This window comes from Eptesicus fuscus, chromosome 4 (genome assembly GCF_027574615.1).
Source record: "Eptesicus fuscus isolate TK198812 chromosome 4, DD_ASM_mEF_20220401, whole genome shotgun sequence".
Classification (NCBI taxonomy): Eukaryota; Metazoa; Chordata; class Mammalia; order Chiroptera; family Vespertilionidae; genus Eptesicus; species Eptesicus fuscus.
The window spans coordinates 82,710,989-83,764,210 of record NC_072476.1 but is presented as its reverse complement, the minus strand read 5'-3'; the positions used below and the strand labels follow the sequence as shown (position 1 = coordinate 83,764,210).

Genomic DNA, 1,053,222 nt, shown 5'->3' with positions numbered 1-1,053,222 from the left:
ACATGATGACGGACGCTTCCGTTTTCCAAGAAGACACAGCAATCCTAAATGTGTGCTCACCTAACAACACGGATGCTTCAAAATACATAAAAAGATAATTCACCAACACTGCTCTCTCAGTAATTAAGACAATGAGTAAACAATACCAAAAGGAGATGGAACATCCAAACAACAGACATGAAAGAACTGGAACTTACAGAACACTCCGTCCAACAACAGCAGAGTATGCATCCTAGCATTCGTCAAGATAGATTACATTCTGGGAATTAAAACAAATTTCAAAGAATAGAAATGATATAAAGTATATTTGCTGACAATTATGGAATTAAACTAGGAAATATATCAAAAATTCCAAAATGTTTGGAAAGCAACCTATGTCTAAATAACCATAGGTCAAAGAGAAAGTCTCAAAGAAATTTAAAAGTCTTTTGGACTAAATGAAAATACAACATATCACACTTTGTAGGTTACAAGCTGAGCAGTACTTTGATGGAAACTGATAGCATTAACCATTTATATTAGGAAAAAATGTCTCAAATCAGTAATCTAAGCTTCCACTATAAGTAACTAGAATAAAAGAAATCCAAATCAAGCAAAAAGATGGGAATAATAAAGAGGGAAAAAAATCAGTGACATTTAAATAGAAACATGGAGAAAAATCAATGAAAACAAAAGTTGGTTCCTTGTAAAGATCTACAAAATTGATAAACCTCTAGCCAGACTGATCAAGGAACAGAGACACACAAATTACTAATATCAGGAATGAAAGAAGGGACATCACTATAGACCCCACATACACTAGAAGGAAAAGAAGAGAATACTTAGTTGTGCCTCACCCCACCCCAAATCCATATGTTGAATCCCTAATCCTCTATTTGACTATATTGGAGACAGTACTTTTCAAGAGGTCATTAAGGTTAAATGGGGTCATGAGGTGGAGCTCTGTTACCCGGGTAAGAAGAAAAAGAACTCTCTCTTTACCATGTGAAGGTGGCCATCTACAAGCCAAGAAGAGGCTCTCACTGGAAACCAAATCAGACGGCACCCTGATGTTGGACTCCCAGCCTCCAGAACCATGAGAAATAAATTACTATTGTGTAAGCTGCCCAGTCTACAGTGTTTTGTTATGGAGCCCGAGTTGACCAAGACACATACTATACCCACAAATCCAACAATTTAGATTAAATAGACGAATTCCTTGAAAAACACAAACTACCAAAACTCACTCAAGAAAAGAATAGATAGCATGTTTAGTCCTATGTCTATTCCGAAAACAATGGTTTCACTGGTAAATTCTACCAATTTAAGGAATAAATAATACTAATTCTCTGCAACCTCTGGCAGAAAATGAAAAATAAAGTAAAAAATTGCCAACTCATTTATAAGTTCAGTATCCCTCTGATGCCAAAAAGCAAAGACATTTCGAGAAGAGAAAACTACAGACCAATATCCCTCATGAAGAGCCCATCCTTGAAGAAAATGACACTGGGCACAATGATAACCAAATAATCCGCTATAAATAGAATAATCTTTAAAACAGTCATTGCGCAGGGAAACAAAGGTGAGAGTGACAGCAGATGCCTTGTCAGAAACATGCGTGCGGGAAGACAGTGGGGCACTGGCCTGAAAGCATGGAGAGAAAAAAACACTCAAACCTAGAATTCAACACCCTGAGAAAATACCTTTCAGAAATGAAGGTGAAATAAAGATTGTTTCAGACATATGAAAGCTGAAAGAACCCAGCTGACCCAACTAGAAGAAATGTGAAAGGGTGTCTTCAGGCCAAAGGAAACCGATACCAGATGGTAACATGGAACACAGAATGGAACACAACGCACGGATTTGTTCCTGCTATTAAATATCTTTAGAAGATCATCGACTGTTTAAAAACAATGATAACACTGTATCATGGGTTTGTAGTATAACACATGTAAATGTCAAGGGTGTGGCAAGGATAGCACAAAGGCCGGGAGGGGAAGTGGTAGGGGGTAAGGGTCCTACAGCGCCCCTGACCGGCTAGAAGGTAGCCTCCAGGCTCCACACTCACCCTCCCTGCCTGGTCTGCACCGATGGGCTGCACCCCTCAGGCATTTCTTCTTTGAAGTTAGCACAACGTGCAAAAGTGAGGGGCTTCAGGTTCTAGTGCTTCTGATCTTTCTGCTTGTTTCTGCTCACCACGGCCAGAGGCTGGGACCCAGTGAACTTCACCAGCCAGGGGGCTGAACATGTGCCCACTTTTGTAAAAGATGTGAAAAGATCCGTAATAACTTTTCAAAGCACTAAAAAGAGAGAAAATGTGCCATATGAATAGGCATACTGCAGTCGATTGAGTTTCAACAAGGGTGTGAAGGCCATTCGACGGGGAAAGGACAGTCTCTTTCACAATGGTGCTGGGACAACTGGAAATCACAGGCTGGAGAATGAAGATGGACCCCTACCTGACAGCATATAAAAAAATTAAGCAAAATTAGTTAAAAGACCGAAGTGTAAGAGTTAAACTATAAAACTCTCGAAGAAAACCTAGGGCTACATCTTCATGACCTTAAATTTGGCAATGGATTCTTAGAAATGTTATCAAAAGCACAAGTAAGAAAAGAAAAAAATAGACAAATTGGACTTCATCAAAATGAAGACTTGTGCTTTAAAGAACACTATCAAAAAAGTGAAACCACAGCCCACAGAATGGGGAAAAAAACATTTGCCAATCATATAACTGATAAGGGTCTAGTATTCACACTATACAAAGAACTCCTACAACTCAACAACAAGAAGACAAACAATCCAATTTAAAAGTGGGCAAACCATTTTAATAAATGTTTTTTCCAAAGAAAATATAGAAATAGTAAACAAATACATGAAAAGATGCTAAGCACCATCAGTCACTGGGGAAATGTCAATCAAACCCGGTCATACCACTGGGATGGCTATAATCAAACCAGTCTTGCTGAGGCTGTAGAGCAATTGGGACCTTCGTGCACTGCCAATGGGAATGTAAAATGGTGTGGCTGCTGCGCAACACAGTGTGGCATTTCCTTAAATAGCTAAACGCAGAGTCACCATATGACCCAGCAACCCCACTCCTAGGTGGGTGTCCAAGAGAACTGAAAACCTGGCGCACAATTGCTCACGGCCACATATTCACAGGAGCCGGGAAGGGGAAGCAACCCCAATGTCCGTCATCTGGGGGATGGATAAACAAGGTGTGCTCCCTATAGAGTGGAATAGGACTCGGCCCGAAAAGGAATGAAGTTCTGTTGCTATAACGTGGGTGAACCTTGAAAACGTGACGCTGTGTGAAAGAAGGCAGACTTGAAAGGGCACACATTGACTCCGTTGATATGAAATGTCCAGGACAGGCAAATCCATAGAGACAGGAAATAGATTCATGGTTGCCAGGAGCTGGAGGGAGGACTGGGGAGTGAGTGCTAATGGGTACAGAGTTTCCATTTGGGGTGAAGAAAATATTTCGGAATTAGACAGAGGTGGTAATTGCACAACTTTGGCAATATACTAAATAAATGCCACTGAATTGTATACATTTTTAAGTGGTTAATTTTATGTTATGTAAATTTCACCTCCAAAAATGTACAACACAAATTTATATTCAAATATAAATAAAATTTCTGGAATGGTAAGATAGAAAGGGTATGGCAGGGGAGAAATCGCTGCCAGAGACAGAAACGCCTGCAGGGAGCTCCTCAGAAGGGAGCGGAGAGCGGTGGAGCCGCAGGGGCTTGGAGGTCAAAAGCAAGTTTTAAGCGGATGGAGACAGTGCTGTGGAGGGAACAGGGAGCCCTGAGCCACAGGCTGTGGTGGGTGAGCGGGGATAGGGTCCAGGTGGCCACAGGCTGGAGCAGAAACAGGTGGATGGATGGTTCAGAAGACCCGGCCTTCTCAGCCTCACCGGGCCAGGCTCTTGGTGGCTGGATGCCTGTATGCAAGACCCTCCCATTTGAACCGCAGGCCTTTCAACTCAAACAGGAGAATCCTGAGCCAGCCTGGGGGAGAGCAGGCCAGGGAGGTTCCCCTGAACCCCGAGAGGGACCGGGTACTCGGTAACCAACTCAGCCACCCCTCAAGGTCCAAGGTGAAGGGGACAGCTGACCTGCACTAGCCCCAGCAGCATCATTCCCCAAATGAGCCTGAGCCTCAGAACAGGGATATGGGGTAGGGGGACACCCGGGAAGATGGAGAGGGGACCAGGGAACACCGGGGGAAGGGCAGCACAGACCCCCTCGCTCTCCATCCAAAACGCTCCTCCCCACAGCAGAGCTAAGACAGGCTCCAGGCTCCTCTGTGTGACTCCTCCCCAGTCTTGCACACTACCTCGCCCCCCACCCCCACCCAAGCCACATTCTCCCTCGGTATCTCCAGCTCAGTGCTCAAAGGACCCTAAAAACGCAGGTTATGGCAAAAAAGCACCAAGAACAGATATATATATATCTCCAGGTACCTCTCTACTGGGGCTATCGGAGCTGACAGTTGCCCTCCACCATCTCCCCAGCCCAGTCCCAGTTGAGTAACACAGCTTGGAGTCTGATCTGTGGCGAATTCCCAGCCTAGGAATCATAAATACAGGAGGCGGATACTATGCAGTAGTTCCTTCATTTTACTAAATATTCGTGCACTCTCCTCAAAAAGATGAAGCCTACTAGGATTGAACCAACCTTCCCACAGAAATGCCCCTTGGAGGAGGGATGCAGGCCCCAGCCCAGGATCAGCTTCCTTCTCTGTCTCTGGGGTCAGGATCCTTGTAGCCTGAGGCTGCCCAGGGCCAGGGTCCTTCAGCAGGGGTGGAGGCATGCAGGGGGCTGGGTGCCACATATGGGGAGCAACAGGTGCACCGAGCCCGACTAGCCAGCTGTGGGCCTTCGTCCCCCACCAAACTCAGAGCTGACTGTGTCTCAGAAAAAGCTGAACTTTTACACAAACTTTTCTTATAAGAGGCAAAAGGACTAACTGTCCTTTTAAGAAAAATAAAGGTAAGCAAAAAAACAAACAAAATTCCTCACCACCCAGCAGGGCCCCCACCTTCTTTTCCACAGGGCATCATTGCTCTGGGACCAAGCCTGGATAGAAACCACACAAATCTGGGTCCAAACTCCACCAGTGAGTGCCTGGAACTCATGCTCCGTAAAAAAGGGTGACTTCCGGCCACCTCAGGAGACGGCAGAACCCTCTTGATCAGGGAGGGCCGCACCTGCCCGCCAGTGGGACGGTCTGCACATCACCGCAGAGTCTCCCCATCCTGTCTAACAGGCTTCCACCCAGGAGCCTGCAGAAGCCAGGCCTGGCGTGGGGCAGAGGCCAGCCAGGTTTAGGAGCCGCCTCTGCCAGAGCCCCCGGCAGAGTGCCCCCAGGGGAGAAGTCCAGCTCACAGCTGTCAAGTCCCCAGAGCCTGGGGACAGATGTCCAGGGCACACGCTTAGGACAGAGCCCGTGGCTGGTCCCACAGAAGCCATCTCCCCTGCCCCCACGATGACACTAACAGCTGGAGGCCTGCTGGATGCTTCCAGGGGACAAGTACCTCCAGCCCTAGCCCTTGGAACCAACCAGGAAACAGGAGGGCACAAGGGCTGATGGCCCAAGGCCTCTGACCTATGACCCTGAATAGCACCAGCCCCTCCCAACGGGGTCACTGGGGCAATACCAGGGTGGGCAGGTCCCTGAGGGTCTGTGTCACTCACAAAGTATCCACAACCTGGGACTTTCAGCCACTCAAACTAAGACTTTGGGGAGGGGAGGGGGGACTTTCTTGGTGCCACTAACTGAAAGGGAGCGAATTCCTGGAACTTGGGCCCTTCCGCCCTTCCCAAGTGTGAGAACCAAGCCCGGTGCTCCATGCCAGGAAGCAGGGGCCGAGCTGTGCCAGGGGCCAAGCTGGGCCACCCCGGCTCTGGGGGCCCCCAGCCCAGCCTTCTACCCCCTGCTGCCCTGGTGAGGGCTCAGGGCATGGGTTCAAAGCCCAACATCTGCCCAAAACATTTCTGAAAGAAACTGGGCTAAGATGGAAGGGCAATTAAGCCAACTGCCCTGGGGCGAGTGGGTCACAAGCAGGAGCTTCAGTTCACTGCATGGGGGAGGGGGAGTGGGGACTGGGGCTATTGGGGGGGAGAATTGAGGACCATGATCAGTGGCAGTGGACAGGCTTTCCTCAAAAGTCCCGATTTTATTTTTAAGTGAGAAGCTGCCCGTCGGACCCCAGAGCCTGGAGATTGGGGATGGGGTAGGAGGAGGGTGATCCAAGGAAGGATGGGGTAGGAGGACCCGTGGCAGGAAGGCTCCCCAAGAGCGCCTCCATCGCGCAGCAGGGCCACAGAGCCCGCTCAGGGCACTTACCAGGGCCGCTCTGCACCGAGGCTCAGGCGCGCCCGCGGGGGAAGCCCGGGCCGGGAGCTGTGGCCGCGCGGCTGCAGGCTCTCGCATCTCGGGGACCAGGCGCCGCTGCAGCCGCGGAGGGGCGGCCCCACCCCGGCACGCGAGTCTGCCCCGCCCAGGAGCCGACCGATCCGGAGGCGGCAGGGGGCGCGCGCGCGCAGCCCCTCGCACGCCCGGGTCCTCCCGGTCTGTGTGCGCCTCCGCGGGGTCGCGCCCGGCGCCCCTCTGTCCCGGTGGCCTCCCCAGGAACAGTCCGCTCCGGGGTGGGTGGTGCGCTGCGCCTCTCTCGAGGCCCCCCATGCTCCCCTCTCATCCTATATTCCTTGTCCTCATCATGCTTCCCTTCCACCTGCTCCCGCGTCGCTGGAGCGCACACGTGCGCGGTGCCCAGGTGCAAGGCTCAGGCTACCCTAGCCGCGGGGACGCGGAGGTCCCGATCCCAATAGGTAACAGGAGGACAACGTGTCCGGCCGCGCCAACTCCAAGGGTATTTTTCAGTCTCACCGGTGCAGTGGGAATCAGTAATACATGTAATACTTTTGACCCTGAACTTCCCAGGAACGCCGGCGTCGTTCGTGCGATGTCCCAACCCGGGATATTTCGGGTCCCACCCGGTGGTTGCGCGCAGCGTGGACGCCCTGCTCTGCCAACCCGTGCGCGTTGGGCACCGGGACCCCGCGCGGCCAAGCGGCCAAGCGCACGATCCTCTCCTTGCCTTTCCTCCCTGGACATCCAGGGGGAGTACCTGACCACCCCTCGGGCACCCTCCCTCGTCCTCCACTCTTCCACACTGTGGTCCTCAGGCCCCTGCCCTCCTCCGTCCTGGTGGAGATCTCTGGACTTTTACCCACACCCCCACCTCGAGGCTCAGACCCGTGTCCTTTCCTGGAGCTTTCGGCACCTCCCCTCCCCCCCCGACCCCGCAGCCTGGCCTCACACCCTGAGGTCTCTGCCCAATGTCCGAGAGGCCCCAGACACCGCAGCCCACTCTGAGGCCACCGTCCTGTCCTCACTGGGTCTTTGGGGTGGCCCAGGCCTCTGCGCTCTCATGTCCAGTCCCTCAGTGGTTCCTGGGGGATACCTCAGGACCTGCCTCGCATCCCCGCAGACAGCCCTGCCCCACAGTCACAGCCAAAGATGTCACTCCAGGTGCCCGCCCCAGCCCCGCTCTGACAAAATGCGTCTCCCCAGAATCCCCCACGCTTTCCCTGGCCTCACTGATGTGCTGAATGCGCCATGTGCCGCCCCCTCTGGAAAATGCTCTTCTCCAGGTACTCACTGGCCAGTCTCCTGTTCTTGTCGCCTCAGAGGGAACAGCCACCCCAAATGAAAGGCCACCACTATCCATCTCCTCTCCCGGATGTTTGTCATAGCGTATACACTCCTGAAATGACAGAAGTGTGCTTTTATTTCTGCGTCTAGCAGGTAAACTCACCAGGTGCACCTGTTTCTGCACACCTCTATCCAAGAAAGAGCAAGGCGCCTGCTGCAGAGCGGGGACTGAAATGCTGGCTGAATAAACGGTTTCATGTTATTTTTGACATGAAACAACATGCCGCTGTGTCGCTGCGTGTTTTAAGGAGTTAAAATCAGTAGTCGTGTCCTGATGCAGTTTTTGTAAAAGTGCATTATGTTACCGGTGAGATGACGAGACCTGGGTTCTTGTCTTCTTGAAGGAAAGATGGCCCTGTTTTCCCAGTTTCAGTCAAGAAACTAAGTGCAGCCCTGACCAGTTTGCTCAATGGTTGGAGCATCGGCCTGCTGCTGACGGAAGGATCTTGGGGGTTCGGTTCCTGGTCAAGGGCATGTACCTCGGTTGCAGGCTTGTTCCCCGCCCAGGTCCGGGCATGTGCGGGAGGCAATGTCTCTCTGACATTGATGTTTCTCTCTCTTTCCCCCTCCCTCCCTTCCACTCTCTCTAAAAAAATCAATGGAAAAAAATACCCTTGGGTGAGGATTAACAAAACAAAATAACAAACAAAAAAAGAAAGTGCAGCAAAGCAAGCAAGAATTTATTGGCCGCAGCAAAAACACACTCAAATGAGACATTTATTAAAGCTGGGTGCGGTGAAACAAGGAAGGGCTGAGCGGAGAGGCAGCAGGAGAGCCTGGGCTGGGCTGGGCAGCTGGGGCTCACTGGGGGGTCACAGAAGAGGGGGCCTTGGAGACAGGTTCAGGGGGTGAGCCCAGGATGCGTGCTGGGTCCTTTGAGTTGAGGGTATTTCTCTCCCTCTTGCAGATGGAAATCTTAAGGAGGTCTCGGGAGAAGGTCTCACTAGACGATGCATCAGCTTTCCAGGTGTGTCCGTTTAGGGTCGTGGTCTCCACTGATTGGTCAGCGCCAGGGCAGGAGGTCATTAGCCAATGCAGCTGGTCCTGAGGCAGCCATACTGGTTGCTTGTCTGGTTTTGCTGCTTTTCTGGGCTTGGAGCTGAAATACAACTGAGGCCTAGATGCCATCTTTAAGGAGGAAAGGGGGGGGGGGGCGGTGTCTAAACTGCATGACTAGCGATATGGAAGGTCAGGGGTCCAAACCCGTGACCAGTGATATGCAGAAAGAAACAGGTTACTCTGGGGGGTGGTCCTTGTTTGCCCAGTTTTGCCCCTTGCCAGGCATCCATCTGGGGCTTCCAGGCCCATCATCCTTGCTCTGCCCATGTCTGTCTAACTGCCTATTACAATTACACTCAGAAAAGTTGGTTGGATAACTCTCAGGTTACAGGAGAACTTTAATCTTTTTTTTTTTTTTTACTTTTTAAAAATCTTTTGCAAGAAGCATGTGGTACTTTTTTGGTAGTTTTTTCTCTTTGTTAAAGAAAATAAGTAAGCACTCGTTTGAGTAGCCATGGTGACGTGGGTCAGCGTGGGAAGTCCAGGCCTGTCGGGGGACCCTTGGATCTAGGAATGAGGGCAGACACCTGGGTAGGCACCCTGAGGAATTTGAGCTTTGTAGAAAGAGCCGACACATGCCCTGCATGGGAAGACAGCACCCCCACATCTCAGGGGACCCCCTGCTGGCCTTGTTGTCCAAACACCAGTCATACCCACCCACCCCAGCCCCTCAGGGAACTGGCTGCAGCCAGACTGACGAAGCCGCACAGCCCAAGGTGCTGAAGACAGCCAGTGTCCCCCTCCCCCACCCCCTCCTTCCCCTGGATGGGCACAGGCCACCCACCTCGGCCACCCCGGTGCAGAGCCTCAGGCAGGCAATGGAAACAGGATGAGCCTCCCCAGATAGGCCGCCTCCCCTGCAGTCCCAGGGCTCCCAGGGGAGTGCCCTTGCTAGGAGCCCCTGGGCATCCCCCCAGAACAAAGTGGCTCCCGCCCCCCTCCATCCAAGGCAGTGCTCCCAGGAGCTCAGTGGGCACATTTTCCCTCTGGCCACTTCATGTTCACACAGGTCCTGGGTGCACACAACAGTTGGCGGGGTACATCCAGGCGTCCCCTATGCCTTCCCCATCGGGACCACCCTGCCCCTACTCCCACCACGCCGGTCCGGGTGCAGCTGGACATGCCCGTCACAGTGCAGGGCCCTGATCCAGGCCTTCTCAGAACCTCCCGGTGGATGCCCATCCTCTTTCCCTCCACCGTCAGGACCCCCCACTGCAGAGATGCTTAGTCCTGCTCGCACCAGGTGAGGCTGAGTGCCTCTTTCCTGGTCCGGTTGTCCAGAGTGGCCGGAATGAGTGCTGGGGAAAGAGAAACCCCAGGTGCCACCCTCTTGCCCAAACGTCTGCGTCCAGCTGTGGCCATCCCAAGGGAGAGCTCAGTGATGTGGCAGCTAGCTTCATGAGCTGTGACCACTCCAAGCATGGCCCTGCAGCCACTGGGCTCCAGGTGCCTCCCCAGACTCTGCACCCGCAGGAGCCCCAGGGCAGAGGTGGAGAAAGGGGCAGGACCGTCCAGTAGATATCCATCTCAGGAAGCCAGGAGCCCCCACAGGCGCAGGGATATTGAGTCAATTAATTGCAATTCAGGGGTTGTTCCTGAACACCGAAGACGTGGTTGTGGCCGACTGGCAAATGGGTACAGAGGGCGAGGAGGTCAAATGGGTACGAGAGGGTGAGTGGTCTGACTCTGCCACTCACCTCCACCTCCCAGTGCCCCCGCCCTGGTGTCAACAGCCCAGCCTCTGGTGTCCCAAAGCCCCACAGAGCCCCACCTCTGCCGGCTGATGCATCTTAAAGGTGTGTCTCGGGAGCCCCCACCAGGTGACCATATTTTGCAGGTTCCCCACCCGAAGCAGACCTCAGGGTCTCACCCAACATGGGTGTCTAGCCGGGAAGCCACTCCTGGGGTGCACTCTCCTTCCAAGAAAGTGGGGAGTGGGAAACCCACACTTGTGAAGCGGGCAGAACAAAGACCCCTCAGGGTCTGCAGGTGCTGTTCCCTCTCCTTCAAGGAGAGGCCACTTTTATGCCCTTCACCAACTGATATTTGGGCTTACAGTGGGGGGCAGTGCAGGAACCTTCATTCACCTTGTACCCTGCTACAGCTCCACAGTCCATGGGGAGGGGGAGGGATAGGGGAGGAGAAGGAGGGGAGGGGCAAGGGGAGAGGAAAGGGAGGAGAGAATGGAGGAAGGGGGAGGAAAAGAGATGGGGAAGAAGGGGAGGAAGGGAGGGCCAGCTTACTGTACTTTATTTCCTGACGTATTTACTATATTTTATTTCCTTTCTTGCACACCCCGAGCCCGACTGAACAAAGACCCATTTGCTTGGTTTTCTTTGAACCTGCTGTTGTCCTCCACATCCTCTGGCAGCTCTGCAAATTCTGTCCCTTCCCCGGGGTTCCATGAGTCAGACCATCTCAATCCCACACACACAGGGACGGCTCCCTCCGGGCTGCTGCCCACTTCCTGGCTACCCTGGGCCTGTCCCATGTTGGTTCCAGTTCCTGAAGCCCAGGCCTTCCCCTTGGTCGACTCACGTTTGCCGGAGCACACCCTCCAGGAGCTAAACGTGGGAGGAAACCTCTTGAAGACTCAGCCCATCGCACAGCTGGTGGACGGCTAGACAAGGACGGGATTGAAGGTGGAGACAGCTTTCCCTCCACATGCCTGACGTTCGCTGCTCCTGGTGCAGCCATCCGTCCCCGAGCCTCACGTGGGCCTGCGCCAGGCTCCTAGGGAGGGTTAGGGTCTCCTTGTCCCCTGTGGTCCTCAAGGCAGCCTTGTCCATCCACAGCGCCGGACACCAGTGCACCCTTCCTTCCAAACCAGCCTCACCTGTTCTGGAAAATGCCCCCCCCTCCCCCGCCTTTGGTTAGAAATTTTTTTCTCTATAATTTTGTTCTTTCATTTTTCCCTACCAGATATTCTATTTTTAATTTCAACAAGTGAATTCTCATCCTGGATTCTTTCTTTCTTCAAGGATCTGTTGGGTTTCTAATGGATGCAGTGTCTTCAGTCATCTCTGGGATGCTGGCTGTAGAGTGTAGGATTCTAAACACTTCAATTGCCTTTTACAAACGTCAGGCAAACTCTGTGGGGCTTCATTCAGGAGGGAGCACTGCCCTGAACGGGCACTCTGAGGGGTGGGCGTGTTGGGTGGTGGGCATTGCAGGCATGGTCTCAGTATGGTTGTTCCTCTGACCTCCTGCCTGGGGGTGAGGGGCTTGTCCTGCAGGAACCCCCAGGACTCCCTCATCCCCTTGTGGGCAGCCCTCTGTCCCCTTTGCTGCCACTACCTTCCTGCGCCTTCCCAGGCTCTGCAGGGACTGGCACCTTCTCCCTTCTCCCCTGAATTGTCTGACCCCAACAACATTGCATTGTTGAAGGCAATGTCAAGAGGAACTTTCCATCTGAAAGCCTTCCTGAACTATTGGCAGCTAGTGTGACCTATTTAAAACACCCCTGCTGGCCTATGTGTCATCTGGTGGGAAAAGCTGACAGGTTAGACCTGCCCTCTGCACTCCCCATCTCCCAGTGTGACATGGCAGGGTCAAAACTCCAACCTAACCACTGCCGATCATGTGACCTCTGCCAAATTATGGACCCTCACTGGGTTTCCATTTTCCTATCTATAAAACAGGTCAATCTAGACAATGGGTCAGAATAGAGATCCAGAAATAACCCCTTACTTGTGTGGTCAATGATGTTTGACAAGGGTGCCAAGGCGATTCGATGGGAAAGTACAGTCTTTCCAACAAATGGTGGTGGGTCCATAGGGTCTCCACAGGCAAACAAATAAAGTCAGACCCTTACCTCACACCATATGCAAAAATTAACTCAAAATGAACCAAAGACCTAAACTTAAAAGATAAAACTGTTAGAAAAAAATGTAGGGGAAAAGCTTCATGATATTGGATTTGGCATTGATACCCCACATAATGACACCAAAAGCACAGGCAACAAAAGGAAAGAACGCATTAAAATTTACAACTTTTGTGCACAGAGGACACTAACAAGAGTGAAAAGGCAACCTATCATAGAATGGGAGAAAATAACTGCAAATCATATATCTGCTAAGGGATTAACATCCAGAATATATAAAGAGCTCCTACAATTCAAAAATAAAAAGTCAAACCACCATTTAAAAAATGGATAAAGGGCTTGAATAGACTTTAAAGAATATATACACATAGCCAAAAAGCACATGGAAAGATGAACATTAGGGAATGCAGATCAAACCACAATGAGATATCACCTCACACCCATTAGAATGGCCATTCTTTTTTTAAAAGTGATGTGAAGTTGGAACCCTCTGCACTGTTGGTAGAAATGTAAGATGATGCAGCCACTGTGGAAAGTAGTATGGAGATTCCTCAAAAATTTAAACATAGGCCCTAGCTGGTTTGGCTCAGTGGATAGAGCATTGGCCTGCGGACTGAAGGGTCCCGGGTTTGATTCTGGTCAAGGGCACATGCCTGAGTTGTGGGCTCGATCCCCAGTGTGGGGTGTGCAAGAGGCAGCCAATCGATGATTCTCTCTCATCATTGATGTTTCTATTTCTCCCTCCCTCTCCCTTTCTCTCTGAAATCAATAAAAATATATTTAAAAAATTAAAAAATAATAAATTTAAACATAGAATTACCACATAATCCACCACTCCTGGGTATAAAACCAAAAGAACTGAAAGCAGGGACTTGAAAATATATTTATTTGTGTACCCACATTCACAGCAGCATTACTCACAATGGCCGACAAATGAATGGATGAGCAATATGTGTTACAGGTATAAAATGGAATATTATTCAGTTTTAAAAAGGAAAATCTGACAAATGCTGCAATATGGATTAACCTTGAAGATACTATGCTGAGTGAAATAAGCCAGTCACAAAAAGACAAATACTGTGATGTCCTTTATATGCGGTCCCTAGAGTCAATGAATTCAGAGACAGAAAGTAGATGGTAGGTACTGGGCTGGGCACAGGGATGGGGAGTTAGTGTTTCATGGGGACAGAATTTCATTTTGGGAAGATGGAAAAGTTCTGGAGATGAAGTAGGTGACGGCTGCACAATGTGAATGTGCTTAATACCAACAAACACTTCAAAATAGTTAAAATATAAATTTTATATTTTGTATATTTTACCACCACCCCCCACCCCCCCCCCACACACACACACACAAACAGGTAAGATTCGCCACCTTTACCTATTTATCCACCAGGTATGTATGTTCCCACTCTTAAAGGCAGACATGTGCCAGCTTCCTGGAGCCTCTAGTCTATGAGGTCAGACACTGATCAAATAATCACATGCACACACTCGCGCACACACTCATACACACATGCACCACACTCACATGTGCATGCATAAGTCCACACTGCACTTAAGTGCTAGAGAAGCAGCGAACTCCAAGCTGGCTCCAGGCCCATCATGTGGTGTGAGGGGCTGGGTATGAGGAGGGCACACACCACCCAGCTCCTCAGGAACCTGCCATCCAGGTCAGCACGGCTGCCCCTCCTAGTGGGCACCTTGGTCAGAGGGGACGGGGGAGACCCAGCAGGGACTCCATGGGGACAGACTCAGCCACACAGCAGGCAGAACGGATCTGACCTCTGCTCCACCTGCGACCCTCTCCCTCTCCAGGTGAGGAGTAACAGTCTCCATCTCTGCCAGCTTGGGCCCTGGTGGTGACACCCCCTCCTCTGTCCCCAGACCCCCACCTGCTCCCCTCGTTGGCCAGATTCATCTAGACTGGGACAGGTGACTCTCCCAGCTGGCAAAGGTGACTTCAGTGGTGACCTGGGTGGTGGCCAAGGTCGGGTGTCCTGACTGCTCTTCATGAAGAACTGGGCAAGAACTACAGTCTTAGGCAGATTGTTCATTTCTCTGAAAGTCAAATTAGGAGCTGGGTCAACACATGTTCAAATGGCAAGAGAGGAAGCCATGAGAGCACGTGACTGGGGGCAGTGACCAGGGGACATGGATGGGGGATGGAGATAGGGGACTTGGGACTGAGGATGGGCGACGGGGGTGGGGTGAAGGATGAGGGAGGAGTTATGGGGAAAAAGGGGAACAGGGGACAGGGGACAGGGACTGGGTACAGTGGTGGCCTCCGTGACTGCCAGGCCAGGCCATCTGCCGGCAGTGCTTCCTCTGCTCATCCCAACACCGGACTCCAAGTGGACCAGGTGCAGTTTGAGCAAAGCAACGTGATGAATGTAACGCTGCAAGTCAGTGTTTCCACTAGGGCGCCGTTGCCTCCGCACCACTGTCCCTGGTTTCTCAGTAGCTGCTGTAAATTCCATGATGGCAGGTCAGAACGAGGTGGCTGGAGTCCCTGAGGTGTGACTGCACTGCCCCCATGTGGCAGACTAACTGCTTGTGGGCTGCGTTTGGTGTCCTTTACCTTCTGGCCCCTCTGCCAGGGCTTGCTCACCACCCTTCAGGTAGCCCTGCCCTCCAGCAGGACCCCTCCCCGCCTCCCCAAAGCTCACCTGCCTCTCTGGCCTTCCAGAGAGCAGGCTCGTGTCCCACCCCAGCCCTCAGTGGCTGCCCAACACCTCCCCATTAACCATCCCCCACGCCCCCTGTGTCCCCCACTCCTCACTGTGCCTCCACTGGCCAAAACCTTTCACTCCCACTGAGAGGTCTGTGCCACACACCTGAGCATCAGTGCCAAATACCAGAGCACATCTGTAGCCTACCTGATAGTATCTTCACCACACACCTGTACTTTACCTGAGTATCTGCATCATACACCTGAGCACATCTGTACTTTAATATCTGCACCACACCTGAGCCCATCTGTACCTTACATGAATCTGCACCATATGCCTGTGAGTTGCTGAGAAGACCACACTATTTTCATACAGGAACTGCTCTTTCTGCCAATGAGGGAAGATGAGACCTTAACCCACCTACAATCCGATCTTCTCTTTGTAAGTGTCCATCTTCCCATCCCTAATCCCGTTCGACATCATACAATCTCCTCAGTGGCTGGTACAGTGTGAGAGAACCGGTCTCTCAGCATCCAGCCTGTATGGCATGGAGTGATCCTTGAAGATTAAACCCATGTACCTGGGGGAAGGTGTCTTACCAACGCCCTGAACTGCCATTGCTCCAAGATCAGCTCAAGGAGTCCCGTTTCCTGGGAGTCAGGCTGAATCCAGGGCCCCAGGTGCTGCAGATGCAGGGTAGGTGGGAGAAGTGGGTGGACTGGGAAAGCCAGCATCTGGATGAGGCACAGAGCAGTGAGGCTAGGCTAGTGGTGATGCCTGCTGCCCTCACCCTAAGTTGGGGTCTTTACAGGCCTGGGATCAAGGGAGAAATGGTGTGTTGTCATCCACAGGCTCCTTCAGTAGCCTAGTTTGTGGCACGGGAATGGGGACAGGGAAGCTGCAGAAGTTACTGGTGCAGGGGGTGTGGGTATGGGATTAGATTGAGATGTTGAATCCAACGTGTTCATGAGAACCCAAGAAGTCACCTGAGCACCTGGATGTGTGGGACTCACCAAGTGGGTTCTAGGGCATGAAGGCCACTTGTAGTTGCAAATTTGGGGCTCGGGGTCAGGGGATTGACTTCGCTAAAGTAGAACTTAGGGTCATGTGCTGGTGCTGTGTCATGAGTGTCGACATTCAGAGAGGCACCCAACGTGAAAAGGAGTGGAAATCCTCAGAGACCCCTGTGGACCCTGCTGCACTAAGCTCACAAGGCCAGTCTCTGAGCCCCACAGATTCTCATCAGTGACATCCTCATCCCTCCATCAGACACCACAGATAAGAAACCCACACCCTCCCCAGGTCCCCATATCCCCAACCAGCAAGGTGCCCAATCACGGACACGCAGGGCCACCCAATTTCTGACAACCATCCAGAACCCAAATATCCACACAATGCCCCCCAAATTAAGGTCTGGGAAACACACTTAAAAGGGGGGAGTGCCCTGGCCAGTGTGGCTCAGTTGGTTGAGCACTGTTCTATGAACTGAGAGGTCACCAGTTCAATTCCTGGTCAGGGCATATGCCCAGATTACGGGCTCAATCCCCAGTAGGAGGCAGTCGATTGATGTTTCTCACAACCATGTTTCACTCTCTCTCTCTTCTTCTCTAAAAAAATTAATAAAAATGTATTTTAAAAGGGGGAGGGAGGGGCAGAAATAGCCTAAAGCAATTCCGTGAGTGGCAGGGCCAAGGGTCATGGGCACTCACCTCATTTTCATGTTTGAAAACAAACCATAACAGGGCAGAGTGAATCATTAGTAAATGACAAAAACACGCCTCTAAACTATATTTGGATTTTTATATTCAAAGAAGTTCTATGAAATTTAAACACACTCCTGTAAGAGGATGAGTTATATCTAAGCATTTCCACAAGAGAGTCGTGCAGACACCCGAAAATACCTCAAGGTGTCCCGAGCCCCTTGAAGCTCCCGTCGTGAGCACATCAGAGATGGCCTGCGACAAGAAGTACATTGCTTTATTGCTTACCTTGCATATTCAAATGAATACAATAAACCCCTTTTAAAAAGTAAGGCACATGAAAAGCCTTCTGTGCAAGTTCTGTATTATTTTAAAATTCCTACTGGCTAATAAAAGTATTTCCACTATAGAATTGGAGCTACATAGAAAAGCACATGATAAATGTTTGACATGCAGAATACCTGAAACATTATCATATCTTACCTCATGGCACAATTAAACAGTCCCAAATCAAATGCTTGTATCTGAATAACAGTATGACTATTGTTACAACCGCAAAAATGTTAATCAGATTATCCACATATGTACAGTTGGGTCCCCAAATATTAACTATATAAAGACAACTGCATTTGTGCTCCGTTTCACTAACGGTAAGAGATTTGGCATTTTCAGTCTTTTTTTTCCAGAAGTCATGTTGCTATTTGTAAAAGGCCAGTGTTATACGATGCTGAAGACCATGGAGAGATACTGTTCATATGACACCTGAATCCAGCCGTCCTGATCTGTATCGTAGCGTCTGAATATATCTGTCAATCTCTGAGGAAGAAAACCACAGGCATTTAGATTTTGATATTAAAGAAACAAAATAAATTTGGCAAAAAGACATTTAGGAACCCAATTTCAGCAGCACTCATGTTTCCACATTCCCTAACTGATGAAACCAGCACAGGGAGGCACGTGTTGGGGATCCTTGCCTGATCCCAGGGCCCCTCCCTAAGAACCTGCCCCAGCAGTTGAGGGCCAGCACACATTGTGCAAGGGCAGGTCTCCCTTCGCCAGCTCAGGGTCCATCCTGCCCCCACCCCAATCCTCCTGTCTGCCGATCCCCCACCCCAGGGCTCCACCTTAATTTATTCATAAGCCTGACCATCCAGGTCAGGTCAGGAGCAGGAGACCACCAGTACTCAAAGGCAGGACAGTCAGGTAAGGGCTGCCCCAGAGGACAGGGCTGCAACCACAACAGATTCTGAAGAATTATAATGACAAGAGAAGAAAACAATGCCCAGATTCATTATGGCCTGGGTGCCCAGCCAGCTGCCCAGGGCGGGGCCCTAAGAAAGGCTGGAGCCTGGCCATGTGGGCCGAGCCTGCTGCAGTCTCCTCAGGGCTCCCCTCGGTGTCAGCAGGAGCATCCCAGCATGTGTGCAAGACAGCGGCAGAGACCACCTAACTCTGGCTTGAAGAACAATGGGCAGTCTTTCTTTCTCCTTTTGATTTTTTAAAATTTATTGATTTTAGATAGAGAGGAAAGGAGGGAGGGAGGGAGAGGTAAAAAGGAAAGAGGAAGAGAGAGAAAGAAACATGAATTTGTTGTTTCACTTATTTATGCATTCACTGGCTGATTCTTATATGTGCCCTGACAAAGAATCGAACACACAAGCCTGGCATATCAGGACGACACTCTAGCCAACTGAGCTACCCGGCCAGGTCTGGGCAATCTTTCTTTATGTTTTAATTGTATTTCTCCAAGATTTCTACAAATTTTCATGTAATTTTATCAGAAACAATTTTCGAAAAGCCTTTTTCTTTTAGAAAAGAGGCAGGACGAGGAATATATTTTCAAGGCTTTTTACTGGTGGCCTGCAGTTTTCTTTTCGATGCCTCACCTCTTTCCAGCATTTAGGGTCATTCTGGAAGGGTGGGTGGGACTAGAAACTGGCAATGAGGCCCCAGGCATAGCTGGAAGCCTACCTGGAGGCAGTGGCTAGCCTGTCCTCAGCCCCCGGGGAGCTACTCAGGGATTCATCGCATCACCTCAGCTGCTGAGCCTATATGCAGTAACCTTTGCTTAGGCAGAAATACAAAGATCAGATGTTTACTACAGGCCATAACCTCAAATGAAAGTCCTGATTCTAAAGCAAATCAGATACAGACCCTAATGAGATTTTACACTGCACCTTGCTAACACGTCACCCAGCCTCACAGACCCCGAGGTAGAATGAGGTCAGGCTCTCCAGGTCCCAGAGATCTGAAGCATAAGAGTTAACAAACCTGGATCTGGAGAGACCAACCCACCAGATTCACTGGTAAAGAAATCAAAAAAATGTCACTTTTGACTGACCTATCATTTGAATGGGAAAATTTAAAAATGTGAGAATGTTTTCAAAAATTCCAAACTGCATTAACCCTTTGCACTCACTTGCTTTTTTCTCGATTCCTTTATTCTAATGCTGTGTCGAGTCACACTCGACATCCAAGTGCAAAAGGTTAAAAAACCTCATGCTGTTCACACCTTCAGTGGATCCTAAAGCTGACAAGATGAAACCTCAACTTGGATTCAAGTTGCAATGACTTATCTTCTAGAGATGGGCTCTACTGAAATATTAATGGAAAAACACTCTTTTCCATAAGTGGAATTTGCTTCAGAATAATGCTGGGTGGGGGTTATAGTTATTATAATTCAATGGCATGGGTGATAATGTTGAATCTGAGACTGGGTTCATTTTACTGGTGTCTCTGCTACTGTTATTTTTTGGGGAAATTTGTCATAATAAAAATTTTGAAAGATATAAGTTTATTAGTTCTACAGCTTAAAATATATGGAACTCGGATCCCTACCTAGAAACAGGAGCAGGAACCTAGAAACAGGGTGGCAACAGCCGGCACAAGATAGATTACTCTTCTGTCTTAAGAGGGTGTCTCTGGGTGGGTTCGTTAAGCTCTGCACCTAGTTCTCTTGGAGGGAAAGTGTGAGGCCGTAGGATGGACATCTCAGATACGTGTGGGAAAATGGGACGGGCAGCGGTCAGCAACTCAAAGAGGACACAAGGGCTTAGGAGCCAGGTTGGGGATTTAGAGCTCACCTCACACAGGAAGGCAGGACAGAGGGAAGGCCACATGGAAAGTTTACCATTTTTATTTCCTCAGAATAAAAATACAACAAAAATAGCAGAGTAAACATGTAAATAACCCACTGGATATGGGACAACCACCTCTTCTGAACGGACTGCTGTATAATATTTGCAGGGGGAGAAAGAGCACTACTGTTTACCCCTCTGTGTAGCAGAAAAAAATACTGTAGATACTTCTCCAAAGACAAGACTAACTTTTAGAAGATCCAGGAACTAATTTTGTGTGTCTGACTCCATTAAATCCCAAATTCCAGAATGGCACTTCCCTTTCTCTCCAAGGAGCCCAATTACCTGCAAGACGATGCAGCCCTGGATGAAGTCGTCAAAGGCGATCTGTCCCCGTCCTTGTCTGTCAAACTTTCGAATGAGGATGTCATGAAACTGGTCAGAGAGCCGGTAGCCTTGAAAGGGAATCAGAGTAAATAGCGTGCCAGGAGAGGGCCTTCCTTCAGTACCCCGCTCGCCTCAGACACATGCCTCTTATCACAGCTCAGGATGAACGGTCTGGGCTGGGGAGGGAACACACAGCACACATTTATTCCAATGCACTAAGCTACGCCAGTCACTCAGCGGTGACCACTGCTGGCAGGCCAGAGCATCTCCCTGGAGGGGGAGGAGTAACTGGAGGCGGGACCACACTGCGAGTTGAAGGATCCCGTGAACTCAATAGTTCGCATCACACTGAACTCCTCTAGGTGGCTATCCTACAGACCACCCCACAGGGCAGCCAGGACCAGTTTCTTGAACGCAGTGCAGGGATCATTTTAAAAAGCCCTATAGTTTTGGCCAGGTGGCTCAGCTAGTTGGAGTGTGATCCCGGACACCAAAAGGTTGTGGGTTTGATCCCCCGTCAAGGCACTCATGGGAGGCAACTGATCAATATTTCCCTGTCACTTTGATGTTTTCTCTCTCCTTCCCTCTTTCTCTCTCTAAAATCAATAAAAACATTATCTTCTTGTGAGGATTTTTTAAAAGCCCTTTACCGATAGATTCTATTACATTTACTAACCTAGACATGAAAGTTCTGAATAATTCAGCTGCCCTGGGTTAACTCATTACTAGAGAATCTTGTTTTGAAAGATAAAATATCACTGACATCTTCCAATTAAACAAAATGTAAACCTAAGGAAACAGACTCATTGACAGATATTTCCCCATAGAAATGAACTGATTAGGAAACTGAACATTACAAGGAGTAAGGTAGCCTCTCAAAGTTCAAAACTACTACAGGTTCATCCAATGTTACACAGAGGGTCACTGATTCTGTTTGCAATTAACTAGATGTGTCTTGAAAAGATCTCCAGCAGGAAGGTGGCTCTGGAGACGAGGGACACCCCTGGGGGCCAACTAAACCAGGACACCTACTGCCTTCCCCTTCCTCCCCTCGTCATACCACTACCTGTATGACCATGGTATCCTTACTTAGTCAGGAGACAAGATCCAGGTGCCAAAATATTATTACTGATTTTCAGTCTTGCTTCAGTCTTTGCAAGGAATGTACACCCACTGTCTGAGTGAATTTCACAGTTAATTACCTGTATGAACACTTAACACTTTACTGAAAAAGATTCAAACATGCAAGCATGTGATGGTACCTTTCTGAGTGGCCAGTGTGCTTTGCACGTCTGTGACTTACATCCAGGGCCCCCCCTCCCTGCAAGCTGAGTAGAAGCCAGGATGCCCGACTTAGTCAGAAAGCGACAGCTGCCACTCCTCCTGCCCCTATGATTCTCATCTCCTCACACCAGCACCTGTGCCTGTGGTCAGGTAAGACAGGCCAAGGCTGGTGAGGGCTGACCTTAGGACACAGTGACAAGGCCGTGCCCATTCAGGGTGCAATGGTCTCCTGCCCGACTGGGAAAGGACAGATAAGATTGTAACAATGACACAGTAACTCCATAATCTACGACAAGGGAAGCAACTTGTATCACCCCTGGCATTAACTTCCAGTGTCCCTGGTCTTCAATAATACTGCAGGGAAACGAAAGTGAAGGAAGTCAGACTAGAAAAATAAATGGTGTACAAGCCATGGAAAGAATATTTATCCGAGAGGCCAAAATCTGGGAGCAGTCAGTTCTCTACGAGGTCCTTCCAGTGAAAATCCAAGTAACAATAATTAAAAGGAGGTGCCCTCTGCTCATGGCCCTGCCCCCACAGCCTGGGGCCCTGGTCGGGACTGGCTGCCCTTCAAACCTGGAGTGCTGGCACAGTGCCTCACCCTGACCTGTGGCTGAGCACCTTTCTGCTTTAGCATAAAATGGGGACAAAAAAATGCAGCAAAAAGATGGAAATGAGTGATAAGTTTAAGGTTCATTACACTTTCACAAAGTTTTCAGAATAAACACTGCACTGGCTCAGTGGCCGCCAGGGCCGGGAGGAGGAAAGGGGAGTTGGGCACAGTGGAACTGCCCGAGGCCTTTAGTGCTAAGTAAACTCCACAACGCGCTGGCGAGAGTGAGGGCTAGGCCACATGCATGTTCTCCATTCCACGTCTCTGTTCATGGCATATAGCACCTACTAATAAAAATTTTTAAATGAATGGACTATCAAATCCAGAATGTGTGCTAGTCAATCACACAGCATTGCCAGGGTTGGCCTGAGACACCCCATGGAGCTGACAAAGGTCAGAGGGCACCATAGTGCTCAAGCCCCTGACTCCCTCAAGCCTCTGCTGAGCTAAAATCATCCCCCTCTGACCCAAGGCAAGATACTTATTCTTAGGGGTCAAGACTGAAGGGAACTTTTTGCTTCTGTGGCACATTTCCTAAGTTACAACAGAAAATCTTCCAAAATAATCAATGCGGGAAAATGATGGCAATGTTTCTTCCACAGAAAACAAGGCTTCGGAGAAGTCTTGGGGGAAAAAAAATCAAGAACCAATCACAGGAAGAAACTTTTTGGAATAACTGAAGAAATGCTGCAAAAGAATATTTCCTTTCTCCAGAAAAACACTCAGAAGTCAGGAAGATCTCAGCACCGACAGCGGGAGGGCCTGCCAGCCCTGATGAGGGTCTCTGCCGGGCCTGCGCGGCTCCGCCGCAGCCGCAGACACCCTGGTTCTGACCCGGACTGGGAGGCTGAGAGTCTTTCCACATGAGCTCCAGGGACCCGGTGGTCACAGCACTAAGTAAAAGGAGGGCTCTGGGCCTCGCCAGGTTAGAAAATGCAGTTCTGTGTTCCGTGATACACCTGAGGTCACAGGACTAGAAATCACTCCTAGGATCTGGGCTCCTCCCACATTCTCCCCAGCCAGGCAGGCCCTGGCTCCTTCCCCAGGCCCCCATCAGTCTCCCACCTAAGGGCAGAGCAAGATTAGTTGCATTCTGAGTTCCAACTCTAAGAACCTGAGGTCCACGTCTTGCCCAAACTCTGACCACACCTGGTGAGCTCCAAACAGACTTCCTGTGCCATCATACAGCCTCCACCTGGTACTATGTCTGAGTTCATAAGGCAAGAAAAGAAAGTGATAGAAAGAGAAGACAGTCATAAAGTACATGACCAGAGAAAAATGGAGAGGGCAGGACCATGTTAACCGTATTATTAAAACTCGAAATACCTAGAAAATAGTACATTATAGTCTAAGTTTTATTTTCTTCTGGAAGGCATTTATAAGAAACCTTTTAAGAAAAACATAGAAGGGGTTTTGTAATATGGGCCCACTGAACACTCGGCCAAGTAAAATTGTCTCAAATTAGAATCTCAGTGCAACTTCAAACCTTGAACAAGACCCCAACATTTCAGTTTTTCCTCTACAAAAAAAATCCCAACTCCCCCTCAGACCCATGCATGGGTATTAGAGGCCTGCTGACCCACTCTGGAAAGGTACCATGGGCACACTCCTCACGGCACGGCATGGCATGGCACGGCACACACACACTCTGACACGCACTTGAGAATGGGAGCTCGCGCTGCCTCTAATGTTCTACCTGAGGCCCTAGGTATGCGCTAGAGCCTTAGGGAATCGTCACTTATGGGTATTTTATCATCTTTCTGTGTATTTTGATGTTTCATGGAATATACGCTACCCTACACTATCTATTTCACTTACTTTAAATTGTTTCAAAGCTACATTCTCAATGTGCTTGTGACGTCATTCCAATTCACAAAAGATAAACGATTGCATAGCCCCTATCTCATTTTGGATGAAAATCTGCATTTAAAAGATGCATAAAAGTCTCCTCCAATAATATCAAAATATAAGTCTGTGTAATGTAAACAAAAATTTCACATAGACTGGGTTAAAAAAATCAGTAAGTTAAACAAAGTAAAAGAACTTCAATGGTACCTAGGTTCCAAAATGAAACATGCTACACAATCAAGGTAAGTGAATTACCAAAACCTGAAAGTGCTTGCTTGAGCTCGTTCTTGTCAATCATCCCCGAGTTGTCCCTGTCGTAGGTGCGGAAGACATTCTGCCAGTCCGTGATGTACTTCCAGACGCCTGTGAACTCGCTGAAGTTCACACCAGCCTTGTTCTCACGGTCAAACATCGCTGAGAAAAAAAGGAGCATTAAGTGGTGCCCAATAAATGGAATCTCGATGTTAATCAGCAAGAATCACAGTCACAGCAGTTACCTCCCCAGCATGGCACTCAGCCAGCGAATCCCTAAGTGTTGCTAATCATGCTCATTGGCTGAGTCAGGGGCAAGATCACCTCTGTTGGGGTGGCAAAGGGGGACTGTCACCCAGCCACAGCCCCCCATGAAAAAGAAAATTGAAGCAACACACACTATGAGGATACACACACAATAAAAAGGATACTTTACACTGAAGTAGGTTCTACATAAGCATGGCCACTGGTGGGTGCTCTGAAGATGCCAGAGCTAAGTGCCCCTTACTCCAAGCTCCTCGTTCTGGGCCTAGAACATGGGGCCCCCTCCATTTCCCAGGACCGACATCCTCCAGCGGAGGCCACTCAATGAGAAAGAGATTCTACTGGCTTCAATGTTTTCTTAGACCTGCCTTTCATTTAAAAAAAAAAAAACATCCCAATTCCAGGTCCAAATACAAAAGAACTACGACTATACGTACATAAAATTGCAAAAAGACTGCCCTGGCTGGTGTAGTTCAGTGGCTAGAGAATCAGCCTGCACATCAGAGGGTCTCAGGTTCGATTCCCGGTCAAGTGCACATACCTGGATTGCAGATCCGATCCCTGCTCCCAATTGGGGCCCACGTGGGAGGCAACCAATCAATGTGTCTCTGTCACATCGATGTTTCTCTCTCTCTCTCTCTCTCTCTCTCTCCCCCACCCCCCGGTCCCACCTCCCTTCCACTCTCTCTAAAATCAATGGGAAAAAATATATCCTTACTCCTCAGGTGAGGATTTTTAAAAATCTATTAAAGAATTTGTGCCCTGACTGGTTTGGCTCAGTGGATAGTGTCAGCCTGCGGACTGAAGGGTCCCAGGTTTGATTCAAATCAAGGGCATGTACCTTGGTTGCGGGCACATCCCCAGGGGGGGGGTGTGCAGGAGGCGGCTGATCGATGTTTCTCTCTCATCAATGTTTCTAACTCTCTATCCCTCTCCCTTCCTCTCCGTAAAAAAATCAATAAAATATATATTTTTTAAAAAGAATTTGCAAAATGGCTAAAATATCTGACATTAAAAACTCCGTATGAATTATTGCCATAAAGAAAATGATAAATCATATAGTGTCTCTTTAGGCAAGGAGATGATGGAAACCTATAGGCTGAATGCTCTCAGTTTGGTCAGAAGTACACTACATTCAGTGAACTTTCATGTAATAAAAAATCTGGGGAATGCTCCAGTCAGTGGTTACACAGGATAAGGGCTGCGTGTGGGGCGTGTAGTCCGGTGTGTTCATGAAATCTTCAGGGTTGGAAGGAATGATCGGACGTAAATTGACAGTAAAGAGTCAGTGAGGGGACAGAAGGGCGGGATAAAGGCCCACACCTGCCTGGAGTTCAGGGAGAATAAGGCAGGAAGCACACGCTGTACCAGCAGCCCACCCCTGCCTGCCTGCACAGGCAGGACGCCGGCGCCCTTACTTACATATGATTGACCTGACAGTCACAGGATTAAATGGAGTCCAGGTGCCTGAAAACAAACAGGAACTGAAATAAGAGAGAGCGATCTGTACCTTTATTGATTTTTACACTCAGCAAAAACAAAGTCAAAAAATGTTTTTAATGTGAGGGAAAGCAGTATCTCTGCCCATCCCCCACTTATATAAAAAGACACACACCCCCCTTTTAAACACACACACACACACACACACACACACACATTTTAGTTCTGGGTGGCACACAGAGATTCACTCCCGACCTTTGAGCTGCCGAGGGCTGGAGAGTCTGCAGGTGCCACGTCTCACACTCAGGGACACTGGGCCCTGCAGCACCTCCCAAGTGCCACTCCCACCCAACTCAGGGCTGTGCAGGCTTCTCTCACCCTCACACGTGCCCCTCCAAATACATGCACACCCTCCACCCAACTCCTACCTCCCCTTTAAGCCTTAGGTGAAATGCTTCCTCAGGAAGCTTTCGCTGAATGCCCCACACTCCAGGTCGCTAAGGTAACTCCATATGCTCTGCCCGCACCTTCTGACTGCCCCTTCAGACACCTGCAACGGCCATTATTCCAAGAAGGCCAGTCCTCCCAAGAGAATAGGGGCTCACCGGCCCCTGGGCATGACACACGAGTGCTGGACAGCACCTGTGTGCAGGTGTCACAGACCTTTGGGAAAGGTAGGCAGGAGATGTATAGAAAGGTATGAGGAAGTCAGTATTATTGGAAACCAGTATAAAAAGAAAACTATGTTAGGAAAATTCCACATACAGGGGACTCTCACTGCTTCACCCATGCCTGCTGTCCCCTCTCTCCCTTAGTGGCTCCATGCAATGAACTGGTTTTCACAGAAGATAACCCTCCACTGACCAGAAGCCAGAAACCACAGGCACCCACTGGAATCCCTTCCTTCCGTCCTGTTCCCTCCACCTGAAGCAGACTAAGTGGCCATAGGGGAAGAGATGCGAGTTTGGGCTAACTGAGCTGACTAGGCAGAGCTGGAGGGGTTCCAGAGATGAGGCTGCACCCACAGTCCATCCCAACCCCGGCCGTCAGCAAACGGCTTGGTGGAACAAGGGTTCAACAAGAGCAGTGCAAGTAAACTATTCAATAAGGCTGCAAAACAGGCACTCTCGCGGTGAGTGCACAGATGGCGCACCTCAGAGAGGCAGGCCCGGGGGACTCAACTGTGCTGGGGAGCCTGAGGATTGGAGGGTCTGGGGCTGAATCAATGATGGAGAGACGTGGAAGGTGGAACCATGGCTATAGACATCCTTTCGTCCTTGTTAACCAAATGGGACCTAACTCTCTACAGAAACCAGGGGCAATAACAACAGCCAACAGGTAACTGACTCCTTGTTGCGTGCCAGCCCTGTGGCCTGGTTCCCAGGCTACATCAAAGCTTACCAACCCACAATGAAGCCTAAACGCAATGTGCAGACATTTCACATTTTGGTTATATTAAGCATTAAATGCACCTGAGTGTCAGCCTGAAAACCTAAACAGGTTTCTGCAGGAAATCACACTGCAATGCCAATAAAGCAATTTCAACAGCACTTGCTGAAGGCAGAGGACACATCCTATAGGTGGGTTTTGTCCACAAGCCTTCTCCTCCAGCGAGCCTCTATCCCAGGTTTCCTGGGCCAGCTGCAAATTCAAACATTCCCGTCTGTTCTTCCCAGTAACCACCGTGTCCAGGAATATTTGAAGCAACAGATTTCCTGTCAGACTTCTCCACAGAAATATATGTTCACTATATGTATGAGTCTTGTCTCCACTTCATCTCAACCAAAGAAAATAGAAACATACTATTATTTCTCCTATAAGGTGAATACTCAACGTTTCACCGATAATTTGGGAACAGTACTAAAACCTTAAGCAATGATGCACGAATGGTGTGCTTACGGAACACGCCGCCATCTGCAGGGTGGTCGGTCAGTCATCACTGGGGGCTTCAGCGTTTTCCCAATTAAACTCCAAGTACATAAATGAATTTAGGAATTTATACCTGCTCCCTTCTCGACAGGAGAAATCCCACTCTGCTCTGTGATAATATATTCTGTGTTTTTACTCTCCAAAGAGTTTTCTTTCTTGAAATTATGTCCTATTAACCACAAATTTTGGTTGATGTAGACTTTAGAGATGGTGAAGGGTTAAGTCCTTACAACATCTTGCATAGGAACAACTGAAACACCTAAATACTTGGAATCTTTTTTGGGGGAAAAACAGACTTCCCTTCATCACTGGCGATCTCTGCGCTTCCCTACAGCAGACCCAGAGTCCAGCTGTCCTGGGCTGTTCTGCAGAGGAACTTGTGAGGAGGGGGTGGAAGCACCACAGGGTCCGGATGCGGTTCAACTCATGGTGTGTGAGGACTTTGGTGCCTCTTCAGGTTCAGCAAAATCCTACATTTCACCAGTCGTCTTCCATTACGGCTTCAAATAGCTATGACTGGAAATATGGCCTTTCTGAAAACTGACCAACAGTACAATGCCTACACTCTTTGATCTGATAAATGCCCCTTTTAGAAACCTGTTCTATGAAACTCTGGGTCCAATCACTGCAGTAGTTACATTAATGAAAATGAAAACAATCTAAGTGTCTAAGGTGAACACTGTAAACTCCATTCCGGTAGATCCGACAGTGTCTTGCAGTTCTGGACCAGGCAGGGTGGGAGCTGGTGGAGATGGGCTTGGCTGGAGGGGAAAAGGGATCTCAACTTCCAGTCATCCTGTTTTTACATACACCCAAAGACAGAGACCAGAAATGCTGACCTGCCCAAGTCCAACCTTCCTTGTTTCTATCTGAAACTCTGGTGGGTTTCTAGGAAGAGCAGATGTGACAGGCTGTACTGAGGGTCTCCAGACCCCTCTCAGGTTCAACAACTAGCTAGGACGACAACATTCATGGTCAGTTTGTTAGAGCAAAAGGACAGAGAGTAAGACCATGAAAGGCATGAGGACAAGTCTGGGGGAGACCAGGCACTGCTTCCAGAGCCCCCCATGAACTCACACAGGACAACGGCTGACCACACACATAAAGTGTTGTCCACCAGCGAAGCTCTCCTGAGCCTGGGAATCCAGGGTTTCTCTTGGGGATCAGTCACGGAAGCTCCAGATGCCAAGAGAAGGCAGGTGCTTGCCATCCCCAAACTCTCAGTGTGAATTATCCAAGCAAATGGATGCAATGATGAGTCAGAACATTCCAGAGGCAGCCATCATCCAACAGACCCTTCCTGGGAATGTGTAGGCTCTGAGTAACCCAGTCGGCTGAGTCAGCCCTCTCCCCCATACAGGCAGATGGGGCTGGAGGCGAATCTCACTCCCTCTGCTGCATCTGGGCAACAAGCACCATCACCCACGACACTGGGCTGAGGCAGGATAGGGATGCAACTGTATGGGGCTATCTGCTTGGATGGTCTCATTTCTTCAAATATGGGCTCCTCAAGATAGCTGGAACTCTATTTTGATAAAAATACCTTAAAATATTAATTACTATTTTTTAAAGCATAGCTAAAAATGCCTCCTCAAAAAAACATCAATATCTTATGTTAAAGCAAACCTTAAAGCACAAAAAAGGGGCTAGAGCAAATTTTTTAAAAAACACCTAAAAGTCAAGATAGTTTGTGAAAGGTTATTTTAAAACCAAGGCACAAGAACAGTCCTCTCTTCAAACCCACTGACCACACACGTCCTGAAAGCAGTCATTTTTGGAGGCTTTCGTACAAAGGACTCAGTGTGTGGGACCTACAAAAGCTCTTTTCCAAGGTGGTTTCAGCTCGACTTTAACAGGGAGCATGCCAAACCACAGGTCTAACTAAAGTGAGAGGCTATGCTGTTCTGTAACTTCAGTTTCCCACCAGCAATACACTAATTAAAATGATTTTCTGAAATAGCCCAAAGTCTAGTTCTAACATGAAAACAAAAGCTCATTCCTGGGAGAAAAATCAGAACTGAAAATAATTTCTATTATATCAGCTCCAGGAACTCAAGGAGGAGTGAAAAGAACCGACGTTGTCTACCTACTAACCTGCTGGCCCTCATTTAGGAGGAGACAGCTACAAAAATGTTTATAGGAGAAGGAGAGAAAGGAACACACCAAAGAAAAAGAAATGCTGTTCAGAGGGGGCAGGGCACACTGATGTGGGAGGAAAGGGGTTGGAAGACTGGCTGGATGGGTGGAGCCCACCTTACAGCGAGGAGAGGCACGCATTCTAAGAAGAAGGAGCAGAGACTCCAGACTGAGATGGACACCGCAGGGCACTAGGAGCATTAGGTGGTCACCTACATGAAGAGACAGGTGAGGAAGCACCAGGGTCAGTGAGGGCCTTTCTGAGCAGTAAACCTGAGACGGAATGAGAGCGGCAGCCCTGCTGTGCACCAGCACTGTGCCCACATGTAGTGGATGCTCAGTAGGTGATAACCATCTCATCACTGTCATTAGGAAAAGAAAAGCCATCAAAGACTCGAGCTGGCTCTTTGGCCAGTAACAGTGGCAGTTACACCACTATTCCTCATCCCAGCAACAATACTGAGCCCTTGCTTGGTGCCAGGCTCACAGCAGTGTTCTGCATGCATTTTCTCAATTTACCGACCCAGTAACTGTGGGACACAGATCCAGAAAGGTCAAGTCCTTGCTCAGGGCCACATTCCTAGAACTGGTAAAGCCAGAATTTGAATCCAGGCAGGCTGACCCCAGTAACCCCACCGAGCCCACCCCTTCCAGCAATTGAGAGTATTTGACCATCACTCTCAACTAAACAGATTTCACACAAACCTGGACCACCCTCTCAAACCTTATAGCAAATGAACAAAAGGGGATGTCCTAATGGGTCATGAATCAGTCCTCACTCACTGCAAAAAAGCTCAAAAGAAAAGCCTTAGCCAGTAGGGCACTCTCACTGTGGCGGACAACATCTTTAACATCTGATCACAATTAACATACGATGTGAAGAAATCATCCATTTAGGTCAACACTTAGGAAGTTTTAACCCAGGATTTGCCAGACTGTAGCCTGCTGGTTTTCAGTGCTCTGGATAGCTCTCTAGTTAACCCTGTCTTCTACTTGGCTAGTGTAACTCTAATAGTACTTCCCCAATTAATCAAGTTGAAATGGGCAGGAACTCAACTCGATGGACAGCCGGCAACACACCACCCACAAGAGCTGTAACCCTCATCCCTATCCGAGTGCCTATAATTCTGCCACTGACAAGACCACCTCCCCACAGTCCGGTGGCCTCTGGGACCTTTGTAATCCCCTCCAGAAGGGTCGCAAGGAATACCTAAAAAATTCAATGATCTTCAAACACCTGAAAGATATCTGCTGTACAAAGCTAAACTTCCTATCCCTCCCAAAAACCTACCCTCCAACCCGCGTTTCTCTACCAGTGTTGCCCTATGCTCATCCACACAGTTGTTCTGAAAGGCATTTGGGGTGGCACTGACAAAAACCAAGAAACCATTTGGCAAAATAAATCAGAAGCACCTCCACCACGTGCCAATAATAACAGTTAGGTGTGTCAGGCTTGCAGTGTAGAAGTCCTGATGGCCCGGTCCCACTCACCATTGGAGAGTGCTTGCTGAAGCTCATTGTCGGATATCACCCCGCTTCTGTCTTTATCAACCCTACAAAATCAAGACCAATTCAGCTGGTGATTAACAGTGTATGAAAAGCAAATCATGGCAAGCACAAACGTTTAACCCCACTGACCATCCTACATTAGTTCTGGCATGTTCCTTCCTTTCACTTTGTTCTGCCTCTGGAGCTCCTTCACCCAGCCGAAGCACTCCACCTGCTAAAGTCCACGTTGGTTCTCCCCAAAGTGGCCTAGTCATTTTTTCACTCTCGTTTTCCTCTCCCAGGTCTTTCTCTTTGATTATCCCTTGACCTGAGTTATGCCTGCACCAGTTTCTCTCTTTTTCCTTTCTCTCAATCAAGTCATTCCCTGACCATGAGTCACTCAATTTTCCCCCTTCATTCACCGGAAGGACGGCCATGGTCAGAAGGAGCCCAGGTAAAAGAGCACCTGTCCCGGCGGCCATCACGTTCCAGCTTCTTTCCTGACTGCTGCCATTTTAATAGTGCTGGAGCAGAGTCTTGTTTCTGTTTCTCTAAAACTAGCATCGCCAGGAGACTCTCCCGGAGGAGCAAGAACCCGCCCCTCAACTGCGGGCACTCGGCTGTTAGGGGGTAGGGGGTGAAGGCAGAGCTCCAGGGAGTCTACGGAAGGCGCCACACCTCAGGAGGGGCCGGTGCGAAGGAGGGGCCCGCGGCGAGGGAGAAGCCCTGAGACAAAATGGGACACAGGGCGTGGGACAGGGGGGGGAGTGAGCAGAGCGGAGGCCTCGGGAAAAGTTAGGGGGGTAGGGAAAGAAGGATGCGGCAGGAGGCCAGGGCAAGGCTAGGGGAGGCGGAGCAGACACCGGGGAGAGACGGGGAAGAGGAAAAGGTGGAAAATGGAGAAGATTATGGAGAGGCCGGGGGTGGTCCGAGTGCAATCTGGGGAGAGGCCGGGGGCAGGGGGCGCGGGGGGTTGGGGCTGGAGGCCGGGAAGAGGAGCGGAAGCCGGCGGACTCCCGTAAGCGCCCGCGCGCCCGATCTCACCTCTGGAAGACGTTCCACAGGAAGCTCTGGTCCGGCAGCGCCGCGCCCACGGGTGGGCCGGGACTTGGGCCGGTCCCGGGGCCCGGGCGGTAGGGGTAGGCGGCCATGGGCCCAGGTATGCAGCTAGACTGGGGAGTCAGAGGCTACACGGAACGCCTCGGGGTAGCTCCACTTCCGCCTCTGCTGGGGGCGTGGCCTGCAGTTACGTCACTTCTGGGGGCAACAGGAAGTGCGAGTCTCCGGGAAGGTCACTGGGCCTGATGCTGCCAATCCCCTCGCGGCCCAGTTGCCAGGCAACGCCGGAGTCAAGCGGCTCCTGGGTGCCAGCGGCCTCTGGGTACCGCTTGCGTCAGCCTTGCAGAGCGCACGCGAGGGGCGGAAGGGGCTCCACTTGGGCACGTTTAATTCCTGCACCAAAAAAAGGCGTGAAAGCGTATGCTATCGAGGGGAGAACGTGCGTGGGATACCCTTGTGCTTCTCAGGGTTTTCCAGTCCCTGTCCCCGCCCGCTTCCTCAAGTCGGGTCACCGTGCGCTTTTCCCGGGCCTCTCCAGCGGCTCTCCAGTGCCTGGGTACCCCGGAACCCTCACGCTCCCGCAGGCTTGTCGCCTTCTCCCGGTAATTGACACCGACCTCAACTGGACGGTGGTGCGATTCGGAGCGTTTTTAGCGAGGTCCCCGCTTAAGGGCACTCGCGTCCCCGTTCTGTCCGCCAGCCTTGCCCCTCCCACCCAGGTCCGGACTCTGAATTTGTTCCAGTGCGTCCACAGACTTGCAGCTTCGCAGGTTTTTAAATTCTTGACTCAGTGATCGCTGACTTGTTTCATCCTCAGAGCTGGGAAGGACCAGGAGCCAAGGACATGACCTTTTATCGGAGGCACCTGAGACTTGGCTCCCTGTGGACAGGAATCCATTATTCAGCACTCTGGGCACAGCTGCAGAACATTCTCCTAACTGTTACCCTCTGTCCCACTTAACACGAGGCTACACGCTGGAGAGTTCCTTCAAATCCTACAAAGAAATTAAGGTATTCTGTGACTTTGGCATTCACCTAAGGTATTAATCCTCAAACCTCTGAAACAATGTGGATTTTTTTCTGATTCAGTGAATTAAGTGGTTTCTAGTTTTCTCGTATTCACATCACTTGTTGAATAGTCCTGCCTTTGATTTTCCGCGTCCAATTTGTAAGTGCTCCGGTACAGTGTACACGGGGAAACTTCAGCAAGAAACGTCTGGGCGGGTGCAGAGGGCCCCTGCCTCCCTCTCTCCAGCGGCACTGGTTCCACCAACCCTTGGCCGAGTCTCCAGGCTGGATTGGCACAGCCAACACCATCTGAGGGGCTTAGAAGGGCCCCATTCTATCTTCTGTTTAGTTCTACGGGTGGGAAACGATTCATTCGTGGTAAGAACCACTTACTGGATGCTTACAATGAGCTAGAATCTACCCTAGTGTTTGTTACTTTATGTAATCCTCATACCAGCACCTGGTAGTACCAAGGTCCACATTTTATTGAGGAAACTATGATGGCTGGCCTAAGGTCAAACAGGCAATTGATTCTGCCTTCTCTTCCTGCATTACCTCAGTGGTGGCAAGACTGACTCTTCAAAGGGACAGTACTAGGAAATAAAGGTTTCTATAAAAATCACCCCTGCCCCATATATATTAACCAGACTAGCCTGGTGCACTTGCAAACCAGGCAGCCTCAGTCCCTCCCATCACCACAGCCCTGATCTCTAAGGAACCTCTGGCTCTGAGAGGGTAAGTCTGAGCACTACATGTGGGTTGCACACCTGTGCTGCACTGCTCGGCACAACCAAGCCTTAAAGTCCTCACCATGGACCTTTGCCATTGCTGAGAGGTGTTGCCTGGTGTCCTGTCACCACATTACAGCACCAACAGAGACCACCTTCTGCCAATAGAAAGAGGCAGATCATCTGCCCCTGGTCCTGCTGACTCAGTCACTTAAAGTATTGATGTGCTTGCCACTATCTCCTTGCCTATCTCAGGATTCAGTTCCCTCCTAACCAGGTCTGGTCTAAGCTTTCCATTTAGATGGTGTGCCTGGATGGAGGAGGAAACAAACTGAAAGACAACACTGCTTTCTTCCCTACACTAACGTTGTCACACAATGTATCAAATCTCAGGCCAGTCTTTCCTTTTGGTCTAATTTCTCTGAGTTAATTGGGAAATGCCTCTTTTATTATCCTTAGAATTTTTCTGAACATTGGTCTTACCGGGATGTTGGAATTCTTAACTTTCCACAGTCCAACCTTCTTGTTCATTCTGTCTTTGGCATACAGTAAGTTCTCTATAAATATGTTAAATCAATGGATGACCAAATTTTATATGTATCTTACCTTCACAGATTATCTGTGTCTTTTCTCATCAGCTACACTGTGACATCTGCACAATGGATAACTTTTCTTTTTCAGTCTCTTTCCCCTTTACAGCCGCTGGTGTAAAATTCTAGGGGACAGAGTCCACCACACCCAGCCTTCCCCTTGCTTTGTCAGAATTCAGGAGGAAAGGAATACCCTACCACTTTTTGTCAGGCTTCTTACTGAAATAGTCAATTTATCAAATATATGCTATTTTCTTAGATACGAGCAAATGTATACATTAGCAGTGGCCGATAGAACTTTCTGCAATGATGGAATTGTTTTGTAAATGCTGTCCAATATAGCAGCTACTAGACACGTATGGCTACTGAGCACTTGAAATGGGTCAAGGTAGCTTGGGAACTTAATTTTAAATATTATTTAATTTTAATGAACTTAAATGTAAATAGGCATGTGGCTATGGCTATTGCTATGGAAAGTGCAAGTCTGAATATTTTACTATGTCTTACCTTTTTGTTTCTTTTAATCCAGATTATAAATTATCCACATCATCTCTTTGGGCAATATTCTATTTTCATTATATCTTGATATATATGTGTATATATATATATATATACACACACACACACACACACACACACATATATATACACACATATATATATATACACACACATATATATATATATACATACATACACACACACACATACACAGACACACACACACACACTTCTCTGGTTTGTCATCCCCCCTAGCACAGATGAGTTCATTTAGAAACTGTAAACACATTTTACAAACAATTCTAGTGTGAAATATTATCCCTTGGCTCCTTAATTAGTGGAGTCTCATAGAAAATTACATACCCACTTGCTGATGATTTTCTTGGTCTCAGAATACTCATGAAAGTAGTTTGAAGGTTTCTGGTTTAGAAGTAGCAGGCAGACATAAGAAAATCACCCGTTATTTCTTTGAAATCTAATTGGCCCTTTTGTTGTTATCCTTTCCTGTTTCCATGGTTACCTGTGCTAGCTTTTAATTCATTGTCCTAACATTTAAATGTTGCTACAAAGCCTGTACTAAAGCTTCCTCTTAGTTTACAAAATGCTCTGGCATATACTTTCTCATTACATCTGCTGGCTTGAATGAATCTTCCTGAGGTAGTCAGTTGTCTTTCTACCCATTTTCAATTACCTTCTCTTAAAAAAATATATTATTGAAAGTGTTACATATGTCCCTTCCCCCAACCCCCCACCATTGACCCTCTCTAGCCCGCCCCTGCCCTCTGTCCCACGCCTTCACCACCCTATAGTCCAGTGGTGGCGAACCTATGACACGCGTGTCAGCACTGACACACGTAGCCATTTCTGATGACACGCGGCCGCTAAGGCGGCCGCATGCCGAGGATGAAACATTTGCAGCTCTTGAGGATGAAACATTTGCGAAATAATGTTTTTTCCTCTACCCGAGTTATGCTCAGTTTTTTGGTGAAGTTTGACACACCAAGCTCAAAAGGTTGCCCATCACTGCATAGTCTGTGCCCATGGGTTATGTATATATGCATACAAGGTTATTGATTGATTACTTCCCACCCACCCACCCTCCCCTGCCTTCGCTCTGAGATTCCACACTCTGTTCCATGCTTCCATGTCTTTGGATCCACTCCATTCATCAGTTTATTTTGTTACTTAGATCCCACATATGAGTGAGATCATGTGATACTTGTCTTTCTCTGACTTATTTCACTCAGCATGATACTCTCCAGGTCCCTCCATGATGTCTCAAAGGGTAAGAGATTCTTCTTTTTTACTGCTGCACAGTATTCCATAGTATCCACTCATCTGCTTATGGGCACTTGGGCTGTTTCCAGATCTTAGCTATTGTAAATTGTGCTGCCATGAACATAGGGGTGCATGTATCCTTTCTGATTGGGTTTCCGGTTTCTTAGGATATACTCCTGGAAGTGGGATCACTGGGTCAAATGGCAGTTCCATATTTAATTTTTTGAGGAAACTCCATAGTGTTTTCCATAATGGCTGCATCAGTCTGCATTGTCTCCAGCAGTGTACTAGGTTCCCTTTTCTCCATATCCTCGCCAGCACTTGTAATTTGTTGATGATAGCCATTCTGACAGTTGTGAGGTGATACCTCGTCGTTTTAATTTGCATCTCTCTGATGATCAGTGACTTGGAGCATTTTTTCATACATCTCTTGGACATTTCTGTCTATTTAGATCCTTTGCTCATTTTTTTTAACTGGATTGTCTTCCTTTAGTTAAGTTGTATGAGTTTCTTACATGTTTTGGATATTAACCCTTTATCAGATGTATCATTGCCAATTATGTTCTCCCATACGGTGGGTTCACTTTACTTTTTGTTGGTTTATTTTGCTGTGCAGAAGCTTTTTATTTTTATATTTTTAAATGTATTTTTATTGATTTCAGAGAGGAAGGGAGAGTGGAGAGATAGAAGCATCAGTGATGAGAGGGGATCATCGATTGGCTTCCTCCTGCATGCCCCTCACTGGGGATCGAGCCCGCAACCCAGGCATGTGCTCTTGACTGGAATCGAACCTGGGACTGTTCAGTCCTCAGGCTGATGCTCTATCCACAGAGCCAAACCAGCTAGGGCAAGAAGCTTTTTATTTTGATGTAGTCCTATTTGTTTATTTTCTCCTTAGTTTCCTTTGCTCTAGGAGATGTATCCGTAAACATATTGCTAGGAGAGATGTCTGAGATTTTGCTGCCTATGGTTTCTTCTAGGACAGTGATGGGCAACCTTTTGAGCTTGGTGTGTCAAACTTCGCCAAAAAAACTGAGCATAACTCGGGTAGTGTGTCACTTGGAGGAAAAAACTAACTCCAAGACTCTAGTCGCAAATGTTTCATCCTCGGCATGCGGCCGCGTGTCATCAGAAATGGCTACACGTGTCAGTGCTGACACACGTGTCATAGGTTCGCCATCAGTGTTCTAGGATTTTTATGGTTTCCTGACTCACATTTAAGTCTTTTATCCATTTTGAGTTTATTCTTGTGTATGGTGTAAGTTGGTGGTCTAGTTACATTTTTTTTTTTTGCATGTATCTGTTCAATTTTCCCAACACCATTTATTGAAGAGACTGTCTTGGCCCCATTGTATTGCTCTTGCCTCCTTTGTCAAATATTAATTGAATGTAATCGCTTGGGTCAATTTCTGGTGTCTCCATTCTGTTCCATTGATCTATATGCCTGTTCTTGTGCCAGTAACAGGATGTTTTGATTATGGTGGCTTTGTAATATTACTTGCTATCTGCTATTGTAATTCCTCCAACTTTGTTTTTCTTTCTCAAGATTGCTGCAGCTATTTGGGGTCTTTATGGTTCCATATAAAATTTTGGAGTATGTGTTCTAGATTGGTGAACTGTGCTGTTGGTATTTTAATAGGTATTGCATTGAATCTGTAGATTGCCTTGGGTAGCATGGACATTTTAATGATACTAATTCTACCAATCCATGAACACAGTACATTCTTCCACTTGTTTATATCTTCCTTTATCTCTTTTTTCAACACCCTGTAGATTTCCTAGTACAAGCCTTTTACTTCCTTAGTTAAGTTTATTCCTAAGTATCAATCTTTTTGTTGCAATGGGATTGTTTAGTTTCTCTTTCTGAGAATTCATTGTTAGTATATAAAAAAAGCCACCGATCTTTGGGTGATTTTGTATCCTGCTACACTGCCAAATTCATTTATTAAACCTAGTAGTTTTTTGGTGGAATCTTTAGGATTTTGTATGTACAATATCATGCCATCTGCAATGAGTTTTACTTCCTTTTTTCCAATTTGGATGCCTTTATTTCTTCTTCTTGTTTGATCACTATGCCTAGAACTTCCAGTACTATGTCATTCAGGAGTGGTGAAAGTGGGCATCCCTGCCTCTTCTGGCATACCAACTATACGAATATTGTTATGTTTCTTGTTGTTTCACAGCTCTCTTAAGCTGTCCTACTATTTTTTGTTTTTTTTTTTTCTTTTTGGTTCTCTGATTGATTTTTTTCTTCCCTGTCCTCTAATTCACTGATCTGATCCTCGGCTTCCCCTAATATGCTGTGTATTCCTTCCAATGTGTTTTTTATGCTATCTTTTTAAAAAATATATATTTTATTGATTTTTTACAGAGAGGAAGGGAGAGGGATAGAAAGTCAGAAACATCGATGAGAGAGAAACATTGATCAGCTGCCTCCTGCACACCCCCTACTGGGGATGTGCCCGCAACCAAGGTACATGCCCTTGACCGGAATCGAACCTGGGACCTTTCAGTCCGCAGGCCGATGCTCTACCCACTGAGCCAAACCGGTTTCGGCTTTTATGCTATCTTATTTGTTATTTCCATTTTCAGATTTACTGTATCTTTTCTCATGCTGTTGAGCATCTTTACCAACATTATTCTGAACTCTATGTCAGATAAATTTCTTAACTCCATTTCATTTATCTCTTCTTCTGGATAATTCTCTTGTTCTTTCATTTGGATTTTTTTTCTCTCCTCCTTTTGGCTGTTTGGGTTTGTGACTGTGTATTAGGTAGATCTGCTACACCTCTCAATCTCTAGTGCACGAGTGTCAAATGCTGTTTCTGACTAATTAGATCAGGCAAAGACTCAAGACCTCCAGTGGCTGTCTCTGTCTGCAGACTGATTGGATTTTATTTTGAGTAGTCCTCAGGCAGTAGACCCCAGGTGTGGTGAGCTTTGTCAATAAGGTGAAGCAATTGCTTCTGCCTGGAGGCTAATTGTTACTCTCAGTCTCTTAATGGGCCTCAGAAACTCCACATTGTGGGGCAAGGTGTTTTCCAATAGGGTGGGTCAACAGTCTTCCCCCCCAAGCAAAAGCGATTGGATAGCAAATGTCTGCGTGAGAAAGATGACTTCCACAGCATGAGGGAATGACTCAGCAAAGGAAACTGAGGTGTCTGCCTTCTGAGCTTCAACACCCAAGCCCCCAACCCTGGCTTCTGCTCGCACAGCTCCAGCCCACTCTATCCTCCCTCTGCCAGAGCACAAGGTGAGTGGCTGAACATGGAATTTTGTGTTGGCCCTTTCACAGGGTGCCTGCATTTCCAGCCTACTTTCTCTGGCAGACAGCAACCCTGCTGCTTTTCACAGCCAGATGTTATTTGGGCACCTTTCTCAGTTCTGGTGCTCTCTGCTTGGGGTGCAGCTTGGAGGAGTAGGCCCTAGAGTTCTCAGAGGCAGCCCCCCACAGCTGAGATCTCTCTCTGGAACTTCAGCTGCTGTCTATGGGATCCCAGCCAGCCCTTTCATGCCTCTGCCCTTCCTACCAGTCTATGTGTATCCACTTTCTCTCCTTGGTTATCAGGGTTCTCTCCAGCTAGTCTTCAGTTTATTCAGGATGTTTTTTTTAATATTTTAGTTGTAATTGCAGTTTGGTCCTGGGAGCGTGTCTGTGTAGTATCCAGTTACTCTGCCACCATTTTTAATCTCCTCTCAGTTATCTTCTTCATGTTTGTTGGACGTCATTCCGTGAAGGTGGTTTTCAAAAGGTGATCCTTGGACATGTTAGAAATGCAGGATCTACTGAAGTTCTGGGGTGGGGGCTAATGACCCCTCAATGTGATTCTGATGTACATTAAAGATCCAGAACCACTGTATTAGGGATTGCAAAGTGGCAATGTTCAAATCCTATCATTCCTTTTATTTACAGGAAATCCTCTGTAAAGAACTTTCCCTAATCAACTAGGTCAGTGATGGGCAACCTTTTGAGCTTGGTATGTCAAACTTCGCCAAAAAACTGAGCATAACTCGGGTAGTGTGTCACTTTGAGGAAAAAACATTATTTCGTGATATTTATAGTTTAAATAACATAAATGTTTCATCCTCGGCATGCGGCCACCTCAGTGGTGCCAAAAATGGCACTGACAAGCGTGTCAGAGGTTCACCATCACTGAACTAGGTTATTCTTGATTGCCGTTTGTACAGAAAAGGTAGGATAATTGTTTATTTTCCTTTAACTGTCCATTTTCAGTGTTAGGAGTTAGTGCCCTAGTTACTTCCAAGAGTGACCAATTATGTTTCTGTTTGGTTGGTTTTGGCTGTTTTTCTTTGTTTTTAAACTACATTGTTTTTAATATATTCAATGTTTCAATCAGATGTGATCATTATTGTTGGCTAGTTCCCAGGCACCCTCTGACATGGTTCCAGCAGTCTTTGATGGTATCCTGGCTCTCTGAATCAAAAAACCATTTTAGGCTCATGTTGCAACAGCCTCCCTCTCCCCCCTTCCAGGAATCAGCAATTCTTCAAGGAGCCCTGGTTTCTTTCAGTGGGATATGATATGCAGGTCACAATCCAGGTGCTTGGTGTGTCCACTGTTACTAGGGCAGAGCTAGGAAATGTGTATTTTTTAAAAGAACAAAGAAAAGGATGAGTTGACACTTATTTCTGTACCAAATTTAATATTACAGAGTTTTCACCTGTTTTTGAACATTTTCTTTCTTAAAAAAATTGTTTTAACATTAAAATTAGTTATGAGCTTTAACCCACACTATACAATTTCAAAAGATAAATACCAACATTACTACCAATAATGAGATTATTGATTGAAATTTAGGATTTCTTAGTGGCTCTATTTGTAGTTATATTAATTTACTAAAATTGTAGACTCAATGAACCTTGAAATAATGTTCTCCTCTGTGTGACTGTCACAACTGGATTTGCAGTTGGGTTGCAGACACTTGATGTTGTCCCTCAGCACTCACCAGAACTGTGCAGCCCCTAGCTTCTTGCTGAAGAACCTGCAACTCTGCTGAGGGCTTTCTCTGATGGTAGAAGTGTGGCATGGAGCATGGCCAGGAGTTCTGGCACCCTGGATGCAGCCCTCAACCCAGGAAACACACCAGTCCCCTTTCTCGTTAACTGTGCCAAGCCAGCTCAGACAGGTTCGGTGAGCCTGAGTGGGGGCAGGGGCCGTGAGGGATTGAGAAAAGACAGACAAGAGAATAAAGCTGGGTCTGGGTGGAACGCTGTCCTCTCTGATGGAGAGCTAGCAACAGTGCCACAGCCTGAAAGCCGAGTCTTTATTTTATAGCCAGATTCCAACGAGGGAAAGTAAGGGCGTGGTTACAATGTTCTCGCAGGTTTTGAATCTACTCAATTACTTGCACCTGATCAAGCTTTGTTTACTTGCTGCACCTCCGGCAGCCTTTATCACTTAGCCACGTGGGACCACAGGTTCGGATCATAAGGTCAAGCTTACAACTATACCCTTTGGCTATAATTGTGCTGGGATGGCTTTGCTCTCCAAGCTGGGACTATGCCCTCTCATTAGTCTGGAGCTTAAACCTGTCCAAACACTGGCCACTCTCCACAGTTAACTACTGGTTCAGCAGCATGGATAAATCTCAAATACCATGCTAAGGAAAGCCAGATAAAATAATACATGTTGTACGTTTCCACTTATATAAAACATAGGGAATGCAAACTAATCTGTAAGAATGGAAAATAGATCAGAGGTTCCTTGTGAACTGGTGGGGAAAAAAGAGGAGGTAGGTTATTTGGGAGTGAAAACATGGTCTTCTGTCAATTATACTTAAAAAAATGTTAACAATGCCAACAGAAAAAAAAAAAAAAAAGACAAGCTATACTAAGGTAAAATTTCTCATTTGTGAGTGGTAAACATCCAGAAGCTTGCCATCATCACACCTTCTTTGCAAAACAGGACTCTCATACATTTCTGGTGGGAATGCAAAATGCCACAGCCCTAAGAAAGGGAATTTTACAAAAGGTGACTCAGCAATTCTACACCCAGGACTCCACCTCAAAGAAACTGTCAAAGAGAAACGACTTCACACACAGTTATTCATTGTGGCTTTGATTACTGGCAAGCCACTGATCTTTATTGAGATGGCACTCCTTATTCACTAGAGTACAGAATTTTATTTGAGCACGTCTGTGAGCTATTTATTATACATAATTACAAAAGCGAGTCAACTTCGGTCTCATCAGTAGGAGCGAATGGCTGGGGGGACTGTGGCACAGTCAGACTCATTTAAAGTTTTGTCGATTACCGGTCTGTATTTCAGAGAAACCTTAAACAGAAGAGTCGGTAGTAAGTTGAGGCACAAAAATGTACTAACAGCACTATCATATGCTCTTGAAAAATTAACCATAAAAGTAGATTTGCAGACAAATAGACAGGCACTTAGATAAAACCCTGGATATGCTGTCATACTTAAAAGTATCTTTATACTGTGTATTTACTTCCATTGTATTCTACTTGCAAGTGAATATTTACATATACACACATAAGGAAAAGATTGTACATTCACAAAATGAAGGAAATATTTCAAAATTACAATATTTCTAATTGGTGAGCTTATAAATGTCAATTTTCTTTATTCTTCTTGTACTTTCTAACATGAGCATGTATTTCTTTTATGATCATCAAACCAAACAGCCCTGACCAGTGTGGCTCAGTTGCACAGAAGGTCACTGGTTCTATTCCCCGGTCAAGGCACATGCCCAGGTTGCCAGTTCCATCCCCAGGCAAGGTGCGTGCAGGAGGCAAGCAATCAATGTTTCTCTCTCTCTCTCCCTCCCTCCCTCTCAAAAATCAATAAAACATATTTTTTAAAAATAGGGTTGTACTGGGAGAGGGAAGTCTGACTTCTTTTTATTGATTGATTGATTGAGTGAGTGAGGTGTCACATATTTGTCCTCATCCCCCCATTCCCATCCCCCACCCCTCCCCCCTGTTGTCCTTAACCATTGGTTAGGCTTGTATGCATGCACACAGTCCTTTGGTTGATCTCTCCCTCTGACTTCTTATATAGTCAGAAAATAGCCTTCATGAAAAATTATGAAAATGAAAATGACTGACTTCCCAGATTAAACAGTCATAGTGGGTTCTATATATATGCATATATTTAATTATCACCCAAGGACATGTTTATTGATTTTAGAGAGAGGAAGGGGGAGAGGAAGAGAGAGAAACGAGAAAAAGGGAGAGGGAGGAACACTGATCAATTGCCTCCCACATTTGCCCGACTGGGAATCAAACCCGAAACCTTTTGGAGTACAGAACAATGCTCCAAGCAATTGAACCACGTGGGTATAGGCACTCTATATGAAGTGATGACCACAAAGCACAACCTAATTTCTGTAGACCCAGATAAAGGATCAAGACTATGCTTACAAGTTATTAAAAGCTTAGGGGTAGCCCTAGCTGGTTTGGTTCAGTGGATAGAGCTTCAGCCTGTGGACTGAAGGGTCCCAGGTTCGATTCTAGTCAAGGGCACATGCCTGGGTTTTGGGCTCAATCTCCAGTAGGGGGCATGCAGGAGGCAGCCAGTCAATGATTCTCTCATCACTGATGTTTTTATCTCTCTCTCTCCCTCTCTGAAATCAATAAAAACACATTAAAAAACAAAAAAAGCTTTGGGATAAATACTTTGTATCTTCATTTCTATCTTAATGGTGACAAAAATGCCCAATGGGTGAGACCAGAAGCTTCTATTGCAATCTCAGCTGGTTCACCCCCCCCTCTGCTTGCTCCCTGAATCCCCTGGGCTTCCCTGAAGCTGCTTCCAGGTGGTCTAGCCAATGGAGGAGAAGTGGAGAGAGGTGTTTTCCTTTACCAGCCCCCACTCTCCATGGGCTCAGGTTTCACCATTTCAGACCCTGCCACCAAGTCATGGGGGCTTACTCCCTGACCATCAGCAATGCTGTGGAAGACCAGTCCTGCTGAATGATGCTGAGTTCTGTTTCCAGGCAGAAGCCTGACTGACAGTGTCTTTTTCAGTGGTGTCTCAAATCTATCAGCAGTCAATTTAAATCCACGGTGCTTCTCCCAGTTCATTAAATGCATGTGTCAGTGCACATATAAGCAAACCGCATTCCCCACCTACCTTCCCAGTCCCAACATCCACATAGGAAAGGGTGTGCTTCCTCCAATGCTGCTCAAATGGCTTCTTCTGCTGCCCCTGGATGGGCTTGGTATAGTCATACTCATCTACCCGGTCCTGAGGCCAAGAAAGGAAATACATTTTAGGAAGCATCGACAATTAGATTCCAAATTTCTTATTACTCTAACAGAGCAATATAACCACAAAAGATGGCAAACTCATTAAACTGATACATGAGAGACGGGTCTAATAGGAACCCCACATCCCACTCAACAAGGAGGTCCTACTGTCCCAAGCAGACCTTGTTCAGACAGCCAGAACCTTCCTAGTCCATGTTCCATCCCAGGTCTGCCCCTCTACAATGAAAACCACTTGTGTGCATCTCATCTAAAAGAACATGTAACACAGTGCAACTAAGTTACATGGGAATGGAGAAACGAGATGTGCCAGCCATTTACCAGCCATCAGCCGTAGTTATTGGTAAGCCCCTCATTCTGTACCAGCTCATCCCAGAACCCCACTTTACTTATTCCATTTCTACCATAGCCCAAGTCCTGACAAAGTCAAGATCCCTGAGGTCAGGCCACACAGCCAGGCAGTGGGTTTCTGCAGCAGGGAGGGTCCAGAGTTCAGTTTATGTGCTTTTATGCACTTAAACATTTACCAAAAACTTTATCTTTTTGCTCTGTACTCTGGGAGATTTCACCTTTCAGCCTTTTTAATTTAATTGTTTCAATCTTAGCAAATTATATTAAAATTTTCAAAATCTCGTAAAGAGAAGCTATTAACTTGCACATGGTAATGGACAGGCCATACAAGAGCCTCTTCATATAAAACCCCAAAGATCCAAACACTTGTTATTTCTTCAGGATGGGGCAAGTGTGGGGGTGGGCAGAGGCAAGACCTTTTACCTAGGGGCACGCAAGCCATAGCACAATGTCTTACTTCTAAACACATAAGGACAAGACTTGCTCTCCTGGGGTGAGTGGGTTCTACATGCTGACTAAATGAAATGAAGACTTCATCACAACAAGAACTGCCAATCCACAGCCTGGAGAAGCTTCCAGTTCTTCCGTACACATGATGAATGTGCTTACCAATCTCTTACTTCACACCAAGTAAACAGCAAATCTAATCCAGCCCCAATCAGTAGAGAATCAATCAGATTCTCAGTAAATCAAGATCCTCTTGCTGGGCCGATGTGGCTCAGTGATTGAATGTCGACCTATGAACCAGGTCACAATTTGATTCCTGGTCAGGGCACATGCATGGGTTGTGGGCTCAATCCCCAGTGCGGGGCATGCAGGAGGCAGCCGATCAATGATTCTCTGATATCATTGATGTTTCTATCTCTTTCTCCCTCTCTCTTCCTCTCTGAAATCAATAAAGATATATTAAAAAAAAAAAAAAAGAAAGAAAGAGATCCTCTTTACTTAGCCAATCTTCCACTAATCCTTTGGGTAGACTGGTAAGGCTGTCAGCAACCCAAACACTGTCCTAGATAAGAGTCTGTGTGCCTGTCTGCGGGAAACTGGCCCACAGCTTGCTGATATTATTCATCCTTAAATGGCACTTGCCCCAAGCTCCTCTGCCTGCGATTTTTTGCTCATAAGCTGATTGCTCTTTTCTGGCAGAATCTGACAAGTGTGCTCTGCAGAAAAACCAGCTTCTTTAAAAATGCTGTGGCCCCAACACAAGGACCCATAATCACAGGCCCAAAATGATGATTTACTCATCATTTTAAGTCACGAAGGTAGCATTTTCTGGCCACAGTACTCGAGCTGCAGCCTAACCTTCGCCCTAATGAGGAAAACTGCACTCTGCTTAGAGATGCCACAGTTAGTAGCGAGAGATACTGACTCAAAGCCAGAAAAAGTCCTGTGGTACCAATACCTTGAGAACACAGCTATGGAAGTTACCAGGAGGAAAGAAAAGCATGTTTCTCAATTTACTTCTCTCACTTTACTCAAATGGAGTAAATGTGGAGAGATTGCAGGGTCAGTTAGGGATGCCCATGGGAAGGACATGTGGTGCACATGAGTGTGTCACGAAGGCCCACCTTGTAATCTTCCCGAGCATGAGCGCCACGTGACTCCTTCCGGGCCTCTGCTCCATAAATGGTCTGAAGCGCACAGAGCATCAGGTTCTGAAGCTCCAAGGTCTCCATCAAGTCTGTGTTCCAGACCATTCCTGGGGACACAAAAGCCACCCATGAGAGACCGCCAGGATGGGGCTAAATCATGGCTGAATGGGAATCCTGCACCCCAACTATGTGCAGGGGTCTGGAACTGCTCACCTCTGTCAAACGTCTTCAGGTGTTTCAGTTCCCCGTAGAGCTGGCTGATTTTCTCACAGCCCTCCTGTAACACACTGCCCACACGGAACACTGCGGCATGATTCTGCATCGACTGTAACACAAAAGATCATTGGGATATCAAACAAAGAAGCCATATCAAAAACTGCTAAACCTTCAGATTTTCCTTTTGTGCATTTCACTTTCTGTAAAATATTTATGTAAATTAAGTAGAAAAACTAGGAAATTCAGACTGGTTATTACTCTGAATTTTAAAATGAAACTTTGTGAGATACTCTTAGCAACTTTCAAATGCACAATACAGTATTATTAACTGGTCACCATGCTGTACATTACATCCCGAGGACTTAAGATTCCACATGAGAGTATATGGTAATTGTCTTTCTCTGACTTACTTCACTTAGCATAATACCCTCCAGGTCCATCCATGTTGTTGCACATGGCAAAAGTTCCTTCTTTTTTATGGCTGAATATTCCACTGTACATATGTGCCACATCTTTAAACACTTATCTGTCAATGTTTCCATGATCTGGCAATTGTAAATGGTGTTGCAGTGAACACAGAGAACATGTATCTTTTTGAGTTAGTGTTTTTCTTTGGATAAATAGCTAGGAGTGGAATTGCTGAATCAATAGTTCCATTTTAACTTTCTGAGGAACCTCCATACTTTCATAGTGGCTGCACCAATTACTTACATTCCTACCAACAGTGCACGAGGATTCCCTTTTCTCCACATTCTCGCCAACGTACTTCTTTTTGATAACAGCCCTTCTGACAGGTGAGGCAATATCATATTGTGGTTTTGATTTGCATTTCCTTGATAATTAATGATGTTGAACATACGTGCCACATCTTTAAACATTTATCTGTCAATGTTTCCATGATTTCATGTACCTGTTGGCCATTTGTATGTCTTCTTTGGAAAAATGTCTATTAAGATCCTCTGCCCAATTTTAAATCAGATTTTTATTATTTTTTGCTATTAAGGTGTATGAGTTCTTTATATATTTCATATATTAGTCCATTAGACATATGATTTACAAATATTTTCTTCCATTCCATAGGTTGTCTTTTCAAAATTTTGTTGGTTTTTCCCTTTCCAGTGCAGAAGCTTTTTAGTTTGATGTAGTCCGACTTGTTATACTTTAGCTGCCAGGCCCAAAAATCATCAACCAGATCGATGTCAAGGAGCTCACTCCTGTTTTCTTCTAGAAGCTTTATGGTGAAGTCTTACATTCAAGTCTTTAATTCATTTTGAGTTAATTTTTGTGAACGGTGTAAGATAGTGGTCCAGTTTCATTCTTTTGCTTGTGGCTGTCCAATTTTCCCAATATAGTTTATTGAAGAGACTGTCCTTTCCCCATTGTATATTCTTGACTCCTTTGCAATAAATTTATTGGCCACACATGCATGGATTTCTGCTCTCTCTATTTCATTCCACTCATCTACGTATCTGTTTTTATGCCAATACCATACATACTGCTTTGATTATTGTAGCTTTGTAATATAGTTTGAAATCAGAGAGTGTTATGCATCCAGCTCTGTTTTTTATTTTCATTATGACTGTGGCTATTTGGGATCGTTTGTGGTTCCATACAAATTGTTTGTAAGATTAGTTTTAAATGAAAAATGCCATTGGAATTTTGATAGGGATTGCACTGAATCTGAAAATTGCTTTGGGTAGTATGGACAACTTAACATTAATTCTTACTATTATTCATAAGCACAGAATCTCTTTCCATTTATTTGTCTTCTTCAGTTTTTTTAAAAAATATTTTTATTGATTTCAGAGAGGAAGAAAGAGGGAGAGAGAGACATAAATGATGAGAGAATCATTGATCAGGTACCTCTGCACGCCCCCTACTGGGGATGGAGCCCACAATGCTGGCATGTGCCTTGACTGGAGCCAAACTGTGACCTCCTGGTTCATGGTTCAATGCTCAACCACTGAGCCACACCAGCTGGGCCTTCTTTATTTTCTTTCATCAGTGTGTTATAGTTTTTAGTATACAAGTTTTTCACTTCCTTGGTTACATTTATTCCTATGTATTTTGTTCTTTTTGCTGCAAATGTAAATTGGATTATTTTCTTCATTTCTCTCTAATACCTCATTATCATTATATAGAAACACAACAGATTTTTGTATGTTGATTCTGTATCCTGCAACTTGAGTGAATTTATTTATTGGTTCTAGTAGGTTTTCTTTGGTAGACTCTTTAGGATTTTCTATAAACAGTATCATGTCATCTGCAAATAGTGAGTTTTACTTCTTCTCTAATCTACACTAATAAAAGAGAAAATGCTAATTGACCGTACCTTCGCTATGCCCACAGCCAATCAGAACGAGTATGCAAATTAACCCAACAAAGATGGCGGTTAATTTGCATACACTGAGGGAGGGAGGAGTGAAGACTGAAGACAGCATAGAAGGAAGAGGGAGGAAAAGCAGAAAGCAAGGCGGCTGCCAGAGGGAAAGTGCGGGCGGGGCGGGCGACGCCCACTTGCAGGAATCTTCCTGCAATGGGCCCCTAGTTTAGACATATTTTAGTTCTTTTTTTTGACTTACTGCTCTGGCTAGGACTTCCAATACTATATTGAATAAAACTGGCTAGAGTAGGTGTCCTTGTCTTGTTCATGATCTTAGAGGAAAAGTTTTCAGCCTTTCACCATTAAGTATAATGTAAGCTATGGGCTTGTCATTTATGGCCTTTACTATGTTGAGATGTATTCTTTCTATACCCACTCTGTTGAGAGTTTTGATCATAAATGGCTGTTAAAATAAAGTTTTGATTAAAGCTTTTAATACATAGTGGCAGAAAGGACATAAGCTCTCTATCCCTGAATACCAGAGGAGACAGCAGCTACATGAGGGCTATAGAATACCTTCTCACCCCACTCACAAGGCTTGGTGTTAAATGTTACAAGAGCCAGCAGGTGCCCCTTTGGTGATGCAAACTAAGAATTGCTGAGATAATTAGGTGGTTAGCAGTAAGTGCTGAGGTGGTAGGTCAGAGAGGCCTGTGAACCCTCACTGCTTGCTCTGTTGGTTATTCTGTAGAAGCTCCTCATATATTAAATACCTTTAGAGTTTTACCATTTATGCTCATAAGAAATGTGATTTGAAAATTATTTTAGGTATGATGAGAAGTAGAATCTACCTGTTTCCTATCATTTACAGAATAACCTTTCATCACTCTTGAAAAACCCCTTTATCATATGCTAAATCCCACCATGTACTGAGGCCTATTTCTGGACTTGATTTTGTTCTACTGACTAGCTGTCTCTTCCTCTACCACTATCAAAGTAATGTAGCTTTATAATTTAATTCCATTTAATAGGCATCTCACCTACTTCCTTAGAATGATGGATCACTATAAGATTATAATGTACCCCATCAATGTCACGGTTTTTCATGAAGAGCAAATGGAAAAAAACTGTCTTAGAATCTAGTAAATATTAGTTAATACATTCTTTATGTTCTCAGTACTCCTTATTTTTTCACACCCCTTTTACATAGGGTAAAAAGGTTAGGTTTAGCCCTATCTGGTTTGGCTCAGTGGATAGAGCATCAGCCTGCAGAGTGAAGGGACCCAGGTTTGATTCCCAGTCAGGGCACATGCCTGGGCTGTGGGCGATCCCCAGTAGGGGTGTGCAGGAGGCAGCCAATCAATGATTCTCTCTCATCATTGATGTTTCTATCTCTCTCCCTCTCTCTTTCCTCTTTGAAATCAATAAAAATACATATTTAAAAAAATTAAAAATAAAGGTTAGGTTTATTCAAGGTATTTTAAAATCTTTTGGCTGTACTGTGAATAAGATACTAACTTTTGAATGGGTTATTGCGGGCATCTTGGAAAACTACTGATTTTTGCAAACAAATCTTGTATCCAAACACATTATTTAATTCTTGCATTGTTTTTATTAGTTTTTCAATTTATTCTCTTGGAATTCTTAGGTAATCATATCTCTTCAATACTTACCTAATTTCCTTTTTGTTTCTTATTGTACAAGTTGGAAAGAGCAAAAAAATTATCCCCTCCCGCTAACCCCCCCTCAAATGTAAATTCTACCAGGGCAGGAATTTTTGTGTTTTGTTCAATGCCGACTCTGGCATCTAGAACACTGCCTGGCTCACAGTAGATACCAGTACATGCCTTCTTTGGTGGAAGAGTGCTTCCTATTTCAAAGTCTCTCATGGATTTGCCATTTCCATTTCCCATATAACACAATGGCACATCTGTCCTAGCTGGCTCCCTATCCCTGATATGAGCACCCTACAAAAGTCCTGCAGAGGATCACTTGACTGGTTTTCCAAAAACATACTTCTGTTCCCTGACTCATGCTATTTTCCTTACCAGTCCATGAAACCTTCTTGAAGCCCAGTTTCACTGGAAGACGAAAGTTGCATGGCTGTATGCAAGTCTTTTTCTTTTGGTGGTATCTGTGTGTATGTGCCACTGGACCCTTTCCAGAATATGACTAAAGTAAAGGCTTCTTTTCAGAAAATATCTCCAACAGAAATTCTTGCAAATAATTTCAAGTGGACAGAGAGTTCATTCATAGACCAAGAATCCCTGTACTAGAAGAATTAGATCAACAAAAATGTTATTTTTTATTGATCTAAATCTGTGTTATCCAATACAGTAACCACTAACCACATGTACCTACTTACATTAAATTAAAATTAGATAAATTTAAAATTTAGTTCCTCAGTCAGACTGGCTATATTTCATATGCTTTATAGTCACATGTGGTTAAAGATACAGAAGGTTTCCACCCTCACAGAATGTTCCACCAGACATGCTGATCTAGAAGGTAAAATACTCTGACAGTAATCAATGCACAGATTACAGTTTCCACCCTCAATCTGTGCACACCTCTTCCTATTTTATTTACAGCCATCAGTGGTCCAGTATAAAGACAGTTGCCAAAACTGCTGAAAGCTAGGTGTGATGATAAGATTAATTTATCAGCAATGAGATATGCTGGGCTTTCAGGAAGCCTGCTAAAAGGAAGCTTCCCCTGTGAACTGAGCTTGGACCTTCCACTGTCCCTCCTCCTTCAGGCTGTGACGTATACAGGATGGCCAGGATGATGTGAGGAAGGAAGCCCACACACAAGCATCCTGAGCATACGAGAGAAGGCCGAGTCCCCGATGCTGCAGTTGCTATCACTGCCCTTGGCATTCTATGTAGAAAGACATACACTTCTCTTATTGGAGCTCTTTTGTACTTCTACTTGATACAGCAAAAAATATGTCCTTCTGCTACTGACCCCAAACCCCACTGCAGGGCTATCAATGTGGCGGTCTGCTTACTCAGAGTGTGTGCAGGTTCTTACCTTCTGCATATTGAGTCGTAGTTCCGATGTTCTTATGCTTCCATCAGCAAATCTCAACTTGTCAAGATTCATGACAGATTCTTCCCCAGCATTTGCTTTAATAGGGGGAACTTTATCTCCTAAAGAATAAAAAGGCTAGAATTTAACTTCTGAAAAACACTGAGAAAAAACAGACGAGTTTAATGACACCAAATGTGTATTTTTTTTAACCTTTTAGGGAGTTTGGAAAATGCACCTGAAACTCTACCTGGACCACCCTATACCCGAGGAACCATCTGTTGACTTGGGGTTAAAAAGTAAACAATAAAATGCCTGGCAAAAAGTAGGTGTCCAATAAGTAATTTTTGAAAGAATAAAAGATAAACCATCATTTAAGTTTAAAAGTTAGATTTATGCAAACAAACTTTGCACCATTATTCTCTGTTATGGGGAAAATGGCATCCTTCGGAATGGCGGTTCTCCGCAAATCTGCCAACCCCTCCTTCCAACAGGCCTGGCCAGCTGTTTACATCTCCTGCTGATCCTGGCCCTTGTACCCACGTACCTAACCTAGACCTCAAGGTTTGCCCTTCTCGACTTTCTGGGAAGATGTTTTGAGGAATTTTAAGGCTTTTTTGGGATGACGCTTCCTTCAGCATGTAATACACACAAGAGGTGTGAAATGCAGGAGACAAAGGTCTGCAAGTAAAGCAGGGCACTGGCCTCTCCGATCTGCCTGAGCTCTTCTAGGCAGGCCGCTGTTCTGGTTTGCTTTTATGTTTTAAAAATTATCATTTAGTAAAACTGACATTTTTTCTGTGCATAGTTTACACATTTTAATAAACATACAGATTCCTGAAACTACCATAATCAGGATACAGAATAGGGTTTAAACACTTTAATTTTTAAAATATTTTGAGGGAAGTAGTGGTGCAAACAATTTCTCTTTTCCTTTTTGCACTTTAAAAAAGTGAAATATAACTAAAGTATAATACCAGTTTTTGTGTAGAGTTTTTTAAGTTTGGACAAAGAGTTACATAGGCTTCTCCACAAGCAGGATATAGTCCCTGGCAACCACTTTTCAGAAAGTTATATTTATAGAATCATACAACTGGGTTAATTCCTCCCTTTGACACAATGGCTCGAGGCAAGGCCCCACTTCTGCATTTCAGCCTGGAGTTGTGGTGGTCAGAGCATGGAAGTGTCTCTGTGAAGACAGACCCTTGGGAAGGTCAGAGCAAGAGTAAACTGTCCTGTTCTCAGGGGTACATAGTATTTTTTCCTCTGCAAGTATTTAAAATTACCACACAAAGAAATTCATTGCTTAAAACACATTCTATCACTTAAGTGCAGCCACGACCCCATCCTTTGTTTTGTTTGCATTCAGTCAGCCCTTTCTCGTTTAGCAGATTATACTTTGTTTTTAGAATGGCCTAAATTAAGTTTCTATAAGTACCAAAAAATTATATATTCATTTATGTCTATGATTTAAAATATTTCATTGCATCCAAGTAATTTATACCAGGCAAGTAATATGTGATAAATTTCCCTCAAATTAACAATTTCCTAATAGAGATTTTCCTAAGCAGAACATAGTAACTGCAAAAAAAATTTTTGACCAAACATGTTACTCTCATAACTGTTAAGCTCCCCACCCAGCCTATGTCCAATCTTAAGTCTGCCACCATGTAAACCTCTGAATTTGTTTCCTCACTTCCAGGGAGAAAACCAGACCACCGCTATATGACCACTAAGCAAATCTTCAATTACAGAACGTGACTTTGTAACCTCTTGCTCCTGAAAAAAACTGGATAGCTACTTGAAGAAAACATACCGGGTCTGCAGGACTCTGCAATACTTAAGGCACATGCCCGGCCAAAGACGACCAGGTCCAAGAGTGAGTTTGCCCCAAGACGGTTGGCACCATGCACTGAGGCGCAGGCGGCCTCCCCACAAGCGTACAGGCCAGGCACAACCTGGTCCTGGCCGTTCACCTGCCTCAGAACCTTCGGAAAAGAGGAATAGATGTAAGAGCACAGTCTGCACAGGCCCTTCCTCACAAACAGCAGCTGCGCTGTAAGTCAGAGCAAGGACAGGATCTTCTCTCGTCTGCAGGGAACCTCCTGTACAGACCCAGTCTCCTCCCTCTGCCTCCGGATACTAGGTTACCCTGTGCTGAGGTCAAAGGACCCCAAACAGCAGCACCTGTAATTTCAATCCCACATTAATTCTCATCAGAAACCTCACCCACCACCTGATTTGACCCCCTGTATTCCCACACTGTGATTTGGGTTCAGATAAAGGGAGCATGGCAGCGTATGGGAACATTAAACTATGAGGTAGAAGACTGAGTTGTAATTCAGTCTTCCAACTTATAACTCATCTATGAAGTGAGAATATAATTCCTACCCACCTCACATGAGGAGGGACTAAAAGCAACTGATTGAAAAGCTCTTTGTGAACTGCAAACCACCCAAACATATACATTATAAAGAACACACTATTTACAAGGTCACTGTAAAAATAACGAGATCATATAGGAAAAAACTGCAAATGATGTGTACGACTATTTACTAAGAAGGGATTAATAAATTATTAAGATGGTTATTAAGGAGTGAATGCAGTATTGCTCTCCAGTAACAACTATCTAAAGGAAGTGCAGCCTATGAAACAACAGGTGCTTTTTTGAGAAAGACATCTACCTTTCTCTCTAAGATCTATAGGAACAACTGCGAGGTGGGCCCACTGTCCCCATCCTCCTTCCAGCGTATAGTCACCTGTCCCTTGAAGTTGGTGGGAATGCCACCCATGTTATAGTGCACAGTGGGAAGGACAGGGATCGGCTCCTTGGTGACGTCCACACCCGCAAAGATCATGGCCGTCTCTGAAATGCCAGGCAGGCGCATGGCGAGCTGCTCCGGGGGCAGGTGGTGCAACTGCAGGTAAACGTGATCTTTCTCAGGGCCACAGCCTCTGGTAAAAAAGAACAGTATAACATAAGGCAAACAATGATTATAGAAAACGTGAGATTACAAAATAATCGAAGCACATGAGGCTTCTCATTTTTTGATACTGAATAAAACCCATTCATTTATCCTTTTCTAAGCACCCACTATGGGCCAGGGTGGACTCCATACACTGGACACAGCCATGCACAACACACAGACACATATCCTGGCCTCACAGGGCTCACAGTTTGCTACGATTTTCTTGGTAAGTGCATCAGAAAGCCCTTTTATGCCAAATACTCCCAAGTAACATTTGACTTCTCATTTTTTAGTGAAAAAATGTAAAACCTCCAAAGGTCATACCAGCAGATATTTGATGTGTCACCACAGTAAGGCAAAGTGTCAGGCACTGAAGGGCCTAAAGCTGCCTTGTTAAAGAAATAGCCCACACACCTTGAAGGTCCCCAAACAAGGGTTAAAACACAGTACAACACCAAAGGCTCCCACACTGTTTTCAGGTTGGGGGTGTCATGTCTCACTTCTCCAACACTGACTGTCTCTATCACATACACTTTCACACACAAATTATGTTCCAAAGATTTAAAAAAAAATCATCCTTGGGTGAGAATTTAAAAAAACTGGCTAAACTTCTCAAAATGTTAACTCTCTAGAGATACATAAGCTAACAGACAACATCAGAAGTAGCAGAGGCAAAAGCCTGCCTGCCTAAGCAGAGGTAGGGGTGGATGCTGCAATTCACACAGAAGCCATACCAGTCCATGTTAAAATGTAGGCATGAACAACAGCCCCCAAAGAGAAAGGAGGCTCTGTGTGCCTGCATATGCACTCAGGCACATTTGGAGATAATCACACAGACCTTCCTTCACGGATTTCCATAGTCATGGACCGGGACACGACATCTCTGGAGGCCAGGTCCTTTGCCACCGGGGCATATCGCTCCATGAACCTCTCGCCTTGACTGTTGATGAGAATGCCTCCCTCTCCACGGCACCCTTCTGTGATGAGACAACCAGCACCATATATGCCTGCAAAGAACCCAATTAATTGAATATTTATAACCTGTCGATGCTAGACCTATGCAAGTATTTTCTAAAAGATATCTGGAGGGAGAGGGAAGCAAAGGGTATGTAAAGGACATTAAAGTCAACAGAGTAAGACAGAAGAAAAGTTAAGGAATAGTAAGTGCAAAGTTTTTCAATAACAAAAGGCACTGATAAAACTGCAGTGAGGGGGAAAGACAGCTGCAGTGGACAATGATATAGCCCTGCTGAGTACTCTAATTTTAACCTTTCAACATAGCTAAGTATATGTTAAATATCTCAGCTTTTAATTTTTGAACATCCTTTTGCACACTGAAATTGTGGTGACTAGTTGAGGTAAAAAAAAAAAAATAGCTTGGAACATTTGTATCTAAAGTAACCAAATACCAACAATAGTAATTATTACATAGTTAATACTTATACTGTACTTGCTACGTACAATTCTAAGTTTCCCAATGACTCAGGTAATATCATCCCCATTTTCAGAAAAGTACAATTAAAGCTCAGTAAGTTGCCCAACATCCAACTGGGAAGGACAGAGGCCAAAGTCATGCCTGGCAACACACAAGGTCTGTGCCCTTCACCTCAACTCGGTCCCTCAATGTAATGAAAATGAGAAATGCCACACCATGCTTGTTTTAACAAAGGAGATAGATACATAACGTAATTTTACAGCTAACACTTTCATTCGTACACCAAGAGTTATCTTGCTTTTAAAAGAATGTAAATTCCTGCGTGTTCCTAGTTTCAATGGCATTTTTTCCAGTGGTTTATATCTCACACATTTAAAAGGAAGCATGAGAAATAGAGCTTTCAATAAATCACAGGGAATTCAGAACTCTCTGATTTAATTAAAATTAGTAATTATAAAGCCACCTAATACATTTTTTATTTTTAATCCCTTTCAGGGATCAGAAAAAACATACTGACAGAGCAAGGAGAAAACACAGGTCTAGCTCTCTGTTGACATGTCAGAAAAAACAACTCACAAAGAAAAGGTCAGGATGAGTTCATCTCTCAAGAGATTCTCAGATTCATTTATGGATAGCATTTCCCCAACTCTCTCAAACCTGCAACCCCAGCCGAGACCACCCCACTTCTGAACCCCACACCTGTACTGTCTGATGACCCAAGATGAGTTCATCTCCACGATGGGCACCCTCACTCATTAGCACCTCATGGAGCCCTACGTGTCAGAGCTGCATCCTGATGGCACTGTTACTATGGCAGCCTGATGTTCTCCCTACAACATGAAATCTGCCCATGCCACTTTTCTAGTCACATGTTCTTCCCCTCACTTTCAGGCTATTCACTCAGTAAATACTGACTGAGGTCCTACCAGGTGCCAGGCACTGAGAAACAGCAGTAAATGAAACATCTGTCCCTACCTCCTGGAGCTGACAACCCAGTGGGTAAGGGTCACTGAACAATTACTGCTTTACAAGTGGGATAAGTACTCCTGGGCCAGGTGCAGTTAAGACAGGACCTCCACTACCTTGGGGGAGCAGGGAAAGTCTCCTGAGGAAATGACAAGTTAGGACCCGAGAGATGAGAAAGCGGGCAAGTTTGTATAGGAACTACAGGAAGCATTCCATGAGTACTGAGTGCTTAAAGGACACAAAAGCCTCAGTTCCACGAAAGTAGCCCCATCCTACCTGTGGGGTGGAACTGAACAAACTCCAAGTCCTGGCAGGGAAGGCCTGCCCTGGTGACCATTGCAGTGCCATCTCCGGTGCTGGTGTGGGCAGACGTGCAGCTAAAGTAGGTGCGCCCATAGCCTCTGGAAAAGATAAGCCAGCAGAGAGAGTGGTGACTGCACACAGCGCCCCATCGGAATCTGCTTTCTCTAATAGCCCTCAGTGGACAGCAGCCCACCCACCACCACAGGTGCCCTCTGCACACACTACCTGGGCACCTGGGAGGGAAGCCTGGGACAGAGACGGTACTCTCATTTGTACTTCAGTACTTTTGTGCTGTTTGAGCAATTCCTCTTAGGATAAGCATATATCTCTTTTATAATGAAATTTTTAAATGTTTAGGGATTCACCTTTTTAAAGTTAAAATAAGAGACAGATGATATAAAATGGAATCTACTTATTTTCATCAAATAAACATACAGCATTTATCTACCTGAGAAATCAGTATAAAACAGTATCCATTGGCCTGGCCAGCATGCCTCGGTGGTTGAGCGTTGACCTATAAACAACGAGGTCATGGTTCCGTTCCCGATCAGGGCACATGCCCGGGTTGCAGGAGGCAGCCGATCAATGATTCTCTCTCATCATTGATGTTTTTCTATCTCTCTCTCCCTCTCCCTTCCTCTGTGAAATATGTAAAAATATATTTTAAAAAACACTTCAGTATCCATTAAAGCAAAAGAGATGTTATTCCAGAAAGTGTCATGTGACTCTCTAGGCCTCAGTTTCCTCAAGGGTCCTCCCCACTGCGAACTGATAAGACACTTTCTTGTCTACCTCAGAAGCGGATGATATTGTTGCCCTCTTGAGACAGGAGGAACTGAGGCTGGCAAAGGTGATTACCCTCACAGGCTAAGTGATGTTCTGTGTCTGAACCACATGTCCAAAATGCCTCTACTTTTATTAGGATAAAGGACCCCTGAAACTCAACTTCCCTACAGAGAAATTAAATACAATAAAAATTAGATTCCTACCCAGTAGCTATAACAGTGTTCTTTGCTCTGATGCGGTGGATGTACCCGTCTTCTATGCACAGTGCAATAACACCACGACATTCCCCATTTTCCATCAGGAGATCCAAGGCAAAGTACTCTACAAAATAGCTGGTATCATATCGCAAAGACTAAAATAAAAACAAAAAAAGAGCCCACATTTAGGGTGTTAAACCAACGTATAAGGCAATGCTGTTTATGTGAACTGGTTAAAAACCTTGATGTGGAGTATGTAACAAAAAGATCAGGTAAACCCTGGGAGAGTACCAGGCTGGAAACAAGTCACAGATGCCAACTGACATCAACACAGTGCTGATACTATTGTGAAACACAAAAGGGGTTCTACTCCTGGCTGTATAAACAAAACATAAAAAGGTGCACACACATCAGTGCATGCAAGGAGACTGACTCCAGAAGCGACTGGTAATGTGCTCACATATCCCTTATTTGTACACATCCTAATAGGCATTATAGGCTCTCTGGCACCACACGCAGCTTGACACTAGAGCTGGGCCCCACAGGCCACAGGGTCTCCACTTAGACTGAGCTGAATTATACGGGATCTGCTGGCCCTATGCAGCCATTTAGTCTAAATAAATCAAAACTTTCAGCCCCTCAGCACATCAGCCACATTTGTGATGGTCACATGTGGTGGGAAGCTGCTGGATTGGACAGCCCAGATAAGCATATTTCTATGGCAGCAGAAGGGTCTACTGAACAACGGTGGCCCAGGCCCTGGATCTGACAGTCCTCTTGGCTAATGGAAGGGTCTCTCATGAAACTGTTAGCTCCCCACGTGACACACAATCCCATGGGATGAGCAGGTCCTGTTACATATTTGTCAACACACTTGGCCAGAAAAGCCACTGGTGTTCTAACACTTGCAAATCAATGGCCTGTCCCATTTATAAACAAGAGTTCAGAATACTGATTATTCTGAATCAACATTATTCAGAAGATTGATTACTGGGCCATGCCGAGGTTGATCCTGATTATCCAGTGACTACTAGTCCTCAAGTCTTAGTCCAGTTTTAACAGTTAAGTATTAAATCAATCAGTTCATGAACTCAAGAGTTGGTCAAAGGGCCTTAAAATACATGCTCTGCTCTTATACTTGCAGTGTGACAGATTACAAGTTCAAACCTGGTATGTAATGATTATCAATTTAGTTTTCTAAAATAGATACTTTCCAATTAACAATTACTACAAATGGCCTACCGTTATTCTGTTGCTTTTTATGACACTCCTTAGGCTGACATTTTGATACTCTGACATATCCCCAGGTGGCCTGTCTTCGGCTCATCACCACATGGTTGGCCAGACTGGACCATGTCCCATCACCCCGAGCACCCAGGGCGGCCTCACCCTTCCATACAACGTGTGCAGCAGTGAGTGGCCAGTGCGGTCAGCGACACAGCAGCACCGATGGGCTTGTCCGCCTTTCCCAAACTTGAGGCTCTGTCCCCCAAAGGCCCGCTGGTAGATCTTCCCATCCTTGGTTCTGCTAAATGGCATGCCATAATTCTCTAGCTGTAAAACAAAAACAAATACCTATTACTTTAGAGGAATCAAGGCACTCATGGCTAATTTATTCCGAGCAACTTCAACCTAAATCTGCAAACCCAACACTAATATATTCTATGAAAAGGTCAACACTTCAGGAAAGATAAAAATTTCCTTATTAAATTAATTGAATGGTTAATAGCAGAAAATATTTCCCTTGTTATATTGGCTCGACACCATCTTTTTCTGCTGACCACACCTGCCTCAATCCCATTAGAAACAGACTGTGAGGACCTTACCTCAATCACAGAGGCAGGGGCCTGCTCTGTCATGTAGTGGATGGCATCCTGGTCTCCCAGCCAGTCAGAGCCCTTCACGGTGTCATAGAAGTGCCACCTCCAGTTGTCCTCCTCCATGTTCCCCAGAGCAGCATTGATTCCTCCCTGGAAACACAAAGCAACTTTATGAGCTACAATTGGGAGCCCCATGGCATCTTCCAGGCTCATCTCTCCCTGGCCCCTCCCCGGGAACTGGATTTGGAGGAAGCTGAGTACTTATGAGGTAACGATCCGTGAACGACCTGACTACAGACCAATTCCAGGACCTTCCTTAGCAGAGGGAGACAGCACTGCATGAGATTCCAAATCACGCCTCCTCCCCTTAACAAGCTAATGACACGGGCCAAGTTACTGCATCCCTCAGCCTCAGTCTCCTGAACGGGACATGAAGCTAAACTCCTCGAAGGGTTATCTGGAGAACTAAGCGAGAGGTTACATGTGCAACCCTTCTTACCAAACCTGGCACATAAAAGGTACTCAACAAATCTGTATAATTTTATGACAAAATGTTTCTAATAGTAATTTGTGGACATGTGTTAAAGATGAGAAGCACTTACTGCCAAGTAATACACTCCAAATTTAAGAGTCACACTCCCCACATCCTCTCCCATTTGCTGTGCATGATCACCCCATCCCTGCCTCCACCCCTCAGAGGCACAGAAAACGTAGCACAGGGATAAATGTTAAGGCTCGCCCTTACCCCCACAACTTAAAATTGGATTCCTCCTCTTTAGATAATCTTTTTTTCACAAATAAAGGCACACTTCCTAACTTACCTCTCTTTTTTCCAACTGTCATTCAATCACAACTTTTGAATCAAGCACACCCACATTGGAATTCCTTCCCCCTGCTGTGCCTCAGTTTCCCAAATTATGTGTTAGGACAAAATGATTCACTGGCAGACAGTGAGGAACCTTGTTACTTCCTCCCTCTCTTCTCCAACCCCTCCAACTGTAAACTCAAACGCAATCCTGATAAAATATGTTAAGTATTAGAGTAGTGCCAGATACAGAAAGCTGGTTTAAAATAACACAAAAATACTTGGCCCAGTGCATGCATAAGAGCTATTTATTTTATTGCTACTCTTAGTAAGAATCAGGGCCATAGATGCCTGGTCTTCTGGGCATTCCTAGTACTCTTCAGACTTTCTCAGGCCGTGGCCTGTCTTGTCCTTCAATTAAACCCCTCTTTTCTCAAGAATCAACATTCAAGTTAAGCTATCCTTTCCTTATTCTTTTTATTAAAACTGCACTACCTGAACATACCTTGCAATATTATTTAGAATTATCTATTTGTATTTTTCCTTTTAGACAACAAATTCTCCAAAGGTATATATTATTTATTCTCTAGTTTACAAAGCATAGCTTAGAACAAAGTATCTGGACAACTAAGTTCCGGAAGAACGCTGCTGGACACTGATACAGGCTGCTCCAGATTAGGGTGGCTTTAATGGTCTGTCTAAAGAGATACACTCTGTTGTCTCTATAAAAAAACAAACAGTAAAATATGATTTGGGAATACTACCTGTATGCAAGCTGGGCACACTTACAGTGTGCCTAGAATGAAAGAACATATTATGAAATCACCATTAATTTTTCACCTTATTTATGTCTTCTTCCCTAAATTCAGAGCCAGTTTTTCTGTCCTGAACATTCATGCCCTCATGAAAGCTCATCGCCACCACACTTAATAAGGATGCAGCAGTAACCACAAGATTCAGAGCAGACAGAAAACAAGCCTACAGCCCTAGCTGGCTTGGCTCAGTGGCTAGAGCGTCGGCCTGTGGACTGAAGGATCCCAGGTTCGATTCCAGTCAAGGGCACATGCCCAGGTTGTGGGCTCCATCCCCAGTAGGGGGTGTGCAGGAGGCAGCCAATCAAGGATTCTCTCTCATCACTGATGCTTCTATCTCTCCCTCCCTCTTCCTCTCTGAAATCAACAAGGCTCCAGGCAATGAGCAGGGGTAGTGTGGGCAGCGATCCCTAAGGGAGTGAGCTGAGTGAATGCAAGGGGCAAGGTGGGAAGGCGGCCTGTGGCAGAAAGTTGTTCAGGCAGAGTCTGGAGAGTACAGTACCTTGCAGAGGCCAAAAGCCCTGAGAGAGTCCCTTTCTCTTACCTGGGCTGCCACAGTGTGAGACCTGGTGGGAAACAGCTTTGTAACACAGGCGGTGCTAAACCCTGCCTCAGAAAGGCCAAACGCAGCTCGCAAGCCTGCCCCTCCAGCGCCAACCACCACAGCGTCAAATTCATGATCCACTACTGGGTATTGTGTAGAAATCTGGAAAAGAAAAATTCACCTGTTAGTCACCCATTCAACTATGTCAAACACTGAGGCTGTAGCTGCAAAGAGCTTAAAGGGAATGAAAAGAAGAAACACAGAAGAGTAAGTGCCCAAAGAGCCTCCACCCTGTGAGGCCGAATACCTACAACTCGTAGTCCTGAGATGTGGTGGGCACACCCTCAGTGACAGGGGCCAGCTCTACCCATACCAGGCAGAGCCATCTATCCTGTGCAGCTAGGGAAACCATCACTAATTGGAATGTTGAATGCAAAGGTTCACCTCCAAGCAGGGAGATGTACAGATGCAAAGGAAAGCACCAACACAGACCAAAATACCAATTCTGCAGCTGGCTTTTCTTTTTAATTATCATTTTTACTTACCTTTTTTATTTATACCTATATACATAGGCTTATATGAATCTGAGCTTATAATATAGTGTAGATCATGATTTCCCATCTGTGATCTGTAAGCTTCTCATGAAAATGTTAAAATTAAATATTGTTTTCATGTAGTAAGCTTATCCCAGCTCACCTGGGTGACCTCAGAAGAACCAAGGACCACGACTCTATTTCAGGCCCATGTTTGCGTTTTTGACTGAGAAGGTGCCAACTAGCACTCAGTAACTATTGTGAGGTTATGAGAAAAGAACCTAAAGCAAATTTCCATTTCTTCAACAGAGAGCAGATAAACCCACTGAACCAAAAGAGCCTCCACGGTCCTGTGTGGAGTAAGGTGTCATCTTCCACCCGCGTAAACACTGTTCATTTGTCATTTGTATTTTTTTATTTTGCTGCTTTACTTGATTTAAATTTTAGTCTGGTTTACATAACAGCTAAATGAAAAAAATGTTAGTATCTATGTTTATATTTATAATACGTTAAGTATTACTACACTAAAAATAATCTGGGCATGCACTGGAACAAGAAATTTTTTTCTTTAAATAAGACCTGTATATTAATCAAATGTATTAAAAACTGGTATAGATCACTATCCCTCTAAGCCAAGATAATCCTATGTAATAAAAGCCTAATATGCTAAGTGTGCAGTCGTCTGGTCGGCCATTCAACCAATTGAAATGTAATATGCTAATGATATGCTAAGGCTGCTCAACTGCTTCCTACGACGTGCACTGACCACCAGGGGGCAGAGAGTCGACCAGTTGCTATGAGGTGCACTGACCATCAGGGGGCAGACCTTCTGACCTATAGATTAGTTTACTGCTGGGGTCCGGCTGATCAGGACTGAATGAGATGGGCCAGACACACCCTAGAGCCCTCCTGCGGTCCCTCCCCGGCTGGCCAACCTCCCGCGTCCCTCCCTGGCCCCAATCATGCACCAGTGGGGCCCCTCAGCCTGGCCTGAGCCCTCTCACAATCTGGGCTGAAGAACATCGCGCCTCAACCCCTCCCCCGCGTGCACAAATTTCATGCACCAGGCCTCTAGTAATTTATAATGGAACAAAAAGTCATGAACTTACTGAATCTGAAACTTTAGCAGACGACCTCTTACTCCCATCAACAGTGAAGTCAAAACCACGGGATCCCGATGATAACGGCCGCTGGTGAGAGAGATGGATGGAGAGCACTAAGTATCTTGAAGAAACAGGAGACTGATAATTAAATTTCCTCTCATGAGTTGTTAACCTTTTTATGTACTTGGGTGCTCCCCCTCACTTAGAAACCTCACCTGGGAGCCTGTACTGAACCCTGAAGGGTAGAGCAGGGGCAAAGGACCTAGACAAACTCAAAGGGGACTTGACACTTTAGGAAAACTACTTCTAGATGAAGCTGGTTCCAAACAGGATACTTACTGACTCAGTTAGGAAATGAAAAAGGCATACTTTCACATTAATTTCTGAATTTGTTATGTTAAATGGACAATGGGGAAAACAATGTGATAGTTTTGCAAACAAGGAAGCACTTTTTTTGAATCCATAACCCTCTTCCCACTGAAGCTACACCCGTCTGTGAGGTTTTGCGGTTCACTGGGAAGACACGGGACCTTGCAGCAGATCAATGCTCTAGAACAGGCTCTACTGCTTGCTGTGACACTAAGGCACCAGGGCCGTTATCCCTTCACTGTACACTTGAGGATTCCAGGAACCGAGATGCTTCGCCACTCTCCACATTGGCACTAGGCCTCAGCCACATCTCTTCTCATCTATCTACATCACAACACCTGGACACTTGTTCCTGGCCGTTCCCTAGGGAACCTCTACAATTCTTCAAGTCTCGGCTTAAAGGTCCCATCCTATAAACATCTACCCAAGAAAACTGGCATTAATGAAATCAAAGCACAGCATGAGAGGCAACATTCCTCATATACTAAAATGGTCAGCAACTGGCTGGCATGCTCAGTGGTTAGGGCGTTGGTCAGCACACGGGAAGGGTCATAGGTTCAATTCTGGGACAAAGCATGTACTGGGTTGCGAGTCTGATCCCCGCCCTGGGGCACGTGTGGGAGGTATCCAATCCACATGTCTCTCTTACATGGATGTTCCTCTCTCTCCTCTCTCCCTCCCTCCTTCCCACTCTCTCTAAAAAAATCAATGGAAAAAAAAACCCCTCAGGTGAGGATTAACAAAAGAACAGTTTTAGAAAATAAGTACATTCAATAATGACAAAAGGGGATATGAGAGATGCCTTCAAGTATTCTGCAATTTAGGAGAGAAGTTATTTACTATGTGGGTTAAAAAAATTATTCTGTAGGGCAAACAAGTGGGGATTACAGGGAAGAGAATTTGACAAAATACAAAATGAACTCTCCCAACGCTGTTGTAAACTAAGTGGACTTTGCTCTAAGATGAAAGGACTCAGGCCAGACTGGATGACTTGACCACCGGTGAGGAAGTCAGAGGTGGCTCCAACCTTTAAAGCTCCCTCTAACTCTGAGACTGAATGATGATGGCACACATATTGGAGTTTATTTTCATTGCTCCAATTACAAAGTAGCTTCTTGTATTTTTAAATAGAGTTGAACTTATAAGAGCGATATTCTTTTTTTTTAAAATAAATCTTTATTGTTCAGATTATTACACTAGCCGGTTTGGCTCAGTGGATAGAGCGTCAGCCTGCAGACTGAGGGGTCCTAGGTTCGATTCTGGCCAAGGGCACATGCCCAGGTTGTGGGCTCGATCCCCAATGGGGGGCGTGCAGGAGGCAGCCGATCAATTATTCTCTCTCATCATTGATGTTTCTATCCTTCTCTCCCTCTCTGAAATCAATACAGATTATTACAGGTGTTCCCCCCCCCCCCCACCCGCCATAGCTCCCCTCCACCTGATTCCCCACCCCACCCCATGCCCTTACCCCCCGCCATTGTCTTCATCCATAGGTGTAAGATTTTTGTCCAATCTCTTCCTGCACCCCTCAGGCCCCCTTCCCCCTGATAATTGTCCGTCCCCTCCCTTTCTATGTCCCTGATTCTATTATATTCACCAGTCCATTCTGTTCTTCAGATTTTTTATTCACTTGATTTTTAGACTCACTTGTTGGTATGTATTTGATGTCTTTTTGTTGTTCATAATTTTTACCTTTACCTTTTTTTTTCTTCTTCCTCTTCTGAAAGAATACCCTTCAGCATTTCATGTAATCCTGGTTTGGTGGTGATGAACTCCTTTAGCTTTTTCTTGTCTGTGAAGCTCTTAGTCTGACCTTCAATTCTGAATGATAGCTTTGCTGGGTAGAGTAATCTTGGTTGTAGGTTCTTGCTGTTCATCACTTTGAATATTTCTTGCCACTCCCGTCTGGCCTGCATAGTTTCTGTTGAGAAATCAGCTGACAGTTGTATGGGTACTCCCTTGTAGGTAACTAACTGTTTTTCTCTTGCTGCTTTCAAGATTCTCTCTTTGTCTTTTGCATTTCAATTATGATGTGTCTTGGTGTGGTCCTCTTTGGATTCCTCTTGTTCGGGGTTCTGTGCGCTTCCTGAACTTCTAAGTCTATTTCTTTCACCAGGTGGGGGAAGTTTTCTGCCATTATTTCTTCAAATAGGTTTTCAGTATCTTGCTCTCTCTCTTCTTCTGTCACCCCCAAAATTTGGATGTTGGTACGCTTAAAGCTGTCCCAGAGGCTCCTTATGCTATCCTCACACTTTTGGATTCTTCTTTCTTTCCACCTCTCTGGTTGGGTGTTTTTTGCTTCCTCATATTTCAGATCTTTGATTTGACTCTTCGGGTACAGTGATCTACAGTTGAGTTTCTGTATATTCTTTATTTCAGACAGTGTATGCATAATTTCTGACTGGTCCTTTTCCATTTTTTTTGGTATTCTCATTAAGGTCCTTGAAGGTCTCTTCAAGTTTCTCAGCGGTTTTTAGAAGATTCTTAAGTAACCTTATAAATGTGGTTCTGAACACTGTGTCGTCCATTAGTTTACTTTCCTCTATCTCTTCTATTCGTGACATACTTCGGTGTCTCTGCATTTTGGCTGCCTCCCTGTGTTGATGGAGTGGCTCTGTGTGGTCAGTGACCTATAGGGGCCAGTAGCTCAGCTTCCCCAATCACTCTAGGTCGTTGCTCTTGGTACACCCCTTTGTGGGCTGAATGGAAAGTCTTGGTGTAGTTAAAAGCCTTGATTGCTGTTAGTACACTGGGAGGAATTGACCTCCAGGCCAATTGGCTGTGAGGACCTGCTGTGTCTATACTGGAAGCACTGCTGCGCTGGAGACACGCTTGTGGCACAGGGCTTGAGTGGGGCTTTGGTGCTCACTGAGTCCGCCTCCCGAATGTGTCACTTATGGATGTGAGGAGTTGAAATCTGGTGCCTCACACTGACCATTAGGTGTATTGGTTTCTGAATCTCCAATGGGGTGCAGTTCAGCTGCTGTCTGAGGCTACCCTGCAGGAGCTACAGCGAGAACTGCCATCCTCTCCTCCCTGCTTGGAGCTTGGAGTCCTTGGAGCTGTCTGTACTGGGTTGCAAGTTTACTAGTTTAAACTACAATAGAGAAGGCCATTCATATGCAAAAGCCGCTGCTAGGAGCTTGGGTGTGTTTGTAGATTGTGCGGGGCGGAGTCTCAGGGCTTCACTAGGCTAGGGCATGGCAAACAACGACTGGCAGTGAGCCGCCTCCAACCGCTTCCCCGCGCCTCCGACTGCGTCCTCGCCTTCTTGCGCCCTGGCGCAGCCAACAATTCTACCTCCACACAGCTCTGCTAGTAAGCCACCCTCACTCCGACCCAATGGCAGATAGCCCAGTCTCTTCTCAGAAACTGGATTTCAGAGAAATTGGGGGCTTGTCTCTCTTCGGATTGAAGAAAGCAATGCCCACCTCCAGCTGGGCTCCGCCGCCAGCTCGTATCACCCATGCGCTCCCCTGTACCTCAGTTTTTCAGCATTTGTGCCCTGATTGCACCTGTCTCTTTCGGTCTAGCTGTAGAGGTTCCGCTCAGCCAGCTTTCCCGTGGTTCTGGGTGATAGACGTTCTGTCTTTAGCTGTAGTTTTGGAAATTGTTGTGGACGGCAGCAGCCCAGATGTTTATCTACACCGCCATCATGGAAGTCTAGAGCGATATTCTTAACTTCTCCAATTTATTTTTAAGCACATTTGTTTTTATTGACATAGCGCAATTTAGTTTTTTCCTTCAGAAAATGAATTAAAAAGAACAAAATTCCTCTGCTTCAATTTAATTTTTTAAATGGAAAAATCGTATTTTAACAAAGAATTGTCACTGAAATAATTTTAGATATAGGTAATTAGATATCTATAATATAGATATAGGTAATTAGATATCTATAATATAGATACAATACCAATATGAACAGTACATTTTGTAATACAAAGTTAAAACAGAACAGTGAGATTCCCTAAGTACTTCTTATTTGGATGTTCATGTTAAATAAAGAAACACACTTAAAAAGGGGCAGCTATTATAATGAAATCTTTAACCAATGATCACATTGTCTCCCTGTGGAAAATAGTAACACTAACTTTTGTATTTAAATCTGATTGTAGAATTTGGAGAGTCCAATTGTAACCCAATTTCTGTCTTTAGATAAAACTAGTTTTGTGCCACTTACTAATTAATGTTTTTTTTAAGAGAACCATCAAACATTTTCTAACAGGGCAACATGAAGAATGGGGAAATCTACCTAAGGTAAAACTAAAAGAACACTCAGACCTTTAATAGTATAGGTGACTGAATTAGGAGGTAAAAGGGAGAGCACAGTAAGAAGAGTAGAGACAGTGATATCATCAATCTAGCAAAGTGGGGGAAGTCCTCAACTAATAGAACCTATGAATGATGAACAAGAAACTCATTTGCAAGTACAATCTATACAATTACAAAAGAGGCCAATAGAGGATCTGAAAAGTGGTTGCATAACTATATTGGGAGAGCTGAGACTGTGGTTTAAATAAATTAAATCCTTACCAGCAAAAGTCCATGTCTAAAATGGATAAAAATGCACCTGCATGTTAGCTAGAGAAAAGGAAGTAAATACCAACAGTCAATACCAGAAACAATTCAGAATTGATTCCACTGGGGACCACATCTGTGGGAAAGGGGGGGAGGGGTATCTTAGTCCTTTTTATTTATAAGGCCTTCTGCACTCATTGACTTTTCTTTGACAACTATGTGTAATTATTTTCACTAAAAATTTAAAAAATTTTAAAACAGGGATGCTTAAAATACAGCTGACAAGGTTATAATATAGTTCACAAGGTTACTGAGCACAGGCTGCAAGCTGTGGGTCCTGGCTCAGATGAACACACAAAGATTTCACATATTACATCAGAGTCCTCATTACCCCACAGAGAAACTGAATCTATCCAGGGTACCTGAGCTTTGGACTTGGGTCTGCCCAGCTAGCTCCAGATCCTGTACTTTCCCCACTATCTAAGGATCCTTGGGGGGGAAAAATGGAACTGCAAAGTAAGATGAATATCCACATTATATATAAAAGCCAAACTATAATTATTCAAGTGAATCAGGAAAAACATCACACACGATACAAAACTCTATGGGATTGGCACTCTTATTACAGCAAGGAAAAATAAAGAAATTCTAGACACTCCATTAAAACATATAAATGCAAAGAAAATAAGTTAACTTAGATAGGACAAGGGTCTCAAAGTCTGGGCAGTTCTAATTGTGTCAGTCCATTAGGACAACTGGAAAGGAAACAAAGGCAAAACAGATTTGATAATTTTTTAACTTGAAAGCATCTGTAAATATTAAATGACTTGGAAATACCACAGAACTGTACAAAATGATAAAGAAAACTTCTCTGTGGACTTGATTCAAATTATCCTCATCATCTACTTTCCATGGACATGTCTCAGTTGGCATCATAAATTTCTCTTTCTTTTGTTCTGTCAAATTGACGCTTTTGTTCTTGCCAACATTAATCTCCAATAAATATATTGCTTGAGGGAAGAATTAATTTCCATAGGAAAACCTATCTTCATCAAGACCGTCTTTTGTAGGCCTACCTTGTTCAATTGTACTATCTCTATGTTGCCATCATGTTTACAACTACCTAAACACAGGACAGTGGTAAAGATTCAAGGAGAAAATGAAGGTAAATAAAGTACTGGCAGCTAACAGCTGACTTCAACGGACATCACTTCCAATCAAGTCAATACCAAAGGTTTACACACTCTGACCTCTTGTGCTTAGAGCCTCACCCACTTCCAGCTATAAGCTGGAGCCAGAATTCTAGTCCAGCCTGGATAAAGAACAACTTCTGTTTTCATAAACTGACAAGGGATAGGTGATGGGTGAAGGAAATTCCACAGGCTGGACGGTCTTAGTCTGCACAAGGAATGCAAGGGTTAAGGACAGACACATTAGCCCTTTTCCAATCACCACCAGTTACCAATCTGCCATTTCACCTAACAAGAAGAACTTACAAGGCTGCTCATGTTTGGCTGACTAAAAATACTCCACAGACTATGAACTTCACTTGGATTCCCTACCTGTGTCTTAGAGCCCAAAATGGAGGGTGGGGGCCTCTGGTCAGTAAGCATGTTGCAAAGTATTTAAAAGTATTTTTGGCCCTGGCCTGTTGCTCAGTGGTTAGAGCGTAGGCCCTGGGACCAAAGGGTGGCAGGGTTCAATTCTCAGTAAAGGGCACTTACCTGGACCAGCCCGTCTGGGGGGGAGGGGAGGGGACGGGGGTGAGAATGTTTCTCTCTCCCCCTCCTCCCTTCCCTTCACTCTCTCTAAAATAAAAAATGCTTTCTGGTATTGGCAGGATCGGATGGATGGTTGACTAAACCCTCTCATATTTAACGTAATTTTTGGTATATACCTTTCAAGAAGACAAATGCAGGTATAATTACAGGCATAAGTCATGTCACTATTGTTGAATGCCTTGGTTCCTACTGGAACTTTTACGCTGTAATTACATTACTAAGTAGGTGGGTGAACAAATTAATTTAAAAGAACCAAGCAACTAAATCCTCTACATTTAGTGTGCTTACAGAATGCATGAAAGATCGACTCTTGAAGATGTACTTGCAAAGAGCACGTCTGACACACCCTGCACGGAGAGCAGAGAATTCCTCTGCAGGTCACCCTTACTGACCTGACCCGAGCAGGCTGAGCCACGTCCTCCCCGACCGGGCCTCCGCAGATATCGCAGGAAAACGGACGCCCCGCCGTCCTCTCCCAATGTGGTTGTGCAGTCAGTGTGTCGGGCAGTCAAACGTGTGCACAAAGGCCACGATACAAAACCCAAAACGAAGGGCCTAAACTTACTTGCCAGGCCTCGGTGCGGACACACAATCTGCGCTTCCTCGAAAGGGGCCCCGACTTTGTAAACAGTTGCAAGGCAAGCTGAGGTGCGGCTGTTAGACACGCGTTCCACCTCACCCCGCCTTGGGCCGCAAAGACAGAGCCGGCGGGGAGCACGGCTCGAACCCCACTCTGCCACCCGCCACCGGGGGCCGTGGCGGCAACATCGCCCCACCAAGGGGCTGCGGGGATCAGACCAGATTGCAGGCAGAGTGCCCCGCCCTGCCGGCGCCTTCGGCCAAATGCAAGGTTCCGCCTCCACCCCAGTTCTACGGGCCTTTGGGGATTCCGAGGCCTGGGGCACCAACAGGCCGCTACCTGCCGGCGTGACCTTGGGCAGACCCGCCTCCTCTTTTCCTTCAAGTGCGGGGTGCGGAGGCCAGGAGACCTTGGCCCAAGAGGCACCCACACCCCGGACAGAAGGGGATCCCGAGAAGGCTCGCGGGATCATTTGACCTTCACGGGGACGCGGCCCGGCCGGCTACAGAAAAAGCCCGGGTGCCCCCGCTAAGGGCGCCCGACCCTCTCGAGCGGCCCCGCGGATCCTACCCGCTCCGGTCCTCAGGCCGTCCCCAGCCCGTCCACATCAGAGACGGGGGCGCGGGGTTCCCGCGTCTGCTCCACCTCAGCCTGCAGAGACCATCTGCCCAGACCTCGGCCCCGTCCGCCCCATCCCAGACGGACCGGACTCAGCCCGCGGTATTGACTCACCGTCCCGGTTAGCGCCAGGCGTTTGGTGCGCAGCAGCCTCGACGCAACCCGGAGCCCCGACATGTCCAACTTCCGCTGCACAGTCTCCCCAGTCCTTGCGGCCAGCCGCGCCTGCGCAAGTCGCTGCGCCCTGGGTCGAGGCGGGAGGACACTGCGCCTGCGCACCACGCTGCCCCCGGGGTCCGGGCTGGAAGAGAAACTGCGCCTGCGCACCTCGCGGGGACCGGGGGAGGGGGCTTGTGTAGGGGCACCGCGCCTGCGCAGAGAGGACTCGAGGACCCTGCTGTACTGAAGTTCTTTCGGCGCTCCCGGCAAGGGGGTAGGTTGGGGGTTCCGCGCACTCGGGAAGCTGGAGTCTGGGCTGTGTTCGGGGGCGGGCCGAGTCTCTCCTGTGGAGGCCCCCATGGTTGAGCGGGTTGAAGACCCGGCCGGGGTCCGGTTCGGCTCCGGGCTTAGGTGCCTTTACGCACTCGCCTGATGGATGTCACCAGCGGTCCAGATGGTGTTTCTGTTTTTCGTTCTGTTATGTCTGAGATCTTTGTGGAAGGAAGTGGCGGGGGAATAATAATAGCATACTCAGAAGTAGTATGATCATCATCCCGCTTTTCACATAATTTTCGATTACTATTAAGATCTTTTTGGGGCGCAGCTGTGTGCAACATAATTTTGAATTATTTTGAGTAAGTTTACAAGGGACCGTTCCAATTTTATTGATATTTAGGTTGTTCCCACATTTTTGCTACTAGTAAATAAGGCCATAAAGAATATATTTGTGCCTAACCTGTGTCTGTATGTAGGACTACGTTGCTTTTATTAGAATTACATGTCTCCTCAGGCCACAGGCCCGGAGGGAATGAACACTGCATTTCCCACATGTCCTTTGAAAGTCATGCAGTTCAGTACTTTCAGATAACTAACTTTTTTATTGCATGGTTACCATAAACTTAACTTGAAGTCCTGAGCCATGTTTTTTGGCACTTCTTTATTGCCAGTTAGAATTTAGGTTTTTAGGTGTTAAACGAGTGTTTATTGAAAAACCCACTAAGATTTTTCAAAATCGAGTTGAATTTCTTTTTTCTTAACTATCCTTTGACTATTGCTTTTGTCATCAGTCTATGATTTGTCACGTCAGTCAACACAGAAACAGGCCGAAAGCCCTCATGACCAATTTTGTGAAAATGCCCAACCTAGTGTAGGCACTCAGTGAAGTGCCAAATGCATATTAACATGAGGCCCCGCCTGGTGATGCAGATAAACCAGCTTCAGGCAGAGGGTACCTGTAAGCTGGAGTTCATGACCAATGAGGCCTCCCCTCGCTGGGCTTCAGCCCTCAGTGCCTGTCACCTTTCCTAAAGCAGCCAGTGTTTTTGACACCTTCCTAGTTATGTGTCTTAATGTACCATCATAATTTTAAACATAACTAAGGAACTTTCCTCCTTCTACTCATTTCAGTTATTGAGACATTCTCTGTCCCCACAATACTGTGAGCTGCTTTTATCCGAGGTCTTGTTGCTTTCTTCTTTTGATCCTATAAGATTCAAGTGATGTGCAACACATACATAGTCCGAATAAAATTTTCTGGAAGAAAAAAAAAGGATTCCTATGAGCCAAGTAGATGACAAAATTATGACAGATGTGTTTTATTCCTTTTGTATGGTTAATGGTTTTATTATTTACTTCAGGTATATCTTCATGAATAACTTAAATGACCCCCCAAATTGGAATATCCGGCCCAATTACAGAGATGATGGGGGTGATGGAAGCAAATGGAATTATGCCCTGTTGGTTCCCATGTTGGGACTGGCTGCTTTTCGTAAGTCACAATTTTCCTGAGTTGGATTTTCTGGGCTCATGGTGTGGAGTCCAAATACCTCGGGCTTTGAGGCCTGACAAATGCAAATGTGTACCCAAGTTTTATCCCAAATGGTGTGTCTTGGGAAAATTACTCTCTGAGCCTCAGTTTCCCTGTCTCCATGGGAGGTAGCAAATCCAAATTACTTGATGTGTTGTGAGGGTTAAATACGACAAGATATTTAAGAGCATTTTGTGTGGAGTGGGTATTAATAACTGTTGTCTTCGTTTCAAAGGCTTTATTGCTCTGAAGCGGGTTCCCTTGCTTCAGGTGTCCTCATAAAGACTGGAGGGTTGCCGAAACCGGTTTGGCTCAGTGGATAGAGCGTCGGCCTGCGGACTCAAAGGTCCCGGGTTCGATTCCGGTCAAGGGCATGTACCTTGGTTGCGGGCACATCCCCAGTGGGGGGTGTGCAAGAGGCAGCTGATCGATGTTTCTAACTCTCTATCCCTCTCTCTTCCTCTCTGTAAAAAAATCAATAAAATATATTTAAAAAAAAAAGACTGGAGGGTAGGGAAAAATAAAATGGGCCAAAAAAACAAAAGACCACAAACCAGTTGTGGATGTCTGCTTAATGTTTAGAAGTCAGTCTTTGGCAGACTTCATCTGTGGAACCTGCTCAACCTGGCCAGAAGTTCTCTGGTTTGAAGTAACTTTGCAACACTTTGGGGAAATTACCTGTCACCAGTCAATTGTAATTATCACTACATGATACACTGATATTTAGGAGGTGGTTTTATATTTTGTCATATCCCATGGTTCTGCATTGGCATTAAGAATAGGAGAAAATGAATATCCAATTAAAGAAAAGCAAAAGCTTCTCTCTCTATTGTGATACTTTTTATGGAGAGGCTTTATTACAAGCCTGGATTTCTCAGGTTCACCAGCTGGCATAGAGGAAGTGGAGGTTGACAAGAGTAGAATTTATCACCTTCATGTATCTGCCTTTACTTTTAGACAATTCTAGGGGTCTAGTTAACACTCTTATATTGCAATATAATTTCTCAACCACGTAATTACACTTTGGAGAATCCTTATAAGAATGCAGTTAAAAGAATTCTCTGATCACATTACCTAAGCAAGACAACCAAGAAGAAAAAATAAAGTATTCCTCAACCCTTCTCAAGGACAGAAAGCATCATTTCAAAAGTCCCAGAGCAAGAACTTCAAAAGTAAAGGTTTTTCTGAAAAGCTATAAAAGCTAGAGGTGAGTCTGAAAAACAAACGGAAAATGAAAGTCCCTTCAGGGCCTCTTCCAGTTTCAAAACTAATTATTACATTAGTAATTGTAACTTTAAACATTTCAATTCACTCACCAAGTTCATCACCCTAGCCACAGGCAACAGGTAGTCTTTCCAAGTGTTAAGTAGTGTTTTGCAAGATGGCAGGCTGGTGAACTTCTAAATGGCAACGCCTTAGGGCTGGATTTAGTCTCATGGAGAAGCAGGCACCGTGCAGATCACTGAGTCATAAAAACCACCTACTTTTGTCAGCTTCCGTGAAAGTCAGTCAATGTTTAGTTTTTTAAGAAAGTCCCAAAATATCTTCCAGAGTGGCTGTACCATTGTACGTTCTCACCAGCAGTGTGCGAGTGATCCAGTTCCTTGGCATCCTCGCCAGCATTTGGTGTGGCCACTTGTTTTTGCTTCACCCATTCTTGTAGGTGTGTAGTGATAGTCCACTGGGATTTTAATTTGCATTTCACTAACGGCTAGTGATGTGGAGCATCTTTTCAGTGCTGACCTGCCATCAGTGTATCCTCTTCCATGAAAGGTCTGTTCCTGTCTTTCAGCCATTTCCTAATTGGATACTTTTTTAATACTGACTTTTGAGTTTTTATTATATTCTAGATTCTAAGACTTTGTTGGATATCTGGTTTGCAGACATCTTCTTCCAGTATGTAGCTTGTCTTCTCAGTCTCTTGATGGCGTATTTCATAGAGCAAAAGTTTTAATTTTGATGAAGTCCAGTTTATCAACTTTTCCTTTTATGGGTCATGCTTTTCATGCCAAGTCTGAGAACTCTTTGCTTGGCCCTAGGTCCTAAAGATTCTCTCTCCTATATATTTCCTAAAGTTTTAGTTTTACATTTTACAAAAAAATAGATTAACTCAAATCAATCGGTTGCCTCCTGCCCTTGCCCTGGGGGATCTAGCCTGCAACCAACGTATTGTGCCCTTGACGGGAATCAAACCCAGGACCCTTCAATCTGTGGCCAACACTCTATCCACTGAGCCAAATGGGTTGGGGCTACTGATTATCTTTTTCTAAGTCAATTTGAGATCTTCCTGATTCTTGGTATGAAGAGTGATTTTCTATTGAAACCTGAGCATCTTGGGTATTATGTTATGAGAGTGGCTTTTATTCACACCTTTTTGCCTGGCTTCTTGGGCAGTGCTCTGGTAGAAGAAGGGGGGTGCTGCCTCCTTATTTTCAGGTTGGCATGGAAGTCAGGCTCACCACCCGGACTCTAGCCTATTGACACCATGTCTTGACATTGAACTTCTCACTCCACCTTACTTTTATGTACCCCTGTCATAACAATCAAACATCTGGGGCTTCAGCTACTTACTAGTGATGACCAGGCAAAGCTGAACACATTTTGAAATTTACTTTAACCTGGCCAACAATATTTGAAGTATACCCATATTTATTTTTTTCAACAAATAACCTATTTAAACCTTGCCAATAGTACGTGGGGGCGCTGTGGCTAGAGTAGAAAGCAGTGGGTTTTTCTTAGTCGTGGAAAATTAGGAGACTGAAAGGGGGACTCCCTACTTTCAGCCTGTCATACTCATCTTTTGGGAGCCCTTATCTGATTTAAGAACTTTGCTTATTATATAGTTTCATACAAAGTGGTATATTTTTTGTAACTCTCAGGACGTAAGCGTTGATTGAAATCGTGTCTTAGCTGCTTTATGTTTTCTTTAAAGGTTACAGACCTTCAGCTCTGAATTTTCATTATGTGTGTTTGTCTCCCTCAATTTATTCATGTCAGGTTGGATTTGGTCTAGGGAGTCCCAAAAAGAAATAGAAAAAGAGCGAGAAGCATACCGTCAGAGGACGGCTGCTTTCCAGCGGGATCTTGAAGCCAAGTACCATGCCATGATCTCAGAGAACCGACGCGCCGTTGCTCAGTTGTCTTTGGAACTTGAAAAGGAACAAAACAGAACGACTAGTTATCGAGAAGCCCTTATCGTTCAGGGACGCAAACTGGTGGAAGAAAAGAAGATTTTGGAACAGGAACGGGCTCAGGTCATGAAAGAAAAGCGACAGTTGCAGCCCTTGAGAAGTGCGTATCTGAGCTGCCTGGAAAAGGAAGAAGACTGGCAGAGGAGGGCCCAGGTGCTGCTGAAAGAGTTTGAAGTTGCTCTTTCAGAAAGACAGAATATCTACTGCAGCCTGGTTCTCCCTCGCCGCAAGCGGCTGGAAATAGAGAAGAACTTACTGGTCCGAGCATCCACTGACCCAGTTGCTGCTGACCTAGAAATGGCAGCTGGCTTGACCGACATATTTAAGCATGATACCTATTGTGGTGATGTCTGGAACACCAACAAACGCCAAAATGGGAGACTCATGTGGCTGTATCTCAAATACTGGGAACTAATTGTCGAACTGAAAAAGTTTAAGAAATTAGAGAAAGCCATACTAGAAGAGTAAGACAAGAATGAAGTAAAACCTTTTAATTACTCAGGTCAGACTGTCATTGTGACATTCTGGGTTATCCGATGTTTTCTTTTTCCCCTTCAGCACTACCTGTGTGTGGCCACATGCACTGAGTGGCCTTCTAACCTGCACCTCTGAGCGGTACAACAGCCCTCAGCGGACACAGGGTTTCCTCCCCATCCCCACAGTTATTAAGGAAGCAGTTTCTCAGAAGCATTTTTTCATCTATCAGCATTTTATTCGCAGAGAGTATAACCTCATATCTTAGCTTTAGGGTAAAATTGTTTTTAGGAAAGCGAACTACAATAGTGATCCCCACTGTAAGAAATTTCCTGTCTGCTTTTATCACTCCCTAAATAAATACTGTTTTTCCCTCGAATTATTTTTCTTCTAAAATTACATTTAGAAGTTGTCAGGTAGTGGATTAGAACTGCCTAACAGATGATAATAGGAAAATACTAATATTGTCAAGGTTTTATATTGTTTTAAAGATCTCCCACCAAAGGGAAAAGGTGGTTTCTTGTATCCACTTGATACCCTAGTGTATGTTTGGAATTTGGCTTGTGTCTGTATTCAATAGATATTGTTGATTAGTGGTGACATATAATAAAAGATACCTGCAATTTAAAAAATACCTACCACTTCTTGTGTAATTTTTTTACTCTTTACAAATGTTTTTACATAAATCATCTCAATTTTTGCCACAAACGAATAGGTAGGCAGGCATTCATGGCCCTGTTTTTCACAAAGCATCCTTTACTTTATGAGTCATCCATTACTATGCTTTACACATTACTCAAGTAATCCTATCCCCAATCCTGTGCAGTAATGTTACCCCTGAGATCACCCGTAGGTTTGATGACTCAGCACAGAGCTATGCTCATAGCTAAGACTGAGTACATAGAAAGGACACAAAGGGAAAGGCACACAGGCGAAGTGAGGCGATCAGGTGTAACCCCCATGTGAGTTGTTTTGAACCAGGGACGCTCCTTAGAGACGGCTCCCAGGGATTCTGTTGAGGGTTCGTCACATAGGCACTCTGCCTGGCATGGCATATACCCAACAAATTCCATACTCCCAGAAGGAAGTGTTCAGTCCAAAGCACTCTTACTAGTTAGTGGTGGGAACTCTTCCAAAACACAGGACCCCAGATGCCAGCCACGAGCCAACCTTGTAAGCAGACCTTTCAGAGGACCACAGCCTCGGGCCTGCTGTGTGAACTCTTCTGCCCGTCCTCATTTTACAGGGGAGGGAAGTGGCATGGAGGTCAGGAGAAGTTAGCCTGCCCAAGGTCATCCTGGCAGTATGTTGGAGCCAGTATGAATCCAGGCAGCTTGGCTCCAGAGCTGCTGGAAACTTCTGTGCAATTATGAAAGTGGCACTGGGTTGAGGTCCATCTGGTTTCAAATCCTGTCTCCACCCTGCCTGCCTGCTTGTCTGTCTATGTGGCAATAAGATGTACATTAAAAACATGAAGCTTATAGGGAACTTCTGTTAAATTGTAGGGTGTAATCATTAGAGCTACTCTTCGTTGGGTACATACTGCCCACTGAACCTTCTGTATTTTATGCTGATATGTTGTTTAAATTTTCAGAACCATTTTAGAGATGAGGAAGCTGCCTCAGTAAGTTCCCTAAAATGAGTGCTGGTGGGGGGGAAATGAGAGATATCTGTAATACTATCAACAATAAAAAATATATTTGAAGACATGGGTGCTGGTCCTCTGCCCCTGGCTCTACCGGGAGCTCCTGAGTTCTGGTCACTGTGGTCTGACACTTCTTTAAAGGCTCAGAATGTCTTTCTGCTGTATGGCCACCACTGATCTGAGCAAGTGATGTCTTCGGTGAAATCTGGTGCATATTCTAGTTCCTGTTACCCATTGATTTGTCACATGTCCTTGGATAAGCTACTTAATGCTTTTTTCTTGGTTTTGACTTTAAGGAAAATACACCCAGGCATTTAGTAGGCGAGTGATTTTCAAGGAGAATTGTTAATCCTCATTGTGTTTTCTAAGTTCCAACATGCTCTCAGCCTCACCCCCTTCAACAGCTAGATAAGTATGTTCAGATAATTCAAATCAATTTAGATTGTAAGATTAGGAAGACGAGTTTTCTACAGAAAATTAAATTCGGCCACACTGTATTTGCATGGCACCTCTGCCTTCCATCAGCAAACTTAATTGAGTGTAAATTTGAAGCCATCTATCTTTTTAAAATTGATATTAGGTTTGAAATGTTCACACAATGTGGTGGCATTTGATGGCTTCACAGATGTACCAAATGGTGTCTGGATAAAGTGCGATTATGGTGGAACACTATTGAACTGAAATGGCTTAAAATGGAGAAAAAGAATAGCCCAAGAGCCGTCTGAATATGTAAATAGAAAGGACGGTCTGGAACAAGAGTGGTTAGGATGGACCAGGTGGAAGCCCCTGAATCTGTGCCCTCTTTGCCAGGATGGGAAACAGGAAGTAGTGCTGAACTCCACGAGGAAAAACAATGCTTAACCCACTACAAAGGACGAAGGGGCAGCATGGGCAGTGTCCCCGTGACCCAGATGCTGGTACCCACAAGTCCAGGAAGATTGACCCCCAGTGTCCATCACAGTGGCCCCCCAGCGTCCATCACGGTGGCCCTTCAGTGTCCATCACAGTGGTTCCCATGGTATCCATCACAGTGGTCCCCAAAGTATACAGGATGACAGTCTCACCATGTCCATCACAGTGGTCCCGTGGTATCCATCATGGTGGTCCTTCAGTGTCCATCACAGTGGTCCCCCTGGTATCCATCACAGTGGTCCCCACAGTGCAGGTTGATAGCCTCTCCATGTCCATCACAGTGGTTCCCATGGTGTCCAACATGGTGTTCCCCATGGTGTCCATCACGGTGGTCCTTCAGTGTCCATCAGAGTGGTTCCCATGGTATCCATCACAGTGGTCCCCACAGTGTACAGGATGATAGTCTCTCCATGTCCATCACAGTGGTTCCCATGGTATCCATCACAGTGGTCCCCATGGTGTCCATCACAGTGGTCCCCATGGTATCCATCACAGTGGTCCCCATAGTGTCCAACATGGTGTTCCCATCAAGTCTCCATTCGATTCACCTGTCTGGCCCCTGGTACAGCACAGTGATTAGACATTTCTGGGTGCCTTTTCTTATGCCCAGTTTGCTTTTGTGTGGGGGCCACATCCTCTGCTCCTGGACCCTGGCAAAAACCCACCACAGCTGCTGCCACAGTTGTCAGAGCCACAAGTTGCAGGCTGAGCAGGTGCAATGAAAATCCTTCGTGGCTGGAAGTGGCACATTCAGGGTTGGGGCTGAGCAGGTCCACAGGAACATGTTCATTGCTGCACTGGGACCGGGCAGAGGCACGGTCCCGCTCAGGCTGCTCCTTTGGCTTCATGGTGGCTCTCCTGAGCCTCTAGCCTCTTGGGCTTCATAAGAATGGGTTGTTCCCTAGGGCCCCAGGGCACATTTGCCACTAGCACACACCTGTGTGCCTGCCCTGCCCCAAATCCCAGGTCCCAGGTCACCTCAGCAACCCCGGGCCCTTCTGTACCACAGCTGCCGGGCTCAGCCACACATGTGCTAGGGTCCCACCTGGCTGGCACTCAGAGGCTAAGTCTGTCATCAAGAGAATTCCACAGACCCAAACAGTGGATCCTACTCTGCTCTTCGCAGAATCAAATCATTTTCCCCGAGAGCTTCTTACAATAGCAAACTCCATGTGCCTGGAATAGGATTCCAGAGACTACCAGCATGACGGAGCTGAGGCATGCAGCAGGTAAGCAGAGACCAGCTCTGATGGGAGGTCACCCCTTCCCTCCCCCTTCTGCCCACTCAGTGGAAGGAAGGTTCCTGCCTCCCTCAGCAGGCAGACCCCTGAGATGGCTCTCCCTCTTGAGATCCAACCCCAGAGGCCCCACTCCATCGTGGGAGAAAGGCATGGGAGACACCTGGAGAAAGAGGCAGGGGTACCCAGGTAGGGACACACCTGGGGGGTGGGGACACACCTGGGGAGGGGTGGGAGCACCTGGGGAGGGGCACACTAGAGGAGGGGGCAGCAACTGGGATGGTTGTGGCATGAGGAGGATTTGGCCAGATCAGGTACTAGCTTCTATCTTGAGAAAAAAATGTTTTATTTCATAGGTTCCTTTAAAAATTCTGAACTTCAAATCACATTGAAATTAAAATTAAGTCAAATCGCATTGAAATTAAAATCATATCTGAATAAGACACACTTCTGTTTTATTTGTATTTAATCATCCTAATAATCACCTTTGCACAAATCAGAGCTTGTGGAAACCAAGTCCACCTGCGTCCTCCTCTCGAGCGCCAGGACAGCTCCCTTAGACCAGAGCAGAGCGTCCTCCTCAGGGCCTGAGAGGCTAAGGGCAGCAGGGTGAGGGCACTGCAGGCTCTGTGGTTTCCCTGCAGCGCAGACACCCTCCTGCAGGCCCTCTGCTTCCCCTTGTGCTCTCAGGCTCAGCCAGCAGCCTGGGCACTGCTCACCCCCTCAAACTAGACAAAAGCCATTGATAACCAAAGCCCACAGTCCACGCTAGATTGGCTGCTGTAAATATTCAAACAGACCTCGTAAGCGTCAGCACTGTGGACAAGCGAGGGGGTGGGGCAGCATGGGGCTCCCATGCTCTTCACTTTCACTCTTTTCCCAGTTGGTTGTGACATATACTCTCATTTCTTCCCTCTCAGGCCAGCTGATGTCCTCTCTCCCATCTCCTCGCCACCACTACCAGCCTGCACCTCGCACGCAGCCCGGGGTGCGCCATGACCAGGACAGCCACTCTCAGTCCCTGGTGCTTCTTTGTGCCGACCCAGGGGCATTTCCCCCTCCTGCATGCCCGCTGTGCTTTGAGCCTAAAGTGACCTCGTGTCACATCTACGGGAAGGCAGGGCTTCGCCTCCTATAGCGCCTAACAGGTGCCAGGACTAAGAAATGCTTTGGGCGATGGCAGTGAGGGCGCAAACACTGGGCCCAAGCTGCCGACCCCGGGGTCACGGATCCATCAGCTGGAAGGTGAGACCCGCCGTGCCCGTTGCAGGGCCCACCTACTCCATTTGTTTCAGAGCCTTGGAAAAGTTTTCTAGGGCCGTTTTGAAAGCTTGCAGCAAGAAAACACCAAGTTCGTTGCTTGTTTCTTGAATATCTGGGTCGAAACTCCCGAAGACTGGCGTGGAGACCTGGATGTCGTCCCGGCCGGCCCGCAGCAGCACGCCACGCAGGTCCTCGGCAATCAGGTCGTATTTCTGCTGGTCGAATTTGGACATGGCCAGCTCGTCCTGGGGGTAGGCGGCCCCCTCAGGGTAGCAGTCCTTGGGCACCGGGAACTCCACCCACCGCAGCTTGGGGAGCTCGCAGAGAGCCAGGAAGAGGCGCCTGAGGGCGGAGGCCGACAGCGGGTTCCCCAGGAAGCGGAGCTCCTGGAGCTGCTGGCAGGGGCTCAGGGCCAGGATCAGGGTGCTCAGGTGGCGGTCCTCGATGCTGCACTCCTCCAGGGTGAGGACCCTCAGCGTCTGCGCGGCCCGGCCCAGCAGCCTGAAGAAGGTCGAAGGGAAAAGGTGGACCAGGCTGTGCCCGCTGAGATCCAGCACCTCCAGGTGGGCGGCATGGGTGCAGTCCGCCAAGAAGGCCATGTCCGCGTGGTTCAGGGAGCAGTTGGCCAGGTCCAGAGCTCTCAGCGGGGTCCTTAGGGGGCTGCAGGCGGGTGGAAAACAGCAGAGGTGAGAGGCTCCCCGGGGAGGAGCTCTGGGGGCGACGAGGTGACTCTGTCTCAGGGGTCAGCAGCCAGGACTGCGGGGCCAAATCCACCAGCTGCCTGCTTTCGTTCAGCCTGAGAGCGAAAATGGCTCCGAGAGTTGAACAAACCAAAAGAATAGTTTGTGACATGAGAAAATGACAGGAAATTTCAGCGGCCACGAACAAACTGTTATTGGGACACCGCCTCGCTCATTCATCTACTGTCTGCGGCTGTTTTGGGGCCGGGAAGGCAGGCTGCATCCTTGAGACGGTGGTGTGGCTGTGTGTAGTGAAGAGTTCACTTCACCAAAGACAGGTCTGGCCTTGACCACAGCTCCTACAAGGATGAATCTGTTGTGTCACCACTCTTGGTGGGGACATGACCACAGAGGTCTCTGCAGAGAATGTTTGCTCACAAACTGGTTGGGACAGGGAGATGCGTGTGAACTAGCAGGAAATGAGATGCCCAGGTTTCATTCAAGAGCGGAAGCCACACAGTTTTAGGGCCTTGGAGCCATCTAGTCCAGGCTCTCCCTTCCTGATGTAGGTGGCCCCACATCAATAAACACAGAGCCGGGGTGTGACCCTGCTCTGGGCTGCGGTCCTCAAAGTCAGGAAGAGCATGCACAACGGGGTCCTGTGAGAGACACGTGTTCTCGGTCCAGCCATCCCCGGGACTCAGGACCTGTGCCTGGTGTCACCAGGTGAGCGCTGAGCACAGGAGGCTGCACGGGGTCCAGTTTGCTGTCCTGCCCATCCCCTTGCTGGAGCTGCCGCCCCTCCCACCTCCCACCTCCCACCTCCTGCACCTGTACTATGTGTGCGCTCGGTGCTTGGCGTCTGCCCATCGGCCTGCACAGCTGAGCACCTGCTGTCTACTTCACAGCGTGCTCTCTGCATCCTTGCTGGGCTCCATGGGTGAATGTTTCTCTTTCCATTTCTCTCATGCCACACCCACCCACGAGGAAATCCTGTCAATCCTCCCTCACATCAAGTCCAGGCCTGAGCTCCGCTCACCACCGGCCCTGCTCACAGATGGTCCTAGCCTAGTCCTCTCCTCTCGGGATTGGCAGGGCCTGCTGTGTACAAAAGGGCCATCAGTACGGGCCTGTCCACCGTGGCAGGCCTGCACCTGGGGATGGGACTGGGGGCTGGGTGGTCCCTGGCCCTGGATTGTTTGCACCAAGAAGCTGGTTCCTACCAAGCCCCTGCTTCCTTCTGGGACCCGGAGTCTGGGTGTGCGCCCGGCTGAAGAGCCCGCCTACCAGCTCCCACAACAGTGGCATCTAACTAGCTCCCTGGTAGAGGGCACCTACACGGTGCCGAGGGATAAATTGAGTCCGGGGACTCCACTGGGTGAGGACCTGGGAGCTCCTGCCAGGCCTCCCAGCCCTGTCCCACGTGCCTTTCCCTCTGCAATTGTGCTGTGTTTTTTCTTAATCAATCACAGCTGTGAGGACTACGCTGTACTAAATCCTCCTAGGAATCACAAAACCTAGCGGTCGAGGAGGCCTGACGCCTCCTATGCGGGTCTCCTTAACCCTCCACCCATGTGCACTGTGTGCGCCAAAGAGGTCAGAGTGACCCTTGTGGATACACACAGATCATCCACCTTCCTGCTCAGAACTTCCGGGGCTTTGCTCACTCAGGAAAAGCTGGAGCCCTTCCCTCTTTTCCTCCTTTCCCCTGCCACCTCCCTCACACTGCCCTCTCCCTGCTGACCCCTCTCCCTGCTGGCCCCTGGCCCTGCCACATCCCCACCTGGGGTCCCCTCTCCACTACTGGGCAGGAGACTGTTCCTCAGACTCAAAGGGACCTCAGAAGTGTGCCTGGACCTTCCAGGGAGGGACCTTAGGCGCTCAGCAACCAGCCCGACTGCAGTACGCTCTGGAGCACGGGCTCCACCCAGTGGAGGGCCAGGGTGTGCCGGGCGATGAGAAGGCAAATCAGGGGCTGAGCTAACATGACAGCCCTGCCAGGCTTGTGTCGGGTCCCTCTGGCTGTGGGACACACTCCCCCAGTACAAAGGCACATCTGGGCTGAGGACCCAAGCCAGCCAAATGTAGGACTGTCCTGAAGGTCCCAGAGAGCTGGTCACCCGTCAGTTTTACTTGTGGTGGGCTTGGCGGCCACCTTTTCTGTGCAGGAGACTGATGTCCTGTGGCAGGCAGGAGGAAGGGAGCACTCATTCCCCTACCTGGCGGATTTGGGGGGGAGGAACGGAGATGGGTGACCTGGGGGAGCCGGGGTACCTGCAGGAGAGGAGAGGGAGTGTGGCCTCCAGCCACCTGGGCTGGCAGTTCTGGGTTAACGTGCATAAAAGAGAAACACCTGTAAGCAAAGGGCTCCTCATACTCCCTGGCTCAAGAAATGAGAAGTTCAATTTTCTATACATTTTTGTAAGTAGGTTCATGGCAGGTGGCCTGACAGCCGCCTGGTGCTCCCCCTCTTGTGGCTCCTAACCCACACAATATGCAAAAGTGAGGACACACTCGAGAGGAGGTCACAAGGACACCCTCCCCCCGGGGCGCTCTGGCTCTGGGGGGGGAGGGGGGGGAGCAGCCAGAGGCTTGTGGAGAGCCTGCGTGAAGAGGCGCCTAGGACACCTGCCCGGGGCCCGGTGAGTGAACCTGGAAGCAGATCGCCCACTTTTCCGCCCGCCAAGCCTTCAGGGAGACCACAGTCCACCACCAACAGCCAGAAGCAACCCAGAGGCAAGCTTGTTCAGCCCAGTGTTGGGGTAACTGGTTACAATAACAAGTAATTAATACACTAATGTAGTTACTTCTGTGCTATTGGTTTGCTTATCAGTCATTTTCTCTTTACCTTACTAACTGAAAACAGTCCCCTGTGAGTTCCCAGGGCTACATTCCCTGCCCCTTTCCCCAGGCCCGTGGTCGGCAAACTGCGGCTTGCGAGCCACATGCGGCTCTTTGGCCCCTTGAGTGTGGCTCTTCCACAAAATACCACGGCCTGGGCGAGTCTATTTTGAAGAAGTGGCGTTAGAAGAAGTTTAAATTTAAAAAATTTGGCTCTCAAAAGAAATTTCAATCGTTGTACTGTTGATATTTGGCTCTGCTGACAATGAGTTTGCTGACCACTGGCCTAGTCTGGCCCCTGCTGCTTTGGGCCTCTTGTAAGTAACAAGGTCCCATTATCTATCGGGTTCCTTGGTGCATCTTCTGCTTTAGAGGGTCCCGAGTCACCCTGACCCAGGTAAGAGGCTGTGAGCAGAGACGGCACCCGCCCTGCCACCTCCCTCTGGTCACCCCAGACTCACCCGAGCAGTTTCTGGATGTTCCCGGTCAGTGTGGAGAAAGCCACACTCAGCTCGGTGAGCTGGGTCATCTGGCTGAGCTCCCAGGCGATGGAGGGGAGGAGGGGGTCCTCACCCTCGGTAGTTGGGGCGCAGGCAGGGGGCGGGTCAAAGGCCTTGGCAGGCAGGGTGAGTGAGACCAGCTGGGGGAAGTGCAGCTGGGCCAGCAGCTGCTGCACGTGGCCCGCGTGCAGCCGCACGTTGTGCACCACCTGCAGCCTGCGCAGCTCGCCAGGCCCCGCCAGGCACAGCACCTGCAGGAGCTGGCCGGGGTCCAGGCTGTCCGCCCGGAAGGAGAGGCAGCGCAGGCGCAGTGGGGCGGGAGTTGCCGGCCCCAGGGCCTGCACCACCAACTGGAAGTTTCCATCGGTGACGAAGATATCAGCCAGGACCTTGACAGAACGCTGGGCGGCACGGGGGTCCGCCTGCAGCTCGCAGCAGGTCCTGGCCAGCAGCTCTGTGCGGCCCCACCGGCCCAGCGCCCGCCCGCAGGGGCACTGCTGCACCTGCACATCTCGGACTCCCGTGAGGTCAGCCAACTGCAGCCGCCGCTGGCCCCTGCCCTGGAGCACGTGGTCCGCCAGGCCCCTCAGGCAGGCCTCCAGGCAGGCCCGGCAGGCCCGGTCTCGTAGGTCGCCTGCGTGGTCTGTGCTGGGCCCCAGCAGCGCGCCCAGCCGGAACTCCTCCAGTGGCCACCGCTGCAGCAGAGCTCGGATCACCTCCGCCCGCTCCAGCAAGTAGCTGGCTTTGAAGAGGAGTGGGTAGAGGTTGTGGGCCACGCTGTCCAGGCTCTGCAGGGCCACCTGGGGGTGGGACGCCAGGGCCTCCGCAGAAGCAAAGCGCAGTGACTTCATCCTGCCCACCTGCGGTGGCAATGGCAGGACCGTGCTCTCCCCTTGTGATTCTCCCGAAGACACGTGTATGCCCTCCCCTATTTTTAGCTGCAGCTGCTGGGAGCAGCTTGCCGTTGGGAGGGAGGTGGCCGGCCAGCCCTGTGTCATCTGATGGTTATTTTGGTCCTGGGTGCCTGTTTGGTTCTGGGCGAGGTGTCTGGCGGCAGCCGGCATATCTTCGTGGAGCTCAGCTGGTGAAAGCAGAGCTGAGTGCTTAGGTCAGGGGAGGTCTGGGCCCCAGAAAACTGCCGCCTGTGCCCACTGCAGGGGTGGGTGGCCTGTGCTTGGGAGCGTAGTAAAGCTGGTCCTGGGGCAGTCTCCTTGGAGCACATCTGCCCCAGCTCTAACCCCGTCCCCAGTTACAAGAGCACAGAACAAGGTCAGCCTTGGGCTAACATTTCACAGAACCTCTGGGGCTGGAGTCCCCCCTGGCCTTACTTCTGGGAATAGGGACTAGTACCAAGGATGGGGGTAGGCACCTCTGACAACTGTTGTGCCAGCCCCATAAGGCATCAACACTTGGCTTTGTCCCTTTTCTTCCTTTTTCTCTCCAAAGACCCGGTGCAGCCTGTGGCCTCCCCACTTCCCTGGGAGGGAGCCATGGTCTGAGTGAGCTGGGAGGACATGCAGACAGTCCCTTGTGGGCCTGCCTGACAGCAGCTGGGAGATGCAGGCTCAGCACCCTCCCGCCCCCCTGCAGTGTCCTCATCTCTGACCCTAGACCCAGGAGGCAGGCGCTGCTGCAGGTTGGATGGGAGGCCCTGGGAGCCATGCTGCCTTGCCTCCCTGATGCGGTGTTCCACTCTTCACTCTGAAGGGTGGCAGAGCACGATGTGCCAATATGCCACGTTGGCATCAGGATTATTTTGAGCTAAAGGCACTTGAACAACAGCAGGTGCTAACCTCCCCCTTTCTTCCGAAAAGCAGGAGCTAAGGCTTCATGTGAGCCCGGCTGGTGTGGCTCAGTTGGTTGAACATCGTCCTGAGCACCGGGAGGTCGCTGGTTCAATTCCCATGCCTGGGTTGTGGGCTCGATCCCCAATAGGGGATGTGCAGGAGACAGCCGAACAGTATTTCTCTCATTGATGTTTCTCTCTTTCCCTCTCCTTCCCTCTCTCTGAAATCAATAAAAACATATTTTAAAAAATGAAATAAAGCTGCATGTAAGTCACCCTTCCTGCACCAGGAGGGATGGGGGTCAGGCCAGAGAATTTGAGCAAACAGACCTCATTAAGTAACTTGTCTTCCTTTACTTTTCCACAGTTGCCTCTTTACTCAACTTAGCAGAGAAACGCTTGGGCTTATGCCCTTGTGTCTTCGTTTCCTGTGAGGGCTCCATGTCACCTAAAATTTATGTTAAATAAACCTGTTTGCTTTTCTCTTGTTAATCTGTCTCTTGTTACTAAAATGGGTGGGGAAATATTTCCTCCCTACAAAACCTGGGCATTGATGGCTGTTAAATGATTATTAAATGACTAACTCGCTTCTATCCCCCAACACACACACACACCACCATCATTTGGGGCAGCGCTGGAGCGGTTAGCTCACAGGCCACCCGGACAAGCTCTGGGCTGGGAGGGTCACAGCTGGAACAGAGATACAGAGACAGAGAGACACACACAGAGAAAGATGACAGGAAGAGAGAAAGAGCAAGAGAAGGAGGGGGAGAGGCAGAGAAAGGCAGTGGGAGGAAAGGACCCGCTGAGGTGCGTGGCATGTGAGTGAGTGTGTGGGGGGTGTGGACGCTCCCTCAGGGTGCTGTAGGCAGCTGCCCGCTCTGAGCCTCCCTCAGAGGGGTGGGGGATGGGAAGGCCTCAGCTCCCAGGGTGGAACCCACTACAGTCAGGCAGGTGAGGGGCGTGTGAGCAGTGGGACTTCGCCTGACTTTACCAGAAGGTGTTTGACGTGGATGTGGACCCCAGAGCGAGGCCCCGCTGTCCCGGCCACGTCCCCTCAGGTTGCAGGAGCTGGGCTTCCTGGTGACGTAGGTGACATGTGCAGGAGATGTCCTTGGCCACAACAGACCTTGTAGAGACACGCAGCCACATGGTAAAAACACATCCTATTTATTTCTGTTCCTAATTTTAGGACAAGTCAGCATTAAAAATGTAACAAAACAGTCTCCACGGCTGGCAAATCACAGAGGCGTGGCCCCTGCCACCACCACTCCCTGGTCCTGGAGGTCCATGTGGTGGTGGTGGTGGTGGTGGTGGTGGTGGTGGTGTGGGGGTGGGGGTGGGGGATGTCTGCGGCAGGAAGCTCATTACAGGTCTGGCGTCTCCCAGGCTCTCCCTGCTTCTGATTCAACTCCTCTGGTGAGGGTGGTCTTCTCGTGCAATGTCCACACCAACGGGCCTCCAGCACTGGCTCCTCAGAGCTGCAGGCCCACCTGCTGTGCCCCTGCCCCACCCTGGCACCTACCTGGGAAGCAGGGTGCAGCCTCCACCCAGGCGTACAGGGGGTCACCTGTGGCCCCTGAGCCTAACTCTAGTATTGCTCTGCTGACTACATACAACTTGTTACACAGGAAACAGAACGGAGGTTCCCATTATACTCACCCCGCATCTGGGACACATCTCTGTGGGGCCCCACCTGGGGACCATCACTCACGGCCTGAATTGCCTGGAAGGTAGGGAGGTACAGTCCCAGAGGGCTCACCCTGCTCTGAGGCCCACGCGTGTCTGGGCCTCCGCATGGGATAGGGGGTCTGTGTGCTCCCACCGAGTGGGAGAGGCTGGGCTGCATGGGGTGTCAGTGCTGGACGGAGGTGGAAGAACCATACAGGAAGGACGAAGCGGAGGCCTGGCCGGCCATGCACAGGCTGCGCGGGGGGCGGGCATGATGGGAATGACTTCAGGTCCCAAGGGGCGTGTGACCGAGAATCCCGTGGCTGGGGGCCGGTGTGGCAGGAGTGCCCAGCTTGTGTTTCATCCTCAGACCTCATGTGCAGGTCTAGGCTGACGTTCCTCTGCCTGGAGTAGCCACATCCCATCCAGGTCTCAGAGCTGTCAAAAGAATGACCCTGTTACCTCCCCTGGCCTCCTCCTACCGGCCCTTAGCCCCCAGGTAAGCCAGAGCACGGAGCCCTTGTCTGTGAGGCTCTACAGGGGTCCTCACACCACAAAAGGCACTCTGAGCTCACGGACACATCCTTTCTAAGAAGCACTGGGGCCAGGCAAGGTCAAGGACAGGGCCCCATGAACAAGAGCCCCTGTGAGCTGACTTCCCCGTGGCAGGTGCAGCGCTGGTCTGTGAGCTGACAGGTCTGGACCTGGATGGGAGTGGTCGCCCTCCGCTAGCATCACAGGGCGTCCGTGGGTGAAAGGGTTTTGGCCTTGAAACGTGTCTGGTCTGCGTTTGCCGTTCTGATCCTGGAATGGGTGTGTGAGTGTGTGTGTCTCACCAGCAGCTGCTCCTGTGAACTGAAATCGCTTAGATGATTTTACATGGGGTTTGTGGAAAACGGTCTATTTTACAGGCACAGGGGTTTCACATGTGCTTGTAGACTTGTCATTTGCTCTGGGACCTACACACACACAGAAGGTGGTCAGTGCAGGGAAACTGTGGGAGGTGGTGGGGATGGTGGGAGGGGGTGGGCAGCGGTTCTTCTCTGGAGTCTGAGAATGGAATTCAGGCTGAGATGTCTCCTGCCTCCTTTGTGCCTTCCCCACTGTCCGCTCAGGACACCAAGGCCTGAGATCTTGGTGGGGGAAGTGGCTTCACACCCAAGGAACCTGCCGCCTGACGAATGGACTGTGGCTCCCACCCGTGGTGCCTGCTGCGACGTGGATTCGATGTGTGCATGGAATTCCCGCACGCAGTATTGGGCAGAATGAGAGCCAGCCTTGTCTGAGAACAACTGCTGGCGAGCCTCAGGGCACGGGCAGGTGGGAGTGGGTGTCAGGGAGGCCCCATTCTCAGGAGAGGGTGCCAGGTCCCCTTGAGCCACTGCTGATAGGGGGTGCTCTGGAGGACACCCTGGAGGCAGGGGCGGGGTGGGTGGTCTCCACTGCCTTGGCTGGGCCTCTGGGGAGAGACTCTCTCTCTCCCAGGCCTGGCCCTCCTGTTGGAGAAAGGCCTGGCTCTCAGAGTGGCCAATGCTGGCCTCTTGAGTATGCCGGTCACCAGGGGGTTTAGGCAGCGAGACTGCAGGGAGGTTAGACAGGAAGATGGGGGAGCAGGGGAGCAGCCCTGCCTGGCTGGTGCGCCCCTCTCGTGGTGCTGTCAATGCCCGGCTATGCGATCACAATATGGAAGCATCTGCAACAGGCAGAGACTCGGTCAGGCAGCCTGGGGGTGGCGGGGTGCCCGGCGCCTTAGGGAATACGGTGGGCGAGAGAAACCCCTGGTCCACTGGGGAAGCTGGGAAAACCGCTACTTACAGAGTGTTTTGCCTGCCACTCAAACCGCTGTCCAGAAGCCGAAGACATGAGGGGTGTTGTTCTGACAGAAAGGGAGGGAAGTCACTACAGAACCAGCATCATCGGGCCTCACAAATGATCTGGGGTAAGGGAGCTAAAGACTCATTCCCTTGGCTCTCGGCTCAGTGCACCCTTAAAATCGGACCTTCCCTTCTGATGCTTCCCGGAGGTGGTCTAGGGCGTCTTTCTAGCACTGGAGAAGTGCCTGCCGACTCACGGGTATGACGTGGGGTGGGCGAAGGCACTGACCCCACAGGCCCAGCCACGTCCTGCGAGAAGGTCTCTTTGAAAAGGTAACTTGTGTGTTCACTGGCCCTTCTCCTGGCCACGTCAGTCCCTCCCCTTCAGGAAGACGTCTGAGTGCACATCCTGGGCAATGTTTGGGGCCTCCTCCTACAACAGGCTGGGCCCCGGACACCCTCCTGAGATAAAAACACGAATTTGCATCAATTTGGGGAAACACTGATTTGCCAGGTATGTGATCCCTTCAGAAGGGCAGGACTGGGGGTCCTGTGAGTGTCCCAGGAGGGGCTGGACTCCAGGCAGAGCCCCTGCTGACCCTCCGCCCTGCATCTTCCGATTTCAGCTTGCTCCTCGGCAGGCTGTTTGGAAACGGCTTCTGCTGGCCATCAGCCCTCTTACACCCAGGACTGCGGGGGCCTTGAGTGGAGGCACCACTGAATGGAACTCGTGAATGCCAAATGGTAGAGGTCAGGCCTCCAGGTGGCCAGCAAAATCTCAGCAGTGAGGAGGCCCTAAAATCACCCTGGCTAAGTGACTCGAAGTGTCCAGTGACTGAGCCAGGCCTTCGGTTTCTAGCCAGCCTGCCCAGCGTGCAGTGCTGGGTGCGGGTGGGGAGCAGATTCACGTGCATAATGACCCCTCGGGGTGGGGTCTGTGTGGTCCTGGGCGGCCCAGCATCACTTGGGCAGGTGCTGACTGCGCCCTAAGCACCTGGGTCTCTCGTGTGGGGTCTCAGAAGAGGGGACACTCACGGTCGTGGTGAACTGGGCTCCGTCAAGCTGTGGCTGCCGGTCCCTTGGTGGAAGGGGGGGAGATGTGCTCTGGGGGCCCTTATCGGAGAACAGGGGCTGTGACAGCCGGGGTTGGCCAGGGCTGCAGTCCCCTGACATGCACTGGGAAGACTCCGAGCTCTTGGCACCTGTGGAGAGGAGCAGAATTAGGGCGGGTCCATCAGGGTGAGCGCTGTCCGGCCTCTTCTATGCTCAGGGGCCTCAGAGCCTGTCAATCAAAAGCTAGGTGTCTTCTGCTCCATGTGCGAGCTTCTAGCAGCACGTGAGGCTGGGTCAGAGCAGGATGGCACGGCAGGAAGGTAGATACCACATATGCTCATGGACAATGTTTCCTGACCCGCTTCTGTGAGCCAGTGTAGCTGATAGACCAGGGTGGGCAGTGCCCAGACAACCTCTCCACCAGTAAGTGGTCTCCAGTTCATGCTGGGGGCTCTGTGACCACTGGTTATGCAAGTCAAAGGGGAAGCAGAAACTGAGACCAAAGAAGGGCCCCAACCCTTAAACAAGGAGCTACACAGAACAAACAAGACCTGACATCCTTCCCTTCCCTCCTTCCACCTCCTGCCACCTGCCCCCTGACCCCCGCGCCCCCGCCCTATCTCCGCTACAGGATTGTAGGGCTGGCCTAGCCGAAGCCACTGGGTCCAGGCCTGGGATCACTCCCCACATCTGAGACTGATGTTCTAGGCCACTGCCTGGGCACAGTCTCAATCTCCTGCATGGGTGGCCGGTGGCTTTCCCCTGTAATTCTCTGCAGGATCACGAATGCTGTTTGGGCACCGAGCTGGGGATGGCCAAGATGAGCCCTTAACACAGGCCCTTCCACCTTGTCCTCACATCCGGGTTCCCCGGCCTCAGACTCGGCCTTGACTGGAAGCTGCGCCAGCCCAGATGCGAGCTACCTGTGGTCCTGGAGCCAGAAGTATGTGTTCAGGAAGTGCAGTCGCTCTGGGCTGGCAATGCCACATGTCCCCTTTGTACTCCGGTGGCCCAGCCTGCAGTGGCTGCTGCTGATCAGGTGTGCAGCACCTGGCCACCTGGGCTCCCCGGCAGGGTTCATGCGCAACGCCTTCCATCAGGCACAGAGATGGCATGGAGTCAGTTGCAAAGCCCTCAGATGTTGTCCTGCTGGCAATGACACATTTTGGGCTTGGGAAGGTACTTGTCCCAGGCAGTGTGGCCCGAGGATGGGCTGCATCTGGGCAGGAGGCCACACGCCAATAACCAACCATGGTGAATTCCAGACACATCCCTTCCTCCACGTGGAAGTTGTGCAAAATACTGCTTCATTGGGATGTAAGCGACACAAGAAAGTGCACACCTCTAAAGCACAAATGGACATCTTCGGACATGTGTATACACCGTGAGGTTACACATGTGTACACACCAGTCAGAGAGAACATGTGTGTCGCTCACCAGAAGCGGCTGGTGCCCATTATGTTCGGTGTGGTCACTGACACGCTGAGCACGGGTCCGCCTCTGACCAGTCAGCCCTCTGTTCTTTGTACCCTCTTCTTCTTTTTCTACATTCTTTGGACTTTTTTCTTACAGTTTCATTTTGTCTCCTTTATTGGTGTTTCAGCTGTCTCTTTGTTTTACTTTAGTGGTTGTTTTGGGTTTTATAGTCTAACAGATCACAAGTTGCCTTCAAGTGATATTACTCAGTTCACAAACAGCATAGAACCCCACGTCCGTGGACGCTGTTGTCCAACAGCTCACGGATGTGCCCCTCCTCCTTCTTTCTTTCTCTCTTGTGTTTCATTTTGGACACTTTCCACTGATGTGTCTTCAAATTCACTAACATTTTCTTCTGTTACCCCAACCGGTCTCATTTTCATCTCAGATATTGCAGCTTCTGCCCCTCTATGTCCTTTCTTGCTGTTTTCATATCTTCCATGTCATTACTTAACTTCTTAGACATCAGGAATGGTTATAACAATGGTTTGAAGGCCTCAACGGATAATTCTAACATCCACGCCAGCTTCAGCTGGTTTTGCCGGATTCGTTATTCTCATTACGGTTTATGTTTTCTGCTTCTTTGCTTGCCTGTTGCTCTGACTGGATGTCACAGAATGTGAACTGACCTTGTTGGGTGCTGGATACTTTGGTGATTCTATAAATCTCCATGAGCTTGGTCCTGCGATGGAGTGAGGTTACCTGAAAACGAGTCCTCTTGGGTCTTGCTTCATGATCTGGTGGGTGGGTTGGGGGCAGGGATCAGTCGAATGCTCCCTCCTCCTGAGATAGGCCCTTCTAACGGCTCGCCCAGCACCCCGAGAACCACAAGTGTACCGTCCAACTGGTGGGATAGGCACCAGTGTGAATGTGGAAAGTGTTCTCTCGGCCTTTCAGAGGTTCCCCAGCTCTGGGGATTCTTCACGTGCTGTGCTGATCATGTGATTTGGATTTTGGAGGGGAACCATCTCTCAGGCTCCCAAGGCCTCTCGCTGCACAGGCCTCGCCTACTCCGTCCTGCAAACCCCGCCACCTTGGTCTCCTCCACACGGGGAGTCTGTGCACCATGTCTAGGGACACTCCGGGCAGTAACCAGGGCAGTTGCAGGGCTCACCTCATCTTTCTGCCTCTCAGGGTCACTGCTCTTTGTTGTCAGATGTTCTGTGTTTTGAAATCTCTCATTGCATATATTTCTCCTGGATTGGTTTTGTCTGTTTGTGTGGTTTTTTAAAATTTGTTTTAAATCTGTCCCCTGTTACTTAATTTTGGGTGGAAGTGAAAGGTTGGTTTTTTATTTTTTTTTTTTAAAGAAAAGAAACATTCTAATTTGTTTGGAAATGTTGGAAATGTATAAAATCAAGCGAAACAAATGAACACATACACTGGCCCCCGAACCACATCAGCCGTGAGAGGCTGGAGCGCAGGCGGCCACAGCGCACAAGTGCACTCACGTAGCGCAGGCTGGCTCCCCGTCTCCTGCTCCGGCTCGTCCTCCTCGATGCAGGCGTGGACGTCGTGCGGCCAGGGCCAGTGGGCTTGGCTGGTGGACCCGTGCAGGGCGGCAGAGGACTGGCTGCTGGAGGAGGAGGTGCTGCTGTCTGAGATGGTGGAGTGCGGTCTCTTGAAGGGTGTGGGGTGGTTACGGGCAGGCACAGCTGTGGATGCGTGGGCTCTTGACTCTGGAAGGAGACAGGAAGCAAGCTGTCGGCCCCTGCTTCAGAAGCGCAGCCTCGATGCCAGAGCCAGACAGGGCCCTCAGGAAGACTGGCCAGGGTCTCTGCCTGCAGCAGCCGCCCGGCGCTCTGGGGCCTGGGTTCCAGCTGGCAGGGCAGAGTGGGGGAGGTCTGGGGCCACCTTACCTGTTCCATTCATGTTGTACTCGGCGGCTTGGTCACTTAGGGCTGCGTCGCTGGGCTTGATGTCCAGGAACGGTGTGCTGTCCAGCCCCACAGACACTATTTCTTGCATTCTGAGTTCTGAAATAGAAGAATGTAGGACACTCTTCCAAGCAACTCCTTGGGTTTAATACCACTCTTGATGGTGTTCTGCACCCAACACCCTCAGTTCAGACCTGGCTCCCCAGAGTGATGCTGGGGCCCAAGCGGCCTCACAGTGGCCTCTCTCAGAGAATATGGGGTGACAGAGGCCTCCAGGAGGCACATGGCCACGAGAAGGACTCACTGACAGATATCTGTGTGTCTCTGAATACTGAGAGGAGACCTAAGCATAGGGTAAGAGTCTAATAATGAATTACTTCTTGGTAAAACTAAAAAAGAAAGAAAAGAAAGATAACAGTTATAGTTGGTGGGAGGATGTAGAGGGAATGGCAGGAGCAGAGGAGACTGGGGAGGAGATGGGGGACCCAGCCATGGGCCTCCTGCTCTTTATAAAGGCTGGATCCACTCCAAGGGGATCGAGGCGCCACTAGGCACCCTGAGCAGAGCTGCCTTGTGCAGCGTGAGCACATGTAAATGTGCATGTGTGCGCGCACACATGTGGGTAGGTGCATGCATGTGTGCACGTGTGTGCACATGTGCGTACACATGTATGCAGGGGTGATCTATGCTTCGAAGGAGATGGCAGTGGGGGGCCTTGGAGCATCTCTGTGATAGGATGAGGCTCTGGGCATGGTACAGCTACTGAGGGGACAGGTGGTTGTGTTAGCCATTTGGACGTTAGAGCCTGTAGGGTTCCTCAGGCCTGTAGGGTCTGAGCTGCCACAGGAAGGCCAGGTTAAGGGGTCGCTATGAAGATGGCATTTATAGTGGCCAGACTGGATGAACGGCTACTTGTGAGTGTAGACAGAGGTGCCCCAGTGACTAAATAAGCGCAGAAGAGGGAACAAAGGGGTGATATTGAGAAGGAAGAAACCTGGTGGGGATCCCAGCAGAAGGGAAAAGGTGCCTATTGAGGAGGGGCCCTCATGGGCGGGGAGACCACAGGTTGACCATCAGCCCAGCACCCAGTCAGTCAGGAGGCCTTGACAAGCCGGGCAGGGCAGACAGCTGACCTCCAAGGGCCTGAGGGGTCGGGGAGCCTGACTATGAGGAACTACAATGCAGGGTATTGTTTACATTTGTTTTAAGGAGAAATAAGTGTTGTGTGCTGATGGGATGGGTCCAGGCCCTTCCTGGTAAATGGTGCTGCCTGCAGGCCTCCGGCCCCCCCACCCTCCCACCCCGTCTCAAGCCCCCTCGCCCACCTCTGTTCCTCAGAACCTGCCGCCACAGGATCTTCCCTATCACATCGGTCCACATGGTCTTGACCTCTGGAGAGCTCGCCTGGAGAATGTAGGAGTCCTGGGATTTCCGCCGCCTGCGGAACCAGATCTCAAATTTCACACCACTGTCCCCAACGGTCTCCGTCAAGCCGATTTCAGCCATCTGCAGTCACAGCGTGGGAGGGAACCTCAGAGACGCCCTCGGAACAACTGACCCCTTTCGGGCTGACACTTGACCCCAAGGCCCCTTCAGTGCTGTAGGCCCCTTCACCAGGATACCAAATGGTGTGGACGAGGCCGGGTGGGGGCCAGCTCTGGACAGGACGGATCAAGTTTTCACCCCATCCGCACTGGCTCCCTCTTGAGGCCTCAGTTTCCCCACTGGAGAAACGGGGACAATAACGGGGAAGGTCTCGGTGCCCTCTGGCGGTCACGCACTGGGTGGAAGTCTCACAACCATCCCACCCCTGACATGTTCCTCAGTGCTGGCCGGTAAGGGGTTATGGGTTGGGGCTCCTCCCAGGAGTCCCCAAAGCTCTTTACTTTCAGGGCCTCCTTTAGGGGCAGGAGGGCCATCCTGAGACCCACCAAGGGGAGGGCTTCTCTGGTGTTTGCTTCTATCAAAATCCAGAATGAAGTGACTGAGGAGACACTGTTCTCCAGCCACCGAACCAGCACCCAGAAAGCCCGGAAGCTTTGGGAGTCACAGGTTTTCAAAATTCAGTCAAGAACCATCGGAAAGAACGTGTGCTGTGAAGACAAGCAGGGACCAGCCCAACGCCAGCGGCATGAGGCACAAGGCGGGCACACTACCTTGAAGGACTGCTTGTATGTGTAGATGTCGTAGCTTCCGTCCACCTTCCTGGTCTTGCTGAACAAGATGAGATCTTCGAAAAGGAAGACATGCCTCAGGTACTTCTTTCTTCCACAGTAAACGATGAACTCATCCCGGCATCTCAGTTGCCCCTGCTCCTTCAGATTCACCTGCGGACCGAGCAAGCAGAGCTCCCTCAGGGACCACTGGGTTTGATCTGAGGCCACCCTGACCTCTGGAGGCAGGTGGGGGCTGAAGGCCTAAGATCCAATCAGTCACACCGATGTAATGAGGCCACCCTGACCTCTGGAGGCAGGTGGGGGCTGAAGGCCTAAGATCCAATCAGTCACACCGATGTAATGAGGCCGCCACAAAACCCCGTGAGGACAGGGTGCAGAGCTTCCTGTTGGTGAGCACACGAAGGTGAGGGGATGCTCCACACCCTTCCCCCACGCCTTGCCCTGTGCATCTCTTCCGTCTCGCTGTTCCTGAAATGTACCCTTTATAATAAACCGGTGACCCAGGAAGGGAGCTATTTCCCTGAGTTCTGTGAGCTATTCTAGCAAATTAATGGGACCCGGGAGGGGTCATGGGAACCTCCCGTCTACAGCTGGTTGGTCAGAAGAACAGGTGACAGCCTGGACTTGCGATTGGCATCTGAAGTGGGAAGGAGTCTCTTGGTCTGAGCCTGTGGGGTCTACGTCATCGAAGGGTAGGTGGTTTCAGAAGTGCGTTGAATTACAGGATACCCAGCTGGTTCCAAGAATTGCTTGGATGTGTGGGAGAAACCCCACATTGGAACTGGGTGCAGAACCCTCCCGGTGGGGTCCCCTTGTGCCCACATTCATGTTCATATGCATGGATGTTACAGTACAAGCCCCTGCCTTCAATTTTACTAAACTTTCCACTTCAAAGCTCTTTTCTTCATTAAAAAAAGAAATGTTTTCACTGATGTTAGAGAGAGAGGGAGAGAGAGGGAGAGAAACACTGATGTGAGAGAGAAACATCAATTGGCTGACTCCTGCATGCCTGCTACTGGTTATGGAGCCCTCAACCCGGGCATGTGCCCTAACCGGGAATTGAACTGCCAACCTCTTGATGCATGCATCGGCTCAACCAACTGAGCCACACTGTCCAGGGCAGCCCTTTTGTTCATTTTAACAGAAACCCCCTTGTTGAAGTGCCGGAGTCTCATTCATTGTGTATAAATGCCCAACATGGTAGCCCCAGGAGTTACCACACCTGAGCCGTCCCACACCATGGAAATCCCTCTGAGCTGATACTTGGGGGTGTACCTGCTGTGCCCCAGCCAGGCTAGCACTCTTTGTGGATGGATCCCAATGACAGACAACATAGCAATGTCTCTCCTATGACTTTTTCTCCGTGTATGGCCCTGTCCTGGGTGATGCCTGAGGATGCTACGTAGATCCCAGTCATCCCAATTGCTCAGCCGCGCGCACTGGGAGAGTTTGAGGGGCTGTGGGTTCTTGGTGATGATCCTGTGGTTTGTTGCCCTGTTGTCCTCTTGAAAGTCTTTTGTAAAAAAAATTATCTTTCTTGCCCTAGTCTGTTTTGCCCAGTGGATAGAGCGTCGGCCTACAGACTGAAGGGTCCTGGGTTCGATTCTGGTCAAGGGCATATGCCCGGGGTTGCGGGCTCAATCCCTAGTGTAAGGCATGCAGGAGGCAGCTGATCAATGATTCTCTCTCATCATTGATGTATCTATCTCTCTCTTCCTCTCTGAAATCAATAAAAAAAAATTATCTTTCTTGTTAAAAGAATTACAGATGTCCCCCTTTCCCCCCATTGACCCCTACTTCCCAATCCCACCCTCTGCCCAGGCCTTCACCGCACTATTGTCTGTGTCCACAGGTTAGAATGCTGCTCTTAGCCAGGTGCCCACATTTTCACTGTCATCTGGAAATTCTACAGCCGTCCATCTCACCCCCAGAGACAAGGAATCCTGCCTCATTGGGAGTCTCCTCTTCCTGCCCATGTGGTCCTGCCTCGCCAAGGGGTGGGGATGTGGACGCCAGGCCTCGGCCCCCTAGTAGACACCAGCCGGTACATGGTCAGGTCAGGCCTCAAGCCCAATGGCCCAACTCAACTTTCATGCATCCAGTTGTTTTCAAACAGCCCCGGTGCCTACAATGTGCAGCCCTGGGAGCCCACCTGATCTCACACCCTACAGCTGCTGCTTCAAAACTGGACCCTGAGCTCCTGTCTGCTCCCCTCTCCCCCTTGGTGGGGCGGGGTGGGGGGGACCTCTAGGAGGTCTAAGCTTCAGGGACATCCCTAAAGAAAAGTTCTGTGCTCCTGACCCCAGGCATGTCCTTCCCCTTGATCGACCCAGAGCCCTGAACCACGAGAGCCTGTTGGGGCCTCGGGGCACTTACGTGGCAGCGGCGAACAGCATCCAGGGCCAGCAGGTCGTTGCCGTGGCGCAGCTGGAAGCGGACCATGTCCTCCGCGGCCTTCAGCTCCGCCAGCTCCTGCTCGTGGGCGGGGCAGCGCCCGGCTTCCTTGACCAGGTCCTGCAGCAGCAGGGCGTACTTGCCCATGCGCTGCACAGGCTTCAGCAGGTAGGAGGCCAGGTCCATCTTGTCGCCCAGCGCCTGCTGCTTGTCCTGCAAGGGCCGGGGGACAGGGTCAGTTGGGGCCAGGCCAGGGGTGGTGCAGCAGGCTGGCGGGCTGGGGGATGACCTTGAAGAAGGTGAGACCGTGGCTGCAGAGCAGGGCATCCGACTGGGGCTTGTTCTTGCTGTAGAGCGCGTACATGCCAAACTGTTCTTCCTGCAAAGGGGAGGGCACGATGCACCTGAGCGGGGGCTCCGGCCCCAGCCTGCAGCACAGTTCTCAACACGGTCATGAGAAAAGGACACGGTGTCACATTAGGGCCGCCTCGGCTTCCCCTGCCTGGTGGGTGCTCTTGGGGGCAATGCCAGAGTCCTGGGTGGGTCTTAATACAGAGTTCGGGGGAAGAGGCGTGAGGAGCACCCACAGGGCGGGCGGGGGAGGAGCATGGGAGTGCTGAAATTCTTGTTAATGGTCAAGAACCAAAGTTGTCCAAACATTTAAAATTCTTACAAATATGAAACATTACACAAGTTGCACCTTATGGCTAAACGTGCCCTTTCAAAAATAGCTGAAAAGACATAATGTGGACTTTCTGTCACCCATGGTGTTTCTGGCGGTCACTTATACTTAACACCACCGAGGCGAACGTGTCATCTGCCCACAGCACGGCCCAGGGACTACAACTGTGCCTCGCAGCTACTTGTTGAAAGAATCTTCTTTTCAGGGCGAATTAAGAATTTTATCAGGGACCCCAACAGGGAGCTCCTCCATATTCACGGTTGAGAAGAGACTTAGCAAAGAAAGGGCAGCCCTCCGCAGGTGGTCTGTGCACCCCGACCAGGTGCTCTCAGGACTCGGCAGGCTGGTCCTGGGGCCCGTCTGGAGGGGGAGCTGGGTGGGCCCTAGGCAGGAGGGTGTGCAGGGACCGTGGGCTTCTCCGTGCAGGAAGCAAACTGGTTTTGGGAGTTCCTTTCGGCTGATTCGGTGAGGAAGTGGGGCCGTCGATAGAATTAAGTGGGCCGATGCGGATGAAGCCCCCAGCACCATGTGGCTTTCAACAAGGGTGCTGGCAGGGGACCTGGGGGTACCATGTCTGTGCTGTTGGACCGACAGGCTTATTGTCTGCTCTGGGCGCCTGTGTGTTGATGGGTCTTAATGTGCTGCTGGGGACACATGTTCTAAGCCTGGACTGCAGGCTCCCGACGGCCTGGAACGAGGGCGAGCACTGGCTGCCCACCACAAGGAGGGACTTACGTGTCTCAGAAACCCGCGGCCCGCGGCCAAGGGGCAGTGCCGGCAGCGCTCCAGCTCCGTGAGGAAGTGCCGTTGGTGGAAGCTGTAGAGCTTCTCCAAGTTCCCAAAAATGATGCTGCGCTTCCCTCGCAGGTCCTGCGGCAGGTCCACTCTTTCCATCTCTGGAAAATAGTTGTCGACGACATATCCTAAGGACCTAACATACTCCCTCTCCGTGGAGATCATCTCGGCCATTATGTGCTGCAGGCGGCTGCTGGAAGACACAGAGAGCGGGCGGGACGCTGAGGGATGCACGTGGGTGCACGAACGGGAGACGCACGGCTCAGCATCTTTCCAGGAAAGTTCTCTGTCTTCGGCTGGGAGTAAGGTCAAGTAGGCCCCACACCCGAGTCATGCTTGGTTCCCGGGAGCTGCTCCCCGGACGTAGAGTGAGAAAAGGTAAGAGGTACAGGGGAGCGGTGTGTGTTCCCTTGCTATTGGTCACGGCCTTTCCAAATGAAAATCCTTTAGGAAATGGAAAAGGGGAGACTCGCAGGCTCCCTGAGTGAGTCCTGCGGGTTCTCGTTCCCAGGCCGCCTGGTTAGTGACTGCTTGGGCGGCGGGGGGTGGGGGGTGGTTCCAGCAATAAGAAGACTTGACCCTCAGCAGCGAGCCCGGTGCAGGAAGGCTGAGCTGGAGATTTGTGAGAAAATGAGTTTCTGATGCACCCCGACGGCTAACCTATCAGAAGAGATTTCTGAAAAACAAAACAGCTTTAAACTGTAGTGACGTCCCACCCAGGGGCTGAGGAGAAGCAGCTGGAGCAGAGGACACCACAGCAGGGCCTGGGGCCCAGGACAGTGAGGAGACAAAGGGCGGGGTGGGGGGGCTGGGGGGACGAGATATCTCCTCCCACCCAGCCCAGGGCTCCTGGGGCTCCTTCTGTGTGGCGTCATCAACTGCACCAAAGGCCCTTCATCAGGGAAACCAGAAGAGGCCTGGCCCCACCCCCTAACAGCAAGGCACATTGCCTTTCTCCCTACTTGAGAGCATCCTATTGTCAACTTTCTTAAATTACTTAATTCTAATGACACTAATGGCGAATGGCAAGTTTTGTGGGGTTTTTTTTGCCTGCTTTACTTTTTTTTTTTTTTAATTTGGAAAAAAGTTAAAAGCAAATAATGATGCCAATACACCCGCGGTCAGAAATGTTCCTGACTGCATCCCGTTTATGAGACCTGGAGAACTTGAGCCTTCCCCGTCCCCACCACCACATACCAGATTTTATAAACACTTATTGTGTCTAAGAAGGCAGCACATTGGCCAGCCGGGGGCACCTGCTGCCAGCAGCCTGGATGTGCCCCTGGAGGTGCCCCTGGTGCACAGCACAGGCCGCGGAGCATCACCTCCTGTCAACACTCACAGAAAACAAGAGTTCTCCTTAAATACTCACGCACAGAATTAAAATGAGAGTAGTCTGGATATTCAGACCAAATTAAATGGGAACGGACTCATGAGGCCATAATAGCTAGAAATTTCTGGGGAAATGATGTTGATCAGGTGACGGGAGCTCCCTCTGGACACCTAGCAGGTCTGGGTTTTCAGGAAAGATGAGTTTGGTTTAATCATCTCCCCCACCCCCAACCCCTGGGCCCTGGCATTTGAGAAGGACTTGCCCCCTCTCTGGTGTAGAGTGGACTCCTCGCTACTCGACCCTGGGTGGTGGGTTTGCGGCCTACGAATGGTGGGAGAGGAGGCCTGTCCCCACGGGCAAAGGCAGGATGGCTTTCCAAACCTGCTGCCTTCCCCACCCAGGATGTCCGTTCTGGGTGACCAGGGGCAGCTCTTGTGAGTGGACGGCTCCACCCCTTCGTTCTGCTGCCCTGGAACTTTCTACATGAGCATAGTAGGAAGGCCATCCACAAACCCACGTTACCCACTGCCACCTTCCCGTGGAGTCCAGCCACAGGGAAACACACCCCGCTGCTCCTGCCATGTAAGAATGAACCCTTTACCATTAACAAGGCACAGTGTAACCGCCCTAGGTTTACTGAAACTTAACGGTGCGTTTCAGGAGAGTATTTTGTAACCGTCTCAGTTCAGATTAAAGCTGCTCTGCATGAGGAGGGAACACAGGACGAACCAGCAAATAAATTAGGATGCCCCCCCTCCAGGCTGCAACGCTCACACAGGGGAAGTGCAAACTGCACAGCGGTGCTGTGACACCAGGCCGGTGTCACTGTCTGGCATGGGGAGTGGGTGGAATTCCTGCCACTTTATCTAAACAGTTAACAAAAAGTATCATTTTACAAACATCTCAAAGATTAACAAGTTAAAATGAACGTCTATCTTTATTTGGGCAATACATACACAGGTACATACTTCTGACCGGGGCACTGAGAGGCTTTTTAAAAAGCACTTTTTAAGGCAATTTCGTTGTATTGTGGGCTTGATTTGCTTATTGTAATTTTCTATAAATGGGCTCCGAGTAACTAGACTTGGTTGTTTAACCCTCAAAGTGGGTGTGCCAGGTCACCACATGCTGTGAAGAAGGCATTTTCAACGATTCTGTTCTGAACATTGGAGGTAACATTGGAGGTAATCAACATCTTGCTTAAGGTCAAACACAAGTCTGTCTGGCCTGGACAGGTCAGGGTAGCCTGGAGGGATATCTATCTTGCAGAGCAAATGTAATGGCTTTGCATTTCTAGATCCCCACTGGCCACTAGGCCCTAAGTCTGCAGGGGCGTCCACCTCACCTTCCTGCGGGCCTCCTCCTGTCCTCCTCGGAGGCGTGGATCCTGGAGGGAGAGGACAGGCTCCGGTGCCGAGTGACCAGGGGGCTTTTGGCGTGTGGCCTCAGTGGGGACTTCTTCTCTGAGGCCACCTCCAGGCCTTTGGCGAAGACCCCAGTGTGGGCTGGCCAGTGGGAATCCCTGGGGCTACTGTCAAGCTGTGGAACCTCCGAGGTGAGTGTTTTCTTCATCATTTTCTTCAGGGGATGTTTCCTGTGGTGGACGATGGGGATCTGGATGGGCTCAGAGGAGCCGGTGGAACTGTCGTCTGGGGTATGTACACCCGAGTCCAGGTGCTCGCCATCCTGCCCGCAGAAAGTGACTTGTCCAGGGAGGCTGGACAGCAGTTGTGCCCGCTCCCCAGCGCAGCCCTGAGGGGCAGTGAGGGGGGTCCAGGATGGCTCGCGGAGCCTCACCTCTGCCCCTTGAATGAGCTCAGGCTTCAAGGGCCCCTGGTCTGGAGGTGGGGCACCGGGGCCTGAGGCGGCCTCAAAAAGGGCTTCTTGGGAGCACAGGTGCATCTCCTGGCACTGTAGCCACAAGGCATGCCACTGCTTCAGCGCCTGCTGGCCGCCCAGGCCCAGCACCGCCATGCTCGCAGACACCCCCATGGCATCATGGGGACAGCTCTTCAGATACTCGGCCACCAGCTCTGGGCCCAGGGGCTGCAGGCACTCACTGCTGTGCAGCATCCTCCTGTTCACCTGTGCAAAGGAGGGTGCAGGTCAGTACAGTGACGGACTCACACAGCCCGATGGCTCTGCAGGCCCCACCCTATATTCTGCTATCCAGGCACCCAAATCGAGGATCAGGGTGAGCCAGACAGCCAGAGTGAGAGGAACAGCCCTCTGCCCATGGGGGCAGCTGCCATCTGGACTCACCCAAAGGGCACACAGGTCCTCCACAGCCCCCAGGCACCATGACGGTGCCCCAGGACCAGGGGATGTCTGCGAAATCAGTTATTCCACATCTCCGCCTGGTGCGGGGGCCCGAACGCCTGCCTCTGCCCTGCCCTGTGCTGGCCTCCCCTGACCCCTCGGATTCTGTCAAGAGGAGCTGTGCTCCCGAGGGCTGTAGCCCCAGGGTCCCCAATGGCTGGGCAATTCTAGGGTGCTGTGAGGTCACAGGTGTGTGCTGTACTGTGGCAATTATTTTGGGGTCCTTGGCAGTAAGTGGACTTTATAACTCAGCTGGTAAACAAGCAGAAAAGTCCACATGTCCATTTGGCCCATGTGGACCAATATGTGAACTCCTCAGGTCTCCTGAGAACCAGGGGCGTGGTCTGACAGGAGTGCTGGCCAGCTGTCCCAGCGCCCTGCCCACCCAGACCAGCAGGGGACAGCACTCACTAAATGTCCTAGGAGTAAGGGACGTGGGCAGCACGCGTGGATCCCCGAGTGGAACTCCGCTGGGTCTCTTACTGCTAGGCAGACCTGGGAGTGGCGGGCTCACTGGGCCAGCTCTCCCTCCGTCCGCTCCTGGCCGGCTGTGGCGCTCAGATAACCCGCACCACCCGCGTCCTGCACTGTGTCCTCTGTGCCCCTCGAGTTGTTTTCCTTCAGCTGTTGTCCTTCCTGACAGCACTGCTGGAGCCCAAGGAATCACCCATAAGCACAAGCTGGGCACTTACTCTGGGGTCTCGGAGCGAGGGCTGGGCTGCACCCACCGTCGGCCTGGGGTGCCCGGCCTGCAACTCCGGCTGCAGCAGCTTCACGTTCTCAACAGGGAGCAGCTCCAAAGGGCTCGGCCACTTCTCGCGTTCTCTTTCAAACCATGCTTGGATCTGCACGGGAAAGGAAGATTTTACTTTCACACGAGTGAAGGAGTCGGGCTCTGAGGCTGTGGAGGAGGAAGGAGGCGTCCGATGCCGCCCCGGGCTGGCTGGCGCGTTCCGACACTCCTTCTCCCGATGCAAACACAGCATCTCACTCCAACATGTGAGTAGCTGCATCCCAGGGAGGGCCACCACGAAGGCTCAAGTCTACAACTATTTTCACCGTTTGGAACTGGAAACTGAGATCATTGAAAAACAGATCCAGAGCTTTCGGTGTTGAAACTTCTTACTACGTTAAACATACCCCAGAAATAGGCTTCAGGCTGGTGGTGCTTGGACAGCGGGGGCTGCCTGGGAGTGACAGAGGGGCCGATGGCAGCCCTGCCTGCACCTGACAGTGTGATGGAGGAGGTCCAGGTTTCCATCTTAGAGACAAATCCTGTGGCAATATCTCGTGGTTCAGACGGAACATGTCAGAGGAAACGCTTCTTATCTCATGGTTCAGATGGAACATGTCAGAGGGAAACGCTTCTTTCTCATTCACAGTTCTCACTGGAGAGGAATGCCAGGGACCCCTGGCTGTCAGGTGCCCAAGAAGAGAGGTCCGTTATTAAAAACAGTGGGATCAGGCTGCACCATGACCAGGATTGGATTTAGTGCTCCCAGCTGTACAGGCAGAAGAGCGAGATCAGAGTGTCCCTTCTTGGCGGGGAGAGTCATGGAGAAAAGTATCAAGACAAGAATTTTATTTTATTATTTTTTAATTTTTAAAATATTTATTGTTGAAAGTATTATATATGTCCTCTTCCCTGCCCCCCCGCCCCGGATCCCCTCCAGCCCGCCCCACCCCTCACCCCAGGCCCTCACCTCCCCACGTCTGCATCCATGGGTTATGCATGTATTCATACAAGGTTTTTGGTTGATTACCTCCCACCCACCTACCCTCCAAGATTCTTCACTCTGTTCCATGCTTCCATGTCTCTGGATCCACTCCGTCCATCAGTTTATTTTGTTACTTAGATGCCACATATGAGTGAGATCATGCGATACTTGTATTTCTCTGACTGACTTATTTCACTTAGCATGATACTCTCCAGGTCCCTCCGTGCTGTCTCAAAGGGTAAGAGATTCTTCTTTTTTTACTGCTGCACAGTATTCCATGGTATAAATGTACCACAACTTTTTTCCCCCACTCATCTACGGATGGGCACTTGGGCTGTTTCCAGATCTTAGGCTACTGTAAATTGAGCTGCTATGAAAATAGGGGTGCATACATTCTTTCTGATTGGTGTTTCAGGTTTCCTAGGATATATTCCTAGAAGTGGGATCACAGGGTCAAATGGCAGTTCCCTATTTAGTTTTTTGAGGAAACTCTGTACTGTTTTCCATAATGGCTGCATCAGTCTGCATTCCCACCACAGTGTACTTTTCTCCACATCCTTGCCAGCACTTGTCCTTTGTTGATTTTTTGATGGTAGCCATCTGACAGGTGTGAGGTGATACCTCATAAAACAAGAATTTTATAAGGAAGCACCGCTGATGTCAGAGCTGCCGGGTGGAGGAGCGGGAAATGGACAGCACAGCAGAGGCCTCTCGGAGGTGGAGTGCGCCCTCCAATCATGTGAAAAAATTTAATTCTAGTTGGTTTGAAGATTTAAATGAGAAAGTTAAAACCATAAAGGTCTTACAATGGAATACCTTATTCTGTAACCTTAAAGTAGAAAAGGCCATTTCAGTCATAAGCAAAGTTAAAAGACAAATGATAAACTGGGGAAATTATTTGCAACATAATGAAAGGATCAGAAGTGACACAATGAAACTATTAGAAACAGTAGAGAAACTGGCCAAGTGCAAGAAAATGCAACTTATTAAAGTATAAGTACAAATACCAATAAATGCATGAAGACAAAGCTCCACCGCAGCATAAAATCCCAAATGCAAACACTGGTGAGATCCTGAACTGTACTCGTCAGATGAACGAGACGATAACCCACGCTGGGCAGGCTGACGGGGGCCACCTGCCAACTGTGTAAAACCGTGCTCTGGCCTAGCCATCCTGAGCCGAGGAATTTGTCCACAGTGAACAACCCAAAGAGTGAGAGAGGCAGGCGTAGTGATGTTTATAACAGCAAAAAGCAGGGCTGCTCGGGGTACCGGGTATACAGCCCACAAGACAAAGCAGGTCAAAAGCAGCTGGTGCAGCATGATCACACTTAGAAAAAACAATCCTCACCCAAGGAAATAGCGGTTGATAAAATAATAAGGATTTTACTTAAAAGTATGTAGCCATGTGCAGCATAATGATGTTTCAGTCACCAATAGACTGCATATTTGATGGTGGGCCCCTAAGATATAATGGAGCAGAAAATCTCCTCTTGCCCAGTGACATCACAGCCACAGTAACTCATAGCACAAGGCTTATGTGTGTGTGCTGAGGCGGGCTGACCTGGTCCTCTCCCTCCCAGATGCTGGCTGACCTGGTGCCCTCCCTCCCAGATGCTGGCTGACCTGGTCCCCGCCCTCCCAGATGCTGGCTGACCTGGTGCCCTCCCTCCCAGATGCTGGCTGACCTGGTCCCCTCCCTCCCAGATGCTGGCTGACCTGATCCCCTCCCTCCCAGATGCTGGCTGACCTGGTCCCCTCCCTCTTGGAGCACAGACCTGGTCCCCTCCCTCCCAGATGCTGGCTGACCTTGTCACCTCTCTCCTAGAGCACAGACCTGGTCCCCTCCCTCCCAGATGCTGGCTGACCTTGTCACCTCTCTCCTAGAGCACTGACCTGGTCCCCTCCCTCCCAGATGCTGGCTGACCTGGTGCCCTCCCTCCCAGATGCTGGCTGACCTGGTCCCCTCCCTCCCAGATGCTGGCTGACCTGGTCCCCTCCCTCCCAGATGCTGGCTGACCTGGTCCCCTCCCTCCCAGACGCTGGCTGACCTGGTCCCCTCCCTCCCAGATGCTGGCTGACCTGATCACGTTCCTCCTGGAGTTCCCTCAGTTCCCGCAGACTCTCCAGCTCCTGGAGACACCTGTTGGAGGTGAGGACCAGCCTGTGCACCTCTTCGTCCACTTGGTTGTACAGTCGGGAGGCAGCCTCCATGCTGTCTCTGGAAGAGAAGGCAGCTGTCTGGTGTCGCGTCCTGATCACTGGTTTGTTCACAGGCCGTCCTCTTAGGAACATGCTGTTGGTGATAACCTACTTAAAACACACAACTGCACTCTTCTTGTGTCCTTCACGTCTGACACATGGAAGCCCCGATGTGGCCCAGGGCCTGAGCAGGAACTTAAATGTACCTATAAGCGGTGACACCTGCTGGCCACATCCATGCAGGCACCTCCAAGGTGGGACTGAAATGTGGGTGGGTGGACACAGCACCCCAGGATGGAGGAAGCACTCGGTCAGAACCTCTGGCTGCTGAATCCCACTATAATGAGTTTTGTCTTCTACCTGAGCATTCCAGGGACTCAGCTAGTTTTCCCTGGAGTCCCCGAATGAGACACGCTCTGGGCCAGACAAGCCTGTCTGTCAGAGGAATGGAGGTCTGGGCCCCTTGGATGCTGCCTATGACAGAGAGGGCTTTCCCTGTGGGGCAGAATGCTGTGCTTCACCCCAACGTGCCCCAGCGTTGACACTCACCGGCTGTCTTCACTGGCTCCTTGCTCTTTCCTCCTTAGCCGAGCCAGCACAGTACCACCTTCCAGGCGGAGGGTGACCAGCAGTGCGTCTTCCAGGACTTGTTTCATTATGGCCTTGTGCTCACTGATTAACTCTGTGACCTCCTGCGGGGGTGGGAGAAATGTGTGTAAAAACCCCCTCCTCCAGGCAGTCCTCCCAGGTCTGATGTTGGGTAGGAATTACATGTGAGCAATCAAGCTGAAAGCACAGTGGGGTGGCCACACCCAGCACTCAGTCCTAGCAGGAGGATGGATAGCAGATTCCAGAATCCTCACCCAGGGGAGGAAAGTCTGAGACCAAGACTCGTGGGCAGGGCCAGAGGGAAACCGAAACTCAGCATAGGAGAACCTGGTGTCTGGAGGCGCGCACACCCTGGGCAGCCACGAGGTGTCTCCAGGTTGTCGCGGTCCCTCCGGCCAGCCCTTCTCTATATTGTGTTTGAACTGCTTGCTCCCAGCAGCACTCACTCATGCCTTGCTGGCATGGCATCACATGTGGTGGTGGTGTTTCTCCTTTTGGCAGGGTGGGGTTGTTTTGGTCATAAGGGGGAGGAAGTGGTCCTTTGGATGTTGCTTGCTAACCAAAAGGGATCTACAAATCCAAAGGGTTTGAGAATCTCTGCTGTGGATGGTGGTGGAACCAAATATTAACTTTCAAGTTTTGGCTAAACTGCTATGTTTCTACCCGTCACATAAAATACAATACCAAGGACCTACCTGAGCCGTGCTTAGAGTCCTGTGGGTGTTCAGGGAGCTGACTACATTTTGTAAGAAAGCAATGGCGTCCTGGCAGTTGGTGACAAAGGGCTCCAGTTTCTATTGTGGTGTGAGAGGATGAGACAAAAGAGACACATTCTGTCAGACACTGAAGCAAGCAGCTGTGAGTCCCTACATTTAAACTGACCTCAGGTAGTAAGCCCGTCATGGTGTCACCCAGTGACCTCTGGCTGTCTCGGAAGCTCGGGAGCAGCACCCTCCCGTCCAGGGCTGGATTTTAGTGGCATTCTTAAGCCCGTGCAGCATGGTCGTTAGGAACAGACTACAAATGGCAACTGTGAAAGGTGAGGCCAGGGGTGGCGATGGCCTTTCAGATTTGAGTAGAAACATCCACTAGGAGAAGTCCCCGGGTGACTGTGGCACACGCAGCTGCTGTGAGCTGCTCCTTACCCGGCGGAAGCAGATCCAGTCGCTGTGGCTGTAGGGAAAGGAGCCCTCGAGGTCTGCAGTCAGCTGGGAGCTGTCGACAAACTTGTGCAGGGCCTTCAGGGAGCCCACCACCTCACACTGCCAGGAGAGGGAAACACCGCTGGATGGCTCCCTCCTGGGAGAACTGCTGTTGATGGCTTCCGCTATGCTGCCTGGCTGGTGGCATTATTAATGGACTGTGTGTGGTTGGATACAGGAATGAAGGGAAGAAGAGAAAGGAGAGGGTAGCAAAGAGAAATGGAGGAGAAGTCCTCTTTAAGGAAAGACAAAAAAAAGGGGCGGGGGGAGGACTGGGAAGGAAGCAAGGGCAAGATGATAAGGGGAGAAGGGAAAAGGCAGGAGGAGGAAAGGAGACGTGAGGAAGAAAGTGAGGATGTGCTGTTTCTGGCATGGCAGAGTTGACCTTTTGCAGACAAAACCACACACTCTGGACAAAGTGCAACGACAACTGTCTGAAAGGTCTGAAGGGGGAACAAAGCCAGGCTTATTGTGAGCAACGGAAAGTGGACGAAGGAACCAGCATGGAGGGAGCATCCATTTTTATGGCTTTGGCGGGAAAGCAGGCTGCTAAAGGTGAGACGGGAGTGGCTGAAGCTCTGATAGAAAATTGGCATCTTTCTGGCCCAAAGAACCAGAGGATAGATGGGGTGGGATGTGAAGATCAATCCTCATAAGGGAGAAAGCTGGGGCAAGGGAGCTCCAGAAGTCTGTAAACTCTGACCCTGAACCATGTGTACACGGGGAGGACTCTGAGCAACTGAAGGCAAAATCTGAACTGAACCTATGTAAGGGATGGTTTTCAATTTGAGTCTAACCAAGTCAAATTCACACTAAAATAGCACTGTGTGGAGGTTTATAATAGCATCTAGAGTCTTTACAAAAGAATGTTCACAATGTCTAGAATACCATTCAAAATTACATGACACATGAAGAATCAGGAACATGCGACTCATTCTCAAAGGAAAAGATAATCAACAGAGGCCAACACTGAGGAGACCCAGATGTTGAAATTACTAGACAAGCACTTTCAAGCAACTATTATAACTATGCTCAAAGATGTAAAGGAAAAACACTTGTAATTGATGAGAGGATAGGAAATCTCAGCAGAGATTATATTTTAAAAACCCACTGGACATTTTATAGCTGGAAAACACAATATTTGAATTTAAAAATTCACCAGAGGGGATTAATAGCTGACTGAAGATGAGAATATGGAGTCAGTGATCTTTAAGATAGATCAGTGGCAACAATCTGATCTGAAGAAGAGAGAGAAAAAACGTTTTAAAAAAGACATTCTCAGAGACCTATGAGATGACATCAGTGTGTGTAATTGAAATCCTAGGAAGAGAGGATTGCCCTGATTAAGCAGAAAAAAACATTTCAAGAAATAATGACTGAAAACTTTCTAAATTTGGTGATAGACATAAAATTTCAGCCATAGCTAATGGGATAAATATAATGAAAACCATACTTAGTCACATTATAGTCAATTTGCTGAAGAAAAAAGAGGGAAAATCTTAAAAGTAGCCAGAGGGAAATGACATTTCCAATAGATGAACAATTACCTGAAATACCACGTACTTTTCATCAGCAAATAGGAAGGCCAGAAAAAAACAGAATAACATCTTTAAAGTGCTAGAAAAACAAACAAACAAACAAACAGAAAAACTACTGTGAAGCCAAAAGTCCATATCTAGTAAAAATATCCTTCAAGAAAGAAAGCAAAGTAAAGAAGTTTTCAAATAAAAGAAAAAGAAGCAAGAAAGACAAGGAAAGAAAGCAAATGAGGTAGAGAAGAAAGATCCAGTTTTCAAAGTGTTCTGATGCTATGCTCTTCATGGCTCCAGCAAGAAGTGAAGGGCCAGAGACAGGTCTCCAGGCTCCTTTGTGGCTGGGACCAGAACTTACATAAATTCTTTCAAATGTTTATCTCATCTGGGTGCCTTAATATTTAATTTTATGCATCATTCAAAGTCAGATCTAATGCTGAGGGTCTAAAACCATTACCTGAATTGCTGCATCCTTGTCAGGCCTGAATGCTGAATCTTTATCCACCAACAGCAAAATACTATGAATTATGGGTGGAGATATGTTCTGAAATAAGTAAAAAATATTAATTAGCTTTTTAATTTTTAACTTCACTGAGTTGATAGAATTGTCCAATTTTGATTGGTGTGCTTCCACTTTGATATTTTGCCAAAATATTTAGAATGCCTTTGCTCTAAGTGTAAATTAGTTGCCCTTATGAATTATTTAATGTGTTCAGGTTTATTGGTTGTAATTTATGTATAATAAAGTTCACCCTTTTTAGTGGACAGTTCTCTAAGTTTTGGTATAACTTAGTCATGTAACCACCACCAATATGAAGATAAGGTACAGTTTAGCATCCCCCAAATTTCTTCACGCTCCTTTGTAGTCAAGCTCCTTGGCCCCTGGATACCACTGCTCGGTTTTCTGTCTCAATAAATTTACCTTTCCAAGTTATCAGATAAATGGGATCACACAAGTACTGGCTTCCTTCCTTTAGCACAGTGCACTTGAAATTCATCCATGTCGTGAATATCAGCAGTTCATCACTTTTCATTGTTGAGTAGTATTCCACTGCATGAAGGTACAACAGTTTGTTGTTCCATTTACCAGTTGAAGGACATTGGGTTGTTTCTAGCTTTTGGCAATCGTAAGTAAAGGCACTATACACACTGTGTGAACGTACGTTTTCATTTCTCTTGGATAAACAGGTAGCAGATTGCTGGTCTTATGACAAGTTATGTTGGACTTCTGAAGAAATGGCCCATTGTTTTCCAGAGGGGCTGGACCATTCTGCATTTCCACCAGGAATACCCAGCCCTTGTTCTTGTCCAGTTTTGTTGTTGTGGTATGTGTATTACTCATTTTGGTTTTCAGTTGCGGTTCTCCAATGACTAGTGATGTTAAATATATTTTCATATGCTTATTTGCTATTCATACATCCTCTTTGGTGAAGTGTGTTCAAATCTTTTGCCCATGTTTTATTGGGTTGTTTGTTTTATTGAGTCTTGAGGCTTTGTATATTCTGGGTACAAGTCCTTTATCAGATATGTGTTTTGCAAACGTTTTTTCACAGTCCATAGTTTGTATTTTCATTTTAGTAACAGTGTCTTTTGAGAAGCTTTTAACTTTTGATGAAGTCCGATTTATCATTTTTTCCTTTTATGGATTATGTTACTGGGGTCAGAGATAAGAAGTTTTTGCGTAAACCAAGGTCATGAAAATAATCATGACCTTGTGTGAACTTCTGGTGGTTTTAGATTTTATAGATCTATGACCCATTTGTAGGTCTATGACCCATTTGTAGTTAATTTTTACATATAGTATAAAATAGATGTTGAGTATTTTTTTCCTTTTCTTTTGCATACGAATGTCCAATTGTTTTAATCCTATTGGTTGAAAAACCTTATTTTTTCGACATGTTTATGACTTTAATCAAACCTCCTTGGTTTCTGTTTGCTATTATCTTGAGGCCAGATTATTTAGCAATAAAACACTTTTTATTAGTGCTTCTTCATTCATATTCTCTAAAGCTCTACTTTTTCAAAGTTTCTTGTAGTGTGATAAACAGGTTTTAGGTAATTTCTTATGCTGAAATGAACTTACTGGATGGGCCTCAGAACTAACTGATATTTGTATTAATTTCATCTGATATACTTCTACTTTTGTTAAGTGGCTTCTTGTGGATGACATTTTATAAATATTTGTTGAGTAAATAAACCATAGAAAGCCCAAAGAAAAAAAATCATTCTTGCTTTCCCATTATAGAGCCTTATTCTATTTCTGTCACTTAGTTTAGCTAAACTTTTGATTTATCATGCATTCAAAATACAGTTTTGCAGAGTGTTTTATATTTCTCATATACTCCTATTTGTTCTATTGCAAAAAAATTAATATTAATTATCAAACAAATGAGAACAGAATCAATTCTTGATAACCATTACCGCAATTAGTGTCTAGTAGTTATGTGTTGTGTGTGTGAGGGATGAGCAAATTCTTAGGATTTTCTTCCACCAAGGGAAAAAAAAACCATTACTTCCTTTTAAAATGGAACATTTTTTATGGTAGTTGAACTTCAATAATCTAATAATTTGAAGTATAGTTACTTGAGGGGCTACCTGTAGACAAGGGTGAGTGCAGGGGGCTGGTCCCCATGAGGGGGAGAAAGGCCAGGACCCTCCAGAGGGGCTTCCGTGGGTGGGGCCGTGAGCAGCTGTATGCTGTGGCCTTGGGGGTTCATCAGGGCTTCCATGGGGCACTAGCATCGGAGTGTCTGAAACCCAGGTAGGTCACGGGTATACCTGGTGCTGCCGGACACCCAGCCAGGACTTCCTGTGTGGCACGTGGGTCTGGTAGCTCTCACAGGTCTTTCATGATTATATAGCTTTCTCCAACAAGCTACATGCAGCAAATGAAAGGATTTCTAGGAATTTGCTCAAAACTTCTGGTTACATTTTTCAAAATATTTAATCAATGGTGACATTTTAGTTTGGTTTTGGAGGCAAAACAAAATTGCTTTTCTCTCAAGTTGCTATTTATATGGATGTTGACCTGATGTTATTACCTGAGGCATTCAACCACTAACTTTAGGGAAATGCATTTCTGAGTTATTAACACATGTCTTATTGTCCAGTTGGATTATAACCAACCAGGAAGTTCAGATTAATAATCTTTTAGCAAAATCAAAGGACTCAGAGGACATCTTAGGGTCATCAACATTTTCATTACATCTTTAAACAGAACTTCCTTCAAAATTTTTCTGGAAAGCAATCATCTACCTATTTTCTTAAAAAAACTTTACTTGGCAATTTCTCAGTCTTTACTGTTATATAAAATTGCATGTAATTATGGAAGGCCAGAATCTCTAAGGAATTTTCCCAGTCTTGGGCAGAATAAGAACACAAAACTGGATGACATCCTGGATTCTGACTTTTGAGCCCGACAGCTGGTTGACAGCAGGGGATAAGAGCAAACAGAAGATGTGCTTCTGAAATGTCTTACGGAAACTGAATTTTGGCACGTCAAACCTGTTGCTTGGAAGAGATAACTCAGGCTTTACAGGAATGCAATGTGAACCTTTTCTGCAGGAAGCTAAGACTGAGCACGTACGTCGCTCTGAAATGCAGACGTCACCCATCAGGTTTGCTCTGAGACCCTTTCACAAGAGCCGGGTGGCCAGCAGCCTTGTTTCACCTCCCAGAATCTGCTCGCTGGCTTTTCTTCCTGGGTCAGGCCAGGAGCAGCACCACCGCCTAGATGCCCAAACCAGGGATGTCCCTGCTCCTGCTAACCTGCCCGTCCCGCTGCCTGGCCTCAGTTCCGGGCCTCGTGTCTCCAGCCTGGAGGTTTCCATCGTCTCCCCAGGTCTCTCCAGCCTGGCCTCACTGGCCCCAACACTTACACTCAGACATGTCCCGACCTCTGTCCCTGAGTCTTTCCTGAGAAGAACTTCCATGTGGCATCGCTAAACTTAAGAAACTGGGTGAGAACAGCGGCCGGTTCTGTCTGCACCTTGAGCAGAGACAGAACACAGGACACTGATTTTGGCTCAGGGAGTAGCTACGGCAGCTGGAGAAGATTCCAGGAGCCTCTGACACCCCAGTCCCCAGCACAGTGCTTGGCACACAAGGGGCCCTGTGTACACACGTCTCAGGGAGCTGATGCTCTTTGGTTCCTGTCTAGCCCTGGGTACCTGGAACATCCCAGCAGTGCCTTTATCCCCGTTTCAGAGACTCCCCAATCCTCTCTGGATCTCATTCATAAGCCAGAATCCAGGGTGGGGGTCTTCCTGGGGGGGACCGTGAACCTGCAGGACAACCTTCTTGAACCAGTCCCAGAGGCACCCAAGGTCCAGGACATTCATCCTCACAGCAAGTGGCAGCCACCCCTCCATGCCTCCATCCTGTCTGGTCTGTACCCTGATGTAGCAGACGTTGGATACAGTGCTATGAAAGGAAGGGGTCGTTGCCATTCCTGCTGAGACAGAACCTGACACCCCAAGGCCTGCACAGGCCGACCCTGCTGGTTCTGCTGTTAAGGTTTGCAGCGAGGACCAGGGGACGGGCCTGACACTCCTTCCAAGAGGGCTCTGTGCCCACGGCCCACTTAGCCCTGAGACACTCGGGCACTGAGGATGGGAGTGACCCCAACTCACCTGCAGAGCTGCCAGGGCCTGGGAGAGGGCAGGGACGGCCGGACTCCTGCGTGTGTCCACCAGGATGACCAGCCCCAGGTCCCGCACCTCCTTCCTGGAGAGAGAAAGACAGATGGTGTTAACCACTGCAGGTTAAGTCTCTTCCCGGATGTGTTTCTCCATCTCTCGGTGAGACGTCCTCACCCAGATCCCCCCGTCTTTAGAACTCAGAAGTCTTGACTTGACACACATCACCCTCTGCCTCCTGAGGAATCAAGCTGCTCATCAGGTGGAAGCAGGCAACAGGCCTCATGTCCATCTGCATCTCCAGGCAAGAGGAGCTGCTGAAGTCTCAGAACTGCCTTCCCACCATTGCTCCGGCTTCTCCTTCCACTGCACGTTGAGGTCAGCATGCTCTTCTGGCCCAGGGGGACCTGGTCCCTTTGCACTGTCTCTGGTCCCACTCTCCTGCCTCGCTCAGGGCCGCCAGAAGGTGACCAACTGCCCTGGGGCTGTGTGTGCTCTTCCTTCTACCTGGAAAGTCGTCCTCTTCCTTGTCTGCACTCACCCTCCTCCAGGACACAGCACGTGGGGACGTCTTCTCCCTTGCTGGAATGCAGCTCCTTCCCAGCACTGTGGACTTGTCTTATGCCGGGAGCTGTGGTTAATTGGGCTCCCGTGTGTGTCTCCTTGAAGGCAGGAACCATATTCTATTCTCTTTCGTATTTCCAGGTAAGTGTGGAGGGATGGATGGATTCCTTCATTGCACAGGTCTAATTTTAAGATTTTTGTGTATCTAAGAGTCTGATGGTGGTGCATTTATAAGGCACACCCACTGAACAAATGCTCCTTGGAACACACCTGCAGTAACAAGACACTGCTGGGTGCTTTTCCTAACCATGTTGACATCTCAGGTACCTCATTCAGACAGCTGAAGGCAGGTGTCACGTACCACGATGGTGAGTGGATTTCGGCTTCTCCAGGTGTAATACTCTACTGAGATGCTAACAAAATTACAACATTGTAGGGAAATAACCAGCCAAACCAGGGGCCCCAGAACGAGTTTGTCCTGGTGCTTTAGGAATGATCCGTAACCGAGGCTCTCTCTCAGAGCACCGTGGGCTGGTGAGGACGCCTTCTCTGATGAGGAGACATGGGCTGCCTGAATTTGCGGAGGCAAGGCAGGCAAAGCAGAGGGCTCAGTTTCCAGGTTCAAGTTCTGGCCCTGCTGACCCCATAAGTACCCTCAGCCTCAACTCACAGATGCTTCATTACAAATGGAGAACACAGCACCGCTCGCCAGCTTTGCGAGGCTAAGGATGCCGCGGGGCGGGCACTCCCAAAGCACACAGCTCTCCACTGCGGCTCCCGTTAAAGAAGCTTCTGTTAACAGAAAGCATCGTTATCTGAAGGCTTTGACGGTGTTTACCTGAAGCTTACAAGGTATAAACTAAGGCGAGAGGGAAACTATTCTCTTTTTCAGTGTAGTTTCAATATACATTGAAATCTGTGCTGAAGGACAAATTTGAAATCCCAGTCTCCCGCACAGGCAGTGAAACTAGTGCCCTGCAGATAACGGGGGAACCTGCTCTGTGCAAGGAGTATTAGGGAGAATATTTTAATTCTTTCTTCCACCTTAATGTTCCCACACTGATCCTACCTATGCTGCTTCAGAAGAAATTAAAATAGAAAGCGATACACTGAAAAGAACATGAGATCACATGTGATGATACACCATGGGATGTGCTCACATGAGTTCACATCATGTGATGTGATAGTGCATCATGGAACATGTTCTCACATCACATGGCCGTGTGCCACATAACATGTGCCCACACAAGTTCACATGTGTATCACATGACACGCTCTCATATGTGATCACATCGCATGATGTGTGCTATGTGACTGCCGTGATGTGATGTGGTGGAAGACGATACTCTGGATTCAGTCCAGGTACTTCAGAGAGATTATCTCTAAGCCTCTAACAGGCCTCTGGGGCAGCTGTCACCATCCTGTTTTATGCTCGGCCAGGATTTGGAGACGGGCCGTGTGCCTTTATGACTGAGCCCATCCTCCTCTGGGGGTGCTTCCACCCGGCACCTGGGGGGACTCTTGGTCTGGCAGCCGTGAGGACTATCCAAAGTGTGTCGGCATCTGATGAAATCGGGGGAGGGGGGCCTAAATAACACACTTGAGCCACCCTGGACTCTAGCTCTCCCGTCTCTGTCCTTGGTCCACGGACAGACCCGAAATCACCGCCCCGGAGAAGGCCTCAAACATGCTGCTTTCCAGGTCACCTGCTCCACACCGTGACCTCCCGAAGGACCCGGGAGGCCTGGTCCTCTGAGAGTTCTGTCAGGAGGGTGCGTCTCTCTGGAGGAGCTGGCACACTTCTTTCTGGCCTTTGGCATTGCCCGCTGAACGTAAGGCTCCATTAGACGAGTCGGTCTTTCCTCCTTCCTAGTACCAGGCTCTACCCATATGAATGATTGCTTCACCCGTTTATTCTAAATATTATCTTCATATCAGTTGATATCTTTACCCAAGGCCACTTCAAGTATGTTTTAGAAAGAGGTGGAGTATAAAACATGTAAGTAAGGAATGCTGAACAATGCAGAGTGACACAGAATTCAGGGCTTGAGTGTGTGACAGAGCCTCAGTTCAGAGGGCAGAGGTCAGAGTGAGCAGAGGGGACGATGTGTGGGGGAGGGGTGGGGGGAGATGGAAGATGGGGTGGGGCAGAGAGGAGCCAGACAGCAGGAGACTGAGGGGCAGGTGGGAGTGTGCTATCCAGGTCACAAGGGTCCCGGAGGCGACAGACCCAAACCCTTGCATGAGGATGCACACTTGCATGGGTTTATCCCCAAAGGGGTCTGAAAGGTGGAAACCCGGCTCAGTCCCACCTGGGGATGCCATGGAGGTACTTCAGCAGGCGGGTCAGCTCGGCACTGGACATGTGTTGGCTGGACCAGAGTGGGCCTCTTGTGCAGACCTGCACTACCGCTCTCCCCTGGCGGTCTCGGGTCCCTGCAGGAATAGAGAGCACTGTGAAAGGGGGCAGCCCCTGTGGGGGCACACAGGGCTTCAGGCTTGAGAAATAGTGAGCTCGGCCAGGAGAGGAGAGCCTGGCCCCCACCTGGGCAGGTGAAGGCCATGTGCACCTGAGAGAGTGATGGCCACTGTTATCATCTGGATGTTCGTGTTCCCCCGAATTCATGTGCTCCAATCCTAAAGCCTGATTTGATGGTGTTAGGAAGTGGGCCTTTAGGAGGTGCTTCCATGATGAGGGTGGGGCCCTCGTGAGTGGGATTAGTGGTCTGATAAGAGACCCCACAAGGCTCCCTGGCCCTCCCACCACATGAGGATAGAGTGAAAAGGCCCCGACCATGAACCAGAACCTGATGTTGGCACCTTGATCTTTGACTTTCAGCCTCCAGAACTGTATGAAATAAATTTCTGTTTTTATAAGCTACCTGGTCTGTGGCATTTGTCATTGCAGCCCAAACAGAGTAAGGCAGCCGTGCTCACCTGGGAGGGTGACGGCCCCAGACTGCAGCAGCTCCGGGCTGATCTCCAGCACCTGCCTGGGCACCTGGCTGGGCAGGTCTCCCGTGCTGGGGGGCTGTCCCTCACCCTCGGAACGCAGCAGCTCAGCAAGCAGGTCAGGAGACCTGCGGGGGTCGTGTCCTCGGAGGCTGCAGTCACCTGTGTGGACACCGGCTGGACAACAGAAAGAGACCTGGTCACAGATGAAGAATTGCTCTGGCTTGAAGGCAGATGCTCAGCTTGCTACAAACGTGAGGATAAAAACGTGAGTGGAAACAGTGGGTTTCCATGAGAACTTGCCCCATTTCTGGCGGAAACGCAGGCGTGCCACACCGTCTGGGACAGGTGTGCTCCCGAGAAGCGGGGCATAAGTAAACATGTACAGTTAAGTATTTCAGTTCCACCGGGAGTGCTCACTGCCTGAAGACCTCAGGGAGAAACATTTTATGCTGGATGTTGTCCTCCTCATTTATTTTGTAACACAGGCTTTGCTTTCCTGTCCCTAAGCCTCGTCCATAACCTCCTTCAGTGCTAACAGCGTGTAACTGTGCACAGCTTTCTCACTAGCGGGGCCTGAGAAGTCCACAGCATTCCTTCGTACATACAGTATTTTCAAAAAGCTTTGTTAAGATATAATTTACATATCATAAAGTTCATCCACTTCACGTGTGTACAATTCAGAGACACTTTACCAAGTGTGCAACCATCATCATAAATCAGTTTTAGAATATTTTCATCCCTTGAAAAATGCCCATTTACGATAAACCTCCTCTCTCCCTGCAGCTCCAGGCCACCAGCTGTCTACCTTCTGTCTGTCAATCTACCTGTTCTGGACCCTCCATATAAATGGGACCAAACACGATGTGGTCTCCTCCCTGGCTGCTCTCAGTTAGCAGAATTGTTTGTGAGCTTCGCCCATGATGTTGCCTGTGCCAGAGCCTCATTCTTTCCCGTGTGGGTCTCACTCCACTGCCTGATGGACAAATTTTGTCTATCCCTCCACTAGCTGAAGGACTCCAATCGCAGTGTCCTTGAGAGTGAATTTTTCATGTATGCTTACATGTTCTAGGACACATCACTGGCCAAGGGTAAGACCAATTCTGCAGCGAACCCCAAGCTTTCTCACATGGACAAGGGGAGAAGACATTACATTCATGTGAGCCTTTTCTCATTAGACATCATCCTAGTTGAGATGGTCATTTGTGTAAGCTTTTCCTGAATTCAGCCTGCACCGCGAGACAGTGGGAGGAGAGGTCTGAGGTAGGGGCTATAATATTAAAATGGCCAGGAATGAAACAGTACCCACATGTGGCTAATGAGAAACAGTTGCTCAGTTACCACCAGTTGAATAAACAATGAATGATCTGAGTATGATATTCTTAAAATAAATTCTGAAATGCTGCATTTATAGTTTTGAAATTACATTAATTTTATGTTTAAAGAGGAGACAAAGTAAAGTCTCGGGAGCTGAAGCAAGCCAGAGCAGAGGAGGAGCAAGCTGGAGCAGGGGAGGAGCAAGCCAGAGCAGAGGAGGAGCAAGCTGGAGCAGGGGAGGAGCAGGCTGGAACAGAGGAGGAGCAGGCTGGAACAGGGGAGGAGCAAGCCAGAGCAGAGAAGGAGTAAGCTGGAACAGGAGATAAACAGGCTGGAACAGAGGAGGAGCAAGCCAGAGGAGGGGAGAAGCAAGCTGGAACAGGGGAGGAGCAGGCTGGAACAGAGGAGGAGCAAGCCAGAGCAGAGAAGGAGTAAGCTGGAACAGGGGAGGAGCAGGCTGTGACTGTGGCTACAGAAGAGTGAATGTGCTAAATGTCACTTGTTTACCTTAGGTGTCAGCAAGGGGTTCCAGCTGAGGCATTTTCCCATTTTCCCATATGAATGAACACATGGTGTCTGGGACACACCGCAGACTTACTCCAAGGTCAGCAGGGTGTGAAGGGGAAAGCAGGTACCAATGGTCCACTGGTCACTGGCTGGGTAATGAATGGTCCTGGCCCTCTGACCAGAGCTTTGGTACCACTGCCCACCTCCTCGTGGGTAGAAGCAGCCTCCACTTACACAGAGTGTCTTCCTTCCTTCCTGGATGTTCGACACCACACAGGTGGGTCCTGCCTCATCCATGAGGAGGGAGAGGAAGTGGAGTAAGAAGGGAAGGGGCACTGTCTCCAGGCAGTAAACTCCTCCGACGTCAGGTCTCCCCGACAGCCCTCAGGGTTACCTCACAGGCAGCCTCTGGATAGTGAGTAGCTGACGCCCACTAGGCCCGAGAGAAATGATTATACCTGAGAATACCACATGTCTGATCATGAGGCCCTGAATCTTCCTAGATGTGCTACTCTACACCCCGGGAGTCAACTGGCCCCGTTTCTGCCCGGCTGTGCTGGGTTGTTTAAACTAAACCTGCCGCCTTCGGGACTGTGTGATAGCATCTGTTTGTCGTCAAGTGTCTGTGGCCCTCGCTACAACACTGCCAGTGACGCTGCGCCCGGGTGTCCGCAGAAGCATCTGCCCAGCCAGCATTTCTCCGAGGGGAGAAATTTACTTGATTACGTTTTACATGGACACTTGGGGTGAAAACATAAGCTCTGTCTCCTATTGCGGCTCTCTGAGGCCAAGTGAGGAGACGAGTGAGGGGCCCTTACACCCACTACTGTATTTATTGTATGGGGCTGCTAGCGCTAAACCTGCTGAGGCCTACGGCATGTTTATATTTTTTGCTTCTTTCCAAAGTCATTGTTTTTGTTCTTCACAGAACGTTATACAAAAATAAACAAATAAAAGAAAGACAGAAAATAGATGAAATATTTGACTGAGTTGCCATTCTTTCCTTATCTTTCTTTATGCACCTCACTCACTCCTCTATATAATTACTTTCCCTCCAGAGCCTAAGGAAAAGTACTCCAGGAATGGATGCTCAGAAACTTACTGAGGGCCTTCAAGTGAGTGTAATTAAGGAGCATAAAGTCATCGACCTGGTGCCATTAGAAAATGAACATTACGCCTGATTTACCTACACGGACAAGTATTAATGCAATGTTGGGGTGTATGGTGACCTCAAAAGCATGTGTCCATTCCCAGACCTGGGAATGTGACCTTCTTTGGAAGAGGGTCTTTGCAGATGTGAATCCATAAAGTTCAGGGTGGGTCCTAAATCCAATGACAAGTGTCTTCATACGAGAAAGGAGAGGGTCGTTTGAGGCATGGACAGACAGACAGGGAGAGGAGCCAGGCGTGTGCCCACAAGCCCAGGAGTGCCTGGACCCCCAGCAGCGGAAAAAGCAGAAAGGACCCTCATTTAGAGCCTGTAGCTCTGTGAAGCCAGACTTCTGGCCTCCAGACTGTGGAGGGATGAATTTCTGTGTCCTAAGCCACCATGTTTACGGTACTTGGTGTAGCAGCCCCAGGAAAGGAACACCTGTGAGCATTATTTTCAACAGTCAATACGGATATGGAGACAGGCTTCTACTAAACCAAGTGACCAAACTAAGTGGGATAGGGCACGAGAGGGGAGGGGAGAAAAGGAGGGAGAAAGGGGACAGTGGGGGAGGGGAGAAGGGAGTTTACCTTCCTCTTTGGTGCAGCCAGAGGGGTGGCTGGAGCCCAAGTCTCTGGTCCCCACAGCTTGTCCTCCTAGGTGACCTCCGGGTCCGGTGCTGGCCGAATGGGGGGCATCACCTCGGAAGCTCTTGAGGGATCGGTCCCAGGACTGAGACCTCCTGGGAAGGGTCTTCCCAGCGGCTCTCGGACAGCTCTGTCGTCTCCGGATCCCCTGGCGTTCTCCCTGGGGGCTGGGGGTTTCTTTCTGGGGCTGGCTGGACGCTGGCCCGGCCCTCTTGCTCCGGGTGCCACAGGCATCATCCACGAGGGACTCCTCGGAGCTGGAGCCCAGGGGCATGGGGTTCTGAAGGGCCTCCATGTAGGAATTCCTGAACCAGCGTCTGGCCTCCACGGCGGCAGGGGCCCCAGGCGGCCTCCTGCTGGAGCTCAGGCTGCCTGCATCCTCGGGGGAGGTGAGAGCCTGGGGGCCATCCTGCTTGTCCACGGGGTCCAGTCTCCCTCCTGGTCCTTCAGGGCTTGCACGGGGCTCCCACGGGCCGACATCAGAGCTCCCGGGCAGGGTCCTGGGGCTTTCGCAGTCAGCTCTTCTCAGGGAAGGAAGGTGGCTGGGCTGGTCACTGTCCGCGTGCCCCCCGCCGTGAGGCAGGGGCGGAGTGTTGCTGGCCATGGCTGGCGCTGGGGCCGGGGCCTCGGCGGCACTGCTGGGTGGCCGCTCAGGCCCGGGACGGCTGGGGCAGTGGGGCAGGACTCTTCCGCTGATGGGTACAAACACAGGGACTGTGACGTTGCTCCATGGGGTGCGGTAGACAGCAGAGCCTGAGGTCAGCAAGCAGTTTTTCAAGAGGACGCTGTTGCGTTCCCTGTTCACCCGGTCCAGGAACTCTCCTGTGAAGACACAGCCATACATGGCCTCAGGCACAGCAACTTCCTCTGAGCCTCGTCCCAGCCGGGAGAGGCATTTTAAGACCAGTCTGGCTGACTGCTTCCCCACGGGTGTGACCTGCAGGTAGAAGTCCCCAGGCCTGAGCCTGACTCCGCGCAGGGATGCCAGCTGCACCACCACCTTCCCGTGGATGCACAGTGGCCAGCCTTCGTGGAAGAAGATGAGGCCTGTGTACCTGGCCTGGGACAAGAAAGGGAGGGAGATTAGCGGCTGGTATGGAACCTGTCAGGACCCCTGGTCTCCATTCAGCAGGGAGAGTGTCCAACGCCCCCTTGCACCTCAGAACACCAAACAAATCATTAGGGCTGAAAACAGGGGGGTTCTTTTCGATTCAGTGAAGTCAGTCAAAACCTCGCTTTTTACAGCGCCTTCTGGGAGGCTGGGGGAGGGAGGCAACGGGACAGGAGGAAGGAAGCCACCCCAAGCATAGTCTCATGCAGCCAAGCCCCGGGGACCCTGCAGGAAGTGACTCCTAGGGGTGGTCCCCACTTGGACTTCCACACCCTCGCTCCCCAACCCCCACCCTCTGTCTAAACTCCAGAGGCTTGGCCTCTAGAATCACAGGGTGTGAGACACAGTGAGAAAATGTGGGACCTGGGCAGGACACCAATATCGGCCACAAACTCCCACATAATGGAATGGCCGGTTCCTACTCATTAAGGAGTCAATGACGTCTACAGCAAGCTGTCGGTTACCAGGAGTTCTTAAGCACTCTTGAAAAGAACTTGATCTAGAAAAGGTTTCAACTTCCGGATGGACGAGACCCAGTCAAACATGGGCTGTGTCTGCATGGGCATGCGAGTGTCCAGCAGTTAGGGAACAGGGGGTGGGAGCCTGACTTGTCAGAAGCTGCAGGTACACGTTCTAACATGAAACCACATTCCACAGTATGAGTTTAGTTCCAAAATATTGTGCTTTGCAACTTACTTTTCCCCATCCCAGCACTGCCTTACCGCATACACGTTATTACAATAATAGAGAAAAGAAAAAGAAAAATCTCAACCCAACAGATCCCAAGAGATTTTAAAGGTTTCTTTGTCCTTATCCATATAGGAAATAACTTTCCTAAACTGTAACAATACCGTAGGTGTAATTTGACATTCTTATCTGCAGTCACCTTAGCAAACATTTCTCTGTGTCACCCGCAGTTACCATCTTGAAGGCTACTTAACTGTTCCTCTGTTTTCGTAAATCTACAATGCTTCTTTTTCTATTTAAACAATAAATGCAAAGAACAATTTCATGATACAGTGTCTTTTTCCTTTAAAGATTGTTTTAGGATACATTTCTGGGATTAGGATTACAGGGTCAAAGGTTATGAACATCTGGTATGATTCTTCCCACTTTGGCCAATTTGCCCTCAAAGGAGACACACTGTCAGCAGCGGCACTGTAACAGGTTTGCCATCCTCCAGCAGCACGAGGCTCTGCAATAAGAGATCATTCTCTAGCCTGGCAGGTGTGGCTCAGTGGTTGAGCGTTGATCTATGAACCAGAAGGTCACCTTTCGATTCCCGGTCAGGGCACATGCCCAGGTTGCAGGCTCGAACCCAGGTGACAGGCATGCAGGAGGCAACCAATCAATGATTCTCTCTCATCATTGATGTTTCTATCTGTCTCTCTCCCCCTTCTTGTTTGAAATCAACAAAAAAAATTAAAAAAAGAAAGAAATCATTCTCTAAATTGGTGTGTATACTGTGGAATACTATTGTTTTAATTCACAATATATGTGACAGTGAAGTCAACCCTTTTTTGATGTTTGTTTCCTGTCACTATCCTATATGTATTTTTGCTCCAATTGTCTTGTTTTTGCCTGATGAGGTACCGTGGGTTTTTAAAAATTTTTTAACAATTTTCTGCACTCACCATTAGCACATGTTTCTGTAATCTATCTACTGCTACACATATTCCTCCCAGTTCATTTGCTTCATAGTGTAGTTAAGTTCTTTTCCTCTCTATAGAAGTTTAAATTCTATGCAAGTTTCATTTCTTGAGTTTTGTGGTGATATCTTCTATTGCCTTAAAATTTAGAACCGAGTATCTTACCAAAATTTGCCTTTCACATTTATTTTCTTTAGTTTTTCTAAGGGTTCAGGTTTAAAAGATATTTAATATTTCATATATCTGGAGTTTACTTTGAAAATTGTATCTCAAACATACCAGTGTGTTCTTAAGCGTGAAGGTCTCATGAGATATGTGCCTGCTGTCTTATGGGCTCTCTGTGCGTGTGAACGTTACACAGAAAGGAGGAGCGGGCGGTTTGGACGAGGAGCGGAGGGGACGGCCTGCGAGGAGGGCAGCTCAGGGCGTCTCTGGTGCCGGTGATGCTGGTATTTACCAGGCACCTGCCAAGCGCCCTCACACCTCTGGCCACAGTTAATTAACAATTAAGATTTTCAGATTGAAAAAAGAATACTGTGCATTGCAAACTGGATAATCCAGGAGAAAAAAAAAAAGGAATAAAATAATCCCAAGACCAACCCCCAGGTCAGCATTGTGGGCATTTATGTGTTTCACTTCATTCCTTTTTCTGTGCATTTTTAATGGTTGAGATGACATCACAAGTACAGCTGTGCACCTTGATTTCACATGTAACATGATTTCATCAGCATTTCCTGAGCTGCTAGAAATTCTTCACACGGATCACTGCACTGCTGGATCCCAGCTCCCCCTGAACTTTGCTCTGACAGATAAAAATACCAAACATCTCTGGGCTTGGAGCCCAGCCCAGATTTCAGATGCTCCCGTGGAATCTGAGGCCTCAGAGCAGTATGGTTACCCCCAGGCCCCTGAGGCGAGCCAGTGACCACTGGTGTGGGTGGCCGCAGATGTGGGCCCGCGCCTTGCTGAGTGACCAGTGACCTCCCACGCTGGACATGCAGACTCAGGACACTGCCCGGCCCCTCAGTCAGCAATGGGGAGATTTCCAGCCTGGCAGTGAAGGGAACCCAGTGGCCATCAGAGAGAGAAATTCAGCCTGAGGTGTGGCCTAAAGGTGTGCAGCTGGGGTCAGTGTTTTGAGCCCCAGGAATGATCTTCATGACAGAAAGTTCCAGAATCAGAGGGTCCAAGACCAACCGAGGTGACTCCTTTCTGGAGGGGCCATAGACAGGAAGCTCCCAGGCGGAGGCGGAGAAAACTGGCCCCACAGGAGCAGGAGCTGGGCTACCCAGCCAGGGGGAGGAGCCAGTCACGCAAGGTCTCCTATCAGTCTCCAGTCCAGTGAGAACCTCCCACACCACACAGGGCTCCCAAGCCCCTGTCGGAAAGGAGGGTGCCGCACAGACCCCTCCTGTGTGAGCTACGTCTCCTAGGCCTTGTGGGAGAGGCAGGCATTCCCCCATCTTTGTGAGAAAGTTATTTGTTTTCAGCAATAAGACATTGTTTAAAAGTTTTAAAATTAAATATGAAGAGACAAAAAAAGCATGCTTACATTATAGAAGATATAAAATATCACGAGACAGCAGTTTAAGGAAAAGAATGTCACCATCGTCTTTGACGTCTCCTGCGTGCCCGTGACCGCTCAGAGGCAGGCACTTTCCCAAATTTCATGATTAGTCCCCTCCTTTTCTTTGTATTTACCACATGTTGACTCCCTAGACAATAAACACTTGTTATGCATGTATCTGAACCTTACAGAAATGGAGTCACACAGTCTGTATTCCGCTGACTTATTTCTTAATCATCAATACTGTTACACACAGCTGCAGTTTACTCATTTTCTTTGCTATGTAACAATTTGACCTATTACTATCACTAGTATAACCAACTATCCCCAAATTTAGTGGCTTAAAAACACTATTTTGCTCACAATTCGTGAGTCAGGGATCAGGGAAGGGCTTGGCTGAGGGGTTCCTTTTGGACTCAGGGTGTGAGATGTACGATGCTCAGGGCCCTCACCAGCGATTTTAGCGCCGACTGTGTGTTCTAAATTCCCTCAGCTCTGAGTGATCAGGACTGCTAGTTGGTTTGTTAAAGCAGATTATCACTAAAAAGAATGGTCATACATACTCTAAACGTTTTATTTTTGCTTTAAACATATAAATGCACATTCACACACGCATCCTGGTGGGAGCTAGGGAGGGGACCCCCTTTGAGGTTTCTTTCTCCCTGGCGCTCTCCCTCAGCCTCAGCGGCTCTTCATAGCTCTTGCTGCCCATTTAGAGTTAATCCCATGTCACTAGATAATAACATTAATAACCCCTGATTAAATGTCTGTGTGGTTCCTGCCTCTTGACGGGACTAATATGTACAGGAGGCCCAACTTTTCTCTGCTGATGTGGAGGGCTCCACTGTCTTCCTTGGGCTGAGCCCACCCACACTGCTTTGATACCTTTGAAGTAGAGTAAGAACTTAAAGGAATTAGGGAAGACATAGGAATGTAGAATTCTGGATTCCTCCTCCCCCAAATATCCCTGTCTTCTCAGCTGTCTTGCTCAAACCTAATGTGACAGCACTTTTTAAAAAAATATATATTTTTATTGATTTCAGAGAAAAAGGGAGAGGGAGATAGAAACATCAATGACGAGAGAGAATCATTGATTGGCTGTCTCCTGCACGCCCCACACTGGGCATCGAGCCTGCAACCTGGGCATGTGCCCTTGACCGGAATCGAACCTGGGACACCCTTCAGTCCGCAGGCCAATGCCCTATCCACTGAGCCAAACCAGCTAGGGCTGTGACAGCACTTTCTAAAGTGATATTTCATAAATCTTTGCAGAACATTCAACTTCATTTTCTTAGAAAAAGGTTTCTTTATGACTGCACTCATATTTAATCAGTTTTAGGTTTCCATTACATTGGATTTATTTAGCTCTTCTTCTCCTAGCTTCTTAAGGTAGAAATTTCGATAATTAATATTAGAACCTCCCTAAAACATATACATTGTACTTTAAACATTGCTTAAATTATATAAAAATTTTCTACATGTTGTGCTTCATTACGATTCAGTTACAATAGTTTTCCTTGGGATTTCTTTAACCCATGTGTTATTTAGAAATATGCTACTTAATTTCCAAATATGTTAGGAGTTTCTAGTTGCCTTTTTTTGTTATTTAATTCAGATTTAACACAGTTGTGGTTAGAAAAAATATTCTGTATAATTTCTGACCTTTGAAATTAATTGAAACTTTGATTTTTAATGACCTACAGTATGTGCTCTATCTTGAAAAGTGTCACATGCATATGAAACCAATGTGCATTCTGCATTTGTTGGATGTAATGCTCTATAAATGTCAAATAGGTCACTTTGTTTATAGTGCTGGTCAGCTCTTTTGTATTCCTATTTATTAAACTAATTGTTCTATCAATTGCTAAGAGAGGAGTGTGAAAATCTCCATTTAGTGTGGTCATTTGTTTGACTTTATGTGTTTTTGATGTTCTATTGTTAGGTACCTTGTTGATAAACTGGGCCTTTAATCATTATAAAATGTCCTGTCCCTCTTTGTCTCTGGTGGTACTCATGATCTGAAATCTAACTTGTGGTATATCAAATTCCATTCTTTTACTTTCATCCTTTGAAAGTATTTATATTTAAAGAGTATCCTATATAATAATCCTATATAATAAAAGCCTAATATGCTAAGTGTCCGGTCGTCCGTTCAACCAATCAAAGCACAATATTCTAATGATATGCTAAGGCTGCTCAACTGCTCGCTATGACATGCACTGACCACCAGGGGTCAGAAAGTTGACTGGCCAACCAGTTGCTATGACGTGCACTAACCAGCAGGGGGCAGACTCTCCTACTGGTAGGTTAGCTTGCTGCTGGGGTCTGGCCAATCAGGACTGAGCGAGATGGGCTGGACATGCCCTGGAGCCCTCCTGCGGTCTCTCCCTGAACCCAATTGTGTACGGGTGGGATCCCTCAGGGGATGTCAGAGAGCTGGTTTCAGCACAATCCCGCAGGCCAGGCCAAGGGACCCCACTGGTGCACGAATTCGTGCACTGGGCCTCTAGTTTTTTGTTTTTTTTTTTATAACCAGCATTTAGTTGGTCTTGCCTCTTTTCCAATCTGGCAATCTCTGTCTTTTACTTGGAATGTTTAGTTCACTTAACTACATTTAAGATAATTATTGATATGGTTGTATTGAATCTACCATCTTGGCATGTAATTTCTATTGTCCTGTTTTTTATCCCTTTGTTCTTCCTTTTATCCCCTCTTCTATTTGAGGGATTCTATTTATCTCCCCTGTTGAATTTTTAGTTATATTCTGTGCTATTTTTAGTGGTTGCTCTGAAGATTACAATATGCATCTGTAATTTATCACAGTCTATCGTCAATATTTTATTATTTAAAAATAACATAAAAACCTTACATTAGTACAATTCAATTTACTCCCTCCCAAACTTTGTGCTTTTGTTGTCATCTATTTTATTTCTACATTATAGATCTCACAATGCATTGCTCTAAGCAGTCAATAATTTTAACTTACTCATACATTAGTCTTGCTTGTGCTCATTTCTTACTCTAGATCTGAGCTTCTACCTGGTATCAATTCCCTTCAGCCTGAAGACCCCTTCAACATTTCTTGCATTGCACCTCTGCTAGTACGCTTTCATTTATCTGAAAGTGCCATTATTTTATTTTCATGTTTGAAAGATATTTTCACTGGATATAAAAACTTAGGTTTACTTTTTCTTGTTTCAACATTTGAAGATGTTTTCCCATTGTCTATTAAGATCCAATGCTTCTGATAAAAAGTCACTCTTCATTCTTGTTGCTGCTGGCTATATGTGATTTGCTCCTTTTCTCTGTCAGGTTTTAAGATTTTCTCCTTATGATTGGTTTTAAGCAGTTTAATTTACAATGAATCCATTTTTTTTTTTTTGCATTTATCTTGTTCTTCATTTGATGAGCTTCCTGAATCTATAGGTTGCCTTGGGAAGGATGTTTATTCTAAAATTATTGGGTTCAGGCCTGGCCGGTGTGGCTCAGTGGTTGAGCATCAACCCAGGCACCAAGAGGTTACCCATTCAATTCCTGGTCAGGGCACCTGCCCAGTTGTCGGCTCAATCCCCAGTAGAGGGCATGCAGGAGGCAACCGACTGATGTTTCTCTCTCATTGATGTTTCTATCTCTCTCCCTCTGCTTTCCTCTCTCTCTAAAAAAGAAAATCAATAAAAACATATTTTTAAAAAAATTATTGGATTCAGCACTCTATGCGTACCTATTAGTGGAAGAGAGATATGTGTTCAAGTGTATAACTTATATATGGTTTTCTTATCCTGTTTGCTCTAGAGAGAGGTGAACTATCCCATTATGATATTTCATTATGAATTATGAAATTGTAATTCGCTCAATTTATGCTTCAAACATTTTCCTTCTATGTTGTTAAGTGTTTACAGATTTTTATGTATTCCTGGTTGTGACTAGTACTAATACTGAATGAATCTCTTTAGCCCGAACAATGCATTTTGCCTTTTACTATATGTAGTTATGAATATTGCTATACGAGTTATTGTTTGTTTAGAATTTGCTGGTCTACCATTTTTAATAACTTTACTTTCAACCTGTTATGTAAGTTGTGCCTTTTATTTCCCATGTCTGTTTTTCTTACTCCCTCCTTTTTGATTTCTACCTATACTACTTCATTTTCTTTATTCCTCCCCCTCCTACTGCTTTCCCCTCTTAGTGAAACATCCTACATTTATATCTTTCCAATTTCTTTTCTTTAAATTTCTCCAGACGTTCTCTGATCCAAACTGATGAAACAAAATTATAAGTAAGCCAATGAGAGATTTTAAGCATTTCTTCTATCTAGAGAAGAACGGTGGTCATTGAAATATTAGTTTAAAACAACTTATCTTAAAGTTAATATGATTAAAAATCATTCCCAAGCCACATACTCTGACAATAGTGAGTAAATGAATAAAAACTGCATTGAATTTATATTAACTAAAATATATTTATAGTAGTTAGGATACATTCACTTTCTCCTATGTCATAAAGATCAAATTTTATGTTCTTTATTAAAAAGTAAAAAGCTCCTGGCCAGGTAGCTCAGTAGTGGAGCATCAACCTATAAACCAGGAGGTCACAGTTTGATTCCCGGTCAGGGCACATGCCTGGGTTGTGGGCTTGATCCCCAGTGTGGGGCATTCAAGAGGCAGCTATTCAATGATTCTCTCTCCCCTCCTCTCTGAAATCAATAAAAAAAATTTTTTTAAGTAAAAAGCAATAGCAATAGAAATATGCAAATAGTAAGGTTGTCTCTAAATTTCATTTTGTGCTTATTAAACACATAAATATGCATCCATATTAAAGGGTAATATTCACATGGCTTTTTTTTTTTCATAAAATAGGCAATTTTGTAAGTGAGAAGGGATGGCATGGTTAAAATGAAAGAAAAAACAAACTTAGAAGAATAAAGGCAAAACATGAGGTCAGAATAACTTTTCAAGTCAAGACACTCCTTAAAAAGGGAACAGGTATTTTCAGATCTGACTTAAAGCAGATTGGTTCTCGGTGCTGCTGTTCACCTCTCCTGAGAGGCACCTTTCTCTACTGCTGTCCTATGTCAATGTGCAAAATGTATATAATCACAAAGGAAAATGTCCTCTGGGTAGACTACCTCAAACAAAGAATCAAATCTAGGGCATCCTTGGATATTTCTCTACCATACTCATTCTAGCTAAAAGGTATTCAGAGAGTTTAATAAATCAAAGTAGCCCAATGGTAGTTTTTTTATAAAGCTGTAATTCAATATCAATGGAGTAATAAAAGGTGCTGATAAATAAAGATATTTCTTTTTAAGATTCAGTCATAATCTTTCCAGCAGCTCACTGCAATATACCCACAACTTGGCTGTCATTAACTTTAGCACTGCCTCGAAAATAACCTACGATAAAAATATCCCAAGAAATAAACTAAACATATAAGACATTAATTAAACAGAGTTTATTTGTATGTATTGGAACTGCTCCAATAGTTGGCTCTGAGATGATTACTCCAGAGTGTGACTTACTTCCTGTGTTCAAGCGAAAGTTCATTGTGGGGAGCCAGAGTGGATGTCTGCAGACAAAGTGGGCTCTACGCCCCCTGGCAGGCCTGAGGAGCCTGGATCCTGGGACACAGTCTTATTTCACCCATCATTCGGGACGAGGAAAAGGAGGAGCCAGAGATGAAAGAAGGAGATGAGCAGTGCCTGATGGACCCATCAAATAGGGGGAATGGGAAGATCTCTCCATTTATGTGTTTAAACTCTAAGAACATGGCTGAGGTTACAATACAGTGTTGTTTTTTCATTATCTCACAGCTTTCTTTTGGAAAGAAAACAACAAATGATCATTTGAATTATGTTTGTTTTAATTTCTGGCTTAATTTCAAATGCTCTCCCTCGCCTCCATCAATGGCATGTTTCCCTGGTTCTGAAATTCCACTTCCTCAGCTTAAATATTTTCCAGGTACCAGGTATCTTTGCCTGAATCTTCTCCAAGTAAAGAAGAGTTAAGGTGTTCCCTGAAGGAGAGGTCTTCACACAGGATCCCTTCTGCAGGGAAGTCCTCTCATGGGCTTTGTCACCTGAAGGCAGGTCCTCACACAGGCTCTGTCCCCTGAGGGGAGGGTCTCACACAGGCTCTGTCCCCTGAGGGCGGTACTCACACAGGCTTCCTGCTGCAGGTGCTGCAGGGCCCTCGTGGCAGGGATGAGGAAGTCAGTGAGGCAGCGCAGCCCATCGCCTCCGTGGAGCCTCTCAGCCACGCTGAACACCTGCCAGAGCACCGTGGCCGCCGTGGCCTCAAACGGTGGGTAGAGGTCAGAGAGTGTGTTCTGGATGTAGGTGTCGAGGGATTCCAGATCCTGAAACGAAAGAGAGGATCCGGAGATGTAAGATACCAAGACAGACGTACGTGGACACTTTCACAGGCTGGCGCTAAGGGTCCCTGTGTTATATTTGGGAAACAGGGAAGGTGGAGGTGAGTCCTCAGCACAGAGGGGGTTCCTGCTGGGGACCACCTGCTTGTCCTTTGCGCTGTCGCTCAGCAGTAGCACCGAGGAAGTGCCCACAGCTGCATTAGGTAGACCGGAGACCTCTGCCTCTGAGGGTGGCCCTAAATAACACTCAATCAAGTTTAGATTTGGGATAAGTTCCATCCCATCAAATTCCGAAATATGCACATTAAATGCTACATCTTAGGATCTTCCGAGGAGCATGTGAAATTTCTCAGGGGGGTCTTCCCCTCCCGTGGCTCCCCCTTCCCTGGCACACCTGGGATTGCACATGGATTGGAGGGGCCTGTGGGGAGAGCAGAGTTGGTCCACATACCATTGTATGCTTAGAAATAAGTGCATCCACAGCAAATACATTTAAATTGGATTGATGATGTTTTTAAGTTTTGAATAGAAACCATTAGGGCATCCTTCGTCAAAAATCACAGAAGTGTGCCCTTTCAGTCATTCTGAAAACAGTATCACTGGTACCGGATTCCCCTTTACATTTTTGGTACCACATGCTTTTATGTAAAGATGGAATGCTTTTAGTTTTTTTTTTTTTTTTAAGTTTAATGCTATTTTTAGATGTAACATTTCCTGAGGAAATGCCACAAGGTTCATTTGTTTAGGAAATAAATGCAAGGCTACAAATAACAGTTAAAAGCCAAAGAGGTTAAGATTGCCAAGTGGATTTTTAAAGGGACAATGGTTACATCTGAGACTCCTCTGACCAGCTAATCATATCGATAATTTCCTAAGGAAATGGAAAAGAAAACCTCGAACCCTCGGGGCCTGAAGTGGGTGGGCTCAGAGGGAAGCTGCCTGTCCTATCCGAGGAACCAGGCCGAACAGAGACTGGCCGGTCAGTGCTGCAGTCTGTTCAGCCTCTACCTCGTAGAAACCACGTGACGCGAGGCACACCTCAGCGAGCTCAGCTCCCACCTCTGTGTTACGGGGTGATGCCCTCCGGAGCTCCCACACCCCTCACAAGCCTTGCCATGCCTGTCTGCTCCGTTTCCTCCACATGCCTGGCTTTCCTCCATGAATAGGAATTATCTAAATGCTGATTTTGTCCAGAAAAGGCCAGTGTGGTCTGATTTCCAAAAACTCAAATCACACCCGATTCAGAAGCAAGCATCCAGTCCATGAGAATAAGTGGCAGGAGCCACCCTCCAGGAGCTGTGCAGCTCCTTACAGATATTCGAAGCAAATGCTAACTGTAACACAAGAGACTGCTGGGAAGGAAGTGGAATGAAATCCTAGGGGACATGTCTCTAGTGACCTATGTTGGAGGAACTCATGCAAACTTTGGACTCTCCCAGGGAGAGAGCTGTCCTTCCGCTGCTCAGATGCCCGAATCCAGGCCCATTCCTCTTCCAGACCCACTGGGCAGGTCCTGACCTCTCATGTGCAGCAGCCTCCCGATGGTGGGTCTCCTGGCCTCCACCTCAACTAGTTTATCTTCTCAAAACTGTCCAACATTGAAGGAGAGGAATCGATGTTTGCTGAGATCCTAGAGACAGCCCTGGGCACTCACAGGGCAGCCCAGCCTCCCTGGTTACTTCTCTGTCCTTCGATTCCCATCGGGACTGGGTTGGGCCCCCACACGTGGCCCAGATGGGGGGCAGAAGGGGGAGGAAGGGGTGCCCCTCTCCTGGTTCCAACTCCCTGTGCAGCTGTCCTCACTCAGAGCCTGGTTCTGGCAAGAGCTGCCCAAGGGAAGTTGTCTGCTGGCCAAGAGGCCATTTCCCAGGTCAAGTAAGTTGAGGAAGCCTTGGGTAGGCCAAAGTGAAACAACTTCAGCTTCTTTTTTTAAAAGTAAGAAATTTCAATTACAGCTGACGTGTAATATTAGTTTTAGGTGTATAGTAGTGGTTAGACATTTATATTAGTTATAAAATGATCACCCAATAAGTCCAGTAACCATCTCACAGCATACATAATTATTACAATATTATTTACTATACTAGAGGCCTGGTGCACAAATTTCATGCACTGGAGGGGTGTCCCTCAGCCCAGCCTGCACCCTCTCCAATCTGGGACCCCTCGGGGGTTGTCCGACTGCCAGTTTAGGCCCGATCCTTGATTGGGCCTAAAGAGGTAGTCAGACATCCCTCTCACAATCTGGGACTGCTGGCTCCTAACCACTTGCCTGCCTGATTGCCCCTAACGGTTTCTGCCTGCCAGCCTGATCGCCCCCAACCACTCCCCTGCCAACCTGATTGACGCCTAACTGCTCCCAACTGCCCTCCCCTGCTGGCCTGTTCGCCCCCAACTGCCCTCCCCTGCCGGCCATCTTGTGGTGGCCATCTTGTGACAATGTGGGGGCAGCCATCTTGTGATGACGTGAGGGCATCACACGAGGGCGCGAGGGCCACCTTAGCTTTTATTAGTATAGATTCCCTATGCTGTACTTTACATTCCAGTGACTTTTATAACTGGTAATTTGTGTTTCTTAATCCTCTCACTTTTTTCACTTATCCTTCTAACCCCCCTCCTATCTAACAATCATCAAAATGTTCTCTACATCTATGAGTTTGTTTGTTTGTTGTTTATTTTGTTTTTTAGATTCCACATATAAGTGAGGTCATATAGTATTTGACTTATTTCACTTAGCATAATACCCTCTAGGTCCATCTATGATGTCACAAATGGCAAGATTTCATTCTTTTTATTTTTTAACAGCCAAGTAATATTCCATTGCGTATTGTACCACATCTTCTTTATCCCATTGTCCACTAAATTAGCTTGCTTCCATATCTTAATTATTGTAAATATGTTGCAGTGAATATAGGGGTACATATATCATTCCAAATTAGTGTTTTGAGTTTCTTCAGATAAATACCCAGAAGTGGAATTGCTAGGTCATATTCTAGTTTTAATTTTTTGAGGAATCTACATACTGTTTTCCGTAGTGGCTGCACCAACTTACAATCCCATCAACACTTGCTATTTGTTGATTTCTTGACAGCCATTCTGACAGGTGTGAGGTAAAACCTCACTGTGGTCTTCTCCAGCCTCACATGCTAATGTGCCCTAACTGACAGAAGAGGGCCTGGCCCCAACTTCCTTGAATATATTTAAGGCAGCTTAAGAAAACAGGAAAATATACAGTATATTTTAGAAAGGTTTCCATAATAAATGCTTAAAAATGAGAACAATGTCTTGGCATCTTACGGCGTCAAATTCAGTCATCTGGAACATTTACTCTGTTTGGCATTTTCTTCCCTCATGTTTGTGTGAGAACCTGTTTGTGTGTGTGTGTGTGTGTGTGTGTGTGTGTGTGTGTGTGTCAGTGTGTATGTTTGAGGCCAGGTGTGTGTGTGAGGGCCTAGTTGTATGGGAGACCACATGTGTGTTCAAGGGCTGAGTGTGTTGAGGGCCAGGGTTTGTGAACAAGGACTTCTGAAGGTGTGTGTGCGTGAGTACAGAAGTGGTGAGTCGATAGAAATACGTGTTGGCAAATTCTTAAAATAGTTCTAGGCCTCTGGGTGCAGAGGAAGAGAAAGAGGTGGACGCAGGGTCAGGGCGAATGTTGTGTGAGCACGGCTAACCATTTCAGCCTGGCCTCACATTCTCCAAAACCTCAAATACCATCAAAACATCCAAAAATAAGAAGAGAGGAGACAGACAAATGTTGATGACTACGTTGACAGTAAAGCACTAATTTCTTTTCCTTATATAACTCAGGATTCCCATTTCAACCAAACCCACACACGCGGAGATAGGCTGACTCCAAAACGCAGAACCTTTGCCTGTTTACTTGATGACCAATCTTACCGTGACTTAGAATGGGATTATGTGCTACACATGTTGGCGGAATGGCAGGTACAGTACTTGCATAAAAGCATTTAATCACCATTTTGCTGATCTGTGAATTCAGTGTTATTTGGCCAACTGCAGGACTGCCTTTGCATTTTAACAACAGAAAATTTATGTCTGTAAAGACTTTTTAAAGCGTCACTCTTCAACAACGGGTTTATTTTCCCTATTAACTTTAGGTGAAATTTTATTGAAATGGGGATGTTTTTTAAAATCAAGATCTTTTTTAAAAAAAATATATTTTTATTGATTTCAGAGAGGAAGGGAAAGGGAGAGAGAGAGAAACATCAAGGATAAGAGGGAATCATTGATTGGCTGCCTCCTGCATGCCCCACACTGGGGATTGAGCCCACAACCCTTGGCCGGGAATCGAACCGTGACCTCCTGGTTCATAGGTTGACACTCAACCACTGAGCCATGCTGGCCGTGCTAAAGTCAAGATCTTTGTTTCTCATCATATCTCTGCTCTCCAGGGACTAAGCACCTTCTTCCTGGCATCGGGCTCTCAGGAGATGATGTTCTCCATGCGACCCTCCAGGCCTCACGTGTGCCAAATGAGAAGGCAGAGACTGGGGTTAGAAGGTCCGTTGGTGCCCACCCATTGGAGGCCAGTCTCTGGAACTTGGGAAAGTCACAGCCTTCCTCATAGGAAAGGTGTGGTTGGGGCAGGGGGGCAGGTAACTCACTCACCGTCAAAGCAAAGGGAATTTCTTTTTGAAGGCTTTACTGACCTAAAGGAGGCCAGCTGAAGTGGGCAGGGAAAAGCAGGGGTGCCCTGTCCAGGGCCTAGCAGGCTGGAGGGATGTGGCTGAGGCTATCCCAGCAAGGAATGCCCATCAATGCTCACGTTTTAATTCAAGCACAATATCCTTAAGGGTGAGTGAAGGTGCAAGCCCAGGACAGAGCCAGGGCTTCAGGAAAGGCTGTCAGCAGGCTGACCTAGACATCAGCACCCCTTTAACTGCTGAGAAGGTCTGCAGCGGCTTACTGAGCCCCCCTCCCACCCTCTTATCCCCGCCGCCCCCCCGAGAAGGGCACTTCAACATGACAGAATGCTGAAGAGTGAGGCACCACACAGACAGGGCTGGAGACCCTCTCCCCACCCTCCCTGCAGACACAAGCTGGTGGCTGACCCACCAGCTTGGGGATGTCCTCCTTGTGGCCACCCCCATTCTTGTGGGTGATTCCTTGATGTTTGGGTCCCCATGCCCCAGGGACAGTGGGGTGTGTGTAGGACAGGATCACAGGACACTTAGGACAAGGTCTCGGGTAGGGCGAGGGGAAGACCAAGCAGCGGTGGTGGCAAAAGGTGGCACAGTCCTCCCCACCCCCCATCAGCTAGGCTAGGGGGCTCCTCTGGGACCCAGTCAGATTGTCTCATTCTGAAAATCCACAGTGGGCTGACGTCAGGATGTAAAGAGCAGACAGAAGGTGGGGCTGAGGGCCCGACGGGATCACAGAATGTGGGCTGGGGGCATCATCCAGGAGGCAAGGCTTGGGCGGGTGGACGAGGGTGGGGGTGGCGGTCACAAAGGCCCCTGATCTGGTCTGGGAGCTTGGCTCCTCCTGCAGCCCCCTCACCAGCCCCCAGTGATAACATGCTGCAGCCCAGGGGGAAGCCATCCTGAGGGAGGGGTGTGGTGGTGCCTGTCACCCAGGCACTTCCACCCCAGAAGGTAGAGCCGCCTGTTAGTTCACTGCTGTGGCCTTTGCCTCTAGCCAGAATTTATAAACAAAACCCAGGATGTGCACTGGAGCATCCTGCAACGCCTCCAAGCAGGACCCAGGTCCAAAGGGGCCTTGCGCTGCCCCACTTTCCATCAATAGCTGCTTTCTCAACTTTGTAGGTGAAGGAGCTGTGTGTGAAACCCACACTCCCAGGAGGCTTGCTCTGCGCAGCCAACCTGGTTAGAGCTGCTTAGCTGCTATTAACAGGGGCCTCCTTCCTGAAAGGGCCCAGTGACGGCACCCGGCGGCCTGCCCAGGGGATCGATGACCATCGCTGGTTTCCTGTGTGCATAGGCCCAGAAACCACCTTTGAATCCAAGACACCTGTCTAAAAAGCCTGGTCCCCTCATCGACTGGTGTGCCGGCCTGTCTCTACCCAGTCTGTCTACATCTAGCCTGTCTACTTCAGGCCTGTGTCCATCTAGTCAGCGACACCCAGTCTGCCTGTACCTGCCCTGCCTCCACTCACAGCTGCTGTGTCCATGGGATTCCTGACCCTCATAGCTGGGAGGCTGAGGTGTTTCTAAGGGGTGAAAAGTCCTTTGGCCCAACGCTGGTGCCCAGAGAGAAGGAGAAGGAAGGAAAAGTGGCGGTGCCTCTTTAGGTCTACACTCCTCACACTTGGAAGAGCTCGGTGATTAATAAAAGCAACACACACTACTAATTCTGCCGAATTTAGAGATTCTCGGGCCCTGGTGAGAAGCCTCACCTAATTTTTCCAACCCGTAATTGGCACAGGAAGCCTAGCAGAGACGTGAGACGCCAGCAGCTGGGGGGCGGCTCTGGGGACTCCTCTATCAATGAGACTCTTTCTTTCCTGATTCCACAGCCTCCTTTTAAACCTCTCCGTTATAACTGAGCCTGGGATGGTGACTGCTGCAGAAAGAGCCCCACTTTACCCCTCTCACCCCAATGTCTGTACTCCCTAGAGCCCAGAAACAGGCACACCTGGTGCATATAGGTCTGATGTCCAAGCCCCACCTGGACCACTCAGCCGAGACCTGGGGGGTGGCCCAGGTGAGCTTCTAGGCCTTGTGGTGATGTCTCATGCTGGTGTCACCACCACCATGATCTGGCCAAAGCCTTCCTTCCCACACCAGAGAACACCTGTCAGCTTAAAGCCCCAGGAAACCCCATGGCTGGTCCAGTTCACTTCTTCTGAGCCCCTGCCCAGGGTGACCCAGCCCTCCACTAACTCAGTGTAAAGGGCAGAGGACCCAAAAGGACTGACCACAGACCAGGGAGTAAAGCCAGACCAGGGCAGGGTGGGAGCACAGGCTGAGCAGACAGGCCAAGCTGGATCCAGGCCAGCTTTGCATAGACACAGGGCACAGACGTGAGCAAGGTCTCACTGGGTGGGAAGATCGGGGAAGGAGCCTTCTAGTGATTTTTCTTTCTTGCAGGGTGCCCACCCATCCCCTTTGACAGTAAGGGGCTGCCTGGACTCTCTGGAGGAGCCCAAACAGAGGACAGAATGAGGCCAAGGCTGGGTATCCGAATGAGGGACAAGCAATCCAGAGCAGAGCCCAGCAGGCCAGGAAGTGAAGATCTCTCAAGAGTCAACAGTGAGAGGGTGCTGTCCAGTGGATCCTGGAGGCTGACCCCATGGGCACATATGGACTCCTCACCAGGGCTGGTGCCCTCCTCCAGCAGTGAGAGATAGGCGGGGGCTAAAGCTGGCTTTAGAGTCACTAAGCACTGATAATGAGCCCATTATCTTTAACTCCTACAGCCCGAGAGAGATGGGTCTGTGACAGCAGGTCTCAGTGGACAGGCCTCAGAGAGCCGCACATTCTAGCCTGCTGAGATGGTGCCTTGCACCTTGGTCTCCCTGCACGCTCACATGTGCACACACACATACACAAACAGATGCACACATGCAGACATGCATGCACAAACATACACAGAGACAGTCTCCCGCATGTGTGTACACCCATACGCACAGGCACACACTCAGAAAGTGCGTGGAAATTCACCCCACTTCTGCCTATGCACCCCCTGGACTCAACCTCTCATGTTTTTGGCCTCACTTCTCACCCAGATCTGTTCTCAGCCCCCATCCAACAGCAGGAGCATCAGAGTGAATCTCAGCACAGCTTGAAGCCTGCATAGCAGTCGTGAGAAAAAACTCTCTAATTTGAAACTCGTTTGTAAAGTCCAGTGCTAAATCTTCATTACCCTGGATACTAAATACTGCTGGCAGATTTTTCTTTCAAACTAAAAATAAATACATTAAAATAAATAAGTATGCAAAGTATTTAAAAACAACACTGTGTACTGAGGTCTAAGTTGTTTTGTAAAATCCCAAGAGTAAAATGTCTAAGGACTGGGACTTTCCCCCGAAGAAAACAGGGAGCTGGCTGTGGAGCTGCCTGTTTCCTTCAAGTGCCTGAACATAATGAAGAAAGAACTGCAACAGGCTATTCCCAGTGCTTTCATATTCAAACAAGGGTTCTGGACATCGTACAGCAGCTGAAAGGCAAAGGCAGTGGAAGCCACTCCTTAAGCTGTGGCTGCCCTTTCCGTCTCTTTTCTCCCTTTTCCCAATACTTCCAGATTAGGGTCCTGTAATGAGTGCCTCCCACCCTAGACTTGCCCCTGGAACTGGACCTTCAAGCTCTTTATCAGTGAGTGACAATGGTATTGCTAAGGTTACCGGCAGGCCTAGCAGACACAAAGGTCTCTAAACACCTTATGGGTGTCAAGATGGCCTAAGGGCAGAACGATTCTGCCAAAGGCAGTTGCTCCCAGGAAAATTCTGGACTCAGTGAAATGCAAAAACAGCAGGAGCCTCAGAGGCAGACACACTGCACCGGGAGCAGCATCCCCTGCCACCAGGTTGCTGGGACCCAAGTTATACACGGGAGCTGGCTCTCCGGTATCCCATGTGAGTCATCATGGACTGCAGCTCCATCTGGGTCTATCTCTCTGACTATGTCCCCACCCACTCCATCGGTGACCCCAGGCACCACTTGAAACCCTTCCTGGTGGAGACAGCAGCATCTGCCCCCTGTGGACTGGGTCTTCTCTCCCTGACCAGGGCTTCCCAAGCCTGCCACCTGGGGCATTGTAGCTCACCTCACACCTTCCACAAGCACTCTTGGCCTTCCTAACCAAGGTAAGCGCTTCTTTCTCAAGTCCAAAATTGCTCACTTGGCACGTGGCTTCGTCTTCTTGTATGTCTCCAAAACCAGACTCTGCTTTCAGGCCCTGCATGTATATGGAGACAAGTTACACCAAGAAGTGTTTAGAGCAGTGGTCGGCAAACCGCGGCTCGCGAGCCACATGCGGCTCTTTGGCCCCTTGAGTGTTCTAACGCCGCTTCTTCAAAATAGACTCGCCCAGGCCAAAAACTGACTTCTGTGCATGGGCCACGAAGTTTCAATCGCACTGTACGTGTGCGCCCGCACGTGGTATTTTGTGGAAGAGCCACACTCAAGGGGCCAAAGAGCCGCGTGTGGCTCGCGAGCCGCGGTTTGCCGACCACTGGTTTAGAGGATCTTTAGAAGAGAGAGACAGGGAATGTTTGCCCAAGTGTTTACCACAAAGAAGGCCGGGCTCCAAAAAGAGCACCGTTATGCGAACATGACTCTGAGGGACAGGAAATGCCTGGATTCCACTAAGGCACCGATCTGGCGTAAGACAGAGCAAACACGGTGGTGGGCTGTGTTGTTCACAGAATCCCTGCCCACTGGCATCAGGCATGGCCATGCGACAAAGAAACGTGGTGGCCGTGGCAGACGCCAGTTCTGGAAGAAGCTTTTCGAGCCAGCACATGTGTCACCATTTGTTAGTCAACACCCCAGAGAGAGGCCTGAATCACTTGATGTGATGAGTGTGATGGGTGCGTAGCCTGAGTGGGTCATCACTGCGCTGGTCACTGAGACTCGGGGTCATTGGTTACGGCAGCATCACCTGCCCATCCTGACTGATGCTCTCCAGGGCCTGGAACACGGATACAGGGGACACCTGACCTCGGGCCTTCGCCCAGTAGGGCAGCCACAGCACACACCTTGCCATCGGTTACACCTCTGTCGAGGGGCCCTGCTGGACTGAGCTGCCCGCAGACATGTCAGTGCATCCTGAGCAGGGGCTGGTTCTCAGCGGCTTCCTGGATAGACTAAGCCCCATGAGGTAGCTTGAGGAGTAGGACCTTGGGGCTCTGTCCCCCAACAGCTGGCATGGTGGCTCCAGGGTGAAAGGTCCATTTGGCATTTCTCCATCTTGTCTGTATTTCCAGAAGGCTGAGACTGTTCTGAAAACAACTCAGTTCTGAGTTTTATCACCCACAGATTGTGCTTTTCCATGGTATGAACGCTTTACAGTTGTCGGGGCCAAATTAGGAGAATGCCAAAAGAAAGGAACCATTTTGGGTCATTCTTCAGGGCTGTACCTTGTGTAACAGGCCCAAGAGGAGAATCCAGAAAATAATGTCTCCAAATCTAAACCCTGAAAACATCTTCTCTGAATTTATACACAACTTACTAAATGTGACACACACAATCACCTGACTTCAGCAATTTAACGCTGGTGTGCGGATTACAGTGGATTATGGGATGCCAGGGATCACTGACAACGAAAATCCGTTAACAGTGCTGAACACTCAGCCCAGCCACAGTCCGCCGGCCAGCGTGTTAGAACAGCTCCCCTTTGCAATCTTACGCCCAGAACGGTGCTGGGATGGTTGCCAGAGGGGCTTCTCTCAAGTTTATGGGCAGACTGAGGCTGTACTGCAACTTTCTTTTTTCTCCCTCCTCAGATGCTCAGATCCACCTGGAGCAAGGACTTTCCAGGTGGCTTTTGCCCCAATCCACTTTTAAACTGATCTCAAGTCCTTCCTTCTATCCCAGCTGCCCAGACTAAACTTCCTGTTGTGGAACTGGCAGGTGCAGCTGGGGTTAGACTGTTTTTGTTTGTTTGTTTTAAATATAATTTTAATTAACTTCAGATAGGAAGGGAGAGGGAGAGAGAAATAGAAACATCAATGATGAGAGAGAATTATTGATCAGCTGCCTCCTGCATACCCCCTAACTGGGGATCAAGCCTGCAATCCAGGCATGTGCCCTTGACCGGAATCGAACCCGGGACTCTTCAATCCACAGGCTGACGCTCTATCCACTGAGCCAAACCAGCTAGGGCTAGACTGTTCTTTTTTTTTTTTTTTTTTTTTACTGTGGTTGTTTGTTTTTAATTTAATAAAGTTTAATTTTTCAAAATGTACAGCTGGTGGGACCTGTTGTTCACACATCTTCACCAGTAGCTGGGGCATCCCCACCCTTGGTGTTTCTGGTGTAAATTTCTTGAGCTCTGTGCTTTGAAACTAGTTTAATGAGTCCTTGACTGAGGAGCTCCTGTAGGGCTGCCCTGTCCAAGGAACCACGGACCTTCACCTCCCATGGTGAGGAGCCTGGCTTCGGTCTCTCAGAGACAACAGCTGGGTTTATGAGCTTATAGGTGGGAACTTCCTCACAGAGCGTGTCATATGTTGCTTTGTCAAACAAGTCGAGGTTATTGAGCTTGTCCGGAGCTTTGCCTTTGGACCACTTCTTCTTTTTGGCCTTGCCCCAGATTTGTTCACTGGGTCTCTGTCTTTCTTGGCCAACTTTCCAGCATCTTTCTTCTCCTCCTTGCGCAGCAGAGAGAAACTCAAAGAGCAGCTGCTACCACTGCAGCCTCCATAAGATGAATGGGTTAGGCCCGTGGTCGGCAAACTGTGGCTCGCGAGCCACATGCGGCTCTTTGGCCCCTTGAGTGTGGCTCTTCCACAAAATACCACGGCCTGGGCGAGTCTGATTTTGAAGAAGTGGCGTTAGAAGAAGTTTAAGTTTAAAAAATTTGGCTCTCAAAAGAAATTTCAATCGTTGTACTGTTGATATTTGGCTCTGTTGACTAATGAGTTTGCTGACCACTGGGCTAGGCTCTTCTGAAGGAAGAACTAGGACCCTCCCAGGCTGCCGGCAGGGTGTCCACATACCTGCCCACCATGTGGCCTCTGAACCTCCAAACTGTAATGCCACAACCACCATAGTGGTAACTGAGGGCACTTCACAGTTTACAACCACATTCACACAATTAACTCCTATGACTGGCAAAGCAACCCAGCCCCACAACTCTATATTAAATCTGCAATTACGTCATCAGACATTCTATCAAACCTACCTCCACACAGAATGGGCCTTGACCTAATGGGGTTTTATCTCCTGGTGAATCTGCCTGTACCTGGCACACTCAGAATCTTCTTCTCAGTGTTCTTTGGAAAAGCTGCCTCAGGATCTCACCTGGATCTGTGAGGGCACCCAGTGTCACCCCAGCTCTGTCCTTGCTGCTCAGCAGTCCACAATCTATGACCCAGTGGTTGAAATATAAACAAAGAAGAACACTAGCCTGTGGCACGAAAATTATGTGAAATTCAAATTTCAGTGTCCATAAATAAAGTTTTATTGGCACACAACCACCCTCAGCCTATGGCTGCTTTTGTGCTATAAAAGGCAAGTTGAGTAGTTATAATCAAGATCATGTGACCCTTCAAAGCCTAAAATACTGTCTAGCCTTTCACAGAAAATCTGCTAACCCCACTCTCAGGGAGGGAATTCCTGCCAGGCAGCCGAGGGGCAGCCCCACCCACCTTCCCATCTGCTGCCCCCATGGTGTGGAGCCTGGCTCAGCATGGCTGCAGTTCTGGGTGAAGGCGTGGAGGAGGGAGGGCTCTGCTCACACCATTCTCTAACTCAACATCCAAGTTTCAACTAATGGTCAGTGACATGTGACCCTTCGTGATTCAGGCCAGGACAGCTCTGCTCCGTGTGCTCTGAGGCTGGGCAAGTTGATGGTCCCAGCCTGCGATGGAGGATGGCCACCAGGCACCTCTGTCTGTTGGGGCTTGCTCATTTCTACTCATGGTCAAGTGAATGGAAAGTGCCTAAAGCAGTCATTTAAAGTTCTGTTATCTTTTTTTTTGTATTTGACAGCCTAATAAGCTACAGGGGAACTCCTAAATGGGAGGTGGGCTATGAAAGTCTTGGGGTGTCCCTATTGTGTGGCATGTTAGGGAATGATGGCTGCACGTGGGAAGTCGAGCACAACCCTCGCCACCTGTTGTATGATCACTTGGTCTGTGCACAGGACAAAAGCAGCTGCAAGCACAAGGTCCCAGACCGAGTCCTGCCGTGGGCACAGGAGCCCGTCATGGCAGCAGTGACCAGGAAGTGACCCCACCTTACAGTTCACTTGCTGATCCTGCAGTGGTTGGTCAACAGACCCAGGCCTGCCCTCAGCAGACAGAAGACAGAGCTGGCAAGATGAGAAACAGGCTGCAGGGCCCAAGGGGGTCCGAATGGAGGTGCCAATGAAGAGGAGGCTGGCTAGGCAGTGGGCAGTGTCCCCAGGGCCAAGGCAAAGGTGATGGTGGCGGGGTGGGGGGATGATGACAACACATGTAAATGTCACCTGGAGTTCTATATTGGTTTCATAGTACAAAGTCCCCGAGATTTCTGTACATCTGGTTTCTTCATATGTAAAACAGGAAAATTACTAAGATTGAATTCATCAATTATTCTACAATGGTAACAATTTATTTTATTTTACAAAGGACTTTAAAGCTTTTTATTTTTTTAATACAAAAGGCAAATTGACAATCAGATGTTGGTTTTCAAAGCATTTTGGCTGAATTTAATTCTTTTAGTTCTTTGAAGGTATTCGATAAAAGTGTACAAGACTGCTATTAACCACAATCAGCCCAGGCTGGGTTTCTCCTGCCAAATGTAATTTCAGCTGGAAGTAAGAGTTTTGTCTGTTCTAAACCACGGCTGGAGCATAAAGATTACATCAACTTAAAACATCTCCTGTACTCCTAATTACACCAAACTTAACTTTCTACATTGGGCCCTCCATCGAGACCTGGTCCATTTTTTGCTGCTTAATTTCTCTGAAAAACTCTTGGTCAGGATAGAAAAGTGCTCTTGAAATGTGTCAGCTCAATGAGATGTATAGTTTCTCAAGCATAAAGAGCAAAACTTATTCTCATCCTCCAAGTGTTTTGTTGTCCTTTTTGGTTCACATCACAATTAAAATGAGCCACAACAAACCACTTCAAAAACAGACTAAGTTCCCTTTTGTCTGGGTCCAGCTGCTTTGCCAGCGTCTGCCTAGCATCCGGTCTTCAGCCAGCACACCTGGCGTCCCCACACCTTTCCCATGCAATTTCCAACAGAGAAACAACTAATTCCCGTTGATATTCTTGCGGGAGGGTTGAAACTAATTTTTCTAAATTGTAGATCTGACAGAAGATTCCACCAAAATCACCAATTACAGGTGTGTTTCCCCGCCCCCCCCCACTCTTTCAGATTACATGCCAACATATATAACAAAGGAGCAGGTACAAAAACACTGAGTGGGAGTGTGACATGGTATATCTGCACTGCTAGTTTAAAAATGTCACCTAACGTCTTTCCTAAGCATTCTGTGGGCAGGGGTCCCGGCCACAGCTGGGATGTTACAGCTGTGATTAAAGTCAGGAATCGATCTGATCTGGGGTTCTTCAAAATGGGGGTATAGGAATCCTAGAAAAGTTCCTCTCAGACTGGCAGTGTTTCTCTGCTTGATGGTGCCTTTAAGGTACCTGGTACCAAGGTCCTAATTTGATTTTAACAACTACGGTAAGGAGGACCCAATGTATGGTATTAATGGAAAGGCACAGATGGGCATGCGCTTTAACTTACCCATGATTCCTGTGCTTTTCCTAAAGGACCTCATGCTTTAGACTTAATCTTGCGTTTCGGTGGGACAGGTGATGATGCTGACTCTGGGCTGAGGTTGTCTGGGAACTGGTGCTGATACTGGGCTGAGGCTTTTTCAGGAATTGGTGCTGGACCTGGACAGAAGCACCTTTGTTTTTTCCAGAAGGAGGTTGGAGTGAAGGCTTCAAGATTGCATGTGTGGCTGGGAACGCTCTGCGGGACCACCTCAGGAGGCAGGGTGGGAGTGCAGGAAGTGGCAGATGGTAAAGCACAATTTAAGGTATTTTATGGAAAATGCAAACTCTATGCACGTGATAAAAACAGTAACAAAAAGTTATTCAAATGAGAAACCTAAGTAGTCCTTTGCATGGCCTCCCTGCCCAGGAAAGCCACCAGGAAAGGCAGGCCTGGCAGGTATGGCTGTACATAATGTGAACAGGCTCCTGGCATTTCCAATGTGGGGCACAAAGAGGGACCAAGAAAGACATGCGCAAGAAAACTGTTGGGGATCCTGAGTCTAAAGATGAAGCCGGAGCCTGGAGCCCAAACCCACACGCAGAATGGGCATGGCAGGAGGCTTACCAACTGTTGGTGTTCCAGAGCAGGGGAACTCTGATGCAAGTAAGCAAAACATAGCATGGAGGAAAGGTGTTGGTGCAAACTGGAAAACAAGGGGTGTGATGCCCAGTGGTGGCCAGGCTCAGTGTACAAGCAGCCTGGACCCAGCAGAGACCTAAGAGTGGGCTGGCTTGTGAGGACAGAGGGTGTGTCCACATCTGCTGGGGGCTGGCTGCATGCTGTGTAGTCGGCATGTCTGCACAGCATGGCTCTGAAGCGCTCCCACCAGAATTATAGCGCCTAGCTTTGGGAGGGAGTCCGGAGACACCCAGTTTATGAGCACCCCCATCTACAGTTGGGACCAACCCTTATGGTTTACAATGCAGTCACCAGGAGGAAAAGATACCCAAGTCACAGGGTTCCCCAGACAAATTGGGTTTTCACCTGTGGTTCTGGCATTACCTCTCTTTTCCCCCTTCAAAGTGTTCCAATTTGGACAATAAATAATATGGCCACTCTGCTTATAAGATGTGGGCTTCCTTGTGCCCATAAGGTGGTAGTTTCAGCTCAAGTGACCACAGGTTAATTACCCTGTATTTTCACAATTTGTTCCTCTCCCAACTGGTCTAACCTTTGAGTGAAGGGTGGGAAGCAAATGACAATAGAGATGATTGAGAGGTAGAAGTGAGTAGAAGTGAAGGTGAGTGAAGAGTTAAGGTGAACAAGGTAGAGGTGAGTGAGGGTGGAGGTGAGTGGGGAGGAGGTGGGTGAGTGAGGGTAGAAGTGGGTAAGGGTGGAAGTGAGGGAGGGTGGAGGTGAGTGAGTGGTACAGATGAGGGAGGGTGTCCTTGAGAAAAGATAGAGGTAACAAGGAGGTAAGGAAGGGTGGACATGAGTAAGAGGTACAGGTGAGGGAGGGGGGAAGATGAGGGAGCATGAAATGGGGAGGTGAAGGAGTGTGGCAGTGAGTGAAAAGTGGAGGTGAGTGAAAAGTGGAGGTGAAGTGGGTGGGGGTGAGTGAGGAATTTTTGTTGTTAATCCTCACCCCGAAGGTATTTTTCCATTGATATTCAGGGAGAGTGGAAGGGAGGGACGCTCCAACCACTGAAACCATACTGGCCAGGGCTGAGTGAGGAATTTTTATTAGTCACTAGTAAATTATTTGACCTCTGAGCCCTTTCAGGACAGTGTTTCAACTGCAGAAGGCATGATCAGGCTTGCTGAACTCTCACAAGGATCTGGCAGGAATTCCGTAAATAATGGAAGCAGATCCAGAGTGGTGGTGGAACATAGTGCAGAGATGTGTGGACATGGGCAAGTCATGAGGATGTAGAGATCATGTCCCTGCATCCAGGGACATTTGGGGAACCAGAGGTGTGCGGTTAGAACATGCATCTGGGTTCTCTGGTCAGTTCTGTCCAAAGCCCCTCTCCTCCCAGGGCGGGGGCACTGTTCTCCCATCTCACATGCTGTGTTTCACTGACAGTATTTAAATTTAAAACCAATGAGCACTGAGAAATGTGTCGTCTATGAACAAAGTCTGGGAAGGAAAACTGAGAATGAAGCACTCAAATTAGAAATGAAGAAGTAAAACTGTCTCTTTTTGCAGATGATCTTATATATAGAAAATCCCAAAGAATCTACCAAAAGCCTACTAGGGCTAATAAATGGATTCAGCAAAGTTGCAGGGTACAAGATCAACATGCAAAAATCAGTTGTGTTTCTAGCAATGAACAATTCAAAAAGGAAATTAAGAAAACAAGTCCATCATACAATAGCATCCAAAAGGAATAAACCACCTAAGATATACATTTAATCAGTGAAATGAAAGACTTGTACACTGAAAACTATAAAACAATGCTGGGAAAATTAAAGAAACCTAAGTAAATAGAAAACATCCTGCATTCATAGATTCAAAGACTTAATACTGTTCAGAAGTCAATGGTATTCAAAGCAATCTGAACAAAGGCTTAGCTGGTTAACTGAGAGACTGAATCTCTTTAGCTCCAAAAGAGAAAGGACACTTGCTTCCTCAATAGGAATGACAAGTGGGGGGTGATGATTGGTTCAGATCCCTGAATCCAGAGTGGTGGAGATGGGCACCGGGGCTGTCCAGTGTGGTAATGCAGCCAATCCTGGAGAAGACAGCGGAAGCCCTAGGGAGAAGAAGGAAGGGGTTCACCCCGAGAGAGGGGCCTGTACCTTGAAGAGCATTGCGGTTCTGGTGGCGTCCGGTATGCTATTGTTAGGTGAAGCAGTCCTATAGGAATATCCGCCTCATTTGGCTCCTCCAGAGATGTGCACATAAAGGCTGGGTTTCCCAAGAAGTTAGTTCAGACTCTACAGACCTCAAAATTTACATGGGAAACTGACTCCAAGGCCAACAAACCCCACAACAGTCAGCCTCCCATTAATTCTATGGTGGCCAAAAGGAGGATCCTTTGATACTTCTAAATTAATTTTTGTGTGAACAATTAGAAAAAGCCAGCTTTCCAATTAGGCAGAATGAATGGAAAGAAAATGATTATAGACCATCTCAGGACTTCTCCCCTAAGCTAAAAAGGCCTTCTCCCATAAGCTAAAATAAAATTATGTACAAATATTGACAAGAAAAAGAGAGAGAAAGAGAGGGGGGGGAGGGAAGGAGAGAAAGAAAGCATTTAGATAAACGAGTCAACCTATGATGTCATTTAGGTGGCAACCCAATTCTTTGAGGTATTAAAAATGGCTGTCTTTATTTTAAAAAGGGAAAGGTCATTTGGAACTTGACTTGTCAAGCAAGGACAGATATAAATTGTAAATGCCACCAAAACAAAAATTGGAATCAACTCTTCTCTGAGTCTGTTTGTATGCGCATTAATGTATGTTGTACCAGTAAATGTGATACAATGTTCTACCTCTGGATGTTATTGTTAAAATTAACTTAAAGGCAAGCACTTGTAAGGATTAGGTATTCTAAAATTCTCAGAAATATAGAAACTAACTCATGCTTTTCAAGTCCATGTCTCTAAGATTAATCTTAAGTAAATAAAAGCTAGCTTAAGTTTGTTGGTTTAAGTAAAACAGACATGTCTTTATTTTACCTGGGTTTTACAAAAATAAGTCCATGTTAATAATTGACTTTGATGTCTGTGAAATATGTTTATGGAAGTTAAGTGTTGGTTTTTTTTAAAAAAAAGGATAGTCAGGGCTATGGGAAGCCCAAGACAGCCGCTTAATTCTTTTCCTGGCTCCCTGGCTCCCCACTTTTTGGTTTTTGCATTCCTCCATACATCATAGTGCATTTAGCTGAATTAAATGAAGGAACTTACGAGTTGACATCTTATCCTATTGCCAATGTTTGAAAGAGTTACTTCAAGAAAATGCCAAGTTAGTAAACGATTCACAATGAGCTCCCAGAAGACAAAGATCATTGACTATCACCTGAAGATTTTGTTTATTGGAAAGGACATCAAATAAAAGACACTCTCCCACTTTGCTGGATCAGACCTTACCAGGAGCCTAACCAGGAATGGACATCTACCCATCTTTGATATTGCCTCAAGGGACACCAGAAACTCCACTAACATCAGAGGTAGACAAGATGTCAACAAGGCCTGTATACCAATGGACTGATATTGAACTCAGAAACCATCCTATTTGTCTTTATCTGTTAATGATATTAGTCATACTAATAGTTATACTTGTTCTTTGGGTTTTTCTATATAGTCCTACTGAACATGTATAAGATAACAACTACTAATACTCTTTAGTACACTTTTTTATGACTATGTAAATGTTATACTAGATGCCAAATACAGAAAAATATGGCGGAAGGCAAAATTCAGATCATCATAATTCACAGGATAGAAACAATCCAGTGTTTTTTCACAATAAAAGCCATAAGACCTGACTGCCTTCCAATTATCTACCTTTCCCATTTCAAGAAAACCTGGCCTCCACTCACATCCCATGGTTACAGTACTGCCCCATCCTCAGTGGTCAATAAGATGTCATCAATACTGAGTCTTCTTAGGAACAAGCCTTCATAGCACTGTGAGATCACATTAGCCGGTCAAAAGGTTGGCCATCAATGCATCCTTTGGATAGGTTTATGACTAAAAGGGGGGTTATAGAAGAAAACTAGGTTCTATGGTAAGTAACCTCACAGGGTGATCTAATCATAAATTCCTAACTGGGCAGATCATGGTGGGTAGTCACATCCTTACCATGGTATATAACTTCTTTACTAAAAGGCTTATTTTTGCTTTAAGCAAGCCCTGTCCATTGTTTCTGTGCATCTAGGTTAACATACCTTTGAAATGCCCCCTTTCACCCCTCCTTCTTTAACCTGATCCCTGCCTTGCTTTCTCCCACCTTCACGTAATCTTCCTTATGTTCCCTCCTTAAGTCCAAATGCATACAAGAAACTGCAAACTGTTATTCTCCCAAGAACCTGGATCTTGCTCCCTGGTATATGTTGTCAGTTGGCTCAAATAAACTCATAAAAATTCTCTACAGAATTGAGGTCCAGAAATAAACTCATACAACTAGAGCCCATCCAGGGTTCAAAGACTATTCAATAATCAAAAACTACTTTTGTGAACAAAAAAAGGGTCTACATACTAAACCTGACAAGCTCAGGGCGGGTCTGCATGGTGGGCCTTACAAACTCAAAGACTGAAAGTAACCACATAGGGTGGTCTGAACATACAAATTCCTAACTAAATGTGGGTCATGGAAGGTAGTCATGTCCTCGACCTGTAGTGTCCTTGACAAAGATCAAGTTTTACTTTAAGTAAACCTGTCTATTATCTTTTTGTATCTAAGGTAACATACCTTTGAAATATCAGAATAATCTTTTGCAGGAGACCACAGAACCCTTCGTTGTTATCTTGTTCCTTGAATACCATCTCTCTGTGCTGTAAATGTTGACTATCTGGTACCCACCAATGTAAAACAAGTATGTGTCTCTCCATTTGGTTTTATATCCAACCTCAGAGATTTCCCCGCTTTGCTTTCTCCTGCCCCCTTAATCTACCACCAATGGAATCCATGTAACCCCCGTTGCGTCTGCTCCTTTGATTCTAATGTATAAAATGCTCCAGAGAAGGTGCAAAACTGCCTTCTCTGTAGCATGTTCTCAATCCACTGAGATTTTGCTTCCTGGCAATTGTATCAGTTTGGCCCAAATAAAGACATCAAAATTCTCTACAGGTTTGGACATTTCTTATGCTAACAATTTCAACAAATGATGCTGGAAAAAGTAGATATCCACACACAAAAGAATGAAGTTGGACCTTTATCTCACACCATACACAAAAATTAACTAAAAATGGATCAACTATAAAACTCTTAAAAAATCTTCATGACCTTGTATGTGGCAATGATTTCTTAGATATAACACCAAAAACAAGAGCATATATATATATATTGGACTTCATCAAAATTAAAAATTTTTGTACATTGAAGATTGAACCCTATCAAGGAAGTAAACAGATAATCAATAGATGGGAGAAAATATTTACAAATAATATATCTGATAAGAGTCCAGTTTACAGAATATATAAAGAACTGTTGAAACTCAACAACAAAAAGACAAATAATCCAATTTAAAAATGGGCAAAGGACTTGAATAGACAGCCCTCCAAGGAAGAGATACAGATTGTCAACAAGCACATAAAAAAAGGCTTAACATCAGTACTCACTAGGAAAATGCAAACCAAAAGTATGGTGAAATACTCCTTCATACTCATTAGGATGATTATAATAATAGTTTTTAAAAACCAGAAAATAAATATAGGTGAGGCTGTGGAGAAACTGGAATCTTCATAGTATCTCTAACAGTTGCACTGGAGGCAGCATCTTCCCTCTCCTGGACCAGATTGGGCCACCCCAGCCCGCACACGCCCATATGAGGGGCTCCCACTCAGCTCCCCCAGGAAACATACCCACAATTGGGCGAAGGCCCTGGGAGAGGAAAGTGGTGTTTTGTACCTTAATTTGAGATTTGGGGGTAGGGAGGCAAAACAATCAGGAGAAGCAAACACTTTGCTAGGTTTTGTTTGACAGCAGGTTCAGGTAGAGGGGGTTCCTAGGCAGGGCTGATACCCTGTGTTCTACTTGGCCGCGTGAAGAGACCCACGCTGGTGCCGGTGGTCACGGGGAACCAGCCAGATGAGATCAGCCAGAATGCACTGATTTCGAGGCTTTGTGTTCATATCACCCTTGGCCCTTTCTCAATCGACTTCCCAATGTCCTTGCCCTGGAGCTTGAGGTCGATGGCTCTCTCAAATTTGCCCAGAAGCTGATTATTAGAAATGGCCTGCCCACTCTTATGGCCTGCAGTGACCTGTGGCTTTTCATTGATTTTCGCCCCCAGATCCTTCTGCATCAGTCCCTGGCCCTGCGGATCACCCTGCCCACCTCCAGGGCCACCCAGTGGTGGTGCAGCTCCTCAGTCTCCCGGTCCGGCTTGGCATGTGCTTGGTGATCAAATGCTGTTTGTTCTGGCCAGCAGCCCATTTTGTGGAAGTTTCCACATCTCCTCTCCTCTGAGCCACTAAGATGGCCTGGACTTGGCATGTGCAGCTATGGGGCCCTCTTGTGCAGCATCCTCACCGTGTCCCCAGTGCTCTCGGCCATAGTAGGGCGGGCAGGTCCAGTGGCTCTGTGGCAGCTGCATGTTATATGTATTTTAACACAATTCAAAAAGTCGCATATTGTATGATTCCATTTACATGAAATATTCAGAGTAGATAAATCCACAGACAGAGAGCACATCAGTGCTGGGAACGGGTGGAATCGGGGGAAACTGCTTACTAGGTGTGGGGGTTTACTTTGAGGTGACATAAATGTTCTGGAACTAGATAGAGATGGTTTCACAGCATTATAAATGTTACCAAATGCCACTAAATTGTTTGCTCTAAAATGGTTAATTTTATGTTATGTGAATTTCACCTCATAAATTATTTTTTTAAATATTATTTATAGTACCTTCCGGAAATTGTGCTAAGATCTTTTTCCTCATTTGTTGCTGTTGCTCTCTATACCCAACGCTTGCACATGCTTTTCCTATGTAACACTGTGCTTTGGGGACAGGTTACATTAGTCTCAGAGGCTAGTCAGCACATGTCACTGGCCATCATGAGTCTCTGTGCTACAGTGAAAAATGGTAGAGTCTCTGGACACACAAATGTCAGCTTGAGAACGAAATGCTCACACCTTTGCCCATTGTAGTGCTCCACACTGACTAAATGCTTGCTCCAATTAGGTTTTCTTTCTTTATTTTTTAAAATACATTTTGATTGATTTCAGAGAGAAAGGGAGAGAGAGAGATAGAAACATCAATGAGAGAGAATCATCAATCTGCTGCCTCTTGCACGCCCCCTACTGGGAATCGAGCCCACAACTCGGGCATGTGTCCTGACCGGGAATCCAACCGTGACCTCCTGGTTCAAAAGTCAGCGCTCAACCACTGAGTCACACCGGGATTAGTCTCTGAATAACCCAGAAGAAAAGCTCTGAGACCTAGGAACCAAGTAGAGTTCATGGCCTATTGATTTGGGCACTTTCACAAAACATTTCTTTTTAACAAATCGATGATTATGTTGTTTGAAACAGCACATAATTGCAGTTATAATCCCTCTTCTCAGTTGATATCTTTGAATACAAAAAATGCCTTGAAGATAACTTCATTGAATATTTTTCCTTAAGTGATTTGACAACAAATTAAAACGTAATCCTTTTTACCTCTTATTTGTAGTAAAACCTCTCTCTCTACAGAATCACAGAATAACAGCTGACATTTTTCCAGTACTGCAGATGCTGTTCTAAGCATACTGTAATGCTGTTACCATCCCCATTCTAAAGATGGTGCGTTGAGGGGCTGGCCTGCTCACCCACTCACGGGGAAACCAGAATTGAACCCAGGCCCCTCCCGCTGCACAGCCTACATCCCAACCTCCGAGCCACTGCCTCTGTGCCACACTGCCCTTTGTCTCATTCTAGCAGGGACAGAGTCAAGAGCTCTCAGAAACTCATTCCAACCCCTTCACTCTCCAGGCTAAGTCACCTGATGGCCGCAGCTCATTACAGGTCAAAGAGTTTCTACTAAGCCAAACCACATCTCCTCCACTTGACAATGAAGGGAGGGGTCATCCTCCTAGCTGCCCTTTCCATTCATTTGAAATTAATTCAGGCATTTCTTTTCTGCTCTGTTCACCATCATCCCCACCCCCAAAACACACACACAAAGCACACTCATTACGTCACATCAGGGTTTATTGAGCCTTTCTCGGTAATTGTCTTGGGTCTGCTTTGACTATATCCCGGAGACAAACAAGGTTTCCCTGGCTGCTCCCTCAGGTCCCACAGGGCAGGCTCTGCATCTGTGTGGCCCAGAAAAATTTGGGGGGACAGAAGAGTGAAAGTGGGCTTTAGAAGAGGGGGGGAGAGTCACCATCATGTGACACCTACTGTGTGCCATGCACTATTCCAGGCATCAGAGAAACAAGGAGAATGAAACAAAGCCTGGGGAGACAAGCATTAAGAAAAGCCAGACACCGGTGATGTTAGACCCTCATATGGAGGAGACCCACATAGGGAGAAACCAAGCAGGAAAGGGGCTGGGCAGGGGAGGTGTGAGGGCTGGGGGTCCCTGGGTCAGGGGGCTGTGCGCAGGTGAGGTACATCTACTTATTACCTAGCTGACTTGACCAATTCTAGTGCAGAACTTGAAATTAGTTAATTCCTAACTGTTGTTGCATTAGATTTAACCCCATTCCTCGGTCTCAGAAACATAAGTAGTTTTAAAGTGACGTAAAAGAAATTCACCACAAAGTATCTTTGGCACAATCTGATTTTCTGAGTTGGGGAAAATTCTGTTAGGTCAGACACTTGTCTGAAAGTATCTGAAAGCTCTGTTTTTGAGAATTTGGGCCCAGATGTGAACAGAGACACCTGGAAAGCTGTCCCAGCTATCAGGACAGAGGCAGCTTTCAACTTGAGGACATTTAGCTAAATGATGAACTGAGTTTCCTTTCCAGAAGCATCTACAGATCCATTTTTAAATTAGACCCTATGGTGCTCCAAGAGGTACTGGGGCCATGTGTTATTCCTATACACAATGCACAGACTGAAGCTCAGAGAGGCTGAACTACTGGGCCAAAGACAGACAGCCAACCCAGGGTGGATGCGGGCGCACATCCAATCTCCAAGACCCCAGGCCTGTTCTCTGGGCACCAGGTCGGGGTCTGGTGCCTCTTCCCCACTCCACAGGCACCTGTTCTCCTGGCCCTTTGAAGGGTACATAGCGAAGGTAGGATGCCTTCTCCTCACAGAACTCCAGATTCCCCACGCACCCCAGGATCAATACATGTAGGACAAGACTTTGCACCTCTCAGCCCATCCTCTGCACCCCCACCTCCCTCACCCCAGCCTCCTCTCATCTCCCCACCCCTAGAAGTGTGCGGGTTTCATTCTCCTCAGCCCCAGTCCAGGGATGCAGTGAGGAAGCCTCAATCCCCACCCCCCAGAGATTCTGGACTGGACACAGAAGCCCTGAGCTCAATATTGAACTGTCACCCCACTGCTTCTTGGCTGGGAGACACAAGGCAACAAAAAGCCTCGCTTTCCACCATCTGAAGAATGGGTATCCCACCTGGGTGGGCTGCTATTAAGGCCTAGCAGGTGCTACGTCAGGGGCGGGGAACCTTTTTTCTGCCAGGGGCCATTTGGATATTTATAACCTCATTCGCAAGCCCTACATAATTATCAACTTAACATATTGTGGACGGATCACGAGAATTCTCGTATTTTTCTGTTCTAAGGGCTTGTGGCCAATCACGAGAATTCTTTAAAAAAATATTAGCTTGTAAGAACATGTAATAAATAACTTCAAAATGCAATGGGTATTTAATTTTAAAGCGTGCCTTTAACATTTATGTAAAACATTTTTTTGTACTCGTTCAATAGAAACTTATCTGGGTAAAGCTAGCAATAAAACTACTGGTCTGCAATGTGTTAAAAAATTAGCCGGCTATATTTGATCAAACATTTAATTAACTCACCCTTAATGCCTTGGCAGGGCCAGACCAAATGATTTCACGGGCTGTACCTGGCCCTCGGGCTGGACGTCCCCCACCCCTGCTCTACATGACTCGTATTTTTGTTCAAGCATAAAGAGAGGACTCATTAGTTTTGTGTGGAAGGAGGGAGGCAGTGGCATGTGAGCTGAGCTTGAATGATTCTCTAGAAAGAAACACTGAGATCCGGGGACCAGGGGGCTCCTAGGTTGGGTTGGATGATTCAACCAGAGAACACACATCTTAGCTCAAATTCAAGGCCGACTTCATTTCCTTATCTTTTACAAGTATTCACGTGAGACCACCACCGTGAACTAACAGATGCCACAGACACAAAGGTCTTCATTTCACCAAGGCCATTTGGACCAGACCCACACCAGACCCCTGCAATTGGAATCAAACATGAGGGCTGGCCTGCTAGCCACGGGTTATCCAGCATCCAGGCCCACCACCCACCGGGACGGTCAGGACTCTGTTCCCTGGGGCCCATCGGAACAGTTCACTCTGCTCCCAAGCCAGGCCTCCTTGCACATTTGCACACTAGACCCAGCACAGAAAGACCAAAACGCGGCACCGCCTCAGATGCAAAAGTGGGTTTGTTGTCCCGGTCACAGATGCCCAGCTCTGCGGACAGAATCCCATCCCGTGAATGGAAACGTGTAGCGGTTGAACATCTCCGCCTCCGAATACGTTTCAGAGAGCACACGTTTCCCCGTAAAGTGACTGGAAAGTTCCTCCTGACCCAGAGACCCTGCCTCGCTTCTGTCCACTTTGAACTCTGTCCACACGAAGCTGAGCGGCTCACCCTCCTCCCAGCGCCTGATGCCTGTTCAGCACAGCCATTTCGGAAGGCATTCATTATGCACAGTTTCAACTCCATTTAATTTAATTTTGAATTATATGCTTTAATTGTTAATTAGACGCCCGAAAGTACCAACTAAACTTTTCAAGTAAAAGTGCTGTTGGGCAACAGGAGTCGAGTGTAATTACTTCACCGAAACGCTTGAATCCCGTTTCACAGGAAAAAGGGAAGCGCAAACCGGACACACTTTTCTGCATTTCACGCGGGGCCACGCCAACAGCTCCCATCGCACTTTTCCGAACCGAATCGGAAGCGACTGTCCTGTTTTACTCGTCAGTGATCATTACTTAAACCAACTGCCCTTCCGACCTAAAAGCCAGCCCCGGCATTGCTTTCAGTAGAAGTTCCGTGCCTCGGTGCACCCTAGTTCATCGGCTGGTCCCACCAGCCTGGGCTGATGAGTAACTTGGGGGCATGCCCATCCTCGGCCACAATCCCACAAGCGTCTTTTTGTCTCACACCCCCTCCCTCCGCACTCCCTCCGGACCCCAGGAACGCAAAGCCGTCTTGGAAAGCCTATTTCCCTCATACATATGCATGAGGTTAAGGGGAAAGTTTGCTAAACTGTGTTCCAAAGACCGGAGAGTCCAAGGTTCCCTCCCCTGCGGTGGCGGCGCCCGGGACCCTCTCCCCGCCCCGCGGCCGGTCCCCTACCTGGGCGCCCGAGCCCTTGTCGCTGGAGCCGTCTGCGCTCAGAGCCATGGCGGTGCCGCCTTTGTCCGGCCTCGGGGCCCGGTGTCCCCACGGAGGCCGCCGCCGCCGGGAGCCGAGGCAGGAGTGGGGCCCGCAGTCCGCCGGGCGGACCCTCCCGGCCGCGCCCCCACCCCTTGCGGCCGCGGCGGCGGAAGCGGTGGGCGGACCCCGCAGGCGGAACCTCACCTCGAGGGGTCTCCCCGGCGGGGGCGGGGTCTGACACCTCCGCACCCCGCGGCTCCCAGGAGGGGGCGGGGCCACATCGCGGGGCTCCCAGCAGGGAGCCGGGCGGGGCCTGACCTCCCACCCACCCAGGGGCTTAGGCGGGGTGCAGGGAGGACCCTAAGTGCCAGTGCCCGGACCTGGCGCTCTCACCTGGGCGGGGCCCGCGGGCTCCGGTTCTTGGAGCTGAGGGGGCGGGACGGAGGCTTTTGCTTCTACTTTGTTCTCCCAAAGACTCCGGGACTTGCCATCTTATTATCAGACTAGAGACCGTGGCTCTGCACCCGGTTTCTGCCGGTGTAGACCCAACAGACTCTTGACTTCTAACAGTGAAGACTATTGAACCCTGGTTTCCCCCAGTGTAGACAAATGTGGTGTAGACAGATGGGCTAGGGAACACAGTTGGACCCCCGATTTCCACCGGCATAGATAAAGTGGACTTAGATTGCTGCCAGTGTAGACGGACCGGCCTTCCCTTCCCGGCCCAGTGAGCACATTGCTTATGGGCTTCTCTATGGAGCCCTCTGGGCCTTGTCCCAGAATAAGAGCAGGTGGCTTTGTCCCTCAGCAGCTCCTCCAGGATCCGGAAGCTGACTTCAGGGGAGGTCAACAGTGACCCTGACGCCTGGTCAAGGTGCAGTCCTGGACTCTCACTCTTTTTTTTTCTTTTTAATTTTTAAAATATATTTTGATTGACTTCAGAGAGGAAGGGAGACGGAGAGAGAGATATATATAGAAACATCAATGGTGAGAATCACTGATGGGATGCCTCCTACAGGTCCCCTACTGGGGATTGAGCCCGCACCCGGGCACGTGCCCTGACCAGGAATCCAACCTTGATCTCCTGGTTCATAGGTCAACACTCAATCACTGAGCGACCTGGCAGGGCTGGCCTCTCATTCTTCCTGGAGACTGGGGCCTGCGGGTGGAGCCAGTCCTGCCACACCTCTGTTGTGCAGAGGAAAGCTGGACCTGCACAGGGCAGGCCCAGGAGTCCTCCATGTGCAGTCTCCAGTCACGATATCTAGAGATCTGTTTCCTTCCTTGCTATATCCATAAAGTCAGGGATGTTTTTCAAGAAGTGTTCCCCAAAACTTGGGCAACTGAGATGGTTTCATTTATTCAAAAGGTACTGACTGGTCACCTACTTTTGGCCAGTCGCTGCACAGCCCCGGTCAGGTCCAATGGAGGGAGACAAACAATAAACGAATGAACAGAGAACATAAATCTGGATAAAGAGGATGGTCAAGGCAGAGAACACTGTACAGGGACCGGAAGAAAGCGAGGGAGCTGCTTGTGCAAAGCCCTGGGCTGGGAACGGATCTGGTGTGCTTGGGGCAAGCTGGTGTACATAGGAGCGCGGTGAATGAGGGCTACTCGAAGTAGACAAGGTTGGAAAGGCTGCAGGGATAAGTAGGTCGTGGTTATGGGTTCTGCTTTATTCTGAGTGTCGTGGGAAACCACTGTGGGGAGAGTTTGGAAAGGAAGTGACACTATCTGATTTACATTCCAAATATCTCACCCCTGTCTGCAGTGTGGAGACCACAGATGGTTGAGGCAGGGAGTCCAGTCAGGAAGCAACCGCCACAATCTTGGTAAGAGTGATAGGGCTTGATCAAAGTGGTGATGACAGAGGTTGTGAGAAATGGTCAAAGCAGGATATGCTTAGAGGCAGAGAGCACTGAGAGGACAGGCTGACAGCCGGCTGTGGAGAGGGAGGGACAGAGAAGCCCAGAAGGACACTGGGAGGCATTTCGAATTAGCTGATCATAACCCATGCCCACTACCTCTAGTGTGCCCTCCTGCCTGCAGAAGTTGGAGACTGCAAAGCTACATGCCCTGGGTCACTTGCGTTTGAGGTCACAGATATGCCTGTTTTTGCTAAGACATGCACCACATAAGATGTGGAAGGAGCCACAGGAAGTAGTGGCTGTCACAGCAGATGGTGGTAGACGTGTTTGGTTTGTCTGGGGCAGTTCAGGTCCTGTCCCCAGCAGCAATGGTGCTGAGCAGAAGAGAGCAGGGCAGTGGGAATTTTCCTAACACAGTCCTACAGCATGGTCAGGTGTTTCTCCAGGTTGTTGATGTTTCTGGCTGTTCCTTGTTACCTGACCCTCCCTCGGATGCTATAATCTACCTAATATCTTCTACTACATCCCTTACTCCATAAATTAGCTCCAGTGGATTCTCCTGTCTGCAGGTGAGAATTAGCACCAAGATAGCAATTCAAGGATTCAGGGACTGATTGGCAGCTGGAAGTCAGTGTCACTTACTCATATAGGAGAGACTAGGGGAGAAGACATATTAACATTGAGATGCCTGTTAGACCTGTAGAGTGAACTAGTCACTGAATGAGCTTGGTGCTGAGAGGAGAGGTCAGGTTGGAAATACAGATCTGGAAGCATCTACACATAGGTGTATAAAGAGATGAGGAAACTGAATGTGCGAACAGAAGGAAAAAAGGACCAGGACTGAGCTGGGGAACATGCCAAAAATTGAAGAGGCGGAAACACTTCCTAATTCATTCTATGAGGCCAGCATTACTCTGATACCAAACCCAGATAAAGACACAAGAAAACTACAGAACTATATCCCTGATGAATATAGATGCAACAAAAATTTAACAAGTAGATTCCAACAGCATATTAGGATTATTTACCATGAACAAATGAGATTTATCCCAGAAATACAAAGGTAATTCAATATAGGAAAATTAATCAATCTTATACTTCTCAGTAAAAGAACGATGGGGGGGGGTGGGAGGAATGATCATCTGAATGGATGCAGAAAAGGCATTTCAAAAATCCAACACCCTTTCATAATAAAAGCTCTCAGAAAACTAGGATTAGAGAGAAATTCTTGAATGTGATAAACAGTATTTATGGAAAAGACAGTTAACATCATAAACCATGATGAAAGACTGAAAGCTTTCTCCTTAAGATCAGGAACAAGACAAGGGTGCCTGCTTTCACCGCTGCTATTCAACATTGTCCTGGAAGTTCTAGCCAGAGCTGTTAGAGGAACAGAAAGAAATAAAAGGCATTCAAGTTGGAAAGAAAGGGGTAAAACTATCTCTATTCACAGTGACATTATCCTATACATAGAAAATGCCGAAGAACCCACCAAAAAGTTACTAGAACTAATGGATGAATTTAGCAAAGTTGCAGTGCACAAGATCAACACACACAAATCAGTTGTGTTTCTATATACCAGCAATGAATAATTCAAAAAACTTAAGAAAATAAATCCACTTATAATAGCATCTAAAAGCATTAATAGCTTAGGAATAAATCTAACCAAGGAGGAGAAAGATTTTTATGCTGAAAACTACAAAACATTGTTGAAGTTTAAAAAGACGTAAATAAATGGAAAGACATGGTGTTTATGGACAGGAAAACAACGTTTTCAACATGTCAATACTACCTACAGTGATCTACAGATTCAGCACAATTCCTATGAAAATTTCAACAGCCTTTTTCACGAAAACTGAAAAGCTGATTCTCAAATTCACATGGATTGCAGGAGGCCCCTAATAGCAGAAACAATCTTGACAAAAAGAACACGGTTGGAGGACTCACACAACCTGAATTCAAAACCTACCGTCAAACTATAGCAATTAAAAGTGTGGTTCTGGCACAAGGACAGAGATATGAATCAATGAAAGAGACTAGCCCAGAAATAAACACTCACATATATGGTTAAATGATTCTCAACAAGGGTTCTAAGAACATTCAATGGGGAAAGGACAGTAATTTCAACAAATGGTTGTGGGAAAACTGGATATCCACATGCAAAAGAATGAAGTTGGACCCTTACTTTATACCATATATACAATTTAACTAAAAATGGGTCATACCTAACTGTATGTTCAGCATCATTAGTCACTGGGAAATGTAAATCAAAACCACAATGAGACACCACTTCACACCCACTAGGATGGCTGTAATAAAAAGAGGAAAATAGTAAGTGTAAGTGAGGATATGGAGAAATTGGAATCCTCCTACATTGCTCTTGGGAATGTAAGTGTCACAATTCGCTTTTCCATTCTGTGTTAATGGTTGGTGAGATCGGCTGCTTAATGGCTGCTGGTGAGATCGGCTGCAGGTAAGTTGCGCGCAATGCTCTTCTAGGTGCAGGAAGTTTGCGCCAGTTCCGCTGTGGGAACTGCCAAAGGCTGGGCTCAGGGCTCCAACTGCTTTTCAGCTTCTCATTTTTATTCTGTTCTGCATTTGCTCCAGCTTCTAGTTTTAGTTTTAATGAGTTTAAGTTTTAAATGGAGATTATGATGGGAAATATACTGCCACAGACAGCAATTACGTGTGCAATTGGTTGTTCTGGGGAGGACACGATAGACCGAGGCCTGACAAACGAGGGTGGTCTTGGAGCAGCGTACACTCGCGGGTGCGGAAAGTCCTGCATGGAATCCGTGGAATCCGTGCGGGGCTTGGTGCACTTTGTGGAGCTGCTGCCTGCCCCCAGCCCGTGCCAGCCCGGTCCAGGTCCAGCCTTCCTCAGATGCCTTTCCTCCCAGGCCCTCTCTGTACTATGAATTTTTAACCATTTATCCCCCTCGATAAAGGAAATGCAGAGAGCAGCAACCAGAGGGAAGTGTGTTGGGGAGTGAGTGTGAATGCTGCTCACCCATTACCCCCACTCCGGGGCGGCCGTGGACTTGGCCTCCCAGAGAAGGCCTCCCAGAGAAGCAGTAAGGAGATGAGGGAGATACCTGTGCACCTGCTGCCTGAGAGCCCGCCCTGTGGGGCTCACCGCTCAGAGGCCAGGAGGCAGAATGGACACAGTGTATTGTGGAACTACAAAGGGCTAGTGTGGCTGCCAGCGGAATGGGGGTAGGGTGCGTGGCTGGGGACATGGCCTGCGTAGCGTTGGGCTGTCCTTGGGGAGATGACCCTGGCTATCCCTTGGCTGTCTGTGGCAGGAAGAGGAAGTCCCGGGGATGGGGGGCTCCTTGTGACACGGCTGTGAGACTGGCGGCTGTGGGCAGAGCTGCTGCTGGGCTTTTTACTTTCGGAGCGTTTCGGTTCTGTTGCTGAGCATATAGAAGTCTTAAAGAGAAGTGCTGAGCAACCATGACCCGAATTTGGTGTGAACTCTGTCCTTTATTTACTTTTCCGTAGAATTTCTTTTTCATCTTTTTTATTTCACAGATACCGCTTACATTTACAAGTGGCATATTCATTTCATGCTTTTCAATCCTTTGTTGTTCTGGTAGGTTACAGTAAAGATATAATAACAGAAAATGTTAGTTTTCCAGAGGCATGTCCCCACAGAAAGCACCTCTGACAAACCAATAGGAGTGCTGCTCGTGGTCCCAGCGGCGCGGCGATCTCGGACCTGGTTCATGCTCCGCGGTCCCAGTCCCCTCTCCCCACAAGGAGCCACCGCTGTCCTCCAGGTGGAAGCCCTTCCCTGCCTGCCTGGCAGTGCTGGCCCCTGACCCCATTCACGGGTCACCGGTCACATTGGGTGTTCTGTGAGAGGGTTTGTGTCTCCGAGAACCCTTTTCACACAGCACACACGGAGCCCGGAGAGGAACCCTTTATGTCCTGCGTTACCCGATTATGCCTGTTTAAAAACCACTTAAATATGTGCTCGGTGCGGACAAAGTAGGGAACACAGATGCCGAGCAATGCCTGTCCGAAGCAGCGAACGCCGCACTGATACACAGGAAGAGGGCACCCGTGAAAAGTTTTGCTGTGATGTGTAAATGATTGTTCTCAAACTCTTGGTATTGTTGCATTTAAATATTAAAACTCTAAAACCAATGAGATAAATTTTAGTGTGACAAAACGTTTTAACATGTTAATTAGACGTTTTATCATGTCTAATTCTTCTGAGAAACAAAAAGGAACTATACCTCTCAATCACCAGCAGTAAATCATGGAGCATATGAATTAAAATTGTTCTCAGTTCAGAAACAGTGAAAACCAAACCTTCTGAGAAGGTTTAGAAAAGCCACCTGTTCTAGTCCTGCACACCCATGGCCCCTCCAGGGAGCTCGGTGGGAGATGGGGAGCCGTCTGCTGTGGCTGCCCACACCGATTCCATTATACACAGGGTTTCACTCTGAGAGAACTGGGCAGCAGAACACAAAGGGAGACTCAGGCCCTGCCCGCCCTGGAATGTGAGTTATTTCAGAGCAGGGCCTTCTGTGTCTCACCCCCTGGGCAGACCTGCCCGGAGGACAGAGCGGCCTGTGTAAACGAAACTGTGCTGTGGGCTCAGATGCTGCAGGCCCGGGCCAGGGCACATCAGCCAGGTCTGAAGAGCAGAGACAGGCGATGACCCACCTCCCATTCCTACAGAAGTTAGTTCACTGCCCTAACGTCAAGTCTGAGTTGCTGGTCCTGCCAACTTCGGCTGCCTTTAGTGGAGCATGAGGGGGAGGAAACAACTGGAAGGGCTCACAGAGCCTGCAGACCAGCCACACTCTGTGACATGGGGACTTTGCATAGGCTGTTCCTGCTGTTCAGAATGCCCTCTCCCCATCCATGCCCTCACCCAACTGCAGGTCTCAGCTGAAGCTCTCTGCAAAGATACCTCCCTAGCCCCCAAACCAGCCTGCTGCAGTGGCACTGGCCTTGGTGTAATTTTGCACCTTATTTCTGTTGTTGTCTGACTAACGCCTGCCTCCCCCTCTCGGACTTTGGCTCCAGGAGGGCAGCACCTGCCCTTCCTCCCAAAATCCCAAGCACTTAATGTGGAGGGAGGGGTGGCAGAAACGGAACCTTAGCCGTGTATTTTGAACACCCCCTCAGTTAAGAATGTGACCTGTTTGCTGAATCAGGGGGGAGGCCAGCTGACACCACCCCTGAGAGAGGGACTTGAGAGAGAGACATCTGCCCAGGCAAAACAAAGCCCAGGTGGCAAGGGCGGCAGTGCCACCTTCCAGATGGACAGCTGTGGTCGGGAGGGCCTGACCCCTGAATGCAGGCCTGGATATTCAGCCTTCTCCAGGCACAAAGGTGGGACAAGAGGCATCTGCAGAGTCAGACTTCGGGGGCTGGGGGGGGGGGGGGCATTTGTGTAAACATGGGAAGTGGCTCCTGCATGAAGGGGCAGGGAGAACTCACGTCCTAACTATACAGGCTTGGCTGTGAGGAGCTAAATTCAGAGCCCCATTTTTGTCCCTGTTAATTACCTTTTCTCTTTTATTGTGACATGTCATGGGATCAAAAAAGTACATAAATAGTTCATACCTCCTCTGTTAGCCATCACTCAGGTTAATGCACCGTAGTTCCAGTTCCCTCTCCTCACAATGAGCCATCACTGTCCTCAATGGGGAAGCCCTTCCTTGCCTCCCCACCCACACATGCAGTCACACAGTAGAGTCCTCGGCTGTGTCTGATGGATGTGATTATGTGCACATGGATGTCTATGAATCCACACTGAGCTGCAGCTGCTCCTTCCTCCTCGCTACCTGCACAGCCCATGATATGAAACACAACACTCTGTCCATCCTCCTCAGAGGCAAACTTGTGTCATTTCCATTTCTTGGTTATTAAGAATAGCAGCGCCATGAATACTCTTCACACAGAGTGACAGAGACCTCACTAGGAGAAGCCCTGAGAAATTAGATTTCTGTACAGGACAAATGACCGCTCTTGAGGACCAACCACAAGAAAGAGACAGAGACCAGTTGGCATGGCTCAGTGGCTGAGGCTAGACCTATGAACCAGGAGGCCTTGGTTCGATTCCTGTTCAGGGAGATCAGACACATGCCCAGGTTGCAGGCTCAATCCCCAGTGGGGGGCAAGCAGGAGGCAACCAATCAATGATTCTCTCTCATCATTGATGTTTCTCTCCCTCTCTCTCCATCTCCCTTCCTCTCTGAAATCATTTTTTTTTTTTTAAAGAAAGGGACAGAAAGGAGGGCCTTCCTGCATGTTTTTTCACAAGACAAAAACAGTCTGTAGTGGGTTTGGGATGATCGATTCTTAGAGGTTTTTTCATGGGGAAAGTGGTGGGAAGTTAAAATAGATGAAGAAGGGAGATGAGATAAAGGAGGAGGAAAGATGGATGAGGAGCAGGGAGATGAGGAGGCTGCTGGAGACGGAAGTCAGGAACACATTGAAAATGACCTTGCAGTGACGCTCCGCACACATTCTGTCCACAGGGCACTCTGACTTCAAGAACGTATTTGGAGCCCAGACATTAATGTTGAAATTCCAGGGGAACCTGGCATTAGCGTCCATGACACAGCTGCAGTTTCTGCAGTATGATTATAATGTTGTGAGTTCTTATCAAGTACAACAGGTGCTCCAGGAAGATGGCCACGGAGATAAGGGAAGTTAACAGAGAGATGCTACAAGCCCACTGGGTGGACAATCCAAGAGGCGTCCGGTGGCTCCCAGTGGCAACCAGCAGTTTGTCCTGGGGCCCAAGTCAACCAACACACTGATGTATACACTGTCCTTTGGTCACTTAGAAGTCGTCGGAGCTGAAAGCATGCTCTGTGATGAGCTTGGGTGAGGGAGTCAGGCCCTTCACCCCAGAGGCGGGTCTAGAAAGAGAATGCATCGCAGCGGTCATCTGAAAAATTGTCAGCCACATTGTAAAAAGATAAACAGAAGTAAACATAAGCAGATGCATATTTTAATAACATATTTAATATAATAGCCAAATAATAGAATTCAACATGTGATCAATATAGAAATTATTGAGCTCTTTTGTCCTGTTTTTCACACTAGATTGGAAAGTCCATGTGGCCTTTGCATTCACAGCCTCTCCATTTGGAGCAGCCACACTTCCCCTGCTCAGCAGCACGTGTGGCTGTGGCTCCAGATTGCCCACGACACGTGGCCTGGAGCCACAGAGGCACCCGCAGGCCATGCCCAGCTGACCCATTCCTGCCTCCTGCTCTGCTGAGGGGTAGGGGTCTTGCCTTGACTTTAATCCTTGGTTGCACACTGAGGACATGCCAAGCCCCCGCTTCCTCCCACCGTCTGGCCTGTCCCTTCCCCACTGCCAGCCTCCAGGATCCCACCTGAGCTTACTGACACCTGGTCCTGTCAATGTGTCAAAAGGAAGGAATTTTCATGAAGTTATGAAACTACCGTGACAATTCAATCCGACACTCTGAACTAAAATACAATTAAAAAGCCAACTCAGTGCAATGATTTGAACATTCCTACACTATAACCATTTTATTCATGAAACATGAGCTTAATGGCTTTCATTAAAACCATTATTGTGTGGCGATTACGTATGATGCTACCCAAGGAAACAACTCCTCCCCCCCCACCCCTCTCTCTCTCATTAATTCTTTTCAAACAGTCCCTCTTGAACTGCTTGAACGTTTCTACACTGGAAACATTGGTTCTAATTATGCGACATCAACACTTCCCTCTGGGTTTCACAACTGGCTCCTGTTTGGATGAAGATAAAAAAGCAGCAGAATGAAAAAAACCTCTGTTGTTAAAGGCGGGACTGTCCTGTAGAGGTGCCTATTATAGGTCCCAAAGATGGGAAGTGAGGCCACTCTGGGTGATGATGAGCCAGGAGCAAGAAAGGGATAGAGATGAAAAATGTAAACTTTAAGCTGCTGAAAACATTTCCACAATCACGTGTCTGGAGCAGAACAGGCAAGTGGATCGGTATGCATTCCTAGAGCAACCACATCATGTAAAACATGTCATAACATTGAAACTCACCTCAGATTTCATGCTGACAGTTGGAATCAGCACTGTGCTGCTCTCCAGTGAATTGAGAAATGCTGCCACTCTCCTGGGTGGTCATTTTGATAGTTTCCTAGCACTGTTTTCTCCCTTCCCCCAACACGTACTGTTTCTGGCTCCCTTTCACAGGGCCCTTTATCCCCTTCTGTGGTCCTGTCATCCAGTCTTTATCTTCACAACAAGCCCTTGTGGGCTCCTCTGTGTCTCTCACAGAAGCAGAACGCAGGCTAAGCAACCAAGGAAAGGCTTTGCAATGAAAAAAAATGTGTTCAGTTCTCTGCCCTGTTCCTCCTCTTCACCATGGAAAACAGCTTCTTTCTTTGTTTCTTTTTTTTAATCCTCACCTGAGGATATTTTTCCATTGATTTTCTTTAGAAAGAGTGGAAGGGAGGGAGGACAGAGGAGGAGGGAAGAGGAGAGGGAAAGAGAAAGAGAGAGAGAGAGAGAGAGAGAGAGAGAGAGAGAGAGAGAGAGAGAGAGAGAGATAGTTAGTTAGTTCAGAGAGACACATCAATTTGTTGCCTCCCAACCAGGGCCAGGGGTTGAACTGGCAACCGAGGAACATGCCCTTGATTGGGATTCGAACTCGAAACCTTTTGGTCTGTGGGCCAACACTCTAACGATTGAGCAAACTGGCCAGAGCAACAGCTTCTTATTTCTACAGGAGCTTCACCCCACTGCACCTGAGGTCTACAGTGTTTCTTCTGACCCAGGGGCTTTTGCTTTCCTTCCCAATGGTACCGCTCCATTTGCTTTCCTTCCTCGATGGTACCGCTCCATTCCTTAGCGGCACCTCCATGGGCCATAGTCAACCTCACACTAGCCACTCCGCTGCAGAGCCCAGCCTGTGTGCCGCAATACAGGACATGCTCAGAAGCGGAGGGATGCTCCTCCCGTGGGGGCGGATTGGGCACGACCCAGTGCACCTCATGAGTAGTGAGGGAGGAGGAGAAGGCCCAGACAGAAACAACCTGCAGATCCAGGAGGGGGTGGGACGAGCGGGATGGAGCGACACTCCTGCCCAACAGTCCCCAGATTCTGGGAAGATCAAGTGTGGAAACTTGTGGCTGTTTTGTGAGCTCCAATCTGGTGGTGGTCGTGTTTCCTGAAGGAAGGGGCAGGGAGAGTCGGAAAGGACAGGACAGAGATCTCATCGTGCGCAGAGCCTGGCAGGCTGTCCTTGGAAAACCCAAGTGCTAGTTTGCAAACAGGTGTTCTGAAGGCAAAGCAATAAAACGGTGGGGGAGAAAACGGGACAAGGGAAAAATCGGGGCCAAAAAAGAGAAATGAAGAACGAGCACAAATTAAGACTTCCCAGTTGTGAAGCCCGAGGCACATGTGATGCAGCTGGACAGGCAGGACCGAGGCCACTCCTTCTCCCAGGCCCAGGCCTGTCCCAGCCCCTGGAGAATCCCAGCCCTCAGGGTGCTCCTGACCGAGACCAACGCTGCCAGGACGGCAAGCAGCACAGCTTTCTAGAACTGCTACAACCTGCACCTTTTACAGGGGCCCCAGGCCAGGCCCAACCCGCATTCAGCAAGGCTGGTCCCAGAGGCCATAGGGGGAAGTCCCCAAAGTTCAGGGGCAGCCAAGCCAGCCAGGGGAGCCACGTGCCAAGGCTGGGAGCTGCCCCTCTCCAAAACATACACAGTGCACATGCAAACATACACATTCACACAAACACACAAGTGCATATACAAACACACATGAACATACAAATAGAGATACCTGCCCTCTGGGCTGGAACGTGGGGGGCTGATACCACAAACTACCACCCCCCACTTTGAGTGGCCATCCTGGGAGCCCCACTTTGTGGGAAAGAAGCCATCCTCTCTTCCTGTCTTGTGTCTCCTTTCCCTTCCCCTAAGAGAACTGTGGGTTTCCCCTGCAGCCAGGTGCTGGTTTTATGCAGACCGCTTCTTGTGCACGTCAGTCAATTCCTGCCACTCCCTTCCTGAGGAAGTGACAGGGGAGGCTCTGAGACTGAGTGGGTCTCGCAGCCAGAGTCTGAATGGCCAGCTGTTCCCAAAGCATGTGCCTTGCCTCTCCCTGCACCAGACCCCCACTGGGCCCGAGCTTCCTCTTCTCACCTCCTCCAGGGTGGCTCCCCAACACCCAGCAAGGATCCTGGTCTGAGAGGGTGTTGAAAGATGTCAGAGCTGGCAGGACTTAGCCATTTTGTCATCAGCACCCCTCCTCTGAGAGACGAGGACTCCAAAGCTGCACAACTGTCTACCCACATCGGGAAGGAATCTTTATTTTCTTGACTCCAGACCCAATACTCCTTCCAAAGTTGCCTTGGTTTGAATACCATAGCCCTGATTCTGCCTAAGCTTGCCCCACAGCATACCTGGAGACCTTGGATCACAGCCATACGCCTGTGGGATCACACACAGGCCCAGCCAGGAGGCCTGGGGAAGTGGTGACTTGCAAGTTAGGAAGGGAAGAAAGACTAGATGGGAGGGTCGTGGCCCTGACCACACAGGCACCGGTTCCAGGAATGTCTTCTGGTGGGACAGAGCGTGGGGTCTGGCCCTGAAATGGGAGGTCCAGTGAGATGAGGTAGAAGCTGATGTCTCCCCAATCCCAAGAGGCTTCAGCAGGGAGTGATGTGTCTCTTTAATTGGGTGACCCTGCAGAAGAACTGGCTTTCTCTCAGCTGTTTCCTGAGGCTGACTCACAGGAGCGAAAACTGCAATGAAAACCAAGTTACACTGAAATAGGAAATACCTCACTCACTGCCTGGCCCCTGGCCAACCTGAGGGAAAATCCCATGCCTCCCTTACCCAGGGATGGATTGGGGAGGCCCAGGATTCAAGAGTCTCCCCAAACTCCCCTGGATATCATTCACCCACTCTGGGAAATATCAAAACCTACATAAATACATTGGCCTCCCTTAGGATCATGAATTTGATCATGTAACCACATGCACACAGACTCTCAGACACTGGCCCTCCCACAAAATCCTGCTTCATATACATGCTAGACAAGCACATTCCTTAGACACTCCTTCATACTAACAAGACTCATAATCATCTCCTTTCACAAAAAACATGAGTGTGCAAGAAGTATGGAGAATGAGAAAGAAAAGAAATTGAGGGAATTTAAACCAAAAATAAATAAACAACAATAACACCAAAAACCCAGGACACAGAACTTAGAGGAGGAGAGCAAGTCCAAGAAAAGACAGAACCCAGAAAGACTACATCATGTCGGGGGTTAGGAGAACGGGGAGGGCAACCTGGAGATTGTGCTGTCCTTGGGCAGACCTCGGGGCCACTTGTGCCCTCCCGGGGAACTTACCACTTTGAGTAACTTGGTTCCCAGGACAATGTGGCCAACACCATGAGTGAGAGAAACGGAAGACAACAGTAGACAGGCCACCTCTGGCTCTCTAGCCTCATTGTAGCCCCGATGATCCCCTTGACCAAAAATGCACTGTGCTTACAATCCTGAGGCAGCCTCAGCTTGCTGCAGCAACCAACCAGCGGAGAAGGTGGATGCCTTGAGTCACTGGTGAGAAGTACAGGCTCATCACAGGTAATCAGCAGTGTGGACGAAAAAAGGGCCCACATATTAACCAGACAAACTCAGGAGAGGCCAGCATGGTGGGCCTTACAAACACAAGGACCAAAAGTAACTACATAGGATGGTCTTGTTGTAGGAGGTGGGAATGGCACCAGGCATTAGACTGGTGGAGTCAGACCGGACCTGGGTTCAGCAATCTCTGTACTTGAACTCTGGCTAAGAAAAAATTCAGAGCCAAGACTCAAACTATAAGAGAGCATCCTATATAATAAAAGGCTAATATGCAAATAGAATGAAGGGCAGAACGACAGGTCGCTATGACATGCACTGATCACCAGGGAGCAGACGCTCAATGCAGGAGCTGCCACCTGGTGGTCAGTGCACTCCCACAGGGGGAGTCCTGCTCAACCAGAAGCTGGGCTTATAGCTGGTGAGCACAGTGGCGGCAGGAGCCTCTCCTGCTTCCAAGGCAGCGCTAAGGAGACTGTCAGTTGGATATCCCCGAGGGTTCCCGGACTGTGAGAGGGCACAGGCCAGGCTGAGGTACCCCCTGAGTGCATGAATCTCATGCCCTGGGCCTCTAGTTTACTTATAAGATCACAGAGGTAGAAGAAGTAGTTTGTAGAAGAACTGGGCCTAGGAAATAAGTTATAGAAGTAAAGGAAATGCTCTTGGAGCTTATAAGTGAGGAAGATAAAGGTAGCATGCCTGGGGGCATGGGGATGGGGAGGGGAAGGAAGAGGAAAAGGGGAAAGGAAAAGGCACCAGTGTGCTCCTGGACTGGGTCCTTGTCCTAAGGGTTTTCAGGGTGGAAATTTTAGGGGAGGTCTCAGGAGAAGATCTCAATAGAATATTCAGCAGCTTTACAGGTGTGTCCTTTCAAGGTCACGGTCTCCACTGATTGACTGGTTGGTGTCAGGGCTGGGGGTCATTATTCAATGCAGCTGGGTCAGAGGTCAGCCTTGGTGTGGCTTATCTGGTTTTGCTGCTTTTCTGGGCCTGGAGCTGAAATACAACTGAACCTAAATGTTATCTCTAGGGAGGAAAGGTCAGGGGTCCAAACCAAATGACCAGTGGTATGCTAGGGGAGGAAAGGTCACCCTGGGGGCAAGGTCCCACCCTACAATTGTTCTTTGCTAGGCACCTGGGGCTTTCCATGCTGGTGATCTTCTGTACTTGGCCTATGTCCTTGCTCTGCTCATGTCTGTCTAATTGCCTACCACATTACCACTCCCCTCCGCTCCCCCACACACAAAAGGATCTTGGCTCTGAATTCTTTCAGAGAAAGGGGGCACAGGGTCCCTTCTGTAGCTGCTCCCTGATGAGAGGGCCAAGTTTTCCTTCAGAGCCAAGAGATCCTTGCTTTCTGTTAGAGGGACAATGAGGCCTGGGCACGGAATGAGGTGGCTATGGTGCCTAGAGGTGGTATTCCCTGAGTGTGAGTAGGACTTGTAACCTGGTGGAGACAAACGTTATAAATTTTAATTATATTGGGGCAAAATCTAGAACCAAATGAATTATGACAAATGGTTCGATACAAGGAAAAAAGTTTTAATTCTAAGTCAAAGAATGGGAGAAAAAGGAAACATTAGTTTGGAGGGTTATAATAAAATATTTAAGAAAATTAGAAAAATTCAGGATCCAGTTTACTTTATAGGTGAAAAATAAAGCTTTTAATTGGACTGGAGTCTAATATTTACAACTTTGTATTATAGAATCTACTGAAACACAATCTACCCCCTAAAATTACCCTCATTTTTATTAGAGTAAAATTAAGAACAATTTACTTACTGCATTAAATCTAGTTTCAATTTGGCTTGATTATTTGCATGAACACAATAAGAATAGCAATTTATTATACAGGCTCTTTTAAATCAGCTTTGCTGGAATCTCATGATTAAACTTAACCCTTCAGGGCAAAGAAGACAAGCCACCTAGTTGCCATTAGGTTTGCCTACAATACAGATAGACTTGGGTGAATTCCTCAAGTTCTTGAGGTTCCCAAAATGTCTTAAGGTTCCTTCCTTGCCATCTCTCAGGAAAACAACTTTCGCTTCTTATCTGGAAAGACTGCCATGACCCATATGACCAAGCAAGGTACCAGGCTGTTTCTCCAAGGGGCTTTTGTTGGTTTTAAAGTCGGTCTTCATTCCTTAAGACTTTCTGAGGACATCCAGAGCCAGGCATGTCTTTCTCAGACATGACATTCCAGAAAAAAATCTTGTTTAATAAAACCACAATTGGAAGCCAGTCTTATTGAATTCATGCAAAGAAACATATTGCCATGACTCACTCCTTAAGATTTGCCAAATTCTGAAGGGATCAGGTAGGGGGAAAATAAAGTATATAATTTAAATATATAAATTGCTTTAAGAAATGTCTCCTTATATCTGAAAAGAGGAAAATTCTTGTCCTTTTAACAAAACAAAAAACAAAGAAAATAAACTCTAATTCTGTATTAGTTTACTTTTGATCTTTATAAATTTATTTACTTAACTAAACTTATTCAGATTATTTTTTTTAAAATATATTTTTGTTGACTTGAGAGAGAAAGGGAGAGGAAGAGAGAGATAGAAACATCAATGGTGATGGGAGAATCATTGATTGGCTGCCTCCTGCACCCCCCCATACCAGGGACCAAGCTCACAACCTGAGCATATGTCCTGACTGGGAATTGAACTGTGACCTTCTGGTTCACTGGTCAACACTCAACCACTGAGCCATACTCGCTGAGCATTCAGCTTATTTATAACTAGAGTCCCAGTGCACGAATTAGTGCACAGGTGGGGTCCCTCGGCCTGGCCGGTGATCAGGGCGATTGGGGCTGTCTTGCACAGTCTGGGGGGAGGGACTGCAGGAAGTTGGCTGGCTGCAGGAGGTTGGCTTTGGGAGCACACTGATCACCAGGGGGCAGCTCCTACGTTGAGCGTCTTCCCCCTGGTTGTCAGTGCACGTCATAGCAACCGATTGACTGGTCATTCGATCGACGGGTTGTAACGGTTGCTTAGGCTTTTATATAGATAGATTTCCTTTCAAGATTTCTCTTCACAAACTTTTCTACAACTCTCAGAAATCTTTCTATAACTTTTACAAATCTTCTTACCAATTTAGAATTAACAATTTACTTTCTTCCTTTCAAAAAAAAACCTCCATACCTAATAATTTCTACCACCAAAATCATACAATTTACTTCCAATTAATTAGAATTCTTAATTCTTGGAAACCTTAATTTTTTTAGTGCCCACTAAAAAGTAAGCAATTAGCATTTTTCAGATTGGCAAATACATTTTACAACTTCTAGAAACCTAAGTTTCCTCCACTGGCAAACACATGTTAAAAATACACTTCTAATAAAATATAAGACATTCACTAAAAGCTCCAAATTTACTTTCTACAAAAGTAAGTGAACTTAAGACGTGTCTAGCAATCAGGGGGAAACCAAGATGGCATCATAGGTAAACACCTGAACTGCTGCCTCACACAATTTCAAAACTACAACTAAAAGATAAAATGGACATCATCCAGAACCACAGGAAGGCTGGCTGAGTGGAAATTCTACAACTATAAGGAAAGAGAAAAGCATACTGAGACTCACAGGAGCTGCGGAAGGCAGAGGTATGGAGGCACGCATGCGGAGAGGGCTGGCAACTGAGTACATGGCTGGCTTTCTCAATCAGGAGGGAGACAAAAGCTCCCGACTGCTCTGAACTCCAGTTCCGGGTGAGACTCTGGGGACCCATTCTCATATGGGGAGAAACTGGACTGTCTGGCAGTGGGCAAAACTCGAGGGTGGCTTTCTCTCGAGGCGCTTGCAGCGATTACCTCAGGACACTGAGACCCAGGGGCCTCTTAGGGTAAGGCTGACAGGAAGCCATTGCCGTTTGCTCTGCCCTGAGACTCCACCCCATCCAAGCTGAGCGCAGAGGCTTTTGCATATGAATGGCCTGGTCCTTTGAATTCTAAACTTACCTAACAAACTGCAGCTGAGTCAGTGAGACCCAGAACATCCAAAAGAAGGCCCAAGGCCCCGCAGCAGCTTGCATTGCTTCACAGCTGGGCCTCATCTGGGCACCTCCAAACCCCAAACAAAGAAGAGGAATCTGCAGATCTCTCCATAGCTCCTGCTGGGTGGCCTCAGGCAGAGGCTAAAATAGCACCTCCTTGGAGATCCAAGAGCCAGTGTACCCAGGGGTCAGAGTGGGACCATCCAGATTATAACTCCTCAGATCCATAAGGGACACACTCAGGGGGCAGACTCAGTGAGCACCAAAGCCCCACTGAAGCAAGTCTTGTCTCATAAGGTTGTCTGTTCTCCCATCGTAGACACAGCTGATCCTCACAGCCAATTGGCCTGGAGGTAAATTCCTCCTAGTGATACCAACAACAATCAAGGCTTAACTACAACAAGACTGTGCACACAGCCCACAAAGGGGTGCACCAAGAGTGTCCACCTCACATAACTGGGGAGGCTGAGCCACTGGGCCCTATAGGACACCTAGCACACAAAGCCACTCTATCAACTCAGGGAAGCAGCCAAAATGTGGAGACAAAGAAACAGGTCACAAATGAAAGAAATGGAGGAAAGCAAATGACTGGATATAGAGTTCAAAACCATGGTTATAAGGTTTTTCAAGAATTTTCTAGAAAAGGCCGATCAATTTAGTGAGACCCTTGAGGATATGAAAAAGGACCAACTAGATATTAAGCATACACTGACTGAAATAAAGAATAATATACAGAGATCCAACAGCAGACTAGAGGATCGTAAGAATCAAGTCAAAGATTTGAAATACAAAGAAGCAAAAAACACCCAACCAGAAAAGCAAAAAGCAAAAAGAATCCAAAAATATGAAGATAGTGTAAGGAGCCTCTGCGACAACTTCAAGCGTACCAACATCCGAATTATGGGGGTGCCAGAAGAAGAGAGAGAGCAAGATACTGAAAACGTATTTGAAGAAATAATGACAGAAAACCTCCCCCACCTGGTGAAAGAAATAGATTTACAAGTCTAGGAAGCGCACAGAACCCCAAACAAAAGGAATTCAAAGAGGACCACACCAAGACACATCATAATTAAAATGCCAAGAGCAAAAGACAAAGAGAGAATATTAAAAGCAGAAAGAGAAAAGCAGTTAGTTACCTACAAGGGAGCACCCATATGATTGTCAGCTGATTTCTCAACATAAACTATGCAGGCCAGATGGGAGTGGCAAGAAATATTCAAAGTGATGAATAGCAAGAACCTACAACCAAGAGTACTCTTTTTTTTTAAAAATATATTTTATTGATTTTTTACAGAGAGGAAGAGAGAGGGATAGAGAGTTAGAAACATCGATGAGAGAGAAACATCGATCAGCTGCCTCTTGCACACCCCCTACTGGGGATGTGCCCGCAACCAAGGTACATGCCCTTGACCGGAATCGAACCTGGGACCCTTGAGTCCGCAGGCCGACGCTCTATCCACTGAGCCAAACCGATTTCGGCAACCAAGAGTACTCTACCCAGCAAAGCTATCATTCAGAATTGAAGGTCAGATAAAGAGCTTCACAGATTAAAAAAAAAAAAAAAAGCTAAAGGAGTTCATCACCGCCAAACCAGTATTATATGAAATGCTGAAAGGTATTTTTTTTTTTAATGATAAAAAGAATATGTTTATTGTATATGATTCTATGAAACATAAAATATTTAACATAATAAATTAGATCTATATGTATTAATCTAGTCCAAGAGGACTCCCTTTGGTATATTTTTATGTGAGGGAAACACAAGCATGTGTGTCAAAAATCTCATTTTTTATTTTATTTTATTTTATTATTTTTTAATTTCTTTATTGATTAAGGTATCACATATTTGTCCTCATCCCCCCATTCCCATCCCACACCCCTCCCCACGGATGCCCCCACCTCCCTGTTGTCCTTAACCACTGGTTAGGCTCATATGCATGCACACAAGTCCTTTGGTTGATCTCTCCTCTTTACCCTCACCCTCCCCTACTCTCCCTCTGAGGCCCGACAGTCTGATCCATGCCTCCTTGTTTCTGGGTCTGTTCTTGTTCATCAGTCTATGTTGTTCATTATTTCCCCTAGATGAGTGAGATCATGTGCTATTAGAAATACACTTATAAGAACCGAAAATGAGAAAAGCAATAATGGTTATGCTGACAGGCAAATGAATCAGTTTGTAGTGAGTTTCTTTCTGGGCCAACAGTTCTTTTGAGATATTCTTTAAGAAGAGGAGGAAGAAGAAAAAGGTAAAGATAAAAATTATGAACAACAAATACATATCTATCAACAAGTGAATCTAAAATTCAAGTGAATAAAAAATCGGATGAACAGAATAAACTGGTGAATATAATAGAATCAGGGACATAGAAAGGGAGTAGACTGACAATTCTCTGGGGGAAATGGGTGTGGGGGGTGCGGGAAGAGACTGGACAAAAATCGTACACCTATGGATGAGGACAGTGCGGAGGGGGGTGTGGTAAGGGCAGAGGGTGGGGTGGGAACCGGTGGAGGGAAGCTATGGGGGGAAAAAAGAGGAACAATTGTTATAATCTGAAACAACAAAGATTTATTTTTTAAAAATGACGTGTCTAGCAATCAATATTTAACAGTTGAAATAAGCTAATTTGATTTGCTCAGATGGCTAAGGTTTTTTGCTTTCCATAAGGATTACCTCCCAGAAAATTGCATTTTAAAAAAGACAGTCCAGATAAGAGTTCTTGAAGAAGACCAGGTATTTGTACCTCGAAGGTACAGGGAAAGAAATGCAAGCTTTTCCTAGAAGGATGCTGGTTTCATAAAGGCAATATCCATATGCATTTTGAGTCAAACAGGGGAGGTGAAAGGATTTATTGGGCTTTGATGTTTTGGAGCCACAACTCTGGCCCTGTAAATACTTTATTTGTAAAAATAAAGGACATTTATTTATAATACCTTAAAGATTGGCAAATGTTGGCAGAGGACTAACAAATTTATTCAGTCATTTTTGGAACGTTTCTTTCCATTTGGGTATATTTTTATTTCAGGCTTTGTAGCAATTACAGAAATGTAGTTTACTGGTAGCACATAGCTGGGTATCATTTCTGAGAGCAGTTACAGCTTGTCTGTATGCAAGGCACATGGAGGCCAAAGAGGCCTCATCCCCCCTCACTTCCCCTGGGAATGGCAAAACAGGTCTAGCTGTAAGATAGTCTGAGCATAAAAATTCCTAAGTGAAAGCAAGTCAGTGGCTAGTCACATCCTAGGCCTGTAGCTTCCTTGATAAAGGTCAGTCTTTGCCTTAAGTAAGCCTGTCTATTATCCTTTTGCATCTAAGATAACATACCCTTGCAATGTCAGAGGGGTCCCTTTTTCAGGACCCCTCAGGGTACACCTACTGCATCAGAGCACCAGACCACAGAATCCTTCCTTGTTATCTAGTTCCCTGAATACTATCTCTATGCAAATGTTAATTGTTAACTATCCTGTACCCACCAATCTATCTATATATATAAAAGGCTAATATGCAAAGTGTCCCCCTGGGAGTTCGTTCTGGAGACCGGGAGTTTGCTTGCTATGACATGCGCTGACCACCAGGGGGCGTCGTGGAACGAAGGAAGGCCCCAGCCAGCCACCAGAAAGCCCTGATCAGCCCTGATCGCTGGCCAGGCCTAGGGACCCTACCAGTACATGAATTTTGTGCACCAAGCCTCTAGTATAAAATAAGCACGTGTCTCTCCATGTTACTCTTTATCCAATCTCAGAGATTTCTCCATTTTGCTTTCTCCCGCCTTCCTAATCTACCACCAGTGAAATTCATATAACCTCCCCTTAGGTCTCCTCCTTTTAATGCAATATATAAAATAAGCTGCAAAACTGCCATTCCCTGGAGCATTTTCTCAATCTATTGAGATTTTGCTTCCCATCAACTGTCATCAGTTTGGCTCAAATAAAGTCATAAAAATCCTCTACAGGTTTGGAGGTTTCTCACATGGACAGCAGCCTCCACGTGCAGCCATTGGTTCAGCACATGCTGCAGAACTGTCCACGCACTTTCATTTTCTTACCCTGCACTGAGAGATGCTTATTGACTATGGGGAGTTGGAAAGTTGTCTCCATTCCTTCAAACAGTGGGTGGGGAGCACCGTGCTCCCAGCGATGCAGCCTTTCCTTTGCTGATAGACCTGCCAGCTGGGACTCCCTATAACAAGGTCAGATTTTGTTAATTTTCCAGGCCTTTTCAGACCCGTTCTTCTGACCCAGGCAGTGATGGAACACAGTGTTTCTGCCTCTCCTAGGTCCCATTATTTCCACAGAAAAACGGATTCTGAGCTCCAGCTCTGCACCTCCACCCAGTTACAAGGAAAAGGGTTACAAGTTGCTTGGAGATGACTCTGGGGTTTTCTCCCCCAACGACCCCACACGAAGGCCGAGGTGTTAGGCTGACACAGCGACCTTGTTCCACAAACTTCTGATTAGGAAGGCACACTGGCCCCCGACTTCCTCACTCCATGCACTCTAGCCTCAGGTTACGGCTCCCCAGGTCCCCACCTTTCACCCTCAGGTCCTTCCTCAGAGATCCCAGAGGAGCAGGAACCTGCGTGATTCAATCAGGTGGAAAGGACAGGCGGCTGCTCCGAGGGGGAGGACGGAGGGCAGAGCTCTGGTCGTCTACACGGAGGTGGCCACAGAGGAACTGCTTCCTAGGCCGTCACCTACTTAGGGGCTTTCATAGGCGGTGGGAGAGTCTGGCCCCTGGCCGCAGACCTTGGCTAGGGCCTCCTCCATGGGGGTTCCGGGCTCCCTACTCTCTTCTATAATGCCAGGTCCATGTCCCTGGGGGAGGTTTGGTCTCTGTGCATTCAAATTTTCCCCTCCATGAAACTTCTCACCGCCCCCCGCTCCAGCACCTACCCCATCCCTAGCACAGCTCTGCTCCCCAGCTCGCCAACCAACCTGCCCCACACCATCATCATTCAGCTCCTCACCCAGCCCCACCCCCCAAGAAATGACCTGGTCCCTCAGTCCCTAGGTCCATGGGTGCCTAGCAAGGAGGGTCTGCCTCACTCCCACGGGTTGGCAGGTTTGGCGCAGTGCTACCGGGGCACTCCTGGGACCCCTCAGGCAAGCACCGTGACCGTGACCTGGGCAGACGCGGGAGTGCTTTCCGAGGCTGGGTCATCAAAAAAGGAACAGTTTCTGCCTGGCTCTGTCTTTTAGGGCCACTATGTGGACACAGTGAGGAAGGCCACGTTAGCCCATGTGGACAGGAACCGATGCTCCCAGCCAACAGGCCACAGGAACCCCCAGGTGTGTAAGTGGGCAGGCCTCTGAGTGACCCTGCCTTCAGGCTGGCCAGTGAGCTTTCCTGATGGGGACTCACATCTGGGTCCCACTGCAACCCATCCGAGTTCCTGCCCCATAAAACCCATGAGCATAACAAATTGTTGTTTTACACCACTAAGTTTTGACGTAATTTGGTACACATAGTAAGTGGGGCTCTGACCATAGCCAGCTCCGTATTTACGTTCAGCCAATATTCAGTGAAAATTCTAGAGAGAAAAAACATTTATGCAAACAGGAAAAGCAACTTATCAATGCTTATTAAACTGTCCCACCCAAACTACCCCCAGGCAGAATGAAATGAGCAGATCCCCCTGTGAAATGGGATTTTGTCCAATATCTTTTTGTTTGTTTGTTTTTAATCTTTACCATCAGGCCCAGCCTGTTCTCCAGGAAGGTGTGCCATGTTGCTCCCTGGGAGGTCGCATTGGTGCATTACCTCAGCATTAGGAAGCATGGGTTTGAATACTCTCCCTTCCAGAGCCATTCTCATTTTAATATCAGACTGAGCCTCAGAATAAACCACTAACTGCAGTGTAATATCAAGGTTGAGAAGGCATTCTGAAAGGCAGGTGTATTGTTTACTTTTCTGCAAAATCATGAAAAGGAGCTGACACCCACTTTACTCCAGCATAGAGCACAGGTTCAACCAAGCCCTGGTGGCTTCTAATATGGAACAAAAGAAATATGAGCAATTATCAAATTATTCTTGGTTGGCAAATACGGATTATTCAGAATTAAATCTTCCTGATACAGTAAGACCCAATAGTAACTTGACAATCTGAACCCCATTATTTTAGGCTATCTAAGCTTGGTAAGGAACATTCTTAGTATCACTGTGTATATTGGGGACATGGTATTGCTGTACACATGGAGGATATAAAACAAATAGCTGCATATTAAAAGTATACAGTTTTTAAAAAAATATTTTATTTACTTCTTATTGAGTTTTACTGGACAATATCTTTTGGGTTTTCTAGACATAGTCATATCACCAACTTGCTGTGTGAGCTTAGGAAGGTCATATGACCTCTCTGGTTCTTGCCTACTCATAAAAAATAGGGCGTTTGTAGACTTATTGTGCTAATCATTTCACAATACATAAAATATCAAATCATTTTGTTGTACACATGAAACTAGTATAATGTTGTATATCAATTATAACTCAACTAGTGACCCGGTGCACGTATTTGTGCACATTGAAAAGAAATTAGAAGGTGGCCGGCAGGGTGTGACTGGGTGAGATGGGCTGGACACGCCTGGAGCCAACCACCCATGGTCCCTCCCCGGCATCTGTGCAGTGAGCAGAGTCCCTCCAGCAGGTGGGTTCCCTCAGCCTGGCCTGTGGGGATTGGGCCAAAACTGGCTCTCCGACATCCCCCGAGGGGTCCCAGAGTGCAAGAGGGCACTCTGCAAAGTTGCTGTCATACAGGCTGTGGAACGCAAATGCAAGTGTGCAGTAAACCAGATTCAGGGCCGACAGTGCCCGAGCAACAACATAACCCACAGCCAAAGGTGGAATTGGGTGGCCCACGAGGAATCAAACTCCCTCCTCTCTAGTTTCGGGGCACGTCACCCGAGAACTGCCACTGCCAAGTCACTACAGCTCGGCAGCTCCTGTGTGGAGCGTCTGCCCCCTGGTGGTCAGTGTGCGTCATAGCAACCAGTTGGACGGGCAGAGGGACACTTAGCATATTAGCCTTTTATATACTACTAGCATTCCCGTTGCAGGAAAAATCTTGCAATAGGATTTCCTGCTGCACTCTACCTCGCCTCCGCTCCGCCCTTGCCGCCCGCCCCGCCTTCTCCTCCAGCCCTCCCGCGTTTCCCTTGGCCCCCGGCCCCGCCTCCGCTCCGCCCTTGCCGCCCGCCCCGCCTTCTCCTCCAGCCCGCCCGCGTTTCCCTTGGCCCCCGGCCCCGCCTCCGCTCCGCCCTTGCCGCCCGCCCCGCCTTCTCCTCCAGCCCGCCTGTGTTTCCCTTCGCCCCCGGCCCTGACTTCGCTCCTCCCTTCTCCTTCCCCCCGCCCCCTTGGCTTGCTTGCTTCTTCAAAGCTTTACTCCCTTTTGCAGCTCTTGGCTTCTTTCAACACTGTCTTGATATGCAAATTAGCTGCCATCTTTGTTGGGGTAATTTGCATACTCGTCCTGATTGGTTGGTGGGTATGGCTTGGCTGGTGGGTGTGGCTTAGGTGTAGCGAAGGTGCGGTCAATTTGCATATTTGTCTATTATTAGATTAGATATTTCCCGGCGTATAAGACTACTGGGCGTATAAGATTTTCCTGGGTTAAAAAGTCGTCTCAGACGCTGGAAAATACGGTAGTCCAATATATCTAATCCATTATATCCAATCCCATTAATATAATCCAATATACCATTTTTTTTGGCGTATAAAACGACTTTTTAACCCAGGAAAATCTTATACGCCCAGTCGTCTTATACGCCAGAAAGTACGGTATATAGATAAAAATAGAGCATCTGACACTATAGTTTTGTTTTAACTGATTTTGTATATGTAGCATGTATTTTTTGGTATTCATTTCCTATGGGCAACATTAGGTTTGAAAATTCATCTACATGTTTGTGGGTAGCTGTAGTTCATTGTTTTTCATTGTTGTATAGTCTTGCATTTTAGGCTTATATCATATTTTATTGATCCTGGTGTTGATGGACATTTGGATTGTTTCCATGAGCAAGGACATCCTCATGCAAGATGCTTTCCAGGTCTCTCCTAGCATGTTCCCTTGCCCTCTCCCGGCGTACTCTCCTTTCATAAGCACTGGCCGTCCCACAATTCCTCTTCCATTAAACAGCAGTACGTTGGTGATATCAAACAGTTGTTCTATGCAATGTCTCTCAGCCTCCTAACTCCAAAATATGGCACTTAAATCATATGGCTAAGCCTACCACTCTGTGTCCAGGACCCCGACTTTGCTTTCACCAAAGCCACAAGAAGACTCTGGCATGGCCCCAGAGAGAACCACAGTAGAAAACTCTCCTTTGACTTTAGGCCAAAATGTACTATATTCTGCTATGTCATTTAGAGTGTATTTGGCTGCAAATAACAAAATCTAACTCCAAGAGGCTTTCAATATCAATTTAGTAAAAATCCAACATAAAAAATATCCTAAGTAGAATGGGCTGCAGAGCAGGTTAATGTAGTGGTTTAACAATGTCATCAAGACTCAGGGTCTTCTGAGCTTTGATGTTTACTCCCTCCCTAGGCAGGGAGCCAGATAGCCTCAGTGGAACCAAACATCAAATCCAACCAAATTTCATGAGGAAGAAAAGAGAACAGCTCCATTAGGGACTTTCTCTCAGGTGAGAGAGACCTTTCCAACAATGATGCCCCTGGCCCTCAACTAGCAGCGGCAGCAGCAGCAGCAGACTTCTCAGGCCTCACTGACCAGAATTGGGTTCTATGCACTACCCTGAGCTTGTCATTGGTCAGGAGAATGAGGGTCCCCTAGTTGGCTGAGACTAAGCATCTAGAGTGAAATGGATATTGGGTGTCAACTGTAATGCCCACTGCATTCCGCTCCAGCTCTGCCTCAGTCTCTCCTTTCATAAGCACTGGCTGTCTCACAGCTCCTCTTCCATTAAACAGCAGTGTGCTGGTGATATAAAGCTGCTGTTCTGTGCAATGGCTCTCAGCCCCGGACACCTAGCAGAATCACTTGGGAAGTGTTTTTAAACATACTGAGCTTAGGCCTCACCAAAGATCATTCAATAATAATGGGATCTCTGAGGGTGAAATAGATGATCCTAGTTTGTACAGGGTTATAGCAAGTTAGGGATGGAACTAAGTCTCCTGACTCCTTGTTCCATGTTCCTTTGCTACTGGCTTTTACTCTCTCTTATCTCATGTAATTCTATATTTGCAAAGTAATTTGACTAGTAACTGACATTCCAAAATCTTTCTATGAGAATAAGGACAAAAATCAAACTTTATATCAACACTTTCCTCACCCAACTTTTCCTCTTTTTAGATTTTCTTCAGAAATAACTGAAGAAAAAGACTCTTACCTGATTCTGACTTGTATTTGACAGCCCCCTAATGTAGTTTTACAGTAAATGCATCTTTTGCAACACACTTGAATATCAAGTTCATGTTTTACAGTAATCTAACATATTATGACATGCATAGATTCATTTTGTTGATAAACATAAAGATGTTCATTCCTTACTGTGTTTTTTAAAAAAAATACATTTTTATCGATTTCAGAGAGGAAGAGAGAGGGGAAAGAGAGATAGAAACATCTATGATGAGAGAGAATTGATTGGCTGCCTGCTGCATGCCCCCTACTGGGGATTGAGCCTGCAACCCAGGCATGTGCTCTTGATCAGAATCGAACCTGGGACCCTTCAGTCTACAGGCCAGTGTTCTCTCCACTGAGACAAACCAGCTAGGGCTATTTCTTACTGTGTTTTAAATGAGTCTTAGTAGCCCTCACCTTTGAGCCATTGTAGGACAAAGAAACAAGCTACTATCTCCTCAGGTGGACAAAAAAGTAAGCATATAAAATCTTAATTTCACTTTGAAATCAAATATGGATTTTAAAATATCAAAAGTGAACAATGTTCTGCCCACAACACCTGATATATTTAAATTGTTTATTTCAACTTCTATTTGTTATCTCACCTCAAGATATAGCTTACATAAAGCAAAAATGTTGAAAAGAAAAGGAGTACTATTTTGTAAATGAAAGTGAAAAGTGCTGGGCCAAATTAAAAAGAATAACATAAATAAATAAGGACAGAAATTGGGGTAAAGCATGCTATTTCATCCTTCTAGAAATCACTCCAAACCAAGAACTCCTGTAAGCGGATGGAGTTGTAAAAGGAAAGGAGAAACTACTCACTCAGGCTCACCCAAACCCATGTGGGAGGAAGTCACATACTTAAGTAAAAAGCCTACTAAATATTTAATGAACCAAGTTTATAAAACAGTTTCTATCTTTACAGTTTTGATTGCTTCCTGCCTTTCGCTTTCCTTCCTTCCTCTCCTCCATAAAGAAACACTCTGGCTCACTAACTCCTACTCCTAAGCAGCTGGTCCCTAGTTTCACAGCTGCTCGACCATGCTTCAGCCTCTCAAACACAACTTTTCTTTTCTTTTTTTCTTTTCTTTCTTTTTAATAATTCTTTATTGTTGAAAGTATTACATATTACCTCCCTTCCCTCATTAACCCCTTCCAGCCCACCCCAGGCCCTCACCGCCCCATTGTTTGTGGCCATGGGCCGTGCATATATGCATACAAGGTTCTTGGTTGATTACTTCCCACCCACCCACCCTCCCCCGCCTTCCCTCTGAGATGCCGCACTCTGTTCCATGCTTCCATGCCTCTGGATGCACTCTGTTCATCAGTTTATTTTGTTACTTAGATTCCACATATGAGTGAGATCATGAAACACGAGTTTTCTTGTTAGCCAATTACTCAATCTAGGTTTTCCTCCTGATTTCGAAGCCATTGATTGCCCAGACCTACTTCTTCCTTATCCCTAATGCCTGGGTCTCCTCCCTACTGCCGCTGCTATCTGCCTAGGGCGGAAGTAGAAGATGAAGGGCAGGTGCATGCTGCCCCCCAGGGAGCCTGGCGGCATTCCCATCCAGGGCCCCCAGGTCCTAGATGGATGGCCACTGGGCAGTTGTTTAACCTCTCTGTGGCTCAGTTTCCTCATCTGCACAAGAGACACGGTATTATTAATAATAGGTACTCACTTCAGTGAGTTGTTTTGGGATTAAATTATACAACACAGAGAGCACCAGAAAAGTAAACACTAAGTATCTGCTACCTTTTAAATTCGGCCCTTTCTGATTAAACACTTGAACCTCTGTACTATCCTCCTAGCTGAGTTGACTCCTTAATCCTTCTCCAATGCAATTCCATACATCCCAAAACTTAACCCTGCTAATCCCACGTCACTGCCCACAAGTTGTCAGTGGCCCTCCATTCACAAAGAGGTTTGCTTTACCCTCCGTCAGCAGCATCTACAACAGGCCCTGTCTCAATTCCAGCCACAGGTCCTTCAACCAGCATCTGCCAACCCTGTGCTCCAGCTCCATCAAACCACAACCCACTTCTTTATTTAACTGAAATATTTCAAGAAAATAAAACAGGATATAACAATGATGTAATACACTTACCTTCTACTCAATGCTATCAAGTCTAAATATTTTGCCACACCTGTGTCACTTCTCTTTAAGTAGGTAAAATATTACAGATGCATGTGAAGTACCTGAGTATCCCTCCCTTGATCCCATGGCACTCACAACCTCCCAGAGGTAACCAATGTCTGTGATTTCCTTGCACTTTTAAATACTATTATTGATCAAGGACAGGAAAGTCTGAGGTACTGTCACAGCAAAGGGGAGCCTAAAAAGACAGGATGACTACTAACAAATGTAATATATCCTACTTGGATCCCGAAGCAGGAAAAGGACTTCCATTATTTGTGACAAATGTACCATACTATGTAACATGTTAATAAGAGGATTAACTGGGCATCGGTATATGGGAACAATCTGCACTGTTCTCATAATTGTTCTATCTAAATGTATTCTAACATAAAAAGATTATCTTAAAAACATTACTACCACCTATGGATATAACCATTGACAGACTGTAGCACTGTTCTAAATGTTCTATATATTTTCTAATTTGTCTAAATTATATTATACTACAGATTTATTTCATTATACAAGTAGCTTTTTTCAGTGGTTAGACTCCAGCGCTTTACTCTAATTCCATTCCAAGAAGGTGACCTCCACAGATTGCATCTTCAGGCTTCCTTGCCCTCTGCTGTTGGTTGGAAAGAAACAACAGAAGACAGAAGAGTGGCAGAAGAGCAAATATGATGTAGTAGCAAAATGATGATCCACCAAATATGTCCATGCCCTAACCCCCAGAACCTGCAAGTATGTTACTTTATATGGCAAAGGGGACTTCACAGATGTGACTAGTTAAGGATCTTGAGATGGGAAAGATTATCCTGGATTACCATGAATGTCCTTATAAAAGGAAAGTAAAGGGGTCAGTTTTAGGGAGAGAGATCAGAGGATGCTACATTACTGGCTTTTAAAAAAAATTATTGATTTTAGAGAGGAAGGGAGAGAGAGACAGAAACATCAATGATGAGAGAGAATCATTGATCTGCTACCTCCTGCATGCCCCACACTGGGGATCGAGCCTGCAACCTGGGCATGTGCCCTGACCAGGAATTGAACCGTGATCTCCTGATTCATAGGTCGACGCTCAATCACTGAACCATGCTGGCCGAGCCATTGCTGGCTCTTTTAGATGGAAAAAGGAACTAAGAAGTGCAGGCAGCTTCTCGTAGATAGAAAAGGGAAAATAATATATTCCCATCTAGAACTTCTAGAAGGAATGTAACCTTGCTGATACCTTGATTTTAGCCCAGTAAAACCTAATTTGGACTTCTGACCTCCATAACTGTTAATGGAATAATTTTTAAGTTTTAAGCCATTAAGTTTCTGGTAATTTGTTACAGCTCCTATAGAAAACGAATACAGACAAGATGCTTATTCCCTCTGCTATGTCCCTGCCTGGCTGCATATCTGGCAAAGGTTTCACTTTTGGCAGCCACTCTCTTCCAGCAGGTTCTCTTCTATGGCCTTAGCTCCACCAGGCTCTGTTACCTCTAACCTCTCCCTTTACCACTTGAAGCCTAGAAGTAGTCAAGACTTCCCTTTGTTACTAGTTCCCTAGTGTTTTCCAACCCTCTTGTTCCCTTAACCCATCCATGACCTCTAGATATAGTCTCTTCACTGAATTATCTTCAATTAAACTCCATGAGAGTACCACGTTTTCTGATGAGATGGATAAATATTTTCTCACTACTAATATTTTTATGATATATCCATGTTGATACATGAAGCTTTAGTTTATTTAATTTAGTAGGTATGTAGTATTCTATTGTATAAAACACAAAGTTTTATCTATTCTGTAGATAGACATTTGGATAGATTTCAGTTTTATTCATTATATTTTCTTGTGTATGTATACTTGTATATATAAAAGTCTTGTTTTATCTAAAGTGTAAAATTATAGGTGGAAATGCATGCTGTTGACCATGTCCAATTTTCAATTTTACTAGATGTGACCAATTTGATTTTCCTATGTCTTTTTTCAAATATGTATTCATCAAAACCCTCCCTATTCTTCAATGCCTAGCTCGAATCCCCCCTTCTTGATACAACCTTCTCTCCTAGTTATAATATATTCAATTTCCTTTGGATTCTCATAGCAATTTTGTTGTGCCACTCATATGTCACTTACCAACCCCTACTTTTTTGTCCTGTTATATATGTGTACCTCATCTCTCCTAAAAGTAGGAACTATGTTGTTGGATCTTTCTGCAAAAGATAACATTTGTAAACTGAGTAATAACTACCAGCACATCTTTTTTCCAACTAGTTTTTTTTCTTGGCTTGTCTCTATTAATGCATCATAATTCTCCTAGTCCTGAAGCCTGAATCTTAAATTCTTTCCTTGCTAGACTGTCATTTGCTAAGGACTTATGGCACCTATGGCTGGTAGCCATAAATCCATAGCATAAAACCAGCCCCTCATTTCATTCCCCTTTCTGCTCCCTTGGTCCAGGCTCGATTTACTTGTTAATTGTACATTTGGAATGACTCTGGACTGAACCCCAGCTTCACCCAAGATGATGGATTCCCCTTTCAAACATCCTATAATAGCATCCTTTTCTAGCTCATGTACTTTCAGGACTCAAAGTGAACTGAATCTGAAACTCTCCACCAGGTATTCAAAGTGAACAGATCTGAAGGTAGAAACAGATGGCAAAGCAATAACAGTAGGAAACTTTAATATCCTACTTTCAACAATGGATAGATCAGACAGAAAATCAATAAGGAAATAATGGACTTGAATTACACTTTGATCAAATGGACCTAACAAACATATAAAGAAAATTCCATCTAATAAGAGCAGAATATTCTTCTCAAATGTACAAAAAACATTATCCAGGATACAGCATATGTTAGATCACAAGAGAAGTCTTAACAAATTTAAGACAATTGAAATCATATCAAATAATTTTCTGACCACAATGGATGAAATTAGAAATCAATAACAGGAGGAAAGTTTGATAATTCACAAAAAATGTGGAGATTAAGCAACACAAACACGAAGAGTCAATGAGGCAAAAAGAAATCAGAGGGAAATTAAAAAATAACTTGAGACAAAACAAAAATTGAAACATAATATATCAAAACTATAAAATGCAGCAAAAGCAGTTCAAAAAGGGAAGTTTATAGTGACAAATGCCTACATTAAGAAAAAAAGAAAGATATCAAGTAAACAACCTCAAGGAACTAGAAAAAGAAGAACAAAGTAAGCCCAATGCTAGCAGAAGGAAGGAAATAACAAAGATCAGAAAAGAAATAAATGAAATAGAGAAGAGAAAGGCAATAGAAAAGATCAATAAGCATAAGAGTTGATTCTTTGAAAGGATAAATAAAACTGACAAACCTTTATCTGGACTAGGAAAAATGAGATGACACAAATAAATAAAATAATGAATGAAAGAGGAGACATTACAACTTGTACCACAAAAATACAAAGGATCATAAGAGACAACTATGAAAAATTATATGCCAACAAATTAGATAACTTAGAAAAAAATGGGTAAATCCTAAAAACATACAACTTACCAAAACTGAGTCATGAATAGAAAATCTGAACAGACCAATAATAAGCAAGGAGATTGAATCAGTAATAAAAAATCTTCTAACAAATGAAAGCATTTCTATACATTAACAACAAATTATCAGAAAGATAAATAAAGAGAGCAATCCCACTTACAATTACATCAAAAACAATAAAATATTCAGGAATAAACTTAACTGTGGAGGTGAAAGATCTGTACAGTGAAAACTTTAAGACACTGATGAATGAAACTGAAGAAAACACAAATAAGTGGAGAGATATTCATGTTCTTGTTTGGGAAGAAGTAATATTTTTTAAAGTGTCCATACTACCCAAACTGATCTACAGTTTCAATGCAATCTCTATTAAAATTCCAATGGCATTTTCCACAGAAGTAAAAAAAAAAAATTCTAAAATTTGTGTGGAACCACAAAAGACACTAGACAGGCAAATAAAAAACAACTGAATTTCATGCACCGGGCCTCTAGTATGTGCAATTAAAAAAGAAGAAGAAAAGAATGAGCTCATAGAAACAGAATGGTGGTTGCTGCCAGGTGCTCAGGGAGGGGGAAATGGGGAGAAGGAGGTCAAAGGTACAGACTTTGTTATAAGATGAATAAGTTCTGAGGATCAATTGTGCAGCATAGTGACTGTAGTTCATCATAGAGATGGTATTGTAGACTTGAAAGTTACTGAGCATAGACCTTAAGTGGTCTCACAACAAGGAAAAAAAAAGAATAAACTACTAGTATGTAAGATGATGATTGTGCTAATTACCTTGATCTTGGTAATCATTACATATGCTGTATATACATATATGTATATAAAACCACATGCTGTGCACTTTAAAAACAAGCTTCAATCACATTTTTCAATTATTCTTCAATGAAGTTGAAAGAAAAACACACACAAAAATAGAGCCTGAACTCAATTTAATACCTTTTCACCCAACCCTCCACAACTGGGCATTTCCTCTTTCTCCAAATGTGTTTCACCATTTCCTGTATCCAGGCCTTGATTCATGCTCTTTTATCTGGAAAACCCTCTTTTCCACCTGCTGAAATTTTCCCTTCCACTAAGATATTTTCAAATGTCACCCACGTAAGAAAGAAGGATTACTTCCTGCTCGGCTCCACTTCCACTTCTGCCCAGAGCCATCCCCACTAGGGCTGGGTATCTTCCCTCCCTTCCTGGACTCCCCCAGCACCTGCAGCTCGTGATTCCTTTTACAGCATTTTGTTTCTGGCCCCAGCATTACCTCAGGTATAGATAAATCCTTGTTAGTTTATTGATCACCCAAGAATATGTTTTTATTGATTTTTAGAAAGAGAGGAAAGGAATGGGGGAGAGGGGGGTTTGGCATCGATGTTTGAGAGAAACATTAATCGGCTGCCTCCGTATGCACCCAGGCAGGGATAGAACCTGACTGGGAATCAAACTCTCCACCTTTTGGTGCATAGGGCAACGATCCATCCAACTGAGCCACGTGGTCAGGGCCTAATCTTCGTTAATTCCCCCATGGCACCTACCATTGTGTTTTGCTTATAGCAATGCTTAATTAATATAAATTTATATACAAATATACAAATTTATAAACAAGAGAAACAAAGGATGAGGAATCTGTGGGGATTGGGAAAATCAGAACTGGACAAAACTTTAGAAATTACTCAATTCAACTCAAACTGCATTTGTCTCTCCCTTCCTTAAATGCTTTAATGGTTCCCCATTGTCTTAGCATAATGTCAGATTCCCATTATGGCCAAAGACCTGCCTCTGTCCTGGCCTGGTCCTGGGTCACCCTGTCCCTTACTGTTCCACTCCAGCCTCGCCCCTCTTGCTTCATGCCTGTCATCATGTTGCTCATTCATTCTCTACTGCTCTTCTCCTCACGCGTCACTAAAATAGCTCATATCCGTCCCCTGGGTCTCAGTCTCTAGACTTCACTGCATTCACTCATTCATTTCACAGTATTCAGCAGGTGCCCACTATATGCTAGGAACTCTCTTAGGCCCTGTGGGTGACATATCAAATAAACCACACCAAGATTCCTGACCTCAAGGCTCACATGCTTCCTCCAGTCTTGCCTTCTCCACACAACACACACGAGAGGTGTGCTTTCCCGACTGCGAGCTGTCCTAGCACCCGGGACTCCTCTGTAGTTCATATCACCCTTAGAAGTACTTCCTGGTTTAACAATTCATTACTGTCTATCTTCCTCAGTAAGCTGGAGATTCTTGAGCGCTGAGTTGTGTCCTTTCTCCGTTTGTACCACCAACACCAAGCACGATGCCTGGCACATAGTGCCTCCTTAGGAAAGTTCTTGAGTGATTAAATGAAGTAATGAAATAAGCCCCTCACTGCACAGATGAGGGGACAGTAGCCCAAGTTTGGGCTCCTTCCCATAATATAACGAGGTAACAAAATGAGGTCGGGCAATTGACTCCCACGCCCGTGCACTTCTCAACAACATTGAAATGGAGAAGGCCATGTGGATTGGTGGGTAAAGAGGTGTGGGGAAAATGTGAAAGAAAAAACATACTAAGAGACGAAAGGGAGAAGTCTTAAAAAACATTTCTGTGATCCAAACCTAAGAGAAGAACAGGAAAAGGGAAGACAGGGAACCTCTAAGAGATGGTCAGAGTAGCACTGTCTGTGTTTCTGTTTGGTCCTGTTCCCCACAGCTTGGGAAGGAACATTCGTCTTCTTACTTGGAAGGCGGTGAGGCAGCCTTCAGAGCAAGAGTGTTGGATGGTCTCCGTTTGCCCCTCCACAGCCAACACTCAGTTGCTCACTGCATGGTCTGCAGGACACCCCGTTTCCAAATGTCCTCCTCCTCCCTTGAGCCCTGGCCTCACCCTGCTCATTAGTGGTTCCAGGAGGAACCCTATTCCTGCCTCCTTGCCCTCTCATTCTATAAAACTTAAACACGAACAGCCACACAGACAGCACTATTTCTGGCCCTGGGCTTTGCCGCTTTTCAGCAGAGGCTGACTGTGACTCTAATACGAAAAAAGGAGGAAACTCCTTTTAAAGGAACACATGTCACCTATATTATTGCTCATATATTGTGGGTTTCGACTGTGCACAAGTAACTGAAGGACACACGTAGCTGCGTACATATCAGTGTATACGCCTGAGGGCCTGCAGAATGTATTCCAATTTCTTTATGTTCACGTGAACTACTCAGAGACTGAACAGGGGAAATTCCATTTTCACCTTGAGATTCCTTATTGAGAATCCCAGTCCAGTTAGCCCATTTCGCATAGGGACCTAGATAATAAGGAGCTAAATGTATCTGAATCTAGAAGATAGAGCATGCGTTACAGTAAATCCTCACTTACTGTCCTCAAGAGGCTCTGAGACTTTAGGTAAAAGGACATACAGGCATACCTCATTTTATTTCACGTCACTTCACAGATGCTTCATTTCTTACAAATGAAAGGCAAGACCCTTTACCACCAAAACTCCCTTTTTGTTTGTTTGTTTTTTTTGTTAATCCTCACCCAAGGATATTTTTTCCATTGATTTTTTTTTTAAGAGAGAATGGAAGGGAGGGGGAGAGACAGAGAGAGAGAGAGAGAGAGAGAAACATCGATGTGAGAGAGACACATCAACTGGTTGCCTCCCACACATGCCCTGTCCAGGGCCAGGGATCGAGCCTGCAACTGAGGTATGTGCCCTTGACTATGTGCAATTGAACCTGCAACCCTTTAGTCCACAGGGCAATGCTCTAACGACTGAGCCAAACTGGCCAGGGCCCAAAACTCTCTTTATTGTGGTGGCCTGGAACCGAACCCACAATATCTCTGAGGTATGCCTGTTAAAGAGATTGATCGTACCATAGACTGATAGAAACAAGAGTTAACTTCTTACGGCATCTCATCAACATTTTAGCTAAACAATATTCCAGGACCTGCTGTATATAACTGCATGAGTAAAGTTATCAACATCTGCTAATCATTACGTTATTGTTCTTAATGTCTTTGCTCTCACAACCAACCAACTCACAACATTCCACTAACAGGAGGCTTAAAATTCATCTGGTTAAATCCCTTCATTTTATAGATAAGGAAACTGGAATCCAGAACTGTGAAGTTGCTAAAACACAAAGCCAGATGCAAGCCTGATTTTATTTGGCTCCCAAACTAGTGTACTTCCAAACCTCAGGAATCTAGCTCTCCAGAGAACAGGGGAACAATATAGCTTCAAGTCTTTACTTAATAGATGGCCTTTCAAGAAGCCAAAGATTCATTAAGTTTGTCTACAAAACCTATCTGGAGGGGAGAGTGGGAATAATGTGCTATATTACATTATGTAACGTGCTACTCCTATATAAAACATAAAATTCTTTAAGTTTGAAGTGCTTTTTGCTATAGTAGCAAAATCAAACCTAGAGCCTTGTCCAAGGAGCTTACCCTGTAAAGGGAACCATCTTTTGATAGTAAATGTGGCTACACATTAGCCTAAAATGATGATTCACAAGGAAACCTAAGTGCTCGTTGCAGAACCCGTTGAGTGACCCTCTGTGGAAGGCTGAGTGTCTGTGCGGTGACGCTGGCATCCTGGGCTTCGCACGCAGCTTAGGGAGGGAGGAGAGGGCAGTGCTGGGGCCCGGGCTCTAGAGCAGGGCTGTTCAGAGCCACTCCAGCTCCGCGACCTGGTGTGCTCCTGACACATTAGGGAACTTCTCTGCGCCTCCATTTCCTCCTTTGTAAAGTGGGGAGACAACTGTGAGGGTTAATACATGTAGGATATGATAGGCATTAGTGTTTTAAAAAGTTAGCAATTATCATGATCAACGAAAGAATCTAAACAGAGACCTAGGAGCTCACACAGAGGTTGTCTTTGGAATTACCTATTTCTAAATTTAATGGCTGGCAATGAAAAGAAGTGCCCCAAAGAGCCACTAGAGGGAGTACAGGGGTCAGACTGGAATTGCCGAGGCTGGTGTTTCTGGCTGCCACACACAGAGATGCACATGCATTCTTGCTCGGTATCAGCAAACATAGGTCCTCAGAGAGAACCCCAAACCCTGAGGCTGAGGCCCATGGATTTACCGATCAGAAGTCCATCTTGAGCCAAGGTTCCTGTGGGAAGGTTGTTGGAATTTGTCTCTGAATTGTCTCTCCTTTTTTATTTTAAATATATTTTTTATTGATTTCAGAGAGGAAGGGAGAGGGAGAGAGAGAAAGAAACATCAATGATGAGAGAAAGTCATTGATGGGCTGCCTCCTGCATGCCCCACACTGGTGATCGAGCCTGCAACCCAGGCATGTGCCCTGACTGGAATCAAACCACGACCTCCCGGATCATAGGTCAATGCTCTGAGCCATGCCGGATGGGCTAAATCAGTGTGTTTTTTTTAAAGCAATTAACACCCTGACAAGAATTCCTCCCAGGTCATTAGTGTCCCTGATTAGGGTGTCCAAACCCAGCCTCTTCCTCATGTTTCTCTAGTGGGGATTTGCAGGAGAGATGTGCCTAGTAGAAATGCATGTGGAGGACAACCACCATCCCCCCTCAGAAGTCCTGCTGATCGCCTCTCAAGGTTTAAAAACATTGGAACCAACAATTGCATTGTTGACTGTTTTCAACCACACATCCCTTTTTCCTCCTTCAAAAGCCACCCCCCCCCCCCCCCACCACACACACACACCATACAGTACTGGGTATGCCCCCATCCTACCCCCCTGGAGGTAGGCCAGTGCTGGTGCTGTCTTGTTTGTCTGAAAATTCCTCCATCATCCACCCTAAATGATGACCTTATTCCTGGCCACTCTGGGATCCACACACTGAGACCAGGAAACCAGTGATTCTGGGCTAGAACTAAAACAGTCCTCTTTTGGAAGTTTAACTAGCTCTGGAAAAAAAAGAAAAACACGAACATTGAGCAAAGTGGATTTACTGTTGTTTTTGCCTCAAGTAGTAGCTCACTGTCATTGATTTTAGGGTATATAATTTTGTCAGCCTTTAAACCACAGTTTTACCTGATGAGATGAAACTGAGCACAACATTTTTAAAAGTATGACAGACTTCACCTAGGCAGCCCTCAACCCTACTGTTCTCTCTTTCCCTTTCAAAAGCTACAATGACTCACTTCTGTGCTCAGACAGACATCACTTGTGGTCCACTCCTGGCCACCGACCGTGGGGACCAGGGCTGAGAGGCTGGGGAGCTGCAGTGAAGCAGGGAGAGCGTCTGCTCCACAGTTTGCATGTGCAAACGCAGCGTGGACACGGAGAGTGGGGTAACCCCGGGCTGCAGGCAGCTGTTCCTAAACCTGAGATACTTCCTGGTGGACTTGCTAAACCTTAGGGTTGGAAGCAACCTCAGGGAATATGTGGCCAAGCACGTCCGTTTTCCAGACAAAATGGCAAGCCTGTGATTACCCAGAAGGAGAGCGGAGGGTGGGAGCCTGAACTCTGGTACAGGCTGTCTGGGTCCAAATTCAGACTCTCCAATTCTTGGCCAATGTGTGCCCTTGGCATGGTGCTTCCCGGTCCTGTGTTCAGCTTCTTTCCCTGTAAAATGGAGATAATGGTAACACTGCCCTCTGAGGGGTGTGGAAGTGAGTGGACACATTGAAGTGCCCAGGGCTGGGTGAGCACTGGCTACAGGGCAGAATCACTTCACTGTAGCCCTAGCATGGAGCCGAGTGTGAGCATGTGGCTGCTGCTCACGGAATAGCCAGGAGGGAGTCAACAAGTAGGCGAGGGAGAGTGTACCCAGTTTGCAGATACAGAGACGAGGCTAGAGAAGTGATGCGACATGCAGGACTCTAAACTTAATGAGAGGTGAAGCGGCCACCTAAACCCAGATCCTGGTCCCCATCCACCACACTGCTCCCTTGGGTGAAGACCACAGCAAAACTCAGCGAGCGGGGACCCTGGAGGTCACCTTGACCCTGTCCTGCTTCCCATCCACACTCCGCAAAGCCGATGACCCTGCTCCGTGTGGCTCATAGGAGACGGTGGGCACATTTCCCCCAGCTTTCACCCTGCGCCTGCAGCAGCCCCCGCGGGGCCAGGGTGAGCTGGGGAAGACTCTCCTGGGTGACACTGCAGGTAGAAACCCCCGTCTGCTCATCTCCAGCCCCGCCTCCAGGTTTAGACCCAAATTGCCAGCCCGCTGCCTCTGCTCTCCTGCAAACTCCCCCAGGGCTGTCACAGAAGCCTGAGGATCCCAAGATCTTTGTTCTTTCTTTGTTCTGAAGGTGATTATTTCTGCAGGGCCCTTCTTCCAACCCCCTCCTCTCTCCCACTCCTCATTGCTATTCTGATCAAATTCTCTATCTTCAAGAACAGGGTCTCCTGCTGTGCTGTCTCCGCCCCACCCCCTTCTCTTTTCTCCTCTCACCCTCCATCTCTCCCCGCCTCCCTTCCTCCCTTCCTCAGACATCACTTCCCCTCCTCCCTGCCTGCTTTTCTCTGCCAGCTCCCCTTGACGTATTTTATCCCTCTGTGCTTCAGCGGGGAGGGGGAGACTCCTCGTGATAAGCCAATGCATCTTAATCAAAGCAGACAGTCCTGACACCTCATCCTGGGACTATTCAAATCTCTGCAGTTTCACTCCACAGCGGGCAAATTAAGGACACAGGCATCTGTTGGGAAGCGTAATTGTCATTGTTCAGTTTCCATTTTCCCAAGGAGCAGCTTCCTCTGACGTTATGGAGAGTGACCTTGAGCTGCCCAAGAAAACCGCTGTGTCTGTTCAAACATTCTGGCGGCCAGAACTCCCCCAGAGGAATCACTGGTCAAGGATGACTAGGATCGGGAGCAGCAGAAGTCACGTCATTCCTCCGGCAGAGAAGAGCATCCAGGCTCTGCTCTCTGCGATTAGGTAGCAAGTTTTTGAGAGAATTTCTTTCTCAGGGAGGTGAAGTTTAGCCATGTGTATCCCTGTTCCGTGATGATACCCTGGACACAGGAAGAGAGATTGCTCAGGCCTGCTCCATCCTGGCTGTTTGTTTTTTTGGTGATGAGTGTGGATAAGCCGAACCCAGGAGGCAGGATCCTTTCTGCAGTGTGTCTCTGTCTTAGTCACACTGTGCCCTTTAATTCAGATCTGTATTTTTGTAGCCATCTGTCTTGCTCTTCTGTCTGTGGTCTCCCCTGTTCTCCTCTGCCTCCTCCACCCCTTCGTTTCCTTTGGGCCACTCTCTCCTTCAAGCACTGCTGCGTAATGAGTTTACCTTTCTCTCTGGAACTGCTCCCCAGGCCTGAAGGGGAGACCTCTGATACAATAACAGATGGTTGCCCCAGAAACAGTGGGATAAATTCTAAGGAGTGACCGCCAGAGGGCACCCTACTAAGCTCTCTGCAGATCAGGCTCCAGTGAGAATTTTCTGGTTTTAAACAATCACTGGAAAGCTCATTCAGCCCAGTAGCCTCCAGGAAGGTGGAGCCCCTGCCTAAGAGAAGAGACCAAAGTTCCAGGTGAAGGTGAGCCAAGGCCTCCTGCCAAAGGCCGTGCTGTTTGTGCACTGCATACAGTTTCTGCATTCACCCAGGAAAGGGAGGAAAGGGTGTTTTTTGTGTGTGTAATTCAACCCCTTTCTTACATACCTTTATGCAGTTTGCACAAAGATTCCATCTTTCATTGGCCATTGGTGGGTTATCAGAGGCCCTGGGGAGATGGGGGAGAGGCTTATTTATAAGTTCAGAAGTTTGGACAATGGGTGGCTGTTTAGGATTTTCAAAAGCAGAGTGACATGGTTGGATTTAGGTGTTTGAATGATCACTCTGACTGTAAAGGTTTCTACAGAGCATGCTTACTCAGACCCGGGGTGTAGATAGGACTCCACAGTGAGAGCACCACCCTGGCTCCTCACGCTTGAGGCCACAGAGTCCTTTCCCACCTCCAGGACCCGGAGTTTCCTCTCATCCAGTCCCAGAATGTCCCCCTGCTCCCACCCCCCATTCGTTCACAGGTTAAGCTCTTTATAGGGCATGGCAGTTCATCTGTACAGCTACACTTACACATAAAGGAGCAGAGGGCCAGAGAGCTTAAGTAATGTGCTCATTCGGCCACACAGCCGCAACAGTGAATTTGAAACCAAGTATTTTTTTTTTATTCCAAAGCCTGCACTGTACTCAATTGCCTCCAGGACAAAGCCAGGCTCTCCTAGGGTTCCTATGTGATCAAACCCACATGGGGAATCAGCAGCACTCAATTTCCTCCTCAATTTTTCAGGCCACGGAAAGCTATGAATGAATCAAAGTTACGTTATTAGACAGAACAGGACTCAAACTGGCCTAAACCAGGGACTTAAACAGCTTATGGAACTAAAAAGCCTGATTTGAGCCCCTGGGTCACAAGGCCTTGGTCACTCTCAGTCCAGCTCAGCTTTGCTTTCTCTCTGTGTAGCTTCGTTCTAAGGTGACCACAAGGACAGACACTAGCAGCTCCCGGTATATCTTACCTATCTTTTTTCAGCTGGAAAAATGCTTCCCACTGGATTCAGAGAGAGTTCTGGCCAGGGTCCTCGTTGACCAGGTCGGGCCCTGTGCCAGCCAATAGAGCGGGGATGCAGTCAGCCCAAGTTCATCACATGATCTGAGAGTAGGAAAGTAGCACCCCTAAAAGGAAACCAAGGTGCTGTTACTAAAGGAAGAACTGGATAGTAGGCAGAGGAAACAGGTTTTGAGAGCCGCACAGAATCTTCGAATCTCTGCTATGTAGACTCAGTAAGATTACACTGGCTTCACTTTTACTATAAACTTCGCTTCTAGTCCCTTCCAAATACAGTGATAATGAGACCCTACTTAACGAGGATTGCCGGCAAAGAATGTTTGAAATTCTTCTTTTGGTTTCATGTGCTTTAACCTAAGAAACAAATTGATGGAAGTCCAAAGGGAAGTGGAATCATTTATTTCATGGGAACTATTAAATAACGTGTTTAAATAGTTGGAAATTTAATAAGCAAGTAACAAATATGAAAGATGAGAAGATGGCGTAGTTTAACAAAGATCTGAGATCAATGAGAATGAGCAAAGTTGAAGGATGGAAAGGAAAAGAAAATCCTTTTGGAAAATTGAGATGTCAGAGAAGGAAGAACTAGTCAATGATGGATGTTTCAAAAAAGCAGAAATCCATCAACTTAATCAAGATCTATATGTTAAAATTGACGAGCTCGTGAGTATGCTGCTTTTTCCAACATGACAGGTGATAGGATAAGCCAAACAAGAATGAAAAAGATTTTACTGGCTAACTGGTTCCTCCATCACCATGGCAACATCACAAGGGGAAAGAGTGATGGTGACAACGTCATAATCTAATTATTTTCTCCACCTTCTTTAGTTTCCGTGTTCAGAGTGATAATACATGTTTTTCATTTACTTTATTTCACATAGATTTTTCCTACTTTAAGTTGGAAACTGTAGGCATTATTCTGTTTGGTATTTGATTCAGAGATAATAAATACATTATTCAGAGAAAATTTTAAATGGTGTGAGAGAAAAATATTTTTCCCCATGATTAATAGCACTGTATCATTTGGGGGTAATTCCATCTAATTGTACATGAAACATGGGCTCAGATTTGTCTGCTACTGTCCACCATAAAAGATGAACATTAAACATGGCAGGTGCAGCTAGTATCTTAATATCTGATGACTTAAAAATTTTAGGATAATAAAATAGGTGGTCATATTAATTCAATCATAATTATCTTTGAAATCATCAAAATAGCTACTGTTTGAAGTGCTTTCTGTGTGCCGGACACCATATCAAATGCTTCTTGTGTCCCATTGTGTTACATGAAACATTGAGGCTTAGAGAGCTCAAGGGGATGAATCTATGAAGCTGTAAAACCAAGATTCACCCATCAGGCTCGTTATCCTGATTAGCACTCCACATTCATGGAGACAAACCATAGACTAAATGCATATTGGGTCCAATTAGCCTCCCAAATCCTAAGGCCAAGAGTTCATTCTTGTCCTTTCCCACTGAAGCAATTACTCCAAAAGAGAACTGAGCAAGAATATGTTTTCGTCCAGCTCATCATGTGCACAGATGATAATCTGAGCAGCATCTTCCTTGTATGTGAAGCCTAATATATGATTATTTTATATTCACCAAATTATACTGTCTGGGAATTTAATGTATTGACTGCCCATTCTGTGCAAGGCACTAAGCCCATCGCTTCAGGGACAATAAGTATGAGTTAAGATGGAGCCATTGTTTCAAAGAGCTTATAATATGGAGCAGGGGTGGAATAAATCCAGATGAGCACTCTATGAGTAAAGTCAGCCCTAATGAGAAGAACACCATAAAAGAGCGTTACTCCAAGCGTTACAGGAGTTTAGAGAGAGAGAGAGAGAGGAACCCCATCCATTCGTGGAAAGGCTTCACAAAGAATTTGGAATTTGATGTGGTCCTTGCAGATTTAACAGGATGTCAGCATGTACAAAGGAAAGGACAAGAGGATGCATCACACAGGAAGAACAGCATAATAAAAGGCAACCAACCATGAGTGTGTGGTCTGGCACACAAACTCATGATGATGTATCGTGGTCTGATTGGAGATTAATGTGTGTATGGGGAGTAATGAAAGATAAGGCTAGAAACATAGGTTTCAGATATCGTGCCCGACCTTCATGGCCAAACCAAAAACTTGGGCTTGGTTTGCCGGCAATGAGGAAGACATGCAGACTATCCAGCAGGGAGCGATTGTACTGGATCGAAAATCAGTTCAACTGGAATTGATGTGATCAGGTTGTTCTGACAACTAATAAGGTATTGAGGGCAGTGCTTCTCAAACTTGAACATGCTTAAGAATCACCTGGGGAACTTAAAATGCAGATTTGTATTCAGTTGTGAGATGGAACCTGAGATTCTGCATTTGTAACAAGGGACCAATGATGAATACTTCTAAACTGGAACTCAGAAACATTAAGTCTACATAAAATGATTTATTGGACATTCTTAAGCATTTTGCCATCAGTTGTTACTTCTAGTTTTCTACCCAGACACTTTTCCATTATTTTGCATTTTCAACGGCAAATGTAAATTTCTACCTGCATCTCATCCTGCCCCCCCCTCCCGCTTTAACTCTTTAAATACAATCTTGAAGAATAAGCAGCAGCAAGAAGATTAAATGAGGTCATTTAAGCCATTTTTGCTATGTTGAAAGGAAGTAGGAAACGTGGATGTATAAATAGAGGTGTGGAACACAAGTTCACAGAAATGAATTCTCTCGCTGTGTAAGGATGAGCTCACATTTAGAACGCAGGGCTCAAAGCTGATTGCCTCGGTGAGAAGAGGGATGCTGGTTACACTAAGGACAACTTGAGAAATGTAGGTCTTTCTGTCACTTGCTGTGGACCAGATGCTAGGGCATCAGCCTCTGGAGCAAATTAAACTGAAGATATTTAATAGCAACCTAATTCTTAACGGCTGAAATAGGAGGCACAGCAAAGGACTTCAACTAGGTCAAGGAGGAAACTCTGATAAACCTCCTGAAACGGCTGACTTTTCAAAACATTATTCTTTATAGCAGTCATTTTCAAAAGGATAGCATGTTTTCCCAAGTGGTATCCTTCCTTACCCCCAAACAAGATATGTAAGAAACCATGCAAGGAGAAATATAAGAACAAAATGCAAGTCTGCCATGCACACCTGGCCTTTGCACTGCCCAACTTTCTGTCCCTGCCTTTTCCGTGTTTTGCTGCCTCCTGGCCACATGGTGCAATGAAGGTGGGAACAAACTGACCTGGAATGAGAAACACCCGTAAAGAAACAGATTATTTCACAGTTTAATCCAGTTTAGGTGGACTGTTGGACTAAACAGATGGTGACAGTGTCCATGCATAAGCTCATTTGTCAGTCTCTTGTCCTATGTCCACTCACACACCAAGGAAGAGATTAGCTAAATGTAACCAGCAATCTAAAGCAAGATTAGAGGAGATCTCACTAACATTTTTCAAAATCCCACTGGCGTTCTCTCACTTGAAATTGTGTTCCTCTGTGAGTAAAGAAACAAAATCTTGCCTACCTCCCCCCGACCCCGAATATTTCCTTCAAAGAAGCTTCATGAATCACAAAAAGAAAATGTCACAAAGTGAATGAGCAATCATTCTTATGTCACATTAAAACATATGAGACAAGAGTTGTCCAAGCCATGGGAATTTTCACTGAAAAATGTTATGGCAGTCATTGTGCAAGACTCCTAGTCCCTTTGAGAAAAACTGCCCCACTGAAGAAAGGAGTTCTGAGCAGTCATTCCAGAAGGACTGGCAATGTTCAGGCCATATGACGGACTGGCACAGACATAACCAATCCCCAGATTGGCCTGGGACCTGTGATGTGGTCTTATGCAAAAACCTGTGAAAAGAGAGATGATGATAATTAGATGGCCAGCCAGACCGTCCTTAAGAATTGGAATTGGAAAATGTGGAGAGAATCAGCAGTGGGGAAAAAGCAAGAAGACACAAGGATAAACAGAAACTGAGAATAGCAGAACCATTGGAAAGTCAGAGTACATAGTGAAGAAACCTTGCATGCTGCTGCTGAGGTGCCTGGAGGTGTGTGTGTGGGATCCAAACAGCTATCCTGACCCCTCCTATGAGGCTCAGTGTTACCAGCCTTCCTGTTATCTTTGTGCAGCCTAATGCTTCACCTCTTCCTGAGTTTCCATAAGATCCAGCTAGCTATTGGCTGACATTCCCATTGGCAAAACTTGAAACTCAATGCATATTACTAAAAGAGGTCAAATGCTTAACTAACTGGAAGAAAGGAAGAAAAAGGAGAGAAGAAAAAAAAAAGAGAGAGAGAGAGGAGAATGCAGACCCTGAAAGGAAAATTCAAGTAGTTTCAAGAACTTGTTTGTGAGTAGATGTTCTATTTATATCTCTATCAGGCAAGACCCTTGCATTCTAGAGACCCCACACTAAAAAGAATCATCAGTTATTGAAAACAAAGAATAAAAGGTTAAAGTTATGATACTTTAAAAAAAAATCATTCCAGATTATTTTTATTATATTTTGAATAAATTTCAAAGTATCTAAAAAACCCCACCTTTCTTTACTTGGCCTTCTCAGTCTCCTTTTTTGAACTCACAGATCAATTTTATTCCATTTTGCCATGTCCTGTTATCCAGAGAAAAGGAAGGCTCTCTAAGATAAAAGAAACCTTTACATTCCCACCCTGTTATAGTTCTGAAAAACAGAAAAAAAACCAAAACCCCACACACAACAAAACAAGAAAAAAACAAACAAACCCACATTCATTTAGTTTCATGCCTCAATCTTCTTTCTCACTCAATTCATTCCCCAACTGGGAGCTCAGGGCAAATTTTTTCAGGACCTCAGAGGCATGATTGTAGTGAGAACAGAAAGAAAAGATACGAAGTTCTCTTAAACCCCAGGGTTATTCCTAGTTCAAAGGAAAAAAATTATTTACAAAATTCCTTTTCTTTTGTCACTTCATGACAGCTCCACCTTCCATTCAAAGCCATTAATGTCATCATCTGAATGCAGCCTGCATCACTGGTGAGCCCTGTCATTGAAATCTCTCTAGTCGGTTGCCATGAGGAGAGGATCCTCAATGAATCCAAACACAATTGTCTCTGGCTACTGTGAGTGTAGAGATCAGATCACCATGGTAACATGAACAGGCAAAGAGCAGTGTTTTTGTTCCCTCATGGGTGATGCTAGAGAAAAGGCCTTGAGTTCTCAAACTCAGTCTCTTCTATATCCTGTGAGGCCTCTCGCCATTTGATGCTAGAAGTCACCATCTCCTTCCTTGTACCTAGACTGCATTTCACGTACCACAAAATACTATATATAAAATAGATATGTCAGTGAGTCACCAGCTACTCATATGAACATTCCTAAAACACTATCTAGATAGGCCGAAAATCGAGCCCTCTAAGAACTGGAAACGAGGAATCTAGGAATTGGAAATCATTTTTCCAAATGCCAATCTTTCAATCCCCTGAATAAATAAAAGACAGCAAGACCTTAGGTTTTGTGTGACATAGCATCCTGTTCTTAAGACTTATCAAGATTTAAGAAAATAGTTATAAAATTCCAAAGACTAATAGAGTTTGTTATCAATAAAGAATGGACTGTGGTTAGGTGGAAGAGAATAGTGCCTACCTCTTGCGGTGAAATCTGAAAAAACTAACATGGTTTGCTTCCTTCATAAGTGTTACATCCTCTCCTTTGCCTCACAGAAAGCAAAATTTCCTAAATTGGCAAATCTAACTCAAAAGAGAGAAGTTCCTCTTATTCGACCTTCTAGCTTGGTATGAGACAGTATGGTATTGTGTTAACACCTAGCTGTGTAACCATGGTCAAGTTAATACTAAGTCAGGAGGTCAGGATAACCTTGGTTAAGTTACTAATCTCTCTAGATAGGATAACTCAGTTGTAACTACAATATAATTACTAACTCATAATGTGAGCATGAGCAAATCAATCATCACACCTCATTTTCCCCAATTGTCAAATTAAGGGAACACTCTTGCTTCCCTATTTACCTTAAAGCCATACTCCCAATCATTTTGTTCCCCAGCATCATAACTGTAGACAACGATCAGACCCTGGATATACTATGACAAGACAGTACGGCTCACTAAAGGGCTAAGCGAATTAGACTACAGGTTATGCTCAATCCCCCCAAGTCCATTAACTCCTTCTCTTGCTGATAACAGATTTACCCGTGTGGTAGGAGCTCCTAAGATGGTCCTCAGTGATTGCTCACCTACTGGTATTCACACCATTGCATAATTCTCTCCCCTTAGGTGTGGGCTGAACCTAGTGACTCTTTTCCAACAACTAGAATACAGAAAACGTGGTGGTATATCACTTCTGAGACTACTAAAAGGCTAGCATTGTCTTGTTCACTTTCTCATTTACTCACTTTGATAGAGCCAGCTGTCCTGTTGCTAATTGCCCTGTGCAGAGATCCATATGGAAATGAACTGAGCGAGGCCTCCAGCCAATAGTCAGCAAAGAATTGAGAACCTCAGAGTCCACAAGGAACTGAATCCTAACAAGCAAGTGAGTAAGCTTGAAAGTGAGTCCTTCTGCTCTTTAACTGAATCTTCAGATGAGACAACAGCTCTGCACAACACTTTGCAGCCTTGTGACAGACCTTAAGGCAGATGCACATAGCCAAGCAATGCATAGATTCTGATCCACAGAAACTGGGATTATAAATGGGCACTATTTTAAGCCACTAAGTGTTGGGATAATTTGTCATGTGCAGCAATAGATAACTAATGAACCAAATAGTCAGATCATGACAGAGAGTATTTGCACTGAAGTGGTATTTTTCAAATGTCCGTGTCTCAATCCACTCTAATGGTCATGACTCAATTTAGTGAGCTAGTGAGCCTCAGTCAGAATTTTTTTAATGAAATGGAATAGAATAAAAAAATATCAGACCTCACGGGTGTTAAAGAGAAATATTATCTTACGAAATTTTATTTCACAAATATATTTCAACACTCAGTCATGATGTAAAATGTATTTCTTAATATGAGCTGGGCCAAAAATGTTTGAAAGACCCAACCCTGAAGGGCAATTGTAAAAATCAAATGAGAAAATAAATTGAACTCTTACCATAGCCTGAATGTTACTGCCTCCCCAAATTCACATTGAAACCCTAAAGCCCAACGTGATGGTGGTAGAAGATCATGAGGGTGGAACCCTCATGAATGGGTTTATTGATCTAACAAGATCTAACTACAGAGCTCTGTAGTCCCTTCTACCCTGTGATGATACAACAAGAATTCTGTGACCTGGAACAGTGGTCGCCAACCTTTCGGACCTCAAGGACCACCAGTGGTCTGTGGACTACCAGTTGGCGACCACTGACCTGGAAGACAACTCTGACCTGACAGTGCTGGTGCCATAATATTGGACTTCCAGCCTCCAGTACTGAGAAATAAATTTTTGTTGTTTATAAGCCTCCAAGTCTGTGGTATCCTATATAATAAAAGGCCAATGTGCAAGTTGTCCCCTTAGGAATTTAACCACCTGCTATGACATGCGCTGACCACCAGGGGGTAGTGTGGAACGGCAGTCGGCAGCCAGGGGAAGGAATGCCCCAGCTGGCAGCCGGAAGGCTCCCATTGGCCCTGACCACTGGCCAGGCCTGGGGACCCTACCCATGCCTGAATTTCATGCACCAGGCCTCTAGTTTTGTTATAACAGCCAAAAAGGACTAATACACTCTCTTTCCCTCTACATGGCCAAGTTCCACAAAATGTTAAGGCTTGGTTCAAGTCTTAACTCTCTCTAAGGCTTCCCTTGACCATTCCAACCCACTGACTTTCTCTACCTCCTCTTGGAATATAAGGACTATAAGAGTCCAGTGTCAATCGTAATTAGTTATATTAATTTGAGTATTTATTGCTGAGCATAGGGTAGTTCTCCTAAAATAGATGGCAAGATTCTTGAGAGGAAGGGCTGTGATTTCACTTCTCTGTATCCTCCACTGTATGTAGTGTGGCAGGCATAAAATATGTAAAGAGGAGGCTTTTGGTGATAGAGGTTATGAAGGAGCAGAGGAATGCAGAAGAGCAATACAATTGTCTTCTTGTGTTAGGCTAGAAAGTGTCCTCCCCCACCCCAGAGATGTCCATATTTGAATCCCTGGGACCTGTGAATGTTACCCTATATGGAAACAAGATCTTTCCATCTGAGATTAAGCCAAGGATCCTGAGATGAGGAAATTATCCTGGTTTATCATGGTGAGACTTAAATCGCATGCATCCTTATAAATGGGAGGCAGCGAGAAATAGGGCACAGACAGAAGAGGAAAAGGCACTATATCCACAGAGGCAGAGATAGGAGTAATGCAGTCAGTGAGTATTGCATACTAACTACCTCTGAGTTTGAACTCTGGGTTCCCTTAGCCTGTCACATGGCATGGCAGTCTAGTAAGTCTCACTCAGGCTGCAAAAACAAACATGAGCATCAGTACAGCAGCAGTGGGACGATACTAACCTCAGAGAATGCCTTTAAAAAGCATTTCATAAAGGTGGCAACATGCTCTTTCAGGCCTGTGGAAGGACCTCTCTACCGCAGGTGAAGTCTACTAACAGGAAAGCAGCATCTGTGGGAGTTTGTGTACACTGGGATCCTTGTTTGAGCCCCAGATAAAAGGCATGATCCAAACATGGCCTAGATGGAAGTGGGTTGCTTTGTTTGTTCTTCAGGCAGACAGGGGTGGAAGTGGGGAGGGGTGTAGAGAGAGAGAAGAAAAGCATCTGAAGAGGTGTGAACTCTGCTTTTCATGTGGGGAAACATGTGACTTGTAAAGCCTAGATTTTGATCACTTAAATCCAACACTTCTGAGCACGTCCTTGAAACTTAGAAAACACCTTGTGATTTTCAAACAATTCTGAGACATGCTAGACTGCTGCATTTGTTGAAGTCAGCTTGGTGCAAGGTCCTGAGCAGAGCCCGGGAACAGTGAAAAATGAAAACCATGACCATAGTGGGGCTAGCCAGTTTCAGCAACCCCAGTCCACAACACCATCATCTCTGTGCTTAACCAGTATTTTCCAAACAGATTCTTAGATTTCATTGACTGGTTAAGGTAGATGAGTGGAAGAGAGGGTGAGACAAAGAAACAGAGATTGAGGCAGAGTCACAGAGAATGCCTGAAATAGCGTTGCAGACTCTTTTTATTACATTTAAAAATGTAATAAAATATATTAAACAAAATATTTAAAAAAAATCATCCACTTATATAACCACTATTTAAAAAATAAAAACCATTTGAATGTCAAAACAAGAAGAAAGCACCTGATGTCAGAATAAAGGATAGTCCTTTAAGTTGAATAGATGCAGTCTTAGGAAAAATTCATAACCTTATGCTTACTTTTCTCATGTTACTTCAGATCAGTGCTATGGCTCTGACAGGCACAGTTGGAGACTTGAGCTCCTTTAAGTGACCCAGTCACTCCTTTAAGAGGCTCCCTCCTTCCTGTATAAATTGAAATGAGCTGGGCTTCTTTTGGTCCAACACAAATCAAGAAAAAATTAAACACCTGCCACAGATGTCTAAAGGTCATGAAAACTTTTAAATCAACCACTCCCAACTCTAGTTGTGTTTTTTTTGTTTTGATTTTTTACTATCCTAGGAATTTTTCATTATCTCAATAGCTGCTAGGAAAATTTCAATAACCTTCAACAAATTAAAGTTTAACTTTTATTTTAGGTGTTTGTATCATTTAACACTTAAAAAAATAAAGATGACGCTCAACATTTATTGAGTGCTTGACTACATGTCAGATGTTGTGCCAATGACTTAGGGTTACAAATATAAATTTTCCCATTTAAAAATATTAAGGAATTATGTACAATAAAATTTAGACATTTTTACTTTGAATTCTAGAAGTTTTGACAACTACACAAGTTGTGTAACCACCACCACCATAATAAAAACATAAAACAGTTTAATCAGCCCTCAAATTCTCATCACCCCTCTGTAGTCAATCCCTAGCCCTACCCCTACCCCCAGCTGGAAACCACTGATCAGTTTTTTGTCCCTAGAGTTCTGCTTTTTCCAGAATGTCCATACAATCTTCTCCAGATTTCCATATAAATAGAATCAATAGTATGTAGCCTTTGAGTCTGGTTTCTTGCACTTAGCATAGTGCATCTGACATTCTTGTTGCACCTAACTGATAGTTCCTTTTTTTTTTTTTGTTAACCTTCTCCTAAGGATATTTTTCCATTGATTTTTAGAGAGAGTGGAAGGGAGATGGAGAGACAGAGAGGGAGAAATATCGACTTGAGAGATACATGGATTGGTTACCTCCCGCCACATGCCATGACTGGGGCTGGGATCAAGCCTGCAACCAAGGTAAGTGCCCTTGACTGGCATTGCACCCAAGACCTGATGCTCCATCCACTAAGCCAAACTGGCTAGGGCAAAAGTTCCTTCCTTTTTACTTCCGAATACAACAGTTTGTTTATCCATTCATCGGTTGAGGCATGGTTGTTTTTATTAGGGGATAGAGAGACCAAAATAAAGCTGCTATAAATATGCACATACTGTTTTTGTATGAATAAATTTTCACTTCTATTGGGTAAATATCTAGTAGTGGAACATCTGAGTCTTAAGGTAAGTGTTTGTTTTTTGAAACCACTAAAAGGAGATCTGAGTTTGAATTTTGAGACTCTTGAATTTCATCTTGTCAAGTAACTTTTGGACTTTACAATTTCTTCAAGAATTTAACAATATGATGTAATCAAATTCAAGGAGTCTCCACTTTAGTGTTGATTTACACATTTTATAATACTAGGGGCCCGGTGCATGAAATTCGTGCACTGGAGGTCGGGGGTCCCTCAGCCCAACCTGCCCCCTCTCACATACTGGGAGCCTTCAGGGGATGCCCTAGTGACGGCTTAGGCCTGCGCCCCACGGGGAGCGGGCCTAAGCCGCAGTCTGGCCTCCCTTTGTGGGAGGCAACCGGGCTGATCAGGGGAAGGCACAGCAGCGGGGATATTGCTGCAGCCACTGCCAGTCACCGCAGCCACCAAGGTGTTTTCATCAGCACGGACTCCAGTCCCTTCACCAAGAAAAAATGACAACTTTCTTTAGGCATTTTCAAGTTGTGTCTTTCATAGGATATGCATTTCTTTCTTTATTTTTTATCCTCACCTGAAGATATGTTTCCATTGACTTTTAGAGAATGTGGAAGAGAAAAGGAAAGATAGAGAGCAACATCAAAGTGAGAGGAACACTTTGATTGGTTGCCTCTTGCATGAGCCCTGATCTGGGCCCCGGCCAGGGAGGAGCCTGCAACCTAGGTACATGCCCTTGATCAGAATCAACCCAAACCCTGCTGTCTGCAGGCCGAGGCATTATCCACTGAGTCAAACGGGCTAGGGCAGGATATGAAATTTCTTAGCCCTCCAGCAGTGGACCTTCATTTTTTTCTCCAGAAGTGTGGTGGAAAAACCCTAGATCACCTTTTTGGATTCTTATTACCCAAGTTACTAAGAATATTACCAGTGGCATACAGGAAGCTTAGCCAATGTGCAGTCAGAAAAGGTGTTTCCTCTATAGTTCACACCAATCGAGGGCTGGGCCTTGCCCAGGCCTAAAGCCTCTGGCCGAAGCTTTAGGCCTGGGCAGGCCTCTCCAGCTCCCTCTGATCACCAGCTCAGCCCCTGCCTAGACCGAAAGACTCTTGGGCAGGAGTGGACCCCCAGCTCCCTGCAATCAATCGCAGGGGGTCTGCTCTTGCCCAGGCCGAAAGCAGACCGCCAGCTCCCTGCCCAGGTGATCGATTGGAGGGGGTCTGCTTGTGCACCAGGCTGAAGCAACCCCCAGCTCCCTGTGATCAATTGCAGGAGGTCTGCTCCGGCACCAGGTCAAAAGCCTCCGCTGGAGGCTTTCGGTCTGGTGCTGGAGTGGGCACCCAGCTCCCTGCGATCCATCTCAGGGGGTCCGCTCAGGCGCCTATGTATGCAAATTAACCACCATCTTGGTTGGGTTAATTTGCATACTCACCCTGATTGGCTGGTGGGCGTGGCTTGGGCATAGCAAAGGTGCGGTCAATTTGCATATTACTCTTTTATTAGGTAGGATTTCCATTTGCTTTCTCAGGAAATCATCAGAGGCTAACTAGACAAAAGGAATTGCTGCAAAGAAAAGGATCAGATCTTAAGTGTTCAAAATAATGCCCAAGCATCCGAAATTAATGTAATAAGATTAAAAAGCAGTTTCTAACATTGGACTTTATATATGATCATGCCCTTACCCCAGCAATAGGAACTTCAAACGGGAAACCACCCAACTGGCTGGTGACAGAGGTACACTGGCTTTTGCCAAGTGCTGCCTCAGTGTGGGCCCTGGACTTTCACAGATACCTTCTCTTCATATGTCCCTCAACCTTGAAAATCACCTTTGCTCTCATAAACAAGAGAATCCCTTTGCTGCTTTGCTCCTCTTGCAACAAGAAAGGACTCCAATTAGATGGTCCATCTAAGTGCTGTGATTAGATAAGCATTCCTCTTCATGGATTATAAAACCTAAAACACTTGCCATTCTGTCTGCCAAACCAGAATTAGTTACTTCCATGAGTCACAATAACAGATTTTAATGTATGAGTTTGCCAGTAAAGAAAAACCTAATAGAGTAATATTATTCTCTACATTTTTACTTATTTATACACAGTCTGATTGTTTGGGGGCCAGTTATATTTCATCTTGAACCATACCCAGATGTATCTGTCGCTAAAGGAGACGTTGGGGGGAAAAACATTTTTTCTTCCTTTTACCTTAAGTCCTTCCTCTAAGGTCAACCTTCTTCAAGAAGATTTTGGATCCTCTGGCTAGGGTGACCATATAATTTATTGTCAAACTGGGACATTGGACATGAAAGGAGGGCAATGGGTGTAAACCAAGACTTCCAGGCAAACCTGGTCACCATATGTATGACATTTCCTTGATGACCTTGCTGTGTTTATGGCTGGCTTTATGAGCATCTTGCGTTATTAATTATCCTTTCAAGTATAAATTCTAAACCAAGTTATTCTGGTTGAAAATAACTGAAACACCTTAAACTAGCTTAAGCCAAAAATAAACAAATAAATAAAATAAAACCAGAGGGGGAAGGAGATTTGTTCTAAGGCTGTGGACAAGGCCATGAAATCCAAGAGAAGAGAGCACAACAGAGCCCGCGAGATCCTCCTGAAGCCAGGGACTGGGCTGGGAACCACGGATGCACATCGGTCTGTGGCCTGAATATTCTCTCATCTACTTCTCTCTGCACATCTACCTGAGTCTTTTCTTCCTCTGAGACCACAAGTAAGATAATTTGTGGCCAACTATAGGGTGCAAAACTCCCTGGGGTCAGAATAATGCCTCCTAGGAGATGCCTCCATGATGGCTGCTTGGTGTCCTAACTGTTCAGCTCTTCACACTCTGCTATGAAGGAGACTTGAGTTTTTATTATTTGCTGATTTATTTTTATTTATTTGTAAATCCTCACCCCAGGGCATTTCCATTGAGTTCTAGAAAGAGAGAATGGGAGAGAGAAAGAAACATTATTGTGAGAGAGAAACATGGATAGGTTACCACCCGTATGTGCCCCAACCAGGAATTGAACCCAAAACCCAAGCATGTGCCCTGACCTGGAATCAAACCCATAACGTTTTGGTGTACAGGATGATGCTCCAACCAACTCAGCCACCTGGCCAGGGCTTGCTGATTTATTTTTAAATAGTTTCTTAACTGCATTTCTTTTTCCCAAGGGGACATTTGGAAACATGTACTGAGGAAAGGACTTGCTGGCACTTGGTGTGGGGGAGGGGCAGCCATGCTACTCATTCCTTATTGCCCTCTACAGCAAACTGCCCAAGTCCAACCCAATTTCTCCCCTTCTTTTCTATATCCTCCCAAATCCCAATAGTGTCCCCACTGAGAGATGCTAAAAAACATAGTCTGCTGCCTGCAGGAGTCTGGATGGTGGGGCCTGACAGAAGAAATTGTAGGTCGCTGGATTGAGAAAAAGCACAGCACTCTAGTGTTCAGATTCTGTCAGCAGGCTATGATGTCAGAAAAGTACCTTCAGTGGTCCTAGGTGGAAAAATAAAAACTGTAGTAGAAGAGATTTTTGTTGTTATGTGCCCTTACACACCAGCTAAATGTTACTGAGAAACATTTCTGGTTGTAGCTATACTAAATGTGGGCCACTGTAACAAAACCTCGAATAATAGCACTGAGATTGATGTCACTCTCACACCCTCAGGACACTCTGACCTTCTTCAGAAAGCAAACGGTAAAATCCCCCAGATTAAAGTGAGTGTCCTGTGCATGCTGACAAGGCACCGGCTGTTAAAAATAGCCTATTTTAGTCGCTGGGATATTTCAATCAATCGTATCAAAGCATTTTTAAATGTCAGAGGCTTCTATCACCTGGTTTTCTTCAGCTCCCAATCTGCTGTTTCCCACACTAATTTTAGGGGACATTTGGTCTTATAAACCATAAAATTGTTTTTTAAAATATATATTTTATTGATTTCAGAGAGGAAGGGAGAGGGAGAGAGAGATAGAAAACATCAATGATGAGCCGAGACCAGTTTGGCTCAGTGGATGGATCGTCGGCCTGTGGACTGAGGGGTCCCGGGTTCGATTCCGGTCAAGGGCATGTGCCTTGGTTGCGGGCACATCCCCAGTGGGGGTTGTTCAGGAGGCAGCTGATCGATGTTTCTCTATCATCGATGTTTCTAGCTCTCTATCCCTCTCTCTTCCTCTCTGTGAAAAATCAATAAAATATATTTTTTAAAAAAAGAAAACATCTATGATGAGAGAGAATCATTGATCGGCTGCCTCCTGCACACCCCACACTGGGAATGGAGCCTGTAACCCAGGCATGTGCCCTTCACCGGAATCAAACTGGGGACCCTTCAGTCTGCAGGCTGATGTTCTATCCACTGAGCCAAACTGGCTAGGGCTAAACCATAAGGCTTTGACCCTTAGAATCTAGACTTAGTTGAACTGGTTTGGTGGGGAAGTGTGCAATTACTTCCAAGATGGGATTTTTGGCTTTTCATGTCTTAAACTCTACAGCAGTGAGCTACTAAGCTAGGGCCCTGGTGGGAGCACGGAGCCTCAGCCGTGGAGCTCTCCTACCTCCCGGCACACTGCCGGCCTTCCTCCTGTGACGTCACTGGGCCCTCCACTTGGTTATGGATGGAAACTTGGCTCCCTGCCCTGAGCAGATCCCTTAGGGATGACTTCAAACCGCTCCTATCTTGTGTCAGGAGACAGGGAGGAGGTTTACACTGACATCTTTCGATGTTATCTAATCGCTTTCTTGAATGACGGAGGAAAAAGAAATCCTGAGGTATAAAAATAAAACTCGTCAGCATCATCCACTTCACAGCAGAGTAGTCTCTTTTTCCCTCTTCATTATTAATGAAATCAAAAGAGAGTCTGAAGTTTCAATCCACTAAGCACCAAGGGTAAATGTGGTAAACCATCTTTGTCTATCAGACTCAGGCTGACATCTGCCATGGCAGGCAGCTGGTGTGTCAGCATCTGGCCTACATCTGGCCTGAGCTCGCTGGCACATCTTCCTGGCAGAATTCAGTTAAGAACCACAGACAGATGTGCACAGCCATAGAATTTTCTGGAATGTAACTGTTAGTATCTTTCTCTTCTCAACCTGATAAGCACTTTTATTAACACTGAATTAAACTATTTTTATCTTTATCCTATGAACTCATGTCCTTCGGAAAGCAATTGCAGTCATTGCTATCACTCAATTCATTGGACAATTGAGATCTTTTGGCCTGTTTTAAGACATGAGTGTTGAGAAGAAAGACAATGGTAGGTATTCAAATTTATTTCAGCTGAAGTCATGCCTTGTTTTTAGCTTTCCTATCTTTTTCTCTGAGTCAGACATCAGTAAATTTTTAATTGCCTTAATTACAAATGCCTAATATGAAACGAATGGTATGTGAAATGTGTCCATTTATGGAAATGGAAACTGGTGGTGCTGCTCAACTGGCTCCTGATGTAGTAGTTAGAGCTAGAATTGAAGCTAGACTATGAGACATAAACACGTATTTTATATGCATAAATCCACTGTTGCAGACATGTTATTCTATTTAGAGACAATTCCCTGGTCCCTCCTCTGTGGATGTCTTCCCTGCAGGTTGAGCCTCCCATAGTGTCCTCTTTGCACCTTCTCCTGATCAGAAGACGAATGACTTGCTGATGTAGGGATACAACCTAGCTAAATAATAGAGTTTTTCTCTGAGTAAAGCTGCAAGGTCTCAAGGAGATGTTTATTCACAAGCCTGGCATATTTAGCACCAGTGAGATAACTGATGCAGAGACTTAACTTGCTCCATATATGACCATCTCATTCTCACTTTCAGAGCTGACCATGCTTCTTTAATAGTATCTAAAAATTGGCCAGCTAGATTGTTTTGGATCAAGGCAGTACAATTTAGGGGATCATAATCTAGGTGATGTTCATAGGTATTTCTAAAAAAAAAAAATCTTACATATGCTGTAAAGAGAACCATTTGGGTAATTTTACTGGTTCCAAAATACAATAAAAGAAAGGTGTATTAGGAGTAAAAGTTTTTTATTTTTTATCATACTCTCTTTGCTCTGTGTCTTTCAAGTTACTAGTCTTCCAAGCATGAGTCTAGTGATATAATCAGTGAGGGCTAGATTTGCACCAGTCAGCCTTAGGGTATGGTGGCCCAGCCACAGTACTCTGAGCAAAGACATCGTGTGGGTGGGCACACTGCATGGCCACCTGGAAGCCAGGCAGTAGATCAAGGGTAGCTTTGGTTGTGTGTCTGGAGGAATGCCCAGGAGACCTCTGCTGTGGTTCCAGCAACCTGGAGAGATCTGAAGCTTTAACTGCTTCTATGCTTTAGGAACTACTAGTCCAGTGCTTCTCTCAGCTGCCAGTCCTTTCCTTGCTTACCAGCCCATTTAGCTAGTCACCTCAATATTAACTTCACCAGTTGATATTGAGGTGACTTCACCAAAATCACCAGTTCACCTGAATTATCAACTTCTTTTAGAAAAGCCATTCTTAGGTACATGAAGAAGGCTAGAAGTTATAGAAGCTAGTACAAAGCAATAATCCTATTTAATAAAAGGCTAATATGCAAATTGTCCCCACAGGCGTGAGTTGGACTGACCGGGAGTTAGACATATGCTGACCACCAGGGGATGGTGCAGAACATGGCGGGCGAAGGGAGGCCCTGGCCAGCAGCCAGCAGCCGCCAGAGACCCTGCCATGCATGTATTCCGTGCACTGGGCCTCTAGTTTAGAATAAGATCCTGCTTAGGTATCTTGTCATTGAAACAGGAATAACAAACTTCACCGAGTTAGGATGAACGGAAAATTGCACAAGATAACCACATCAAATAGGAAGAACTACCAGCAAAACTGCATTCTTTGCTCTCGTATTTAACCTTTTAGCCAACTCCATCCTCTCTCACTGAAGTGCCTCGCTCCCTGACCTTGCCAGTCAAGTATGAACTCAAGAGTATTTAAGAGAAAGTCTCAGTTTATTGGATATAGACCAAGCATGTCAAACTCAAGGCCCGCGGGCCACATGTGGCCCACAATGAACATTTTTGTGGCCCAGCCAATATAACGGCATGTAAGAAACATTTTAATTAAAATTTCGTATCTTACTTTGTACAATATCGTGTTATACATAATCCTATCTAATAATAGACAAATATGCAAATTGACCATACCTCCGACACGCCCACAAGCCATGCCCACAAGCCACACCCACCATCCAATCAGAGCGAGTATGCAAATATACCCAAACCAAGATGGCTATAGCCACAGAGAACAAGGTTTCCTAGGTAACAGAGGAAGCCAAGCTTTCTGCCAGCTGTTGCAGGCCTAAGCCTCCACTCAAGCTACAAAGTTTCAATTATAGAAGGTAAACAAATTCAAACAAATGGCGGCAGAATGGAGCTTGAGAGAGCAGGCCAGGGTTGCCGCCGGCAACAGGGGAAGCAAAGCTTTCCGCATACCCTGGTCGGGCCCACCCGCTTAAGGCTACAAAGTTGCAATTATAACCCCAACACAAATGGCTGCGGGCCTCGGAGGGAGCCCAGGCTTGGCTCTGCTCCAGGCTACAAAGTTTCAATTGTAGAAGGAAAATAAATTCCAGATACCAGGGCCTCTGCTTGGGTTGCCAGGGGGCATGGCCAGCCTACAAACCACCACAGGCCCTTCGCTCAGGCCGCCCCATGCCCCAAGGGAACCCCACCCTGATCAGGGACACCCTTCAGGGCAAACCAGCTGGCCCCCACCCCTGTACCAGGCCTCTATCCTATCTAATAAAAGAGTAATCTGCAGATTGATCATCACTGCAACACACAATATAGCTGCCCCCATGTGGTCAAAGATCCTGCCCCCATGTGGACACAGGATGGCCACCACAAGATGGCCAACAGGAGAGGGCAGTTGGGAGGCACCGGCCTGCAAGGGAGGGCAGTTGAGAAGGACCAGGCCTGCAAGGGAGGGCAGTTGGAGGTGATCAACCCTGCAGGAGAGGGCAATTAGGGTTAACTAGGCCGGCAGAGGAGGGAAGTTGGGGGCAAACAGGCTGGCAGCAGAGTGGTTAGGGGGTGATCAGGCTGGCAGGCAGAAGCAGTTAGGGGCAATCATGAAGGCAGGCAGGCAAGCAGTGGGAGCCAGCAGTCCTGGATTGTGGGGTCCCAGATTGGAGAGGGTACAGGCTGGGCTAAGGGACACCCCCCTCCGTGCACGAATTTCGTGCACTGGGCCTCTAGTTATTAATAATGAACGACAACGTTCGCTAATGACTGATTACTGTAATCGTGTTGCATTCATTTCCCTTACGCGAAGGCGACCATTTCTCTCCACTAATACTAGCAGCGAATATTTTAGCTGATTGCCACGTCATTAGTCTTGGACTGACTTACAGTGCAACAGGAAATATTTCGCTTTTGAAGGGAAAAAAATAGATTTATTTACGTTATGCTTATTAATTTGTGCAGTTATTCAGTGTCTGGTAAGTTAATGTTCAAGAAAAATATTAATTTTTATTAAAATGTTTTATTTTATGTTAATGATTACTCATTTATTTCAGCCCTTTGTATTCAGGATGTCTCTATCAATATAAATCTACGTTTCTATGAAAATTGAAGCTTTTGTTTTTTTGTGGCCCACATACTGGTAAACGTAAACCGTGTTTATTTTGTCTGTGTTAGCCTTTGAGTTTGACACGCTTGGGTATGGACTGTTTCAGTTTTGTGCAGAGCCTTCACAATGCTGAGGGGAGTTATGGACCTGGTGGCACTGCATGTTCATGACTATGATCTTCTCTTTCATCACCCCCACCTGCTCAACTCCCCCAACGTCCCCCTCCCCCCACACCCAGCCCACTGCTCTATCTCAAAGTGGTCGATTAGAGCCATGGATGCTGAGGGTTTACAAACTCATTGCAGGATGCGTAGGTGTGGAATAGTCTAGAACTCTGAAGTAAATTTGGCTTCTAATTAAGTATGGAAGAAAAAAGTCACTTGAGGGGATTTCCTTTGTTGGGGCTTTAACAAGGAGCTAAAGCATGGCTTTCTAGTGATTCATTTGTATCGCCTGCAGATGAGATGAAATACAATGGAAATAGGATATGTTGGGGAGACGATGCTCCATGGTCACAGCCTCGCCTGCTAACTTTGTACCTGCAGCTACAGCTAACACCGATTTGGATTTCTAGAGGCATGGAACCCAGCCTGGGTGCTCGGAGTCAGCCTTGTACCTTGGGTGTGAGGAGCTTAGGCGTTCGGGCCCTCAATCAGAAACTGCCAAAAAGGGATGAGTCATCACCAGGCACAACAGCCGGCCCAGGAGGTGATGGGCCATCCCTTCTCCACCAGAGTCTCCATTTGCTCCCCATCTTTACCCTGCCCCTGCCTGTTATAGTGCCTGGAATTCAAAAATTAAAGATTCACTTTTTCGTGTATTGAGGAATAAATGATTTTAAGATTTCTTTGGGAGTGTAAGACAAACCAAAATTATTACTGGTTAAATACTCCCTCCCCCCCCCCCCCCCCACAGCCTTCTGTGGGGAGACCTTCCAGGCTATTCTGCTTCATTTTGATGATTAAAAAGGCAGAGGGTCCAGAAGCAAAATGATGAAGGGCAGAGGCAAGAAAATCACTTTATGAAAAGGTAGATCTGGAAAAAGGCTGGATTAAAAAGCTGGAGGAGAGGGGAGGGGAGGAGAGTGTAGGGAAATCAGCTGGGGAGAAGAATCGTTTTTAAGATCAGATTCAGATATTGTTGTTTTTTATAAAATGTTTCCTGCTACTCATTTTGCCACTTTATTTAAGATTTCAGGAGACTCTTTCAAGGCTTTTTGTTGGGTTTTGTTTCTTTTGAGATAAATGTTAAGGATGGAGCAAAAAGGCCAGGTTGACTTCGGGTCTGCCTGTGTCTTTATCATCAATGGCAAGAGCCATCCAAGTAAGAGCAAGGTTTTGCTGAGATGGGCTGAGGCGTGACATGGGCTGAGGTCCTGGGAGGGAGTGTGAGTGGCAAGACACCCCGACACACTTTGCCTGTCCCAGTTCTGCCCTGGACCAGGCCCACGAGCTCCCTGGTTTTGGCTTCTGCGCTCCCTTACTGCGTCAAAGGAGTACCCAGGCAGCTGCCACCAGGGAGTGGAGTAGCAGCAGCTGAGAGACTGGGCAGAAGTCCAAGGGCTCGAGGCTGCCAACATTCGGGGCCTGCCCACCCTCTCAGCCCACTAGCTCCTCATCAGGCAGTCAAGGGCAGAACTGAGTCCGCCCTAGCCCTCCCCACCCCCCACCATTGTCCTGAGGATGACCTCATGGGATGGTTCCTAGGCAGACGCATGTTGCCAGCTTCTCCCCTGAAGCCAGCCTCAGGCTGTACGCTCCATGATGCCCTCTGGACTAAACCTCTGAGGGGCGGGCAGAGTTGACTTGGGCAGAGGAAGTTGGCACTTAATGGCAAATCCTGCTCCCTACAAAGAGATTTATAACCAGGGATTTCACTGCCTGTGTGGTGCTTTCAGAAAACAGTTCCTGGCTTGCCTGAGGAAGAGGAACTTTTGTGGAAAATGCCTGTCATTCATGCTCCTGGCAGATCTACAAGCGTTTTTACGCCACAGAGGTAGCTCTGATGATTGCTCACCCTACAAACGCAGGCAGACTCTTTGTCAGGACACTGAGTACGGTGTGTGCCAATTGGCAGACAAACTTGACAGGGCTCAGACTAAGAGCAAAGGGGAGGATGTGTGCCCTTTCCAACACCCCTGACCCCACCCTGACAGGGTACCCTCCAACGTAAGGATAAAGTGATTTCCCTAAGGATCTAAGATGAGCAGTAAGCTAAATTTATCTCAGACATTATGGGTTGAATCATGTCTCCACAAAAAGGTATGCTGAAGTCCTAACTCCCAGCCAGTCCCTCAGGATGTGACCCTTTATTTGGAAATGTCTTTGCAGATGCCGTTAGTGAAGATGAAGCTGCACTGGAGTAGGATGGGCCCTCAATCTAATATGACTGGTGTCCTTGTAAGAGACAGACAGACGAGGAGAAGACGGCTGTGGGCTGGGTAGAGGCGGAGCCTGCAGTGATGCATCTGCAAACCAAGGGATGGCATGGATTGCTGAGAAGCGCCAGAGCAAGAAAAGGGGCGAGGAAGGACTCTCCCCTAAAGCCTCAGAGAGAGGGCACGGCTCTGCCTACACCTTGATTTCAGATTTCTAGACTCCAGAACTCAGAGAATAAACTCATGCTGTTGGAAGCCGCCCAGTTTGGGGTACTTTGTTATGGCAGCCCTAGGAAACGAGTCCCCCCAAACAACGTGCGCTGGGTAACTGTCACCCTGAGCTGGCCCAGATGCCCAGGTAAACTCGCGGACACCCCAGCGAACCCCCATCAGCAGCACCAGGTACTCCAGGAAAATGCTGTCATTATTTTCTAGCTAAAGATGCTTCTCCTTCATGATCCCTGTGGGGGCTTTGAAAGCCCTTTTCATATCAAACAAAATATAAGTGTCAATGGTTATCACCTTGTCCAATAATAAATGTGCTAAATCCTTGCGCTTTTGCCCTGTGATTTTGACTCGTGGAACAAGATAACAGTCCTTCAGAGTAAAAACTCAATCATCACTTTTTGGTCTCACGAGAAAAAGTCCTGATCATTCTAGAAAAAGAAAACCACCACCACCTAGTTGCCTGGTTAGGCTTAAGGAGTTGAGAAGCTGGTCACATCACCCTTGGGTTTTAGTCCCTCACTGCTGATTAAAGTTTTGGGCTAAATGAACAAAACCTTAGCCTTTAGCCACAGCAGTGAATGATTGAGGGGACCTTGGCATCACTTTGGGGATTAAATGGAGGGGGAATTGTCCAGGGAGGATGGCAGGATGGAGAATGTATAATCTAGGCATGATAAAGCTAACACTTAAGCCAGGACAGGATGGTGAAGGGTAAAGGGACAGAGCAGGTGCAGAGAAAGAAGCCACTTGAACATCAGGTGAAAAAGAGAGTTTCTAAAGACTGGCAAAATTCTGGATCTGGCAAGGAAATATTTAAGGGAATTTACCTCATTTCATCCAGGAAAGGGAGGTTTTATTCAACTGATTTTAAAACATCTAGATTTCCAGAAATATCCCACGTGCCTCATAGGACAATGATTAAAGAACAGAAAAAAGATGATACAAAAGAGACACAGGGTTAGCTATGACCAGGCACCTACATAAAGGGAACCAGTGCAGTTGAAAGCTAAGGCAAGAAGAGAAATAATCTACCCTAGTCTTCATTGTATATATAGACAAATTCATCTGAGGACGAACTTTTTTTCTGAAAGAGACCTTGAAAAGATTTAACCCCATTAATTTGTATTCATTTTATGAGAAAAAGTGATTATATATCCTTCTCTAGGGGTGTGTGTGTGTGATTTCTTTAAAACTCACTGGGCTAAATGAGGTTCAGCTTAGAGTTTGCGAGTGGATTTTCTGACTTCTGTGATCATTACCCTGTTCTTAAGAAATACAAGGTATGTGATAAGGAGTCAGATAAAACATACATATGATTTTATACATAAATATATCCTCCCTTACCTACTGTCAAGTCTTAGGGCCATAGATACAGCGAGGGTGGTCACTGAAAGACAATCAGTCCCATGATTTTTCGTAATAAGAAACAAAGATGGTACCTTTAAACCCCCCAGAAATGTAATTATCCCATAAAAATCCCAGCTAGTGGAGAACTCTCCTTGCTATTATTAGATTTCTTTGCAATTGGGATGTAAAGATATGCTGAAAGCCATTCCCTGACAATGACCGGTTTCTCTATTGGTGTGTGTGAAGTCTGAGCTCTGTGGTGATTAATTTGGTCCTTGAGCTCGGTGAAGCTTCATTTTGGCTCTTCCTTAGTGCAAAGCTTGATTTGGCATGTGGCCCCTTATTCTACTTGTGTGTGTTCCCAGAAAACAGCAGGACTGTTCTCTTGGACTGTTACGGTTTCTGTAAGTGCAAGACTTTGTTCCACTGACTGTTCTTTCCTGTAACAGCTTCAAAGGTTCTTAGTGGTATTTCTTTTCTAATGTCATAACCAAAGATGTGAATGCTACCCAGTTACCCGGTCAAAAGAAAGCGCTCTCATCACGTCACTTGATTTCATGTGCCCTCTCCCAGGCCCCCTTTGTGAGATAAATTCCCCAGAATCAACTGTTCCAACAACGGGCCAAACAACTGATCTGTAAGTCCAAAAGAATGGACAAAATTAAAGATGAGGATTTTATATGTCAATGAAATACATGAGCAGTGTTAATGGTCTTCCTCTGTCTGCACCTGCACACATGCACTTACTGGCTAGAAATATAATGAAATTCTGCATTAACCAAATGACCAACTAAAACATAATACGGGGAGAGACCCAATATTTAGTGGATAATGCTACCATTTGCTTCACCTCTGTAAACCAGGCATTGCATGATACTTTATGAACTTAACCTAAAGTATCCTAAGCAACTCTTCTAGGTAACTGCTATTACATTAATCTTATCATAAGGAAAGGAAGGCTTTGGAAGTTTAAGTGCCTTGCCCAAATCTGTACATCTACAAGTACTCAAGCAAGAATGTGAGCTTGCATCTGCATTGTTTCTAAACTATTCTCTTTCTCTTCTACCATAGATATTGAAAACAGTCAGCCAAATACAGAACAACAGACTTCTATATTACATATATATTATATAGATTTATTAATCATTAGGCTAACGATATTCACTGTAGCCACTTTAGAATTAACTAGAGCATAATCAGTATTGAGGCCTTTGTTCTCCTTTGCATAAGTCAAATGAGACTTGCTAAACCTTTAACCCAAGTCAGTGTTTTCTAGCAAAACAGTCTTCAGACGGATGAGCCCACATCTTCCTACTTCTTTCAACCCCAGAGCATGGCAGAGTCAGAGTTCACTCCCAATACCCATCCTCTGCTTTCTCTCTGGGTTTGAAAATGAGAATTTGAATAATTCACTGACCCACAGATTACTCAGCCTTGGAAAACCCTACCCTTTGATCTCCCATGTCACTGACTCGGTGTACTTAAGCAATTGGAATTTCTCAGTGACCAGAGGAGAAACCAGTAGCCAAGCTGACCTGTAACATCAGAGGCCAACTCTGCTTCTTTTTGGTGGTTTCCTGAGACTATTGAGAAAATTGCCCTCAAGTCCTGGAACACCCTGCAACTCACCTACTAGTACATGCGTGATCACTCCCCAAACTGCTCCCTGAGAACTCTCATATTACCGTAACCTCTGCTATCTTTCTTGGGTTTTCTTCTCTCCCTCTTCCTTCCCCGCCCTCCCTCTCTCCCTCCCTCCTTTCTTCCCTGTTTCTTTCTTCTGCTCTTTTTCTTTTCTTTTTAAATGAACCTCACATGCACAGGATTGCCTTAATCATATGTCTCAGTTTATGGTAGTTTATGATCCGTATCATTATGAATCCCCACAAGGACTCTTTCCTGTTTCATATAAATGTCCACCTTCCCCTTTTATCCTGACCCTCATTCCTTTCTCCTCAGCCACTAAAGTGGCTACAGTGAATGTCATTAACGTGGCTGACTGGTATCACTTGCATGTGTATGTGTTTGTAGCAGGCACTGCTCCCTGTCTCTCTTACATACTAATGCAATTAGTAGCTGGGTGCTAGCCATGATGACACCACTTACTTTTGGCCAATGGGGTATGAGCAAAAGTGATGTATCAAATTAGGTTGCGCCGTAGGCGGAGATGTGTCCTTGCCTTTCCTTTTCCCCTTCCCCTACCACGTAGGAGCCGGAGCTAAAAGTGGAGGGTGGCAAAGCAACGTGATTGAAGCAGCTTAGGTCCCTGATGATTTGGAACCACTCTACCCCACCCCACCCCTGAATTTTTACTGGAGAAAAAAAAATTATCCAGTTTAATGCACTGTTATACATTTGAGTGTTTCTGTTTTGAACATTGATCCAATTTCCTAGATACATACAGCATCTTTGCAAAGTACGTAGGAATATTTAAAATGTCTACATGTGTTTCAAACTTTAAATGGCATTGTTCGGTTTTCATAGGTTTTTCACTCAGAACTATTTGAAAAAACCTATCCTTGCTGCAATGGTCACACCTAGTTCTTGCTGCTCAGTACTGCAGAAGAGGCCACTGTGAGCCTTGATCATATTTTCTTTTTTTAAAAAACTTCTAATATTTATTTTTTTCAAATTAAAAGAAAAAGTTTGTTTTGAAAGTCACAGAGGTGGAACTGAGCCAGCTGGGCTGCGTAGGCTCGGGAAACAAGTTTTAGAGGCAGAAGAAGGGCCCCTGGAGCTTAGGAGAGAGAAGAGCAAAGGTAACGCCTGGGGGGAGAAGAGGAGGAGCGGAAAGGTGCAGGCATGCTCCGTTAGGGAGAGCTCACCTCCAATATTTATTGTTCTTCCTGAATAGAAAATATAATGCATAACTGTCATGTAAAATATTACAGTGCTATAGAATACAGAGAAAGAAAATTAGGCTTAATGCCAGCTCTCCCCCCTCCCAGCGATAGATACCTAGATTGCTTCCAACTTCCCACTACCATCAACACCACCATGATGATATCTTTATGAAACTTTAAAATAATGTTTTCTTGCCCATATATGGAAGAGAACATTTGCTGGTCATAGAGTAGTCTCATGTTTAATTCCACGGAGTTCTGCCAAAACACTTTCCAGAATGGCTCTCCTAGTCTGCACCTCCATTAGCAATGTCTGAGGCTTCCATTCCTCTACATCCTGCCCTGCATCTTGTGTTATTTAAGTTTCTAATTTTTGCCAGTCTCAAGTGACTCATTTTTATTTGCATTTTATTAATGTTTGTGTAACAGTTCATATACTTGTTAGCCATCTGGGCTTTCCCTTCTGTGAATTGCCTCTTCATACCCTTTTCCTAATTCCTGCTATTAATTCATGTTGGTTTTAGTTGCTTCTATTTATGACCTTTCAAGGCAGACATTCTTAGCTTTATTCATCAAGACCTTGTAGTCATTTGATATTCATTTTCACATTGGTCTGCAACCCATATCCAATTCCTGGGTGAGTGTGCACCCCCACCTGAAGCCAGTCATGCCCTGGACATTCCCAATGGCCATGAGCTGCCGAGTATCCTCAGCTTCCCACAGCTTCACTGGCAAACCACTCCCCCGCCCCGCTTCTCTCTATATTTTAGTCTCCACATCTGAATATGACTATCAAATGGTGACCCTCTTCCTGTCTTGCAGCCTCTTTGCTTGCTCTGCAGTTAAGGAGCAGAGGGGTACAGGGTGCAACTAGGATCATGCAGCCAGATGCTAACACTCAAATCTTTGCCATTTGGAAATGGACACTTGGATGGAAATTTGGGGGAGAAACTTGTAAAGTCACTCCTAATTCTGAAACGTCGAGTCTTCAGAAGACATGTGGGAATTTACAGAGCTTTTCTTTTCCTTTTAAACCAAGAAGTTTCCATTGGCTACGCCTCTTATTTTCAGCGTAATTTTTACTGACTTTCACCAAAAAGCCACTCTCCCTCTGGATTTGGTAACACTCGCCCTCTGCACCTGAGCAAAGCCTGCTGCCACTTACATTAGGAGGTCACAAACACTGTCGAAGCTGCATTTCTCCTCTACAGAGTCATGGGAGAATGTTAGCCCATGAAATTCAGCGCAAAAGATTTCATGCAGCTCAACAGAGGAGAGCCTTTTAAAAGAGCTCCACCGACTAACCAGCCAGGTAGGGAATAAAGCTGATTTCATTCTTGGAACAGAAAGAGGAAAGACGTATCACTGCTGAGGGTCCTTGGGGCTGACCAGAGACCCTTGTGATAGAACAGTCTCTTGGCTGTCACTTCTGGCCCTAATCATGGCTTATGGCTAAACTAACCTGTCTGGTAGTCTATGCTCTCAATGCCCTCCCCTTACCCCCCCCCCCCCCCCCCCCCGCTTTTAAGGGCATGATAGCTTATTTAAAAACTAGAGGCCTGGTGCATGACATTTGTGCACTGGGGTGGGGGGGTCCTTTTGCCAGGCCTGTGCCCTCTCACAGTCTGGGACCCCTCGGGGTATGCCTGACTGCTGACTTAGGCCCGATCCTTGGAGGTAGTCAGGCATTCCCCAAGGGGTCCTTAGCACTTCCGCAGAGGTGGGAGAGGCTCCCGCCACCACAGCTGCACTTGCCAGCAGTGAGCCCAGCACCCTGTGGGAGCATAGTGACCACCAGGGGCAGCTCCTGTGTTGAGCATCTGCCCCCCTGGTGGTCAGTGCACATCATAGCGATCAGTCCGCCATTTAGTTGATTTGCATATTAGGGTTTTATTATATAGAATACTGTACCACACTGATCAGAATGACCAGCATACACATTAGGATGGCTTTTCTGTTGGATATTAACATTGAAGTATTTTTGTATAAAATACTAACCAAGAACGTCAGGAAAATAAAGATCTTAAATGAAAATTAACACTAATAATTGTGGTGTCTAATCCCACAGAACTAATATAAGCCCCTCATGAGTCAGAGAGCTCTTAATGTGTTGACCCTTTATTCTTCTCCTGCTTAGGAAAATGCCAGCGATGGATTAACTTGACAGTCCTCTTTCCCTGATCCCATAGAGAAGCACTCCCGTTGAGCACCTCTGGCAAAGGCCATACCATAATGCCGATTGAGGCTTTTGACAAATTCATGTCCCCAACATCAGCTGGGCTTTAAGTGAATACCTTCTTGAACTGCTGCCCCACCTTCCATCTGCTTCTTCTAATCAAGCTTCAAGGTATAGCTCAGACATCCCCTCCTCCAGGAAGGCTTCCTTGATTTACCTGTCCCCAGACTATAGCAAAGCTGGGTGACCATCCTTTGGTTCTCCTACCATACCAGCCCCTGTCAGAGCACTTAGCATTATAATTGCTTCTCGGGACCTCTCCTTTACTAGAGAGATTCTCTGCTGTTTCTTCCCTCTGCAGGCCCAGTGTCCAGCACAGTGACTGGTACTTAATAAACGTTTGTGAAATAAATAAATAAACAAACAAATGAACAGAGTCGGAATTCGTGTCTACATCAGCAGACAGGACCAAGGGTGCTTACAGTAACCTAAGAACTAGTCCAGAAGCTTGTTTGCATACGAGAAATAACAACAACCAAAGTCCCTGTGTCAGCCACCGAAGGCTGTAGTGGTTGGCCCAACGTTCAGCAGGACAACTGTTCCCACCAACCCCACGTGTACACTGTCCCTACTTGAAAGCAGGATGCCCATCACCTTTCATAAGGAGCAAGGAACTTAGTATAAAGACATGAGAACAGTCAGCTGACCCAGCCTAGAAAGTTCCTCAGAAAGTGGCTTTTCAGGATTGCACAAACACATTCTGCAGAAGACAGATGTCAGGAAACATCTCAGAGAGGGCCCACGTTAACACTCGATTGCAGTTGAATTGTAGCTAAATACAGAATGGGGAGGGTGTTAATGTGGGGGGAGGTGGACATACTGGGAAAAGGAGACACGTTTTCGTAAGAGCAAGAGCCTTGTTCCTTCACCTCTGTACCTGTAGCCATTAGAATAATGCCAGGTATATCGTAAGCACTCACTAAATATTTGAAGAATTATCAAATAAATCCTTGATTGGTAATACAACAAAGTATTAACATTAGTTGGTTCTGGGTGTGGTATTCTGAATCTTTCCCCCCCTGTCTTATCATGTTTTTGGTTCTATCCACATTTTCCACACGAGCATGCAGTCCTTTTGTAACTCCTTTTATAGTCAGGAGTGTTTCGTGGAAACAAAAGGAAGTGTTTGTGTAATGTGGTCCTACGGTGTGGTGGTGCGGGTGGCAATGCTGGCATAGAAAACGATCCTGCCCACTCATCGTTTCTTCATGCCTCACTCCTCCACAAAGGAGTGTCCCTTACACAGAGCAGTTCAGAATGAAAGGTCATTTTAGAAACCAAAGCCTCATCTGTGGTCCCTCCTTCCCTTCCTTCCTTCCCCCTGCCTGACCTCCCCTCCTTCCCTCCCTCCTTTTCTCTGTCTCATTTTCACTTAGAGAATTGTGTGGGCTGCATGTGAAGATGGCAGAGAGACAGGAAAATGATAGGGGTTTTCCATGCATTCAAACAATGGTGTGGGAATCCATTCTTTCAAATCAAATGAGAAGTTATTTAAAAGACAAGCCCTGTTGCGAATGGTGCCTCTGGGTAGATCTTAGGACATTCCTAGTGTGTACGCATAAACTACTCCCCAGAGCCCCTGAGCAGCCGAGAATCCCCCAGTGCACAGTCACTAAACTAGGTTTAAAGGCCACTGAGTTGTGATGTTAACACTGCTCCCCCAAAACGACATCATCAAACACTTGATACAATTGCCAGTGAGGATACAATCAGCAAGAATACTAATTCTAGGCAAGAACAAATGAAGCCACAAATTAAGGGCTATGGGTAAGAAAGAAAACTAAATGTTTTCAGCTAGAATTTGAGAGGAGCTGGTGAGTGGGAGTGGGTGAGTGGGAGAGAGAGGGAGAGATCTCACATGCCAAATCATAGGGGAAATGATCAGGCAAATAAGCTGTCATCAAATGGCCTGTCCATATCTGGGTACAAGCTTAAAGTCACCCCAACCCATTAGGATCCTTTGCTTTTATCTTCCAAGAAGCCAACAATAGTACCATCACTTTTCAGGTGAAGTCTCCCAGAAGGATGAAAAGGAGAATCCTCCCATTTATACATATCCGATGCTTTCCCCAAATGAAATCTGCTTTTCCAACTATTCAAGAAACCAGCTCATTATCAACAAGATAAGAAATAACAAGTGTTGGCGAAGTTGTGGAGAAAAAGAAACTCTCATACACTACTGGTGAGAATGTAATTTGCTACAGCTACTATTAAAAACAGTATAGAGCAGTGATGGCGAACCTCTGACACGCGTGTCAGTGCCATTTCTGATGACACACGGCCGCTGAGGCGGCCGCATGCCGAGGATGAAACATTTATGTTATTTAAACTATAAATATCGCGAAATAATGTTTTTTTTTCCTCAAAGGGACACACTACCCGAGTTATGCTCAGTTTTTTGGCGAAGTTTGAAACACCAAGCTCAAAAGGTTGCCCATCACTGGTATAGAGGTTCCTTAAAAAAAAAAAAAGAAACCAGTTCATTTGTGACTTTCAGGTCATTATTGCTGTCACCTTCTGCCATTAGTGTCTAACTATGCTTGTTTGTAAATTTCCTAACAGATTTGAAAGGCATCTGCTTCCATCTCATCCCATTCCAAAATCATTGAGTTCACCCACATCCCTGACCAAATTCAAACCTCTTTTTCCCACTGTTGTTGTTTTTGGTTTCTGCCCAGATTTGTCATCCATAAAATACTACCTGACATGGGATTCCAGGGTAGGATGCTCTCCTTATTCTTTCTTCCTAGTTTCCCTGGCCACTACTTTAGGATTTTGACACAAAAGAGGCTCAAGAAATACTGTGAGTTAATAAGTTAAAAATTTCCTTTTGGATGATTCTTTTCTCGTTAACTTTTGGTGTCTTCTTAATTCTTTTTTTATTTTTGCTCAGTAAAGTGACTCCGAGATATTATATAATTCTCATAGTTTTGATTATCAACACTTATGAATGTGAATGGCAGATTGGCTTGCCTAGCCTTGAATTCCGATCTTCACCCAGTGCCTCCAAACTCCAGTAGAATTGCTCAGAGTTGTCTCTCCTTCACAAGGTAAGCTACTGTTCAAAATATTTCTGTAGCCCTCACGAGGCCCAATTCTCCTCTCACTCATTGTAGTTTTCATCTCTAAAGTTTGATTTGAAAGACAACGTAGAGATATTAACCATATATTTAATTATATCCCTTGTTTATAGATGTTGTTATACTGATTAGATATGTGGCCACATAATCATTTATCATACAGATCCTAGAAATATTGCTGACGTGGGCTTTCTGGAGGCTGAAGTAGAATAGCAGATTATGGCCAGGTACTGAGCTAAAATCAAGGTCGGATTAATTCCTACCTACAGACTTTTCATTATCAAAGACATAGGCACACATCCAGGGGTCTGGAAAAGGCTGACTCCAGCAACAGAAGATACCTATATTTGAAAGTCTAACCGTGGCTTAATTACTGAGTCAAGCTGGCCTCCTTCTTTTTCTTAAGATGCTTTTGAGGCATCATGCAAAGATTGCTTGCAGACCTTCATATCTCTGCGTGTGTTTCAATCCGTTAGCCTTCTGCTACACAAATATTAACACATAAATATTAATATTTGAGTACCTGATATATAACAGGTACCATATGTTACGTCAACCAATTGGCATTGGTGCCAATTCAGCGCTGACAGGAATCCCCAATTTGGGGCTCAGTGAAGAGAACTTGATTCAGTGCAAAACAGCTCAATTGTGATACAGCACAGCTGTGCACCAGAATGGCTGAGAGTTAACCCCAGGGCCAGGCTCCTATCCCTGCTCTGCTCCTCGCTGGTCTGTTCTGCACCAGCCTGCTCTTCCCTACACTGGTCTCCCCCACTCTGCTCTGGTGAGACAGTTTTGGTGTTTTCACCTTTAGTGTTTCAGCCCCAGCCAGGGAAATGCAATCTGATATTCTGAATGTAAAGGATGGCATGTAGCTCAGGGTCTCTAGGAAACAGAGCCAGAGGCATGCAGCAAGGGGACAGTAGTTTACTTGGGAGGTGCAAACCTTTGGGTAATAGGATGAGAAAAAAAAGGATTAAGGCAAAAAGTAGCAAGTGGCTTGGTAGGGTCTTTCACTGGATAGGAACTCAAGGATTGTCCCGGTGGGCTTCAAGGGAAAAGCAAGCTTCAGAGCAGTCCAGGGAGAGAGAAGGAGAAGAAATTAATCAGCCTGGTTCCCTCCCATCTCTGGATTCCTAATGGTCAAACAATCCCATGGGTCAAAATTAATCCCCTGAACTTCTGGGTTGTGTCCTTTGACCCCTTTGGTGACCCCTGTGATGCCAGATCCTAGGCCCTGTGTGTTGTGTGTTTTCAACCAATTACAAAAGCAGAGGGGCAACGGCCTGTGTGACTGGAGAGAGCCACAATGAGGCAGGCGAGGAAGGTGCTCAGCCCCTGCCAATTACACTAATGGACTTTCAGGGAAAACATGATGTGATTTTCTGTTAGTCTCTTCTCTCCTTTGAGTGACATTTTAATCTTTATACCCTTTAGCCCATGCCAACTTGTGATGTGTGATATTGTGATTTATAATAAGAAATATATATTTGGTCTTCTTCCCAGTTTCTGATTCAGAGCTCCTAACACCCTTGGAATGCCCTGACAACAGCCCCGAAGGTGTCTTGTTATGGTAATAGGTGACTGGAAAGCACCAAAGGATGGGCACTGGTAGCAAGGGGAACCAGCCATGTGATTAGAGCACTGGAACCCCAACCCCTTGACCTCCAAGGATGGGATAAGGGGGAGATTGAATTGATCACCAATAACCACTGATTTAATCAATCATACTTTTGTAATGAAGCCTTCATTAAAACCCAAAAAGGACAGGGTTCAAAAAGATGCATGGAGAATTGGGGAGTATGGTGTGTCTGGAGAGGGCATGGAAGCTTCTGCTCTTTCGCCATACCTTGCCCTATGCATCTCTTCCATATGGCTATTCCTGAGTTACATCCTTTTATAATAAAACAATAACATTTAAATAAAATGTTTCTCTGAGTCTGTGAACTGTTCTAGCAAAATTAATCGAACCCAAGGAGGGGGTGTCATTGGGACCTCCAATCTATGGCCAATAAGTCAGAAGGCCAGGTGACAACATGGGCTTGCCATTGGCATCGGAAACGTTGGGGAGGCAGTCTTGTAGGACTGAGCTCTTAACCTGTGAAATCTGATGCTATTTCTAGGTAGAATCTGATACTATCAGAATTAAGTTGACTTGTAGGACACCCAGCTGGTGTAGGAAACCACACCCACCATATTCAAATTGGGTCCGGAACCCTATGATGCCAATGGAGGCCATGATGGTAACAGCCAATCCTAGGTTTCCTCTGCTGCTGAAATGAGCCGATAGCTGGCTTCATCATTCTTTTCCTGCTGGGTGAAAACTGGCCAAACCTGTGATTCTATTGTTCCTCCAACTGCCTGTAGCCCCACCAGGTCACCGGTTGCAACTTCGGTAGTAACATGCACCCCTTTGCATAAATGTAATGAGTTAGAAAGGGGGTTGAGATTACTTTTGCTTTTTTGCAAAACTGAAAGAGAAAAAAAAAGAATAACTCCATGGGGTCTGAACAATGTTTTCCAAACTTTAGGGCATATAAAAGTAACAAGAGAACTTGTTTAAACACAGATTCTGGATCTCACCCATAGAGATTCTTATTCCAAAAACCTGAGTTGGGGCTTGATCATTGGCATTTCTAACACGATCCTAGTTTATTTTGATGTCAGTTCAAAGGAACACATTTTGAGAAGTGCTGGTGTTAGAAGGAAAAGGATAGTCAAATATTAATATCCTGACTTAAACCTTTATTAGCCAGGCCAAAAAGAGTACATTGCCTTAAAAAATATCACAATCTAGTGAGAGAGACAGAAAGTAAAAAAAAAAGAGAGAAAAAAAAAAAAAAGAATTACAACATATTAGGAGAAGAAAAAGCCATCATAGGGGGCCCAATATGGAGCTACTCCTGCCCAGGGTACCATGTCATCAAACGGACACTTAGATAACTTTTATGTCCCTGTGGATGTTCTGCTTGACCAGAAATGCAGTATATTCAGTCAGCCAATCTTCAAACACCAAGCCAACTCTGGGCTTTCTCACCCCAAACAAGGTTGACTGAGTGGCCCCAGCCAACCTGATAATTTCTATTTATCTCTTGTTCTTTATTCTTTATCCTACAGTAGCTCTTGCTTTCTGCCCCATTTGATAGATCAAAAGGAAACTGCCCACTTCATGAAGTGTTCAATGTAGTTTGAATCACCCGAGTTGTCTTCTTTAATAATCTTTTAACAGTTGTTTTTTTTGCAACAAAGGACATTGTAAAAACACCACAAAATTCCCAACCCAGTAGCACAGGCCTCTCAGGCATTAATTCCACTCCAAAAGACCCCAAAACTTAAAGTAATTAGAATCCTGAACTGACTGCACCACATCCCAGCACAGCTGTGGGCCTGGAAGCTGTAGCTATCTACAGAAATGACAAAATTTTACTAAGACCACCTAGACTTGCAATGACCATTATGGGGGAATGTTCCAATTGGACATGCACTTTAAAGCAAGGGTTCTCAAACAACATAAAAATGGGGTACCTATTTTAACTGGAATGCAGGAACCTCCAAAAAGCTTCAAAATGCCAAAACAGCTTCATTGCAAAAGGCTAATGAGAAACTGATGACACGAGAGGAACTGTAACACTGACTTGACTCCTCCTACTCCTCTCAATCTTCCTTCACCTGAGTCCTCACTACCCTCTTCTAAATTGCCTTTCCACTCTGAAGAGACCACAAGGCAGTAAGCAAAGACCACTCCGTTATCTGGCAGCTACAACAGTTTCCAAATCAGAAACCTAAAAACACCTGGGCCTCCCGTTTTGCACGCTCCTATTCGTCCATCATCAAAACACTGGCTCAGAAATCTGTGTGTCAATTGCGCTCAACCGGGATGCTGGAAAAAAGACTGTACTCAAAGCTTTTGTTAAATCCTTTCACACCAACTAAACGCCCCCTATCTATCCTGGAAGGAGGGCCGCTCCCAGTGTTGATGGCACTCCCAGGGATTCCCACTATACTGCTATCTGTCATTTATGCTCTTAAAGAGCCAGGGGGGAATTAAAATAAAACTTAATGGAACATCTTGCCAAATTCTGGTAGACAGTGGGGCTACACTCTCTACTTTAAACCCCACTCACTTTGGAACTTGCACATGGGATCCTAGGAAAACGGCAGAAGCCAAAAAAGGGTGAGAATTCTTACCAGAGTCAGCTCTTCTGGATCTCTGTAGTGTCGGGTTGAGAGGGGAAGGTAAAATTTCAAGTGGTCCATTTCTTTCCAAATCCTGACCCCCGCCCCCCCACCCCCCAACAACAACAACTGCTTTTTGGCACAACTTGTTGCCTATAAACGGAAACACATTTCCCATTCCTGCCTTGCACCCACACATTTAGCGCCTTTTCCATCTTAACTAAGCACTTACCATACACTGTTGGTCATACCTTTTGCAATTTGAGGTGCGACAGCAAAACCAGCACGGATTTCTTTTTCCTTCATCACAATTTCACCAACAGAAGACTCATGCTTACTGTAGATCTTAGCAACCTCGGCATACGATTTCTTCATTAGGTCAAGAACTTTCACCTTTCACTTACAGGAAGCACTTTACAACTTCTCTCTGGCATATCGGAATCGCCCGCCTTACTGCTCTTACACTTTGGGGCCATGATTAAGTAAAGTAAGTGTTCTCTGAACACAAGCCCTGCGACACCTCCGCAGTCGGTCTGCTAACCCAGATGGCTACCACGTGACTAGCAGGCGGGAGGGTACCTATCCAGGGGACGCGATTCACGTTCCGGGGGCGGGACAGAGCAGGCCTCGCGAGATTTCATCACGCTACTCAGGACGGTGCGCAGTTTAACACTGATGGGTTATTTCTGGGATTTTTCATTTAATGTTTTCATACTGCAGTTGACCGCAGACAACTGGCGCTGCAGAAAATCGTGAATAAGGAGGGACTTATTCTAGTCCTTATTCTAGTAAAGATTTGGGGGCTGAATATTACATTTTTGCTGACTCCTTCTCTTTAAGACCCTGAAATGTTTCCTCATTGGGTTATGTCCACTATCCATTTGGTGGCTTTACTTAGCAAATATTAAGCACCTACTGTGTGCCAGGTATCGCTTTGGGAGTGAGGGATACCACGCTCTCAGAGAGCCACGTTCTGGTGGGAGAGACAGACAACACACACACAGGTGTGTGTGCCAGTTTGTGGTAAGCATTAGGAAGAAAATACAGCAGGGGAAGGAATCAAGAGTGACGGAACAGGGGTGCTTTCCTTCCATGTCTCCAGAGGCCTCACTTTTCGTTTGTACCTCAGGACTTGAGCAAGTGGTTTCCTTGTCTGGATCCCCCGCCTCCTCCATTTAACCCTCCCTTTTGCTTGCTTTCCTCTTCCTCTTCTTCATGCTCAGCCCAAAGTCACTTCCTTAGGAAGCCTCTGGGCTGCCAGGAGGGCGCAAGTTCAGGTCCCCATGGAGTCACAGCGCCAGGGGTTCTTCCCAGGACATTCACAGCGGCAGGTGTAGGAAGCCGTGTAATGCCTTGTCCCCTCCAGACTGTAAGCTCGCGTATGCCTCCTTCACTGCGGTCCTTAGAACCTTGCAGCTGTCAGAGCAGCTACCCAACAAAATAAATGTTGGCTGTCTGGTTAACTTGCAGTGTGCCAGACTAGTCAATTAAATAGGCAAGCCCCTTCCCAAGCCTGTTTACAAAATACTGTGCTTAATCTTGCAGGCCATTTAAATAACATTGGCAAATTTTTTCTATCGGAAGATTAATCTCCGTAATTTTGTTTCATTTGATTATGAATATCAATACTAGCTTATGATGTCTTTTTCTTTTCACTTTAACAAATCTTCATTACTCTTGGAAACCTGTGCTGACTGAACTAGTTTTAAATAAATCATCTTTCATTTGTAAAAGATTGAGTCATAAATAGGCAGAATCAACCCATGCTTTTATTTCCATTGCATATAAAAATTTCATATGAAGGTATTGATGTACAGTACTATCCCCATGGGCTGTAAGAGAGGCTAAGAAACCACTAAAAGAATCATCATTTATAATGTTCACACACAATTTACCATTCTGAAAACATTATCTAAGGAAATAAAATAAAAAAACAACTAAAATCAGTTAAGGATGTGTTTTTGTAATTATAGTGTCCCCTTTGTACTGTTTAAAAAACAAAAGTAATCAAATTCCTTTGGGCCAGGGCTGCTAAAATCTACAGTTTGTGTCAAAAAAAGAAAACAATAACAGGAGGCTCATTTTTCCTAAAAAGAGAATCTCTCCTTTCACTAAGTCACGCTTTCCGAGGGCTGGGCAGTGGTGGAAGGTTTCATCATCCACTGTGAATGTGTCAGCGCTGGGAGCTGGCCATTGTGAAAGGTTGCATTTTAAAAATTCTAAAGCAATATAAGTTTTGCAGAAACCAATTCTAGAGAATGATAAATCCTTTATGTTATGTCAGTTGGTATCGTATAAAACATATCTTGTACATCGTACATATGGACTCACATATTAAAAATTTGGTTGATTTCAGTTGAAGAAAATTTCCAGGTTTAAAACAATGACCTTTTTCATATTATATATTCTCTTAACATGACAGGAAGCTGATGAATAAATGATTAACCAGCACTCGAGACCTTTGGCTCTAGTTTCAAATCAAGTTCATTTGCCTATGTGCTCTAGAAGCCAAAAATACTTCTTATAATCCGGGACAAGAATATATTTTCCCAGTAGTGTTTGAAAGTAGAAAACAAGTGTGGCTAACTCAAGTAGCTCCTGATCAACAGATGGGGAAAACCATTACCATATAAGCAATGCTGCTTCATGGCAAGAAGTCCTTAAGCTTGTATCTCAAAAGGGTCTCAGAATCTTCCAGAGGTGGTCTGTGGTTTTGTAAAATCCAGCTACTGCCAGAAAACCAATTGATTCAAAGTTCGGATGTGGAATGCCCAGCCCTAGCCCCACCATAACCTTACTTTCAAATGCAGCAAAACAGAAGAAAATACTGGTTAAAGTTAAGGCACAGCCCTGGGACCAAAGACCTGCAGCTATGTTTTTTTTAAACTTATATATCTTTATGTATTTTATAGTTTTTTCTTGAATTTTCCATAAACAAGCTCTAAGGTGACAAGACTATATTACAGGAGAAAAAAAATGTACAAGGAGTATGTATACACACCATTCATTCTCTCACCAAGAGTTTCCAAATATATCAACACCATCCCATCATGGGATGATGTTTTAATAAGAACTGATAATTTACAATTAACATTACAATATGTACATTACAATAAATACATGGTTGTAAACAGACAAACAAGACTGTATTACAGGTAAGGTCATTTGGTGAGAAAAAAAAATGCATGGCACAAAAAAATAAATAATGCATTCAAAAATTATCATAAAGCTTTCTGTGAAATCCATTTCATTCAAGTTTTTTTTTCCTTATCTGCAATTTGTTCTATCTACATTATTTTCTTGTGAATTTTAAGTGATGTAAAAGAAAATAAAATCAAAACAGCATTACTATGTTTAGTAACTTGCAAGCTGAAATGTACTGGTTATATGCAAACTTGGACATCTTTTCCCCATACAGTACCCAGGTATTGCATTTTCTTATGGCATTTTAGGAAATGTAAAGCCACTTGTGAAAGGATGTTATTTTTAAAGCGGTGTATGATACTGAAGCACACTTGGGCAAGAGAGAAGGAGAAAAAGGAGGAGGGAGGGAGAGGATCAGCAGATCGTACAGTGCATTAGTCCCTGTCTCTTGGATAGTACGCACTTTCTACAATTTGATTGTCAATCAGTGGGTACCCTCACAACATGTGACCATTAACACCCAACAAACGGGGGAAAAAAGCCTCTCTTTTTAGTGCAGTTATAAACCCTTTCAGGTCTGGATTTGTTTGTGACATATTGCTGCTTTATTTATTTTTTTCATTATTAAGATTCTAGGCACTCTGTGGGGAAAATACCAAGTATTAGGGAGAGGAGGGAATGAGACTATTTTGGAAAAAGGAATAAACCCTAGATTCTTTGTCATTTCTTCTAGACCTCCATCAGGGATAAATTAAATTAAAACAAGTTTCCAAGTGTTCTTGTGAAACTATTTGGACAAATATAGGACTTTGTCTCAAAGGTTACTGTCTGATCTTTACAGGGAAAGGAGGGTGGAGATCTGATCGTTAAGAATCAGTTGATTCCTTTTCTGCTCTGTGTAAAAGATCGGAACTACACAAGTTTTCCATCAGGGGATCTCAGGAGATTAAAGCAGGAGCTATCTTCAGCGTGGATCATTTTCCTGGCTGACGACTTTGTTATTCATCCCCAGAAGGCTCCCTGCCTTCCCAAATATCAATGTTTTTCAGGGTTACGCTTTTCCTTAACTGTTTATTTTCCATTTAGTCAGACACCCCCTTTAGTTCTATGTCAATTCTTAGGTATCAATTTGAAAATGATTATTTGGGTTCCAATCTTTTCGCAGAAAAGATACACACTTTGTGAAGAGTTACAATGGGAAAAAAGTCCAAAGTAAATAAATGCCCCGAGATGCCAACTGATGACAAATACTGGAAATTAATCTCTAAAATTACAATAGTTCTTGGTGCCAAATTCAGTCAAAAGTGCTCTCTTTCTTTATTTCAGCAGAATCTTTTTACCCAACCCATTATTTCAGGAGGGCATTATATTAGCAAACCACTGGTGCCAGCGGCATCATGAATGGCTTTCCCTCAGGATATTTAAAGAAGTTCTCCTCTACAAAACGCACTGATGAACCAATGATAACTAAAAAAGCAACTTCTACATATTACTTGTCCATTAAGGAAGGGTAGTTGCTACATTTAAAATCACTTCTCCAGAATATTCCTTATATAGTTCTTACTCCCATGGTAAAATCATGGAAACAAACGCACATTAGTTGTACTGGTGTTTGTTAATATATTCTAATATTGTTAAAACTGCCTAACTAGCTGTTAACTTTTCTCTGTAAATCAAGAGTAAAAGCTAGTCATTCTACATGACCTCACAGTAGAAATGAATGCTAACCCTACCTTGACTATCTGTTTTTTTTCCATCAATCAAAATGGCAATGATAAGACCCTATCTAGTGAAGGTGGACAAACACGCTAAATGATAGAGCAGCACAAGGGGCAAAAGTTTTTCATACAATGACTGTGAAAACGATAAAAATGAGCATGACTTATGTGGGTAATTACAAAGACATGCACTTGTGAAATGAGGGTCTACTGACATAGCAAAAAGTTATCAGAAGACACTACGTAGGAAAATATCTAAAAAAGACTGACCATTTTAGCTACTGGGTATTTATATATATCTCTCACTTGCTTCAGACAACACCAACGGATGATTGCGTGTCCATGAGGCTTAAGACACATTAGAAAAAACGCACATCAAAGTATTACTGAACAAATATTCACTTTGCACACCATGAAGAAAAACAGTAAAGAGCAACTCTGCTTACCTGAAAAGAATGAAACAAAAAAAGTAAATGAAGACCTACAAAAAGTTTCCTGCAACATAAAATTTGTCTTTGTTTTAAAATATGGAAGTCATTGGTATATAAAACAAGGAATCACTACAAATCAGTTAATTGCTATGAACTATAAGGTGCAAGTAAAATTCGTAAATTAGATTTATCCAGTGTAGCACAGATTGGTACTGAAAACTTGCAAGTTACTCCTTAGAAAAAAATAACCAGTGGCAGATGAAGTTCTGAACATAGTTTTTTTTAAATATAATACTTCAATACATTTAATAATAAAAGTAAGCTCTACAAAAATTCTGTTTTACATATCATACAAAATATAGAGGTCAGTGCAGCTCACTGAACCACACTATTCAGTCATGTATCAGGAAGACTTGAAATTAGAAAATTATGCAATTTCTGTGGCTCATCTTCCTCCTGGTAACAGATTCACGCCGTGTCCTGTTCCTGACCCATTTGTTGTTTCATCCACTAGTTCACTCTGTCTGTGTAATACCTTCTTTCTGCTGAAAATATTGCAAACAAATAAAAAGAAAAGAAACCCCAAGTCATATCAACTTCTGGGCTGCCTGATGAGCCACACTCCCTTGGAAATATTTTGGAATTGGTTTTTCTCTGCTTTGTCAGCTCTACCAAGCAGAAATCTTGTTAAAATGCTGTTCGTGAAGATGTCCCCCTCGGTCTGATGACATGGAGGTGAAAAAACTGGTTACAATATTCCTGAGCTCCAGACTGAGTAGTCAAGGTCAGTTTTGTTCAACAAACGTCCTGGCAGATGACAGTGAGGTGTGACCATGGTTGTGGCATGTGACATGCACTTTGGAAACAATTTTTTCTACTGAAAAAAAAAAAAGACATGAAAGTCGTTTGCACTGTTACGTGTCAGGAGAATGATCATCGATGACACAGGCTTCGGGCTGGCTTTCCTCCTCTTCCCCTACTGCTTCTTCTTCGACCTGTTCATCAAGGGGGATCTCGGTCGACTCCGAGTCTTGAGTGCAGAGAGTCTTGGAGTCACTGCAGCTAGTGTCTTCTTCTACTTGACTTCCACTGTCCTTTTCAGTGTCGGACTCGCCATCCTCCTCTAAAGTGAGTTCAAACTGGAACTTCTCAGTCTGACCCTGCCGGCCCTCCTCCTGGTCATCAGGTGCTGGGGAGGGGCTCTGAGGAATTGTGCTCTGGTACCATTCACGATTGTCCTCCAAAGTGTCCAAAATGTCCTGGGCATCAGGATGGACAAGGTCTGCCCATGTCTCCCAGAGAGGATGAACAATATAGTCTATGAAGCCCACCTAGTTGAAAAGAAATCCAGTTTGAGTATGGGACTTGGGACGAAGAAACTATGGAAAAGGTTAACTAGATCCTACAAATATATCCGATTTATATCAATTTATAAATATGACCTAAAATTTAAATAGAAACATATAAAACATAACGTGGCCTGCAAATACAACATTGAACAGAAGACTATTAACTTTGTTTTGGTAAAACAGTCACTGTTTTAGGCAACGGTGAAAATTAGCTTCTAGAATTTCTTACAACCTAAAAATCCTACAGCTGTTTACATGGTAGGGCTTGGCTTGAGGCCTGGACTTCATTTTAGAATAGCCCGTAATAGGTAAATCGAGATAACTGAAATATTGTCATGTATTCCATATGAATTCATATAACTGAATTCACTTATAAATTCAGATAAACGGTCTCTATACCTATGAATATACTATGTGAATATAATCATTAATGGATATAATGCCATAAGAACATAGAAGTGGCTATATGAATATAAATCGTAAGAATAAAAGAGTCTTTTGAGTTGTAAAGACTAATGTGCAAGTGAGCTTGCAAACATCAAGTACTCATGTAAAAATCACTAAAATACTGTGTGATGTGGACACAATGGAATCCAATGTTCAAGTTACTGTTTTGCTCTCTCGGAAAGCTTTGTGCGTAATACGTCACCTGTGATTTCTCCACAGATGCATTGTGCTTGTCACACATGGGACTTATCTCCATGCCCCGCTCCCTCTCGCGGTCTCCTTGGCGGAAGAACTCCTCCATTATGCGGTCCGTCCACTGGCGGTACAGCTGCAGCGGCTTTGTCGGGTTGCTCAGGTCCGCACAGTGCACCATATTCTGGAGGACCTAAAACAGACAAATGCTTTCTCGACTCTGTTCCTTTTTCCCCCTTTTTACTAGAAATTCACATGTAATGACTGCGACACTTAAAAATAGATGTTGTGTAAGGTTCATTCCAAATAGTTCAACCATGATGTGTCTATGTGTGGTTCACACTATATTAATAGTCCAAAATTATGACACCTCTACTGCATCTAAATACCAAGAGCTGTTTATGTGCATGGCTGATTAAATTCAGAGCTGCTTAAGTGGCTGGTTTTGTGGGATGTTAGGATTTTTTTTTTAAATGCATATGCAAATGAAAAGACCAAGCTGGTTAAATTCCTAAGTTGGGAGAAAGGAGACATAAATTTTATCAAAGCTAGACACACAGACACATGAGAAAATTCAAGTCATGCTTTACCTGAATTCTGTCAGAATAATTATCAAGAAGAAGAACTCCAGAACTGGTCACTTTCTTAGTTTCAACCATAGTTTTCAAATCAGCCAGTAGATTCATGTGTTTTGACATGTCTGTTGCAAGTACCTTAAAGGCAAGGAGTATTTTATTAAGTAAAAAGAGAATTTTTGCAAATAAAAGTACTATGCACAATTTAAGAAGAAATGGAAATCCACTCTGTCCTCTAACAGCATGTATGGCAATTCTTTACTGCGTCTTGGGGCAGAGTCCTTTCCTCTTTGTTGTCAAGTTTTCTGGAAGCCCAGATATATGTGTGCAATATACAGAAATGTTAGGCACTGATAACCACATTTATGATGGGAAAAAAAGGCATATCCATGATTAAGACATCATTACATATTTTTCCCATTCCTTGGACTAAAAAATGGTTAGTGAATGCTGACGAATTGATTCAAGATTGCTCAGAGTACTTCAGAAAGAGAATATTCTGGGCAATTTTCTGCTTATCCAAGACAGATAATTCTTTCCCCTGTATATACAAAGCTTAACAGAATGGATTTTTTGATAACCAGAGATTTTCCTGTGTCTCCTAATCACTGTGAATAATATGCATAGAGAAAATATTAAAATCATGGATGTTTTCTAAATGGCACTCTGATAGAGCCTACCCCCCCCCCCCCCCCCCCCGCTTTTTGAGTGGAAAAAATTCAAGCTATGGTCAGCACCCTCTGCTCGTTAGTCATCTTTCTGCCTGCACCAGACCAGAGGAGTTCAGAAAATAAAGCTGGAATAATGAGGGTAAGCTGTCATTATTCTTTTTAAAAATTTTGTTATTGATAGATTTTAGAGATAGAGAAAGAGAAAAATTGTTCCATTTATTTATGCATTCATCGGTTGATTGTTGTATGTGCCCCGAACGGGATCAAACCCACAACCTTGGAATATCACAACGATGCTCTAACCAACTGAGCTACCTGTCATTATTTTATTTTATTTTTTTAAAATATATTTTTATTGATTTCAGAGAGGAAGGGAGAGGGAGAGATAGATAGAAACATCAATGATGAGAGAGAATCATTGATCGGCTGCCTCCTGCATGCCCCCTACTGGGGATCAAGCCGCAACCTGGGCATGTACCCTTGACCGGTATTGAATCCGGGACCCTTCAGTCTGCAGGCCGATGCTCTATCCACGGAGCCAAACGGGTTAGGGCTACCCGTCATTATTTTTAACTTTAAACTGCTAGAAGTAGAAAACCTATTACAGAACATCAGGGACAGCTTCTCAAACATAAAGGGGCAGCAATAGGTTTTGAAATATACAGTTCCTTTCATTTAATATTCATTCTTTTTGTTTTTCTTTAACAGTTTGTATCACAGCTTTCTTTTTTGCTTTTATCAGCTACTTACAATGTCAATGACCATTTTTCTTAATGATTGTCTTTGCTTTTTGGTCAAATTCTGGAAAATGTCACAGTTTTCTTCTTGAAGCAACTTAAAGCCCACGGCCAAATGATGGTTCTCCAAGACAGAAGAATCATTGTACATCAAGGCAAGTTCAGAATCTTAAAAGAAAGACAAGAGATTGTACATCAAGGCAAGTTCAGAATCTTAAAAGACAAGAGATTGTACATCAAGGCAAGTTTAGAATCTTAAAAGAAAGACAAGAGATTGTACATCAAGGCAAGTTCAGAATCTTAAAAGAAAGACAAGAATAAGATAAACTTAGAATAAATGGCTTAGCAAAGCCATTTATTCTAAGTTTATCTTATTCTTCATATTCTGAGATAACTTTCGGTTTAGAACTCAATTTCCCCTAAACATCTCTGCTGGCCTTACCATACATGACAACATCAAGAAGGCAATGTACTAGTTACTGTAACAGTGGCAAGAGCAATGGGATCGTGGGAGTGAATTCTAACGTGAATGACATGTGGCAAGTCATTTCACACCCTGTGTCTCAGCTTTCTCTTTGCTAAAGTGAAAGCAGAACTGAACAGATAGCTCCTCCCCTCCAGATCTGCCATAGGTCGCTCCATAAGCTCAGCAGAATATGACATTATTCTTAACATTTGCAACGTGTCCAAAGCATAAGGTGTTGTATTCCTGAAAACTGTGCATCACCTACCCAACATTTATATAATGTAAGGATCATGTGACTTAGGATTGTTTGTGTTCCGAGAGGGTACAAGAACAGTTTGGAACACACAGAGAATATTAGATTTGTCCATGCTCTTTCTTATTTTCATCCACAGTATAGCTTTGAAAGTAGAGGCTTTATTCATTTTTCCATTTCCTTTTCCAAGTACTGTGGCAGTCACTGTATACAGGTCTGTTGCCCTTTCTACCTTAGCACTCATGGCTGCACGCAGAGAAGGATGTCAGGCTGCCTACATAACGGCACGATGAAGATTCTGCCGCTCTCATGACTGCCCTGGGCCTGTGCATTGTAGGCCATGAGAGATCCTGCCTCCTTACTAGTTCCTGTAAATACCTTACAGACCCAAAAAATTGGTGCTATTAACTGTTTCCACTTAAGTCCTTGTAAAGACTAAAAGTGCATGTGTTTGATCTTTTTACTGACTCATGTACAGAAAATACATTTGGAAATATATATTCTTTTCTAGGAAAGAAATACCCAATACTCCTTACTGAATATTTTGAAGGAGCGAGGGAGGAGAAGTGAGGTTCAAGACATACTTCTACTTTGAAATCTATGACTTCAATAGTACTATAGAAATAGGAATTTACACATTGAAATATTTGTTCCCAACTACAGAAACAGAGATGTCTAGAGTACCAGGCAGTGCATATGTATGGTATTATTTATTGTCTTCCTTTTTCTTTTGACAAAGCAATAGTATTCATATTTTGTAAGTTAGTATCTAGTCAACCTGACTTTTAAAAAGTCTGTAAAAGCATATAATTATGAATATTTATCCATAGACAGTTAAACACATAGAAATAAAAAATTTCAAACTATAAAGGATCTTAACATATTATTGTTTCTATAGTAGAATCATATTGAATAACATATACTGAAAGGAAGTCACAATGTTTTCCGAGTGGAAGGCATAATACATTTTCTAATTAATCTATTACGGTTTTTTTAAGGGGCAAATGTGTATATAGATGAAGGCATTAACAGAAGAACTGACCCGGATTAATCTATATGCCCTGTGAAGAAAGAGAAAAGAAATTCAGAATAAAAGATGAGGAGCTGTTACTTTAAGGAGGAGGCAGATCTGTGGTCTGAACTTTGAAACCAAGAACCTGAATTCTACTCAAGGTAAGAATGGCCTTTCACAGAGAGGGCTGTCTAGGAGCCCTCCCCAGCCTGCCTAGGTAGGCAGTTAGCTCCTGACATGTAACAAGAGTCCAGACTGGCCAGAAAGACCATGAAATGATTCCTAATTAGACTGGTGGGCCTCTACTGCCTCTCTAATCTCTGGGGCTCTTACAAAAAGGTGGTGGTGACTGCTGATTTTTAAATGAATGCATGTTAGCATTTAAGCAACCTGCTTCTTCTCTTCTTTAGAGCTGAAGATGTGTGGTCACGTCTAAAGGGGAGTAAGATTCTGTAGTTCTTGAGTAGATTTTGAAGAAGCAGAGGTGTGTACTGGGACTCAGAATCAGCCAGGGGAGCTCCAGGACCTCTCTACCATGCAAAGCGTGCAACCTCATGGCGCCTTTGTAGCCTCCTTAAAATAGGGACGGTGGCTGCCTAAATATGGGTTTATAAATTTGAGGATTAGAAGACTAGGATTCTTTATTACAGGAAATGTAGATTAAACCTTTGGCATTGAACACGTTGGCAGCACCAGCTCTGAGGTGCTAAGTGTGCTTAGTCTGAGCCGCTGATGCTCAATCCATGAAAGAGCAACATAAACTTAATTGCTACATAAAAAATAGTTTACTGCAAACTAAAAATAATCCCGTAGTTTTGAGTGTATCTCACAAAGTTTTTTATTACAAGTTTACAAGTTATTAGAGGGACTCATTATAGCATGCTGTGAAGTTAAGACTTATTTGTGCTACTGGCTACTAGGCCTCTTCTGTTTCTGAAGTACAGTGCTTGCTGGCATGATCCCTAGTCAAAAGCTAACTAGGGCAGTCATTCTCACAATGCCCTGGGCTCTGATCAACCCTGAGATACTTCCATTACCAGGTGATGCTGCTGATTCATTCTCTCAGGAATAATATGGCCTCATCACACCCTACCCTCCAGGAAACATTAGCGATCAAAGTTCCTTTGGGAACGGTTCACCTCCCAGTGGTCCCACAGAAAAGAGATCATCACAACATTACTGAATAACAAAATACTTACAAAAACAGGGTTAGTTATCCTTCACCTCAAGCAAGTCATCAGCAAAATGACCTTAAACAGACACCCTTGGCCACCGTCACTGTATTTCTAATTCTCCCCTAAATTTCTCCATTATCTGTCTCAGTGGGTCTCAAACTTTGGAAAGCATCAGATTCGTCTGTGAACTGAAGATCAGCTTCAGTTCCAGACTCCACGGTACCCTGACACTCGCCAGAGTCCTCCAGTGCCAGCCAAAGCCTGTTTGCCCTTTGAGGGTCCAAAATAAAGAATAAAGCTGGTCCTCATTTAAAAAAACCTACCAGAATACTTGGAAACAGTGACTTTATTACCAGTTGTTTTAATTTCTCTCTCTAATCTAGTCTTAACTCTAATGTTATGATAAGGGAACCTACAATCCTATATAATCCTATATAATAAAAGGCTAATATGCAAATTGACAGAACAGCTGAATAAACTGCTATGACGTGGAGTGACCACCAGGGGGCAGACGCTCAACGCAGGAGCTGCCCCATGGTGGTCAGTGCGCTCCCACAGGGGGAGCACCGCTCAACCACAAGCTGGGCTCACGGCTGGCAAGCACAGCGGAGGTAGCGGGAGCCTCTCCCGACTCCGTGGCAGCGCTAAGGACATCACCAGAGGGGTCCTGGACTGTGAGAGGGCACAGGCTGGGCTAAGGGACCCCTCCTCCCCCAGAGTGCACAAATGTCGTGCACCAGGCTTCTAGTATTAAATATAATAGGGTGAAAAAAACCATACCAGTCTGAATTTTGGCCATTATTAATTTAAATAAAAAATATGTATACCTTTCTTTAAGGCAAACATTAAATTTAAACAAAACTTTTATGAATGAGGAGCATATCAAGATATACCTAACAGTCAAAGTAATAAATCAGACCAGGCTAAGGAGAGTATTAGGGTACACTGCACTCTATAACCTCCCCATTCTTTTCAGAAAGGACAGTGGATCCTAACCACTGACAATGTGAATGCAGGCAGCTGCATCTAATATGTATTACATTTATGTGTTAATGCTTAGTTATGCTTTGGTGGTTCCTGAAGGCACTCTATTATAGGTCCTTATAAGGTAGCTGGAATATGAAATGTACCCTGTCTAATCTTGGATAAGTTCATGAACCAAAATTCTAAAATGTAACTGGGCTAGGCACACATTGTAGGAAATCCATGACTTTTCCCAATCTTCCTATATACGAGTGAGTCACTAAAGCACACTTTGTCATCGGGTAGTCCAGAGGCTATTCAAGATACAAAAACAGAGCTAAATATTCTAAAGATCTGAGTTAAATCTCTCAAAGCAAAGCTACATTCAAAATCTTGTTTTAAATCTGGCTGCAGCACAGGCTAGACAACGAAAGCTGAATGCATGGAGACTACTGGGCATGAGGAGGCTGTGATCCACAAACCCACGGCAAAAAAAAGAAAAAAAAAAGAAAAAAGTCACATTCTTAACAGATAAGACAAATTTTTTTAAACTTCACATTTTTTTTTACATATAAAAGTAAATTTATAATATTAGTCTATTGTGGTGAGAGGGAATTAAACATTAGGACATTTAAATCATTTACCAATTGACTTAAGTAGCAAGGGAATAGAGTTTCTGTAAAGCTAACACCTCTTGCACTGGCCTAGCTCCAGCACTACCTAAACATGCCCACAGAGGCTTTCTGACAGCTGAGTGTCAGAGATGCCCTGTATTGAACAGTCTCTACCCCTCCTCATATTCCCAAATTCAGTGATGACTTCTTATGTGAAGAAATGTCACCCACCAGGGAGAAAAAATTCAATGGTTAGAAAATATTAAGTTAAATGAGAAGTTCCTGCTGCCCTTATTAGGAGGTTTAAATAGGCAAGAGCAGGGCTGGGTGTGGTGGAGGGGAAAGGAGTAGTTACAGCCTCTGAAGGGGATGAAGTGCCGACGTACATAAGTGAGGAAGGTTTAACCTTAATTCTGGTCATTTTTCTTTTTTTATATAAAACACAGGGCAATATAACTACCTAAATCTTTCTGTCAACTTTTACTTGGATTACCCTTGTGTACTAACATGGCAACATGTTATTTCTACAGAAGTACTGGAATATGTGTTTTTCAAACAGCATTACACCTCATGGGATATAACAATAATTTTCAGAACTAAATTACATTAAGACACACTCTCATTAAAATGCATGTTTACACATTCCAAAAGAACTTAATGGCTCTGGAAATACCCCCAAGTACATAGAGACTCTCGTTCTAAAGTGTAGATAAAAGAAATATCTTCTGCAAAAATAAATTTAACTCCACTTACTTGTATTGATCAGAAACTGATTGGACACACCAGGATGATCTACATCATGTATTGCACTGGCAAAAATTGCTGCAAGAATCTCCAAATCTGTAAACACAGCCTGGAAAATCAGATAATATAGATAACATCACTATTCTATAATAACACATATTAAGATTTAAACAAATGGAAAATTACTTCCTAGAATTTGATGGAAAACAAAATGAAGTTTCAAAATATATTATGACTAGTGAGTGACCCTGGGCATGGATTCGTGCTCATTGAAAGGAAATTAATTAGAAGGTGGCCAGTGGGGCGGGACTGGGCTAGATGGCCGGACACGCCCTGGGGCCAACCTCCAGCGGTTGTGGTCTCTCCCTGGCATCTGTGGAGTGAGCTGGGTCCCTCCGGCAGGTGGGATCCCTTGGCCTGGCCTGTGGGTATCGGGCTGAAACCAGCTCTCCAACATCCCCTGAGGGGTCCCGGAGCAAGAGAGGGCACTCTGCAAAGTTGCTGTCATTCAGGGTGTGGAACACAATCACAAGTGTGCAGTAAACCAGATTCGGGGCCGACAGTGCCCAAGCAACAACATAACCCATGACTGAAGGTGGAATTGCGCAGCCCCGCGAGGAATCGGGCTCCTTCCTCTCTGGTTTCGGGGTGCGTCACCCGAGAACCGCCGCTGCCAAGTCACTGCAGCTCAGCAGCTCCTGTGTTGAGCATCTGCCCCCTGCTGGTCAGTGCGCATCATAGCAACTGGTCAGACACTTAGCATATTAGCCTTTTATATATATAGAAGATAATGTTTTGGGAAGAATTCTATAGATAATGAATTACTTGTAAACTTTGTAAGTGTGATCTTGGAAGAAAATATTTTACCTAATATTATAATTTATGATAAAAATTTTTCCATTGATTAGATGTTTTTAAATATTAAAAAGGAGTATTTGAAATTATTTTTTACTCAAACCAGGGTTTCTCAACTTCAGCAGAATTCACATTTTTGGGCCAGATAATCTCTGTTATGAAAGGCACTCTGTATTAAAAGATTTTTAGCAGAATCCCAGGCCTTTACTCATGAGATGTCAGTAGCATATACCCTCCAGTTGTGGCAGCCAAAAATGTCCCCACATATTGCCAAATGCCCATGGGGGATGGGAGGAGAAAGAAAAGGAGTAACTCCCAGTTGAGAACCACTCACTCAAATGATGAAATATTAACATAGTTTTATGATGAAAATAATCTGAATTATAAAATATATTAGAAAAAAATATTTCTCCAAACAAGGAAATAAAATTGCTTAAATAACAATTTAATGAAACAACTTCTTAGGATTTGATAAAATTGAAGTGTTTCCTTCTAATTAATTCTATGAAAAACATCAATGCACTGCTTATATTTTAAAATAATCATCCTTTGAACTATAAATGTAAAAGCCATCAGACTACATTCCAGAAAAACAAACAAACTAAAATTATATAAGCCTAACAGATGTGCTTTAAAGAATGTCCATTAGGTAATTTCAAGGAAGCAGTGTCATAAACAGTTGAATCCCTAAATCGCTGGTCAACTTTCACAAACAAAATCATCAGACTATTTATTTACCACCACATCTTTTACTTTGTAACTCAATATACTTCCAATGAAGCCAATTATTTTCTGCACTGCATACTCTTCAGTATACAAGTTTAAGAGCCCTTTTATGAGTGACAAGTTAGTGTTCTCAAAGTTTTAGAAACCGGATTTACCTCCAAAGCAGGTGTAGATAACAGCACATGTGTTGACTGGACCACGTCTGCAGCATGAATATTGTTGTGGTAGGCCACGTCCGCGTGGTAATGGTCTTCCAGGGTCATAAGGTATGTAACTAAAGTGTCTACTGGAATTTTAAATGTTTTCAATAAATCCCGTTCCTGTAGGAAAAGAAATTCTCTTAACACTTGTCCTTACATAACAGGTTTTCCATAGTGTGTGTTAACAACAACAAAAAACCACACCCAGAAATGGAAATAGCACTCTTACAATATCTAGTGAGGAAATGGAAATCTTTGGGAAGATCCAGGGACTTCAGGGATAAAACCAGAGTTGAGTTGTCCTTCTGAAGCTCAACAGTGCTCAACCCAAGATGTGTGGTGTGAGGAAATGAGCTGCCAGTTACAGAGTGTCTTTGTCCCAAGATCATGAAGTCAGCCTCAGTCTAGCGCCACTGACTCAGCCACTAGATCACATCAACTGAAATGTAACATCCTTTCTAGGGCTGGAATCTGCCGTTCCAGTCCCGGGGGCACCTACAGCCTCAACTCGCATTTAAATCCTAACCCTGTGCTGGAGCAGAAGCAGCTCAACAAGAGTGAGGAACCGATATGGAGAAGAGCAATACACAAAACAGTGAAGAAATTAAGGTTAGTTAGCAGGGGGGTGGATTCAGTTTCTATGGTTAGTATTCCATTCTCTGTGTGAGTCAGGGTCATGTGGATGATTTTTAAACTATCATTTTAATAAATCGCTTCAATTTTCCCACATCATATCTTTTCCTTAAATGGGAAAATATGAACAACGTTGGTTTATTTGCATTTTATCCACACTTCCACCTTTCTGTATTCTTATTAATCCCTAGGTAAAGGGGCAAATCCGAGAAAAGTCCAATATATGCAAAAGAGGGTGAGTAGTAAAGAAGATACAATGCACGCACAATTCACAGGCTGGACATTAAGGCACAGAATGAGCAGAAAGGTGATAGGACCACATTACCTGAAAGATGGTGTGCATGATAACAGTCAGAGGCCGGTTACCAGACAGCTCTGCTACCCTAAAGACGTGAAGACCCCATTTGTTCACCTCTTCTAGTTCCTGGGGTTAAAGAAAGACAGAAAAATTAGAAAGCAGAGGTAGAACACGAAACAATGAACCTATTCATGCAAAAATTACTGATTTTAATGAAAAGATGGTTAAACTTAAAAAAAGTGATTCATTTTAAATATAATGGATGCACCATGTAATTAGGGAAAACTTTAGGCAGATTCACTTGAATGTACTAAAAACTGAATAGCACTGCTTAACCTCGTGCCTTTGACAATACAACATATTTACATACTTTCAATATAAATTTCAAAGCATTTCTTCAATAGATAAAATCCATTCACAAAAAACCTTAACTATCCTCCTAAAACTGGAAGATATAATAAATAGATTTCTAACTCTTAATGTTAAACAATCAGACATAGAAGCAAAAAAGTAAAGAACACACATCACAAACTACCTGTGTAAGTCCATGTATTAATAAAACCCAAATAATTTAGAAGGAGTTGTGTAAAGTGTGTTCCTATCTTAAAAAAACACAGCCCATAAATTAATAACTTGTCTATTTTCTAAAAGAGAAGGAATACAAATTCATTAAAAGGCATTGTTGCATACTGATGGTCACAATTCTTGACATTTTTCTTACCTTGGCAAGGACGTCTTCTTGTTCAGTTTTAACCCCAAACCTCGGGATGCTTGAATTAGTCAAACTGGAACTGTGCATCAACTTCTTGACTCCACTAATCTGAGACATTGGCCTTTTCTTTTTCTCCTTTTCCTTCTGAGTTGGAGAAGGAATTTCCACTTCATGCTGCTTATCTTAAAAATAGAGAAAATATTCTACACTTACTATTAATTCTACCTGAGCTTTTTCTTTTTTTAAAGGCGTAACATATATAACTATACAGGTTTTAATTTATCATTATATAGTCCAGGAAATATTTCCAAGTAAAGCTCCTTTTAGAGAAGTTGAATGTTTAAAACTTGACGTGGACTGAGTTTGATACCCAAAATAAATAAATAAATAATAATAAATAAATAAATAAATCCATCCCAAGGCAAAATAATTAACAGTGTGTGAACCTGACATCTTACTGAAATGGGTCCTCTGAATGACTTAGATTGCTTTCGCTATTTCACATTTCTACACTATCGTGAGCTAGGTGTTATGATGTAACAAGGTTTTGCGGGAAGCATAGAGAATCTCCAGTATTATCTGATAAGTGACTATCATAGTTTCACAAAAGCTATTTTCAAATAAAAGACACAAGATGTATCTGTACATTCATTCCCTATTTCAAGGGAGTGAGCTCCCCTAACTCATCCTTGCACATAGTGTGCGCTCAATAAGTGTCTGTTTAGTGAATGTGCTACTAAGATATTCAGCAATTTTGTTTTTAAAGTAAAGCCGAATCAAGGATATGTTCAAGTTGCTGACTTTCACTTACTGCATTTTATTTTCCTCTGGGAATGGGCAGTGGGAGTGGTGTTGTCCCAGTACACCATAACCTTAGCTATTGTTATCAGTAAGCTTTTCTTTAGCAATTATATTCTATCTATCTGCCTCACCAGTTTACCAGGTGTGGTGTCCATTAGACTATCAACCCATTGAGGGCAGGGACCATTTCTAACTTATCATTAAATACCTAGTGTCCAGCAATGACTGGCACTTAACAAGAATTTGTTGAATGCACGAATAGGTCTCAAAAATACATTTCACAGTTTAGTACTTTGAAAAAACTAGCAGTATGTAACTTTAATTCAGAAAACCCCCAAGTCCTGAATAAAACTAAAAGATAAAAAATGCATTTTGTCATTTTAGGTTCTAAAGTTTAGAGGCTTAGAGGCTCAACTTACTAATATAATCAATGGAAACAAATGAAAGTCATAACACTTGTTTGATTTCCAAAATCAGTTGGTGCTTTAAACCACCTCCCAAAACAAACAACTCAAAAGGAAATTTTAAAGTTGCACTTTGTTATTCTCACCTAAGAATGTGTTTGATATATACTCCGACACTTGATTTCCAGATCTACTCATTTCAGAGAGATGGGTGAGCTCCCGATTAAGCATCCTTTTAAACTGAAAAACAGAAAGATAAAAAAAAATAGATGAAAATTTAACTGTAAGAATATAAGCATACATTAACCCTTTGCGCTCACTTGCTTTTTTTCTCGATTCCTTTATTCTACTCGGGATTTAATTTTTTAAATACCCCAGATTTTACAAAGCGCGGCAGTAGAATAAAAAACTGAGTTTCTTTTCATACAAACTTATTTATTTGGATTTTTTTATATTTCAAATTATTGATACATTCAAAGAGTAATTTGCACTCAACATCCGAGTGCAAAAGGTTAAGATACAGAAAATATGCCCAAAGAATTGTTAAACTGTCCTGACACTTAAAAAAGAAATATATATATATATATGTTTATTGATTTCAGAGAGGAAGGGAGAGGGGAGAGAGACAGAAACATCAATGATGAGAGAGAATCATTGATCTGCTGCCTCTTGCACAACCCCTACTGCAGATCGAGTCAGGCATGTGCCTATTTTATCCAAAGAAACCCTGGAATTTACCTACCACAACAAAGCCTTCAAAACCAGAATTCTCAAGAGATGGTATGCTTTCCCTTCCATCAACTGCTTCTCAATGTCTTCCTTTGACTCTCAAAATTGCCCAATTAGGCCTTTTAAGATACCTTAATATGTCTCTTCACATATAGGAAAAAAATTTTTTTTCTATATATATGGAGTAACTATACTATTAGATACTTGCTCGAAAAAAAGTCACGTATATAGTTGCCCTTACAATTTTGAATTTCACCATAAATTATCACTTAAGTCTGGGGGAAAGACAGTAGTGAGCTTATCATTTAGTAATGTTTAAAATGTAATTCTAATTCAGTATTTAATCTGTTCATTAGAATTAAAAAATCTCACTTCTCTGCAATGATTCATACCAAGGTGTTCTAACTCAAGATAATCTGGCAAAATTACTTCCAAAGTCAATCTTATTGACCATCTAAATTAGGTGTAAGAATTTATCACCAGAAAGCGCTGAGGAAGATCAATGAAAAAATTTCAAAAGACTACTGGATATGAGGAATTCTTATTAGCATTATCCTAAAGCCAAAACTGAAGAACTGGCCATACCAATATAAATTCTTCTGGTTGTTAATTTACAGGTACAGGAAGTTGTTCGTGTGTGTGTGTGTGTGTGTGTGTGTTTTAAATAATTGTCTCTGATCATAAAATACACATGATATAGAAATCTAGAAAGCTATATAGAAAAGTAGAAATCATGTATAGCCAACCCCCCTGCTCAGAGATAACCATACATAATTAGCTATATTTCCTTCTATGCATTTACAAAATTTGTATGGATGTATATTTTCAAAATTGGCATTATGCAGTATACAAAACATGGATTGCTGCTAATTTTTACTTAGAATAATATATTATGATTCATGGGGAAAAGTAAATTTTGGGGCCTTCTAAGAATATTAATACCCTGGCTGGGTAGTTTTAGTTGGTTAGAGTGTCATACTGATACGCCAAGGTTGTGGGTTGGGCACATAGAGGAAGCAATCAATGAATGCATAAATAAGTAGAACAACAAATTGATATTTCTCTCTCTCTCTAAAATCAATTAAAAATTAAAAAAAAGAATAGTCAAGACATTTACAATAGTGTTCAAAACATTTTCTATCCATGTTTTATAAAGTTGTATTTTTTAGTAAGTTATAGGCTATCAATTAATTAAAGAGCTAATAGGAAGTGTCTTGTATTTAGTCTAGCACATCATAGATGCTCAACATTATTTGAGCTCTTTTTATATACATGGACCTTTTATAGTGATTTTTATTATTGCAGGACAAATTTAAGATTTGGATATAGTTACACCTATAAAAATACGTATCTAAATATCTACCTCCTCTACTTATTCCAATAAATAATACATTATTCATGTAAGAAATGGTCACCATGCTTCTAAATATAATGATAATACCAGGCACCAGGCCAAAAGGTAAGTAAATCCTTGCTTAACAAATAAAATTTACTTTAGGAAAAAATATTTTTAAAATGTATCTTTTTCCTTTATTTTTTATTCTTTCCATCACCATTTATCCCCCATACCATCTTCCCCTACCCCTCACTTCCCTCCCGCAATTACCACACTGTTTGTCCATGAGTTCTTTCCCCCCCCCCTTTTTTTTTTTGCTCAATCCCTCCACTCACCCCACTCACACCCTCACCCTAACCAGAGCTCTCTGCCTGCTCTTTATCCATGAATCTGTCTCTGTTTTGCTTGTTGGTTCAGTTTGTTCATTAAATCCCACACATGAGTGAAATCATATGGTATTTATCTTTCTCTGACCGGCTTATTTCACTTAGCATAATGTTTTACAGGTCCATCTATGCTGCCACTAGGGTTAAATTTTTCTTCCTTTTTACGGCTGAGTAGTATTCCATTGTGTAAATGTACCATAGAACAAAATCTTTAGGCAAAACTCGTTCAAAAGAGTCTGCTGATAGCAAATCCTGGGCTCGCCACAATCTACACAGGAACCACACTGTCCGCCCGCCCTTCATCATGTATTTCTCTCAATGTAAGCCTGGGGGCGGGGGGTTGGGGCATTAAAAAGTTAGATGGGGACCCAGTTTTTTACAGAATTCCCTTCCAACTTGTAAGCAACCTGGTATAAGGAATATGTTGCCGACGCTAAAGCAGAAAAATGGCATGGTGCCTGCAATTCCCTACACAAATTCTTGAATTTATCTGGAAGAACATAAAGAACGACGTATAATTTTCCTGGCAGTTTGCTTATATAAATAATCAAAAATAGCCAGTTAAGTACACATAACCAAGGCAAAAAATGCCAGTGAAAGTAATCTATTGTACTGACTGATAAATTACAGATTGTACATTCCACTGATTATTTTTATATCATATATATCCCCAGACTTCTCTTCTGCTTTTGTTCAAAACCCAAACGCATGGAGTAGAGAAACCCTTCGGTGCGCACCTCTCTCCCTACAAGGCTAATGAGGTGCTCCAAGGAAGTCCACCTTTCCTCTTAACATAGTTAGAAGAGACAGACCCCTTTCTTCCTAAGGGAATGGGGAGGGAGATCTCCTAAGACAATCTCCAGAGTCAATTAAGTTATAACATAAGGGCATTTTCTAAAAGAAATTAAAATCAACTCCTTTTTTTTTTTTTTTTGCTATTGATATAACACTGAGTCCAGGGAGGCTAAAATAATAACCACGAAAATTAGCACCAGTGCTTTCTCAACTGGGAGTTGATGTTACAATCTGGTTTTGAAGTGTATAGCTAGATATAAAGAAAATAAACCAGTCAACAACAATTTTTAAACGTAAGGAAAATTTCTTTCACTTTAAAATTGATTAGAATGACTATATAAACTAACTATGAGGGGGAAAATAATTTAAAAAGGTAGTAAAACATATGTTATATTTTCAATTTACAGATGTAGAAGAGATAAAAGAACTGCTTTTCAAAAGAACTGACTGTAAAATGCAGAACAATTTAATTGAGCTTTTAGATATTTTTAAAAGTGACCTCTAAATATTTCCTGATGAGTTATTCTAGTTGTTTTTTTTATTTAAATAGTCTGAAATAACATACAGAATCACTGTTGCAGAAAAAAAAAGATTTGCAAGTTAATGCTTTCAAATCCTTTGTTCTCATTGTGCATCAGAAAGTCTGCGTGCAGCATTTAAAACACAAAGGAAAGTGAAAACGCAGTTGATCTGAATACTCTATTTTGCTTTTTAAACTCCGGTTCCCCAGTTTATACTCCACATTTAAGACTGTTGAGAAAGAAAAATAATTAAAAATTTAAATATTCTCAAATTTAATCCCTTTATTTCTGCATTCATGCCAGTGTGTTTCTGGGGACATTATATAGTCTCTTAGCATATAATTAAAAAGGTGGCAAAGGTCAAACATTAAGAAAATGCTCGTCTACCCCCCATAATATTCTATTAAAAATCATTTAAATATGCTGCACTATCATATACTACAAGTTTGATAGATAGCATTAAAAGCTAAAATGAATACTGCATAGGCTGTATAATAATAAATCCTTTAACATGTATAAGACTAAATATATTTATTCTTAAATGTGAAACAATTATATTGTGTTATTTTTGCAATATAAAACATAAAGCTGTCCAGCAAAAATTTTCTTAAAAAAACCCACACTAAAATTCTATACTGAGTTCTTAGAGGTATTGTTCATAATCATAATACAAATGTAAAGCCCTTCAAAAAATGCACCAAATATGAGCTGTCTAAAAGCTAAGAGATGATTTCTGGGAGGTTTGGGAGGGATTCCTTTATTACCCTCTATCCTTTTCTGTATTAAACAAATTTCAAGCCAAGAAATGGTTAGCAAAATTTAAATGAAAATCTGCATTAAAAAAAAAAAAATCCGGACCATCCACAGATTAAAAGGGAGGTGGGTAATCATAACTACTGGGACAATTAAAACTGAAATAAGTTTTCTTAGACTACAGGTAAATCTCCCAGCAAATAGTAAAATTTCCTTTCAAAAGAAACAAAGAAAATGAAAACATATTTCAATCTGCGTTCTTAAAGTACTGAAAAAGGATTCTTAAAAACAATGTATTGTGATATAACCAAATGTTCAAGAATAAATGTCGACCTTGGAAGTGATGCTTCTTTTAGGACTGAAAAAGGTTTTTGCCTCCTGCTTCTATTATAGAGACCACCAGGCTAGCAGCGGCCAGGGGCAGGCAAGAAGCCTGCCAAGCAGGAACACAATTTTACTAAAGTCAGTGTATTAATTCATTTCTTGAGATGAACAAAAGTAGCAGTATCACATAAACATAATTTTTTTCAGGTTTTACAAGTAATCAAGCTTTCATTTTCATAGTATGTCACTTAAAAAGTCAAGTAATGTCATTTTTTAATGTCATCTAGAGCTTTTCATCCAAAGGTGAAAAAAACCATACTCTTCATCAGGTTAAACTACTGCAGGTTTTTAGAAAGAGCCACAAATTAATTTTTATAAACTTGAAGTACTTCAAACTAACGGGAACCCATACACCAGTATAAGTAATTTTGCTCAATAATTTATTTCCAATGGGTTTATTTAATTACCTTGACATTTACAAGCATAACTGAAATCCACACAACATGACAAAGAACCCCTGCACATTAAAAAGCAATTTTAACATGCAAACTATTAACTATTAGAAGTTGTACAATTTCTCTTTATTTTGACTAAAAACACATATTTCTTCTGCAGTCATGTCTAAGGAAAAAAGATTGCTTAGAAAGCTTAACTCCATTGTAATTTATTAAAACTATCAGTTAGAAAGTATGAGTAATCAGGAGCTTACAAAGGCTAAATAAACCTTACCTTTATGTAGCCCCAAGACACTGACAGTAAATAGTTTGCTTCAGGCATTTTTGATTGATTATATAGAGACTGGATTCTAAACTACGTATATCTTCAAAACCTTGATAGATTAACAATCTCCACTAGTCTCGCAGTGGGTGGGTTTTTAAAGATTATTGGGAATTAAGTATATATAAGAAAGCCTTGCATTAGATCCCATCCGACATCCAGCCGTCTTCCCATGGAACATATGCCACTTGTAAAACTCCAGAATGGAACAGAATTCAATGACTATTCTGAATAAAGAAAATTCATGTGATAAAGAAATATCTAAAGATCTAAGGGTCTGCATCTTTCTCTCCCTGAGCTCCAGGGATTAATGAATAATGTATGCCAATATGCTTAGCTGCAAGAAAGATAAGTTCTGTCAAAAGCTACCAAATAAGGAACTGCAGGGAAGCTGGGGAGAGTGACAAGAAACCCCTCCCATAAAACCCCAACTATGCACCAATTGCACTCGATCCCGGCTCTATCAGGTCAGGAGGCGTGGACTAGGCCCAGAGTGCTTTGTGATTGGTTGGCAAGGGCAAACCTCTGGTAAACTTGTTTAAAAATGGTATCCCTGCAGTGAGGCTGCCCTGTGAATAGATGAATGGGGTTTCCCTCTCCCAGTGATGAATAACCATCATGAAACACTTCAAAACTCACAGTTCATTCTTAAATAAGGATTACCAATCCTTCTGGAGTCACTTCTATGAATTTTAATATTCTCTGACTTCTCTTTCTTCAAAATAAAGGCTGCTCTGAGAATGGCACTCAGATATTTTAATTGCTTTCTCTCTCAAATCCAAAACAAAACAAGTGGCTTCCCTGGTGACACAGATATAACCAAAGTTCCTTCCTCCAACCAACATAAAAGCATAGTGTGATTATAAAATAATACAGTTATGTCCAGAATTCACAAATGCAAGTGATAGTGATACATTTCCTCACTGGTGTGGCATGGCTGTTCTCAGCTCCTTTTGTTATGTTGGGTAACACTGCTTAGGCTTTCACATTACTAATTTGCTATGAAGAGGGGATTTTAAAAAATAGATTTTCTGTTGATGCTCCTCTCCTATTGTGCTATTTTAAAAACATCTTAGCCCTGGTTGGTTTTGCTCAGTGGTTAGAGCATTGGCTGCAGACTGGAGTCATGGGTTTGATTCCCAGTCAAGGGCATGTAACTGGGTTTCAGGTTCCATCCTGCCCGGGTTGGGGTGTGTGGGGGAGGGAACCATTTGATGTGTCTCACACATTGATGTCTCTTTCTCTCTCTCTCTCTCCCCCCCTCTTTTTCTCCCTTCTACTCTCTCTAAAAAGAAAAGAAAAAAAAATCAATGAAAAAAACATCCCCGGGTTTAACAAAAACAAACAAAAAGCCATCTTAAAAGAATTTGATGCAAGTTCTACTAAGAATATAGACTCTGAATTCAAATCCTTTAGTGCATAATCCTCAACAAATAATCAATCTCACCTCTTAGTGTGTTGGGTTCCTCATTGGTAAAATTGGGTACTGCCGTAGCTGGTCTCCAAAGATGCCTCTTTAGGAATATGAGAAATGACTCGGCTATCCGAATTGAAATGACGGACTTGGAGACAGAAGTATGGCGAAAATGAGACTTTTAATACACTCCCAATAGCGGGCGTCAGTCCCATTGTACAGGGACATGTGGAGCGGGGAACATAGCCTATTTATTTAGTTCCTCCTCCGGTTCCTCATTGGCTGAATACTATGGGGTCACCTGTTTCCTCATGTGTCGCCCAGGTTTTGCTGTCTCCCATTGGGCCATTTAAAAAAATTTGGGCTGAGGCCTTTCTAGCTGCCTCCACCTCCCCTGTCTAGCTGAGGAAGGCACCTTGGGGATTTCCACCATGATGCTGGCCCACGTGCACAGTCCTTCGTTCCTCTTCCCTCCTCCCTACATTCTGTTTGCCCTGGGAAATTCAGTAAATTCCATCAAAAGCCGACCATGCTGGAGATGGATCACAGAGGTCCATTTCCTACACGAGCAACACTACCCCATATCAAATCTGAGCTGACCTGGGTTTTACCCAACAAGCGACTGCTGTGTGACTGTGGAGGCTCTCACAAGAAGACTGAAGCTTTCACCTTGGTCTCTTTGAATGTGCTACTGGGATCCCTGAGTCACCCTGTGAGAATGTCTGACTATTCTGACACTGCCATGTTATGAGGAAGCCCACGCCAAATTTATGAAGAAGCTGCTGGGAAAGTGACAGAGAGAGAGAGAGGTGTGGTGGGGAGGAGAGGCAGGGGAGGGAGGGAGGAAAGAAAGAGAGGGGGTGGTGGAAACACTTATATGTAAAAAGTAGTTGTGTTCTAGGCTCAGATAATCATACGTGAATTACCGACATGAATGGTTGTTGGCAGATGGAGCGATCCTCCCTGGTAAAGACTACCCTGTGTATTCTAGGACATTTAGTCTCCCTGGCTTCTGCCCATAAAATTCCAGGAGTACTCCCCAGTAAGTGTACCCTGGAATTTCTTGAATGTCCCGCAGTGTTAAGGATTACTGTTCCAGTTGCTTCAATTACCTTGAAATGTGACTCTTAAATCAGGATGGAGGATGCTTGAAGCAAGAAAGATAGCTCATTCATTCTTTCTTTATAGTTCTCAAAGTAGTTAGTCAACCACAGGCATAAGATTCAACTGTATGTAAGTCCCTAACCTGTTCCAGTAATGAAGATGACGATGATGATAACAAGAAATCTTTTTTAAAAGCTCTGACATAAAATAAAATTCATTTCATTTTTCCCATTATGAGAGACAGACTAGATGCTCCTTCCCATTGCCATCATAGTAGCAGCCTGCAGAAGGGTCTAGACAACGCAGAAGAGATATGTGGGTGGGGCCAGAGAGATACCACTCTTAATCGTCAGAAAATGTTAATGAGAGCACGGTAATGGGTATGTCACAACATTTATTAAGTACCTATATGCACCAAGAGCTTTATCTATTTTATCTCAAATCCTCACAACATCCAGGTAAGATAGATATTATCCCCATGCTAAGGTGAAAAGACAGGTACTTGCCCTGTATGTGACAGGGCTGAGAGGCAAATCCAGGCTTCTGTGAGTCTGTGCTCTTCATGGTGTATGAATAGCTCACCATATAATTAGGCTGATGCAAAGTCTATGATACATGGTATGAATTTAGGAGTGGACCCATTTATCCTTAATCCTGTGCCGACTCACAGTGTCTTGAAGTAAAGAACCATCACTGTGGTCAGATCTCTGGACAGGGTGGATCTTATAACTGCGGTCAGGAAGCTGGTGCCCAGACACAGGCAGCCTCACCTGAAAGCGAGACCTACTTCTGTGTGGGAGGCTGTGTGAGCAGGACACAGATGCCCTCACACACAGGTAGAACTCAGATTCCCTGTCTGGTGACCTGCGGCTCTCAAACACCCTGCTGTTTTTTTATACCAACGTGTGCACAGGTACTGAAATAGGAAAAAAACACACATTTCCTTCAGCATTTAGTTCTCTTTTCATGTCTTTCTCTAATAATACTTCCCAGAATCTCTAATGTCACCCCTCTTTTATTCTTCATTTTAACTGATACCTCAAGCAATCACCAATCTTTCTGGACTATTTCAGGATATTTAAAATTGTGCTGATGGAGTTGAGTCAAACATTGATATAGTATTAACACAGGCTGCCATCATTGACGTTGGGATAGAGGTCAAGAGAGATAAGACACATTTTTGAACAAGGACAAAGGAAAACAGACCAAACTATGAAGAAACTGAGGCTCAGAAGGCCAAATGTCCCCCCCAAGGTCACAAAGTCAAGCAGGAGAGTAAATTTGAACCAAGGGTGTCTGGCTTCAAAATATTCTAAATTGCCAAAAAGTATTTTAGGCATTAATCTACATTTAGCCTAGAGTCTATAAACAATATGTCTGTTAACATTATAAATTCTAACTTATACAAGATATTACTGTGCTTAAAATATTTAAGAAATATTATTTAAAGTAAGTGTACTAACTCTTAGATTTCTCCAACCTAAGAGATTTCCCCAGTGACAGCACTGTTTTTGGTGTCATTTACACATTTGGAAAATAATTTATTCTATAATCAGTCTATATTTAATTTACACCTTTTTATTTAAGACCAAAGTTCTGGGAGTTGTTATTAATCAAGAAGCAAATCTGTATAAAGTGGACTCTCACATATCAAATGCTGCTCAGCTCAACACATGCAAATCTAATTGCTAAATGCTCCTTGAAGAATTCTGAGGCAAGGTTAAACTTCAGATATTAAATATAATCACTAGAGCATACCAGTGTCTTTTAAATCATTGAGTGTTTCCTCTACTTCAACTGCCTTAAAAGTAGTTTTAGAGGCAGACAATAATCTAGAATTAATTTATAACCTATATTTTAAACAACAATTTTAAATCTATTTTTACATTATAAAAACTATACTTTCTTTGATTAATGCTAATAATATAAAAACAACATTAAGTTGAGCAAGCCCACTAAATCCATTTGTGTTTACTGCCCTCTAGTGATAATGGATCTGAATGCAATTTAAGGAACAGCTTTGTTCGGAAGTCATTTCAGAAAACAAAAACATGTTACAAATACTACAGAGGTCTGAAATTAAGAGGAACTCGAGGTTGATGTTAGTCATTTGTAATTCAGGAAATAAAAAAAATTAAAACCCAAAATGTGGTGTCATACATACTTAGTAGGATGGCTAACATAAAAAATACAAACAATACAAAACGCTGGCCAGGATGCGGAGCAAATGGAGCTCTCGTACATTGCTGGAGGGAGTGCAAAATGGTATAGCAACTTTTTAAATACAGCTTGGAACATTCTTATAAAGTTAATAAGTACACTGACTATATGATGCAACAATCCTACCCACCCTAGTTATTTACCTAAGATAAATGAAAACATATATCCGTACAAAAACCTATATGCAAATGTTTATAGCAATTCTACTCATATCAGCTGAAACCTGAAAATAGCCTAGATATCAAGTGGTGAATGATAAACAAATTGTAATGCATCCAATTGAAATACTAGAAAGCAATAAAAAGAAACAAATTAATACATGCAACATATAATTAGTGGATCAATCTCAAAAGCAATATACAAAGGGAAAGAAGCCATTTACAGAAGGCTATAGATATACTATATGATTTCATTCACATAAATTCTTGAAAGGCCAAAATGTAGGGGTATTCAGGTCACTGGTTGCCAGTGACTGGGAGTAGGGGTATGGGAATGAATACAAAAGAGCAAGAGAAACCTTTTTGGGTGATGTAAATATCTATATCTAGATTCTGGTGGTAGTCATCCAATTGTATGCATTTTTCAAAACACACTCAACCATACCTAGAAAGAGTACATCTTGCCATATGTAAGTTATACCTCAAAATCTGACTTTAAAAAATGAGATGATGCTATCAAATTATTTTTATTCCAAATTTGCTTAACTGTGCCTAAAGAGAAATGAAAAAAATCTCAAGCATCGTTACATACCATAAAATAACAAATTTACTCTTTCAAAGAGCTCTACCACTATATCTCAGACAAATAGGCATGTTTGTCTAAAGTCCATGTTAGCTTTGAATAACCTAATATATGGTAAATTCCCAATTAAGAAAAGACTTTAGGCAATATAATAGCAGTTAAACTATCCTCATAGATATTAATATCATTGTTATTTTAATCCTTTGGAATAAAACATTCCCTGAAATACCTTAGATAGTTTTCTGCTTTCTTAAACCAACTGATCTTAATTTAATTCTTTAATGATGATCTTGGACCACATTTACTCGCTCTTCACTGAATAGTCAACAAATATTTATTTTATGGTATATTTATTCTAGGCCAAGGACTATGCCAGCTGGTAGAGATTAAAAAAAAAAAAAATACAGTGAAATGGGTAGAGCTGCTTGCAGAAAACCGAATGGTCCCAACTGATGCATACATTTTTAAATTCTTCTTTCACTTTTTCATAGACTTAATTTTTGAGCCTTGGTTGTCAGCCTTTTCTTCTTATGGTCAATATAAATCAGCCTCCATATAGTCAATAAAGCATTCATTTCCCCCTTCCTGTTACATTGGATTTTTGTCTAGAATTGTGTTGTAAAAGCAGTAGTTCCCATTCTCAAAGAAGACAGTCAGTGTGAAATAAACTTCTGATATAATGCTAACCTTCCTAGAGATTGTGTACATTAGCATATTAAAGGCTTTATCAAGAACAGTAATGAATAATCTTTCTAATTGTGTTTAACCTAGCATTTCTCAAAGTTATTTTACTACCCAACTCTTTACTCCCTTCACATTTATTAACAAGCAGAAACAAAAATACTACGATTTCAATTAAAGTTCTTGTGGAAAGTAATGGGATTTAAATATCAGATAATAATCACTTAAGAATGATTACTTTTTCACTTAACAAAATATTAAACAGCTACCATGTGTCAGCATGGGTGATACAGCAATGAGCAAAAAGACAAAAACAAGCCTTAGACCAAAAAAAAAAAAAAAGTGACAAAAATGCTATTAAATAGTCAGGACAAGCTGCACTGAGAAAGTTATATCTGAGAGGAGACCCTAATGACTAGAAAGAGCCAACCAAAAGATTTGGGGCAGAGCTTCTGAACAAGGGCTGAAGGAACACAGCCGGCATGAAGGAATAAGTATATCCTGTGAGATTAGAGGTAGGTCAAGGAAGGGCAAGGTCAAGATCAGGTAAGCTTTTCAGAGGGTGTGGAAGTCCTCTGGGCAGGGAGTAACACGACCACAATTTACATTTTAAAAAGCTGTCCCTAGAGAGGATGGTTTGTAGAGGGGCAGGAGCAGATGGAAGAGGAGAGGAAGCAAGGAGGAGCTAGCAAGACTTGAACTGAATGCTGGAAGTGAAGAGATGGTAAGAATCAACTCCCAGATTTCTGACTTGAATAGATATTTGGGCCACTTGCTGAGATGAAGAAGGCTGGGGGAAGTACAGATTTGGAGAAAAATAAAAAGGAGAAGAGTCTTATGAATTGAGTGCAAGACAATTTTAAAAATATGAAGTTTGGTTTTTTTTTAACTGTTGAGGAATATTTTATACTCCTAACCCCCAATTCTTCACAGAGTTCTGGGTAAGAAAATATGCCAGATAGTTGTTTTAAATATGTAGTTACTTTCAAATCCTCTAATGACATTACATTCTGGTAGAACATTTTCATCAAATTATTTTAAGATGTTTTTAGACTATCCCCCCAAAAGGGGCATTAACAGATAATCTATTTTTAAATCCCCTCTTCACAGAAAATTAGTAATATAAAAGCCTAAGCAAGATTACACAACATAACCAAAAGCAGAATCCAGCACTTAAGTTGGCAGTATTTTTATTAAGGTACTATGCCTTATTTGAACATTTTAGTAATTAAGACTTTACTAAAAGCAATCATATAAGCACAATTAAAAATGGTGCAATAATGGGATTTTTCCCCTCATTAGTGACAGTGACAGAATAGTAGAGTATGAGAATTCTGAGAAGTACCATGGTATAGAGTATAGGTTTCTCTAGTTGGCTTCACCAGAGTTGAAACCGTGGGCCCTGTCTCTTATGAGCACACAAAACACAGCAAATTCTTTAGGGTCTTTGGGTTGTGTGGAAAGAGTTGGAGAAATAAAGGTAATGTAGCACAGTATCAAGCAGATTTCAGGAGCCCAATAAACAATTTTTTTGTTTTGTTAATCCTCACCTAAGGATATTTTTTTCCACTGATTTATGGAGAGAGTGGAAGGGAGGGAGGGAGGGAGGGAGGGAGGAAGGGAGGGAGGGAGGGAGAGAGAGAGAGAGAGAAAGAGAGAGAAAGAGAGAGAGAGAGAGAGAGACAGAGACAGAGACAGAGACAGAGACATTGATTAGCTGCCGCCGGCATATGTACCCAAGTGGGGCCAGGGATTGAACTTGCAACCCAGGTATGTGCCATTGACCGGAAATTGAACCTACAACCCTTTGGTGCCCAGGCCGATACTCTATCAATGAGCAACACCGGTCAGGGCCCAATAAAGTATTTATATTGTGACCAGAAACACTGAAAGATGTCATAAGAAAAACAATCTGATTAAAACAACTGCATTAAGATTCCTGCAATAACTATCTACCCAATAGTTTATGCAATCAATGGTTTGTCTGCAAACTATTAGAATCATGGACATCAGCTGAAAAAGCTTATGGAGATAGCAAACAAATAGACATAATTTTTTCAGCATGCACTGACCTGACAAATGTAAAGACATCCCTATAATCCCAAAGGACAATGTAGGTACAACTCTAAGGTGACTTGGGACCAAGGAGATTAAGAACAGTACCAATGAGTACAGGATGACGATCCTTTTAACTTTGTGTGAGCTATTGTTTCAGGTACGTCAGTCAGCAAATCACATGCTCTAAAGGAGCTTGCATGCAGTGTGTGGGGAGACAAAGTAAACAAGCAAGTGCAAGAGCCGCCCCACTTCCTTCTAGTGTGCCTTCCGGTGCTGCAGAGACTAGACAATTAACAACTCCATATCCCAGATGCCCTTGCAGCTTTGGTTTCACATGTGATATAATTTCTTTTAATCAGATGAACCCCTGCTACTTCCCACAAATTAAACAGTTGTCAATCTAATTTTTGTTTCCTTGTAGACAATCTGCCTCTTCTCGCTGGCTGTGTTGAGATCTATCTGTTTCTGTAGGAAATATCAAGATGTGGGTTTCTTTAAAAAATTTTTTTCTGCTTGGGATTCAACTGAAATCCTAGAATATTTCCTCTTCTCCATTCTCTCTATTCTCTTCTTCTGGAATTCAAATTAGATGCATGTTGCCATTTTGCTGGAAAAGGAAATCTTGCCATATCTTACAAGTATATATTGTTATCCGTAAAATACAGCATAGGTTAGCTCATCATCACTAATTCTATAGCAGTCATTTTTTATTCAAAATAATGCTTTTAAGCAATTTTAAAAATTAAATGTGACTGTTCTTATATCTTGGGACTAAATTACTGGCTCTAAAATACTGGAAAAACCAACATGATTTATCTAATGCCTCTAAAGTAAAATGCACCTATGTTTCTTCTAATAAAGAACTCAGACTTGCCCTGGCCAGTGTGGTTGGATGACATCCCACACACCAGAAAATGGTGGGTTTGATTCCCGGTCAGGGCACATACCCAGGTTGTGGGTTTGCTCCTTGGTCAGTGTGCATGCAGGAGGCAACTGATGGATGTTTCTCTCTCACATTAATGTTTCTCTCTCCCGCTGCCTTCCTCTCTCTAAAATCAAGGAAGTCCTTAAAAAACAAAACAAACAAAAAAAAAACCCTCAGACCTGAAAACATAGTTTAAAAAATTATTTAACTCCTATTTGTTCACACTTCAGGAAAAATGGTTGTTAATAACTACCTTAACATTTATTCTTCTACGATACTGCCTATGTTATATCCTTATGATGGGAGAACATAAGTTTTGCTTCTGAAAATAAAGGTGATAGGAAAAAAATAAAATACACATATTTTAAAGTCTCATTTCATCTATAAAAACCTTTGGTGCAGATATATATCCTATAGTTACCAAACCCCTCCCCCCCCAAAAAAAATCCCTATGAATGCCTAAATACTAGATTGTGGTTAACTGAACCCAAAAGGCATAAAACAACAACAAAAAAAACCTCATAATGATTTATTTCACACGTGAAAATGGTAGCTGGTCTATAAAATGGTCAAGTATCAAACACAAATAATAAGGACACACCAGACTAAAAATCTCATTCAAAAATGATGATGTCAATAAAAGACCTAAACCAAGGTCATGTCTATCAACAAAATTTTTTATTTGCCACAAGATAAAAGCCTTGACAAAAGCAACACAGGACTGTTTTGTGTTACAGGTCACTTCATCTTTTCCTGTGCCTTGTTACCGCATCTGTAAAGTGGAGGAGGCGAATAGGTAGATCCCATAAACCTCCTTCACCTCTATATACTTTTGAAATTAAAAACCAAAAACAACTTTTATTAAGCATACCAATGTTTGATTTCTCTGCAAAGTGGCTGACAGCAAGTGGAAAATGGAAAGGTATCAATCACCTACTCAGTGACTCATTTTCAACTCTTCTAACAACTACACAGCTGGGGAATTTCTTTTCCCTCTGGTATGGCTAGTATCAGACTATGACTAAGACTTCCTCATAGGCTGGAACTAAATTCAAGGTCATTTCATCCACTCCTCTGTTTATCAACCGGATTGTCATTTTAAATGTGTGCACTGATGAAAAGGTTTATTTTTGGTTCTTGTTCCTACTTGCTCCAAGAAGAGATACCTAGTAACCTGATACTGACATCTGAATCATTTGGAGGGGTCTTAGAGGCCATCCAGGTAAGCAATGCACCAATTTTTAGACAAGGTGGAATGAAGATCTATCTACATGAGACCCTTACAACTCCAATAAAAGTTTCTTTTTGTGTCTGCCTTCAAATACATTCTTTCAAAGTAATCATAATTAAGTGGTCAGTGAGAGTGTAAATAAAAATATGCTATCATAGAGTGCTAGGTAACCGGGCTGAAACTAAAGTAAACAAACTCAGTAGGCCATCACATATGCAAGCTAGTGAGGTCCCATAAATCACCATGCTGAGTATCAGGATTTCAAAGGCACACTCTGTGGGCTCTGTCATCCAGGCGTGTTGATTCAAGCTCCAGTTGCACTGGGTTACTTATATGGCAGCATATAAAGTTCACCTTGAAGTTTAAAAATAGTTCCAGTCCTCATCCCTAAAGATAGGCCACAATACCTACTATGTGTGTGCACCACACTATGCACTTGACACAAGTTTTCATGTCAGTCTCATAATAATGATGTGAAGTAGAGTTTGTTAGTCCTGATTTACGGAGAAAACAGAGGCTCAGAGAGGTTGAGGTAATTTAATTATCCAAGGTCATAACTCAAGTGTGGGATGGATTTATATCCAGAAGATAAATTGTTAAGCTCATTGGAATAGGGAAGATTTAGAGAGGAATCCAGGTGACGGTCCATATGTGTCATTTGCTATGCTGTCCCACTTTTCTCTTTTGGCATCCCATAATTACTCATGAAATACTACAGTGAATCAATGTATACTGATTCTGACACGGTCTCTCTTCACCGTGTTCCAGCTTATACTGTGCTGCCCCATGCTCTCCCTCCCAGACAACAGGTTCCTTACGGGATAGCCCAGCAGTTGGATGTGACAAACCATCCATGCTGCTACTGGGCCATGACTCAAGGAGGCGACAGGTGAAGGAGGTGATGCCAGCTATCGGTGCTAAAAAAGACTCAAGCCTCAGAAATACACTCTGTCTATAAATCTCGCCTCTTCAGTCAGAACTCCCACCTCCCTCATCCCCGCAACCAACTGTCTTCCTTCTAAACAGTCAGACCCTCACCTCAGGGAATTTCTTTTTTCCTTCAAGGCTGTCCCAAAGGTTTATTCCAACCAGATTTCACCATACGAACCCTGAGGTATAAAGTGGGCAGGAACACAAACTGGTCAGTCTGCCTCCAGCCAAGGACAACTCTGATCCCAGGCCAGCGCAGTCAGATATTCCTCATCCTCCCACCCTTGTCCTTCATCACCTCACTGTCTAATACAGCTTTCTCCTACCTTTCTTTCCTTCAATCTTTATTTCTCACTCTAGCCACGAGTCCAACTTTCCTCTCCATTCCCCTAATAGGCAACACCATAATAATAGTCCATTTAAAATTCTGACACCTGCTTAAACCTTCCCTACGTTTATCCTATTGGCTGCATCCCTCCTGACCACTGATCAAGCTTTATCCCATCAATTCTACTCACCCAACCCTCCAAATCCCAACAGCTCAGAATATCAGATTTGCCTTAGTCAATTGGTCTTCTCATACCACTGACCCCCTCACCCTTTATTTTATATCTGTGGCCTGTGAACTACCTGCCTGCTAAGTTGACTCCGAACCTAATGCTGTCTCACCGGCATTACCTTTCCTAGGAGCTAGGAGCTGGTTCCTTTCTGCTCTCATCTCAGCATGACACAGAGAACCAGGAAGGCAGAATAAGCTGCACCATAGGATTCCCTCACAGGAATTACATTTGCTGAAACTGCTCTTACAATTTTGGAATCCAGAGCTCACTAAATAAATTTAAAAATTATTAGGACATGTTTTGAAAATGCAGCCTGAGAACAAACACTTGTTTTTCTATCTCCTTGTCCTCCCCCCAGATGTTACATTCAGAAAAATAAGGATCGCTGCCTGTATTAAGAAGCATATGGCTCTTGGACCAGTTTAACCGAGCATCAGTTTTTCATCTTTAAAAATGTGACAGACAGTTTTGGCATGTAGTGTACTGCTTCTGGGACCAAATGTAAGGTTTGAGGTATGAGAAAACATCAGGATTATGCCTTCCATTTGACAGTAAGGGACATACTAGTGTTTTCCTGATCAGCTGTCACAGCCTGCTCATGTGTATCACACAGATAAAATTAACAGGTTTGAAAACAAGGTTAAGGTAACAAGTAAGTTTTCACTGAATATTTCAAGTCAGTTTTAACAATATGCTCTGATGAGAATGACAATACTTAACATATTTGGTATAAATTTGAATTGTCTGTATAATTCAGTATATCATTCTTTAAATAGACTCATGATAATTTAATTTTTGAAAAATAATTTCCCACTGTAATGAAATATCTGTTCTTTCTCCGTAATGGGTTTGCATTGGAATGATCAGGCAGAATGAAAGGAGAGTAACAAAAGGAGAACACTTCAATATATCCTTTCTAAATATTTTTGAGAATAATATTTAAGATACCTTTATTCATATTTAGGTCTAAAACAAAAACAAAGCAACCAAAACACCGCTGTGCCCTCCATGGAAAGCAGCCTTAAATCAGCCAGTCATTTTCTGAAATGAAGACGACAATATCAGCTTGCACTTATTCCACGGTGGCAACCTCATCTTTGCCTGGTTGCTATGGACGCTTCCCTATCAGGCCTGTGCTTTCTACTTTCCAGGCCTGCTTATGACAGACTGAGGTGTTTCCTATTATGGTGCCTATGTCTGCACAGCACACTCCTTTCCAGTAATACAAACCAGAGGCTGCCACCCTAGGGATTACAGTGCAGCAGACCAGAGATGCTGACGGAAACCCAACGCATGCCTTGGGCAAAGCGGCACAGGATGCTCCCTAAGAGGCAAATGCCAACCTACACATTTTTTCTTCCCAGTTTGAAGGGAAAGTATTCAGATGTCATTTTTAGTTGAAACAAAGATATAGTAAGAATGTTACTGCTAAAGTAGATACAGAGGAGAGAGGACTGTTAAAGGCCACCAATATGGCCTGTATGGTTTTTGTTTGTATGCTATAAACTTTTAATTTAAATGAGATTAGACCAATCTGAGCAAAAACCATGCTAAAATTTCTGAGCCATGAGTGTGTGTAAGCAGAAATGAGATTCTTCAATGGGAAATGATCAGGATTCTTGTCAGTGAAAGAAAAACACCTTTCTTGCAAGACATAAACTATAATGCACAGACTCCAAGGTGACAATAGCATTTACATGAACAAACATCCTGCACATAGTACTAATTTATGTGACCAATTACAAAATGATATATTGACACTCACTGGTTTTAGGTTATAAGGCCTGTAGTGGCTTCATCAATTCTAGCGCATGGTAGAAAATTCACTGTTTATGAATTTAAACAGTTATTGAATCCATCTGCTTATCAGAAACATGGCTTGTATTATATTCACACAAAGAGAAAAAAAGTGTATCTCTCACCCATACTTTATGAATATGAGTTGAGAAAAAGGCTACACAGGCAACCCAAAAGGATGCAGAGACACTCTAGGAAGTGAATTACATTAAGAAGCCAGGAGATTTCTAACTACACAGGTAGTGCTAACACATCTCAGGCTTGGGTCTGAGATGAAAAATGGATGACAGTAACAATGATGCTTTGAAATATTGATCATGCTAAACACTACCGAAACTAGCAAAGAACAAAGTAGGCAGGAACAGATTATATTTTCATTTTATTAATTTATACGACTTCTACTCAAATGACATTACACAGAAAAATTAGGACAATTTTTTTTTCCAATTCTTTGATCAAATGTTTAGTAATTCCCTTGGAAAAGGTCTGACAAATAGTAAAATTGAAACTATTACTCATAAAAGAAGAACTTTAATCTTCAAAGCCCTCTTAAGTAAAACCGACCTTAGTTCCTAAAATTGATCAGTAACGATTCCTACAGCACTGAGAGCAGAAGCATTTAAAGCTGCATTTCCAGGATCACCACTACAATACCATTCACACAATTCATCCAATATTTATTGAGCACCTACTCAACAAGGCCTTGTGTGTGATGTTATTGAGGCTGAAGAAATAAGACTAACGACCTAATGGACATTGTAAATGTACTAAGAATAAAAAAAGAAATAAATATCGTATTAAGAGTTCAGAGAACTACAAAGTCCTGTGGAAGGTCAAAGGAAAGAGATTACATCCAGTTAGGGGAGGCAGGGCGAAAGACATGGGAGAAGATACAACAGAAAAGACTTCTTAGAGCAGGTAGCATTCCAGATAGACCTTAAAGGATGATTAAGATTTGTTTAATAAACTTTCTGTTTTAGAAAAGTTTTAGAGTTACAGAAAAATTGGGAAGATCAGTACAGCGTCTCCATGCGCCTCACACCCAGCTTCACCTATTATTAACATCTGACGTTAGTATGGCACATCTGTCATACTCAGTGAACTAATATTATACTTTATTAACTGAAGTCTACACTTCACTCAGATTGCCCTAATTTTCACCTAATGCTCTCTTTCTGTTCCAGGATCTCACCCAAGACAGCATGTTACATTGAGTTGTCTCCTTAGGTTCCTCTTGGCTGTCACAGTTTCTCGGATCTTCTTTGTTTTTGATGGCCTTGACAGTTTTGAGGAGTACTTGGTCAGGTATTTTGTAGAATGTCCCACAAGTAGGAACTGCCTGATGTTCTTCTCATGGTCGGGTGGGGTTATATGCTTTTGCTAGGAAGACCATAGATGTAAAGTACCATTTTCATGTGATCATAAGTGTACATACTACAAAAGGGCATCACTGTTGATGTTAACTTTGACCACCTGGCTGAGGGAGCGTGCGCTTGTCGGGTTTCTCCAGCACAGAGGTCCTCTACTCCCTCTTTCCCTATTTATGCTTTTTGGAAGGAAGTCAATATGCACAGCACACACGTAAGGAGTGAGTAGTTTTATGCTCTCCCTCCTTGAGGGTTGAGTAACTACATAAATTATTTGGAATCCTTCTGCACAGATTTGCCCTATTCTCCCCATTTAATTAGTCAATAAAGTATTTATAGCAATATGAACTCATGGATTTTTTTATTTTTATATTTTGGGTTATAGTCCAATACTCATTTTCTTGATCAAATATTTCAAGCTCTGGTAAATGGGAGCCCTTTCACAAATTTGCTCTTAGGTCTCTTTGCTATGTTTCATCAATGTGGAGTTTTGTCTGAGCACTTCCTTACCTTCTGTCACTACAACATGCTCCCAGTTCCAGAATCAGCTATTTCTCCAAGAACTTGTGACATCTCTGATTGGACAATGGTATTAGAAACCAAACTGAGGGTGCTAGGTGTATTCATTGCTACTGGGGTATCACTCTTTAGGCCCCCTCAGCCGACTGAGCAGGGAAACATTTGTACGTACACTAGGTAGTTAAGATGTTGAAAGGTGCAGTGAGATGCTATGTCCTTAATATATTTTTCTTTGCATTAAATATTAATAAGAAATTCTGTGCCTGGGTTACTTTCAGTCTCAATCAGAAGAATAACAGGGATACATTCATTTATGAAAATAACTGAATAAACTATTCTCTAATGCTATATGTATTCCTCCGAAAATAGCACAGAGAGTTTTATATATTCTGGCAAAACTTCAGGCCAGATTGGTGGGCTGTTCTGTAAAATTACACAAGAAACAAAAGGTAAACTCCTTGAAAAGTCACTGATGGGAAGCAAAGTAAGTGAAAAATCCAACAGTCCTCTTTGGTTAGCATCAACATCATTAGGCCACCATTCCCTCTTAAAAGCTTGTTGTAAGTTACTAGTAGGTGTCAGGATAGCAAAGAAACACGTTGTCTAGCTCTCACCCCCACAAAATAAGAAAAGACAGATGGTATTTCTTTATAGATAGAAATAAATGAGTTGACATTACTGAGTACCTACTATGTCTCTGACTCTGTCTAGACAATTTCCATCTTTTAATTCATTAAATTGTCACAGCAACTATCCAACAGATGAGAAAACGGACGCACAGAATGACGGTAACTTGTCCAATTTATATCTAATAAAGGCAGAGAGTGAGTCCAACCCAAGAGGGTGCTCTAAACCCATAGACTGTTCTGCCTGAGGAATGAATGTCTAATGAATGAGAGATTTCTGAGGATTAAATTTGGCTTTTTCTCTTCTAGTGGGGAGATCCCATTAATGGCAGAGAAGGAAAAACATAGGTTGTTTAAAACAATTTTTCTAACCAATCATGACTCACAAAATTGTTCTTGCTGCTAATTTAGAACAGTATATCCAAAAGTAATGCAGTGTCTGTGAGTAGTAAGCAAAATGCTTTCAGGTGGTGCAGATGAACATTTTCTCATTTTGTTACATATTAATTTTAATGTATACTAGAAAAAATATCACTAGGACTTCAAATCCATGCTTTTATGTATATCCTTGCTTAAGATGAGGCATTCAGGTGGGTATTTACAATAACAAAGAAATGCTTTAAATAAAAACATTCCACCTGTAGCAATTGTGAATGGATACAGAAAGTCTGAACAACACTAATTTAGACTGTTATTACAGAAGAGAAAGGTCATGTTTTTCTTACATTGCCAGGAGTATATGGCACATGGTTTTCCTCAATCTTTTCTTAAGACACATTCTAGATATTGGAAAACTTACATGCAATTTACTGACCACCCAGGATGTGCTATGCACCAAACTGAGCTTTACGAACATTGTTTGATGCTCTCAGCAACCTTTAGATTTTATTTTCCCCTTTTACTGTCTCCATTTATAAATGAAGAAACCGAGATTCAGAGAAGTGAGGCATGTTTCCCAAAATATTAGGTAGGAAGCTGCAGACAGAGCTGGAATATGAAACCAAGATCACGTGACAAAAAACATCTATGTTCTTTCCGCTCTACACAGCTGCCGTAGGCATCACGGGTGTCCACGCCAGTCCAGGGAGTAAATGTCATTCATCCTCATCCAAGTAGACAAAGTGTAGCAAAATAATAACAAAAAGCCCAGAATACTAAGCACTAATAAAGAAAAGTATTTCATTAAAGATAAAGTACCCTCTCTAACCTATTGTCATCCAATTTAACTCAGTTTTTAATGAACAGAGCAGAACTGTTTGTTGTTTAATCAAATAACAAGACTCACTCCCCATCCCTGTTAAAGTGAATAAAAGAAACTGCCTTCCTGAAATGTCTTTTAAAACTAGTGTGAGTATTCAAATAAAGGGCTACCCATTTCTCTACTTCCTAGAAAGATGACAGACTAATAGAGCCAATGAACCCATCACAAGTAGCCAGGTACAGCTACGCCGCCCGGGCAGGGCTATGCCATCACAAAATAAGCCCCTGCTATTTGCAGTTTTAGAGGGTTGGTCTCTTTCTGAAAAAGAGAAAATCAGATTCTATATATTTTATGGATTAACTGAAAATCATAAACATTTATAGCCATTTCACATCTGCCAGACAGGTGTATCTTAAGTAATAGCTACAATTTATGTGACTATCAGAAATCTTCTTATGTTGAACAAATGCATTATCTGTCATCCTTGTTATTTGGGGAAAAAAGTGTGTTTAATCTATCCATAACGTTGGGAAAAGTACTATTTTATGTTGGCCAACTCTTTTGTTTTGAAATGAAAAAAAGAAACATACACACAAAACCAAACCCCAAAACATAGTTTATAATGCTCTAAGATGTTACCTCTATCTGATAATTAAACCAAAATGTAATAACTGAAAACAATTTCTCTAGTAATGACTAATTTATTGAATCACAAATTAGAAGTTTTTGATAATTAAATTTGTAGGGATATTCTCAATCCATCGTAATAACTATGGCACACATGTAAACTACATAACTCTTCGCCAAATCTACTTTTATTAAATAAATGAAAAAGCAAATTCAAAACATCACTAAATTGAGTTTCTATAGATTCAAAAAATACCTCTTTTAAAATTTAGTTTTCTTTAGGAATGTTTATTAATTCTTAACAATTCTCTTATGACTATGTCAACAAATTTTAATATTTTAATGCAGAAAATCACTGTCACTTGATATTTGTTCTTCATAAAATTAAAATACCTTTTCCAACTAACTTCAACTTCCTTCTTAGCAAAAGTAAACATTTGTTTCTGTTTTTTAATACTCACGTAATGCTGAAATACCTTAAGGTTTAGCTACCTCTATAAACATCCTATATTCATTCTAGCACCCCTCTTTCCCAGAAGAAAATGTATCAGCAGTCATAGAAAACTAGAGTATATATTTGTATGCACTGACTATTAAACAGCAGCAGGGGGAGCAGACAACGAAACACTAAGAAAAAGCACCCCAGAAATGCAATGTAATTTATGGCAACAGAAGCACGATAGAGATATTTCTTGAAAAACTAATAGACAAAATAGACCCCATAAAGAAGCAATGGCCATGTTTGCAATGTTGGCCTATATACATTGGGAATGCTCTAAAGAAAAGCCATCAGTCTCTTAGAAGGATGCTTGAATCTTAAGTTCAAGACATGCTTTCAGATTGAAGCACAGTAGTTTCCAGCAATGACAAGACAAGAAACTGCCCCAAAATTAGACAGGAAGAAAAAAAACCCATATTTTTAGAGTGGCATATTTTGAGGAGAAATCAAAGTGATTTTGTTTCCTCCTTCAAACATTCCTGCCTTTACATTGAAAGCCTGGTAAAATGGGTGTTATTAGGCCACAAGTGGATAAAGTTATAGGGTTCCGCAGCATAATCCTTGAAAACCCTGAGGCTTAGGCTCCTGGCCTGTCCTCCTTGAATCCTCAACTGACTTTCTATAAGAGAAGGTGACCAAAAACACGGTGAAACTACTCTGCATTACAAACATCTGGCAGGATATTCTAGCTTTGCAAAATCTGTACAGAAGGATGGAAATGTGCCCACCGATCCCAGATAGTTCTACACGTTCTAAAAATGAGTAGGAACTGTTTGTTTTTTTCAGTTATACAGTAAAACAAAGAGTTATTTGGCTTTTCTATTTGGAATTCTGTAACTGGAATGTAAGAAAAGACTAAACTTCTAATAAGAACTTCAAAATGTTTATGTCTCTATTAAACCAAAAAAGTGTCGATATAATTTAAGCATTTTTATAATAAAGAAATGTACATTAAAGACAGTTATTTAGTAATTATATTATGAAAATCCATAAACTTAAAATGTCAAGCATAAATTACAACTGAATGTTAAAAAAAATATGTTAGCCAAGTAAGCAACCAATTAAGTTTGACCTAAAACTCAAATAATAATGCAACAACAACAGGTATAGTGCCTACTATTATCAGCCACTATTTGTTATCTAGCTATTTTATTCTTTCAGCCTTCTGCATTAGCCTTTCAAAATAGATATGGTGTCCACCTTATGCTAAGGAAATTGAAGCTAAAAAAGTCATTTCTCTGATGTAACTCAGCTGGCAAGGAACAAAATTTTGATTCAATTTCTAGGTCTGTCTACCTCCAAAGCTTTGAGACTTCACCAAAATCTTCCTCAACTGTAGCAATGAGGTTCCAAAGGAAATCTGTACAAATTCAGGCAGATTAATGTGTTTATGAGGGCAAATGCTGTAGATTTAACCACTCAAATTAAATGCCATCTGGAGCCTCTAACTCTACTTGGTACAAGCATCCCACATGTATTACACCAACTCTGGCCTTGGACAAGAATTCAGTACTTTTCCTACCTCAATACCATCAATAAGCATTATGCACATTACAACACCCATCAGGAAATATAGCTAGTTACTTCTAAAACATCATTTAAAAACTGCTAATAATTTTGATTCTTTACATCAGGATTTTTAAAAACATAGGAAGAATCTTTTAACCCAATTAGCTAAATGGGTTTGAAGAATCCATTTCCTTCTTCCTGACACCCAAATCCATCTTCATAATAATCACCATAAAGATATAGTGATTATTTGCATAGTTCTCTATATAATCACTTACAAATCCTGGTCCTTATTAGTATTTTTATTATTTAAATCTATTAGAGTAACTTTTTTTTTTTTTCTTAAAACTTCAAGAGAGAAGAAAACAGAGAAAGATGTAATGACTTTTCAAAGCAAAAATAACCTGAACACATTGGTTGGTTCAAACAAGTATATGTTAAAAAAAAAAAAAAAGATGGTAATAAATAACCCAAAGCTATGTTTCAGACTTACTCATTCATACTCAAGAGATATCAGACAACCTAGTGGACGTGTGATACAAGCTGTCACTATTCCATTTTTGACTTAGGCTCACTCACGGGGACCTTCAGATCAGCTGCTCCAACTCAGTTTACAGCTCATGTGGATGTGACTTATTCGTGCCCTTGCTATCAAACAGAAGGGTCATTTTACAACCTTTACTAAGAGCTCCCCCCCACCCCACTTTATGCTAATCCTTTTTCATCTATAAAAAGTTACATGAGCTTAGCACTCATTTAGAAATGAATGGGTTAAAAAATGAATGGCTTAGACATTAAAAGTTTAAGCAACAGCTACATCTGAGTTGAAAAAAAAAATTTAATGTTAAAAATAAGTGTCCTGTCAGTAATCATTCAACCATAAGACATAGACTGCCAAAATGACTATATTTTGAAGAAGTATTTTCTCAACTGAGATTGCACTTCCACCAAATAAACCTGTATATTAACATAGTCATAGTTTAATGTAGGGTCCTTCACAATGAAGATTTAAAAATAAAAATCCCTGTCTTATGTGGTGCCTTTAAAAGAAAGGAATCATACCTTAATCAATAAAGAAATAAAAATAAATAAATAAAAGGAATCATTTTGAGTAATGATTGTGACATAAAATTTTATTTTTTCAAATCTTAAAATGTGGATAAGGTAATTACTTGACAGTTGTCATATACAGTGGATTATTAGAGTTCATGTTAATTTTTAAATCAGAAGACAGGTCTCATCATTAAGAGTATGGATTTTGGGGGAAGTAATGATAGATGCTTGGGTTCATTTTGCTGAAAAATACAGTCAAATCATCTTGAAAACATAAGCAATTGCCTTCAGGTGCCTTCAGGCTCTGCTCTTTCTTTTACTACACAGAATTCACCAGAGAAGAGAATTCAGAACTTAGGCCCACTGCAGAGTGGTCCCATTCAGCAGCTAGGACAATGGAGATCCTCAGCTTATGTCCACTGCTATTATGAATCAAATTATGAACGGACAATTTATATTTTAGAAATTTAATAAATAAACTAAGGATTCGTAAGCCAGAGGAGAACAATGGCACCTAATGCCACAGCAGGGAGTAGGAGAGCAATAACCAATCATTTTAATGAAGAGCCATACCAAATTTAGAAATGAGGCCCAAATGACCAAAAAAAAAAAAAAAAAATTACATTTGATCAGCATGCTTATGGGTAGGTTAGTGCCTGCAGCCAGTGACTGGAGAGTCCCTTTTATTTTATTTGCAGGTATCGTTTCACTTTAAAACAATGCCGTCTATGTAAGCATTATCGACAGATAAGACAAGTGGCTGATATGCTATGGTATTTTTAAAAACTGCGTGAGAAAAAAAACAGGTGGGATAAAAACTACAGTAGGCTAAAATAAAATAAAAAGCATCACTCTCTGAAAAGTGTGTGCCCATAAACAGTAAAATGGTATACACTTCCTGACCTTGTAAATAGGTGGCTCAACGTTAAATACCTTTAAGAGGCAACTGTTACTAATTGTCACACACAGTTACCCAGTTCCTACTGGTTTAGTCTCCTGGCCATTTGCATCCAACATGGGCCTGCCTCCTTTCCTCTCCCCTCAGCCCATACTCACAAAAACGCACATAACCAATTATTTCCTTACACGACTCAAGACAAAAAACAGGAATTCTGAGAAATACAGCAAAACAGACAACACTCTACCTTGCTTCACAGCTGAGCCAGACTGCAGGTTACTTCTCAGCACCCCAAACTCCACTAACCACCAAGACCAGCACGCTGGCAGATACGGCACAAACACCCCATCGAAGCATCCCTGTAACTAAATGACCTCAGAAAACTGGACTTCCCAAGACTCAAGGGAAGGAGCAAGGTAAAGATCATAATGGTATTTTCTATCTTTGCTGACGTTTCTTCTGGACAGGTATGGCCACGTGAACACATAAAAGGTCAGTTTTTACAGGGTACCCTGACCCCTACATAAGTGAGGGCTAAGGTTCCAAGTTCAGTCTGAGTGATGACATCAAGAGATTGCATTGACCTCCAGCAACTCTTATTTCCAACTGGGAATCCCAAGAATACCCTCAAACATGCAATGCCCGTGGACTCAACTGGGTTTCTGCAGCAAGGGCAAAGTGTCACGAGTCTTCCCATCTGTCCGCGCCCCCTCACCAAAAAACAAAAACAAAAAAAACAAAACAAACCAACCACTGTGTCCTGGAGGTACTGCAATCAACTATGTCCAAGCTACTTTTGCAAAAACGTTTCATTTATCTGGAGTGAATGGAAGAGAGAGGGAAGGCACAGAACCAGGAACCTCCCTCGGAGGGAGCAGAACGGCTAACAATCTGTAGATATTTCCCGGGGCCACTGGAACTGGTGGCTTCACCGGCGTGGGAATCCACCGCCCACGGACCTCCGTGAGAGCAGAGCGGAGCAGAGCAGGGCCTTACCTTGTTGGAGGCCATCTCACTGACGGAGTGCCTGGTCTGCAGGGTCTCTAGCTGGTCCAGACACCAGTCCAGCTCCTCCAGGGTCTCGCTGGCCAGTTTCTGGTAGGCCTCCTCTGCGAAGAGATAGGGAAAGGGGGGCTCAGTTCTCAAGCGCTTCACGGGGCTGCCAGCGAGTTCAAAGGGGGCCATCCTGCCGTACCCCGCCATGCTCGGATGCCCGGTGCCCGCACATGAGGGCTGCTCCTTCATATTGCCGAGCCGGGCGCTCTGCTAGCGGGGCAGCCGGCCGCGGGACAGCACGGGCTCTCCAGCTTGGCGTCTCCGTGCGGCGTCCGGGGAGGGCGCGCCAAGCGCGGCGGGCCAACTTTTACGCGGAGACGCGGGCAGGGAGACCACGATGCGACTTTGAGACGGCGCGGCCGGTCGGAGTCCTAGTCCTTGAGGATGACGAAGGGGGTGGCGCGTGCGCCCCGGGGCCCGCCCCGCGGGGAGCGGCTGGTCCAGCGCCCGATCGCTCCGGCGGCCAGCCCGAGCCGCGGCTCCGCGCCCCGATCGCCCCGCCGGCCGTGCCTCACTCAGAGCGAATGAATCAGCCGCGGCCGGGTGCGCGGCCACCACGTTTCCTGTTTTCTTTCTCAACTCCGCGGGCGGCGGGCGCAGCGCTCCATCGCCGCGGCTTTCCGGGAACACTCCCCCTCCCGCCCCGCTCGGCCCCCCGCGGGCCTGGCCCCTCCTCGACTCCCTACAGAACGGCTCCCTGTCGCCGCAGCCCGCCCCGGCCCCCAGCGTCCTTCCCCGCAGCCTCGGTGCCGGCCGCCCCGCCGACTCGCCGCGGCATCACCCCGCGCAGCCCGGCGCCGCTCGCTTTGAAGCCCAGCCGGAGAGGAGCGGGCACGGGCGAGGGTGACTGCGGGGCTGCGGTGGGTCTGCGCGAGGGGAGTGGCGGAAAACCCGGCGTGGAGCGCCCGCGGGGCTCGGGGTGGGGGGGACCTGGCGCGCACGCGCGGCCGCGCACCTGCCCCGCGCGGACCCCGAGCTCCTGCGGAGCCGCCGCCCCTGCCGGGGTCTCCCCGAAAGCCAGAGCCTCATCGTCTCCGCCGCTGGCAGCCACCGGGGATATTTCGCGGGAGACCCGACGGGCTGCACAAACAAGGTTATTTAGGACCCGCGCAACCGTTTCTGAGGGTTTGGGTTTTAGGGTTTTTGAACCTTCGTTTCTGAGGGTGTAGGATTTGCCTACTTCCATGCGGACAGGGTGGTTTGTGGGAATAAAAGCATTTCTATCGAGACCTGACTTTTTTCAGTACTCAGTCCCTGCTCAGTACCAGACTAAAATTTGGGGGGCGGACATAAACAAGCAAAACAAAAACATGCAAAGTTGTGGATCGGAACGCTCAGACTTGACAATATGCTGTCATTTCATATCCAGAATGGCCTAAGAGTTATCTTAAAGCAACAGCCATGTGAATGTCCTACATAGTAAAGGCGGTTTACACATGTCCTGCATACGTGCTGCAGGAGCCTGTGGAATTGCAAATCAGAGACCAGGATGGTCTTGGGATGCCAAGTGGCAAAGGCTGGCAGGGTGTTTCCATCCACCATGCACAGAATAAACTACAAAGGTGAGAAAAAATGAAAAGACTATATATGAAAGCCGGTTCTATGTACAAAAGCTGACCTGGGGACCATGGGCACTCTCCATGAACACATCAGTTATGGAGAACTTCGCTACATTAGCCTGTGGATAAGCAAACCTCTCGCGGGAAAAATAATCTAAGCTCCCCAAAGTCCATCTTATAAAACTTTGTTATTTTCGGTTAGAAAGAATACCTTGAAAAGCTTGCATGAAGTTGGTGAGATGGCTTTTCTTGGTCTTGGAATCTACAGGTAATATAGGAGAAGGAATTCTGCCTTTGAAATGTAGGCTCTATAAATGATCAGCAGCACAATAAAGAATTTCACAGACTGAATCTCAAGCTCCTGGGATTCTCCAGGTAAGTTTTCATATATCATTTGTAAAAGTTAGAATAACTTTCAAGTATTTGTTACATGTACTGCGTGGTTCATTGTTATCAAGGATTCTTGAACTGCTGCTATTTGCTTTGAGAACTCTAGGTTAAAATTTGCCTCTTTTATGCTACTGTGTTTTTTCCCCTATACCAATCTCTGTAAATGTATACTTGAGGTGAAGAAACAACTGCCTAAACCTTGCCAGGTGAGTTATAAAGTGTAAGACTGGAGCTTTTATCTCTAACAAAAAGAACAACCTTAAAGATAATTTAAGATAGTAAGTATAAAATATTTTACCTGTATAGCCTTGCCCTGATTGATTATAAGAATATAAAAATATAACATGCTTGTTATAAAATTTGAAACATTACACAAAGGCATAATGTAGAAAGTCCCTTGTAATCCCACACCCTTAAGATCATAAATAATAATTAAGCCTATGACCATAACTTATTTTCATTGTACTTAATACCTTCCATAGGCAAGCATAGCAGTACCTAGTTGTGATGATGGTAGTACATCTGTATGTTCCCACTGATTTGAGAGAGGAAAGGGGGGAGGGGAAGGAAGAAAGAGAAAGAGAATGAAAGAGAGAGGGACTTCAATGCAGAGAGAAACATCAATTGGTTGCCTCCCATAGGAGCCAGAATGGGGATTGAACGCACAACCTAGGCCTGTGCCCTGACTGGAGTCCAGCCTGCAACCGTTTAGTGTATGGGACAATGAGCTACCCGGCCAGGGCTATATGGTTTTGTTTTTGCTTTTTTCATCTCTCTGCTGTATAAAATAGGGATGTAGGATATTTTAAGAATAAATTGACTTATTTTGGGCAATCTGTCCATTGTTAGCATACCCAGTGGTATGCTAACAATGGACAGATTAACCAAAATCATTGTGTCAAGGATTTTTCACTGTCATCTTTCCAGTCACTGGTGACATCAGAAGCCAGGAATCCTCTCTCCATACCGCTAAGACTTGGCTTTCCATGTTCCTCTTCCCTGCACTCCAGTTCTTCCAAAAGTCTGAGCTCCTATGTAAGTAATCCCCTCCCATCTTCAACTTCTCAAAGCTTTTCAGAAATACAGGCCTTGGGCCTAACAGGATGTGGCACCAGATATTACATTTCACTGTTTATTTTTTAATCACAATAGAATTGTAATTCTGGAGAGCCAATGCTTCAAAACAGGTACTTAAACACAGGATTGCTCTTCAGAAGGAAGTACAGGGGCAATGGGAACAACTTATTTCAGAAGACCTACTTTATGTCCAAATCCTAGACAATCAACATTTGGTGCAATCATAATGTGGTAATAGATGTATTTTAAGTTCTAACATCTTCTGCATGTACCTTATAAATCTGGAGAATGGAAAAAAAAATGAACAGAGCACATCTACTTACCAACAAGTAAGAAAATAATTACTAATAACAGCAAAGAACAGTTTGTTCTATAAAACTGTTGCTCAAATAAAGAATTATTGTTGATATTAGCATAGAACTACTACTACTTTTTCCAAATTCCTAGGTTTATAGGCAATATGGTTAACCACAGTTTTTCAGGATCGTTATTAAATCTTAACTTTTAGGAATTTTAACCCCAAATGTTCTAAAGAAACTGAGTAACTGACCTTTTCATCCCTGCTACAAAGCCTCAATGTGAAGTAGCCAGCAATCTTACAGGAACTTGAGTCACCACACTAAACAAACACACCTAAGTGTCGTCGACAGTGAGACACAAACAGTGAGCTCGTTTAATTTTGGATTTTACCAAGAACACAAACTGTATTCCTTAATAAAATACTTTTCCCCCCAGAGAGTAGTATGCCCTGTGGTACTCCTTGAAACTATAGGAAAATTCTTCTATTTAACTGTCTCACATCTTGCTAAGCCAAGGGACTCACTATAGGGAGAAGAATTCCCAATCAACAACTGTTGGCGAAATTCCCTAAAAGCTAGGAGAGTGCAGGGGAACAGCAACTGAGAAATAACTCGAGCCTTTGAAAGTCTCCTCCTACATGGTTTCCTTCAAGGCACCCTTGAACTATGGAACACCCGTGATTCTACTCGGGATCTTCTGTGAACAAACAGTTCTCAATTCTTGCAGGCTAGCACTTGGCTTCCGTCATTGTGATGTGATCAAGGGTTCCCCTGACACATGGCCTGAACCGGTGCCAGGGGCTCCGGGAGGAGATGCTGAAGCAGCAGCTTCCCTATGCAAAGGAAAAAAGGAATTGCCTCAGAGCCACAGCAGTTAGCGAGGGGTTGAGGTCGTTTTCTTGTGAAATGTTTAGCAATTACCCTTACCCACAACTTAGGCAATGTTGACCATTGAGGTAAAAGGATCCACTCTATGTGATGTGTAACTGTGTGGCTGTTGGCTTTACCAAATATGAATGACTAAGGTCTGTATAAGTTCGTCATAATTCCTAGATAGGCCTATTGGTATAAATGAAGAGAACAGTCCTCCTCCCCCACCCCAAATCACTTACTACGAACACCATTTGCTTACACTTAATTAAAAAACAAAACAAAAACAACTGTAATAGCTGATTTAGATTTTTCTTAAAATAAAAAATATATGTCTTCCTAACCAATTCCAACTTCTCCTCCCCTAATTCCCACCAAAATTTTCTCTTTGTTCCTAAGGTTGGAGTCGATGGTATCTGAAGTAGGCAGAACTGGAGAAAAATGATTTCTATTTCATGTGTTGCTTTGAGCGAATCCCTCCCTGAGTTCGCTATAGTAAAAGATTTGTGCAGGTTAGTTCTGACTTTTGCTGACGTTTCCCCGCTCCTCTATGCATTTTATCTGATGGGAAGTACATGAAGGAGTTGGATTCATTTTCAATGTGCACATGTAACAGGTTGAAGCAGAGCTTGCCAGTGGCAAGCTGCTCTCATGTCCAAGTATATTTCTGGCATCAAAGTTCTTGTTTTGAAGTATTTTAAAAGCTTATGAAATATATAATATTTCACTTATTACTTCAAAAATCCCCCAAAGGGAAGATGTGCATAATTTCTGAGTTTTTTCCTTCTAGCTTCTCACTATCTTACGATTTTTTTTCTAGTGCTTTGCCTAAGGCTCTAGTAGAACTTTAAAATGAAATAAATGCAAGATTGGGTTTCAGTGACTTCTAGTACTTTCAGTAAGTCAACTTCTAGAAGCATCAGTAATTTATTTAGAATGGACTAGGTGTCATGTATTTAACAGAGTCTGTAAACACAAGATGATTAAAAGGGTGTGTCTTACTCAAGGAAATCCTGGGGTCTAGAAAGGAATGAATAGAAAGCATTCTGAAAGAAGAAAACACATGGGCTATGGAAGAATAAAAAACAGCTATTTAAATCAGACTGGGACAGGGGTAGAATGGGAGGAGGCTGAGTCCAAACGAATGAAATAGGAGATAAGAGGGTGAGAAGGATTTTTTGAGAAAAAAATATGAGTAAAAATATGGGCCTATATTTAGTAAGGTATGTGTGCATGTGTATGTGGAGAAGGGAACTCTCATGAGCAGGGCCTTGCTCAGGGGGAAAGAGGCTGGAGAAATCCACAGACCCTGGCCATGGAAGTCTTGTCAGGCATCTGCAGGTAAGGCCTTTGGACTGAACCTCAAGAGTGGGAACTGCTGAGTGACTCCGAGTACTGTGTGATATGGGCTCTGATCTTAATTAGATGGAAAATTCTAGAGCTCTGGAATAAATGGGATTGAAGTAGGTGAGGCCGAAGTCAGTGAGACCATTATCTTCAGCCATATTATTGGTAGAATAAAATTAATAATTTATAGAACATTTGCTTCTCTGATGATTCTTCTTATCTAAGACAATCTCAGAATTAAATTTATACATAGGCATGTGTTCACAAGATATGTCAGGCATGAATAGAAAAAGACTTCCCAATGTGATTTGTAAGGGGATAGACTTCTTGCTCTTAAAAACTACAGTCACTGAAATTTTAATCATACTATATTCACCATAACTGTTTTCATCAGAATTTCTTTCAGGGAGAGCCTGCCTGCAAGAAAGTGTTTGATAAGGATACTTATATAGAAGGTGTGACTTTAAGGAGCCCTGGTTTGGGTGGAACTAATCTGTCATCTCTTCTACATAGGAGAGGGGAAGACTATGCCGATTGTTTCAGAAGTGTAAGTGTGTGTGTGTGTGTGTGTGTGTGTGTGTGTGTGTGTGTGTGTAAGGAGTCAACTTGGCAGACAGGGTAATTCCACCCTATAAATCACCCTCTCTCTCAAATCTTTAATAAAGTTACTGAAGGCATAAAATGCTGAAATAAAGAGATTTTCTTTGTATTGTTTTGTTTTGTTTTAACCCAGTGAAGGGACTGAGCTTGGAGGCTGAGTTGGCCCAAACTGAAATGTCAGCCTGAGCTGACACTGAAGAGAAGAAGCAAAGAAAGAGGAGAAAACTTGTGGAAGTCGGTATAAGAGCAGGGAGGGCTTTTGTCCAAGGAGTTGGGATTTGAGCCAAGGTTAATCAGACAATCTGGGTTGGAGACTCCATATGACCCATGTTAGACTATAAGCAGTATTATCCCTTGACTGAAACTAGAAGAGTAGAGGGAAGTTCCAATCTCTCTTCTACATACAAGCCATAATTCCTGGCATATCACTTAATCTTTCTAAAGCCGTAATTTCCTCACCCGTGGATTGGGGATAATAAAAAGTACCTTATAGATTATTTTAATGTAAGTGAGAGACCCTGAGTTAAATAACCTTGCATTGCTCACCTAATCGATACTTTTCCAGGCACTGCATTAAATGATGGAGATTTAGCATTGAATAAGGTAGTTGAAAGCTCTGCCTAATTCTCAAAGACTCTCCACTCTACTGGATATGATGATCTTCTTTTATTGAACACCTGCTGTGTGCTAGATGTTGAGTACCCAAAAGGTAAGGAAATAACTGTGTTTTAAGAAGCTCATAGTCTAATGAGAAAGCAGGTATGTAAGTTGTCCACTGAAACCAGGTAGTAGGTATAGGTAAGCACAAGGCAGAGAAAGGGGACATGGAAAGTGTCACCTACCACAGCCTGTGAGAGATCTGGGAAAGCTTTCTGAAAGAAGGAATGTTAGCCTCGAGTCTCTAAGGATGATTGAAGAGTTAACTTAGGTGGAGGATGGGAGGTGACATTTGAGATGGAGGGTAAACATGTGCCACTGCCAGTGGGAGAACAACTTAAAAGGTTGTTTAAATAAGTTTATCTGCAATAAGGCATTTGATATATGAGAGGTTCCTTCCTCTCACAGGTTATCAGTCCTCAACCAGTTACTATTTTTCTATCATCACCATGAACCCTCACATATCAACCAGCTCTGGGCTGAATACGAGTGAACAAATCTAAGATCTACAATAGTCTTCACAAGACCACACCAAATCATGCAAAGTTACTATGTATAAAAAAATGTGGAATATATGTCATTGGCTAATGAAAGAGCACCACTTACTGTGGGTTTGCTGGGAGGATCGTGCCAACATTTCCCAAAGAATGTTCATATGAACAGTATTCCTACAAGATTCCCTTTACCAAAAGAATTCTGTGGTTAAACAAGTTTGGGAAATGTTGAATATGTAGCCTCTTTGGCAGTGATTTGTCATGGACATGAACCTACCAAAATCTAGAAGTTCTACAGCAAAGAGACCCGTTTAATGACAAGTATAACCTAAATTTATTTGACATCAGATTTTTTTTTTAATACAACTATAGTTTTTTAAAGCATACTTTGGAAAGCTTTGTCCTGTACCATGTCAGGTGAGTCCAAAAACATAAACACACTACTTGAGTTCTGTAGGTTCCCATAATATTCAAAATCCCACCTACGACATCATATTTCCCCTTCTCAGGCCTTCCTGCACTGTTGAGAATGGTTGGAGAGTAATCTGCCTCTTTCCATTGCTTCCTCTTTCTTTTTCCCAGAAAGAGAGCAGTCAAGAAACCCCATACATATTCATTGAGCCTCTCTGCTGTTCTGTTGCTTTGAAATACAAGAACATGAAAGATTCAGTGGCCTGGGCCTGGGAAGGAACTTATAATATCCTGCTGAGAAAATCAGACACGTGAGCAGCTGCTGCCTAGAGACAGTGTAAGGTGATGTAGAAATCATTCAGCTCGGGAGTGCTATTGTAGCCCAGAAGGAGGGGACTTTATGGACTGTAGTTAAGTGTACAGGGTTCCAGGAAGAAGGTGAACCAGGATGTACGCCTTTGACGATGAAGTCTGTAACTTGAATGGCTGTGGGAGGAGGGAGTCAGCTAGCATTCTTTTCAGGTAGAAGAAACGTCTGGAGCCTGGAGAAGGGTTACATGTGTGGGCGGTAAATAGAATGGATGGAGTAGACTCCTTGAAGGGAGAAGGGAAATAGAGTTGAATACTTAAATGCATGGCCTTGAGCTAATGGAGATGGTGGGAATTGGATAAGTGCACTGGTAGCCCAGGAGGAGAAAATAAAGAAGAGAGCAGGAGGGAGATCAAGAATCCACTGCAGCAGTACAGATGCACAGCAAGTGGGAAGCAGCGTTTTCGGGGTATCCACTTCAGTGCCTATTAGGACAGTTATGAGCAATAGAAAGGGCATGACTTAAGGAAGAGAGGTCTAGGCTCAACTGATGGCCTCTGCAACTTAGCAACCACGGGTAAATTATTTAGCTTTCCTGTACCTTGGTTTTTTCTTTTCTAAATAGGGCTAAAAATACATCCTACAGAAGGTTCCCCCCCCCCACACTGCCCCAGGCCATTCTCCATATTTTATTTGAATTTTAAGACTAACTTTAATTTAAAAATCACATATCCACATGCCTATTGCATTTCTGTTGGTTTGATTTCTACTTAAATGCGTGACTTTTGTTAAAAATTATAAGTATTTATCAAGTCTGTTACATGTAATATATAACAGCTGATTTGAACTGTCATTTCTCTCCTCCCATTTCTTCTTCTTTTTTTTTTTTTTTCCGTGGGGGCAGGGCTAGAATCCATTTACTGTTTTCCATAAAATTGTACACTTCTCAGAAACTACATTGTGTCTAGCAAAACATAAAGTAAGACTTGCAATGCTTCTTTGCTCGTAGGACCTGGACTTGTCCAGTTTGGAGCAAACGATCAGTTGCCCAGAGTCCTTGGTCTCATGTAACGCCAGCCTTCCCCTGCCCAGACCCTCTCTCATACCTGGGCCCGGTGCAGCACCGCACTGGGGTCAGCGATGGTGAAGTTGTCCCTGCCTGGCTCTGGGGGAACTTCACCAGTGCTTCAAGGGAAGGCCCACAAAAGGGTTGATGTGTCAATCCTCAGGTGGGCAAAGCAGTTATGACAGCAAATTGAATAGTGCTCTTCCCCAGGGAGCACCAAGCTATAAGAACAATTCTGTACATATCTTTGATGCTAGGAGTAGTCAGCACCTATATCTCACTGAAAATGAACACAATTTCAACTGCAGTTGTTTTATTAAGCAAGATGCATAATGCATGCCATTCATGCGTTATTTCAGTCTTAAGATTAGCTTTTGACGTGTCCACAGAAATCTGGACACTTCTTGCCATGCCTTGATCTTGTAAACCCAAATTTTATTTTGAGTATTCCAGGTTTATGCTTAAATTACAGCTTCTTGATCAGAGAAAGAAATTGCATAGCATTTTTCTTCCCATTGTCTGAACACATAATGGCTGTACATATTATATATTTATTTATAAATCTCCAGGGCATATTTTCTAGCTAGAATTATTTAAGGTGTGGACATTTTACACTGAGATCACTAGCTATTAATATGAGCAGAAGTTTTTTTTATATAAGACACGTCTGATAGCCACTAAAATTAATTGTAATAGTATGTCCTTCTGGTGACTATACATATTTTAAACAGCATTACATATCTTAACTCTTGAAGTACAACTTTTAAGTTTTATGAATTTTGCTATTTTGCTAACACTACTATGCTTTCCCACTGGAATAAATTTTTTTTCATATAAATTTTTGTTGCAAATCTAACCAATGAAACAGCTTCTGGATATTTGGGTCCACATTCTAATTTCGGTCTTTATATTTTGTTTTCATAACTTGTTATTACTGACCTAGTAATCATGGCTACCCACCTTGAAACTGACCTTTCTTTATCAGTGTCAAGCCCCAGATAACCAGACCATTCTTTTTTTTTTTTTTTTACATCTTCCAACCAGCAAGAATTATGGGAGACTTCAATGCCTGTGGAGACTGCTGTTTTCTTCTGAAGGCCCAGGCTGCGCCCATAGAGTTTGGGGGGAAGATTAAATGAGATGAAGCAGTGGCTTTCAAACTTTTTAGATAGTGAGCCATTGTAAGAATTATATTTTGTACTATGACAAGTATACTTGTTTAAAGTAGGTACAATGAATACTGTTGTTAATTGTGCTCCTTTTTGAAGAAGTGTGGGTACTGATTCCTAGTATAAAATATATGTACAGTAGAGGAATGCTTTGATACCTGTATTTGTTTAAAAGGTAAGGGGGAGTGAATGATATATTATAATAGCCATGGCAAAATTTGTTTATAAGTCTTTGTTTAACAAATCATGAATTTAAGTTTAAGTGAAATAAATAAAAAGAAATATATGCAATATAAAGGGAATCTATATATAATTGAAATAGTATACACACATATACACTAATTTATATTTGATTCAATATATACAGATAAATAATTGAAATAGAACTTACAATAAATACTATTTACCCTTACCATGTATGTCTCACTCTGATGTTTTCTATTCTACTTCATTTAAAAATCTTGACTGTGACCTACTAAACTGATTTTATAATCTCCCAGTAAGTTTGAAAACACTAGCTAAGGAATCACCTAACTTAATAAAAGTTAGTCTCCCTCTTCTTTCTTCTTCCCACTTTATAATAAAAACTCCCCTACTTTCCTACTGCAAGGGCGAAGTAAGTAGAACACAGAGATCTCAGGTATGAGCTGCTTAATGTGAAGATATTTTGTAAATCATTTCTCCAAACGTGTGAGTTTCCTCAGGGCACTAGAGGCTTCTCAGCTGAACACATGAAGCAGGGTCACCCACTGAAGTGCCTGCAAGAGCCAGACACGTCATGTGAATGAATGATGTGGTTGGTGGGGGCTGCTGGGGCAGCAGGTGGGACCTCAGAGGGCATATGTGGGAATGCTGGCCAACTGTTGCCAGATCTTCAGATTGTTCAAGAGAATCCCCACATTTGGATATTTTAATGCAAAATGTATGTTTTCAAAATTTTGGCAACTAATTACAAAGTTAAATATTTTAAGGAGCAAACAAAAAAGTTTATGTCCTTAGCACAAGTGACAGAAACCTTCCTGAGAGCAGTGTTTTAGACAAGCCCTTAAAGACCTTACACATTCAAGGTAGAGAAATTAAGTGTTTCTGGAATCCAGAATGCTAATGTGGTGTCACTGAAAGACTATTTGATTTGGCGTCGAAAGACAGAGATTCCTTTCCTGGTTCCAACGGTTACTCAGGAATGGCCTTGGCCAAATGATCTCAGCTGTCCATGGACCAACTGGACCCCTATGAAATGTCCTGTGAGGAACTTGGCCTGACCAAAAATATCTGACTCCAATGACCTAACAATTACTAATGATTCAACCAAATAGGGAGCACAGTTCCTCAAAGAGTGCCATACATCCTACTCTTTAATTGGCAAACGAATAGGAAAAAACAAAATTTTCCATATAGCCCTCATTTTTTTTTCTCTAGCTTTTAAACTCTTACAAAAATATTACTGGAACTTCTAGCTGTTTATTTTTAGGGGTCTTTTCCTCTTTCAGTCTCTCCTACATAACCTTAAGTTCCCAAAGCACCTCTTGTACAATAATAATAATATATCTTCTCATGCAAGACCATATTCTGGATTTTTAATACCTACAAGTTTGCATCCAAACTTCAGTTAGACTCCTGGGAGCCCCTCTACAATCGACCTCACTGGACCCATCTGTCCTCACCATCTCCGGTGGTTGATGCCACCTACACACGCTCACCTCTGGTTAGGAAGTCTCCTCAGGGTCTCATCTGCCTTTCTAGTCAGATTTGTCACTTGCTCATCCAGTCATTCCTCCCCTCTTTCTTTTCATCTATTCTATTCCTGCCTTTCACGGGTTACTTCCTTCAAGCAAATGCCCCTTCAAAGGAAGCAGATGACAAGCTGTCCTTAGGACCAGCAGGAAAGTCTGGAATGGGTGATCCTGAGATTGCTCATGGAGGAGGGCACTCAGGAGGCGATTAAGGGTGATGGGTTCTGGAGTGGGAGGGAATTCACATATCTTTGTCTGTTTTGGTTTTTACCAGGGGGTGAGTCCTTTCCACAGAAAAAGTTAGGAAAACAGACATTGTTACATGATTCGTACTTGTCAACTTAAGCTTTGGTTCAATTAACTACCAAATAAGTATTATTCAATATCCGAAGGGGGCAATCTGGCACTATAAGAGGTGCTCAATGTCAGAGCTGAATTCAGAAGATCTCTGGCTTCAGGGAGCCCACAATCTAGAGGTTCTGATCAACAAGCGAACAATTCAGTGATGTGAAAAGCAATTTGTGTGCCCTATGGTAGAAGCATGTGCGGGGCAGGAAAGCTGCGAGGGTCCAGCCCCGGCTCCCGGAGAGGCTGTCCCTGCTCTCCTCCACCTGGTAACTCATCATCAGAGTTCGCAAACTTGGCTGGGATTAAGGGAACAATGTGAGAACAACAGGAAGAGTGGGTCGGGTGGCTCGGATGGGGCAAGAATCAGCTCCTGGCACCGGGCCTCAGGCACACCAAGCACAAAACAGTGTTTTCCTTCAGCTCTCCAAATTCTCGGCAGGGGAAGCCTAGGCGTGAGGGAGGAAAAGGGGCATACAGCTACAACCACCAGGGCGAAGGAGGAGAGGGTAGGCACGAGTCTCTGAAAGCAGAAAATCAACCAACTGGAAGCGGATTGATGGAAGATCGATCATGTTCATTCAAAAAAAGACAGTTACGGTAAAAGGGCAATTGTGGGAGGCAGAGGGAAAAAATTGGGGCTGCCGGGTAAGTGGGTGAGGAAAACATGATCACGTTTTGCAGCTGGAATTTCCCACACGCTGCTTCCTCTGCCTGCTTCTTTCTCCCGAGGAGCTGGGACCGCTGGCCCCTGGGTCCTGTTCTCTTTGTGGGACAATGTAACTTTAGAAGTGAATTCATCAGGACAAGTAAGCATTGCTAACATAATTCTCCTTCAGGGTGAGATTGGCACCTTGGATTTAAACTGGTCGGATTCTGGTGGAAAGTGTCTATTCTACCTGAGTTAAGCCCCCACTCCAACTTTGGCTCCCTTCCTCTCCCCCCCCCCCCCCCCCCCGGGTCAATTCCTTTCTTTAGAAACAAGGTCAGCGGGTCTGGCACTTCTTAATCTTTGAGTGGATTATATACTGGGTTATTCTGGGCCAAAGATGGACTTTTCAGGAGAACCATTTTTGGAGTCAGGTAGTCCTGGTTTCCAAACCTGAGCTTTGCCACTGACTAGTGTGAGACCCTCATATAAACTGACTTCTCTAAGCTTGTTCTCTAATTTGTAAAATGGAAGCAGTACCTACATCATGGGGTGATTTTGAAGATTAAATAGGATGATGCATGGAAAGCAGTGCTTGAAAAATAGTAAGTGTCCAGAAAATGATGAATTGAATATGCAGGTACACAGAGCATGCCTGACTGTTTCTTGAATTATTCCCAGCTCATTCTTCTCCCTGATTCCCTTATCCACTAGCTGGCTGAGTCTCTCTCGGCTTTATCAATGTGATTGGGAACAGTAATCCTGGAGAGTGTTCTCAAATTTTTTATCTAATTAAACAAGCAAACCTTTTAACCCAGACTTTCAAAATCTTTGTAGCCTGTCTCTGTTGATTTGGCCAGAAGAGCTCAGATGGTAGGAAAGAGCTTTCCAGGTGGAAAAATAAACAAATTAGCAGTCTGGAAAACAAGGCCCTCTGAGTTACACCCCCCTCTCTAAAACAGCCCGCTCACCCTGTTTATTTTGCTATGGTGTCTAGCATTAGTAGGGGACTAGGAAAATCCAGGTTACCACCCAGCAGGCGTTCCCTCTAAAGATAGACACACACGCAAATACCATGTTTGATGCACGGCAGCCAAATCTGAAGTTAACTCTTCAAGTAATTAACTCACTGAACTATCACAATGATTTGTTTGGCAATATATGGAGTTTCTCCAGGGTTGCGACCACATCAAATTTATTTTTCAATCTCTGGTGCTAAACACTGCCTGTCACAAACCAGGTATCCACTAAACGTTGGTTGAGTTAACTGAACAAGCATGGAGCATTCCCTTTATTAAGGCTACCTTTCTGTAATGTTTCCAGAGCTGCTAATGTATCTGAGAACCAATAACTAGACTTAGAGGAATATTAACACGGTTCAGGGGCTTGTAAACCTCACAGTCTGAGATGTCACGTGACTAGAGGGACTTTCGTGCTGGGGAGAGAAAGCCCTGGGAGAGTGACCCTTGTCTCCATTTTTTCTCCTCTTAGTGTCCCGCAGAACCATTTATTCTCTGATTACCTAAAAACCTTATGACATCTATTTGTTTAGGTTTCTGTTTCTTATGGATGGGGGTCCATTCATCCCACTGGTTTGGAATTTACCAGGTTTATATCTGTGATCCCAATGTCATTATGAATAGCATTGCCTTTCATTCTCCAAAGTGCCCTGGTTTGGATGCTAAATCACAGGGACACTATGTATGGGAGAGTTCATCGCACATCATTTAGCTGCCTAACTCCACTCCCTTGGAGGTTTGGGTACTCCGCCCTGCCGAGGCTTTTCCTCTGGGAGGCACGCCTCTCAATCACTGCATTTGGGGGTTTTGGGTCCTCTCCTAAAAGATCAGACAGACACCTCTCTTTGGAGAGACTCTTGGTGGAACAACTACAACAAAATCAGTTCTTTAAGTTTAAGCCTTTCCTGTCATCCTGGACCTCTAATGAACACTAAAAAACAAAGACTCCCTAATAATTACATCCCCAAATTTGCTGAAATGTAGAAAATATGCCCATTTGAAAACTCTAACCTAGTAATTAAACTTAAGTTTCTAAGGTTAAACTGCACCTTTAATAATGCAGCTTCTTTTGTCAAAATCAGTTAAGGCCCTCTAATGTGTTTTGGAGTAAATGGACAGACAAAAATTAAAATGTGGCTAGCCAAGGTAATCAAAAAGCTCACTTTATTCAGTCAATAACAATGGCACGTTAATGGGTTCTTTTTACTATTGGGATGTAATTATGCGTGGCTTTAATTTCTTGTAATGATGGAACAAATTAGATTACCTCATACTTTTAGGATCATTTGGTACATCGTGTTTTGGTGCTTCCATAAACCCCATTGGAAATTAAATCAGCTCTGTGATTGTTCATTCTCCCCATATTGTGACATGTCTGCCTCATGTCAGCAAAATGGTAACCATCGTGTACCTTAATCCAAGACACTGCAGTAGAGTTAAAAGAAATGATCTTCTCCCCTCTCTTTTAAGACCTCCCTATTTGTAGCTATCAAATTTTGGCATTCCTGCTGGGACACAATCTTGTTAGAACAAGCAGAGTAATTCTCATGTGAAACTTCAGGACTCTTTCTACAATAAGTTCAAAATGTACCTGTGATTCAAACTGAAATAGAGAATGAGTTGGTAAGAACATGATGAGCATCGCACAGTATTAAGAACACAAACTACTAGTTTCTTCTTCCCCTAATTCCAAGTGGACGTGCAAGCTTTGAGGGAGGGAATCTACGGCCACATAGCATTAAAATTAATTAGTGATTAGTCCGGCCCATTTAATCTTTAGGTCCCTTAACTCGGCACAGGTAAAATACTCTAGTAAACCTAATGCAACTTCCCTGAACACTGCAGCTACTAAGCTCATACCGTAAAAGACCATACTATAAATGACATTGCAAATTCAGTGCGGCAGACTGACATTAAATATTTAAAATGCATGCAAAATTATTAATAAGCAACAATGTCACAGAGACTGCTAGCTGTCCCCTAATATTGGTGTGCTTCCATCAGCTGTATTAGTAGAGAAAATTAAAACTAGAGAACATTCTCAGATTCCTATGTAGCCAGGTGTTGTCACATACACTATGTTTTTGTAAATGGATTGATAGAAGTGTTATGTGGAGGTTTCAAGAGCTTCTATTAAAAGACATCTGTCATATATCTCATATCTGTCCTTCTTCATTCTTTTCTACTGATTAGAAGATGAAGTTGATGGATGGAGCAGGAGCAGCCCTATTGGACCACAAGTTGAATTTAGGCATAAAGGGCACATCTAATAGCTTCCAAAGGGACGGAGCGTAGGTTCTTGAAGACTTTATAGAACAGTGTTGCCACATTAGCTCTAGACTGTCTACATTTGGATTTTAACATGATCGAGAATAAACATCTATGTTCTTTAAGCCACTTCTATTTTAGATCTCTGTATTCACAGTGAAACACAGTCCCAACTAATACAAAGACCAACAGACACACAATTTCCCTTGATCTAGGGCTATAGCTTAGTCTTGTTAAAAAGGAGTGTGTTCACAGATGCCAGGCTGAAAGTAGACACTGGATGACTGCTTGCCAGCTTACTGTAATTTGAGGATATTTTGTAGTAACAGATTGCTAGTTTAGAGCTTCTAGAACTATCTGAAAAGGATTTCTAGAAAATATGCCAAACAAAACCCTACAAGAACAACCTGGAGCTTCCCATAGGGTTCAGATATTTGTCTTTCCATCTGGATTTACAAGTCACTCCGGTCGGGAAGCCATTGGGATGAACCAAAAAGTGGTTTTCCTGCCTTACAGGAGAACACTGTCATTTTGGGAAGTTCTTCTTCCCCCAGCCCCGCCATCACTCACTTATACAGTTGACCACATGAATGATCACACGGTTTTCTGATTCAATAGTCTCCAAGCACACTGCTGTTGTTAAATCATTAAAAGCTAAAGGGTCTTTTAAAAATTTATTTCTTTACATGATTTGTCATTTAAAGCCAATGTTCTCTCTTCTGGCAAATCCAATAGCTTTACAACTGAATTCCTGTGGATTCAAGTCATGCCTGAAAGTTTTATAGAATGATATACTGTGGTCATAAGGTCAGAGCACTAACACCTCTGCATGTACAGTATTTTAAAGCAAAACAGTTTATGTGTAAGTTCCATGAGGTTATAGAACATGACCATCTTATTTATTACCAAATCCCCCGTAGTGCCCCTTAATATAAATCTGGTGGATGAGTAAATAAAGAGTCTGCCCAAGGTAGTAAACGTATTGTTTGCACACACTCGAGGCCTGCCTCTGTGTGTTCCTTGTCACTGGATGTATGCACAGCCTCTGAATGACTTTGCAGGACTGTGCCTCTAGATTGTCCTCCACAGTTACCAAAGAATCGTTTTCCACAAATTGCTCTAGCATCACCCTCCTCCTGCAGAGAATCTTGCTGCACATCCTGTTCCTCTGAAGCACTTTTTCTCTCACTTAGGCCCCCTAATACATAGACATATTGTTGGATGTACTTGGATGGAAAAGCATAGGCATGTTCAAGCTCCCTTTGGGAAAATTTGCAACTATCAGAAATGTTAATTACCAAAATTAAGTGCATAAATTATGAAGCATAAATCTTAGTTCTATTTGTTCACAGCAGTCTAAACCTGCATTAAAAATTTAGTAAATAAAATTGGTTATAAGAACTTTTTGGGAGAGAACTACCACTATTTCAGTGAAAGGATGATTACCCACGAGACCCTGATCCCACTCAACCCATTTAGCACCTCCAGTGCCCTTTCACCTCTCTATTATGTACTTCAGGTAGCAAGGTAAGAGCACTGTCTAAGTAGAAACCACTTCAATCTTTCAAAATCTGGGGTTATCTATAGTAATAAAAGAATAATATGCTAATTAGACCGAATAGCCAAATGACCTTCTGGACGTCCTTCCAGATGACATTCTGGATGACCTTCCGGACAAAGCCGGGGCTGCAAGGGCCAAGGCAAGCTGCCGAGGCTGCGAGGGCTGAGCCCCTTGCACGAATTTCGTGCATCGGACCTCTAGTCTGATTATAAAAGGAAAAACAGGATAAAAAATACAGAAAGACAAAATGTTCTGTCTGTCCTAAAGAATGCTAGCTAAACATAATGCCATTGATAAGATGCATCATGAAACAGATAAGATTTATTAAGGTAAATCTTATTTGTATTAAATCACCTATTCTCCCTAACGTCAACATTTATTCATTTGCCATATACTGACATGACATGTTTATAAATTTTAAAATGTTAGTGAGATGCCTGTTTTTAAAGACAGTTGAGCTATTCTTTCTGGCAGTTTCAGTATTTGGATTAGAATTTGAGGTAAAAAGGTATAAATAAGTCATGGTGAAATATTCAAAGGCCATCACATGTTTGAGACTGTATTGTTGTTATACGGAAAAGTGTCCTTGTTCTTGGGAGGTACTCATTTGAGGATGAAGGGCCATGCATGACGTGTGCAGCTTTCCCTCAGGTGGTTCAGAGAATAATAATAGTGTGTGCGTGTGTGTGTGTACAAAGAGAAAGAGGATGCAATAAAGCACTTGAGGCAGAATGTTGACAATGGGTGAATCAGGGTAAGGAATATGCATGTGTTCTTTGTACTGTTCATGAAGCCTTCCGTGAGTTTGAAATTATTTCCAAAGAAAACATATTTTTAAAAAGGCAATCGAAACAGGGACCATAATTAAATTATTTCATATTTGAGCACTCTTTCCTGCCCTCCCCATGTACACACACTTCATACACTCAGAGACACACTTAAGTGGCACTTCACTGTACTTTTTGGCCTGCATAATGGGTGCTAGCACGTACACAATTGAGAAATTCAGTCTTCTATTCACGTATTCAAGCTCTAAGTGATTCTGAGACTTTTTAGACAATGGTTTGGTTTTTAAGACAACAATTCTGAAGACATACTATAATGTCCTCCCTTACAAACAAGGCTGCCCTTTTGTCCTTTCAGATTTGGTTGAAACTGGGCCATGGAGTACAACTACCTGAGAACACATGCTTTAAAGACAGCTGAGGCATACTGCCTAAACCATAGACTATTGAAAATGTGGCCAACAGTGACTACTCTGCATGGTTGACTTCAAAAGTGCTGATGAATACAATGAACTGTGGAAGATGTATGATTTGTTTTGCACACATTTACTATGATTGATGGTCCAGATTTGGCAAGTTAGTTCACTCCCTGTGGAGAAGAAAGTTGCACTGCCTTGCCTCTTTCAATATTCTCGTTGAGACAGGTCTCACTCTTATGGGCCAATGTACTAACAAATCACTTTTAATTTGCAGCATGATGAATTTATTAGCTACACTATGGATCAATGCTGTACATAATATTCCTCTTAATTAAATGTCCTTATTACAAATGCCTCTGCAAATTTCCCTTCAGATGACCAAACTTGAAGACAAGAGTCTAAGTGCCAACCAGTAATCGTCACATTTTGAGATGGGCCCGGGCCAAAACCAGGGTCAGGGCCAGAGTTAGGTTAGAAAGTGATGTATTATGCATGGCAGGTTATAAAACTGATATATGTAATCAAAACCACCAATAAATTGACTCAAACTATTCTATGCCTCAAGTTATTCTGACACCCAGAGTATCAGCCTCTGAGCAAGTCAACTTTAATTATTGCCTTAAGAATATAAAAGAGAAGATAAAGTTTGAGATAATCAGTTTATTTGGCAGTGGCAGCAGTATGGGGAATGTAAAAGAAGGAAGTTGAAAAAAGTGAGAATAGTATAGTATCAATTTGAAATCCTTCTTTTAATCTGATGAATATAATTCAGAAATATAAAAAGGAAGGCGAGGGAATAAGAATCTAATTCCAAGGTACCCCTAAGGAAAAGGGTATTTAAATTAAAAACCTGACCTGGATTGTGGCCAGAATAACTGTTTTATTGTTGTTGTCATTAATAAAGAAACCTGAGAAGAATATATGGTTTCTCTTGGTACTCACTAGGAGAGAAGGGGAGAGGGACAAGAAGGAAGAAGGGAGGGAGAGAGAGAGAGAGAGAGAGAGAGCGAGAGAGAGAGACAGAGACTGACAGAGAGATAAAATCTGGAAAGAAGTAAAAATTCAGCTTTAAGGTCCCCAAATATGCTGTATTTCAGGTCCCCTTCCTAAGATCGTTTTGCTATATTAGAAATGTTTCTTATTTTAAAAATCAAATTGGTAGGCCTATTAGCCAAGGTAATCTTTGCATTCTTGTTACTCTGAAGCGAGTTCTGTGGGCTACCATTAGACAGTCCTAGCCACGCTCAAACTGGTGCACTTTGTGCGAGGTAGAGTACTCAGCTCTTAAAGGAAACCATGCAGCACCAGCTCCGACCCTCCTAAGGTTAGGTATGCCGTCAGGTCCTATATGAGCTACCCAGGCGCCAGTATTTTATTACAATGAACCATAAGACTACGGGCAGTGAATTTTCAATAGCCCACAAAATTTGGTGATTTGTTAATTCAGTTTGGTTGTCTTTTAAAAAAAAATTTATTTTTACTGATTTCAGAGAGGAAGGGAGAGGGAGACAGAGATAGAAACATCAATGATGAGAGAGAATCATGGATAGGCTACTTACTGCATGCCCCTGACTGGGGATCGAGCCCGTAACCCAGGCATGTGCCCTGACAAGGAATCGAATCATGACCTCCTGGTTCATAGGTTGACACTCAACCACTGAGTCACACTGGCCGGAGAGTTTAGTTCTCTTTTTAACTAGAGTTTTTTACTTCCCTCTAAAATATCAATAAACCATCTGCTTTTACTTGCTTACCAAATAACTTTTAAAAAATGTATTTAGCAAGAGTATTAGAAACCATGAATTAATACATCCATTAGTGACGATCCCCTCTCCATGCTTAGTTTTCTTTTTAGGTACTAGCTTTTTTCTACCCTTCCAAAAATAACCTGACTACTTCAGCTGTAGAAATGTCCACAGGCTGCCGGCTTTCATAACAGAAAGGAAATAAGTTTCATTAAAGAAAGAAAAGTCAGTAGATTCTATGGTTGCCTTACACACTGACTTCAAGTTCATCAACACCCAATTTTCATATTTTGGAGACTGCTTTTTTTCCCTACACATAGGGCTCCTTTTATTCTCTGGCCACAAATGATAAATGTGGTCTACTTGTTACATTTGTAATGAAAATAAAATATCACAAACTTTCCGTTGCAGAATAAACATCTTAAATCTAACATTTCCTTGGGAATTAGATCAGAAAATTGTCAAGAGATTGTACACCCATAAAATATTTAATCAAGAAGTACACTGAAAACCTAGAAATCTTGTTCCTTCCTTTGGCTCATGCTATTTTAATCAGATGACTTCATTCATATCAATATTTAGAAGCTAATGAGACATTTCAACATAATATTTTCTGTAGGATCTATGATTTGGGACTCTAAGAAAGTCAATTTTACACTAATTTGTTTTGTTCCTTGGTAACCTGACCACCTTTAATAGGATCTGAGAATTGCTATTCCTATTTCATAAAGAATACAAAAGTGACCCAAGTAGATGAAGTTTCAAAGGTGATCTCTGACAAAGTACTTTTACCTCAAGCAAAGTTGTCCACATGTTTTTCCTATGTGTTTTTCAGATTCCCTACTAACTCCACTAATGAAAAGCCATGGATTCATTGATTCATTTCACAAATATTTGTTGAACATATAGTATATGCTAAACAATGGATAAGATGCTGTACAGTCAAGGATCAATAGACAAGATACTGCTCTTAAGAAGCTCACAATCTGGTCATGAAGAGAGACAAGCTAACAATCCTAGTGCACCACTGTGATAAGGGCTCCAACAGCACATACTGAACAGAGGCATCTAACTTGGTCTGGAGGTGGGTGGGGGGCTTCGTGGAGGAGGCAATTCTTGATATATACAAACGCAGGAGGAATTAGTTGCAGAGAAGAGGAGCGAGAGTGGAGTAAAGTAAGGAGTGGATAGGTGGGAAGGGGTCCCCGACAGAATAACATGGACAAACGTTCAAAGTCATGGGGACACAGTGCATTTGTTACAGAGAGGGTGCATGTGCGGGAAACAGCGTGGGATGAGTCTGGAGAGATGGGCAGGAGAGGATCATAAAGATAAATGACTAGTGAAGGAAGCTGGTTATGTCCTCAAGTGGTGGGGAGCATGGATAGATTTTTATTTTTCAGATACAGATTCTACTTTCTCTTTTTCATTCTATGGAGAATAAGAGAGAAAATATGCCTTTATGGAGAGTGAGTTGGAAGTAGAAAATAACCATAAGTTTCTGAAGAGAGAAAAAGTGATCAACACCCTGTCCCAATCAGTACAGTTACATTTTGTTTCTTTAAATGCAGTAAGTTTTCACCTACTTTATCACATTTCTAGTCTGTATATTGGCGTTGAAATATTGACTAGGTTTCTGATACAGTTTCTGGAGTCTGAATGTCACTGCAGAGATGAAGAAACCAAACAGATTGGATTCATATGGGTTTGCCATATGACAGTTTTCCCCCCACATAAGATTAGAGGAAAAACTGATTTCATTCCATTTACTGCCTTATTTGGGTTAGAACTGAAGTCAGTGCTATTATCCCTTTGCCTATTCTTCTGTATTTAAAAGCTGATGCGGGACTGTGCTGTTACAGAAGAAACAATTTAATACCTTTTGCTACATCTTATTTCTCATGGGTTTAATTTTTTTAAAAAAGGAAGAAAGACAGTACATGGACTTTCTTCACAAAAAGGTAACTGATGTTCCCCTCTCACAAAACTTTTAACTTTTAAAAGTCAAAAATTTTTAGACTTTTAGAACTTATCAAATAAACTCATTTATTATTTTTTATAATTATACTAGAGGCCCAGTGCATGATTGAATCATGCACGTGTAGGGTCCCCTACACGCTTTCGCTTTTCGCGGTGGAGCTGGGTGCCTGTCCACTGGTGCACCAGGCCTTTCAGAAGCCTCCGGCTTGGCTTCTGAAAGGCCTGGTGCCGGAGCAGACAGGCACCCAGCTCCCCCACTTTTGATGGTCCGTGGCCGCTGAGGGGGGCTACCCTGCTGTTGAGAGGTGCAGCTGGGTGTCCGCTGCAGGCCCCCTCAGCGGCCGCGGATCTGGCGGTTGAGAGGCGCAGGGCGCGGGAGTCCCACCCCCTGCGCCTCTCAACAGCAGGGTAGCCCCCCTCAGTGGCAGCGGATCCGTGCCTCTCAATGGCCGGATAGGCCACCCCGAGTCCCGCCCCCCAGCCTCCCGCCGCCCAATCGTGGGCGTAGCAGAGTGATGATAATTTACATGTTACTCTATTATTAGATAGGATAAAGTATTAAAAAGTATTATAGGAAATGGTTCCACAAAGATGTCAACTCTCCTCTTTTATGTATTTTTATTGTTGACACTATTATAGATGTCCCAATAAGCACATTTATGACTTTACTCTAATTACATTAGAATTCTTTATAGGCTAAGCACCTTATAATATATGCAATCTTTTTATGTTACTCTTTTTTTAAATCCTCAATTGAGGATAAGTGTTTTTTTTGTTTGTTTGTTTTTTTCCTTTCCTTATTGATTAAGGTATTACATACATGTCCTTATCCTCCCACTGCCCACCCCCCCCCCGCCCCACTCATGCCCTCCCCCGCCCCCCCTCCCCGTGTCTGTGTCCATTGGTTATGCTTATATGCATGCATACAAGTCCTTTGGTTGATTTCTCCCCCATACCCCTACGCTGCTGTAAAAAATGGTGTTCTTTTAAAAATTGATTTTGTTTTTAGAGAGAGGGAGAGGAGAGGAAGAGGGAGAGGGAGAGAGAGGGAGAGGGAGAGGGAGAGAGAGAGAGATGTGAGAGGGGAACATCAGTTACCTCCTGTATGTGCTCCACCCAGGGATCAAACACACAACCTAGGCATGTGCCACGAGCAGGAATCAAACCCACAACATTTTGGTATACAGGATAACACTCCAACCAACTGAGACATCTGGTTACTCTTACGTGGTCATTTTTTAGTAACTCAACATTCATAAAAATTTCATAAGAGCACAGGAACAAAGTTCTATTGTAGACCCTATGGTGACAAAACATGAACCCCACTGGCTTGAGATCCAGAGTTTAAACTGCCTACTTGAGCTCTAGATTTTAAAAAAGGTGATATGTATGAAATGCAAAAATCTGACATCTCTATAGGTGAGTATTCTGAAGTCTCAGTATCTTTGTTCATAAGAAAAGTAAAACTTGCCCCTAACACATACTACCAGCATGCTGAGATTCCCTTAGGGTGTAGATTTCATTTGGGTTAGCATAATTGTTGATATTGGTAGTATATTTCACATGAGCTTAAGAAATCACTGTCTATTCAGACAATGGAAACAATGAAAGGTTTTTAAAAAAGTATTATTTTGCTAGGAGCTGGATCTCAGTCCTTCTGCTTTATTCATTTTTTATGCATTTGTTAGTTTGTTTATTAATTAGAATATCATGGGAGTTTTCACACTGGAGGGAACATTTCAACTTAGTCTAGAAGAGCAAGTAGAGTTTATCAGACAGAAAAAGTTAGTTAGGGTGTTCGAGAGAGAAAGAACAACCTGTGAAAATTCAAGTGGCCAGAATTAAAGTGGTTTCCTGGAGGAATGGCGAATAAATCTGTGCAGTTGAAACATAATGTTACCTAAATAATCTGTCTTTCTGTTTCTTCTTTTAACTGATAAGCCAAGGAAAGCATTCTAAAAATCCAAGTCCTTCTTTCTCCATTCTCCTTGTCACTGAAAAGCCTCTTTTATAATAACTCAGTGTGAGGAGAGTTGGTAAATCAAGATGAACAGATTTCACAGCATTGGACAAAAAAGAGTCAGTTCAGTGAACAGCAAACATGTTTCATGTGAGACCTTGAATGCTCCAGCAGGCTCAGAAAGTGCAATTAAAGGATTAAAAATTAGTCGAAGGATATTTCAGTGATGTTCCTACCATCATCTTAATCATTATTTTCGACCTTAATAAAATCCACTCCTTACCACTCTGTGTATTTGTGAATTTGGTTCCAGGGAGTTGTTTTTTCATCCAACGGGGAAGCCCTCTCGTTTTTTTTTTTTTTCTTCCCCCTAGGAGATTCCTGAGCAACGATGAAAACAGCAGTCACTGTCAACACAGCTAATACTTGCATGCAGCCTCTTGTCCACAGTGCTCGAATGACTCACACTTCCAGATGGCCATGCTAGCCTTCATCCAGATTCCAATCTTGGCACTGTTAATCAGGTCTGGTTGTCTCAATAAATAACTATTATGAAGCTCAAGGTTTGTAAAAATTAAAAATGTTTACTAATATAATTTCTGAGTATAAAAGTAGCCTTTTTCATTATAGATTACTTGGAAAAACTGCAGAGGAGTACAAGAGTGAAAAATAGAAAAAAAAAATCTGTAATCTTATCACCTATAATTCTCTCATTCAGAGATAACCACTGTGAACATTTTGATGTATTTCTGTCCAATCTTATTTGTTTCCTTAGTAGATCTCTAAGAGAGATTTACAAAAGGGGAATTACTAGGTCAAAGGGAATAGGATTTTTTGTCTCTTGATGTGTACTGCCAAATTGTTTTTTTAGAAATATTATATCAATTTCCACTTTTAGAAGTACTGTTTGAGAATAAAAATTCACATGAAATTCTCATCAACACATAATGAAATATTATCAATATGTAAAAAACTGCAAATATATTATTTATTTTGTTTTAATTTGTATGTCTTATTGCAAGTAAGAGTGATCAATTTTTAAGTTTAAATTTTCTTTTTAGCAAAATTATATAGGGGCATACAGAATTTAATAGTACTAAAAGATTTCTTAAAAATCTCCCACACTATATACATATTCATATCTTCCATTCCCCAGAGGTAGCCACTTTCATATCTTTTGACTGATTTATTTGCTATATTACTATGTATCTCTAAATGACATACTTGCATTGCTACTTTCTAATATTTTAGTTTTAGGCATTGATTATTGCAGAAGATGACAATTTAGCTCCTGATCCATTCACACCTACTATCTTCAGTCCTTCAAATATATGTTGTAATTTAGTTAGAGTTATTGTGTTTATATTAGTAGGACTAATGAAACACTGTAAGCAGCCACACTATGTAACGTATGTCAATTACTTCTTATTTTCTTCACAAGATTTTTTATTTATTTATTTATTTATTTATTTATTATTGATTTCAGAGAGGAAGGGAAAGGGAGAGAGAGATAGAAACATCAATGATGACAGAGAATCATTGATCAGCTTCTACCTGCATGCCCTACATTGGGGATCCAGCCCGCAACCTGGGCATATGCCCTGATTGGGAATCGAACCGTGACCTCCTGGTTTATAGGTCAACACTCAACCATTGAGCCATGATTGTTTTCCTTATAGTTGAAAATTCTTGTCTTGTGTTTGTTTCTTTGTTTATTTCCTTGGGTTTCTACATACTTGTAAAATTAATTCTATCTCAAACATGGCCCTACCTACAAAAATCTCCTTTATGTATGGGTTAAATACATTAAGAATTTTATCAAATTCATTTTCTTGAAGAAATATCTCCCTAGAGCCTCTTCTAATCTGGATTGGTTATTCCCTAGGTTTGTTGCACAGCTGTCTCTTTGGGATGTTTATTCCCTTGTTCTGTTGAGCATATTTCCAGTAGCTTCCTGAGTAAGTATGCAAAATTTTTGAGGCTATATATCTTTGAAAGTGTCTTTATTCTATGCTCACTCCTGATTAATAGTTTGGCTGAGTATATAATTCTTGGCTGAGAATCATTTTCCTTCAGAACGTAAAAGGTATTGCTCAATTGTATTCAATGTGAATCTTAAGAAGTCTGATGTCTTTTTGATATTTTCATTGAAGAGACTGTGTAGAAATTTATTTAGAGTTTCTCAGAGATGGAGGGGGAGAGGGTAGACTTTATACATCACAGCAAAAACTTAAAAATCTTAGAATATTCCCCCTCCAAAGTTCTACTACATATACCAGTGGCCAATTACTTTTATTTTCTCATAAAAAAATGAAGATCTCCACCTTTCTCTTTACTACTCCTCTCCTCTCATCTCCACCTTCAGTTCTTTCCCTCTACAACCTTTCATCCCATCACCTTGCAATTTAATCTTTGCTGTCACTTTGAATTTGTTTGTCCAGGTGGTGAAGAAGGAAAGAGAAGGTACAAGGGAGGCAAAGTTGTGCTGGGGAAGTCAGCAATGGCTTTGGTTTGCTCTGGGCAATACTTTCATTCCTCTTAAATTAATATCTGTGTGGTTATTTATTATTAAAATTATAAACCTGTTATATTCTTCAGCTTTACAATTGATCTGATAAATTTTTCACAAGTAAAATATTTTAAAGTAAAAAAATATCCCTCTCCCATATAGAAAAAAAAGTTATTTTTGACAATACCTTAAGCAGACCCAAGCGAGACTCCACTTAAGATTTGTAAGCCTGAGCTTGAGTGCCTTTGTCCACTGCTCCTCCGTGTTCAAGTGGGTTCTGATGGAATAGAATTCACACTGGCTCCAGGCTCTTCTATCGGGCCTTTCTCCACATGGATCCTTAGGGCATGCAGAGACCTGGTCTGCCTTTCTCTGCTTCTTCCTTGAACTTCATGCAGTCCAAGAAAGCCATCTTCGCCTGGTCAAACTTGTTAGACAAGAGAGCACTCGGCCCCCTGGTACAGAACATGGGTAGTTCAGTGGGGCCTTCTGTTAAAGACTTCAGATAGGAGTGGTTTCCGCAGGGGATGAGTCCATACCTCTGAAATTCCTGACCAACTATGTTAGACAGGGCCAGGAGCAGCGGTGCTGTCTGCCCCCAGGCTGAGTTCATCTCATTCCAGCACCTGGGGACAGTGGGGAGGCAGCCCAATCTGAAGTCATTGATGACAGCCAAGGGGCCATCTTGACGAATCTCAAACATTGAACTGAAGGCGTTAGTTTTCTCTAGCCAAGCTAGCTGGGTCTGGGCACACCCCAGCCAGTTCTCTATGCTTCTCAGTTCGTCATGCGGTTCCAATTGTTGCCACTGCAGTTTACTGTAGTTCCTGTGGTACTGCCTTTCCTGCTGGTCCTGCATCTCAGTCTCTGCCTAGGCTGCCTCCAGAGCCACAGCTGCCCTTTCTCAGTTCTTCTTCACTTCCCTCAGCTCCTGGACCAGCCTCTCTTCCTCCAGCTCCACATCCTTCAGTAACTCCTGCAGTGTCTCCCTCTCATCCTCACTTATTCTCCTGCTACTCTCCAAATAGCATTTGTAGTTCTGACTGTCAGATTCTGAGGCAGTGAGTTGAGTGTCCAGCTGCTCCAAAAGACTGTCCGTACAGTCCTTACACAGGAAGTGGTCCAGATCTTCTTTACCAGAAAGGATGTCAAAAATGCCCCTATTGACCTTTTGGATGTTATTGAGAGTTCTCCCAGAGCCCAACTTCCCGAGCAGGGTGAAGTGAAGTGGCTGGAACTGTACCTGGACATCTTGCCATCGCCATGGAGAATCCTGCTAGAGGCACCATCTTGTAGTTTTTCAACATCTATCTCCACCCTGGTGGTAGAGCCTCATCTGGGGTTCTCCTGGCTCCCCCAGGGCTGAGGGGAGCTTTGAAGCTGCAGGTTCTTGGCTAAGTGTCAAGGCCTGAGGTCTCTGTAGACTGAGTCAGCTTCAGGGGCTGGAAAATGAAGTGGATGGAGGACATGGTGGAGGTCTTGACTTTCATCTTTGATGTAAGTTTTTCCCCAGTCTGATGTCTTTTTGATTTTTGATCCTTTGTATATGACCTGATGATGATCCTTGGAATAAGCTATATATATATTATTATATACTAGAGGCCCGGTGCATGAAATTCATGCACGGGGGGGATGTCCCTCAGTCCAGCTGGTACCCTCTCCAATCTGGGACCCCTCAAGGGATCTCCGACTGCCCGTTTAGGCCCGATCCTGAACGGGCAGTCGGACATCCCTCTTACAATCCAGGACTGCTGGCTCCCAACTGCTCGCCTGCCTGCCTTCCTGATTGTCCCTAACCGCTTCTACCTGCCAGCCTTATCACCCCCTAACCACTCCCTTGCCAGCCTGATTGATGCCTAACTGCTCCCCTGCCAGCCTCTTTGACCCTAACTTCCCTCCCCTGCAGGCCTGGTCACCCCTAAGTGCCCTCCCCTGCAGGCCTGGTCATCCCTAACTGCCCTCCCCTGCAGGCCTGGTTCCCCCCCAACTTCCCTCCCCTGCAGGCCTGGGTTCCACCAACTGCCCTTCCCTGCAGGCCCGGTTGCCCCCAACTTCCCTCCTCTGCTGGACTGATCACCCCTAACTGCCCTCTCCTGCAGGCTTGATTGCCCCCAACTGCCCTCCCTTGTAGGCCTGGTCCCTCCCAACTGCCCTCCCCTGCTGGCCATCTTGTGGCAGCCATCTTGTGTCCACATGGGGGCAGCCATCTTGTGTGTTGGAGTGATGGTCAATTTGCATATTACTCTTTTATTAGATAGGATATATAATATTATTATATTATATATGTCAATTATTTCCTCCTACAGTTTTCTTTCCAGAATTTCTATTATTTGGATGTTAGATTTTTTTGAATTGGCCCCCTCTAATTTTCTCATTTACTTCTGTTTTCTAGTTGTCCATCTTTTTTCTCTACTTCCCTGGATATGTCCTCAAAAAAGTGGTCCATTTCAGCATGGCACCTCAGTCTTTAACTGTACCTGCTGTCCCTTGGTCTACAGACTGTTTTATGCCCTTCAGAGAATAAATGTCAAGTGTCTTGCTGGGGTGAATGAGGGACAGTCACACCACTCTGCAGAACATAAAATAGGATCTGCAGGTCTAACAGCTTCTTAAAAAGTTTTCATATTTATCCCACTTTTTTAGGTACTGATTTTTGAGTCTTTGGGTTGTTTTGCACTAGTCATGGGATAACCTTTTTGGCTTTCCCCAATGCGAGCACAGAATTCAACTTTAACTGTCCTCTAGGGCACTTGTCTATTTGTTTTCCAGCTTCCAGAATTCTATTGTTGGTATTTCTTTCCCACTTTCTTTGTCATTGTGTTTTATGCTTTAAAACTTTTATTTTGTGGTTTTCTGTAGAGATGTTCCATGAATGTGCAAATAGCTCTATCATTAGCCAAAAGTTGCAATGTTTTTTTAATGTTCTAACTTGTCATTTATTTACCTTTTTTTGTGAATTGTCTGAACATATCTCTGACAATTTAACTATGATACCTTAGTGCTTTCCTTACTTATTTGCACAACCTTTTTCTTTGTTAGTGTATTTATCACTGACCTGCAATATCTATAGGATGATTGATTTCAAATCCTACTGCATTATCTGTGGTTCCTGTGGTTTAGAATGTACCCAGTCACAAAATGCTTAGATGGAGATGTATTGAAACATACTCTGAATCGTTTACCAATATACATATATTTAGAATCATAAAAAGAACAATCTTCAATTAGTAGGCTTTGAACTTGTGAGAGATATTGATCTTTATATTAATTTAATAAACTTCCATTGAACAATTGATATATGTGAAGCACCATCCCCCTGAGAGTACAAATTCCAAGGGTCTGAGTCCCTTACAGGATTTTCTGGAGAAAACAGATTCATAAATAACCATAAAACAATGAGAACTGATCTATCTCAGAGACACAACGCTGAGAACAACTCATTTGACCTGTGAGTTAGGAGGAATTGGGGAAGTCTTCAGAGTTAATGAGCTACCATTTGAGGTGGATCTTGAATGATGAATGGTGGTTTTGATAGAATGCAAAGGTGACAAACGCATCCCAGGCTGAAAAAAGACAATGTGCAAAGTGTTGCAGATTTTTTCAGGGAATGATGAAAAATCTATGGGGGTTGCTGAAGGTATAGAATACAAAAAGTTGAAACTGGACAGGATTTTAGAGAGAGTCCAGCCTAATCCACTGAATTTTACAGATTTGAAATCAGTCCTAGAGAAGTTATAAGTTGTCAAGATTCCATTCTTTTTTTTTTTTTAAATATATTTTATTGATTTTTCACAGAGAGGAAGAGAGAGGGATAGAGAGTTAGAAACATCGATGAGAGAGAAACATCGATCAGCAGCCTCCAGCACACCCCCTCCTGGGGATGTGCCCGCAACCAAGGTACATGCCCCTGACCGGGATCGAACCTGGGACCTTTCAGTCCGCAGGCCGACGCTCTATCCACTGAGCCAAACCGGTTTCGGCAAGATTCCATTCTTAGTGAAAGAACCAGGACTAAGGCACAATGTCTGACTTCTTTTGGAGCATTTTTTATATCACACAGTTCTTTACTTCTCACTACAGATAGAGACTACTTTCCTAAGAGCAAGTATGAAAAGAACTGATCAGAAGATCTAGGGGACACAATTAGGATTCCATTCTAATCTATTCCTAGAGGTTCCTTTGATGTGTTTTATTAAGGATTCTGAGGTTTACAGATAAAGCACATTATCTTAATTATGTCTGTCTATCATGGGCATAGGATGGGAGAAATGACATAGAATTATATCTATGAACAGGAACCACCTAATGGGGAAAATAAGATGGAAAAGAATACATCATATGTAATTTATGACTATTCTTATTTTGGCTTAGTTTAAATTATCAAATTTATTCTTTTGAAGAAGTCATTATATCCTGGATTAGATTATTTAAAACCTCTCCCTTTTCAACTTTCATTTCTTTTTCCATTTTAGTTTACTCTTTTAAATAGTGGGTATGCTTATTATTCAGTATTTGAGATTACACAAAACTATTCTTTTTTTTTTTTTTTTTTTTTACAAAACTATTCTTTAGTCACCTTGATGCCTTATGAATAGAGAGTCCATCAGTTTTTAACTTCCAAATTATTGGTATGCACAATTGTTGCAAATAAAACTCACTCTGCCAAATCTTGTTTATTTTGTCAATCAAGTAAATAGATATTTATTAATATACTGCATTTAAAAAATTTATTTCGAGAGTACATATATTAAAGCTGGGGACAGTGAAACATGGTAGGGCTTAGGAGAGAAGAAGCAACAGGAGAGAGCTAAGTAGGGCTGCTTCAGCTCTCTAGAAAAGTCAGAGAAAGGGGGCATGGAGATAGGTTCAGGGGTTTTGTGGCCCACTGTTCCCCTTGTTGAAAGTCCCTGGGGGTCCCCAGAGTTTTTGTGTTCTTTTTTTAAGTCTGTGCCTAAGAGAAGGGTGTGGGCGTGATCCAAGGAGGGCACACTCCAAAGAGTGTACACCAATATACTGCATTTTTATGTGTGTGTTTTGTTGTGTTAATTCATACCCGAGGATTTTTTCTCCATTGATTTTTTTTTAGAGAGTGGAAGGAAGGAAGGAAGAGAGAAAGAGAGAGGGAGGGAGGGAGGGAGGAAGGGAGGGAGGGAAGAGGGGAGTGGAGGGGAGGGCTAGAGGAGGGCTAGAGGAGGGAAGGGAAGGGAAGGGAAGGGAAGGGAAGGGAAGGGAAGGGAAGGGAAGGGAAGGGAAGGGAAGGGAAGGGAGAACCCTGATGTGAGAGAGACACATCAATTGGTTGCCTTCTGTAGGCGCCTGGACCAGGCTAGGACCGAACCTGCAACTCAGGTACTATGCCCTTGACTAGGAATCTAACTTGTGACCCTTCCGTGCCTGGGCCGATGCTCTAACCACTTAGCAACACTGGCCAGGGTTACATTTCTGATAAATGAAAAGAAATCAGATTTTCTTCAAACATTTGCTTGTTTGGAATCAGGTACATAAGTAGAAAAGACTTTCTATAATATGGCATGGTTTCAAAATCTATTATTACTTCCTACAAATATAGAGCATACAAAAGTTTCTCACCATTTTTCTAAGATTAACAATAGGGAGACAAGTGTTAATCTCTTAAAATACTATTTTAATTTTTCTAAATGTTTTCACAACCTATTTATTTTTATCCATATTTTTAGGTTATAAATATGTTTGTATTGAAATTTTAAAAGACCAATACTATTGTTCTATGTGATTTATCCTAAAATGTCATTCTATACTAATGAGGTAATTTATTTCTCCACTTTTCTATTTTCTGATGCTGGAAGATCCTTCTAGAAAGCACTTTCAATAATTGTGCTTTACTTTGGAGCTCTTGAGCAATCACCTAGGAATTCTTGGAATAAACCCGAAGGAAGGCCAAAGAGACAACACTATAGCTCCCCTAAGTTAATCAAACAGAACCCCCTGGTAAACCAAATGGCCATTTTTACATCAGTAATTTATATTTTGTACAGTACATACTTTATACTGATGTTTATAAGTATGAAAACAACACATTTCTCCAGCTGTAAGTGGAGCCTCTTGGCAAATAAAGAAAAACTTATTCCCATTAAGAAAACATTGGAGTTTAACTCTAGATGAAAAATATTTTAAAAATAAGATTTAAAAAGTCCCTGATTTGCACTCTGTGTAAGCTATTGCTTTGAGAATATTGCTATATAATTACAGAAAATACTAGTTAGACTGTTTGAAGTCTCCAATGGCAGCAAGAAAAACAGAAAAAAAAAATAAGCTAACTCCATCAACAATAAAAATATGGAAATTGAGGAGCTCCTGGTGACCATAAATATACACCTTTATGAGCCTGACAATTTATATTCAGTTCACGCAATTAGCAAGTTTGATAATATGATTATAACTCTCAAGTTGAAACAAATGCTCTTTGCTAAGAGCAACGAGTTGTTATTGAGCAGATGGTATTACTTTTTCTTGCCAATTTATGTGCACAGAGCTCAATCAATGCTTAGCCTTAAAAATGTCAAATAACTCAGATTTCAGGATAACACATACCAAGTAATCTGCTCGGCTTATCTCCACTGCGTCACTCCCCTCTTGAAAAGCTCAAACAAGATAGCATGATTGACACAAGTAAAAGCAAAAACCATATATTTCTTACTGCTGCACAGTCTTACCTATAATGTAGCATTTCAAACCATATATTTCTTACTGCTGCACAGTCTTACCTATAATGTAGCATTTCAATCCTACCTAATAAAAGAGTAATATGCCAATTAACCATCACTCCGCTACACCCACAAATCATGCCCACCAGCCAATCAGAGCAAGTATGCAAATTAACCACAACCAAGATGGCTGCCACCACAGAGAGCAGGAGGGAGGCTTGGGTTTCCCCGGCAATGGAAGGAAGCCAAGCTTTCCGCACACCCTGGCCGGCCCAGGCCTCCACTCAAGGGTACAAAGTTTCAATTATAGAAGATAAATCCCAAGAAAAATGGCAGCAGCCACGGAGTGAGCAGAAGGCTTGGCTTTGCTCCAGGCTACAAAGTTTCAATTGTAGAAGATAAATAAATCCCAGATACCAGGGCCTCCGCTTGGGTTGCCGGGGGGCATGGCTGGCCTGCAAACCACCACAGGCCTCTTGCCCAGGCTGCCACACACCCCAAGAGAACTCCCACCCTGATCTGGGACATCCTTTAGGGCAAACCAGCTGGCCTCCACCCATGCACCAGGCCTCTATCCGATCTAATAAAAGAGTAATATGCCGATTGACCATCACTCCATCACACAAGATCAAGATAGCTGGCCCCATGCAGTCAACGATCCTGCCCCCATGTGGACACAAGATGGCCACCACAAGATGGCCAGCAGGGGAGGGCAGTAGGGGGGGACCAGGCCTTCAAGGGAGGGCAGTTGGGGGCAATCAAGCCTGCAGGGGAGGGCAGTTAGGGGTGACCAGGCCAGCAGAGGAGGGAAGTTGGGGGCAAACAGGCTGGCTGGCGGACAGTTAGACATCAATCAGGCTGGCAGGGCAGTGGTTAGTGGGTGATCAGGCTGGCTGGCGGACAGTTAGACATCAATCAGGCTGGCAGGGCAGTGGTTAGTGGGTGATCAGGCTGGCAGGCAGAAGTGGTTAGGGGCAATCAGGAAGGCAGGCAGGTGAGCAGTTGGGAGCCAGCAGTCCTGGATTGTGAGAGGGATCCCAGATTGGAGAGGGTGCAGGCTGGGCTGAGGGACACCCTCCCGCCCCCCCCCCGTGCATGAATTTCATGCACCGGGCCTCTATTATCTTATAAAAGATACCATCATTCAAAGCAATAATGTTTCCCAAAGTACTAATCTGTAACATATATAACATGGAATACTTTTCATTCTTGCTGGAATTGCTACCAATATAAAAACATATGATTAAAAACTAAAGTTCATTCCAGTGTGGTGTTAACAGCTAAAATTTGAAGTATGCAAAAACTTGGGTTCAAATTCTAGCTCTGCTACTTGTACGCAATGTGACAACTGGTCAAATTACTTAATCTCTCTAGTCTCAAGTTTCTTATTTGTAAAGTTTGATAACTTTTATAGGGTTCTTCTGAATATTAAAAAAGCATTACCAGTAAAGCTCTTAGCAAACTGTCTGCATAGAGTAAATATTTAACAAAATGATGACTAATATTGATTCAATTATTGGTGAACTGAAGTTTTAAATACATTAAGAGTTTGTCCCTAAGGTACAGTCAATGCAACCATGATTTTTAAAAATTTGTTTCTAGGGTTGGGGGAAAGTGAAGAGGGTAAAGTGGGTCAAATATATGGTGATGAAGGGAGACTAGACTTTGGGTGGTGAGCACATAATGCAATGTATAGATGATGTATTATAGAATTGTACACTTGAAACTTATATAATGTTATTAGCCAATATCACCCCAATAAATTAAAAAAATTCTTATCTGTTACTATGCTTTTCTAGGGAAAAAAATTCCCCCCAATTTTCTCAAACTTGTTTTGAATTATGCAAGGGCTTTGTAGGCATCTGAACCAGTTACACCATATTATATGTGCGTAAGACTGACAGTTGATTTTCAAGATTTGGCAAGAGTTCCCAACATTTTTCTTTTCTCAAATACACCTGAGGGCTACCATGCAGGTATGATCAGTCAGCTGTTCCAGACAAGGGCCGCAGGGCTAGGACAGGCGACTCCAGGACAAGAGCCTGTACTTCGCACCCATCAGGCAGCTGCCCCACCCTTCCCTCCCCTAATTGAGCAACCTTCTGGCTGTAGATCAGAGGAGTCGTTCTTTCTCCCCACAAAACACAAAGGCAAAAACTGTATTAGTAGTATGGGTTTTTACCCAAACTTTTTCTTAGGAGCCCCTGAATTCCTAAAAAAATATCTCTATTTTACAGTGGAGTTGCTATTTCCTGAATGAATATATATATATATATATATATATATATATATATATATATATATGTATATGTATATATATATATGTATATGTATATGTATATGTATATATATATTAATATATTTTATTGATTTTTTATAGAGAGGAAGGGAGAGAGATAGAGAGTTAGAAACATCGATGAGAGAGAAACATCGATCAGCTGCCTCCTGCACACCCTGCACTGGGGATGTGCCCGCAACCAAGATATATGCCCTTGACCGGAATCGAACCTGGGACCTTTCAGTCCGCAGGCTGATTCTCTATCCACTGAGCCAAACCGATCTCGGCCATATATATTTTTTTAATCTTTTCTCTTTAAAAAATATATTTTTATTGCTTTCAGATAGGAAAGGAGAGGGAGAGAGAGAGAGAAACATCAATGATGAGAGAGACTCATTGAGTGGCTGCCTCCTGCATGCCCCACACTGGAGCTCAAACTCACAACCCAGGCATGTGCCCTGATTGGGAATCAAACCATAACCTCTAGGTTCATAGGTCAATCCTCAACCACTGAGCCACGCTGGCTGGGCCTGAATAAGCACCTGAGTTTTTTGTGAGGTGAGATGAGACATAGAGGATGAACATTCTGTCTTCCAGAATCATCGGATTCCACCTCCTTTAAACTCTTCTTCTCTATGTCTATCTCCCTGCTTGTTGTCTTTCTTTCCCTCTTTGTAACTAATCCACTGATCTAAATACCAATGGAATACATAAACAAGCATGCACTTCCATGTTCACTGCACTAGTTTGTAATATAAAAAAGTCATAAATAGAAACACAATAAAATGTAAGATTTGAAATACATACTATGCTGCATTTTAAGAATATTTGTATAAATTTATATGTGCTGAATAACATAATCTCTAAAACATATTATATACAAAAGTCAGTCACAGAATAACATGTGTAGTATGTCACTTTAGATAAAAAATTTTCCTGTAATTCTAATATATGAATATCCAGTTAAAATTCAGAAAGGATATACACTAAATTGTATTCATTGCCAAGTGGTTACTTGCAAGGAGAACAAATCTTAAGGAGCAGGAAGAAGTTTTCCATATTCTTAATGCTTTAATTATTTTATGACATGAAAATAGTTATCTATTACTAATGTAATAAAACTATATATTAAAAAAATCTCATGGTAGATATCTTAAGAAATACAGAAAAAGTTAAGAAAATGAAGAAAAAGCACATATTGATATTTTTTCTAATACATTTCTACATACATATGCCTGCATTCAATTTTTAAAGCATAACTGGGTCTCATCTCATTGACCGATACCCTAAAGAGTTTGAAATACCAAGAAAAAAAATTCATTCCTATAAAGAAGCAATACTGAGAACTATTGGCTAAAGTAGGCTGTGGCTTTTATCTGTATAGTTTAAAGCTCAGCTGAAAACATGCTACATAGAAAAGGGATGCTACAGTCATATGTACACACATGTTTTGCTTTTTTCCAAGTCCCAGTCGGGTCAGGGAAGCATAAGACTGCCTAGGAGACTGCATTGTCTCAAGCTACTGACCTAATTCCTAGTGCTTGATTCTGGTGCATTTCCTGCATGACCTCAGAATGTGTCACTGTAAATTCCGTAAGACAGCAGTTGCACATTTGGAATGTGGATTCTGACACGTGGCTCAAATAAATGTGGAAATGCCACTGGAACGCTGTGCGCCTCAGTTTCTTTATTTCTAAACTTGATCTCTACAGCCCTTCCAGGGTAAATCATCTGCAATCTACTAAAAACCACAAGAATTATGCTGAACTGACCACCATAATATGTCCTGCTCTCAGTCCTTAATTAATCTTCAAAGCCAAACTTCCTGCAAAATGACTTCACTTCTTTATGTGTGGTATTTGTCTCCATTCTCCAGAATGCTCACCAGATGGTGACTGAGTGTATCTCTCCATCTCACAACATCTTCATATTGTTTCTTGCCACTCACTACTTAAAGTTGTAAAACAAAACAAAATAAAAATATAGTGGAAGCAAGTACTTAGCTGAAAAAATGTAGTTTTCTCCTTAGGAAAAGGGCTGCAGGGCAAAACAGGGGCCCCAAACAGCTACCCTGTGAGAGCAATTATACAGATGCTCCTTGGTTTTGATCTTCTTTGAAGTTAATTGAAAACAAACTTGAATATGTACCAATCTTGACAGGCATGAAAGTCAGATTCACAAATAGGAAACGTGAAGCTTTTCCAATCTTCTGTGCAATCTTTTTTTTTTTTTTTGCAATCTTATACTATATACATGAATGACATATACATGAATATATACATGTGTGTACATACATAATTCAAGATCTTTACTATTAATATGAAGGAGGTAGTACATAAATACACAATCTTATTTCAAATATAATTCTTTAGGTAAAATCTTAAAAATAAAATCATGGTTTGATACTATTGACCATTGTGAGGAGAAGAATAACAAAATTCTTCATCAACATTCCAAGAAGTTTGTGTGTTCTACATTTCTAATAAAAGAGGAATAGTTTGACTTTAAGTAAACATTAATATTCAAATTATTGATTGTTTTTATTAGAAATTTATTGTCTATAGAACAATGAGGAAAAAGCATAAAGTTTGACTACATCCAAGAATTTATGCTTTGAAATGACACCAAGTCATCCATAGGATGAAAACTCATTTATTTGAAAAAAAATTTTAAATAATTTAAGCAACATTTTATAGAAAGTACAAAACTGTTAAGAGAAATGACAGGGTATAGATTACTGATGTTCTCCATTTCAGAAAAGAAAGTTGAATGCTGTCTTAGCTCTAGGATTAACAACTTCCTGCTGTTTAGTTTTACTTTTTATAAGCATACATGATAAGCAGCAGAAAAATTGGTCTGTTTTGAGCAGTTTTGTATAAATTTTACTCAATATCAAAATGGATTTTAAATTGTATTGCTATCAAATATTCTGAATCTCATGGGCAAGAAGAAATCAGATAAGGAAAGTGGATTTGCTATCTAACCGATCTCTTAAGTTCAAACCTCCTATATGTATTTCTTTTCCCTTTGTCCATACAGTTATACAGTTATCACTGGATGGTTGAATTATTAAACAGTTTTCTATATATTTTCTTCAAAATCATATTTATTCTATAATGGCATCCTATAGTATACAATTGATTCCACAATTTTTCCAATCACTCAACAATATCTGTACTATAACCCATCATACTTATTAAAGAGTTGATAGTAAAATAGGACTCCTAGTATAATAAGAATAGAACTATGGTTCCTTATCATGCCAGTGAATAGCTTTCATTCAAAATCTATAATTAACCACAAAGAAAATAAGAAACAAAATGAAGTTGCCCACAGTCTCCATAGTTAATGCAGCTCTGGAAATTCTAACCTAAGCAACTGAATAAGAAAACCAAATATGAAATATAAATAAAAGGAGGGAGCAAAATTATATTTTCAGATGAAAATTCTATAACTAAAAATACAGGAGAATTAATGAAATGTATAAGAAAGATAGAGCATTATAAAATACATATACCGTATAGACATTTTATATACCAGTAATAACTAGTTAAAAAATGGAGAAAGTTTCCCATTTACATTAATCATAAAACATAAAATACCTAGAAATAAATGTAAAAATATGAATATGTAAAAGTCTTCTACAAATAATACTGTGTAACTTCACTGAAGGATATTTTTTAAAAACTAGAAATAATATGAATATATTTAATTTTCTGGATGGGAAAACAATATTTTAAAGATAAATTAATCTAAAACATTTTTTCAATTATTTTTGCCCTACAATATTGAAAGATTTTTAATTATGCAAGTTTAATTATGATATCTACATTCTTAGAACCCTGTGAATATTCTAATTTAGACTGCCTGTTTTTAGACTGCCTGTTTTCTAGGTCTACGACACTGTTATTATCATGGAACTCATTTTCATAAAACACCTGAGTTAGTTTCAGTACTTGCATCTTAGTACTTGCTGCGTCTTCTGTATATTTTTTTCCTTGATATCTTCAAAATAGTTTTATTTTCATTATGAAGCATCTATAGGGGGTAAATTTTATGAACTTAAACCTTTATATGTTTAAATAAATCTTTAGTTTGTTGATAGTTTGACTATCAATTTTGGATTCTAAGTAATCTTCCTTAGAACTTTGAAACATTGCCTGTTCTGTCCCACGTTACCTTTGAAAGATCCCTTTTTGTTTTCTAGAAGCTTTTAGGATCAATTTTTTAATCTTTGGAATTCTGAAATTTCATCAGCATGTAAACAGTATGTATTTTTTACCCCTGTTGGGCAGTGGGTGAACCTTTTCAATCGAGAACTTGAATCACGCTTCAGGTGAAGTAATTTATCTTTAAATTATTTTTCCTGTCCCTTCTCACTCCCCTACTGACTTCACACTCTTCGTGTCTCTTTACTTTTCATCGTATTTTATATCCTTGTCTTTGTGCTCTACATTTCAGGAGATTTGCTTGACAAATTCAGTATTCACCAGTGTTCAGTATTTTCTCCAACCTTCCAATTTTTTTTTTCAATATCCTGCTCTTATTTCACAGAAACCTAATCATAATTAATGTACTCTTGGCCTTACTCTCTCTGAAAATTTAATATTGTAAGAGTTTTTTCTAGACTTTTTGTCATCTGTTTCTTCTGAAAAGAAATACTAGTATTCTTCAGAAAAATACACTTGTTTTGCTCATCCATTAGTTTCTTTTTGTTTGTGCTACTGATTTCAAATCATTGGTGATCTTTTTTTGATTGTGAATAGTTAAATAATTTAAGAACTAAGAATTTTGTAGATGGTTTATAGGGGTTTCATAAAGTAGTTGTGTAGTACTTGTAAACTACTTAATTAGAAACTTAATGCAATTTCAATCAAAATACTAATGGAATTTTTTGTGAGGACTTCACAGATTATAAAGTTAATTTTTATAATTTTAAATTAATATTTACAAATTAGCAAAACAAAGTAAGAATAACTGATAAAAATTTGAAAAATAAGATTAATTATGAGGGCACATGTTTTCTCAAACACTAAAATGTATTTTTTAAATCTATAATAATTATAACATGGTACTTTTGTATAGCAACAGGCTATAAAGATTAAAAACAGAACCAACCATCCTTAAATTTAGTAAAAGGTAGAAGTGACATCTCAAGCCAATAAGGAAACTATGGATTATTCAGTAAATATTGTTCTGAAAATTTAGGAAATCTAGATAAAGAATATCAGAGCCCATAATTACTAAAATAAATTCCATATTTATTAAAGATTTAAACATGTAATATAAGTCTATTAAGGACTAAAATAAAATATAGGGGTAGAAAAACTTGCTACGGATTTATAAAGTATATTTTGTATTTTAAAATATATATATATACTATATAAATGATTTAAAACCTCAGTTTATTAAAATAAAATATCCATAAAAGTGAAACTATAAATGGGGATTGGGATGGTAGGAGGACAAAGAATAAAATATTCAGAGGTGGCCAAAAACAATGTTGTATATATAAAACCATCCTGCAAGGGCTGTACACAGGAGAGTAAAAAATAAACAACTTAATGAGAAACGTGCTATTATTGTCCCCGTTTTGCACCTGAGAAAACTGAGGCTTAGAAGATTACATAACTTGCTGAGGATCACATAACTAGTAGTGGGGAGCTGGGATTTGAAGCTAAGGAGTTTGGTTTCAGAGCCCACCTTTCAACCCTATGCGGCATTGCCTACTCCACCCAATCCTTTGATATACATTTTGTATCTCTGTCTGTGAGACTTATTAGAATGTTTCCGAAACCCAAAATCCATACTTCTTCCTTTGTGCCCTAACAGCTCCCTTTGTCTTTCCACACCCATTTCAATTAATACCTTCTCCACAAAGTTCTTCCAGAAACTCTGAGTCCTTTTTGGAATTCTCTCCTACCTTAGATTTGAGAACAACACTCTCCTGATTTTCTGCCTACTCTTCAGTTGGCAGAAAATTTTTCAATTCCTTTGTTGGATTCTTCTTTTTCTATGCTTTTCTTTTCTCACCTTACTCATTGTCCCTGTGAGTAAATTTACCTCCAAAATTGAAATGTCTACCTCCTATGTTCTGAAAACTCCAGCTTAGATTGCTCTTCCTCATTCAGATTTCCACGTGAATGTGCGCAGACACCTCAAACTCCACATTTCTAACACTGATACTCTGCCTACTAGTTTTGCTCTTACTGAGATGCCACCATCACTCACCTCCTCACTGAAGCCAGAATTCTAAGCATGATCATTGAGTTCTCCCTCTCTCAATCCCAATCTCCAAGTTTCATTTATTTTTCTCCATAAATAACCATTGAATTTCCCCCTCTCTTCCAAATTTCCTTAGTTCATGCTCTCTTTGGTTCTCATGTAATTATTGCAATAGGCTCTGAACTGGTTTTCCTGGTGCCCATCTTTCTTCCACTCACTCCAATTCTATCTCCACATCAACATTTCTCAAATTTGAGAGGTCACAGATTTCCAAAAATACTTTCACAACCCTCAGAGGCATACAGTCTTCATATGAGAAACTTTGCAGCAAAAGTTACATACTTTTCTTCAGGTGATTATGTGTGGTTAATGCAATAATTCACATGTTAATAAACACAAAGGCAAAAATTCAGGCACATGATCCAGAAAATGTTTATATTCAATTATTTTTAAATTAAAAAAAAACTTACAAAGACTGCTTTAAATATGCAACTCTAAATTGTGTCAAAATTAAACAACATGATTAAGACTTAAGGCTGATATTTCTCCCATTGAATAAAATCACCCCCGTGCTTTAAAAAAAATTCATTTCCTAGCATGACATTCAAGACTTCTTAGCAGTTTATGATAGGTTGCTTCTCTTAATAACCATCTTTCTCATTCCTTACTGATCACCACTGTGCCACATACTGCAATCTGTTTGGGGCTCTCTTGTGCCTTCCGCACTGCAATATTTGCTTCAACATTGACCTTTAACAATATATACCTTTCCTGCTCTAGCTAACTTCTCATCCTCAAAGCCCCAGCTCCGGGATTTTCATCACTGGGAGAATATCTGACTTTTTTCCTCTTTTCTACTTTTGGAATGGTATGTGTGCACCAACAGCATGCTGTGATGTAATTGACTATTTATCTTTCTGTTTAATGCCCTTAGCTGTTGAGTCCTTGAAATTCAGGTCTGTCTTAACCCATTTTCTAGTTTTCAAGCCTAGTATAATTCTTTGGCACTTAATACATGTTTATTAAAGAGATCAATGACTTCCATGTACATTTACCTTTCCTTCTTCTTTGAAATTCATTCATTCATTCACTCATTCATTCACTGATAATCATTTATCTGTCAGTTTGAGTGAACACAAAGATGCAGAAGACATTGTACTGACCCCATACAGAGCACTTCATTATTGTGTCATTCTCTTCTCTCTCTCTCTAATCTTTAGTTATGTAGGTCTTTTCTTAAAAAATAGCAGGGATTCACCATAATATCTTCTCTGCTCCTCACAGTTCTTAGACCATTGTAGAGGTTCAATATATATTTGTTGGGTAGTCTAATTTTGCCTTTAGGGATGCCTATTAATGCATACTTCTCTCAGAGGATCCTGCTGTGTGGGAACCCCATGTGCTAGACTTTAAGCAATTTATAGCTTTTCTGTCATAAATGTGCTAAGTGGACTGGAGGGCAGAATTATGAGTTCAGAAAAGAAACAGAACGTCATGTTTGATTCCAGGTTTTCAGCTTAATTCTCAGGGCAATACTTATTCCATCAAGATAAATAGACTAATTTTCATTGAGTTTTAATCAACATTATATGTTGGTTTTACAATATTTAGAGATTTTTTTAGGGATTATTTATTTCTATATTTAAAAATGAAGAAATTAAAGCAATTGATCTAGCCTGAAAGGTATAACTACAAAATCACTTTTGGTTCTGGCAATTCTATCTCATTATTTCTGGATAAACATGTTATTGCTTTCTGAAACTAAAAAAGAAAAATAACAGAGCTAAGATTTATTAAGCATTTATATTGGATAAGCTCAGTTTTGAGCACTTTTATATGTATTAATTCACTGAATCCTCACAATAATTTTTATTATATTCATTTTATTGCTGGGGAAACTGAGGCCCAGAGAGCTTCTGTAACTTGTCCAAGGTAACTCAGCTGTTTAATGTGAAGCTGAAATTCAAACACAGACAGTCTGTACTTTTTACAATTATATTATGCTTCCCTCAGAAGGAGCAGTGGAATGATTGTTACAAAACCAGGTTGTTAACTTTGCCATATAATAGTGGAGTGAATTTAAGGATGTCATTTTATCTCGTGTTTCATTGTTCTTGCATCCTTAATAACCTGTGAGGAGGAGTCTTTTATAAACTAAAAAGTGTTATGAATTCAAGACTTTCTCTTTACAACACATTATTATCTTTAAGAGTCTGAAAAGGAGAGTCTTTTAGAACGTCCATGTGAAGGTAGAGACAAGGTGAGACATAGGCACTGAATGTTCAGACTCCTACTAATCATGTTAAGCTGCATGCATTATTGCTAAACCTCAGGGGGAGATTAGGAGGGAGGAGAGTGGGAAGCAAGAGAGCATGAAGCATGGACATTTGAAAGTAATATAATTATTTTCTGATCAGTTTCAGAGCATTAAGAATTACAGAATAAGCAGAGTTAAAAAGGTTTCAGGAAGGAGTAATACTGTTAGAATACAATCATATTGTTAAAATTTATCAGAACCATTTTAAAGAGCATAAACAATTTCATGATATATCTTTCTTTTTCATATTTTCATATTAGCGATCTCACAATGAACACAGCTCATGTTTTATGCCTAGAACAGTTGACACCATCTCTAGTGCATCTGGCATTAGTCTAGGACAGTGGTCGGCAAACTGCGGCTCGCGAGCCACATGCGGCTCTTTGGCCCCTTGAGTGTGGCTCTTCCACAAAATAGCACGTGCGGGCGCGCACGTACAGTGCGATTGAAACTTCGTGGCCCATGCGCAGATGTCGGTTTTCGGCTCTCAAAAGAAATTTCAATCGTTGTACTGTTGATATTTGGCTCTGTTGACTAATGAGTTTGCCGACCACTGGCCTAGGAGTTAGAAAATCTGAGTTCTGTGCTTAGCTTGGTTCCAGGTCAATAAAGAAGTGGCCATCAGACAAAGGAAGGGGGAGGCGGGGGTGGGTGAAGGTGGGCAAAGGTGGGGAAAATGGGGGACATCTGCAATAGTGTCAACATTAAAACTTTTTAATAAAAATTATACTCTGTGCTAAAAAAGAAGTAGCTATCTCCCTCTGGGATGGTCTGTCTCCTCCAGTGATAAGTAACCTGTTGATGCACTTGCCTCCTCTTCATTTCAAAAAGATGCTCTGAAGATTGGTAAGTCCGAGTCTATTAAGTTCTTTGAGCTCTTTAAAAGATAAACCATACACAGACATACTGCATGGGAAACACTACAATCATCTCTTTTATACATGAGAGTAACAATGAGGAGAAAGATATCAAAGGCAGTCCCAAATTATAAAAATGGTTGGCAGGGATGCAAAAAGTTATAGGATAGGAAACAACAACAATAGTGACACTGATCCAAGTTAATATTTGCCTTCTATATTTTACAGATTCCCAGAAAGGTCAGTCCTTCACTGAGTGTTACAGAGTATTATCAGTCTTTCTCATTGACATGTTGTAGCAAGTATTTTAACTTATGTGGCCTTTGGTTCCCTTAACAGTGCTCGAAAAAGGCCTTTTACAAAATACTTTTCATGAAGAAGTACAATAACAACACATTCAAATATCTACTAAACACATGAAAGAGTGCTCACCCTCATTAGTAATCAGGAAAATACAATGATCCCATTATAGAGCCTCCATATTTAGAAAAAAACTGGAAAGTCTGATAGTACCATATTTTTTTTTTTGGCTAGGATGTGGACTCAGAAATTCTTGTGCACTTTTCTTACACATTACCAAATACTTTCCCCTTATCTAGAAAAGTTCCAGGATTCCATTCTTTGTTGTATTCCCCCACAGAAATGGATGCTTATATGCACCAAGACACATCATGATAGCATATCTTTATTCATAATATTTCCAAATGGAAACTGCCCCACTTCATAATAGGAGAAGACTGGAGGAATGAATTGTGGTTCCTTTACATAACAGAACTCTATAATAGTCATGAGGTGGAGAAGCAACAAGAACTCTCATTCAATGCAAAATGGTGCGGCCACTTTGGAAGACAGTGTGGCGGTTTCTTACAAATTAAACATACTCTTACCACATGATCTAGCAGTTGCATTACTTGGTATTTACCCCAAAGAGTTGAAAACTCATGTCCACACAAACACCTGCAGAAGGATGTTTACAGCAGCTTTATTTAGAATTGCCAAAACTTTGAAGCACTAGGTTGTCCTTCAGTAGGTTAACAGATAAACTGTGGTACATCAAGGCAATGGAATATTATTCTGTGCTAAAAAGAAATGAGCTATCAAGCCACGAAAGGACATGAAGGAACCATAAATGCACATTACTCAATAAATGAAGCCAATTGAAAAAGGCTACATACTCTTTGATTGCAATTATATGACATTCTGGATAAGGTAAAACCTTGGAGACAGTAAAAAGATCAGTGGTTGCCAAGGGTTGAGGGGAGGAAAGGAAAGGATAATAGGTGCAGCATAGAATTATTTTAGGGCACTGAAAATACTGTATATGATACTCTAATGGTGCATACATGTCGTTATACATTTCTCTAAATCCAAGCGTGAGCCCTAATGTAAACTATGGACTCTGAGTGAAAATGATGTGTCAATGTATGTTCATCAATTGTAACAAATATATCACTCTGGTAGGGTATGTTGATAATGGGGAGGATATACATGTGTGTGGGGAGGGGGCATTTGGGAAATCTCTACCTTTTGCTCAATTCTACTGTCAACCTAAAACTGCTCTAAAAATAAAGTATATTTAAAAACATACACCAAAAACCTGAGCACTTGTGGCTTCTTGGAAGTTCATAAAAATTTTACAGTCTAAAAAAATTATGTTGAATCTTTTACTTCTATTTTATCTATATAAGTGCTGATGAAGATCACCTGGTGGATAATTCAGAGGTTTAACATAAAGAGTCTTCTTAATAATATGCCCTTATTGAGAAAAATTACAAAGTCCCAATAGCAAAATGTTAGCAAGGAAAAGAACTGAAGACTTTTCTCTCTGAAACTGCCAAGCATGTCTGGTTTAATTGAAATTGATGGCAAAGACAACAGAGCACACTTAATTGAATTTTACTTTTAATGATCTCTAAGCCATGTTTGAAACATAAACATACATGTGAGAGTTTTTCAAGATGTTGGACATGAATCTGTTTTCATAATTCAAAAGCATACTTTGCTTATGAATCTCTTTTTAACAAGCTTTGGCTGGGAATTCTTTTCTTCCAGATGTTTGATGTTGTATAGGCACAACATCCATCTTTCTGGATATAATTTAAACCATAGTTACAAAGAGTACATTTATATTACAAAATGGTAGAAGAGAATTCTATAGAATTATATAATGACTAGAGGCTCAGTACACAAAATTCATGCACTGGTAGGGTCCCTAGTGGCTGCCAGCTGCTGGCCAGGTACTCCCTCCCTTCCCCTGGCCCTGCCCCGCCCCCTGGTCGAACTCCTGGACAACTCCCGGTGGAGGGGACAATTTGCATACTACGCTTTTATTATATAGGATGAGTACCTAAGTCTCACAAAGTACTATAGAGGCATCTAGTCATCTGAAGTAGATTCTCTTAATACTCTTCAAACCTGAAAGAATTTTAAATTCATTATGACATTATTAAATAGGCCAATTAATAGTTTTGGTTAAAGCCTCCTAAATCACAGTCACATAAAATGATTTTTAAATATATACTTTCATTTAAAATCCCTCTTTAAGGTCGGTTTTAGCTTAAGTGGTTACTTCATCATGGCAGACACTAAAATCCCTCTTTAAGCAATTTATAGGAGGCAGGATAGTTTGGTGGTTGAGAGGATGGTCTCTGAAGTTAGGTCTGGATTTAAGTTCCAGCTCTACCAATCACTAATTTAGACAAGTCATATTACCTCTCTTTGCCTCAGTACTTACTTCCTAGTGTTCTTATCAGGACAAAAATAAATATCCCATGTAAAGAACTCTGCAAAGCTCCAAGCATATAATGAGCACTCTCTAAATATTAGCTATTACCATCATTAGCATCTTCTAGAATCTTGCTGATCTTTTACCCAACTTGCTTTATCCCATCTTTTTTTCTACTACAAGTGCTCTTCCAGGCCACCTTCCTCTTCAACTATGAAACGATACATACTTATCTCTTTCTCTTTCTGAAACCTCTCCAACATAAAATTAAAGGAATAAAAACACACAAGTCCACAAAGGCATAGATAACGGGGGAGGAGAGATTTCAATGGATTTTTAGAAATCAGAGAGTAGATGGAGGGTTATAAACTGCCTTAGCACAATGGAGAAAAGGATTACAGAGAGCAATTTCCAAGAGAAAGTGAACTAATGTATTCTGCCAAACCCAGAAAGGCTTTTTGCTTAAGAGGCAGCATAACTAAGGAAGGAAGGATTTTAGTGAGAGGCTGAAAGTATATTAAGATTATATGGAGACTTTGGATCCCAATGAACGATTTCCCTCTTATGCTGGAGACTGAATCTTTCTTTTCTAAAGAAAATAAACTAGAGACACTTCAAACTGAGGACATAAGGCACTGTGGCAAACAAAGTGAGGCCCAAGGCTGAAAACAGATGCTTAACTGAGGAGTTTTTAGTAATACTCCCAACCTTGTTATATGCCATGCTCCCCAAATACTAGCAGATATATGCTCCTCAGTGGATATCTCCCAGGCAGGAATTGGAGAATCTTCTCATAATGGTATTGGAGAACTTGCCAAAGAATAAATCAACTGAACCACCAATAATGCTGTAGCGAAACCCTACAGTTGATACGTCACCCCATGTTCACAGAACTTTGATGGTGTATTTATTTATCTTTATTTTTTGTTAATCCTCACTGGAGGATATTTTTTCCCCATTGATATTGAGAGAGAGAGAGAGAGAGAGAGAGAGAGAGAGAGAGAGAGAGAGAGAGAAAGAGAGGGAGAGAGACACAGACAGAGAAACATCGATGTGAGAGAGACATATCAATTGGTTGCCTCCTGCATACGCCCTGACCAGGACCAGGGATCGAGCCTGTAGCCAAGGTATGTGCCCTTGACCAGAATCGAACCCACACCCTTCAGTCCATGGGCCGATGCTCTATCCACTTAGCCAAATTGGCTAGGGCTTGATAGTGTATTTATTGTTGTCATCATTGGTATTGTCCTTGAGTATGTGTGTGTGTCTCACTTTTAAATAAGAATGGACAATCTCTTGAGGAAATTCTCCAGAATAAAGAAGAGAGACTAGAATAAGCAGATCATATAAACTGAATAAAGAAATCCACAGGAAACAGAAAGACAAAGGAAAAACTCCAAGGAACTATCATTTGTACCCCTGGAAAGATAATATATTCTGGACATGAGAATAGTTACTATTAAAAAAATAACCAGAGAACAAGAGAGTATTGAAATTAGAAAATATATATGGCCCAAGTGAAAATTTTAATAGGAAGATTGGAAAATAAATTTGAAGAAATCTAGAAGGTAGAATAAAACAACAAAAAAGACAAAAAAGGGGGGAGGGTGGACGTGAGGAAACGAAAGGATCTGATCTAGGAGGTCCAACTTTCAACTAACAGGAACCTCAGGAAGAGCAGGAGAGAAAATGGAGGAAGAAATATTACTGATGGCTTAACAAAAGAAAAGAATCCCAGAATTAAAGGACCCAGATATCTGGAGTGTGCCCAAGACCCAGACCAAAACAATTGATCATGAAATATAGAAACATCGGTGATGAAGAGTTCACAATTTTTTTTTTTACAAAGAAACATAGATTTTGAGCAGGTATCAGGATGTCATCAATGTTATAAAACAATGGAATGCTGCCTGTAAAATGTTGAGCAAATACATTTGTAACGTAGAATTCAATTGCGGTTAATCCATGTCTGAGATAACAGAGGGTTCAAATGATGGACTGTTGGAGCCTGAGTAGTATATAGGAAAGGTTCCTGAAGAGGAAATCTTAAAAGCTAGATTCTATCCTCAACTTTGAAACTAAATGTAGAGACACAGGAATAAATGAGGGGTACTCTTACAACTACTCGGAGAGTTTGAAGCCCCCGAGACAATGATTTCTGTTTTACTCACATCATTAAGTCATGGTATCAAGAGGCTGAGAATAGTTATGAAGTTTGCCAGATTTTGTGCATCTAAAAGAGTGTACTATTTTTTTTCTTACACCTACACCTCTGAAGAGACAGTTCAGTGAGCAGTATGCAGCAAGATATGAAAGCCAAATACTCATCCTGAAGTCAGTTTTGCTTGGACTTGCTTATATATGTACACCCAATTTTGCAAGTCATTAAAAATATAACCAAGAGTGACCTTTTGCTATTAACTAATGAGACAGCATTCAACTATCGTGTATGACAAAGTAGAGAAGTATTTTTTTTTAAATTTATGCTTATTGAACTACAATGGAAACATTTCATTAATAATCTCATAATATGATGGTTTTTATGCTAATTCTTACCTAAATGGAATGGAACAACAACAACAAAAATAAACCAAAGGGGGAAAAAGGTCCTTTTTGGTATTTCAGTATTCTTTTACAAAGGATCCAGTTTATCACAGTAATTGACTCCCCTCTCTTACACTGGGGATATTACTATATTAAATGGCTAAAGGATAAACTTAGGTAACAGTGGAGCTATAGTTCTTTCAGAAATAAGATAATTAAATAGTAATGTGTGCCAAGAAAACTTTCTTTGAACATTTCTATTGTACCCTCTCATTATTTCTAGCTACCCGATTAGCAGTCAGTAAACTTGGGTAACTGCTTCCTTCTGATACCACGTCAAGTCTATTCTTGAGTTCTCCTAGCATTACTTCAACTACCGGGGGAAAAAAAAAAAAGATATTTTGTTCACTACATATAAAATATGCTGAACTGGTTATAACATTCAGGGGTGTTTTTTTTTCCTCTCGAATTCTCCAAGCCAATTTTTATAATTGGCTAAAACTGATACTAATAGATTAATAAGTATAAATAATTATAATAAACATTATTACTTAAAGTAAGGAGAGTTTCCTGAAACTGAAACAGAATTCAGACTAAACTGTTGAGTAGGCTCAAGGCATTCCTGATGAGGATAGATTGCTTTTTATTTCCCTCAAACGTTCTTTGTTCACTTCAGAAATATTTTTTAATTGTGTACCATGTACAAAGCACTGTGCTGGTTACTGTGGAAGAAACCAAGGGGGGGGTGGGGTGGGGAGGGACATCTAGTGTTTTTATTCAAGACTAGCGAACCGGTGCACAAAATTCGTGCACATTAAAAGGGGATTAATTAGAGGAAATAATTTAATATTGCTATTTGCCCTTTCTCTATAACAAAAGTTTCAGAGATGAAAGAAAATTAGTAAAATGTATATGAAAACCTTCCTCCTGTCAGAGTCTGGGGCACACCACGGGACCCAGAGTCAAGTCCCCACCCACCCACATGCACCTCAAAATCGCGTGAGACCCAGACCCGGCCGGCACCCCCCATTGGGCTAGATCCAGACCCGGCCAGCCCCACCCTTGTCAAGCCCTGCTGGGCAGGGGGTGTAGCCTCAGGTCCCCTGGCCTGGCGCCAGGATGGGGGGCATGGCCTGAGGTCCCCCAGCCCAGACTGAGGCAGGGGGTGTGCCTTGAGGTCCTCCGTCAAGCCCCGCCAGGTGGGGGACATGGCCTGAGATCCCCTGTCAAGCGCAGCTGGGTGGGGGGCATGGCCTGAGGTCCCCCGTCAAGCCCTGCCAGGTGGGGGGTGCAGCCTTAGGTCCCCCGGCCCAGCACCGGGAAGGGAGCGCAGCCTCAGGTCCCCCGTCAAGCCCCGCTGGGTGAGGGGCAAGGCCTGAGGTCCCCTGTCAAGCCCAGCCAGGCAGGAGGGCGCAGCCTCAGGTCCCCTGGCCCGGTGCTGGGGTGGGGGGCATGGCCTGAGGTCCCCTGTCAAGCCCTGCCAGGCAGGGGGTGCGGTCTGAGGTCCCCTGTCAAGCCCCACCTGGTGGGGGGTGTAGCCTGAGGTCCCCCAGCCTGATGCCAGGGCTGGGGGCGCGGCCTGATGTCCCCTGTCAGGCCCTGCCGGGTGGGGGGCACGGCCTGAGGTCCCCTATCAAGCGCTGCCGGATGGGGGATGCGGCTTGAAGTCCCCTGTCAAGCCCTATGGGGGCGGGGGAGGGTGTAGCCTCAGGTCCCTGCTGATTGCTCGTTAAGGCTCCTTATGGGAACTTGGCCTCAGCTGTGGGTGCAGCCATTTTTGTGATGGAGTGATGGTCAATTAGCATATTCCCTCTTTATTAGATAGGATGGAGATGGGCAATCTGTGTGGGAGTTAGTGGTAGGGGCTCCTATAGAGGAAACTGCTGAATGGGAGGGGATGGAGAAAGTAAGGATGAGGAACTAAATTGTGCATTTTACCAAGTGGGAAAACAAGTGGGTAACAGCTGCTTAAGGGTGTGTAATACTCTTCACTATTATATTCCACAATGTCAAATTCTGCCCTTTAATTTGACTGAGGAGTATTCTCAAGGTAATGGGAGAAACAGAGTTGTCCATCAGTGAAGAGAAATATTTTAGTAAATGGAAGGTAAAACTTAAAAAGAAACTTCAAAAAGAAATTTTGTCTTTTTGAAAGTAGATATGGAACTGGCAAATGACAAGGGTAGTAATTATTGACACGTGCAAGTTAACAGCAAAACCAACCCTAACAGGAAAACATTTAGATATGTGCAAATGAAACAGATCTTCTGATGGCCAAGAACGCACATTTGTAAGACTGTTGGAGTTATGTATTTTGACTAGTAATGTGTCCTGTTAGTACTTTTATTTAACCTCAGCAACGTTTGCTTTCCTAAAAATAGTTCCTGCACTCTAGAAAAGTACACTATGAAATATCTGACTGGTGCTGTGCTTAACACACCAATAGAGCTGTAACACATTTTTGAAGTCTCTGATCAGTAGGTTTCACTGCCTCCACTCCTATTATCTCCACTCTAAACATACATGCAAACAAATCAAAACAAAGCATAATCACTGCAGAACACCATAACCTGCAAATCTGAAAAAGAGACTCATTGAAGCAAAACTGAAAAAAATAATAATCAAAATTATCTTAGAAGAAAACTTTTTTCTTAAATGTAATTTTTGTTTCCATTGAGCATGCATAAAACCACCCAGGAGCACTCACATGGTTCGTTTTTAGCATTTGCCTGTTTGTTTTATAGACAAGAGGAGAAGAATCTGCTTAAAAGCCAAATACACTGATAAATGTTTGCCGATAAAATCTTCCAGATGGGACTACATTCAAGGAAGGTCAATTACATGCCTCGTGTCTCTTTTTTTAATGCTATCCTTTAATGACCCCCTTCCTATCCCAGAAAATTAGGTAAAAAAAAACAACTTAGGCAGAGAACGACCCAGAGATCCTCATAATCACATTGCAATGACAGACAAGGAGATCAAAGCACAGGTGTACTGACATAAGAGAGGTTTCCATCGTATTATAAAATGTGAACTGTGCTACTAAGATCAAAAGTGCTTTTAGAGCCCCAAACACCCAACAATTCCCAATATTTTTAAGATTCTGTGGTATCCCTGATTAATAAACTTACCTCAATTCTCCCTCTCCCAAGTTCTAACAAAACATTGGCAATTCTTCACATCCTATCTAATAAAAGAGTAATATGCAAATTGCTGTCACTCCAACCCACAAGATGGCTGCCCCCATGTGGTCAAAGATGGCTGTCCCCATGTAAACACAAGATGGCCACCACAAGATGGCCAGCAGGGGAGGGCAGTTGGGAGGGACCAGGCCTGCAAGGGAGGGCAGTTGGGGACAATCAAGCCTGCAGGGGAGGGCAGTTAGGGGTGACCAGGCCGGCAGAGGAGGGAAGTTGGGGGCGACCGGGCCTGCAGGGAAGGGCAGTTGGGAGGGACCCAGGCTTGCAGGGAAGGGCAGTTAGGGGTGACCAGGCCTAAAGGGGAGGGCAATTAGGGGTGACCAGGCCTGCAGGAAAGGGCAGTTAGGGTCAAAGAGGCTGGCAGGGGAGCAGTTAGGCATCAATCAGGCTGGCAGGGGGAGTGGTTAGGGGGTGATCAGGCTGGCAGGCAGAAGCAGTTAGGGGCAATCAGGAAGGCAGGTAGGCGAGCAGTTGGGCCCCAGCAGTTCTGGATTGTGAGTCGGACATCCCTCAAGGGGTCCCAGATTGGAGAGGGAGCAGGCTGGGCTGAGGGACACACCACCCGTGCATGAAATTCATGCACTGGGCCTCTAGTATTATTCATAAATTCAATAGTTAATTTTAGAAATTTCGTGAATTCTGTTTAAAAGATATATAAAGACAATCTGATGCCAATACATTGGTTAGAAATTGAATTAGGCAGCTAATAGTGGCTTCAATAAGAGATTTATTTTTGTCTCATATTAAGAAAAATCCAGAGATAGGCCATGAGTGGAATAATGACAGTGTTTTCACTGGAGACCTAGGCTCCTATTATCTTTCCACGATCATTTACATATGCTGTGCATTCTCAAGGCCATTCCGGTAGCAAGATGGCCACTGGTACTCCAGCCATCCCATGAACATCAATACTGCAGGAAGAGTATCAGGGTAAAAGGGAGTGCCTGTAGGTAGAAGCTCCCTCTGCTTTCATTTCATTAGCTACACCTATCTTTACAGGAGGTGGAGAAATGCAGTCTGTTGGCTAGATAAATACCACCCAGTATAATTCAGATCCATTTAGTAAACTTAATTATATTGGTCACTAACTAAACAAATGTGTTGAGGGCATTTAGTTATCCCTAGCAGTCAGAGAAACTCAGAGCAGAAAGATGAAAAGGTTTCCCCCAAACTATAATTAGCCAGAGAACTGGGAGCAGAATTCAGACCTCTGATCTATCAGTAAAGATCCAGTCTTTTACTGACAAAGCAAACTCCAATGAGGTTAGCCCAGGAAATTCAGCTAACCAACATGAATAATAACACATCTTACTACCTGGGTCAGACCCCGTGACTCACACTTCAGGCTTTATGGTCATACTGCTCACAAGCTGTAACATCTACCCTCTTTGGTTACAAAGTGAGATTCACCATACTTACCGCAAGTGACATACATGTTTATATGGCACTAAATTACCAAGAAAATGAGAGCTGTGTTGTACAATGTGATGATATTGCTGTTTGTAGGAGAGCAGAATGTTCCACACACATGAAGAGAAATTGGTACTTGAACTTTATGAGGGACTCTAGGTCTTTTACGGTGGTGGCTTTTTAAGCACACAAACAAACACATTATTATGGTGTCTACTGAAACTGACATTCTGAAAATAGAGTCCACCATTATACAAAGGAGGTTCGAATGTTTGAGGCTTTTTTTTTAAAAGTCATTGCTCTTATCCTCTTATCTCTTTTTGGACTATGATCATCACTTCCTCACACTCTCCTCCCAGCCATATTCTCAACCAACCACAGTTCACGATGGTAACTCATATACTGTATGCTTTCTTCCAAGTTATTATTATTAGGTTCCTGCTTTCATGTTTTACTTATTTTACATCTTAAGCTCTTTGAGCTCATGGTCTATACCTTCTTCATTTTCCATAACACTCAGGATATGGTAAGATGCCAATTTTTCTTTCACAAAGTCATGCTTAGAACACTTGAATATTCTCTTAAACTGGTCTTCCTCCCTGCTTCTAGTGGCTCCATTGATCCTCTTCTCTCAGCCCTACTTTGCCACCTGCCCCACCTAAGTCACCTAATAATTTCTCAAAAATACAGAACATAGCAAGCCACACTTATACATAGTTGGGGGTGCACCACTGTAAATAAATAAAACATTTTAGGAGGTGATCCTAACCTGCATTCACATCAAGTCTTACTCCTTGCCATTCTAACTGTTTGCACCCTATATACTATAAGCTACTCAGAAATAGTCACTTTTTTCCTATATGTCTATGATTTTACATATATTGTTCCTTCTTTCTGAAATGCCCTGACTTCTTTCATTTATGGAGAGGCCTCCAAGAAATGTTAATTACTATGTGTAAAACTATGCTATGCATATCTAGCATTTTCTAGAAGACAGGGAAGCTTGGACAACGAATTTGAGCACATCTTTACAAGTACTTGCATTACCACACCTATTCTATTGAATTTAGAAAACTCCATGAGTGTAGAACTGTGTTTATTTTAGTTCATGTCACTGTGGATCTCAGGTTCTGACACACAGATGCTACTCAATAGTTTGCTGAATGAATAAACGTCACTTTCCTTAACTAGACTTAAATAATTTTGAGAATCTACCTGTGACTCATCTTGTAGAATTTGATACTTTATCCACAGAGGCTAGCATAATACTTAGATGTATAGATTGTCCCACTTCTTTTGTTTTTCCAGTGAATCACTGGAGCCTTGAGCTGCTCTTTCAGTAGAAAATCCGGTCTTCCCCTCCTTGAAAACTCCTCCTCATTCAAATTGCCCAAGAATCTCAGGGATTATTTAGTCTAAAGTAGAATCTTGCTTCTAAACTTCAGGTAGAGAGGGTGGCTGATTAGCATAAAGGATTCCACCATTGCCATGTGGTATCACAGTTGACCAAGGGTCCTGAGAAATCTTTTGTTTTGCTGGTTTAGGTCTCCATGGAATTCTAGGATGGCCAGACCTTGGACTTCAAGATTGCACCTCTTTGATTTCATCTCGCTGGCTCACTGAGACAAAAGCCAGCCCTCAATCAACAATCTTAGGCCCAGACTTTGAGCAGGCAACACAGGCTTCCTTTTCCCTCCTGATATGTTAACCCCTCTAGGGCCTGTTGTATCAGCATTCTCTCCTGACAACAGTCTACGTGGCCCTACCCTGATCCATTCTAATGGGTTTCCTTTATTTGTAATTGCAGAGAGGAAATTGAGGTTCAATTTCTTTTCTCCTATTAGATTCCCAAAATTTTAGATAATTTGGTCTACTCTCTCCTCAAATTTTACCAAAAGTAGGGGCAACTTTTAATGAAAAGGTGGAGATCTTGTCACAAACCTTCTCTAGGGAAAGAGATGCCAACAGGCCTTATATTTACATTGCTAAGGGATTGTACTTAGTGATTTTCCCCCAAAATAATAAATAAATGAACCCCCAGGAGGTTTTTCTATAACAGACTAGAAGTGGTGAGCATAGATTTAGAATTTGTGCCTCTCCAATCATCCTTTTACATATTCATAAAGATGCTTATTGAGATGAACAGGGTAATTATTTTCCAAGTTCGTTTTTTTTTTTTAAGAACAGTAATTTATGACCAACAAACAAGGTAGGATTAGGACAGTTGAGTAACACTTGTCCTAACTGTCCTTTCCTGAGTGGCCAAGGAAATAGTGAGTCTGATAATCAGCTATAAAAAAAAAAAAAGGGCCGAAACCGGTTTGGCTCAGTGGATGGAGCGTTGGCCTGCGGACTCAGGGGTCCCAGGTTCGATTCCGGTCAAGGGCATGTACCTTGGTTGCGGGCACAACCCCAGTAGGGGGTGTGCAAGAGGCAGCTGATCGATGTTTCTCTCTCATCGATGTTTCTAACTCTCTATCCCTCTCTCTTCCTCTCTGTAAAAAATCAATAAAATATATTTAAAAAAAAAAAAAAAGGTACATGGCCCTACCAATCCAATAAGACAAAAAGAGATTCATTCCATAAGTGAAGATCTGGCATTGCAGGGTCATATTTGAGTATGAGGACAAATACAATAAAAATAGGTTTCAATTAGATTACAAAGTCAGCCATAGATCACTGTGGCAGCAGTGTCTTTTCCACTAAGAACTGGGAAAGGGAGTCTTAAAATTATTGTGTTTATTTAAAGAAGATACAATAGCAATCCTTTCTTTAAATGTATGCACCCAGTTGACTTTTATATAACATAATCTAGGAAAGATTACCCAAAATTGAAGCTTAATTTACTAAATTTCAGAGACTCTAAAAAAGTCTTAAAAACTTTCAAATACATGTGTAATGACTCTCAAATACATGTGTTCTACAATCAATGGCATCTTGATTTTTTTTTTTGGCATCTTGATTTTGATAAATTAATTAATCAAATATTTTTAATTAAATAAAATACTTAAGAATGTAATAATGGACTACTTGCAAATTGTCCAAACATCCAGGTTCCAAACCCAGAATGAGGATGTTGCTCTATTAGTATTATCAAAGCAGAAACACAGACAATAGTGGTGGGTGAAGATGAATTGGGAGCAAGGTGGTTCTCAAAGGGGGTTCCCCATCTAGCAGTCCATCAGCATCAACATCACTTGAGAACTTGTTAGAAATGCAAAATACTCAGGTCCCAGAAGTACTGAAGCAGAATCCTTGGGATATATGGTCCTGCGATCTGTGTTTCAATAAAATCTCTGGGCATGAATTTGAGAACCACTCCTATAGTACGAAAGGAAACACTTAGTGTGTACCTGGCATATCTGAGAAAGTGGCACTGTCCTAATATTTTAACCCAGTGGCAAGACTGTCATAAAGAGAGGGAGTTTCTAAGACCCTGTGCAGAAGAACACTTCTTTAAAGTCCCTCATTCCCTAGGTTCTGACTCCATATGCACAAAAGCAGCTCCTGCTTAGAAGTTTGCTTCTGAGGTGGCTGAATTACAAGGAAAGAATCAACTGATGAGACCAATATGGCATCCTGATTCTTGGAAACATATTTCTCATTATACATTACTTAATTAGCATGCTCGCTTTTGCACTGAGTTCTTGAGTTCTGAGCATCAGTAACAGCACCCAATCTAACTGCGTTCTGAGAAAATCAAATTTCTGAACCTGGGAAACTAAAGGTTAGTCCCTGAAATTTGAGTATATTGTGAAGACACTGACCAGAAGGATCCACTACATACCTAGGCCATTTAAATGGACTATTTACCAGGTCAAGTGAAGTGGAGAATTAAGGGTGACTAGGTCAAGATTGCAAACTGGCAGTCTTTTGGCCAGATGTGGTCTACAGATGTGGTTTGTTTGGGCCACACACATAGTTTAAAAATTGAGAAATTTCCATAAAATCTTGGATTTCTTCCTGTCTTAAAAAAGCTAAGACTTGACAACAGGAAACCCACATCCTGGTACTTCAACAAGAGCCTGGAGCTAAGCAGAAACTGCTTCCTTCAGATGAGCTGTTCCCTCCAGTTTGCCATAGTCCCTATGACTCCTTATTGTCTTATAGCTGGCCAGCCTGTCCTCTGATATTACCCACCTGACCCCTAATGTATCTGAATTTGAGAACCGCTATCTGTGTAAGTATTTTTTCATTAAATAGATCATTGAAATGATTTGAATTACTCAAAATTAACTCAAGTTTATTGTGTACTGTTAGAGCTATTTGTATATTCAGGATGTCCCAAAAAATGTATACACAATTTGAATAATGATTAATTCCAATGGGTTATATCTGAAAAAACAAAAAAAGAAACATCAATTGAGCTATCAGCTGTTAAAGTGTGTATACATTTAGGGTATCCCCCCAAAATGTATCCCCCCAAAAATGTATCCCCCCAAAAATGTATACACACATTAACAGCTGATAGCTATTAAGAAAATGAAGTGTATTTTAATGAACACTCCCTTTATAATTATTCAAAGTGTGTTTATACATTTTTTTGGGACACCCTGTATATGTTTGTGTGGCAGGGGTGTAGATATTATTTAAAAACAGACTCAATGATGAAGGGCAAAGGTTGTCGTATAGAGTAGAAGAAGTACTAGACTGGGCCTCTAATACTACATTTGAATCTGCCACTTACTAAATGTAAAATTGTCGCTGCACCTCAGGTTATATATCTGTTATATGGGAATGATAATATCTACTACACATAGGCTTTACACGATAATAAATTGGATAATGTATGTTCAAATTCCTGACAAACCAAAGACCCTCAGAAATGCTTGTTGAATTAAAAATTAGATGTGTTTTATTATCTGCATTTATTTTACAAATTATATTTAACACAGATCAATGTTTGGGGAAAAAATTCAAAATTGACCCTTTGAAAGCGCTGTACAATGAGATAAAGGAATTAACATTATTGACTGCAGACTATGAACCATGAACTGTGCTGGGTGCTTTATATATATTGGCCCCTTATAGCAATACTGTAAGCTAGTATATCTCTCTTTTTACACATAAAAATCAGGGCTCAGAAAGTTTAGGGAATTTACCCAAAGTCCCACAGCAAGTATTTATAAATGGGGTTATCTTACTCCAAAGCCTTACCATGTGAGAACTTTAGTGTTTCTCAAACTAGCCTGATTATAAGAATCACTTGAGCTGCTCATTAAAAATATAAGTTCTCTTATTCCTTCCCAAGTTTACTAAATCAGATTCGAAGCGCAGTAGCCTAGGACTCTGGATGTTGTAGCGAAGCCCCAGGTAATTCTTAATAATAGCAAGAAACACTGTTCAAGAAAGTTGACAAAAAGTCAAAGTAAGCAGAGAAAGAACTGCTTTGCATCATGCTCAGTAAAAGGAAGGAAGAATTGAAGGGAGGGACGGAGGGAGGGTAGTAGGCAGGGCGGGAAAGGATCCTGGAGTTAAGGTCTATCCCATTTGAAGGATTATGAGAATGCACTTAGTAGATGGGTGCTTTCTTTCTAACTGCACCCAGGCTGTTTAATGCAAACACAGGAGCCAGCCAACAGGAAGCTCAACTTGCCACTGCAGAGGAGTAAAGCACTTTGAACTACAGGCATCTTGTACACCCAAATTACATGCTGTGATACACATAGTATTTGAGCTGTTCTGCAATACAGAAGCCAATTATTCTTGGCACGTACTTCTATCATACTATTCAAATCATCATCCCTCACATGTGGAACTGTGCCACATCAAATGCACCAAGCCATAAATTCCTTAAACTCTTAGAGATGAAAGTCAAATGTTGGCGAAAAAGATAGTTTGGTAACTCACCATACAACAGAAAAGATATATACTTAACTTTGTACTTAAGTTAGCTGGATCTATTATGAGAAACCGGGACAGCAAAATTCTGCCTTTGGAATTTTTTCAGGGAGTAACCTAATTTTTTCAATGTAATTTAGCATAATCATTGCATTTTCACTTTTTGTTAAAGTTATTTCATTTATAATAATTGATTTTTCAGCCTCTCCCTCTAAATGTTTTTGAACATGGAGAAAAAAACACACAACAGGCACTAAAACAAAGAGTAGAGGCTGTAGGTACCATAAAATTCTGTTGGAATTACAGACACTATACATATGTTTTGAATGATGGTGTTATTTAATAATCAGATCAATTAGTTGACCCAATTCCCTATCCCTTACCTTTGCAAATCCTGAAGTTAAGAGATGACTTAATCAAAACTAATGTGTGATATTAAAACAGAAATCCAATGATAATTGTTAATGGTGTAGAGAATTTAAAACACAAATCCTAAAAGGTGAAAAAACAGGAAATGAGATATTAGCTGCAATGGTCCTGGGCTTCTTATACTTCAACTAGAGGCCTGGTGCACAAATTCATGCACGGGTGGGATCCCTCAGCTTGGCTGGCGATTGGGGCCTATCGGGGCATCTCGCCCTGTCCCGATTGGGGGCGATGGGGACCGGCCAGCTGGGGAAGGGACCGCAGGAGGTTGACTGGCCGTGGGAGGTTGTCTGTGGGAGTGCACTGACCACGAGGGGGAAGCTCCTCTGTTGAGCATCTGCCCCCTGGTGGTCAGTGCGTGTCATAGCTACCAGCCTGTCGTCTGGTCGTAATGGTCACTTAGGCTTTTATATATATAGATGTGCTTAGGAATCTTGTTAAAAATGAAGATTCTAATTTAGCAGGTCTGCCCTTCTGCGTCCCTAGATTCCATGTTTCTAACAAATGCCCAGGTGATGCTCATGCTGCTGGTCCAGGGATCACACTTGGAGCAGCAAGTGCCCCAGTTTTAAGAAAGTTTACTTGGTGAGTTCCCAGAGAGAGGACAGAGAGTCTCCAGTAGGAGGGTTGTAACATAATGTTAGCATTACCTAGAAGTTAAATGCGAAGTTGAAAGACAGATTGAAGGGTTTATGTAAAGGTCCAATTTCTCCAGGGGAAATTGGTCACACATGAAAGAGAAAAAGGTCTTATTTTTTATTAATAAGATAGTGTATGTAGATTTATAATAGATACATAATTGGGGTTCTTACACTTTAAAAATCTGTTGAGAGTACTGGCCTATCTCCCCAGAAAAATGTAGATATGAACATGAATACACATTTCCACATGCAATTTCAGAAGGCTCACTGAACTTCCTACTGAAAGGCATGAGCCACCTAGGAGCCCACAAATCCCAATTTAAGACTACCAATGCAAAAAGCTAGTGCAGGGGGAAAATACAGTTTTTTTCCTTTTTACTAAATTTATTGGGGTGACACTGGTTAACAAAATTATAGTTTCAGGTGCACAATTCTACAACACATCAGCTATACACTCGATTATGTGTTCACCACCCCAAGTCCAGGCTGGGCCCATCACCATTTACCTGCCTATACCCCCATCCACCTCTCCCCACTCACCTCCCCCCCGGCAATCACCACTGTTGTCTGTGTCCATGAGTTCTTTCTCCTCCCCCGCCCTTTTTTTGCTCAATTTCAAATGTGCTTATATATTTGACTGATATTATTCTTGTATAAAGACCAATGGTCCTTCAATCATTTCCATAAAATACATGCTGGTTGAAGTGAATATTTTTCTAAGGTAAGACATTAAGCTTCTTCATGTTAGGTAAGAGGGAATCACCATATTAAGAAGTTAACTATATTCTCTTTGGGAAAAACACAAAACAAAGACCCCATATATAAAAATAACTGTATATAAAATGAGTTTCTAAAGATGTAAAGGGAAATTGTTGTTTTATGCTATGCTCCATGTCAACTTTTTTCTCCAACAGTTTTAAGCATCTCACCTTCTATCTCTATATTAGGGAAAATTATGTAAATATTTAGAGTTGTCATTTAAAAGACAGAGAATCCGTTTATTTTTAAAGAGTTATTGACTACCTAATTTAGATAAGCAGCTTAGAATCTAGAAAGGTAGAAACATCTCCTTGTGTATGTGTGTAAAACACTATGCCAGGGATGATATGAAATATAGACATAGTGCAGTGAGAGTACTGCATACTGAGAGTACTAATAAAGGAGTGTTTATTTCCAGTATGAGGTAAGGGGGAAGTGTCAAGGCTATAGTCACAGAAGGACCTTTGAGCTAGACCCAGAAGGATGGATAAGATATCAATAGATGAAAAGTAGAGGCAAGGGGGCGAGGGGGAGAAAACAAAACAAAACAGAGGGAAAGCATTTCAGGCAAACAGGTCATATTAGCAAAGCATTGCCGAGGTGTGGTGGGGAGAATGTGCAGTTTGGACCAAAGAGAATATGATATTCTATTACACTTGTAATTCAACTTGTATAGTCCCCTCTCCTGAATCTGGCTGGGCCTGGAACTTGCTTGGTGGCAACATTGGCAGTGTGCCCATTATGGGTTTATGCATTAAGAAGGCCTGGCTTTTATGCTCTTGGGAGCTATGAGCTGCCAGATAAGGAAGTCTGACCTTGCTGGAGAGATCATCTGGAGAGAACACATGGAGAGAGAGAAAGGCCCTGAGTCTACATGTGGAGAGGCAGAAGGTAGGGTCATCCTAGCTGAGTCTCCAGCCCCCAGCCAACCAGCCAAGTGCAATCAGTCACATTCAGACCACACACAGCATGACCAGCAGGACTGCCGAGGGAGCCCCGTGCAGAGTGCAGAATAGAAGGGTTGGGTTTTAGGACACCACTTTTTGGAACGATTTCTTAGAGAACACTGAAACAGTGTTTATCTACATTTAAATCAGTACCTTCTTTTGATAAACATAAAACACACCCACCTGAACATTCAGATGTAGCCCTGTCTTTCTACCCACACTAGTCAATGCTTGTTTTGGACCTTAGTATTAGATTTTAATATACAAAATTCTAGTATTTTTTCTTTTTACAAATAACAATTATTATAGATATTAAAAGGCTTTTTCAAACAACAGTCCCCATTTCACCCCTCCTTTAACCCTTCTTGACAGGACATCTTAGCCAGTTTATAGTGTGTGATGTGTGCACTGTGTGTGAGTATGTGCTCATGTGTGTGGGTTATGTTGTGTTATATAGACATAGCCATCCTGAAACAAATTTACATGAAGTAATTCCGTATGTGGGAGGCATGCTCATCTTTCCTAATGTATTCAACTTCTTTTCTTACTACTGGTTGTGACCTATTGGATTGGTTTCATAATGATGAATAGGTTGTGACCCTCAGTTGGAGAAACACTGTCCTAAGAGGCATTAATTATTTAATATGTATTCATCCAACCCTGTATGTGCCATGCATTATTTTAATCTGTTAGGTACAGCAGTGAAAAACCAAGCACAATTCCTTCCTTCTAAATAGTCACTAAACAGCATCAACAAAATATGCACGAAGTATGGTTTAATTTCATTTGTAATAAACACTGAGAAGGAAAAGTATGAGTGTCATGAAAAACTATGATAAGGAGGTTTCACTGGTCCTGGAGCAGTGGAGTGGGTCTGTCCACAGAAGCCAAAGCCACAGACAGAGTCTTCAGAGCATCTCCAGACTTTCTGGCCTGCCAATGGCCAGCAGAGGAGGAGAACAGGAGGCTGCTGAAAAAGCCAAGTGGGACCTAAGCCAGGCTGATGCTCCATCCCATCCTAACGGTGGTTTTAGGGGCTGGTATATGCCTTCAGCCTGTTGGTTCCAGCTTCTATTTAACATTTCCAACAATTTTTGGCTTGTTGGGTCTGGACCAGAAAACAGGCAACATGGAAATGAACAAAATACAATTGTTCACCATATTTAAGTATCAAGTTATGAGACTGACCCAGAGTTATGCAAAATCATCTTCAAGAGACTCCCCAAACTGGAACCTGAGAGTAACTGGCTGAGGGTGTTAGCATATCTGGAGAAATAAGGCTCCTATTCAAGGGAAAGTGGACAGCAAGTCAATCCTAGGAAAAGGAGACTTAACTTGTGCTGCCCGTGGGAACAGAGTGCCTGAGCCCAGGGAATGAGCCTGTCCTCCTGAAAAGGACTGACCCTACTGCTCACGCCCATGTCCAGGTCCTCAAAATCAGGAGACCGTAAACATTCTTATCCTATGCAACCCTACCTATTCTAAAGCCATGCCATGTGGTGATTTGGCTTTCTGAACTTGCCTACAGAGGGAGAATAGGTGTGCTGGTCAGCCTGAAATATGTTGTGGCTCTTAAGGAATTAACTGATATTCTGGCTTTAAGGCTCTTGTAAGCTTTGAGAGTAGGAGTCAGCATACTTGGGGACTGTGACAATATCACCTTTCTAAGACTGCATGGCTGAGGGGCAGATCCTGGAGTATATATTGCAGTTCATTCACCAAGAAAAATACTACTCTATAAGGATCTGTCTGGGTGGCCAAGGTCCTTCCCCAGGCAATAGTCCTAGGTAATTTCCTTTCCCTCTCTCTCCCCCAACACCATTTTTTCATTTAAAAATTCTACAAAGGTAGCAACTACAGCAGCTATGCAGCACAACAGCAGCTAACTTTTGTTGAATTCGACCCATGCACCATTGTGCTAAACTCTGTGTAGATTATCTTACTTAATCCTCATACTAAGGGAGTTGCTATTATTATCTCTATTTTACTGGTGTGGAAGCTGGGGTTAGGAAGCCCGAAGTGATGGCACAACTGCGATTCAGAGCAGTATGATTCCAGAGCAGACACCTGAACCAATATGTGATATTGCCTCCTATGGATGCCTATGCACCAAGGATTTGAGCCATATTAAAATGTGCACTTGTTTCCAAAATGTGGTTTGAGAAGTTTGTTTTCTTTAAAGGGAGAAGACAGAACAAAGGACGTCTGCCTATGGACATTGATGATCTACCTACCTGCCTTTCTTGGGGTCTCACAGGACTTCTGTGTTTTCTCCTTTGGGTTCTCCAAGGTTTCATTCAAATCACAGAGAAGTAGCTCAGCTCCCTATCCGACCCCTATTTTTTCCTCCTCTGGCTTTTCTGTGGTCTCACAGGGGATAGTTCCTGCTGATTTTCAATTTGTTTCAGTTTGCCTCTTTCCAATCTACGCCTGTGTAAGCATGATCCTGAAACTAGAAAATGGTCAGCAAAATGTGGGCTTATCCTCGGGGAACTTCCTATAATTTCTCAAGGTAATAATAGGAAGCTACTGTGAATCCCACTTTTGGATAGGCTCATTGCATTACCACTATCCCTCTGGATATCTCCTATTGTAAAACTGCCCTAATGCAGGAATAGCCATTGACATAAACCTCAATCAGTAACTAAGACATTATTTTTCCAAAAAATGTCATCCTTTCTTTCTTTTAAAATATTTACTAAGTGTGGGGGTGTTTGAACCTACATTTTTTTTCTATTCTAAATCCAGAGGGAATGAGGCAGCCAGAAACCAAGAGCATAGCTTTCAGGGACTGAAGGACTGATGGCCTCAATGTGCCTGATCTCCTAGCTAAACCTCTTGACTGAAGAGGTGGATTTGGTGATGAGAACAATGCTCTTCATGGGAAGCCAGTGAAGCCAAATTATCTGCGAGAGACACTGAAAAGGGTGGTTATTGATTTATTCAAGAATGTACTGAGCACCTACCATGGCTAAAGCATTGTTCTATATATACATATGTATACCAGTGAACAAAATATGCAAAGATCCTTGCCCACAAGTAGCTCAGAGTCTAATAGGAGGGAGAGAGACTAAATATGTAGTAAACTATGTAACACATGTGGTAAATTATGTGTTAGAAGGAAAGGGCATGGTATGAAAACCAACAAATGGTAGAGCAGGAACTAGGAAAGGGGGTAATCCAGGATGCAGTAAAAAAATAGGGTGGTCATGGCTGGCCACTTGGGAAAAATGAAACGAGCAAAAACTTGAGGAAAATTAGGGAACTGGCCTGAAGTATTAGGGGGGGAAGAACATGACATGTAGCAGCAAGGTCTTAAGATAGAAGCGTTCCTGGTATGCTTGAAGGTCAGCAAGGATGTCGGCGTGGCTGGAACTGAGTGGATGAGGGAGAGAAAAGTGGGAAAGAAGACCAGAGACGAAACAGGTACAAAATTAGCTTGGACACTATAGACCACAATAGGCACTTTATCTCTGAGGGAAATGGGGTGCCATTACGAGGTGGTGAGCAGAGGAGTGTCGTGATCTTCATTGGCTCTGTCTTTAGAACAGATTGTAGGACAGCAAGGGTAGAAGCAGAGTAACCTATTAAGAGGCTATTGCTGTTACCCAAGCCAGAGAAGATGGTGGCTTGCAATGGAAAAGTAATTGGGGAAGTGGTGAGAATGACTAAGGCTCTGGGGTTATTTTGACAATAAGGACTTCAGGAGTTTCTTATGGATTGGATAGGAGATGTGATAGAAAGAAGGGATACAAAGATATCTCTAAACTTTGGCCTGAGCAAGAGAGATGGGGAAGCTATGATTAGAGAAAACTGTGTGGGAAGAAGTTGGGAACATCTGGAGTTCAGTCGTTCTTTTCTTCATCCCTTTATCTCTTCCTTCTTTTGCTCCTTACTTTATTGCTTCCATCCGCCTCTTTATTGTCTTCCTTCCACACACATCTGTAAATGCCAGACATTGTATCTAGAGATACAGCAGACAAGGCATCCTCACTGGGAAACGGACTGTGAAGACAGATGAGGTAGAGAGGTGGAACTGATGGAAGGGCCCTCCTACGTTCATTACTCATCTCTTAAAATATTAGCTCCTGATATTAGCAGATTTGAATAATTCACATTTTTAAATCATTATTTGAAAATGTAATAATACTTCCATATCAATTCTACTTAGAGTATTATATTAAACCTGAAATTAGGGTTCCACTGTTAAGTTCCTGGTATATTTTTGCCTAACATATTGTCAAAAGCAAACACACTAGAATAACCACTAATGTAAAAGGAAATATTCATTATTATCTAATAAAAATGGTGTTTTTTTTTGTTTGTTTATTTCTCTAGCCAATATCCATTAGAGATCCTGACAACTTAGCTATGTTACTTACAGGTTTGATTCTAAGACATTGAAGGCTAAGTGATACTTTCTAGGAGAAAGGGTGTCCTAGGGTACAACAAAAGGCAGTTCAGCATTGTTGTTAGGAGGTCAGTCTTTGGAACAGACTGCCCAAGTTTGCCTCCTGGCTCTGCTTCGTATTTCCTATGTGCCCCTGGGGTAGTTATTTAACCTCTCTGGGCCTCAGTTCCCACAACTATAAAATAAGAACAATAACAGATCCCACCTCACAGATTTATGATGAGGATTATGCAAAGTCTTTAAAAGAGTGAACACTCAATTAATGGCATTACTTATGAGCTACTGACTATAATTAGGCTAATATTATGGCTAATATATATCTAAGGAATTATTTCCTTCTTTTCTAGTAGCTTATTTTTATACTTAATGTGAAATATCTTTTCCCCCCATTTCCATTGGTCATTTCTTCCTTAAGGATAAAGCAAGGAGAGTCAGAAAATTGACGAAGATGATATACTAGTAAATGTTCAAAACCATTAGTTAAATAACACTATTGGCTAGAACACAAACTACAAAAATTATTTTAGAGAAGAGTATTTTGATAAAGAAAATGTTCAAATATTTTTGAATGAAAAAAAGTGTTATAGTGGTAAATGATCAAATGTTATGATCTCAATAAATATACATATGTATACACATATGTACAAGTTCACAAACATATGGGAGGATATAAAGCAAATATCAATAGTAGATTTGTAGAGTTTTAATGCCTTTTGTGACTCAGTTTTGTTTTATTTTCTGAACAAGTCTGATGTATTCAGATGACTGAGTAGTGTCACCAACTATAAAAAGGAACACATTTAGGGGAAACACAATTTAATTTTGGACATGAAGAATTTGATAAACCTGTGAGATACTCAGGTGATAATTCCAATAAATTGTTGGGTTTTAAAGCTTCATGGGAGAGGCTAAGATGGACCTGAACATGAATTTAGGGGTTATTAGCATAGAGATGGTGGTTAAAATAACAAAAATGCAGGAGTAAATCCTGGAGAACATGAAGAATGAGGAGAGCTGGGGACTGAGAATGGGATCCTGGGAACGGGATCAAGTGTTACTGCCCTTTTACAAAACCTACATAGTTTGTTGAACAACTTCATCAGTCTTCTGCAAGCCATAATCTATGATTACATAAATAATCAAAGGAAGGGCAGAGAAAGAGGAAGCGAGGAGGGAAACAGAAAGAATGTATAACCTCAAGTCAGGAAAAAGATAGTTTTAAGGAGGCAGACTGATAATTGCCTTAGAGAAACATAGTAGGAAATGAGCTGACAAATATCTATTTTATTTGGCAATTAAGAGACCAGAGGAATTGTAGAAATAGTTGCAGGGGGATGGTGGGACTGCAAGCTGACAGCAAGTGGGTTGAGTCATAACTGAGAGGAAAAGAAAATGGAGGTAGTGAGTATAAACATTCCTTTCTAAAAGTTTGGGTGAGAAAATTTACAGAGATATTGGGGGGAGACACAGGATCAAAGAAGAAGGGAGTTTTTTTTCCCCCCTTAGGAAGGTAGGAACTCAACCCGAGGGAGAAGCTACCAGAAAGTAGGTCAAAGAAAGAAGATGGAGAAGGCATGATGGATAGAGCAATATCCAGGGGAAGGTATTGAAAGGAACAAGGATTAGGTTTGGGGTTTGCACCCTTATTTTTAAGTGCATAATATATATATATATTTATAATCTATATAATAAAAGCCTAAGCAACCGTTACAGTGGAATGACCAGAATGACCAGTCACTATAATGCACACTCACCATCAGGGGGCAGACGCTCAACGCTGGAGCTGCACCCTGGTAGTCAGTGCGCTCCCACAGGGGGAGCGCCACTCAGCCAGAAGCCTGGCTCATGGCTGGTGAGCACAGCAGCGGTGGAAGGAGCCTTTCCCACCTCCACAGCAGTGCTAAGGAGCAGTGAGCTGAACAAGGAGCAGCAAGCAGGCAGGTGGTAAGGAGCAAGGGGTCCCGGATTGGGCGCAGGCCCGGCTGAGGGACCCCTCCCCCCCCACACCACTCCCAGTGCATGAATTTTGTGCACCAGGCCTCTAGTATTATATAAAAAACCAATAGTGATTGGGCAAAATATGTTAGTCTCCCTTTTTTTTTTTTTTTTTGATGACTCGGTGTCATCTATTTGAAAGTTAATTATTATACTCAGTGGAGTAGTGAGGGCTATGCTATTCAAGTTTTCTAAGACAGGTTCAGCCTATTATACCATTCAAAAAGGCCTCAAACCACTGTGCTTTTGGATGATTTTGTTAGGTTTCTGCTTCGTTTTCCAGCCATCAGCAGTCACTTGGTTAGTATCAGATGTGGAACCTCCTTCCCACTTTTTCTAACTTGGATCCACAAGACCAAGCCTTGTAGGAATCATCAGTAAAACATGGTCATACATTTCTCTTGCTTGTGAAGTACATTACTGGATGAAATTATGAATATCTATTCTGGGTGCTCAGAGACTTACGTTGCTTCCTTCCTGGTATTGATCTATATTACAAGAAAAAGGGGACACTGTGGGGTAGGGAGCTGAGTTTTTAATAGTTACTATAGTTTGTATATTGATGTTAATAATTGAGTTATATGTATATATCATGTTTAGCAAAACATAGTGAAAAGGCTGATGGAACACTATGAGCTTACTTATCAAGAGTTATTGCCTTTCCACAAAACCTACATAATTAGTTTGTTGAAAGATTTCATCAGAGTCGTCTGCAAGCCATAATCTATGACATAAATAATTAACAATAGTTGTTAAATAACTTTGCAATGATTTTTATTCTGTTTATATCCCCAACTATTTAACTCTCATAACATTCTGGCAGATTTGTAATCATTATTGGAAAACACATTGCTTATCTCAGAGAGTTGGTGAATTAATGCTTGCTGTAGTTCTAGCTAATAAATATATAGCCCCAAACTGTAAAAGTTCAGGCAATAAAAGGGGGATATTTGTTCAAATTATCAACCTGGTTTTAGCATGTATGGTACTAAGCTGTATTATAATGAACTTTTCCTGAGCAAATATACTCAAGAAATTAAAATGGCATAAAGTATACACTTCCCATTATAGAGTCAGAATAAACAAGATGAATGGTTTTCAGAAAGGTCATCTCTTGGATTTCTTTTCAATGTATATTCTATATGTAATTTACATTGCATGATGAGGTTACAAACCAATTTTTTGCCTGGTGACCTTGTTTTATTTACCAAATTTACACAGCTCAGACCTGCTTAGACAGGTTTTGAAAATAGCGCTTGCCAAGAATGTGCAAATGTGCTCAATGAGCATCTATGTACATGCATTTTACTATGTTTCCTTTCTTTTTTCACTCCGAGTGCTTTTAAAGATCAGCATAACTGCAATAAAAAGAAACCACCACTGCCCTATTATTGAATTACTAAGCAATGTGTGTTGGAAACACCCTTCAGAGTTTTAAGAGGGTCAAAAGGAAGATGCTCGGCACGTACTCCATGGCTGCAGGAATTCTGGTCAAAGGAGATACCAACCCAGAGTTGTTTGAATGATGACGGTGCAGCCAGGCAAGAGGCGGGAGAATGACTGAAAAGCTGGGGAAGCTGGATTGGCAGGCAGGACGGGGAGCAGGGGAGGGGAAGAAGAAAGGGCAGAAAAGACAAGAGGGATGAGAACGACTGCAGAGGTGCTGCTGGGACAGACCTCCTGCTCCGTTTCCCTGTTTGGGTTTTTTTGAAGTTCTAAGAAAGACAACATTCTGCAAGATGAGAGATTGCTTTAGGCACTTGGTTTTAAGTAATTAACAACAGTTGGTAATTATTCAATATAAATCATTAGCAATAATAATGACAAGACTAAATACCAATAAAAATACTTTACAGTACACAGTGGGTCCTCGTGCCAACTCTTTCATCTGAACTCAATTTCTCTACAATTAGCCACTATTATTTCTCTGCCGTCACCACGGCTTTATCCAACATGGCCAGGTTGAATTATTCTCACTTATATGAGGTAGGTCTCATTGGCATATTATTCTATTCTAGGGTCTCATTGCTATCAATTATTCATCTTATTGTCAGATAAATCTTTCTTAAATGCCACTTTTGTCAAAATGTGGCTACTCTCATCTGTGTTTAAAAATCATTAGTGACTGTCTCCAAACTTTAAGTTAATATCCAAGACGTTTTAGTTTGACTAAAGCTTTCACAGCCTAAATCCCTTCTAACCTCACTCATCTGGATCCTCTGCTACCAGACTGTCACACTTTTCACAAACATCCCTGATTCAATACTTGTGCATCTCATTTGGGGTACCTGCTCCTCCCCATCTATACATTTTTTATCCATATTACCCAACTCAAGGCTTAATCCCTCCATGGAGCATTTCCTGACTAACCTAGCTCTCAAAGGTATCTTCTTCCTTCTCCTGTTCATATCTATATGATTTATTGGTTCTATTATTTATTTGACATTAAAAATTACAGAATTACTGTTGCAGTGATATGGTAGTACTGGCTGTTGTCAATTATTAAATATTCAAGAATATTCAAGAATTTTGTGAAAAGACTGTTAAACCAGTGGTAGGTTGAAATCAGCTATGGTGGGAGTATTTACACCAATGCAATAGGCAAACACTGCAGATCATATTTTGTTTTGTTTGGTTGGTTTTTGGTGGGAAAGGGGGAATAGAAGAAAATTAGTTTACCAGAACACCACTGCAACTGGCCCTCTAATTTAATTATTCTTACTACAATTAAAATATTTTATTAACTCCCTATTATAGCTAGCCAGTATAAATTTAAATACTTCTAGGAGTTAGCAATCCATAACCTCCCAAGGAATTAAATTCCAACATGGACATGTATCCAGGTATGTAAATTAAATTATAGGCTATATAATAACTAGCTATCTCTATATTTTGCATTCTTTATGGTACCCAGCATAGTGTATAATGGAAAACAGATCCTTCTACCTTTATAGCTTCAGTTTCAAAGGCTCCCCATTGCCCTTTAACTTTTACCCTCACAGAACCTTAGAGTTGTTCCTCAAACATATCAGATATTTCTTACCTTTGCAACTTTCCAGAGGTCACTTTCCCACTTTGGCTCAAACCTACTCAAATACTTCCTCCATTTGAATGCCATTTGTGGCTTTAAAAACACTCCACTTTAAACACATTGTATATTATTTGTACATTGATGTATCTCTCTCTTCAGTACATGGTAAGCTGATTAAATGTTAAATCCTATATTTTTCTCTTGTGTATCCCACGTCCAAGATGCCTGGCACATAGAAGATGCTCCAATAGTATTTGTTGATGGTGAATAGAGCAATTCAGATACATGAATAAAGCAATTTATAGAAGGTAGGTCTGCTTTGGTAGGTCCACAGCATTGATTACTCTAAGCCTGTTGTTGGCAAACTGCGGCCCGCGAGCCACATGCGGCTCTTTGGTCCCTTGAGTGTGGCTCTTCCACAAAATACCACGGCCTGGGCGAGTCTATTTTGAAGAAGTGGCGTTAGAAGAAGTTTAAGTTTAAAAAATTTGGCTCTCAAAAGAAATTTCAATCATTGTACTGTTGATATTTGGCTCTGTTGACTAATGAGTTTGCCGACCACTGCTCTAAGCAATAGACCTCGTGACTATGCTTTTGTTTGTTTGTTTCTACAAAGCAACCACCAGGACATCCATTTCAAAGAGGAGAAAGATTATTTACAACTCTATGAGTACTTTTAACTATTGCTTTCTTCTTAGTCACCTTTCAGTGTGCCTGGCCTCATTCTCCTGTCTCTTCAGGATCAGGGTCTGGTCTTTAAGTTTAGATGTTCTTTCTTGTGTGCACGCATCTGTCCTCTTTTCCCTCGTCAACAGCACCAACAGTAGATGCACCACAATTGATTATCCCTGGGAAGTCTTCACAGCCCCTTCATTGTCCTATGCTTAATACCATGGAACTAAAAATTAGGCCATTGGACTTGGGGAGTGGGGATGGTGAAGGAATCAAGGCAGAAAGGAGAAAAGATAGTAAAGCATGAGAGAAATGTATAAATTGGGGTGAGGAGAATAAAATAAAAAATGTTTGAGAACCAAATGAGGTAGCAATACTCCCAAATTCTTTATTCAACTTACTGCCACGTTCCTTTTTTCAAGGAAGATAGCAGCTGTTACCATATTCCTAAAAGTGAGTTTCTCTCTAATTGCCAAAATCTTACTATTTTTCATTTTTAGATCCAAGAATCCTTCTCACAATGGGCAAGCAAAAAAAAAAAGTGCTTTTAGGAGAACCCTAATTAATATTAAATTCCAAGAAAGTAGAGGGAAGTTATGACCTCTGAATAGAATATAGGGGCTATCAATGTATAGGTTTTGTCTACAGAAATATATTATTTGAAGAATTGAAATAATTCTTGAGTTTCAGGCAAAAGAATTCTAACACCACAGCAGAGGATATAGATTAATGATATAAGCCTGAATTTTGATGTTTATAAAACACTGGGTTGTCATTACTTTTTCCACTCCACCTCCAATGTGTGTTTTTTTCAGTGGTGCTAATATGACAAACCAAATAACAGAAGACTACAATGTAGCTTAGAATATAGTGACTTCCATTTACATCAGTGATGAGAGAGAATCATTGAGCAGCTGACTCCTGCACACCCCCACTGGGGACCGAGCCTACAACCCAGGCATGTGCCCTGACAGGAAATTGAACAGCCATCTCCTGGTTCATAGGTCCACACTCAATCACTGAGCCAACCTCAGCCAGGCGCACTAACACTATTTTCAATCATTGAGCTCTGCTCTAATTCTAACATTGGATGCTCAATCATGCTCTGAAAGGGTTAAAGTGGAAACATCTTGTGATTGTCTTCAATTCCACTACCTTTGCAACTGTTCATATTCAAAGAAATGGATATAAAAGGCCTGAAAGAGAAAAGCAGGACAAAAGAAAATCCTACTTGTAATGTATAGGTCCACAGAGACCAATGAGGAAAATGCTAAACGAAATCAAGCCAACAGCATTCTAAAATCGGAAAATGTAAAAATGCCTCCACCAATCTACTTAAAACATAAAAAAAGCTAACAGCATTAATTTTGTTCATGATAGTGTCCTACTTTCCTTTAACATATCCGACAACATACAGTCAAATGGTTCACCCACCAAGTGGACTATGACCTGGTCAGAACCATCCATTCATTCATTAATCAAACACATCTGAATCCCACTATGTGCCAGGCACGTTGAGTACTGGGAATTCCAACATCAATAACACATGATGTAAGTTCTCAAGAACATCACAGGCTTGCTGTAGCCAAAACCACTTATCTTTTTTCCCCCCCAATTCATAAAGCTGTATGCTGATGTCCTTATAGTGCTAAATTATTTCACTCTTTAAAAAATAGTTTAATGAGGTGAGATTCACATTAAATAAAATCTAAAAATTTAAAGGGAGTAATTCAGCGACATTTATTACATTCGCAATGTTGTACAACTACCACCTCTATCTAGTTCCAAATATTTCCACCATTCTAATAAAATCCCTGATCCATTAAGCAGTTTCTCCCTCCAGGACCACTTTAAACTTTAGTGTGTAGAAAGCCTTTATAAAAAAACACATTTTGAAAAAACTCTTCTATGCCAATAATCACTCAAACTTAAATAATGGAATTTAGAAAAAATATTAAAGTCAAAGAACTTTTAAAAATCAAAGACAGGCTTCCATCTTAGGGTTTTTTAAAATGGCATTTTAAAATTTTATTTTGTTTTTTACTCTTTAAGGCTTTGTCAATTTTCCAAATTCTTATTTCAGGAAGCCTGGAGATGATTGGTCGAGTGGCTAAAGCATCGTTGTACTGATAGCCTTCTGACACACCTAATGTTTAAAAATCAATCAACATGAAGAATTTTCATATCTGTGTGTTATTTATCCCCTTATGTCTCAGGACTTTATCTATAAAGCCCACATAGCTTTCTTTCTATCTTCAGCTGATTTTAACTGTGTTTCCACTGTATCTTCTTTGTTTAACCTTTCATCAGCAAATTCTTCTTTAAATATTTACTTTCTATGCCAACTTCAGGTAATTTAGTTGATTACAAAAAACAAAACTCATTCCAGGTAATCTTTGTTTTCCTTCCATAATCTGATATGTACAAATCCTCTTCATAATTTTGCTAAACACCTCCGATTCTTCATTTCTACACTGTTGTCTTGCCATCAAAACATTTGATTCCAAAACCTGTGACCTCTCCAGTTCATTTAAAATATTAATTGCCAAGTTTCCTGCTCTTGACATGAAACCAAATGTTTTACCCTCATCAGACACCCTGTCTCCTAAATACGTACAAATAGGAAATATGTATGCCCTTGTAAATTTAGAAACTTCTGGGTGTGGAGGCCGAAATGGCAGAAACAGACTGGAAAAAACTGCGCTGTGGAAGGAGCCTGTCCTGAGGCGGCATAGTGTAGCACAATGGTTAAAAACATGCTTGTGAGAGTCAGGCAGACGTGGGCCCAAATCTTGGCTTTACTGCCTACAAGCCCCACGACCCTGGACAAGTTGTTTAAACTCTCTGCGCATCAGCTTTCTCCTCTGTACAATGTAAAAAGGCAGCGCTGTTTAATGGACAGTCTTGTCTTTACACCACTTTTAGTATTTGTACAACTGTCAAGTCAATCAACATATTACCTCAGAAACCGTTGAAAAGGTGTAACTTTTGGAAACGTTCTCAGAGAGGAACAATTTTTCCTACTCCAAGCCCAGCTTATAATTCAGCCTTGATAGGTATCTATAAATCATAACACCTTTCTAGGTCTTCACTTCCTTAGTTATAATCTAAGGGAGGTTGAGTGAGGATTTCTATTGGATCTGTGATTCTGAGATTTTATTTTACACATGAGGATCACTGAAGAGTAGAGAGAGGCAACCATGGGCAATAGTAGTTTGCTCAAGGTCACACAGAAAGGCATGCTGAAAACCCAGCTCATCCTAAACTGGTGCCCAGCAAGTTTGATTTCCACTTGAGTAGATCATGCTCTCTTAGCTCCCACAGCTGCTGCTCCTTCACCTCATTTATCTCAGCTCAGCCTGGCTCTAAGCTTTTTTTCCCACCTACCTCCCCGAATTTTGCCCTGAGAACTTTGCAGGCTATCTAGTCTCCTTCTCTGAGATCCCTTCTCAAAGTGGTTGTTCCATTAACCTTTCTGTATCAGTTACGTTACGACTATTGATCAACTGCCACCGGTCAATTAATGGGAATTATAAGGTGGAACAGGAAAAGAGAAAAGAAAAATCCAACAAACATATTATTAACTAGAAATTTTAAGCTGAAAAGTACTGAGTTTTTAAAAAATCACAACACATTATTTATAAATAAATGTTTATAGTAAGAAGATAAAAATGTGGGTAGGATAACTATTTTTAAAACAATTTATGGCAGTGGTTATTCTGAAGAAAGGAAAAGGAAAATGGGGGTGGGGGTGGGACAGATGTTAATATTTATTAACTATAAGTTGTGAATATATTTTTTAGATCTCTTAAGTTCCTGATATACTACATATATTTTTAAAAGATTTGTACCTGCTACTCAAAGAACTAAAACATTTCAGATCTCTTGCTGAACAGTTCAAATGCTGGGGCAAAGCCGCTACTACAAATATGTGTAACCAAAGCCAAGGTGCTCTCAATGCTTCTAGTTTTGGATTACAGCAATTAGAGGAGATTGAGTTATTTTGTTTCCATGGCTCATTAAGCTAGGGTTAGACTGGTGTCCATAATCAGATTCACTGTATTTATCCTTGCCTTCTCCCTATGAAATGAGGCCAGACCTTAGGGAAAAGAAAGACTGAAAAATATCCCAACTCCATGGTAATGCTGCCCAGAAAAGAAAAGCGCTGACCCTGACAGATACCTACTAGAAGGGCTCCTGGTGGATAACTGGACTCAAAACACAAACACACAAAACAAAACAAAACAAAACACAAAACAAACAAAACAAAACAAAACAAAACAAAAGAAAAAAATAGCCTACCAGCCATTTCTACACAGGTGCCTCTCATGCAACCTGTACTTTGAGAGAAGCATGCCTGCACTGTTTTTGCCACCTGAGCCAGTCCTTGTAAAGGACTTCCTGGAATCCTATTTCAACCAGTAGGATGAAGACTTTCCCCATTCAATTGGTGCTGCACAGCTATATCCCAGTCAACTTCTTCACGGACCAGTCAGAACAGTGCCTTTTGGGCCAATCAAACTGTGGGGATTTGGAGTCCTCATTTGCATGAGAACAAACCAATCAGGGCCCATCACAGGGACTCATGGTATATGTCAGCTTCTTCTGGCTCTGGGAGCCCACTTTCCCCTTTCACACTTTTCTCTTTCTGCCAAAGATTCAAGACAGCGTTTCCTGACTGGAGCTGGATTACTGAAGATGAAACACCGAAGATGTCTTGCTGGAGCAAAGCGGAACAGACCAGCAAGGAGCAGAACAGATCAGCATGGAGCAGAGTGGAGCTCTCTAGCTGGAGAGGGGCCTGGCCCCAGGGCCTCCTAACATCAAGGCTGTGAAATAGCCATACAGTGTCACAGTTGAGCTGTTTGCATTAAATAAAGTTTCCTTCTTCACAGCACCCCAAATTTGGGATTCCTATTGGTATTGAATTGATGTCAAAGACAAAAGTAACACACCTGAAAAAGATTAAATTCTTTTTCCTTTTCTAAATGATCCCCTTCTTTAAGCTTCCTCTGTCAATTGACTAGCAACCCTATTTGTTAATTGCCATCCTTCATCAGGTTCACTAGCACTTCCTGTTGCAAATTAGTGTCCAGTGAACATTAGTCTGACATCTTCAAAACACGCCCAGACTGGGGGGCTTCTTGCTAGGGTGCCTAGAGCAAAGGGCACCCAAACATTGCCAGGGGATGATCCACTAACTGTGGCCTGGGAGTGCTGCAGGCGTCAGCAAGGAGTAGAGGCAAAAGGAATCTGTAGGTAGCAGGAAGAGAGAAAGGCTTTCTTCATTTTTCCAGAAGAGGACATTATCTGGACGAAGAATAATGGAGAATTACAGAAGGGGAGAGGCGAGGCAGGATGGGGGGGATGACAGAACACCCACAGGAACAAAAACAACTTGCAACATAGCAGAAATGCTGAAGAGAATGGAAACAGCTGGCGTGTACTGTGTTGATAGGATTCATATCAAAGTCAGTGCTTTTTAACCTTTCTGGGGACAAAGACTTGTGAGAAGACTCATCCCCACCCCACCCTCACCTCCCCACCCAATGTACCAGCACACATGCAGGCTCCTGCAATTGGAGAAAGGGCTCTGACCCTATCAGACCCTAAGACTGCAGGTCCAGAATCCTTTCTCTTCATTTTTGGCATTGAGAAAATGTATTTAGTAATTTTAAAAAGAAAGGAAGGGAGTGAGAGAAGGAGGGAGGAAGCAAGAAAAGATTTCATATAGAAGCCTCAGACAAAACCAAACCAAAACCAAAAACAAAACAAAAGTAGCCAAGTTGAGCCAAGTTACAGATTCATCTGTATCTTTTCAGAGGGTGCAACCCAAAGTCCCACATGGATAATTAACCATCTTTCCATTATTACACTAAGCAAGACAGGTTCAATGTACATAGTAAATGTGGTTTGCTAAACTCCCTCTCCCGTTATTTACCTGGTCACAATAAACAGAAGAAGCTCATCTTGCCCTAGCCAGGTTGGCTCAATGGAAAGAGCGTCAGCCTGTGGACTGAAGGGTCCCAGATTCAATTCCGGTCAAGGGCACGTGCCTAGGTTGCAGGCTCGGTCCCCAGTGTGGGGTGTGCAGGAGGCAGCCGATCAATGATACTCTCTCATCATTGATGTTTCTATCTCTCTCTTCTTCTCCCTTCCTCTCTGAAATCAATAAAAATATATTTAAATAAATAAATAAAGCCCATCTCAATGTACTATTTACTATTTTTTTTTTGAGAACAAATGGGAGGGAGAGGAGGGTTCTACTCCAAGTACTATTTGTGTATTTGAAAGAGGCACTGCTTCTTGTTTCTTCCTTTTCAAAAAGTAGCAGGTCTCTGAAAACAAAGAACCACTATTGTGCGTCTCTCTCCGGTGGCTCCTCTGGTGCCAGCCCATTAAAAATAGGAGTTTCAAATAATGCCGTTCATTAAGTCCACATTTTTGGGGGCCAGATTCTGCTTTATGTGCATATGTTCTTTTGTTCCCCTCCTAACATTTCCCTGTTCAGAGACCATCCATTCTTTCTGGTACAGCTGAAGGACATGGGTATTAAAATCAGACCAGAAAAAGGTTGAACGGACTTGGGAAGCTGCCAATCAATGCTGTAAAATAAAGCATGTTGTGCCCCGATATCTCAGCCTATTCTGCGTAGTTGTAATATTCCTGGAGCGAGGGTGGAGCTGGCAGAATCATTGGGAGTGGGAAAGGGTTAGATTAACTGTGGAATTTGAAAGTGGGGACAATTTACACTAAAGAATTGTTTTCACAGACTTCAGACCTCCAAGACATTTTCCAGTCTAGGTAACCTTTGAATTACAGCCGGAGGTGATGTTCTTGGAGCCGCCTCTGAGAGCTGAAATCACAACCTGCCCGCAGTGTTCTCTCTCCAAACCCACAACTTTGTCATTTTCTCAGGCAGACACACAAACACTCAAGAGTCCAGAGTAAGGGGGTGTGGGGGCTGGGGGGGGGGTGTCCTTGCTTTGTAGTAGCTCTTTTGAAGTGTTTAATTCCTCCTTTGTAATCTATTCATCAGCACACATTTCAAGCATATCAGCTTTAGCTCAACGATTTCATTCTCAGAGGCTTTTGTTTTCTCCCGTGGCTCAGGGCCTCTGTCCAGCACCTGGGTGGTACAGTTTCTTTTATCTGAATTCAGAAATGTTAACTAAATTAAATTCTTTCTTTCTCTCTCCCCTCCTACTCCTCCTTCCCCGCCCTGCCTCCCCCAATTCAGGCTATGGTACCCACTGAGGCCGAGTGAGCAATTGAATGTGCATGCGTGCACAGGAGCACCCGTGTGCCTGTCTTTTTAAAACACAGGAAATGCATAAAAAAAGAAGAATTCAGCTAGAGCCTTGGCTTCCCCATTTTTGCTTCTTTCTCCTCCTCCCACCTTCCCCTTGTTGCCCTCCCCCTCCCCCCAAGCACCAGCTTTTAATTTTCAAAAGCACTGCAATTGCTTGGTGTGGTTTCAAGAGCTGGGGTGCCATTCTCCCTGATGATGACTCTGCTGACGTCAATGGCATTCTTATCGTGCCTAGTGCGACATCAGAAACCAGCCCTCTGAGGCTCCTCTTATTCATGGTGCCTGGACTACAGTAAAACGTGGACTGGATTTCTGAAATGAAAGGGACTCACTCCTCTTTCCAGCAAGCTCTGAACTCAGCCAGACACCCGTCTTGTCTGTGGCAGCTTGCCAGTTAAGACTTTGTTCTCTCTCCCTCTCTCCTGCAAAGACCCCTTGAAAGAGAGGACTATGTGGATCACAGAGATTCCTGTGTGTGTGTGTGTGTGTGTGTGTGTGTGTGTGTGTGTGTGTCCCTTCACCAAGGCAAGACTGTTCAACCTACTTCTGATTATTCTTTACATTTCACTAAAGTCTTTGATAAGGTGATTTCCCCGTATAAGTGGACAAGACCCATTTGTTTTAAGTGTTTCTAGCTTACTCTCTGGGTCAGAACAGGAGCCCAGGTTCAAAAAGTCAAGCCCAAATTCACTTCAGAGTGCAGCAAGTAACCCTTTCCTCTTTTTAAAAAAATTTACTTAATTTATTGGGGTGACATTGGTTAAAATATCTATAGGTTTCAAGTGTACAATTCTATAATGCATCATCTGTATATTGTATTGTGTGTTCACCACCCCAAGTCAAGTCTCCTTCCATCACCATATACCCACCTTTGCCCTCTTCTCCCTTCCCCCCACCTCCCTTTCCCTCTGGCAATCACCACACTGTTGTCTGTGTCTATGAGTTTTTTAGAGGAGAAGGGAAATAATCATAGCTGAATAATCAGAGCAATGAAAACAGCTGAGTACAAAAACTATCATTGAGAATTTAACATTTCCCTCTAAATATTCATGGCTTTTGAAGAGGCCTGATCTTAAAGGCTGAAGCTATAAGGTAGCCACAAGATCCTAAAATCCATCATTCAGTTTCCACCCTGCAGTTTGGGGACAGCTGTTATGATGATGATGAAACTTTCTCTTGCAGTGGAGTTTATTACAGCACAAAACTACCCCAAAGCATTTCAGAAATATCTACAGTTCAAAGCTAGGTGTTTAAGGAGCCAGGCCATTTAACATGATGACAGAACGGTACACACCTAAGTAGGTTTCATCTGCCAATCTTTGAAAGAGAAAAATCTATTGTTTCTTGGTATCTACCAACCCACTAACAAGTTTCACTTGAAGATCACTGAGCCACCCATAATAAAATTATTAGGAGCAAATATTCTAGAAAGAAGCCATTTAACAACCTGTGAAATGTAAATCATTAATTCCATCTAGAACTACGTGGAATCATAACATTAAGGGGACATCAGAGTAGTTTGGTATAACCCTCCCACCCTCGTGTGAAGAAACTGAAGCCCAGAGGTGGTTTTGTGATTTATTCAAGAACAAGTGACATAGTGACAGGACTGAAAAACTCAAGCTGTTTCATTCAACTAAATGGTAGGCTCTTTCTACAACACATTGCTCCTGATTATTTAAAGCACAAACCTGTTTGCCTATGAAGTTTCCATTTTTCATACAAACGAATAATAATTTTGAATTTCTTGGTTAAAGTGGATGTTCAGGGATGTTTAGATGAATAGATATCTAACAAATTTCCCCCTTCCCCAGTGAGTTCCACAACTAGTGAAAACACTATTAATATTAAATGAAATGGAACAAAATATGCATGAAATTCAGATTTTTTTTTTTTAAGTAATGATGGAGTCTGGGAAGAAAGAGCAAAGATTTACCTGCGTTCTAAATATGTAAGCCCCCTGCACTCAGTCATCATTCTGCCTCATTTACTACCTAGATTCCAGCCATTGATTGTAATGTTGTGAACCTAGTGCAATTTATTTGCTCCTTAATTCAAACCATTGGCTTAATGTTTGCTCACTTCTACATATGATTTTCATAGTTACCTTCTCTACTCCTTCTCCCCAGATTAGTTTTGCCTTCTCCTCAGAGGGCTCTCACTGCTTTTATAAATCACCTTTTGACACTCTCTTTTTGACAGATGAGTATCACATTCTGGTCCAGAATAGAGATGTTGAAAGATGCTGGCTTCAGAGTCAGACAGACCTAAACAGGAAACTTGGTTTTATCGCTTGCTACTATATACCTTTTACGCATGTCTTAACCGGTCGGAGCCTTAGTTTCCTTAACTATAAAATAGGAATAATGATCCCTACCTTGCAGGGTTGTTGAAAAGGTTAGAGATAATGCTTACTAAGCTCCTATCACAACACCTGGCACATAAGAGAAACCCAGTAAAGGATAATGATACTAATGATGATTTTTAAAAATGAGGAGAATCTTAACATTGGTAAGGACTAATAAAGTGAACAAGGGACAGACAGTATTTTTCCCCTCGTGACCAGAGTTAGGTCTGAGAAGTGCTACTAAAATTGAAAGGGCAATATTTTTTTAAAACATTTTTTTTTTCTAGTGAGAAACTAGAACCAAATACATGAGCATAGGCCCACATAATACATTTCTATAAACTGTAAGTGGAATGCATTTTACAGTGAGTGAGTGATTAATGTCAAGTAGCTACAAAACCTAATTGTGCTCTTAAAAATTCTTTAAGGATTATTTTGAAACTGGTTTGGGAAAGCTACTTTAAAGGTAAGCTATTGTGGGCTGAGCCAGTTTCTGGTTCTCCTGTCCCTGAGACCAACTGCCAATGCTCACCTAGGCGATAAGGAGCTTTGTGTGCACTAAGATAAAACCCAGAATTAACTCCTTAAGCTCAAAGGCAGACTCGCATTAAGGACACAAGGCCTGGGAAATCCTAGCTGTCCGTTTGTGAGATAAGGCACAGTGTCCTATAAAGAACGTCTTCACTGTATACCATATTACTACCAAATTGAGTTCATTTCATTAACAACAAAATGTATCAAAATATTAATACTCCCCCTTTCAGAAATCAGTAACTTATTACAAAATAATAATAGTACTTAGCTGAGAAACAAATTATAGCCATACCTGTTTAAGGTGGCTCACCCAAATTTCATAAGCGAAAGCAGAGTGGTCTGAGTCAGTTCTAGGTTGGATATGAATCAGGGAAACCAAGACATCAAAAGAAGTACGTGTGATCAGAGAGGGTGTCCGTGTTGGCGACTGAGTCCTGAACCAGTCAATTCTGCCTCGGGCACTGGAGAAAACAGCTCTCTAATGGAATTGTCAGGTCTTACCTACCTAATGACAGTTCTGCATGCAATCAAAGTCAACTTTGAATGTTTGATATCCCTTCCACTTCACTCCAACAAATGGAAAGAAAGAATTTAGTCATATCTACTCCAAACTAATAAGTAATGTTAAAATGCTGACTTGATTATGTCTTTCCCTATTTTAAAATCCTTCACTAGCCATTCTCCACTCACCTAGCCATGCTCCAGTGTGTGTGTGTGTGGGGGGGGGGGGGCAGGGGATGGAGAGGGTTATAGAAACCTGAGGAAGGGGCACCATTTTCTAATTCATCCCACTAAGCAGATGGACCTTTTGTAATTTAACTACCTAGAGACTGTGCCTTTTGAAAGTATACAGAAGTTGCCTTAAATATACAACAGACATGGGAAGTCCTTTCAGAGATAGCTTAATGCTGATTTGATTACGTATATGCTCTCACAAAGTTGTATTTTGCCTTCATGGTACTTCAGGCATTTCAATCACGTATCGTTGTGTTTTAACTTTTTCCTTGCCCTACTAGACAGTAAAGTAGGAATTGTGACCACATAGTTCATCTATGTATCTCTAGCTGCTATTATAGTGCCTGGTACACAAGTGGATAAAAATTTGTTCTATAAGGTTGGGTTTCCATGTCATATTCAATAGTTGACATGTTTTTTACTGGAAGTTTTGGAGAGGACATGAAATGATCCTATATCCTGATGAATGACTTTATCAAGGTCATTCCAAAATACCATAGACATGTGGTGTTCCAAAATAAAGTCTTCCTGACCCTTGGTGAAATAAAACAACAACAACAAGCAAATAATAAGGCTAATGTGACACAGTTATACACACACACACACATACCTGAATGAAAAGTTCCCACAGCCCTTTTTTGGGGGGATGACTGCCCTTTATGTCTTTTCCTATTTTTTTTTTTTAATATTAAATGTATGTGGGATATAGGACATAAATGTCCTAATCTGGAATCATGGTGCTAGTATATGGTACTTGTTCTGTTGAAAATAGTTTTATTGAGTTAATGAGGTAGTAACCCTATGTTGGGCCTCTCATTTTTTTTTTATTTTTTTTTGCTTGAAATTCTAGAGGCTAGGAACCATTAACTTAGATTTTTTTCCATTGGTACACAGACTTAAAGATTTTTGTGATGCCTGTTCTTAGTTTCTAATTGTGTTGGGCTCAACTTATAATCCTTCCTTCCTTTACCCCCCATTTTTATAGTTTGCCTTTTCTGATACTCCCCATGACTATACCATGCGCTCACCCCCAGTTCACTGGAATAATTAAAGGAAAAGCAAACTAAGTTTTCTTTAAATCCGTTAGACTTCACAATGGTCTGCCAAGAGGTAGGGATCACAGTTGAGCCAAGATAGTGATTTCCCTCAATCCTTGGAACAAATGTGTGGGAGTCTGAACACACACCACATTCTTTATTTACTTTAGTATTCACTAGAAATATAATTATCTATGTGTGTCATTTGGGAAACACTGACCTAAATGACCTCTGCAAGATTCAATACATGTGTAAGTTGAAATTGAGAATACTAAATCTCAAAACCATTCAGAAGACCCTATTCAATGGGATAATAATATTTCAAATTTCATATATTTCCTTGCAGTACATTTTAGGGTATGGTTGTTTTTTTTAAAATAGTTAATATAGGGAAGCATACAATTAAAGAGCACATGAAAATAACACTAGCTTCATCCTTCTTCAAAGAAAGCTTCTTATTGCTATTTCTGTTACTTATACAGGCATGGGACTTCATGGCATTTATGGCATGTTGACATTATTAACATTTTCACTTGATGATGGGAAGTGGTATTTGTTTTTAGCTCTGTCTTGAAATATTATTAACCTGATTAAGATGATGGATTAAAAATGCACTTGTCAGTCAACCCAGAAGCTATAGAAATGATCATGTTAAATGTGTTCAACCCGATTTGACAATGGTAGCAAGTGAAGACTGCTCTAGTGAAGGGAGGCGCTCCTATTGCAGCAGGAATTTCTTTACTCCTTTTGTTAAAATGGGTAGTGTGATCAGTGTATGTCAAAGAATACATTTGCATCAAACATTCTGCCCACCCACTGTTTTTCCATTCTCTTATTATTTGGAAAATTGGGAAATTCACCACAAATCAATCTCTCTCTCTTTTACACACATACACACACACACACACACACACACACACACACACACACACACTCACATGCACAGCTATGAAAATCTTGTCATGTGCATAAAACACAAAACAGCAAAAAGGTAGAAATTTTGTTATCAGCATGAAGAAGAGAAGAACTCTCTCCTCACTGCTAGAATTTATACTTTTCTAGTAGGGATAGTAAAATAGATGCTGATTCTATGGCATAGGATTTCAATGGCTTTAGAAGTAAAAAGATCTGGGTTCAAATTCTAGCTTTGCCACTTCCACTTCCTAGTTATGTGACTATAACCAAGTTACTTAACCTGTTTAAGTCATAGTTTTCTCATCTATAAAACGGAGTTTCAGCAAGGTAATTTATTTGAAGCATTTAGTACAATACCTGGTGCAAATAAAGCACTGAAGCAGCAGGAGATTCAGTACTGTGCTAGATCAGGACATTAGAAAAGGTTAGTTTAATAAATCTCTGGTCTGACCCATGTAAACTCTGCCATTAAAATGTACACTGGGCCTCGTCTATGGCTTTCCCTGGGCATAGGTTGCTTCCTCAGTTTCCTGGCTGGAGTAGCCCCAGAAAGTCTTGGTTATCACTACAACTGCCTCATTTTTCCTGACTCCCCACCCTGGAGGGTCTGCCCTGGGCAACAGCCTTTGACTTGATAGGAATCCTTTAGCTACATGTAAGACACGTGGAGCCTCTGTCTTCCCCAGGGACTTCTGGGAAGGTCAAGGTTCTGTAGAGCAAACTAACCAATGAGAGATGTGTGGGCAGAAAAAATTGCTCACGCTTTCTCCCCCAAGTGGAATGTTCTAAGACACAGTGGTTCTATACAACCTCATAGGCAATATCTTTTGTAACCTAGCAAGTAGCTGTGTTTCTTGTAAAGATGTGGCAAGTTTTGTAATAAATTACCTTGTATTTGCTCTCTTTTCTCCCCTACTGTTATTCCTTTACTCCCACTCCATTCTTGCTTCCTTGCTATTCCATGGTTTACCCTCCACATAAAGGTTAGAACATACTATCTCTAAGGGCTAGGACTGTGAGATTTAGGAGGAAAAATGAGGCAAGTAGAGTAAAAAACTGAGAGAGAGAAAATTCGTAATACTTGACACCAATTTTACTTATCTATAATTCCTCGGATTCCCTCAATAATGAAAGTTCTTAAGGCCACCTTATTAACAAAGCATAACTGATCAAATCAGTAGAACAAGGGGCCTTTGAGGAGTCCCGTCATTCCTTTCCTTCCACAGAGTCTAATTTCAATTATAACCTAAGATAACATGTTTGAAAAAACTTAATGCTGTCTTTAAGGAAAGAGAGAGAGAGATTAAGAAAGAGACTTTTCTCTTTGAAAAGTCATGTTGCTTTGTATTTGACCAAAATGTAACAGGACGTTAAAATGCAACTCTGGCATTGTTTTTTTCCTTTAGAAATATGCCCACATTTTATAGAGTAAGCTGTATATTGAGGTTCCGCAAAAAAGCCAAAATGCAATTTTCACATTAAACATACATTCTGACATCTGGCATTTCTCCTAGTGCTTGCACGTAATTATCCATAATTGCAGTTTTTCCAACAGGGGACCCACAGTAGCCACTCTGATTCATTCCACAGTATATGACCCTCTCACATTGTGATAATATCTCTAATTCCAGTGCCCCTGGTTGCCATCTTCCTTCAACTTACATGGAACTGTTTTCCTCTCGTGCTTCTCACGACATCAAATATATGAACTCTAGGTCATTATTCAGGCTTCTTTCATCCCCATTTCTGTGTGTTTTTTTTTATGACTGCTTTTTGCATAGGCACATTTGCTGAGTTGGCGCCTCACAGGTGGTTTGGTTTGTGGCATAGTTTAATAGCTATGAAACCATGGGTTCAGCTATTGGGTTGCAAAGAGTTGCACAATGCATGTGCAATTCAGTGCACTAACAAGAGGGTTTTCCTAGGACCCCAAATGACCCAGGAAACTGACACAAGGAAGGGACTGCACCTCACCAAACACCCCTTTCAAGAATGTGCTCATCCTGAAGAACATGCCCATACACCGAAGGATGGTGGTCTTTGGAGAACAGATCTGGTAATCCTCCAACTACCCTAAGGCACATTTACTTCTGCTGCTATTTGGTTCGTTTTATTTTCGCTTGGTTTCTTTTCTGTTCTTTGTGATCAGGGCATTTTTTGAGTACTCGGACGCAGTCGTAGTTATTTTCTCTAGGAAAGTTTTAACCTTTCAAACACAGCAGAGATATTATGGTCATTATGAATTCAATTAAGTGTGGTCCCCAATTCCAGGTTGATGGCCATAACACTTTTCCTTTTTCTTGCCATTCCCGTTTAATTTATTTAGAACGGAGAAAGTAAATGTGATGCTCTAACCCCGTGGTCGGCAAACTGCGGCTCGCGAGCCACACGCGGCTCTTTGGCCCCTTGAGTGTGGCTCTTCCACAAAATACCACGGCCTGGGTAAGTCTATTTTGAAGAAGTGGCGTTAGAAGAAGTTTAAGTTTAAAAAATTTGGTTCTCAAAAGAAATTTCAATCGTTGTACTGTTGATATTTGGCTCTGTTGACTAATGAGTTTGCCAACCACTGCTCTAGTGATATTAAGTTAAGTTGAAATTCTGGGCCTGTAAGCACAGCCTTCTCTGATCTGAGTTCATTTTCCAGAAATGCCTGTCATTGGTGCAGGAGAATAAATTAATCCACATTCTACTTATCTCATTATTCTCATAGTTTATTCATTCAGTCTATATTATCTTCTACGTGCCAGGTGATAGGGATAACATGTTGAGCAAGATCCCCGCCTTATGATAAGAAGCCATGAGATTTTGTTGAAATATAGGTTTTGACATGTATTTTCCAAATCTTCATGCATTAAAAGGAGGAATAAGAAAAAGTAAGTAAGAACATTAATTTATTCAGACTTTCATTATCCACTCATTCAAAAAACATTTACTGAAGATCTACTATATAATAGGTATTGTACCAAATGCCAATAAAGCAAGGATAAAAAATGTAGAGTTATACGCAAACCATATGCAAAAGACGAATTTGACTACAGATTCATGACTGTCAAAATATTTTGGTTGTAAATCCCAGAAGCTGTGGGAGTGAGAATACAAGCATTTCTTTTGTTGGTGGTGGGAGTGTAACTTGATGTAGTCTTTCTGGAAGATAGCCTGAATATCTCTGAAATGTTTCAATGTAATTTTACTGCTAAATATCCAATGAACACACCTCGCACACAAAAATACAGAAATGTTCAGGTACAAGGAAGCTAGCAATGTCATTTGGGGTAGTAAAAAAAACCTGCAATGATCTACAAGTCTGTCAATAAAGTTAAGGGAACTATTGCACTTAACATAGGGAATGCTATGTGTCAAGTAATAAGAATGAGGTATAGATCATTATCAACATTAACACATACAAAAGAGCCCCAAGGTATATTGTTAAATTACAAAAGAGCAGGGCATAGAATATTTATAATACTTCCTGGACAGATATGCAAGAAACTATTAACACTTCACTCCGGACAGCCATGCACAAGCAATTAGAATGGGCACAATGGCACCTATTTGCTATCTTCATATCTCACATGATAACGTTTACTTAAGTAGGGCTTTCCCTGAGGGATGTGCTGATCCAAGATCTTTGGATATTTGCCTACAGCTAGAATCAGGAAGAAATAAAGATTAATGCATGTTTTCAAAGAAACGGGATGTGAAAAGGGCAGAGGGAGGGAAGGAGGAAGGGAAGAAGAGAGAGAGAGAGAGAGAGAGAGAGAGAGAGAGAGAGAGAGAGAAGCAGTAGGGGTAGGTAGCTGAATCAAGTCATCACAATTTGCCCAGGACTTTCCTAGTTTTTACCACTGAATGTCTCACATGCCAGGGAAGTCTTCAGTCCTGGGCAAACTGGAAGAGCAGGTCACCCTAGCCCGTGTTATGCATTAACTGTATGCATAGGAGAAGCTGACTTCCTTTCTTTCCTCTCCACATTCCAGCTGCCCTGTACCTCTGCCTAGATGCTGAAGGGGACCCACAATTACCTGTGGCTCAAAGTTGCACCTTTACTTAAAGAATTTTGATGTTTGCTTTGTTGGCCATGTGACCTTTCGGATTAGGATTTATAAAAGTGGGGGTTTTCTGGAGTTTGTGTACAGTTTTATAGGGAGAAAAGCTATTGTGAAAAAACTGTGAGGAAAGGAATTTGGATATGAGGGGGAAAAAGTTATTTGTGGGGCTAGGAATAATAAATCCAAAGAGGTTTTTAAGGTAAGGAAAACTTCTTGGTATGGGAGGGCAGGGATAGAGCAGTATTCGTTAGAAAAAGTAAAATGGTATCTATGAAAGTAAGTTAGATAGTAATGGAGTCATTTTAGGGAAAAACTTTCTGAGAACACACCAACCCTTGGAACTACTGGATGTAATCAACAACTTAAACTCCTCTGACACTTTCCATATGACCCACTGGATACTCTGGAGGGAATAGCTGATCAACAGCAGAAAACCTAAATTAGCCCCTGTGGCAGGTGCTGTGCTGTGTGCACACAATCACCCTCATCAACCCTAACAGGGTTAGGGGTCAAGTCCCTGGGGATCTCATTGTTTACAGTGTCCATGGCAAGAGGGAAGCCAAACACTGGGGACACATGTTACTTCAATTTTGTCCCTGAAAGCGGGTACTGTTTCAGATTTGAGAATGGCATCAGAAGCATAGCTATTCAGTGCATGTGTTTCTCATAACGATGTTGGTATTCCTCTCACATATGTCCCCACAGCAACCACTTACTGCAGGAAAGCTGAAGCCATTTCAGCTTGGTTGCATTTTCTAAGACTTTCTACAGAAAGAAATCCTCAATATTATTTACAAGCTGTTTAGTCTCTTGCCTTCAACATTTTTGCCCCTTCCAGGGGGTGGCTGTGTTGCCTTTTGCATTGATAGATCAGCAGCTATGCTCCTTTTACAAAATCATATTTATTCTGCCCTTTGATCAGTTCATTCAATTGTGCCACCAATATTTGCTAGGAGATAAATGGGGGTTGGGGTTTCATAGATGAGTAAGACACATTTCACTCTCAGGAAGGAGTGGCACATTAGGGAAGATGGGAAGACCAGCTAATATTATGACATTGTGAGATGAAAGAAGCCTGAGGAGGATTTTATGAAAGTACAGAGGAGGAGAGCTTAAACTCAGGAGGAATTCAGGAATCGCTATTTTAAGGGGAAAGTAGGTGCCTTCGGGGTTTCTGTAAGAGAAGAGGGTGGAGAAGACTTACAAGGATAGCAGAGCAAGATAGCAAATGCTACAGAGGTGTGGGAGAACTTGGCTTGTTCAGGAAACTGCAAAATGTGGGCTGGAGTCCAGGAGGGCACAGGAAGGCATGCCTGTGGGTGGAAGGAACCTGAAAAGATACGTGAGAGCAGACAATGTGGGGAAGGTGGGAGAAAGGGCACTTACACTAACTGAGCATTTATTTTGTACCAGACATTTTATATTTGGCATTTCATATTATTCCTCCAATAACCACCTGACAATGTTTGTTACTCCATTATGCTGATGAAGAAACAGAAGATGAGAAAGGTTACACCTACGCTGACCCACAATTTGAGGCCAAGTATATCTAATAACAAAGACCCTGGTCATTTTACTCCAGGACACTGTTTCTAGGTGAGAAGTAAAGAAGTTTAATCTTGACCTTGAAAGCACTGATGGGTGTCAGTAAGAGAGTGATATGATCAGAACTGCATTTCAGAAGAAAAGTACTCTGGCAGTTCTACACAAGAGGGGAAACTTCTAGAGGCAGGATAACAGGGAAGGGGCTTTTCCCAGGACAGAGAAACATTTTTGTCTCATTCTTTTTGCAACAAAGGTCAGTATCTAGGGGCACCTACAGAAAAATGGAGGTTTCCTTAGGCCTTGATGCTTAGAAACAGGAAGCTAAATATGAGTTAACAAAACTGAAGATGATGGATCCCAGAAACTGACCCCATTTGGAAGGGAGGAGGCTTGGGCAAGGGGCATAGGGAAAATTAGCAATACATTTCCAAGATTGAGAAACACAATTAAAATAGAGGCAGATGCAAATAAATGGCTGGGCTGGTTAGAAGACATCCATTCTTCTTAAGGGCAATAGCTGGAGATGCTGGGAGCAGATGAAGCAGTTGCAACTTGCACTTGTGTAATTACTTCAGAGGGTTCCACTTCTGTTAAGTGATCCTACTGCTTTAGAAGTCTGAGATGATGCCTGGCCCAAAGCTTTCTTTAGCTACATGTCTCAGTGTAGCTATAAATTTCAGTCAAGTCATGTCCTGCAAATTGGGTCTAGTTAAAGAACTCAGGAATTGGGGTGGTGGTGGTAGTGATTGGCATACATACTCAGATTTGGTGGAGTTAACTTACTTCGTGGATTGAAAATCTGATGGTCATTTTAATTCCCTTTTGGGTTGAAAATATAGGTCCTTAGGTATACATTCATTTTGCATAATTGAAAGAGGTAAACCAAGAATCAGACAGTGTTAGACTAAGAACTGCTTTATCATAAGCTCTTGTAAAGAAGGCTAGACTGTTTTTGAAAGAATTAAGAAAAAAATTTTCATGAAGATTTTGCTGCTTCATCTTATTCAGAAATAAGAACAAGAAATCTGTATTCTATAATAATAGGTAAAAGTGTTTGCACCAGAGGATCAAGATTTTGAGATGTCAAGCAAACATTCTTATCATAAAGATTTGGTTACGGAAACTAGAGAAGCAGTAATATTTCTGGACAGGTTTCTCTGATAAAAGGTTAAAACTTCTACTAGATTTTCCCCTTCGGGTCAATGAGATTATCATGCTCTGAAGGGTGCAAAGGTCTGACTAGATTCAGGAATCAACAGTGTTCCTTTGAAGGTAAAAATTATACATATGCATACATGTTCTACTTGTAAAATCAGAAAGAATCCTCCGTCTATAAACTATAAATGGTTCATACATACTAAAAATGGGTGTTTTACTTATATGGCAGAAGGAAAGTTTCAGGATCATAAATGGGGAGAAAATGCAGTGTAACTGGTAAACTAAATAAAAACCATTTGGTGATTTTTAAAACTCCTAATAAAAATACATTTTCTACTAATGTTGTTACTTGAAAATTCACAATTGAATATTTCTTTATATGCTTACAAAATAACAATACCCCAAACAATCGATTATACCACAGTCTAAAAGGTTGTTCAGTTTCTTTTCTGTAGCTACCCTGCTTGCCCAAATAAGTTGTGGTAGCAGTTTTCAGGATGTTCACAACTAAAGCAGCCTTGGAAAAGTAGTTTAGGTGACACTTGTATTTCATTGATTAGGCCCAGAGAGGTAAAAAAATATTTTTCGAGGTCACGTAGTCCTAGTCTGTTATGAACAAGGTCAAGACTATGGACAATTTCAGCATCTTGGTTTTTTTTTTTTTTTTTTTTGTTTGTGTGTGTGTGTGTGTGTGTGTGTGTTTTGTCGGTTCGGAGGATGTTCCTGAGAGGTTTGCCCTGAAAAGTAAGTATGATACAGAGGCAACATGTGGGACTCAGCCTCTCTCCCTCCCATTTCATCTACAATAGGTCTAGGCTTTAAACAGAGTTACATACTGGGCTTCTTTCTGAAGTAACATTTATTTGAAGACAGACCTCTTCCGCTAAATGACATCTGTAGATGAGTACAGGCTGGACACAGTGACATAGTGAGCATGTAAGAAGAGAAGATGTTCTGGACTTCGATGGGCACTCTACATGTTTTGTAAGGCCAGAACTATGTCCTACTCACCTTGGAATTTTCCTCAGAATCTAACTTGGTGTCTTGGGGCCTAAAGGTGATAGGGTCTGGCGGTTTTTGTAGTTATATCTCCAGGGGCTTCCTTCTGACCTCAGATAGTTTATAATTATCTCCTTGTTTTCATCCACTTACCCATGGGGTGTGGCCTGCTTGTGTTTCTCAAGGCCAGCCCTGACTTTTTCCAGACATATCTAATTTCTGGTTGGAATCACAATCTCCCAAATGGTGCCCACCCTGCTTTCTCTGCACATGTGAAATTCATATGATGAAGAATGAATATTCGGTCAATAACTACAGGGAAAGTGATACAAGGTAACTGAAAGGAAGGTGAATGAGTTCAATTCAGCTTTCCACTAGTCCTCTTGCTAGAAAAGCTTCTGATTGCCTTCTCTCCTCTTCTGTTCGGTATTTTTATTCCTGAGACGTGCGTCTCATCCTCTGTCTATAAGGAGGCTCCACAACCCCCAGGCTCTCCAACTTCACTCTTCCTATTCTTTCAACTCTATACGCAAACTAGGTCACTTAGGCTGACAACTGTCTGATGCCCTACGTATAATTTCCATCTCAAAACCAACTTCAGGTTGAAATCCTCAAATTTAAAGCCCCTTTCACAATTTATTCTGGAAAGCCTGACTTCAGGCAATGTGATGTGACTTCTTGCTAAATTTTCCCTAAAGGTGGACCCTTTCTGGAACCACACAGAGAGTGGAAACCCCACAAAGTAGAGGCTCTGAAGCTGGGTTAAGGTCTGAGAAAACATTTCATATTAACACTCTTATGTTTTTACATCAATGATTACTTTTAAAAGTTATGTTGCACCAGTTATAAAGACAGAAACCTCTTTTGCAGAGATCTTCACAATTAAAAGAACTTTCGTAAAATAAGGCCTTTTAAAGTCAATTTCTCAATCAGTGGTCTTCAGAACTCTTCCCTGAAGCTATTTTCTTGGGGAATCTGGAAGAAATTTCGCCTCATTCAAATGGGATTTCACAATGTTTATAAAGTATGATCTATAAGGAATGGATTTTGGGGGATTAGGTGGGAATAGAAAGTAGCATTGGGAAATGTGCTGTAAAATTTATATTCATGAAAACAACACAGTAATAGAGGTTATAGAGAGAAACTAAATTCCTTTTTCTTTCCTTTCTTTCCCCATCCTTCCTTTCCTGTTCCTCTTTCCTTCCCCCCCACTTCCTTCCTAGAATCCTCAAATGCTCAGTTACCTCTAAACATTTATTCAGATGCAAACTCCAGTCAGTTTGATTGCCTTTTACAGTAAGAGTTCCATTTTGAAGAAAACGAAAATTAAATGTCACCATCAATAAATCAAGTAAAGGATCAAGTAGATTTATAGCATGGGGCAGAGAAATCGATTTAACATAGGGATTAAGAGGTTATTGAGTCAGCCAGACCCAGACTGCACTCCAGCTCCACCACTCACTGTGCATGTCCCTGAGCGAGTTAATTACCACATCCTCCTATGAAAAACGTGGATAACACTATGTATCTCCAAGTGTAATTGTGAAGATTAAATGATAATACATACATGCAAAGCTTAGCTGTACCTGGAACATGGTGAGTACTCAATAAATATTATAATTAATGTAATGTTACAAAACATACACTGCTGATATCATCGTAAAGCAATAAAGCAAAAGATATTCCAATATTCCACCTAATTAAGCAAATGAGTATTTAAGCAATAATTTAATACATGTGCTTCTAGTGTTGTTTACAATTATCTCATTCAAATGACATTTTGTAAAAACTGTTTGATGCTCCAGCTGCTTAGATCTTAGAACCAACCAGTAATGAATTGCCAGGCTTTGAACTGAGGAACGCTCCAGTCTCAAGAATTCCACAGGGTTGATGTTGGTTCACAGCTTGTCACAATGTGTACCTCCAGGCCTGAAGCTGACCAGCAAAGCAGAATTTTGCAAAGGTACTCCAACTTCTTCATGATCACATACTTCCAGTTTAATCCAATCATAGATGTCAGCCACTTATTTTATTTTTTTATTATTTTTATTTTTTAGCCACTTGTTTTAAAGATCAAAATAAGTGAACCATGAGGAACTTCTCTATAGGCTATAACAGGGAAACATATTTTATGATTTTATTTGTCTAATCTATTGATAAAGAAGTCTCTTCATCCTTAACCAGTTTTGCAGAAAGCCCAGTGTACTGTGGGTCAGGAGATGTAAGTTCTGATGTAAAAATATAAAAATATAATCAGCTGAATCCGGAGACAAGCCACTTGCCTTGTCTCTAAAATGGAGCTTACACTGATGATCAATGAGATCACTTCCAATCACAACAGCCTATTATTTCACACCAAGCGGCGTTTCCAGATGAACTAGAAGGCTGTAAATGGTATAGTCAGAGAAGACAATGATGAGTCAAAGTTAAAAAGGGTGTATGTATGTCCCCAGAAAGTAATGAAAAAAAACACATAAACACTATTCATTAACTTGTTCAATGATAAAAAAGATGAGTGGTGTTTTGAATATTAAATCTTCATGATATTTCAGCTGTTAAAGTTAGCTTCATAGTTAACTGCATATAACAGGGCTTTGTGTGTATTAGGCAAGCATTTTGTGAGCATTGACAGTGTCAAAATAACATATCAGCCTAGTTAAGTGACTAACTTGGGTTACATTTTAAAGGGTTTATATGTTTTACACAGGTCGTCAGATTTCCCTTCTAGAGACACTCCTACTTTAACTATTTAAAACTCTTCTCAAGAAGCTACTTGTTGTTTTATGTATGTCCTCGCTCTTTTAAAGAGATGTTAAAACAATGTGTTGTTTTAATTGCAGAATATATACCCATTAAAGATATTCAGTTTGAAAATGCAGAAAAAAGACTTTTTTTTTTAATCTTAAAGAAAATACTAGTAAAGGTTGAATTTAATGGAATGACCATTTTCAAGTGCAAAGTATTATGGTATGTTAGGCACTCTCCATACAGTCTCATTTAATCTTTGTAATGAGACATGGTATTATCACCATTCTATGGGACAGATGATAGAAATGAAGCTAACGGTTGTGTAGTGATTTGTCTGAATTCACCAAGTAACTAAGTTGGAGAGGTGGAATTAAACCCAAATTTGGAAGACTCTGAAATTCCTGCTCTTCCTTCCCATTCTCAGCGCTTCTCTGGAATCATGCTTGCAGAGCATGGAGAGCAGGGGGCTGCTTTTATTGATCAGCTCAGATTACTAAAAATGTACACCCATCTTCCCTGTATGATTTTAGAACAATAGATTCTTAATAAATGAATTTTAAATGCAATTTTACATTCTCCTACAAAGAATGTACAAGTCCTTTGTAGAGATATGAAATCTACTGAATTAATAAAGAAAAACCACGCCAGAGATGCAAAGGGTAAAAGATACCTTATATCTAATTTGATCAAGCCATAATTGAAAATTGATAATTTCATTTAATAATTCCCTCTCCAGGTGAATTGCAGTATATATAATGAATATAAATATGTTTATAAACAATTAAGAAAAATTTAAAATATATGTATGAAGACAAGCTTAAAAGGTTTAAATAAAACAAAATCCTGTTCTTATTTTTTAAAATTCTGAAAAAACACACCAAAACCTCAGGAAGCTTTTCTTTCCCTATAAATAACTTTGAAAATATTAACCCAATACCTTGATGTGACGATGAGGGGATGAGAAGGGATAAACTAAAGAACTTATATACCGTATTTTCCGGCGTATAAGACGACTGGGTGTATAGAAGATTTTCCTGGGTTAAAAAGTCGTCTTATACGCCGTAAAATTCAGTACTTATATGCATAGCCCACTGGACACAGGCAATAAGGTAGTGAAGACCAGGGCTGGGTAGGGGCTGGGAGGATTAGGGGAAAGGGAGAGAAATGGGAGATATCTGTAATACTATCAACAAAAAATATATTTACAAAAATAAAATATTAACTTCATCAGGATAGATACTTTTTATTATGTTTTTAAAAGGTTGCTGGAGAACATGTATTATGCTTGCATATGCATAAAATGTGTTTACACAATACACAAGAAATCTAATATTTGATCCTTTGATAACATGTTTTGAACTTTGAAGCATGAGAATCTATTAATTATTTAAAATATTTTCAATTTTAAAGAAAGTTCTAGACATGAGGGATAATTGCTATCGGTCATGTAGGATGAAAATGTAACACTGTTTTAGCCACTGAAGTAATTTCTTTAAAGTGAGTTAAATGAGTTAGTTGTTTCATCAAGAAATGGTCTGATTCAATTTCTTCCAAATCATATAATACAGTTAGTGCAAATTGCTGAACAAGTTTTGATACTTTTATTTCCAAATTGAATTTAAAGAATTTCTTCTTATTTAGATTACACAGAGAGCAGAAGAATAGGACTTAAATTTATAATGTAATTGGAAAATGCCCTCTACAGAAAAACTGCAAAAAACAACTACCTATTGCTTTATTTCCTGAATAAAAATGTTTACCTTAATACAATAAATAGAAATGCCAAAAAAAGTATATTCAAGTCAGAACTATCCTCTTCTTGAACAACTTGTTTGTATCTCTGTCCATAATGTCAATAAGTAAGAATTCATAGCAGTTTCATGTAAATTTTAAAAATTAACTGTCTTTGCAACTTTTGTTTTAAATACTTCTTAAAATGAAAAAAAGTAAATTATATGGTATAGTTGAAAACAGAAGACAAAAATTATATTTAAAAAGCAGAAAAGAAATACTTATGAAGAGTTTTCAGTTGAACTAAGGTGACTTTCTTTTTAAAACTCAAAAATTGTCAAAATCAGCTTTAAATAAATGAATAAAATTTATTGTGTCAAAACTGCCTACATTTATCAATGAGGTGGGCAGTAGTAGGGCTGAACTGGCTAACTTGGAGTGCATTATGAGTGATTGACAATCTTATCTTGAACTTGATCCGTGAAGATCACAAGTTTTGACTCTATTTAAATCTCTAGTCCTTTAACACATCTCTAAATAAATGACATTTATAACTTCTTAAGGCCCTGTTTTTGTCTCCACAATTCTAAATTTGATTACAAATATTTATAAGTAAACTCAAGAGCTTTAATTTAGTAACTACATTTCCTGTCATTGGTTCTTTTGCCAAAATTTCTGTTTCTCTCCAACAATGTCGTCAGATACAACATTTAAGTTATTTTTCCCACAAAATTCTATTATTTGAATAGCTTTCTCTTGATATTCCTATTCTCTAGGCTCCATAATCATTTAAGTAAGAAAACCAGTTTATGAATATCACCCACACTAAATTATATTAAGCCACCAAAGTGTAATTTATTGGTATAAGGAAATTTTCGAATGTCCTTCTAATTCAGCGGCCACTTTCATTATTTATATCTAAGTTATTTCCAGTTTTTCTTAGTAGAGGAATTTCGTACTCAAGCCAATAATCTTTCTTGGTGATTTTTTTAGTCATGTCCCTAATGGAGGTATTTTTAATTAGAAAAGAATTATATTTTCCTAAATTGTTGACTTTTACTTCGTTGAGATTTTGACGGCAGTGACTTTAGATCCTGGTTCTACAATGTATAGGCTATATGACACTATTTCTGTTGAGGGTAAAGGAGAAAAATTATATTGGAAAAGTGGGAAAGAAACACACTTCTAAGATCTAAAGGAGACTTTTCTTTTTTCTTTTTACTGTAACTTCTCAAATTTTACCTAAAATCTCAATTTATTCTTCTTCTCTAAGCCTCTCTTGTTCTTATCTGTATCGTAAGGAGTAATGACACATCTGAGTCACATGGAATAGAGACGGTGAAAAAACAATGCAAGTAGAAAGCTTAGCTGAGCACTTGGCATAGTCAACCCTCAGTACAAGATATCTGTTACTATTTTAATGGGTATGAATTGTATTTTACATATAACCTGCTCATCCTGGAATAAATCTATAACCAATGAAGACTTTTTAAAAGTTACTACAGAGATGATAGATTATTCATTGGACCCATTATAAAAATATATTGAAAATAAAAACATTTACCAGAACCAAAATACATATACATACCAAAATACACACACACACACATTTATTTAAAATATGTAATTTGTATATAGTATAACTGTACAAATATATTTTAAAGAATTGGTTTTATTTTAAATAGCAGAAAAATATTTCTATTACTCTAAAACCACATGTGATTCCAATATACCAATGATGTTTATTATCTAAAGGACAAGCTGACTAATATTAGGTTGTAGAATCCTGTGATGCTTTTGGTCAGCATAGGCCTGGGTATCAGGATTATGTGTAAGAGATGCCAGACCTGTTTTGGTAGTGATAGAGATCAATGACTAAACTTGGCAATATCAGCTCATAGAATTTGGTGCTTTGAGTAATGGTATGAATTATTCCCTTCCCTTTTTTTTAAGAGTACACTTTAGTTTAAGAATACTATTTTCTCTTAAATTAACATACATCCTCAGGCTTTTAACTAGTCGGAAAAGCAAACACAGAAGAAATGATGGGCAAATGACCAGTGAATCTAAGTGAATACTCTGCACTTACGTCCCAAACCAATTTCCAACTCAATTTGATAGACAATACGTTCTCTTCATAGTTTAGGGTCAGCAGCAATTGCCAAGCCTTCCTTTCTAGAGTATTACGTTCTTTCACTAAAGGGCCAGGTTCCTTCAGGTGCTATCTTAGTTGGATTTTAATTTGTCCTAACATTCTTCCAAGAGCTATTACAGTACACCACAACACTGTATTCCATTTAACTCCCAACCCACCAAGAGGCTGGCTGCAGCATCAAACAACGCTATTAAAAATACCTCAAGGGAACATTGGAGTAGGAATTCCAGGCACAAGTTACAGCCTAGGGATAAATAAAGATTGTAAAGACCTTGATTAATACTGAAATGGGGATGCAAGAGAATTTCAGATTTTGAAAAACCAGTCCATAAGCTTTTCATGTTAGGTTTCTAAGGTTGGCCCTCTATGATTGTGCAGGTTAGTTAAAAGACCAGAGTCAACTTTGTCTCTCCCCATGGCCTTTAAATTCTCCTTGTCAACAGTTTTGGGATCAATCATGACTCAGAATGGCTCAGCAGAGATGTCCAAAAGGAAGCCCCCCATCACCGCACATCTTGCAAAGGAACACAGACTCATGAGCATATAATTTTTTAAAAACCTGGATGTCTTTATTGTGCCATCTAAGCAATTACATGGAAATCTTCAGGTGAAATCCCGATTCGAAGGGTTTAAAGTGCAAGTGCAGAAATTAGCACAGCCACAGCTGTGTAAGAGTCCCCAGGCATTTCAAAATGGAGTGAATGTTTTGGAAATCTAGCAGACTTAATGGATTAGTCTAGAGTCCTACCTCATGGGAGGTCTAAAACCAGAGCTTCAGAGCTGGGAGGAAGATGTTACAGTTGTGTCAGTGGAGGAAGAGGAGCCCTGTGCCTGCCTTTCAAAGAGACCTTCTCTGGGTGGGAGAACACGAGGGAGAAAAGCCTATGGCTGCCGCTCGAGGTCTGGGTCTCCATTACAATCATCACCAACGGAGTACAACAGAAGAAATGGCTTTTTGGCATAAACTTCCTCATTCTTCTTGATGGGACAATACGCCTCTGGAATCTTCTCAGAAAATCCAGTCTGCTAGACCTAAGTCCCTCCCTCCCAACCCCCAAAGATTCCAGAAGCCTGGGCAGCCTGGGCTTCTTCTGGTCTGCCATTCTCATAGAATTTTTCCTTTGTATCACATACTTCAGTGTGGAGTTTTACATTTAGAACTGAGTATTTGATCACCACATATCTCCCTTCTCCTGGCCCCCAGACTACAGGGACTAAGGACAGAGATAATGCTTCTTCAGGTCGTCATTGCATACCAAGGTCCTTGCTTAGGTCTGGCACATGGGAGGCCCCTAAGGAATTATTTGTTAAAAAGATGCTGTTCATATTGTTAAACAGACCAGGTCTAGAGATCGAACCCAAAGGCAGGCAATTGACGGACTCACCAGTAGCCAAAGGCCTATAATCCATAAATAGAATAAAAAATTGTCTAATTGCATTTGTAAATTTGCAGGTTCCATTTAAATATAATTGTAAATGAGAAATTGCAAGTAAAGTAACTGGTATCAGGAGAAGTAAAAAAAAAAAAAGTTATCTTATATGGTCTGAAGTAAAATTTAGGCTAAAGAAGCTGTGGCCAGCCATGCACAAACTGGGACAATGAGAAAGCAGAAATTATGAAGAGCAGAAGTGGGTACAGAAAAGAAAACAGCCCAGATGTGGAAACAAACAAATGGTAACATCTGAAGAAAGACACTATGCAACCCAGAAGCAAAAGATGAATTGCAGTTCTCTAGAATTATGATGATTCCTCAAAACTTATACACCCAAGAACCATGTAAGAATGACATTTATTTTGATTTAGTTATTTCTAATAACCAAGCTGATCTGCTGGCAATGTTCCTATTTGCTGATGGGGGCCTTTGTGAATTAATGTTGGGAGAAAAGATGCTTACTCTTTGCCAGCAGCTTGGGAAGATGGAGCCCTTTCCTGGAATTCTTAGAGTGTTTCTAGGAAAAGACACCAAATTGGTTTGATTCAAGGAAATGAAACTCTCCTTTCTGGTACCGGCTGAGTGAAAATATAGTTACTGGAGTAAAATATAATTTTGTTCAAAGTACTAATACCCCTCAATGTTTACTGCAATTGAATTATACATAGAAATTCTACTTCTCTTGGATCTTGCAGTTTTGGAGTTGGTTTTTATCTGCTGCCTGGAGTTCACCTCCTGATAGTGATCAAAGCGAGAGGCATTATCTTTTTCTAGACACTAGAGACCATCTAGAGTTCAACAAAAACCCAATTTGTGAGATGTCTGGTGGGAATGAAATAGCCTTTTTAATCGCTTTATAATCACAGACGGAACTCCTTGTGTATGGGAGCAGAGTAACACAGGCTCTCCTTGAACATATCCTTGCCTTGTCTGGTGCTTAAAACTGGGGGCCACTTCTCTTTTAGAGGAACAGATGTTTGGAAAGCAGAGATGAAAAATGACAAATGGGATCTGGAGATATACTGAGGGGAGAATGATGCAGATTTATGGAATATGGAATTAGTAGGGTGAAGAGGGTAAGGAAAGGGATGTGAGATAGGGAACGAGAGATCAAGAAATAAGGGAGGAGGGTGAGGGAGAAAAGGGTGGGAAAAAAAGGCAGAGGACATAAGGAAAGGCAAAGTGGGAAAGAGTATAATAAAGAACATGAAAAAAGGAGAGAATGTGGAAGAAACTAAAGTGAACTGTGATGAAGTGAGAGAGAAGCGATGGAGTATTGTTTTCAGGGTGTAGAATCTGAGATATTATTTCCAAGGTTTGAATCTCAGCTCTACAACTTTTCATAATACTGACTATGAGCCTCAGTTTCTTCTTCCTTAAAAACTGTGTGATAGATCATTCTACCTACCTTACAAGGTTGTTGAGAGAATTAAACACGATCATGTGTGTCAAATCTTAGCACAGAGTTTGTGTTATTGTTCAGGTTAAAAGAGAGAGAAACAAAAGGGCAAAGAAAAGAAGAAGATGGTAAAAGTAGGAAGGAGAGATACTCAGATAATGGAAGAATAAAAAAGAGAGAAGTGAATTTGTGCTATTAATTTTAGCCTTACTTTTCCAATATTATATTATAAGTTTCTATGCCTGCTTGCTATATTATTTCTGTTTTAGTGACACAGGAAAATAAGCATGTGCTGGGCATGAATACCTTTTAAAATGTACCTTTGTATTCAACTAACACACAGTAGTTTGCATTTCCTTAAGAATTAAAATTATCCCCTGGAAATGAGTTAGATAAAGGCTAAAGTTAAACAAGTCATCCAAAAAATAATTTGTTTATTTTCCCTTCCTCTTTAATGTACTGACTACCCATCTGATGGAATTAACGAAAATCACTGGTTATTTTGAAATGTGTTAACCCAGCTGTAGACACTAGGGAAAATAGAGCCCCTAGTGTTCTTGGTGATGTATCTTTCCAAGTTTTTCTCCACAACACAAACCACTTCCTCTGGCTTGAAGTCATTTTGCACTTCTCATTAGTCTCACAGAGCAGGGGTTAGTGTTGAGTGCTGAAGCAGCTCTTAGTCCAAGACCATAAAACAACACAACAGAATTGGCCCAATGCATAGAAGGAAGGCACACAGAGTTGTTCTTCCCTTCTCAGGAAAAGAAACAAGATAGAGGGGTAGGGTAGCAAAAGTATGAGGAATATATCAAAGAGATATTTTCTGACATTGGGGAGAAGGAATAAAAACCACAGCCCAAATCAGAAGGAAACTAACTCATTACACTCATCACAGAAATACTCCAAAGTACACTTGGCATGGAAGTGAAGACTTGTCAGATCACAGACATGCCTCTCTACCGTTTCCACAAAGCTGATTAAATAGTGTGCTCATAGACTCACCAATGGCAGTGGGACGAGAGGCCAACCTTCATAGACCATTAGGCATTTAAGGCTAGCCTTAAATACCACTCAGAATAAACTGAAAGGCATTTTATCCTTTTTACAATAACGTCCTTTCGTAAGGCCACGTGAGTTATTTAAAATATTGGCCAATGAAACAGGCCAGGAATGGTATTGCTTCTCACATTTTCCTGATTCTGTTTCAGAGGTATGACAATATGGAGAAGGTTATGCGTTATTCACTGCTTTCAAGTTATTCTCTTCTATCAAAGGGGTTAAGAGGCACAGTTTTTAAAAAATACATTTTTATTGATTTCAGAGAGGAAGGGAGAGGGAAGAGAGAGAGCTAAAAACATCAATGATGAGAGAGAATCATTGATTTGCTGCCTCCTGCACGCTCCCTACTGGGGATCGAGATGGCAACCTGGGCATGTGCTCTTGACTGGGAATCAAACCTGGGATCCTTCAGTCTGCAGGCAGACACTCTATCCACAGAGCCAAACCAGCCAGAGCAAGAGACACAGTTTTATACCACTTTCCTTTTTGTTCAGAATAAAAAGTTTTCAATGTTGGCTTCTACTGCCCTATATTTTGTTTCTACATTCTACTTAATGATCATCTGAGAAAGTTCTGAGAAGAGGTAAATAAGGACTTTCTCAACTCTAGGTCTACTGGACACATGCAAATTGAACATGATGGTGTCATAGCATCACACATTCTACAGTGAAGACACAACAAAAGGACTGACATATTACTGGGCAGCATGTTTGAGAATGAAGAGGCATAGACTACAATTGCTAGAACAATTTCATGTTAGAGGTAGGTATGTGGCTATGAAACCAGAGGAGAGCCTGATGGCCTGACCCAGCCCTGGGAAGGGAGAAGGGCTTGGATTTCAGGTGTCATCTTACCAAAGAATGAGGTAAAATTAGCCAGGCAATTAAGAGAGGGAAGAGAGTTCTAGATGGGGAGAAGAGAACAAGCATATGCAGAGTACTGTGAAACATGGCGTGTTGTGAGTGGAAGAAGTTTTCTACTGAAACAGTCAGGTGTTAGGGGGTTTTCGGAGAAGACGTGTGATATATAGCTGGGCAGGGGCCTTGTGTACCAATGCAAGGAGGTTAGATTTTATCCTGAGGCTGATGGGAGGCACAGAAGGGTTTTAAACAGGGAAGTGACATTTTCAGATTAATTGTTCAACTAGATCAATTTGGTTGCACTGTGGAAGGCAGCGCTAAGGAGAGTACACCACAGAAAGACTATTTAAGACAGTGGTTCTCAACTTCATTTATAGTAAGAAATATATCTTTAAAGCAAAATATCTATGTGTGTATGTAGTGATAATTTTATAAGACAATGCTTATCATTGATAATATAGATGTGGTTTTATATTCCACTATTTCTTTTATAAAATTCTATATAATTGTTTTTTTTTACAAAATGCTAAATGCAACTGAAGTTTCTAAAACACTATTTCAGGCACTACTTCTGTAATGCAGGGAAAAGCTGGTGAGTGCCTGAAGTTTCAGTGAGTTGTAAAAGAGGACAGATTTGACAAGTATTTAAAAAATAAAGTGAAAATATAGTTATTTATTTGATGGAGTGGTATATGATCTCCAAGTTTCAGTCTAGAGTAAAAGTGCTTCTGAGATGGAAAGAACAGATTTTTCAAAGAAATATGTGAATCCAGCTTTGAATATATTATTGTACTTAAATGGTGGAATATTATCAAGTATTGGACTTTGGTATGAATGAGTCTGATAATCAGGGAAGAGGTCTGAGTAGAGATAGAGTTTTAGGAATCTCCTTCACAAGATGGGGATAAAACTACTGAAGCACATAAAAGCATTTGGAGAGTGCACAAATTAAAAAAAAGCAATGAGTCAAAAATAACCTTCCAGAGTACTCATGTTTAAGAGGGAGGAAGACAGATTATGAAGGATGCTGAGAAAGAGTGTTTGGGGAAGCAAGAAGAAAGTAGAATCACCTGGGAGAGAATGGCTCTCAATAAAGATGTGTTGAATAAATATTTACTGGGTAAATGAATGAGGAGAGAGTTTCAGAGGAAGACAAGGATGGAGAAGGCAAGTAGGAGGACATTGGGAACAGTGGTGGGGCAGTTGGAGCAGAGGTGGTGTGAAGGTTGAGGAATGCATGGAAGATGAGTGGGGGGGGGGCAATTGGACTTAGAAGGGAAGGACAAAGAACTAGCTAAAGGATCACTAAAGGATGTGTTACTGAACTTTACTATTGTTTTGTATTGTTTTTAAGATTGAGAGAGACATGAATAGGGAAAGAGCCAGAAAAAAAAAAAAAAAAGAGACTGAAGATATGAGAAAAAGAAAGGAAAATAGGTGAACCAAGGACCTAGAGGTGCTGACAGGAATGGAATTAAGAGCACAGATGTAGGGGGGTAACTTAGAACAGAAAGGGAAAGGGACACATTATCTGCTGAGACCAGAAGGAGAGAGAGAGAAGGATGGGTATGAAAGGCAACAGAAGATGTAGGCTCTGAGAAAATCTTGACAATGAATTTTTTCATTAAGCAACAAGTAAAATAATTTGATAAAAGGTGATGAGCAGATGCTGGGTGAGGAGGCTTGAGAAGGGGAGAATGTGTGGAATGGGTACCAAGAAGACTGAGAGAAAGCAAAGCAGGGATCAAGTGTCAAGTGACAGAGGGTCCAGCTGATGTGAGTGATCTTGACTTTATTGGAATTTCAGCTTGCAGTGATGTGGAATTCCCCTCATCACCCTTCCCACTCACCTGAGAAGTTCAGGTAAAGAAGTGAAGAAGGCAGATGACAAGACTTGATCAAGTATTGGGTGTTCCTCAAAATGTATAAGAAAAACAGGATGGCAAAGAATTTGAGAGAGACCGACTGGGTAGGCAAGAAGGAGAAGGAGAGGGTAGGAGGAGGCTCATACTTTATTTACCCATCTCCTTTGCAGCTAAACATGGCATATGGGTAAATTTGAGTCAAGGAGATGTAAACAGAAGCATTATGTGGGATTTGGGGGAAGACTCTTTCCAAAGGAGGGGCTGTGCTATTCTTCCTCTCTTCCTCCATCGTGCCGCTAGAAATTTATATGTGATGGTTAGAGCTCTCGGAGTCATCTTGAACATGAAGGCAAAGCTCATAATCCAGGGATAGTGAAGGAATTATCTCCACCCAGTAGCTGTGGGATTCTAATGACCTTAGAGCAGCCACACCAGCTCTGGACTGCCCACTCTGGGTCTGTTTTATAGAAAAGAGAAATAAACTTCTGTCTGGATTAAAGCATAAATTTCAGGTCTTTCACTCTAGCAGAACCAAATTCTAGCTATTAGTGTATATATAGCAACTGGAGCACTTCCATGGCCACCTTGGAAGAAAATGTTACCCCTCCATCATGTCATGCCTAAGCAGAGAAAATATTTGATAGTGACCAAAGGAGCTTTGATCTTTCAGGAGATTATGGACTGCTCTTGATTTGGATGGACAGAAAACAATAGTCAAAGCCACATGGATGTTATTGTTTTTGCCTGTTACACCAACCAGTCAGTCTTCTTTGCACTTCTTATAAAGAAATGTATTAAAATTAATGACAACATTTACACCCAGGACTGCACATTTCCCTTGTCTTATACTTTCCCTCCTCTCCTCCCTGAAGGGTCAGCATTCTCACCAGTCAGCATAAAATAGTATAAGCCCAAGCCTAGTAAATCACTTATATTGCGTTGTTTTAAAGTGACTAAACAGCTGTAGTGTTCAAGGGCAGCTGAATCATCTGCCAGGGTCACATGTGTTTCACATGTCAAGTAATGTATATGGGTTCCACTCCATCCAGGATTGTACGGAAAAAGACATTTGCAAACAAGTGACCTGAAGCCTTGTCTCCAAACAGCTGCTATGGTTATGAAGATAAGAGTTACTGTTGTAAACCATTTGAGTTTAGGACTATGTTTCCAATCACTCAAAAAAGTCATTATAAATCACAATGTTCACAGCAAGGGGGTCAGTTTCTGATCATAATGACTATCAATAAGTACTCAATCAGGATAAAAAGTAATAGTACTTAATTGTAATTATCACCATGACCTGGTTCATGTGCAAGTGGGAAGAATGTGTACTGGGTATGAAAACAACACCAACCAAACTCGTAATTAAGATGGAATCTAGTTAAATAGCTGAAGAGAGAGGACTTCAAGTAAGGAGACTTCACTAATACTCGCCCTCTAATTCTTGCTCCAGGCAACACTGGCTAGAAGCACAGGAGGTGACTCCGGGATGCTAATAACTTCCTTAACAAGCTGGAGTAATTGGTACAATGGAGCCAGACTGATGGAACTGAGGGGATGACCTCAGTATTTAAAGAGTTTAGAAACAGAAAAAACTTTATTTAAAAAAAAAATCACATTTTAATTCAGAGCATAGTTAGAGAGTATCTGGTTCCCACAGAGAGAAAGAAAGGGGTATTGATTTTTGTGAGCAGCTTTAGCACTGGGTTCTCCTAATTCAAAAGATATAATTGGCTTTGAATTCCTGAGTTCTCATAAAGTTGTTGGTATATGCTCTTCAAAGCCTAGGATCGGCCTCCCCATCTTGATTATATTTACTAGTCCTGATGATCTTTCATGTGGGACATATGCTGGATAAAGATTGCTTCTGAGCATTGAACTCCTCTCTGTAGGTTTCAAGGTTGGTTGGCTTTTGTAAGTAAAATCATAGTTACGTCCAAGTTGGAGGAGTAGGTAGTGCAGACAGGCATAGACAGATACCCACTCTAGCTAAGTATGGGCTCCACTCAAGCTGGGAAAAGGTCTCTCAGCTCTGAGTCACTTATACAACCGAGTCCCTGAACATGTTTCTGTCACTAATATTTTGTTGCTCTAGGCAACCATCAAGTCCACGTGAAGACGTCTGCCAACTGGAGAGGATGACTAGCCAGAGGAGCCAGAATTTTCTTTTAACTCTTCGTTGATAACTCAAAATAGCAAAAGTGGCAAGGGTATCTTCTAAAGATCCATATTGGGAAAAGTGGAATTCATACACTGACTTAGTGCATCTTTTATCCACTTCTTAGAGGACTATAACTAAAGAAAATAAAGGCAATTCATCAAAAAATAGTTAAACATTATGAAAGAGCTAGGTGGATCCTTAGATATCATCTAATCCAATATCCTCATCTTATAGAAGAAAAATCAGGTTACGTTACTGACCAAAGGTTAAGCAGGAAGCTAGTGACAGAGCTGGGATTATAGCTTTGGTCCCTAAACCCTGATGTCATAGCTCTTCCTATAAGTTTCATAAGCCCAGTGCCAGATGCAAAATGAAGGAATGCTAATAAATCACAAGTAATCACCTCTCTTTTGTAGTAACAAATGGTCTTGGATAAAAACTGCCACTTTGCGGGGTGCTGGGAGCCATCCTGAGCCTCTGCGGCTAGGTGGTGATCATCCATTAACACAGCGGTGTCAGTACAAAAGTCTGGCCAGGCAGGATTTGGAACTAACTCGAAAGTATCTGGAAAAATGTTCCAGGTCCATCATTGCTTATTATCTGAGTTCGCTCTTTGCCTCCTCTGAATTCTTTAGACACTTACACTCCGTGGCACAACCCTGAAGCTATCTATGATGCTTGGTATCTTTTTCTTTATCTTGCCAAGTTCGTAGGGGTGGGACTACTTTGGATTCACTTCTATTTTCCTGAAAACCAAAGTACGAAGTTATAGTGTTTTTTGTTGACTGATTGATGATGAATCGATATTACATTTATTAGCTCTAGTAGTATAGTAACAACCTACTTATCCAGAGATTAATTATCCAGGAACTCATACTATTCCACACCAGTAAATAGGTGGAAAGAACCCCAGAACAGTTCAGTAAAGGCATTTAAATTGCCAGTTACAAAAACTGTCATGGGGATATAAAGTACAGCACAGGGAATACAGTAAATAATACTGTAATAATATGTGTGGTGTCAGGTGGATGGATACTGGACTTACCGGGTGATCACTTTGTAAGTTATAAAAATGTCTAATCACTATGTGGTACATCTTTAACTAATATAATATTGTATATCAACTATAATTGGAAAACATTTTTAAAGTTGTTATATGCATTAAAAATTCTAAAGCCCTGCCTCAGATATAAATTGTCCCCAAACCCACTTTTATTGAATTCATTTGCTCTTCTTTTAGACTCAATGAAATGGTCTGGTAATCTGATTTGCCAAAAAGAAAAAAAAAAAAAGCAGCAGATAAAAAAAAAAAAGCGCTAAGGCCAGGTCCATCCAGTAAAAATATCAAAGGTGATGATTGGGAGGAGCAGATGAGACATTAAAGTGCAGCAAAATTTATTTGGGGATCTTCACTGTCGGGGAAATAAATCATGCATCATCACCTCCTTAGGGCACCTGTGAATGACCGAGAACTATAAACATGGATGTGAATGGTGATGACCACTAGAATGACATTCAGTGCCCAGCTTTAAGAGGTTAAGGAAGAGTACACCTTTCAAAAACTTCATTCCAAATTGTCAAAATAAGAACCTTGGTTTTCTAGAATATTTCACACATGGGACACTTTCTCCTTAAATAAAATATAGGCAATGTAGGCATGGAGATAACTCAGCCTTATATTTCACACTGGAATCCAGGTATTGACATATTTTTATCCTATATATAATCCTATATGTCCTACATCAAATACCAAGGATTTAAGGTTTCAGACATTGTCAGAACCATTTTAGATCCACTCAATAAAATCATTCAGTTAGCAGTTCCTAAATGCTTGCTACCCACCTATCTTTCATCTTCTGCAGCTATCTCTTCCTTCATATACCTGCTATCTAGCTATTTTGCTTGTGTAGGGCCTTCATTAGATCTTATCCTTGGACATTGCTATTGTGCTCTAACTGGTCTGTGAACCTTTAATGTTTTCTTCCTTCACTCTTTGGAATTTTTAGAAAGATTCCCAGGTAATTCTAACAAACAGACACATTTGTGAACCACTACCCTAAATGCTTAGCACACCATTCATTTGAATCTTAATTACACCCTACAATGGTTCTAATTCCTTTAATGGTAGACATCATATGCCTGAAATTTATGAGCTTAGCTGCTCTTCAAAAAAATAGTTGTCTTTTAATAAATAGTCACTGTTAGTGAAAAGTAGGATCCCTTCCATTTCCATTTTCTCCCTCCATTTATTGAACAATGATTTGTGAATTCTTAGGGGCCATTTCTTCCACAGGACCTTCTGCTTCTTGCATTGGGTCTCAAGCAAAGGGGTGCTAACGTTTTCTCTGCTCCTCTTTCTAGAGGTGCTGTACTTCTTTGCCAGGACACACAGAATCTACCCTTCTTTGAAGGTCTGATTTGGAAGCAGATGGGGCTACCTTTGCACAAAGGCATTTTAAATGTGCATGTGTGACTGCCCAAAATAACAATACTTTAAACTTTACAGACCCCTCCATTGAATGATACCGAAACAATTCAGCTTGTAAAGCCTTAGAAAGCTAGAGGACAAAATATCCAATTGACATATAAATGGGGATTTACTGCATTGACTGTGCTGGTGGTTTGTTTGAAGTCCCCAAGCAATGGAAGATTTAAGCAGAGTCCTGGCCAGTTTGACTCAGTGGATAGAGCGTCAGCCTGCAGACTGAAGGGTCCCAGGTTCGATTCAGGTCAAGGGCACATGCCTGGGTTGTGGGCTCAATCCCCAGTGGGGGTGTGTGCAATCCCCAGGTGGGCAATGATTCTCTCTCATCATTGATGTTTCTATTTCTCTCTCCCTCTTCCTTTCTCTCTGAAATCAAATTTTCATAGAGAAAACGGCTTTCTGCAAGTTATGTCTGCAAATGGTGATATTTAAGTTTGAAAATCTTTAAGGGAAGCTAATTCTTTTCTTTTTTAAAATTTTTGCTGTATTTTAGCTAGCAGTTTGCAGACACTTAATCTGTGTTCAGAAACAAATAATTCGCGCCCCTCCCCTCCCTTTAATTTGAACAAGCATTAGCTTTTATTGGATGTTCTAAAGTGAGGAAGCTCATTGAACAAAGTTAAATGGACCTAATCTAAATTCATCTAATTGATTTTTAAATGAACAAAATATGTCATGTAATTCTGTTTGATTCTTTTGGTTATTATTATTCAAACATGTAGCCAAGTACCATGTTTTCCCCCAAATATCTTACAAAACTAATCTTTTTCTGGTTTTCTCCTGGCTTCATTCACTCCGTTTCCTCACATTTTCGTGAGCTCAAGACCACTAAGGTTCAGACTGGGAACTGGGGAGCATTCCCATTTTCCCATATTTAAATCTCTTGTAAAGCAAATATTTGTTATAAGCAAAATGTGTTTGAGGAATGTTTATCAGACTAGGTTTTTATTTGGCTTTGTCCTAGAATATTAGTCTTTTATAAATTTTTTGCCCCATTTCAATGGTTTCTTTGATGTCTTGTTTTGACCAGCTGCTGTGCTTTTTGTGGCTGTCCATTTACATCACTTTAAAAAATGGTACATAAATGAAATTCGAACAAAATGAACAGTGCTTTCACATTGTTTCAAAATCAAACATGTTCCTAAGGAATCTGATTTGTGGCAGATGGAGAACAAAACCTTCCAGAGGGAGGGCTGTTAAATGAGTCTTAATTGCTTGCACATGAAAATATAGTGACTAAGATTGTGTGCACAATTAGGAATTTAAACATGGAGAAAAGAACTGACGTGGAACCAGGCAGACATTTTTGCAGGCATAGCTAGTTTCTTGGGAACACAGACAATAGAAGACACATTAGTAAAGAAAAACAATGTTAAGAGAAATTTAGTTGTCTTTCCTTCATTCTTCCTTATGTCAACCTTACAACTCTAAAGATGATGCATTTGTCTCTAAAACTCACTGATGAAAGTGTCATAGTACACTCAAGGAACAAAAGGTTTATTCAAGAATTAGAATTTCTTTTTTTTAGTTCCTACTGTGCACCAGATACTACTAGGCTTGGTGTTTATTCATCTCATTTAACCCTTATAATAACCCTCTGAAATAGTTTTGTTATTATCTACATTTTATAGATGAGAAAATTGAGGCTCAGAGAATAGCCTGTCCAAACTCAAAAGGCTCACAAGGGGAAGAGTCAGGATTCTCTGTATTGATTTAGTGAATTCAAAGCTCACCCTCTTAGAATGCCTAGCTACTCCCCTGAGAAAAGATATGGACCCTTTTTATAAAACTAACACTAAGGTTGGCTCTATTTTCAATTTCAAGTCAATAATGCCTTCCCTTCCATTGGGTGACACAACATGGCGAGGACGGTGCACAGGCCAGAGATGGCTAGGTCTGCTCAAGGCTGAGATGACAGATATAGAGACAGAGGCCAGGGCCTGCTACAGCTGTGGTTTAAGAAGTTTGTTCAGAACATGGGGTGAGGAGTTCGGTGGTCAGGTCAGCGCCTTCGTGGTTCTGTAGGCAGCACCTGTAAGGGCAGTGAGGTTCTACCTGACTAGCTCTGCCACAATGTGGGCCACTCATTCTGGGTCCCATGGGAACCTTGGGGTTGGGCCATCCTCCTTACTATAACTGACTTTCCAAGTGAGTAGGTTGCAAAGTGTTCTACAGTGAACTTCCATTGATCTTCAGAGACTTGAATCTATCTCATCCCATTGATAAACCTAAATGCCTTTTCTTGGGACCTCAAATTCTCCTTCAGATTCTTTCTCCTTTGGAAACCTGAGCATTCCTGGAATGGAGGTATACGATGGTTCTAAGGGGTCTTTGATGAATGCCAGTGTGTGGATATTCAATGAACCATCACATGAATTTAAAAACCCAACTCATTCACATACTGGGGGAGGAGGGGCTATTTACATGTTCTTCTCAAAAAGTTGAGAGGCTTACAAAAAAATCCTTCTTTTTCTATTATTATGTATTCCTTAAAGAAAATCTAATTAGGTAGTGACTTATGCAGTGGTCGCCAACCTTTCGGGCCTCGCGGACCACCAGTGAGATAAGAGGACTGTCCTCACTACACTATTTATTTTGCTGATGTATTTTCTCAGTAAACTGCTCTTTGTGATATTAAGGTCCGCGGACCACTGGTTGGCAACCGCTGTATTAGAGCACAGTCCATCTATATTATTATTAAATGAAGACCATAGGAGTGCAGATTATTCTTTGCTTTGATTCCTATATTTGTAAGTAAATCAGAAGCCATAGATCATGGCACCTGGTGTAGAACTAAGCATAAAAGAGTAATCAACAAATGTGTGTGGATCAAATAATCAGGCAGTCAAATCATGTTTGTGACTTGGAACTGAGTTTGAAGGGATACATTAATGATCCCTTAAGGTGCCATCCTGGGTCCCTAAGAACCTTAATATCACAAAGAGCAGTTTACTGAGAAATACATTAGCAAAACAAATAGTGTAGTGAGGCCAACCCTCTTATCTCACTATAATCGATAATTATGTTCGGCTCTTCAGTATTTATTTCCTCTTTTTAACAGCACCCTAGTTTCTTTCAGGAAATTACTTGGCATCTCCATTGGATAATTCTAATGATAGCAGAGACCACGATGATCAAGTGCTTACTCTGTGTCATGTATTGTGCTTAGTTTTTCATATAGCCTCACAGATGATTTTCATGAACCCCTATGAGGTAGTTACTATTACTATGTCCACTTCAAAAACAAGGGGCTTGAGGATTCTGAAAGTTTAAATGAATTAAGCAGAAATATCTGTAAGTGGCAGAGCTAGAATATGAATGCACATAATCTGGCCCCATAGTTTAGGCTCTTACTACTACATTATGTTATACAGTCTGGCAGAACAGCCAGGAGTCCTGTTCTCCTTTAGCCAAGACCTAAAACCCAAACTAGATCAATTAGACCCCTTTCATTGGAATTTGGCTCTTAAACAAATTAACAAAGAAATTAAAAACAATTGCAGGGATCACTGGATTGCTCCTACTGTGAGGCTTTTCCCTTAATTTGTGCCTTTCTGGTTCTCTGAAGGTTCACAGACTCTGACCCTCAGCATCCCCACTAATTCTCAGAGAATTGGAAATTCTTCCAATATTTTCCCACTAAATTCCATTTTGCTTATGTTAGCAGAACTGGTTTTGATCCTGTAATCAGGGGATCATTGCTGATAGACCATTATCTAAGTAAAGGTGATAAGCAAGCCTTAGAGAGAACTGTATGGAATCCTCAAGAACAGGGTGCTGTGCCCAGTCATAGTTTAACAGACTCAGTGAGAGATAATGTGTGACAAAATGCCAGGCTAATTTCCTCTGTGCCTTTTCTGTTGAAATGGTGAGGGCTTGGGGTCTTCTCTAAGCCAGTGGGCTTGGACACACTGGCCTTCTCCTTTATCTCCAGCACCCCAGCACTTCTGTAAATAGAACCTGATGGTGAGGGTCTGTAGAAACCCAAACTTTCTGAGGTGTGGCTGAAGGTAAAAAAAATATTCCTAGAGATCATTCCCCCCCCAAACTTATTAGAATTCAGAACAAGCATGAAACTGCAGAGGAAGCTGTCTCCTTCACAGTGTCACCTGGGAAGACATATATATATATATTCCATATGTTGCCATCACTCTAACAATCCTAGGACACTATTGGAATTGCCTTCAGAGTCCATGTTATACTTCTTTCAGGTGCCTCAAAAGTCTTATCTCATGGAGCGGATTCATTCCTAGAATTAGCCTCATTCTGGGTAATCCAACATCCTGTTTGGTGACTAAGGTTGATAAGCATATTGAAAATAATATTTTTGGTCAAAAGTGAAGTGTGATAGTAAGCCAATGAGATGTTTGTTTTTTGTTCTTGTATGGCCTGTAAGTTGCCTGTAAGGCCATTTCCAGAATGCTTTCAGTAAGGGCAGCAGGGCTAAAATATAGTTTACAAACAGGACTACTTTGAGGGTAAAAAATAATTTAATAACACAATAACCTATTGAAAGTTTTATGACGCTTATCAACATATAAAGCACTTTTCACCGACCTATTAACAAGAGCTAATGTTTATTATTACCAGACATTGTGCTAAGTTTTTATATAGATTATATAATGTAATTCCTCAGAATTAGAAAGGTATTTATTATTATTCACCTCATTTTAACTGAAAAGACTCAGGACATAGAGTAACATCTAAAGTCACAAAGTGGGTGAACAGAGAGCCAACAACAAAATCCAGATCTCCTGACTTCCGAGCCCTGCTCTTCCTCCTCTATATAGGATCTGACTTATATAACAACAAGCAAATCAAACTTATAACAGTTTGGATTTAAAAAAAAACCAACCTTCAGGAAGAGAAAACCTAGGGCTATTTTATAAACAATTTCAGTTAAATAGTGCAGCCAGTGCACAAGGACTTAAGAGGCATCTCACCCTATTCCACAACCTACCTGTCTTTTTCTGTGTCCCTCCTTGGTGATTGGAAAATATTAGTTCTTTTACTATTCTCAGTCCTCTACTTTCTCATGCTGGTAAGTTTTCCCTAAGTTCCCGAATTGGTTCTCCAGATCCTTTCCAGTCTCTAAGCTAAATCCCAGTGTAGACAGCTTCCTGCATACTCTAGAAAAAAGACCCTACTCTATCCCATTTCTTTCTGCTTTCCTTATTTTATCTACTCATTTATTCATTCATTTATGAACCCTCTGTTTTCTATTTACTTAATGCTTTTTGACATTTAGCAGAACACATTTTCTCTTTCTAAATTCCATGAACCTCTAGGATAATGGTTCTCAAGCCCAGTGGAGGTATTTTATGCTTCATTGGGTCCTCAGAGTCTAAGCATAGTCTTTCACGTGCTGGAGACTGAATAAGTAAAAAAGCCAACCCAGGAGGATCAATTCAATGGGCAATATGCAAATGTCAGAAACATAGCAGAAAAAGGTCATAAGCACCCATTTGTGTTGCCAGGCTCATAGAATACAATGACCTAGAAATATGTCAAGAGTGCCAACAGTGCCAAAAAAGAACCACAAAAAAGAGAGAGAAGATGGCACACTCAAAAGCAGTAGCTATATAGACATCAGAAATATCTAGAGGAGATATTTAGGGAATAGAGAGCTGGGAATTTCATCACTAGAAATGGTACCCAAGAAAATGAGAACAGATATGAAGAGCCTATGGGAAGACCAAACACAGATGATGAATATCACCACCTGATAGAAACGGTTAGTTCAGGGTTAATAGTGTGTGGTCCTGGAAGCCAGGTGAGTGCACAAGTTCAAGCACTGCTTTACCCTCAACCTTCTGACATACTAGCCTCACTTCTCACTCCAACCAGGGGGTCTTTCCTGGGTGATGCTCCTGCCCTGAGCACTCTCATGACAACAGGCATTTCAGAAGGTCAGAAAGAGCACTGTGGGGATTGAAGAATGCTCGAAGAATTCCACATCCCAGGCAGGAACCCCTTCCTTGGTTTCTATAACCAACTTCTTAGGTTGTTCCAAAGGGTTTCTCTATATCCATAGATCTTAGCCCTCTTCTTACCCTGCCCTCCATTCACAGACATTCAATAACAGATGACATAATTCATTTTCTGCTCTCCCTTAAAAAAAAAAAAAAGAGGGGGGAAATCCCTAGGGATTAACTTGGGGGAGAGGTAGAGGACAGCAGATTGTGTATTTTTTGGTGTATATGTCAGTAAATTTTAAGGAGGGAAGCCTAATGTTCTGCCTTTGAGTCAGATGTAATCGATACTTTGTCATATGAAGCTATATATTGAATTATCACAAGGTTTAAAAGAGATTATGCAGGCCTGCCCATGTGGATCATTGGTTGAGCGTTGACCTGTGAACCAGGAGGTCATGGTTTGATTCCCGGTCAGGGCACATGCCCGAGTTGTGGGCTCAATCCCCAGTGTGGGGCGTGCAGGAGGCAGCTGATTGATGATTCTCTCTCATCATTGATGTTTCTCTCTCTCTCTCCCTCTCCCTTCCTCTCTGAAATCAATAAATATATATTTAAAAACATAAATAAAAGCAGAACAAAGTATCACATCTTTAAAAAAAGAGATTATGTATGTAGTCGTTAGTACATATCAAATATCATAAAATGTTACTTTTTATTAATATTAATATTAATAACATGTCCAACCAATCTTTAAAGCATTTTCTGAGGAAGTGGAAGAAAGGATGCTGTGAGTGAACTTCCCATTTATTCAGAGAATTAAACAATTTAGGGCAACATTTAACAGTAAAATTTAGGAAATAAGGCCCACAGGAATTTTCATTGTTTTGCTCCATCACAGTCTTATATTTCTGAGAATATTTTATAAGGCATACATAGATGGAAAGCACTTTGTGGATAAAGTGGGAACTTAAGAATGCAGCTTTTGTAGTTCTTTTTTTTATTTAAATAAGGAGACTTGGTAATGTGTCTAAGAAGACAAAAAGAATACAGTTACTAAACCTAACATTTCCCAAACTCACTCCCACCCCCATACACAAACATGGACACGATACTTCATTTTCTTCTAGGAGAGCAGCAAGCTGGTCTTAACTAAAATCTTGTGTACACTTTGAGAGATAACAGCAACGCCGGCTCAGATGATGACGACCATGATGACGAGCATTGCACAGATAATAATATCACCTTGTATTCTCTTCCACTAATTGCAGAACACTTCACACATTAGCTTGCTTATCCTAGACAGACAGTGATTTTCCAACAAATTACCAGCAATTCAATGGCAACTCTGTACACAGCAGTACTCTTATCTACTTTATTCAATATTCTTTTATACTCCCTAATTTGGCCGATTTGGTTTACCTGGGAGAACTTGTTAATAATACAGACTCTGAGCCTTACCCAAAGATTCTCTTCTGGACTGCCTGGGAATCTGTCTTTCTATGTTTGTTTCCAAGCATCCCTTGATCAGGCAGGTTTAGGAAATAAGGCCTTTATTTTAAGTCTGGGTAATGGGGAAGGGATACTGGCTGACATGAACTTTAGTAACATTTGTATCCTCTATTTTCATGGCAGTTTTTCTGACCAGTTGGAGGATAATAGAGCAGTCATGTCATAGGCTCAATAATCAACAGATAGAGTACAGCCTTATCTAAAGGATATTATTATTTAAAAATACAATCAGTTTTTTACTGTGGCACCCTAATGTTGAAATATCACTAGGCAGTGTCTCATTAGTACCTTTTCCTTTAAAAAATATTTTTATTGATTTCAGAGAGGAAGGGAGAGCGAGAGAGAGAGAAACATCAATGATGAGAGAGAACCATTGATTGGCTGCTTCCTGCATGCCCCCTACTGGAGATTGAGCCCACAACCCAGGCATATACCCTGACTGGAATTTGGACCATGACCTCCTGGTTCATAGGTTGACACTCAACCACTGAGCCATGCCAGCAGGGCATTAGTACCTTTTTCTAGGTGAAGAGAGGTAAACAGACCACTGAGACCTGAGAAATCCTTACATGTTTGTCATTATGTACATTCCGTGTAAAATGGTAAAGATATTTGCCTTTGTTAATTACTAGTCAACATCTAAAAATGTCTTAAATTAATTTCTGACATTTCTCTTAGCAATATTTTTTTCTGATATATCTCTTTGGGCAAGGGAATCAAAGGAAAACAATAAACAAATGGGACTATGTGAAACTGAAAAGTTTTTGCGCAGCAAAGGAAACCATCAATAAAATGAAAAGACAACCACTGAATGGGAGAACATATTCACTAATGATACATCCAATAAGGGGTTAATATCTAAAATTTATAAAGAACTCATATAACAACACCAAAAACAACAACAACAAACAATCCAATGTAAAAATGGGCACAGAACCTGAACAGACACTTCTTCAAAGAGGATATACAGATAGCCAATAGACATATAAAAAGATGCTCAATGTCACTAATCATCAGAGAAATGCAAATTAAAAACATAACAGATACCACCTCACACTTGTCAGAGTGGCTATCAACAATAAATCAACAAACAAGTGTTGGTGAGGATTTGGAGAAAAGGGAACCCTCGTGCACTGTTGGTGGAAATGCAGACTGGTGCAGCCACTATGGAAAACAGTATGGATGTTCCTCAAAAAGTTAAATTGGAACTGCCTTATGACTCAGTGATTCTAATTCTGGGTATATATCTGAAGAAACCCAAAGCACTACTTTAAAAGAATATATGCACCCCTATGTTCATTGCAGCATTATTAACAATAGACAAGACATGGAAGCAGCCAAGTTCCCATCAAAACTGGTCTTTTTGCATATTCATGGGTAGAATTCAGCGTATCTAAATAAAAGTATAGGAAGGTAAAACAAGTTTGCCAAACTCCATGCATTTAAACAACTCTTTTAGTTCAATGTTTTTCCTTGAAAAGCCTTTTTAAGGAGGGGATTTTTAAAAAAGTAATTTACTTTGGCTTAAACATTTTAAAACACTCAAAGGTCATTAAATGAACTAAGTATAAAAGTAAAACAAGCAAAATCTCCAAAAAAGTCAATGTATAAACCGTCACATACACAATCTTTATTAATTTTTTATTAAAGCTATTCAACGTCATGTGTACTCAGCGTTTTGCAATCACATTCCTAAAGAAGATACTGAGCACTCATTCTCTGCAATTATCAAAGCAGTGCCACGGTCTCTGCTCTCATTAAAAGAAAAAAAAAAAAAAAAGAACGAGCCAATGAAGCTAGTGCCTGCTAGTGGTTGATAAAGAGGGTGAGACTTCTGTGGCATGGGCTTGGTCTCCATCACCCACCTTGTACACTGCCGACACATTTTAGTTCAGTGTGTCCTCAGATCCTGCATATATTTCTCACCCAGGTCCCTTTTGCCTTCTTTATGTGGCTCCTGCTTTCAACTATAACTATCTATATCCATATCCATATCCATATCCATATCCATATCCATATCCATATCCATATCCATATCCATATCTATATCTATATCTATATCTCTTTTTATATTACCTACACTACTTGTTTTTATTACATATACACACACAGTTTTAAGAGGCAGACCTACATAAGGTTATGGTGTTATCATTATTGTCACCGTAAAATAGCTGCTGAGTTTCCTTTCTTTCATAAGCTCAGCATATTAAATGATTACTCCAGATAATTGTTCCAGGTAAATAGCATTATTGTTTTTCCCCCTTTGTTAGTTTGTAGGAACCGCTTTGTGCTTTAGGAGAAGAATGTACAAGATTAAGTTTCTTCTCATTTTTTGACTAGTCTTATTCAGTAGTTTACTTTGTTAATGCTCTACTTACCAACTGACTGAATTCTATCTAAAATTCATTTTTAAGGAGTTATGAATATTGAGGGTAAGAACATATGGAGTGGAGCCACACACCAAATTTTTTTTTGGATTAAAACTACTTTTGTGTTGATTTATGCTTGTCCTTCATCACATGTCTCCCTCTACAGGTAAAAAGTAGGTAATTGTACTCATTTTAATGGCTTGGAGTGAACTTTTATTTTCTGACGTCAATTGCCAAAAGTCCTTAGCCTTAGGCTGCAAATCTTTATTTACTTGAGGACCTCTAGGTGAGAATCAATGGACAAAATCAAAACAGCTCTAAATATAAAGACCTGTCTAGTGAGAAGGGATACAATATTTTCTAATTTTCAAGTCTATGTAGAAAATCCCAATCTAGTGCTCAGAAATTAGTGACCTTTAGTGTTTCTTTTAGTTTCTCCAAAACATACACTTCCATGGTGGGTCTGAAGGCTAACCTAATTTGATGGATGACTTTGTGGAGGTGTGAGAAGGTCCTTGGACTTAGAAAAAGGAATCCTATATGTATTCCTAGCTCTGCCTCTAAGTAACATTTTCTCTCACTAGGCCTCAGTATTCTCATCTTTAAAATAGAGAAGTTTAAATAAAGGTCTCTGACTTGCATTCTTATATGAAAATTCTCAATTTCAAAATACTTCAGTAGAGCAATTGAAAATATGGAAATTAGCAACATTGAAAATTGGTATTGTGAAAACATGACAATGTTTCATGAGGCGGCTTTTCTTAAGTTAACGTTATTTAAAAATGAAATGCTCAAAATGTCTAATTGTGCCCAAAGAGACATGACTATACTCCCCAAACAAAATAGCACAATGCAGGTATGGCTTTGGCATCTCTCACTCTCTGCTGCCCTCTCATGTTTCAACACACCCTTTAGTTCTGTTATTCACTGCCTCAGGACCTGTGCAGCTGAGCCTGCTGTAATGCAGGGATTCCTAAACATCCTGCCGTGACCGTTTGAAAACAAAATCATAAATGAAATGTACCAGAAAAGCTGATACAGCATCAATGTCCTCCTCCTCCACTCTATCAGTTTTTAAATTAATGTTAGGAACACAAGAAGTCAGGCACAGAGTAGGGTTGTAGGAAGAAATGAAGAAACACTTGGTGAGTTACTCAGAGCCTGCTGAGCTCTGTTCTTCATCTAACTTCTCTCCAACTCCTGCAACAGCACTCATATCTCCAGTCTTCAAATGAGCAGGTAAAGCAAATGAGAAAGATGGGGTTTACACTCCAGCTCCAAATGGCACACACCATCTTTGTCCTAAATCACACTAAAGAACAAAATAGCTATCTATATAATAAAAGCCCAGTGGTCACAACACTGTAATGACCAAAGACCAGTCACCAGGAGGGACTTGACGCTGCATCTGTGGCATGCCGGGTCTGGGTCTCGCGCGATTTTGCACACTGGGCCTCTAGTTTAGTAATAAGGCTTTGTTATGAATGTATTTATATTTGGAAGCCTTAATGTAAAAAAAAGTTGTAAAATCATTTTACAGCTATGTATTTATCTGTTGTGCATGGAAAAAAAAAAAAACTGTTGCAGGACTAAAATGCTTTAACCCTAATGATATATAATGAAACTTTCCTGGCTTTACCACATGTCATATGGAATAACCTCAATGGGGAAAAAAGGTATTCTAAGTTCTAGGGGATGAAGCTTTAGAAAACAGACATATGTAGATAGTCAACATTCATCACTCTCTTTTTAAAAAAATCAAAGAGTTGGTCTATAGCAAACTTATGGAGTTATTTTTTCCTTCAAAGAGCTGTGACCCAAAGGTAAGTTCTTACATTTTGAAAATAATCCTGAACAATAGTTTATCATCCATATCATAAAGACACCAATGTTGGTGGCTGTGGTGAGAGGAAGTGACCCAGTGCTGGGAACAGTAGGAGGCCCCATTATCGACAGGCACACAGCAAGTGTTTCCATCTTGACTATTTGTGGCAGCGGCCTCCATAATTTTTACTCTTATGACCCGCAATCTTGTTTTTCTCTCATTCTTCCCTTTACTTCTCTAATCTCTGATGTACTGAGTGCTCACTCTGTGAAGCACGGAGCTAAGTGCATCCACCTGTGAACTCATTTAATTTAGCAACAACTGTAAGACACATGGTCACCAATTTATAAATGAGGAAACAGAGAAAGGTGTGTAACCTGCCCAGGGCCACGCAGCTATCATGGTAGAGATTGGTTTGAATTCTGGATGGGCAGAGCACTCACGGTGCACAATCTTTGGGCATCAGTGATGTTCCGTAAAGTTGCCCTCCAGGGGCACCCTGAGCCTGGGTACCACAGCAGCCTTTTGGACCAGTCACGAACTTAACTCTATGCTACACTGTTCCTCTAGCCCCTAAACAAAATTTCTAAGAAGGTCAAGTTCATCTTAAAGGATGTCCCGCTGACTGTTTTTAACACTCTTCCCTGCCCTTCCCAGGACAAGTGCAAAGGTAGAGCTTGGTTCCAACATCAGGGGCGTAACTTGGCGGTAGGACCTGAGCAGTCAGCTGCCGAGGGAAGGAATTCACAAGCGCCACCTTTTCTGTGTGTCTCAAATCCCCCATCAAAGTCTCAACCACCAATATTATCATTATTCATGTTTTTCACAGCCCACTTTCTCAGAAAGGGCTCAGACAGGGGAACCCTCCCCGGCTGTTGCTCTCATTCCCCCACCCCCATTCCACCTTCCTTCCCATCTTGGTTTGCTACACTCGGGCACTTCCATTATCTAGTCAGTTAATGCCTGTTGTGCTTTGTGATGAACACAGCTGGACTAGACAGCTAATGGCAGTTTATTAGTTTCCCTTCCTAGATCAGATATTTCTGTAGTCCCACTGTCCCTAGGCCCCAGGCCAGGAGCTTGTGGGTACAAATTAGGCCATATTGGCCTTAATTCCCAGATTTTAGTAACTCACAGTTACTAAATTTTAGTAAGTCACAATGCCCTCTGGTCTTGCTCCTGTGCCTCCATACTATGTAAACATTCCATGAGGTCTCTCACACGTGTTCAAAACCAAGCCTGTGCCCTTTGGAGTGTAGCTACTCTCCCTTTATTCAGTGCCAAGCAACTGCCAGGGCGGGTGGACAGCTGACTTGACCACTAAGCACCCACCACCTCTTGTTGGGCACAACAGTCTCCAATGCTACCTGCAGCTGCTCCTCTGGGAGGATGCTCCAGTGGGCTGGCTCATGTGTGACCTCAACTACAAAAGGTTTCAGGCACCAAAATAGCACTGCATTCTGCTTATAACACAATGCTGGAGTCTTGCTTAGTCCAAAAACAACAGGGGTGGGGAGGAGGGTTTGCCCCTCTTCATAGGGGTCAGAACTAGTGCCCAGAAGCAGCCCTGGGGACAAGGTTCTATGTGGTGTCTCTCACTAGAGGCCCCAGGCACATGCTCACACAAGCCTAGCCTGTTCATCCCTTAACATAGATAATGGGTAGAAACAAAGGGTCTAGTTCTAATATGGCCTAATTTGTACCCACAAGCTCCTGGCCTGGGGCCTAGGGACAGTGGGACTATAGAAATATCTGACCTAGTTCAAATGTAAGCTAACTGACATTTAATTTGGATTTTTGAAGAAGAAACCTGTTACTCAAAGAACTTTAATACACAAGAATTTCAGTTATTATTCATCTCTCGATCAATGTCAAGAACAATAGTGGTGAACCAGACGTATACTATGAAATGATAGTTGAAAATCATTACCAATAAAAATCTTGAAATAAACATGGAAAAGAGAACCAATAATTTAATATTCACTGAACACAAGTCTCATTCGAAAAGACATTCAGGAAAAACCAACTTTAATAAGTGTTGCAGAATCAACTCTGATATAAAAATCACTAACAAGCCAGGTTGAAAAGTGCTGACTAGACACTCACTATAACTTAATAAGCTGCTCCTCAGCATATTATGAGTTAGAGTCCAAGGGAGACACTTGAAGCAAATGAAATATTGGTCTATTTTGGATACTATGTTAATTTTCTTCTGGTAATAATTTTAGAAAACATAGGTTTTCTTTCCCAGTCAATTATAATAATGAATCAATTGGGGTTTCAAGAAATGATTAAATGAATTCAATTTGATTTCAGGTTCAGTAAAATGAGACCATTTGTTCTGTTTCGGTTCAGTTGAGGTCAAGTCCGATGTCTAAAATAGACCAACAGGAATTGGGATAATTTTATTTTTCCGCCCTTTATGTCCCTCATACTTCTTTCCACGTTTCTTCCCCAACTTCTGTTCTGTTGATTCCATTGAACTTTTCTATATTGTATAATTACTACTTCTCACCCTTTCCAAACTGAATTTATTCTCAACTCTCTGGGTCCAAATCAGGGTCTACTGGAAGGGTGTTCTTTCCTACACACAACTGGGATAATGATAAACTAGGAAGGTACCTTTTACTTATGCTTTCACTTTCATTAGACCAAGCTACCAAATATTCACATCACACTGATAACATAAAACCGGCAACAACATGGTCAACATTTTGAAGGAAATGCTCTCTCTCAAAATATATATGCCTAGAGCAATGCTAAATTTAGTACAAACACACATTTAAAGCGTTCCAAAAGTGGTACATCAGTAAAGATTTTTCAAGTAATAGTTCCGATGGACAGTTTGTGAGATCCATGAGAGAAATGATATAGAGAGAATAAAGGATTAATTTCTTTAAGATTCTAAAATTGCAGTATAAAAGTGGTGTTAATATTATGTTGCATCTTGGGAAATATGGTTTCTTCCTTGACATGAGAAGAGTAAGTAAGCTCCCAGATCTTTCTTACCTGTTATGGTGGCTTTGTTGATGGACGGTTGATTGCACATGGGTGATCTTCTGACAAAGAGAGAAAAATACAAAGCAGTAAATATGGGTTGCTTGTTGACTTGGTGACTCTCTGAGTCATTTCAGATCTGCCATTTTAACGGAAAAGATTATTTTTGTTAAGACATGCAAATAAAGATTTCTCTTCAGACTAGCAAGTGGAGTGCCCAGGTGCCCTTTGACCTAGAGCTCAGATCACACATGTCTAAAAAGAAAACAGTTAAATCTCATAGTTACAGACTTTGAGGTAAATACAGCTGATGTAAATGTTACAGGCACATGATAGAAGAGGAAGTTCTTATTGACTGACTATATTCAATTACACCAGGGCTCACAGAGCAAACACAGACTTTCTGAATTTGAAAAAGCAGTCAATTTACAATTGGTTTCACTAATATAGTGTTAAAAAGTTTTTTTTTTTTGCATTAATGTTTATGATTGCCTGTACATTATCAGAAGTCAATGTACTCCTTGTAAACGATATCACAATTAGTGAAGCTATTTAAACTTTTTCCTTTCTATTTTCTTATATTGAGAAACATCTCTGATAATGTTTGTTAGAGAGCAATATTAATGATTTGTGCAAATAGGTGCTATAGAAACTTTAGAAACACTATAAACTAAATCTACTTAAGTAGATTCTAACTTGTATTCTCTAATTTTTTAGAACTTTGCCAAATTCCACAAGATGATTATGAACCCCTTAAGGTAATAAAACCATACTATATGATTAGCCTGTATTCCCTACAGAGCCCAGTCTGATGTATCCAGTATTCAACCAGTGCTTAATAAATTATGTTGAAAAGAATAATTGTTATAGAATGTCCATTAAAAGTTTTTGAAACATAACTTTATAAAATTGTTACATAAAACTAAAGCTTTCAAGCCCGGCTAGTGTGGGACAGTGGTTGAGCATTGACCCATGCATCAAGAGGTTGCCGGTTCGATTCCCGGTCAGGGCACATGCCCAGGTTGTGGGCTTGATCCCCCCATAAGGGGCATGCAGGAGGCAGCTGAATGATGTTACTTGTTATCTTCTCTTAATATTAATTCTATAAATGGCACTTGGGAACTTGATATTTCAATAAGAAATGGCAAACAGAAAATGTTAATTGTTTGATCCATGATTACAGTTGTAAGTCAATTATGAAAAATGAGTGAGAACTTACTTCTGGAATGAAAAATCTTAAGGAATCTGTGGGGGGTTAATAAAAGCCAGGCACGTGCATCCGAGTGCCCAGCGGGGTCAGGGCTTCATTCTTTCTTGATTCCTTTCTCGTAGCAAACAAAAAGGTGGCTTGTGCCGGGTAGCAACTGCCTTCCACAGAATTCAAGGGTGAGCTTGGAAGTATTTCGGTGGCTCTGTGAGTGCCCAAGGTCATCACGGGACGAGGCAGAGTGATACCCACTTTGCTATCACTGAACGGAACAGAGCTTAGCTGTGTGTAGTGAATTTTACTATTCTGATGTCTAAGGAGGCTGATTTGGTTTGAATCAGTAAAGGAAATACAAATCTGCATTGACCAAAGAGAGACCACAAAGGCCGTCACTGTGAGTCTATCCGATAATATTGTTTGGTTAGATGTCATCCTGGGCAGCACACTGTAGGCCAAGATCAGGCATAAGCTATGACCTTCGATCTTCTGCTGGCTGCTCTTTTCCGTTTTAACCTGTTCTGTCGCTGTCAATCAGTTAAAAACTTGTGTCTTGCATAGAATGGACCTCAGGTCCCCTCCTTGGATACAGAAGGCCAGGCTGATGCCTTCCTTCTGTCTGATCAACTGTTTGCCTCCCACAGGTTTAGACGCTGGTACCCAAGTGACCATGTCTGAAGGAAGTGTAAAAGGAGTTATAAAGTTTCTTGTTTGCCGCTTAAAACAATTTCCTGGATAAAACTGAGAAGGATTGGGAGAGATACCAGTAATCCATCCCTCCTGCAGGGCTCAGACTTTCCAAAGAGGAGGTGATTGAGCTACCAAATGCCAAAGCCCTGGGGGTTCCTTGGAGTCAGCAGATTGTGTGTGGCCGTGGGGCACAGAAGACCTGCGGCCGTGAGTAAACGCCTCCGAGCACAAGCTCAGGTCCCACGTGCTGTGTCACCACCTCGGTCTTCCAGACAACGAGCTCGTGCAGAGGGATGACTCCGCTCCGAGCACTACGCCAGGCACAGGGAATACAAGTGTGAACCACTACAACCCCTGCTACTGGGGACTGGCGTTCTCAAGATCACTCAGTTGAGACAAGCAAACAGGTGACTTGAGCATGGAGACGCCTGAGCTAACGTAGGACTTAGGTACAGGACACGCTCACACAGAGACGGAAAGGCGTGTCACTCAGTTTGGAGCCAGTGTGGGGAGGGTGTATGTTGGTTCTTAGTCAGGGATGATGCCCCAAAAGAAATTAGAATTAAGCTGTGACCTAAAGAATGAATGGCAATTAGCCCAGTGGGTGAGGACAGGAAGAAGAAAGTAAGAAAAAAAATGTTCAGGCTGAGGGAACAGGGCTACACAAATTCACTACCTAGAAAACAGGACAGTCAAGTGAAGCTTCTTAGTTCCATGCAATTATTTGGATTAAGGCATGTATACTGATTTCTAAGAAACCTTTTTATGCCCTAACCGGTTTGGTTCAGTGGATAGAGCATCGGCCTTCGGACTCAAGGGTCCCAGGTTTGATTTCAGTCAAGGGCATGTACCTTGGTTGCGGGCACATCCCCAGTGGGGAGTGTGCAGGAGGCAGCTGATTGATGTTTCTTTCTCATTGATGTTTCTAACTCTCTATCCCTCTCCCTTCCTCTCTGTAAAAAAATCAATAAAATATATTAAAAAAAAGAAACCTTTTTATACCGAAGAAATAGGTGCACAATAGCTAGAGCTTTTAAAAAACAAACAAACAAACAAACAAAAAAAAACAACCATGAAAAATGTGAATTTGGGAGGTCAATTTTATTATTATGGGATGAAAAGTTCAGATTTTTGTGCTCTTTAAGAAGTAGTAGCTACTATGAAATTTTATACACTTAGATAAATTATAATTCCGAATAAATTTCTACTTATTTTTCTCCTAATATTGATTTAAAGAAATGTTTTTTTTTCTGGCAATTGATTAGAGTTGACATTTTAATAAACATTTTATTATTAATAATAGGTTGTCAAAATAATAAGCATTTGAATAATTAATCAGTTTTCTATTTAATCTTAAAATTTTTCTCTTTTTAAATATTTCAGTTATTAGATCTCCCATATAATCATTTCCTATCTCAGCTTCCCTTTCTTCAAATGCTTCCTATGTTATCACAGAAATTACAACTTTATTAATTGCTCCATGATGCTGTTGATCTGAGGGTTGGTAACAGTTGGCAGAAAAATCAAAGATGTTTGCTATGCTATGATGCCTCGCTAAGTCATCACTGACTTAGAGTTAAGAAGATGACTTTGGATTGACATTAGGCTTGATGAGATGATTTGTCCGTGGTTAATTTATGAAGTAAGCCAAAACTATGAAGTTACCCTGAGTGTAAATAACTGGGCGGAGGGCTGACTTTGCCAGGTGATTTCTGACAGGTGGACTCACCATATTTATTTGTCATATTGCTTCAGTTCTGATATTAGAACCATCACTACCAAGTATTTATAGAAAATTAACAGGGCATCATATGACTTAGTGTAAATGCCTGGACAACAAGGCAAGGAAGGACTCAGAGAAAGCTAATATATTGCCTCGAGTTCAATGAAACTGAGAAAAAACACTGTGTAAAAGTTCAGGGTGAAGGGCGGAAAACAAAGGGTAACTTACTTGCTAGGTGCTCGATCTTGCATATTAGTTAATGCAGCAAAGTTGTTTCGTACAGTTCGCAGGCTGGCCAAGACCTAGGATAAAAGAAAAAAAAACAACAAAGGTTCTTTAAACTTCTGGAAGTAGGGCCATCTTTAATGCAATTTAAAATGGTTTGGCAGTGTAGAAAAATGGCTTGTTAAATGAAAACTTGATATTGCTTTAATATCAAAACTTGATAAAACTTGATATGCAACTTAGTTTCATATTATCCTACTAACGCATCTCCACCTACTTAGTAAAGTTTACATGAGTCTGTGTGAAACCTAGAGAGGCCCGACGGAAAGGATTTTCCAGCTGCTTCTCTGCGTGGTCTGTGAACAGGGGGACAGTGGCAGCAGTCTCCACGGCCACCAACACAACAAATCTCAAGCGATACACATATAGCATGATTGCGTTTTTACGTAAATTTGAAACCGTGTAACAGAAAATATGACTAAAGTCTCACTTTAAAGGTAAAATTTTTAAAAAATTACCCTCAAATTCTCTTCAGAAACTCATCAAGAATGTCATCATTTCAAAGTCAACAACTAAGTAAATTTTAAATTGTTTTTTTTTTCACCTTTGCTAGATGGCTAGTCTAGCTAGTAAACAGAAATGATTTGCTTTGTTAAGATTACTTGAATCATGAATTATAAGATATTCAGGGAGGCATGTCTCACATAAAATCGGGCCACCATGTATGTGCACAGTGCCTGGCCCAAAGAAGATACTCAATAAAGTTTTGTTTAATATGTGACACAACATATCCACACACCGAAGGCAGGACCAATGGGTTCCACCATCTCTGACAGCCCTTCCTTTTTCTAATTCAGTGAAACTAGAAAGTGGAAAAGAATTAGAAGTGAGACTTAGAAAAGTTACAAGAGCTCCTTACTTTCTCCTAGAATGGGCAAGTTTTCTCCAGGGTGAAACTGGTATTAGGTGAGATTATAGGTTATCTGGGTGACAACCAGAATGTTAAATTATCGAAAACTCAGATTACAAATATCCCTGTTAGGTACTACATAACAACTCAGACAACCTTTGTTTCCGATGTGTGAACTTAGACAAGTTGCATTAATTTCCCTGGAGCTCAGTGCCCTCATCTATAAACTGGAATAGTTATATCTACCTCAAAATGTTGTTGTGAAGATGATATGGAATGACAAGTTAGGTGCCAAGAACAATGCCTGGCAAAGGGAAGTACCCAGTGAAAATTCGCTCATTTTAGCAACAGTCCATTTGGTTAATGATTTGGTCTGAGCACAGGGAATTACAAATGCCTGTCATAGATAATATAAATTGATAATGTGAATATATATAACATATACAAATATAATATGTCTAATCTATATAAATACTGTACTTGTGTAAATGTAAATTTATAATTGCTCCAAGGTTTCCAGAACTGTTTTCAAGTTTTTTCCCCCCCATTTGGCACTGACCTAAACAAAAGTCAGTCTAAATACTTTCTAAGAAATTCTAAAAAATGTCTGAGATGTTTTTTGAAATTGGCATGAATTTGTGGAAGTCACGGGGGTACTGTTGATGCCCTGGGACAGTGACCTTCAGCTCTATCCCCGGAAAGAGTTAATGGTGTTTCCTAAGGTGCCAACCACGATTAACTCAGTCACTGGAAAAACCTGGCTCATTATCACATATAAACAACTCACAGCTCTGAAAGGTCACGCTGCCTGGGACAGTGTATTCAAATAGCCCACTGCTGACATCGGACCATGATGTCTTTCATTAGGCATGAAATCTTGAATGATGCAGAAATAAATCCAATAAATAATCCACTGTCACGAAATCATGCAGGCTTAATTTATGCTTTAAGAATGGAGTATCAAATACATTAATAAAACATTTTAAATAAGATTATTGCACTCCTTAATTGATCCATTCTCTAGGCAAAATTTTAACCTCAGAATTCTGAGAATTTTATTCTAATAAATTACACTAAGTGCACTACATTTGACAGCTGGGTAAACAGAAATTATACCGCAGGTAATTCATGTTCTGGGCTCATTTGAAAGAAAATATTGTCATAAAAGACATACTATAATTGGCTTTCGGTATAAAGGCTTTTGACTCTGTCCTAACAAAGATATTAAATTACATTACTTTGCTTTGGTTTTAAATTTAATGTAATTATTTTTGTATGATTTATATCGTCAGAAGATGCAGAATTTAAACAGAAAAGGGTAAAAAGTAAAATGTCTCCCTCTCAATAACAAAGGCAAAATTCAAAATTATTGTTATTTCTGAGAGGAGGCAGGAAGATGAAATTGGGGAGGAATGCTCCAGAGTGTTGAAAATATTGGGACTGTTCCATTTCTTAAAGTATTGATTTTTGGTATTATTCTTTACATTTTAGATAATCTCTACATATGTTCTCTCATATGTTTATGTCAAAATAAAAGGTGAACAAAGACAGTTCCCTCTCAGTCCCTCCTCTAGACATTCAGCTGTCTGTCCCTGGACTACTGGGCTTTTAGGTTGTGTCCTAAATTTTTCCTTTGCAAACATTGCTGCAGTAAATAACCTTGTAAATACATCATTTCCTATGTGTGCAAGTACTAGATCATTGTTTTTGTGGTAGGACAAATAATATTCTATAAATTTCATATTACTCTTATCTTCCGCACGATGACACATAATACTGGCAGAAATATAAAGAAAAATCCCAGACAAATCTTAAATCTTATACCTAGTTGATTGACTCTAGGTATCTCCATCGCAAATGCACTGTGTTAATCTTTTTTGGTGTTGTTAATCCTCACCCAAATATATATATATAAATATATATATATTTAGAGAGAGAGTAGAAGAGAGGGATGGAGGGGGGAGAGAGAGAGAGAAACATTGATATCAGAGAGACACATCCATAGGTTGCCTCTGCCCCAATCAGGTTGGGGATCAAACCCTGCAACCCAGGTATGTACCCTTGACCAGGAATCAAACCCATGACCCTCTGGTCTGCAGGCCGAGACTCTAACCACTGAGCAAAACCAGCCAGGGCCACTATTTTGGTCTTATATACTCTCATTTGCATTGTAGAACCAAAGAGTGAGGCATCTGCTACTCTAGGCTGTAGGGGAGAACTGGAAACAGTTTGACTCAAGACACTGAGTTAGGGTCCAATTAGTTTTTGCTTCTGATTTGGGGCAGGTCTCATACCCCTTGAATTCAACTCTTTAGGAGGAACCGTTGTCAGAGTTTCAATGCTCCGGTAATTTTCTTCACTCTGAACACTTGCTAACCAAAAAGTCCCTAAGGCTTTCTTTCACACAGCTTAATGGTTAAAAAATTAAGGTAAATTCTTTCTCTTCTGTCCCTCCAAGCAAAAGTGTAGTAAGTCAAGGTGAAAAATACACTGGCAATGGTGAGAAATATACACACTCTGGGGAAAAAAATTATAATAGTGTTATGGAAAACTTAAACATAAATATGGATCATGTACTAGCCCTGGAAAGGGTTTAAATGTTATTTATGCATGCTAATCTCAGATTTTCTTAGGTACTTCTGAACATTCACTGAAAACAGCAGGAAATGTGGGCTTCATTAAAAAGTTAAACAACTGAACATAATAGCCTAAAAGAAATGTATACTTGTATAACAATAATTTATTGAAAATATTCAGAAATTTATTTTCTTTTTCTTTTTTAAAAAAAGATATGCATAAATATAAGCACGGCCAATGGACACAAGACACTGGGGGTGGGGTGGGATGAGGGCATGCAATAGGGGGTGGGAGAGGCTGGGGGAAGGTCAATGGGGGGGAAAAAAGGAGATATATGTACTACTATAAGTAATACTTTAAACAATAAAAAAATGTAAAAATAAATAAAAAAGATATGGTAACAGTGTTACAAAAAAATCCTGCCAAAAAAAATAACAAAGGAAGAAATTATTTTGAGGACTGTGTTTTTCATTCCAAATACTCTTTAAACCACTAGATGGCACTAACACACAGACTATGTGTTGCCAATGGCCTTTGGAGAAGTGGGAGGGAGAAAGAATACCTTGCCTTGGTTTTACCTCCAGGAAAAAAAAACACCAAAAAAACAAAAACAAAACTGGAGTCAAATTATGATTATTTATAAGACAGAAAGGTCATTTTGAAAGAAAATAAAACCTCTTTCCAAATTATGTGTTGGTCAAACCATACAAAATTGCTCTTTTTGTATGTCAACAAATATTGATTTATAGATCCCTAGAAGATGCTAGCTGTGATTTTATTTTTAAGTGAAGGATACAGAAAAGCTAACAGACAGAAGCAACTGAAATGTGATAAGTATCTTTTTCACAGCCTGGCAGGGGGGGGGGCCTGGTGGAGTCAGCGAGTGGGGGACTGTGATGAGGCCACAGACGGCTGCTGCTCTGTGAAACGGGGATCATTCAGGGGCATTAAAAACATTGGCAATGTTCTGTGACCAACGGAAGAGTAATATTCCATAGGGCTGACAACTACTACATTTTTAATAAAATTATCTGAGCTGCTGTATTTTTGTTAGAGTAAAGGTAAAATGACTCAGTTGTTCCTACCCTGGATTTTGAAATCAGGCATATCTCCTTAGTCTGAATGATGTGAGGGTCCAGCCAGGATCCAAGATCATATTTGGGTATTTTCTGTCTTTTCCTTGATCAAAGATACCACTTCTTTTTTAAAAAAATATATATATTTTGACTAATTTCAGAGAGGAAGGGAGAGGGAGAGAAAGAAACATCAATGATGAGAGAGAATCATTGATCAGCTACCTCCTGCACATCCCACCCTAGGGATTGAGCCGCAACTGGGGATGTGCTCTGACTGGGAATCGAACTGTGACCTCCTAGTTCATAGGTCGACAACCACTGAGCCATGTCAGTTGGGCTACCACTTCTTTTTAACCTCCAGATGAGAATTCCAGTTGACTTAGAGTTTTACAAGGTAGTCATAACAAAAAATGGGACTGGTGGGTCCAGAGGCAGCTGACTACAAAGTAGGGTTTCCTACATTTCATCAGTGTTGTGTTTCCTTGGTCCCTTCAAGACCTCTGGCCAAATTGTTCCTGCACTCTTGGGAGAAAAATGCCAGTTGCCAAGTGGTAGGATATGGCGTGGCAGTGGGATTCTTCTCAACACCTAGCCTTCGTGCCTAAGGAAATTCCCACACCAAAAGATTTTGGAATGAACATAGGAGAATACTTCAAATTGGAAATAAATCAAATGTTTAAAGCTGTTACTTTTTTGGAGGATAAAGAGGATGTTGAGCTTACAGGGGAATCTGTAATAATAAAAGTGTAATATGCTAATTAGACTGGACGTCCTTCCTTCTGGACAAAGCCACAGCAGGTGGGGGCCGCAGTGGTGGCAGCGGGCAGGGGTGGGGGCCGGGGCCGAGGCCCTTGCCCGAATTTCGTGCATCGGGCCTCTAGTAACATAATAAATTGAGAGTGGAAGAGAGTTTAGTTTAAACACACCAGCAAGAATTTCTAACCCTGGCAGTGTTGTGGACATGGGAGGGTTACTGTAAGATCCTTTCTGATTATGATGTCCATACAAAATGATTTGGGCTTCAGCCCTGTCCATGAACGTGGGATATATCCTTGCATGACTTCCTAAATTCTCTTATAATTTAGGAGTTTATTCTCTTAGCGACACAGGAAACCACAACCGGAGGAAAAATGGAGAGATCCTTTTGTGTTTTGGAGACACATTCAGGCATAGAAAAAATGAGTTCTAAAGAAGAGTAGAAGATGAGATGGGTTTGGGAGAAGACCTTTGTCCATGTTTGATAGTGGGAGACTCATTTTAAAGACTTAGGGTAAAGCCCTGGTGGGTAGTTCAGTGGTTGGAGCATTGGCCCATGCACTGAAGGGTCTCCGTTCAATTCCTGGTACACATACCTCAGTTGGGGCTCCTGTGGGAGGCAACCGATCCATGTGTCTCTCTCACATTGATGTTTCTCTCTATCCCCCTCCCTTCCACCCTTCCTTCCACTCTTTCTCTGAAAAGCAATGGGGAAAATATCCTTGGGTGAGGATTAACAGACCAATAAACAACAACAAGAAGGACTGTGGTAAAGAAAATATGCACAGAAAAATAAGCCTAAAGAAATATAAAATAAAATGTCAATACTAGTTACTTTGGGGTTTGGAATTATGGGAAATTTTCTTTTCTTCCTTTTGCCTATATATCTTTTCTACACTCTCTATGCAAAAATAGATTATTTTGAAGGAAGTATAGCTTTTTCACCAGAAGAATTTAGTATGACATTCCAAACCCCAAAGCATGCTGGGGAAAGTGGAGAATTCTTTGGTCTATTTGAACATGTCTCTGAGTGACTTGTATAACATCAACTGACTTCTGTCCATTGGCAAAAGCACTGTGATATATTAGGCTGAATAATAATGGTATCACCTCAAGTGACATAAACATCTTATATTTTAAGCGTTATAATATTTAGCATTCAATGGTGACTATTCTATCTTGTATTGAAAATTTGAGGAGTTATTGGGTAGGTCAACAAAATAAGGTAGCTGTGCCTAATAGGGCTAAGATAAGACTGCTGCTAACCCTTCTTTCTTATCTGGTTTCCCAAAGATGCTCTATTAATGGTGAAATTTGTCAAGGTTTATAACATGCTTCTTCTTCTTCTTTTTTTTTTTAATTCTACTGGAACTTTCTAGACCCCATACCCTAGAAAATTCCATTTATGAAAACTATGATGAAGCCACTTAAAAAGAATCTGCAGCCTTTGGGGAAATGACCAACTTCTTCAAGGTGATATGAGTCATCAAGCTAATCATAAGCAAACACTTCTAAATACATTCCGGATTACTTTCAGGCATCAGATATGCCTATATAGTACACAGAGTTGGTTTATCTTCAAAGTTCTAATTTCTGAGGGTATTAAGTACACATATTTATTTAAACAGTTTACTAACACAGACTAAGTGATATTTTACACACATATATATTTATTAGTGTACTGAAATTCTATTAGCTTTTTTTAGAGATTATAGATGTACACTATAGAAAATATCTGATTATTTAAAAGAAGAGATTTCCTTAGAATTTAAGAGCACTAATGATAAAGACCAAGTCAGATTTATTAATATATATATTAGAAATTAATAAATACTACTTGAAGTAAGAAGGTATCATGTTCAAAATATTTTTTTTTATTTTTATCATATATTTTACCTTATAATAGACAAATATGCAAATTGACCGCACCTTCGCTACGCCCAAGCCATGCCCGCCAACCAAGCCACGCCCACCAACCACGCCCACCAGGAAACTGTTGCAGGGACGTTGGGGTGTGGCGGAGCCCAAGGCCGGGAAAGCCTCGGGCGGAGGCTTTCCCGGCCTTGGGCACCAGCGGGGAGCCTGCACGGATCGCAGGAAACCACTGGGGGTCGGCTCCTGCGATCCTTAGCAGGGATGTTGGGTGTGGCCGAGCCCAAGGCCACCGCCCGGGGCCAAGCCCCGACCCTGAAAGAAGGCAGAAGGCGGTGGCCACAGCCAAGGCCTGGGTCCCCGGTGCCGGCAGAAAACTGGTGCAGGCAGCCAGGTGAATGAAGGTCTATTGCACGAATCTTCGTGCAAACGGGCTACTAGTTTAGATATATTCTTCTTACAACAGTACCTAGAGATTTTAGTTAGAAGCAGGAATAGCTACCTGAACAAGCTCAGGTTGGAAGATTGTTTCTATATTTGGTGATGGTTATTTACATATTTTGCCTGATTTTATCTTTTCACTCCATTCTCAGCTCTTAGAAAAAATTATGGGTTCTCATTAATAAGCAATTAAAAATCTTTAGCTTTCAATAATTTTGCTATCACAAAACATGATTAAAACATGTGAGCATACATTATTTTTAAACATAGAAATATAGTTACTAGAAATAATTTATGATCTCCAGTGAAACCTTAAGAAAACAAGACACGAACTGTCTGAAAGGGATGGTGGTTTTATTGTACTTTTAATTGCCTTCATTAATTTAAAAACCACTATTATACAGTTGTATTATTTATGGATTCATCATTAAATGTTTCATCTAAATTATAACAATTTAAAAAATTTCAGAAAACTTGAAAAAGTGAAAGCATCATGCATAATTCTACTATCAAAACACTGTCATTACCCATTTTAAAAAACAACACCTAGTGTGACTTTTTATAAGTGAAAAAGCCCTTACCGATAACACTAAAAATTCATTAAGCACTTTATTTTGTAGAAATTATGCTATTTTATAAGCCTGGTATTATTTCAATCTCTTAACAACCCTATGAGGTGGGTGCTCTTGGCACTGTCATTTAGGAGGAAACCCAGCTTGGAAGAATTCAGTGACTAGCTCAAGGCCATTCATTTAGCAGGAGGAGGAGATGGGGTTTGAACTCGGGCTTATCATTATACAGCCTTTCCCTCCAATTTTACCAACTGGAAAAAAGAAATCTTAGAGAAGTTTAATTAGTTGCCCAAGGCACTAGAGCTAGTCTGACATGATTATTTTTTTTATAACCTCTCTGGATTACCCATATTCCAATATTTAACATTTCTTGTTAACAGTCAGTGTTGGCTTGAAACCTGTCTCATGCCCCAAGTTAAATCAGTTTTATTGCATTCTGTCCTAAGTCTGTCTATACCAGAGGCTCCCATCTTTTCCTGGAAAAATACTGGGCCCAGATTTTTTAATTCAATTGATCAGGGATGCAGCCTAGAATAAAAGCTTTCTAGGTGATTCTAATGTGTAGCTATAGTTGAGGAGCATTGGTCTATATATATAAAAAAATCTGGTCATCAACCATTTTATATATATTTCAAAATGCTTTAGATCATTTTATCACCTTCTAGTATTTATGTCATGTGGTTAAAGTATTTTCATGATGTGTATATCTAATAGGAATAAACACAAATACATCACTCAGTTAAATCTTTGTACAAATGACATGTAAAAAGAGGAGTAAATAAAGCATGAATTGGAATATTCAATTTCAAGCAATGATCGTGTACCGAATTATACGAAGTGTAATTTAATCCATGGTATAGCCTTCTGCTCCTAGTGCTATGTCAGTAAAGAAAGCATGGTCCCATTTAAATGTCACTAGGTAATCTGTAATTTGGAGCAAAGAAACTCTGCAGGTGTATGGGTTTATAGGAAATGGACCAATATGGCCAAGGTCACATTTTCTAGAATTGCCTTAAAATTACTTGAATGAACCATAGAATTTGTATTTGTACTTGTGTTTGCTTGAAAATTAAGAACCAGAACTAATCCCCCAAATTAAATTTTGAATGAGAAACCTGCCCATGCACCAAACTGTGCTTACCTGAGCAAATGGAGTCACAATCAAGTCATCTCCGTGTCTGGAAAATAAAGCAAATCCAGTGTTAGAGGTTATCGACTAACTCTTTGACCACTTTTGATCAATATCAAATGGTAAGGTCCACTTTCATAAATTCCCATAGAGAATTACAGTAATTCCATCCTTATTCTTCAGCACAAGTTCTTCCCAGCCACTGGGATGAAAGTATGTCTTCTGGGATGCTAACTATTGTCCAGTTCCCTGGGTAAAAAGAGGAGCTTCTTGACCATCAGCCAAGGTCACTGTTGCTTATTAAGCACACAGGATATGCATTAGTAGAAACAGAGTTCAAGCAGCGGGGCCTGAGTTTTGCTCTTGGCCGCTCCCTGTAGATATCAGGAAAGGGTGCTGTGGAAGGAGCTAGCAACTGCAGTGGCTTTGGGGAGAGGCCCCTGGTCCATCTACCATGTGAAGGTGATGAGCATCGCGTGTTCCGCATCATGGTGTGTGAGTCTTGGATGGGCTGGGAACTGTAGATGACATGGGACTGCATCATACACTAATAAAAACCCAGTGCAACTTTTCAACTGACTCACGTCCCAGCCGCTGTAATTACGGGGGAATGTTACCCCGTGTGTGCTGTTGCTGCAGCAACCTCAGCTACACCGTGCCTGGGATGCAAGAGCAAGGTGTCAGCATGACGTGCCCCAGAGGGACAGGGAAAGGCAAGGAAAGTTGTGCAACTCAGAGGAAAGTGTGAAACCGGGGCCCCGAGTCCTTTTGTGGTATTGCTTAGCGTGGATAATTTGTGAGAAGGATTTCCAAAATCTCCATGGGACAGTTCTTGACCTGGCTAGCTGAAGCTCTTTAATCAAAAGTGAAGGCAGTTACTCAAAGCTGGTCATGACCCTTACTTAGAACCCTGCAACGGAACTGTTCAGTCACTCACGAACTCTGAGAAGGACCTAAGTGACCTAAAACAGCTCTCAGGAAGTAAGCTTCAGCATACGGGTGACGTTAGTAAACGGGTCATTACCAATAATTGGACCAGTTGTTATGGTCGTCATCAAATTACACAGAGATCTTGAAATTCAGAGTGTGGGAAAGGAAAAAGCAGAAAAAGGTTGGAACACAATTTAAAGGAAACCTGTCTTATTTTGCACCCCCTTAGTTTCAAAATTAACGTTTTTTTGAGGGGCACCTATTCTTGATAGAGTTTATTCAGATAGCCAAAATTAGGGTAATATGAAATCTAGATATTTTCCCAAGGCACACTCTTTTCTTCCATTTTATTCTTTGCAATTGCCTGACTGCAAAGTTTATTTTCTAAGAATTAAGTCATCTTGACCAAGGCACATCATCCATGGGAATTAATCTCTGGAAATAAGTTTTCTAATTTTTTACATGAATAACATTGGTTTGAATCACTCTAAGCCCAAAAGGGCGTGAATGACTTTTAAAACACTTAATTCTTTCTTTGGTTGTATTTCATTCCCCAGCACTATAGATGTATTTAGAATACATAATATTTAAAATAATTTATCAGTCGTGCTTTCTTTTTTTGTCAAAGCATAGAGACAGTTATAATTTTTGTGAAGATATTTTACTCTTTTGAATTATCCAGAAATTGTTTTTTTGCCCAAATATCTCAATTGTCTCATTTTAGTAACAGTAAAATTATTTCTAGCATTTCAGTGACAAATATTCTCACCAAAGGGCAGGTTATATACTATATCCTTTTCCTTTAAAATTATGTAATGCTTACATTATCTTTGACTATGTACTGAATATATAATTTTAAAACCTTGTCTGTGTCTGCACCTCAGTATTAAGATGTCTTATCAGGCCCACTGTCACAAGTATAATAATGCATGCAAAATATATATTATTTTGTATATGGAAGAAAATAAATATAAGCATATTTTAATTGTATCCTACAATTTGCTTATCATAATAGAATATCAGATTTGGTAGTTAAGATTCATAGAAGATCATTCTGCTATTATATACAATTTGGCTTAAAATATGTGTGAGTTTTAATGAATTGAATAAATATACACAACAAAAAAACCTATGATAGAAAATGACTCTGAAATGCTGCACTTAAGCAATTTTCCCAACAAGGAACATTTTAAAAAAGGAAACCTAGATAATTGAAGTATTAGAAGGGATTATAATACCACACAATAAGAATATTGCTGCTTCCGAAAATGGGAAGAGACTGTTAGAAATTCCTATAACTGGGGAGACGCTAGATTCAAATTTGCACAGTGATCATTGCCTAGAGACCTGAAATTGTATTTCCCGGTGACATGACTTTTCTGGAGAAGATTAAACAACATTATCTTTCACTTAAATGAAAACAAACAAACAAACATAACAACAACAAACTTTTTAAAAAAGCAACTGGGGTATGCTTTAGGAAAAAATTGCTTCTTTTAAGAACTGGAGTACTTATAGGGACAGGCGGGGAAAGAGTGAGGGTGGGGGGTGGGCTCATAAATAAAGCTTTGACATTGTCTGTGTGTGTGAGTATGCATGTTAATGTGTGTATGTGTGCATGCACGTGCAAGTTAATGCATGTATGCATGTGCATGTTAATGCATGTACGTGGTGTGTATGAGTGTATAGACATATGTGATGAGGAAAGTGGTACTCTGGCAACAGTCACAGCAGAGTCAGTGCCATGCGGGTCTCTAGTTTCACGTGTGGAAGGAGGTGCTTAGTCACCTGCCCTGGTTCCCATGGGCTGAAACAGTCACCTCCTCCAGCCCCGGTTTGAGGGGGGCTGCTTCTCCCCTATGCTCAGCAAGAAGAACTTGCATTACCCAGAAGTTGTGTTTGCCAGATACATCGATTGTCTCATGTTGGTAACAGTAAGATTATTTCTAGCATGTCAGTAGCAAATTTCTCAGTAAAAGGCAGGTTATGCACTATGTCCTTTTCTTGCCAACTTCTTGCTGAGTGAGTCTGAGCCAGCACTACTTGACGAAGGGGAATAGAAGAAGGCTTAAAGTGTGCTATTGAATCTTACGTTTTTCCAAAGTGGAATGATCCTGGAGTCAAGAAAAATCCCTCTGCCTTTGGCCATCCTTCTCCTATTTGTATATCATCGACTACTCTATTTTTCTATCCTGACTCTTTCTGCAATAAGAAGCCAGAAACGTTGGGAAAAACTAAAGGAGGAAAATCCAAAGGCAAACCCTCTTACAGAGACCTCATTGGGACCCAGAAACCTTTCCATGCTTTATCTTCACCAAACCAGAAGGAAAAGGAGATGCAATTAATTAGAAGAAAGTTTACACGTTCCTGAGCAAAGAACCCCAATCCTATGATACTAAGAGCATTAGTGGCACAAAGCAGCTGCTGCCTCTGAATACCACGCACCACGAATTTCAGCATGACAAGTGGTCTTATGAACCAGCGCATTGAAGAGGAACCACGGGTTGAGGCTTACTTTCTAAATCCAATCTTGCGAAAACTTTTTGATCTTCTGTGCTTCATTCTATTGCTATAAAACTAGAAAGAAGTTCGCCTCTGAGTTTGTCAATAGGATTAGGGAATTGGTAAACATACGGAAAATTGGTATTTGGAAATCCTGGTGTCTTTCTTTCCTTAGACTCAAAACTATCACCCATTTATTAATTCTACCCTTGATCTACCTCTTTTAGAATTATAGGGAAAGAAGTACATTCTCATTTTTGATATGTACATAAAATGTTTCCAGGTGCCTAAGCTATTAGACAACACCGAAGAATTAGCCATACCTACTCACCAGTCTCCACTTCCCTGTTCATTAAAGTACAGACCTGAAATAAACAAATACCTAACATAATGTACTCTGAATCTAAATCTGCTCTAAAAAGTAAAGTCTTAAAAAATTAAAAACCAAAAAAATCATATAACTTTAGAAATAGATATGACCTTAGAAGTTATTTAGTCTTCTGAAATTTAAATAATTTGCTCACTTCTTATTAACAATTTAAAAATTAAAGACTGGCCTGATGTTGGCCAAAAAAATCCTAAAACAAGACCCCTGAATTTTGGCCCATGTGTGCTCATATCACATATACCGATGACAAAGCAAATTGAATCGGAGTTAATGCAACATAAGCAAAAAATTCTCTAGTCTATAGGGTAATTTGTTCTTTACTTGTCATAAAATAAAAATTTAGGCTTTGTTAGAGAAGGTTTATGATGTCCATAAGTGCCCTCAAGTGTGTCAGTTATATGATGGCACGAAAGACAATTTGTTTTCAAAAGTATGTATAAAAATACTTTCTAATTTCAAAAAGAATGTAATGAACAAAATAAACTGGTGAACAAAATAGAACCAGAGGCACGGATACATGGAACAGACTGACAAATGCCAGAGGGGAGGGGAGTGAAGGTGGGGGCTGGATAAAGGAAGGTAAAGGAATTAGCCAAAGAACATATGCATAGCCCACGGACACAGACAACAAGGTGAGGGCCAAGGTTGGGGGGCTGGGTGGAGGTGGGCAAAGTGTGGAGGAAATGGGGGACATTTGAAATAGTGTCAACAATATAAAATTTAAGTTAAAAAAACCTGCCTTGTACATGTGTGTAGACACACTCACTAAACACATTTAGTCATTTTATTTACTAAAAGCCAACACAACTGACTTCCAGAAGTGTTGATGGCACCGGTGCTTGTCCACAGAGCTTTGAGTGCTGACTTCCATGGAGGGGAAGGAGGAAGGGGGAAGGGCTGAGTACACAGCAAGCATTCACAAGTGCCCTCACTCTGTGCCCTAGGACCAGGCTCTTTCACAGTTTACTTTATGTCACAGGCCCATTCTTAGCATCAGTGGCCCTGTTCTCTCTGTCTCCAGGATGGGCTCCTGGGGAGAAGATTTATGAGTAGCTAGTACAATAATGTTTTAAAGATCCTTATGTGGTAGAAAGATTTGGTAGATTAAAAGGACGCACATGATCAAGTAGAGAGTAGCGAGTGTGAGCGCAATTCGTATATGCATGTCTACTATGTACCAGACACTGAGCTCTACTGATACACGGTATTTAATTCTGAGGGCTCTGCATTAAATAGATGCTCGTATTCCTGTTAAGATAAGGAACTAGGCTCTGGGAGCTAAAGTCTCCTTGGTGGTGCCCTTGGCCGGTGGTAGAGTTCATTGGTTTCCAATGCCACGCTGAGACCTGGTACTTGCCCAACCGCACGTGCATTGGTCTGCACCAAAGAGAGAACAAACAGGGACCATGGAGTGAGGTTTTAAAAAAGCTAAATTCTTTTGGAAAACGCTTTTATTCTGAGAATATACCCTTTATTTTTTATTTATAAAGTGATTGTGTATGTTGATGGAAATTTTCTTGTTAGAGTCCTTTACTTACAAAGGTGAGCAGTTAGTAACCCCTGCTCAGTCTCCTGGATAAGGACTTACTGAGTCATGAAATCCTAAGGCATGGAAATGCACAGTGTAGCTGGATTTAAATGCAGGCTTTACAATACTGTAGTTTCCACCCCTCCATGCTGCTTTCTGCATCCTCACATGGATTCAGCTATGCTGAAGCCACAGAGTAATACATATTCTAGACTCTAAAGCAGCACTGCCCACAGCAATTTCTGCAATGACGGAAACACTCTCCGTGTTGTCCAATACATTATCCACCAGCCACATGCGGCCACTTAGCACTTGAATGTGGCTGGTGCAAGTGAAGAACTGTTTTATTCTTTTATTTAATGTTAATTCACTTAAATTAAGAAGCCACATGTGACTAATGGCTATCGTGTTGAGCTGCGCAGCTCTTGAACAATCTTTACAAAACTTCAGTTAGATCTCTTCCAAGAAAAGACAATAATAAAAATAATAGTAATAAATAACCCCAAAAGTGTGCAGTCAATACATGAAATCAACTCCATGATTTAATGTAAGAGTTCTTTTTATCAACTGCCTTCTTTTTAGCTTCTGTAAAAATATATTCACAATTGGAAATAGCCATGATTAGATGAAAATTTTATGTACTTTAAAAATTTAAAGTACTTTAATGTACTTTAAAAAAATCACCCAAGAGACCTTTAGGTAACATATAAATCAGAATGCTTGTGTTCTGATTTTTCTGAAAACAAAACAAACCCCCATCCCCCCAAAACCCCCACCAAAAACGAAAAACAATCAAATAAAAAAAAATAACCAGCCAAAGAAACAAAACTGGCCATGGTGGAAATAACAAATTTAATTTGAACTTCTCTAAGTCTCAAAGCGGGCATGGATATTAGACATGGAAACATGCGATCTGCAGGCAGGCGTGTTCTCTCTGGAAGTGAAACAATGGTCTTCGGATCATTTGTAACATTTGCTAGGAGACAAAGTCCTTCACTGAATTGCGTAAGTGATTTCCTGTCACAGTGCAGCCTCCCACATTTGCTGAGGTGCAAGCTGTTCTTTCTCTTTCTGCTTCTAACTTGTCTGCGTTCGATGAGAGGAAAGGAGGAACTAATGCCTTACGTATGTTTAGACATACCTGTAGTAGTCAGTGACAGCAAGTTAGTTTTTCAATCTAGGTTAAGAAAAACTCTGAAGTCTCAAGACCCTTAAGGAAAGCTGACACAAAGCCTGAGAGGAACGGCCATAAGCAGATGGAATCAGTGGGGATGTTTCTTCAGCACATCTGACCAGGCCCTCAAAGCCCCGTGTCTGCTATTCCTGACTTGGTTTTTCTGAAGGCTCTCTTTCGCCGGATTTGTGAAGCACATCTTTATGTCTCATATTGCAGGGATGTAGGGAGGAGGATTTAATACTCCCCAGCATATCTTATGTCAAGAAACACATCACATAATTGTTCTGGCAGTGTGATTAACTTTCCTTATATGGCTTCGGAAACAATACAGAATGCATTAAGAACAATGCACTAAGGATCTAACACTGACAAGCAAATATTTAAAGTGATTGATGTGTAAGTGGAAATAGAGATTTATACAAAAATAAATTTCTATTTTTAAATTGCTTAAAAAAAAAAAGACAGAAATGCATGATCCAAACAAAACTTGTATCTTGTTTTCATGGATCTATAGTGCCTCAAACAATACACTGGCATAAATTAGGTGCTATCAATAATGGCTAAATGTGTAAGAAAATGATACTCATTAAAAATGCAGCCAAGGAATACACCCCTCAGTTGGGAAAACATTTAGCAAATGATATGACAATCTTCTGAGCAGAAGCTGCCAGGAACTTCTCCTCTGCCGTATGTAAGATTTTTAGATACTGAGTTTAGCCTAGTCCTGTAGAGTTACATATATATATTTCCAAGAGTTGGCCACATATTTTCTTTATTTCTTCTCTGATCAATCTGAGCTATTATCTTATTTTATTCTTAAAATATAAATGAAAACCAATCATTCACAATGCCGACTAACTAATTTGGTCAATGTATTTGGTCAGCAGGTACTTCTGTTCCTCAGCAGTTTTCCTGCAATGGTGCTTAGCGCTTTGCTTAAGTGGCCTCATCAAAATAATGTTCTTCTAGAAACCATCAAAGTGTTTGTTGTATGTTTTTAAAAAGGTTAAGCTCTCAGGACCTTAGATCTCTCATCTGTAAAATGACGTAACGAGTGTCCCTATCCATGGGACTGTGAAAAGTGCCAAATGAGAGAGCAGATGTGAAGGTACTTGGAGAAGTGCAGGGTGGCATATGCATGTAACGGATCTATGATTACTATTACGACCATCATGCATCTTATTTTCTCCTTGTGCCTCAGCTATGTAATGAGTACCTATTTATAAATAATAAGGTGGTGACATCCTGTCTATTAGGAAGTGATATTTCCCTTCTCACTTTCTCAATAAATTAAATGGTTATATTTCAACTTAAAGAGCATGTCAAGTTTTTTCCAAAATATTTCATTCAAATAAATAATCACAAACCTTCACTGGTACTGTTGAATTTGAAATTTCTAAGGGGTTTTCTTAATAAGGAAGCATAACTAGAACAACACATATAAAATCATCAAGAGCATTTCCTTTCATTCTCCTTCTCCTCTGGCTGTGCCCCAACACACACACACATCCCACAAACACCCCATTCTGTAAGCCCTTTGCATCTGGACCAGCCTTTTTATCCCATCACCAGTCCCTTGATCTGAGCCTCCTTCATATTTAACCTTCTTTTTTTCTGTGGATTTCAACATGATCCACTTTCCTGCATAACTTTGATATGTAATCATTCAACAATATGTTAATCAGAAGGCAATAAAAGTAAGAATGTGACTATGCCAAACCCAGCTACAAACCGTCATGGCTTTTAGGTCCCATACACTGTATTCAAATAGTCTCTCTTCTGTCACAGTTCCCTACTCACACCAACCAGACTGTCATTCCTTAACTGAGCCATGATTTCTGTTGCTTCATGTTATGCAAACGTTGCTCCTTTATCCTGGTTTTCCCTGGATGGCAAACTCTCCTACTTCTCTCTGCTTCCATAGTTTAGTAAATGCCTCACAGAAGGTGTTACTGCACTTTATTATAAAGGTCATAAGTCTGTTAATTATGTGTAAGTGAATGACTAAATGTCTTAAATTTCAAACCCAAGAAAGTGGGATAAAAGTAACAGAAATAGAGCCATTGGAAAAAGGAAGTTGTTTTGGGATGAAGAAGAGCGGACACCGTTAATATAAGGAATTAATGATAAATAATGGGCAAAAATAGGTTTACAGTTGTGAGTACACAAAACAGCGTTTATTCTTATATTATAATTTATTAATTATTGTATTATTTTCTATAAGAGCAACTGTAGACCTGTATGTACTAATTAATGAGTGTGACATAACAGTTGAACAAAAAAAGTGTAAATTTCCAGATGCAATTAAGTGCTACAGATCTGAAGCTCACTTACTAATGATGGACATGTACTAATTAATGCTTGTGAGACACAGTGGAATACGAAAGTGCAAATTTACAGAAAGCGTTTAAGTGCTACAGATCTGATCTGGAGTTCACCTGAGGTTGCAGGGCCAGAGATACTGAGCAATATGTTATCTGCAAAAGCTGATGGGTGAATACATACACAAAAGCGCTTTCAAAAGAAGAGTCCAGAGGGTGAGGGGCTATACTTTGGGGAAATACAGTTATTAAGGGGTGATAAGAGGAGCTGGTAAAGGAGAGGTCTGTGAGTAGGAGGGAACAGAGAACAAAATGATAAAAGCGAGGAGATGAAAACCACTTTGCACTTCGTCTAATAACTAGCAACATGCCTTCCACTTTATGGAAGTGGAATGTATTCATTTCAAGTCTTGAATGAATGGATTTTCAGAGGTCAATATGAATGGGAGATAGATTTCAGAATATTAAGGCAACACAACATGGTAAAGAAATGTAGAGGACAGATGTAGATCTTTAGGGAGATATAACTTATTGAAGAATTTTTAATTCCAAAAAAAAGAATAAAGGAAAAATGCATATCTTTTGAAAGATAGCATAGACTTGTGCATTATTAAAGTAGACAGTGAGATGTTTTTCCCTGTAGTCCACAAGGACACAAATTAGGGCTCACATACTGTCTTTTCCACTAACCATTTGATCTGAGATCTGTTATTCCACAGATTATGCATCATTTGACATCAAGAACATTGTTTTATGGTTTTCGTATACTTTCTGCAATGCTTCACACAGGGATAGATACCCAGTAAGAGTTTAGTAATTCAGTATTTGAATAAAAATTGGTTGCAGTTTAGTTGCTCATTCCTAGGGAGACCAGAGCATTAATTGTATTATCACTTTACAAGTGTTAATAAAATGGCAACCCACAGCTATATGTTGTGAAAATGAGGAAAGTACAATTTCACTTCTAAAGCCCTATTCAGACCTATTGGTGATCTGTTAGGATGCCAAGAATAACCCTAGACCCTCAAAAGCCTCATATATGTTAATCCCTGTAAGGTGAATTGCCACCTGTACTGAGTTTCTGAGATGGTATCATGAGAAAATGATAATGTTGTTGGATAAATATCTAGATGCAGATGAGGGAAGTAGGGATGACTACATACAGAGGGAAGAATTGCCACAAATGACAGTGCAAGTATTGAGTGAGAGTAAGGTCCTATTTAGAAACCTTTGCAACTTAGAAAGCTGCAGAACATGAGAGTAAACACAGGATTGGACTGTGCTGAGAAAATGAGCTAATAATAGTGTCTGATCTGCAAACCTGCTTATCAGTTTTAATTATTTTTTAAGCTGTACCATCATTTAAATGATATTTAAGTTTGTCTAATATTTTCTGTGCTTGCCTCTAGCAATTCATATTCCAAAAATTGTTTAATTTAAGCAAACCCCCACAAAGACCTCTCGAATGATCTGTCAAACCAGCGCTAACATCTGTATGGCACATCCATTGAGATATATTAAAAATGCTATGCACTGTAATATCATAGGGTTTTTCAAACTGAGCTTAAAGCTTTTCGAAATTCTAGAAAATATGCATGGGTAGCTAAAACTCAGGACCAACGTGAATATAAGCTAACTAGAGGCCCAGTGCACGGATTTGTGCACCAGTGGGATCCCTCGGCCTGGCCTGTGCCCTCTCGCAATATGGGACCCCTCAGGAGATGTCAGGCTGCTGGTTTCGGCCCGATCCCCGCAGGCCAGGCCGAGGGACCCCACCGGTGCACAAACCCATGCACTGGGCCTCTAGTATGCATATAAGATATTTGGTTAATCTCTTCCCACCGTCCCCTCGCCCCCCTTCCCTCTGAGATTCATCAGTCTGTTCCATGTTTCCATGCCTGTGCATTGAGTGTCTGTCTCCTGGTGGTCAGTGCGCATCATAGCTACTGGTTGAACAGTCGAACGTTCGCTTAGACTTTTATATAGATAGATGTTTTAAGTGTAAATGTTTCCATTAAAAATTTAACTCTCACTTTTCCCAGACAATGTATCTGTGGGAAAATAAATGTTTCTTATCAAGAGTGACAGTGTCTTCAAGTTAAATATACCATTTATCTTTAGATTGCATGTTTTCCCTCACTATTCTTTCTAAATTCTAGAATGATACAGGCAAAGGAATATCATTGGTTTATGACATCATCAACTCTAGAGGTAAACTAACTTGATTTCCTATAGAAGCTCCCTCTTCTCTTTGCTCACTCTTGTACTTACATATCACTGGCGATGGAGGAGTTCCGGGACATAGACTTTGGAGAGAGGTCATAATCGCTGTCGGATCGATACAGAAACGACTCGCGACGTTGACTGTGGACAAAGTTTGCTTGGAGAATTAGCCCAGATCCTGGGCTGGTCATGGGATCCAAGGGACTCCGTCCCGCAGATGTGCCATTGTCCACATCAAAACTATAAAGGAAGGAGAAGAAATGGCATTGAAGTGAATATTTGCATGTTGACATTTTAGTAAAGGGAGATTTCAGTTTAGGAATTGACAGTAGGAAAATTTATAGCTGATTCCTGGTGTTAAAAAATAATAATACTACAATACACAAAAGTAAAGAAACACATTGACCTCATACTCTTGTCTTCCTAAGCTTTGGGATACTGATACTTTTGTTAACCAACTCGATACAAGACATAGGTCTCTCCACCAAGGGTGGGGAACATCTGGCCGGTGGACTGTATAAGGCCCTCGAAATCATTTGCTCTGGCCCTACCAAGATATTAGTGGTGAGTTAATTAAAAGTTTGACCAAATACAGCAGGCTAATTTTTAAGTTGATAATTTTTTAGGCCCTCGAATGATGTTACAAATACTCAAATGGCCCTTGGCAGAAAAAAGATTCCCCAACTCAACTCTAGTTAAAAGGAACCATTCTGAAAAGAATAATTCCCCTAAGTACAGAATTCCTTTCAGGAAAAGAACACATACATAGTCATTGACTAAATATTTGGGTTCAATTCAACAAGTGCTTCTTATATACCCAATATCATGGCTTCCCTAAACCTGGGCTGGCTTTTCTCCCTTTCCACCTATACTTATCTAATCATCAATTTCTATTGTAGCCACTTCCCTCCATTCACTGCCAATATATTGAGTCCATGGTTCCATCAACTCTCACCTACATTATTATAACAGCCTTTAAATTTGTCTCTTACATTCATTTTCTACCCTGTACCAAGAGTGATTCTTTTTAAATGATAAATCTATGTCATTTATCAATTAAAACCCTTTCAGAAGTAGCTCATTATTGTCCTCAGGATAAAGCACAAATTTCTTGGCTAGACAGAAGAGTCCTATTAATCCATTTTCAATTACAGTTGACTATTTTCCCAGCCTCAACATTGCAACCCTGCTCCATCAGGCATTTCAACTACACTCATATTGAACCACCATGTCAGGCTATCACTGTCAAACCTTCAGTTACCTGCCTAATTGTATCCATCCTTGAGAATTTAGTCTTTGCTTGAAAGGCATGAAATGCCCTTCTTTGTGCTCCCTAGACACTTTCCCACTCCTTATCTGTAGCATTAACCAGGAATAGAAGGTCTTACTACTTGGTCTCCATTCCTAGACTGTAAGCTCTCTGAAAATGGAGACTCTGAGTGTTCTTAGCACCTCAGAAACCATTACTAAGCGGTTTGAATGAATGCCTGAATGAATGAAAGGCACTGTGCTTGGCAATACAGATTTTAGAGTTGAGGGGAAAAAGAACCACACAAGTTTTTAACATTTAGATAAACTTTCCACAAAGAGCTTTCTAGTCAAACACCAACCAGTATTAAAATAAAGACACATGTGTTCTTTCAAGAGGAGGGTGATAGCTCAGGTATGTGGTTAAAGATTGCTGAACAGATAAATAAATAAATAAATTCAAGTTTAGTTGTTACTAACATTTTCCTCAGTAGAACCTTTATCCGGACTATTAGCCAGCTAATTTCAAAACATTATTTTATTTTATCCATTGGAATTATTAATAAAGAGTATTATAACCCAAATATGAGAAGCCAAAGTAGAAGAAAAAGCTAGGGGTTGGATGTTTCATGAATCACCTATGAATCTATGATTAAATAAGAATATTGACTCTAAATCAATCCACCTATTAAAAAAACTAGGAAAAACTCATAATGTAGCTTTACCAGTCACAAACGTGTCTTCCAATTTAACATTTTCTTAGAATTGTGTCACTTTATAAATGCATTGCTTTGGACCTTGAAGGACAATGAGAGATTATCTAGTTGAATAGACTCATTTTATAGAAAAGAATACTAGCTCCTAGAAAAGTTAGTTAACTGACCAAAGTTACTAAGCTAACTGGTTTCAATCATCTATTATTTCAGAAGTTCTTCCAGTGCTAATGTATAATTATGTAAACCACAAACGTGTGCTAGTAACTGTGACACCCAAACTGGGAACATTTGTTTCACCTAGAAAGGTGCCACTTCATGTATGTGGGAATTTTGGCTATCCTGAGGAAGGCCACAGGGGAAAGGGACCTCTAATCATTAAAGAGACATATTAGGGGTCTCTGGCAAGCTCTTCGTGGATATGCTTAATTAAGTAAGCATTTACTAAGCACCTAATATGAGCACAGTGAGATACAAAAATTGAAGAAGATAAGATTAATCCAGGCTGGGATATCCAAAAAGTCTTATAAAAGAGTATTATTTTATTTAAAGAGGGCTTTTGAAGGCATTGAGTACACATCTGAAAGACATGCAAGACCTCTGAATAGGTGGAGAGTAGGAGGAGATTTCTGTTTTAAGACAGTAGTCATGGAAGTTCTTATGCATGAGGATGACTACTTAATCATGTGAACACATAAAAAGGATTTATTTTTATTCCCTTGAAAATGAAGATATAAAGTGTTTTATTTATTTTAAATTTTATTACATTTATTGAAGTGACATCTATATATATAAAAGCCTAAGCGACCATTACAACCGGACAACCGGATGACCAGATGACTGGCTGGTAGCTATGACACGTACTGACCACCAGGGGGCAGACACTCATTGCAAGAGCTGCCCCCGGTGGTTACTGCACTCCTACAACCAACCTTCCACGGCCGACCAACCTCCCACAATCCATCCCCTGGGCCGGTCTGCCAACCTCCCGCGGTCCCTCCCCCAGGCTGGCCGGCCCTATTGGGACTGGGCGAGATGGGCCCAATTGGCCCCGATCGCTGGCCAGGCTGAGAGACCCCACCCATGCACGAATTCGTGCACCGGGCCTGTAGTTGGTTAAAATTATATAGGCTTCAAGTGAACTATTATATAATACAACATTTGTATATTGCATTGTCTATAGCCATACCATCCTGAACATGCACAATCTTGTCTGTTCTTCCATTTAAAAAAAAACACAAAAAGTGAGTATCCCCTCCTTGCTATGCCTTATCAAAAATATAGGAAATAAAGGAGTACAATTTTTAGTTTAGTTTTCTTCGTTCAATTGAGTGAATATTAATACAACCCCTAAATCAGCAATTTGTGTTTTTTATTATTATATTTTTCTAATTACACTAAGCAAGTCTTAACTAACAGAGACTCTCCACTATAAGGTTTAGAAAAATACTGATAAATATTTTAAAACAATTAACATTACCTATTAAGAGAAAAAATCTTAATAGGTCACAAAATACTTAATATGGCATATTTTAGGGGCTTTGATACTTTTCTTTGCAGGCTGTAATATCACATGTTGTCCACTAGATGGAGGTCATGTTCTTAAATAAGGAAAATCTATTGTAGAGTATGCTATGTGAAATAAGACAGATGGAAAGTACCATATGATTTCACTTATATGTGGAAACTAAAGAACAAAATAAATGAACAAATGGAATAGAAACAGACTCATAGATACAGAGAACAGACTGATGTTGCCAGAGAAAAGAGGGCTTGGGTGGCTGGGTAAAAAAGGTGAAGGGATTAAGAAGTAAAAATTGGTAGTTATGGAATAGTTATAGGAATGTAAATTATAGTGTAGAGAATATAATCAATAATCCTCTCTAATAAAAGAGTAATATGCAAATTAACCATCACTCCGCTACATAAGCCACACCCACCAGCCACGCCACGCCCATCAGCCAATCAGGGTGAGTATGCAAATTAACCCTTTGCACTCACTTGCTTTTTTCTCGATTCCTTTATTCTACTCGGGATTTAATTTTTTAAATACCCCAGATTTTACAAAGCACGGCAGTAGAATAAAAAACTGGAGTTTCTTTTCATACAAACTTATTTATTTGCATTTTTTTATATTTCAAATTATTGATACATTCAAAGAGTAATTTTAATCTCTATAATTTTTCATGATGTGATATTTTTTGAAACATTCACCCACATGAAGACCTGGTTTACATTCACATGTTTCGCAAATATAAATCGTCTCTCTTCTTCCTCCTTTGACTTTTCTGTTAGAACAAACAACACAATCTTTGTGTTTTTTGTTAGGGTGAGGTGTGATTATATGGAGCTTTCCATCTAAACGTTGCTCTAAGTTAGTGGATAATAATCTACCCCTGGAAGTTAGTGTACTGGTCTAACCTTTTTCACGTGATTGATGTGTCTTAGAAACAAATAGCCTTTGAAGATGCCATTGGTGAAGCTTAGGTGGTGGCATCAGTTGAGACGGCATTTACATTTTACTTGTCCTTTCATGCTAATGAAAACAAGAAAAGATACTGGAAAAATAGACAAAAATCCCCCTTCCCCCCGCGGTGAAACTACGTGTCGAGTGTGGCTCGACATACGCGCTGCTACCAATGCTAACCGTGTCGAGTCACACTCGACATCCGAGTGCAAAAGGTTAACCCCAACCAAGATGGCTACCAGAAGGGAGGCTTGGGTTTCCCCAGCAACAGAGGAAGCTAAGCTTTCCACACACTCTGGCGGGCCCAGGCCTCCACTCAAGGATACAAAGTTTCAATTATAGAAGGTAAACAAACCCAAACAGAAATGGCTGCAGCCACAGATCGAGCAGGAGGCTTGGCTCCGCTAAAGGCTACAAAGTTTCAACTGTAGAAGGTAAATAAATTCCAGATACCAGGGCCTCTGCTTGTGTCACCAGGGGCGTGGCTGGCCTGCAAACCACCACAGGCCCCTAGCCCAGGCCTCTCCATGCCCCAAGGGAACCCCACCCTGATCCAGGACACCCTTCAGGGCAAACCAGCTGGTCCCCACCCATGCACCAGGCCTCTATCCTATCTAATAAAAGAGTAATATGCAGATTGACCATCACTCCAACACACAAGATCAAGATAGCTGCCCCTATGTGGTCAAAGATCCTGCCCCATGTGGACACAAGATGGCCACCACAAGATGGCCAGCAGGGGAGGGCAGTTGGGAGGGACCAGGCCTGCAAGGGAAGGCAGTTGAGAGGGACCAGGCCTGCAAGGGAGGGCAGTTGGAGGCGATCAACCCTGCAGAGGAGAGCAGTTAGGGGGTGACCAGGCCAGCAGAGCAGGGAATTTGGGGGCAAACAGGCTGGCAGGGGAGCAGTTAGACATCATTCAGGCTGGCATGGGAGTGGTTAGGGGGTGATCAGGCTGGCAGGCAGAAGCGGTTAGGGGAAATCAGGAAGGCAGGCAGGCGAGCAGTTGGGAGCCAGCAGTCCTGGATTGTCAGAGGGATGTCCGGTGGGATCGGGCCTAAACGGGCAGTCGGACATCCCTCGAGAGGTCCCAGATTGGAGAGGATGCAAGCTGGGCTGAGGGCCACCCCCCCGCCCCCGTGCATGAATTTCATGCACCAGGCCTCTAGTATCATAATAACTATGTATGGTGCCAGGTGGGAACTGGAAATATCAGAGGGACCACTTTGTAAAGTATATGATTGTCTAACCACTACGCATATATCTGAAACCAATACAAAATAATATTGAATATAAACTATAATTGAAAATAAAATATAAAAAAGACTCATGTAAACATCTTAAATATTATGCAAAAAATAAAATCTCACAATTTATAGGAAGTAATTACCAAATATTGATAAAATTATGTCAATCTAAAAATTAGCTTACCAACAGATTGAGAATACAGATCTAAAGATGGTCACTGATATTTTATTAAACTTTTATTTAAAAAACAACAACAAGACCTTGAGAAGACTTAATTGAATTTCCATAAATAAAAAATGGAAAACCTATTGTGTTGGGGTAAGGTAACAACAGTATCATTAATGGTCTGGGAAATGAATGACTCTAAATTTTGGTAACAGGTTTATTCAGAATATACTCTTTGGAGGGAGGTGTGTCCAGGATCTGAGGTTATGTGCAAGGTTGATTTCCATTACATTCAATGATCCTATAATAAAAATTTATTATCAAGAAAGAGTAATGCAGTAATATTACAGAATCCCTAGGCAGAAGCATTAGCAAACGCCAGTATTGGTGAATGATTTTACAGAAAAACAGACTGCATTATGAAAGATTCAGTGAGCAAATTTTTATAGTTTCTCCTACAACCTTAGATTAGGATTTGAATAAATACAGAGATTTGAACATAGTACTTCTCTATAAGGCAATATAACATGAAGCCATAGAGAAGAAAAAGAACAAAACATGACACATCTGTATTAAATATTATATAAATAATAAATTATTAAATTGTGTTATATAGGAAATCAGAGAATGTGATTTAGACAATGCACATAAAGGAAGTTTAAGAAGCCGAAGGATATGTTTCCTTGAAGGACAGATAAAAAAATGTCCAGACAGAGTAGAGTTAGGGTGGGAGCCATAGACGGAATGTTTGTGTCTCTCAAAATTTATATGCTGAAATTTAATTCCCAATGTGATCTTATTTGGAGATGGGGCCTTGGGGAAGCGATGAGGTCAGGAGGGTGGAGCCCTCATGAATGGAAATTGTGCCTTATAAAAGAGGCCCAGATGACTCCCTTGGCCCTTCCAACATGTGAGAAGTGGGCCCTTACCAGACACCAAATCTTCTGGGACCTTGATCTTGGGCTTCCCTGCCTCCAGAACTGTGAGAAATAAATTTCTGCTGTTTATGAAGCACCCCATCAATGGCAATTTGCTATAGTAGCCTGAAAAAACTAAGAGAATGGGGGCAGAGGGTGTGTAGTACAAGTGAAGCAGCAGAAGCAAACCCAAGAAGGAATAAGTAAGGCATGCGTATAAAACAGGACATTTAGTCTGGCTCAACTTGAGGGGTCATATTATTAAACAATAGCAGGGACCTATAAAAATGGCAATTTCATATGGTTCAGCCTACTAGGTAGGGCTAAGTATGTTTATGGAAAGTTAGGAAAGGAGTGTCAGAAGAAGAATCTTATTATACAGAAATATGTGGAGAGGCACATACCAACTTTTAACATTGACCTCAGGGGCGTGAGATGGGGAAGATTATTCACTATTCAGTTGTATACTTACAAATTTTTTATTGGCCAAAATAAGCACAGTGATTTTGAAATGGAAAAAAAAAATCAACAAGTATAAAAATAAATAAATAAACCAAAGCACTATCCCCTCCCCACCAAAAGGCTTACTAATCAACTTTAAACATTAGAACTAAGGAGTTCCCCTTGAGAATGGTTAGGTCTGGGGCAAATCAAGGCAACACTTCTTCATTCAATGAGTAGTAATATCTGAGTATAATAATGATGGTGATAATAATAACTAGAATGATGAGAATGATAATAAAACATTTGGAGCACTTTCTATGTGCCAGGCATTGTGCTCTATGCTTCATATACATTATCCCATTGAATCTTCACAATAACCCTTTGAAGTAGGCACTATGCTTTCCATTTGACCCACAAGGAAGTTGAGGCACAGAGAAGCGGTTCTATTTCAATGTCTTTATGGTTATATAGTTTGTAATGGGTTTCCAACGCAGCCTGTCTGATTGCAGAGCCTGGGAGAATGGCCCTGTGTTTGTCTCTTTGCACAGCCTCCTGTTAACCATTAACATCTCTTCGCTTCCTCACCTGGATGCAACTTCAAATGCTAACTCTTTGAAAGTAACATTCGGATCAACTTATAGACCAAGGCTGATCCTGGGATGAGGTTTTAATACAACCCCTGTTGGGAGGTGGGGAAAGACCCAAAATGTGCCTTTTAGGATGGGAGTTAGAAAATGTAGGTTAAATGTCAACTCTTGGTTCTGCCACGTTCTAGTTGCGTGCTATGGGGCACGTTTACTGTACCTTGCTAAGCCTCCTTTTCCTGATATCGAACTCTAGGGCCACTATATGGATTAGAAGAGAAAAAATGCCAGCATGCTGCCCGGCAGCTAGTATATTCCCAATATTTAGCAGCTATTATTTTTATTGTTATTGCTCTCTACCTCTGAGGGGGACTTGCCATCTAGGTCGTCCCCTCTACCTGAGTACAACTCTTCGCGAAGAACCCAAAGGGAGAGATGAGAGAGAAGAGGAACCGATCACTGGTCAGTCACATCACCTGAGTCAACCCTGACCATCAATGAGGTGACAGACACTGGAGTCAGATCATTCTTACAACGTTAGCTGCCTTTACATCTCCACCCCACTCCACAGTTCCAGTGAGATAACATGGCGCAGAGGGTGGAGACTGTTGATTTTTCTCTAGATATTCCTCACTGAGGAGAAAGAACAATTTCCTGCTGGGAACTGTGGAAGACATGGAGGTACCAGCAGCCTGGGTGGGACGCCACTGAATATAATGAGCAGAAACAGCCTCTCAGACCTTAGGTCTCTAGCAACTGGGTGTACCCTGGGGACTCCAGGTCACAGTTACACCGCTATTTATTTTCCTGTGCCCGGATCTCCCCTGTATAATGAAACCCCTGCAGTTGGTTATATAACAAAATCCATTTTGGTGCTTGCCACTCAGGGGGAGGGGGGAGGTGGTTCATCCTTGAGCTTAAGTGTAACCAAAGTTGGATAATTACTAAAACATATGATTTCTCTTTATCATCGTTTATTCATTGTTATCAACGCCACAGAACTAGGAAACCTGTTCCTAACTAATGCCAGTGATATTTCTCACTCAAGATTTCCCCGAGGATCAAATAGCTTCTCTGGAGTTAACAAAAGCTGCTTCTCAAAATTCTTTATTTTAATATTTACTTTGCTCAGATTAACCACAGAGTTGAGACTGTAGAAAATAGTAGTTTCCAATGATAGGCACAAGTGGCAATCTTCCCTGATCAATAAAAATCTGCATCTCACATTTACATGGGATGCCCTGAGAGGACATGGTATTTAGCCACGTCAGTGAATTATGCAGGTAAGCGAAATATGCATGTTAGCTTGCAGAATATAGATATTTGCACAGAGGACTAACATTTAAGCACAGGAACATTTTACCCTTTATTTTCACAGATGGATTTTTATAAACAAAAGCCTGGAACAAAGGTGAAAGGTGCATGCTTATTTACCAGTAGAAATATTAGATGATTTCTGGAAACATTTGTTTCTGACTCATCAATGACGCTCCCAAGTAACATAGGGAAATAAAGCGGTTCAAGATGAAAATCATCGCGTGAGTTTGATATTTGGACCAGAAACCAGAAGGGACAAGCTGGACTTGCTTAAGTGGGTTTTTGCCAAATGAAATGGGATAAGGCCATTTTTTTTCTCAAAAAAAAAAAAAAAATGCTTATTAGATCTAAAACTTTGAAAGCCCAAACCTAGAATTGTTTTGTTTGAGGTTTATAGGTTATTTTTAAATGATTATCTCAAATGAAACTTTTCTTTACGGGAACTCTGCTTAGAAAGGGATCTCAAATGGGTCCTAATGTGTGCCTGCCGTGCTGGGAGGTAGAGGCCCAGCCTGCAACCAGCAGACGAAGGTCCATGTTTGCGGCAATTCTCTGGAAACGATCAATAGCTCGAGTTGTAAATACATATTTAGCTGGAATATGTACTGACAGTGGAAAGTCTCTGTTTTTGTAGCTGTTGTAGCCCTTCATTTACCTGAAAATTTCATTCAGGCTTCTCTGTGATTAGAACAAAACAAGCAAGCATGCATTCCTTTCCCCTGCATCCTGTTTTCATTTGTGGATCTCACAGGAAGAGTACGCATGCGCAGAGCAGTAAAGCACAGATCCCTGTGAGTTCCTGCTTACCGCCCCCTAATGGTTTCCTATTCAAAGTCAATACTGTTGGAGCCCGGAGCAGGCCATCCCCAAATATCCCCCCAGAGCATACTGGGTACTTTGAAATAAAGTTGCTAGACTAGCGGCCGACACAAGAAGGGCACCTTCACCCTCCTTTGTCTCCTCAGATACAGGAAGTAAATCACCCCATGGAAGGTACCCTCCTAGCTTGAGGGGGACGAAGAGAGACATCCCTATTGCTAAAGTTAAGCAAACCAGTATTATATGAAATGCTGAAAGGTATTCTTTAAGAAGAGGAAGAAGAAGAAAAAAGTAAAGATAGAAATTATGAACAACAAATACATATCTTATCAACAAGTGAATCTAAAAATCAAGTGAATTAAAAATCTGAGGAACATAATAAACTCGTGAATATAATAGAATCAGGGGCATAGAAAGGGAGTGGACTGATAATTCTCAGGGGGAAAGGGGCGTGGGGGGTGCGGGAAGAGACTGGACAAAAATTGTATACCTATGGATGAGGACAGTGTGGGGGAGGTAAGGGCAGAGGGTGGGGTGGGATCCGGGTGGAGGGGAGCTATGGGGGGAAAAAGGAGAAACAATTGTAATAATCTGAACAATAAAGGTTTATTAAATTAAAAAAATTAAAATAAATAAAGTTAAGCAATCCAGGGCAGAAAAGCTGACATCAACAAAGCAGGTTATTTCTTTACTAAATTTACTATCCGAACCCAAACCTTGTTTAGATTTCTGACTAAGGAACACCCAAACCTAAGAGTTTGAAAAGCAATGAAAAAAATTTCCTTGGGTGAGGATTAACAAAAAAGTAAAATAAAATTGCCACACCAATTGCCTAGCCTTTTCTAGTCTCCTTTCCTTTTATTTTTCTTCCCATCATTTATCAGCCTCTGCTAAACTTTAAAAATTTTGTTTATTTTACCCTTCTCATTGAATTGTAAGCTCTACAAATGCAGAGATTTTGATCTGCTTTGTTCATTAATGTATCCCAGCATCTAGAATAGTGTCTGGCACATGGTAGCTGCTCAGTAAATATTTGTATTATGAATGCATTAATATCATTGGATTCAGCACTACTTACTATAACCTGGTTATTATTTACTATGGAAGCCTGTATGGCTCTACTTCAAATGAATGTTATTATTATTATTATTTTGGCTAGGAATCACTTTTCTAAACAAAGTATCTTATCACCAATGAGGTTCATTAGTTTGTTTGAATGAATCCTCTGGAAAGGCACTAAGAAAGCTGGTGTGTGAAGAGGCATGTTAATAGGGGTTTAATTTGAATATAATAACTCCTGTCTGACCACCAATCAGCCATGGAATTAAGAGTGGGTTCCAGATTTTATGGCACATGACGGTTATGCAATTTGGAGAGTCCGATTTTAAAAATGCAAAAAAAAAATTTCTTACTTTTGCAAATTTTACAAAACTTAAAACTATGTGAAGTGGCTCCTCCTCCTCCCTTTTCGAGCTTGGAAATGGCCTAGGCTAGTTAGGGGCCTGAGCTTGATCTTCATTAGTTTCACAGTAAACCTGCATTTCAGACAATGCTAGCCAGGAAAAACAATGAAATGGCTGAAAGTGAAAATGGAGTACCATATTTTTTCCTAAAAGGTAAATTAGTATTATAGAGGTTATTTTTTTCCTTCATTCTTTCCTTCTCTCTCTCTCTCTCTCTCTCTCTCTCTCTCTCTCTCTCTCCCCTCCCCCTAATTTCCAAAACTTACTCATATTTTTTCAGAATTTTTCTTTATATTTGTACATGTTTATTCTTCCAGATCAGTGATTATTAACTTGTTCTGGAGGAGTGGGGAGTGATTCCACCAGATTGGACATTAGAGTCACCCTGAAGGTCTGAAGAAGGTTGTGCTTCAAACCACACCTGTCTCCACAAAGGTTATGATTTTCTTTTCGAGGGGGTGGATTTTTGAAATGTGGTTCTCAGAGACATCCCTAGTTATTCAGGCATTTAGACTTATTAAGAATTAATTGCCAAATGACTTAATTGAATGAATAAGAAGTATTAAATAAAAGAAGTATTAAATCATGAATTCCCTTGTGAAAATACTTACCATTTAAAATAATATATAAAATAGATTAAATAAATCTAGGCAAGATGATAACTAAAAACAAAAACTGTAATAGTTCTATTATAATAGCCTTGAAAAGTATAACAAATCTTATTCTTTCCACTCATGAATATGAAAACTCATACACATGTTTTTCTCTGGGTCTGGACTCTCCCTCACACAGGTCAGGAAACAATTCAGACTCCCTACTATTAAATCTATTTTGGAAAAGTGATATTACTCAGATTCTAACCTCAAGGATCCAAGCAGATGGGTTTTCTACTTCAGTGGGGGTAAAAGGGAAGAGAGAAGGGCTTCAGAGAGCTGTGTGGCCTTAGATGCCATTTCTTTAGTCCTACCAAAGTTACAACAATCTCTATATATAAAAGGCTAATATGCAAAGTGTCCCCTTGGGAGTTTGACAGGGAGACCGGGAGTTCGATTGCTTGTTATGACGTGCACTGACCACCAGGGGGCAATACAGAACGAAGGAAGGCCCCAGCTGGCAGCTGGAAGGCCCTGATAGTCCCTGATCGCTGGCCAGGCCTAGGGATCCTACCCATGCATGCATTTTGTGCCCTGGGCCTCTAGTTATAACAATATTATCCTAGTCCAGACTACATGGCTCAGTGGTTGAATATCAACCTATGAACCAGGTGGTCACGGTTCGATTCCTGGTCAGGGCATATGCCTGGGTTGTGGGCTTGATCCCCAGTGTGGCGAGTGCAGGAGGCAGCGGATCAATGATTCTCTCTCATCATTGATGCTTCTATCTCTCTCTCCTCCCTTCCTCTCTGAAATCAATAAAAAAATATATATATTTTTTAAAAAGGGATATTATCCTATGACTTCCATAAACAATCATTTTCTTCTGCAATCTCTAAAAATATACCATGGAGAATAAAAACAAAGATATGAACTCTTACACCAAACAGCACACATCTTGTTCTGTTATGGGAACATTAAGATAAGCTCTCCTTGTGACTTCTTACATTGGGTGAAATATACGTGCTTGCAAATTATCCTCCAGAGGTTTTAAGACATTGCGGAGAGATGCCAAAGAGGCTGTGAGGTCTGCGTCAACAATGATTTTTGAAGAGTAAAGCTGTTTTTCACATTTCCTTGAAATGGTTTTGTATACAACCCTGACTAAAGACGAACGATCTTGGAAAAGAACAGAACTCACTAATCCGGACCATAAACATGGCGAGTTCTGCTTGCTGTCTGCCAAATTAGATTCTCCACTTGCTCCTGGGCATATGGGAAGTCCTCTTTTCTATGCTTCCCTTGCAATTGCACTTGACCATGGAACTGGATGTGAGTGGAAATATTGCAGCTCCCTTGCAGGACTGGCTCATAACTCCTCCCACACGCTCCTTCCAGCGCTCTTCTCCTTTGGTCAGCTGATGCCACAAGCTGGGAGGACCCAGGTCCCTTAATGAGAGTAAGCAGAAGCGCTTCCCTGTCTTCCTAAATACTACCCTGCGCAATCACTTGGTGAAAAATGGGCGTATATTTTTAAAGACACTTAATTTTGGAGGTTTATTTGTCAGTACAATAATACTTAATGTGCTACATTACACCAGACTAAATTGGCGGGACTGAAAGTATATTCAACTGTCAAACATTTCACAGTCAATCTACCTCTGGACTGAAAAAAAAAAAAAAAAAGTGCCGCACAGAGGCCCAAGTGAAAATTTCTTTAATTTTACCATTTTCACACTTGGTTTAGCTTCCACCACCCCACACCATTTTTCCTGGGTTACATATATTTTCATTAAAACAGTTCTTACCGTCCAAGTGCTTAAGAAGCCTTAGAGAATACGTTGATAACCATCACACACAGTTGTGGTTGTTCTGAAAAGGGGGAAGGCCAGTCTAGTTCCGTTCTGCCTAACGGCAGTCGGCAAGGCTGGAAACGCTTTTCCTGGAGGGTCAGCTCAAGTCTGACCTCTTCTCCGATCAACTCAAGTTGCAAAGCGATGTCACTGCTGACCTCCTTTGCTCAAGCTTTAGCCATTAAAATTCCTTTTATTTTCATGCAACGACGTATCTCAAATATTTGGATAATATGCATCCATTTGTGCCAACTCATCTCTTTACCGGAGGATCAGCTCAAGCACGAAGCTAGTGCACAAATTTGTCTCTGGATCATAGAGGAGACACAGGATGAGGCGTCACCTCCCCTCAGGACGTGGACCCATGCTCCGCTTGAGACAATGAGGTCTCAGAAGTATCAGATCGAACGAGGCTTGTCTTAGTGAGAATGGGATTCTGGGGCCACATGAATGCGTACCTTTCTAGGAGCGTGGGCCACGGTTTGTGGAAAAATCTAGAAACATTTCATAGCTTACTAGAACCACTCATCACTCTTCACTTATTTTTTATTTTTTTAATTAGGTTATTTGCAATGGAAACAGGCCTGAATTGGTTCTTCTGATTGAGGATGCTGAAGGTTGAGTCAGAAGCTGAAGGCCCTTCCTGTTCTGAACTCCGAGACGAATGCCCTCTCGTGGCAGGCGTGCCTCCGTAGAGGAAGGAAAGGGAGTTACCTGGGGCATTTATCTTTGGCTATAGCTTCCGAAATAGTGGAGGGGCGTGCAGTTTGTGCTTCCCTTCACTGAGCTTCCCTGTAGTACTGGTCTGAGAAACATTACGCTGTCACCTTAGAAATAAAACTCAAATGATCAATATAGACTGAAAGGATGGCGCAGGTCACAGAAACAAGTGTACCCACCCCACAAATATTCCTCAACCAGTGCTGCTGCCAGACACCACTGGGAGGGAGTGCAGTCCACTGAGAAGACACAGGGCTAGAGTAATTGCATCGAGCTTCTGCTTCTAAATGAAAATGGGATTTTTACCCCCCTCTGGCCAACCAAATTCATGGCGAGACTGTTTATAAACCCTATTGACTTGCCAAATCCAAAGCTAAAAGAAATGCGTGATAGTTTTCTAAATACATTTGACCTTTTCTCTAATCATTTTAAGTTGGGAAGCGATGTCATTGCTGACCTCCTTTGCTTAGACTTTAACTGTGTTTTCAAACGTTAGCCATTAAAATTCCTTTCATTTTCTGCAATGATATATCTCAAGTATTTGGATATAATCATCCATTTGTACCCACTTACCTATTTTCTAGATAAATTCTGATAATTCAACTACGTGTACTTGTTTTTCTTCTTTCTTTCTTTCTTTCTTTCTTTCTTTCTTTCTTTCTTTCTTTCTTTCTTTCTTTCTTTCTTTTTTTTTTGTAGAAGTTATTCTGTATAATCTTGGCTCCCATTTTTGGATTATTTCCCACTTATACTCCTTTTAAAAAATGACTTATGCTTTTTTAATGAGGAGTTCAAAGTACGGTATAAACAAGGCCATCCATAACGGACCGCCTTTCAAACCAGCAAAGACTTCGCTCACTGGCTATAGATGGTCATACCAGAATCCTTAGAAACAGTATTTCTTAATGGACACTGTAATTGTTTTGACTTCTGGCCTGTAAAATATTTAGTACTACATTGTGCCACCATGGTATGTAAATAGAACCTTAATCTCCAGCCTGCCTATATACAATGAGTAGATAATTTAACTTGAAATATACTTACTTTTACAGAAAATACACCATATGAAACATACTCTATTCTTTTTTCATATTTTACTACAAAAGACTAAAAAAGGAATAGATGTCAGTTTTTTAAACTTAGTTTGGAAGGAGAAAACCTTAACATGACTATGTACTTTGTTGACCTTTAAAATTCAATTTTGACCAAATTTTGAAAAGGTCTAGAGATGGCTATACTTCTTGAAATCCAAATCTGAGTTTATATAAGCATTCAATCCATGTGGGATCCTTTTTTCCCCCCTATCTTTAGAACTTTAAAAAATCTTAAAACGTGACTTTACCCTTCTCTTTCTTTTTTCTGTAAAATTTAGAACTAGAAATTAAATTTGACAAACAGAAAAAAAAAAAAATCCAAACCACATCTATGCTTATTCTGCTCTTGGCTTCTTCCTGCACAGCTGTCCTTTAAACTTGCAATGTAATTATGAGCTTGAATTCCATGTTTGCCACTAATCCCACTAACGTACTTGGCCCCCCCAGGCCACATGGAAATAATCTCCCAGGGCGCCTTGGGTTCTTTGGCAATTGGCTATGTCCATGAGCAACATCTGGGACTCTAATGATGAGTTGGACTATGATGATCTGTCCTCTGGAAACAAAAACTAATTCTCCCCAAAGCCTTTCCCTCCCCTCCCTCTCACGAAGCCCATTCATAGCTATTGTTCAATGGAATGCACACAGTGAACCTGAGTTAATAGGCAGTGGGGGAGGGGGTGAGAAGGATTCTTATCCTCAGTTGCCAGAGGAAACTGAAGCAGAGGAAGGAGGGCAATGGTTTGCTAAGAGTCTCGCATTGATGTAAGTGGCCAGATTATGACTCAACCCAATATTTCCTGATCTTTGAACTAAAGATGCAAATAGAAGATTGAACAATTGGATTAGTTTTAATTTAATAAAGCTTGAATCAAAGACACATTTTTGTTATATTATCTTCTATCAGAACTCAGAGATATTATCTGGCTGCCTTGAGCCCACGTTCAAAACCTTTGCGTAGAACATGACATTTTGCTGAAATGAATGGATGTATTTACTTGTCTCTAAGTAATACTATGACAAAAACTGGAAAGGGATTATAGTAAAAATCCTCTACTTTGGTACCCTTGTTAATAATTTTAACCGCATTGTAATGCCGTGTTTGGTAAATGTTTAACAATACTTGAGGGGAATTGTAGCAAACAACTTTTCCATTATAAACTAATTTAAATACATTAAAGACCAGTTTTGCAAGACAAAGGGGTTCCTATTTCATATCCTAAGAAGTATTTGAGAAAAAAGGAAAGTATCTATACTAATAAAAGCCTAGATGGTCCTCACGCCCTCGTGCATGATGTCATCACAAGTTGGCTGCCACAAGATGCAAACTACCCTGCAGCCCCTCACCCAGGCCGGCCCCACCCCCCAGTGGGGACCTCCATCCCAATAGGGGGTGTGGCTGGCCTGCAAACCACCCATGGCCCTTCATCCAGGCCAGCCTGCCCTCCCAGACAGCCCCCACCTGTGCACCAGGCCTCTATTCTATATATTAAAAGGGTAATATGCAAATTGACCCTAAAAGCAGAATGATCAGAACGACAGCTGGACCAGTCACTATGAGGCACACTGACCACCTCTCAGTTCCTTTCCCTGGCGGCAGGCTCCAATCGCCTGATGGCGAATGGGGAGCCAGTGGTAGGTGGCAGAGAATGTGGGTGGCACCAGGCCAAGGCCCTCGCCCTGCCGGTCGCCCCACACACAGAGGGCAACCTGCAGTGGGGGCAGAGCTGGCACGCGGGCAGTAACAATCAACCTCTCAGTCCCTTCCTCCAGCCATCAGGCACTGATCACCCTATGGTGAAAGGGGAACTGGGGGTGGGTGGTGGCAGGGGACAGGGCCGGCTATGGGCAGTCAGGGAAGACAGCCCTGATTGCAGGCCAGGCCTAGAGACCATACCCACGCACAAATTTCGTGCACTGGGCCTCTAGTATTTTTATAATTGAAACCTAAGAATTTACCCTGAGCTAGAGTACAAGGCTGGGAATTGGGAGCCCTGAATTTGTGTTCAACTCTGCTAAAAACTATTTTTGACTCTGGCAAACATCTTGACTTTTCTGTGACTTAGTAATTTTATTAGAAAAATAAAGAGATTGACAACAAGTCATTCTCAATTACTGGTCTGCACACTACTTTGAAAATACAGGTTTTAAAATGCAGATTCTTAGACCTCCTTTTGGGTCCTCTGAGTCAGTAGATCTCTATCTGGGGTGGGACCCAGGAATTTGTATTTTGAAAAAGGTGTCCAGGCAATTCCATGTGTTGTCAGGTTGGGAACACTAGACTTTCTGATACCTAAGGCTCCTTCCAGGTTTAACATTCCGGATTCTAACTGCACAGCACTGAACTCAGCTCGTCATCCTGTACCCCATGCTCACTCCAGAGGCAGGGCATTCAGAGCCAAAGCTGTTCTTATGGGAATTGTCACACAGCGTCCTGCTGTGCCCTTGTCCCTAAGTCCAACTGCCCTACATTATGTCTCCATTGCTATTGGGATTTTGTGTGTACTTGAAAGGAAAGAAATAAGGGAAGAGGGCAAGGAAAGGAATGAGGGAGGAAAGAAGTGGAGGGGAGATAGTTTGGAGTGGTGGAAAATGTGATTATGTTACTTCCTTGAATAACTATTCTTGCCTACAAAAGCAGGTGAACATTTTTTATCATGGCACTTTAAAATCTGTTCCCAACTCCCTTCAAATCTCATCTCTGGCCCCTCCAAAGATACCTTTGCTCATGCTAATCTCACTATGTGGAATACATTTGCAGGTGTAGTTTCATCTGAGCCATACCTGTTTCTGCCCATGAAATCTTTCTTATTTCTCAAAGGTCCACATGGGATGACCAATGTCTAATATGCCTCCGATTCTTTCTCTTGTAATTCCAAACAGTTTATTCATGTCCTCAATAAAGCATTCTCTTGGACTACTGCAAATGGCTTTAGAAACATCACTGCCCTTATTAACTGCCCTTCCCCAGCTATTTGAGTTTGGGAGGCTACATACCATTCATTGACTTTAATCATCATAATAAAAATAACATTTATGTGTGCTTTACCATTTACCAAATGAGTTTACATCCATTATTCTATATGCTTTTTATAACATTTCTGTGAAATACATATTATTGTCCCCCCTTATTTTATGGATGGTAAAACTGCAACTTCAAATCTTACGCTTTTCCTACCCTGCCTAATAAGGCATTAGCAGATAGCAGGTGCTCAATAAGTGCATATTAAATAATTACATGAATAAATGACTGGTGAGAGAAGACATCATGGTGAGGGAAAATAACGGTCTTTGGTCACAGAGAAGCTCATGTTTGCATCTTGAATCTGCCACTTGCTAATTGGACAATGTTGGACAACTTAGTCTTTCTGAGCTTCTGTTTCCTCATCTACTGCATGAAGAAACAATACTGCTTTCATAAAGGTGTGTGTGTGTGTGTGTGTGTGTGTGTGTGTGTGTGTGTGTGTGAACTCAATAGTATTAAATGTACAATGTTATCCAGTGTGTGCTCAGAGCAAGTACTCATTATATGCTGACTTCTTTACTTTGGTGAGAGGCAATGATCGTATTATTAATTGTGCCTGAGTTCTGTGCATATAACTGCAGAAGGGTACCTTCATTTCTCAAAATTTTCCTTCTCTCATTTTCAGGGAAAAATATGAAGAGGCATGATATTGTCATAGTTAAGAACACATGGTCTAGGGCATCTGGGTTTTGCACTTATTAGTCAAGTGAACTTGGCCAAATTACTCAACCTCTCCATGCCTCAGTTTCCTCTCCCATCTAATGAAGAACACAGCTTTTAGAACAGTGTCTGGCATGTGATCGACATATGTAAACTGGCAATTTCTTGTGTCATGGAGGCACTTAGTCAACAAGAGGCATGCTTAGTACAAGGAGGGAATGTTTGCCCATTGAGCTTCTCAACCAAATGTTGATAACTCTTGAAAAATAGGAACCCAAAGTAACACTGTAACCTTGTCATTTCCATTTGGGTTAATAGATAGTAGTAATTAGATAAGGGTTTGGACAATAGGTGAGAACTCACATATCTAGATAACAAAGATATGGGAGTGTGCATTTTGTTCTCATGTATTTATAAATGGAATAGGAAAGTCAGTTGGCTTTTGGTGAGTAACTCCAATTTCTACTTTGGATGTTTTCACCTGAAATAAAATCTGACTCTTGCTCTCCCTAGCCCCACCACCAAACAGAAAGAACTAAAAGGAGAAAAAGGTTGCCATACTTTAGAAACTGTTCCTCTGAGTCCGTTATCTTTATTGCATATTATATTAAAGGCTCTATTCCACCCGAGAAATCTCGCACACATTTCAAAACAGTAAAAACAAAAAGATATGCTACCTGCAATGCCAAAACTGTATCAAGCAAAATGTAATCATTCCTCTCTTTCTTTAGTCTTGCATATGGGTAAGAGCATACAGGTGTGAAGTAAGAGCAAAGGTAGTTTTGACTATAGAATGGTAAGTAATGTGAGATCAATGTTCTTGGGAATAACTAGAAACCTGAGCTTTTTATTGCATGGAGTGAATATTTTGTGGATTCTACTGATGTTAAAATTACCTCAGGGAGATTATCTTTGGAGTGGTAGAGATTGAGCTGCTTTTGGAAGGCCAGGTATTTCTGTTACCAAAATAAATACTGCTTAGGCAATGGCAAACACGGGAGAGAAACCACAGAAGAAGGGTTTTCCCCATTTCTTTGCTGAAATACTGGTTGGTAAAGTAAAATAGGCAAATAATTTGGGGGACCCAGCATTTTAATCTTCGTCATGCGGTCTATACGTCAGCACTGTAATTGCTGTGTGTTGATGTACCTATGTTTCCCTCTGGATGCTTCAAACATCGGCTGATGCCCCTGAGAGAGTGTGGTCTTTAACCTCTTTCATAGCTTTGGTCACACTGATTACTTTGCTGAAATGTCTCTTCACTGGAGACCTGACTACATGTCAAGCTCTCCTTGATCCTGCTGCCCCACCCCCCACTCCCCCGACACACATCCCAATTCCCCAACAGAATGAGAACTGATATCTTAGCAGCTCCTAAAGACCAGACCTCCCCCACAGTCCTCAGGTAAGTAATTCATTGTCCATGGGGATCCTACTGTCCCTGTTCTATGGGCCTTTTTCCAAGGGTAATACAATGATAACAACAATAATAGAGAATGCACTGTTCTCAGCATTTCATATCCATTGTCTCATTATCACTACATTGGATAAAGGAACCTTACTCAGAGACATGAAGTAATGTGCCTGAAGTTTGTATTTTTATCAAAGATACCTCATTGCTTCTGTAGGATCCAGTGGTCCTTTATTAAAATATTGGTGCAGTTCATCAAGACTAAGTCCCAAAAGGCTATTTAGCTCCCACAAGTATCAAATCATAGCAGAAACCACATGGGCTTTGGAATCAAATCTGATTTGAATACACTCTGTTTCTTGCTGGCTCTGGAGCCTTAAGCAAAGCTACTTAGGTTTTCTGAGCCTGAGATGCCACATTTGTTGAAAAGGGATTCTAAAGCATTCACCTTTAAAAAAACCAAAGTGGGCTAATGAATGTCAAAGCATCTAAGACAGTGTTTTAAAAGTGGTATGGGTTCAGTAAATGTCAATTCCCTTGAAATGCACACTGGAGTTTCCTATATATTTCTTTGCTATTTTAATAAGATGGCCATAATTTGGCTCACTGCATGAATCTGGAGGCCAATGAAGCACTCACTAATGAAATTATCATTTGCAGCCCTTCCACTTACTGAAACTAATGGCCAGCACACAACTTCCTCCATTCAGACGGTCCAACCAGATTTTTAGTGAAGGTGGTCATATATTTATTGTTTCTAGCAGAACAAAATTCTGTTCTTCCTTTGACTCCAAGACTTTTCTTTTATGTGGCTCTGCCTTTGTTAGAGCAAGAGAGGGTATGACTTTGATCCTGGCTCCCCTCCAAAAGTAATTTCACCACTATAAACTAATTCATTATTATTGAATAGCATATTCCATTCCATGCCTAAGGTAACATACCAGTTTTAGAAAGGTTTGATAAAGCTGAATGAAATATTTCAAATTGATGACCTTTATGCCCCTGAGCTCAACTATTTTTTATTTTCCTGCAGCTTTCCTAGTTCTCTGAATATTTGATGAGTGACTTTGGAAGCTACTATCAACCCAGTGTTGTGCCCTAAAGAAAGAAGTGGTCAAAATGTATTGGCAATGAATGGCACACAGCTATGAAGCCCTGGTCTTTCAGCACTAGCCCTGCAGATCTTCCTGGTGAACTAGCCAAGTGGTTCCACTGATAACACAAGTACAGACTCCCCAAAGGTATGATGCAATTTTTTTTTCCTGCTCAGATCATTCTAATACAAATCCATACATATACAAGTCCAAACCCTGTAGCAGAGGGTTTCAGGTTTTGGAGATCAGATATTCCTTTAAGAAATAAATAATTTGCAAAGCAGCAAAAATGTAAGCCTTTGGGAAAAAAATCATAAACATCACACACACACACACACACACACACACACACACACACACACACACACGGCTATAATTCTAGAAAGGTCAGTATTGCCTAATGGTTAAGCCTGAGGATTTTTAGAGACAGATTGCCTACATTAAAACTCTTATTCTACTGCTGTATAGTTACAGATCTTCTGCAAGTTATTTAACCTCTTTCAATTGCATTTTTCTCATCTTCAAAATGGAAATAAATACAGTACCTATTTCATAGGGCCATTTTGAGATTTAAAGGAGGTAAAGCATGTGAAGAGCTTAGCACACTGTGGGACACTAAGTGCTTTGTATATTTTTATTGCTATTATTTTAAGGGGGTTACCGATCCTTAAAGCCTTTTTGTGGACTCCAGGTTAAGAATGTTGGCTATGAAATAGGGATAAAGTTCAAACCAAGTAGGGACAGTCCACTTCCCATAAAAGCAACAAGATCCTGTTAAAGTAAAGGAACTATCAACAAAGGGCCTTAACCAGCTCTGCTGCCCTGCCTGGTCCTAGCAAGCAGGACAATGGGTCTAGTCACGTCCCTGTTCTTCCCAAGGAGCACCAGCCTGTACCAGCCACAAGGGCTTGGCAGCAATGGCTGCTTTCTGCATTGAGCAAAAGGGCTTCTTGGCTGCCTGAACCTAAGGAGGTATTGTTCTGTTCTTGACATATTCTTTACAAGAACCGCGGTGTAAGAAAGGGCTGCTAGAAGGTTTTAATGAGAGAATATAGATGCCCAGTTTAAGGACTGACATACAAAACCCTCTAAATAAATGTCGTCTCTCCCGTTGGCTCAGGAGGAAGGGTAACTTGGCTTGACAAAGTCACAGCTCTAGGAGAAATTCCACTGACACTCAGGGGAACGTCTAAGTTATGTAGTTTAAGTAAATATGACTTGAAATAAGTAGGCCTTTGAGAGGGCTTTTCTTTGGGGATTATACATAGATTTTGCTGGTATAATGAAATTTTCTCTTAAAACATTTGACTTGTGCTTTAAGGCACACTATTTTAGTCTAAGTAGATGCGTTAGCCAAATTAGTACTTTTTGAAATGATTGAAATATCTAGCAGCCAGCAATTTCTTTAGTTGGAAGTAGCCACAAAGAGAACAGTGCTTGAAGGTTCTGTATCCTATTGTTTTGTTCAGAAAGATTATCACAGAAAATGGCTGAGTAAAATTACTTTAATATATTCCTTTCTGTATCCCCAGCACCTAACACAGTTCTGAAACCATGTACAGGAACTTAATAACTATTCATTGAATGAATTTGCTATATATGAACTTTGTTACCACTTAAAGAGATCTCTGTTTAACACAGGTTTTATTGCTGAACCACATGGGCTTTGTGGAGGGGAATGAGCTGTGCAAACACACGCTATGACTGATACATGATGCAAATTTTAGCCCTGCAGTGGCCTGGAGAGCCCATACTTCCTAATGGGGTCTTAGAGTTGATGAGCAGCAGAATCACTATTTTATTTTCAACAAGATTCACTGACACTTTTTCAACTGGTCTTACCAAACTCTTTGGGTAGCTCCTGCTGCTTTTGATCTCATTTTACTTTTAACTCCATTTGTGTGTATGGGTGGGGAAAAGAGAAAGAGGGAAATATCTAAGTAAAGAGAATTTAGCCATGTCAGAAGGGACTATAGGACAAATCACAATCAATAATCCACCCAAAATGCCAGTCATTTAAAATTAATTAAATTTTCCAATGCAGGAATGATGACATAGATATGCCCATGACAACAATGGTAGTAAGAGTTAGCACTTATGGAGTATATACTCTATGCTAAAGATTGTATTAAATCCTTTTGAGGGTTTTATTTGATCCTTAAAACAATCCCAGGTGGAGGATAGTAGTATTTCCCGCCTCTCTTTATAGATAAAGAAATTGAGGCACAGAGAAGTTACAGACAGAGGTAGAGCTAGTGTCAAAGCATCAAGGCCATTCTTCATTATCATACCAATATTTCTCTGTGTGGCCATAGACATCTACCTCAGAATTAACTGGGGTGCTTGTTAAAATAAATTGTTCCAGGTTTATTCAGAGCTACTGAGTTAGTCTTGAGGATGAAGCCCAGGACTCTGCATTTTTAAAGCACACTCATAGCATTTTTTATGTACCCATAGTCTGTGAACCACTCTCTGTGCAGCATGAATCTCATGGCATGCTATTCTTACATGAATCAGATTTAATTGAATGATTCTCATTTTTACTATAGAGACCCAACTTATGAGTCAAAATATATCACCACATTTTAAAGAAACATTGAAATAGTCTCCTATCAAAAATTGCCTCAACAATTAAAATCATTTCAACAGAGAATCCAAACTGTTATTCTACTGAATTGATAATATAAATGTAACTGCATTTGCCCATGTTTGGAAGATAGATTTTTGTACTACTCTGTTTTTTATGTGGATCTTAGGCCTTAATATCCCAGAGGGAGGGAGAGAGAGATAAAGAGAAAGAAAGAGAGAGAGGAAGATTGACATTGACTGACAGAGATATATCAATTGGTTGCCTCCCACATGCACCTTGACCAGGGAGGGGATGAACCTGCAACCAGGTACAAGCCCTTGACCCGAAATTCAACCTGCTCCCTTTGGTCCGGGGGCCAATGCTTGAACCACTGAGCCAAACTGGCCAGGGACAAATATCTATCTATATAAAAGGCTAATATGCAAAGTGTCCCCTCGGGAGTTTGACCAGGAGAACAGGAGTTCGCTCACTCGCTATGAGGTGTGCTGACCACCAGGGGGCAGCGCGGAACATGGCAGGTAACCAGTGGGGGCGGTTGGGTGCTGAGGGAGCCAGGAAAGGAGAAGGTGGGGAGGTGGGGAGGTGGGGAGGTGAGGAAGGGAGGAACTGCAAGGTGGTGGTGTGCGCAGGTGGAGAGGGAAGGAGGAGGCAGGGAGGCGGGGAGGTAGGGAACCTGATCAGCCCTGATCTCCAGCCGGCCTAGGGACCCTACTGGTGCCATGCACTGGACCTCTAGTGTTTCAATAAATATCTGGCAATATAGTATGTACTGAGAGGTTTGTAAATATTTAAACTCTTTGTCCCAGTAATAGCTTTCCCAAGAATTTTGCCTAAGTAATTAATCACAGATCCAGATTAAGATTTTTATTACAAAGCTGTTTAATGAACCATTATTTATAATAGAGAAAAAGGGAGAAAACTTAACTGTCCAGCAATGGCTAAATAAAACATTTTTTAATTTGTAAAATAGATTCTATGCCACTATCAGAATATCAGATTTTACTAGAACACTGAAGATACAGGGAAATTCTTATGGAAAGTGTTGCTAAATGAAGAAAAAATTATATATACAGTCTTGACAGTCATCTGGCACATGACCATAGGATATATATGGCAATAAACATGTTTCAAGTGTTCAATCTCTGTACCCCAATTTTGTCCTTTCTCCATGTATGAATATGTACATTATGTGTGTGTTTGAATATAGTGTGTATATGTTTGAGTATGGTGTGTGTGTGTGTGTGTGTGTGTGTGTGTGCGCGCGTGCACTTTAAAGTTATACAGGAAAAGCCCAGCAGGCGTGGCTCAGGGGTTGAGCACTGACCCATAAACCAATTGGTCACAGGTTTGATTCCGGTCAGGGCACATGCCCTGGTTGCAGGCTTGATCCCCAGTAGGGGGCATGCAGGAGTCAGCTGATTGATATTTCTCTCTCATCAATGATGTTTCTATTTCTTTAGCCCTCTCCCTTCCTGTCTCTCTAAAATAAATAAAAACATTTTTTTAAAAACTACACAGGAAATAATCAACATGTTTTAACATGGCTATCCTGGTTATTTATCCTGGTGATCACAGGTTATTTACACTTTGTAACATGTATCTTTTGTAGTTCCCAAATTTTCCATGATGAATACGCATTTATTTTGTATTTAGAAAAACACATGCTATTATAAAACAATTCAATGAGGAGGTACTTTTGGAAATACATGGATGATGTGAAGTGAAGCGTGCCTGCATTACGGTCCTCACGAACAAAGGGGCTTCTGAAGTGCCTCACCTGTGTTCCCGCCAACAGCGATTCTGGCGACAATTACGCTGTCAGGGGAGCTGCAAACTCAAATGCCACAATTATGAGCTTGAGCAAAGAAGGATGTATTGGAAGTGGCAGGCAATGTCGGCTTCCGCCAAAATAATGGTCAATCTAATGTGTGCTTTTGCCCAAAATGGAAAGTAACATGGCTGTAACTGGATATTGTAAATAAATGGTCAAAGGATCCCTAAATAAGCAATATCACATAAGCCTCCTTGCAGCACATTTTTCCTTCTGGGATCCGTGTCAGGCTCACAGACATGGAGGCAGCCAGGAAACTTATCTGTTTACCTCTAATTTATTTTTATAACGGCACATACCAGCAACGGGAGAAAACATTTTGTTAAGAGAAAAATGAAACTGGCAATAAACCCCCTGAGTTTCTGAAAAATCTTAACAAACCAAATCTCTACTTTCATGCCGCTGTCAAACCTAGCCTCATTAAAACTTTATTTTCAATTGAGTTGCATATGTATGTGTATGTATTGGAACCTTGAGACTTGGCCTCAAATCCTCGCTCTGCCAATAGCTTTGTGCCTTTGGGCAGATTTCTTAGCCTCCCTGTTTCTTGGTTTTGCCATCTGTCAATGTGGATGCCACACAGGCTGGGTGAGAGAATGAGAGTAAAGCAGAGAGCAGAATGGCAGGCACGTTGTAAATACTAAATGCAACTCAACTTGATCCTTTTCCCCACATGCTACGAAGTAAGATGATTTGAAAAATGGAAGTATTTAAAAAAAAAAAGGAATGTAGTCAAACAAGTGTGTTTGTGTGTGTGTGGTGCACATGTGTGTGCAGGTGGTGAGACACACACATATCTGTACACACACACATACACATATATGGATATATTTTAATAGATTTTTTTTTTAATTTCAGAGAGGAGGAGAGAGAGAGAGAGAGAGAGAGAGAGAGAGAGAAACATCAATGATGAGAGAGAATCATGGATCGGCTGCCTCCTGCATGACCCCTACTAGGGATTGAGCCTGCAACTGGGCATGTGCCCTTGTCTGGAATCAAATCTGGGCCCTTCAGTCTGAAGGCTGACGTGCTTTCCACTGAGCCAAACCAGCTAAGGCTATAGATAGATATTTTTAAGGCTAGAAGAATAACTAGTATCTGTTTAGCAACAGCATGGATGGACCTAGGATTGTTATGCTAAGTGAAATAAGATAGTCAGAGAAAGACACATATCATATGATCTCACTTATATGTAGAATCTAATGAACACAATAAACTGAGGAGCAAAAACAAACGAAGGCATGGATACATGGAAGAGACTGACAGCTGTCAGAGAGGATGGGGGCGGGGGGACTGGATGAAAGAAGGTGAAGGGATTAGCCAAAGAACATACATGCATAATCCATAGACACAGACAACAGTGTGGTGATGACCAGAGGGAAGGGGGCAGGGGGCTAGGAGGGAGGTAGGCAACTAGGAGGGGGGAAAGGGGCGGGGGAGGGCTAGGAGGAGGTGGGCAAAGGGGTGGGGGGGTGGAGAATGGGGATATCTGTAATAGTGTCGACAATAAAGAAAAAAAATTGGCCGAAACCGGTTTGGCTCAGTGGATAGAGCGTTGGCCTGCGGACTGAAAGGTCCCAGATTCGATTCCGGTCAAGGGCATGTACCTTGGTTGCGGGCACATCCCCAGTAGGGGGTGTGCAAGAGGCAGCTGATCGATGTTTCTCTCCCATCGATGTTTCTAACTATCCCTCTCTCTTCCTCTCTGTAAAAAAATCAATAAAATATATTTTTTTAAATAAAGAAAAAAAATTGTAGAATTTTTTTTTAAAAGAAAAAATTTCTTTATTGTCCCTGGTGAGTTCTGTTCAGGTGTTGATGCTCACCAGTCAAAGACAAAACAATCTACAGAGTCAGCTTTGTTTGAATAACACCATGGCATCTATTCAGAAAGGTACCCACCTCTTTTCTTTTTAAATATTGAGGCAGGCCTCTAAGAGGTTTCGTTAAAGCCAATGGCAATAAACATGTTTCAACCTCTGTTATGCTTCACTGTAGACTCTGTGTGTGGTTAGGTTATGAAACAAGAGCTTGACCTTACAGATATTTAAAAACAGAAAAAAAATACACAGAATGATGTTAACTCAGTGCTTATTATCCTAATAAAAACACATAAATATCCAAAAACAAAAATACAATTATCCATCAGACCTTCTATTTCTTATTAAATAATAGAGGTCATTGTTACAGATCTAGTCATAACCAACTCTGACCTTAATAAATCTGATATAAAAACATATTACCAGTGGGGACTATATTAACCTTATGTGATATTTTCAACCATGATGACTAGTAGTTCAATAATTTTTATTTAGGTGCTCTTCTTGAGAGAAGAGTAACCATCTATGGAAGTATTTCACATGATTATTCCTCCTTGAAAGGAAGGCTAGATCTACATGCATGTCAACATACTCATAAAAAGTAAATATGCAATCAAAATAGTCAACAATCTGAAATCACAGTCATTTTTATAGTCCCAGATGTTGATCTTTACCCAAATGAAGTGAGGCTATTTTATTTTTTGTCAGAACTCTAAAAATTAAATATTTAAATCACTCAAATATATAAGTAAATACTCTATCACAGCATAAGTGTGGGTATATACATGTACACATATGCATATGTTATGGGCTGAGAATCCAATTAGGTTTTGTAAAAAATATTTTAGTTACGTATAAGCTATAATGCTTGTATTACACATCTTGTCTGTTAAACCACCTACACCCACAAACATATATATACCCACACACCATTATAATATAGCTTTTAAAATTATTTCATATACCTGACCTCATCTGAGCATAACAGGAACCATAGTCTAATTGAAATAAATGCCTCTATCATAAAACTAATTCAGTTAATTAGTGACTATAAAAGCAGTTGATTTATAAGCCTATCTATCCCATAGCCATGCTAACTGAACTAATTAATGACATGTGTCATGAAAAGCTTGTTGAATTAATAAATGCTGTTACATTAAAAGGCATACAATAAACAACTCCTTTAAAGCACAACATTGTGATGAGTCAAATATTTCACTCAGATACATATTATAGTGTTGTGGAAGAATGCACGGGAGAAGGATCAGCCAGTACTCTGAAGGAGGAAAGTTTAACCTTTATTTCTCAGATGTGCTAGTCCAGTGGTCGGCAAACTGCGGCTCGCGAGCCACATGTGGCTCTTTGGCCCCTTGAGTGTGGCTCTTCCACAAAATACCTGGGTGAGTCTATTTTGAAGAAGTGGCATTAGAAGAAGTTTAAGTTTAAAAAATTTGGCTCTCAAAAGAAATTTCAATCGTTTTACTGTTGATATTTGGCTCTGTTGACTAATGAGTTTGCCGACCACTGTGCTAGTCCAGGGGAATTCTGGACCCAAATTCTGAAGTGAACTTGTGGGGAGGCTCTGGCCTCTATATCTCCTCCTGTGGCGGGACCCTGAGGTTAGGCTCTGCAGCTCAGCCCAAGTCAGTCAGAGTGGGGAAGTAAGATTACAGTTTTAACCAGATACTGAACTAGGCTGCAAGCCCCCTCCCCCCTAATTTTCCTTTTCAATATTAGAGCAGATCATCTCTCAAATTTAAACAGAAAACATGTCATATAAGTTTATTCTTGTTATTTATATACATTTTGAGAGTCCTTGCATAATAGCATATAGCACCTGTTCAATAAATAGTATTAATGAATAAAGAAATGAAGGTATAAACATTTTACATTCTTATAGCAAAATATGTATGTAGGTAAAACCTAGGAAAAAAGAAAAGAACTAATGTTGTTCATTTACCATTATTTTAATTAAAAGTATTAATTTCCCCTTTAAGGTTATGGAAAGGAAAAGCAATTTTCAAAGTATAAAACTATGGGTTTTATATTTTGTCACAGGGGTCTCTTAAAGAGCTAATTCATGATCTATTGTGTGTGTGTGTGTATATACATATATATATATATATATGCATATGCATATACATTGTATACAATAGATATTTAGTGGCTCCAGCTTGGATCACTGGCTATCTTAACAGAAATTAGGAGACTTTAGAATACAGGCTGAAGTTTTAATTTACTTTCGACTAGCACGCAATCTCAAATAAAGATCACATATTTCAGAAGTTAAACTCTACATAAGTAGGAAATGTGATTCAATATTTTAAAGATAAATTTATACTTTATTTTTCCTCTAATATATTAATCATAGAGCCCAAAGTCTGCCCTTAATTGATACCAAGTCAAAATGAAGAAAAAAAAAATACAAAGTTCCTCAACCAACAGCTAAGTAAATGCATCAGAGCATATAATTGTGATGGTATTTTCTTAAAAACAGTACAAATACTGGGCATGATTTTTGTGAAAATAGAGGGAATTGCTGATTTTTATGTAATGCATTTGTGTGTTCAATGCTTGTGGGCATCACTTAATGCGGAAGAAGCCTCCACTTACTGAGAAAGACAAAGAAATAAGAGGCCCTGCCCATATTTGCTCAAGGCTAAGGGCAACCTCAGTGTCCTAGAGCCTCAACAATGAGCACTTCAGGAATAGTGCTCATTGGGATAGTTTGACTGGATTTACTACAATGGCTTTTTATGTTGATAAAACAGATTTTAATTGGTGGACATTTTTTAATACAAATGGAATGTAACCATAGGCCTGGGGCATTATTGATCAAGGATTCCCTTGATTATACAGTAGTCACTTGCTAGAAAAATGAAATCTTGCTGGACAGGTGGCCTGGATGACAGTTCCTGCAACCTGCTCTCTACTCCAGCATTGTCACTTGAACTTCACCTGCTGCTCTGACTCCTCCCTGGTCTCTGGAAATACTTTTTATTTTAATCAGGGGCAAATTTAAAAGTCCTCCAGCATCAGCCTGAAGATGCTTTCACCCCACCGCAGCCAGCGTCACTTGAATGTAAGTCCCATCTCTGATTCCTGGCTTCGGCTTTGATTCCTTGTGCCTGTCTTCCTTTCCTGAGACTCCAGTTTACGTGACCTCCAGATGTGGGCTCGAGTTGCTTTGTTCCTATTCCACCCTGAACCACAAAGCTGGAGTACAAACCTTCCTGAGGTCACATGATCAAGAGCAGTGATCTTATGGGAGAATATATTTCTACTAGTAAAAAAAAAAAAAGTGCAAGTATCTCTATCATGTGCTTATTTTTAATAAGTTATATTACATTCTTGTTTCCTTGTACCAAAATATTACCTATTTTATAAAATATACAACAAAAAGAAATTTTGAGACGATGAAGAGATACATATTTTCACACTCTAATAAGCTGTCTTGTCTTCATCCTGGGCATGTATTTCTAAGACTCACCTTCTCTGAGCCAGTTGTTAGGACACTGTTATATTTTGTCCCCAAATGTCAGTTGGTAGGTGACACTGCCACTATGTCTGGCAGATGGAACTCTCCCTAGTGCCCACTGGGTAGTGCACTTAGTCCACTGCACTCATCGAACACCTCCACCCACCTACCACGCTCCCACCAATGTCTGCTTTATCCTAGTGGGAGGGCTCATTCCAGGTTCCAATAGCTCTCATATTGTCTTATCCTCGTGTAATGAACTCACAACTCTCTGGGATAAGAAAGGATAAATGGCCGAAACCGGTTTGGCTCAATGGATAGAGCGTCGGTCTGCGGACTGAAGGGTCCCGGGTTTGATTCCGGTCATGGGCATGTACATTGGCTGCGGGCACATCCCTGGTATGGGGTGTGCAGGGGGCGGCTGGTCGATGATTCTCTCTCATCGATGTTTCTAGCTCTCTATCCCTCTCCCTTCCTCTCTGTAAAAAATCAATAAAATATATTAAAAAAAAAAGAAAGGATAAATGTTTTTACAGGGATTAACAAATGGATACAAGCAATAAGAAGGTTTCAAAGGCAAATGTAAAAATAGACGATTAGAATAGTTTTAATACAGCATGTTTCTATCAATGGGCTACACAGGTGTTTTTTGTTTGTTTGTTTTTACTGGTTTCTATTACAATGTTAATTGTAAGATGTAATTTTACACCCGGTAAGTGTAGACATGATAGACGATATACAAACATTTACAAAGCAAAAAGTAAAGTAGGAGATATTTAATAGTGATCCTGAAACATATGGCTAACTATTTGGGAGTAAAATACACTTGGATCCTTATCTTAAAATAAATTTCCAACAGATTAAAGAATTAGGTAAAAAATAAATCCACAAATAAAAAATATATAGCTAAATATGTATTTGCTCTTAGTATAGGGAAAAAAACCTTATATTGTTAAAGCAAAGAAAAAAGTTACAGAAGAAAAAAAAATCAATAAATTTGACTATATACAACACCATAAATAAAAGTAAAAGGAGAACTAAGAACTGGAATATATGATTATAATAAATGTGGGATAAAAAAAGACTCACATGTACAATATGTAAAGAACTTTTGCAACTAAGAAACACTATACAGTCACAGTAAAAAAACACCCAGCTAATAGGCAAATAAAAAATTCAAAAAAGACAAAATGCTGATATTTTTACTTTTTGGGAAAACTTAGAAAAAGCCTAAATGTCCAACAATAGGCAAATATTTAAACTGTGAAATATTTTTAAGGCAGAATATTATAAATACATATAAGTAATGTTTGTTTTTTTAATATTCAGAAATTAATTGTATTTTATACATCAATAATGAAATATCAGAAAGAGAAATTAAGAAAACAATCCCATTTACAATTGCACTGAAAAAAAAACCACACCTAGGTATAAGTAATGTTTTAAATATTATCAAATGATATGGAAAAAATGCTAAATTTTAAAAAGCTGGAAGTAAAAGTATATGGTCCATATGGCTGCTATTAGTCCTATTTTGGCTTAGAAAAAGACTGAAAGAAAATACCTACAACTTCACAGTGGTTATTTTGGGAAGTGGTGAGGTTATGAGTCATTTATATTTGTCTCTTTGTTTTTCTATATTTTTAAAAGATCCTAGAGTGCGCAAGGATTGCTTCTATAATAAAAAGTATTGTAATAAAATAACATATGTGGGGTTTAATGTGCCTTCCCTGTAAATATTTTACAGATTCTATGGCAAGAAATTTAAAAGTTAGTAATGTTTTCCTATTTGAATAGAATATAAAGGCGTTCCCAACAACAGAAGTAGTCAGACTCTGTGAAGTATATTTCATAGTTAACTTGGGGGCAAGCCACTACTGTGCTGTACCTTGTTTAAAAAGCTGTATGAAGGCGGTTTCCCATGGGCAAGCTTCTGAGAGACAGTACAGCAGAGCTGTCAAGGGCATGGGCTTTGTTGCCCAGCAGCCTGGGCTGAAGTTCTCGCTTCAGTGAGCAAAGCACTGCAACAGTCCAGAAGGCGACTGTGCCTCTGCAAGATTCATTGGGACTAGTCTCCCTACACAGATGCCACCAAACCAAGCAGGAGGGGGCAGAAAATGGGGACAACCTCATTTCTAGTGACTAAATAATGACTGCATGGATTATTCATGTCATCTAGATTATAAATTGAGAAGTGATAGTATGGAATGTATAGAATAAGATCCAATCATAATCAATGCCCAGGTGATTCCCTCCCTCCCTCCCTCCCTCCCTCCCTCCCTCCCTCCCTCCCTCCCTTCCTCCCTCCCTTCCTTCCCCCCTCCCCCTCCCCTTCTTCCTTCCTCCCTTCCTTCCTTCCCTGAGTGCCTATGCTCTCAGCATAACAGTATGTAAAATACAGTCCCAGCTCAACCAGGGTCCTTAACAATTGCAATTAGATCTTGATCAACAGTAGGGTCACATTCTCTAGTCACATTATACATAAAAATGTCCAAGAATATTGCCTTTTTTTTTTTATGAGGGAGAAAAGCAGGCAACTATGAGGTTTTACAACACAAAATTCTTTGTTAACTCTGTTGACATTTGGCAAATGAATTACTAGTTGCCTCGTGGCAGCAAAATCTCTATTTCTGAAAAAAGATGCTGTGATTAGTCAGTGTTTTTTTCCTCGAAAATAAACAATAGTCCTGCCAAAGGGAAAATGTATCATAATTTGAAAGGAATACATTTTATGTTGTAAGATATGCCCATATTTAAATAAAATAAAAAATATTAAGACTTCTCTTTAGCTATGATCATCTTCATAAATTAATTGTGCAGGAATAGATTGTTAATAGACAAGTTAACTGGAGTTAGAACTTGTTCTGGTAGCATCTTTGTTAATTTCATCATTCAATCCCTCCATCCCCAAATACAGACATCATACATAGTATATTCTTCATTCCCATAGCACAGTGGTTCTCAACCTTTCTAATGCTGCGACCCTTTAATAAATTTCCTCATGTTGTGGTGACCCCCAACCATAAAATTATTTTCGTTGCTACTTCATAACTGTAATTTTGCTACTGTTATGAATCGTAATGTAAATATCTGTGTTTTCCGATGGTCTTAGGCGACCCTGCTAGTGGTTCTCTTGGGTCGTGACCCACAGGTTGAGAACTGCTGCTGTAGAGCCTAAGACCATCGGAAAACACACACAGAGAGAGATAGAAACATCAATGATCAGAGAGAATCATTGATCTGCTACCTCCTGCATGCCTCCCCCTGGGGATCAAGCCTGCAACTCGGGCTTGTGCCTTGACCAGGAATCAAACTGTGACCTTCTGGTTCATAGGTTGATGCTCAACCATGAACCACATTGGCTGGGTGAAAACATATTTATTTATGTCAACAGTCTTTGTATATTTACATAAATGTGAATGTTGTGCCTTAACTTTTTCATTAAAAATACACCTAGACTAAACTAATAATGATGCAGTTATTTGATAGAATTTTTTTTCACCTGTAAAATAGAATGAAAATATAGCCACATTGGAAAAAAGTACAAAAGTTAAACATAGAGGTACCATTTGAACCAGCATTTCCACTACTAAGAATATACTCATCAGAAATGAAAGTATATGCCCATACAAAAGCTTTTACATAAGTATTCATAGCAGCATAACTCATAAGAGCTAAAAGTGAAATAATTCAAATGTGTATCAACTGACGGATGAATAAACAATCTTTGGCTTAGCCATACAATGGAATACTCTTTATCCATAAAAAGGAATGAAATGCCGGTACACACTACAACATAGTGTAATCTTAAAAACATTACACTAAGTAAAAGAAGCTAGCTGTGAAAGGCCAGAGGTTTTATGATTCAACTTACATGAAATATTCAGAACAGGCACACCTATAGAGGCAAAAAGCAGATTGGTAGTTTCCTAGGGCTAGAGTTGGGCAGGTGATGGGGAACTAGAAGGTGATAACTACAGGTTACTTAGTTTCCTCTAGCATGATAAAATGTTCTTAAACTAATTGTGATGATGGTCGAACAACTGTGTGAGTATACTAAAAATCAATGAATTGTACAACGCCAAAGGGTTAATTGTATGGTATCCCAATTACATCTCACTTAAGATCCTCCAAAAAAGAGCAGAAAGCATCTTCATGTACTAATATACTATCGAATGAAAAAAATAGTTATACATATTCCATTTTCATTGCACAGAAATTGTTCAGTCAACCCCATACTGATTGACACTTGGGCAGTTTCTACTCTTCTAATTACAAAAACTGCCACAGAACATTTTTTGTACATATATTTTTGCACCTGTACACAGCAAATAGGTAGAGTAGATTAAAAAATGAAGTTGTTACCTTAAAGAGAGACAACATACTATATCGTTAAAGTAGGGCAACAGAAGACTACTCCTTTAATTTGTGGATAGCTGTAGCAGCTGTTAAACTCCAATAGAGTTTAATTGCAATTACTGAGCAAAATTCATGTCTCTGAAAAAAATTAAATGAAAATTTAGGATTTACCCATTCTCTGTCATGAGAGCATTAAAGATGAGGCACAATAAGCTCCTTTTAAAAGAAATTCAGACAAAAACCAATGGTTTATTCTATGTGACTTCTGGAACTCAAGAAAGTGAAGCCTCCTTTTAATAGGCATGAATTTATTTGAATTTATTATGTGGTTTCCCAAATGCTATGCACATTTAAACTGACCTTTCAGCCTCAAAGTAGGAGTCTCAGAGCTAAAGGATGAAGGGAATCTGTTTCAATTAAGATAAACATCAACTGCCAAGACTGGATTAGATTATTTGAATTCTAAGAAAACAAAACTGTCATCTAAAGAAATGCAAAGCATCAGGGGCAGCAGTAAACTTAATAAAATGTTACCGTGTGATGTTTTCACGGTGCAAAGAGATATTACTGAGTGTTCATGGAACACAGGCTATGTTGGGATGTATTTTTCCATTGATTTTTAGAGAGTGGAAGAGAGAGGGAAAGACACAGAGAAATATCAATGTGAGAGAAACAACTCGTTTGGTTGCCTTCTGCATGCACCCTGATCAGGGCCTGGGCCGGGGAGGACGCTGCAACTGAGGTCCGTGCCCTTGCCTGAAATCGAACCCGGGACCCTTCGGTCCACAGGCCAATGCTCTATCCACTGAGCCAAACGGGCGAGGGCTGTAAACATTTTTTAAACATATGTATATTTATTAACTGATTACATTTTTAAATTCAAATCTTAACTAAATATAGCCCATGGAGGCATTAGAACACTGAAATAGATGCACCCATAGCCAAGGAGAATTCAATATTGGTTTCCTGGTAGGCAATGTGCTACCTAAAGTCAAGATAAGTTTACTGTGAGAAAATACTCTTTAAAGAATGACCACAGGGCTAAATAGTTCTTAGTGATTTCCGAAAACTCTTTCTTTTTCTTGGTTGGGAGAGGCATTGAAAAGCAGAGTTATCTTTAGCCTAAAAAAAATGTCCTTCCAGTCTAGCAAGTCAAATTTTGGCAAGCTCTTAAACTTTGATTAAAGAAGATAGATTTGCAGCATAGCATTCCGAGGGCATTTTTACTCCCGAAGGCTTTCCTTGTATACCTTGGTGAACCCCATCAGGGTTCTCGGGAACACATTCTCACACCAGAAGTTGGGGCAGATAATACTGAAAACAACCTAGCCAAAGACCAACACTGAGGACAGACAGTGGGGAATCCATTATTCGAGGATTTCCAATTTTTCCTTGGATATCTGAATGTGAGGGCCAAATAAATGTAAGGTATTTAGAGAGCATTCTTCCATCTATTTTTTTTAAATGACTCAAAAGATGGTCTCTTTGTTCTTCATGTCTTTGTATAGTCAAATCCTTTGTATCTGCTATAATCGTAATTTTTGCTCAACTGGTTCTTTTAGTTTTCAGCTTCCCTGACTACCCTAATTAAAGTACATTTCCAGGACACACACACACACACACACACACACACACACACACACACACACACACTAACTCTGTCCTTTCTGTATCCTCTTCATTGCATTTATTAGATTGGAAATCTTTTATTAACTTAATTATTTTTGCTAAGTTAGCTCCATGAAGGGGGGAGGCACCATTGTAACCCCAGTGCCTAGTACATAAGAGACTAAATATATGTTTGTCCACATAGAAATATATAGAAACTACCCTATACAAAACTGTAGAAAAGTATCCTAAACAAAAACTTTCTCAAACTATTTTCTATAAAAAAGGATTCGTATCTCTATATTCTTGTGGCATCATTGTAGGTTACTATTAAATAAAAATAATTCATGTGTATTTAAGAATTGAATCTCAAGTAACATATTTCTAAATACTATAATATTGAGAAAATTTTATTTATATATACTATACACACACACACACACACACACACATATATACACACACATACATATATCAAGGCTATATCAAGGAAGTCTTTAGTCTAGCTTTAGCTAGAAATGAAGTTGATTTCTTCCATATTCATATAAATTTATTTCATAGAATAATAAGTTTAGATTAAGCCAAGATTAAATTATTAACCTTTAAATTAAACAATAATTAAGTTTTACTTACAGCTATAATGCCATTTTCTCAGTAAAATGTCCATTATTATTTCACATTTAAAGATCTTATATGAAAATCATATACATGTCATATCATATGCCATTGTAAATGGCTAAAATTCTTACATCCTCAAATAGTAACTGATATCAAAGAGTAACTTGTATCAAAACTAGCATGAGCCCAGCCGTGATCGAACCAGAAAGTTATGGTTCGATCCCACATCAGGGTACATGTCCGGGTTGCAGGCCCAACCCCCAGCAGAGGGTGTGCAAGAGGCAGCTAATCAATGATTCTGTCATCATTATGTATCTATCTCTCCCTCCCTCTCCCCTCCTCTCTGAAATCAATAAAAATATATATTTTTTAAAAACTGGTATGAAAACATACACAAGAAAATGCCAATAGGCATTTCTGCCTCCTAATAATAATAAACTGGCTAATATTTGTTTGATTTGCTATGAACCAGGCATTGTGCCAAGAAAGCACTTTCCATGTATTCTTTTATTTAACCTTCAGAGGAACCCCATGGACTGTTTTCCCCCTGGTCCCAGATCACTCAGTTTGTAAGTGGAGAAGCCTAGTTTTGAACTCAACCTGACTTCAGGAGCCACTTATATCTCCTGTACATGATGGCAATTCCAAGCTGCGCCTGAATTTTAATGTTCAAGCCTATGATGTTTCCCTATGAACCACAAAACAACAACAACAACAACAACAACAAACACACAAAGAAATACTTCGAATGCAGTCAAGCAGATAAGGTCTGACATCAAAATGATATCAAGGTTTACAACTAGCTGTTAGCTTTTCCGCAGAACAAAAATATACATCTACAAAGATATACAGGGCATGACCTTTGCCCTCCTCCCCACGCAGGTGCAGGAAGCTTAAACAGGCTTCATCAAACTTTCTAAGTGTTTTTTTTTTCTTTCTCTAAAATGGTTAAAGGGTTTCTTAGGTAATTGAGAAAAAAAAAAGTCAATTCTTTTCAAGAGAACAGATTGTATGTCATTACATGCAACATAACTTCCCACCTACCCACCTACCAGAGTTACTCAGAGTCCCTCTACAAATCTTTCCTAAAACACGAGGCTTATTCTCAGGGATCAGTCTATTTTCTATTACTCCACTTTAGTCACAACTCAGGTAAAAAATATCTTCTCCCCACTCGCATGCATGAATTTATTCTGGAGGCTATCCTAAATCAGAAAATGCTAGGATTGAGAACAAACTTTATAGATGCTTTCATGGATTTAATTTTATTTCCCACCAAATTTATTGGAATTCATAAGTTTCAAAATGAGTTGATATGCAAGGCACTACTTCTTTTTATTTATCTGACTGCTTGAATCTACCTTATCTCAGCCAGAACAGATTGTCACCAATTTAAAACAACTCTTAGTATACTGAGAGTCTTTGTTCCTTTTTCTCTTCCAATAGGTTCAATTTCTAAAGTTGGGCACTAATGAATATAGAAAATCAAAGAAGACTTTAAAGCAACTTTTTATTCAGAAATACTTCCGAAGACACTAAGTTATTCATTTGGTATTCAATTAAGTCTTGCCTTGAAGGTATGCAATAGACTCAACCATTTTAGGGGGAAGGGGTAGGGGAAGAGGGAAGAGATTAACCAACGAATTTATATGTGTAGCCCTTGGACAGACAATAGTGCATTGAAGGCCTGGGTAGGGGAAGGGAGCAGGGTGGAGGGGGCATAAAAACATAAACATAGATTAATGGAACAGAATAGAGAGCTCTGAAATATATCCATGCATATATGATCAAGTAATTTACAACAAAGAAGCCAAGAACATTCCATGGGGAAAGGACAGTCTTTTCAATAAATAATGTTGAAAAAACTGGACTGCCAAACACAAAATAATGCAACTATTTTATACCAAACACAAAACTAACTGAAAATGGATTGAAAACTTGACTGTATGACCTGATACCATAAAACTCCTAGCAGGAAATAAAGGTGGTAAGCTCCTTGACATAGGTTTTGACAATGATTTTTTAAATCTGACACCCAAAAGCAAAAGAAACAAAAGTATCTCATACTAAAAAGCTTCTGCACAGAAATAAAAACCCATCAACAAACTTAACAGGTATCCTATTAAATGGGAAAAAAATATTTGCAAAGCATATATCTGATAAGAAGTTAATATCCAAAATATATTTAAAAACCCATTCAATTCATAAGCAACAACAACAACAATCCGATAAAAAATTGGGCAGACCTGAATAGATATTTTTTCCAAAGAAGACATACAGATGGCCAACAGGTACATAAAAAAGATGCTCAACATTATTAGCATCAAGAAACTTCAAATCAAAAATTCAATATCAGCTTACACATGTTAGAATGATAATCAAAAAATGACAGCTAGAGAGTGTTGGTGAGGATATGGAGAAAGGAATACCCTTGCCACTGATTGCAGTATTATTTGCAATAGTCAAATATAAAGATAACCTAAGTGCCCACCAATGGATGAATGAATAAAGAAATTGTGATAGTGACACACACACATAGGGGAATGTTATTCAGTTGTTAAAAATGAAAGCCTGCCATTTGCAATAGCATAGATGGGCCTTGAGGGCATTATGCTAAGTAAAATAAGTCAGAGACAGAGAAAGAAAAACACTGTTCAATCTTACAGGTGAAAACTAAACTAAACAAACAAACAAACAAAAGCCCCCCAAACAAACAAAATACCCCTAACAAGCTCATAGATACAGAAAACAAATTAATGGTTGCCAGAGGCAGAAGGTGGGGGTGTGGGAGAAATAGGTGAAGGGAGTCAAAAGGTAAAACCAAACAAAATCACAATGAAAAAAAAAAATTCCCATAAAATCTCCTTACCTAGGCATTAATAACACTTTAGCTATGTCACCCAGACATTTTTAAACACATCGATATCCATACACAGAGTATTAACATTTTTAAGATTTTAATAAAATAAAGAAATATGACTGCACTCAACTATGATAATGATAAAATGAGCTAATTTAGAGAGCTGGCAGAAGAGAGAGTAGCAGTTGTTTGTGGAAAGGAAAAGTTTATTTCTCCTATTGGTGAAGCAGAGCCCTCAGACCTTTTTCAAAATTTAACTAGGACCTATAAAAATAAAAGTATCCTGAAGATTATCTATAAAGATAGAGATTTTGGCAAGGAATTAAATTAAGTCAAATATTCATTTGGAGTTATTTTTGCTTAAGATTCACTTCTTTCCAGGTATGTTTCTGATGTTCCCTTCCTATAAATATACAACATTTTTCTAGTTCATATATTCTATGTTTAAAAAAAAATTAAAGGCTAAATTAATCTAAATAAAAAAGAAATCTATTGTTTTTAAGGTTTGTATAAATATAAAAAATGTAAATGTTTAACTTGGCTGGCATAGCCTTATTAGGAAGTGACTAAACAATTTATTTAGAATGAGAATACCTGTTTAGCCCAGGGAAAATATTTTGGTCTAAAAATAATCAAATATTCCAGATTTATTTTAGATTACTCCACCCTAAATTCAAGTAGTGAGGTGTTTAAATGATTTTGTTCACCACTGGGTTTCTGAAAGCAACTGAAAAACACAGTTTAAAACAACAACTATAAATATACTTTCTAACCATGAAAGTAAAAAAAAACAAAACATCCCAGGGATAGAGTAGTAGATGAAACTAAAACTCCTCTGTCCTACAGAAATATCTTAGAAAGTCACTAGATTGGAAATTTCATGAAGGCAAAGAGTATATATTTTATCATTGTCTCTCTAACAGCCAGCAGGGTGCCTGGGGCGGAACTGGTTTAATAAATATTGTTAAATGAAGCAATGAAAAATGCATCTTTTCTTTTGCAACTAATAGAGAAGCTACAGACCACCGCCCCCCCACCCCCAGCACACACACACACACACACAAACTCTTGATTAAGGACTATGTATTTTAAGATAATGTTTTTGAACAACACTAAAACAAATAATTTCCTGCATGATTAAGGATTAGACCTTAATTTTTTAGCATTTCAAAATACTTAAGACTAGAGTGTGGAAATACTAAAAGCTAACTTAATAAATGGGGAAGTTCATAATACAGGGACAAACAGGAATGCTAACCCTGACTTTGGAGATCAGAGGTTAACTCCATTCAGGACAAACTTGACTCTTAGATTCAGCGTCCCAACTGTGAAATTTACCTGATGTGACAGTTATGTTGGCCTTCAAAATGCTCACAGTGAAGCAGGAGTGAGCTTGAAATGGTGGTCTTTGTACTTATCTCCATCCAACAGGTCTCTCACTGCACAAAATAATCATCACCCCACTGCTAGAGTCAGAAGGTCAACCACGTTAGCGGGGTGATTAACACGTGCAACACACATGAGCATTTCTGAATGCATCATTCATTACAAGTTGATGGCACTGAGATGAGTTGCTCAGGCAGGGAGAAAATATTGAGGAATACTGGGAAGTGTAGGTTCTGGCACGTGAGACATGGGTATGGGGAGAAGTACTGAGACCAGAATTATCAGTGGAGGTGGTGAAATTAGGGTGAAAGCCAGAGGAACCAGGCAAAAATCCTCCCAACATTACAACTCCTTGACATAGATGGTAAATTCTGTCTCCACAACTCACCCAGTGAAATCCCTACCCTAGCAGAGAATCATCTATTAGAGGAAAATTAAAAATAAAAACAAATTGTAACACTCTCACAGCTCTTCTCCACGCAACAATCATGTTGAATACAGATGATGGGACAGGCACTACACTGGACAGAGGGGTACAAAGATAAACCCAGTCTAATTCTTTTGTTATTTACATGAGAAAAATCTTAGAGTTAAGGAGAAATTTCATGTGTATTTTTAGGGAAGGGTATAATTACCATAGATATACTTACCGATTCATATACAATTAGACTCAATTTTTATAACAGGACTCAAATAAATAATTGGGACTATTTTTTTTTTTCCAAGCAAGAGACTCACAGAATCTTTTGTGGTCCAATTTTTTCTGCCCTCTTCTCCATCCCCATCACTACTCCCCGCCCCAAGTGCTTAACTCCACCCTCAATCACACCTTTTAACCAATGTACAGTTGTTAATTATAACAACCAATGCTTTTAACACATTTTTATTGGTAACTACTCATAATAAAATGAGTAGATGCCAGAGACTAGGGAATACTCATTGTCTGCTGTCATTTGGCTACTGTATTTTCTATATTTCAAGCCACTATGCTTTACAGTCAATCCAAAAGCAATGCCTCAGGCCATAGGAACAGATCTAAGAAGATCCCAGTTTTTGCCTAGCATGGCAAGGTACACTAAACAGGATTCCTACTCAGTCTGAGGCCTGGTAGGGAGCATGAGACTCAGTAAGGAGATAACAATCTGTGAATTATATAACCAAGAATGCACGTTGGGACTAGAGGAACAGGGGATCTGGAGAGGTAGGGAAGGTTTGGCAGTGAGACGACAGCAAAACGGAACCACCCGGCAGCCCCAAGCAGGAAGATTATGTGGAGAAATCCTTTACATGGATGCTCCCAGGAATAATGCACAAGTCCGAGGCCCTCTCTGTCAGACGAAACCCCTGCCTAGGACTGCTTCTCTAGAGAAGTCTGTTCAACTTTTAATTAAGTAAGAGGCATTTTAGCTTTGATTTGACTGCTTCTTTTTCTGCCACCTTCTCTATGCAGTTTACTTCTTTGACCCACCTGAACAGAAGTATGTCTTTTTTGAATCACAGTGTTAATGGGATTTATCCAGAATACCTAGCTTTGTAAAAGTGCTCAGTTCTGAGAAGTGCCCAAGAAGACTGCCTTATGAAAAAAAAGGTCTTAGAGATTAAGTGTTTTCACATTTGTAGTTCTTGATTAGTTAAAATGCCCCACTAATATACAGATGGAAAAATGCATAATATAAGCTAACATCTCCTGGCGCTCACAAGGAGTCAGCCATTGTGCTAAGAACCAGGCTTATTAACTCACCTGACCGATTCACATATATATCACAGCTACAGGTAATATTTTATAATTTTTAAGAGTACATGAATACATGAAATTATCGTATTTGCCATGCAAGCTTAGGTAAATTAGTTTACTTCAGTAGGTCTCAGTTTCCTTATCTGTAAAATGAGGAATAATAAAACTCACAAGCTTTATGATGAGGGCCCCATGGGATAATTCTTGCCAAATGCACAGCTTGGGGCTGCCACACAGTAAACACTCAGTATACAGCAACTGCCATTATTTTTACTTCTGTTGAAAACTATATTGGAAGAACAGAGAGGAGCAAAGAATTTCATGACGTGAATCTTAGCTACTAAACTATGTGACTTCCTAAAGTTTAATGATCAGAGTGCAGTGTCTGGGAGAGGACTTTGATAAAAACAAGGTCTGGAATTTCCTTCAGGAGATAGCTAAGGTGTTATCCTCTATACTTCTTTGAATAATCCAATTCAAGTTTTTGAGAATTCTCAAAAACATGACAGAATTATTATGGGATTAGTTAACTTCACAGACATAAGTTTAAGAATTGCGTTAATGTCCCATACAAATTATAATAGAACTGTCTTCATGCATTTGCCTGACAGACTAAGCTTTAAGCTCTCTATTTGACCTCAAATTTCATTTTTGACTTTTAAAAAATATTTCTCCAACCAAACCATTTGCCACATAAGCATTGGCATTGTTTCTAACACATTTTCTCGACCCTACTTGACCAGAAATCTCAAAGGCTAGCAAAACTTTTTCCATTTCCAAAATGGGGTCAGGGGTGGGGAGAATTAGATTATAGGTTATTATCTGTACTCCCTTTCATTTCAAAGATTTTATGGTTCTACTCACTGGCCAAATGCCAGAAAGGAAGAAGACAGTGCAGTTTATTGTCTGACCAGAGAGAGGTCAATAAACCGAACATGTCAGGAACCAGCTCGATCCCTAAAGAACTGAGCAATGTCAAAGTCCATTTTCTGCTTCTTGATACATCTCTACGGTCCCTGGTCAAAGCCTTGTCTGTGAATCTTGAGAAAGAAAGCACACAAACACAGAAAGTAAACATGTTCTTGAGATGCACAAGGTTAAAAGGAAAAACTTGAACAATCTAGAATAGGAAGGAAAAGTTTCCATAGCTGACTACTTTTTGGAATACCATGAGGCAAAACCATGTGTGGCCTATGTAGTTGAGATGGTAGAGAAAAGGAGATAAAACAAGAACAATAGTAACAACATATGTGGGATTTAGAACATGTTATTTTCTTCAGCTCTATGATTGACAAGCTGTGTGACTTCAGCTAAATTGTGTAAAGTACCAAATCCAATGTCTAACAGAATGCTCAAAATATTGTAGCTATCATCATTCCAGTGGTTACTATTCAGACTACCACTATAAACTTAGGACAGTGGTTCCCACCCTTTTTTTGGCCATGCCCTACCTAAGCATCTCTAAAATCCTGACCGCCCCCAACCGCTGTGTCATATAATTCTTATTATTCAAAAAGTGAACTATTCACATGGAGGAAGCCTAACAGGCCATTAACTTGGTCTAAACAAGCTTCCAAAGAACATGGCATCCATGAAAGAGAAAAATAAAAGAACGAAAGGATAGTTGAAGTACTGAGGAAGAACTCACTAAGAAATTGTTAAAAAATAATAATAATAAGAAGTGATATGAAAAAATAGCAGATAAAGCTTCAAAACATATAATAGAGAACTGAAATGCATAAATATATATTTATATACTGTATATGAGGCCCCTAGAACCATAAGAAATGCAAAAAATTCACTGTTAATAACTCATTCTCAAATTGCCCCCCTTAAACATCAAATTGCACACACACACCCCCCCCCCCCGTGGTGCCTCACGTTGGGAATCACTGACTTAGGAGCTGCTATTCTAGCTAGCTGGTGATCCAGTTGCCAATCAGTTAGTTACTTGATGTTCTTCGACAAAGTTGTAGTATCAGAAGAAAGATTACAGCAATGACTAGAATGCCATTGGTTAAAAGCTGACACATTTCGTAATAATTTATCCTACCTAAAACAGTATCTGTCATATACATTCCTTGACACAAAGAAAAAAGTCTGTGCCACATTGCAATGGAATGAAATCATAGATGACTGAAATGATTATTTTCTGCATTCCATAGATGTGTGAATATTTCATGTTTAAGGATTTAAAGGAGTTGAATTTCTCACCTCATATGTATTTGAAACAGGAAGGAGAATTAGGTACAATGGGAATACTCTTCTGCGTGAAACTTGACAACAATCACATATTGAAACTACGTTTTATGAAATGTTTCTTTTAACAAGTCACACTGGTGCCATCTACTTTGCAATTCAAAATGAGTATTTTGCACTATGAAAGAAAAAAGACCATGGAGTCACCGACTAGCAGCTTTCAAATGTCATAAAGGAGAACCTAATTATCTACTGATAACTGGAAAGAAGTGGGTTAACATTTAAGCAAGGGAGGTTCGTATTCCATATAAACAAAACGCCTTAATTGTGTGGGTTGTGAAGCATCAGGACCATTTCCTTTAAGGAAGCTCTGGAGGCTGCAACCCCGGTGTGCATACATTTTACACCGAATGTTCTCACTTCTTGTTCTCCCTCATGTGTAGAAGAGAGAAATGGAAGGATTGCAGTTGACTCCCTTAATCCTCTAGCAGAAGTTCTTAGGGTTGAGCTGAGGGGGAAATGTCTTCTACATTCAAGTCCATTCATGGCAGCCTTTGCCCAGAAGGTGGCAATGGGATTAAACAGAGGAGGGTGCTAGATGGTGGGCGTCTGATTTGAAATGGGCTGGAGTTCCTCCAATATTGACCTCTCTTGTGATCTTCCACACTTCTTCAGATCTCCCTCACAGTTTTTATATTTTCTTCTGACTTTTATTCTGAAGAACAGTTTACCTTAGGCTTCCACATCCTCACTTAATCACCCAGGAATCTCTTAGAAGAGCCAAACCCATTAGAAGGCTGAGAGTGGATAATAAATCTATGTAAATTATATTTCCTCTGTTATGCTAAGATACTACATCCATAGGCTCTGGGATTCTCCCTATTCTCTATTCTTTTGAAGTACTTTCTGGTTTAGGCCAAATGACCACCTCGCGAGGCATTTTGAGAATTAAGTATATCACAGGCATAGCCTTCCATTAGTTATCTTTACGGGGTTACACTTAATAGGACCTCACTTAGGCTCACTGTCTTTGTGCCCCTGTGGTACCCTAGCCCTTTCTGTAGGTCCTGATCCCTTGTTAGATTTGGTGCTTTGGGCTAGAGGATACCTTACTTCTGCTAACCATTTTCTAATATATCTTCAACCTCTGCTTTACTTCTTGAGAACTTGGATAATCTCTGGAAGGGCTCCTAAGAAAATCTACACAGTTTTTAAATTAGGACTATGCTTTTTTGTGTGACTCTATTCCTCATCAACCTAGTTAAATGCCTCCAGGTCTTATTCTTATTACCTTTATCCAGGCTTTACCAATTCTATATGTTTAATAATAATTATTACTCAGGCCCTAGCTGGTTTTGCTCAATGGATATAGTGTCAGCCTGCGGACTGAAGGCTCCCAGGTTCGATTCTGGCCAAGGGCACATGCCTGGGTTGTGGGCTCGATCCCCAGTAGGGGGCATGCAGGAGGCAGCCAATAAATGATTTGCTCTCATCATTGATGTTCCTATCTCTCTCTCCCTCTCCCTTCTTCTCTAAAAATCAATAAAATATATTTTAAAAAATAATAATTATAATTACTCAGAATAGCTGTACAGATCTTTCAGGCATCTTTCCCTAAGAAAAATATCCTTGAAGACCTCATTAACATTTTTCCTCTTTTGTTTCATCTTATAATCTACTTTTCTCAATCTTGCTCGTGACAGTTGGATGGATCCATGACTAACGATTCCTATATCCATGATTACATTCATGTCCTCATTCTTTCTGATTTAATTAAATTCACTATATGATTGGAATGACTGATAGAGGGAATAATAAGTGAGCTATTCTTTTACCTCTCCTGAAAGGCACGTTTTAGTGATGGGACCAAAACCATGGTATGCCTCAGATCAGTGGGGAAGTTACAGGTAGAACTAAGTGTTGCTCATACATAAAACAGTCAATTTTATTCATGTGTAGCTTTTACAGTGCAATGCCACCAAGGAATGTTTCATGGGGCAATGGTCTACAAACTTTATTCACCATTGACATGATATGAAACAAGAAAGGTTGAGAATCCCATTTCAAAATATCCATACTAAAGAAATCCCCCCCTTTTTTTGAAGAACGCAATACCAATTCAGCATTTCTTTACCAATCGCCATACTGAATTGCTGACATGTCAGCTATGCATACAGTGAAGATTTAATTTAATGAGTGAAGATTTTCCCATCCAAAATAAGTATAAAACAAATTTGTAAAAAATAAGTAAGTAAAATTAATGTATCTTATTTTAAAATTAATGTATCTTAATTGTTATAACTCTTCTGTGATTTCTCATAAATGAAAATTTCCCATCACTTTAAAATCTTTCAAAGTAGAAGTATTTGGACTATTGCTATTTGAATTTCCCAGGAAGTTTAAGTAGCAGCAAATTTGTCACAGACCACATGCGAATACAGAAAACACAAGACTCTCCGGCAGGAAGGTAGCACTACAGAACATAGAACTATACAGGATCTTCGTAGTTTATTAGCTTAGTGTTTTTCAAACAGTATTCTTTGGAAGCCTAGAGCTCTTTGAGGTACTGCAAGACTAGAAATGGGGTGGGGGTAAAGGTGCAAATTTAGGGGCTGTTTTATTGTTATATTTTTACTTACATATTTCATACATGTGCATGTTTAAAATGATCTGCATATCAGATATACAGATAATGTTAAGTCTTTCATATATAGTCATTTATATTAGCATTTCATTTGTGGAAAGTACTCCATTGAAAAAACATGTTTGAAGTTCACCGATCTAGGTCACCTCTATTTTACAGGAGAGTAGACCTGGCTATAGAGAAACTGGGTGGCCTCAGACACAGCAAGTTGAAAGTGGAGTGGACAAAGGGCTTTTTCAGGGGAATCTCACAATTTACAACTTTAAAGAGTATAACTACCTAAAATCCACTCTGTGCTTCCCTAGTTATATTTTAAATTCTCAAGGTATCTTAATCACTTCTCCTAAACACTATGCAATTCTAGGTCTATTATGTAACAGCTGTGATACAAACTTAGGTAATAGGATAGGAAAAAAATCATCACATGGTAAAAACCCTGAACCAACCTTGAAAGCAGTCACTTTCCTAAGAAAGTCACAATGTAAGTTGGATAGGCTGAAAGCATGCAAATTCCATTTTCCCCTTTATAAAAGCCTCTAAGATAAAACATACAGGATAGAATATGTTTCAAAGGTGACTTAAAAGCCAATGAAACCTAATACAAAGCCTTACAGAGCTTGCAGAGAACAAAGTTAAACTTGCTAACTAACATAACTGGAAAGATGATCTATTCAAAACTAGGAGGCATTGACCTTTTGCTCTTTATTTCTCTATAACAGGAACAGATGACCTTATTTTCTACCAGTAGAGAACACACTGGCCTAGAGGCTAAAACTACAAGTCTATCAAATAGCCATTTTTAACATCCAACATCAGCCCTAAACTTCATAGGCAATCAGACCACTAAAACAACAACTCCAATTTATTTCTTCAATCACTCAATATCTAAACAAACATTTTAACACATTTAGATATAGTCACAAGATAGTTTTAAAGTGATTAAAAAACCATAACTTTATAGGGATTTAATCAGGGCTGTAAATAAGTTAGTGTGGATTGATTTTTCTGATACTGATTGAAGAGAGGCAGATAGGAAAAAGTAAAGGACAGCTCATCTAAAGCATTGCATCCTTACAGAAGTCAGTTAGCAAACTTCCAAAGGTAGCATCTGGCTTGGAGGCATCTGAAGGAAAGTAGACAGTTTTGGAGAAAGTGGGCCAATGGAACAGAAAATAGATTTACATAAGATGAATTAAGATGATAAAGCCAAAAGATAGGTCCCAAAGTATTCTAAAGTCCAAAATGAAATTAACTTATCGGGTAAAGGAATAAATGGCAAATCAGCAGGTCTCTCTCATGGGAAGTCAACTGTTAAGAGGATGAAGCAGATTTTGGCAGTTGAAAAGAAATGGAGGTTGGGGGAAATGGGTGGTTGAGAAGTTAAAACAGAATAAGTAGTCAGGAGAAGTCATTGTCCCATGAGCTCTCTGGGTCCTGTATGTGCAGAGGCACAGGGAGAGAAAGGGTTACTTTTATTTGTTTTTATTGAGTAATTACAACCTCAGGCCAAACAATTTAGAGGCAGCAGTGATATGCCCAATCCATTATATTATTAATAAGGCACATGTACGATTAACAATGGGAGAGGTTTCTGTAGTATACAGTTAAATCTAGAAATCATTAGCATAAAGAGAGACATTTATTTCTTACATAAAAAACATTTTGACCCCAACACTACACAAAATATATAAAATTAGATGTAACAATATACACATTCACAAATCAATATTTAAAAAACATATATTGTAAATCTGGGCCCTATTTATTTATGAAAACAGCTTACACAATTTGGAATAACGAAGTAGAATAGTTGTGTATAAAAATGGACTGTGACAATCTCAGAGGAGTAGAAGGATGTCAATGTTACTAGTCTCTTGAATTGAACTATTGCCCACTGAACCCTGAATTTAGAAATTAGTCTTCCAACACTTTAGGCAAAAAGAAAAACAGGTTGGTTAAATACTGTGTATTCAAGCATCAAATCCTGTTTTCACACAGGAAGGATAGAAATCACAAATGAATACAATTCATTTATTTTATAAATTTTGATTACCCATATATGTTAGAGAGTTATATTATATGGTAGTGAATATAATGATTCTAAGTATTTCCCAGTATTTATTGTTTGACATAAAAGAACCATACACATTTTTCTTTAAATAAACTCAAGGAGAACCTTATTACATATACTCTTTTATAAAGAATCGTAAGTGACTTAAGAGACAATATCTACATCTATAATTTATTAAAACTCACAGAAATACTATTGAAGGGACAATTCTTGATTCTAGGCCACTGTAAGACACCAGTACAGTAACCACATAAGTCTGTGCTAAATTCCTTATGCAAAAATTCTGAGTATTTATATGTGAGTTTGCCTGCTCATAAAATGTATAATACTTTGCTTCTGCTTCCATCTTATCCCCAACCACCTGCTCTCAACCATGCTTTTATTTCCCTCATCTGAAGCATGATTACTTCCACTTCAAAGAGGTAATCTTAGTTATTTACAATCACTAAGATAATATAAGATTAACCTCTGAAATAGCCATAAAAGTATTCTGTAAATAGCTATTTTAGACACAAAAGTTACTTTGTTGGAAAAATGTTCCCTGAGGGCCATATGCTTACAAGCATATCAGGTCAATATAGGGGAAACTGTACAATAAAATATTAGAATACATTGAAATTAATATACTTTTCACTAAGGTGAAAACACTAAAATTACCAGAAACACATAGTTACCAGGAAATATTGTTGACAAAATAAAATCTAAGCAACTTGATATGTATTTAGCCACATTGTTAAATTTGGGTTGGTCATATGGTTAACATATATAACATTATTAATTTCTCTAAATTAATTTCACAACTGTGCTAAAAGCCAAGGTATCATTTCTAAAGAAAATGACAAAGACTGTCAACTACCAAAGTGCTTGCAAGAAAGGTGAGAAATTAAGCAACCAAATCAGACAGTGAAAGTAAGTTTTCATTTCTAAACTTCCAACATATTTGCAAGTTTCTTTCCTCCTCTCAAGACGATCACCAGATGAATCTCTCTAGTCCACATGGAGTAAAAATATGAGCAGCCCTGTTTTTGGAGCTGACAAATTGGACACAGAGCAGAGAACAAAACTGTCACCAACACCACGCTCTCTCTCACAAAGCCTTCACATCAAACCTAATTCTCGAACCTCGTCAGCAGTTACTAAATACTCAAGTGTTACGTCAATCTTAGAAGGGAAGGCTGGAAGAGATGAGAGAAAAGCACGTTACCAGACTGCCTCTGTGGTCTTCAGGGAACTTGTAGACCGGGACCTTGGCTTCATAATAATGCTCATTTTGAAAAAGAAAAAAAAAAAGAAAAAGAAAAAGAAAAAAGGAGAAAAGTCTTCTGATTAACACAGTTCAGCTGTCTTTGCACAAATATAATCCACTTTCCAGGGAGGCTGCTTGAAGAAATCCAGGGTTGCCGGAGCCCAGCTCCTGCCCCCAGTCCGGAACATAAGGAAGCTTCCAAGACACCGGAGTCCTTCCCTCTTTCTTACCGAATCCACTCCAGCACTAGGCTGTTCGGAAGTGACAGTTCTTTTTTCTGTTCGCATTGCCAAGGGAGGAACTGAAGTCTGAACCTATTCTTCATCTGGTCACAAGGGAGACCAACAGAGTCAAAGAGCCACTTGATCTTGCCTTTTTCTGCAAATCCATAATAGCAGGCTTCAAGCTGTCCCGACAGTCTGCAAGCCCGCAGGTAGAGTGAAAGGAAAAGAAAAGAACCGCCAAGTCCGCTCTCACCGGAGAGCTGTCAGGGAAGTTCCATTTCGGGGCGACCACAGGAAAACACTCCTCTCCGGGGAGCCCAGAAGTCAGCCCGGGAACACAGCTCTTCACTGCGCCGGGCCCGCGGCGTTACCTGCGAGTGTAATTTCAGCCGTGTCCCCTGCTTGGAATCTGACTCCAAGCCTTTGTGAATGAGAACTATCATTCAATCTCGCCAGGAAGAAGCTATTCTTCAAGGGTTGTATGACGTCTGTAGGAAGGCAGTTCAAAACACCGCAGGGAAGTGAGAGAGGAAAAAAAAAAACCCAAAACACCCAACCAGAGCGTCCAGCCCCGCCTTCTCCTGAATTGCTGAAACTTACAAAGCGAAGGGACAGACCAGCCCAGAGACGGGACTGTGAACCAGCCAAGCAGACCTCTCAAAACGTATAAAGCCATTTCCTCCTCTGGGAAATGAGGTGTCTGTGTTATTCAGCGTAAGAATCACTGAGCACCTTTACAAGGAGCACACCCCTTTGCCACTGAGTTGTTTAATTACCCTCTTCCAAAAAAAAAAAAAAAAAAAAGTCATTTTCTAAAAGTCCTGTACTGAAAACTCAAATTCTTTGTCAGAGCAGACTTGAGAGAACTTGAGGATTTAGCAGCGGTACATGTGGAGTGAATGAAATGCCTTGCTGTGGGGCTGGTTGTAGAGAGGCATATTGCCTCTTAAAAAGTCAGCACTGTAGCAGGCATCATGGCATCAGCTTGTGCCAGAATGTTTAAACAGAAAACCTTAAAGCATTATTGCCGGACAAGTGGCTACATGTACTAAGCCTGTTCCTTTGCACAATGTTCTCTAAATCATTTCTTTTTGACAGTCATATGCAAATTGCATTGACTTCTATCCACCGAGACCCTGGGTCTGCTAATACCTCACTAAGCTCTCCAGTGAGAAATGAAGCTCTCACCATTCCACCTTAACATCTCCTATTGTGAAGACCAATGCCCGCCCTACCTCCTACATCTGAAATAGAAGCTCTTCTGTTTAAGTAGATACAATCCAAGCTGAATGCAACTGCTCCGAAGAGAAGGAACATTTGACCACCCTGGCTTATCCCTTTGAACATTTGTACAAAGGAGATACATTCATCTGGGTGTGTCCACTTCAGTTATTTTGGATGTGAACTATCAAGCGAAAACTATTAAAGCATCCTGATCCCTCAAATGACATTAGTTAGTACGTTGGTGTTCTGGTCTGACGTGAACTTCGTATTTATTTAGCATTTGTAGGCAGGATGTTGGAGTGCAGTTGTGTCCCACCCAAAGGACTTGGAAAATTAATGTCGTGAGGCATCCCGCCAGCGGCTCTGGCTGCTTATTACAGCAAACCCTTCAGCTCCCCTTTGGTCACGCGTCAAGGTGCATTTGGGATTTCGCCTCCTCTCAGTGGCCTCCAGGCCTCTGGAGGTACATGCCAATCAACTGGTTTCCATAATAGCCCATCTCCTTAAGCTTTTCAGTTTTCCTGCGATTGCTCAGGAACTTTCTCGCACTCTGAGCCCCGTTGCATATTTAGTGTAGTGACGGCACTGGAAGGCAGGTTAACAATCACATGTTTTGAGGAATTCAGAGAAAGGTTTGTGAGACTACTCATGTCTGAGGGGGGAGGCGGCTCCTGGGAGGAGGTTTATCTTATTTTCTTCCTGCATTTCTAACAAGGGAAAAGGAATAAAACAAACAAACTGAATAAACGTAAAGCAATTACCATTATTTATTTGGAGCACTGGTCTCTTCTATGTAAGGTTGCTATGTCAGGGGGAGACAATGACAATGATCACAGAATGCAATGTTGCTGTTTCAAGGGGAAAAAATGACAATGGTCACAGAATGTAATGTCTGAATATTATGCGTTGAACTCTCCTGAAATAATCAGCCCTGTGTGCTACCATCCCCCAGAAGGCTCTCTGTCCCAGTGAGATTACTTAGCTCACGGCCACTCCCTTCACTGTCACATACGCAGAAGAGGTAAGTGCTGCCTGGAGCGCTGTTCCTTACTTGCTCAATGTTCCATGCATTCCAAGAATCTACCTCTGAAAATCCTAGCCCACTTATTGGGTATCTCCTGAACTCAGTATAACAGTCCCAGAAATACTAAAATATCACTTCTGTCCTCAAAGAAAACAAGTTTAAGTGGGGAATCCGACATTGTCTGCAACTAACCAGTGTTAACGTAAAAAAAAAAAAAAAATATTCAGACCTGTAAAGAATTTTTGCGAATTTATTTGAGCCAAACTGTCGACATATGCCAGGAAGCAGAACCTCAATGAAGTGAGATAATGCTCTGGAGAACAGAGGGTTACATTGGTATTTGTACATACCAATCAAAGGAAAGGGACATAGGTGAGTTACATGAAATTCATTGGTGATTGTTTAAGGAGGTGGGATAAAGCAAAGCGGGGGGGGGGGGGGGGGGGGGGGGGGGGGGGGGGAGAGACCTCTGGGATAGGGTAAAAAGTGAAATGATGGGCATGTGCTTCTCTTACAGAGATGGATACAGGATACTTTAACGTAATTAACAGCTGACAATTAACTTGGTAACAATAACAATGAGGGAATGTCCCCGTGCCATTTGTTGTGCCCTGAGGGGTCTGGGGTAAAAAGGAAGTTACAAGTTACCCAGAAATCTCACAGATATGTTATCTTAGAGGCAAAAAGGCAAATGGGCTCAGTAAAGATCTAAGTTGATCTTGTCAGGGAAAATATCGGCCTAGGACATGACTACCCACTATAACCTGCTTGTAGTTAAATATTTAATTTTCAGACCATCTTTTGTGGTTATTTTAGGTCTCTGAGTTTGTAAGACTGCCACGCCAGCCTCCCCTGAGCTTGTCAAGATCAAAGTCAGGTTAGCATGTGGCTCCTTTCGTCCACACCAGAATACTCAAAGCTTCTTGGATAAGTACATCAAGTTTGCTATTACAGAAAAAGATGAACAATATTAGCAGGCCATTAAGATTTAAGTTTTTAACATGTTGCTTCTTCTCCTAATATTTAAGGTAGTGACAGAATAAAAAAACAACACAAAGAGTACTTATTCAGTATTACAGTGTTTTCTCCACTCTTAAGGCAATTTTTCACACGAACATTTCTGAAATAATGTTTTGTAATCTGTGTCATGTAATTTTTTTCCCTTTGAAAAGCTGCTCAGAATGGAGCAGATAAGGCACTGCCCTCCACATGCCTCTTAGTACACAAGTACATGATGGTGTGCAGGCTGACAAGGAAGCCGGGACCCAGGGAGGCTGGACTTCAGGAACCATGTGGCCCTGGTCTGTAGGACTTTGAAGAACATGCTTTTGATCCAGAGTTGCTATTATGGGTAGCATTCCCTTGATATATTGCCTTGTGTAGTGTTGTGTAAACTTCTATTTGACTATTGTCACCACAGCATTTCTTTTTGTTTTGTTTTAATTTTTATTTATTTATTGATCTTAGAGGGAGAGGAGGGAAGGAGAGAGAGAAACATCGATTTGTTCCACTTATTTATCCATCTGCATGTAATTTATTGAACCAAACCACTATGTCACATGATGTTTCCTGAACTTTAGTCATTTGGTCATGACATCTGCAGTTTTGCCATGTTGGCATACCATCTATACTCTTACTTGACATTTTTCTTCAATGGCTTGAACTTAAATAATATAATTTCTTTTTAAAATATATCTTTATTGATCTCAGAGAGGAAGGGAGTGGGAGAGAGAGATAGAAACATCAATCATTAGAGAGAATCATTGATCAGCTGCCTCCTGCACACCCCGCACTGGGGATCAAGACTGCAATCTGGGCATGTGCCCTTGACTGGAATTGAACCCAGGACCCTTCAATCCACAGGCCGGTGCTCTGTCCACTGGTTTATAGGTCGATGTTCAAACACTGAGCCACTGCGGCCAAATTTAAATAATATAATTTTTAAAGATAACTTTATTATTTTGAAATGCTCTGCCCACTTTCAAATCTGTCTTATTTTCAGATTACAAGAGATACTCTACACTTTTTAATTAGTCATGAGCAGATTTTTGAGAACCATGTCATAAACTGATAAAATATTCAGACCCGTCAAATGTGCTTAAATTCAATATTACTGATATTTCAAATAACTTTTTAGGAAAACTGACCATGGAATTGCAATTATTTTTTTACAGTTTCCTGGTATTCTACATTGTACTCTAACATTAACAAGGACAAGTCACTTTGGCCCTAGCCAGCATGGTTCAGTGGCTAGAGCGTCGGCCTGTGGACTGAAGTGTCCTGGGTTCAATTCCGGTCAAGGGCACATGCCCTGTTGCAGGCTTGATCCCCAATCAATGATTCTCTCTCGTCATTGATGTTTCTATCTCTCTCACTCTCTCCATTCCTCTCTGAAATCAATAAAAACATTATATATAAAAAAGAAAAAGAACAAGTCACTTTGAACTCTTATAGCATTTCCTTGTTATTGAGGAATAATATATTTTCCTTCGAGCATCTTCTCTTATCTTATTACACTAGCTAGGTATACAACTGGCCTCAAGGACTTTCCTATAGGCATGAACCTCCTTGGAACTAAATTCCTTAATTTCTGAGGAAAAGCCCAGAGTAATATTTTGAAGGCTTCTGACCTTCAGGTTTTCAACCTCTTTTGTAAAATGTCAAGTTAAAATAATAGTCGTCACAATTTTGATGTAACCTCTCTGCTTAATTTTGCTTTTGTTGTCTGCCTTTGGGTGTTATGTCCAAAAAATTACTGTCAAGATCAAAGTCAAGCAGCTTTTCCCTATTTTCCTCAAAGAGTTTTATGGTTTCAGGGCTTATAGCCATTTATAATGTCTTTAATCTATTTGAAGTTACTTTTTAGGAGTGGCATAAAATAGTGGTCTACTTTCCTTCTTTTGCATGTGACTACCCATTTTCCCAACACTACTTATGGAAGAGACTATTCTTTCCCTATCATATGTTCTTGGTGTCCTTGTTGAAGATCAGTTGCCCATATAAGCGTGGGTTTTTTTCTGGACTCTCTATTCTGTTCTATTGATCTACAGGCCTGTCTGCTTTTGTGTCGGTACCATACTGTTTTTATTACTAGAGCTTTGTAATATAGTTGGAAATCAGGAAATGTGATGTCTCCAGCTTTGTCCACCTTTCTCAAGATTGCTTTGGCTATTTATGGCCTTTTTTTTATTTCTGTAAAAAATGCCATTGCAATTTTAATAGGTATTGCTTTGAATATTTGCATGAAACTAAAAAGCTTCTGCACAACAAAGGAAACTATCAACAAAATTATTTGGGGTTCTTCACCCAATCCAATGTGGGGATGAGGGACAGGGCACATCCCCAAACCAACAAGCAATTCTTGGACGCCAGCAGGATATCTGAGAATTCAGCCCAATCTGACACTATCTATCCAGAAATAGTATCAGATTCCATAGGGTAAGCTCTCAGTCCCAAAAGATTGCCCCTCCTCCTACCCCCTTCAGACACTAGTTGCAAGTCCAGGTTGTTACCTGTGCTTCTGACAGACTGACTATAAATGAGAGGTTCCCATGAACCCCTCCTTGTGTTCCATTAATTTTTGGCTGGCTCACAAAATTTAGAAAACCCATTGACTCGCTAGATTACGTTTATATAAAAGAATATAATTCAGTAACAAGCAGATGGAAAAGATGCATAGGAAGGTATGAGAAAAGGACATGGAGTTTCCAGCTCTCTCCTAGAATGTCACTGTCCCTCCCCTCTTTCCACATGTTCACCAACCATACAGCTCTCTGAACCCCATCCTCTTGGATTTTTAATGGAGGCTTCATTACAGGTATGACTGATTAAATCAGTGGCCACTGGGGATTCAGTTCCTCTTCCTTCCCCAGAGGTCCTGTAGGGTTTGGGGCTGAAAGTTCCAACCCTCTAATCACATTATTGGTTCCTCAGGCAAGCCATTCCCTCTCTTGTTATCTAAGGGCTTTCTGAAAGTCATCATATCAACTTAACAAAGGACATCTTTATGCCTCTTATCACAGGAAATTCCAAGGGTTTTAAGGGCTATGAACCAGGAACCAGTGGACAAAGACCAAATAATTATGAGAAATATAGTTTGGTCATCTGATGACGAATGAATACATTGATGTGCCACATAGTAACCTTTATGTGACCATGGTCTCATGAGACTGTAATGGAGCTGAAAAATTCCTATCATTTAGTGAGGTCATGGGGCAATTCATTACTCATCATGTGCTGATGCTGGTGTAAACAAACCTGCCAGTTGCATAAAAGTATAGCACAGAATCCAAATATGGTTGTTACAAGTCTCTTTTAGAGATTGAAAGGGGTACAGTAAATTCATCACATTGGCATATTTAGATTTTGATTGAAATACTAAATAATTTGGACAATGATGAAAACTTGGTGTTGATTTTAGATGATAAAAATGAATTATTATTATAATTTTACATTGGCATTGTATAAGAAAATGACCTTAATTGTGCTGTTGTTGAGATGCATGGTTGAGATGTATAAGGGGGAAATAGGATATCTGGGATTTGTTTTAAAACATAAACAGAGGAATTGGGAAGGATAGAGGAAACCAATATAGCAAAATGTAACGGCCACAGAAACTGGGAGATGGGTACATGGAAGTTCATTGTACTCTCCACTTCTGTGCATTTAAAAATGTTCATAATAAAACATTTTAAAAGGTAGAATTAAAAGATGTATAGCATATGCAATTATGTAGAGTACATACTTGGTGATAATAATAAATGACTATTTTACTGGTTTATGTGTTTATTACCGTATTTTCCAGCGTATAAGACACTTTTTAACCCAGGAAAATCTTATACGCTCAATCGTCTTATATGCCGGAAAATACGGTACATTATATTTGTAAGTTATTTTAGAGTGCACTCTTTCTACGTATAAAAGTTTGCTGTTAAACAGCGTGCTGTGATAGGCTGGCAGCAGTCTGACGCATCTCTTGTTTATTGAGTCTCTTGATTGCATCATTTTCTCTTGTGCTTGATTTAATCTCATGTTGTTTTGTATAGTAACATGCTATGCAGGCCTGTAGCCTAGGAACAGTAGGCTATACCATATGTCCTAAGTGTGTATCTTACCATGTAGGTTTGGGTAAGTGTACTCTATGATGTTAGCATAATGACAAAATCATCTAGTAATGCTTTTCTCAGAATGTATCCCTGTCATTAAGCAGTGCATGACTATATTTACTTATTATAAATTATAATATCGAAAAAATAAAAAGACAACCTGTGAGAAGATATTTTCAAATCACATATATGATAAGATGTTAATATCCAAAATATATAAAGAACTCATACGACTCAATGGCAAAAAAAAATACAACCAAAATAACACCAACCAACTCAAATCCCAAATTATGTGATTAAAAAATGAGCAAAGGACCAGAGTACGCATTTTTCCAAAGAAGACCATGGCTAACAGGTACATAAAAAGGTGTTTAACATCACTAATTATCAGGGAAATGCAAATCAAAACTAAGAGGAGATATAACCTCATACCTGTATTGATGATGTTTATAAAAAAGACAAGAGGTAAATGCTGATGAAGATGTGGAGCAAAGGGAAACCTTGGGGGCTATTGGTGGGAAGGTAAATTGGGATAGCCCTATGAAAACGTCATAGAATTTCCTCAAAAAATAAAAAATTGAACTACCATATGATCCAGCAATTCTACTTCTGGGTATATATCCAAAGGAAATGAATTCAATATCTCAAAGAGATATCTACACTTCCATGTTCATTGTAGCATTATTCATAGTAACCATTATATGGAAACAACGTAAGTGTCTGTCCATGGACGAGCAGATAAAGAAGATGTGGTATAAAAATATAGTGGAATATTATCCAGCCATGGAAAAGAAGGAAATATGCTATTTGTGACAACATAGATGAACCTGGAGGACAAGCCAGACAGAGAAAGACAAATACTGTACACCCTCACTTACAAGTAGAATCTAAAAGAGAGAGAGAGAGAAAGAGAGAGAGAGAGAGATGTCAAACTTACAGAAACAATGTAGAATGGTGGTATTCAGGACTGACAGGTGTTAGAAATGGAGAGACAATGGCCAAAGTGTACAAGTCTTTAGTTATAAGAAGAATAGTTCTGTGATCACATCATAAGTTATAGAAATGTCTAATCACTATGTTGTACACCTGAAACTAATATATCTGACAATTGCAATTGAAAAATAAAAAAGAAGTTCTGTGGATCAAATGTGCAGAATTGTTACTATAGTTAATCTTGTATTGTAAATAGTACTCACAATTCGCTAAGAGATTAGATCTTAAGCATTTTCACCACACACACACACACACACACACAAACACACACAAATTGTAACTAAAAGGTAATGGATTCATTAATGAACCTGATTGTGGTAATCATTTCACAATGTATGGGCATATCAAACCATCACACTGTACACTTTATATATTTTAATTTTTAAATTAAATTTATTGGGGTGACATTGGTTAATAGGATCATAAAGGTTTCAGGTGTGGATTTCTATGTTACACGATCTGTATATTGCACTGTGTGCACTTTAAATATATACAATTTTATTTGTCAATCATCCCTCGATAAAGCTCGGGAAAAAAGAAAAGGAGAAAGACTGACAATATCTCATACGATATAATATCAAGAATCTAAAAATAACAGCTAATTATACTTTAACAGTTGAATAAAATAAAAATAAAGATGAGAGTATAAACAATGACATAAAAACATATAAAATAAAAATCATCAAAGCCAAAAGCTGGTTCCTTATAAAGACTAATAAATTGACAAACACAAAGCAATACTGATCAAGAACTAATTTGAGAAATACAAATTGTCAGTATCAGTTTCTCTAGACATAAAAAAATGAAAGTATATTATGAACAACTTTATGCCAATAAATTTGAAAATTTAAGCAATATGGGCAAACTTCTTGAGAAACACAACAAAAGAAATGGAAAACACAAAGTCATTCTATTTAGATTTGAGATTGAATCTATAGTAAAAATTAATTGAAAACAATAAAGCTTTTATAAATAAAAATAATAATCATGATTATGTAATAATCCACCTGCTAATTACTTTATATATTATTTTTTAAAATATTTTTTTTATTGATTTCAGAGAGGAAGGAAGAGGGAGAGATAGAAACATCAATGATGACAGAGAATCATTGATTGGCTGCCTCCTGCACCCCTCCCCCCCAATGGGGATCGAGTCCGCAACCCGGGCATGTGCCCTTGACTGGAATCAAACCTGGGACCCTTCAGTCTACAGGCGGATGCTCTATCCACCGAGCCAAACCGGCCAGGCCTATATATTCTTTTTTAATTGTTCATCTCAACAACTCTGCAAGTTAGTTGCCCTAATACTAATTTTATGAATAAAGAAAGCCAGTGATTTGTTCAAAGTCACATCACTGGTGACAGGATCAGTATGTGTGTGATGTGTTTGATGTGTTTGTGAGAAGGATAGAGTGGAGGGAGGAGAAGAGAGGAAAGAGAGAGGGAGATTAAAAATTGCTGCTATGTTTTTGGGAATTGTTTTTAAGCCATTGATCCTCTTCAGTTGGACCGTGGCAATGAATGAATATCCATTAAAATGGTGTGTGTGATTTACAAGGGACATATTTAACAGCCAGCAAATTTTAGATTTTCCAGATATTCAGGATTAAACAATCTGAGTTAACTGTCTTTGTTTCTAATTTTTAGGCTCATAAACACTATGATGAGGATATATATGATAATATCACGAGTCTGTTCACCATAAAATGTGATAAAATCTTTAGCCATACTCATAACATGAGTAATGGTGGTTGGCTGTTACCTATACAACAGATGGCATTTTGGTTGCCTCCTTAGGTAATACTGGCTCACAAATGATCATTTTGAAAGGTAACAATATGTGAGACCTCTGACAATGTATAATTTCAACATGTATAATGACAATAAAGTACATTGTCTTTTATTGAAAGGTTCAGAAAACTAGTTTTTTAAAACCAGCATAAACACTTCTGCATGGGATCATTAATATTGACAAGAAATGCATTTTGTCATTGACTTTCAGAAATTTGTACTAATTTAAATATTGGATTTCAAAGAAAACATTGTAGGCATCAAATAAATTACCTAACTTCAAATTTTACAAGTGCTCTTGTATTTCCTTTGTATTATGTATTCACTACATATTTATGTGATGAAAGAATTTTTTGAAAGAGATAATAAAACAACTAGAAAAATTGCATATCTAAATGAAGCCCTGCTTCTAATATTGTGACATAAATTAAATCTTTAATTAAATAGGATTTGGAAAATAATCTATCAGAAATAAATGCACACAGAATGTGCTTTAATGATAATTTAATACCTGATGCAATAGACAATGAATAAAATTGACTTATTAAAAAGCAAACATTCATCAGGTCAATTTAATTTACATTTGTTTAATAACATTTCCCCCTGCCTATGTTAAAAGTAACAGTAAAATGATCCAGGCAACTCAAGCAATTTCCCTTTGACCACACACATTCCAAATAAATTTTATTTAATGTAAAAGGTCTATTATTTGAGACAATGCCTATTAACTAGGGAAGGTATACAGGGTCAGGTTAAAAGTAGCCTTTGGGGTCAGACTGTGGGTGAAAATCCAGACTCCTCTAATGACTAGCTGTTTGATCAACTTACTTAAACTTCTCTAACCCTCAGTTTCTTCAGCTATAAAATGAAGATACAAAAGAGTTTTGTGAGGATTCAATGAGACATATAAAACCTTGGCAAAGTGTTTGGCATATAGTGAGGGCTCAATAAATAATACCTACTATTAAAAATAAGTTTAAAATTCACTAAAAATTAAAAAAAATAAGTTTTAAAAGAGAAGTTAATAAATATGGAGGAAAACAGGTTTAAAACTTAAAAGTATCTATAATTATAAAAGTGTAATATGCTAATTAGACCAGATGTCCTTCCAGACATTCTTCTGGACGACCTTCTGGACAAAGCTGGGGCTTCGAGGGAAGCCTGGGTCCTGGGTGCCTGCCGGTGGCCAGAGGGAAGCCCAGGTCCCGGGTGCCAGAGGGAAGCCAGTGCCAGCAGCTGGGGAAAGGAAGGCTTACTCTGGCACGAATTTCGTACATTGGGCCTCTAGTACTAGTATTACTATAATACATTGATTAAAAATAATTGTTTTGTGTTTAATCTTAGTTTAGAACCTGATTCCCTGACTCCCTTTACATAATAGATTGTAAACAGTTTTCCTGCCTCGTGTCTTACGTATCTAAATTTTATTCTCTGTATTGTCTTTGGGTTATCTTTCAAAGACCCAAATGTTAAATTCCCTACTTAAAAATCTTTGGTAACTTCCCATTCCTTATAGAATAAATTATAGCCTTTTGTGTGTGTTAAATAAAAACTTCTACCATTTGGATGTGTATAGACCAAGTAGACCTTTTGAATACGTTTGACAATCCACTATAGAGTCACTGTCAGCCATGACAGTTATGTCAAGTGCTATGTCAAGACTGAGGTAATGGGGTGTAATGGGAACTCCCTTGGGAGGGGCCTGAAACACCCCAAACCACAAATCTGGACCCAGCTCCATATGGACACTAACATGTGTGCGACTTCTGTCCACTGGGAGCTGTAAGAACTCAGATCTCCGACCATTTGATGCTGGAGCTTGGTTGTACCCCGGGTCATCCCGGTAGCCCGGCTGGACTTCCATTCCACCAGGTGCATGTCACCACTGTCGCTGCCTGGATTCAGACCAACACCTGCCTCTCCATCTGCAGACACTGCCAGTGACCGGACTTCCTGCTGGAAGCTTGCGCTACTCCCTTCTACCACGTAAGCTCCCCCTCTCTGTGGGTAACCTGTGACACTACTGGCTGATTGGGGGTTGGGGTCTCCCTTAATAAACCTGGCATTGTGGGAAAACACAAACGTGTGACTTCTTTGGGGATGCTTCCTTGCTCATGACAATATGCAATCTATCGTTCAGCCTTACCCTTGATAACTGATTTTTCATACCTATAACAGCAACCACACGATCGTACGTGCCTTACCCCAAATCTGTTGTGATGTTTCCTTTGCCTGTCGAGTATTTTACCTTCTAACCCCCTTCTCTGCGAGCAAACATCCTACTCACCCTTCAAGATCTAACATAAGCAGCCAACTAACTCAAAGACAAATTTAGGGGTTTAGTCTTCTTGGCTTCATTCAATCTGTGATCAGCTTGGGTTAATTTTGATTATTATATTTTACTTGTGTGTAATGTACTTACAATGTATGGCAGCACATAATGGAAATTATAGAGTTCCATGGCCACTGTTCAGCCATTGATTTTGATTGTGTGACCTTCAAAAAGTGAAATCTATAAAATGAAACAATATATTGAAACAGGAATTTTAGGGGAATATAGGCAGGCTTAGGGAATTTTTAGAATTGGGGTCCATGGAAAAACACAGGGCTACAGATTGGGAGAAGGTACATCTCCATAACACAAGGAAGCCAGGTGCCAGGGAGCAGCAGCAGTTGCACTTACATAAGACAAGGGAGCTGGAAGTAGCCAAAAGGTCTATATTTACAAAATAAAGAAGAAGGAAGAAAGCCCAGAAAGAAAAGAACAACGAGGGAGGAGGGCATCACATGTCCCATGTGGTGTTTGACCTTTGAGTTCAGGAGTTGCTATAGTGACCAATCAGAGGGGATATCAGACCCAGGGACTTGCAGCCTGTATAAAGCATGAAAACAGGAAGTTGGTGGGACCCTTTCCCCTCCCCATGTGGGAGTCCATTCTGTGGGACTCTTTCTCTCTCCTCCCCCCTCCCCCATTGGGGTCTGTACTTGTTCTTCAATAAATTTCCACCTTTGCTATGCTACCTTCTGTTTGTGGATTCATTCTTCGACTTTGGTGGACAAAGAATCCGGGTTCCAGTCCAAAAATTCCGATTCAATATGCAACTACGTTCCTCCCAGGGCTGTTCTGGGATTAAATGAGAAGAGCTGTTGCCTCATTTGCAATCCCAAACTATGACTTTTGGATCCTTGGGCATGCTTCACTGGAAGCATTAGCATTCTCTCTCTCTCTCTCTCTCTCTCTCTCTCTCTCTCTCTCTCTCTCTCTCTCTCTCCCTCATTTGTCAGGAATTAACAAAGAAGTCATCCTCTAGTCCTGCTGTGTGGCTGGCTGCCTCTGGCTTCCGGTGCTAATTCCTCACAGACTGCCACAATGGGATCCCCTCCTCATCTGGCTAAGGGAAAGGGATCCGGGCCTCCACAATGCTGTCCGTTCCTTGACAACATGGGTGGAGTTTATTCGTCTGTGTATTCCCAGTACCCAGCATAGTATCTGTCTCACAGGGTGCTTGCTTAACAACAGAACTCATCTTTTCTCTGGTCAACAGGGGCAGAAAAGCCTTTTACCGTTCCCCCCAGGTTCCTTTTGTGGCATTTGCCTCACGGTGGAAATTAGATTTCAAAAATTGAGGCTTGCCTGTCTTCTTTTTCATAAGCCTTTATCTCTAAAAGCTACGTTTGGCATCTCCTTTACGAAAACAGAGTTCCTATGTCCTTACAATAAAAATTTTTATACAAAAAAAGAAAAGAAAAAGAAAAAGAAACTGGGTAAGAAATGCACTGGAAGCAGTCTTGGGCAGGCATTGAGCTGACCCCAGTATCATTGTTTACTGGTAGGAGGGAAAGATTCTTTCCGAAGTATTTAGAAGAAACAGGCTTAATCTGGAGAAGCTGTTAGGCAATGTGCTATTCAACCCAGATAGGGTATTTGAATTCTAATAAGGGACTTTTTGGAAGCTCAATTAGAAAGAATGGCTTTTCCAGGAAGAGTTTTCCCACATCTTGGCAAGACAATGGGAGGGTGCTTATGGTATCCTATAAAATCTGCTGGTCAGTCACCCATCTGCCTATAAATCAGATGGCTGTGTCTCTGGATGGGAAGGCTACATTCTGGCCAGTTCTCTGAGAACCAGTTTGGAGCTATCATAAGTATTTTACATATATTAGCACATTTACTTTTACATCAAACACATGAAGACTTTATGTACCCATTTATCAGATGAGGAAACTGAGGTACAGAGAGTGCTTCCCAGCTGCTTGAGTGGAAGAACTAGACCAGAACTCAGGCCTTTTGGCTCCAGAGGAAGGAATCTGAAAATGACAGGCAGAATTTCCACTCAGTGCGTGCTCACCGCGTGCCAGGCGCTGGGCAAGACACTCTGCACACACCATCTCAGATATATTTAAACAAATTCATGAGTGAGGTGCTGTCATCTCCTCCATCGAACAACTGAGGAAACAGGTCTAGAGGAGGTTAAGCAGCATGCTGGAGGCCTTAATTGGGACTTAAATTTGTCTGTTAAAAGAGCCAAATGTCTTCTGGGGTAAACTAGGACCTCAAGAACTAAATAAATAGCATTACAAATAGCATCTCAACAGAAGAATAATTTTTTAAAACTCGTTTAAGCAATTGTTAGATAAAGATGATAGAATGAATAAATTTATCACCCCTGGTCACAGTTTTTTTTTTTTATTGTTTGTTTGTTTTGTTTTGTTTTGTTTTGTTTTGTTTGTTTGGGGTGTGTGTGTGTGTGTGTGTGTGTGTGTAGACATGACATTGTAATAATTAGAAATTAATTATTATTTTCATTCTAGAAATTTAAATTTAAAAATGTTTCAAGCATTTAGTTACCAGACTTCAGGTATAATAAAAGTGGTATTCAACCGTAACTTTTGAAAGAAAAATACACATTTTAATTTTACTATGTTGGTTCTTTTCTCAAAATGAAGACATTTTCTTTCCTTATGCAAGAACAATTTTCATAGGTATATTATATTTACAGTTGAATTTTGTCCTTGGAACAGATAGCTCCTGTGAAAGGGACAGGAAAGCAGACTTAGACACTATTTAACCTGACCTTGCATATCAATCTGTGCTCTTCTGGGGAGAAAGAGAGCTTGTTCATTCCAGACATGCAGTGAACTCTGAAAAAAACGTGTCAACACAGAACTGATTTTCAGAACTACTCTCGTGTGTGTGCCCTGTGTTCTTAAAGAGAGTGCTTTGTCTGATATTTTTGCAAAAAAGTTGAGTCTTAAGGCGGAAGTTGCCTTATGGAAAGTTGAAGGCAAATGAGCTAGAAGAGATAATTCCCCAATCCACTCTACTTTCAGGGAAGATGGTTATTCCATATGGGGCGAGACTACGGAAAAGCGCTCCCACCCAAGCCCATGAAATCTAAGGCTTCATTCAGCTGACAGTTCTTCCTTGAGTCAGACTCCCCCAGGACCTGCTATACTCTTTGGTTGACTCACAGACTTCTCTGCAGATAGTTAATCTTCTTCTTAAGAGTTACCTTATAGTAATTCTGAATTATAATTAATTACAGTGATTTACAATATCAACAAAATAAAAATATAAATTATTGCAAATGGGTAGTAGTCTAGGTAGGACTGTTTAACACCTTTATAGCATACCCAACATATTAAAATGGCCCCATTTCCCACATTATACAATAATTTTTCTATAAAACTCTAGAAATGACCTTTATAATTTTGCTTTTCAAATTATTTGGCTCCTACTAAACTCATTTTATAGCTGGCCTGAATTCTCTGAAATCACCAAGCATGCTTGAGAATACTTGTGAAGTAAAAAATATTCATTCCCACAAGTTTTTCTTCAAATGCAATAAAGTTTTTATGAATATTTATTTGACAATTATTAAAATTGACATAATGTTATACTTTGAACATTCAATTAAACTTTAATCATGCTTTTATAGTTTTCTTGGGCATTTTGGAGTCAATTACTTTATTTTTCAGTTCTCAAATATTTTCATAGACCCATAAAAAGCTCACAGGCTCGAGACACCGAGGACTATAGTATGTGCCACAGGCAACAGAGTCCTGGACATGAGACTTGGGTGGAAAGGGAATTCTGGGAAGAAGTGATTCATTCATACAGGAGATACAGCTAATATTTCCAGATAGTGTGTTATTTCCTGTACTCTTTTGATAATTATGAGTTATGTTTTGCTTTGCTAGTGAGGTGAAGGAAGGCATTGAGCATTCACTGCACAGCTTACTCATGATCTAGCTCATACTAGATATCACAGATGATAAAAAAGCAAAAGATGTGGTTGCAACCCTTGAGGACATAATAGTTTAGTGGGGAGGAAAATATTACTCTCCTTATGGTTTCCTCTATAGTAACTGAACACATGAGATTGTTATAATCCAGGTTTTGGGTATTTGAATGACCAAACTAAGACAATAATACTGTTGTCTGGTTGTACCAAAATTATTTGTTAAATTGTCCTTTAAAATATCTGACTCGTGACTGATGAACTAAGAGAGTTGCTGGGGCCCCAGCATTCTTCCCATAGTGGAGGAAGACGTATGAGAGTTCTTATGAGGGCCACCTTTGTTTTCACTCAGTCCCAGAGATATAGTTTTGAACTGGGGTTAGGTTCCACGCATTTAGAGAAATTGGGAACATGAAGAGAAGATTTTAACTCGAAGAGAAACAGATACATCTGAATTTAACTCTCTGACTCCCATTCTACTCGACTGCCTCAGTGGATATGCCCAATCGTTTTTCTCTGAAGTGAACTTTGTTTTCTAAGAATAAATGGAATGTATTTGAAATAGCATGGGCTATTCTACAGAGGCTTCCATAACCAAATGCTTTCTTCACTATTGTTGATACCTGACAGGTGCTGTAATAGAAATAACAATGGGTTCAGTAATGCTGAGGCGTTCCTGCTCTCCTGGAACCAGGCTTCAGCGACTCTCCTGACTCCATGGGAGTCATACCTCTGGGCACTATGGGGCTGCAGGGTCACCGCCGGTCTATCAGAGGATGGTGAGTCACCATTTCCCTGTAGGTGCTGCCAAAGCAAGGAAAGATCTCCACTACTCTCTCCTATCCCAGAGAAATAAACCAGGAAGCAACCTGCCTCCAGCTCCTTAGAGATCATTTTTGAGAACATTTGTCTTCAACTATTGCTTGACATGACTGGAAGCAGAAGCAATGGCAATCCAGAATTTCAACTCACCCCGAGGAAATGCCTAACAACTTTTAGATTATGTAAAATAACTAACGGTGGAAAGTTCATGCTGATCTCTGATTCCTAGCATGAGGAGAGACCTAAGTAGAAGCTGTTCGTTGGGGTGGCCAGTCTCACTAAGAATCACTTGAAAGAATGCAGACTAAAACCCTTTTGTGTGAGGGATCATTTTGCAGGGCTCCTGCATGGGTCTGAGGCTGTACATTGTACAAATTCAGGGGGAAACCTTTTACACAAACCACAATGTGAACTGTGTCTTTGGAGTTAGGCAAAACGATGGTCCTAGTTTTCTGTTTCTCAAATGATGAGAAGATGCAACTCTATTTTCCATCTTTAAATAAATCCCAAAGGCTCAAGTTGAAGCACTGAGGCAAACACACTGGGCTATACAGAGAAAGCAGCATCCAATAGTGGTTAGAAACACTGTGGAGTCAGAGTGGCAGGTGTAAACCCCAGCGTGGTCCATACTCCAGTCACGCTGCTTTACCTTTCTATGGCTCAGTCTGCTCATCTGGAAAGTGGGTGTAATCAGGGTGGTGGAGGGAATTATGTTAAGCCATGTCCATTGTAAAATGCTTACAACTGTGCTCAGCACATAGTCTAGGACTCAATAAATGTTAACTCATTATTTAAAAATCAGTGTTTCTCTTTTGTGCAATTGTTAGAATTCTGGAATGAATAAAAAATTACCATGGCCTTCTTATTATGATTCTGCTTCAAGAATATTTATGGCTCCAGGAGGAAACATTTTCTGTGTGTCCTTTAAGGCTGAGGACTAGAAACAGTTTAACAGGATGCTTTTGGAGGAAATAAAAACCAGAATTTTATGGCTGTCATTCAGAGTTTTAAAATGTTGGTTGTAGGAGTTCTGTCTGCTGGATGCTTTCAAATGTAGTTATCACTGAAGGTTAATAGAAACCAGAAATCGTCGGATGTTGACGGAAAATGATAGGCATTCCAAAAATAAATGTGAGCCCAAACTACAAAAATAACATTGTGCACTCTGTGCCTTTTTCTTTCAGGTGACACTGACCGCACGTCAAAGGGTCACTGAACCACTTGAAGATTTTTATTGGGGAAATCCCATGTCCAAGGAAGTGTGGCTCATCCTCCTGGAATGAGAGCCCAACATGACCAACTTTTCTCATTTGTAAAGAGAAATTCAAAATTATATGAGAGGTCTTCTCATTTTTAATGTTGGTGCTAATCAAAATCAAAATAAAAACACATCTTGTCTGGCCAACACTGTGAAGCCAAACCAAATAAGTTTGAGGTGGGGGTTGTGTTACAAGATTTTCTTTCAACCCTTGTTTAGGACTTACTTACTGATCTCAAGGAAACTCCTTTGTGAAGACTGGCTAACGGAACAGTGGGCTAATTTCAGATATTTTAATAGTAGGTATAGTAAATAACAATAATAAGCCACTGGGATTAATTACCAATGGTAAACATTTCAGGCCTTTAACAAGGAAAATTTTGGAGAATAAATTGTAATGAAATGGCAAGTGTCTATTCCATCCATGCATAAAGCCAATCCTAGTGACTTAGTTTTTTTTTTTTTTAATCTGCATTGTGACTCTTTAGCTAATTGTTAACCAAAGACTGAGTGACTAGTTGAATGAGTAATATGGTTATCTAAACAAGGGAAGGTGGAAGGAAACTAGCATTTACTCAACACTTACTATCTACTTATTCCCACCCTACCTCCTGCCTTGGTTCTTTATATTTTCTCTTCCAAAATTCAAAACAACCATTTAAGGAGTTGTAATTATTCCTTAATTTGTAGCTGTAAGCTGATGTTTGAAGAGGTCATGCCTAACTCCTTTGAACCATGCTCTTTTTTTATACAATCAATGTTGATGTTGCCAAATATTAATTCAGGAGCTGGTACAGTTAGCAATCAGTAACACACACACACACACACACACACACACACACACACACACACAGAGGATTTAAAGGAAAGGTTAAATTCACTAGACTGGTCAGGGTCAGCTGCCATATAATTCAAAGGGAAGAATTTTGTGCTGATAGAATATTTTCACCTTAATTTGAGTCATCATGTATCATTTTTAGGCACTGTATATGTGTTGTATAAGGCATACATAAATGGGATCTCATACTTCCTTAAATCTATCACAAAAATCAACAAAGAGCTGGGAGTAATTAAATATACTTAATTACTTAACCTTTCAGATTTTACTAAAGGAGAGATGGAGGTCTGGTGGTTTTGGAGTGGGAGGGAAAGATTAAGGGATAGCATAATCTGTCTTGATTTCAAAGACAGTTAGGGTAGAAAGGTGAAAATAAAACCAGTTCAAATATTTCCATGACACCTTCAGTGTTAACAGCATCCAAGAGAATGTACCAACAAGGTGACATTTGTTAAGTATAACAAATGTAAAATGTGTAACATTCCACATGTGTAAAATGTTCCCTTCCAAGCAAAACCAACTGTAATTATGATATTGTCAACTAATCCAACTTCTAATGAATCCAAAACGATGAAATACTATCTGTTTGAGTAGTATCACACACTTAGAAGATGGATCAGTAAAACTTGCTTCAGGGAATTTACAATAAAGAAGAGGGGTGGCCCAGCCAGTGTGGCGCAGTGGTTGAGCACTGACCCATGCACCAGGAGGTCACCTGTTTGATTCCTGGTCAGGGCATATGCATAGGTTGTGGGCTTGATCCCCAGCAGGGCTGTGCAGGAGGCAGCCGATCGATGTTGATGTTTCTCTCTCATCGATGTTTCTCTCTCTCTCTCTCAAATCAATAAAAAGACATAGTTAAAAATAAAAATAAAAATAAAAGAGGGTGCATAGTAAGAAACATATGCCCACAAAAAACACTACATTGTGTTTCATTCATTTCATAGGTGTTATCATATATGAAATTTTGGTGTTCTTCATTATAGACCTCATCTGCTAGAATAGAACTTCCATGATCACAGGAATTGCCTGTCTTATATCCTCTTGTATCTCCAATAACTAGAGCAGGGGCTGGCCTATTGGAAGCACTCAATAAATACTGGGAAAATGAATGAATGAACATAGATCACGAATATTCTGATAAGAAATGAAAGAAAACATCCTGGTGGGATGAATAGTCAGGCATTTCAAGGAGAGAGGATTCTGGATACAGAGCTTGAGAGCTAGATACAGAGCTTGAGAGCTGGTAGAAAAGAGGCCCTGTGAAGAATGGCATAGACCAAAAGGACAGGCAAAGGCCTAAGAGATGTTTGCAGCAATGTAAAGTGTCATTCCATCAGGAAATCTTGATGAAGAGATGTGGAATTATATAAAGAAAAAACTCTTAACAAACATGGAACGGGCTCCCTTGCGGTCAGTGGAAGAGGAATTTATGTGAGGAGCGATACTGAAGCTTTGGGTAGAAGACCACACAGCAAAAATGTGATAGTGGATGACCAGGCCCTGAGAAGTAGGTGGGACTTTTAAAGATCCCTCTAACTTTGGGATTCCAGGCCTGTGTGCCTTGTTGCTGAAATGATTTAGAACTTCTTAAAATCGTTCAATGAGTCATAGATAGAACTTTGCCTTTTTCTTCCTAAATCAAAAGAAAGCTCAATTAACCGCAAGGGTTATTTTATCTTTTATTTGGTGAAATCACATTTCAGCTGGTAGAGAAACCATTGTTTTACCACTTAGCTCTAGAAGTGGTAATTGAGAGTGACATTTAAGAAACATTTTCTACAGATTTCAGAAGACAATCATTTTGCTTTGAAGGTTTATAAGTACGATGAAGTACTTTTAAAGCCCATTTTAATTAAATAGCTTGTGAAAAAGTATCTTTAAATCTCACCCTAAAGAAGTGCTTATTTCAAATGGAAGTCTATGGAGAACTTTAAGTAAACATATGACTGTACATTTGATTTTGTAATAAATTAAATGAATTTGTTTTATATGTAAGATTATCTTTGATGTTACATACTCAAAAACAATAATAGTTCTGTTTACATTTTCAAACACTTAGAACAAAAGGAAGGCCTGATTCAAAATAGTTGTATACACATGCAGGTGAAATTAACACAGTGTCTCTGACCCTCTTAGGGAGGGTATTGGTGCCTAGGTACTCTTAACAACCACTTTTCAAAGCTGGCTATCCAAAAACCTGCAATCCCTGCCTGAAAGTTTTTTTTAACCTACTGGTCTCTACCTACGAGCTATTTCTGGCCAGAGTTATATGCTTTGGTCCCCCAAAATATAAACCAGAAGTGGTGGATTGTTAATAATCCCTAGAAATAGGTGATAGGTGGGGGAGCTGGTGAATACATATTCCAGCTTCCTCATCCCATGGAGGGATAACGCTGAGGACTGTTCCATAGCAACGTGTTACTGAGTGGGATTCAGCGCCACTTTCCCACCCACATAACTGGCTTGATGATGAATAATTTGTGTCCTTCCATTCCCCGTCTCACTTCCCCACTTCTTTACTCAGGTTTCATGAACTTTCTAAGTAAACTACTTGTACTATCTGTCTCAGGGTTTACTTACAGGGGAACCTAGACCACTATATGTCTCTTCTACTATTTTTTGACACCAAAGATGACTTTTGATTGGACTTGGAAACTATAAATAAAAGCTGATTAAAGTGAGATGGTTATGCCCTAGCTCAGTGGTTGGCAAACTGCGGCTCGCGAGCCACATGCAGCTCTTCGGCCCCTTGAGTGTGGCTCTTCCACAAAATACCACGTGCAGGTGCACACGTACAGTGCGATTGAAACTTCGTGGCCCATGTTCAGAAGTCGGTTTTCGGCTCTCAAAAGAAATTTCAATCGTTGTACTGTTGATATTTGGCTCTGTTGACTAATGAGTTTGGCGACCACTGCCCTAGCTGGTTTGGCTCAGTGGACAGAGCATCGGCCTGGGAACTGAAGGGTCTCAGGTTTGATTCCAGTCAAGGGCACATGCCTGGGTTGCTGGCTAGATCCCCAGTAGGGGGCATGTAGGAGGCAGCTGATTGATGATTCTCTCTCATCATTGATGTTTCTAGCTCTCTCTCCCTCTCCCTTCCTCTCTGAAATACATATATAAGTGAGATGGTTATATTTGTTTGTTCTTTGTCAAACACTAACATGTTATCATTTTACTTCAATAAATTGTCAAGTTTTTTCAAGTCCCTCCTTTTTTTTTTTGTTAATCCTCACCCAAGGGTATTTTTTTCTATTGATTTTTGGAGAGAGCGGAAGGGAAGGAGGTAGGGATGAAGGAGAAAGAGAAACATCAATGTGAGATGCGAGAGAGGCAACATCGATTGGTTGCATCCTGCATGCACCCCACCAGGGTGAGGGATCGAACCTGCAACCCAGGAACATGCCCTTCACCAGAATCGAACCTACCACCCTTCCATGCAGATGCTCTAATCACTGAGCACACTGGCCAGTGCTCAACTTCCTCCTTTCTTTTTCTATATCCCTCTTTTTTATTTTTGCTTAATCCCTTCATCCAGCCCCCAAATCCCCTGCCACTCTGACAGCTGTCAAGTTCTTCTTGTCTATTCATCTGTTTCTCTTTTGTTTGTTGCTTAATTTTGTTCATTAGAGTCAACATATGAGTGAGATCATATGGTTATTTGTCTTTCTCTGGCTTATTTCACTTAGCATAATGCTTTCCAGGTCCATCCATGCTGTTGCAAAAGGTAAGATTTCCTTATTTTTTAAGGCGGAGTAATGTAAATGTACCACAGCCTTTTTATCCACTCATCTACTGATGGGCACTTCAGCTGTTTCCAGATCTTGGCTATCTATATATATAAAAGCCAAGCGGCTGGAATGATGGAACGACCGGAACGACCAGAAAAAGCGGTCGCTATGATTTGCACTACGGCAGCCAACCAGACTGACCGGGGCCCCGGTCAGCCCTCCCCCAACCTCCTGGGGCCCCTCCTCCCGGCCGGCCCGGCCCTCGATCGGCCCCCATCAGGGCAGGCCAGCCGGACCCCACCCATACACAAATTCGTGCACTGGCCTCTAGTTGTAAATAAACTGCAATAAACATAGGGGTGCATATATTCTTTTCAATTAGTGTTTACATCCCTCTTCTTTGTCATTTGGCCTTTTCAGCCTCTGGTACACACACATGTAATAGGAAGCCGAGGGGTAGTTTAGTGAGAAACATCAAAGGTTATTCACAGTGTTTACCACATGAACCAAAAATACACCTTATTATTTGTGTGTGTGTTAAGGGTCATATAGATAGATCATATGTTGGCAAGCAAATGTGTTATTTCTAAGAGAAATGGAAATGTTAATTTATTCTCCTAGGCCAAAATTGGTATTGCTCTGAATCAGTATATTTCCTGACAGTGTGAACCAACACACACACACACGCACACGCACACACGCACACACACACACACACATCCCTATACGTGCGCACATGTTTGACTTACGTGCTTTAATAATCTGAATACACTAAAGGTGGTATCCATTCACTCAACAATAAATCCTAAATTCAGAGTTAATGTCTTAATCCTACCCATATTCCTTTTCAAAAAAGGGTTGATTGTCTTAAGTTAAAAAACAAACAAACCCTGGAGCTACCATAGACTCATATTAGGTTGGTCATTAGTTAACATTATTTAAGCCAGATCTGACAGACTGGTTCCTGCATCTTCAATTATTTATAGCAAGTATTTAACCTGAGGAGGGGACATGCACATATTTTTTTTCAAATGTCTGAGACCAGCAAAGGATCTTTGTGACTTGTTTCCTCCCTAAGTCCTTAGGAAAAGAAAAGTCCACTGTAAAATGGTGAGGCGGGGGGAGGGGGAAATAGAAATTTGGTGTAATTTTGATCGCCATTTTGCTAAGTAGGAATAAGAAGGAGTTTGGAGGAAGTTTGAATGAGAGGGAGGGAGAGCGGGAGAATGAGAGCGAGAGAAAATTAGAGAAAAAATAAAGGTAAGAAGTTTCAGACCTTTCACAATCACTTAAATATTTGATCAAAAGATATATAAAGATAATGGCACAAACTTCTACATTATGAATGCTTGTAGCTTCAGAAGTTTGGGGCTTTGCAATAATAAAGGCCTATTGAGGATCTGGATTTAGATTTGGAATTCATATAACCATATAGTTTATGAAATTTTGAAAATTATGCTTTTATTTACAGTACATGTTTTAAAACTAGTCCTTTAAAAAGTATATTACTTAGGTTTCTTCTCTGAAAAGTGGATGCATTTTTTCAAATGTTATAGACCTAGCTCAAGGAGTCGAAGACAGGAAGAAAGCTCCTTGACATTGATCCTGGTACTCGTCTTTTGTATATGGCATTAAAGCACAGGCAACAAAAATAAAAATAAACAAATAGAATTACATCAAAGTAAAAAGCTCTGCACAGCAAAGGAAATAATCAACAAAATGATAAGGCCATCTAGGAAACAAGAGAAAATACTTGCAATTACATATCTGATAAGGGGTTAATATCCATTATTCACTCAACAGCAAGAAAATAAACCAACAACAAATAATCTGATTAAAAGTGGGCAGCAAACCTGAATAGACTTTTTTTTTTCAAGGAAGACACACAAATGGCCAACAAATTCAAAAAAGGTACTCCATATCACCACTTAACAGAGAACTGCAAATTAAAACCATAATGAGATATCACCTCACACCTGTTAGGATGGCTTTTACCAAAAAGACAAGAGATAACAAGTATTGGCAAGTGTTGGAGTAAAGGGAACCCTTGTACATTATTGGTGGGAATGTAAACTGGTGCAGCCATTATGGAAAACAGTATGAAGGTTCCTCAAAAAATAGAATTACCATGTGACCCAATAATCTCATTAACTGGGTATATATCCAAAAGAAATGAAATCACTGTCTTAAAGAGATATTTGTACTCTCATGTGCATTGCAGCATTATTCACAATAGCCAAGATATGGAAACAACATGTCTGTTGACAGATGAATAGATAAAGAAAATGTGGTACATGTGCACAATGGAATATTATCCAGCTATGAGAAAGCAGGAAATCTTGCCATTTGCAACAACATTGATGAACTTGGAGGGCATTGTGCTAAGTGAAGTAAGCCAGAAAAAGACATATACTGTATAATCTCATGTAGATGTGGAATCTGAAAAAGTCAAACTTACAGAAGCAGAGAATAGAACAGTAATTTCCAGGAGCTGGGGAGAATAGGGAAAACGAGGAGATGCTGGTCAAAGGGTACAAACTTCCAGTTTTAGGATTAATGAGTTTTGGAGATTGAATGTACAATCCACCCTCCCTCCCTCCCTTTCTCCCTTTCTCCCTCCCTCCAATTATAATGCTGTATTGTAAACTTGAAAGTTGCTAAGAGAGTAAATCTTAAGTGATCTGACCACCCATGCCAAAATAAAAAAATAAAAAAATGGCAGTTATGTGAGGCAATGGAAGTGTTCATTATACTGATTGTGTATGTGTGCAATGACCGGATGTGTTCATTAAATTTCACAGTGTATAGATATATCAAGCCATTACATTGAACACCTTAAATAAAGGGAGGGGCAAAAGTAGGTTCACAGTTGTGAATACACAAAATCCAGAGTTTATTCTTGTATTACTATTTATTACTTACTGTATTATTTTCCATGTTAACAACTATAAACCTACTTTTGTCCCACTCTGCCTGTACAATTTTTGTTTGTCAATTATACCTCAATAAAGCTGGAAAAACTAGATGGTATGTTCTAGAGCAAGTGAGCACAGGTATATTTTGGGTTAGAAATGGGGAAGAAGGAAATGTATAAAGGATTAGATGCTTCAGCAGGTTAAAGCATCATAAAGCTCAGGGTAAATTTCCATCTTGCTGCTGATTTGTATATAAACTGTACTTAGATGGGCAGAAGGAGTAGTGGGGAAATCATCGTGGCTTATGTGAAAAAGGAAAAGGTTATGTCCAGTGAATTTTTAAAAACTACCCTATTAACCTCTCTATCCTCAGACACAGCTCTGCATAATGAATTCTGTAATGTGGTCAGTGTCAGTTCCAGCTGTGGATGGAGAACGCAATCTTCCTCAAACTTAATTGAAGTTGGCGGTGAAACCTGGCATAGTGACTGGACTGAGGTCAACAGATGCCACAATAACCCTGGGACACCTGTCTTCCTCAGCTCTCTGAAAACACCTGCTGCGTTACACATGAGCAGAGGAAGAGAAAGGGGAAAACCTGTCCTCAGACACAACTTCAAGACCTGATGCCAGGTTCAAGTGCTGCCATCCTGTCTCCGTGGAGTATTTCCAAGTCTACTCTAGGGATCCAGACTATGGTCACTCAAGAAATGCTGGTCACGGCCTCAGTGCTACAGGCCAGGCACGCACTATGCCCTCAGCTGCCAATCTACCCTGGGAATTTGAGACCGCTGGTGACATTCCCTGTTCACGTACCAGCTGCCTCTAGCAGGCCAGGACACATCTGAGCCAAAGAAACTGTTTCTTGCATTTGCCTAGACTTTGAGAGCATCCACTGGCTTGGTGGGCAGCAATTGGTAAGAAGGGAGAACCCCCCAGCCAAGGAAGGCTCGAGAAGACCTGTTCTTGCCCTTTAGAAGCAGCTGCATTCATGGCACTCACTAGAGGCCAGTGTGCATGTATTATCTGCCTTCACCACTCAGCGGGAGGAAGGCCAGTTAATGATTTTTCTCAACTTTATCAAAATCAATTAACATGTTGCTACACTGAGATAGTAGCACTGAGGCAGGCGACCAGCAGGCTTCCTCAAGAGCCTTTTTATTAAGGAGATTGTTTTTAGGTTCATCGGACTTTACATCGCTGCAGTATAACATGACACCCCGAATTACTGGCCTGCTAGTCTAACAAAAGGCCACAGCTCCTTCAGGCACACAGAGTCAATTTATGTCTGACTTAATGTGTTGTTTTTTATTTTAATATTCATAAACAACTTAAGAGCTTGGCTCACCAGGCACCGACAGTGAATTAGCAGGAAGGCTCGACGTGAGAACAATGGGGACATGGGTGAGAGAAGGACAGGAGGTGCATTGCTCATAGGAAGTGAAAAGGTGTAAAGCTCAAAGCATTTCCCTTCATTTTTCCACGTAGGTACCTTGAAGTTATATGGCTGGGTATTGTCAGAGCTGACAGTGAACTGGCTTATTATAAACTGTTCATTCCACCTTCTGATATTCTCCAGCTCTCTGCTATGTTGGTTGATTTAATACTCAGTTATTCCTCAAACCAGAGCAGATGGCTGTCTCAGATGTTCAATTCTAAAACCTAGGAAGGCAACAAGATTAAAGCATTTGAGAAATTTTACTTGTCCCTGATCTTACTTCCTCCTTTAAAGGAAGTTCTTCCTTTTGTGTAAAATAGGCCCAGCGTAAGTGATTGAGTTTTGACAAGGGACAGAGAAAGGGAACACTTCCTGCATTAGCTAATGGTATATACCTTGAGAAGAAATACATAATCAACATTTGAGTATAAGCCACCGTTTCTTCTTGTCTAGGGTACATTGGAAAGCATTTCGATAAATGTAGCATGATTTATTAAAAAAAAAACCTAGCAAATTGTTTCAAATGATCTTTGCTGTCAGATTAGAGGAAGTTTTAGACTAAAAAAATAGTAACAATAACAAACACAGCATTTAGCCATCACTTACTCTGTACATTATCCATTTTACAGAAGAGAAAATTGAGGTATAGTACAGGTGAATAACTTGCTTAGGTCACATAGCTAGAGAAACATTGATTGGCAAGGACAGGAGACTAAATTCTTTTTCTATGCAGTAATTAATTAAAATCACAAAGTTCTCAGCATTCTCTTTAATTTTGAAAGACAAGGTGCCTGTTCCCTGAGGGGCAGTTATACAAAACAGAGTGGGCCAAAAGTAGAATAACAATTGTGAGTATGTGAAACACAGAGTTTAGCCTTCTATTATTAACACTTATTGTGTTGTTTATCTCTATTACAACTGTAAATCTATTTTTGCCCCATCCTGAATAAGCAATAGAGTTAGGCTGAAATTGCTTCAAACAAATGAAAGAAGTCATTAAAGAAAGAAAATAAAGGTTCTGAAAGGGGAAAATTGTAGTCAATGAAAAAGTGCTAAAAGTACATTTGCAGATTGGTTACAAATTATGGAAAGAGAAAACATAAAGCAATATGAAAATGTTAATTGTTTTATGGTGGTAGAATGTCAGGCAAAAATTTTTACTTCTCATTTTACAATTTCTGGATGCATCATTATTATTATTTTTCTTTTTATAATTAACAACAGTGTGTCCAAGAAATAGACTATGAAGTCCAGCCTCTTTCTGCACAAGATGGCTGCTGCTGTCATAAAAATTGAGCCAAATCTATATGCAGATTAATTTTTATGACTTTTTCACTCCACTCTTGAAGTTGGAAAACTCTTTTTTCCTTTATTTTAAGACTAAGGAAGAACATAACCTTTCTGGACATTTTGGGCAATTATTAGTGAAGACAACACTCGGGAAAAAACATGCTATCATCTATGAAGGGTATTTATTTGAAAAACCAAAGTCCCTGATATCAAAGTGCTTAGAATCTAGTGAAAGACAAGTTAAACTCAATTGCAGATCCATTATTCAGTATCCAGAGACTGCACACTAATTTCAAATATGGGAAAGTATATAGCTCTATACCTATTTTTCCCCTAGAAAGCTTTCTTATTCCTCATTAAAAAATACATATCATTTTGCCAGGGAAAAATAAACAAAATGAAATGGTTTGGGGCTGACTAAAAAATGTGAATATTTGAATTCTAATTTGGTTCTAAAAAAAAAAAAAGTCTACCCTTCTGGTATAATAATTTTCAAGCAAATAGAAACCATCCTGCATGAAAAACTAATCTCTGACTTTTACTGAAAAAAAAAAAAAAGTTTGAAACTCTCAGTGTGGAAAGGAAACAGAGATTTGCTCAGTCTGTAGACTCCAGCTCAGCTGACAGTAATTTTCCATTGTTGGGGAGAAAATCATGGAAATTGCTATGGTTGGTTTTAGACTGGTTCTATATAAACTTCAGCCACAATTCTGCATTTTCTTTTTGCAGGAGTAAAATATCAACCAAGTATGTATAAAAAGATGATACTCATATTTTTGAGGTTACATATAATTATAATACCTGATCTAGTTTTGTCTTTTATATTTACCAACATTGCATTTTATGCATTTGCAATACTTATGCAAGCACAGTCAACATTCTGCTGAGAAAAGCAATAAGTATTCTATTTTGAAGTTCTTTGTACAAATGCTACAGTAATAAAAATTTTAAATGACCTTAAAATGTCCATATCAGGAAAATTTTTGGAAATGTATTTTTCCAAACACAGATGGAATAGCTTCTACCAGTAAAATGACAAGTCAATTCTGCAGGAACCAAGAGAAATACTAAAAAGTACAGTAAGATAAAACTCTCCACATGATTTCTAAAGCAATGAAGCAAAACCTTTGCTAAGAGTCAGTGGAGGAACCACTGTACCCACACCCATGAATGCTTGGATAGTCTTAGTAACATCCTGAGCCACATCTTACTGAGATTTTGTGTTCTTGAATTTCATGATATCCAGAATCCCAACTGCTAAAGTAAGTGTGTGTGTGTGTGTGTGTGTGTGTGTGAAAACACACTTGTAGGCATGAAGAGTTGATAATGTTAGAGAAGTATTAAGGAAGCAACTACATGAATGAATATATGCAAAGCACTTAGAATAGTTCCTGACATTCGGTCTGGAAACATAAGTAGCAATACATAATATCAAAAAGGACATTGCTAGTCTATTAAAACATAAAACATTATCTGTTTCCAGACTTTACAAACACTCTAATAAGTATAAGCTATTATTTATGAGAAAACTTTATACAGGGGAAAATAGGGTAAACTATTTTTTAACCATAACAACTTACTGAATTTTAACTTAAAAAAAGTTACTTGTAATTATACTTATTTGATATAATTTGTTATCGATATTTTGTCTCCAGCAATCTGATAAAAAGGAGTTTAAATGGGCTAACATTGTTAATCATCTCTTTAAAATCCAAAAAACATATTATATACACTAGTGTCCCAGTGCACGGATTTGTGCACATTGAAAGAAAATTAATTAAAATAAATTTTTAATATCGCCATTAGCACTTTCTCTATATTAGAAGTGTCAACCAAATTCACAATGGACAATGACAGATCGAAATACATGCATGTGATTGGCACCAGCAAGAGCTTTATATGTGTTGTGCATGCGTGAGTCAACTTAGTCTTTTATATATATAGATAAACTTGCTTAATTAGACTTGTTTTCTGATTTAGCTAAACTTTTTCCAGCCCAGTGAAGCACCCCAACTTACCTTTCAGGTAATTATCAGCAACACAGCAGTAAATATTAACACGAAGCAGATTATTATTGTAGATCCCGCAGGGAGAACAAAGGGTAAAATATTTAACTGCAGCAGTGTTTGACTATATTCTGCATAGTGAGAAAACCTGAAGTCATTTTCAAGTGCCACCATTTCTTACTTCTTTTCAGTCGGGTCAAGTTTCTAAACTTTCTAAATCTCCATTGTCTTACTAATGAAAAGGAAACAGGATGCTACTGTGTCTCCTATCTACCAGGACTTCTGTGAGGATCAAGTGAGATGAGGCATGGGAAAACACTTTACAAACATTTGGTTGAACTATAAAATGTTTGCACCTGGCTATAAAGCAAGTCAGGTTACTGGGCTGAAGAAACTCCAAGGAGGCTAGTTGCTGGGGAGAGGAAGCTGGGTGTTGCTTAGCAACATCATTACCTGGTGCCCACAGCGGCTGTTTCTGGGCTGGGCTGTGGGCCGCATTTTCTGCCATGGGGTCTTGGCAGTGTTGGCTGCGATTTGGTGAGGTGTTGATCTGGGGTGGTGGCAGGGCCTGTGTCCCACTTGGGGGAAGCCGAGTATTGGTTTGTTGGATCCAGGTCCGTGGTGCTGTTTATTTTTATATGGCCAGTGCGTGTCATGGCAGCTCCTGCATTACACATCTGCCCCCTTGTGGTCAGTGTGTGTCATAGCTACCGGTCAGAGCGTCTGCCCCCTGGTGGTCATTGCGCATCATAGCTACCAGTTGGAGGGAAGGATGGACACTTAGCCTTTTATATATATACATAGACTAGAGGCCTGGTGCACAAATCTGGTGGGGTCCCTCAGTCTGGCCTGTGGGAATCGGGCCAAAACCAGCTCTCTGACATCCTCTGAGGGGTACCAGATTGTGAGAGGGCACAGGCCACGCCAAGTGACCCCACTGGTGCACAATTGGGGCGGGGAAGGACTACGGGAGGGCTCCAGGGCATGTCCAGCCTGTCTCACCCAGTCCCGATGGGTTGGACCCCAGCAGCAAGCTAAACTACCAGTTTGAGCGTCAGTCCCCTGGTGGTCAGTGCGTATCATAGCGACTGGTCTAACGTTCGAACGAACAGTCGGACACTTAGCATATTAGGCTTTAATTATATAGGATAGCACATTGAGATATAATTAATCTTATCTGTGAAGAGTGAAGAAATGTGGTATAAGATTTGATAAAGAGCATACGATTTATTAACAATAAATATTGGTTTTTAAAAACAGTGAAATTCAGCACATATTTCCCTTTCTGATATCCCTCCCTCTCTTGCCTCCTTTCCTCCCTCTCTCAGTTCTTTCCTTTCTTCCTTCTTTCCTTCCCCCCTTCTTCCCTTCTTCTTCATTCATTCGCCAAATAATGCACCAACCACCAATTCAGCAACAATGATTTGCTGAAGGCTGTTGTTCTAAGGACTCACCCCTACAGGAGTGTACTCAGTCAAGGTATGAAACACAGGGGCCGGTATCATTCATATTAGACTTGACCTGGTACCATCTGTACCTTGTTCAGCCACAGTTTATATCATACCCTCTCTCTGATTTCCCTCTAACTTGGCACCTCACTGGCTATCACAACACACCTGCTATGCTACCTAGACTATGTTTTCTATCTCTCTCTACCTGGGAGGGCACTGCTAGTACTTGCCCTTGACCAGGACTTGCTTCCTATGACAGGTGTAGTAATTAATCCTCAGATCTACTTCCCTGTCTGAACAAGATACTTATGATTAGGGTTGGAATCTGATTTTCTTAAGCATCATCCTTATGACAGCTAATATTTGAGGGTCTCAGTAGGATTTATTTTGCAAAGGATTAAACATAAATATATTTCATTTTCTTGTTTTTGTGTTCCCCCTCCTGTCTTTTCCTCTTTCTCACAGGTCTCCTTTGACATCAAGGAGAGTCTGCAATGGAAAAGTAGTCATGAAAGAGAAGCTAGAGCTTTGATCTGAAAAGTCTAGGGAATGGAGAGAAAAGGAGCAGTCACACATTTTTGTCTTGGTGATGTGAAAGGGAACCTCAGGGCAGCACCGTGCTGGAAAAGACACCTCTTTCTTCACTGTATGTGGCCTTCTTGAGTCACTGGTCATTGCTAGCAGCACAGAAGCCACAGAATAAAATAAGAAACAGTGCTGAGTGGAATTTGAGAAGTACAGGGAAATAGGAAGTGAGCTCCCTTGTATACTGTATGACCATGTCACCCGTATCAATATTAAAAGATGATCTTCTCAAAACAGGACACATACATATACATATACTCAAGCACCATGCGACTATGTGGGCTTGAGATTTATGAATCAATTAATGCAATTAAAGTCATATATCTTTAATTCAGGAATTCAAAATAAGGAGAAAATCTCCTTCTTAGGTAGCAAGTACGTAGAGATTTAGACACAACACAATTTGAGAATGTCTTCAATAATGGAAAAATTATGTTACTTCCATGGGCCACATAGTTTATCAGAGAGATTAAGACACAATAAGTAGCACAATGTCTTAGCTTGGCTTTCATAAATGTGTCCGGATTTTGGAAGAAGACCAAAAACTACACGTTAAGGAAAACACTGCAATCATTTTTTATTGCTTTAGTTCTTATTCACTCAGTAGTGCTGGTGAGAGAGGTACTATCAACCTCTACTTAGTCCTAGAGGAATGGACTGACACTGTTTGACATGAGAACAAAGCCAACTAATTGTGACCATGGATAATCATGGAGTAGCTGGTTCTAATTCTGACCAATAATCATTCAACTCAATAAGCAGTTTTGGGGCCCATATCATTCATTTGGAAAGGCTACGTACAAGGCATAAAGAAGGTCACTCAAATAGGGTTGCTGTCCTGCGTGTGTCTAAGAAGCCCATTGGGCACCCACAGTTAAGAACCCCAGTGTTCCAGAAGGTTTGTGGCTGATGGGTCAAATCCCATGATATCTGAAATTCCTATCTATCCTTATGTCATGGATTAATTATTATTCAGTAAAAACTCACTGCCTTCGCTGTCCTTCTCCCCTGCACTGCCCCTCCCTCAATTATATTGGGCTTGGCCGGTTTATGTATTTTGACCAACAGAATGTGAATACAAATGATCTGCTGTTCCAAGCTGAGGTTTTATGAGTTATGAAGTGTTTCCACTTGCCACTGTGGGAGTTGCCAACTATGCCATGACAAGAACAGGCCCTGGGAAAGCACTGATCCAAGAAGAAGGAGAAACATGAGGAACAGACATGAAGGCACACTGCAGCCTGAAGCAGAGCCATCCCAGCCTCCCAGCAGACCTATGAGCAATTAACAAATGCTTATTGTTACATGCTACAGATATTTTGTGGTTGGTTCTTATGCAGTGTTACTATATCAATAGCTAACTAATACACCTTGCAATGAAAGATCAATACAGGCAGTATGCATAATTTTTTCTCTTGTCATCCCAAAAGTTCTGACCAATTTAGCTAGCCCATAAACTTTATATTTTATTATACCCATTCAAATTTGCCCTAGCAAGCTAGCCACTTACCATTTCTCAAATCTGCCTCATATAGAGTACAGTGCCGCCACCCTCTACAATTCACATCTGTCAAATCTTTATAGATTTAATTAAAAATTTTATCTTTTATGAATAATTTCAGATTCTCCCATTCATTTGCCCCTCAGGAAGAAGCACTCTAAACTTTACCCCTCTCTTGTTTTACTTAACATCTTCTGCAATAAATTATAGTACCTCGAGTACTGAGCTACATATCACTTAGTGGTTAATATATCCCTTACCATATGAAAGTACTTTAAGAACAGAAACAATTCTCTTACATTTCAGATAGAAGAGGCTCCCCAAACTCATTAGGCACAATTTAAATCTATGCATTCCCCTACCCAAATAGGCTTCTCCTTTGTATATTATAACACAATAAGTGCCACCTTCATCCTCATAGTTACCCAAGCCAGAAATCTGAATGATTACTGATTCCGTCTTCTCCAAATTCCTATTAACTAAGCCCTGGTTAGTCAAAGCTCCTAAATGTCAATAAAATATTTTCACATTCTGCAGCTCCATCACAATCCCCCGCCCCCTCCTCCCCAAGATTATTGCAATTGATTCTCACTTGTTTCACCTACTTCCAGTCTTAACCATGTACAAACCAACTTCCCAGGCAAAGAGGTATTTTTAAAGTGTAAATCTAATTATGCCATTTGCTGCTTAAAATCTTTCATTGGCTCCCCACTGCAGTAGAAGAAAGTATGTATTTTTGTATGACATTATTATCTACTCCAGTATATGTCTCCAGCCTTATTTCTGATGGGCAGCCACCTTGTGCTCTATACCGTAAGCAAACTGATGTTCAGCGTCCTCCCAAATCTACCATGATCTCTCTCATTCACATTCATTTGCACATACTGTTCTGTCTACCTGATACCCTTTCTCTTCTCCCACCAGCCCTCCATTGATTATCTCCTCTTGTCCTTTATATCTCAGGTCAGATAACGCTTTAGAAAGTCACTCTGACGCTCTCCTTTCCCCTTGCTCTGTCAAGCTTGGCTAGGTGCCCTTGTGTATTTCTACAGCATCCTGGACTTACATGCTTCTCTGTAGCACTTATTACACTACACTAATTTCTGATTAACTTACAGCTGACTCAATCAGTGAGCTAAACAAGAGTCATTTCTCTTTCTGACTAGACTCAGTGCAATTCAAATATCCACATACCTTTGTGGCCATGCACTTCCAGGGCTGTGGGCCTCAGCCTCAGACTCCATAAAGGAGACCCGATTATCTCAGCTAATCAGGGAAGCACCATTTCTGTGGTGGCGATCGGTTAAGACATTGGCATGTAAGGCAGTCCTGAACAATGAGACCATGAAGAGAAGCCAGGGCGAGTCTTTTGGGAAGGATTTTTTCTCTACCTTTAAAGAAAAGAAGACCCTTCTTTTTTGCACTAGACATAGTTATTTGCACTTGCTACATGGGGCATTGATCAACATTTTGAGATCATGAGAACAAGTCCAAAAAATCAACAACATTGGAAGATGTCAAAAAGTAAAGATGGAAAGGACTCACTGAGCTACTGAGTGATTTGAACTTTCCACCTCAGGTATAAGCCAGCTGGGTTATGGTTTTCTTCACAGCTGTAAGCATTCTAACACACTTATCTATCTTCCTCACTGCACTGATATCAAGAGGAATACAGGCTTATCCATAGGAACTGTAAAATAACTCTAAGGATTTAAAGAAAACGTCTTAGAAGGCTGCATGGTCTTATGGTAATTGATAAGGGAAACTATTACTGTGGTACCCAACAGAGAATCAGAATAAGCTTTTGAGGAAAAGGCTTTAGAAGGCTACTAATTTATTCTCTGGCCAGAGAACAAAATAAAACTGCATTTAGTCCTTTGAAAAACTGGTATGAAATGACCACAGGAGTCTCATTGTACCAAATTCAGAAGCCTCCAGAAATGTGACTTATTCCTTTTCTGTTCCACCCCTTGCCTTTCTCTTTCATTCTTCTGCCAGCTCACAGTTTACTTCAAAAGCTGAAAAAGTTTAAAGGGGAAAAGTCTGAGAACATATTCACCTGAGTTCTGAACAAAGATCCAAGTAAAGGTCAAGATGATAGCCAAACCCACATTTACATCAGCCTTTTGTGGATTGGAACATGAACAATGTGGTAGTCTCTTTGTTTATGCAGAATCTCTTACTGGAAACAGGAATTTGAAGAATAGCAAGGAAGAGATACCTTTTATTTTTGGTCTAAAAATAATTGGCGAGCTTAGATGCCTACGATAGGTAACTTCTTTCTACCTTCATATTATACATTTAATATTAAGTGTATGGCAGGGAGAACTATACAGTAGTATAGTCTATTAAATAGCACCACTTGCTACTTATCAATAATAGAACCAATTCCCCATTTTCCTAAGGAAATGAAAGATAATGATAGTTAATATGGATGACGAAGATCATTGCTTAATCACATTAAAAAACTGATTAACAATTAAATTTCTGCTAACGCTGCAAACGGAACTGATTGCATACTTATGGACAGTTATTTGTAAAATGAGAGATAATTGCATAAGGTTGAAATGATATTTTTTTTGACATTTTAGTAGAAGTATGTAGAACCATCTGAGTCAATATTTTTGGTGGTTTGTTTTATTTACTATTTTGTGGGGGTAGAGCATAAAGTTTATAACTATGAATTTCACTTTTCTAATGATTATAGGTCTCTTCCAGTTCTTTTAATAACTTGTTGAGTCAATTTGGTATGTTTTATTTTTGTGCTTTTAAATTAAAACTTTATAAATAAGCAATAATAAAAAGACTACAGCTTTTAAAACTGTATAAAAATGTATAATCATTCCCATCTCCCCATGATTCTAGAGCTCTACTATCTAATAGGGTAGCCACAAGCCACATGTAGCTATTAAGTACTTGAAATATGTGTAGTGTAAATTTAGATGTGTCAAAAGTATAATATACACTCTGCTTTTGAACATTTAGTATTAAATAAGAATGTAGGATAAGTTACCAACATTTTAAATTTTGATTACATGTTGGGATTATAATACTTGGGATATATTTAGTTAAAATAAATTCTTAAAATTAAGTTTACATTTTTTACTTTTCAAATGTGGCTACTAAAATATTAAAAATTACATATGTGGTATGTTTTATATTTCCATTGTCCTAGAACATTCATTAGTTCCTCTCACATGATGCCCTGCCTGCATTGCAGTTATTGACATATGTGTAATCTCTGAAACATGATGCAAAAGGATAATGATAAGGCAATTTTAAACCTAAACTTCTCCCACTGTATTTAGCACTATTCTTTACTCTTGGAAACTCCTTTAGAAATATTTGTGGAACGAATGAATGCATATTATTCTGCTATCTTACACATTAATACAGAAAAGAAAAATTCTCTCTACACACACACCCCTCCCTACCCCAAATGACTGGCTGTGAATGAATTACCCTCCTAATATTTCTTTTGAAAAACCGTGTTGTGATTCTTTAGCAGAAACTCAAGTGGGCATCTAACTGAATGGTCACTGGGTCCTGCAGCTAAAAATGCCTTGCTCCTTCTGAGAAATGGAAATGCATTGTGATTCTAAGTAAAGAGCACTCCAATTTTAGCTGCCTTTGTCCTCTTTGAGGCTTGTCTGGGTCAATAATTAGCAGTACAGCTTCTGAGACTGAGTGAAAGAAGAGGATGATAAAAACAAGTGCAAACGAGTGGCCTTAAAAAAGCAATGCACAGGGCCAGGGAGCGAGCGCTCGCGACCTGTGCTGTCCAGGTGTGCACGCGAGGCTGGCTGAGAAACGAGAAGCTAACATCAATAAACCAGAACCTGGCTGTGTGTGCTTATTAACCAAATCCACTGTTAATTTAATGCATTTTCACCTTCCAGTTTAGTGAGGGCTTCTAAAATTATTCTGTTTCTCAAAAACTGCTTATCCAATTTTACGGGGATTGTTAAATTTCTTTTCATTTTCCCCCATCCTAAACTATAAGAGAAAGACACGAGGAAACAAAGTCTAATGTATTAGAAAGAATGTCAGGCCAGGAGCTAGGAAATCTGATCTGGTTTTAGAATGGCTACAAATTTGTGATGTGACATTGAACAATCTGTTTAATTTTTTAAATCAATTTATCTAAAAATGAGGATGAAGTCCTATGTATTCTAAAGCTTAGGAAGGGGATCAAATGATAAGAAAAAGCAGTTATCAACATGGAAATGTTCTACAACTGTAAAGTATTTTATACATAATTATCACAGAAGTCTTTTATGGCTAAAATCTGGTAATACTACATGTGGTCCTAGATACAAAGGAGAAGACAAAGAAGAAGCAGATATAACAAAAATATCACATCTACTACTAGAAATAGCACAGTACCCATACAACTACTTAAAACCATGTGGTGCAGTGGTTAGTTGTACAGGCTCTGGAGACAGACGAGTAGGATTTGAGGTCTGACTGTACCATTTACTAGCTGTATGATTTGAAACATCACTTTACCTCACTTTTCTTTAGTTGTCTCACCTGTAAAATGGGAAAAAAATAAAAGTACGTACTTCATATCTTTACTGTGAGGACTAAAGGACTTAATATAGATAAAATATTAGAATAGTGCTCATGTTTAGTAGGTAGTATATATATGTGTGGCTGTTATTTGGGAGTTTACTCGATGGTGCTTTAAACTCTAAGCATTTGTTTTATGCTGCTTGAAAAATAGCATACATTTCCCACATCAGATGCTAGAAGTATCACAAGCACATGCTGGGAGGACAAAGAAAAGCAACTTCAGTACATCATTCACAAAATGAGAGCCTCTGTCATCTACACCTTGTTAGAGGGCTTATGAACACATGGTGAAACAAAATATATTCACATGGGACCTTGGGGCAATTTGTGGTTCTCTTTATTTTTACATTTTCCCCACGTACTAAAATAACTACTAAAGGTGTCTCATATTTGCATTGTGATTTTAAAGGTCGCTTTCACATCCATTTCCTCATTAGAAGTTCAGGGCTATTAAAGGTAGACAATAAATTTACTTTCACTCTCATATATCTCTTTGAGGAATCAAGTCAACTAACTACTTGAGAAGAAAGTACTTGAGAAAAAAGGTGGGCTCTTTGCCAAATACTTTCTGGCAGCATCTAAGCCTGCACTGTTCATCTGAGCCAAGTGCAGGCCTGGAAGGAGCCAGAGAGGTAACTCATCCGCACGGCAGACCTTGCTGACCCTGGACTGTGGCCGGGCCATGTCTTCCCCAAGCAGGTGTCTGTCAGTAAGTGACTATAATGTCCCAGAGGAAGGCTATTTTTGATTTTTCACCAAATCCAAGAGTGTAAGGCAGAGAAGGAGACTAAGAGTAGGTTAGGACTTCCTCTAGGATTTTCACATAGACTACACCAGGTTGTATTATTCCATTTGTTGAATTCCAAGGTGATTTTTTTTCATGAGCCTACTAGAGGCCTGGTGCACCAATTCGTGCATGGGAGGGGTCCCTAGGTCTGGCCGGCCGATTGGGGCTGTCTCACCCAGTCCCGATCAGGGCTGATGGGGGCTGGCCAGCCTGGGAGGGGCCACGGGAGGGCTCTAGGGTGTGTCTGGCCCTCTCCCCCAGTCCCAATTGGCCGGACCCCAGGAGCAAGCTAACCTACCAGTAGGAACGTCTGCCCCCTGATGGTCAATGTGCGTCATAGCAACTGGTTGAGCCGTGGACTGAATCATCCACCTATGGGTTGGACACTTAGCATATTACGCTTTTATTATATAGGATACTTACTTGAAAGAAAAGTCTTGGGCTTTTTATTACTTGTTTTGACCAACTGTTATGTCAGCACTATCAATTTAGAGCCCCAAAGCCCTGACTGGATAGCTCACTTGGTTAGAGCTTCATCCCAATATGCCAAGGTTGTGGATTCAATTCCCAGTCAGAGCACATACAAGAATCAACCAATGAAGGCATTAATAAGTGCAACAACAAATTGATGTTTCTCTCTCTCTCTCTCTTCCTAACAACACTAATATTTTAATTTAACTATAGACATAATAGTCCCAAACACATTAAGGGAAGTTGATCAATATTAAATAACAACAGCAACAAAGTTTTCCTTTGCAGGAACACAATGCTGAATTATAATTGTACAAAGTCAAAAGCAATCTACAAATTAATTACAGAGCATTATTAAATGAGGCAAAGCCATTCTAGAAATAAATAATGCAGTACTTTTCTAAAGGTTCTTGCTATTATGTGTAAGCCCTCGGGATAAAAACTGGGAGGCCTATTTTTAATATGTTCGTCACATTAATTAGTGAACAATATAAACAATTTATGCAAGCACGTCATCTTAGCATTACTCTTGGGGACTAGCAGGTCATTTCAGTAACAAGAGCTAAAAGCAGGGAGCACTCTCTTGATTTGGAAAATACTTCTAAATTTCTTGATTTCCCCCCAAGGCATAGTGTTTAAGCAAAATCTGGCACAGAGGTGAAACATGTAATTGAATCAAACTTTCTCTTGGTAAGAGAAATATGGTCCTTTCCCTATTGTGAGATGGTTTGGGCCCAGTCCCCATGCTGACCCCAGACAACCTGTTCTTTATGGCACTCAGATCACCCCCCTCCTGCACCATGTGCTCTTACAGGAGGGGGGGGGGCATGCCTTTAATGCTCTGCCACTCCCACTAATGTCAATTTCAATCTGTTCTCCTATATTCATGGCATAAGTTCAAATCATTTTACCTTTCCACAAAGTATTTGCCTATTTGGTCTTAGCTCTGTGTAAAAAGACTCAACTGTAAAAACTATTACTTTTCCAAAGGAACTTTAAACGTTAGACATTGGGCAGACAGGATCTCTTAGTTTTTTGTTTTGATTTTTTTTTTGGTTTATTTGTCTGTCACTAAAATATATACAGAAATTCAGTGATAGTGTTTCAGCTACTTATAAAGAAGCTACACAATTCATTCACTGGTTGTTCCAGCTGTAGCACTTCTTCGGATATACGCAACATTGGTTTCCTCAGCCATCACCTCAGAGTTCTAATGTCTGACACACATCTCTGACCTTCTGAGGGTGCCTCTGCCCTGAGGACCCACCACCTCCTCCATGGAAACACAGCCATGTCCAGCCTTGTCTTCCCCCCACTCACTGTCCTCTCTCACTTGCCCATTTCCCAGTCTCTAGAGCTCTATTATGGCTGACCTCTTCATGCCTCCTTGCAGTAGTTGCAAATTTCAGTGATGTTACACCTCTACAAGGTTTCCAGAAGCTACCTGTTTTCCTCTTTCCACTTCCATGAATTTAGTTTATTATCTCATTACTTCTTTTTTAAGCAAAAGCAATATTTGCTCATTGCATTAGTTTGTTAGGGCTGCCATAACAAATACCACATGGATGGCTGAAACAACACAAATTTATTTTCTCACATTTCTAGATGCTTCTCTCCTTGTCTTGCAGATGGCCATCTTTTACCTCTCTCCTCACCTAGTCTCTCTGTACCAGGGTTCTAATCTCCTTCTATAAGGACACCAGTCATCACGAATTAGTCCCCCACCCTCATATGACCTAATTTTACCTTCACTCCTCTTTAAAGGTCCTATCGCCAATTGCAGGCACATTTTGAAGTAGTGAGGTTAGGAATTCAATGTGAGTTTTGGGAGAACACATTTCAGTCCACAACACTCATATTTTTCCTGTGGCACATGCGCTCATCCAAGAATGTCATTATTTCCCCCAAACCATTTTGATAGTCTCTAGAAAAACTGTTCTACAACCACAGACACATCCTTAAACAAAGTCCCTCTCTTCAGAATCTGAACCTACTGTCCATTGTTAATTTCCCCATTCCCTCATTTAAGACCCCTTCCGTAACCCAAATTTCTGTTTTCAAGTTTATTTTCCTATGATTCCATAAAACACAGTCATTTTGGAAACACAGGCCACTATTTCCTACTTCTTTTGCTTCCATTTGCATTTTTTCTTAAAATGGCATCATCCCTCCAAACTTTATGAAATGCCAGTATAATTTAGCAACACCTTTCCTAAATCACATACATACCCTTCAAAACAACAATGGTTCCCATTCCTTGACCCATAGCTCATTTATCTGACCCTTACTTATTTCATTTATTTTTCTGTGCCAGTTTCCTTGTTCTTTAAATCCTAGAACTCTTTTAACAGAGGACTTGTTGAATCATGGGTACTGAATAAACCTTTTATTGAGTTGATTAAAGCCAGTCTATTTGACATTAATTGTTTCAGGGGTTAATATGATTAAAATATCCCAAATGATTGTTATTTATTCTTATGTTCATCTTATAGACATGGCAGAAATCATGACATGATGACTAAGAGATAGCAATGGTTATTTTGGTTCTTTTTCTCATCCAAATAAATAAAATTTTCACTCTAAACAACTATAGATTGTTAATATCTATCTATCTGTATGTATACACTGTATATGAACAATATATAATTATTATGTATGTGCACATGCTTTCTTTACCAAATTTTTTGTGACATTTTTGAAAACTTGAATAATACTCTTATTATCTACATTATAAGGTAGAGAACCTTAAGTTCCATTATTAGCAACTGGTTTGCCTAAAGTTTTGTAAGATATTGCTTCAACTCACTTTTAAATAATTTCTAGTTTATTTTCCACCTACTTCATTCTTTCCAAGGTTTACTCTACATTTGGCACAAAGATATTAGTTCTTTCCTATCTTCTTGTCCTTGAGAAGTCTGAATAACTTAAGGCTTTTTAAACAATACATTAATATAGGTCAAATTCAGCCAATTCTTTGAGAGCATTGCTCACAGCCTTTCCAACTCCCTTAATCCTTGTCGCACTTATTATAGAGACTAGAAAGCAAAATATTAGCTTTCTAATCTCCTTCCCATTAGAGATGGCCATATGGCATAGCTCTGACTAATGGGCTGTAACCTGACGTCTTTTAAGGACTTTGGTGAAGGCTTTTGTGTCTCTGATAAATGGGATAGATACAACTAGAGCTTCCTCTTCTTCCCCTTTCTCCCTTACCCTCTCCACCTCACTGCATGTAACTCAGACATGATGTCTGCCACTGCAAATGTCATCTTGCCATCATAAAGAAAAGACCAAGATAATTGCACAGATGCTGGCCTTCTGCAAATGGTGATAACATCATAAAATAGTTGAAATGCCTCCAGTGGCCACTTACTTAAAAGTACCTCTATTTGTTTGAGCCATTGGAGGTCCAGGATTCTTGTTATTTACAGCTCAAAGCACTTAAAAGTAACCAAAGTTAACAATCTGAGTTTTACACAAAGAAAAACTCTTCTATAGACACAGAATGTTTTCCCTAATCAAAATCCAGTTACAAACCCACAAATCCAATTCCTTTGGTCAAAGGAAGCTAGGGAGAGTAAGTTGGCTGTTTTCACATAAGTCACTCACCAGTAAGGGGATCTCTGTTTTCCTCTTTCTTTCCCCATGGGGATTATTATTATTAACTATTTTCTGCATATTTCAAGAAAAGGAAAAGGTTACATTAAAAATTAGATGGAAAGGAAGGGCCTTATGAGAAATCCACTGGGGATGGGGTGGTAGTGGGGAGGAACAAGTCAATGGGGGAGGGGGAAGGAGACATCTGTAATACTTTGAACAACAAAGATACAGCTATAATAATAAAAGCATAATACGCAAATCAACCGAATGGCTGAACAGCGGAACAACTGTCCGGACTACCATGCTATCACACTCACTGGCGCCAGGCCAGCCAAGGTGGGTGCGATACGATTGGTCAGGGGCCCAGCCATCACTCCATGATTGCCCCAAAGAGGGAGGCCCAGGGCACCACAGACTGGTGGGCTGCGGCAGGTGTTCTGGGCCTCCCTCTGTGGACATGATTGATCACAGGGCTCCCGGACTGTGAGAGGGCGCAGGCCAGGCTGAGGGACGCCCCCAACCCCAAGTGCTAAAATTTTGTGCACCGGGCCTCTAGCAAAAAATAAAAAGAAATAAAAAGGAGAAAAAAATTATTGTAATCTGTTTCTCATGAGTAAATACGGCATAAATGGCACAGAATATTGTTGCCCATCTGATGTATGTATGTATGTATGTATGTATGTATGTGTGTATGTGTCTTTACATTTCCTGTAGAATTCCTGATAACTGCGATCCATAGTCGGAAAGCATCCCACTCATTTTAAACAAACATTTAGGAAGCTGAGTGTGCCTTTCTCCAGCTCATTATCAGAGCAATTAAAATAAACTGTTGCATTGCTGTTTTAAGGCTTCAGATTTTGTAATTTCTGTACCTGAGGCATTATTCATGTTTTTCAAAGAGATTTTGGTTCTAGTCCTGCCAAGTCTTACAGAGTTCTAATTAAAGATTCCTTGGAGAGTTTTTCCTTGATATGTTGGATTCAAGATTCTTTAGTACCTAACCTGCTAGGATTATTTCTCGTGGGGATAATTTATCTTTAATTTTAATGCCTTAATTGTATTTTATACACATCATTAAATCCCAGGATAGTAATCTCATTTACAAAATTGTATGTATCATATAATGAAAACAATATATTGTTAAAGGATGTATACAAATCTTTAATACTGCAGGTCATGTTTATGCTGATCCAAAGCTGAAAAATCATTACATAAAATGATATTGCTGCTTATCTGAATACTAGAGGCCCAGTGCACAAAATTCGTGCATGGGTAGGGTCCCTAACAGCTGCTGGCTTCCTGCCAGGGTGCCTCCCTTCCCCCGGCCGCCTGCCCCCACCACCACCTCCACCGGTTGAGGGGTCTCCCTTCCCAGCCCTGCCCCCTGGTCGAACTCCTGGTCGAGGGAACAATTTGCATATTAGGCTTTTATTATATAGGATGTTTAATTCTAAGTTATAGGGCTCTTTTTTAGGTACCAAGTTTACACCTATGATACACAGAATCTTTACACCTGTGAGCGGTTCCAAATTTAATAGCATCCTTTCTGATAGCGTTTGTAGGATTGGCAACTTGCCTGACAAAAAGGAGCTCTATGGGAAGGAATGAGGGGGAACAAGTTGGAAGAGGTGGTCTGAAGGACTTTTCTTGAAGCTGAGTTTGAATGGTAAGCACACTGATTACACGGTATTTAGATTTTGTGTTAGTTGTGAGTACATTGGGCAAACTAATGCCTCCCAAGCACTCCTTTGCACCACTATTGTTTTACAGGGAAAGCAGAACTACACCAACATGGGCACATAACAGGAATCAGGCCTTTTTCTTACCTCCCTATTCCTGGAAATAAATTTGTTTTTATATCCTATTAATTAATTACACTGTATACACATCATTCACAAAAGAGAGAAATTAACCAGCCAGTCACTTCTTAGTAAAAAATAGTAATTGCTTGGTTTCCCCACCTCTTCTTGAGATGTTTCTGGTACATGTTTCTGAACACTCTTCCTGAAACACTCTTTTCTGCTTTTCACTTGGCTAATTCCTATTCATCCTTCATTTCTCAGTTTATATATTACTAGAAGCCCGGTGCACGAAATTCGTGCACGGAGGGGGGTTGTCCCTCAGCCCAGCCTGTACCCTCTCCAATCTGGGACTCCTGGAGGGATGTCTGACTGCCCGTTTAGGCCCGATCCTGGTGGGATCGGGCCTAAACGGGCAGTCGTACATCCCTCTCACAACCCAGGACTGCTGGTTCCCAACTGCTTGCCTGCCTGCTTTTCTGATTGCCCCTAACCACTTCTTCCTGCCAGCCTGATCACCCCCTAACCACTCCACTGCCAGCCTGGTTGATGCTTAACTGCTCCCCTGCCACCCTGTTTGCCCCCAACTTCCCTCCTCTGCCAGCCTGGTCACCCCTAATTGCCATCCCCTGCAGGGTTGATCACCTCCAACTGCCCTCCCTTGCAAGCCTGGTCCCTCTCAACTGCCCTCCCTTGCAGGCCTGGTCCCTCTCAACTGTCTTCCCTTGCAGGCCGGGTGCCTCCCAACTGCCTCCCCTGCTGGCCATCTTGTAGTGGCCATCTTGTGTCCACATGGGGGCAGGATCTTTGACCACATGGGGGCAGACATATTGTGTGTTGGAGTGATGGTCAATCTGCATATTACTCTTTTATTAGATAGGTAGAGGCCTGGTGCATGGGTGGGGGCCAGCTGGTTTGCCCTGAAGGGTGTCCCGGATCAGGGTGGGGTTCCCTTGGGGCGTGGGGCGGCCTGAGCGAGGGGCCTGTGGTGGTTTGCAGGCTGGCCACGCCCCCTGGCAACCCAAGGGGAGGCCCTGGTATCTGGAATTTATTTTCCTTCTACAATTGAAACTTTGTAGCCTGGAGCAGAGCCAAGCCTGCTGCTCCCTCCAGGGTGGCAGCCATTTGTGTGGTAGTTAATTCACCTTCTACAATTGAAACTTTGTAGCCTTAAGTGGGTGAGCCCGGCCAGGGTGTGCGGAAAGCTTTGCTTCCCCTGTTGGGTTTGTCTGATACTTCATTAGATTCAAGTTTTGCATAGATGGCAGGAATACCTCAGAAGTGATGCTATGTTCTCACTGATCCAATCAGGTGGCACATGATTGTGGCTTGTTCCCATATTGGTGATGTAAACTTTGATCACCAAATCCTGGACATGTCCTGCAAGGTTCTCTACTTTAAAGTTACTATTTTCCCCTTTGTATTAAATAACTAACCTGTAGGAGTTTATTTAAAGTTATGTGAATATCCTGTTCCTTATAGTAACTGATGGCTTTTGCTTGAACCAAATTACTAGTATAATGATTGCCAGATAGTGATTTTAAACTCTATCATTCCACCTGCATTTATTATTTAACACGAGAGGCCTGGTGCATGAAATTCGTGCACTCGGGGGTGGGGGGGGTCTCTCAGCCCAGCCTGCCCCCTCTCACAGTCTGGGAGCCCTCAGGGGATGTCCTACTGATGGCTTAGGCCAGCTGCGCCATGGAGGCTTGGGCCACGCCCCCTGTGTGTGTCACTGGGGTCCTGCTCCCAGCCATGCCACAGAGGCTCGGAGCAGGCGCCCCTGTGTGTTCTCTCAGGTTCCAGGCTGCGCCTGCATGTTGTTCTCTCAGGCTCAGGGCCATGCCCGGCCCCTCCTCCTGAGTTGGTCGTAACTGTTACAGTGTCCTGACCTAATTTGCATATTACTTATTTATATATATAGATTTTATTATAAGGACCTTTCCTTCTCTCTTATTTACTTCTGTTAATATGGATCCATGGATTCTGATTTTATTAAATGGGTTATAATCCATTACTATCCTTACTAATTTTGATGTTCAGATTGTCCTAGATTTGGCCAGTGGGAGCTAACTTCAAGCTGGCTTCTGTGGCTGCCATTCTTTGAGCATAATCTCAGTTCTGGCACAAGATGGTCCAGGCTAACTCTCCCTGGCCCAGGGGTCATTTTGCTATAGACCCCTAGTTCTTTTTAGTGGGGAGTGATATTGAAACCCAAGATCTGGGAGCTACGTGTGCTCATTGCCACTAATGTGTCATCACTCATGTCTTTCTGGTGGACAGATTAGAGAAAATTGCCATTTCATGTCATTCTTGCCTTTCCATTTTATAATTGTAGCTCCTTTCTCTCACTGCAAGAAGCCTGGCTCCCAAGAAAATCAATATATTTACTCCTTTGCTCAATTCTACAATGCAAATACATTTGTTTCAGAATTACTATGTCCATACCACTATTAACAATAAACTTACCAACATATTAGGTCAAATTCAAGTTTTCTTTGCAGTTATTTTGGTCCTTTTAACTTCAGATTGAGAGGAGTGAAAGTATTGTAGCTAAAAGTTATTTATTTAATAAAATCAGAATCCATGGATCCATATTAATAGAAGTAAATAAGAGAGAAAGAAAGGTCCTTATAATAATTCTTTCTTTTCCACTTTTTTTTTTAAACATGGTTTTTACCCATTTAGTGTATACTGTTTGTTTTCAACTTTGAAGTAAAAAACAAACACTGTTGATTTAACCTTTAGCATTTTAATTATGATATATCTTGGTGTGAGCCTCTTTGTGTTCATCTTGTTTGGGATTTTCTGTGCTTTCTGAGCCTGGATGTCTGTTTTCTTCACCGTGTTGGGGAAGTTTTCAGCCAATATTTCTTTAAACAGGTTTTTTTAAATCTCTTTTTGTCTCTCTTCTCCTTCTGGGACCCCTATGATTTGAATGTTATTATTATTGATGTTGTTCCAGATGTCCTTTAAATTACCTAATATTTAAAAATTCTTTTTTTTTTTTCTATTTCGATTGGGTGTTTTCTGCTACCTTGTTTTCCAAGTTGCTGATTGGATCCTCCACTTTATCTAATCTTCTGTTGATTCCATCTTATATATCCTTCATTTCATTTATATTCTTCATTTCTGACTGTTTATTTTTTATGTTTCCTATCTCTTTGTTAAGTTCTCACTGAGATCATTGAGCATCTTTATAACCAGTGTTTTGAATTCTTTATCTGATATATTGCTTGTTTCTATTTCATTTAGTTATTTTTCTGGAGTTTTGTCCTGGTCTTTCATTTGGAACATATTTTCCTGTCTGCTCACTTGGCTGTCTCTCTGTTTGTTTCTATGAATTAGGCAAAACAGCAACCTCTCCTGCTCTTGAAGGAGTGACCTTGTGTAGGAGCTACCCCTTCATAGACTGTGTGTGTGCCAGGCGTTATTGGCAGGCCACCTGGCGTGTGTCTGGGCCACAGGGAATGTGAGTGGGGTTGGAGCCAAGGCTCACCAGGGCCTGGAGCTGGAGCTGCAGTTGGCTCAGGCCTCTGGTAGTGCCAGGGGCAAGCCACACTGGGACCTGGAGCCAAAGCACTTGACTGGAACCTAGAACTAGAGTAGGCTTCAGGGAGACATATTTCTGTGTTCTCTCTCTATCTCTCTCATTTATTGTGCAGAAGCTGTTAAGTCAGCCCTTAGTTCTTCTTCAGGGGAACTGCTCTGTCTTTAAGTGTAAATTCCATGTGTTCCTGGGAGGAGGTGAGTCCAGGGTTTTCCTATGCTGCTATCTCGGACTGGAAGCCAAAAAGTGGAGAAATGCGCTCCCAGGGTAGGCCTCCCCATTCTGCCTAAGTGTGAACTGACTCTCCTTGGGAGACCCAGATGGCACTCGGTGCTGATGTGTCTAATGTTTGTCTCCCCTGCTCATTTGTCAGACTTTAGAGGGCAGGAACCATGTCTGTTTTATTCACCTCTGTCCAGTATAATATAAGTGCTGAGTAAATTTATCAGTAGTAAAGCACTCAGATTGCTTTCCTGGGCTCAAAGATTGAAACCAGCCCTGAGATTACAACAGTAGGAGTCTCTATTTTGTAGTGGAGACAGCTGTGAAGATTGGAAAGTGCCTAGATGAAAAAAAAAAAAGGAAAAGGAAAAAGAAAGAAAGGAAAGACAGCAAAGAAGAACTGCATCTATTTCACACTTTTGTTCAGGCTTTGCTATTGAAAAGAAAATATATTTGTTCCTAAGGGGAGGGGGTTGTCAATGCTTAGTTATTGTACCAGTTTTGAAGGGTACAACCTGCATTCATCATTTTTACCCAAGGAGATACTTAAAATAAAGAAAGACACAAGTGAAATAATGATGAAGGTCGTTTTTGTTGTTGTTGTTTTTAAAGGATTCTGTGGTACCATTACAGGTGTCTCCCTCTCAGGGATGAAAGAAGAATTGCTTCTTTAAATAATATCTTTCTGTAAAACAATAGGGGAAATTCCTGAAGATGGAAACAGAAAAGCTAGATGGCAGCAGACTGCCTTGGTTTTAGCATAAACTTCCCATGCCCTTATCAATGAGTAGGTATAAGTATGCTTACAATCAGTGGCAGTATTCATACAAATAATATAAATAGTTCAAAAGATTCCAGAAAAGAATTCTTAAGCCACTCCCTGCCATTTAGAACAAGTATGGTTTGAAATTTTCTCCAAATTCGTAATACTCAGAAAAATGGTCTAGACTAGATGTCTATGACTATATCCAGATGATTCCTATTCAAAAAATGAGAATCAAAATAGACTAACTTTGTAACAGTGACACTGATGGGAGAACAAATTGGCTCAAGAGGCAATAAAAAACCTGGGAAGGCACTTCAAGGTAATCAATTTAGTTGTATCGCTTTTTGGTGTGATTCTCAAGAAGGCTAATTTAGTCTCTGAAAGTAGTATCTTGCTGCCTGGAATTGGTACCCACAAGCATCAAATAAACTATTCCATGAACTTTAAGCTGCCCTTGACAGAACGAAGGGCATGCTCAGCTCCAAGCCATCAGGGAAGGTATAATTTCACAACACCAGACAGCCAGAGAATGTGATCCTGAGAGGAAATCTTATAGAAAAATTTCCTTTTCCCTATCCATCAGTAACCTCAATGAAGCTATTTTTATATTATTTATATTTATTCCTGTTTATGACTATTATATTTTTGGAAATATATTTTTGGTTGTTATCAGAAGCAGGGATAGTTAATATAAATTTAGCTGTGAAACCAGGCAGCCCTGGGTTCAAACTTCAATTTACTAGCAATATGACCTTCAGCATGCTACTTACACACACATAACTTCTGTTTTCACAGCTGTTAACAAAAAGAGATGTGTGTGTAATAATAATTCCCACCTCGCAGAATTGCTGTAAGGATTCACCAGTATACGACTGAAAATGCCCAGCACAAGACCAGGCCTATAGTATGACATAAAGTCATCTAAATCTCATTCCTTTTCTCTTTTTTAGCCCTTTCTTCTTCCTCCCCTTCTCCCTCTTCAGCATATCAGCCTTAGTAGTAGAAGATGACCTTGAGTGCCTGTCAAGCCCTCTGCCCACATAAGCTCTGTGGGCCTGATACAGGATACAGACCCATTAGGGATTTAGTTGGTGTACTCGCTACTGGGGGGTCACATTAGAAAGCAAATGTTTCTGAGGAGGGAAAAGCATTAATTCATGTCTAATTATTATTTACTCTCTTCAGTCTTCTTCATTTCTTTACAATTTATGGTGAGCAGATTCTACTAAGGAGAATATAAAAAGGACAAAGGCTTAAGCTTTTGTTTAAGCCAAAATATTTAGGTATAACATTTATTACAAGTGGCACTGTTTTGCCTTCATAGGGATGTCTTACAAATAATCAACCAAAAATTAATCCTTATCCTGACTATCACAGTAATCTCATCCCTATTAAAAGATCTTATATATGGGATTCTTTGAAACTTCATTTCATAGATTGGTACATATACATTGCATTAGGACTATGGCAGCTATATTAGAAGTTGAAAGCATGAAGTGAGGGCAATAAGTTAGATATTTCAAGTATACAGATATAAAACAATAAGAATCTTAATTTTGAAAATCTAGCAGATTACCTGGTTAAAGAATGTCCTATACTGAGATATTACCCAGAAAAATTCTGCTACAGTGAAATATTTTCCCCTTTGTTAAAATAAAAGAGTATTATTGACAGTTACCTACAGTATTTTTAGAGTAAGTTATACCTATATGTGGCCAAGCAAATCAATTACTTGATTTATTGTGGTTTACAGATTCTAAGAGCCTCATCTTCTCCACCCTTAAAATATATCCAGTCATTTGCTATATTTTTAAAGTGGTCATATAATTTATGCTAAGTTTTGCATTACTCATGCTGAATACTTTCCTGAAACCATGTTTAATGCATTCTATAGGAAATTTATTTGTTAAAATTATGTAATCAAACAACAGTGTTATTAAAGAAAAAATTTAGAAATCCCAATATGCTGTTAAAAGTACCCTTTTAACCATAAAGAAAATTAACCTTAATATTCTGAAAAATAGACAGGAAAGTATGAAGTTCATTGTTCATAGGTATGTATTAAGAATGACTCCGAAGATTATGGTTGATCATGATTTTTGAAATTAAAAGTTTTAGGACTTTTAGAACCTAAGTTACTCTCTTCAAGTACAATCATAGACTTGTGGATTAGTATCTTGAATTTAGCTAAAGCTAATTGCTTTGTTTCCTAAACAATATCTCAAGAAGCTAACATCTATGTAAACTTCTCTTAAATCTAAATACAGAAGTGATGGCTTGCAAAAAAATGGGGTCATAGCATCTATTTGTTCTATATTCATTTTTTAATAAAGAACCATTTAAAACAAGCTACAGTTTTGCCAGAACAGAATCTGGTAGGCAAGAGCCTACTGTAGTTTGCCATTACCAGTCCTTCTATAATCTCTTAATGGCACTACTGGTATATTTTAAAGGCATTAGTACAAGAATAAGGCATTCACAAATCCCCCTCTTTAATGATGAGGGTTGCAAATAGCAGCAGCAGCAAACACCTAACATTTATGGGATATTTACCATATACCAGGTACTATATGAGTACTTTACATGATTATCTCACTGAGGCAGGGTGAGGGTACACAGCTGTTGCATGGTAGAATCAGCTAGTACACTAACCTGGTCTGACTCCAGAGACCAGGACTACTTCTCTCTTAGATGAGCAGTTGAACTCAATAGGACATGGACACAGTTATACTAGAACATTCAGATGGATTTCATAAGGTTTTTTATTTTTTCCTCCTCCAAAGTGACTTTTTGAAAAATATTAAGGGTGGCATAGAGAAATTTTAAGAGTCATGTAGGCATTAGTTTAAAGCTAATAATGGCACAGAAAGGATGTTGTAGGGAAGGGACTTAGGAGAGTTTATAGCTGAAAAAATGAGAACCACTTGCTTCACACAGGATTTTAAGTGAATGCTTAAAACAATATCTCAAGGATTCATGAAGGTTCCATTAATCTTTGATGACCACCAGCAAGTGTTGCAACCCATAATACTTTACATTCCTAAATTATTTCACAAACACTTGATTCTTACTGTTAACTTGTGAGATGATTAGGGAAAAAAACAAAAGTAGCCCTACTTTACAGAGGCAATGATAGGGATCCAAGGCTACATGGCACAGTAAAATCACAGTCTAAAACTTAGTGTCTAGGTCTTCAATTCCCATCAGTAATAACTTCCATCAATTCAAAGGTCGTATATTGTAATAGCCTATGGCTTGGTGAAAACAGTCTTCTCAGTGAACTAAATTTTGCACAAGGAAACCAAGGGCTCAACAATCTCATGTCCTTTTTAGTGTATTTTAGGATTCATTGAAGTGTCAAATCTAAAGGAGGTGGTTATCTCAAAGAGTGGCTAAGCAGGACTGAGAGAATGTATGCCATTAGCTCTTGAAACTTGTTACCACTGAGTTCATGTTCCTAAATTGTTTCTGTGAGGATCATATCTTGAATCCAAGATAATCAGAGCATGGTAGACATAAAAGGAGTATAATTAGGATACTAACCAGGAACTCGACTGGAACTTTGCAGCTCCTAAGTCCTCAGGGGACAAAATGAGTGCATAAGTGTCTCTGAGAAATGCTCAATTTCAGAATACAGAATAGCTGAATAACTTAAACTCTTAAAAATATTATTTTTTAACTTAACACTTTGAGGACGGATCATGAGAAATCTCACTTCATATTACACAGTGTTTACAAAGTATCATACTTTAAAGAGATATTAGCTTGTAAGAACATGAAATAAATAACTTCAAAATGCAATGGGTATTTAATTTTAAAGCGTGCCTTTAACACTTATGTAAAATGTTTTTTGTACTCATTCAATAGAAACTTATCTGGCCACTGGGTAAAGCTAGCAATAAACTACTGGTCGGCAATGTGTTATCTCTATTTTTAAACATGTTTTTATTGAATTTAGAGAAAGAGGAAAGGAGAGGGTGAGAGAGATAGAAACATTGATGAGGAAGAAACACCAATTGGCTGACTCCTGGCATGTCTCCTAGTGGGGATCGAACCTGAAACCTGGCCATGTACTCTGACCAGGAATCAAACTGGTGACCTCTTGGTGCATAGGTCAATGCTCAATCTCTGAGCTACACCAGTTGGGTTAGTTAACTCTTATTTTCTACTGAAACTCTTAAAATTCCTCACTGCTGTAACAACTATTGAGACTGTTTTCATGACCCTCAATGGCATTTTTAGCATAATTTATAGAAAAAATAAAATAAAAAATAATGTAAATTAAGAAATACATATGAAATTTTTGTCCATTATGTAACTAGCACCTACTGTGCAAGCATTTACATTTCCGGTGGCAATGATGTACTTGTTATCTTGCCACTGCTTTTCCAAATCCCAAGAAGTTCTTCAGAAGTGTAGCTTTAATAAAAGCAAGTCCTACTCTGTCCAATGCAAACAGGATCCTAGACAGTGATCTGTCTAAATATAGCTTTTATTGAATTTCTCTGGATCACATACTAAGAATATAAGAATAACCAAGAAGTTCATCCAAGTGCATTTTTACTAGTACATCCTAGGTTTGATTCTCTGATCAAGCTAGAAGTTACCTGAATTCAAATTATGTATATACTAGAGGCCCGGTGCGTGACATTTGTGCACGGAGGGGGGGGGGTAGGGGTGTTCCCCTCAGCCTGGCCTATGCCTGAGGGGTCCTTCGAGTTGCCAAGGAGGCAGGAGAGGCTCCCGCCACCACCATTGTGCTTGCCAGCCTTGAGCCCGGCTCAGGGCTTCTGGTTAGTGGCACTCCCCCCGTTGGAGCTCACTGACCACCAGGGGGCAACTCCTGTGTTGAGCATCAGCCCCCTGGTGGTCAGTGTGCATCATAGGGACCGGTCATTCTGCTGTTTGGTCAATTTGCATATTAGCCTTTTATTATATAGGATTTTTCTGAATATTTTATATTTTTCCTGGATAATTTATATTTTCTTTTTTATGTATATATTTTATTGTTGATCATGTTACAGATGTCTCTCATTTATCCACCTTTACCCCTGTCCTCCCAGCCCCTACCCACTCCCTCAGGTCTTTTCCACTCTATTGCCCATGTCCATGGGCTATGTATATATGTATATAAGTCCTTTGGTTTATCTCTTCTTGTCCCCAGAGCCCCACATCAAGGTATGTCAGTCTGTTCCTGAATAGTCAATAATCAAAACAACATGGTATTGGCAGAAAACAGACACATAGACCATTGGCACAGAATTGAGAGCCCAGAAATAAAACCACAAATAATTTCTGATAAAGGAGCCAAAAACACACAATGGAGAAAATAAAGTCTTTTCAATAAATGGTGCTAGGAAAATTGGAAAGCCACATGCAAAAGAATGAAACTAAACTACAATTTATCCCCAGGTACAAGGGGTTACTATAAAAAGAATTACAATTCAACACCAAACAAACAAACAAACAAACAAAAAACACCAATCCAATTATAAAAGGGCAATGGACTTGAACAGACACCTCTCCCAAGAAGACATATAAATGGCCAACAGATATATGAAACAATGTTCAACTTCACTAGCTATTAGGGAAATGCAAATAAAAAATACAATGAGATACCACCTCATTCCTGTTAAAATGGCTATTAACAACACAAGTAATAACAAGTATTGGAGAGGTTGTGGAGAAAAAGGAACCCTTTTTCATTGCTGGTGGGGATGTAAACTGGTACAGCCACTATGTAAAACAGTATGGTAGTTCCTCAAAAAATTTAAGAATAGAGCTACCATATGACCCAGCAATCCCTCTTCTGAGTACCCAAAGAACTCAAAAACATTTATTTGCAAAGATATATGCAACCTTGTGTTCACTGCAGCATTATTCACAGTGGCCAAGACATGGAGACAACCAAAGTATATTTTGATAGAGGATTGGATAAAGAAGATGTGGTACATATATACTATGGAATACTACTCAGCCATAAGAAAAGATGAAATACTGCCATTTGCAACAACATGGATGGACCTTGAGAATATTATGCTAAGTGAAATAAGTCAGTCAGAAAAAGCTAAGAGCCATATGATTTTACTCACATGTGGGATATAAAATTGAAACTTATAGACACAGACAACAGTATGGTGGTTACCAGAGAGAAGGGAGTGGAGGGTAAAGGGTTAAGGGTGCCAAATATATGGTGACAGAAGATGATTTGACTTTGGGTGGTGGGCACACAATGCAATATACAGATAATGTATCATAGAAATGTACATTTGAAACCTACATGATCCTCTTAATCAATGCCACCCTAATAAATTTAATAAAAAAGTTTTCTTAAAAAGCAGGTGGAATTAATTTAATAATCTATTTTATTTATCCCAGTATATGCAAAATATTACTATTTGTACATGTAATCAATATAAAAATTGCTAATGAGATTTTTCACCTTTACTCACACTAAGTATTTGAAATTTTCTGTGCATTTTACATTTACAGCCTATCCAGTTTGTATTAGCCACAGTTCAATTGGTCTGTGGCTAGTAGCTATCATGCCAGACTGCACAGGTCTATCTTAGGAGTTGGCTTTCTTCTGAGGACCACTTTTTTACACAGATACAATGCGTTTATTACTTCAGAATTATTGCATTGGAAAGAAGAATTGAGAAGAAGGAAACCACATTATGATGTGGATATGGGGTGATCTACATGTTAATTCATTAGTTAAGTAACTTACATCCACAGAAGAGCTTAGTTGTATGCGAGATCAAATTATTACCTGTCAAATACCCCCAGAGTCTCATAAATGCCCAAATCACAAAAGCTAAGGGGTTACTGTAATTGTTTTGCAAGTAGAAAAAGCAATAATAGTGATTTGAAATGTAAAGGAAATTAAATTCCATAAATATGTGTTGAATGTCAATTGCATAACAGTTGGCTAGGTCTTGACATTTCAGAATAGTTACTAGATAGGAGAAATCCAATTTCCCAGCAGTGGCATACATGCATGTACACACAGACACATATCCATAGATACACATGTATGCACACATACAGAAATGTATGTATGACATAAATCCTACCTATTTTAAAAGGGTCAGTGGTTGGTGATTGTTACTTTCTTTTTTAAAATAACGGGCACTATAGAACAGAAAGCAGAGAATCAGTCTTGTCCATAAACAATCTTCCTATTCATACTTAAACTTACTTTCCATGGAAATAAATTTATAGCCTACTTTTGTGAATAATGATAACTAAGATGAGCAGGCACTGGTTTAAAGGCTATACCTGCATTATCTCACTTTATGCTCACAGCAGTTAATGATGTAGGTACAGAGACAACTGAACAGTTTATTTAAAAAGTTTAATAAATACCATATAGCCTACTAAAGGAACAGCCACAATTTGAACTCAGGAAACTCTGCTCAGTCATAAAGCTAAGCTACTCATGCTAAATGATGTTCTAAACATTTTCTTTCTAAGTGACGATTTGTTATCTAACCTAAATTAGGCACTTAAAAGCAATGATAATATTTCCTATGACTGAAGATCTTAATGAGAAAGAACTTTATAAATAAATAGTTTTATACTTAGCATAACCACTCATTTTATTTTGTCCCAAGAGCCACCCAGGCCAAGAGTCAGCTTCATTCCTTATCGCTGACAAATACCAGAATCTACGACATATGGCGCCTCTTATCTGCAACATTTCTCCCAGTGCTTGCATTCGTCTTTATTGTTGATATTTTGTGGGTTAGTGGCTCTTGAGAGATGACAAATACCTTTCTCCTTTGAACTGAAAATTACCATATTTGGACTTGCTTTTTCATATAATTTTCACTAGTCCCCATTATTTCTTTCATTTACTTAAATTTAAACTTTAAAATAATGAAATTAACCGTAATAGTATATAAATTTTTGTTTTGGTAATGTGACAGAGTTTATTTAACTAGTGGTTGCACATAAACCAGTTGAATCATCTGCCAAGGAAACAGCCCTTTAATTTCACACTAATCCCTTTGAAAGTAGGCATGAGGGAGGTCTCTGTCTTGGAACCCCCGAATACAAAATGTAAGGTAAGAACTGGCATTTATTTTCACATTCATCCTTTTGCTTATACTTAGTAGCATTCAAAAGAATAATACTTATTATTCAGAAGAATAATGTTAGCAATAGTTTTACTTCTGAAAGTCTGAAAACCCCTGCTTTAAACAGCATGTAGCAGAGTTTAGAAAAAAATTTGGATTTCATATGTCTACCAGATTGTATGTATACAATAGTGCTTAATATATATGTGTTGAATGAAAGACTCAATTACACATAAGTTCATAGGAACACTCAACTATTCGTTGATCTTTCTGGTGCTTGGTGTTGATGTCACAAATACATTCTTGATTATGAAGAATATTTAAGCACATGTCCTGGGTCATTTATAGTTTTTAAATATCTCTACAATAATATTTCAATAAACTTACAGAGATTTAGTAATTATATAGTCTGTACATGTAATTTCACATGAGAAGGCTGAGGTCCAGATAAGTTTAGTAACTTCCCTAATGTATAGGGGTGGGCAAAAGTAGATTTACAGTTGTGAGTCTGTGAAACAGAGCTTATTCTTGTATTATTATTTATTAATTATTGTATTCTTTTCCATATGAACAACTGTATAATGAGCCAAGAATGGAAATCTAGTTCAGTTAGCTGCTGCTCTTCCAAGCAAAATCTGGTATAGTTTATAGTATGATTGCCATATAAATGTAACCTGAAGGCTGCTGTATGCTGGGACCTTATCATTATAATAATTAAGAAAACTTACATTAAAAAGAAGAGAGTATATTTTGTGTGGTGAGTTATACAATAAATGGCAAGTAAATGAAGTGTGAGAGTGGACTTGAATATTAAAAACTATGTCTTCAAACAATATACAAAATGGTTTAGGGGAAAGACTTTATCACAGGTTGAACAAAAATACTTTCTATCTATTTAGTAATCCCTTAGTTTTCATTGTAAACTAAGGAATAGTACTGGCTCATGACTTCCCCCTTGCCACAGTTCATTGTCACCAATAGTAAAGGATGAGTAAAAATGTTTGAATAGTGGCCAGTGATTACTAAAATTTTACCATAAACTTTCTGATATTTCCAGGGCTATAGGATGACAGTCAGCTCTCTCAGAAGCATTATACATTTTTCTCTGAGAATAGTGAGATTGGATTCCAGATTCAGTCTCTTAAATTCTTACTTTAGCTTTGTCTTGAGGCTCTTTTTCAGTGGTTTAAATCATTCATGGAGAACAAAGATTCTTTAGCCTTTCAATGCAAAAGCAGATGCCCTGGCCACCTCACTCTGAACAGCTCAAAATAATGTTATATTCTCTTTCATACCCATCTTCCCTCTCAATAGTGTCCTCACAAGACGGTTTCTGTTTCTGTCAATCGAATCAGGAGTAATTCATTAAAAGCTACTGATGTGTATTTATTTTAAGAATTTACACAAAATATTTACAAAAGTCCCCATGATTTATTTTCAATGTCTAAATATTTTTAGTGCATCAATGTATTATATTATGCAATCTGTACTATACCAATAAGAATTAGGATTGCTTTTGAATTCTACAAAAAAAGGACAATTAATTTTTGACTGATTTCACATGGAGCCAGGAAGTTGTCTTATTTGCAAAATTTACTCTGACATCTATTTCCTAAACTCCTTCTACTCAAACTGGGGTCCAAGGACCAGCAGTATCAGTACCATCTTGGAGTTCGTTAAATGCAGAATGTCAGGCCCTACCCTAGACCCACTTAATCAGAAGCTGCATTTTAGCAAGATCCCCAGGAGACAAGTGTGCACATCCAGTTTGGGGAGGCACTGACCTAAGCCACAGAATTTAATGCACCGTTATCAACTGCCTTATTCCCTTCAGCAAAAGTGTAAGCTCCTCTTCAGTTTCTGGTGCTAGGCCTAAGCTAGATATATATATTTAAATATACTAAAACAATTGAAAAAAAGAAGAAAAGAGAAACCTTTCCAAGGTAAAAATAAAGCCTGAAAACACCATGTCCTTTGTTTATTTTCCAAAGTTTTATTTTGTTGCCAGATTCTTCTCTAAAGTGCCATCTCAAAATAGTTTCCCCAGTGGAGGTGACCTTGATCATGCCTGGGGGGCTGCTCCGTACTCAATGCACACAGGCCTCATTATCTACTTGGAGGATGATCTTTGACCCTAGCAATTCAAAATCTCTCTGAATTTTGAATATTTCACATCTTGCTGTCACCCTGGGTAGCAGGCAGGACAACACGGAGTTGAAGATAAAGCTAAGCCATTTGCTTTTCTTTTAGTTGTTTTGCTAAAAGATTTGATAGTCTGAAATATTGGTTAACATGAATTTTGTGGACTTTAATTTACCATGTCACAGTGATACATTTTAATGTATCATTGATGAAACAATTTGCCATTATAAGCTGGCACTTGGTATATATTGGAAACAATATTTTAGTGACCTGAAAGAATTAATGTGACTTCTAGTGGGGCTCAGAGTGTTACCTAGGCACTGGGAAATGTTGGTTCTGAGGATTATATTTTTAGGAAAACCTAATTTCTGGGGAATCTAAAAGTGAAACTCAAGTATAACAACTTCCAGAGCCCACTAATGTAGAGATTAAACTTTAAAAGAGAACATTATAAATCATTAACTTCTTTCCCAATTTCTAAGTCAGGTGAGCCTTATACAGAAACTTTTACTTTTCAAAGTTCATGAGCTGAAGTATCTGTCTGGTAATCTGAAGTATATATTGTTTTGTGTCATGAAAATTCTAGAATAAATTTATACTGCCTTTTTTCTTTTTGTTCTAACCAATTTGCCACCAGTTAGAGAGCATGGATTTTGAAAGCTTCAAGAAATTGATGACATACAAAAGAGGATTATATGTTACCAGAATTTTGACATAAAACAAAGACAAAAATGACAAAGAAAGGGAAAAGAGAATAAAGGAAAAACTGCTTTAAAAAATTCATGGGTAAAAAATATTTGTTTTGAAAAAGCAAAACACAGAGTATTCTGACTTACATTGGCTATGTATTTATTTGTGTATTGAAACAAGTTAAGTTTTCTTAGGAAAGTACAAAACAACTCTTCAAAGAAATAAATTATGGAAGAGAAAACCTTATTTAAAGTGAGAAGAGGATATATATACTAGAAATAAAAGTAGGAAATGGAAATGTTAAAATGGAATAAAATATTATTAATTGGGTTTGCTAACAATGATTATGTCTTATCCTTTGTTTTTACTCATTATTTGATATTTATTATTATTTATGCAGACAAATTATTCTTAATAAAATATGACTAAGACCATAGATTTAAACTGAATATGGCTCAAAGAGAGGGAAAATTCGATGTCTGCACAACCAGTCAAGTTTTCTACTATAGTCACCTATTTTACAGTTAGGTACTATCCATCATGAAGAGAAACAGAATGTGAATGGCTCCTAGTACTCATACTATTCCTGGAGAAACAGGTCCTGTACACCAGAAGATCCATTTCCATAAAAAGGCATTATATTACATTGTTATTACTAAATAAACATTTATTAAGATGCTGTCATTGAAAATGGAATACCTAGATGGCCTACTCTTTGGTAAGGATGTGGAAAATTAGAACACTGGAACAATGTTTTGGGGATTATAAAATAGGTACAATCACTTTGCAAAAGTGGTTTCAGATATTTGGCAGAATCTACAAACATATGCCTAACTTACAACTCAGAAATCCTACTCCTTGAGAAATAACCAACATATGTGCATGAATACAAACTTATACTCCATGCACATTTGTTTACCAAATGACATACCTTAGAATGTTCATAGCAGCTGTATTCATAAGAGCCTCAAACTGGAATACTGAAGTGTTCATTAACAATAAAATTAATAAGTAATTTGCAGTGTATTCACTCCCTGCAATAATCTATATATATAAAAGGCTAATATACTAATTGTCTGACTGTCTGTGTAATGAACTCACAGAGCAATGCCCGGCTTCTTCTCCCTAAAAACTAGCCTCCTTGCAGTTTCTTCAGCCCAGGAACACAACTTGCTTTATACCCAGGTGGAAACATTTTACAGTTTAATCAAATGTCTGTTAAGCATTTTCCTGTGCCTCATCTCATTTGATCCTCACAGAAGTCCTGGAGTAGGTAGGTAGGAGACTCGGTAGAATCCTATTTTCTTTTAATCAGCCAGAAAATGGAGATTTAGAAAGCTTAGAAACTTGACCTGACTGAAAAGAAGTAAGAAATGGTGGACCTTGAAAATGACTTCAGGTTTTCTCACTGTTCAGAATATAGTCAAACACTGCTGCAGTTAAATATTTTACCCTTTGTTCTCCCTGCGTGATCTACAATAATAATCTGCTTCGTGTTGATATTTACTGCTGTGTTGCTGACAATTACCTGAAAGGGAAGTTGGGGTACTTCACTGGGCTGGAAAAAGTTTAGCTAAATCAGAAAGTAGGTCTAATTAAGCAAGTTTATTCTATACTAGAGTCCTGGTGCATGAATTTGCGCATGGGTGGGGTCCAGCCAGCCCGCCCCAATGGGGACCCATCGGGCTGGGCCGGTGGGGGGGAAGGGCCATGGGTGGTTGGCCTGCTGGCCCTGCCCCCAATTGGGGTGTTGGGGGCCAATCGGGGGCTGGGCCAGCTGGGGGATGGGGCTGATGGGGGCCTGGAGAAGGCTGGTTGGCTGCCACAGTGCGTGTTATAGCCACCGGTCATTCTGGTTGTTCCGCTGTTCTGGTTGCTGGGCTTTTATATATCTATCTATCTATCTATCTAGATATAGATATAGATAGATAGATAGATAGATATATAAAAGGCTAAGTTGATTTGTGCATGCATGATACATATAAAGCTCTTGCTGGTGCCAATAGTACGCATGGATTTTGACCTGTAATTGTTGATTATGAATTTGGTTGACACTTCTATTATAGAGAGAGGGTGAATAGCGAAATTAAAATATTCCTTCTAATTAATTTCCTTCCAATGTGCACGAATTCATGCACCAGGCCACTAGTACTACAATAAGGATGAACAATCTGCGACAACACAAAAAACAATATGAATGTTTTCACAATGTTGACTGAAAGAAGCCCAAGCAGAAGAGTTTATATTGCATAATTCCATTCATAAAATGTTCAAAAGCAGGGAAAACAAACCTAAACTCTTGGAAGTCAGAACAGTGGTTACTTCTGGGATAACAGTGGCTGGAAAGGAGCATGAAGGGGTATTCCTGGAAGCTGGTAATGTTTTATTTCTTGATCTAAGTACTGGTTATGTGAGGAAAAATGGCTAAGCTTTTTTTTTTTCCTGTCTCACCTAGTTGCACATTCACATCTATTTTCTCAAAGCAACTGACTTCTCATAGAATGATAAGGGTTACATATAAATTAGTAGAGTTCCCTACTTTTTTTTTTTTTTACCAATACTTAGAAGGCAAAAATACATATTTTAAAGTCATATAGGGCTAGCACAAACATTAAGCCTTTTAAATTCATTACAAAAACAGGATAATTTGTTTTCCCTGGCAATAAGTTATTTTAAAAAATTTTATTTATTGATTTTAGAGAGAGAGAAGAAGGGAGTCAGAGGAGGGAGAGAATCATTGATTTGTTGTTCCACTTATTTATGTATTCATTGGTTGGTTCTTGTATGTGTCCTGACTGGGGATCAAACCCACAACCTTGGAATATTGGAATTGAGCTACCTAGCCAGGGCCAATAATTTCTTCTTTCCCTTTCTTGACATTTCTGTAAGTCAGTTTTCCCTAATGTTTCTATTGTCTCAGCCCACATGGATTTCTTTCAGAGGAGAAAGCTGATATTTTGTGTCCCTGAGCATCTCAGCCAAGCAAGACAAACATGCATTTTCTCCCTCCTTGACCAGGGAAGACAGGACCAAAACATGCCCACTCGTAGTACCACTCGTAACTGTCAACTGCATTTACTCAAGACATTTTGAACTTTATAACAAAGAGCTAAAGAAATTTATGTGGGTTTTATCTTTCTCTGATAAAAAAGATGTACCTAATAATTTTCTAGGAAATAATAAAATACAGAAAGAAAACAGTTATATGAGCAATGAAATGTTTTCATCTTTTAGTTCATTTCAGATCAGGGCAGCAATACTGTCTGGAACCCATGGATGAGAGCTTTTTATCAAGTACAAGCCAAAGATGGCAGAAGAATATTTCTGTTGTGGTTTTCTTTCTTCTAAGGTGACACCCTTTCACTAGAGAATGTACTCACGTCATCAAATTAATGTGATTCTTAAACAGGACATAAATCTTCCCTTTGGATGAGAGCACTAATCAGATTCAGCTAGTTTTTCATCTCTTTCTAAACACTTGCCACTATGTGAAAAGAAAAATTCCTAAAATCCAAGGATATTTTACAGAGTTAAATCTCTCCTGCTAGCCTATCTATTTTGTTATCCTATATAAACAAATTCTGCCACTACAATTCCTTTATCCATAGCAACTTCTAGTGAATAATTCACAAATCAAAGACAAGTTAATTGCCAAAAAGAGATCAAGCAACAAGCATTAGAAGCATAATATTTACTGGCACCGTGCTAAAAATTTGTGTCAGAGAAAAGTTTGGTCTAATTAGCTTTCCTTCTAATCTAAGATTTTAAATTTGTATGACTATTTTTGAAAATAAGTCCATCACATAATTATTCTTAAGCCAACTATGTTTTTTGGGGACAAACTTGAACAGATATATCAAGCCAAAAAAAAGGCACTACCATAGGACATATTACTGCTATTGAATTTAAACTTCCAATTTTTAAAAAATATTTTCTACGTGTGAAATTTTGAGAATTACATAAAATAATGTAATAGAATTTATATTGTAAATTGTTCTTCCTTTTCCTCCTCTTCCTCCTCCCCCTCCTCATATGTTTTACAATAAAGATGAAGCAAAGGTAAATTCACTCAAGAGAGGGGCATCTGATGTGACCAAGAATACAGTAATGATGTCAATATCCATATGGTTCCATCAACTTGATGCAATTCTGAGTTAGGCCGCATCTACCTAGGACTCACACGTACTTCAAGTTATATGTAAATAAATTGTCTAAGCTCTAGAACAGACTGCCAGGCCTCAAACTTGGGCAAGTTTCTTAAACTCTCTGTGTCTAGTTTCCTCATCTATCAAATTAAGGCAATGCTAGATCCACCTTGTGGGGGCATTTTGAGAGATGAAATGAAATAATTCATATACAACTCTTGGAACACTGCCTGGCATATGTATGGTATCAATACAAATTAGATCTTATTATCCTTACTCAACTTTCTGGCCAAATGTGGCCTCTGATTTCTGAACTTCAATTATTCCTTTCTTATTTTGTGGTAATATACCAATCCTCTTGACTTAACTGAAAGAAGTAAATGAGAGAAGGTGTGGGCACTAAAAACAAGTCACTATCTCATCTGAAAATCTTTAAAAAATATCATGCAATAGAAGGTATCAATGTGGTATTTAGAAAATTTCATCCCATTGTATTGATTTGTTGTTGGCACTCATTTTCCTAAGACTTAAGCTCTGGTCCAGCATTTTCAAGAGGGTTTGCGAGGTTCATTCAACAGCCACTGATAAGCTACTGCTTAGGTAGTAAGAAAGAATGGTTAAGAAGCCATATCTCCTATGGTCCCAACTCATACTATAAAACCTCCAGCTCAAAACTGCAGATTTGAACATAACTTTCTAAGAACACAGAGAATAATGTAAGCTCATCTAGAGCTTTTTGCTTTAGTAAATATTACTTTATATTTTCATGGCCTGAATACCAGTTGATTTTTTGATTCTAGATCTGGTTGCTAATCCTCCTTTATACTGATCAGGCTATTTCATATTTAAACAATTTACTTGTTAGTCACTCTACAAGACATTTGCTCAAATGAGTTTAATTAATCATCTATTTGGCAGCTTTGTTAAAATGCTGGTGGTGGGAAAGATGTTGAAACTATTGGAAAAAATGAGATTTGGAGATTTTACTGAAAATTTCATGACCCCTATTAGTATAAGAGGCAAGAAATCTACAGCACACATTCTGTGTCTGGCCTGTGGAATGCTATTGGAATCCTCTCTGCCCTACACTTAAGTGTACCTTGGATGACTTCTATTTGCTTAGCATCCACCCCATAGTTCTCACATAAAATGTTCCTTTTAACATCCCTTTCTGAGAAGACAGAAAGCAGAAAGTATTCTTCTGGTTGGAAAACAAGACTACCACTAGAAGAATAAGTTTCTATTTAAAGTTTCCTTAAACATAACTATAATTTTAAACAATAACATTTAAAAAAACACCCAAATGTCCTAGTGTTCCCTTGGGGAGATGTCAGAGTTCACCAACCTGCTGTCTTAGCTCCTTGTTATTTGCTTCCCAGATAATTTTCTCCAATTTTTTTAGGTACTATATTTAAGCCTACAACATAAATTCACTCACATTATTTTCTTAAATCTAACAGGAGCAAATCATTTCCCATTCTTTCTCCTTTAAAACAGATATAAGAGATGTGGCTCTGAAATAATAATTGGCATTCATTCTAGGGTCACAGAGGAAAATTAGCCTCCTTATTAGGTAATTCTCTCCTCATCAAATCAAACTTAGCTTAAATATATTAATCATTTGGCTTTTCCTAAAATTTTACTTTATCCACAAAAGATAAATATTTGTCACCACTGAAAAACTGCTTTCAAGTCAATTTTAAGCAGTGTGTAATGGTCCAATGTTGTGAATATTTCTTAGGGATCAACACCCATCAAATAAATATGATTCACCACTAGTTTAACAAATCAGACTCTTTAATTGAATGTCAAATCTTACAGACTTGGCTTTCCTTTATCCTGAATGCTACAAGGGAGTGAAAATGATGCCAAAGGAAAAAAACATTCCAGCTTAAAGCTAAGTATACCACCGGTATCTTACATTAATATCCATTTAATTTTCAAAGAAAAATATGACTTTATACTAGACACATTGGAGGATTTTATAGTATATAAAATATTGTTCTCAAATAATCTTGTAAAGGAGAAATGGAATAAAGAAATGTTGGCTAGCCCTCACTGGTTTGGCTCAGTGGATAGAGCATTAGCCTGCAGACTGAAGGGTCCCAGGTTTGATTCTGGTCAAGGGCACATGCCTGGGTTGTGGGCTCGATCCACTGAGGGGGACATGCAAGCGCAGCCAATCAATGATTCTCTCTCATTATTGATGCTTCTATCTCTTGCTCCTTCTCCCTTCCTCTCTGAGATCAATAAAAAATATTAAAAAAAGAAATGTTGGCTAATGTTCCAATAGTTCAGTTGCTGCAATACAGAATTACATCCAAAGCTTCTCAAAGGTCAAGATAAGGTTAGGTTACTTCCAGATTTTAAGAATTGTGTATTTTAATAAAGAAATGAAGAAATGCAAAAATAGGGTTGCAAAATTGTGGATATTATAAATGTTGTCATTAAATAATTTAACATTTTCAACTCCAGGGATGCTATGCAATGAAACTATGCCATTCAGAAGATAATTGTAGAATTTAAGTGTGTGTGTGTGTGTGTGTGTGTGTGTGCGCGCACGTGTGTGTGTGTGTGTATACACATACATACATATATTGACTCATGGTGCATTTGAGGTAGTGTAGTCTATTAAAGGCTTACAGCAATACGATGAACATCTTTTTTCCATTATAGTCAGTACTAGTAGCCCGTTTGCACGAAGATTCGTGCAATAGACCTTCATTCACCTGGCTGCCTGCACCAGTTTTCTGCCGGCACCGGGGACCCAGGCCTTGGCTGTGGCCACTGCCCTCTACCTTCTTTCAGGGTCCGGGCTTGGCCCTGGGCGGTGGCCTTGGGCTCAGCTGCACCCAGCGTCCCTGCGACCCGATTGCAGGAGCAGACCCCCAGGGCTCGGCCGCACCGCCCCCCAGCCGGGTCCCTGCTCCGATCGCAGCAGGAACCCGGCTGGCGCCCAAGGCCGCTTTCCGGTCCATGGGCTCAGCCGCACCGCACCCCAGCCGGGTCCCTGCTCCGATCGGAGCACGCACCCGGCTGGCGCCCAAGGCCCGGAAAGCCCCTGGTGGCTTTCCGGTCCTTGGGCTCCGCCGCACCGCACCCCAGCCGGGTCCCTGCTCCGATCGCAGCAGGCACCCGGCTGGCGCCCAAGGCCGCTTTCCGGTCCATGGGCTCGGCCGCACCGCACCCCAGCCGGGTCCCTGCTCCGATCGCAGCAGGCACCCGGCTGGCGCCCAAGGCCCGGAAAGCCCCGGGCGGCTTTCCGGTCCTTGGGCTCGGCCGCACCGCACCCCAGCCGGGTCCCTGCTCCGATCGGAGCACGCACCCGGCTGGCGCCCAAGGCCCGGAAAGCCCCGGGCGGCTTTCCGGTCCTTGGGCTCGGCCGCACCGCACCCCAGCCGGGTCCCTGCTCCGATCGGAGCACGGACCCGGCTGGCGCCCAAGGCCCGGAAAGCCCCGGGCGGCTTTCCGGTCCTTGGGCTCGGCCGCACCGCACCCCAGCCGGGTCCCTGCTCCGATCGGAGCACGCAACCGGCTGGCGCCCAAGGCCGCTTTCCGGTCCATGGGCTCGGCCCCACCGCACCCCAGCCGGGTCCCTGCTCCGATCGCAGCAGGCACCCGGCTGGCGCCCAAGGCCCGGAAAGCCCCGGGCGGCTTTCCGGTCCTTGGGCTCGGCCGCACCGCACCCCAGCCGGGTCCCTGCTCCGATCGGAGCACGCACCCGGCTGGCGCCCAAGGCCCGGAAAGCCCCGGGCGGCTTTCCGGTCCTTGGGCTCGGCCGCACCGCACCCCAGCCGGGTCCCTGCTCCGATCGCAGCAGGCACCCGGCTGGCGCCCAAGGCCCGGAAAGCCCCGGGCGGCTTTCCGGTCCTTGGGCTCGGCCGCACCGCACCCCAGCCGGGTCCCTGCTCCGATCGGAGCACGCACCCGGCTGGCGCCCAAGGCCCGGAAAGCCCCGGGCGGCTTTCCGGTCCTTGGGCTCCGCCGCACCGCACCCCAGCCGGGTCCCTGCCATCGGAGCAGGCGCCCGGAAAGCCACCGGCCCCAGCGTCCCTGTAAGGGTTTCCTGGTGGGCGTGGTTGATGGGCGTGGCTTGGTTGGTGGGCGTGGCTTGGGCGTAGCGAAGGTGCGGTCAATTTGCATATTTGTCTATTATAAGGTAAGATTATTGTCAGTGTAGTGCTGTGGTAAATGCATAATCTCTTTTGAGTACTGAGAGCCCCATGAAAATATGAGGCCAATTGAACTACTGCCCTCCTAACCCTCTAACCTTCCACTGTGATAGGCCCTCAGCATACCCACCAGTTGATTTTGTGACTAAAGGGGTGATACCAACTAAGAGAGTGCAGCCAGATGCTTCATCAAATATGCATTAATGGCCCTCTTGCTACCTGTAAGGGAAACTCTGGCCTTAGAAAACTTACAGTTCAAATGGAGAGACAAAATAGGATCCACAGAACAGTGAAGACATATAAATAATTATCACATAGACAATTAATATTCAAATTAAAAGCAAATGAATGAAGGACAAAGACTCACAAGCTGCAAAGAAGATTGGTCCACGATGGTTAACTATTATCCTCACCTCTTAAACTTGTTATGGAAGAGGCTTGTTAGAACTACAAACACTGGGCATTTACATGGGAAACTCATCCTAAGACATCCAGGGCTTGCATTTTGAAAAGGATCAAAAAATGACCAAAGGAAAATAGCTTTGCCAGACCAAAAGGCAAGTTATAAAATTCTTTAGCAAAACATGCCACTGCTTTCACTTTGCCCAGCAGTGAGTTATTCATGATATTTAGGAAAATCAGACCTTAATGGTGAGAAGAGTCAGAGCCACTATCGATTGGAAATATACATAGTGAAGTTTATAAATCTTTCATGAGCATACAGCATGACACATACTAAGCATGAAATGCAAATAATAAGTATGACCTGTGCATTCAGTGGAATGCAAAGCATATAACAGGCATGTAATTTCTAATGATAAACCATATTTATAACTGCAACAATTGAACATACAAATAAACGGTATTTATTTTGTTTTGAAATAGAAATAAATGAAGGTACTACTTACATTTTTAGCTGCCAACTTTTATCTATCCCTTGTCAAAGTTTGCTTATGCATTGTTACTAGAGAGGTGTATAATTTGAAATTCCAAGGGCACTATCTTCTATACGATCTAAAGCAATTAAGTAATTCTCATGAATTGTTATCCAAATTTTGAATGTTTTCTATAGAAATAAATCAGAACACATTTTAATCCAAATTTAATATACTTGTGTCTGTAGGCCTGGTGGTTTCCAGAAATGTTGCATTTGGTCTAAATAAGAAAGACCCTATTCTCAAGATTTTGCAAACAATTTCACCTCGGTTTGTTTGCTCTTGCTGAAATAGCTTTCAGTGCTAGAGACTAACCAACTAGAAACACAAAGTGTGTGAGGAATCAATATTTTCCTGCTAAATATCTAGAATACTAATTAAAGCAAAGGAAGGAATAAAAGAATTTCTCAGTGTCTTCTTATTTTTTCTAGTCACTTGGTTAAAATAAGCTAACTTGGATGGAAAACAAAGATGTTATTAAAGTCATGAGGTCAAGATTTTTTCATATGATTTCTATAGAAATAAAATAAATTAACAAAATATTTACTTTGAATTCATGGTGTCTAATCCTGGGCAATATTAGAACTCTAAATTATCACCTAGACCAGAGAGGTAATTTCCACAAGCAACCACCACAACAATACTGTTTGGTGTGGTGGCTGCTTGTGTGTTTAATTAAACAAGAACTACCCTGACATTCAAAGGGTTAACTGAAAGTTAGCATGACCAATTTTGGCTGTGTTAAGTTGATTAGGCATGGTTAGTGCACTTGTTTTCCAGATGACAGTGATAGGAATGCTTTTTTAAGCTCACCATTTAACTCTTTAAAATAGCTTTTAATCAACTTCCTTCTATTTCTCCAGGTTTCTACATACCCCTATCTATTTTAAGGTTGATGTCTTCTTAGCTCACATTTCTTATACTGCCAATTTAATGCACTTTAGGAATAAAAAAAAATTCAACACAGGGCTAAAGCTTATTTGCAGGGAGCCTACAGCTACAGAGGAGGATGAAAAATATCCTCCCCAGCTATGAAAAGTAAAGAGCCAATACCTGTAGGACTTTGAGAAACGTAATCTTGATTTAGGTCTTGGAGATGGTCCTAGCACTGTGGCTCCCTGAAGGTCCTGAACAGAAGCCATTTGCAAAGAAGATGCCAGGATCACTGGAAGCAGTGGGAAGTCAGAGTTGGTGCAGGGCCCTGGGGCTGGAGGGCCCCACACTGAGCGGGAGGCACTTGTGGCTGAGCGAGGGCATTTCCTCTGTGTGGTGGCAGGTTGGCTGAAGGAGGGCTGGAGGGGGGATGGCCAGGACTTCCTGCTGCCTGACCCCTTTGCGACAGAGCTTGCTTCACTCAGACCTTATCTCATTAATACCGCCAGTAACATTCCCTTGCAAATTTGTTTTTAAATTTAGCCCTGATTAAACAGCACAGTCACATGCCACTCCTGAAAAGCACAATGCACGCATTGTGAAAGGTATGATTCAAATGGGTGAACCTTTCACATTAAGTGTGAAGATAAAATAAAAGCAAACTTTGCTTAAAAAAATAAAAAAATATGTGCCTATGACTGTGGAATTTGACAAAGTTTACTAAATTGAATAGATATCATTTTCTTTATTTCGACTTCTCTTAATAACAGGATGAACATCATTATGAACACAAATTCCACGAGGATGCAATCATCTGCAAATACCAGCCCTTTCCTGCAAGTTAGTGGGAGAAAACAACAGGCAGATCACTTTCACAGCTTGTGGCAGCTTTTCCCTCAAGGAGATACTGTCACCTTGGAGAGTGAATCATAATGCGTGACTTTGACAACAAAGATCAATTTTTTGTCCACTTCCCATTCCCTAGAAACATTTCTTCACTCTGATAAATTCCTTAAAACAACTTCCTTTCCAATTAAATAAATGATGAAAACCAAATAGGGCCTCTCATACGTGTTATGAATCCAGTACATTTCAGGGAGGCATATATTTCAAGATATTGTGCTCAAGGAGTCAGAGGACCCCAGTGCCGTCATCAGTCCTCACCGCTGAGTGGTATTTAATGTTAACAACGTGGCATGATTCCATCAGTCCCTGTCCAAACACTGCCCCGCCAGTGACCTCAACTATAAACCAAGGCAGAACTCCACTTCTCTGGGATAAGATTAGAGAGGCTTGGAGGGCCCAAGAGTGAATTTAACCCACTCTGAACTGGACAAAATTGATCAAGAGTTGAGCTTAGTGATCATCAATATAACTGCCAAATGTTGTCTCCTACAACACAGAATATTTACCCAAGGGGTCCCAAATGTTCATTTAGTTCCGTAAAAGCTCACACCAATACACAACATTCCTTTTCACCACAGCATCCAGAGCCCCAGGGGTTCTTGAGAACAGGTCAGGTTCCATATCCGCGTTGGGACCGAGTAATGGAAAACATTTTTACAGTTTCACCTCTTTGTTTTCTGGCAGATGGGCTGAAAGAGTGGGTGAGTGATTGCTGACTGAACAGCAGCCACCCTGGGGAGCCAAGAGTTCAAAAATAAATACACTCTCTCTGAATCAACTGGCAATGTTTTAATGCTTCACAAACTATACCTTTTTGTTTTTGTATATGAATCCACTGGGGCAAAACTGATGGCAAGCTTCCTGGTGATCTTTAAGAAGGGTTTGAGAGGTTGCCCATCCCTATAGCAGCCTGCCCTTTTCGGTGTCTGATATTCCACTATTATCATTTTGTTCCTTTACACTGTTTAATTCCTATGTCAGCACAGCTCTTGGAAAATGCAGGCATTCCTGGCTGAGTGACACAGAGCTGAAGAACTTGGTGTTTAGTTGAATGGCTTCATCCAAGACAGAGTCAGACAGTGTAAGAGAAGTTGGAGTCTGGGTGAGCGGGGAGATGTCCCTGAAAGCTGGAGAAATGGGGTGGATTGGTGTGAGGGAGGGAGGGAGGAGGGGGAGGCACAAAGATAAGCCAGAGAGCAGGAGGGAAGGTACTGGCGAAGACTTACTTCTTTCACCTTCCACGCAATACAAAACCCTCATTCTATCCAGTGGCATTTCAGATTTTGTAGGTCGAACAGGATCACTGGTTTATGAAAATGCAAGCTGCAGTCTATATATACAGCGTTGGAAGCAGAAAAATATAACTTGTATTGTTATCCTCATTGTACTGGTCAGGGCAGGATGGACCCTATCTTCCCATGCAGGCGGAGGCCAGCAACAGTCATTTTGACGAATGATTGTCTTTTTCTCCATAACAACTTACATTTTTATAAGAATGTCCGGTTAATTTTATCTAATTGATAAAATATAAGGGAATAATAATCAAACAGAATGAAGATACTATAGAATGCCTCTCTTTTTCTAAAAGAAATCTGCACTGAAGAAGATGTGGAATTGTCTCTTACATTATTGCTAAAACATTCCTCACCCCCCACCCCTTGCTTCTTGAAAGCAGCCATCCAGAATAGTCAAGATAAAAACAGTGACACTATAAATGTGAAATTATAACCAGGAAGGTTGAAACTTTGGTCCTTTTTCCTAATGTGAAATTAGATAAAGACACAAGAAGTATTTGCCAATGGTAATGTTATTTTTCCCTTAAATAATTCCTTACCTCCTCCTTCCCATTTCTTCCGTCCAGTTCCGCATAATCCTCCTCAGGTTACGAGACCTCAGCAAGGTCACAGAAATAAGCTACTTATTTCTGAGATTAATCACAAGCAAAGTGAAGCCTTGATTTCAAGTATAAATATTAATACAGGCATGGGCAGAAGTAGGTTAATAATAATAAATAATATAATAATTAATACATAAATAATGATACAAGAATAAATTCTATGTCCCGTACTCACAACTGTAAACTTACTTTTGCCCACCTCCATATTGTTCTGAGGGACAGGCTAGTACTTCACAGACTTGAGAATTTAGACAATTGGAAAAAATAAAAGTAAATTAAGACCTTTGCTAGGATCAACCTTTGCTGTCATCTATATTTCAAACATCTGTTTATAATCTCCACTTCACATATACTAAAGGGTAGAAAAAAACAAAGTAGAGATCTTATGAATATTTTAATTTATAATATATTAAGCATTTATTTTCCAGAAGAATTTTTAGTAAAAGCATGATTGACTGGACAATGAGAGAAGTTCCATCCCTGAGGCAAGCTTTTCTTTTATTTGCTGGAAACTTAATTTATATCCTAGGGAAAACCAGATCCTGAAATTTGAACTTTGCTTCCACCCAATTGTTATCCACATAATTCTTCACTTCTCCAAAATCTCAGCAAAATGCCTATTCCTGCCAATAACTTAGATATTATGTTCTACAAAGCTCTAAATAAGGTGTCTTCTTTGCTTCTTGAATATTTCCGAGATTTTGGTGCCAAGATTCCAGATGTTACAAACAGCAAATTTGGGGTTTGGTGTCTGACATAGAAACTCAGGATTTCCTTATTAGAAATAGCTACTATAACTCAAATTGAATATCCCCAATTTAGAAGTGGGGAAGTTTAAACATAATCCACATAGGTATTTACTTACAAGCCAAGTGACTGACAGGTGGAGGAGGAAGGTTTGAGCTAAATTTCAGAGAAATGAACAGTTACATTGGTGGAGTTGCATTATGTTGAAATACATTGCCTCAGGAAACCCGAACAGGCAGAGAGATACGGGTCCAGGATAATGCTGTATTTTGAAATAGTTGATAGTCACAGACTCAAAGGCAGCAAAAATTATGGTGGGAGCAAACAACTTCACTTCATTTTTATTTATTAGCTACATCTGATAAGAGTCTAATCACAATAATTCAATTTTCAGGGTGATTTGTTGCAAAAGAGTGTGTCAAAAGAAAATTTTACAACTAGATGCATGTACTTCTGAAAGCCAGTATTCATTCCATATAAGTAATTGTGGTTTAAGCAAGGCTTTTTATTATATTAATGTATTATCATAATCAACTAAAATTATTATTCCAAATGGAAATGCTGCAAAATAATGGTAGCATTTTCTTGGAATTGCTTTCAAACAGTCATTCTCAATGTTACATGTATCTACTTGATTAAGAGGGGTCAACTATTTCATGTTCTGAAATAGAAGACAATTATTACTTAATGGTACCCTGTAGCCTTAAGAACATTAGGAAAGCATTCTCTGTGTAAGCTGCTACAAATATATTCTTTATTCATATATGTCCCAAGATACAAACAGAAATAAAATGTAATTGAAGAGCTTAAAACTATTAAGTCATAGGATAAAACAAATGATAAGAGGCATGATTAAATATATGTACAAAAGAAAATAAAACTTGATTTTAAATCCAAATGCTTTACATGCACTTAAAGTTTCCACCTAATTTAGAGTATGTTTAAAAATGTTTTAGCAGTTTGGAAGATAATCAAGTCAATCCCTTTCTATCCAATAAGGCACCAAATTTCTTCTAAATACTTGGATAAACAGTATTAAAGGAGAGAATTCAAGGAGGTAGAAATGAGAGGGAAAGGGAAACACTTTATGTTTATTAAGCATCTACTAAGTAATTGACAGAGCCCTAGGAGGTTTTTCTAAGTATTCAACAATAAATATTTCTAGAGTCAAATTATTTAAAAAATTGAAATTAATAGGGGCTAATTACTTAAAATAAAAAAACTAGCCGAAACCGGTTTGGCTCAGTGGATAGAGCGTCGGCCTGCGGACTCAAGGGTCCCAGGTTCGATTCCGGTCAAGGGCATGTACATTGGTTGCGGGCATATCCCCAGTAGGGGGTGTGCAAGAGGCAGCTGATCGATGTTTCTCTCTCATCGATGTTTCTAACTCTCTATCCCTCTCCCTTCCTCTCTGTAAAAAATCAATAAAATATATTAAAAAAATAAAAAAACTAAACATGATGTTTTTAAATGTGTATAAAAGTGTTCTGGGGTTAGTAATGGACTATTTCCTGCATATGAAGATTTTAGAAATCAGAAAAATTATTTCTTTTCAATATTGTACTAATCAATGCAGACTGAAAAAAAAATCCATCCCCCTTAATTATTGTCTAGTAAGTGAAAGGCTGACTGCAGAATTTCATCCGAAAGCCACTTTCTCCGGGAAGCCTTCCCTGCTTTCCCACACCAGGGGATGTCTCCACCGCACTCTGCACTTCCTCTTTGTCCCTGGCCGCACATTTGTAACTACCTTTTCAATATCTGGCTTCCCTGATAGACCTAAACATCGTTAGGACATAGATCATGTCTGCTTTCTCACTGAATCCCCAGTCCTAGTAAATGGCCTGGAAAAATAAGTCACAAAAATGGGTGTTTAATGAATGAGCAAATCAATAATCTCCTGGCTACTTGAAAATAAGACGCATCACCTACATGATATATTTTATGTTCCTCAATAGGAGCAAAAAATGTCACTATGGGTAATTTAGGTAGGACTTATCCTACCTAAATTTTCTGTTTCTTTAGATGCTCTCTCTCTTGACAAAGCATGATTGTAGCAATAAACTAACAAACAAACAAATAAAACCAGGAAAAAGCACCACTGTCATTGTTATGACCAAGTGAATTACAGAGCTGTCCCAGAATTTTTTTTTTTTTTTAATGCAACACCATTAGGCAAATATTCAGGGCAGAGGGGATCAGAGCAATGGTTACGCCATGAATTTGCCATGTGACCTTGAGCACTGCTGCCTGACCTTGCTACATTTCACTCTTATCCAAAAGAGAACCACTGCACAGAGTTTTTGAGAGGAATGAACAGGGTAATTTATATGAAACCACTGAAATGCCACACAAAATTTTAGGCACTGCTACTGATAATGTTTGCAAGGTTTTTTGGGGGAACTAGGAAAACTTTTATATTGTTAGAAACATTTCCAGTTTTAAAAATTGTCCTCTAAGATACGTTACCTCATGAGCATGGTAAGCAGGCTTTACCATTTCACTGGTTCCAAAAGGGTATCCACCTCTAGTTTTGATGAATACTATTTTTCTCTATTTGGAATCTTTTTATTTTAAGTGTATAAGAACAGAATAGCACGCTGCTATGTTTTAAAGGTTAATCCCATAACAAAATCTCAATGCTTTATTCGCAGTATGAAAACCTTCTCTTGGTTCTCTTTGCTAGGACTAAAAAAGAAAATTAAGTGACAAGGCATTCTACTAAAATTAGCTGATGGAATTTTTCTCATCATTCAAAATCCTGGGTTTCACGTGAATAGAGAAGCATTTCTATTCATTTTTTAAAAAACATGGGGCTATGAAGACAAGCTGCTTTAAGTAGAAAAGCATATGCTACACTGGCTCCAACTCATGCGGCTCTCATTGTTGACCACACACCAAATAAGGACAGAAACGGCCCCTTTCAGCTTTTTAGAACTATGTTAACAAACAAGCAAAAGCAGTGATGAAATTACCAGACTGAAAAACACACAAATTCACTCCCTTGGGAGAAAAAGACCCAAAATGCCAAGAATCTCTAAATAACAACAATCTCAGGCACTCGGCTTTGGCACTGTGCATTTTTTCCATGGCAGTGTTCAATATCTCGCTAAATCTGGATGGCCATTTATTGGAGCCAGCGTTCGTAAACTTTCCCACTTCTGGGCACTTATCTCTGACCTGTAACCCGCAGGTCCCCTTTTTCCCTCCGATCCTACCTGTGCATTGACTGAGTTTGTGAAGCAAACATCACCATAAGCTCAGGGTATTTTTCTAATTCCTTATTTTTACTATGATGGTATCAATGCCTTATTTAGTATTTATTCTGTGATAAGGGCTTAACATATATTGTGTTAGCCTCACAATAATAAATCTATGAGCTTAGTCTCACTTTTATTCTGTTTTACAACTCAGGCATGGAGGCTTAGCAACTCGCCCCTATGATCCTATAAGCGATGAGAGGCAGATCTGAGGTGCAAATCAAGGTATTAGATTATAAAACATATGCTCTTAACCAATATATGTCTAGAATATAAATGAATGAAGTAATAAATGAGAACAGAGGTCTTTCTTTGTAGCTAAGTCATAAAGAAAGTTTTGGATTTTCACAGAAGGAATGGGATTCAGGTACAGTAGCTATATAATCTTAATCTTCACCGATTCTCAGGTAGATATTATCATTGCCACTTTATAGATAAAAACGCCTGAGGCTTGGAGAGGTGAAATAACTTGGCTGACACTTCAAAACTACTAAATGGAGGAGGAGATGTGAGTCCAAGTCATTTTGCATGTCTCGAATCTTGGCTCCACGGTAGCAAGCTTACAAAGCTCTTTAAATTCCTATTCCAGGGACAAGCTTGTTCTGTTGTTTGGGGTGGTCCTGAAGCTGCCCTGGGGGCTGAATGGCTCCACTTGATCATCAGAGTTACAGAGGCAGAGAGGAGGCCTGGCAGTCTAGTAAGGCTTGAGGAAAAGTGATAGTCAGTTTTTGTATATCCTGTGTATTTCTTTGCATGTTCCTTCTGTCTATCTTCATAGAAGAGAAATATAAACACTTTTCTATCCACCCAACCAATGGCAACAATTACCAGTAGCTAAAATAGAAATCTGATATTTGAGTAATAGTGAAAGGAAACAGAGTTTATTTCAGTTATTTGTTTTTGTTTTCTAACAGGATGAATACACCCTAAGGCACCATTTTCTAGCGATCCCTCAAGACCACCTAAGAAATCTATAACAGACACAATTAGAGCAGTAGTGTAAGGCAACAGCCACCACAAGCTTGACTTCTATTGGTTCAGAGGCATTAGGTGACTTTCCCAAATTTGGTAAGTGATAAGTAATGTGGTCTTCATTAAAACTCTGGCTTACCCCTTAACTTTTCAGTATGAGACATTTCCAAATTAAGGACTTCCTCTATTAAACTTATCACCTTTAAAATGTAGAAGTAAATTTGAAAAAGCACGGTTGTTATTTTCATTGGTCAGATGATATCAAGTAAAATAATTGATGTATAGCAAATTTTGATATAGATTACATCTATTTTAGTTTGATATAAAAGTTATGGGTGACTCAAGGAATTGAAGTTACATTTGAAAATGAAATATATTATGATCAAAGAAACAAAACCATAACTGTGGATTTTTAAGCACTATTGAACGTTAGATAATGTCATGTTTGGGGCAGGAAGCAGGTTTCTAGATATTCTAAAAGTGACCCTAACCAAATCATAAGATTCTAAAAGATATGGTCTAGTAAATTAGTTTCCACTTGAAATTTTATTAAACTGCGAATCCATCCTTCCTTGTTCCTCCCCGCCGCCCTTCTTTTTCCTTTCTGACCTCCCATCCATTCATAAATATATATCAGGTATCTACTATGTGTTAGGTATTATGTTAGATGCATGCTGATGATCAATGGTGAACACAATGCCCAAATGGAGCTTAGAGCTGAATGAAGTGAAAAATGAAACTCAAGGTTACCAAGAATTGGACTGGGCTTATATTTTTAAAACATATCAGGGCAGACAGAAGAAAAAGGATATACAATACTTACAGAAATGGAAAATTTCTTCAATCTATTTATGAGAAAAAGTATATAACTAAGGAGAAGATGATTTTTTAGATGACCAACATTTGAAACAAGTCAAATGAGCTATTTTGTGTAAAACACCTCTCCTCTGCCCGTCTATTCTTAACATGTTAAACTGGGAGGAGCGTAAGAGAGATGCATTTATAAAGAAATTCTTATTTCAATCCTGGTGCTGAGCGTGGGTCTAAGTCAGGGCTGAGGATACAAAAAAAAAGGGTTTGGGGAGAGGACCTGGCCCCTCCTTACAGAGGCTTGCAACTGGGAAAATAATTTCACATCATAAAAACATCTTTGCAACCTATCCTAGTCAGTGTTTTCTCAGTAAAATGTATCAATAGTGCTCACAACATCGAAACTGAAAAAATGTCCCTTGGCATGTTTTTTTTTTTTTTTTTTACAAATAAAGGAAAAATATGCATGCCCAAAATAGGGCAGGCAGCTCGGCAATAGTGCAGAATGAGCTAAATTAGAGATGTCTAAAGCACAAACTTCATGGGACATATATCACTCGTTTCAGAAAAAATAAATGGAGAAGATGGTTCTTGCTGTATTAAAAAGCTATTTTTCTTACAATAGTATTATGAAAAATTTGAAAAATACATAAAAGTTGAAGGTATTTTATGGTGATCAGCTGTGTATCTGCACTTAGATTTCCCCAGTCTATCAGCAACACTGAAGAGACTGTTTCTTAACAGGTGCGTAGTATATGGATCTTGAGCAATGAGAACTGTACTGTTATAAGATTCATCTGAATAATATTTATGGGTTGTATATTATGTTGAACCTAAATTATAAGCCTCTATGTTTTATTTTTGAGTATATTTTAAAGCGTGGGCTTTGCAGTGGAAAAAAACAATATTGGGTGTGTGTTTTTTTTCTATGTAAAGAACATAATAAATTTGAACTCCTAAATCTTACCAACAAAGATAAGTTAATGATAAAAAGTAAATGTTAAAGGTATGCTGAAAGGTTATAAATTATCAAAATCAATATCCATTTCAGTGATAAAACTGTCAACCATGAGGTTTTATTCCATTTTAGTCATAGGTAATGTATTCTGAATTATGTCATACGGGGTAATTCTTAGTAAATAATGAGTTCAGTCAGGTGGTTAGGAATGGGATGACTAGGATTATTCCATAGTGACTGATATTTTACAAAATATTCTATAAAATCTTCAAGTCAGAAGATACTTCAATAAATGAGAACTTTTTGTTTTTTTCTGTGGATTTTATCATTTGTTTCCTTTGCTTATATCTTCAAGTGAATATTATATAAAGTTATGCCTCGTTTGTTATAGACAAGAAAGAGACTCTACTTTTATAATAAATGAAAAACCATCCCACTATCAATGAATCTATTTTTCATCTACTATTTCTTACATGCCTATGAAAAGCCAGCTTACTACCTACCTTCTCAGCAATTTGAGATGCACTCAAAGTCAAATGACATCACAAGAGCAAGAGAGGAAACCTAATAAAACTGTAGTCTTCATAAAACTAAAGAACACATACAAATAATTACTGAACACTCAGTCCGTGTTTGGAATTGGATACCTGAAAAGGAATAATCAAGGAGGAGCAGGTACTACAGAGTCACCCTTGGGATCCAACCAGCGAGGACCTTTGGGTACTAGAAGGACCATAGAGCGTGTCAGATTCAGACAATCAACTCTTCAGGCATGTTTGCAACTATAGTACCACCTGATTATGGCAGTTCAGTGACAATAGCAAATATAGCTAAACAAAGCATCGCAGCACTTTCAAGAAGATGCCAGTGTTAATACTCTAAGAAGTACATATAAAGTTCACACATGATAGAATATTATTCAGTCATGAGATAGAAGAAGAAAATCCTGCCATTACAACATGGGTAGGCGTTGAGGACATTATGCTAAGTGAGATAAATCAGACAGAGAAAGACAAATACTGTATGATATCACTTATATGTGGAATGTCAAAACGTGAAACTCACATCATAAAAACAGAGAGAGAAATGGGGTTACCAGGTGCCGTGGTGGGGGAATAAGAGATGTGTTGTTTAACTGTATAAGTTTCAACTATGAGGTAAATAGGTCCCAGAGATCTAATGCACAGCATAGTGATTATAGACAACAATACTATATTATGAAAGTTAAACTTGTTAAGAGCCTGAATCTTTATTATTTTACTCACAAAAATAAATAATTATGTGACACGATACAAGTTTTAGCTAATGCTATAATGGCAATCATGTTGCAATATATAAATATATCAAATTAACATGCTGGTCACCTTAAACTTACAGTGTTATCTATCAACTACATTTTAATAAAAAGTGCATTATAAAATTGCTAATACTAAGTTGAAAATAATTACTTCTGAAAAGCATTTATCAATTAATCTCAATTAATTAAAATATTGACAGTATTATCTCTGGGTAGTAGGATCATAGGTGTTTCTAAACTTTTTTTTCTGTAATATTCAAATTTTCCAGAACAAATAAGGATTGCTCTTAAAAAAAACGTTTTTATTAAATTTAGAGAGAGAGGAAGGGAGAAGGAGAGATAGAAATACTGATGTGAGGGCTGAGAGCAAAACACCTGTCTGCTGCCTCCTGCACACTCCCACTGGGGATCCAGCCCGCAACCTGGGCATGTGTCCTGACTGGGAATCGAACTGGTGACCCCTTGGTGCATGGGTCGATCAATGCTTAACATTAAGCTATGCCTGTGGGGTAGGAGATTGCTTTTTTTAATCAGATGAAACTAAATATAGGTTTTTAAAAACTCAAGTAGTCAGGTTTATGTTTTTTTTTAATCACCAGGAGCTTTATGTTTTTAGTTTGATTAGATTTTAACCAAAGGTCAGGAATAAAAACTTGACCTTATATTAACCTACACATTGCCTCACAGTTTACTCGCTGCTGAGATGTTACAGGGCCAGAGAGAGAAGAGCTGGGGAGACAGAGAAACATACACTCGGTTGAAAGCGCTGTGACATTGAACTAAGGAAGACAGAGCAGGCGTCCTGGAGAGGTAAGAAGAGCTAGGGCTGGAAAAGAGCAAACAGAGAAAGAAGCTGAGCTTTTTATAGATTGAGAGACCCACTTCAAGCCAGCTAGATGTTTGCACAGCGCCCCCTTGTGAAGAAAGAGCCAAGAGCTTCAACTAGCCATAAGGGGCATTTAGCCTGCATCAGCTGATGACTGACTTCCAATAGGATGTGTATGTGGGTGTGGGCGACATGAAGACTTGGTATCCCACTTCTCTGTAATTAAATGTGTACAGAAATATTCCATGTGATTGTGCTTATTAATGGTAATGCTTTAAAAAGAACTTTCCAAAATAAAAAATCAGTCTCTATGTTCGTCACCACTACGGAAACTTGCTCTCTTGGTCTGATAAACACAGTTTCTCCATTTAAGACAAAAACTTAAAAATTGGAGACTATATTAAAAATGTTTTCTCAATTCATCTTAAAACGATGGCATCATTTATTTATACTTTGGAGATAGTGTGGGTCTGGTTTCAGACCACCACAATAAAGCGAGTATCACAATCAAAGTCAGTCATAATCTTTTTGCAGGTGGAGGGTCTTGCTTTCAATTTGTAAAAAACACAACAATTTAAAGCACAAAAAAGTGAAGTGCAATAAGAGGAGGTATGCCTGTAAATGTTAGTATGCTTACTAGTATGAGTGCCGTTTGGAAATGCATTAGTCACCTGAAACTTCATATGATAGCCATGGATAAAAATATTACCATTTTGGTAATGTGAGCACTGGGAGCATTTTTATGTGCTTGAATTTGGTCTTTAATTAGAATAAAAATATTATTCATGTACATGATTCTACTGATTCACAATTATATGGATAACTGCTCAGCAGGAAAAATCAAATTCTCTATGCTTCCTGCAAAGGGGAAATTACTCCGGAATGTGATATAACATATGCAAGAAGAGTGGTGCTTTATCTGATATTCTGATTCAAAATGTGAGACACAATAATCTGTTTCCTCATTCAGATAAATGATTGAGTGTGAGTACAGTCTTCACGTAGCCTGCTGCTGGCTAACTATGTCATACAAAACATGCTCTGAGCCCAGAGCCAGCAAGTGGAAACGTGTGGATGAGCCCAGACCATTATTAGAAAGTAATGACAATACCAAGGGATGGCTTGGGGTGGCGCTCCATAATCTTTACCAGTTTTTTCCATGGTGACCCCACTTAAACATATGAGAAAGTAAAAACAAAGTACTTCCTATAGAAAGGCAGAGTCAAGACAAGTCTCCAAGATCCCCCTCCTTGCAATCAAATTGTCATCACTATTCAAGCTACTACCATGCAGATACTGGGCTGTGCCCTCTACTAAAAGCTCAGACTGTTCATTGATGAGCATCATTGTGTCCATATGGAAAAGAGACCATAAGGAAGAGAAGGGACAAATATGTATGGAAACCTACCCATATTCAGATCTTGTGCAAAGGGCTTTCTCACAGACTTGTAAAAGACGAATGCCTCTCACTATACTTCAATCCCTGACATTTCCCCTGATTTCCAAGGTAGTATATTCACCTCCTTCTTGGATGTTGATATTGGGATGTTTAATAGTCTTAGGTTGAACTCCTCCCAGGCAGACCCTGCAACGTGCTGGTGTGGGTACTTCACTTGGAGAGGAGGCAGGGAGGCAACTGTAGGAAGTCAGGGGATAGACTATTGATATAGGAAGGAAGATAAGTCAATAAAATGCGCATTGATAAGCTGGTGACCACTGTGAGCAAATGGAACTCAGTCTTCCTGGGAACCTTTGAGGGACCCTATATACACATGCCTCAGGGTTGTCTCACTGAAACATGGGGAGCAAGGGGTGTGTAAGCATACCCTGGCCTCTCAATGTTTCAGGGTTGCCCCTGGGAGTATTAAGTCATAAGTCCTTCTGGGTCCCCCTCACACAGTCTAGCAAGCTCCTTTTTACTGGAGAAAGCCCCCAGTGCCTGAGAAAAGAGGCTGACTGAGCATACAGGCACTGCCCACCACAGCTGCAGATGAACTCTGGGGTGGGTGAAGGGGAAATGGGGTGGGGCTTAAAGTATTTCCCACAAAGGCCTCTCAAACTGTAGATGTCCAATCTGAATTTTTGGTTCATGAGGATCTTTCCCCAACTCAGCAAATGAAAATGTAAGTTTCTAATTTTTTTTAAAGTATATTTTATTGATTTTTTACAGAGAGGAAGGGAGAGGAATAGAGAGTTAGAAACATCGATGAGAGAGAAACATCGATCAGCTGCCTCCTGCACACCCCCTAATGGGGATGTGCCTGCAACCAAGGTACATGCCCTTGACTGGAATCGAACCTGGGACCTTTCAGTCCGCAGGCCGACGCTCTATCCACTGAGCCAAACTGGTTTCGGCAGTTTCTAATTTTTTTAGGCCAATACTCTTGAATCAACTTTGACTCATTTCTTATTTTTCTTGCCCTAGGTGAAAGTCCAACATCAAATTCTGTCAACTATGTTTTCATATTTCAGCCAGAATCTGGTCACTTCTCACCACCTCCTCTGCCACAACTCCAGTCCAGGTCACCATTGTCTCTTGCCCAGACTGTTATAGTGACTTCTTAGCCATTTTTCCCTTGCTGCAAGTCTGCTCACAGAATATTCAGAGTGGTCCTTTGAAAATATATGTCATTCCTCTGCTCAAAACCCTCTACTCATTTTCCGTTTTACTTGGGATAAAATCCAAACTCTTTACCAAGGTTTACAAAATCCCTCTCCTATCTCCCTGACCTATTTTCCTTCTCTCCCGTTTGCCTACATTGTTCCATCTCTACTGGTCTTCTTCCTGTTCCTTGAACACAATGTACCTGCTTCTACCTCAGGACCTTTGCATTTGCTATTTCCCCTTCCTGAAATGCAGTTCCTTGAGGTATTTCATACTTTCATTTTGTTAAATCCCCATGTCAGTTTAATAGAGAGGACTACCTATCCTGACTATTTCATCTTAAATAGCACTGCTATGACTCAATTTTTTTTGTTCTGCATTATTATTCTTCAGAAAACTTATCATTGTGACATACTATATATTCTGTATGTTTGTGTATTTTACACTGTCTACTCCCCACAAAAGTGAAGTTTCATTAGAACAGAGATTCTGTTTTGTTCATTGCTGTTTACTAGCACCTAGAATAGGTCCTGTTAATGGTAGGGGTTCAATATATATTTGCTAAGTGGATGAATTCACTGGTCTGACAGCCATACGAGGTAAATATTGATCTTATTAATTAAATATGTACTAAACACTGTGACTGGTATTGTCCAATAACAAGTATAAGCAGCTGCTGCTCTTCAGAAGTATGATATTCCAATACATGAGAGGGGAATATGCAGCGCATGGCAAAATCCCTGGAGCTCAGAGGGGGGTTATTATGAGCAGCGGTAGTTAGGAAAAGGTAGGGAAAAAAGGTTTCTATGAGACTGTGAAAAACTTTGAAGGTTATGTTAAGGCAGAGACTGTTGTTCCATTTAGAAGTGAAAAGTCATCAAATGTTTCTAAACAAGGGAGTAAAAGAACAAAAGCAGAATTTCAGAACGATGAACATTTGATTCTATTTCAAAGGATTTGAGCAGGGAAAACAGGAGCCAGGGACACAGTGTCATACATGTTTCCTCTTCATATCCTCCTTCCTATCAAGACATTGGCATATATACCTAACATCTATTTTTAAATAGGTGTTCAATTGATATACAAAATACTTCACATTTTTAACATATAGAATTTGCTGAGTTTGAACATATGCATACACCTGTGAATGAAGGTAATAGTCATTTCCAATACCTCAGAGTTTCATTCTATCTCTTTGGTTTTTGGATTTTGTTTATTTCTTTTGTGTGCGGTAATAACATTTAACATGACATCTACTCTTTTAGCTATTGTTAACTATAGGCAGTATATTGTATAGTAGTTCTCTAGAAGTTATTCATATTTTCAACATAGTTTTTAGACGATCATGCCATATTTTTAGTATTCATTTAGGAAGCTCTTTGTCCTTACTATGAATGTTAACTAGCATTCTTTAGCTGAAAAGACTCTACCTGGCCATAGTTTCTCTTGAATTGAAAGTGAACCTATTTCAGGTATGAAGAGCTCAAGTCACTCTTCTTCAGGTTATCTGAGAACTAATAAATAAAGTGGTAAAAAAAGATAAGGTTGGGCATGAATGTGCTGTGGGTTATCTGGTGAGATATAGAAATGAGTAATGGGAATAAACATGTCAAAGACATGTGTGGTGATTGGCAAGGATTCTTCTTTTACTTGTTTCTTATCTAGGGCATAATGCATATGACAGTCTCTCTTTCACTGAAGGAATGTTGTGAAGAAAAGAGTGCTATACATTCAGTGTTCTCACAGGCTGTGAACATCCGTGGGCCTTGTATCCCAGAGACTGCCCACCACAGTACACGCTAAAAAAAATATATGTTAAATGAATTGCTGAAATTTCTTAGAAAACAGATTCCAGGGAAATTTCATTATTTTGGTCTAAATTCTGTTATTCCTTTTTATAATGAATATTTAATTCTGATTTGTTCCAAAAAAGGATTAAAGGATTCAGTATTTTCTTTGGTAATTAGTTTAGATAAAGCCAAGTCATCCATTCCTTGCTTATCCAGTGGACAATAGTTAATACATCTGTTTTCACATCCTTATTTATACCTTGATACATTTGAGCATTATTTCATATTCATAGAATAGTATCATTTGTGAATATAAGCTAGTATACTTTAGAATGTCTGACATATCTTTGTAAGTGACCAATTTTGTTAGTTTATGTTAAAAGACAACTTGATTCAAAAGTTACAAATAATGAGTAAATTGTATGGAGAAAATGAAGTCGTAAGGGTTGTTTGATGGCATTAGCTAGTCTCAATTCTGTTTTTTCACTTAGCTCATAAAATAATTTTCCAGGTAAACATGTGGACCTGGTTCTCAATCTACTAGGGAATATAGCTCTGAGGAAACTTTAGAAATCCATAATGAATTAAAAAATTATTTTTTATAGCTCAAACTTTGAGCCTTTGCTCATGCCATGTTTACCCTTCTAAATATCTTTTTAAAAATTTTTATGTTTTTTAAAACATTACAGTTGTTCCCCTTTTTTCCCCTATTAACTCCTCCCCACCCATGCATCTGCCCCCACCAGGCCTGCACCACATTATTGTCTGCCCATGGGTTATGCATATATGTATATAAGTTCTTAGGTTGATCAGATATCTTTTTATCCCTGTATTTTAAACTGTAGTCACCAGTCACATGCTACCACCAGATATCTTTAAGAAAATAAAAAAGGAAAACTACATTTTCAGTAGTTAATTCATGATACTAAAAACATCACGAGGAAAGTCTGAACTGAAACTAGTGACAAGCTTTTGCTTTGTGCCAAATGATTGTGGCATTTTTGCCAATAATTATTGATGGGATCTCCTCTAGTATTTTATGCAAGGCCATTCCTAAGGAATTCTGTGCTCAGGGCAAAATCCAACATAACATCCTTGGTCTCCTGTTTCTCTACCCTCTCTTTATATACACTTCATGAGATCCACTGGCAGGGAAAGGCTGAGTTAGAAGGCAGATGTTGAAGAGGGAAAGGATTAGAGGAGTCTGTGAGTGTGTGCGCGCGCATGTGTGTGCGTGTGTGTGTGTGTGTGTGTGTGTGTGTGTGTGCGCGCGCGCGCGCGCGCGCGCGCGCATGCACATTTTTCATGTGTCCCGATTTATCACAGTCTAGGAAGTTTACAGGGAACATTTGTGCTTAATCTTTAAAGTGTAGACCTTCCCAGCAGGCAACTACTTCCCTGGTCTTCCCCCACCTCTGTACTCCTCTTATAGCCTTTTGTCTCATTTTCCGTGTTCAGCCATAACACGGAATATGAGACAAAAGCCTACCTCACAGGCCTAAAAAAGGGGACTACTGATGTCTCTGCTTAATAATCAATAATTCAGTTAAATGGATTTTCTGATGCATAAAATAATATACTTTTCAAATAACCTACTGACTTCTAATTAGCAATGATCTAAGTATCACACCCCCACAAAGTGCTGTGAAAATGCTGACATAATTTTCTGTTTGAGAACATTTATTTTTTATTACTATATAGATGATGAATATTCATAGAGAACATTTGAAAAAAGCAGAAAAGTAAAAAACAAACAAACAAAAAATCATCCATATCCAGAGATAACTATTGTAAATTATCAGGCTCATTTTCTTCCTTATTTTTTTATGTTTATACACATATTTATGCATCTGATTTTTACATTCAATTGAAATTTTAGTACATATTATATTGAATACCTTTTTTCATTTCATGCTTTACTATAAGAGATTTCCCATATCATTTAAAGTTATTTGAAAATATTTTTAATGGTTGATAAGACTCATTTGGCTGAGTCTAATATCAAAATTTACTTAAACATTAATTAAGTATAAGATTTAGAATATGTGTAGGTTTTCAAATTTTAAGTACTCTTGTGGCAAATATCTCTGAATGTAAATATTTTAAAATCTCAAATTACTTTCCTAATCCAAATAGTTATAAGTAGAATTACTAGATTAAAGGGAATAAATATATTTAAGAGTTGAGTCTCTTAATGATTCTTAATCATTTCAATGAAATGCAATGAAATACTCAGATTATTTCAAAAATCAATTTAAACTATATTTGTATGTATTACCTTATTATGACTTTTTTTCTAGAGAATAGTAAAACATAACACAATTGAAATTAACTTGTTATTTACTACAAAGAGGATTTTCACCACATGAAAATCAGTCAGAACCTTTATCAATAAAAAAAATTATTCTCTTATGAGGTGGAAAAATTATCACCATATAATTTCATAATTTTGGCCACATTGTACAACAAGACAAACAGTAGACATAAGAAAAAGACATATGGCTATTATTATAGCAACACAGAGTTGGTCAACCACTTCAAGTTCTTGTGGCCAGTAAGGTCACTGGGGCTGCAGGCCAACATTTCTGACAAATTATGCATATTGAGGTCACACTGCTCCACTTGAGGCAGTTTTTCATAATTGTAGTGTTCTCTCCACAAAAGGTCCTTGACTTAAAAATATCCTTTTGTGCCCTCTAGTGTTTAAATTCATCAAAACATTTGAGATGTTTATTTCTTACTGCTAAACTATAATCGAACACCATTTCATTCCTTTATATATCAAGTGCTTGTCTATATCAGAAGGTGGCCAACATACTTATGGTTGCCATATTTTTGAAGTTTATTTAAAATTTTTCACTTTGAAGGAAGTTAGAGCAAGGGCTGGAAAACTATCAAGGGGCAAACCCCACCTACCACCTGTACACGTCATGCTCATTCATGACATATTGTCTATGGATGGCTACATTTGCTCTACAATGGCAGAGTGGAGTAGTTAACCCCAGAAGCTCTAAGTCCTGCAAAGTCTAAAATATTTATTATCTTGTTCATCATAGAAAAAGTTTGCTGACTCCTGGGCTAAAGAATCTCTTTGATACTTAGATTGGATGAAGAAAAACAATAAATGCATTTTCCTAAAGATGGCATGCCATTTTACTATGTCCTTTTCTTCTACTCCTTACCATCAACCACTAAAATACTAGTTAAGACAAAGAGAGTTATAGGCCAATTGTTTAGCTTGTGATTCAAGAACCAAATTTGTATTTTTTTATTGAAAACATCTGAGGTACTTTTGTAATGTCTACTCGGGATGACAATATTGACTTCATCTTGATGAGTTTTATATTGATACTAGAGGCCCGATGCACGAAATTCGTGCACGGAGGGGGATTGTCCCTCAGCCCAACCTGTACCCTCTCCAATCTGGGACCCCTCAAGAGATGTCCGACTGTCCGTTTAGGCCCGATCCCAGGGATCGGGCCTAAACGGGCAGTCGGACATCCCTCTCACAATCCAGGACTGCTGGCTCCCAACTGCTTGCCTGCCTGCCTGCCTTCCTGATTGCCCCTAACCGCTTCTGCCTGCCTCTCACAATCCAGGACTGCTGGCTCCCAACTGCTTGCCTGCCTGCCTTCCTGATTGCCCCTAACCACTTCTGCCTGCCAGCCTGATCACCCCCTAACCACTCTGCTGCCAGCCTGTTTGCCCCCAACTTCCCACCTCTGCCGGCCTGGTCACCCCTAACTGCCCTCTCCTGCAGGGGTGATCACCTCCAACTGCCCTCCCTTGCAGGCTTGGTCCTTCTCAACTGCCGTCCCTTGCAGGCCGGGTGCCTCCCAACTGCCCTCTCCTGCTAGCCATCTTGTGGTGGCGATCCTGTGTCCACATGGGGGCAGGATCTTTGACCACATGGGGGCAGCTATATTGTGTGTTGCAGTGATGATCAATCTGCAGATTACTCTTTTATTAGATAGGATAGAGGCCTGGTACAGGGGTGGGGGCCAGCTGGTTTGCCCTGAAGGGTGTCCCTGATCAGGGTGGGGTACCCTTGGGGCGTGGGGCGGCCTGAGCAAGGGGCCTGTGGTGGTTTGCAGGCTGGCCACGCCCCCTGGCAATGCAAGTGGAGGCCCTGGTATCTGGAATTTATTTTCCTTCTACAATTGAAACTTTGTAGCCTGGAGCAGAGCCAAGCCTGGGGCTCCCTCCGAGGCCCGAAGCCATTTGTGTTGGGGTTATAATTGAAACTTTGTTGCCTTAAGCGGGTGGGCCTGGCCAGGGTGTGTGGAAAGCTTTGCTTCCCCTGTTGCCGGCGGCAACCCTGGCCTGCTCTCTCAAGCTCCATTCTGCCACCATTTGTTTGAATTTGTTTACCTTCTATAATTGAAACTTTGTAGCTTGAGTGGAGGCTTAGGCCTGCATCGGCTGGCAGAAAGCTTGGCTTCCTCTGTTACCTAGGAAACCTTGCTCTCTGTGGCTGTAGCCATCTTTGTTTGGGTTAATTTGCATGTTCGCTCTGATTGGATGGTGGGCGTGGCTTGTGGGCGTGTCTGAGGTATGGTCAATTTGCATATTTGTCTATTATTATATAGGATGATTATGTTGGAGAAAATATAATGAGATTAAAGTTCTTTACCCATCAAGACCAGGGGGACCAAGAAATTTCTTGCCTCCTGTGCTACATCGTCTGTTATTGAGTAGCTAGAAATTAGACTAGGAGTAGATTTAGTGCCCCCAACTATCTTTATTTTTATATATCTAATAATAAAACTTGGAATTACTTTTACAAACACATACAGTCTTTCAAGAATAAAATAAACATAGCATTTATAATTCACATGGTATTTATTTCAGTTTTATGCTTGATTCAAATCTCACATAATCATCTCTTTCATATATGAATGAAAGCATAGTACACAATAATAAGGCCGTAATCCTATGTGGGCAACTTAACAGGCTACCTTCCTTCCCCATTAAAAATCCCACATCTTCCTAAGCCCCTCCTACATTTTATCTTTTCTTTGTGTATATAAAAGCTTTATTTAAATTTCCTCCTTCTTATGTGAAATGGTTGATACATAGTTCATTAGAGCTTTTCCCCCATGTGGTTTTCAAGAAGTGATCTATTGTATTGCCTTCTAACTTAAAATTTCACTTATAGTTCAGAATGGTTACAGCTACTTTTTTTTTTCCCCAAAGATACATACCATGGCCAGAAATTTTGTACCATAATGGAAGAAAGCATAAAACCACAGGCTTACAAAAGTGATGGAAAACAGTTTCTGGTTGATTGCGTTTGCTCACGAAAAGGCATCTCATTTTGTGACACACATTTATGGCCATTGTAGGTTATATGTCTGGAGCTGAAGGTGGCTGCCCTTCTCAGCCTTACAGTCTCTCACTGCATGCATTTTCTTTGTTTTGTGTGTTTTTTTTTCATATATTTACCCACACCCTGCAATATAATCCCCTTCCTTGTACCTGACATAGACATCACAAATTCAAATACAAACCCTGCATAGACTTACTTTATGGAACTACATACTTAAAACTCCTGAATCAAATACTTAAACCTACAATGTTACCTTTCAAATATTTGCATTTACAACCACAAAACACACGGTGAAACAAATCATCTTTCAGGCCCATTTTTAAAAGCAATTAAAATAAAAATGAGTAAAAAGTGACACCATACCTCTATTCCATAAGCAAAATAAATGATTTGCAAACTTACCTGCAAAAGAAAAAAAGAACAACAATAAATATAAAATCAGAGTACATTTAATCCTTGTATCTATAGTAAATGAGGCAAAATTGTCATCATAAACATAGCGAATTCTTAATTATCACTGTGTGGATTATTCTTTGTAAGTTATGTGTTCCAGTTCTTGTAGATGCCAATAGGGCTGGCATGGCATTCTCTTCAGACCAACCCTCATTGTGAATAGAGTCCTTTCCCATGTGCAGTCTGAACCTAGGAGATGGATTTTTACAAGCAATGGGGAGAAATGCTTCAGACTCAGCTGGACCTGAGGTTAAATACCAGTTTCTATGACAGCTGGGAATTGAAGTCATTGTATATCCCTTGAGACTCAGTATTCTTATCTGTAAAATGAGGACACAATAGCTACCTCGTTGGATTATTCTGAGCATTAAATGAGGCCATGTTGTAGAAGCTCAATAAATATTAATTGCCTTCTTGGCTTCCTGCAAGCTTCATTTTATGTCAATACTTTGCAGAAGGATAGGTGTTTAGTATATAAGAGTTTTTAGCCATTTAATATGGATGGAAAAGATCAAACATATTTTACTGTTTCTTGTCTTCTTTATAATATCAAAAAATTGGTTTATATAAAAGATTAGGCATCTTGTATATGCTGAACAATTTGTTTTCCATCGTAATTTAAGCATTTCACTCAGAGTTCAAGCAATTCGCTGAGAGTATAGCAGTCTTTGGCACAGCCTCTGTGCCCCATATATATACATACTATGTCTCCCTTTATTGTCGCTTCACTTTCTCACTATAGGCTCCCTAGCCTTCTCTCCTTTCCTGGAAACAGCAAGGATGCTCCAGCCGCAGGGCATTCGCATCTGCTGCTCACTCTGCCCAGGAATCCACACTGCCCATTCCTCATCCTCTTCAAGGCTCATCTAAAATGGTTTGTATTCAGTGAGGACTAACCTGACTTCCCCATTTAAAATTCTAACCATTTCCTTGGTTATGATTTTAACTCCCCTTCCTTTGCACTGTCTTTTCCCAGGACTCTAACTTTCTAACACACTGCATAACACCATACAACTTACTATGTTTACTTAGTCTCACTGACTCTAACGCCCTATAGAAGTTGCACAAAAACAGGGCTTCTGTATTTACTGTTCACTATTGAATACTCAGGACTTACAACAATGCCCAGCAAATAGAAGGTATTCAAAAACATTTGTTTAAAGAATGAATATAGCATATATAAAAGAGTGAAATATAAACATAAATAGTATACATATGTAATACAAGTATTTTATTTATATATTTATTTACACATATTTCTTTAAGTGCTTTATTTATATAAATATATTTCTTAAGTGAATACGTATTTATATATTAATTGCATATATGAATATTTACCTAAATTTTAACCTAGAAGCAAGTCATTTCACTTTTACTTAATTTTCTGAATATAATTTTTTATTGACTTCAGAGAGAGGAAGAGCTAACTTAATTTTGATGAGAGAAATTGGGATAGTCAGTAGAGCTGTTGGCTAGTATTTCTAGCTCTCCACCTGAAAGGCCCAGGAATGTATACTTAAACCTCTGCGATTGGATGGGACCTTGTGACTAGTTCTGAGTCATGAGTGACCAAGCACTGAATTACTGGTGAAACCCTTCACCCCTTCCTTTCTCTCTGCCATAGAGACTAGGCAATTCTCTGTGGCTTCTGACCTGGAGTGGAGTGGCTGGGAACCATAGCTTCCCTTGGTGACATTAGCATGAGAAAAAAAAGCCAACCTTTTTGGTTATAAGATTTGAGGTTATTAATGCAGCTTAACTCAAATTCTTGTGATAAGTGGAGAAATTAGACACATATAATTAAAACATTATACACAAAGGTTTATTTTTAAAAAACCTTTATTTTCTGTACTCCCTTTGAATACCCTTTCCCAAATCATTTTGTTTCTGCTGGAATTTAACTCTATTATGTTCAATTTTTATTATAATACAGATTTAATTATATTGGCTCCTCCTTCCCTTTCTTTCATCTAATTAAATCACAATTTTTAGTTAAATTTGCAATCAATGTTTGGATATATTTACTATACACATTTTATTTACAACATATGTAATATGATTATATTCCCCTCATGGTATAACTTCTATTTTGCTGAGAGTTAATAATTGCCTTTTCCCCCCACATGTGCAGTTTTCTTTTGCATTGAAGAATTTGTTCCTAATAGCTCATATTTGCCCTGGGGCATCTTCTGAGCCTTTGATCCTCCTTTTGCCCTTCCTCTGAGATCACTTCCCTATAAACATCCTGCACACCAATCGCAGAGCCTGATGCTTCCAGAGAATCTGACAGCAACACAGGCATTCCTTTCATCACTTACTTCAGCCCCACACTGCAATGCCACAGCGGGCTACATGTGGTCAATTCACCACCACAAATCAGAGGTCCATAGTTTTTAGGTTATTGGTGTAATTGCTCTTCTCTATTAACATGGATTTAAAAAATGTTATCTATTAAAAGCAGAAAAAGGCATAAGAACTCTTCCCAAATTATTGCATGAAATACCCATTTTTGAGATGTTAAGAGTTCAGTTAAATAATATAAATAAGGAAAAGGCTAGAGAGTCAAATAATGTGGAAAATGTTAGCTTGACAATTTTATATATATATATATATATATATATATATATTTTTTTTTTTTACTGCAGAACTTATAAGTGCTTGGGTATAATAATTGGAATGCAAGCCACTATTCTAGAAGGTGGAGAACATTTACAGAATACTTAAACTGTTCCCCATGATATCATTTAATACTGGAGTAAGTCATCTTCTAAAATACTATTTGGGAATTGACGCACAAGGCATCTTAAGTTTTACACCAATCACAGTATTTCTATTACTCCTACAAGAATTCTTTTACCTTAACTGGGAAGTAAAAAAGAATTGCTAATCAGTTGAAAAACAGCATGACTGTACTGAGGAATAAAACACGTTAGTTCACTTCCAGGCGAGTGTTTTATCTGTTAGATCAAATTGCCTACTAAATTAAAATTAATCATAACATTTGAATTATAGTCACTTAATGTAAAATTTCTTCTCCCAGAATAGTCTACACTAGAAGTCAATTTCTCAACATCTTGAAAATTGTTCACGCAATCTGTGTATATTTTAAGTCTATCATTGTATCTCTAGTTCAGTTTGTGCCAAAATGTTTTCTGTGCCATGCCATCCCCATTAGAGACTCTGAAAACAAACAAAAAGGTTCCATACTTAATAAAGTTTGGGATATTCTGCATATGGTATCTTTTTCCTAGGGATTTAAAATATTTATTTAGTCTGTTAAAGATTCTGGGAATCTTACAGTTATATATCAGTTTAATTTTATAAATCACAGCTTAATTGGCCATACAACCATTTTGCATGTAGTCCCTATTGACATTATATGGAACTAGCATTCCACAAAACCTACTTTGGAACTTACTGACTTAGGCTATTAGAGATCTTAATAGCAAAATATGAAAAAATACAAACTATTACGAATATCAAAGGGAAAAATAAGAGCACCAATGGCCCTGACCAAGAGAGATGATTTTTGTGAATGCCCTGATTTCTCAAAGAGAAAGAGAGAAAACACAAAGAACTAATAATTGGATTATATTTTTATACTTGGGGTACAGCACCCTTGGAACAAATGTTTCAACCTCATACTGTCACGACTTCATTTATTCATGGACGTGGGTTCAAGACTAAGCTATAATCCAAAACATATCTTCTATTTTGGCCAGAAGACACATCAAGGATCTTTAACACACCATGAATTACATAAACCTAACATTAAAATTTTAACTTTGTTGATGCCAGGAACTTTAAGACACTAAAAACTATAAAGATTAAGATTGAGTGTAGGGATATAAACAATTTAGCAAAATCATCATGATTTTATTCATCTACCTATTTATTTTATGAAATTATGTGAGGTTTGGGGGATAAAGAGAAAATGGAATCAAAACTTTGTTTTCACCTCCAACTTTTTAGATCTTCCTTGTGTATTATGTAGGAGTTGAAAATATGAAGTCAATGAACAGAACATCTGAACTACAGGGGAGTTTGTGAAGCACTTGAAATAATATGCAAAATTGTACGTACATTTGCACTTCTCAAGGGACTTCTTTTTCTGTTCATGGTTATATAAAATTTCTAGTGGAAGATGTCATGTCATGTTTATGATATTTAGTAATATCTTCGTTGGGACCTGCATTTTAGATAATTTAGAATATTAAAAACATTGTAGAATCTACAGTTAGTTCATGGGTATTAGTTAAGCCATGCTTAATTATATAAAATTTCAACATACTTTATAAATTTTATTCTGCATCTAGGGCAGAGCAAATCATTTTATCTAAAGATTTTACTTGAATGAGAATCTGAACTGCCCACAAGATGGCTCTCTATAATCTGGGATATATGAGTTTACCAAACCAATTTTTTCAAGAAACTATTCCTAACATCATCTTTTCACTTAAAATGAAGGATTCTCCATCATTGTTTTACTTATGTGCTTGAATATCTAGCAATGACTGACAAAGTGTTAATATTTTGGGGTTAATGGATTAATAAGCAGATGTTTCAGACATTCAAGGCTTATTTACTGCATTACTAGTACATTATTATGTATCTGCTATGCATGGTGGTAGATTTTAAAAACAAACAAAAGGAGTTAAAGTTTAAAGAGCAAATCATGATTCCTATTTTTTTGGGTGGGGGGGAGGGAAGAGTTTTGTACCAAAACATTTCAGAAAAAATTTAAATGAAAATGATTGCTATAGACAAATTATTGATGTACAAGGGAGAGCAGACATCGGTGTGGGGTTCAATTAGATAAAATATTTATGAGGTTATTCTGACATATAAAGAACTGCAAGGTTTCTATGAGAAGAAAGTAAGAAGAAAATATTCTAGAAAGGGCAAAGAGCACAAGAATAAGCGTGGGATTATATGATAATGACATGTAAGAAAATAGCCTCCTTGCCATTAAAGCTAGGTGATTTATAGAGTGCTGAAAGTTGTTCCAAGGGGAAGGAAAGGTAATTAATATTTATGGAGGGCATACTCTGATTCATACTTTGATTAAGTGATCATTCTGCCTTGATAATATATGCATGTGCCTCTTATTATGGTTTTAGAATTGTGATGTTATATTTAGATATTTTGAGGATAGGTGGTCCTTTCCTAAAATCTAGTATACAATCACCCAGGATCAGAAGGAAATCAGAAGGAAACCAGAATTAAGAAAATGGGTTGTTTATAAGCGTAAGAGGAGACGAATCTTCTTTGCCTTCATCCTCAGCATCATGGGTGGAGACAGTGTCTGTTAGGGCTCTCCTGTGTTAAGGATAAAGATGTCCTCTGCTGCCTGGTGTGGAGTGGAAGCTGGAAGGAAAGCTTCACATAAGGAATAGAATTTGAGTAAAATATGTCCTATAATAAGTCAAATTATCTAGTTTCATGTTGTTTTGATATCACACATTTTCTTTTGTTAGAAAAGTCTTGCTTAGACAATGTTGCTTTGTCTCAGCTGTTGATAACAAAAAAGGGGGATTTTTTAAAACCTATATTTGGTTCACATTGGGCTAATAGGAACAATATCTCTCTAAAGAGTGATGATAAAGTGAAAACAAAAATTAGGAAGACCTCAGAAAAAATAATTCCTGTTAGGAGAAAGAGAGATGGAGCATGTCTCACTCCAAATTGAGAATTTCCCTCCATTCCAGCACTGAACTGCAAATTTATAAATCAATTTGTCTACTCAACATCCCCTTATAAACATCTCAACTTATCATGGTCACAGCAGAGCTTCCAATTTTTCTTTTCCAAGCCTTCCTTTTGTGATGTCTTGTCCCACCTCAGTTTTTGACAACTCCATTCTTCCACACGCTCAGCCCAAAACCTTGATCAACCACCATCATTTTTAAAGATGAAGTGTCCTCATTGGTCTCCCTGCTTCTTCCCTTATCTCCCTAAAGTCTATTTCCGAATTAGTAGTCAGAATGTTCTTGTTAAAGCCTGTTCAAAGCTCCTGGCTGGCTGATTATTCAGAATTAAGGCCAAAGTCACTAATAATATCCACAAAGCCCTACAGGAATTGCCATCCTCAACCCTTCCCCTAACCTCCTTATGCTTCATCTCCAACTTTGCCTCCTCTTATTCTCCACTCCAGCCCTCAGGGCCTCATTATTATCCCTCAATCATGGCAGCAAGACTGCTGGCTCTCCTTCTGCTTAGGACACTCTTCCCTCACATACACATCTCCTTCATATTATTTACTGAAATGCCAACTTTTTCATAAGATCTCTCCTGACCACCCTACTTAAAATTCTACCACATACACACAATACTCAGTAACCTCTTCCCTGATATATTTTTCATCTTAGCATTTACCACAAAATCAATCTCAATATCTATCTATCTATGTTTAAATTATTTTTTCTTATCATTTTCCTCCAACAAGAATATGTGTCATGAAGGCAGAATTTTTGTCTGTTTTGTTCAATGTTGTATTTCCAACACATAGAATAAAGCCAGGAACATAGTATGTCTTCAATAGATACTTATTGAGTAAACTTTTTTTTTCCAGGTCTTGATTTCTATGTTTTCTTGATTCCTGAAAAATCAAGAAATCTGCCAATGTTGGCCTATGTTTTCACATGGCAACAACTTTTAGAAGCTTAGAAGTAGCTGGCAGGCAGATGAGGATGCACTTTCCTTTTGGCCAGGGTCACCACCTGCCTTCTTCATATGCATCACCTGCCTGACCCCTGTTCATGGGTGAGCTATGATCTCTGCTGGGAGAGTCCTGAATGGAGGGTGACAGGACCAAATCAGGATTTTTACATGACATCTGGGAGTAGGGGACAGGATTGATGCAATGTGCTTGGGCATGCAGTTAGTATCTCTCATCCAAGGCCAAGCATCAATAGCTGAGAACTGTATGAGGCTGACATGTTGGAGCATGAAGAAGAGAGGAAGCAGAGTTTGAAGGAAGGATTAATAGAACTTGAGGATGGATGGAATATTGAAAATGAAAGAAAAGAAAGATTAATGGTGACTAAAATTTCTGGACTCATAGATCAGGAGGACGGTAGTTCCTGCTGTTAAAAGAGAACTTGGGAAAGAGTCAACCTACCAGTTCATAAGACCTACATATGGAAAGAAATATACTAATCTAAATAAAAATAAGTTGAGTTTGAAGACACAGATTTAAAGGTATTTGATAACATAAAAGAACTTTGAAATTAATGTCAGAGATAAGGATTCAATTTTGCATAGTGTTTATATACTGCCTATAAAAAGGCACATTATGATCAAGATCTTCTCAAGAATAGAATATATAGAACAAGAGATAAAAATAGGGTATGATAGAGAAGACTCCCAATTATAGGTCAAGTGGTTGAAATAAGATTTAGAGGCAAAACTCCTTTCCTCTCCCCACCAAATGTACATGCACCTATATGAACACAAATGCTAATGATTTAGTGTTTAGTTGAAGCTGGCTGCTTCCATACCCATTCCATTTCTAAAATGATCTCTTTCTGGTGAAGAAAAATTTTAAAGGATACCACGGATTTTTGGAGTTTCCCTCCTATTGATTTCCTGACTTTGTATTTCCAAACCATATTTACTCTGTGAAAACCTCTAAGTAAAATAGTTATATCTGGTTTTTTAGAATGTTAATTTTTTAAAAAAGACTGTCTACTTTTAGTTCAAATACCCTGAAAAATTCTTATTCAGCAAAGGTCATTTATCAAGTACAGCACCAAGAATGTCACAGTGATCTCCTTTCCTTTCCTCTGAACTTAATAAAACCGAAGTTTTATAATTCCAGAAAAAAGTGGAAGGTAAATGTCATACAAGTTTTCTACAAGCTCTTTAAAACAAGTTCCATTTATATAGATTGAAAGTATTATTTTTATTTTGTTATGAAGGGCCATTGCCTTGTGGGGTCTAATGTTTTAGGTTTGGGATACTCATTGCTTTGAACTGAAGGTATCATGAGGTATTTTCCATCTTTAATGCTCTGGAGTGATTTCCTGGGAGCTGCTAAAATATAGTCTGTCATTTTGGCTGCCAAACAGCCCACAGAGGCCTGCTATCTGTATTGGCAGATAAGTGACAGCAGATGGAATCAAGCATGCGTCCTGTCTCATCAGCAAGTCTTCAGCCTTAGAAGAGGGGATGTGCCCCTGAAGCGCTATGGAGGTTGTTTGACTAGCATCAGTGTCACTGTCATCGTTGGTGAAAGAGAAATTGGCAAATCACTATACAGAGTAGGCACAATGCCACCCTCACAATTCCTGTAGTCATATTTTCCTTGCTCGCACCTTGTCTTCTTGCCAGGGGCATGCTTCCGGGCCAAGATGCTATGTTGTCCCAGTGCTCGGTGTATAGAAAGATAATTAATATTACCATTAAAGCAAATGCTGCCTTTCATATTTATTCCATTAGTGCTATCAATGTATGCAGAAAAGAACACAAAGGTGAATTAACAACTTCTTGAGCATATACTATATTACAGGTTCACTATGCTATAAATCACCTTTTTTAAAATTACTATTTGTAGATAGTGCTTATCATAACAAGGTACAGTTTCAAAGCTGTAAAAGGATTTAAAATATATTAACTTTTAAAATCCTTAGACTAATCTTGTGAGCTTAGCATTGCCAACCTCATTTTAGGAAACTATAATAATAGTTATTACTCATAGTAATATTAGCAGTAACAATAGCTAACATGAATATTGACTTTGTGTTAGTATATGAGTATTACATATACATATATGTGTGCATATCCCATATAATAAAAGCCTAATATGCAAATGGACTGAATGGCAGAACAACCAGTGGAACGACTGGTTGTTATGATGTGCACTGACCACAAGAGGGCAGACAATCAACACAGGAGCTGCCCCAGCCCGCAAGGCCCCAGGCCAGCCAAGGTGGATGCCAGCAGGGTTCCCCCGATTGCCCCACCGGTCGCCCCACAGATCGGTCCTGATCGTTGGCCAGGCCTAGGGACCCTACCTGTGCATGAATTTCGTGCACCAGGCCTCTAGTATATGTATATAGATGTGTATGAGTATATATACACACACTATAGTACACACACATACACACACACACACACACACACATATCTTAATTCTCACAATAGCCCTGTGAGTTTAGCATTACATCTTCATTTAGAAATGAGCAATCTAATAATAATAATAATAATAATTAATGATGCTAATAATAGTAAAGACAACTAACATTATGAGTTTAATATGTGTCAGCATATGATTTGTTTGCAATCCTTGTATTATCTCATTTAGTCTTCACAGAGGTTGACATTACCATCCTGGTTTTGGAGATGATCAAACTAAGAATCCAAGGACAGTAACTAACAAAGGGGAGCCTGGGCTTAACTCAGATAAGGAGTGCAAAGTCTGGCCCCTTCACCGGTGCGCTAGACTATAGACAAGGCATTCTGGAAACTCAGGTGTGAGACAGGTTGCTGCCACAAGGAGTTAACACCAAGTGAAGTATGTTTTACAGTATATTACATCAATTGGAAATTGCAAGTTAAAAATCTGTTTTCTGAGGTCCCACTATGTGCAAAGCTATGCACAAAGCAGTGGGGCAAATGCAAAATGGAGGTAATCCACAAACCCCACCTTCATAGGAAGTTGTGATCCCATGGGGGACAAGAGATATGTGCCTGGATAATGCATGAGTGAATGAGATGGGCAGAGATGGGAGGGGGCAGGTCAGAGATGAACTCTGCTGGAATGCCAGGCTTATGGTGCGGAACTCAGGGATACTGCATTAAAATATTCCAGCTTCTGACTGGACTGTCTCTCTCCCTCTATGGACTCCATTTACATTTAGTTCTGCTGATGTTGCTCTTGCAGCTATTGCTTTTCTCAATTAACAGAAAGAGAGGGGACAGTGTGAGGCCATTGGCTGCTGCCACTCAGCAACGGAACTGTGCTGCTCTAGAGGGAAACGTCTGAACATTGTGAGGTTCTGCGTGTTTACTCCCTTCCCGGCACGCCTGTCTTTCAGGAAGCCTTGCAGTCAAATAGGCCAAATAAACTCGCGCTGAAAGCACTTCATTTGGACAAAGCACAGGACTTTTCTGTCAAATCAAGGCGCCCTCATATCCTGTGTTCTGCCAACTATGCCGAAGGTCAAAAAATTCTTCTGGATGCTTCTGGGACAATGGGAGTTTTAAACCTCAATGAGCAGTCTGGGTCACAGTAATTTGAGTAAAGGGGTGGTTGTAAAGAAGTCAGATGTGTTCTGCAAAGCCTTGTACAAAAGCCAACCTCCTTACGCTACCGTTTCCCTCAAGTAGGGTAAAAAATGGCATGGAAACCATAGGTTTTATTTTACTCTACGTAAGGATGATTATAGCCTCATTTAAGTGTGAATTCAATAGCTCATAGTGACTTATTTTTATCCCATTTTCCCCAGAGTATCTTGCTCACTAGTCAGAAGACTGGAGGTGGAGAGTGTCATTTAGAGTGAGCGCTGCAGTAGGATAATTTGATATTTGAACAACGCAACTGCCTTCACTATCTGCAAACTCACTCATCACCAGTACTGAATGTGCTGGTTTGATTGGCCAAGTGCTCATGTTTCCTCTCTCCTGACAGGTTAGGCAAGCCAGCCTCACCTCTGCCAGTAAAAAGCACCACCAGTCTTTGCTCTTCAATAAGTGATGATGTTAAATTTATCAAATATTAAAGGGGAAATGGAATGTTCCACTCAAACAATACCCATGTAAGACAGATTTAATTGTGGCCATGCTAATAAACACAGGGCATGATCATCTTGGAAATTTGGTTGCTTTGGTTCCTTTTAAATTTAAAAAAGAATTAAGCTAATTTTTTAAAATTTGTACTACATAGGCCAAGAATGAGAAACAGGGGTCCTTTGTGCCCCCCACCCACCCTCACTGTGAGTCTGCAAAACTCTTTAGTCCTGTCTTCTGGTATTTAACTCCATACTTCTGACTTTCCATTATGGACAACGAGAAGTTCACATTCTTTCACCATCTCACTTCCCTGCCCACCTCCTTCTATCCTTCTAATATAGTTACATAAGAATTCTTGGTTAAATGATTATTCAGGTTTTATCTTATTGTCCCTGAGAAGTAATGTTTACTGATAAACCAAATAGTGTGTCACAATTATGTTTCATTTCTTGAACAACCTTTTGTGTTTTTCTGGAGTTATAAATCCCATCCATTTTTATTGCTTAATTTCATGTTGGCATGATCACTAATTCTTCCAGAAATCTCCAAACTAATGTTTTAAAGGCCTTTGTAAAAATATTTTCTGCCTGGGTTAGACTCATCAATTATTTTATCAGTTCCCTCACACTTGATTATTTATTTGGGTTTGGAATTCCAGGTTGGAAATAATTTTCACTTAGAATTTTGAGTGCATTGCTTTATTGTCTTCAAGGCATCAAGGTGCTATTGAGAAGATAAATGCCACATATGCCCCATCAATGTAATCTGTAGGCTTTTCTTCCATTTAACTTTTAGCACCTCCTATTTGTATCTGGTGGTCTGAAATGTTGAGATGTCTTTTGTCTAAGTCCATTTTCTTTCATTGTGCTGGGCATCATGGGCCTTTTCAATGAAGAAAATATGTTCTTCAACTTGAAGATTTTTTAAAATAAATTCATCCCCTTTCCTCCCTATTTTCCCCCTCAAACTCCTAATGGTTAGCTATTAGTCACAGAATGTTTTTTCCAATCATCTTAACTTTTATTGTCCATCTTTTTATTATAACTTGTTGGTACATTTCTAAAACTTTACCTTTCAGCTCTGCCATTGAAATTTTAATTTTACCTAAAATTGTTTTCAAGTTTAGTAATTATTTTATTCTTGTTATTTTTGTACGCTATCATTTTGTTTTATGAATAAGTTTTTATCTGAGAATATTTTTTTCTGAATATTCTATTTGTTTCTTACTTTGTTTTTCATCATCATTATTATTATTATTATTACTACTACTATTATTATTTTCATCTGTTTGTTTTAGAGTTTATGTTAAGGGTTTGTGGAGCCCTGGTGGTCAGTTTATATTAAAGAGGAAGGGGCTCAAATGCTGACTGAAAGGTCTGCATGACTTAGTGAGTAGAGTCTTGGGGTTCACTGTAGGGTATCTGGGGCATAAAGGACCTTGCTTTTTCACGGGGCAACCACATGATGCCGGCATCTGCAGGTCTTTTCTCTGGGTAGTGACTTCATTTTTCCTGAGGACTCTTCAGTCTCCTGCCTGGGCACTGTGAGCCTGACTGACAGAGTCCTGGTCCCCACGGGCTCCCAGAGCAGCCGGGGCTCCACCATTCAGCTGGCAGACTTTTATTTAACGTTCCCCTTTCACTGTGCCTGTTGTCTCTAAGTCCGAACTCCGCTTGTTTCACTTTTTTTTTTTTTCCACAGAAAAAATTTCCGATCTTTGGATGAGTGTGGATCATAGATTTGGTTTCCTTGCTGTGCAGAGCGAGAGGAAGACCTGCGGGAGAGTCCCTTCCGGTGCAGATTTCCCATCAATCTCCACCTGCTTTTAAGCAAACTCGGTCACTGGGGCTCCCAAGTCTATCAGATTTCTGCAAAGGTAATCGTTTGCTTCTGACACACTTCTCTGTGGGCTCTCTGTAATGAGCATTCTCAACCTTGCGAATCCCTTTTTCCACTTTCCGTTTCTAATATACTCCTCTCTCATCTCCAGTTGTCTCTTACTCTTGGGGATTTATACTCTTCTATTCCCTTACCATATTCATAGAGAGGATTTTCAAAGGTAGCAACTAAAAAGGGTTATATTAGTTTGCTGGAACTGCCATAGAAAATACCAGAGATTGGATGATTTAAACATCAGAGATTTTATTTTCTCACAGTTCTGGAGGCTAGATGTCTAAAATCACAGTGTTAGTGGGTGTGGTTTCTTTGGAGGCCTCTCTCTCTTTGCCCTGCAGATAGCTGCCTTCCTGCTTTGTGTTCACATGGATTTTCTTGTGCATGCAGATGTCTGGTGTATCTCTCTGTGTGTCCACATTTCATCCTCTTATAAGGACACAAGTCATACTAGATTAGGATTCATCCTAAAGACCTCATTTTCACTTAGTCATCTTTAAAGAACTACTTTCAAACACAGTTACATTCTGAGGTACTGGGAATTACAACTTCAATATATGAATTGGAGGGGGGGGGGATACAATTCAGCCCTTAACAAATATCATATTTAAATTTTTAAAAAATTTCTTAACACTACCTCAAGCATCTTTAAAGTATCATGTATCCTTTTACTTAAAGTCACCAGACTATCTATCCAAATTAATAGTGTTCTCTGTGAAAGAGCCCACCATTAATTCATTCACTCATTAGATAATAAATATTGGGCATCTATTTTTGAAAGATTCTTGATTTAGCAGCACAAGAAATATAAAAGTAAGTCAGGCCCAGGTTCTAACTATGAAAGGGTTTCATCGAGAGGGATAAGAGCAGGAGTCTTTATCTTTCTGTGGTAAAATTTTGTACCATGCTTTAAAAGTTAAAAGATGTAGCAACTTCTTAATGGTTATTCTTTTGATAAAATTTAAAAGAATGTTTTCAAGGAATACTAATGTATCTCTCTCTCTTTAATAGAATGTAGATTTTCTTAAAAAATATATATTTTTATTTCAGAGAGGAAGAGAGAGGGAAAGAGAGCGATATCAACGATGAGAGAGAATCATTGACTAGCTGCCTCCTGCACGTCATCTACTGAGGATTGAGCTGGCAACCAGGGCATATGCCTAGACTGGATACTGAATCGTGACATCCTGGTTCATAGATTGACACTGAACCACTGAGCAACACCAGCTGGGCTTATCTCTTACAATTAATGCAATATTTCAAAGTTTTATTTATTTTTAAAATAATTTTTGTTCTCCAGAAGTCAGATGCATATAAAGGTTGCCTCTTATTACTTTTGCTTATGACCATTTCACTTCAGGGAATATAATAGCTCAATTTTCAACTGAAGAACAGAAAGTTAAGAATTGAACATCATTGAAAGGGTTCCCCCCTCTGCTATACTTACCCACCCATATCCACCCTCTCCTTAAGGCAAGCTGAGGGGCATGGGGGTGGGGGCAGAACTGCTCATAGAGAAGAGCTAAGCACCTGCAGCACATGACACCCCTCAACCACGTCTGGCCCATGGCTTTTCTCACTTGGCAAACACATGGAGTTGAAGCGCTTGGCTACATCTCTTGTTTCTAAGGGGTATTGATCCATGGAAAAATATTAATGATTAACTAAACTTAAGCAATGAGAGGTTGTTACTTTGTACTGGCAATCTTTGCCTTGACCGTCTATACAAGTTGCTCGCAGAATGAGTATAAACATTAAGTGATCATTTTATTTATTAGTAAGCTATCCTGATCCTTTACTAATATATTTTGTTCTAGCCTGGGACCCCTCAAAGAGAAGTCATAATCTGCTACCCCTGGAATATTCTGTGCACATATCTCCCTGCTCTCCCCTTGGCTATAGGGGATTTTCTGTGTGTGAGAGGTTAAGATTATAATTTTTACAAGGTTCTCTTTACTCTGTGTATTTTGTAGACAGATTTCTATATATGGGCATGACTGGTGCTGTATTATGGTACAGATGTGAAAATCAGCTGACCTTAAATTTGCTAATGTTGGAGAGTACCTGGGGGAAAAAAATCTAAATTTTATGATTTTCCTACTCAGAATATTATTGCCTGCAGGAAAACCTTGTACATATTATGTATATGCATTACTTGTATTTAGCAACAAACTGCTCTTATTTTTTTCAGGAAAAAGGAATTAAAATGTCATCTGTCATTCTTGAAAGCAGTGCTATGTTGAATGGTTTAACCAAAAAATGCCATAGTTGTCGTGTTTGAGGTATTCTTCATTTGCAACCCCACCTCCCCAGCACTATGCAATATCCTCTCTATAACTACCTCCCTCTTTCCTTCCCAATCTCTGAATCTGGATACAATTGCATATAGATAAAAACAGACAGGTGATTAGCATACATATTGGTCTAGACAGAGAATTCACAGAAGTGAAATATGGCAAAGAATAAAATTGAACAGATTTGGGAAAAATGTGTAAACATTGCTTTAATTTTCTGCCTCTATCAATTTAAGATCTGGATTGAGGGATTCAAATAGTCCAATTCGTAGTTCTTCATGAATAAAATAGGGGCATTATCAACTTCCTCATAAATTGGTACTTTCTGGTGGGAATTAAATGAAAGCCTCCCTCTCTCTCTTTGGATATCTATAAATATGTATGTGTATGTACGCTCACATTTCATTTAAGTGTTAATTGTGGCCCAAACATATGTAGTCTAGTTGGAAATAAAGCATATATTTGTGTTCCAAATGACAATTAAATCTTGCAATAAATATTATTTTAAAAATTGCATAATTATATGCCCTATGATCAGACTGACAATAGCAGAGCTCACACACTCTATCTGAACCTTCAATTAATAATAGTTCATACATATATTCTTCTTTTATTAGTAGATTTGAGAGAGATTTGTTGTTCCACATATTTATGCATTCATTAGTTGATTCCTGTATATGCCCTGACAGAGGATCGAACCTGCAACATTGGTGTATTGAGATGACAGGGTCATATATTAATACTCAAGAAAACCCTGCCACATAGGTTTTGCTACTCTAATTATGAGGCTCAGAGAGGGTAGGAAAATTGGTCAGAAAAAGAAAAAAACAAACAGATCTACTTGGGCCTCAAGCCTACCCTTTTATTAGGCCACACAATCCTGAATCTACAATGTGGTGGAGTGCATGGTGCTCTGCAGATGTCAACACCGGAGAGGAATAGACTGGACCTGGAGGAAAGGGTAGAATTTGGGCAGGTCCAAAGGACAGCAGGGACACTTCAGGAGAGGGGATGATGTGAGCCAAGGTATAAAGACGGAAACACAGGAAGCATATTTGTGAGTTGGTGATATAGCTGTCTACCTAGAGATAAACTATGTGCATGAGAAACAGGATTTGGGACCAGAAAAGTATGTTGGGGCAATTTTGGAGGGCTTACATGCCAGACAAAGGAATGTCATTTGCAATCTCATACAAAATAGGAGAATTTATTGAGGAACCATTGTGTTTTACTGTGTAGCTATCAAGGTACACAAAAAGGAAGAAAGAAAGAAGAAAGAAAGAAAGAAGCCACCAAGAAACAAAACCATCCATAAAATAGCCTGTCCTCATGGAGCTTAGACTCCACCTGTCCCAGTGGATGGAATAATGCTCTGGGGCTCTGGTGGAATCCGAGTGGAGGACACAGCTACACAAGGAAGGGGGTTATCATTTGGACCTCCAATCATTGGCAAATAAATTATCAAGAAAGGCTTCATAGAAAAAAATATATTTATTCTGGAAGTGATGAGACATGAAGAAATGGAATTACAGGATAAAAATACCATTTTCAAAAGATTGACTCAACAGTAGCTTACAACAGGCACAATATGGGGTAATGGTTAGACTAAGACTCATTATACAGATCACTGCAGCTGTCCAGGCTAATGGAGGGGTGGTGGCAGTGGAAATGGGAAGATAAGAAGGCATGAGCTTTTACAGTGAAAATCCTCAGGTTTTTGAGGATAACTGACAAGGGTGATGAGAGAGAGAAGGGGTCAGTGATGACTCAGGTTCTGAAAATGTCTTTGCCAATGATTGGAGGTCTAAATGATAATACACTTCTTTGTGCTGATATCTATCATGAAAAAAAATAGCATTGTCCTAAAGAAAATCTGTTCTGGAGAGCTGATTAAAAAAAAAAAAAAAAAAGGTAAGCTCAGGTTAACCAGGCTGACAGAAAGATATCTAGGCAGTTAGAAATACAGATTTGGAGTAGGGAGAGCTTACTTTTCTGCATTGGTCCAGCATCTACCTACTTTATAAACCCAAAAGATTAGAAGGTCACTTCTGCCAGACACTCAGATATGATATGGTATAAATTATAAAAGCAAGTACATGAAAACAACAACAACAATAATAAAGGTTAATATTTATTGAGGGCTCACTATGTACCAGGCACTGTGCTAAGTATTATATATATTATTGGTATGATTTATTTTAATCCTCATAATAACCTGCTGATGTAGGCACTGTTATTATCTACATTTTACATATGTGGAAACTGAAGCACAAAAAGAGAAACTTACCCAAGATAACACAGTCACTGAGCAGCAGAGTATGAATTAAAACCAGACAATCTAAATATTGACTGTCCAATATGGCAGCCACCAGCCACACAGGACTTTGAAAAACTAAATTGTTAGTCTTATTGAATTTTATTAATGAATACTCAAAATTAAAACTGATAGTTGATTCAGTAATTAGAAAACACATTTTAAGTATGTTTAAACAATCTAAGCAAATCTACATTTCCAGTTGTAATTTTTATGAAATCTAAATACAGATCAAGTATGAGTGATGAAAAATTAGCATCTTAGTTGATAATCTCTAAAAAAAATTACACAGGATTTCAAAGACATAGAATGAGGAAATAATTTTAAATATCTGATTAATAATTTTATATTTTAATTACAAGTTGAAATGATAACATTTTTATATATGGATTAATTAAAATGTCATTGAAATTAACGTTACCTTTTATTTTTTACTATTTATTTATTTATTTTGTATTAAGTGGTCTTTATTGGTTATTTTTTACTTTTTAAATGTGGTACCAGAAAATTTTAAATTATAGATGTGGCTCACATAATATTTCTATTGGCTAAAATTGCTCTAAATACTTAGAAATAAATGAGAGGTCAACTGTATGATGGGACAAATGACAGTAATAGGACAAGGTTATTCCTTTTACTGTTGTGGGGCCCTGTTTTTTGAGAATGTCTGTAGAAATTGTCTTAATTCAATGGAGACAGTGAGCCCTGAACCTGATTCCATTGTTAATGTCCCTACTCTCTTGTCTGGGTCAACTCTTTCACAGTTTTCAGAAAAAGCAATAACTCCAACTGCCCTGTCTTATATATCTTATATTTGTTTACCTCTTAAAGGAGAATTATTTTGCTCACAGCTATTTTATATATTTCAACCATGAGCTCTATTTTTATGTCAGTCTCAATCTAGAACTGATTTATCAGAGAATCCCAGAGGACAGCCCAAACAAGAGCTCTTGGAGCTATTCTGAGAAAAAAAAAAAAAGACTAGAAAACTAGGAGTTATTAAATATCAAGGTACAATCTTGTATGCCTGAATTTTTTTTTATAAGGGATTATAGTCTGATAGTGAAACCTAAATGGTGTATTTAAGAACTGTTGATAATTATCCAGACATTTGCTCTTAGATGTGTGTGGTAAATAAAAGGTAGAATTTTAAAAAAAAAAATGTTTTCATTGATTTTAGAGAGAGTGGAAGGGAGAGGGATAGCGAGATAGAAACATCAATGAGAGAGAAACATCATTGATCTGCTGCCTCCTGCACACTCCCTACTGGGAATTCAGCCTGCAACCAAGTATGTGCCCTGACCCAGAACTGAACCTGTGACCTCTTGGTTCCTGGATTGATGCTCAACCACTGAGCAACACTGGTTGGACAAAGGTAGAAAATTATAACTACATGGTAGAAAAAGGGTGATAGCTAAGCACTGTGAATCTCTGGGTACAGCAAAAATTAAGGCAGTGCCATTTAACAAGAAAATAAATCTAAACTTCTACCAATTTTCAGGCATTCAGTGTATATAAAGCAATATGTCTCCAAAGTTAGAATCATCCAGATGTTTTAAATTGGTAAGCGTAAACATTTGATTCATCAAATTCACCAAAGTCAGAAGTAAGAAATTCACATCTACTTCAAGCTAAAGAGAGTAATACTTTTTTCCATTCTCTATGCCAGCTGTCATGACAGTGAATTTATAACCAAATGCCATGATAAAAAAAAAAAAAAAAAAAAACTCTGATAAAAAATTATATGTCCATGTCTTATGATACCTGTATAAAATATTTCAGCTTCCAAGAGGTACTTTAATTTTTGAGAATATTCAATATGAAGTCTTGGTGCAACAGATAAACCAATCAACTTTACTCCTTCTTAGTTTCCAACTATTATTTTAAAGTATTGACTATTCATCCTTTGTAACAATACTTCATAAAGAGATCTTAAGCAATAACTTATGCACAGATTTTATTTATGTCATAGCCTATCTAATAAAAGAGTAATATGCAAATTAACTATCACTCCACTACACCCACAAGCCATGCCCACAAGCCAATCAGGAGAAAATATGCAAATAAGCCCAACCAAGATGGCTACAGCCACAGAGAGCAGGAGGGAGGCTTGGGTCTCCCTGGCAATGGAGGAAGCCATCCCTGCGGAATCAGGCCTAAACTGGCAGTTGGACATCCCATGAGGGATCCCAGATTGGAGAGGGTAGTACAGGTTGGGCTGAGGGACACCCCGCCCCCCATGCATGAATTTCATGCACCGGGCCTCTAGTAGAAAATAACAGAACAGAATCTTATAGCTAATTCTCACTGTGTGGCCATGAACATACTTCATTCCAATGACTGGTAATGGCATATTATTTTTGTTGGTTCCTTCTCTGTTCTCCTCTAGCATTCCAAAATTATGTAGTTCTATCCACAGTCAACAAATCGCTAACCATAAGGCCAGTTTTGGTTTTCTGGCAACCGTGCCACTTAAACATTCTCATTTAGTATTTATTGCCAAGAATGTAATAACAGAGCAAATTGGTATAGGATCATCTGTGTTTTGTTGTTAACATTTACTTCATGTAAGCATATTTTGGTTACAAATAATTTCAGAATTCAATATGACAATTTTATTTGAATTTAATGGTCAGCTTAAAAATGAATGCCATTTTACACAAAGCACTTTTAAATTAGGTACCTTACAAGTTAGCCAAGATCTGAGTGATCTCAGATAAAATATTTAGGAACAAAGTCTGGTGTATTTTGGATTTTCCTGTAAATTATTTATCTTCTATTCAAGCTGCATTTAGATGTCTGCATGATACGTTGCAGGGTGAAAGTAAGGTTCTGAACTGGAAACAAATAAACAAGGAATTGATTGTAACTTAAAAACATTCAACTTTGAATGTAGATGTTCTTTAAAGACGTTTGCTTGGCCCTCTTTGGTTTTCATATCTCCAACCCTGACCTCTTGTTAGTCTTTGCTTCTTATTTGTTTGTTCATTTTCATCTATTTGTCCTGACTAATACTCAAAATCAGTCTATACATAAGTAAGTCAATCTTCACTCTCAAAACTACAGCTCCTCTTCCTATTCTGTTTCTGTTAACTGTTCAACTCCTCTGCCAGAAATCCAAGATTAATTGAGATACCCAGGTATCATCATGGAAACAACGTCCTTTTTTCCTTTCTTACACAAGTTTTCATGTCTTGCTAATCCTTCCTCCATATATCTCCCTCCTATCCAGTTTATTACTGTCATTATCACTCCACGTTAGGCCATAATTGTCTGATCCTTTAAAAAAAAATCTTTACCTGATAATTTTATATAGTCATTGCAGAATATATATATATATATAAAAGCCCAGTGACTGGAACAGCGCAATGACCAGTACGACCAGAACAACTGGTGGCTATGATGTGCACTGCAGCAGTCAAACAGCCTGATTCTGGCCCCAATTGGTCCTCCTCCCCCCCATTGGCCTGGCCCCCAATCAGCCCCCAACATCCTGATTGGGGGTGCGGTTGGCCAGCCAACCGCCCATGGCCCCTCCTCCAGGCCAGCCCCACCCCTGATAGGCCCCCATTGGGGCAGGCCGGCCGGATTCCACCCATGCACGAATTCATGCACCGGGCCTCTAGTAGAATATAAAAAAATAACAAAAGTTAATACTCTGATGCATCATCTTGTGTTATACCTCCAGCACAGATTATGCTATAACTCCCCCAACTAGTCTCATTACCCTACTCATCAGCTCCTCCAAGTTACATCTTCATTAATGGCATTTTATTCTTTCTTATGAAATGCTAAGATCATAGGATTCCCCTGTTATAAAATCTTCAATAGGTCATCTTAGCTTAGAAAATATTCCATTAGCTTTATTTTCATGACCTAAAAGTACAGTTTCACTCTCTCTTTCCAATATTATTTCCCATGATTGCTTCTCAAGTTAATTAAGTTTGGCCACACTCATTTTTCCCCTCCCATAAGTGTTCTCTTATTTCCCATATCTTTACCTTTGCCAGAGTCCTAACTCCACATAACTAAATGCAAACTTCAAGACTAAATGCCGTTTAGGAATAAAGCATTCTGTGACATTCCGAATTAGAAGTAAACACTCTTCATCAGAGCTGCCAAATCATTTTATTTCTACTTTACCTATACAGAGTACAAAATTTAGAGACATATGACTGGAGCTTGGGTCTCAATTCCAGCATTTAAGTAACTCTACGGCCCTGAGCAAGACCTTTGAACCATCAGGGTCTCAGTTTTCTCATTCGTTGTTGAGTGCCTTCAGGAGAATGCTTCATTCTCTTTTATGACCCTATTTTAATGTCTATGACCTTCCATGAACAGCTCAGCTGGTGAGAGTGTTTGGCCCTATGCACTCCTCGAGGGCTACTAAAGTCTTTATGTGGTTATGATTTTTTTGGTTGAATTTTTGTCTGAACAGTTAGACTGTGATCTTTTTTCATGGCTGGGAAATTGTCTTGCCAAGTTTTGCAGTTTTAGCAGAGACCTCTGAATTCAGTTCCTAGTTAATAAATATATGCTGAATGAGGGAATACATGAGTGAATCCGAAAAGAATAAATGAACTTATTGATCACTGTATCTTGTGGAAGAGTTATTTATGATTAGTGTTTGTCATCTCTCTTTACACTATAAGCTCCAGAGGGCAGGCTCTTCCTGTGATCCATCTTTGTCTCCTAATAGTTCCATGTGCATGATATGAAGTAATATTTGCAAATAATTGAAGAGAAAAATGTAGCTAAGCTGGGTCATGAACGGGTATGCTCATGCATACAGATCTTTCTTGTATGACAGTTATTTTTTTTCCTGGTGTGCATGCAATCTTAATATCTGTTTAACTCTGCAAATGAGGCTAATTATACTTACCATCAACACTAAAGTTTCTTCTCAAATTGAATACAAGGTTGTCTATAAACATACACATATCTTTTGGTGGTACAGTAATACAAACTTCAGTGGGGCCATATCTTAGGTTAAGTTCTAACATTAGCCCTTCCTTGTGGCAAAAATCTTGTATAGCTAATATTAATATAGAGAATCCCTTAAATCACCCAAATGTAAGGCAAGATGTTCACACTATGGCAGGCTAACAAGAATTGAGCTGGGAAGAGAGCAGAAGATTCACATTTCCTACCTCCCATTTACTAGTGGACATAGATCCATTCAATGTGGTGGCTGATGGAGAAGTGAAATTGCCCTTATTTAAATTGTTGTTTCTTTCTCCTCTATCCCTCCCATTTTGCTTAGTATGTACACTGAGTGGCCAGATTATTATGATCTCTGAATGCATAGTAATCTGGCCACTCAGTGTATATCCTATATAATAAAAGGCTAATATGCAAATTGTCCCCTCGACCAGGAGTTCGACCAGCAGGCAGGTGGCCAACCGCCCATGTCCCCTCCCCTTGGCCAGGGTGGCTGGACCCCACCCATGCACGAATGCATGCACTGGGCCTCTATATGTATACACACACACACACACACACACACACACACACACACACACACTGAGTGTATACTTGATTTTGCATTATTAAGTGCTTGGATGGTGCAAATCTGTTGAATTGTTCTTTTAATCTACTTAATCACAATACAGGTGAACTTTTTAACAGCCTAGAAAGATAAATGGGTCTGTATAAATTTCATTAGCTCCCAAGTAACTCAAATGCAGGTCTGACATGAAGAGTCTAGTGTGGTATAGTCAAAATGGCAATTTATATTTAAAAACTGTCAGTGATGTGAAGGTTAACTGTATTCTTCTTACTCTGTTTTGAGGTGATTCTGAATATATACTGGATTCAGACACAATGGTAACCCCAGAGCTGGAAGTTCCTGCTTCCATAGGCCTCATCACACTGAATTTCTGGCATCTATCAGCATTAGGCTTCAAATAATTTTCCCCCAGAGCAGGGAGAAAAACTCTATTGACAAAAATAAATATCGGGGAGAAGCAACATCCCTTGCAAGCCAAAATAAGCAAGAACTCCCTTGCTACCAGAGTATGACTCCTACAGCAAGCAACAGAAAGCAAAAACTGGACTGAATTACTTTTGGTGTCATAGCAACTGGATTCTTAAAATATAAAAGAAAGAAAGAGAAAAAGACAGGGAGGGATGGATAAAGGAAGGAAGGAAAGAGAAAAGAAGGAAGGGAGGGAGGGAAAAGGCAGGAAAGAAAAGGGGAAAAAAAGAAATTAAAAACTCAAGGAGAACAGAAAGCTGCTGGTATACTTGATGTTCTTGTTATATACATGAGGAATTACCATGGTAACACCAGGGTCACATAACTCAGCTTACATCAGATACCAGTATTCATGGTTCAGAATAACAGCACAAACAAGAGCACACATTTTCCGTCAAGGTTGTTGGGACCAGAAGGGCAGTTACAAATCTGGGAAATGGAATGCCATCATAAGGGGAAGCTGAATAAAGTAATCAGAGACACCAAATATGTACCCATATTTCTTCATAAGGTACATATTCGGTGTCTCTGATTACTTTCTTGTTCCCATTTGGAAAAATAAATTTCCTAAGAATTGACTGAACGGCAATTATGTTCCAGGTCTTACACAGAGCGCTGAGCACACTGTGGTTTAAAACACAGGCTTAGAGCCAGTCCCGAAGGTCCCAGGATCGAACATGATGGAGGAACTTAGGTCAACAAACACATAAACCTGTGATTATAATGTGAGAACTGAAAAGAAGATACGGTGCAAAAAGAGTATATAAAGAGGTGCCTAACATAGTCTGGGCATTTAGGGAACATTTCCCTGAGGATGATGAGGCCTGAAGGATGAATCACACCGTACATATACTACCAAGAAGCACATTAATGAAGCCCTGACCATCTTTCAAAATTTAGAACACGTTCCATCTTGTCTGGGAAGCTGATTAACTTTCCCTTGGGAAACTGCAGCTTCCTTCTCATCAACCTTCTCTCCAGGGTACCTCTCTTTATCACCAATAGCAAGACTACCTTCATTGCTTCTCTTAGGGCTATAGAAAACATGGCCTTACAGATCAAATCCAAAGTCATCACTCTTATTTGAAAGGCTGTCAGTGGCTTGACTGTCCAGCCCTCTTTTTAGTCTTAGCTTCTTTCAAACCTTCTTATATCAATATATAATCTGTTTGATATCAAGTTGCTATCCTAAGCCTGGAATACTTTGTCAAATGCACTACTTCAAAGCAAAAAGAAGGTGGTAATAGAAGCTTTCCCTTTGTAGCACACGTATATTTATGTAGTATTCTTGTTCTATGCAAGAGGAAAGCCAAAACAACAACAACAAAAGAATTTTTAAAGTTTCAAAGGGTAGTTAAGTAATTTAATGTCTCTAATTGGATGTAGAAATGTGACTAACAGATGAAGGTCACCGTGATTGTGTAGAGGCCCCTGTAATTCACTGGAAGTAAACATCCAAATTATTCTAAATAGTTTCATTTCACCTGTTTTTGTTAAAGGAGAGGTTGCATAGTTAAGTGATGGGTGAACACTAAACTGATGCAGGACAAAAGTCAATAACTGTGACATTTTATTAATCCCTAGCAGTTGTCAATGAATTGGAAAACTGACCTTTTTAAACTTCACTTGTAAAATATTACCTACAAAGAATGTTTTTAAATTGCACTTCCAATGACTTAATTAAATAACCATTTAATGTTTCTCTCCCAAATGCAATGAATTATTTGGTTACTTCACTTTTAAAGAAGAGCACTCTCCCTCACATTATTTTCATCACTATCCTCCCTCCCTGGAGAGAAGTTTGATGAGAAGGAGGCTGCAGTTCTCCAAGGGAAAGTTAATCAGCTTCCCAGACACCATATTCTTTCAGTTTCTTTAATGTTCACATCAGGGCTTCATTCACAGAGATCTCCACAGAACAAGTTAACACTCATTTTCAGGCCTCGTTATCCCCAGAGAAACATCTTCCAAATACTCAGACTGTATTAGGTACCTATTAAATACTCTTATTGGGTCCTTGTCCCCTTTTTAGCTGTTCTCACAATTGTAATCATGCATTTATGTATTTTGTAATTATACCGGAATTGTCCCTGTCAGGATTTTACACTGCTTGCTTCTACTGGGCTAGTTTATTCAGTCTTTTCCATTCCAATTTATGCTGAATGCCACTGTCAAATTGTTCTTCCTGAAACAGCTGTTTCTATCATGTCTCTCTAAAAGAGGAAGACAGACAGAAAATATAAAAATAATTGAGGTTCATTGTGATAATGCTGTGATAGACATATAAGAAAAGGAACAACTGTCCTGACTGGTGTGGCTCTGTTGGTTGGAGCATTGCACCATGCACCAGAAGGTCTTGGGTTCATTTACCGGACAGGGCATATACCTAGGTTGTGGGTTCGATACCCAGTTGGAGCGCATATGGGAGGCAATTGATCAATGTATCTCTCTCACATTGATGTTTCTCTCTATCTCTCTACCCTCTCCTCCCTCTCTAAAATCAATTTTTAAAAAAGAAAGAAAGAAAGAAAAAGAAAAGGAACAACTGCTAGCTGATGAAGAAACTTCCATTTGGAAATAGGGAATTAGGAACAGATTAATGAAAGAGATCTGCAGAATGAGTTTGGGTGTATCACAAAATGAGGGTAGAGAGCAACTCCAGGCAAAAAGGAAAAGAAAAGGTTTAGTTAGGAGTAATTTACACCTAAAATGCAGAATATACATAGGTTATGAGGGAAATTTACAAGGACAGAGAAATAGGGAGGGAGTAGATTATGATAATTTAGAATTGAGACTTTTATTGTAGATAATGAGAAGCTACTGGTGCAAATATGGAAGTGTCATGATGAAATTTTAGAAAATTAATCTGTGGTTACAGTCAGGAAGAGGATGATAGTAGAAAAAAGAGACCAATGATCAGGGTGGCAGTCTGATAGGCAAGAGAGAACAAGGGCATGGCCTAGAATGACGTGCTGGGAAAGGCAACAAAAGGAAGGAGGGAGAATGCACTTGACAACATCAGGATGAGGGAGTGGAAGCATATAAAGTGACTTCTTGGTCTGTACCATAAATCACCAAGGAAATGGAAGATGGCGAGGGACCCTGGGTCATTTTAGTTTGGAATATATTGAGCTTGAGTCCTCTGGAAGACAGATAGATAGTAGACAGTTGGATATACAGCTCTGGGATTGAGAAGAGAATGAGGATTGAAAATAAAAATTCTAGTTCGAACTGTTACTGTCAATAATTTTTACTCAGGTTAGGGAAGGTTAGGAGAAATCCCAGTCAGGGCACATTTTTTTATGAACATGAGGTCACTGATTATTCAGGAATCGTAGTCCTGAGAATAATTAGACGTTTACTTAGTGAGAAGAAGAACACCCTTGCTTTTCCTCCAGAGTTTTCCCCTTATGCATGTGGCTCATGCATTCATTCATGATGAATGGGCCCATACACATAGGCATGTGGACGGGTGGCAAGGACCCAACAGAGTATCATTATATAGTCCAATGGGGTGGTTGCTTAATATTCTGTATCTTCTGTGTAGTTTTACTTAATATTTCTCACTTTACCTTGAAAGGCAGATCAACAATTAGCACTTAGCCTGGAGCCACAAGAATATAGTAGACCATTTATTCAGCTTTCTGTAATGAAATCTTAGTAGTACCTCTACTGAAAGAATAACAGGTCCTGACAATGCAATAAAGCGATTAATTGAGACACATGAGAAGACAGGAAGTTTGAAGCACCGAATATTTTAGAACATTTTAACAGTGTGGCAGTTGTCTATTTTTAACCTTGCTAAGAAAGCATGATCTAATGGTTACCATGAGAAAGATAAGAGAAAGTGTTTTCATAAATACATAGAAAATATCAATCGTCTGAATATAAATAACCACCTTTAAAGTCTTTCAAAATACTCTTATTTGTTTATATAAGTGTTTCTCAACTTCAGCACTATTGATATTTGGGGCCAAATAATTTTTTGCTGTAGGGGTTGTCTTATGTATTAAAAGGATGTTTAACATCCCGGTCTCTACATATTTGATGCCACTAGCCACCCCCGCCCTCAACATGTGACAATCAAAACTGTGCCTATGGCCCTAACTGGTTTGGCTCAGTGGATAGAGCGTCGGCCTGAGGACTGAAGGGTCCCAGTTTCGATTCTGGTCAAGGGCATGTACCTTGGTTGCGGGCACATCCCCAGTGGTAGGTGTGCAGGAGGCAGCTGATCGATGTTTCTCTCTCATTGATGTTTCTAAGTCTCTATCCCTCTCCCTTCCTCTCTGTAAAAAAAAAAAATCAATAAAATATATATAAAAAAAAAAAACTGTGCCTATGCTTTGACAAATGATCCTGGGAGCAAAATGGCCCCAGTTGAGAACCATGTGTCACGATGATAATTAATTACATGTGCACTTAAAAAAGACTGTATAAAAGCAAATGTCGGTCTAGGCCCTGTTTGAATGGTTATAAATTCCAAATTAAAAATGTTCTATTTAATGAAGATCTATTGTTCACAATGTGTAATTGTTTTCCTTTGGTCCAGAAATGAGAAGTAATTTTTATACTTTGAAATGCCTCACTCCTTCAGGATCAGACTCATTAATGGAGTACATTTTTTATGAACATGAGGTCACTGATTATTCAGGAATCATAGTCCAGTTCCTATCTTGGTTTACAGTCATTAGTAGTAAATCATTTCTATGGATACAATTTGCAATGCACTGAACTATATCACCCTGAAATTCATATGTTGAAGCCCTAATCCCCAAGACCTCAGAATGTGACTGTATCTGACATAGGTCCTTTAAAGTGGCAACCAAAGAGAGAGACCTCTGGAGAAACCAAACCTGTTGACACTTGACCTTGAACTTCTGGCCCCAAAACTGTGATGAAATAAATTTATGTTGTTTAAACCACCAGTCTTGAGTAAATGAATAGTTGGAAGATTGGACAGAAATTCAAGTGTGCAACTTTGTATTCTTTCCCCAAGGAGGAAACAGACTGATTAACATAGAATCAAAGTCACTGTACATAGTCATTTCTGTCTTCAAGCTCTTTGTACCCTGATTTCCCTCTCATAATGGGGAGAAAACCTATAAGATTAGGACACCAGAGGCCAGATAGTGTATGAGCTAAGCAGGTAGGAACAAGGGGGAACCCAGAGCAGGGCAGAGTCTCCAAGCCTGCCAGCCAGAGACACGTGGGAGAGCCACTGTAAGGTCCCAGTAGAGGCTGGGCGGAGACAGCACTGTGCCTGGCTGTGGAAGTAGTGCCCCAGAGTACAGATGCTCTCCTCTTTCACTGCTCCTACTTTTTGTTTTCTATTTTGCTAATTTTTTTTTTTTTTTTTTTTTGGTGTGAGTTTTACATTGGAGCAGGATAAACAGAACTGAGCTTGTACAACATTTTATAGTTGCAATATTTTTTCCCTTCTAGCAAATTCCCTCTGTCCCCTCCCATAGTGATTTTTCTTTTCTTTCTACTACATGAAGCTTTACACACATACACCGAGTGGCCAGATTATTATGATCTCTGAATGCATAATAATCTGGCCACTCAGTGTGTGTGTGTGTGTGTGTGTGTGTGTGTGTGTGTGTGTGTGTATTAGAGGCCCGGTGCATGAATTCGTGCATGGGTGGCGTCCAGCCAGCCTGGCCAGGGGGAGGGGACATGGCTGGTTGGCTGGCCTGCCTACTGGTCAAACTCCTGGTCGAGGGGACAATTTGCATATTAGCCTTTTATTATATAGGATATACACTGAGTGGCCAGATTATTATTCATTCAGAGATCATAATAATATGGCCACTTAGTGTATATGCTTATGAATCCAGAAGTGAATTTCAGGTTCTGCTTTGCTGATCTGGTAATAATAAAGCCGTGATCCCCAACTACTTAAGCCAGTGGTCTAAAGGCGGTGGTGTCAATCAGGAAGGGGAATTTAACTGATCCTGGAGAACAGCAGAGGCAAAAGTATTGCCAAAGATCCCATAGGGTGGCACCAGGAAAGTGATATGTAGGCCTACGTCAAGATGGGTAACATTTGCTTTCTCATCATTGACTTATTAAACAAACATTTATTTTCTGATCTGTGCTGGGGCACAACAGATATAGCAACCAACATGACATGATCTGTAGCTTAACTGGGTGAGAACGGAGTAAAAGAGCAAGATTAAATTGGATTACTCAATATCCATGTATTATAATTGAGGCATCCAAGTGTAAAAAATTAAGACATTTATTTTTCTTGCAAGAGTACAAATAGAGCCTTAGAGTTTGTAGAAGCTATAAAACATTAAAAGGGAAATTTTAAAAATCACAAATATACATAATTTTTAGGATCACAGATGGAAGGGCTATCATTCTCTTCAACACTGAACTTAATTAGATTTAGTAGTGTTTTGTTAATGTCTGTTTTGCTGCTCCTGAAATAAGAATTCAGAACTATTAAATGACTACGTGGTTCCACTTCTAATATAGCTAATTTTCAATTTGGAAATTACTTCCCTGTGTTCCAAGACAACATGCTGTTTCTTCAATAAGTCATTATTTTAATAAGGATACAACTGAATTGAAATTGAGCCATAGTTTGCATGATTAGAATTTTCTATTTTATTCTCATGTAGTGAAAAGCCAGATTTAAAAAAAAAAATCTCATCTCAATCTTATACTTCACTGAAAACTAACCCCAAGGCATTTATGAAGGTTTGGAAATGACTTTTTGTAATCACTCAAAGTCTGAATGTTACTTCATGTTTACAATAAGGTCAAATCTGGCAAAATGTATGCTTTACAATGTGACTTTGAACGTGTGTAATTAGAGAAAGAAAAGAAGAAGAGTAAGATAACGATCATCTTCAAGTAAAATAAGTTGCTTTTAGAATTTTGAGTTTTTATTCTAAGAATTCATAAACTTAAGAACTGGCATTTTCACAGAGAGACTGAAATATCCTTATAAAATGCTTCTACAGTTCATTGTGAAGTACTGAATAAAACAATTTTGTATAAAACCAAAATTGAGGGATGATTTTTAGACCCATTAAGTCAGCCATGTCACCCGTATTCTGACACTAAAAAGGCTGGAAAATGGAAAGGGTCTGGTTAGTGCAAATCCTCTTTCCTTGTCATAAAAACACTGAGCTCAGCTTTGAAATTTCTAGTTATACAACAAGAGTTTGCCTGTCTAGCATGTGTGTACGTGTTGTGTGTGTGAGTGAGCATGCGTGTATATGTGTGTGTGCATGTGTTTGGTGGAGGGTTTGTGGAGACTGTGAGTTAACAGAATTCTGGAACACTGATCTAGAAATGACATATTTTTATAGGAAAAATAACTAAATTTATTCTAGCCTCCATAGTGACCACATAAAAACTAGTGCTATTTTTGTAGAATTTAAACCTATTTATTGCAGATTGGGAATAAAGCATGTTATGTACAGATTACGAGATACTGGGTATCTGGTATCAAGAGGCATTAACAAATATATTCACTATTTGACTGAACCCTCTTTCAAATATTCATCATGGATGATTCTGATGGTAATACAAGCACTTATCGTCTCTCATCTCTCACATTTTAAAAATCTACAGACCCTGAAACGGGATCAGCTTTCGCTAAATAGCTAAACTAAGAATATTTTCTAGCTTCTGGCTTCAGTTAATTTTTTTTCGAACTACCCAGTATGATGAATTTTAAAACTAACCTCTCACCCTGACCCTCCCAGCTCAGCAGACCTCCAAAGGAGTTAGCAAAGGGTAACAAAACACATTTCACTGACAAACAACTAGAAGAAAGGAAATCAGTTACCGTCTCCTCTGTGGCTTAATATCAATTGGCTTGTTGATGGCATAAGGCGATCCATGAACATAAGCACTTCGGAACCTAGCCACCTTCCCCAGTGTTAGGTACTCACAGCTGGTTGGCAAACTCATTTTATCCAGAAGGCAGGAAGTGAAAACAAATCTTAGTAGTCAGACCAGCATTCCTGGGAACGCTGGAAAGAATGAGTCGGATAATGGATTTCACACATATGCTGCTCCCTGGTTGCTGGTGCTGCTTTCCTTCAAAAGTAAACGCCTGTTTCTCCGAGGCTACATGCACTACCTTGTTTTCTGCTCATGGATACAGGAAGCTTGTTGCTTATTTCTAACCAGAGTCGTGCTCTGAACAATTATTGGCTGAGCAGATGAAGTAGAAATTCTGTAGCTCCACAAAAACCCATTTCCACTCAAACCAAATCCCTGAGTAGGCAGCAAGGTTTAATACATTTTTGTCTAATGTCTAAAAGAACATCGACCTAATGTAACAGTGGTTGTGAAATCAGGCTTATTTACCTATACACCAAGCAAGCATCTGATAGGGTGAAAATAATCAATTACTTGCTATATTTTCAAAATGGGAAAATTGTTTGCTAAAAGATACTTAGCAATTTGAGATGGGCACATAGAAATGATGAGAGGTGGTTTTCCAATTTTCTGGTAAAAAAAATTGTGGGTTCTTGTTCATAAATTACCGTTCGTAATAGAAGTGAATTTAGCCCCTCAGAAACATAAACATTATAAGCAAAGGCCTTTGCATAATACTAACCTTTTTACTTTGATACTGATTTTTTTCTTATATTCTCTCAGACATCCAACCTCTATTTGCTTGTTTGATGAAGGCCTATTGAAACATTGTTAGGAAATTCTAATTGTTTGTAAGCTAATATTTCATAACAGTGAAAGACAGATTGGATCAATAATTCTACCTAAGGCAGGAGAGTTTCAGAGAAAAGTTACGGCTCTAATTAGCCCACAGTTTTACTAATCCTCACCCCATTTCTTAGCGTTATAGCAACAAAACCACTGAGGCCCTTGTGTGTAGCCTGACAATAGGAGGAGTTCAAAGGACTGGGCAGAGTAATTTTGATATCTGGAAAATGACTTCTCATCCAGGATTTGAATAAACACAACCTATTTATTTCAGAGTCCTGGAACCAGGGCAAACACAGTGTGCTGAGAGAAAGCTCTGTATTATTCTGCAGTGACCAAATTCAACAGTTTCAGTTTAAATAACAGACATCATTTAAACTCAGAAATTTTTGAAGTTTGAACGGGAAGATATTTTCCACTTGACAGTGAGCATTTCTATCCAATGATTCTCTTTTTAAATAACTTTATTACAAAATGATACAGGCGATACGTGCTCATTTTAACGTCAGAAGTGAATAAATAAAAATGCCTATTGTCTTCTTTCCCATGAATCCCACCTTTTTTCTTTATGCTAATTCTATCAGTGCATAAATACATATGCATATATGCACATATAATATATATACACACAAACACACACACACAAGCATACAGACACATAGCCTAGTGCTTCTCCTTTTTTGTATAAAGTGGGCTTGTACTACACATAATCCTCGATAAACATTTTTGTACTTAAAAGATATCATGGACAATTTTCAGTCAATACCTAGAGATCTAATGTGTACTTTTTAATTGTTACATAAAATTCCATAGAATGGATGTACAATTACTTATTCAAGTGATCCTTTATTGGCAAACATACAATTTTGGATTTCTATAAACAATAAACACATTTGTTAATATGTTGTTACTAATTAGTACTTTTATTTCTGAAAGTGGGTTGTTAGATTACAAGATGTGTGCAGCTTTTCCTTTAATAGTCTATGGCAGTCACACTCCTACAAGTCATGTAGGAAGATGACCATTTCCCCATATTCTTGACAACACTATTGACATTCAAATCCTTTTCTTTATAGCATAAAAATAAGGTAGCCAGCTCTTCAAAATGCCCAGTGACTCCACACAGTTCCTTACTAAAATAAAACTGTTATTGAGGTGCATGCAAAAGTAAGGATATTCTACCTGAACTGAAATATACTAGGCAGAAGTCTGGACTCTCACCAAAATGAGAGAACACCCAAGTAAAGCACAGTTAGCAATGAATTTTTTGCTTAATTTGCATAATCAAAGGGAGAAAAACTATAGAGAGATAACCTGCTGTGTTTCCACTCTTCAGTATATTTTTCTTATCCAGGATAATATTTCATAATTTGAGAAAACATCACATAAATTTACAATGTGGAGGTATGTAGTGCCTGATGACTGACTACTCCCTAACTGTGATGTGCAACCATGTATGATTTATAGTTTGTTTTTTTTTTAATTTAAGAGGCCCATTGAACTTATTCCCCCATCTCCGAGTCTTAAGAACAAACACACCTTATTTTTATTTGTAGCTAATCTAAGGTCTTTGTCCAATGCTAGAGGATAAGAGCCACTTCTCAGAAGAATTCCCTATGAAGGGTAAAAAACAAAACCAAAAACCCACACACTAAAGGGTAAGACATAAATCTCTCTGGGAGGGAAATATGTGTCCACTGATGGGTAAAATTCCTTGGTTTTCTTAGCAGGGACATTTTTGCTTGACCCTGGCAATGATTCACCATGAGCCAGGCAGGGTCTACTGGGGATTACGTGTACTTAAATTGGGATGAGAAGGGATTATTCTCAAATCCAACCTTCCAAGAATCTATGATCTGTTAGAATGCTGGCCAGTTAGTAGGAAGTGGCCTCCGAAGAAAAACAGAATCATCCTATCTTCCAAAATTCAGTTTCTCTGAGGCTGGGCAGAGGTAGTTGGGGACTTCACCTTTAGGAAAATAAAAATACACAGGAGAGCTTAATTTCATCTATAGATTAGAACCATGGTCTGTAGCAGGTTTACAGCAAGATAGGGCTCAAATCTCACTAAGAAATGACCAACCAGGCTTACCCACTTATGTTTTGTTTGTTTTTACATACTGGCATTTCTGTGGCAGATTGACATGGAGTCTAGCACAAATCTCACTCATCATCCCATGATTCTAAGCTCACGAGAACATTAAAACAAGGGCAGAAATCACATTAGGGTATTGAGAACACCAATTTTCTTAAGTATGCTAGAGACTGTAACACTGGTAATGTCTTTAACAGCAATTAAAAGCAATTGCTAACAAGTTATAGTTTGAGCACAGAACTTTTTTTTCTAATAATTCCCATATTTATTAAAGAAGATTCTTTCAGCTGTTAGCTCTACCCTGGCATGAGTTTGGCAATTTGAAAAGCTGGAGGGATTCTTTCAGGATAGGAGGATACTCTGTTCCTGACCATATCAAAACACAAGAATCCATTGAATCATTTCCTCTTGCTCGGAAGGACTCCCTCCCTCCCCAGAACCTGTGTTCTCTGCCATGTCCTGACTGTGCCCTTGATCCCCAGGCTTGTCTCATTTCTGACCTATACACTTCCTGGTGAATGCATCCAATCCAGTGGCTTCAAACATCCATTATGATGAAAAACCCAGATTTCTGCAAGAATCCATACCTTTCTGCTATTATAATCAACTATTAATAAGAACACGCTATTGGGAAGTCTCACAGGTACTTATTCCAACATATATAATGTAATTCACATCAATTCTCTTTCCCTACCCCCGCAAAACGCATTTTGTTCTTGTGATCTCTGGCATTGTTACCATTCAGCCAATCATCTGACAAACACTTGTAGTCAGGCCACAAGTACCACAGACATGAAAAAATATAATATTTTGGCTAACAATAACAATAATGATTAGCCATAATATTAATAGTAACAATAGATTCTCGCTAACATCGATTAGATGATTTCTATGTGCTAGACGCTATTATTGGTAAAAATTAACCCTTGTAAGCTTTATAAAATTGTGTGATTTGGGCACTACTGTTATACTCACTTTGCAGATGAGAAAAACAGTGCATAGAGGGATTGAGATACGTGCCCCAAGACCCACAGAGTGTTACATGGTGGAGTCAGAATTAGGAACCAGTTAGTCTGGTTCCAAAGACGAGCATATTTCATGCCTCTCTGCAGGTTATACTTTAATATCTCTTTTTTCATATTTTTCTTAGAGTTAATACATTGGTCTTTTTCTCCTTAATTCCATCCTTCATTTGAATGCCATGTAGATAATTTTAAAATGGCTATCTGAACATGTGATTCTCATGCTTGACATCTTTCAATGGCTTCCCATTTCATTAGCGATAAAGTTTAAAATCTAAGTACCCCAAAGCTTAGCACAGAGATTTCCTATGGCCTTACGCCGATTTTCCTTCACAGATGATAAGCCCTCTGACCAGAACACTTTCTCCTCCTTTCTCTGTCTGGATAACTCCCTAAGTGTCATATCTTCAACAAAACAAAACATTCTCTATTTCTCAGTTTTATTTAGATGCCTTTCATCAATTTCCCCTGTCTACACATGACTCTAGCACATTGTTTCAGAGCTGTTCATACATTTATAACTCTTCCCCGTGGCACTACAATTTCTTGAGGGCAGGCATTCTACCTTATTTGACTTTGTAATTCTGGCATCTAGAACAACATGTGCTTGTTACATAAGGTAGCTGAAATTATTAGATAGTGGATGTTCCAATGACCTGTTTAACTCCCTCATTCCAAGCTATTCTTCCAGAATAATAAAAATATTAACTATTGAAATATAGTTATGAAAGTAGTTTTAATACAGGAACAGGAAATTAGGCCTGGTCCCAGTATCATTTAACAGGAACAAGAAAAACTGTTGGTTTCAGTTTTCACACCTGAAAAATCCAATGACTACTGATAATCTTACCTTAACAAATCTATTATCTATCCAAAGTTTAGGCTAAGTTAATATGGCAATAAAATTAACTGAATAAAATAATGTTCAGTCAATGAAGTTTCAGGTAGGCCGACACAATATCTACAAGCTTTTTAATAAACTGTTTGAATAGTAAACACAGTGACATTTTGCTTTAGAATGTATAAAAATGGAAATAAATAAGTTTAATATACATGGTAGGCTTTGATAAAATGACTTCTTCAACAGATGTCCTATACTACTTCCCATACTTGCATCCTTAAAAAGCACAGTCTACTTTCCAAAATATAAACTGTTGTCAATATTCACCTGCTAAAGAATTTTCAACAGTTGGGACCAATGGAAAGAGTTAAAACACTTTTAAGCTTATTTCCAGATAACCAAATGTCTTATGTCATTATAAAATCTGAAGATGAAAGATAATCATGCTGTAAGTCCTTACTCTGTCAACAAGCTGGGCAAGCAAAGAGCAGGTGTCTCTTGGTAAATATTCTTCTATATTTGATTGCTAAATATATATTTTTTAAATATGGCAAATCATTCTTCTACCTTAGCCAGTTAGCCAGCCAGCCAGCACGAGTTCAACATCTACCATGTATACATATAAGAAGTGGGTGGTATAATTCTTACCTAGGATAAAAAGTTCATATAACCCATTTGATGTCCAATTCAGGCATCATGACAGGACTCACTTCAAATGACCACACTATGAAATAGAAATAAAAAGTGGCACAGCATCTGTGATCCTATTTGAAACCTTGTGGTTGGCTACCATCACTTCAAATTTACATTCAACCTATACCATCATTTACTTCCTTATATGGTATAATTATTATTCCCTCTCAAGTATTTTATAAATTGCAAGGTGGGCAGATCCATGACATATTCATCTTTAAAATCTCCACAATGTCTGGGAAGTTGCTTTACATATAGTAGCTGCACAGCAAATATTTGTTACAAAAGGACTTGCACCCATATTTTTTCTTCATTAACTTTAAGCCAGGGATCCATATGCTTCAGTTTTCTTTAAGAGTATAGAGCTATGGTCCTGGAATAATTATTCAATAGTGCCCCCTTTTACTCCCAAGAGTATAATCGGATGATAAATTATCTGGTTATTGTCTGGCTCTGGAGCTGCTAACTTACAAGACTGGCTTGGCCACTAGACTGAAGGCAGCTCAAAGGCAAAGACTGAGTCTTACTAATTATTGGTTCTCTAAACCTATCTCTGTACCTCACTTCCTCAAGGGTCAGCCCTGATGATACAACAAACAATATCATAGAGAAACTCATAATAGATTCAATCATATTGAATAAATGTGAAGAGGAAACAAAGTGTAAAGGAGTAATCTGGTAGATTAGACAGGTAAATATTGGCCTGGGCATTCTAAATTTGATACAAAAGTTATCCTCTGTATTAAAATCCATATAGCAGTGAGCTATCATTACCACTGTTAAAGATCTCTGGGTTCATTCAGAAACATTCAGGAGTTATTTAATTGAGGGAGCGATCAAGAATGAGGATGTTGGGCATGGCCAATGTGGCTTGGTGGCTGAGTGTTGACCTATGAGCCAAGAGGTCACAGTTTGATTCCCGGGCAGGGCACATGCCCGGGTTTCAGGCTTGATCCCCAGTGTGGGGTGTACACAGAAGGCAGCCAATCAATTATTCTCTGTCATCATTGATGTTTTTATCTCTCTCTCTCTCACTCTCCCTTCCTCTCTGAAATCAATAAAATATATTTAAAAGGAAAAGAATGAGGATGTTGATTTTGAATCCAAGCGACTTTGCTTCATAACCTTGTACTGCCAAAAAATGAATTAGGTAACCCTGGAGGAGTTACAATACCTTTATAGGATCAGTTTCTGCGACACATAAGCTGTATTCATTCATTAAACAAATATTTATCAAGTTACTATTGTAGATGTTGGGAATCCAGGAGCAAGGTAGACAAATATTCTTGCCTTCATGAAACTGAGATTCTTGTAGAGGTAGGTAGATGGACATATAAGGAAAATATATAAGAGATTATAAGTGATATGAAGAAAAATATACCATGGAAGGGGCACAAGGAATTCAGAGACAGGGATGAGGAGGAAGATTGCCTCGCTGACGTGGAACCCTTGGGGGATGGGTCTGGGGTGTGGGAGATGACAGAGAGACTGGTCTTCCCGTGCTGACTGAATCAAAAGGATGCAAGGAAAAGGAGACTACAGAGGTGAGGAGGCAGGTGCAGGCTGGGCAGTGCTTGGTACAGCATTTGTTGAATGAAAAAGTGAGTGAATTAATGAATGCCTTCAACAGATATCAGCTTCAGTCCTGAGAGAGCAAATCTATCACCCAAGGAAAAATCTAATGAAGTTAACATGACCTAGAATGTAGCTGTTACTAAGCTTCTACAAGTCACTAAACTGAAGCATTCCTCTTAATTTATGGAAGAGACCCATTTTTTTTTCTGTCATGACTCATTCTTTTGTTGATAGACTATTGTGATGTTGGTCACTAGATGATTAATTATGAGCAGCTGTGATTTAGCAACTGCTAGAATTTTCCTGTTAAATTTAATCCCAAATCCAGGTAACATAGAACATAAAGGCAATTACAGAAAACATAAAGTGTTAATAAAGAGTAAATCAGTTACAGGTAACATAGGTTCTTATTAACTACCCTAATTATTTAGCAACAGAAGCTGGTGATAAAATTTTTAAAAGTGTTACCTTCTCTTTACTTATGCCCCTCAGACAAATAAATTCATGGATTAGTCACTACCAATAACAATTACAGCTACTATGTACTGAGCATTTAACTGATGTCATCAGGCACTATGCTGTGAACTTTTCATGTAATTTCTCATAATTGAAAGATTTATTAGAAGTGAATGGAAATGTAGTCTATAGTACATGAATACGCTCCAGGGGGAAGCTAGTACTTGGTCCTGCTGGAGCCCCGGCTGGTATGAGAAAAACCCTGCTTCATGAGGCAGCATACTCATCTCTTTTTAAAAATATATTTTTTGTTGACTTCATAGAGGAAGAGAGAGGGAGAAAGAGATAGAAACATCAATGATGAAAGAGAATCATCGATCGGCTGCCCCTGCACACGCACCTACAGGGGATTGAGCCTGCAATCTGGGCATGTGCCCTTGACTGGAATTGAACTCGGGACCCTTCAGTCCATAGATTGATGTTCCATCCACTGAGCCAAACCAGCTAGGGCCAACATACTCATCTTTGGAGCAGATCCAAATATTGTGAAGTTCTTTGTACCAAACTAAATTTCATCTTTCTACAAGTGCTATTTCTTGATCCTAGATCTGGAGTCATTAAAAAAATAATACTGATTATTTTTTATTATAACAGCCCTGTAACTACCCAATGAGAGCTTTCACACTCTCCCTTTTCTAAGCCATATAGTCTCAGTTTCTTTAAAATTATTTTTTGATTGTTCCTCAAATGTCATAATTTCCACATGCTTCACCATCCTGCTTTCATGCTTCTGGGCTTATGCCTACTTGTTGATTCCTCTTAAAGTGTGGTGTTTGAAGTTAAACTGACACTCTAGGTGAGCTATAACTATTGCAGGGTAGGGAGAGGTAATCAGCTTCATTTTTCTGTCCATTGTAGATCTATAAATGAGGCTTATGACAGAATTGTATTCATACCCTTATTCCATGCACCATCTCCCTTAAGAATTCTAAAATCCAATTCATATTACTTGTAAATTTAAACATGAACAGTGATTTTGCATTCCAGTATTTTCACTACCACTGTTAAGTCCATTTTTCTGTATATTGATTGAATAACTTTCCATCTAGGTAAATATTTATTTTTTTATTTAGTATTCTTCACTTAAGCTTTTCAACTGCACATAAATCTATTTAAACTGCCCATATAGCCATTTTACCTAAAATTATATTACAGAGATTTTTTTCAAATCCTTACCAAAATAAAAATATACTATGTCTACAGCATTTTCCTGATTTACTAGACAAATGATAGTGAGATTATGACTAATTTTGTGTGAATTTGCAAATGCGAATGATAACAACAGACATTCGGACTAAACATTTTTACTAATGAGACCGAATGCTTTGTGAAAAAGAAGTAAAAGAAATGGTAAGCAACATCTCGAAAGATCATTCAGATATTAATATTGACTTTAGAAAAACCAGTGTAGTTGAGACCAAGGCATTGTAACAAGTGGGTAACAGCAAATAGCAAATACAAGTGGAGAATGAAAATGTGGTTTGTCAGCATTAAGTGTACATAACATAATTTAGTGACAAATCAGTAAGCTAACAGCTGAATACAGAAGCAAGAAGGTCAAGCAGGATGACAAAAAGGATTGCAACATCAGGGTCTTTGAGCTCATTCTACCTTTACAGACACCTAGATCAAACAAGAGACCTCCCTCAATTTGAAGAGTGACACTCAGAGAACATTCATAGGAGAATATATTGTGACTGAGAACAAATGTTTAAATAAATTGGTACCATTTTGTCTCAAGATAAGAAGACATGGATGATGTTTACTGTATTCCATCCTCTCTTAGGAAATAAGATATGAGTTTAAAGAGAAGCAGAGGGAATAGAAGGCAGAAACATTGTAAGGTTTCCTGACAGTAAAGGGTTATTAAAAATTAGAGACCCGGTGCATGAAATTTGGGAATAAGGGGGCGGTGTCCCTCAGCCCAGCCTGTGCCCTCTCGCAGTCTGAGAGCCCTCGGGGGATGTCGGACTGATGGCTTAGCTGTTATTCAGGCATCCTTAGCACTGCCGGGAGAGGCTCCCGCCACCGTCGCTGCACTTGCCATCTGTGAGCCCAGCTTCTGGCTGAGTGGTGCTCCCCTGTGAGAGCGCACTGACCACCAGGAGGCAGCTCCTGCATTGAGCGTCTGTCCCCTGGTGGTCAGTGTGCATCATAGCGACTGGTTGTTCTGCTGTTCAGTCTATTTACATATTGGCCTTTTATTATGGATGAACATGAGGTATTTGTTGGGAAAACTTTCCCAATGGCTTCAAGGAGCTTTCCATCCATACCTTACTGCCATAGAGGTTAACTTGGGAAGAGCAAGCCAAAGGTAGACCATTTATACACCTGAATTAGGTATGGATAAAAGAAGTCATTGACTCACACCATCTTGAACATGTGCCACTAGAAGCAATAACCTTTTTCTTTTACTTTTCTCCCTATTTTACAGCTTTAAAATCAATTATTTATTTTGCCCTTAGAAAAGCCCAGTAGAGTGGAAAACTTTGAGACACAAAAGGAGAATCAGATGGCCCCTGCCATCACAGAGCTTATAATATTTTTGAGAAAAGAGATTTAAACACATGAATAAATTTGCAGTCAGTAGGAGACAATACATAATGCGTGGCTCAAACACAAAATGTTGTTAAGACTTCAGGGAAAACAAAATCAATATCCACCTTGACACAGACTCATTCAGTTTACAAAGAGACTCTTTATCTTACATCATTCCAGATAGACAATAGAATCCCAGATGAAATTGATCACAGAGATTCTAAAATATGAATCTGATGCCCTACCAGGTTTGGCTCAGTGGATAGAGCATCGGCCTGCAGACTGAAGGGTCCTGGGTTCAATTCTGGACAAGGGCACATGCCCAGGGTGTGGGATCGATCCCCATTAGGGGGCGTGTAGGAGGCAGCTGATCAATGATTCTCCCTCATCATTGATGTTTCTATCTCTCTCTCCCTCTCCCTTCCTCTCTGACATAAATAAAAATGTATTGAAATATAAATCTGACAATTTAGTAATTTCTCTTATGAATTTACACAAATTAGTGGGAAAAGACAGCAAGTATTATGCCCAAATGCTTACATAATGTTATCTTCAAGGATGGCATATGTTTGCACTTTATTTTTTTATTTTCATAAAAGAAATGACAGAATTCCTGAACTGCATGTTCCATTTAGGGAGAAAGCATGTACTTGGTTGTTCGCCTTCCCTTACGGGAAAATCAATATATGTAATTACACAGAGAAAGAAAAGGCTAGGTCATCTGAATTACCGATGTCATTGCTCTTATGAATGACAGAGTGCGGTATCTGAACTTTATTTAACATGTGATTATTTTGCTATCATGGACAATGTTAATCCTCCAAGAGAACAGATGGTACAAGCATATTTTAAATTATTCAATGAAGTGTGTTTTTTAAACCACAAAAGGGTATTAGCAGAGTGGATAAATTTTGCATTTAACCCTTGTTTATGTTTTTGCCCTCATATATTTTAAGAGATAACCCTTATCAACAATTGTGAAATATATATATATTTTTTCTCTTGACCTTTTGGATACTAAGCTGACAAAAATAGGTAATGGAAGAAGAATCACAAAATTTAGCCTGAAGATGCAAAAAAACCCCCAAAACACCTCCAAAAACAAAATGGAGAGAGAAGGGAGGAGGAAGGAGCGGGAGAGAGGGGAGAGAGATAAAGAGAGGGAAGGAGAGAGGGACAGAGGGAGGGAGGGAGGGAGGGAGGGAAGAAAATATATAAATTTTCTTAGGTGGTAAAGCAAGGTAATACCGAAGAAGCAATCTTTTCTTAGCAAGTTACTAAGAACTAAACTAGTTGAGATCAAGTAATAAGGCACCTAACCCCATATTCAATTTCCTTTCTTGTATGACAACCTCTTCACATGGAACATACTTCATTTTAGCAAGTAACCTGAATCATTCTTAAAGGCTCACAATAGCCAGGCCGGGGTGGTTCAGTGGTTGAGTGTTGACCTATGAACCAAGAGGTCACTAATTCGATTCCTGGTACATGCCCGATTGTGGGCTGGATCCCCAGTGGGGAGCGTGCAGGAGGCAGCCAATCAATGATTCTCTCTCATCACTGATGTTTCTGTCTGTCTCTCCCTCTCCCTTCCTCTCCGTGAAATCAATAAAAACATATTTTAAAAAAGGGCTTACCATAGCCAGGGTACTTTGTCTTTTTGTTTGGGGCTATTTAGTCTTAGAACAAGATGAGAAAAACTGAAGAAACTTTCGGGGGGGTTTTCTACAGAGAGCAGAAGCAAATCAAAGGCTTGACTAAAGACCTCCGACCTAGCCCATAGCTACAGACAAATTGGAGTATAATGTTTATACTTAAACATAAGAGAAACAAAAGAAAACTCTATGAAACAAAAAAGGTGTAAGATGGAGTGGGTCAGCTGATTGTCCTTGGATCACCAATGGCTAGCAGGCCTGAGGTTGGCCAAAATAGTGTTTGTTTATTTTCCCTTTGGAACCAACATTTAAAACACACAGGAAATGTCATATAAAAATTGAGATTTTAACTTCTTTTAAAATTTACAAGTATAAAACAGAAAGTCATCCCCATGTCCTACATGGTGAATTGAAACCAGAGCAGAGTATCAGCTATCGCCTTAGATGGGGCAGGCATTCTGCAGGTAGACACAATCCCCACCCAAGTTACCTAAGTAAGGTAAATTTCCTCCTGGCTTTTATAGAATTTGACTTGAAGACATTTCAAGTGAAACTTTGAGTTGGATGAAGTAAATCTGCTATCACCTGGTCAAATTCTAACCAAAATATTAGCCCTTACCTAGAGTAATTCCTGGCTTTCCGACCACAATTTAACATTATTAAGAATTGTTTTAAACTCTTTACAAAGCTTTATTGGAGCTCTAGAATTAGCCCATTTGTATGTATTAGTAACTCTCTACTATATCACGGAAAAAATGCTTTTATTTACTAATATAGTCCTGTATTTTAACCAAGATCAATAAATTCAGTCAATACTTGTGAAGGAAGAATCATTCAATAGCACATTTTTCATTTACTCAGAAAACATATATTGAGTCAATGGCAGGAAGTCTTTTCTGATTGGGACTGACATGTATTGTTGGTCTGGTTTATGGTGACACGTCTAAAGTTTCTGATAATTCTGTTGCCAACACTTATATTCAATTCAACTGACCCCATGTAGACTAAACTGCCTGAATATATGGATCCTGCTGCAATTTGTGTGTAATTGTAAAGACAGTCAACCATTGAATGAGAATTTAAGAAGACTGTCTACATGGCCTTGATAATACCAAATGATTTAGTCAAAATTATATGAGATCATGCAGACAAAATAACACACTGAACAAATTGCAGCCTTTCAAGTACTCTCAGACAACATGTAGACATAGCTTAAATTGAGTCTTAATGCTTCAGGTAGGTTAGCAGAAAATTTCATAGTTTGGAATTATGTATATTTATGTTGCTCATACATGCATGTACATATTTATTTATATATTTGTGCAAAGAGAACATACATCACTTTAGGAAAATATAATAATCTCCTTCTGTTTCATGATATAACTTATTTTCAATTGCTAGAATTACCAAACAACAGGAAACGTGACACATAGCACACAATGTGTATTTTATAGTAGTTTTTTGTCAATTACTATCTCACATGGTTATGTGTAGCTGTGTGTTGACTAGGTATAAAAGAAGCCCCATTGGTTTAAAGCTAGAACAACCCTAATAATTAAATAATTTTTTTAGCACTGATTCTAGATTTGGTTTCTGATATAATAGTAATTGAAGTATTTGCTTTAAAAGCATAATATGTATTTTTAAAATTGAAAACATTTATAAAAGACACTAGAGGCCCAGTGCACAAATTTGTGCATCAGTGGGGTCCCTCGGCCTGGCCTGCGGGATTGGGCCTAAACTGGCTCTCAGATATCTCCTGAGGGTTCCCGGATTGCGAGAGGGCACAGGCCAGGCCAAGGGACCCCACTGGTGCACGAGTGGGGCTGGGAAGAGACACAGGAGGTTGGCCAGCCAGGGAGGAACTGTGGGAGGGCTCCAGGGCATGTCCAGCCCATCTTGCTCAGTCTCTATTGGTCGGACCCCAGCAGCAAGCTAACCTACTGATTGGAGTGTCTGCCCCCTGGTGGTCAGTGCACGTCATAGTGAGCAGTTGAGCGGCCTTAGCATATCATTAGCATATTATGCTTTGATTGGTTGAATGGATGACCGGACACTTAGCATATTAGGCTTTTATTATATAGGATTATATATATTCTATCACTTTATTTCCATTCATTTTTAGCAATTACTAAGTAAACTGCTTACAAAGTAACGAGAGTGATTTTTTAAACATATGTACCATATGCAAATTCATAAATGACTTATTTCAATGGATAAATAGAGCTTACTTGCTGAATGAATAAATGAATGAGCACTATTAGGGCTAAAGATATTCTGGCATAACCCATTGGGAACTATCATTATAGACCATTTCCAGTGTGCATAAGAAAACAGTTTCTTGATTTTTATAGTCACTTCCCATGTTATCCCAAATGACATTAGATACTGGATCATCTATTTTATCAGACTTAATGCCCAAAGACTTTTGGTAGCTTCATAGAACCAGATTCACCTTCAGCAGATGAGATTTGTCACCAATGAATTAAAAACAAAACACCCATGTGTAGCACAGGCTCTGAAGAGAAGTTCAACAGGGAATCCCTGAAGCATGTGAACAATGGCAACATCCCTAGAAGTGGCCAGCTTTGCACAGGCATCATTTAGAAAGGCTCAATCTCCATTTGGTCAATGTATGTGTTCTAGTCAATCTTTCCCCCCTTTCCCTCTTTCTATATCTTAAAAATAGTACAGTAAATATATATGCAATTTCTAGAGGCAATGTCAGGTGTTAATGCTGTATTTATACTTTTTGGTGTGGCAGATTTTAATTAACGAGTGAGCAATTAATAAAATGTTGCATCAGAAACAGTGGCAGTTATTGCTTTAAACATTCCTTTAATGACACTGCATCATCTGGGTAGGTGGATTCAATAACTGCTTTGGGTAGAATCTAATGAGGGTCAGACTTGTCAGATTGGGTATTACATCGGCAGCTGATTATCCCAGTTTTCTAGTGCTCTTGGATGGTTCAGGATGCAAAATTCAAGAAGAATTTTACCTTAATTCAACAAGACTACAACTGAATCAATTTCCTTTTCCCTGGATTTGCCTACCCATACTTTTCTATCTAGCAAATGCCTAGCCATTCTTCTATTCCTTTTGCAAGATTGCTTGTTAAAATGGAGTGAGTTGTGAAGGTGGATAAGGCAAAGTAAACACTACCTCGTTTTTCAATAAATGCTTATTAGGGTATCTGTTTTGTGCCACACACACACTAGGGACTCATAGATGAATATTACATTGTTCCTGCTCTCAGAAGGAAAGAAGAGAAACAAGTAAACTATGCACAGCAGTGTGTGTGAAGTGCTACTGGACAGATGTATGAGTTTGCAACCATATCTAAGAAGAAAAAGAATAGTAATTTGTCAGAATGAGGAAGTAACATTAAGGATAGCATTAGGGGCAGTACACAGAATATATGTCAAAAACTTTAAGTCATTTTTGTAATTAACTTGGAAAAATATGACAGATTGTGTTAGTGTTAAAATATTTCATGGCTTTCTGACTTCATTCCTGTGCAAGGATTATACTTCCTATCCCATGGATGCCAAGCTTGGCTGTGCAACTTACTTTGGCCAATGGCATGTAGTGGAAGAGATTTGTGGCATTGTTGAGCAGAAGCCTTAAAAGCTATTGTGTGGCCGAAACCGGTTTGGCTCAGTGGATAGAGCGTCAGCCTGCGGACTGAAGGGTCCCGGGTTCGATTCTGGTCAAGGGCATATACCTTGGTTGCGGGCACATCCCCGGTGGGGGGTGTGCAGGAGGCAGCTGGTCGATGTTTCTCTCTCATCGACGTTTCTAGCTCTCTATCCCTCTCCCTTCCTCCCTGTAAAAATCAATAAAATATATTAAAAAAAAAAAAGCTATTGTGTGGCCCTGACATCTTCCCATATCTTCTACCTTCTCAATGTGGGCTCATCTCAGAATGAGCTCAGGATGAGCTGTTCCTTAATGAAGAGGGTAAGGATACAAGCAACATCCACCAGCTCAGAACATATAGAGAGCAATAGCACGACATGAAACCGTGCTTGTAGCCACTCAACTATTAGGGCAGTTTGCTGCCTTAGCATAACTAGTTTAAATGGAATGAAACAAGGAATAAGGTCACAGTCATCAGGAACTGGTTGTTGAAAGACATTTTTATTTTCTGTATACAAAAGGAGTTTGAGTTGGTAAAAAAATATGGTATTTTGTAAAGTCAAATAGTACCTTCTCTAGGTTTCCATGATGTTTTTTATGTTAAACTAAAAAGGTCTTCTGGCTGTCATTTGAGGTAAGAATCTCCATGCCATGCTTCAGTACTCCCTCAGCCACACTGAAGAAATCATCCTATTTACCTTCCCATGTGCTCTGGGCTCTGTGATCCCAGGGGCCGCAGGCACCCCACTAGGAAGTAGCACTTGGGGAGTGCAGGTTGAGTTGGGAATGAAGTTCCTTCAATTTTCAACACACTGGGGCAACATTCCCAGTACCATTACAACAATAATCCAGGGAAATTTACAACTAAGTAATTGCAGCTACAATTCAAAAAACAGTCTTTACAGTGGTGATTCTCATGTGGGGGTTTTTCCCCCTGTGCCAACACAGAGAGCAAAGGGAAGGATGTTGTGATTTGGGAACACACATTTTAAAAGAGAAAATAAAAAAGCCTTTCTCCTGGAGAGTTTGTTACAACCCTCTACCTCCCTGCACACATTGTCTCATGACACTAAGTCCAAGTTGAGAGGTTGAGATGGAAAAGATTACCAATCACACAACAGTGTGCCAAAAGATACAAATACCAATGCCATCTGCAGTCATGTGCTCAAGTGTTAACCAGCTTTACTGAGTCTTACCACAGAGTGGTCCACTATGCCCAGCACCTCCCTGGTCTGCCTGAGATAGCCCTGCTTTGACCTGTTCCTGAAGTTTGCTCATGTTTTCCTGTGAAATTATTAACAGTTCCCCTTTTATTCCTGGATAATGGATTATCTGGCCACTCCATATTTAGGCTCATTACCAAGAAATGTGGAGCCCCAGACACGTTTTGCCAGAAATATTCCACAGTGCTCTCTCATGCTAGGCATCTGTAACTTTCTTCCCATGTTGACCCCTTTTAAAATGAAAAAAAAAAAAAAAATCCAAACCCCCCAAAGTTTGAACTCACTGTGTCAAAGAATTCTTTATTAACCTTGGAGACTTTATACTGATTATTCATATTGAACTCCCTTATCTCACCTCCCTTTTCTTACCTAACACAATTTCCTTGGAAGGACACATAAGACCACATGTATCAAATGATTGGATTTACAGATTCAAAGAAACCAGTTTCTTTCCAGTACTTCAAAAAGTGCCTATATTCTTGGCTTCGTTGGATTGTATAGGGTTTCTCAGTTTCACATCTCATCTTGTGGGATTGTGGCATGTACAAGGAACTAACAATAGCAAGAAAAAGCCACCTGCTTCGTAGCCCATTCCACTCTCAATCCTCACTGTGAAACAGGGAGGAAACTGGAGAGTGACTTGATTTCCTTGGATCACTTCAATGTACATGGCACTCTTTGCAGGGCTCCTTGCTTTTCAAAAGCAAAGATTTGCACTAGAATCTGACAATTCAGTTACCCAAGAACACGCATATGTTCACGAAGTGGCAGCTGACTGATGGAATTTAGTTTCTATGTGGTGTTTGCCACTTGGCAGTTATTTCCCCCAGCATTCTGGTTATATGTACCATACTGACATCCAGAGCAATGCTATTTCTGGTTTATTTTAAGATAAAATGCTAAGCCAAGAGCTCTATTATGACTATGCAAATGATCTCCTAGCGCCAACTAATTAGCATTTTTAAGGCAAAGAATTTGGATGAGATGGTATGTTATGCATATTACGCTTGGTGTGAAAGCAAATTATGTATTAACCTAAGGATTTTGTGGCACCACAGTCTTTCTCTGCCCCATAAACTGTATGTAAAATAGACTGACGTGTTAAAGATTATTTTTAAAAAATCTTAATCCATCTCAAGAAATAAAAAACTCAATTTACCAATCTGTCAGTATTGTCTGGTAACAGAAATGCCAGGATAGGTCAGCATTTTAGCACAGGGTGCATCATTTCCATCTAGTGGTCAAAAGGGTGACTATGTAGAGAGGGTTAGCAGCATAAGGAACACAATGCAAAGAGGCAAGGCTGCAAATAGATCTTAACCATAACCCAAGCACCTTACATACATTTTTAATTATGACAACTATTTATCAGATCTTTCTCCCATTCCCACTAAAGACTATAGCAAATGTTCTTTTTTCTTCTCAAACACTTGACTCCCCACTTCCCACACATGGCAGATGAGTTTGCTCCTCAAAAGGAAAGTAATAATTATCAAAATGGAATATTTTCCATGTTGAGACACTGGATTGCTGAATTTATCTACACCCACATTGATGAATTCCATATTCCCTCCTATTCCACCTCAGGCAAACCCTTCTACCTGTGTTTTAGATCTCAGTCCCTCTTACATCCTCAGAAACCTAGCTTCAACCATTATCCCTGCACTATTATCTTCTTCTTTATTAAGTCCTTTCCATAAAAATTCAAATGGAATTAATATCGCCCCATCTTAAATACCCCCCTCAATTCCCACTTTTTCATTCAGCAACCTTCATACCTCTTCCTCATTCTGAGCCAAATTTCTTGAAATAATTTGTTTTTATATCCACTATCTAGATGTTCCCTTCACACTTACACTTAAACCACCTCAGTCTGGTTTCTGTTCCTACCATTCTGGAAATTTCTCTTACCTGGTCACCAATTTACTGTTATTTTACTATATCCAACGAACATTCCCCAAACTGTTGGCCACTCCCTCCTTTCTGAAATATTCCTTTCTCTGGGCTTTCATGACACCCAATTTTCTTGGTGTTCTTCTTAATTCTCTGTTCAAGTCTTCATTTCATTTTCAGCCTCTTCCTCACTCTCTTTAAATGTTGGCATTTCTTAGGGCTGAGACAGGGCTCTCTTATTCTAATCTTGTATAGCCTCTGGTTGATCTCACTGTTGCGAATAACCTCCAATAACGTCTATAGATAGATAGCTCCCAATCGATTTCTCTAGTTCCTATCTGCCTCCTGAACTTCAGACACAGGGATCATGCCTGGCTCCCAGACAGCTCCATCTGGAGATGTTCCATGCACACTTCAAGCTCAGCCATGGGATTCCTCCTCCAGCATTCCCTCTTACTGTGAATAGTACCCCATTTATTTACATAGTTGCCTTATTGTAAATTATGGAAACAAACCTAACTTCTCTCTTAATCTTGCTTCCTAAAGCTTATCAATTACCAAGACATGCAGACTTGGCTGGCCTCTTTCCTCTCTTTCTCAAATTCATTCACTTTTTTTTTTTCTGGGCATGCATCATTCTGCCACCCCACCATATCCATCAGCAACAGTCCTAAATGTTTTTTTTTTTAGCCTCCTTTCCAAACTATTCTATACGGTAGCCACTGACTTTAGAAAATACAAATGCATGATACAAACCAAATTAAACAAACAAACAAACAAACAAACAAACAACAACAAAAAAGAACCTAGACCACCTTCTTACACTATATAAAAGAATAAACTTAAAGGTGAATTAAATATTTAAATGTAAGACTGGAAATCATGAAACTCCTAGAAGAAAATATAGGTGGTAAAATCTCAATACTTCTCTTACCAATAATTTTTTTCTGATATATCTCCTTGGGCAAGGGAAACAAAAGAAAAAAATGGGATTACATTAAACTAAAAAGTTTTTACAAAGGAAACCATCAACACAATGAAAAGACTACCTACTGAATAGAAGAAGTTATTTATCAATGATACATCTAATAATGGGTTAATATCCAAAATTTATAAAGAATTCATACAACTCAACACCAAAAAAACAAACAATCCAATTTAAAAATATAAGCAGAAGACCTGGATAGGCACTTCTCCAAAGAGCACATTAAGATGGCCAAAAGACATATGAAAAGATGCTCAACATCACTAATTATAAGAAAAGTGCAAATTAAAACCACAAGGAGATATAACCTCAGAACTGTCCAAATGGCTGTTATCAATAAATCAACAAACAAGTGTTGGCGAGGATGTGAAGAAAAGGGAACCCTCATGCACTGTTGGTGGAAATGTGGATTGGTGCAGTCACTATGGAAAATTGTATGAAGGTTACTCAAAAAATTTAAAATGGAACTGACTTATGACCCAGCGATTCCATTTCTGGGTATATGCGAAGAAACCTAAAACACTAATTTGAAAGAATATATGCACCCCTATATTCATTGGAGTGTTTATAATATCCAAGATATAGAAGCAACTCAAGTGCCCCAAAAGTGGATAAAAAAGTTGTGCTACATATATACAATGGAATATTAGTTGGCCATAAAAAATAATGAAATCTTAACCATTTGCAACAGTATGGATGGACATAGAAGGTATTATGCTCAGTGAAATGAGTCAGACAGAGAAAAACAAATACCATATGATTGCACTTATATATGGACTCTAAAGAGCAAAATAATGAAGAAAGAAAATAGAAACAGACTCATAGATACAGAGAACACACTGATGGTTACCAGATGGGAGAGGGTTTGGGTGGCTGGGTGAGAAAGGTTAAGGGATTAAGAGCTCCAAAGTGGTAATCAGAAAATTATTAACTATATACCCTATGCTGTATTTTGCATCCCAATTAGTCCTGAGGATGTAAAATACAGCATAGAGAACATAGTTAATAATCTATATATACACTGCGTGGCTAGATTATTATGATCTCTGAACGCATAATAATCTGGCCACTCAGTGTATATCCTATATAATAAAAGGCTAATATGCAAATTGTCCCCTTGACCAGGAGTTCGACCAGCAGGCAGGCTGGCCAACTGCCCATGTCCCCTCCCCTTGGCCAGGCTGGCTGGACCCCACACATGCACGAATTCATGCACTGGGCCTCTATATATATATATATACTGAGTGTACAGATTATTATGCGTTCAGAGATCATAATAATCTGGCCACTCAGTGTATAAAAGCCTAAGTGACCGAATGACCAAACAACTGGTCGACCAGTCGCTATGACACACACTGACCACCAGAGCACAGATGCTCAACGCACAGGATTGGGCTCCCTCCTGTCTGGATCGGGCCTGCAGGGATTGGCCAAAACTGGCTATCCAACATGCCCCAAGAGCTCAGGGGTTGTGAGAGGGCACAGGCCAGGTTGAGGGACCCTACCGGTGTACAAATCCATGCATGGGGCCTCTAGTCTATATATATAAATGCCTAAGCAACCAGTCGATCAGCCGCTCTGATGTGCACTGACCACCAGGGGCAGACGCTCAACACAGGAGCTGCCCTCTGGTGGTCAGTGCGCTCTGACAGCCGGAGCACCGCTCAGCTGACCTACGGGCGCCAGACACAGGGCTCAGAGCTGGTCACCGCAGCCCAGAGACTGCAGCGGAGAGGCAGCAAGCCTATGGAGCAGCAGCAGGCACAGCGGGGCTAGGATGAGCAGGAGCAGCAGGCAGGAGCGGCAGGCGGTGTTGGACTTCCAGTTTCAGCCTGATCCCCACAGGCTACACTGAGGGACCCCACTAGGGGCCTCTAGTGTTATAATAACTACGTACAGTGCTAGGTGGATAGTTGAAATATTGAGGGTACCACTTTGTAAAGTATATGAATTAGAAAGGAATGGGAATATGAAAAATCCATAGGAAAATGGATTAACATTTTAGTATGTAATTCTTTTAATAAAATTGTAACATACTTTCTATAAAAATTATAATAGACAAATATGATACCAATTAAAAGAATGATTTTTTATTATCTTGCCTTTGTAGAATACATGGCAGGATTAGACAACACAACTTGCTTGGAAGAGACATTGCAGAAACCAACTGTGTTAGAAAATTAAACAGGGGTCACCAAACCAAGAAGTGATGCCAAGATGCCAGTTTTGTTACTATTCAACCCTATGCAGGAATAATGATTTAACCAGAAGAACACCATGGGTGGAATTATCCAAAAATGACCTTGATGGCTCACATCAGTTGTTTTGACAATGAACTAGTTGTTGGCAGCTTCTCCGTTCTCTCACCTGGAGAGGTCTCATTCATACTCAGCTTCCCATGAGGCTGGGCGCTATATTAGTACTATCCTGGCTGAAGGGGTGTGCACTTTCCCTAAGGTCTCTGGGTTTGGGAAGCTGGCTTTCCTAGACAACTCCTCTAAGAGCTGGTGTCTATACCTAGAGAGTCCAGCACCCAAATGGGTTGTCTGTACCCTCTCTGACAAAGTTCCTCTCTATAGTTGCCCTAAAAAAGGGGCAGCAAGAGGGATAATGCAGGACTGGGGAACCATAGCCTCCTCTCTTCTTACCAACCCTGGATTCACTTGAAGCCTGTTCCTTAATCCACACTGCCTACTATTATGACACATGAGCTCTTCCAGGACATGTGGTCACAGGATGGAACCCATGTGCCCTCCAGGTGGAATGGGGAGGACATTATCTTTCTCAGGCACAGTTAGGCATAAATTGACCCCAAATATATGGGCTATTCTCAAAGATCTAGGGCGGGCTTCTTTTGGGGAGTATACTGCTTTATTTTATTTACAAATTCATAGACAGAGCAATGTGTGTATTGATGTAGATAAATAATTAAGAAATTTTATGTAAAATTTTTTTGAAATCATATTGTAAAATTCCATTTCACTATAAAAATTACATCTATCTATCTATCTATATATCTATCTATATATCTATCTATCTATATTATACATGTACCAAAAAGTTTATGCATAAACCTCTTAGATATAGTTATATAGACAAAGGGGAGGAAAGATGGCAAATGTGTTTTTTGAATGCATTTTTATTGATTTCAGAAAGGAAGGTAGAGGTAGAAAGAGATAGAAACGTCAATGACGAGAGAAAATCATTGATTGGCTGCCTCCTACACACCCTACAGTGGGGATCAAGCCCACAACCTGGGCATGTGCCTTGACAGGGAATCGAACTGAGACCTCCTGGTTAGGTGGACATTCAACCACTGAGCCATGCCAGCTCATGTTTTTATCTAAGTCTTACATTTCTGCAGTATTTGGATTTTATTTAAAAAAATGATTATAATACTTATATAATCAAAAAAGAAAGTACACATTAAAATATTAGAACTTCTTAGGTTTCTTTTAGACAGAGTTTTGAAATGCAATTTCCTACAGGACAGTATAAAATAGAATCATTTGATAATTAAGAAATTAACTCTAGACCATTCTGGCTGCCTATTAGGCCACAATGTTTTGGCCCTTTTGCCTAAACAACTTACAGACTGAATTTTATATTTTTCCACTGGCTTGGCCATCTACCTAACTTTTTTTAGTTTAATCAAAATGTTTTAATTGGTTTATATGTGTAGGCCTTAACTAGTCATTGCCTCAGATAAAACTAGACTTTTTCCTAAGGGTTGTTCTTTGAATCCTCAATTTATTTTTCCTAATATGCTATCTTATGAATTGAACAGATCTTTCTGGAATTTGGAAATCTTTTTTATAGGCTTTCACTTGAATTTTCCACTCATGATCCTATATGGTCCCTATTTATTGTCCATTTTCTTCAGTTTTTAATGTAAAAATAGATGGTGTGTTTGCAATTTAATGCAAAAATTACTGTATTTTGCTTACAAAGATACTAGCCTATGTGGCTGGTATTTGCAAGCTTTCATTCTTTTTAAAAAATATTTTTATTGATTTCAGAGAGGAAGGGAGAGGGAGGTGGAAATATTAATGATGAGAGAGAATCATTGATCGGCTGCCTCCTGCAAGTCCCCCACTGGGGATCGAACCCGAAACCCAGGCATGTGCCCTTGACCGGAATTGAACCCAGGACCCTTCGGTCTGCTCTTAGCACTAAACCAAACCAGCTAGGGTGCAAGCTTTCATAAGAGTTTAGCTATGCTATGATGGTCAAGTTAGGAAATGGAGGAAAACAATATAATACAGCATTCATAAGATTGTTTAGAATGAACAAATTAACACATCAGTTAAGGCAATTATTTAATCATCAAGTGTTCTTTTTCTAGAGGTAAAGAAATAAACACTTCAGAGAGGAGTAAGTATAACAAGTTCACTTAAATTATCCCCCTATCTCTTTTCTAAATTACTTTAGTCTTAGTTATGTTATTGTATCATCTACTTAATTGTGACAGAATGATTTATTTGAATTCTATAATTTACCCTGGTGATATTAGCTTGTGCTCTCTAGATGGCACCAATATATCCCAGGCGTGTCTTGGCTTAGGCTGCCAGACAAGCAGACTCGGGGGGCATACATTAGCCAAACAATATCCTGGTCCTCTGACTTCCTCCTCAAAAATAGCTCTGAGCATCCTGGGGTTTTGTAAGTCAGATGAGTACGATTCCAAATTATCTTATTATTTTTTAACGTATACAATACTCAGTCTTTGTTGAACAGGTGCATTTTCCTTCCTAAACATCAAACATATTACACCAGCAACACTTCTTTGTCCATACATGGAACTTATTTGTATATCTTTGACTTGTCTAGGTCAACATCTCAAATTAAATCTACTAAATGTGGCTGAGAGCACATAAGAGGAATCTGGACTGGTACATCCAAGATATGTCTTTGGATATAAACTTTCCAAGGTTCCTATATTTAACAGATCAAACTGTATCTTTAATATGTGGAATTGACATTCTACTTTCTAACATTCTATTATTGCTAATAGTATGCCATAACAGTATTTAAAAAATAAATAAGCAGAATGAGTAAAGGGGGAAATCATCTCTAATAAGATAATTATAAAACAATCTTTAGACACATTTCCCTTTTACCACTAAGTATTTATTTAAACCTACTTATAGACACCTGTATTCTTCACTCCTATATGTTTTACATATAACTGTTTGAGTACCAGCAAAGACTAAAGTCTCTTTAGTTAGTCATTAAATTCTATTAAATTTATTGTGTGTTCAGTAGGCATTGTTATAGTTCAAGGTTAATATGGGGACCTCCCATTAGGTATTGGATAACATTTTATATTAACTGGACATTTAAATTGGGAGGGATGGAGGACTCAGTTGAAATGACAGGTTGGGGATGCATTCACATCCCACTGAAACATGAGCTTTGTTGTGGAAACATACGTACTATGCGGGATTCCTCTATTCTCTACATTTCCGATATGAATCTTTATTGATTGTGGTAATCCATTATTTGAGAGGGTTAACATAGAAAGCCTTAAGAATACAGGGAAAATGAGGCTAAATTAATAAGCACAGCATCTCAAAGTAAGGTTTTGTGCCAGTGAAATAAAGCAAAAGTTTCTCATTAATATCCATGATTGGTGCTAATTAGGTTCACAGGATGTTTGAGGATCAAAAGGTGTGGTTGTCCCTTCGCTGAATCACATACTAATTAAGCTCTCTACTAAAGGCAGATGGTCAAAGGTTCATCTCTAATAACAGGAGTGCTCCAAGAGAATTATGACAATTATTCTATTGTTTGAATTTTTCATTGCTACTGCTCAGTGAAATTAGCAGAAAAATTTTGCCACAAAATTATTTTCAGTTAAATTGGGTCAAATAGAAAGATATACTTGGAAGTTTAAATCAACATTCCTTTTTAAGTGTCATCGATTCAGAAAACAGACTCTGTTGGGACCTTAAAGGACCTCAGGTCATTCAGAAATCATATGTGCAAAATTAATGCAATAAAACACAACTATATAGTGAAAGCATCTATGTGTTTGCTATAAATACACACACACTATTTTCTTGCAAAAACATTGGAGGACAAGACAAATCTTTTCAAAACCCAAAGTTGAATATGTGATAGACCTCATCTTTTCACACAATTGAGCCTTTTATTGGCTTCCCATGTTCTTAGGATAGAAGACAAACTCCTTACAAGGACCTACTCCAGTTGGTCCCTACTCTCCTCTCTAGCTGCTGTCTTCCTTTTAGCTTTTTGAATCCCAGCCTCACCAGCCTTCTTTTGGAAAACTGTACTCTATGTACTGCTTTCCATGTCAGTACATTGTGCTTCCCAGATACTTATCTTTTATTTGCGTCATCCTTTTGCTTCTTCTTTCCACCACATCCACCACCACCACCATTACTACCAACATCACCCTAACCACCATTACTGCTAGATAGAATACACACACACACACACACACACACACACACACACACACACACCTTAAAACTCAGCTCACTTGTTACATACTAAGATAAATATTTCATCTTAAGATTAATATTTCCTGACATCTCCTAATTCCCTCAAAATGACAGGTCTCCCTGTTACAAAATCTAATAGCACTATATAATGTAACACTTATTACTGTTTAAATTTTACATATGTTTTTGAACCTTTTAGTTAAAACTCATCTCTCCATGAAAGTTGAAACTCTATATATTTCTTTTGATCATTATTTATCCAACATATTGCATGAAACCAGGATACAATGGATGCTAACGCCTGAACATTGTTGAAATGAGAGAACGAATCAATAAAAAAATAAATCACATCTTCACTCTTTCTCTAAGTAATCCATTAAGCAAAATTCAACCTGAAGTAGAGATAAAGAAAGGAACATTTGTTGAACTGAATTATTTTGCAAGGACTAGGCTAACTGATTTTCTTTTCTTAATTTAATATGAGCAGTTGCTCAGTGAAGTAAGTATTTTGATGTCTTTTAACAGATGGAGAATCTCACTCACTTGGGATTAGTAATTTGGCCAAGAATACACACCAAGTAAGAGAAAGCAACATAGGCTAACATTTGAATGATTTTGTATTTTCTTAGGGTTTCTTAAAAAAACACATTTGGAACATGTTTATAACTGCATTAAGTGAGCATTTGTATAAATTTGAATTTAGGATGAATCTATTTTAAAGGACTAAAAGTACATTTGAATCCTGGCCTTAGAAATTGTGAAAAAATCTAATGAAAGTATATAAACTGAATCAACTTTTTAAGTTTGAAAAATTAATTAGGTTATTGTCTCAAATGTAAATTAGAGTGCTTACGCTTTATGTTATTAGTAAAGAGTTAAGCAGGATTTCAGCCCTTAAAGCATGATTTCAAAAACTAAAATTTATTTTAGTTCCAGAATACTCAATTTACTACCTTGGGACCATTAATGTGTTCATGACTTTACCCTCCAAAAACCTGCCTCTAGTTCCAAAGACTCTTAATTAATTATTTTCTACAAATTGCCCTCTGTGGTATGTGCCTGGGTTCAACGCCCCTTACACTTTCTTTCATCCATTTGCAGAGATCAGCATTTCCTTTCACCTGATTGCCTCTGCTGACAGGAATGCTGATGGGACTCCTAGGAATGAAGCAAACAGCCTGCATCTGACCACTGCCTGAACCCAAGACCTATGGTGTTCGTTTCTTTCTGTCAGAATAAGGGAGCCAAAATCAGCAAGAATTGACAAGAGGACTCTCACTTGGTTCTCTTACCCAATTCTTTCCAACATATTAAACAAAAAATATTTATTATTACATTATGTACCCAGCCCTCTAGGTACTATCAATGAAGTAAATAAAACTTAAAATATGATCAGTCCTTGTCCTAGGTGGTTTGGCTCAATGATTAGAGCATCAGCCCAAGGACCGAAGAGCCACAGGTTTGATTCAGATCAAGGGCACATATCTCAGTTGCAGACGCTACCTCTGGCCCTGGTCAGGCCATGTGCATGAGACAGCCAATTGATGTGTCTCTCTCATATCGATGTTTCTTCTCTCTCTCTCCCCCTTCTCCTTCCCTTCCACTCTCTCTAAACATCAATGGGAAAACAATATTCTCGGATGAGGATTAACAACAAAAATATATCTTGTATATATATGTATATATGTATATATATGTATATATGTATATATCTATTATATATCTATCTATAATAATAAAAGTGTAATATTCTAATTAGACTGGACAGCCAAACTACCTTCTGGATGTCCTTCCGGAGGACCTTCCAGACAAAGAAGCCAGGGATGCAAGGGCCGAGGGCAGCCGCCGTGGCTGCGAAGGCCGAGCCCCTTGCACAATTCCGTGCATTGGGCCTCTAGAACAGTATATATATGATTACTCCTTATCTTGGAGATTTGTATTCAAACTAGGGAAGACAGAACTAATTTGCATGGGGTGTTGAGAAAATAATCAAGTGAGAAACTATTATATGGATGATAATGGGCTGAATTGTGCTCCCCCCCAATTCAAATGTTGAACTCCTAATCTCAGACTGTGACTGTATTTGGAGACAGTGTCTTTAAGGAGGTAGTTAAGTTAAAAGCAAGTCTTTAGAGTGGACCCTATTCCAATATGATTGGAGTCCTTTAAGAAGAGATTAGGACACATGCAGGGGACAGAACATGTCAAGACACAAGGAGAAGAAGGTCATCTCAAGCCAAGGAGAGAGCCCTCAGGGAAAAAAATGAACCCAGCTGACACCTTAATCTCAGACTTCTAGCCTCCAGAACAATAAAAAAATGCACTTTTCTCTGTAAGCCACCAGCCTGTGGCAAACACACATGGACACTACTAAAGGATGACTTCAGGGCAGGGATAAACCAGTATGTGTTGTAATATTTGAGGAAGGTTTTGTGCGGGATATGAGGTCATAACTGAACACAAACAAAGACGAAGGGAAGCAGAGGCAGAGGCAGGACATTCCAGGAGAGCAGAGAGCTCAATGAGGCGAGCAAAGCAACTGGCAGAAAAAATAATTTAGTCATCGGTAGCAGCCTCTGAAATCCTTGAACCTTTGCAATTTGTTCATATTAAAAGCTGATCTATTTCTATTCATATATTTATTCATTTATATTTGGAGAAAATGTCAATTTACATTAAATGTTATATCATCATTAAAAGGACTATATTGACATTGATATGAACATATAGTTTTTATCATACATGTTTAAATCTGAAAATCCATAGCTAAATAATGACTGAGGATAAACAAAATACCATTGAGGCATTATAAATTCAACTATATTTTATATGTTATTTGATATATACAAAGAGCTATCCTATAATAATAAAAGCCCAGTGACCCAAATGGTGGAATGACCAGAACAACCAGAGACCAGAACAACTGCTGCCTCTCATCCAGGCCACCTCGGGCCCCGCCCCCCCCCCCCCCCCGCTGGACCGGGGGTGCGGCCGGTCTGCACACCACCTGTGGCCCCTCGCCCCGGCTGGCCCCGTCACCCAGTGGGGATCTCCACTCTGATCTGAGTCCCCCATCAGGGCAGGCTGGCTGGCCCCTACCTGTGTACCAGGCCTCTATCCTATATAATAAAAGGTTAATATGCAAATTGACCCTAATGGCAGAACGACCAGAATGACCACTTGACCAGTCACTATGAAGTACACTGACCACCTCTTGGTCCCTTTCCCTGGCCAGCAGGCTCCAATCACCCAATGGCGAATGGAGAGCTGGGGGGGGGAGAAGTGGGGGACACAGGTGGCACCAGGCCAAGATCCCCACCCTACCAGTTGCCCTACACACAGAGGGCAACCCATGGTGGGGGCGGGGCCAGGGAGCGGGCAGACGGCCGACCTCTTGGTTCCTCCCCCTGGCTGGCAGGCTCCGATCACCCAGTGGCGAATGGGGAACTGGGGGTCGGTGGCGGGGGGCAGGGCTGGCTGCAGGCAGTCGGGGGAGATGGCCCTGATCACAGGCCAGGCCTAGGGACCATACCCGCGCACGAATTTCATGCGCTGGGCCCTAGTATATATATAAAATGAGAAACGGAAAATATACACAACATATGAAATTATGTTTCAGTCTATTGTTATTTCTCTTTCATTATCCAGGTTATATCTATTTATTATCAAAAGCTTTACATTTTTTTCTGGATGAAGCTTGTACATCTATTCATGATCACATGTCACTGAAGTATTTAAGTAGATAGCTTCATACCTATTCCTATAAAATTAAATACCAAAAATATTATTTTTTCTATTTTTGACTTCCTTTTAGAAACCAAGCAACAGACAACTCAACATTGCCCACATCTGTTTCCATTTGGGATGCTCAGAAAATGTTTAAAAGCTGCATTTAGGGGAATAATTTCCAATCTGGGAAATGGCAAGCCAGCTCAGAACTATCAGCTGTTTGTCTACCCAATAAGCAGGTGTGAATAAATATTTCATGAACATTCCTTATAATCTTCTCCTTACTCTCAGAGCAATTATCCCTTCCCCCCTCAGCTTGTACTGTTAGTCCCCTTCCTTAGAAAAAAGAGGGATGTTTGAACGACAATTTAAATTCTTACCGGTATCAGGTCCCAGGTCATTCTTTACCATCCACATTTCTTTTTTATCTTTTGTTTTTTGTGTGTTTATAAGCCATTTATTCTACATCAGACAGGTGCATTTTCTTTCAGCATTAAGGAAGAGGGAAACCAAAAGTACTTACCTAAAACACAAAAAGAGAAAGATTAAAGTGAATTCATTGGCAGTGATTGCTTAGCAAAGCCCTGATGTAGGGATAAAAACACCTCAAGCATCTAATGGCACTGAACTACCATGAAAATAAAGCAGGAGCAGCCGCCAGGGATGTGCATGTAAGATGTGCACTATTCTGAAAGTTAAAAGAGCAAAGGGCATTCCTTATTAATTTTAAAATGAATAGGTAAAGCAAAGTTTTCTTTTCAATTTTCTAAATAGGGTAGTAGCAGATCAGGTTTAGTATAACATTATCACAGACTCTATCCTGGGAAGCCGAATTTCTCATCTTTTGTTAACGACCTAGAATAATGCTTTCATCATTGTAAGGCAGGAGACCTTGATTCTAGACCTTACATCTCCTCTAATTCAGAGCTTCAAGGTCATGTCTCCCAGCAGCATCAGGAAGAGAGGACAGGGTCATGCCTGACACTGGCAGGTTATGAGAAAAACAAAGGCTTTGCTCACCGTTATTGTCACGACTATAAAACCATGGGCTTCCTTTGATCAGAGACCTTGTAATGCTGGTAAAAGGGTACACCTTGTGAGATTATTGGGCACGATTAACATAGATGACATCCAAGCTAACACACAAAAGCAGATGCAGCGTACAGCAAAGAGCAGTAAGTTTTACATATAGTGCACTGAGGAAAAGCTACAGCTAAATCATAAGTGGCAAATGTTTGTGGTTCTCATCAGTGTGTCAGCTGTTGCACAGGCAGGGTGTTTTTGACAGTAGTAATGCCCACAGGAAGCCCTCTACACAGGAGAGCAGGGGATGTACTTGGCATAGCTTTAGTGAGTGACACTTCTGGAATAGGTGGTAGAAGGCACAGGCTATGCCAACTGAATAGATGTGCTCACCCTGCCAGTTATCAAAAGCCAAAGGAACAGTTCCTTCAGAGGAAACGATTTTCCCATTCCTTTCTTGGTAGGCAAGAGCCAAAGAAGGTGAAGAGTCCCAAGAGAAGAGTCCAAGGGCTTTGAGAGAGGAGTAGAAGAGCTCCCATTTCCAAGGAAGCGAGAACAACCGTCCATACGGTGGGGGTGGCCCAGCTAGCTGCCTACCCTGGTGCTGACTGGTCAACCCAATGCCAAGGGCAGGGTCACAGAAAGGCATCCCTTCTGAAGCCCGCAGTGGGTATCACCTGGGCTGCTTGGTAAACACATGACTTCCCAGGACCCACCTGGGCTTACTGATTCGGTGATCTGAAGGTGCGGTTTTGGAATTTCTAGTTTAAATAAAAACCTCACGTGAGTTTGATGTACCCAGCCAGGTGCCAATCTACACAAAACATAGCTTTAGGAACCACATACTAAAGGTGTGGATTCTCTCCTTCTTGAGTGGTGCTTGTAAGAGATCAGTCTCTGAGGTGACTGAGCTACATCATTATGTCAGAATGCAACAAAAAAAAATCACGAGTTAATAGAATATCAGAGATAGGAAATCTGTCTCTTCCTTATTTAATGTTTCTTCACTAACAAACTGTTGACTAAAACAACGGGGCATAACATGTATTATTTTAATTGGCCTGTGCTGCTTTCCATGCCTACAATACACTGATTCTTGCTAATAAGATGCATTCTACACGCCCACTCATAGAGGGCACTGCTTTCTTGTTAGTTCGTTCTGTTGCAGGCAGTTGGTAACAATAACAAACAAAAGAAACAAAAAATACCCCCACAATTTCATCAGTGATTTGATGCAAAGAATCGTTTTAAATATTACAGAGTATATAGAAAAATCTCTGTAGCGCAAACTCCCATGAATCTGAGTGAGCTTTAACTTAGTATCATTTATCTAGCATCACTTGATCTATGATAGCTTCATTTTCACCACTACTAGCTAGTCCTTGAATTATTTTTATCTGAATAATGCAAAATGAGAAGTTGATTTCTTTTCCCCGCCAGAAAATGTTTTGATTGCATTCTAATATTTCTTTGCTTTAGATGTTTAGAAATCTTGACCTCACTTCCAAGATGTTGTGGTACATTTAAAAGGATGAAACAGTGCTTCACACGAGTATATGAAAGTTCATACCAGATACAAAGAGATGCTTTTATAAGATTAAGGTGCTCCACTACTAAGTGAAATATAACTTAAAAAACTAGTCTTCATACTGTGAACTGACCTCAATATTAACATTTACATACATCAGAGACTAAATGGAAATGCTGTTATGTTTATATTTGCAGGTGAACCCGTACTGCCATTTAAAACATTTTGCACATGTCTGTCTTGGCATAGAAGCATTCATTTTATGTTGCTTAAACAAGTTAAAGGGCAATGAAGATTAAATGTAAGAAAGTAATAGGATTGGCCAGAAGTTAGAAGACTTGGGGGTGGAGGGAGAAAAGAGGTTATTAGAACAATTTTAAAAACATCTCCTATACTACGGAACATAAAAATGGAGTCAAGATAAAATATTAACTGACACAGGGCACAAAGCACCACAAAGCAGCACAAATGGCTTTAAAAGCTTCTGTAAATCCTAGGGATCATCCCAAGACTCACATCCCTCTATGTTTCTTCAAATCGTGTTATTCATTTCCTTTTCCCTTTCCACTTGCACAAGTGACAACAGCTACAAAATGCATCATGCAAAGGAAAGATGGTTCAAAGGGCCTGAAGAATATGAAGTGACAAGCAGTCGGCTCTAACTCTGGTCTTTCTCCAGCAGCACAGAGTGCTGTCTCTTGGTCTTTATTTTTAAGGTGGCAGTCTAACATAGGATAGCCCCAAACCTATCACCAAGCAGCCAAGCTTCCAGAGGTAGCTACTTTGTGTTCAAGGTAATTTGTTTACAGCACAGAAAAAAAGGTTAAAAATAATAACTGGCTTTATTTCATAAGAAAGTGTGAAATAAATGGTGAAAAATATATCATAACTAGTAATATGACATACGAATGAGGCAGATCAGGCAGTAGGGAAATGAGAAAAACACAGGAAAAGAGAAGGGAAAAAAGAGAAATCACATATCCCTTTATTTCTGCATGTTGTCTTTGAAAGGACAATGACTGATGAGGCTCAAATTGAGCAGCTTTGTTCAAGTGCAGCCAGTTAAACTACCAAGAGTAAGAAAACACAAATCTCAAGTAGATATGCCTCTGTAGTGACATGGTCACTGCCAATTTTGTTGTTGAAAATCCTACCCAAGTCCACACGAGACGGGAAGCCGCGTTTGGACAGTGCTCTTCAGAGGCAAAGGTTGATTTTTATACTGAAAATGAAAAGGAAGAATCGAATAGTTGAAGAGAGTTGTGCCACTAGGAACCCAGCTCCTGTTCCAGGATGGTTTTCTTTGTCTCAGACACTATAAATCATTTCCCTGAGGGCCACAAGCTGGCATTGCTCTTGAACAGCGTGCCTGACAAGCAGCTTTCTCATACCTGTGCTGTTCATCCCCTGCAAATGCCTGGACTTTTAATTTCCCCTTCAAAATAGGAATTTTATGAATTGTTTTGACAGGTCGTGTAAGTCTTTCAACACAATTCATAAAACTTGTCTTCCAAAAATGCTTTAAAATTAAGATTGTAAACCAGTTCCGTATTATGATACTAATGCCTACCTAAAACCTATGCTGAAGACAGCTAGGTAGCCATACCAGCCCTAATTAAAGTGCTAGTATTTCACAAACTAAAAAGTTACTGAGGAGTAGTACTACTTGTTAACAAGTTTTTTAAAAAAATGAGAATTCTGACTAGAATTGCTCTTAACATACATAGAAAATAAGGACTAAAGTTATATTACCTTCCTACTTACTACAACCCCCCTCTTTAATCCCACCAGGCACAAAATAGGAATAACTTTAGTCAAGTAATAGCATAGATTTTCTTGTCAGAGAAAGTCAAGTTCATGACCCTTAATATAGTTACATTCAGTTTGATGCACTCTATTTTATCATAAAAAAGAAATAAATATAGAAGTAAAAAAAAATAATGACCTAGAAGAAAGCCTAGAATATATGTATAGAATAAATTGTATTTGTTACAGTGATTAAGGGCAAATTAGTTCAAGTACAAAATTAGCCCAAAATTGATCTGAAAACAGTCTAAAGAGCAAAATTTTAGTTCAGTTTTTTTTTTTTAAGTATGGAAGAAATGCTGTGTAGAGCCTGATTATTCCTTGCAGTGTTAAGAAATGGATCCTGATAACAGAAATCTGTGAAACAACAGGCAGGTTGACATAACTTTGAAGTACTCCCTATAGTCAACTGGATTTAGTCCCTAATCTCCAATAGAAATAGACCCTATGCTAAACCTGTTCCCTGACAAGTGATTATTTAGCAGTAATGTGGGGTATATTGCTTTAAAAATTTTATCATTGCACAATTAGTTCTCATAGTTTGAAAGTATTTCCTTATAACCTTGTGTTCCAGTAGGGTGCAACAGATCCTTCTGTTTCATTACTTGTGGGAAATGCACTTTGAATTATTTTCTGTATCTGCTCCATCTCTTGTTTTCTCTTTCACTCTTTAGCATAGGGTATTCTCAGGACTGTTCTAGATCTTTCATTTTTCTATATGAACTAGCTCAGTGAGCCAATTTACTCTCAGAATTTCAACTACACTAATGCCTCCCAAATATACATTTTAGACCCCAATTTCTAATCAAATCTTATCTCCTTAAATTTCAGCGGCTAGAAGAGAGACATCACATAACTCATAATATCATTACAACAATAATATTATGCAATTAACCCAGAAATTTTTGAATGATGATATGTACATGGATAATTATACCTAAAGTCTATAATTAATTGAGATGTAGAATACTATAGCCAAAGCCAAACCACTTCATGTAATCCATCAATGACATTTCCTTTCTATGTAAAATAGTCAAGAATTTCTACTTATTTTACAAGAATGGCAATTTCTTGCTTGTTTCAGCTACCTGCTCAAAATACTCCTGCTTCAACAAAACATCTCTTTACCAGGGCTTTTTAATGTCTAGATTTCTAGATCTTATGACTCCTGACAATATATCTGCATTTATTTCATATGTGTTTAAGAAATCTGTGAATCTGGAGCGCATCTAATCTGTCATCATCACTCTTCATTACCCTCAAGCAAATGGCCAGGCTGGAAGAAAGCTACAGACTATTTAGGATGCCCTACAGTGAACTGCTAGAGGAAAATGACCACGGAGATTTGCCAAGTTTGTCATCACCTCAACATGTCACTCTGAGTGGGACAACAGGAGTCAGTACTGCTGAATAAAAAATGGAGCAATACAGCAATTATTCCTTTGACAGTTCCCATACAGAGCTTAGCTTGGAACTTATAGATAAAGGAGAATGTATTATGGATCTTGTATTTACTCTTAATTCAATTTTTCCATACAAGTTGATCTTGACAAGAATTTTAAAGATAAGTAGAGAGGGGCAGATTCATTTATAATTTAAATCACAGTACATGTGTTATTACAAGTATAGATGACCTAGGGTGACACCATACTAATAGGAGGGATTCAGTGTTATGTTCAATTTTTAAAAATTCCTGCTTGTATTTTTATGTGTTGAGTTCATTATATGCCATTGCATACCTATTTATTTTAAGTTCAGGTACATTATATAATATAGTTAACATGGCTTAAACCTTTTATTCTTGCTTAATTGCAACCAAACCTCCAAAATGTTAGAAGAAATTGGAGGGGTAGTCTAGAAAAGAGTAAAATCATGATTAATGTGTCTACCAAATACCTCCAATTCTCCTCTTTCTGGGCACATCCTCCGCCCCTTTGATATCAGCCATAGGTATGTGATATACTTTGATCAATGGATTTGAGCAAAAGTAATATCTATCTCTTCTGGGTAAAGGCTTTAAGATCCTGTGTGTGAGTAACTACATTCTATTTCTCTCTTAAGTAAGTGTGGAAGCCTGTGCTGAAATGGAGCATTAGTGACTCTGGACATCAGACTGACTGTGATGAGCAGAGCCTCCTTGCCAATCATCTTGAATATATAGAAAGGTAACAAATAAGCAGTTGCATTAAGCTATTAAGATTTTGGATACTGTAGAATAATCTAGTTCATCCTGACTTTTACAATGTGTAACCAAAATAATAAAATATGAATAACAAAGCCATGGAGAGTTTTATGCAAAAACAATTACTAGTATGCCCAGTACTTAAGTTCAGAAATAAAAAGCAACTAAAGTTTGAATTAATTGCTTTCTTCAGGTATAGAAACAGGGTTGTGTTTTCTTTTACTCCCTACTAGAAAGGTGCTAACCATAATAAAAAAAAAAACCCACAACTTCTATTTTATGAAAAGAAACTAACCTGCAGCAAGATAATTTGGGTTTGGAAATAAGAGAAAATAAACAAAATCCGTATGTCATAAAGCTGGAGGATGAAATTGAGGGAGGGTAAATGATGAAGGCTGTGTTTAGAAACATGCAACACTCCAACCAAAAATTCATAAAGATGAAAAACAAAACACCCCGACCAAAAGACAAAACCTAATCTAATGTGACAGAAGCCAGAATATTTGTTACCTTAGGCAGTAGGGTTGGGAATGACTGGAGGATGGCACCCAGGGCTTTTGAGAAACTTGGTAATGTTCTATGTCTTGATCTGGATGATGGTTACATAAATATGTTCATTTTGTGGACATTTATTGGGCTCTATACTTAAAAATAGGTACTTTTATGTATACTGGTATAGGATATACTTCAATAACATTTACTTTTTTAAAATGCTAACTGAGCCCAACTGGTGTGGTTCAGTGGTTGAGCATCAACCTATGAACCAGGAGGTCATGGTTCGATTCCCAGTCATGGCAAATGCCTGGGTTGAAAGCTCCATCCCCCGTGGGGGGCGTGCAAGAGCCAGCCAATTAGTGATTCTCTCTCATCATTGATGCTTCTACTTCTCTCCTTTCCTCTCTGAAATAAATAAAAATACATTAAAAAAGTAAACATGCTAACTGATTATAACATTTTTAATCAGTTAATGCCTGGTGAATGCCTGCAATACATCATTTGCAAAATGCAAGTATATGTAAATTTTATCTGATCCTCAACCTCTGGCAATTTTGCCAAATTTATTTAAATTTAACCCATTGGAATTATTCTCCTCTGGCACTGTTATATAAGTACTAGTCTGAGATGGGATTATCTTTGGCTGGCAAGTTCACAATCTTGTTTAAAGCACTGCCCATTTGGCATTGCATTTGCCTGGAATATGGTTTTGTGTTACATTCTTTAGAAAACCACATTGCATGTAGTCAAATGCCCATTTCTCCCCACCCTATACCACAACTAAAATCAACTCAACATCAGTTTCAGATGGAAGAAAAGGAGATTTTATATAGAATCTATGTAGCCTATAATTAGAAAATAAACAACCTGCACTATATTTTAAATAAATAAAACTTTGAAATATTGCTTACAAACTACATTATTTAATAGCATTAAAACATATAACAAATCCTTTTAGGAGGTAATTGAATTAAATCTCACAATAGGTTTCAACAATCTACAGACAAATATTCAGAGGTAACAGCAACATAAAAAAGAACAATAGTTGGCAAATGCAAACCAAGGAACACAAAAATTATACCATTATTAAGTTCAATAATTTGAATTTCTATTTACAGCTGATAGGAATATTTTAAGGCAGCCATAAAAACCACCCACAGAAATTAAAATGAAAATATTAATTCTGCTTTTGAAAAAATAACTTGATAGTGATATTAAGATAAACATTTTTATAACTTGCTTATTTCACTGACAGAGCAGCAGTGGCTATTACACTGATTTTACTCTCATAATATAATTACATGGGTGTGATTCATATATTTCACTGTTTTATTCTTAAATAGTAAAAGGGATATATTAATAATTCAAAGGTATTAAGAAAGAAATTTGGCCCTACCTGGTTTGGCTCAGTGGATATAGAGTCAGCCTGCAGACCAAAGTGTCCTGGCTTCTATTCTGGTCAAGGGCACGTACCTCGGTTGCAGGCTCCTCCCTGACCCCAGCCCTGGTCAGAGGCAACCAATTGATGTGTTTTTCTCACATTACTACTTCTCTCTGTCTTTCCCTCTCTCTCTCTCTCTCTCTCAAAATCAATAGAAAAATATCATTGGGTGAGGATTAAAAAAAAAAAAAGGAAAGAAATTTGTTCTCTTATATATCCAATAAAACAAATTAGTGAAGGCTACGTCTGTATATGATTTAATGAAATGAAAATAAATAGATGTAGTTAGGCAAGTAACAAACTCTTAGAAAACTTAAAAATACTGGATTTAGATTTAGAAGTTATATGGACATATCATATCTTATTTTCTTTTAGGCAATAGTAATTTTTGCCAGGGTGTTATCTAATCAGAAATGGTAACAATTTGGATAAGCATAGACCTGAAATTTAGAGCCACATTACTTTTCATAAAATTTATCTTTATTGTTGAAAGTTATACAGATGTACTCTTTTTCCCCCCAATGACACCTTCTAGCCCACCTCCTCACCCCACCCAGGTCTTCACCACACTATTGTTTGTCTCCATGGGTTATGCATATCCTACAGAATAAAAGCCTAATATGCTAAGTGTCTGGTTGTCCATTCAACCAATCAAAGCGTAATATGCTAATGATATGCTAAGGCCGCTCGCTTTGACGTACACTGGCCACCAGGGGGCAGACACTCGGACCTGTAGGTTATCTTGCTGCTGGGGTCAAGACAATTGGGACTGAGCAAGATGGGCCAGACATGCCCTGAAACCCTCCCATAGCCCCTCCCTGGCTTGCCAACCTCCTGCATCCCTCCCCAGTCCTGATTGTGCAACAGTGGGGTCCCTTGGCCTGGACTGTGCCCTCTCGCAATCTGGGACCCTTTGGGGGATGTTGGAGAGCCGGTTTTGGCCTGATCCTGCAGGCCAGGCCGTGGGACCCCACTGGTGCACAAATTTGTGCACCAGGCCTCTTGTATTCATATAAGTTCTTTGGGTGGGAAGAGACACATTACTTTTTTAAAGATAGATTAAAAACAAGCAAACTAAATTTGGAAGTAAGATTTGCAGAGGAAATGTTAAAATTACCTAAAAGAACAACTTGTTTTTAAGAATTTCTTACGTATCTGTTTATATATAAAAAAACTAGAGGCCTGGTGCATGAATTCATGCACATTGGAAGGAAATTAATTAGAAGAAATATTTTAATATCGCTATTCACCATTCCTCTATAATAGAAGTGTCAACCAAATTCACAATCGACAATGACAGATGGAAACACACGCGTGTGATTGGTGCCAGCGAGAGCTTTATATATATAGATAAACTTGCTTAATTAGACCTGCTTTCTGATTTAGCTAAACTTTTTCAATTCCAGTGAAGCATCCCAACTTCTCTTTCAGGTAATTGTCAGCAACACAACAGTAAATATCAACATGAAGCAGATTATTATTGCAGATCACGCAGGGAGAACTAAGGGTAAAATATTTAACTTGAAGCAGTGTTTGATTATATTCTGCACAGTGAGAAGACATGAAGTCATTTTTAAGGTCCACCATTTCTTACTTCTTTCAGTCAGGTCAAGTTTCTAAGCTTTCTAAATCTCTGTTTTCCAGCTAATGAAAAGAAAATAGGATTCCACCTACTCTCCTATTACCTATTCCAGGACTTTTGTGAGGATCAAATCAGATGAGGCACAGGAAAATGCTTCACAGACATTTGGTTATAAAGTGTAAAATGTTTCCACCTGGCTATAAAGCAAGTCATGTTCCTGAGCTGAATAAACTGCAAGGAGGCTAGTCACTAGGGAAAGGAAGCTGGGCATTGCTACATGACATCATTACCCAGCACCCACAGCGACCGTTTCTGGGCTGGGCTGGGCTGTGGGCCGCATTTTGTGCCATGGTGTTTCAGCAGCATTGGCTGCAATTTAGTGGGCTGTTGTCCAGGGTTTTGGTGGGGCCTGTGTCCCATTTGGGGGAAGCTGAGTGTTGCTTTGTGGGTGCCAGGTCCGTGGTGCCGTTTCTCTGTAAATGGCCATTGTGTGTCACAGCAGCTCCTGTGGTGAGCATCTGCCTCCTGGTGGTCAGTGTGTGTCATAGCAACCAGTCAGATGGTCGGACACTTAGCATATTAGTCTTTTATACATATAGATGGCTATGCTGAATACAAATCATTTCATCTTCTTATTAAATCAGGTATAGAAAGACTTATTTGTAAATACTTAATGAACAAACTGAACTACCAAACAAAATAGAGATAGACTCAGAGAGAGAGAGCAGGCAGACAGCTCCGGGGGGTGTGTGTGTTGGGGGTGTGTTGGGGTAGTGGTGGAGGGAGTGAGCAAAAAAGAAAAAAAAGAGAGAGAACTCATGGATATGGATATGGACAACAGTGTGGTGATTGCAGGGGTGGGGGATGGATGGAAATGGAAGAGGGCATAAAGAGGATAAATGGTGATGAACAAAATAAAATAAAAAACCTCTAAATTAGTTTACTAGATGTTCAAGATACTGTGGAAAACAGTTCAGCCATAACATATCACAGAGATTAAAAGTTAGTGTTTGTGTTTGTGTAATAATTTTAATTAAAATCTATGACAAAATTATATAATTCATTTCTGATTTTGAAAGATAATATAAAATAACTGAGAATTATTTACATGTATTATTTGAATAACTATAAATATTAAAAACTATCCATTTGATTCAATTAGTTGATTAGGTTTCTCCTGAACCATATTCAACTAGCAATGTAGTACTTTACATATAACCTGCTCATGTCAATAGACTTTTTTATATTTTAATAAACAAATTACAACTATAACACCTTAATATAAATACCTTAAAATATAATATTTATTGATGTACATAATTGTTTATTCAATATAACCTTTGTAATTCTTTTTAATAGTACTGTTCTTGGCTGATGCACATGAAGCATCTCATGACATGTCACATAAAAAAGAATTTAATTGTTAGAGTGACAAAAGTATTCAATCACAAGACATAATCATAGACTAGAGTCATCAAAGATTATTTGAACCCTGGCTGCATACTAGAATTACCTGGGAGCTTTCTAAAAATAGCGGTGCTCAGGCCCTATGTTCAAAAATTCTGATTCAATTGGCCTGGACTTCCACATTTTTTCAGTATTCCCCAGGTGATTCTAAAGTACTGGTAAGGACTGTATGAGCCATGCCACAACTCAGGCAGATACTGCACTGACATCAGAGTCTACCCTTACTAGCCATGGTGAAGTCTAAACTATTCCAGATCAATACCTAACTACATTTTAGCCTAGTTTCCTTTGAGCTATCTTCAGAGGGCAGAGAGATGAAATAATACAAGTTTTCTATTTATAAATTCTTTCATCCTTGATAACATTTTCATTTGCATTTTTACCTTGCAGGTTATTTCAAACTGTGGACTCATGGGAAATGATAAGGTTGTGAAATAAATGTCATGGGTTGCGACAAATTATTTTTCAATTACAGTTGACACTCAATATTATGTTACTTTCAGGTGTACAGCACAGCATAATACTTAGACATTTATATATCTTATGAAGTAATCTCCCCAATAAGCCTAGTACCCACCTGGCACCTTACATGGTTATTGTAATATTATTGACTGTATTACCTATGCTGTATTTTATATCCCTTGACTAATTTTTAACTGCCAATTTGTACTTCTTAATTCCTTCACCTTTTTCACCCAGTCCCTCAACTCCCCCTCCCATCTGGCAATCATCAGTTTGTTCTCTGTATCTATGAGCTTATTTCTGTTTTGATTGTACATTTATTTTGTTTATTTATTTATTTTTCGATTCTACATACAGGATGGGGCAAAACTAGCTTTACAGTTATTCATATGGAAAATAATATAATAATCTATATATATAAAAGCCTAAGCGACCAAACAACTGAACAACTGGTCGACTGATCGCTATGACACACACTGACCACCAGGGCATAGACGCTCAATGCAGGAGCTGCCCACTGGAGGTCAGTGCGCTCCCACAGAGGGAGCGCTGCTCAGCTGACCCACAGACGCCAGACGCCGACTCATGGCTGGCAATTGCAGCTGCGAAGGTACAAGCCTCTCTCTCCTCCATGGCAGCGCTACCTAGCAGCAGCAGCAGGCACAGCAGGGCCAGGATGAGCAGGAGCAGCGTGGTGCCCGGCCTGGGCTCAGGCTCCTCCCAGGCCGCCTGCCACTTCGCACACTACTACAGCCCTTGGGGGATATTTGACTGCCGGTTTCAGCCTGATCCCACATCCCCCGAGGAGTCCCAGATTGCAAGAGGGTGCAGGCCAGGCTGAAGGACCCCACCAGTGCACGAATCTGTGCACCGGACCTCTAGTTAGTAAATAATAACACAACAATAAACTCTTTTGCATATTCACAACTGTAAATCTATTTATGTGCCAGCCTGTATAAATGAAATCATAATGTATTTTTCTTACTCTGCCTAACTTATTTTACTTAGCATAATACCCTCTAGGTCCATCCATGTTGTCGCAAATGGTAAGATTTAATTGCTTATATGGATAATATTCCACTGTACATATGTACCACATCTTCTTATTCAATTATCTCTCAATGAACATTTAGGTTGCTTCCACATCTTGGCTATTGTATACAAAATGTTCTTCTTTGTCCCTTGCTGTAGCCTTTGTTTAAAAGGTTGTGACAAATTTTAAAACCCAAAGATTAGACTCATCACATATAATAAGAGTAGAACTTTGCAAAACTTTTGTGTTAGTTAAGTTCACGTGTGTGTGTGTGTGTGTGTGTGTGTGTGTGTGTGTTTGTGTGTGTGTGTGAATACATATGCTGGATGATAAAGTAAAATCTATTTCTGAACTAGACTGTTGAGCTGTCAGCTAACTGAAGTTGCTTGTCCTTCCTTTTTCCAACATCATAAAAGTCATAATCTTACATAATGTCATAAAGGTAAGAATTTATCCAGCCATAATTTTAAAGCACTGAACTTATAAAAATATCTTCTAATAGAATAACCATGGCATATATCTGGTAAATACAGATTGTGTTAAGGAGGGCCATTAATGGGATAATTATTGCAAATTAATTTCTAATTTCCATTTCCTTTTTCTCTAAATATTTTACTGATGTGCTGGGGCAAATAAATTGGTCTTCCTACTCACAGAAGACATTTTTGGAAGTTGTATTTTTAATTGTTCTTTTCAATACCCCCAATTTTTAACTTCATTAAAGGCCAAATTCTCCAATATTTTTTTCATGAATATTTTAGTACTCAAAGACATGAGTTTTTTCACTCAAAAATTCAGTCATATTTAAAAATTTTCCAAGTTATTAAAACAGGTGGAATAACTTATTACGAGAAAATGCTGTTTCTTTTGGCAATATTATTATCCAGGTACTCCCTTTACCTCTAAGATTGAATCTTATTCAAAGAGAGATGCCCTCTTTTTCCTTATTAAGGCTAATGATCATTAACTAAGTGGGCAACCATAACCAGTATAAACACTGAAATTGAACCAGTGTGGCAGAGCATCATAGCTTTTGTCTGAGTGACAACATAACTACATTTCATTAGGAAGGACACAATTTATTGGGGGTTGAGGACAGGCATCTCCTGGTTTTCACTTGGGCTTCTTCTTATGGGGCAGTCCTGACTCACGGCTCTGCTGTATCCCCAAGTTAGGCTGTTCTTTCCAACACCATCAACTACAAAGAATTCCAACTATTCAAAATATCTCTGAAGAATATGATTGGCAGGTTCTTAGAAGGCAACTCAACTCTGGTTCTCCAGGGGCTTCCCACTTGCACACTCCAAGGCAAATGTATTTACATTAATACCAGTACTAACTGGTGATTTAGTATTCAATACGTAATATTTATGTTTATATGCCAGTCTGTGGTTGACTAGAGCCAACAACTTAGCATATCTTTATTATTCCACATTGGTGCTATAGATGTCATATACAGGAAAATGATTTCCCTGTCTAATATTAAAGACTCTTTGACTACGGAGTTCTATACTTTGAGAAAGTCTAGGTAATACTTGACTACTTGAGACTTTGTGGAGTCAGATCCCATTTTCTTATTGTCTATAACCCTATCATCGCTCTAGAACAAATTAATGCTGTAGTTACACGGGTAATGCCTGTGCCCCTTCCTTCAACCCATCCTTAGTTAACGGCAGCACAAATACAAGACACAATCCTCATTCCCATGATGGCACTTTTAATCCCTTACATTTCTGTGATGCAGTAATACTAGAAAGAACATAGATCACTAGTTAGCAGATTACAGTTTAAGCCTCAGCTTAAATAGTTGCCTAGCTCTGGTGAAATCATTTAGCCATTTTCATTCACATTTTCTCTCCTATAAAAAATAACAAGTCAGCTCTAAATTTCTCTGAGAGTTCTAAAATTTCATGATACTATGACTCATCAACCACTATTTGACAACCAGTAATATCTACCATGACGCCTGAGACCAAGCTAGTAAACCAGTTAGTTAAGCAACCACCAAGGCAAACTCATATCTGGTTTTGATCTTGAAAAAATATTTGAAGAAACCTGAGTCTCCTACAGAAGCCTAGAGCCTGAGGATAACAGAAATAAGAGCAAATGATGTTATGGTAATATTAGAGGCCTGATGTATGAAATTCGTGCAAGTGTAGGCCTTCCTTCCCCCGGCTGCCAGCACCGGCTTCCCTCTGGCACCCGGGACACGGGCTTCCCTTGCAGCCCTAGCTTCGTCCTGAAGGACGTCTGGTCTAATTAGCATATTATGCTTTTATTATTATAGATTATTATAGATCTGACTGTGTTTTTATAGTCACTAGCATAGTGCTTAGTTCATATACAGTAGTTACTTGTTATTGATTGATGGATAATGGATAAAAAAGATGATCTGGATTACCTATTAGTATTCAGAAAACTAAGGAATGACTATACAGTACATTCAATGATTTGTGCAATGTGCCAGCCAACTGGGCTTTATTTTCACTATATGCCATTGTTACTTATTAAAGAGTATGAATGATTAAGACACAGACATCTGGCCCTGCTTATACAACCACACTACAAGCTTTTAAAAAGATACACCCAGGAAATTAACATTTATATTTGGACATAAATGTCTGGCTTAAAATTTGTTTAAATCCCTAACAATGAGGTTTTACAAGAAACCTCTCTTTCCAAGAATGATGCCTGAAGCAAGACTTCTAACAAGCTTTTGCAGGTGCATATTTTTAGATTTATTATATAGTTACATATATTTAATGTAGAGCTATATACAATCTTCCTGCAGAATCTTTTTTTTTCTAGAAGTGCCCTGAATGAAGATCAAGAAGGGAAACTTCTAAATGCTTTTGTTTTTGCATAAGATCAGAGCCAACACTGTCAGAAAATGATGAATACTCAGCCATTCTCACTATTGTCAAAATAGTGCACAGAGCGGGCATTCCCAGCTCCCTAACGTCAATTCATATCAAATTCAGGTAACTTGCTCTGCCAGCTGCTTGCTTCTCTTGGTTTCTCAGAATCCAATTCTCTTTAAAATGCGGTTGCCATTTGAATAATATCAAAGCTACTTTGAAATATTGGAAGGAGGAGTTTGAGCTTTTTTGAATGCCTTTCACCACCCACAGTAGCTAGCCTGTAGAAAACAATAAACTCTTTCCTATTTTCCTTAACTATGACCACTATCATGATATAAAATATTTCTGAACTCCATATTTTGATTTAGAGTAGAGATAATCAGTGTCCTGTTAAAATTCACCTCATATACGTTCATGGATATGATTCAGTGGCAGACTCCGTAATGGATGTGCCACCTCTGGGATTCTGAAAACAGCGTTGCCTAGGGAACCATTTTATATGATTTGTTTGCTCACCCACGATTTATCTCCTATCTTCACCTTCCCCAGTCTTCCCTCTATGTCACTATCTAATGTCACAATAGATTTTTCATGGCTGCTCTTCAGAAATAGGAAAGTCTTCAAATATTTCAAATATCATCTTAATTATTTCTCCACTAACAGTTGTAAACTTTTCATCTTAGTTACTATAGATGTTTTTCTGTGCCATCTTAAATTAATTCTTTACAAAAGAATAATAATAGCTAACATAAATTACTTACCATGTGCCCTACTCTATGCATATGTATTATTTCAGTTAAAAATCACAACTCCTTTTAAGATATAGATATTATTATCCCCATTTTATTGGTGAAGAAATGTAGGCCCCTGGCTGTAAAATGACTTGCCCAGTGTTACACAGCTTGCAAGTAGTAGAGCTGCAGTTTAACCACATAATGAGGTCAAAATGTCCATGTTCTTAGTCATTAGTATATTGCTTCACCTTCTGAACATAGAAAGCACATAAAAGAAACGGTATATGAACCTTTAAAGAATTAAATCTCAATACCTCCGACACTTGCCTACAAACACTAGGTTATTATTACATGTTTATTGTAAGTCAATACTTGACACAGGTGTTGTATTGGAGAATAAAATGAAAATAATAAAATCTTTGCTCCCTCCATTGAGAACTAATTTATTTTGCAAAAAATACACCTTCTTTTTTTTAATGTCGCTTTTTCCTATATAGGAGCTGTCTAATTCAGGAATGTTTAGAAGGGGAAATAAGATAATAGGGCTCATAAATCCACCATTGAAAAATCTAAAGATTATCTCTTTTTTTGTCCCTGTAATCTAAATTAAAGGAAGAGAAACAAATAAAATCCTAGCCAATATGGAGAAGAGGAAGAAACGTCTATATTGATACTAGAAGAGAAAGCAGTCTCATAAGAGTTATAGAAACGATGCTCTTTCAGGACCAAAAAAAAAAAAAAAAGGCTCCATGGGAAGGTATTTCCAACCGTTCTTGGAAAGGTAACTAGAGCCTACTGGGAAAAGAGCTACTGGAGGGGAATTTCAAGAAGAAATAACAATATTAAGTACAGAGAAATGGAAATGACTAAGAAAATCATTTAAAATTTTCATTACAAATTTCATGTGCTAAGCAGAGACTAAGAGGAAATGGTAAATGTGGCTGCAAGATATAAACTGGAAGGCCAGAGTCAGGAGCCATGATTGCCTGCCCTCACACTAGGGACTCCCTGTGTGACCTTGGGCAAGCTACTGACATTCAGCTTCCTCGTGGGTCAATGATGCTATGAGCTTTTCATTTTCCTAGTTAGTTAATTGTCTACTAAATTATACATATCCTTTTCCCAAAGAAAGGCTTTTAAAGCAGTTTTTAAGGATACAGAAGCTAACAAGAAAAAAGGTAGATCAGATAGAGAAGAAACATAAAAAGCACCAGAAATGAGGCTCATACCAAAAAAAAAAAAAAAAGGATACCAAGAAGAATTATACCTTGGCTATGAACTTGACTCTAAGCTTTAAAGCAACAATTTAAACCTGGTGAGTTGCATAGCTCAGGAGGACAAATATCTGCCTCCTAGCAGTGTAAGATCAAGTGAGATCCTGTAAGTGACAATGTTAAATTCCTCCCCATTTCCTGTGCTCTATGCAAGAGCCAGTAAGGAAGGAAGCCTGCCAAGAAGGTTCCTGTAGAGAACTATCACAAGCACTCTGCCAGTCCACTTCCCCCTGCTCCCTCTCCTGTACATCACACACACTATGCAGACACACACTGAGCATTACCCTTCCTCTCCACACTATCTTTGTCCTTCTGTGGGAAGGATTCTTGAGATAATTACTTAGACTTGGCTGTGGGTACCACTGCTTCTCTCAGACTGCAGCAGATCATTAACCAGTGAACAAACATACGATACTAGAGGCCTGGTGCATGAAATTCATGCATTGGGGGAGGGCGTCCCTCATCCTGGCCTGCACCCTCCCCATTCCAGGACCTCTCGGGGGATGTCCCACAGCCGGTTTAGGAATCACGCAGGCCTAAACCGGCCATCGGACATCCCCCTCACAATCTGTGTCTGCTGCCTCCTAACCGCTCACCTGACTGCCTTCCTGATCACCCCTAACCACTCTGCTTGTCTGCCTGGTCGCCCCTAACTGCCCTCCCCTGCAGGCTTGCTCGCCCTTAACCACCTCTGCCTTGGCCCTCACCACCATGGCTTTGTCTGGAAGGACTTCCGGAAGATGTCCGGTATAATTAGCATATTACCTTTTTATTAGTATAGATAGGTCTTATGACATCAGCAAAAGCAAAAAATGTGTGTGTGTGTGTGTGTGTGTGTGTGTGCATTTAAAGTGCTACAACATTTAAGGCCTGTAGGCCATTCAGTCTATAGCTTTCATTTTCCTTTTTAATCTCACATTTTTTATGCTTTACTAGTTCCAAATAATTTGAGCTATTCAGCTCATGCAAGTGAGGGAAAAGAAAAAAAACAAAAAACAGTGAAGAGATGTACATCTTGTAATATTTGGAACATAGCTACTTAATATATCAGAAATGAATTTAGGATAGATGAGCTGTTTAAATACACATTTGAAATACCATTACGGGAAACATCTCTTCTCTTTGCTATGTATTGTTGCTTTTTAATGAAATTGGTAATGGTGAATTAGTGTGTTCATAGCAGTGCAAAGTGCTTAGCAGTTACATAATGCCAAGATATGCATTCATATAAAAATTACTAGATATATATTTGGTATAACAATAAACTTTTTAATAAAATTTAATCACTGGGACAATCTTTTTTTTTTTTAAGGAGACTTCAGAGACCTTTTAAAGTCTGGTTGGAATATCCATAGCTTCAGGAAATTAGTATGCATTCAAATATAATAGTTTAATTATTATAATAAAGTATTTTGGATGTATTAGGATTAATGGTTCAGCGGATAAGTAAAACTTAAGGGTGAATGGGAGAGAGGCAGATGTAGAAGACATCTGTGCTTTCCAACTGAGATGAGTTTAAAAAGGAGAGAAAGGACAAACTTTTGTGGTAAATAAGCTTTGGGCTGTTTTCCAATCCAAACTAATTTCTTTATTTTAATATTAATAGGAACTATGCTAATGCTCACTCTGCAATACCATTCGCCTCTTGGGGCTTATACTTACTTAAGCTATTTCAGTCTTACAAAAACAAGCCTCTAGAAAATATTAATTAGCCCCTCTCTTGGTATGTCAGAACTAGTCTTTAATTGAATGCAATTTAAGTCAATAAATGGAATTACTTTGTTTTTCAGACCTTCAGATTTCTAGGGAGAATCACATACAATGATTAAAATTCATATCTTAAAGGAATCCTACTTGAAAAACACAGATTAGTTTGGTGTAAGAATCTGAGATATTTGTTATTTTAATGAAAGCAGATATGTGGAGTATCAGCATTCTTTTTTCTTCATTACTTTAATATTCTCAACTTTTGAATTATTAAGATTTGGGGTACCTTAGCAGCAGGGTTGAGTCTCAAGGGAGATTTGACAATATCATGCATTTTCAGTTTTTTCCTCATTTATTTATATTTTAATAACCTACCAACACTTCTTTCCCCATGAAGTTTTCTTACATAAATAGTAATGACAACAGTGTCCAAGACTTAAATTTTTTAAAGGTATGTGTTTAATAAAATTCCTGGTTTTTCTAGAGATAATGGAATTATAATAACAGCATTGCCTTAATCAAATAACAATAACATTTAAATTGGTTATTACTGCCAGTGTAGCAAGAATACCATTTCTCAAATATCTGTTTATGTACTTAGACTCTCAATGAATGCCCACAAAAACCAGATACTTTTACAAGTAAGGTAGATTGATTTTTCCTCCCCTTTCTTTTAAAAATCAACTATGGTGCCCTAACTGGTTTGGCTCACTGGATAGAGCATCGGCCTGCAGACTGAAGGGTCCTGGGTTTGATTCTGGTCATGCCTGGGTTACAGGCTCGATCCCAGTAGGGGGCATGCAGGAGGCAGCTGATCAATGATTCTCTCTCATCATTGATGTTTCTATCACTCTCTTTCCCTCTCCCTTCCTCTCTGAAATCAATAAAAAATATTTTTAAAAATCAACTATGGAGTAAGTACCCCCTTGAAATATGTGTCCATATGTTAAATTAATTTTAAGTTGCAATTGGCTGGACTTAGTCAAATAAAAGTATTAAAAACATTTAATATATTAGTTTTCCAACTTCACCATCACACATAAAACATTTTTAAGTGACCATACTAAATAAATATTGAGTAGTTCATTTATGCTAATCACTGGCAAATGCTTTCAAATAAATAATTTCAGTTGTTCATGAGTCCCATGAAATAATATTATGACCCCACTTTATAAATGATGCTAGAGAGGTAAATGACAAATGTGGAAAAGAAAGAAAACCAACTAAAAATGGTTCTTTGAAAAATATTCCATTCAGAGGATATATGCTTAGGCTCAGAATTTAGACCACTTACACGTGCAGTATTGCTTCTTTGCTACACTCTACATCTGTCATTTTGTGCATTTCTTTATCCACCTACACGTGTGCACTACAATGACTAATACTATTAAATTGAAGTAAATGAAGCTATTATAACCAAATTATCTTGTTCTCTTGATGTGGTACAGAAAGTAATTGAACAGGTGAGCATATAATATTTTATTATGCACAAAAAAATTAATTGGCAACTGATATGTTGCCACAAAACTAAAAGGTTCAATCATTTCCCCCACCATAGAGCAGCGCTACAGAGTATGTCTGCCTTGGGGCTGTGAGTCCCTTAGAGAGCACAGAGCAAGTGCCTAGCAGAGGGAAAGCCCATGAGCTCCAGAGCCCATGAATGGAGGACCCAATCTCTGTTCCAGGTACTAGCTGAGCAAATTCAAGCAAGTTCCTACATCTTTCTGAGCTTATTTTTCCTCAGCTTGACCATGTAGGGGCTAAAAGGTAGTTCAAGTATATCCATAATATTTTATTTATTTTTAAAAATTATCTGAAGAAAATTTACCTTATGATAAGATGATTAACATTTGTTACTTCTGGGCAATTATATAGGTGATTTTATATTGCTTTCTGTAACTTTCAAATATCTCATTAAAAAAAAATATAATGAAAAAATAAATAGCATGATAATTGATAATAGCTACTTCTAGGGGAAGGGCTGAGGTGAACTTTAAATCAAATATCATATAAACTGGACAACACATAGTAGGTCTCTTTCAAATATTAATCCCTTTTTCCCCTTGCAATTACTTTCTTATCGACACACAATTAACTTCTATCTCACCAATTTCAATTATTAGTGAAGCAAGTCAGTAGTGATTGATAAAATACTAATTAAATATCTATTACACAGGAAAATCACATAACATTGAAAGAAAATTTTATTCAAATTGTTTAGAAAATTTCTGTACTCTCATTTCAAATAATAATGATACACAGGTTATATAACATTTAAATGTTTTTGTCAGTATTTGTCTGGAAAGATAAAATAAAAACTTAGCAGTATTTTATGTGCTAGGCACATTTACTTTTTTGATTTTTAAATTTTTAATTAAATTTATTGGGGTGACATTGATTAATAGGATGATATTTGTTTCAAGTGTACTCTTCTATGATACATGATTTGTATGTTGTATTGTGTGCCCACCACCCAAAGTTAAATCATCTTCCATCACTTTGTATTTGGGACTTATAAAGAGAAACTTTTTCTTTTGCAGGTAGCTATAATCCATTGTAAAGATTTAAAAGGTATTGTGAATTTATTGAAAAATGATAAGGCCTCGTTTTTTTCACCTTCTCTTACTCTAAATTTATATTACCTATTTAATGACCAGAATCTCATCCAGTTATAAATAGAAATTAAATACTTTTTTCTCTGGTAAACAATTCATGTTATAGAGTCCAAATGATAGGTGTCCTTGGTGATTTAAATATATAATTGCAGTGTCTTAATGTGTAGGTAAGATATTAGGACAGAAACTGAATGGTTAACTAGAGATCAATGTGATAGGTATTTCAGGAGACACTATAATAGGCGATAAGACTGATTCTATGTATTCGTGAAAATACATCATTGTGTAAGTTGTATTCATGAAAACATACAATCTCAGAAGAATATTGGAGCATTAAGGAAGAAGGTAAATCATGTGTCTGTGCATAAAACAGTGATCTGATCACACTGGACCACATTACAAAATGGGTCTCTTTTCCCAGTTATAATAAAGACCACTTCAAAAATTAAATGGCTTTATGTACAGGTGTAGAAATAAAATTAGAAACAACATGAGCTCTGCAATCTTGGCTTTGACCCTAGTAACCCCAATTAAGAGTAGAGAAATACTTCCTTTGACACTCTCCAGCATGACACTGAAAATGCAATGCAACCCAGTTAGGCTGACAATGTAAAGCTCTGAATGTTACTACCTGGCATCATATCAAAAATATAATGCAACCCAGTGGGACAGACAATATAATGCTCTGAGTGTTACTACCTGGTGAGTTCAGACCAACAACATCAGGGAACACAAAGACATCTAAGCTGCCAGAATTGTTTGGGCTCCATTTGTGAATGTTGCCACGTGTCAAACATGTGATGAAGGAGCTTTCCAGAAGTTATATAGCCATTAAACTTCCGAGGCATTGCCATGTTGGTATAAGGATGGATTATAGATATGACAAATAAATACTAGCTAGAATTAGGATACAAGTTCAGCTCAGGAACACCTGTTAGGGAAAGTCAGTGTCTTAATTTGACACGAATATCAGCTCTGTGAACCCAAGGAAAAACCCTAGAAACTTCTTCCTGACCTATGTGAACTCTTACAGAAGATGACACATCAGGAGAAAGTTAACCACAGCTTTAATTTCACTTGGGTGCTTTACATTCTTCTATGCCCAAATGTTGCAATCTTTTTCTTCATGGTTTTCATTAATTATTACAAAAATCATTTGTGATAAGGTATCACAATACTCTTTTAAACTATTATTAACTATCCCTAATTTCCATATTTTAAAAGACCAGAGAACATTCTTAATATCTAACAATAGACCCTATGCACCTGCAGTAGGACTTTGTAGCAGCCCAACCAGCAGCCTGCCTCCCACAACACACACACAAAGGTATCACTTAGTGACTGAGAAAGACTTTGAGGTACACCCAAACCCCGTTCCTCACTTGGAGCCTCACTTGGAATAAATGGAGTTGTTCTAAACATTTCTGTAACAAAAACATAGTCTCTGAACACAGTGTCTTGTGTTCAAATCTCCTTCAGGCAACTCTGCAGTTACTAACTAAGGCAGAAAAATCTCTGGCTGCTACTTTTGGCCGTATGTTCTCTCTGCTATATCCAGCCCAGCTTAGCCTCGTCTTCACCAACAATTACCTCCCAATGACCTTCTCTGGGGCTTCTTTAACCATTGTGACATTGTGAGCAAATTCACGTACATCCTTGATGACTTCTGAAGATAACTTGCTCATTTCCTTGATCACACTGAAATCAAGCTTTCTCCTGATGGCACCAACTTTCAAAACATTTTTATCAGAAGTGGTTTCCTTGTTTGTTGTGCTTTTTGGAGTCTATTAGCTTAGCTTCACTCATCAACAAAGCTTCCCCTTTGCAAACACATCACATCTACTTATACCACTCTCTGTGTATCTATTATTTATCAACATTTGAACCTTTTTGTCTAATTTTCATGGTAAAATTTCTCATCAAACTTCAACAAGCCTCATCACAAATTCATTCCAATTCCATCCTTGAGAAGTATAGACACCTCTCCCAATCTGATCTGACTAGCTACGGTGTCACTTCAAATAATGAAGTTCATAAATTTTAATAATTCCATTTCTCCTTTGGTGGTTCTTTCTGATCTTCTTTCTTTCCGCATTGCCACTTCTGGTACAGTATTCCTTTCTCAGTTTGCCATAGTATAGCTTCCAATGCTGGGCCACCTTACTTTCTTCCTTATTTAACTTACACTCCATAATTCAATTTTCCAACCATATTTACATTAGCACTTTGGAATATCTTATCCTTGGTCACCATAACTCCGACCCAATGAAATCCAAACTCCTTTTCCATTATAGCATTCTTCCCAATAAATAACAAAGTAATTTCTTTCAACACTTGTTATACATTATTTTCCTTAGTATGTTTGCCTTATAATTTTGATTATGTTTGCTCATATAGTTATTGATTTTTAAAAATATTTTTGGGTAGCCTAATCTGTCAGGTCTTTTATTTCCAATAAAAGATTCAGTAGTATATCCTTTACCTATGTCTGGACATAGATGTTACACAGATAGATTTGAAGTTCAAATATGGTCACTTCGACAAAAATTTGTTAGACACAAATATACTAGGCAGGGTGGATGTATAAAAGAATAGTTCTTGATCTTAAGGAGTTTGCAATCTTTGGTAAAAATAAACACATAAGCAAATTTCAATATTACATAGCAAATGCAATGAGAGATGTCTATCAGCATATAGGAGCACAATATTAAATGATTCTTGGAAGGCAAGAAAGTGAAGGGATGCATTAAGAGGTAGATGGAGTTTGACTTGAATCTCAAAAAGGCAGAAAGTGGTATCTGAGAAAGAAAGAAAAAAGGTGGAGGTTCTAGACGGAGAAAACAGCAGGTTGTGTACAAGACAATAAAAGCTGCTAGACGTACACGAAGAGCACCTATGCCCTGTCACCTTTTGAACTTGCATTTCTCATATAAAAATAGCTCCTGCATTTACCAGTATTCTAAAAAAGCCCATTTCACTAATAAATTAAATCATATTAAGAGTATTCAAAGGAAAATGCTGAAAGAATTCATTTGGGGAAGTTATTGCAGACCCTCCTACAGTTTGGGGACCCTATCCTGTAGTTTCTTGAAATCCCTGAAGAGTCATAAGCAGAAATGTTGCCTGGTTAGTTTTATGTTTTTTAAAAATATATATATTTGTATTGATTTCAGAGAGGAAGAGAGAGGGAGACAGAGATATAAATATCAATGATGAAAGGGAATTTTCGATTGGCTGCCTCTTGCACACCACCACTGGGGATCAAGCCCAACAACCTGGACCCATGCCCTGACCTGGAAGAGAAACCTGATCTCCTGATTCATAGGTGACATTCAGCCACTGAGCCACACCCACCAGGCTAGTTTTATGTTTTGGTAGCTTTCTCCAGTGGCTATGTGAGCAATGAATTTAAGTGGAGAGAAAATTAGAGGAATGGAAACCAGTTTGAAAGCTGTGACAAGGGTCCAGTGAGAGCTGATGAGGATCTCAATAAGGATCTCTTATCATAATAAAATCGATAAGAAGGGAAGGACTTCAGAAATATTTAACATATAAAATCAGCAATTTGGGTGACTGATTTGATGCACTAGCTAACTAGACTGCGGAAATAATGGAACAGCAAGAGGTCAGGGAAGCAATGTGAATTCAGATTTTGACAGGTTGTGGTTGAGTTGCTAATTGGGATATCAAATGGAATAGACAGTAGAGAGTCTAAATTTTAAGGGAGAGTTTAGGGATGAAGATAAAGCCTGAAGAGACATAAACATGTTCTTGACAGCTAAAATTCTGAAATTACCTGACTTTTCCCCAGTAAATTTTAAAGTGCCTTTGGAAAGCTGAAGATGTCTTTTTCATTGATCCCTCTATCTCCGAGCACTGGTGCTCCCTTCTACAAGGTGGTCCCCCCTTATCCACCAGTGATACATTCCAAGATCCCCAGTGGATGTCTCAAACCATGAATAATACCAAAGCCGGTCCATTTTTTTCCTATAGATACACACCTACGATAAAGTTTAATTTATAAATTAGCAATAGTAAGAGATTAACAATAAACTAATAATAAAATATAATAATATATTGTAATAACTCTCTGTCTCTCTGTCTCTGTCTCTCTGTCTCTCTCTCTCTCTCTCCTTTAACTTAGAGGAAGCACTTATAGCTTCTCCTTGACATAAGTGAACTGTCAGTATCACTATGCTTGCACTTTGGGGGCATTATTAAATAAAATAAGGGTTCCTCGAATACCAGCACTGCAACACCACAACAGTCAACCTGATAACTAATATGGCTACTAAGTGACTAAGGGGCAGGGAATGTGTACAGTGTGGAGACATGATTTATGTTCAAGATGGGACAAAGTAGTTCTTGCAAGACTTCTTTACACTACTCAGAAGAGCATGCAATTAAAAAATATGTTTTTATTAAGATTTTGTTTTTTTAGAGAGAGAGTAAGGGAGAGGAAGAGAGGGATAGAAACATCAATGGTGAGAGAGAATCATTGATCAGCTGCCTCCTGCATGTCCCCTAGAGGGGATCGAGCCCTTTACCTGTGCATGTGCCCTGACAGGGAATTGGACCATGGTTCATAGGCTGATGCTAACTACTGAGCTACACCAGCAGGGCCTGGCACACAATTTACAACTTATTAATTGTTTATTTCTGGAATTTTTTATTCAATATTTTTGGACAGCGGGTAACTGAAATGGCAAAAAGTGAAACTACAAATGGGGAGGGGGACTACTGTATTATAATTTCTCTGAGGATTCAGGCTATCCTTTCTCTATCTCTATATGAAGCATAATGGTATATCTCTTAGAAGAGAGTATCACTTAATAAATTTTTATTAAATTAAAAGGTCCTTAATAGCAAAGAATACCATTCAAGTCCACAGAGGAGACAAGTATTGAATGGCTTAAATGTATGTGGAATACAGAGGACAACAAAATATCACAGCCTTACATGCACATGTTCCATTGATAGATAAGTCAGACACTAAAACCCAATGCAAAGAAAAAGAGGTTAGACTTGCATGGCTCGAGTTTCAAAGGTAAAACACCACCTAAATAATTGCCTAAAAGAATACATATGTACTTAATCACCTCCAACCTGACAGAGTCAGGTCTCAAAAATATGGCTCAGATTCAGAAAACCATAAACTTGGGCTCTGAGCAATAGTAGTTTCTTCAATATACTTCCACCAACTAAAATCTGGAGTGGCGGGCCAGTGTGCTCAGTGGTTGCGCTTCAACCTACGAACCAGAAGGTCACGGGTTTGATTCCCGTCAAGGCACACGCCCAGGTTGCAGGCTCAATCCCCAATAGGGGGCATGCAAGAGGCAGCAGATCAATGATTCTCTCTCATCATTGATGTTTCTATCTCTTTCTCCCTGTCCCTTCCTCTCTGAACTCAATGAAAATATATTTTAAAAATCTGGAGTGAATACTGAAAAGATAGAAACATTTTGTTCACTTTGGGGAAAAAGTAAATTAGGCTTGGATAGTTATATGAATTCAAATAGGAAAACTGAAAGCACTATTATTTTCCATGTAGATAACTTCTTTATTCCCAAATGTGTGTGTTTTTTTTTCTTTTCCCTTTTTGTTTTCCATCTTATAAGAGACTCCTTAGGAATTTTTGAAGAAATTTTCTCTTTACATTGATATAGAAACTAAAACATGGGGAAATTCCATTGGAAAGGACATGCTAACATCTGATTCCACACTATTTTTAATCCTAAATCACAAAACATTAATGAAATAGAGGTGTTTTATAAAACACTAAAAAAGCCTTAATTTATTTTGCTGATATTGCTTTTATTTGACTGTATTTGAAGAGTAGATCTGTCTTTTAACTGTTATTTAATTTTAGTGAAACTTCTGTATTAGGCGAAAATAATCCAGAGGAACCCAAAGACAGTATAGAGCATTCAAACATAATTCAAAAATGGTTCTGCTGCTGAACACCCCTCATTTTAGTATCATTCAGGGTAGGAAAATGGAGGTTAGGCTACAATATTCTGGAATGTTAATTTCATGCTCTGGAGCTCTTAGGTCATTTTACAGAGTGTGGCAAAGTGATAAAAGTTTGTTAGGTTCATCATCTATGACCATTCCTGGAGAATAACCGGAAAAACTGCAATTAGATATTCTCAGAAACCTGTGCTTTCAAGTAAAAGGTAAATGAAAACAGTAAAATAACTCCATGAGGCTGATGGGTATCTGGGGGCAGATTCCTCTTCATGGAGGTGCTCTCACTACTATTGGTCCACACAGAGGTTCTCCTGAAACCTAAGACTGCACAATACAATGGCAGTGCTGCCTACCCAGTGATAACCTGTAAGTAATATGCCAGATGACGTCTGTTCGGAAGTACTTAGGTGCTATGATCCGTGGCTAACTATAAATGACAACTGCCCAGTGGATTGGAATGCACAGAGCAAGGTTTATTGCAAGTTCAACTAACTGGAGGTTTTGTTTCTTCACTTTCAAAAACGTTAGAGTTTATGTTCTCTGTGTTTTGCTGTGAATTTCAAGCTTGTTTTCAACCTGGATTATGACCTTTTAGTGAACTGTAATGCAGCTCCAAGTACTGTGGGTTAGTCTATCCGACAGAGAATGCGATTTACTGTCTTGATATGAACAAACATTTTCTTTGGGGCAGAACTTTGTAGAAAGGTATGTGATGAAAGATAAAACAAGAAACAAATAAGGCATTGATGGCTTTCCTCAACATCACAATGCATGTATTTTGTTAAAATGTGTTTATTTATAAAAATTCTGGAAACCTAAAGCAAGATATTACCCAATATATTAAATATATTTCTCTACTAGAGACCTTATAATATTGCAAATCTGTTATTGTTCTGTATTCCTATTTTTCTAAAAGCTATGGACTACTTAAGACAAGAACAAATGTTAAACTTTTTTGTACTGGATCTGGGATGTGTTGGGGGAACAGTAAAATATTTATTGAATGAAAAAAAAGAAATAAAAAGAAGCAACCAATAAATATGAGAAGTGATAGGTGCAATGTGTACCTCAGGCTCAGAGAGATACAGTTATATAGAGTCTCTTCGAGTCCCAATACTGTTTTGTCATTTAGTTATTTTAAAAAGTTACATATTATATTATTTCATAATATAATTAGATCAATACCAGTTATACATATACTAGAGGCCCGGTGCATGAAATTCGTGCACGGAGGGGGGTTGTCCCTCAGCCCAGCCTGTATCCTCTCCAATCTGGGACCCCTCAAGGGATGTCCGACTGCCCATTTATGGGCAGTCGGACATCCCTCTCACAATCCAGGACTGCTGGCTCCCAACTGCTTGCCTGCCTGCCTTCCTGATTGCCCCTAACCACTTCTGCCTGCCAGCCTGTTTGCCCCCAACTTCCCTCCTCTGCCGGCCTGGTAACCCCTAACTGCCCTCTCTTGCATGGTTGATCACCTCCAACTGCCCTCCCTTGCAGGCCGGGTGCCTCCCAACTGCCCTCTCCTGCTGGCCATCTTGTGGTGGCCATCTTATGTCCACATGGGGGCAGGATCTTTGACCACATGGGGGCAGCTATATTGTGTGTTGCAGTGATGATCAATCTGCATATTACTCTTTTATTAGATAGGATAGAGGCCTGGTACAGGGGTGGGGCCAGCTGGTTTGCCCTGAAGGGTGTCCCTGATCAGGGTGGGGTTCCCTTGGGGCGTGGGGCGGCCTGAGTGAGGGGCCTGTGGTGGTTTGCAGGTGGGCCACGCCCCCTGGCAATGCAAGCGGAGGCCCTGGTATCTGGAATTTATTTTCCTTCTACAATTGAAACTTTGTAGCCTGGAGCAGAGCCAAGCCTGGGACTCCCTCCGAGGCCCGCAGCCATTTGTGTTGGGGTTATAATTGAAACTTTGTTGCCTTAAGCTGGTGGGCCCGGCCAGGGTGTGTGGAAAGCTTTGCTTCCCCTGTTGCCGGCGGCAACCCTGGCCTGCTCTCTCAAGCTCCATTCTGCCGCCATTTGTTTGAATTTGTTTACCTTCTATAATTGAAACTTTGTAGCTTGAGTGGAGGCTTAGGCCTGCAACGGCTGGCAGAAAGCTTGGCTTCCTCTGTTACCTAGGAAACCTTGCTCTCTGTGGCTGTAGCCATCTTGGTTTGGGTTAATTTGCATACTCGCTCTGATTGGATGGTGGGCATGGCTTGTGGGTGTGTCGGGGGTATGGTCAATTTGCATATTTGTCTATTATTAGATAGGATACACACATATACATATTTAGTAACAATCCATTTTGTACTTTTTAGTAAGAAATAGTATATTATTTTAAGCAATTTAGAGCAAAGAAGATTTTTCCTATTAATATAACTGAAATTCAGAGGAAAATACAACATCCCTATCTAAGGAAATTTGGTTAAATAATGTGTCAATTAATAGAAACACATGCTTTTAAAAAGTTACTCTAGTTCTCAGTCCTAGTAAACATTGGTTTTATATAATTGTTGTCCATTATTCTATTCTCATACTTCTTCTTCCCTGTAATAAGGTGACTCCATTTTTTTGATGTTTGCTGACTATTCTTATACCTCATCCCTCCTTCTTTACCTCTGCCCTACATCTGGCAAACCGGGAGAAACTCAAACCACACAAGCCTCTACCAAGCAACACTTTCAGCTTGGCTCCACCCCTTAAAATCCATAAAATCCTCAAACCAGTCAATTTGGCCTGATCACTCCTACAAAATTATCAATTATGTACGTAATAGACATTTTATTAATGTGTGTGTGTGTGTGTGTGTGTGTGTGTGTGTGTGTGTGGTGTAAGGTTATTAGTCTCAACATTCAAACCAAATTTTGGGTGGGCATTCATCTAAATATAAAAAAGGCTAAGGAAGTCTAATATTCTATAAGTTGGTTATTTAGTTTTCCTCCTCTGCTCCTTTATTTAAGCTAAAATAACGTGTCCCCAAGTTACACTAAGAAGCCAGCCAAAAGGAACTGCAGCTTTAATACAGTAAAAACTTAGAGGAGAGTATGGAAGTGATATTATTATTAGCAGAAATTAAAAACATTCACCTGCCTAATTCTCATTTGGCGCCAACATCAATAGTCTTCTAGAATATGCTCAAACAGCATTATTAGCAGAGGGTGCTGAGAGAAGGAGGAAATCACTCTTTTTACACCTAGATTTGATTGGCCTCTTGCAGTGCACTAATATAAGGGAATGTGGCACCATTTCCAAAACTAATGTTAAGGAAATGAATACAGACAGGGGAAAAGCAGATTTTCCACATTTATATAGCACATTCTCAAGAAGAAAAAATAAGCCACCTATGGCTTATCTGTAACACAATAGCTATTTAACATACACCTTAGAATTTACTATGTGCCAAGTATGGTGTTAAGCATTTTACACACATTATTGCATTTATCATTATAAAAATCCTATTGATTAGATGTTCTTACTATGAGATTTATCCACATCCAAAATCCATTACATGGCTTCAAATCTACATTGTTAATGCTATGAATTTTCTTGCTTTCTAATAATTTTTTTTTAAGTACTATTGGCCTTTATGGAGCTAATCAACTGGCAAGCTTGACAAAGGAGAACCTTATTATACTGTGATGTAGGGAGACAACATTATCCGTAACAGTTGACTGATTATATATATATATATATATATATATATATATATATCTTATGCTTTATTAATTTCAGCTACATTGTCCTAAAAAATGTACACCATGATCTGGGATATAGCAAGACAATTAAGTAAGTGCCTTTTCTTTTCAGTAGTTAATTACTGAATTATGTCAGAGTAAATTTCCTGGGAACTGTGAGGAAGTAGAAAGAGATGTAAGTCATGCTGCTGACTTCAACATATTTATAGTTACCTGAGGAGATAACATGACACCATAAATTTGTGTCGTTTTTAATAATTTGAAGTGTGAATTCATTACATTAATACAAATGGTTTTATATGACAAGTACATTTTCTAAAGCATTAGTGTTTAAATATTACTTTTAAATTTCTATTGTCCTGAGTTATTCATACCCTCTGTCTTTGGAAAAGGAAAATGTTTCTGTTTAAAATAGCTAAGAATGTCTAAGAATTCATCTTAAAGCTAATTATGTATAACCAATAGGTATATAATTTAAGTAGAAAACAGCAGGGGGAGCTCAAACACTGGTTGGACAAATTAAAGATTGACTTCAAGAGAATTGAAAAATTGTAAGACAGTTTTGAAGAGTAGAAATAAGATGTAGAATAGAGATGCACAGTGAAATTATTAGTTGGTCTTTTATAAAGGCTGAAATAATTACCAGCAAATGGTGAACTAGCTACATGGAAGAACACGTTCTAGTAGAAAACACTTCAAAAGGCTGGGTAAAAATGACTATGAAAAAATGATTAAACTTGCACAAAATCACCAGACCAGGAAAATGTAAATTACAGTGACATACCACTATAAATCCATCAGAATGGTTAAGATGAGAATGTGGAGCAACCAGAAAAACTGCGACAGTATGGATTGAAATAGAAATTGGAAAAACTAGTTGGGAAAGCTGTTGGCAGTTCTTTTATTTTAAACTGAAAAGCTCATGCCTCATGATCAAACCATTTTACTTCTGGCTATCTACCCAACACAAATGTACACTTATGTAAACAAAATTATATGTAGAATAATATTCAGAGCAGCATGACTTGTAATAACTTCAAATAAAAACAAAATATGTTTATCAGCCATAAAATGAATAAATAATTTATGGTATATTTATATGAGGATGAAAATGAAATGTGTCCATATATATAAAGGCAGATTAACTTTCCAAATGTAATGCTGAGAAAAAGAAGCCAGACATTAAACAGCACAAGAGAAGCCAGGCACTAAAGGGTACACGCTCTTTAGTAAACAATATCACCTATGGTCATGATAGCAATTACTCCTGGGTGCGGGGGACAAATTGGTAATGCAAATAAGATCTTCCCTGGTATCATTAGATCTAAATATATTAAATAAATTTATTATCTTTGGTTTCCCATTTTCATTGAAATGTGCCAGACTAATACATTTATAAATAGCTTCTATTCTGGTCAGTATTTTTAGCAGGTTCTAATTCACAGGCATTCAAATGGGATGTGCTGGAATTTAGCTCCAATTATCTCATGATTCTGCCCTAGTGATTAATTCTCTTAACAGACTGAATATCCATATTTTTTTTTACTAGCAGCAAAACAGTGATTTTAGTTTTGCAAGCAAAAATAATATTTACTCTCTATTATCATTATTTAGTTAAAATGTAATCATAAAGCATGCTTAGGTATTTTTGCTGTCTGAATACTCTGACCCCAACCCTTATTGTGCAGGCGAGTCATGATGAAAATAACAAATGAACATTATTAATTGTCTGTTACGTCAGTGCTAGGATGTGTAATGCGGTGGTTGTGTAAGAGCAGGGGGAATAGGACGTGATCACTCACCTCAAGGATCTTATATCAGTTTAAAGAGAGATAATTAAAAGATCCCAAACAATGGTGAGTCATATCAAATAGTTTCGGGTCAATATAGGGTAAGGAGTCTAATAAAAAATAAGAGAGAAGGAGGTAAAGAAGGCAGTAGTCAGGGAATGTTTCATGAAGTTGGAATTGCAATGGACCTTCAAGAAAAGCAGAATTTTTCTACGTCAGTTACCCCTCAATTTACCAGTTTCATATTTTGCTATACCCATATTTCTACTTCCTGATTTTTGTTGTATCTGACTTTTCCCATACCATGATCTATTTTAAAAATTCTGAAGTAGAATATTTTTTGAAAACCCTACATGGCTTTATTTAAAGGGATTCTTTCTAGCACTGCCATAAATGGAAACTCCATTCCACTCATCATAAAGCAGGGGAAGGTAGCTGGAAACGAATAAATGCAAATAGAACAACCTTACTAGTTTCTATCCAGGGAATGCTACTTTCCAAAGGTTCTGGGCTAGAGGCCAGTTTTGCCTTTGTTTAAAAGAGATATTAAACAGATATTAAGAAATGTTAGAGACTTATTTATACTGATATGAGACTTTCTCATGTTCTTCCTTCCTCCCTTCCTCCTTCTTTCTTTCCTCTCTTCCTCCAAATGACATAACTTCCTGGTGGATTCTAGAAAAGTTACCAGTCCTAACACCAACCCCTAACTCTCCCTGACCCAACACTGCAATCATGTCCTCCTCTTATTGATCCCGAGACAGCCCTCTCACCCCTCTGTTATAATTTTTGATGCACTTGTAATTCTACATCTGTCTTCCCCAGGAGGTAGAAAAGTGCATGGTAAATAATAAACACTTAAATATTCATTAACTGTTAAGGCTGAATGTTGACTATTGATATACATGAAGATATGAAAACGGTAGCTAATAGTTTATTGAGAATATAAAAGGTGTTTTATATTAATTTATATTTCATATAAAGTACTGCTGGCTCTAAATACATCAAAAAGGGTGCTGAATGTATAGGAACAAGTTTTCACTAAGACTAAAAGAAGATTGTACAATCTCCCACATCCACAAATTTAAAAAATACGGTACAATTTAACCAAGCCAAAGACCAAGGTAGAGTATATTTCAGAATCAATTCAGCTCCATAGAGGAAATAAGATTTAAAATTTACTTTGAATAGTCATTGAATGACTATCATTTAAATATTTGAACTAAGAATAACCATGTAGAAATGTGAGAAAAATTCAATACAAAAGGGTGTTTATTTGGATTGTAGTTTTAAAACAATCCCTCTGAATCAAGGTCAATATTCATCTATTTGTGTTCATGATACTGGTGTGCACTTTATTCTCCTATAAAGTCAAGTCTTAGATACAGTTGCTAGCCACACACAAACAGCTTCACTAGCCACTGTTTTATGCAAATGGCAATCTAGTAGCCAGAGGTGATCCTCTAATACTGTTACTTCCAGGTGTGTGTCAGATGTTTAATCTGTACATTAACGCATTGAGGCTTCCAGAGGAACTCTTAATACAACATACACCAAAGCTATCATTTGAAAGGACCATTTTATTTCCAAGAGAGCTGGAGAAATTGCCAACCATTTTTAACACTTGCTTATTAAAGTGTGAATTCCAGGCAAAGAATCCTATGGTCAGGTCAGATTGCTTATGCCACTTGACATTAACAATCTACAGGATGTGATGCTGAAACGCCTGTCCTTTTCAGAGCATTGCACATGGAGAACTTCCCCAATTTACAGAGGGCCTCCACTGCTCCTGGGATGTATTTCAGTTCACCAGAGTGAGAATTATCCTTGAAAGGGACAGGAAGGTTAGGAGCTGGACAACACTGAATTTTCAACATTCACAAGGCATAAGGTTTAGCAGTATTTGCCTTGCAACAGAAAACCTTCCATCACAGCTAATATGAGTATTTATTAAGCACCATCAATAGGCTTAACTCAGTTCCTGCCCAATTAGCTTGTAATTTAATTACTAGTCCTAAATGCAAATCCTCTAAATTGGGGTAGTTGGCTTTTGAAATTGAAAGCAACCAATACTATTACTGTCGTGACTCCTTAGCATCTGCCTCTTTCTTCCTTTTTCCCCTTTTACCTTACTCATACATTTTGCTCACACACACCCAAACCTCCTTCATTTTTTCCCCACCAAAAAGATGTAAATCCAGGTGTACCTATAAAAGCACAAACCTTGTGGTCAACATCAATGTTTAAAATCCATGCTATAATTTTGCACCTGTGCATGTTAGAGACTATCCAACTCATTTATACAGTCATCAAATATTAGCTTTGGACCATGAAAAACATCCCTAGGACATGTGTACAAACTCACAGGCTTTTGGGTTGGTTTCCATATGAATCCCACACATCTGGCTTTCCGACATAGTTTCCGAGAGGGCTCCATATCTGATCATTGCCCAGGATGTCTTACAGGGTTAGATGCTATCCCTTATTCTGCACTACAGTCTTTCCTGGAATCCCTCAGGTGTGTTAGGATCATAGAGGGTCACTCACTAATATAGAAAGCGGAAAAATGGCTGCCCCTAAGAAAACGACTTAATACATAGAATGAGCTGCTTTGTTAAAAAAAAAAAAAAGATACATTCCCCTTTACCAAAATAAACTCTTGTGGTCCATAAATATTTCCATTTTTTAAGAACTATGAAAAATAGTTGTACAGCAAAAATGCCCTACCATTGCTTCCCCTGTGCTGTGCCCCCCAGCGGAGCCCGTGGTGCGGACTCATCTCCAGATGAATGTCCTTCAGCCATGTCACAGGGCACACGGTCCCACGGAGGCTGACTGCACAGCTTCCAAAAGGCATATGCTGCAGCCTGGTGTACAAACCACAACGAGGCGAGGAGGAGGAACGTACCACCGCTTTCAGTATCAAAGAGTGTTTCTTTGAAGCCCTGACATCACTATCTGGTTCTCTGCAGACATGAGTCGATGACAACTAGGGGACCAGGCAGGGGAGACACAGACTGACGTCCACGACTCGCCATTCTCCTGGTTGTTTGACCACAAAACATTAAAACTGGGAGCTTTTGTTAAAACAAATAAGTTGATGCTTGCTTCAGTACATGTTTTTCTCTATTGTTATTTTAGACAATGTCAGGGAAAGCGAAACATGTATATTTTTATTATTTATTACCATTACTGTTTTAGGAAGTCGGCTTCTCCTGTTATCCAATACCACAGGGAATCTGCATGTTGTTTAGGCTTGAAAATGGCCAAAAGAATCTTTTCCCAGTGCTTAATTTTATTTCTTAGTTCTCCTTTTTTTGTTTACGAAGCCATTCCCCTATGAATATTTTATTCATTTCCATTTTCCTCTATTACAAAGAAATTTGGGAAATTTTTAGTTAAAAATATATTTTGCTTCTTATGTCAAAATGAGAGCTTATAAGAGAAAATGCCAAAAAATAAAAAATGTTAATATTTAGAAGTATTTACAATCCTACTTAATCTGAAATAATTGCTGAATGGTTTGGTGGTATGTGTGTGTGTTACCAGTGTGTTCATACATTTATCCTTTACTCTGAGAATAAGCATATGCATAAATTTGAAAATTTACATATATGTAAATAAACAAATGCATGGATTTATAAAAAATGAAAGGCACTATACTCTTCATAGCATGCTTGTTTTTAATCCTGTGAGGCGTTTGAAGTACCCAAAACAATAACAATCTTTCAGCAATATGTTTGCAAAGTTTGTATTTTAAAAAATATTTTTTTTATTGATTTCAGAGAGGAAGGGAGAAAGAGATATAGGAACATCAATGATGAGAGAGAATGATTGACTGGCTGCCTCCTGAGTGCCCCCTACTGAGGAACAAGCCTGCGACCCGGACATGTGCCCTGACTGAGAATTGAACCATGACCTCCTGGTTAATAGGTTGACATTCAACCACTGAGCCACACTAGCCGGGCAATTTTGTATTTTTTTAATCACCAAAGAAAAGTGTATTATAGCTGGCAAAAAAAAGAGTTTACCTGAAAGTTATTCTCCTAACATTTGCGAGAGACTAGAATGAAAGAAGCTTGATGTACTTGATTTAAATGCGATAAAGTGAAATCTAACTTCCAACATTCAAGTCTTCTTTACAAAGTAGAATAAGGCCCATTCTCATTCTTTCAAAAATGTTATATGCTTAAGGAGTTAAGGTGTCTCTAGCTGAAAGGGGTAATTTTATAACCTTGCTTCTAAATTGTATACAATTCCACCTGATTTGATTCTGCTGTCACAGATGTTTAATTAACAAGAGTCACTGTAGCAAGGGGTTTGGCTATAATTTGACTGAGTCACCCATTTCTGAGTCATCTACTTCTGATTTGTTTTAAAATCAAATGCAAGATACTTGGCTAATATAGAAGCACCATGGGCTGGGGCCTGAAAAGAACAAACCAACTATAACCTCCGTTGATGCAACCTTCTATTTTGCTAACAAAAGTTAATTTTTATTCATTAAGAGGCATTTCCTAAGCACCTATTATATCTCAAACACCAAGTCCCCAACTCACCCTTTTTATGTAGTTAACCATCAACAATCATCCAAAGTCTATAATATTAATTGTATATTTTAAAATAAGCAAAACTTTACAAAGGAAATAGATCTTTGATAAGAGAAGTTTCTAATTAATAGAGAGATTATAATTAAGTGGCATATTTAAGATCACATCTACGTGTGTCACAAACAAATTCATACGTAGTAACATAAGCAACAGAGATCCTAACAGACATACATAAAACTTGTTTAAGAAGAACTGAGGGGGCATTGACAAACTTTATAAAGGAAAGGGATCTGGTTGGAGAAAAGAGTAAGATGACTTCAAGCTGGGAAGGACAGCTAATAGAATGGATGATAGAATCAGGATATAAAAAGAGCTTAAAGGCCCAAATCTAACAATATGGAGCTAAATAGGGACACATTTGAAGTCTTGCCCTTTGGTTAGAAAAAACAAACAAACATATACACACCTGAGTGATAATCAGGGAGAAAGAAGTTGGTCGCTAAGCTGATGTGTTTGTCAATATGACAATACAAAAAGTCTATGTGATTTAAAGTCATGAACTTAGATAATGTCCAGGATGAGGTAAAAAAAAAAATCTATGATGCTCTGAGTCCTTGAGTCACATTAGAAATAATTTTTTCATCTCTGGGCCAGAAATTTTAAAAAGGATGTTGTGAGATAAGAGTAAGCCTAAATGTGAGTAATTAGGAAATGAAAAGATAGATGCTGTAGCATAAGGGTATTTAACGTAAGGAATAGAACCCAGAGGGGACAGACATTATGGTTAAAGATTCAAGAGAGTGGAATTTCACTTGCCTTGTGGGACTCCCAGCTGCAGAAGTAGGAGCAATGCAACTTGGGAGCTTTGTGGAGGCAGAGGTTAGTTCAGTGAAAGCAAGAACAAGCCAACAAGGCAGAGCTGGCCATGCACAGAAGAGCTGCTGGGAGAACGGTGAGTTCTCTGTGTGAGCATCCACAGAAAGAGCATGCACTGGCCTTTGAAAGGCCAAGTCATGGTTTGCACTAGCTCTGAACCAGAGGGCATTCGTGTCTTCCTCCAACTTGAAAATTCCGATTCAACGAGAGGTTTGTACTCTTGTTTGCCTTCTGCTGTATTTTCAATTTACCTTCATTTGAACTAAACTTTGGTACTCTTTACCCCTCAACTTGAATTATTATATCTTTAAAAATATGTTGACCAACTTATTTTGAAATATAAATAATATATGGCCAAAGATTTGCTGAACTCTCATAGCATAACACTCTACCTACTTCCCTGGAGCTATCCCCCGAGGCATGAGACAGTAAGCACCCTTGCTGAAAATAGCTCTTTATAACATGATATACTGAGAACTGAATTTAGAATAGTGTCAGTTCCTATGGGCCTGTCAGGATCTAAAGAACATAAAATACTTGGCAGCATGTTTCATCCTGAGAGTTCAAGGTACTGCCCCCATTACAGTACTTTTTACATTTAATATGCATATGAATCACCTGAGATCTTGGGAAATTGCAGATTGTAACCCAGTAGGTCTAGGGTGAGGTCCAAGAATGTGCATTTCTACCAAATTCACAGGTGACAGTCATGCTGCTGGTTCATGGACCAAACTTTGAGTAGCAGATAAGGCATATTTTCTGGGAAGCATCATTGCAGTAATTACCTGGGCATCTTTTTGCTTTATATATTAATATACCTACTGACACAGATCATATTCTCCTTTCAATAAACATTAAAGTATATGGTACATTAAAACAAAAAGAATCAGACATCCAATTTTAAGAGATACTTAAGAAGATGACTATACAAAAACCACTGACTTGGTCTTCTTAATCAGATGACTTGGAGGTATCAATGGACAATTCCACCAAGATTAATGGCTCAGATTGCATTGGATTAGTAGTTGAATTTTATTTATTGAATATGTGAGAGTCTTTGATAATAAAATAATTACAATTGCTTTCTTTTTCCTGGCACTCAACTTACTATAGCAACCTTCAGTATCAGATACACTCTGGGACCATTTGTAGTGCTGTGAGCTATTGGTGGAGGATGATGTTGAGTAGATGGTCCCAAAGAAACTAGTCTGAACATCCCCCAAGTTTACTTTAGACCAAGTCTTAAAGTATCTTTTAAAAAATATGGTGCAAATTAAATAGTACTGATTTTTTTCATGTATCCTTCAGAAAATATGAAAAGTGATATTATTTACACCAGAATGTTTATATCATTATAGAAAAATCAGACTGTCAACTTTTGAGTTTTGAGACTTTACCTAAATTATCAGATGTGGTTACTGGGGGCAGTTTGGATATTCCGGAATAGTAACTGGTCTTTAGATGTTGATATTTAGGGCTCTACTCAGGCAGGGTCATTGTCCTATGTTGAGAGACTTTGGCTTCCTATTCTCTCTGTCTGAAACAATCTCTCCCCTCACCTCCTTCAAGTCTTTACATAAATGTCAATGTGGAAGGCTACTCTATCTACAGTTGTATCCACTTCTGACACTTCCATGATCTGTCTTTCTTCTTAGTACTTACCACTATGCAACATACAATATATTCCACTTATTTTTCTTGAATATTGTCTGTCTTCCTCTACATTAGTTTTCTATTGCTGGTATGACAAATTACTATTAACTCAATAGTTTAACAATGAAAAATTTATTATTTATAGTTCTGTAGGTCAGAAGTCTAACCAGGCCTCACTGGTCTAAGATCAAGGTATTGGCAAGGCTGCATTCCCTTCTGGACCCCGTGCAGAGAATCTGTTTCCCTTTCTCGCCACAATTGCTTGGTTCCTGAACTCTTTCCTCCATCTTCAAAGCCAGCAAAGCTGCATCTTTCTGACCCTTCTTTTGTCATCAAGCCTGTCTCTAATAATCAGAAAATAGTCTCTGCTTTTAAGGACTCATGTGATTAGTTCGGGCCTACCTGGATAACCCACGACAATTTCTACTTCTCAAGCTTTCAGTCACATCTGCACAATCTCCTTTCTCCATGGAAGATAACATATTCAGAGGTTCTGTGGATTAGGGAGTGACATCTTCGCAGGGGCTGTCATCCCATCTACCATACCCCTCACTGGAACATAAGCTCTATGAGGTCAGGAAATCTGGTTGGTTTTGTTGTATCCTAGCACTCAGAACAGCATCTGGCACACAGTTTGCAATCAATAAGTATTTTTTTTCAATTAAAGAATGAATAAAAGCTATATTTGGTTGGTGATGAGTGCATATTTGAAGTGTATATGCTAGAACACATACTTCTGTTTGCTGTGTTTGAAAAGTACATCATCTGAGTTGAATAAAACGTATTGCTTATTTGAAAAATGAGATGACCACTTTGTCCAATTCACAGAATGATTTAGAGTCAATATGACCACATTAAAATGGTTTGAAAATTCTTAAATAAATAAAAAGGATTAACACTATACTTTTTAAGTTGGTCTTAGGATTCTTATCTAAAAATATATGTTTCATGCATCCATGCCTCTGTTTCTCTCTTGTTCATTCTGACAGCTGTCAGAGGCAAGCAGGGAGAGGGGGACTAGATGAAAGAAAGTGAAGATTAGGCAAAAAACATATATACATAACCCATGGACACAGACAACAGTGTGGTGATGGCCAGGGGGAAGGGGGAGGAGATGGGGAATGGGTGGAGGGGACCAAATGGGGGGGAAATGGGTACATCTGTAATAGTGCCAACAATAAAGAAAAAATAATGTAAAATAAAAAATATACATTTCTCCAAGCTCAAATATCAATCTCAAAATTTTGATTAGAGGTTCACACGCCAGATTTTTAGAAATCCCACCCAAGATGCCAAAAAAAGGATATTGGGAAGATTCTACAGAGAGGCTGTAGCCTTCTTTGGTTTCTCTTCCTGCCAGACATGCCATCCTCAGGGCCATGGCCTCAGGCTGAGTGCAGCGTGCTTGGACCATCTTAGGCGGTGATAGGGTATCAGGAGGCTATAGGGCCTCTCATCTCCAAACCTCAGTCTAGTCCAGGCTTTTGACCACTTTGGGCATACCACTGCATTTCTCCATGATTCCCTTCCACCTAAAGCAGTGATTCTCAACCTTTCTAATGCCACGACCCTTTAATACAGTTCCTCATGTTGTGGTGACCCCCAACCATAAAATTATTTTCGTTGCTACTTCATAACTGTAATTTTGCTACTGTTATGAATCGTAATGTAAATGTCTGTGTTTTCCGATGGTCTTAGGCTCTACAGCAGAGAACCGCTGCTGTAGAGCCTAAGGTCTCGAGAACCGCTGCTGTAGAGCCTAAGACCATCGGAAACACAGATATTTACATTACGATTCATAACAGTAGCAAAATTATAGTTATGAAGTAGCAACGAAAATAATTTTATGGTTGGGGGTCACCACAACATGAGGAACTGTATTAAAGGGTCGCGGCATTAGAAAGGTTGAGAACCACTGATCTAAAGCCTCTCCTTATCAGTAACATGTTACTAAGGATGTCGGCACTACCAGCCTTTTGTTTCATTTCCTTAGGAAAGGACTAGAACATGATTTGTCCAACACACTGTCTTCATATAACACAAGTTTATAACCGATATCACAGTAAAGATAATAACATGCCAGCAAAAACTTACAGAATTTTTTGTTATTATTTTTCTAAAACTAGTGGCCAGAACTTTTACCATTTGTAGAACAACTGTACAAGAAAATGAACTTCTCCAACCTTATTGACAAAACATATGAATTTTTTTAAAAAATCCAATATACCTTTAAAAAACAGTGGTTACTGGGAACTCATATGATTATATTTACCAAAAAAGTAAAAATCAAAAGGTTTAGGATAGAATCTTCTGTTGTTTTTTAGAAAAAAAAAAAATCTGTGATGCTAAGATTAGAAAACACTTATTTTTTCTACAGGATTGATTTAATTAAACATACCAAAGTGGGTCAAAACAGCAGCAACAACAAAACAGTCTTAATATAGATATGTTTGCTTCTGTGGGTCTGTGGCTATATATGGATATTAGGCTGTTTGGTGACAATGAAGCTATTCACTATTAGTCAACAGGTATATGCACTGTAGTGAAAGCTCAACTGTTAAGCTAGCGCAGTGATTCTCAAAGTGTGGTCTCCAGACCAGCAGCCTTGGTGTCACCTGGGGACTTCTTAGAAGAACACCCCGGGGTGCTCACCACAGATCTACTGGGTCAAAAACTGTGGGGAAGGGGCCCAGTAATGTGGGCTTTACCAGCCCCTCCAGGTATTCTGGTGCTTACTAAGGTTTAAAACCCCTTGGCTAATGTCATGGTGAATGCCCTTTTATTTTCTTCGTTAAAAGATAAAATTGGGCCCTGGCCAGGTGGCTCAGTCAGTTGGAGCATCGTCCTGTACACCAACAGTTCTGGGTTTGATTCCTGGTCAGGGCACATATGTAGGTTGTGAGTTCAATCCCCAATCAGGGTGCACATGGGATGCAACCGATCTCTCTCTCTCTCTCTTCCCCTGTAAAATCAATAAAAACATATCCTTGAGTAAAGATTAAAATATGTGAAAATTGCTTATCTAACTCATATCTAAATATTATATAGGCAGATTATTTTGAAAACATGATAGAACCTCCCCCACAACCCAAACCAAAATTCTCACTTATTCTTCATCAGTTTATATAAATAAACCATGCAAAAATAAACATTATTTATTACATTAAACACTTTTCAGATATTAACAGAAAGTTGGCATATTTTATTGGAATTCTCTCATAATTTAGATACATTTTTTCAGAGATTAATTCCCTCTCTCAACAAGAATCAAAGAGCCTGGGAGTGGAAACCTAAAACAGTAAAACCAAACAAACAGAATTCTTTTACATGCAACTATATTTTAAAACCTCAAGAATCTTGAAAAGTGTGGGTATTTTCCTCTGTGAGTTAAATAATCACAAAGCACATAGGTTGTCTTATTTTAGTAAATGGAGGTACCATTCTACCTACACAGTTTCTGTCATAAAGGTGAAGCCACAGCGCCAGGAGTGCCCAGAGAACAGAGCAGATGATTCTTCCTTGAGAACCAAGGAGAGTGTCTTGGAAAAGTCACTGTGGAACTGGGTCTGGATGGTAAGTTTCCAGAGTATGGAATGGGGTTGCGTTTTTCCACAAGAGAAATTGTGTGTACACAAGAGCCCCCCACCGTGAAGGGGCCTCGTGGGTGAACCTGGACACAATAGAGTTGCACCACACAGGACATCCTGTGGTAAGGGTTTGGGTTTATTTGCAGGTAGTGGAGAGCCAGTAAGAGTTTCTGGGCTTTGGCTTTACATAACCCAATCTCTTGTTAGGAAGATGTGTTCTGGCAAAAGCGTGAGCTCTGAACTGAATCACACAGAGACTATTGTCAGAGAATTCTGGCAATTTCTAACTTGACAAAAGGATGGAACTGGAGAGCATTATGCTAAGCGAAATAAGCCAGTCAGAGAAGGATAAATATCACATGATCTCACTCACTTGTGGAATATAATGAACATCATAAACTGATGAACAGAAATAGATACAGAGACAAAGAAGCATCAAACAGAGATCAACTGAAGGACTTGTATGCATGCATATAAGCTTACCCAATGGACACAGACACTGGGGGAGGGGGGAGGGCATATGGGGAAGGTAGGGGAGGCCGGGGCGGGGGAGGTCAATGGGGGGAAAAGGAGATGTATGTACTACTATTTATAATAAATAAATAAATAAATAAAGCAATTGATGGGGGCGGCGGGGGTTGGGGGGGGGGGAAGGCTGGGCCAAGCAGGGGTGGTGGAGACGAAGACAAGAACTGGAGAGACATTAGAGTTGGGTTTAATGTGATGGCTGAGGTGGGGGGACAAGCAGGAATCCTGAACTTCTTAAGTATTTCTTAACATGTGGTGTGATGCTTATTTTGCATTAATTATCCACACAAACTGGCTTTTATGCTTGGATTGGAAGAGGGACATGACTCGCATGTACCCAGCTGGTTAATGATCATTTTCAAAATGACAGGAAAAGATGGAAAGTAGCATCACAGGGAAATAAGAGTAGGTGTGGTGGACACGTTTCTTAACCAGCAGTTCTGTGAGTGAATGCTGGTGAGCCTTTAAAGCATTGGACATTAAATATACTGTCCCTTCTGTCCTGTCCCTAGAAATTCTGATGTCATTGCTCTGGATGTCTGTCCTGGGCATGATATTTTTGTAAGTTCCCCAAGTGATTTAGGTGGGTGATAACTACTGCTTGAATTTATAAGGGAAGCCTTTTTCAATTGGATAGTGTAGCTTTAAATTTTCATTCTGTTGATTTGCATAATAATAAGCTGTGATGCTAATGAAACCAAGGGTCATATACTTGCCTCCTAGGGAATGATGTAAAAACAAATGAGATAATATATATGTGAAAGTACATTGAGCTGATATGTATTATTAGCACCAGCGTTTCAAAAGTAAATGCATAAATCACAGGGAAAATACAACAAAGAATCATAATATCTTCACTTTTATCTTTAATGTGTAGGCTATAAATATTTCATAAACATCATCTTTCACAACTTATAATAAATACTTTTTATTGACATAAGATGAGAGGCTTTTAGAAAAGGCATTAGAGGGCTATAAATGCAAACTGGATTTCAACATGCATTTGGGAGGCTTTAACTTTTCCTCATAAAATCTTCTTATAAATGGCAGATTCTATAAATGCTAAAAATGCCTAAGTTGCCTTTGCCTTGTGCATACTAACTACTCAATGAAGATTCTGTGAATGCCTGAACAACACCAGCATATGCGTGGTGCTGATATGCTATACTAATACATTGGGACTGAGTTGTGCTAAGAAGTTGATCTCCAAGCCTTAAAGAATAGTGACTAAAACAGCAGCAGCAACATCTGGGCAGAGATGCAACCATAATGCTCTAAAATAATTAAAATGTTGGAAACAAAGAATGAAAATATTTCTTTAGGGCACTGATGTTAATATAATTTTAACAGTTTTGAGAAGAAAGAAGCCATAGAGAAAAAGAAGAAAAAAAATATTGGAAAGAAATGTTAAAAGAAAAGATATATATAAAAAAGAGGATATATCAAAGTAAAGGGCTTAGTGCATTATATTTTTAAATAATAAGGATACAAGGCAAAAGAATCCATCATGAAAATAAATGATCATTCTGGATACACAAATGTAGAGTATATCATATACAGATAAAATTCTATTTGTAATGTGTGATTTCAAAGGGTAGCTTTTACCTACTTCTGAAGTTTTTCAACATGAATATTGTACTATCCAGGTTTAGGCCCAATTAAGATTTCATAGCTCTGTGCATTTATAATATTTTACTCCCCCCCCTACTTTTTCAGTCTCTTAAATTTCATCTTTTAGGACACATTTCTAAGGTCTTTATTCAAATTAGTATTGCAGGCTTTTTAAAACAAACTTTCTTGTCTCTTTAATATAAGGTTTACTGCATACCTACTGTAGTGAATGACATTATGGCAAAACACAGCTATATATTCTTTGTAAGTAGCTAATCTAATTTGGGATATTCCAAGTGAAGTAAGACTTCAGCTCTAAGTATAATACTGCTACATATATTAAAGTTCAATATATAGTTGGTATATGAACCACTTGGTAAGCATAATAAAGAAAGATCCACCCCAAATTTAAACAGGCTTATTCTAAATTTACAGAAGATATAACATAGTTTATTGTATAGTTAAATATGTGTCATGTATATGTGTATATGTACTCATATATACACATACATATTTTACTGATGGCTAAGACAGTTATGGTAGGATATGAAGATTAACACCGTATTGGCTAGAATAAAGCATTCATTAGAAAGAATACGTTTTCTGATGACCTGATTAGGACAAATAGTTCAGGAAAAGAAAATGAAAAGACAAAAGACAAGATTTAACAGTTTGACCAGCCCCTAATCTATCAGCTTTCCTCTGTATGATGTATAAGCAGAAATTTTGAATTTCAAATAGAAGCCTCTTAATTATTAAAAAGAGTTTACATGTAGTACATCACAGAAGGAGGTTTAATTGTCCACTTAACAGACCAAAGTAATGCAAGTGTTTAAGAAGAATACATCATCAGAAATATACATGCCTCCTAACTTTGCTAACTTGGTAATGGGTACCATGCAAACATTAATGGGATTTTCATCATTCTCAATGTTGTTGATGATAATACCTGCTCTCATTATTCCTAAAGGCTAGTTGAAATTTATGTTTAAATATTAATTTCTCTGACAACTTTTGGTTTCTCAAAGATAAAATAAATTTAAAAGTTCCATAATTATGGAGAGAACTTTGGGGAAAAGTTACAGAGTAGTTTATCATTTATATGAAATTTTTCTTTAGGTTTTGGCAACCGTTACCTGTACATGCAATTATATAGTAGATAGGGTACCCTCAACTTCTTTTCTGACAAGACAAAAGAAAGCTTCTAACATTCTAATTTAAATATTTTATTTGGAAAACACTTCTATAATTTCATTATAAAAAATTTTTAAATGTTACCCTTTAGCTATTATATTCACCTATTTGTTTTTTAACATTGCAGTCACCAAACAACAAATCCACAGTAAATATATTTATATTTTACAGTTACAGGGAAATTATTCATGATGTAGATGAGGATAAGACTATTTAAATTTGGATTAAACCATTCCAATTCTCTCATATTTTCTCTTGTTGAAATAAAATAGCAATCAAAAGTTAATATGTGTGGTTAGTGGTAGGTATGTTTCATTGAGCAAATCAAATTGCTTTCTAGAATTTCCTATAGGGAAATCCCATGGCTCTAAACTTCATGTAGCACTTACAACTGGCATCCAGTGTGTTGCCCGGGCACTATGATGTTAATCAAGGACTGGAGTGAGAGTGACAGTTCCTAGGCTTTAGTTTCTGCATGATAAAACATGCTGAAAGCATTAGTGGGGACAGAGTAGGCTAGAAGAGCCCAGATCACTTGCACTACAGGCCCATATTGGCATTTCCACCAGTTTATTCATCATTTCTACTTGGACAACCACAGAATTCTAAGACTCGACATGCCCAAATAGAATGTATCAATCCTTTCATCCTAAACCCTGCTACCCTTCCTGTGCCCCTAGCACAATGAATGGCCCATCGTTTTTAAGTCTCTCTCTCTCTCTCTCTCTCTCTCTCTCTCTATCTCTCTCTCTCTCTCTCTCTCTATCTCTATCTCTATCTCTATCTCTATCTCTATCTATCTCTTTCTCTCTCTCTCTCTCTCTCTCTCTCTCTCTCTCTCTCTATCTCTCTCTCTCTCTCTCTCTCTATCTCTCTCTCTCCTTCTCTTTCTCCCACACCTAAAGAATCACCATTGAATTTACTTCCTAAATAGGTAATTTCTAAATCTTTTCACTTTTCTTCATTCCCACTTGCCACGGGTCCAAGCTATGAGTGCTTGTCTGAATTAGGACAATGGTGTCTCTACTGGTCTCCCTTTCTCCAGCATTATGCTTCCCCAGTCCAGTCTCTAAAATGCAGCCAAAGCCTACAACCTCAAAGGCTTTCCATTTTGTTGGAATAAAGTCTAGAATCCTTAGCATGGCCAGCAAGCCCCGTCCCCCTTTGCTTTCTGTTCCCTGCATTCTTCTCTAGCTTCAACTCCTCTCTTTCTCCAGAGCCTTTGCCCCTCAAGCTCCACCAGATGGAGCCAAGAACTCAGTGCCTTTTGACTTGGCATAGGCCCTTCTCAGTCTGCCCTTGTGTCATCTGGATAATTTCTACTCAGCCTGAAAGTTCTAGTGCCTCTTCCATGAACCCTTCTAGACGACCCCATGCCTTAAATCCAGAAGAGCTGCTCTTCTGCATCCTAGACTCTGCCTCATCCTGAAATTTACTACACTTCATTGCAGTGCCTGTTTACTCATCTAGCTTTACCATTGGACCTCTGGCTTCACAAGAACCATGGCTGTGATCTTCTTGCTCATTTGTCCCAGCCTGGTGCATTATTGTGAGAAGTCTATGGTAGGTATTCCACATATACTGGCTAGATGAGTAAATCCAAATGGAATTGTGTACAAAGGCCATAGAGTTCATATTTCTGTTGATGCCTTTAGCTATCTGGTCAAAGTACTGCAGGAAATAGTACATGCTAATTAGCTGTCAGCTAAAACAAAGTTACTTCCCTGCTATACAGTTTCACCACCTTCTCCCCCCTACCACCCCCACTAAAATCCAATCACTAGCTAAGTTTAAATTTATTTGACTCTACTTCTTTCAGCCTTGGTAAGAACTGTAGCAACCATCATCTTTAAGAAAATTAAATTACTAATATCGGTCTACCCATTTCTCCAAGAAAATGAAATTACTTCTCTACAGAATTAAAACACCATTTCCTTGAACTTGATGAAGCAGCCAATTTTCTTTTGTGTTTCCTGCCTCAAAAAAGAATATGTGTCTAGACAGAATATTAGTGAAGTGTTTTTTTTTTTTTTATGAGATAGGCTTTTCTACTAGAACAAACTCCATTATTCCTACACAATTACATAAATAGCTCACTGTACCTCTCTGCTTACCTCTTAATTTAAAAAAAAGAAAACCTAAAACTAGGTGATAGAAATTCTAATCCATATTTCCAAGCATAAAATTCTGCTTTTAAATAATGAACACTATGGATTTATATACTCTGCTTCAAATTTCTAAATACTGTCATAATTCATTTTAAAAGTTTAGTAATTCTACATTTGCTTTGTGGTATTCTTTGCAGTATTGGTTCTCAGATTTTAGCACACATCAGAATCTCCTGGAGGGCTTTGTAAAATGCAAGCTTATAGAGAAGCACACTTTATCTCTGTTTATGTAGTTAATATCATGACATTTTGACATGTACTATTCCACTCTCTCTCCCTTTTTATTTTTGGTCATCAGTATCTAATTCAGTTTTGCTGCCTAAATGCGTGAAGTATGTACTCAGCGCTGAAATCTAACAGCACAAGAGCATGCCATTTTCTTAAAAAGGAAAAAGAAGTCAGCTTTATGTAAGTTTAAAAACTTAAATGTAAAAAACAACCTGAATATTGCTCTAAGGAGGTTTTACCTTCAACAGCAAATATGTTTTGCTTCGATAGTTATTTCTTTATTCAGGAGCCAAGCTGGCAGTTAAACTGATACAAGGAGTAAGAGTCCTTTGTTTAATATGATGATACTATCACCCTTTGCAAACCCTGGAACAATGAGGGCCCACACATAAGCTCACTCCAAATTCTAGTTCCTTCTCTGCTCTCGCTCTCCAAATAGTGGCTGGTCATTCTGAATTCTCAGAACCACAACGGGGGAGATTTTGAACCTTGTCCCATCCTCCCCCATTTAAAGCATTTACTGCCTTAACTTACAGGACCAATCTTACGTAATATTCTTTAATCAGTGCAGAACTAACCATGAAGTCCACCAACAAAGTTGCACTTGTGGACTCTCCCGGCTCCAAAGGCTTTCCATTATTTCTGCATTTCTCTGTAGCATTACTATGCTGAGAAGAGCAAGTTGAAAACTCTGTCGGGAGTTGGGCTTGGTAGGAGGGTTTATTTTTGTCTTGTAGACTTGCTATTTCAGTCTTCTTAAAAAGAATAAATGTCTTAGGAAGTTCTACTTCTCATCAGTTTTGGCATGAGCTGAGTCAAGTAAAGGGTATCAGAATTTTGAAAAAGTGATGCCCTTAGTAATGGCTTCAGAAGAAACGAGGCACACCGAGCTGTGATCATTACAAGGTGCTACTTAAGTTCTCTCTGTTTCAAAGGTTTTTTTAGAGAGTGGAGACTGACTTGCTCTCTGCTTTATCCCTACAACTTGAAAGTGTCCAAAAATAGAAAGCACTCAATATATAATATTTATTGCCTGATTGGCTCTCACTACCACTATTGTACGTGATACATAATTAAATTTTAAAAGTATAACATGACACTAAAGTTCATAAACTAAATAATATCAAAACAGAGCTTGCTTCTACAAATGAAGGAAATTAATCAGAAGCTGTCTTTCTCATACATAACCTTTTCTAAACCTCAGTCTACAAATACATCCATCACTAGATGTCTGGCAAATGTTAAAAATAAATATACATTTACATTTCAGGACTTAAATCACTGGTTTTATTCTCAGACAGTGCCCAGATTAGTAAAACATTTTTTAATTAAATTGCCTGTTTATAAGTGTGAAGAAATTCCCCAGGAGACATCCTTCTTAATATAGGGGATAGAGTTTTGGCTAAAGACATTCTCAGAATTGTATAAGAAGGGCATCTTATCTAATAAAAGAGTAATATGCAAATTAATCATCATTCTGCTACACCAACAAGCCATGCCCACCAGCCAATCAGGAGCGAGTATGCAAATTAATCCAACCAAGATGGCTTCGGCCATGGAGCAAGCAGGAGGCTTGGGTTTTCCCTGGCAATGGAGGAAGCCAAGCTTTCTACACACCCTGGCCAGCCCAGGCCTCCACTCAAGGCTACAAAGTTTCAATTATAGAAGATAAATAAATCCCAACAAAAATGGCTATGGCCACAGAGCAAGCAGGAGGCTTGGCTCCACTCAAGGCTACGAAGTTTCAATTATAGAAGATAAATAAATCCCAGATACCAGGGCCTCTACTTGGGTCGCTGGGGGTGTGGCTGGCCTGCAAACCACCACAGGCCCCTTGCCCAGGCCGCCCCACTCCCCAAGGAAACCCCCACCCTGATCCGGGACACCCTTCAGAGCAAACCAGCTGGCCCCACCCATGCACCAGGCCTCTATCCTATCTAATCCCATCTAATAAAAGAGTAATATGCAAATTGACCATCACTCCAACACACAAGATGGCTGCTCCCATGTGGTCAAAGATCCTGCCCCCATGTGGACACAATATGGCCACCAAAAGATGGCCAGCAGGGGAGGGCAGTTGGGAGGGACCAGGCCTGCAAGTGAGGGAAGTTGGGGGCAATCGAGCCTGCAGATGAGGGCAGTTATGGGTGACCAGGCTGGCAGAGGAGGAAAGTTGGGGGCGACCAAGCCTGCAGGGAAGGGCAGTTAGGGGGGACCCAGGCCTGCAGGGGAGGGCAGTTAGGGGTGACCATGCCTGAAGGGGAGGGCAGTTAGGGGCAAACAGGCTGGCAGGGGAGCAGTTAGGCATCAATCAGGCTGGCAAAGGAGTGGTTAGGGGGTGATCAGGCTGGCAGGTAGAAGGGATTAGGGGCAATCAGGAAGGCAGGCAGGCAAGCAGTTGGGAGCCAGTAGTCCTGGATTGTGAGAGGGATGTCCGACTGCCCGTTTAGGCCCAATCCCAGTAGGACATCCCTCAAGGGGTCCCAGATTGGAGAGGTTGCAGGCTGGGCTGAGGGACACCTCCCTCTGTGCACGAATTTCATGCACCAGGCCTCTAGTATAATAAATAAGTAGACAAATATGATTGCCATTTCTGTTTAATATCAATGATTTCCTCAAAGCTTCTTCTCTATTTTGCATTTTAATCAGTTTGTAGGTTTTCATAGCCCCTTCAGCTAAATCTATTCACTGCAGCCTCAGCCTATGTGATTTCATGAAATAATCCCTGCCAGGGAGGGGTCCATCACCCCTCAACTACAACTAGTTTATGCCTCTCTGATTTGTATCTATCTAGAGGTCAACATGACCGCTGGCTTCTGCACCATCTGCTTTTCTTCCCAGATTACCCAACCCATGAGGTCTACCTCATGCACACTAGACCTTGTATCAGACATTCAAATTAGGATAGCCTTGTACCACAGTGATCTATTGCCCCTTCTACCTTTGGATCTCCTGTAACCCAAGACAGTCTAATCCAAGCCAAGCTCTCTTATTCCCTTCTGATACTGTTCCTCTAATGAGTCACAAGACCGGCCCTCTAAGGACAAGCCAATTATCCCAGGTCTCATCTAGTATCCATGTTCTATTGTGGGTTTTTTTCTGTCTGTTTCTAATTTCTTTCCTAATCCCTGTTGCTAAAATCCCATTGAACCTTTCATCCACCCCCAAATCCTGGCAAGGTACAATTTTGCTGTCTTAAGTTCATTTTCAGGGCTCAAGATATAAAAATAGTCATTAGTTATTATTGACTATTATTGGCTCTCAATAAGCATTTTCATTAGAGGATAGACATTGGGGTAGAGGAAGGGCATAGAAGAGGTCCTAGTTGCTGAAACATATTTTTACAGAAAAAATCTAGTTGGTGAATTCTCTTACCCAGCAAGGATCAAACTTATGTACTATTTCAGCACTCCTGTCATTTCTATGCAGAATTTTATTTCACTGAAAAGTTCCACGATTTTTAACATACTATGTCATCCCTTCATGCCAAGGAGTCTCACATTTTTAAGAAGTATAAATTTCACTCATTGAAAATTTTGGCACACCATGTGCTATGTATTACATATTTATGTATCTGAAAAATCCTGAACAAATCTCTCTTGAGGTTCTGTTTAAAATACAACCACAAGCACAGTCAAGTATGATAGAAAAATAGAACACCAACCCCCAGCAGACCAGTGTGCCCCACAAGTGCTGTAATTTGAAATTTTATTGAAATTACTTTGAAAATTAGTTACGCAGCATATAAGAACAAAGGCAGGCTATACTATTTTCTTCTGTTGGACAACATTAAAGGCCCAGAAAATGTCCCAACCTCTTCTAGAAATAAAAATCGATTGAGAAGAGCAGCCCAGAGCTTTCATGAAGCCATCAGTCTGCATGCTGCCAGCTAACGCACAGTCCATGACAAGCAGGGCCACGTGAGGGTTATTTACGTTTGTTCTTCTGGTTTCATAGATGTGACGAGAATGAAAAGGATCTGCTGAATCACGTCGTGTCTGACTGAGGAGTGACAGAGGAGTTTTCTTCAATTAATAGCCAGCTGCATAACTTGAGCTAATGCCAGCTGGGCTTTCGTCATGAAGTGACACCAAAATAAATGATTCTGTGCTCAGGCGCTGGCTGTGATGCAGTGAATTAATCCATCCAAGGTTGGAGGAGGGAGAGCAGCAGGCGCTTCTGATGAGCTTTATGAACCTATTTTGGTGACTGGTTATGGATACAGAGTTCATGCTAGCTCTTCAACTTGATCCATTTAGGTTCAAATACTTGTTTGAATAAACAAACTGTTAGAAGGGAGGAACCAAAATGGGTAGAAATGGCCTCATCAAGCGTATGTTAATGTCTTTCACTGATTAGTGAAATCCATAAACATATTCAGGTGACATGGTTAAAGGGCGGCAGGCAAAAAAGGTTTTATGAAGGGAGTCCATATGAGGACATTTTTGAGGTGGGGAAAATGATGACTACAATTATATAAAAGAATCCAGAATAGGTTTTAAAAAGTCAAATGCCTGCTAGTACATTCAGAAGCGATGAACAGGCCCAGCTGCTGGGACTTTTCTAGCGAGGTGCCTGTCCCGGTGGTCACAAGTCCATGTGTCTTCTGGCTGCCGAGCCACATTCCCGTCTGTCTGGATGGAAGAGCGCCCACCCACAAGCCAGACCTTTTCATTATGGGAAAGTCTCTGAGGTTCCATGTGTCAGGCAAACTTTGCTTACCCATCATTTCATGTAAACACCTCTTCTATGGGGACTTCTTACAGAAAAACCTACTTGAAAGCATCTAACCAAAGAAATGAGGTTCAGGAAAAGAGGAGCTACATAGGAATCTAGACATAAATAAGCCCCCGGAATGAGGAAGCAGCTGTAGTTTGACCTGTGAATTCTTTGCTATCTGTTTGCTCCCTCAATTTTCAAACTGTAGCCCTGGAAATATAAACACACAATTCTAAACATCCACAGGCCCGCGGCAGGAAAATGCCACAGGCCAGCTCCACAACTGGGACATGCAGACCATAATTCCTGTGAGTGCCAGGAGCGGGGGTGCGGAAATGGATGGTCACCATTCAGCAGCCGGCACCAAAGAAAACTGGGCACAAGGAAGAGGCAATTGGCCGCCAGTTCTTGGATGCTCTCATTCATTGAAGAAGGAACTCAAGGATTGAATTACCCAGTTGACGCTGGTTATACCCACGTCAGAGGGCAAAAGTGACATGACTGCCAAAGGCCACGGTGGCTTTGGATTTAGGCAGAATTGTTTGGTGTCTCGTGTGGACAGAAAGGAGGCCTGTATGGAGAAGTGCAGGGACAGTGACTCCTCGCTGAGTCTGGTAATGAGCACTCCCATTCGAACGTGGATTTTAGAGAAGGACTCAGGGGACAATGATCATAGGATTTGACTCTTTAAATCTGTCAGCAGGAGAGATAAACCTAATCTAGCCATGTGAGCCTGATGAGAAACAGTCTTTGCTTCTGGCAACACAGAAAGAAAAGGGCAAAACAAGAACCCCATCACTATTAGTTACAGAGCAACAGAGAGAGTCCCACAGCCTCATGGCACCCTGTTCCATTGCGGCTGGGGAGTCTGGGAGATCCTCAGCTATTAACTGAAAGCTATCTGCTCAGTGGGTACTGGGGGAGGTGAGCTGTTAGGAAGCTGAATTAACAAGTTCTTTTTCAAATGCCATAGATAGCGTCAATGGGTGCCCTGAGTGTCACTCCTTTTCAAGTCAGCCATTTATAGACAGATTATAGGCACAACTTCTAGGTATGAGTATCACATGACCATGCTGCCCAAGCATTAGTGTACGTCTTTCAACAAACTGACTCAACAAGAATCACTTTATTTGCTAGCACTGTCTACATCACAACCAAATGTATGAATAGGAACAGAAAATTGTAATCATTAATGTCTAAGGCTTTGTTTTTGTAATCTTTGTTATGGAATAGATACTTCTATACTGGGATTAAATGATACAAATGGATGTGTTAACAAACTCTCTTATTAAAACATGAAGATTATATATATATATATATATTTCACATGGCCCTCCTCCATTCCATTCAGGGATCGATTTCTGAATTTGTGATTCATCATTTCTCATCTCTTCCTTTGACATGTTCTTTATGAGAAAAAAGGAGTGACAGAATTAGAACCTACTCTGCAAAAAGCATGTCCCAGTCTCAATGCTAGATGACTTTTATACATTTTTGTCTTTAAACCCAACAGCCTTCTGCGGTTAATATCCAATTACATGGAGAGCAAAAGAAGCTCAGTGATAAAGAGACACTTCCTCCAAGATGGTTTATTTGGTGAATCACCTAGTTTAAGAGATTCTCATATACCCTCATTTTATCCCTGCATTTCCCATCATTCTCTTCATCAGCTTTTCATTTGCCTGTCTTCTTTTTAAATTGTGATTTCCTGCCCTGGCTGTTTTGGCTCAGTGGATAGAGCGTCAGCCTGCCGACTGAAGGGTCCCAGGTTCGATTCCAGTCAAGGGCATGTACCCCAGTAGGGGGTGTGCAGGAGGCAGCTGATCAATGTTTCTCTCTCATCGACGTTTCTAGCTCTCTATCCCTCTCCCTTCTTCTCTGTAAAAGAAATCAATAAAATATTTTAAAAAAAACACCATACTTTCTCCTACAAATTAATTATAACAAATTTTTGTCATAAAAAATTACCTAGTGATTTAAAAAAAAATTGTGATTTCCTGGAAGGTGGGGACTACATGTTATGTATCTTTGTATCCTCAGTGCCTGAAACAGTGCCTTGGTTGAGAGAAATGCCAGGGATAAATGTAAGCCACACAGCAACAGCACTGAGTTTTCCACCCAGAATGGTCTGACTCCAACAGCTACCAAGTCAAAAATGTTAGAATTTATTAGTGATGTTTGGCAGAAAAATGGGTCTTGAGATTAGTTTATCCAGTTTCATTCTAGATAGTTCATGACCAAGACAGCAGTCTCAAAAAATACTTCTTAACAGAATTCATGTACCCAAGTTAGCTCTGTTTCCCAAAACTATAGATAACTGGGAACTAAGATTCAGGGAAAAGTGAGGCTCAGTGGAAGCACTGTTTGTTTATTTTGATTAAACACATGAGTATTTATATTGTTAAATGATATGTTAGCATTTCACCTGGATTACAGGAAAAAATATTCCAACGTCAATTTTATTTCGAAAGACAATATTGAGTAAAACCCTAAGTGCTCTCTGGATGAAAAGTTCTAGTTTTTCTTTACTGTACAAATTCACAAAGTAAATATAATCATGATGGCATTTTCTTTCACAGCATCAGCATATAAAAACACAAACTTTTAAAAAACAAAGATTGTGACAAACTGAGTAAAATAGCTTTAAAATCTTGAGAAAAAAAAGCGGCAGGCAGGCACAAAACCTGAGAAGGATTTTCTCCTGTAGCTTTTGCTGCTGGAGCCCTATTATCCACTTATTCCAGCTCCCATTCCAAACCCTGGCTCCCCTCCTACCATCCCATTTGTAGCAACTAATGTTACTAATTAAAACCCGTGTAAACTAAAAAGATGAACAACAGGCAGAAAAGAGTTGTTAGGCTTAAAATGTAACCATTTCAGCTATGACAGGGCAGCTTAGCTTCTCCATAGTATGGTCCTGAAATGTACACAGGGACCACAAAATGTACACAGGGACCATACTTCTCCAATACTATGGCTATTTTTAATCTTTATAAATTTGCTATGGCAGTATTATTTGTTGGTATGCTAAGGACACATTAATATTGTATGTATTTCACTTCTTCTTTCATAGCACAAAAACCAACCTCTCAAAAAACATTAAGAATTCTTATAATATGGAAAAGAAAATCTTACCATATTGATTAAATATGGATAGGGTATCAATGGATATCAATCAAAAATCCAATTCAAGTGGGTCATGAAAGAAAATAATTTCCTAGAGAGCTTCTTTTCCCCTATCTCAGATATTTTATCTGGAAAGCAACAACTTAGAAGTAATCACAATCTCAGAGGAATGATGAAAGATGAACTACTAAAACACAGTGCCTTCATAAAAAACAGTAATTTAGAAAATGCTTACCCACAAAGTTTCTTTAAAAAAATTTTTTTTAATATATTATAGAGGGAGGGAGGGAGGGAGGGAGGAGGGGGAGAGAGAGAGAGGAGAGAGAGAGAGAGAGAGAGAGAGAGAGAGAGAGAGAGAGAGAGAGAGAGATATTAATGATGAGAGAGAGAATCATTGATTGGCTGCCTCCTGCACACCCCACACTGGGGATCGAGCCTGCAACCTGGGGATGTTCCCTGACCTGAATAGAACTGTGACCTCCTGGTTCATAAGTTGACACTCAACCAGTGAGCCATGCCGGCCAGGCCAAAGTTTCTTTTCTTTAATATGGAGTTAGCTGGTTCAATTGAGTAATCCCTGAATCTAGGTGGCTACTTTGGAATCTAGTCCTGCCAAACTGCTGAGTTAGTACTGAATTAGTAAGCTAAAGTAAGTGAGTACTCAGTCAGTAAAAAGACTGGCATCAAAGCTATTATTAGGAATGCCCTTCTCATACGGTGCAACATAATTAACAATATTGCCCTACGTGGCCATTGTGTTTTCATGCCAACCAGGCCATATTTTGATTCCCTGATAGCTCTGCCTATAAGTTAATTCTATGAATTGAAGATCCCATGAATTGGCTTTCCGTTTGTTTAAATCAGTTTAAATTTGGCAACTAATGGATTACCACGTGGATCTTTTCAATGTTAAGGAATGCAATAGAAATCCTGATGTAATGCAAGTCCACTCTTGTTACCTACCCCTCTCTTTGCTGCCTTTGTATTTGATTGACAATAAGAGAATCCAATTGTTTCTTGTTGCACCATTGAGGAAAATTCATTTATTCATGTATTCACTCATCAATTCATTCAACAAATGCTTACTGCGCATCTCTCATCATTAATACCTCTCTCTCTCTTTTATATACCAGGCACCCACTGAAGATTCATAATTGACCAAAACAGACAAATAGTCTACTTTCATAAAATTTACAATCTGGTAGGAGGGAGTTGACATTTAACAAATAAATATACCATGTAAATACATTGTAAGCTACATGTGCTACAGAGAAAAGAATTCAGGCAAGTGGACAAAGAATATCTGAGCTGGAAATAGGTTTTGTTTTGTGTTTTGTTAGATGGTCAGGGAAGGTCATACTGAGAAAATGATATTCTAGAGAAGACCTAAAAAGAGTTCTTGCCACAAAGTAGAGTAAGGCTCAACTCAGTAGGGTGTATGGAACATGTTTCTTAGAGGAGTTTGCCTATTTACACAAGGGAGAAACTCCCATCGACGCCTCACTAGAACCTTTTGCTGCTAGTTCTCTGAGGGAGCTGGCATATTTGTTTTGTTTCACTGGGCAAACAGAAACATGGGTTAGGGATGGCTGGAGGTCCCATGAATCATTGTAATTTTCATTGTGTACTCTCAGGCATAAAGGCTGTGATGTGAATTGCTGACTAATTTTATAAAGCACCTGGAGCTCCTCAGGGCAAAGGCACTATGTCAACACAACATTAAACAAATAGCAATAATTGACCCAATCCTCTGGTGGTGTAAGGCAAATAAGATATGTTCCCTCTGGGAAGTTCATGACGTCTTCCAGGCTTACCACTTGGCAACCTGGATTAAGCAAAGCAGTTTTGGAAAGCCACTTTTGCTACCATTGTACATGGCATCCAAACAACCTCTGTGAAATGTTGAGTATTTAACAGCAAATTAAAACTGAGTACATTTTTATTTCCCTATCGCCATAAGTTACCGAATAACCACTTGAAATATTATTCCTTATCATTGTCCAGGTAATATTATTATTAGTTATAAATAAGAGCAGAGTAATATTAATTAGATAGCAAAAGCAGAAGTATTTTCCACCAGTCTGTAGAGCACACGCAAATCTCCATCTAGCAAAAGAACTTTTAAATATTAAATCTCTTATAGTTTCTCAACATGAATTTTGATTAAAGAAACTTTCCATAAACCAGAATGTTTTTTTAATTTTCCAGATGGTAGATAAAACTCTAAATTGTATATAACGTATTAACACGATTTCTTTGGGTTTCTAAGGATTCTACAGGGAAACTCCCTAACTTTAATGTAACTCTTTATCCACTTCACTCCACTCCATGCCAAAAAAGGCATTTGTAAAAGCAAATGTGCAAAATATATTCACAACTTACAAACAAACATCAGGATTTGAATTTTAAGTAAAACAAGGAATGAGTCAGGGTAAAAATGATTTTATTCTATTAACTCCAAAGTTCAATTGAAGAAACAAATTAACCATTTTCTCAAAGTTATTAGCTATCATTACTCTTAGAATTATAGGATATTTTTGCTGAGACTTTAGGATTAATCTAGTATGACTCATTTATTTCGCAGATGAAGATACTAAATCTCAGAGAGTTTACTTCGTGAGGAATAGAAAAATCAACTTTAATACCTATAATACCTTGAGCCATAGCAATGCTTCGTATTTTGCAATATCCCCCCATATGTTTTCCTATGATTTACTGTGTGTGTGTGTATGTGTGTATATATACACACTGAGTGGCCAGATTATTATGATCTCTGAATGCATAATAATCTGGCCACTCAGTGTATATCCTATATAATAAAAGGCTAATATACAAATTGTCCCCTTGACCAGGAGTTTGACCAGCAGGCAGGCCGGCCAACCGTCCATGTCCCCTCCCCCTGGCCAGGCTGGCCTGACCCCACCCATGCACCATGCACGAATTCATGCATGAATACTGTATATACACTGAGTGGCCAGATTATTATGCGTTCAGAGATCATAATAATCTAGCCACTCAGTGTATATATATTTATTATTTTTTTAATTGTTTATATATTTTTAATTTCATATACCATGACTACCATGTTAAAAATTACCCTTGTACAATAATATTCCATCATATGCATGTACCTTGATATATTAAACTAATCCCCATTGCTGGATATTTGGCTCATTTTGAATTTTCACTATAATAAACAATGATGTAGCAAACTATTTCATTCATTCTTAATTATTTCCTTAAGATAAATTATTAGAAAAGAATTGCTGGTTCATTGAGTATTTTTTAAAGGTTTTTGACAATTATTGAATTGCTTTCTCGAAAGGCTATTCAAATTTTTACTTTCACTGCTAGTGAATAAGAATGTTCCAAATTGAATCAATATTTGATATTATCTTTGTTTTTTAAATGTTTAACACTTTGATTAGAGAAAATGTTGGCCCTTTAATTTGCATTTAAGTTTGGACTTTTATTCTTATTACTGGAAAATTATGTTTCCTTTCTTACGAATTGATTGTGTGTTGATTTTTTTATAAGAATAGTCATCCTTTTTGTTGACCTGATTTCTAAGGATTTTTTTTTAAATCCTCACCTGAGGATATGCTTTTATTGATTTGAGAGAGAGAGAGAGAGAGAGAGAGAGAGAGAGAGAGAGAGAGAGAGAGAGAGAGAGGTGGGTTGCCTCCCAAATGCGCCTGGACTGGGATCAAACCAGCAACTTAGATATGTGCCCTGACTGGGAAATCAACCTGCAACCCCTGCAACCTTTCTGGTGTTCAGGACAACACTCTAATCAACTGAGCCACCTGGCTAGGCCAGATTTCTAAGGATTTTTAAATGTATTAAAGTTAATGTCCCTTTAGCAGTATTGGAAATAGGTTCCCTGGTTTGTCATTTGTCTTTAAGCATTTTATTACTGTTTTCTGATGTGTAGAAATATTTGACTTTTTAAATGTACACATATCTATCAAACATTTCCTTCATGTTTTCTAACTCTGGTGATATGCTTAGAAATACCACCCCACTTTAAAATTAAATAAATATTCACCTCTATTTTATTATAGTAATTTTAACTAAATTAATTTTTAGTTGCTACATTAATAAAATTATGTATTACATTAATAGTATTTGTATTTTAATCAAACCTTTCTTAATATATATTTTTATATAAAGCATAAGGAAAAAAAATCTAAGTTTATCTTATTTTCCCAAACGATTAGCCCTTGCCTTCACACCATTTATTGCATAAACATACTTCTTCTCATTGACTACACTGTTATTTTCATTATTCAGTAAGTATATATCTACATGTATGATAGTGTATATATATATATATATATATATATATATATATATATATCTTATTTGGAATCTATAGGCTTTTCAATGATATCTCTATTTGTTCATTTGAAACACTGTCTCATTATACTTCTTTTCAAGTTTTTATTAGCTTTCTCATGTATTTATTCCTTTAGATGAACTTTTGAAATATTTTTTTCAAAATAAAAAATAATACCTCATTGGTGTTAAGTGTAACTTAATAAATTGTGTAGATTAAAATTGGCCAGAACTAACATTTATAGCATCTTATATAGTTCTCCCCATGTCATAGTGAATAAGAGTGAAGTCCAAAAACAGTCTGGGTACATTCAAATCCTAGCTTCAGCTCTTACCAGCTCTGTGATCTTGGGCAAGTGGCTTAATTTCTCTAAATCCTAAATACCAATTTGTAAAATCGGGATAATAACACTAGCTACTTCATTGGATTGTATAAAATTAACAGGCGATTTAATATGCAATGTGGGAAGCACTTACATTCTTAATTAGTATGAGATATTATGATTTCTCTAAGTTTTCCTTTAGTTATGATTATTTTCTTCATGAAAAAATACTTCTGATTTCTTATTTCTCTTCTTCATAGGTATGGTATATTTTTTATGACTAGAATCTTGTGCTATTTAAAAGGTATATTATTTTTTCAACTATAATTTCTAACTGATTCTTCTTCTTCTTCTATAGAACAGCTAATCATTTCCTTTTATGCTTTGTATTTGGGCAACTTATTGAATCTATGCATTATTTCTAATAATCTTTCAACTAATTCCTTCATTGTTTCTATGTAAATACCAAAGTAGTTATAGTCAATTTTCATTTTATATATTATGTTTCAAATAACTGTAATAACTAGAATTTTCCAAGCAATATTACAAAAAATATTTTAATACTACATGATAGTGTTTATAAATAGGGTCAATTTAAAAAATATATATTTTTATTGATTTCAGAGAGGAAGGGAGAGAGAGATAGAAACATCATTGGTGAGAGAGAATAATCGATCAGCTGCCTCCTGCAACCTGGGATCAAGCCCACAACCTGGGCATGTGCCCTAACTAGGAATCCAATCTTGACCTCCTGGTTCAAAGGTCGATGCTCAACCACTGAGCCATGCTGGCTGGGCTAATTAGGGTAATTTTAATAGGAAAAAATCACAGTTAGAAATCTGTTTAGTATTGAGATAGACACTATATCCTTCTGCTGCTACTTTTTCATTTGTGTCCTTTTCTTTTTAAAACAATGGATAGATGGGTATTAAATGGATATCAGATACCAATCTGCCATCTGCCATTGCTTTCTCTTTTAATCTATTACAATGATGGGTTCTATGAGCAGATTCACTCACAATGAATCATATGTATATTTATGGAATCAACCTTATTTGACAAGAGCATGATTCTTTTAAGAAAATGCAGAATTTAATTTACTAACATTACACTTAGTATTTTATCTCTTTATTTAATAGTACGATTTGTTGAGGAATTTCCTATTGCAGTTGGTTATGGTTCGTACAATGAATTCTTATAGTTGACTTTCTTTTTGCTACAGCATGGATGAACCTGGAAAGCATCATATTAACTGAAATAAGCCAGTCAAAGAAAACAAGTACCATATGATTTCACTTATATGTGGAATCTAATGAACAAAATAAACTAACAAACAAAATAGAAACAGACTCAAAGATAGAGAACAGACTGACAGCTATCAGAGGGGAGAGGAGGGGGTTTGGGGGCTGGGTGAAAAAGATGAAGGGATTAAGCAAGAAACAAACATACTCATAGACACAGACAACAGTATGGTGGTTAACAGAGGAAAAGGGGGTGAGGAGGTATGTGCCAAGCCAGCTCATCCAGGTGAGCCTGAGTGGGGGCGGTGAAGGATTGAGAAAAGTCAGACAAGAGAATGAAAGCTGGGTCTGGGTGGGACGCTGTCCTCTCTGATGGAGAGCTAGTGACAGTACCATGGCCTGAAAGCCAAGTCTTTATTTTATAGCCAGACTAGAGGCCCGGTGCATGAAATTCATGCATGGGGGTGTGTGTCCCTCAGCCCAGCCTGCACCCTCTCCAATCTGGGACCCCTCAAGGGATGTCTGACTGCCTGTTTAAATGGGCAGTCGGACATCCCTCTCACAATACAGGACTGCTGGCTCCCAACTGCTCACCTGCCTGCCTGCCTTCCTGATTGCCCCTAACCACTTCTTCCTGCCAGCCTGATCACCCCCTAACCACTCCCCTGCCAGCCTGATTGATGCCTAACTGCTCCCCTGCCAGCCTGATTGCCTCTAACTGCCCTCCCCTGCAGGCATGGTCACCTCTAACTGCCCTCCCCTGCAGGCCTGATCACCCCTAACTGCCCTCCCCTGCAGGCCTGCCAGCTGCCCTCCCCTGCAGGCCTGGTCCCCCCAGCTTCTCTCCCCTGCAGGCCTGGGTCCCCCGCAACTGCCCTCCCCTGCAGGCTTGGTCGCCCCCAACTGCCCTCCCTTGCAGGCCTGGTCCCTCCTAACTGCCCTCCCCTGCAGGCTTGATTGCCCCCAACTGCCCTACCTTGCAGGCCTGGTCCTTCCCAACTGCCCTTCCCTGCTGGCCTGATCGCCCACAAGTGCCCTCCATTGCAGGCCTGGTCCCTCCCAACTGCCCTCCCCTGCTGGCCATCTTGTGGCAGCCATCTTGTGTCCACGTGGGGGCAGGATCTTTGACCACATAGGGGCAGCCATCTTGTGTGTTGGAGGTATGGTCAATTTGCATATTACTCTTTTATTAGATAGGATTCCACGAGGCAAAGTAAGGGCATGGTTACAAAGTTCTCGTGGGTTTCGAATCTACTCAATTACATGCACCTGAACTCTATCAAGCCCACATCACTCAGACACTTGGGGCCACGTGTTCGGACCATAGATTCAAGCTTACAACTATAGCTGTTGGCTATAATTGTGCTGGCAGGGCTCTGCCCTCCAAGCTGGGACTTGCATGTGACTTTGCCATGAGAGGACTGTGCACTCTCATTAGTCTGAGACTTGAACCTGTCCAAACACTGTAGCTGCTCTCCACAGAGGTAGAAGGGGGTAAAGGGGGAATAAATGTGATGGAAGAAGATTTGACTTGGGGTGGTGAACATACAATACAATATACAGATGATCTATTATAGAATTGTACACCTGAAACCTTGGTTGCAGTTGGTTGTGGTTCATACAATGAATTATAATAACTTTATAATTTATATAAATGATATAATTTTATTAGCCAATGTCACCCTAATAAATGCAATAAAAATAAAGTTCACTTTCTTTTCATAAACTCTAGAAGAATTTAAACAACATATTCTTTGTTCTTTAACATTTGTAAGCACTTTCAAAAAAATTCTCTGGTCCTGATGTCTTTTGCAGGGTTGTCTTATAAAAGCTCCTTTTCCAAAAGATATTGCTTTATCAGGCTATGCACCTCAATTTGTGTCAATTTTGGAAATATATATATATATATATATATATATATATATATATATATGTGTGTGTGTGTGTATTTTATAGAAAGGCATCATTTTATCATAATTTTTGGTAAATGTTATTAGTAATTAATTATATATATTGATATATTTAATATAATTATCTCTATATATCTTATATGTGTGTGTGCGTGTGTGTGTGTGTGTGTGTAACTGTTTCATTAACTGTTAGGTATGACTCTTTCTCATTTTCTCTCACAACAGAAAACTGGGAAGGACATTTTAGGAGGTGAGAAATAAAGCCTCCTCTCTCAAGTTTTTACCATCTCCCAAGAGAAACACCATCATCTGTCTGATAGATGGGTCTCCATGCCAACAGTACACACCTCTGTGGTAATTTTTCCTAATCACTCGGAAGTGATTTTCCACTTTCAGCTTTAAAAAAACTGAGTAGGGATCCCCCTCCTCATAATCTAGCTGTAAGCGATCTGAAAAGTATTTCACAAAATTCCAAAACAGTGGTAAGCTTTATAACAGAAGCACTTCTTAACTATTTGTCTCCATTTTCGTAGCCTGGCTCTGGACGCAGGGAGTACTTTAGCACTAATTTTGGAAAGAACATGTACTTTTTCCATATTATATATAACATTTTGAGAACATTTAATGAATGCTTAGTGAGAATTTTAAAATAAAGATTTAAAATAGTTTTTATGCCACTAACTGAGAAAGATTAACATAATAAACTATACTTAATATTTCAGGAACCAGTGTAGTAAAGCAGTGTTTAAAAATATAAAAGGCAAGACAAGCATTACAAAGTGAAACCTGGAGGAACCAAAGCTTCTAAAATAATTCAACCTTCCCTCCAGCAGACCCTCATGTAGCGCACTGATATTTGGGGAGTTGATAATGAATGGAGACAAGTATGAAACTTAATAATAGCCACAGTGTCTTGAACACTTGCCACATACCTGGCACAATGCTAGGTATTAATACACATTAGCTCTTCTCAGGACCATGGGAGGCAGAGCAGAGGGCGGCTGATAGTGCATTCACTTCCTAAGACCCAGGAACCGAGGTGCAGGAGTTCTTCACAGGAGTCATCTCCTTACATTTTTGCAACCATCTTACAGGAAAACTATTATTGTCCCCAATTTTGGGATGAGGTCCCTGAATCTCATATCCCAAGGTCACAGCACTAATAAGTGACAATAAGGTTGCAGTTCATGCACCCTTTACATTGTGCCAGTGCTTCAAGTTCAACTCAATTTGTTTCTGAGAATAATGACTGACTTGTTATCTCCTTACAACATGCTTTTCTAAGTGCTTTACGTGCACCATCTTCTTCTTGAATCTTCACAACTTTATAAAATAAGGATGATTACTGTACTCCCCCCACTGACTTAATAGAGAAGGGAAATGAGACTTAGAGAATTTTACCTACCCAAGGTAACACAGCTGGAGAATAACAGGGCCAGAATATTCACCCAGACTATTTAATTCTAGCTTTAGGCGTTTAATCACTATACAGAAATGTCCACCAAGAAAGATGGCTATATTGGGGGATAATATTTATAAAATCTAAAGGAGTATGAATAAGTTAGCAATTGGAAGAGAAGGCTATGATTTTAAATTCCAGGGTGGGCAGTTTTCCTTAGAAGTCAACATCTATTCTGATCCCCACTGAGGAAGGGATACAATGAAACACAACTGGAACTGTGACAGGAAAGTTAACCATGAGACAACTGTAGGCAGCTAAGTCAGAGCAGGTCTCACTTTTCCAAAAGAGGTCAGTCACACTTGACTACATGGAGTTTAGGGTCCCGTCTCTATGTTCAACACAGTAATTCAGAAGGACAGAGTGAAAATAAGCAAAAACACAGGGGAAATAACTATCGGAATGAATATGTTTCCTTCTAGACTTTTGCGGGGGTAGGAAGATGAAACACACAGAGCAAAGGGAAATTTACTTGTGGAAAAGTATAGGGAAAAGAGAGAAGGAAGCACTGGTCCCTGGCAACCAGTGTAACCAACCCCCTTTTTAGAAGTCTTCCTCATCCCCAACTGGTTGGAAAACCATCAGATGACTGACTCTCTGTGAACTCTCTTTCTACCCAACCTCCGGGCACTGAAGCAAAAGGAGACCCTGGCACCACTGACATTTTCGGATTCGAGGTGGGTATGCAAATTAACCCCAGTCTCTTCCGACACATCTATCCGACTGGAATGAGGGGACTGATGGTGAATGAGGCTGTCCCACAATCCTCAGGTCTCCTGGAAGAGGGCGCTTTATGAAGCACACTGACCTTGTTTCCAGCTAGCGCTGAGATGAGCAATTGCTTCATTAGAACATGGTACTCTGTGGTACTCTGTGGTCCCTGGAATCCTAGTCACCTCAAGTTATTTTCTAGAGGAGGTGGAAGGGTCCTATATTAGATGACATACAGCTCAGGTTTCCTTAATTTTTCAAAAATTTATTCTAATGTTTTAAGTACTTTCTGGCTAGTTTCCAGAGTTCATGAACTATGAAGCCTATCTCGATTAAGAAAATAGCTTTGTACAAAACATAATGTAAATGCTAATTTTCCCCCCCACTTTTATGACTATGCTGAGTTCTCTTGAGGGGTAGTTCCGGAGGCCTACAGTGTACCTCTTAAGCACCTGGCAGAACTGTGAATTCCTACCCTGTGTCATAATGTTCTGATCCTGACTTTTTATTCAAATTCTCTCTCATTCTCTCTGTATTTAGTTTGCCCACACTAGGTGTCCACTGTGTTAAGCGCCTCTCATTTAAGCAGCACAACAATCCTACGAGGGAGATACTTTTCGTTTCCAAATATTAGAACGGAGAGATCTGAGGTGGAGAGAGGTTAAATGACTTGCACATGGCCATAGCCATGACTTGGGAATTCTGCTTTGCTATACAAGGCAGTGGTAAAGGCATAGCTGCTGTAGCACTCATTGTTCTTTATCTAAAAGTCTGGTACAAGGCAAAGGTTGTCTTCTCTGAGAAATGGATGTTGTGTTCTTCTCACCTAATATTTCCCTTATTTCCTGCTAAGTTTGGCCACCGTGTAGCTATGAGATAGGTTTCTGGGCTCCCTCAGAGGAAACACAATGGCCCTTATTACTGACGTATCCACTTTATCTTCATCCAATTTTCCCCTTTTAAAAATTTTGAATTGAAAAAGTAAACTTTATTGCTTTGTACTTTTATAAGATACTGCAAATCCTCTTTACTCTTGATCTTAGCCAAAAGGCAAGGAGCGATTCCAAGTCCTTTTTATAAATCTTCAGGGCGTGAATAAATGAAGGAAGAAGGCAGTATTCAAGCAATCGAGGTGGTACATATAAATGGCTGCCATTTATATTTTTAGATGATTATGAAGTTTGTTTTCTAATAAATGAAACCTTAACAAAATGTTACGCAGCACCACTATTTCTAGAAATCCTTTATATAAAGGTTTATCATACAAAGCGTATAGGAGTAGGATGCTGAAATAAATGAACTTTGTGGCAGGCAGAGCAGTCTCTGATCTGTTTCTGGTTTACTACCTCTCAAGAGTTCCCAGAAGTAAACATAGACCACAATGAGTTTGTGAAATCTAATATTACAATAGGGCCTACACTAAAACTAAACTTTGTATGCCTGAAATTTATACTTTTATCTGTAAGATTCTTTGTAACAAAACAATGCTGTAATAATTATTGAAAATACCACATGTTCTTTTTTTTATTATTATTGATTTCAGAAAGGGAGAGGTAGAAACATCAATGATGAGAGAGAGTCATTGATTGGCTGCCTTCTACACGCCCCCCACTGGGGATTGAGCTTGCAATCCAGGAATGTGCCCTTGACCAGTATGGAACCCTGGACCCTTCAGTCTGCAGGCCTATGCTCTATCCACTGAGCCAAACTGGCTAGGGCCAACATCTTCTGATTTTACACCAGTTTGCAAATGATATTATCCTCCCTTACCGCCTACGTGGTAGATGCCTGTTACAAGGATACCACATGGTGAGTGTTATTTGCTGGCCATGTTGGCATTTTGGGATTAAGAATCTTTACCCCACAGCCCTGCCATCACTGATGACTGGCTGAGCATCTAAAAGCCACTGAGCAGAACTGAAGGTTGCAGCCAACCTTTCTCACTTTGTCAGATGTTTAGAATACAATGATGGTTTGTAGAATATTTTTTAGAAATAACTTGGTCGGGTTTATGTCCATCAATGTATGTCCTCTGGGCATTTTACACTAACCCTCATGGTTGTTGCACCCCTGTTTGAGTGGCTGACATCCTGAGAGAAAAAGGTATTTTAATTAAAAATGAGCTAAAATAGCAAAGTGAAAATAAGGAAAATAAACACTGAAGCCACAGGATGCTAAACACAGATCAGTACTGCTCTATATGCAACTGAAATCAGCTAGGGAGGCAAGTGAATCCTGACAAGGCAATGCATGCATCAGGGAACACGAGGGCCAATGAAAGGAAAGGCCCAGCAGTACCTCACTTCAGCTCTTTCCGTTGGAAAGGCAACAACAGGGTGCTCTCTCACTAAAACCCCACCTGTTTATAAAATGACACATGTAATATGGAATGTTATTGCTCTAGAGGCCATAGACTTGGTTGTGCAAAAGCCATTAGCTTTAGAAATACTATTAAACATGGGGTGTTTCCAGATTGACAGCAAGAGAAAGTTAACCATTTTTCTTCCTACAAAGCTTAACTGAGCATCTGCTATACACTAAGTGTTGTTCTAGGCCAGGCGTCCTCAAACTACGGCCCGCGGGCCACATGCGGGTGTTTTTGCCGTTTTGTTTTTTTACTTCAAAATAAGATATGTGCAGTGTGCATAGGAATTTGTTCATAGTTTTTTTTAAACTATAGTCCGGCCCTCCAACTGTCTGAGGGACAGTGAACTGGCCCCCTGTTTAAAAAGTTTGAGGACCCCTGTTAGGCTCTGGGGATATAACAGGAAACAACACAGACCAAATGCCTTTTATGGAGTTCATATTCTAGTTGGAGGCATATAGACATTAAAATACAGAGGCAAATGATAAGATACTAGTAGCCCTGCGCACGAATCCATGCGCCAGTAGCTCACCAGTAGCTCGCTGCTGCCCTCCAGTAGCTCCCTCTGCTCCCCCAACCCCCCATAGCTTACTGCCCTTCCCCCTCCTATAGCTCTCCGCCACCCACTTGTAGCTCGCTGCCCCACCCTCCTGCTGATCCGTGATCCGGTCGTTAGTTATGTGGTTGGTTGTTACGCTTCATGGCGTAACAATTATATAGGATATTAGAGAGTGATGAGTATGATAGAGAAAATTATAGCAGGGCAGTCTGCAGGGGTGGGAGTCAGGAATGGAACCAATAGTTCTCAAACTGTTGGCCATAAAAATGCTACACTGAGGTGAAAATAAACTAACAAGCAAAATAAAAACAGACTCATATTTGGCAGAGGGGAGGGAAGGGGGCACTGAGTGAAAAAGGTGAAGGGATCAAGCAAAAAAAAATAAACAAACCTCATAGACAGACAACATTGCTGTATGGGGTGGGGAGAGGCAGAAGAGGGTAAAGGGGGAATAAACAGTGTGGAAAGGAACATGACTTTGGTGGTGAACATACCATACAATATACAGGTGATGTGCTATAGAACTGTACACCTAAAACCTATATAATTTTGTTAACAATAAATTCAACAACAACAACAACCAAAAGACTTGAAGGAAGCAAACCACAAGGATAGATGGTGGAAAGCAAACCATTGCTTCATTTGGACGCACGTGTGCTGGGCGCAGGGGAGGAAGCATTTTCTATGTAACACTGTGCCTCTCAAGCAGCAGCACTGAGATGACCGAACAGTAGAAGCGAAATCAAAGCCAATCATTGGAGAAAGAGAACATACTGCTATGTTAAAAAATGGAGAAAAGTAAAGGATCACAACACAGAGATTTTTTAAGACAAAACTGGAGACATTAGAAAGAAAATCGTACTTGGCAGCATAACTCCAGGCCACTCCCGCTGACACTGGCATGCTTGATTTATTCTGGCATGAAAAGTTCCAACGGCGGAGTTGGAGAAGTTTTCTCTGCTGGGAGAGTCAGGTCAGGGTGATGACCATGTTCAGGAGAATTCAAGGATATGATACTGCTAATCACTCAGACATCATGGACACATATGGGCTGCTCCCCATTTCAGAAGTAATATACAAAGCATGTGAATTTTCTGGAAATCTAAGCCACGCTACATGGGTGAGAAAAGTCCATGAAAAGAGAGGGAGGATTATGAATCTCAGAATTGCAAGCTGGTCACTTAAAAACAAAACACTAAGCGCAGCCTTGACTGAAGACAATAGTGGGGAAGAAAAAGCGGGTGAACCCAATATGCCCATTTTCAAATAAGATCATGGCTGTGTCCTCTGTGGTCATGAGGAAAGTGCTTAACTTCAGTTATTTCATTCACTTAATTCGTTATTAACAATCATACATGGTCCCTAACATGGTGCCTGTCCACACATCATCTGATGAGACTACTTAATGGCTCAATATCTTTTAGAAAAAGACATTCATTGAAGAAAGTCTTAATATATGTGTGCATATAAACTGAGTGGCCAGATTATTATGATCTCTGAACACATAATAATCTGGCCACTCAGTATATATATGAGGCCCGCTGCATGAATTCGTGCATGGGCAGAGTCTGGCCAGCCTGGCCAGGGGGAGGGGACATGGGCGGTTGGCTGGCCTGTCTGCTGATAGAACTCCTGGTCGAGGGGACAATTTGCATATTAGCCTTTTATTATATAGGATATACACTGAGTAGCCAGATTATTATGCGTTCAGAGATCATAATAATCTGGCCACTCAGTGTATTATTTATTATTACAGTTTTAAATTTTTTTTAAAAAATTAGAATACTATAATGCTGACTTCATATGAGTCATGTTACAATTTCTGGTAATTTTGGAGCCATTGATATGTATGATTCATTGAAATGTCGTTCAAAATAGATAACTTCATTTATCACATGAACTTTAAGAAAATAAACAGAAAAAAAACTTTGAAAGTTTGTTTTGGAGGAGTTTCATGCTGCTGACTTCAAAGCACCTCAGCCTCCAGTGACGCTCTTGAATATGAACTGCAGATATGAGTGTGAATGACGCTGATTGTTCTACACAGAATTTCCTGTTGTGAAAACATTCACACAGTCATTTTCAGAGTTCACCTGCAATGTCAAAGGTCAACTACAGCTATAGCTCATGAACATATTCCCACAATACTAAATATACATCGTTAAAATATACTTTAAAGACTTTCTGATTCAGAAAGCAAAAATAAACTTTTCCTAGAATTATACTGGATATTTTGAAAAGTTGCTTACAGCACTCACAAAAAGTTTTTGCCTATTTGTTCTTGTCTTTTGGAATGATGTCCTCATGGATCAGTAACATTCTTTAAGGGCTAAGTATATGCCCCAAATTTTCATTTTTCTATTCAAAGCACCTGGGAATAATTTACATATAAGTGAAGAAACATGCCAACTTTTAAAAATACCAGTTTCTTGACATATACTAGTGGTCTAACACTGTAGACTACTGCTGTAATTTTAAGTCCTTAATAGAGTCAAAGTTAAAGGAATGGCATGTTATTTGTAAGTTTCCAAAGCACAGGTCAGCCCTGATTTGCAGACAATGTTTCTTTAAATATTTAGTTTAAGATATGACACCAGAGACCTTGGCAGTAAATACTCTGAAGAAATGTAAAGCTTAATAAATCCATGAAAATGATTTGGTTTATGGGTAACTCCATGTTTTTAAACAGTATAATATATAAAATCTAAAGGAAAGAGAGATTTAAAGAAAGTATTCCTAGTAATAAATATTGAGGTAAATTAGATTCTCTTTAAACACTTTTTGTATGATACTCTATGAAATACCCATCTTAGGTCCCATAGATGATACAATATAAGAAAAACATACTACCCTGAAGAATATGAAGAACTGGGTAGACCTAGCTGGTTTGGCTCAGTGGATAGGGCGTCATCCTGCAGACTGAAGGGTCCTAGGTTCAATTCTGGTCAAGGGCACATACCTTGGTTGCAAGCTCAATCCCTGGCCCCTGGTTGGGGCGCATGCAGGTGGCAACTAATAGATGTCTCACCTAGATGTTTCTGTCTCTCTGTCTCTTCCCCTCCCTTCCACTTTCTTTTAAAAAAATCAATATAAAATATTCTCTGGTGAGGATTAACAACAACAAAAAAAAGAATTGGGAGGAGTAAGACAGGTGAAATTCATTCATTCATTCATTCAAAAGCACATATTGAGCTCTATTCTGGGTTAGATACTCTTTTGATGATATCAAGATAAGGTGATCTGGTTCTTGTACCCTAGTACTTTTAATATTTACTAGGGAGGAGAGATAGGTAAACAGCTAATTACCTGTCTCTCCCAATAAGAATGACAATAAAGCTCAGAGGACGAGCCAAAACAATTATCCAATCCTCAGGTCTAGGGCCTGGAGTAGGTGGGTATCATTGTAGAAGAAGAATTACCAAAGGAGACAGATGGTGAGTCTAGTTAGGGAAGGGTGACCCCCACAGATGAAGCCAACTGTGCAAAGGTAGGAAAAATAAGCAGGAAATAGAGAACAAGAAGTTCATTGTTCCTAGAGAGAGCTTTATAGGACACTGCAAACAGAGAGAGAGAGGGCACTGGTGAGAGAGGAGTCAAAAGGCCAGCTAAAGGGTTTGTATTTTATCTTGAGGACTCTGGGAAGATGTTGAAATATTTTAATCAAATATTTTGAAAAACATGGCAGTGTAAGAGGATACTATGATCCTCATTTTCAAACTAAGTTTTGAAATTTCCAGTTTTCTTCTCTTTCTGACCCCATAGAATTGTGCTTCCCTGCCTCCTTGAAGTTAACAAAGCTGCATTGCTTTGAAAACTGAAATATGATTCCTTTTTTTCTGGGTGGAAGCATTTATTCGCTACTGCTTGGATCTCTAACCCCTTCGTCTGTCGTAGGAATTGTAGATGCCTGTGGTTGATAGGAAGGTGTTTGCTCTAAGCAATCACAGGAGACTGATGGCCTGAAGGGTCACCAGATTCACAGTGGGATTGTCTGTTAGTGCAGTATAACTTTGCCTACCCTTCCCAAGTAATGGGGATATTCTTATCATCAATAAGCTATTGCCACTGATTTGAGATTATTTCAATGAAAACAAGTTATATTCCATCTTAAAATGGCCCACCTGTCAAAAGTAACTTTCTTCCACTGCTACATCCAATCACTTCTCCCAGATTTTGGAAGTGGCAGTTAACAGAGCGTTTACTTATCTATTTACTTATAATTAATTTTTGTTTGGAAAATTGAAAAATGCAGAGTAAAATGAAAAGGGCGTGCATTTCTTTTCATAACTTTCACCAAGCAGCAGTACCTTGGTAAATGGTAGTATTAAATTTATAAGGATAGTTTAAATCCTAAGAATAAATATTGTACATCAGGGGTCCTCAAACTTTTTAAACAGGGGGCCAGTTCACTGTCCCTCAGATCGTTGGAGGGCCGGACTATAGTTTAAAAAAAACTATGAACAAATTCCTATGCACACTGCACATATCTTATTTTGAAGTAAAAAAACAAAATGGCAAAAACACCCGCATGTGGCCCGTGGGCCGTAGTTTGAGGACGCCTGTTGTACATGTTTGCATGCACTTTATTCTTTGTACTTTCTGACTGCTGTTTATGTACTGCCTGCTTCTCAGCACCAATTTACGTCTATCTCATATGTCAAGAAATGTTTTAAAATGTTGGAGAATACAGAGGAAGCCAGATTCTTCTTTCTCAGAGATGCATCTAAACCTTAAAAAAATGGGAGAATTCCCTGATAGGCCATTTTTTGGACACTGTTAAGCCTTCTGTACCAGCTGGATATATTATTCATATCACAAAAGGGAAATTGCTTATCCTTATGCTTATAAACTCAGATAATTCATTGCCTGTAGAATGTTATATGGATTTGGTCTCAGGAGAAGAACATACTATGTCCATACATTATACAAATGAGATATGTTTAAAAACATGGTCGTGAAGGAAACATTTCCTGAAAGGACACGTTGTAAATTTGCCTGTAAAATCAGAAGGCCTTCGCTAATCCTTTGAGAGTTGGCCAAGATGATCCCTTGGGTAAGGAATCTAACCCTTTCAAATTGCATGAAAATTAGAAGTTAAATGAAGATGGTAAGGATGGAAAATCATTTCTAAATAAACCACTGGGATGGAAAGCAACAGAATAATGGCTTTTTAAACAATTATTTTTTTACTTTTCTATGTCACTCATAATTATTTTAAATGCATGCACTTTGAAATAAAATATACTCATCTATTCTTCTTTTAGGAAAATCCCTTAGAGGGTTTTTTTAATAGAAAAAAGTAATACTTTAAACAAAGCAGAACCTTAACACAAAGCTGATGTTGGTGTCCAAGAAAAGCATGTTATCTTATATTTTCTGTGTACTAAACAGAGAGAGAGAGAAAGTTTACTTTTCACTCTCTCCCATGGTAACTATATCTCCTTAGAGCTAAATCCTCAAGACATCAGAGCATGTTATTGCCTTCGCTATTTGGTTAAATCACAGATAGCGATTAATCCAGAGGCTCTTTCTCATTTCCTTTTCAGTGGTGTTCAGCTATTGAGAAATATTAAACTGTGCGTAATTTAGTTGCCCAATTCAGGAAAAGGAGTTGTCCGTTTTATGAATCCAAACTGTGTTGCCAGAGGGGTTCCAGGCAGGCATGGTCCGCTCTGCCCAGAGGGCTCAGTTCACTGAGGAAGTGGCTTGGTGGGGTGGTAACCAGCGTCAGCCTTGCTGCAGCTAATGATCTCAACAGGCCTGAGGACAGAGAGAAAGGTTCCCCTGGACGCGCTTAACAGAGAGCCCAGAGGAAGCTCAGAGTCAAAGCAGGTGGAGCAGAAAGAGGTTTCACACCATTTCTGTTCCGAGGTTGGAGCAGCATGCCTTTCCAATAATGCAACCCTCTGCAGCCACAGTAGCTAATGAGAAGATACCCTGACACATTCACTCCACTGAGACTTAGAGACATCATCAGGGTGCAGAGGACCCCTACAGGCTGTGAGGGAGTTAGAATGAGTGACGCGTACTGAGGAGGCACTGTGTACCAGACACGTCTGTTAGTGCTTTTTGGACATTCATTTACTCAAACTTCGCAACGGCTCTCAGACGTCACTATGATGACTTGCCCCATTGTACAGATGCAGAAGTGGAGGTGTAGAAAAGTGAAGGAACTTGCCAAAGGTGATACAGCTAGTACAGAGGAGAGCCAGATATCAGCTAAGGGCCTGCCTCCAGAACCCACACTCAGCCACCAGGCTCTACCAGCTCTCAGAGAGAGGCAGAAACAAAGCCGATAGCTCCAAGTCTTTGCTTCCAAGAGGAGACGCAAGTTATGTATCACATGGAAAGATAATGAACATGAGAAGACAAAATGACAGTTGCCAAGCGAGTGCCAGGAAATGTATAGTTGTTGAAACAGGTCCAAAGGAAAACAGATTATAAGAAGGAAAAGAACTTAAAAAGTGGGTCCTTGAATTGGATGTGAATAAGTAGGGACAATGTAGTGTGGAGAGAGAGGACATGCATGGGCCAGCCTCACAGAGGCCTGGGTTCAGATCCCAGCTCTGCCACTTACAAGCTGTGAGCATGGTAAATTACTTAGTTCTTTGTGCTTTGGTTCCCCTATCTACATGAGAGTAAAACCTATTTCAAAGAATATTCATGAATTTGAGCAAAATTTGTTAAGTGGAGGTCTTAGCATAGTTCCTGACACAAGGTAAACACTTAATATTTTATTATTATCCAATTGGGGGCTGATGGGAAGAGGATTTCAGATGAGGGGAAAGGCATGTGAAATAAATTTGTAAAAGCCAGAAACCCACCTTCTGTCTGCTCAGTTGAAACTGATGAGGTGGGTTATATGTCTGATTTGAGCTGAGAAGTTAGAGAGAAACTCCCCTCAATGGTCACTAGGGGGTCTCAAATATCTGAAAAGTTGCATGTGGTCATTTAGATCAATAAGTATTATGAGTTTTGTGCAAAGATGTGAGTATAGGGAAAGAGTTGGAGATGCCTGAATAAGGAAACTATATTTGGTAATACAGTCTTGCCTGGAGGACACTCACGAGCTACAACTTGCGATGATTGACTGGAAGAGCAGAAAATAGGGATTAATTCAGTAATCAAAGAAAGATTTGTCAGATACCAAGTAGGAGTCGGCTCTAAGCTGGGTTTCAGGGTATACAATGAACGAGGTAGATAGAGATGACAAGGAGCCCCCAGGAAGCTCAGCCTTGTGATGGAGATAGATAAGAAAACAGCATGGACAATCCTATTTGAGAAGTGGTATCTAAAAACCAAAACAAAAAGCAATGCACAAGCTTCAGGGGAAGCACAGAGACTTAGGATACAACACAGGGATGGGGAACACTTCCAAGAAGAGACAATTCTTCAGAGGAGTCTCAGAGGAAGAGGCAGGGCTCACTGAGCAGATGGGGAGAGAGGGGAGCTGTGGGGAGGAGGCATCTGATCAGAAGAAACAGCATGGACAAAGCCTAACAAATGGAATCAGATGAAATATTTAAGGAGTTCCAAAACACTTCCCAGGAGCAGGGTGCAGTGGGGTGTGGCACAGGAGGTTGAGAAATAATGTGCTAAAGACCCCAGAGACCCACAGAAGAATGTGTGGGGGAGGGATGGGCTTGGCTTTTCCCTTTGGAGAGGTCCCTATGGAAGGAGAGGGAAGGAGAATGAGGTAGATGGTGAGACTGCAGGCCTATAAACTATTGTTATTTCACAGAGCTCAGGGGAGAAGTAGTTTCAATGTCATTGGATGACAAGAGGAAGGACTCAATGGGCTATGGCATAAGTGTAATGAGCAAAGGTAAAGCTCCAGACTCTCCTTGGCTTCAAGTACAAATGGCAAAGTGATCCGGCAGGTGAAGGCCCTAGACAGGTGCTCAGGATGATTATAGTTGCAGAACGCCAAGGCGCAGTTGTCCCTCTCTATTGTTTTCTCTCCCTTATCTTCTGCCACATTATCCCTTTTCAACACCCTGGGATGCCTCCCCTTCTCTCCTAATTGGGAATGGATGTGGAGTGCATGAGTATTGGGGAGACAGCCAAGACAGCAGAGGGCAATGAAGAGAGAGAAGGAGATAAAGAACAAAATGTAGAAAAAACTTGAGAAGACAGGCAGTACTTCTGCTAATGCCACTAGTAAAATTAAATGTAAAAATGAAACGTTACATATAAATGCAAACACATGCCTAGGTGTGTATGAATTAACCCCTCTCAGCCAGAAGAATCTTCTCTACCACATTAAGAAATGGAAGTGTTAGAGGCTTGGATGGGGGAACAATTGGTTTTCCCATTTGAATGATGGGTCATATTTTGATTTTTAGAGGAACATAGATAAGGAGTGCATTCTTGATTTTTTAAATGCAGTGGCTACCCATCATTTTCAGGATAATGTAAGGGTCTTAGCATGGCTGACAAGGCCTAGATGGGCTGGCCCTGCCCACCTGTTTGGCCTCATCTCCCATCTCTGTGCCAGTCTACACCCTGGTTCTTTTAGCTTCTTTTACATTCACCACTCATCACTCATGTATTCACTACTCAAGGTTCTCTCTCTACTCTTTCCTTTCTTCTGCTGGTTAATTCTTATTGATCCTTCAAGTCACAGTTTGAACACTGATTTCATAGGGAAGCCATTCCTGATCTCCCTGATCAGGTCAAATACCCCCTCACAGATTACTTGAAGGCTTGTGCTTCTCTTGCACAGCACCTGCCCAGTTATAGTTCCGTGTGTGTGTTTGTGTGTGTGTGAATGTGTGTGTTTGTGAGATAATTTGATAAATGCTTCTCTGATTGTAAATCCATGTAGGCAGGAACTGTGTTTGATTTTACCTACCATTTAACCTTCAATGTCTACAAATGCATGGTAAGCAGATATAAGTGTGTGTGGTCATGGTACAATGATGTCAGGGTGTAGTAAAGGTTTGAGGGAGCTAAACCTGAAAATAGGTGTCAAAGATCGACTTAATCTGCTGCCTATACTAAATATTATCTTCACAATATATTTCTTATTTTTGGACTAAATGGGAAATATGACTTTTAAAAATTGTATTTAGTTGTATGTGTTTTTTAATTTTTTTTTTTAGTTTTTACTGATTATTTCTTTTTTTTTAATTTCTTTATTGATTAAGGCATTATATATGTGTCCTTTTTTATGGGATCCTAGACTACAAAAAAGGCCCTGCTGGGTAGTATACTTTTTAGAGCTCAAAAAGAAGTAAGGGTTCTTGAGTCTTATAACTTTTACATTACAGGTTTTCTATATTAGTTTTCAACCTAACACAAAATTAATGCAGCTATTTTATGCAAGATCTTACCATTAGTTTCTCTAGAACATTCATTGAAAGTATGTCTCATTATTGAAAAGCCATTCTTCAGTGTGTTTCCAACCATCTAGCCACCTCAAAAAAGACAACGTCTGAATCCAAATCCCTGCTTTCCTTTGTGACAAGGACAACCAGTAAATCAGAGCACAGTCAATGTCAATTGATGAAGGTGGGTCCTACAAGTTACTCTTTGTCTTTAAGCTACTTGCAGAAGATGTCCAACATGCAGTTCTTGGGTATTTTTCTAGGAAGTTCAAAGGTTTATAGGTAAAATTCAAATTTGTCCATTTTCTTACTACAGATACAGTTCTCATGTAGAAGGTATGCTTGTTAAGAAAAAGGTTAAGCCAATAAACTTAAATTGTGGAAATATCTGAGACCTTACATTATCTATAATCCAAATTACAATCCTATCTAATAAAGAGTAATATGCAAATTGACCATACCTCTGCTACACCCACAAGCCATGCCCACCAGCCAATTAGGAGCGAGTATGCAAATTAACCCACTGTGGCAATGGAGAGAGCAGGAGGCTTGGGTTTCCCCAGCAATGGAGGAAGCCAAGCTTTCCACCTGCTCTGGCCTGCCTTGGCCTCTGCTTAAGGCTACAAAGTTTCAATTATAGAAGATAAATAAATCCCAACAAAAATGGCTGCGGCCACGAAGCAAGCAGGAGGCTTGGCTCCACTCAAGGCTATAAGTTTCAATTATAGAAGATAAATAAATCTCAGATACCAGGGCCTCCACTTGGGTCGCCAGGGGGCATGGCCAGCCTGCAAACCACAACAGGCCCCTCGCCCAGGCCACCCCATGCCCTAAGGGAACCCCCATCCTGATCCGGGACACCCTTCAGGGCAAACCAGCCAACCCCCACCCATGCACCAGGCCTCTATCCTATCTAATCCTATCTAATAAAAGAATAATATGCAAATTGACCACCACTCCAACACACAAGATGGCTGCCCCCATGTGGTCAGTTAGGCATCAATCAGACTGGCATGGGAGCAGTTAGGCATCAATCAGTTGGGAGCCAGGAGTCCTGGATTGTGAGAGGGATGTCCGACTGCCCGTTTAGGCCCGATCCTCCAGGTAGGATCGGGCCTAAATGGGCAGTTGGACATCCCTTGGGGGGTCCCAGATTGGAGAGGGTGAAGGCTGGGCTGAGGGACACACACCCCTGTGCACGAATTTTGTGCACTGGGCCTCTAGTGAACAATATAAAGCTGACTGTCAATCATTATTTACAGAAAAGTATCTGAGACTCAGACACTATTTTAAAGTCATAATTTTGCAGGGTAAAAGTTATTTTTTGGGGGTGGTAATACTTACTTTTTATAAGACTTTAAGAAAAATTCAGCTTTTATTTCTATATTTCAACTTCAGTCAGAATAAATGGAACAACTCTACCGAGAGTGAACAATGGTGAATGGTGAGAGTTTTCTCACTGTTGGAATGGGAGATTACAAATAAGCAAAGGGAAGAAGCTGGAAGGATCGATGTCAGCGATTTTCAACGAGTGCACCACAAGAATTTTTAAAACATGCAGTATCTGACTTTTAGTCAGGGGCACTGACCTCTTTGCCCTTAGATTGTCAAATTAAAAAAAAAAAATGACAACAGCCAACACAACAATAGCCATCTGGTGTGAATGAATCACAATTATACCTACTTTTTTGTCAGATCAGCAAAAAATATATATTTTGATGTGCCGCAGAATTTTAGTAATTAGTTTATGTGAGCCATGAGATGAAAAAAGATTGAAAATTGCTGATATATGTTGTAATGAATTAAAGTTGAAAGCTTTGGTATAAATTCATGCTTTTAAAAATCTATCTTTCTATCTATCTAGCCATATATACAGATAGTAATGTATAGACATATTTGTAGATATGCACATATAAACAGGTAAGTATACACACCTATGTTTCTTTGCTCTGCCACCCAAGCAAGGCCTAGAAACAATGACATCCAATAGCGATGAACATACCTACTGCCCACATCTTGGTTTTTAATATTATTCTCCCATGAAGGGAAACAGGGGTCCTTGGAGAAATGGCTGAATCTAGAACTGGGGAAGGAAAATGTGTAAGATGAGCCTGCATCTTGTAATGGCAGAAAGTAAGAAAGTGCTGAAAAAAATCCCACAATGAGAGGGATATGTCAAAGGAACACACAGGCCAACTGAAAGAACTCCCAATAGCCAAAGCTGAAACAAGTTGAGCAACAACATAGTATTGAATAATGACCTAAAACACCAAATACATATTCATGGATCCATATTGACATATGCAAAGGATAGCATAAATCATTAAATAAATGTAGAATGGACAGATCTCCTTTGGAGAATTACAAATATTTTATGCAGATACTCTGTCTTCAAGGAGGTTGCGCATAACTCCCTCCTCGTTAAGGGCTGCTTATAGTGACTTCTTTCCATAGAGTAGAGTATGAAAATAAGGGAAAAGAAGGAGTTTACAGTGGAAAACAAGGTCTATAGATATGTAGATATATGGATATACACTAACCTGTGTACATACTTATATCTATAAGTATATCTGTATGTAACTTGGTGGTCAGGGTTAACATGAATAACCCTAAGTCATTTTAGCAGTGTGATAAGAATGGCATTTTCACCCTATGAAATCTTCTTCCTCAAAACACAAAACCCCATCCTAATCATGAGGAAATGCATCAGAAAATCCCAACTGAGGGAAATTCTACAAAATATCTGAGCAGCACTCCTCAAAACTGTCAAAGGAATCAAAACAAAGATAATATGAGAAACTGTCACGTCTATGAGGAGTCTGAGGAAATATGACAACTAAATGTAATGTGTTTTTCTGGATGGGATCCTAAAACAGAAAAAGGACACTGGATAAAACTAAGCAAATAGAGCCCAACCAATGTGGTTCAGTCATTGAGTGTTAATCCATGAACCAAGAAGTCATGGTTCAATTCCCTGGTTAGGGCACATGTCTGGGTTGTGGGCTTGATTCCCAGTAGGGGGCACATAGGAGGCATCCAATTGATGTTTCTCTCTCATCAATGTTTCTATTTCTCTATCCCTCTCCTTTCCTCTCTCTCTAAAAATCAATAAAAACATATTTAAAAAAACTAAGCAAATACAAACAACATGTATTTTAGTTGATAAAACTATATTAATATTGTTTCATTCATTGTGACAAAAGTACTATACTCATATAAGATATTAATAATAGAATAAAGTGGGTATGAGATATGTATACTAACTCTGCAAATTTTCTGTAAATATAAAACTTTTTAAATATAAAAAGTTTAGTTTTTAAAAAACCTTAAAGTCTATAAATTTAATTTAAAGTGGTAGAATTAAATAGCAAGATCTAATCTTACTGATATAAGCCAATATTTAATTCTTTTAAACAAAACGACATAGTATTCTTCATATATTAACCTCTATGACCAATTGCCTTCTCTATAATTTTTTTAGAAAATATTAGATCATGTTAAACATCATCAATTAAAACTAGGTTATAATGTTATGGAATTGATAAACACATCAATATGCATTATCTATATGAACGTATTTTTCAAAAGACTATTTTTTAAATAGTCAGGGTTAGTTTTCTGTTCTAAGACACTAAAAATCATAGGGCAAGCTAGGGAAGAATTATAAAGTTTAATCCAGCCAGAACAAAGATACATTTCAGCAAATCATTTATTCATGATTTTTGATCCTACTAAACAATGCAATGCACATATGTCCATCCCTATCCACCTGGCCCATGCAGGTTATGTCACTGAAATGCTTCTTCTGACCATGAGAACAGCCACACCATTCTGGGATGAAATGTCTTACTGCAGGTGCGCCCACTAATTCTAATTCAGACTTGCAGCCAGAAAGAACCAGCCTGAAAGTGTCTCATGCACAGAAGACCCCAGAAAATGCTTCCTTCCTTTCAGATTCACTTGACTAGCATGAGACACTTTCAGGCATATTATCTATTACATCACAAATGTCAGTATAATCCACATACCATCTTCACAACTGTTTCCATATACAAGTACTACCTGCAGTATTTATCATGTATGTTATGTTTTTCTAAAATTTTTAATAAACTCCTTTTTTTTTCTCTTAAAAAAAGAATCAGCCTGATCCAAGCAGCATCCTTCAATTCCTGAATCATTTCTTTCATTAATAACTGCAGTGATCCGAGCACTTTATATGTGACAAGGCGCGAGTTTCTTCCTACCTATCACTCTCCTCTTTGTCCTCTCCAGCATGTCTGCTGCCCAGAAGTGAGCACAATCCAGCTGAGATCTGGGTGATGCAGGGTCAAGTGCACTCATTACCCTTTTATTTTGGGTCATTCTAGTTCTATTAATGTACCCTAAGTTGCTATGTGAAATCTCCAAAATAGGTACCATAGTTTACATTCAAAACTGGATGGTAGATACAAATACCACATTATCTGTGATTACTGTGAATGAGGTTAGCACATTATGATTTGGTTGTGAATATCAGACTTGGCTGCCTAGAGGCTGCAAGTATGCATGAATCACAGCCCTCCTAGGATGACACAGTCAGTGGTGCCCTCAGATGACACACCTCCCATCATTCCCTTATTCTTAAAAACAAACAAAACCACCTTCTTCTTTTTGTTCTAACTAAACAGATATAAAATCTGAACTGAACATAATGATGGATAGAGAGTGCTCTTTAATCTTAGTGTTTAAACTCTTGGTAGTTTCTGTATATTTAAAGTATATGTATTCCCATGAGAAGTATTACTGCCTAACAAATAATGATGTCATACAAAGTTAAGCAATTAATAATTCAAGAACGCTTTAAGACACAGGTGCCAAAGAATATACTTTCCTAATCTTTGTAAAAATATGTAAAATAATATAAAATTTCATTTGTAAATTGTGAAAACTGTTTTGTAACAAAATGACTTTAGTGCAGGTGATAGATTTCCTTAAAATGCACTTAACATCCTATTTCTGCTCTATCAATTCTACTGACCAAGATAACGTTATTTTAAACATTAATGCTCTCAGGAATATATAGCAATGATAAATATGCCAAAAAATGACAAACCTCCAAGAAAAATAAATAATGCAATGCCAGCCAAATTTCTATATGAAATAAGCTACTCAGTGATATTGGTATCTTTAAGTGAGAAAGATGAATAATGTTAATCTTAGGAAGTTTGTTTATAGTGGACTTAGATTAAGTAATACAATTACCAGCTATAGAATTTGTAGATCAGAATCAGAGGAGAAGAAAAACATTAATTAATAATTAGTCAAGATTACATTTGAGTAAATTAGCAAAAGGAAAAAATATCCATAAAAATATCTAATTTTTAGTTCCTTACAAGAGAAGAGGTACCGTTTGTTTTACAGACTAATTTATACAAATACCCAATAAATAAGTACTCATTTTCACTCCTCATATACACCATAGCATATACAAAACAACAATCTGCTCCCCTCTCTGAAGTACTTTGATTTGATTTTTTTTAAAAGGAAACAAAGGAATGAAGGAGATTCTTTTCCATGCTAAACAAAGGTTCCTAAACACATAATTTCATTCATGCAAAGCACAATGGGAAAGGCAGTAGGGACCTCAATTTAAGAACAATAGACAGAAGACCCATGTACTGGTTGCCTCCTGAACGGCGTACTCAGCAGTTTTGGAGCACTTAGCAGTGATGAATAGGCATGAAGAATCAGGTACTGAGAAGCCATTTCCTTGGAAATGAATCCTTTATTTTTCCTTTTATCTTCTGCCTGTCTTGGAAGCTCTGAAGTAACCAAGGATACAGAGGAGTGGGGAAAGCATGCAACTGAGATTACCCAAAGGAGATGCTCAGATGAGGCTGAATAAAAATAGATGCTGGGGAGAGAAAAGGGGGAAATGACCTTAATCTTCAAAATTCTTTTGATGTGTTTTTGCATTCAGAATCATGGATTTTCTCAAGGTAAAAATCCAAATGGACTCATCTGTCAATTAAAGATATTTTACTCATAGACAAGTGAATGTTTGACTATTATTAGAATCAAATTCTAATATTAAAATAAAATTTTTATTTTCAGTATGTAATAGCCAATTTACTTAGCTGGAAAAAATAAAGGAGAAATGATAGGAAAATAAATGAAGGGAGTCCTTATATACTATATTATAGAATTCCATTATTTTTGGTTTCATGCAGTATTTTTTAAAACTATGGAAGGAATTGTTTTAGGGGGGAAATCCATAACAGTCATATCTCACATTCTTGAAAAAAAACAAAAACAAAACACAACTTTTTGACCAGGCCTCCTATGTAAGGAATTTCATAATTTCCAAAAGCCTTGGCACTTGTCTGCATCCTCTTTCCAGGCTGCTTGTCACTTCATAATCGCTTTCATGGTTACCAATGTCCTTATTATCTGCATTTGTGCTCGAAATATTTCAAGCACAGGGAAGCAACCTGTTGAATCGACAAGAATTGACAGCTGCCATTGGAAGCAGCCCTGCTCTGAACTTTGACTTTAACCTCCACTCTTACACAACCAAAGTCCATATACAGACTCAACATTTACCTCTAAGAATCAGATATCCGTAAGAGTCACACAAGGATGTATCACTCTACTACTGTTGCTATTACAAATGGAGCAGGACTCTGGAGTCACAGGCCTGGTGCTATGAGGGGCAATGGAAAGACTCAGAGTATGTGACAGCACTTTTTTACTTCAAGATGGCAACTTAGAAAGATGTAACATTTTTAAATAAAGGAACATTTTATTCAAATTATTGTTTTATGAAAACCTTAATAATTTTAATTGTATTTAATGAGATTTTAATGAAATTTGGTATTTGGGTTTTCTTTTTATTATTAACTAACAATAGTATTTACAATTTTTAAAAATATGTTTTTATTGATTCGAGAGAGAGGAAAAGAGAGGGGGGAGGGAGGAAGGGAGAGAGAGAGAGAGACAGAGAGAGAGAGAGAGAGAGAGAGAGAGAGAGAGAGAGAGGAAGGAACATTGATATGAGAGAAAAACATCAATTAGCTGCCTTCTGCATGCCCCCTACTGGGGATCGAACCTGCTACCAAGGCATGTGATGTGCCCTGATTGAAAATCAAACCTGAGCCAAAACTGGTTTGGCTCAGTGGATAGAGCGTCGGCCTGCAAACTGAAGGGTCCCAGGTTCCATTCCGGTCAAGGGCATGTACCTTGGTTGCGGGCACATCCCCAGTAGGGGGGTGTGCAAGAGGCAACTGATCGATGATTCTCTCTCATCGATGTTTCTAACTCTCCATCCCTCTCTCTTCCTCTCTGTAAAAAATCAATAAAATATATTAAAAAAAGAAAATCAAACCTGAGACCTTTTGGGGCATGGGACAATGCTCAATCCACTGAGCCACACAGGTCAGGGCAGTATTTATGATTTTCAAAGATCTTTCAAATACACTACAATCTTCACAGAAATTTTGGGGGAAGGAAAAAACAGGAGGCAGAACTAAAATGCATTTTAAGTATATCAGGGGATATTTTTTTAAAAATAAATCTTTATTGTTCAGATTATTACAATTGTTCCTCTTTTTTTCCCCCCATAGCTCTCCTCCACCCAGTTCCCACCCCACCCTCTGCCTTTACCCCCCGCCCACTGTCCTCATCCATAGGTGTACGATTTTTGTTCAGTTTCTTCCCGTACCCCCACGCCCCTTTCCCCTCAAGAATTGTCAGTCCACTCCCTTTCTATGTCAGGGGCTATTCTTTTTATATATCTCATTTTTCTTTATGCTCAACTTTAGGACAAATTTCCTTCCAATCTCACAATTAGAAGTAGGTGTGCTTCCCCTGAGCCATTGAGTTGTTCATATCTAATGGACACTGAGATTTGTACATTAGCTACCTGATTTACACATGGCTCCTAGGAAACTTAGCATGACCTTAGCATGAACCTAGAAGAGGGATGGCCCTCTGTCTCCCTTGAGAACATTGATTTAAACTTTCCAACTTTATAGCCAGTTTTGAGTCCCCAAACTCAGCCTTTGATATGTGATCATTTCAGGGAGGCCGGGGGTTCATTGATCTCTCTTGCTAACACAAGAAGACTCTTTTTTTTGATTTGCATACCACCAACACCACCAAGTCACTTCAAGCCTTCCTGAGACTTAAAGTAAGACCCACATGCATTGGTGATCTTTTATTTTTTCCTCCTGTCTGGGGAAGAGATCTGTTTATGGACTGAGTACACATTGTTCTCAGCCTTTCTTAGGCTTCTCCTCTTCCTTTCCTCTCTTCTCCTCTCTCTTCCTCATCTACCCCGCTCTGGTTGTCTCTGAAGGACCAAATTCTCCCTTCGTGATACAGAGTGGCTTTCACCCTCAGATCACATGAACACCTACCTGCAAACAAATTCTCAAGGGACTCTTCCTACCCCAAGAGCATCTTTAATATATCTCTTCTGAGAAAGATATTTCTCTTCCCAAAGAAGATTCTGGTGCTATTTGTTAAGATAATACTTTTTTTTTTCATTTTATTACATCTGCGTGTGAGTATTAGCATCATACCTTATTTCCAATTGCCTTTCCCTCATCACTCTCCTTTATAAGCTACATCTTTGCTGGCTGCTGTAAATGTTTCCTGGAATAGCACATGGTTTAACAAACAAATAAATAATATATCATCTCACTAAATGCTGACAGCAAATTGTATTTTTCTTTTATGAATAAGGAAAGTGGTCATAAAAGTCAGATAAGTTTTGCTCAAAATCAGCCAGTCATCATGGAGTTCAATTTAAACTTAGTTCAATATAGCTCTAAAGCATGGGTTCCTTCCCTTGCATAATACTACCTGCTGAGAGAAATGTGTATGGGACCCCCCCAAATGCTTTGTCAAAATACACAGGTCACCTATTCTTCCTATTCACCCCCCATCCCCAGATTCCGATACTCCTTGCTACTGAGATGGGCAGATGAGAACTGAAAGGATTTTTTGCACAAATTCTTGTAGGCATGTCTGATACAACTACCTTCCCAACCCTCATCATTCCTACCACATGGAAACCGAAGATCTAGATCCTTAAAATGTTGACATTTGAGTTAGCTTTCTAGAGTGTGCTCTCATTGAAAAATATATAAATGTATAAATGTATAAAATAGTTTTTGAAATTATTTTACAATAAAACAAGAATAAAATTTTATTTTAATGTACAAAGAAATTTATAGTTGTTAATTGTCATGTTAGCTGATATGATTGATATTTTAAAGGAAATATGAAAAAGATAGCATATTATATCTACTTCAAAGACTCAACTGATAAATTCTTTTTCATATAAAGTTTCAATATTTAATGTCAAATATCAATATTTTTCTCAATTTGTCATTAAATGTCTTATCTTGAAAACACCTAAAATCAAAGCAATAACAAAATGAGAAACTAAAGGAGGGTAATAACAAGAAAAGTCTAAGAAGATACTGATAACTTTATAATCAAATGAATCTGGCAGACCCTGTTGATTAAGTCCCTACTTCTGAGGAGAACTTTGTTAAAAAATTTTACATACAGTATCTTATTTAATCCTTATAGCAATATGATAAGGTAAGATTAATAGCCATATTTTCTAAATGAGGCAAATAAGAGGTGCAAGTAAGTTACATAGTTGCTCAAATTTATACAGCTCCTAAGTGGAAGAACAAGGGTGCAATCATTATTGTCTAACTCCAAAGCCCATGCATCACCAGAGAGCAGATAAACATTAAACTGTACAGTCTTCCTTATGTCAACGAGGCTTTAGAGAGGTGAGCTATCTGAGGTCAAAAAGGTTTATGGACGAGAGAAGCTGTTGAAGATAGGGGGAACTTGGAGGGTGGTTAGGGTTCACATCGGCAGAGCAGAGGGCAGAGCATCCCCTCTAAGGAAATCAGATTGGTGTGTTTGGGAACAGTAAGAAGACTGAAATGATCAAAGAAGAGAAATCTAGATTGGGAATCATGAAAATTAAATCATGAGAACTGAAGACAGATTACGTAAGACACAATTACAAAGAGCTTTGAAGGTAAAATAGAAAAATATCCATATGTTAAGTCATTCATTCATTCCAGAAAGATCTATGGATGCCCACTATATGAGCCAGGGAAAGGGAACAGAATAATACAGAAAGCCCTGGAGAAAGAATTCTATTCACAGTTCTGTATCTGCCCCCTGTCCCCCCCCCCCCACCCAATCAGGGCTCTGGCCATATCCTCTCTGCAATAACACACTGGTAGAATCCTAGTCTTAAGCATAGGTAAGCATAGAATCCTAGTCTTAAGCCTTACCTAAGGCTTTAACTTGCCTGCAAGCAAGGCTGTAAGTGCCAAGAATTAATTTACTGGAGTAGCCATCACCTAATGAAGAATGGGGGTTGGAGCATAAATCCTCCAGTGTCCTCAACCCTCAAGTAGGACAAATCTGAAGCAAGTTCTACATCATTTCCCAGAGGCCCCCAATGGGACTGAGTCGCAGTGGCCTTAGCAATCATGTACCCTGTGTGAGCATGCTTTCCTTTCCCGTTTTACTTCCCCACTCTCCCACTGGTGTTTCCTGGTATAATCTCCCAAATAAACGATTTGCACTCAAATCTTTCTCTCAGAGCCTGCTACTGGGGGTCCCCAGTTCAACACTGATGCACAATAGTTCTAGAAACAACTAACCATGGTAGAGCACTTATATGCCAGGAGCCTTTCTTATCACTTTGCATATGTCACAACTTTTCATTCTCACAACAGCCTATGAGGTACAACTATGGTTCCAAACTTGCCCAGGAAAGCTTGAATCCAAATTTGAACCAGGCACTCTAGCTCAGCATCGGTGCTCTTAGACACTAAGTCAGCTGCCTCTCAGCACGTGGAAAAGAATTACTGTATAGCAGAGGTTGGGAACCTTTTTATTTTTTATTTTTTTGCCAGGGACCATTTGGATATTTATAACATCATTTGTGGGCCATAAAAATTATCAACTTAAAAATTAGCCTGCTATATTTGGTCAAACATTTAATTAACTCAGCCCTAATGCAGGGCCAGATCAAATGATTTTGTGGGCCTTATACAGTATGTGGGCTGAATCTTCCCCACCCCTGCTGTATAGCAATCAAACCATATTGTAGAAGTACAAGGAGCTCTAGGAGAACATATGGAGGGATTAACTCTACCTAGACTTCAGGGAAAATCAAGCAAACCAAGTTCTAATGGATTAACAGGGGTTTTCCATGGAAAAAGGCAAAAGGGTGAAAGAACATTCCTATACAAGGTTCATCACACAGCAGGGCGGGTCTTCAGACACCATAGAGTCCCATCAAGGGTACTAGAGAAGGGTAAAGGGAGTCATGTGGGGTCATGTGTTGACTAGCCAGGTTCCAGCTTCCCTAGTCTTTTTTCAAAAGTGTAACACTGATATAAAGTTACTCCTCAACACCTGTCATACCTATTTTATATATTAAGTTACTGCCTACACTTTTGCTTGGAGGAAAGTTCTGTGCCTTAGAAATATATGTTCCTAACCTCTATACTAAAGAATAGATAGTCTAACAACTCAGATATGCAATAGGTACGCTGGAATAATGAGGCAAATAGCATTCATACTAAGAGTAGCTATCATTTATACATGAAATTAGAAAAGCAGAGGCTAGGTGAGGCAGGTCCTTATGCTGACCTTATGTGTATAATACATAGTCAATAGATTTTCTAGTCCTGAGGAGATATATGAAGGAGATAATGCTTTTAGAGCTTAGTGTGACAGTGTGAGATACATGAAAAAGAAGGGAAGTGCCATACATAAAAGAAGTTTAGTTCTCCAAGCAGTCTAGAGCTGATCGGAAGGCCACGGTTAGAATGAACCTGCCATTGAGTAAACTAGATTACCCTAGGCAACCTGGTTAATCTTTTAATTTACATGATAACAACAGCTACCATTGATTAGTTACTTACTGAGTGACAGGTGCTCTCCCAAGCACTTGACGGTTTTTCTTATTTAATCTTCACAGCAGTCCAAAAAGTGAGAACTACTTATTATCTCCATTTTACAGGTGGAAAAACTGAAGCACAGAGGTTAGATCACTTATGCTAGTCTACCTCCTTAGTAAGTAGATAACACACCCTTGTCATGGATTTGGGGGAGGATTAAATGAAATAATGTTAAAAAAACAACAACACCTTAGTCTATAGCTGTTATTAATAACCTCTCAAATGTGATATTTACTATTATTACCTTTATTATTTTCATAGCATAACTTCCTGTGCCTTATCTCAAAACCTGGGAGGACAACATTATTTAAATAATGCAGCAAGGTATTTAATTAAATAACTCCCTAATCATATAAATTCTGTTACTCATCCTTTTCTTTGTACATATTCTCTGAAAAAAAAGTTTATAGAGTACCTGTTGGGTATAACATTGTACTTGGTGCTGGGGATATAAATTAGAACAAAGTAATCAAGCTGGCTACTCTCGTGAATAGAATGAAGTATGATTTGTTTCTGTGAAGTCTCAGGGGTTAGCTTGGTTACAGAAAGTTCATTGAGGTAAAAAGATGTGCAGTGAAGGTGTGGCAGATGCGGTCCAATCTCGAACATGGTGACATCTTGATCTACCTTAATATTTAAGCTCTCTCAGTGTATTATTTCTCAGCATTTCCTTTAATAGAAGGGCAGTTATGTTTAAACAAGACACGATGGGTAAATTAATAAGATACAGAACCATAGATTTTTATAGCATCGAAGAGGTTGAACTAAATGTTCAGATTTAAATAATCAGATTTAAAAAGAAAAACATGAGCCCAGCCGGTTTGGCTCAGTGGTTGAATGTCGACCTATGAACCAGGAGGTCACAGTTCAATTCCCGTCAGGGCACATGCCCAGGTTTCGGGCTCAATCCTCAGTGGGGGGTATATCGGAGGCAGCCGATCAATGATTCTCTCTCATCATTGATGTTTCTAACTCTCCTTCACCCTTCCTCTCTGAAATCAATAAAAACATATTTTAAAAAAAAAAAAAAAGAAAAACATGAAAAGTCTAAGGGAGGGAAAAATAAAGTATCCTTATCAAGTGACTAAAACTGCCTAGTATATTATATGGAGATTTGGAGGTGCAGCAGAAATTCTACAAAGAAAGCCATGTCCAAAGATAGCCATGTCCAAAGAAAGCCGTGTCTAAAATAATGGTGAGCAATGAACGCCGGGAATATTAAAGAGGAAGTCTGTAGATCTTGGAGAAAGTGCTGATGACTAGAAGAGATAAAAGGAATTCATAATATCTCCTATGTTAATTGTACACTACAGGGTTTATAATTATGGCCTAAAAATTACAAGGTTATTTAAAATTTCCCTTTAATTACATCTTATATTTGTCATTTCCCACCCCCTGAGATATTATGGAAACATAAAAGAGAACTTACATTTAAAAATATTTAAACTACATTATATCAGTTCTGGTTAAAGTCATATTACGTTTCGTTATTTTCCATACGTTTCTCAGAGACTGGTGACCCTTTCAAGTAAACTTCAGAAGGGGTTTGAAGAAATCGTTGGAAAAGCAGGTAAAATATATCTGGATTTGTGACATTCCAACCTAAACCACAGAAAGGTTCCTATTAAAAAAATGAGCAAAGATGAATCATTTAGCCTTCTCTTCCAACTGTGATTTTTATTCATTTGAAGATAAAATTCAAAGGGAACATCTTAGAGCTTCTGTTTGTCACCCTAGAGTTATTTCCAGGCAGCCTAGGAAATCACCTATTTCCAAAATCAGGTCAGGAAACTGGAACTGCAATCTAATTAATATGTTCATAAAACAGCTCCACCACTACCAAACAGACAGCAACAATAAAATCAACTCCATATTCTTTGGAATCCCCAAAACATAACCCATAGGAGAAATTCTAATTGCAGCACTTTCTAATTTAATAATTAAGAATTCTAACATTTCTTTCATATGTCTGCCCCTTTTCCTGACAAAATACTTGGTATAAGTAATTTTAAAAGTGAAGTAAAACATCCTTTATTGACTTCATATATTCATTCAGCATCACTGACTTTTCCCAACTTTATAGACACTGACATACTTCTCTCTTTAGCGGCTTCCTAACACCCACAGAAACTGTTCCAGAACCTGACTCTCCACCTGCCCCTTTGTGGTCCTCCCTCTGAGACAGGATCTTAAATTATACCTTCACAGAAAATTAATCTCTACATTATCTGCATCCATCCTCCCAAGCTCTCTATCTTGGAAGAAACCATACCCTTCACTAGTTGTCCAGATCCCATATCGGGACACTTCCTTTGGGACATGCTCCCTAACCCTTAAAAGTACCCTGTGTTCTTCACTAACTACTGGCTTGTCCTCCCTCTCTCCTCGTTTCTCTCCTTTCCCCTCCTCTTCACCCCTCAATCTGTCCTTCTTGTCCAAAATTTTGAAAGTACTGTGCACTACTTGTCTCTGCTTTTATAACCCCTAAAATAACTTGCCCCCAGACACTGACTTAGATCATTCATTCTTCAAAATGTTGCCAATAACTACTAATTCTCAAAACCACTGGCAACTCTTTTAGTTCCCCATTTCTAGACTTCTATTATGTAGTTGGAACAGTCGGTTGTTTCTTCCTTTGGACCCCACCCCCCAACACTTTGTGTATACCTATATTAATATGCTCTCTACCAAACTAAAATTATTTCCTTGGCTGTTCTCTTCACTAGTGTATGGTTATCTTCAAGGCAGTACTGTTATTTAGTTATCCCAAAATCCTATATGTTTACATGAATCAGTATGTTCCACATGTTCCAATCCAATTCACTATGAATCATAATTTTCAACAGCTCAGCTATTGGGTTATTTCATGATTAAAATGTTTCTTTGGCTGTTTGGCATTCATTCTGATTAATGAAAAAGTTAGTAGTCTTTACCTGTGCAAAAAAATAATTTTAAAGACCTATAACTAGAACATTTTGAGGAAAGTAATAGTGATGGTAACTACACCCTTTAAAACATGTATGGTCTTTTATTGTTGACAAAGCTTGCTCAAAAACACTTCATCTGACTATCGAAACTGCCCTTCAAGGTGGACCTTGGAGCCATGTCAAAGGAGGGCCAGGCTGTGCAGTTTGATCACTGCCCACCAGAGCCTTGCAGAGATGATGAGTGAAGCTGAAGTCGTCTGTGCTCTACTTGACCCAGTGTGTGCCCAGAGGATGGGATGCCTTTGGCTTTGCATGGAGACTCTGTCCATCCACCAAGCACCACAATCTGCATTTCTAACTCATTTGCCTGAAGTGGGGCACTTTTCCTAATATAGTTGCTCAGAGAAGGAGGCTATAGGTCAAAGTGGCCCTGAGAACATGGTTCACTTCAAATCCTTGTAAAATCCTTCATTCTGAAAACACACACACACACACACACACACACACACACACACACACACAGAGCTGATGATATAGTCAAAGTATATACGTCACAGTGCTAACATGAACAGGGAGGGTTTCTCAGGGAAAGGCCCTGGACACTCACTAGGCACCCCATGTACTTACCCAACATGCTAACTAACAGGTTGAATCTGCTTATTTTTATGGTCTTCCTGCTAATCTGTTTTCCTGAAGGTCCATGGCCAGTGTGCTAAGACATCTGATATAGAACAACATGGAAAAAACACACAAAAAACTGGGCTTTAAAATGGGCCTGCCTTGGTTTTGAGGGGGTCAGCTTCCCTAAGTAAGATATGTGACCTTGAGCAAGTTATTTACCTTCCATGAGCATTAGTTTCCTCATCTGCAAGCATGCATTCAAGTAAGACCCGCCTCCGAAAGTTACAGTTGACATTAAATGGTGTAATTTATGTGAAAACATGGGGCAGGGATGGGGGAGGGGGAGTTCAATTAGTGCTGATCTCTTCCCTGAAGTATGCAATGGTTATATTTGTTACCTATATTTTTAAAAACTCATCCAGGAGGTTTTATCATGCCATTGTTTAATAGTCTAATAAATTATTATTACAAATATGCTCTGAGAGTTTCTTTAATAGTATACTCTTAAACATGAAGCCTGAAAATATTCGGTTGCAATCACTTTCAACAGGTGGTGAAGAGCTCAGAGAGCTTTCCCAAGGTCAAGGTCATCAAAGCATTAACACCCAGAATTAGAATGAGAAAACTGTGCGGGGGAGGGGGGGTTGTTTTGTTTTGTTTTGTTTTTTTCCTGAGCCAATAGCCTCATTATATAGAATCTGGAGTAACCATTTTAAAAACCAAATATATATCCTAAAATTTTACACAATATAGTCTCCAGCTGAAGTATGTTGTCTTGGGTATGTTTATAGGCTGGTACTTTTCTAACAACTGGCAATACCATCCAATAATTCATCAAATGATAATAGTTGTAGCAGGTAACTTATGGCTTAGAGACATTTTGGAGCTAAGGTGAAAAGGTGGGGCGAGGCTATTAATGAGCATTAATGCTATGGGGGTGTGACCGAAGGAGGGAATGAAGAGGTGAAGTGTGGCTGTTGGAAGGAAGGAAGGAAGGAAGGAAGGAAGGAAGGAAGGAAGGAAGGAAGGAAGGAAGGAAGGAAGGAAGGAAGGAAGGAAGGAAGGAAGGATCGAGCCTGTGGCAAGTGTGAAACTGGTTAAGTTCCCTCCTTGGGTTCTTCTTCCTCTAAGAGTTCTCAGCTATTTTTTCCCCTTACTTGCCTTTTTTCTCGGAATCTGGGTACCTCAGCATTAGTGGCTAAAACTCAGTTATAGCCACTGAAAGGGGTGCAGGAACAAGGGGGCAGAAAATGGAGAATTTAATAAAAGCAAAACATCCCCAACTCAAAGCTAATCATTTTCACATGACAGAATATTTTCTTCTTTTTTTTCCTTTTGTAGGAATTACCTAAAACCTCCCTGGCTTGGGCCACCCACTTAGGCCATTGAGGATGTATCCTGTCAGCAGTTTAAAGCGCACGGTTTTACTACAGGGGAAAGTCTGCTGGGACTAAAAATTATATTTAATTTCCATAAGTTGTGGGCACACTGGTATTGCAGATGGTAACTTTTCTCCTCTAGTATACCATTCCTTAATCAAATATTTAAAAAGTAAAACAAAAATATAAATTTTTATTTTAATCCTAAAACTGCAAGGTATTACTAAAAGGAATTAGAGGATAAAGCTAGAGGCATTAAAAGACAGTAAAATAGAAAGCCATGAGAAAAATTATATGTTAAATAGTGTCAATATTTCATCTAAAGGAAAGTTTTTGCTGTATTATATCTAAACCTGAACTTCTGCCTTAAGCAATGGCTGACTTTACATTGAGCCCAGGGATTTGTGAACAAAATGAGTTTTATAATTATGAGCTCTACCCAAATTTTATTGTGTTTACAAATAAATTGTATTTGGCCATAACAGGAATTCAGAGTCAGTTGAGAATTTGGTATTTGTATTCTAAAATTGCTAGGTAGTTTTGTCACTTGGAAGAAGAGATGGTACAGAAGCAAGGTCAGCAGAGGCCCGAAATCTCATTAGAAGACAAGCAGACACTGGCAGAATTTTAGGTTGACTGAAATGAGCAGAGCTCCCTTATCTTGCATGAGACTTAATACGTTTTGTCCTTCAATGCATTGCACAGTCGTCAAACTCAATGTTTCTCCCACCCACTAAAACTCTCATAAGAGAAGTGAGATCATTATATTAGCCAAAACATAAACTCGCAAAATGCAATTCTGGGGTGAGTTCCTTCAGCTTCAATATATGAAGAGCAGAAAAACTTAAAAGCTGAAACTCTAAGAGGCAAGGTAAGAAGGTTTATCCTTTTAGTCAGGAGCAGGCCACCTTGCTTTTCTCTGATGATGTATTTATTCATTGAATATTTTATTGAATAAAAGATATGAAAATAAGTACATACATGCATAATATTACTGATATATCGATTTATAGCTTGCTTTATTCCATAAAGGATTTTGATCAAAGAAAACAAAACAAAATGGGTTAGTAAATTAGTTGAACCCTAGGTCTATGGAGGAAACAATGGAAGTGTGATTTGCTAGATTAACCCTCATTAAGAACCTGGAAAGGGAAGTCCAATGCAAAGATGGGGGGCCTAGAAAAAGGAAAAAGAAGCCTCAATGTTGAGTCAAGGTATGGAATCACCCTATTTTGTCTCTTGATCCAAGTCACCTCTCCTCATTACAAAGAGGGTTTCATAAAAGCACTTAGGTATATGGGCTTTAAAAAATGAAATTATAGGCAGCAAATAAATAACAGTTAATCACCATCCACAATCACTAGTCCCAAGTCTTCCTCAGGTTCCCGCCAAGGAGCACACTGAGGGCAGCTCTAGACAGCTCGGCCCTCAGGCCTTCAACTTCTGCCCCGCACTGTCCTCTCTCTGTGACATTTCAGTCCATCATAAAAAGGATGCAAAGGCATTTGAATAAAATGCCCTCCTAAATTTTATAAATGTAAAAATAAAAATTCAGTTGCTTTCGACATGGCCCTGGTGTTTCTGGCATAAAATTACAGCATTCTTATAAATCAGGTTATACGAAGTTGTTATATATCTTTTAAGTAAGTCAAAAAGTTACAAACATATGTTAGGCACACTATGTTATGTCATTCTTTTGAGACCCCTGCATAATCCCATGTCATCATGCATCTAGAGCATCATCTTAATTGTTCCTAAATGAAATTTAAATTCCTAGAAAGCGGACTTGTATTTTCCTTTTTTCAACCATGCAAGAAGATCTGATCCCAAATTCCCAGGCTACCACTATATTCTCGCAACTAGCCAGAATAAACAATAAGAAGAGCTATATGGTACTTATTTACCTAGTGAGGCAAACCCTTATCTTTGTTTGGGTTGGCAGTAAAAAGGTCAAAAAAGCATAATAGAAATAAGTTTTTGCAATAAAATCCTCCAGCAAATATTTCTAATGTAGCTTTAAACAAGAAAAGCACATTCTTCAGACCACTTTTTAAGCACTCGAGGGGTAGTGTTCTATTAAGACAAGTAATAAGACCACTTATTAACTTGAACTTGTAACCAGTAAACAATGAATTTGTAAGCCAGCCCTAGGGCAGGAGGATGAGAGTCCAAGTGGGAACTCTGTACAGAGGCTTCTATTTGAACCATTACCTCTGATAAGCTTTTGAAGACTACCCTGTACCCCCCATATCTCAATGTCCCCTCCTTCTTGCCTCTCAAAAAGCAGAAGAGAAAAAGAGTGTGCACCTCTGTGTACTGCCTATCCGGAGGGTTGCCTTCACAGAGATGAGCTAGAGCTCATAAAACCAAAGCACAGATCTCTTTTAAAATGTTTATTCTTCCCTAGCCTTGATTGGTCTTTTGCCAACTTCTGATCTGCCCCTTTGTTGGGGAAAAAAAAAAAAAGAAAGAAAGACCTGCATGTAAGAATGAGGAAAGGGAGTCTTTGGAGATGAAAATGAGAACAACTTGGCAAATCCTTTCTTCTTAGCATGATAATTCCTGAGCATGGAATCTAATCCAAGAGGGACTCTTACAGTAGGACAAAGGGAAAGAAAGGGGAAGGAGGTTTTCTGTCAACAAACACCTAGGATCCCTTACTGCAGTATTGAAAGGCGAGGTTATAAATGAGAGGAAAACAACAATTGGAGAAGTTGAGAACCAAGCACAGCATTAATTAGGTCGCCTGGAAAAACCCACCGCCTTCTTCCAGTTCAATGTCTTATTGAAGAATCTTTCCAAGGGGCCCAGGTGAGAATGATACACAGAGCATTCACACCCCACGTTGGCTCAGTTTGGTTACAACAGTAACAAATGGGCACATCATGCAGTGAAATGCATGAAGGGTTTCCTAGCTTCAGGCACAAAAGAAAACCACCAGGACTCTCAACTTCTCTCTACAAGCTTTCAAACACATATATTTCAGATCCAGAGAAGCATGAATAAGCACATTTATGTTCTTTCAAAAACTACAGAATTGAAGGGCTCATTTCTTTCCAGGCAAAAGTAGAGGTGAGGTAAATGCAACAACATAAAAGATGGTTATGATGGTAGGCATTCAAAGAGTACATGCATCCTACCAATTGAAAAATAAACAAATGGACCCAAACAACAGAGCTTACACAGAACAAAAACTGTTGCTTTATAGCAAGATACACTCTATAGAAATGAGAATGGTAATTTTCCCCCAAAACAAATCTTAATAGGTACAAAATTAACCTTGACTAAGGCATAAGGAATAGGAGGGGGAAAAATAAATACTCGATCAATACCTAGCATGTGCTAGGGGCTGTTTCCAGGACCTTTTTATCTTAGGGTTAAAGACTATTTATGTGAATGTATCTGGAAGAATGACATAAACCTTATTGCTGATGCCTGACCCTCACCATCAGGACCAGCAAGGCAATGGCACCAAACCTCCCCCTGAGTGGGGAACTCTGGTGATGCACTTGGATGTGGGCCACTGAGGTTTGCAGGCATGTCACCCAGACTCCCTCCCAAGCACAGTGGAGAGTAGGGATGGTGGCTCTGGACAGCAGAGAAAGAAGATACGCCACAGCTTCGATCTGGGATGTATCTGGTGTTGACAGAATGTGAGCACCTGCCCAGAGTGAAGGAGGATGCCACTCACCCCTCTCAGTGACTGATTTTCAGCAAACAAGCTAAAATGTCTGTAACAAACCAGCAAGTGATTTTGGTGGAGCCTTAATATATCAGAAATCTTTCATTTGAGACACTGTCATAAAGGCAACTGGAAACCCTCCGAAACCAGTATTTTAATATCTATTCCTTAACCTGAGGCCAGCCAAATAATTGGGAAATATACTTTCAAAAGCAGACAGATCGCAGAATCCCAAACAAACCACGTTAGTAGCCATAAATCCTTAAAACGTGCCTTTATCATGCATTCACAAAGTTTCTGCTATGAGAGATGGGACCCAGTCAACCCTAAAGGTCTGGTAAAAACAAGCAATTTTAAATGATGAACTATGCTCTTATAATACTTTCAGCAATTAATTCCTATACACATTTAAACATAAACTCTAAAAACAAATGGTACGTGATGTCACATGTCCAGGAACCTTAATACATTGCATTGAACCTTAATACATGAGCAAAATCAATGCACTATGCAAGTTCTATGGGAGTCTGAACACGTCATGATTCATGTGTTAGAATTCTACTTAATTAGTTCTTCCTGGTAGAAACATTTCTTGAATAGTTAAAATATTCCTTAATGTGAGGCACCAACAACACATCTTAGTATTATTTTAAAATTCAGTCAGCATTCTAAGTTTTCCCTTAATTTCTTTTAGAAATTCAGAAAGACCTAAGGACAGGCAAATTGATACTAGATGTCAGAAATACATGTGTCCTTCCCCAGGGAATTTTCAAATAAAAGAAAACAAAAGATCAAAAAACAAATTCCAAACCTCCCTTTTTCTTTTAGTTATTAGTTACATAGTTTCCATTCTCAAAGTTGTTGTGCTTTTCCCCCCTCCATGAAATGTTAGCAATTGCAAATGTCCTCATACTTGACTTTTCATTTGGGGGATGCTTTGATATTTACAACTAAATTGTTATTGCATAACCATTACTTTCTCAGACAACATTTGGTCTTAATGTTTTACATTGCATCCTCACTTGATACCAATATTCTTGTTCAAGACAAATCTGCCTCTGGCACTTGCCATGGGATTTTATAATTTTGAGTTGTACGAACTGAAGAGGGTATATTGATTACTCACCATATCCAGGAATGCCTTCTAAAGGGGAAATTATTCACGTGCATCATATTTGCAGATCTTCTCTCATCAAGATTTTCCTGGTCTCATATGCTACATGTAGTGATTTTCACAGATGAATTTCAACTCTCCTGTTTGAGCAGCTATCATGGGCAATTATTGCAACAAGTACTGAATTAAAAAAAAAAAAAAAAACAGACAAAAAACACCCCTCCCCCCCAAAAAAAAACAAATAGCAACAACAAAAGCCCTTCCAGGATCTGAAGAAAGAAACATCACAGAGCACTGCCGGTATGGGTCCATCCATTTAGGTTCCACTCATTAGTCAAAACACTGAAATAACCAGTTCAATCGTTTATCCTGAATGGCGGCAAATATTGTCCTGGTAAAAATCCAACCGCCTAGAGTGTAAATTAATGCATCCTCGCAGGAAGGACTCTGGGATGTGGGAAAAGGGGAGTCAAAAGACAGTTTCTTGTTATCCTTGTTAAAGAAGTGTTAGAAGGGAAACGGAAAACTTCAGGTTGCTTGGCCATGCTGTCCTTTAGAAATGAATATTGCTTTTTCTTCTTTCTTAGGCACATATTCATGTGTGGTCACTTTAACGCGGCGCTGCCTTCTGAGATGAGTCGGACAAAGACCTGGGCAAAGGGGCCAGACACCATGTAGAACCAAAGCCAACTTCTTCCCCCAAAAATCTCAGAACTGCTGGTTTTCAACTGCAAAAGTAGGAAGGCAGTGAGCAATTTCTGCTTTGCAGGACGGAATCACCTACCATCATGACTTCAGAAGGTGCTGTCATGAGGAAATTCATTGTAGAATGCCTAACCCCGTAATAAGGCTGCCTGCTGCCTTTACGTAAAATGACTAAGCTATTGATCCTTTCACGGCAGAAACCCCTTTAATTTGTTGTTACCAAAGACCATGTGCGGGCTTCTCATATTTTGCCTTGGAAAGAAAATGAATTTCACAGCTGCGAGGCAGAGGTTGTCTAAGAATTTCCTCCCCGCTGCCTTTCTTTCTCTCTCGGTCTTTACCCCCAATTCAATGCCCCAGTAGGTGTCATTTACTCGGATGCTCTGACATCTTCTGAAAGATTCTCATGCCCAAGCCATACAGACCTTGCATGCTTTTAACACACAATGGCAACAGGCTCCTGCTGGGGTCCCCCAGAGACGCCGAATCTCCAGCAGAACCTTTGGAGTCTTCGCAGCCGCCTTGTCTGCCCTGGGCTGCGCCGGCCGGCTCCGAGCAGCTCAGGACACCCGCGCGCCGCCGAGGTCCAGCACATTAACTCTGCAGCAGCCCTGCCGGCTGCGGAGACCGCTGCCTGACAGGGGATGTGCTGGCGTCAAGGGGGCCCTCTAGGTGGGTTCCCAGACACTGCAGCACGCCTGCCTCGCTTGCCTCCCGGGAGGAGCCAGCCAAAGGGGTTAAAGGAACGGCTCTTCCTGAAAACGCAGATTTTAAGTAATTACCGGGCAAGATCAGCAAAGCAGTAAAACACACACGCACACACGAACTGTAAATACGCTCACAGACGTGCTACATCCTGACCAGAGAGATATTACAGAGGCGGGGAGGGCTTTTGTTTTTGTTTTTTTCCTTTCTTGCCCAATGAACAGAAAGGGAATAAAAGAGAGAGAGAACTGGCATCTGACAGGGTCAGGGTTTGGTCACTCGGAGTCCTTTTTTTTTTTTTTTTTAAACAAATATATTGGGCTGGGGATCTCTTACTAACTTCATGATTTGCATTTAGCTCCAGATGACCACAAGGTAATTTTTGGACAGGAAATCCTGTGGAAGCCAGTTGTGCGGAAGTCAGTTATACTTCAGTTGCAATTGCGCATGCCAGTGAAGCTGCTTGTTTGATGAGGGGTGTGTGGCTTGGAGGAGTGCTGAGATAAAGCATGGCAATGCCTACTGTTGACATTTTGCTTCTCCTCAAGCTTGCCCCTTTGTTGCAAAAATTCTGCTCAACAATCCCCTGAAAGCACCCCTTCATTGTTGATGCCATTTTGGAGCAAGAATAAAATAGTAAACTCTGGTAATAGTAGGCTGGCATATAAATGGTGTTTGTTGGAGATCAGTAGGTAAATGGACCTTATACAGTTAGCAGTGCACTTAATATTAATGGATCATGTTAAACTTAGGTGTTTAAACAGCCTGCCGTGCAACTGCTTAATATTAAATGGAATACTGGCAACATTTAATACACCATGCTATTATCTTCAGTTAGAATTTCCCCAGTGAGGCCCTGTCATCGTAGAAAATATTACCCAGAGGTGGCGGTAGGGTGGGGGTAGATTTATCATAAATTCAAAACCAGGTATAAAGAACTTCAGTCTTGAAAACTGCCATGGTTTGGGGAGGTTTCATTTTAATCAAATGGCGATACTGATGGAAGTATTTCTGGAGGAGGAAGAATTGAGTGATTCCTTTAAAAGCAGCTGGAACGTGGAGGTTCAGGAAGATGGTACCACAGCTTAGAAGGAAGTTGAGAATATTTGTTGGGATGCATGTAGCCCAGGCAGTGTCCTTGTGACCTCCTCTTTCTAAAGGGAGTAAATATCTTCCCTAAGTGCATCTGCGATCTGAATCAGAAAACTTCGGTCTGAATGGAGTTTAACAGCTTTGAGTGCTTTGAATCAAGCATAATAGAGTAGTTCAAAATCTGATATTATGTTAGATGTTTAAATATTATTATTAAGGTCAAGGAACACCCCACATGTCTTGGGCCCTGTACTAAGTGCTTTACATTATTGTTTTATTTAATTCTCACAACAACACTATTAGGTAAGGATTGTTATTAGCCCTGGTTTACAGATGAAGAATTTCAGACATAGGGAGATTAAGTAGCTTATCCAAGGTCAAATGTCCAGTAAGGGTCCTTATTTGAACAAAGAAAGTCTGGCTCCAGAGCCTGCATGCATTACCACTATATTATAGTCCCTCTAGAATAATATCACCTTGCACTAGTGTTGTGCTTTCTAAAAAATTATCTTTACAGGTATTATCTTAATTTAGCCTCACAGAATCATGCTAAGGAAAGGTTGACACTTATGACAATTTTGGAAATGAATCTCCAAAAAGATAGTATTTATTCATCATCACCCATCATGTTAGTAGTAGATCTAGTAGAGAATTCAGATTATTTCACAGGTTAGTACTCCTTGGTGATGATAATGATGATGATGATGATGATGATGATGACATAATAATGGACATTAACCTATTTCAAAACCAATATCTAGTTCTTATACTCTATAAAAATTATGTAGAAATTTTTTTTCTCATGTAATAGACATCATTAATTTTAAATTTATTTATATTTTTAGCATATTCTACTCCTCTCTCTTTATATGCCAACATGATACCCATGGTGATGTGACACCAAGAATATCTCTGAATATTTCTCAATTACCACACAGTTCAACATCCAGTACTTGAAAGCTATATTTCCATTTGTGGGCAATGATATAAGCAAAGCCCTTTATAAATAAAACACACATGATTCAGTCATTAGATTACTAAAGGAGATGTAAAATTAAAATATATTTAAACCAAGAGGAAATTTCAACGGAATATTTTTAAAGTGAACATTTTTTTGGTCTTTTTATTTCTATTTTTATATATGCAACCATCTAGAGCAGGGGTTGGAGTCCCCCTGTGCATAGGCCATATAAGGCCCTCAAAATCATTTGGTCTTGCCCTGCATAGGCATTAGGGTAAGTTAATTAAATTTTGACCAGTTTTTAAGTTGACAATTTTGTATGGCCTGCGAATGATGTTATAAATAACCAAATGGCCCTTGGCAAAAAAAAAAAAAAAAAAAAAAAAAAAAAGGTCTCCAATCACCCTGATCTAGAGTAAGGTATAACAAATTAGAATGAAAAGACACACCAGTCAGAAAGTATGATAGATAGTAGAAAAGCCAAATTTTCTGCTGAAGAGATAAAAAAGAAAAATGTAATTTATCCCACAGTCCAGGGAACCTATGCATTAATAAACAATTCTAAATTGAGTATTTTGAAAACTCAAGGCACTTTTATTTCGTGCATATTAGAAGTAGGGTCTTCAGAATTATGGCCACTATTTTACAAACTGACGCTTCACCACACTTCATATTTTACAAATGTGTGGTCTTCAAGAAACAACATCTGAGCAGAATTAATAGGTGTGTAATTTAAGAACAAGTTTTTAAAGATGAAAGATGTTGATGGTCTAGGGCAGTGGTTCTCAACCTTTTTAATGCCGCAACCCTTTAATACAGTTCCTCATGTTGTGGTGACCCCCAACCATAAAATTATTTTCGTTGCTACTTCATAACTGTAATCTTGTTACTGTTATGAATCGTAATGTAAACATCTGTGTTTTACGATGGTCTTAGGCTCTACAGCAGCGGTTCTCAACCTGTGGGTTGCGACCCACAGGTTGAGAACCGCTAGCAGGGTCGCCACCACTGGTCTAGGGTAATACACATCTGTTTCTTTCTACAAAAAGTTCATCATCCTTTCAGGGAATTTCTAAGAAATATTAGGGATAAAAGATTACTTATGGCTGATCTAGTGCTATCATTTCAATCAATAAAGGAGTGCTAATTATTTGCAGAGAACCACAGGTTGGCACAAACTTTGTGAGACAGCCTCAGCTCCACTGGCACAAAGGTTGAGTTTTAAACTTTTTTAAAATTTTAACCAACCTCATATGAGACTGACATTAGAAAAAAAATTTAAAAGTCACACTAGAATATCAATGTATTGATAAAGTGAAAAGTACAAGCTCAGAGCAAACAGTAATACTCGAATCAACATTTCAATGAAAGATCGTTTATATTTAGTGCACTCAGAATGAGAGAAGTATTATCTAGGCCCCATGCCCTTTTCCAATAATGAAAGTCCTTTTCTGCCATTGATAGTAGGTTATGTTTGTAGGGGTGAAGGTTTTCAAACTAAGTTCCTAGGAACCCTCTGGTTTTGCAAAGTTGTCATAGGACAACTGCAGGACAAAGGAAGGGTCAGGGACCTAAGGTTTATTTCAGAGCCCCTCTGCTTTCACCTGTTTTATTTCAAGGTTTGCTTTGAAAAAAAAAAAGGGAGTCTGGTTCTTAAGAGAATGCCTACAAAAACATAACTGTAGGCATAAGAAGTTAACACTTTCTAAGCAAATTCTTATCTTTGTATTGTCAGTTTCAAGACTCATTCTCTTCAGACCCTGTCAGTTTACATGCTTCCTTCACAATGAGTCAAATACAGATGATTAGGTTATATCTTTATGCTAATCCAAGCGTAACAGCACAATGAAGACACACCCTAGCCTCTGAAGTTGGGTGTTTCCTGAACTCTTATCTCTTATCTGCTATGGAGGGTGTAATAACATACGTCATTGATTCCCAGAGTTTCACTTTTATTTTTTTTAAATTTTTTAAAATAAATTTTAATTTACATTTAAAACATTTATCTTTATTGTTGAAAGTATTACAACTGTCCCCTTCTCCCCCTCCATGATCCCCTCCACCCCATTACCACCCTCTCCACAGGCCTTTCCCGCACTATTGTCTGTTCATATGCATACAAGATCATTGGTTAATCTCTTTCCGCCCCCTGTGAAATGCATCTCTCTGTTGCATGCTTCAATGTCTCTGATCTATTTTGTTCATCAGTTTATTTTGTTCATTAGATTCCACATATAAGAGAGATCATGTGATACTTGTCTTTCTCTGACTGACTTATTTCACTTAGCATAATACTTTCCAGGTCCCTCCACGCTGTTTCAAAGGGTAAGAGATCCTTCTTTTTTACTGCTGCATAATATTCCATGGGGGGGTAATACTTTCCATTCATCTACTGATGGGCATTTGGGCTGTTTCCAGGACTTAGCTATTGTAAATAATGCTGCTATGAACATAGGGGTGCATATATTCTTTCTGATTGGTGTTTCTGGCTTTTTAGGATATATTCCTAGAAATAGGATCACTGGGTCAAATGGCAGTTCCATTTTAATTTTTTGAGGAAACTCCACACACTGTTTTCCATAGTGGTTGTATCAGTCTGCATTCCTACCAGCAGTGTACTACAATACCTTTTTATCCACATCCTAGCCAACACTTTTTGTTGATTTATTGATGATAGCCGTTCTAGCAAATGTGAGGTGGTACCTCATTATCATTTTTTAAAAATATATTTTTATTGATTTTACAGAGAGGAAGGGAGAGGGATTGAGAGTCGATGAACTACCTCTTGCACGCCCCCTACTGGGGATCAAGCCTGAAACTAAGGTACATGCCCCTGACCAGAATCAAACCTGGGACCCTTCAGTCTGCTGGCCAATGCTCTATCCACTGAGCCTAACAGGTTAGGGCTTTCATTTTGATTTGCATCTCTCTGATAATTAGTGATGTTGATCATTTTTTTCACATGTCTCTTTGTCATTTGTATGTCCTTTATGGAGAAGTGTCTACTCAAGTCCTCTGTCCACTTTTTAATAGGGTTGTTTATCTTCCTTTTGTTTAGCTGTATGATTACTTTATATATATTGAAAATTAACTCCTTATCAGATGTATCATTGGTAAATATGTTCTCCCATACAGTGGGTTCCCTTTTCATTTTGATCCTGGTTTCTTTTGCTGTGCAGAAGCTTTTTATTTTGACCCCGAATAGCTGCAACAATCTTAAGAGAGAAGAACAAAGGTGGAGGGATCACAATACAGGACATAAAAATATATTACAAAGCCACTCTAATTAAAACAGCCTAGTACTGGCACAAGAACAGGCATATAGATCAATGGAGCAGAACAGAGAATCCAGAAGTCTACCCAAGCCATTATGCTCAATTAATATTTGATTAAGGAGGCAAGAGCATGCAATGAGTTAAAGACAGTTTCCTCAATAAATGCTCTTGGGATAATTGGACAGGTACATGTAAACAAATGACACTAGACCACCAAATTACTCCATACACAAGAATAAAATCAAAATGCACGAAAGACTTAAATGTAAGTCCTGAAACCATAAAAATCCTAGAAGAAAACAGAGGCAGCAAAATATCAGACATCTCTTGTAGCAAAATTTTCACTATTACAATGCCTAGGGCAAGAGAAACAAAGGGAGAAAATAAACAAATGGGACTAAATAAAAATTAATTTACTTTTACATATGGAAAAAGGATTGCAGGAAACTAATAAGCAAAAGATAGCTGGAGTAGCTATATTTATTTTAGACAAAAGAAATTCTCTGACCACAGAATTATTAAGGCCATAGTGCCACATGATGATAAAAAGGTTCAGTGCAGCAATAAATTGCTACAATTCCAAAACTTACATGCCTCAAAAAATAAAAAGAAGCAAATATTGCCAGAATTGCAGGAAGAAGAGCTCAAATTATCATCATAAGATGAGTATGTGGAGGGGGAAGAGTTCAATATATCATTCTCAAACAAAAAACAAGACAAATCCCATAAACACCACCGCCAACAAAAAACAACTATAGCCAAATATGAATTAGAACAACACAACAAGCTTGACTTATTGGACATATCTAGAATGGATCCAATAATTAGAAATTTTACATTCTTCTAAAGGACAAATGGAGTACTTACAAAAAGTAATATAAAGTAAATCTCTACATTTTACAGAAATATCATACAAATCACATTCTCTAAACACTTCTAATGAAGTAACAGAAAGATAAAATGCCCTATATTAAGAAATTAAAGAAAAAATTCAAAAAATGGGTCAAAGAAGTTATAGTGAAAATTAAAAAAATATTTATAAATGAATAGTACAGACACCATATTTGAAAACCTGTAGGAATACAGCAAAAGCAGTAATTCATGAAAATTTAAAGACTTAAGTCATTATTTTAGAAAAGAATAAAGAGTACATTTAAGTGTACACCTAAAAAGTTAGCAAAAAAAAAAGGATAAACAAAAAGAAAGTACAAAGAAAGAAACAATAACAAGAAGAGCTGAAACAAACTCAATATAAACACGAAGAGGGTAAACAAGAAACTACCCTAAGAAGTATCTGATTATCTAAACCAGTGGCTCTCAAACTTCACCATGCAACCGAACCATGTGGAGGGCTTGTTAAAACACTGGTTGTTCAGATCATCCCTAAAATTTCCGATTCAGTAGGTCCAGAATATACCCAAGATTTTGCATTTCTTATAAAGCCCCATTGCGGTGCTGCTGCTGCGGGTCCAAGGACCAAACTTTAGAACGATCCATCTCGGTCAGTGGTCGGCAAACTGCGGCTCACGAGCCACATGCGGCTCTTTGGCCCCTTGAGTGTGGCTCTTCCACAAAATACCACGTGCGGGTGTGCACGTACAGTGCGACTGAAACTTCGTGGCCCATGCGCAGAAGTCGGTTTTCAGCTCTCAAAAGAAATTTCAATCATTGCACTGTTGATATTTGGCTCTGTTGACTAATGAGTTTGCCGACCACTGATCTAGGTACATCTTTCTGTCACCATCACGTTTTGCTATAACCAGCAACTAATATCAATGATTACCTCTGAAATAAAGTAGATGAAATAAAATTAAAACTCCTCTAGATTTATTTATGAAATGAAAGGTGATCTTTTTTAAAAAAATCTTTATTATTGAAAGTATTGCATATGTCCCCTTCTTTTTCCCCATTGACCCCTTCTAGTCCACCCTTACCCTCCACCCCCGGCCTATTGTCTGTGTCCATGGATTATGCAAATATGCATGTGAATTGGTTGATTGATCTCTTCCCACCCACCCGCCCCCGCCTTCCTAATTTTTTGTGAATACTAGTTATAAGTTCAGTTATTTTAGTAAAGTGTCCCATTTTTTTGTGAGGCTGGATAACTTTTGTTTCTTACTTGTCAAATGAAAACATTTTGTCCCTCTATGCCAACTATTGGTTTTGTATAAATGTACTTACATATACAAATACCTCTACATACTTTTTAAAGCACATTTTTCTATATTAGTTGTATAAATATGTTCTATCTTAGGAAATAAAAGCTATAGACACTTGGATATACTGGGTGATATGACTTTTTCACCTAAAGCCAACAAGGCAATATTTAAGAAAAAATTTCCCCAAAGAATACAAATTTTTTGTATACTTTTTGCATATGCATGTGTATTATGGGTACCATTCCAATATGTAGAATAAGACACAAGATGACTACATACCCCCATCCTACCTCCCAGCAGAAGAGCATTCAAGTTCAAATCCTCTCTCTGACCCTTACAGAAAAACCTATCCCTATGGAAGGAACAGCACTTTCTTCTGTGTATTTATAACACCAAAAACAATGTTGACACTCAGTAAATGTTATCTGATGACCATGTTGATAGTGAAGACTTCCCACTTCCTTCAAGTTCTAGCAAAATCTGAAAGTGTGTTGTTCAGCACATTTAAAACGGAAATAAGACAAGCTCTTCATGAAGCCATGGTTTCAATTGCTAAGAGTCAGGGAGCTGCGTCATGTTTCAGCAAGTTGCTGGTACATTTAATTTCTACTTATTCTTATAACCAAGGATACAGCCACCAATTGAAAAGCAAGAAAGATATTTATTAAATACCTATTTTGATCACCTAAAACCAACATATGCTTTGTTGGAAATTTTTATGATTTAACTAATATAACAAGTCAATAAAAAAAAAGGATATGTTTTTCATTGATTCTGGAAATAGAGGAAAGGAGAGGGGGGAGAGAGAGAGAGAAAGAGAAACATTGATGTGAGAGATAAACATCTATAAGTTGCCTGCCCTATGTGCCCCAACCAGGAATCAAACTCGCCAGCTGGGTATATGCCCTGAAGGAGAACTGAACCTGTGACACTTTGGTGCACAGGACAACACTCTAACCAACTGAGCCACATCTGTTAGGACAACAAGTCATTTTGGATCCTACTGCCTAAGCTTAAATATTATTTTAAATAATAAATATATGCATTTACAGGAAAAAAATTATCACACCATGAAACACAATACATTTTATAATTGAGATAATTTAAAATTCTTGCTAAATGCCACTTTTAATATTTTTGGAACTAGAAATACTAAAATACCTAATACTAGAATACAAAGAAAGCGTTTAATATGTATTCAAAAATTGAATGTGGAAAAAAATTCACAGCAAAGTTGAAGAAGAAAAAGTTGAACTGGCATTCTGTCTTAGAGTCTCAAAATGTGAGTCATTAATTTCAGATTCTGCTTTTACTTTTGTGTAATTTTGAACAACTCAATAAACCTTTATGAGACTCAATTTCCTTATCTGTAACATAAATAATAGCAAATCCATAGGTTCTTATAATTTTTAATGTGCTGAGGTAAATTATAGAAAATACTTTATAATGTGAAGAGAGTTCTTTAAATGTTGCTCACATATACTTTAAATTGACTCCTTAGAAAATTTAATACAATATAGATTTTTTTTTCACTTGGTAAGCAATTTACTTAAATTAAAATAAAAGAAAAAAACAATGAGGAAATGTTGAAGTCCCTTCTGAAGTGGAATTATATTTCATTTTTGCCTGAGACTTTTCTAAAGATTTTATATCATACTAGTGGCCCGGTGCACGATATTCGTGCATGAGGGGAGGGGAGGGTGTTCCTCAGCCTGGCCTGCACCCTCTCCAATCTGGGAACCCTCAAAGGATGTCCTACTGCCAGTTTACAGGGATCGGGCCTAAACCAGCAGTCAGACATCCCTCTCACAATCCGGGACTGCTGGCTCCAGTTGCTCACCTGCCTGCCTGCTTGCCTGATTGCCCCTAACCACTCTGCCTGCTGGCCTGATCACCCCCAACTGTCCCCTGCCACCGGCCTGCTCACCCCCAAATCCCCCCCCACCAGCCTGATCACCCCAAACTGCCCCCATGCCAGCCTGCTCACCCCCAAATGCCCCCCTGCTGGCCTGCTCACTCCAAACTGCTCCCCCCCGCTGTCCTGATCACCTCCAACTGACCCCCACTGATGGCCTGCTCGCCCCCAACTGGCCCCCCTGCTGGTCTGCTTACCCCTAACGGCCCCCCCCCCCCCCAGCCTGATTACCCACAACTGCCATCCCATCCTGGCCTGATCACCCCCCGGCGACCCAAGCTCCCAGCCCCTCCTTTTTTTTTTTTTTTTTCAGTGCCTCCTTAAGCGGAGGCCAGGGCCAGCTGGAAGCAAGTATCTGGGATTTATTTATCTTCTATAATTTAAACTTTGTAGCCTTGAGCGGAGGCCAGGGCCAGCCAGGGCGGGAGGGAAGCTTGGCTTCCTCCATCGCTGGGGCAACCCACACCTCCTGCTTGCTCCAGCTCTGTGGCTGCCGCCATCTTGGTTGGGTTAATTTGCATACTTGCTCCTGATTGGCTGGTGGGTGTGGCTTGTGGGCATGACGGAGGTACGGTCAATTTACATGTTTCTCTTTTATTAGTGTAGATTTGTTTTAGAAACTCACTGGAGTAAAAAGATTTCTCATGTAATAGAATAAAGCCCAGCTTCAAAATATACCCATGTTTATGGAATATTATAGATTCCTAAGAATGACTTGAAAAATATCTGAAATATTGGTAGGTGAAAAAGAAAAGCCCTCAAGTTTACAGAATAATATCTTCAATATATATTCATCAATTTAAATATTCACGTGTATGTAAATTTACATGTATGCCAATGTGGAAGAAGAAAACCAGAAGGATATATACCAACCTATTGATAAATTAATTACCTCTGAGATAAAAAAAGAAAAAGTGAGCCTCATTTATTTTTCTTCTCAATGACAATATTTCCATGTTTACACACACAATTAATATACCATGAGGGAAAATATATTTATTATTTATTAAGGAAAAATAGTCATTCATAGTTAATATCTACATATTAGAATATCAAACCTCCTAGGTTGCTAGTATTTGTCAGATAGTATTTCTGATAGATTTTGAAAAATCTAACCTTAAACCTCAAAGCTGAATAATCAAATTTAAACTATGTATTCAAGATTTCAAACATTCCACTACTATTATTAGATGAATCTATGTTGAGCCTTAAAAATAGAAATGAATAACTGATTTATTCTTTTTCCATTTCTACATGAACACTATAGCTAGGGCTAGAAGCTGTACTCACTTACTATTAAAAGTATGCCACATAATAGCTATGTCTACTTGTAAACTTAAACATTTAATCGTACATCTTGATAATGGTATGTATTCATTTTACTCCAGCTCAAATATATGAGTATCTGCAAACATCTACATGTTTTTATAACTTTATAACTCCTTCTTAATTGTATCCCTCTTTGTGTTTGCTGGTGGTTACATATCTACTATAGTAGTAGTAAACAGTGTTTGTATTTTCTCGTCCAGGTAAATATAAGAAATTCTGTTTACTTACTTTTAGAATTAGATAGGATGGATGGTTTAGCATTTATAGTTTCCATCTAATTTATTGATAAATATTATAGCAATGAATCACCATTAAGTCCTGCGTTTTAGTGCTTTTTAAATTGTAATTGGAGCAGGGGTCTATTTTCATAGTCACTTTAACAGAAAGTTAGAAGAAGCTGCATCAAAGTCTAAAATCAGATGCTCTTTAAAATCCAAAGACTTCAACTACTTCTTCCAGTACATACTCATACACACACTCATACACCACTGACAGTTAACAGAATTAAGTGAAAGGAAATATGACTATGTTTGCAAATTACATATATTTATAATATAGGTATTACATACACATGTATTTCAACATTTTGTATTTACTATATGGAGACATCTCTACTCCTCCCCCCGACAGTTATCTCTGAAATAGATGGTTAAAGACTATCCTTAGAATGTAAACTCCATAGGGACACTGGGACTTTTGATCTGTTCTGTCCCTGCTGAATCCCAAGTACTTAGAATAGTGTCCAGTGCATGGTAAGTGCCCGTTGAAATATTTGCTGAGTCATCACTATCATAAATAAATAAATAAATCACTATATCAAATGTAATTATTTATGTCTGCCTACAATTCCTTCTATGGAGCTTGCCTTCCTTACACCCTAACTTTATAAAACCTTGACCCACTGCCACCTGATTCATTTACTGGGTAGCAAACATTACTATTCCATCTTTGGAATGTGAATGGTCACACAAACAAACAAACAAACAAAAAAAACCACAGAGATTCTAATCAGTTCCATGTGGGCTTAACCCAAAAAGTCATATAGATTTGGGGGCCAAAGTTGCCATTTTGGGTCAAGTACAAACTGATATCTAAAGAAAATCTGGCAATTACAGAGAAAAGTTAGCCAAGAATACAAACACAGAGACAAACAGAAATGGATGATTAGATTGAGTAGTTGCTTCAATTCCCAAGCTTTACAAATCCAACAAAGCTGTGAATTTCTGTATCTTTACAGTAACTCTATTCCCTCTTTTTTTTTTAATACAGAAGCATATCTGAGTACATTTATTGCAATCAAAATCTTGACTAGACAAGTCATCATATAGGAATATTTTTTTTTGCTATCATAAATCCTTTCCTTTCCTCCACAAATAAAGCAACTTAAAATTAATCCTACACTGTAATATTGAGTAGCCACAGTCAATTAGCATGCCATTGAGTTAATGATTTCTTCATCAAGAGGCCTAAATACTTACACACACACACACACACACACACGAGCTGACATTGTACCAACATGTACATCCACATCCAGAGGTTCTGAGAGAGCACTCTTTTTTCTCTGACTGATGTCTACTACACTTCCAGTCAAAATATTAGCTTCTTATTTTTCTCAAGCTTCTTTCATCACTTTCTTCACTGAATGTTAATTTGTTTTAGAGAGAGATTAAGAAAGGTGGGAAAATACTGTGATTTTTATTAAGTTTATGGAGTAAGAGAATTTAGTCCTCGAAAGGCATAATCCCTTTTTTAGGAAGGAAAAAAGAAGGACATTCATATGATTATTTAAAAATAATCGTTTAAACATTTAAAAGTATTAAAATGCATTAAAACCAGAATTCAATATTTTAGAATAATAGTTTTAAATTCATGTTGATATAACTAAGTAAAATATTCCTTTTATTGGAGTGCAAAATAAATTCAAGGCTAGTTATTAAAGCCTAGTTTCCTATTACAGACAAACATCCTCTCCTTCACTTAGGTTTTAATAGCCTCTGCTCTGCTGTTTTTAATGTTTGGATGTGGGGATGAATCCATAATGCTGAGCACTTGCAACTATTAAATAGCCTGCCTATAGACCATACAGATCACTTAATAGATACAAATGGGGGGGAAAACCATAAATAGCACATGTCCCAAGCTGGATGAGACAGAAAAATGGTAATATGAAATTCAATGGCCTAGCTATTTGTCTTATACTTTTCTATACAGAAATCACGTTATAAGTGGGAAAGAATTCAATGTGGAATATAACATGATTTCATCTGTTGTTCTGAGTTCCAAGGTGTGTAAAATGGATGAAGATACACAAGAACTTCAAATTTTTCCACAAAATAAAGTAACAAAGCTGACCAAACAGTACATTTACTTTTAGGATTTCTCCTCTTTTCTCATTGCCTTTCCTCTTTAAATTGGTGATGGGACAGGGATCCAAGAAAAAAGCAAAAAAAAAAAAAAAAAAAAAAAATTAAAAAAGCAGGGAGCGTGCAGATGAGCATTGTGTTGTCAGCCTCACAGGTTTCCTTGATTTTTTTGCAATACTCGCCTCATTTTTAAAAGAATGGAAGTTACACAGGAAGCAGGAACAAAGTTAATGAAAATTACAAACCTCTCCCCTTTCTCCTTCTTCCCAGTAATTACCCACTCATTAGAGACAAAGGCCACTGGAGATGAGGTTGCCATGTGTCCTATTGGGGATTAAATATTTTTCTTCTGGAAAGAGAAGAGTCAAGCAACTGCTGCAGCCCCCAATCCCTGGTGGCCTCTCCTCCTCGATGGTGGCTGTAATGAGCAGATGACAGCCCTAAACTCTCAGTCCCAAGGTGTCTGAAGGCATGAGGAGATGAAGAAAGAAGACAAGGGAACGGGAAAGACAGTGGAGTGGGACAGAAGAGCACTACTATGAATACTAACTTTCCCAATTCCCTTCGTTTCCATAATGGCCCGTGGCTTCCTACACCTGGAATGCAGATCTACTGTGAGAGGCTTCCACTGGAGCACAGGTGTTTTAAAGATCAGAGCATTTGCCCACGTCAGTGTGGCTTAGTTGGTTGGGCGTCCTCCGCTGCATTGAAAGGTTGCAGGTTCCATTTCTGGTCAGGGCACATGCCAGGTTACACTCCCTGCAGGGGCGTGCAAGGGCAGATGACTGATGTTCCACTCTCACATCAATCTTTCTCTCTGTCTCTCCTTTCCTCTCTCTCTAAAAAGTCAAAATATAATAATAATAATAAAAGATCTGAACATTTGCTGGAAGGTGTAAATACTTTTCCTTGATTTTCCTCTCAATCTTTAGAGAGAGAAAGGAGAAACATGCAAGGAGAGATACAAATGTGATGTGGTCCTGTCAGGATACTTTTAAAAATATTTGTAAAAGGGTATCAATATTGTATGAAAGCCATTGAAAACAAGGACATGTGATATGTATTTAAAACACATTTTATTTCGGTTTCTTACTACCCCATTAAGTTTTATTTATGGAGAAAGTCTTGTGACTTTTCTGAGCACTTTTAGGCCATAGAGAGCTTTACATTTACTAGTGCTTTAAGCTATCAACAGATTCTATTCATAAACTAGAATGTCCAATCCAAACTATACTCCGAAAACCCAAACTTGACTTAACTCACATCTTGTCCCTGCTCCCAGCTGGGCCCCCAAAAGACTAGCTGCTTTCAATGGGACCAGTGGGCAAAGCGGGGGTTAGGGTTTAAAATCCCCCTCCCTTGCTGTCCTGACTTGCCAGCTGTTGGGACTGAGTATGACCTGGAAAGCATGGAGAGAGACTATGAAACAGGGATTTTTTTCCCCCTTGAATTGGAATCGTCATAAGATGGCATCTTGTGTTCCTGGCAGATGTTGAACGCTTCCTCTTTGTCTCTTGGGCACTTTTGTGGGTTCATCAGCTGCCTCCCTGCTGGGATCCCTGGCTGCAGCTCCTAGGACTCAGGCAGCGCTGTGTTTTCAAAGTGCTGCTGGTTAATCAGCCCCCCAGCAAGCCCCTGGTTTCCTAGTGGCCAAATCCCCTACAAACTCTTGCTGTTGGAGTCCAAGTGCTTTTTCCAGATGTCCTTTTGGGAAGGACATACGATGGCTCCAGGCAAGCTCTCTCACTCGTGCGGTGTACATCTGGTTCATGAGGAAAAGTATCCCACCATGGAAGTCTCTTTCTCTTGGCTTGATGTGAATGAGATTAGAGCAGCCGCCTCTGAGGGAGCGTAAGCTAGGACTCACAGCACCACCCAGTTCTCTTTCTTAAAAACAAAAAGAAAAACAAAACACCTTTTTGTAAACGAATCTTCCTTTTCCCTCTGAACTCTTTTGTAGTCTCCATCTGAGTTAAAGGCATCTGTGTGAAGGGCTCAAAAGTTATGAAACTGATTCTTGGCCACCTGTTTTGAAAATTGGAATTCAGGACTGGCACCCTGCTTTGGGATGCAGCTTCTATTGTATTTCACTGCCTTTGCTGAACCTTTGGTCTTAGCATTCGTCACGATCTGATTATCATCCTGGTTCCTTTATCATTGTTGGTAATCCACTCTCTTTTCTACCTAAATGGCAGATACCCAATTATTTTTGCAGAAATCTATTTTTTGAAGCAGCTAAGTACTTGGAGACGGTGACACCATACCCAGCTCAGGGGTAAATCCTGAACAGTCTAATGCCATTTGCTGGCCAGTAATTCGTTAATGTCTTAAGACCAATGAGCTATATCTAGCCAACGAGATATAAAGGGAAGTCGGCTGAGATGATTTCTGGAAGAAGGGTTTCATGAAAAGAGAAGCAAAGGGAAGAAAGGGTTCCTTGCCTGCCTTTGGACTTTGTGCCTGGCGAGGGCCATCATCTTGTGATAATGAGGGGAGTCCGTCTGAGCAAAGGACAATGTGCTAAGATGGCAAAACAAAACATAGGTGCTGTGTCAGCCTCTGAATAAACATCCCTTGGAACAGTCTACTTTGAAACTTCATTTTATAAGACAATAAATTTTCCTTATTGGTTCATATTAAGCCATTGGGTTGGGAGCTCCAAATGACATCACCATGAAATATTTATTACAACCCAAACATGGGCACTGCCCAATAGGTAATCAAGTTAGACAGAAGAGGAGAGCTTGTGTTTTCTCACTTTTTTTTTCTTTATTGAATAACTGGTGGGTGAGTTCATCTGCCACAAAAGCACTTTAAAATCAGATGTTTAACCCAATTCTCAAAATTGTAATGACGTATTACGAAACTGAATCAACGTTTGTGATGGCACCTGTTATAACAAATGTAAATAAAAACAAACAAAAGCTACGTTCAATTGGAAAGTCCATCATTTAGCAGTAGGCTTGGATTTCCCTTGGAGTTCCTGGAGAAACCAGAGATCTCTCATATTACATGGCATTGTCAACATTCAGGGCAATGATAACATGCTACTCTTAGAAAACAGAAGAGGCTTGCATGCCAAAAACCCCATGCAAAGCAAATCATTTTATGCTGAATTCCACTTAGAGGATCAAGCAAGGACCTATTTTGCTATTCCATATTACGATGTGGGTGTGCTTATATTAAATCACTCGGAGAAGCACTAGGTGACTAATTTGTGACAATGATATGTTTGCAGACTAACACATTCATAAGAACAGCAGAATAATGAGCTAATTTGTAAAGTACCAGATGGATTACTGAAAGCTGGTAGCTTAAGCTATCATAATTGTCCCTTATACTCCAAGAAGATACTTCTCGTAATCTTCCTACCACATCTTTGCTTTTGGATAAACAGGCCAAGCTATAACTAATCCTCTTCCCACCAAGGCAAGTCTCTTGTACTTGAATACACTTGCTGCTGGGAGAGGTGCAATGTGAAACTCTGCTTTTTTATAACTCCACTGTCTGAATGGCATCCCACAATGAGGGACCATTAATCTTAACTGCTCCCCAGTCCATGTTGTTGTTGTTGCTCTTTTGATGTTCTTTCTTTGATAGTTCACAAACACGGGGGTCAGATTTATACAGTGCTTGGGCTGTCTCTTTTCCCTCCCTCTGCATGCTCCTACTCACTGATACAGGCATTGCATCTTCAGTACTTTTGAGATTGTCTTTTCTATTTTTAATGTGTTTATTTTTTTCCCAAGTCAACCCAGGAATTACTTTATCTCTTTTATCATTAGACTCATCCTCCCTCCTTTAGTCCCCACCCGAAGCTTGAGATTGATACACATAAGCCTCAACGTTGGCATTTCTGTATTACATCTCCTCAGAGATTAATAGCATTTTTTTCTGAAGAAAGCATGGTTTGGTGGAGGGGCATAGGATTTCGGTGTCCCTGAGGTCTCTTACCGTTTCATTTGCCATGGACTCATTTCCCAACCTTCACTGAATCTGAAAATTTCATTTGGAAAACAGCAACAATACATATTTCTTAGATTTGTTTGGGATAATATTACAAGGTATAGGTTAACCATGTGGCACATGTAATATTTGTTTTCCTTACCCTCTTCAAATGTTTGTCATCTAACCTGCTGACAATAGTGGAAATGCTGCATTAGGGGATAAGGGAAGCAGTATAGAAATATGAAGAGGCTGAATAATATAGGCTTCTCCAGCAATTACTAATGCAAAGTAAGTTGGCAGAGTAGGCTATCACCATAGCTATGGTGTGATTTTTTTATATCATTTGACTTAATAAGCGTCTCTAAATCAATTAAACTAAGACCAAAAAAAAAAAAAAAAAAAAGAAATGGATGCAAATAAGTGTCATAGAAGGAGAACTACAAATAGCCAATAGTCATTTGAAAAGATGTTCAATCTCATTGGTAACCAAAGAAATAAGTTAAAATGACAATGGACTATTTTGCCTATCACACTGGTAAAAAATAAAGACTAAAAATGTCCAATGATGAATGAAAGGAGATGGGAAACAGGTACACCCTACACAGTTGGTGGAAACTGAGAGTGGGAAAGACTGTCTGGGAGTACAATTTAGCAGACTTCTTAAAATGTAAAACACATATGCTATTTGATTTGCAGAAGCCTATCCTACAAAAGTGAGTGCGCACACACACACAATCACACACACACATACTCAAAGATATTCATTTTGTCATTGTTTATGATTTTTTAAAAATCCTGTTTCTGTCTCTCTTACCAGATGCTGAATTCTTAGAGAGACGATACCCTTCTTTTTCCCTAGTAACTTCTGAGCCCACAAATGTATAATAGGGTGAAGATGCTTAAAAATGCATATTGATTAACAAATGATCAAAATATTTTATGTGTAAAGATAATGAGATAGCCCAGCCAGTGTGGCTCAATGGTTGAGCACTGACCTTTGAACCAGGAGGTCATGGTTCGATTCCCGGTCAGAGCATATGCCCGAGATGCGGGCTTGATCCCCAGTATGGAGCATGCAGGAGGCAGCCAATCAATGATTCTCTCTCATCATTGATGTTTCTATCTCTCCCTCCCTCTCCCTCCTCTCTGAAATCAATAAAAATTATTTTAAAAACAGATAATGAGATAGACGTATAAAATTTTTAGGTAAATTGATGTTTTCATGTGTTTAATAATCCAAAAGTTTATTCTTTTTTTCTATTAATTTAAAAATTATTGGAATATGTTATAATATAATTGATTATTATCAACTTTATAACCCTATGTACATCATATTTTATATTTTGATTTACAGCTTTTATATTTTGATAATTTGTTTCTAAAACTTAACATGTAACTGTCATTATAAGCCAAGAGTTCTCAAATAAGGGTTTTAAAATGCCTGTTGCTACAACTCCTGGGTCATGGTCTTTCAATTAGAATTTAATTTTCTTGCGAAATGGGATGGGGGAAGGTAAGATGGTGTTAAAGACCATGCTCCTGAGATCATCTGTAGAGAGTATCTCTGGGTCACTTTGACCAGTGGTGTGATTGAGCTTCTTAGACACCATTCTAGACCAAAGTGTCATGGATTAGTGAGCTGTCTGACAATGGAACTAACCCAGGGTAAATTCAGCCCAAATTGGCTACTTTATAACTAAAAGCCAACATTTTAAAATGAAATACCTTCTTTTTCAAGGAGAACATAACTATATAAGGCAGCAAATATATATATAAAACTCCTTTTATCAGTGTGAGCCCCAAATCAACCTGGAGTAAACATTATATCTACATATCTCTAGCTATATAAAAAGAGCCGAGCTCCTCAAAAGAATGTATTGATTGAATCATTATCATAAGAAATTTCTTATTATCATAAGAAATTACTTAGTTTCCTTCCACAGGACATTTAGAAACAAGCAATAACACATTGAAAACAAATGGAAAAGGGTAAATAAAATAAAGCAAACTTTTTTTGAGTCTTTCTTCTGGGAAAGATTTTATTTATTGGGTTTATACCAAATTCTTCCCTTTAATATATGCAATAACCCTATAAAGTGAGTATTGCTATCTCCCATTGTACAGATGAGGAACCTGAAGAATCTAGAGGAGGTAGTTGTTGCCCAGGGTTCCAGATATAAGTGGTTGAGATGTGACTGGACTCCAAAACCCATTTTGCCCACTACACCACGGGAACAGCCTCGTTCTGTGGATTTAAGACATGACCGGAGCCCGGCTGGCATGGCTCAGTGGGTGAGCCTCAACCTATGAACCAGGAGGTCATGGTTTGACTTCTGGTCAGGGCACATAACTGGGTTGTGGGCTCGATCTCCATTGGGGTGTGCAGGAGGCAGCCAATCAATGATTCTCTCTTATCATTGATGTTTCTATCTCTCTCTCTCTCCCCCTCTCCCTTCCTCTGTGAAATCAATAAAAACATATTTAAAAAAAAAAAAGACATGACCGGAAACGACTGCTTGGGAGAGGGATATGATTTTAGAGACAGTATATGGGGTATAATGATCAAGAGCTGTGTAACTAGCAAGTGCTAGACCTTCTGCTAAATACTTGGCTTGCTTCTCCCCATTTAAACTTCCAGAGAAGTACTACTAGCTTCACTGTTCCCACCCCCTTATTTATCTCTTTTTTACCCCCATGCCTACTTCTTTCTTACAGAGAAGAAAAAAACAAGTGACTTGTTTATAGTTTATTGATTTCATATACCTTTGGGAGTTCTACCACCTTTCAGTTAAAAAATAAACAATATTTCCCCCCATCTAAGGATAGCTGCCAAGATGCTATTTGGGGATTCTGGGAGGCACTTTACTGAGGTCCTGCTTATGTAAACAGATAAGGATAGAAATAGGCTGCAGTTTGATTTCTAACTCTATCGATGACTTTCTGAACCTTCATCCAAAACATCTTTTCGCTCCTCTATATGCAAAATTAAAAGAGCTAGGTGTCTTTGTTTAAAAATGCAAATATATAATTTGGCAAAGGCTGATAGTTTATATTGTCTCCTTGGCTGGTGTGTGGGGATTATTCATCCAGCGCTGAGTGAACGCCCAGTGCCCAAGCCCCTCCTCTTTCCTATTTGTTATCAGGCTGCTGCAGTGCAGCGCCCAGACATCTGACCATTTAGATCATTAAAAATCAACCCAATGACCAGCCATGTCTGTGCATTTTAGAGAAATGACAAAAAGTACAGTATTAGATTGCTATTAATCTGCTCTGGGTTTTCTTTTTACAGCTGCCAGGAAAGTCATTTGGTAAAATTGATTAAACCAGCATGCCAGGGGGATAGAGAAAAAAGAGCAGAGAAATGTAAACAGCGAGCAGGGAGGGGAGGGGAGGGCGATACGATCTTTCTTGGGAATAAAGTGAGCTGTCCCTGGAGGAGGCAGGACAGGGCGGGTAGGAGGAGAAACCTTGCATAGAGTGAGCATACTATAATTTGGGGTATAAAACATTTAAGATGGCAGAGCAAAAGCAACCAAAATGCAGAAACAATGAAGAGGCAAGGTACCCACGTGCTTCTAACAAACTGTACGCATTGGTCACACTAAAGGGTTTGACTGAATTAATCCAAGAGACATCATTGGGACAATAAGAAGCCAATCTGAAGGTTTTAGTAAAATAAATTCTGCCACTATCAGGAGACGGCATGAAGGAGTGCCTCGTTTCCTGCACAGCAGGGTTTGTTTCTGTTTGAACAATTAATAAAGGGAAATAAATCTCTGTACCTTTGCTCAGTAAAACCGTGAGTGCATAAAAATTCACACATGCATCCCCCTATTTGTTATTATAATGGCCATACATATTCCCTTCTTTGAAATATAAACTTCCTTCTTAAAAAGTATATTTTCCCTCTAATATCTTTTAAACAATTTCTTGGTTAACCTAAAAGAAATACTGGCATGTGACATCACAGAACGCTGACGAGGGCAGATTTTAATATGGGGTTTCTGGGACCATGCCACTATTTTTAATTCCTCCTACAGTCCTATTTAAAGTCACACTTAGTTCACACAGCTCATGCTTCTGTAGAAAGGGGCAGGAAAAACTATCAGGTATTTATTTGCTACATATTATGTCTGCTAACATTTAAATTACAACAACCCCCTAAACACAAGTGACTTAAAAATAGCATTTAAAGCATAAATAAGAAAAATGTTATAGGGAAGAGTGAATGTACGTCCTTGGATGAGGTACAAGAACCATTTGATTGCATAGAAGAGGATCAACGCTAGTCTAAATGAAGTGACCTCCTAGAGAGAAGTTCTGAATCATATTTGCCCTGTTTCAGCTGCTTGGCAGAAGCTGAGATTCAGAAAGCATTTACTTGAAGCCATGGGCTTACCTGGGAGGGGAGTAGCCTTCTTGAAGGAGAACAGTCACCAGGCTACAAAATAGCCCCCAACCACCCTCCTCTTGGTATTCACATCTTTGTGAAGTTTCTGCTCCCACAATGTACCAGGGCTGATCATCCAGCAAAAGGTAATGGAATGAGATCCTATATAATAAAAGGCTAATATGCAAATCAACTGAACTGCAGAACGACCAGTCGCTATGACGTGCACTGACCACCAGGGGGCAGACACTCAATGCAGGAGCGGCCCCCTGGTGGTCAGTACGTTCCCACAGTGGGAGCACCACTCAGCCAGAAGCCAGGCTCATGGCTGGTGAGCGCAGCAGCAGTGGCGGGAACCTCTCCTGCCTCTGTGGCAGTGCTAAGGATGTCCGACTGATGGCTTAGGCCCGCAGGGAGCGGGCCTAAGCCATCCGTCAGAAATCCCTGGAGAGCTCCCGGACTGTGAGAAGGTGCAGGCCGGGCTGAAGGACCCCCCAGAGTGCATGAATTTTGTGCACCAGGCCTCTAGTCAGATTATAAAAGACTGTGGCTTCTGTGTGTCTGGAGATGTCTCTTTCTCTTTGATCTCCCAGTCCAGAGGATGTAAGCCACCATATTATGAGCAGCCCTATGGAGAGGCTCACATAGCTAGGAAAGGAAGCCTGCCAACTATCTGAGTGACCTGGAAAGCAGTGGAGCCTTGAGATGACTGAAGCCCAAGTCAACAACTCAAGAGAGACCCTTCGCCAGAACCACTAACTACTATGAGGAACGTTAAGCCCTTTACATGACTGAAGAGTGTACATATAGAGATATGGAAAATTCATTTTAATGCAACCTACTTTATGCCCACTGGCTTGGAGAGTAACACTGAAAAAAACAATCACTTTATTATTTATTTATTATTAACTCAATTATACATTTATTATTATTTCTTTATTACAATAATCCATTCTACATCTACACTGTGTCATGTACCAAGACCTGGTTCTATCTTGATCAGGTCTTAACTTTAACATCCTATCATCAAAGCCTCATTTTAGCCCAGGACAGTTTAATCTGTTCTCAACTCTTACCTGTTGTGAGATAGTGTATAAATAACATTATAACATAGTCATCACATTTTAGATGCACTGGCCTATAATTTAGTGTAAAAACACATGGGTACCTGAAGTAAGTGGTTCTGCTGAATTAAAATTTTGCACCTATTGTCCATTAGACTTTTTGATGGACCAATGTCTCAGAGACCCATTTAAACACTTCAGTGAAACAAAAACCAGCAAGGAGAAGCAGGGATTAGGAAGGTGTTTAGTGGCAAGGAAATGAAGCCAGTAAGGCGGGAGAGAGGAATTCAAATGTGTTGTTTTTATCTCAAAGTTGGAGATACTTGATAATGACGGGGAGTGGGGAGTCGGTGGAGAAAAACAAAACATTGGGAGGAGAAAACAGGACCGGTTTGGCTCAGTGGATAGAGCGTCGGCCTGCGGACACGGGGGTCCCAGGTTCGATTCCGGTCAAGGGCATGTACCTGGGTTGCGGGCACATCCCCAGTGGGGGGTGTGCAGGAGGCAGCTGATCGATGTTTCTCTCTCATTGATGTTTCTAACTCTCTATCCCTCTCTCTTCCTCTCTGTAAAAAATCAATAAAATATATTTAAAAAAAAAAAAGAAAACAGGTGCTAGGGGTCCATGATCTCTTAGTGGGAATAAGTGGGACCTAGACCTCAAATCTGCGTGTCCCACGGAGGGTTCTCGTACATAGCTTACTCAAATACTTCATGGGTTTACTAGTAGTATTGCACCTCCAAAGTGACTTTTTCATGGCACTCTTTTTGAACACAAATGCCCTTGTCATTCTCACCACTAGCACTGTCCCATTTTTCTCATCACAATCTACACTCTTATGTCACTTGTCAGCATGTCTACCACCCCTGCTAGGAAGGAAGCTCTAGGAGGTCAGGGGTCATATAGTCATGGTCCCTAGCACAGTAACTGACACACATGAAATGTTCCATAAATGTCTGTGGGTTGAACAAATCAGGATAGGCACAAGATCACATTGAGGATGATATATCTTCACTGATTACAATGTCAGTACTGAAATGATTCTGATGTCTCTTTGGCTTACCTGCTGTTCACACTTAAATGACATCCTAGAAGGAACTGCTGCCCAGTAGTCCTTATACCTTTGTAAAATCTCATTGATATTTGGGGGCTTTCAATCTACTTTGGATGGTATAGCAGCCAAGTCTATCCACATCACTAAACCCAATCAGCCAGACTGTCATTCTTACTCTGAAGCTATGAGCCACTGGATTCCACTTCCTAAAAACTAATTTCCCTGGAGCTTTTGCTCTATTATTTCATCATTGCCCCTGAGGTCAGAAAATATAATTTTTTTTTCCTCTCCTGAACAGCATGATGTCTCATTAAAACTTCTTCCCATAAGCCTGAGTATTTCTTTAGAAATTCAAGAAAGTTTCAAGGATCATAAAGGACCTTTAGTTCAATATCAGCTATATTTAGTGCTTTGAGAGCAACAGCACAGTCAATTATGTTCAACAGTTCATTAATGACCTAGAAACAATTAATTCAATGTATTTCTGATTTCTTGATTGAAAGTGATTTTTTTCTTAGATTTTAAAAAATTAGTGTTTGTTCAAGCTTTTAAAAATGCATAACTGTTTTACATAACCCAACAAATCTAGTTGGATGATTATATTTACATATGAGTATGGGCAAATCTGATAACCTAATAATTTAGATTTTTATATACCCTGCTACTTCTTAAGGAGATAAAGATGGGCAGTGATCATTCATTCATTCACTCACTCATTCAACAAATATTTACTGACTACCACCATTTCTAGGAACCACTCTAGAGGTGAGGAGAGACAGTGAACTATGAAATAGACTAGGGGCTTTCATTCTACTTGGAGGAGGAGGGTCTGGAAATAAACAAAAGGAATAAGTAAAATCTGTAGATATTTATACGGTAATACGTTCTAGGGAGAAAAATTTTAAAGGTAAAGGAGATGAAAAGCTCCAGGGACAGGGATGGTGTGGATGCAATTATTAAAAAGGATGGACAGGGAAAGCCTGACTAAGGAGATATTTGAATAAAGAATGAGAGATGTGAGGAAGTAAAAAAGGGGGTACCAGGAGATGCAGGTTCTGGTCTGAAGTAATAGAAAGCATAGCCCCCCTGATGCGGGACTGTTGGTAGAAAGCTGGAGGAACAGAAAGAAGTCAGTGTTACTGGACCAGAGGAGAAGTAGTAGATGAAACCTAGGTAACAGGAATCATTAGATGGCAGGCTATCCTGAGGACTTTAATTGTGATGAAGATCAGAGATCACTGGAGGGTTCTGAGCAAAGGAGTGACCTGACATGACCTAGGTCTTTGCAGTACCATGCTGATGTGTGGGAATAGGTTGAAGTGGGAAAAGGTTGAGGAAGGACACTGGTCAGAAGGCATTTGTGCAATCCAGGTGAGAGTGATGGATGGCCAGGAACAAGCTGGCAGCGATGGAGGGGGTGGTCAAATTCTGGGTTATATTTTGAAAGATAGCTGGCTGGATTTGATGACTGGATTGGACGGGGATGGTGGGAGGTAGAAAACAGAGAAGAGTAATAGGTAACATTTGGCCTGAGATGGGGAAGTCCACAGTAAGGGCTGGTTTGAGGAAAATAACAAGACTCTGGTTTTGGTTTTGGATGTGCCAGATTTCAGGTACAGAGATCCAGGTGGAAATGGCAGGTAGGCGTTGAATAATAAAGTCTATATTCAGGGGACAGGTCCAGATTGGTGACAGAAATTTGACAATGACATGAGGACTTTAAAGTCCTGTGATTAGATGAGGTCATCTAGGAGCGATGAGGGCAGGAAAGTCCGCAGACTAAGCTTAAGATATATTAATGCTAAAATCTGATGTGCTGAGGAGGAAACAACAACATCTATGGAGTGACCAAGGACGAAGGGGAAAATCCAAGAAAATGAGGTGCCCTGAAATCCTGGGGGACTGAGCATTTTCTCTCTGAATGCTCCTGAGCAGCAGCATAGAGATACCCACTTTGTAAGTTTTATTTGGTCACAGGATTCACATGCCAATAAAATTTCATCTAAACAAATATATTCAATTCAGTTGCATATTTTGGTGAGTCAAGCAACTGATGAAATAGAAACAAAAGAGGAAGAAAGGAATGCCAGAAATTATGAAATCTGTAAGATTAATTAAAATCAAAATTAAATTATATTAAGATAACCATACAATGATGTTAATAATGCTACACAATACAAATTATCTTAATCTTTGTCTCAACTTAAAAGAAATAAATGATTCAAGTTATAATTTATTAAGAAGGAAAGACATCCTCCATTCACATTTTGCAGCACACTGTATAAGTTGAACGTATTTCCAGGCAACTTCATAATTTACATAAATTCTAGCCCGCTTCTTAGTGTCTGCCCTGATGGAATTGGCCTGACCATGGAACACACATTAAGTTTAAAGAACAGTCTGCACTTATATTATTACCCATTAGAAAAAGGCTATTTTACAATGCAAATATATATAATTAGGAAGTAAGATAATCATATTGGAATAAACATCTTATTTTTGGAGAAAAACTGGAACTAAATTTTATGCCAAGTTTTGTGTTATAAAAGGAATTGTGTGGTTTTGTTTTACTAAAAAATAATTCTTGCATGTATAGGAAAGATGAATTTAAAGATAAAATGGAGCTATGTGGGTATATATAGCATTACTCCTGTTGCAAATAATCACAGCTTAGGACTATACTACCGTATATATTCCTGCAACTAAAGCAACAGCATTCAGAGTTACACATAATTTTATTTTCCTGATTTAAAAATAAAGATTGTAATATAATTCCTACTTACCCAATCAGATGACATTAAATATTTTAAAGCATTTAAAAATCTACAGAATATTGAAGAACATAAAGGATTACTTCAGAATGACTTTCTTTATTGAGTGAAAATTTTGAAAGTACCAGTTGTTTTCCAGTCACTTGAAAAGTGTTTTTCACACACTTGTGTTCAGGCCACTGGGCAGATACTCAAATTGAGTTAGTCAAAACGTGGTTTTGGGATATATTTAATGCTGAACATTCTCATTCTAGCCACACACTCCTTATCTGGATGTCATGTTAGACTAGCATTAAGAGTTTAGAAATTATGAATTCACTCCAAGTTTTCCTAGGATGTGTTAGAGCAGTGATTTTCAACCGGTGTGCTGCAAAAATTGCTAAAACAGGCAATACCTAAATATTTAGTTAGAAGCACTGACCTCTTTTCCTTTAGATTGTCAAATTAAAAATATGACAACAGTCCACACAACAGTAACTGCCCAGTATGAATGAATCAAAATTAGACCTATTTTTTTTTCAGATCAGGAAAAAATATATATTTTTGGTGTCATGTGCCAGAGAATCTTAGTAATTAGTTTATGTGTGCCATGAGATGAAAAAGGTTGAAAATTACTGAATTGGACAAATGAAATTGACTCCCAGAATGTTTGAATGTTGAGAATTTCTGGTATATTATGACAGTCTGGTTCAGAGATAAATGCCATAAATGGCCTTATAGACTTTAAGGCTTCCTGGAAATTCAGTTCCTCCCTATGACCTTTTGATGAGTCTAGTACAAATGAATTGTAAGCACATGGATTAAATTCCGCATGAACTACTCATGGCTATGAGACACCTTAGGAAAAATTTTGGGCAAGGAGTCAAACATGCTTTGCTGACCCCTCAGTATTTTCAGGAGACTCAGTCAGCATATTCAAAACGGGATAAAAGTGACCCAAAGTGCACACATTGGCTTAACATCACCAGTCTTCATGTTTCTTCAACTTGAGGAAGAGCAGTTATTCAAACATTACAGTTCATGTTGCAATTTTTGTGAACTGGGTAATCTGACCTCTTGGTTTTGCTATAGGCTTATTTTGAATGTGACCGTAATAAGTTCAAAAATTTTTAGACTACCTATCTTATACTCTTGACTAGCAAGTTAGCTAAACAGAAACGAGTTTAGACCCAAAGAGGACTAGCCTATGAAATAAAATGAATTCTACCCTTGAAATTTTTAAGACTTGGTAAAATAGTTATAACTTTATATGAAGTTCTTCTACCCGCCCCTGATGCCTTCAATCAATGCCCAGTGAAAAATGATTATATATTTATACTTTATCCATTCAGAATCAATTGAATATTTGACTGATATATTGTTAACTATCTTGTGGGTGAAATTATTTTATAAAGAGAAATTATTAGTAATTGAAAGGTCATAGAGAGGATCTAGTTTATACCACTCTAACTTAACCCAGTCTTTAGCAAAGTATAAGGAGTTTCCTATACTAGCAAGTTATTGCAGAAATCCTCAAAATGGCCTACCAGGGCCCAGAAAAAGTAAATATATTTTCTGTAAGCATCCACAGTCTGCCTCAATAGTAAAACCAAGCATAAGACTTGCTAACTGCCAATGCAAGTGAAATGTCTTGGCAAACATGCTGTTTTTCAGACAACCAATATTTTAGGCTATAATTTACCATGGAATTTCAAAAATGCAGTAATTTCCACCAGTTTTATTTTTATTTTACTTCATATGCATACCAGTTGTTTTTCAATTTTAAAGAATTCAGCACTGTCTATCCATTTTGAAAATGAGGCAAGTATTGATGTGATCAGATCTATGACTCCTCAAACTATTAGAAATTGTAACTGTGTGATAAATATAATATAGCAATTTTCTAAACTGGCAACTCATATTGAATTTAGTAATAGGAATTACCTATAAAAATGATTTCCATGTCCCTATATGCCTGTTTCTAAGTAGAATGATGCTCCCTAGCAATTCTCCCATATGATGGATTAGTCACTGGCCTTCGTCTTTTCAAATCTTATCTGTGAAAATGAAAGTACACTGTTGAAGTTAATCTAAAATTTGGTATTCTGGCAAGAACCCAAAATAATTTCTTCATGGTTTTTGGTATAAAGTTGCTTCCCTCAAAGATGATAATTCTCCTTATTTTCTATTCAATGTATTTCAAGAGCTAAAATTAGGGTAGGGAAGAGAGGCTTCTTTTATATGTTTACTAGAGGCCCAGTGCACGAATTCCTGCACGGGTGGGGTCTGGCCTGGGGGAGGGGCCCCAGGCAGTTGGTCAGCTGGCCCCGCCCCCTTGTTGAACTCTCGATTGAACTCCTGGTTGAGGGGACAATTTGCATATTAGCCTTTTATTATATAGGATTTCAACCAAGATAAATAAGGGTTTAACTTAATGCATTACCTAGATATAATAATATATATGTCTAAGATTTTAAAATATTAGATAATACAGGCACATAAAATTTTGTACTTTCTTTTTAACATCATCCATTAGTTTTCTTATCTCTAATTGCTGAGGGCATAGATTGCCTTCTTATTTTCTATCACCATTATGACTGAAAAGTGCATCCTCCAACACGCCTAAAAGTTTTTTATTTTACAAAGGTAGATTTCAAACCTTACTTCGCATACTAGTATGTGTAAGTCAAATAAAGAGAGATTAGCTGTGATGATGATCTTGTCCCCTACTTCTCACTGTGGAAAGCACGATTTGGAAATCAGTGCTGCAGTCCTGTATAATGAGAGTCATTTACTTCTTTTCATGGCATCATGATAAATATTACACTACAATGCAGACTCTTCAATAAGAGATTAAAAGCCAGTATTGATCTACGTATGTCTGACAATGCCAGCACTGTGCATGCATTGAAGCATCTGACAATACTTCATTAATTTCCACTTGTTATGGTTTGAATTGTCTCCCAAAATTAATATGTTGAAGTCCTAACCCCTGTACCTAAGAACATGACCTTAACTGAAAATAAGGTGGTTGCAGATGTAATTAGTTAAAATGAGGCCATACTATAGTAAGGTGGGCCCCTAATCCAATATGCTAATGTTCTTTTAAAAAGAATGTCACCTGAAGAGACAGACATGACAACAGAGGAATGCCATGTGAATATTAAAGTTTTGCTGCCAGGGGTTAAAAAAGAGTCCTTTCATAGTGTCTTTCAAGGGAGCAGACCCTGCCAACACCTTGATCTTGGACTTCTAACCTCAAGAACTGTGAAACAAGACATTTCTTTTGTTTACACCAACTTAGTTTCTGGCCCTTTGTTACAGCAGCCCTGGCAAACTACCACACCACTCATCCTATGTTTCCTTCATTCTGGCTTCAACTCCAACCATCCCAATAAAAAGCTTTCTGCTAAGCAATGATCTCTGGTTCTGGTCCCTCAGATCATTCTACTTATAGCTTCTGACCTGTTGATCACCCTTCTTTAAGCTTCTCTACCATTACTTTCTGAATGTTTCTGAATAGTCCTTTTTATTTTATTTCTTCAACAGTCAATGAGAGTGTGCTATGTGTCATGCAAACAAAAAATCTGCAATGAATAAAAGTCTGCACTCGAGGTGTGGAAAGTCATGCAGGACAGAGAACTAAATCAATGAGTAGAGAACAATCTTGTATTATAAGAACAGAAGTCTTGTGCCATAAGACTATGTAGGAAGTCTTCCTGAAGCCATCCTACAGGTTTAGGCAAAGGTCCTTTTAGAAAGTGATTCATGAGGAGTGGTTACTGAGGCAGCAGTGGAAAGTTGAAGACTTGAGACTAGGGAAAGAGAGCACTCTACGCAAAAGGAGCATTAAAGACTTAGGGATAAGAGGAAATAATGAACTGTGAGAACTGCAATCAGAACTGTTTGCAGAAAGCAAGGGAAGGGCCATGGCGGTGGGTTGTCAGAGTAGAATGAAAGTTAAGGTCAGTGAATTTGAGGAAGGTGAAGATGAGAGAAGAAGGCTGTGGTTTAATCCTGGTTGCACATTAGAATAACTTGGGGAGCTATAAAATCTTCCAATACACTGGCCCCAGTGAAATCAGGATTTTATGGACAGGACCAAAGCATGAATATTTTTTTAAAGATAGAAAAGTTGAGAAGCACAAAACTATTGTTGCTTGTTTTGTCTAAGTGGATTTCCAAGTCACTCAAGATGGTGAATTACAGGAATATTTTGGTTTTAAAATTTTTACTCAAGAACACATTAGGAAGATGAAGAGAATAGCAAAATAGCCAGCATAGAGAAGTACAAAGAGTTCCAAATGTTCTTAAGTATTTTGTGATTTATATTAAAAGATAACTGGAACTAGGAATGTATTGTCAGACTTCTTCATTAGAGGAACTTAGAGGAACCTCCTACACCAGTGATGGGCAACCTTTTGAGCTTGGTGTGTCAAACTTCGCCAAAAAACTGAGCATAACTCGGGTAGTGTGTCACTTTGAGGAAAAAACTAACTCCAAGACTCTAGTCGCAAATGTTTCATCCTCAGGAGCAGCAAATGTTTCATCCTTGGCATGCGGCCGCCTTAGCGGCCGCGTGTCATCAGAAATGGCTATGCGTGTCAGTGCTGACACGCGTGTCATAAGTTCGCCATCACTGTCCTACACTCTCATTCCCTCTATTTCCCCCCCTATACTTGGGAGTTCAGACATATCCCCACCTTCTTTCTTTTTAAAAGTTAAATCAGGCAGTTTAGAACTATGTGCCTATAAACACTCCCAGAGTCAACTGGCAATTACTATCCTGGACTTCAAATTGGTGTCTTGGATTTTGTTTCCTTGACTGTGGCCTGCCCTGGCTAGTTTTTCAATCATTACCAACTCCCAGAGGCTGGAGAACTGAACAGACCCCTCGCAGAGGTTGCATATTAGCCTTACCCTTTGCTTCACAAATAAAAGCTTAACATTAGCAGATATCTTAACACTTCCTGAAGAGAGCACCTTCATCCAGATCACACTGAATAGGAAGCCAGCTGAGTTCTTCTTGTCACCATGGTGACCTCCACATCCTGGAAGTATAGGTTTTCATAGGAGTTCACCCAGGTGAAGGCTTTAAATATGATGAGAAAGCACATCTGCTAGGCTTATACATAATGCCTGTGCTTATCAAAGCAGCAAAATAATGATGGGGTTTTCCTTGGCACAGTGACTAATTTCTAGTAGTTTCTTAATGAATAAATCTGACGGAATTGTTTTCTGCATTTTCCTTCCTACAGTGACAGAGTCCCAGGTCTTTACCCCAGAGGTCTAGAGGTCTAGGGTTGCAACCTTTGTTATAAACAGAAGACACTCAGTCCTGCTGTCCTCTAGTCCCTAGCAAGTCTAGTTTTTGATATGTCAAGAGTTCCTTAGACTCAGGTATCTAAATTATTTCACTTTATGTTTTCCCTCCCTTTTGGAAGCCAAACTTTCAAAATTTGTCTTATCTAATAAGAAAGGAACATTCGGAAGATAGACTCCCACAGGTAACAACAATGACAAATGTGTATCACTTTTCAATTCAGAATATTGATATTGTAGTTAATGTTTTCACATATTGTATTTTATCTGATCTTTACAACAGGACAAATATTGCCTCTTTGAAAAGAAAGTGACTTATGAAGAGAAGAAGCACAAAGGACTTTTAGGGCAGTGAAAATACTCTGTATGATATTACAGTGATGGCTATATGTCATTATGCATTTGTCCAAACCCACAGAATGTACAACACCAAGAGCTAACCCTAAGGTAAATTATTAGGGATGTTGGGTGATGATGATGTATCAGTGTAAATATATCCTTGGTGAAATGTACCATTATGATGAGTGAGATTGATAATGGGTGAGGCTGTTCATGTGTGGAGCAGGAGTTATGTGGGAAATCTCAGTTGTAAGCTTAAAACTTATCTAAAAAAATTAAAACTGCAAAAATATAAAAGAAAGTGGCCTATGGATTCAATAGATGAAACTTTCTTCTTTTTAAAAAATCCTCACCCAAGGTTATGTTTATGTGTTTTTTTAATTGATTTGAAAGAGAGAGTGAGAGAGAGGAAGAGAGAGAGAAACGTTAATGTGTGAGAGAAACATTAATGGTTTGCCTCCCATATGTGCTGGAATTGAACCAGCAACCATTTGGTGTACGGAGATGTTACAACCAACTGAGCCACTTGGCCAAGGTAGACAAAATTTTCTAGAAGTTAAATCTGAAATAAAGTAGCACACTAGAGTTTAAGTTCAAAATTAGGTATTTTCACTCAGAAAGCAGAATTCCTTCTACTACACCATTTTTACATAAATGTATATGCATGCACACAGATATACTATTCTATATAATAAAACCCTAATATGCAAATTGACAGATGACAGAACAACTGATCGCTATGATGCACACTGACCACCAGGGGGCAGATGCTCAACGGAGGAGCTGTCCCCTGGTGGTCAGTATGCTCCCACAGGGGCAGCACTGCTCAGCCAGAAGCCGGGCTCATGGTTGGTGAGCGCAGCGGTTGTGGCAGGAGCCTCTCCCACCTTCCTGGCAGCGCTAAAGACCCTTTGGGGGATGTCCGCTTGCCAGCTTAGGCCTGCTCCCCGGGCCTAAGCCAGCAGGTGGACACCCCCCAAGGGGTCCCAGACTGCAAGAGGACACAGGCCGGGCTGAGGAACCCCCTACCCCCCTGTGCACAAATGTCATGCACCAGGCCTCTAGTCTACCTATATGTAAATATACATCTGCATGTACATCTATATCTACATATGTATATTTTTTAGAGAAAACAAATAATTCCAGGGAAAAAAGTATTATGGTTGGTGTCACTAATCATGTGAAATGAATTAAAAGGTCATAAATAAAACTTACTGTCAGACAGAGTTATTAAAGCATCAACAAGCAAAACACAAAAAATTCAGTTCCTGCCCTAGCCGGCTTGCTCAGTGGATAGAGCGTCAGCCTGCAGACCGAAGGGTCGCGGGTTTGATTCCAGTCAAGGGCATATGCCTGGGTTGCAGGCTCGATCCCCAGTAGGGGGCGTGCAGGAGGCAGCTGATCAATGATTCTCTCTCATCATTGATGTTTCTCTCTCCCTCTCTCCCTCTTCCTTCCTCTATGAAATTAATAAAAATATGTTTAATTAAAAAAAAAATTTCAGTTCCAATCTGACATATATGACTTTGCTGAGACTGTCCTGAGCAACTCATTTCCATCCTAGTTCAGATGTCAGGTCTAAGATACTGACAACCTTGATGTTTGGCAATTGTTATCTTAATCATGACAACTGCTTTTTCCTTTGTGTTGGGCGCACTTCTTTCTCTCTCTTTACTGATTTTCTACACTTAAATGATGAGAGCTGTCCCTCTAACCCTTTCCTCACCATGTTCAATCATAAGAAAGCCATGCTGCAGTCTGGCAAAGCCAGGTAATTGCTCAACACCACCTGGGAGAGTACTTTAAAATTACTTAGGTCATTAGCCTGAGACTCGCCATCAATAGGAGATCTGAGAATCTTGAATCAGGTGCTATGAACATGAGAAAGTACTTGGAACTGTTGCCAATACTCCATTTTCTGACTGGTATCTTGGAGCTAGCACCTCCTCCATTTAGTTCATTTGCCATTATCACTTCATCTCCCAGTCTTCCTGCTAAACTGATTATCTGTGTAGTCACTATCCAAGATGAAAAACCTTTTGGCCTAGTTCTAACCATATCTCATTGATATTGAGATGCCACTGATTGTGAGATGCATCATCAAGCTGTTAACAGTTTTTCAGGAAAAATAAGCCAACCTTATTAAATGAGCACATCAGTTGTACCACTCATCCTACTTTCAAAAATTATCAAATACAGATTATCCTTGCTCATATCTTCATTCAACATAGTTTATTTCTGCAATAATATTTCCGTGAGACCCAATACTCTCAAGTCCACTGCAACTCCAGGATGGCACTATGCAATAGAATTTTCTATGATGATAGAGATGTTCTAAAATCTGTACCATCCAATATATATAACTACATGTGTCTATTGAACATTTGAAATGTGGCTAGTGTAACTGGGAAATTGTTTTAATTTAACTTAACATGTTGTAAATAGCCACATGTGGCTACTGTATTGTTTAGCACTGTTCCAGAATCCCAAATCTAGAACAGGCTCCATTAAATGGGTACAACTTCTCTGGAAATTCTCAAAAATGAAATTATTTGCTTCTCTTGTGTTACTGAAACAATCACCAGGCTTTTCACTGCCCTTCAGTCTACCATTTGATCAGCTGCTGTCAACTAATCCCGCCTGCTCTGGGGCTCACACAACCTGCTGTGTCCTGATAGCCAGCATCTCCTTTCCCCAGAAGCATAAGAATCTCACAAATGGGCCACACTTTTTCTTCCTGTCCTAGATTGTACGGTTACCCTCCATAACAACCTTAAACATAGTAAAAGTTTCTTCATAATCAGCTCCAATGCACTCTGGAAAGCCAAAGTCATAGAGGTAGTCATCACTCTGCTCTTCAATATTTTAAAGTTCCCCCTCCATCTTCAAGACTTAACACACTGCCACAATTTCCATCTCTGACTAAAGCTTAATACATTAAACTTCCTCGGTTTCTGAACTCGGTGTGCACCCTCATGAGAGCAACCAGGTCCCCTGACTTTTTTAAGGCTTAATGTTCATTACTTTCTCTGTACCTTCAAGGGATATTAAGCATTATTAGGGAAAAGAATAGGTGTTGTTGACTGGATGCTCCATGAATAATACTATTTAATTTTAACAGGGATGCAATGCTTTTTAGCAGTGCTGTTATTTAACAAGTTATTAAAAATCTTTATATTCTATTATTCAACAAGTTATTAAAAATCTTTGTATTCTATTATTCAATGAGTTATTAAAAACTTTATATTATTTTTAATCCACAACTTACTTCATTTTCCTTTACTGTCAGTAGAAAATAATAAAAACAACACTAAAAATAGCTAACACTGATAATGTGTCATGCACTATTTAAGCATGTTATATGTATTATATCATTTAATACTCATAAATATTATTTGGGCTGTGTTCTATTGGCCCTACTATTTTTTGTCATTTTACAGAAAGGAAAATATATGTGAAATATCTCACTGTAATGCAAGAATAGAAGCCACCTTACATAAACGGGCTCAACATCTCTCATCTGAAACCACTACTCATCCTCTTTCCTTTTCCTGTGTTTCAGAGAAATAAGATTTCTCTTTTCCAAAATGAATCTATTCATGCAGGCTCTTAATTCTATCCCCTTTCTATCTTACAGGACCTTTCTCTTAATTCCATCCACACTTTCCTCCTTTGGGACTTCTCTTTCTTTGGCATTTTCAATCTATTCCCCTTTCTTATATACAATGCTGAAAGGACGAGCATTATTTTGTTTTGCTTTCAGTGGTAACATATTATGATCCAAATCATGTTATAAGCTATTTGCAGTATGAGAATAGAGTCAATATTTTGATTAAATAAATTAAGGTAATAACCGTAATGAGCACTGAGCTAAAATACCAAAGTGGAGTGATGAATGGAGGCATTTTGAGAGCCTGGGAATGTATATGCTTCCATTGCTTCCCATTCCTAAAACATAAATAAGATCTTTGGTCTACATCTTAAGAATTATTCCTTATAAATATTTCCCAACTTTGCTCTGCTTAGTTCCACCATCCTCAAATGACTGCTTCTTTGGAAAAACAGCTTGATAGGCCTATCATGAAGTTCTGTATTTTGCATATATTTAATTTTTAAACTTTCCCCATTCAGTTGACACTACTCTGCTCTACAACTGCACTCAGGTCATAAAAACTCAATTATGTATGAACTTCGAGTCTAGCCCCTTCAATAGTATTTACAGATGGTTAGGATAAATATGCCTGGCTCACTTGACACAATCAATTCATGTTTCTCATTAACTAATGAATTAATTAATTAAACTGGGTGATGATGACTTTGGTGATGTCAATGGCATTACATCAGGGAATAACCCTGAGACCATCTATTCTTTTTAGGAAACTCATTAAGCAGGAGGCATTAATATTTTGCTGCTGTTCAAATAAGAACTAAAACAATAAAAAGTAATACAACTATTAAAAATACACAGATTTCTAAGAATAGTTTTCAAAATAGGAGCATACACTAAGTTCATTGTCACATGAATTTAATATTTTATTCTCATCTAGGCACTGAATTTTATGTAAACAATATCCTTTCTATTACTTTATAACTGCATTTTTTATTAATTATGCCCTCCCTCCTTCACCCTTTTATTCAGCAGTTGATGTTATTAAATCCATCATTAAGCATGTCCTGGGATTTAGTCATGTCTTTGAAGGTGTTCTATTGCCCTGAAGCATCAGACAGATTTTTATATAAAGCTAAAAAAGCTTTCATAAAACTCTTTTTGTGTGTGTGTAGATTGCTATTCATGGATATTGTTCTCACTGCCAACCTTGAGAAATGTTCAGTAGCCTTAGAGTTGCTTCCTAAGGATGAAATCCCATAGCACTGCTTACACCTACAGCAGAGGCTGGACAAGGGTGGTGAAAATCTGCATACTTCCTGGGGTTGAGGGAAGAAATGACACCACACATAGACACCTGCTGGTTCCTGGCTAGCCACACCTGTACCTGCATCCACTTTTATCCTTAAGCAAGAAATTGCTCAATACTGTCTCCTTAAAACTTTATTTCTCAAAGAGCCATTAGTAAGTTTTGTAAAACAGAGTCTGTAGATTCATCATCTACACCTACCTCTTACTTATCTGAATAGCAAAGAGGAAAGAAATTAAAATAAAACATTGCTGCTGCAGAAACCACAGCAATTATGTTAATGTAATTCTCAAGACAGCCCCTTAACAGCTTATTATAACTTCAACTTATATTTTTAATTTAATAACTGAAGAAAAGAATGTGTGCAATATACCTGGGCCATAAGGAAGAACAAAGAAAGGAGGGCATGACCTGTGGCAGGAGAGAGCAGCCAGGCAGTGCAGTGTGATGGAATTCATTCTGGCAGCACTAGCTCCATTCTGCATTACCCCTACTATCCCATCAATGCTTCCATGGTCCTCTCTCCATGTCCAGCAATGTCTTTTAGGAAGTTCTGCAGTAATGAAAATGTTCTGTATCTGCACTGTCTAATACAATAACCCCTGGAGAAGAATGGCTATTTAAATTTATTAAAACAAAATTGAAAATTTCATTTACTTCCCATATGGCTAGTGACTAGTAACATGTGGCATGTCACTGTAGACATGATTATGGTTCAGAACTTTGTTTAAGATAGTTTTAGTACCTACCATTTATTGAGCCCTAATCTTAAGCCAGAGAGGTTACCTCCCCCCCTCTTCCTGAATATTTATTGGGGGTCTATTTTATAGCAGGTAACATTTTGTGTCCCAGCTTAGACTAAGGAGTAAGACAGTAAGTACAGTCCAGGCTGCATGGAGATTTCAGGCTAGTGTGGGAGGCAAAAAAGGAATAAGAAAATAAATAACTGTGTGATTTATTCTAATATAGTTATAAATAATGTGTAGGCCAATAAACTGAGTATGTTGGTTAGGGGTGGGAATATTCTTGGAAAAGGTGGCCAAGCACGATCTCTCTGAAAAAGCAACCTTGAAATAGTCTTACGGACTTTGCGGTATGTTGTGAACTTGTCTTAGTCCTGGCAAAGGAATACAAATAGAATTGGATGGGCAAGCTAGGAGAATTGTGCATGTTACTTAATCCCCAAAGTTATCCTATGGGTTAGGCCTTGGTTTCCCCATTCCTCAGATGAAATTAAAGAGATTATATAATTCACCTGAGGAAATTTAGCTGTTATGTGACAGACAAGACAGAAACCTGAGCTGTCCTGACTGCTCTGCCTGAATGTTCTCTTGATGATACCCTCTTCGGCTGCTTTGAGTTATCATTTCTTGACTCCGCCCACATCTGGCTCAATGAAAATGAAATAATTAATTATGTCTGTAAATTAAATTAGACCTTATAATAATGGCTATTATGTAGTATGTCACTTAAAGTAAAATTTAAAAATCTAGCATAAATATCATAGTTGGCTTTTTTGTTTAAAACTAATTTTATTAGTATATAAAAAAATCTATACATCTTGGCCTTCTATCCATAATATACATATGTAAACACATACATGTTCAGACAATTTTTAAATTTTAGGTTAAATAGTAATATGTAAAATCTATAATTCTCATCTCATAGTCTTTTCTCCCACTGCCTTCTCTTGTCTTTCATGTGTCCAGGTTTACACTCTTATTTTATCTTGCTTTGGAAGAAATGAGATTGTTCAAAGTCATATTTGCATGAGGGCAGATAATTCCCTTGTTAGTGAATGAGTGTGCATGTTTACAGACCCTCACCTTGTCTTAAAAGCTTTGACATTCCCTTCTGGAGACTGTGGAAAGTCACTTTTAAAAATAAGTTTATCACTTTCCCTCCTGAGAATGGGGGCGAGGTGGGAGGCAGAGAGCCATTATAAGAAGATGATCCAGGATTTGGTTTGCTCATTTGGTGAAAAGAACTATTTCAGTGGGCAGAAACATTTACCCAAATGAGAAAGACTTTTTAAAAATGTTCTAAATATGGCCTTACTTTAATCAAGCAATGCCATCTGTTCCCTGAGTGGCAAGGTCACAACTTTTATAATAAAAGTAGCATCCAATGCTAGAAATGAACATACAGAAATATAACTGCTGCCTATACTAAGTATACCTTCCTATATTCTAGGAAGTATATAGATACAGGTAATAGATATATAGATAGGTATCGATAGAGTCATTAGTTTCTGCAATGACCTTCATAGAAGGTACTTTGGTCCTGGTTCTGCTACTGACAAGTTGTAAAACCTTTCTAAGTCATTGAACTTTCCCAAAACTCAGTTGTAATTCCTCTGTGTCATGTTTGTGGTAAAGATAATGAGGTCATGTTTGTGAAGGTACTTTATGAACTGTAAAGTGATGTGTAAGTAAAAGGCTTAATTTTTACTAACTGCACAAAAGGCTCTCAGAAAAATTAAAAATGATTTTAAAATATCTTTTTGGAGTATCAAACACACTACCAATCACTTTCCATAGCTTTATCTCACTCTATCTCACAATGACATGACCAATTAAGCACTATTGTTATTACCACTTGCAGAAGAGGGGAAACAGATGCTTAAAGGGCTTAGGTGAGTTGCCTAAGCTCCCCACCTAGTAAATTCTAGAAAGTGGATTTGAGCCCAGGCTGACCTCACTCCAGAGCCTATTTTTCTTTTCTTTTTTTTTATATTTTTGTATTGATTTCAGAGAGAAAGGGAGAGGGAGAGAGATATAGAAACATCAATGATGAGAGAGAATCATTGATCAGCTGCCTCCTGCATGCCCCGTAATGGGAATCAAGGCCGTAACCCGAGCATATGCCTTGACCTGGAATCAAACTATGACCTCCTGCTTCACAGGTTGATGCTCAACCACAGAGCCATGCTGGCCAGGTAGAGCCTATTTTTCTTAATAACAATTTCCCTTCACCCTACACTCCCTAAAAAAGGTGGATTTTTTTTTTTACTTAAATACTGAGGTGATTATTTTGCTTCTGTTTTTGGAAAAAGGAATTTCAAGATTCAATTTTAATTTTTAAAATTCTAAGCAAAATTAATAAAATAATAAAGTTTACACAATATATACATACATCTCTCTGTAATAGAAAATCAATTCTTATAGCAAAAGCCCTAAATATTATTGGAAATGGAGTGTTTTAAAATAATATTCTCCTTTACATTTCAAAGACTGTCTTTCAGATATGGCAAGTCACCATGGAAATACCATATGATTTCACTTGTGGAACCTAATAAAACAAAATAAACTATAACAAGCAGAATAGAGACTCATAGATAGAGAGCAGGCAGACAGCGGTAGGGGTTGGGGGTGAGTGGATGAAGGGATTGAGGAAAAAAGAGAAAGTACTCATGGATATAGATAACAGTGGTGCTTGCTGGTGAGAAAGGGGTGGGAGGAAGTGGAGGAGGGAATAGGGGGGATAAATGGTGATGGACTGAGACTTGACTAGGGGTGATGAACATACAATACAGTGTACAGGTGACATGTTATAGAATTGTGCACCTGAAACCTGTATAATTTTGTTAGCCAATAAATTCAATGAAAAAGTAAAATATAAAATAATAAAAAAGGAAATACCAAAAGTGCCAGAATTAACTACTCAGCTGTCTTTTTAGAATTTTCCACCAATCTTTTTGTGTTGATACTTACATCAATAAATAGCTCATATTGCTTGACTTAATGTCACTACTTATACCAATTATATTTCATAATGAAAAAGATATGGATGTGTGTGGTGGAACAGATGGGAAACAACAAAGAAATTTATTTTGAGAGGAGGTTAAGGTCTAACCTGTTTCTTTTTCTGATGATGATTAAGATATTTATAGTGAGGCAACTGGTTATTATAAAATGAAAAATAAACTCCTAACATATCCCATAGAATGTAATAAAAGCATTTCTGTAAAAATAATGAATAGTCCCATCAATGTCAACCACAGACAAATTGCAAGCTGTGTACATTTGTGTGTGTGTGTGTGTGTGTGTGTGTGTGCTCATGTGTGCACACAAATATTGGGCCTTAGTCTCTCAAACTTGCTGAGCAAGGCTATATGTAACACCAGATTCCATCACCATTAAAACAATTAATTATAAATGCTACTTAAGAGACAGTGAATGAGCCAACACAAGTGTTTGGGAATAGCTAACTCCTCTCAGGAGGCTTACTTGAGAGACAAAAACAGCACCAAACAAGGTAGGCAGCAGGGCTTTGCCTGCCTCCGCCCCTCCCCACAATCTTTGCAGGATTCTTTTTCTTTTTCTTTTAAAGATATCCATGAACATTTTAGAAATAAAGATGAAGGGAAAACAAAATTGTGAGTAACTGCAGTGGATTGAGAACATAAGCACATGGTATTTTATATCAGAAATTCTACAAAGACTTTTCTTGAAAAGATGGGGAAGAAGCCCCTGTGTTTCATAACTTTTAAGACATTAGTGGATTTGCTGTGTGGCATTTCAGAGTTGTTGTGCAGTTAGAAGATTTTGGCATGGCGAAACCCTTGCTACAAGTGCTACTTTTTGTAAAGAGTCACATATAGCAGGGTTCTTGTTCTGTTTTAGTTTCATTTGCATTTGTTTTGTGGGGGGGGGGGGACCAGAAAAATTCCTGCTGAATTCCACCATCTAGAAGTCTCTCTTTATAGTGTAATCTAGTCTTCACAATTTTTCTATGAATATTATTAAATATTTTTGTAATTAACATTATAAATATTTACCATTATTTAAATTAAATATTTACAAATAATTACAATATTATTGATGATTTTTCAAATTATTAAATGCAGATCAGTAACACATTTTAATGCTATTATAAGTCTATTGTTAGAACACATCTCTTCTTTTGGGACACTTAGGATTCTTTTTTTTTTTTAAATTCTTCTCATAAACAGCACTGCAGTAAACATGTTTTTAACATATATCTTAGCTAATTTATCTGAATATGCCCTAAAGTTAAATTCCTACAGAATAAAGACTTGTGCTTTGGGAAGGTCACAGGTGTTTTAGAACAACAGCTTTTGGTAGGGGCAATTTGGGGGATATACTGGTTGGGGGAGAGGGGAGACTCAAGATGAAGAAGCCCAGAAACCTAAACTCAGGAAATGGCAACAGAAACACACATGATGGGAGCACAAAAGATACTCAGAAGGTGGAATCAACAAGTTGGGAGGTAGATCCACATGGGGCAGAGGACAAATTTCAGGAAAGAGAGAAATTGAGAGTGGCCTGAAGGCTTCGAGCTTGAACAACTAGGGAGTAGATAATGAGTTCCAAGTTGAGCATGCTGAGTTTAAGATGCCTTCAAGGTATCCTGGTAGAAACAATCAATGGACTGGACACAGTAGGACCATTATAGAATCCTAGGACAGAGACCTGCTCACATCTATACATATAAGACAAACACCATAAAATCTAGTTTTATTTTACAATTCTTGCCCTACTATCACATGCCAATCTGCTTGCTCCATTATGTTCTCATTTCACCCCTCAAATTTTAAAGATATAATGTGTGTGCAGTGCGGTGGGGATTACTCAGGAAAGTTTCTTTGGTTATTGTCCGAAGTTACTGAATTTGATGTAATACCTTGCTTATTTATTTATAACATTTACACCTCAATCTTAAAGATAATGTGAATCTTATTATAGGGAATACCGATTGAGGAAATAAAACAACTATAGTTTAAAAACCATAGAACATCTGGAATTAAAAAATGTTATTAGAAAGTAGTCTTTAATATATTTTGAAAAATATTTACACATGTATTAAGACATTTGATTTTTACCATAACCTTAGATGGTATGTAGATTTTTATTACCATGGGTCTCAGGAAACTGAGGTTCTAAAAAGCTAAACAAAAAATTTTTTTCTAACTAGTAAATGTCAAAGTTGGGACTTGAAGCCTGGTCTTCAAGGTTCAGAGTTCTCGAACACCAAAGTTCATACTAACTTTCAACTGCATCCATTTTTTTTTCTTTACTGCCTCTTCCTTCTCTTTCTCCTTCTCCTCCTCCTTCTTCTAATCAAGATATTATGATTTAAGGTGTTAATTCAAAATATATTTCCTGGTAATAGCAAAGAAGGTTTCAAGTCATTTCATGAAAATGTATAATAGTGCCTTACGCTACGTGGCTGAGCCAGTGCCCAATACTTTCAGGCAGTCCCTGTTCTGAAGATCAGCTTGCTGCCCGAGTGGGACAGAGCTTAAGCCCTAGCTGACTTACAGCCTGTGTCTGTTACTTGGTATATTTTCCTTCTACTACATTCTTTAGTCATCATTGACTCCATAAATCATAAATTCTGCCTGGTAAGTGTGGGTGCAACCAAGTCATGCTTCCTTTTGGAATCATTAAAATGTGCCCTCTTGCCTGGCTGCGTGGCTCAGTTGGATGGGCATTGTGCCAGACACCAAACGGCTGCTGGTCAGATTCCCAGCCAGGGCACATACCCATGTTTCAGGCTCAGATCACTGGTAGGGGGCTTGCAGGAGGCAAACTACTATTTCAGTCTCACATCACATCTATATTTCTCTCTCTCTCCCTCTCCCTTCCTCTCTTTCTAAACTCAATTTAAAAAATGTCACCTCGCTCAGATGGCTTGGCTCAGTGGTTGAGCATTAACCAATGAACTCTAGGAGGTCATGGTTTAATTCCCGGTCATGGCACATGCCCGGATTTTGGGCTTCATCCCCATTAGGGGGTTTGTAGGAGGCAGCCGATCAACAATTCTCTCTCATCTTTGATGTTTCTATCTCTCTCTCCCTCTCCCTTCCTCTCTGAAATCAATAAAAATATTTTTAAAAGTCACCTCTTGTACTAAAGAAAATATTTTAAGTGTATCTTTTTCTCAATACTGAAAACTCTAAAATTTTACCATAAAATCATTATTGTTCTTTAACTACATGGCTCAGGTTTAAAGCAATCCTATATGTCTTTCTTTTCTACATTCTCTTCTTTCCCAGGGATTTATAGACTGTAATTCCCATATAATACCTCTCAAAAGTAATATTTGTTTTTCAGGTGTTTTTTTTTTTTTTAGACTTAATCTGATTCAGAATCACTTCTATTACTGGTTCAGGTTCCTTAATTTCTAGGGTGAAAGTGCCTTTCTTGACTTCTCAATTTATCTTAGAAAGCCCTTGTAACTGTGACAGGAGAAATCTAACCAACATAACATGAAAAATATTTTTATCAAACTCAATTTTTACTTTTGGCTGAAAGCTGTTTATTGAAAGCCTGGTGCCATTTTTTTTTTTTCAAATAACAGCTTTATTGAACTATGATTGAAATACAATAAACCACACATATTTAACGTGTATAACTTGACAGATTTTGACATATGTAAATATCCATGAAAACATCTCCACAAGCAAGGTAATGAACATATCAATCACTCCCAAAAGACTCCTTATGTTCCTTCTGAGACCCTCCTTTCCTTTCCCTCCATCCTCCCTTTGCAGACAACCATTGATGCACACCATACTAAGACATCAAATCCTCTCCAATTTTTCTATAATTTCAATTTTGTTTTAATAAAGTTCATAAGATTCCTTAAAATCTGATAAAATGATTTGGCGGGGGACGGAGAAAATGGTGGCAGAATAGACAGATATGTTCCAAGCCTTGTCCCGGAGCAGAAAGAAAGAACAGCTGAGGGTCGCACTGGGAGTGTTTGTTAGCATGCTAAGGGTCAGCTGAACTCCAGGAGAAGGTTGGGGACTGTTGGACGGGGTTCCCCTGACAGAACAGCCCCCATGATGGCTGGGTCGCCTCCTGGAGCTACGGGCTCAGATGGGAAAATCTCGCCATCTTAAAAGGGAAAGTGGATCTTGTCAGAGACTTGAAAATCCACAACTGTAGTGACCACCGAAAGTTGTGAGCCCCAGAACACCAGTCCCAGGTGGCGTTCATGCTTGGACTCAAAGGAGCTCTTCACTCCACCACGGAAAGGAGAGAGAGAACTATATAACCAGACATCCAGAGAAGAGAGACCATGGGGTGACAAAGAAACATCCCGCATATGAAAGAAAAGCAGGCATCACCAGAAAAGGAAGTAAACAAATTAGAGGCAAGCAACCTATCAGAGAAAGAATTCAGAGAAATGGTCATAAGGTGGCTGAAAAGAATGGAAGACAAATTCGACAATATGAGTAAGAACCAAGAGGAAATGAAGAACCAAGAAGAAATGAAAAATGACATCGCTGCTGTAAAGAACTCAATAGAAAGCATCAAGAGTAGACTAGAAGAAGCAGAGGACCACATCAGTGAGCTAGAAGATAAGATGGAAAAAAAAATACCCAAGTAGAGCAGCTTCTAGAAAAAAAAATTAAAAAGCAGGAGGAGAGCCTAAGGGAACTTTGGGACAAGACAAAACAAAACAACATCTGCATAATAGGGGTTCCAGAAGGAAATGAAACTGAGCAAGGAATAGAAAACCTGTTTGAAGAAATAATGACAGAAAACTTTCCTGATATAGGGAAGAAAAAACCCACACAAATCCAAGGAGCTCACAGAGTCCCAAGCAAAACGAACCCCAAAAGACTGATGTCAAGGCATATTATAATTAAATTGGCAAACACCAACAACAAAGTAAGAATCTTAAAAGCGGCCAGAGAGAGACAGAAAGTTACATACAAAGGAACCCTCATCAGACTAGCAACTGATTTCTCAACAGAAACTTATCAGGCCAGAAGGGAATGGAATGAAATATACAAAGTCATGCAAAGGAAGGGTCTGAATCCAAGAATACTGTACCCAGCAAGGCTATCAATCAAAATTGAAGGTGAAATCAGGAGCTTCACAGACAAAAAAGGACTAAGGGAATTTATCACCACCAAATCAGCAATGTAAGAAATGCTAAAGGGTCTGCTGTAAAAAAAAAAAAAAAGAAAGAAAGAAAGAAATAGGAAGAGAAGAAGGAACACAGGGGTATAGAATAAAAATGGTGACAAATAAGTACCTATCAATAATAACTTTAAATGTAAATGGATTAAATGCCCCAATCAAAAGACATAGGGTAACAGATTGGATAAGAAAACAAGACCCATATATCTGCTGTCTACAAGAAACCCACCTCAGAAAAAAAGACGCACACAAACAGAGGGTGAAGGGATGGAATAAGGTTTTCCAGGCGAATGGAAATCAAAAAAAAAAAAAAAGCTGGGGTAGCAATACTTATATCTGACAACTTAGATCTCAAAGTGAAGGACATAACAAGAGATAAGGAAAGCCACTTCATAACACTAAAGGGAGCAATCCAACAAGAAGAAATAACTCTGGTAAACATATACGCACCCAATACAGGAGCACCCAAATACATTAAAAAAAATACTCTTGGAGGATATCAAGGGAGAGATTAACAGCAATACAATCATAGTAGGAGACTTTAATACCCCACTATCACCATTGGACAAATCCTCTAAACAAAAAATCAGCAAAGAAACATCAATTCTAAATGACTCACTAGACCAGATGGAATTAATTGACGTCTTCAGAACATTTCACCCCAAAGCCACAGAATATACATTCTTCTCAAGTGCACATGGGTCCTTTTCAAAGATAGACCATATGTTAGGACATAGGCAAAGTCTCTCCAAATTCAAGAAGATAGAAATCATATCAAGCATCTTCTCAGATCACAGTGGCATAAAACTGGAAATCAACTACAATAAAAACAATCCAAAGAAATCAAACACAAGGAGAATAAACAGCATGCTATTAAACAATGACTGGGTTACCAGAGAGATCAAGAAAGAAATAAAAAATATCATGGCAACAAATGACAATGAAAACACAACAATCCAAAATCTATGGGACACAGCGAAAGCAGTCTTGAGAGGGAAGTTCATAGCTCTACAAGCCTACTGCAAAAAAACAAGAAACAATGGGAATAAATTACCTAACCCTACAACTCAAAGAGTTAGGAAGAGAGCAACAAGAAAAGCCCAGTGTAAGCAGAAGGAAGAAAATAATAAAGATCAGAGTGGAGATAGACGACAAAGAGACCAAAGAAACAATACAAAAGATCAACAAAACCAAGAGCTGGTTCTTTGAAAGGATAAACAAGATTGATGAACCTCTAGCCAGGCTCAGCAAGAAGCAAAGAGAGAGGACCCAAATAAACAAAATCAGAAATGAAAGAGGTGAAATAACAACAGACCCGCCAAAATACAAAGGATTATTACAAAATACTACGAACAACTCTATTCCAACAAACTGGACAACCAGGAAGAAATGGACATATTCCTAGAAAAATATAACCTTCCAAAACTCAATCAGGAAGAATCTAAACAGCTCAATAGGCCAGTAACTATGGAAGAAATCGAAGCAGTCATCAAAAAGCTTCCAGCAAACAAAAGCCTGGGCCAGACAGCTTCACAGGAGAGTTTTACCAAACATTCAAGGAAGAACTAAAACCTATCCTCCTCAGACTATTCCAAAAAATTCAAGAGGAAGGAACACTTCCAGGCTCCTTCTATGAAGCCAGCATCACCCTAATACCAAAACCAGATAAAGACAACACAATGAAAGAGAATTACAGGTCAATATCCCTCATGAACATAGATGCCAAAATCCTCAACAAAATTCTAGCAAATCGGCTCCAGCAGTACATCAGAAAGATCATACACCATGACCAAGTAGGATTTACCCCAGGAATGCAAGGATGGTACAATATCCGCAAATCAATAAACGTGATACATCACATAAACAAACTGAGAAATAAAAATCACATAGTCATATCAATTGATGCAGAAAAAGCATTTGACAAAAGCCAACACCCTTTCTTGATAAAAACTCTCAATAAGGTTGGAATAGAAGGATCATACCTCAACATAATGAAAACCATATATGACAAACCCACAGCAAACATCATACTCAATGGGCAAAAACTAAAACCATTTCCCCTAAGAACAGGAACAGGACAGGGATGCCCACTCTCACCACTCCTGTTCGACATAGTACTGGAAGTACTAGCCATTGTGATCAGACAAGAAGAAGAAATAAAAGGCATCCAAATTGGAAAAGAAGTAAAGCTGTCCTTATTTGCAGATAACATGATATTGTACATAAAAACCCGAAAGACTCCATCAAAAAACTAATAGACTTAATAAATGAATTCGGCAATGTAGCAGGATACAAAATTAACGCCAAGAAATCTATGGCCTTTCTATACACCAATAGTGAACTTACAGAAAGAGAGACTAAAAAAGCAATCCCATTTACCATCGCACCAAAAAAATTAAGATACCTAGGAATAAACTCAACTAAGGAGGTAAAAGACCTATACGCGGAAAACTACAGGACACTGAAAAAAGAGATAGAGAAAGATGTAAACAGATGGAAGAACATACCATGTTCATGGATTGGTAGAATCAACATCATTAAAATGTCCATACTACCGAAAGCAATCTATAGATTCAATGCACTCCCCATTAAAATACCAATGGCATATTTCACAGACCTAGAAAGAACTCTCCAAAAATTCATCTGGAATAAAAAAAGACCCCGAATAGCCACAGCAATCCCGAGAAAGAAGAATAAAGTAGGAGGGATCTCAATACCAGATTTCAAGCTGTATTACAAAGCCACTGTTCTCAAAACAGCCTGGTACTGGCACAAGAACAGACATATAGATCAATGGAATAGAATAGAGAATCCAGATATCAACCCAAACCACTATGCTCAATTAATATTTGACAAAGGAGGCATGAACATACAATGGAGTCAAGACAGTCTCTTCAATAAATGGTGTTGGGAAAATTGGACAGATACATGCAAAAAAGTGAAACTAGATCACCAACTTACACCATACACAAAAATAAACTCAAAATGGATACAGGACTTAAACATAAGATGGGAAACCATAAAAATACTAGAGGAATCCACAGGCAGCAAAATCTCAGACATATGCCGAAAGAACTTCTTCACTGATACTGCCTCTAGGGCAATGGAAGCTAAAGAGAAAATAAACAAATGGGACTACATCAAAATAAAAAAGCTTTTTTACAGCAAAAGAAACAATCAACAAAACAACAAGAAATCCCACTGTATGGGAGAACATATTTGCAAATGTTATCACTGATAAAGCGTTAATCTCCAACATCTACAGGCAGCTTATACAACTTAATAAAGGAAAATAAATGATCCAATAAAAAAATGGGCAACAGAACTAAATAGAATCTTTTCAAAAGAAGACAGAAGGAAGGCCAAGAGACACATGAAAACATGCTCAAATTCACTATCCGAGAGATGCAAATCAAAACGACAATGAGGTACCATCTCACACCGGCCAGAATGGCTATCATCAACAAAACAACAAACGACAAGTGTTGGCGAGGATGCGGAGAAAAAGGAACACTAGTGCACTACTGGTGGGAATGGAGACTGGTGCAGCCACTGTGGAGAACAGTATGGAGTTTCCTCAAAAAACTGAAATGGAACTCCCATTTGACCCAGTAATCTCACTCCTAGGAATATATCCTAAGAAACTGGGAACACCAATAAGAAAGGATATATGCACCCCTATGTTCATAGCAGCACAATTTACAATAGCTAAGATCTGGAAACAGCCTAGGTGCCCATCAGCAGATGACTGGATCAGAAAACTATGGTACATCTACACAGTGGAATATTATGCTGCCATAAAAAAGAAGGAATTCTTACCATTTGCAGCAACCTGGATGGAATTGGAGAACATTATGCTAAGTGAAATAAGCCAGTTATTGAAAGAAAAATATCACATGATCTCACTCATTTATGGATAATAAAGAAAATTATAAACTGTTGAACAAAAAGATAGATACAGAAACAGTAAAGCATCAAACAGAATGTCAAATTACAGCGGGAAGGTTAGGGAGAGGTGGGGGAGATAAGAGATCAACCGAAGGACTTGTATGCATGCATATAAGCATAACCAATGGACGCAAAACTCTGGGGGGTGAGGGCATGTATGGGAGTGGGGGGAGGCAATGGTAAGATATGTACACATATAATACCTTAATAAATAAAATAAAATAAAATAAATGATTTGGTGGGGAGGGAAACCTTTAAGATGAATTGTTACAAATTAGGTAATATAAAAGGTGAATATGCCAATATAAAATTAAGTTCATAGGCAGAGAATGTCCATTCCCCAATATGGCTAATAAACAAGTTCAAGTCTAACAATAATAAAAAGGGACAATTAAAATAATAGAGACATTTACTTTTATTGATCTTTTTGGCAAAGATTTAAAAGATAAAATAATACTTGGGGTTAGAGTGGGTTTTTAAAAGCAGTCACTAATATATTGCTGGTAAAAAGTACAGATTTTTGAAGTGTAATCTGGCTATAACTATTGTAATATTAAATGTACATTATTTTTAATCTAGAATTTAGTACTAAGGAAATAAACAAGTTAATAATGTCAACAATGCAACATTAGCAATGCAACTGGTTACCTTTGTCATATTTCTTGCATATGATGGAATCACTGGAGGCCATTTAAAGGTTTACATTTATTTGAGTGGATTACGATGCAAAGAAAAAGAGGAAATGAGAAAAGGAAATATTACAGAATGATTTATTATTTTTTGTATGGAAAAATACTTCTAGTGTGTTTGTTCATGGATAAAAACAACTGGAGAAAACTCTATGGCACTGAACAGACGTTCTCTGAGGATGGGAGTAAAAGGACAGCAATTTCATTTCACACATATATTTTTTAACTGAGAAATACTATTTTTATTATTTAAAATATTTTAATTTAAATAGTAGTATGTCTAATATTTTCATATAAAATGTATGTAGTTTTCAATATCTCTGTAAACATTTAGCTAAAAAAAAGTCTAAGACATATACTACAGAAATGGTGACAGTCATTCCATAGTTATAAGTAATCCTTTTAACTATTTTTTTGTTAATCTGGGTTTTTTTCTAATGATTTTTGCAATGATCTTTTCTAACTTCTATAGCAAAATACTTTTAATAAATGTCCTTGGTTTAAGTAAAATCAATATAATAAAACCATCACTTGGCATAAAAAAGTCAATCTCTTAAATGTACTTGTTTTCAAATGCTGATTATCACAGACAAATATAGATGGTCCACGGGAGGGAGATGTCTGCTTCCTGAAAAGATGGAGTAAAAGGGTCAGGTTTACACTCCCTCATGAAAAAACTGCAAAACTAGACACAATAAGTGAAACAAACATTTTTAGACATTAGGCAACAGGGTGCTCAGGATAGTGAGTGGAGACAAGGAAAACGCCTTCGGGGAGGCCTGTGATTCCCCTACTTTGTGCCTGGAGAGAGCTCCCAGACATCAGCATAGGAGAGGCGTAACCCAGCCAGGGCCCCACAGTGTCCACAAATGGAAGAGATGGAACTGGGGATCTGGGGCAGTCAAGGCAGGCAGAGTTTGCTAAGCAGGTGACAGGAGAGAGCAGCAGGCCATCTGCACTGGCTCCCCTGAGTCTTCAGCTGAGCACTGATCAGCTTGGGAAGGTGGGGTTTCTAGGAAAGGGTGGGAGTGAGAGATGACAAAGGGGGAAAAGAAAACCTTTAGGAGTGATAGCTAGATTTGTTTTCTTGACTTTGGTAATTTCCTCACAAGTGTGTACACATATATCAAAATTTGCCAGATGGTGTACTAAAATATGTGCAGTATATTATATATGGTTTTATCTTAGTGATGTTCTTAAAATAATTTTGTAAAGAAAAAAAAACGGTTAAAAATGGACTGATGGGATAGGGTATTGGTGAAACTAACTCTTTTTGTATGCACAACACAATGTGGCATCAGTTTACATTTATATCTGTACAGAGGCCCGGTGCACGAAATTCGTGCACGGAGGGGGGTTCTCCCTCAGCCCAGCCTGTACCCTCTCCAATATGAGACCCCTTGAGGGATGTCCGACTGCCCGTTTAGGCCCGATCCCACACTGGGATCGGGCCTAAACGGGCAGTCGGACATCCCTCTCACAATCCAGGACTGCTGGCTCCCAACTGCTTGCCTGCCTGCCTTCCTGATTGCCCCTAACCGCTTCTGCCTGCCAGCCTGATCACCCCCTAATCACTCCGCTGCCAGCCTGATTGATGCCTAACAGCTCCCCTGCCAGCCTGTTTGCCCCCAACTTCCCTCCTCTGCCGGCCTGGTCACTCCTAACTGCCCTCTCCTGGAGGGTTGATCACCTCCAACTGCCCTTTCTTGCAGGCCTGGTCCCTCTCAACTGCCCTCCCTTGCAGGGCTGATCCCTCACAACTGCCCTCCCTTGCAGGCCGGGTGCCTCCCAACTGCCCTCTCCTGCTGGCCATCTTGTGGTGGCCATCTTGTGTCCACATGGGGGCAGGATCTTTGACCACATGGGGGCAGCTATATTGTGTGTTGCAGTGATGATCAATCTGCATATTATTCTTTTATTAGATAGGATAGAGGCCTGGTACAGGGGTGGGGGCCAGCTGGTTTGCCCTGAAGGGCGTCCCGGATCAGGTGGGGTTTCCCTTGGGGTGTGGGGCGGCCTGAGCGAGGGGCCTGTGGTGGTTTGCAGGCCGGCCACGCCCCCTGGTAACCCAAGCGGAGGCCCTGGTATCTGGAATTTATTTTCCTTCTACAATTGAAACTTTGTAGCCTGGAGCGGAGCCAAGCCAAGCCTGGGGCTCCCTCCAAGGCCGCAGCCATTGTGTTGGGGTTATAATTGAAACTTTGTTGCCTTAAGCAGGTGAGCCCGGCCAGGGTGTGTGGAAAGCTTTGCTTCCCCTGTTGCCGGCGGCAACCCTGGCCTGCTCTCTCAAGCTCCATTCTGCCGCCATTTGTTTGAATTTGTTTACCTTCTATAATTGAAACTTTGTAGCTTGAGTGGAGGCTTAGGCCTGGAAATGGCAGGCGGAAAGCTTGGCCTCCTCTTTTACCTAGGAAACCTTGCTCTCTGTGGCTGTAGCCATCTTGGTTTGGGTTAATTTGCATACTCGCTCTGATTGGATGGTGGGCGTGGCTTGTGGGTGTGTCGTAGGTATGGTCAATTTGCATATTTGTCTATTATTAGATTAGATGCCTTCATATTATCCAATGACATCCTAAGAAAGCAAGTAAGGATGCTACCAAAACACCTATATATTTTGAATCCAGATGTAGCAAATTATTTTGAAAAATCTTAGTGGTTTTCCCTATAGGGTCAAAGTTTTCCTAACGTGACTATTTGATGATGACTTACCACTCTAAGAAATCATAATTCCCTAATAACAGAGAAGGCCATAGAATAGAGTTTGCTCCCCACTCCCTCCATAATACTAAAAATACCTAGTGTCTTTAGATGATATATAAATATTATTAATTCCAAGAAGGAAAGTATTTCATGCCAACATAGATGCAATCATGCATGGTAGAGTACAGAGAATTTAGAACAAGCCTTGGTTTAACTGAACATTAACAGCTGTTCTTGAACTAGGACGTTTGTAAGAAACTAGAAGAGGAGTCTGACTATAACACATGGGGCTGGCCTGAACTATGTCTAGATTGAGGCTGGATATTCCATTCTCCCTGAACCAGCAAATTATCAGCAGAACAAATTTATCTGTATTGACTGCTCTCAACCAAAGTGTTTGAGGTAAAATAGTATATTGAAAGTCAATAATGGGTATTTTGGGTATTGCATTGGTCTAAGTAATATATTATTGATCTACAGTTAACTGGTCTGAAGGTCAAACTTCTAGGATTTCTCTGTCTCACACTCTGGCTGTATTAGAGGTTCCTGACTCATCTTTAGCCAGAATAATAGGAACAAACCTGGTGTTACAATATGTGGGTTGCAAATACAACAATATTAGTGCCTCTATATTTGCTTTGCAGATTGTTCTTGAATTATGGCCCCACAGTCATGCATTGTTCACTTGAAGTTTCTATACTGAGAGAGAACTATAAAAACACACTCATGGACACTGAAACTTGGTCCAAAGGTTCTCATCACTATTTTTTCAGGTTTTTTTCAGATAAACTACCCTACCTATTAATATGTGAGCTTAGGGAATTTTTATTCCTTATGTACTTGTGTGCATGTTTTAATCAGTCAATGATGAATTCTCGGCTTCTTGAGGAGTATACTCAAAAACTTAAAGGACAATCCAGGTCATAAATAGCATATTCTATCCACTGAATTGAGTTTTCATCCCGTTATCACACAATTCCATTTGGTGCTTTAAAATAAACCACAGGGAACATTTTACATGAGCGGTATTACTTCTTTCTATTTAGGTCACAGTACTGGGAAACAAATGAACATTTAAAGCTTACTGGAGCCAAGCTTATTCCCCTCTCAGAAACTGTGCTATTAAGTGACTGGGGTGATTAAAAGAAGTAGTGTAATTTGTGAAATATTGGCCATCAAGAAACTTCTAGAGGAGAATGCATAAAAAGAACTTTTATGAAATATCTGAGAAATGGTGGCTAAATTTCTAGGAATAACAGAACTATTTTTGTATCACTGCAAGGCCAACTTCTTTGTTTCCTTAGGCAAACTGATTTTCTGTGGTCTAGAAATTTTCCTATCATCCATAGATTTGGGTCTATCATGAAGCTAGGAAAGGTTAAACTTTGGGGCTTCTTTCCAAGGCACTGGAAGTAGCTCTAGTGCTTGGTTAACATGCTTGTAACAGTTAAGATATTTTAAATGTAGTAGTTTAAGACCAACCTCTGCTCACTGGTTTTGTCTACTAGCTGATGCTTCCCCTAAAGTTGAGTGGCATCAAAGTAACTGTGTGCCTTTTGGGGATTTGGCTAATTAGAAGTTGAATTAAAGATGTGTTTGCCTGGCTGGTGTGGTTCAGTGGTTGAGTATCAACCTATGAACCAGGAGGTTGCAGTTCGATTCCCAGTCAGAGCATATGCCTGGTTTGCAGGCTCCATCCCCAGTAGGGGGCATGCAGGAGGCAGCCCATCAATGATTCTCTCTCATCATCTCTCTCTCTCTCTCTCTCTCTCTCTCTCCCTCTCTCTCTCTCTCTCTCTCTCTCTCTCTCTCTCTCTCTCTCTCTTCCTCTCTGAAATCTATATTATATATATATAAATATATATATATATTTAAAAAGATGCATCTAGTTTTGGTTTGGTGGGATTATTTGGTGGTTCTCAGTCTCTTCCACATATCCTCAGGGTATTTATAGCTGTCCTGGTCTAGGCATAGCTCCCAGGAACACTTCTGATGACCACGGTGCCAGTTCACAGGGCCCTGCAGCATGAAGGTGCAAGGCCTGAGCAGTCCATACTGTGACATGGCTGTGACCAGAGCTGCAGACACCACAAGTCTATGTGAAGTGGGAGAAGACATAATGTTTAAAATAAATAAAACCAAGATCTTGTTTTTGAAAATTCTTCTAACTCATGTAGCTCAAAAATGAAAGATATCTGATAGAGGTTTTCCCAAGTCTGGCCACTATGTCTAGAATCTGTATGAAATCACTAATACCAAATTGAGAAACTTGATGTAACTTTTCTAAACCACCAATAACAAAATGTTAGACTATAATCAACCATTCTAGGAGAAAGACAGAATTATCTTTTCATTTTCAACTTAGAGAACATACTAGAAGCATGGTCATATGAAGAGGTGATCAGAGAACAAAACAGCCAAAAACTATAAACAAAAAACAGAGTATCAATAAATTATTTTTTAATTAGGTCATTTTTTAGCCTTTGTGATACATGTATTTATTGAACTTATAACTTTTTGGATTAAGTTTTATTGAACTTATAACTTTTTGGATTCAACTTTTACCTAATGTATTAATTTCTCTTAAAGTGGGCTTTGCAAGTTGTTTAAAACCTCAGGTGCTACAAAACCTGGACAAGTTCAGCCAGTTATATGAATCATACATGACAAACAATAGTTACTATAGAGCTGGTATTTCAGATCATTTTTGTGTAATAATTTATATTTTAATATTGGTAGATTAAGGTTAACATAAAAAACTATCTTTAGCAAACTAGGAGAGGATTATTATTTTTAAAACTATGAACCTAGATATACTGAATATCTGAATAATTAATTCTATTATTGCTTATATTTTCTTGCTATATATATATTTTATATTTACTTTTGAAGTTGGGGATTCTCATTTTTAAAAAATAGTGATTTCAAATATACCTATACCTGTATAAATATTCCTATAAAATATGCAGGATGTGACACACTTTAAAGAATTAAAAGTTTTTCTTAAGATATACTTTCTACCATATCACCTACATGTCCAGAAGATAACTGTAGAGAAGACTGAAGAAAGCCAGAGGTTGAGGGTTTACAGAGAAAACAAATATTTTTAATACAAAAATATTTTCAGAAACTATTCAGAACAAGAAAAGGTTGTATCATAAGATAATATCAATGTGCTCACATTAAGAAACCCAATAGTCTGTAAATAAATATTTGAATTAAAGTATGAAATATTAAATATAACTTATAATTTGTAAAGTGAGGTACAACTAAATCAGTGATTTTCCACCTGGAATCAGTACTCTCTGATGGGAACACTGATATATCCCAGTGGCACTGCATCCCTAAAATTAGATGCAAATTCTTAGTGTGATTATGTGTATATGTATATTTTCCATGTGAGTGTTGCTAGATTGTTAGATGACTCTAGAAGCCCTAAAAGAGTAAAAAACATAAACCTAACTTATTTCATTTTCTAACTAGAATATAGCATTTCCACTGGGAAGAACAAAGAGAAAATATGAAGTTCTGATTATGGTAGTGATGCCCAATCCCACCCACGTATCACAAGATCAGGAGGAAAAAAAATTCAAGAAGGATTTGATAATTTCAAGAAAAAAAAGTGATCAGGCGACCCATTCAGTGAACAATTCCCAAAGTGCTCATGTGTGAGCAATGTGAAAATTCTAAAAATACTGTTCAGTGACATCTCAATAGTTCTTCAAAATACCAGACTAAAAAACCAGTCTTATTTCAAGTGAGCCTCAAATGTGATTACATGTTACCCTTGTGTGTACAGAATAACTACACAACAATGTTAAATACTCTTTGAGCCTATGAATACCTTATAACCAAAATATTGTGAATATGAGCTTTTGCATTCATTAAAAGATAAAGAACCTAAATAGACACTTTTCAAAAGAGGACATATAGAAGGCCAAAAGACATATGAAAACATGCTCAAAGTCACTAATCATTCAAGAGATGCAAATCAAAAGGACAATGAGGTACCATCTAACACCTGTCAGAATGGCTATGATTAGCAAATCAACAAACGACAAGTGCTGGCGAGGATGCAGAGAAAAAGGAACCCTCATGCACTGCTGGTGGGAATGCAGACTGGTGTAGCCACTGTGGAAAACAGTATGGAGTTTCTTCAAAAAACTAAAAATGGAACTCCCATTTGACCCAGTAATCCCACTTCTAGAAATATATCCCAAGAAAACAGAAACACCAATCAGAAAGGATATATGCACCCCTATGTTCATAGCAGCACTTTACAATAGCTAAGATTTGGACACAGCCTAAGTGCCCATCAGCAAATGAGTGGATTAAAAAACTGTGGTACACCTACACAATGGAATACTATGCTGCTGTAAAAAAGAAGGAATTCTTACCATTTGCAACAGCATGGATGGATTTGGAGAGCATTATGCTAAGCGAAATAAGCCAGTCGAAAAAAGATAAATATCACATGATCTCACTCATTTGTGGAATATAATGAACAATATAAACTGATTAACAAAAATAGAGCCAGTCATAGAAGCATCCAACAGACCATTCAACTTAAGAGGGAAGGCAGGGGGGAGGGTAAGAGATCAGCCAAAGGACTTATATGCATGCATCTGAGCATAACCAATGGACACAGACAGTAGGGGGGTGAGCGCATGTGCTGGGGGGTGGGAATGGCTGGGGAGAGGTCAATGGGGGGAAAAGGAGACTTATGTAATACTTTAAATAAATAATTTAAATTTTAAAAGAAGGTAAAGAAGTTTATTAATTATTAATTTATTTTAAGGCTATGGAATAATAACGACAAACATGAGAAGTGATAGCAACATTTGGACCAACACTGACAGCAAGCTTTCTTGTGAAGTTTTCTGACCAAGTTTTATATCACAGCAAGACAAGAATGTGAAAATTCTCAAAAAGTCTTCCCCCAGAGGAATTATTGAAGCAACTTGGACATCTAACTCTAAACAGAAAAGGTTTAATGGAGGAGAGTAGGGCTGAGTTCCTTTGTATTTTTAAGGCAAAGCGAGATTATTAGAATTATTTTGTATCTTTCCAGTGACATGCCTCATACCAAGAGAAGGGGGTGGTAGGGAATCAGACTTCAGCACAAAGAATAATTTCCCCAAAATGAGTCTTTTGCAATGAAGCAAGATCTTGTCTTTGTGAGTTGACTTTCTCTCCTGAAAAGGAGATTCTAAAGTATCTGAATGTTCTGAGATGGATCAGTACACTGAGTGGGAACTTTAATTCTTATATGTAGGGAATCTCTGTCTATACTTAGATTCTGTGGTTCCATGATTTATTAAGAACTAGAGATCCCATGCATGAATTCCTGCATGGGTGGGGTCTGGCCAGCCTGCCCCATGGGCCAGGGCAGCAGGGGGGGTAGGGGAGGGGCCCGTGGGCAGTTGGCCAGCCAGCCTCAGCCTCATCCCCAATCGGGGTAGAGGGCCGATCAGAGTGGGGGGGGCAGATCAGGAGCAGGGCTGGCGGGGGAGGGGGGGAGTGCGCGCATGTGGTTGGCCGGCCAACCACATCCCTGATCATTCTGGTCGTTCTCCCATTCTGGTCGCTGGGCTTTAATATATATAGGTAATTTCTTGCTACTACAGAGGACACAACCTGATAATAGGGCATCTGTCTAAGGAACATCCTTAGAGAGCTATAGGTGAATACTAAACGTGAGGCAAAGGGACAGAGAAGTCAGTATAGAGGATGTTGTACATAAAACACAGGATTTTACACTTGCACTAACAAATTTCAAACTACAGCTCACAAACTTTCTTTTCTGAGAAGATATGAGGGAAAGATTAAAGCTCTTCAAGGCAAAAGCATAATATAAACCCAAAGCATACTCATACTTTGGAAATGTGCTTGCATGTAGCAGCATGAGCAAAGGGAGGAATCAGAGGTGATAAGGAAAAAGATGTAAGCGGGCAAAGTGGTGAGTAGCCTTTAAGATAAGGATAAGTAATTTGAAATTGGGTAGGAAAGTAAAAGAGATCCAATAGAAGGAATTGAAGGGATGAGTAATGGGAAGTTAGAAGATTAGAAAAGCAAATAGATTACCTTTGGAGGCAGGATTTTGAAATGGTTAGAGAGTGTAATGTTCAAAGAAGAGATTGTAGAATTGAGATAGGAAACCAAAGAACAAGGATGGATAGACTATTCCTGAAATAGGAATAATACCTTCATGAGGATCCAGGAAGGCAGTTACTAAGTAATAAAAATGGCATTAATCCCAGAAATGGCATATATATGTGTCACCTACTTGGCATCTATCAGGCAATATTTGTTGCATGAATAAAGAAAAGAGTTTTATTCTTATATAAAACAACTAGAGACCCGGTGCACGAAATTCATGCACGGGGGGTGGAGGGTGTCCCTCAACCCAGCCTGCACCCTCTCCAATCTTGACCCCTTGAGGGATGTCCACTGGGATTGGGCCTAAACGGGCAGTAGGACATCACTCTCACAATCCAGCACTGCTGGCTCCCAACCACTCGCCTGCCTGCCAGCCTGATCACCCCCTAACCACGCCCCTGCCAGCCTGATCACCCCCTAACCACGCCCCTGCCAGCCTGAGTGATGCCTAACTGCTCCCCTGCTGGCCTGATTGCCCCTAACTGCCCTCCCCTGCCACCCTGATCACTCCTAACTGCCCTCCCCTGCCAGCCTGGTTGCCCCTAACTGCCCTCCCCTTTCGGCTCAGTCACCCCTAACTGCCCTCCCTTGACAGCCTGGTTGCCCCAACTGGCCTCCCCTGCAGGCCTGGTCCCCCCAACTGCTCTCCCCTGCAGGCCTGGTCACCCCCAACTGCCATCCCCTGCTGGCCTGATCACCCCTAACTGTCCTCCCCTGCAGGCCTGATTGCCCCCAACTGCCCTCTCTTTCAGTTGGTCCCTCTCAACTTCATCCCCTGCTGGCCATCTTGTGGTGGCCATCTTGTGTCCACATGGGGCGACCATCTTTGACCACATGGGGGCGGCCATCTTGTGTATTTGCATATTACCTCTTTATTAGATAGGATCATTTAAAATAATAACTTTGAGAAACAAAAGTTGACCACTGGGTTAGAAAATGTTGATTATGCTAGTCTCTTTTAAGGAACTGTTTAGACAAAGAACATCAATTCTTAATTTCTAAGATTGAAAACAAACTTTGAATTTGTTTTCACTGTACAGCAGGTTTTACAAGAAAAATGTAGTCAAGAGAACACTGCAGACATACAATTTCAAAGAGGAACAAAATCCAGTACTTATTCTCCCATTTTCAAATTAGATTAATTTGATTAACATGATTAATTTTTATTCACATGTTTTCAAAACTAAGATGAATGGATTAGAAGAATGGTTAAATTTTAAAACATTTTTCCTTTTTGGCCTGGCTGGTGCTCTACGTGGTTAGCATCGACCTATGAACCAGGAGTTCTCGGTTCAATTCCAGGTCAGAGCATGCAGGAGGCAGCCAATCAATGATTCTCTTTCATCACTGATGTTTCTCTCTTTCCCACTCACTTCTTCTCTGAAATCAATAAAAATATATTTGAAAAAATAAAATTTTTCCTTTTTGTTAAGCCTAAATGGTTGTTGATAAAATAATCATTCTTTTAGTTACAGAAAAGCCTTAGGTATTTCTCAATACCTGCTGGTGCCAAAATATCTCATCATTTATAGTGGGTCCTATGCTGATAACACCCCCTTCAAGAATGAATGACTCATTCCCCTTGGTTCAGGAGGTGCTCTCAGATGTCAGCCCTTTTTTGTGAATTGCCTCAGCTTAGGAGGGCAACTTTGTCAAGCATCTAATATCAAGTCAACAAGAGGATACCAAGGCCCAGCTCCAGGGTTGTTTAGGACAACTCTGAAGGACCACATCAGCTTCGAGGTGGTCTGCTGAGGCTCTCTTTGAGGCTGTGTTGCAGAGCAACTTTTTCTTCTCCCTCTTCTTCTGCTTTCTTCCCACCCCTGTTATAGGTGGTGGTCCCAAGAATCTCTTTTCCAGAGTCTGCTTCTCAGGAAACCTAATGTATGAACCAATCAATTAGAACGTTGAAGGTATGTAGTTAGTTCCTGCTTCTAACCACTCATTCTTTTTAAAAAATATGTTTTCATTGATTTTTAGAGAGAGAGAAATGGAGAGGGAGAGAGAAACATCAATGATGAGAGAGAAACATCATCAATTGGCTGCCTCCTGCATGCCCCCTACTGGGGATCAAGCCAACAACCTGGGCATGTGCCCTGACAGGGAATGGAACCAATGACCCTTTGGTTCCTGGGTCGATGCTCAACCACTGAACCACACCCAGCCAGCCACCATTCATTCTTTTTTTTTTTTTTAATTTTTTTTACAGAGAGGAAGAGAGAAGGATAGAGAGCTAGAAACATCGATGAGAGAGAAACATCGATCAGCTGCCTCTTGCACACCCCCTACTGGGGATGTGCTCGCAACCAAGGTACATGCCCTTGACCGGAATCGAACCCGGGACCCTTGAGTCTGCAGGCTGACGCTCTATCCACTGAGCCAAACCGGTTTCGGCCACCATTCATTCTTTACATGTGTTTACTATTTAAATTAAGCCACTAAAAATGAACCCTAGAAACATTTTAAAATTCTCCATAATTTCTCTTATGTACATCTCTATTATATGCCACATAAGCATTCACAGGTGCCAGATCAGATTCCCTGCACAATGTGTTTGTGTTGTGCACTCAGAGGATGTAATGATGAGCACAAAGAACCTCCTGCAAAGCATATGGATGTCTGTAACTAATGTTGATACCTATTTAAAATAGACATCAATGTTGGCATAAGTAAGAGGTATACATTTCACTGTGGCCTTTTTTAACTTTGTTATGATTGTTTTATTTCTCTGATATTAGACATCTCAGGACTTTATTGTCTACCCATTTTCCCCCCAGCACAGCAATGATAAAACCTTGACTCCTCAACCTTTCTTCAAATATCAACATTTCCATTAACTGGGGACCAGAAAACACTCATTTAAATACAGCAATTCAGACCTGATTGTATATTCATGTTTTAAAAACTTCTATCATGGAAACTGTCAGAACTATAAATGCAGGAGGATTGACAAACAAGAGATGCTGAATTCTCATATTTGGTAAGCTGCTGATTTTCTCCTCCTGCCGAGGGAGCTATCTTAGATAGTACACAATGGATAAACAGCAATTACCTGACTCTGCTTATTCAAAACAAATTCATGGATATTTAATGATAGTTATTAGATTTGAAGTGTCACAATCCAGAAACATGTCAATGCAAAAAAAAAAAAGACGCTTTATAGAAATATCAATTTTTAAAACTAGAAAATATTATCCCACATTTCAAAACTGAAGCTAATAAAATACATCTATTGTTTAGGTTCACATATCTGCACATTAAGCTGACTATTACTTAATTAAATGCTAGGCAAAACAAGATTGAAAAGGCAGTGGCTATTTGTGAGATTGTAATAGGAGTATACATTCTGTTCCCAAGAGATCATCTAAAACCTTGGTGAATGCGATATTTGTATGTGGAAGGGGAGTGAGGTGGATATGGGAAGAATCTAAGAAGAATATACCAGGACTCTGCAGGACTAGAGATGCAGCTAGAAGTCACAGAAACAGGAAAGAATGAGGGAATTCCTATGTAAAATTCATCCTATTAGCAATTAGGCCACAGAGGATTCCTTCCACAACTCTGCACTTTTGCCAGTCTTGTCTAAGAAAATACCTCAAAATCATGGAAGCAAAGAAAACAGTTACTTTAAATGTACATTCAATCAGAATTCTACATTAACTTATCACAATAACAATTTGTGGGAAAAATTGGAGAGAAATGGAGAGGGAGAGGGGAAGAAACGAGGGAAGAAAAAGAGGGTAAGAGAATAGGAGAGGAGAAGAAAAGAGAATGACTCTTCACACAGCATTTCTGCGTGCCTGCTGGTTCCAGATTTTATTGCCGTATATTAAGAAATTGAGGCTTGTTCATGTATTCCCTACTGCTAGTCATTCACACTTGACAATGGCATCAGCTTACAGGCAGACTCTGTGTCTTGGAACGTTTTGTTAGTATATCTGCCTCATCCTGTCTGTGTTTATTGATTTGTATCAAGGAAGGTCATGACTGGCTCCTCCCAGAACTACTGGTACAATAAATGGGCAGTGTTCACTACTTAGGAAAATTGTTCTGTATTTTAACAGTTTTATCAAGATATAATTCAAATACCACACAATTCACCCATTTAAAGCATATGTCAATGGTTTTGTATATTCACAGAGTTCTACACCCATCACCATAATATCATAACATTTTTATTACCCTCAAAAATAAGTCACCCTCCACTCAACTGTCAAGCTCAAATGTACCATGCCCCACCTCCCCCACCCAAGGTAACCACTAACACACTCTCTTTCTGTATGGATTGTCTATTAGGGGCCTTTCATAAAAATGAAATCAGGTAATATGTGCTGTTCTAGCTTCTTTGACTAAGCATGTTTTTAAGGTACATCCATGTATCAGTATGTATTAAACTGAGTAACTTTTTAATGTCAAATAATATTCCATTGTATGAATATATCACATTTGTTTATCCATTCATCAGTTAATTAACATTTGGATTATTTCTACTTTGAGGCTATTATAAATAATGCATCTATGACATTCATTTATATGTTTTTGTGAGGACACATGTTTTCAGTTATTTGGGGTATATACCTAGGAGCAGAATTGCTGGATCACATGCTAACTCTGTTTAACCACTTGAGAAATGGGTCTATTCTATATAATTTTCATTTATTCCCATAGAGCTAAAAAATAAGTATCTGAAAAAGTCAATGCTTTATTCATAGTACAGTTTGAAACCCCACATCTTATGTCCTAGTTCAATGGTCGGCAAACTCATTAGTCAACAGAGCCGCAGTTTGCCGACCACTGTCCTAGTTAAGATGACCTTGGTTGTTTCTTGAGTTAACACTGCAGGTGCTTAATAGCCCAGACATTCACTAGACATAGAATTGTAACAGCTTAAGTCTTTCTTCTTTATACAACATACCACAGATTATCAATAAAAATTGACTTTAAAAATCCCTTGACAATAGAAGCACATAGTGATAGATTTTTTTTATTACAACACCCTGCATGTTATATTGTTCTTGAATTTCAATATAAAATATGTTGGAAAAACAATGCCACTATTAATAAAATAGTCAATATTTTACTTTTATGTAGTATTTTACATTTTATCAGCAACTTCAACCTGAACATTACTCATTTAAGCCTCATAGTGTTAAAGTTAAAATTTTTCTTCTTCCAGAGAAAATAAAACTAACATTCAACAGTCTAAGCTGCTTCCAAATATTAAATAACTAGTTACAAAGCTGGGTAGAACTTGACTCCAAGACTCCAAAGTTCAAATCCAGAATACTTTCTGTTATAATTGCTCTAGTAAAATAAAAACTCCCAGTTATATCTATTTTCTCAATCTACTCTTGCCTTTATACATTCCATCTCTCACACAACAAAAGTTGAACCATTCACTCAATCTACACACATACATACATAATACACATATACACATGTGCCATACATATAGTAGACACATACACACCTCACACACTCAGCTCACAAACACACAGAAAAAAACACATTTACACACCTCACATACACCCCATACACACCTCTCAAATATACAGAACACACTCATACATATACACTACAAATACCACTCACATTCACACATACTCTCACCACATACAGTCCGTACACACATTTAAACCTCTCACAGACATACAAACACACACACACATACACACACACACACACACACACACACACACAATCGCACAAAAACGAAGAAGAGTTGTCAATTTAATGCATTAGATTCCAAGGTATTGGGTCAAGTTCTCTAGGGCAGGGACACAATGTGATAAGGGGACCTACTATACTTTTTCTTAACCATCTTCCCTCCAATGCTGGCCAGGTGAGTAGAGTCAAGGTGTGTTATCTCTCTTGCTGGAAAGCACCTCTAAAGTCCATGTGTCATGTGGGTGATGAGAAAGCAATCAGAGCCAAAGATTTGGATCTGGGCCTTGGGGACCCATACCTCAAACCTAACTGTCCAGGATTCTAAGAGGTCTAAGCCCTTAGCCATACCTTCTTCATGCCAAAGAGTACTAATACATTTTGTATGTTATAATAACACTTTTTCATACTTTTATTGTATCATCTGAATATAATCAGTATTTTTATATTGTTCCTCTTTGAAAATCAATACAGTCCTTATCATTACAGATATGAAAATATTTGAATAAGCTTATTACTTAAAAATACACATTGGCTTTAATAACCCTAGGTATCTGTATGAGCAGATTTAGGGAAATTTTAAATTATTCTTTGCTATATTACCCTTAGGCTGACACTTAATGTTTATTAAATTAGAATCAACATAAAAATAATAATTGCAAATACTACTGTATTTTATTAAAAATTAAAAATAAAAAACAAATACTACTTATTGATTGTTTATTCTATGCCAGGTATAATAACCAATTTTTAAATATATCATCTCATTTAATCCTTAATATAATCATATGTAAATGATATAATTATCTGTACATTATAGATTTAAAAAAGAAAGAAAAACTTGAAACTTATAAATATATTCCTTAAACGTCTCACACTTAGCGAATGTTGGTCCTGGGTACTGGGATTCTCAGGTCTGCTGAATTCAAATGCCAAGCTTTGAGACTCTAGTCTGTATCCCTACTTAATAGCCCAAAGTGGACAGCTGGATTGTCAAATGGGCCACTTGCTATTTAATGGTGCCTGAATGACTCCAGTGGTTCATAAAAATGCCAGTGCCAAAGATTCTACTTTACTGCATAGTTTAAAAGGGATCCTTATAATTTTTGGTTTTAGAAAATGTCGATGCAACTTAAATATTTTAGCACCAAGCCCTCACTGTACAATCAAAAGCTACAAACACCCAGGGAGATCTCTATGCTAAGAAGAGATGTATTTAATCAGGAAATAAAAGCAACTTGTGGACATTTCAAACAAATGTCTGATGAGTGAAATTGCTTAAAGTGAATCATTTAGGTGGTGAACAAACTTACCATTCCTCATTGACAAACATAAGGTGAATAGTGTCGCAATCTTTCCAAGAAATAAAAGAGAACTTTGAACAGAAGGGAAATGAGGATCTAAAAAATAATTGTGTCACACAAGAAATAGAAAGACACAGGCGAAAAAGACTTCTAAAGCTAGGCAGCTAGGGACAGAATAAAGAGATGTGACTAAAAGCATTTTGGTTTCTGCAAACTGCTGAGGGGGAGAAATTATGATGAAAACCAAAACCACAACTGAGAAGTGCTTTTTCTTTTCAAAGTGTAATCTCTAGGCCTTTCCAGTAATAATGCTATGAGAGAAGAGAGTAAGAATCTTAACAGGTAAGAAGTCTTAAGGACAGTCTATCCAAAAATTAGGCTTTTATACTTAATACTTTTTCCAGCTGTTTCCTTTCTCTGACAGTGTTCAGCTACACCAACATCTATACCAAACTGCCTAGAGAGTCTTAAGCGTATCTGAATAGGTCATTTATTATGAAGTCCCTTCCACATCCATCAAAGGGCTAGCCTACGGAGTGTACAACACATGGTCTGAAACACACTGTGCATCCCTGAGCTCCATATGCATCCAGACCTGGGCAGTTAGAAGGCTCCCACTCCCTTGCAAGTGTTTCTTAACAAACTTGATGTTTTAAAGATAAATTTGCATATATATATATGTGTGTGTGTGTGTGTGTGTGTGTGTGTGTGTGTAAATTTCTTTTGGTGATAGTATAATATTCTGATGGAGTCTTTATTTCCAATGTTTTATAAGCATAACTCATTTTTACATATTTGGGTTTCAAACAAAAAGTTTATATTTTTAATTTTTATTTTTTTATGGAAACTATTTAAAACCATCAACTTTTATTTATCTTTTCTGCCTCAAGGACAAATGACTGTAATAATTAAAATTTTTCTCCCTTTCCTCTCTAATTTCTCCTTTTCCAAAGCAATTTATTTTCTAAAACTGAAGAATCACCTGCCTAGAGAGCAGATGTTATTTTAGGGTAACTGAGAGTGGTTGTGTGACTGCCTTTTTAAAAATCAGTACTGTAACAGCATTCACATAAGGCTCTGTGTTCTAAAATGTCTAGAATCCAAATCTCAGGGATTGTGACCATGAAAGGTGCTAAAGTGGGCTATGGGGGAACTTTACCGTTCCCTCTGTAGATTTATTTAATTAGGAATAGGCAATTAGTAAAGTTGAAGTAATGAATTATTAAAATATGCCTCATAATTATATGAATGGGCTATAAGCTGCTAAAACAGTGCTCAAAATAAGTAATCACAAAGTCTGAGTATTGTAACTAAATTCGCAATGAAAATAGCTATTTTAAAAGATACCATTCATTATTTCTTTAAGCTCCCATCCACCACTCTGAGATCTTAATACCTCAAGTGGCCCCTACTGCCAGAGTACTTTATGGCTAATGCTAAAAGGACGCAGGAGAATGGATGGCTTCACTCGATGCAGGGTAAGCACAGGAGCAGTTTTCTAACATTGCATTCTTTTTGTCATCTAACTCCTGCAGTGATCCTCCAGAAGATCTTAGCATACTTTACTTTTACAAAATCAAGTTTTAATAAATATAGTAGAATACTAAAATTTCTGGCAATATATATAATATTTACAAATCAACAGATCAAACACAATTTTCTCAAGTTAAATATTTTTCCTTAGTATTATTTTCTGTAGAGGTAAAATTATCAAAGGGTGTTTGAGCACTTCATTATAGCTAAAACACTGGTCCAAGTTAAGGAGCCAGACAGGGTAAAGAATGAACACTGTGAGGTCATGTCATTGCAATGCTAACATATGAAAAATAAACTACAGGCCAAGTAAGCAACATGTTGACATATCCAGCCCACATGCCATACATTTTGTTTACTTGCAAAGTGACAAATAGGACTGGATTTTTGCAGACACCCTGTTTTCTTCCATGTTCAGGTTGTCAGTAATTGACCTATACTCTCTGGCTAAATAAACTTATGCATAAGCAATTTAGCTTGCAAGCCTATTAATTTTCCATATCAATATATTGGGAAATGAAGCAAAATCTAGACAGAGTCTAGAAAAAAAATCACTTGTATAGTGATATTCTCAATACTTCCACTGCATTTCTCCTCTTCCATATAGGTCTATAAAAATCAGGTTAAAATGGATTTAGCAGTTCATTTTAGACAGAAAAGAAGATGCAAAGGAACATTAGAGCATAGGATGGAGCTGTGGCTTGGGGTATGCATTTTGCTTACCTGCCTGCTTGGGGTTGCCATGTTTATGAACAGTATATGTTGTGGTAGATTGCACTGCTGTTCTCAACAATTCACTCCTTTATCTATAAGAAGGTTTGCTGAGTGAATTTCTAGGTCTTCTGGTAGAAGGAATATGTTGCTTTGCCATATTGTCTGGTTGGCCACAAACTTGTTTGGGTCAATGGAAAGTGAGTAGAAGTGACAGACATTTCAGAGCAAAAACTCTAAGAAGCACTGTGTGCCTCTACCAGCCTCTTGCTCTTTCCCCCCTACCACAAGAACAACATGCCCCATGCAGAGGTTGTTCCTTAAGCCGGGATTCCAGAAGAAGAAAACATCATGGAGCAGAATTGCCTACTAGCAGCCACCAACACGTAGCATAAGCAAGAAATACAATTTGGAATTTTAAGCCACTGAGATCGGGGCTGCTTGTCACTACAGCAAAGCTGACTGCTACATAAATATTTATATAACTATTGGGTGGAAAAAAACAGCACCAGCTTAAGGGGCCTGCTTCTTCTCTCCACTAAATATAATTTTCTTTGAATTGGGTCAAGAGTCCATTAGGGTTGGCTTGGCAGCCCGCTGACAGCAAGAGTAGCAGTTGAATGGTCTTAGACACCACCAGCTCTACCCTGTGGAAGATTTAATTGGGCACTTTCTTTGAATGAATATAATAGTCCAACCTATTGAATTGACAAGAAAACAAGGAAGTACTTTTGTTGGAGAAGAACTCCTTTACATGATCTCAAAGTCAAGCCACAGAAATTCAAATTTCTCTTTGAAAGTCTTAGCTGTGAATGGCCAATGTACAGGGAAAAGAAAATATATACTGCAACATCTAGGCCTCATTTGTTCCAACAATGGAGCAGATGGAGTGATCATCTGTAGCTGTACCTGCACTGACCCTGAATATCTGTTGTTTATCAAAAACAGTTTGAATGTTTTTAGTTTCAGTTTCCCACACACAAGATCACGTTTCTCAGAGAGTTTATTATTTGAAAAGTTTAAAATAAAATAAAAACATGAGAATTAAACATTGAGGTTGCTATTCCTAAAATAATTTTATAAATTTAAAAGAAAAAAAGGCATTATTTAAAAAAAAACAAAAAACTACCTTTAGCCTCTCCTTTTAATTGAATCTGAGAAACCAGGCAAATAAACCTCATTGAAAAGAAGTTAAACAATTAGATACTTATAATATTACTAGAGGCCCAGTGCACAAAATTCGTGTAAGAGTAGGCCTTCCTTCCCCCGAATGCCGGCACCGGCTTTTCTCTGGCACCCGGGACCCGGGCTTGCTTCCCTCTGGCTGCCGGCAGGCACCCGGTTCCTGGGCTGGCTTCCCTTCAGCGCCCGCAGGCACCCAGGACCTGGGCTTCCCTCCAGCCCCAGCTTCGTCTGGAAGGACATCAGGTCTAATTAGCATATTACCCTTTTATTATTATAGATATTTTAACTTTATAATATGTTATATGTGAAGCAATGGACTAAATATGGATGACTTGTAGAGCAAGATGAGAGAGATTCTAGATTCTGGGAGGTAACTTTTACTTCTGCTATTTAGTACTTTTTTAAATACATTTTTATTGATTTCAGAGAGGGGGGAGAGAGAGAAAGAGAGAGAGAGAGAGAAACATCAATGACTAGAGAGAATCATCAATTGGCTGCCTCCTGCACACCCCACACTAGGGATTGAACCCACAACCCAGGCATGTGCCCTGACCAGGAATCGAACCGTGACCTCCAGGTTCATAGGTCGATGCTCAATCACTGTGCCATGACAACTGGGCCTGCTATTTAGCATTAATTTTCTTCCTTCTGAACAGAGTTTATAGATTGCAGAATTTCTCATTCTATACAAACCCTTTTAATGAAGAAGGAAATATATGTACAAATAGACATTTAAGAATTTTTATAAGTGATTTTTTTCCCTTTATTGGCTTTATTGGGGTAACACTGGTTAACAAAATTATACAGATTTCAGGGGCACAATTCTATAGTACATCATCTGTACACTGTAATGTGTGTTCACCACCCAAGTCAAATTTCCCTCCATCACTATCCCTCTACCCTCCCCCACCTCCCTCCACACCCCTCCCCCTGGGAATCACCACACTGTCATCCCTGTCCATGAGTTTTTTCTCTCTCTTTTTAATTTTTTTGCTCAATTCCTCCACTTCCCCACTACCCCCCACCCCTCACCCCCACCGCACCCCTGCGGCTGTCAGCCTGCTCTCTATCAGTCTGTCACTATTTTGCTTGTTAGTTCAATAAAAGATTAAATTTTAAGTTGACAAGTGTTAACCCTAAGTTTTTAAAAAAAGTATTCATTATGAGTTAGTACTTCATATTAAACTTCGCTGTTTGTCTCTTTAATATTTTAGAACAGATTTATTTATTTCTTAATCACCTAGAAAATAAGATTTAGAAATTACCCATTTGCTTATTTACACTGATATTTTCAAACAGAAAATCAACTTTGTCTTTTCCTTGCCATATGCAACAAATATTGAATAATCACTTTATTTAATCTGTCTGATGCTTGCTTAGTTATATTTTCATATTTCTAACAACTTACATTTTTCTGAGAAAATAAACTATTTTCACCATATGTTCAATCTCTCACAGAACCTCATATAATCTCCTAAATAATGACATATACAAAGCAGGAGGATGTATTTATAAATTAATTACATTTTCAGTGTCGTTACTGGCAACATATTCCTGAGCAACTGCTGTGGAGATAGGAAGTATCAAAATATACGGCAGAAATTTGAACCGTGTCGAGCCAGAAGGGCACCTGACAAAGGTTAACAGGATCACATAACATCCAGCTCTGTTCCTCTCTTAAGCTCATCGCATCTCAACACATATGCAGGAAATGTCTCCTTTCCCCACCTCTGTCATATAATAAGGAGGATGTGGAGCTTTGTTTTAAAACTGAAGCCAAAGCAGCCAAGGTTTGCCTGTTTTTAAAAACATTTCCTTCATTCTGGGGCACTTTAGGAACACTCATGTTGTTGACAAGAAATTTGTAGTGTCAATGAAAGGTTTGATGCTACAACCAACAATTTATTCCTTTTTTGCTCACTAAGTTCTCAAGGACTGTATATATAAATGCTATAGGCACTGATTATGCATTTTAATTCCGTTCCCTCCAGGAAAACTAATAGTCTTTATCTGACATTTTTGTGGTGAGAGTGGTGTAGACATTTCATGGCATACAATCTGGCTGTCATATCACCCCTGTTGAGCCTACAAGTATAACAGTGACTGACCAAGGCACTATGTATTAGTACGTGTTTTTTAAAGTACAGATAATTTAATATTTAGACATGTGTAAATCATTTCCTAAGAGCTTTCATACATATTATTTCAGTTTAGTTTTGAGAAGTAATCAATGCTTAGTTCATGAACAGCCTTGTCTTTTTGTGTTAGGAATTTATATTTTTTCTAATGTCATTGAGAGCTACCAAAGGACTTTAAAAATGTAGGTTTATTTCAGGATGATTCCTGATAGGCATAGAGCCAAGTGGTGGATGCACATGCTAGAAGGTAGTCAAGGCCACCCGCAGAGTACAAGAAGAAAATATAAGAGTGGTGTGTGGGGCCCTGGCTGGGTGGCTCAGTTGGTTGGAGTGTCCTCCCATATACCAAAAGGTTATGGGTTCAATTCCCAGTTAGAGAACATACCTACGTTGTGGGTTTTATCCCTGGCTGAGACAACTGGTTGATGTTTCTCTCACATCGATGTTTCAATCTCTCTCTCTCTTTCTCCCTCCCCCTCCCTCTTTTCCTCAATAAAAACATATCCTCAGATTTAAATTTTTAAAGTGATGTGTATATATGCAAATATATATAAATATATATGTGTGTTTGTGTGTATATATATGTGTATATAATCCTATTTAATTTTGACATGTGTCTGTTATAAATTTATATGTCAGTATTTATATATATAATATATAACTTCATAACTACCTAAACAAATATATTAATAATTCATGTTCAATCTTTTTTTCCCCTTTCTGATAACATATGAGATAAAAAGTTTAGAAACTATTTGCGAATTAATGAGAAGCAGAAAATCAGTAAGGGGCCTAGAAAATAGTCCAAATAGTAAAACAAAACAAAACAAAAAATGTGGGGCCTGATTTAAGACATCAGAAGCAGAGGAGAGAGATACATGCATATTCTTCTGATAAATGACAATGATTGACTAAATTTGAAGACAGAGAAGGACAAAGGAGAGGGAGCCTGAGGTAAGTGTTGGACAGTGTGATGAGCGCAAACTCAAGGACACTCATCAAATGGGAACCACAGGCTTGAGAATTTAGAAACAAAGATATTTTGGTAAAAAAAAATTTTTTTTTTGGGGGGGGGGGCGGTACAAACTGTAGCAATGAGGGGAAAGATGGAAGGAGAAAGATGAATGGGTGACTTTCCAGACTCACCCTTGCCATAACTCAACCATAGTGGTTCAGTTTTATGTGTTTTATATATTGAAATTTTGTGCAAGATTTTGTTTGTAGAAAGAGATTTTCTGATTTAAGAAAAAATAAAATTAGAGCCCTGGCTGGTGTGGCTCAGTTGGATGGAGCGCCGTCCTACACTGGAAGGCTGGGGGTTTGATTCTCAGTAAGGGCACATGTGTGGGTTGTGGGTTCAATCTACAATTGAGGTGCATACAGGAGGCAACTGATTGATATTTCTTTCTCTCTCTCTCCCTTCCTCCCTCTCTGAAATTAAATAAAACACATTAATTAATTAACTACAACTAGAAAATTACTGGTGTATGGTTAACTACCTAATTCTGAGAAATCAATATTTAATAGTATGGAAAAAACATGCAAAAGATAGATAATATCTGTAAATAAAGATCACAAAGCTAACCTATTTATTATTAAGCAAAACCATCTTTTTAAAAAAATATATTTTATTGATTTTTTTTAACAGAGAGGAAGGGAGAGGGATAGAGAATTAGAAACATCAATGAGAGAGAAACATCAATCAGCTGCCTCCTGCACACCCCCTACTGGGGATGTGCCCACACCAAGGTACATGCCCTTGACCGGAATCGAACCTGGGACCCTTCGGTCCACAGGCCAACGCTTTATCCACTGAGCCAAACCGGTTAGGTCCAAAACCATCTTTTTAATTGGCAAAGTCAGGCTAAGATGAACATATTCCTCTCATTATTAGTCCCTTTAGATACTACCAATTTTCTGTGGACAAACCTTTCTGGAATGCCATCCCATTTACAAAAAGGATATTATTAATGGCTAAAAAAACCCACAAGTTTATGGACTCATACACCTAATCATCAAAATAAAGTAGCTATTCATTACCACGACCTCTTGCCCCTCTGCAGCTACTATGTACTTACAGTTACCTGAAATTGATTAAATATACTTCCAGAACTTTTGGAATTTTTCAATAAGTAATAAAGGGTCTCTCGCTAAGCAGATTTTAAAAACAATATTCTAAGGAGAAGCCAAACAGCTTGTATATGGATGCAGTTGCTGTGCATGTTTTTCCATAGAAATGCATACCATGGCTTGCTGCTCCTGAGAAAGACTCCTGATTGTCTGATTTACACAGAGTAAGCAACTGAATTGTAAAAGGTCCATAATCCCTTACGCATTTTCTCCCTGAACCCTCCTGAGTTTTGGATTCTAAGAATGAAAGCGATGGCTTATGATTAGCCTAATTGTGTTGAGGTGTGACAGATGCTACTGGCCAGCCCTGATGTCAGAGTGAAATCTATGTCTGATACTCAAGCTCTTTTCTGCATGATGAGCTGCAGTAACCTCTTCCAGATCACAATCATTTGGTTTCATTGTATGCCCTAAGCATACATGTGTAAGGCAGAGCCTAGATGAGTGCAGATAAATAATGTGTTTGTCTGGGTCAGGCTACAGCTTAGGAAATGCCGAAATGAACAACAAAGCAGAGTAATTCCATGAAACAGACAATGTGAGTGAATATTACATTCAAATGTGAATGTGTCCAATTCAAAAATTTGATTTGCCAAGTGAGGGCTGATTAGCAGAACACACACATTGCCAGTGAGCCTGAGAACTTCCACTCGCTCGCCAGCTCCCCCGCCAGACATTTTCATTATAGTTCAAAAGACAACTTGTCTTTGATCCAGCCCTGCTCTGGGGGCTCCCTTACCTGCAGGCTTTGGCAATTTCACAATGACAAGAATCAAGTTCAAATAGACACTTCATACTTTTATCAGTTGGCATGAGAATAAATATATCTTTTTTAAAATATATTTTTATTTATATTTCAGAGAGGAAGAGAGAGGGAGACAGAGATAGAAACATCAATAATGAGAATCATTGATTCTCTGCCTCCTGCACGCTCCCTACTGAACCTGGGCATGTGCCCTGACTGGGAATCGAACTGTGACCTCCTGATTCACAGGTCAATTCTCAACCACTGAGCCACGCTGGCCGGGGTGAGAATAAATAATCCTTAAGACTACAGATGATCACCACGGCGGCCCAAATCTCTTGGGCATTTACTAACTGATACTGAACAAATATTTCAAAAGTCTATGAAATTCAGGTACTTCTCTGTAAAGGGGAAGAGAGGATAATACTTTCCCTGACTCTGTGATAGAATAATTAAAATTAACAAAATTTTAAAGTAGATTAATATGTCAAAGCAAGCATAAAGGCTAACATGCTATGTATAATGGAAAGCATTATCTTCACACTCTTTAATGCTATATATTCACAGTATGCTTATAAGGCATCCTTCTGAGATTCTACTTATGTTTATCATTTTTATGGTCAATGCTGATGATTGTCCATTAGAATTAGTTCAGTTACTTAAAAACAGGCCTGCTGAGGGTCACTGGATTTTTTGAAATATAGAAGCAAATTCAGAAGACATAATATAGCCGACACTGCATGACATATTTAGTGAGGGTCTGAAAGAAATAAAAGACATTAGTTGTAATATCAAGGTCTAATGGATAATTCCCTTTATTTGAAATATGCAGTATTAAGTGCTAAAAAGCAATGTCCTAGGCCAGGAATCTCAGCAAACCATTGGCAATCTATTGTGCCTAGCATACTACAGCAACACTCCTGAAATAGTTGAATTGGAACAATTTTGTGGAATACATTAGTGTAAAACTAACCTTGCAAGGAATAGCCATGTGACTTCAGCATGAGTCCAAGAGCAATTCATCGATCAACATTTACATAAAAATTATTTCAAATTATGCATTTATGTGGAGTATTTAAACAGAAATTAACTAATAAGCAGTTTCTGATTCTAGTAGGCCTTCCAATTTGCAGTGTATATAGTGAGCATATATGAGTTCTGGGATTTTTGAAGAGAAACATAATAAAGAAAATAGGAAAAAACCTTCTATGTCAGGTATTAATATTAATATTTTTGTTTGACTTGGTCACTGCAATGATCAACATGGCTTTTTTAGTTACCATTTTAGTGAGAATTTAAAAGGGCATACATCCACATGCTTTCAACACATACTTCCTTGTACAAAGTGTTTCTAAAGACAGAGTGAAATGAAGTATGAGCTCTGGCTATTTTATCTGAAAACTGTAGCAGTGTTATATACTGACAGTGATCCTGTCCTGGTTCACAAGAACCTCACCAACTTTCAATCTAAGAAGCAATGCATACATTGAGGTCAGGTTCCCATCCTAGTTAAAGCTAATAGCAAGACTTTGACCAGCCTCCTTTGAGTTGGGAGATCAAACAAAGAAATGAACAGAGACCCAAAGAGCAATCAGGCAGCAGATCACTATGTGAAAGACCTAGCAAGTCCTCTATCTCGGGGAAGGAAAACCCCTGTGTGGCTAGTGTGATTCCTTTCTAATTATGGAACTGAGTGTGGAGTGAATGGTAGGAGACGAAAATACCAAATAGTATATAGGGGTTGACAAAGACAACCACCATGATAATTAGTCATCTTTCCAAACAATAAAGAGAAACCACATATTGCTTATTATTTTCCTATTAAAAATGCCTTTCCCATTAAAAGCATTACCCATGGAATATTCAAACAAATGCTAGAATTCCTTGTCCTCAGATATTTTATAAATGAGTAAAGCCTCCATTTCTAAGAGAACTTCCATTTAAGTATATCATTCCGAAACTCATGATCTTTAAAAGATCTGAGTTACTCCATATTGCCAAAGCACACAGTTGGAGATAAGTTTGTTTCACATACTGACTCTCCCTAAATCTTGTCGAGTCTTCAGGCAAAAAAAAACAAAACAAAGCTGGAGCCCAAGATGAGGCAGAGCATCATTTCTGCCAACAACATCATGCCTGGCCATGCCTAACATGTTTGCCAAGACCACACAGAGGCTAGATGGTAAGTTGGATTTAGAATTCTTTTTGCAACTGGAAACCATTCTGAACTTCTGATTAGAGTTGGAGAAAGGGAAGAGGGGCCAAAACCAGAAACCACTAAAGCTCAGAGATAATTATGGAAAACCAACAAGCCTTTACCTAGCGATTCCCCAGAGCCACTCCTAAAAGAAGAAATAAAAAGTTTACACCACCCACAACACAAGGATTCAATGCAGCCAATAAACCAAAGAAGGAAAACCCAGTTCTAAAGTTTGATAATAACCTGACACTACTGCTTTCAAATGTCTAAAGAGTTGGCTACATTATTATAAAGATTTATAATTGGGTTTATGCATATATCCTTAAAATACTAACAACAAATTAAAATTGCCACTCTTAGAGACATTGTTATCAGTAATTCTTTCTGTATAATATATTTTAATTTTTATTACCGCAGATTTCTATCTCTAAGTTCACAAAGGGAATTGCTCAACATGATATGATACAGAAAGCCTAATATGCATACAAATTAATCTCTCTAAGGATGTAATCACTACATATGTAAAATGAAAGGGTTATATATGGTGTTTTAAATCCCTGCCGGCAGTAAAACTCTGTGAAACAGTTCTTTTTTCAAGTGCCAGAAGTGAAAGGGAAGGACGTTTAATATTAGGAGCTAGCAATACTTCAACTGCCCAAACTGTAGCCATTGAGCATATGCTTTTATTGACAAATAGCTTTGAAGTCATAACATGAAAATGAGCCACAAATGCAATGTGGCTTTGCCTTCTAATGTCTGAAGTACATGAAATAGCTACATCCGTATTTTCTCCATCTCTAAAAGAAAAACATCCTCTGAGTCCCTGTTAACTCACTTTTCTCACAGTCTGCACTTTTATGTAAGCATGAACAGCACTTCCTACAGAGAAGTCTCCTACTCCACCTTAACAAGTCTACATTTTGCTCAGGAAGGTTAAATGAACACTCTAGACACATCCCTGTATCTGAGGGATCTGGCAAGGCTTTTCGGATGGCCCATGACTGACTCCCTCTGACTGAGCAGCATGAAATTTATCTTTTACTTGTTTGCAGAAAATGACTATGTAACACTACAACACTGGCCAGTATTTCTATTCCTTAACACATGGCTCCTGACTAGGACTCAGTTTTCCAAACAGGTGCAAGATGTTCCCTTGTTTCTGATATTTTTAAAAAGTAAAACACATCTCCTTCTAAATTACCTCCTAAAGGCATACTTCACAGTTGTCCTAGTAATGATTTTCTTGATATCGCTGACAAACCCTATCATTACCCCCTTTTTGAATGCAAAGTAATATGTGCTAATTGTTGCTTTCATGAATTTAATAAGTCAAAACCCTATGGGAAGTACAATTGTCTCATATTTCAGGCTTCTATGTGATTGCACTTGCAAATTCCTGAGCAGTGGATTTTATGGGGGGAAATGGTGCCATCTAGTGATCAGATAGGAAATCACACCTGTGCATTTTCCCTCTAGACTAGGTTACAGTATTACAATAAGGAATTCTGTACTTAATTCAGTACACATTAGAATTGGAAGAAGGGAAATAGAATAAAAATCACTTAGGCAGGAACTTTACCCAGTTATTTTCTATGTACAACATTATTTGTAGTCATTACTAAAAATGTGGGTTATAACTATATTAACATAGCATTCTCACTTTCCTATGGTCATTTCTTAACTTCAACCTATCATTGTTATAGTCATGTAATTTCCAAAACAAATGTCTCTACATGTAACATTTAATATCAATGAACCATGTCGCTGGTGCATTAAAAGTTAATGAGATTTTTGAAACATAATTCTAAATATTGCACTGTAAAATATATTTACATACCCTGCTAGGATGCTAGTAAAATGTTGAATACTTAAAAACAAAGAAGAAAAATTTAGATGGCATACTAATAATGGCATACTATTTAAAGAGCAAAGCATTCCTCCACATGGAACCAAAGTGTTTCTCATTGTCAGGAAAAATTATCTCACTGTATTTCTAGTTTTATCATAGTATAATGCAGATATCAATAAGATAAGATACACTCTCCTGGGCCAGTTTAGATGCCCACACTGTCCTGGAAGAGTCTGTCCAGGTTCCCCCTGTGGAAAGTTCTACAAGGACAAGGAATATTGTTCAACAATTGGCTGAACCATTTGGACAACTGGATATTACCTGCAAAAGAATGAAACTGCACCCCATCCTCATACCATATGCAAAATTAACTCAAAGTGGATTAAAGACATAAGAGCTAAAACTATAAAACTCTAAAGAAAGCACAAGTGTAAATTATTCTCTGTGACTTCGAATTATACAATGGGTTCTTAGATATGACACCCCAAAACAAGCAACAGAAATAAATAGATAAATTAGACTTCATAAATTTTTTTAAATGTGTTTTAAAGGACACTCTCTAGAAAGTGAAAAGAAAACCCACAAAATGGGAGAAAATATTTACAAATATAGAGCTGTTAGAGCTAGAGCTGGATGATGGAATTGGTAATTTAGGTCCATAATACTATTGTCTCCACTTGTGTTTATGTTTAAAAACTTCCATAAGAAAAAGTTTCAAGTAAAATTATATGATCCTATCAGATAGATTTGTTTTCATATTCTTAGTATGCATATTTAAAATGTGTAAATAATTGCATTATATAGTTTTATGACAAATTGTAATGTTAATATCTCTATCATCATTTTTGTAAATATATGAAAGCACCATGTTTTAAATTGTCTGCTATTAATGTATATTCACCCCAAAATATTTGACTATTATCAATAACTCATTAATGACCATCCTTATATAATCATTTCCCCCACTTCTCTAATTACTACCTGATGATAAATTCTTTAAAAAGAAGTTGCTCTATCTAAACTGTATTCATATTTTAAGTCTTTTGATATGCAGTGTTAAAATTACTTTTGTGAGTGTATCCAATTTATAGTCTCTAAAAAACACGTGTGCCCATTTCCTTAGCCCTTACTTAGGCTGGGCATTACTGATCTTTCTAACATTTCCAGTCTATTTCTGGTAAATTTTCAAATTAATCTCAAAGAAAACTCAGAAACAAGCTTGTTTCCTTCATTTCTTTTCTCTAATTTGGCAAAAAACAACAATAATAGAAAAATTAAACATTTATTTTTAACCCATGACATATTACATGATAACAGTCTCTCTTCTAATGACACAATTCCTATTTGTACAGCCATATGCTGAAAAGGGACAATAACGTTTAATCCCAAAGTTGCCGACCCAACGGAGGAATATTTTCTAGGCTGGAGTATTTGAGTATTGTGGTAACAATGGTTTAAAGGAAGGATGTTTTTCCATACCAACTTAAATATAACCAATTATCTTGATACAACTATTATTTTTCCATTTTAAAAAGAAAAAAAAAAGACCCTTTCCTGTTTATTTTATTACTTGTGACCACATTAGAAACAGAAAGAAATTCCATTGCAAGTCCTCCAAATACGTAATCAGATTCATCTGTGGTTATCTTGCCTCCATAAACATTTCCTGATGACTTTGCTAACTATAATCCTGTAATACAAACCCTCTGGATCTTACTCTCACAGAAAGTTCAGATTATTCGCACTCCAGACAAAGAGCTAAATGTCAAGCTGACAGTCATCTCACTTCTGTAATCAAGTCCCTGCCAAGTTAGGTTGAGACAAGTGATCTATGAGAGATAATCTAATGGCAAGGCTGAAAAGCCATCTGGCCATGTATAATAAGTAAGCAATTTCCCAATATCAAGTCATCAGGCCTGTAATGACTTAAATTCCTAGAGAAGTCCTTACATAGGGTAATGGTTTAAGAGCCAGATTTATATTGAGGCTAAGTATAAGAACACTTGTATTTACTCATATTGAATAAATTATGAATAATATGCTTTTGTGTAACTTCCATAAAATTGCTATTAAAGACATTATTGCTCAGTTTTCTGAAGTGATACTATTGAGAAGTCTTAGAATTAATTACAAGATTTTTTTCTCTCCTGAAGACATAAATATTATCAGGGTTCCCTATTTACTATGTTTTTTAGGAAGCTCAGATTAAAAGTTAATTTCAAGTACAAAATATACTTTTACATTGTGTTTTGTGACTTAGTTTTCCATAGTCCTTTTCTTAGGACAGCCTAAATATCTTTTTGTAATAAAAGCATGAAAAAATAAATATATAGATAAACAATGAGATGATTTTAGGTTTTAATTTTGATCATCCACACTAATGAAAATGATGTGGGGTACAAATAACCATATCAAATGATATCAAAACCCAGAAACCCACACATGTATTTGGAATTCATTCAGGAATACATTTGAAAATACTCATGCACCAACATTTATCCTTACTTTTTCCAGATTAACCTGAAGTTTGGTCCAAGACAATGTTGAGCAGATATTCTGACTTAAGTCAACTTACAAACAATGGACACCTATCTCGGTTGGGTAGTTAGTGGTGCTAGGCAACTCTTATTGTAGTGAAAATGAAATTATTAACACCATATTTTAAACATACAAATAGAAATTGCCAACACACATATTGTTTGATTCAGTCCTAAACTGAAACAAATTAACTGAACCCCCCAGCCAACTTTTGTTTCTAAATAATATTTTTTCTACTTAAAGGAATAAGGGATCCTTAGAAAAGTAGCTGACTTCAAGGCTGGGACAGAGAAAAGTACACGAGTCTTAGATATCTTGTGCCAAAAAGTAAGAAAATGCTCAAGGAATTCTAGGAAGATTTCAAAATGACAATGAAGCCAAGTAGAAATAGCTCCTATTGTCCAAATATGGGACAGTATGAGCATCAAAATAAAGAATGATATTAACTAGTAATATTAAAGGGTTATAATATGTTAAGTACAAAATCCACAAGTTTATGCAAAAAAGACAAACAAACAAACAAACAGGAAGAGAATGCTCTCCCAAATAAACAGAAAGCCAACTAATCAGTGAAGAAGAAATGACCACCTTTAATACTGATCCAAGCAGTAATCACTGAAGAATTCTAACTATTGGACAAAAATCTGAGGAATAACAAGATATTTCCATGGTTTCAAAGTATCGCTCTATAAGTTACTTGTTAATTACAAAGGAAAAAATGGTAACTTTATAGTGGAGAAACATGGCAGATGTCCCTTTAACCACATGATGAAAATTAATATTGTGGTAATGGAACTAACTAAATTTGCCTCCAGATACAAGAACTCAGAATCATTCCTATAACATTCCTCCCAAAATTATATGAATCTCTTCACAAGGAAATATAAAACTCAAATTGAAGAACAGCCTACAAAACAACTGGCCTGCATTCTTCAAAAACCTCAATATAATGAAATCAAGTGTCCGAAACTGTTCCAATTTCAAGGGTATTAAGAAGACATGACAACTAATTGAAAAGCGTTGTATTTTCTTTTGCTATAAAGAATATTATTGGGACAATTACTAAAATTAGAAATGAGGTCTTTAGATTAGATAACAGCATTGTATCAGGGTTAATTTGTTGATTTTGATCATTGAACTGTAACTATTTAAGATAACTGCATGCTTTTAGGTATTATTTAGGTATTATAAGCTTTTCAAAATGTTATCTAGCCATAGAAAAACATCTAGTATAAACACAACTTTCAATAATTATTTTGAACAATTAGATAATAAAAAACAACAAATGCCATAGGAAAATACAAAAAATTCGAAAGAGAGCCAGTAATCTCTAGCCACTTGCTTGTCCAGATCATGAAGAAAGTAATAAGTGATTTGGGCATGAGGAATGAGTAGGCAGAACAACTCCCAAGAAACACAGGGCTCCTTTGATGGTTGATTTTGGCTTGAGGACTTCCAGATGGCTTAACCCAATCTATGATGCTTTCACCTAACATCTACCATCTATCTATCTATCTATCTATCTATCTATCTATCTACCTACCTACCTACCTACCTACCTACCTATCTATCATCTACCTACCTAGCTATCTATCTCTTCTTCACTTAGGGTAAAATTTGTATCATAATCTGAGGTTTCACTCAACATTATCTGGCTTCCTCTCTATTTTCTTTTACATGGGGGTTTCCTAAAAGCCTTTCATTTCTAATCCCAATTTAGCATTGCTTCTTGGGAGAATAAGAATAACAGAGTATAGAGTATATATGGTATAACTAGTGGAAATTAAAGCTGGAGGAGCAAACTTGGGCTTTATCATTGAGAATAACTAGTCAATTTAACACTTTGCCCCCAGGCAGGATAAATCTTAATTTCCAAATATAATAGTCTATATAGTTTTTAAAATTCACCAAATATCTCATAAATTCCTTTGGTGAACTGTTTCAGAACATGATCATCTTTCACATCCAACTTAGGTCTATACTAAATCTCTTATTGGGATTTAAGATCATTTATTCCAATTCAAGCTTCTATAAGGCTAGATTATAGCCATCTATAAAAATACTATATTAACTACATGAACTCTCACTCAATACAGGAGTTCTCACTACAATGTTCTGCACACATGGTCTTGTGGGACCACTGACCACCTTTTCTATTTGGTACAAAATTATATCTCATTAATATAATCTAACCCTGGAATAACTGCTCCTTATGAACTGAAAAAACAATGATTCCCCATTTGCAAACAGAAAAATAAAGTCTGTATCTTTTCTTAGGGAGGTTTTTTATAATTGCTATTAAAGGAAATGATTTTTGCTATTCTAAAGTCGTTCAAATACTCTGCCATTTGCTGACAGAGTAAAAAACTCAATCTTCAATTATTATGTTAAATATAAAATTGTATCCAATTTAAAATAATGAGTATATATTTTTTCTGCCAATGATTTGAAACGGAGTTGGAATGCATATGGGAAATGCTGTTATCTTTCCAGATCCCTGCTTGAATTAAATAAAGGCATTTGTCTGACCGTGATGAGCACATTGTCTGGTCCAGGTTTTCCAAGGATGTAAATCAAAATGAAAAGCTCCAACAGCAAGACTTACCCCATCTGCATAGAACTTCAAAAATAGTGACGTACTTACCTAAAATAGAAGGAGAAATGATATTAATGACATTCATCGCAGCTTAGACACATAGTGAAAAACACATTCTAGAAGGCATTCGGGGCATCTATCCCCCCTCACCACTGCCAGACCCAGTTTTAGGGTTTTTGTTTATAACACAGCAGTCCAGATGGTGGTGTCTCTTTCACTGTCCAAGTTTCCTCTGAGTACATTTCATGGGTATCTGCTTCTATTGAGGGCTTTCTTACCTGCCAACCCCAGTACAATGGGCTATATGTGCTTTTTCTAATTTACTCTTCAGAAGATGAAGGTGTGGTGAGTGCTATTATTATCCCCATTGTAAAGATGAAATAAGTGAGGCTTAGAGATGCTCATTAACTTGCCCAAAGTAACACAGCTAGAAAGCACTGGAGCTGGAATTTTCATAGGTTCTCAGATTCCAGAGCCCAGTCTCACAATCTTTTTGCTATACTCCCAAAACCCAATGGGAAAGAAAGATATACCCCAGTACCTTGTTTCATAATAAATTATAAAAATAGAACTGATTATAATTTTAAAACTTGGAAGAATCAACAACACCTGTGGCATAGCAGATGCTAAATAATATTTGTTCAATGAATAAATAATAAGCAAATGAATGTTATTGATATTTAATAAATGTACTCAAGTTTTATCCCAACACAACAAATATTTGCACAACCAATACTCTAATGTAAAGGTTATTTCTTTCTTCCTTCAAATGGCCCTGCAGCAATGCTTCATTATGCTAATTACCTAGAGATGTGAACTGAATGCTCTTAAGTAACAAAGATGAGGGATAGATCTTGAACAAGCCAGGGAACTATAAGAAAAAGACGGAGTTGTCTACCCTTGAAGGGCATGCTAGTCTAATGTAAAAGCCTTCAATTGATCAAGAAGCAATTAACAAACACCGTTGAAAAGTTCATTTTTTTAAATTTTATTTTTGTCACTCTTATATAAGATTCTCTTTTGCAACAAAAAAAGAAAGAAGTATCTGAGAGGGGAAAAGAAATGAGGAGCTGGATATCTGAAAGAATACGGTAATTAGAAAAACAAAAATGAGAAATCACTGAGGTTTCAAATTAATGAAAAAATAACCATCATATATTTTCATGTTTAATATTCATAACCTAGCCAAAGACTTAATTTTAAAAATAACAACAAGAGCAAATTGCCTCTAGAAATGCAAGTCTCTGTTCTCACAAGCTAGTCACATAATAATATAAACCAATGAAATTGGAGGCACTTCACACAAATGTCCAGACTCTTTACCAAATAACTCTTAATTTTAATATTTTATATGAAAAATATTTATACTTATGGATGATTTTCTCAGCATTATTTATAAATTTTGGTTCTTTTTTTCTATTAATAGACTTTTATGGAGGTATTTATTAAATATGGTTATTAAAGTTAAGTCCCCACTCCAAAAGAGAGGTGATAAACCTTTAAAAAATGTTTTAAGCAGCATTTTCTATTTGTTTAAAGGTCAAACTGAAGTAATATAAAATTCCCAAGTCTTTGCACATTTTAGTGAAACAAATGAAAGTTTTATTTTGTATTCATGTTTACCCTTAAAGATAATTGGACTCAATGGTATGAAACTTTAATTAGGAAGCAATTAAAAAATGCCTTTGGTTCCCTTTTGATAAAGACTCTGGAGAGGGTCCACAGAGCAGTTATTGGCCCATCTACTTCCTTGTGATGATATTAACATTCAATCACTCAGTGAGCAGCTAAAAGTAAAGAGCCTAATCAGATTCATCTTCAATAAGCTCAAGTGTTCTATGGATTAGGATTTATCCCACTGTTCTATTGACTATCTGGATTAGTTCTAAGTGATAAGTGCAAATGAAAAGACATCAAAGTTAGCTGCCTTAAGTGCTGAAATAGGGGTAACACAAATATGGATAGCATTTGAATTTATGCGGGGGGGAAGGGTAGGAAAGGGAGGCATACCCAAAGTACAGTCATATTTATTCATTAGACTAAGGCATAAATTTTTCCAACAGTAAGGTGTTGAATGATTCTTTACCCTTGTCCAACCCCAACATTCATTCCCTATTCTATTGGTCATGTAGCAGTTTCTTTATAAACAAGCAAACAAACAAATAATTGCATCATCTCAATGGGAGTCTAGTGAATTCATTCACAAACTCCCATGAACTCAGGTGTATTTATTCCTATATTAAGTAGGTACAGGTCAGAAGAATGAGTTCTATGCCAGACTGGCCTTTTTGCTGGAATGATCAGTAAGTCCATTTGAAGTAAAGTCAGTGTTCATGATTCCCTCCATGTCTGTGCAGTGAGCACTTATTCTTAAAGGAATCCTATATAATAAAGATGTAATATGCAAATGGTCGTTACGCTGTGAAGCGTAACAAGCGACCACATAACGACCGGACTGGATCACGGATCAGCAGGAGGGTGGGGCAGCGAGCTACAGTGGGCAGCAGAGAGCTACAGGAGGGGGCAGGGCAGCAAGCTATGGGGGGGGGGGGGGCGGAGGGAGCTACAGGAGAGTGGGGCCATGGGTAGAGAGCTACAGGAGGGCGGCAGCCAGCTACTGGCTACAATCGGGCTGCAGAGAGCTACAGGAGGGGGCAGGGCAGCAAGCTGTGAGGTGGGGGTGGAGGGGAGAGGAGATAGGGGGGTCTATAGGAGGGTCGAGGCGAGCTACTGGAGCACGGATTCGTGCACAGGGCTACTAGTTTTTAAAATAAACCTTCTTAGGAAGGCAAGACATCCATACTTGAAACAACTATTAAATGATGCAAAACAACTTATAATTAAATGCAAATTACATGGTAGAGCCATCAAGTGCTACAGGAATTTAAAGAAATGAGAAAAGGATGTTTCAGCTGTTGTGTGGGATTACAGCAATATTCTGCTACTGGGTGGGAATGCATCAAGAGAGCTTTTGGACTTGTGATATGAATGCACAACCAGTTCAAGTTCTTCTGGCCAAAGAATAGGGTAAAGATCCAGCTTAGAGATTTCAGGACCAGTAGGGAGGCTGCTGCAGAACAAGTCAAAGGCTTAGAAGGGAGCATGTGTCCAATGAATTTTGAGAAGCAGGGTTTACTCTTAATCTCTATGAACATTTGTACCTATGTATCACATATTGAGCAAAACTCCAAAGTCTCTAACCTTCTAGGATCATTTTTGTCTTCAAAATTCCATGAGCAACTCAAATCCCTCTCTCATATTTATCATAGGACCCAAACATCCAGCCTCCATGACCTGTATTTTTGGGGATAACAAAAAACAAAACATGCTAAACTTGGCCCAACTGAAGGATCATCTCTTCTTTTTTTTAATCATCACCTGAGGATATTTTTTCCATTGATTTTTAGAGAGAGGGAAAGTCAGAAAGAGATATCAATGTGAGAGAAACATATTGATTGGTTGCCTCCTGCATGAGCCCCGATTAGGGCTGGGCCAGGAGAGCCTGCAACCGAAGTAGGTGTCCTTGACCGGAATCGAACCTGGGACCCTTAGGTCTGCAGGCAGACACTCTATCCACTGAGCCAAACCAGCTAGAGAAGGGTCGTCTCTTCTAATGAGTCTTTTCACTGATTGCTACCCTAACTCCTCTCCCAAACTTAAGGGCCCATCTCTATTCTTAGCTCTGCATGATGTGTTACAATTGCTCCCACAGGAAGAACCTGCATCTTTTATTGCTATCTTACCAATGTTGTCATTGTGTGTAAGGCATGGCAGGTTTGTTGAAATGACTGAATTGTTTCATTAGCTTAACTATTGTTTCATAGATTAACTATTCAGACCAAAACCAATCCCACTCTTGGCTGATGTGTGTATGGGTACTTGTTGAAGGAAGGGAAATGGCTCTGTCCCCTCATTGGCAGATCACCCAGTAATTACATTGGCCCCTGACTTTCTATATTGTATAGATACTTGAAAAGTTGACTGTGTTGTGGTTTACTCTCTCATGGACCCTTTAAAACCATTACCAACATGAAGGGGCAGAAAAGAACAGAGGCAGGAAGTATCGCGTGCGTACACACAAATCCTGGCACAGGGAACTTTACCTGTAAACTTCATTCTTGTTTGAAAACATTGCAACACACTGTTAAAAGAATGTTAGCCCACATATGGTGCTTAGAGATATTTTGGGTTTACTATTTTATTTATTTATTTTTTTAGGTTGGAGATAGCAAGAACATGAAGTAATGGGATATGCTGTATAGTCCAAAAGCAAATCTATTTAGAGCAAAACCATAATTACATATGCAGCTTTTGTGACAGGGATGGCACCATCAAATCCACAGTCTACTTCTGAAGAGCCACAGGCATTTGATTCAAAGAACCACCTTCATTAACACAGACTGTCACTAACTCATCACAGATTTAGATCAGTCTAAAATAAAAATAAAAAATCTCTGCATCTCTAAAAACTGAAAACCACCCTGGCAGTCTCCTAATTTCCCTGAGAGGAGAGGTTTCACTTGGCACAGAGGACTACGAGAGGCCTGCAAGTAGGCAATTAGCTGGTTGGGGACAGGGTACACTCTGTGCCTCTCTGTCCCCACCTCCTCCACCAGCCTCAAGCAGAACAGGAGAGCTTTCAATGGCAATGGCTTTTACCATTTGAGATGCAGAAACAGAATTTCTTAGCCCATTCATTTCCATTGTTTCTCAACTGACGGGTGGGAAAATGTATGACTCTTAAAAGTCTGTAAAGAAATTATAGTTTCATGGAACGCACAGGAGGAGGTATGCTCAATTATCAAACATACTTTTAATAGTGAGAAGAGAAGAATAAGAATCAGAAATATCTGTTACAACTTATTGCAATAAATGTGGCAATAAATGATAGCTACATAGCTGGTGATTATAAGTACCTCATGTGTTTTTTTTTTAATTTAAAAGGTTGACTCTTCTGGCATCACCTACCAAAATTATATAAAACAGTACCAACAGAAATAGAACGTAGTGAATCTCGAATCAATTTTAAAAGCACAACACCAACTTATTTTTCCCCCTCCGTGGGAGTCTCTGTGCTATTAGGAAGGTGCTATGAAGTGGTCATTAGAATGCAGGCTTTAAACCCAGAAGGGCTGGTCTAAACACAGACAAACCTGAGCACCCAAGAAGTGACAGTGATTTGTGAAGGTGAGGAGGTGATAATGCTGATGAGGTGATAATGAGGACTGCCAAGCCAGCAGCAAAATTGAAGTTGGGAAGGATAGTTTGGAGATCCTTAGGATGGTCAGTGGAGCCTTGTCTATGGGCTGATTCATCCCACTATCCTGCTAAATACTTACAAAGCAATAATACAAACCAATGGATGTTTTACATCTCCATCCTTCCCCTGCTGAATCAAAAAGCAATTTAGTTTTTCAAAGTCTTCCTAAGTCTAAAGTGATGCCAATTAAGTGTCAGTGTACCGCTTATTTAAATCACTATCTACCAGTTATATCCAATTTAGACAGTCTCCCTCTGAGAGAATTGCTAATGGCTTCTCCTGCACAGGGACTATAGAATATTGATCAGACAATCAGGCAGGATCCCTTGAGCTTGTGCAGATAGGTTTCATCTAAGAGTGGGCAGAAATTCCAGCAGCAACTCTGCAGGGATCCCTGGTTACAAATTCCAATACCCTGCAAGAGGAAGCTGCATGAAAATAGCTGTATGGTATCCAGTTGTCAACTGGGAATATCTAGAAAACCAATAAAAGGGAGAACAAGGCATTCAGAACGGCGGGGCTGAGTGATTATAATCTCTACTGGTTCTGGCTTCAAGTAAAGTCATCCGTTAATTGTAAAGAAACGAATAAAACTTTGCGGTAGCTAGCTAATGAGAAAAACCTTCTGCGATACTGTATCAGTTTATCAGCATCCCATGTTTGGGCAATCATACCTTTGCTATTTTTATTTTCCTTCTGTAAATCATGCCACTAAGGTTAAAAAACAGACTATTTAAAATGGGAGAAGAGTGCAACGCTGCAGAGATTAAATAGAAAGGGTCATCACTTCATGAATAACATTTCTTGTGTACCAGTAAAAATATGGGAGAAAAAAAATCACTAGATGTCACAGCTGTATTTATATAATACGAGAGGCCTGATGCATGAAATTCGTGCAAGGGCCTCAGACCCGGCCCCTGCCTGCCGCTGCCACGGCCGGGGGTCTCTGCTGACTCTGCTGCGGCCCCCGCTGCCTGCTCTGGCTTTGTCTGGAAGGAAGGATGTCTGGAAGGACGACTGGTCTAATTAGCATATTATGCTCTTATTTATAAATACCAAATAAGTGAGCAAAGACTAATAATAAATATATACATGTATTATATAAATGTATACATGAGGTGTTTGGATATTTACTTAGTTATAGTTATTTGTCTGTTAGATTTCCCTATGCTCCTATTTGACAGAACTTCAATCCCCTTAATATCTCAAAAAGCTCACTCCACCTGCCTAGAAACCTCAGCTTCTTCTGTATCTTATTTATCAACTTCCAATAAAAGACCTGTTCCCTTCTTCCAACTACACTCATACAATATGCTTATTACACCTACTAAACATTTGTGGAATTAGCATCCTTGTCTCGATTTCTAGAACCACTAACCTAGCCCATGCCCATGTGATGTTCTGTCTATGTAAAAGCAGTACACACCATTTACACTCGCAGTCTCCAGCCTTGTCCCTTGCCTAATTTTTCTTTATTCAGCCTCTAGGGTCTGACCTTGCTCCACAAGTGCTTGGATACTTCATAGTTACAAGTTGAACATAAAAACCTTCACTTGACAGCCCTGGCTGGTGTGGTTCAATTGGTTGAACATCATAGGTCGACGGTCAACCCCTGAGCCACACTGGCTGGGCTACCATTTGGAATTACTCAGAAAATATGGAGCTACTCTTGATACTGAAGCATCAGGCAGAAATGTTTCCTGCGTCCTCATAGATAAAACACTCTGAAACAATGAGCAATAGCTTTACCATAATGTTTTGTAAATGCAGGATGATATCAAGAGTATGAAATTGATCTTAGAAACAAACCTTAGAATAATCACCTAACAGCCTCCTGCTCTTGACCACGAATGCACACGGATACATTCCTTCATATAAATCACAGAAGATGGTCTATTTCACATCATATTTCACATATCACATTGCATACGTCATTTCAGCCTTGAAGCACAAGTATCAATAAAAGAAACTTGTCTTATTTTTCAAAGCTTTTTATTATTCATAAAACAATAATTAATACATGGTTAATATCACCCTCTATAGAGGAAGCACCTGATACCTCAATTAAGCCTCATAAGAAGAATAGATGATACAGACAGACTTATAAGACATTACAAATTCATGATAATTCAAAGAAGCAGCACCATGTCGCCTTTACTTGAGAAGAAATTTCCCTTTGCAAACTGAAGGGGGATTTGGCAGTGTTTCCTTTGTTCCCAGCCGACTTGTCAATGAAATGTTTCCACTTTGCACCCTTTGGGTTCAGTTGTTCAACCGGTTACATTAGTTAGATTAGTAACTGGTTGAACAACTGTAACCAAAGAGTACAGATTGAGATGCTGAGATCTCCTAGAGAGACGTTTGCTAGTGATGGTCAGCAGAACTCTGTCTGTCCTCTTCAATGTTTGCATGAATGACTTGAAGCAAGATACATACATGAAATTCATTAAACATCAATTCAGTATCTAGTATTTGCCTGCTATTGTGACAAGGACTATGGATAACTGAGAAAACATTAGTTATATGTTCCTGAGCTCAGGCTGGTAGGGGAGGGGGCAGGGAGGAGAGAAAGAGGGAGAGAGAACGAGAAAGAGAGAGAGAGAGGGAGAGAGGCTATATTACACAGGAAATTTAACACTTGACCTCTAGATAGATATATTTGAATGAAGAAAAATATTTCAAGGAGTGTAAGGGAGACAACCCCTACAATTTACAAATTTCTCATTAGAATCAACATTCAATCATTGTCAGTACTACCAAACACATATCTTGGATTTTACCTTTATTTAGTCAAGCTCACACGATATTTTGCAGGTGACAAGTTACCAAGTCTTACTTAACAACACAAACAAGAAAACACAAAAGCCCTGCTTCGTTAATATCATCTCACCTGGACCTCAGCCACTCTCGGATATTAATTTGGATACTTTGCAAAACTCATTCTTCCAAGCACCAAATGTTTGTTTATTGTAATTAACGCACCATGCTTAGACCCTGGCTGTCTGTGCTAGGTATTCCATTTCCTCACTCACCTAATAATTCTGCATGGGGGCACACCTAGCTCATTTTGTCATCAGAATTGTGTGGATTCTTTTCCAATTCTTGAAGTGGACTGAGTGCTTCAAGACTTGCCAGTGCTGTGCTCAACCGAAGTAAAAACTGGAGATAGCACAACTGAGTTCCTCCGACTCTCAGAGAATCCACTAATCTGTAGGGTTGCTTTGCTACAACTCATAAACCCAGGGAGATTAAGCGGTGGGTCTTTTCTGCTGTTGGAGGAACTGATCTTTTAACTTTAGTGTCCATCGGCAATGAACATTTACATAATCGCAGTGCGGTGTCTATAAGCAAGGCATGCAGTGAGGCCCAATTCTGGGCTTAAGTGGTATCTCGCAGGTTTCAGACTGAGCGACCAGGTGGACACAAGAGGACCATAATTCAAATGCATGCAAGATGGAACAAAGCGAAACTGCTGGGCCAGGATATTTCAAATATTTTCTTGACAATATATAAATGTCTTTCCATCAGATTTATTTCCATGTTCGAAAACCTTGTAGAACTTAATATACCAATGACAGATGTTAGTCAACGCTGTTTGAAACCAGACTTCCCTTATTTACAAAAGGCAGTTTTTTACAACTATCAAGAATAAACACCAAAGAAATGGAAACTTTTCCATTTGTAGCGATTCACCCGCGTTAACCGGCTGTAGACTGGACACAGCTGTTTCTATGAGAGATTTTCCTTTCTTTGGAATTTAATGGTGACTGTGCTCTCGTGGCATAAATACAGTAAATGAAAGATTGTTCTGGGCTTCATAAGAGAAACCAGAAACAATGGCTCCCCCAGGTCTTTCCCTGCCTGAGTAACCAAACTCTCACCTGGAGGCTCCTAGGTAGAGGACCTCGTTTGTCATGTCAATTACACACAAACAAAATGTTCTTGGATTTTTCTTGCCGCCTTCCTTAAACTGAGGAAGACACATCCCCAGCCAGGAGGCAGTTATGAAGATAAAGTTGAAAGTAAGAAGGCAAACCCAAAATATAAACACAGGAAAGAGTCTCATTCCCTACACTTCTCACTTTTCAACCATTGAAAGCTGTTTCTCACTGAATTCAATTCTTTAGAAAAAAAAAAAAAAAACAAAACAAAAAGACAGTTTTCCCAGGCTGTGGTGCACATGTCTTCTTGCGCACTTAGATTTTTGTTTAATAACAATACTAAAAAAAAAATTAAAAAAAATGAGACGCTGCTTGCAATGTATTTAATAAATTAAGAAGACTTCCTTGTAATTTTCCCAGAGCCTATCTGGGTTATTAATAGGAATAGCTACATTTTATCCATTGCTTAACTTTGTGCCAGGGATTATACTTAGCACTGGGTACACATTATGGCATCCATTTTTCCCTACAGTTTCATAGAATAATTCTGGGCATAGTAATGCAGTGATCACTACTTATTTTGACCTCCATGTATCCTTTTGTGGGGTCAAACTATCTAAAATGTCGGTTGAATAGCACAATGTTAAAAGTCAGTGCTCTGGAGCTAGATGGTCTCTATTTGAATCCCAGCTGCAAGAAGTTGGGCAAGTGGCAAAGGAAGACAGTACTACCGATGTCATAATGTAATTCTGGAGATTAAGACTGATGATCTTGATCCATCTCTGGACTGGTACCTTGATCTCTGGTACCTTCCAAAGTTGTTAAACCTGCAGAAACGAAATACAGACTCAGACCCTGACATCCCCATGCCCTGAAGGCTAGCCAGGTGGGTTGTCAGGTTCTACTGACTTGGTTATGAATAATGCTCTTCATCCAAGCTAATCCCTTTACAAAAGTTCATTTCTGTTCTTTTCCCTGAAGCGTCTCTCTGAGCCAGGGGAGGTGTGGCCAGCAAGGATTTCATGGTTACTGGTGCCCCAGTTGGTGTGGGTGCCTTAGATCAGGAAGTGAGTGGGTTGAATACAGGGGCCAATGACGAGCCTTTCAATTACTAGCTTAAGGCTAACTAACCTGACAGAGGTCCACCTTCTTGAGAAAAACTGGGAATTCAAACCATTAAAGGCTAAGTTATCAGAAACAGTGTGCTTGAACCAAAGGACTGCGATAGTGGAAGCCTGGCAGTCTGTGCTCAAGTCATAAGCATATCAGGTGTGAGGACTAGAAATATCTCTCCTCCAAGCCAGAATGTGAGCACGGCTCTACCCGACCCAGGGTTTTCTCTCAATGTGGCTTACAGAGGGTTGTGGGAGTTTGACATCTTGCTTATGGATAATACTTCACGGTTTAGGAAGAAATGAAATCTAGAAAGCATCATTTGCTAACAAGATATGAGTCATTTATACAGATATTTTCAATATGATGGAGCTAGAGTTGGGGGTTGGAAGAGTACAAAATTTTAGCTGTTTTTAGTTTTCTCTCCTTAAACACACACATATTCATATTTGATAAAAATAATGGCTCTTAATAAATATTACAGAGTAGTTTTTAAAAACCTAAAGAAGAGAATAAGCATATCAGTGATGCTCAATTGTTTTTTATTATAGACAACAAAAACCAAATTGGATAAAGCATAATGAGAAACTTCCCATGAAACCAGTAATACAGACATGGTACCCAGTAAAGTTTATAGCAGAACATCAGCAAGACAGCAGGAACTTATCACATAAAATATCACCTCTGCTTTGTTAGAGAACTTCCACTTCTTGATGAAATAGTTTTGTTATGATCAGTAACATCATATTTTTAAAATCTGTACATCTCCTTAGCTATCCTGAGAGTAAGGCATAACTGATCAGAGATTGTAATCTAAATAGCTTCAGCTAAAAACAACATAGCTCGTGTTCAAAGACAAAAAACGGTAAAACAATGGATTGATTATATATCTCTTCTGTGAATTAATTCTTTTATTGTGAATTAATTGAAAAAACATATACTGAGTTACTGTTCATCTAGGCACTGGGGGGAATTGGAGATGATAAGATATACTCCTTGCCTTTCAGGAGCTCCCACTCACAGAAAATCATCCACAAGTTGCTTACTTCCAGATGCTGGTGTAGTTGTAGGGCTCAGGAAAACACTCTGGCCCTCAGACCATATCAAACCCAAAGCCTGTTTGTGAAATAAGATTTTACTGGAACACAGCCATGCTCATTACATACCGCCTCAGGCTGCTTCTGTGCCTATGAGGCAGATTTGAGTAGTTGTGACAGAGCACTTATTGCCCCCAAAGCTTAAGATATTTATTGGTTTGGCCCTTTTGAAACAAGTTTTCCAACCTATAGTCTCATGAATAATAGCATTTATCAGTTTAAATTAGACTTAATACTTTCAAATTGGGAGTAATCACATGATTAACTTGGGAGTAATCACATGATGAAATTGGGAGTAATCACATGATTAACTTGGGAGTAATCACATGATCAAATTGGGAGTAATCACATGATTAACTTGAGACTCCATGGGAAACACAAATGTTGGACTGGTAAGCAACATGACTTGTTCTATAAATAATAAAATACAAATGATTTATAAATTATAAAATATATTTACAACAAATATATTGCTGAACACAGTTGCTTTATATACATTGCTATAAAAAGATATCCAGGAGGATTTATATATAAAACATAAACCCAAGGTACATGCAGTATTTATAGCATGTTCTTATTTATGTAAGAAAAAGGTTTATCTATATATTTTTGTTTTAATATTCATTGACTATTTCTGGAAATACATAAAGATTGACATAGTCTTGTTCCTAAAAGGCAAATACTGCTTGATACTACTAGAAATTTTTATCACGTTGTTACACAGCCTTAAATATGTGGTTCCCAACGTGGGGCACATGCCCCACAGGGGGGGCAATTTGATTTTTAAGGGGAGCAATTTGAGATTGAGTTATTAACAGTGAATTTCTTCCATTTCTTATGGTTCTAGGGGCCTCATATACATTATATAAATTTATATTGTGACATATTTATGCATTTCAGTTCTCTATTATTAGTATATGTTTTGAAACTTTATTTGCTATTTTTTCATATCACTTCATATTATTATTTTTTTTAGCAATTTCTTAGTGAGTTCTTCCTCAGTACTTCAACTGTTCTTTTGTTCTTTTATTTTTCTCTTTCATGGATTCTATGTTCTTTGGAAGCTTATTTAGACCAAGTTAATAGCCTTTTAGGCTTCCTCCACGTGAATAGGAGTTCACTTTTTTAATAATAAGAATTATATGTCCGGGGGTGGGGGGGCATCAGGATTGTAGAGATGCTTAGGTGGGGCATGGCCAAAAAAAGGTTGGGAACCACTGCCTTAAATAATATATTTCAAAGTACTTTCGATAGTGTAGTATGAGTGAATGTGTGTGTGTGTGTGTGTGTGTGTGTGTGTGTGTATGACAGAGAGGCAGAAACAAGAGAGAAATACAGTTTGTTTTATTCTTCATTTTAGGAGCATCTTAGACATCTCAAGAATCTACTATGGACTCCACACTCCAAACATGGCCCTTCACAAGATGAACTATTTTTTCTCTTACTTATTGATTGATAACTAAAAGATTTGTTAATCCACATAATGGATTATAAAATTCATTTTCATAGGTGAATTGAATGGTATTCAAGAAATGTGGGTTGAATAAAAAAATGTATCATTACCATTGACGAACAAGGATATAGGACTCTAAATGGTGTCCTAAGCTATTTGGGTCTTGAATCCTGTGTCCTAGGATCTTAAGTGGAATCTGTTGCCTAATCAGACTATAGAGGTAGCTAATTCTGCCTCAAGAATATTGTTACATCAACCTGGTGTGAGTCTTCCATATAAGACACTTATCAGAATATCTAAGGAAGAGCTGGGAGTGTATGGGGTTTATGAGAACAATTTGCATCTCATTGGTAGCAAAAGCTTGTGGGTAAATCATAATTCTGTCCAAAATTTGCTTTTCATATTACCTTTTACCTGGTGGCTTGCTTGTGGAAAGGAGACCTATGTACCTTAATCTTTTCTAATTAAATGTAGGCTATGGTAATCACCAAAAGAACCTGTTACCTAGGAAGGGTAATTGGCTATGTCAAGTCACAATAACTAATTTAAAAATAAGTAATTAATCTTAAAAAAGAGGTATTACCTAAGCCTCAATTAATGAATGCTTCTCCTACTTACTTCTTCTTAGGACATAAAGTCACCCTGACTGGAGTCAATAGCATTAGCTCAAAAGTTTTCATTTTTCATAGGGCTCCTTTTGTTCTCTTTAATCAAGAATATTCCCAAATATATTTTCATCAACACTAATGTTAAGTCTTATCTGGTGTTGAGAAACTATGGATTTAATGTTAGAGTCATAACATTTTAGGCTTGGAAGGTGCTTTAATGAGCATCTATTTTATCTGTCCACTCTACTCATCATTTTACGCATGAGGATATAGAAGTCCATGGAATTGAAGGAACGTGACTAAATGATCAAGCTAGAGACTGAACCAGGATCAGATGACTCCCTAACTCCCAAATTTCCCCCCGGCAGACCCAGGGAAAAATTAATGTTGAGTAAATAAGGAATTGTTTAATGCTTACAGCTAAGCACAAAATTCCTAGGAACTCTTCCCTAGAAACAGAAAATCTAAACTCTTCAAAAGAATAACACCTTTTTGCTGTAACACAGTATTTGAAGTTATTTCACAGCCGAAAGCCGAACACTGATTCCTGGGTAGTTTTATGAAAATAGAGCTCTTTGGGGGGCAAGGAAGAATATGGAATTTGAGGGAGGAAAGGGGCTGGTGGTGCCAACAGCCTGCTACTCTGCTGAGAAGTTTTTAGATAACAAGAAACACAGCAGGGAGTAGAAAGAAATGAAAATTACAGATGAAGTTGCTCTTCAGACACAAACTTGATTTCTGACAGCTTTTGTTGAAAAAAAAAACCCGGGAGCAAGTGAACAGAAATATTAGTCCAGAGGCAGCCCTGGGGCTCAAGTACTCAGGGCTCTCCACCTCAGTATAAATATTGCAACTTCCTCTCATCCTTTCCTGCTGGGGGAGGAGGATGAGCAGAAGACTTGAGAGGCAGCTTCTAATTGAGAATTGCTCAGTGGTATGCAGAAAATAGCATGGTTAGCTTGGATCCCAACAACTGCTTTTCAAAAATAAAGGAAGTAATAACCATTTGCATAATGAGAATACAAATCCCCAGCCTCAATTACTATAGACAGAGCTCTGTGGGAGACACCTAAGGGAAATGTGGGGGTAAGGGAGGCTCCAATCAATTGCAGCAGGTTTACCGAATCCCTTCTGTGGGCACAGCGTGGCTTTGGGGGTTATTAGACAAGGAGAAGATGTGCTTTATTTCCTTGGAGTTTTCTGATTCTGGACGGGATAAAGTAAATACGTGCATGTGAATCCGGCACAGTATGTAAACAATTACACAACCAAGCAGAGCTGTGCTGTCTCACTCAGTAAGGAGGGACGTGGGAAGAGCTCAAGACGTGGGCTGGAGACAGGGATGAGGCAAGAACAATTTTATGGAGAATTTAGCTGAGTTTTCTAACTGAGAGGGGACATGGTTTAGCTGCAAAGTGCAGGAGGGTCTTACACTTAGTGTGAGAGTCAGGGAAGTAGGAAATCCTTTACTTAAAATATAATAAAAGATTCAACAAAGGTTTGGAAGCCTTCATTTCTGTAGAGAACTCTTTCTTTATCCAAAAGGAAGTGTGGGGATTCTGGCAAAAAACAGAATACTAGAATTCTGCACATTAATAATTCAATGAGAATGTCTATTACACACTAATCTCTCAAAGTCTCATTAGTAACCTAATTATACTTGTTCTCATAACAGGGCAAAGAGAAGGCTAATCTAAAGTCACAAAAATATAATATTTAACTTAATGTCATATTAAAAATAAAGCAAGAAGACCCAGTCTAATAATATTTCACAGAGAGCAGAACTGTTATTGTGAATCCTATAAATGTCATTTCCTGACTAACCTTTATGGAGAAGAATATTGCATTTTTGTGTAGCTCTACTACTGTTTTTGAGATAAGGCAACAAGTTCTCATCAATATTTCTATTCTGACTATTGTGATATTTAAAGGTCACATAGACTACTTTCAATTATCATGTAAAGCAATGGGTTAAGTGATAGCTACCCGCTATGGAGCACTGGCAGCCCCAGGCACATGGTAAAAATTTTATATAGTTTTATAATTGACTAGAGGCCCGGTGTGGGATCGGGCCTAAACAGGCAGTCAGACATTCCTCTCACAATCCAGGACTGCTGGCTCCCAACTGCTTGCCTACCTGCCTTCCTGATTGCCCCTAACCACTTCTGCCTGCCAGCCTGATCACCTAATCACTCCCCTGCCAGCCTGATTGATGCCTAACTGCTCCCCTGCCAGCCTAATTGCCCCTAACTGCCCTCCCCTGCAGGCCTGGTCACCCCTGCAGGCCTGGTCCCCCCTAACTGCTCTCCCCTGAAGGCCTGGGTCCCCCCCAATTGCCCTTTCCTGCAGGCCTGGTCGCCCCCAACTTCCCTCCTCTGCCAGCCTGGTCACCCCTAACTGCCCTCCCTTGCAGGCCTGGTCCCTCCCAACTGCCCTCCCCTGCTGGCCATCTTGTGGTGGCCATTTTGTGTCCACAAGGGGGCAGCCATCTTGTGTGTTGGAGTGATGGTCAATTTGCATATTCTTTTATTAGATAGGATAGAGGCCTGGTGCATGGGTGGGGGCCGGCTGGTTTGCCTGAAGGGTGTCCCGGATCACGGTGGGGGTTCCCTTGGGGCGTGGGGTGGCCTGGACGAGGGGCCTGTGGTGGTCTGCAGGTCGGCCACGCCCCTTGGTGACCCAAGCAGAGGCCCTGGTATCTGGGATTTATTTATCTTGTATAATTGAAACTTTGTAGCCTTGAGCGGAGGCCTGGGCCGGCCAGGAAGCATGGCTTCCTCCATCACTGGGGGCAACCCTAGCCTCCTGCTCTGTCCTTCTCCATGGCTGCCGCCATTTTTGTTGGGATTAATTTATCTTCTATAATTGAAATTTTGTAGCATTGAGTGGAGTCCAGGGCCAGCCAGGGTGTGCAGGAAGCTTGGCTTCCTCCATTGCTGGGGAAACCCAAGCCTCCTACTTGCTCTGTGGCCACAGCCATCTTGGTTGGGTTAATTTGCATACTCGCTCCTGATTGGCTGGTGGGCATGGCTTGTGGGTGTAGTGGAGGTACAGTCAATTTGCATATTGGTCTCTTATTAGATAGGACTAGAGGCCCAGTGAACTAATTTATGCACGGGTGGGGTCTGGTCAGCCCGGCCCCAATCGGCAGATCGGAGCTGGGCTGGCTTGTGGGGAGGGACTGCAGGCGATTGGCTGGCAGGCCCTGTCCCTGATTGGGGTAGGAGGGAAATCGGGTGGGGCCTGGTTGGGGGAGGGGCTTCGGGCCAATCAGGGTGGTGGGGGCCCATTGGGGGAGGGGCTGCAGGAGGTTGGCCAGCCGGCCCCACCCCCTATTGGGGAGTGCCACAGGGGGGTTGGCCGGTTGCCCACCCTCGATCGGGGTGGGAATGGCCTATCAGGGGCAGGGAGGCCAGGAGGAGGGGCCATGAGAGGTTGTCCACCGGCTCACCCCTGGATCTGGCCAGTTTGCTGGCAGCTGGGCATCATAGTGACCATTTGTTACAGCATTCCAGTTGCTGGCTTTTTATATATAGAGCTACTAACAATAGCCTAGTAAGCAATCATAAACCTATGCATATTTTACAGACCAGGAAACTAAGACTCCAAATCAGAATGTATTAACAATTTGATCTGTTGCCTCTCAGAGTTCTCTAGTGTGTAATGGGAATTACAGATGAAAACAGTCCACAGTTCCACTCAGCTGTTCCTCTCCAGTAACTAGGAAATGTCTCTCACACTATTTTCTATGGGTGTCTTATCAATTTTTGTATGTCCGTTCACCAGATTTTCACAAACTATTAACTACCTTTGGAATTTTTTCTACATACTGACAGATCATACTCCCAGGAAATTTTTCTTAATAAAAAATCTTTATTTTGTTCTAGGAATTCTCCTAATTGCCTTTAGCATTACCCTTTAAATCTCTTTCCCCTGAAGCATTTATCCTTTTTAAAAAATAAAGAATGAATATGTCCATTTATTTATTTAGCCAGGCTCTAAATAATCTTCTGTTGCACAATCTTTCAATTCTTTCATCATACTTTCTTCTGCTCTCTCCACTCCCTTCAAATTGTCTGCATTTTTTCCTCCACTAGGATTGAGCTGCTGTGCTCTGCCCAAAAGCTGGTTGGGAATCAAAATCAGATTGGATTGTTATTCATTTGCTACAACCTACCCACACTTTCTAGATTTTTAATCTAATTCAACCTCTGTTCTCATGCCTTCATCATAGTCAATGCTGAATTATTCCAAAGATTTTTTTGATAGCATATTATTAACACATTACACATGTTCATTCTTTTGTATATTGTACATGCATTACTTTTTGTTGGCATCTCAACCAGGGAGAAGAGTTGAGGAAAATGTTTATAAATCTTATATAATGTGTTTTAATTGTTAGAAATTTTCAGGAAATTTTGTTTCATAAGAAAGGGAAAACAGCCCAATGACATTTATGATTATTTATGGATTTTATGTATCCAAGCATTCTTTCATTAGCTCTCATATTTGGCCACAGTTTCCTTTGTCAATTATATGATCAAAATCAAATACATTTCCTTCAACATTTTCCCCAAGTCACTTTGACTTCTGACACTTGGACCTGCTTTGACAACATTCAGATAGAAGCAGGAAAAAAATATCAGTTTCTATACTATCAGATGGCTAAAATAACAGCAAACTGAGTCAGGCAGGTACAGGCCATAGGTAGAGAACAATCATTTCTCATTATCTCAAATGGTTTGGCATGGATATTGTCATTCTGCATTTAGTCCTGTGACATAACCATATGTTTTAGGAACATATATCAAAGTTATAATAGTTCAAATTAGATGCAAGAACATGGAAAAATGTTAATGAACATTTGTAAAGATACACAACTTTGCTAGCAGTAAGGATAAAAAAATTAAAACAGAAATGACATGTATCTAACAAATAGAAAAAAATTTAAATCTGATAACATTGTGTTGCAACAATGGGACAAACACGTAACCCCCCATGCCCTATCAGAGAGTAAACTTAGGACCATTACAGAGAATAAATGAGCATCATGTAGGGACAATGATATTCCTATTTACTCTAAGACCTGCAACCCCAGCTCTGGTCATGCACCTCAAAAAACTCTCTAAATGTGCATCAGCAAATGTGACTGATGTCACTGCAGTATTTAGTCATTCGCTTATTCATTTCATAAATATTCATTGAGTGCACAATTCCATTTGCTTGAGATGATCTCTGAGACTGAAACAGATGACTCTCCCTGCCTTAATTAGTATGTTCCAGGGCACTGTTTTTGATACTAAAAAGTTTAAAATGAGCTAAATAACCATCAATGAGGCAACAGATAAAATAGTTTATAGTCATAGAATGGAGGGAAAAAATGCATGTTGTAGAATGCCAACTGCATAACATAATTTACATAAAATTTAAAACCATACAAAATATTGTGTAATATTTTATATTTTTGTGTGTGTAAAAGCAACATAACTCTGAATAGGCAGCATACACACTAATTATATGCTAGTGGTTGAATGCATATGGGAAATGGGATCAAGATGCAAAATAAAGAGAACTTCAATTTTCTCTATAATTTTTTAAAAATAAAATAAATATGACAAGGTCATAATAATTTGATTGTAATTGGTCTGAAATTGTAATTATATTAATCTTTGATTTTTTTCAAATATATTTGAAACCGTTTATTATAGCCATAAAATTATAATTGTATGTAACCATATTTTTATAAATGCCTATTAGAGAAATTTGTATAAATATTACTTCAACCAATAACATAACCTAATTAGTTTATCATAGGATCATTGAAAGCTTATAGTATAAATACAGCATAATGAATTAAGGTAAGATGAATTTATAACACCTAAGTAGTTATCACAGAATCCAATCAACTGACTAGAAATTAGTAATACATAGTAGTGGTATCTTCTTGACTTTTTTTTTTTTTAAAGAAGTTCCATGATGAAAAAGGAATTGCTGAAAGGACACAGTGAAAAAGTCTCACCAGGTGCTGGCCAGTCCATCAGGTGCTGCTTCACTTAGCATCTCTAACATTCCTTAAAGCCATGGAAATAGGACATGTTAAAGGTTCAGCCTTAACACTGCCTATACGTTTGTTGATTTAACCTAATGGACCATAATTAGATGATCTGTTTAACGGGGCTATACAGCCATTTAACAGATTTTCACAAACTTTTATAAAGACTTTTTTGGATCATACGTACAGGGCTGTGTAGCCTGGGAAAAGTACTTAATCTTTGTGTCAAATTCCTGGTCTGTAGAATGTGGATATGAATAGTAGCTCTCTAAAAGGTTTCCCTGTGATTTGCTACATCAAGCACTGGCCCTATAGTTTCTCTGTGGTACATATTGACACAAAATCAATGTTTTTTGTTAAATAAATAAGCAAGCTGATCTAGAAACCATATTCATGGTGTTTATAAATTGATGTACATTCTATGTACCCCCACATCCCTTTTAATAACTCCAATCTAATATCCTTTCATAAACATCGTGAATTCTATCACAATACATTCTGTTTCATATAAAGCACATCAAAATCCACTTACATTCAAATTTTTATGTCATCTTAGAAAAGATCTGATGAGTAAATATGTGAAATAGAAATGTCTCGGTCATCAATATGTCACTAGAATCTATGAAAAAGTATTAGTTTTGGCAATTCTAAGTCATCACCATTCATGCAAAACACAAAACTCTAATAATAAACCAAAGGTCATTTACTCAAATACAATGCAACTCAAACCTGTGTGCCTACTACGCACATACCAGAACCCACAACCAGGCTGGCACTCTAATTCCGAACTCATTTTTTCCATCAGTTTTCTGAAAGCTTGTCATGGAGTCAAGCATACTGTCATTAGGCACTTGATAGAAAATTTAGCACAGGGAGAGAGTGAGAGGGGAGCCCTTTTCTTAGTGATAAAATCCTGTCATCTTTGTTCTCATTAATCTCATTTCCAAGCGCAAATGATCTGCATGTTACTAATAGAGTGGAAAAAACTAGAGGAAAATGCTCTCCGCCTTCATTCTCTCCCAGCTGAATCACATTAATTGATCGCAGTAGGTTTTCTAATTTTGCTGCCCTCCCTGCGTCAAGCCTTCATCCATTTCATGACCTTCAGTGGGCCTCGACCAGCATGGCCTTCACCTGGGAGAAGCGCCCACTGTCCTCAGAGGATGCACACATATCTTCACTCGTGGATGCATGCATTTTCCATGCCTCAGGAACTGCTGGGGAACCCATGTAAATTCATATCTCATATTATGACTCACTGTCACCTATCATTATTTTTTATTAAGCCCATTTTATAAGAATATAAAAATTGAATTCCACACGCAGGATAAAGACACAACCACAACTCTAGAATGACATCTAACATTCCTGAAGTCATAAAAATAAATGCAAGCCTTTCAGAAAAATAAATGTTTTAACAAAAAATTTACAAGTGCAGTAGGAAACTATGGAAAATTATGAGAATGCCTATTCAACATCCCAGAATATATTAAACTAGAGGCCTGGTGCACAACATTCATGCACTGTGGCGGGGGAGGGGAGCTCAGCCCAGCCTGTGCCCTCTCGCAGTCTGGGAGCCCTTGGGGGATGTCTGACTGATGGCTTAGGCTCGTGGGGAGTGGGCCTAAGCTGGCAGTTGGACATCCTTAGCGCTGCCAGAGGATCTCCCGCCACCACCACTGCCTTCGCCAGCCATCAGCTGGGCTCAGGGCTTCTGGCTGAGCAGTGCTCCCCCTGTGGGAGTGCACTGATCACCAGGGGCAGCTCCTGCATTGAGTGTCTGCCCCCTGGTGGTCAGTGCTCATCATAGTGACAGGTCATTCCACCGTTCATTCGATTTGCATATTAGCCTTTTATTATATAGGATGGAGGATAGCTCTTCAGCTGTGTGTGGGTTTCATGATGGTATTTAAGACATATGATATTTGCAGTGATTTGAAGTGTTCTAGCTTGTTTCCATTCCAGTTAGCACTGATAATCCCTAGACTAAAGTAACAGCAGCAATAACAATACTAGGGATAATATAATAGTCAATGATATAGCACTTCCTCTAAAATAGCACATTGTTCTAAGCACTTTACATATGTGATGCATTCCATCTTCCAGCAACCCTACTTTTACCATCTCCATTTTACAGTTGAAGAAATTAAGACAAATTCTCAGTTACTGTGTCTAAATCAGCAGGTAATAAATTCAGTGTGCATAAAAACATCTGAGGACCTTGTAGAACAATGCAAATTTTCTAACCATTCAAACTCTACTCTGATCCAGTACAATTTGTTAGGGTAGAAAGCCAAACATTTAGTGTTGCAAGCTCCATTCTCAAGTGGTCTGAGGATGGAGCTTGAAAGACACTGCTCCAGGTTATACCATTCCCAAGGACATTGAGAATGACCTTCAAGGGCTCTCTGGAGTGCCTTGTTTTTATGGCTCTGAACATTCTATTTTCGTTTATTTCAGGGTAAGACTATTTATTTTGATCTCAATGAACTTCACTACCTTCATCTAAAGTTTAATCAAAACAAGTGAATTGATATGTTGACACCTTAATTATGCCAGCTTGAATAAAAACTATAGCACTCTCTTTGCTAAGCCACATTTCTCTTTTCACAGCAAATTTGTCACATCCTAGTGAACATATTTCTTAATTTTGAAACACCTTGAAAGGGAAATTCTCCAGAATCCTATCTTAAATAGATGCCTGCTTAAGTAAAGGTTATCATTCTCAAAGGCGTATCTGAGAAATTCAAAAATTTCTAAAGAATACCCAGCCACATCCTCACGCACAAACATAAAATGACACTTATGAGCACAGCTTGCTTCCTTTGGGCCTTTGTTAAGAGGAAGATTCTTTGACTTGTTTTAGCAAAACTATACGCTTAGAGTAATTCTACATTGTCAGAATAGAGGCTGTTAGATCTTGAGATTGTTCTTGACCAAACAAAACATTTCATTTTCTCATTTTCACAAAGATAAAGAAAGGTTTTTATACAGTGAAATAAACCATCCATGGCTACATTTCCCCTGGCTTTCAAGACAGATTGCAAATGCCTTTCAAATTTTAATAATTTGAAAAGCTGCAAAAGATTAAAAAAAATAGAGGCATATTCATCAGACTTTGGGAAAAAATGTGTTTTTTTTATAAAGAGCTGTGAGATGTTTTGAAAGGAGTCTAAACTGAAGTACACAAAACGGCACCTGTTCCCTGTTCTTACAACTACAGCAGTTCACTTGTGGAACTTAAAGGGATCCTCTTGTTTCTGGTCTCACACGGGGAGATATGGGGAGAGGGTTCATGCTAAACAAGGCATTAGTGAATGAGCTGCCTTTTGAAGTATGTCATAGACCAAACTGGATCTCTACCCTAAAGCAATGGGAACTTTCTATACCTGGTAAGCTGGTCAGTATTAATGTTTATCAGCTGGCTCTACAGGGAGAAAAAAACCACCCTGATTTGTAGGGTTCGGCAATTTCCATGTTATAAATAACATTATATTGTCTCATTTCCAGCTCCCAATGTGAGGCCACTAAATGTGGACTTGGGAAGAGATGTGCAGTATCACTTCCTTCCTTCTATTTCTGACACACAGACAATGGACTTAACCTCAAGAGCATGGGCACTAGTAAAATGTAGTAAAATGATTAGGAAGTAATGGGTTGTAAGGATAGATTACTTACTTTTTATTTCATTTATTTAATTGCAAGTTTATATTACTTACCAATGGCTATCCTAACAACTGGCTCTCACAATCCCTGAAAATCTAACAACCGGCTCTCCTGAGCTGGTACTACTTGGCCGCAGCCCATCACTGCTAACCTTGAGAAAACCTGTCACAGACTGACCCGTTTTTACACACAGCCATTTTAAAATAAAATTTCTATTTCACATAAAATGTATTTTAATATTTAAGTAAAAATTATTTATTTAAAAAGCATGATTACAAACTGTTTAATATAATTCACCATCTACATAACTTTATACATGATAGCGCTACACAATTTCAGTGTTAAGAGATACTTTAGAGATATAGTCTGATCCAATTGTCCCTAAGACTTGCTGTTAAGACTATTATTGGGGTACCATCCTTACTCACAACCCGGCTCCAAAATTGCAAGGAGTCACATTCAATTCACAACTTCTATGACTGCCCCTCAGGGACATCCATAATTTTATCCTACCTAATCTACCATAATTTTCCCCTAACTATTTTCAACCAGTATCCAGTGTACCAAATCAATGGTCTTCTTATATTTTTGTAAGTGCCATGTTTACTAGTATTCTGCTTTCTAAAGCTGTTTCCTCAGTTCTGTCATACATTCATTTATTTGAATATTTTAGTTTTTTAAAAAAGAGAATGGTAGGCCCTGCTGGTGTGGCTCAGTGGTTGAGCATCAACCTATGAATCAGGTGGTCAGAGTTCGATTCCTGGTCAGGGCACTTGCCTGGGTTGCAGGCTCAAACCCTAGTGTGGGGCATGTAGGAGGCAGCTGATCAATGATTCTCTCTCATCATTAATGTTTCTATCTTTTTCTCACTCCCCCATCCTCTCTGAAATCAATAAAAACATATTTTTTTTTTAAAAAGAGAGAGAATGGTAGACTATTTACATGCTTGCTACAGATGCTTATTTCAACCACAGAATAAGAATACCTGAGCAATGGAATCCAGAAATCTGCAAGAAGCTCGGGTGAGTTTTAAGCTCTCTAAAGGTTCAAGATCAATTGACTTACTATTAGCTAATGTTAAGTTGAGAGTAAAAGAACAATAAATGCAAGATCTAATAGTTCAGCGGATATAAAGCAGTAAACACGTAGAACTCAGTGTACTAGGTGCTACAGCATAAGAGTGTTCAGGGTCAGCATTAAAAATAGGATGATGAGACAAGCCGCGGACTAGGAGAAAACATTTGCAAAAGACCTATCTGATAAAGGATTGTTATTCAGAACATACAAAGAAATCTGAAAATTCAACATAAGAAAACAAACAACCTGATTATAAAACAGGCCAAAGACCTTAACAGACACCTCACCAAAGAAGGCATTCTCATGACAAGCAACCGCATGAAAAGAAGTTCCACATCATATGTCACCTGGTAAATACAAATTAAAACAACAAACGAGCTACCACTACAAACCCATTAGAATGGCCCAAACCTGAACACTGACAACACGAGGATGCAGGGCAACAGGAAATCTCACTGTTACTGGTGGGAATGCAAAATCGGGCAGCCACGTTAGAAGACAGTTTTACGGCTTCTTAAAGAACTAAGTATATTCTTACCTTACAATACAGCAGTCACACTCCTTGATTTTTACCCAAAGGAGTTGAAAACTAATGTCCACACAAGCACCTGCTTATACATGTTTATAGAGACTTTATTCACAATTGCCAAAACTTGGAAGTAACCAAGATGTCCTTCAGTAGGTAAACAGATAAATAAATGGGTATATTCAGGCAATGGAATAATATTCAGTGTTCAAAAATAAATAAACTATTAAGGCATAAAAAGACATGGAGAAACCATAAATGCATATTATTAAGTGAAAGGAGCCAATTAGAAAGGCTGTATTCTGTACAATTCTAAGCATATGACATTCAGGAAAAGGCAAAATTATGACAGGATATATAAAATAACAGTTGCCAGGATTTGAGGGTGGGAGAAATAGATGAATGAATAGGTGAAACACAGGACTTTTAGGGCAGTAAAAACACTCTGTATGATACTATGAAGATGGATACACGTCATCATGCATTTGTCCAAACTCATATAATGCAACACCAAGAGTGAACCCTAATGTATGGACTCTGGATGACCATGCTTGCCAATACGGGTATATAGATTCATCCATTTTAACAAATGTACCATATGGTGAGGGATGTTGATAATAGGGAAGGCTATGCATGTGTGGGGCTAGGGGTATATGAGAAACCTCAGTACTTTCTGCTCAACTTTGCTGTCAACCTAAAACTACTTAAAGAAACAAAGCCTCACTATGCAGCTGTAAAAAAGAAGTATCTCTTACCCTTTGAGACAGCATGGAGGGACCTGGAGAGTATTATGCTAAGTGAAATAAGCCAGTCAGAGAAAGATGAGTATCACATGATCTCACTTGTGGAATCTAATGAAGAAAAACAACTGACAAATAAAATAGATCCAAAGACATGAAAGCATGAAACAGAAAGGATCCTCAGAGGGATTGGGGAGGGGTGGGGAGGGAAGAGATCAACTCAAGAACATATATGCGTATATGAATAACCCATGAACACAGACAATAGTGGAGTGAAGGCCTGGAGGGAGGGGTGCAGGGTTGAGGGTGTCAATGGGGGAAACGGGGCATCTGTAATACTTTCAACAATAAAAATAAATTAAAAATTCAGAGTCTTAAAAAAGAGAGAATGGAGAACATTTATCAGTAAAGGGAGACTTCTTCACAAAGGTGAGAGGTAAGTGCTAAACTAGGTACTGAAGAAAGATGTTCATTCCATTTTGTTGTTTCTCAAGGTTCAAGGACAAGAGTGGCTACAAATAAAATTACACAGAGCCTAAATAAGGACCTAAATAAGTTTGGATTTCTCTAACATGGAATTTCCACTGTTAGATAAAAATAACATGGGCTTCACACACTTGCATATTCCTAAGCATGGTACTGTTATATTAGAGATTCTGATTTAGTAGGATGGAAAGAGATGGAAAGTCAGCAGTTTTAACTTAAGAGAAATTGCTATAAGAGCGAGGCACATAGAAAGGTCTTACTAGTATATAGGGTAGTATCACTTTCAGATTCAATTTTCAAACTAAAATTTCTAAATCTTCTCGGTTCAGTTAAAGTTTAACACAGTGAATCTTATCTAGTTATTAAAGTTCAAAGCGGTCTTTTCTTTATATGTCATGGAACTTGGAGTTTGGATTATATAACCATTTACTTTCTATGCATTATTTATTTTCTTCTATTGCCAGCTTGTAGAAGTAGGCATAGTTCGTCTTGTTGCATGCTTCACAATGCCTCATGCAGGCATAGGCACATAGGTACATAACAAAAGTTATCTGTAATTGCTTCTATGGATTCTCATTATTTAATCCTGACTCTTTAGACACATTAATTAGTAACATAATAAAAGCTAGTATTTAATGACTGCTTATTATATGCCAATACTATTGGAAGTACTTTATATGTCTTAACTCATTTAATCCACTCAATAATCTTATGAGATAGATACCATTATTATCTCCATTTTACGGATGATGAGAAAACAGAGGCTTACATATTTTTCAAGGTTGACTAGGTTGATTCCATGCCATTTTTTACCAAGCTGAATTGTTTCTCCCCACTATGGCCCACTAAAAATTCTGTTTAAACACTGAATATGTAACCAAAAAAAAATTATGATGAGTTTATATTTAATAACAAGAATTTTTAAAATAATTATTCCAAATCCTCCATAAAAGATACCACTTGTAAATGCTAAGGCAGTGTTAAGAGAGATTTTAAAGATGTTGTCAGAAATAGTGTAAATTCCCAGGCTGAAATCTGCATGTTCCAGTTATGCATCACTAATTATACATACACTGTGGATTAAAACCCTCCTGCGTGCCTTCATATTCCCAGAACAAGTCACAAATAAAGAGAGGTATATCAGCAGAAGTGACGACATTATATCATAGCCTTAAAATTTAAGACAAGCCCATTCTTTTGATAGTCTAGCAAAAGGGTATGCATCTTGAATATTATTAAATGTGTCACAATCTTTGTTCCCCAAATACTTGCTCCCTTTGGGATGAAAAAAGAGCAGAAGACACTATCAGACAATAAAATAGGTTCTAATAGTACTCCCATACCCTATAATTAATCTCTATTCAATCACAAGCATTTTTGCTTAATTTATTGCTTGAAATAAAATGCTAATAAGGCAAGAAGACATGACTTTAGGACAATGCCAGAAAATGGCCTCATTTCTTTTCTTTTGACATAAATGAGATCCTTTTGATTATATCAATGGGTGAGAAATGTATATGTCTCTAATACATAATTTAGTTCAATTATATCCACCTTGGAAGATAAATAACCTGAATTTAAAAGAATAATTTAGGTTGAAAAAAAGTCAAAGCACACTGCAACTAAAAGTCTAATCTTTTGATATAAAATATTCTAGAACTTTTAAAATATTCATTGTTACAAAATGTCCCTCTTTTTTTCCAGCTTCTGCCATTTCCTTAATTCTATTGTATACATGTTTCCATTATAGTTCAATTTATTCTGGACTTTAAACATTTTTTTGGATCCTGGCTGCTATCTATTAGAAACCTAAGGAGAATAGACTAATCTGTCAGGTTACATTAAATATACCTTGTTAGGATTCATCAGTCATCCCCTATGCAATTACTGATCAGAATAAAGAGCTCATAAGGAAGATCCATAATGAGAAATTATTTTCTATATTGAATATTTAAGCTCCTTATTGCCTAGAACATTGCTAGGCATTTGACTTAAATCTAAATGAGCTCATATACTCCATGTACTCAAAACTCTTGCCTTTCAAAGTCCATAGTAGCAACGCAGCACATGGAATGAATGTGCTTCCCCTTCAGTGCTGTTGTAAGCTTCTGGAAGTTCAAGGAATGGATATGAATGCTATTTTTATTTTTCCCAATTGCTGCGTTGTTATATATCCATAGTTCAGACTCTTTAAAAAAAGAATGATTTTTATAATATGCTTTCAAAGCTGATCAGAATATGACCCAACACTGTCAGATACAGAAGGCATTTTAAAGCCAAAGCAAACTTCCATCCCACAGATCAAAGTTGACTTGGAGAACAGGAAAGGAGGAGCAGCTGTATATACCTTCCATGTTCTTGGGTGATAGAGAGGATACCTTAACAAACACGCAGATGAGGAGTTTCCTAGGGCAGCCAAATTCCAGAATTTAAACTGGGGAGTAACAATGAAACATGGGGTTAAATCTCCTGGATCCTCTGGTTTTTCCATGACCAGTAGTCTGAATGTGGACAAATTACTTAATTAGCTAAACATGTTTTCTTACCCTTACAAGAAAAGGCAAGTAAATACCACATAAAAGAGATTGCATACAAAGTATTTAACACAGAGTCAAGCACAGAGTAAATGCCCCATTAATATGAACCATTATATTATTCCTAGGGGATTTCTTTTTTATTAAATAGGATAAATACAGATATGGGAAAATAGACGTTGTGATGTGTGAGACGTAGCATTTACATACTAATAGCATGGGTATGGATGCATTGCCCTTTGCAGGAAGGACATGAGTCTACTGGGGCAATATACTTTGTGCTTGAATCATAAAAGATATCCTGTAACCAAAATACCCATATGGGTTTTCACAGTGGAAAATATTTGAACACTTCCTTTTGGAGATGCATTTTGAGGCCCACTTAAGTAACTGTTCAAAAGAATATTGTATGCATTTGACATGACAGCTGGGTTTGGAAAATGCTGTTAGAGGAAACAGAAGCCACTGATTAACTTTTCTCCTTGCAGTTCGTTATATTAAATAATTTTATACAGAGAAGAGAGAGAAAGAAGCTAACATCCAAGTCACAAAGTATTTTGTCAGTCGTTTTGAAAAACTTCCCCCTTCATGTAGCAGAAAATCACCGGCTTAAGGGAGCCCACCCGCTATGCTTTCCAAACTCCTTTTATTCCTTTTTAAGAATATATTTCATATACTTTTTAATGTATTAAATATACTTTATTTATTTCACAGAGGAAGGGAGAAGGAGAAAGAGAGATAGAAACATCATTGATAAGAGAGAATCCTTGATCGGCGGCCTCCTGCACTCCCCACACTGGGGATCCAGCCAGCAACCCAGGCATGTGCCCTGACCTGGAATCGAACCGTGACCTCCTGCTTCATAGGTCAACACTCAACCACTGAGCCACGCCAGCTTGGCTCCTTTTATTCCTTACACGAAAAAAGGAGTGATCATGGGATGGGGATAACAGGAGACAACATTTCATTATTCTTTAGTTTTCTAAGACCTAACGGAATACAGTTCCAGAGTAAGGTATTGGCTGAGGTTACCAGTGAAATAACCATTCGAAACCCAGAGGCAGCAGGTTGGGGTGTTATAATCCCCTAAGTATGGAGATTTCAATATCCAAAGAGTCAAAACATCACTGGCTACTTCAGGGATCATTTAGACATGGAATCCAATCTAAAGAATGTAAAATCTCAGAATTACTTCATCAAGATTTCCAATTATTCTGAGGAATAATGGAAGAGAGATGATTTAAATAAGACTGGAAACAGAATGGGTATTGGTTAAAAGTAAATGTTTTTATTTGCATGTAACTATGCATAATTTAAATTGCAAATTATTAAGTCCTTATGCCAGTAAAGGCTCTCGGTGGCTTGGGGGCAGATGTCCTCTGTTCTCTGACCCTTTTCCCTTGCAGTGGATGTGAGTGTCCCATCAGGTGGTTGCATGGGAAGTGCCTGCCAGGAGCATCACGCATTTCTCCAGTTAGGAAGAATTTTGTCTGAATGCCAAGGATTGCTAGAAATAACTGCACAAACACAGCCATACTCCTGGAACTTTACTGCACTTGAGGTTTTGTTTTTGTTTTTACTGAAGTTCAAAAAATTTGTGCAAGAGTAGGCCTTCCTTCCCCGGGCTGCCAGCACTGGCTTCCCTCTGGCACCCAGGACTTGGGCTTTCCTCCAGCCCCGGCTACGTCTGGAAGGACGTCCAGAATGATGTCCGGTCTAATTAGCATATTACCCTTTTATTATTATAGATAGAATTATAATAAAATACCTCTTATGATGTAGGATTTAAAAATTCTGAGTCAAACTTTCATCAAACCCTGGCTCTGCTTCTTGTTAATTTTGTCACATTGGGCAAGTGACTTCAGATTTTTGATCCTTGTTTCTTGGTTCATAAAATTGGGATTAACAGCTATTATGGAATATCGGAATGGTACGTTGAAACTCTGACTGCCTCAGTCTACCTTTCCAAGATTCTTTCTTTTTTTCTTTTTTTTAAAATTCTTTATTGTTTAAAGTATTACATATAGTATTACATATGTCTCCTTTTTTCCCCATTGGCCACCCCACCCCCCAGCACATGCCCTCACCCCCCTAGTGTCTGTGCCCATTGGTTATGCTTATATCTTTCTCATCATCACCTGGGATTTCCCTTCTTTCTGGTTTGCCTGGGGGAATAAACACCCTCCTCCTCAGGCAGAGGTGCTCAGCCCGTCCCTTTGTGCTAATGCCAGATCTCACATAGCCTTTAGGGTCTGCATTCACCACCCTGTTCAACATTCAATCACTTGTTTCCTGAGTTGTGTTCACCCCGGGACTGGAAGGACTGGTCCATATGGTGGTGCGAGTCCTTATTTACCTGTGCACTATGCCCACCACATCTACACACTGTAGATATTCAGTGAATGTTTGTTGAATATATATATTTTAAAAACAGCAAAACCCCTTGAAATATTATGAAACAACAGTAAGCAAAAACAGTAAGAAGACTTTCTGGAGAAGTTACAGTCATTGCCCATAAAAGGAGACATATCACTGGGGAGAAAGTGTGAAGCTCTTCTGGTCAGCTTGCAAATATGACTATTAAGATCAATGGAATACACTGCCTGTAAAATGATTTATAGCTCTGGTTCTCTGCAAATGTTAACAGTAATTCTAAATGTTATTTGAAAAAGAAGTTAGCATTGGAATCTTAAGTGCTTAATGCAAATCATTAAAACTTACACCGCATTGCTTTTTATTGGGATTGTTTGGACTTAGGAAACAACTAGAAATCCCAAGGGTTTTACTTGAATAAACAGTTTCCATAAACATCAAGGTTAGTTGTTTTTTCAGGCACACAACAGGTCAAGCCCCTACAAGACTGCTTTTTTTGGAAAGAGCAAGACTTTGATTTGAGTCCATTTCAAACGCATTATGTGACCCTGGCCAACTTAGTAAACTTTTGTGAATTTCAATATGCCTGTAGAATGGTTGATAAGACCATAGTAAGGGCTGTTGCAAGGAGTAATTTAAATACGTCATTAAAAAGTACCTACCACTGTCTGCCATTTCTTTTTGCCCATCCACACCTGTTCTCCAATATATATGCTTTCTCTAAAATTAGTGCTTTATCAATCAACATTTTGTACCTTAAATGCTATAAAATATTAAATGCTTCTTGGGAAAGTAATACTTTTCAATATTTTGATTTTTAAGTGATTTTCCTTTATTAGAAGACATATGAACATGCTAATTATGTAAAGAATTTTTTTCCAATTTTTGTATGACTCGTAGCTTGGGACTATCTTATCATAAGTATATAACCTGTACATGTACTAACATAGCATCATTTTAGTTATCAATTTAATGTTGATGTAACTTTAGTTAAAGGAATAAAATCTGCATTAGCAATAATATAACTTTTCCACAATATGAAGAAACAATTCTCTTTTTTCACAAACACATACAGCTCACACACACATATATATAAAATATATTTGGACTATAAGTAATATATAACACTATATACTTTCAACTTATTAATCAATTAATTCAACATATTTGTTGTCTGCCATGTCAGGAAATTAGGTAAGGACTTATAAATAAAGATGAATGAAACACATTCTTATCCTAGAAGAACCCATTACTCAATGAAAGAGAAAGACAAGACATAAGGCAAGTAATAAGGTGTGATAAATGCCATAAGAGAGAGTACAATATGTGTAACTAATATAATATCAAACGCAGTTCTAAAACTGAAAACTGTTTTTTTTTTCTCCTAAATCTATCTTCACTGACTTTACCCAGTTTAATCCAAAAATTGTTCCCTGACATTTTTACTTAGGGAGACTGATTTAGGAGGTCTCAAAGGCAGAACAAAGGTTTGTTGTTTTTTTTACCTTAAAGTCAAATACATCAACAATGTTAGAAGTGGAAATGAAATGTGATTCGCCAAGTCTTAGTTTCTATCAATTTAAATGGAAGTAGACAGCTGTTTCAACATATGTTGATTTCTTAAAATAGGGAACAGACTTTCCTAGCAATATGTCTCAGGGAAAATAAAATGAGTGGGCTGGTTCATTCAGTTATATTAAAATGAAGTTTCTAACTGATGTTTGATTACATACCTGAAGAAAAAGAAGACAGTAATGAGACAGGCACAATGACTTCTTGCTCAGGGGAAAAGATTTCTGGGTTTACCAACATTTGAGAACTTATTTCAAATTAGTGATTAGAACATAAAAAAAAAAAAAAAAGGAAAGATGTCAGGATGGAATCCTTGGAATAGCCACTAATGCTGAGGAGATACAGAACATGTTTTAAGAAGCAACAGCCTATTACCCATCCTGGCTCCGGTGTCTACTACTTGACATTGTATATATTTCTTATCCTCTCTGAGGCTCATCTATATATATAAAAGCCTAAATGCCTGAACGACCAGTCAACTGATTGCTATGATGCACACTAACCACCGGGGGCAAACACCCAATGTAGGAGCTGCCCCTGGTGCTCAGTGTGCCTCCCAGCCAACCTCCCATGGCCAGCCAACCTCCTGTGATCCCTCCCCCAGACCAGCTGGCCCCGACATTGGCCCTGATCTGGGGGCCAGCTGGCCAACCTCCCACAGTCCCTCCCCCCTGGCCGGCCAGCCCCCCTGATTGGCCCCAATGGGGGAGGGAGGGCGGCTGGCCAACCTCCTGCAGTCCCTCCCCCCAGGTGGCTGCTGCCCCCTCTCGCCCCGATCGGCCCCGATCACTGGCCAGGCTGAGGGACCCGACCCGTGCACAAATTCGTGCACCAGCCTCTAGCTTACTAAATAAATAGCATGTAAATAAATATGACCTATTCATAGAGTTACTTGAGAATTCAGAAGAAAAATAAATGCCACTGTCTGTCCTCAATATTTGGTAGCTAATAACAGCAGTAGTAGTAGTAGCAGTAGAAATATACTGGAAAGATGAGAAGAAGAAACAGCAATTTAAGACTACCAATTAGCTCCACTGAAATAGAATCTTACATTTTCTTACCTTAACCTTCTCTTGACACATGGCTAATAATAATAGCATCTGCACTAGGTATTAAGTCATTATGGACTGGCACCATGTTTTGCAGCTCTTATTTCACTTACTACATAGTTAATAACCGTATTGATGGATGAGGAACTCGAGGCATAGACATATGAAATGCCTAGCCCAAGGTCACACAGTTTGGAAGAAGTGAAATTATCCCTTAATCCCAGATCCATCCTGAGTCTGAAGTGCATTCTAATATGAACACAACATAAAAGCATAATATAACTAATATGCTCTCAACTTCCTATTCTGACTCCCCCCCTACTCCCCCACCTGAATGTAACCTGAAAAAAGTCTTTAGTTTGACTTAAAAGTTATTAACTCAAATCTCTTTAGGCTGTTTCTCCCAGGAGGCCCAAACAAGTAAACTTTCTGCTCCCACATCTCCCTTTATTGCATTTTAGAGTACTCAAATGCACTGTAATAAGAAGTATTTACTGAACTTGTGTACAAACAGGCTGGTGGTAGCACAGGTAAACACCTTGTTCTTGGCGTCACTGTGTAGCTGTATTCTCTGAATGGTCTGGCCCATGGTTATTCTACACAATTATTAATAACTAGAGGCTCAGTGCATGGATTCATGCACATTGAAAGTAAATTAATTAGAAGGTGGCCAGCAGGGCAGGACTGGGTGAGATGGGCCAGACATGCCCTGGATCAACCGCACCTGGTGCAGGCACCAGGGTTGAAGGGCATCTGTGGAGTGAGCGGAGTCCCTCTGGCAGGTGGGTTCCCTCGGCCTGGCCTTCAGGAATTGGGCCGAAACCAGCAGTCCGACATCCTCCAAGGGGTCCTGGAGTGCAAGAGGGCACTCTGCAAAGTTGCTGTCACTCAGCAGCTCCTGTGTTGAGCATCTAATCCCTGGTGGTCAGTGCGCGTCATAGCTACTGGTTAGAGCGTCTGCCCCCTGGTGGTTATTGCGCATCATAGCTACCGGTCAGGCAGTTGAATGGTCGGATGGCCACTTAGGCTTTTATATATAGAGAGATGTTAGATTGTTAATATTTGGAGGTAAAAAGAACTGTGACTAATACAGTTTAGTCCATACAATTGAGATTTAGTCTTTGTCATCTGCACATCCTCTACAGTTAGTAAAATGCAAATAATGGTTTACATTTAATTCCCCCAATCTAATTTTAGTGGAGCAAGAATTTAAAATGAATTGCTGCTTTTTATTTGATTTTAGGATCTCATTTGTTACAAGTATATTATTTTTCTGAAAAATGTGAAAATCATAAAAACACTTTATAATTCTAGATGATATCACAGCCTATGTTTATATTAATTTATATAAAACTAGAGGCCTCATGCAAGGATTCGTGTACTGGTGGGGTCCCTCAGCCTGGCCTGCTCCTTCTCACAATACAGGACCCCTCGGAGGATGTCGGACTGCCAGTTTCAGCCCAATCCCCGCAGATGGCCTGTGGGCATTGGGCCGAAACTGGCAGTCCAACATCCCCCGAGGGCTGTAGCAGTGCACAAACCGGCAGGTGGCCAGGTAGGAGCCCGAGCCGGGGTAGGGCACTACGATGCTCCTGTTCATTCCTGCCCTGCTGCTCCTGCCACCACTACCGCTCCATAGCGCTGCTGCAGAGGCGAGAGAGGCTCCCACTGCCACAGCTGCACTTGCCAGACATGAGCCTGGCTTCTGGCTGAGCGGCGCTCCCACTGTGGGAGCGCACTGACCACCAGGGGGCAGCTCCTGCATTGAGCATCTGCCCCCTGGTGGTCAGTGCATGTCATAGTGACCAGTTGACCAGTTGAGCGGTCGACTGGTTGTAATGGTCGCTTAGGCTTTTATATATACAGATAAAATCCAGATTTTATTAGTGTGAAGTTTTTTTAGCAAATTTCCCTCTGAAAATGTTATTCTATTCTCACACAAAATATACTCAAGATGTCTACAGCAGTTTCACAAACAACAGATTTCTTCATCTTACATTTATGAAGCGAAAAGGGTCATTCTGACCAGGTTAATCCTGGGAGCATCTTAGCCTGACACATAAACCTTCCTACACTGGGTGTTTTTTGCCAGTAGACCTTTCCCATTCATGCTGTTTATTGCTGTCCACATTTAGTTTTCCAAATATTTGAAGCTGGAAGGCCTGCCTTAACTTAAAGCATTTACTACAGCTTCTATTCCAGTGGTTTCTAAACACCAAAACTCCTTGAAAAAATTGTCGCCAGTCCATATAGTAGAGAAAAAAAAAAAAAACAGTTACATATATGTCATTAAGCTACATGAGCATAATTTAAGATACTATCCTTTACTCTGATGTGATCTCTACCATTTTTTTAAATTTAAAATACCTGTGATTTTATGAAATGATGAGTAGAGAATAGATCTTTTTAAATCTTATATCACTTGGCAAACCAGAAGTAGGCAACCTAATATGTGTCACCACCATATTTTTAAATCCACATTTAAAAATACAAAGGTCAGGAATTACTGGTCAATCCATATATGCTTACTAGCAGAGTCACTATTACAGTGACTAAAATATCTGTTCCCTCTAATTACATATTATTTTTAAATTGGGAAAATATATATAAAGGTGGATCTTCAGGATAAAGGAGTCACTATGCAATAAATAACTTAACATCTTATAAAGGCCTTAGAAAAAATGATAAATTTGGGTATAACAGAAAAATATAATAAAAGACGTAGGAAGGAGAAACGGCATCAATTGTTAATGCATTTTCAGATTATTATCACAATGCTTATGAAAATGTGGAGCAAAAGAGTAGCAAAAGCCAGATCATTATTTGAGGTTATTGTAACATAGTTCAAAATGAATACAGTAAAATCACTGGCACAAAATTAGTTTTATTTCAAATCCACACGGACAATAGTATATGTAGAAAGCATATAAATATCATTAATTAGTTGGTCTCCTTACATTATGTTTGGAAAATGTCTATAATGAGCGTGGGAGAAGGTTCTCATTGAGAAAAGAGGCGACATCTCTGAAAAGGGGAAATGAGTCAAGTTCCATTTTTATGCAAATGTCTGGCCTCTATTTTTTAAATTAAAAATGAATCCCCAAATATATGGATAGAACTTCTATGGAAAACTAGCAGCAATTATTAAGGCTTAATTTATCCATACCCTGTAAACCAGCAATTCAACTCCTAGTTATATACTCAATATAAATGAGCACATAGTTTAACCAAAGGGCATGGACTGAAAGTTTTATCCTAGCAGTATTTGTAATAGCCCCAAACTTATAAACTCTCAAATGCTCATCACCCACAGAAAACATTGTATTTATTTTCACAATATAATATGAATAATTAATTACACAAACTAATGTTGATCAAAAGAAGACAGTTAATAAGCCAAGCACATATTGCATGATTCCATTTATATAAAGTAAGAAAAGAGGCCAAATAATTCTATGCCGATGAAAGTGAGAATAGTGACCAGCCTTGTAAGAAAGAGAACTAGAAGACAGGAGGATGGGGAGCTTGGAATGAGGGGTGGGGCCCTATAATGTTTTGTTTCTTGATCCCGGATTTGGTTTCCGAGTGTGAAAGTTGCTCTATTCTTAAGAGATGTATAATTTCCGATACATAGGCTATAGTATAATGCAGAGTTACCAAGAAAAATGAATCCCTAACTAAATAAATGAGTTGTTAGGAGGAAAACATATAGCAGTTTCTAATACAATGACAATATGATGCTTTTTCTAAACCAAGAAAGCAGCTAAGGAATTGGGGGAGGGAAAATAAGATCAGAAGGAGATTTAGAACAGATCTAGCATTTAAAATACACTGTACCTGAAAGTACTAAGTACTCTTTCAGATATTCAGCATGTCTCATAGAGGCCATTACTTTCTATAACATTCTTTATTAGAAAAAGAATATCAACACTAATCCTAGAAAATTTTTTTATATATCTCCTAATGTTAGAATAATCTATCTCATTCTATTATAGTCCAGGTTTGGACTAAAACTTCAACCTTGGAGAAAGCAATTTTATAAATAATTTGCCTGGTGTATTTAGTAAGTACTTGACATTTTGGAAGGCTTGTTAAACTTCTTAAGCAATCCATAGATTTGACTAAAATATGGGAAATCACTTTGAATCTAATTTTTTAGCTGTTTTGACATCGTCAAAGAGATTGCACAGCTGACTGCTCATCAAAATCCTTTTCTTCTTGGGCATATGACAAGATTTCATTTCCCAGCCTCCTTTGTCATTAGATGTGATCACATGATAGATTTCTAACCAGACTACTCCATGCTATTTTTCATTTCTGGATGTCTGAAATGAAGATGTTCCCAAGATCGATTCTGGAAATCATGTATTAAAGATGGCAAAGCCAACTCCATTCTAGTCCCTGGGTGGCTGGGTGGAGGAAAACAAGACCTGATCACTTATATTTGAGCTATTGCATATTTTTGTTGCAAATACCAGTCTACTCTAAGTCATATACACTGGGGTTTCAGATTAAAATGGATAAATTATGGTTTTCATGTGTGATAGTGGAGTTCTCTGTCCTCTTTACCCTCTTTGTACTTCTACATCTTTATCCCTGATGGAGAGGTGGAGGATATTTTTGCATAAACAATGAATTCATATAACAAGAATATGAATAAGCAGTTTCAGCAAAAGAGACTGTGTATTAGCTTTTCATCTTTAAGAAGGATGGGGTTGGAGGGTGGGCTAGGGATATAAAATAAAAGGGAATGAGAATCCCATGCAATAACAAAGAGATGCTTTGCAAGACTTTTCTGGATTCCAGACTATTTATGGCCTGCCAGGAGTAAATAGAATTATCTTCGGTAAAGGCCAGTAACGATGCACCCTTTCAGATACAATGGGGAATAATGGCCAGATTCTCAAAGGATGGAAAAAGGAATAGATGCCTTGCAAGCATAAACAGAAGCAAATTAATGATAATGAATTTATTTCTTCAGATGAGAGATATAAAACAGTGAATTTCATTCCCTCTATAAATTAATGTAAAATATCAACCTTAATGTCTCTGGGCATGGAGGCACTGCCATGAGACCGATTCCTTATGCCCCATAAGACCAATTCAAAGGTCAAACATCTACATAATACAGTCTTTTGCACACAATTGCAGCTAAAGCCCCAAACTGAAATCTGTTTGTGAGCCCTCAGATAGCTAAGACCAGAAATCCTTCACCTTCTCTCTCCGGGTGCTTAGGACAGCAATGGCATCTAAGAGGCACTCCACAAATTACAAAATGAACAGATCCCAAGTCGGTCAACACTTAGAGTGAAGTTTGCTCTAGTACAATACTTACCAATCCAAATGATATTGCAGACTAAGTAATGTAATTTGTTCTGTCGGAAAAATCTAAGAATGAGTGAGCTGGAGTGGGGAGGAGGAAAGCCAACATGTCTATCACTGGGAAGAGAAGCAGAGAAAGCAGGATGACACCCTAAAAGGTGCAGTGGCTGGTAGACACTGAACTGGGAAAAACCCAATTAAAGAGAGGTAACATTTTGGCTGTAAACAAAGGCTATTTCTGCCTCCAAATCAGAAGAATTAAAAAAATAATTAGAATACAGCCTGGCCAGTGTTGCTCAGTGGTTGAGTATCAACCTATGAACCAAGAGGTCATGGTTTGATTCCTGGTCAGTGCACATGCCAGGGTTGCATGCTGAATCCCCAGTAGGGGGCATGCAGGAGGCAGCCTATCAATGATTCTCTCTCATCATTGATGTTTCTAACTCTCTCTCTTCCTTCCTCTCTGAAATCAATAAAAATATTTTAACTTAAAAAATAAAAATGAGAATACAATTACTTCTTTAGTAATATTAGATATTGGTTGAGATAGACATTAATATTCCAGCTTTAAAAATAAAGTTACTTTGACTACAAACTTTTATTTTCAGACTCTACTTACACATATATGGAGTAGTGGAGAGTTAAAACATTTGACATTTAAACTAGCTCCAACTTTAAGATTCATTTATCAAGCGACTTAAGACCAAAGGGGGATTGAGAACTGTTGTCAGAACTGCCTCATTCTGCCCTTTGGTTTTTGTCTATAAATAGCCAGCAAATCTGTCCACTTGGTATCTCTACTGCTTTCAGAGTTTGCTTTCACACTGCGTGATAAAGCAGGGTCACTTTGAATTAAAGATCAGAGAGACTCCAGTTCAATTAGTTTAGTCATGTGCCCCATAGACTTTGTGCAAATTATGCTAGACCATTTGTCTATGAAACAAAGGAGGTCTTTATAATGCAGAAAATGAATAACATTAATCTGAACTTAGCGTTGTTTTGGTTTTAGGTTCCTCACATAATTGTATACAGGTGATATCACCTGATTTTTTTTGTTTTGTTTGAAAGGCTTCATTTTGTTTTCTTCCTCACCAACCTTAGGCACTACGTAAGAAAATCTATCTTTCCTAATAAGTTGAATATTCAGTTATATTGCTTTTCATATTTCATCAGCTATTGGTTTTTCCAATCTCATCAAATTAGCTCTATCTGAAATGAACTATGAGTGACAGATATTGCTGATTGCACATCCAATATCCATTCTCTTTTCCATTCTCATTTATACAAGCTCAATACTGTTCACCCCAAAAATATGTCCAGTTAAAAACACAAGCTTTCAAGCCTCCCTTGAAGCTAAAGGCAAGTATGTGATGCTATTCTTCTCAAGGAGGGTTCCTCGGAAATGCTGGATTCTCTGTGGTATATGCCTCCCCGTTTTCTGCTTCCCTTCTCCTTCCTTTCTAAATGCCCTGCTTGGAATGAGGATACAATGCTGGCGGAACACTAGTCCAGTGGTCAGCAAACTCATTAGTCAACAGAGCCGCAGTTTGCCGACCACTGCACTAGTCACACCATATGTGATCATGAGGTGACAAGCACAGGATAGATAGGACAGTATGCTGAGGATGGCAGAGAAGAAAGAATAAGAGGAAACTATTTCTTTGAAGACGTCACAGGATCACTGTGCTAGCACTAGAGTGCTATCTCTGGACCCTCTGCATAAGACAAGCAGATCCTTAGATGGTTAAACTACTGTTTTCTGTTACTCACAGCTGAATGCATTCTTAACTGATAAAAAGAGGCTCTCTAATCTTTTTGTAGTAAAGACTTTCTAGACACCTGCCATACTTGTAAAATATAAGCATCCTAAAGGAGTTGATGCCAGACTACTAATTCAAGTAACTGCCTTCTTCCTGTTATTACGTTAGGACACATTAATTCAGCTTTCATTGGAATTAATGTTTCCTTCAGTCACTTCTTTGCATACAAGCCATTTTTTTTAAAGTAAATATACACAAATTACCTATGTTAGAAATTTTGAAAAAGCAGAAATATTTATAAATCATCTAATTCAGTTCTTGCTTTCTTTCCTAAAGAATTAGTTCTTTTTGTGTAAAATACATTATAATTGAATGCAGTCCCTATTGTATTTTATGCACACTGGCTGTCATGCTAATGTGCACAAAAGGTTTTATCTAGCATGAATGTATCAAGTAAATCCCAATCCTTGCCACTGCAAATGCTGACAGACCGAATAAAATTGCTGACAATTTCCAAAATCTGCCCACATAGATCACTGCTATGCAAACATCATTCATGTCCTGGTAGATAAACTAATGCTTTCACATTTGACATTTGTCTTAATTTCAAAATAATAACTATGTATTATTAAATTATATTTATGCATTTCTTATAATCCTCTGGTACTAACTGTACAGTGAGAACGTCAATAAAATTCACTCTCTTTTTTCTATATGTGATTTTTGGTGAGGCTTAAAAATAAACCCATCAATTAACCTATCCCTCTCTGGCATCTGTATTGTAATCTATGCTAATATCCTTAGGGAAAGGCATACTTTTATGATTTTATTAATTGTTAAAATTGCACTGCATATTTCAGAATGTCAGCGGGGAGAGAGATAAAGAGAGACAGAGAAAAAGAACAAAGAAGCAGAATTTGCCCCCTACCAAAAGAACTATGTTTTTATCAGAAAGTTTTCTGGATTAATTGAACAACTTAATTCACAAATTAACAAAACTCCACTATGAAGATCTGATTGAAAGAGGAATGGAAACTCCTGACCTTTAGGATTCTAATCTCCTGATTAGCTTTTTCCTTATCCCCCTCTTAAATGCTGGGAATGATTAGTACCAGCTTTCAGATTTAGGCAAAGCAGCTAAAAGCAAAATCCAGCCTTGTGACTAAGATGGTAAAGGGAAAATTGGGGGTCATTAAATAATAAAATTGTTTTATGGAGGTTCCACTTCTAATTTCTGTTGGATGGACACAAAGTGAGAACCTATTTACTATCAACTAAAGGCTTCATCAGGCAGAACTGTGCATTATGTAAATATGACCTTTAAAGTCATATCACACTCATGTAATACTTTAAACAATAAAGAATTTTAAAAAAATAGTCATATCACAGCTATAATGTGAGTAATATACACATGAATAATTGAGGATTCACAACGTTTAATCTTTATTAAGTACCTTTTTATACAGATTTGACTGAGATAAATCAATTCTATGTACCCACTGATGGTATCCACTTAGTGATTTATTCGGCCTGTAAACACAATGAGTGATGTTCTGTAACAGAGAATGCGTTAGAAATAGCACAATGGAGATTTCAAGATGGATGGGACACTGTCCTTCTTTTCATGTGGTAAGCTCCTGAAGGAGTAAATAATAGTTCTTTATAGCATGGAAAGGTCAATCCCACATTAGAAGATAAGTAACTAGAGTTTAAAGTAATGTTTGGCTAAGGCCTCAGGGATACGTTTTGATAAGAGGTGATACCTTGCATAGGGAAGTACCAAATCAAAGGTCAATGAAATCTCAGGAAGTAATACTACTGAGGGGAACATATGCAAAAAAGAGAGAAAACCCTGGACAGGTAGAATGGAACTAGAATTTTAAAGAACTCATTGAGTTTAAATTTCTTTGAGAAGATAGTGAGTCTTAGGTGAGAGAAGAATAAATTGATGAGTTGTAGTATAATCAGTTTCAAAGCCTCTCCACAGAGAACTAAAACATTTTAGGGTTAGATTTATTTCTGCTTCTTTCTATGATTACATGCAGAAGGGTGTTAGCTACTATGTGGAAACAAAGCTGAAATCTTACTTTAACTTTGATTACCTGTTAAGTCTGATTTCAGCTACTATTTTACCAAGGGCCCCAAAATTGAAATTTCAGATTTTTATCCCCAACTATGAAATTTGTCTTCTGAGTAAAAAGATGCCATTATTACCATCCTACCCTTCCTCTTCTTTCCTCCCTATTCACAGTCTTTAATTTCTTAAACATTTAAACTTTATGAGTAAATATTTAGCACATAAAATGTAAAGTACCAATATTATCAATTTTTAAATGCTGAGATTATGATAATAAGGCTGTATGGAAACCACTTTTAGATTGTTGTAGAATCTAAAAGTTTTGAGTTAAAGAGTTAAGAATTAAATTTGTATTAATTTAAGTAGGGGATTTTTATGGATTTTCATAATCAGAGTGTATGGAATTGTAAACTTTTACCTAGTGAAATAGATAATCTGAAACTCTGTTCCATTTCATGGTGTGGTGGGAAAAAATATTCTACCAGGAGTAGGCAGAGGCAATGCTGTAATCCTCAAATCATATATTTCCTGCCTTGGTACTGATTTCATTTAAAATCTCCTCTTTTTTTCTAAAACTATGCTCAAACCCTGGTTTAAGGTTAAGAAAAGAACAAATAAGATAAAATATAGTATCCTGTATTCACAGTAACAGACTCTAATGGAGTAGTTCCTACATACTATCTGACTTTGGGCTTTTCACATATGTAACAGAAAATTCTATACAAGCTGTAAATTATACAACTGTTCCACCTCACTATATCTATTTGTCCTGAGGATATAAAATAGAAAATAAGTTCCCTCAAGCTGACAATATTAACAAGTGCTGCATTACTGAGGCAGTCCAAAAAGGAAAGCAAGATGTTTCAATTTTGCCTGCTCTGGTCTCCTGGAAACTCTGGAAATTGGAAATGTAAAAAATGATCAAATAACTCATAAACAAATTAAAGTCCATTTTTTAATCAGACATCTTCTAGATACAGATAAGAGAACTCTCATAAAGTAAGGACACACATTAAGATAATTCCACATATTAATTCATTGCCATTTCATGGGTTATGCCAGAGACTTATTTCTGTCTTTCCTTTCTCTTTGCCACCCTCTCTCTCCCACTTCTTCCCATCTTTCTTTTTTAAAGAAAAGTCTCAGCTAAAATCACAGGGTGGAAAAAGAGAAAGAGTTTGGGAGTAATGTGAAGATGAGATGAATAAAATTCTCTGCAGTTGACCCAGAGATTAACATGAGGTAGTTAATCGAATCACATTCCAAAGCTTGTAGAGTTCCAGTCTGCAATGCCTATGATTGAATCTGCAGCTGGCTTCACAGATTCCCAGCGAGAGCATGCCCCATGATGTGCTCCACGGTCATGTGTATGGACGAACTCCTTAACAGAAACTGCATACTTTCATAAGCACTGTGCTCATAAAATCCCTTAAACCCCATTAATCCTATATTGAGGTTTTGAGCTCCTTCTACACAGAAAACCTCATATTTATCCACTGCCCACAGGATATTTGTGTAAAGCTAATACCTTTCAATAGGCCCTGTTTCCTGAAAAGTTTGGTGAAAGAGGTTATTCATTTGAATGCCAACGGAATAGTGGAGTACAGAATCACATTTATGCATCATAGAGTGATGTTGCAATTAAAGAAACATAAATCTTAAAGCTGTGAATCTGGGAACATAAACAGACTAGGAGATTAGACTTGAGATGAATATAAATGTATAATCACTAATGTTAGGGAAGGTAACTGGAGGAAATACTTTGTTTTCTATTAACTCTATTCAGAAAGCCTGTACCCCCAGAGTTTGGGTTCTAAATCACGTAGTTAATATCTTGAAAAACTATCAAACAAATTCTAAGATGTTAATGAGGAGAAAGAATCTCTATTTTTTAAGTCAGGCACAATAGGACCTTTCAAAAACATTAAACATAAACAGGCGTTGCAAAAGAGAAAAAATTATATATTTTATAAGGAATACTGAGAACATAACTCACATGGAATATATATAGTTTATCTAAATATAAATAGCAAACATACTATAATGTAGAATATCTGTCATAGAAACAGGACTTTATAATAAAAAATTGATAAACTAAAGTAAAAAGCAAAAGACCTGGGAACAGTTGTTTCAAATAAAGCAATCAAATCTATGTGAAAAATAAAAAGGGAATATATAGTACATGTTTAAGAAACAATCATTAAGATCCACTAGGCAGAAGCTGAAAGGATCTGAGCAGAGATGGCACACAAAAGGAATTGCAAAGGGAAAGAAAACAAACAAATAAAAATTATTGATCTTACTGAAAATAATCTTGAGTTAGAATTTTATGCCATCCAAATAGGCAGACTTTTTTTTTTTAATTATAGTATTTAGTATGGCTGAAAATGAAACGATATTACTGGGAAATATAACCTGTTGTAAATTCCTTTAAAAGCAGTGTGAAAAAATGTAGCAGAAATTATGAAGTAAACAATCAGTTCCAGACAAGTTAAAAGACATGTGCAAAATAATCCTACCTAAAAAAAGAGCAATATGCAAATTGACCGCACCTTCCCTACGCCCATGCCACGCCCACCAGCCAATCAGGGCGAGTATGCAAATAAACCCAACCAAGATGGTGGTTAATTTGCATACATAGGCGCCCTGAGCGGACCCCTGCAACAGATCGCAGGGAGCTGGGGTCCACTCTGGCACCTTTCGGCCTGGTGCATGAGCGGATCCCCTGCGATCAATCGCAGGGAGCTGGGGGCTGCTTCAGCCTGGTGCTTTAGGCTTTAGGCATAGGAAGGGGCCAAGCCTACAATCAGAGGTGCCAGGGGAAACCCCTTCCCAAGCCTAAAGCCTGGGGCAGAGGCTTTAGGCTTAGGAAGGGGCCAAGCCTACATCAGAGGTGCCAGGGGAAACCCCTTCCCAAGCCTAAACCTGGGGCGGAGGCTTTTGGCTTGGGAAGGGGCTGAGCTTGGGATCAGAGGGAAAGGGAAAATATCAATGGAAACATATCCTCAGGTGAGGATAAAAAGAAAAAGAAAGAAAGAAATGTCATATCCTATGAAAGACACATCTTGAAAATGCTTCAAGAAAGTTGTCATTTTTTCATGGTGAAGGGACTGGAGTCTGTGTTGATGAAAATACCTTGGCAGCTGTGGTGACTGGCAGTGGCGCAGCAGTGGGGTAATGGGGCTGGTGCCTTCCCCTGATCAGCCCGGTTGCCTCAAGCAAAGGGAGGCCAGACTGAGGCTTAGGTCCTCTCCCAATGGGGAGCGGGCTTAAGCCATCCATAGGACATCCCCTGAGGGCTCCAGTATGTGAGAGGGGGCAGGCTGGGCTGAGGGATCCCTCCGCAGTGCACGAATTTTGTGCGCTGGGCCCCTAGTAATAATAATAAAAAAATAAAAAATAAAAGATGTTCACAGCAGCTTTATCTATAGCAGCAAATATTTAGAAACATTCCAAATGCATTTGGAGAACAATTATTTCAAAGGTGAGATTATCTTTTTTTTTTAATTTTCTTATTTTCCACCTCAGAAAACTAATAATAATGCCATTTTCATGATTTTATTTTATACATTTTTACTAGTAGATTTAATTATAATGGGCAAATAATATCACACCACTTTTTTCTCTCCTATTCATGGAGACTGGAATCCTACTTTTATTCAAAATTTATCATTCCTATATTGCATTTTCCTATACTTGCAAATCTGACTAACAACAAAATACAGTATATGAAAAATATTTTGAACAAACATCACATATGTCCCATGCATGGCTCATTGTATTCATATAGAATTCAGACATTTATTTAAAAAGTCTTGGTTCCCAAATCTATGCATATTTTATTTGATATATGTAGATATTTGAGGCAATATGTGTATTGTCATAGTAATGGTATCTCTTACCAACTAAATTTAAAAATATTCTATCAGTAGAAGCAGTAGCAATAATGAATTGTTACTGTATAATATGAAGTGGTAGTAAAGTTAGGCTCTGCATATTTTCTGTATAAAACTGTGTTTTGAGAAACATCAGTTTAATTCTGTCTTGGCAAAACTAGAGAGCAGTAATATTTGATTCCATATAGTATGTTATGTGTATGTGTATATCTAGCTAGTTATCTATATAGATTTATATGTATACACATTCACTTGTATTCATTATAAAAATGACAAAACCCAAATAATGAGTTAAACATTGGGTCAATAGCAAGCTATTTGATATATATTTTCAAAAAATACATGTTTTTAAATATATGTATTTAAAAATATATAAAGTTGGTATCATTTTTAGTCTTTATCTAAATACTAGAGGCCCAGTACACGAATTCGTGCATGGGTGGGGTTCCTGAGCCTGGCTGGCAATTGGGGCCGATTGGGGGGCTGGCCAGTTGGGTGGGGGGGACTACAGGAGGTTGGCCGGCTGGGGGAAAGGACCGAGGGAGGTTGGACAGTCAAGAGGAGGGACTGGGGGAGGTTGGCCAGTGGGGGGGAGGGACCGCGGGAGGTTGGCTGGCTGGTCACGGGGAGGGATTTCGGGAGGTTGGCCAGCTGGCCCCCCGGATCAGGGCCGTTGGTGGGGGGGCCAGCCACAAGAGGTTGGCCAGCCATGGGAGGTTGGCTGTGGGAGTGCACTGACCACCAGGGGGCAGCTCCTGCATTGAGCGTCTGCCCCCTGGTGGTCAGTGTACATCATAGCAACCGGTTGACCGGTCATTGGGTCGTTCAGTCGTTCGGTCACTTAGGCTTTTCTTTATATAGATTTGAAATTTTATAGATAGACTAACAATATGCTTTGCCATATTGTGAAATGTATTAAATTTAATGAAATATTTTTATCATTTTCTTAGATTTATAAAGTTGTTTTTCGCAATACTGTGATATATTAGAGTGCTAAGGAATTATGTGTTAACTCCTTCGTTATACAGATGTTGACAATGACAGAGAGGTTAAGTAACTTGCCCAGGTTTTTAATTTTTAAAATTTCAAAGCTGTTTCTCTGCACTTTGTACAGTCTTCAAACAATACATACAGAACTATTACTTTGGTAATCAAAAAATATCTGTTAATGAAAGTTTAAAAGATAATATATGTCTAATGAAAAGCGAATATAATTATGTTGGGTTGTGGACTTTTCCCCACAGCAATTAGAAATTAAGGAAACAACATTGTTTTATGTTTAAAATTAACGTTACTAACTGTATTTATGTGAAAAAAAATTTGTTTTATTTGAAACAATTGTCCCCAGGTCTTTTGCTTTTTACTTTAGTTTATAAAATTTTTTATTATAAAGTTTTGATTCTATGATAGCTATTCTACATTATGTTTGCTTTTTGTACTTAGAAAAACTAAACACATTCTATCTGAAATATAGTTTAGTAAAAAATGCAAGATATGTCATCTTAGTATTCTTAATAAAATATATCATCTTTTTGTTTTGCAAAGCCTGTTTAATATCCGAGTTTAATATTTTGAAGAATCCTATTGTCTCTGACTTAAAAAAAAAGATTCCTCATTGTAACATCTTAGAATTTGTTTGATAGTATTTCAAGATATTAGCTGAATAATTTAGAACCCAAACCCTGGGTGCAGATTTTGTGAATAGAGTTAATAGAAACAATTTGTAAGCCTCTATATTAATCAATTGAAAATATTAGATATTATTTAACCTAGTAATTCTAAAAATTCTTTATTTTATGTAAAATACTCAACACTTGGAATAATTAAGAAATATGACAATGCAATAAATATACTGCTAACCCACTAATAGCAACAGTTTCTAGAGAGTCATTCACAATGTTTCTTAAAATCTTTAAATTCTATGCATCACATTTCTGAGAATCCATGCTAAAGCAACAACTCAGGACTGATCTTCAAGGATTTATTTTAGGATCAGTAAGAACTTAATTTTTAATGCTAATAATATGGTTGAATAAAGAATAGAAATATAAATTCATGTTATGGATATTTATGGAATAATATAGGAAAATATAAAATAATTTAAAAATTGAATTTGAATTTTGCTTTATCATTTTAAAACATTAATTTAATCAATCCCAATCATCTCATTAAATGGTGAAGGTTTTAATCCTAATTATTCTGGCACCATGCAACTGCATTGTAAATATTTCCTCTTTATGCAACCTTAAGAACAAGAATTAGTTCACCTCTAGAGAATTTGTCTACATGAGTTATTTATAAAAGTAGGAAATACTATATTACTGTTGGTTCCTGAAAATGAATAATGAATTAATCCATAAATCATTTAGTACCTTAACATCTATTGCCCATTTGTTTTGTTAAGTACAGAAAATTAGTAGTAGTCTGGACCTTCCAAATACATACACCTCTATCATTTATTCCTTGCTTTTTTGAAGTGCCTATATGTGTAAACTTATTTTCAGTAATGACCATAAGTCTACGCCTATGTATTTACCTAAATATTCATCTATTTATTCTTCCTACTGGTATTTTCAATCTAAAATTGAAAGCATGGGGAAAGGATGAGGAATTATTTTATAAGTATTGTCTTCAGTATATTTTACAAAAATAGGCAGTTCTTATAAACTTTTAGATTTCTGACCCATTTATAACTTGGACGGAAATAGTAAGTAGTGGCACAATTGTGTGGAATTTAGATGTAAGAGGTTTTCCTTCCTTTTTACCATTACTCAATTCTTTGAATAAAAAAAATTTCACATGAGGCTATGGAATCTATGAGATAGAGATGCCTGGATGAAAATAGAAACAAATACAATAGCGGAATTAAATTAGGAATTTCCTTTTCTTTTCAGTTTTAGGGGAATATACAATTGGTAGCTAAGAACCAAGCAACTATTGCTGCTTCAGCAATATAAGGAATTATTCAGTTAAGGATGGAAAAAAGCACAGCATTTATTATTATTGTAAAGGACTTCAGAGAGAAATAACTCAACACCCGCCTTTTATATTTGAGAAAATTAAGCCAGTGAGAATCTATTTTTTATATTGTTAAAAATCTTCATTGTTGAAAATATTACATATGTCCCCTTTGTTCCCCTTGACCTATTCCGGCCTGCCCCCCTACCACCCCACCTCAGACTTTCACCACCCTATTGTCTGTGTCCATGGATTATGCATATATGCATACCAGGTCTTTGGTTCATGTCTTCCCACCCATCCATCCTCCCCTGCCTTCCCTCTGAGATTCCGTTGTTAGTTCCATCAGTATTATGTTAAGCAAAATAAGCCAGTCAGAGAAAGACAAGTATCGTATGATCTCACTCATATGTGGAATCTAATGAACAAGAGAAGAGAATCTGTTGAACAAAATAGATTCAGAGACAGAGAAGCCAGTGAGAATTTAAGCAATTTGCCTGAGATCACTCAGTGGCCAGTGCAGAGGAGGAACAACAAAGGTCTCTAGATTTACATTAAATTGACCTGTTCGTTCATTTCTTCGTAATTACTTCTTGCATTCAAGGCACTTAGTGCAAGTCAAAATTTGGTATGCATTCCAAATCCAGGGCCCAAACAAGAGAAAAATAAATCAAAAGTTAAGAAAAACAAGCAAAACAAGTGGCCACTGAGCAGAGATGGTGATTAAATGACAAGTTCTTTCCACTTTCCTTTTATCCCCAAACTCAAAGGCTCTGGGTCTGGCTACAAAGAGCACGCAACTGCATCAATGACACTGTATTCTAGGTCTCACATCGCCCTAATGTGCACCCTCTGGCACTTTTCTGTACCACCCTGGACCTTGGTTTTATCATCTAATCAAAACGCAAGATGATTTCTCTAAGGCCCCCTTTCTCTAAGTCTCTAAGTAGCTGACATTATCTCTCTCTCTCTCTTTTTTAAATCCAATGTCCAGGCAATAAGCTCTCCTTAAAGAAATTCCTGCATTTACTATTTAAAAGCAAAAATGTCAATGGATTTGTCTAACAACAGGAGTTCTTAATAACTATAACTTACTATGAGCATTTTGGTGTTTGAGTATTACAGTTCATGGAGAGAGAACAATGAGTTATGGCTTGAGAAATTTCTGTAGGATATTAATTTTACATTTCATATATTTTCTTTCACAGAACCTGCTTTCCTTCTTATAAGTTACAGGATAGAAGGAACTTTTAATTTAAAGATGAAAGCATCACATAAAAGTGACTAATTACACCCCCCCAAAAGAACCATTTTGAGATGTCCAGGTTCTTTCCTTTCAAGCGACCTAAAATTATATTCTCCAAGCAGTAATAAAACCTCCACAGTGGGTGGAATAAAGAGGAGACTAGGAGAATAAAAAGCTGACTTGAGAAAATATTTCTAACAGTATGTCATCTAAAGTTTAATAGTTTACTGGTAATCTTTTGGGTTTTAATGCTTCAAATGAATGAATAATTTTAATGGCTTTTTATACAACATAGAGATTAGGGGTCTAGCCGGGCTGTCTCCGGAATGCATATTGTGTTGGGATGGACTGCTTGAAAGAAGGTGTGTTGCACCAGCAGGAACTTCTCTCACCATAATTACCATTTCTGTTACTGATAACAATGATCACTATCATCTTTTTAGCACGTAAAAGTGTATAAAGTGTATCCTACAAATGATCATATTTAGTCACGTAAACAACCTTCTAAAACTTTTCTTACATGGTATTTAGCCCCATTTAGCAAATTAGAAAGCCATGCTCAAAAGAATTAGGAGGCTTATTCAATCTCACAGCCAATTTGTAGCAAAGCCAGGCCTTAAACAACCCCATTCCAGAACTCCTATCCTTTTGTCTTACAGTAAGATGATATCATTCCTCTTAGATACAATGGTTTTACCTCTCCCTATCAGGTCTGGGGCTGCCAGAAATACTCAATTTAGTCTAAGAAGCACATTTACATAAATGTCCTGAAATAGATAACTTTTCTCCTTATGGAGAAACTGTGCTCATTTCACTTTGAAAAAAAGAATCATCCCATAATGTAAAGGTCAAAGTCATTCTTTCACACTGGCCTCTCAAATCACTAAATACATTTCTTTTTGTTTACTCCCTTAAAAAAGGAATATTATTGGGAAATATAGTTAATATTATGAAAGAAAATAGAAAACAATAAAGTGTTTTAAACCTATTTTCCAAATATTTAAGCTGTATTAATAGCTGAAATTTACCATTTAAAGTAGTGCAAACAAACTCTAACAAGTTACCATTGCACTCAGTATAATCCTTACAGTAATAGGTGTGGCCAATGTAACACTCAATAAGAAAGCCTACTTGAAATTTTCAAAAGTTGTTAGTATATGATCAGTTAGTATCCTATAAATTGAAGTTCCCGCTGGCCAAATAAGCTGGACGGACCCTTTCCTTATTCCTCATATCAAAATATAATGACACATGATCAAATATTAAATATAAAAAAGAAATATTAAAAGGATAAAAGGTGAAAATAATTTAATGATTTTAAAATGGGATCACACTCCTTAAACATGGCATAAGCCCTAGCCGGTTTGGCTCAGTGGATAGAGCGTCGGGCTGCAGACTGAAGGGTCCCAGGTGGGATTCCGGTCAAGGGCACATACCGTGGTTGTGGGCTTGATCTCCAGTAGGGGGCATGCAGGAGGCAGCCGGTCAATGATTCTCTCTTATCATTGATGTTTCTCTCTCTCCTTCTTCCTTCCTCTCTCTGAAATCAATAAAAATATATTTTTAAAAAACATGGCATAAAAGCAGCACATGCAGGAAGGTTTGCTATTAAAAAAAATGTTAGCCTCGCCCTGTGGCTCAGTAGTTGAGCATCAACCTATGAACCAGGAAGTCATGGTTAGATTCTCAGTCAGAGCACATGTCTGGGTTGTGGGCTTGATCCCCAGTGTGGGGCAAGCAGGAGGCAAACGATCAATGATTCTTTTTCATCATTGATGTTTCTATCTGATCAATGATTCTTTATCATTGATGTTTCTCTCTCCCTCTCCTTTCCTGAAATCAATAAAAATATATTTGAAAAATAAAAACAAACAATAAAAGAAATGGCAAATAATTCAAAGATACTAAATTCACTCATAAATCTGCATAGTAAAATAATCTTATATTTTATACATAAAGTGATGAAAAATAAAAATAGATCATATCCAGTGATTGTGAGAGTGATAATGAGAAGTTAATAGGTCCTCCAACACACTGTTTATAGGTATGTAAAATGATAAAGCAATTTTGGAAGCAAATTTGCCAATATCTTTTAATATTTAAAATTAATATATCTTTGGAACAATGATTTCACTGGTAGAAATCTACCTTACAGGTAGTTTTGATTTGTATTGAGAATTAAATGTAGTAACCCCTGAAAATACCTACCATTGTGCTTAATATATATAAATTACTCAGTCAATGTTATCAATATTTTTATTATATTGACTTGAATATGCATAATATATTTTTGAGATGCTATACCAGACAGTGTTAAGAGTAGAAACCCTAGTTAGAGCAAATAGAAAGCTGAGAGGGATGAGGAAGGGCATAAGGTGATTTCCACACCATTATGTTTTGTAAGAATTTTTACTATAAATGTATATCACATTTATGGTTTTAAAATGCTAATTTTAGTCACTGAGAACAAACCAAACATTCATAAAAAATTATAAAAACACCTATTATTCTTCTTTCTGAACTTATTAGAGCTACAGTTTTTCTTCCTCCCTCTCTCAAGAGAGCTCTATATATACAGGATGCAAAATAATGTTGCCCCATTTCTCTTTTTCTCATCCCTTTCGTGAGCCTTTGGGAAGAAACACTGACATAGTATAACTATACATCCAGTGACCATTGCAGTTGTCTACTTGAAGTTCTTGCATTCTTTTCCCAAGGAGCCCTATTGCCTTAACTATTCAAGCTGGAATCCTCAAGAGCTGTTGGTGTGGTCAGAAAGTATTACCCATATGGGCATGGCCCAGACTGCATGCTATCTGGATGGCTTTTTCAGGGACTCTCACAAGAAGGCATATCTTTAGACATGGTGATGGGAAGAATGGTGATACCAAAGAAGATATGTCCGAATCCTCAATTCCAGAAACTGTGAATGCTACCTTATTTGGGAAAATAATTTTTGTAGGTATAATTAAGGAAAGTGAAATGAGGACATTATCCAGATGAGCCCTAAATCCAATCATTAGCATCCTTAAAAGAGACACACAGAAAGAGTGACACGGAGGAGAAGGCATGTGAAGATGGAGGCAAAGGTTGGAGTGATGTGGCCACAAGCCAAGGAAGCCAGCAACCACTGGAAGCTAGATAAGGAATGGAACAGACTCTCCCCTAAAACCTCTGTAGAGAGTACAGCCAACACCTTGATTTGGGACTTAGTCTTCAGAATTGTGAGCAAATAAATTTCCGTTGTCTTAAGCCACCAACTTTGTGATAATTTATGATGACAGCAGCACTAGGAAACTAATTCAGATGACTTTCTCTAGAGGACATTTGTCTGAAAACAAATGTTTCAACACTGACTCTCACTTTTACATCATTCCTCTCATATATTTTATTTATTTATTTTTATTGAATTTATTGGGGTGACATATTTAATAAAATTATATAGGTTTCAAGACTGGCTGATAATGCCAGTTATTTGGGCATTATCACATGCATTGAAAGATTGCCAGTTTAATTCCAGGTCAAAGCACATGCCCAGGTTGTGAGCTCAATCCCTGGTAAGGGGCATACAGGAGGCAGCTGATCAATGTTTCACTCTCACATCGATGTTTCTCTCTTTCTCTCTCTCTCCCCCCCCAACTTTTTCTCTCTCAAAAAATCAGTAAAAATATATTTTTTAATTATATAGGTTTCAGATGTACAATTATAATATATCATCTGTATATTGTATTATGTGTTCACCACCCCACGTTAAGTCTCCTTCCATCACCATTTGTCTATACCACTATACCCTCTTCTACCTCCCCACCTCCCTTCCCCTCTGGTCATATGTTTTTGTAATAGTCTTAACAGTCAACATGTCACCATGGCACTTAAATATTGAAAAGACATCACTTTGGTACAGAGTGATTACAGGAAATAATCTATTTTTTTAACATTGCCACAATTGTTAATGTGGTTGATCTGAACTCTGTCCTAGAAATCTGTAATTCTACAACTTGAAGTCCATGCACTTGAGTCACAAAGACTTTGCTGTCTTCAAAAACCCCTATTAAAATGTGAAACTCCCTAAAAGATATAACTTTGGGGGGGGGTGTGAGAGCTGAAATATTTCAGGGTGTCCTCTATGCCAGTAGATCTGAGAAGGGGGAAGAAAAGAGTCCAGAAAAATTCCATGAAAGGTCTCTGAGTACTGAACATGTTTCCTAGAATGGTTGATCAAGTTCTTTCAGACATCAAACTACCAGAGAAAAAATTACCTACCATATCCTGTGCTTTATTTTATTACTAGAAAATAAATTTCAAAGCCTAAGTCACAATTGTCTTACCAAACATTCATAAATGGGATTACGGAAATGAAACAATGACCTTTTCGTCATTCTTAATGTCATTACAGCTTTAAATTGTAAATTAGAGCCACCACGGTTTCTAGTGAAAATATTCAGGGCGTGACAGTGGAGAGGAGTTTCACCAGGCAAGGTTAGCAGATTGTCTCCCAAAAGGCCTTGAAGGCTGGCAATACCTTGGAGAAATTAACAGAATTAGAATCTGGCACTTAGTTTTATAGACTCAAAAACTGGAATCTCTCAGCACATAAGAACAGCTTCATCTCTCAGGAACAAACCCATATCAGACATGCTCAAGGAACTGCTAAATGGAATTCAAATGCCATTACTTTCTTTTCACTGAGCACTACAATCATTGTACAGAGTATAATGCTTTGGCCATCTAACCCAGCACTTTTCCTTCACAGTAGACAGTCTTCTATAACAATGAAGACAATAATCGTAAGAGTGTTTGGTGAACATGAAACTAGAACAAAAGATACAGATAAATAGATGACAGATTAGACAGATAGTTAGACAGAAACATAAAAGGCTATTAGAAAGATTATTAACATAATTTAAATGTTTAGTGTCCTATTAACCAATAGTTCTTCTCTCGTGGACAAGGTTTGAAAAGCACTGCCAATTGTTTCTTTTGTGATTTTCCTTTATGCTTATTCAAATTCCAACCAATCCTATCATTTGATCAGCCTGAAAACTCATCTCTTTAAAGTGGTGATATATCTTGCCATAGTAATTATGAACAAAATACAGCAGAAGAAATAACATTGCAGAGCATTTTAAAATATTCCTATATTGCAGCCTAAAACGTCTAATCACTTTACAAGGTCAACCATCATTATTACTAGGCATGACAGTAACCCAATGGCTACAACAAGAAGTTGATGACCTTAACTTTCCAAGTGACCCCTGGTATACAGCTTGACTTTGATGTGTCTAAACAAGCATAAATATAGAACTCATGACGAGGTCTATTAGGATTATAAAATCATCTGAGACAAAGCTGTCTAGAGCTGCCCTGCTTAAGAGTTTTAAAAGCAGAGAGATCAAAGCATGTGTCACTGAAAATCCTGCTGGTTGTCATGAGACAAGGAGTAAAATTGCAACCCATTCAGTTGTATCCATTATTGTAATGACTTAGTATAGACAAAAATGAAGGTCGAGTAGTATAAAGCCACAATAAAAGTAATCACATGCTATGTGCCACTAATATTGAGCTTTAGCTTTCTTTTGTACAGCAAAGAGAGTTTTGTATTTTTTTTCTAAATAGCTATGGTAACAGGTTTTATTTTTTAGTGTCTGGCTTCCTGTCTACAAACCCACACAACTGAGTAATATGGCTATTCCAAACATTTATTAGGATAGTGAGGATGAGTCAAAAAATAAGATGGACATATGCCAAGAGGTTTCATGCTAAGAGTAAGATCTATTTACCCACAGAAATGCCAAAATGAATTTTGAGCAGATAAAAGCAATGCTGTCTCATTATACTGCATCTCCTCAACTCTGACACCTTATACTTTCTTTAATGAATACAGAGTTAGGATTATGCAGATAGGGAAAGCAGAGGCAGCAAGACATGCCTGTTTATCTAGCATGCTGAGAAGCAAAGTCTGCGATAGAGGAGTTCTCTTTTCAGCATAAGCCACTCTTTAGAAGTTAGAGTTACATACAATTTTGGGGAGGGGGAGTTCATGAGTGACGCTGTTTATAATGTTATACTCTGTGAAGGATTCGATTCACAGGGTATTTTTTATACTGCTTCCCTTAAAATACAGTCCTCTTCAAATTGATGCTCTTCCTCTTTTAAATGGGCCACCCTGTCTATTCCGAATGAGCTTTTTCCACTAAAGAACTGTGTTGATGTAAATCTACGTTGGCAAGAGCGTCATCAGAGTCAGCTGGGAGTGACAGGCATGTCCCAGCCAATTCTGGACGGTGTGTTGAAATATGCTTCCCAGGCTACAAGAGCAAATGCACAAAAGCATGCCCACGTATTCACAGGAGGTGACGTGCTGATCAGCAAAGCCACAGCTCTGTCAGAACATAAAACACATACCAGGAGCATTTCTTGAAGAAAAGCCAACCACTCAATCACAGCAAGAGTTACATAATCCTGACAGGTTAAAGGGTGTCAGGGCTCGCCCTTTCCCTCAGGGCAAAAAAAAAAAAAGTTTGCACATGTTGCTTTGCAGGTTTGCAGGGCACACTCCTAAGTAAAGATTCTATATCCTAATAACAGCCAGTTAGCTCACATAATAGAAATTCCAAGCTGGCAATATAAACCAACAAAGCAAACTACCAAGAGAAAGCTATGTTCTACCAATTTCATATTTGTTTTGTTCACAATTATGATTAGGAAAATATTCCTGTGTGAAAGTTAAAATGTTGCATAGTCTTGCTATCATCAAAGACATTTTTATGTCTACATGTAAAGCCAATTTATTTAATAAAAGCAATATCATTGTAATAACATATGTATGAGCTATTTTAGTAAGTACAACATATATTTTTTCAAAAGTATTTTTCAATTCTTCAATATCTAGTTTTACATTGTGTGTTCACCACCAAAAACACACAATGAAACATAAAGGTGATATATTATAGAACTGTACATTTGAAACCTATCTCATTTAATTAACCAATGTCACCCCAATAAATTTAATAAAATTTTAAAAATAAATTTAAAAAATTTCTAGTTTTAACATCTTGCTTAAGTAAAGGATTTTTACCCAATGCAAGAAAAGTAGGGTAATTTAACATTAGAAAAATCTGCCCCAGGGCCATACATCTGGATACTAGCAATTTCCCAATCACCTTTCTGCATCTTTCACCACATCTCTCATCCCTGGAACATGAATGGTAAGAGGTGGGAAGAACATAGCTTTATCAGACAGAAATGTTGTAGAGAAGACTACTGGACAGATCTGGCCAACCTAGTTCCCATTGCCTCTCCTCCATATCTACAAATGCACTGCAGGTGAATTAGCATGACTGGAATGAATTAAACAGACAGACCTGAGAGAATGACCATCCAGTCAAAGAGTTGTGTTTCTCTAACTGCATAGCCTCAAATGAGATTCTTGTCTTTGACATATAATCATCACCACAAGAACCACAAAACACCCAGATTCTCAGCCCCAGTCTGTAAATCCCCTAGTCCAGTGGTCGGCAAACTGCGGCTCGGGAGCCACATGTGGCTCTTTGGCCCCTTGAGTGTGGCTCTTCCACAGAATACCACAGCCTGGGTAAGTCTATTTTGAAGAAGTGGCATTAGAAGAAGTTCAAGTTTAAAAAATTTGACTCTCAAAAGAAATTTCAATCGTTGTACTGTTGATATTTGGCTCTGTTGACTAATGAGTTTGCCGACCACTGCTCTAGTCTGACTTATGTCCCCAGTCCCCCCACCCTCCCACGCCCCCCCAGCATGCAATCTCTCCATTGTGATTTCTATCACTCCATAGCTGGTCATCAGTAAAATACCTTGTATTCTCAACCTCTGTCCTCTGCTCTGTTTCCTGCATGTTCTTGCTCTAACACTACTGGCTGCCCATTGAGCATTCTGATTGACTTCAATTCTCTGAAGTGGTAGCTATTCTTCCTTCCACATCTTGTGACCACAGCCCCTAAAGGAGAAGTAAGAGTCTTTTTTACTTTTCTCTGCTGTCTCCAGAGAGAATTGTGAGCTTTTTAAAAAAAAAAAAAAAAAAAAACACCTCTCCCTTTACTACTCTACTCTGCACCACCATTATATCTCACTGGATTATTACAACAGCCTATTAACTGGCCTCCTTATTTTCCTCTTTCCTCTACGTCCATATTTTCTATTTAAAAAAAGCTGAAATGATTATCCCCCAAATTAAGTCAGACCATGTGCATATCCCTGAAGCAGACACCCACACTGTTACCCTTTTCCTTTCAATATAAAATAGTAATAACAAAAAAGCACCCCAAATTCCTTACTACAGCCTCAGAAACACTGACCCCTTTTTATGTTTCTGACCTCATTTTCTATAACATTCTCCTCCCTCAAACACACCAATCACATCCTCCCTCATGGCCTTTGAAGTTGTTATTCCTGCCTGAAATGCTCTCCCCCTATTTAGTCATCTAGGCACACAGTCACCTCCTTCAGATCTCTACTCAAATGTCACCTCCAGAGAGTCCTCCCCAAACAGCTTATACAAAATTCTCTATCCTCTCACCCTGCTTTATTCTTCTTTACTGTACTTGTCATTCTCTGACCCACTGGAATATTTATTTTCACATTGTCTTCTCCCCCATTAGAATATACGCTCCATGCTACATCACCAGATAGAGACAGACACTCAAATTATTTTTTGAATGAATGAAAGGATAATAAAGATATTTAGCTCTTGACTTCTTTCCTGGTCAACCAATCCTGAAATAGAGAAATTACCTTCAGAGCAAAATGGTAGATGTGTTCTAAGCATTACATTCCCATGCAATTTAGTAAAAAGGCAGGCACACACCTCACATAAATGTCTCTGTCCCATGCATTGGAACACAAGCGGCACCAGTGAGGTTAACACTGATCCAAATAGAAATACAACTAGATGCCACTTCCTTTTATTTGCAGTGAAGCTGTTAAGAAAAATAAAATTGATGGTATTTCATTTAAGCATATAAGCCCCTGGTGTGTGTGTGTGTGTGTGTGTGTGTGTGTGTGTGTGTGTGTGTATGAGAAAGAGAAAATGAGAATCTTAGTTTACCTTCAAAACTGATTCTAGCCTACCGTTATGGGAGTACCTCCTTGGGGATATCTAGCTATACTGAAAACTCATCCTAACCCCATGTAGTTCCCATACTTGTTCATGCTGTTCCATTGGTGAAAAGGACTCACCTCCTGCCACGTCCTCTCTTTCCATTCTTCACTCCAGCCCTCTTCCTACTGAAACCATCTATGCGTTATGTATATATCAAATCTCTTTATAAGCCCCACTGTGAACTTTGTGAAGTATGATAATGAAGTCTACACCTAAGTAAGTTGCAGTAAATATTAAATAAGGCAATCTAAGGAAATGCTCAGGCCCTTCTTTGTGACTAGTCCATGCTATATTCCAACTCAATCTTGAGCTATTCCCACTACTAGAAATAATCTCTATTTCCTATAAACTCACATCACTTTTGTAATTATGGCAATGGTTATTTTAGTAATCATAGTCTATGCTCCATCAGATCATAACTCTTGACAGCGAAGACAATAGCATCCCATACAGTAATTTTCACAGAGTAATCACAGTATGTGAGGTGAATTAAATTCCTATATTTCAATAGGTTCAGATCAACCTGTGTTCCGCCAATTCAATTTTTACAGTATACTTTATTAGTACTGTATTCCTTCCAAAGGTTTTTTATTACATATATCATTTGAACTTTTTAATAATTCTATGAAGCATGTATGAATAATAGTTACATTTTACAAATAAATGTAATTGTGGCCTGTGGAGTTTAAATAACACCCTACCCCTAAAATCTCTCACTCCCCTAAAAGTGAATAGCAAAGTTGGACCAGGCGGTATGTTTCTGGGCCTCTTTCTGCATCACTGAATTGTGGTAGGTGCTAGAGTAAGGTGACCAGATGTCCCGCTTTTGGCGGGGACAGTCCCGATTTTTAACTATTTGTCCTGCGGCGTTTTAAAAAAGTCCCGATTTTTGGAAAGAATGCACGACAAGCTAGGGAACGGCTGGAGAATGGGAAGGGAATATACGGTTTTCGGCGGCCATGTGGCTATTTAGCCAGGATATGAGTTTTATATTATTTTTGTTAATTTTATAATGTTAAACTTTAATAATAACAAATAATTGTTGAGAACTGATTATCGAGAACTGCTTATCAAAGTTCGCATTGTTGATCAATTGTTAGAATTCGACCACCATTGTTTGGACTTAATGAACAATGGCATTTTTTGGGATTGGCAACGACGAAAACATTTTGTAACTGTCTCTCAGACAATACACATCATACTGCGTGCTAGTAAGCTAGTTAAACAAGTGATGTCATTACAAATTAGCTATTCAGATAATTTAGGTAAGTAATTTATTTATAAATACATACATTTTCTTGAATTTAGCAGACAGTACTTGTATTATTTATATTTTATAGTGGCGGCAAAAAGTCTAGCGCCGGCCTTGAAAGTGACACTTACGACTTACATTACAGCAAATTCAGAGGAAAAATAATACAAGTTAGTAGTGTTATTATTTAGAAAGAAATATAGGATTAAAATAATTTTTAAAATATAGTTACTTTATAACAATCAAATTAATTTAATTTATAAACTAAATATAAAATATGTTCATGTAATTATGTACCTACTTACTGTGTTTTTAAGCAATATGTATATAATAATTTATAATATAATTTTAAATTATTTTTTTTAGATTTTTAACATAATGAGTAAGAAAAGAGGATGCAAATTCAATGATGATCTAAGAAGTGAATTTCCTTTTATTAAAAAAACCAAAAGCGATTACAATATAGACCAAATTTTTAATCAAGAACAACCCCCCCCCCCCCCCCTGGGCCGAAACCGGTTTGGCTCAGTGGATAGAGCGTCAGCCTGCGGACTCAAGGGTCCCAGGTTCAATTCCGGTCAAGGGCATGTACCTTGGTTGCGGGCACATCCCCAGTAGGGGGTGTGCAGGAGGCAGCTGATCGATGTTTCTCTCTCATTGATGTTTCTAACTCTCTATCCCTCTCTCTTCCTCTCTGTAAAAAATCAATAAAATATATTTTAAAAAAAAAGAACCCCCCCCCACCCCCCACACCCCCACACCTCCCGGTCAATGGTGTCCCGCTTTACCAAGGTTAAAATCTGGTCACCTTATGCTAGAGATACAATAGTGAATGAGAAGGAACTGGTTCCTCCCTCTACAACACTTACCCTCTAGATCAGTGGTTCTGAACAAGGGACAATTTGGGCCCCACAGGAAACATTTAACAATTTGGAAACATTTTGGATTTCACAACAGGGTGAATATTACTGATAACTAGTGGGCAGTAGCCAGGGATGCTCCTCATATCTTACAATCCACACAACAGCCCTGGTAGTATTGAGCTTGAGAAACCCTGCTTTGATGCAGCTCTAGAATGAATGATGAAGTATTCATAGGAAAAACACCGGATAAGGTTGTGGAGATAGGTTTAGAACTGATGAGAGAGACTTAGTGCCAGGTTGAGGAGTATAAACTTTACCCTGTAAACCAGCGATTGGCAAACTATGGCCCGTGGAACAAATCCAGCCTCCTATCCTTTTTTGTAAATAAGGTTTTATTGAACACATGTATGCCCATTTACATATCTTATGACTACTTTTGCACTATACCTGCAGAATTGAGTAGTTGCCAAAGATACTGTAGCGTTCACAAACCCTAAAATTTTTACTCTCTGGCCCTATATAGAAAGAAATTGGCTCATCCCTGCCCCAGATAGTGGGCAGCCAAAGCAGAACTTTGGGATAATTAGTGAGATAGCCTAAGTAGACATTCTCAAGGGGAAGGGACAGATTGTGGCACATGAACAAGTTCCCATGTTAATTGAAATAGTCCAAACATAAGGCTAAGTGCTAAAATTGGTGACAGCATTGGGAAAGGACAGAAAAGCAAGATATATTCGATGAAATAATCTTCCCTGTGCAGAGGGAGGGCAAAGCAGAAGTCAAAGATGATTCAGGCTGGCTCACTGGGAAATCGTGTTTCATGAACAGACAGAAAAACCAGAAATGGGGAAACAGTGAGTTCATTTTTGCACATTCTATCTAAGGTTAGAGTAGATTTCCCAAGAGGAAATGTCCAGGGAGGCATATGGAAGTCAAGCCAGGCTGAAGAGTTGGGTTGTGCTAAATGGAGCTAATAGGTGAAGCTAGAGCAGAAGTCGGGCTGATGGTACAGGGGGCATACTGTAGTAAGGTCAAGGACTAATTATAGAACTCTGGACGGGGTGCACTTTGGAAACAAAATCAATGGAAGAGGAAAAGAGAGATCTTACAAAAATAGGAGTTAAGCTAGTGAGTGAGATAGATTCAGGAAGGCGGGGTGAGCACCAGTATCAAATGCTAATGCTGTATTGTCATTGCTGATACTGAATGCATCGGTAAGTGGCTTTAAATGCAAAGGGAATGCTGCTTTTAATTTATGTAAGCACTTGCTCATTTGCGAAGAAAACCCTCAAGATGGTTTTCTAAGATAACGTTTTTCCTTAATTTACAGCTGGTACGCTGCTGACTTTCATTGAAACTTTCATTTTTACACCAATGCATACCAGACTCTTCTGGAGTCTCTACTGACAGAATAGGAGGTGATGAATCAAGTAGCTCCTCTGAGAAAGAAGGACAGCTATAGCATCACTTATAGATCTGCATACCAATGTGGCTTTTACTGTAGGGGGCGGGGCTGGCTTCCTGGGAGCTGAGCAATTGCCTGGGACTTCCCTCCTCCTCCCTCGAAGAAGGGCTCAGTGCTGGGTTAGATGCTCTGCTGTTGTTGTTAGGAAATTCTCAATATTCTTTTTAAGGAATAATCCTGCATCTTCATCTGACACCAGGCTATGAAAATTATGTAGCCTGTCCTGTGTGGGTGTTCTAGTCTAGAATTAAATAATTTCCTAAGATTACAGAGTTTTAGAAAAATTGGATTCCTCGCTTACCTCAGCTTTCACTCACTTACACAGAGATCCTACACTTTTGAACAATGTCCCATGCTTGTGCTGTTTGGAAGTAGAACTTGGAAGCTACCATTAGCATGTACAGTATTTTCCATGGACAGTTCTATGCTTCTCGGCATCTGTGTAGTACCAGCTAGGAAATTAATAAGTATGGGGTGGTGCTAAAACGGGGTGCTTCTACCTCACTTTCTGCTTAGAAATAGAATCATGCAACCCAAGTTCAGCGTGCTTACCTTCAACTGAGCAATTATAATCCCAAGAACCATTACAAGAACTAATATCCTTCCAACATTGAAAATATCAGGGAGTCAGGCTTCTCTGGGTTGGTATATTAAATGGTCTGACACTGCAACAAGATAGCATTAGACATGTGATGTGGGTCACTGAATTTTTAAATATTAAATTAAATAATGAGATGGTTATTTTCTATCCAAATCCCTCTCAGTCACTCTTATTCCCTTAAGAAAAAAAGACTTAATTGGTCTTTTACATCTCTGGAGTACTTGCCAACTGCCATTTTAAACAGAGAGAACACAGACCTCAGGCTTAGAGTCCTTAGCAGGTCACAGTATCTAGCTTGCCTCTATTTAGCCTTTTTAAATCGTATTTTAAAATTATCCTCTATGTATTATAAATAACATGGGGTTTCCATTTAAAGTAGGATATAAAGCCATATTTTTAAACATACGGGCCTTTAAATAAAAAATGTAAATCCACCAAAAAGTATTAAATACAAAACAGTTTAAGTGATCCACATATGCACCTTAAACTGGGAAGGTGGCACAGGAATGATCACACTATTAATGACAGAGCTATTGTTACTAATACGAGGGCTTTACCAATGGAAGCCAGGCTCTATTCAGAGGTGAGCCACAGCATTCTGCCTTGTGCGTCATCAGCCTCCCATTCATATATGTTTTAGTTATTACCACCATAAATCATACACTGTTCTGTTTGGCACTCTCTCAATAGAAAGCAATAAAAAAAAATCACACTGCACAGAATAAAGTGAAGTAAAATAAATACTATAAACCTAAAGAAGGTAAACAAGCAGAAATGATAATCCGGGTAACCTTATTAGTCAGAAAATTGCTTACTTCAAAAGGTCAACAATACACACTCACCATTTATAAATATAAATGTGAAGTCAGCTGCATAAAATGTTTAAAAAGAAAAACATGTACTCTACTAATAACAATTTTCAGAGGAAGTCCCTTTATTTTAATAATAGCTAATTTGATCAGAGGGCTATCTCAAAAGGGTAATGGAAAGGAAATTGGTTGGTTTGAAATCACCACAAAGTAAAAATGGATATAGATTGAACTTTGGACAAAATATTTACATTAAAATAACATTTACATGTAAAATCTCTTCAAAAAGGTTTTCTATTATTCAATTTTAGTTATTCTGAAGATCTGTTTTAGAGACGTGGTGCTTACTTTCTGCCAGTTCAAATTTCTTCAAATTGTCATCCTAAAAAGGAAACTATGGAGGGTGTTTTTCTTGTGTGTTTTTTTTGTTGTTGTTGTTTTTTCCCCCCACAAAATCTTGGCATTCCTTGTATAAGCTTAGTTCTTGGCGTATAATTTAACCACTATGAATTCTAAGAGATAAGAATTAGTCATTGAAGTTTAACAAGATAGTAATTTCCTAAGAATCATAAATATACTTATATATGTTTTCCAGATATAAATTATTTTCAAGTATAAACTAAATATTATTAAAATACATATATTGAATAAATTAGTGTCACTATCACATACTGGTTCATTGAGATATACTAAAGTATAATAGAGTCAAATTATACTAGTCTAGTGTCTGCAAACCCAGCACACACACACACACATACACACCCACACACACACACACACGCACACACACGAGTCATGGTGACAAAGTCCACATAAATGATTAATCACTTAGTTTAAAATTTCTTTCTACAATGGCAATCAAATACCGCACCACCTGGACTTCTAGGCTGAGAGAGTATGAATCTCCCCAGGTGTTCAGCATAAGAAGCACAGCAATGGAAGGCATGTTTCTCAATCAAACAACACACTTTCATTAAGTGTATATTATACAGGCGGCGCTTGTGAATACAAAGATGGGTGCATGTGGAGTTTACTGCTTTTTAGGAAGTTACAGTCCATCTAAACCGTCAAAACATAAGCATGAAATTGAAAAGATCATGAGATAAAAAGTGTCAAATAAAAGGCAAATCTCACCATGTGAAATCAGACAATTTGGCCCTGTACATATTTGTTATGGAAAACCAAAAATTCAAGCCACTAATCGCAATGTTTTCATTTATTTTTCCTCTTGTTAAACCTTACATTTTATTTATGATGTTTTGAAATCCCCCGCCAAAAAAAAATAAAATAAAATCCCAGAAATGGCATTTTATAGAAGACAGATAGCATTTACTCCTGGTCCCAGAGATATTTCTCTTCTAAAAGCAGATATCTTGCGAAGTCAAAGAGGCTATTCCATAATGAAGGGATTGGCAAAAGGCTGGCAGAAGAATAGAAGATTGTTTTGAGGTAAGATGGGCTTTGGTCCTCCTATCTAGCCACCCGGTCATTAGCAGTCAGCCTGTGAGTCAGGCCAGCTCTGGTTACCAAGCAGTTTGCTGCTCTGTTGCTTAGTGACTTGAGGCTGCAGACCATCATTTCCAGCTGGCTCTTCTGGAACTAAACCTTAATAGATTTCTGACTTGCTCTTTCTCTTTAGATCTCAAGCCTTTCATGCCCTTTTCTTTGGATGATTGAAAATAAAATTATCTTGATGGTTTTGCTTTTATGTCAGTCTTACTTAAAAAGTACTCTGCATCAGACATACTGTATATTTTTCCTATCCATACACATATTTTTATCAGAAAAAAAGATGTCTACATTCATATAAGCCACATATGTAAACAAATAAACTGAGATTTCATGCCCGGTAAGGGATCTGTTCCTACCCTTTTGATAACTAACCACTATTCTGTAAAATCATTGAGCATTCATTGTTGTAGCTTTGATATACATGCAGGGTAAAGCAATAAATATGAGTGTGACTTTTAGCCCAAAGGGAGGTAATGCTGAAAGAATACATGATGAAGGGTTAGTCACACCTAGGTTCAAGTTTTAACTCAACTATTTTAATCTCTGCAGAACTGAGTGATCTTGGGTAGATAATGATTTTTCTGGGCCTCAGCATCAGCATATGTAAAATACAGATAATACTCAAACTCAACCTTGCTTTGAAGGGTTGATATACATAGAGTGCCTGGCACATAGCAGGAGCTACATTGTTAATTGCTATATTATAATAAAACATTATAATAAAGTTTTGATTCCAAAATGAAATCATATAATTTCTTCTCATATTAACTCAAGATCTCATTTTGATAAGTACTTCATCTACAGTAGCCAGAAATCACTTATGTCCTTAAAATTAAACATAAAATGATATTTTAAAATCAAGGGGTGGGGGAGGGGGAGGTGGGCAAAGGGGGAAGGGTAAATAGGGCCAGAAAGAGACTCTGCTTTGGCCAATGGGTGCATGATGCCCTGTGCAGATGATGTTTTGTTGACTTGTACACTTAAAGTCTGTATAGTTTTGTGAACCAATGTCACTCTAGTAAGTTCAGTTAGAATTTGTATATATAGAATAGACAGATATAGTAAAATAATATACGATTGAAAATATAAGAATTTTGAATTAAAATTTTATTATGTATAATTTTCACATTTCCTATCTAAAATCGTAGCTTGCAGATTGTATCCTAGAATGAACCAGCAATACTTTCATTCTGAATGCCCTGCAGACTATTTATGAGTCACAGAATTATAAAAGAATTCTGTCCCCTATGCGGCATCACTCACAACAGCAAGTTGGAACTTGTTTTTAATTACTTATCTTAAAGGTACTGTAGTTTGTTATCACTTTGTAAATTTAATTAGTCATTTCTTCTCTTGTAAATATCAAATGCCTTTATAACCATATGACTTAGGAATAGAGTCTACAAGTCAAAAAGGTTGAGTAACTAAGGTCAAACACTAAGTGACCAGCAGAGCTGGAAATCTGTAACTTCAAACTAAAATCCATCACAGTTCTAAAACATGATTTTTTTCAAAAGCAAAAACATTAAAAACAATGAAATAATTTTGTTGCATGGGTAATAATAAAGCTTCTTCCTGAAACCATTACTTGAAGAAGAATTTTGGTAACTTCCTATAAAAAAAACCCAAAACAGTGCTAAAGCTCATGTAGTTCTCTTCCCTCACAGGAGTTTGTTATTTATAAAGAAGCATATACAAAGAATAACTTTTAAAATTAAGGCCGTGATTTAAAAATTATTTTAATGAACTCTGAGAATCAACATTTTAATTTCTCCTCATTAAACATTTCAGCATTTCCAAGAAAGACTTTTGTTTGGACATATTTTCACCACTTGTAGCAATGGCTTCAGCTGGTTATCTTTCCTTTTCTTTAAGGTAAATGTCAAAGATGACGGGAAGTACACACACATCATAAACTGCCAGGTCATTTCGATGTTGTCTTCATTTTTCCTCTGTAACTATTTGTCACATTTTTACCTTTGCTATTTCTTTTTTTCTTTTTTTAATCTTTGCCCAAGGTTATGTCCATTGATTTTAGCAAGAGAGGAAGACAGAGAGAGAGAGAGAGAGAGAGAGAGAGAGAGAGAGAGAGAGAGAACATCAATCAGTGACTTCCAGTATGCACCTGGACCAGGGATCAAACCACAACTAGGTATGTGCCCTGATAGAAAATCAAACTCATGTATGGGGTGATATTCTAACCAACTGAGCCACACTGGCCAGGGCCCTCAAGTCAATTGACAAGTTCTATAAGAGGAATGTCTTTCTGGGATCTTCTGATTTTAGTAAAGGCGAACAAAATTTTTCAAAACCTACAAGCAGCCTTAACTTGTACTGTCCCCAAGATATCCCTGAAGACACAGAGCCAGTTACACCGGGGACACAGTTAGTGACTTGGCCAACTGGCCTTGCCCAACCTGTTGGCATAACTTCCTGTTGTTCCCACCAAAGGATTTCCCCTAGAGTTACACTATAACCACAGCCTACCCCTGGGTTCCCATCTCCAGAGAGAGAATATCAGAAAGCCCTTCAATGGGTATCCTCACACAAGGGACAGAGATATGATAACCTTATAGTTAAGTAGGGCAAATATATGAACAACGAAGAAAGAGTTTTTGAATAGAATCACTAAATAATGTATTTGAAAACCTACTCAGCTCTGCGTGTGTGTGTGTGTGTGTGTGTGTGTGTTTAATGTACACATTCCTTTTTTTAATCCTCACTCAAGGATATGTTTACTAATTTTCTTTTACAGAGAGGAAGGAAAAGAGGGAGAGAGAAAAGGGGAGAGGGGAGAGAGAGAGAGATGAGAGAGAAAAATTTATTGGTTGCTTCTCATACATATCCTGACTGGGGATCAAACTGGCAACCTTTTGGTGTAGGGCAGTGATGGCGAACCTATGACACGCGTGTCAGCACTGACACGCGTAGCCATTTGTGATGACACGCAGCCGCTGAGCGGCCGCATGCCGAGGATGAAACATTTGCTGCTCCTGAGGATGAAACATTTGCGAAATAATGTTTTTTCCTCAAAGTGACACACTACCCGAGTTATGCTCAGTTTTTTGGCGAAGTTTGACACACCAAGCTCAAAAGGTTGCCCATCACTGGTGTAGGGGATGACCTGAGCCACCTGGCCAGGGCAACCTACAAATTCTTTAAATGAATGAACTTCTCCTTTACAGGTGCTAAATGTTAACTTGAAGAAATGTTTAGTAAACTTCTTTCTTAAACAACAAGTATAAAAGAAACTACAGTAGCTGAAGAAATTTTTAACTCAAGAAAGAAAATATTTACTTCTAAACACAAGCAATTTTATATCTAGTTCCAATGCCTGGTAAAGAGAAATTTGTAAGAAGCAAAAAATATGGCCAAAAACATTTTCTAGCTCCCTAAACTTTTAAAGATTTTCTAAAAGTCTTAAAAGAGGTGTTTCAAAAATCCACCTACAGAAACTATTTTGTTGTTTAAGGATGCTACAAAGAGCTTCTTCTACTTTGAATATGTTAAAAGCACAAATGCACACACAGAAATTATAAAAATAAGACAAACGAGTATTATCTGAATACCCCCTTCCCTAAAGAAACTATTGCCTAATTTCATCTAGGACACTTGCCTTCATTTAGTGCATAGAACACAGTGTGAATTGAGGAGAAAACTTGAAAAATATAAAGATTTTCCTGATTGATTTTCTTTACCAGAGATTCCACTGAGCTTGGAATTCCTGCTAACATCAGCGGGAATCCCCTACTCAGATGAAAGCAGAGTTTATTCTATAATCATTAGATTACAAGGTACTAGAGATGAAGTAAAAATAGTAAAACAGAGTGGTGAAAAGCATGGACGGGAGATGGTTCTAATCTAACACACAGCACCAGACGTATTCAGTAAACATTAGCTAATGACATAGTTATTATTAACAAACATTGAGGGAATAGCAGAAGGAAGATATGCTAGAGATTTTGAAGAAGCAGTCAGTTATTTCCATTTGGGGGAACAGGAGGAAGCTCTCAGGAAGAGAGGGATTTGAAAGATAAATGGAATAGGAATAGGCAGAGAAGAGGAATCAAGTCAAGGCCTGAGCCTCAGCAATATCTATCCTTTCTTCCTCTCCTTTCCCATGAAACTGATACATCCATCATCCCTTTGAACTCTTGGTCTCTTCACATATATTCTCTTTAGTCCATCCATCTATAAACAACTTGACAACTAAAAGTTTAAATATGATCTTAAAAATGCAAATGTAGGCAGACCAAACTAGAATAATGAATGAATGAATATATATGTATATTCATGAGTGGCCAGATTATTATGATCTCTGAACACATAATAATCTGGCCACTCAGTATGTGTGTGTGTGTGTGCGCGCATATATATATATATATATATATATATATATATATATATATACATATTAGAGGCCCAGTGCATGAATTCATGCATGGGTGGGGTCCGGCCAGACTGGCCAGGGGGAGGGGACATGGGCAGTTGGTCAGCCTGCCTGCTGGTCAAACTCCTGGTCGAGGGGACAATTTGCATATTAGCCTTTTATTATATAGGATATACACTGAGTGGCCAGATTATTATGCGTTCAGAGATCATAATAATCTGGCCACTCAGTGTGTGTGTGTGTGTGTGTGTGTGTACATATATATATGTATATATATATATGTATATATATATGGCATAATAAGGAATATATTAGCTTATAGTGACACTAAGTGACTATCTTTGAGCAACACACTATAATTTACGTAGGAATATACTTAATAAAACGATCATGACCAATAGATAGTATTACTATTCCCAAAAAATTGGGTAACAAGGAAATTGAGACATATATTAAGTAACTTGTTCAAAATCACACAACTAGTAAATGAAAAGTCAGAATTTCAATGTAAGTAGACTTGCTTCTGCTTAGATGCTTTCTGTACAAGTCATCTAGCATTTGGAGTATTGTGTCAATTTAGTACCCTACTCTTTAAATGGGCCATGAAAATCCAAAGTCTGCATAAAAACAACCAGGATCAACCTGGTAAATATAGCATGTAAAGGTGAAATAATGTAGGGTGTTTAGTTAAGATAAGTGAAGAATTTTCTAAAAATCATGCTAACATTGAGAATATTAATGGGTATACCACCAATAACAGAACAGGGCCCTGGCTCTCTGGTGAGTTACTCCAAGCCTCTTGCATTAAGAGCTACATTAGAGAAGAGAGGAGAGATCCAAGCTGGGATTTTCAAAGTAGATCCTAGGTCCCCAGTGACAGTTACAGAGAAGAAGACTTCAACCATATATTAGGAAGGACTTCAAAATCAATATGTCAAAAAATAGAATTGCTATGTCTGATCCTCATCCAGGAGGTGTGCAGAGATAGTCAAGAACTGGTCATCATAGATGTTATTCTATGAATTCAAGTATGGGATGGAGGGTGAACCTGGTAGCCTTTAATATACTGTGACTGAGATGGGCTATCTGTTCACCAGATCTGTTTTGCCTTATTCCTGGGAACAGACGAGATAGGTTTCCCAGCCTCCTTTGCAGTTAGATGTGACCAAAGAACTAGTTCTAGCCAGGGAATACTGGTATGTGATGTGTTTACTTCTTGACCTGCCTCATAAATACACATGCTATCTTCCATGGTCTTTTTCCTTGATTCAGGTGAGCCTAACAACCTTGAAAATCATGTGTTACAAATACTGGAACCACAAGATGGTAAGATCCCATGTCCATGAAGCACCCCAAGGCATGCTACCTCCCCATGAGAAGCAGCAGCAATAAATAACCATTTACAGTGTCAATGCACTGATATTTGGGGAGTATGTTGTAGAGCAGTGGTTCTCAACCTTTCTAATGCCGCGACCCTTTAATACAGTTCCTCATGTTGTGGTGACCCCCAACCATAAAATTATTTTCGTTGCTACTTCATAACTGTAATTTTGCTACTGTTAATGAATCGTAATGTAAATATCTGTGTTTTCTGATGGTCTTAGGCTCTACAGCAGCGGTTCTCAACCTGTGGGTCGCGACATAGTTTAAATTATGTGACAACACATAAATTACAGTGTGTTGTTCAATTTTGTGACCCATAAGTACAAATGAAATACTTTAAACTTAGTAAGTATTGAATATATACATATCAAATGGTAGAGAAATCAGGTGTAAAAACCAACATTCTAAGGCAAAAAAACACAAGGGGAGTATTTAAATGGCTGGTCACCCAATTTAAAAGGAGCAGAAGATTTGAGTGTGGTGGTAGTAGCAGCCTTAAAGATATATATATATCACACACACACACACACACACACACACACATACATACATACACACACATATATATTAGAACAATTTGGAGTAGTTTTTTAAATTATGTATAGTGCTTATGAAAACACAGATGAGATATTTGTCAAAAGATATTATAAAAATCTTGGAACTCATTGAATCAATGTGAAAAGTATGAGGTACTGTATTCAACTCCCTCACTGAATATTTTTATTCCACGAGGACTGTTGTTTTCCTTTTGAGGTACCGAGAATTAATATCATGAGTTTTATTTTTTTATTTCCATTGCTCTTTTGATGCCTCCATGATCTGGCTGAGACCTGACATACCAAAATGATATATCGGCAGAAATTGTGCTCTTGGAGTCTCTCCAAAGAGCACCAGAAAAGGAAGTGCCAGAAATTTCAGAAGAAAGCCTGTTTTCATGAGATTTCCTGCCTTCATTACATCTCAACATGTCCAAATAGTTCAGATAACCTCCAGTTGAACTCTAGGTTGCTTCACTCAGATAGAAATCAAGCAGTTGAGTTGTACCATTGTTGAATGGGTACAATTTAGGAACTCTGATTTTTTTTTTAAAAAAAGCATCTCAACCAAAAGGGACACTGGATACCAAAATTCTGGGCCTGACTGTATGAACTCTAGCCAGCTTCCCTGCTCTGGCACCTGATGCCTGGTTTCAAGCCATTCCTCTTCCTCAAAGCATTTCTCAGTGTTTATATATGCCTTTCACTCACTGCTTATTTCTGACAAAAATTTTCAACAATTTCTTCCTCTAAGGAAAGTCACCATTTTCCCACAATTTCTTTAAGCCTGAAAAATCCATTGTTTGTCTTACCCCTCTTAGGAGCATTATATCTAACTTAGAAATGCCATTGAGTTAAAATCTTGGGAATAAGAATACTTCCCCAATCAGAGATCTAGCTATTGAAAATTAAAGTTCTGAGGTCAGACATTTCTTTGGCCAGGACATGCCTTTTTTATTTCCTTTGTCATCTATTTTCATCGATGACATTAATGCAATCCCGGAAATGGTCATGTTATTAGTATAGATTTTGAGCCTCCCTAATTGCTACTTCTTTCCTAGAAATCTTATTTCTGTTTTGTTTAGCTTTCCACTCCTTACATACCCTTTGGTTTTCTATAGAAAAACTATATAAAAATCATTCCATCGGTTTCTCAACTAACATGCTCATTATTTCTTTTTATTTTGCTTGTTTTTAATCCTACTTAATATTCATGTTACCCCTAGTGGAGGCACACACAGAACCTACTACTACCTACAATTAACTGTGTTCAGCACAGACCCCACCCCTGCTCATTATAGTCTAGCATTGATTCTTCTGGGACAGAAATACCATTATAAGTTCACAAAATGGTTTATCTTAATATTTGTTTTGACAAGAGCATGAAAATGCCAAGAATAATTTATGGAAGCACACGCCTAAAACAAATGCACCCATTATAAAAAAAAAAGATAGAAATATTCAGAAAAAAATTAAAATATTGACACAATATTCAAAGAATCCAAATTCAAAGAATACCAAGTGCCAGACTGCAACTTTCTGCACAGAACCCCTAAATCCTTTCTTCTTTCCTTTTGAAAGGCATAGCTGAGATTACAGACATGTTAAAGCCAGTAGTGAGGAGGGGTTTTACAGGAACACACCATTACACACACACACACACACACACACACCACACACACACACACACACACACACACACACACACACACACACACACACACACACACACACACACACACACACACACCTCTGTTCAACTGGGGATCATGCAGGAAAGAGAGCAAATTACAATTTCCCTCCTGTCCTTTTTGGTCCTTTCTTCCCTAGGCTGTGGCAGAACCTGGCAGACCCATTAGCTTAAGAAATCAAAGAAACGCCAGCACATCAGTATGGGAGTAAAACTGCATTCTCAGTGACATCTGGAATCCAATTTTCTTGTAGGAACTTGCAATCGGAATTGAACTTTGAGAACCACCCACCTCAACCTCTCCTATTACCAACCTCCAGGCTTCCTGCCCTGAATGGACATCTGCGGTACTTATTGTTAAGGTGCATTACTTATGATAAATGACAGGTGAGGGAAGATAATGGTGCTCCCTCCCCACCCCTAAAGTGGACGGCGGGAGGAGCACAAATCACGGGGGGGAACCGCCACCATTTCCAAAGATCTGTGCAAACCTTACCACGTATGTGCCACCGTGAAACGCCGCTGTTTGGGGATGTTGCTGTTGAGAAGCATCCTGCGCAGGAGCCTGGGGGAATTCCTGGGAGAAATCACCGGAGAGAGCTTGGGAGAAACCGATTTCCTTGCTGTCTTGGACTTCTCGTTCTGCAACAGGTTTTCGCGCAAGGATTTCACCAGATCCTCATTCAGCCAGGGGTTTGCACAATGCGGATTATCCACTTCGGGCACGGCTAAGGTGTCCGGGCTTGCCGTCTGCTGAGCCATTTTTTCCCGGTCAACTTTGTACAGTTGGCAACAATCCAGGGCAACGTGGTTCCCTGGCCCCTTTCCAGTGATCGCTCCGCTCAGCGTCTGGGGAAACGTCCAGGGAAGCAGGTCGGATCCAGCTGCTGCTCTCGCATTCGGTGGCCTGCCTCGGTGTCTCGGTGGAGATGGGGCTGGGTGCAGAGGGGGAGTGCACTCCTCCGCCCGAGCCTAGTAAACGTCACCCCTCCCCTGCGATCCCTTGCTGAGACTGTGCGCAGCTCCCCCTGCAAAGGAACATGGAGGGAGCCGCGCTGGCTGGGCTTTGTCCGCGCCAGCAGCAGCCTGCTAAACTATCGGAACTAATGCGCCGCAGCTGCTCCAGTGACTTCTGCTTATGTACATGAAAAGTCCTGGGGGAGGGCTTAACCATCGGATGCCTGCTGCTCAGTTGTTTGGCTGGTCTTTCCATTTGCTGATTCCTGAATCCAAAGGAAAGAAACAACTTTGAACTTGACCCTCCTCTCCAGCAGGGGTATTTATCTCCCTCCAGTCCACGTTCCTAAAAGAAAATTGCCAGTCCTTTGGTATTTTATAAGGGGATTAGGAGCAAGCACTGGCTAGGCAAGGAGAAATGTTTCCCTGTGGCTAAACTCAGTCTGATAATAGGCCTTTAAGACATCTCAAGGGAATAAAATGGACTCGTGTTATCCCTGTCTTTGGTACCTTGTTAGAAATCAAACGAAAAGTTTTAAAAATACTACACATATTTTCTATAAATTTGACTTGGGATCCTATTGCATTTTTTTGCCCAAATAATTTTCCTCTGGCTTGTTTCGACAACTTGTGTGTTTTTCATGGGTGTCTTGCTTTTAGCCTTACAATTAATTTTCTAAAGTATTAATTTTCTAGATGTAATTTACTTACAGGATATTTTTCCTTACATGATATTCTTCTACTACCCCCTCCTTTTTTGATTTAAATGTTAGGAGGCTTTTGAAAATTTCATAATGTAGTCTTGATGGCTTTTAAATTTTAATTTTTTGCACTATAATATTACTGTTTTAGGTTCATTACATGGTGTAATTTTATCATGAGGTGAACTACCAATAAAAATTTTAGTTAACACTTTAGGAACACCTTTTTGTCCAGTACAATTAATTTTTCTAGAATATTCGCTTGTTTCAACTAGCCAATTTAAATTTGCCTGAAAACTTGACTACTATTTTACTGTCAAATTTATTACTCTAACAACAATCTTATTTTACCCTGTAAATATTAGTGGAAGGGATTATTTGCCTTCTTGAGTAGGTCCAGAGCATTCCTGGTGGTAGGCTGGATTTAGATATCGTAAACCCACTTCCCCACACCATGGGTACAAGACAACTCAAACAATTCTTGTTGGAGTGAGAGGGCAGCTGCTGTCGGCCAAGTCTCTGTAGGTCACCTGGGTCCTGATCTGAGCTGGGCATGGGAAGCACGAAGCAGCCATGGGGGCAGGAGACCTCCCTCAGAAGGGGCTAGGGTTCAGGCCCCTGCAATGTTGGGGGTGTGAGGGTCTGTGCCCCACCTCTGTTGATCCCCAAATTCTCTCCTGATGGCCCCTCTACGACTGTGCCTGTCTTAGGTTGTTCCTTCCTTGAGGAATCTTACCCGTCTCTGGCTAACCAGCCATCCTCCGGGGCCAAGCAGGGTGACGTGAGGTTCAGTTTTGTCTCCTTGGTAGCCTATGCCCCCGTGGCCAAGTCAAATTTATAGAAAATATTCCTTTATTAACTTTTGGTCGAGAATATGTTTGTATATTTTCAGAAAACAACTCTGAGACCATGTGGATTCTAGCAACAGAGAGGAATCTACAGGACTACTCCAGCCATGAAGACAGAAGAGAAGCAGTCCAGAGATGGAAGATGCTGACGTGGCCTTCCCATACTAGCAGGTAGCAGCTGTGCATCACTGCAGGTTGCCCAGGACCAAACCAGAGAGAGTCGGACCTGCATTACCACCATTTGTCCACCATCCAGAACTGTAATGTCAGTGCTGACATGTACACATAAGGAACTGTTGGACATTGAAATTGGGTCTCAAAAGAACTGTTGGCCCAGAAAGAAACTCACTACAGACTGATTCATTTGCCTGTCACCATAACCATTATTGCTTGTCTCATTTTCGGTTCTTATAAGTGTATTTCTAATAGCACATGATCTCACTCATCTAGGGGAAATAATGAACAACATAGACTGATGAACAAGAACAGACCCAGAAACAAGGAGGCATGGATCAGACAGCTGGGCCTCAGGGGGAGGGTAAGGAAAGGGTGGGGGTAAAGGGGAGAGATCAACCAAAGGACTTGTGTGCAAGCATATGAGCCTAACCAGCGGTTAAGGGCAACAGGGGTGTGGGGGCATGTGTGGGGAGGGATGGGGATGGGGGGATGAGGACAAATATGTGATACCTTAATCAATCAATCAATCAATCAATAAATAAATAAAAATTAAAAAAAATACTACAGATAAAAAACATTGCAGGTCGCTGTGGTGTTGTACAAACTTGCTAATGGTGGCCCTTGCACAGCGGGAGACGACACTATTGACACGCACAAATGGCATTTGCTATCTCTTTGCATTTAAACTAATGGCCCTCCAGAGGGACAGACTGTTTTCATAAGAGGAGCTAAAAATGATTTTAAAGTTTCAATGATTTCTCATCGTATGTACAATTTTATGCATTCAACTATAAAAGAATAAAATTAATCTAGCTTTTCATTGTTATTTTCTCAGCTGTCATTTAACCTAACATTTTCATTTGTGATCAACATAGCTCAAAGAAACTAATTCAGAGGTAGTTTAAAATAAAAGAGAATAAAATTATTATTTTTTTGCCTATTTAGTTTGCTACCGCAAAAAAATATTAATGTCACAACAATTCAAGTAATTAAGTGATAAAGCCTGTTAAATCTTATATTGAAAATTACATTATACACTAGAAGTGCAAACATTACTACTGGATTGGAAGGGAACCCGAACCATTGAACAGAGAGGACCCAGCAGCCTAGTGTTGTGCAGACAGTTCAGGATTAAATAAAATAATATTTCTCAGGATCTATGAATAATTTCATTTTTTAAAAAAACACAAGTTAAGAAGGAGTTAAAAAATGTGTCCAGATAAAATGAAGACTGGAATAGTCTGATTCAATTATTTTGGAGGGGTTCTATGATTACTATTAAGTCAACCCTAAAAGATTCTCCTATCTCCATCCCTAGTTGTTCTATCTTAAGTTTTAATTACTTGCCTTTAAAATGTTACAGAAAGGGACACTCTGAGGTTCTGAAGCACAGTCACGACTTGATGTACCTTCAATGATTTAATGAGACATATGTGCCATGACTTAATCAGAAAATCTGCCATGTAAATACTCAGATTTTAAAAAACCAGGATGTGTTATTCTTTTTTTTCATCTTTATTCTGGAAAGTATTACCAATGTCCCCTATTTTGTTTTTCCCATTGACCCCCTCCATCTCCCACCCTACCCCCTTCCAGGCCTTCACCACACTATGGTCTGTGAAGAATTTTCACCAGTACAAAAGGTTTCACCACTGTTCCACATTAAGTGGCAAGGCCCCTTACTTTAAGGAATATATACAGTATATTCCTTTAAACAGTAGCCAATTTATTTAGAGTGGGTGGAGGGGCTGTCAACTGCATCAGGAGAGGTGCAAACCAGGACCGTAATGCTTTCCCCCAAGGAGCTCGTAATGTAATGACTCAGTGGGAAGGGCTGGGCAGTGCTCAGGAAAAGACACCAGAACAACTAAGAAAGTGATATTGCCAGGTGCAGAAAAATGCAATGAACATGCTATACATAATGGATGAAGGAATGGTGAAGTGGAGAACAGTCTGAAGGGGGGAAATGCACACCAGAACGAGAAACTAGAATGTGCAAATGAAGAAGTAAGCAAGTTTTGTTTCAAAACAAAAAGCTCAGGAATTGGTATATATAAAACTTGTTGAAGTTTGTGAGATAAAAATTCAAATAACAGGATAAAGTGAGGAAAACAAACAGTAGGCAGTATACTGACGTGGTATTTAAAAATTAGAAAATTTTCACATTTTCTAAGGACCTAGTTCCATTCAACAAACATTTATGGGCATTGACAGTATTTTGTACAAGGCACTATATTGAGCACTCTAGGATACTTAATATGTTTTTAATATGTTTTTATTTATTTTTTAGAGAGAAAAAAAGGGAGAGGAATAGAGATAGAAACATCGATAGAGAGAACATCCATAACATCGATCAATCGGCTGCCTCCCACATGCTCCCCACTGAGGATCAAGCCCTAAACCCGGGCCTGTGCATGCAACCCAGAGACCTCTTGGTTTATGGGTCAATGCTCAACCACTGAGCCACACAGGCCAGGCTGCTGTGGGTTATTTAAAGAATAGCTTGATGCTGTCCCTGTCCTCTCTGAGTTTATAATCTAGCAAAGTAGATAAAGTACAGAGCAATTGACATGACAAAGGATAGCCCAAGTACCCAGAGGAGAGCCTGGAAGCTGGAGATGTTTAGATGACTGGCTTTAAGGAGAGAAAAGTGATTCTCAGAGATAAAATAAAAGACTGTATATGACTAAGAATGATATGGGCCTAGTACTGGGAAATCCATTGTGTTCAGGGGACTCCAGGTTCCAGGCCTTGTTCTCAGTGACCTTCTTTGAGGAGGAGTAAACTATTTACAAGCTTGTGTTCTCATAAATAGCATGTCATGTGGATGCTCAGAGAGACGGGACACTTGTTGATAGTCACAACTAAGCTAAAGCAGAAGATATAACAATATTTCATTAAAAACTCATTGAGGGTTGTGGTTAAACACAGACCCAAACTGAGCAAAGGCTGTGTGCAAATCTCCCATTGCTTTGGAAATGTTAAGGATTCCATTATAGAACAGAACTGGCTGCCTCTTTACAGGGTCCGGTAACCTATCATTATTTGTTTAATTTCCTTATCTCTGCAATTATCCACCTGAATCTCACAAGTGATATATGGCATGCATGCTGCTTTTTGAAAATAAAATTAATTTTGATTTGAGAATTCTTTGCCACCTCCTTGAAATAATTGAAACACCCCACAGTGTTTCTAGCTTTAAAATCACTGCTTTAGGAGGCATGCATTGTAAAGTTCTGAACTTAACCAAAGGTGGGTGAGGTTTGAATAAATTGACAATTTTCTTTATAATAATGCAGAGGGTCAGAGGAACTCTTCCAACAAAAGCACTTATGTACACATCTTGCCTTTTTATTAAAACAAAATCTCTTTAAAATTAGCTGCCAGAAACTTTTCTGAAAAACACAGTACTGTAAGTGACAGCCAAATAAGACCTTAGGTTTTAACAAGTGGAAATGTAAAAGTGGGTGAAATATTTTGATAATGTCACCCACATCTAGAACAGCAGATAACATTCTATAACTTCATAAACGTTTTCCTACATAGCTTTTTATAGATTTTCAGAATTTGCTTTTTAGATGACTCAGAGTCCTTGAAAACATATATTTAATTGTTCATAGGCAGCAAAACAAATAAGAAATAAGATTTGCATAGGTTCTGGTACAAGGATTGAAAAGTGTGCCTTTGTCTAGGTGGGAATAAGCAAGGCTGGATTTCCCACAATTGAAAGGGAGCAATGGTGCAGCTAATTCAAAAGAACTGATCAATTAAAATGATTTATATTTGACTATGGAATGTATTTGCTGCTTCTTCCAACTCTGTTTTAATTAGGTAAACAGTGTGTTAAAATAAGACTGCTTTTTCAATTGCCCATCGGATATGGTCCATAGAAATGATGTAATAGTGGTACAAGTTATGTTGTCTGCTAGTTAAGAATGGTGTGTTTGGAACCCAAAAGCTTGTTTTGAACTCCAGCTATGATGCTGATACGTACTAGCTGTATTACTTTACTTGACTGTGGCTCAGTTCCTAATCTCTTAAATAGAATGATAATCATAAAATAAAATAAAATAATAATAATAATAATAATAATAATAATAGCTCTTGTATAAGGATACTGCAAAGATTACATGTGTTAACATCCATTATGTAAGATGTTTAGAAGAGTGCCTGGTACAGAGTAAACACTCAATTAAGTGAAACCTGCCACTAGTTGATACAAGGAACCTACAAAAATTTACACTTAGTGCCAGGCATTTTCCATTTTATTTCATTTAATTCTTGCAATAACTCTTAAGGTGTTATTTCATACCACTATTTTGCTGATGAGGGCTTTAGAAAGTTAAATGACCTTCCCAAAGGCATATAGTTCAACATTGCAAACTGAGATTTGATTGTCTATGAAGTGCCAAACCCTTTTATTTCAACTCTCTACCAAACTATCCCAAAAAGATAGCTTATCCAATATTGAAAATTGATGATAGATATTTATATGGAAAATAGTAGAAATCTGATTGCCCTGAGCTCGTGGTCTAGTTCACATTAAATTCTGTCCTTGGCTCCACCTGCCATACACTGTGACAACCTGTGAAGCCTGCCAAGTCATGAAATTCTTACAAAGGCATGGTATTCAAATAAGGGCAGCTTGGGGTGGAATTCCTGAGTGCTTTTTCATCTCTACACCTGTACTCCCTTAATCTGAAGGAGTCTGAATGAAACTTTGTGGTAGTTTTCATTTTGCAAAATAACATTATTTTATTTAAACTTTTATTATAAATATTTTTATTTAAAATGTATATCATAATAAATTCTGATGCTAAATTATATCATCATTATATCTAAAAGCACACTTGAACATTGTAGAACAAGGCTTTTCAAATCATAATCATTACTGAACATTTGTTAGATAACTAGAGGCCCAATGCATGAAATTCGTGCAAGAGTAGGCCTTCCTTCACCCAGTTGCCAGCACCAGCTTCCCTCTGGCACCCGGGATGCCTCACAGCCCTGGCTTCCTCCGGAAGGTCCTCTCTAAGGACATCCAGTCTAATTAGCATATTAAGCTTTTATTATTATAGATGGCCTGGTTGGCAGAGATAAAAAAATAAGTATGTTTATTTGAAAAGATATATTTAACCATCCAACAAAGAAAATAAATGATAAATATATAAGTAACAACAGAAACAATAGGTGCCTCAAGTGTTTAGAGGAGATATATCCTATATAATAAAAGGCTAATATGCAAATTGTCCCCTCAGGAGTTCGACCAACTGGGAGTTTGACCGCTCGCTATGATGTGCCTTGACCACAAGGGGTGGTGCAGAATGAAGGAAGGCCTTGACCGGCAGCCAGAAGGAAGGCTCCAGCTGGCAGCCAGAAGGCCCAGAATAGCCCTGATGGCCGGCCAGGCCTAGGGACCCTACCTGTGCACGAATTTTGTGCACCAGGCCTCTAGTATATGTGTGTGTGTGTGTGTGTGTGTGTGTGTGTGTGTGTGTGTATGTATATATATATGTGTGTGTGTGTGTGTGTGTGTGTGTATATATATATATATATATATATATATATATATATATCAATGTAAAATAATTCAAAGAAGAAGTAGGACTTGAATTAGTCCTTGAAAGAAGGTACATGTGGAAAAAATAATCAGTTTTGGGGAAGTAGGTTCTTGGGAAAGTAAGAGATGTTGAAATTTTTAGACTCATTCCCATGGGGAAAAAAAAATCATTAAAATGTGCCTGTGATAAAGGTAAATAATATATAGATAAACTTAAAGAAGATTAACTTAGTGGCAATATGTACTAAAATTTGGAGGAGGAAGATTCTGAAGGCTGTTTATTTCAACAGTTTCATTTCAATATAATTTTATGTAGAAATAGAAAGAAAGAGGCTTATCATACAAGAATTAGAAGGATTTATTCATGGGCTATCTATGAGCATTCAAGTCAATAAGCAAGTCAAAAATAGATTGGACATTTTTTAACATAATCAATTATACATTTCATCTAATTAAGTATGATTCACCTAATTAATCATCAAAAGTCTGATAATATAATAAAGGTAGCTAGGATTTATTGAACAAAAAAAATACATCTGTCTTGGTTTATATTAGAGCTACACTTTGAGCATAGTGTGTTCTCCCAAATTCAATTTGTTTTAATACAAAAGTTAATACTATTTCAAGATTAAATCTATTTAAATGGAGCTTTTTGTAGATTAAAACTAAATGTTAAGGATATCTCCATTGAAATAGTCAACATCTCATTTAAAAGAAAGGTTAACATTTTATAGTACACAACCTATAACAGAAATATTCAAACAGCTTATTTTATTTCTGAGAAAAAAAATTTCAATACAATTTACATCAGAATCTTTCCTTTGGTTCTGATACATCCACTTAAAAATGCTCCAATACTACAACAGAACTCCTCTTGATAACTTTGCTAAAATGAGACACTAGAATGCCTTCTCCAAATATTAGCCAAACTTCAATAAAGACAATGGGTTTTGATGGGCCATTAAAGTGCACTACTCAAAACTGGACACTAAGGAACTTATTTCTCCTCTCTCAGCCTCTGTATTCGTCCGCCACCGGCCCAGGAAAGGATTTTTAGAGTCTTTCTCAAATTAGCATAACATAACTGGAAAGCCTCCCTCTGACGCTGACACACAACATCTGTTTCAGTCATTCTGGGGTTTGGATATGGTTTTATGAGACAAAATAGTACATTTCACTGAGACTGTCCATAATTCATAGGGTTATAATTGTAGCTGGCAATTTATTTTCTAAAGTTTAATATATTTAGACAATAACTCCTCGTAAGCATCATACTTTTAGGGATAGCACTTTTCAGACCTAACTGTAAGGAATCTTCTGAGACCTAGTAGTTTATGTGGAATGCTTTACAAAAGGCATTACAGAAAGTGGAGTTTTACTGCCAATGCTATAATTAACTAGCTAGGTCACCTTGAACAAGTTCATTCAACTTCTCTGGAACTCAGTTTTATGGTAGAAAATCCTTCAATGTAATTAGAATTTTATAACTTGAAAAAGGAAAATATATGCTGTATTTGCAAGTTTCAGTTGCTGTTTGAGAATCAAATGCATCCTGAGGCAACATGGTCTCTTCCTGTTATATGTAGTGATATGTTCCACAGATGATGCTTTAGAAAGAGGAATGGAAGATATATATTCAATGTTTAAGAAATTGAAAATTAGAGGATGCTGCACTAAGTAGGTGCCTTACTAATATTTTTTACGGCCCTAAAAGTTATGAAAATCCTTTTCTAACTAGGTAAAAAAAAAATCATTCTGACATCTGAGTCATCAGAGTGGGAGAACAATGTCTAAGTTAATTTAATATTTGGAATCAAAGCACTGTTTTACTTATAAAATATTAAAACTACCCAGATAGGTATATGCCCTCTTAGTCAGATTTTCTAAAACTTCAGAGCTTAACTTACCTTTGAGGCAATAACAGAAATCTCTGTACACACATTTCACAAGGAGTGCCCATCAAAGAGTACCCAATTTCAATGAGTGTTGCAGGAAGAAAAAAACTGTATTTTTTATTTGAAAAAATACTTGGCTGGATCAAATACAATTCAACAGGTCTCCTTACACCAGGGTCTCTCAGTCTTTTAATTTGCTAATGCAAATTTAAGATGAGACAAAAAAGGATTTCATTTAAGTTGAAACAAAAACTCTTTTTCAAGAGTCATGAAATTCTTTGCCTATTTTTATATCATTACTTGAAATTGAAAAGGAAACCTTATATAAAACTGTTTCTGGGACATTAATTAATCTAAAAACATTTAATTGGACCAACACTACGTGCTAGGTTCTTTAGATATAATGAGGATGCTGATATTTGTGTATCTGTAGACACAAGATTAATTCTGTGTTCATAGGTAGCTAGGACTTTCAGTCTAGTCTACTGTGTAGGAAGCATTATCAAAAACACTCATCAAGATTTATCACCATGCTATTGACCTTTCTATCTTTTATCTAAAATATTATTCAAGTAATTGTGCTTCCATCAACCTGATGTACCTGCTTATGAGAAATTAAATATATTAAACTTTAGAAAATGAATTGTCAGCTATAATTATAAACCAATATTTTATAGTCCCATAGTAAGTCTATGCATAACTGTACAAGCAGGTATATGATTTTCTTTCTCATGTTTTCAGTGAAGTGATGCTCACCTGGAAGTGCTCAAATGATTGCTAAATTGTATACAACAACCTGTGATTTTCCTAAAATCATTAATTTTCAGCCCTAATAAAATAAGTACAGATAATTATTACACTCATATAAAAATATAGATTCTAGCTAGTCTAATAACCACCATTTATATTCTGCAATTATATAAGCATTGTATAAAGCCATCCAGTAAATATTAAATTGGTTATAAAGGAAAAATAATATATAAGAGGTCCTCTTGTTGTACCCATGGTGAACCAGTTGCCTCATGCACTTGCACTTGACATGCCTAGAATATAGTGAGTGTTCAGCAGACACTTGTTCAAGAAAGGAAAGACGGGAACAAATGATTTGTACAGTTGGTTTAGCCTTTTTGTGTGCTTTTAGATTGTTAACAGCCTGAAAGGATAGTGTATCCAAATCAAATTATTGTGATATACCCACTAAAAGTTTGAAATGTTTTAGAAATCCTATTTCTAGGTATGCTTTAATTTTATAAATATATTACTTTTAAATTATCTGGATAATATCAAATCCAGTCTCACTGTAAATTTTTTAAAAGTCATCCAGAAATCTAAAGTTTCTATAGACTACCATCCCCAAACTTGACCATCCTCACAGGGAACCCTGTTATCAGTTGTGTTTATCTTTGCTGACCTCTGCTATCCATTATAGTAGCCACTAGCCAAACATGGCTAATGTAACTGAGGAATTTTTTATTTATTTTTTATTTTTACTAACTTAAATAGCTTTCTGTGGCTAGTGGCTACCATACTGAACAGGAAAATTCTAGAGCTCCATGTGATTTCATGAATAATTATGTGCTTGTACAAACATGTATTAATGATTTCTGAGTTTTGTATTTTTATAAAACATAGTATCATGCTTGATCATTTGACAACTTGCTTTTTTCATTCAACAAAGCTTTCCCTTGTTATTTTTGGCTAATGCCTAGTATTCCATAGTATGGCTAGTGCTCAGTTCAGTTAGCCATTTTTCTATTGATGGGCATCAGGTATCCAGCGAGTCACTGTTACATCCAAAGCATAGCCTTGCAAACTCTTCTTTGTGCATGCATTTCAAGAATTGTTTTTATAATAGTATCTAGAAGTGGGATTGTTAAAAGATACAAGCATTTTCATTTTAATAAAAACTACTATATTGTTCTTCAAAGTGACTGATTCAATATACACTCTTACCAACAGTGTTTGAATTTCCATATTTTTTCCTCAAACAGCCCTATGTGGCCATCAATTTCCCTGTACTAGCTGTCAAAGACTTTTTTTGCCTTTCCAAAATATCTCTTATTTTTTAGTGTGGAAGAAATTAAGCACATCAATGTTCAATTTTTAGCTTTTTAACCATTTTAGTTGGCCAAGCATTTCCCAGGAGTGTCTCCAATATGACAACATCTACACATTATAGAGGGCTTTTTTGAAGGAAAACGCATTAACTTTTTTTTTCAGTAATGTTCTGGCACTACTCAGTAAAATATGTTCTAAATTGCTTTTCCTATAATAGAGATAGATTGTGCTGAGCATTTTACCTTCTTGCCTAGTCCTTCTTTTACATGTTGGTGTACAGTTTTTCAATAACTGACCAGGACTCTATTATTATTTTGTAGAATTTTTTCCTTGGGAAAAATTAATGGTCTAGATAAGGACTGAAGTGTGTGTGTGTGTGTGTGTGTGTGTGTGTGTGTGTGTGTGTGTGTGTGTGTGTTGTGTGTTTTCCAATTATCTTAATGCAGTTAAATAATTTTTATTTATTGTTGAATTTATTGGGTGACATTGGTTAATAAAATTCTACCGGTTTCAGGTATACAATACTACACTACATCACCTCATCATCTGGATTCTGGTCTGACAGTAGTGTTAGTGCAGTATCCTTAAACACATAGTTTAGTGTGATTGAGAGAGCCCTTGACCTAGTCCTGACTACTACTACACGTCCTAGGGCTTGAGGCAAGTCCTCTACTCTATAGATCTCAGTTTTCTTATCTGAAAATGATAATGATGGAATAGATGACTACAGAGGTCCCCTTAATTAATAAAATTAACTATTCCTAAGATGGATCACCTAACACTTAATGTATCAGTTAGATTGTGGTAGTATTTGAATGAAGAGAAAGAAGTCATCAGGAATGGTTTTATGTAAAATCAATACACACCCATTAATAAGTGAGGCCAAGTACATATTACACTTTATGCTTTTCTACCATTCTGGGTGATCAACAAACACAATGCCATCCTACCCATTCTTCAAAGGTAAGGGTCACCTTCTTGGCAAAGATTTTGAAATCACAGGGAGAGGCAGAAGTACTGGAAATTTGCTAAGATGTTTTAGAGCCTTATATTCCAAAGACAGAACAGAAGAGAGTTTCCAAAAATTAGAGCCTGGTAACTTCCTTGCTAATCTCTGGCAAAACCATGAAAAAATGATTGAAGCAATGAATCATGAATCTCCTATGATGTAGGTAGTAACATGCAGAAGTCAAATAGATTATTTAAAATGTATATGATTTCCTTTGGAGAACAGGTGACTGTGTTAACAAGTCAGAGAACTAAATATATTTGTCATATTGTATCTGACTTTCATGAAGACCTTTGAAAAGATCTTTTAGAACATACTTGTAGGTACAATGGGGCAAAATGGGCCAGATGGCTGGGGAGGTGGGTTCATAAAAAGACAACTGTTCCCAAAAGATGTGGACTAATAGAATCATGTCATCCTGAAGAGCAGTTACTGCTACCATATACAGAGGTATAAGCATTTTAAGAAACAGACTTTAAGATATATGCTTCATGTTTATCACATCTGAATGTAACCCAGAGCTGAAGGGATGGCTAAAGTGGAGGATCAGTAGTTTCCCAACCCTGATTAATTATAATAACTTCCCATGAGGGATGTTAGAACAGAAGTCAGAACCCCAACCCACAACTGAATCAGAATCAAAGTAAATATTTTAAAAATAGTAAATATTTTTAAAGCAAATAAATAATATTCACATGGTGGAAGATCAGATTTTAAAACATTTAAATCAATTTGGATAAATGTAAAATTAAAATGTCAACAGTAATTCAGATGTATGGTTAATATAATTCGATTGCTGCAAAGATCTAACAGATTCAACAGAAAACACTAATGTTATCAAAAGCAGCATTTGCGGAAGCACAGTCCTATGCTCCCAGTCTGTATTATGTGTCAACTAGAGGCCCGATGCATGATATTCATGCAAGAGTAGGCCTTTGCAGCCCCTGCTGCCTCAGCCCTCGCAGCCCCAGCTGCTGCCACCCTCTGTGGGGCAATCAATAGCAGAGGGCCCCCCACCCCATCGATCACTTTGCAGAGGGTGGTGGCAGCCAGAATTCGCCCTCGCAGCCCCAGCTTCACCCGTAAGATTGTCCAGACGGACGTTCTGCTGTTCGGCCATTCAGTTGATTTGCATACTACACTTTTATTATTATAGACTAGAGGCCCGGTGCACGAAATTCGTGAATGGGGTGGGGGGTGTCCCTCAGCCCAGCCTGGACCCTCTCCAATCTAGGACCCCTTGGGGGATGTCCGACTGCCCCTGTAGGATCAGGCCTAAACCAGTAGTCGGACATCCCTCTCACAATCCAGGACTGCTGGTTCCTAACCACTTGCCTGCCTGCCTGCCTGCCTGCCTGATTGCCCCTAACTGCTTCTAACTGCCAGCCTGACCACCCCCTAACTGCTCCCCTGCCGGCCTGATTAACACCTAACTGCTCCGCTTTAGCCTGATCGCTCCCAACTGCCCTCCCCTGCCGGCCTGATCACCCACAACTGCCCTCCCCTGCCGGCCATCTTGTGGTGGCCATCTTGTGACCACGTGAGGGTGGCCATCTTGTGGAGGCCATCTTGTGATGACATCATACGAAGGCTTCGCGTCACCTAGGCTTTTATTATATAGAATGATACAAAGATAATTAGAACTGGACCAGTAACCTCAGGACCCCAAGGGGAATCTGACGTTATATTTCAGCCAAGGATGGTGAGCTACTGAAATGTCCTTTCACTTTCTTGGTCTTATTTAAGAGGATGAGGATGTACTGCTGTTGGTTCTGCTTAGTAGTCAGACAGGCAGCTGTTTTAAGAGCCACCTTCAGGCAAAATAGCGTGGAATAGGAATTATGGAAAAGAGGTCAACACAACTAAATTCTGAATGGGCTTTCTTTTTAGAATTTTGATATGGAATTTCCTATTATGTTTTTTTTAATGATATCATGTATTTAAGAAAGGTTAGTGCCAAGTTTTTACAGATTATATTCTCACATTCTGCTCTGAGGAGTAAAGAATGTGGTTTACTTGTGATGCAACTCCAGCATTTGTTGCCAATGACAACGGTTGTTTACTTGATTAGGTTTCATGTGTTTGGTCAGGTTATGTCATGAGAATTGTATTACGAAGAATTATGGGTTTGTTGAGTGCCAGCTCTGTGCAGTGAAAATGGTAGTGGGTGAAGGTGGGTGCTGGCAGTGTTTATTTTGGCAGGCGATCGAAAATGCAGAGTCCTGGGCATTCAACCTGAGCCTTTTCACATCAACTGGTTTCTCTCTCCCTCATCCTGGCAGCTATATTCTAGCTTCTGGAAAAGGGCATATGTGGGCCCAGAAAGTACCATTGATCAGCAGCTCTCTTCTTCAGCCCTCCACATTTCTGAGGCTTCAAGAAACCCTCAACTGCAACCTCCTTCTTCTCTCAGGATGTGTCGCTGAGAACAACTTCAATCAACTATAATTTTCAACAGATTCTGAACTGGGATTTGGAAAGATAAGGTGGTTATTGAATTGAATTATAATAAAATCAGGCTGCAGTCCAATTGCTTCCAGCTCCTCTCCTCCCTCTGTGGGTTAACAAGTGTTTCCAAAGCCATGAGGCATTATGAATCCTGAAGCAGTAATTAGCAGTGCTGATCCACATCATATGAAACATGTGGATTGCAGGCAGCTGGTTAGCCTCCACCTCCTCGGGCATTCTGAATGATGATGGAGCTCTTGGAATTGCATTCTGACATTCTGCTCCCTGCCTGTGGCAGAAAATACCCTTTCAATAAGCATCTAGGCCAGGATAGTACTCTGGGTGTTAAAAAAAAAAAAAGTCTCATTGCTCTCACTATGAAAAAGTAAATGAACATTTCCTCATGTTCAGACTATGACTCACGACTAGCCTGTTAATGGGCAAAGAATGCCTGGGGCATTCTCCTGACATATTGTCCAACCAAATGAAATACGGGATTGGTGAGATATTGAGTTTCATAGCTTTGGATCAGTCATCTTCCCAAAGGCAGATAAAACCTAAGTAGAGAAGGTCCCTGATAGGCTTTTTCAATTTTTTTCTATTTCTACTTATTTAAAGATTTCATCAAGATAAAAAGAGGGCCTGTCTACTGCATCTCACAGATAAAAAAACAAAAGCAATAACAAAAAGCTTACCATTTTTCCCAAACCTTGGACAAATTGATATGAACCTGTTTCATCTTGCATGGATCTGAAGATGAGTTATGTGCTTTATAATAAAACTAGAGGCCCGGTGCATGAAATTCATGCATGGGGGGGGTGTCCCTCAGCCCAGCCTATACCCTCTCGCAATCTGGGACCGCTGGTTCCTAACCACTGGCCTTCCTGCCTGCCTGATTGCCCCTAACTGCTTGCCTGCCTGCCTGATCACCCCAACCACTCTGCCTGCCTGCCTGATTGCCACTAACTGCTTGCCTCCCTGCATGCGTGATCGCACCTAACCACTCGCCTGCCTGCCTGATTGCCCCTAACCACCTCTGCCTTGGCCCCTGCTGCTGTGACTTTGTCCAGAAGGATGTCTGGAATGATGTCCAGAAGGTGGTTCAGCTGTCTGGTCTAATTAGCATCTTAAGCTTTTATAATTATAGTCTGTCACACTGACAAAGAAAAGCCTTATCTCTTGTCTCCAGCTTATATTTCATCCTGCATAATGTTACCCTATATAATAAAGAGCTAATATGCTAATTAGACCGAACAGCAGAACAACCATCTGGACAACCTTCCAGAGGAAGCCGGGGCTGCGAGCCGGCCAAGGCAAGTGGGGCTGTGAGGACCGAGCACCTTGCACAAATTTCATGCATTGGGTCTAGTAAAAAATATCTGTCTAAAACATGTCATTTCTCTACTTGGATAACCTTGGTATATATATTTATGTTTCATGGTAGATAATATGCATATTGCTTATATTTCTTATGCTCCTTATATCAAGAATTTTACTACCAGACTCTTTGCAACATCCTCTCAGGGTACCAGGGAGGGTATTGTATACTCTAATGCTGTAGCTACAGAAATTTACTACATGCCATGTCCTTTCAAGTCTGTTACCTCACCCATATAATCACTGGATGAATTCTTTGTTCTTTTTGAAGGTGTGGCTTAAGTGTCACTTGCTTTGGGAATCATTCTTTCTCCTACCAAAGAGTAGGAATTGCATCCTATATTGCTTTTATTCACTCTTCTATCACCCATATCACTAGGATAGAGACTGGGGCTTACATTTTTATCACCCATATTTATATTGTCCCTAGAAAATCAAAGAAGGATGATAGATGACTTGTTGAAGGAAGAGATAGGTGGATGGATACATGGTTAAAATTAGGCCATTGAACTACACGATACCTAAAGATTGTTTTAATTCTATAATTAATTTTATATAATTTCTTCTTAATGAGGATTTGAAGTGATTACAAGTAAATATACCAATTAGCAGCTACATTGATATTCAGTGACATTTGAAATTATAAGTGATATTTTCATTCACTCCTTAAGTATGTGCCTCTCTTTTATACAAAGATCTCATTACAAGGTCTATGGAAAATCCATAGGTTGAAATATAAAAGCGGGGTTTATAAGCAACTAAAATTTGGTGTGATGTTTAAAAAGATAAAGATTCATTTTAAAAATGCATATCTAACGCCAAAAGCTGGGAATACTGTGAATAAATTGAGTGGCATAATTAAGATATGAAATTATCTACACATGCTAAACAATGGGTTGAGTTACGAGTATTATAGGAATAAGGTAAAGTAAAATATTTGCTAAAAATAATTAACTATTTATATAAGCCAGAATTCTCAGCAATAGCAAAGTGTTCTGTATTTTATCTCAATAGGATGGATATTATGGAAGAGTTTAAAATGATGGCTTTGAAGAATGTTTAATGATTTGGTAAAAAATGTTAATGGTTCATTGTTTCTTTCAAGAGGACCTAATCAAAGTGTATTTGCAGAGGGGAGGAGCGGTTTGTGATTTCTTCAGAGAACTCCTTATACAATGGAAGGAGGTGGGCCCAGTAACAAAGTCTCAGCTCTCAGAATGGAGAGCAATCCTCAATGGGACATGGTGACAGTTACTTGAATGCATTCCAGAGACGAATCTATGGGTTCTGAAAAGTGTAGAGAGCTGTAAGCAAGGAGATGTGTCATATAATGCTGTATGGTATCAGAAAAAAAGGGAGAAAGGTTAATGTCAGTGGAGTAGCTGCAAAGTAGAAGCATAGCTTTGTGGTGTCTGCCTGACCCCTGCCAGATCTATGACAACAAATGAGGTTACCTTTTACATGAGACAACCAGGGGAACTCCCAGAAATAGTTAGCGGGATTTTCTAAGAGAGCCACTTCAGCAAATGTGGGCAAAAGCTAATGAAACCTAAATAATTAAAGTTAACATAACCTCATTTGTTGTCATAGGTCTGTCAAAATTTAGGGTAAGGATTCTTTTTTAAACATTTTATTATATAGGTATAAGTGAAAAAGATTTAGAGTGCTCATTTATCTTAAGCTTATTATATGATGTGGGTTTTGCAAAAATAAAATTAAAATTAAAAAAAGAAACAAAACAAAATCCCAATTACTAGTAAACCCACTATCATTTTAGACCTCTTTGACCTGAACTGTGAAAATACTGTCTCATAGGAGACAATCAGTTCACTGTTCCCCGGGCTTGGTTACAGTTTGTCTGATGTGGAGAACCACAGTTTTCATAGGAACATGGGTGTTGATGAGTCTAGAAATCTTTCACGAGAGAAAGGGTTCCAAAACCAGGAAGTAGAACCTAAAGAAGCAAAGGCTTCGAGAGGACACGCCACTTGTTCCAAATGTGAAGGCCATTTCCAGGGGGGAAATTGTCAGGAATCTCTTACTCAGAAGGAAGAGCGAGGGGTGGGCAGCGCAGAGAGGCAGGCAAACAGCTCCTTATCGAGCCCAGCTTCTGAATGGCCAGAGCCATTCCTGACACGTCAAGGCCTTGAAAGGCAACACCGGTTAGGTCACTCTGTGCTCCCAGGAAGAAGCTATCAGATCTGTGATCGAGGCAGTCTCTGCTGGCAGAGAGATTAGGCGAAATGACGTCTATGGTCCTTTCAGTGCTAAGATTCAAGATTCTCTGGGCTTTGTCTGCTGAAAACAGTATTACGTACTTGGAATTATTGTCATTTTCTTGGCTTCCCCGAAGTCATACAGTGTATTTAATCAGTCACTACATTTTGAGCTTTATACAGGTCTTTCATCTATGACTGATGGAAGTGAAAAATGTGACCTGAGTGGGTATAAGCATTATTTTATCCCAGGTTAAAATTGAAATCCCTGCCTTAGTCCCATGAGTGTTCTAGATCCCAGGAAGTCTTCATAGTCAGTGGCTGAAAATGAAGGTCATTTGGGATTCTGCATAACAGGAGTTTGTGGTCAGTATCCTTGTGGGAACAGAATCAGATCCAGGTAAAATTTCACCCAGGCCCTAGCTGGTTTGGCTCAATGGATAGAGCGTCGGCCTGTGGACTGAAGGGTCCCAGGTTCGATTCCAGCCAAGGACACATGCCTGGGTTGCCGGCTAGATCCCCAGTAGGTGGTGTGCAGGAGGCAGCTGATCAATGATTCTCTCTCATCATTGATGTTTCTCTCTCTCTCCCTCTCCCTTCCTCTCTAAAATCAATAAAATATATTTAAAAAAATTTTTCACCCAGAATCAAAGTTATGTTCATCTAAGAAAAGGGTACACAGAGCTGAAGCCTTTGAGCTAATATGGTTATTCCATTCAGTGTGATCAATGGCAATTGAAAGGCAGGAAGAGTTCTTTATGTTTTTGTTTTGTTTTTCACTGGGTGGGAGTGCCCTGGGAGGGGGATTGGCCGGGAGGAACTGACGCATTTCTATCTACTTTAGGCCACACCTGTGAGGGGGCATGAGAACCGAAGAGGCTTGAGGCACCTTTATTCTCTAGAGGAGAAACCCTGGACTCCCAGGTGGCAACAGTTTATTCCAGTGTAGAACCCCAATGAAAACACAGCTCTGGGGAACCTTTCCAATGGACTACACACAACAAAATAGTGACAATGAATATTTTTAAAAGCTGTATTTCAATTATTGTAGAAGGAAGCCACTCCTCTCTATTTTGGAATTGTTAAAGTGGCCCACGTTTAAAATTAAAATGGGAAGAGTCCAGGCCAAGTGCATTATTTTACCTATTGCAAAATATTCTGGGCTTTGTGCGAAAATAAAGCCTTATAAAAATAGACCTCGGAGATGGAGAATAAGAGCAGATAAGCCGTTTCCCAGTAAAGAATGAGCGCTGCAGAATCATTGTGGAGCGTATGGAAACTTCAAAGGGCAGCGACATGCACTCTGATGCCCGAAGTGAAAAACAGGATGTGTGACTAAAGCACTGACCTACGACCAGCTACCTCACCTCAGAACGTAGGAGCCGCTGGCGTGGCTTTTCGTTCTTTCTCTTTCCTCTTCCTCTCTTTGTCCTTGTTTCTCATCCCACCCTCTGCCTCAATTCTATTTCCTCCTCTTCCATTATCTGGCCTCCTATCGTCCACCGTTTATCTTTTCTTTCATTGACCCGACTATGAAACGCACGTAGTTGAGAACTTGTTATATAACATGAAAAACTTCTGTCTGCCACTATTCTTCATGTTCAACCCATGTAAGTACAATCTGTTTCTTTCTCTGGTGGTCATTTCACGTATATTGTGCTCTACATTGATTCTTCTGAGCCACCCTCCAGCCTGCCCCTGGAACGTGAGCCTGGGGTGGCAACAGGGAGGCACCAGTGCAGTGCCAATCCTCTTTGTGAGAAAGAAAAATGTCCCTGGCCCCTGTTTTAGGGATACTTACTGGCATGCAGGCCCAGAGTCAGACAGCATGGCCAGCATCACGCAGAATGATAGTCTATGGCATGTTATATGAGCAATGTCAATAGAAAAATGGCATCCAAGAGAATTCAAGTAAATCTCTTGTTTAAACTTTTTGTTGTCACCAGAGCTTAATACGTTGCAATTCACACGCACTCTAAATCTGTTGTCCTTGGATGGAGAACACGCCAGTTGTTTAAAGCCCAAAGAACAAACATTCTACTTGATCTTAGCCAAAGGCTAAAACGCCATGGATACAATGGTAGGGTTCACGGTGCTCAGAGCCACACAAAGCCACTTTAGAGAACCTGCGATGGGAATTCTAGTTCCTCTCTGCTGATGCCTTTGAAAGCTTCCCTTAACCTCGTGATTCTGTGCTAGAATGAAGACCTTGTGTTGTTAATCCTCAGAGACACAGGGTACCTACTGGGGAAACTGAGCACACAGTATCCTCCCCCAAATATATAGAGACCTGACCCTTAATCTCTCCTGAAATAAGTGTGTGTTATTAATAATGTCTATAGCACTCAACTTACCTGCTCCTTCAAAAATAGTTATAGAATACCTTCTCAATTGCAGTCAGTCACGGGGCTGGGACTTACAAGGGCTATAAAATTAAATACTGAAATACAATAATATAAAACAAGTTCTGTCCCTAAGGCTACAGGCTTGGGAGGAAGGAGCCAGCTCTGGGCTTGGAACTCAGGTCTGCCTGAATTCGGGTCTGCCTTCGGCCACCTGCTCCCTGAGTGACCTTAGGTAACTCACTTAAGAAACTCACATAAGCCTTCTGGCTCTCACTGACCCCTTCTATAAAACAGGGATTGTGGCCACCGTATAGTAGGTTGTGAGAACAAGTGAGAGAATTGTTCCCTGGGTACTATGACTACACAAAACTAAAGCATCCTAACCAAGGCCATTACACAGGCTCGCCATAGAATACAATGTATGGTTCCAGGATGCAATGATTAAAAATACAAGAGGCACCTCAAAGAAGCAAATGAGGACTTTCCAAAGGCCTGATAATAGAAATCAATGTTACAGGCTCAGAGGAGAGAGAAATCTGTGACTGGCGGGGGCACAAAAGGCTACCCTGGAGAGCTGGAGAGGAAAGTGTAGAAAAGAGGAACTAAGATTAAAAATGATTAATATGTTGTAGGCATTTTTCCCAAAGTGTTGATGTGGAAACTGTGGCTCAGAAATGTTATATAACAGCCCGAGGCCACACTATACTCAGTAGTGGTAGTGGCAACACCTATATTTAAAACGAGTTTACTTGTTTATTTTTTAATTATAAAGTTCAGACCTTTGAACTACTAACAAAAAACTGGAGGAAAGCAAGAACATCATGAAAACACACACACAACAACACCCTAACAAGGAATGCCTGATGCAAGTGACATATTTGAGGGACTGCGAATAAAAAGTCCAACAGGCATGGAGGTTTACATAGTGAAGGAAGAGGAAATGAAGCAGTGGAGGTTTGTTGTGACTTGTTAAATATGCAAAGAAGTTTGAACATTTTCCACAATGAAACAAAGTCTCATGGAAAGTCTTCAAACTGGAGTGTGAGCTAATCCAGGTGGTTTTAGGAAGGTTGGCTTGGCACCAGGTAGAAGAGTTGACTGGAGAAGAAACAAAGAGGCAGGCTGTTAACATGGGGAACTGTGGCTCCGGCTTTGAGTGAAGGAGATGAAAGAAAAGGAACAAATACGAGGGAAGAACGGAGACAACACAGTGTCTGGAATCGGGAGTTGAGGAGGTGGCTATGCTCAAAAATGACTATAAATTTCAAGCTTAGGTGGCAGAATGATGCCTGCTGTACTAATAGAAATGGAGAAGTCTGGAGGCTGTGGTTTTACAGGAGAGAGAAGTCTGCTAACAAACATAAAGTGACAAGACAGTCAACAGGCATGTCCAAAGAGCAGCTGGAGTATGACAAGGGGGCTTGCAATCCCTGCAGGAGTCACAGCTAGTGCTGGGGGTGTATGATTTCCACGGAAGGAATACACTCAGAGACAGAATGACTCAAGAACCACCCCTTGGGAACTATCCAGTGTCCAGCCGTGAACACTGAAAACTTTTGTCTGTAATGATGACAAATATTAACTCTGGAATTTTTTTTTTTTTTTTGCTTTAAGTAAAACTTGAAAATGGTAGCCGGGCACCAAAAGGAGACACACTGATAATACAACTTATTTATTTCATGCTTCTTTGGTAAAAAATATTTAGTTAACAAATGTCCTCAAATAAATCAGAATTTAATCTGAGACTTGCTTTCCTCCTAACCAGGTGGCGAGATTGTAAGGAGATAAGCTAACTGTCACCATCTCAGACTTCCCTGGCAGTTATAAATGTCCAACAAAAACAACCCAAATATGTTTGTAACCATGTTAGCTTAAGTCAGTGCCAGCACAGTGGAGTCTGAGCATCATTTAGCCTTTTAAGGAATAAAGATTCATTCATAACGGCTCATTCTCCCAAAGAAAGAAACAACCTCTAGAAATCTATTCCAAGGACCCTTAATGGCAAAGGAAAGTTCTAGACAAAGGATTAATCACTACAGCCGTTCCCTTCATGAGGATGGGGAACCCACAGCTTCTGAGGCACATGTGCCTGCTCAGCAGCTAAGGTGGACAAGGGACTTTTTTATATTATTTTTTTCCTTAGGGGCTCATTCATCTGGGGACAGAGAGCAATTATATCTTTAAAATATTGCTTAGGTATACGTAGTGTTAATATGATTTAATCCCTAATCTGGTGAAGTGTCATAAAAATACAGCAATTTAAACAGCTCATATGTTAAGCAGGAGGTGACCATGTAGTATGTGCCAATGCAGGACTTTGTGTGTATGCACACATGCGCATATATACACACACACATGCACATGCACACAGATGCACACACATGCACACAGATACACACATACACACCCAGCTATCTCTACAGTAATTCAACAGGCCCCGAAGCTGGACTCATCTTCCTTTTCAGAACCCTTGAAGGGCAATCATATTTGAGGGAGAAAGGGAATGAGTCACACTGAGGTAAAAAGGTACATAAATGTGCATCTTCAAAATGGGCAATACACTTATGTGATTGAAAATACAACAAGCATTCGCTGAAACGCCATCTGTGATGGTGGCTCAACAAAGCGAAGTCCCCTGGGCTTCCCAGGCAGCACAGAGAGGCTGCCCTCCCCCTCCTGGTCTCACAGCCCACTTTCCCAGCCTTTCCCTCAGAGCTTATGCTCCACTGACCTACAAATGCGCACTGCGATTACACCGAATTCCACCTCTTATAACCATCACCACTCTCCTTATCCCTCTCTATTTTTAAAATTTTGTCTTCAAAATAGCATGCTTTACAGTAAAAACCTCAAGTAAAATACACAGCAAAACAAATCATAATTAAGGCATTAAAAACAACTCAGTAAAGAGTTCTTAAACATTACCTAATTACTAATTAATTGTACAAAAAATGTAGATGATGTCATCGCGACTCCTCAGGTCACCTTTTTTAGCTGCTGGGAAAATCCAAGGAAGAATGAAAGAATGGGATGAGTGAAAGTGAAACGTCAGAGAGGCTGGTCCAACAGTGAGTGGGCAGCACAGCTCTTCTACCGCCTGGAGCAGAATCACTGAGAGACTAAGGTTGTCCTCAAACCTAGCCCAACTCCCCCCCACACACCCCCATGTTCAGGCAGAGGAGCACCTGTATGTCTATGAGACTCACTTTCCTCATTAGCAACACTAGGTCTCTTATCCTTGGTGGGTGGGGGTGAAGGTTAGATGAGATAACAAAAGGCTTTGCTGCCTGTTGTTCTCCAAGAATGTTTGCTGATGGGATCACCTAGGGAATTTGGGGGCTAAATCAAAGTTCAGCGTGACCTGAATGTTGATTAAACACTCACAATTCAGTAGGCAGCTCCTTCAACATCTAAGACAGCTTCGGGTTTCTCTGGACATCGCCCACAGATGAGCCTCTCCACGAAGATACTTTGAGACAGGTGGTCTGTCTCTGGGTGTAGCAACAGGAAAATGAGGAGGTCTCAGAGAGAAAAGTGGAAAGATGGGGAGTGCTGGCCCTAAAGCTGGTCCTACTGAGAGAAGACCTGGGTGGGCGAGGTCATGCCTGGGACACTAATCTGTGGCAAATGGGTACAAGTGGAAGGAGGGAGCCACCTTCTCAAAAACGTTTTTGAAGCTACTGCAGCAAGGAGTTATTTTTTTGTTCTGGAGCCATAAAACCTTCCTCACAACATGAAATATCATGCAGCTTTTTCAGTTGGGGGCTTTAGCAAGATAAACATGTTTACAAATAAGTTCTAGAGAACTGCACCAAAACCTTAGAAAATGTGTCTCTAACGCACCCAGGACACCCAGGCTTCGTCTAGTAACAGAGGGATCACTTCTAACCCAGAGTCACTTGTGAGAGTTTGAAGGGTGAGGGGATGGCCTGCTATCTCTACATTCCAGCAGAAAATAGGTATCTGGCATGTTAGGTTCCAATCAAACATTTTGATTGATATCATCCTCATAACAGAACGGCAGGTAGATACTGATTATGCTCACCTAAAAATATTGTTTTTAATTGTGGTAAAAAAAATAACATGAAATGTACCTTCTTTGTTAATTTTTTAAAATTGGTTTCAGAGAGGAAGGAAAAGAGGAGAGCAAGAGAGAAACATCAATGATGCGAGAGACTCATTGATCGGCTGCCTCCTGCATGCCCCCTATTGGGGATCTAGCTCGAAACTGGGCATATACCCTTGACCAGAATCGAACCCAGAACTCTGCAGTCCCCAGGCCGATGCTCTGTCCACTGAGTCAAACCGGCTAGGGTGAAATGTACCATTTTTTAAGTGTACAGTTTAGTAATGTTAAGTACATTCATATTGTTGGGTAACAGATCTGCAGAACCTTTTTATCTTACAAGACTAAAACTCTAAATCCATTAAAACAACAACTTGTTTTAGAATATTTACATTCTATGTAGGAGAAAACTGAAGTACAGAGATTAAGTAACTTGCCCAAAGTCATATAGCTAGTAAGTGGCAGAGGCCTAATTCAGGACTGTAGAGTCTGTCTTCAACATCAAGTCTTACTATGAGAGAAAATGATAAGAAATAGAAAAACAAACATTGGGACTTAAAAACATATTCTTCTGAATGGGCAATACACTTATGTCATTGAAAATAAAAATTACATACATATACATGTATATGCACATATGTGTCCACACATATGTATTTACACAGATGTATTTATATGCATATATATATGTAATCATATACAGAGAGATAAAACTCTATATACTTTATCCTGATTTTGAATTCATTGAGTTCACCTTTGCCCCAAAGGTAAATAATTATCATCTTATTATCTATTTATAAAAATGCCTAAGTGACCATTATGACTGAATGACTGGAACTACCGGTTGACCAGTCACTATGATGTGCACTGACCTCCAGGGGGCAGACACTCAATGCAGGAGCTGCCCCCTAGTGGTCAGTGTGCTCCCATGGCCCCTCCCCCCAACCAGCCAGCCCCCATCGGCTCCTGGTGCTAAACCATTCGTAGAGACCTGCTTCTGGGTTGGGGTTTCATACGTAGCAGAGCAGCTCCCTCACTGTGATCTATTGAAAGTCAGCCCTGGACAGTCAGTCAGGAGGATAAATGAGCACCTGGGTATAAGTTATATAAATATCTAATCACTATGCTGCACACTAAAACTAATGTAACATCAAATGCCAACTGTAATTGAAAAAAATAAAAAAGAAATATTAACCTTTCGTAATCTTTTATTAAAATGCTCCTCTCCCCCTCCCCCCATCAGATAGTTGTTGAATGATAAGACTATGTAGAATTTCCAAATCAAATATAAGTTGAATGGCAAAATTCAGTTTGGTCATCCTAACCCATGAAGCTTGAATACACACACACATACACACACACACACACACACACACACACACACACACACACACAGCTTTTATAACCAAAGATGTATTCTTTCTATGAAGGGTTGGGTACTAATAAGTGAAAGGCTATTTTATTCTGCTGAGCACCTGGGTGGGTCTGTGAGTTAAAAGATGGATGAAGCAGAAGGAGAGAGGAAAAGTGCTAAATCCCCTGAAGTGAGAAAAATGTGGAGCTCCTATGCACACTTTTTAGAAACTAAGGGAGAGAGAGGGCCAATAGCAATGGCAGAGGGCTAACATCTTAGTTGTAGAAATAACTGGGTAACTTACCTTTTATGAAAAACTAGAGGCCCAGTGCATGAAAATTGATGCACTGGAGGGGGGGGGGTTCCTCAGCCCTGCCTGCCCCCTCTCACAGTCCAGGAGCCCTCAGGGGCAGGAGGTGACCTGGCAATCAGGGGAAGGCGACGCCCCATCACACCTCTGCTGCTGCCACTGCCAGCAGTGCAAGCCTCAGCCGGCCCTGGTTATCTGAGCCTCAGGCAGCCCTGGGTGGCTGGGCAGCCGCCATCTGAGGCTTGCCTGCACCTCAGGTGGCCCTGGGTGGCTGAGCAGCCAACATCTGAGGCTTGCCTGAGCCTCAGGCAACCCTGGGCGGCTGGGCAGCCACTATCTGAGGCTTGCCTGCACCTCGGGCCGGCCCTTGGTGGCTGGGGGGCTGAGGGGACTGGGTGCCGCCACCTTGTGGGCGCCGCCATCTTTGAGGGCAGTCAATTAGCATAATCCCTCCTTACTGGCTGTGGGTGCCGCCATCTTTGAGGGCAGGGCAGTCAATGAGCATATTCCCTCCTTATTGGCTGTGGGCACCGCTATCTTTGTGATGGCGTGAGGATCAATTAGCATATTCCCTCTTTATTAGATAGGATATGTTTTTATGGATTTTTAGAGAGAGAGGCAGGGAGAGGGACAGAGAGACAGAAACATCGATGAGAGAGAAACATCAATTGACTGGCTCCTGCACACACCCTCCTGGGGATAGAGCCCGCAACCCAGGTATGTGCCCTGACTGGGTATCGAACTGCTGACCTCCTGGTTCATGGGTGGAAGCTCAACCTCTAAGCAACACTGGCCTGGCAGGTAAGTTACTTTTTAACCTTTTGCACTCGGATGTTGAGTGTGACTCGACACGGTTAGCATTAGAATAAAGGAATCGAGAAAAAAGCGAGTGCAAAGGGTTAAGAATATAAATGTCTAAATACAATTTATAACCTTTCACATTATTTGTGAATGTAAATAGCTTTTACTTCCTCAAACCATCAGTAAGTCTGGTCCATCCAGAAATATCATGTGTGAACAGGTTTCTTTTCACGGGGGAGAGCAAAGACTGGTGGCGGGGAGAATGAAGGGAGAGGCTGCATGCCACGGTGGCCTGGGTGGAAAAGGGGGATCGTGATGGTGCTGTGAGCTATTTCTAAAAGGAACTAATTCTACTGAGAGGGAGAGTTGGGGCTTGGTGTGTTCGGGAAGATTTTTCACAATCTGTACAATGTGGTTTGGCGCCAATTTTATCTAGATCTTAGGAAACCGTGAACTCAGTTGACCCCTATGAAGAAAAATTTCCGTATCCCACAAACAATGAAAATTTCAGCTAACGTTTAAAGTGGTAGCAACAGAAACCAGGCTTCCTGTTGTCCTTAAGCAACTGAAAGTTCATACTCACAACCCAAGCAACCACCTCCACCCCCACACTGGGCAGATGAACAAGTCAATTGGTAACTTTGGGAACTGATTCAATCTCGGATCTCTGTTAATTGCAGAGAATGATTTCCAAAGGACTAGAAGAGAACATGTTATATAAATGCTTATGCTCAACAAGATAACTTTAAGGCAGTAGGAACACACAGTGATATTGTACAGAACTCCCAGAGAACATGAGAAGTAGGAGGACTTGATTCATTGAATAAAAAAGGGATGACATCTCATTTTTGACCAGGCATGTAAAGAATGAGAACCTGAAACACAGGTTTGGTTATGAAAGTGAGTTAATTAAAAAACAAAAATGTGTGATATTGAAAGAAACAACATTCATTGGGGTGGGAGGAGGAGGGGACCAGGAAATTGCTGACTTTTAGATTCTATGCTTGGGTAACTAATAAAAAATATAATTTGGCAAACCTTTGGACCATATCATGCAAATAGTCTGTGTGAATGGATTTTTGTTCATTCTGCTTTTGCTAGAGAAATCAGACAGCCTAGACAAAACAGAGAGAAGACTTCTATGGGATGGTCCAGGGTGGCTTTGTAAAAGTTGGGCAATGTGGTATCATTAGCAGGATAACAAATTTACTTCTAGAAACAAATTCCAAAATGTCCCTTAAGCTGCAGCACAGGTCTAAGGCTACTGCTGTGCCTCCCCAGAGTACATTGTCCAGAGAAATCAGCCTTGCTTGGCAGATCAGACTAAGCCATCACCGAGGCAGGACTTACAACACTCCATCATTTAAATGAGGCCAGGATGGCTTGGGCGGGGGAGGGGGATGAATTGCTCAGTAAGGAGTGCTTGGAAACAAGGGTCTCTGTAGAACCAAGAGAGGTCTAGTCATTAAAAATAAAAAAGAAGACTCAGGTCACTAGGAGGCCTTGCTCTGTGCCCACCAGGGGAAAACAGCTTCCGTGTGCAGGAGATGTTTCCAAGCAGAATCGTTTTCCAGCCAGGAGCATACATGACATTACTGGCTAAAGACTGCCCTCTAGTGGCCAAAAGAAATAAATACAAACACCGGTAAAGCATGGAATAAATACTAGGAAAGAAAATGTGATTAAAAAAAAAAAAAAGATCTGTTTAACTTTCCCTTAGTACCAGGGAAAACAATTGATGACGCTATAAAGTAAATGTTCATACAGTGTCAGCTGTGCTTGTTGTTAATTACTCTTACAACCTAAATGAGGAGGCAGGGAGTCCCAAATGCATGTTTAGGTTTTGCTGTTTACAATCTAAATATAGCACCAGTACAGCAACATTTCTACCAGTGGCAAATTGACTGTAAAATATAAAAATGTATATCAAGGAGTAAAATACAATGGCTATGAGATTTTTCTTTTCTTTCTTTTTTTAATATATACATATATATATTACATATAATTGATTTCAGAGAGAAAGGGAGAGGGAGAGAGAGAGAAAGAAACATAAATGAGAATCATTGATCAGTTGCCTTCTGTATGCCTCCTACTGGGGAGCGATGCCGCAACCTGGACATGTGCCTTATCAGGAATACCACCACGACCTCCTAGTTCATAGGTTGATGCTCAACCAGTAAGCAACACTGGCCAGGTGAGACTTTTGTTTTCTTCACAATCTCTCACATCTTTCTCAGTTATCTACTCTTTGGACAGCTGGTATAGTTGGTAGAGTAGTCATTTCTGAGTCAGAAAATCTGGGTGCTCCCTAGTTCTTCGAACTCCTGGCTGTTTGAGCCTCGGTTACTAACTTAAGTTCTCCGAGATTCATAAAAATATGCATTATGGGGGAGGAAGGCAGGTGTGGGTGGGGACAGCCCCTCACCAATAGATCACTCGAATAACAAAAAATAAATAAATAAAAATATGCATTATGTAAATTGTTGCTCTTCCAATCTCCCTTGGGTGTGTGGCAAAATATAGTGAAATACTTATCAAAGTACTTTGTAAATGCCTAATGTGCTACATAAATATTGGACACTGTTAGCCTTGAAATCTGTAGATAAAGGTGATGAGATTGGTGAAACTGATGTTCGAAGATGCTCTTTAAATTTATTTTCAAGTTTTAATATATTAAAAAATTTAATGAGCCATCTGTTCTAAACTATCACTGTTACTTTACTAAAAACACGTTTGAGGAAGGTGACTATGTGAATTTTCAAGTTAATCTTGCAAGTTTACACATTGAATCAGCAACTGGATTCAGAACAACTATTTCATACTGTGATCTGAAGTTTATCTCTCTAGCAATCCTGTTAAGTGGTTAATATTCTTTTCAGCCATTTCAGGAAGTAATATAGACCCACTGCTCTAACTTACTAACATGGCTATAGAGAAGTCAGAACTAAATTTCACACCATGTTTAATTGTTCTGAGATATGAGGGCCCAGCCTTCAGAAAGGATAAACAAGAAGGGAGTTAATAGGTTAAACCTACTGACACCTTCATTACTTAATAAAGAGCTATTTGCCTGGGTTTATTCTAGGGACAATTTTTTTTTTTTAATTTGGTGGTACCTATCTATCGACTAACTTTTGGGAAGGGATGAAAATCAGGTGACCTTTTTACAACATCAGTTAGGTTGGAAATAACTAGTTTCAAATTAATGAAGCATAAGCTAATTTCAAGTAGCATCATTTTTAAAATATATTTTATTGATTTCAGAGAGGAAGGGAGAGGGAAAGAGAGATAGAAACATCAATGATGACAGAGAATCACTGATCAGCTGCCTCCTGCACACCCCACACTGGGGATCGAGCCCATATCCTGGGCATGTGACCTGACCGGGAATTGAACTGTGACCTCTGGTTCATAGGTTGATGCTCAACCACTGAGCCACGCCGGCCGGGCAAGTAGCGTCATTTAACTGAAATAAATCTGTTTCATTTTCCAAACCAACAGGATAGTAGATAGGAGGTCATTGCACTTAGAATGGCATGGCATTGTTATAGTTCTTACTGTTAAAGTTGTGCTTTGATTTTTATGTATAATATATGTGTGTGTGTGTGTGTGTGTGTGTGTATGGCTAAGCAACCATCCGACTGTCTGACCGGTAGCTATGACGTGCACTGACCATGAGGAGCAGATGATCAATGCAGGAGCTGCCAAGCTGCGGTGACTTGGCAGTGGCGGTTCTAGGGTGACGTACCCCGGAACCAGAGAGGAGGGAGCCCGATTCCAGGGTGTGTCACCCAAGAACTGCCCTCTTGCAATCTGGGACCCCTTGGGAGATAGCGGAGAGCCGGTTTCCGCCTGATCCTTGCAGGCCAGGCCGAGGGACCCCACCTGCCGGAGACACCCTGCTCACTCCGCAGATGCCCTTCGATCTGCGGTACCGCCCCAGGTGCAGCTGGCCAGGGAGGGACCATGGGAGTTTGGCTCCAGGGCATGTCTGGCCCATCTCTCCCAGTCCTGGCCCACCGGCCACCTTCTAATTAATTTCCTTTCAATATGCATGAATCCGTGTGCTGGGGCACTAGTTGTTTTATAATGGGAAAATGTCCCTGGGAATTAAGGGACTGTTTCAAAATGAATCTTTCCTGGGATTCTTGTTAAAAATGCATAGTCCTAGACTACTCCACCTCCACACTTCTCACTAGAGAGAAACGCAGAACCTACATTTTCCTCAGTGCCCCATTTGATTCTGTTACTTTGAGAAAACTGACAATGCCACTGGCCCTCTACTTAAGATGTTTGTAACTTCTAGTTCACAAGTAGACTGTTCTTCAGCCACTCCATGAATGGGGTGGACAGGTCCTGGATCTGTCTCTCTTCTGGATTCATTCCTAGCCTCCTAGGAATTTATTTTCTAGGTGTAAAGAGAATGGTTTAGAGGCAGCTATTTTAAGCCAAATGTGTATATTTTGAAAATTAAATTTCACTCAGTAAACGTTCAAAAAATGAACATAATTTTTAAAAGTGAAGCAAAAATGAATTGAAAGATCAAAAGGATTAAGTTATGTTACGTTGATAGGTTTACACCCTCCTCCTAACTGTGCTATCTGGTGGTTCTGTATCGCTATGGCCTCCATTCCCCCATGTATCTCCTGCAGTTGCCATGACTTTGCACAAAGGAGCCCCAGATGTGTAAGCCCACACCACACAAGCTCAACAGCTGGCGGGAACCTCTTAGACATCATCAGGTCTTTGGGAGGCAGAATAATGGTCCCCCGAGATGTCCTGGTTCAAATCCCTGGAACTTGTATGTTACCTTGCATGGCAAAGGGGAATTAAGGTTACAGATGGAATGAAGGTAACTAAAGCTTGGATTCGCCAAGTGGGCTCAATCACAACCACAAGGATCCTACAAAGTGGGTCAGAGAGATGCCGTGTTGTGGCTGTGAAGATGGAGGGAGGGGGTCATGAGCCAAGGAATGCTGGAGGCCTCTAGAAGCTTCATAAACCTGGTAGAGAAATACCATCAACATCCACCAACACCTGTGTCCTCCGCCATGAGGAAAAACCCTCACCCTCTCTGGGCTGGTTTCACCAGGTATTGGCAGTGGGGCCATCCCTCTCCGGGGACCGCGCTGTAAATAGACCCCTTAGCTTTCATGCCTGGGGCCCCAGCCTCAGTTGGGAACGTCACCTCAATTTAGGGTCATGGCATAAGCATGCACAGTAATGCCACAGGGGCCCATCCGAGGGCTTTTTGTAAGAGAAAAAATGATCTCTATGGTCAGGGACTTCCTTGGAATGATATTATATGAAGTTGACCATGATGGCATCACATTTGCTGAAGTAGAGACACTGGTAATGCAACATGGAATAAATCATTGTTGCTGAGAACCACTCAAGAGGACAGAAATCTTAGTTAAGGTCTTAAAATAGAAAACTAGTTATTAAAAACATACCAGCCTGAATAAATAGTGCCGTTAGTGCACAGATGCTGCTTTTAGATACCATGAAACATTTACAAACTTATGTTTTGTTTAAGGCTTATTACAGTTGAGACATCTGACATGACTATCCCTCATTTCCCTTTAATCCCTATCTCTTTATTTCAACTTATTAAAAAATAAAAATACAAAACCACACGAATGAACAAATGATAACTACATGCAACAACATGGGTAGATGTCACAAACATTACGTTGACCTAGAGAGGCCAGACACAAGGGTCTGTGGAGTACGACTTCAATTACAGAAAGCTGGAGAACAGGAAAAGGCCAACCACTGTTAGTATCAGAATTCCAGTTGTGCGTCACCAGGAGGTAACTGGAAGGAGGCTCCAGGAGTCAGTTTCCTGATCTGGGTGCTGGTGACCTCAGCATGTTCACTTTGTAAAAACTCAAACGTATAATTGGTGCCCTTGAGTTTATGTATGCTGTGATACAAAGGGAAAAGAAATGTAAGAAGGAGATTAACGCCGTGTTAGAATTTGAAAAAGTCAGGATGTTCTCACTCTGGCGTTTAAAGACGTGACAAAGGCTGGGCGTGGCTCTCGGCAAGTGTTGGGGAAGGTCCATGGCGTGTCATCCATTGCAGTGAGTGGACAAGGCCCTGTGCATAGTACGGTTTGGTCCACGGGAATGGTCAGTTTCTCATGGTCCTGGACAATTCCTTCTGGCCTCCATCTAGACTAGGTTAGGACAAGGCAAAGCTGGGAAGAAGCTAAGATTTTGTACACAGCCTGATAGCTGTTTGGTGGCCTGTGCCTGCAAGACATGCATTCTTCCAGTCTATCAGGGCCACAGGGCTGTGCAGACACTGCCACCGTTTCCAGCTACGCCCTAAATCCTGACTTGATGCTTCCTTGATCCTTTCCTTCCATTCTACCCACTTCTCTTTTCCTCTTTTTTTTTTTTTCATTACACCTACTTGTTCTTATTATTATACAGAATTTTTTATGTTAGTCAGTTCTTTAACCTTTTGCACTCGGATGTCGAGTGTGACTCGACACGGTTAGCATTAGAATAAAGGAATCGAGTAAAAACCAAGCGAGTGCAAAGGGTTAAATTGGTGCTCCTCAATCCTAGCAACCCATTTGTATTTCTTGAAAGTTTTCTGGACTCACAGCAGACCAGTTACACAGGAATTTATAGAGATTACCCCTCAAAGAGAGGATATAATTTCATACTAATGCAATACTTTCATAAAACTCCTCCTCCTCCCAACCATCACGGGTACCTTGATAACCTCCCCAAGTGACACCAACAGGAAGGCCAGAGATGAGAGCTCTCCTGTGGCTTACAAAGGTGACAGCACATCACTTAGGTGGCATTCCTCCCTCGGGCCACATCTGGAAGTTACTGCAGCCTAAAAGGCTCCATGAAAGGAGTGACTAACCTAACATTCTGTCCTCCAGCCCAGGGAGCACAGGTTCCCAGGGCCGGGCTGAGGTTGCTCAATGCTGACCAACTCTACCCAGCTGTGGGCACGGACTTCCCCAGACACAGCCCACACTTCTCTGGGGACTCGGTTCATACTGGAACAATTCGATGTCCCCCCTGCCCAAAACAATATTTCTTTTCAACACATAGAGTTTTGAGTCATTTACTGAAGAGCTAATGCTGTGGTCATTGTCCTAATGGATTTTTAGTGATGTGTGAAGTTCTCAGCGGACAGTCAGCAAGGTCTAAAGTTTGATGGAAGTATTGCTTTGGTATGAAATTATATCTTCTCTTTGATTCAAATTTATTACGTCTATATTCCAAATCCTAAGAATCTTAAGTGTGAGCAAGATGTCAATTAAAATTACTACCTTCTTTTAAAGGATTGCTTGAAGTAGGGAGGTGAAAGTATTTTTCCTTGATTTTATTTGGTGGGGGAAGTTATGGAGGTGGGAAGGGAGGCAATAAAAAGTCGGGGTTTTGCCGAAACCGGTTTGGCTCAGTGGATAGAGCGTCGGCCTGCGGACTCAAGGGTCCCAGGTTCGATTCCGGTCAAGGGCATGTACCTTGGTTGCGGGCACATCCCCAGTAGGGGGTGTGCAAGAGGCAGCTGATCGATGTTTCTAACTCTCTATCCCTCTCTCTGCCTCTCTGTAAAAAATCAATAAAATATATTAAAAAAAAAAAAAAAGTCGGGGTTTCCCAGATGGGCTGCCTTGACTGTCCCCAGTGCCACTGGAGGGATAAGAACCTAACAAGCCCCTTTCTTCCCGGTACTGCAAGGTCAATGCTCCACAATGTTGGGGCCTAAGGTCAGGGTTCCAGCATCTTTTTTTTTTTTTACCAGGGTTCAATATCCCCCTTAGACAGGGCAAAAGGAAGACCTGCTCTGGGAAGACTTAGAGGGTTCCCTCTCCCATTTCCCAGCCCTGCCCTTTCCCTGGGACGAGGCATTTGTGGGACCTGGGCACATGCCACAAAAAGCCCACCCCCTCCTTTTAGACAGTGACCTGGAAGTATTTGAAATCTTTGAATACTTACCCAAATGTGTCAAGCCAGCCAAAGGGCCCAGGTGGTCCCCCCCGCCCCCCCCTGCCCTCTAGAGGGCAGACATCATGAGTGTGCACAACCCCAGGCCTGGGGGGCAGCTGCTTGGGGGCTGAGTGTGGATGGTCACAGGTCAGAACTTAAGCCTGTGGCCTGGGCTGTTTGCACACATGCACAGAGGTGCCGCATGGTTCCAGATGTTGCCAGATGGAGCCAGATGGAAAGAGACGTGTGGGTGGGCCAAGGGCTCCTTCCCTCACCACTGAGAGACTTGAAAATTCTACCTTTAAACCTGGCCTGCCAGACTCTTAGGGAGGCCCATTTGTCAAGGTAGTGGGACAGACCTTTGACACTGAGGTGGAGGAGAAAGCCTAAACATCCGGGTTCTATAATTGAACTTGACCTTCCACGTACAGCTTATTTGTCAAGGAAGGAGGCTCAAGCTTCCTTAAATTAACAGTCCGTTAGGGTGATCTACAGCTTTTAAATACTTAGGCACATGATATCTGGTTCTCCGTCTGTATGTTTATTCTCACAAATTTCAGAAGCAGCCCTTCTCCAAGCCCGGCCCTAGGCCCGCAGAACCAAAATATCTCAGGCCGGGTTGGTACATCTGAGTTTTCACAAGCCCTCCAGATGACTTGCGCCCACAATTCATTCGCCAACCACTAACTAGACCCTTATCTCCTCTCTCATTTTTTATACTAAGTCCATGTGTCAACAAAGCGGCAGTGAGTGATTCATCAGCAAGTGATGAAAGCAGATAAAGGACCACAGACCGAGGCCAACTGCGTTCTGTTCAGGAAACAGGTTCCCTCAGCCCCAGGGCCCTGTGGCTTCCATGCCGATCTTTCTCAATCCAAGCGTGCTGTGAGGGAGAGCTGTGGCGGCCACGCAGCAGCCACTCCGAGTTCAGGTCATTTCCCCTCAGCGGCAGAATTCTTCACATTTCAGGATGCCCATTCTTCCCCACTGGCTTCTGTCTAAGTCTCTGACCTAATACCCATTCGCTTTCCCTAACCATCTCTACTCCTCAGTGCCTAGGGTTGTTGTTTTATCATACAATTGTCTAACCCAGAGCCATTTGGTCTCTGCGGTAGGTGAGAACACAGTTCTTGTTACTACCCTGGGAGCACCGAAGGATCACCTTCGGAGCCTTAAAAACCCAGAATGGACCCCATTCTGACCAATTCAATCCTGATCTGAATAGTGTGGTGTGTGCGTGTACGGAAGCATGGGGAACAGATGAGCTTTCATTATTCTGCTCACACGTCAAAAATGTCAAAGAACTCTTTTCCCCCCCAGGTACCCAGAGATGGGGTATTTGTTGATTATTTTACAGCCCTAAGCAAACACTGGTTATTAATATAACCCCAGCTTTCCTAGCCTGCCCATTCCCTTAACGCCTGCAAATGCTGCCTCCAAGAGTGGCATTCCACCAAGAAGCAGTCCAAGAACTTCAGTAAAAAAACTGTCATGGCCAAGGACAGGTAGCAGCGACAGCCCACTGTCTTTCAGGGCTTTAAACAGAGGCTGGAATTAGCTACCACACCCTCCCCCCCCCCCCCCCAGGGCCTTCTGGGTTAGCAGAGTGTTAAGGGAGTGGATACCTGTTTGTTTTGTTTTGGTGCTATTATAAAACATTCTAATGACATATCCAGTCCACACCCTGTCATTTAGAAATGCAATGTGTACACGTGGTTCACGGAAGATGAAAAGCTGTACTTGACATTCAGGTACAGGAACTTGGTGGAGAGTTGGCCATGGCTGAGGACACTCTTCTCCCTCGTATGGAAGGACGCAGCGCTGAGACGCTTGTAGCAGGTAGATACTGTCAGGTGATTCCTATTCCAGCCATTTCCTACAGAACCCACTGTCCACACTTAATTAGGAAAAGCACACGCAAATAAGCCAAAGCAACGGATATGGACCCCTGTACCTTGGGATTTAAAAGTACTGTTTCTAGGCAACACAATAAAACCTTTTTGCTAGTTGTGTAAGAACTTTAAAATCTGACCCTCTAATTTTAAATTTTGAAACAGTTTTCAAGTACACATTTCACAGAAAAGAAAAAAATAAATAAAATCAAGAGAATGATGACTACCACAATAACCCATGCCATTTGTCAAATCTACCCTGTGTAATTCGTATTTTCTCAATTTCACCAAAGAGGAGTACTTTGAGGATACAGTATTACCTGCCTGGGTTGTTAACCGTGTGCCAAGAGGTTGACCACGTATCTGAGAGGTACAACTCCAGTCTGTGCAGGTGGAAGCCATGCTGGACTTTGTATCGAGGTCAATTGTAGCCATTCATCTATTGATGAGCAATGTACTTTTTAACCCCCACCAAGGAATAGACAACATCCAATTCTACCAAGAGAGCTTCTCTGAATAGCTCTGTCCCACTTCAGACTTAGTTTCAGAGTCTGAAAACCCGGGCTAGTATTTCCGTCAAACTATTAAACTGTATCCTGGGGCCAGGGTGCCCATCTCTGCCTGGAGAGTACATGCGAACTCCTGGACTGGGCTTCGGTAAGTGTTCATTATTATAAGGACTAGAGGCCTGGTGCACAGAATTCATGCAAGGGACTCAGCCCTCGCAGCCCCAGCTTCATCCAGAAGGTCATCCAGAAGGACGTCCAGTCTAATTAGCATATTATGATTTTACTAGTGGCCTGATATATATTGAATAAAAATTATAGTTGTGAAGTCCCACCAAGCCCCACTCACCGCCATCCCCTCTCTTCCTTAGTGTTGCCTACAGAGGCGGCAACCATCTCCTACTTGGCACCATGGCTTCCCTCAGAAACCTCCTGAAACCCAAGGTTCTAAAAAAGAGTCCAATAAGTTCATCCGGCACCAGTCAGGCCGATATGTCCAAATTAAGCGTAACTGGCGGAGACCCAGAGGCATTGACAATAGGGTGCCCAGGAGATTCAAGGGTCAGGTCTTGATGCCCAACATGGGTTATGGGAGCAACAAGAATAGAAAGCTCATGCTGCCCAGTGGCTTTGGGAAGCTCCTGATCCACAGGGTCAAGGAGCTGCTGATGTGCAACAGATCTTACTGTGCTGAGATGGCTCACAACGTCTCAAAAGAACAAAAGCCTTTGTGCCAAGAGCAGCCCAGCTGGCATCAGAGTCACCAATCGGATGCCAGGCTGCGCAGCGGAAAAAATGAATAGACGGATTGTGTACACATTGTATCTGTGGTAATAAAATCATAACATTCTGCAAAAAAAAACAATGTATACAGAGGGAAAGGAGAAAAAGGAACTGCCCAGAAGTCATGTGGGTTCTTAAGTGATTATTATGCTTTAGGAACTAAAAGAGAATTTAATTCCAAATCCTGGTTAAGAATGGTAAAAGCAATACACCTTACTCCATTTGGCTGCTAGGCAATACTTGCAGTAGCCACAAGGTGGCGCTCACTTCTTAGAAATACAACTTTATATTGAAAACCTGACTCCAAGGAGAACCAGAACAGTGGACCATAAAAATGTCTTTTAATAAAACGATAAGTCGGTTTTCACAGCTACCGACCACTATACATTAAATACACGAGCAGTGATGTTCACCAATGTGTTCAGGGGCTGGCAATCATAGAGTAGGATATGGAACACAATGCTTCCTGCTCATTTTTCCTTATTTGAATTTATTTCTCCTTTAGGCTCTCTATGTAAATTAGCATATGTTGATTTCTCTTTTATATGTTAAGTGCCGCACATTATTTAAAATGATTATCCCTTTCTACCTGGAACTCATAACAAAGAGATCCTCAACAGATTGAAAACCTCTAGGGACGGGACGTCTGGGTGGGCTGACTCAGCTTTTTAGACAGGAGGACCACGCCTTAGCCCCTCCCAGCATCCCTCCTCCAGCCAGGCCTTGTCTGCAGGCCTGGGGTCACTGTCCTCTCAGACCATCTGGTCTGCAGAGCCTCAGGCGTTTTGCCATTTTCCTCCCAAGTCCCATCAACTTTTCTGTCTTAAAAAATAAAACTGTGAGAAGAAATAGTTATTGCATTTTTTAAAAAGCATTGCCTTTTTTTATGTGTATATACTTGTGGGTTTATGCAACAGTGGGAAAAAAAATCCAGAATGATTTCTATGTTGACTGACCCTGAACCAATGCTGTAAGATAGACATATCTAGCTCAAAAATGTAAATGCACCCAGTACTCAGATGGTCTCGTTTCCTGAACACACAGTGGAACAGACATTGACATGAGAAAGTGGTATAATAAATGAAGAAGAATTTGGAAGTGTGGATGAAAGGGGCCACATGCTGACCTGACAAGCTCAGGGAAGGCCTGCGTGGCGGTCTTGCAAACTCAGAGACCTAAAGTAGCCACAAAGGATGGTCTGAAATTAAACTCCAACTAAAAGCAGTTTATGGTGGGTAGTTACATCCTAGGCTGGTATCTTCACTGACAAGGTCAACCTTTCCCTTAACTGAGCCTATCTGTCTTTTTGCATCTATAATAACATACCATTTGAAATGACTGGGTAACTGGTAACTTCCCTTTTTCTGGACCCCTTGGCGCACAACCTAATGTGCTGGATGCCAGGACCAATACCACAAATTCCTTCATTATCATGTTATTTGTTCCTGTACCCCACCTAGGTATGTGTCTATCATTTTACTTTTTATCCAATCACAGGTCCCCGCATCCCCCTCCCCGTACCCCCCCCCCCGCCCCTGCTTTGCTTTCTGCTGCCTCTCTAGTCTATCACCAATGGATTTCTTGTAACCCACCCACATCCCTTTCCTTTGATTGCAATGTATAAATACAAATGTAATCTGCCATTCTCCGGAGCATTATCTCAATTCATTGAGGTTCTCCTTCCCGATATATGTCTCCACACCAACATATCTAAGCCTATTCCAGACCCATTCTATCTCACTTCAGCAGTGATTTTAATCACCCGCAACAAGTTCTCTCTCCTATTACCCATGATGGCTGTTTCAAAATGGTCTCTCTTTTCAAGTTCCCAGACCTGGCTGGACCTGCACCCTAGCCATTAGATGATTCTGCAGTTGACTTTCCTGGCCACAAACCATTCTCCTGGAGCTCACGTTAACGGGAGCATCATCGCCCTCCCTTCCTCCCTCACTGATGATCCTCTTCTTGTCTTAGGCTAGCCTCCTACCCAGATGCAGGAGGCAACCAAAAAGAATAAAAACGGAGCTTTTAGACTCTGAAGTTTTGAATTTGAAGCCTAGTGCTTTCTAATTACATTTCCCTGGGCAGAACACACCATTTTTCCAAGATGCTCTTTTCTCGTGTCTAAAATTTGCTATAATAATGCAACCTCCCTGTGATGTTTTGAGGGTTGCCAGTGTGTTATTTGTGAAAGCACTTTCCACACTTTCCTCAAATCTCTGTCTGTTGAGTTTAAAATTTAAGGAGTTTAGTCCCACAAAGTATGATGCCTTCCCAAGTCCTCACCCACCACTGCCTTCCCTGATGATACCATTTCTTTCTCATTGTTAGGCTGTTCTATCTTATTCTGAGCCTTCCCTGCAAGCTTCACCCTCTCCTCTTCCTCTACATAACCATCCTTGCAGGATCCTCTGCACTGTGATCACTTGGGCCTTGGAGAAGAATGTGAAGTTCACCTCTCCAACCCTGAGACCATCTCCCCTCAGCCTCCAGTCATGTGAAGGCATTTTGATAGATGGTCATAGCATTGTTTATAAATTTGTAGACTCAATGTTAAGGCTTTAGGACATCCTCACATTTAACAAGTAAATGAAAAATCGTAAAGAACCCAGCTTATAGAGAAAGGTATTACATTCCTGCAGACAGTGAAATGTTATTTGTCATCTTCAGCCTGAAGCACAAGCTGGTAGTATTTTGCAGACTTCTCCTTGGCAGCCCCAAGTGGCTCTCTCTGGAGATGACATAGGCAATGAAGGGATGTCAGAGAGTAAGTGCTGAATCTGATGGACGGAAGAAAAACCAGTTACCTGTTTCTGACAGGCCAGGCTTCTGTGTTCCATTTGAACTAGGACACAAAGTAATATTCCTAAATTCTGAGGCTGAGGGAACTGTCTGTCTCCTCTATGTATGTGAAGTTTGCTGCTAAGATTCTGTCATTGGTTTCCAAGCACTTAATATCTATAGGAAAGTGACAATTTCCTGGGCATGCACTTCTGTCCCAGGGGCTGTCTGTTTGGTGCTCAGTTGCTCCTATTATTAAGTAAACCTATCATGTTGTCTTCCTCTAAACTATCAGAGAGTTTTGGCAAAGGTTGCTCAGCAGGTCAAATTTGCATTGGTTCAGGTCTCTCCTACATTCATACCATCAATAGCTGTTGGTGGCTCTGTTAGGCGTGGTTGAGGCACTGACTCCTCCCATGGACTCTTGAGGCCTATGTCTGTGTTTGTATCATATACATTATAGATGATAATGATTGCCAGCCATGATCAACTTTAATGTTTTCCTTCCCAGCTAAGTTCCTTTTGCTGTCCAACTTGCACATGCATATACATATGTTCACACACACACACACACACACACACACACACACACACACAAATGTGCCTGTCACTGGCTACTATTTGCCCAGGGAATGAAAATCCATTTGAATAATAATTCATTACGGCAAATGTATTTGCTTTTAACAGACAAATCTGAAAAGAATTCCTAAGAAATTATTTTTACATCTTCCAGCTTTCTGTTTTCCAAACAATGGCAAGAACATTAGACTAAGGGTCTAGCAGGGGAGAAAATACTGCACTCACCAAAAAAACGTGTAGAAACATGCAGGCCTGTGCAAGGGAACGCTTCAATCAAATAACAATGCAGAACTTCCAGGTGGCCAATGCATGCCAGGAACACAAACACCAACACAAAACGGGGCAGGGTGATCTGCTCTTCCCAGATATTTACCTCTATATATGACTGCAACCATCCTCATGGCCTGAGGGAGGCGCTGTCACTCCCTTAAAGTAGCAAAGCTGAAACATTTTAGTTCCCTCTAAATATCTGCAATAGAACAAAATGGAACAATAACTCAAGATAACATAAAACTAGATATTATGGCCCAAAACTAATGTCAGAGATTCACACTCCCTAGGAACAGGAGGTTATTTACTGGACTCCGGAAAGAATTAAACGCAAGACTTGGAGAAGTGGTGGGTGGCACTTTTCTCCTTCCCTGGGTCCAGTCCTTATTTCCTCCTTCTTCCTTCCTGACACCAGGGAGTGGCAAATTAGAGGCCCATGGGACCGAATCCAGCCAGCAGCCTCCTGTTTCTGTAAATAAAGTTACGTAGAAGCCAAGCCACACTCATTTGTTTGTTCATTGTCTGTGGCTGCTTTCATTCTGCACCGGAGTGGTATAGTTGTTAGAGAGACAAAATGTCCCATAAACCCTACAATAATTGCTATTGGCCCTTTAAAGTACCTTTGCCCTCTCCTGTCCGTGAGCTATATTATTTTTCAACAAGGGATACAGAGGTGACAGTGGTTGATTTGTATAAGGAACTTTGATATGTGTCTGGTCAGCCAGGAGGGGGATGCAGGCTTCTTCAAACGCATGTCTGCAATATGATGGAATTACCATCTGCCAGCCACTGGCAGGGAGTCACATGCAGGCAAATGGGAAAAGGCACTTGGAATGCATATTCAGAGACTATACAGCATCGGACATGAACCTTGGGGGGACAGAAGTGGGGTTTTCTTCTCTGCTTCCAGTTGAGAGTTACACCAAGGAAAGAAAAAAGAAAACCCCAATCTCCTGCCACACAGGGGGGTTGGGCTCCAGGCACGGTACTTTGGGCTAGCCACTGGGGATCGGCTGTGCTTTACAATCCTAGAAAGCCTGTGTCTGTTCAGAAATGTAATTCCCAATCTGATCACAAGAGCTCCAAGCTGAAAATGTGGCACAGAAGAGAAAAATGTTCGGATAAATGGGGGAAAAACGGAGGGCTGTGTGCAAGAGAGAAAATAACAGGAAGCAGTGAAGAGCCATTCATCCGTCTGAGAAAGGACAGGGAGGTGACAAAAAACAACACAGCTCACATAGCTATATATTTTTGCATAGTCTGGCTAATAACATCAATGAGAGGTCTTAGTCCAATAACACTGCGTCCATCAGCGGAACAGACACCCGTGGGGAAATTCTCCAGGCATGGGAGGAGTGTGACAGAGGAGAGAGCTATGGATGAAAAGCAACAGAAGAGCAGAAATAAGGGGTGCAAGACACCTTCCAGGGATCTGGGAAAAGCTGAGATGACTCAGGCCGTGGGAACAGGATTGTTGATGACCCCAATCGAGAAAATCTTCGCCTTTCCAAAATGAGGGGCAGGTTCATGTCTGAAACTGTACCTCAGGTGATTTGGTATTGGTCCTGAAGACATTTCAGAACTGACTGGGTAACAGATGGTTTTTGAGCACAAGAGGGTGAAGTGAGGCTCTGGGGGGCAGCATGACTCACCAGGACTCGTGTGTGGGCAGTGTGCCACGCAGCACGAGCACGGCGATGAAATGTGCCAGCCCGGGAGCGAGGCTGCTGGCTCCGAGTGGGTGCTACCGCTTCCTAGCTGTGTCACCCTGGGCAAATTCTTCAACTTTTCCTTCGGGTTTTTGGTTGTCAGTGGACACACGAATAGCAGAGGCTGTTGTAAGGATTGGATAAGTTTATACAGATAAAGGTCTGAAAACCGAGCCTGGCTCAGATTGGTGCTATGTAATTCATCATCAGCTCCTACCAGTGACAGAGCCGTCAGGCCAGCAGCCAGCAGCAGGCCACAGACCTGAATCAAATCGGATTTTAGGAAAGCACTTTACAAACTCTCACAGGATACCACTGAGGACCAACTGATAAGGTCGTCGGAATAACAACACAGATGACCTGGTTTTTCATAACTACAATTTCACTTCAGCTTGATGAAACCTCTCTAAATCCAAGTCTTGTCATTGTCTTCAGTCCTGTCCTTGTTCAGCATTCCTTATTCGTAAGACCCGAAATTATTTTATTGTGAAAAATATTGTGAAATATTCCAAGTTATAAAAATAACTTTCAACATTTAGAACAAAACAAGGAAGTATCATACCTAAGACACTAGTGATTTCTCTCTTACTGAACATATCCCAATAAATGTGGAGAAACCTTAGTGAAGATACAGAAGAGAGTCCTATGAGGCTCATGTTAAGATAAAGCTTGTTCCTTCTTTCAATTCATTCAAATGTTTATTAAGGATTTAATATATGTTAGGCATTGTCCTAGGTACCTGGAATTTATTGAAAGAAAACAAGTCATTTGTCTTTGTGAAACTGACATTCAGATGGGATCCTTACTAACCAGAATTTCTATGAATCATGACATCTTGGTTTCATTTAAAAATTTTCCACAAACTATGCATAAACTTGACACGCTAAGTTTTTCTCATCTATAATATGGCAATACAATACCATCACTGCATACCATGATTTAGGATCATTCATCCGACCAACAAGTATCCATTACTTTGTGATCAAGAAAATGAAGGAGACAAGGTCCCTACTCTCAGGGAATGTCAACCTTTTATTATTGGGAAGATAAAATCAGATAGTTAACATTAATACCAATATTTATATATAAATTTAAGCTCTGACTGGTAGATCCAATCATATAAACATGGTTCCTGAGTCTCTGATAGGCTTCTTGGAGATGTTTGGTGTAGATTTGGCTGTCACCTAAGCCATGTATCAATATCATAGCCAGCGCCTCTGGTAGTATCATTGATGCTGTGCTCCACACTCAGACAAGTAGCAGGAAAACTCTAGGACTTCCACAAAACCTAGAAGGAGTTCCTTCCTAAGTAATATCCAGCTTTGCTGCCAAACAGTCTCTTCTCCTACAGGGAGGCCTGGGTTAAGAGGTACTATGCGTGGGAGAAGTAACCCTCAGAACCTGAGCAAACACATCCTCAGATCCAAATGGATATTCTTAGATCCACAACATGACAAGGAAGAAGTGCACTGAGGTTGGTCCCTGGAGGTGGAACCAACATTAACTGGCAGAAGGCAATTTCCTGGAGTGAGGGATGGGCTAAATGATCAGTGGAGGAGTCATTCCTCAACTGAAAATCTGTTCTTTCTATCTGCTCTTCCATTCCCCTCCTCTGGTAGCAACAGAAGCCTCATCCTCAGGTGTGCTCCACAGGTGGCAGTCCCATGTGCAAATACACCTGCTTCTGCCCCCTCCCAGGAAGGGCTCTGAAAGGTGACATGCAGGTGACAGGCTGCCTACATCATCCGCTGAAGGGACCATGAATTTACTCAGAAGCTAAGAGTGGCTCCATGAGTTTGGAAGATTACATGAGATAGGTTCCTCCTCTCCCTCATTTAGGCCACACATATTTTTCAGTATATAGGGGAGAAGAGGGATCCTTTCATTCTTTATTCATCCAACAAATACTTACTGAGCACCTATCATGTGTGAGGCAGGATCCTAGGAGGCGGGTGTGGAAGACACACAATAAACACATTAATGTGTGTTAAATATTAAAAGATCAGCTGGGTTAGTGCTATGGACTAAATTGTGCCCCCTCCCCCAAATACATATGTGGAAATCCTAAACCCCAATGTGACTGTATTTGGTGATGGAGCTTTTAGGAAGTAATTCAAGTTAAATGAGAACATAATGATGAGGCCCTAATTCCGTAGTATTGGTGGTCTGGTAGCCTTATAAAAAGCAGAATCTTTTTTCCTCTCTGTCTATGTCCCTCTCCATAGACATTCATCAAGGAAGGGCCGTGTGAGTGAAGAGTAAGAGCACAGCCACGTGAGAGCTGGGAAGAGGGCTCTTATACAACCCTACCCTGCTGGCACTCGGATCTTGGACTTTCAGCCTCCAGAACTGTGAGACACTGAATGTCTGTTGTTCAAGCCACCCCGTCAATGGTATTTTGCTATTAAGCAGATTAAGACAGTCAGATAGTGATAAGTGCTCAGATTTAAAACCAAGCACAGGAAAGGGACAGAAAGAGATAACAAAGAGATAGGAAGACCTTCTGAGGGGGAGATTTGGGACCAAGAGCTGAATGAAGCTAAGATTCATTCAAAGGCCCTCCTGGTCTCAGGTTTAAGAATGGTAGCAATCAGGATATGACAGGGCTCATCAGTAGGAGCAAGTGAGACTACCCTTTAGAATATTTTTTGGAGGAAATGTTACACTAGTTAGCCTGTGTTTCCTTGGGCTAGTCCCTTAAACCCCATGCCAAGTTTTCTGGGACTGTGAAGTGAGGACAATAATAATTTATATTTCATTAGGTTGTTGGGAGGTTAAATGAATTAATGCACATGAACCAATGCCTGATACACAGTCTATGCATAATAAACACTAGCTATTATTACTACCACCTCTACTATTATAACAACTACTGCCATTATTATTATTATTACTATTTTTATTGGAAAGCCACAGACAGAATATTAGAAAAGAAATTTCAGCAATGGTACCTGTCAATTACTAGTAAACCTCCTCTGAGCATCTTAGCCCTCACCGGCTCTGGGATACTAACTTAGCTTGTCTGTCTCCCCCCAGCTCCATCAAAGGAGCAAAAGCAATGATGAAGCCCATGTGTTGTGAGCTTGGAAGTCGGAAGTCCTTTGTATGAGTTCAAAGCCTTCAGTGATAAAGGCTTCCTCCTGATGGAACACATTCGTTCTGCTCACTGATAACAGAACGCTCTTGGGTACCTGTTCTGGTCCTCTGATTCCTTATAGGTCAGGCTGCAAACCAAACACATTTAGCAAGATGAAGACTCTCCTTCAAGTGCTACTGAGGAAGAACAAGAAAGATGGACACAAGAAAAAAGAAAACAAGGAAGAGAGAAGCAGGAGTGGAGAAGAACTGGAAAGAAGGGTGAAGTGGGGAGACCATAAAGGCCATTAGGAATTCACTGTTGGCTCAGTTGTTGACACAAGTAACAAGATGGAACTAAGTGGGCAGACATTGTTCACTTGGATCTACTTGTCTCGTATTGGTAGGTAGTTCAGGATATTACTTTGTATAAAGCTGGAGTGCATTGAAATGAGTAAATGATACTGACAAATGTTTTCATCTAGGCTTTGTTTTTGTAGAGGCGTTTTTACAATTACATAAAGTGAAGTGAAATTGCTTTGAACCTGCCAGATTGTAAGTTTCCTTAGGGCAGAATTTGTGCATGTGGTTTTCTTTTGAGCATCTTTTTCTTCTTAATGCCTGGTAAAACTAGTTGCACATGTACTCAATCAGTGGCCTTCTGAAAGGTTTTGGACACCTTTTTGCATGGTTCCTCCCCCAAAAGTACTCCAAATCCACTAGTATCCATAAACTTCTGATTTTTTTCTTTCTCATTGTTCAACAAAATTATTTTGTTTTTAATTTTGAATGTGTCATCAAAATTTTATACACCACAATGTTGTCTGTCAAACAGGCCTATTACTCCTAAATACTGACTTTATTCTTACATTATCAGACCTGTTCTTTATTTAAAAACAAACAAACATATTTCTATTGACTTCAGAAAGGAAGGGGCACGGGGAGAGAGAGAGGGAGGGAGGGAGGGAGAGGGAGAGAGAGAGAGAGAGAGAGAGAGGGAGAAGGGAGAGAGGGAGAGAGGGAGAGAGGGAGAGGGAGAGAGAGAGAGAGAGAGAGAGAGAGAGAGAGAGAGAGAGAGAGAGAGAATGAATATTAACCCACAACCCAGGCATGTGCCCTTGACCAGAATTGAACTGGGACTGTTTAGTCTGCAGGCTGGCACTCTATCCACTGAGCCAAACCAGCCAGGGCAGCTGTTCTTTTTTGTTTGTTTGTTCTTAATTTTAATAGTATTCTGTGGAAACCAGGTGATCTGCATGTCATTTTATTTTGCCTTCCCCCAAACCCCCCAAATACAAGCAGAAGTTTATTTAGAAAGCCACAGAGGTAGATGCAGTGAGCCAGCGAGGCTGTGTGGACTCAGGAACCAAGTTACAGAGGCAAAAGAAGGGCTCTTGGAGGTTAGCAGAAAGAAAGCAAAGATACCACACCTAGGGCAAGGAGAGTGGAAGGAAAAGCATGGGTGTGCACAAGAGAAAGTGATAGCAGGCCTTAATTTGCTTTTTTAGGAAAATTTGATGTTAGGCATTAGGTATGAATACAAAGTCTTACTAATATGATTACACTGAGAGTCAAATGAAAACTTAAAGGAGGGGTGGCTATTTTTTTAAGTCAAGTCCTTCAGCAAGAATATGTGGACAGTTGCTAGCATGCCCCTTAATAGCTACGAAATTAAGGTGGGAGTGGAGCTGGTAAAAAAGAACCAGGGATTAAGAAGTTTTAAGGGAAGTGAATGCAAATTAGAATTGCTATAGAATGTGCTGATTTTTGTTTGAGGTAATTTCCCTTGAGGCAACAGGGGTGTTTGGAAATGACCATTGGATTGATCATCAGTAGCTATGTGTTCATTTTCTGCTACTGCCATATATTAGTGGTTTTACCTTCAATAATCATTTGACCTTGAACAGTCCTTGGCCTTGCTCTTGTATGTAAAATGACAGCAAGGACATCTACATCCCACAGTGGATGGTAAGGAAGCTATAGACAGGTGTTCTGTGAACAAATCTCCTAATATTTATATATGTCTCCCAGTGTTTATATCTATATTTCATGTTCCTGCCTTTTCCCTTTTTCTAAAATCTCCAATACAATGTGATTACTTCTTAGTATGTGGATTTTCGGCCCTCTGCCTACTTATGTCATTTATTATCTATTTGTTCATTTACTCAAGTGGTTATTACAGGCTGTTCTCCTAGGTTCATGAATAAATACTCTCCACAGGGTATCCCCAAATGATGGCAAGTCAGCTCAGATGAGGATAATGTTTTCTGAACTCCAGACACCTCTTCTCTCATTTTTCTTTCATTGCTATCCTATTCTTGACATTTAGAGAAAGGAAATTGTCTGGATGCTGAATGTTGGAATCAGATGCGCTTGTTACAGACAATCTTGGTTTCTAAGTAGGAAGTTTTCTGAAATCTTCTCGACCCACTTTCAGATGGGTCTCTTGTGTTTCCTGAAGAGTAATCATGTGACCAACTAGCCATCAAGGTGCCAGTGGGAACAATTTTTCCTCCTTTGATAAGAACATGTAGAAAAAATCTTAAGGGAACATTTAGCTCTTTTGTCGATCTGGGATGGTCTCTTGTATGTATCTTCAGGTTGGCAGCTGCCAGGTTGGATGTCTCATTCTCCTTTGGGTGGCCTTGCATCCCCCAGCAGGCTGACAGGCTCACTCTCATGCTGGTCTCAAGGTTACAAATGCACCAAGAGAGAACAGTGAGTAAGATTCAGGTCTCTTCTTGTGTCATGTATGCTAATGCCCAGTTGGTCAAAGAAGGCAGCCGTGTGGCTAAGCTCATAGTCAGTGTGGAAGGGAACTACTAAGGCATGATTCCATCCTGGGAATTGTTACAGCCATTTTCTGTAAACAATCTACCACACCCATATCAGCAGTACCTATTTGTGTTTAAAAGTTACTTTCTACCTTTTTAACATCAATATTTCTACTTCTCGATTGTTTTGGTTCACTTTGCTTTATGTGCCTTTGCCTGTTTCTTTGTCTCCAATCTACAAAAATCAATTTTTTAGGTTCTGTTTCCCACAAATTGTTTATAGTGATTTGTGTGTGCATGTGTTTTGGAATGGCGGGCTTGTGTACATGCTCATTTGTTTGTTCACTTGTTTGTTAATCCAATTTGATATTGAGTGGGAGAAATTGGTCCATTTATATTCAGCATCATATCATCTTAATTTATTTTTATTATTTATATGTTATTAAAAAGGGCTTATATTGCTAAACTTTATACTCCAAGAATTAGAGACAGGGAATCACCCTTTTATGAGCATTCAAGTAAATGCAGACAACTCTCTCTAATGAGACACTTCTGTAATCTTGATGAGAAGAACTATGGAATTATATTTTTCTAATTGTTTTGTACATTTATTATATCTAAAGATAGACAGACCTCACTTTGTATTGAGGGTGATGATTTTGTATTCGTATTTTTATATTAGAATTTGTCCAATTTCATTTCATTTGTATTTTATATCTCCTCCCCCTTTTTAAAACTGAGTGATATCTGACATGTTTTTTAAAAAGTGAGCGTAGAAAGGGAAAAAGTAGGCTAAGTAAAATGCAGAGCTTTCATATATTGAATAAAGCCAGTGTGGTGGTTAACACGTTGCTATTAAGTAGATTGATTTTTGTCATTCCAACTCAAAGACTCTTTCCCCCAAATAAGAAATTTTACAAGGACTGCTACAACTATAGCTGGCTGTGCAGACGTGTGCTGTTCAGCTTCTACTACAGGGCCCCGACTCTGCAGGCCCTCAGTGCATGTTTGTGAATTGAGTGTTTGGCAGCTGCAAATATCACAATCAAGGGATAGCAATTATCTCAGACTATAGCCCTCTCACGGTGTCCTCATGGTCCCAAAGTGGCTGTTTAGCAGTGGGGATGAACAATGCTTGCCTCAGCAGGAGACTGACTGCTGAAATCTTGGCTCATCTAATTACCATTTTTCCTAAGAGCCTTGTCACCTAAAAGAGTTGTGCTTCGGGTTTACAGGATGGGCAACTGTCCATGCCAATCAGTGTTGTTGTTGTTTTTTTCCCCACAAAGCATGATTGATTTTCTTTGGCTATGAAGCTGCTGTGTCTTCTACTCTTTCCAAGACTAGCTGAAGCTTCATCAGATTTGTCCGGCTTCAGGCAGCCTTACTTCTCAACTCAGGCCCCAGAGGCTCTCAGAGCTTTCAAAAAGAGTTTCATTTCTCAGCTAAGACTCATAAAATCAAACTCACATCTCTCATGCCCTGTTTAATGCCTTCCCGTATAACTCTCTCATTTGTAGACTTCAGCCAGGGGCCAATTAAGCAATTTCCCCCACTTTTTATGATTTCCTGCCTATAATGCTTCCTTTTTTCCCATTCTTTGAAAAACAACATTAACAATGATGCTTTTAGTTTATCTTCAACAGCTTGCAAAAGCAAGAATGGAGAGAAGGGCAGAAGCTTGTCCAGCAAAGCTCAGAGGAAAAGAGTGTGACGGCTCCTCAGAGAGCTTGACAAGTGATGCCTTGTTCAGAAAACGATAAATATACAAAGAATCAGATAAAGATCAAAATATCATCTTGGATGTTGTTAAATCTGGACTGGACATTGTGAGCAAATGGTTAAGAACAGGTCCCAGCTAACCCAGAACTGCGGGGAGAATCATCTCAGAGTCTGGACACAACAGAATAGAGATAAATGTGGAATGTTGTGCCCACCTTATCAGCGATACCTGGGCAGAGGAGCTAGGGGTTGGCGTGGAGGCCCAGGCTTCTATGTTTATAAAGTTCTGCAAGGTCAGATGGAACCAAATGACCCTACTTCTGTGTTAAGGTGACTCCCATGCATTTAGCTCTTGTATGGCTACTGTGGAGCAAAAGAAGCTACATATTTGACCAGGTGCTGGGCCACCTCATGACATGAAGATGCTTTACCTGGAGAATTTTTTGCTCTGTATCCTTATAAGCAAAGATAGTATTAAGCGAAAACGTACTGTGTCTTGTGTGTTTGACAACTTGAAACTGCAGTACCTACAATATCAGAGCAGAGACCTTTAGCCAGGATCAGGCTTTCTAATACTCCCTCTCAAGTCTTAGTCCTGAGACACAGCAGCAAGAGCAGGCTACTTGCTCAGGACACTTAATCATTGTTATACGATAAGGTGACGCTTCCCCTCTTTGCCCCTCTGAAAGCCAAAAGAGTGGAGACAAAGAGAATAAGACCTCCTGTGCTCAGGGCTTGGTCCATTGAGAGAGGAGGTAATGAGAGTGAGGAACGAGAACAAAGAGAGCAAGGTCACATGTGAACAGGGCTTCTCATGCATAACTTTACCCAGTTGAAAGGCTTGAACAAACACAAGTCAAATTCTTCACCGATATAACTAATCCATCTTTTCCCCATGGATAGGAGTAACTCAGGGGTGGAGAAAATTTGTGTTTCTCTAATACAAATTAAAAAGAAAGAGAACAAAGGACAAGGGCCTGCTAACATACTGCAAACATGTCTCTCCTGTAGATAGCTCACTCCTTAAAAACTGGGCCTAGTTCACTTATATAGCCATAGCTATTGGCTGAGTGCCAAGAACCCAAGAACTAATTTCAATCAACAAATGAATTGTAAATTAATGTCTAATCAATCTCCAACCTTCAATATATACACTATATAAGTCTTTAACCAGTTAACTGCCACGAAATTTTTAATTTAATTAAAAAAGATCCGCTGCTTGTGTCTATAGACGCTTATGGCATACAAATGGTTAATAAAGGTTTTAGACTTTACCTACCAAATTTTACAGTAGGGAGCCATTTAAACAGTATATAGATAGTATGAGACTTACATTGGTTGTTTTCCTCTGAAGACTTCTGAGCTCTGTACACGAAAAACATTTATGAAAAATTAATCTCATTCATGTTCTTACTGATCTCTAAAGTGAGAAATATAGTCAGTATTAGAAAATTGAGAACATTTTGAAAGAATGCCAAGTACCAAAGAGGCTATTTCAACTGTTGTAACTTCACACAAAAGCCAAATGTTTTGGGAATCATAAAGACCAGTTTCTTAAAGGCACTTAACACAGAAGTCAATTCCAAGCAAGGAGTAGAGGCTGGGGAAAAAGGAAAATGGATAGAACAGGCTACTTTCTTTTTAAAAGAAAAATACCCACAAAAGAAAAAGCTATTGTCAAATTAATGCCAAATAGGATTAGACAATGGAGAGATTATTTGAAAAATCTAACTGGTAAGACATCTAAGAGCTTTTCCTGACATGATACTTAGAACAATTACCATTTAACAGGAACAGTTTCTAGAAATGAATAGCAAGGGGGAAGGTTAATGGAGATGAGTCTAAACAGATAAAAACATCTAGGATATTGTTTAATCCAAACTTTTTGAGATATTGTTAATTCTCCATCCAAGTTTAAGGTAAATTACCTGAATTGAACTTTTAATTTATGGTCAGATATAAGGTTTTGATATCCTCTGTGATTGAATTGATTTTTAGCTTTAAAAAAAGGGGGGAGGTCAATTTCTGTCAAGACAGGCCCAAATTATACTGGGTAAAAAGATAAGGCAAGGTGAGCAATAGTAGTTAACACTAGTTGCATAATGGCCTGACTTAGAGCTAAGCACCTATCCTGTAAAAACCATAAGGTCTGAGTCAACCAACAAAAGTAGTTTATGAGCAAAATTTTCCTAATGCATTCAACTACTCAGTTTTGGGTAGGATGAATTTCACAAAAGCGATTTAAGTTCCCTGAAAAAGTATTCTATTGCAGCAGCCTGGAAGTGTTAAATATTGTAGCATATGATATTAAAATTAATTTTCAGTATTTATGTTTTACTTTCAAGTTCAGTTGCACAGCATATCCCTGATTAATTAAGCCATCCAATATCTGTCTACACATTTCACAACTTTGTCTGACCCTCACTCAATTTTACTGCCCAGTAAGAGGATGCTAATTTAGAAATGGAATATACTCATCAGGAAATTATGAGTTAGAAAGAGAAGACCAAAAACAGGAGGAGGCAGGTTAGGGTGCGGTCTCATTCTGAGAGGAGATGCTGGGTGTTACAGAAAAGATTGGGGCAGCTCGATGTCCACATAAGTCAGCTTGAACTTCACAAAATACCTCCGTTGTTTTGTTTGAAATAGTGTGGCTAAAAAATAATATCATAAAAGCTCATTAAAATGTGCACATGAAAAGCACATTAAAATAAAAATTAGGCTCTTGGAATTATCTGTGTCATTTCTACTTGTATTAGGACAGTCAGTTGAGGTCTTAATGTATTTGTTAACTTACTACCCTCATATAATGTTTATGATATTAGGGAAAACTATGTACTTAATGGGAAATATAAATACTTGATTTTAGTCAGATGGGGGAGAAAATTTTAAAAAAATGGAAAGAAGAAAAAAGGAACAAAGAAACAATGAAGAATAAAGAAAATACTTTATAAAAATAATCTGAAACCAAAGAAAGAAAATCTGGTGAGTGGCTTTTTAACGATCTAAACAATTTCCAAGTCAAAAAAGAAAAGATGGGAAAAACAGAAGACTCTAGAAACAGAGCAAAATGAAACTCAAAAAACACTGGCACAAAAATGTAAAACTATGAATCTAAAATTAAAACTTCCAGATATATGTTATAGAAAATATTTATTTTATTTTTTATTTTTATAAAGACCTAAGGATCCGGGGAATAATCAGACTCTGAAGATAACCAAGAAGAAACGTGGGGTGTGAAGGGGATTTTTTGGTCATGCCTTTTATGTGTTTCAATGACCATGGAAGGTGAACTTTTATTTTAATGATATATCCATGCCTCAAAATGAGTCTGGGGATCCTCTTCCAGATTTATCTTCAGAGTCTGTTAATGTTATTTTTATACCTTTGGTTCTTTCATTTGGGGCAGACTCCTATCACTAGTCTTCCAGCTGGAGGGCCTTCAGACTGGTAAGTACTGGCAAACTCCAGCAAGAGTCGGTGTTTTAAGAGGGAAATAATGCTGGCTAACCCCATCCTATTCTATAGCGCTGATAAGGAACCCAAGGAACAGAACTATGTGAAGGGTTTATCCACGAACTCAAGTAGATACCTCACTGAGTATGGCAGTGGGGTAAAAAGCAAGTTATGTCTATAAAAGAGTTGGCAAATCGGCTCCATTTCAAGTGCCAGCTGTGACTCATTGCCAGTGGCTGTCTGGAACACTTCTTCGGGAATAACTGCTAGGCTAAATCTCAGATTAGAGGGGAAAATACTGAAATAAATGAATTTATAATGTGGGAGTAGGAAGAGTCATACATCTCTGATGCACACTGCCACCCTTGATATAAAAATATATTTGACACCCCTGATATAAAGAGTATCTAGAGATATTTCTTGTTCATGTAATCTCTCAAAAGCAGTTGTAGCAAGAAATTAAGCATATAGGCACAGAAAGACATTATACACACATATATATATTCATACATGCACACAAACACTATATACAGGGGTAGGCAAAAGTAGGTTTACAGTTGTTCGTATGGAAAAATCATACAGTAATTAATAAATAATAATACAAGCATAAACTGTTTCATGTACTCACAACTGTAAACTTACTATTGCTTACCCCCGTATTATACACACACGTAAATAAAACAAGAGATGAAGGATATAGTCACAGAAAAACATTATTTTGAAGAACAGCACACACTGGAATATATAATTTTTTTTGCTTTGTTAAAAATGTCAGGTTCTTTATTGAATAATCAACTGTTGGTAGATTAGATTTTTCTACATTAAAAGAATGACTTAGGGAAAAATTCATTTTTATATATACCCAATTATGTAAATTACTTAACAGTTACACAATTATGTGGATTACTTCCTCACTCTCTTCACAATTAATTATCTTTGAAGCCAGCTGTGTGGGGGGCTGGCATCCTCCTGTTACATCACAGCTGTTTTTCCCACATCCCAGCAGCACCATCTTCCAGTTTCTCAGGCATTCCACAAAGAAAGGAAAGTAAGTTGCTTTGCAAGAAATGTTGAGGTTCTGGTTAACCACAAAAACTAATGGCCTTCTTTAAATGCACATCTCATGGAAAAGAATCCAAAATCATCAGTTATACATATAAACATTTTGTCAGTGCCTAAGGTAAGACAATTTAAAGTGCTTCACAAAATTGCTGTTATAATCGAATTAGATAATTATCCCTTAATTGCTCAATTTTTGACTATTCTATTTAAGTAGTTTTAAAATTTGTTATTTGCATTTTTCTTATTAATTAAAAGTAATAGTGCAAAAAGAGCCAATAAACTTGCTGCCACATGCATCTAATGGATGAATGTGCAATTAGAATTCATTCTCTCTCTCTTTAAAATACTCTGGAAAGATGACTTTTATTTTTAATTAGAAAAACTTATTTAAAAATATGATCTCACTCATTTGTGGAATATAATGAACAACATAAACTGATGAACAAAAACAGATCCAGAGACAGAGAAACATCAATCAGAACGTCAAACCTCAGGGAAGGTAGGGGACGGTGGAGGTAAGGGAGAGAGATCAACCTAAGGACTTATATGCATGCATATAAGCCTAATCAATGGACACAGACAACAGGGGAGGGGGGGTGGGAGGTAATGGGGTAATAAGGACACATATGTAATACCTTAATCAATAAAGAAATTAAACAAAACTTATTTAGTGTTTGTTTCTTTTTAAAATCCTGAGGTAAGAGGACATATATCTGAAATGCTCAGTGTCACACTGTCACTGAGAGCTAATTTTTACCAAGTTACCTGACAAGGACTCTGTTTACAAGTATAGCCAGCTTCAGCAGAAATGTCAATATAAGACTCAATATGAAGCTCATTCATATTGGCAAGAAGTACACAGAAGAGAATTGACAGATCTTTTCTATATTTGAATTCAAACGACACGCTGAAAGACAGCACCTTTTCACCTGTAATTGGACCGAGAAAGGACTCCAGGAGAGGGAGGCTCCCCTGCTGATGTTCCAGCACATGGTTTGTTAGGCACCTCCCCCTTACTTAAAGCAGTGTCCACTGGGGTGTGACAGGGTTAATATATTTTGAGCTTTATGTAACCTCTGTGTTATTTGTAAATCCAAACAGAGAAACATAAAATGAAAGGTTTGAAGAGAAGGCTTAGATTTTTAGAATTAGCAATTTATAAAAAGTCCAGGATTCAAGCATGGAAAAGGAAATCTATTCCAAACTCATCTTTCCATCATCATCCAATAAAGCAATATCTGCATTTTAAAATATATAAGTGTGTGTGTGTGTGTGTGTGTGTGTGTGTGTACAAGGTGGGCAAAAGTAGGTTTACAGTCATAATGCAAATAAATAATACAATATTTAATAAAAAATACAACAATAAACTGTGTTTTGTGTACTCACAACTATAAACCTACTTTATATGTATATAAAGGTCCCACATTTCCTGGGTTATATACTCTTTTAAAATGAATGTGAAATCTTAAGAAGCAATATAAGAAGAAATCAATAGATGCAGAAAAAGCATTTGATAAAATCCAGCACCCACTTATTATAAAAACACTCAGCAAAGTGAGAATAGAGGCCATGTATGACAAACCCACAGCCAAAATCATACTCAATGGGAAAAAAACTAAAAGTATTTCCCTTAAGATTGGGAACAAGACAGGGATGTTCCCTTACACCCCTCTTTTTCATCATAGTACTGGAAGTCCTAGCCATAGCAATGAGACAAGAAAAAGAAATAAAAGGCATCCAACTGGAAAGGAAGAAGTAAAACTGTCATTATTTGCAGATGACATGATACTGTACATAGAGAACCCTAAAATTTCCACCAAAAAACTACTAGAACTGATAAATGAGTTCAGTAAAGTAGCAGGATACAAAATAAATATCCAGAAATCAGTTGCATTTATATACACCAATAATGAACTATAAGGAAGGGAAACTAATAAAATAATTCTGTTTATAAGTGCATCAAAAAAATTAAGAAAACAATTAACCAAGAATGTAAAAGACCTATACTTGGAAGATTATACTAACAAACAAAACAGAAACAGATTCATAGATACTGAGAATAGACTGACAGCTGTTACAAGGGAGGAGGGTTGGGTGAAAACGGTAAAGGGATTAAGCAAAAAAAAAAAAACACCAAAAAAACCAAAAACCAAAACTTGACACAGACAACAGTATGGTGCTTACCAGAGATAAAGTGGGAGTGGGGAGGTAGAAGAGGGTAAAGGGGAGATAACTAGTGATGGAAGGAGACTTGGGGTGGTAAGCACAATACAATATATAGATGTTATGTTATAGAATTGTGCACCTGAAACCTATATAATTTTATTAACCATATTCTCCCCAATAAATTCAATTAAAAAATAAAGCACAGTTGCCTAGTAGTAAGTCTCCTGGGAAAAGTGATCCTGATGCAGTACAGCAAACTGCAAAGTAGATCAGACAACAAGAAGCGCCTCGATTACGAGGCCTTTTGACTCTGCAACACAAGTCAGCACAGGAAAGGGTATAAATGAGACAAACAAGAGAATGATGCAAAACAGAAACATGGGTGCAGCACAATGACACCAGCAGCAGCCATTCATAGAGAAAGACAGAGGCACCTGAACGTAAACTTAAGTAAAACTGGGGCAGCTCAAAGAGTGATGGTAGCCACATACCTATCCTACTGATTTTATTGCTGGAAAAGACCACTGGTCTGGCAGGAAAAAGTGTGGGATCCAAAGATCAAATAACATTAAGACATTTCAGGACAAAGCCTGAGGTCAGCTCTGGCCATTGCTGCCTATTGCTCAAATACAAATTCATGAACTTTCCTAGACCCAAAGGAGTACATGCTGGTGCCTTGGTGAGGATCACTTGCGCTTGATTCTGCCAAACTGCCAAATCACTGGATTCTGAGTTCCACCTGGAAACCCACCCAGGCAAAGTGTGTGCTTCATAGAAAGATGTTGGGATCATGGTGAAAAGGAATTTGAAAATGTGTCATGATTAAAATGCTTTTTATGAAAAGCTATTTTATGACACCAGGATGCAAGAATCAAAAGCATCTTAAACTGTGAGCAGCTTCAGTCCCTTTCTCTGGGTTTATATGCTGCCTAAAGTAACAATGGCCATTCTTTTCATGGTCGTGAATCCCCATGGCTTCTATAGAATACATATATACTATAAACTATATACTACATACTATGTACTATATATGTCATTCATTAATATATATGTAATTAGTGACATTTTCAACAACTTAATTCCTAAAATTAAGGAATTACAAAAAAACACACAACTAGAAATATTAATAGCCTAAACATTCATGTAAATATGACTTTTATCTCATTTTTAAAGTTTGGTAGTTTGTATTACTATAAGTGAAATGTGGATTGGCTATCCAAGGACTTCTGTTGACTACTAACATTGAAAATATTACGGGCTCTTTGGCTCTATTTTTTAATTTTCTAAAATAAGGAGGAATAATGAGTATTTTTTTGTTGTTGTTGAGGAACCCTTGATTCCAAGTAAATCTGACTAGATTCCCAACACATAGAACAGATGAAAACAGGCCCATTCTCATTGAGGCTGAGGTGGGGTTCTGAAAAAAAAAAGTAAGGATGAGGTTGGTCACCTGGCGGGGCCAGTGAAGTCTTGACAGGCAGAAGAGAAGTCTCAGTGAGAAGCGGCATACACTGTAAAACAGAGGTGGCAACTGGAGAGTGAGCTGTCTGAAGCAGCTTTTGGAAGTGGAGCTGTTTTGCATTTTGACAGCTATTACAAGGGCGAGTGTGCTGGCTGCTGTGGTGAAGAGAAGGACTTCTTGTGAAAGGTGCAGGAAGCTCAAGTGATGCAGGGTAATGAACAGATTTTCCTGTGGAATAAACTAAGGTGGAAAGGTAGACTGACTGACGTGGAAGATTTCTGAAAGGCTGTGAACGACAGCACAGGGAGTGAGAAAGGGCAGTCTACTTAGCACCAGCCACCAAGGAGGAGAGGGAAGAATAATGTGGAAATGGCCATGCATGAGAAAGAGGACCCCACTCAATCTCCATCCCTCAGGTGAGTGGGATTTGAAAGAGATCTACAAGCAGAGTTTTAAAGTCAAATTTCAAAAGAGCTCCCAATTACAAATAAGACAGTTCAGAAAGAACTTTCTGAGAAAGCATGGGGAACATGAAGATTTACGGATGTTTGAGAAGAAATTTCCTCTGGAATTATTGAACAGTGGCAGTGTTTCTACTTCAGGTATTGTCCAATATCAAATCTGAGGTTCATAGTTGTTTCAGACTCCATACAGGCGTCCTCAAACTACGGCCCGCGGGCCACATGTAGGTGTTTTTGCCGTTTTGTTTTTTTACTTCAAAATAAGATATGTGCAGTGTGCATAGGAATTTGTTCACAGTTTTTTCAAAACTATAGTCTGGCCCTCCAACGGTCTGAGGGACAGTGAACTGGCCCCCTGTTTAAAAAGTTTGAGAACCCCTGGTTCAGAGTCTTGGCCCATACAGCCCGAGTGTTGGTGGTGTGGTGTGTGTGTGTGTGTGTGTGTGTGTGTGTGTGTGTGTGTGGGGGTGTGGGGGGGGTGGGCAGGGGTGTAGAAGAGAAGCTCAGAAGCAGTCTTCTGAAATAATCACTTGAAGGATTACAAAAACCATTCTGCGCAAGGCTTACATATAAATATTGAATATTGCACATGATAAATATAAATATGATTTTTCTCTTTTATGTGCCAATTGATATGCAATATCAATAATTTCAGCCAAGAGAGACAGACAACAGAACTCTAAGGGAGCAGATCTGAAACAACTTTATGTCAGTTTTTAAGTGATAAGAAACCAGTAAAAGTTTATAATTACAGGGGGAAAATCAAAGTTTTTCATGACGAAGCTCTACATCAAAATGATCTGGAAACTGTGCTACAGAATGAAACACTCATAATACCAAGTTGTATTTCCCTGAAATAATCAAATACAAATTCAGTCTCCCTCTCTGTATAAACAACTACACATTTCTCTGTGTAAACAAATCCTCCTACTACAAAATGAACCAAAAGAACAACAAAACTATGCCATAAATATAAAAAATGATGACTTTATTGAACACCTACTATACTGATTTGTTTTATTATCCTAAGCTAATGTTCTCCCACCTCCTTTTTCCATCTTATCCACAAAAAACATGAGGCACTCTGGGAAGGGAGCATGTTTTTGCTGAAAGCTATTACAGGATATTATTGGCTGGACAGTATTGACATTTTTACATGCATAACTTGATGATAATAGCTGCACCAGGATAACCACATTAGTGAAAGTTTAAAAACGAGACCATTGTACAGGAACCTATTTGAAATAGAATGACTATATTTAATATGACATCTGACCGTGCAAAGTAGTAAATGGAATTCAGAGTCTGTGTGGAGCAGTAAGGACGATCAATGTGCCAACCTGTGAAACATCATCCTTTGTAAACTCCAAATTCAAAGGCTAAATATTAATTTGTCATGCTTCATGCTCTTTGATCACAGCCTTTGAGCAAAGAAAACGTTGACTGAGCACTGTTCCCCAGTGAGGCTTGTGAAAATCAAATACATTTGTGAACTGTAAATACAGTTTCATAGGTTAATAGTCGCTAATAGCTTGTAATTAATGAACAGCCTGCTAGGTAAGTAGGCCACTTTGAAATTTCAGAAGTGCTGGGGTTCTTCTCCTCTCAAATACTCTCAAGGGGGTAAAGTCTCTTGATGATATTTGGCGCATTTTACCATCTACCAAAAGTCCTGTCCAGTTGCCCCTTTCCACCTTCCCATTAAACCTTGCTTTCAGAAAAGGGTCTAAAAATACAAATACACAACCATACAATCCTTGCATGTTAAGTGACACAACTAGCCTTTACCAGCAGGCAAACCAATGCAACTTAGTGGAAGGAAGTGGTACAGGTTTGGGAGCCACATTGGCTTAGGGTTGAGTCCCTAGCTTTGCTATTCCTGGGATACATGTTCTTAGGAAATACCTGCATCCTTCTGATATTTGATTTCCTCTCCTATAAGATGAAGGTAACCATTTCCAGGGCAGCACTAATATCTGTGGGGGACTTTGTGCACCTTAGCTAAGGCCTTCCCTCTGGGGAGATGCATTCCCTCAATACCTGGATTAGCAAGAGGAGCATAGACTGGATCTGAGCCCCATTCGTGCCCTCAGCCTAAGGCATTTATTCAGTGAACAAACAGCACTATGGTACATGATGATTACATAGCTGGGCTGTGTTCGAGATGAAAGGAAATGGTATGCGCGAATGTGGCTTATCCCAGTCATTCTAACATTTTCAAACCCGTTTTCTTATAGCCCTTCCAGCTTGTATTTCATCATTGCACACATGTGACTGTAACACCCGCAATCACACTCACTGAATAAGTTAGATAAAATAATAAATGTAAATAATAATTGACTAGTAGATAATAATAAACTTACTTGAAATATTGAGACTCTGTGGGGCAGGCCACATCCAAGTTAAATCATTAGGGTCACATTGCATGTATATGCTGTGTGCAAGTCCAAAGAATGCAGGTGTAGTCTTGCCTCATGTGCTTAAGGTAAACTTAGTAGAAAATTACATGAGGAACAAATAGCACAGTGGCGTATTTATCATTCTGTGTTAGTAAACAGAAGGTAAAGCAATAAATTAAGGTTATGAACTTAACAGGCCGGATCCTCATCCCAGGAATTGTCTGTGTCCTAGCTTTGCTTACAATGTAATAAATCCTGATAGAGTGAGTTGGTGTATGGTTTTCTCCATTAAGAATATACTTAGTTCTGTTTGAGGCCACAATGTGACAACACATTTACCATCATGGAGAAAAGTGGAGCATGCATTGTGGATAGAACGCTGTAGGGTGCTGAGGGCTCTTCCAGTACTTGTCTCATTCTAGGCTCCCTGTCCTGGGCATGGTGCAGATTGAGCAGCAAATAGTGCTGATGAGAGAGAGACTATTCTGTGCCGCAAACTCACGGGCATTCTTTGTACTATGCACTCTCATGCATGGATAAGTGTTGCTTTCTGGGAGGATGTGAGCACGCGTACTTTATAGCACACTACAGAGGACAACATAAAGTGATGTTCGCTACCTGCTCAGAATACAAAGACAAAAACACCTACACGTATACAACTATGACTAGTTCAATGGAATGGAGACTTCAAAGATTTCAAAATAAAATTCATAAAGTTTAGTAAACTGAGGATTTTTAACACCTCTAGGAAGTTTGAACCAGCTAAAAACAATGCTTTGAAGTCATATCCACTCCTATGATTTGTAGCCTACTAAACTCTGAGAGAATAATATGGAGAGATTCGCTCAGGCTGCACAGGATGAAAATTGACCTGTATGTCATCTTTCTTCCTCCCAGCAAGCTCCTCAAGACTACTATTAATATTTTTAAAATGTAATACCCTATGGCATATAACTCAGATGTGAAAATAAAGCATTTTAATGACAAGAAAAGTATTAGGTTGAGAAACGATGACACCCATGCAACAGTGTTTGAATTCAAACTCCATTTACATATGGTAAATGGGGAATTATTGTCTCAGTTTGCTCTGTCAGTTTTCTGTCAACCAAATGACCAGTTGAACAACAGAGTCTGGAGAAAAAAAAACCTTGGCAAAGTTAAGCTTGCAGAGGGAACAATGTCAACTTGTGGAAATAAAACATTGCATTTCAAATAAGAAGGGTTATGGGAGAGGAATATTCCTCTAAAATATATTTGTACTATTGTTCCCTCTGGTCATTTGTTTGGAAAATTGGTTTTGCTGAATTGGAACACTGGAATCATAAGGAATGACCCTTTGTTGAAAGCTTTAGCAAATGCTTTAATAACATTTAAATTGCAAGCTCTCTTCCACTTTTCCAAGTGACAATCTCTCTCTCTTTTCCTGTCATGGGGCCTCAATTCATCAGAGCTATTTTGTATCATTAGCATCTCACCTAGGGCTTTGCAGATTTTTACTTTATGTCATCCCTGTTTCAACGGACCGTGGCAAAGGGTAAGGGGAAAAACAGCATTGTGTGCATGGAGAGAAGGTGGTAAGCCGGTCTGTGGATCTCCCCAAGTACTGGCCAGTTCTCTAGAAGTGTCTACTCACTCAGTGGACAATGGCTAACTTGGTAACCACAAAATGTTCCATCTTGTGCTGCACTGTTTTGTTTTGTTTTTCTTAACAACTGAAGGGTTTTGTTTTTAACTAAAATGTCAGAAACTACATAACTAACACTCACCATAGACTCTGATAATAATGTCGGGTCTTTGAATAACTTTTGATATTCAAAACATGTAGAAAGAAGTTTGACATTAAAAGTCACCTAGTTTTGAAATTTCATTTGTCCCAAGTGCCTTGTAAATCTGCAAATTAAAAGAGATTCTTTTTCATTGTAAAGGAGACAGACACACACAGCATGTTTTTAACACAAAGAGCTCCTTAGTCCACTTGCTTTTGAATATACACAGTTCACCAGCTATTTTCAGGCAGCAGTCACAGGAGGGGTTTAAGTGTCACCAAAATAAACCCTTTTTCTCCCCAGTTCTGGGCTGTCTTTCCCCATTACCCTCGCTGAGAGGCTCTCTCCCCCAGGAGAGGTGGTCTTGGCAGCAAGAACGCCCTGCAGTAATGCCATGGGGCACAGAGCCAGGGACCACCTTTCTGAGGGAGGGGGCATAGAGGCAGATTGTTTATCTCTTACATAAAGGTCACTGGTGATCATTTGCTGGAGTCTGTTTATGAGCCTTGCGGTTAAGAACTCCTGCTGGTAGACAATGCTGGGTTTGAAATCTGTTTTCCCACTAACTCTACAAAAGGGGAACCGGGAGGAAAATAGTATCCATCACTTGGGGCCTCTACAGTGTTGAAATTTAGCTGTACCTATAAAGCTAGAGTCCGACTCCCTGGGTCATATCCGTTGTGTGATCATGACCACGTCACTTAACATCTTTGCTTTATATTCCACATCCATAAAATAATATAAATAAAAGGAAGGGGGGATTAATAATACCTCTTGGGTTTGCGGTGAAGATTACAAGTTAATATATATGTAAATGCTTAGAACAGTGTCATGCACACAGTCAGATATGTGTTAGTCATTGCCACAATCATCAAAGGCATAACACTTCGTACTGTTATTATTTATGTAACTGGGTTCTAAATGATAGTCCTCATCTCTGATATTATTGTTTCCCAGCTTATCTGTATCTCCTACATTTTCTGTAATAAATATACATTTCTTTGGAGTGAGAGAAATAGAAGTTGTAATTACAAATGCTGGTTTTAAATTATTTTTGTGCTGAGAAATAGACACAAAGAGTTATGAGAAATAATCTCTCTTACCAAGGATGTGAATACGCAGATAGGGAGTCGGAGCGTATTACGAACTGATCAAAGGCAGAGTGTAAACAGGGAAATGGTTCTAAGTCTTAACTCTGCCTTTGCATTTGCTGTGCATACACCTCCAGGTCACACTCAGTACTTTTTCACAACTCCCTGCCCCCACCAACCCCAGGGGAAAGAGAGTGGGGGGATACCCAAAACAGGTTGAATAACTAGGTTTTGCTAAGTGTTTTTGCGTTGATGTGGGAAGAGGCGGGGTGTGGACAGATTCATGATCAATTTCCCATTGTACATCCTGGTGTCTCTGTAGTTTCTCTCCCACTCAGAGGCGTCTTGGCTCTCTCATCTATCTCCCCACGCACAGACTCTCCAGGATTCACCTACGGTCTATAGTCTCTATTATTTCTCCTCTTCCACTAAGAAGGCATTCCAAGAAACAAACAGAAATGTCCCGTCAGCTTCACACTCCTTAGAAGGGTCAGGCAGATTTTGCAAAGAAAGACTTTCAACTTGATTTCTAGCTTTGTAATATTTGGCAATTCAATTACTCTTTCTGGGCATAGCTTCTTTACTTTAATAAGCAAACAAACTGAGATACGACTTATACATAGTGAATGCACAGATCCTAAAATTTGATCAATTTTGACAAATATATACGTGAGTGTAAAGCATACCCCTAGCAGGACATAGAACATATCCATCAGTATAGAAAGTTCCTTGTGTGGGGCCTAGTTTAATATGCCAAATGAGTACTGAACAATAACCCTAACTAATTAAGAAGGTTGTCGTGAGAACCAAATGAAATGCTCTTCACAAAAGCACCTTGTTGTCCATTTATAACAACATAGATGGAGATGGAGAGCATTACGCTAAGAGAAATAAGCCAAGCAGAGAAAGATAAATATCATATGATCTCACTCATTAAGGTGTATTAGTACCAAATTAGCATCCAGGAATCTGTGTAATCAGAAGGAAGAGACAGCTGGGAGAAAGGGATCAGACAGTTAAAGGTATTTTAAATAAAAAGTGGCAAGGCCTGGTCAGTGGAGCTTGGTCATGGTTCGATTCCTGGTCTGGGCACATGCCCGGGTTGTGGGCTAGACCTCCAGTGTGGGACGTGCAGGAGGCAGCCAATCAATGATTCTCTCTCATCATTGATGTTTCTACTTCTCTCTCCCTCTCCCTTCCTCTCTGAAATCAATAAAAAAAAATGTTTTTTTAAAAAGTGGCATCAGGAAGGCACACGTCATGTCCTTTGCACAACACATTAAAAATTGAGACTTGAGTAGAACCCGGAAGCCGTGTTAGGTGTCATGGACTGTGAAGCAGGGCACTAGCCATGTTCCAGGAGAAGCCACAGTTGTCACCCGAAGCTTCTCTGTCATCCTGTGGTAGAGATCAATGGAAGAACTGGTCGCACCTAATTAGCAAGTCCTTGGAAAAAAGTCCCAGGCCAGGGAGGTCCAAGTGCACTGTGATGTGGAAGGGAGGAAGCACTACCTGGGCATAGCACTACCAGGTAGTCTCTCCGGAAATGGGAACCCCCTCCACTGTTCCCAAGCTTCTCCCAAGAGAAGGGACTATCTCACAATCTTGTAAATCTGTCACAGAACACACAGTAGCAACTATTTGAAATCTAGCACAATGTCAGAATCACGAATACCCACACTCTTCCACATACACTCTCCCACACTCTCCTAACTCTGGGGTGCCCGCAGGACACTATCGCTATGCCACCATGTCCGTCGGTGGCACCATCGGTCCTTTGGAACAATCACTAGATAAATATTTGACTCCTGGCTCTGCCATGTTTATCAGCACCTATTGTGTGCAAGGCACTGCACCACCTTAGATGTGGGCAAGCCCCCTGCCCTCCCATGAGCTCAACCATAAAACTAGGAGTCTCCAGGGGAAACTTGCTCCCTGACTTGAGGGTGGCGGATGTGACTCAGTGGGCTCAAGTGCATCCCCAGAACAGAGTTGGAAGTGGGGTAGCACAGAAAAAGTACTCCCCTGACATTTTTCCATTTTTGCTTCTCTTCCCCTCTGGTCTCTCTTAGACAGTCTCCTAAGCACTTAGATTCATTAACCCCATTTACTTCTCACAAACTCCTATGCTTTAAAGTAGATACTACGTTATCATTCCCATCTGACAGATAAGCAGACTGGGGCACTGAGAGTCAACTGACTTGCTGAAGATCACTGGCTACTACTGGCAGCCCCAGCATTCACACCAGGCAGTCTGGCCCCAGGGACCCTCAGAATCATGCCCTTGCTGCCCTTGCTAAGCAGCCTGCCAAAAAAAAAAAAAAAAAAAAAAAGTACCCACTCCACCCTGGGACTTGCGACTCCTGCCTTGTTTTTTCACTTCGTCTTCCTGCTCAGTATAGCCCTATGTCCAAATATAATTGATTTTCACATCTGCTCCTTGGTCTGTATTCTGCCTCCACTCGGCCACGGCCATCGGATCCTCACAGAGGCAGCATGGGAAAAGCTCCTGACAGGTCTCCCTGCTTCCAGACTCCCTTTCAGCAACACGTTTTCTTAGCACATGTTCACACTTTGCTTCTCTGTGTTATGTTTACCCTACCTCCCACCTTCAACTCCAACTCTGAAACTTCTATCTTGAACTCAAGACTTTTTTCACCTTGGCTCATTCTAAACCCCAAATTGCTTTTGTGTTACTGCAATGTGTGAATTGCCTATCCAGTCAGTCCTGATTTTTCATTTACTCAACAAATATTTATTGAGCAACTACTATGTGCTAGGCATGGAGCCAAAGGCCATCTGTCCAGTTCTAAGCCTTGTCCAAGGCCTACCCTAGTCCAACTATCTGCCTCCTCTGAAACTCCTTTAGCACTGGGGTTCATACCACCTATTTCATCCTCTAATTGTGTGTGTGTGTGTGTGTCGATATTTTATTTCCCAATTAGACTCTAAGCTCCTTGCAAGACAGAGATATCCCATGTCTCTAAGTCTTCAATATACCACCTAGAATGCATGCTCCATTAGGGCTGGGATGGGTGATGCCTGCCTGCTCATGAGGAATCCAAGTGCCGTGACTGTGCCTGTTCCATGGTAGGTATACGGGGAACATTTGCTGAATGATGAGTGAATCTCCCCCTGCACTTGGTAGGATGCTGAGCACACATTATATGATTTAACTCAATATCAAAATAATTGAGCATTTAACATTAATTATAAAATCCTTCCAGAAACCCCCCCTGAATAAAAAAAAACAACATCATTTGAAGGGTTAAAAAAAAATAAAACACAGCGTTTGCACTCAGGGACATGCTAGCAGACTCCAGGGTTTCCAGGTAGTTGTGGCAAGAACCAAGAGAGCACCATGGTTTCTTACACATGAAAATGCACCAATCTTTTGGGAAAAAAAATTAACAAAATGAACTCATTATTTATACTACACATTATCCATAGCTTATCCGTAGTATGCATTGCTCGCTGATATTTTCTGCTTGCTATGATTCAGTTAATTCTACTGCTTTGCTGTTATATCTCTGCTCAGTAATAGGGACAATTTGTTAACCTTTAGAGATAGTTGTATATCACTTACATATTTTAATTAAAATGTTAGATTCATAATATTTTAGAGTTGAAAGGAACCTTACTCCATATCTAGATGTCAACAAGCATTTTTAAGTGTAAAAAGTACGTTTTTCTTTAAATTAGGATCTTACAAAAACTCTGTATAAAGAGGGGGGGGGAAAGTAAAGTTGTTCTGGTTGACTTGGGGGAAGGAGAGCAGGAGAGAGCCCAGAGGCCCATCCTGCTCACCCTCCCCTTCACCACTCTCCAAGGCACAGCTCCTCGATGCTGCAGAACATAAACTACGCAGGACACAATTTATGTAATGCCTGATCAGGAGTGGCCCCTTAATTAACACAGAAGAAATGAGACTCAAATAGGGTAAGAGACCTGCCAAATATCATTCAGCTGGGCAGTAGTGGAGCCATGCGAGAACCCTGCCCTGCAACCCAGGGGTGTTTCTACCACGCTGTACCGCCCCTAAACCAAGGTCATTACTGTGTTACCTTCTTGCCTGAATCCTTCCACCTCCAAGAGTGTCTGCTTCCCTCTTAACAAGGCTGGCATTAAATCCTCTTTCTCATTGCCCTTGGTTTTTGAATCCCATTTTTAGGAAATATCAGATTACCAGGCTGTTTAACAATTTCTTTCCATGACCTCTACTTGCTTCCTGAAAGTTCTACCATGAAAGCAGTTAGTTACCACTTAGAGAAGGTGTTCTGGTAAACTAGTTAGTGCCAATAGAGTGCCTTTCACTGTTTACCGGGCCATTTTCATGGCTGGGAGACGTAGGCAAACATTCACATATGTCGGTCCATTTACAAAGCGGCTTCATTTAAAGCCCCAGGCCTTTTAAAATGGTACCTTTACAAATAGATATCTATACTTTTTATTATTGGTATACATTTGCACAGACACAATATTAGTTCTTTATTGACATCCTGTTTATTTTTATCTGGTTTTAATGCTAGCTGTGAATGTCACCATAAAACTATCTTCCAGAATCCCTGCTGATGGGGAAGAGGAAAAGGAGGAAACCGACTCAGAGCCATATGGGAGGGCAGCGCTCTCAGCATCCCGCTGCCTGAGACTGCACAGCAGATGCAGCTCACAGGGGAAGCTGAGGCCGAGGGAGGGGGCTCCGCGCTTCCTTAGAAAACGTCCATGCTGTAATAGAGTGCGGGAGTCACGGAGCTGTCAGCCCTGAGGCCTGACTTCCACCCCACTGTCCAGAGGAAAACCTTCGGCTGCTGGAGGGAAGGCAGTTCGGGCCCCTGGAAGGTGGGAAACCAACATTTAATTGGCTCAGACTAAGTGAAGTACCCACAACCCCCTTTCTCCCCCACTCCTACCTGGTTGGAGTGATTAATTTTCTAAACTTTTCGGGGGGGGAGGGGAAGGTTAGATTGAACTTTATTCTTATCATTCAATTTTGCCCTGGGAGGAAAGCTCTCCAGAAAAGCATTTTCAAGACCAGCCAGATGATCACCTTTCAATGACTGACTGCATCTCAAATATGTAATTTTCCCCAAGCGGGGTTGCTTTTGACTATGTATTACTTTTCATACAGTGCAAATGTGATGTGAATCATTTTAATAACTCCTTGCATCACATCCACCTACTCCCTCTATTGTGCAAGGCACACCAGGCATGTGAGTAATGCATGTCAAAGCGCATAGAGGAAATAACAGTGTGAACCAGAGGTATAACGTGGCTTCCAAGAAAAAGAAAAAAAAGCCACGTAATGGTGGCCCGCATTAACCGAAATGCAGGGCTCATTTTAAGGAGAAGCTATCAATTGACTGCTTTAGTCAGACTATGTGTGCAGCTGTGTGTTCAGTATGTGCAGAAACATTTTAAGATAATATTGAAATAAAGTCATTTAGAATGATCTGAATCCTTGATCTGGATTTCATGATCTCATGAGATGGGCTTTATCACTGGCTCATGCATCCCTGTGTTTTCATCATGGCATTGCTCACTATCTGAAAGGATGGTATGCACAGGAGCGCGCACACACACACACACACACACACACACACACACACACCTTGTCACTGGCTCATGCATCCCTGTGTTTTCATCATGGCATTGCTCACTATCCGAAAGGATGGTGTGTGTGTGTGTGTGTGTGTGTGTGTGTGTGTGTACCTGTGGTTTATCATTTGCCTCCCTCCACTACTCCTCTGTAAGCTCCATGCAAGAAGAGGCCTTATCTGCTTTGTTGTCTGCTCTATCACAGTCCCCAGAACGGTGCTGGCGCATGGCAGAAACTCCGTAAGTATCTGTTAAATGAGTCATAAATAAATGAAGAGAGTATGCCTGGTGTCAGCTGCCCATGGTGGTGTGAGTACAGAAAGGGGTTATTGGAAAAACTATCAAAGCAAGTAGAGTTTTAGCCTGGGAAAGAGGAGGTGTAGAGAAGCCAGGATAATTGTCATAAACAATCTGATTGCCACAAAGAAGAGGAATTGGTGAAGTCAGATGCAGGAAATCGAGGATTGTATGTTCTGTGACTACCCAAAGGAATTAAATACTTCTGTCCACACAAAAACCTGCACACAGATGTTTATAGTAGCTTTATTCATAATTGCCCAAACTTAGGAGCAACTAGGATGATCTTCAGTAGGTGAATGGAAATATAAACTGTGATACATCTAGGCAATGAACTATTAGTCAGTGCTAAAAATAAAAGCTATCGAGCCACAAAAAGACATGGAGGAACCTTACATGCATATTACTAAGTGAGAGAAAATCTGACAAGGCTACATATGGCATGATTCCAATTATATGACATTTTATAAAAGTCAAATTTATGGAGACAGTGAAAAGATCAGTGGCTTCCAGGGTTTAGAAGGAAGAAAGGGAAATATAAGCAAAGTATCAAGGATTTTTTTATGGCAGTGAAACTACTTCGTACGATACTATAATGGTAGAGCCATGCCCATGGTATGTACAATACCAAGAGTGACTCCTAATGTAGACTATGAACTCTGGGTGATCATGATGTGTCAGTGCAGGTTCATCAGCAGTAACAAGTATACCGCTTTGGGGGTGCATGCGGATAATGAAGTGGGGGCTGTGCGCCTCTGAGGGCAGGGGCTAGATGGGAAATCTCAGTGCTTCTGCTCAATTTTGCTGTGAACCTAAAACCGCTCTACAAAAATAAAATTAAGTTGAGGGAGGGAAGGAGTGAGTGAGGGAGAGAATATCTGTGAGATCCTGAGAAGGTAGAAGTGAAAGAACTTAGGGATGATTACTAGAGAGTAGAGGAAGGCGTTAAGGGTGATGGCCAGGTTTCTGAAGTGGATGACTAGAAGGATGGTGATATTTCCCCAAAGCTAGGTAACGTGAAATATCGGAAGAGTCTGGGGAAAGGCAATCTAAAGAGAGGTAAGTATTAGAGGCAACACTGGACCTCCTTAAGACGTACATTTATTATATATAGAAACTCTTTTCTACTCCTAAATATTCTGCCCCCCCCCCAAAAAAAAGAGCAAAATGTCAAGTGATTTGGTGATTTGTGGGAAACTAAGGATTCCTTAGTTGTAATCCTGATTTTCATATAATTTTCTCTGTATGTATTTTCCTATCTCTTAAATGGAATATACATTTCCTAGGAGTTTTATACCAATAAGTTTGCACTATGCAAACATATTTGAATTAAAATGGTCCCTGCTGTTAATAATTATGAAAATAAATTCACTTTAATTTTCACTTGCCACAAAATAAGTTGTCCCATTATCATATAGTCACAGCTTGTACATGCACAAGAAAGACACTAAATGTCAATTAATGTTTTCTTTTTAAGTGTTAGAATAATTCTTATCACTTTAATATGTCTTTTTATTTCAAATTCACATTTCTAAATTTAAAGAGAGTTTCAGTTGTACCATGTTTCATTTCTAAACTCTTTCTGAATTCTGCCTTTTTTCTTAATGGTCAAACTAGCATCACAATAATTACTTCTAATTTATATTCATAAAATGTTCCGAATGGCTTCACTGATCAAATAGTTTAAATAATGCCAGTTTCTAGAAATCAACATTTATAAACTACATGGCCCCCAAATTATTTTAAATTATTTCTTATAAATTCTATTCATATTTTACTAAATATATTTAAAAAGGAAAACCCTTAAAAAGTATATATATTTTTTACCTAGGAGACATATGTTGTAAATGCTTAAGGAAATGTGAGTCATGTTTTTGATGAGGCAACTACTGAAAAATCAGCTCCTTCAGCTACAGTATAAATAGCATGATAATCCCTATCAAAGGTCAGAAATCTAATTTTAAAATATGTATTTTAAGAGTTTTATTCTAGCCATCTTGCCATATATTAGACATATGCTCTGTCCAGTGACCAACTCAGTTTCTAGTGCACTTGCTTTTCATTTTTTGAAGCAAGAGAGATGAAAAGTCTAATTTCATTATTTTTTGACTCAAAGATCCATGAGATATTGCAGTGCCAAAAAAGAAACAATCTCCTCTAGTCATCCTCTGCCCTCCTCCCCCCAGAAAAATCCTTTCACCTCCCAAACAACTTCTAAAAATACATTTTTATTTTATGTTAACTGCTCTTTTGAAACTTGAAAATGTTTCTGAAGGATTTGGTTGTCAGTGTTACTTATTTCCAAATTCCCATCTGGCTCCCAAAGGACTCTTCCCTCCTCTTCCCAAATGAACACCTCAGAAAGTTGTAATGGATTTGGCAATATGAGAGAGGTGATGCCATTTATGAAACAGCACTTGGCATCTCCAGCCATCTCTCCCTACCTGTGAGCTTCCAGCCCAGTGGGTGCTTGGTAAGTGAAATGGATTAAATAACTTCCCAGGAAGGAGGGGGATAGATTGACAGGTGAAGTTTGGGTCACTTATGTATTACTTGCAGTTGAATCCTGTGATAAACTGAATTTCACTCTCCTGCACGTTTAGACATAAGGGAACTGATGCAGAGGGAGGTTACTTGCTTTAATACTTTCAGAATTTGAAGAGCAAATTTCCTGCTCATTGTACAGTCATGAGACAAACCTGGATAGGTCTGGTATACCTGTCTCCTTGGCTGAACCTGGACTTCATTTCCCCTGACTGGTCCTCACCTTTGTACAGCTCACATGCAGCTAATTCCTGATCTTGCTTTTCCACTTGGAGCACCAAATTTTCAATTGACTTTAAAGAGAACTGTGCTCAGATTTATTTGTTTTTGCAAGAGCCACAGCTATGTTTTTAATTAATTATTATTATTATTAGAAGCCCGCTGCATGAAAATCATGCACTGTGGGGGTTCCTCAGCCCAGCCTGTGCCCTCTCGCAGTCTGGGAGCCCTCAGGGGGATGTCTGACTGATGGCTTAGTCCTGCTCCCCGCAGGAGCACAGTAAGACATCCTTAGTGCTGCCTCGGAGGTGGGAGAGGCTCCGGCCACCACTGCTGCACTCACCAGCCATGAGCCCATCTTCTGGCTGAGCATTGCTCCCCCTGCAGGAGCGCACTGACCACCAGGGGGCAGCTCCTGCATTGAGCGCCTGCCCCCTGGTGGTCAGTGCACATCATAGCAACCGGTTGTTCCGCTATTCGGTTGATTTGCATAATAGCCTTTTATTATCTCTAATTATAAAACCATAATATGCAAATAGACTGAACAGCAGAACAACCAAACAACCAAACAACCAGTCGCTATGACATGCGCTGACCACCAGGGGGCAGGCACATAACATAGCGGGCGTTGGCAGCAGGCAGCAGAGCGTGGAACATGGTGGGCAATGGCCACGGCGGAATGGTGGAGCAGGTGAGCAGGGGCGCCAGACCAAGGCAGGATGCCGATTGCTGTCATCGGGTCGAGCCTCTGGTGGTCATTGCAAATTCTTTGCTCCCATGTGCCGCGGTCCCACCGGGTGCTCGCACCTGCTGCTGGCACCCACATCCACTGTAGGCACCAGCCCTGATCTCTCAGCACTGTCAGCAGGTGCAAGCAGTGACTGCAGGCCCTGATTGCCCCTCAGGGCTTCTTTACCTCCCCCTGTTCCTGAGGGACAATCAGGGCCGGCAGCTGCCTCTCGCACCTGCTGCCAGTGAAGGCCCTGCTCGCACTGCAGCCAGCACTGCCACTTGCACCCGTTATTGGCGCCCAGTGCCAGTCCCAATCGCTTGGTGCCATCAGCGGGTGTGAGCAGCAGCTGCAGGCCCCAATCGTCCCTGAGGGCTTTTCCACCTCTCCCTGCTCCTGAGGGGCAATTGGGGCAGCAGCCACTCTTCACACCCACTGAAGGTGCCAGCCTCACTCACACCCGCTGCTGGCGCTGGCCCCAATCACTCTGTGCCATCAGCGGGCGTGAGAGGGGTTGGCACCATCAGCACGTGGGAGTGGCAGGGCAAGAGTGGGGCTGCTGGCAGACAGGAGACCCGGGGCTGTGGCAGGAGGGGCTGGGTGGGGGCGCAGAGGATGGGCCGGGACCCACCCCTGTGCCCACAGCAGCCTTGTGGCCCACAGTTCCTTTCAAGGTGCATGAATTCATGCACTGGGCCCCTAGTATAGAATAAGAGAAGTACATATTTATTGTGGACAATATCAGAAATAAGGCAAAGAATCTCTAAATCATTCATAATTTCCCACTCATAAATAGCTAACATCCACAAACCCCCACCAGATCCATGGCTAGCAGATGGATGAGTTTGCTTCTAGTCATTTAAAATATGTATGTATATCTCTAAAACTGATGCCATGTAACATAAACACATACCCTGATATTTCACATTTAATATATTGTTTATGAGGTTTTCTATATTTCAATATTTTGAATATTCTTTTTTCTTTTAATACCATTTATTCCTTTCGGAATTTCTCTTTTTAAACTCTTATTTTCAATTACAGTTTACATTCAATATTATTTTGTATTTGTTTCAGGTATACAACCTAGTGGTTAGAGAATCATATACTTTACAAAGTGGTCTCTCCAATATTTCAAGTACCCACCTGACACCATACATAGTTATTACAATATTATTGACTATATTCTCTATTTCTTACATCCTGAAAGCAGGTGCTTCCCTAGTTGCATAGCATTGTATACATGGGTCATTAAACCCAGCAAGTGTTTCTTTGTTTTCTAAGGATAAAGCTCTCCTTTCCCAACTTGACCTGCATGGTCTGGTCTGGTCGCCACGCCAGCCTTCTCCTCAGACACTGAAAACCACCATACTTTCATTTAGTGGTTCATTCTGCTTAAAATACCCCTCCCTGTGCTAGGCATAGTTTTAAGATGGCCCTCAAGATGCCTATCATACACATACTGTATATAATCCCCATCTCTTAAATGAGGACCTGACCTGTGAGCATGAGATACCATGCCCATAATTAGGTTACAGTATTTGGAGTAATAGATTTTTCTGATATAATTAAGGCTCCTTAATCAGTTGATTTTTGAGTCAATCAAAAGGGGGATTATTTTAGGTGAGCCTGACTTAATCAGGAGAAAGTTCTTAAAAGAGGAAGTTGGCCTTCCTGGAGAGAGACATTCTCCTGTTAGGCTTGAAGGAGTCAGCTGTCCTGTTGAGGAAAGGGTAAGAAACTGCAGGCGGCCTTTAGCACCTTAGAGCAGCTCACCCCCCCGCCCCCTCCAATCTGAAAGCAGGAACCTCGGTCCTAAAACCAAAAGGAGCTAAATTCTGCCAACAAACTAAGGGAACTTGAACCAAGTTCCCAGCCCCAGAAACAAAGGCACCTTAGTCACCACCTGACTATAGCCTGGTGGGATCCTACATGGTGAGAACCCGACTAAGGCTGGACCAGGAAAATGGTGAGATCAGGAATGCTGTTTGTGTGTCACTGCAACTGTGGAAGTGTGATATTTGGTGACAGGAAAGGAAGGCTTTCACCTTTTCTCTTCCTTTGGCAACTTCCACTCATCTTTGAGGTCTGAGCTTTGAGGACCCCTGTCCTTTCTACTGATCGTTCTGGCTCCTTTTTACTTCCCACCTCAACAGCAATCACAAGGGGGATTGAAGTTGCCCATTTTCTCACCTCTGAGCCCCTAACACAATAAACAAGCATGAATACGGGGGCTCAGAGAGGTGACAATGTATTTATTTGATGGCCACGATTCATAGGGGCATCTGAGGGAAAGCAACATATGTGAACCACATGCGAGCTTGAACTTTAACAGATTTATCAACACAGGATGTGGTCTGAACCCAAATATAGCGATTTGACCACAATGTATAATATTTAATGTATTATCTGAAAATGGATACACATCAACGTGACTCAGAAAAACCCACTGACGCAAATTTCATTGAATAATTCATGTGTGCATTAGCTGTGTTGTTACAGAATCTGAATCTATATACAATTTATTTCAGAACTTTTACGTAAAAATGAGAGTGAATAAAGCTACATATTTGTGGTAATTTCTCATGTATTGATTACCTCTGAAGAAAACACACAGGGTTTCAAAGCCAGGTTAGCTGACAGCATCCCAGATGCAGTTCTGTGCTGGGGTCATGGACTGACTCATCTGTGAGCTCACCGGAGGTGAACAGGCTCTAAATGCTAATTACGTCAGGCTGAAATCCTCCCAGATACGAGGACTAATAGATGCAAGACATTTTAATTCTACATTAAAGAGAGGGGTTTACATAATAATGCATCCAAAATAAACATGAAGGGCCAGTGATCCCTGCCTTTCTACGAAGACCAGGAGAGAAAGAAACCCTTCCTGCTACGTACCAAACTGCGGTATTTATCCACCTTACCCACTGCCGTACCTGCACTAATGCTGGGCACTCACTGGAAAAGGTCAACATTGACTGGCTTTTGATAAGGACGAAATTTTGCACCTTCAGTGTTGCTGGACTGGTGAGTTAGGATTATTTCTAAGGCCCGTCAGTCGCCTCTAATTGGATCTGCCAACCCATAGAGCTGTCGGATCCAGAAAATATTCAATAATTCTCAAGCTTTATGTTTCATAAGGATCACTGGGATGTTTCTGTAGTATTCAGATGCCCAGTCCCTTCCCACAGAAATCCTGATTCCTTTGAAGTGGAGGCCTGTGTGTGTGTTTCAAACAACCGCAGAGATGATTAAGATACAGTGGTTTATCGCTCATACTTTCAGAATTTTGAGCAGATCCCTAAGATAGTTGTGGTCATTGCTTCTCTAAGGACTTGCTCCTAAGAATGGATAGGTGTTTGCCTGGTGTTCTCTGCTCTGTATTAGAAAGAGCCTTCAAAGGGTATGGAGGTCCCTTTTCCTGGTAGAACTCCTAATCCAATGAGGAGTAGGAAACTCAGATGCCTTTTGGGGTTAAGCAGGGATACGAAAGCAATCAGGTGAGGATTTCGCTGAAATGGAGAGAGTGAGCTCTAAGGAAAAGCCACTACTCAGCGTGCAGCAGTCTTGGCAGGCGGTCACCTGAGCTGAATGTTGCCAGATTGGCTCTTTTCAAGAGAAACAGGAAATCTGATTTTTTATGGAAGTTTCTCTGATTTTTTTAAACACTGGATTTAAAAAAAAATCCATTATTGGGCTATGACGAAGCCTAATTTTCAACCTCTGCCTAAATCCATCAGGAAGATTCTCTATAATAAAAGATCATTGGCCATGGTGATGACGTGCAAACATGACCACGAACCTCATAGATGAGAAATGGCACGGCAAACCCATCCACGTTATGCTCCTCAAGGAAAGAGAATTGAGAAGGGGCTGCCTTTTCACACAGAGGGGACGGTGCTTTCTAGTGTTCAGAACATGAGAAATCGCAAAATTATATTTCTCCTCCCCTGTTCCCCTCCTTCTCCTCCTCGTCCTCCTCCTCTTCTTTGAATAGAAAGGTTTTTAGACCTTCATTCTCACAATGTCCCACACATAATCACAATATCCTGGAGTAGATACACTCAAGGTGGGATCTATAATATATTAAGATGCTATAGCGTAAAGCAGATTTCTGCAGCTGCCCAGGACTCAACCTCATTCTGTAGGCTGGCCTGCAGCTGATGTCATCTTGGGCTGTAGGAGTGCCAGGGGTGAATGTGCATGGGGAAGGGGACAGAGGTCCCGTTCAGGTGAGGCTGGGGGTCAGACTGTTAGCTGTGCTCCGGTGCTAACAGAAACTGCCCATGCGGATGCCAGTTAGCTTCCTCATGAGCCACGATCTCTCTCAGAAATCCTGGGAACCATCTAAACTTCCCAAATATCCAACTTTACTTTTTTCCCTGAGGTGTCAGTTTCTTCCAAACACATGGTCTGTGTTTGGAGAAAATCCTGGAGAGCACAGATAATTCCTAAATCAGGCAAACAACCAGGAAAACCTCTATAATCTGAGCCCAAAAACTCCATATGGCAAATTTGACAGAAGCCTGCTCTAAAAGTCCCTCCTGAAAGCATTGGCTTGTGCCAACTTATACAAAAATCGAGGCAGTGCCAGTTTCCCTGCCCCTAAACCACCAAGATCAAATCATATTTTGAGCTTTTCAGCACTCCTTCATAGTGTGGATATCATAATTGCAAAAATATATCTCCTATGTGGGACAGGAAGGTTCAAGTGTTTTATTGTAAACCTTTTACTTCAAAATATGGGATTGGGATCTTGATAATGATCTCAACAGGATATTTTAAGATCCATTGGTGAGCATTATAAAGAATGGTTATCCAGGGGAAATCCAGGCTTAACGCTGGTCATCTCATTACAGAAGGGGAAAAATCCCCCAAAAACTCCAGTGATAAATTATTGCTTTGGGATATTCAATAGGGTAAATTACCTAATGATTGTTCTTAATTTTGTTTATTGTAATTTCAACTGAATTTGGTGTTTAAAGAAGTTAATATAATGACAGAAGGTGATATGAAAACCTACCTGTTTCATTGTATCCATAGCGCTGCTGTTGTTTGAGGCTAGAATCTACTTTGTATAAAGATTGCTAGTTTCATTAAAATCCATTATTTTAGGTATGCCAATATTCAATTAAAATAGACTCATAGATATATACATTAAACTATGTCCTTGTTATGTAAGTTTTACATCCACTAAAAACGATGTTCACAAATATTTTTTATTGATAGAGGAAAGTATTATAATGCTGTTAGATACAGATTGTTAAACTATAACTACATATACCCTATGATCCCAATTATGCATAGGAAAAAACATATCCTGGTATTAACAGTAAATAACCTTTAATGATGGGATTAAGAGTGAATAAAGCAAATCAAAACCACATGATACCACTTGGCATCCATTAAAATAGCTATTATCCAACATATTTTTAAAATAAAATAATGGATGAATACAAATATCATCTCTAAAGCAGAAAACACATAAATGTTTAAAATCTAAAATGTGTTTAATTCACACCTTTTGACAGAAGGCAGATGAGAAAAGTAAGATAAAATAAATGACTCATTAATGTAAACCTATTATAGTAAAGGGTCATTTGGAAAACAAAAAAAATTACAGATTGTATTCTTCAGAAACAGACCTTTATTAATAGAGATTACCTCCAGAGTAGTGGATGGTGTGGATCAGGAGCTTAATGAGTTTCATTTCATAGTTAGTGTTAGCATCTAGGAGGTTACAGCTTCTGATACCCCAGGGGATAGGTGAATCCCAGCGAAGGGGATTAACATCACTCCCCCCACCACCACCTACCCCTACCAGCCCCCACCACAGGGAGGAAGGACTGGCTTCTCCATATCCCCAGGGAATCACTGGTCTGTCCCCACAGCTTACCAGGGGAAGGAAGAACCAATAAAGGCAAAATTCTCTGCTGGGCACATGTGAAGTAGGAGCCAAAATGGCAAACACAGAGGGGAGGTGTCTAGCCTGGGAAAGGGATCAGATTGGATGAGGGGATGAAACCCCAGAAGATCTATGAAAGAGACTGGATGGGTAGGAGGACTCAACCTAAACCCATGAAGAACCAGGAAAGAGATTGGTTAGTTTGAAAGAAAGCTTACCCCTTCCCAAGCCCAAGGTAATATAACTGAAGTTTAACAAAGGCCTCCCTTCCAGTATCACTTGTTTGCCCGATTTGTTTGCTGGTTGGCACAAGTTCTCTCTCCATAGCAGCTGCAGGGGCCCCAGCTTGGGTGGGCTCCAAGCGTGGACCTGGGTGCAGCAGCACAGCCGGCAGCAGAGACTAAGCTAGCCAGCTGGAAGCAGAGACCAAGCTGGCCTGTGGAGGCCTGACCCTCCTGGTGGGCACTTATGCTCATCAGACCCAGGACTTATTCCACAGTGAGACGGAACTAAGCCATGTGGTCGTGGATGAGACATCAGGCACCTGGACACAGTTCTTTGTGTTTGTTTCGGGGCCAATAAATTTTACTATGCGTCATCCTCCCATGCGTGAGTTCCCAAAATGCTTTTCTTCTGACTCCATGGAAGAGCCCCATTTCCACCGGCATGACTTTGATAATAAAAACAAAAATTTTTAAGCTACTTAAGTAATAAACAAATGTGAAATTTAATTCTAGTAAAATATAAATAAATTGTAAAGAAAAAGGAGTTCCTTAAGCTCATTGTTTATATACAAGGGCTGCTAAAAAGCATGAGTGTCACCCACAAGCTGCACTCATCACTTACTTATATTATTAATTTACTTGTTTTAGATAATAGAAAGATGAGCTTCATCCTGATTTTCCAAAGTCGAATTTCTTGAATTTTAATCAGTGAGGTTTTGCTAATGCTAAGGGAAATGGAAATAGATGTATTTTTCAATTTTCTATGAAAACTGAGTCTAAACCATGTGCAGTACAGACAGATGAGAGTTCATACAGGGTCACTGAAGTTTCATGGTGTTTTTGTTAAATATATCAAAATTTTCCTTTATGATTTCTGCCTTTGAAGTTGTGTTTGTAGGTGGTTACTTCAAACATCCAAGATTATTTAAGTATTCATGATCTTTTATTCTGGATTTCTGTGGATTCCATTTGTATAATTAGTTTTCAAACACTCTATAGATGAACCTTATTTTGAAGTATTATATGAGATTAGATTCTAACTTTTGTCTCAGAAAAGTTCTTAAAAAGTAAATGTATTACAGAGTTAATACACAGTCACATAGATAAGAGACAAATTTCTAAAATGCCAACTATACTCCCAGTTATTATCATTTTATTCCACCTTTCCCATTCACCCTTTCTTTCCATTCAATTGCTCTTTCTTGCCATCTTATTTTATGCACTTGTTTGTCTGTGTGTGAGAGAGGGTGGTTGCCACATATGCCAAGCACCAAACAAAGCACTTTTACATGTTCATTAATTAATCACCAAATAGTCTCAATAAGCAGAAATTATTCCATCTACCTCACGGGTACTGAAAGAGGGACCTGGAGACATTGGGGTGCTGAAGACAGTAAGAGATCAGAACCTTACAAATGGGAATGTGTATCTGTATTAAAATATAGATTCTTACTCAGTAAATCTAGGAGGGGCCTAAGATTTCCCCATCTAATCAGCTCCCAGGTGATGCTGATGCTTATTCTGATGGTTCATGGGTCATACTTTAAGCAGCAAGAACAAAAATGACAGATGGTGGATCTTGAGATACAGCTAGGTCTTCAGACACCCGTTTCTTTCCTCTCTAGCTGCTGTCAGCACACAACTGTGCTTGTCTTTCTAACAAGGTCCCCACCTGACAGAAACTCGGTTTCTCAAGCCCCATCTTTGTTTACAAGAATAAATAGAGTAACAAATACTTTAAAAATCTGAAAGTCAAACTGAGTGATGAAAAGAAAATCAGAAAATAAAAAAAGCATTTATACCACATAAAAAGTTCCAAGCCCACATTCCAAGGAAACTTGTGGAAGTACCACCAGTAAAACTAGTTTTTACAGAAGACCAGAGAATTATATTCCAAAGAAAACCCGGAAGGGCTGAAATATTCAGTTTGTATTCCATAATTTACCCGTTCTATAAATACAGAACACTCATAATTATTCTTCAGATCAATGTCTATTGTGGATGTCTTTGAAATGAGAACATTCTAATCCTACATCCAATGTATTCTTAGGAAACAGGAAGAAAAAATGATCACCATTCAGTATGAGACTAACATTTTTTAATAGCAAGTCTGCAAAGGAAGGACATTTGTTCAAACAAATACATACTTTTGAGTCACATAATTATGTTATCTACAAAAGACTTAATTTGAACTTGACAAAACTAATTATTTTAAACTATGAGGCGATTGCCCTTGGAGTGAACAAGAGTTACACATGATTCAGGCAATTGTTTTCTGGATTCCTCACTAAACTATGACAACTGAGGGATATTTCTTAGCTTAAGACTAAAGGTTCAAATTAGAATTTTCCATGTGCCCCCAAAATAAGACAGAAATCTAGTGAGGAAACTTGATTTAACACAGAGTTCATCATTCCAGTTTAATACCACTACTTCCTGATAATAAATAAGAACGATATCATTTTTTAGCAGAAACTTTAGAGATGAACTCATTCCCTTTTCTTGACAGTGACTTTACTATTAGTTTTGCTTATCAAAAGTGGAAAATAATAAATGGTATTTTTCTTTTGTCATTGGAATTCTACAGACAGATATGTATTGGCTCTTCCAGATAACTGAGCCATTATATGTTCATATATATAATGCAGATGAAGAAAAGACTGTCTACAAGCTATTATTTTAGCAGAAGAAAAAGAAAGTCAGGATTGAATGTTATATTAATGTGAAAAAAATGTATTTCTGTAGGAGCATGTTTCTCCCATCAATGAGTGAGACAGTGAAAGCATAAATCTCCCACACATCAATGAGAGAAAAAATCTTGTAGTGATGAGTACATGAAAGATTTTCCTCTGAACAGTGGAGAATACACAGTCACAGTAGCTGCAAGTAATTTTGTAATAACCTTACTCTATTACTCATGTGGCACCTGATAATACACTGAGACCTTTTCCTCTTGTCACTGGATTACACATTTAATTTGCATAATGTTCCTAAGAAGAAATATAATGGAACTGTCTGAAATTTCAACTGAAGTAAATCATGGGGGAAATGCAGAAGCAGGAATCTCCCTAAAATATATTGCATTACAGGGAAAGTCGACATGAAGTCTCAAAATGTTCATTTCCAAGTACTGGAATCATGTTATTTCCAAACTTCTATAAAAAAAAAAATCTTGAATACTTAGCCCTCTTTTAAAACTATTCTTCAAAACAAAAACAAAAAAAGCAGATTTCAAAGAAAATGAGTCTTCCTAAAATTTATTTTTTACAACCCAACCCAGTTGGTAAAAGGCAAAGTGCTTCCTTTTATGTAATAGCACTCTTTAGCATTACAGATAGGAAAATAGGAGGAATGGGACGATTCCCTAAAGCGAAGAATCTTCCTGTATAAGAGCCTGGTTTCCAAGATAATCTCCTTGTCACTTGACAGATCTGTCAGATTCTAAAACTTATTCCAGAATTCAGAATCAAGAACTACCCAGCAGGGGTTCAAAGTCAGACACCACCTGAGAGCCAACATAAATTAAATTATCTTTAGAATGGTTGCTGGGGATACCCTTATGGCATTGGTCCATCTGAATAGACACATCATGCACTTGCCTAGAGCAGGGAACATCTGTACTCTGTCTGGTATAAAGAACAATAATCTGTTGTTATTGTCATTGTGCTTCTTGGGAAATCACATTTGTTTCTTTATCTGATTTTTGAGCAATTTATAGGGGCCTTTCTAACTCCAGAGAAGTTATTCTTTTTTTCTTTTTTTTTTTTAACAATTCTAGCTCCCAAAATACATCAAAGGCTATTATAGTTTTGTTATATATGAAAAAGAATACTTGAAATTTTCTTCAATTCAGGTATTGAAGTCATCTCTGAATATAACATGGGAGGGAATATAAATAAATTATGACTAAGAGCTACCAGGTTTATTTCCCTGATGAGCAAGTCCATTTCTGAATCAATATTTATTTTTGAGAACTATCGACTACTAACAAGAACTAGTAATATTTCAAAAAGATGGAACTCTTGAAGCCATTCCTCAATGTGTTTAATGCACCAATAAATCTATCTGCCAGACTGTTTCTAAGACCCCTAACACATATGCTAATAAGATACATGGGTGGGAAAGATCTATAATTATAATATGGACCTCATAACTAGTTACCCAAAAGATCAAAATTTAAGAAAGGTACAGAAGGAAGAAAGGAAAAAAAGAAGGAAGGAAGGAAGGAAGAAAAAAAGAAAGGAAAGGTTAGTTTCTATTTGGAACTGTTTTTCCATACAAAAACAAATATTTCAATGGTTCCGAGTTTCAATTTGGGCCATAATAAGAAACAGGTACCTTTTCTAGATAAATGGAAATCTGTGAGATGAATATTTTCCTTCTACACTTGTGAAACTGCTAAGACTGACCTCGGCATTCCTTCTTGATGCTCTCATAGTTAACTCTGAACTATGGTGTTTATAATGAAACAAAAGGACCAGAACACCGATTTCCTCTGTCTCACATCTCTGTGGTAGGGTGCATCATTTCTTCATCCTTTTATCCACCTGCTTTACCGTGTAACTTTGCTGCAAGAATGAGAGAACCTTACCCACCCCTTAACGTTGCCTTCAACCATAGGACACCAGCAAATGTAAGGAAAGAGGCTGTAAAGAGTGCTTGTGCATTAGCCTGTTTCCTTTAACCTTGACTATCTCTACAAGAACACTCCCAGTCAAGCCCATGTTTCCAGGAGGAAGATGAGAGGTGGATGGAATAGAGCCATTCCCCACCTACATAGATGTTGAATCTAGCTGATGCTCACAGAACTAGCTACAAGCTTAACACCAGTTGACCATCAGATATGCTAGAAATAATAAATAATCGTTGTTTTAAGCCACAGTAATAGCTAACTCATAAACTCTCTTGGTGCCACCAAAAATTAGTTAATTTTTCTATGGCTATCAGTCTCAGTGGGACATCATCCCTCTTTGCCAAAGCAAAGGCTCACTCAGGTGAAACAAGGAGAAAAAAAGGTAAATTATATTTTTCACAAGGGTCTCAAAGAAGGACTACTGTGTGCTGTTCAATACTAATGAGGCTCCAGAATAAATATTATTCAAGTACTAAAGCTATGTTGAAATTTATTCTTTGATGGTAAGAAAATAATTTGTTACAACGTCATTAGTGTTGTTATCTGTAAAGGCAACGGAAAATATCTATTATTTAAATGGATAACATTTATAATCTTTAGTAAGTGCCTGTCTTTCCCCAAACAGGTAAGAAGTGCATCTTTCATTTCCTGGGGAGAACCAATTCAAGTAAAATTTCAGGCAAATACATCACAAACAAGAACCTATTTGTCAGTAATTGCCACCTAGGTATTTTTTATAAAGATATGAGAGTTGTCTCATTTTTTCATCTTTGCCTTTACTGCTTGCTAATGGACAGTTTTATGTTTGATGTCAAAATAGGAAAAGCAAGAATAAAGAGGAGGCAATTTCTAATGGACACATTGCATCCATTCATACTATTTCTACTGTCTCCATCGCTTTCTGTCTGACAAAGCCTCAGAAAGAAATCTGTCTTGAGAGGCATTCAAAAGTACAGTTAGTCTTCACTTAAAGTACAGTGTGACTTTAAGTGAAGCAAGGCAAAATAAGACCAATTTCACCACAGACTAATTGATATAAATGAGTTAAGTTCCTACAGCATATTTCCAGTCACAAAACCACCAACACTTCTAATGTTAAACATTGAAATAAATATGATCTGTACATACATTTAAGAAAGATTAATAAAAACAAATAAGATAATTATTTGCCAACCCATTTAAAACAATTCAGGGTCATGGGTAGCCAGATCCAATCTGGACAAGACACCTTTCCATGGCATGATACCCCGCCATACACCCACACTCACTCAGATCGGGACAATATAGGCTCACCGATTTACCTAATGTGCATGCACATCTTTGGGCTGTGGGAGGAAACCGAAGAAAACCTACTCAGATGGGGGAACGTGCACACTCTACACAGAGAGTGCCCCTGGCTGGGAATTGAATTTATAACAAAAGGACTCTAAGTGAAACCACATGATTCCAGGACTTGCTGTAATTCCAAGCACTTCAAATAATAGCAGGTGTTCTTGCTTTAGCAATTCTCTGAAGAAAAACACTAAGAATATATGTAAGTTTCTTTATAAGGCAAGATTACTTTCTGATTTTTTTTTAAAGTATATGTAATCAAGTTTTTTAAACAGGATGATAAATAACCAGCTAAGTTTTACCAATTTTCATAAAATTAAACTGAAATAAACTTCTTTAATTTGTGCTAAAGATATTTGTTTCCACTGCTGGATAATACAGCGTGTGACTAGCAGCACCATGGTGAGATTCCACACAAGCGAGGCACTCATGGAGACGGTACATGGAGCCCAGGGGATCAAGGAGGATGAGGTACTGAGTCTGGATGGAAGAGCTTAACAGGCTGGGTTTGGGTTCCTAGAAGACTTTCAACATGGATCAAGGTTCAGGCCTGATCGAGTTTACAGACGGGTCCACTACAAGTAGGATGACTACTGCTAAAGGTAGGCATGCAGGGATTATGGTTGAAGAGGCCAGAATGTTGAGCCCAGCAGCACTGGGGAAAGATGGGATATTTGATAGGTAGGATTGGAGCTTACTGAGTCATGGGTGGCTCCAACTTGTTAGGCATAATGAAAGTAAGAAGATAAAGGAAAAACCAAAGAGATGTCAGTGGTAGTTATAAGAACCTGCAGAGTAAGGGGCTGGGGTGGCTGTCATAGCCCCAGTGAATTGGGGATAATGGGTCACATTTCCAAAACAAAAATAATGAAGACTGGTAGTTTTTTACTGTGGGAACAGATCGTTGATGTAGAAGATGCATTAATGGAGATGAGCTTGGGGTCCATGGAGGAGGATATTGTGAAATAGATGAATGCATAAGCTTGAAAACTTGAGACATTGCAATAACTTGTTATTGATTTGTCTTCAAAGGATACAATGAAATTTAATTAAGAGCACTTTCATCTTAACTGAGAAATTCTATGTGAAGTAGGCAATCTTCCCCTTTTTCCATAAACACACACTCCATTGAGTTTTATTATTTACTAAATATGTTATATAATAAGGAATAATTATTTTACTTATTAAAGTTAATAGTTACTACTGTTAGTAATAATTAATATTCAACTTAGTGACAATATGTAAGCTAATTGCTGAACAGACCATTCAAATGAATCACTTTTAAAATATATAATTTAATAATAAAAATAGTTTTAAAACCTATAAATCTATATTCCAATAACAACTGATAATGAAATATGAGTCACATTTAAGTAGCTTTTAATAACAAAGTAACTGTAAGTGATAAGTGTAAATATAATTGCAAGTAAAATATAAACTCAGGGCCCCCTAAAGAATCCAAACTACATTTTTTTAAAATTGTGAACTTATTTTAATTTCAGAATATAACCTATATTTAATTTAGCAATATTTTTGTAGAAATTTGGGGATCAAGAAGCCCAATTCATTTTTTAACTCAGCAACAATTTACTGAGTTACACACTTTTTTAAATTTTTATTTTTTAACAAAGCCTAAAGCAGCCTTAGCTGGAAGAGTTGCCAAACCCATTTGTTAGCAGGCTAGTAGACACAAATGCTGAAATGGTAAGTAGATTTCTATTTCTCAGTAAGGTTACTAAATCTTCCCCCTTCTCCAAATTATCAGTTCAATTCACTAAATTAAATCAAGCAACCATTCAAACCTGTGGGAAAATAATCAATTTGAGTGGCTCCTCAGTTGCATGGAGAAAAGGAGAGGGGAGGAGTAACTAACAGTCCCATTTTTCAGAATATCTGCATTCTTGTTCTATGGCTAATGTTCTTTCTTCCTTATTTCTGCCTTTGTCTCATAGTGCTGGGCACTAACTTCATCCTGTGAAGACATGTTGCAAAGGGTTGTCCTTCTACCTGTGAATCGCAGCTCCCTGGGGAAGACCATTGTTTTAAAAAAAGCAGATTGTCATATTCTCACACTTAAGGATGGAACACTGTGAGTGTGGGGATCTGAATTTGCATTTTTTAAAAATTTTGTTATAACTTGGTGAAATCAGGGTTGTTTTCCTGCTGCTCAGAGGCTGAAAAGTAGTAAGAGAGCAGCTGGCAAAGGCTTGACTAGAGCCAGTCTTGAGAATATTGGAAAGTAGTCCAAATTTCGAGTTGCACTCTCAGTTCATCTTAGCGTTTATTTTAGCAGCTTGCTTGCCCCCTTGTGAGTTTGGCAGCCCTGTGTTTGTGGATTATCTTCTCACTGCCCAGAGGACCACTCTACCCTACAAGCAGCTGAGTGCTGCTGAATGCAGTGCCCACCTGGCTATGCCTTGTCTTTCGGGACATTTCCAAGACTTTCTGTCCCTAGGCCAAGCATGTCAAATTCAAAGACTAACACGGGCCAAATAAATGAGGAATGTGGCCCGTGGGCTGGGAGTTTGACATGCTTGCCCTAGGCCCGTGGTCGGCAAACTGCAGCTCGCGAGCCACATGCGGCTCTTTGGCCCCTTGCGTGTGGCTCTTCCACAAAATACCACGGCTTGGGCGAGTCTATTTTGAAGAAGTGGCGTTAGAAGAAGTTTAAGTTTAAAAAATTTGGCTCTCAAAAGAAATTTCAATCGTTGTACTGTTGATATTTGGCTCTGTTGACTAATGAGTTTGCCGACCACTGCCCTAGGCTATCAAAATAATTTCTGTTTTGCTGCTTTACTTCAGGGCCTTCATCTATAAGTTTTGACCAGCTAACACTTTTTAAGCCATCAAGGGGTTCATTAAGTTTCAATTCCATTTAAAATTTTTATGCAGAAGTAATACTTGCTTAATACAGAATTAGAAAACTCAGCAAAAAGTGAACATGTCTTACATAATCTGACTAGTCATGAGCATCCTGCTTATTCTGACCACTATAATATGTATGTATTCATGTTGTATGTGTTGTATCTGTGTCTGCAGGATAATGTGTTGTTTTAGACTCCAATTCTGGAACCAAATTGGCTGAATTTGAATCCTGGCTCTGAGATCTTGGGCAACTCACATGGCCTCCATCAAGACTAGTTAGTTCACTGAAACTAGACTAATTTATCCTTGTAGACCTTATATTACTTTTGCGTCCTTGTTCATTCTTCATCATTAAACTGAACGTATCTTCTAAGTGTACATGTTATTTTAAATATATATATTTTTATTGATTTTAGAGAGAGAGGAAGAGAAAGAGACAGAGCGAAACATCGATGAGAGAGAAATATTGACCGGCTGCTTCCTGCACACCCCCTACTGGGGACTGAGCCCACAACCCAGGCATGTGTCCTGACTGGGAATTGAACTGGCAACGTCTTGGTACATGGGACAATGCTCAACGAACCAACCAACACCTGCTGGGCAGTATATATATTATTTTGATACTGATCTCTGTCCTTTGACCTGAGCTCTGATGGGAACTGTAACAAATGTAAGGTATTATTTTAATTCCCTAAGCACCACATTTCTAGCTTAGGATTCTTTTTTTTTTTTTTTAACATAGTATGTCTGTGATAATGTCAGCATTGTGACTAGGGGAGGCCTTTTACCCATCCTGAAAAATCTACATTATTTTAAAAATATCCCTCCATGACACTGATGAAATCCTACAGAACTGTAAGGATGAAAGGGATGCTGCAGTTTAAAACCCTGACTGGTCCCCGGAAGGGTGAGTCACTGAGTCTTGCTCAGAGCAGAGCATTCATGGGAAGAGCATGCAGCACAGCAGCATTCTTTTGAGCTAGCAGGGAGCTGAAATTAACCAAAATACCCTCCTCTTAGAGGCTCTTCAGAAAAGGACTTGCTTTCTATTCAGTAATCTCATGGTTCAAGCAGGGCAGCTGTGGCTTCAGTAGGATGTGCACATGAACCTTCCTCAGATGTCTTAGATGAACCATGAGTCCAGAGGATGCTAAGCAATGATCAGCAGAGAATCTGACACCTTCCAGAGTTAAAAATTTTAATCGGACCTGGTAGAGGCTTTAAAATTTTTAAATACGCACAAGTCCAAAAACATGTCATTTTGCAATTGAAATTGTAAAATGTGTGGCCATTTCCCCCCTTTTGGCTATAACATGAATGTGAGATTTCCTATGAATTGATTCTGACAAATGCTTTTATTAATTGATTTTAGAGAGAGAGAGAGAAATATTGTTTTGTTGTTCCACTTATTTATGCATTCATTGGTTGCTTCTTATATGTGTCCTGACAGGGGATCAAACCCACAACCTCGGCGTATTGGGATGATGCTCTAACTCACTCACCTACCTATGCAGGGCCATTCTGACAAATGCTTTTCAACACCTGTCTGACCAATCAACATTTTAAAGAAATTAAACAAGCTCTACTTTATATTTCATTTTGCCCTCTACCCTTTCACCAAGAATTATTCAGAGTTGGCTGATAATTAATTGTCATGTAAAGGGGTATTTCAATGTGCTTTGTAAACAGCTGTGCACATTTATAAAATGCGTGGCGTGTGTCTCTGAATGTCCACAAAAGGTTGCCCTCCGGGTTTTTAATGTGTTATTTCTGGTGATGCCATTTCCTGCGTAGCTCTATGGGAATAACAAACCCAACAGATTGGCAGTATGTTTTCTCCTTAGATGCCTGTGGAGCTTGTCCTTTGGACAATGATTACAACCACGCCCTGTGGGGTTTGTTCCTTTGAAATGTGGGAAAGAGGTGGGCCTGCCGGGAGGATTTGCTGGTACAGGCTGACACATGACCTCACTCCCACCAGGCTCTCCAATGAACCCAACTCAGAGCGGAGCAGGATGCTGACAGGCTGCCGTGGAGGACACAGTGCCCAGAACAGCAGCAAACATTGTCACTGAATGGCAGCTCCGCTCCAGGTCACCTAACACTCTCTCTCTGGGATAGGCTCAGCAAGAAATGATAACTACCTTGTTATCAGGAAAAGGCAGCAAGCTGAGGCTTTCTGTGAAATAGCCTCGTATTCTCTGCATGTCTCTCTGGGGATGAATTTGTGAGATATATGCAAAAGGAAGGTGAATGCTCATGGCCCAAAGCAGGTGGCCTTTAAAACGTAAGTGAACGATTCATGTGGAAAACACATCTTAGAATTCTTCAGTAAATAAAACTTAAAAACAAGCTGGATTTAACTAGTAGAAGTGGGTTTTCTATTTTTTAAAACAAACTTAACTTTAAATTCTTTATAAATGACACATTTTGATAATTCTTCTATGTAAAGTAAATAATCACACTAATGTAAGGGCTCTCACTGCATTTAAGATCTGGGGATTAATCCCCGTTACCCCAAAACCCGTTAACAGAAAGGCAGAGGTGCCATGGGGTTTACGCAGGGCCTTTGCTGCAGGCTTCTGTGGAGTCAGGAAGAACCTGGGTTCTTGTCCCTCACACCCCGCGGCTAGTCAAATCCAAAAGAAACGTGACTGTAATGTTCTGACTAAATCTTCATAGATCACTCTTTATTTTGAAACAGGGTGAATGTAGTACACCTATATTGTCACCTAAATTGTAATTTCTTTACATTTTCATATGAAGTTAACTATTTGACTATTTCTATATCCGATTTTAGATGGCCACTTACTATAGTAATAACAATAATAAACTATTATTTACCGAGCGCCATCTTATGCATGTGTCTCATGTTCCTTCTCTGCTTTGATTCTCCCACTGCAAGGTAAGCTTTGCTATTAGCACATTTGAGGAAACTGAGGATCAGAGAAACAAAGGGACACTAACGCCACATGAGTAGTACGTGTGTGGTGCACAAAGTCCAACTTTAGTCCTCAGACATGTGATTGCTGCTGGCACACCTTGCCTCCACTACTGTTAGATCACCTGGTGTCCTTTAAGTACTTTATATGTTCTTTAACTCTGAGACGCTATGAAAATGTCATTTACTAATAATTTACCAGGGAGCAAGTTTATGGTTAAGCAATGGTGTTAAACCAACAATTCCATATCCAGTCTCCACTGTCTTCTTGATCATTTCTGCCATTTGTTTAGAACAGTTGAAATTGTTAAACAATGACAATTAACTATATTTTTGCCAGAGAACCATTTTAAAAATTTACGGCAGAGTGGACTCATATTATCTGTATTTATTATTTACTGAAAATAGTAGGATCTTAATTCTCTCTGATTATACTTTATGTTTCATCTGTGCCTACTTTATCTAAAGCAATATTTTCACCTAGGTACTGAGGCATAATTGTTGAATCCAAAATACTGCACTCTAGTAAAAAAAAAAAAGGGGGGGGAATAAATGGTATTTCCATTACAGATAAATACTTTCTCTTATTTTTTCCAAATTCCAAAAATGTGTTGGGATAAACAGAACGAAGAATGAAACTGCTTATTCCATCCCAGATAAAACCCAGAATAAAGTATCAAATATTTATGTAAATTTACATTCAAAGGTACATGAAAATATAGCTAAGCTCTAGTATCAGTAATATCTCTAAAACAGAAATAGCCATTCCTTCCTTTCGAAAGTCTTTCTAGATTTTGAGGAGTCTCTGGAGCATGGATGACAAGCAAAACTGAGGTTGTCACGATCTGCTTAATCAAGTGTCTCCTCAACAAGTATCCACGGGGAGTAAACAGTGCCTAATGAGGTTTTAGGATGATTTGTTAGATAAGGTTTCCATCAGACATGGAGTTCTTTAATTAATTATGATTCTCCCCCCAAGAGACTAACTAAGCAGTGTCTTCCTATCTTAAAAAATGTCCTCCTACATATGAGTTCATAAAGCAGAAAGTAAAGTCTTCTTCTACTCCTTAAAGATAACTTGCAAACTATATTAAACAAGATAGCAAGGGTCACCTATATCTGGAATCCTAAGGACTCTTCTGATTTCAGAGGACAAGACAGGAAGCTAACTGAATTGAGAAGTGCAGAGAGAGAAGGGTCTGAGTGAGGAGTATGGCATGAGGCCCTGGAACCTGGGGTGGGAGGTCTTGAAGAGTGCACCGCTGTGACCTGGCAATGGTTGGAAAACGTTGCATGTGAAATGAGTACACATTTTTGGAGACGCATGGGCTTCACTGAAATAGAAAAGATGAATATGTGGTACCGTGTCCCTTCAGCTAACAACAACAAAAAGAGAACAAATCCATTCATAAAAATTAAAGTTACAATTAAATGTTATTTTTTACTTACCTAGCAAATGCTAAAATTTTTATAGTGTGCTAGATTATAAAATATTCTGAGAATAAGTAGAACTAGTCATGGGAGGGTTAATTTGCTATACTAGTAACTTTTTGGAGGACAATTTGGTGATACCTATCAAACTTAAAAATATATTTACCTCTGACTTAGACATTTCACCATCAAATTTTAATTCTATAACTATAATTACTTTATATGCACAAATAATTATGTAAAAGGACAGCCATTCTAACACTGGGTAATGGCAAAAGACGGAAACAACTGACCATGTGACTGATGAAATTAATTATATCTCATCCATATAATAGTGACCCCTGAGAGCCCTGTTAAACGTACTGTGCTATCTACATGCACAGTTAGGAATCGAGCTCCTTGCTATACCATTAAGGGAAATAAGCAAGAAGCAAAATGGGTTCTATTAGATCCTTGTATTTAGGTGAACACATCAAAGGTATCTGTCAGGAAATGCAGGAATAGAAGCCACCTGGAAAGGGCAATGAAAAATTGAGAGACTACAGGGTAAGGCAATTCACTATTCATGAATATCTTTTGCTACTGAAGAGATTTTTATTCATGTGCTTGTATTACCTATTCAAACTGATTATATTACCCATTCAAACTTTTAGAAAAGACAATGAAAGGAAAAGTTATCTAAAAAGAATCAGGTAGCGAAGTCAGGTAAATGTGGCTACCTTGCATCAATAAGATGGCTCTGAGAAGTGGTTTTCAAATATCTTGGTCTCAGGATCTTTTCACAGTGATAAAAAATATCGAAGACGCAATGAATTTTTTGTTTTTGTGAAACAGTCCCTATATTAATGTGTAAAACTAAGATATTTAAAATATTTATTTACTAATTCATTTTTAAAAACAAGAATAAACACGTTTTTACAAAACTAATTGTTTTGTTTTTTTCAAAAAAAAAATAGTGGGAAAAGTGCTGTTTTCCATTTTTGTAATGTCTGGTTGAATAGAAGCCAGCTGGATTCTCATATCAGCTTCTGTATTCAGTCTCCTGTGACATTACCTGCAACACATTATGTCGCTCCTGGATAACTCTACCAAGAAAATGTAGAGGGCAAATGGTGTGTTGGTATTATTATTAAAATACTTATGGTCCTGGGGACCATGTTTTGAAATCTGGTCAGAATAAAATAGAACATTCCAACTGAGTTGCCATGTTAGAAAAAAAAATTACCTTCTTTAGCTGTAATGTACTTTCCTGAACTGTAACTTCATCAGTAATATTTACCTGTCCTAACACAGGTTCATGAAACTTAAAAAGAGCAAAAGCGCTGGATAAAAGCAATACTCTAGGGACAACAGCCTACCAAGTTCAATTTTCTAATAGCAAAATCCTAGCAAAATATTCTTTTCCGTGCAGTAGAGTTTCCAACACTGGCCAAATAAGATATCCTCTTTGGAAACAGAAATCTAGCTCTAATGTTTTATTATGTTAACTTAAAAAAATACCAAATTATGTCCCCATTTTCCCTAAAACCACCATATTCCCATTATTCAATCTCTGTAGAATGGGAATTGTAGCATCTAAGAGAGGAAATCTGTAGACGTTAAACCAATGTCATAATTAGTGTGGCAATAAATAACAGCAGTGTATCCTTTCAGCAGCTTTTTAATTGAAAGTGCACTATGCTCATTTACTGTGCTCGGGGCTGGCTATACAGTAGGGCGCTAATAGTCTCACTGATAGCCATGAAACAAAACGTCTCATAACTTACTAACAGTGATGAAAGAAAGTAAGCTCTGAGAGCACATTATAGGCCCTGCCACCCATCAAGGTTTGGGGAATTGAGAACACATTCTCAGAAGTGAGATTTTAGCTGAGATCTGAAAGTATAGCAGTTGGGAGAGAGGGATTTGTCCAGGCAGAGGAAACAGCATGTACAAAGACCAGGAGGCAGTCTTTGTACATGCTGGTAGGTTCCAACTGCTAAAGTTAGGTCAGTGTGACTGAGTCCCAGAAAGCAATATCAAGAATGACACAAGATAAAGCTGTCAACATAACACAGGCAGGGGTTAGGTCAGGTCCTGCAGATTCTTGAATGCCATGCTAAGGATTTAGATATTTATACTGAGAGCAAAAGGGAGCTGTTCAAAGATATTACAGACACTTGTTAAGGAGGCTTTGCATCCAGTTTAATGGTTAGTTTTCTTAATCCCTAATTTCAATCAACAACATGTGCTATAACATCCTACGTCCTCACAGAGAATTTTACTTGAAATTTTCTTTCTAATTGCTATTAAAAGCTTCAAGAAGTGAAGTTTCAAGATGACTATCTAAGAAATGTCTTAATATACCTCCAAGACTCAGATTCTATGAGTTTCATCCAAGAATTAGTTAATAAACAGAATTGTCCATAGTAGTTTAGTACTTGGGTCACCTGCCCTGAGTTCATACTCAATGTTCCAGCCTCAGCTTTCACTAAAGGCAGTTATAAGAAAACTAGAGGCCCGGTACATGACATTCGTGCACTGGGGGGGTGGCGGGGAGTCCCTCAGCCTGGCCTGTGCCGTCTCACAGTCCAGGAGCCCTGACATCGATTGCCCCAAAGAGGGAGGCCCGGCCCACCCACCACAGCCTGCCGGTAGGTGGCCTGGGCCTCCCTCTTTGGGGTGATTGTGGAGCCCCCAGATTGATTGATCATCCTGCCATGCGGTGGCCTGTGCCTCCTTCTGCAGGGCGATCATGTGGTGATGGCCAGGCCCTGACCAATTTCATTGCACCCGCCTTGGCTGGACTGGTGCCAGTGGGTGTCATAGCATGGTCATCCGGATGGTCATTTGCTGTTTAGCTATTCAGTCGATTTGCATATTATGCTTTTATTATTATAGATATTCTATATCTGCATTTGGATTTGTCGCCACCATGCTGTTAGGACAAGGTCTATTATATTATCAAGAGTTCCCCATAAAGTCGCACATGGAAAAATATGTAGTACCTGAAAACACATTGTTTCCCCCAAGGAACTGAGACATTTATTCTTTTGCATGAATGAGAACAAAATAATTGCCACATTGGCCCAATTGTGACTGTTAGAGTTAAAACTTAAGTTCAGTGGTATTAACTATGATGACTCTTGTGCTTTTTCTTCTTCACTTCATTCCAATTAAATTCTGCTTATATCACACCAACTTAAAATCTTTCCTGTAAGCCACACCTAATCCTTTTATGATGTAACTTGCGGAACACATATACAAACATATAGCAAACCCATGCCTTCAGTTCCAGGAAATTTACCCAATATAATGACAAGAGCTAAGAAAATAGGTCTAATGTGACCATTTCTTTACAGACACCTTTTAACCTTGCTGGGGTAGGTAGGACAAAAAAGCGTTAATAAATATATCTGCAAGAATGGCTGAATGTTATATAAAATAAAAAATAACAGAAACTTAAGGAGAGACTATATATTTAGCTTATTTATACAGTTCCCAGTATAAAAATCAGGCTGGTGGCATCACACAAATGGGCCATGGCTTCACTCCAAACTGCTGAAGCTCATTCTGGATCACTAATGATTTACAAGGGCGCATTCACCGTTGCTGCCAAGACAGAGGGAATGCATTGAAATGTGCACTTCAGAGCCAAATCTAGTATTTTCTTATCTAAGAAAGGTGAAGTCAGGACAGGATACCAGAAAAGTGATATGACAATAGAAGTAGAAAACTTTCAAGGGAAAAAATATCAAATAAGAAGGAAAGAGGTATGTAACTGTCACCTGATTATGGATACTTGTAACTCATTATCTCCATACATACACATACACATACACACACACACACACACACACACACACACACACACACACACACACACACACTGGCATAAACATAGAACATAACTGTGGTAGGAAGAATTCTAAGATGACCCCAATGACCTAATCCCTTGCAATATTCTCTCCCCTTGAGAATGGTTAAAATTTATAACTTGCTTTTAACCAGTTTGGCAAAGGTGGACGATTTTTCAGGTATAATTAATGTCTCTAATCACTTAACTTTACGTTAATGCAAAAGATCATGTTGGTTAGGACTTTCCTAATCAGGTGAGCCCTTCAAAGGAAGTCAAGAGACTCTCTCCTGCTAGTCTTGAGGAAGCAAGCTTTCATGAATTTTGCAACTGGAAGAATATAAATTCCACCAACAACCACATGAACCTGAAAGGGGAGCCTAAGCCTGTGACGGGACTCCAGACCTGGTCAACACTTGATTGAAGCCTTTTGAGACCCTGAGCAGAGCACCCAGCTAAGCCAAGTCCAGGTTGCTAACCATGGAAATTGTGAGCTAATAAATGTATAAAGCTGCTAAATTTGTAGTAATTTGTTATGCTGCGATGGAAAACTAATAAAATGATGTAAATGGCATATATGTTGTTTAATTAGTACAATTTCAGTATTTGAATATAACCGGAAGAAACACCAGTATTTACAAATGCACATATATATGTGTAACATCTATGCAGACGCAGATTTGTCAACAAGGGAGAAAAAGCAAACTTGCTTTATTTACCTTCACCCACAAATTTACTCCATTTTTTTGTTCTACTCATCTTAAAGGCAAGTACATTCTTTTGGTGGTCCAACTAGAAACCTGAGAACCATCATTGACTATTCACTGCTCCAGATCCCTTCTAACATAATATCACCAAATCCTACCACTCCCTTTAAAAAATTTCATCATATTCTTTAATTCTGTCTCTACTGTCCCTCATAAGCTCTTATTTGGAACAAATAGCCTTCTATTTGATCTCCTTGTCCAAAATTTTCACAGCCCCTCCCCAAGCCCTCTCTTTTCCAATCTTAGATGTGATCCCCAGAAAATTCAATGACAAGGAAGTGAAGGAAGTAGAGCAGAACTTGATTGTGAGGTAATGGGGGGTGGGGGTGGAGAGGTGGGGGGACGAAAGGCTACAGATGAGACACCAGCTGTGCATAGGAAATCATAAATTTATGAATTGAAAAGCAATAAGAAACCATTGAAAGATTTATGACAGAAGAGTGATTAAAAACAAACAAAACAAAAGCAAAACTAAAAAACTTAGTATAGTCTTCCCTTGCAGAAAATCTTTCTAAATACGGAAATGAAGCTTCTATCATGAATCAGCAACTTTCTTAAGAGGAAAACCTGCTTACTAACTTAAACCTTGGATAGATTAGTTAAAATCATAATTTTTGGCAAGTTGGGAAGAATTTGGAAGCTGAAATAAAAATTACTGTAAGGGCCTGGCATCATAATGGTTCAATTAAACTTAGCTCTGGTTCCTTCCCTTCCCCTTGCTCAATGGTGAGACATGAAACTGCATTCATTCTATCCATAAATGTTGCATTCAAGCTTCCTGAGTGAGTTGGATCTCAGGGAGTGGGCACATGTAAATAGCAACCAAGATAACATCTAACTAGCAGCCAGTGAACTAAATTAGGAGAATAAGAAGGCCATGCTGTCAATAGGGAATCCTTTTATTTTTGGACATTTGACTTAGTACAGCTCAGTAGAAGTAACTCCTACCTACATATATGCAATGACATAGAATCGGTGTCCCCTCAACACAAATGGAAGGATTTCTCATATGCCATCTCTATTTCCCCAACTCTCAGCTGCAAAGAAACACCTAGAGACTATATCTGTCCATTCCAAAATAGTTTTAAGAAAAATGGTAGGCACATTTAATCAGCTTCTCCCTATATAATTTGCCAAAGATACATTTCTGGGGCTGAAACACTATACTTGTTCCACACCTTCATTTCCTATCCCTTCCCATGCCTACACAACACATTTTTCTTTTTTCTTTTTTTTGGGGGGGGGCGGGGGTGAGGGGCAGAGGGAGAGAACATACTACATCAACTCAAATCAGAAAAAAATTCCAGTTCTCTAGTTTGTGGTTTGGAAGGACAATTTCTGAGAATTTAAGCAGAGAACAAGAGAACATCCTTCTCATTCTCTATAACCAGATGACATTTTTTTTTTTAAGGAACACACAGTCAAAGGGATGACCAGGCAGATCATGAAGCAATCTGATGGCCATGTTGGAACAGCATTTTTCAAGGTCACACTCACATTTTTGGGATGTGGTTAGTTGAGCTCTGTAGGAAAGCATCAGAGTACTAACTGAACAGCATACCAGGTGCAGGAGTGGGATTTGCCACTCCAAATAAGCTCAACCCGAGATTGAGACAAAAATCTAAAAGGAGAAAATACAAAGAGGGTTCTCTTCTCCAAGGCTGAAAAGGGCAAGAAACTCTATTGGGTTGAACCATGTAAAACTGGCAATACTTGACATGTTTTACCTGCCTAGGTGATTCCAAGTAAAAAAGAGAGCCCAGCCGGCATGGCTCAGTGGTTGAGCATCAACCTAGGAACCAGGAGGTCATGGTTCAAGTCCTGATCAGGGCACATGCCTAGGTTGTGGGCTTGGTCCCTTGGGTTGTGGGCTCGATCCCCAGTAGAGGATGTGCCAATCAATGATTCCTCGATCCCCAGTAGAGGCAGCCAATCAATGATTCCTCTCTCATCATTGATGTTTCTATTACCCTCTCCCTCTCCCTTCCTCTCTAAAATCAATAAAAATACATTTCTTAAAAAAAAGAGGTAAGTAGCTTTAAGATATCAGTTTGATGGACCACATATATTTCTAAACCAAACTAATAAAAGTACACAAGCAGAAAAACATATGCTGATATTATCAAGAAACCATGACTTTTACACTCCTTCCAAAAGATGTTTTTTATGTTTTCAAAATCTAGTAACTTATGCCAATACTTCTAACAAAATGTTCTTAAATAAATAAAAATTTTTGTTGAAATTTTCAAAAATCAAGTAATATAATACAAACCAGCCTTGATAGTTGATTCACATCACATTTATAAAAGGCAAGATTCAGAGTTGTTTATTCCGGTGGAATGTTAGTATTTAGAGTATGCCCCTTCACTCTAGTTCTTGGCATCTCCAGGTTCCCTGCATAAACATGTCTAGTTCCACTATACTACATAAAATTTTGTAACATCCATTCTTTACCCATACTTTGAAGTATGAAGACTGGTGAATTCTAATTGCACCAGAAGGGAACTTCAGCTGCCAAAAAGGTGTTCTTATTGTCAAGATAATCTTCACTTAACATGATTGGAAGGACTGTGGGTAATAGAGTAGTAATCCAAGAGGGTCATATTTATTGAAGGGAATAGATTTAACTGTGTTTCTTTTTTCTCTCTACTGGATATTTTTTTATCTATTTTTAAATGAACTAAAAATACAATAATTAGTTAAGAGGTACCTGAAATAAAAAGATATAAAGTGTGACATCAAAAATATAAAATGTGTGTCCTAGCCAGTTTGGCTCAGTGGATAGAGCATCAGCCTGCAGACTGAAGGGTCCTGGGTTCAATTCTGGTCAAGGGCACATGCCCAGGTCGCAGGCTCGATCCCCAGTGGGGGGAGTGCAGGAGGCAGCCGATCAATGATTCTCATCATTGATGTTTCTATCTCTCTCTCCCTCTCCCCTCCTCTGAAATCAATAAAAATATTATATATATATAATAAATATATATACACATATACACACACACACACACACACAACAAACACACACACACACACACATATGAAATGATGTTGGGAGGAATAAAAATGAAAAATTTTGGAATGTGATTAAATTTAAGGTGTTATCAACTTAACGGACCATTTTGTACATAGAATGTTGTATGTGAACTGCATGGTAACCACAGAGCAAAAACTTACAGTAAATACACCAAAAAATAAGATAAAAATCAATATAACGCTAAAGAAAGCCATCAAACCACAGAGAAGAGAGAAAAAGAACAGAGAGGAACTATAAAAACATCAGAAAACAATGAACAAAATGGCTATAATTACATACTTACCTATCAATAATTGCTTTAAATGTAAATGATCTAAATTTTCTACTCAAAATACACAGATTGACTTAATTGATTAAAAATATAATCAATCCATCGAGATTCAAAATATATAAAGAGCTCACAAAACTCAGTAACAAAAAGATCCTGAACAGACATTTTTATAAAGAAGACATACCATTGGTCAACAGGCACACAAAAATATGTTTATCACTAATGATTAGGGAAATGCAAATAAAACCATAATGAGATATTACCTCACACCTGTCAGAATGATTATTATAAAAAAGACAAGAAATCACAAGAGGTGAAGAAAATGGAATCCTAATACTCTGTTGGTAGGAATGTAAATTGGTGTAGTCACTATGGAGGTTCCTCATGAAATTAAGAATACAAATACATATGATCCACTTATTTCACTTTTGGGTATTTATCTAAAAAAATATGAGAACAATAATTCAAAAAGATATATGCAACCCTATGTTCATTGGAGCACTATCTACAATAGCCAAGATATGGACACAACCTAAGTGCTCATTGTTGAATAAATGGATAAACAAGATGTGATTATACATAATACTACCTATAATAATAAAAGCGCAATATGCTAATTAGACTGGGTGTTTTTCTGGATGACCTTCCTGATGAAGCTGGGGCTGCAAGGGAAGCCCGGGTCCAGGGTGCCAGAGGGAAGCCGGTGCCGGCAGCCAGGGGAAGGAAGGCCTACTCTTGCACAAATTTCATGCATTGGCCTCGAGCTCAGCCATAAAAGAGAATGAAATCTTGCCATTTCTGACAATATGGATGAACTTTGAAGGTATTATGCTAAATAAAATAGTCACAGTGTATACAGATGTTGAATTTTAACGTTGCACCTGAAATTTATATAATGTTATGTACCAATTTATCTCAATTAAAAAAGGTTTGGGTAATCAGGAAGTGATAAAATACAATATGGTATTATTGGTTAAAAAAATAAAATAAAATACAAGTGATGATGAGCAAAAAGAAAGAAAAAGCTTAGCCAACTCTTCAAATGATTTTAAACATGAAGAAAAAAGTGGTACTATTTCAAACAAGCACACACATATGCACACACACAGAGTCATACACACATACACCAGTATTTGAAGGATTTCATGGAATGGATAGGTAGAGAATTAATTGAGATTAGAAAACAAAAGCTGGAAAGACAGTTGTAGCTGATCCTAGTTAGAAGAAGGGTGGGAAGGAGGGAGGGAGAGAAAAATGATATGAAGGAAAAAAGTTCACTATCTTTATGATGTCTCCTAAGAGGAAATAGTTTGAAGTGCTGTTATTCACCTTTTTCAAATGAGTTGAAAAAACCAACTTAACTAAATTAACACAATTAATAAGTGATAATCTGGAATGGGATATCTACCTATGTATTTATCATCAAAAATAAGTTATTATGCTATATAATAAAAAGGCAATATGCAAATTGACCATCAATCTAACACTCAAGATGGCTGCCCTCATGTGGACACAAGATGGCCACCACAAAATGGCTGGAAGGGGAGGGCAGTTGGGGGCGATCAGGCCTGCAGGGGAGGACAGTTGGGGGGGCCAGGCCTGTAGAAGAGGGCAGTTGGGGGTGACCCGGCCTGCAGGGGAGGACAGTTAGGGGCAACCAGGCTGGTGGGGGGGGGGTAGTTGGGGGTGAGCAGGCCTACAGGGGAAGGCAGTTGGGGGTGACCAGGCCGGCAGGGGATGGCAGTTAGGGGTGACCAGGCTGGCCGGGGAGGGCAGTAAGGGGCAATTGGGCTGGCAGGGGAGCAGTTAGACATTAATCAGGCTGTCAGGGGCGTGGTTAGGGGGTGATCAGGCTGGCAGGCAGAAGCAGTTAGGGGAATCAGGCAGGCAGGCAGGTGAGCAGTTGGGAACCAGCAGTCCTGGATTGTGAGAGAGATCCTAGATTGGAGAGGGTGCAGGCTAGGCTGAGGGACACCCCCCCCCCCCCCCCCGCCCCATGCATGAATTTCGTGCACCAGGCCTCTAGTGTTTAATATAATGGTATAAATGATTTATCTAAAACAACAACAATGCAAAGTTCATCTGCAGACAAGTAGTTTAAAACTGTCTTACTAATATTTCAGTGTGTCCCCCACCTAAACAAGCTAAAAATGAGAATGATGGCAAGAAAGCAAAAATGAAAGATTTTTTTAAGTATTCAAAAAATGATCAATTTTTAATTATACATCTATAAAAGTACAATTATTAAAAGTTATTTTATCCAATAGCATTAAGACAATCAACAAGTCACATCATTTCTATTTATAAAATCTGTCAATTTCATTTCTTCTTTTCCATTCTTTAAAATTCTTTATTGTTTAAAGTATTACATATTAATCCTTTTCCCCCCATTGACCTCTCCCCCTCATTCCCACCCCCTCAGCACATGCCCTCACGCCCCCCGCCCGCACTGACTGTGTCCATGTGTTATGCTTACTGACACAGCCTTAGTTTCAGATTACATAATTTATTCCTTATCTGGTTTGCTGCAATAAACACCTAAATCACACCTCCAATTTCTTCCCACTCCATGTTCTGTGTATCTGCCAGCATAAGCTTTAAACAATTCAACGCTAAACACATAATTTCCCTGCTGAAAATCTACCGGGGCCTCTTTAACATCTTCAGAGGAGAGTTGAGAAATCTTTAGCAAAGCCTAATTTCCTTCTACCCCCATTCTCCCTGCCTGTTCCACCCCACATAGTCTAACCTCTGTGTGTATTGAACCACTCTCAGATTAGTACCTTAAAAAGTACTGTTAGATACTCTTGCCTTTAGCTATCTATGTAACAATTCCAATTATTTAATAAAATTCAGATTACAGTGGCATCCTGGTAAACAAACTGGTAGTGGGCATTTGAGGAGACAGTTCTCAGGTTGGTCTTCTAATGTTTATAATTTGCTTGCATTTATTTTTTATAAGCAGATTTTTATAATAGAAGATCCAAAATACTCATTAATTAACTACATCAAATATTTAAAGCAAATGATTAGACACAAGCAGCATCCAAAGCAATAAACAGGCTGCCAGACTGGTTGAGGGCCAATGTTGGTCTATCCAATTGCTTTAATGCTTTTTACAGACGTTCACTATGTCCTCAATAGCTTCAGGATGGGTTCAAACATTTCCGAAATTTTTCATGACTTCCCACAGATGTTGTGACAAACATTCAAAGGAGTACCTGATCCAATATTATCAATTCAATCTAATTTGGTGGCTAACTTTATCAACCATTGAGGAGTCTAGTTACTTCCAGTGTTCATATAGTCATGTCTCAGAGCTAGTTAAGGAAGTAGAAATGTTTTTTCAAGTATTTAAACATGGTATACCAAAAAGCACACTGTATTTTCTCCATCTTGTGTCTAATTAATGAGATACATAACCATTATTTTGAACTCACTGAAAAGTAAATAGCTCTCCATCAGAGAGTAAAAGGTAATATGGTTGAGTCTAGTATCTCTGTGTGAAGGCTGCCATTAAAAACAAACACAAAATTATTTTCCCAAAGTAGATTTTTTCTGAAATATTACAGTAGTGTGATTATTAGACATTTATATTACCTATTATTAATGATACTTATTACACTCCTTTGTGGCTTTTGCTTATAAAATATTGCATGTCAACAAAAATAATGACTCATTAACAGCTTCCTGCTTTGCTATACAAAAGGTAAAATTAATACGCAAAGTATTAGGACAACATCTATGAAATTAAAGCATCATTTTGTCAGAACAGTTGTGTTTTATTTTACTCTTACTTTTTCCCCATGATTGTTACAGTTTTTAGACGATCTGAATTACCTATTATATTCTCAGGCAAGAAATTTATTTATTTTTACTCTTGAGTTCTGCTATCACAAAGAACAACCAGGTGCTAAGCATTATGGACACTTTATGTTTGTTTGAACCAGATTAAACATAATAAATTTCAGGTAGAATACTTAGACTTAATTAGTAATTTTTAAATTATGTATAAACCATCAACACTAAAATAAGTTAACTATAAATAGTAGCATTAAAATTAGTAACTAATACCTTTATTTCAGTTTTATTTATAAGCCTTTAAAAATAAGTCTTCTAGTCCTTGCCCATTTGGCTGATCTGTTCATAAGTGCAGATAATCTTTTCAAATAAATATCACCATTAATCTTTCTTTCTTTTTGTATTGCCTCTTTATGTCCTTTGTCTATTTTTATCTTCTTTTTAATATTTATTATTAATTTCAAGTGTTTGCCTACATGGTTTGAAGTAAGGATCTTTTTAATTTCAATAAACTAATAAACACCATATTTTAGATAATTTATCCTTGTCTCAATGATTTATAATGTTGGCCTTAGTAAATCCTAAGTTTTATATATATATATATGTATATATTATATATATATATTATATATATATATAAAAATATATATCTTATATATATATATAAAATATTTGATCTTTTTATTCAGTTCCATCAAAATGTCAGTGTATCACACAGTTTGAATTAAAGGACGATATGATATGTTCTAATATCTTATGAGGTAAAACATATTTTACATTTTTCAAAATCGCTCAACTAGAGTATAGATATATACAAAATGCTATGTGAAAGCCCAGAGAGAAAAATATTCCTCTGCCTGTAAGGCTATCCATACAAGGGACCATTATATGAACTAAGTTTGTGAGTTTCCCAAACAGATAAGGAGGAGGTGGTGTAGGGCATGAGAAAGCAGTCTTGAAAAAAGAAACAGCTTCAGATGGAAAGAGGTGTCAAAGGACACAGAAGCTCAGCACATGGCAAAAAGTTGAGTGTGGTGGTTCCATGGGTATTATGGAAGACATGCTCTGAGGAGGAGAGACAGAGCTAATAGTTTGAGGAGTCAGAGGGATAAATTTTGATTTTATCTTGCAGGCAAAAAATAATAATTCAAGGCTTTCAGACATGGGGATGATGTGATATTGGGTGGCCTGGAGTGTAAAACAGATTGGCATCAGGAGAGATGGGGAATAGTCATGGGATGTAAAGTACAGCATAGGGAAAATAGTCAATCTGTATATATCAAAGGCTAAGCGGCTGATAGGTATGATGTGCACTGACCACCACGGGGCAGACACTCAATGCAGGAGCTGCCGAGCGACAGCAACTTTGCAGAGTGCCCTCTCGCACTCCGGGACCCCTCAGAAGATGTCAGACTGCCAGTTTCGGCCCAATCCCCGCAGGCCAGGCCGAGGGACCCCACCTGCTGGAGGGACCTCGCTCACTCCACAGATGCCCTTTGAGCCCTGGCACCACCCCAGGTATGGCTAGCTGGGGAGGGACCACGGGAGGTTGGCTCCAGGGTGTGTCCAGCCCATCTTGCCCAGTCCCACCCTGCTGGCCACCTTCTAATTAATTTCCTTTCAATGTGCATGAATCCCTGCACTGGGCCACTAGTAATATTATAATAACTATGTATGGTTCCAGATGAGTACTAGAATATCAGGGGTACACCTTGGAGTATATGATTGCCTAACAATTATGCCATACACCTGAAACTAATCTACACTAATAAAAGAGAAACATGCAAATTGACAGTACCTCTGCTATGCCCACAAGCCACGCCCACCAGCCAATCAGGAGCGAGTATGCAAATTAACCCAACCAAGATGGCTGTGGCCACGGAGTGAGCAGGAGGCTTGGTTTGCCCCTGGCGATGGAGGAAGCCAAGCTTCCCACTCGCTCTGGCTGGCCCTGGCCTCCACTCAAGGTTACAAATTTTCAATTATAGAAGATAAATAAATCCCAACAAAAATGGCAGCAGCCACAGAGCTGGAGAGAGCAGGAGGCTTGGGTTGCCCCCTGCGATGAAGGAAGCCAAGCTTCCTGGCTGGCCTTGGCCTCCACTCAAGGCTACAAAATTTCACTTATAGAAGATAAATAAACCCCAGATTCTAAGGCCTCCACTTGGGTCACCGGGGGGCATGGCTGGCCTGAAAACCACCACAGGCCCCTTGCCCATGCTGCCCCATGCCCCAAGGGAACTCCCACCCTGATCCAGGACACCCTTCAGGGCTAACCAGCCGGCCCCCACCTGTGCACCAGGCCTCTATCCTATCTAATAAAAGAGTATCCTATCGAATAAAAGAATAATATGCAAATTGACCATCACTCCAACACACAAGATGGCTGCCCCCATGTGGTCAAAGATGGATGCCCCCATGTGGACACAAGAGGGCTGCCACAAGATGGCCAGCAGGGGAGGGTAGTTGGGAGGGACCAGGCCTGCAAGGGAGGGTAGTTGGGGGTGACCAAGCCGGCAGAGGAGGGAAGTTGGGGGTGACCAGGCCTGCAGGGGAGGGCAGTTAGGGGTGACCAGGCCTGCAGGGGACGGCAGTTAGGGGCAATCAGGCTGGCAGGGGAGCAGTTAGGCATCAATCAGGCTGGCAGAGGAGTGGTTAGGGTATGATCAGGCTGGCAGGCAGAAGCGGTTAGGGGCAATCAGGAAGGCAGGCAGGCAAGCAGTTGGGAGCCAGTAGTCCTGGATTGTGAGAGAGATCCCAGATTGGAGAGGATGCAGGCTGAGCTGAGGGACACACACCCCCATGCATGAATTTCGTGCACTGGGCCTCTAGTACAAAATAATATTATATCTGAACAACTCTAATTGAAAATAATTTTTAAAATGTGTGTGTGTGTTTTAAAGAAGGCTATTGTAACTGTTTGGAGGACCATTATAAAGACCTGAACTAGGGAAGTGGCAATGGGAGAACATAACAGATATTTATGGGTAGTATCAAGAGATACTGGTTGTCACTGAGATGTGGAAGTTAAAGATGAGGAGTCTAAGGATACACCTGGCTTGACACCACTAGATGAATGGTGATACCACACACTAACATTGATCAATACAGAATTATAAATGCTTATTTAGATGACAAAGCATACCATCTCATTTAATGTCCAAAATGATATGGTGAGGGTCATGCTGATAGTATATGAGTATGTAGGGAGTCAAATCAATTTAGCTGATTAGTTTTAAAAAATAATGTGAAATACCCTCTTCTCTGGGAAAAATTAGATTTCCTATTTTTAAATGTAGAAAAATGTTCTTCTGGGTAAAAATAACCACAACATCTTTTGAAATATAATAGAGTTCTATTTGGTATAATCCCTTAGCAACATTCCTGCTATGAAGCAGGACTAACAGCATTCAAGTTATAGATTCACATTCACATATTGTATATTTTGAAACTTGTAAATGGAGAGTAAGTTGTGAGAGGGACATAATTTTATCAATGTTAGATTTGAGGAATTTGAATAACCAAAAGTTGCTGACAGTCTTTTTAGATTATTATTGTCTGATTCAAAAACTCTTCTCAAGATACTCTCCAAAACCCACATTAAAGTTAAGAGACAGAAATTAGTGACCAAATCATCATTTGTGTGTGTGAGTGTGTGTGTTAATATATCCAAGTTGGAAAGTGAATGTTTTCTTTTTTGAAGTAGTCTCTCTTGCCAATATTTGAATAGCCCATTTACTCACAAATGCTTTTTTAAAAGTAATTTCCAAACTTTCGGTTTCCGGCTATAGCCTGGAAAATGAGGACAGTGATTGTTAAAATATAGCCACAATGAGAAATGTACAGTAATTGTCAGGAGATATGAAAGACATAAATTGTAGTTCTCATTCTGTCAGTCAACTATTGTGTTAAATAAATTAACCCCTCAAGATATATGTTTCTTCAAGTGTAAACAGTGGGTTAGGTTAATTTCAGTCTAAGACCCATAGTGTTCACATGGGCTTATAAAAATGTGTCTTGTGGACATTGCTGGTTATCTACTTCCCTGTTACTGCTCCATAAGTGGACAACTAAACCAAGATGGCCCAATGAAAAGGAAAGAAGGGTTTATGTATATTCTATGCTTGGTGGACAGGTTCTCATCTCTCTTTCCCTTCCACCTCCTTCCTCCCAACATTTTCCACCCCATGAAACATGGGATGTACATAATTCCAGAATCAGAAGTTTAAGAAGGTGACAGAGCCATTATATATTTCTTCTGATACACCAAAGTTTCAGAACACACAGAAATGTTGTAATCAGTATTTTTTTTAAGTCTACCACTGTTTTGGCAATATGTAGAAAATATGAAATATATTAAATTTGCCAAACATTTTTGCTTTTTAAATATCCTTAATGGCCTTATTTATTAAAATTTAAAGATGTCAACCTTCTGCCAGTTATCCAATATTTTATTAAGGTGCTGTTTCCTAAAATACAAAGTCTTGGATTCACTGATGTGGACAATTTAAATAACCAACTTTTCAATCAGTTATTTTGGCAATGCGAAATTCAAATCATGAACTTAGATTATCACTGCATCTAGTAATGAAAAAATAAACTGATAAAATCAATGGAAAACATGGAGAGCATTATGCTAAATAAAGTAAGACAGAGAAAAAAAGAACCATAGATTTAACTCACATGTGAAATGTAATGAACAAAATAAACTAACAAAATAAAAACAGACTCACAGATACAGAGAACAGACTGACAGCTGTCAGTGAAGGGAGATTGTGGGGCTAGGTGAAAAAGGTGAAGGGATTAAGTAAAAATAAATAAATGAAAAACAATGGTGAAATATTTTTTATAACCCAGAATAGAAAAGTAAAAATCTGAATTTTTAGTATTTACATATTACAATATAATATCTCATTTCACTTAATATTTTAGGTTAATGTATTTAAAAAGTGAATGTCAAATATTTTATAATATGCATGATATTTATACTGAGTGAAATTATAGTTTTTAGCTATTGTTCCTTCTAAAATACATCAAATGTCTCCTTCTTGATATATACAACTATGTAATCTAGAATGTCTTTATAGTATCCAAAGAATCACCTATGATATTTAAATTTCCAAGATAAATTTGTTTATTTTTCAATTTATTTAAAGTAAAAAACAACAAAGAACAGTACACCCATTTCTCCAACCTCCTCCGCTCCATCTCTAACAACCAGTAGTTTCTCTGTATTTTAGATTCCATGTGTAAGCAAAATCATATTTTTCTAACATATTTCACTTAGCATAATACCCTCTATGTTCATCCATGTTGTCACAAATGCCAAGATGTTATGTTTTATGACTGAATAAAATCCCATCACATATACCATTTTCTTTATCCACTCATTCATAATATATACTGAGGTTGTTTCCATATCTTGGCTATTGTAAATAATACTGCAATGAACATGGGGGTGTGTGTGCATATATTTTGAAAAGTTAATGTTTTCAATTTTCTTTGGATAAATACCCAGAAGTAGCATTGTTGGGTCATATGGTAGTTCTATTTTTTTTTATTTTTTTAGGAACCCATATACTGTTTTCCACAATTTATATTCCCACCAACAGCACACAAGGATTTCCTTTTCTTCACTGCCTCACTACAATAATTTTTTGTCTTTTTGATAATAGTCATTTAACAGCTATGAGATGATATATCATTGTGGTTTGATTTGCATTTCCATGATAATTAGTGATGTTGATAATTAATTTTAATTGAAAATATATAACTCCGACAGATTTATAAAAGCACAGTACTGATAAAGAAAATATTGTGTTGTATAAAAAGAAGTCAAAAATAATTTATCAGTTCAGTCAAACTGTTGTTACATTTTGAGGAACTGTCATTTAAAATGATTAATTTGATATATATTTTTAAGTGGTGTTTTAACTTTTTAAAATACTTCATTTGGTTCTCTTGGTAACATAGAGACTCATTCCCTTGATAATTTTGTTATTTCAAATTTCTTCTATGTTGAGATTGAAAGATAAATCTATCTTGTTAGATTTAATTTAATACAAAATTTATTTAACATACCTACATTTTTTATGGAATCAAAAGAACTGACTATGAAATGTCTGAGGATTGTCTCCTTTCTTTTTATGCAGATTTTTTCATTAAATCAAGTATACCTCTTTCCCACTGCTTCACATACTGTGACTAATTCTAAAATTTCAGTTAAGATAATAATATCTGGAAATGCTTCTATACATGCTAAAAATAGCCTTTTTAAGACATGTTTTTCTTGGTAATCTACAGGGAATCATTCATCTATCCATCCATGTGTGGTTTTTGTTGTTGTTTTTGTTTGTTGTGTTTTCTTTCTTTTTTTTTTTTTTTTTTTTTTTGGAGACATTAACTTGGCAGACAAGTTAAGCCTTTTTGGATGATGGCACACATGTACACACATACACTTTGTACATGTCTCACATCTTTATTTTTAGAAGATCACTAAAAACAAACTGCAGTGTTTTGATTAGCTTTAATTTTCTGAACACTGTTTTATGTTTATTATTATATGCATTGTACAAATTCAGCAAATACACTGGTTTGCTTCCATGGTGATCATTAACACTAGTGTAACAGCTAGGATTTCAAAAGTTAAAAATAAAAGTTAAAGTCTCTCATTACATTCAGAGCCTAGGCTATCTGTCATTCTTTTTAAAAAATGGATTTAAACCATATCTCATTTTTTGTTTGTTTGGACTTCATGTCCTGTAGTATCAATCAATATAAACTTCATGCTTGGTTTTATATATTTCTTGATGCTGTCAACATGCCCAGGCTCTGCACACATTTATTTTAGGAACACCCACTGTCTTTGTTGAGCAGGAGACCTGGCTTTCAGTCTTAGCTCTGGCACTCGGAGTTGATATGCTACTGAAAAGTGACTCCCATTCTCTAGGGCTCAGTGTTCTTATCTGTAAAATGGAGATAATACCATTTCATCTCAGTGCTGCTAATGGTTTCAAATAAGTTAGTATATGTGATGGGGTTTTTAAAAAATATAATTTTAAAGCATTGCTACTGTTCTCTTTAAAGAATAGAAATATGCATGCCCTCCTTGAAAAATACATTTACTTGCAAAAGCAACTCTCTTAAGGAAAAGCTTGAGGTGCAATGTAGGAGTGTTTGGGAAATACATAAATGATGTAACAAATTTTAAGTCCAAGTATACTTATATGGGATAACTACAACTTATTAGATGAACCATAGTAGAAGCTATATGTAAATACGATACATCTTAGTTTTCTATAAACCATTCAACTAACAAATTTCAAATGGAACAATTATTCAGTGTGGAGCTCACAGCAAAAAATAATTTCAAATCAATGATGCGACACCTTTATTCCAATTAGCTTATTTTTCCCCTCCACCTTTCCAGACATATTCTATTTCATTAAAATATGAACTTAATTAAGAGACTACAAAGTAAATCAACCCACAGATTAAGCTAGAGCTCTTGTTCTTACTTAATGTTCATTAAGGGCTCAGTTTTTAAAAAGTTTTCTATTAATAGGTCAAATACACAAAGTGTCACGCTTGCATTTTTTTCCCAACCACATGCATGATACTCAACCCACCTCTTCAAACAAAGAGTAAAACTGGATGTGGGTGTTAGCACTATGGGTTGTAAAAATGAAATTTGCATATTAATGTATGAATGTTTGCAAATCACACCAATCTTCAATTAATCTGAATTGATATTAACTACAGTTATCATTCTTTGTATCTAACAGATACAATGACATCAGCACAAAAAGATGTCCAGTAAGTGGGGGTGTGAGGAAGGCAAAGGATGTGAGGATCATGGGATCATGTGTATACATCAGGGTTGGGATATTCTATTTGGATGGATTTCCTTTGACCAGCGTGTCTAAAGCATACTCACATACACACACACATGCTCATATAAGAAAGGAAAAAGAAAGACATTTGAATACTATTAAGATTTTATGATAAATCCAACCTACTATCAATTAGAGGTGGACAATCTCAGCGCAAGGTTTTCTTGCTTCCATACCCAGTCCTGATTTACAATGTACAATTACCCATCATCCAAATATATGACTTGAACACGTATCCCATCAATGCTTGCCCACACCAAAGCTTAGATGACAGCTCTACTTTGCCATTAGGCATGCCAAGATCAGCAGCTCCTGAAATCTGTGTGTGTGTGTGGGTGGGGGGGGGGGGGGGAGGATGATCACGTGCACACGCGGCGAGCTCAAGCACCTGTGTGGGGGAGGGGATTCTTGGGTTGGAGGATCTGGGTTTCCAGGAAAGGGACCTAATGTGGGCCCCACTTCCACCTCCACACCAGAGTTAAGAATCTGCAGCTGTAATCGCTCCTTTACACTACTCATTTTCTTGGAAGAGGAGCGGTCAGCATCTATAAACTCCGGCGTGACAAGCCGCTTCCTTGGCCGTCTTCCGGAGCACTTTACATTAAGGAGAAATCACTGTAATCAAATATCTGCGTCTTGCCGGCTGCAAGGAGGTGCTTTCTTCCTGGGACTTTGCAGAGAGACTCCATACACCCCACACCCCACACCCCACACATCACACACCACACACCGACACCGTGTAACTCCCACCGCGTCCTGGTTCCCTCCCTTCCATCCCTCCTTCCTTCCTTCTCGTAAGGATGCTGAACATTTTGCGCCAAACTCTCCAAGTCACCCACGTGTTTGTTCTCCCCTTTCGCTGTTCAATTTACTTCCTGACTTGACAAAGAGAAACTCTGGTAGTTGTTCTCAGGCTTTTAGGCTGTAATCCTGGGATCAAGGTGTCTCACCCATACCCCACCCCCCACCCCAATCAGTTCTGCCCCGCCGAACCCCGTCTGGGGGGGTGGGGGGATGTACAGATTACTGAGTATTTCTCTGGCTCAACCTGCCCCCCCCCGCCCCCCGCACCGCCCCGTTTTTCTTCCTCCTCCACCAGAGCAAACTGAATTCGTCTGTTCAGTCCCACTCCCAGAGCGGAATGGGAGTGGGTGGGGAAGGGGGTGGTGGGTGGTATAGATAACTGGGACTCGCTCAGTCTCTCTCTCTCTCTCTCTCTCTCTCTCTCTCTCACACACACACACACACACACACACACACACACACACACACATTTAAGCTCCACTTTCAGGATCTCTCACACACACCTGAATACTAGCCTCTCTAACAAGGACAGACACGCCCCTGCTCGCCCTCCCAATTCCCAGAATAGAATGTGGCCCTAAGGTCCAGGATTTCTGGTGCTAAACCGGCCACCAAGGAGAATCTGAGAGCTGGGGAGGTGACCCCTTGCCTGACTGGGGGAGGGGACGCTCTCCACTCACCGTCTGAGTCCCTGGAACGACGAGGGCCAGGACATCCTGGATTTCTTCAGGCCGGGCCGGTGGCCGGTTTCCACGGCGTAGGAGGTGCGGTCCATGGCGCCACAGTACAGGTAGCGCTCGGTGTCCGAGTAGCCACGGTGCCGGACGCGGCCGGTGGCCCCGCTCGCGGCGTAGCGGCCACGAGCTGACCCGGGCGGCGGCGGGGGTGGCGGCAAGGGGGGCGGCGGCGGCTGCAGTGGGCACTGGGGCTGGGGCTGGGGCGAGGGCGGCGGCGGAGGTGGCGGCAGGTGATGATGGGGGTGCAGGAGGCGGAACTGGGGCTGCCGGAGCGGGTACTGGTGGTGATGCTCATGCCTCCAGAGGTGCTTGGGGGCTTTGAGCGTGGCCCCGCCGGCGCCGTCGCTGCCCTCGCCTTTGCCCGCCCGGGCAGGCACGCTGCTACCCTCTGCCTCCATCCTGGCTCGCGGCGTCGCGCCCTGCTGCCCAGCCGGGTCCACCTCGCTGGCCCGCCCGAGCGCCTCCCTTTGCTGCCGCCGCCGCCGCCGCCGCCGCCGCTTCTGAGCCCAGCAGAGGCTCGGCTCAGCTTCCTACTTGAAGCCACCAGACGCTCCAGGCAACCGAGGGGGGGCTCTGCTAGCGGGAGGGGTCACAGAAAGCGACAGGGCTCCCTCCACACTGGCTGTGGCAGGGACACGCTCCGGGGTTCTCCAAGTCACCGAGAGTAGGGCGTGCGGTGCCCGGTTTCACCAACGGTGGGTCCCACCTTCCTCCTTTGCTTCTTCCCTTTCTTCCTCCGGGCGCCGGCGGAGAGAGCAGGAATTGTTAGCAGCTGGGGATGTAGAAGCAGCAGCAGCTGCCGGGGGCACGGGTATCCGCCCGCCTCTGTCCGAGGCACCAGAACACTGATCCCGGAGCTGCTGAAAAGTTGGACAGCTCCCTACTGGTGAGCTGCAGCTGTGACTTTCTCCAAAACCACCGCAGCCAGTCAGGAGTCAGACCTGTCCTCCGGATCCTGCCCCCGCCTCGCCCCCGCCTCCCTCCCCTCTGGCCCCTCTCTGCCCGTCTCCCCCCCCCCTCCCCTCCAACTGCCCCTGAGGTTTCCTCTTCACCTGCGCTGGCCTCCGTCCTCTTGGAGAAATGCAGCTTGGTGGTTCCCGGCAGGTTTTCAGAGCTTGTTGATGATGAGCCCCGAGCTGGGGCTTCCAAAGATAAGAGGTGTCACCTGGCAAAGTTGCCTGGAATGGAGTGTGTGCGCAGCGCTGAAAAATTGGATCTCGGTGAAGATCCAATATTAGGATTAGTTTGGTCTCTTGCCCTGACATAGAATTCAATGTTGGGTGGATCTTTCCCATAATAGGGAGGCCGCCCAACGTTTCTTCTTGAAGATTTTCCTTCAGCTAGTATGTCCTTTTGCTGCTTCCGTGATTAAGGTCCCCAGGAGTGGTCCTAGCTGGAAATCAAGGGGAGCCTTCACCAGGGTTGAGCCAGCTGGTCACAGTTACGATTAGGGCACATTTTCTATCACAGACATCTAGTTAGCTTCAGGGGTTTCTACTGTCAGTGCCTTCCTGCAATTTTGCCTTCCTTCCACTCCCAGCAGAAGAACACAGCTCATTACCAAAGTGTTTCAAAACATGTTGTACCATTATTATTCCACAGAAAGTAGAGTCGTATCTGATACTAAAATCCCAATTTAATTTTTATTTGCCTTCTTTTATTAGTATTTTCCTTCAATGTTGAATGTATTTAAGAAGCCCAGAGAATTTCAGAGCAATACATATACAGGTTTTTCCTGTACCTTTTTGTATTACCACACTGCAAAAAGATCAAATGTCACTTACTCATTTGTTAAAAATAATTTTAGAAGTAGACTTCGTGTGAGTTACCACTGTACCTTTTATTATTTGAAATAGAAATACATTTAAGACTCTTAATAGCTTGTTGGCAGTGTAATTATTCTATTCTTTGCACACAATCAATGTTAAGATAACTGGATATGTACATTTTATGTACATCATATAATGCACACTAGAGTACAAGAATCAGGAACCACCTCTCAAACTCTCCAGAGTGCTAGAAATCTAATGCCCTTAATAGAGTGAGTGCTCAGTATCAATACCATTTGGCAAATAACATCATTGAAAATAAATGTTCACTTTGTTCATTAGTAAGAACAGTCCGTGAAATGCACAAGTGTCTCCTCTAAGTGGGAACAATTACATTTAATATTGTGCAAAAAGACCCTTGGCATCTGTTTATGGGTTTCTTTCTTTTTGTGGTAGAAAACATCCTTTTCTCCAAATTTCAGTAGTGGCACTCTACTGAAATTTGTGGCCCATGAACAAAACCTGAAAAAGGCCATGTCATGAGAGGAACAAAGCAGTCTCCCCAGCACAATTCTGTCTGTGTAGGACTGAACACATACTTGACTGAGGCATGTTCCCCTTCACAGACACAAGGGTGACTAATGGCAGTGGCCAGAGCATTTTTCATGCCTAGAAAGGCACTGAGCTGGTCTCTTTCCAAACATGAAAGAAGAGAAAAGGAAGTACTATACAGTGTAAACTGCTTTTTAAAAATCTTGTTAATTCATTGTATTATTAACATTTGGAACCATTTTAAAGAAGTATACAAATTTCTTCTTTCCTCTGAAATGCTTGCACTTTTCCCCTCAATATAACTATGGCAAAATACCTCTATTTGAAACTCTTTTCACTTCTCAAACACTAACAGTATAAGCACTGTATGATCTTTTTTCCCAGAATAAATAGAACAATTCAAACCAAATCTCCTTCTCACTGTCAGTTCTCTGCTTCATTTTAATTCATGAACACTTTTTTTCCCCCAATAATTTACATCTATTTAAAAAAGATGCCTTTGTTTTTATTATATAATTATAAGTCATTTGCATTTTTTAAAAATTTTCTTTATTACTGCAAGTATTACAGATGTCCCCTTTTTCCCCCATTGACCCCCTCCCAGGCCTTCACCTCACCACTGTCTGTGCCCATGGGCTATGCATATATGCATATAAATTCCCGGGTTAATCTCTCACCCTCAACCCCCACCCCCACCCCTGCCTTCCTTCTGAGATTTGTCAGTCTGTTCCATGCTTCTATGTCTCTGGATCTACTTTGTTCATTAGATTATTTTGTTCATTAGATTCTACACGTGAGTGAGATCACTGAGACTTATCTTTCTCTGACTGGCTTATTTCATAATATTCTCCAGGACCATCCATGCTGTCTCAAATAGTAAGAGAGTATTCTTTTTTACAGTTGAATAGTATTCCATGGTGTAAATGTAACACAGCTTTATTTTTTATCCATTCATCTACTCATCAACACTTGAACTGTTTCCAGAGCTTAATAATTATAAATCAGACTGTTATGAACAAGGCGGCACATGGGTACATTTTTAAATATAAGAAAATAATTTGATTACTTCTAACATGTTCTCCTCATTAAGAGTTTTTCATTTCTTTTATAGTTCCAAAAGAATATTGTCATTTATTATGTGACCTTTGAGGGAAGATAGCTTGGGTTCCAATCTACCACTTCCAATTCATATGACATTAGGTAAATTACTCTCCTTCATGCAAAGTAGTGTTATTATTGCCTACTTCACAGAGTGTTGTGATTATAACAATGAAGTAATACTTAGTACAATGCCATATACACAATACATGTTTAAGAATAGTTACCAGTTTTAATTATTCCTGCCAGATGTGGAAGAATCCTGAACATCATTTTAAGCAGTGGTTCCTAATGCACCTAAGGAGTATCCCCCAGAGAACTTTAAAAACTTGTGATGCTGAACCCTAGATCAATGATTTCAAATTCTGATGTTATCAGAATCACCTGGAAAAACAAGTGAAGAATGCAAAGACTTTTAGATAGGATAGGGTAGGATAGGGTTTGGACTAGTTTACAAGGTGATTCTGATTCAGACTAAAGTTTTAAAATTATTGCCCTGCCTAGACAAATGAAATCAGTATTCCGGGGGCGGGGGGGGGGGGGGGGGGAAGGACCCAAGCAGCAGCATTGAAAAAAAATCCTTAGGTAATTTCAATATGTCAATAACTACAGATTCAGACCTACTCCCTCATTATGTGGTTGCAAAAACACTCTAGGTGCTCTTAGTTGAATTGTGATTCAAATACTTTCTGGAAAAAAAACAACAAACCAATTCAAGAGGCCAGGTCTCATGAAAATATACACTTGAATTGTTACTCTAGTTTCTTTAATGATAAAAGAAAATTTTGTACTGTAAAAATTTTAGTACTCTCAGTCTTCCACTTAATGAAATGACTTTGACCCCTTGGTTTTTCATGCTTACATGTTAAATAAATTATCCATTTTTCCCCATTAATTGACCATAGATGTTGGTGTTTTATGGGCACAGCCTGAGAGGCTTCTTATGAAGTACTAGAGGCCCCATGCACAAAATTCGTGCATAGGGGGGAATCCCCTCAGCCCAGCTTGCACCCTCTCCAATCTGGGATCCCTTGGGAGATGTCCAACTGCCGGTTTAGGCCTGAGGGATTGGGCCTAAACTGGCAGTCGGACATCCCTCTCACAATCCAGGACCGCTGGCTCCTAACTGCTCACATGCCTGCCTGCCTGATTGCCCCTAACTGCCCCCCTGCCAGCCTGGTCACCCCTAACTGACCCCCTGCTGGCCTGGTAGTCCCCAACTTCCCCCCTCTGCTGGCCTGGTCACCCCCAACTGCCCCCCCTGCCAGCCTGGTTGCCCCCCTCTGCCATCCGGGTCACCCCCAACTGCCCCCGCCAGCCTGGTTGCCCCATGCAGCCTGCTGTTTGGTTGTCCATCTGGTTGTTTTGGTTGTGACAGCCCCTGGCTTTTTATATATTAGGATTGGGTTCATGTGAGGCATCCTTGAAAGTTTTCCCTACTGACCATCAGCACAACTGGATAAAAAGTGAAAAATTTAGGTAAATAGTCAGTGCATTTTCTCTGAACAAACCTAAGTAAGCAATTAATTGGTGCCATTAGCACGAGACAGAGATTATCATATACCAGCACCACCACTCTTTTCTGCCAACGCATTTCAAATCTGCCCTGGTGATCCAATCAATCTCTCAATGTACTGCTGGGCAATTAACAAGGAAGAACATTCCTGTCAATAATGATAGAGAGTTCTGGCAGAAATGATGTCAGTTTAAAGCTAAGAAAGAGCAAGCACCATTTCTAACCACAACACAGAATTTAATGATAATTTATGATAACTAAGGGTCCATTTCTTATTTGGTGATGGGAGGAAGATTTAAGTGAAACTTTCTTTCGTATATTCAAACACACATGTGTTATCTTATATGTTAGGATGCATCAATTTGATGCCAAATAATCAATATGAAGTTGGAAATTTTCATTGTCAGATATTGTCTTACACAAGGCCAAATTGCTGCCTAGTTAGAAATAGCCAAAGGATCCATAAAAAGCCTTATATTTCACACAGGTCTTCAACATTTGTAGAAACAGGCTAAGGTTTTCCCCTTAAGATATATGAAGGGCTCATACAATTGTAAAACAAATAGACATATATTAGGTAATATTGTCAACCTTACCACTGTAAACACCAATACTAAATTGTTTCCAATATACTAGGTCATTTTTTCAGCACTTTTTTCTCTAATATAAAAGAAACAGCAGAAAGCAATAAATGTTAAACTAAGAATTGATTCATTTGAACGTATTTGCCTTTGACTAGCACACTGATGTAAATTCAGCAGCAACTGGTTGTTTGGCACTATGGGTTTGGTTACTACCAGAGACCAATTCTGTAACTTTCTAATGACTCTACTCATCAATTCAAGTTAGAAAATAATGCTTATATATTATATCAGTGATTTTCAACTGGTGTGCTGCAAGAATTTTCAACTGGTGTGCTGCAAGAATTTTTAAAACTTGCAATACCTTGTAAAGGGCACTGACCTGTTTTTCCTTAGATTTTCAAATAAAAAAAAATGGCAATAGCCACCACAACAATAGCCATCCTATGTGAATAAACCAAAATTATATTTATTTTTTGTCAGATAAGCAAAGACTATATTTTTTTGGTGTGCCACAGAATTTTAGTAATTATTTTATGTGTGACATGAGATAAAAAAAGGTTGAAAATCACTATTTATATGTCAATTTCCATGAAGACTTTGGTATTTCATTGAGAAACATGAAAAAGAACTTGTTCTCAATGAGCTTAGTGTGTTGAAAGGAAAATAAACACAAATAAAACATAAATAATCAATTATAATTCAGAGAGAGAGCGGTATGGTGTTGGTAGAGACGTGTATTTTCTGCTATGTAAATACAGGAAAATCATTCAATTCTTAAGCCTCAGTGAGACTTCACAAAGAGAAAGTGGCATCTAAACTGAGGCCAAGAGCTCAAGTACAAGTTGAAATTAGCTAATATCATTTTGGATTAAGATATATGCTTGACTGTATGTCTTGGGGTGCATCAAAGGGTAAAGGCATTCTGTGAATAAATTGGCACCAAAACAAACAAACAAAAAACAAACAAACAAACAAACAAAAACACCTGATAGATGGGGTGTTGGACATTCAGAAAATGGCAAGTATCTTGTAAATCTGTGGGACGGACAAATGGGAAAGTATGCTATCATCTGATAATGACAATCACCCCAATGAAGTGATTCCTCAACACAGTATGGTGACTATGGGTAAATTACCAAAATAGCCCCCTACTGGGTGGATCATGTTTTAAGTAAGGTAGGGTGCAAAGAGAGAAGAAGTCAAGGATATGAGAAGAAAAAGGAGAAGTATAGATAGTGTGCTGCCCCTAAGAAGGAGAGGGTGGATTGAACTCTAACATATAGATGGAAGGATTTGTGCTTATCTAAACAAAAGCCAACAATTCTGTTGTGACAGAAGAAAAGAGGGAAAGGATGAATACAGATGGAAGTATGTTTACTGCATTTACTGCATTTATTGAACATTCAACTTTTGGCATTCTGCTGAACACTTTTTCTACGTTATTTTATTTAATCCTTGCAACAGTGTACTTCTTTATTCACACTTTAACATTTTGAAAATCATAATGAGTTTTTTAACAGAGACTGAAAGGACTGTGCCAGTCTCCTGCAGGTGTTGAATATAGACTATGTGACCTTAATTCTACATACAAAATGCCTTTTCACCTGATTGTCTCAACATTGGTTAATTCATTCAAATATTATTGAACACTTAATGCATGCCAACCATTTAATTAGGGAGGAAAAAATGAATAAAGCTGAAATGCTCTGGCTCTCCTGTTCTAATTGGAAGAGAGAAAATATACACTCAAATAAATGTATAAATATATCAGCTATAGCTAAGAATTATAAAATGAATTAAGAAAAATATGATGTTTGATAGTATAGGGTGGGCAAAGAAGGCTTCATTGATAGGGTAGAATATGATAAGAAACCTGAAGGAAGTAAGGGAATGAGCCAGCATTTTAGACTATGGAAAAGGCAAGTACAAAGACACTGGCATAGCATTAAGCTAGTTATATTTGAGGAATACCAAGGCTACCAGTGGCCTGGGGTGAAGTAAGGTGGAGGCTATTTGGAAACAAAGAAAGATAAAGGAGGGCCAAGTTGGCCATGGTAAGGAGTTTGAATTTGTTACTTGTATTCATAGAGTGTACACATAGTTGAATTTTAGACTTAAATATACTATATTTAGATGCCTAATGAACTTAAATTTTCTTCAAAAGACTACAGTATAATGCCTCACTGAAGAGATAAGTTATTCTGTATGTAAAGAAAAATGAAAATATGCCTGGAGACAAAAATTTACTCCAAGTGAAGAAAGTATTTCTTTCAGGTTGAAATATTATACTTCTATATTTTATTATGAAGTAACAATATATTCATAAGTACTTAAGATGTATATTGTTTTATTGTTGAAATAACTACCAAATTGTGGCCAATCAGACAGGAGTAATACACTTAAAATGAGTAGGTATTATCAAATTCATCTGAAGGGATTTTTAAAAAAATATATTTTATTTTATTGATTTTTTTACAGAGAGGAAGGGAGAGGGATAAAGAGCCAGAAACATCAATGAGAGAGAAACATCAATCAGCTGCCTCTTGCACATCCCCTACTGGGGATATGCCCAAAACCAAGGTACATGCCCTTGACCAGAATCAAACCTCGGACTCTTGAGTCTGCAGGCCCACGCTCTATCCACTGAGCAAAACAGGCCAGGGCTCAACTGAAGGGATTTTGAAGAACTTTCAAAGTGACTGATTCTTGGAAATTTAAAAATACATATATTTTTGTTAATTTCAGAAAGGAAAGGAGAGGGAGAGAGATAGAAACATCAATGATGAGAGACAATCATCAATTGGCTGACTCCTGCATGCCCCACACTGGGGATCGAGCAGGCAACCCTGAAATAGGCCCTCTTGGTTCATAGATCAACACTCAACCACTGAGCCATGCCAGCTGGGCTGATTCTTGGAAATTGAAGGAGGATTACTGGGGTGCTAAATGTCCATCTGTCAAACTTTCCAGCTGACTTTTAAGAGAGGATGCTAAACTTCTAGTGTTTGATAATTAAGTTTAAAAACTTAATATACCTTGAAATCTCACTCTCAATTTCAAAGATGCAAAATAGTTTATAAGAAGTAGTCTGTTTATATGAAATTAGGCCTAACTACCAAAGGCCAAAAATAGTTAAAAATCTTTAGATTCTGAATGTGAAGGAGACTTAATCTTACATCTTGAGATACTGAAAAATAACATGGTAGACCTTGGTATAGCAAAATGTATGCATTTTTCATTCACTTAATAAAATGTAAATTTAAAGTAACATTTATCATTTTATAAAGTTCCTATTAAATGGAGTTGAATATTGTAATTAAGGGTTTTTTTTAAATAGAAGGGTTGTTTTTTTTTAGCATTAACTCCATTTTGCATATGCAGAAGTGAAAGCTAATAGAAACAGTTATTTGCCTAAAGGTTGGGTGCTTGTTTGTTGTCAAAGCCTGGATTTGAGCCTTGGCCAAACTGAGTCCAAAACCTGTGATCTTGCCTGGATGACAAAGGGAGAAACTAAACATAGATCTTTTGAAATTAAAATGTCAATGGATGAGTTGGTTAATAATATCAGTGAACGGGTTGGTTTAATATAGAATTAGAGAGCTAAAACTATTAATTAAAATATTAGAAATAATCTTTTCAATGGATAATATGCAAATGCTCATTATTAATACTTCTAATCAAAGTAAACTGTAGATCCTAAACATTGCTAATTTACAAGAATCAATTGATCTTCTATTTACCAGAAACTAATAAATGTCATACATATCCACACACATATATACACATATATATTCTTAGGAAGAGACATAATAAAAGTATCTAAGAGCTGTATGGAGAAAAATTTTAAACTTTAAATTGCTTTTTAAAGACCTAAATAAGTAGTGAGATACCATTTTCATGAATAGAAATAATCAATGTGATGAAGAAGAAATTTTTCATAAAATGATCTCTTAGATTCAATGATATTCTCATCAAAATTCCAACAGGATATTTTAAGAAACTTTAGACGCTTAGAAAAATTTTATATAAAAAAGAACAAATAGATGAGGGTACTTTCCCAACTAATTATTAATGTTTATAAATCTGTAGTAATGAAAACAGTAAAGTATTAGCACAGGATGCATAAAATGTTCAATAAAGCAGATTAAAGAGTCCAAATATACTATACCTCTATAATATGTGAAAACATGACAATTTAGAGAGATGACATTGCCCCCTATTGGGAAAGGAACAATTATTCAATAAATGGTGCTGAACTAGTGGATAAAAAACAAATCTTGACTCCCACATCACATAAAAACAGAACTCAATTCTAGTTGTATTATTTAAAAGTGAAAGCATGTATTTAAATATTTTGAAGGAAGTATTACAGAGTAGTATATTTGTACAAGGAGAATTTCTTTTTTAAAACTTACAAAAGGCACTAACAGGGAAAGAAAAGATTGATAAAGTACTTTAACATTTAGAACTTCCATTCATCAACAGTGATCATTAAAAGTGAGAGAAGTCATAAAGTGGCGGGAAATGTTGCAACACATGTAAGTCTCAAAGGACTACTTTAAAAAATAAGTACACCTATAAATCATTAAGAAAAAAAACAATAGAAAACAGGCAAAATACACACATTTTAGGCATTTCAAAGACGAGGAAAGCAGAATGGTGATTTATAAAATAAGAATAATTGATCAATACATTAATAATCAGGGAAATGCAAGTATGGACCATAGAGTGGGCATATAATGTCTACTAGGTTGGCAAAAAAATAAGAATCTTGATGATACCATGTGTTGGTAAAGATGTAGATCAGGGGTAGGGAATCTTTTTTCTGCCAAAGGCCATTTGGATATTCATAACATCATTCATGGGCCATACGAAATTATCAACTTAAAAAATTAGCCTGCTATATTTGGTCAAACATTTAATTAGCTCACCCCTAATGCCTTGGCAGGGGCAGACCAATGATTTCAGCCTGCAGGCCGGACGTTCCCCACCTCTGAGGTAGATGAATGGAAACTCATACATTGCTCATGGGAAAATAATTTTCATTACTTGGTAAAGGTGACTATTCACATGCATTATCCTTCACAATTTCACTCCTGGGTATTTGATATAGAGAACTTCTTACATACACATCAGGAAACATGTACCTGAATGTTTATAGCAGGATTATGCATTATAAAAGAAGCTGGATACAATCTCAATGTTTAACAATAAAAGAAAAGTTAGATTCTGGGATATTCACACAAATATATCATGCAGCCATGAACGACTATGCTAGGCAATTTGGAGGAATCTTAGAAATACCTTGTTGAGTTAATGAAGCAACAGGCAGATGACAAACACTATACCATTCTTATTAAGCTAAAAAACAAGAAACAAATAAGAAAATTAATCTAATGAACTAAAATAAACTCATAAACAAAAAAAGAGGCATGGATAAATGGAACAGACTGACAGCTATCAGAGGGGAGGGGAGAGGGAAGAATGGATGAAAGAAGAAGGAATTAGCCAAAAAACATATATGCATAGCCCATAGACACAGACAACAGTATGCTGATGGCCAGAAAGAAGAGGGGTAGGGAGAATGGGGACGTCTCTAATAGTGTCAACAATAACAATAAAGTTAAAAAAAAGCAAGAAATACAAAATAATATATTTGGAGCAGTGCTCACCCAACTAAAGTGCATATGAATCTATAGGGGATTTTACTGAAATTCAGATTCTGGTTCAGTAGATCTGGGGGGGGGGGAAGGAGAGCAGGGCTGAGGTTCTGTATGTCTAGTAAGCTCCCAGGTGGCCCCAATACTATAGGTCTACAGACCACACTTAAGTTGCAATGTTTTAGAGGATACATACATATGTGACATTTTATGAAGTTTTTAAAAATCGATTGTTATAAAATTCACAAAATTTAGGTTGTTACTTGGTAAGCAGGGAAGGAAAGATGGTCAATAGGAGAAGGAAGAAACTCACAGGTAGATGCAATACGTTGATGAGATTTTGGTTCATAAATATTATGTTCTATAACCTATACACTACAAAGATTATTTTGTATATATTGAATATAGTATAATAAAAACACAAACATCCACAGGCAATGAATTCATATTATGACCAGCAGAACAGATAAAACTAAGGGGGGTAGGAACAAGCAGTGGGCATGTGGAACAAATATTCCATCTGCAGAAGAGAAAGCTGCAGGCCATTTGTAAACACTCTGTATTTGTAAGCTCCCCAAATTAAGTCCCTAGACAAACTCTTAAAACTGTGGCAGCATAAAAATATGGGGAATCCAAATAGAGTTCTGAGCTAAAGATAATTGCAAACTTCTTTAGAATACAATTGATCCTCATTTCAAAGTTTAGCTTTTCAATTAACACTGAATTTGGATAAACATTTTTGTGAAAAGGTATGTGTAGCTTCAAATGCAAGGTGAACCTGCCCTATTCTTTCTCTATGATTTGTCCTTTCTCAACACACATATATTCATAAATACAGGGTTCCCCCAAAAAGGCATAAGCACTTTAACAGCTATCAAATGAAAATGAAATGTATTTTAGTAAACACTGCCTTTATAATTATTCAAAGTGTGTGTATACATTTTTGGGGACACCCTGTATTTACCCCCTATATCTTCATTTCCAGAGAGTTTCCTTCCTAGGATCAGGAAGGATTTTAATAGATCAAATATCTGCCATTAAAATACAATGTTCCTCATCATCTATTATTTTAGCAATTAGCAAACATCACAGCAGGGATTGGTAACAACCAATAAGAACTCAGGATAGCTGTTTAAAGATCAAGAAGTGGAGATCGCAGAAAAGAGAGAATTAAAATAGTTTAAAATAAAAGATGGATAGGGACCGAGAAAAAGATGTTCTATCTTCTCATTTTTCTCCAAACTGTTTTGGTGTATAAAAAAATTGCAATACATCGCAGAATCAGGCCACTTACTTAATGTCTAACTGCTCTAAGAGGTGAGATTATAAGGCAATAAAGGGCAGAATACTTCAATTTCAGTGACAACTAAACACTTTTGTAGTTTACTATGAGCCAATCGTAATTCTGACTGCTTTTCAGGATTTAATTTATGATCCCCACTGTACATATAAGGAAACTGAGGCACACAGAAAGTAGTAACTTGTCCAAGGTCACAAATAGATCATGGGTAAAGCCAGGGTTACAATTCACACTGCAGCTTGCAGGGTTCATGTTCTAAACCAGTGTTCCCCGCTGCCTCTCTGAAGTCCCAGGACCTTATCCTCTAGTCTCATGTCCAAGTTCCTCATAAATAAAATAGAACATATGGTTAACAGGATATGTAAAGGAATCAATTAATTTGAATCTCCCAAAGTTGTTTGATTTGGGGGTGAGTTTTGACACTTTGCTAAGCCCTAGTTTCCTCATCTGTAAAATACAATAATGACAAAATATGCATGATAGCATTTTGTAAGAATTAAATAACAGAATTCAAGTATTTAATCCAAGGCCTGTCATTTTATTCACTCATAGAATTTGCTGCTACTGTTATTGTTGCGATGATGATGATGATGATGATTAAATGAGATTATAAATTTAAATATAGGTTTATCTTGTACAAAATACTGGATCTTGTACAAAATACTGTGCAATTCTACACACACACACACACACACACACACACACACACACATGCACACACACACATTTTCTTTTTATTGCTTTCTTCCTCCTTTATCTCCCTGAATCAAAAAGCAATTAAGTGTGGAAACACAGTGAAAGGAACTCCAGCAGGCACCCAACTCTCAGGTGCCCAAAATAGAAACCTGCAATAGATAAGGGAAGGGGAAATTGCTCCCACTTTGCAGGAATAAAGCCATTCTAGGAACTGACTGTTCAAATTGAATTCATCAGTCTCCAAGGGGTCTGAAGATACTTTTAGATAATTATCCAAGACCACCAAATTCAGAGCCTTCTGAAGCTATGGCTGATATTAATTGAAAGATGAATAAGTTCAACTTATTAAATGAAATGGCTTTTTCTCAAGTGATAACTAATGTATTATTTTTCAGCAGCATCGCAAATGACTCTTAAGACCTGAAGTAAACAAGACTTCAGAGAGGCTCCTGGTATTGAGGAAAGTCTAGTTTCCTAATTTGTCCTCAAGGAATGTATGTTCCTTCTATGTGGAGCACTCACAAGCTAACTTGAATTGCAATCTAGTTATTTCCTTTCATTGTGAATGCAAAACAAATGAAATAATGGATTAAAATTTTGGGAAAAGATACCGTTTCTTTTGATAGATTGTAAAAATGGACTAGAAGAAAGTAAGAACCAGGCGAAGAAAAAAATACAATTCATAAATAGAGGCAGGCTCTCCAACATGTTATTAATGTTTTTAATGTGTTTGCTTGCTTACTCTATCTTCACAATGACATGGGATTTTATTTATTTTAAACAACGTAGTTTTGACATAGTATTTGGAGGGAGAAGAAGAAGGAAATGAACCATTATTTTCCTCAGCATGACACCACCATTTTAAAATAAATGGAAAATTCATGGTATAACATTACTAAGGCTGAGTAATTTCTCTCCCCACACCCCACCCCAGCTTGGTTCATGGAAAACAGCATATTTTCTTCATGCATAAATAATGGAAATATCATCTTCTGAACACAATGAATTGATCAGAAAGCTTTGGCGAGTAAGGCTAATGTAGATCTAGATTTATTGGCAATGGCCACCATGCAGGTTCAAAGATGTGGACTAACTGACCAATTACAAACCATGCATTGGACTTAGTAACACAGTTCTTCTTTGACGTTGGTCGAGTAACCCATAAGTGATAAAGGCATTCAGTCAAAATGGTCAAACCAATAATCTTATTGCATCGAAATAATATTTTTATTTTAAAAAGTATGTCATTCATCATCATTGTTAAGAGGATGGGCAGACCACCAGAAAACCCCGAGTTTCAGTTCTAGGTCTAAGACTTTAGATGTGTGACATCAACTTTTCTAAGTGTCAGTTTTCATCTATAACCTAGTGATGATAATAGAACCAACTTTGCAAAGTTACTGTTAGGATTAAATGAGGTAAATGATGCAAAATGCTCAGCATAGTATCTGGCACATAAGTAATACATGTATACATAACTATACGCACAGATATACATTATTTTACATATGTATATATGCATATATATGCACATATATTACATATAATTTATATATAATTTAGGAAATGAGGAAAATAAAGAACCCAAACCCATCACAGTATCATGTTAGGTGCTGAACACTTAAAAATTATGAGCTACACCCAAGTAGTAATAGGACTGTGCCTTTAAGCCAGCAATGAGTATTTTAGCAAGAAAATATCAGCTATACATTAAAACTGAAACTAGTTCTGCCTTTTACTCTGCTTTGTTTCTACTTTTATTCCTGCTCTGTATGTGTTTTTTGGCATATGGAGAAGAAGGAAGAAAACTAACATTTACTGAGGACCTACTGATGTTGTTCTAATAGGCATTTCACTTATGCTCAGCAATTGATAGCTGGGGCCTTTTTATTAGGTATGTATTATTAGTCCTACTTTATAGATGAGAAAGAGGTGTCCTAAACCATGGGCCAAAATTTTACACAACTGGAAAATATTACAACGCAAATTCTACTCCTTATTTACCTACTTCTTTTACATTTTTAAAAGAATTTACAGATTCATTTTTTTTTGTCAGGTTCCTATCTGTTTTTAATTTGGTACCTATTTCTTTAGGGAAACTATGCTAGCAAAACTAGCTAGCTCATTAGCCAGGAAAAGCGGTATTTTTCTAAACCAGCCTATTAATTCATAATAAAAACACCATATATTGCAATAAAACAGAGGTTGGCAAACTATGGCTACAAGACACATCCAACTTACCACCTGTTTTTGTAAATCGAGTTTTATTGGGGCACAGCAACATCCAGTCATTTACTTATTGTCTATGAATGCTCCCATGCTGCAATGGCAGAGTTGAGTGGCTATGACAGAGACTGTATATTCTACAAAGTCTAAAATATAGGGGTGGACAAAAGTAGGTTTACAGGTGTGAGCACATGGAACACAGTTTATTCTTGAATTATTAGTTATTAATATATTATTTGTATTGCAACGTATTGCCTTTACCCACTTGTATTTACTGATTCTTTATAGAAGCAGTTTGATGACTATTAATAAAATTTTAAAAATACTAGATGAAAAGTTGCGTCACTAACAAACCACCATTTCTAACATTCTCTCTATGAGGAAATACTCCCTGTTGTGATTGGGCAATAGTGAGGCAGGTACCCGAAGATGATTTTAGTAGCTTCCAAGTCAGCCCAGAAGAGATGGAGGGGATGACAGGCTGTGTGAAATCAAGGGCATATTTCTGATTTAGGCTGACCCCAAAGGAAGAGCTATCCTGCTACAATGCCCAACTGCCCAGCACAAATGAAGACACTGCTCGCCTTTTGTCTTTGGACTTTCCTTGCTACATCCTTTTCCCCTAAAACTTCTCCCAAGCCTTCATTCTTTTTTTTTCTTCTTTATTGATTAAGGTATTACATATGTGTCCTTATTCCCCCATTGCTCCCCCAAACCCCACCCCCTCCCACTCATGACCTCACCTCCTGGTGTCTGTGTAAATGGTTAGGCTTATATGCATGCATACAAGTCCTTTGGTTGATCTCTCCCCCTTACCCCCACCCTCTCCTACCTTCCCTCTGAGGTTTGACGGTCTGATCAATGATTCTCTGTCTCTGGATCTGTTTTTGTTCATCAGTTTATGTTGTTCATCATATTCCACAAATGAGTGAGATCATGTGATATTTATCTTTCTCTGACTGTCTTATTTCGCTTAGCATAATGCTCTCCAGGTCCTCATTCTTTACTGGACTTCCCCCATCCCTTTTAAAAGATCAAAGCCTTCCCACCTTCAAACCAAACAACCTTGCAAAGCGTTAAGGAATATGATTATTACTTACCCTTCACTGAAACGGATTTATTTACAATATTTTAACTTTTCAAAGTTCTTGCTTGCTTTATTTATTTTTTCTTTCTGTTGGTGAAACCAACAACTTTGAAACTTATGTACTTTTGGGCCATGTGAAAGAAACATTTCCAGTTGCTCATGCCACATTATACCTCATAGCAACTCTGAAGGTAATCTATAAACATACTTAGATGATATTAACTAAAAGGCCAAATAATTTGTTCATGTGTGTAAAGGAAGGTATGAAATAACGAAACTCAACACTTGTTAAAGGAAAGATGAACTTACTTTTGAAAATGATGCTTTTGATTATTGGTTACTGTTTCAGTGGAAGAACCGTGACTCTAAAATTTGCATCAACACAAAACTGAAACACTTCTGGTAATTATTATAATTTCTACTTAAAATTTAATTTTCCTCCTATCTTTCATCAGTACCATTTCTGATAGCTTAATGAATAAGCTAGAACCTAAAAGTAAAAACCTTCTCAAGATTTTCTTCTGGGTTTGTCCTGGAAACTACCTAAAATATGGTCCATGATTATGTACTTTACTCAGTATGAACTATAAATACAGTTACTACATTGTCCAAACTAAGAATTGGGGTTCATAGTCTGACAGGTCTCTAGGAAATAAAAACTATTATTATTTGTTATTGAGATAAATATCATTATATTAGTTTCAGGTATGCAGCATAATCCTACCTAATAATAGACAAATATGCAAATTGACCATACCTCCGACACACCCACAAGCCATGCCAACAAACCACGCCCACCATCCAATCAGAGCGAGCATGCAAATTAACCCAAACCAACATGGCTACAGCCACAGAGAGCAAGGTTTCCTAGGTAACAGAGGAAGCCAAGCTTTCTGCCTGCCCTTGCCAGGCCTAATCCCCCACTCAAGCTACAAAGTTTCAATTATAGAAAGTAAACAAATTCAAACAAATGGCGGCAGGATGGAGCATGAGAGAGCAGGCCAGGGTTGCCGCCAGCAACAGGGGAAGCAAAGCTTTCTGCACACCCTGGCTGGCTCACCCACTTAAGGCAACAAAGTTTCAATTATAACCCCAACACACATGGCTGCTAGCCTCTGAGGGAGCCCCAGGCTTGGCTCCACTCCAGGCTACAAAGTTTCAATTGTAGTAGGAAAATAAATTCCAGATACCAGGGCCTCCGCTTAAGTTGCCAGGGGGCATGGCCAGCCTGAAAACCACCTCAGGCCCCTCACTCAGGCCGCCCCACACCCCAAGGGAACCCCCACCTGATCCGGGACACCCTTCAGGGCAAACCAGCTGGCCCCCACCCCTGTACCAGGCCTCTATCCTACCTAATAAAAGAGTAAAATACAGACTGATCATCACTGCAACACACAATATAGCTGCCCCCATGTGGTCAAAGATCCTGCCCCCATGTGGACACAAGATGGCCACCACAAGATGGCCAGCAGGAGAGGGCAGTTGGGAGGCATCCAGCCTGCAAGGGAGGGCAGTTGAGAAGGACCAGGCCTGCAAGGGAGGGACAGTTGGAGGTGATCAACCCTGCAGGAGAGGGCAGTTAGAGGTGACCAGGCCGGCAGAGGAGGGAAGTTGGGGGCAAACAGGCTGGCAGGCAGAAGCGGTTAGGGGCAATCAGGAAGGCAGGCAGGCAAGCAGTTGGGAGCCAGCAGTCCTGGATTGTGAGAGGGATGTCCGGCTGCCCATTTAGGCCCGATCCCATGGGCAGTTGGACATCCCTTGAGGGGTCCCATATTGGAGAGGGCACAGGCTGGGCTGAGGGACAACCCCCCTCCGTGCACGAATTTCATGCACTGGGCCTCTAGTATGTACATATTATGAAATGATGACCACTGTAAGTTCAGTTAACATCCATCAGCACATATAGTTATTATTTTTTTCTTGTGGTGAGGACTTTTAAGATTCAATCTCTTAGCAATTTTCAGACATACAATATGGTAATAACTCTAGTTACCATGTTGTACATTACATACCCAGGACTTATTTATTTTAAAACTTAAATTTTGTACGTTTTGATCATTCTAGACCAATTTTGCTCGCTCAACCACCCCTTACCTATGGCAACCACCAATGTGTTCTGTGTATCTTTAAGTTCAGGATAAACTATTCTTAAGTAGAACTATTTTCCCAAGTCTAGAATGTAGGACATCCATAACTACAGAGTTATTCCTATATATTTCCTACAGTTGTTCTTTTAGCTAAATGGGGAAGATTTGTATAATCAGTGGAGGAGGTCAAAGGAGGAAAAAGTGGCAGACCTCAGTAATAGTTTCAACAATAAAAATAAAAATTCTACATCTATTTTCAAAAAATAATTTGGGAACCTTGACTAAGAATTAGTTCAATCCATGATGCAGAAAATAATCATTAGAATATATTTAAATATAATACAAAGTGGTGGATTTTTCCTGTATTTCTTTTTTATCTACATGTATAATCAATCATATTCATTATTTCTTATTGTATTTTATCCTTAGTTAACATTTGGGTATTATCTTTTTGTGCTGACTCTTTTAAGTGAATTAATTGAGTAGGAAATGAACTTATATAAACAAAACTTACCAAATATGTTGAATTAAATACATTGATAACAGCTTAGACTATTTCTTCCCTTTGATTTCTTATATCTAAACATTTCTGAGTCTTACCGACTCTTCTTTAACTATATCCCCTACAGTCATCACTTATTTTTCCTTGCTACTTCCAAAATTATAGTACAAACCTTCACCACTTCACTCCTAGATTGTTGTGATAGACTTCTAATTTAGTATTATTCAAAATTTGGTCGGAAAACCACTTAAATCATAATCACATTGAAACTTGTTAAAAAGAAGATTTAAGGACCCTCTCCAGACTTAATAAGAACTTTGGGGTAAGGTCCAGGAATCTGCAATTTTAACAAGCTACCTCAGTGAGTTCTTAAGGACATTAAAGTTTAAGAACCAGTTTTCAAACTGCTTTCTTCCTTTCTCATCTTTCTCTAGTTTCAAGAAATCGTGCACATTTTTTTATCAGAGTAATCATTCTAACATACTGTCCTTGTCCTTCTACCTCCCTGTAGAAACCCATCCATGATTCTCCATCATTCTCAGAACGAAGTCCAAGTGTCTCAACCTGGCAATCAAGGATCTGCACAATATGGTCAGGAACTCCTTTACAGTTCCCCACCACCTCACAAAGATGACGAACTAATTCCTAGTTTCATGTATTCAGATCAATTTTGAACTACCCCCTGCTCCCAGCTTGGAACAGCCTCCACTGATCCAATTCTAACTCATTCATAATTCAATCCAAAACAAATCAATTACAAGGTTTTCCACAGTGACTTCTTTGGTCTTTATAAGCTCATTTCATTTATTGTTCATACTATTCATATGACAATCATAGGCTGCCTGTGCTGCCTCTTGAATTATCACTTAAATTTTAATGTGAGTATGCATGTCTCATTTGTACACCTTGATCATAAAATTTCTGAAGGTAAAAATACTGTGTATCCAACTGTGTTTTCCAGTATACCTATAAACAATGAATACATGTTTTTGAAATGACTAAATGAATAAAAAATGGACTAAGATTCCTATGATTTAACCAGTTATATGGCTGATTCAGTTAATTGTTTTGGAATTGCATATATTCAGCATTAAGAGACTTCCATATTTTATGAGCTTTCACTTCTCTCATTTTCATATGCCAAAGAGCTATTCATGACAACTGAATTAACCCCAAACTAACAAAATACCAGTAATAGAAGGATCAGCAGTTTGGTTCAAATATTGTATAAAGACCTTGCTGGATGGTTAAATGGGGCTGTAGAACTTGGAGTTTAAAGCTTCATTCTGTCCATGTTATACCTACTCACACAATCACAAAATGCCTCATTTCTTAGTTACTCTCAAGACCCCAAAGAGATGCTGGTTATGTACTTATATGACTCCCATATAATCACAGACCCCAAATTCCCCATTGAAAGCACTTATATCCATGATACTTACCAATATCTCCTTGCCTCCAAAAGATTTCCATGTTCAAAACACGAAGTTGGATTTCACATTGTAGTAGAACCCTGGGACAGGGCTGGGGTCCTCACCAGCATCTGTCAGGGTCTAGATAGCAAGATAGCTGGAGGATTACCATAGTGGCATTGATGGACGCTAGGACTGGCTTATCTGTCTATCAGAATCTAAGGTCCACTTTAAACACTTTAAAACAATTAGAGCTATCTCCATGATTCTCTGGACAATAACTGATAAACTTTGTATCTGAATGGCCATTTGAGGAGGTCTAATTTATAATACAATCCATTTTTAGATGTTTAAATATATTATGTATTTCATGTATAACAGTAATGTATATGTACTTATTTCCTATGACCACATAGCCAAATTCTCTATTTGAATGGGTAATTTATTTTTTTGATAAATTGTAACCACACCGCCCCCCCCCCCTGCCACCGCCAAAGCAAGAAAGTACAAAGGGAGAGTTTGGACTAATAAAAATTTATGTTCAAATTTCAACTCTGCTACTACCAGTGTGAATCTGGGTATGCTGTCTTCACTTTTCTGAAGTAATTTCTCTAAGATGTTATTTTAAAAGGAACAATTCCTTTATCAAAGAATTGTAATAAGGATATAATAACAAGTGAATGGATTGACACATCACTTGCCATACACATAGTTATTTATTGTCTGCTTCTCCCCAAACTCAATGAGAAAAGAGCCTGATGCATAGTAGGTGCTCAAAAAAATATAATTCATTGAATTAATATAATTAACCTGTGTTACTAATAAGAAAAATTGATTTTCTATATTTTAACATAACTCATGTAAAATACTTGAGTAAAATATTTCATTAAAAGGAAAACATAAAGAAACCAGTCTTTTCCTTTTAAAAAATATATATTTTACTGATTTTTTACAGAGAGGAAGGGAATAGGGATAGAGAGTTAGAAACATCAATGAGAGAGAAACATGGATCAGCTGCCTTCTGCACATTCCCTACCAGCTATGTGCCCGCAACCAAGGTACATGCCCTTGACCAGAATCGAACCTGGGACCCTTGAGTCCACAGGTCGACGCTTTATCTACTGAGCTAAACCAGTTAGGGCCAGTCTTTTCCTTTTCACATGTAGGAAAGCGAGATGGTGCTTGGTGATGGGAGGTACATATCAGCAACAAAATAAAAAACATATTGTGATTAATATGTTTATCACAGAGTAGTCTAACAAGATAAAAAAAACACCTGGGCATGTTACCCTGATGGCCTATGAAGATCAGGTCAGGTAACCTGGTGTTTGTTTAATGACCCACGATGAGCCTGGAGGGGAGCCCATATTTGTTGGGTTCTACATTCTTAGGTCCCTCTTGGTTTTTAATCATTTATACAAATATGAGAAGTAACAGGGATTATATTCATCCAACAAATAATTATTGAGTACCAACTAACTGCCAGGAAATGTTTTAGTCACTGGGGACATAGCAGTGAACAACACAATCAAGGCTGTAATGTAGTGAGATGAACAATAAACACATAATAAATATAAAAGCAAACACTCCAGAAAGAAGACAGTGAGGCACACTACTCTGAGAATTCTACATAATGGATATGCTAGCAGGTTACTGAAGCCTGCTTTAGATTGGGTTGCCAGGGAAGACCTCTCTGAGCAAGCGACCTTTAAGCTGAGACCAAAATGACACGAAGGAACCAGGGATACAAACATCAGAGAAGAATAATCATAGAGGGAACAACTAGATACGTGTGGCAGCTCTAAAGAATGGCTTGGACAGTTTTAATAAACAGACATCAAGCCACTGCAGATGAGAGTAAATGAAACCAGCAATTATTCAAGGGTGTGAGGGATATTTCAATTTTTCTTATTGTTATATGAAAGGTGTTGGAGGAGATAATTGCCAAGGATCATTTTCTACTAAAAGCAGAATTTTTTTTTCAAAATTTCATTGGTCAAGATGTTTCTGTTAATCCCAAATGAAATCTTGATGAGACACTGTGTTTTTCAAGTCCTGTCATAGGAAATCCCCAAGCCTGAGCAGCTGCACTTCTGACCCCATGAGGCTGCAGATGTGGCAGTTGGTATAATATTGTATGTTTAGAAACGCCAAACATGACTTCATCCATGTGTGTGAGAGAGCCAGACAAACATGTTTGACTTTTGTATTAATAGACTTCCATTGGAGAGAGGAAAAAAACCCCAAAGACATAAAAATGTAATGCATAAAAGTAAAGCTTATTTTCTTTCCTGTAGTCCAAAACCTTAATTATAAACATTAGAGCCTTTGTGGAAACAAGTCAGGTAATTAATTCCTACAGCATTAGTTTTCAAAGAGAGTGTAACAAACATGGTGCACATGTGTTTGTCTACCTGGGGTATTACATGCATATTTCTCTATAGAGATTCTGAGTTAGAATTGATAAATTGACTCCCACTTGTGCAAATCAGCTATAAAAAATAGCTTAGTTGTGCTTTACATACTTAATATTTCAAAGAATATAAAATTTAGTGGAACAAATATGAAATGTTAATGCTGGGATAAAGAACAATAATAGCCTTAAAGGATGATAACAGTAATGTCAGGATTTTTTGTCATGAAGTAATAGTTTTTAAGAGACATAATTTGTCCTCTACTATATCCTTGTAGAAAATCACCTATCCTATCTAATAAAAGAGTAATATGCAAATTGGCCATCACTCCAACACACAATATGGCTGCCACAAGATGGCAAGTAGGGGAGGGCAGTTGGGAGGGACCAGGCCTGCAGGGGAGGGCAGTTTGGGGCAATCAGGCTGGCAGGGGAGGGCAGTTAGGGGTGACCAGGCCTGCAGGGGAGGGCCATTAGGGGCAATCAGGCTGGCAGGGGAGGGCAATTAGGGGTGACCAGGCCTGCAGGGGAGGGCAGTTAGGGTGCAATCAGGCTGGCAGGGGAGGGCAGTTGGGGGTGACAAGGCTGGCAGGGGAGGGCAGGTAGGGGTGACCAGGCCTGCAGAGGAGGGCAGTTAGGGGTGACCAGGCCAGCAGGGGAGGGCAGTTAGGGGCAATTGGGCCAGCAGGGGAGCAGTTAGCTGTCAATCAGGCTGGCAGGGGAGAAGTTAGGGTGTGGTCAGGCTGGAAGGCAAAAGCAGTTAGGAACAATCAGGCAGGCAGGCAGGTGAGCGGTTGGGAGCCAGCAGTCCTGGATTTTGAGAGGGATCCCAGATTGGAGAGGCTGGGCTGAGGGACACACACACACACCCCCACCCCCTGTGCATGAATTTCATGCATCGGGCCTCTAGTATAATATATAAAGAGGTAATATGCAAATTAGCCAGGATGCCGTAACGTCATGACCGCTCAGGAGGAAGCTGTGCCCACAGGTGGGTGGGAGGGGACTGTGTGCGTGGTGAGGCAAGCCACAGATGGCGCAGGCCCAGAGAAAACAGGGTCTGCCAGCCACACGCGCCAGCAGTCCCACCTCTGCGCGTGAGCTGCAGGGGAAACAACTTTCCTGACCTCTCATTGGCTAAGCTCCCCATACACTTCTCTCAGTTCTTGGTAACTTGGGTAATAAGAATCCAAGAAGGTGATCTAGGGTTTTTCCACCTCACTCCTGGAGGAAAAAATGAAGGTCCACTGTTGGAGGGGCTAAGAAATGTCATATCTTTCCCTAGCCATTTTGGCTCAGTGGATAGAGCCTTGGCCTGCTGACCGCAGGGTCTGGGTTCGATTCTGGTCAAGGGCATGTACCTAGGTTGCAGGCTCCTTGCTGACTGGGGCCCAGGTCAGGGCTTATGCAGGAGGCAATCAATCAAAGTGTCCCTCTCACTGATGTTTCTGTCTTTCCCTCTCTCTTCCACGTTCTCTAAAAATAAATGGAAAAATATCCTTAGGTGAGGATAAAAAAAAGAAGAAAGAAAGAAATGTCATATCCTATGAAAGAGACATCTTGAAAATGCCTAAAGAAAGTTGTTATTTTTTCGTGGTGAAGGGACTGGAGTCCATGTTGATGAAAACACCTTGGCGGTTGTGGCAACCGGCAGTGGCAGCAGTAGCGGGGTATTGGGGTGGTGCCTTCCCCTGATCAGCCTGGTTGTCTCCTGCAGAGGGAGGCCAGACTGTAGCTTAGGCCTGCTCCCCGTGGGGAGAGGGCCTAAGCCATCAGTAGGACATCCCCTCAGGGCTCATGGATTGGAGAGGGTGCAGGTCAGGCTGAAGGACCTCAGCCCGCCCCTATGCACAAATTTCATGCACTGGGCTTCCAGTATAATAATAAGTCATTAAATAATATTTCTATTACATCTTTCTTAAATATAGTTTAAGGATAGGCTGGGCTACCTTGGATACAGTGTATACCTTTCTCTATGGCAGTGGTCGGCAAATGGTGGCTTGCGAGCCACATGCAGCTCTTTGACCCCTTGAGTGTGGCTCTTCCACAAAATACCACATGCGGGTGCTCACGTACAGTGAGATTGAAACTTCATGGCCCATGAGCAGAAGTCGGTTTTCAGCTCTCAAAAAAAATTTCAATTGTTGTACTGTTGATCTTTGGCTCTGTTGACTAATGAGTTTGCCAACCACTGCTCTATGGAAATTCTTGGTTAGAATTGACATAGTGACTTCCATTTGTGAAAATAAGCTATACAAATTAATTAATTAAATAACTTATTTATTGAATAAATATAATCACTATATGTCCTAGGTACCAGAGTATGACATAAATATAACAAAATTCTGGCATTCTTGAAATAGACAAATAGCAAATAAACATATATTCTATCAGGTGATGATAAGTTCTGTATAGAAAAATAAAGGTGTGGGGAATAAGGAGTGTAGGAGAATGGAACATGCAGTTTTAAAAAATCTGGTCAGGAAAGTCCTCTAAGACAAGGTGGTATTTGAACAGAGAGCTGAGAAAAACTAGGAAAAAGCCTTACAGGTAGATACCATTGCCAGTGCAAAGTCCCTGAGGCAGGGCAGGGCAAAGCAGTAAAAAGGCCTGTGTGATTGGAATGGGTTGAGTGAATGAGAAACCAGAGGAAATAAAGTTGGGGGAAGGACTGTGTATGTTTTGGGGGAGAAGTTTTGGCTTTGACTCAGAATGAGATGGAAGCCTTTGACAGCTTTTGAGAAGAAGAATGACATGGTCTCATTTATAGCTTAAGAGGATCACACTCTGGCTGCATGTTGAAAACAGACTCTGGAAGCCGAAAGTGTGGAGGTAGCAATACAAGGCAGGAAGCTATTCCAATCATTTACCCGAGAGGTAACTTAGACCAGGTGGAAGAAGTATAAGGGAAGAAAAAGAAGTTAAGAATAGGTAAGGATTAGGTATATTTTGCTGGATGTATGTAGTGTGTCAAAAGAGAAAAGAAAAGAAGTCAACCCCATTTGGTCTTAGCTACTGGGATTGTGGTGCTGCTGTTTAGTGAGGCTGGGGGATTGAGGGGACAGCAGATTTTGGGGTTATAAATCTGGAGTTTATTTTAGGGCAGATTAAGTTTGAGACACCATTAGGCTTCTAAGAGGAGTATAGAAGGTATAGTGCACTTACGTTTATCTATGGGTGATATACAGTGTATATAACTGTAGAAATTCTGAGTCAGAATTGACATATTGACTCCACTCGTAGTTGGGACTGGAGAAATACATTTGTGAATTGACAGTCAATGGACAACCAGCTAGGGGAGGACTAGAGACAGGGAAAAGTCTGGAGGCTAAATTGGACAGATTAGAAAGAACCAGAAAAGGACAATGGGGAAAGGCCAGTGCATAGAAAGAGGAATAAAAAATCATCCTGGAAACCAAGGGAATGGATAATCCAATTAAACATAAGGTTATTTTGGGATGTGTTATTAGTAACTGACACAGGTTAGTTGCTTGCAAGGACCCAATAGCTTGCTGAGTCTACACTTTGAGAACACAGGGAGTAAGCTTTGCAGCAGCCACCGGCTTTATCAGACCTTAGGAAGGAAAATGGTTTGCCTTAGTATTGCTTGCTTTAGGCATGAAGTTTTTTTGGACATGGACAGTTTTGGGGGCAGGAAGACCACAATTATATGTGATTTCTGGGATGCAATACAAATAATTAGCATTGTTCTTGATGTTTTCCTCACAATAATTTGAGATTGAACATCGACTCACACATTTTACCTCACAAGGAACTATAAAGCATTGCATTGTGTTATGATTATATTGATTTTTCTCTTCATAGTTGTGTGAGTTATTCTTAACAGGAAATATAAGTACAGAAGATATTTCTCTGAAGGTAATTTTCATTTTTTTTATAACACTAATCTCTTTTTGGTGATGTGAATTATCTGGAATATTATCACTCCAGAAGAATAAAATGTATTTTCTTCATCACATTGATCTAAATCTGAAACACATAATACTATTTCTCTGAAATACTTTTATGTAAATAATTTCTCCCCATACCTGCTTTCTTTAATTTTCTACTATCCTGAACTCTCTGTAGACAGTTTTTTTTCTATTCTTTACCTCTGCTCATCACCCCACACTGCCCCAAAATATGTGTAGTCAACCAGAGTATAATCTATGTGAGAGCTTTTTTTGAATTTTTATATTTTGGGGAGAAAGGGTAATGGTAGAACCTTTCCTGGAAACCCTGCCTGATACACGAAGACTTAAGCTAAATTAAAATTAATTTAGGCAAAAAATTCACACATTAACTAAGAAATACTAATTGGCAAGTTGCACAACAAGAAAACAAACCAAATAAATCAAAAGAATGAGTTATTCTGATTTTATTATATTTTTATCTTCACTTTTTTTTAATATGAGGAAATTTTACTTTATGCAACCAATATCATGCAAATTTTTTAAAAATCCAGGCATACAGTGAAAATAAGAAATATAAAGTAATGGTGGTCAAAATAACATGTGCCAAATGCACTTGTCAAAAGGTAAACTGTGAGGTCCTGGCCAGGTGGTTCAATTGGTTGTAGCTTCGTCCCATTTACCAAAAAGTTGTGGGTTCGATTCCTGGTCAGGGCATATACCTAGGTTGCAGATTTGATCTCTGGTTTGGGTGTGTATGGAAGGCAACTGATTGAAAAAAAAAGGCAAACTGCGAGGACATGAGTTTTTCCAGTTTGAAATTAATGCATTTAGTAACTGAAATTTGATAAGCCAATCCAATATACATGTAATTTAGTTTTAAAACCATTTAATCCCATTTAATCAAATTGTTGTTTCACTGAATTGTTAACACTGATATTATATTTGAAATATTTCTAAAAGATGGCTCTGAATATTACCAATGTTTAATAAACATTTTAAAGAATCACCACAAACATATTGGGAATATAATAATTTTTGTAAATTTATGATACTAAACGGATTACTTTTTAAAGAAGTCTTTTATTACATACTGTTAAACAGAATAGGTGAAGGTCAAATGAGAAGGGGAAAAAGCAGTGTGTAGATTGAATTCTACATTGACATCTATCTATGACAGGCGTCCTCAAACTATGGCCCATGGGCCACATGCGGGTATTTTTGCCATTTTGTTGTTTTACTTCAAAATAAGATATGTGTAGTGTGCATAGGAATTTGTTCATAGTTTTTTTTTAAACTATAGTCCGGCCCTCCAACGGTCTGAGGGACAGTGAACTGGCCCCCTGTTTAAAAAGTTTGAGGACCCCTGATCTATGACATGCTAGCATATTTCAGTAGAGCCTGGTGCTAATGAGGCCAGGCTTGATTTTGAAATATGTCCATTAACCTCATTCTGTTTCGTGTTTCCACACTGCACTCTAACCATCGCCAGCTGACTCACAGCAAAGCTGGTCTCAGTGGGGACCAGGCCTGAGAGTTTGTATGGATCATGCAGCTAGTTCCGGAAAAATAAGTTTAAAGGGTTCTGCCTCCTTATAGCAAGCAGTTCATTAATCACCTTCTCTAAGAAATGAAGGGCAATTCATTACTTAGGAGCCACAAAAGGCAGCACAGTGGCATTAAACTTTGATATAGAATGTGTGAGTTCCAGTCCCAATTGTAGGGTCCCTGAATTTGAGACCTGAAGTATATCAATTAAACTCTCTGACTCTTAATGCCCTCATTTATTAATTACTAGAGGCCCAGTGCATGAAATCGTGCATGGGTAGGGTTCCCTAGGCCTGGCCGGCGATCAGGGCTGATCTGTGGGGCGACCGGCAGGGCGATCGGGGTGGAGGGGTCCCTGCTGACACCAGCCTTGGCCGGCCTGATGCCACCCACTCACCAGCTCTGCCTCCCACTGCTGCCGCTGGTCACCTCCTGCTGCGGGGTGACCAGCGGGGTGCTGGGCAGGAAGGACCCCTACAGCACCCGCCTTAGCTGGCCTGAGGCCTGCAGGCTGGGGCAGCTCCTTCATTGAGCATCTGCCCCCTGGTGGTCAGTGTGCATCATAGTGACTGGTTGTTCCACCATTCAGTCGATTTGCATATTAGGCTTTTATTACATAAGATTCAATATTAATACTCATTTAGCCTTGCTCTGAATACTGTATTAAAAATACCAAATAAGATGTGACTTGGTCACCCTTATGTTTTAAGCTTCTAGAAAATCTACACTAATAAAAGAGAAACATGCAAATTGACTGTACCTACACTATGCCCCACAAGCCACGCCCACCACCAATCAGGAGCAAGTATGCAAATTAACCCAACCAAGATAGCTGCAGAGTGAGCAGGAGGCTTCGGTTTCCCCGGCAATGGAGGAAGCCAAGCTTCCCGCCTGCTCAGGCCGGCCCTGGCCTCCGCTCAAGGCTAAAATGTTTCAATTATAGAAGATAAGTAAATCCCAAAAAATATGGTGGCAGCCATGGAGCTGGAGAGAGCAAGAGGCTTGGGTTGCCCCAGGCAATGGAGGAAGCCAAGCTTCCCACCTGCCCTGGATGGCCGTGGCCTCCTCTCAAGGCTACAAAGTTTCAATTATAGAAGATAAATAAATCCCAAAAAATATGGTGGCAGCCATGGAGCTGGAGAGAGCAAGAGGCTTGGGTTGCCCCAGGCAATGGAGGAAGCCAAGCTTCCCACCTGCCCTGGATGGCCGTGGCCTCCTCTCAAGGCTACAAAGTTTCAATTATAGAAGATAAATAAATCCCAACAAAAATGGCAGCAGCCACGGAGCTGGAGAGAGTAGGAGGCTTAGGTTGCCCCAGGCGATGGAGGAAGCCAAGCATCCTGCCTGCCCTGGCCGGCCCTGGCCTGGGGAGGCCTTGGTATCTGGGATTTATTTATCTTCTATAATTGAAACTTTGTAGCCTTGAGCAGAGGCCAGGGCCTG

At 40.4% G+C, this 1,053,222-nt stretch overlaps 7 protein-coding genes, 2 long non-coding RNA genes, 1 other non-coding gene and 3 pseudogenes across 13 annotated transcripts; 3 read left to right on the top strand and 10 right to left on the bottom strand.

Annotated features, from left to right (window-relative positions):
- Positions 1–17,050: 17,050 nt before the first annotated feature.
- PDCD6 (programmed cell death 6) lies at positions 17,051–32,909 on the bottom strand. 3 transcript variants are annotated; one of them, XM_008161831.3, is made up of 6 exons: positions 32,727–32,909; positions 31,686–31,747; positions 26,112–26,156; positions 24,429–24,587; positions 20,387–20,496; positions 17,051–17,780 (listed from the first exon to the last, which is right to left on the bottom strand). In XM_008161831.3, the coding sequence occupies exons 1-6, from the start codon at positions 32,831–32,833 to the stop codon at positions 17,682–17,684; spliced, it is 582 nt and encodes a 193-aa protein (XP_008160053.1). In that variant the 5' UTR covers positions 32,834–32,909; the 3' UTR covers positions 17,051–17,681. The 3 variants fall into 3 exon arrangements, with proteins under 3 accessions (XP_008160053.1, XP_008160054.1, XP_054571211.1); XM_008161832.3 differs by having other exon boundaries at positions 24,435–24,587; XM_054715236.1 differs by lacking the exon at positions 26,112–26,156.
- A 10,000-nt stretch (positions 32,910–42,909) lies between these two features.
- On the bottom strand, positions 42,910–72,980 carry SDHA (succinate dehydrogenase complex flavoprotein subunit A). Its single transcript, XM_008161834.3, has 15 exons — positions 72,863–72,980; positions 64,889–64,969; positions 63,247–63,408; positions 61,092–61,235; positions 60,655–60,819; positions 59,272–59,420; positions 58,256–58,380; positions 56,417–56,585; positions 55,369–55,564; positions 54,426–54,597; positions 52,613–52,731; positions 47,254–47,365; positions 47,017–47,147; positions 44,961–45,074; positions 42,910–43,142 (listed from the first exon to the last, which is right to left on the bottom strand). Exons 1-15 carry the CDS (start codon positions 72,923–72,925, stop codon positions 43,056–43,058), a joined length of 1,989 nt encoding a protein of 662 aa, XP_008160056.1. The 5' UTR covers positions 72,926–72,980; the 3' UTR covers positions 42,910–43,055.
- A 1-nt stretch (position 72,981) lies between these two features.
- Positions 72,982–79,007, top strand: CCDC127 (coiled-coil domain containing 127). The gene is made up of 3 exons (XM_008161835.3): positions 72,982–73,181; positions 74,545–74,675; positions 77,712–79,007. The coding sequence occupies exons 2-3, from the start codon at positions 74,555–74,557 to the stop codon at positions 78,371–78,373; spliced, it is 783 nt and encodes a 260-aa protein (XP_008160057.2). The 5' UTR covers positions 72,982–73,181; positions 74,545–74,554; the 3' UTR covers positions 78,374–79,007.
- Positions 79,008–82,549: 3,542 nt separating this feature from the next.
- On the bottom strand, positions 82,550–88,312 carry LRRC14B (leucine rich repeat containing 14B). The gene is made up of 2 exons (XM_008161836.3): positions 87,420–88,312; positions 82,550–84,097 (listed from the first exon to the last, which is right to left on the bottom strand). The coding sequence occupies exons 1-2, from the start codon at positions 88,307–88,309 to the stop codon at positions 83,452–83,454; spliced, it is 1,536 nt and encodes a 511-aa protein (XP_008160058.2). The 5' UTR covers positions 88,310–88,312; the 3' UTR covers positions 82,550–83,451.
- A 1,616-nt stretch (positions 88,313–89,928) lies between these two features.
- Positions 89,929–146,255, bottom strand: PLEKHG4B (pleckstrin homology and RhoGEF domain containing G4B). Its single transcript, XM_054714351.1, has 23 exons — positions 146,151–146,255; positions 136,356–136,553; positions 125,816–126,932; positions 122,237–122,413; positions 121,612–121,735; positions 118,730–118,823; positions 114,556–114,642; positions 112,510–112,626; positions 112,060–112,158; positions 111,305–111,447; positions 110,636–110,774; positions 107,350–107,483; positions 107,221–107,254; positions 105,862–106,601; positions 103,124–103,376; positions 101,996–102,085; positions 101,689–101,919; positions 99,292–99,462; positions 98,461–98,641; positions 97,118–97,234; positions 96,710–96,937; positions 93,765–93,931; positions 89,929–89,934 (listed from the first exon to the last, which is right to left on the bottom strand). Exons 1-23 carry the CDS (start codon positions 146,253–146,255, stop codon positions 89,929–89,931), a joined length of 4,752 nt encoding a protein of 1,583 aa, XP_054570326.1.
- Positions 146,256–147,475: 1,220 nt separating this feature from the next.
- Positions 147,476–148,881, bottom strand: LOC103305313 (40S ribosomal protein S25-like; annotated as a pseudogene).
- Positions 148,882–157,724: 8,843 nt separating this feature from the next.
- On the bottom strand, positions 157,725–158,152 carry LOC129148763 (endothelial differentiation-related factor 1-like; annotated as a pseudogene).
- Positions 158,153–203,950: 45,798 nt separating this feature from the next.
- LOC129148731 (uncharacterized) lies at positions 203,951–235,409 on the top strand. Its single transcript, XR_008555697.1, has 3 exons — positions 203,951–204,045; positions 211,476–211,607; positions 235,277–235,409. It is a non-coding gene; the product is annotated as an uncharacterized LOC129148731 (long non-coding RNA).
- A 6,863-nt stretch (positions 235,410–242,272) lies between these two features.
- Positions 242,273–288,471, bottom strand: LOC103305134 (cAMP-specific 3',5'-cyclic phosphodiesterase 4D). Its single transcript, XM_054715233.1, has 10 exons — positions 288,223–288,471; positions 259,792–259,885; positions 258,450–258,622; positions 257,756–257,854; positions 256,753–256,917; positions 255,026–255,125; positions 249,803–249,957; positions 248,397–248,519; positions 247,817–247,999; positions 242,273–247,149 (listed from the first exon to the last, which is right to left on the bottom strand). Exons 1-10 carry the CDS (start codon positions 288,469–288,471, stop codon positions 246,733–246,735), a joined length of 1,758 nt encoding a protein of 585 aa, XP_054571208.1. The 3' UTR covers positions 242,273–246,732.
- A 3,958-nt stretch (positions 288,472–292,429) lies between these two features.
- On the top strand, positions 292,430–298,889 carry LOC129148875 (uncharacterized). Of its 2 annotated transcripts, XR_008555873.1 has the most exons (4): positions 292,430–292,632; positions 292,877–292,989; positions 294,990–295,133; positions 298,407–298,889. It is a non-coding gene; the product is annotated as an uncharacterized LOC129148875 (long non-coding RNA). The 2 variants fall into 2 exon arrangements; XR_008555874.1 differs by lacking the exons at positions 294,990–295,133; positions 298,407–298,889 and adding an exon at positions 294,558–294,658.
- Positions 298,890–315,675: 16,786 nt separating this feature from the next.
- LOC114230127 (beclin-2-like) lies at positions 315,676–316,973 on the bottom strand (annotated as a pseudogene).
- Positions 316,974–408,038: 91,065 nt separating this feature from the next.
- Positions 408,039–908,283, bottom strand: LOC129148874 (cAMP-specific 3',5'-cyclic phosphodiesterase 4D-like). The gene is made up of 6 exons (XM_054715235.1): positions 908,018–908,283; positions 439,904–440,095; positions 428,799–428,835; positions 419,457–419,530; positions 415,624–415,673; positions 408,039–408,206 (listed from the first exon to the last, which is right to left on the bottom strand). The coding sequence occupies exons 1-6, from the start codon at positions 908,281–908,283 to the stop codon at positions 408,202–408,204; spliced, it is 624 nt and encodes a 207-aa protein (XP_054571210.1). The 3' UTR covers positions 408,039–408,201.
- MIR582 (microRNA mir-582) lies at positions 840,650–840,728 on the bottom strand. Its single transcript, NR_129195.2, has one exon. It is a non-coding gene; the product is annotated as a microRNA mir-582 (primary transcript).
- Positions 908,284–1,053,222: the final 144,939 nt, after the last annotated feature.

Coding starts and splice junctions, on each gene's coding strand:
- PDCD6 (XM_008161831.3), bottom strand. CDS start 32,833: ATGGCCGCCTACCCCTACCGCCCGGGCCCCGGGACCGGCCCAAGTCCC. Junction 31,748..32,726: donor CTGTGGAACGTCTTCCAGAG/GTGAGATCGGGC, acceptor TTGATTTTGTAG/GGTTGATAAAGACAGAAGCG. Junction 24,588..26,111: donor GACTGTCAGGTCAATCATAT/GTAAGTAAGGGC, acceptor TTTTTTTCTCAG/CGATGTTTGACCGTGAGAAC.
- SDHA (XM_008161834.3), bottom strand. CDS start 72,925: ATGTCGGGGCTCCGGGTTGCGTCGAGGCTGCTGCGCACCAAACGCCTG. Junction 56,586..58,255: donor TGTTCAGTTCCACCCCACAG/GTAGGATGGGGC, acceptor GGTTCTTTGCAG/GCATATATGGTGCTGGTTGT. Junction 47,148..47,253: donor CCTGAAGACGTTTGACAGAG/GTGAGCAGTTCC, acceptor TTGTGTCCCCAG/GAATGGTCTGGAACACAGAC.
- CCDC127 (XM_008161835.3), top strand. CDS start 74,555: ATGAATAACTTAAATGACCCCCCAAATTGGAATATCCGGCCCAATTAC. Junction 74,676..77,711: donor GTTGGGACTGGCTGCTTTTC/GTAAGTCACAAT, acceptor TATTCATGTCAG/GTTGGATTTGGTCTAGGGAG.
- LRRC14B (XM_008161836.3), bottom strand. CDS start 88,309: ATGAAGTCACTGCGCTTTGCTTCTGCGGAGGCCCTGGCGTCCCACCCC. Junction 84,098..87,419: donor AACATCCAGAAACTGCTCGG/GTGAGTCTGGGG, acceptor ACCCGCCTGCAG/CCCCCTAAGGACCCCGCTGA.
- PLEKHG4B (XM_054714351.1), bottom strand. CDS start 146,255: ATGGCAAGGTGTGTGCTGTGGCTGCCCTACTGGGCGAAGGCCCGAGGT. Junction 110,775..111,304: donor GGAGCCAGTGAAGACAGCCG/GTGAGTGTCAAC, acceptor CTTCTCTTCCAG/AGACAGCATGGAGGCTGCCT. Junction 106,602..107,220: donor GCTGTCCCCTGCTGGTCTGG/GTGGGCAGGGCG, acceptor TCCTTTGCACAG/GTGAACAGGAGGATGCTGCA.
- LOC103305134 (XM_054715233.1), bottom strand. CDS start 288,471: ATGAAGGAGCAGCCCTCATGTGCGGGCACCGGGCATCCGAGCATGGCG. Junction 255,126..256,752: donor TATCTACACCTGCTTTGGAG/GTAAATCCGGTT, acceptor CTGATTTTCCAG/GCTGTGTTTACAGATTTGGA. Junction 248,520..249,802: donor GAAAAATGGTCATTGACATT/GTAAGTAGCTGA, acceptor CTTGCCTTTAAG/GTACTTGCAACAGACATGTC.
- LOC129148874 (XM_054715235.1), bottom strand. CDS start 908,283: ATGGCTCAGCAGACGGCAAGCCCGGACACCTTAGCCGTGCCCGAAGTG. Junction 440,096..908,017: donor TTCACGGTGGCACATACGTG/GTAAGGTTTGCA, acceptor CTTCCTTTATAG/TTTTGATGTGGACAATGGCA. Junction 415,674..419,456: donor CAAGATCGAGCACCTAGCAA/GTAAGTTACCCT, acceptor TCTCTTTGTCAG/AAGATCACCCATGTGCAATC.